This window comes from Microcebus murinus, chromosome 14 (genome assembly GCF_040939455.1).
Source record: "Microcebus murinus isolate Inina chromosome 14, M.murinus_Inina_mat1.0, whole genome shotgun sequence".
Taxonomy (NCBI): Eukaryota; Metazoa; Chordata; class Mammalia; order Primates; family Cheirogaleidae; genus Microcebus; species Microcebus murinus.
Window position 1 is genome coordinate 4,109,570 of NC_134117.1, and position 952,201 is coordinate 5,061,770.

The 952,201-nt window shown below is 45.2% G+C and overlaps 4 protein-coding genes across 6 annotated transcripts; 2 read left to right on the forward strand and 2 right to left on the reverse strand.

Moving 5' to 3' along the window:
• The first annotated feature begins 8,406 nt into the window (after positions 1-8,406).
• CLRN3 (clarin 3) lies at positions 8,407-20,826 on the forward strand. The gene is made up of 3 exons (XM_012781391.2): positions 8,407-8,782; positions 16,476-16,655; positions 20,273-20,826. Exons 1-3 carry the CDS (start codon positions 8,554-8,556, stop codon positions 20,542-20,544), a joined length of 681 nt encoding a protein of 226 aa, XP_012636845.1. The 5' UTR covers positions 8,407-8,553; the 3' UTR covers positions 20,545-20,826.
• Positions 20,827-94,515: 73,689 nt separating this feature from the next.
• On the reverse strand, positions 94,516-96,115 carry FOXI2 (forkhead box I2). Its single transcript, XM_012781241.2, has 2 exons — positions 95,620-96,115; positions 94,516-94,961 (listed from the first exon to the last, which is right to left on the reverse strand). Exons 1-2 carry the CDS (start codon positions 96,113-96,115, stop codon positions 94,516-94,518), a joined length of 942 nt encoding a protein of 313 aa, XP_012636695.2.
• A 209,559-nt stretch (positions 96,116-305,674) lies between these two features.
• Positions 305,675-796,845, reverse strand: DOCK1 (dedicator of cytokinesis 1). Of its 2 annotated transcripts, none has more exons than XM_012781384.2 (52): positions 796,668-796,845; positions 748,394-748,477; positions 742,728-742,768; positions 739,617-739,672; positions 737,079-737,175; positions 734,076-734,224; positions 729,814-729,949; positions 728,865-729,022; positions 727,692-727,773; positions 727,140-727,275; positions 720,988-721,060; positions 717,762-717,904; positions 712,587-712,712; positions 709,283-709,407; positions 708,536-708,634; positions 707,516-707,588; positions 702,601-702,704; positions 702,044-702,227; positions 697,676-697,773; positions 693,182-693,271; positions 692,747-692,847; positions 681,249-681,383; positions 671,819-671,927; positions 634,444-634,514; positions 631,102-631,208; positions 616,129-616,256; positions 614,358-614,453; positions 493,276-493,377; positions 487,298-487,392; positions 409,328-409,406; positions 404,954-405,054; positions 394,633-394,691; positions 387,064-387,212; positions 375,879-375,964; positions 375,536-375,692; positions 369,610-369,650; positions 367,965-368,055; positions 364,226-364,345; positions 350,506-350,595; positions 349,536-349,640; positions 344,964-345,105; positions 344,751-344,829; positions 342,971-343,055; positions 339,904-339,990; positions 337,168-337,344; positions 335,996-336,079; positions 330,766-330,903; positions 324,132-324,277; positions 319,567-319,765; positions 315,823-315,967; positions 312,904-313,055; positions 305,675-309,372 (listed from the first exon to the last, which is right to left on the reverse strand). In XM_012781384.2, exons 1-52 carry the CDS (start codon positions 796,711-796,713, stop codon positions 309,277-309,279), a joined length of 5,652 nt encoding a protein of 1,883 aa, XP_012636838.1. In that variant the 5' UTR covers positions 796,714-796,845; the 3' UTR covers positions 305,675-309,276. The 2 variants fall into 2 exon arrangements, with proteins under 2 accessions (XP_012636838.1, XP_012636839.1); XM_012781385.2 differs by having other exon boundaries at positions 717,762-717,841; positions 796,668-796,844.
• On the forward strand, positions 548,882-609,810 carry INSYN2A (inhibitory synaptic factor 2A). Of its 2 annotated transcripts, XM_012781388.3 has the most exons (4): positions 548,882-549,396; positions 567,560-568,718; positions 589,536-589,607; positions 605,221-609,810. In XM_012781388.3, the coding sequence occupies exons 2-4, from the start codon at positions 567,565-567,567 to the stop codon at positions 605,402-605,404; spliced, it is 1,410 nt and encodes a 469-aa protein (XP_012636842.2). In that variant the 5' UTR covers positions 548,882-549,396; positions 567,560-567,564; the 3' UTR covers positions 605,405-609,810. The 2 variants fall into 2 exon arrangements, with proteins under 2 accessions (XP_012636842.2, XP_012636843.2); XM_012781389.3 differs by lacking the exon at positions 548,882-549,396 and having other exon boundaries at positions 566,310-568,718.
• Positions 796,846-952,201: the final 155,356 nt, after the last annotated feature.

Here is a 952,201-nt window from a genome sequence, read left to right on the forward strand (position 1 = left end):
AAGAGGCACCTGAGTCTCAGTCATTTTTGCATCATCAGCATCTAGCAAGCGCCTTAAATGGTGCTGAGTAAGTGATTTTTGAATAAATGAATTAATGGTATACATTATACATATAAGTAGCGATTCAGATTTTGTGTTAGGCAGTGTTCACAATTGCAATTAGTGTGTATAGTAGAGTTATATAGTCATGTTATTTGAGTGGCAGTTAATGTTATGCTTTTTTTTTTTTAAGAAAAAAGGTAGAGAACGCATATGCATGCCTTTCAAAATGCAAAAGGTTCAAAAAGGAAACAGTGAAAAACTTAGGTCTTGCTTACCTTTTGTTTCCCAATCGCCTCTCCTCTCCTGAGACAAAGTTAGTTCCTGGTTTGTCCTCAGTCCTTCTGGAGGACTCCTAGGCATTTACAAACGTATAGACATAGGAATTTTCTGATACCTGAATTTTTGTATGGATATTTTCCCCATGCTACTTACAGAGCTACTTCGTTTGTTTAGGCCACTGAAGTCAATATGTGGACTCACCAAAACGTACTAACTCTGCTGTTGTCATAGGCCACTAAGATTATTCCCAGTTGTTTCCTAATACAAAATGCTGTGGGGAATATAGCCTTGTTCATATGTCAGTTCACACATATGAGAGTATGACTGAATATCAAATTCTTGACCACTGGGTACAGGTGCACGACATACCAGGTGTGCAGGTGCATGTGAGTGTTTTGGAGACAAGTTATCACATTACCACATACGTAAGCCTGAGGGCAGGTGGCCATCCCACTCACAGTGGGAAATACATTCACTATTCCTCTTCTTATATGATTAAGAAAAAGTGATTGATTCAAACTATTAAACTGATATCTAGAAAGTAAAGTTGATGCCATTGGAGGTGGAAATAATAAAATAATTCAGCACCTTCCACGATCTGTTTCAGATGATTTCATGCTGCATAGAATACTCTTCTATTCTTCATTCAAAAATCACAGGGCTCTCAGAAATATTTATCTACACTTTGGTAAAAGTCTGTTTTTTCCTAAACTACTTTGAGAAACTATAAGACCTTCAGTAGGTTTCCGGCAGAATGAAATTAATTTCTTTATTTCTCACCACGAAATTAGTGTCCATAATCCACAGAACATTATCACTTGTGGGATGACTTATTATTCACCTAGTTTTTACCCTGTATGTACATATTTTTAGTTTTTCTAGGATATGAGAAAAAATTTGATAATGAGATATATAATGCAGCACTAAGATTTTAAGGAAACTCTTTCAGGAAATAAGGTATATATGTCTATTTCTTACCAGCTATTAAAGCATTATAGACATTTAGTTTTTAAACGTTTAATTTCCTAAAGCATTGTAGTGTTAAGAATGGTTTTTATGTACACAAAAACATTGTCACTTTCATGGAAAAGTATGATCATCTCAAGGTAATCTCTCTGTTAAAATTTAGATCCTAAAGTACATGCAAACTATATACATTTTATAATCAAAGCATAAATGTACATGGATTAATCATTTGAAGTATTAAAATAAATTCTGTTATATAATCTAGAGCTCCATGTGCTATAAGGTGCATATTTGTAATTTTTTTTTTAAAGAATCCCCAATGTTGACTAACCCTCATGATAAGCAGAAGAAGAAATAAGCAGCCTCAAATTGTAGTAAAGAAGAAAAAAGATAACAGTTTCCTCCAATGCATCCTGGCAAGACAGAGGGTCCTTTTCCATCTTCATGTGAGCTAGACTAGCGTTTTCCAACACAAGGCTCCATCGGTGGTAATGTGGGCAGATGTTAGAGATGATTTCAGGTAGTACAAGGATGGCCATTTCTTATTTCATATATGCATTGCATATTTATTTTCATGTATATTAGAAAAACATTATTGATACGTCATTTGAGACTTTATTACAACTAAACTAATAGAGATAGAGTCATGGTCAACTAATTCATAAAAAGTTAATTTAGAGAAAATTAGTAAGGAAATAATATTAGAGAAGGTAGTCACATATGGCAAAATTTGCAGCAGTGGTCCTGAAATGACCAAGTCGTGGGGAGTTCTGAACCAAAGCCACCTCCCTGCCACTGGTAGTGAGCTTTGCCCCAGGTTTTGGACTTGCCGTCTCCCTGTCTGTGAGGGCTTCCTGCTCCAGACTGCCCTCTCCTGCAGTGGTCTCTTCACCATATTCCTTCTGTCCCCCACACCCAGCCCTGGTCTGCCCTCGCTCACCCTTCATGCAGTTCCTGTGCTGGACAGAGTCCCAGGCCTCCTCCTGTGCCTAACGGAGGGGAGAGACCGTCCCCATTGTCATGCCCTGTGACGTGGCATTGCCACGCATAGTAGGTAAAGACTCTTCCCTGCAGGGTTGTCCTAACCAGCCAAGAGCTGCCTGCAGCACCATCGCCAGCTCCACGTGCCCCACTCGGAATGAACATAAAGTACAAGACTTCTCCCTGCCCTTTGCCCTGCTCTCGGTCTGTGGGGGTGTGGCAGCATTAGAGTGACTCAAACACCAAGGTAGTTCCAACCGCAGAGGATACGAGTCCTGCACAAGGATAGAAGTCTACGAACTAGGGAATAGAGCCAAGAGAAACACAACCAAAAGAGGAAGAGAAAGCAAAATTAGTTCCTGGTGGCCTTCTTTGAGGCCGTGCGTCAAGTTGCGGATGAGGTTTCCCTTACTCCAAACTGCTGTGAACTTCAGATAGTTTGACTTGGGTGTTTTGCCAAAGCTTTTGCCAAAGCTCTGTATACCTTTTCCCCCTTCTCGCTGCATTTAGGGGGAAAAACGGATAGAAAACCACCAAGCCAAAGACTGGTGTTTGGAGAAGCGAAGCTAAGGTGGGCCCGGTGCGGTGAGAAGGGTGTCGGGGACTGGCTGATGATGTGTCAGTGGAAACCACAGGCGGGACGGCACTGCCCGCGTCCTCACGCACATGGAGAGAAAGCGAGGCTGGCCTCGGGCTCTTCCACTGCAACGCTCAGCGCAACAAGACAGTGCAGCAGCGGGTACGAGATTCTGAGGGAAAGAAAGTGTGGCCACCACGGGGTCATTCCAGAGTCAAGGCCGACTTCCTCCTCTACTGTGGTGGAGGAGCAGGGGCCACGTTGGCCCCACAGTCTCCGGGGCTGTAATTCCCGAGAGAACAGAAACAAATGAGGTGAGACGGACGGTTGCCCCGGGGAGTTTCCAAGAGGGGTAGTTTCCAGAAAGGAAACCAGGAAGGACCCAGTGGTCCTCTGGAGTTGGAGAGACAGAGACCAGGCTTTGGTTTGCCTAGAACCCATGGTGAGTGCTGGAGAGGAAAGAGCTGCAGAGGCAGGCTCTATGTGTGCACAGAGGGGTCCCCCGAATCTCTGGTTGAGACTGATGCATGCGCCTGAGAGGAGCTGCTGAGGCCAGGAAGAGAGCCCCCTAAAAGCAGTGCCACTAACCATTCCTGGAGCTTACACAGAGCTGGGAAGAAAGACCTTGTAATAAAGAATCCAGAAAGGGACACACACAGATATCATCATCTGTTTCTCAACAAAGATGCCAAGGCAGTTCATTAGGGAAAGGATAATCTTTTCAAGAAATCAAGCCTGAACCATGGTCTAGCCACATGTAGACAAATGAACCTCAGCCCTTACCTCATAGCAGGCACAGAAATTAAACTTGAAATAGAACATAGTCTTAAATATATGAGCAAAAATTATAAAACTTCTAAAAGAAAACATAGGAGAAAAAAATATTTTTGATCTCGGGGTAGGCAAAGATTTCTTAAATGACATTTAAAGCATAATCCACAAAACGAAAAGATTAGTAAATTAGACTTTACCAAAATTTAAAAATTTTGCTGTTCAAAAGATACTGCTAAGAAAATGAAAATGCAAGCCAGAGACTGGGAGAACATAGTTGCAAAACATATATATCTAATAAATATTGTATCTAGAATATACAATATAAAGAATTTCTTACAAGGCTACAGAAAGAAGATGAATCAATTCAAGAAAATGGACAAAAGATTTAAACAGTTCATCAAAGAAAGTATATAAATGGCAAACAAACACATAAAAAGACATCCAACATCATTAATATTAGCAAAATGCACATCAAAACCACAGTAAGATACCACTAAGCACTCATTACTGTGCCAAATTGTGAAGGACAGATAATATTAAGTAGTGGCAAGGACACAGAGCAGCTGAAACCATCTTATGTTGCTTGTGGGAATGCACCTTGGTACAGCTACTTTGGAAAACAACGTGTCAGTTTCTTATAAAGTTAAACATATATTTACCCCATGTCCCATAAATATATATTTACCATGTCTTTCCTTTTTATTTACCCAAGAGAAAGGAAAGCATATATCCACACAAAGACTTGTACTCAAATGTTGGTAACAGCTTTATTCATAATTAATATAATATGATATATTGATATATCTTGAATCTACCAAAATGTCCATTAACAGCTGAATGGATAAACAAATTTGGTATCTAGATGAATCTCAAAAAAAAAAAGCCAGATATAGAAGACTATTTATTGTAATATACCATTGCTATGAAATTCTAGAAAAGTCAAAACTATAGTAACAGAAAAGCAGGTTATAGTATTGTAACTTAAAGCAATATTTCCTATAAAAATCACATCAGTTAAAAAACCTAACAGACAACATTTTCTAGAACTATAGAAAAAAGAGCTTTCTCATACATGGATGGTGGGATTATAATTTGGAGGCCAGTTTGGAGGCCAATTTGCATTTGGCAACAGAAATCTACAAATATTGGTCTGAACCAGCAATTCTTCTCATGGGATTTACCCTAAAGCTATAATTAATAATCTATACTCAAGCAAGTTTATACAAGCAAAAAGTGTAATATTACCCAAAATAGCCAAAATGAAACATCGTTAAATAAATGATGGTATTAATAAATCCCTTAAATGGAATAGCATAGAGTGACATAAAACATCGTAAACATTGATAAACATTGATTATAAGTTGATAATAAAGACAATATCGACCTATTCCTCTTCATCCCCTTCCCTCCTCCTCCAACTTACCTATTCCCTTCCCTTCCCCTCTCCCTCTCCCTCCCTCTTCCCCCTCCCTTTCTCCCTCCCTTCCTTCCTCCCAAATAAAAAAATAAAAAAATAAAGACAATATCAATAAAATCCAAAGATTATATATTTTAAGACTACATTCTTTGATCAAAATTGCAGAAAACTAGAAATAAATAACAAAAGTATAAATAACACTATCATATAATTAGTTTATAAACTTTTGCCTCAACAAAGACAAAACAAAAATTGCAATTTTAAGCTGCTAAATACCATTTTAAAGACTGTGTATAAAAACCTATAGGGCCTGGCTGATGCTATATTGAGAGGAAAATACATGATTTTAAATAATTTTATCACTAATGCAAAAACAAAATAATTAAGGAAATAAAATATTTATTTCATAAAATTGGAAAATGGAAAAGAATAAAGACCAGCAATAGAATAGCAATAAAAACAAAACTTAATATTAGAAAAAAACCAGGAAAATGAATCAGATATAAAGAAAGCAGAGGAGAAGAAAGTAGAAATCTCCAGCTCTAGTAACTTCCTGAATTCTCACTGTCACCTCACCTTGGGTACTGTGAGATAACCCTATATTCTTATAAGATGTCTCACTTTTCTGTTTTACACAAATCTGAGGTGGTTTTTCTATGTAAATAGCCTTAATAACTTAGGAGTTGGGATACCAGATGCAGAAAGTATAAAGTATATGAATGGAATATTTGATTACATAGATATTTTTTACTTGAGTCAGCAAAAAAATCTGTACATATATAAAAAAGTATAAATATGATGGAAATACAAGCAATAAAATGAATGTATATAAACAAATACATATATATATACACACACACACACACACACACGACATGCAGAACTAATAAAGGCTTAATATCCTTACTGTACAAAAAAATCCTAAGTAGAAAAAAACCTCTATATATTAAATAAATCAACATTATAAGCAGAAAACTTGTGCCAATAAAAAACACACATTGGTAATGAGCACATTAAAATAAGTTAACCCTCAATGACTATAAAAAATGTGATGCCAACCAGCTAATTTTTGTCTCTCAGCTTGTAAATGATTGAAATGCTATGTGGGGGCTGCTGTGGAAATTGAGGACTCTAATGCAAAGGGCTGTTGGTCGGAATCTAAATTGGGGCAAACTTTCTGCTGGTGTGCACATATTTGTTGACTCAACAATTCCCCTTCTAAGAATTTAGCATGAGGAAACACCTAGAAAGGTTAACAACATTGAACATATAAAGAGTAGCACCACATTATGGGTACAGCACTGAAAAGCTGGAAACAACCCCAATGTCTGCCAAAAAGGATTTCTATAAATAGTGTTTATTTTGTATAATGATAAACATAATTTATTGACATGAAAAGAGTGCCGTGGCAAATTGTTCAGATTGTAAAAGGCAGGAGAATAAAATGGGACAGAGAATGGACTCAATTTTGATATAAATGTGTATATGATACTATGACTTGAGTAGTTGTCCCCTCTAAAACTCATGTTCATGAGTTTCAATGTGGCAGTATGGAAAGGTGGGGCCCATGAATGGATTAATCTATTCATGGACTAATGGATGAATGGATCAATGGACTACCTTGGGAGTGGGACTAGTGGTTTTATAAGAAGAGGGAGAGAGACCTGAGTTAGCATGGTCAGCCCACTCACCATCCAATGTCCTGCATTGCCTTGGGACTCTCTGCAAGAAGGCCCTCACTAGATGTGGCCCCTTGGCCTTGGACTTCTCAGCCTCCAAAACTGTAAGAAATAAATTCCTTTACCTTTTAAATTACCCAGTCTCAGGTATTCAGTTGTAGCAACAGAAAATGGACTAAGACATATGGGCATAAAGATATGGGTATGAAAGGCTTTCTCCAGCTATGAACAAAATTACTTCTTCCAGGGTGAATTATTTATGATATTTACTTTCTTCTTTATTCTTTTTCAGTTCCATTTGGAAACTTTTTTATAATGAGCATATACAATATTTGTATCATGATACAAAATTATTTTCACACTGGGAAAAGGGCCAGAAGGAAAAACTACTCAAATTCTGTCCCACCCCTTAAAAATGTGGTCAAAATAAATAGACTAAAATGGAAAAAATATCAGTTTTTCCAATACTGTACGTTTGTGTGAGGATGTATAAAGTGTGCATGCTCATTGTGTTAAGGGCATGGTGGGTATATTTGTACTTTTTCTAATGAGCACCTGAGCAATGAATGGCAACAGCTTTGGCAAAAGGCATTCACATACCTTGACTCACTTCCAGAAACCTAAGCAAGAAAATAATCAGAGATATGGACAAAAATTTATGCATAAGGAAATCTATGCATTGTTCTTTTTCAATCATAATTTAAAAATTGAAACAGCACGAATGTCCACAGTGATGGAGTACATGTGTACATATCTCCAATAACTCATCCAGCATGTGTTTACTGATTGTCTACTTTATGCCAGGCTCTTGGGCTGCCCCTAGGATCTAGCTGTCCACCTCTGGGAGCACAGCATCGAGTTCCTCTAACAGGAAATACAACTGGCTAACTCCACAAATAAGTTAGGTGCTAGCCAAGAGAAGTGCAGGATGCCAATATGCATATGCAATATTACTTTATAACCAAAGAATTATAAGAAAGAAAGGGAATGCAAAACATGTTGTGGATGTCTGTTTATTGGCTCGAGAAATGATCTGTTAGCCAAGTGGGGGAGTTTTTCTGAGGAAATGGACCGGAAATGACCATTTATTAACAACGAACCACTCGACAGAGACGATGGAGGCATAAAGACCAAAAGCAAGATGGTCAAAACCACTTTCATCGGAGTACTTAAAATTGAAAAAGATGAAACTTCTCAAGTTATAATTTAAATATTATCCAAATATGATCGATTTAAAAGAGAACATGTTTAGTAATGAGGAGGTGTTAAAAGTAAGGAGGTGTACACTTTTCCCTTCCCCTCCATGGTATCTTTGACAAAGGCTCCCCCTCCTTAGGGGCCCCTTGGGACCAATCGTGAGGGTCAAATCACTAACCAGTAAAGCTATTCTTGAAGGAGTTGGGGCTTTGTGTTGTGGACTGCTAGAATCAGCAACATTGTGGGGTACAAATCCTCCACCCCCTTCTTATTTCGGAATGCTGGTCCTGTCCTGACATGGTAGGCTAAGCTTGCTTCCATGGCACGTGACAGAGGATTATAAATTAATCGTGCGATTGAGGAAGTCCTTGGGAAAACCATGCCTACCCCTTGTTCTTGCCGGTTGGCTGTAACCATAGCAACCCCTCACTCTGGACCAAAGTTCAGCCGCTGTAAAACTTTATGACCGTGTTCATAGTTCAGTGTTCATGAGCATAACGTTTCCTTAGGAAGAGTGAGGTGTCATATTTGACAACGAAGCGTTAGGCTCCATGTCTAAATACTAGACTCCAAATGATAAGGCCCCCAAATATTATAAGATCTTTGTGCTTTTGCCCTGGGGAACTTATTTTCCTGAGAAAATGCCAACCACAAAGAAAACATTGATGTTCCTGTCAAGCTTTTTCACAAGCTTGGGGTCTTTCGTGGTGATTTGCTCTGTTCTTGGCACACAAGCATGGGTCACCAGCACAATTGCCTTCAGAGACTCTGCCTCGAACGGCACCATCTCCCTCACCTACGGACTCTTCCAGGGCAAGAGCACTCAGGAATCCAGTCACGGACTTCAAGAAGCTGACAAATATTTTGCAGGTAAGTGATCAACTATTTTAATTGGTGTAGTGAGATTTAATTAAGATTCGCATCATTCTGTATTTGGGCCAAATAACCATTCAAAAATAATTTACTTGTGAGCTTTGAGTTAGGCTGAGGGCAGGAACCTAACTCATGACTCTGCAAACTCTCTGTGTCATTATTTCAGCTTTCTCGGCCCTGGCTGGCTGTTAGTACAGCAGTCTAAATCATTCTAGCTCTGCTGTGTTTAAAGGGTACCTTCCAAGTTTATTGACAAGTAAATAATAGAGTAAAGACATGTAGCAGCAATATGGTATTGAACAGACAGTAAGGCATTTTTAACTGTATAGACTGTGGCTTTTTAGTTGCAGCAACAACCTCTGTCCAGAATTTCATAAGTGGTGTCTATTCGGGGAAAACAATAAAATGGAAAACATGGTCCGATTTGAATTTGCATTCTTGCCTCGAAAATATCCAAAATTGTAGTTGAAAATTATATTAAATTTCCAGCAATTCTATTAATTGTATATTTTATTATTTTATTACTTATTCCTAAACTTTTTTCCTGATTCCTTGTATAGTAATCCCCTCCTCTCAATTGGATGGGAAATGAAAACTTCATTGAGAATGATAAGTTGATTTAGCTACTTCTTTGAATTTTGAGGCTTGGTATCTACCATTATGTTTTCTAAATTTAAAACAACATTGTAAATTATGCAACACATTAAATGGACTTTGTTTTGAACAGTGTTGTATACAGGTATTATACAGGCATCATTAGATATATTGTAGTCTTTACCTTTTGACTTACAAATATACATCATTTTCTACCTGTACAAATGTAATATCCAGTCCTTGTGTGATGCATAAGGTGGGAGTTTGGGCCTTAGACACAAGCTCTAGGTTCTAGCTCTAGTTTGCTTACGGCTTTGTTAAAGAAATTATTTCCTCACATCCAGAGCAGCCTGGTTACGTTCCCGAGTTATAAATTTGTCTCTTGAGTGTTAGTGAAAGCAACGTCTCCCCTGACATTCCAGCAGCCTTTCGGTGACACTCCTCTGCCATCAGCCTCAGCTTCCCGAGAAGATGAGGGACATTTGTTTTACAGCAACTAGAAACTGTGACTTTCAAAGACTGGGTCATACTTTCAGTTAGCATTTTCAAAACCAAAAAGTGCACTAGTTTCTGAAACCCCAGACACATCTAAAAAAACGAAAAGAACAGACAAAACCTACACGTTTTTTGGTTTTCATGTAGTGTCTGGTTGGAACCAATTGATTCCAATTTGACATAAGTGGCTTCAAAGGCAGCCCTGGCTGTCTGCATCCCGCGGAGGCCCCGAGGAGGCCGGCGCGGGTCAGGGCCCGGCTTTGAAGCCCTGCGCGCCATGGAGTATGGCGGTGTCAGGGGAGCAGAGGCGGAGTAGTCAGGGAGACCCCGCAGGGGGCCAGGGCCGAGGGGGCACGGCCGCCACGGGGCACAGGGAGGGGCAACACTTGCCTTGCCTCGGCCCGGCTCTCGGTTTGTGCTCTTTGTTGCTGGGAGCCACGTTCTAACCTCCTGCAAGCCCCTGCCCGACCTCCTGGCGCTGAAAAAGGTGAACCACCGCCCAGTTAGCAAAGGTGCTATGTTATTGCTCCGCTTGGCGTCCGGGGGCTTCTCAGAGCCTAGGGGGTCTTTATTGCCCTTGACTTTAGTAATCGTTGAACTTGAAAGGCTTGCAAACCGTTCTCTTAGACAGGGAGAGTCACGAACGTCTATCTGGTGGTGCTCAGCTGCTAACCCCACAGACGCTTCCCCTGAGCGCAGAGCTGCGGTGTTTACAGCCAGACACGGATGCTCTCCCACTGGCTTCTCACCACCGCACGGGGCTTATTTCAAATTAGAAACCAATCTTTGGCAGTACAATACAATCTGTGTAAGTGCCGCTTTCTTGCCCAGTGGCGGTGGATTGACTGCTCCCATGGAGAAGTTAACCATGCCAGCTTCTTGGCTAAGACGAGGTCACACTGAAAATCCTCCAAGCGTAATAAATACTGCAAAGCCCTGCGATATCTCTGCATAGGATCTATCGCATTGTGCCAAATTCGACTGTGGATTTTGAAATGAAAGATCAGAATGAAGTGGTGATGGCGGATTTCAAAGTGCCGGATTGATCCAGCCATCCGCAGGTCAGCGGTGGGGAAGATGATCGGCCAGACCCAGGCAGGAGGCTCTCCAGCGTGTAACTAGCTTGCTCCGCGGCTCAGGCTGATGGTGTATGCCCTAGCTTGCCCAATGTGCAGATGAAAAGTGACAGGTCCTGCATGTCCAGCCATGAGCAGATCGTCTTTGCTGCCCCCAGAGTTCCGGATATCTGAATTCCGTTCAAAAAAAACTTTCTGGAATGGCTGCTGTGTGAGTGAGGGGCTTGGAGACTGAAAGGAATCGCACCTGTTCCCAGCCGTGACAGGCTCACCGCCCCGTGTGAGAGAAAGACCTTCATCAGTTAAATCCGGGGCAACGGCGTGCGCAAGCCCCCACGAGCGCCAGGGTGGGGTGGGGACGCACGCTCGCAAAGCCTCCGTGGAGGACGGGACCCTGAGGAGCGAGTTGGTGGGAGGACGCAAGATCACCCTCGTGACAGTCCACCTCCTCCCCGGTGTCGGGTCTTGGGCGCCGCATAAGCAGGACCCTCGCACGGAAGTCATTGCTGTGACTTGGTGTTTTGAGAATGCAGCCAAGGTCCAAGGGCACAGTGTGCAAGGTTTCCTACACCGGCAATCATGGCAGATGAATCACTTGTGAGGACGTGGAGTTCCTGCGAACGTCATTTCAAGAATTACTCAGCTTACGCGCTGACCAGAACATGTATTTTTGTAGAATCATGTTGGCAGAAAAGGTTTTTATGAGAGATATTTCTGTTCCCGTGGCAATTGCATTGCATGCAGCTGACGGTACAATCGTCTGGGATGCTGGTGGAGTATCCCGGCGCTTGACCCCCTGGACCAGTCGCACAAACGTCTCAGGGGGTGAGGCCCTGACTTGTTTGTTTTTAAAAATCTTCCCGGGGGATTCTAATTCAGGGTTGACAACCGCCAGCTTCTGCGAAGGCCGGGCGCTACACTGGCCAATATGCATCGCTGCATTGGGTATTGTTTTTAAGCCCCCTGGATGTGGCCTGCTTGAAGTTAAACTAGCTTAGCGAAGAAAGCTCTGGACACAAATATTTGCTCTGGCAAATATGCACCTCGGCAGGCTGAGAGCAAGCCTAGGACCCGGCTGGCCTCGGAGGGCTGCTTCTGCGCCACGACCCGCTGCAACAAGCGGGAGTTTCTCCTCCATCTGGCTTCCCCTGCCCGCCGGTCTCTTTTCTCCGACTCCCATGTGTTCTCAGGGAACTCAACATGGCACCATCAGCCCAAGCTAAAAATAATTAGGAAAATAAATCTGCTGCAGAAACGAATTAATTGCAAAGAGAAGAACAAGCGGAGTTTATTTCTCCAGAATCCATAAAGAGCTCCCACCCCATCCACAGAAGGATTGTTTTGTGGGGAGGATGATGCATCATTCGCCCCCAGAGATGTGACCACACTGGAGGTGGAAAGTAGAGAGAGCAAAAGAGGTGCCCCGCTAGGCCCAGGCCACTCTTCTCCCCAAGAGCACCCTGGCAGCTTTCCAAGAGGCCGGGGACACCAGGCCGGAGGACGGAGTGACGCGATGAGCTCCTCCGGTGGCGCTCTGCGGGCCACGAATTCAGGAGCTGCACCTGCTCAGGCGCCCTGGTGACGAGGTGCTTGAGGAGGGAGTGGAGGCTGTCTCCTCCCACCCACAAAGCCACCAGCTCTCCCTCAATGTCCGAGGACACAGAAACCCAGAACTCAAAGGGCAGATGGCCAGTGGGGAGCCCGGGCGTCCGGATGACTCTCATTTTTGTACATTATCCACCACCCGGCAGCTCATTTCTGCCTCCCAGCTGCGGACGCTGTTGGCCAGGCGCTGGTCTCTGTGGCCACACGTTGTTCTTGGCTCTTTCCTGAGGCTGCCGGAATCCGGGCAATTAGTTCCAATTGCGAGGCGGCTTTCCTGATTCAGATGCCTGCCCCCTAAAGGAAGAGAAAGAACGGAATGTATTTGCTAATTTTGTAGGCAGAGAGCAGCTGTCAGATGCTATGGGGTTTATTGTTATTTCATTCTCGCTAACTTTCACCGAATTTTCAGCTTTCATTGTCTGAGTTCCGAGCCAGGAGCTGGAGGGGAGATACAGCTGTCATACCCATGTGGCAGGGAATTCAGAAAGCTGAAAAATAATTTTAAAATGCAGAGCAGTTAAAATTAAGATAAATTGTCACCTTAACACACAGAAAAGTATGAGTCAACAGACTCCAAACTGACTCCCTTCGGGAAAACGACATCTATGAGATCTCACCGAAAGTCAAAAACAAGCTAAACTCAATCGCCGCTTTCTAATTTACTCTGAAAAAGTGGAACGTTAGCCATTTGCAAATGAGTATCCATTTATAGCTTTTAATAAGTGTGCAATGCAGAGAAATCCTCCAAGCCACTTTGGGTGCCTTGGACACAGGACTTTTTTTTCTCACACTGAAGTTTCCATTTCCTAGTTACGTAACCAAAGTATTTCTTACTGGTTACCAAACTTCGCTAAGGAGAGAGTCCATCTAGTCCCCAGCAAACTCCTGTTGAGATCCAGGAGTTTCCCCTTTCGTGCTCCATGGAGTGCAAAGTGGCCCCTCCTCGAGGTGACTGAGCGGGGAAACGCCTGCAGCCTCCTCTGACCTGTGCCTCTGGACAGGTGTGCCCTCCTTGCCCTCCTCGTTTCTTCCCACTCCCCACTGGTGTCACATTCCACGAGTCTCCAGACAGGTGTGCGCTAAATTATAGCAACGCGAGCCTCCCGACCCCTGCCTCCCCACAGCGAGCAGGGAGAGAGGCAGGGACAGTCCCAGCCCAGGTGGCCCCCACCCCACTCACCCAGAGGGCCCCTACTTCTGCCCCTCCCCGCCCGGGCAGCAGGCGGCGGCTGGTACGACCCACGCCTATTAGGGCTCTTACCGGGACTCATAACAACAGGGCTGTGCTGGGAGTTTACCCACGTTCTATGGGTCATTAACAGAAATCGCAAAACTGTCCCGTCACCACTGAGTACAAGCAGCCGCTGTACCTGTGCGAGCTGAACTTTGCTCCCAGCCCGCAGTCCTGCTTGAGGAGCAGGTGTCCCCCAGCCAGGCTGGCGAGGTCATTGCCGAAGAACTGATCGTTTCTCCCTCGGTCTGCTCGGTGTTTAAGGGACCTGTGGCCACGGTGAAGGACGCGAGGCGATGTCCACATTTCCCTCTCCTGCCCTCTTCTCTCCCTTAGCCCTGTCTTTCCTGCAGTTTCCCGCTGCCCCTCTCTGCCCCGGCCCCTGCATTGCTTGTCACGGCTGCTGCTCTGGGCTCTGCAGGAGGCCTGTGCCACCCAGCACGCTGCTCTCTCCGGACTTGGGTCCCCACCGTCAGGCCTCTGTGCCACCAGCGCCTGCAGACGTGTCTCAGGTGCCCGGCTGCGGACCTGCCGGCCACGTCTCCTTCCTGCGGACTCTCCGTCCAGTGGGAGGAAACTCTCCCCCTCCATGCAGCGCTGCTGATTAGAATAAACCAAGATGAACAAATAGAGTTAAGATGTGCAAAAATGGAGTGAGGACATACCCCTTTCCAAGGGGACTGTCACATCTCACTGGGAGTCCTGTGTCCACCCGGCCTGCGTGCTTTGAGACATAAAGTCTAGATAAAGTGCGAGCAGGGGTGCGGGGCCGGCAGGGGCTTTGGAATCCCTCCCGGCGAGGAACACTCCGGAGACGTGGGCCGCTGGTCACGCCATATCCCCCCTCACGCACTCGGAAAGGCTGCCAGGCAGGAGAGGAACAAGTGGATTTTGCGTGGTCCCAAAGCGGGAATGAAAGCCCTGGGTACAGTCTGTAGAGATGCAGACTGGGGCTCGGTACAATGGGAACTGTTTAAACAATGACAGGGACTCGGGGAAGGAAAGGCCACTTGAAAGAGCTGGCTGTGCGGAGGAAGGGACTTGGCGGCCCCTCCCGTGGGTGCTCACAGCACCCTGGGGTGTCCTGGCCCCCACGCCCTGTGCTTGGAGACACTGTGTTTCCAGAGGGAAGCCTGGAGTGGGGGAGGGACGCCAGAGGAATGCAGAGGCAGCTCCGCCCCAACCCGGGGACAAGACCCCCCAGCTTCTCTGCCTTCTGTTCTTTTTTTTTTTAAGACAGAGTCTTGCTTTGTTGCCCAGGCTAGAGCCAGTGCTGTGGCATCAGCCTAGCTCACAGCAACCTCAAACTCCTGGGCTCAAGCAATCCTCTTGCCTCAGCCTCCCGAATAGCTGGGACTACAGGCATGTGCCACCATGCCCGGCTAATTTTTTCTATATATATTAGTTGGCCAACTAATTTCTTTCTATTTATAGTAGAGACGGGGTCTCGCTCTTGCTCAGGCTGGTTTCGAACTCATGACCTCGAGCAATCCACCCGCCTCTAGCACTCTCAGAGTGCTGGGATTACAGGCGTGAGCCACCGCCCGGCCTGCCTTCTGTTCTTAAAGCCGCTCCGGGCAGGCACCTGAGCGTCTCCCTGGCCCCTTCCCTGGGGACCTGAGAAACAGGATCGTAAAGAAAGAGCCTTTCTCTCGTTCTTCCCCAGCCCACTATGGTTTTATGCCTCGCCATTCCCACGATTTGCTGTTGTGTTACGACGAACTCTGAAATCTTTCTCCCACTCACTGTCCCCTCACATCCTGTGACCTCGTGGAACATCTCTGTACACAGGGTTTAACGTGCTGGCCGCCTCCTGGGGCCTGACCCGCCCTGCGGCCCTCGGCTCCCGGCTAAGTGCAGCCCCGCGGGGGCTGGCCCCTGTGCTGTCAACCAGGGAGCGGGCGTGGGGGCCTGGCGGTGGGCAGAAGCCCGAGAACGGCAAAAACAGGAACTGAGGCCTGACAGCCAGGGCACCTCTGTTTCATTTCACATACGTGTGGTTTCATGTCTGGGGCTCCTCTGCCCTTAAGAAATATGCAAACTTTATAAGATGCACTTAGAATTGGGAAGAACTTACCAGCGCCTCCAGCCTCCAGCCCCCTGCGTTGGGTCCAGGGACGCGGCCCCTGGAAGCAGAGCTGACACCGCGGTTTGCTCCCGGAGGTCAGGCTCCTGTCTCCACGCCAGCCTTCGCCCTCACCCGCCTGCACGTTGTGGGCCCTTTCTCTCCCGGCTCTCTCTACCGAGGGCCACCCCCAGCTCACGGTTACCCCGGAAGCCACGGGGCTTATGGCTTATGGCTCCTCACTGTGCCCAGGTTTTCAGGGCGACCCACCTTGCAAGGATCTCCACGTGGAGGCCGAGTCAGCGCTCACTCAGGGCAAAAGGGACACCAGCTGTGACGGAACGGTGTCCAGTCCAGCCCCGCCGCGGGCATCAGGAAGGGCGCACTCTCCCCTGGGAGACTTTACAACTGGGATGAATATGGAGTTATGTGAAGCACTGTGGTCATACTCATCCGACCACAGATTGAGTGACGGGCCCGCAGCGGGGATGCCGGCCTTGCTCCTGCCTGACTCAGAGGTGGTGACATCTCTAACTGACACGTGACAACCACTAACTCTAGGACCTGAGAGGGGAGGTGGGCCAGGCTAGAGCTGGCACTCGCACTCACCAGACTTTGTTTTAGTTTTAGGGCTACTGAATAATTCTTCCCCCAAAACTCTGCACTTGGTGGCTGTCCTGTTCCTGGTCCTCAGCCTGTTCGCCGCGCTGCTGAGTTCCGGGCTCACCTTCTACAACAGCGTCAGCAACCCCTACCAGACGTGCCTGGGCCCCGTGGGGGTATACACCTGGAACGGGCTCTGCGGTGAGTAGCCCGGAAGCCTCAGGCTCCACGGAGAAGCGCACCTGCCAGTCTCCCTCTCTCTGCCCCTCCTCCCACCTGCGAGCGCCTACAGCCACCTTCACACGTGGAAACTGTGAGAACCTGGCTCTGACGCTGGGGTCTGGGGCTTTTTTTTTGGTCAATTTATAGCATTTATTAAGCATCTCTGGAAACAGAATTCTGTTTTAAACTCAATGGCTTATCACATAAGCCAGCCTTTGCTTTTGAGAATCTAATGTAAGGAACCCAACAAAACGCACAAAAAGTCAACAGAAAATCCACTAGGCTCCTGCTTTGTGCTTAATTCCAAACTAGGCTCCATGTTGTATGTGGAAGCACACAGGTGCACACACCTGCACACACCTGTACACACATACACCCGTGCACACACTTTGCTTTTTGCTTCCATGTTACAAGAACCATCTTGGGCTCCGAACAGGACACGTCTGCATGGTAGTGCCACAGAACCACAAATAATGTCATTGAAGAGAATCTGGGGCCGACACCGTTCTTGGGAGCTGCCTGTGAGCCTAGGGCGCTGCTTGGTTACTTCGCACGTCTCGTGGGCAGGGTGCTGGGCTGCGGGTGGAGCCCAGATGGGAAGTGGATCCAGCTTTGACTCGCTGTGTTCTAGGCTCTCGCTGGGCTTGGCCAGGGCCCTGCAGCCACCACATCTGCCCAGAGGCAGGGCCAGTGGGGCTCCTCTGCCCTCCCAGGCCGCCTTCAAGGGCTTGGCCCTGCGGGCAGCCAGGTTTCTCCTGCTGTGTCCCTCTCTCTGCCAAGGACTCTGCCCACCTTGGAGCTGGGGCTGGGGCTGGCTCAGCCCCGGGGGTGAGTGGGGCAGGACTGCATGCCTAGGAGAAAGGCCAGCCCCGGTACCAGAGCAGAGGGCCAGATGTGGGGCTGGTGGAACCCAGAGGCCTGACATAGCCGTGTCCACAGCCTGCAGGCCAGAGCCGGCCACCGTGTTCCACGGGCCGTGGCCTCCCACCTCTTCCGAGCAGCTGGGTGTGGGCTGGCTCTGCACATGGCAGGTGCCCAATGCCTGTGTATGTAGGAAACATGAAACACAGGGGCCAGACAGCCTCCCCCCAGCCCTGCCTACTTCTAGCAACAAAGAATTATTTGACAAGGAGAGAATTCCTGCCACATTCCTCCCCTGGCTCAGGGACAAGTTCTAACACACAGGAAGAGGCTAGGAGGTGGGCAGAAAAACAATCGGAGAGGTTGTCCTGTTCTGACACGGGCCTGGGGGAGGCTTTTTTGCAGCTTTGGCCTCTCAAAATGCCCCTCAGGGCCTCTTGGTCCCCATGCTGTGACAAGCCAGCCTTTGCCCTGAGTCGCCCTTTGGGGACCCTGATCTTTGCAGGAGCTCTGAGCACGGCGGGAACTTAGTGAAAACTGCTAACAGGAGTCCCAGCCCGTACAAGGGCTTGTGTACAGAGATGCCGTAGACCGCGGTGCACCCTTGCCTTGGGCCATTGGAGCGGCAGGGCAGGTGGGGGCAGGGCAGGCGACTCCTGGGAGTCCTGGGGCCAGAGGGGAGAGCTGCAAACCCCACGGGGCCCCCCATGAACAAACGCTCTGGGCTGGCAAGCGCTGGGTGGGGAAGGAAGTGGGTTTCCCAGCCTGTTTCTGATATTGTGCTTTGAGGAAAAAAACAGCAGCGTCACCTCCCAGGGTCTTGTGCCGGCCGAGCGCAGCCCACCACCTGCGCCACACTGGTGTGACGGACCCTGGCAGCAGCGGGTAAACCATGGACTGAGAGGAGGCTGGAACCAGAGGGCGCGTTGCAGATGGTGTGTGTGTTCTAAATACGTTTGTGCCTCAGCCCAGGAGCCAGAGAGCAGACAGTGAGGCAGCAGGTCACACAGCCTGATGGTCGCAGGCGGGGACAGAGCCCAGTGCCCCCCAAGCCTTCTGGGAGCTCCTCATCTATCCCAGGGCTTCCTCCTGTCCCCGGTAACCCCCCATCCCTGAAATCTGGAAAAACCGTGCAGTTAGGGGCTCTGGGCATCTCGTCCCTGAAAGGGACTCGAGTTAGCATTTCCTGGCTGTGTGTCGGCCCCTCCCGCCTGGAATCAAAGCTCTGGGCAGCCCACTTTGGAAAAAGCATTTAGTCCTGTATTCATCCTGCCCCTTTATGATTAAGCTTTTATAAGAAACTTCACAAGAGGAAAATGAAGGATAATTAAGGCCGTGAGGCACCCAGAGAGCGTCGGAGGGCCGGGGCTTTTGTATGTGCAAATTATTAAGAAATAAAACCATGACGGTGAGGACGAAGGTCTGTCATCAAGGACTGTTAACATTCTCCTCACACGAAACCCCTCTAATTAGGGCCTTTTGAAGGACCGTTTGGACGGCTTCCCTGGGTGTGGGGTACGGCAGGACACACGTGATGCCAAAACGCCCATCGGGTCGTGGGTACGAGTCAGGGGATGAGGAGTCCTGAAGGACCTCCGACTGGGGGCTCCCCTGACGGCCACCCACGCACGGTCAGACCCGCTGGGCGAGACGGCTCAGCTGCCCCCTCTCGAGTCTGGTGGAGCTTTGCATGATTCACATGCCATCTATGACCCATGAAAGCCTACAAGTCAGCGGTTATTAGTATGTCCCCAGACGTGTGAATTTCAGAATCCTTTTTCATCATCTCAGAGAGAAACCCCATGCCCTTGGCCATCACCCCTCCCAGCCCACTCCCAGCCCCAAGCACCCGGGAATCTGCTTTCGGCCCCAGCCCAGCCCCTTTGGGGGGTGAGGACAGAGGCCCCGAGAAGCCACGCGGCACACCCTGCTCTCTCTGTGACTCCAGAGCTACATTCTTCTAACTGGACCAAGTGGCTCTCCAAAGTCTGCAAACATTTAGAGAACTAGAGAATGTTCTCTACTGGAGGGCACGGTGAAGAATGAAAAACAGAGGATTAAAAAAAAAATAAATTCTCTTCTGAAATAAGTTTAGTAGGGAGATTTTTCCCGGTTAAACGCTGTGCCCCATGGCATCGTATGGAATGAACCTCAAGCTCCAGAGCTGGCATCTGTGGCTCTCCAGGGCTGACCCAGCTCCACCTCCAGTGCGGGGGACACCGGGGACCTTGCCCAGGCAGCCGAGCTACCTCTTACAGTCCCGGACGCTGCCCGCTCACTGCCCGCCTGGGTCTCTGTGGAAGCTGCTCCTTCCACCTGCGATGCTGAGTCCTCCCTCAGCCTCCCTCAGTCTTGCCCATCCACCCAGACCTCCCCGGACATGCCTGCGGACTCTCCTATCTCTCACTCCGTCACCCAGCACACCTGCTGCACACCCTTCCCCAGAGGCCGGGCTGTTTAGTAGGCCAATCACGCAGCAGGTACTTCTGCAGGGATTTGAGCTGGAGGGTTTGCTCTCGTTCACACACAGCCCTGCACAATCTTCAGCATTTCGTGCCTAGAAATCTGGTCTGCGCCTTAACATTTCTTTCACGCTCTTGCTAATGCTTAAAATAGCGTAGACGCCGGTGTGGATATTCCACGAATGCCCGTAAGAGAGTGTGTTCCATAAAGAAACTGCGTGACGTTGAAAGGTGTGTCACCGCGTCACTCACGAAACTTGATTGTCTTTCCAGCACTGTTGGTTTTCGTGGCCATGATGCTGTTCGTGGGGAACACGCAGTCCAGCCAGCTCTCGGAGGTGCTGCTCCACGCCCTGTACCCCACGGTCACCAGTCAAGGGATGACCCACCGTTACGGACACTCCTTCTGGCTCATACTGCTCGTCCTTCTCCTAAACATCGTCACCGTGGTCATCGTCATTTTCTACCAGAGGGCCAGGTACCAGCGGAAGCAGGAGCACAGGAAGCCCATGGAGGTGGCCCCGAGGGACGGAATTCTGTTCTGAGTTCCGCCTCTCGCCGCTCGGCGACATGCCTGTTCGGTCACCGGTCAGCTTACCCGGACAGTCGGCGTGGTGAAGTGACCCTCACTTGTGACAGCTTTTGTGTTTCATGACTTTATGCTCTTCATAGATTCTGTGCCCCTGAAGAGAGTGTTTCCCACGAGCTTGGGGAAAGCAAGTGGGGAAAGAGGTCAGTCTCTGTAGCAGTAGAAGGATTCTGAGTGAGTTGGACCCTCCTGGCCTGGTCTTGCCTCTGACATAATAAAGGTTTGTGTTTGCATCTTTCCTTCATGTCGTGGGAGCACTGTAGCACCTGTGATCTCCTTCTCGTCAGGAGGGACGTGCATCTTTATTCCACTCTGTGAGTGGAGACTCCCAGGTACGGACAGATCGGAGCTTGTCCTTCCAGCAGGACCGGGTGCTGCAGGCAGGACAAGGGACTTTGGAGTAAACGGCTTGGCCCTGGGGACCCCCAGTGGCCGACATGACTCACGCCCAGTGGCAGGTGAACGTGCTGATGTGTGACCCTCAAATACATTTCTGAGGTTCCGAGATGAGGTTTATGAAAGAGAGAGATTAGAAATGAGAAGATCAGAGAAAGATAAAAATTATAGCCCTGTGGTCTGTATGCCAAAGAGGCTAAATCTTATGTTTTTTGGTTTAGCAGGATTTTGGTGAATTCAGTCAAAATGGAAATGGAACATTGCAGCAGGTCTTAGCAACCACCCCCTCTGCTTCGTTGCTGCGGTGTAGACGTTGGTGGAGCTGGTCAGAGGGAGGGGGCCACCCACCAGCAGACTCCTGCCCGGCCGGAGACTGAGGCAGGCTGGGGGCAGAGCGCCACAGCAGGCCGGCGCTCCCTCCCATGTCAGGGCGGGACAGACGCGGGACACAGGGCGGGGCAGCCCTGCGGGAGCACCCTGGGTGGACGCACGCACCTCCTGGCTTCATGAGAAGACAGTGGGCAACCAGGAAACTTTTTAAAAGGCACCAAAATGGATTCAGTCCACTCTGCCAGTAGGATATCTTCCCAGGAAATCACTTTGACAACGTTTCCAGCCTGGCTATTCCACAGGTCAGCCAGGTTGAACATTGGTAGGGTTCCGAACGATTACCTTTCACGTCTTGATGGAACCATAGCCAAAAGGAGCAGAATTTCTTGGGTGTAAATTTGTAGAGCAGCAGCTCTTTGGACAAAGAATATATCACTTATGAAGCTCTCAGGGCATAATGACCTTCTTACTTGTGATTTTTTTTTTAAGCATACTTTCTTAGAGATAATATTTTCCATTCAAGAACTATGCATTGGGTCTACCTGATGTGGCTAGCACAGTGCAGCTAACTGGGGTATCTGCTCCTCCGGAGCTTACTGTCGGGCAGTCAGGACAGACGTGCAAAAAAGCAGTTACTAAGTTTCACTTAAAACAGCTACTTAGCCACAAAATTGTGCTGGTTCTTTGGAAGGTCAGTTCTCTGTTACCTCCCACCCTCAAGCCCTACCAATTCAGAGTTACTTTGAATAGTAACTTATCATGAAACTCTGAACATATTTTAAAATATCTTCTGAGCATATTTTAGAATATCTCATCAACAGTGAAGGTTTTCTAAGTTCTTTGAGTCTATACTAGAAACAGCTATGTTCTTTACAGGTTTAAATTTTATATTCGATTTTGATAATGTGGTAATAAGTAATAAAGAGGAAAAGATACAGGTGACAAACCCAAACGGCATCGTACAATGAAAAGAGCACTTCATTTATTCATCCCAGAGTTCAGGCAGAGCTTGGTTTCCTCCCGGGAGAAGTTGTCTTAATCCTTATATCACAAATGACCTTTAAGGATACATTCAAAACACAGGAGTCGAGAACAGCTCTCTTAATCTGGCTGGAGGTAGAAAGTGGTGAAACTAAGGAGCATAGTCAGTAGGAATCCTGTTAAGGAAGAATGAGACTTTGTGCTGTTCACAAGCACAGGTGGCATTGAAGGGCACGGTACGACCTCCTTGTCCCAGCCTACAGGATGGGTCTTTCAGTGACCATCCATGGCACAGTGAGGCAGACTAACATGGTTTCCAAAGAAAAAATTATTGTTTGGATAGTAATTTGCTATTTTAAAACTATTTAATAAATGCGCCTTATCTTATATTTGGTGTGACGGGGTCACTTGGAGTCACCTGGAACACAGTTTTGCAGGAGCCTGAACTTTCTATAGAATTAGAATGTCTCAGGGGCCAATGACGTGACCCCTACCTAACCTCATCTTGTTACGATGAGCTGGGTTCATCCCTATGTGCAAAATAAATAAGTTATGTAGATTCTTGTGCTCTTCATATAGTCTCTGGTGATAACTTTGGAGAAAGCAATCCTTTACACAAAGGTCAAAGTGCCTGGGCAGCGAGCTGAAGTTTGGGAAGCACGTCGGAGGCAGGAGGTGACCCCCAGGGAAGTTTTGCTACCGTCATCGGAACTGTGCTTGATCACGGCAACAAACCCTATGGCTTAGGCAGGGCAGGGAGCACCGTGTCCCCGGAGATGACACCTCACGGGGATGTAAAGAGCGGTCCTTCAGCCGCCCCGCCTGGCCGTGCCCGGCCGGCCCCTCGGAGGCTGCGCTGGAGTTGCAGGTCCACACATCAGTGGCCTCGCGCCTTCTGAGGCTGCTCAGCCTCTCAGAGGCCTGGACGCTGCAGACTCTGCAAGTGGTGGGTGGGTGCCCAGCAACGCTCCAGACTGGGCTCCCCCTGCCCGCCCCACACCTGCCAGCGCGCCTCTTTCTCTTACGCCGGAACCAGATTGTCAGTGTAGACGTGAAGCCGGGTTCCCAGATGCCTAAGCTGTTGTCTGTCTACACCCTGGTCAGGGACACAGGCTCGGCGTTTGGGCGTCAGGGATGGCTCAGAGTCAGGGGCCTTCTGACACTGACACTCCAGCCTGGAGAGAAGCTGGGGCGCGTTGGCCGCACCCTTCTGGACTCTTCTGCCCCAGGGGCTCGGGCAGATGAGGTCCTTCGGCCAGTGGTGTGGAAGGCCCACCCCCAGGACGACCGAGAGTGTGTCTGCTCTCTAACCCTCGGCCCCCCCCTCCCCAGAGGTCCCAGCTTCCCAGGCCCCGGGCACAGCGGAGGCGCCCTGGCAGCGGCTCTGGCACCTCGCAGTCGTGAGAAGCCAGCAGTCGCCGCCACTCTCTGGGCTTGCCTTTCTTCATGAATAAAAAATAAACCATAAATAATAGAAGCGACAATCAGTGTAGGATTAAGCAGGGGAAGTTCTGGAGTCAGGCCGCCTGGGATCTGCTACTCATGACTCAGAGAAATAACTTAATCTCAACGAGCCCCATCTGCGGGGTTTTAAGCATCTGTGAAATGGGGCAACGGTGGCCGGTTAGTGCGCGGGGCTGCCGTGAGAGTGAACGAGGTGACCGTGCCCTTGAGAACTGGGGGCCACCCTCCTCCTTCACAGAACTGCAAGGCTGAGACCAATGCCACCACCCTCAGCCACTGCAGGCCACATCGGTGCTTTCGTCCTGCAAACACACGAGCAGTAAACAGAAAGCATACGCCCAGTGCGGCTAGCGGACTTGCTGAGGAGTGGGAAGCTGGCGAGCGGCAAGGCAGAACTAAAACCAGGTCTCAGGGCCTTTGCTCCTGGGGTTTGACCCGTTCCACAAACATTCGTCGTGCATCCAGGGCGGGGAAATGCGGGGGGCAGACAGGGATGCAAGGACCTCTGTCCCAGACGGGGAGTGCGGCATTCCTGGTGTGCCCCACAGCGGCTAAAAGTCTCACCCCTTTGTGGATGTCACTGTGGGTCTTGCTCATTCAGAACGGAGAGAAGCAGCTCGCTCAGGCAAAGCTTCTGATCTGTTTCCGATAATTCCGCAGGCGGCCCGGGTGCTACCCGAGCTGGGGACGGAGGAGGACTTTGTGGTCCTTCAGTGAGAAAGCTGAGGCTGGGGCGCTCCTGGCGACTGGGGTGCTGGGTTATATTAAAGCTGTGCCTGAGAGGGACCAGAGACACGTGGGATGCCCGGGCAACGTCAGGTGGCACTAAAGGTGCCATAGACACACGGGCACCCTTTGTCCTGCTGGCAGAGCCGCCGGCTCTGTGTCACTGTGCTCCTGCTGTGGGTTCTCCTGCCGCCCGAAGACAGAAAAATAACTACAGCACTGGCTAGGATTTCAGACGATGTCCTGGTTTAAAAGAAAAAAAAAAAAAAAGATTTGTATTCGTGACAGACTTTAGATGGCAAAAGTTTTATATTTAAAATATTTAAATGGTTAGTAAAAAGAAAAAAAAGTTTAGGTAGATATGCATTGTGTTTTATGTGTCTATTTATACATTTATGTATTGTGTAATTATTTATATAGTTTTAAACAAGCTGCTTTGAAGAAGAGCACGCCTCCTACGTCTTGGCTCCCCTCCTGCCAAGAGGAGGGCAGACTTTTTATTTGTAACCTTGACCTTTAGTAGAATGACCTGCTTGCCTGTCTACCTTGAAACACGTCACTTCTACAAAGGGTTCAGTTCATACAGATCAAATCCCAGTTCCTGTAGGGGAGCTTCTCCCCTTCTCCTTCGCTGTGGAGACACAGCGGGTCGCACCGAGGATCTTCCGAAACAGAGAGCGGATCCTGGCCCTCACGGCTCTGCCAGCGGCAGTGACCATGGCCACTGATGTTTGCTGTTTTCCGAGAGCCGGGCCTCAGGTGTGCCCGCCGCAGGTGCTGTACAGTGAGACTGCACTGAATCCTCACAAGAGTGTGTGTGCTTTACAATTAGCCCCGTTTTATAGATGAGCCACTGAGGCTGAGATGGGGTAAGTGGAGTGTCATCATCCCACAACAGAGAGGCCTGGCAGAGGTTCAATGTTCCAACGCAGACCCACCTGCCGGTGTCTCCTGAGAGGGCCCTGGCTGGAGCCCATAACCTGACAGTGGCGCCATATGTATGCATAAAAGGGCTGTGAAAAGTCTGCAGGGCACATCCAAGTGCCAGACCTTGGCCTCCATCACCTGCCCCCAGGCCTGTGTCCTATTGAGTAACCGAGTGTGCTGGATTCTTGCAGTACATGATTCACTTTCTATATTTTTTGGTGGGCTCCATTATGTTTTCACAAAACTCTAAAACCATAGAATAGTTTGCAATACATATTTATGTTTACTAATTAGAGATAGGGCCTAGCTCTGTCTCCCAGGCTATAGTTTAGTGGCACAATCATAGCTCACTGTAACCTCAAACTCCTGGGCTCAAGCAGTCCTCCCACCTCAGCCTCCTGAGCAGCTGGGACTACAGGTGCATGCCAGCATGCCCAGCTAATTTTTAACAATTTTTCTTTAGAAATGGGGGTCTTGCTAAATTGCTTAGGTTGGTCTCAAACTCCCATCTTCAAGAAATCCTCCAACCTCAGCCTCCCAATATGCTGGGATTATAGGTGTGAGCCACTGCACTGTTCCCTACATATATATATGGTGTGTGTGTGTGTGTCTGTGTGTGTGTGTGTATATATATATATGAGTGTGTGTGCATATATGTGTGTGTGTATATATACAAGTGTGTGTGTGTATATATATGAGTGTGTGTGTATATATATATGAGTGTGTGTGTGTGTATATATGGGTGTGTGTATATATATGTGAGTGTATATATATATATGAGTGTGTGTGTGTGTATATACGAGTGTGTGTATATATATATGAATGTGTGTGTATATATATGAGTGTGTGTGTATGTGTCTATGTGTGTATATATATATGATTGTGTGTATATATATGAGTGTGTGTGTATATATATGAGTGTATTATATATGAGTGTGTATGTATATATATGAGTGTGTATATATATATGAGTGTGTATATATGATTGTGTGTATATATATGAATGTGTATGTATATATAAGTGTGTGTATATAAATGAGTGTGTGTGTATGTGTCTGTGTGTATATATGAGTGTGTTTATATATATGAGTGTGTGTGTATATGTGTGTGTGTGTATATATGAGTGTGTATATATATGAGTGTGTGTATATGTGTCTATGTGTGTGTATATATATATATAAGTGTGTGTGTATATATATGAGTGTGTGTATATGTGTCTATGTGTGTATATATATGAGTGTGTGTGTATATATATGAGTGTGTGCGTGTATATGAATGTGTGTGTATATATATACACACATACATACTCATGTATGTGTGTGTGTATATATGTGTATGTACACATATATATATTGGTATTCAAGAGCTTTCCCTGAGTCAACGGGAAGCGTGTTCAGCTGTGTGGAAGCCAGCTGTGTGGCAAGTGCAGAGCCTCCTGCTTCCGGGTGTTGAGCACACAAGCCGGGTGCTGCTGTGGCAGAAGGTCCAGCGGGAGGGCGACCCGAAGACCCTGCAGGATGCAACACCGCACTTTGCCTCGAAGGAAATCTGCTCGTCACATGCTCTCCAGATCCAAAGGACTGAATCTTGTTGGTTTATTTTTAGGCTGAAACATGCCATAATTTTCCTTGTTTCTATCTTTTGATGCAAGAAAAACAGATAAGAAAGAAGGAGGAATAATGACTTTTCAAGCTTCAGAAGACTTAAAAATAAAAAAGCTACTTTGGGTTTCAATTGCATCTCCATCTTGAGCCAAGGTGATTATGTCACCAGCAATGTTCAGGTCTACCCGCTGTTGAGGACAGTGGCTTCCAGAATGACTACTATGTCAGTTAGACTATTTCCCCCCGCACAAAATTGTCTCACATCCCTGTGTTTGTTTAGTTTCTGGGTTTTCCTAAGTGCCAGAAGGATCTCTAGGCAAATGCTGTCTTCCCCTGCTGGGTTCCCCCCCCCCATTCTTTATCTCTCTGCTGTTTGGACACTCATGCCCTGCTTCTAAGTTGCCAATGCATGTTTACATGAACCTAAAACCACCCAGACAAACATCGTGGCTTCATGCCTTCTTTCAGCAAAGCACGAGATCCTGTCTTGCACTGGGTGCTACGCTACGTGCTTGAAAGACAGAGACGAAAAGGTGAGAAAGACAGTCACAGGGTGAGAATGAAGCATTACAGAGGAGGGAGCAACTGTCTGAATGAGTCAGTGAAGCCCTCGTAGGGGATGAGATGTGCCTACACATCCCGCCCTAGTTCTGACGATGACCAGGAGATCATCTGTAAAGAGGGGGTAGGGAGGACATTCTGGCCCCGGCCCTGGGAACCCCTCTTTGAGGACTGCTGTTTGACCCAGTTTACAAGGCATGCAGGAAAACAGCCCCCTTGACTCGAGAGCCCTGTCCCAGAACAGCAGTCCACAATCTGGTCACCAGCCATGGTTCTCAACTGGCTGATTCTAGAGGCTGAGTAAATCCACCTGCAGAGTGAGAAGGTGTCCTCTCTTGAGGATGCCACCTTCAGCCTCCAAGGCAATTCCTAAAGCTGTTTGGAGTAACACTCACGTGTTGAAATGGATAAACAGTCTTCCGTAGTCAAATAGGAGCAGTCTCCGAGTTTCAGATAGGTTTCCAAACTAGTTTTTGTGATGCAACGACACAGAACTTTATGGGAACAGTATCCTAAAAGGAAGCTTAGGATCCCAAGACAGTGTCTGTTTGCAACTGAGAATCTGCGTCTTAATAAAACCTCCGAAACTGACGACTGTGTCTCACTCTGCGTGTGGAGAGTGACACTGCGGAGCCTGGACATAGGAGCAGGTGGTGGCACCCACGCAACAGGACGTGACGGAGCAACTGAAACCATGCCCGAGAAGGAGAGACGTACAACACGGCGTTGCGTGAGGAAGCGGGAGAGGGATCGTGAACACAGGCGTCTCTGGGGGCCGAGGGTACCAGATTTTATTTTTTCCTTACTCCGTCCTGTATGTCTAAATGAAAAAAACAAAACAAAACCCTCTATTCTGACGCCGCCTGTGTAGACTCTGCACTGAACAGGTCCCCAGTTCCGCGTGGACGCCAACTGGGTCCTGCAATTCAGTGAGCTGCTGACACTCTCTGCCTGGAGTCGGGGCAGACTCCCCAGGTTAAAGGACTCAGTCCCACGAGAGTCCCCTGCTGCAGATGCCAATCATAGGGTGGCGGGCCCCCCAGGTCGCTCACACTCTGCCCATCTGGGCTACACATCAGAGGTTCCCACTGCCCCCCTCGGGTTTGATATTAATAATTTGCTGTAACAGCTCACAGAACTCAGGGACACGCTTTGCTCACCCTCCCCAGTGTGTTACCAGGATATCTTTCCAGAACAGCCCCACGGAGGAGGTGAGGGCAAGGCACTGCGGGGTGGGGACACAGGCTTCCCTGCCACCTCCAGGCACACCATCCTCCCAGCCCTCAGTGAGCTCACCTTCCCAGAAGCTCTTTGAACTCCACATTTAGGGGTTCTATGGAGGCCACATTATGGAAGTATGATCAGTGACACCTTTGGCCGTTGTTGACTAAGTCAATCCCCAGTGTCTCTCCCTCCCTGCAGGTCGGGGATGGGGTGGGGCTGGACGTCCCAACCCCAGTCATGTCTTGGGCCTTCTGGTGACCAGCCCCCACCCTGAAGCTCTCTGGGGACTCCCAGCCAGCAGCCAGCTCAGCATACAAAAGACTCCCTTGCCACTCTGGAGATTCCAAGGGTCTTAGGAGCTCTCGTGTCAGGAACTGGGGACTACGACCAAATATTATAACAAAAGATGCACCTGTCACCCCTATCATGCAGGGCAGGAACCAGGGACAGAGACCAGATATATATTTCTTGTTATGTCCCAATTTCCTACAATCTGCACGTATCACTTTTATATTTAGAGACAACAGCCAACATTTTTCTTTGTAAGAAGGAAGAGAAAAGAAAATGGGGAAAATCAGCCTACTTAACATGGGGTCTGCAGGTCTCTGAAGCATAGCCAGAATCGCAGAGAGAAGGTAAAATTGGAGCCATAATGCACGCTGGGTTTGATTCCAATTGCAAAACCGGGTAACAGTGGGACAAACCACCCCTTACCGCAGAGGTGTCATCAGGACAAAACGAGATCACGGAAACCATTAATTGAGAGGCAAATGCTGGCTGCACCTGCGGCAGACATAGCATGGGCTCCCCCTCGCTAATTTACTGTAATCTCCGGTGTCAAGTGGTGTCTTCCAAGATGACCTTGGAAGTTTTCCAGTTTTGGGAGAGAGTCAGGCTCTTTGGACCCACTCACCCAAAGAGGGCGAGGGGAGCTTGGGCAGAAAGAAACCCCCAAGGCTACTATGTGCGCTATGCAGGGAGGTTTGCAGAGAAGCTGCGAATTGACCAGCGGTCCCTGGGTGGGGTGGGAGGATTAGGGTCAAGGTTAAAGTTGGGTTAGAGTTAGGGCCAGTGGTCCTTAGGTGGGGTGAGAGGAAGAGACGGGGACTTCCAACTAACCAGCTATGTGACCTTCAGCTGTCACTTTTCCTCTTCGGGCCTCAGTTTCCCTTTTCACGTAACAGAGGAGCTTCCTGATCCATGAGTTTACTGTAGATCTAAACATCTAAGATTCGGTCACATTGCATCTTTCACGAGGGCCTGGAAAAGGCGATCCCGGTGGGTTTCTTGTTCCTAGTCATCATGTTGCACTGCAGCTCGTCTTTGGGACTAAAAAGAATGGGCTTACTCTAGCCGGGCACGCGGAAGACGGATGGGCCGCATTTGGGGTCATTTATCCTCTAGATGAGGACAGACTCTGGCAATGAAGGAAGAAGAAGAGCCCTGCAGACAGACAGCCAGCGGCACGTGCCCCTGCTCTGCGGGCTCCCCGGCCATTTAGGACGCACCACGGCACTGTTTGTCACTCCCCGACAATTTAATGCAGGTCTGGGAGGGGCGACTTCTGCCCAGGCCAGGAGGAAGATAGATCAAGCTTTTCAAAGGCCACTTGTTTGAGCTGTTGGCACTGTGAGCGTGCAAAGCGTGGGCCTTGTCCCTTCCAGGGACCCAATCTGAGCAGCAAGGGTATCTAATAGCCACCTCCAAAGGAGATGCAACGAAAATGGAAAAAGACAGCTACGGGTATTTGTGACTACGGTGCAGTGGTGGTGACGCAGGGAGGGAGTTTCTGCAGGGAAGGGCTCGCTGGCCACGCAGGTGTGGACCGGAGAATTCCCGGCAGCCCCTGCAATTCCTCTGAGCAGCGTGCAGACCAGAGACTCGGGAGAAGCCGACCAATAAATGGGCTTCTCATGGCCGGGACACCTGATCCCAGGGACAATCCCGCTGTCATGCCCAAGACCCTCAGTTGGGTGGAATGCTGCCGACTACACTACAGAGCGCTCACGCTTAGCCCCATTTCGTCTGCACCAAAATATTCTGATGCCCTTCAACCAAAGTGAATGCAGAGCCGGCATTCGGGGGCGGGATCTAGCGTTGGCGTCCACGGCTGCCGCAGCCTGGCGTCCGGCCTGCCCGCAAAGGAGGTGGGTGTGGCCAGCAGCTGCCGCACGCTCCCCCTGTGCGGTGACTCGGGAGAAGACGGAAAGGGTGAGCGCCTTCTCCCCGCCGGAGCTGAGGAACGGGCCATCTACCACCAAATTAAAGCGTCCACTCGTATCCGATTAGAAAAGCGCTGGGCAAAGCCTCCCACTCTGCCTCCCAGAAATCCACGCTGGGCCCGGATGCCTTCCCCACGAGGCCGGCAGGGAAGCCCTGCGGGAGGTGAAGCAGCAGGCACTGGGGGGCCCTGGCGCACCTGCGCCTCCTGCTTCTGTCCCCACTCAGCCACCTGCACTGGGGACACGGCGGGAGTGACGTCAGCGCTCCCGGGCTGGAATTGGGCAGCGGGCTGAAGCGCTTTCCTTATATTCTTTGAAATAAAGAGGAACAAGAAACATTTTATTTATTTATGTACTTTTGTCAAAAGATATCATTGTTTTCTCCCAGCACATCTGTTTAAACAGCCCGTCAGCTAAGCGCCCCTGCGAAAGACGTCTTCACAGACATAGATCAAACCCTAAGCTAAACGATGCAGATAATAGAAGTTAATAAAAGAAACATTTTAAAAAGTGCATGTTCACGCATTGACGCTGCCGTACAGAAAGCAGCCGAGTGGGGTCTCACCTCCTGGGGTTCGGGGTCACACAGTCCCAGGGACGCCCCGGCTCTGCCCCGGCAGTGGTGGGCTCTGTTCTGTGACTCCTCCCTCACATCCGGGGACACCCAGGGACAGGGATGTTGCCCTTGGGTCTCCCTCAGGCCACTCAAGTTCCTCCCGTAACAGGGGGTGGTGCTGGCAGTGTCCCCGGGGATGTTGTTAGGAGGTGGCAGGAGAAGGTCCCAGGGCAGGGCCCGGCCCAGGGCACACAGGTGACATGGAAGCTGTCTTAGTCCCTTTGGGCTGTGATAACAGAATGCCACAGACTGCGCGTCTGAAACAGTGGAAATTCATTTCTCACAGCTCTGGAGGCTGGGAAGAAAGATTGAGAGGCTCCAGCCAACTTCAGGGCGTCACCACGGGGCCGTGTGTGAACGACTCTGCCTTGGGAGGGGCTGTCGGGGCTGGAGGCCGAGCTGGGAATTGCCCACAGCCCCGCGCGGGGCCGGGAGGCCGGGCTGTGCCCAGGCTGAGGGACGGACACCTCCCCCGTCCCAAACGCATCACTGTCATTCTAATCAGGAGGAAGAGTAAACAAAACATTTTTAAACAAAGTATAAGCATACAGAAAATAAAGAGAATAATTATGCCAAACACCCGTATTCCCGCCACTCAGAGTTCACCATGTGAAATGTCTGTGCTCAATGTCATGATCTCAAGGTCGTCATCTACCGGGGAACTTCGAATGGAAACCACAGCGAGATGCTGATTCGCACGGCTCGTCTGGCTGCCATCCAGAGGCCGGGCAACCGCGAGTCGGTGCAGGCCGTGGAGAATGAGAACCGTGCTCATGGCTGACGGGAACGCGAGATGGGCGACCCCTTGGGGAGCCGGCCACAGTCCCTCCAGCCGTTACACGGTCGCCGCGTGACCCAGCAGTGCTGTCCCTAGGCACGTGCCCGAGAGGACTGAGACCATGTCTGCAGAAACTTGGTGCACGGGTGTTTCTGGAAGCGCCATTCGTGCCAGCCAAAAGGCGGAGCCGGCCCAGACGCCCCGCAGCCGCTGGCCGGGTGGGCGCGGCGTGGCCCGTTCTCGCAGCGGACGCCATTTGGCTGTGGAAGGAGCGCGGTGCTGGCAACTGCGGCCGCGCGGACGCTCGCAAACGGTCTGGGTGGAAGGGGCCTGTTGTGGAAGGTCGTGGAAGGTCGTGGAAGGTCACGGAAGGTCGCATGCCATATGATTCCATCCACGGGAACTGTGCAGAACTGGGGAACCGGGAGAAATAGAAAGTAGATTAGAAGTTGCTTGAGGGCCTCGGGGGGAGACGGGAGTGACAGCTAAAGGGCCCGGGTTTCCTCCTGAGGTGACAAATGTCCCAAAGTGCGGGTAACGGCTGCACATGTCTGTGAAAATACTGAAAATCATCGACTTGCACACTCGATATATAGGTGAACAGTAGGTGAGTGAATTATACCTCAGTAAAGCTATTTTTAAAGTGTTCAAACAGAGAATATAGTCTTCCTGCATTATTTAGTTGACAATTAGAGTGGTTTATATTTATGGCGCGCAACACGATGTTTCTGTATATGCAGGTAGTGCAACGGCTGAATGGAGCTAATGAACACACACGCTCCCTCACATCCTTACCATTTTGGGGGGTGAGAACTTTTAAGGTCTACTCTGGGCAATATTCACGTGTGTGATATAATGTTAGTAACGACAGTCACCATGCAGTACGATAGATCTCTTGAACTTCTTCCTCCTGTCGAACTGGAATTTGCATCTTTTGACCATCTTTTACTTTTATTTGTTTGTTTTTCACATTAAAGGAACTAGATATCACTGAAAACATGGAAGCCGAGTCTCATGGCTTCCTCCCTCGCCAAGGCAGCGGGGTCTGGCCTTGGTCCGTGGTGGGGCTGCTGTCCCACAGGGCCCTGAGCACCTTCCCGAGTTTCTCCCTAAACCGCGCACGGGCTGTCAGGCTGCACTGCTACCATGTCCATTTCACAGACGAGCAAACCGAGGTCCGGAAAGATCACACCTGAGCCACCGAAGGTGGTAAAGCCAGGCCGGCTCCGGCCAGCTTTGCGGGATGCTCCTGGCTCATCTTGGTGTTCCAAGCTCACTTTTCCCCTGCCTGCCTGGTCTCCCAGTGAGCTCCTCTGGCTAAACCTCAAACATTCTCCTTGATCTGTTTCCATGAAAAGGACGTCGTGAATAACATTAACAGTGAATACATCACACGGGGAAACCTAAAAGCATCTCTAGTGTTTTCCAGGAAACAGTGTTATAGTCCTGGGGTAATTTTATACACCCTCGTCTAAAAGGAACAGAATCACTATTCCGAACAGCTGCAGCGGATGATCAGGATTTGTCAAGTGGAATCCAACTAACTCTCACCTCCCAGACCCACAAATGCCACAGATCTTCTAAGACGCCTCGAAACTTTCACCCCTCTTGTCAGCAAAGGATGAGAAGCAGAGAGGAGTGAAGAGGCTTTGCGTTTCAGACACTCCATCATGACAGGAAAAGGACTTTCGCTGAGGCATAAAACGTTTGCCACAAAACAGGAATGAGTAAGACAGATAGATTACTCTAGAAGCCCACCCAGGGGGAGCCTCAGACCACGCCCACCCCAGGTGCCACTCTGGGGCTCACCCTGAGGACAGCTGCTGAGTCTCCGGGCCGAGCCACTGTGCCACTGGCTTTGTCACACCCCGGTGTCTGTAGCCACGTGGGAGACACACGGGGCCATGGAGTGGTCCTTGCCTTCTGCACCACGGCGCTTACCAGCCGGTGCCGACTCGCCTCCCGCCTGCCCATGATGATGAGAACTGGCAATTCTCTGGGAAACCTTTATATCTTTGTCCAGGGCCTTATTTCCTAGCCCTGGCAACTTCCCTTCCCCCACCTGGGCCTCAGTTTCCTTCTCTGTCAGCTGAAGGGACTGCTCTAGACCAGGAGTCAGCAAACTACATCATCTGGGCCCCAGCCAGCCAGGAGCTTCTTTTTGTCAAAGTTTTGCTGGAACACAGCTGTGCTCACATGTTAACATACTGTCCATAGCTGCTCTCACGCCACGGTGGTAGGGCGGAGTAGTGGGCAGAGATCTTACTGTCCAAAGCTGCACACGGGGACGGTCGGGCCTTTCTCAATGGGAGCAGCACTCCTAGTGGGCACTTTGGAAATTGTGCTCCCGGTGAGTCTTGGCTCGTTGACAAACTGTCTCATATTAACTACTCTCCTTTAGTTCTTGTATTAACAGCGCACTAGAGTGACGACATTATACTTAGCTTTTGAAATTTGGAGCATAGGTAGCTGGTCGTCTCTGTGGGTTTCATTGTGAGGGTGTTAGAGCGTGTTTGTTATAGCAACAGAGTGTTGGTTCTGACACAGGTGAGGACAGCCTCTTAGAGGACCCACAAGGTCCCTGATTCTCCACACCTGCACAAAGGGACCAAGCGTCACAGCTGCGGCGCTATTTCATGAGAGCACCACCAGAGGGCAGCATAGGACCACACGTGAATCACTGGTGCCCGTGCTCTGGGCATTGCTGATGGAAGGCGGCCGCGGGTCTGGACAGGCAGCGCCAACTGGTCCTGAGCCTCTGGGCCTGGGTCCAAACTGGGGGAGGGGCCATTTCCGTATGTGAGAGGGGTGGGGAGCTGCACCCGACCTGCTGTAGGCAGACGCACCCCCGTGTTTTTGGAGACGCACTTGTCAGGCAGGGCCCTGCCTGCCCCCTCCGCTGTGCAGAGCCTGGTGCACACGTGCAGCTAGAGCTCCAGAAATCTGCCTGTCAGGCTGAGCCGGCCCTCTCCCCAACATACTGACATCCGGGTCTGTCGTGTGAGCCCTGCACCTGAGCCCGGCCCTGCGTAGCAAAGCACCGTCGCCTGCTGGGCGCAGCTGAGAGGAGACCAGTGGGCCCCGCTGTAGCTACAGCCACTGCACAGGCAGAGGGACGCCACCCCCTGTGAGGGGAAGGTCACCTGCTCAGCCTCCACTGACCCCACGCTGATGAGGGTCCCAACACCGTTCACGGTGTCGCCAGGTCATTGATTTTAGCTGAAATCCTTTTGAAAGACCAGAGCCTACCATGCCCTTGTGGATCCTAAGGGTTGGGAATCCTCCCTCCTGCCCCCAGCCTCACTCACCTACCCTTTCCACCCGAGCTCCCTAATTCTTCCACATGCATCCTTCAAGGCCCTGGGAACATGCAGCCTCTTCCAGGAAGCCCCCGGGGCCCCGTCAGTGCACACCCTCAGCGTCTTACCTGCAGGGCCTGGACACCCTCAGCCCCACCCCCTCCACTGGGGGCTCCTGGCGCTGGGTCCTTTCTGCACACAGTAAGTTAAATTCAGCATGCTTCCATGAAGTAATTCGCTTTCCATGAAACCACGCTGCCTCCCAACAGGGCTATGCTCCTCTCGAAAGGCTCACAGACCCACTTTCAACGACTTGTTGTAAAGTCCTCGCAGGAGTTAGGGTCACTACACCGGGTTCTCCTTCCCAGCCTCTCCCCATGGCCCCTCATGCTCAGCCCCCTCAGATGTCCCTTGCTGGAGTCCTTGGCCCTGGGCCACCTGCAGAGCACGGCCCCTGTGGGTGCTTCTCTCTGTACACTTCCTGCCCTCCCTTTCCTGTCCAGGGAGTGGGAGAGGCAGGGCCCAGCCTCCCTCCGCACGGTGACCCCAGGGCCCTCCTCTGTGAATCCCTTGTGCTTCACCTCCAGCTTCGGCCGGTTCACGGCACCCCCACCGAAGCAGAGGCCCATGGCCTCTCATCCCCCCCGGGAAAGCTCCAGCTCCAAGTGGGAATTATGAAAGGCCCATAATTCCCATGGTCTGGTCAGCAACGCTCTGGAGAGACAGACCACCCGGCACTGCAGGCAGAGGCCCCACTTCCTCCTCTTTCCTAAACCACAACCTGCCCCTTACCCCCCCACCCCGCCACCACCGGCTCCCCCCGTCCCCGGACCGTCCTCAAGGCAGCGTCTCCAGGAGTTGCCAGGTGCCTGCCTTCCCCACCTCTCACCCTCCTGGTGGCATGGGTTGCAGTCCTGTCCTCAGGACTCAGTCTGACTCTGCTCCTGCCTGAGGCCCCAGGGACCTCCTGGTCATTGTCCCTTTTTGGGGTGATGCCAGCCCCACCTCACCTGGTGCCTCAACTCCAGAAAAGTCCCTGGTGCCCTGGCTTCCACTGGCCCGAGCACCCAGCACCGTGCCCGGGCCCCCCTCCCTGGCGTTCTGCCCCTGCTGCCGTCCTCTCTGGGGGCCGGCTTCCTCTCAGGCAGGGCCGGCCCCTCCCCACCACCACTGCTGGAGGCTCCCGGGGGTGACGGCCCCCACCCCCACCCGCCCGCCCAGGGGAGGCTGCCCCCAGCCTGGCCAGGTCCCACTGGTGTCTCGTGGCCACAAAAAGACAGGAAGAGGCCCCCAAATCCGCAGTGGGGGTGCTGTAGGCCACATTCCTAATTAACTTAAAGGCAACGCATGCTCTGAACGTTCGGCCTTATGCTGTCACTCGGTTTGAAAAATCCGCTTCATCTAGTTCAGAGAGTGACATTTGTGAAAACTTCTTTCTTCTGTGCCCTTAGGGACACAGCCGGCTCAGATCTGCTGCCTCATCTGAAGCGCATTCTCCGGCCAACAAAGACACCTGCGAGCAGCCCCTGGAGAACCTCCGAGGTGGCAGCCGCCCTGCCTCTGGCGCCCCGCCCCTGGGAGAATGTCTTTGTTCCTCTGAGGTCTAGTGAGTCCCACCCAGTGCAGCTCCCTGGCGGTGGCTTTCAGATTGAGATGTAGAGACGTAAAAGTTAATTGTTTTATTGGACTTTAAAGAAAAGAACAACCACCGCCAGTCAACAGTAAGTGCTCGGGAGTTGCTGTTTGCTAATTTATTTTATAACGGAGTTTTAATTTGATATTGATTGTCAGTGGTGCCTCTTAAGGGCTGATGGAGCAGAAGGCAACATGCTCCCCTGGTTTTATAATTAATTCGTTTTCTTAAAGAAAGCAATCAGGAAGCATCGCTTGCGGTTGGAATTTCCCTGAAAGGAATATTCCCAAAGGCATCGCCAGTCTTTCTGTTTGGGAGCGGGCATCGGGTTAACAGTCTTGCTTAATCCTTCCTGGAGTGGAGACGTGTTTGCATTGCCAGCAAACAGCTTCCCTCCCGGCCAGCTGGGGGGTCACCGGGGCTCCTTCCTGCCCCCGCCCCTTTGATGGGCTTGTGGGGCTTGGGAGGATTCATGGCACCTGACAGGCAGAGCTGGCCTTCCCCAGGGCGGGTCCCAAACATGCCACTGCCCGAGGGGGAAGCTCCCTTGTCTTCTAAACAATGATTTCTCACGGGCTCCGTTTCAGTCCTTTTTCCGTTGCGATTTTCCATAAACTTCCAGCCCCCAGGGACTGTCATTCTCCCCATGAGACCATCATTCTCTGCAACAGAGCTCTAAGAGAGAAGGCAGACCCATGTTTATTTTTTGGTGTCCTTTCTTTAAGGAGTTTAACGTGCATTTTGATCTCTCTGGATGAACACGAGTTGATACCCACGGCCAGAAAGCAGCCGGAATTGCCGTGACACGGCGGAGCCCGTGGCGAGCCGGCCGTGGAAACTCGGGTGCTTTGTGAGCTTGCCACCGCCGTCTGCGTACCGTGTGCCGGTCCCGCTGGCCCCTCTGAGCCTAGAGGTCACCAAGCTGGCCCTGGGAAGGGACACAGGGACATGAGGACTGGCTCCCCACCAGGGGCCTTGCTCCTGGGCTCCCTGCGCCCACCCGGCCCCCGCTCACAGCTCCCACCCCCTCGACACCCCCCACCCCCACCCCCTCCTCAGTTGCCGTCTGTGTCACCTCCCCCTTCCCGTTGCACCCCCACATCCCCAGCACCGTGTTGTCTGTCCTGTCTGCACCCCCACCTGCTTCTCTAACTCTAAGGTCCCCGAGGGCAGGCCCAGGGCCGAACGTGCCCCGCACAGCCAGCTGGGCCCTGGACTGAGTGGGTGGGTGGGGGTGAGGGAGGCGTGGAGTCTGGCCCCCCAGGCCTCGCTCTCGTGACCCTTGGGCACGCTCCTCGCCATCCCTAGGGGTGTCCGAGCCTGTGGGCTGGGGGTGGCAGTTGGGCAGCTCCAGAGCCGCCCTCCCCTGCCCTGGTGACTGAGGGGAGCACGGCGGCACCCCTCTCCTGCAGGTGGCAGTGGCGGGCGGCAAGGCCAAGGTGGACAGCCCGGAACCCACGCCAGGGAAGGTGGCCGGTGGGTATCGGAGACGTGTGGCCACACAGGGACCCCGATGCAGCAGCCGCTCGCAGGGGAGGGCACGGCAGAGCGGGCCGGCAGCAGAGGATGTCTCTCAGACACACTGAGGTCTCTAGGGGCCTCCACCACGTGATGCGGCCACTGAAGGTGCAGCTCAGGTGTCCTCACCAGGGAGGGCTCCTCTGTGCATCCGGGCCCCCGCGAGGCTCTGGGCCCCCGTCCCACGGCACTGTCCCTCAGTCGCCTGCAGTCCTGCAGCCCCACCCAGCCTGCACGCGGGGGGCACAGGTGCCTGGCGGCTTCCCCCCCACCCCGTGCCCCTGAGTCCAGCGCACGGGGGTGCCCAGGGGACCTGGTCGGTCCTTGTGGATCCAGCACAGGACTGAGTGTGTGCTCAATAGCACACCGTATCTTCGGGTTTGCTAAGAGACAGTGTTATCCTGTAGGTCGCAGTCCTGTAGGTCACCTGTTATCCTGTAGGTCACATTAACCCTGGTGGGCTCTATTTCTACAGAGACAGGTGACAGACCGCTCTCCCTCCAATCTCAGCACCAGCAGGCCTGCCCCCCCATGCTGTGAAGGGTCTGAGCGAGGAGGGGTGGCACGACGTGGGGCTCAGGTGGGCCCACTGCCACTGCGCAGAGGTGGCTCCTGCCACGGCGGCAGGCCCAGGGAGAAGACGAGGTCTGAGCTACAGGAGTCCCCAAGGGGCCACAGAAGACAGAACTGACTGGCTGTGGGGACGGGCTGGTGGGGGCAGGCGGGACAAGGGTGCCCTCCAGGTTTCTGGGCGGGGGAACTTGGGGGGCTTCATTTCTAGGGGCCCCTGAGGGAGGTCCAGGTCTGGGCCAGTGTAAGGAGTCCTCTTTGGGACATGTGCATCTAGGTGCCTTGGGACATGTAGGGGGCTGTCCAGAGGGCAGTCGGCCAAGCCAGCCGGACTCCATGCATGGCCTGGCTGGAGCTGGGGGCTGACGGCCGAGGGAGACGGCGGCAGGGCCGGGTGTGCCAGGAACAGCGCCGGGGCCGGGAAGGGGCCAGATGAGGGCTGAGCCCAGAGACCATGAGACCTTCCCTCCCCGAACACGCTTTCCCCTGCAAGAGCCCCACTCGCCGTTCCGGGGTGAAGCTACCAGCGGCCAGCTCCCGGTTCCCGGCGACGCTGCAGCCCTGAGTGGGGCACCGGAGCCCGGGCCCACCCAACAGCCCCCAGGGAGCCTCCCGAGCCGGCTCCTTCCCCCACCCCCGATGAACTGCCGCGAGAAGGTAAAGCCTGAGCGTCTCCCAGATCAGTTTCAGTACTCGGTGAACCGATGAACCGGGAGCAGAATGGACGTGATAGAGATCTCGGCGTGTTTGTCCTGTAAACAGAAACCCCCTGGGACCCAAATACCCCACTAATCCCTTCCTCTGCTGCCCCTCAGGTTAAGCAGGTGGAGGATTCAAGGGCCCCGAGAGAGCCGAGGTGTGCTGGGGCTTTGGCCTTTTCTGAGATAGATAGGTTTGGTGCCTCTATCTCGGGAAACCCACGCACAGGGACTAGAAGGCTCCTCTCCATCCTCACATCCTCGTCTCAGCCGTGCGGAGCTCGGAGCCCTCACCGTGAACTAAGGAAACAAGCCTGTGAGTCCGCACTATTTGCCACAGGATGTCACCAGTTCTCCTTGGAGCCTCCCTAAGTTCAGAAAGTCCAGGACAGAGTTGGAAGGCCCCCAGACAGGATGGGCTTCGAGCTCGGGCTTGGGTCTGCCACTTACTAGAGCCCTGTGACCTTGGGCAGGTCACTTCTGGTGGCCCCTGTGCCTGTTTCTCCATATATATAATTAAGGATCAGTTCCAACAATGACATTTTCTTGTTGGATTAATGCCAGTATAAAAATAATGATGATCAACACTAAGTATGTATTAATAGCATTTACTAGGTACCAGCATTGTTCTAAACATTTTGTAGAGAATATCAATCAATCAGTCCTTACAATAAAGGTGTGAAGTAGGTACTATAATCGTCCCTGTTCCCCAGCTGGGTAAACTGAGGCACGGGGATGTCCTGTAACTTGCACAAGGCCACACAGTGAGCTAGCAGTGGAGTGGAAAAGCACCCAGTTTGGAGAGATCTGTAAGAGCCAGACAGGGAGGTGAAAGGGAGGAACGCAGGTGGGGTGAAGGTCACTTTTGAATTCCCATCTGACTCCGCTCTCTCCAGCCCTCCACCGTGCCTGACGGCTCACCCAGGTGCTGCATTCACTGTGCACCTGCAGGCTCTGCTCCCCTCCCCAGTCGCCTGGTACTGAAGGCCATCAATGATTTAAATTGGCTTCATCACGGCAGAATTGGTTCTAACTGTGCCTTTGGCAAAACACACACAAGCAAATTCGGTCCTTTTTTTCCCCTGACCTCTGAGGACGGTGGACGGAACCCAGCCGAACCGCAGGGGGCCGTTGCCCCGCAAACCCTAGTGGGCAGGATTCGGGCTGGCTGTCACCAACAGTGTGCACGGCACACACAGACCTTTCAAAGCGTGGGCCGGATCGTTTGCACTTGCAGTGAACGCTCCAGCCGGCTTGAGCCAAGTGCTTTCCCAAAATGCCATTCCCGAGTGGACCGGAGCCTCTGCACTCACCCCCAGCTGCACTCGTGGGCTCCGCGTGCATCAACCTCGCTCTCTAGGAGAGAGGCAGAGAGGAGCCCAGGAACGCAGAGCTCTCGAAGGCTGGCCCCGATCTCGGGCATGTGATTTGAAGACATTGTATCTTCCGTGGCTCTCAGACGCTCCTGTGAAGCTTTTCCCTGCCTGCTTCCTAGAACTCCACGTTGTACTGCACTATATGTGGCGACAAATACTGATGGGCTGGGACCGTCAAAGCCGCCGGGCTCTTTCTTGGCCTTATGTCTCGGAGCCTCCCCTCCGCCCGCCCCCTTGTCATTTTGCGGAGCTGAGTATACCTGGTGCCGGAGACCCGCGTGCGGCTGTGCCCGAGCCGGGCAGCCTGAGCGTTTGCAGCCTGTCACTTGGCCAGGTCTGCACCAGCGGCCAGAGCACACCGTCCATAGCCAATCTGCACGGCAACGCCGCTCAGCGACTAAGACGCTTGTGGAAATTCCTTCTCCAGCTGTGTCCTCCAGGGAATAAAATTGCATTTATGTAATAAAGTCTAGACGATAAGCCTGGCTTGAGGCTGTGCCACCCGGTGGCTCCCGCCCGGCCCCCCGGCCCTGACGGACAGCTGTGGGTACGAGACAAATGGCTTCAGGATGGAAGCACAGGCGGACCCTCCGACAGCCTATCGACCTGTGCTTTGTGATTTACCTGGCCGCCTGCAGAACAGCCGCGTTGTCGGACCTTAAATCAACCTGACAGGGAGACTGCCCGCCCTGCCTCATCCATCTTCATTTGTCTCTTGCAGACACCGGGGCCACTCAGCCAGGAGACTCCGCCGTCTGCTGCTGCTGCAGAAACCCCGAGCGCCACTGCGCAACGGCCGGCCGGCCAACTCGGGCTCGCCTTGCTCTCGAGAAACGCGGCTTATCCGCGCCATCCGGGCTGCTGACTCAGCCAGATAAAGCAATCCTTGCTCCCGCAATTTCCTGTCATTCCTTGTTTCTAACCTTTTGAACAGGGACTGCTGCTCCCTTTGCAAATTGAGAGACTGGGGACATTTGAACAACATTTTAATTTATATTTAAGGATATCACGGCTAATAAAGCACGAGGGAAAATGTACACAAAGCAAACGTTCAAACTCGCGTGCCCTCCGGAGCGAAGAACGTCATCTCACGAAGACGTTATGTCAATACAAACTACTTGGTAGGTGAGAAGTGGGTCACAGTGACACCTGTCTTTCAACAGGACAAGGTACAGTTTTATCGTTATGAAATTAATACCAGTACCTCGGAGAGAAGAACTCAAGGACTGAGGGGTACTTTCAAATGCAAGCGAAGGGCCCTGCCCTGCCTACGAATGCGGTTTCCAAAGAAGGGCAGCGTGACTGGGGGGTGGGGTGGGGGGGCAGGGATGCCCTCGGTGTGGAGGAGGGGCTGGCGGGCGCGCACCTGCTTCCGGTGGCTCTGGGTCGCCTGCTCCTTCTGCGCCTATGCAACACCGACCGACCGTGGGCAAGCCCAGCGGATTCCTTGAGCCCTGCGTCTTCCTGAATGGAGACCTCGGTGACCCACGCTCAGGAGGCTGCCACCTCTGGGGACTCAGGCCCCGCTTTTCAAGTCACTTCCCTCTCCACCGGGATCCCAGCCCTCCTGCCTGCTGGTGGCTACTTCACCTCCTGCTGTCACAGATGGCACAAGGTCCCCCTCCTACGCCCACTGTGCCTCGGCCGTTCGCCAAGGAAAGTACCCAGCGAAGGGGCCGGTCTCTTTCCTTCAAAGAGCGGCGGTTCCTGGCAAGTGTCCAAGCATCTATCTGCTGCGTAATTTCAGCATGCCGACTCAATCAGCGTTTCTTGACGGCTGTTTTATTTTTTTTTCTTTGAGAATTTGGAAAGCTTGTTAGCAAAGAGAGAGAGGGAAGAAAAGTGGGAATGTTTGGAGGCTCCTTTCTGTCGCATCTCTTTGAACAGGAAACCGACTGTCACCAGCCCAAGTTGGCTCACCCGTGCTGTCCCCGCCGGCCGGCCTGCAGAAATGGCGAAGAACTGAATTTCTCCTCCAAACGTTTCCCAATTCAGTGATGAGTTTTCGTGATTTTTAAAACATGCCTGTCACTTCAATGAAGAAAATTAACTCCTTTGCACAGGCATTACTAGGTGTCTTTCACTTGTACTAAAAGTTAGGAGACTCCAGTGAGAGACCCCCCGTGACAGGTCAAAGGGCAGGTGAGCGAGGGCTTCGGGGACCAGCTGCGTGGTGGGGAGTGAGTGGCCAAAGAACGGAATGAGCGAGGGATCCGCCGAGCCACTACCCCGGCGAGGTCAGGCCCTGGCTCTGTCAGGACCAGCTGGGCAGAGCTCCCGGCCTGCAGAGAAACCGCGGTGGCTCTGTGCTCGCCGAGGAGAAGGCACTGCGGATCCAGGTGGCGTGGAGAACCACACGGTGCTCGGCCAGAGGGGAGGGCATGAGGCCAAACGTGACAAATCTTAAGCACTTTTAGGACGACATTGCCCTTATCCCTGCTCCCTGGGGTCTGAGGCCTCGTTCAGGGGACAGAGCACAGTGGGAACTTGAGCCCCACGCAGCCCCAGCGGGGCCCTTGCGCGGAGCCTGAGTAGCCGCGTCTGCAGGTTCTGGTCCGGGGCCCAGGCCCCAGGCACCAGGCACCAGGCACCAGGCACCAGGCACCAGGCACCAGGCACCAGGCACCAGGCTGCCGGTGGAGCAAATAAAAATTCAAAGGGCTCAGTTAAACGTGAATGTTAAATAAACTACAAATGGGACATATCAACACTAAAAATCATTTGTTTATTTTAAATTAAAGTGTCACTGGGTGTCCTGCGTTTACCTGGCCCTCCCCAGGCACCCTGGCCCAGCCGAGTCTCCCAGTCTCCCCTGCAGACAGCCCAGGGCCCCACTCAGCGACAGGGCGGGTGGGTGCCGGTCTCAGCCCCACTGGCCCACCTGAGCGCGTCGTTTCACTGCTCAGCTGCTGCTCTGGGACAAGGAGAGAGTCCCCAGGCCCTTCCCCAAACGACTGACCTATAATTTGATTTCCCTTTGCTTCCATTAAAATAAAGCCTGTACAACATGATCAAAACCCAAGCCTTCAATTAAGCTTCCAAGTTGTGGGATCTAACACTGTTATCCCCCAAATTTTTTAGAGCAACGCCTGGTTAAACAAAATGAAATGTGTTTCTATCCCCATAAAACTACTGGGGGGACGATCTATGTCGTGAATTGCCAAGAGGAAAGTGAAAACATTCCACAACACTTTTTTCAAAGAAAAACTGCCTGTCAACATTCCGCAATGCATGAAAATGCTAACTAAGCCGGATACCCAACCCAAAGTAAACACTCAATAAGTGTTAGCCATAATTGTTGCTGTTGTTGTTATTTTGTAGGATATTAATGGTCTCTGGGATATGGTTTAGTAAACTCCAGCCTGTGCTGTTGCCTCTACACAATTATACTGATTTTTATTTTTTAACCTGATTTAGCCTAAGATGGCCCAGCGAGCTCAGGCCACAAGCTTGGGCAGGAACGTTTTCAAACAGTGACAGTGTCGGTCGGATACAAGGTGGAGGCCTCGGCCATGCTCACCTACGTCACATCTGATCTTCCCACAGCCCAGTAAGTGAGGACTGCAAAGGGACAAAGGCAGAAACCCTCCCACCCCAAACCTAAAACTTCTCAGCACTCAGGCCCACTTGGTGAGCTCAGTGAAGGCCATTCTTAAAACACCAGGCATTTGAGTACATTTCTTAGGTCATCTCAATCATGCTAATATGACCATTAAAATTAATTTATAGCTTAAGTGCATCATTTCAGAACTAAAAAAGAACACCTTCCCCCAGTCTGATGGAGTAAAATGATCACGTCAATCACAAGGGATTCATGATAAGTGAATGGTGCCTGGAATTGGAGGAAGCGCTATCTGTGCACACGGCTGGAAACCAGCCGACCGCTTGTCTCTACCTGGGACCCTCTGTCCATCTGTCCGCCCTTCCCCTCACCAGCCTCCTGGCTGCCTTCTGCCCTGGCCTGAGCCCCTCCTCTTCACGCAGCAGCTGCGGGGATGTCTGTGAAATGCAGGCTGGTCAGCCAGCCTCCCTCCCTCCCCAAACAGAGCACTCCTGCCTGTCTTGGGTGGAGAGTCTTTATTAAGGCCCCGGAGCCTGAGAGTCTGGCCGGGCTGCTCTCTGCCCTCCTAGTGCAGCCCTCTCTGCCCGATTGCAGTGCCCTGTGAGTCCCCGCACCTTTGGCTCTCCTTTCCCCCTCAGGACCTTTGCACACGCCGCTTCTTTGCCCAGGCTGCTTGCCCCTCCTTGCATCACCCGTGTGTTAACCTGGCAGGGCTGGCACAACAGAGCACCACAGATCCGGGGCTTAAACAACGACATTGATTCCCTCCCATTTCTAGCGGCTGTGTGTCTGGAATCAAGGTGCCTGCAAGGATTGGTCTCCTCCGAGGCCTCTACCCGTGGCTTGTAGACGGCTGTCTTCCCCACGGGTCTTCACGCGGTCTCTACTCTGTGCGTGTTTGTGCCCTGGTCTCCTCTTCTCACGAGGACTCCAGTCACGCTGGATTGGGCCCGCCCTAATGACTTCATTTAGCTTAATTTGCCTCGTTAAAGGCCCTATCTCCAAATGCAGCCAGATTCTGGGGGTTAGGACTTGAGCATAGGAATTATGGGGAGGACACAACTCAACCCCAAACACTGTGTTAGCCACTCGGACTCTAACCCTGAGGAGGGCAGGTGGCCACTTGCAGGCACTCCGAGAGCCAAGTTTCTCTCCTTCCAGGCACCTGGCAGGTGCGATTTGTGTGGAGTGAGGGGGACTAGGTGTCCCCTTAGAGCTGGTTTTCATGGGGACGGGCCCTGGGTTGGTCCTCCTGTCTGCGCTGTTTGGTTGCAATTGCCAGCACACAGCAGGCGCTAATTAAGAATCTGATGAGGGAACGATTTTCCGAAGTTCTCTCCCCGAGCAAAGGGCAGACCAGAGTCTCACTCCAGCCTCCTTCCAGAACATGCGGCCCACTCCACGGTGTTGTAGCCCAGATGGAGTGACCCGGCCCTCCTGCCTGTCGGGAGCGAGGCCCAGAGCAGGCCGCCCGCCCACGCGTCCGCCCGGGAGTGCAGTGTGGGCCACCGTTGCTCATTTGCTCGTTCATTCAACAAGTATTTCCTGGGGGCCACTTTTCTTCCAGGGACTTTTCCGTTAGATCAGCAGTTTTGCAAACTTGAACCAAGCAGAATCATTTAAGCCTAGCATGACTTCTCACTACAGAACATGGAAAAAAAGTGTTTGCCATGGGTTGAATTGTGCCATCCCTGCCTCCTCCCCCCAAAAGACATGCTAAATGGGGGATGGACACGCTGGAAGCTCTGACTCGGGCGGGGCAAGGGCAATATACGTAACCTAAACATTTGTACCCCCGTAATATGCTGAAATAAAAAAAAAAAGATATGCTAAAGTCCTAACTCCCAAAACCTCGGAATGTGAACTTAGTTGGAAGTAGAGTCATTGCAGATGTCGTTACTTAAGACGAGCCCTGATCCGATTTGGCTGGTGTCCCTCTAAGACGGCCTCGTGCAGACACACACAGGGAGGATGCCACGTGACAACAGAGGCAGAAATTGTGGAGTTGTGCAGCTGCAAGCCGGGAGCCCCACGTTTTGCAAGGAGGGATTCTGTCCTGCAAGTTTCGGAGGGAGCACGTGTCCGCTGTCACAGCTTGATCTCTAACTTCTCCTTGCCGGGAATGTGAGACGACGAATTTCTGTGGTTTCCAGCCATCCATTTTGCCATACTTCATTACTGCAGCCCCAGGAAATGTATAATTAGCGTGCATGTTGTAACCCCAGATTTACGATATTTACTCATTATAATACAAAGTCAAATAATTAGAAAAACACTAGTGTTTTGGTGAATACTAATGTGTTAATAACATTTGATGTTTATAAAGGAGTATGTACTTTGTAATAATTGTGGTATTTAATGAAATTAAAATACATTTTAAAATGAATGTTGAGTGCAGTAGAGTCATCCCTAGCAAGCATTCAATTTATGTAAATTCAACTCCATGGGCTCAGTCGAAAAAAATTATTTAAGAGAAAAGATAGTGTAATTCCTCTTGCCAAGTGCAGTGTGTGTGGCAGCAGACAGCCCAGGAACCCGCAGTCCTCTCGTGGAGAGAGGAGGGTTCTGGTCCCTACAGGTGTGGACGAGCTGCTGTTCTATGCGGCACCGGGACCAGGAAGTGCAAGCCAATGGCTCGGGCCAGCACTGGGACATCAGTCCACGCTGCAGCCGACCTGTAGAGGGCACACGGTCACGCTGAGTCTCTGTAGGAAGAGAGGGCGTGGTAGTCGCCAATGCTTGCTTCAATGTGGCACCTTGCCAAGGAATGTTCAAAGGAATGTTCTAGGCTAATGTTGACCATTTAAAAAAAAAAAATTAGCACTGTATTAAAATTTTACTGACCTAAAATTTAGCTGAGGAAACAACCCAAGTGCCCATCAATACATGAGTGGATTAATAAAATGTGGTATGTGCATACCATGGAGTACTATTCAGCTCTAAGAAACAACGGTGATATAGCACCTCTTGTATTTTCCTGGCTAGAGCTGGAACCCGTTCTACTAAGTGAAATATCCCAAGAATGAAAAAATAAGCACCACGTGAACTCGCCAGCAAATTGCTTTCACTGATCAACACCTAAGAGGACATATAGGAATAACATTTATCAGGTGTTGGGAAGATGGGAGAGGGGAGGAGGGGATGGGCATATACGTATATAATGAGTGTGATGTGCACCGTCTGGGGGATGGACACGCTTGAAGCTCTGACTCGAGGGGGGAGGGGGAAAGGGCAACACACGTAACCTAAACATTTGTACCCCCATAGTATGCTGAAATAAAAAAAAAACAATAAGCATTCATCTCACACTGTTTCTGTGGGTCAAGAACTTGGCTTTTGCTTGCCGGATGGCTCTATCTTAGGGTCTCTCCTGAGGTTGCCTGTTAAGGTTTCAGTCGGGGTGTGGTCACCTTCCTGGAGCTGGACCCTCTCCTGCAAGATGGCGGACTCACGCGGCTGCAGACAGCGGTCCCAGTTCCTCCCCACTCGGGCCTCTCCACAAGGCTGCTTGAGCTTCCTCGAGACATGGCAGCTGTCTCCCCTGAGAGCAAGTGACCCAGAATTGAGAACAAAGAAGATCCCTCAATGCCTCTCGTAGCCTGGTCTCATCCGCCACATTCCCCTCGATAGAGGCGAGTCACTGAGTCCGGCCCACATATAGGGGCAGAGAAATTAGGCTCCACCTCTTGCAGAGAGGAATAACAAATTTGTGAACATGGTTTAAAATCACCACAGAGTAACACATTTGTAACCTAAAGCGATAACGTGTAAACTGATGGAATTCCGGTGTTCAGCCAGAAGGAGGGAGGGACACGCGTGCAGTCAGGAGTTTGGAAATTCGAGGCTCTGCCAGGGCCTCTCTGGACATCCTGGGCTGGCAGGAGTCTCCTTTATTTGCAGCTTGGGGGCCTGGAATGCGAACGGACCAACACCCGGGCAGGCCGGTACAGGGCCCTGACCAGCAGGTGCGCTTGACTGAGGAAAGCAGGCCCTGGTCCTCCCTCTAGCTGATGTGAGGGTGTCACAGCTGCCACCGAGGAAGGGGTGCCACCCGCCCAGCTTGGGCCCTGTGTCCCGGAGCCTGCGTGTTCATCTTCGCTTTGGATGGGCTGAGCCCGGCCGAGCAGCTCTTCTAGAAGGAGAACCACCAGACAGGGCTCGACGTGGGACTCGCAGAGCCCCGGCCTCTGTGCCTGCCTCCCGGGATGTCTGTTGCTCTCACGGACACTGGGAAGGTCCACTCAGAGCACGGGGCAGATTTCTCCCTGGTCAGCGACAATCGTCACTGAAGTCCTATCACATTCAAACACCCATCACTCAGGACAGGCCGTCAGGTCTCAGACCACTCCTCCCGTCTCTCCCGAATCTGCCCCTCTTCCTCCATAAGGCTGGTGAGCAGCAGCCTCTTTGGGCCTCAGTTTCCCCATCTCGAGCCACCATTCTCTGGCCCAGTGGAACATCCTCTTCCAGGTCACTTGAGGGCTTTTGTTCCTGGGAAGTGCCCTACAGGGTCCCCGAGAACACACGGCACAGTAACAAGGCTAATACTTCCCGACGCTTACTCCGAACCACGAGCACGGAAGGGTACACGCGACACCCTCCACAGCCCGTGAGGAGCCCTCCCCCGCGTGGAGCGCCAGACCTAGGAGGGCCTCAGACACCTCCAGGTCAGCGCCGCCCCCAGGGCTGCCGGCGATGGAGGAATGTGCGTAGTCTACACGGTCAGATACAGCGGCCCGGTTATTCAACTGCAACTAACTTCAATACGATTTGAACAGCCACTGCAGCTAGTGGCTGTCATATCGGATGGTGCAGGACTTGGCTGTCCTATTTTTTGATATTATAGCTGTAGAAACAAAGACAGCAGGGGGGAGTGAATTGCTTAAGCTCTCTCAGGAGTCAGCAAGAATCGGGTTTCCCTGTCTGGCTGCTGTGGGCTGCTCACCCCGCACAGCAACTTGCTGACAGGGACAGGTCCCCGTGCAGCAGAGCTGCAGGGACAGGCTCCAGTTGAGCGGCATTCCCTGGCTGGTTTGGGCGGGCCTCAGCTGCGGCTGCAGAACACACCGAGACCTTGGGCCTTCAAAAGGTCCAGGCCTCCTCGTGAGACCGCAGCTCTGAGACAAGCATTTCCTTCCAGCTGGGGTTACTCAGATAACAAGGTGACTATGCAGCCTCGGACCCCACCACCCTACCCTGTCTCCGATGCTCCATGGGCTCCTGTCCTTTCCCGTGAGCACACGAGCGTGCTCTTCCATCCACACTGGCTCCTGCAACGCACAGCCAGGACGAGGTGTGGACGGCAGAGTAGAACCTATTCCCCCAGGCAGCTTGGAAAACCCAGAGCTGCATTGTCAAGTATTATCTGTAAATGAAATAGGCATCAGAGTGAGGAAAAGACTAATTTGGGCTGAACTGGCAAAATGTGTATAATTTACAAAATTACGCAAAAATAAAAGACTTCAATTTCCCTTCCATTGAGGCACATTCTGTGAGAAAAACCAAATCCCGTCACACCTCTTTGCATTTGTGGCATCACGTGCTGGGGAAACTGCCTGGGAACTTTTGCAGAACTCTGAGCAGTTTTTCCGGGGACATCCACGGCAACCCCAGGGGCATCCAGGGAATGAACTTCTGTTGTCCCCGTGTCCCCATCCTTCCTAGCCCCCCTTCCTGGGCTCCTTACCTGACAGCCCTCAGTACCTGCCCCTCCCAGGTGTCCTAGAATGTAAGGCACTTTCTTCCAAGCCGGAGACTTTGCTTTACTTACCTTCGAATAGAAATTCATGCTCACGCTCTCCTAAGCCGGGAACACACAGACTGTGTCACCCTTATGTGGAGGCCAGAGGGCCTGTGCTCCCACATGAGCACAGTGTGGTCATTGCTGTCTTTGTGACCCACCCCCAGCAGCCACTCCAGCCCCCGCCCCTGCTCTGCGCCCCAGGAGCCCTCCTCCCCCACTGCTCCTTCCCTCTGCTCTCTGGGAATTCCTCCCTCCGGGCACCTGTCACTTCTGCACCAAACACAGACCTGGGCAGGTGCGGCCTCTGCTCTGGTACCCCCTGCGCCAGATGGCCCCACATGTCACAAACATGTGCACACAAATGTATTGAGGAACACACGGTGCCTCTGTCACTTGTGCAGGGTACCAGAACATGTCATCCCAAAGTAAGCTTCTTTGGCATAGGATTATTTTGAGCTAAAGGCAATTAGAACCAGAAGACACAGGAAAAATTCCTTCCCTCCCCCTAATTTCCTAAAATAGAGTGTAAATTTCCCCTTATAAAGAAAATCTACATTTATAAAGGAAATTTCCATTTGTAAAGAGCTGCTCTGGGAGACAACTTAGAGACTCTTGGCTGCATAACAAGAGGACCCTGACTCACCTTACAGAACTGGCCTCCTCCTCCCAGAAGCCCCCAGCCCCTTCCCTTTGTCTGGCCTCAGGGGGGGTTACTGTAAGCCTTGTCCTGCCACCTCCTGCAGCCACATGTGCCTGTGTGCGCCCGCCCGTGCGTACCACGTGTGGGATTAAAACTGTTTCTTCTCTTGTTAGTCGTCTTCTACCCACTTGATTCTTGAGCCCCATGGAATATATCTGCTCGCCTCTGCCTGTTCTCACAGTGAAAGGCAACTTCGTCCAAAGGCCACCTGGATTGGGGCCTGTGCCCCCTTGGAGGCAGAGATGGACATTGCTTTGCAGAGCAGGGAGGACTGCAGTGGCTGAATCTCTCAGGGAAGAGCAAAGGCAGAGTAGTCCCCTTGTCAGCTCCTTGCCCTCAGGCACAGGGATGCACAGGTTCTTGCCAGTCACCTGCGGGCCCAGGGCCCCTTACTTGCCTCTCTCCTTGTCTTTCAGGTCCTGGTTGCAGTGAGTCTTGCACAGCAAGCACAGACGCATTTGTTACCAGGGACATAGTCTCTGCTCTGCCAAAGCCGTACCTGCAAACCAATCTGGGATCCGCTTGGCCAGCTCAGCAAAACCAGACACTGGCTCTGGGAGTTGCAGCGGGAGAAAGAGGCAATTGTCTTGCACGGCACCTGCACGGAGCAACGCTTAAGACCCAAGCTCCCTCTTAATGGTTGCAAGCCGGGGTTTGCAAAGGCAGGGGTACATTTCAGGCAGGCAAAATCGTATATCAATACTTGGAGGTCATACATTGGCCTGGCCCCGAAAGGCAGGATATCCTGAAGTGCAGGCTTCATTCTGAAAAACAACTGAAGAGCCTGTGTTGAGCAGCCACCTTTTAGTTTCCACAGGGAACCAGAACACTTGTCCGCCTGTCCACATGAGGCTGCCATTCACTTTGCAAGGCTTCCAGGTGCCTGGGACTTCCCCTGAAGGGACTCAAGATTTCCCTTTATTTTCATACTTGGAAGAAGGGGCTGGAAGACCCCTAAGAGGGGTCCCTGCTCTGTCTCAAAGCCCTGCCATGCTTTGGTATTATACTAAGGTCATAAATGGTATTTTCTGCATTTACCCACCATGGAGCATTGTGATGGGGCTCATATCAAACTTGATTTTGTACAGCTTTGCACACACCGTGGAAAGCCAAATAAATGCCATTAAAGTACTTAGCTTTAATTTAGACAAGATAAGAGATGTGCTGAAAGGTTAGGCAATAACAATAAGAGGTCTTTGAATAAAGAATAAGTTCTGGTCTTTCATGAAAAATCAAATTAATTTTGAATATGTGATATCCACAGTTATTTGCTACGAACTGTTGCTTTCTGTTAATGCTGTTGGCAAAAGCAAATTAAAAAATGTCAAGTAGATTATAGTTTGTTTTTACTTTTTAAAGGGTTAAAAATACATTTAATATTTCTTGAGAAAAAGATTCTCCATCCAAAGGAACTGCCTATAAAATATGAAGTTAAAGTTGTGTTCTGAAAAGCATATCACAAAATTAGAACCAAAAAAGATAAAAATTTTTCATGACTATAAAGGAGAAAATACCATAAAATAATCCTGACACTAGGTTCATAGTAAATAAAATTATTGTCTGAATCAAAGAGAGAACTGAACAAACTGAACAAACATACCACTATTTTTGGTTTCTTTAAAAAGTCCAGCTTTGAAAAATTTGAAAGAGAAAATAAAAACTAATACTATATATATATATATACACACACACACATAGACATATATATACAGATAGATAGATATTCCTTTAAGAGACAGTGACATTACTTAATAAGTGAGAGTGATTTATATGGTAAACTTAAAATATTCTGAGTTTTTAAAAGATAACATTATAACTTATATGAGAACTCATTTCAATTTTTGAACATGATTTGTCAAATTTATGATTCATTTCTGAATTCAAGCATTGCTTAAGAGTGTTACTACCAATTCCAATTGCTGCTGCCACGGCAGGGCAGACTGAATTTAATAAATGAACTTAAGAACTACATCTTAAAAACTAAAGACCTACAGTTACTTGAGAAATGTTTAATTTGGCATTATCACAATAGAATATAAATCAAGGTAGGCTTGATCTGAAAAAGTAATTTGTAATTTTGCTAAAATTAAGGCATGTAAAATACATTTTACGGATTAAATATTAAATATATAGAAATGTATGGATTATGTAGATGTTTTATTACTCACCCCAATATTGCTGGTCCGTTAATAGAGTACCAGAGATGTGTAACGATCATTAAACCAGTTGTCTTTGCTATTTTGTTGTGTAGGGACAAGGAAACCTTCTCTCTCCCCCATGAAGTTTTGCTCTGAGAGATACACTTAATGACAGATTCGCAGGAGAAAAGGCACACAGATATCGCATGCACGTGCACAAGAGTCCCACAGAGTATGAGGCTCCAAGAAGGGCCAGATGGTGGAAGCTTAAGGAGCATTTGAGTTACAGGAAGAAATAGGTGGAGGGTGGTGGTGACAGCTGTTGGGGGGTAAGGGGGGGACAAGTGCCTCCAGCCACAGCCCTCAGAACAGTAGGTGAAAAGCCTGCCTGGGTGTGCGTCCTGGGCGTGAAGTCGTTTTGTCATCTCTGGTTGAGTAGATTCCAGGGAGTGGGTAGTGACAGACAGACAGTAGCTTCCTACTGGAGGAACCTCCCTTCCTCACAGAAGGGGACTTCAGAGGCCTTGGCTCTGAGCTGCCGCTTTAGTTCAAAGTACTCAACATGTCCAAGCATCACACTTTGGGGCATTGTTTTCTGAGTCCCAAGAGTAGGTGGCTTTCAGACACACACGATGCTAACTTTACAGAGATTCTTCTGTCTTGTCATTTTGAAGATGCACCCATCAACGTGGGAGGGCAGAACGAATTCCATATAACGACTTGTTAGCTCACATATCACTTGGAAATATCTGGGCTGTGGCAGGTGAGCCTCCGTCTGCTCTCTGGCCTGGGCCTCGGCATCAGCCTCAGCATCCCGTCCTCCAGCCACCTGGCTCCCGTCTGGCCCCGTTAATTCCTTCCTCTCCGAGGCCCTTTTAGGTCCAGGGAAGCAACAGCTTCCCACTGGGGCTAGTCACTGGACGCCTCAGCATCCCTGGCGGTCCCTTCCCCCAACCCACACCCCCACAGAGGTCCCTGTGTTAAATGGTTTTCAGTTAAATCTTTTTGGGTGTTCTGCTGGCTCTTTCTGGAACCCTGGCTGAGTCTCTTGGAGTAGACAGTGTTCCAGAACACACCCCCTCTTCACGCATCCCTCCCTCCCTCCCTGCAATGTGCTTCCTTCTCCTCACAGCACTGACCCCCTCCCGGCATAAAAGGATCCGCCTGGTCGTGTCTTGCTGTCTGTCTGGTGCCCTGGACCGTGAGCTCACTGAAGGCAGACCCTGATCTCTGCTGCAGCCTGGCGCTGAAAACAGGGCCTGTCCAATGGTGGGAACTCCATAAATGTTTGTTAAACGAATGAATAAACTCCCAAGGAAGAAGAGAACACGTAAGTAAGGTCTGCAGGAACATCTTGACTCTAAAACTCTCTAAGCACTGGCCCGGGGTATATTTTATTATATAGTACTTGTCGAAATGTGAGTGAAAGTGGGGGATATTATTTCCAAAGGACCCAGATGTCACTTATGGTGTCATGCAGTGGCGACAGCTGAGATAGGAGGCCCGTAGAGCCAGCCCAAGGTCACGACAGGTGTGTGATAGCCACAAGCTCTTTGACATCTCTAATCCAGCTAAGAAATGGGCGGGACTTCCCAAGACCATTTTCCCTCCTCGATTACTCTTTCTTAGATCAGCTACTATGCACGGGAGGCAGGAAGTTAAAATCGGCGAGGTTGCAAATCAGCGGAGTAGAGAATTGTTATCGGAAATAGAGTCGTGCATCGGGAGTTCCCAACGTCTCACTTAAAATAAAACTGCGTTGCCTAATGTTAGAGTCACTCAGGTCCTAAGGGTGTTCCCCTCCCACACTGAGCTTCCAGGACTGTGACATACAATCACACAGCAATTATCTGGAACCCACAGCCGGATGAACACAGCGTTCGGTAGTCGAAGGATCACTGCAAGAAACGCACTGGGCTGTGCAAGGCTCGGGCTGCCGGGGGTGGGGAGCGGCCTGGCCCTGTCACTCAAAGGGGAGCTGGTCGGTGGCCCCCACCCGAGGAAGCTGCTACTCAGCAAGTCGGGGTGACAGGTACACACTTCACGGCTGTCAGGGCCTGCGTGGGAAATGAATGTGAGCCGTGGCAGGGTGTCAGGCGGTAATTAGCAGCCTGTCAGCTGTCTGTAAACAAACATTTCTGATGCATGCCATGAAGAGATGGAGCTATTTTGGTGATCAATTTTGCACTCCCGGGAAGCAGAATTTAATTATTTGCCTGATCTACGGAGCCCTGCGTCATGTCACGCCAGCACGAACTGTGGGCACAACGCGAGCCCCACCTGCAGAGGTGGCAGGCAACTCTCTGATGTGAGGGTCTTTATTTTGTCATTCAGTCTTCTACAACAAGCCATCCACTTCCATGCATTTGCATTTGAGGGCTATTTTAATTTTGTTTCTGAAGTGAGTCAAAAGGCCTAAAGCAGCATTGTAAAGTAGCTACGGATAAACATAACGGAGTTCTGGAAACCCTTATTGGGCACCTACTGTCTACCGTACCCCTGGCTGTACGTGAGGAGCTGTGAAAACAATGCTGAATCAGGACACAGCATCTGCCCGCAGGAAGGGAAGGTGGACATAAGAAACGCATACTCTTGAGACATAGGCATGCACAGCACCCAACCCAGCCCGGGGATGAAGGTGAAATTAGGGAAGGTTTCAGGGGGTGACTTCTGAGCTGAATCTTAAAGGGTGAGTAGGAATTAGCCGAGAACCCCTGCTCGAGTACCTTCACATATGACTGTCATTAGCCACCTCGGATAACTGGAAGGGATTTTGGGGAGCATTTAATCTTCCAGTTGCTGTTGCTTTCTGCCCTCCATCTTAGCAATTAAACCTCTGCTAATCATGTATATTTCCCAATGTGGAGGGACTTGTTCACTTGTAAACATGCTTATGATAAAGTAGCTCCCACAATTAGATGCCAGTCTCTAAATTGCGATCTTTTAAGGGCCCATGGTGACAATTTTTCTGTCTTTGCCCATTTTCTCTGTCAAAATAAGGCCATAAAACAAGACAAAAATTGATAGAAAAATTCAGTATTAGAATAATTTCCACCAAAACCTTATTTGAAGAAAGACTGTAAAATGGTAAGTAGTGGACAGTTTAGATTGGATTAGAAAAGCTCTGCTTTCTGAGGGTGATTGATGCCTGGTTTCACCCTCTCGAAGCACACCAGGGGCAGAGAAAAGGAAAAACAGATGCAATGAAGCTAAGAGGCTGGTCAGACGGAGACTTGCAGCCTGGCATTTCGCAGAGTGAGAGGGCTGGGTGGGCGTCAAGGGTTCCCCTCCCCCTCTTCCTTCCTTCCTTCCTTCCTTCCTTCCTTCCTTCCTTCCTTCCTTCCTTCCTTCCTTCCTTCCTTCCTTCCTTCCTTCCTTCCTTCCTTCCTTCCTTCCTTCCCTTTTGGTAATGGTCAGTCCCACAAATCTTCCAGCAGAGGTCATACTTTTCCTTTGAAATGCAAGCATGTTTTATTTGAGAGAATAACACAGCTGATTGTCCTGGGCTGTAAATTTCCACACTATGTGGAGACTCCGCGGTGACACGAGGCCACTGGAGAGGTGTGGGAGATTGTCCCCAAGACACACGCCAGCCAGCTGAGCTTCACACCTGGATAAAGACGAGAACGCCATACCACCTGTGTCCAGGTGCTTGGCGCTGCCTCCACGCTGCCGCTTGTGTTTGTCCCCTCTCAGGTGTTCTGGCTTAAGCAGTGACAATGGCGGCAGGGAACATCACTAGCCTCTCCCTCGGGGTCTGAGCATCACTGGCCTTCCTTACCAAAACCTCGCTTGTCAACACACACTGCGGGGGTTTCATGGATACCCTGGGGCTATTGCTGCGGGGACTCTGCAGGATTCTGAGGATGACCTGACGTTATCACAGCTGCCCAGGGGCTTCCAGTTTGCTGGGTGGTGAGTCTGCCCCTCGGGAGGTTAGAGAGGGCTTCGGGGAGCAGTGCTGAGACCTGGGCAGGGCTTCCAGTTTGCTGGGTGGTGAGTCTGCCCCTCGGGAGGTTACAGAGGGCTTCGGGGAGGAGTGCTGAGACCTGAGCAGGGCTTCCAGAGAAGTGTAGAAACTAGATTGGCAGAAGGGAAGAGGAAACGTGTTATAACCCCAGGAGAGACCAAGAAGTTTGCCTGGGGAGTCACATGGAACATTTCTCTGGGTGACAGTCCATTTGGTTTCTAGCACAAAATATGTCATAAAGAGCTAAAATTTATTGAGAACTTTCTAAATCTACTTCTCTGAGCTAAGTACTTTCCATGCATCATCTAATTTCTCAGTTGGGGAAACCAAGGCTACATCATCTGCCCAAGACTTTGCAGCTTCTGAGCTGTGGCGCCTATAGCACCACCCCGGTTGCGCAGTTAGGGCCCAAGCTTCTCACTGCTACTCTAAGCTGCCTCTCCCGGTATAACTCAACTCATGGCACAATCACTCAACTCTACTTCAGCTAGTAAGTGTGGCTGGGGATCTTGTGATGACTGTGTCTAAAATATAACGATCTTGGGACATGATCGACGCCCCATTACTACCTCGTTCCTTCCAACTCCTTACACTCAGTTGACATTCACACACGAGCTAAACCAGTTACCAGTGGCCACAATTTAAAGTGAGCTGAAGACAAGCTTCCTGCAGTTCAATCCTTGGTACTTGCCTAATAGAGCTTTGATATCACACACCTAAACACAGAAGGTCCCAGGGCCCCAGAGAGAGATAAATGGCTATGCTCCTCGGTGCCTTTTCCTTGATGCTTCATTTCTTGCAAGCTAGAAAGAAAATGGGGAGGGGGGGCAGAAATGTTCATTAGCTGCTGATTTGGGTGGGTGGCTTCTGATGATATCACACAGCAAGTGCCATGTGTTGCACAACACACACACTGCAGAATCCAGTTTTCACTGGCACCCTGTATGGAATTCCAAGGAGAATTCAAAATACCTCTCTTCTCGCCACAGCCCATGGGACCCTGGTCAAGGCAGAAGGCCCGACGGAAGGTTCACACTAGAGAGCTTGTGGAACAGAAGCAAAGTTTACCACAAGAAGTGACAGTAAAGTCACGGTGCCTCAAGACTGGCCTGAGCAACATGGAAGCAAAGGCTAGACACAGTGGAGAAGCACATGGAAGAACACTCAGCCAGAACTGTCTCCTCAGCCTCTGAGCAGGGTTATCACCAGCCTCTCAGTGAGCAGGAACTGAAAATCCTTGCTCAGGACTTTGTGCACTTCACACCACCCTGCACATCAGTACACTGCGTGACGCACACACGGCTCTCACTAAGAACTGCCCAGAGTCCAGTCAGTGGCTACAAATCCTGTCACCATGATGGAATCCTTAAATAAGAACTCCTTGAAGTATTTTTATATTTTTACATAAGGGATCCCCATATGACTATTAAAGTAAAGATTCTCAAAAAACATTGAGGATGCATGACCCAGCATATGTTCTGACAATAAGATAGAATGTATAATATCAGTCTTGTCAATACAATTTATGGTGCATTATCAAGAAAGAAAGAAAGAAAGAAAGAAAGAAAGAAAGAAAGAAAGAAAGAAAGAAAGAAAGAAAGAAAGAAAGAAAGAAAGAAAGAAAGAATTAAGAAAGAAAGAAAGAATTAAGAAAGAAAGGAAGGAAGGAAGGAAGGAAGGAAGGAAGGAAGGAAGGAAGGAAAGAAGGAAATAAATTCTGATACTCAGAATGGGCAAACCAAGTAAAACCCCTCCTAACATGAGTTTGTCCTGATGGGACATGTGTCTAGGACACCACATATGCTTTATGAACACAATTGAATGACGTCTTAGTGTCTTAGTCCCTTTTGTGTTGCTATAACAGAATACCACAGACTGGGTAATTTACAATGAGCAGAAATTTATTTGGCTCACGGTTCTGGAGGTTGGAAAGTCCAAGAGCATGGCACCAGCATCTGGTGGGCGCCCTCGTGCTGTGTCACCCCATGGCGGAAGGTGGGAGCACAGGATAGTGTGTAAGAGAGCAAACAGCAGGGAGCAGGGCTCATCATCAGGACCTGTCCCTATAATAACTAATCCACTCTTGTGATGACAGCAATCGTCATTTCATGAGTGCAAAGCCCTCATGACCTAATCACCTCTTGAAGGTCCCACCTCTCAACACGGCTGCATTGGGGATTAAGTTTCCAGCACAGGAACTTTGGGGGACACATTCAAACCGTAGCAAATGTATATTTCTAACCTAGGTTTTTAGGGTGGTGCACACCTAATGGCCCAATTCACCGTCTGATTTAGGGAAAGAAGCGCAGACGGTCACCCAGCTGTGGGAAAGACTGTGTGAGTAGGAGTCTCTGAAAAATTAGCGTCTTGGGCAATCGAGGTCAGAGGGAGATTACATTGATGCAAGGACACTAACTAACCATGCACAAAACTTGGATCCACGCTGGATACTCAACTAATGTTTGTTGAGTGAATGAATGAATAAAAATTACACTTTAATCCCACCCCTGAGAATCCTATAGTTTTAGAGTTCATACAGAAACCCAGGGCAAAATCTGAAACGCCATGTGGAAGGAGAGCCCAGAACATCAAACGGCCTGAATATCAAGTCTCCCACGTGCCTCCTTTGTGTGGAAGGCGTCTGGAAATCAGGTTCAAGCTGCTCAGACTCTTGGGAATCATCCATTTATTAATACATCCCTGGGAAGTTGACAGTCATTTTTCTGGAGCAATTGAGTAACCCTGGCTTTCTTTGAGCTGCTTAAGAAAGCCAAGCCCTTTCTATTGTTTGTCTACTTGGGATGCCAGGTCACTTTTCAGAGAAAACCTGTTTGCTCTGGAGTCCCTGAGCAAAGGTGCGAATTTTCACTAAAAACTCACAGCAGCCTGAAACCCGGCTACTCTTTTCAAACGATGTGGCCTCTATTTTGAGGGGACGCTTTGTCATCTCTTCTAGCATTTCCCACTTCATTGTGATAAACGCATGCGACATTTTCTGTTAAAAATAATTTGTTGATTTCCTGTCCTCCCATTCTCAACTTTCTATATAGTGAGATCTAAGGAACGTTGAGACTCAGTGATTTCAGGCAGCAACCCTGCTCCTGTTAAATCAGCGTTGCCTTTAGGGCTCAGATCCCCTGCTCTAGGGCCCTGCTATGACATTCGAGAGCCAAGTGGGGGCAGAAGAAGCCCGAGGTTTAAACTTACATTTGATGTCAAGCTGCTAGCAGGGGGTCAGGGCTGCATCTTTCAGAGAACTTTGGACCCCTGGCAGGGTGCCCATCACGTTAGAAAATGCGAAAGCAATTATGCTGTGCACCTACAGAGCCACTGCATGCGGCTCCAGGGAACCAAGAACTTAACTTTTACCCACTTTCTTATCCTCCTCTCCTCTGTGCAAGCCTGAGGTTCGGGGACGGGCAGGCTGAGTGAAGAATGGAGACTGCAGGAAACAGGGACCGGTGTGCCGCTAAGGGTTCGAATCAGCTTTGTACATCGCCTCTTTCAGAAATGGACCAAAGCAGAAAATGACTCATTTTTTCAATTATAGGTAATAGTCCAATCACACACTTACTCCACTCCTTTTTTCCCCTTCTCTTTTGTGTGGACTTTTCCAGGTTTTTCAAGACAATTTAGGAAATAGTTGCCATACAACATCCTTCACTCCATAATTGAACCCCTGAAGCTTTGTTCTCGGGAACAGATACTATTTGGAGTATAAAAAATATGTTTTTACTCATCATTTGCTCCTGAAATAATACAGAAGCTTTTCAAAGCAGAGGGGCATTCATGAATTCAACCAATATGTATTAATGACATTTTATGTGCTGGGAACCAGTCTAGGTGCAGAGAAAGAATCCTTGCGGCCGTCAGCCCTGTGCTGCAGTGTAAGCAAGTCACGTACGTGAGAAGAAAACGTGCGGTGTTGGACGTGCTGTGTCAGGAGAGCAGGGACGCTCCTTGAGAACATCACACGGGAGTTTGAGTGGCAGATGTCCCCATCATATGCCAGGGCTCCTCTTGGTAGGGCCTGGGGACGGCATTCTGGGTTGGGCCAGATGTGGGTCTGGGGTGCAGAGTCCATTAAAGGGCAGGGCTGGTAGTGTGGCCTTGCAAAGCCACCGTCCAGCCCTGCTCACTATACCTGTGGAAAGACTGAGCCCTGGGATGTCAACCAGCCTGCTGGTCTCGGCTCGGCCGTGGGCCAGAGACACTGCCCCTCTCACACGGACGCTGCGTCTAATGACCCGTCCCTGAGAACTCGCTAAGTCAACCTGTCCCCCTGCATGGTGATGTGGGTTGCTGATGGAGCAACCTCTAGTCACTATCAGCCAGAAGTCAAACGAGCCGGCAAACTGTGTCCCTTGTCCCAGCTCAGAGTGGCGGGAACCCAGCATTAGAGGACCAACTTGACTTCTCTGTGGAAGTGAACTTGGGGCTGCTCGGCAGCCCGATCACCTTTCAGAGAAGGTGCGGTGCACTTTCCGTCATGCACCTGTAGTAGAAGCTCCTACCAGCACTGCCCTTTGAGCGGGAGGGTGTAGGAGCAGAGCGCTCTGCACACTTCTGCTGTCTCTAGGCACCAGCAGAGTGTCAGTGACCAACACGAGCTATGACGCTGCATGGATTGGCTCTTCTCTCTGTCATTTCATAATGTACGTCAAGTATTCGTGTCTTCTCTCCATCTGCTTTGAAAAGAACAGATGCCAAATTTGACGTGTATAAGTAGCAGGGATTATTCTGCTGCAAACATTATGTTCTGCAGCGTGGCGAGTCATCGATGGTATGCCAGCCACGCCCACGGAGCCTGGGTGGCTGCCAGTCATCTCTGAGCAAAGTAAGAGCAATTGTGTTTTCTGTCCAACCGACCAGAGAGCTCAGGCGTCAAAAAGAGGTACCCCTTCCTTATATAGTGAGCTCAGAAGATGATAGCAGGAACCGAAATATTAAATGTAACACATCTTATTCATCTAATCCATTAATTGGACACACATGTAGGTACCATCACAGACAGTGCAAACAGGACTGAGACAGAACATGAGCCTTACCCTCTGTGGGGCTTGCAGGCCAGTGGAGGGAACCCCAGGCCTGTGAATAAATAGCCGTAGTCCTGTTTGGTGAGTGTTATGACTATGAGAAGACACAAACTCCTGAGTGGGTGCAGAGGACATGAGCCTGGCTCAGGCTTGGGGTCAGGGAAGACGGTTTGGAGGAGGAGATGTTTTAGCTGGGTCCTGAGCGATGGGCGGGGGCTGATCAGTGCAGAAGAAGAGAAAGCATTCCAGGTGGTGCGCTCACCAAGCGTGAGGCCCGGAGCTCTGCAGGAGCAGCTGTGGGTGCAGGAGCCACAGGTCGCTCCGTGCGGCTGGATAGTGAAGGGCACGTGGGAAAGGGCGGCGGGCCAGGCACGAGCCCACGGGATCCAGTGGGAAGGCCTTGCTGCCCTGCTGGTCTTTGGGGAGGTGGGCAGGTCTCCACCCACCAAGGCGAGGGCTGCCTCACCCAGCACTGCAGCTCGAAGCGTGAACCCGGAACTCGGCACCGGGCTCATAAAGGCAGCTGGACTCCCGTCCGACAGGCGCTGGCAGACGGAGCTAATTGGGAGCTGGCATCTGTCTCGGCTCTGCTGGCCTGAGACAGTGCTGGGGCACTGCAGCAATGTCACAGGAGTGCAGAAGGGCAGCTTGGGGTGGTTTCCATTTTTCTTAGTAAAACAGTGGAGCTGTTTGAATTTGTCTGCGGGCAGGAGCAGCGGGTGGGCGCTGCTCCAGTTAAAGTGACAGAGAGGATTGGACAGGAGATCCTTTGTGTGGTCCAGGCTGGGGACAGCAGAGGTGGAAATGAATTTTCTTCTTCCCTCTCCTCCTGCTTCTTCCTGTAGGACTGACTGCACTTTCCACAGGAGGAGGACGTCGATTAGGCCACAGTGGAAAAGTTCTTAGGTCCAGTCCCTTCTTAAGGGAACAAAAAAGCACATTCAGAATCCCTGAGAGCGGTGGTCCCCGACCTTTTTGGTGCCAGGGACCGGTTTCATGGAAGACAGTTCTTCCACGGACCGGGGGTGGGGGTGGGGAGGTGGGTGGCAGAGTACACTAGGGACTGGGACTCGTGGCCCAGTCCCTAATGTAACTGCTCTGTGGCCCCGGGGAGCGGGGACCGCAGCCCTAGAAAACACCAAACTGCAAGTATCAAGCCTTATGTGTTTAAAAATGCTTGCTTACGCTGTTCCTAGAGCATAGGTTTTGTGGCTGTAATTAAAAAACAAATACCTCATTAAAAACCTAGGGTCCTATTAAACAGCACACACAGGACGAATGAAGCCACAAGCGCGGCTCAGGGGGAGCAGAGCTGCTTAGCAGGAGGAGGGCGGTGGTGTGGCAGAGATGCAGACAGAGAAGACCAAACAGGAGCAGTGGTAGAAATGTCCCACCAGTCAATCAACTCCGGAAAGTTGACCAAGGGCAGAAGATGGCATTATTGCTTAGGACTAAAATAAAAGAGAAGACAGTGTCCCTGCCCAGCGGGAGAATAAGCTTTTGACAGAGCAACATTTCAACAAGTGCAAACAATAAATACCATCCAAGTGATGTGCAGTGTGGGCGGCAGAGTGGGCAGGTTCTGGAAGGGGACTCTGGCCATACACCTGCCCCTCCACCCAGACAGTGGGGAGACTCGGCTTTCCGTGGCTGCCAGGAGACAAGTAGAGCTGGGACGTAGAAAACGCCAGATCTCTGCTTGGGAGTCTGTGGAGGGCAAGGCTGAGTCTCGCCAAGGGGAGGCATTTGGCCCATGGTGGAGCATAAGTCGTCACAGAGGGAGGTGGCAGGAAGTCTGCCCAGAGCCTCTGGACAGAGCCTTTGCAGACCCCACACTGGACCAGGGCTCTGACGGGTCTGCTGCTTTTGCAAATGTTTCTGATCTGCTGGAATCTAGAATAAATGGGTTCCCAGGTCCCCTGTCCTCTCTGAAAGGCCCATGAGCATCCAAACCACAGGGCAGCAACCACTGTGACAGCATCTCACTGGCCGCGTTCCCCACCGCTCCCACCGCCCGGCCCACCTTGGGTTTGGTTCCCAAATCTCCAAGGAGCAGTGCCGTGGGAATTTCTAGAATGCAAAAGCATCTTTTAGACTTTTTAACTTACTCAGGGGCCTGGGTGCTGCGTCTGGAAGCTGAGGTCCTAGTGACACCCACCAAGGTGACCTTGGGAAGCACCCCTTTGTTTTCGTTCACCCTATTGACAGTCAACAGTGACGACAGTTGTCCCAGCTGTTGAAAATGTCAGAGCAGGCAGGTGTCTCGGTGTTATCCTTACCTGTGTAAAAACAATATTTACTGTAAATCATTCTGGGTCACTTCGTATCTTTCAAACACACTTAAAAAGGAAGTGGGGTCCTCTGATCAATTGTAAAAAGCATGTTCCAAGTAAGCGACTGCGTGGGTCAAGCGCATCTTCAGCCCAGGAGCTCTTGGCATGGGTGAAGGAGAGGAGGTTTTTGGAAGCTCCAATTTCAAAGTCATTAAACCTCGGTTGTTGTGCAGCTCATCGGGGAAACACCCTGAGGGAGAAACGAAGCCACGCTGATCTGCCTCTGTCACATCAGAGTCCCCCACATGGTGCAGGGGTGGGAACTCTGTTCTCGTTTTTCACTGGAGATGAGACAACACACTGGTGTTTACCAAGGCTGCAGGCTATGTCAGAAGCTCAACTGCCGTTACCATGGCAACAAGGTGCTCTTGTCCCTCTTTGCAATGCCACTTTTGCTTTGATGGAACCATTTCCCCCAAGTGTCTGGAGAGTTATGTCCCAGGGGACGTTTTGACCCGACGTAGCTCTTACAGAATACCAGCCGAGCACTCATGCAGAGCATGCATCTTAGATTCAGAAATGCTCCAATTTGGACATTTTGCCAAAAAAAAAAGAGAGCAGTGGTCAGTCCAAAGCCTGTGAGAAGGCTGGCTTAGCAGCCAGGCTGGGTCACAAGGTCAGAGCATTCTCCACTGGAGAGGCATGAACTGAGTCCAAGCAAACAAGATGCCATTTGTCATACATCCTAGATGAAGTCAGCCTTAAGGGAAAGCCAGGACCTGACACCAGGCCCCAGAGCCTTTGCCAGCAGGTGCAGAAACCCCAGAGGAAAAGCAGGGCAAGAGCCAGCTAGAAATAAGAACAGAGAAAGTTTTCAGGTAGAATAGATGAGCAGTAGTAGTCATCTTGAAAGAGCACTGAATTGCCCCATAAGAGCCCGTGGTCTTTAGCACAGCACAACCGGGGCCGGAATATAGGTTCTGCCAAGTATTAATTCCGTGACTTTGAGAAGCCTATTCGACTTCTCTGAGCCTTAGTCTCTTCATGGGAAAAGTGTGTTCATAATTTTGACTCCTGCAGGCTTCTGTGAGTATGCTGCGTGTGAGCACCACACCATCACACATGACACATGGTGAGCACTCAGCTGTGCTGTCTCGTTCCTTGTCTGTTAGGCACTTGCCAGATGACATGGGCCCTCAGAGGAACAGGTTTTAATTCCCACCTTCTAGGAGCTGCAAGCCTAATGGAAGACAAGTAGGTGATGACGCAGGGTGAGCAACCTGAGAGCAGAAATGTGGACCGAGTGGCTTACCTTACAGAAGGAATTGGGCAAGGCTACAGAGAAGGGGGCCCCAACTATGCCTTACAAGAAGAAATGGAGTTTTCTAGATGGAGAAGTAGCTGAACGGCTGTTCATGGCCAGAAGGGCATTGGTGAAGAGAAGGGACATCTTGGTGCATGGAGGAGCCTCAGCAATTAGAGTGAGCTGGACAAAGTGTCAGTCACTGCAAACCCTTCAGCACCTACGGCTCGTGGACAGCTCCCTGACCAGTGAGTAGGCAGTGGTGGCTCAGTGGTGCTCAGGTGCCAGAGACCACCCGAAAACTACGAGTGCAGCTTGTCAAATAAAAAATAAATACACTAACTACTTGTGTATTTTTTAAATAATATTTCCATTGAAATGTAATTCACATAACATTGCTCATTTGTAAGATGCAGTCCTGCAGTTTGTAGTATGTTCACACAGTTCTGTGATTATTACGACAGTCAGTTTTAGAACATTTTTATCAACTGAAAAGGAATGCTTTGTACCCGTTAGCAGTCATACCCCCTCTACTCCTATTCCCCTCAGCCCCAGGCTGAAATGGATCTACTGTTTTTCTCTATAGATTTGCCTATTTTGGATTTGCCTATTTCATATAAATGGAATCATACAATATGTGGTCTTTTGTGACTGGCTTCTTTCATTTAGCATAATATTTTTAAGATTCACCCCTATTGCAGCATCTGTCGATACTTTATCCCTGTTTATGGCCAAATAATATTCCATTGTTTGGATATACCACTTTTGACATATCTATTTGTCAATTGATAAACATTTGGGTTGTTTCCACCTTTGAGTTATTATGATTAATTTTTCTATAAGCATTCATATGCCCTTTTATGTGTGAACATATGTTTTCATTTCTCCTGAGTTTGTAATTAAGCGTTGGCTTGTGGGAAGATGTGGTAACTCTGTTTTTAATAATTTGAGGAGCTGCCAGACTGTTTTCCAAAGCAGCTACACTATTTTACGCTCCCACCAGCCTTTGTATAAGGGTGCTAATTTCTCTGCATCCTTGCCAACACTTTCTATTACCTTTCTTTTTGATTATAGCTATCTTATTGAGTGTTAAGTGATAGTTCTTGTAATTTCCATTTGTATTTTCCTGATAGGCAACAATGTTGAGTATCTTTTCATGTGTTAATTAACCATTTGCATATCTTTTTTAGAGAAATGTCTATTCAGATCTTGTGCTTCTTTGTAATCAGGTTATTTATCTTTTTATTCTTGAGTTGTAAGTGTTCTTTATATATTCTAGATTCAAATTGTTTATCAGATATATGGCTTGCAAAAATTTCCTCCCATTATGTGGGTTGTATTTTGATGGTGTCCTTTGAAGCACAAAAGTCTTTAATTTTGATGATGCCCAATTTACCTATTTGTTCTTTGTTGCTTGCTTATGTTTTTGAAAGCTAATTATAAATAATTTTGAAATTTTAGGTAGTTCAGCCCTCTGCATACTTCTAGTGTGTGTAGATAAGAATTTACCATAATGCCTGGAAGAGAAAAAAGTGTTCAAAGAACTTAAGCTATAACAATAATAATAATAACAATAATTATTATTATTACACAATATTAGACAAAATACTTAACATTCAGGACTGTTGTTTTCTTATCCAGAATCAAAGAAGGGAGAAGGGAATTTCCAGTTTGAGTGTGCATTTTGTGTCAGGCACTGTGTTTGGTACTTAAATAGGTGGGTGAGATTCCTTGGGCTTAAGGAGGTTAAGTGAGCTGCCCAAGGTCACACAGGAAGTTGTGCAACTGGGTTGGATTTGCACCCAGAAGGGACTGACCCCAGTATCTGCGCTTTTCCTCCATCAATGTAATCTATCATCACAATGGGCAGAAAAAAAGTCTTGAGAGCGATTTTATTTAAAATCTCACAGTAAGAACAACACTGAGTGTCAAGTATTTTTGTAGAAACTCAGAATAAAACCACCAGATGTCCCCTGAAAATGGGAGGTCATTGGGTTTTCTTTTTGCCATTTGTAAGCTGCAGCTTGATGGGATGCCATTTGGTTAATAATAGAAAATTTAGCTGTAAATTTAAATTTTTGACCTGAGCAGTCTTGAGCAAGTTGGGAGATGAGCCCAGGTGGTGTGTGATGGAGGGCAGGGAGGTCCAGATGAGAAGTGGACAATATCAGAGGGGAAAATTCCACCCAAGTACAATTCTCTCCTGCTACTCATTTCACAGAAGACCTGGTGGGGGAGGGGTGGCCTTGGAAGAAGTCCCCGTACAGAAACCTTTGTCTCTGGCATCAGCCTTGGTAATGTCTCTGTACACAACCTATTCTGAGAAGCCATTTCAGTAGGTTTGAGCATCAGAAATAAATGATTTTGAAATGCAGGCTTAAATTGTAGACTGGCAGGAATTGAATGCTGGAGGACCATGACTTTAATTGATTACAAGAGATTGCCACTTTTTGAGATGATACAATCACCAGGAGAATTAATTTTGCTCCTTGAGGTAGCTGGCAGGTCGGATTTGCAAGCATGAAGTATTTGCATCGTGTGAGCAGAAAGAGCATTCTTATACAGTAATTGATTCCTTGGCTAGTCTTAGGGCAGTTTCTGTCCCAAGTAATAAGGAAATATTTAAATGCCTAACACCCCTAAAAGGAGCCACTGTGCCTGGACAAAATAGTCCCTCCAGAATGTCTTGAGTTCCAGCCACACTTTGTAACTGAAGAAGTTCAGTATGTCTGTGTCCTGCAGAAGCACACATCAGAGTGTGGCTCAGGGAATGTCAGGACAGGCGTATCACACTGCGCCCCCCCTACCCCACCATGGTCCTGTATCCAGGGCGCCAAAGTGCTCTGTACTGGGCTGAGATGCCCCAACTCGGTGGACACAGCTGGTTGCAAAAAGCATTTTGTCCGAATATCCCTTTCTTTCCTGCGCCATTGCCCGGGCTCACTAAGGCAGGAGGAACAGCAGAGTTCTGCTTCTCAGGTTTGGTTTCCAGTTGCGTTCATAAACACCCCTGTGTTTCTGGGGAAGCTGCCAACTCCTCTAGTAGAAACAGTCCCTCTCAGCAATTTTTAGACTTTGGGCAAAACCCCCAAGATGAAAAATTTCCCAAGGCTGCCTTTTTTCTTCTAAAAAAAAAAAAAAAAAAGACCAGTTTCTCTGCAAAAATCAACTTTGGGCAAAACAAATAGCACAAAATGACAACAACAAAACCCCCAGAACTGTTGTTTTGGAACTACAAATGCCTGTCCCAAGCCTCCAGCTTTCCAAAGGCCAGCAATCTAGAGTATTCCAGAAGGACACTGAGCTGTCTCTGACCTGCTCCATCAGCCTGGGGACTGAGGGTGCAGGAAGCATGGAGGGAGAGGTCTCTTGCCAGCTGGCAGGCAAGGAGGCTCCTTCACCCAGGCCCTTGTTCCACTGGGCAGAAGGAACAGGAGGCATGTGTCATCCCTGGGCACAAGTCCTGGTGGGAAGGCTCTGCTCCATTCCTGGAAGGTATGGTCTCCTGACCTCAGGGAGCTATTACCCCCTACGCCTTCCATTTCTCCCCAGCTTGGATTTTAAAGCAGTCTCATCTGGTATCATAATTCAGGGACACGCCTTAATCATTGACGATTTATCACCCAGGTGGCATACTTCATAGATAAAAGAAATTTGCAGATGCCATTGCCTAGTTCTCTCAGTTTTACAAATAAAGATCCAGAGATGTCACCTTTGGTTCCAGTCACAAAGGTAGTGGAAGGTAGAGCCAGAACTGGACCCCTGTGTCATCCTCCCTGTCCAGGCATTGCTGAGACAAGCCAGAGCCGTGCCATTTCCACGGAATATTTTAAATACTGTGGGGTGGAGGGAGGTCGGGGAGTGGAGAGACACATGGTTTCGGCCAAGGGGAGTAACTGTCAAAATTGGGGAACTTGAGCACCAGTGGGGAGAAGACACTTTTGGGTCAACTGGCCTGTTGGTCATTTCTTCTCTCCAAGATGCAGACGTTGAGCATCTAAAGCCTCAGCTATGGTTAAAGGGAGATGTACACTGGCTAGTGAATGGCCTTCAGGCTGGCCAAAGTGTGCAGGGTTTCCTCCAATTATCACCAGTGCAAGGAAGGATTCAGCTCACGTTACGGAGACGGCGTAGCTGAGCCTATTCACGTGTGTGTGTCCCTTTTCCCAGCGTGTCAATTCGTCAGATCACTGAAATGATCAAAGCCCCTTCCTGGTGGAATCTATGAATCGTACATCACAGAATGAGCATGTGGCTTGAAGGTCATAGAGGAAATCTGTGGAATGTCATTTCTTTAGCCATTTTTATTCTAGCAGGACGTCTGAGTTGTCTGTGTCTAATTTTCCTGATGTTCTGACATTTTCTACAGCAAGAACATATATTATGAGTGTCTTTTTAACCTTCTATGATCTTTTCACTCTAATGATTTAACAAGAAATTTTAAATTTTAAGTAAAAGCAAATGTCCACTACTAAGTATTGAAATGCTCTCAGAAATAAGGAGGTTTGTTTGATGTGTTGGACTTACAGAGACACTGACGGATTTTCTCCATGATAGCAAAGTACTTCTCTTTCTTGTCCCCAGACCCCCTAAAAAGTCTGGGCAAGAAGGGAGAGTCAGTAAATGGCTTTGAGAAAATGAAAACTAGACTCCTTCAAAGACAAGAGTAGCCCCACTCTTGGCATAAGTGCCTATAGGCATCAAGTTTCAGTTGAAAAAGTATCAGTAAATAATATTTGCTTTGTAGGTAAATACAGGCTAGGAGCCTGAGGAGTAACAACTAGTTTGCTCTGGTTGTATGCAAATTGCTAGTCCAAGTGCAAGCCGATGTCTTTGAGTGGTTAAAGGCTGCCAGTGTCACAGAGCTGAGCTACCCCAGAGATGGGGCAGTGTATGTGCATGTGTGTGTATGTGTATGTGCATGCAGTAGTGTGTGTGTGCATGTGTGTATGTGTATATGCACGTGCATGTGTGTGTGTGCATGCAGTGGTGTGTATGTGCATGTGTGTGTGGATGTGTGTATGTGTATATGCATGTGCGTGTGTGTGTGTGTATGTGCGTGCACGTGAGTAGTCGGGGGGGTGGGTAATTCAGGAGTTACTGTTTACTTGGCAGTGGAGGAAGATGTTCCCCAGTCTCTCCTTTCTTCCCTCCCATATTCCTTCATCCAACACCGAAGCAGTCTCTCTCTAGGCCAGGCATAAAATAATGACTTCATCCTCTTCTCTTTGCTGACACGAGCTGGGACTCAAGCCTGAGTGACATTCCAGGAGGACCTGCATGTCACTCCTGGCCACTGAGTCTCCAGACACCAATAAACATCTGCTGAAGAAATCAGTGAATTGTCTTGACGATAAAAAGGAGATCCAAACCGAAACTTTTTCTTTGACCTAGCGAGGCCGAGTAAGTGAGGCAGAGCATGGGTTCTGGCTGGCGTGAGCCTTCATCATCACTCCCCCATGTCCCTGACTTTCCAGGCTATGAGAGCATTATTTTTATCTCCACATTTATTTTGAACATTGGCTAAGTTTTTTTCAATAGTCATGTTGAAGATGAGCTGAGTGTGTGTACACTCTAGCAAACTAAATCAAGGTTTTATTTTTCTCTCATGTAAAAATCACCTGGACGAGGCCAACCAGGCCTGGCATGAAAATCCCACAAAATCATCAGGATCCCAGGCTACTTCCACCTTTATGTTCTGCCTTTCGGGGGGGGGGGGTCCTCCTCATCCTCATGCTTTCAAAAAGGCTGCTAGAGCTCCAGCCATCATGTCTGCTTTTTAGGCAGCAGGAAGACAAAGAACAAAGGGCAAAAAGGCAGCACACGACCTGAATATGCCCCTTCTTAGCCCAATTTTAAGATGTGTCACATCTTGACCAAACAATTTCTCATCATACTTCATTGGCCAGAACTTAGCCAGGGCCACCTTATTTGCACAGGATGATGGGAAATATAAGTTTCTTTTTCTAAGAACCAGGTACCTTGCCACCTCCCACAATAATATTAGGATCTTGTAGAAGGATAAAAAGGAGATTAGATATTATCAAGGCAATTAACTGTCTCCATTTTCAGTTGAAGCATCTAATTGATGAACATGGAGAATGAAGGTCTATCACCAATATTTGCAAAACACGTAACCCACTAAACTTTAAAATATATGAAAATAAGCCTTTGAGGACTTCTTCCATGATCAATTATGCACACAGAGAGCTATCTACTCTAGGTGCAGTTCTGTCTCCCCCATGGTCTTGGGTCTTGAACTTGAAAGGAGAAGCACTGAACAGGTTATGCCTCCTCTGTGGCTGATTCCACAGGGTCCTGACAGGGAAGCCAAGTCTGTCACGGTGGTCCAGACCCTGTTCTTCTCTGACTTGGGCCTGCAAAAAGGAGAGCTTTGATTTGGCACCTTTATGCCTCCCGCTTTATGGGAAAGGCCAAAAAGCTTTCCCTGGTAGAACAACGGCTGCCTTCAATGTCCTCTTCTTCGCCCACGTCCACCGTGGGAATCGGAGAAGGGAAATCCTGGAATCTCAGCCTGTTTTCAGCTAGGAGCAAGCATGAGACCTGATTCTGGTTGGTGCGACACAAGCAGACATTTACGTCTGGGCTCTGTAGAAGACCATGGTGTTGAGATTAGCTAATGCTTCACAACAGGTTCCCGATAACCAGAAAGCCGCGTGCTCCGTCTCTTCCATGGCCGAGAGCTTCTGAGATGGACGAGTAACATCCGCTGAGTGTTTACCAGGGATGGGAGCTACAGCTACTTCATCTCCCTTGAGTCTTGTGCAGAATGCTCTGAGGTAGACGTCCCTATGTTATGGGTCAAGAATCTCTAATCTGGTGAGAATAACTCTGCTGCCCCGGCCAGAACTTTTCTTTCCTCTCTGGGCCTGCGGCAGAAGGTTGAACTTGCACCTTTGGGGCTGCAAGCCTGAATACCCTGTCACCCAAGGACCTTTTTCCCCTTTCTCTTTTCTCCTCCAGGCAGTGGCAGGAGCGCGGGACTGAGGGGCAGAAGGAAAGCTGAGAGAAGGGGTTCACCACCGTGCAGGTGGGCCTGGTTCCTCCTGGGGAGTTCTCAAGAAAAATGGAGAATTGTGCAGCCCAGTGATGGTGCACAACTGAAGATTTGAGTTCAGGGCTTTCGTAATGAGACAAATTCCTGCCCCCTTAACCTCAGCATGGAAGGCTCTTGACAGCAATCACTAAGGCTGCCTCGCATGTGCCCAAGCAAATCTTTATGCCGCAGATGCTACCTACAACAGGTACTGCATATTCATGCCCCAGATGCATTTGTATCCTAGCTCGTTAAGATGAACGGTCACAGTGTCAGAATAAAATGAGAAGAAATCCATTGGAAGAAGGATGACTTGTTTTAAGCCAATTGGGTGACAGTGCTGGATATATATAAAAGAAATATTGACTTAAAAAGTTGGAATTTGATAAGTTCTTAAAATCCATGATGCCTGTCCCTTGCGTCTAAAATGTAATGCATTGCATGTGATCTTTTGTTAAAAGAATTATTAGAGAAAAGCAATTCGTAATAGAGGCAACTGGTTATAAATAAAATAGTCAATAAAACTTTATCAATTCAGAACAATATGGAGTGACATGGAGGTGAGAGAGTATATTTAACTCTTTGAAGAGGAAAGATCTTTATGTCTAAGTGTGCCAACAGCATCATTTTTATCTTAAAAAATTGTGCTAATTGACATTTACCTGTACGTATCATTTAAAAAGCTCTGAGATGCATTTTACATTTAGTTATGAGTTATTGCTCAGCTTTAGAATTTACAAAATAGCATGAAAGACTGTAATATCATGTTTTAAAGAATTCACGCTTGCTTCTCTTTCAGCTAATCTGAGCAATGTTTCCTTGTTGAGAGAATGCATTCTGATGACACACTGTCATTAAGCATGACGCAGGCATGCCCCCAGTGTCTACTCTGGGGCCACACACTGTGCTGGGCCCTGGGGATGCACCAGTGGCCAAAGGAGGCACCTGCTCTGGAGGAGCTGGTCACAGGGAAGGCAGCTCATCCTTAGACTGACCGGCTCTGAAATGGCGGGAACGCTCTGTGTGGCAATGCAGAAGCCTCCAGATGATGCCAGGAGCTCTGCTTTCTTCCAAGGGAAACAGCGCCAAGTGATTCTTTGCCGCCCACATTCAATGTCTCGTTCACATGCATGAGTGTTTTCCTGGGCTTCAGCCACAGCTGGTAGAACCAGAGTCGGTGCTGGAGCAGGAAGCAACCCCACGTGGCAGGTTCCTGCCGGCGCTCTGCTGCGATCCAAGACTATCCTTAGGGCTGTGGGGGTAGAGGGTGGATAGGTAGGTAGAGGAGTAAGACCATTTGAAGTTGAAAGTGTTGCCCAACTTCTGGCTCTGACTCTTACTGGCTACGACGCACGGCCTAAGTGGCATATACCATTTGTAAATGTCCTCCAGAGAACCTGTGCTTTTGGGCAAATTAATTTCTGAGTCCTCATTTTCTCTTCTGTACAAATAGTGATGATTCTACTTTCCTCGCAAAGCTGCTGAGGATTTCAATGTTGTGTAATTACAGTGAGTTTCACGGTGCCTGGCTCATAGAGAGGGCTGGGCACAGGATGTCTTGCTAATGTACTGCTAATATATGACTGCTCACGGGGGTGAGAGCAGGCAGGTGCCCGAGCCCAGGTGACTCCCGGCAACGCTGCGCTGCTCGAGCCCGGGATCTGCGCTGAGCCGAAGGTGCGTCTCGGGCTCGGAAGTGAGAACATTGAGAATGACCGAGCAGCTCATGAGGACATGAGAATATTTTCCATCTTAACACAGGCTTCTGTGAAACCTTGCAGCAAGACTCTAGTACTTAATGATGTTTTTATACCAGAAAAGGAGCACACAGATTAGTTTTAAACAACTAAAATCATGTCAAATGGTCAGAAAATATAATAAAAAATTCATCATTGAGAAGCATGACTGAGAAGTCTTAGAACAATGAAGGTGCATTGTAAAATGAAGCTATAACTGTCATGAGTTTTTATGTAGCAAATACTATAAAATATTATTAACACCAGTATGCATAAAATATAAAACAATAGCATCAATATGCATAAAATGTAAACCCTAAGAAATACAAGAAAAGAGTGGGCAGAAATACAATAGCTACAGACTTTAAACAGCTTCTAAGAGCCTGTCACAGACCTACAAGGAAAAAAAATAACATGTGATATTGATACTCTTAAAAACACAACGGATAGAATTGCCTAATAGATATATCAGACTTTGTCCCATTCTACCTGAAAGTGAATCCATCTGTGTTTTCAGTGCCTGTGGCAGACCACTAACAAGCATTGACTATATCTTAGGCTACAAATAAAAGCCCAATAAATTCCCTCTAAAAGGTAGAACAGATGCAGGCCCTCTGACATAATGCAATAAATTTGTAAGGTTTAACAAATGCAAAACTAAAAAAAAAAAAAAAACTCTAGGAAATAATAATAAATAATTAAAAGTAATAAAAATTTCAGAAAAAATCTCTCAACTTTCAGTGCTGACTGTGTCTTAGTCAGTTTGAGCTGCTGTAAAAGAATACCGCAGACTGGGTGGCTCAAACAACAGACGTGTAATTCACACGGTTCTGGAGGCTGGAATTCTGAGGACAGGGTGCCATGGTGGTTAGGTTCTGGTGAGGACGTTCTTCCTGGTTCCCAGATGGTCGTCTTCTTGCTGTGTCCTCACGGGGGGCAGAGTAGGTAGCGGGGAAGCAAGCTCTCTCCTGTCTTCCTGTAAGGGCACCAATCTCATTCATACGGGTTCTACCCACTTGACCTAATCATGTTCCTAAGGTCCTACCTCCTAACCATCATATTGGGGGTTAGAATTTCAACATATGCATTTTAGGGGGACACAGACCTTCAATTCATAGCATGCAGAGAAGTAAAATGGTCATCTGAACCCTTGTTTAAAATAACAATTTAAAAAAAATGGATAAAATAAAATAACCAAAACTTTAAAGATCCCCGAAAGCACCCCAAACCAGATAGAAGCTAGAGGACTTTAATTTCAAAACGCTGCAAACAAAAGAGGTAAAAACTGTGAGTTTGTGGTTCATCGACACGAGAACACTGATCGATCTCAAGAATGTGGCTATTGGGGGGCTGGATGAAACATGGCCTTCTTCAGAGCTGGGAAAACAGCTGAAAATTGAAAGTGGAAATCATGACTGTGCAAGAACCTCAAAAAGAGTAAGACCCAAATTCAGGGAATAAGCTGGGAAACTCTGCTGACAGCTAAACACACAGATGTAGGGAACACCCCAGGGGGTCTCATGAAAAAACAACAAGAGGACAGAAATGAGCCCATGAAAGGTGATCTATATGTAAACATATCAGTGCCTTTGATGCTCTTCATAAGTGCATGTGTTCCCTCCAACCATGAGCCGATTGAGTGACAGAAAGCTGCAGCTGAGAGGGCTTGAAATGTCAGAGCGCAGAGCCCAAATCCACATGGCAACTGAGAATTGGAGGAGACTCTCTCAAAGCAAAGATAACACAGAGAGGTTGAACCTCATCTCTTCCCAAATTCTTGGCTGACCACCAAATTTCACAAGCCCAGGGGAGACCTTAGGAGCAACCTACAAAAGGAGCAGAGGAAATGGTAAGAATAGACATCAGCAGCTGCTTGCTATGGGGAGAATTTGCAGTGTGAATCCAGACCAATGCCTAATAATTCTCAGAGAAATATGACAGAATCCAGAGTTGTTGTACCATAGTAGTTTACATTGTTTACTTTTTAACCAAAAATCTCTAGACATGCAAATAAATAGGAAAGTGTGATCCCTACTTAAAAAGAAAAGCAGTCAATAGATGTTGACTTCAAGTAGAACCATTTGTTGGATTTAGCAGACACATACTTCATAGCAGGTATGATATATATGTTCAGAGAATTAAAAATACATTTAAATAATTGAAAAAATATGCTAGTCACGAATAGATAGATAAACTCAATAGAGAAATGCAAATAATAAAAAAATCTTAAAGTAAACAGTTCGATACGAAAATAAAAACCTCCTAGTTGGCTGCAATAGGGTTGTGTAAATAGCAAAAGAATCAGTGAACTTGACAATGTATCAGTAAAAATTGATAAAAATGCTGAAGAATAATGAACAGAACTTCAGAGACCTGTGGACAATATGAATCGGGACAAACATATGTGTATCGGACTCTCACTAAAGGAAAGAGAGAAAAGAGCAAAAAAAAAATTATCTATTTGAAGAAATAATGGTCTAAATTTGGTAGAAAACATTATTTTGCAGATTCAAGAGTCTCAATAAACCCCATGCAGTAGAAACACACAAAAAATTGCTCTTAAATATAGCGTTGTAGAACTGATGAAAGCCAAAGAGATGGGAACAGTTTTGAAGGCATCAAGAAACAAAGAAACGCATGACATGCAGAGGGACAATGACAAGATTAATGTCTCACTTCTCTCTCAAAACCATGGCAACTAGAAGGCATCAAAACACATATTCAAATTGCTGAATAAAACAAAGCCAACAAAGACACCACAAAAGGCCCTATGAATTAAGAATTTGATATCCAGTGGAGTTATCCTTCAAAAATGATGGCAAGATAACAATATGTTCAGATAAACAAAAACAGAGAGAAGCCATGCCCAGAGATACGCAGGACCAAAACGCTAAAGCAAGATGGTCAGGCTGGAGGGAGGCAGCACAGAAGACTCAGAGTTGCTGGAGGAGTGAAGAGTACTGGAAATGTCAAATATGTGGGTGCATATGAAATATTATTTGTGTGTATGATTTCTCTTAATTTTCTTAAAAGAAATATAACTTTGTAAAGCAAGTGTGGCAGCACTGTTTGAATGGATTTATACCATCTATAGATGAAATCTATAAGATGACAGTATCACAAAGAATGTGTGCAGGAAGAAGTATACTGTTTCAAGTTTCTATATCTTACCTGCAATGATTCAATATTAATTCTGAGTAGTTTGATCCAAGTTTAAGATGCATGTTGCAATCCTTAGAGCAACCACTAAGAAATAATGCAAAGAGCTAGCTACAAAACCACTGGAAAAGTTACAATGGAATATTAAATGTTACATACACATATGGCAGAGAACAAAGAAGAGACAAAATATACATAGATATCCAGACAAGATGAAAGAAGACAAAAAAAGAAAAAATAAACAGATGAGACAAATTTTAAAATTATTAAAATTATAATCTTAAACAAAACAATGCCAATAATTAAAGGCAAATGAACTGAACACTCTTGTCAAAAGACATTAGAAAAAGTCAAGAGTCAATTGTATACTATTATAAGATGTTTACTTTGAGCATACAAACAGACCGAAAGTTACATATTTTGAAAAGCTGTGGCTACATTAATATCATACAAAATAGACTTAAAGTCCAGAAATATTACTATAGAAAGGAACATTTTGTACATCAAGACAATATAACTTTACTTTTGTTTTGCCACGCAAAATATTTTTCTGTGCGTGAGATCAAATTCATCAATTTTTTTTTCCTTATTTTTCTGGGTTTTGAATTTTCTACATTATCATATTAAAGACAAATTCATACATGTTTTCTTCTAGTACATGGAAGGTTTCATTTTTTTTTACATGTACATCTCTGATCTATTTTCACTAGCATTTAAAAAAATAGCACAGTCATTAGAAATTTTTGCCTCAAAATATATAAGAGGTCTTGACTCAATGTAATGGAGTCAAACTGACATTTGATAGTTAAGAATGACTGTATGTTCACTTGCATTTCCTTGTGCGTTTAAATGGTAACTAATAGGCCTGGCGCGGTGGCTCACGCCTGTAATCCTAGCTCTCTGGGAGGCCGAGGCGGGCGGATTGCTCGAGGTTGGGAGTTCGAAACCAGCCTGAGCAAGAGCAAGACCCCGTCTCTACTATATAAATAGAAAGAAACTAATTGGCCAACTAATATATATAGAAAAAATTAGCCGGGCATGGTGGCGCATGCCTGTAGTCCCAGCTACTTGGGAGGCTGAGACAGAAAGATCGCTTGAGCCCAGGAGTTTGAGGTTGCTGTGAGCTAGGCTGACGCCATGGCACTCACTCTAGCCTAGGCAACAAAGCGAGACTCTGTCTCAAAAAAAAAAAATAAATAAATAAATAAATAAATAAATGGTAACTAATGCGCATTAAGTTTTTGGATGGGAAAGCAATATTCCCAAATATGTTCTCTTTCCACGATCCAAGGAGTGGAGAATTTCACAACTATGAAATAGCTCAGGCTCCTCACAGCTTTTCAGTAGGTTCCTTTAAAGTCAGCAGGAAGCTGCTAGGACAATGCTTAAGAGTGGCTCATTTCTGGGAAAGACAGCTGTGATTTCGGTTTCCCAGCATGACGAAGGTCATCATGTGCCTCCCTGCTATTAGTGACTTTCGGAGAGTCTCTCATAACTGTCCAGCCAGGATGATGTGTGGCTCCCGGCTGCAGAGCTCAGCCCCAGGGTGTGGAGGAGGGCCAGCGTGCACGGTCATGGGGCGACAGGAGACACCAGCAGGGGTAAAGAGCCGTCGCCACACACTTAACACCAAGGGTTTCCGTGTCTGGCGTCTCATAACTATAATTTATTAGTGGCATTAGTGATATCCTGGTTATGTTTCTCATTTTATAGAAACTAGAGCAGTTATTATTTTTGTCTTTTCAGAGAACACACTTTTCAGGATTAGAATACAAACATGCATGCAATGCACACACGTATGTTATCTGTCTTCTATCTTTTCTGGCTCTTAAACCAAGGCTTACTACTATGTTGTTTCTTTTGAAAACGAAATTGATTTGGACATCCATAGTTATTATCAAATAATATGTGTCAAGATTAGGGATAAATATATATGTATAAATAATATGTATAAATCACAGCTCCTATGAGGTGCCAGTACGGATCACAGGTTGGGAAGCGGAGTGGTGGGTGGGGCAGAGAACCCACCTAATTTCAGCTTGTATTTTGCTCGTCTTGATGAACTCGCCTGCCTGTCTATCCTGCAGCTGCGGCCGCCGTGGGACGAACCCCCCTCTCTCACGCCGATCCCTGCCAGCGCAGCGCCCAGGAACGCTGGAGCGAGTCATTAACCAGGCGGGGGCTGCAGAGCCCTGCGCCACTGGGTGGTAATGACTCACATTCATTACTGAGTGATAGGAATGACTCGAGTGAAACTAATGACGGTATTTTTCTGTCAAACAAGAAACTTTGTGCCAAACTGGTTGTTGATGATGCTTGAAAGATAGCAAGAGGTCATTAAAAAACCTTCTCCTGATTTTGCGTTCCTGTTATATAAAACTTCTAAAGAATCAGTTCAGAGTGAATAAAAAACTGTAGACTGCCAGGTCTTACTTAAGTCAGTCATACTTGCATGGATGAAATGTGCAGAAATGTGTATATGACTTAGCGGAACCTTGCTTGATGCCTTTTCACAAATGCATTCCCTCCAAAATTAGGGGATGGCCAGTATGGGCACTGGTGGGGGACAAGCTCAATGCCACTCCCTACTCTGCATTCACACTCAGGGTAGGGGAAGACAAGGATCATATTTTGTGACCTTCCTGGGAAAACAAAGACCCTAAATCGAGAAGTAAATTCTTTGGCCGATTGGAACAACCAGATGAAGTAGGGCCTGTTGTAATTTTAGCCCGTGGCCCCAGTGGGTGGCAGGCCTGGGCCCTTACAGGGAAATTCTGTTTTCAGTTCCACTAAAGGATGAAATGCTCCTATCTGAAAACCACAGGGGGTTTAACAGTGAGGCCATGGTGCACAGAACCCTCAGCTGGGGAGAGAAATGAAAGAGACACTCGAAAGCAAGCTTTTCGGAGGCTTGTTTGAGAGAAGGAAGTTGGGTTGGAGGAGAAAGAGAAGCCAACTGCACTCTGCACTCCCACCCCAAGTCTGCCCACCACCTGCACAGGTATCACAATCACTGGGCATTGGGATATGTGTGACCACTGTTTGGATGTACAAAACGGTTAGGAATGTTGGTTTTCAGCCCATATGGCTGAGTAGAGCTATCCTAAGTGTTTCATATAAATTGAGGTTTTTGTGGTTGTAGACTTATTATTTCTACTGTTTATCAACCTATCTTTAAGTAAAAGCTAAAGATGTTCTTCTGAGACATGACATCAGAAGAAATTGTTTTGAAACTATTTTCATTTTTATTACATTCTTATCCCTTCCAATTTCAAGAGAACAATAAAACTTGATCGCATATGTAATCCGATCAGATTTTTCACTGTAAACTTGCAGAAGGTCTAAGTTCAGTGTTATGATTATTGTAGTAAACTATCCCAAGCCAGTAGGGTGCATTTAGAAAAGGGATTTTGCCTATCAAATGTCACCCACTGAAGCCGTGTGGTGCCATCAGCTCTGAATTACTGTGCTGCAGCTGATATTCCATGCTCGGGTTTGACTCAAGTCGGGTTGTGGCAATACCACCGATGGCCCAAGCTGCAAGATGTAAGACCTTCAAAAAGAGGCAGAGGAGGATTTCCCTAGTGTCTGACCGCTGGCTCATGGCTCACATGAATTTTGAGTGTGAGAGCCTATGGGCAGAATAAACTCGCCTGTGAAAATCATGCAGACCCAGTGGAACTGGAGAAAAATCACAATGTTAACGACAGTGATCGGAGACTCTCTTCTCCGGGGAGGCCGCCAAGTTGCTGGTAACAGGCTTCTTCGGTGGCACCCACTAGGGTGGGTTTGGCAGGGACAGAGACAGAGCGATGAGTCAGACATACCTTGGTTAAAAGAAAATGGAGGTGGTAGATAAGATAAGCACAAAATAAACCCTCATAGAATGTCTTTTGGATGCCAGGGATGATGCAACATGCCACATGCTGGGGTGGCGGAGAAGTGGAAGTTCTGGGCTCTTGTCACAAGAAGCTGTGGACTATCAAGGAAACAGACACATAAACAGTTAAGTCTCCATACGGTGGGACAGGCACACGGGAGGCATGCACCTAAGGGAGTCACAGGGAAGTGGGTAATTGTGTCCCATGGGTGGGGAAAAGGTTTATGCCGGGCAGGCGGTGGGGGGGGGGGTCCAGAGGAAGCGATGGCCATCATAGGTGATATTTTAGGGACAAGAACAAAATGTAAGGACATTGCCTCCATGTGATCTTGGGAGTATCCACTGTCTTTCCTGCACTTCACAGGTGACAGGTGTGCTCTTCACCTGCGCTCACCTGTCCCCAACTTGAGATTCTCTTGGCAGGGACCAAGAGGAGCAGTAAGCCCAGAAAAATTCGAGTTTCAGACAAACAACATCTTTTTGAGTGGAAGTATGTCCCAAGTATCAATTCAAACTTAACTGGAGTCCCATATCTGAACCAGTTACCCTGACCCCAATCCAAGGTCAAGTTAAAAGGCTGTTCTTAATTTTAGGTTTATAAGTTTACCTATCCTAATTTTTTGTGCGTATTTAAACATAAATTTACTTTAAATTTTTTGAATTTTCATTCTATCCTAACCTTCAAAAATTTGAATTTCCAGAAATTTTTTCTTTAAAAAACAAAATTGGTGAACAGTAATATCTTTGATTATCACAATGAAAAGTTGAAAACCTTAAAAAAAAATTAATGATCACAGTAGGCATTTCCCTGGGAAGATTTCCTGAGTGGTTAATATGGATTCTTCTGCCAGCATGAATGGGGATTTTGACCTGATTTCCAGCTCTTTCTGATATCAAGACTTGTGATTGAATCCCCTCATAGTTCAGTGCCACACTGCTCTACCGAACTTATGGAACCTCTGCAATGGTCACCCCACTACGGCTAAGTATTTGCTGTTACAAATACTAAGGCTCACCCCATTCCTGCTACCACTCAGCCACGTGGTGAGCCTCTGCTTAACTTTCCAGGATGCAGGAGTGGGAATTACCTCATAATGAAGTCCTACCTGGGCCACACACTACCGTGGAGGTGGATACAGCCCCCTTTCTCCAGTTTTATTGCCCTCATTGATTGACCTACTGACATTTCTCAACTCACCTGCACACTGATTTTGTACATACTGGGCACTCAGTCAACGTTTGCTGGAAGAATAGATACATGGGCCCGTTCATAATTGTGGCAAACTTTATTCAAGCTCCTCAAATATAAGATCAATTCAGTCAAAAAGTAATTAATCTTCCTGTGTTTTTCCACTCTCAAGTCTTTCAAAACTAATGTGACTCCCACTTAATTAACCAGAAGCAGCTGTCTATTGTTTCATGAGGCATGTCTGATTTAATTTCAAAACACATTAATGGAGAGTTTGTTTACCCTTCCATTCTCTTCCTCTGTGAATACTCAAGTTTCCTACATGTTGGGTCTTTTATATTTAAATCGCGTAATTTACTAAAAAAACGAAGACATGCAAAAGAAGACAAATGTTTAAGGCTACATGGGGTTCTGTTTATTTTTCCTAAGTTTTATTATTGGTTAATAAAATACTTGGCCGTTTACTTATTGCATTTCTAATGAGGATGTGGTAAGAGTGTTGGGTGGGCAAAATGACACTAGAAACCAGCCAGGTAACCTCGAGGCCAGGATAAAAACACAAGTCAGAGAAAAGTCCAGATCCTTCCATCTTACAACAGCAAACATTGTTTCCTTGCAATAAAATCCTGTTTTCAATCAAACACTTTGATTTTCATATGGGGTCTTGGTGTGTACCTCCAGCTTGTCAGCAGGAAGTGACTAAGGTGGGGTACATTGTCCTAAAAAATGCCATGTATTTTTAATAGAAAAGAAAAATATATGAATAATCACACCAAAGAGTGTTAAATGTCACTGAAAATGTATGTATATGCATGTGTGTGTGTGTGTGTGTGTGTGTAAACACAAAGCAGGAATTAATTCATTTTGCCTAGGAATTAAGAAAAAATGGGCAAGCTGCTCCGTATGGATTATGATGGAATTGGGGGGGGACATGGGAGAGAGAGGAGACACTATGGGCAAAGCCACTGGCCCTGGCATGATTGGTGAGGGCTGGGAAGGGTTACAGACATGAGAATGAAAGCAAGCGCAGACAGTTTGGGGCCAGATGGTAAAGGATCTTGATAAGGAATGATAAGGATGATAAGGTATCATCCTTGATGATGATGATTCCTTATCATTCCATGATAAGGAATTTGGACTTTACCTTATACTCATAGTATTTTAAGAATTCTAAGGGAATGTTTTAAAATATTAAGAATGGTAGTAATGTAGGCAAAGGATTGAAGGCCATTAAAGTCAGGAGACCATTGGAACATCCCAGCCAGGGGTGATAAGGTCCTACACTGGGGATGTGACCTTGGGGATGGAGAGGAAAGAGTCTTAGTTAAGTGTTAAGAAGAAGCAAGTGACAAAATAGAGGGATTTAGCAGAGGAATTGGTCAGTGTCCAGGAGGACCATGATGAATATAAGACTAACAATCAGCTTGGTGGGGAAGACACTGAGTTCTAGGTGGAAATGTTGGGTGTGAGGGCCTGAGAGGACACCCTCTATCAGCTGGGAATATGTGTCTGTGATTTAGGAGAAAAGGCAAGGCTGGAAAGGAAGAGTTGTGAGTCATTTGTGTGGGATTTTGTGTCTTGTGTTCACCATGACACGACCTGACATATAGTAGACATCCCATAAATACTAGAAAAGAAATGGATGGGACTTCTGGTTTCAGCCCTGACACACAGAGTGCTTAAAGGTTGTCACTCCCATCCTTAAAACAAGAAAAAGCTGATGCGAGGCAGCAGCATTCCTGTTTTGGAAGTTTCCTTAATGCTTCTTTGCCTTTTGCAAAGATATCTGTTTAATTTGCACAAAATGCTAGAACCATAACACTCAGGATCTGGATCTGTTATTAGTTATACCGCTGTTACTGGAATAAAGAGATGCCTGCTACCTTTCCCACAATACTTTAGAACGACAGCAGGGCAGACTGAGTTGAGAGACCTGGAAACTTCACAGGGCTGTACCCCTAGCTGGGTGTCCTATTGAACAAATTACTTGACCTTGAGTTTTCATTTACGTTATAATGGCCAGAAACAGGTTTAATTCCACTTATGTCCTCTGACAGACAGCTAATGGCTTCCCGAAGGACAATGATGAGAAGGATCTTGAAGATGAGTCAGGACAGAGCTGGTAACAGTCCAGTGATTGATTATTAATGTCTGCCACAGGTGAAACACCTGCCGCGTGTTTGCCATCCTCCCAATAATGAACTCCAAGGGCCCGTTGGCTCTAAAACACTAGAAGTTTTCAATTTCTTTAAACCAATACAACTTCAATCATAGTTTTTAGTTAAAAATAATTATTTGAAGACAATCAGCATAGATTTTAGTTTTTAGGTGGGGCCTTGTTGCTTCCACCCCACTGTTGGACACCAGGATTTAGACCCGAATAAGGAGCTTGTCCCTGCCCTCACCTGGCTCCTTGCCGTGGTCCTCAAAACTTTTAGGAACAGTTGTCACTTCTTGGGTTACTCCCCACTGTATTCTCCCACACCTCCCCTTCCTCACGCTCTCTCCCGGCTCACTTAGCTTCTGCCTCTGACGGGGCCGCCTCCCCCCTCCCTGGGGCGGCCGCCTCCCCTCCAGCACAGAAGGAGGAGGTGGCCTTCTCCTCTTCCAGCCTCCTGCTCTCTCAGGGACCTTCTCCATCCACTACTCCCTGGCTGGTCTCTTTTCCCCCTGCATTTAAACATGCTCTAAACTAAACACCAAGCAAAATTAAAACCCACTTTGGCCTCCTCCTCCTTCCTCTGTGGGTTCAGTATTTGAAACTCTTGTCCACATCCTCCTGTCCCGCACCACTGCCTCTCCCCCAGGTCCCTCAAAACTGTCTGATTCCCGCCTCCGTGGGAAACTCTTATCTCAGAGATGACAAGTTCTGCTTCAGACACGTGGAGTCGGAGGTGCTTGGAGGACACCCACACGGACGCGTCCACCAGGCAGCTGGATGTGCACGTCTGGAGGTCAGGAGCAAGGGCGAGTTTGGAAACAGGAGGCGAGTTGCAGCCACAGTGGGCGCCAGCGTGGCCTTGGGGAGAGACCCTGGAGCAACACGTGACACGGGTGTGACGGCATCTGTGCCCAACCGGCCTTCGGGGACAGGGCGGGGCAGGGACTGAGGGGTTCGTCTTTGCTGATAGAGTTTATCGCTTCCTCTTCTTTCTTCTGCATCTGTCTTGCTCGCGTCTTGCCCGCTCTCTTCATTTCCCAAAGAACCCACACTTGGCTTTGTTGATTATTGTTTTCTGTTTCGTTAGTCTACTCTCCCTGTTATGATTTCCTTCCTTCTCATTTCTTTAAAATCATTCTTTTCTATTTTCTTTTATTGAAAACATGACGATTATTTTCATATTATTTTTTTCTAAATAAATTTATTGAATAAATGTAATGTTCAATACTTCTAGCAACATCTCAGAAGCACTTTCATAATTGTTCATTTCTATTCTGTCTTCAATCCATGACATTTTTAAGAATTTAATTTATGCATTTTAAGAATTTAAGTTAGTATCCAGATATTTTTTAACATTGTTTTATTGTTGGTTTCTAATTTAATTGCATTGTGATCAGAACATTATGTGTGTGGCAAGGTTTTTTGATCATTGTTAAGGTTTCCCTTTGTGACGTAGTCTGGTTAATTTGTAAAATAAAATACATTATTTTACTTATAAAGAATGTGTATTATTATTGTATTTGGTATAAGATTCTATATCAATGATATCAATTTTGGTAACTTTGATTTTCCAATCTATAACCTTACTAACCTTCATTTTTTTTGGTCTGCTTGATCTACTAGATAAAAGTGGGTTCAAATTGCCTACTCTGTGGATTTGTTAAATTTGTTCATTTCTGTCAGTTTTCCTTTATTTCTTATGAGTCTATATTGTTGTCTGCATATACTCTTATATCTTCTTTATAGTCAATTATTTTTATTATTATGTTGATTTCTTCTTTATCTAAATTAGTATTTTTGACTTAAAATCTGTTTTTTTCAGTTAACCTTGCTATAGCTTTCTTTTGATTTGTTCTTCTGTCTCTGCTTTCCGTTTTCTTTGGGGTCTTATTCTTGGTCTATTTCTTGCCATCAACTTACAGCGAGGTTAAAAATATGTAAATACAATCCTCTCCGTTTATTAGTGGAGTTTAACCATTTACACTTGTTATGACTAAGAATGCGTTTGGACTTCTTTCTCCCACCTTATTCTGAACTTGCCGTGAAACATTCCTTCCTATTCCCCGTTTCTGTTGCCTGGTTAGGTCAGGGGTCAGCAATTTTTTTCCTGAAATGGCAGGCAGTGAACATGTTAGGTTCTGTGGACCCAGGGGCAAAAGCAAGTATTTGTGATACTTATATGGCAACACAGAATACAAACTTCCACGAAAATTTACTGATGACATTCAAGTCATAGTATATAATTACAACAGAAAAAAAGTGGAGAGCAAAAAGCTAATAGTCCTATATAAGTTTGTTTTTTCTGTGCACTTTCTGGGCACATTTCTTTGCCACAACCAAACATGATTTAATTAACTCATGACGGGCAAATGGCTTTCCCTGCTTGGCTAAGAAAGGAGCCACTGGGAAGCTTACTCTGGTTGCAGCCTCATTTTCATTTTCTTACTTTTGTCAAGAAATTCCACTGTGGTGAGACAGCCTGTTTTAAATTTTCTAATTTTCCTCACCATGGCTTTCATGAGGAAGCAACGTCGTGATAGGTACTTAGTCCGGTAATGCTGATGTATAATATATATCGCGTGCTCTTTTAGCACCTGCGGGACATTATTGTATGATAAACACAATGTTTCGCCATATGATTTGGTAACAAAACGATCCACATCTACTGTGCCTTAAAATTGCAACATTTGAGGTCCACTTTTTTCTTCTTGTTTCGATATAATTGGTACCAGGAAATCAAAGTCATGGTCCGTCGACACATGTCGCCCTGGAGACGCTGTGCCGTAGCCATGTCATTGTGTCATAGTGACACAGTCCTATTCCATTCAGGATTTAACTGTGTGTGGCCAGGAGAGAACCACGTTGGTCTCTAATGCGACTACCCACCTCTGTCCCTGTAGCTCTGAAGCCACCAAGGATGGCATATAAACAAACCCACGTGCTGTGTTCCTGTAAAACTATATTTATGGGTGCTGAAATTTCAATTTGATAAAAGTTTCGCGTCATAAAATATTCTTCGTTTGAGTTTTTCTCAGCTATTAAGCAGTGTAAAAACCACTCGCTCATGGGCCACACAAAGACAGGTGGTGAGCCGGGGACGATAAATCATTCTGACTCTCCTGCTGCACGGCTTGTGTTCTCTCCCGTCTGGAAGCTGGACGTTGTATTCATTTAATGATCTCCTTTAATTTCTAAAATCATATCTCCTAAGTTATATTTTTAATAATGGAGAACAAAGTTAAGTCATATTTCTATTTTTCACGCTATACCTACTAAATTATATTTGTTTGTAATAACGTCCAAAGTGAGCGGCGTTTCCGTCCTGTATCTGACCTTTCCTGGGCGTTGGGCACAGCATTACGTTCTCCGGAGCAGAGCGGTGGGACCAAGAATGCAGCCTCCTTGGACGTCTCTGTCTATTATGTAGGAAGGAGATATAGGCACTTTGAAGTCACACAAGCCTGGCTTTAAAGTTTGGCCTCTCTCCCTGCCCCTTTGAGCAAGTCACCTAACCCCTCTGAGCCACGGTTTTCTCATTTGTAAAGCTCAGCTAAAAACACCTACATGAACCATGAGCTTTAGGTAGAAATCACCTGTATAAAATTCTGCTCTTAGTAGGCACTCAACAAAAGGTCCTCATCACCCTAACTTTACGCAGGCCAGTCTGGTGCATCTTCGAAGGGCTCCTTTCAATTGCAGGGGTCTGCGTTCCCAGATACGAAACTCCACTCTAAACTTCTGCTTTCTCTTGGAGATTCCTACTCAGTCTGTCGTGTAAGAGCACTTACGTACAAAGCACCTGGGCGCGGTCGCCTCCCACCTGAGCATCTCTGTTTCTCAAAGGCCACGGCACCGTGTCTGGTTCTGCCAAAGGCTGGTCTGGGGGACGGTGAGACGCACCTGACGTCTCGGCAACCCATCATTCCACACTAAGTTTTGCAGAAAGTCTTCTTTACCGCGGACGCCTCATTAGGCCGGCAAGGGGACTTTGATGGGCTACAGGAAAGAGCCCGTGTGAAATCTGAGCTCCGGAGTGGGGTCCCTACTGACAGGTCAGAATGTGGAAACATCCATCTGGCTGGTGACTTGAAAATGTACGGCTTTTTCCTGTTATAAATCTCATTTTAATTTTGTTCCTGCAGTGAATGCACAGATATGGTTATGAGTACAAATAGGCTCACATATTCAAAGCATGAAAATAAAGTATTCCTGGCAATGATGACAAAAATAATCTTGTTAGTAAAAAAGGATTCTTGTTGTAGATTTTTCTATCTCTTATGTTTCTTATATTTCTTTCATGTATTATATATTCTAACTGGGGCATTGTAGAAAAAATTAAAGCAATAGTAACTGACCAAAAAAAAAAAAAAAAAAAGACTAGAAGCACTATTTCTCTTAAGAATTGTATAACAAATGATTCCTTAAAAGTTTTCCCCCTTCCCTCCTTGTAATTTTTTTCTTATGTCGCATTATTTAAACATGCCACAGTGTCTTTCATTTCCCACATTTAAAATATATGATGTGGTCTATTCTTTTTAGCATAAAGTAAAGAATGAAGAAATGGAAATAAGCAACGTAAATAAAGCAAGGAAGCAACCCTATTTCATTCAGGGTTACAAGAAGAGCATGAAGAATTAAGCTCCACACTTTTCAGGAATGCTGAAACAGAAACCTTTCATTAAAGTATTAATTCTGCCCACTCCAGAAGTCCACCTCCTCCTCCACCCGACCTGCCCCCAGGCTTCTCAGAGTTAAGTGGTCTCAGCCCAGCAAAGCGGGGTTCGGTCAAAGGGAGCAGAGTTACTCGGTTCAGGTGCGAAGCTAATGTGCGCCTTAGGCAGAGGCAAACCACCGGTGCGTGCAGGTCTGAGGCAGAAGGACAGGTGATGGATTACTGGGCCGGATTAGGGGCTGGGAGACGGGCAGACACTTCTCCACGGCAGCAGAAATTGTTTCTGGCATGCGCGTTGTCCCCCCTCCCATCGTTAGCCTGGCTAAGCTCCTTCTTCAGATTCTTCCGGCCTGCTTGGAGCTGAGCCCTGTCCTAGGTGAGCGGCTTCAGTCCAGGGAGAGCAGGGGCTGGGGAAAGGTGATCTGGAAAATGCTGGGGCATCACTGGCCAATGGCAAATCATCTTTCAGGTAAAAAGAGACATATCTGACCACTCATCAAGGTGTGACCACTTAAGTGTCAGCCTCGATTCCTGAGGACATAGTTTACACTATTATGATAGCTTTCATGTTCCAAGTGAAACTTATATGGAGTAGGCAAACCTTACGGCCTCTCTGTCAACTACATCTCAGAATTTCCCCATCCCCCAGCTCCCGCCTGCTGGAATCTTCCAGCGAGGAGTGCTTAGCAACGTTACCTCCTGAGCTGTGTCTCATTCACTGTTGCATCTTCCCGGGTCCAGCAGCAGGCCTGGCCCTGCGGAGGGAGGAACAGACCCATCATAGGAAGCTGGGGGGGCTGGGTGGGGATGGAAAGGTATACGGAAAGTTTAGGATGCAACTGTACTCAGGCATGACTGTGCTCATTCATTCATTTATTCGTTCTGCCACCACCTGTCTGCACGCTGCCTGGCACTGAGCATGCACTGTGGGACAAGGCAGGCAGGCCCCTTCCACACAGACCACAGGGGAAGATGCAAAAAGGTACTTGGCTGTTTTGGGGTGGTGTGTGATACATCCAGGGGCCTCGGGGACACACAAAGGGGATGTAACCTGGACCTGGATTGTCAGAGAACAATTGCAGGAAAAGTGAGGTCTCTTTTGGGTCTGAGGGATGAAGTGAGAGGGGAGAAGTCAGGGTAGTGGGCTGGTAGGTTCCTACTGACATAGCTCAGTGTTATCTGCGGCCTCTGGGTCTGAGCCTCAGTTTCCCCATCAGTAAAGTGGGGATAATAATATATGCTTCACTAGGTTGTCGTGAAGGCTTAAATAATGTGCACTAAGCATCTAACAGAGTCCTTGACGCCTTGATGTTCAATCTGTCTGATGGATAAATGGGTGAGTCGTGGGTAGAGAAAGGCAAAGATTCATAGGTTTAATTTGCTCTGGATTAAGGCAGGGACACCATTCTGATTTTTTTATGAAGGTCTGATTTAATATACTATTCATTTGCCCTCCAGGAACCAAGTGAAACTTAATTCCAATTCTTTGTGTTCAGCCACTGATGAAAGCTGACCTAAGAAAGTGGTTTGTTGCAGGTGCCAGGCAGTTAGCCTTGAGTACTGTTGATCGGCAAATTTAAATTATGTTAAGAGAGGAAGAGTTCCCCAAACTTTAACCCACAGAGGCAGGGAGGCACCAAGGAACCCACACCCAGGGGTCCCAGGAAGGGCCAGCTCGGGTCATTCTAGTTGCCGTCTCCTGTCACCCCTCAGATGATAGATCTTCTAATATGAGGACAGGTTTTAGGTCAAAGTTCCTAAATGGTGTTGTGGAGAAGTGAGCAGATTGGATCTGCTCCAGCCCGGGGCAGTGCGTAGCTGCCCGCCTGAATCACAGCGAAGTTATGAAACTGAGGAATCAAGCAGACACCTCTGACATTAGCAGAATGTGGAAAACACAGTGAGGTGTATTCAAAAGACACAGGGTGGTATTTGTGCTTACAAGTGAGATGGTTTATATTGACCTGATCTTGAAGCCATCATTTTGGGGCCAAACAGCCACATCAAGCCTGTAGTGGCTCGTGTGTCCTTGTCTTGCCATGCACGGAGGACCATGCACGGAGGCTCCGTGAGGGCGGCAAGAGGCCCCGGACTGAATGCAAAGCCAGACACAGAGGTGGCACTCAAAAAAAGATTCATTTTATGAATCGCACTTTATTAGGATCTATGTCACTCAACCTCCACTGCATTCCATGATGTTTCCCCATCTTCCTCTCCCACCTGAAGTCAAATCCTGAATGCAAATGTGATGTTTCCGCAGTATGATTTGAAAACACTTTGCCTTTGGGTGTCAAGAAGATGTGCTCTATTCTATGGCTTTTCCTTACAGGCTCCCAGTCGACACAGGGCTCGTGGTGTGTGTGTGTGTGTGTGGTGTGTATGGTGGGCAATGAGCACGCGCAGGTGCACGTCTGAATATGGGCCATGCAAAGGTCTCATATGCATCTCTGCTCTCATCAGATGAGGTTCTGGAGATTATTTAGCCCTTTAACTCAGTTTTTCTTTCTGCAAATGGGGATGAACTTTAGTTTCCTGTTTCACTGAAAAGTTATAGTAATTATTGTAATGTTATTTCCCTGAATGAAAAATGCCACTTGATTTGTCAGCCCATTTTTCTGAAAGCTCCATTGATAGTCAAATCGTACGTTGCATTTTCCCACTTTTGTCAAATTTACGTAGAGAAAACTCTTTCCAAGTTTCCTGCAAATGCAGTCTAAAGTGAAGATGTTGGTGATAATGGTGGAATTCTTACATGAACCAGCATTGTACATGCAAGCTACATGTATTGGTGTTTATTTTAAATATTTTATTCTATTAAAATAGTCACAAGAGATTTTTTTTAATTTATAAACTATGGAATTTCTTTTCCTTTTCTGGCCTTTTTAAATCGTATTACATTTGGGGAGTGTTTCCGCAAGAGAGAGTATGGGTTTGATGTAAGTTTGGTAACATCATCGCCTCCTAGACACCCTAGCACATGGCTCACCTGCTGGTGAAGGTAGCAGTGGAGACTCCACACTGAAGTTAGGAACCACTGCCACCAGGGCACCATGAAACAGGGCTTAGGGACCAGACTGACCCCAACTCTTGGCTTGTTCTAGCCTTCTTCCCCAGGCCTCCCTCCTCCCTCAACCTCTCTCTCTCTTTCTCCCTGGCCCCATTCTTCCTGGCACCTCTGAGGGAGAGACAGGAGCTCTGTGCTCACTTCCAGCACCAGAGGCAGCCAGGGGCCCACCTGGCAGGTTAGGAGTTAACCAAGGAAAACTGCAGGGCGGCGGGGAGGAAGCCGGGTCTTAGGCTCTGTAAAGGACTTCCCTACTCTAAATTAACAGTGTCCTCTCTGCTCTCTGCCGCCTGCCCACATCTGCAGGGAGTGCCAGATGCCACAAAGACTGGGGTCCTTAGGACCTTAGGGACATACTGAGCCCCAAATCCCTCTTCCCAGTGACTGTGGGCTCCTTGTCCCCCACAAAGATACCTTCTCAGTAAATAGGAATGGGGGGGCCGGGTTAAATCCACACCAGCTGCTGCAGCTAGAGCTCCAGAGCTAGCATGCAGGGCAGCTCCCGCCCAAACTGCCGGCAGGAGGAAGGGCCAGAGGGGAGAGAGACCAAAACAGTGCGGCAGCCTGGCCTGCCTGCTGGTAGCATTGTGCATGTGCGGGGTAGATGGGTTGAAGAGCAAACCTGCACCCACCCATAACTCCCGGGATGGCACTACTCCCACGCTGGCAGGTCCTGGGGAGGCGCCTCGCCTAGGCCTGGAGCTGAGTGACAGGGAAGGGAGCTGACATTCCCAGGGACCGCTCCTGCCCCGCACCCCTTCTCCCTCCCACCATTGGAAAGTTCCAGCCATTAGAAAGTCCCTTCTTACAGGGGGCCCAATCCCAACAGTCCCACGTCCCCCTCACTGCTCGCTCCTGGACCACCTGGCCCGCACAGCTGCTGCCGAGCTCCCAGCCGCAGCCTCCCTGGAGCACCAAAGGAAGGCCCTGAGCCAGGCGGGCCAGGCTGGGCGGAGGTGGAAAGGGGGGGGGTGCCCTGGGCCGCCCTGGCAGCCCACCTGCCTTCCGCCAGCACAAGAAGGCTCTTCCGCCAGGCTCCTCTCAGAAACGCTGGAGCTGAGCGCCAGCCGGGCGCCTCTCCAAGGCGGATCCCTGGACGCGCAGGTTCCAGCGGCCCAGGCGGGCTGCACCTAGACGCAGAGCAGGGGGCACGCCCTCGCGGGGTCTGAACCCTCGCCCGGGTGAGCGGTGCGCGGCAGACGGCCCCCGAGGCCGACGGCCGCTCAGCTCAGCCGGCTCCTTGCGGCCCGGGGCACTGAGGTTTGCTGCGCCGACACGCCAGGCTGGCACCAGGGGCAACGCGAGGCCTGAACCCAGCACCTCTGCACAGGGCACCCGGGCCAATCTCCTCCAGCCTCCTCTCAAACTTCGGTCCCTTCCCTGCTGTAGAGGAGGCGACTGACGCGGAAGCCAGTGGCCGCGGTCTGGCGGGCAGGGGCAAAGCCAGGCGCAGAGCCAGGGACCTGGGGACGGTGGGTGGCGACCGTCGTCGTCGGCCTCCCGAAAGCAAAGTCGCCCGCCAGGCCCCCGGGGAAGGTGCCAAGGCCGCCTGCCAGGGCGCCCATGGCCGAGGCGAAGCTGGAGAAGCAGGCGGCGGCCTCGGGCGCGGGCGGGGATGGCGAGGCCTGCAGGTCTGGGGACGCCACGCCCGGGGGCTCCAGCGCGGGCGCCTTGGCTCCTCCCGGGCTCCGGGCTCCCGAGGGCGCCGCCCCGCTCGCTTCTGCTCTCCTCTTCCTCTTCCTTCGGAAGTTCCCGTTGTCAAACATCTTCTCGCAGTTTGGGTCCAGGGTCCAGTAATTGCCTTTACCTGTAGAAGAGACAACCCGGTTCAGAAAGTTTGAACTTTGACCGACCGTGGCAGTCAATGTCAGAAGGATCCCCCCACTGGCCCTCCCAGAGGGTCATGAGCCCTCATCCCCACCCCAAACCCTGAGGTGGCACTCCATACCAGACGGGCTTCCACAGCCAGACTGGGAAGGATTTGGGTAATCCAGGAAGACGGAGGAAGGAACCCCTAGGAAATTCCAAGCCCCAGTTAAGTTGAAGGCTGGGATGGTCCGCGGGATGCAGCCCCCTCCCAACCCCGAACTCCACCAGGCGTTCTGCCCGTGGGGTGGAGCGGACCCCGCCTGGGCTCTATGCAGCCTCCAGCACTTTCCAAATGGGCGTCCATCCAATTTGTTTTGCCCATCCTTGGGGTAGGCATTGTCGCCCCATTTTACAGGGAATGGCCAGAGAAGTTCACTCCCAAGGTTGCCGTTTGCTACTCTCCAGCTTCTTCCTCCGAGGGAGCGAACCGAGGCTTAGAAATCCTGCGCGCAACTGCCATCTAGGAGCCTGTCCCTGGCCAGGCACATCTCTTCTCCCCTTTTCTCCCACCTCAGTCTCCCCAACTCTGCGAAGGACTGGGCAGCCCGAGTGCCTGTGGCCCGGCCCAGCGGCGCGAGCGGGCGCGTCGCGGGTACCTGGGTCGTTCTCGTCGCGGGGCACCTTCTTGAAGCAGTCGTTGAGCGACAGGTTGTGGCGGATGGAGTTCTGCCAGCCCGCCCTGCTGCGCCGGTAGAAGGGGAAGTTGCCGGCCACGTACTGGTAGATCTGGCTGAGCGTCAGCTTCCGCAGCGGCGCACTCTGGATGGCCATGGCGATGAGCGCCGAGTACGAGTAGGGCGGCCGCACCAGCCTCAGCAGCTCCTGCTGGCCCGAGAGGCCCAGCCACGCGAGGTCGGCGCCCGCCAGGCCGCCCGCGGCGCCGAGGAGCTGGCCCGGGGCCGCGTAGGGCAGTGCGGACCCCGGGCCCGACGCGTAGGGCGCGGGGCTGAGCGCGGGCGGGCTCACCCACAGGCGCGGGCCACCGCCCGCAGCGCCCGCATCTCCTCGCCCGTAGTCCGGCGGGTGCGCGGCGGCCTGGGCCTGGGCGTGCGGGGTCGAGCAGGAGCCCAGGCCGTCGCAGTACGTGGCCATGTCCAGCCGCTCCCGGGCCTGGGCCGGCGGCTCCGCTCCGAAACTCATGGGTGACAAGTTCAGCTTGGCGGCCGGCAGCGCCCAGGTGTGGCCAACCCGGCCCCGCCCTCCGCACTTTAAATGCCGTCGGGCCGGAGCCCTGGGAGAGCGTCTGGAGCGAGCCCCTCCTCGGCCAGTTGGAAGAGCGAAATCCCCCTCCCCGCCTCGCCTCGGGGTCAGTTTCTGCCCCGCCCAGGTCCTGCCTCATCCTAGACCTGCCGCCTCCTCCCCGGCGGCCGCTGCGCGATTCCTGAATCATTCGCTGCCTCCGGTAGGGTCCCCAGGGATCCTACAGACCCAGCCTCCTCTGGCCTCTTGGACCCCGCTGCTCCGACTACCTTGGTCACTTCCATGTCCCATGATCGTGGCTGGGGAGCCCCGTTCAATGGGCTTCCCCTTTACTCGCCAAAATCCGCTTCCCTGGGGCCACTGTGTTACTGGGGCCACCGGGCTGGGCGTGGAGAGCGACTGCACTGCGCAAGAGACCGCAACGAGGCGTGGGAGCCGCGGCGCTGGGGCGGCGGGGGCGGAGAGCCGGAGGCCTGGTGTGGACAGACGTTGCAAGGTGGCAGGATGGCATCGGCACTTAAGCCCGGGGAGTCTAAGACCCAGCCGGGCTCGTCCACGCTGTGGCCTCGGGCACGGAGTGTGGAGGGCTGCAAAACGCTTTGCTGGGTGTCCAGGGACCCGCCCCAAACAGGGACGTGTCTGCGGGGTGCCAGACATCAGCTCTCAGGTCCTTCTGGGGCGGCGGGGTTGCGGCTGCCCGGGTTCTCCTGGCTCCTCACGGTGCCCAGCTCTTGGCTTCCGCTGTTTCCAGGCCCCGCCAACCAGCTCCCCGGCGCCCAGGTGCCCGGCGCCCCGTCCACGGGCTGCGCGGGGCTCCGCAGCGAGCTCCGCCCGAGGCTGACGCGCCACGCTGGGCCTGGGTATCTGGGAAGAGCTCCGGCTTCCCCGCCTTGGACTGCAAGCCACCTACGCGGAGAGGCGAAGGTTTTGGCTTGATGATCAAGGCTCAAAGATAAGGAGATTGCCCCCTGCCATCCCCGCTACCCTCCACCCCGGCACCGTGACATTCACCACCTGCAGTGTTAGAGCCAAGCCCGCAGAAACTAGTCTGCCCAGGCACTCCCTAACGTTACCTGGGGCTGTGGATTGCCAAAGCGAGTTAATTTCAATTCATTTAAAAAACAAAAGGTCCAATCCTCCCTGACTTCCGGCGGGGGTGGGGGTGTGCAGGCCTGGCCAGTGGAGAGAGGAAAGAGTTTGGGGTTTGGAATCCAGGACCTGGTTTGAGTCAGCCAGTTATTTACAGATGGTGTAGCCCTAGGCCTCCCAGACAGTAATCCCAAATTTATGTAAAACAACTAATTTATGGGGCAGTTTAACAAATGCCCAGAAGAAGTGAGAGTCCCTCTGATCCAAGCTTGGCCTCTCCACTAGGATGTAGCAGCCACTTGGGGGGGGGTGAGCTGAAGGCAACGTGGACCCCCTAAATTTCCCTTTTCCCAAATATTTTTAATTGTTGTCCAAGGAAGGCTGGATATGGGGATCCCTAGCACCTTTTAAGAAGCTGCCCTACCTTTTAACACTTCCTCTGTCACTGCAGGGACAGTTGGGGGGTGCAGGGAAGTACTCAGGATACTGGTTTCCCAGGTGGGAACAGTCTATTGCTGCTCTCAAGAACAGCAGCCAGTGCCACCTGCCTCTCTCCTAGCGATTTCCAATGCATCCTCGCGGTTGTAGACACATGCTGTTCTCTGTAGACACGGCATGCTTTTTAGTAACTCCCTCTTGAAGAAAGTGTCTTTGCATCAGCAAATGAGAGCTTGCAGGCATGGTTGGTGCGGAACAGGGAATCAGCACAGGGAAACGCCTCCCTCCTTCCCCCCATAATAACAGTCCTTCCTGAGTTTCTGAGGATCTGAGAGGTTTCCACACCTCAGGAATTTTGAAATGGCTGCCAATTAGGGGACAGTTTTTGAGACCATGCTTGCTGAGGATGCATCACAGAAGCCACGTAGCTCTGCCCTGACTCAAATAATCCCAGGAAGAGTGTGACCAGGAGCTGCTGCCAGATGAGCGGGGCCGTCTCCAGCATGGCACGATCCACGAGCACCCGGGCCTGCCCTTCTTCTTGGTGGCCGGTGTGAAGCACTGAGCAGGAAAACTGCTGCTCCCTGACCGGGATTTTGATTGTCCAAGGCTTGAATGTTTCAGAAGACACTTGTCTTGGTGGAATAACAATGATTCGAGAGGAAGAGTTAATTTCATCTGCAATTAACTGCACTACTGTGAGAATAAAATCAAAGATGGTGAATTTTAAAGAACAGCTGGGGTCATCTCTTGTAATATAAAGGAATTTAAAAAAAAGATCTTTTAAAGATCTCTTTAGTTTTAATAGCCCTTCTTTCTGTTAATGCTGCAACTCTTTAACACTTGTGAGTTTCAGGACCTCCAAGAAAAAAAATCAAATGAACTTTCATGTAATTGCCCTCAGTTTTACTTTATAAAACATTACAATTTGTGCCATGCTTGTGTCCATGTATTTTCTGCCCTTCTTTGCTTTCTAAGCCCAATTTCCCTCTTCCATCTCCACCGTAATAGTCTCCTTATCTTTCAACACTGGACTCATAAAATGAATTTCAGTCGATGCAGTGCAGTCATTTGGGGAAAAAATGTTTTAACGCTCAAGTCGGCCTTGGATAGAACTCTGATGAGAATTTTTCCAAGAGGCAAAAACAAAAATCTCAGGGAGGAGAAATAACAAGGAAAAAGAATGCCCTGCCTGGGCTTCCTGGCTGTGTTTCTAAACTAGACCAGCCCCCCACACCCTCCTCAAGCCTCTATTCTCAAAAGCTAACCCTGCCTAAGGTGAGGCAGCTGCACCCACACCTGGCACCATGGGGGCCCTTCTCCTCCTTCATCAGGCCAGTTCTGTTCTCTCACTCCCCCCTCTCCCCAGCATTTGCAGATCTCAGTTTTCTCCATCTTAACAAATCTCTTCAGCCCAGTCCTTCTTCCATTGTCTCTAGGCCTCTGCTTCCCCCAGCAGCCCAGCTTCTAGCAGCCCACCACTGGCCTCTGGTGGCTGCTGCCCTGTCCTCCCTCTCAAAAACACACTCCTCACTCAGCGCAGACAGCCGCCCACCCCACCACTCCACTGAAACTGCCCAGGCACAGTCTCCGGTGGCCTCCGACGCCCTGAATCCAATGATCACTGTTCCTCCTCTTTCTGCTTGGCTCTCAGCAGCTCTTGACAGAATCAGCACCCCTTTCTCTGCCTTCCTTTCGACTCTGTTCTGGCTTCCCTCCCCTTCTCTGGAACTTTCTCAGGCTCCATATGGGCTGCCCTCCCCTAGGGCTGAAGTTCTGCTGGGCTCTGTTCTGGGCCCTCTTCACTCCTGTGGCTTTAAGTCCTAGTGACCAGTTCGGGGTTTTAACTTCAGCACTATTGACATTTTGGACTAAATAACTCTTTGCTGTCCTGTAGTATTGTAGGATTTTTAGCAGCATCCCTGGTCTCTACACGCTAGATGTGGGTAACGCCCCCTCTTGTGACAACCAAAAATGTCTTCAGACATTGCCAGCCGTCCTCTGTGGGGCCGAATCACCCCCCGTGGAGAACCCCTGCATCAGTGAATGATTCTCCAAAATTATCATCCATTTGGATGTCTTCCTCTCAGACTCAACATGAATTCATTATCTTCCACTCCTAAACCTGTTTATTCATAATATTTCCATGGATGACAACGTCATTCACTCAGTTATTCTACGAAAAACCTGAGGGTCCTCCCAGCCCCCCTCACCTCCGTCACACAACTCGCTTGTCAGTAGGACATCGTGATGCTGCATCTCAGCCTCAACTACTGACGTCCGAGGCAGCCTGTTTCCAGCCCGTGCCACTGTCTTTCTTCAGGACGACTGCAAATCGGAAGCTAGAAACGATTGAGCTTTGTGGGGACGGCATGTCGAAAGCCCAGACAGGCTGCAAACTAGGCCCTCTTACGCCCAGCACTTAGCCAAGTGTTGAACGCACAGGAGAAGTTCTTGAAGGAAATTTAAAGTGCTACTCCAGTAAACACGTGAATGATGAGGAAGCAAAACAATCTCATGGAGAAAGTTTGAGTGGTCTGGATAGAAGGTCAAACCAGCCACAGCATTCCTATAAGCCTCAGCCTCAGCAAGGCTCCAACTCTCTTCCATTCTCTGACATCTGAGAGAGGTGAGGAAGCTGCAGAAGGAAAGACTGGAGCTAGCAGAGGTTGACTCATGAGGTTTAAGGGAAGAAGCCATCTCCATAACAGAAAAGTGCAAAGTGAAGCAACAAGTGCTGATGTAGAAGCTGCAGCAAGTTATGTAGAAGATCTAGCTAGGACAACTGACACTAAACAACAGATTTTCAGGGTAGACAAAACCACCTTCTATTGGAAGAAGATGTCCTCTAGGACTCATAGCTACAGGGAAGTCAGTACCTGGCTTTGAAGCTTCCCAAGAATAGGCTGACTCTCTTGTTAGGGGTTGATGCAGCTGGGGAAGCCAATGCTCATTGACCATTCTGAATAATCCTAGGGCCCTGAAGAATTATGCTAAATCTTCTTGGCCTGAGCTCTGTATATGGAACAACAAAACCTGAATGCTCATTTCTTTACAGCATGGTTTACTGAATATTTTAATCCCACTGTTGAGAACTACTGCTCAGTAAAAAAGATTCCTTTCAAAATATTATTCCTCATTGCTAATGTATTATACCTACCTACCAAGAGCTCTGATGGAGATGTACAAGGATATTGGTGTTGTTTTCATGCTGCTAACACAATATCCATTCTGTAGCCCATGGATCAAGGACTAATTTCAACATTCGAGTCTTATTATTTAAGAAATACATTTTGTAAAGCTACAGCTGCCACGGATAGCAATTCCTCTGATGGATCTAGATAAAGTCAATTGAAAACCCTCTGGAAAGGATTCCCCATTCTGTTGTTTTTTTTTTTTTAATTTTTTATTTTTTTTAGCATATCATGGGGGTACAAGTGTTAAAGTTACACATATTGCCCATGCCCCCCCTTGCCCATCGAGTAAGAGCTTTAAGCATGACCATCCCCCACACGTTCCAATTGTTTTAAATGACATTAAAAACATTCATGATGCATAAGAAGTCAAAATATCGACATCAACAGGAGTTTGGAAGAAGCAAACTTGATGGATCTTGAAGGCTTCAAGACTTCAGAGGAGGAAGTAACTGCAGACGTGGTGGGAATAGCAAAAGAGCCAGGGTTAGAAGTGGAGCCTGAAGACGTGACTGAATTGCTGCGATCTCTCATGAAACTTGAACGGATAAAGAGTTGATTCTTATGGATTAGCAGAGGAAGGGGTTTCTTGAGATGGCATCTACTCCTGGTGAAAATGCGGTGAGAAATGGTTGACATGACAACAAAGGATTTAGAATATTCCGTAACTCAGCTGATAACGCAGCATGAGGGTTTGAGAGGTTGTCTGCAGTGTGTAAGATGTGCTACTGTGGGTAAAGTGCTATCATCACATGCTGTAGAGAAATCGTTCATGAAAGAGTCGATGGATACCGCAAACTTTACTGTTGTCTTATTGTAAGAAAGTGCCGCGCCCCTCCCCCAGCCCTCAGCACCCGCCACCCTGGTCAGCCCGCAGCCACCAGCATCCAGGCAAACCCTCCACTAGCAAAAGCATTATGACTCGCGGAAGCCTCAGACGATAGCATTTTTTTCTCAAGAAACTATTTTTAAATTAAGATATGCACACTGTTTTTAGACATAATGCTACTGAACACTTGATAGACTACAGTATTGTATAAATATCGCTTTTTTGGGAAAACCAAAAACTTGGTGTGAATTTGCTTTATTGCAGTGGTCTGGAACCGGACGCACAGCACCTCTGGGGTACGCTGTACGTGTCCTGTTTCCTCAGCACGCCGTGGCAGGCGTAACTGGAAGTTGCTTCGGACTCTCATCACGGAGAGAAACTAAATTAAAGCAACGTCAGGGCTACATAGACCACCGAGAACTTCTTTCAGCAGGCGGAGTTCTCAGTTTTAATCATAGACAGACCTGTACTCAAGTCTAGGCTTTAGTCTCGAGCAGCTGAGTGGGGAAGCGGCTAACCCCGCCGAGCCTCAGTTTCTTCACCTGTAAAGTGGAACTAGCAGTGCTCACAGGTTATCGTGAAGACTGGATGAGATAGTGCATGTAAAACACTTGAGCGTAAGTGTTAAGTACTTAATGCACGGTGTTTATTGGCATCCTCTCTCTGGATCAATCAGTCACCTGTTAGCCTAGGCAAGGAAGCTTGAGTATGAAGCGTGGCTCTCCCTAACTACTAAACACACTCACTCACTCAAATACGTTGTCTACATGCTTGATGTGAAACTGAAGGGAGACTTTACTTATAATACTTTGCTCCAAATACAACTCTAGTGCCCTTTTACTAGGAAAAACCTGACTGTACTAAAATATGATGTTTATCTCCTGCAACTAATTTAGAAAGTTTAAAAAATTACATATGTTTTAACTTTTATTTTTGAAAAGTCCAAACATAAAATTCAAATTTGTAAACAATTGCTGAATTTGCTTCATCTCTGTGTGTTTTGTTGTTGAAGGCTTTAGACATATATTATAAGCCTTATCCTTAAAACACTTCAGCATCCATCTAAAAAGCAGACGTTTTCCTACATTACCACAACATTATAATCACAACCAACAAATTAGCAGCAATTTCTTAATATTATCTAATACACATTTCATATTTAAATTTCTTCAATTTTTCTCTAAATAACCTATAGCCTTTTAAAAAAAATCAAAACCCAGTGTACCCATGAGAACTTTCATATATTTGCCTTGGTGCTTAAGGTGTTTAATTCTACAACAGCCCCTTTCCCCCTCCCCAAACTTTTTATTCAAATGCATGAATTCTTTGAAAAGAGCCCTCCACTCGATTTACAGAGGGCCCCACAATCTGAATTTTCCAACTGTTTCTCTCTGGTGGTGTATATAACTTGTTACCCTCTCCCCTTCTTTTCCTGTGCACCAGAAGTTCGTTCCGTCGAAAATAAAATCCGATCAAGTAGGAAAAGGTCTAAATGTTCTTGTCACATAAAAAAGTAGAGACACAATCCAGGAGGCTCCAAACCAAGCGGAAGGAGCTTGCTGTGCAGCAGGGACAGCAGAGTTTGTGAAGCACAAAGAAGAAAGTACTCTGACCTTTTTTGTGATTGGCTGTTATATATTATCACTTTTTAAAGGCAAACAGGGTTGTTTAAGTTGCTGTGTCTGTAGCTGATTGGTTTAATTTGGCTGCATCATGCTGGGAAGGATATAAAGCCTACATTTTGTATTGCATTAATGACCAGAACCAGCGTTTCAGAGAAATATGGATGACTTGAGTTTTCATTACACGGTTGTGGACAGCTGGCCTTGGTGTGGTTCTAAACTGTGGGTCTCCATTTTTATTTTCTTTAACAGGTCTGAAGCTCTGTGTAGCTTTGGGGTACATGGTTTACATCCCATAAGGAGGCAGGTAATGCCAGGTGTGTCCACTGCTCCTGACAAGGAGCTCGGTCCTTGGGTTGAGGGGCGACAGCAAGATCTCTCCATCATAAAGGCAATCGGCCACCAATGGATGGAAGGGTGCTTGGATGCGATGCAAAAATCCAGTTCCCCAGGTACAGCGATCTCCGGATAAGAATTGCTATGGATTTTATTTTCCATTGATGGTTTCTGCCTGAATCGATTGTTCCCCTGGCAGTTGCAAAATGGAAATTTTCTGTTATTCCTGTAACATTCATTAACTGGCATTTTTATGTAAAATGGGGGCTTTATGTCATCGACTGGAGTTACTCGGTTTCCCTGAACTATAATTTCTATTAAAGAGGTGAAGTCATCGCACAATTCTTTCTCTTTATTGACCAATTTTAAGGGTACTCTGTTGGAGGAACAGTCATCTTAATTGGCCACAACTTTTCATTTTGCTTTGCTGGATTTCTCTTTTTATGAGTATCATCCTGGACTCAATAATTTTTATATATTTAACAGCTCAGTAAAATTGTAATTATTTCCATGATGCTTATATTGTCCAGAATTAGGTTCCTGGGAGTCCCTCAGAGCTGGCTCTCACACCCATGTGACACAGCCCTGCCAGGCTCTGGATGTTTCCTTGTTTTCTGACACAAGCTGTCCTGGTCCCCAACCCAGACCTTGAATCAGCTACTTCTCCAGTGGGCCCTGGTTCCTTTTCAGAGGAGATAGTAATAAGAACCCAAAATATAGGGGTGGAGGGGCCTAGTTAACCTAGGGAAGGGGTGACATTGCTTTTGGATCTTTCAGTGGACAGAGCTAGGGAATACATTGTTAAAAACCATAACTTAATATGCTTCTTATTCAAATACTTACATGGTTTTAAAAAAGAACAACTTTTTACATCACACCTGAATCTCATTTTCTCTTACACTGGAAATCTTGGTTTCCAATAACATCAACATAATTATTTCTTGCTTTAACTTATAGTGTACTTACATGGTTTCAAATGACCATTTGAGTGTCAACATTAACAAACTACCAGATAAGGTTTAGGATTCCTTTGCAGTTCTTTTTTTTTGTCCTTAAAATATATACCAGTAAGATGTACAAAGGACTATGTTACAGAGTCGCTTGGAATACTTCTTTTCTCTGTGTTGGTCTGTTGTTGTTTTGGCATATAGTTACGCTCATTTCTTTTCATGTAAGTTTAAAGCCTTGAATGTGCTGACAGATAAGAAGTTGGAGAACATATTTGGTAATTTACCTACCCATACAATGTTTTATTTTCTTTCCAGTATTTAACAATTAGGTGTGATGGAATTGATATAGGGTTACTGGAAAGTTAAAAGTTACGGCAGCCATTGGGATCACCTGGGGGCTTTTGAGTTTCGTGGTACCTTTGCTGTCCTGGGTCTGAGCAGACAGGAGGCCTCTTGTAGAGACCGAGTGGGAAGATGCTGAGGGTGGCTGGCTGGCTGAGGCGATGATGATCAGCGTTTGAGCACTCAGCCTGCAGGGTCGGGTCGACTCAGGTTTGAATCGTGTTCCTGCCGGTTGCTACGTGTTCCTGCCAGTGTGACCCAGGATGAGTTAACGTGGCCCCTCATTTTTCTGACCTGTAACACAGTGACAGAAACCATCCGTCTCCCAGCTCCTCCTCTTCCCGCTGAAGTTGGATGAAGCAATGCATGTCAAGTACTTTGCACGTTCCTGGTACCACGCATGGAGCTAACGTCTTCAGAGTGGCAAAGAAGTGTGCATTTTTTCTCTTCACTAGTCTTTAAAAAAAGAAAAAACAAACAAAAAACAAAACCAGACACCTTTTTAAAAAAATAGTGAGCATGCTTTGTCTTTGTAATAGCAAATAAACAAACAGTAAATTCCAATAAGCTGGGGGTGAGGGTGAGGATGATCCAATGAATTTACTATTCCTGGAATCACGTGGTAGTTTTGTGTATTGATCATTCCTCCTGTGAGTTTTTCTGTCCTTAATTATGTGACGTTAATGCCATCTAGTGGAAGGTGACAGAGTCTATTTCCTGAAGTAGCCTCATTTGATAGGGGAAAAATCCCATATTTAATAGCTGTGTAATAGACAGCTTAAGTTCCATTCCTTCCTTATTAAAGAAATATTCAGAATCCGTAGCCATCTACAAAGACATTTTTGATCAAATTTATTTAAAAACATAACCTTTACTCCTTGGAACTTGGTTATTTACAGGTGAAAATTTTCCTCTAGAAAGGGCAGGTTTATTTTGTTCTAAAGTTTTCTTTTGTATGCTTTTATTCCTATTAAAATTTTAATGCCGATTTTCACAGTAAATCTACTGAATCTTTTTTAACATAATGCGAGTAAATACACAGGAGCTCATAATAGGAATATTCTATTTAAGACAAAGACCTGTTGTAGTTAAACATTTTTGCTTGATTTTTTTAAAAAAAGAATAATATATTTGCAATATATTTTCACTGAATATAAGAGCTCACGGACCATGGGGCTAAGCTCATGCAGTGTAGTGGTGGTGGCAGGGAGGCCAGGGAACGCCTGGCAACAGTGAACCAGAGTTCTGGGTCCCTCCTTTCCATACTGCGTGACCGTGGTGGGCACAGTCCCCGCCTGAGCTTCATGTGCTCATCATCAGGCTGGGTGAGAAGGTCCTTCATGTTTCATCTTGTCGTATTTTTTAATCGTTAGCTTCTGATTTGTGAACGTGAGGTCTGCTCTTTAAAATCATGGCACGCCAATTGCAGGACCGTCCAAATCCTTTTTTATTTCGAGACGTGTGCAGTGATAGATCGGTCCTGTTAGGGTGCTCCCTACCGCTGGCATTTCCCCCTCTTCCTTGCTGCCGCCCAGGTGTAACTCTGGCTACGTCTTGTATTGACCAGACTTCAGAAAATTGTTTTATCTTCTATTTCTTTGATCATTTTATTGCTTCAGCTTAATCAACGTCTCCTGGTTCTTGCCAGCTCGCTTAGAGTTGGGTGTTGAATCGGCGGCGATCGCAGGAGGGCCCGAGGGGTTGGGTTCCTGACCTCGCCTTGCAGAGATGCGGATGGAGGCTGTGTGCAACTCCGAGAGGGGGGCACCGCCTCCCCAGCCTCGGCACTGGTTCTGTGTGGGTGCCACTAACAGAAAGGGCAGCTCTCATTTTGGAAGGTTACTGACCCTCCAGACCCAAGGGGTCTTCCAGATCTTGCCACTGTTCAGGTTGTCCCTAACTGTTCCCTTGTCCTGGTGCAGAGATGAGCCAATGGGATCAGGATGCTTGGGACAGGAATCTAAAGGCCCCAAGAGCCTAAACATGGTCCTCAGCAGCAGTAAAATTAGCGTTGAAGAGCGTGGGCTGCGGGCAGGTGGGCCGTCCTGACTCTGACGCTATTTCCTCGTTCTGTGTCCTTGCGTAAGTTACAGGTTCTAAGCCTCAGTACCCACATGCATAACGTGTGTGTAGTAACAGCACTGCTTCATCGGGTCATGGGAGGATTAAATGAGGCTATGCATGCAAGCGGTTAGCATATCACTTGGTATCTGGCTAGTGTTTAACACATTGTTATTAAAAGGTAACTGTTAATATATTTAATTAACATATTAATAATTATATTTTCATATTATTTATGTTATATAATACATTATTATATACTATTTATCACACACTATTTTTAATAATATATTCCATTAGATTAGAATATCAAATTAAATATATATTACATAGTATGATACTAGTATATTAATATTGCTTACTTCATTAATGTACTTGGTTTTCTGGGATTCCTGGCTGAAGGAAATGATGTTCCATCATGATTGCCTATAATTTGGTATTTAGCTTTTGCCTCTGTGCTCACATCAGCTCAAGCTGATCATCATCGTCGGTGGTGCAGAATTGAAATAAAATGCGCCGTGTCCAAAGGAATTCCACGGACGCTCTTTTCTGTGCCAAGCACTGCTTTCTTTCCTGCCAGTGGCTTAGCATTTGCTGGGTGTTTCCATCAGATTCCTGCAGGAGCTGGTGGGACCAAAGTCATTTTTTTTGCAGTACTTTAGAAATATCCCCTTTGTCTTTAATTACTAACAAAATGGCAGCTCCGGGGACATAAAGCCAAATGCCCAGTATCTAGCTACTTTGGTTACACATCTGTAGAGAATTGCTTTAATAAAGTGAACCAGTCCGAGTACAACACAATAATTGTGGAGTGAGTGGGGATTGGGGACAAGGTGGACCAGTTCACCCTGAGGCACCACTGGGGTGGCGGGTCCCACTCTCCCTTCTCAGTCTGTGGGGAGCAGGTCTAGCAGCCACAGCCTCCGTTCCCCACACGGCACGGCTTCTCCTGTGCCCTGAGACCAGCGCCACCTCGCAGGCACTGCAGAAGGAGCAGGAAGAGCAGGTGGGAGGCAGGTGGGCTGCTTCTAGATCCTTACTCTGCTGACGGCCATCTTGAGCCCTTGGGCACGTCCTTCAAGCTCTCCCGAGCCTCAGTTTTCTCTCTCTGTAGAACATATCATACCTCAGAAAGGTTTTATGGAGAATCAAAGAGGTGTGGATGCGTTTTGTAATGTTCTGCCCAAGGTTATAGGGTTTTTTTTCCCTCCACAGAAGACACTTTGTTGAGAAATATGTACACCTTTTAAAAAGAAGTGCTGTTCAATTAAGCTTTTATAAAAACTGAACAATTTTAAAGGTTTGTTCTTCTGACACTTATTTTAAAAAGGAAAGTTTCATTAAAACTAACTCTAGCCTGGGTGGTCTCACTCTCTCCTTAGGTGTCAGCGTGGTTACAATGATCAGGGCTGGATACATTTTAAAAATAACAACTGTTAGATACTGTGCCAGATACTGTATGTGGCCCTCATTTCTACATCTGCCCTTCTAGGCGGTTCTATCTGCTCTTTGGTACTGCGGGGATAGAAACTTCCGTAAGCAGCTGGGGTCCCATTGGCTTCTGCCGATTTGAGACTCTTGCATGGGGCAGGGGAAGGTGGGAGCAGTTCTGTTTCCGTTGGTGCCGTAGGTTCCTTGTCAGGATCAGCAGCAGGGGACGGGAGGGAGGAAGCCGTGGGCTCTGGCAGGAACACCTGCTACAGCGGCAGGCCAGTGAGGTCTTCCTGCAAAGCCGCAGCCAGCAGAACACGGCTCCTGGAGTCCTGCACAGGATGGCAGAAGGGTGGGCTGTGGGCCCAGGTGAGCTCTGGCTCCAGCAGAGAGGTGGCAGCCCTCTGTGACTTCCCACGGCACTGTAGTTCTACCTCTATGCGCATCCAGCTCTGCGATCGTTAGTATGTACTGCTTTGTTTCTAGATCTTTCACTCAACATTTTTTGCTTAGCTATTCCATATCGTGGCAAGTACCTAAGTTCTTTTCTTTTCTTTTTTTTTTTTTTTGCTGTCCTATATTCCATTGTGTGACAGCACCACAATTCATTTATTCATCTCCCCATTGGTGGAGAGTTGTATTGTTTCCAGTGTTTTGGCTATCAGATACAGTGCTACTATAGTTCATAGTGCTACTATGAACATCTTCTACAAATCTTTTGGTGAAAATATATATGGCTTTCTGGGAGTAGAATTACCGCATCATAGCATGTGGTTATGCTCAGATTTATTAGATACTGACAGTTTTTCAAAATGGTTGTACTAATTTACACACAAACCATGTATAAGATTCCCAGTTGCTCTGAACCTCACCTACTCTTGGTATTGTCCGACTTTCATCTTACTGACTCAGTACACTTTGGGGGGGTGGGTCATAAATGTAGGGTTTTATCGTCCGGATTTGTGGCGGTTAGGGTCCATAAATCATATCTTGCCTGGAACACTAATAGGTTGGCGACCGGTTTTGTTGTGCTGGATCATGCCACCGAGTTTAAAATCTCTGACATTCTCTTCACTAACAGCTCCTGTTCTTGATACTAGTGCTTTATATAGCCGAGCACAGCTACGTGCCCTACTCTGACACAGGCTGAAAATCCACGTTCTGGGGGAAAAATTCTTCAACATAAATGAAAGATGTGAGCAAGAATTTGAGCAAAAGCGAAATGTAAGACTTGAAAATTTAGCTGCAAATGTCTTCAGAACATTGCTCACAGCTGCTTCCATTTTGATGCAAAGAGCAGAAAGTCTCTGAGCACATTTTTGCAGAGCAGGTAACCGGTAAAGCGGCTAAAAGAGTAGGGTTTGGATTTGGGATTACCTAGTCTTGAGTCCTGCTCCGCTAGGACTCGTAACTAATCAAGTCACTCAACCTTGCTAAGCTTTAACTTCCTTATGGGTAAAATTGGGGGTAAGTTGGCAGAAACTACCACACAGCACTGTAAACAGCAAATGCGGTAACTCACGTCAAAGCATTTAGCTCCATGACTGGCCCTCATGAGGCTCTCCATATCTGTTAGCCATCACATTTTTCCTTCGGTGGTTATTAGATATTTTGACATCTATTTTCAAATTGCTAAAATGAACTTAAATATGTTAATTTTTAATTCCATAATTATTTTATTTTTATTTGTTATTAAAGCAACGTGTCCATGATGCTAAATGGTTTCAGGTGAAACATTAAAATCTCTGTCCTAGAACCAGTCCTGCTCTCCAGAGATGATTCTCACGTTGACCTTGAATGGTGGAGCCAGCGATTAGAGGTGGCTCTTGGCTGATCAGTCGTATTTAGGAGTCAGACAGTGAAGAACTTGGATGGAAGCTCTGTGTGTGTGTGTGTGTGTGTGTGTGTGTGTGTGTGTGTACACATATGGAAAGCAGGGCATTATTTGAGTTGACCCCTGAATGCCTATTCAGAAAAAAATACGAAGGCACATTCCACAGAGGGATGTCCCACTTTTCGGCCTGAGTGGAGAGCTGCTTATGAGGCTGTGGACCTGGGAAGGAGGAAAGACTGTGCCTCAGTGTTCATTTTGAAGACTTTTACTCAGTTTCCCTGATTTGAGTGAGTCATTTGTCCTGCCTTCCTCTGTGCCCAAGCCCCTCTGGGTTAGTTGCTCCAGAAATTCACTGTACTTCCTGAGACGGGTGCGGACTGCTGATGTGAAAGTGTCACTTGGGGATGGAAATATGGGGTCTGACTGCCCTGTTATGTGGATTTTCACACCATCCCTCCGTCTTCAGACCCTACCTTATCCCCGCCTGTCTCTGCAGTTGGTACCTTCAGTTCCTAAGATGTATTGCTAGCAAAAGTGCTCCCAACAACAGGCTGGCCATAAAGTTTTCTAAATATCAGCAACGTTTACTAAAGATCATAAAATTAAAAGTCCTTTAAGCATTTTGGGGACCTTATTCTAGGCATTTCCTGCACCTTAATTATCACCACCTCCATCCTTGAGCACATAAGCATCAAACGCCGTGAAAAGTGATAGTATTTACAAAGCAATCACTGAAACCAAGTCTTCCAACCTATTCTTATAAAATGGATAATCTAAGCATTAGATTACCACCTCTCTTGAGTTGAGACTCAACAAGTATTTTACCATATGACGGGAAAGTAATTTTGTGTGCAAGCCAAAATACGTATTGAGTTGAGTGAGTGTCCGTAACCTTCTATGAAAGTTCAGTATAATTCTCAGACACTTGCGTGTCACAGAGGAGGAAATGAGTAGAAAAATAATTCCACCGGTGCTTTGGGGAAAGAGTCTTTGCCTGGTTCTACTGCAGGGCACGGCAGGGCTGTAGGTGAGTGGACCTGCTGCCTCAAGGAAGCAGCTGACAGCTCCTCCCAAGCACTCACTAGCCCAGCTGGACACTTTTGGGGAATCATCACACCATCTGGTTTTATTTGTTTGTTTTTTTTTTTTTTGAGACAGAGTCTCTCTTTGTTGCCCAGGCTAGAGTGAGTGCCGTGGCGTCAGCCTAGCTCACAGCAACCTCCAACTCCTGGGCTCAAGAGATCTTTCTGCCTCAGCCTCCCGAGTAGCTGGGACTACAGGCATGCGTCACCATGCCCGGCTAATTTTTTCTATATATATTAGTTGGCCAATTAATTTCTTTGTATTTATACTAGAGACGGGGTCTTGCTCTTGCTCACACCATCTGTTTTTAAGGGAGCCCTCTCAGCAGAACCCAGCCCGCCACAGGTAGCTTAATCATCAAGACAAGTAACCGATACACAAATCCTGCAAACAGGAGGCGTTAAGCACAGACAGACACAGCCAATTGCTCACACCCAGAGAATCTCTCTTTGCCGGTGAGATAACGTTCCAGGTGGCAGGACTTTTAAACAATTAATCACTCAAGGGGGGCAAAAATCAGGACTCACGTCAAGTCAAAGCAAGATGAATGCAAAAATCTTTCAAAAAGTTACCTGGGGTCACGAATCTGCCTCGAAGGAGTCGTGGTTTCATTTTCCAAGTACATTCTTTTAAGACCAGAGGTTATCAAATTACTAATTACCGAGGACATCTGAGCAGCTTGGAATTAACAACTCAGACCACTTGGAACCGTGGCAGCATTAACTTCCGATCACGTGTGTACGGCTGTAACGTGGGCGGCAGCCACAGCAGTCTGGACCTCCCCACTCTCTGCGGCTCCCGCAGCCTGAACCTCAGCCTCTGAAGAGCTATCGGTGGTGCGTGAGGCGGCAACCCTGTGATTTCTAAAAGGGAAGGTCACGAGCTTGACCTTTGCTCAAGCAAGGTGGACGTGCCTTATTTGACACTTCACAAAACCACTGCTTTCTGGAAAAAGTGAACAGCCGTATCATCTTTCCTGCACAGTAACTGATTAAATAGCTGTCAGAAACCAGACCGGATCCTTCTGGTTCTGATTTTATCTGTGGTGTAATTGAAAAGCACCTGCATTGCCCGGTCAGTGTGTCAGCCCGGAAGGGTGCCGGGCGGGCAGCGTCCAGTCTCCCGGACAGCCAGACTCGTTCTTCCTGCCCCCAGCCTTGCTGAAGTCTGGCAAAACAGAATGATTTTTAAAAACACTTTTTAGTTATTGATGCAGAGTTATTTCTGCACACGGCATTTCAAAGAGGGGTCCATAAATATTGTATCATTCCTTTAAATACCGAATTACTTTTTTTTCAAACAGAAAAAAAAATTTTTAAAGCATGTTTTATGGTAATTTTTCTGGTGGATAAATGTACGTGAAATTACTCTAAAGAATGATGTAATAAGAATACATTTTATAGATTTAAAGACACAGTTTAAAATATATATTTTCATAGATTAGTTGTACTGAATAAAATGATTTGAAAAATCTATAATATGTCTTAGTGTAAGAGATTATTGATTTTTTTCTTTTGGACTGAAGTCCTGGGAGGGCAATTTAAATTGAGTTGGTAGAAATTTTCTCTTCTTTAAAATTGTGTTTTTGAAAATGTCCTATTCACTTTTCTAAAGTGGAATGGCTTTCGTTGCTGATTGATTCAGATGCTGTTAATGTTTCCTTTTGAAATTTTCTTTTAAGAAATAAAACGTCCCAAACCGTTGATGCATTTCAGTCTCCTTCCCTGAAGGTTCAAAGAAAAATAGGAAGTAGAGACAGCTATATTAATGTGTACATTCAAAATGAACAGTCAGCTCTAATTTTAGGCCTATCAACCTTGGCAGCTCCTTTTTAATCATTTGGATTTGAACAGATATGCAAATACAGGAATGAGAAGTAAAGAACTCACAATTTAGAAGTCACATCAGTGCTAAAATTGCTTGAGAGGTGCATGGATTTATAATTTGTTCATTACGCTCTGATTCCAGAAATCTATGGTTTTATTAAAAAAGGGAAACCAGAAACCATGTAGAATGTGCAAATCCGTATGAATGGCGTGCTCATTTGCAAATGTCAAATCTGAGAAGCCACAGATGTGTCCTACGCAGAGATTCCTGGGCTCGTCTGTGAATGGAGCTTTCGCCCACGCTTTGGCATTGGGAAAATGAAGGCTGACAAATAAATGAAGCCTGTTAGCATCCTCCTCCACAATTCTTTGGTGGGTGAGAGGGGCCTCTTAGAAACTCTAAAACAGAGTTTTAAAAAATGTGAACTTCTACCATTCCTTCCACTCCCAGATCAAAGCTGGTCATGTACTTTGCACCAATTGAGTAATAATACAGTTCGACCTTGACACAAATGGAAGATGTCGGAGTCCAAAATGTATGCCTTCCAGGAAGCGCAGGAACTCAGTACTCTGCAGCCAGGTATAACAGCCACGTAAAAATGACAGAGCATGTAGTCAGGAGCGCCCTGTATTCGATTTCCGAGAGGAAGCAGGGCATTGAGTGGCTGGGCGCAGTCCAGCAGCATTCCTTAAACGCCTCTCTTTGAGCTGTTGACGCCGCGGCCATGGCGCCCCTGCAAGCCATCCGTCTTCCTGGCTGGTAAACCGCCGCGTGATCGATTCCTCTGCAAGGGACGGTCATAAAACGTTTCAGCGGTAACTGCAGATTTCTCACGCGGTGAAACATCATGACTAATGCATCACGGACAAAGTTTAATCAAAGACAAGAATTAAAACGCACAGCAAAGGCATTGTCATGGAGAGAGGGGCACTGCTGAGAGGCCGGTGCTAAGCAGACACGAAGCACGTCCAGCACGGTTGCTAATGGCCCTGGCCGTTTTCATCAAGTGGCTTCTGTGAAATGACTTCAGGCTTCATTGGACACATCCTCCTCCTCACTCCCAGCCCACTCCATCCAGCTGGCCCCGGTCCTATGACAACTTCCCATCGGCACTGACTTCTCCCTCTGCTGGAATTCTCTGACCACGGGGCTTGAGCTCACCAGGCAGGGAGAGCGAAGCCACCCACGCACGCACGAGCCAGCGCAGCCCAGATGCGAGGCGTCCCGGAGACAGCTGCCTGTGGAGGATTCTCTATGTCGGCCCCAGGTCCCAGGGCACAGTGGTGGCTTTGTTTCCTCTGCAACCCCCAAAATCTGGAGAGGTTTAGGAGTGGGGTGTCCGGTACTCGCTCTGAAGCCCCTTTTAGTTCCAGGGTAGTTGATGCCTGGTGAGCACTCAGCTTAGTCTCAGAAGAACCCCAGAGAGAATGAGACTGCACCCTTATTTATATGGCCCACAGAAGTGATACCCGTGTCACTCGTTTGGCACCAGTTCTTCATGTTTTATGAATAATCCTGTAATAGGGGAAAAGACAAAAACAACTGTGTACTGTGAAGCTCTCTGACTTACGAGGGAATTCAGGAGGAAGCATGTCTTGTTTTAAAGGCCAGAACCTGAAAACATCCAGGGCACTGACGAATGTTGCCCATTTTGAATCTCTCCCCATCTCCCCGGTGTGATTGTTTTACTAAGCCCCGGGTTGGGGCTCCTGCCGCCCGTTCCGAGTGGCCGTGACAGGTGTGCTTCGGGGACATGGATTGGCTCTCTCCACCCCTGTTTTCCAGCACCAGCCAGTGGGAGTGACAATTTCTTGATGGGGTCATTGTGGCAACCAGGAGGCTGGCAAGCCACTTCTTTCGCTGTCATCTACACTCATTTTCTCTTCTTTTCTTCTCTCCTTTTCCTCCCCCAGGAATCCCGCTTACACCCAGCTGCACTCGGGATGGGGCCCCCTGGCGTGACATCTTCTTTCAGCATCAAACCCAATGGCGTCATCTGTTTCTTACTCAACAGGCAACTCTCAGCACCGTTGGCATTGTATCACATGTGAGTGAACAGGCTGCTGTTGTTACCTGACACCTTTCGGAGACCTTGGATTCTTTTCGTGAAGAACAAACAGATAAAACGCTTGTACAGAGGGTTGCCTAAATTGGTATTTACAGAAAACTATAGACATCATTATACAGAATGGCTAAAAGTATTCTCATCATATATTAATATTTCAAATTTGATGAGCCAATAATTGGAATTCTATTCTTGAGGCAAATTAAAAAAAAAGAAACAAGACAGAGAGAAAGAAATGTATATTTAAGCATTATCTACCACTATCAAATATTCTCTGTGCCTTTAAATTGTATTTTGGGGGCATTAACATGTTGACAAAATTATGGTAAATAGTATTTTAAAATGCCAGGTAATGCACCTTTTACTGAAAAAATATATATATAAGGTACCATTTAAAAATGCTGGATTTGGTAAAACTTAAAATGTATAGCATCTGTTGATAAACACATATACAAATATAAACATCCACATAGGCATGCATTTGCATATACACAAATGTATGCGTACACATATGGTTTTTTAGAAATTATGTCTTTTGCTTGGCATTTCGGTTTTTTAATTTCCCAGGCTCTCAGTCATCTATCACTGTGCAGGAGTGGATTGGTTTCTTAATGTGCTCCTACGGGCTTATTACATTCCATTTGCTGGTGTTGAAACCCTGACTTATTTTCTCTTGAGGCTGGGCTTGAATGTAAATTAATATTAAATATCAACTGGAAAAATGGCTCTCACCCTCTGCAGATTTCCATATGTACTTTTATTTATTTTGTTGGATCTCTAATTCCATTAACTTTCATGTTTTAACGCATCCTGGCAAGAATTAGATTTCATCTAAAAATAAAATCTCCACGAACGTTTATAACTAATTGAGCTGTGTCTTTCCCAGCCTCCGAGTTGTACTCTCTGGTGTGAATGCTTCTGCATCTGAATAAATGTCAGCAAACAAACAAACACCTTGTGTTGGGATGAAATAAAGCCTCCTGGGAGCATATACAACTCAGTATTGTTTTTAAGTCTGTAATCTCTTGAAAATGTTTTTTCCTCTATGATTTTTAATTTATAGCACATTTTATTAAATAGCTTGATTTATAGACATGTAGAATTTTGTCATATTCACTTATTTAGTGAATGAATTTATTACTGGAACATTTAATTTTTTTCAATTGAATTTTGGTAATGATCACTTATTAGAACCAAAATATATTCCATAGATCTTTTTATTTTATAATATTGGAGTTATTCTTGTTATACATAAAATATGGGTTTGGGAAATGTAATTGATATTATATACAGGGGAGGACAATTGCCTGGATCTCCAAAACAGTGCTCTTCTATCTGAAAATGTCATCACCTCTTATGGGGCAGTTAGCCCCTCTCAGACATCCTCTGAGGTCTGTCTTTAGCCAATGACATGGGAGGAGACAGGGACAGGTTGGGCTGGTAGATGAACAGGGCCAGCAGTGAGCTGGCACGTGCTGCAGCCAGATCACCTTCATGTTCATAATTAAAAGTAAGAAATGGAGAAAAATATTCACAAAATTCTGCTGTTAAAGTATAATGCATTTAAAGCAATTATTCTTTGAGGGTAGTCCTAATTGATTTTATCATGTCAGATGAAGCCCCAGAAATGAAAATAGTTTGGTGCCGAAAAAGAGATGAACAGCACAAAAGAACAGAACAGCAAGTTAATAAAACAATTAAACTCAAAAGGTAATCTATACTATATTAATAATACAGACACTAAATCCTTAAATAAATAGGAAATAAATAAATAAATAGGAAATAGGAAGGATTATTTATTAAAATATATAACAAAATTATAGACTGGCCTTTAGAAGAGAGAGAGCTCGAGTGAGATCTATTTACTTCTTATATCATAATCAATTCTAGGCAGATTGAGGAGTAAGAGAAGTTAAGCAAAAATAAATAAAAATAAAATGAAATAAAAATAAAGCCCTAAGAAACCAGAAGGGGAAAAAAAAAAAACCTTACACATGAATTTATTTAAAACCTTGCAATGTGGAAAGCCTTTTAAGCATGGCACTGAACTAAAAAGCTATAAAAGAAAATTGAAAAGTTTTATTACTTATAAAATTTACATTTTAGCATGGGAAAAAATATCTTAAGTAAAGTCAAAGGACAAATGACAAGCCAGGAAGAAATATTCAAGACCCATATGGCAAATAAAGAGCTAATTTTCTTAATCTGTGAAAAGCTCATAAAATAAATTAAAAAAAAAAAAAGACAAACAGCCTAGTAGGAGATCAAGCGAAGTGAAAAAACATGAATTTTGTGGCAAAGACAGTCTACTGGCTAATTAACCTAAGAAAGTCTTACGCATAATTAAACAATAGATAATGCCATGCCACATTTTCCGTCTATCTAGTTGTTAAGAACTTGGCAGCACCTAGTCCTACTCTAAGTGTGAAACCTGGAACCAAAAGTGCTGTTGGTCAGAATATAACTTAGGACAACAATTTTTAGGGGGCTGCATTCTAATATTTTAAAATTTAAAAAGTAGGAACCAAGAGTTCTGCGTCCAATAATGATAAGGTAGCTTGTTTCAGACTACAAAACAGTTACAGTTAGATGTAATTATATAACAGTTACAATGTACACATGTACTGATTACAAAATATTTCTTAAACAACTATTTAAATATACTAGGCCGGGCGCTGTGGCTCACGCCTGTAATCCTAGCTCTTGGGAGGCCGAGGCGGGCGGATTGCTCAAGGTCAGGAGTTCAAAACCAGCCTGAGCAAGAGCGAGACCCCGTCTCTACTATAAAATAGAAAGAAATTAATTGGCCAACTGATATATATATAAAAAAATTAGCCGGGCATGGTGGCGCATGCCTGTAGTCCCAGCTACTCGGGAGGCTGAGGCAGAAGGATCACTCAAGCCCAGGAGTTTGAGGTTGCTGTGAGCTAGGCTGACGCCACGGCACTCACTCTAGCCTGGACAACAAAGCGAGACTCTGTCTCAAAAAAAATAAATAAATAAATAAATAAACAAACAAACAAACAAACATACTAGAAAATGACCAAAAGAAGGCAGAAAGTGGAGAGGGCTGATCCTTGAAGTGAAGAAATGTACTGCGTGAGCTTTACCTTTATGCGGCCTTTCGCTTGAAGACACCAGTCTTTGTGGTATGGGGTAACTGGGAATGAGGCAGAGATGCACAGACTTACCAGCTTGTATGCTCAAAGGCTAGAATCCAGGCCTGCTGGGGTGGCCGGCAAGTAAGGGGAAGAAGATATCCTGAAAAAGATAGGGCTGCAGAGGGAGGAGCCCCAAAACGTGAATATGTACTGCACTCAAATTCTTGGCTAACACCTGAAATACACATGGATGAGAGCGAGACTTGACCAAAAGCAACAGATGGAAGACTGAAAAAAATGAGTCGAGATTTTAGCTTCTGCCCCACTCCAGGGAAGTCAGCATGCGGAGTTTAATTCAGCCGAGTCTATTGCATGCAACAATCTTCAAAGAAAGAGTCTCTACAATTATCCAGAGTCTCTACAATTATCATCCACACAGTTCAGCATACAATGAAAATTTGCTAGCCATGGGAAGGAACAGAAAAATATGACCCATGGGCGAAAGAAAATATTGATTCTCCCAAATGATCCAGATGTTGGAATTAGGATATAAAAAATTTAAAGCAGTCAATATAAATATGACCAAGGACTTAAAGAAAAATGTAGCACTATGAGTAAACTGATAGGTACCTTGGGAAAGAGATAAAAACTAAAAAAAGGACAAAGTGATAATTCTAGAACTGAAAGCAATAGCTGAAATATATAATTCACAGGATAAGCTTAACAGCAGATTGGAGACAGCAGGGGGAAAAAAGGAGTCACAAAACTTGAAGACAAATGAAGAGAAATTATCCAAGCTGAAGAATAAAGAGAAAAAGAAGGTGATTTAAAAAATGAGCAGACCATCAGTGATCTTTGGGATGATATAAGATAATCTAATAGATATGTAATTGGAATTTCAAAGAGGAGAGAGATTCGAGGAAAAATATGTGAAGAAGTAAGGGCTGACATTTTCTAAAATTGCTAAAGTCTTAAATCTACAGATCGAAGAAGATCAGCAAATGTCCAGCAGGATACATACAAAGAAAAAAAATCATCTAAGTATATCCTAGTTGGATTGCAGAAAACCAAAGATAAAGAGAAAACCCTGAAAGCAGCTTAGGGGTGGGGGAGGGGTGGGGAGGAAGGTGCATGTTGGATGCAGGAGAACCGTAATAAGAGTGACAGCTGACTTTTCATCAGTATCAATACGGGTAAAAGATAACAGGATGATATCCTTAAAGCATTCAAAGAGAAATTGTCAGCCCAGAATTCTATATCCAGTGAAGATAATCTCCAAAAGGGAAAACGAAATAAAAACGTTTCAAATGCATGAACACTGAGATAATTTTTCACCATCAGAACTGCAATACAAGAAATGTTAAAAGAAGTTCTTCAGATCAAGGGGAAATAACATCATATGGAAAATTAGATCTATAGAAGGGAATAGAAATCACTGGAAATGAATAGTGCTGCTATCAACATCCATGCACAAGTTTTTGTGTATTCGTATGTTTTCATTTCTCTTGGATATATACTTAGGATAGAACTGCTGGGTCATGTGGAAACTCTATGTTTAACCATTTGAAGAACTTCCAGACTGTTTTCCAACATGGCTACACCATTTTACGTTCCTATTACCAGTGCACGAGAGTTCAATCTTTTCTGCATCCTCATCAACGCTTGTTATTGGCTGTCTTTTTGATCCTAATCATCAAAGTGGATACTGAAGTGATATCTCCATCAGGTCCTCCACCTTTGAAATCCACCTGCCTAGAATCTTCTCCCCCCCCCCACCCGTCCCTGGCATTCACATGCCCACACCTGCTCATCCTTCAGGTCTCAGTTTAAGTCACTTCTGAAGGCAGGACTCCATGACTCCCCTCTTCAGAAGGCAGTGCCTGTGCTGTAACCTCGTAACACCTAGTTCTTTTCCTTCATAACCTATATGGTAACTTGTAATTATGTATTTATTTGTGTGGTTACTGTTTGTGTAACATTATGTCTCCTTGACGAGACTACAAGCTCCCCACTGGGACAGGGACCAGGTATGTTCTATTTGTCACTGAATTCCCAGCACTCACTATGGGCCCTAGTGTTTATTTAGGAGCTTGGTAAGTATTGAATGAATGAATGAATGAATGAATACATGAAGCAGATGTAGACCCCTTAGAAAAATCTAAAAGAGGCCCAGGACTTCCAGGCTTTAAGAAATGACCAAGACTCGATGTCACAGCAGGGTATTTCGAGCATGGACAGTAGGTGTCCAGGCCTTGCTGTCCCCATGGACTGCAACCTCAGCTCCATCCTCCAGGCTCTTGTCCATTCAGTGGTTTCCAGCATTGATTCTCCAGAGCAAGACGACACTGCAGTTCATGCCATGGCCTTGATGTGTCCTTCCTGAGATCGTTAGCAATCAGCTTGTTTCCTGATTACACCTTTATCCACCATGAATAATTATTAATGTTATTATTAGACCTAAAATGTGGCGAATAAACAGCCCTCTTAAAAGGGCTCTTACATTATATATGAAGATCCTCAAGGTGCTGTTGACATTAGCTGACAAGGCTGGGAGCTCCCCACGGACTCTCTTTCAGCATCAGAGAGGGAAGTCCGCTCTTCACAGGCACTTTCTAAGACCTCGCTCCTGCGGGAGGGTGGCGATGAGTTCTGCTCTCTAAAGTATGTGAGTGCTTGTCATGTGCTGATCAAGGGACCAGTCGTTTTCCATGAGAGACCTCATTTAATCCTTACAACAGCCCAAGGGCATGCCCGTGATGCTGTTATCACCATTTGACAGGTGAGGAGACAAGCTGAGTGCAGTGAGATCACTTGCTCCAGGGCACTCAGAAAACAAGGGGCAGAGCTGGCCAGAGCAAGCCAGCTTCAGAACCCACCCTCCCCAGAGCAATTTTACTTGTGGGACTTGAGATAAGATTTCCTATTCTGTGACACTATGGAAATCCATTTACAAAAACCAACCCAGGCATGATCTTGGGAAGGTCTCAGCAAGGCCATGTGCACCACCTCTGTGAGCCGCGGTTCGTGATGTGGGCCATTGAAGAGTCCAGACCACACCTGCACCTCCCTGCTGACCCATGGGATTCTGCAAACAAGACCCTCGCTTTTGGCCCCATGGGGAAAACAATCATTGTCACCTATTTTCCTCCTCAAAAGTGGTTAGGTCCCATAATATTAATAATACATTCTTCACTTAGATTTTGTATTTTACAATCTATTCCCAGAGGAGACCAGAAAACCTCAATTAAAATAGGTCGTTTGCTTAAAAGGGAGGAAATGTGAAAAGCAAATACATTATAAATTCCTCCTAAAAGGTAAAATTCCTTTATTTAGAGAAACACAAATATTGGTGAGGGTATAATTAGTGAAATGCTCAAGAAACTAATTTCGGTATCAGGGAAGGCAGATTAATTATTTTTAAATTGTGAGGATATTAGGAAAATAGCCAGACAGTGAAGGAATCTCAGGGCTCTAAGTGACATTAAAGAAAATCTAGCCCAATATGCTCATTTTCATCTCCCACATACACACCTACTGACTCTGCCTCAGAGCTCTTCTGCCAAAAGATGATTCTAATTTTTATCAAGTAACAATGGATTTAGTGGCAGGAGGAGAGACTGCCTAGCATTCGGTTTCTTTAGCTCATGGCCTGTGTTCAATCTGACTTTTCCTTAGAAGGGAAAGATCCTGGGATAGTTGCTCTTTTATGATGTGACTGAAGTGTCAGGATAGATTTTTCTACTGTTTTTGGAAGCATTTTTTCAGAAACCACCATGCACCTGTTATCCTGAAGATCCAGCAACTTGTTTAAGGCAGATAAATAACAGAGACGTCAAAGCAAACAGATCTGAAGAGGCAAAAGAGAAATAAATCATTCTCAGCCCAAATGTTACCGATAACCTCAGTAGATAAAATTTATGCTATGAGCATTTTTATTTGCAAGGAAGCCTCAAAGTAGCTTATACATTTTGTTGGTTTTTCTTTTTTCAAGGAAAAAAAGTCTTCGGAAAAAAAGGTTGAGCTAATACATTACGTGAGTTGAAGTCAGTATTTTAAAACATTCTATTTTCTGTACTTAAAAACAATTGCCTCGCCTGCCATTACTCGGAGTGCGTCTTGGGTACAGATGGATAAATTAAGAGGTTTTTTTGTTGATTTGTCTGTTTTTACTGTGTATTACAGTGATCAGCACTCTGAGATCAAAACCAAATTTATTAAAAATTCCAAAACAGATATCCACTCTTCTCATTAGATTTTTTTAGTGCTGAACATAAATATGTTCTCATTTGATATCACATTTAATGTGATGCATTTTTTTCACTTCATTTTCAATTCTTTGTCAGAACTATGTATTACAGAGTCATTTAAAAACAGGCTTGAGCCGGGCAATGACCGAATAAATTCATTCCAAAGAAAGAAGATCTCTTCTGCGGCACATTTTGGAATTACACCTTTTAGCTCATATTTTTTTACCCCATGCCGCATAACTAGAAACAAGCCGCGAGATGTATTGTACTCTTGGGCACTCGCCAAAGGGAAAAAAGTCAAGGGCATCACTTGCCAGAAAAATATTTTTACATGATGCAGAATACGTTTGTGTTGTCCCGTGGAAACTTCCTTCTCACTAGAGACTCCTCCAAAATCATTTTCGTGAGAGCATCACCTTCTACCCTACCCAGTGCCTTGAATGGCAGGAGGGCCAGGGTGGCGTTTCCTTGCTGCGGGTGGACCAGCCACCGTGGGGAAGGATGGGGGGGGGGGGCTGGCCCGGCATGCACACGCGAGACTTTCAGGCCTATTGCTCCTGCATCAGGCTGCCTCAAACCTGAGCGCAGCAGATGAATTCCGGGGAGAGAAGGGAGCTCAATTTTCAGGTCCGCTGAGTCTCCTGCGCCTTTGAAAGACCCGCCACTCTGCAGAAGAGCTTCTTGACAGACTAGAGGAACTTTCTGCGGGGATGGCGGCTTCTTGTCTAGCGGAGGGTGGTGAGGATCGGAGAGGGCTCCTGGGCGCCAGTGTTCTGTCACTGACAAGGTGGGCCGGCTCTCAAGGAATTAAAAAATATCAACAAATGCCAAAACATAGGAGAAAGGGGGAAAATGAATCTGATTTGAAGGCATGTGAATTTTAGCAGGGCTGCTGTGCGGGGGTGGGGGGGAGTAGTGAGGTGGATTAATCCTTAGCACGTTGGGAGCAGAAGGGCTTCAGAGAGCATCTATAGCTTCTGCCCCGTGTCACAGGAGAGGAGATCGAGTTCCAGGGTGGGGAAGTAACTTGATGGTTACGTGACACGCCAGTCTTTTCGGCCATATATTAACTCTTTTTTTTAGCACTGAATATAAAGGCTTGAACCTATTACGAGTTGAAGGGACTGGTTGCGGCAGGGAATTCTGGAGGCGCGGGGATAGGGATTGCAAACTCAACGGCCGAATGGGACCTGGCACACAAGGAGGAGTGAATCTGGTCGGGTGGAAGGCAACCTGTGACCGCAGTGCTGGGCAGGCAATGGGGAGTGGTGAGAGTTCGGCAAGCTGGAGCGCTCCTGGGTGTTGGAAGGAGACGGGAGCTATCCGGCTCCCGCCAAGCATGGCATCATAGGAGGGCTGGCCCAGGGTGTCAGCTCTTGCTACTTTTCCAAAGAAGCCAGAAAAATAATGTTTGGTGTGAAATTCCCTGCTTTTAAGATGTTAGTAATTACAGTTGGCCCTTGAACAACACGGGCTCGAACTGCGTGGGTCCACTTCCACGTGGATTTCCATCCACCTCTGCCGTCCCTGAGACAGCAAGAACCACCCTCCTCTTCCTCCTCCTCCTCAGCTTGCTCCACGTGAAGATGAGGAGGATGAAGACCTTTGTGAGGATCCACTTCCACTTAACGCACAGTAAATACGTTTTCCCTTTCTTGTGATTTTCATAATAACATTTTTCTTCTGTAGCTTACTTTGTTGTAAGAACACAGTATATAACACATATAGCTTACACAACGTGTTAATCGACTGTTGGTGTTGTCTGTGAGGCTTCCAGGCAAGAGTAGGCTACTCATAGGCAAGTTTTGGGGGAAGTCAAAGGTTATATGCAAATCTTGACTGCGCGGAGGTCAGAATCACTAGCCCCCATGGTGTTCAATGGGCAACTGTGTTTTGAACTTAAAATTTGGGCCTCGTCGTAAGGATCCAACAAAACACGTCTGCAGGCTAAGTTAGCTTGTGACCTCTGGCTGGAGACTTCCGGTTTAGACAATGAACTGGACTTGCATTCCGGAAACCCTGTCTGCCCCAGGCCTGCCAACCTGTGGATGGACGGACTCTTTAGGCACAGAGATCTTCATCTTCTTAGCCTGCTGGCTAGCGTGGCTCAAGTCTCTAGATACGAGTCATACTCTTGGCGCTGAGAAGAAGCTTTGCTCTGCTGTTCTTTAAGCCAAGCCAGTCGGAGCTATCCCACAGTCCTCTAAAAAAAAAAAAGTCCCTGTTGCTTTGGCATTGCTTAGCCAGGGAGGTTTCCACTCAGCTGTGCCGGTGGACGGGGCTGAATTAGATCCCCAGTGCTGGACATGGAGCTGGGGTGAGAAGCTGCAGCTAGGTTGGCCAGATGTATCCCTAAGATCCTTACACTTTTATGGTTCTTTATTATGTTGAGAAAAAAATGTAGTATGCTAGCCTGCTTCCAAGGAGAGAAGAAACATCCTGTCCTTTTTAAATGACTCTCAAATAACAAAATGCCATAGGGTTTTTTTAAATTATAAAATGTTAGCACACTGTACAGGTTTGCAATTATTTTTCTACCCTCCAGACAAAAATAAATAAAACAAACAAAACAATAAATGCTAAATTAGTCACATCCAGTTTTCATCAATGCGTGAAACTAAATTTTTCTTTTTTTATTCTTGACTCTTCTCCCGTGTTTTCCTCTTCTTTTCCTCCTGTGTTCTTTGTCCTCTTCAGCTACTTCACATTCTAGCATTTCCACTCTTCTTAACTCGAAATGGCGTTCAGTAGCCCTGGCCCTTGGCAAGTTTCCCCGATCTCTAACCTAGGAGCCCCCCTGCATGGGGCGAGCATTTGCTTACTTTTCCAGAGGGGCTGAGATACATGGAGAGCCCTGGGCTTCAGTTCCACATGGGCCACCAATCAACCTTGTGGCTGGAAGTCCCTTAACCTTTCTGGGCTCCACCCTCTCTGTGCAAAGTGGGTGGGGAGACGCAGGCTGCCACTGGAGCTGGTGCGAGAATGAGGCAGGTGTGGACAGCTGGGAGGGCAAAGGAGTTGCTTTGTTCAGTCCATAGCCTCAGCAGAATAGTGTCTGGAACAGATAATTGCTGATTATGTGAATAAGTTGGAAAAGCAATTCAGTGGGTGGGTGCCCACTGACAGTCGAGAGGCACGATTTTATATGTGAAAGGCAGAGTATTCTGTTAAATGTTTTATTGCTATAACTTCTAAACCAAGTCACAGCCTGATTCCTTCGGTTTATTTTCCATCCATTTTATCCTCTTCGTGACTTTCTTACAGAGTCTGCTGCAAGTTCTCTGTATTTTTCCAATTATATTTTATCAAAACAATTTTGCTTCATCTTTAAATAAAACTCTAAATGGAAATGAACGTTACTTATATTCCCACAAGTCAAAAACAATTATTTTATTTTTCTCTGTTTACAACTACTTACCCATGTATACAACTACTTACGTAGAGGAGTAATCATGACAAGCATTTTGTGATTTTGTTTATTGGATTAATATTTAGCAAATAAGTATACCTTTTATGCTTTCTCTTCAGTTTCATAAATTTTAATGTCAGTAAAATATCTCCTAAGTTATCTCCTTAGGGTTAATATACTGTAATTCCTAATATACTCCCTTGTTAATGGATATTTTAGTATTTCTCATATTTACCTCTTAGACATGACCACAAGGTCTGAGAAGTCAAAATAGAGTTTTATTTACCATTTGTAACTGTTAACTTTCAGTGCAAACCAAAAGCACTTTAGATATTTCACGCAGAAAGGACTTTAATACAGGAATTTGATGCTTGTTGTAAAGGTTAATGGTTACATTAATTCTTCAGAGGAATCCCAAGAGTGTCACGGACTACTATTTTCAAGACGAGAACACCCTGGGAAGCCGGGGCTGGAAAGCTGTGGTGGCCACTGCCATCCCCAGCTCTTAAGATCTGTGTTTTACAGCCTGACACCGGGAATGGCCACAGACTAGAACTAAGGGTGGTCTCCACCCACCCTCTACTTTCCAAGTTTCACGTAAGTGCATCTAACTGTTGAGACCCAATTTGTACCAAGATTCCCAGCTGCCAGGGACTCTTTACAATGCCAGCTCCTACCTTTCCAGCCTCTGCAGTACAGGATGCACATTGGAAGGAGGTAGGCGTGGATGCTAAAAGCCCACTCAATGCATTCATCAACTGTCATATTCCCAAAACCAAGAAGGGCGCTGGGCACAGGTAGAATGAATATTCTTTTTTTTATGATTTCAGCATATTACTGGGGTACAAATATTTAGGTTATATATATTGCCTTTGCCCCACCTGAGTCAGAGCTTCAGGCATGTCCATCCCCAGACAGTGCGCACCTGTAGAATGAACGTCCTTGGCAGCTAGATATCTGCTTTGAAGGTGCTTAGGGTCTATCTTGGAGACAGGTATGAAAAAATCTAAATGTAACAAGGCCAACAAAATAATTTCTCAAGCAATACAGCACAAGTGACAATTCTGTGATTAGGAAGACAAAAGAGGATTTACTGAGGGCTACTATTAATCATTTATAACACTGAAAGATAATTAGAGCTGAATGCAGACAAATTTTTGTTTTTTCTGCCTGGCCCTCTTTCCCTCCTTATATAGCATTAAGGCAGAAAGCTAGCAGAAGGCCAAGCATTTGTCGATAAATTTTTGTTCTCCCCATTGCCTCAACTAATGTTTTTGGAAGACCACTGTATGTACCAATTCCCTCTGATTGCATTCAGTCCTAATTATTTGTACCATTTAGATAACGTGGGATCGCCACAGCCTTCTGTAGAATTTAGAGCTGCTGTTACATGCACTGGACTCTCAAACACTGAAATAAGAACACTAGATAATTGCCTGTCAGGACACTTTCCCTCCTTTGTTATGTGGGGACTGCCAAGGTGAAGGAGGAGAGAGAATACAGAATTTGGAGGAAGCTAGAGGAGACATTGTAACGTCCTAGCTTACGGAATTTTTGTGAGCACTTTTCTAACATTGCCCTTGGGTGAGACTTTGGTGGGTCCTCATTTGTGCAGAGGAGACACCATAAAATCAATAAATCCTAATATTCTTCCAGCGAAATGGTCCTGTGTGTCACCCGGGCTAGTCATCAACAGAAGAAGGGCTATTTCCATAGAGATATGACATGCTGAGTGGGATTTTAGCAGCTGGAATAAGATGATGAAATGTCTTAAGACCAGAAAGTTCACAGTCTCTTCATGGATGGTGCTAAGTTCAATGGGATTTTAGAAGAGAGAATGTTTAAGAAGGTGTTATAGGTAGAACTCTGTTTCCCCCCAGAAGTCCTAAGCCCTCGTATCTCAGAATGTGACTGTATTTGGAAATAGGGTGGTTGCAGATACAATTAGTTAAGATGATGTCATACCAGAACAGGGAGGGTCCCTACTCCACTATGACTGGTGTCCTCATGAAAGGGGGAAATGGGGACACAGACATGCAGGAAGAATGTCACGTGGACATGAAGATGGCCATCTCCAGGCCAAGGAGAGAGGCCTGGGACAGATCCTTCCCTCAGAAGGGACCAATCTTATTGACATCCTGATCTCGGACTTCCAGCCTCCAGAACTGAGAGGCAACAAATGACTGTCATTTATGCCACCCAGTTGGTGGCAGCCCTGGTATAGGAACATAGGAGCCCTGTAATAGGAAAGGTGGTTGAGAAGGGTGATTTGAGACCATATCAAATAATGTGGATATTTTATATAGAAATGAGAAGAAGCAAGGAGAGGAGAGAAGATTGTAGTTTCGGGGTAGAAGAGGGCAGTGGTCACCTTATGTTTCAGGAAATCGGCACGTGGGGACCCAGTTAGCATGGGTGGGATGGGAGGCCGGGAGCCCCGGGAGCTCTCCTGTGGTCCGGGCAGGAGGGGCAGGGCCTGGGCAGAGGAAGACAGTGGGATGAAGAGGTCCTATTGCTGAGGGACTTGAGGATGCTGGAGGAGAGGCTGTGAACCAGGCTCAGAGGTCCCAGTGTGGCCAATGCAAGGAGTGGTTGCTGGAGCTTCATTTTGGAAATCTCAATTTTTTGAAAAAAGATCTATCCATATGGGAAGTTCTCAGTCAGGTTTAAGTTTGGAACAGGCCCTCAAGGCAGTACTGGAGGCGACTATTCCAGAGTTGGCAGCTTTGGCGTGGCACTGCAGCTACCGCTGTGGATGAAAGCACCAAGCAGAGGAACGAGCGAGGGAAGAGAGTACAGTGTCTGCCTCCAGATGTGTCCCTTAGGAGAGATTCTCAGAAGTGAGATGAGTGGACCGGCCCATGCAAACTTTATGCCTCCTAATATGTATTGCCAAATTAATTTCCAAAAGGACTGTACCAGTTTATCATGCCAAAACCTAGCTTTGTGCAAGTATGTCTTTTCCTGTTGGGTTTTAAAATCTGTGTTCTGTATTTTGAACTGAGAAGTGAAAATAAAATCGTACCCCTCCAATTGACTGCATGGACTTCTTCTTGGCTAAGGGAACCCCAGAGAAACCTTAAAAACTCAGTTCCCAGCCATGACAGGATGGGAGGTTGGACATGCCCTGTTATGCCCCCGCCCTCACTGCCTGCCGTCAGACTCTCTTCCCTAAGGTTTAAACAGAAACCCACACTTTTGAAAGACTTGCTGCTCTGCCGATTTCAACTGACCCCCGAATGCTGCCCCTCCCTGTTGCAGCTTTGACACAACAACCAACCAGAATTCTTTCTTGATAACAGACTATAGACCATAGAGTGGTTCGGCCAGTCTACTGAAGCTGGTACGGAGGGTCTTCATGTCCCCTGCTTCACCTCTTGATACAGAGGGCCTAACTGTGATGCATTTAAGTGTGAAGTCTCCACCCCGACGTGAACATGGGACACATGTTGCATACATGTCAGCCTCCTACACGTGTGCACACCAACCCTTCATGAACATTCATAGCTCCTCCTGTAACCTACTGAACATGCAGACTTAGCTATGCTTCTCAGCATAAGTTCCTGTTCCCTTTCCCCTCCCTCGAAGTGCTTGTTCTCAGCGTCTGCCCGAGACTACGCTTCCCAGCCTGCAAGCCGGCCAGCCTTCAGGCAGCTTCTCTTCATGGGGAATACAGCTCTCTTTTCCAGATTTATGAGCCTCATGATTCTTCAGTTGACAGAGCCATCCTCGGTTTCCTGGGATACATTTTGCTTTATCAAGATGAATTAGTCCTTGGAAGCATGACTTAATTTCCCTCATCAGGACGATGCCGTGGCTCACTTCCTTTGTTGTTCCATCCTCACCGTCAGCGTCACCTGAGTCAGCGTCAACACCACCGCCATGTTCGCTGGGTGTCTGGGGCTCTCCAGTGTCCGCTGGCAGGTTGCCGGGGGCGCCCTGAACCTCGAGCGTGGGGGGACTTCCTGTCTCTGTCCCTACCCCTCCCGGTCTCTGGTTTATTCAGGGACTGCACGTGACAAGGAGCCAGGAGCAGGGCTGGCCGTGCAAGAACTGGAGTGAGGGCAGGTGGGAGCCTTGAGGAAATGGAGCAGAAGCCGAGGCAGCAAAGGAGAAGGAGGCCAAGCAGGAAGGACCCAGAGGCACCGGTGATCCCCAGAGCCTGGCTTCGGGGACACCGTGGCTCTGTTTTAGGAGAGTGGCCCTGCAGACACGCCGCAGCACGACGGGGCAACGCCGTGGCTTTACGCTCATTCAGCACGCCCTCTGCCATTACTGGCCTAACGTACCACCCGTGAGGCCGGCGTCGTGGACCGTTTCCGGGCACCCAGCACACAGCCCAGGTGCGGCGCAGGGGCCTGGGCCAGGCGCACTTGGAGGGAGAGGCCGGGCTTGGGTGGAGAGAGGCGGTGTCCCGCAGCCGCACCCACGGGAGCATTCCTGGAGCCACCGGCCTGGCATGCTGCTTGTCCTCTGGTGCTGCCTCCTCCGCAGCAGGTATGGGCCTGACCCGCTGCCAAACACAGGCGAATGCCCCTATCACCAGAAGTGTGCTAATGAGCCCGCCTCCGCCACGGGGCAGTGACGGCCACAGAGAACCATGTGTAGGGAGGACTTTTTCACTCCCTGTGCGGTTTCTATTATTCTTTACCAAGTGCAATTATTATGATGTAAATGCTAGGTTTCAATTAGTTTTTATCTCTCTGCTCATTTAATTAGCAGCACATTTTACACGAGCATGATGAGTGGAGCTCAGCCGGTGACGTGTACGTGCGAACGCAGAGTGAGGAGGATGAAGGATCGCCCCAGACACGTGGCAAATAAAACACTTGACAAGTAATGTTCTGTTTTTAATAAGATGAAACATTCTGAGGGAAGAGAAATAGGGAGGAAAATAAATTTATTTTTGTAGAGTAGGAGAGGCAACGAAACTCCGTATGAGAAGGCCAAGTATGTGTTCAATAAAATTATCCTTATAGGTGATTTCGCTTATTCCAAACTAATTGAAAATCTCTGCGGTATTCTGCACCACAACGTCTCGAAGAAAGAGGCATGCGGAGGAGGGCTCGGCTGTCTTCCGATTCAGAGACTCGCCGCCAACCAAGATGGTGCCTGCAAATTAGAATTAGCCAAGACACCAAGGTCAAGTAGGGCTGCGGATTTATTACAAAGATGACAGGAGATGTAATTTAAAACCGGTATTCCTCCCTGCTGCTAAGAAAGTGGCTTCCGTTGCGTGGTGCTCGTTGGCTGACTTTAGATTCAGTGGAAGCCTTCCAACCGCCTCCAAGGGTGCCCAGGCGCTTCCTGGAGCCTCGCCTCTGCACGGAGGGCCGGCCATCTTTTGAGCAATACATCATCGGTGCATCTTGTGCAGATTATTACGCTAATACATCATTACAGCAGCAACTTACTTTGGTGATGGATGGCGTAATAGAGCCTGGGAGGTGCCATTCACTCGATGATGGACTGCCCCCTTATCCTGATATATACTCACCGTAATGCCCCACGGGTCCTTTCTGAAGGGCCAGGGCAGACTGCGGAGTGGGTTTTGTTTACAGGAGCACGAATGAAGCTCTTTACAGAGGAGGCTCCTTGTAGATCATCCCAGAATAGGATCCATATTCTGATCATCACAGGATAAGAGAAAATCATATAAACCCTGCATTCAGCAAGGTTCTAAAATGCTAGGATCTTGGCTAAGCAATATTGAATGTTCCACAAAGAGTGACCTCTTTAGGAGATACGTGCCTCAACCATGGGGGCAACAGGGGGTTCTCTTTGATTTTCAATGAATGTGCTTCTCTTGGTATCTTGTAAATCTATTTTCAAAGGACAGCTACAGCAGCCCTATTTTCTAACGGATTAGCACCACTCCTAGGTAAGCAGGATATTCTTTATTTTTTTTTATTTCAGCGTATTATGGGGGTACAAATGTTAAGGTTACGTATATTGCCCATGCTCCCCCTCCCCCCTTGAGTCAGAGCTTGAAGTGTGACCATGCCCCAAATGTTGCACACCTCACTCATTATGTATGTATATACCCATCCCCTCTTCCCCCCTCCCCACCTGCCTGACACCCGATAAACGTTATTCCTATATGTCCACTTAGGTGTTGATCTGTCAATACCAATTTGCTGGTGAGTACATGTGGTGCTTGTTTTTCCATTCTTGGGATACTTCACTTAGTAGAATGGGTTCCAGCTCTATCCAGGAAAATGCAAGAGGTGCTATATCACCATTGTTTCTTAAAGCTGAGTAGTACTCCATGGTATACATATACCACATTTTATTAATCCACTCATGTATTGATGGGCACTTGGGTTGTTTCCACAACTTTGCCATTGTGAATTGAGGCAGGATATTCTTAAAAGTCCTATTCTATCAGTCATAAGCAGAGTTTGAATTTCTGCCTTGCTTAGCTGTGAATTATGGGTAGATCCACTTGAGTTCAGAAAGAGGGGTGCTGTATTCATGTGTGGGTACCATTCATACCCCATCAAGCCTCTTGCTGTCAATAATCCTCTGTCTTGTCCTTTAACAAATTAACCTATGTTCTCCAAAATCTCTGCAGGATTCTTTTAAAAGTGGCTGGGCAGTGCGAGGCCAAAGTTGGGATGCTTTTAACCAGCTTTGGATATTGCTCTACAGCTTTAGTTTAAGATCCATTCAGTGGGTATATTGATATATGGGCTTTCATGTTTTGAATCACCACTAAAATGATTAAGAGCAACAGTAACCTCATATCATTAGGGTATCTTAAATTCTAACAAGCATAGTTACATCGTTATCCAATTTTGATGGCTCTCCTTGCCTCAACACATGACACAGATTGGGCAAATATTATTAATATCCCTCCCCCCATTTATAGTAAAGGAAACTGACACCAAGCCCCTCTGGGTCAGAGCCAACGCTGGACACATGCCCGCGTGCCGCCAAGTCCTGCCTCCTCCCCTACACCGCGTGCCTGCCACCTTCGCCGATGAATCATTTCAGTATCCCTGAAGCCCTGAACGATACTTCAAAGTGAATTCCCCTGGAAAATCAGCAGCGGCACTGTGAAATAAAACCACGTGTAGAGGCACGTTCCTGGGGTTATTGGAGTTATTTCAGCTGAAACTAACATTTCTAAAGTGAAGTAGCCAGAGCCCTCAGAACATCCGAAGGACTTCAAAGCTGGCAGGCGAAACCACAATTGGAGGGAAATGCACACTGATTTAAAATCTCTGTTGTGTCCAGCTGGTAATATATTCTTTTCTCACTTAGAAATATTCTTGAAACTCGAGAGGCTGCCACTGTCCTGCTCGCTGCCCCTTAAGGGTAAATGGTGTCCCCGTCTCAAAGCAGGCTCCGGTTCTGTTTCATGAATGGTGTCTTAAGGGTTGCCTGGTCCCTCCTCTGGCTGGCTTCCCCAGCCCTGGTCCTGCCTGGGGCTTTTCTCCCACGGGGCACCCCCACCCGGTGCACAGCTCACGCGCTCCGGGCTCACTGCGGAAGCATCCCAGGCGGCCTGCGGATTCTACGCACGGGAGGTGACGTGACTGTTCAATGTCACTGCGGCTACCACCTGGTCTCCCCGTGATGGAAGAGACCAGACTCCTGGGCCCAGCGTCTGCTTGTTTCTCCTTCCTCTCCCGCCCTCAGGCACGGGGTTGCTCACGTAAGGAGGGCAAAAGTAATTGTCCTGCTACCCTTCACAGGGTACGCTTCTTAGCTGGGACTCCTGTAGCAAAAGCCAGATCAGCTAGAGAAAACAGAAGTTTATTAACTTGTATGCCTTATGTATGCACGGGAGGCACCCAAGAAGGAAACAGTAAATCCCATCTTCCCCTGAAACAGGAAAGAAGGGTGTAGGGGAGACAGGTTATGAAGACTAGTTAGTAGAGTGTATTAAGTAGAGTCCTCCAAAGTCTAAAGTCTCTGGAGAGTGACCAGCCTTTGTCCTGCAGAAGAGGGGAGGAAGGACAGCTTTGCAATTCAAGTCCGTCCTGCCTTCAGGCAAGCGGGAAGAGGGCAGAGAGCTTTTCTTGTATCTGCCTCTCAGTTGCCGCAGCTCAAAGTCACCCCGATGCCAAAGTGGCGCAGTTTGGGCGGCACATTCTGCTCCTTCATTGGAACAGGAGGGCTCAGTGACAACGCCTGCCATGGCAGGTCCAGTCCTGGAACACGCTACGTTCCCAGGAACGACCGTGGAGCCCACATTTTGGTTCGGGTGGTCATTTGACCAACAGTTCGACTCCAGTCAGTCCTTTGAACAAAATTAATTTTACACGTTTATCAGAGTATTACACATCTGTAGTTCAAAGTTACAGAGTAATAATGACCTTTAAAAAAGTGCGGCTGTGCTGGGTGCAGTGGCTTGAGCCTGTAGTCCCAGCTGTGTGTGGGGGTCCCTTGAACTCAGGAGTTTAAATCCAGCCGGGGCAACGCAGTGAGAACTGGTCTATATAAGAAATTCTTTAAAAGAAAAGAAAAAAAAAATGCAGCAGTCTCCCTGTCTCTTCCACCCTGGTCTCACTTCCCAGAGGTGAGCTCTCTCTTACTTTTTAGTTCTTTCCAGAGTTACCTTCATAACCTTCATTTCTTGACATATTGGCTTTAAGTATTTTCTCCGCCATAAGATGTTGAAGTTCTTTTGTTATCAATAATGCCGCACTAGAGACCACCATCTGCACCACGCACCCACTGCGATCCACCTCCATTCAGGACTTTTAACACTTCTGGACAACACCAGCGTCGCACAGTGCCCTACCTGCCTCTCCTCCGGTCCTGCCCTTTGCGTGTGCTGTCAACTATTTTTCTTCTGCACATGCTCTCTGACATCCTTTTTGAAAGTCGCGATACATGGGCAATCATAATGCACATTTACCTGCATGTCTGCCCGTAGTGAAGCTCTCCCCGTCTTGCAATTCTTTGCTTCCATCCAATGTTATTTCCTTCACCCCGGAGAAATCCCTTTAGTGTGTTTTATAGTGTGGTTCTGTTGGTGATAAAATCTCTCCGTTTTTATTTGTCTGAAAATGTCTTTATTTTTCTCTCATTTTTCCTTTAATCCATAAAGCTTCTTTATTTGTTTTTTTTTTTAATTGAGTATTACTGAGGTACTGTTATGTGTATAAATCTTAAGTGTGTAGCTTGATACATTTTTATAGGTAACCAGGATCCGGAATAAAACATAGAACATTTACAGTCTCCGAAATTGTTCCCTCAAGCCCCCTTTTCGCTGCTACTCCCCCTAGGAAAGTACCGTTCTATCACCACCCAGACTGCTTTTGTCTGGCTTGAGCGTTTTAGGAAAGGAATCCTATGATATGCCCTCTGTTCTGCCTGCCTCTTTCCCTTCGTGTTGTATCAGTGAGATCCCCCGGGCTGTCGCCGGAAGCCATGGCCATTCTTTCCCGCTGCAGTGTGGCGTCCCATTCACAAGTCTGCTCTACTCTTGGTGAGCAGTGGGCTCTTTCCACTCTTACCTATCATGAATCGTGCTTCTGTAAACACCTTTATACACGTCATTGTTGGGCGTTTGCACTTGTTTCTCTAGCAGTATAATTGCCAAGTTAACAGTGTTTGTGCCTTTAACTTTAGTAGATCCTGCCGAAGAATTTTGGAACATGATTGCCTCACATCAGAAATGTGAGAGTCCCAGTCGACCCACAACCCTGTCTTCCCATTTGTATAGTGTACATTCAGGATAAAAAATCTGTATCAAACATATCAATGGAAGATACGTAAAAATATATTTATAAAGATGTATATTATTTACAGTGTATCACATAGTTACAAAATATATCTAAAATATAGAAATAAATATCTAAGTATATAAACAAAGGCTGTGCTTCCTTTTCACCATTTTAAAATTATAATAGTAATGTTTTATGGGTTTTATAACATATATCGAAGTAAAATATAAAAATATCACGGAGTGTGAAAAAAAGGGGTAATTATAGTTAAATGATTGTAAGCCTTTTCATTTTAGGGGAAGTAGTAAAAGTAAAGATGACTTAAATAAGTGAAAGATGCTTCTTGTATCTTCTACAGTAACCACTAGAGGAACAGCCAAAGAGTGTGCAACTGAGAAACTCTTACAGCAGCCGTCCCCAACCTTTCTGGCTCCAGGGACCAGTTTCAGGGAAGAAAGTTTTTCCATGGAACTGGGGTGGTGGTAGCGGGGTGGGAGGATGAGGATGGGTTCAGGGTGATTCAGGCACATTCCATTTACTGTGCAGTCAAACCTCTCTGCAAATGATAATCTGTATTTGCAGCTGCTCCCCAGCGCTACCATCACCGCCTCAGCTCCACCTCAGATCAGGCATGGGATTCTCATAAGGATCACGTGCAACCCAGATCCCTCCCATGCTCAGTATACAGTAGGGTTCGTGCTCCTGTGAGAATCTAATGCTGCTGCTGATCTGCTTGGCTCACTTGCCGGCTGCTAACCTCCTGCTGAGCAGCCCAGTTCCTAACAGGCCATGGACTGGTACTGGTCTGGGGTCTGGGGGTTGGGGACCACAGTCTCAGAGGAAGCAATGGAATAGTAAAAAATATTTAATTAATCTAAAGGAATCGTAGAAAAAAGGAACAAAGTACTAACAAACAGCTAAAACAAGGAGTAAGCAAATGCCATCATGGTCTATTTAAGCCCAACTATATCAATGATTACATTACATATAAATAGACTATATTACATATAAATAGACTGTGCATTATGACTGCTTCATCCTATCATACACATCTGGATGTTGTTTCTCCACCTTTGTTTCAGTCTTATGTCTATAGTTGAATGATCACAATCAATTCTCTTGCCGCTGTTTTTCCAATCTTTCCCTGGTAGGATAAAATTTATTTCCTAGTAAATTCCTCTAGAAAGACTAATGGGTACAACCTTCCCTGAGTTAGTCACGGAGAAACTGTTTTTCTGTAGCTATGACACTTGAAGGACAGCATGCCTGAAAATCAAATTTTTGACTCAATTTCTTTCCTTGGGTTTCTTGACATTGCTGTTCAATGTTGCTTTGCTTTGCATATTACTCTTCAGAAGTTTGGTGCTAGTTAAATTCTCTGGCCCTCATAAGTAATTTGACCTTTTTGTTCAGAGAGCTTTTAAACATTTTTCTTTATCTTTAAAATATAATCGTTTTACTTAAATGTGTCTCAGAATTCATCATTCTGGGTCAATTCTCCCAAGTGTCCAGGAAGCACTTTCCCTATATAGAGTTGGGTCTTTTATTTCCAGAATGTTTAACTGGATTATAGTTTTAAATATTGGTTCTCTTTCATTATTTGTTTTCTAACTTCAGGTGCTCCAATTATATATATGTTGGATTTTCTTTGCCTATCTTCCCTTTAATCACTTTCCCTCTAAACATTTCTCTTCCTCTTCCTCTTATTGAATCTCATTTTTTTTTTACTTTGGGTTTTCTAATTTTCTTTTCCTATATGCCCCCTTGTTAAATTTTCATTCAAATATATTCTCTTTGGTGCACCTTGAAACTTAGTTGCTAGTTCTCATATGATGTTTGTCTTTTTTTTTTTTTTTTAATTTCTTTTCTAATTTTAGTCAACTCTTGTTTTAGTTCTTCTATTTTTAAATTTTAGAAAATTTCTGGGTTTTGGTGTTTTTCATATCCCCAGATGCTAATTTAATGACACATAATTTAGTTTAGGATTTTTCTTTATCTTTCTGCTTTATAGTTATTTGGGGAAGAGAGGAGGAGAATTTCTATCAACTGACATACTTTGATTTTTGTTGTTGTTTTCTTCATAGAGCAGCTTTACAGATGAAGATTACTTATGTTTCCATCATTCATGTGCATGGTGGGTGGTTTAGGATGATTTGCAAGGTTGTTCTCATATACAGTACACTTTTTTCAATGGATAGCTTCTTTGGAGGAGAGGGTGTGTACCCTTTATTTTTATTTTATTTTGCTTTGCAGAGCCCTAAATTTTCCTTCTATTTCTTTTTCCTTTATCACCCTGTCTCCAAGGTCTTCTTATCCTTGTCCCCTCAGAAACATTACTTTTCAAACTGCCTGTGCAAGTTCATGCCTACTTTTGAGTGTGTGGTCAGCATTCTTGTCTCTAAGGATTTTCGGTATTTTCACACTTACAAATCAACTTTCTACTTCTGAGGCTAATTTATTTCAGTCCTTTTTGTTCCTTCCTGTGCAGCTTTTCCAGAACCACTACCAGTTCTCCCAGCATGGGTTTGTGGTAGAAACTCAATAAATAATTCTACTGGATCTTGATGTTTATTTTCCATGTTAATTTGAAGTATTAATATGCTCTGTTTTTAAAATTTTGGAGAAAGCATGAGATTTATGTGATTTTATTTGTTCTTTTTTGTAATTTGATAAAGTTTCTAGAGGATGCACAGATAGATTCATATTTGAGTAGTCTCCATTGCCTTGGCTGCCAGGAAATCTCCTCAGGGTAGTTGTGACTCACATTTATTCCTTTTTGGCTTTTGTCTGTCTGCACATGACCACTGCAGAAGGGACAGAACTTATATGTATAGAATAAATGGAAATATATTTCTTCAAAACTTATTTGTGTAAGACAGTGAGAATACTTGATAGCAAGACACAAAATTTGTGTAATAAAATTTCATTAACATATGACATAAATTCAATTTTTAATAAAATTGGAATAGCTGTCAATATTGTATGTCTTTCTATTGAAAAAATACATACTTACATGCTTAGTTAAAATTCTGTGTTTTATGACATTTGAAATTCTGGACTTCATGTGAATCCTCCCTGAAGTAGGTGAACTAGGTTTCGATACCAGATTTGTTAATATATTTATCATGCTTTCTAGAGATAGACAACAGCAATGGAAACAAAAAAAGATTAAACAGGATTAGCCTATACAATCTGCAGGATTTAAACTTGTTGAGATTTTTTTTTCAGTGTTCCATGCTCATAAATAATTTCTTAACAGTGACTAGAAGTTTGTTTATATAATATAATTATATTTCATAAAGAGCCATCCCATTATGCAGATAATAAAGACAACTGGGAATGTACTTTGGAGAAAATGCTGAAATTTATTAAAGATATAAATTATGGATTCAACAAATGAAAACTATTAAGTTTGAACCATATTGTTTATGTACTCAAGTAATTATTCTCCTATTTTCTTCTAATATTCTATTGTTACCAGAAATTTTATGCTCTATTAATCTTCCCTGACTTCTTCCCACAGCATAACATTACTAATAAACACACACACATTTACATATTCACATAGACAGTCACACACAAATGGGCACCTGAGGAGAGTAATTGCTAGCATTGCTAGTGCGTAGTAGTAAAATCGAAATACAATAGAGAAAACAGAAATATTTCCAACAATATAGTGGACTATTTTCTAGCTTTATCCTAAAAACCATGAATTAAGGAAACGAAACTTGGAGGAAGTTATTATATCTGTAAAATATGTCAGTAGAAGTTGGAGTGACATTTTTCGCATGATCTTTGAGCTTGGCAGGAATTCAGAGTCAGATGGCTTTGAACAACATCTGGCAGCCTGAAGGTTACTGAGGTGTTTCTTTCCAGCCACAGAGATGTCTTGATTAAAGGCAGCTTCCTTAAGGACCTTCATAATTCCTCGTGAGAGGCATGATTCGTTTAATGTCACCTGAGAAGAAGGTTAACTTATTAACTGAAAGGCACTCTCTATATGTGACATTTGTTCTTTAACCATGAATAATCAAATGTTGACTGCAGGATCAATTCACCTGGTATTAAATCATATCATTTTCTGAAATATTCAGAAAATGTATAAACAAGGGGAGATAGCAAGGAAATATTTAACTGCAAATCCTTTCTGCGATGCTTTGGATTTCTAGAAGTGCATTTATGTACACTTTCAAATGAGCCACCTGTGACTTATGTAGAATAGGTGTTATCATGCCCCCTTTGATAGATGGGGAAACCAAAGCTAAATGACTTGCTAAGATCACTTAGCAGCCTAAGATAGCTGGGGTCGGGGAACTAGTCTTCTATCTTCTCAACCACAACCCCAGCTTCATTGCTTGTAAAGTGAGGCAGCATTCTGCTTAGAAGGTATTTAAGAAGCTGGGAATAAACAACTCACAACCCAAGCACCTTTATTGACTTAGATTCTAAATTGTTTATATTTAATAGAGAGATTTTGGAAATGGATGAGGAGAGGAAAACAGCAAGTGAAGGAATGGAAATAATTATTGATCATCTATCTATGGTTAAGACATTTAATTCTCACACAAACCCAGATAGCAGGCTGGAGTTACCCTCATTTTTGGGTGAAGCTGAAATTTCGATGCTCCATCAAGGAAGCAAAAGTCCTTGAAATTCCGGGCTTCTAAAACCATGCCTGAGCATTTTCTCAGTCAATAGAGGAACAGCAATTTCCAGTAAAGCCTTCAACATCTGAAATCATTGAGTCCATTTCCTTTCAAACTGTTTTCTGGACCAAATTTCACCTCTGCTCATAAGTCTTGATCAGATCAATATGAACCCAGTGCTCATACTTTCTGACACATTCATCTAAATCATTTTTATTTTTTTCTGCTATGGAAAATCTATCTTTAAAACAGGGGTAAAGATATTTTCCCAAGTCAAAGTAGTGCACACAGAAAGTCATATTTTTTTTTGTCATGTGTAATAGACACTTATTATTTTCACCCAAGGAAGAGTCAGATTGGATTTCTGCAAAAGAAGGGTCAGTAATAAGAATTTTATGAGTTTCAAATTCGTAGACAGACTTCTTTAAGCAAGGTCAGTAGTCAAAGTTCTGATCTTATGGTCTGAAACCCAGTACACATGAGCACACACACGCACATACGTGTGCATTTGCACACACACAGTAAATGAGGATTAAAAGACTGTCTTGGCAAAAGATAGATTCGGTATTACTCAGAGCATTTTTATACTGACTTACACCATAATTTGTACTCTAATATCAGCATTCCAGAGAAAATATCCAGAAAGTTAGAGATCTTTGTTGTTATTCCTTTTATACCATGCTAAGGGATTTGCACTGGAAGTTAAGACCAGATTTCTAGATTTATAGCTGTCTCATGGGAATATATTTCAGACAGATATTTGACATATGGCATAACCCTTGATTTATTAAAATCCATATTATACATTTCTTGGAGATAGCAATTCGGTACTTGAAAATTCAGGGCCGAAGACATCAGGCAAGTCACATTATTGCTGGCTGTGTTTTGGAGCAATATTTTGATCCAAGTTTATAAGTATAAAAATCCTGTTTTCTCTGCTGTTCTAAACGTGAGGATAATTCAGGAGCAGACACAAGTTTCCTTTACGCAGTGTGCTCATCTCACAGAAGATGCATGTGCTTCTTGATATGCGTCAAGTTTACTTTTCTGGAAGAGAAGAGCTTTCCATTTTTACGTAGGTCCTAAAATGGCTTCGCCAGCGTTCTAAGCAATTTCTCAGGTTCAAACAGGTGGTGGGTGGGTTGGGGCAAGCTGCTTAGCTGTGCTATCTTCCCTTTGCCGCATTGCCCTGGCTTAGTCAATGTCCTCCCCGTCACCAGTGTGGGACAGAGAAGCAGCAGTAGCAGCCCAGCATTGTGGAGACAAGGGTGAGACACTAATACTGGGATAGCAAGAGCCTTCCTGTAGCAGGTGGGGACATTCTGCATGGCCTTTCACCCTTGGGAGGTGGGTGATTAAAAGAAGAGGGGATGCCTTTCTAAAGAGAGTGGCCATGGGCCGGAGGAAAGGGGGTGCCAGTGTTAGGGTCCCTTCTAAAGGACCAGCAGGTGGAGCATAAGGTCCAGGTTGTGTCTCCGTGGGCTCTTTTGCTGGGCTATCCCTCTTTTCTTAGACTCACCAGGAGTAGGACAAGCTATGACCTTGGCCCCATACGCCAGGATAAAAACCATGTTTTCAAGGAGCTGATATTCCCAAGGGGAAAATGATTCCAAAGGCAAAGTTAACCAGATGCCCGAGGAGACCATCAAATTGAAAAGGGAAAGAAAAGGAAAACTGAACAACATGTACTGGACGAGCCAGAACAAATGGGGCAGAATGATCGAGACTTTAAAATAAATGCAGCAAGATTTACAGGGGATCTTGGTAACACGAAGCAGGAACAAGCAGAACCAAGTGGGCATATTCCATGTAAAACATTTAATAGCTGAAATAAATAATAAGACAGAAGAATAGATGGAAGAGCAGCAACAGTTAAATAATATATTAGTGACCCAAAAATTCAGGTTAAGAAAATCCCCCAAAGGCATCAGAAAGGAATGAAAAGACGAAAAAATATAAAAGTTGAGATGTGAAGGCTGTGTATGTATATACGTGTGAAGGAGAGCATATATGTTAAATATATATATATATATACACGCACATACAGACACACACATATACATAGATGTATGATGTCCCAGAAAAAAAAGAGAAACTACATTTTTAAAATAATGAGTAAATATTTCCCAGAAGCAAAAACTTAGTTCTCAGACTGCAAAGGCGCATAGACTCCAAACTGTGTAAATAAGGAAAAATCGCACAAAGACAAAAAAGCAGATTCAAAGGGCCTCTCTGTAGAAGGAGCTGATCACCCACCAGGGGTGACACCAGCATTGCGGGGGTCAGGGAGACACCACATTTCCCAGCTGGGGTCCTGGAAGCGAGAGCACGCTTCATATTCAGCTAAGTTTTTAAATTACAAAGAGAGTGAGGGCGCAGTAAATATATTCTCAGACCTATAAAGTTCAGAAAAGTATATTTCCCAAAGATCTTCTTTCGAAAACACTCTTAGAGGATGGACTCCAGTAGGAAGATAAATAAATTCAGGTGCATGTCATGTGCCCTGTGGGAAATTAGGGTGAAAAACTAACAAGGTAAAATAAATAACTAGATAAAAATTTGGGGGCGGGGGGCCTAAAAATCAAGAAACAAGAAAAAAAGAAGGAAAGGAAGGAAGAAAGAGAAGGAGGGAGGAAGAGAGGGTGATAAAGAGAAAAAGGAAGAAATCATATTCAAATCCTTCAGAAACAGAAATCTAGAAGGTCTACATTTCAAAAATGCTTTCGCTGAGCTGATTTTGGACTTCAGAAATGGTGAACTTAATTAAATGTTCCAACGTCTTCCAAGGCGTCTATAGCACATGGTTTCTTAGTGCTCTTGATCAAAGTTTAATTTTTTAACCAGAACATTCAGGAACAGCCGCTGGGAGGTTGGTGGGGGTGCTGATTCTTGCGGTGGCCGTTCAGTACACGGATTCTCTTCATGCGTCGGCCCCTGCCGAGGCGTCAGGGAGAGGCGAAGGACACATCCACGGCAACATGAGGGCACGGGGCCCGCAGCGACTGGCCTGATGGTGCACGGGGCATCTACCGGGAAGTCGTGCGTGGGATCAGACCAGCACCTCCGTGCAGAAGGTGCTCCTGTGGGGGCTCCACAGGGGCTGGCCTATGGAACCGACTAACGGGCTCTCTGTCAGAGCTGGTGAGGGCCCTCCAGTCACAGAAAACGTGGCTGGCAGGTCAGTCTGACACAAGGTGAGGTCTTTGACATCACCGGTATGCAGGGCGTGGTGCACAGGGCTGCAAACCAGCTGTCTGGGTCTTCCTCTTGCGTGGCCAGGTGCGGATTTCAGGCAAGCTGTGTAGCCAGCCCGGGTCTTGGTGTTCACATCTGCTGAATGAACGCAGGAGAAGAACTGGGCTCCAAGAGTCCTTCTAACCCTAGCATCCTGGGGCGCCAGGTTGTTGAGGATACTTTGGTTTAGACTGTATGAAATACTAACACGATGACTGCACTGGCTCTGGGCTGAGATGAGATAAACACGGTTTCCCATCTTTGATGTGCTCCACGCACTCAAACAGCGGCAGCTGCCACTTAGTGAGCACCTACTATGTGCTCTGAACTTAGCATTCGCCATCCCATTTAGGGTTAACGTCCACCTTATAAAGTAGATGGCGATCTGCTCATTTTCACCAGGGAATTGTGGGTTTGAAGTAGGAATGGAGGTGGTAAGCGTCAGGAAAAGGACTTGAACTCAGGTCTGGTCAAGGACGAAGGCGCTGCTTTGCCTCCTGCAGGTGGCTGCCCTCTCTCTCGCCCGATGGGTGTCATCTGCTGCTGCATAAAAAGCCTCCTCAAAACTCCGGGCTCGTTACCTATCTGGGGAAGAGGAATCCAGGAGTGGATGGTTGGTTGTTCTGGCTGGGGGGCTCTCTGTGGCGCAGCCGGAGGGGGCCAGGACTGCCGTCACCTGAAGGCTTGGCTGGGGCTGCCTGGGGCTCTGCTCCCAAGACGGCGCCCTCGGGCGGCCAGCGAGCTGTGGGGCTGTGGGCGGGAGGGCTCACGCTCCCCGCGCGGGCCTCGCCACGGGGCTGCCACCTGCCTTCGCAGCCTGGCCTCTGTCCTCCCTCAGCACACGGGATCCAAGAGCAGGGGGGCCAGGCGAAGGTGCTTTCTCGGTGACCTGTCCTCGAAGTGGTGCGGCATCACTCCCACCCCACCCTGCTCACTGAGCCAGGCACCCAGTCTCCCCCCGTTCAAGGGGACGGGGTCAGAGGCCCGTGTTTAAAGGGGGGAATGTCAAAGAATATGTACATTTTGTTTTCTTTTTTAAAAAATTTCATCATATTATGGGGGTACAAATGTTGTTAAGGTTACATACATTGCCCTTGCCACCCTACCCCCCAGTCAGAGCTTCAAGCATGTCCATCCTCCAGGTGGTGCAGGTGCACTGGTTAGGTACGTATACACCCCTCCCCCCTCCCCCTCCCACCTGCCCAACACCTGATAAATGTGTTTTTCTTTTTTGACATTTTGGTTACATTTTATATCTTTGCCTCTCCCTAGCAAGGGTTAGAGGTATGCCCTTCCTCTCCACAATGCTCACCACATCCCTCAGATGTGGTGGGGGGACTACCCCCCGCCCACCCCGGAATCCCAGGTGAGCACTACCACCATTTGAGCACCATAGTTTTAGTCAGTCAGTACCAATTTGATGGCAAGTACACGTGGAGCCCATTTTCCTGATCTTGTGTCGCCTCACTTTGGATAATGGGCTTAAGCTTAATCCAGGATAGTATAAGTGGTGCTAGCTCGCTGTCGTTTCTTAGAGTTCAGTAATATTCCATTGTGAACATATACCAAATTTTAATTATCCACTCATGAATTGACCGGCACATACTGTTTTCTTTAAATTCAATATTTTTCCAGTGTTTTTGAAATTGTGGTTTAAAAAACCTGCATAATACCAAATTCGCCATCTTTACTATGTTTAAGAGTATAACCCAGTAGTGTTAAGAATATTCACATCATTGTGCAATGGATCTCCAGAATTTTTTCATCTTGCAAAAACTGAAGCTACACTGCACATAGTTTTAAAACCACCGCAGGTAGACTCAACCAATAAAAGCTAAAAAGCAGGGGCAGCATCATTGCTTTACTCGCTTTTATGACTCCAGTTGCAACAACTGTGTATGATCCACGGCAGAGGCATTAAACATTCGCTATGTGAATAATCAGAATAGGACAAAAAGGAGACGAGAAGCACTGAAGCCCAGAGAGCCGGAACTGTTTTGTGTCTTGCTCACACTGCAGCCCTTCCTCACCTCCAGGGCAGGCCAAAGTGCCTGCGTGGTGCCTTGTAAATACTTGCAGCATTAAACTAGATGACTTTAGCCATGGCCAATTGAATCCCTTGGTCTTAACATTTTTTTTCAAAAACTGTATGTAAACAATAACCCAAAAAGGTATGAAAAAAGGCAGAGTTAGCTTCAAACATAAGATGTTAGAGTTTATGACTTGATGTACAAGTATGCAACATAATGTTATTTTGCCACGTTCTATATGTTTTCGCCTAAACGGAATTTAGATCCAAAGCTGCAGTTTTAAACAGTATCTAGACTTTCAGGTGATCAAAACAAGAATCAGAGATAAGTATACGCAAGGGGCATAAAACGGATATTCCCTCATATGTGAACGTTTCATGTAAATGTTTTGTAAGTATTCTGCTTTTGTGATTCAGGAGATTTATTTCCAGGGTTTGCATTTGATGGTAACCTTTCTAGATACTGTAAGGTAGATTAGATTTATATTGAGAAAAGCACATTTTTTAGATGGTTCACTTATTATGGTATAATATATAAATAAAACATAGAGAAAGAGAGAAAGGGAGACTGGTTTTTGGTAAAAGCTTAAAAACAACTAAAATAGCCCTTCAAATTACTCTCTCTCTTTCTCAAATATTTTTGAGTTTATAATTATAGTTTTATAATCTAGGTTTCCTTAAAAATTCAGATGAATAGTAGACACTCTATCAAACATTAAATCTGGCAATTGACCATAAAACAAATTTATTCACTAAATCTCGAACCCATTTGAAATTTATTTCAAAGTTTATTTCAATTATTTGTATATTAATAAATGATACATAGTGTCAGTGAAAACAATTATTTGTAACCAAATGAGCAGACCAAACATTCTGTATGAGCGCATTTGATTAAATCATTAGAATCAACTCCGTGGTGGTCACATGCAGTCACGTGGTGGATATTCATATCGTGAAAAATGGAGCATGTCCTCCAGGTCCCAGACCTCTCATGGAATGAGCATTTCAGAGCATCCCATACCCATACCGGTAGTGCCCAGAGTGTTAAAAATCCCGAGGAAGAAAACTGCAGGTTCTGAACTTCGGAGTAACAGCAGCCTGCTAAGAGCACTTTCGCTTCTGGAATAAGAGCTTCTAAGTGCTATTATAATTATTCTTTATGCACAAATTCCCCAACCTCATATTTCAAACACATTTTTAAAGGCGTTCAACAAAGCAAAGGAAATAAGAAAGGGGATTATTTAAAACCCTTTAAGTGGTACTAAAATATAGTCCTTTAGGCACTTAACACAGCAAGCAATTTAGCGTGTGATGAATAGAGGCGCCTGAACAAGAAGTAGGACGTTTTTTGACAGGGTGAGCATTCCCATGCCCCGAAGAAAGGTAATATAAAACAAAAGCTTCTACAAGTGTGAGGTGCAGGCAATTCACCTGAGCCACGCTTCTTTTATTTGACATTGTGTCCTGTAAATCTGTAAAATATCAGAGACAATGGTTTGGGTTTGCTATAGGTCAGTTTTTTGCCTTCTTCTCTCTCTCTCTCTCTGTTTCTCTCTCTCTCCTTTCCTATATATACATATGTGTGTATATGTGTGTGTGTGTGTGTGTGTACTTTTAAAATAAAAGTATGATTAAGCACATTGAATTTAAAATTGAAAATAGAGAAAAAAAACCCATCCAAAGTCCTAATACAGAATAACCTAATCCCACTGTGGAATATTTTTCTCACTTCCTTTCTTTGTTGCCTAGATTACAGCACACATACACACACAATTAACTGTAAGCTTTTTAGGATTGCATAAGAGTTTATTCAACTTTTCCCACACTGCTCAATGTTTTAATTAATTTTAGTTTTTCTAAATTATAAATAATGTATAATGTATTACATATGCTCATGAATACAGGGTCTCCTCCTCCCTCCCCCTACCCCATAATTAGAGTTCTTACCTTGGGCTAAATTTCAAGTGGAATTGCAGGGTCAAAGAGTAGGAACATTTTAGTCTTAATACATATGACCAATTGCTCCCAAAGGACTTGTAACACTTTGCACTGTCACCAAAACGCGTGGGGCTGCCACGGCGCCTCGCCCTCACCAGCAGAGTAAAATTAAAAGGTCTCCTTACTTTAAGGGAGTGAAATGGAGCCCGTTCATTTAGCATGCTTTTATCGACTATCTGCTGGCGTTAGTGACAAAAGACCCACATTCCCTTACCTTGAGGGACTGACCATCTAGTGGTGGAGACAGGAAGGTTCTGGAAGGGTACGAGGTGGCCGCCTGGTAACTCAGGTGCCAGCCTCCCTCCTCCCCTCCATGAGCGGCCTCCCCGGCCCACAGGGCTGAGCAGGGAGCTCTGGCTTGTTTTCCGTCTCAGGGCTGCCCCTGCTGAAAGATCTGTTGGTTTGTGGGTTTTCCCATGCTTCCAAATCTGTTGAGGAGGGGGAAAGAGACCCACCAGCCCCTGAGGTGGGAAGAGGACCGGACTCTCCAGCCCGGGTCCCGGGCAGTGTCCCCAGCAGCACAGCTGCCCAGGCGTGCTGCGTCCTCAGCCAACCCCACCGTGAGCACACGCAGCCCTCCCCACCCCCGCCGCTCATGTTTCGGAATGACCCAAGGCAGATGCAGGCTGAGAAGGAGCTCGCTGCTTGTCCTTGCTCCTGTCACACTGCGCAGTGGAGCCCGCCTCTTTCCTGGTTCCCCCACAGGCGACCTGAGCAACGAAGCGATCCTCCTGCCTCAGCCTCCTAAAGTGGTAGGATTACAGGCGTGAGTCACTGTGCCCAGCAGCAATGATTCCTTAATATTGAGTATACAGGGTTTGATTTTCTGCAATTCATAATTGCTTTAAATTCTTTTGTTTGAATCAAGATTCATATAAGGTCAATATGAAGTGATTCATGGATAAATCTCTTAATTTATGTCTCTCTTTTTTGAAATTTACTTGTTGATGAAACAGAATCATTTGTCCTACAGAGCTTCCCCAAATTCCCTCTGGATTTTAATGATTGCATCTCCATTTTGCAGTTTAGCATTTCCTCTGTCCATTGCATTTGCTGAAAATTGGTAGCAGGTCTTGAGGTTCAGTCAGATTACAGATCATTTAAAAATAGATGTATAGTCAATGTTTTACCACCAACTCAATCATTTTTTGTGCTCATAGTATCCTAAATTTGGCCCGTAGGAGCCCCTTGAAGCTGAAGCCTGTGTCTTCATTTTCTAACAGTTCTACTGAGGCATAACACACGTACAATAAACTGCACCCGCTTTAAGTGTACATGTGATGAAAATTAACAGATGTATATACCCATAAAACTCTGGCCATAATCAAGACATAGAATATTTCCATCAGGAGCAAACTTCTCCTAGTGTTCTTTTGAAATTCATTTCTAAACTCTTCTCTGCCCCCAGGCAACTACTGATCTGCTTTCAGTAGCAATGGATTTGTTTGATTTATCTTGAATTTTATGTAAACTGAGCAATATAGTAATGCTGCAGTTTGAGGAGGCAGAGAAGGCTCTTTTGTGTTTGGCTTCTTTCACTCAGTGTGATACTTTTGAGATTTGCCGTATCGTTCCGTATATCAGTAGCTCATTCCGTTTTATTGCTCTGTAGTATCACGTCGTTTGGATCTGTCACATTGGATTTGTCCATTTACCTGCTGATGAGCATTTGGGTTGTTTCCACTTTGGGGCTTATTCATTTATTATGAATAAATATGCTAAGGACATTTGTGTACAAGATTTTCTGTGGGCATGTGTTTTCATTTCTCTTGGGTAAATATTTAATACCTACTTCTGAGATGGCTGTGCTATATAGTAAGTATATGTTTACTTTTTAAAGAAACTGCCAACAATTTTCCAAAGTGGCTGGACTATTTTATAGTCCCACCGTATTCCTGCGAGCGGTATCTGACATTCCGGTTGCTACACACCCTTGTTCACACTTGCTTGTCAGTCTTCACTTTAGCTGTCCCGTGGGTGTGCACTGGCCTCTCGTTGCCCTGGTGACTTTAGATGTTGAACAACTTTCAGTGCTTGTCTTCTTTGGTGGAACATCTACTCAGAGCTTTTGTTCATTTTATTGTGGGTTGTTTGTCTTTTTATTATTAAATTTTAAGAATTCTTCATGTATTTTGAATACAAGTCCTCTAACATATATATATATAATGTATATCTATAATATATAATATGTACAAATGTATATAATAATGAATATAATGTGTATATATCCATCAAAGGACTTGTATTCTCTTTCTCTCTGTCTCTGCCTCTGTCTCTCTGTATATACACATAGGTAGTATCCAATATGTAATATTTTCTTTCATTGTATGATTTGCCTCTAGTTTTCCTCAATGTAGCTTTCAAATATTAACAACTTTTCATTTTGATAATGGCCAATTTATAATATTTTTCTTTTCTTTTTTTTTTTGAGACAGAGTCTCACTCTGTTGCCAGGGCTGGAGTGCTATGGTGCCAGCGGAGCTCACGGCAACCTCAAACTCCTGGGCTCAAGCGATCCTTCTGCCTCAGCCTCCCAAGTAGGTGGGACTACAGGCATGTGCCACCAAGTCTTTCGATATATTTTTAGTTGGCCAATTAATTTCTTTCTATTTTTAGTAGAGATGGGGTCTCACTCTTGCTCAGGCTGGTCTCGAACTCCTGGCCTTGAGCCATCCTCCCACCTTAGCCTCCCAGAGTGCTAGGATTATAGGTGTGAGCCAGCACACCTGGCCTATAATCTTTTTTCTTTATAGTCCAAATTTGTGTGTTCTAAGACATATTTTCCTAAACCAAGACAGAAAATTTTCTCTTATATTTTCTTCTAGAAGTTTCATAGTTTTAGATTCTACAATTTAGCAATTTAGTCTATGATCCATTTAGAGTTCAGTTTTGTAAATAAGATGAGGAAAGGGTCAATGCTTTTTTTTTCCTATGTGAATATCCCATTGTTCCAGCACCATTTGTTAAAAAGAGTTTTCTTTCCTCCTAGAACTGCCTTGGTAACTTTGTCAAAAATCCACTGATCGTGTATGTGAGGGTTTGCTTCTGGACTCTGTTGTGTTCCATTGATCTGTATGTCTAGCTTTTTGTCAATATCATACTGTCCTTATTACCCTAGCTTTATAGTATGTAGTCAATCATGTAATTTAAGTTCCCAACTTTGTTATTCTTTTTAAAATTGCTTTGACAATTGCATTAATAATTCATTTGTATTTCCATATAAATTTTATAAACAGCTTTTCGATTTCTCCAAAAATAAAAAGGGGCCTGCTAGAATGTCAATAGGTATCATGCTGAATCTATAGACCATGTCCTAGAGAAGTGACATCTTAATAATATTAAATCTACCAATCTGCACTAAGTATATTTCTCCATTTATTACATTTAGGTCTTCTTTCATTTCCCTTAGCAATGTCTTATAGTTTTCAATGTAAAGGACTTGCATATCTTTTGTTAAATTTATTCCTAAGTATATTATGCTTCTGATTTTATCATAAATGGGATGACGTCTTAAATTTTCTTTTTAGTTCTTTTGGCATGCACCCTCACCATTAGTGGTTGAGTGCTGCTTTGCTTTCTCAGTGTACTGAGTTTAAAAGTCACTTGAAATAATATCTTTCTTTGTGTAGTCATTTTGATCATTTAATATACTCTTGGGTTTATTTGATTCTGTTTATTTCCAGTTTTCGGGTTTGCTTTCTTCCTATTGATTTAATTTTTATTTTTTGAGTATGTATAATATTAACTTGGCTTAAAAGCTCAAACTACATGGTCTCAAAAAGGTCTTACTTCCCCATGTGCTCAGTTATTTCCCATGGAATGGTCATTTTCTTAGTCTGTGCTTTAACCTCCTAAAGGTTTTTTCTTTTTGCAATTATGGATTCTTGTGTACCCTGCTTTCTTTTACAAATCCAGCACGATTCGCACGCTGCTGTCCATCTCACTTTTATCACTAAAAAACATATCCTGGGGATTACTCCATGTGAGTGCACTCAGTCGTCCCTCAGTATCCATGGAGAGTGGGTTCCAGGACCCCCACTGAACCCCAAATCTGTGCATGCTCAAGTCTCTGATAAAAAATGGTGACATGTTTGCATGTAATTTCTGTACATCCTCCCCTATACTTTAAATTGCCTTAGAATACTTATAATACCTAATACTATGTAAATGCTATATAAAGAGTAGTTATACTTCATTGTTTAGGGAAAATGACAAGAAAAAAAGGCTGTACATGTTCAGTACAGACACAACTTTTAAGAATATTTTCAATCCATGGTTCATTGAATCTATGGATGCTAAACTCATGGATCAGGAAGGCTGCCTGCATAGATGAGTTTCTCATTCGTTTCCACGGCTCTACGATGCTCCTTTGCATGGGTGGACCAGGATGTTTTCGACCATCCTCTTGCTGAGGGACGTCTGAGTTGTTTTACATCTGTGGCTAATTACAAATAATGCCATGATTAATAACTTTAGGTATAGGCTGTTTTGTATTTGTGGATGTATCTCTTCAAGGTGGAGTCGTAGCAGAGGGGTTGTTGGGGCAAGGGTAGGTGAAGATGTACTTTTGTTAGGTATTGCCTGATGTCCTTTATAGGCTTTCTACAATTTTGTACTTTATTGGCAATATGTAAAAATGCCTGCTTCCCTATAGCTTCACCAAAAAAAAAAAAAAAAAAAAATCCCAAACAAAAAAAAAAAACCACAATGATTCTTTGATATGCATGTAGAATATTTTCTGGGACTACCATTTTTTTCAAGGTACACAGGGTAAAGTCCACAGATAAAATTTGTGATGTTAAGTAGTTGGTGTGTATTTTCAATAAGGTAGTGAATAAGTCTGTTTGTGCTGCTATAACAAAATGCTTGAGATTGGGTTATTTACAAATAATAGACATTTATCTCTCGTAGGTCTGGGGCCCGCCAGGGAAGTCCAAGATCAAGGTGCCAGCAGCATTGGTGTCTGACAAGGGTGTCCTGTGCTTCTAAGACGGCACCTGTTGCTGCATCCCCAGAGGGGAGGAACTCTGTGTCCTCGCGTGGCGGAAGGACCGGAAGGGCAGGAGGGTGCTCCCTTCAACCTTGAGGTCTTTTTTTTTTGAGACAGAGTCTCTCACTCTCTTGCCCAGGCTAGAGTGCCGTGGCATCAGCCTGGCTCACAGCAACCTCAAACTCCTGGGCTCAAGCGATCCTCCTGCCTCAACCTCCCGAGTAGCTGGGACTACAGGCACGTGCCACCATGCCCAGCTAAGTTTTTCTATTTTTAGTTCTTTGGCTCATTTCTTTCTATTTGTAGTAGAGACCGGGTCTTGCTCCTGCTCAGGTGGAACTCCTGAGCCCAAGCAATCCTCCTGCCTGGCCTCCCAGAGTGCTAGGATTATAGGCGTGAGCCACCGTGCCCAGCCAACCTTGAGCTTTTTAATAAGGGTGTTAATTCCATTTGTGGAACCCTCATGACTTAATCACCTCCCAAGGCCACACTTCTTAAATACTACTGCTTTGGGAATTAGGTTTCAGTTTGAATTTTGGAGGGAATACCATCATTCAAGCCATAGCAGATAATTAAGATCTATCTTATTTAAGTCATATAATTATTTGTTGTTTTCACATAAATTGTGAAACTCAACTCACTGCAACTCAAAAAATGTTTCATATTTTCAACTTCTTGGTAACAAAAAAATAAAATAAGCCAGATACTGGGCAGATTAGGTTTGGCCAATATATGATTTTCACTTTAATTAAATATATAGGAAAAGTTTAATCATGAAATATATTGAAAGTGGTGGCATTATTGCTGATTTTATATCTGGTTTTTATTTAATTATGCCCAAAAGCCAAATACCAGAGTTTGACACATGCACATATAAACACATTTACCAGGCCTTTTACTCTTCACATTGTAATTGACTTGTAATTTTAGTTACACATTAATGATTATGTATAATTATTTATATTTTTAGCTCTATGTCACTGTATTAATGCAAATTGATGTTGGTATGTTGACTTTTCTTGAATACATAGGTTAATTCCTTTAGATCTGCATCCTTTTAAGCTTAAAGGATTATACCTACTTTGTAAAATATATCTGTAAATTCTGTAATTTATTTCTTGGTGATTTAAAGAAATATTCTTAATGAGTTATTATGAGTTGAGTTGTGTCCCCCTGCCCAGAAAGATTTATTGAAGTCCTAACTCTTACTACTTCAGAATGTAACATTATTTGGAAATAGGGTCATTGCAGATGGAATTAGTTAAAGTAAAGCTGTACTGGAGTCGGGCGGACCCCGAATCCAATATGACTAGTGTCTTTATTGGACAGTGGCTCCGTGAAGGCGGAGATGCCCGGGAAAAACACTATGTGATGACAGAGGCAGGAGTTATTCAGCTGCAAGCCGTCAGAACCTAGGAAGATGTAAGAATTATCTGGAGTCCAGAGGGACCCTGGCCATGATGATACTTTGATCTTCGATTTCCAGCCGCCAGAACTGTGAGACAATAAATTTCTGTCCCATTAAGTCACTTAGTTTGTGGTACTTTGTTTCAGCAGCCCAAGGAAGCTCATACATATATGAAATAATACCATAACTAATTAAAAACTAAAAAAAAAAATAAGTTAGATATTTGTGATGGAAAGTAAATCTCATTTGGTGGATTTATTGGATAGAAAGGATTGACTTTGCTATTTAGGGAGTATAGAGGGCTACCGCTATAAAATTTAATGAGCTCCATCAGCAGCTCAGGTTTTTGATTAAGGATATTTAAATCATGTGGTAAAAAATATTTTTATTGGAAACGTTATCTTGACAAAAGCATACTGATGTATTTTAACTTCCCCATCTCTTCTCAGTGTACTTTGTTAAACAAATTGCCTTTAAGTGGCAGAGGAAGAGCTACACTTAATAGTTTAATACAATTTTTGTTATAGATTTTTGCTGTATTCCCCAAAATTTAACAAAGTAGCAAATCATTTTGCAAATCAGATAGTCACCAATGATTTTCGCTTGCAACAAAACTGACAGAAAATCTAAAGTAGCTGATAGCCAAGTAATCATTAAAATTGTATTTTATGATAACTATGATTTGTGGCATATAACTAATTAGTATTATTCACTTATTAGTATCTACTCATTACTAGTTTCTACTCATTTATGTGAACATTTCTCAGTACCCACAACCATGAAAATAAAACTCAGGAATACACTTGATGTGATTTCCATCTCATTCTAGCAATAAGTCATGTTCATGCACAGCCATAGGAAGTAATTTGATAAAGCTTCATTTACCTCCTTAAGATATGCATTTCCAATAAATTTATGTATTTAACTTGAGTAATTACTTGTATTAAATTCAAAATTAATTTGTAACATGTTTATGTTTTTGATAAAATATACATTAATGCTATTTTTAATTATACCTCAAGCTAGAAGAAAATTTTAGAGCCCCATGGTTTCAGAAAAATTTTAAAAATATAAACATTTCTATTTAAATATATTCTTTTATTGTAAGGACTAGAGATGAGATGAACAATGAAGTCTTTTATTCATAAAAGTATGCTTGGATAAATGTGGAAAGTAAAGAGTAATTCAGGAAGAAAAGGCAAAGTTATAAAATTTGTAATTTTAGAGTAGAGCGTATTCATGTATTTTCTAAGTGAGTGATGGTAAGTATTTAGTTGTCATCATAGTATTGCAATTTCTTTGAGTACATTTAAATACAGACAATTTTAATGTTAATATTTGCAATATGCTGGAAGTTGTTTTCTTTTCAAGTATCTAAATAGAATTAAAAGTTTTAGGTAGCAACTTAAAATGTGCAAAGAGGTTACATGGTCTTTCAAAATCATTTGAGGAGGCACACCATATCACTTTAAGCCACTTTTACTGAGCTGACTGGCACTGCAATCCTATGATCATCTCTTTATGATTAACTAATTGATTTTTGTCCTTAGCACAAAGTGAGTGATTTGGGAAATATATTGATTTCCCCTGAATCTCTCTTGTTTGCCAATTAGAGATTTTTTCATTTTTTGTTTAACATTCTCTGAAACATCTTAGTTTCCTCTGGAATGGATTTTCTGTTTATTATCAGATTCCTCCTTCATGATGCTAATTTTCCTCCTAATCATGGAGCTCTCCCCTCCTTGTCACCCAGGATGACAGGCTGGAAAATGACATGGGGCTCGCAGTAGGTTTATTCTGCAGTTTTGGCAGAGGGCCGAGGTTGGAGAACTTGGACACTTTTGTAGCAGTTCTGTAAGCTGGTTGTTTCAGCTAAAATGCTTGAAATAGTTCCTCAGCTAAAAAATAAAAATAGGAAGTCTGATTATATGCACATTTTAAATGCCCACCATGTCTCAGACAAAATTACCGGAAAAACAATTGCAGTTTTCAATAAAATAATTAAAGAAAAAAATCCTAAAAGCATCTAGAAGATAAGGTTTGCCAGGGAAAAGTATTATATTTACTTAATAGATTAAGAGACTGTGAATCAGAGATGTTACAAAATTTGCCCAAGGTCCGTAAGAGTAAGAACTCAATCCTGGGCTGTCCTGAGATTTTGCTCTTATCATGACAGCTCATCCCTCCATCCTTTCAACATGTATTTCTTGGGCACCCACAGTTGCCAGCTACAGTGCCAGGTGCTGGGGGCCTGCAACAAACAAAGCTCACGTGGCCCCTTAATGGCTCTTATCACAAGATGGGGGGGGGACAAAAAAATAATTTAAATTTGCTATGACATAAAAGCAAGAATAACTTGAGGAAGGCATTTTTAGATCTGGTGAACAAGAAAGAGCTCCCTGGGGTGGTGATTGCAAAAGGGAAAGTTGAAGGATGAGAAGAAGCCAGCCATGCACACGGCGGGGGGAAGAGCATTTGTACAAGGGGACGATGTGTAGAAGGCTCTGGCGTGAGAAGCTTTCTTTAGGAGCTGAAAGATCAGGACAGCAGGAGGGAGGGAGATGGCTGCTGAGCTTGAGTGTGGATAGGATCTCAGTCCTGAGGGATCCTAAAACTATGCTAGGTTGTTTGAATTTTATTCCAAGCAATTAGAAAGGCTTGGGAGAATCTTGACATCATCCAGTTCATGTCTCTGACTGCTGCCTGGAGAACCGATTGGAGAGGAAGCAGGGAGAATGGTTAGAAATCTATTAAGGTATCCCGCTGAATGATGGCTAACTGGATGGGGTGTTGGGAGTAGAAATGAAGGAAAATCAATGCATTCAGGATTGTGTTGGAAAGGAAATCCACAGAAACAGGTGATGGATCAAACATGAGTAAGGGCGGCTCTCAGTTTTCTGGCCTGGGCAATTAGATGGATGGAGCTGATGCTTTCTGAGATAAGAAGATATTCTTTGTAGTTTTCCAGAGACATGCACATTTATCTGCTCCAGTCCCCGGGAACTAGTAAATACTTGGGCTTTTAAAAACACCACAGAGAAATAAAAAGAAATGGACTAACAAGCCACAAAAAGACATGGATAAATTTCTAACTGCATTTTGCTTAGTGAAAGCAGTCAGTCTGAAAAGTCTGTGTACTATACGATGCCAATTATATGGCATTCTGGAAAAGGCAAAATTACAGCGATAATGTCAAGATCAGGGGTTTAGTGGTGAGAGAGAGAGGCTGGAATGGGTGAAGCACATGGGATTTTTTAGGGCAGCGAAACTATTCTGTGTGATATTCTAAGACATTTGCCATGACATTATCCATTTGTCAAAATCCATAGAACTTTACAGCACAGAGTTAACATTAATGTATGAAAACTTTGTAAAAACTCAGGGGGTCAGGAGCTCCCAGGATATAATGCAGAGTGCAGCAAAGGAATCTAACTCCATTACAGATATATGAAACAATCTCGACAAAGAAACTGGAGGGAAAAGTGCTGACTGAAGTAACTTTGGAAATTGTGGATTTTGTGAGATTAAAGGCATAAGAAACTGCACATAAACATTGAACTCTAGTTGATAAAGTTGCTCCCCATGGAGGAGACACAGGTAAACCAGTGGTATGGTGAAGCCACTACATGTATGTACTGGAACGGAACTATTAAACAGCTGAACTGAGGATGTGGGAGCCGGGTTTCTCAATTTATCTTCAAGTTTACTCAGTCATGTTTTCTTCTTTAGCGCCTGATCTGCCGCGAATCTCTTTCAGTGTATGTTTTTATTTCCAATATTCGTTTATCTCTGAAGTTTGATTTGGGTTTCTTTTTAATGTTTTCTATTTTTCTCACTATGTTCATTATTTCCTCTACCTTCTTGAATGCACGGAGAATGTTTATAATATACATTATAACATCTGTGTTTGCTAATTCTTTTTTTTTTTGTGTGTGTGTGTTTGCTAATTCTATCATTACTCTCATTTCTGTGTCTGTTACTATTCATTGATATTTTTTCCTGGTTATGGATTTAATTTTCTTGTTTATTTGCAGGCATGATAATTTTTTCATGGATGCCAATCATTGTGAATTTTACCTTTTTTGGGTGCTGAGTTTTGTTATACTAATTTTAAATATTTTTGGATTTTATTTTGAGATGCAGTTAAGTCACATGAAATTGATTTGACCTTTTTGAGGCTTTTAAATATGGGCATTTCATTATGTTGAAGGGGTTAATTTATCAAAAGGGCATACTTATTCTAAATGTATATAAACCTAATAACAAACATTGAAAATACCAGACATAAAAACTAGTAGAAACAAAAGAAGAAATAGAAAAATATACATTTATAGTTGAAGAACTCAACAGCTTTCACTCAATAATTGATAGAACAGGTAGATAAAAAAAATTAGTAGAAAACGGGAAATTAAAAAAAAAACTATCAGTTTGATCTAAGCGACAATTATAGAACATGCCACCCAAAATATTAGAAAAGACTAAAAACTTCAAAGTAGTTACCTAATCTTCCAACTTAAAAACCAGATAAAAAGAAAATTAAGTAAACAAGAGGAAGGAAGCAATAAAAATAAGAGCAGAAATCAATGACATAGAGAAAATACAAAATAAGGTGGTTATTTGAAAAGATCAATAAAATTGATAAACCTCTACCCAGGCTGAGCATGGGAAAATAACCCAGGAGGCATAAATTACCAGGATCAGGACTGGAAGAGAGGATATCACTACAAATCTTACAGACATTAAAAACATAATATGGGAATATTATAAACAACTTTGCATCAATAAACTTAACAACTTAGATGGAGTGGAAAAATTATTTGAAAGACATAAACTATGAAAGCTCTGTCAAGAAAAATTAGGTTATCTGAATAGCCCTGTGTTTATTAAAGAAATCAAATTGGTAGTTAAAAAAGACACACATACATGCGTGCATGCTCACACACTCATCTCCAGGCCAAGACTGCATCATAGGTAAATTCTACAACGCATTTAAGAAAGAAGTAATAACAAGTTTTTTTACAAAATGTTACAGAAAATAAAGTAAATAAAAATACTTTCTAACATATTTTAAGATGCCAGCGTCATTCTTATATTTAGATGAGACTAGCATTGCAAGAAAAAAAAGCCCCTGCAAACTACTGTTCTTCATAAAAATAGACACACACACACACACACATACCCTTAACAAAATATTGTCAAACTGAACCCCCCAACATATTTAAAGAATAATACGTCATGACCAAGATGAGTTTATCTTAAGATTGCAAAATTGGTGTAACATTAAAATATTAATGAAATTCACCACATTAACAGACTAAAAAGACAAAGCATATGATAATTTCAAAAATACAGGAAAAACATTTGACAAAATTTAACATCAATTTATTATTTAAACAAAACCTTATCAAACTATAAATATAAGGGTACATTCTCAACCCGATAAAAGACATCTATGAAACCCTATAGCTAGCACCAAACTTAAAACTGAATTTCTTGCCCTAAGATCAGCAATAAGAAAGGATGTTCACTCTCATCAGATATACTTACTGTTGTGTTTGCCAGTTCAATAAGGTAAAATAAACAAACATGCAGGCAAACAAATGTCTTACAGATTGGAAAGGGGGAAATAAAACTACCTACTCATAGAAAATATGATTTTATTTGTAGAACTAAAGAAATTTTTCTTTGTAGAACTAAAGAATCTACAAAACTCTACCAGAATTAATGAGATTATCAAGTTGCAGGTCAATAGCAACATCAAATGTATTTCTTTATGTTGGATTGAACAATAAGAAATTTAAAATAAAACATGATTCATAATCATATAAGTATATGAAATGCTCAAGAATAAATACAACAAAATATATAAAAAATACATACACTGAAAACTATAAAACACTGCTGAGAACAGTTAAAGAAGACCTTAATAAATGGAGAGATATCTCATGCTCATGGACCAAAAGATCCAGTACTATTAAGGTGTCAATTGTCCTCAAATTGATCTACAGCTAAAATTCAAGCATGACTTTTTTTTAAAGAAATAGACTGTAGATTTCAACAATGTCCAAGGCAATTTTTATAAAGAAGAACAAAGTTAAAGGGCTTACTATATACCTGATATGAAGACTTGTTACAAAGCTACAGTAATTAAAACAGTGTGGTATTGGTAGAAGACAGACATGTTGATCAGTGGTACAGAATAGGAAGTTCAAAAGCAGACACATATAACATTTGGCAGGGGCACTCAACAGTGGAAAAGATACTCTTTTCAAAATATGGCGCTAGAACAACTGTATAGCAATATATAAAAAAAAAGGTTCTTATGCCATAGCATATAAAAGAAATGAAAAAAATAGAAATAGATATAAATGTAAGTTAGAGTATAAAACATTTTAAAGAATTCTTAATGACCTCTGATTAGGCAAAAATTTTTAAATAGCACACAGAAAGTACTATTTAAAAATGTCTAATTTGAATTTTATCGAAATTTAAAATGTTTGCTCTTCAAAGGACACTTTTCAGAATGAAAAAGCAAGCTACAGAATATGAAAAAATTTCCAAAATATATCAGAATATATAAAGTATTCTTACACTATAATGATAAGAAGATTAAACAATCCAGATAAAAAATGGACTAAAGATTTGGACACTTCATTAAAAAAGATATTTGGATGACAAATGAGTACATAAAAAGATGCCCGAGATCACTAGTTATTAAGGATTGCAAATTAAAATGATTAATACAATGAACTATGACTACATATCCACAGAAATAACTAAAGAGTCTGAAATTACAAAGTGTTTGTGAGGATGTGGAGCAACTGGAACTCCTGTGCATTGCCAGGAAGGAATGCAAAATTGTACAAACAAATCAAACTCACTGGAAAAGTGTTTGATAGATTTTTAAATCAGTTAAACCTACACTTTTCATGTGACCCAGTCATTCCATTCTTATGGAGTATTTCTTTACTCAAGAGAAATGAAAAAATATGCTTACAAAAATGATTTTTTGAATATTCAGACTCTGTTCATAATAGCCCAAGACTGTGACTAATCCAAATGTCTAGCAATCAACTTGTCAATAAATCTGAACTAAAAACAAAAAAGCACCCTGATGCAAATGGTTCAAAAATAATAATAAATACATTGAAGAGGAACTATTAGAGTGATTTGAACATTGAGCCTAAGAACTGAAAGATCAGAAAAACCTCACCAATTTACACAAGAGTCACTGACTATCTTAAGAAAAATAAAATGTACTTGTTTTCAAGTAAGCTTATTTTATTAGGTGAATGTGCAACAGGTAACTTTAATAACCAGAAGATATTTTAATTAGCCTATCAATTTTGTATGTAAATGAATGCATGGAACACTTTGTTCTCTGGAGTAGCTTAGACATTCCCTCTCTAATCTTATTTACATTCTTAATTTGCTTTGCAAATTTTTCATTACCCAGATAAAATTCAAGTGGTCACAAATTGAGAATAGAAATATCTGAATTAATGAGGTTTTCCCATATCTCACTTTTAGATTATGTTCTTCATGGCTTCTTGAAGAGAGGGATTTGGTTCCAAAGTTCCCCCAGCGCCTGGCAGATGTCGTGGGCCTCAGCTCTGTCTGTATCTCCCTTTGCCAGGTTCCTGCCAACGGCTTCATCCACAGAAAACATCGATTTGACTGTTTTCCCCTTAGAGCTAAAATTATATGTTATGAAGAATAAAGAAAGGCATAAAACAATATTTTGGCAAGCTCCTCAACCATCGAGATTTTCCAAATAAAGATCTTTCAGACTACGTTGTGTTTAAATATTTATTAATTTCAGTAAAATGTTGACTTCTCTTCAAAAGCACCCTTTTCCATCTTTCCAGTAATCTTGGATTCCTTTCTGACATCTCTGCGGCCCCCTCCACTGTGCGCATAGTAGGAGCGCAGGTGTCTCGCCCACTGAAGTCATGGGAGCAGCCGGGGCCTGAAGCGCTACCCTCGCCCTCCAAGCTGAGTCCCCTGGAACCGCCCTGCTCCACTCCTGAGAGTTCCCTCCTCTCATCTTCCCTAATTCCGTCCTCTTTCACGTTGCAATCTGCTCCCCTCCTGGAGGCCGCTTGAGAGCAGAGTCTGGGCCGAGCGCAGTGTCCTGGCTCCTCAGTGAGTGGAGGTTTTACCTTGTGACTGACATATTCATTCCGCAGCTTTTTACTGAGTTAATGGAATAAGCCTTGAAAAGCAGCCCTGGCTTTCACGGGGGAGTTCACACTCTAGCTTGGGGAGCAAATGAAAAATAAATGAATGTTAAACACGCTGTTAGGTGGTGACGAGAGCAAAGCCGACACGGTTGGAGTGGGGCAAAGGGGCGGGCGTGCTGTTAGGAGCCGCGGCGGCGGCAGGGAAGGCCTTGCTGCCGAGAGGGAGGGAACGCCTGGCCTGCAGCGGGCGAGCGGCGGCTCCACCCCGGGGAAGAGATGGCAATGCCGCACAGAAGAGTCACGTCACAGGCCCTGAGAGAGACAGGTGTTCGCTGTGTCCAAGGAACAGTAGGGAGGACACAGGGGCTGAAGGTGGAGGACCGAGCACAAGATGAGGATGGGGAGGAACCGGGGATGAGTAGGGGGGTGGGCAGGAGCTCGTCTGGGATTCCACAGAGCAAAGCGGGAACGTCTGATGTCACTCCAGGTGGGAACGAGAAGCCTTCGGAGACCGTGAGACGGAGATCTGGGGACTGGCCGCTGGGAGGCAGAGGGATTGCATTGGGGATCCCCCCACCCCCGGCGACCAGGCTGAGGCTGCTGGGGTGGTCCTGGGGAGGTGATGGGCTCGGGGGATGGTGGTGGAAGGGGAAGTGGTGAGAAGCGGCAGAGTCGGAAGGTCCTTAGAAGACAGAGCCAAGTGGATTCGCCAGGCTATTGCTGCATGGAGCCACTTCTAAACTTTTATTTTCATTGAAATTTTCACAAATGGATATCCAGGCCCTCATCTGGCTTGTGAGTGGATTGAGAGAAGGCACTACGCCGTCTTCCTTGGGCTCCGTGCAGGATTTGGCCTTTGGCTGGTGTTCATCAGCACTTGAACTTCTAGAACGTTCTGGGAGCGTGATCTAGATCTCCACTCTCCCACTCAGGAATGGCTTTAGGGAACATTTGCTGAGTTCTAGGCATTTGCCAATCATTGTTCTGGGCGCAGTACTTGCATCACCTCATTGAATTGACTCACTCCCCCAGTGAGGGAAATATTACCACCACCCCTGTTTCAGAGCTGATGAAGAAGCCTGATTTGCCCAAGTCTGCACCACTAGTAAGTGGAGCTGTAGGCCTAACCCAGTGCCATCCACCTGCCTCCCTGTGGGCCCTGTCCCCGCAGTGCCTTTGTCCTACACCCGTCCCCGCCCGCGTCTCACGGGCCTGCTGAGAGCAAGAAAGAGGAGCCCACAGACGCCCCTTCCTGGTTGTCAGGGCACAAGGCATCCAGAGATGCAGGTGACAAACGCTGCCGGGATTACTGGAATTGCTTCCCGCTCTCCGTCCGCCTCCTCGGGTAAGTTTCTGTGACTCAGAGGAGGGACGAGGAGGCAGGCGTCACCGTGCAAATGGCTGCTGTTGCTGCCGTGTGTCTGCTACGGCTGTCCACCTTTAGGGCAGGGAGGCAGCCCGGGCCTCTTCGTGTAGCCGCCTCTGCCCACCCCCGCCAGCCAGCCTCCCCCCGCCCCTCCGCCCCTGCTGCTGTCCTCCCCTGCCCTCCGGTCCCTCCTGCCCAGGCACTCACTCCCAGAGCTCTGGCACTCATCCGGGTGGGAGGCGGCTCTGCCACAGTCATCCTTACACGAGGCATCAGGCAGATGGGTGCAGCCGCACAGAGAAGACAACAACGTGGAGACCGAGGCAGAGACGAGTGGTGCAGCCATAAGCCAAGCAGCATCGCTGCACCAGGACCCGGAAGAGGCAGGGACCAGATTCGCCCGAGTCTCCCGACAGAGCACGGCCCTGCCGACACCCGCAGCCTGGGCTTCTGGCTCCCAGCACAGTGAGGGAATAGGATGCTGCTGTTTTAAATCATCCAGTGTGTGCTGATTTGTTATGCAGCCCTAGGAAACTGAGTCAGGGTCTGAGGAGTTTTGTGGGACCACCAGCCACCATGCCCCCTCCTCCTGGACTCTGTGTCTGTGCTTGGACCAGTCCTTTTCAGATGTCCAGAACTGCCAAACTCAAGGGACACAAGACCTCCTGGCTGCTCCAGGGATAACAGGACTTATGAGTCCTGGTCCTGCCCGCGGAGCCGGCCTGGCCACGCCTGCGGGGATGGGCTGCCCAGCTCCCTGCTGTGTACACGACAGTGTGGGGAGGTTCAGCCTTTGCAACAGCCTGCACTCACACCTTAGGTCCAAAAATCCTAATGCAAGTCTTACACATTCATTGTGGTTGGTTGTTCCCCCCAACCCCCTAAATCAGCGGGTTCCTGCGCCGTGTGTAAGAGATTGCTGAGAGCTGAGAAAAACAACGAGTACGGCACCGTCCCTGATTTTCATGGCGCTTGTCTCCCAGTAGGGGCAAAAAACATGAGTAAATAGTTAAACAAGAGGATTTCAGGGCACAGAAGCCCACCTCAATCTGGAGCTAAAAGAGAACGTATTGGGTCATGCGGTTGGAAAGTTCAGGGGCTACGTCAGCTTTAGCTTTGGGGTGAAGAATGTCACTGGGGCCCTCAGCTCTCCTCCCTGACTCGGCCTGCCCTGCCCAGCTCATCTCCAAGTCTCCCTCCTCTGGTCAAGCCAGCATGGCCCCTTAAGCTTCTCTCTCAGAGCAAGAGAAGGACCCTTTCCGTGAAGTCTCAGCAGACATCTCCCGGAGGTCTGGCCATGGACCCATCTCCCAGCCCATCATGGTGGCTCAGAGGACTTTGCAGCCTGGGTCATGGGCCCTCTCCCAGGTCTAAGGGGTGAGTCCAGCTTCACCCCGAGCAAAAGGATTGAACAGGAATGAAATGGGGGCTGGACTCCCCAGGGTGGGGATGCTGATTAGAAGAAGTTGGCTGCCAAGTGTGGTTCTCACCCCATACACTCTGTATCTTAACATCCATGGTCTACTCTCTTATGCCCTCCCATATCCCACCAAAAGAGGAAAGCAAGAAAGAGAGAAGAGGACAATTAAAAAGGAGGAATCTAAATGCTCATGGAGCTTTCAATCCTTGCTTTGGGGCGTGTCGTGTCTGTGTCCTGGAAATTCACCCATCGTGTAAGTCCTGTCAGTGTCTGGCTCAGAGGAGGGTGGGGCTCCAGCTTCCTCCCCCAGGGTGTTTTTTTGCCCAAAATCAAAAGATGGATGCCAAAGACCTGTTGCAACCCGAAGGTGATAGTTCCTTCAGGTTCATGTGTCATGACCGAAAAGTCCTTCCTTGGTAAGCCCTATTAAAGAAGGAACAGATTGCTCATATCTTTAAAAAACAAAGCCATGGCTTCTCAGCTGTACGGAACGGGGTCATCTCAGGGGGTTTCACCAGGGAAAGCCAGCGGGCTGGCTGGCGCAGCCTGACATTAACTTCCCCCGCAGCGAGCCGCCGAAAAGGCTGTGTTCCCATGCACGCTGACCCGGAACCCGCACGGTGCAGCTGCTCATCAAACAGCTGGCACATCCCCATGCTGGGGAAACGTCCTTGATGCATTTACTCACAGCCTGTGCCAGGGCTTACAAGAGCAGATTAGACACTGCAAAGGGGGCCGAATCCAAAGCTATAATTTGAGCCAAGATCTTGTTACACTTACATGCAGCTGTTGCATTCAGAAATACAATATATTTCTTCCCCTTCTAAATAGACGCTGTTCATCTCAACTGCTTCATTTACTGCCTTTTTCTACAACTTTGGCAGTTGGGTATAATAACATAACTGTTGAACTATCTGCTGTTAACAACCTTCCTTTTGAGGCATTCTTTTCATGTTACAGGCACTTTTGAAGAAAGAAATGTTTCCCCTTCCCCGTAGTTTTGTCAATCACGGTTTCCTTTTTAACAGCATTTCGTTTTTCTTTGCATGGTTTAAACTCCCCAGTATAAACAGAATGGAATTATCTGCTGACACTGAAAGACATCCCCCCTGACTTTACAGCCTGGCCTGTTCTTTTCCTTACGATGGTATTTAAGAGAAATGAGAGTACTTTGTAAGTGCTGCTGTCCGATGTACCGATACCATTCCCGGTGCTGTGGGGTATTTCGTGTTTGTAACTGTGAACTAATTCAAATGATTTTTTTCTCGTAATAAAAAAGGAATCTGTCTAGAGTCTGAACTCTGGAGTGATTGCAATGTGCCATTTATCTTCATCAGGTAGATCCATCCAATCCAATGAGTGTTTATTAAGCACCTACTATATGCAGACTGGTATGTCACATGCTAGGGAGGGTTCCAAGATGACCCTCTGCCCTTAAGGAGCATGCAGTCGGGAAACAGCTACCCCTAAAGCAAAGCAGAACATTCTGAGGGTTATTGACTAGAGGACGAAGCTGCCCCCACAGACCTGGACATTGGAGGAGGCTCCATAGAGGGGCAGCGTCAACCAGGCCTTCCGGGATGGGCTGGATTCGCGCAGTTGCAGCAGGGAATGGAGCAGAGCCCCACAGCACGAACTGCCTGCAGTTCCAGGGAATGGTTAGGCGGGTGGGGGCAGCAAAGCGTGGTAGGGGAAGGGAAGTGACGCCATTCTTGGGGCCAGATCTTGGGAGAGCCTGAAGCGCCATCTCGGGAGGTTGAAACTTTCCCAAAAGCAGTGGGATTCCTCATGCTCCTCTTAGATTCAGTTTCCCCTTCATGAAAATTTGGACTTCCATTGGATGAGGTGCATGCTGAGGGTTTAGAAGTGAAGTCTCATGGTGTGTGTGCCTTATTCCAAAATAGTATGGCCAAAAACAAAAGTCACACACACACAAAGGAGTAAAACATAAACAAATGATAAATCTAGGAGAAGGATTTGTATGGGTGTTCATCACACTTTTCTTTTAACTTTTTAAAAGTTTGCAAGTTCTCACAGTAAAGATTGTGAATAAAGAAGAATACCCCCACCCCCCCTTCCACCGAAGAGTGTGGACAGGTTGGTGTATCTGCCAGCCTGTTAAGGATTCTGGGTGTAGGGATTTAGCTGTACGAGCAAACGCTGTTCTGAGAATCCCAGAACTACCACCTCTGCACGATGGGGCCTTGGACAAGATGCTCAAGCCACCCAAATGCTGGTTTCCGTATCCGTGCAACGGGTGGACTCATCGGCCAGCCTCCCCGGGATTTTGGGAAGATGACATGAGAGAACCCACACCTAAAGCCCTTAGTGCAGGGATTGGCACACATTAGGGCTCAGGGAATAGTGCTCTCTGTGTTGCTACTACTACTATCACTGAGCATTATGTGTAAACATCTCTGAGTGCTGTTCCCCCGCTTTCTGCCCAGCCTGGCAAGCACGATCAGTATCGCCGATTCAGTGCAGCCTCCTGACGGCTCTGCTGATGCCCCACCCTTCGCAGGGCTGAGTTAGGATGCTCAGCAGCATCCTGGTCGGCAAATAAACTCTTGTCTGTCCAACCTGATGTATCGTAAGGACTGCTCAGATTGCACGGGCGAGCAGATTGTGAATATTTAGATCAGATGTTAATGTCTTCAGAGGTGCAATCATTTGGCTTAAAAAATATGCAAATGAGGTGTGAAAGTGGTACTGTTCTTTCCAACACATTGCAGCACCACTGTCCTTTTCATGATTTATTGTTTCTAAACAAATGAAACTTATTTCAATGTGACAATAAATCGTCATAAATGTGACATGATTGATTCGAAGATGACCAGAAAAGCCCCCAAATCATCTTTTCCCTGGCGCATTCTGGTCTTCTCCTCGACCCACGTGTCTCTATAGAATTGTGCCACATTGCAGCAGGAGGCATTCTGCATGGAAACTGGAACAGGTGAGGGTGCCCGCTCACTAATCAGGAATGGGTGTGAGCCTTCTGCCTTGAAGCCACACGTGTCTTCGTTTCATGTTTGTGAGTGCGAACGCACACACGTGGGTCCATATACCTGAAGTGCTAAGTAGGATAAAATAAGAGTGATTTAGTAAATACTTTTTTTTTTTGCTTACAAAATTATCAATTTAACATTAAATTCAAAAGCAAGGCTATGAAGAAAAAAGCATTCCAATAATCTTTTGGTTGGGGAATCAATAAGAACAAGTTTGAAGGGCAATTAAAGAACATGAACCAAGAAACGCAAAACCTTTTGAGCTAACAACATTGCTTGTGCTTCATGGATAGAACCATGAATGAACACAAACCTACAAAGACATTCATCAAACTGTTCTTCATAATAATGAAAAATCTGAAATTATGTGAATGTCCAACATTGATTTAGAATACATCATAAGATGGAATATTACTTAACCATGAAAATGATATTGTAGAGAATTCATATATAAATACATTCTAAATACAAATGTACTGAAATTACACTCAGCCAAACCATGAGTGTCTGTATGTACAGTGCAAATATATGTATACATACACATGCAACAGAATAACCAAGTACACTTATATGCATAAACATTGCTTTCTATAATGGATACATTCCACAAGTGCACATATCAAGATGTTAACAGTACATATGTTAACACTTGTATGACTTCAACATTCTAAGAAAACATAATTTAAGCTATGAAGGTAACTAAATAATAAAACTAGCCCCCTAAAACCACTTTGGTGCAGCGACACAAGATTTCCAGGCCTTCATTAGTTTTTTATTTTAATCTCTTTTTAAAAATAGACTTTTAAAAAATAACAGTTTTAGAGTTACAGAAAAATTGGGAGGATAGGACAAAGTTCCCACGTACCTTACACCCAACTTCCCCTATGAACATCTCACATTGTTATCTTACATTTGTTACAGTTAATAAATCAATACCAGTATAACTAAAGCCCATATATTTTTCAGGTTTTGTTAGTTTTTACTGAAGGTCCTTTCTCTGTTCCAGGGTCCCACCCAGAACCCACATCTCACCTGGTCCTCATGTCTCCCCAGGCTCCTCTTGGCTGTGGCAGTTTCTGAGACCTCCCTTGACAGTTTCAAGGCCTCCACATCTTGCCATCGGCCTCACTTGCCAGCCTTCTTATCTCTAAGGACTTTTCCTTATAAAACTGGAAGCCTCCAACATTGCTGAAATGCTTTGGATAGCTTTTGCAAGACACTTGTATGATAATGTCAGAGCAATTGTGATTGACTAGTAGTTACACTTTAAAAATGCACTTGTGTTGAATAATAGAATACGGTATTTGTATACAAAATTGCTTTCTGCTAATTAGAAATTTTGAGATGTGTCACATAACTCCGATTTCCATTTTATTTAAAATTACAGTTTTCTACAATTATAACATGATCCATGTACATTGGATCAGTCTGGTGGCTCTTGCACATGATAGGCATAATGACAACTACCCTGTATTCAGGCCCTGCTTGCTCTGTAAAAATATAACAATTGTCAGAAAATTAAAGTTGGAGGGAAGAACTGATGGGCTGGCATCTCATCCTTCTATCTCCTTGCTTCCAGGTCACAAAATCCCAAACGCCAAAAGCCTATGTCAAGGACATTTCCCCCTGAACCCCACTCTTAGTGCTTGGACAGTCCACGGGCCCACTCCTTCCATTACTTAAAAAATATGTCCTGAGCAGCTTCTCTGTACCAAGTACTTGGCATGGACAGGACAGTCATTTGTTCCTGCCTTCAAATACCAATTGGGACAGGGACATAGGCCTAGACTGGATAAACCACTAAAAACTTAGTCAGCACAATATAGGTGGCCCATAAGTTGAGAGAATCCCTGGTCCTACTGTGATCTCACTTTTTGTCCCCTGTCCAGTCTCTCTGACCCTAAGTTGACTGTCCCCCACATGCCAGGCTGTGTGCTTCCTGCTTCTCTTCGCACCCTGCCTGTGACTTACTTCAGCCTACCTGACCATGGCCCAGTCTTCTCCATCCCCTCTCGCTGCACAGCTCTGACTTGGTTGAGATTCCTCAGCTCTGACAGCAGCCCACTCTGTGGACTGGGCCCACCTGTCTGGCCCATGATGAACTAGGGATGGCATTAAGGACAGATTAGACATCGCAGGAGAAAAGAGTGGTTGTGGACATAGCTACCAAAACTATCCAAAATGAAACATAGAGAGAAAAAGACTTTAAAAAGTTAATGGGAAATCAGTGAGTTGCAGGAAAATTTCAAGTGGCCTAATATAAGTATGTTGTCCTTGAAGTCCTTGATTCCTTAAAGAAGCACAAAATGTGGAGGAGACAGAAACAATATTTGAAGAAATAATGGCCCAAATTTTCCATATCTTCAGACAAGTAGATTCCAAAGCAAAGAATATTATCAGAGATAAAGAAAGTCATTTCATAATGACAAAGGGGCCAATGCATCAAAAATATACAACAATGGTAAACATTTGAAGAGACCTTCAAAATAGATGAAGCAAAAATTGATAGAACTACAAAGAGAAATAGATAAGTTCCCAGCTATTGTCAGAAGTTTCAGCTCCTTTTCAATAATTGCCAGAACAAGTAGAGAGGAAATCCTAAATTTATTTTGACATTAATGTAGACAATTCAGCTGTCTTTTGATCAGTGTAAATATATCTTTTACTATCTTATTACTTGTAACCTATGTGTGTATTTAAAGTGATTTCTTGTAGGCAGCATATAATTGAATCTATTATCAACCAAATTGGCATAATTTACAATTTTAGAACACTCCATTCAACATTAGCAAAATACACATTCTTTTCAAGTACACAGAGAATATTTATCAAGATTAACCCAATTCTGAGCCATAAAGTATCTTAATACATTTAAAGTGATTCAATTCATACAAAGACTGTTATCTGATCATAATGGAATTCAATAAGAAATCTACAAAGGAAAGATTAGATAAATCTTCAAATATTTGGAAACTAACATACTTTGAAATAACTCATGGATTAAAGAAGACATTAAAAAAGAAATTAGAAAGTTATTTTTTAACAGAATGAAACCATGTTAATATGTCTGAAAATACAACATAGTAAAATTTGTGGGATGCAACAAATGCAATACGTAAAGGGGAATTTATAGCACTAAATACCTATATTAGAAAAGAAGAAAGACCACAAATCTATAATCTAAGTTCCACCTAAAGGAAAATTTAAAATGAAGCAATTCAAATCCAAAGTAAGCAGAAGAAAATAAACAAAATCAGAGGGGAAACCAATGAAATATAAAACAGACAATCTGAATAGAAAATCAATGAACCCAAAAGCTGGGGTTTTTTTGAGAAAATCAATAAAATTGATAAACCTCTAGCCAAGCTGATCAAGAAAAAAAGAGAACAACCACAAATAGCCAATATCAAGATTAAAGTAAATGATATCATGAATGATTTATATATATTTGAAAAGATAAGGGAATATTATAAATAACTTTATGCCAGTAACTTCAACAACTTAGATAAAATCGACAAATTTCTTAAAATACACAGAAACTACTAAAGCTTACTCAAAAAGAAATCAAATTTGTAGTATTGATTGTGTTGATGGTTTCATGGGTGTATTCATATGACAAGACATATCAAAGTGTACACTATAAATATGTGTAATTTATTATATCTAAATTATGCCTTAATAGGGTCATTAAAAATATAGCACCTTCCTACAGTTTTATACTCAGTAGTCCCCCTCCTGGTAAGCTATGCTTTAAAACGTATATCAGCTGTAGATAAGGATCATGTAAAGGGATATTTTTGCAATGTTTATCCTTGTGCTAACTGATAAATGAATGATTAGACATATCTGATGCATACCTATCTTGGAATATTATGCAGCTCTTTAGAAAGACTGAGCTGTGTGTCCAGCAGCTGACATGAAGGGATCTGCTAGGTATGTTGTTAAGACACAGAGTAGTGCGTGAGTGTGTGTGTGTGTGTGTGTGTGTGTGTGTGTAACTGGCCAGTGGCCGTGGTGAGTGAGAGAGGGCTGGATGCTCCACTGTTCCCAGAGAGGCAGCTCTACAGGAGCATCCTGTTTGCTCCTCTGAGCTAAGACAGTTCCGATGACCAGAACTGAGACTCCTTGGCCAGAGAACTCCTCTCACTAGCCACCTAATGGGACATAGAACCGGGACTTCCGGTTTGGGGCTTGGAAACTACCCAATCAGGACACAGCTATGTTCAACCAATGGAGACTGGATTTTTCATTTGCATGCAGGGACCTGATTGAGGACTGGGGTGAGAAATTTCTCTATTGCAGCCAGAGCTGCTCTTTGTTCTCCAGAGCAGCTTTTAGTTTATGTCAGAAGCTGCCTCTTCCTGATCTGCAGATTGTTTTTTGGTTGTTTGTTTCTTTTTAAGAAAATTAAGCCCTCCTTTATTTTCCTTCTGTAGACTTCATGGTCTTTTGTTAACATGTGCAATCTATTTCCATTTTTGTAAAATGATGACCAAATTTCTGTCACATGAATATACTGTCTATGTATATACTTATATACATACATATGTGTATTTATGGTATACATTATATAGCATGTATAGCATATGTTGTATAGTATATGTGTGTATGTACATATGGAACATGGGCCTTCTCTCATATTACGTGTGTTCAAATTTTTTCTCAATAAAATGATTGAAAACTGTGGTTTCTGGTCTGACATGTAAGGAGATTGGAAGCTGTCACTCCTGGGTTCTGAACAGGGAAAAAGACGAACAAACTCTTCTTAGATGCATCAGAGAACTGACACCACAGGGCAAACCACTCTTCCAAAACTAGAGGGACCCACAGCAGATACAGAGAATCACGGCTTACTGGAGCAGAGGTGGCCCTGGGAACCAGGTCTGGGGGAAGCAAACCTGAATTGTAACGGAAGAATTGCCGGCCAAGCTTGTAAACTCCAGGAGCACGCAGTTGTTGGGGGACCCCCCCCCTCACCTGCGTGAAATTTACCTTTAGGAGCCCTACCAGGTTCTCCTAGTGTTGATCAGAGAAAAATCATGCCCTGGCAGGGGTAAGGGAAAAGTAACCACTGTGAAAATGATTCGAAACAGTCTTCTGTTCTCCTTAACAAAAGACTGCCCTCGAGCAAAACTGTTTTCCTGGAGTCTAAGCACTAAACGTTTTTACCGCAGCCTAACATACCTAGGGAAGAGAAAACCCCAGCTCGGAACTTCTAGCCTTCCTGTCCCATCTAGGAGGGAAAAACAAGACACAATGAGACGTGCTGTGGAAGTGGCCTCCCAGGGACTCAGGGCACGACTGGGCAGAGCCCTCCCCAGGGGACCAGAGAACACGTCCCCTGCCCCACACCTGGCCGTCACCTCAGCAGAGCACCTCTGTAATGACAGGGACCGCCACTGAAAGAAAGAACAAACAGCACACTCAGACCTTCGTTAAGAATAAATCTCTGGGGAATCCCACAGCAACATGGAAGACAAAAGCAGGGAGGACAAAAGCAGGGACGCCAGTGAGAGCAGCTTGTGACACCTGGCAGTCAAGCGAGCTGCCGACACCCACACCTCCTAACCTCACACCGAAGGCCTATTTACCTTTGTCCCTTTCACCTAGTACAGAGTGTGTGGCTTTCAACAAAAATATTGAAAACTAAACTAAGCAGCAAACAGAAGCAGAAAGGAGTACATGAAAAAGACAAACACGTAGGATCAGAGCCTGCCGGCGTCTCCCTGTTCCCACCGCTGCCGCACTGGTCTCGGCACCCCACCCTCCCAGCTCGGCCATTCCCTGTCCGGACCCCAGCCTCCTCTGCAGACTCCCCTTCTCCTTCTCCCCCCCCAGGCCCTGTCGATCAGGAAATCCGAGCACGGCTGTATCTCCCGCACACTCTCCCCGAAAGCTTGCACTCGCCTGCTCCAGAGGTGTTGCTCACGTGACTCCAGCTTCTTGGGGTGTTCTCTTTACCCCCCCGACCAAATCCAACCCACCCTTGCACTCAGCTTCAGCTCAGACCAGCACATCCCCTCCTGACTTCTCCGTTCCGAGCCAGCGCTGGGGAAGCGGGGACAGATCCCATCCCTCTGTAAGTGCTATTGGGCACGAGAGCGAGGCTGCCCTGGGGGGGTGTGTCCAGGCTCCTGGTTCTGCCACTCAGTCACCTGCGGGGACTTGGAAGCCACTTCTTCCCTTTGAGTCTCACTTACTTCAAAATGAAAGGAACATGTCCCCTGCACCAATGACCCAGGTTACTAGACAAGATCCTTTGTGAAGAATTGATAAGCTCACAGACAGCTTTATTCACATAGATTATGGTTATTAAGAAATCATGTGTGACTTCATTTTCCATATGTTTGTCTTTTCTACCAACTAATTTGCAAGCTCTTTTCGGGCAGGGTCTCTACAGCAGCCTTCTTGGTCCCTGCTGAGCGGTTTGTGCAGTAATGTGGGTGCAACACGCTTTTCTCAGCCGATCGCTGCAGTTCTCATTGTTTTATACTTCTGCAGGCTGAGGCCACTGCATAGTATCCCTCCCCATCTGCAGCAGTGACATTTGTCATTGCACATTAGCAATGAAAATCCCTGCAAACAAAGTACAAATCCATAATAGCGTTAGCATTTTATTATTTTACGTTGTTTGTTTCATTTTATATGCAAAGCACCCCGAAGTGGCTTATTTACATTTTTTAAAGCAAAATATGAAGTGAATAGTCTTTTCTGGTCAGTAAGTGCATCACATTCTCCTTACTTATCATGTCACGTCAGGCACATTGCTGCTAAAACGGTATTGATCACATAATGAATTCTGACAGCAGGAACTCGGAGATGTCAGAGACCCAGCGCGACCAGCTAATCCGAATTTCAAAAGGTTCAGATATCGATAGGAGATGGGAGCCTAACAGGATTTTCCCAAAATGACTGCGTTTGAGGAAGGTACACTGCACACCTTATATTTCAAAGTATAAGAAACAGCCATGGTTTTTCTTTTCAGTCTTTGCCTTTGCAGCCTGCGTGTCCTTGGCCTCACCCACCCAGATCTCATCTTCCACTCCACAGCTTGTGGGTGTCCAATCGCCCTTTAAGATTCAAATCTTGAAAACGAAAAATTAATCGTGGTATGTTTGCATAACGAAATGCTACCTGGCAGTATAAAGGGATGAACTTTTGATACATGGAACAACATGCATGAATCTCAAAAATGCTATGTTACAGAAAAGGAGCGAGACACGGCCTGGTACTTACTGTGTGATTCTGTGCATACGGATTTTAAACATAGGCAGAACTAATCTATCGTAGGGGAAGTCAGAATTGTGGTTACCTGAAAGGTGGGGAGGAAGTGGTTACCGATTAGACAGAGCCCAAGGGAGCCTTCTGGGCGATGGTTGGAGACGGTCAACACTTGGGCTGGTGACAGTCCTGGTGTCTGCATACAGGCGGAAAACGGTAACCAGCTACACGCTTGAAATGTGGGAACTTTTCTGTATGTAAATTTTACCTCATTAAAGTCCTATTAAAAAAGCATTAAGTGAGGACTTCTGCTTCTAAAAAGATGAAGTAGGTATAGTTTCTCCTATCCCTCCCATGAAGTACAACTAAATACCCTGGACGTTTTATATATATATATATATATATATATATATATATATATATATATATATATAATATAAGAAAATATGAAGAGCAGAGGCAGACTAGCTAGGAACGTTGCATGCAAGGAACAAAACAGCAAGGGTTCTTTGGGATTTCTTTCTGCTCATCTATGCCAGACTTGGAGCTGAAGAAGCCCGCAACTGTGTCACTCATGCATTGCTGGTAAGAATACAAAATGGCGTCGTCACTCTAGAAAACAGTTGGTGGTTTTTTTAGAGAACAAACATGCAAATACTATATGACCCAGCAATGCACTCCTGTGCATTATCTCAGAGGTATGAAGATTTGTGTTCACACAAGTACGTGTACATGGATGTTTATAGCCCTCCGTTTGCAATAACCACAACAGGAAACAACTTAGACGTCCTTCAGTGGTTGAGTGGTTAAACGCACTGTGGTACATTCACACCCTGGAACACTACTCGGCAATAACAAGGAACTAACTGTCTGTGCAGCAACCGGATTATCTCCAGAGAATTATGTTGAGTGGGGAAAAAAAAGCCAGTGAAAAAAGTTTACATATGGTATGATTGCATTTATATAATGTTATTAAAATGAAACAGTATAGCAGTGAAGAGCAGGTTAGTGGTTTGCCAAGGGTTAGGGATGTGACTATAAAAAGGCAACACGAGGGATCCTTGTGGAGATGGAATGTTCTGTATCTTGATGGCATTAATGTCAGTATCCTGGATGTGATGAGTCTATGGTAGTTTTAGAAGATGCTACCATTGGAGGGATCCTGTGTAAAAGGTACCCTATATATTATTTCCTACAGCTGAATATGAATCTACAATTATCTCAAAACAAGAAGTTTAGTTAAAATATTTTAACAATCACAACAGAGCAGGACTTGTCTGGGAAGGGGCCTGAGGGGACTTTCTGGGGGTCACGGTAATATTTTATACCTTGATATATATGGATTTGGGTTATACAGGTGTATGCAGCTGTCAAAATTCAGCAAATTGTCTCATAAGATTTGTGCATGCCATCTGTAAATTCTACATTAAAAAATTAAGGAAACGTGTCTCATAGAGTGTAAAAGCTGCATTCCATCCTGATCCTCTAGGGAAGCTTATGGGGGGCAAGAGCTGAGCGTCCTCAGTACCCCCAGTTCTAAAATTGAAGCTTCACTGAAGTCCTGGACTTGCCTTCCCGCCCACACTCCGCATGGTTCCTTTCCCGCACTGCCTAGCTAGCAGCTCTCTGTCCTTACACTTGGCTCTGTGTGCGACTGACTTAGAAAAAGTCAACTTAAAATTGCATATTAAGCATCCCTGTCCCTAAAAGTGCCTCAGTTGCTTCTGACCCCTGGGAACCTCCATTAGTGGCTTCTACTTGGGCTCCGGCCTCTTGTCAATTTCTGGGCCATTTTTATTTCCCCTTTCTCCTCCCTTTTTATTTTAATCTCCTTCCCGGCTCCCTGACCCTCCACCCCAGATCGATTCTTACGAAAATCTTTCTCCGTGTCTCTTCCCCAGCCCAGCCTGACCCGCTAGCAGAGCTGAGATGGGCGATGGAAGCTTGCCAAGAGGTCTCCTTCCTGGAATGCCCAGATTCCAAGTCACCCCTTTTGCTCCCAGGAGTCACCAAGGAGGCACGGGAATGGTCTCTCCTCCTCTCTGTCCTCACCAGGGGCATCAGGCCGGCCTTGGATCAGGATGGCCAAATGCCGTCTAAGTGTTGCTCCAAGGACCACTGTGACATTCTCTTTGCAGATTCTCAGGCTTCTTGCTGCTTTGGTAGGAGAAGCCTCAGCAGGTAAGGCTGCAAGTTATCTTTTAAACCACAAAAGCCGCCGTCTGCAAAATCGTGTGTCATGGTAGGTAGAGTAAAAGTTCTCGAAAGACGTTCACGCCCTAATCCCCAGAAGCTTCCAATGTGTTATGTTACATGGCAAGAGGGACTTAAGACTGCAGAGGGAATTACGGTTACTAATTAGCTGACCCCAAGATGGAGAGATTACCCTGAATTGTCCGAGTGGACTCGGTGTAATCAGAAGGGTCCTTAAAAGTGGAAGAGGGAGCCAGAAAAGGAGAGTGAGGGGGAGATGTGACATGAGCCAGAGAGGGGCAGAGAGAGACAAAGGTGCTGGCTTTGCAGGTGGAGGAAGGGGCCACCAGCCAAGGCATGCGGGCAGCCTCTGCCAACAGGAAGGGCAGGGACATGGATTCCCCCCGGAGCCTCCAGGAAGGAATGCAACCCTGCCAACACCTTGATTTTAGCCCAGGGAGATCAATGTTGAACTTTTTTCCAGCTCTACAGAAATATAATTGACAAATAAATTGCATGTATAAAGTGTACAACATGCTGATGTGATGCACACGCACACTGCGCACCTGACAATCAACTTGATTAACCTCCATCCCCTCACACTGTCACCTTTCTTTTTTAGATAGAACCTTTAAGGTCCACTCTTCTACTCTCTTAGCAGACCTCGAGCAGACAGCACAACATCGTTAACCGTAGTCCCCGAGCTGCACGTTAGATTTCCAGAGCTCACTCATCTTACGCCTGAATGTTCGTACGCTCTGGCCAACAACTCACCCTGCGAGGCTCTGTTTCTATGAGTTCAACTCTTTTTTCTTTTTAATTCCACATATAAGTGATCACATATAGTATTTGCGTTTCTCTGTCCTGTTAATTCACTTAACATAACGCCCTCTGTCTTCATTCGAGTTCTCACTCGCATGAAGATTTCTCAGCGTTGAACTTCTATCCCACAGAACTGTGAGATAATAAATGTGTTTGCTTAAGGGGCTGAGCTGCGGGAATGTGTCGCAGCAGCCAGGGGAGAGGATCGCAGGTATGTGTGGAGGTACAGTGACAGGTGAGTGGGGCAGGGAGAGCAGACAATGCCAGGGCGGTGCACAGAGCGGCTCACCCCAATGCCGGGGTGATAGCATTTCATAGTCGGAGCTATCTCTGTGAGGCAGATCAACCTTTTGCAAGCTTGTAATGACTTTTATTTGGTAGAAAATTCACTCCCTTCCAGTAGAGTCAATTTTTCCCAGACCAAGGCATTTCTATTTGAAAGAAAAAGAAAAAAATATGGGGAGAGGGAAAAAGAAAATCATTATTGGGGTGGTTGTTTTGTAGGTGTTTTGGGTTTGGATTATTGACTTCTGGGCTCTGGAGCTGACAGGAGTAGAAGCTTGAAGACACTTTTTGCAACTAAAATTCTACGATTTTATGGGTTTTCCCTAACGTTTTACAATGTTCTCCCTCATACTTCTTTTTTGACAGCAGGTTTTAAAACAAGTTGCCTTTCCCAAGGCACTCAGCTTGGTTTCCATAAAAACCACCACCATTTCTGCATTTATATTTCAACGATTTGCAAAATGATAATAAAAGTTCCAAGGACATAAATAGATTTGAGAGCAGACACAACTGATACCTGGTGACCAGGCAGCTCAGCTGGTGGAGCAGGAACCTCTGGGAGCCTCTCATTGGGGGGGGGGCAAGGTGTTCAGGAGCAGGCCATCCTCAGATGACCACAAATTTATCTTGCCCACAAGGGACCCCCCTGAAGTCGTGGGAGGAGTCTACAAATATGTTCACAGTGTTGTAAAACTTGCCAAAGCAAAATACATATACTCCAATCAGCTTAGACTACTGTTTCTACAACAGTTTCTCCTTACTTGGCGTGATTGGAGTGGCTGCAAGCAACTTGGGGGGTGGCTCAAGGAAGCTGAATTGGGGACACATTTAGTCTGGGTGTGGTGGGGTGTGTGATTTGCAGTGGCTTTCATGCGGAGTCCAGTTATTACAGCCACAGTTTTAAGCCAGCAAAACACAGAGTTAGATCCATACCCAGGTTTGCAGGTCTCATGTCTTAATGACCTTAATACTACACTAAAAGGCCAGTCATATGCTGCTTGTGCATCAAGAATTGTGAGTAATTTGAGATTTTGCCCTACTTGCAAGCTAACAAGTGAGCCTGACAATTTCATAGATGTTGGCAGAAGACATGAGACTCCTGGGTCAGAGACAAAGGACTTCAGTGCTTATGTCAGAGCAGGCAACATGAGCTTCTGTTTCCGTCAGTTCCTGTCATTTCCCATGGCCATGGGAGTGGCACTGATTGCTGTTGTGCACACTGTGGATCTGTGTCACAGTTGAGGAACACCAAGTTTAGGAAATTCACACCTTCTAAGGGACGACCAGCAAACATACCCAACCTTTACCTAGGAGGAGACATTACTCTTACTATCCTGGTCAGGAAACACATCTGCCCTTTGTCCTGGAGGGAGATATTACCTCTGTCTTCCAAGGGCATTTGTTATGCTGACATTCTCAAAAAGACAGTCCAGGAATAAGCCATCAGTCACACTGCTGAGAAGGAGTGCAGAAATATTAGAGCTCCACAGAGACTTGCTTTCAGCACAGGGCTCCATGCATGGGCATCGATTCCTTAGCCTAAAGGCAGAGAGCCTCTCCTGGCCTCTCACTGGCAGTAGAAAGCCTTGCTCACCTCCCCACCTGCAGCCAACACACTTTCCTAATCCTATCCTGTCTCCCTCTACTTCCCTACTCACCACCCATGTTCGTGCTCAAGCACACCTACACAGGTTCTTTTTCAATGTCTTCCTGACTTGTCATGGAATACTGACACCAAAGATAAGATAAAACAGTGGCCATTACAATGTGAATATTGGCAACGCCCTGGTTAACGAGAGCCCTCAATTCAGAAAAGAATTTAAGATTAATCCCTGCAGAAGACAACTTGAAATGCCCTGAAACTTTGCAGTTCGTATATGAAAGACTGGATAGAAATTTTTACGAACATGATGATAATCCTAAATATTTCGGAACTTTGCTAATAATGAGTTGAAAACCTAAAAGAAGCCTTCCTAAATCATCAATAATAAAAAATAAATTTTGGCTCACCATGAAGGAAGAAAGGCTGGATTATCTTTTGAGTTTTGACAGAGCAGCGCAGTCCAACACGGTGGTGCCACATGTGGCTACTGAGCACTTGGAATGTGGCCCGTGTCCCTTGAGCAGTGACGTGAGTAGAAAATACATACCAGATTTCAAAGACTTGCTAAGGGAAAAAGGAATGTAAAGTACCTTATTAGTGTTTTTACTAATTATATGTCAATACTAACATATTTGGGCTATATTGGGTTAATAAAATATATCACCGAAATTACTTTCATGCATTTCTGTTTTACTCTGTAAAATGTGGTCACTGGAAAATTTAAAATGATAGACGTGGCTCACAGCGGGGTTTGCATATTTCTTTTGGACAGCTTTGCTTCACAGAGAACGATACTGCGAAATTGTTTCTGTATAAAAATGATCTGTGCATGTAGCTGAAATAGATGGAAAAATATGTTTTTTGGGATTTCATGATGTTTCTGGATTTCTTAAGTTTTTAAAATTGGTAATTTGTTGTGATTTTTATCATTTTCAGTAAACATTTACTTTCATACCTATTTATGTGTTTATAATCTGCATTCTTCTTAAAGAAGACCCCCGTGTTGTGGAAGCTTCGTGCCCCCGTGAAGCCGGGGTCTACTCTGGGTGCCGGGACTCAGCTGTACAGAGGGGCTGGAGAACATTTGTTAGTCCAGGAGGTCTGTTCCTGGAAGTCGATTGAGGCATCACTTTGTGTTTCGTGCCCAGTTCACTTGTCATGAGGTTCCAAATGGCTGTAGAGTGAGAGGAGAGCTGAGCAGAGAGAGGTGCAGGGCTAGGTAGAGGGGGTGGGGGACGTGAGGGAGGAGGAGGAAGGGAACAGAGGGGGTCAGACGACTGCCAGGAGAAATACCTGCTCTTTGTTCTCCGCTCCATCCCACGCCACACAAAGTCCCTCCTCTTCGTCAGCACTGATGTGAAAGAGTAGGAGAGAATGAGTTGACAGGTTCAGTCTGTGCAAAGGAAGGAAGAACAGAGGGCCCCTCAAAAGAAAGAAAAGTGTTATCATAACAGAGGCAGAGCAAATTTGTGGGCAGGAGCAGCAATGAGGAAAGTCAGACACAGCTCACTTATGAGTCTAAGTTTATACCGAAGAAGGAAAAAACTGGAAATTTTCCAGTAACTGAATTTAAGGACAGCCCAGAAAACGGCAATGAAAAGAGAGCCAGGTGAACTGCATCAGAGACTTCTCCATGAGAGGCTGAGCTCCCGGCTTTGGAGCTGTGCATTGGTCCACCACAGCAGTAAAAAGTCAGGAAAAGGGCAAAAATGGATGCAAAGAGGAAGGTCAAACATCCCTGGCACATTAATTCCCCTGGGAAGTAGTTTATAGCACAGCACGGTGCATAGTGTGTGTGTGTATGTGTGTGTGTGTGTGTGTTTGTGTGTGTGTAGCACAGTGTATGCAGCAGTCCCCAACTTTTTTGGCACCAGGGGCCGATTTCATGGAAGGCAAATTTCCCCCGACCGGGGGTGGGGGTGGGGGTGTCATGGGAGGGCAGGGGGTACACAGCTCAGGCCGATTTCCTAACAGGCCACAGACTGGTACCGAGCTACAGCTTGGGGGTTGGGGACCACAGGTGCATAGTATTGTTTTCAAAGACTGCAGAAGAGGAAGGAAGAATAATAGATAACTTTAGGACAGATAAATAATCTCTCCAATCTGTGAGGGAGAGGGCTCAGATGACCAAAGCTGATCATCAGCTTTGTCACACTGCTCAGCCAGATAGAACAGCTTGGCCTCACATCACTGAGTTACCCCATTTGCGGTAATCACACCTGACCCTGGTAATGACTGCTGAGGCACTGAATGTTATTCTGGCTCCAAACGTGGGCTCTCCCCTGACTCCTTCCCCTCCCTCGTCTCCCATCAACTTCCGACCGACCTTTCTTGGCAGCCCTCTGCAATCCGCTTCCTCCTTCCCGCTGCCTCGGCCAGCACCCTGGACAGGGCCTCGTCGCCGGTTCATCCCCGGGTTGCAGGGAGGATAAATAACCCGACCCGACAGGGACAGCGTGCTGTAAGGTAGGTCCCCTGCGAGCCACCTGGCTGCTCTGCAGTTCAGCAGTCCCCAGGTGACGCCCAGGTCCTTGCTCAGGCTGCCAAGGCCGGCCTGGGAGAGCTCTGCTCTTTCCTCTGTGCTTCCTTCATTTAGAGGGGTGCCCTGGCGAGGATGTGTTCGGCTTGATATGGTACCGAGTTTAGGGATCAGCGTCTCCCAGGTTTTACCCACAGTCCTATTTCTTCCTATATCCGGACCTACATCAGGGTAGCAGGACAGAGTGGGGAACAGCCACCACCTGCTGAGGATGCCACCCGCTCCTGTGACTGGTTTTGAAGCAGAGACCTGTTAGTCATATCTGCATCCTTCTTTACCCAAAACAGGGTCTCTCAGAGAAGGCTGTTCCGTCTCTCTGCAGAGTCTCGCAGGTGTTCTCATTTTCCCACCTGTACCGAGGCAGCCCTGTGTCCCAGCGGACAGTGACGTGGGCACAGCATTGGGATGAGCAATGGGCATCATTGCTGCTTTACCTCCTGGCTCAGAAACAACCGGGCACCCTGGCTGTGCACTGTCTGTTTATAGCATAATGTCCAAATCCCTGCCCTCCCCTTGCCCTGCGTTCTCTGCTGCCTCAACTCCAACTCTTCCCAGCACAAAAGTCCGCTTGAGCCAGCGCTCCTTCCTGGGCCAAGGGCCGGCTCATACTTGAGTCCGGTTCTTTGCCTCCTGCCCCTCTTGCCACCTCCACCGGGATTCTCCTTCCTGTCCATTGGTCCCATAGTCCCTTGAGGCAAAGGCTCAGCAATTTGGGCACCAGCTTCTGTCTCTCCCTCCAGTCAGCCACCACCAAGCTCTGCGCCCAGGCTGGCCTCTGCCTTTGCACGTTCCTTTGGCTCTTGCTTTTGGGACTACTTGTGTCAGAGCCACATGGAGTTCCTCACTACTTCCAGTTAATGTGATATGTTCCCACCTCGATGGTAATGACCTTGACTTACTCTTGTTTTGCTTTTCTGGCTGGGTGAGATACGCACTTGGCTTCCTTTAAAAGCACTAATGGATGGGTCCTGGTGTGCTTCCTAAGTCATAAAAGAGGAATTCCATCCACTATATTAAATTGCTTAATATTTTTTAATGTTTGTGTTTTTAGAAGCAGAAATCCCTGTGAGATAATTCATGCCATAAATATAGTCCGTTTTAGTGCTTAAAGTCAGTCCTAGAGGGGCGTCCCTCTGCTGTTATTCCAGTGGATGCTGTTATAGGAAAACGGAGGTCTTGGCTAACAGGGGAGTAGGAACAGGACTTAGAAGTGAATAATTGAAAGATGCAGAAATAGGTGTACCTTTACGAATATAACTATTCAAGTTACAATTTATGATAAGAAGGAGCCCCAACTCAAATTAGCTTAAGCAAAAAGCAGGATTTATTGGCCCACATAATTGGGAAGGGCAGGTTAGAGAAGGGCGCGAGCACCAGGGGTCCAGAGGCTCAAACCGAGCCACCAGGATTCGCTCTCTCTGCCTGTCTTTCCTCGCGGACTGTGTCCCTCATCCATCAGGCTCATTCAGGTGGTGGGGACAGGCTTGGGCAGCTTTGGTCACATTCTCGCAGCCAGCCAACTTCTCCCCGCCAGCTCCCGTGTGGAATTTCCCCCAGCAGACCTCCGCGTGGCCTGCCTTGGCCATGTGCTGCTCACCCCCGGGCCGACCCCTTTGCTGACATTTGGAAACCGGGATCGGCCAGGCCTGGGTGCCGCACCCACCCCGTGGAGAGGCAGAGAGGAATCAGGCTGAGAAGTCAGGGCGAGCGGCAGGTAGCACGGTTACCAGAAAAAGGGGCGTGCGCGAAGCCCAGCGCGCAAACGAAAGCAACAGATGCGCCTGCTCCACTTAAACACGTAACTGGCTCCATATGTTTGCTGCTCATGAGCAAAGAAATGCCATGTGGGGCAACATGAAAACCACACGATGGGGATGCGTGTGTCACGTGCTCCTGGGTCTTCTCCAGGTGCCAGCGATTGTCATTTACTGTGGCTTTGGTTTCTTCCACTATGAACTGCAGAAACACCCTCCGTTTCTTCCCTGTACATATCATGGAGCAAGGAGCCTGTCCGTGATGTCGGCCACCACGGCCGGGGGAATTGCATCTCCCCTTCCTAGATGGCCTTCCCGTCCTCATGTCACTTGAGCATGGAGCACCCTTCCTGGGACTGTCTCCAGAACCCAGGTCCTGCCACTTCCCTTCTTTTCCGCTCTAACACAGAAACTGATGAAGAGGCAGAGCCAGGGAGCCCCAGAGAAGGCCATGGCAGGACCTCGGGCCACGCCTTCCAAACGGGACAGTTACCTGGTCAACTCATCCCTGGCGAGGATCCCACCAGAACTTCCTCCTTATCCAGAATGACGGCGCCTTCCTTGCTCAGACCCACTCCGGATTTACTGGCTAAGCTTCTGAAAGGAACCATGTTGGTGTTTTTATCTCTACTCCCTTCCCACCCCCTCACGCATTGTTTGAAACCCAGTTTGAGCCGAGTAGAGGTGCTCACACAATGGATTTCTTCAACCACACAACTTAAAGATTAACAAGAGCCCATTGCCTGACTCATTCGTGCTGTAGCCAGACTCCCTCTCCCTTCTCGTTCATGTTTTTTTTTTCTTTATGTAACAATGTATCTGAGCCACAGAACTTTATCCCTTTCTAAAGAGGAAATTTCTCCCCTGCAAGTTGTGGAAATACATGGGCTGCATGGATCACTTCATGCACATCTAAGTTCATCCAAAGAGTATCCATGGAAAACACACATCAGCTTCCTGATCTCACAGCCCATTTCTGGTCTTGGGATGGAAGCGTAGCTCAGGAATCCTTTTTACAACTTTGCTTCCCATCGCATGGACAGCCTTTGATTGCTTGAACAATTTTATCAATAGAATTAACTATCACTTGTGAAATACTTGCTACAGGACTGGCCCTGTGCTAAGCAATTTCACTGAACCATCTCGATGCCCCGAAGCGAGGTATTAGCGTCCTCACGTGATGCACGAGGACAGTTTGGGTTGCAGATGAGGAGCCCAGGTGAGCTAGCCAGAGACGGAGCCCTGGGACCAGGACCCACGTGCCCCTGAGTGCTGCTCCATCCAGGGAAGGATGGTTTGGGTCCAGAAAGAGCTTTGCTCAGTGGATTTTGTTTTTAATTCTCTTCCATTCATTGAACAGTCATCTTGCGTCTTCAAAACATCACTCAGTCTTCATTTTACTTTACTGTGAATGCAGACTCTTCGTGGAGAGGCAAAGCAAAGTGCCGAAAAAGAAATCCATATATGCACCAGACTCCAAAATAAAAACTGAGATGAAAGCTTCACTCTCTCATTCCCTTGCTCAGCTCGGTCTCCAGGAATGCTAGTCAGCTTGCCCGCTGTTCTCGCAGGTAACGCACAGGCAGACATGGCACCGGGGTGCCGGGAAGAAAGTCCTGTGGTATGAAACCTTGAACCAAATGATCACAGTGTTTCCCAGTCGTGTGGCTAAAAAATCACACACGTACACACACACTGACAATAGACCCTTTTTTAACTGTCTGTACTTATAACCAACTGTTTGATAAATTTGCATTGAGGAAATTCGCTTTCAGGATGTCAGTGAAAGAAAGGAAAACCTTTGCTATTTTAAGAATTGTTAATGATGTGCAGCAAACAGACACACAACTGAAGTGGTTTCACAAGTTCTGTGTAAACACCGCTTTATTGACTTGGAGAAGACGAGAAAGAAAGAAGAGATATTGGAATCATCGGTCGTAATTTAAGGAGGTCTTACCTTTTAAGCAATTTATTGATTTTAGAGTAATTCCCCTCACACAATTTGCAGTGTCTCACAATAGTGGTGGGCGCTTTTAGGGAACAGCTGTCCTGAAACAGTAGCTGCCATTTTTGTCTGGTATAATAAAGAGAAAATTGAGTTTATAAAAGGGCTAATGACAAGGTGTATAAAGTGGGTTCACTCTTTGAGTAACTAAAGCAATTGATAAACGATATGCATTTTTTGGCCTATGTTGAATGACAAAAATTTCATTTTTCCAAAAGTTATGTTTTTAAAGGGCATCTACATTACAAATTTCCTTGGCTGCAATGTACACAATATCTTTAATTAATAAATGGTACATCTGTTTTTTGGTATGCTGGCCCGAGGCCCTGTCTTCTAAAGATCCCAGTGGACGAGGCAGGCCAGGTGGGAAGAGGGGTGCAGAGCAGGGAGTAAGGGGTGCTGTAGAACTGAGGCTGGGCCCCGACTGCACAAACGAAAACCCTCTTCTTGCTGATGTCCTGTGGGGTAAAATAGCACCATACTCTTCACTCATTGATTTCATCCTCAAAAATATATCGTCATATGAAACCCCTTAAGGGTTGTAATCATTTAACACCTTTTATAAGTATATTAACTTAACAATATGTTAAATTGTGGAACATTTTGGCTTTGATCAGTATATTATTAATTTATAGTCAAACTATCAAATTAATTTTAATAGAATCTTGAGGGTTATGAATAACATGTCTGGCTTCTTTCCATTTAATAGGCCATGCATACAATTTAGTTTACTTTCATTTATTTTTATTAAAAAAAGCACGACTTGTCAAAAATAAATTTTAAAGTTATATATGGTGTCACGTTTGGGTTGGTGATGAAGAAACATGCGTTGAAGTACAGGTTGATTGTGAATTACATGCCATGGCTGCATTCTTGGAGGTGAAAGCTGGTCTGACCTTCCCACCTGGAATGGGGAGATTGGGAGCACCCCCCTGGCCCCAGCTGAGGTTCTGCCTTCTAGCCCTGGCTTTCGACCCCACTGAAAACCTTTGTACCAGGAGTTCTCAACCTCACGCTCTTGACACGTTGGGCTGGAGAATTCTTTGTTGCCTAGGGCTATCTTGTGAGTTACAGGATGCTTAGGGGCATCTCTACCTCTACCCAGTAGATGCCAGTACCACTGTCAGCTCCAGGTTGGGACAACCAAAAATGTCATCTGATATTGCCAAATGCCTGATGGGGGACAAAAGGGCCCCCTATTGAGAACCACGATTTTATACCATCGGCCTCGCCTGCTCTCCAGTTGGCCTACAAGTTTTGAGCCACTGACATCTCTAATCTGGGGAGACAAAATTTAATTTCCATAACTTCTATAAGCACAGAGAAGCTAAAGTTTAGCTTTAAAAATTATTTGTCTAAAAAAGTTTCCAAAAGATGTTTTCAAATCTAGTAAACAAACGCTTACATAACACCCACCTTTTGCAAAAACACTGAGCCGGTCCATTTTCTCTCTCAATGTTCTTTTGCCAAACAAACAATTTCCAAGGCCAGAGACAGCCTATGAGAGGAATATCTTATTTGGGCTCTAATACTTTGAGTTTTCCTTTGCAAAGCCATTTATTTTGTAAGAGGAGGGAAGGAACCGAAGCTGCCTTTTTATTTTCATTGCAGTTTCTTTTTATTTACACTAACATTATAAAAAAAACATTTGATTTTGCAAAGTTTGGCTGGACTTTGCCCCACAGATTTCCACTGAAGGTTCAGCGCCGTAAATCACAGAGAAGCACAACATAGCCAGGGATGGCTCCCACACCCTCCGCTCGCCCCTGCAAGCGTCTCCACGGGCAGCGGGAAAGGGCGCGTGTCTAATGATGCAGGAAGCATTTTTAATCAGCCCTTAGACTGCATGTGCCACACACAGACAGGACACTAGATGCATCAGCTAACTAATAAGGCCAAGAAAGAAAAAGCCATTTGCTCCAAGATAAGCTCCAAATTCAGCTTGCCTTCCTTTGCAAACATCGTAAGAATTGGAATAGCCTTTGCCAGCGTTTTTCTAAAAACAATGTAGGAGTCTAAGAAATAAAGACAGAATCTTTTTGCTTTATCCAGTTATTTAAAAACAAGAAATCCCTTCGTAATCACATCTGCAGGATCAGGAAAGCACAGGTTCATGGACACATCGTCGATGCAAAAACACTCCTAGGCTTGGGCTTTTTCAATTATCAAATGGATCTGGAAAAGTCTACTTTTCATTAGCTACTTATCAAGGCCTTTTTTATTTTTTCTTTCTGAGCACAGCTCCTCCAAGACTTCTTTGGAGACAGATTTTTTCCTTGGGCTATTTAAAACCTACTTTGCTGTGCAGTGAAAAATCTGTTTTGTTTCTTTTGGTATCATCTGTCCGTCCATTCATGCACCCACCCACTCGTCTATTTATTTATTAGAAATTAGCTGAGTGGCTTCTTTATGTGACTTCTATGCCAGGCACTATGACAAAGTCTGGAGATTCAGAGGTGAACCACAGAACTTGGAGCCTCAGTAAATGATGGTCTATGCACCCTGGGCTCTGTAAGAACATGTCCCCACTAGGTCCATTAGACATGTATCTAGCGAAGGTGGTTTGTGTAGAACTGAATAATTTAGAGTCTTTCCTGATGTTTCACGGGGAAGGGCTGTTAATACTTAGAAATAATACTTAGACACCCACCCTCTTCTCAGCAGGTCAGCCGAAGAACAATCGCAGCAACAGGAAGAAATTACTTCTAGATTTAACCCCTAATGCTCACTTGCTTCTGTGCCCACTTGCCAACCTCTCTTGACCAGTGTGGGAGGTTCCAGAATCTATCATTTCAGGATTATAATGGACGATGTGACCATCACCCCAGCCACCGAATTTCTCTGATATCCCAACGGTTTACTCAATGGAATTGAATTTGACAAAGGAAAGAAAGAATTACTATTTTATTTTCAGAATTCAATTTAACTTTTTATCTAGAAGTAACTTCTATCTGCCTAACAAAGCAACTAATAGAAAGAAAATCTTGCATCTTGAAAAGTTAGCTCACCGGAGTTTAGTAAAACCTGAAACCTAAGTCACTGTGAAGACATTTCATCTCACGCAATTTAGTGACATTAACTAGCTTCCAAAGCACATCCTGGACCTCAACCAGATAATATTTCCTTACAAAGCCTATGAAATTGCCCCGTTAATGCATCCTCACCAGCACTTGATATTATCATTTTTTAAAATCTTGGCCAATCAGATGGGAAAAGAAATGCATGCCCATTAGTGCTGTATATACAATTTCCTGATTACGAAGATACATTTTTTTTATTTGTTTATCGCCCATTCACATTTCTTTATCAATGAATTGCCTGTTACAAACTTTTACCTATTTTTATATTTGGCTGTTTGGCTTTGTTTTTTTTTTTTTAATTTGGAGAACTTTTTTGTTATACATTTTCTAAATTTTTAAAAATCTAATTTAGTGAATAATTGACTGCATCTTTCTCTTGCCAGCATTCTTTCTCTCTCTTTTTTTTCACTGTCTTGTAGACTTCATTTCTTAAAGGAGTTTTAGGTTCACAGCAAAATTGAACAGGAGGTATAGAGAGTTCCCAGATACGCCCTTCCTCCACCTCACCTGCACAGCCCCCCACCCACTGTCAGCATCCCACCGGGCTGGCACGATTGTTTCAGATGACGAACCTGTGCTGACATGATTATCACCTGGACCCCACAGTTTGCATCAGGATTCCCTCTGGGTGTTGCGGTCTATTGGCTTTGACAGCTGTATAATGACACGTGTCCACCAGCACCGTGTCGTAGAGACTCGTTTCACTGCCCTGAAAATTCTCCCTGTTCTGCCTGTTCTTCCCTCTCCCGCCCCCAGGAAACCCCTCATCCTTTTACTGTCTCCATAGTTTCACTTTTTCTAGAATGTCGGATAGTTAGAATCATGTACTATGTGCTTTACGGATTGGCTTCCCGCTAAATTTTCCTACGAGCCAAATGCCTGGTCTCCTCTCCCCCTAAGCTTGCTGCACCCCCAGGATCCCCCGCCCTGGGGAGGGCAACTCTGTCCTTCCAACTGCGTAGTGGAAAACACCCATTTTTCAGTCACCGATAACATTCCTAGTAACTTTTGTAAATTTACTCTGGAGAAAACATTTATTTATTATCAATAAAACCCAAAAAGGAAACATCAAGCCGTGCTCACGCCGCAAGGCCACTGCCACCTCTACGTCATCTCTGCACCGTGGCAGGAAACACTGGGCGGAAGGTGGAATCCCAACACAACACTGTGCGTGGAGATCAGGAAGAAACGCCGCGTCCACCAAGACCGAATAACGCGTAACTTTCGCGCTGTTGTCTAATCACAGTTGCACACGCCCTGTCTGGAGGCCATTCCCGTGGCCTTCCTGCTTGTCACCAGCCGCCCTCGCACACGGCAGGCCACCCCTCGCCCACTCAGGAGGGTGCTCCACATCATCCTTTCTCCCGATCGCCACATCTACCTCCCCACTGGATTGGTCCATAAACACGGATCGCACTCTGCTTCCGCTCATTAAGGAAACAAACAAAACACTCCCAGCAAACAAACAAAAAGACCATCTGATGCATTCCTTGGGTTGCTGGAGCCCACTAGCCTTTGGGACACTAAGTACCATGGAGGACAGCAGGAATGACAAGCCGTGGGACATCTTGAGAGCAACCCCCGTACATGAGGTCGAGGCCTGGGACATTTCCTTGGGAACTGGGATGTGCACGACAAAGTTTCTGTACTGGTCCTAGTTTGAGCAATAGAAATTTTAAGTCTCTTTCACATGCAGAGAAGCTGCTAAGAAGAGCGAGCTCTTTTTTCACTACAGGGTTGCCCCGAGACACTCAGACTTCTCTCGGAGGCCCCGTGAGAATGGGCGGATTGGGAGTGGGTTCTCAGGGTGTGCGTGTGGGGGTGGGAAGCACGCGGAACACTCCACGCTAAGCTTGAAATGACCGAGAGCTCACTGGAGATTATGCAACAGGCCCGTGTGCTGCAGAGTGATGAATTCCAAGCCCAAGAAAATCAAAGTAGGTCCTAATGGTGTAATTAGTTATAATTAGTTATAAGTTCCTGGATAATCATTATTCATGTCATGGGATGTTTTAAGTTCCCCCAAAACAGATGGGCAGAGCACAGACTTCTTTTATGAGAGCCCTTCAGTTTTCTAAAGCGAGTCAAGTTTTCTGAGCTCTTTGCTGATTGGCGTGGCCTACTAACCCTTTGACGCATGTAAAATTGGAGAGAGAGCTTCTTGGCCGGTTGACAGTGCTTAAGAAAGGTACCCAACAGATGGCTCAGTTGGATCATTAGAAATAGACAGTGTTTGGAGAAGTTCTTGCAGTGTATTTGTGGCTTACCATTCTGAAATCCAGGGAGGTGGGAGGTGGCTCCTAGCTGCTAAATTCGCTCCTCCTGCTCAGAGCTCTGAAGGGTTCCCCAAGAGCTGCCTAGGATGAAGCCTGGCCATCACAACCAGCTTTTCCTATCCCTTGGGATTCCCACATGCCCGACACATAGTAGGTGCCCAATTAGAGTTTAAAACCAAGCTGCTCCCCTGCTGCTGATTCACTTTTGTTGGGGCAGGGAGACTTCATCTCGTGCTTTGGGGGGATGTTGTAGGGCTCATCCCCGTGCACAGGTGACCCTTAACTAAGCCCCTAGGGTTCAAACCTCTTCCCTTGCCTCCTGCTCCTTCTGCATTGGCCTCGGTGATAGCTGCTCTGAGGAGCACACTGCTCCTTGCCTCTGGCCCTGTGCGTGCGTTCCCGCTTCCGTCACCTGGAGATTCATCCGAGTCTTTGGCCCATGGAATTGCTCCCGTGAGCGTGTGGCCTTCGCTGCAGATTCAGCGTGTTTCCCACTGGGGAAGGCAAAGGCGTGGATCAGGGCCCCATGCAGAACTGCGAGGGGAGCTTTGAGGAGCCCTAAGATTGTCACCTGATGGGCTGATACTGGATTAAGGCAATGCCACTGGCCCCTGCAAGTCAGGCCCCTGTCCAGAAGGAGCCGTGCCCCATAAATACTTTGTTTACAAAAGGAATGACTTAGCTAAGGGTCAGTGACAAGGAGTTCCCTGACACCATCAGAAAACTGAAAAAGTGATGGGTTTTATGAGTTCCTCGTTCTTCACTGGTCATTTTACATTTGACTTTAGCCAAAAGCCTGAGAAGTGATATCATTTGCCACTTTAAGGTGTAAATTTTTAAGAATTTATTCTTTGTTGTGCTTTTTTCTTTTTTTTCCTGTCATTGGAGATTCATTTAGAGGAAGTAAAAATATGTCCTCGGTGTAAAATCTTGAACTAGAAGCCATTTTTAAAGTGAATGTGTCACTTCCTGAGCCAGTGTTTGATTATAGAAAATAAAACTGGCCCACACAAGTCAGTTTAGCTTCCTGCCACTGTGTGTTGGCTCAAAGATTCTGTTTATCAAAATGCAACTTTGGCTGGTTCCAGCTGCAATGAATTCTCATGTGACAGAAAGGACTTCAAATTTGGTTCTTGCTGAGTTAGAGCCATTCTTCATCTTGCCCAGTTAAAGGATTACAATTTAAAAATTATATTTTCACCTGGAAACTTGAAACACGTTGCTTTTAAAAGGGAAGTTAGAAGCCTAAGCTTGAAATGAGTAAAAATATACCAGGTAATGAAGACATTTGGAGAGTCCTGGAGTTGCTGAGGATTGAGACAGACGTGCTTTTGTCTGTGAAGCTTCTAACATTGAACTTGACATTGCAGAAGGCACTTCAAGCACAGCCCAAAGCAGCAGCAGCAGGTGATCTTGAATGCATAGGTGCTCTTAGAAAGTTATTTCAGAGATGAGTTTTATCACCGTGGCAATGCAAATAAGCTTAAATCTTATTGTCATCTGTTCAAGAAAACTGATCAATAAATTATGCAGAACCAAGATCATGATGGAATATATGAAAACAAACCTGCAGGCCTTAGGGAAGACCTGAGAATGCTTTGTAATCTAGAAAATTGGCTTTTGACTAGAAACACTGAGTGTAAAGTATAAGTAAATAAAACCTAAAATAAGAATTTGCTTGACTCTCCCATCAAGCTCAGTTTTAGAAATGCTATCAGTGGTGAAATTCACATTATGGGAGGGACGTTGGTGATATCCTACCCTATAATACAAATAGCCTTGCTGGAACACATATCCTCCTCAAATGGCATGCTAAGAATGCATTTTGTCTGATTAAAAGTTGTCTTTTGCTTAAATGAATGGTTAGGAGACTGAATCTTGTTCAGTTCTTTACCTTGCAGTTGGTTGATTGCAAATGCATTAATGATATGACCATCATATTGATCCCCGTTTACTATGTCTATGGTGATGATATCTATAAACACTAATTACACTGCAAAGCACCTGAGGGTTAGATAATGACACAAATTTTCAACAATGAGTGAGTATTTTTTAGTAATTTCAGTACTGGTTAGAGAAGACACAGATATTTGGATGCACTGAAGGGGCTAACATTATGACAGTTGACATTTTAGTTTGGGTTCCTGAGATGCATCCCTTGAGATGAAGATGTTTGTGAAAGTCATTTATTAGGAAGTGATCCCAGGAAAAACTAGCAGAGGGATGGGGAAGTGGGACCAGGAAGGTAAGGAGACCAAGCCAAGGTGGATGCCAGGCAGAGGCTCACTCAGTGTAACTTTGGCTTAACCTTGTGGGAAGCTGTGGAAATATGCAGCTCACACCCATTTCCTCAGAGTTATTTCTGTTAGTGTAAGGAGAATGGAAGCATTTATACTGCAGGTTGAGGGCTGATCTTGAGGGCATGTAAATTCCCAGACACTTTCCATCTTTCCCTGTATATAAACTAGCACAGTGCTTCAGCAGCTTGAGGCAGTTCTTCAACAAAGAGATGTAGGTACTTTCTTTTAGGTGTGTGTGTGCGCGTGAAAATGGTAAAGAATCAGGGGCTATGAGGGATGCTGCTGCAGCTGCTACAGTCCACTGCACATTCCAATTGTATCAAGTACGTCTTGCCTCCAAGTCCCTTGATTTCTGTGTGTTTACGGCAGAGTCTGCTAGTTGCATAGCCAATATCTCTTTTGCCCACTTCCCTCCCCAGTGGAATCCTGATTGTGTTTCAGGCACAACGAACCTAGCTAAAACCACCACATTGCCAGACTCCCTTGCAGCTAGAAGTGGTTGATGTGATGCTCCATCACCTCTCCTCTCTCCTTTTTTCTTTCCTGCTTGATGGTAGCTTCTTGCTTGGTGTGGAGGTCATGTTGTGATAGCAGGTGGCAAGCATTACAGTGAGGTCTGCAGAGTAGAAAGCAAAGATGGGACAGAGGAGATAGTCTGGTTCCTGGGGACTCCTGCATCAGCCCCCAGATGACCAATTCCTAAATCCTTGTGCTGTGGGTGAAATGCATCTTAAGCTGAGCTATTATTAATTGGAGTTTCCTTTATTTGCAGTTGAAAGTATTCTTAACCAATGGTGCATTAAACAGGGGATGGTAAAAATGATACATTTTAAAATTAGGCAGGTTTTTGGTTTATTTTTGGTTAAATTTTAATAAAACGAGGAGTGCCCTTGAATGTTTTGTTGTGCGTGCCCAATGGCTATTAGCTGACTCAGATGGAAGAAGGCGCTGGTTAGGGTTTTCCAATTCATGGTTGGATTGTTGTTTTTCATCAAGAGGAAAAAAATAACAGACATCACTTGGATAAGGAGAATGAATTCATTGTTCATCCAAATGATAAAGAATGGCTCACAGATTTGGTTTATTTTAACAGATGTTTAACACTCTTAATCAACAATTGCAAGGCAAAATGGAATGTGTTTATTGCAGATGACAAGATTGTTGAAATGAAGATGTTGAAATGAAGATGAGCTTGGGATTTGGATGAAGACAATTCATCATGGGGGCGATTAATCACTGGAGAGTCTTGGCTCATTTGCATGTGATGAGATTTACCGCAGTTGCAGGAAAATAAAGTAGATCATCAATCGTCTTTTCCTCACTGAGAAACTGTCTTGAGGACAGTGTGACGGACTGACCAGGGGTGATCTCCCATGGGCTTTAGAGACCCTAGAGCCCCCACATTATGTGACTGGTAGCAGATGTGGTCACCAGCCTTCCCTACCTGGCCCTGAGCTCAGGAGGGTAGGGTGTGTCTCTCTTATTTCCTGTTTTATCCCCTTCCTTAGCCATATCATGGGCTTGTAAATATTATGAATATTATAAAGTCTGTTGTATGCACAAACACTTGTCCTCCCCCTCGGACGGTGCAGCCACTGGGACGGACGTGCAGACACTGGGCGCGACCTCGGGCAGCTCTGCGGTGATCTCGTCGGCAATCACTCCCACCTTGGTGGCAGGAAAGTACAAAGCAGTGATGCCGCTGGTGTTTGTGCATCTGTGCCAGCCTGAATTCCTGACACACTGAGCTAACAAGTCAAAGAAGAGAAAGGGTCTGGATATAGAATCTGACAGATGGTGTCTAACCAATTCAGCCCAGTTTTTGTAAATTGGCAGACTGACGGCTACACCATTTCACCTGCTAAACAATGAAGCAGGAAGGGAACCTTCCATTCCCATTTTTCCTTCATGGTATATTTAAACTATTATCTTTCATGTAAAACAAGCCTAAGCACTGAATTGCAACAAAAAATTCACTTCTATTGAGTGGCTATAAGAAGCTGGTGGGAGAACATAAAACAAAAAAAATGGGGGGAAAAATCAAAAGGAGTTCAATTTTTTTTAATCCAATTACCCCTCACAATAGAGGGGATGAGGGAATAAACTGGTATCTCCAAGGGTATGTGGTAACGGGCAAAGAGGTCCTGTGGTTGCAGAATTGTCCTTAAAGTCTCAGAGTTCTTCTGAAAAATGAGCACTTCCTATATGTTAAATTTCTTTTAATCTATAAAAACCAGAAGAGTAGCACAAATATTTTTGAAGGAACAAGAAATATATAAAGGCTTATTAATTTTTGTCATATGCCATTACATTCTAGGCACTAAAGTACTGGCAATTAAATGCCCTTTTAATCCAAACTCTCATCAAGCAAATGGACAGCTAAAAATAATGGATCATCTAGCTTTTAGTCACACCTCTGTAGCCTCCATCAATTAGAATTGTAAGTCTTCAATGGTTTCACATGTAGGCACCATGAAATCTAGCAGTCCTGAATCTATATCACTCTTCACATAATCTTTGTTTTTATATTCTTTTGTTTATAAGGCAGTGTAAACCAAAGAGGAAAGAATGCTCTTTTCAAAAGACAGTGCCAGAATAACTGGATGTGTATATACATAACAATAAACATTGGCTCATACCTCACACCATATACAAAAACCAAAGCGAACTATATATGGGTTAATACTAACATATAAGCACTAAATTTTTTGGGCATGGTAAATGTGGCATGGACGTGTAAGAGAACATCCTTTCTTTGGAGATGCAGGCTGAGCATTTAGGAGTGAGTGCAAAATGGAGCCTGCAAGATATTTTCCAAAGGTACAAGACCTGCAGGGAAAAAACCGTGTGTGTGCATGCATGCACATGTGTGTTGGGGGAGGGAGAGAGACAGAATGAGAGAAAAATGTTCGCAATTGGTGAATCTAAGTGAAATGCTCGTTATTTTATTCTTTCTCTTTCTCTGTAGGTTTGAAAATTTCCATATAAAAAGTTGGCAGAGAAATGTGTTCATTCTTTTTCACCCAACAGAAAGCTTTGAAGAAGTTTATCCTAATAAAATAAGTGAAGGTGTGCACAAAATGTAGGGAAAATGTACTGAAAACTATGAAGTACATACAGCTAAAAAACTAAGAAGAACCGAAATGCCCAACAACACATGGCAACTGACCAAAGTGGCACTCAATACATTTTTATTAAACAAATGAGCACTTGCATTAAAGGGTAATGGGGAACTAAATCATATAACGGAACATTATGCAGACATTATATATGTTTTGATAGATGTTTAATAACACGGGAGTGCTTCTGATATGCTCAATGAAGAAATCATGATGCAAAACCTATACATACGAATTCATTCTAAAAACACATTTTTTAATACATGAAGAAAACACCTAGATGAAAATGAGCTAAAAAGTTAAAAGAGGCTGCCTCTAGTGATGGTTTTTATTTTTTGCTTATACTTTGCCCTATTCCCAACTTGCTATACTGAGTATATTCTTTTTATTTCATTTTTGCGACATCAACATCCGAAACGCATTTGAGTTTGGCAATGCAGCGCATGAGAAAGGAAGCAAAACGTATCTAGAAGCAGCTCTTAAAATAAATCTCTGCAATTCAGGCGACAATAGGGCTGAGACCACAGAAACGCCTTGACAATTCAACAAATGCTGCCCAATGGATTAACTGATTCACAATGATGTGCATTATTATGGCAAAACCTCTGGATTTAAATTGAGTGGTTCTCTTTCTTTTCATGAAGAAAAAAAATTTTTCAAATATGCTTTAGTAAAATGATAGCATTTTCTAATTGTGCATTATTCCGAATGTAAGAGCAGAATGAAATTAAATCTTAAAACCAGATGAAGCAGAAAACAAAATCCAGCTGTGCTGTTTTCCAGAGTTTTCCTGGCAGCCCCCACCCCCTTCCCAGCCAGGCTCTGCTGTAAGGTGGGGTGCAGGGAGGGTTGCTGCAGCCGGTGGGTGACTTTCAGAACTTCTGTCCTGAAACCACGCGGCCGGTGAGGGTGAGCGCAATAGGAGAGAAACCAGAGCTGGGAAAGCCACGTGGGAAACGAGTGTAAAAAATGTGGGGCCATTGGTCAACATCGTGCCGCCCACGGCAGCCCTGGGACCGAGGCTGGTCTTAGGGCAGCTGTTTGCACAGCTGGGCCAGGGCATCGCCGGGGACGGGGGTTCAGGCCGGGCACTGAGCCACGGAGCTGAGGCCACGATGATGAAGCGGAGGCCGGGAGCGTCCAATTTGGGGAAATTGCTATTCGGGGAAGTGCTTGGGGCGTGTTTGCTCGGGGAGATTCCTCTTAATGAAGGGTGTGATGACCGGAGGAGAGCAGAAGCCGCAGCAGTGCGGGCTCGTGCTGCGTGGAGGGGGAGGTCAAGACTGTCCCCCCCCCCCCCCGGGTTCACCCACGGGGAGAGGCGGGTGCCGGAGGACCGCTGGGGCCTTTTAATAATCGAGGCCCATCTCTTACTAAAATCAATACCAGGAATTCTTTTAGGTCTGGATATTACTATATTAAAGTGCCAGGCTGACTTGGTGTTAAGAGAAAAGGTTGGCTGGAAAAAAAAATCAAAACTCACTAGCTTAGCAAGAATTTTTCAAACAAATTGCCCTTTTAGAAAAATTACAAAGCCTTATTTTATTTTTTAATAGAAATTTTAAAATATTTTTCTTTGGTTTATTTCTGGGGAGCATTGCAAAAGCCTGCGGGAAGCTTACCGGTCAAAATGTTTGTTGTGCACCTTTTTAAAAAGCATTTACTCCACTGTGGAATGTAAGTGTTGTTGGGCATTTATAATAGTCTATAATGGACACTTGCCCTTAAATAATGCGATTGTGCTGCATAAATACTTTTATGCCAGTGAACTCAATTGAGTTAAGTATTAACTGTAAAGAGTTCTACAAAACCGGGTAGTTAATAAACGATGTTACGACTTAATGTCGGTGCTTAGGAGCCTTCCAGAGCTTTTATCTTGGTATGTTAAATTCTTAATGGCCCCTCCCCCTTTCTTATTAATGCCATTTTGAGAACTGAATCTTTTTATTCGGGAGCCTTAATGTTTTGCTCGTTAGTTGGAAGGAAAGCGACTGCAGCGACGCCATCCCCGCCCCCACCACTTCTCTCTGACTGCATTCGGTTGAAGACACTAGAATTACATTTTAGTGGGAAATTCAGTTGACATGACAATGTTGTGAGGGTGGGTACCTACACGCTTTCCCACGCTAAGCTCTTACTGTCATGGGCACTGTGTGTGTGGGGATGAGTGCATGCACACATGCACGCACACACATGCACACACATGCACGCACACACACATGCAAGCATGTGCGCACACATGCACAAACACACATTCACACATGCACACATGCACACACATGCAGGCATGTGCACACACACATCCACGCACCCACACACACATGCACCACGCACACACGCACATGCTCACACACAACCACGGATGTGGCAAACCTTACGGCATGAGAGCAGCGGAGGCCCCCGAGAGAGCATTCTAGCCCAGCTCCTTCCTTTGCCATGTGAGAAAACCCAGGTCCAAAGAAGGCTACTGGGATGGCCAAGGTGGCCAGCAGGCCCTGGGGGCCACGCCCAGACTCCTGGTCCTCCGTGGTGCCCTGTGGTGTGGGAGGAGCAGGAACCCATGGGTTTGGCTGTCAGCCCGTTTCCAACCCCACAGGGTGGCGGAGGCACCCACCCCAGGCTGGGAGGCGGGGAGGCCATGGTCCTTATAAGGTTTTTCATGTGTGTCGTTGGAAGCAGGCTCCTAGAGACGTTTGCAGGGTGCCCGGTGCTCGTCTTTCAGGCCCCGTCACACTGACGCTGGGCTGAGGTGGAGGTGCCCCTGGGTGGGGCAGTAGGAGCTGCTAGTCCCCCGATGTCTAGTCCTCAGCCCTCCCCTGCCCCACGCCCTGTAGAAAGGGACTTCATCGTGGAATGAGTTTGGGGACCACGGCACATTGTTCGGTTTTCTGTAATTCGGAAGACCTTGGCATGACGGGCCCCCGCCCACCGGCATCATGCTGAACAAATGCAGTCAGCACACCTCAGGCCTGGCCATGCCGGCCAAAGGTAGCTAACAAGCAAGCCAAACCTCAAGGAAACAGAGCAGAAACTACTCTGCAGCTGACATTCCTGAATACAGGCCGCCTTAGGTCGCCCCTTTCATTCTACCGTCCTTCTGGCTGAGCTGGGGCTGCTGCCTTGGTGCACGGGTCCCCCAGCCCCCACCCTGGGGGTGATCCCCACCCCGGCAGCTCTGCTCTTGGTTCTCCTTTGAACCTGGCCTCCCTGCGGGTGGGCGGCCACATTCGGAGGGGTTCCCGGTGAACATTTCCCAGCCCCCCGCCACCCGCCAGCTTACATCTGCCTACCTCTAAGGTCCAACTCAGAACTCCCCGAGCAAACCTGGAACGGTGCCTGCCCCAGGAGCAAGGGTCTCCCTCCTGGCTCCCAGCCCCTTGGTGAGGGACTCTTCCCAGCAAAGTGGCAACTGCAGCATTTCTGCTCCTGGTGCCACATTTGACCTGGAGGAATGCATGTAGGTGTCGAGACGACAGTTCAGACTTCATGAAATGCGATCAGGTGGAAGCCTCGGGTTCTGTTTCATGTTCGCCAGATAGGGCTGTTTTGAGTTTCCCGCCTTTTTTTTTCTTTTACTCTGTGCCTTAACACTTCAAGACTTCTTAGGTCAATTAAAGATGTTTTAAAGCCTAAATGAGTCCTTTGGCGTGTATCATGTATAAATGCAGAGATAAAGCTGGGCTCCTTTTCAGTGGGGACCAAAGGACCGCCCCACCCAGAGTCGGGGTGTCCTGAGGCTATGGGATATCTGCTGTTCTCATGAGGTCTTTAAGCCAGCCTCTGCTACCCTTATGACAGGGAGGACAGCTGTCCCATTAGCTTAATGAACCCGCTGTGTGATTCACTAGACTGAAATCGTGAAGTCTCACTTGGGGAATGGCAGGCAAGTGCCTTTTGCGGGTCATTTTTACTCTGCAAACCATTGAAGAATGACAGGCATTATGAGGTGCTATTAATTTTTCTGAAAAAAAAATTTTCTTTAGTAGAAATTGTGATCCCTTTTTAAATGAAGGAAAAATGACTTGCTTATTTCAGTCAATAAAAAGTAGTCAGAACCATTTATTAACCAGTTGGTGGCAGTGTTTTCATTAAGAAAAAATAAAGCGATATTATTATGCGCACTTTACTTCTGATCCGTCCTATCCAGCGTTTAAGAGGATGGATTATAGGTCCTTCTCAGTAACATGCTCTAAATTCCAACGGTATTTGGTATTTCCAACAGAATTTGGAAGCAGTTGTTGAGAATTCCCAAGTAAGTTTCTACATCCAGGAAACATCAATCGTGTGATGAAAATGTTAAATGTCTGCTGCTTTTTCTTTCACCTGCCCCTTTGTTAAGATTTGTTTCATACGAATGGGAAACAGTGCTGCTTGGCTGGGGCTGTGCCTCTGTGGACTGGTTGACAAGTTGACTTGAGCTGTCTGGAGAAGACGCATTTTCGGCAGGTTACCAGCTCCTCTTACCTGTGTTCTGTGGAGAGGAGAAAGGAAGTTGTGTGCAGCTTTCTTCTCTAAAATTATCCAGTGAATCCTTTTCCCACTGCCTGCAGACTAGGAAGTCTGCCTGCAAGGAAGGGAGTCCTACGTCACAGACAAGAAGAGCACCCCGAGTTTTATTTCTGTACTGCAGTCACATGACAGCATCCTTGCCAACATTTAAATTCCATGACGCCAAAAAGGATCGCCAATCAGGTGTGGGAATAGCACTGTCCTCCTACTGAAAGGCGCCAGAAATATCCGCAGCCTTGACCTCTCCATCTGGGAATATGATTCTACTCCTTCTCCAAGGGACTGGACCCTCCCACCCGTATGTGCTGCTGGCACCGTGCGCACCATCTCCATCTGGGAATTGGATCCTAAGCCCACACAGATGTACTCGAAGCCAGTGCCTGTGCCCAGCAGACGCTCTGACCCCTGGGCCCAGGAGGAAACCCCGGGCAGCACAAAGCAATTTGTCAGTCTGTATGTGTTCTCCCCTCCTCGTCCGGGGCCCGTTGCCTTCCTGCTCTCCCTGGGGTAAGAATTGGGCTATTCTGTGTTCAGAGCTCCATTGCCACAGGTGCGCTGTTCTAACTGGCATTGCATTAGGACGATCTTTGCTAATTAGCATTCTAAAGCTCCCGTGCCCTCCCCTGCTCCCCCAAGATGCAAAGCCCTCCATGCCCCCAGAGATGAAGGATCGGGGTCACCTGCTGAGGGCTGCACAGCAAATTGCGGGAAGATGATACTGGCAGCCTTGGATTTGCAATTTTCAGCCCGTGAAAACCACTGTGTGCGAGTCAAATGCACTGTGTGGATTCAGTCGGGCAGGAACGCAGAACCTGCCCCGGGAACAAGGACACAGCCAGAGCAATGGCCTTGAACACTTTTCTATCAGATCACTACTCCAGCCTCCATGCCGGCCAACCCAATATAAGCTTGTAAAGACGACTAAGACTAATGCTTGTCAGAAAAGCTGTCACAAAGGGCTTTGGAGCAAGGCCATTTGAGGGATCTGTGAATCCAGTGTCCTGCAGGAATAGGTCTCCAGAGGGGAGAGCGCTTCCAGTGACCTTGAACAGGACCTTTGCCGATGACCCTGGATGCTCCTGTCCCTACAGGTCCTGGTGCCTGGAAGACACTCAGCATTTGACATGCAAACGGGTAATCAAGTCTTAGCTGCAAACCTAGGGTGGCAGGCCAGGGGGCTTTGGTGGGGGTCCAGCAGAGTATCCGTTTCCAAATGCCTCAAGGGCTGTCACATGAAAGAAAGGAGTTGACTCCGTGAGTGGCCGAGTGGCCGGTTCCAGCTCTGTGTAAGGAGCAACGCAGAGCCTTCGTCCTCTCACTCTTCTCCCTGATCCCACACAGCTGGAGCAAAAAAGCAAAAAAGCTATTTATACCTTACAAAGACTTTGTAGAAAAAAAAATACCATCCCCTCATGAGTTTAAAAGCAAACTTTCAAAAATAAATTTACTTTTTTTAAAAAAAAAAGGAACAATTCAAACAGCTCCTGATATGACACAAGTAAGAACAATCCTAAATGTGGCATTAGAATAATTTGGATTCAAATCTTTGCTTCTGTTCTTACCAGCTGGGTGACCCTAAGAAGGTTAACTTCTCTGATCCTCTACTTTCCAGGCTTATTACACATAAGAATAAATATGATAGGTCCCACTTTGAACCATAAGTGTTACCCCTGAAATGGCCATCATTTTTAAGAAGAGGCAGAGCCAGTGGCCACCAAGGTCAGAGACAAGGCCATCCAAGGTCAGAGACAAGGCCATCCAAGGGTAATAACAGTTTAATTCAGGGAACATCGAATATACTAGGCACTGTGTTGGCTGTTTACGTGATCTCAGATAATCCCCTTAAGAACCACTGAAAGAACGTTGGAATTCTCATCTTGCAGGTAAAGAAACTGAGACTTAGGTATGTGAAGTACATTTCCCAAATGAATGGCATCACAGAAACTTGAACCCACACCCCAGCGGCTTTTAGCTCCCCGCCCGCTCAGCGGCTCTGGGGCTGCCACACGCCCCTCTTCGTCAGAGCAGAAGCTTGGTGCCCAATGATTCCACAGGGTCACGTGCAAGGCAAACAGAAGGAGGGCGGTGGGAAGTGTTCACGTCTCGCCACGAGTCTCCACCCACTGGCGTGCAGGACCACAGGTCGGCAGCAGTTCAGAGGCTGTTTTGCCGCTTGCTAGAGCAGCCCTGCTCCCCTCCGTACACAGCGGCCAAACCTACAAGTGTCAGGCTTGGGAAGATCAAAGGATTGTCTTCTGAAACGCTCTTAATAGCTGTACAATTCTCCTTTAATCTGAAGTGCAAATTCTACAGACATAGCTGCGATCTCCCAAGTGCACCACGCATGTCTGAACAGCTGGGCAAAAGCAGCGTTGGTGTGAATCGCCTCACCGGAGACGTGTCTGTCTCAGCCCAGCCCGAACTGGAAGAATTTTGCTGTGATATTCCTTCGGTTTGTTAATGAATGATCACAGGCAGTTAGTTGACAGTGACCTAGACCCCAGGATTAGAGTCACGAAGACAGGAGGGGGAAATATGCCTATGCACGCATCGCATACCAAAGTCTGCACTCGGAAAATTCTCCTGCCTGAAGTCCAGAGCCCGGTATGGGACCAAGACCAGGTATTAACCAGCCAAGTGTTGTCTGCCCGGGAAAAGGATTATGCAGCCTCCTCTTCCTTCTCTTATCTTTTGTTCTTTCCCTCTCTCCCTTCTTCCTGCCCTCCCCTTTTCCTTCCCTTCTATGATTGTTGTTAGTTCTTAGTTTTATCGAACTTATATGTGTGCATAAGTTAAAGAGTGAATCGATCATACCCGTTTCCTTATGAAAACAGCAACCCCAACCTCACTCCCCTGTCTTCCTTCCCAAAGGCAACCACTTACAACTGCTTCAGCGGGTCGTTTTGGTGCTCACCTCCTTATCTCCGAAAATACGCTTGCATTCCTTCTTGATTTCAGCCTAGGCCTTGCGTAGTTAAATCCAAATTTTGGCGAGATCGACAGTCATTTGCATGCTTTGACTTTGTAACACTGTTCGCTGGGAAGCCACAGAGTGGGCTGAGATTGCTTGTCTTTCCCGCACGTTTGTTTTCTCTGGAGTTAATACATTTCCCTCTTTAATTTGCATGATCTTAGATGTACTTATCATAATTCCAACTGCAAAACTTTAATGAGTGGCATGGTCTCCTCTCAAGACATTCAAACTCATCAGGGTTTCTGTCAGTCGAAACTTCTGCAGGAGCTCTGGTCTGGATCGGTCGCCCTTCATGCTCCCGGTACAGCTGCCCACGGAATCCGTCTTCGCCATCCTTGCCAGGGTTCCCTCTGCTTAACTCCTGTCTTTATCACCTGCTGTTTTGTCCCTGTGTCGCTGTCTTCCTGCATACTCTGTTCCTGTGAAGAATATCCGTCTGCACAGGACTGCACAAGAAGTAGATCTCTGGGACTGTGCCCGTCTGAAAATATCTTTCTTTCACTCCCACAATTTATTGACAGATAGGCTAGGTCAGGACGTCCCTGTAGGAAACCATTTCCTTCCCAGTTATAAACACCATCTGCATTGGCTTTCAGCGGCTCTTCAGTGTTATGAGAAGACGAAAGCCTCTCGATTCTGGATCCTTTGCATGCAACCTTTTTTATTTTTTCCCTAAAAGCTTGTAGGATCTTCTTTTTTGTCTTGAATGTTCTAAAATTTCATGGCATGTAAATAGACTTAGTGAGGTCTATTTTCAACTATCATGCTGTATGTTTCGCCAGCCCTTTTAAACTGTGTCTTTTCGTTATTGGACATTTTCTTGCATTATTTCATTGATTATTTCTTTCTGTCTGTTCTCTCTTTTTAGAGCTACTATTATTTAGATATGGAACCTCCTGGGCTGGTTCTTTATTTTCTCCTATTTTACATCTTTTCATCTTTTTGTTCTGCTTTCTGGGAGGCTTTCATGACTTATGTTTCAAAATCTCTGCTCTACTGTGCTGTTTTTTATGCTTAATAATGTTTTTGTTGTTGTTGTTTTTCCTCAAACGTTCCTTTCTACAGTGTCCAGTCTTACTTTTGTGGTTTCATTATATTCTCTTATCTCTGTCAGGATATTGCCGATAGTGCTGTTGTCATTCTTGTTTGGTTTGATTTTTGGTGTTGTGCTCCTCTTCCTGCGTCTTTCAATTTCCACCAAGTTTATTTTCATTGGTACGTGTTGGTGTCTATCTTCCATGCTGGTTGTCTGCTCCTTCTAGGCGGAAGGCACTGAGTGGCCGACACACATGAGCCCTAAACGCGTGAGTGCAGGTGTCTTCTGTGCAGCTCACTTCTGGGTGGGCTGGTTGACCCCTAAGTTGGGGAATCTCCAATGCTATCATATTTGGGTATTTTCTTTTGGGGGGACAAATAACCAAGGGAAGAGTCTCCCAGTCTCCTGCTGGAGGGTGAAATTCCAGCTTTGCAGGCCCCGGGTGAGAGGAGAGATCTGAGCAGGTTCTCAGCACCGCGATGCCCACAGTCACCTGGCCCCCAAGTTCTCTGCAGAGCACCTCTGCCTGGTTCCCCAGTCCAGGAACTGTCTTTTTTCAACATTGACAAAGAATAAACTTCCAGTTGTCTGTCACGGAAGGGGGCCAGGGGAGAGGTGGTCACTTAGAACGAGAGAGGAAATCTGGGGTCTGATTGTTTCTTAAAACAACTTCTAAAAATCCTCCTCTTTTCGTCACCCCACTTCAACCCTACTTCCAGAGCTATCCAGTGCCACTAAATAGTATCAGGCCTTCGGAGTACGTCATGGTATAAACCTTCTTAATTCTACATTTTCCCACCGCCGGTTTAGGATTAAGCTGGGGTCAGACGTAGAGTTTGACAGGTCTTTTAGCCCGTCTCCATCTTCTTTGTCACCTCCAAAATTTTGTTGCTGTTGCTTCCTCACTCATTCTCCTTGTCCTTGTGGGTTTATGTCTGTCTTAAACATCCTTTTGCTATGATTTTAGTGGAGATTCCGGAGGCTATCAACATAGGCATATACGTCCCATCTTCCACACTTACTGAAAGGTCAAACCACATTTCCCTGGTAAAGGTCTCCCAGTCAAGGTCATCAGAAATCACTGTCTTATGTCTGCCTCAAATATCACATATTAATGTTTAAACGCGTTTTCTCTTGTCCCATTTTCCCTGAAGAAGATGCAAGGCAGCTAATCAATGCTTTCCTTATGCACATTCGTAAGTACTCGATTAAACCACCATTAAACATGAATGGGAAGACTCCACTTTTTCATTAAGGATCATCTTAACTTTTAATTTGTGCTTAAGTGCAATTTATGATTCATTGTGATTCCTTAGATATAGTTTAGCTCTACTTATTTCTAGTTAGTCATTTCTTAAAAATAAAGCAATGTATAAATAAGTAAATAATTTATTCATTTAATCAGTAAGTATTTATTATCTTCCAGTCACCATGTTAAATGCAGAGAAAGCAACAGGGGATGAGAAAAATATGCTTTCTTCACAGAGCCTATGTCCTGTTCTGCTGCAGCTTAAATTCCAATGGTCATTTTCTAAGCTGATTGTTAAAATTTGGCATGACCTGTGTTCTTCTGACTGGCTACTTATTAAATGGATGTGGACTCACTTTTACTTCTCTTCTGAAGTTTGCTGCTGCAGTGTAATGATCCCATGGCTATTTCAAAAAATTCTCACACAAAGAATAATAATTGTTTTGAATGCCATTATCTTGGGAGGAGGAAATTAGATCCCAATTTCCATCAACTTGCTATGAGAACATTGCTGATATCCTTGGCATATTAGTTATGTTTTATATGTAATATGAAAATGCCACTTCACAAATCTTATCTTCTTTGTCAAGTTCTAATGAAAACATGCTTTTTCTAGCGAAATTGGCCCAAGAAAGGGCTATGAGAGGAAGTGGACACAGGGAGCATTGCAACAGTGACACTACCATCTCCTGTCACCCAGGTTACCCGTCCTATTCCCAAAAGCTGGGGGAAGGGGGTTAGACATCAACAATGAGCAATCCTGACGACTAAGTCCAGTCTACAGGATACCAAAGCAACTGGTTGACTTAACTTTTTTCCCTACTAATTTGCCCTGATGTTTAGACGTTTTGTAGATGTTCTGGAAGACTCAGAGAAAGACTGTCTTTGAGAGAAAGACCCGTGGAGATTCCACCTTCTAGTGGACTCCCATGGGATTGTCTTCCCTGAGTGGCTCCCTCCTCAGAGGGACCTGCCACATCACGATGCTGTCATTGCCATTTACAAATAAGGTTCATACATACATGCATGTGGTTCATATAGGAGGTTCAACATGCCATGCTCCATGCTCACACAGAGGGTCTCAGCTGATTGATCCAGGGAAAAGTACCTGCCTGGAGCCAGCCACCCAGAATCCTTTTATCAGGGTCTCCGAGACTGAAAGGACTCAGGGAGTGAGTTTCCTTCTCCCTGAACAGCTGAAACTTTTAGGTGAGCTCAAGACATCCCTATGTCCAACTACGCAAGGGCAGTTCTTCTGCAGCGTGGGAGGAGAGAAGCCAACACAGAGAGATTGGAGGGCGGCTGTCCAGCCAGACAACCCAGCTGGAACTAAGCCCGGCCAGATTCCACTGGCTCCTGAGACCCAGCCACACTGCTTACTCCACATCCTATACACACTGTTTATTCCTGAAGCTCGTTTGGGCATGGCTCTTGTCGCCTGCCACCAAAGGAGTGTTAACCTTATAGTCCAGCCCTACCCCAATGAATGCCCTTTGGTTTTCCTCAGAACCAGATGTTGCTGACTCACAGCGGCACTTGGTTCAGCACAGTAAGCCAAAAGCATCTCAAAAATTGTTCTTTTTCCAGAGCTCAAGTCGGGCATTGTGTCAACTTAAAGAAGGGAAGACAAAAGAGCAGGAGAGAGTCTTCCGGAATCAAAGCTGCTTCAAAGTACACAGGAAATGTCTCTCTGAGCACGCAACGATGGGAGTCCAACTGGCAAGAGTGGTCAAGCTGCTTCTTCTGCATACCGGAAGGTTCCTTTTTGGAGCACGGAGCCAATTGAGGGTGATTCGTCATGTTTCTTTCTGCGCTGGTTCACTTGCTTACTCAGCTCATGCACTATTTCCATATGCCTCCTACTCAGCGGCAGCTGCTTAGGGACAAGGGGTGCATCTTCTTCTCCTCTTCCTCCATCTCGTCCTCCTTCTTCCTTGAATCCTGTGACACACAGTAGAAGAGGTGCATGATGCGCGACACATCCCGGTGCACTAATAGATCGTCAAGTGTCTTCTTTCACCAAGGCTCTAGTTACCATGCAATAAGCCAGATGTTTCTCCCGTTGCCCACTAATGTGAAAAATGTGCTATATGTTCATGCCTATATCCCGGGGAACCAGAATTATTATGTCTTGATGGTTTGTATTAGCGGCTTCTCCTGCATCCAACCCCAAATCCTATTATATTGCAGCTGAAACAGAACCAGCACACAGCTTCAGAGGGATGGGGATGCAATTTCACAGGGAATGGAAATGTGGATTTGTGCTCACAAACAAGTGCTGTGAGTGTCAACGGGGTTTGGGGTTAATAATAGTGCAATATATGCTTAGTTTTCTATGTGTCAATATTTTCTGCAAACTCAAGTGCCATCCTAAAATTAAACGTGGAAAGAGAAACTTGTGCACATAACTTAAGCAAAGAAAATTTAGCTGAAAGTAAATAGACATCCCACACAGCCACTCTACTGTAAGAATTCTAGAACCTTTACGATTTTAAAAAAATATGTAGTCTAAATCTTATGCTTGCTTTTCTTCTTCCCAGCAACCGAATACCTTATTATCAAGAAGATGGAAAGGGAAATGGAATTGATTTTTTAAAGTCCATTTAAAAAAATTTTTAGCATATTTTGTGCCAATATCTATCTCAGACCATTTCACAGGGTAGAAAGACTTTCTTTTCTTTCATTAAGCCAAATTCTATTTAGCAGCACTTATTAGTAGTATTTTCTCAGTGAAAAATACACAGATGGAGGGGGCTCTCACTGGCAAGTAATTTTCCAAGCCAGAGCTGTTTAAAATACACACACACACACACACACACACACACACACACACACACACACATATAAAATCATTCCAAGGGGGTATTGTCAGCAAGACCTGAACAAACAAAGCCGTCAGATTTAAACCCAAAAGTAGCTTCAGGTAAAATGTCCCCCTTTAACGTTGAGGATCCCAGTGAGGACTCCCAGATTTCCTCTTGGGTTACGTGGCACTGGAGTGCAGAATGAGAGAAAAACAGGGCAGTGTCCACGGCCAGAGGGCAAGGCCAATTTCAAGCCACTTAGGATTACAGCTGTAAAATGGAAAACATCCACATGACCCTCTGATCCTCTAGTTCGTTAGTGGAGGGTTTGTAGAGCTACTGAGTTGCATAAGGCACGATGCTAGCATAGACACAATTATGTCTGTTGTCATATTTTCTTCTTACCCCACGCGTGATGCTAGAGGCGTGAAGTGCCAAGCACATCTCCACGCCGTGGGCAGACAGGCCAGGCCAAGGACCGCTGGAGCCCGGACACGCCATGGTGGCAGACCGCAGGACCATAGACAACCAGAGCTCCCACAGGAGAGACCCGACTTAGTTCTGATGACTGTGATGATGATGATAATGAGGATGGTGATGATATTGATGATGGGGGGGGGTGCTATGCTAAGAATGATGCTAAAAGGAGCAACTTTTGTTGAGTGCTTGCTGAGTATCAGGCCCCTGTGCTGAGTATTTTGTGTGTTTTTGCCTCGTTTAATCTTTATAAAACCCCGTAAAATACTTATTGTTATTAAGGACATTTTACAGAGTAAGGAACTAAATCCTAGAGAAGGAAATAACTTGCCCAAGGCAGCTAGCCAGTAAATGGTGAGCTGGGATTATCCCCAGGGTCTACAATGCCGGAGCCCGTGGTCCTGACAAGACTTGCATGGGATCCATGGCGCTCCTGTCTCTCCTGATTTTGCTCATTGATGTGAGGCCAGGAGCCCACGGAGAACCACCTACCCACGCTCGATTTGCAGCCATGTAGCTGTGCCTGTTTCATAATTAAAGTACAGTTGTGCTTTACCTGGGCTCTTGCAAATGTCTGTTCCTCCTACCTGATACAATTTGCTGCTTCTGGAATGATAACCTTAAAGAAACACTTAAAATTGGGTGATGATTTAAACCTTCCAAAATTTCTTATAAAAAATTGAATGTAGCCTTTAAAATTAACTAGTTTTAAGAGTTACTAGGGAGAGCAGGATATCAACTGTAATGCTGGCTCTTCGCAAAGTGCTTATGTAATTTGAAACTTCTGGGACCTGCACAAGAGAGTTTATACTCTCAGGGCAAGTTCATGCATAATCCTTTTGAAATATAACATGATAATTTCATCTGTAAATCAGAAAACAGAGACAGGGCTTATCCTGGGAGCCCACAGAGCATAGATTAATAACTAGGTGTCTATCCCTGGCTTATTTCTATGGAGCTCAGTTTCATCAACTGTAAAATTGAAATTACAGTATCTCTTCTACTTATGTCACAGAATTGTAAGGATCGATTCAGATAGGGTTGTGAGAGCTCTTTGAGATATAAAAAGAAAAAAGCCTTATCCAAATGGAAGCGATTATATTTTATGGTTATAGCCACAAATAAAACAAAAGAATTTTTCAAACCTCATCCAACTCCTTCTTCCCCTGTCCCCATTATATCACCTTTTTTCATGCTTATTGGCAGGAGTTTATGACGGAAGACGCCACTGCCTTTATTACCCTCGCTGCTCCCAATTTCTATGAGGCGGCTGGTCGGAGCCCACACGAGACGGAAGGATTTGGACCTTCTCACACCCGCCTCGCCTTGGGAGCGTATTAGCATTCACTGGGACGCCGAGGGAAGGATGAGTCCCGCCTACGGAGAGGGCAACTTTATATTAATTTTGCTTGCTGAAAGTTTTATGTAAAACTTCCAGTGGCACAACACGCTAAAGCAGGTTCCTTGGGCAAATGAAATGCTACGGTCCAGTTATTAGAGAACATCAAAGTTGTTTAATAGAAACCAAGACACTGGAGGAAGGGCTGAGATCTGACTTCCATGGAGATAAAGAACAATACGGCTCTTGCTCAGGTATCCAAGCTGCTAAGGTGCACAGTGCACTGTGGAAGCTCTTATTTGCAAGCTGCAGAAAACTCAGCTCAAAGCTGTTTAAATGAAAAGAGAATTTGCTGGATCACATGACATGGAGGGCTAGGGTGGGTATAGTTTCAGGCATGAGAGACTACTGTTCTCATAGCTCTGAGACCGTGGAAGCAAAGAGTCTTCCCCCCAGGAAGGCTCAGCAAATTCACATGCTCGTGCCTGCACCATCCCTATAGAGAGGAGCTGAGGAGCTTGACTAGCTGCACCTTGGCCACATGGTCACTCCCAGAACTGGGGCCAAGCCTCACAGGAACCCCAGGACAAGAGTAGGGGGTGGGTCCCCAAAGTGCAATCTTCTGTTGCTGTTACCAGAAAGGGGGACAGATGCTGGGTGATGACAAACAGCCAATGTCCACTAGGCAAACCTGGAGGAGGCGTGAGGACTTCATAACCAAGTCACCTGATGACACCCCACCTAGATTCCTGGAAATGAAGCCCAAATACTGAACTTTGTGGTTAAATATCAGGCATCTTCTTGTCCTTCACAGAGAACCCATCTCATCGGCTCTCTCCCCATCCATATCCCCAGCAACCTCCAATCTCATCTCTTCAAAGCCAGAGGAAATAACCAATTAAAATAATTTTTAAAATTTTTAAAAATCTTCAGAGGTATGCCCTCCCCCACAGGACAGCATTTTATGTTCTTACAAGAGGATTCGTTTTCCTGGCCTGAAGTGCTTGCATTTGGAGTTGCTACACTCAAAGTCTGCAGCAATGCTGGGGACACAGTGTCACTACCTGGCCAGGGTCAAGAGGACTTCCTCCAGCGCAACCTTCTGAGAACAAAGAAAAAGCCTACACCAAAGGTTTCTTTCTCTCTTGAACTCTGAGAGGCAAAATTCTTGTGGTTTTTCCCCTGCATCTATTAATCAGCGGTTCATTCAACCTGTTCTCCAATTGAGAAAGTGTTGAGGGTGGGGGAAACGCTGGCTTTTTGTCTGATTTTCAAACCTATGTTTTAGCAGATGAGGAGCTAAGATTGCAGCCTCATTGTTTCAATCCTGCATAAGTAGCAACCTAAATCGAAAGTCCAGGTTAGATCTCCAAAAGTAAGGCAGGGCAGGGGAGGGAGAAAGCAGAGCCAAGAAGCTCAGAGCTAGCGGGAAATGCATCTAAACTCTGTGTGTCGCAGATGAGGAAATTGAGCATAAGTAATGCAATGACTTGGTCAAGTTTTTGCTGCTATTTAGATGAATAAACAAGGTTAAAAATGCAATATGTGGTCTATTCTGGAAGGCATAGTAAGCACGTATATATAGAAAGCAGTTCAATAAGTGAAAACAGGATTTGGAGTCAAGTGCAGCTGGGTTTAAGTCTCCTCTATGTTCTAGCTGTGTGACCTTGGGTGATTTAATGGACCTCTCTGTGCTTCATTGAGATAATAGCACACCTATGTCATACTTTCATCATAGGAGTAAAAAATATGTGTTAAATGCTTAACAACATACTTGCCATAGTGAACACTCAAAAATGCATGATTATTCTGAAATTTTAATTTTAGAAAGAAGGAAGGAAGGATGGATGGAAGGATGGAAGAAAGGGGAGAGAGAGGAAGGGAGGGAGGAAGGAAGGAAGATAAGTAGTCCGTTTTGGAGATCAAGTAAATCAGAAAATTTCTTCACATATTTAGAGAGGAAAAAAGAAGAAAAGATTAAAAACCCGAAGAAGTTAAAAGAATGAGACTGAAATAGAGCTGGCAGGCCTAATTAAAGATATTATACTGAAGAGAAAAACAGCGCCATTGCAGAAATTAAAAGTGTTTTAGAAGCTGCCACAGTCAGAATTGACACTGTGGAAACCAATTCAATGATACTCAGGACAGGACTGAAAAGTCACAGATAACGTAGAGGCAAAAGACAAAGAAACCAAAGACTGGCAGAGAAAAGAAGGGACTGCGCTGGGCCCGGCAGTCGAGCCTGCAGGATCCTCCGGGCTGCGCACACCTGGGCCGGCTTGCGCCCTGCCCCCACGCAGACGCCTGGCCCGGGGCTGTGGCCACACACGCGGTGCAGCCCCCTCGCACCTGGTCCCAGGCCACAGCCTCAGCCCTTTCCTCCAACACGGCAGGCTCAGGTCTGCCTCTGCATCCACCCGGCGTGACTCCTCCCGCCACTGCCAGGGGAAGCCCCGTGTGTGGCAGCTGCTTGGAGGGCCCCGGGGACACAGCCCAGGATGGGGGAGTGAGTGCCCGGCTCACGGGGTGAACTTGGAGGGAAAGACGCAAGCAGACACACGTGACACGGATTTGGCAGACAAATGATTCGTTCCTCCACCTCCTCCCCAACTCGCTGTTCCAAAGCGCCGTGGTTTGCATGGCCACAGGACACCAGCCGTGTTTTCTGGCCTCTGCGTGACCACCCGAGTAACACACAACCTGGTATTTGCCATTCCTCTGTCGTTGCTGCGCTGCCGTTTTTCCTTCGCCCTTGTTGTCCTGGGATTGCGTTTCAAATAAAGGATTGATAGGAAGTTTTGCTCATATTCTATTTTCTGGGGAATTCAGCCTCACTGATCAAAATGTGATAGACGACGGAGATGATGCTGGCTTCCATGAATCAGAGAATAGAACAACGGAATTAAACATAATGAAAATGTGAGAGGAGAGAGCTTGTAAGAAATGTTCCATGACCTGAAATATTATTAGAGAATGATAAATACTGAGATTTATCCTGCTAAGATTACTGAACTTTAAAGAAGCAAAATGGAGCTTATAAATATTCAATAAGAAGAAACAGGGGACTTGTAAGCTAAAAAAAAAAAAAAAGACTAGTTAGAACTTCCCCTCTACCACATAGGACTTCAGGATGAAACGCAGCAATCCGATATCTACAAAATTTTGACAGAAAAAAAAATGCAAACCTCAAAACTCAGCAAGCTGTTACTTCCATGAGAAGTCAGCAGAAGGACATTCTAAATATGCACAAAGGATTAATGTATGAAATGCTCTTGACAACATAATCAAATCAAGTAAGAGATACTGTCTTGGATCAAAGATTCAAATAAAACCTTAAAATCTTTTCTTGTCCTGTAGTGGGAATATATTTTCTTTCCCATGGACCCGATAGCCAGAAATTGTAAAGGAGAAACACGAATGATATTTGCAAGGCAAACACAAATAACACAAAAAATATAATTACAAACATAACAAAAATGCCTAATATCTTATTATGTAAGGGAGTTTTGACATCCATAAGAAAAGATATCCAACTGGCAAATGGGCCAAGTACATGAAAAGGCAATTCATAGTTGAATCCCAAATGTGTGAGTGTTGGTGTATAAATGTCCTTACTAGTAACGAAAAAGTGCAATTTTAAGTAAGAATGTGATGTTGCTCTTTATCTACCATATCGGTAAAAGTGAAAAAGGTAGACACGTCTAGGGTTCCCATGAGATGTGACTGTCTGGAAGGCAACGGAGCAGAACATGGGGGGATTTTAGACGGGTGCACCTGTTGACCAGCTGCCCCACTTCCAGCATTTTATCATGACTGAACAATCAGACAAATGTATGGTAGTGTCCATTGTAGCAATCTTCCCTCTCACTGTATCGTGGATGACCCAAATGCCCAGCGATGGAGGAGGGTTCCACCAAACATGATGTATCCAATCTACTGAATCTATACAGACGTTCAACACAGAGGTAGAGTTCCCCATTCTCTGACGTGGAAAGACAGCTCTAGCTACTCTGGAAGTAAAAAGGCAGATGTCAGAGCAAGAATTACGTGATCACATTTATATAAAAGTGTGTGTGTGTGTGTGTGAGTGTGTGTACTCCCACTGCGTCACACAGACACCTGGACACGCCGAGAGTGGTTACTTACAGAGAGTGACATGAGGGCTACCTTGTTGCTTCTCTGTCCTTGCTTCATGTACATGTTCTCAATGTCTGTTTTTTTAAATTTATGGTAAGATAAATGAATACACGTGTCTTTATCTAAGGAAAAAAACTACTTTAAAAAGTGCATGCCCACAGGTGTTGATTTTCAACCAACGTGGTAGCGTTCCTGTGAAGTTTGCCTTGCTGTGCCACCTTTGCTTTGGTGTGCCACCTTTGCCTTGGTGTGCGCCAGCTTCTCCACGTCAGCGTTGTGGAGAGGAACAAAGACCGCACGATGAGGACAGTCGGGGCCATTCGTTTGGAGCTTGCTGCGGCAAAGGGAGTTAGATGCCATCGCGTGCCTGTGCCAGAGACGCGAAGGCCAGCAGGGGAGAGGAAAGCTTCACGGTGAAGGAAAGGGACGGGTTCAGGCGAGCTCTGCCGGAGGGTGTCGCTGTGGGGAAGCTGCAGGCGGGTTAACTTGAAGAGAGACAGACATCCCTGCGATTGGGTGGCGAGCAAGTCGGGCTTTCGCTGCTGGTTCTGAGTTGGAGCTGTGGGCAAACTATTAGGGATTCTGGTGTCGTTGACCTTGTCCTCGCTGTGTTGAGCCCCTTGTGACAGCAATTGGTCTCCTGGACTGGCTGCTGCAGAGGTGGGCCTGCACTGTCAGGTACGGTCTGCCCGTGGGTATGTTCAGTCTCTCGATGCCCTGCAATTAGTTTATGTGTTGGCCGCACCATTCTAAAGAATATGGAATTCTTCCCTTGGGACTCAGCCATACCAGTATCTCCAATAGCTTAGCAATATACTTGGAATAATGTCCAATCTATATTTCCATCATCAGCAAACATTATCTGCCTCCATTCTTACCGATCTAAGATCTAATTTATTACACATGCGAGTTACATACCCAGTTTTCTATTTGGCATTATACTGGGACATTCATAACATCCGTGCTTGTGGCTGGCTGTCATCTCTGGAGAACTCACCTGAGATCAAGCAGGTGAGTTGGGTTGAGTGTATAGCACATATTATTTTACTTATCTCTCACTATGGCCCTATTGTGGTGTCACTACAGGTCCCATTTTGCAGATGAAGAAACTGAGACTTGGAGAGGCCCAGGAACATGTCCACGGTCACAGAACGTGTTAACTGGAATGCCTTTTAAGCTTGGGTATGTCCAACTGCAAATCTGGTTCTTATAAACCCCAGGAAATGTGACACCCTTCTGAAATGATTTGGCCACACACATGGGCTGGGTCACCAAGGCCCAGAGAAGCCTGGGAGAGAACGCAATGCACCAATTCTGAGCTGCAGATCTTGCTTCTTAAAGACTATAAAAGAATCTTACCCCATAATTCTTTATGTACCTGGAGAGTTTCCATCATGGTGGCAGGAAGCTGGATTCTAACTAATGTCATCCTTTGGCAGCAGCCATAATTCACTTTGATAATTACTAACCTGCTTGCCCAGGGATGCGTGAAGTCCCGTTGTGGACAAGAGAACAAGAGTTACTAGCCCCCTGCAGGCTGTCTTCTCCAGCGAAACCTAGCACTTTTACTGTTGTAGTCAGAAATACACCATCTCTACGGTATTTACGGAACAGCACTTGGCAATATTATGTCAGTGCTCACCAAGTGCATAGGCAGCTCCTTTATTATTTCAGCATTTTCAATTTGAACTGGGTCCAGGCATTTTCTAATTGTTCCTTTGTTCTCTCTTGTGGGAATACACTTCACCATGGGAAATTCCTAATACATCTTCGTTTCCCCTCACCGTGTCCTTTTTGCTTTTTCTGTTTACTTACTCTCTCCCTGTCCCTGGTGTACCCCAACTGAAACCAGCTCTTAACCAGCCTGTGCCACCCAAGATGCCTGCACACTGCGGTGAGAGGAGGACCCCGAGGTGGGGCCACGCTCAGCCTTTGGAGCCAGACCACCGACTCCCCACCTGGCTCTACTGCTCACAGGCAACGTGGCTTTGGGCAGGTAACTTAACCTCTCTGCGCCTGATGGCTTATCTGGGAAATGGGGCTAATGGGCGTACCTGCCTTACAGGGATTTTGTTGTCTTCTTAAGGGTGTCATGGGATTGAATGAGCTCACACGTAAACTCTTCACCCAGTGCCTGGCACATAGTAGGGCTCTAACAAATCAATAATTCCTATGTGGTTTTGCCTTAAAATCAATCTAAGTCTCAGCCTCAAGATTGCTCCCCAGGACACAGGGGTGCAGGACACAGGGAGGAGCTCGCTTGCCGTGCATAAACTTGTGACGCCGCCCCTCACAGCTCTTCGCTGTGGGTGTTGCTCACAGCCGGGTCACATTTGCTATGATCCCACTCCTTCTTAGGGCTCCAGTCCAGAGTGGGGCGGCAGTCTCCCACAGCTGAAGTGTCACCTACAACTTCAGTGGCGGACAGCCTGTACCCTCATGGTCCCCACCTCCCAGTGTCCATGTTTTGGTGTGAGCCACTTCCCTTGAGTATGGGCAGGGCCTGTGACTTGTTTTCAGCCATCAGAATATGCCAACAGTGATGGGATGTCACTTTCATGATGACGTTACCTAAGACTGCGACACCCATCTTGCTGGTTTTGATGAAGCTGGTGGCCATGGTGGGGGCCCACATGTCACAGAACTGATGGTGCCTCCAGGAACTCAGGATGGCCTCCTGCTGACAGCCAGCAAGAAACTGAGGTGCTCAGGCCTCCAGCCACAGAGAGCTGAGTTCTGCCAACAATCGCGTGCACTTGCAAGCAGATGTCCCCCCAATGGAGCCTTGAGGTTGTACCGTGGGCAGTTGGATGTCACAAATCACAGAGCACCTGCTTTGGAGCCAGGCAGATCTGCCACTTGCCAGGCATGTGAGCTCGAGAAAATCACTGCATCTAAGCTTCAGTTTCTTCATCTGCACATGGTACAACAACCTCCCCGTGGCCTTCAACAGGGCTGTGGGGTGGGAAATGAGACAATATATGGAAAGCCGTTGATACAAAACCACAAACCTGTTAAGTGAGAGGTAGGTTATCCTTGAGGAAGAGCCTGTTTGATACATATATTGACACATACTGAGTCTCACTTAGCAAAGATCTCTTTAGGTTAAATTTTTGGCAAGTTTTCTCCACGTAGGGCATGAGCTGAATTTAGCACCTGATAGGCAAGAGTTCAGCAGGTAGGTGCCAACCAAAGGCTCAGCCACACTCTCAACACCACGTGGTGCAAGGCAGAGCTCACAGGTGGAAGGTTCCACAGCCAGATCAGCCAGGAGCTGTGAGATTGCCTGCACTGCACGGCTGGACCTGTGGATCCATCGTGGCTCGTGCTCCGGGAGGGGCATCCTGCCTGCCATCTCCCTTTGTGTAGGGCGAGCATGAAGATGGCCTTGCAAGCTGGGGCCAAGCAGGCTGGGCTGGGCTGTCTGCTGCTCAGGGAAGCTGTGTACCTGGCTTGGGGGAGGATGGCATTCCTACCTTTACCATGTGAGTGTATCAGATATCAACGGAGGGATATGAGTCCAAAGGGGAGGGATGGAGGAGAGGTTCCTGGGTGCTTCCTTTCTGCCATTCTTTTCCGTTGGGCCAAAAGTAGGATGAGAATATTGAGTGTAGGAATGGGACTTTGATATCAAACTGCTATAGCCTCAGTCTTACTCTATGAGGGAAATGAAATCCAATTGGTTTTAGATTTCCCTTTCTGTGACTACTCAAAGACGAATAAGATTGAGTGTTTGGAGTAGAAATTTTATAGTAGATGTCCCTGTTTGTTTTTTAAAATTTCAGCATTAGAAGTAAATAGCCAACAGAAAGAAAAAAAAGATGAGCACCCCTGAAATTCAAGTGTGAGAGTTGAAATCTCAATTCTTGCAGTTCTTTGCTTGGGATGCTTCTATGAAAATCTCAAAAGATATTTGTGAGAACCAAATGTCCCTCATTTGTACATGAGAAAGAATCTGGTGGGATAGCATTCCACCTTTGAGGCAAGTTGTAGATGGGAGTTCAGGAATCTACTCTGTCATCACAAGTTCCTTCAGCACCTTGGAGAGCAACACCTCTCCCCACCCGGGGTCCTTGCCCAAACTACGCTGTAGGGGACAGCTTAGTTACCTCTCAGGGCAGAACCGTGAAGCAGGCAAGAGGGAGTCCCCGATGCCAGGTGCCATTGTTAGAATGAATTATTACTACTTTCATTGAAACCTACTGTATGTGTATTTTATTTCTTATTCTTATGAATTCATGAAGGCTAAAACTACATTTGATAATGTCATTTCTCTGCTCAAAACCCTCCAGTGGTTTCTCGTGCACCCAGGAAAAGCAAAGTCCTGTAAGACTCTACAGAAGCCCCCTTTCCTGTCTGTCCCTCCCTGTCCCCACCCTCTCCCTGCTCACTCCACTCTACAACTCGGAATTCTTACTAATCCTTCACGACAATGCCTTCCCTGACCGCTGCATTGGAAGTTGCAGCCCTGTCTCCACCCCACAGCACTCCATCTGCCCCTTCCTTGCCACCTCTCCTCATCACCTTCTAAAGTATTATGCATATTTATAGAATTACATATGCATTTTTTTCTTGTTTTCTCCAACTCCACCACCCCATCCCACTCCAAAAGTTTTGGTCTGTCATCTTCACTGTTGCAGTCCCAGTGGCTAGAACACTGTCTCTGGAACACAGTAGCTGCTCAACAAATATGTGTCAAGCACATACATTAATTAATAAATAAACAAACGAGCAATCCTGAAAGGGAAGTAATATTAGCCTCGCTTCATGGGTGATGAAACTCGGGCTCAGAAAGATTCTAGGAGCTTGAGCAAGGTGGCACGCCCAAGCGGACAAGGGTCCTAAGGTTCAAGCACAGTGGGTGTGGCCTGGGGGATCTTTGGTACCTGCCTCCCGGGGCCCCCGTGTGCTCGCCACACCGGCGTTCTCTCCCCGGGTACCCATGGCGCTCTTGAGTTCTTTTCCTTCCCTCCAGTAAAATGCCTGGAGACAGCACAGGAAACTCTATCACATTCAGGTAGAGTTGACCGAAATTAACCAGTTAATCTGTCCCTCAGGATGCCTGCTCTAATGGTGAAATTCAGGCGATGACAGGGGGTGAAAGGTCACCAAGGCCTTCTTATCACTGTCCCTGTCACTCCACGCCACTCCCCCATGCAGGCTTGGGAGGGGCAGGCTTGCCCGGCAGCCTGCAGAAAGCGAAGCCCATGACTGCACGGGGTCTGCTCTGTTGGGGTTCAGTGTCCCCCAAGGTCAGGTGGCCACCCTTGGTCACTCTCTAAACACAGCATAGAAGTATTTTTTGTCTTAAACACTTTGTTCCTAAAATCTTAACAAGAGCTATAATTTTTTTTCTCAGGAAGCAAATTTTCCTACCTGCCAGGTTTTCATTTGTGACAATTTCCAGGGTGCAAATACTTTTTCATAGGCCTTTTTCCCCCCGAGGTTAAAATGATATTTTGGATCCAGAAGTGGGAAATGAATTTTTCCAAATTCTTTTGCTCTTCCAACCAGTCCATACAAATGAAAATAATAGAAAATTAGGGAGATTTCCCTGAAATAACAGTCTTTTCCCTTCTGTACACAAGATTTTCCATGGACATCTCACTTATCATGAGCTTATTAATACTGTAAGTCATTTTCTACTCTCAAGGAGTAAATAACGCCTATCAGCCTATCCAATTAGCTCCCACACCAATGATGCTAGGTAGGTAAGAAACACCAATTTCCTTGACGAGGCTCTGTCAGATTTCCCACATTTTATGGGAAGCAGTTTGCCTGTAATCCCCAAGCCTCCCGGTGCTGCAGAGCCTGGGAGCAGCTGCTGAGTCACGGGTCTGCTTGCTGCACGTTCAAATGCTCCCAGACAAGTCCAGTCCTGGGGGCAAGGGTTAGGACAGAAGAGCTGCCACTGGCCAGTTGCTTAGATTTTTAAAGTTGCCCTCCAAGGGACAAAGGCAGAGACCACAGTGACAGAAAACAAAAGCGCATAAGGCTCGTTAGTCCTCAAACTGCCCGAGGACTTCGTCACTTCTTCTGTGTCCACACACTTAGAGCGAAGTGGGAAACATCATTTTTTGGTTAAAAATGATACAACCACCTTGGAGGCTTTTGTCTGTTTATTATTTCAGATATTTCTTAAACATCCCAATGGTCTCAGCCAACTCTGTGGCCCCCAAGCAGGAGGGCAACCTGCTGCCATCGGCAGGTGAGGGCAACGGTTCCAAGATCCCACACCAGGGCCCGGAACACCTCTGGGCTGATGTCCCATTTCGACTCCTGAACAAAAGTGTCCCACCTGCCCAGCCCCACATGCCCTGGGGACAGAGGTGGTGGCCGCAGTGCTGAAGTGCTGGCCATGGCAGGTGTGACCTCTCACGCAGCCGCCAGGGGCAGGAGGCAGGAGGAGGTGCCGTGGGCGTTGTGGGTGTGACTGCGACCAAGGAAGGACCACACCTGCATAAAGTCACAAACAAACCCCAGAAGACCTTCAGGGGCCTCAGGTTTTTGCGGCGGCTACTCAGCAGCTGCAGCAACGGACCACACTTGCAGACTGCTTTTTGCAGACATAGATTTGATTGTGCAGACCCAGCTGGTGACTGTGTGACCTGCTCACTATGAGTCCTGTTTCCTGCAGACTCTGTGACTCTATCTGAAGCCAGCAACTATGGACAGGTCGTCCTGCGGCTTCCACGGCTTCCAGCCTAGGAGCTGTGCCCGGCTCCCAACGGACACCCTTAGCATGTTGCAGAATCCAACATGCATGAACACATTTATTAATGTTATGATTTTGAAGCAACCTATCAACCAATGTTGCATTATTCTTTTTAAAAAAGCAATATCAGGGGTTTTGATGCAAGAGGTGATGGGTGATGAGTCTTTTGCCGGGGGTGGGGTGGGGGAGGAGGGAGGGCATTGGTCAGTACAGTTTTGGGGAACAGGCTCCCAAACAGCTCCCCACACTACGCAGGGCAACAGGCAGTCTCTCTGCTGTCAACGTTGTTACTGGCGGCGTTTCTGTGTTTAAAGATTTTAAAAGGCAACAAATTTCCAAGACAAAACAACATTCCATATATAAGTATATTTGGAACTGGAAAAGGGACACAAGAATTACATCTCAAGGGCTCTGGCGACGTTTGCTGCTGGTACCAGTTAATCAATTGATTCATACAGCTGTCCCACTAATCTTAACTTTGGTTAATTTCACAAGACTCTCGTAGAAATGGAAATAGCACATCCCCCCAAAAATAGGTCCTGCTAAGTCATTTGAGAAAACCATACTCAACGGGAAAAATTCTGCAATATTCAGTGCTACGATATTACAAGAAAGGAAAAAAAAATCACAGTACAGTCATGACTATAAACATGCTCACACATTCTGGCCAATTTAAGATGAAAGCAAATGTGTCCATTCCGTTTTGGGAAAGTTACTCACTGACCACATAAATAGTTTTTTTCTCTCACAAGTGGAAGTTTGATACAGGTTTACATTTTTTAAAAAACTCAATTTACTCTGTGCCAGGGAGGAGAGGAAAGATATTTGAGAACTGAAGCACACCGACACCCAGTGAGAAAGGTACGACTGACTGTGAGCACATCAGTCTCACTCTACATCGTTTGAGACTAATTCCCAGAGTCCTTTGCACACTTGTTCATGATTTTGCTCTTCGAAAGGAAGTTTTTTTCATCCCTGTGCCAACTCCATTGCGAAAGGACCTTTTCGGAAACGTCTTCTCCAAAATTGGCTTTAGGAAAGCTAGTCCCTCTCTCCTGTCCAGCCTGGTTGGGCAGCTGTTCAGCAGGATGAGGAGGAAATCAGATTTTCCAGGCACCTGGCAATTCAGACGGGGGAGGAGAAAGAGAATTCAGCATTAGTGTTAAAGGTTTATTTCAATAGTAACAATTTTCAAACTCTTATGACAATAAACCCAACATATCCAATCTTCTTAATGGTGTAAATTTTGCTAAAACATGATACATATTCTACCTAGATACAAAATAATATTTGGAGTGATCTGCCCACTTGTCCAGTTTTTACACTGCTTATGTAATTGCTGCTACTCAGTATTTATGCCATGCGGCATACATGGTTATCTTGTTGCTATTATTTTGTAAAGACGATTTCAAGTGGCACTGATTAGTCCTGGGAATAGTTTTTTAAATTCACTTAGAAAACAACCCATGATGATCAGACTCCAGCTTTGGTTGGAACCGCTTTCCTTCTGGGGCCTGTCCTGGTCCATCTGCCAAGGTTCTCTTTAGGGGTATCTTGTTCCTTGAACACCGCTGCTTTCATCTTTTGACTTTGTTCAGTTTCCTCATCCAGGACTCAAGGTCTGGTCGATGACCCTTGTGCTACCTGCTTTAGGTGCATCCCCTTATTTTATTCCTGAAAAAGGCTCTAGGAAGTAGGTACTATTATTTCCTCAGTATTAAATGGGGAAATTAAATGGCTTTTAGATAAAGCCATTCAAGTCCCAACATCTGACTCCAAGCCCAGGCTTCTCGATTGTTCAGAATTATACAAGAAGAAGAGGGAGGTGGACACTTTTGTTATAAATAGACGTACTACGGAGTAAAAATTTACATTTTTCTATCTTGGTACAGGAGAACAAGTTTGGCCTTGGTTACTTGGAAGTTGCAATGGGACCAGAGTGCATAAAATGCTCCTTCTCCCCCACGACCAGGGGGTTTCCTGGAGAGGCTACAGTCCGAGCTCCCCAGGAAAATTCCCACTGCACTCCGGGAAAAATAGGTGGGCTTTTCCCCCTTCCCCCTTTTGGTCTGGGAATAGTCAAAGAGAGTTTCAGAAATATTGGTCATGAGAAAACCAACCAAACACTTTTAGTTGAACATCTCCCTGTGTTATCTGAAGGCTGCACGGAGAATGTCTTCTATTTTAAACCCCCAGAGGGAGGGGCCCATGAGTCACTGCAGGAAGGGAAGCAATCCAGTTCTTTCCAGAAATACTCATGATGCCACCTTTATACTGCAAAAGAAATGTATCAGTTCTGGTTACCAGATTCCTAAAACACCCTTAAAACATCCCTGAAAAGATATCGATGCCCTTTGCAGATCACTGGAGGCAGCCCTTGCCGGGGCAGACTCGGCATCAGAATAACACCGTGTGTCTGTGTGGCTGATGGGCTTTATGAGGTTCACGACGAACATTACAAGCGCCTATGCGTCGTTTGTCTGCATAATCATTCACCCTGAGCAATCGAGTTGGCACGAATACTGTTCACACCGGTAACAACACCACGGGGTAATCACAGGAACAAAATTGCCACGTGCGAAAATAGAAATATGGAAAACATGGTGAAAGGAGAAACATTTCATTTATGGGCAAGGTGGTTTCATAAGTATGTTAGAATAAAGTGCATTCTCAATTTAAAAAGAAAAAGCTGCAGACAGTGCCTGTTATTCGATAGCAGTGTCATGAGGAAAGCTTTGGGGAAAGAACAGAAAGTAATTAGGAAGGCTCTTGAGAAAATACACCAATTTGTGGACTGTGACTCATCAACTTGGCCAATGTGGTGTCTTATGGAATCAATGACTCAGGTGGAGTCGAATGCTCATAGGAGTGAAACAGGAAGGAAAGGAAGCTATATTAAGTAAACAAGAGATAGGAAAATGACAGATGAGAAGGTTAGTGAGAAGCCCAATAATATAAATAACTAGATCATTATGTCTGGACATAGACTCATCATTTAGGATTTATGTGACATCTCTTTATCCTAAAAGGAGTTTCTTAAACTACATTGATTTTAGTAATTACAGTGTGACAGGTTAAATTTTAGTGAAAAAAAAGTTAAAGTTCAAAACATCATCAGTGACAAATGATACTTTAAAACTTTAAAATAGTGACATAAATAGCGACTGAAATATCATATAGAAATAGTATTAAATATTCCAAAGAAAGACATTTATTTTCTGAATGTCTGGAACAGTTCAAGGAACATGGAAGCTCCATCAATACTGTTGAATAAATATATGAATTAATATTTCATGTGATATTTTATTGAGACCTAACATTGTGTCTATATTCTGCATCTGAAAAAAAGTCCCTATTATTATAAAATTAGGAAATTCAGTGGTTTTGAAAAATAATCATTGTATTTTTAATATAGTTTCAATGGTTAAATGTTCATTTTGATTACGAGTGAACGCATATAGAACAAATAATTTGTCGTGAGCAAAATACTTAACATTTTATATTGAAATGGACATTTCCCTATGCAGGAGCCAACCCCTAAATTATTCAAAACAAAGTCCGGTATAGTCTACTATTACTTATTTTTACATAAACAGTTCCTTTTACTAATTTCTTCAATCTGATTATACTTTTGTATTGAAAACTCTAATAATAAAGTAAATTATTTCTATGTCACATATTCCTTGAGATTATTTTGAATCGACATACCCTACAATTCCAGTCATCTTTTCAAGCATCAACAGTAGAGGCCAAACACTCACCTTAGAAGACGGGACAGGATAACACCAAAGCACGGCCATGGTGGACAGCGACAGAACTAAGATCAGGTTGATTTTTAATGAGCTGCAGAATGGAAAAAATAACACAAAGATTTAGTCTCATCTAGGCAAGTATAAGTGAAAAAGCATATAAAAATTCAACATTTTTCTTTGCGAAAAATTCAGCCTTTTACCTAATCATTTTGTTCGTCCCCAAATCTGCACAGATAGGCGGTTTTATTGCCAAATTCCTCACACTTACTGTCAGAATCCTCCTTGGGTGGCCCTTTTATACCAGAAAAGTTCTGGAGTAAAAATGTCATCATGTCCCATCTTATGTGACTAATCGGTCTGGCTGTGGCCTTTTGTTCTTGTTAAGTATGAAAAGGACAATAGCATATAGGCATTGTCATGGAGATACCTGCTATTGACTTCATATAAAGTTTGCCATTAAGAATGTCCTTCAAAAGCATTGTCTTCAGGGCTGCATCATTGTGACACAGAGGGCCAGAGGTCTCAAAAGGAAACAAAAGTTTTCTTTTAGCTTAGCGTTTAAACCCTGAAGAAAAATGACATTATTTCTTTGAATGTCCCAGACATCTTGTTTCAGAGACTAACACAAAAGAAATCCCTACCAGAATAAAAAGCATCTATTTGACAATGTATGCAGAGTATTTAAATTTGTTGCATAAGATGTCCTTCCTTTAGGACTTTGGTAGTTAAAGCAGGGAAATAAATGTCACTCCCTTTCCACTAGTCATCCCAATGAAGGGTGGACACTGTGTCTACCCCCTTTCCATTTGCACTGCCAATGCCCTAGGTCCAGAGTTGTGGGAGAGCCTGACTTGGCCTCCTTTTCCCCCCAAGGGGGTGGGATTTCTCTGAGAAGCCTTTGCTGTCCTTGCACTTCAGTGGGCATCTGCATTAATAAATTGATCCGGGAGCACTAAGTGTGAACAGATGTTGCTGAGGCTTATGGTGGAGGAAAATACCAAGGGAGGTGCTTCATGCTTGGATAACTAGTGCTTCTGAGATGGTGCCAACATTTTTTAATACAAAGCAACCGAGGATAATCCTTGCCTGCTCAAGGTCAGCACCTTTTGGAAGACAAAGCTGCCCCGTGTCTGGGGCATTTGCTGCCTACCGTCAGAGCTGCCTTCCTTTCTTTTGGGAACTGCCACTCACACGATTTCCACGCAGTAGTCAATAGTCGCGGTTTTTCTATGACAAAGGAAAGCAGGTGACCCAGACCCTCAAGAGGACCCAGATCATAGGGTAAGTGCCAGGCTAGGGGCTGGGGCAAGTGATCCAAATGCCTTTGGTCAGAGTTCTTTGGGGACATCATGTGACCATTAGGAGACAAAGGGCTTAAGAACACTAACTAGGGACTGAACACATGTGTACCTTTGATTTTCCCCTAAACCCAGCTAAAATAAGCATACACAATAAAACCAAAAAAGACGAAAAAGGAGATGACAGCAAGAATAGTTTGTTAAGTGATGAACACTTGCCTAAGGAGATCTGAGAAAGGTACTTATTAAAAGACCCTCAACAGACTACTCAAGTTTTCATGAAAACCAGTTGATTTTTTTACTGCGTGTGGTGAAGGTGACACCAAAGAGAAGGATTAAGTGAAGGTTTGTTTAAGAATCGGCTCAGCCAACACCACATCCCTTCTCCAATTCCAGATGCCATCTGCTCCCTGGACTTGGCAGACGACGACAGGTTTATCCAAAGGAGAGGGTGAAACCCAGGCCTCCCGCAGAGAGACTCCAGCAGGGAGGAGTGAGAGGTGCCCTTCTAAAAGCAAAGGCTGAGCACGTGTTCACCTCTGTGCCAAGACCCATGGATCTCCTCCTGGACACCACCCTCTGCACAGCGCTGAATGTCTTTGCCCTCAAGGCAAAGGACTGGAAGATCCTTCTCCGAGGAACCCAAGAGGAAAAATGTAGAGCTACAGACACCAGGTTTTCCTAATAAGCACATTTCAGCCAACTCCAATCCACTAAAGTCCACAGTTGACAATTCCCAGTAACACACAAACTCCTTCCACGGACTTTCTGGTGCCCTGCTCTTAAAGTAAACACACAACCCACAGACACAGCTGAAATGAATGAAGGATACTTATAAAGTCATAACCCAGGAAGAACAAAGAAGGTACGAGAAAAACCTACAGCAGCCATAATGTATCAGGAAAAATAGAGACCAAAACAAACAGAATAAAAAATAACTTAAAGGAAACAAGAGAAAATGTAGGAGAAGAAAACTTAAAAAAATATCTAATATTCTCAGAGATAAAAGATAAGATATTGTATCTATAAAACAAGAACAGAAAGATATAAAAAGGGAAACATTTGAGGATTAAAGCAAAGCTCATGAAAATTGAAACTAAAAAAAAAACTCATTAGAAGGATTAAAAGCTAAAGTTAAACAAGTCTCCCAGACATTAGAGAAAAAAAGACAGAAGAGAAAGATTAACATAATAAAAGAATAAGAAGAGTCTTCCAGATTCAACATAGAAACAATAGGAATTCTAGAAAAGAGAATAGAAAAACAAAGGGGAAAAGAATCATCAATAAAGATTTAAGAACATTTTGCACAACAGAATGTTATGACTTTCCAGATGGAAAGGACTCGCCATACGTCCAGCTCAGGATAAAATTCAACCCAAACCAAGATCACCATCATGAAGTTCAGCAAATTGGATCCTACCAGCATCCAGATGTCCTGCAAAGTCTCAGAAGTCAGAAATGCTTTGGACTTCTCAAAAATAACATTGGGAGGTTAGAAGACAATGGAACAATGCCTTCAAAATCCTGGAGAAAAAAATTGCTTTCAATCTAGAATGTATTGCCAACAATTCAGAAATAACCAGAATTCATTCCTCTCCATTAAGTAAGACTTAATGGACATTTTCAAATATGTGAAATCGCAAAATTGTACTTTCCACCAACCCTTTCTCGGGAAGCTACTGCAGGATGTGCTCCACCAAAACAAGTATGTAAACCTATGGAGTGGAAAATGTGAGACACATGTAACAGGTGATGAATATAGGAGATGAATGAAGAAAAATTTCAGGATGACAATAAAGAGAGATCTAAAATGACATCTGTACCAGCCCTAGAGGCCCACAAATCAGACTGATGTGGGCTGAAGATTCTGACAGAGACCTCTGCTAGAACATAAAAGTCACAGAATGTCCAAATGTCGTGAGAAGAGAATTAGGCAATTGGGGAACTGGGGATTGAATGACATTTCCATAGAGAAAAGAAAAAGAGGAACACATTTTCACCCTGATGGAAACAATGTTATATAGGAAAGAAACATAATCACAGTAACTCCTTGACTCAGCTGGGAGTAACATTTACACAGTTATAATAACGTAATTATTGATTAACGATCTAGCCCTAAGAGTCATTGAACTACAGTGGGGGCTGGGTGCAGGAAAGGGGTTATTTCTGAGTTGCCTGACTTCTATAAAGGGAATTCACGATATACTGATGAAACATGAAAGATAAAAATGCACCATGTTATTTGCAGATAAATAGAAACATTATCAGCTGAAAAGGCTGAAAGTGATGATTTGGGGGGAGGAAATTGAAAAGGGAGCAGAGAATGCTGTTTTTTAAAAAGTGTCTCTTAGAACAATTCGATTCCTTAAGCGGGGTGCACTATTAACTATGATAAAAGCAAAGCTTTAAAAAAAACATATCATTGTGGACTAGCTGTGTCTAGAGATGCTGGGGGGTGCGCGGGCATCTTTACTGCTGTAGAGAAAGTGGCCCACACCAGAAATCAGAGCCTTGAGATGGACAGTGAGAAAGGGGGAAGGAGGGAGGGAGAGAAGCGAGGAGGGAGACAGGGAAGGAGAGAGGGAAGGAGGAAAGGAGGATAAGAAGGAAGAGGAAAGGAGGGACAGAGGGAAGGAGAGAGAGAGAGGAAAGGGGGAAGAGAAGGAAGGGGGAACTAGGGAGAGAGAGAAGGAAGAAAGGAGGGAAAGAGGGAAGAGGAAGGGAGGGAGAGAGAGAAGGAGGAAAAGAGGGTAAGAGGGAGGAGGATAGGAGGGAGAGAGGGAAGGAGAGAGACAGGGAAGGAGGAAGAGGAGGAAAGGGGAGCTAGGGAGAGAAAGAAGGAAGAAAGGAGGGAGAGAGGGAAGAGGAAGGAGGGAGAGAGGGAAGGAGGGAGGGAGAGAGGATGCACTAGATGCTTAAAATTGTAGGTGGCCGCTGGCCGTATGCCGCCCACCATAAAGGGCAGAAACAGGACTAGAGGGGCAGAAGCTTCCAGAAAATTCTGCCCCACGCTGGCCCCCCAGGGTTTTGCTGGAATTGGACTGGCTCTTGGTGTTGTTTCTACAGCGTGATGTCTGACGGATATTGTGGTACAATTAAAACATGCAAAGGCCCGTTGTCGACAACACCTAAAGTGAAGGTCGGCACCCGTCTCGGTCTTGGAATTTGTCAGACTCCTCCTTGAAAGCCGAGCCTTTTATTTGTCATGATGGAACTGTCTCCGAGTCACCCGAGCCCTTTTCACAGATTTCCTGCCAACCTCGCAGTGAAAGCAAGACGAGGGAAGGAGCAAGTTCTCTGTGGCTTTTGCTTCCCATCGGTCAGCCCTAAAGTGTTCTGAGACGTTCTGAGTCACCCCTCAGAAGTTCAATTACGTCAAGTCAGACATATTTGGACTGAAAAGATCAAAAAAAGGCCTTTTCTAATTCCCAGAGCTTCCTGTTATAACACCAAGAAACTTCCTATGAGGGCCAACTTTATCGCTACTGGGTTTAGCAACTTGCCAGAACTAGGACTTAAAAAGATGTTAAAATGATTTTAGGGGAACAAACAACAAGTTGGAAAAGGCCAGCAGGTCACTGAAATTTAGAGTTTCAGTATCTTAAAAAAAATTCTGCAATCGATTTCCTTGTCCCTAATTATAATACACATTAAGCCCCGCATCTTTCTGCATGTATGGAAAAATCGATTTAATTTTACTGCTTCTTAATCCACACAACCGTTATATCCTCCGAAAGTATAATTAAAATGCAGAATGTGTCTAAGTGCATTTTCTGGTTTTATTCTAGAGTAGAAGAAATAAAGGCTTGTGCAGAGCTTAGGTTAATTTATTGAAATAAATCATTGCTCCAACTCATGGTTACTCCTAAGATACTTTGTCACAGTTTCCATATATGCATTCTGAATGGGCTCAGTGCTTAAGATCAACGTTCTATGGAAATAAAAGGCAAAAAAAAAAAAAAAAATTCCAGAAGGCGATGGCACTCATTGTCGCAGAATATAAAAAGTGCAAGTAAGTCTCCTAGTTTGTCCCAGAGCTCACGTCTCAGCAGCAGCACTGTTGACATTTTGGGCTGATGATCGCTGGTTGCTGGGAGCCGCCCCGTGTACGGTAGGGTGTTTGGTAGCCACCCTGGGTTCTGCTCAGTAGATAGCAGTACTACCACCAGCCCGGTTGTGACGACCAAAACTGTCTCCAGACGTTGCCAAATGACCCCTGGGGGAAAGAGATGCAAAACACCCCTAGCTGAGAACCGCTATTCCAGCGATGAGCTCTACGCTTTCTCCTGGTGGGGGTGGACAGGGGGCAGGCATGCAGTCATAGCGTCACAGCGAATTGGCAGCATATTTTTCTTTATTGATGGTGCGTAAAATAACGGTGCGTCTTATAATTTGAGAGGGTCTCAGATTCAGCGAAATACGGTTCTTGTTTTGAGGACCATGAAAGTCAGCAGTGTTTGGGACAAAGGTTTATATGCTACATATTGGTTTAAACAATTAGTAATAAAATGTGCTATTAGTTTTTCTTTTCACTGACATATGTTCTTAGTTACAAACTTCTACATATGGTCTTATTTTTCTTGCACTTTGGTTTTATTTTAACGATACTCTGAATTTGTTTTTAAGAAGGCAGCTGTTATGTTAGGCATAGTTTCATTGTGTCATAGATGGCATTCCGTTTAGTCAATTCCATTAATCAGTGATATGGTATTCACAGTTTGCTGTTGAGGTGCCTGGTGTATAGCTGATGGCTCTTTCTGAACAATAGAGTGGCCTTTCTAAGGGAATCACTGTGGAAAGGGGAAATCCTGTTATAAAGCACCTTGTCCTGCCCGAGACAGGGCGGCCTCCCCATGGGAGCGTTTGCAGGAATGCTCTTTGCAGCAGCCGACGGTGCTGTGCGGTGCGGTGATGCAGCAACAGGTGACAGGGGAGGGAACAACCTGGCCCCATCACCAGCTCACATCCCGAGAGCTTAGCCTGGCTCCCCGCGGACAGGCTCATGGCAGGAACAGGGCTGCAGGATCTGCTGAGTGATTCTCCTCCCTGGACGCAGCCCCCAGCACCCAGAGGTACCTGTAAAGCCTACCTCTGAGGATGCACCCGCCGAACGTGTTCTCGCTTTCCACTTCTCTCCTAATCTCTTTCCCCAAGGTTTCAGACCTCTCATCCTTATATTCTACTATCTAGTTTTTATGAGCACCAGAGTTATTTTCCAACTATGTACCCATTTAAACTTTACAATCTTTTATTAGGGTTGTATTCATGGACAAATAAATACCAGGCACTTGAAACTTTATCTACTGGAAGCTTCTGCTTTGGCCTACAAAATGATCCTGATCTCCCGGCTAAAATAATTTCATGTCATTACCTCTGAAAGATAGAGCTTTCTGAATCTCAGACTCCTAAACAGGGTGAGATTAATTTGTATTTCACTCAAACTCTTGTTATTTTGAGCACTTTTTTGAATCCATTTTTTCATTTCTTTAGAATTCTGAAGTTGTCAGTAAACCTTAAGTATATTTAATTTCCCTGTAAAAATGGATATTAAAGCCCAATTATAAGTATGAAATCTAGACTACGTGTAGTCTAGGTTTGGAGTGAACCGCTGTTGTGTGGCCGCCTTGCATATCTGACTGATTATAAATACAGTTGCCTGTAAAAATTTCAAGGGCATCCAACTAATATTTTAACCATACAATTAGTAACAGATACTACAATTCACTCCTGAACAAATGGAAGGTTGCTGAGCCCAATAAAAGCATCCCATTTGCTCTAAATATATGTGTCATTGCTTCTTATCTTGTCAGATGTTTAATAGAGAAAAATTTGAAATATGGGTCAGATGCTGGCCAGAGGGAAAATTAAATACCTGAAAAGTGGGGGCAGAGAAGGGAGAGGAAGGCTTGGCTACACCGTTGCTTCATCAGAAAGTCCTACCCAGCTGGGAGAAGAGCACTTGGTCAGTCCACCCAGGGAAGCGGAGGTCCAGGGCTGGGAGGGGGGCTACTGTCTTTACTCCCTGCCCCTGCCTCTGCCAGCTGGATTTGTCCCCGGGATCCACAGATCCTACACCGTGGTGGGAGCAGTGCTGTCACCTGCTTTCTTCTTTGTGCTGCAAGAAAAGCATGAAGGTACACAGAGGATCTGCCTGTGGGGCTCCAGTCGGAAAAGCAGCGACAGGCGCGTGTGTTTGATCTTGCATTTGGATAGCACATTCGCTTTTGATAAAAGCCCTTTCAGACATCTGGTCCTTAAAACGCCTTTGTATAATTGGGGGTGTTTCCTTTTATTTTACAAATGGAGCAGCGGAGACTCAGAGGTAGATGAGCAGGTGACTGTTGGTGCGGTGTGTTCCCCACCTTCTTCCTTTTCAGGATCATGCCCCAGGGCTCTCTGGGGAGAGGGGCATCTGGAACGTCTTAAACCTGCCATGTACAGGTCATTGGTTCCCACTACGGGTCTCCTTCTGTTTGAACAGCTGCCTTCGGGTCACCAGCGAGTTGGGTAAGGGCCCCGTCCGTCTCTGGGGTTCTCCTGCCGCCTCCCCCAGAGGCACCTGGGTAAGGAGTTGCCGCCCTGGGCTGCTGGGGGGGGTTCCTGTGTGGGAGCCCGCCCTGCCTGGAACGGGGGTGTCCTGTAGCTGTCCCAGACTGGTGTGTCCTCCTCTCCCCCCGCACCCCCGTCCTGACTACTCCATCCGCCCCAGCTTGCTCAGTCTGCGGCCTTGGGAAGGGCCCGTCCTTCCCTGCTCCTCGCCCCACGCTGGGATGCCGGCTTTCAGCTCCCAGGCGCCTTCCGCGTCTTCCCCTGGGAGCAACGGGAACTGCTGGGTCCCTCCCTCTCCGCATGATGGCTGGTGGAGACCCGGGGGGCTGCCTTAGGCCCCCTTTCTGGCTCAGGCAGCACTAAGCCGCAGTTTCTATTCTCCGTGGCCACACGCCCTGGTCTGGCGGAAGGGATGGAGTCCGCCGGGACACTAAGCAGAGAGGTCGAGCCCTCTGCTTTCGGCCCTTTCTGTGTCTCTGAGAATTCCTACCGCCCGTCTGCCGGGATTCACTGTGGGCACAGTGAGGGGACGGGAGGGAGGACGATGACCTCCTCAGCTCTCCTTCCTGCCCTCGGAGCTGGAACGGTTCTGCGGCCTTCGCTCGCTGAATTGCGTGGCACCCCCTGAAAGGTTGCTCTGCCGTCTTGAGGCGGCTGCACGCGCTCCCCGCAGCAGCGCGGTGGCCAGAGGAGCGCGACTCACCGCGACAGAGGCTGCCTCATGTGGCAGTCTCAGGAAACAGGCCAGCTGTGCTCAGCTAGGTGCCTGGGACACGTCTTCTAACTGGGGGACTTTCAGAGTCTCCCGTGTCCGTGAAAGAAGCCGTGGCCACTGCAAAGCGTGCTGAGATTAAGTCGGATTGGCAAAGTCCCTTAAACCTCGCTTCCGCTGCTGCGAGGCGTCGTTTCGGTGGAAAAGACATTAGAGCTCTTTGCGATTGACAGTGATAAGTGCCGATTACAGCCCTGATCAAACTGGCTTGAGAGGCCGGACGGCTGTGAGACTCTCCAGGAGGCAGAGAAGGTGGGATTTAGGTTCCCGACAGAAGACCTGAGAGTCCCCCCGACCCCATGCCCCACCCCACGTGCTCCACCCACCCTGTCCCCAGCGCCGGCCGCGCCCTGTTCATCTCGCAGTGGGACTCAGGGCAGGTCCCTCTTCTGGCCTCCGTTTACTCTGAAGATTCCTGGGGAGGGGAGAAAGCCCCCTCTCCCCTCCAGAGCAGACGCCCAGGCCTAGTGTCACGCTCTGCCTTAATAGGACATTTCCTCTCCCAGTAGCTGCCACTGCAGCCTCCTGGACTCAGGGAGAGCACAGGGCGGGGCCCCCACCTGGCAGCCCTGCCACCCGCCACCCGTCCCCAACAGCGAGAGCTCTGGCTGCCTGCCTCAGAGGGCTGCCGGCTCACGAACTCGGCAACAGGAACAGCCACGGTGGGTCTGCGAGTGAGAGAGACGAGAGTCTGGCCTGGGGAGGGGTCACACCGGGATCCCAGGCACCTGCTGCAGCTTTGGCCAAGGGGCCCCGGAGGAGCCTGGGTCTGCCCCGGAAAACCCTGACCGTCCCTTCCAGAACTGGCCTCGTGTTTTATGAAGTTTTGACCGGTTACTTAGCACTGCTTCCTCCTTCCCTGACAGTGCATGACTCCTAGGGGATTTATCAGCCCTGAAATCCGCTTAGCAGTTGCATATTTGTTCTTCTTGTAAATACAGATTTCTGGGCGAAGCCTCAAGAATGGACAAGGTGGGAAAGGGATATACTATAATATGCTTCTGGGATTCTTACTACGAGATGGAGGCAGCTCTAGAGGAAAGGGAGCAAAGAGGCAGCGGGCCTCGGGCTGGCTTCAGTGAAGTGGAACCACCCACGTCTGCCCCTCTCTGTCCCCACCGGGCAGCCGCGAACTGGGAGGACCCCCAGCCACCCACTTCAACCTCGTATCTGAATAGCACCGATAACCTGGTTTTGAAAGATGTGTAAAGATTTTTGAATTTTACTCCTTTTGGAATTGTTTTACTTATTTTCCATGGAAGACTTTTCAAGACTTGGCCGATGCAGTCTAGAGAATCAACACGTCTATAGGTTGGATTGTTCATCTCCTTTACATTCATGTATGATGCTCCGGGAGGAAGGCGGGGGCTTACAGGCAGAAAATAGGACATGCCCGCAGTTCCGCGTGTGGTGCAGGAGGCCTGGAATGCGCCTCCCAGACTTGGCAGCACTTAGAGAACCCACGGGCGGGCCGGGGCTGCCAGCGTGGCTGCCGGCTGCCGGGCTGCTCGGCGAGATTCTGCAGGAAGTTGCTACTTAAGAAAGATGTCAGCATTACAGAAAAGACACCTGTCAAAGATGAAGCCTCATCTCACTTTAGAATAAAGAGCTCCTTTGGCTCCTCGGCTGAGCATATGATAAACATGCAATTTCACTGAGCGGCTGCAAGAATAATTTGCCAGTGGAGTGGCAGGAGCTGAAGAACAGTCTTTGACTTTGAACTCGAATGGCAATAGTACCTACCGTGTGTCGGGTCCCTGCCAGGCATGTGGCTGGCAATCCAGGGTGGCAGGCATTGTCACCATGCTCTATGGACAAGCACCCCAGGCCCCCACGTAGGTTAAGGCTCTTGGTGGTAAGACCCAGAGATGGGCTGATTCAGAGAAAGAGAAGGTGAACAGCTGCATTTGGGACAGGCAGATCCAGGTGGATCCGGGTAGCAGGAATTCACGGATGCAGCAAGGTGACAGACCACTCAGCAACACTGCCCTTGGGATTGGCCTGGCTGGGTCACAAGAGCTTGCTGGGGTGGGAGAAGGGCACGTGTGAGCTGTTTCCCCAGAACCGTGCGGGGAGGCGGCGGAGCCCTTCTGTTCCAGCAGCGCCCCTACCCTGGGACACCCGGGAGTGCCCGGCGGGCCAAGGCCCAGAGACGGCCCAGGGAGAGTGAGTTTCTCGTTAAGAAGCAACGGAGTGTGGGGTCGTGAGCATAGACTCTGGAGCCTTGAACTCCCAACTCCCAGCTTTGTGGCCTTAGACAAGTGGCTTAATCTCTCTGTGCCTCAGTTTCCCCTGTGAAGTCGAGCAAATAATAAATACCAACAGCTACATGGTAGGATTGCAGTGAGGTACGTTCATTAACCCCAGGTGCTTAGAACAGTGCCTAGCACAGCTCGACGGGGTCGCAGGTATTGTCACTGTCTTGCCTGAGGTCTAGGACCGGCTACGTGATTTGCAGTGAACAATGAAAATATGGGATTCCTTGTTCAAAAATTATTAAGAATTTCCGGAGAGGGACAGCAGAGCATCACACCAGGCAAGGGGCCCTACCGAGCACAGGGGGACCCAGGGGGACCACGGAGCTGCTTAGGCAAGGCTGGAATCTAAACGCTGAGCATTTTCTGCTCCCCACATTGCCTCTCTCTGGCGCTGAGCTTCTCGTTCTGAAGAACGGCCTGCATGAACTGTCGGGGGTCTCTGTGGAGCCCGGGGATGAGGCGCCCCGGAGCCAGAACGCGAAGAGGCTGGCCTTTTCCAGACGGCGGCCAGCGAGCTCAGCGAGGCCACCTCTGATGCCCTCGGGCGTGAGGTTCTGGGGAGAAAACTGTCATGGACACAGAGTTGGGCACCAGGTGACAGAAGGAAGGGAAGGAAAGAAAAAGGCCAGCGTGAGCCAGCACCTCTCCATCTCAAGGTGACACGCTTTGTTAGGAAGTGACTGGCAGGAGGAAGCGCCACGAGACAGTGAATGCCAGCCCAGGAGCCGACGCCTCCCGTCCTCTGCCAAAGGTCCCCTTAGAGAAAGCCGCCGGCTCAGAGCTGCACAGTCTGGCCCGAGAGATAGCCCTGCCTGGCCCCGAGCTCCTGGCCTCACTCCTCTCGGGAGCAGACACCTGTCTAGGAATGTCACACCCTCTCCATCCGTCTCAGTCCCCGTGGCGTCCTTCTCCTGGCCCTGGATGGCCGGGCCATGTGTTGTCTGTGTTAGTGATATAACACTCTGACTGCCGCACTAGAAAAAAAATTTTTTTTCCTTGGGGCCATGGTGTTTTATTACCAAAACAGAATAAAAATTTTGAACACAAAACGATCCTTTCTAAGTTAATAAAAAATTGATTTTTTATTGTTTTCTCTGCATGAGTTATAAGCAACTTGAAAAATAGTTCTCGCGGCTCCCTAGGTGTGAGTTCCATATGCTTTACGAGGCTCCCGGGCTCAAAACTGGCGTGAGTTAAATACAACTCACATGGTAGTTAATGTGTTAAGAGACAACCTGTTGGAAGTAAGTGGGGAACCAGTGCATTTCTTTCCCTCTAGTGCGGTCTCCTGCATCCCCAAGTTCACCATTCTTCAAGAGAACAAGGAAGTTTCCTTCTGAGCCTCGGTGCTGCTTCTCCCTGCTTCTCCCTGCTTCTCCCCGGCTCAGGTCCCTGGTGAGTATAGCAGCCCCAGCTCCTCGCCCTCCTCTCTGCTTCTCCAAGTGACTTCTCGGTGCTTCTTCTTGCCTTTGCAAAGCAGGGGTCAGCTTTCTGTATGCAGCCCTGGCGTCCCTGTTTGACGGTTCTGCACCCAGCTCCTCCGACGGGCTTCTGTGGCCAACCTGGCACCTGCCGCTCCCTATCAGAGGCCCACCTGGGATGGGGGTGGTCCTGGGACAGAGAGCCAAGGGCAGGGAGTTACATTGCCTGGTCAATTGTCAATTGTCCCTGGTCAATTGTTAGTCAGGGACTGTCCCAGCATGCGGGTAAAAGCCCAAGTCTCTTGTCTTCATCTGGGACAACTCCAAGGTGTCGCTAAGATGGCCGGCAGGAAGCAAGGCCACAGTATGGCTTTCATGGGTCAAAAGCAGCTTTAGCCCATGGGCTCCTGCCTTCAAAAAAATTATAAAAAATCCTTTTTTAGAAGGAATATAAAAATGTGCATTTTATGACTATGTTGGTATAAAGACAAATATAATCCAGGCTGGATTGTATTTCTTATGATTTAAAAACAATTTAAACTATTTTCATAGATCCTAAAAACATTGTGGACCCCTCCTGTGCCTCCTGGGTGGGCTGGTCCTGGGAAGAAGCTGACTCCGGGAACTTCACTGGAGCCCACACACTCGCTGGACTTTTCCTCCTTACCCCACTTCCCTAAGAGCTGCTGGTCCCTCCTGGGATCTCTTCCAGCCCCTGCTGTGCTGGCCTAGACGCCCCCATTGCGTTTGCAGAGGCAACACATCTCCCCACCTTGCTTGTCCGTGGGTGGGTCTGTCCCCAGCCCTCTAAGAACGACATGAGACCAAGGACCACACCCTGCCCAAGTACCTGTCCCAAGTACCTAGCACTGTGTCCAACCTGTAATAAAGGACCCATAATAAACACTGAACAGGTGCTTCTTAAATTCATTTATTCATTCATCCATTCATGAATAATCCTTCATGATTAATTAAAGCCAACACTTTTTTTTTTTTTAACCAAAGAACTACGCCTTAATTCCAAGTTTGGGAAAATAAGGACGACTCTTCCTTTGAATTTCCTCATGGCTCTCAACCATTTAGCCACGGAAGGTGTCAGCTCTCAGAAAGAGGAAAAAAATCATTCAGAACCGGGCTGGGAATTCAGTGGGGGATCAAACCAAGCAATACAGGACTGTTAGTGCAAAAATGAGGCATGGCTGGGAAGCCACGAGAATGATTTTCAAATAATTTAGCTCTGAACACCAGATCAAACAATTGCTTGAGTGATCAGAGAAGCACTGGAAAGCATGAGTAGACTCAAAAAATCATGATTTTGAAAGAGAGGATGGCCCCTTCAAAAATGCATCAGCTTAGGGTTATATTAAAGATCACATTCTCATCCACTGTAATCAGATCTTGTTAGGTCTCTAAACTGAGGCACATACTGATGATCTGACAGTTCTTTAAAAATGTATTTAATAATGTACTTTAAATAGTTCACTAAATCAATAAAATTGCAGTTTATCCATACACATCTGCAATCTCTAACAAGGCCCTAGGACCTCCCCAACTCCTTATTTCCGTAGTAAGGGGAAATCTGATCACATCTGTGCACACACTCACTTCGTGATGCCTTACTGTCGCAGCATCCATAACTCGGAGGGGGACATTCTTCTGTCGACGTGGGGTATAGGCCGTTTCTGGTCCTGCAGGGTTAAATCTTTATTCCCGTTCGGCAAATCCGTACAACCAAGAATTTCCAGTCTTTCCTCTGTTGTCGCTATTTGACATTCTCAAGTCTTCTTTTCACACTGGAGTGCTAATTTGTGATCTCAGAAAACGGCTGCCTTATTTTCTGCTTTTAGTAACACTTCACAGCCACCAGTCAGGGCCACACTTTCAAAGTCTCTTCACGAGGTTTCGGTGCAGCGGGGGCTTCCTGAGGCGTCGCCAGCATGGTGGCTCGGCCCCCACCGGGTCCCTCTCTAACCCCCGCTCTGCTCCCCGCCAGAGCCCCACGGCAGCTTCCTCTCAGCAAACACAGCTTGAAACAGGAAGCGGCTTTCCAAAATATGCCAAAAAGATTAAAAGACATGGTCTTGTGCATTTGAGTTGGCTTTCCACTGCTGATGTGAGCAAGGAGGAAACATTAGGGCCGGTTTGTCAGCTCGGCGGGACCCTGTGCCAGGTAAGGACACCGGCCGCCCCCCGAGAGTTTCCTTCTGTTCTGCACAAGGAAAAGGTGCTCTGCCCTGCCCAGATTAAACCCTGGCCTTGCACGTTCCGTTGCTCATTTGGTGGGACGGCGCGTCCCACTCCTAGAAGATCTTGGCTTTGTGAATTCAGTTTCCTTTCCCTGAGGAATGGCCGGCCAGTCCGTGCAGGTCCTTGCATTGTGCTGCAGAACCGGAAAGGGGTGGGTCAGGCACGCAGAGAAGTTGTGGGACAGGCACGTAGGGAGGAGGGTGCCGGGGACCCGGAGAGAGTGAGAAGAGCAGACAGCCGAGGAGGGAGGCTTGGAAGCAATGTCACCCTGCACGACATGTGCTATTCACAGGAGTGAGAAATACAAGGAAGGAAATCAGGTTAGTTGGAAATTACTTTCTGGTGGCTGAGCTGCGATGTGACCTGCCGAGATTGCACCGTGTGGGCTTCAGCTTCCATAATGCTCCATTGCAACCTCGGTCACCCTCGCCTCCGTCACTCTTACCCCCCAAGCTGCCTCTGTCCCCAAGGCCTGCTGAATCATCGTACCTGTTTCTTGGCCTCTTTGTCTTCTCTGACACTGCCCCACCTCCAGTGCCTTTCCTCTTCCACCCGGACACGAGCAGCCTCCTCCTTGTGGCTGCTGCGGCCACGGCCCGCCAGCCCCCATCCCCTGCTTTACATCTGCCAACGGGACCTTTCAAAATACCTGGCCTGGTCTGAGCACTGCGATGTTTCCAGGCTGCGCTGGCTCCTCATTGCCTTGGGTCACGTGAGACACCTTCACTGGGGCCGAGTCCCAGGGCGCCCGCTGCCCGTCACCCCTTCCCCAGCCGTGACGGTGCCAATCCTTTCCATTCTATGTGAGGAACAAGCTATTCCCTACTGGAAACTAGAGGTTCCCTTGTTGTCCAAATTTCCCTCTTTCTATTTCTCAGTCCCCTTTGCTGGCTTCTCATGCCTGCATGTCCTCAAAGTGTAGGTTCCTCGGGGCTGGGTGGTGGCCTCTCCTTACCCCACCCGCACTTTCTCCCCAGGACACTGTGCCCCTGCCCACAGCTTGACCTGAGGCCTCTATACTGATAAGCTCAAAAGTGCATCTAGGCTGGGCGCGGGGTGCCTCACGCCTGTAATCCTAGCACTCTGGAAAACTGAAGTGGGAGGATGGCTTGAGGCCAGGGGTTCAAGACCAGGCTGAGCAAGAGTGAGACCCATCCCTACAAAGAAATAGAAAAATTATCTGGGTGTGGTAGCATGTGCCTGTAGTCCCAGCCTTTTGGGAGGCTGAATCTGGAGGATTGCTTGAACCCAGGAGTTTGAGGTTACAGGATGACGTTATTGCAATCTAGCTGCGGCAACAGAGCGAGACTCTGTCTCAAAAAAAAAAAAAAGAAAATGTATCTAAAGCCTAAGCTTCCCTCAGAGTTCCAGACTCCTATTTCAAACTATTTGGAATGTGCACAAGAACACCTCCGAGAGGTCCTAATTTAACAGGTTGGAAACTGAACTTTGGCTTCTCCCTGCTCCCCGGCCTCTCCCTCTCTGTAAATAAAGCACTCAGCTGTTCGTGCTGAAGACTCACGAACAGTGGACCCCCTCAACCCAACGCTTCAGCTAGTCCTGGTCATTTAACTCCAAGGCACAGCTCACACCGGGGGCCAGGCCTTCCCGCCGCTCACCTGGGTCACTCACTCGCTCCTGAACAAAATACCCGCTTGTCCTCGGCTCCTCTCAACCCGTCGCCCCCACACAGCTGCCCGAGTCCTCCTTTGAATCAGATCTGGTCCTTCCCTCTCACCGACCTTGGCTAAAGTCCCAGCCCATCGCCAGGGGTGCAGCCCCCGCCTCCTCTGCACCCTCCTCCCCTGCCGGCCGAGCCCGTGCACAGGCTGCGCCCTCCGCCAAGAGCAATCCTCTCCCTCCGTAGACCTGGCTCCTTTGCGCCCTCCAGAAAGCATAGATGCCACTTCCTCGGAAATGCCTTCCCTGAAGACCCCTTCTAAAGTACTTTTCAGAGCTTTTTCATTTCTTCATAGCCCTCACAGCAGTTTGTAATTAGTATTTGATACACCGTTTCAGTGACCTGATTTTCATTGGACTGCTGCGCCTACATAACCCTAACAGCCGTGATGGCAGAAATCCTGTTCTCCTGTGCCCTGCCACCCCAGAGCCCACCAGAGTAACACTCAGAAAATGCATCTAGACCCCATGTGCACTGACAAAAGTTACGTGTGTAGGGACCGGGGGCGGCCAGGCTGGAGAGACAAAGAGACCCAGATACGCCCCACGCATCCCGCTCGGCAGATCCCAATCGAGCATCGTCCACAGGGTGCCCTGGTCAGCGGTGACTGTGGTCAGTGGGTGGACGTCACATACGGTGATGGAGGGGCGAAAGCTGCGTCCATCTCCGGACTGCAGAGTTACCTAGGGCTTTGCCATCGTCTTATTCAGCTGGCAGGAAGGGAAAAGAGCACAGAAGAAATCATTCATTTCTTGAAAGTCTTGGTCCCAAAGTGGCACCCATCGAGCCATCCTCCTGGGCAAGAAGGGGAAAGGGGTTTGATGAAGAACGGGTATCTCTGCGAGCCCCCCGGGGCCCGGCCACTGCCCACCTGCAAGACCCAGAGCGCCTTACCTGAGGGCCGTCGTCTGCGGTCACAGGAGAAGGTCCACTGGGGCCGTGTCTGTGCCCTAAGAAACCACGGCTGATGTTCACGGCACTGCAGAGCCAGCCAGACGGGGTTGGGGCTGTTTCTTTAAAACAGCCCTTTCAAATCTGCTGTCATGAAAGCCATCTCTCTGGATGTCCCATTTAAAAGCATCTGTGATTGAAATTGTTAACAAGGAGCATTCATTGTGAAGTTCTTCTTTGCTCCTAAATATTTAACCTCTCACTTGATATTACCTCCCCCTATTTCATACCCATATAACCATTCCCAGTAGGAATTTTAAATAAAGGTAATTGAAACCGTCTCTCGTAGCTGAGCAGCAAGTGGAGAACTTGTCCGTCTGTTGGCAAAGAAGGCAGGGATTGTCTACCTCTCCATTGTATCTGCCTCCTGTAATCTGGGTTGCAGACAGCACCATCTGTTTCCAAAACCCACTTATCTGCAGTTGAGCAAGAGGGTAATAACCTTCCTGGCCCAAACTCAAGCCGCCCCTCATTCTGACCAGCCGCAGTGCTCGCCAGCCAGGGAGCTTGAGGACGGAAGGCTCAGCTCCGCCAGGACAGCCCTGGCCTCCTCCCAGCAAAGGGGATATGTCCTGCGCCCAGCAAAACCCACAAGTCCAGGGAGGAAAGAGGCTGAGCGAGGACCCTGAACCTGATGCATATGAAGACATTTCCGTTGCCTGGGAAACGACTCCCTTTGTATCCCGGGATCAGCACGGACATATTCTACAAATTTTCCTCTCGGTGGTACGCTCATCTTGCTGATGTGCAGCGCACTGAAAAAAATCCTGACATTTGATAAAACTTGGATAGCGATCCAATAAATCCGATTAACCCTTTTTAGCATGAACGGTCACTTCCTGACATCCAAAGCAATGCTAAAAGCTCTAAGCATGGGGACAACTCACTTCAACAGCTAATACAATTTCTTGGTTCCAGGCCTTCTTCCTTCACTGTCCAATTTGAATGGGGGTGCTGGCAGGGACTGGGGTTCAAACCATCTGGTGCACACTTAGCAAACCAGAAAGAGCTCGGGGAGCTGGTTAGCAGTCACACCCGAGAGAGGTTTGGGAAAAATTAAACTGCATCTATTCATTTAGCTGCCGTCTGTGAATGACAGTGAGATAGGAGAGGGTCATTTGGGAGAATTCCTCCACTGACATTTGAAAGATAGTTGATTCATTCTTAACCACGGTGTGGTTAAGCCTTCGGGATTCTTATTCCTGCTAACCCAGAGTCACAACTGCCATCTTATCAGCACCCTATTGCACGTGCGCAATTCAAAAATACCCCATAAAATTCTATTAGTGTGTACATACATTTTCGGTGGTTGTTTCCCCAAACTGCTAACTACCAACGTCTCTACCCGATTTAGAGACATCGTGCTGGAAAATTAACCTATGCGCAACTGCTTGAAAGACAGAATCTGATCTCTACTCTTTGTGCCTGTCTTAAACCCTAACAGAGAGGCTTGCAACTTGCCGGGCGCAGAGTAAGAGGAACATGAGCGGAGCTGGGGAAAATCGGCGGGAAATCGTCTCCAGTGACCAAAGCGGGCTCGCTCGTGGCCCGGCTTCTCCACTGAAGGAAGGAGAGGAACCAGACAAGGCTGCTCTCCAAAGGGTTTAATAACATACAGTAAGAAACCCTGGTTCTAGCCAAGTCTGTATTTTAATACTTTGAGAGCGATGAAACAACGCAAGTCTATAAAAACCCTACTGTGTGCCAGGTGCCGGGGACTCAAAGAAGTCTATGTCCCGGTTTCTGTATTCAGAAGATTTATAACATAGCTGCCAAGACACGCGAAAGAAAATGGCTGATTCACAGCAGAATAATGACCGGCAGGGTGGCGTAGGAATGGAAAATTCATTCTTCTGCCGCCACTTGTGCCCACGGCAGGCACCACTAGTTGATTGTGGCACTCCTTCTGTCTGAACTAACGTGTAGCCTCAGAATGTTCCCCAGGATGGCCCTCCAGGCAGACGTAGGGATCATTACAGTTGTCACGTACAAGGACAGGTGTGTGCCATCCCGGTGTGGACTGTCTGTGCTGGGAAGGAGAAAGAGACGCCCTCCACAGACCAACATCTGCTGCGGGTCCCTCGGCCAGTCAGCCCACCTCCTCCGAGCTAAGCCACAGGCAGCAGGGGAGGGTGAAAACCCTTGTAGCTAAATTCCTGAGCATGGAAGGGTGGTCGCGGGCAAGCTCGGATCCCCTGATGTCACACTGGTAAAGGCTGGGGTGTGGCTCCATCCCAGTGAGAGGTGAAGCCACGTGGACCAGGCCACTTAAGAGGAGGTGGGATGGGGTGTGTCCTCCCTGGGTCCCCATTAATAATTCCAAAGATGGGCAGAGAGTGTAATCTTGCCAGTAAGGAGCACTTCCGTTGCCATGGCAAGCATCCCAGGCCTACTGTTTGGCTGGGATAAGGCATGCTCCTTGGGACAGAAACTAGGCCTGCAGGGGAGGGATAAGCTGGGGGTGTTTTGACCTTGGAAAACAGATAACATAGCAGGAAGTAGGATGCTCACATCTTGCAGAGACTAGAGGCAGAAAGCACAGAGTGCAAAGGTAATAATAGCTCCTTGAGCCTGGCAGATGGTTATGTCAAAGCAGAAGTTGTCTTTGAGGAAGGGAACAATTCATTCATGCGTTCAATAAATGCCTCCTGTGTGCCCACCCCAGCAGATAGGGACAGCAAAACACACCTGGGTCCCACCCCTCTGGCGGTTACGGGAAAGGGAGCATTCTGCACCCCACCCCACCAAGAGTGGCGTGTCACAGCGAAGAGTTTGGCATGCCACTGTATCAGCTTCCTATTGCTGCTTTAGTTCTTAAGCTGGTGGTGATTGCTCAGTATGTGTCATCTTATTCTCTATATTTTTTGTTCATTTAAAATAATTCATAATCCATAATAAAATAATTCATATTGCTGCCACAACAAATTGCCACAAACTTAATGGCTTTAAAAAAAAAACAACCTCAAATTTATTATCCTAAAGTTCTGGGGGGCAGAAGCCCAAAATGAGTCTTACAGGGCTAAAATCAAGGTGTTGGCAAGGCTGCTTCCTTCTGGAGGCTCCAGTAGAGAATCTGTGTCCCTCCCTTGTGTGGCTCGAGGGGCTGCCTGACTTCCTTGGCTCTGGCCCCCTCCTCTGTCTCCAAAGCCATACCTCACCATTGTTTCCATTCTCATTTCTCCTGTTCCTGACTCTGCCCCGTCTCCCTCTTATAAGGCCCCACTGATTGCATCGGGCCACCCAAGTAATCCAGGATGATCTCCCCATCCCAACGTCCTTGACTTAATCACAGCTGCAAAGTCCCTTTTGCCTTGTAGGGTAAATTCACTGGTTCCAGGGATTAGGATGTGGTCATCTTTGGGACAGGGAGGAGCATTATGTAGCCTGCAATAATTACCATCTGTTTTTCCTTTGAATTCCTTTTACTCCCTCCTTCCCCTGCGCCACTCAGGCGGCATGAATCAGGGCTTTCTCCGTGAATCCTGCCCTCCCCGCCGCCCCTCCAGAGGTGGCCAAAACAGGATGAGAGGAGGCTGGGGCAGAGGGTGTTCTAGAAAGCCGCAGCACTCAGTGGCAGAGCCAGGCTCTTGAGAAAGAAAAGGCTGATTTGAATTCCAAAAACCTTCGCTGGGGAAATCAAAAGCCGAAGTCTGAAGAACGAGGGCATAAAGTTAATCCACAGAGAATAGATTAGAGAGAGAATTGGTTTGTTTCTGTCCAAACGGGGATAAAGCTTCACCCAGCTGGTTACGGGAGACGGACCAGAGGGGACTGGCAGGAATTGAGAGCCTGTGGGTCCCTGAGAAGTCTGCAGCCCCAACCCACTGCCCAGGTTAGAACTCCAGAAGGGCGGCGATGGGACCACAGGCCACCCTTGGGCTCCTCCCACCCCACGGGCAGCCAGATATGGCGCCTCTCCAGGCTCCTGTCCTCATGGCTCGCCCCCTCCCCACCCCCCACGGTGGGGCAGAAAAGCACCTGGGATATTCTTGTTTCCCTCGAGGTGGGAGTGGAAGGGCCTCAAAAGGAAGCAGAGGCCCAGAGTTTAGGGAAAAGAGAGAAGTCGGCCTCAGGAGCTGCCGTTGACACACAAGGACGGGGATCAGGGGAGGGCCGCGTGCAGGGGAGGCCGGCAAGGGCGAAGGCGGCAGCGCCACGGCCCAGCCCCAGTGCCAGGTGACTCTGAGCTCCTCACCACCCCGCCCCTCGCAGCCAGGAGCCCGGACTGCAACCCCAAAGGGCGGGAGATGAAGGAGGAGGAAGAGGACCCTGAGTTGCTTACGCTTAAGGTGTCCTCGTTTGGACACCTGAAGCCGGAAGCACCTGGGTTACCTTTCCTGGGACTAAGGGAAAAATGGGGCAGGTGATTTCGGTTCTAGAGAACACCTAAATTGTAGACAGGAAGACAGAATTATTTTCAAAGGATGTTCAGGGAAGGTCCTGGTCTAGGCAGATTTAGCAAGGGTCACCCATGGGGAGTGAGACTTTGCATCTCATGAACGGCAGCAGTGACCTCCTCGCTGTAATCTCATAGCCCTCTTGCAAGCATCACACGTTTTTCAAGCAATACAGGGCAAGGAAAGATCAGGTTTGATATTTTAAACCTTGTTACGCAGTCTCATTTACTAAAATGTTTTCTCTAAAATAAAGTTTTCCTCTCGCTGTCCCTTGCAATCTTGGCTCCTTAGAAGATGACTTGAGCGCATGAACATAAACCAGCCCCTCGTGCAGCTGGAGCGTTTGTGAAAGGAGCGCTGATGAGAAACATTTCTTCCATAATTTTCAGGAGACCAGAGGTAGAGGGCACTCACGGAGTCATCGTGAACTTCTGCCCCCAGATTGGATGACAGGAAGTTGGGGGCTTCGGAAGTCACCATGGCTTAAAGCAGTGACCCCACATTGCTCAGGATTAGAGATGCATGTATGCATCAGATTGTGTGCATCTTCAAGACATTTTAAAATGTGTTTATGTGTTTAGTTTCTCCTGATAATCCTAAAAAGAAAAAAAAGAAAATACAAGAATACTCCCAATGTTCTTTGATCACAAATTCCCCAGCAGGCTCGCATGAGGAAAAGGTCTCGACTTATTTGCTGATGTTTTCCAGCAAAGACCTGCAAGGTGCCTGCCCTGTTTGGGCTCAGGTGCTCAGGTGCTCAACAGAGCTGTGTGGAATATGAAGCGTCTTTAGAGAAAATGAGATATAAAGGAGAAATCTAGACCCATGCTCATTTTTTATCTTGATAAACAAGCCCTCCATGAATTGCTAAACAAGCTCTGTTGGCATTCAGATAATCATTTAAAGCTGTGGTGCTTATGAAAAAAATGACTCACATTTCTGGACTTTGCTCCTGGAGATCTTGATTCATCAAATCTAGAATTTTGCAGAAATCTCCATATTTAAATACCTTTTGGGATGATGCTGAGGAGAGCCACGTTTGGGAGCTACAAATTTGTAATTATTCAAAGCCAGCAGCAGGGCGGGCATGCTTTTAAAGAGGGCAAAATCACTGCAAGGAAAAATGCCCGATCACCTCAGCTCTGAGCCAAGTGGTCAAAGCATCTCAATCTCGGCACACATTACAGTCACTTGCAGGAAGTTTTTAAAAACACAATACTTTGCCTTCTTTCCAAACTACTTAAGTCAGAATCCCTGTGGTGTGAGGCCAAGGCACTGTCAATTTTTTAGAGTTTTCTCAGAAGATTCTAGAGCAGCCAAGGTTGAAAATGATTGAGTTAAATAAAACCCTGTCCAAATGCACATCGATTTGGATGCCTTTCTCTGACTTTTGAGGTCATCCCAGGAATAAAAAAGTCTCACTTTCTTGTCAATTATTTTAGCAAAGCTCTATACCTTACAAATTACACAGGGTGTAACACTCTGAGTCAGGTAGGGCTGATCTTCCCAACTCCATTTTACAGATAAAGAACGTGGCGTTCAGAAAAATACAAGTATGACACCAGGTAGCACTGCTGCCACCAGCGGCCCCCCACTGGCAGGTTTAAGGGCAGCCCCAAGCCCAGCAGTCTTGCTGTGGGACCACACAGCCTGCAGACTCTTACAGGCTTACCGCTGAGTTTGATCTCACTCAAGTTCGAGGTTATTTGATAACTGCTTTTTAAGTGAGTCTGTACGCTTGACTTTGAGTGGCGGGGAGGCGTCCGGGGCGTGGGTGAGGATCCACACCATCACAGACTCTCACAAAAGACAGACAGCCAAGGATGGACTGGGTTTCTGTGATGTTCGTCATTTGCATCTTATTAAAAGATGATATGAAAAGGAAAAAAAAAAAACCTTCAAAGACAAGCAGTTAAGTGAATCAAAAATTTGCAAGGAAAGGGATAAATGGCTCAGGGAAAGAGAGAGCGAAAACAAGATAACATAATATATATATTTAGGATCAGGCTTTCTAATTTACTGCAATCTGTGATTCTCTGAATCTGACTACATTGGGTATAATTATTTCTGTCTAAATAATTTTGCAGACTTGCAGCATAATAACTCAGGATTACAAATAAGAATCAACTCCGCTGTGCTCACAACACAGCAATAATTATGTTCTTGAGTTGGTACAGCTCCTTACAGCTTGGTGCAAAGTAATTATGTTTTTTTCTTAGTGCAAAGCATATTAACCTGTGGAAATTACAAACCATGAAGTATAGAAAAGTCTGTGTTTCTAATGGGAAAATGCCAAATCTGGCCTACTGAAAATTCCAATCTGAGTGAATTAGCTGGCACTGTGAGGCCTCCCTGGTGGAAATTTCTGGTCACTGGTAAGGTCATCAGCTTCCCACGCAGACAGAGAGAACTTTCAGGGAATGAGATATGAAAATAGCTACCTACTGCCCAAAAAAGATAGAAATGTGCATTTCATTGTGGAAAGAGCACTGGAGTTCCTGAAATCTAACCACATTGATACCTGTGGTTTCAGTTTCATTTCCATGGCTCTATATTCCATGCCTTGAACACATCACAATTTGTTTATCAATTAGTGGTTGCCTCCGGGGAGCGGTGGCGAGAGCTGATGTGGAGTAGAGTGGAACATGGCTAAAAGGGAGGGCCCAGCAGGTTTCTACCGTATTTGCGATGCTTTATGTCTTAAGCTGGGTGGTGATTGCTCAGTGTTTGTCATCTTATTCTCTGTATTTTTTGTTCATTTAAAATAATTCACAATTTCTCTCTCTTTTTTCAAAAGGAAGAATGCAATTCAGAGAAGATGGCAAGGGGGCATAGTGTTTGAATTTTCCAGAATCTCCACATAAAAGCAGAGCAACCCGACAGCATGTCAAAATCTGTGGACACAATTTACACCAAAACTTGACAACAAGGTGTTCCTGTGGTCCCCAGATGCAAGCAGGTGGAGACAAGTCTCCAACAGCCACTAGACTTTTGGTGTCAGTGTAGAAGAAAGCAGAAGAAAGGGCAGAGAGCAGGACAACCCCAGCATGGTCAGCAGGCATTCACCGGGAAGCACAGCATGCGGTAGCTGAGACGTGGGAGGTTTGGCCTGTCTCAGTAACGAGTGATAACGAGAGACAGGGCAAGAGGTTTGAGGAGGCTGAGGCTGTCTCGCCCTGACGAACAGTTCCAGCTGGTCCTTAGGGCCCTCGGGGACAGAGTATATTCTTAACAGGAGAATGTACTGTGACAAGTGCCATCAAATCTGGGCCCAGGGATAATAGAAATAGAAAGTGAGATAAAGTCCTGGGGGTGGAGGAAGCAGAGCCAGAAAATACCAGAAAGCAAACAGCTGTATTTGAATACCCTGTGAAAACAACAGAAGTTCTATGAAGTTAGAAAAGCCACATTTGGACAAGCCTCCTTCCGAAAGCCCAGAAAAATGACTTTTATATAAAAAATGACAGCAGGATATTATCAAGATAAAATCTCATACAAAGTTACAGTAAGGAAAAATAGATTATGGAGCAGAATAACATCCCTACAGACAAAGAAAGCACTATAAAAATCCATGCTATGAAAAAAGAAAACTATTTCAAAATGTGCTAAAAGATATCAAGAAAACAACATAAGACATGAAAGAACAATATAAGTTAGCAGTAGAAAAACTCAGAGTGCAATAACAGAACTCGAGAAACAGTTAGAAATAAAAATGTTTAAATGTAATTGGAAATGAAGATTAAACTAGAAGGAATGCAAGAGTAAATAATAGGTGAAAAATTATAGTCTTAAAAATTGAAAAGAAATGAAGAAAAATACTTTTTTAAAGATTCAAGATAATGCAACAAGTATTAAAGATAGACAAAGAAGATCCAACATAGATATAATTGTATTGCCTAGAAAGGAAAACTAAAGGAAAGACATAGAATAAATAATACAAATTCTAATGCAAGGAAACTTTCTTGAAATAAACAAAAATACCTGAAACTCCTTATACCATTCACCTGAGACTACTGATACAGAACAACCAATAAGAAGATATATTCTAGTGAAATTACTAGACTTATGGAAAAATCCTTTGGATATTTGAGCAAAAAGGAAAAAATATGAATTAAAAGGAAAATAAAATCAGACTGTTATCAGATGATTTTTCCAGTACCATTTTATGTCAGAAGAAGATGAAGTAACATATTTAAGATAATTAAGAAATGAAAATGTGAGCCAGTATTTTATATCCAGCGAAGTTGATCTTCAAGTATAAAAAACACAAATGGTTACTGAGGTGAAAAGAACACAGGAAATCTTGTTCACGTGAGAGCTTCTTGAGGAATCTAGTGGAAAACAAGCTTCAGGCAATCAAAATGACCAGAGGGTCATTAGCACAGGACTAGCAGTGAGCATTGGATGTATATTTCTTTGAAAAATGAAGACTAAATAAGAGCTGAAAGGGAAATATCATAGTATATAATGCTGTAGCTAGAATATAAGCATAATGAAAAATTAAAATGTTTTAAATAATTATAATTGGTGGTGGCAGTATTAGAATTATTATCATCCAACTCTAGCATGTGTAAATAGGATAAAACAAATGACTCATTATGGGGTATTCTAATTTTAATATCCTCTGTGTCCTTTACAACAAATTCTCTTAGTGTAAAAGAACGGAGATTCAGATGGTATATGGTAGAGTTCAAGTTAAAACCCCGTAACCTTGAATAAAATCTTGGAATATCAGTATGAGCTCACAAATTATTTTAATTTTATTTAGGGGAGAGAAATATATATATATATTTATATATAAATTTATTTTTATATTTATTATATTTATATTTATAATATAAATATAATATATAATATAATATATATTATATTTATTTTTATTTATACATAAAATATATATATATTTCTCTCCCCTAAACAAATATATATATATTTGTCATACATATATTTGACATATATATTTGCCAATATATATGTCAATATATATATTGACACTGTCTCTACAAGAAACCAGACTGTGGTCTTAAAATATCACTTCCCTATAAAAGAAACCAGGCCTTAGAAAAGTAACTGAGTCAGTTCTGGAGCAGGAGATGTATAAGATGAATCTGGAACATCATGGAATACCAGATAGCAAGGAAGCTAATTAGACTACTTCCACTGCCCAAATATGGAACAATTAAAGTGAGCTTCAAGAAGAATTGCAATGGACTGAACTCCAACAAATATGTTTAAATCTAAGAATTTGTAATGACCTTTTAAACAACTAATATGCCACCTTTGGAGAATGGTAGAAACCAATTCATTATCTTGAAAGCCGGGAAAAACAGGGGGAAGGATCAAGCACTTGCTCCCCCTTTTCCGTGCGAACTGTGCCACTGGATAACCACATAGGAGGTGAAGGAAGCGCCCCCTTATACAATTATTATTCCAGTGAACACATGCACATGAACGATGGAATCAGAGTGCCGCCATCTTGCGACCCCCAGCCAGTTAACGGATCCAGGCATCAAGTGTCATGACTGCTGACATTTTAAAAGAGCGTGAATCAGACCCTCTTTTCTTCCAGTGAAGAAACACGACCTGTAGACTTGCCAAAGTGGTTCGCCCTGGATCTGATCCAGTTTGGGGATCTAGCTGCCAAATTCCAGGAAATACCAAAGGCCAGGAAGGCGTCGAACCACAGCACAGTCATGCAATTAGCAAAGACCCATGCATGGGACAGCACAGGTCGAATGGCCTGGCTCCTTCTCCATGCAAATTGCAAATCGTAGGGAAAGGAAACAAATATGTAGGTGACTCAAAACTTGGACATATCCAATTTCAAAACATGGGCAAGATCGAATTATAATGTCTAAAGATAACTTGGGGGACAAAAACATAAAGACTCCCCAGGGTGGGAGTTCCATACGCATCAGAACGGTGACGCTGCGAGCAGGGAGGGTCTGTGGCTGGGGTGGGCCGACTGGCGAAGTCCGGTTTCTCGACTGCGGTGACGGCTGCAGGATTACTCGCCTTACAGTCATTCACCACGCTCGCCGGTAAATGGATGAATGAACAGTAAAAAAGCAAGCATGCTAGACTGGAACACGAGGATCATAGTCACACCTCCCCTTCAGGAGTTATGTCACGTGGGGAAGTCACTTGGCTTTGCTGGGACTCCGTTTTTCTCCTTGTCAACATAGAGTCCAACGTGCAGCATAGTGACAAAAAAGAAAAAAATGCCTCCTGTCTCCATTTTTTCGTCAAGATGGGATAAAATGTGATAACGTAAGTACATTTCACTGAGCCTCGCTGAGCGGCGCTAAGTAAGGCCCTGGGAAGAGATCTCGGGATATGAATATGGATCCTCAACACGCAGAGTCCGCTTTGCTTCGGGAACGGAACTGGGTGGGCCTGGCAGACCCCTGCTGATAAGGAGAATTACCTTCAAAATGGAAATGAAAATGAAGCCCTGGGTGACAGTGACAGCCGCGGGGAAGACGGGCAGGGACTCCTGGGGACGGTTAGCTCCTGCAGAGAAAGAGGGCAGTCCGCAGTCCGCACCCTGCAGTGTGGGTCTGCCCAACAGCAGGCGGGAAGGTTAACTGCGTCAGGTTAACTGCCCAGGTCCAGGTTTCTAAAGGCAGGTTCCTTGCTACTAAGAAGTCCCCGCTCCTAGGCCCTCTCAATAGGCGAAGCTAGGATTTAAAAACAAATCATGAGTTAATATAGATATGCAAGTCCAATTGAACATTATAGGGTTTAAAAAAAATTTTTTTAGGCCAGGCGAGGTGGCTCACGCCTGTAATCCCAGCACTCTGGGAGGCCAAGGAGGGCGGATCGCTCAAGGTCAGGAGTTTGAAACCAGCCTGAGCAAGAGTGAGACCCCGTCTCTACTAAAAATAGAAAGAAATTAATTGAACAACTAAAAATATATGGAAAAAAAGTAGCCGGGCATGGTTGCACCTGCCTATAGTCCCAGCTACTTGGGAGGCTAAGACAGGAGGATCGCTTGAGCCCAGGAGTTTGAGGTTGCCGTGAGCTAGGCTGACGCCACGGCACTCACCCTAGCCTGGGCAACAAAGTGAGACTCTGACTCAAAAAAAAAAAAAAAAAAAAGAATTTTAGACTTTATAGTTCTATTGCTTTTCTTATACAATGAGTATCTTAGTTCCTAATAACATTAATATATCTATTAATACCATTGGCTTTATTCTATAATGTACAATAAACTGTTTCAAAATTCCAATTCCAATACTATTTCTATCCATGAAATCGCTAAGTGAAGTTTAAATTTCTTTGCTGTTCTCTCGTTGAGGTGCTAGATCTCACTGTGTGCAGACAGTCTGAGTACCGTGTTCAAACCGAGTACTGGGCTCAAATGCCGCTAGGGACAACGCCCTTCTGTGTTTTGTTTGGGTTTTTAACCAACTTGATATGTTGTTAGTTTCATTGATTCCATTTGATTTTGATTTTTGGATTTATTTTTTATATATATTTTTTGCCCTGTTGGATTTGATTTTACTTTTTGAATATATAAAATGTTTTCAGTATTCAAAAGCCAAAACTATATAAAAAGGTATTCTTCAAAAAGGATCACTTAAGTTCAGGATAAGTCATATAAAATTAAAGCTCAATCAAATAATATTTTCTCATATCGAACATAGCAAATCATTGATTCAAAGGTTTCAATTTACTTTTATTAAATTGACTTGCCTATTAAATCAAAGGTCAGTCTAATTTGTGTACATAGACACAGTTTTTATTTTATTTTTAAATATTTCAACTTTTTCAATTAAATGTAAATTAGAATTGCTAAAAAAAAATAGTCGCATTGCCAGCTCTGTCAGCCCCCCTGTGTGCCACCTCACTCTTCCTCTGGGGGCAACTCCTTCCACTATCTCCAGCTCTTCTTGCAGGGTTTCTTTGTAATTTTTTAAAAATAGGCAAACACACATTTTTTTTTAATTTCCCCTTCCTTCTTACCCCCAAAGCAGCATTTTATATATATTGTTCTGCACCTGCTTATTTCACGTAGCAGTTCGTGCTTGAGACCCCCCACACACACATCCGCGCAGAGAGATCGCCCTCCTGGCTCCTCACGGCCGCGTAGTCCCGGGCTGCCCGGCGTGGGGGTCGCCACAATGTATTCAGCTGGTCTCTTGCTAATGGCATCTGGATGGATTGCAATTATCTGCTCTTGCAAAAGACGGCACAGTTAATAAACTTGACCATATGTGCTTTTCTATGTGCGGAGGTTTATCTTCAAGGTAGCGTCTTAGAAAGGAGATAGCTTGGTCAAGGGCAAAGACGGTAATTTTGCTAGCTAATGCCACACTCCCCTGCATAGAGTTCACATAATCCTGTGCTCCTACCAGGAAGATGTGAAAGCACCTATTTGTCCACGGGCTTTCCAACAGAGTACGTTGTTCAATGTCTGTGTTTTTTCTCAGAAATAATTGGTAATAAATAATATTTTGGTGTGGTTTTCATTTGCCTTTCTCTTAGGATGACTGAGGTGGAGCCTATTTTCATATATCAGGTAGCCATTTACTGTTCTTTTACTCCTAACCTTGTGTTTTTTTGTCTGTTTCTGAAATCAGATTTACAGCCCTTTCATTCTCATTATTTTAAATAACTTTTTATATGTTAGGATGTTAACCATTTGTCTTGGATTTAAGAGGTGAACATTTTCTCCCAGAAAATACAAAAATAGAATGTAAAAGTCATATTAATGTTGATCTTAAAATGTGAAACTTAAAGAGCTTTCTTTCTTAGCGTCAGTGCTAAGGGACACAGCTTTGGAAAGTGTTGGAAAGGTAGGACAGATCTTGCCTTCACCATTTGGATCTCATTGTAGTAAATAATAATAATAATAATAATGATAGCAGCTACCTTTCATTGAGCACATATTACGAGCGCTGTGCTGTGATAAGCACTTGACATTTAATCCTCCTACCAACACTACGAAGTAGGCACTATTATTCCATTTTTATCAAGGGTTGGGTAACTGAGGCATACAGAGAATTTAGGGAACGTGCCCCAAGCTATCTTATGAGCAGAAGGATAGAGAGAGGATTTGAGCTCCGGTTCATTTAACCCCCAAATCTCAGCCCTTAACCGTTAGGCTATTTGCCTCCTATTGTAAAGGGAAGAAGCAGATGGGAAGGACGATTCTCCAGAGGCCGTCTGTGTTGCCGTTGCAGCAGCCTGTCTGGGCGTCCCGACGGAGGGACCCCACCTCTGCGGAGCCAGAAACAGCTCTGCGGACAGTCAGAGAAGAGCAAACCCTCCCGAGAAGTGAGACGAGGCCGTGGTCCCCCAAGGCCATCCCGTGCTCAGGAGCTGTGGGGCCCGTGGGGTCCTGCTGTGGCTGCGGGTCCCCTAAGCAAGGTGCCCCAGCAGAGCTGAGCTGGGAGCTGGGGCCGGGAGGGGCACGGGGCGGGGGAGTGGTGATGAGAATGTCGGTGCTTTTCATTTTCACCTGCACACCCTTCGCTGGGCCTCTTAGGGCTGCAGAGCCGGCCCTGCACAGCCAGCCCGGGCTGAAGCCTGCGCCCGCCCCTCTGTAGCTCTAGGCTCGACCTTGTGACTTAATCCTCCACATCTCAGTCTCTCTATTCACAACCAGGGGCAATAAATACTATTGCTTATGCTTTAACACATGCAAATTTTCATGCACTACCACCTGAATCCTAACAATTGCTCAATAAAGGTTTCCTGTTGTGAGACAGAAAATAATGAGAAAAATGGATGTTGAGCATGGGACATCACTTTAAGCCAGAAAGCATGGAAATACTCAAAGACTAAAGAAACCTTGTTAAAAATGACTAGAGCCTTACTGGGTAAGTGAAGGGCAAACTGAACTAAAAAAAAAAAAAAAGGATTAATTCATAAAATAAATAAAAATTCATGGTGGGGGTGGTCGGGGGAAAGAATAATATTCCAGGGTTGGATGTAACTTTATACCAACTCTTTACTCTGAAAATTGGTAATTGGAGGGGCAAAAGCTTAAATTGTGCCTTTTTTTTTTTTTTTAATACTGGCAAGCTCTTCTTTCGGAACAATGCTGGCTAATAAATGTAGAAATAATGATAAAATTCCTGAATCCCCATTCTGCATTCCTCAAGGAAGTGACTGGTACAGGCAAGGAGAACCGAATGATGCTAAAATCACCTGAAGTGTTGGGGAACAACATACTCACATGGTGCCAAAGTGTCCCCTCAATCACTGACCAGTCACACAGGGTTGGGGGGGAGCAGCCTTTACCTGGAGAGATCCCACTGTCACCCCTTAACCAAGTGATCATACTTTTAGCATCACTATTGGGGACACAGACCAACATCTCGGGTCTCCTGGTGTGACGCAGGATCACCTACACAACATCACCTATGGCGCATTCTTGCCAAAAATGTTTAGCCAGAATCTCAGCAAGTCTATCTGCCTGTTTAGAGTAAATTTAGGGGGTAAGGGAACGTATCAGAGAATGTCATGGGAAATAATGGTACAAATCCAGAACACAGCAGGATTTAGCAGAAGGCTGTATTTACTATTTGATATTTCTGTGTTTGAGTCTGTCCTGAGACAGAGGTGCTGTGCCCTGTTCTGGGAGTCTAGGCAGGGTGAGACGTGCCCTCAAAGAGCCTGTGTTCTGTGCGCGGCACTGGCACCAGGTTTATAGTGTGCTGGGCTTTGGAGACATAAAAGGGTTAAAATCCTGGTCCAGCCATTTACTCTGTAGTGTGGAGAAAGCGACTGCACACTTCAAAGACCAGTGTCCTCATTTGCAAAACGGAAATAGTAAAAGTGCCCGATGTCTTCCTCGTAAGTTGCTGCGAGGGTCCACGAGACACATGTGACGCATTTAGCACACTCTCGGGCTCAAGACAAATGTTCGGCAAATTTATCTTCCTTATTTTGCTTCCCATTCCTCTTATTATAAAAGTGTAAAGGCCACGGAGTACATGGAGAATGCTCAGTACCCCCAGGTGATGGTAGCTGAGGTGACAAATGAGTGTCATCACACCTGCCAACTCCAGCTGATTGACAGGAGATTCCAGGAGTGCTACTTAAGGAAAAAATGATTTTTTAAATATTGTGTTGAGATAGGCACTTGATCTCTAGAAAGGGAATTGCTTAAAGCCTGAATCTAATGAACCAAAAATGTTGTTTCCTGTACTTTCTTGAGACTGTCTGATTTTCAAAGTAGATTTGAGACGGAAATACATGGCTCGAGATTCTCTAGAAACTTTGAGCATCTAGAAAGGGTGCTACTTCTTTTTCCTTCCGATTGTGATTCTCCCATTGTAAGTGCTTCATTTGACAGAGGTAACGACAGGGGAATGGAATCAATTTCAAGTTTCTCATGTCGAGATGTCCTGTGTCTGGGTAAGCAATGACGCCTCATGTTGAGTTAGTGTAGGAACCTCAAGGTAGCAGCAAATCCTGTCCCAACAACCATCTTCCATGGGAGTGTTCCTGGGTACACATGTGGGTGGGCAGGTGATGGGAACAGGTAGGGAGGGGACGTTAAGCCTTCCGAGATTTGCCTGTGGTTCTCTCTCTGAAGTTACCTTTAAATGGAACCCATGAGGAAGGGCTCTGAGAATGTACCTCTGAGTATCAGATGCCTCCTCCCAAGTACCCCCATGCCACACTTAAGTAAACACAGGCTGACATGTGACCAAAGTTTAATTATTTATCTCTTAACTCAGCAGTTCCCAACCTTTTTGGCACCATGGACTGGTTTCGTGGAAGACGATTTTCCCACAGATTGCTGGAGGGGGGTGAGGCAGAGCCCAGACAGTGATGCAAGCAATAGGGAATGGCTGTAAATACAGATGAAGCCTGGCTCTCTCATCTGCCGTTACCTCCTGTTGTGTGGCCCAGTTCCTAAGTTTCATGGAAGACAATTTTTCCATGGAAGGAGGGGGTAGTGTAGGGGGAGATCTGCAGCCTGGTTCCTCACAGGCCACCAGTCTATGGCCTGGGGGGTTGGGGACCGCAGTCTTAACTGATCAGTTATGTCAGTATGGAAGAGCATTACAAAGTCAGAGGATCCAAAGTTATGCATTTTAAACACATGTTTAAAAATGCAAACAATATAAAAAGTGCTCAATAAAACATGTCTTCTAGCACAGACTCCCAGTCCTAGAGGAAGCCACTGTTAGTTGTTTCTTTTGTAGACGTCTAGATATTGTCTATGTGTATGCAAGAATATATATATATGTATATATATATACTTATCTCTTTTTCACACAAATGGTAGCATACCACACATCTTAGAATTCTTGACCTGTTTTTGAAACAGACAACACCCCAAGCTTGAGTCAGGAAGAAATAGAAATCCTTAACAGATCAATATTGGGCGGCAAGATTGAATCAGTAGTAAAACATCTCCCCCCAAAAAATCCCAAGATCAGAGGCATTCCCAGCTGATTTCTACCAGACCTACAAAGAACTGATAGTTCTTTGCCAAATTCCCTATTGAAACTGTTCCCAAAGATCAAGAAGGAGGGAATCCTCCCTAACTCATTCTATGAAGCCAATATCACCTTGATACCAAAACCAGGAAAAGACACAACAAAAAAAGAAAACTACAGACCAATATCCCTCATGAATATTGATGCAAAAATCCTCAACAAAATTTTAGCAAATCGAATCCAACAGCATATCAAAAGAATAATTTGCCACGACCAGGTGGGATTTATACCAGAGATGCAAGGCTGGTTCAACACACACAAATCTATGAATGAAATTCACTTCATAAATAAAAGCAAGAACAAAGACCATATGATTATCTCGAATGATGCAGAAAAAGCATTTGACAAAGTCCAGCACACCTTTATGATAAACACTCTTAGCAAAATAGGCATAGATGGGACATACCTTAAAATTCTCAAAGCCATATATAATAAATCCATAGCCAATATAATTCTGAATGAGGAAAAATTGAAACCAGTCCCACATAGATCTGGAACCAGACAAGGATGCTCGCTATCATCCCCACTTCTATTCAACATAGTGCTGGAATTCCTTGCTAGAGTAATCAGACAAGAGAGGGGAATTAAGGGCATCCACATGGGGGCAGAAGAGATCAAACTCTCACTCTTTGCTGATGATATGATATTATATCTAGAAAACTCTAAGGATTCAACCAAGAGACTCCTGGAATTGATAAATAAATTCAGCAAAGTCTCAGGATACAAAATTAATACATACAAGTCAGAGGCATTCTTATACAGCAGTAACAGTCAAGCTGAAATTCCAATAAAAAACACTGTACCTTTTACAATAGCCTATTCACATTTCTTATCTATTATCTGTTGGGTTGTCCATCTTTTCATTATTGATTTATAGAATTTTAAAAATATATTTGAAATATTACCTCTTTGTCACTTTAATGGGGTTACAAATATTTTTTTCTTACTTTTTTCAATGAATAATGTATTTTATTGTGACTGTATCAGGACACATAGATCTATTATTTAAAGGACTCATATTTTAAAGCATTTATGTTTTTTCCAAGCATTCACTATTTTTTTAAAAAAACAGCTTTATTGAGATGTAAATTATGTGCCATACAATTCATCCGTTTGAAGCATACAATTCAATGTCTTTTAGTATATTCACAAGATGGTACAAACATAGCCACAATATAATTTTAGAACATTTTTGTCCCCCTAAAATTACCCTCATTGACTACTCATTAGTAGTCAATCCCCACTCTCTCTCTCCTACTCCCTTCCTAGCCGCAAGCAATCATTAATCTCTTTTCTATATTTATTTATTTGCCTCTTCTGGAAACTTTATATAAATGGAATCAGATAATATGTGGTCTTTTGTGGCTGGTTTCTATCCCTTAGCATAATGTTTTTAAGGGTCATCTGTATTTTTAGCATGTGCCAGTATTTCATTCCTCCTTGTGGTTGATTACTATTAATATTTCACTGTGTGGACAAACCACATTTGTCTGTCCATTCTTCAAATGATGGGCATTTGGTCCAACCAATTACTGTTCAAACAAACCTGCAAGGAACATGGCAGCCTGTGCCCATGTGCCATTTTATCTTCGAAATAATAATCCAATATTGGAATGGTAAATTCCAAAGCTACATGCATTCTGAATTTTGATAAATATTGCCAAGTTAACCATCTACTACGTTCTAGCAGACTGTAACACAGTGGTGATAATAATGGGTGCAACAAGTTGAATTGTCTTCCCCCAAATTCACACACTGAAGTCCTAACTCATGACTGTATTTACAGACATGATCTTTAAAGAGGTAATTAAGGTGAAATGAGGTGATATGGGCAGGCCCTAATCCAATATGATATGATGTCCTTATAAGAAAAGGCCTTTAAGAGCCAAACAACACAGACCAAGGTGTGACCATATGGGGACATGGCAAGAAGGCAGCCATCTGCAAGCCAAGGGGAGAGGCCTCAAAAGAAACCACACCTGCCAACACCTTGATCTTGGACTTCTAGCCTCCAGAACTGTGAGGAAACAAATTTCTGTTGTTTAAGCCACCCAGTCGTGGTGCTTTGTTATGGCAGCCCTAGCACACTGGTATGGTGGGGGGCATCGTTATATCTGTTGAAACCTTACTGGAAATGTTTCCAGTGTTTCCTCCACTAGCTGGATGATAACTTTTAATTTCATGCTGTAGAAAGACTTTCATCGTTTCCTAGTTTATTAAGAAGTTTTTATATTGTAAAGATTAGATGTTAACTTTTTTGACATGATATTTTGCCACCCATGGAGAAGGCCATTTGGTCATTCTTCTCTGATCAATTAATATCTTGAATTATATTGGTGGCTTTCCTATGTCATATTCTCCATGTGTTCTTGAGGGAAAAACCATATCTGATAGTTGATTTTGGTTTTTGCAATAAGTTGCTGGAATCTATTGCTAATATTTAATTTCAAATGACTGTATCAATATTTGTTAGTGAGATTGCCCTAGTCTTTTGTTTTATTTTGTTTTGCTGTGTTTGTCAAGTTTTGTTTTCCACACTATTCTGGTTTTAATAAAGAAGTTAGATTATGTGTATTTTGAAGTTTTGACAAAATTCACCTCTGAAACTTATTGACAATTCTATTTCTTTTGTGCAAATGTATCTAGTTCAATGCCCTATATCTTCCTTTTCTATTGCTGCCACAACAATTTAGCAGCTTAAAACAGCACCGGTTTATTGTTTCACAGTCCTGTAGCTCAAACTCAGCTGAATCTTCTACTTAGGGTTACCTGAAGCTGACGTGAAGGTGTCAGCTGGCTGGGCTCTCCTGAGGGGCTCTGGGAAGATTCTACTTGCAGGCTCATTTTGGTAGGGGCAGAATTCTATTCCCTGTGGCTGTAGGACTGATGAGTGCTTTCCCTTGCTACCTGGCAGTGGGCGTCTCCTAGAGGCCACCTGCATTTTTTCTCCTGTGGCCCTTTCCATCTCCAAACCAGCAATGGTGCACTGAGTCCTTCTTGTGCTTCGAATCTTTCTTTCCTCTACTGCCAGCTGGAGAAAGGTCTCTGCTTTTAAGGACTCCTGTGATTAGACCACCCAGTAATCTCCCTATTTTAAAGCCAACTGCGCCATATTAGAGAACAGAACTACAGGTGATATTTCATTATATTCACAGGTTCCAGAGAATATCCTTGGAGGGCCATTTTAGATATGCTACCACAATCTCCCAAGTCCAACGTTGGTAATTTATGTTTTCCTTTTGGAAACCCATTCCTTCCGGGCTTTTACACACATGTTGATGAAGTATAGTTTTATAACAATTACTTTAATCACTTTGTAATTGTCTTAATTTTTCACTCATATTTCTGATTTTTTATATTTATGCTATCTGTCTTTTTTTCTTAACTGTGTTAATTAGGGTTTTTCTCACCCACTGCAAAGAATCATTTCTTAAAGTTAATTAGTTAGTTCTACTGATTTTATATTTCCAATACATTAATTGCTGATTTTAGCTGTATTATTTCATCCTGGTTTCATTTGTCTTATTGTTTGTTTTTACACTGTGTTATTTAAATAAGTTAATTTATTTTCAGACTTTATTACTTCATAATAGATATTTAAAGCAACGAACTTTTTCTCTATCCTTTATCTACTTATGAGTTTGATACATAATTCTTTGCTTATTAGAATTCTCTAGATAATTTACTTATCTCCTCTTCAATTTGTGTTTAAGAGAGAGTTTTTAAATTCCCAGGTGATAAGAAATGTTACTAATGTATAGCTTTATTTCATTTTGATCAGAGCATGCACTCTGTATAATTTTTACTCTTTTGGAATTTTAATTAATCATATTGCTTTTCAATTCTTTTAGGAGTTAACTATAATCTTAACATATTCAAACTTTTACTTCATTTATCATCTGTACTTGAGTTATCATCTTCGAAAGCATCATTGAAAGATGGAGAATTTTTGCATTTATATCTCTCCACCTCCTCTATGCTCTCGACCTCCTGATAGTTATACTTAGATTATTCTACATTTCAAGGTTTGCAATATTTATTCTGTTCTATATTCCTAGTTATCATATTTAAATAGATTTGATGCTCACTGCCAATCCTTTCAGTCTGATTTTTTTTCATTTTGCTGGATTTTGTTATTATGCAATATTTTAAATAAGGCTCAAGTGTTCCTGTGCTCTTGTTTTACCAAATAAGTGATTTGATTTGTATTCCTTTTGTCTGATATTCTTAGTCTTCAAGTTTCAGACTGCCTCCCTCTCAAGTTTTCATTCTGTACCAGTTCTTCTTGTTGCTTTTCCCAAGTTCATATTCAGTCATTCTCTTATCACAGGAAAGTTTTCTTCTGCTATATCCTTGAACATGTTTTCAGTTACATGTGGTCTTCTCTTCTCCAAGGACATCAATTTGATGCTATTTGTACTTCCTTTGTCATCATTGTATATAGATGAATATACAATATTCATCTATAATCCTTTATACTCTGTTCTTTTCCATTTTATTTCCATTTTGTTTCATGTCCCTGACTATAATTTTAGCAATGTCAATCTTCCTTTTACTGGCTCTAATTTGGCATTTATTTTTGTAATGACTTGATTTTTCTCTTCCATTTCTTTTCTAAACTCTTCACCAACTTCTGTTGTTTTATCATCTGCTTTTGAGGTTTTATAGCTCACTTATGCATGTGTTTTAGCATGACCATACTGTATTTTATTTGTTTTCTATCATAGAGAAGTGCTTGTCCACAAATACCTGCTGTTTGGGGCATAATTCTTCAGTTGTGTATTTTGGTCCTACATTTTATTTAGTGTGTTCTTTTATCATTTTAGTTTGCAGTTTTACTTCTGAGATCCATGCAGATTCCTTTTGGATTGCTTCCCCTCTTTGAATGAGTCTTTTCAAGACAGACATTTGCTCAAGCACAGCATGGAGGGTGTGCCAGGAGAGTGAGTTGAGGCAGGGACTGAAGAATATCATCCTACTGCCAGATAATCCACCCTAGAGATACATCTCTGCTTTGGGTGAGCCAGAGGTTTGCCTGGCTCACAAAGAAGCCCAGTTTGTAAAAGTCCTTCTGGCATTAACTTCATGTTCATGTCTTTTCTTCTCACTGAGAGCAACAGTTGCAGAGCTGATCGTCACCAGCCACCTTTCTTTCACTCTGACAGTCACACAATGAGATTCTTGCAAAAAGACACTGTGTCTGCATGGGTTCTCATCCAGCACTGCCTCAGCTGAAACTCTGCAATGTCACAGCACGCTCCAGGATGTTCCACCAGAACCCATCACTCCAAGCAAGGCATTTCTCGTTTGGCCACTTGGTATTGCAGAACTCGGCTTACTGCCCAACATCTGCAGAGGCCACGCCCTTTCTTGGCGTCCACACTGCGTTCTCCTGCTGCTAAACTAGCAAACACACAGGTGTGTGTCTTCCCTAAGCAATGCTAGCATCCTGGCAAAAGGAGAGCCCTCCCTCTGGAAAGCCACTCACTTTACAATAAACCAAGAAAACGTGTCCGAAAATGTTGCTTTGAAGCCCAGAATTAACAGGTGAGGCTCTAAGTGCAGAAACATAAAATGGCATCTGGATGTTTGCTGATGTTTGTCGTTGATGAGATTTTGAGTAAGAGAATTAGCACTTTTATGTTCTTCATGAGCTACTACTTCTTTTGCTTTCTGTGAGCCAGGGAAATTGGGCCATACCATCTAATAAAAATTCTGCCACCTGCATGCCGTCCCATGCAGTTGCATCGGAATGGGAGAGCCCTGATGGGAAAGCTCAGCTGCGATGACAATATGTCTGATTTTAATCTTCCCAATGTTAATTGGGGAACTTTCCTGACACAGAGCATAATGAAGGTGGAAGTGACAATATGGTAAATGATTACATGTCAGAGGCGTTATCAGGAATGCTTAATGTCTAGATTTGTTTCCAACTAATGATGAAGACAGTAGTATTAGGAAGCTAGCGAGAGCTAGACGTTGGGGTCAGGCTACCGCGCTGCGATGAAATTGATGTAGTGTGGAAATCAAAAAACAGCTATTGGCAAGAATTAAAAAGTGTGACTCCAGCAGATAGGAAGGACGCCGGCGGAGCGCACGCGGGTCAGGGAGTTCAGATCCCGTGGACCACGTTCACAGATAGAAATAGAACAAGCCGAGAGGGGATGGCTTCTCCACGGGCCGTGATGTGTTTACCCAAGTAGCACAGCAAACACAGTCGTGCAAAAAGTAAGGGCTGATTATAGAGAAGATGATGCAAGAAAGCAAATCAAATATGGAGCGGCATTAAAACATGGCCACCTTCACTACGAAATAGCACGGGGCTTCCGAGGTAAGAGGAAAACCACTGCAGTTCCGGAATGTGATTGAAACAGGCTGGATCACTGGTCCTGCCCGCCACTGTCTGTTACAGGATTCTTCCTGTACACGCCCCGCCGCTGCCGTGGCACCTTGCAGCGCCCTGCCCTGCTGGCAGGATATTCCTCCTCTCCCCATGTTTGACCTTGACCACGTGACTTGCTGTGGCCAAAGGAATATTTGCAGATGGGACATGAGTGGAGGCCCTAACTGTGCCGGTGCAGTCGGCTCTGGTCCCTTCACTCCTGCCATCTGCTGTGAGCCAGCCATGCCCGAGCGGCCGCGGTGCGGGGAGCAGCCGTGGGGAAGACCAGGCCCGGCCCTCGGCCACGCGCTGCCGAGGCGCGGTCCGCCCAAGCCCCGGCCGGATTCGCCACCTCACCCCGGTGTTTATTTCCAAGCATTTTTTTTAAATGAAACTAAATAAAATTCAAGTCTCTGACAACCTAGTCTAAGGTGCTTATATTTTTTTCAGTGGTTTTACTTTCTGTAAAAATTCAAAATCCACTAAGTGCACACATAGGAATAACATCTACGGGGTGCCGGGCAGGTGGGGGGATGGGCATATACATACATAATGAGTGTGATGAGCACCAACTGGGGATGGACACACTGAAGCTCTGACTCGAGGGGGGAAGGCAACAGCAATATACATAACCTTAACATTTGTACTCCCATAATATGCTGAAAAAAAAAAATTCGCAATCTCAATTTTGCGAAAGTTTAAAAATGGTAATGAGTTCTATCTGTATTCACAGCACTTTTTGAAATTGTGATAAAACACATGGAACATAACATTTATCATCTTAATCCGTAAATGTCCGGTTTGACGGCATTAAGAACATTCACACTGTTGTTGTGTGGCCGTCACCATCGGCCGCCACCAGAACCTTTTCATCCTGCCACGCAGAGACGCTGCCTCCACCAAACAACTCCCCTTCCCCCTACCCCAGCCCCTGGTGGCCACTGTTCTTCTTTCTGTCTCGATGCATTTAACTATTTTAGGTACTTCCCATCGGTGGAATCATGCAGTATTTGTTTTCGTGACCCACGTATTTCACTTAGCATAATGTCTTCACGGCTCATCGTGTCATAGCACGCGCCAGGATCTCCTCCGCCGAGGCTTTGTGATATCCCAGTGTGTGGATACGCCGCATCTCGGCCACCCAGTCACCCACGGGTGCACACCTGGTGGCTTCCACCTTTTGGCAATAGTTGCTTTTCGGCTACAATGGCTAATGTTGCCATGAACATGGACATGTTAAAACAAATATCTGCCCCTACCCCTGCTTTCAGTTCTTTTGTGTATACACCCAAATGGAATAGCTGGATCCTATGGTAATTCTATTTTTAATTTTTTGAGGAAACTTCACACTTGTTTTGCATATTTTAGAAATTTTTTAAACTATTGACTTTGAAGGAAAAAAATGCCCATACAGAACACGGGGTAGGCCCTGCATATGTTAAATAAGAAAACTCAAGTCTTCGGAGAGAAAGTGGAACTCACATGAGCTCGCACAGCAAAGATCTGGTACTGGTGGATAGTTGTGTTTATTCCGTTCTGCTAGGAAGCTTTGAAGTTCAGCACACAAGACACTCCCTCTGCAAGGCCCCTCCTCATTCTCCAAGAGGGAACGGCCTGCCCCAGCCCCACAGTGGGCACATGTCTGTCTCTGTTCAGATGTCTGTCCCCCCACTAGCTGTGAGTATATATTTATCTTCTCCTTCGTGTCTCCAGCGACTTGCATAATCCCTAAGTGCCTCATTGACACTTACTAGGGGACTCGTGCAACATGTCGCCTCTAAATCCCCGAGTCTCGGCAGCCCTCAGGCCATTAGCATTTGAGCACTTGCCCGTCACACCCTGAAACGGCTCTCTGCAGCCCCTCCTGAGTGGCTTCCTGCCCTCCCCGAAGCACAGGACACAGCCGGCCACTCCCTCCGTGGGAACTTCCCCAGGCTCTCGTCCTGCCTCTCTGGTCATCGTTTTTCAGAGTGGGCCACCCTTCCCTTCTCAGGGACCTCCCAAAAGCGCTCCTACCCACCAACTTTTCTTGTAAGTCTGGAGTGCCCGCCCACGGTTTTTTTTTTTTTTTTTTTAGCAATGTTTTGTAGTGTTTAGTGCACAGGTCTTTTATCTCCCTGGTTAAATTCATCCCTATTCTTTTGATGGGATTGTTTCTTAAATTTTTCACTTTTAGTACATGGAACGCAATTGATTTTTTATTTTTATTTTTTTTTTTATTTTGGCATATTATGGGGGTACAGATTTAAGGTTTCAATAAATGCCCATTTCCCCCCCTCCCCCCAAAAGTCTGAGTCTCCATCATGACCATCCCCCAGTTTTGACCACGAGCCTTTCTGCTCCCTCTTGCATCTAGACATCCTGCCCTGCCCTGGCTCCAGGCTCCAGGGTCACCTTTCCTGGTGGCCTCACAGGGCCCCCACACGGCAGGCCTGCCTGTGCTTCACTCTCTCCCGTCTGTGCCCTCACCCCTGCCACTCATTCTGAGCTGCTGAGTTTTGGTGACAGCCTTGCCAGCTTCCTCACCGCACCCGGAGGTCACCAACACCATTCTCCGTGATATCTGATGGTCTGCTAGAAACTTCGGCCCGTCCCTTGGTGATGCTGCCGCTGCGTTAGTCCAGCATGTGCCACCTGTCTTGCCACCTCCAGCTCACCCTGCACTTTGCTGCACGCAGTGGAAGATGCAAAACGCTGCCCAAACTCGCCTGGCGACTTTCGCTCTCACACGCACGCACGGTGCGGGCTCCTGAGCTGACGGCAGCCTGGCTCCCTCACTCGCTCCCTGCTTTGCCTTGCCAGGCCCGGCCAGGTGACTGGAGGAAAGCGAGGAATATAAACCCGTTTCAGCCCCCACTTGACACGCCACTGGGGAGAGGTCCATACATGCCGATCTTAACAAGTTGGTAGTTTCCAGTTTAAAAAAAGAGCGAGATCTCAGGATGTCTTCCATCTCTGCCGCGTGTGTCCTCCTTCCCCCACCTGCAGAGTCCGGTGCCTCCCACATCTCCCTGGCAAGCCCCTCATGTCCCGGTTTGGGGACAAAATTTCATCTCAGGATGGCAAATTTCATCCCACCCTCTGAATTCTCCTTTTCATCGCTGCACGCGTTTCCGTTGCACACGTCGGCCAGGTCGGGGCCCCACCGAGGCCGCCTGAGCCCCGACCGCCGTGCCAGCTGCCAGACGTGGCGCAGCCACTGGGGAATCCCCGGGCGTTACAGGGATTGTGAGAAGAGGCTGCTGCCGAGGCCACGCAGATTAGCGAACAGACAGATGTCCCCTCTGCTCAGGCTCAGCAAGCGCGGAGAGTGACGCCCGGCTTTGGCCAGAGCTGCCTCTCCACCTGGAGCCCGCTGCACAGGGCGCCGCCGGCTCATGCCCGAGGGAGGGACAGGTGTGTGTGACGTCACTGTGACCACCACGTCTGCATGGGGAAAATGAGCAGCACCTGGACCTCACCAGTCTGAGGCTGCTGCTGGGGTCTGGAGCTAACGAGCCTCTTCGATCGAGTAAGATTAATTTTCAAGAGGCAAAGACCACCCGGGAAAAGAAGGACAAATTCCGGGGACTGTGGGTCTCAGAGGAGCTGGTTCACTGTGGAGAACACATCCTAACGAGTGGCCAGGGCCACTCCCAGGGTGTCGGGTCTGTGCTCGGGACCCCCAGGTCCAGCGCAGAGGCAGATGGGTTTAAACCCCGGCAGCTGGGCCTGGCCGGCCGGGGGCGGAAACGCACCTGAGACCCGGCCAGCATGTCCGCTTCGGGAATAAATTCGGGCCCTGCCACTTACTTCCCAGCATCATGGAAAAACCATTAAGCCCCTCCGCTGGAAAGCGCAGGTGAGTTAGCACCCAGCAGGGCACGGTCTGCCGGGAAGCGGAACTAACGTCCTCGAACCCAAGTGGGCTCCAAGCGCGGGCGGGTGACGGCGCATACAGAGCCGGTTATTTCGACTCTTGCGATGAGACGATGGGACGCTGGTAGACTGCTCCTCGCGGCAGGTTCCTGCGCAGAAAATGAGCCCAGGGGATGCAACCAGGAAGGTGAGAACCAGGAAAGTGCTGGATCATCACATAGAGCAGGTGTTACTTATCCGTGGAGGGGCCAAACCGACCCTTCACCAGGGCCACCGCGGGAAGGACCCGCAAGGTGAACCTGAGTCGATCCAAAGCCAACAAGCTGTCAGCACAGCAACCTCTGGAGCGCAAGTCACCCCAACAGGACTGATGGGCACCGCGTGACATGCAAGAACGCAGAGGGGGACTGGGCAAGAGCAAAGACACGAGGACCTCGAGGGAACCACGACCCGGAGATGGCAGGTGCCGGAAGACTAAGACGAAGGGAACGCAGGCAGGGCCACTGTGCTCCGACAAGGGCAGCCCACACTGGGGCTTAGGGAAGGGAAACTGCTCTGTCTGAGGCTGCAACGGTGCATACGGGACAGTGTGCATTTGTCAAAACCCAGGGAACCGCACCACACAAGAGTGACCTCACGTGAACCAAGGACTTTAGTTAGTAAGCACCTATCAGTGGCGGTTCATCATTTGTAACGATGGTCCTGCGCCAGTGCGAGACGTTAATAATAAGGGAAACTAGGGAGAGGGCAGGTGGCAGCTCTGTACTTCCTGCTCAAGTTTTCTGTAAACTGAAAGCTGCTCTGAAAAGTAAACTTAATTAAAAACAAAAAACAAAAACCATAGCCTTATGGGAAACAAAATGGCCCAACTGATGTCCTCTGTCCAGCTCTTAGCCTGACAAGTCTGTGGAGATAGAAGTGGCATCCTCCTTACCTAGTGACCCCGAGTCCCCCCAGAGTTCAGGATACACTTTGTTTTGCCCAATTTTATTAGGAAAACTGTCTCATATCTGAATGCATGTACTTGATTCCGTTTTCTCTCTTCCAGGTTCCAGAATACTTGCATCAAGAGTTAGCATTTGTATTTCCCTTCTTGGTGAAGGATTTCATTTATGGAATGTTGTCTTCTTGTTGTTGGGCAGACACTACATAAACAAGAGGGAGGTTCCACAACACGGTGGCATCATTTTTTCATCTCCTGGAAGAATATGGACTCTTCCCCAAATGCAGATGGAATTCTCCCTACCAAATATCTTGTTGAAACTATGCCTCGTCATTGAACTTTTCATCTGGAATCATAAATGAGACCAAATTGAAATTTAGTGAAATTTCTCAAATGTTGCAATGCCAGTTCTGTAGCCAACTCCCAAATGCACACATAGAAGACCTAGCATGGCCCTAATTTTCTGAAAACAAGGAAATGAAAATCCTATCTCATGTCACTGACAATTTTCTTCCAGCAAATATCTCAAAATGATCTTACTGTTGCTAAACCACGATTATGTTGATTATGTTTAAATTCCCAGTTTTATTTTTCTGTTCGTGAGCTTAGATCACACCAAGCAATTTGCCTGTCTCATTCATTTCGGGGCCCTGGGAGAGCAGGTGCCCGCGAGGCAGCTCCAGGTCAGAGGGAGCATGACAGGAGTTTGACAGTAAGGTCCCCTCGGTCCCCACGGCTGGTGAAGAGGTGCAACCCTCCAGAGAGAAGCAACGTGGCATCTCTGGCAGCCTATGGAAGCAACTCCACGCACCGTGACGCCAGCAGGAGCTCCTCTGCCGTCCAATGGACAAAGCCACAGCAAGAGCCCATCTGCACCAACTCGCCTGCCACCAACAGACGGTGACAGTGGTCATGCTCTGTCCTCAGAATCTCCACTGAGGGTCTGGCTGGATGAGCTCAGGTTCAAGTTTGAGGGAGGTTACAATAATTTCAACTTCACAGTGTCTGACACGCACAAAACCAATCAGGATATAAACAAAAGCTGAGACTGCAAATGAGAAGGTGCGATGGTCTGAATGTTTGCGTCCCCTCCCCACAAATGCACAGGTTGAAATCCCACCCCTCAATGTGATGGGATTAGGAGGTGGGGCCTTGGGAGGGGGAATCAGGTCATGAGGATGGAGATGTCCTGAATGAGATTAGTGCCCTTACAAAAGGGATCTCATGGCCGGGCGCGGTGGCTCACGCCTGTAATCCTAGCACTCTGGGAGGCCGAGGTGAGGAAGATTGCTTGAGCTTAGGAGTTTAAGGCCAGCCTGTGCAAGAGTGAGACCCCATTTCTACCAAAAAGAAAAACAAATAAATAAATAAAATGGATCTCAGAGACTCTCTCCCTTCTCTCAGCCATGTGAGGATACAAAAAGAAGGCAGTCTGCAGGCCATAGGAGTCCCTCACCAGTACCCAAGCATGCTGGCACCTGGGTCTTGGACTTCCAGCCTCCAGAACTGTGAGACATCAATGTCTGTTGTTTATAAACCACCCAGTCTAGGGTATTTTACTACATGTGATAGTAGCCCAAACAGACCGACAGAAGGCAAGTGTGGCTGTGGAAATAATAGTATAGATGATCTTTTCAATTGAAAAAGGGTGACAACAGGGTGTGCTTGTGTGCGTGCGCAGCCGTTGTGTATGTGGATATGCATGTGTGGCCCTGGGGACAGCCTTTAGAACCCACCCTGCCAGCGAGGAGACAGCCACCGTGTACATGAATTCCCTTCTGTTGATGTCTTAGTCTGCTTTCTGTTGCTCATAACAGAATGCCCGAAACTGGGGAATTTATGAAGAAAGGGAATTTATTTCTTATGGTTTTGGGGGCTGAGAAGCTCAAGGTCAAGGGGTCACAGTTGGGCCTCCACTGTTGTCCGGGGTCAAGCTCACACCCGTGCAGGCAGCCGAGCTGGACGCACCCTTCCAGAAAGCTTCGCCTCGGCCCTCGCAGGGCCTCACGGCGCGGGAGCTGTGTTCTGTTCTCCTAATGAAGGGACAGCAGTGATGAAACTGCCAAAAAATTGTCTTAAAGAGAGGCTTGAATCTGAATTGCTTTTGGCCACAACTGTTTTCCTGTGAGATTTTGAAAACAGTGAAATCATAAGAGAAAAATAAAAACCTGGGAATAAAAAACCCCATTAGAATCTACCTAGAGGCTCCTTTGTGAATTTTGAACTGCTCTGGAGAAATACTTATTCCCTAAAACCAGTAGGAGAAAAGCAAATTCATCTCCGGGTGAGAAAGAGGCGCCATTTCGAGGATAAATGATGCACTCTCCCCTTGGCATTTTGTATGCTCCGCCACCCCTGGGTAAGGCACAAGAGGAGACACAGCTCCGCGTGGGCAGAGCAGGAGGGGCCGCGCGGGGAAGGGCCTGCGCAGGGGAGGGGCGAGGAAGGAAGAAAGGCGTCCACACAGGTGGGTGCCCACGAGACATCTAGGAATAAGCTGTGCTGAAAACTAGAAGATGTGATGTCACCCCCAGTGTTCCGTCCGATTTAACTGAGAGAACGTGGCCTTGAATTTAAATGAAAATCGGTAGAGCACATTTCGACAGGCATTAATTGCGAGCCTGCCGGGTGCCGGCCCCTGCACGGCCCGCCGACCCGGAGCTGGCCGCAGCCTCAAGGAGCTCGCGCCAAGCGGAGAGGTGAGATCGACTACACCGCAGGCGGATCCAAACCTCAGAGTAGCAAGAGGTTAAACCAGAAAACCACATGCTCCTCTGCCCCGATGCCAAAAAGGCAATTAGTCAGATCGCACGGCGGCTCTGATACACGTTCTAAGTATCCAGAGAGTAGAAATACATTTTCTAAGATTAAGAGAATCTATTAGAAACATCCAGAAAGCATCAGACTTAATAATAAATCGTCAGCCTGTTCTCGGTCACTAAGTTGTGGGGTGATATTTGTTGTACGTAAGTTTTCTGGGGCTGCAGTGGCTCGGTGCCACGCACTGGTGGCGTAACCCGCAGGACTACGGATGGCCGCAGGTCAGGGGCCGGAGTCCGGGGTCAAGGTGCGGTCGGCAGGGCTGGTTCCTCCCGAGGGCTGTGAGGGGAGGGCGGATCCAAGCACCTCTCCTTGTCTGTGGGTGTTTGTCTTCACGTCCACACGGGTTCTCCCTGTGTCTGTGTCTATGTCCGAATTTCCCCCTTTTAAAGGTACCAGTCATATTCAATTACAGCCCACCTTGGTGACCTCATTTTAATTCGATTATGTCTGTAAAGACCCTGTAGCCAAATAAGATCGCAGTCTGAGGGACTGGAATTGGGGAGTCCACACACGAATTTTAAGAGACACAAATGAACCGTAACATTATGTTACACAACAATAGATGACTCATACGGTTGGAAACAAGGATAATTGCTATTATTCAACTTTGTTCTGTAAGTTCTAACTAATCTAATAAAGCAAGAACAAGAAGTAAAAGGTTTAAATATTGAAAAGGAAAAGATGAGATGATCATTACTGGAAGATTACCTTGTGATCTACCTGGAAAATCTAAGAGCATTAACTGAAACACTATTAATGTTCTTTAAGAAGCATTCTATAAGATTCCTGCATATAACATTAAAATAGTTTTCAGAGATTTCCTTTATGTCAGTAATAACCAATTTGAATATATAATTATAAAGACTATATTCACAAAAGACTTGTATATGAATGTTCATATCAGCTTTATTTATTTATGTATAATATTTATTAAACAGTTTATTTTTAGAAAAATTATAAGGAAGTAGAAAGCGACTTTCATTCATCCTACAGGATTTCGAAAGTTCTAGAAATCTGTCTATATATAAAAGACTATATTCAATAATATCAGAAGGCTACAAAAAATGTCAGAGCACAAGAGTAGGCAATGGGTAGGAGCTTAAAACCCTGAGAATAACAGTTTATCAGCTTTATTAATAAAAAAATATTATTTCTATCCCCAAATAGAAACAACTCAAATATCCATCAACAGGTGAATATCTAAATAGTGGTATACAATGATGGTTACATTTGACAAGGTATACATGTGTGGTATTTAGATTTTTATATAAAAATATATTCAATGGCAACATAAAACTCATCAAACCTACACTTAACATGGGTGCATTCATTTTATTGCATGTCAATAACACTTCAAAAAATAGCTTTTTAAAATGCTAATTTTATTCAAGGGATAAATCTAAAATAATAGAAGACATTAAAATGCTCAAAGAAAATTTAGAAGAATATTTCTCTAACCTTCTGGCAAAAAATAATTTAATCAACACGACTGACAGAAGAAAGCAAAAGCCATAAATTAGACGAAAAACTTGCATTATATAAAACATTGCAAATGATTTTGTATGTCAAAAGACACCATCCAGAAGTTTAAAAACAAGCAACGAACTGGGAAAAAACTCTAATATAGTTGGCAAACAATGAGACTCCAGGAAAAACACTGGTCTAGTTGTGAAGTGAGAAGAGGAAAAGCTATTGGAACTACAGGGACTTAGGAGACCCGAGAACCGCGGTAACAGGATGCTAGACTCGAGCCGTGGGGAAGCCGGGGGGAGGGAGGCGGAGGAGGCAGGCAGCAACAGCGTGTTCACTCTCCAGCCACTCCGGCAGGACGCGGTAGGGACCGCGTTACGCTTATGCGTTTAGCTTACTGCAAGGTGACCCGAGGCTTAGCAGCAAATACGACGCAGTCATTGCGCTGTCAGATTAATCTCCCCTCCTCCATACACGCACACGGGGAGTGAGGGCGTGGAGGCTGCGCCAGTAGACCTCAAGCCTGTGGGAAGCCCTTTACACTCTTACAGAGAAGACTGAGGACCCCACAGCGCTTTTGCTTCTTCTGTGTGTTATTATCTATTAATATTTATTGTCTTAGAAATTAAAAGTGAGAATGCTTCCAGATGCTTGCTGATGCACATCAAAATGACAGCAATAAAGCCAGGCTGTGTGAACATAAACTATTTTACTAAAAAGCAACTATATTTTCCAAAACAGACCAAAAAAAGTAATGCCAAGAGTGGCATTTCCACACATCTCTTTAATGTCTGGCTTAATAGAAGACAGCTGGGTCCTCCGATCTAATCTGTTGCGATATGCTGTTTTGGTTGAAGTATATGCAGAAAATCAGGCCTCATTCAGATATCTAGTTGGAAAAGAGAGGAGTATTTTAATAGCCTTTCACGATAATTATGGATATCCTTCTTGCAGACTACGTCGAAACTCAATGCGTTATAGGTTCTCAAAGGCTATTGCAACGTGGAAACTGACATCCTGCCAGTGAACTTTCTCTACTCGGTTGCATTAAACTCCTTGGTCCACCTTGTACTTTGTGGCTCTCTGACCCACAGAACATCACGCACTGGTCATTGGAAACGGCAGGTCACTGAGTTACGCAGACCTTTCAAATGTTGACACATTTCATTACAGAAGATTAAAAAACCATCTCTGTTCAAATCACCACCAATCTCATCAGTAAAGTATTTAAGTGGTAGGAAGTTGTCAAGCTCACGGTGGCTGGTGTGAGTGTTCCAAAATTCCAATTTTCACTTGAAAGCTTGAATTTTATCACTGGCAAAAAAAATTCTGTCAGTTGCTTTCCTTGAAGTGACAGGCTCGCTTCGTTCATTTAAAAAAAAATGTCTAGCAAATACCCAAGTCTGAATAGCCATGGTATGCCTGTCAGTCACTCTTTGAAGTGAAAATGACATTCTAAGGAAGAAGCTGATTTTCCAGCTCAAAACAGAAACAATCCGCACAAGTGCTTTTTCCTCGAGACAATCCACATGCCGGATGTGCCGCAGAAATGCTGTGTGCACACTCTCCGCTTCACCACGGAGAATATTAGAAAGACACGTATACAAGGGCTTAATACAATTAATAGTTTATGCTGCTCCATCGAGGGCATTCTTAAGTGAAACTGGCTTTTAAAAAAAATTGTGGGTGCATAAAATGACAGGGAGAACAGTTTGTTGCCACTGCTTTGATTTCCACTATGTCATCGTTGTTTTACCCACCACTGCTTTTGTTCTTCAAGTACAGATGTGAACACGGTGACAGAGGAGAGAAATCCTATTGTTATCATGGAAAGAGTGTTGACCCCCCACAGACCTCCTCAAAGAGCCGGGGACCTTCGAGGCCCCCACTTTCCAATGCTCTGTTCTGTGCTTCCCCACGGAACTAATCAGAAGTCTGTTCAAAGACGTATGGTCAAGGATGTTAATTTCAGCATTGTTCAAAACAGTCAAAAATTGACAATCGCCTGAATGTGCCTAAGGAGGACAACGTCCAAGTACATTTTGGTGCATCCATGCAGTGAAATATCGTAAAGCCATCGGGATGTCAGGGAAGTCAGATGCGAGGCAGAGATCTGCACGCTGGAGGCGTGCTGGGCGGGTGCTCCGGAGCAGCACCTGCAAATTCACCAACGAAGAGGGATGGAGCGGACGCTGCTGCAAAAAAGACCTGGGCTCATCGCGCCGAGACTGGCGGCCTTTTGGAAGTGCCCAGAAAGCAAGGGGTCATGCCTTTGTCCCCTCGCACTGGCCAGTCCCTGGAGGGGAGCGCCTGCGTGGGCGGCTCCCCAGCACCAAGCAGCACCTGGGCTGGGCTCGCCTGTGACCGCGAGCCGGCCACTGTCCCCGCAAAGCTCATGGGTGACGGCCCCAGCGCTGACGGGGTCTCCGAGCAGCGCCCGACAGTGTCCACTACAGGCTGTTCAAGGAGACGGGGCAATCCCATCCTGTTTAATCTGAAAAGGTGTTTTAAAGGAAGTAACGGTTTCTAGCATAAGGCCATTTTCTGTACCAAAAAATACACAATGACGGTTTTCACAGAAAGGGCTCAAAAGACAAACAACAAACTGTTCCTGTAATTATCTCTGGTGGGAGCATTTCAGGGGAATTTCTTCTTTAAACATTTCTGGATCCTCAACGCCTAAGTGGACATACGGGAGTAACATTTATCGGGTGTTGGGCAGGTGGGAGGGGGAAGAGGGGACGGGTGTATACAAACACGAGTGAGATGGGCACGTTCGGGGGATGGTCACGCTTCAAGCTCTGACTTGAGGGGGGAGGAGAGCATGGGCAATATACATAACCTTAACATTTATATCCCTATAATATGCTGAAATTAAAAAAAATTTTTGGATCCTTCTAAATTTTTTAACCTAAACATATGTTACTTTGATAACCATAAAAATATTTCCAGCTTAAAAAAAAACAAACTTAATGAAAGACATGCTGCATCGGCCACAGCGTCATGAACACGGACACATGTTAGCTGTCCAAACTCATCTCTTGTAATAAGGAACCCTCACCCAGAGGGGTGAAGGGACTCAGTCAGGTGCCACGGGAAGTGTTGTGTCCCCTAGGGCTGGAATCCTGCCTTCCCGATCCCCAGAGTGACGTCGACAGAGAGCTGAGGTGTGCTCAGGAAGGAGGTGAAGAAACCGGGCGTGCGGAATAGGGTTGGTGGTGTCAGGACCGACGGGACAGCAGGGAGGGCTTGGCAGGGGAGAACGCAGGAGAGGCCTGGGGGCAACAGAGGGAGGTGCAGGGAGCAGGGGGAGGCACCTGGCTGCACAGGTGAGGGAAGGGAGCGTGAGACAGGACTGGGGATGTAAGAGAAGCAGAGACTTTGGTACAGAAAGCAAATGGAAAGGTGGTTCATGCCTGTAATCCTAGCACTCTGGGAGGCCGAGGCAGGAGGATCGCTTGAGGTCAGGAGTTTGAGACCAGCCTGAGCAAGAGCGGGACCCTGTCTCTACAAAAAAAAAATGCCTGGGCGTGCTGGCGCATATCACAGTCCCAGCTACTCGGGAGGCTGAGGCAGGAGGATCGCTTGAGCCCAGGGCTTTGAGGTTGCTGTGAGCTATGTTGATGCCACAGCACTCCAGCAGGGGCAACAAAGCGAGACCTTATCTCAAAGGAAAGAAAAAATAAAAAAAAAGAAAAGAAAAGAATGGGGAAAATAGCTAATGAGTTTTGAGGAAAAGAATAGAGCCCTTACAAAGGAAGAATCTGGAAACTGTTTAAGTGACACTGATGTGCCCCACTTCGTGCCTCAACTCTGTGTCCGGTCATGGCTATCGCAAGAAGGTCACCATCAGAAAGCACTCACTCGATCATCAACCGACGCGTTCATTCGCTCGGCCTGTGTTACTGCGGCCCTACCAGTGACAGGCGGTGTCGTGTGTGCGCAGTTTGTCAGAGCACCGTGTTCCAGGGCCATCCAAACTGCCCATGGAGGCTATCTGGGAAAATTCAAGCAGCTAAAAGACTGAAAGTGCCGTCCCTGAGAACACTGAGAAGCGTCCGTAATGGCGTTACTGAATCCCGGGAACACAGAGGAGTCACCTTTGCAAAATTATTTCACCAAGAGATTCATGCCAGGAAGTTTAGGGCCCACGTCTTATGATTCAGCGTGAGCAAGAGCGGCGGGGCTGACGGAGCCCTGGGGAGGCCACTGACTCGAGTGACGTGCACAGTAGGGCTCAGCACCAAGGTCAGCTGGTGTGATGGCAGCGGGGGTCCCGGGGGGGGGCAGCTATCTGGGGGGCCCAGATGCAGAGTTGCTGGGACAGAGGCCACACCGAGCTGCTCCGAGGAGAACACAGAGCAAAGTCCAGGCTGCCGCCCGTGCCGACTGCAAGCTGTCTCCCAGTGAGGCACCGGGCGCTTGCTGGGGGGCCCGTTCACGTCCACAGCCACACTCGGGGCTCCTACCCTGGACAGGGACGAAGTAAGAACAAGTCCCATCTTGAGGAACTCAGACCGACCAATAGGTCCGAAAGCCACACATCTAACGAGCTCCAGCCCCAGCCACGTGCTGGCAGATGTGTGGCAGAGGCTACAAAGGTTTCAGGGGGGACAGGGAGTGACAGTGGAGTCTCGCGGTCACGGGAAGCTTCCCGGGAGCCTGGGCGTTCCAGCTGAGCCCTTGACTGATGAGGGGGTTTGGAGTGGAGCCTCTCTCGTGTTGCAGGGAGAGTGTCTGAAATATGAGATGGTTTTCCCTATTTTCAAGTATGAAACCGTTTTAACGCCACTCCCGGAGAAAGTGTGATCTTGCATTTAGATGTCCTCTCTGCCTCCTTTTTCTCCCCGAAACCATCCATCCTAAAACCCAGGGGTGAATGAATTTTCCTAAAACAGCGTTTCCGTCATGTCACCCCCAGATCAGAATCTGGCCGTGACTGTGCATGCAGAGCTTCCTTCAGATCGACGGAGCCGAGAATCCATCTTAGTGCAATGCGGGAGCCCTGGCCAGAGCAGCAGCTCTGCTGAGAAAGGCCAGGAACTGCCACGACACTGGTCCTCTTAGAGCCTGGAGGTGGCCCCGTCAGAGCCCGGGCAGTGACCTCTGCGAGTGGCTGGAGCACGCAAAGGATGGTGTTTAGACCACGGCAGCCCAGGAGTCCGAGAGCTGCTTCCCTGTGGGGCTTTGCATTTAAATGGGAGGCGGGCAAAGCAGGAGACCTGCAGGGGGCCGAGGGATGAGGAGAGCCTGGCCACCATGGGGATGGGACCCACAGGAGAGACCTAACCTGAGCAGCAAAGGATTTACATGCAGGAGGGTTTGTCACCCGGGTGGGGGGCCCAGATGCAGAGTTGCTGGGACAGAGGCCACATGGAGCTGCTCCAAGGAGAACACAGAGCAAACTCCAGGCTGCCGCCTGGGCTCCGAGTCAGAAAACGGGCTGCGCGTGGCGTGCAGGTGCCTGGTGCCTCTCAGGCATTCTGCGACGACAAAGGGCAATTCACGTGCTTAGCACGACTCTTGTCTGATAGGTCATCGCTGTCGGTGAGGAGGAGGAGGAGGGGAGGGTGCCGTGGCAGCGTGAGAACAGCGGCTGGGGCGTGCGGGAAGGAGTGATGTCTGCGACGACCGTCTCAAGGGGCAGCGGCGTAGCCCGGGGAATCCCAGCGCCACGGGACTACAGTAACGTGGAAATAGCGTGAGAAACAGGCACAGGAGAGGAAAAGCAGGGCGCATTTGGAACAATTTCTGCTCGGCTGTGCGGGTACTCGAGAGGTGGTGCTTGGGGGTGGCGGTCAGAGCTGGGGGCGCCAGGACACGCGTGGGCTGACCCTGAGGCCAGCGGGAATTCACACTGGCACGCCCGGGCTTGGGTTTTGGAAGGCGTGCTCTGCCCACAAGGTGGAGGGAGCGTTAGGGGCCCGCAGGGAGGGGGGACGAGGCCCGGCAGCGGGCTCCTCGGTGTCTGGCAGGAGCCGATGGTGTCTAGAGGAGGGCAGAGCAGTGAGGGTGGAGAGCCGGGGGACAGACGGATACGGGCGGTGAGGGGCAGGGGACAACAGGATGAGTGCCAGTCCCCGGCTGCAGTGGCTGGGTGGTGATGAGCCGTTCACTGAGATCAGGAAAGCCCAGGGGTCAGCGGGCCGCCCTTATGCTCAGCAGGGAGCAGGTGGCGCACTCACCGGGGGACCTGAGGACAGGGCTGCGATGGGACCGATGGGAAAGAGGTGTAGGCAGGGCTTAAGGAGAAACAAGGGATGGGGACCCCACCAGAAAATGGTGGGAGAGGCAGCACCCCTCAATCCGGACGTGAGCGGCCTCAGTGTCCTGAGTCAGAGAGAGCAGCTGTGCGGAGGGACACAAAGTCAACCCCACCCCACAGGGAGCCCCCACCGGAGCCTCCTGCTACCTGGCAGTCTCCTGCAGAAGCCAGAAGGCGAGGGAGCCACCTGCCACGGTCCACTCTGCTCAGCCCCCGGGAAGCCGCACAACCGTGGGGACGCCGAGGTCCTAGGGGCCGTCCTCGGGGAGCTGCACCTGGCGGTTGAAAATCTGCACCTGAAGCTCGGGAGAAAGGTCTGAGCCAGAGCCACGGCGTGAGAGGCAGCGAGAGCCCAGATTTGGGACGGGCTCGGGGAAAGCCACGGAGGTGCCCAAGAGGAGCCATCGGCGCGGTGCGAGGACGGTCAGGAGACTGTCAGGAGACTGGCTCCCCGAGGGATGAAGCGGGGAAGACGCTGCTCGGAGGGGAAGCTGCGCTGCGTGGGGTACCAGGGGAGGTGAAGCCGAGAAGGACTGAGTGTTGCCCACAGATATGACAAAGGACACACGGATGGCGACCTCAGCAGTGGGAATTCTACCGGCCTGGGGAGGGAAATCCCGTCCGCGCTCAGTGGGCGGGAGGAGAGGCGGCGGGATGTCGGTGCGGTGTGGCTGTGGGGAGGCAAAGGCGGAACTGAAGGAGGGTGGCAGGGTCCCTGCCCGTGCTGGAGGGCGCGCCCCAGTGTGGGTGCGAGCCAAGGATGCAACTCCGGCCTCCCCCGGGAAGCCGAGCTGAGCAGAGGCGCAGCCCGGCCGGCGCCCCTACTTCCTGGGCCAGTGAGTGCTGCGGTTCTGTGGGTTTGGATCCAGAGAAACCGCGGGAACCTTAAGTGAGGGACAGTTGAACATCTCATCTGTCCACTCCCTTGTTTCCATGCTGGGGAACCAGGGAGGTCCCCTCACGGGGGACCAAGAGAGTGGAAGTGAAGGAGGACGCAGTGGGCACAGCCCAGGGGCGAGTGGGAGAACACCGACTACAGAAACACACAAGCTTTTCCAAGCTCGGCAGAAAACCAGGCGATGCTATAGCCACTCGCAAGTGTCACGACCTTGACAAAATTCTTTACCCCTCTGGGTCTCGTCCTTAACTTCATCCATTAACTGAAGGTCATACTACCCCTTCCACAGTGTTAGGGTGACGATTAGGTGGGATGATGATTGTCAAGTGCCAGGAAGGGACTGGCATATAGTAGGTGCACAGTACGTGCTGGCTGATTCTCCAGGCTCCATCTACACTCCTGGAAATGCTTGCCTTGCTTCTTCCATCAGCAAAGAAGACTTAAAAGCTATAACTCCCACCAAAATAATTTGGGTACTGAGATAGGGTAACCAAAGTAGAGACAGTTCACCTTCCTCTAAGATAACAACATAATCGAGCGAGGGACATTTTAATCTGCAGTCCCTCTGACAACAGAAATCTTTAATGACACAGAACAACAACAGAGAAAAATGCTTTAACAACACAGCATTTCAGCCGGTATTTAAAACACATATGGAATAAACCTTTTTGTGAGGCTATTCAATCCTTGTTTCGATGTTTGCTTTAATTAGTTCAAGCTCTCGATACCTAAATTATCAAAGGAAAAAATTGAAGCAAGCCTGCTTAAGGAAAAAGAAAAAAAGGTTTAGCTATGAGCAAACAATTGAGAGGGCATTCTATTTTTTCCAGAATCTCTTAACTGTTCTAGTCTGACAGGAATTACTTTATTGTCAACAGATTTGTTACAAATTTACGAACCATTTTAACCTCTTTCTGTTGTGCCGGGAATGTTTTCTGGTGAAAGAGTCCGGAGTAATTGTTCACAGCAGACTGTTGGGGGGCAGGTCCCCATCCTCCCTGGAGAGTTCTTGGGAGGCTGACGCACTCCAGCGAACTCCACGAGGACAATCGCTTATGTCTGTGGATGGGAGCGCAATACTTAGGACGTTTAGAAGTCATCTTCATAATATAATAAACAGAATGAAGCACCGTGAGATTATTCGTGCCTACTGACCTATGAAAGTGAAGGAAATGATATAACCACATTAAAAAAAGAGAGGAAATAAAGTTCCTTTTATGGAAACATTTTTTAAACACTTTATGTTCCATGATTGGTCAAAACACTCCAAAATTATTATTTAGTTGATCTACTTTTCCTAATCAAAATTCACCTCTGACATTCTGTAGAGGGCATAGCTACATCCATTATAAGCTGCTAGAAGAAAAAATATGAGTGTCCAACAAGCTGATTACATTGTACTCGTTGGGCAGTGATCTTTGTCAGAGAGCTCTAAAACAAGAGAAAGGGATTATATACCCTGCTATCACTTTTATTGCACAATGAGGTAAATTGCAACATTTTCTTTCCTGTTTAAATGCCATCATCCCTCATGTGAGCATTGGGGATGGAAGTGAGAATGTGATCATTTAGCCAAAGAGTTAGCCCTTTCCCTCAAGCCCAGTTTTCAAGCAATTATTGGACACGTTCTGTGTACAGTGCCTCTGGTTGTGCCTTTTGATGCATGACAGTTGACCCAATGAGCATTCGGGGAGTTGGTAAGATGGCAATGGCCTTGCAACATCTTGATCCATGGACCCTCTGTAAATTAAAACAAACACACCAAAAATTCTGCATTTTAAAAAATCCTTGAAAATGACTGAGTAGCATCAAGAAGAAAAAGTTACAACCTAAGCCTAGAATGCTAATATAAAAAGGACAGCCCTCACATTGTAGCCATAGCATTCCAGAAAATGTTCATATTCTTTCTTTAAAGGTATCTTGCATATGAGCGCAGGGGATATACAGAATCCTATGTACCTGCTGCTCAATATTCCTATGAACCTAAAACTTAAAAAAATAAACTCAAAAAACCTAAACTCAAAAAAATAACCTAAAACTCAAAAAAATAAAATCTATTAGAAAAAAAGAGAAAATACCTCGCATATACTATATGGAAAAGCATTTAATACCATTAGGTAAGCATTGGGTAAACAGTTGAACACTGAACATCCTGAGGATTTTAATGACACTACATACTTGGGATCTTTGAAATCAGTAGCCATTCACCCGGCCTGCTACCTGTTTATACCAGGTAATTAGGGAAAGTCAGTGGATGTCTTTTTAACCTCTGAATATCAGAGTGGATTGTCAGGCTGGAATAATGAAGCTTGACAAGGCTAAAGTTGAAAAAGCGTTCATGACACTGAATCTGCTACGAGGTCTGAATTTTAACACAAAGGTAATATCGTGCTTTGCAGAGTTAGCTAATCTGTATGTTTTTCTATAAAACATAACAATTCTCAAAGACAATGTGTGCCCAACAAACACTAGAGTCATTGACCTTGGAAATGTGTTATTGAACAAATATTCACCAAGTTACGACTTGATGCCAAGCGCAGTGCTGCCCCAGAACGCAGGGAGAAGGGCGTGCTGCCTGCCCTCAGGGAGCAAGACAGCGGCTGGCTCAGATCGGATGGGGTGACGCCAATCACAGTAAGGTCACTGAGTACTGTGAGGACCCAGAGATGATTAAGGAAAATTATCTCCGGTGCTTGAGGGTTGGGGAAAGCTTTGCAGAGGAGGTGACGCTGGTTTTGTCTCTGAAGGAAGACTAGGAGTACAACAGGCAGAGGGCAGAGAGATGTCTGAGGGCAGAAGGGGTAGGGTAGTTGTGTACACAGTGTTTATAGTTTTGCATATTCATATTTACTCAGACACTTATGTATATCTAAACATAAAAAATAATACATATACATATAAATACATAAAACATTGTTCTCCCTAGCTCTGCAGGCCCCACCCCCTGGGGGCCAGTCCGTGCCTGCTAGGGACTGGGCTGCACAGCAGGAGGGGAGTGGCCAGCAAGCAGTGAAGCTTCATCTGTACTTACGGCCGCTCCCCGTCACTCGCAGCATTGCTTAAGCTCCGCCTCCTGTCAGGTCAGCGGCACCATTAGATTCTCATAGGAGCAGGAACCCTACTGTAAATTGTGCACGTGAGGGATCTAAGCTGGGGCTCCTTATGAGAATATGGTGCCTGATGATCTTGGGTGGAGCTGAGGCGGTGAGGTGAGTGCTGAGGAGCGGTTGCAAATACAGATTGTCATTAGCAGAGGGGTCTGACTGCACAATAAATATCATGCACTTGAATCATCCTGAAACCATCCCCCAACCCCAGTCCACGCAAAAATTGTCTTCCATGAAACCGGTCCCTGGTATTGAAAAGGTTGGGGACTGCTGCTGTAGATGATATACATTATTTTGAAATACCCATGGGCCATGTACAAAAATTTAAAATATTTTTAAAAGTATAGAATATTTAGGTCACCTTCTCAGACTACAGTGTAATACTGATGTATAATAATGAAAATTCAACCACTGGGAAGTAAAACATTTCAATCCTATAGATAACATTTGGGACAAGAAGAAATCAAAATTTCAATTTTAAGAACACACAATGGGAAAAGGACAGCCTTTTTAATAAATGGTGTTGGGACAACTGGATATCCATATGTAGAAGAATGAAATCAGACCCTAGTCTCACACCATAAATAAAAATCAACTCAAAATGGATCAAAAAATTAAAAATAAGACCTGATAATATAAAACTACTAGAGGAAAACTTGGGGGATAAGCTCCACGACATTAATCTGGGCAGTGGGTTTTTGGATACAACCCCCAAAGCAAAGGCAACAAGAGCAAAAACACAGTAGTCCCTCCTTACCTGTGATTTTGGTTTCCACAGTTTGGGTTATAGTTAGCACAGTACAATAAGATATTTTGAGAGAGGGAGACACAGAGAGACCATAGTCATATCACTTTCATCACAATATACTGCTATAATTATTCTATTCTATCATTAGTTATTGTGGTTAATCTCTTACTGTGCCTAATTTATAAATTAGATGTTAGCATAGTTATAGATGTATAGGAGAAAACATCGTATATAGAGGGATGGGTGCTATCTTCACTTCCAGGCATCTGCCGAGCATCTTGAAACACATCCTCTAGAGATAAAGGGGGATTCTTGTAGACAAATAGGATTACATTAAGCTAAAAAGTTTCCACACAGCCAAGAAAACAATCAAAAGAGTGAAGGAACAACCCATGAAATAGGAGAAAATATTTGCAAACCACACATTTGATAAGGGGTTAATATCCAAAATATATAAAGAACTCAAACAAGTCAATGACAAGAAAACATGCAACCTGATTTTAAAAATGAGCAAAGGTATCTTCAAAACAATGTTGCAAAAAAAAGGGGGAAAGAATCTGAATAGACATTTCTCAAAAGAATATATACAAATGGCCAAGTATATGAAAAAATTCTCAACATCACTAATCATCAGAGAAATGCAAATTAATGCCACAATGAGATATCACCTTACACCTGTTAGAATGTCTATCATAAAAAAGTTGAAAGGTAACAAGTGCTGGCAGAGGGCCTGAAGGAAAAGGAGCCCCTGTACACTGTTGGGGGAATGTAAATTAGTTCAACTGTTATGTAAGACAGTGTGGAGGGTCTTCAAAAAGTTAAAAATAGAACCAAGATGTGATCCAGCAACCCCACTACTGGGTTTATATCCAAAAGAAAGTGAAATCAGTATGTCAAAGAGGTATCTGCACTCCCATGTTCATTCCAGCATTATTATTCACAACAGCCAAGATCTAGAATCAACCTAAGTGTCCATCAACAAATGAAGGGATAAAGAAGTGGTGTGTGTGTGTGTGTATGTGTGTGTGTATACACACACAGTGGATAACATTCTGCCTTAAAAAAAAGAAGGAAATCCTGTCATTTGTGACAACATGGATGAACCTGGGGGACATTAGGTTAGGAGAAGCCGGGCACAGAAAGACAAATACTGCATTGCCTCACTTACATGTGGCATCTACAAAAGGCAAGCTCATAGGAGTGGAGAATGGAATGGTAGTCACTAGGAGTTGGGGTCAAGGGGTGGGGATTGGGTGATGTTGGTCAAAAGGTACAGAATTCCAGTTAGGAGGACTATGTTCAAGAGATCTATCATACAACATGGTGACTACAGTCAATAACAATGTATCGTATTCTTGAAATTTCTAAGATAGTAGATGTTGTATTCTTACCACCAGAAACATGAGGAGGTAATGCGGCGTATGCTAATTACCTCAATTTAGCCATTCCACAATGTATACATATTTTAAAACATCATGTTGTGTGTGATAAATATATATAATTTTTATTTGTCAATTTAAAATAAATAAATAAATTGCAATTATAGAATGTGTAATGATGATAATGGGAATTCTAAATGTAGAAACCTTATTTAGATGAAGCCATACTCTCAAATGTTTTTGAATTATTAAATGAAAAACATTCAAAATATACTTCTCATTCAACTAAAAGACATAAGAAAGAGAAACCTGAGGAACCATGAAGACAAAATTAACTAAGATAAAAACAGAAAATAATGAAACTGGAGTATATGGAAGAGCTCAAAACATCAATGGGTCCAAATAATGTTTCTATAAAAAACAATAAAACAGATAACCTTCTGGGAAATCTAATCAAGAAAAATTATTTACAACAAAAACACATCATTATGAATGACAGACGGACATGAGCACAAATATAATAATTTCAAAGGTATGGTATAAACAGTGACATGAAAGGCATTTTCAAGTTTGAAGGAAGTGGATGATTTTTGAGAAAAGGATAAGTAAACCAAGATCAGTTCTTAATGAAGTTGAAAACTCAAATAAGCCAAAATGATTTTGAAGTCTATCAAGGAGCTATTAAGTTGAAAACCTAAATAAGCCAAAGAGAAAATTGTAAATCTATCAAGGATCGACTTGCAGGCCCAGCTGCTACCCTGTGCCAGTGAGGAGGGTCAGCAGATGAGTGACAGCACACACGACCTACAGCAGTGTCTGCCCTGAGTGTGTATTTGGAATAAATCATACAAAAATGTCTTATGTCCCACCCTCGCTCATAACCACAGGGTAGAAGATTTTGAGAAACTTAGTTTAGCCTTGCAAAACTGACATGTTAAAAAGCCACACAAAAGGCCTCACACCAAAACGTGAAACCAACAGCACACAGGTCACCCGAAACAAAGCTACACACAAATCTCATTTATAAAGACGAAATAAAAAAATTCTCACTATAACATGAGCCGGTGGAATCTGCAAGATCATTAAATGAATATGAGCCTACTCCTCGACAGAGGGAGCGTCATTTGCAGAAATGGGATGACAGTTCAATATTAGGAAATTAACAAACACCTTTTTCTTTCCAACACATTGACCGAATTATCCCAAACAGTTACTTGGAAAAATAAAGGAGTGAAAATACATTTGGAAGGCCAAGTAAGTGATAATAGCCAAGAAAAAATTGTTAAGAAAATAGTGATGACACGGATTTGGCCTATCTCTAGAAGATGCCTTGTAAATGTCTCTAGAAAGACAAAGTCAGATTTTCTCACGTCAGACATGCAGCAGCCAGCAGGCATGCCTTGAGCAAGACTGAAGCTGCACTCTGAACCATGAGTCTAAAATCAATATGGAGAAAGCAGCAGGTTTGATGCTTTCTAGAGCCTAAAGAAGAGTCTTTGAAGCCCTCAACTGCAGCGTTGTGGAGCAGCCTCTCCCCCGTGTTTCTGCCACCACCATCTTCCAGGTGTGATGGGCCCCACCTGCACAGCTACCCTGCCCCCGCCCCCACCCCGTCCTGCATCGTCCCTCATCCTTGGCTATGACCTCTCTCTCCTATAGTATCCTCCCCACCCTCCGGCCCCACACCACATACCTGTATAAATGACTGACATTGTACATGCACACCTTCTTTTCCTATTTTATAGAGATTAGTTTACAGTGTTTTCTAGATTCTAATTCTTGGTTTATTTTGCAATGCATGATTCATTGTATTGAAACGAGCTAGGAAGACATGTGCAGTCGTGTCTGTGAGTGTGAGCAATGTCCCCATGACGCTTCATTTCCCATTATTTCTCATGACAAGATTTGGTTTGATTCACCCACATTTGCTTAACATGTGGAATTCCAGGAACACATTTGCACCTAAAACGTGCTTTCCTTTAAAGCCAATTGTTCATAAGGACTCACCACCCCAAAGTCAAGATCAAACTTTCTGTGCTCTGATGAGCTCGGGTTTGCCAGGGGCGAGGCGGGAAGAGAGTTCATTTGCCAGCACCCAGGAGCGGAGTCCCTGAAGCGAGTGGCCCCCTGCGTCATTTGCCTGTGGAGGACAGGTCTGAGTCCTGGTTGGATTCACTCCCAGGACAGAGAGAGCAGCAGGAAGCCCTTTCACAGTGGCCTGCCACGTAATCCTTTGAATTAAGCCAGCATTTCTACACTGCTCATTATTTCTGTCCACCAGGGAAGGATTTTTTCCCTTTCCAACATTTTCTGCTTTGAACGATACTGCTCAAAGCCATCCGTCCATCCATCCACCCATCCATCATTCCTGCCAGGCACCCAGTTTGGGCACAGGTCCCAGTGCTCAGGGGCTATGGGACAGACGGGACCCTGCCCTGCCCGGCCCTGATAGGTAGACCCTGCCCCCGAGGCTACCGTCAAGCACCGCGCACACTCCAGCCTCTCAGTACTAGAGCGACTCACATTCTGGAGCAGCCAAACCGTTTCCCCGCTGACAAATACTACCCAGGCCGTAGCACCTCGTATAGCTTCCATGGAAATCAGGTCTATTAATAAATGCTGTCTGAGGACACAGCTTGCCGTCTTCCTAAGAGCACTGCTTCCCTGCCGGGCGGCGACTGCGCGTAATGAGCAGGCAGGTCCCAGGAGGCCATGAGGGAAGGAGCTGTGCCTGCGATCAGACCGGGGCGTGTCAGGGGAGCCGTCTGCAAGTGGTGTGGCCCAGCTGGCAGACCACTGCAGCACCTCTGGGCATGGGCCGACTTCTTTCTCTGTTCTGTGCCCACGTGGGGACAGCTGTCACTGCGGGACTCCGTACCGCCCCTGGAGAGCCTTGTGACTCAGAGACCAGGCCTCCCCAAGGCCCGCCAGGTGACCAGAGAGAGACAGGCTGCACGGGGCCCCGCAGGAGACCCTCATGGGGAAAGCAGGAGTCAGGACAGGAGCTCGGGCCACGGTGACATGCATGGGCCCCGGCAGGCACCGAACCGGGACCACAGCCTTCACGACAGCCAGGGACGGACCCGTCCACAGCTCTGCCCAGCCTGCTCTTGGGTACGAGCTGTCATCGCCCAGGCCTTGGGGCTAGGCCACCTCAGCCACGCAAGTTCCGGGATGGGCAGAGGGATGGCCCAGGCGGCTGCGCTGTGACTTAGTTTATGAGAGGCTCTGAACCACGCAGTCCGGAGCGTTTCCCCGGAGCGACCGTGCACCCGTGCAAGGTCTGAAACAGAAGAGAAGACTTTGTCTGATGTCTGTCCCTTGGCGAGACTCACTTTATCTGTCAAGACAGGGCTGGGCTCAATACAGATTTATGTCAGATTCTGGAATTCACTATGGAGGAGCTCACGCTTGTATGACCAAAAGATGTTCGGTAAGACAGGCATCTGGACCTTTCCGAGGTCAGGATGCTCAAAAGCCATATATTAAAGATTATATATGCTGGAGGATTGTTTTCCTTATTCTTATTGCTGATGACATTGGTTTCTGTTGACTTTTTTTTTCCGATAATTTAGTGCGGCAATTTCCTCTTGCAGCAATTGCGTGTTGAGTGTCCAATGTGTAAGAAGCCAGGAATGAGGGGCTAAGGGGGAACCCCGCAAAGTGGACCTAATTGACAGCCAAGCCTGAGGAGCGTTGAGCACATTCTGTGTAGTTTCCCGAGGCAGGATGGTCCCCACCTACGTGGACAAGCTCTGAAGTGTTCTCTGCTGGTTGCCAAGTGACACGATGCTCTGTCCTGGTCACCGGTCCCACGTGTGTCCGCACTGGCCTGGCTGGCCTTGGCTCACCAAACTCCACCCACTCCAGTGCAGCTGGTCCTTTTGGGGGGCCCCTCGCCCACAGCCGCTGTTTTAGCCCAGGTCCCCCCAGTAAAGGAGAGGCCGAGACAGGTGGTTTGTGTCTGGAAGGGTCTATGCGCACATGGAAGGAGATGATGGAACCAGCCCTCACCTGCCCAGCCTCACAGGCAGGCACCTGCAGGCCAGTCGGGTCACACATGGCGCTGAGTCTGATAACCGCCAACCCCCTTCCCCGGCACTGTCACAAACCATGAGAGCGCCTCTGCTCTGTCTTCTCTACACTTCTCTACCCTACTAATGGCAAACGAGCTCCTTCCATGCCCCCGTGTGGGGTCCGGGCCCTGGGGGAGGGGGAGGCTGACATCATCGTTGGGTCCCAGCTGGGTTCGCATGGCTGCATCACTTCCTGGAAACGAGTGGCGGGTGGGTGGCGCGGAGGGAGGGCTGGACTTAGTGCCAGTTCAGTCTGGGCTGAAGGGCCGGTCTGTGCTCAGCCTCTCCTGTCAAGTGGATATAACCTAATAAAGCAGAGAAAATATCTAGTGCCCTGAGAAACATACAGCAGGCACTCAAAAGAAGGCCCGTTTGAACAGTCATGTGTTAACAGCGATTTCTGAAGCATCCTGCACACGCGCAGACACTTACACACTCAACCCCACATCGCATCCCAGGAGCAAAGCAAGGAGAGCGGTGGATCTGCTGAGTCTTCAGCTGTCACTCAAAGTGCCTGCATCTCCTCTGTCACCTTCATCTACAAAGGGAGAAGAGGGGGTGGCTGCTCCTTCCCGAACCCCTCTCTGGACTCCACGTCCCCACCGGCTGCTCCCCAGGTGGTGGCCACAGAGGCACGTTAGGAAGGGGAACATAGCAGGTCACTCTGGAGTGCGGGAGCATGAATTCTGGCCAAACCATGGTTTTCTGAGGCATCACAGAGAGAGCGTGCCCTGAGAAAAACACCACGCAGTATGCCGTGTGTCCATGGGGACCTTGCCTCTGTGGGGTGCCGCCATGTCCTTAGTGAAAAATATGATTAAGTGAGAGCTAGTGGCTCCCCAGTATTGCACCAGTGTGCAGATGCCAATGAGGTAGAGGTGGAGCTATCAGAATATTAATAATTTGGGAACTTCACTGACATGCACAGAGCCTTCAGGATGAGTGGGCTGGGCGCCACCAGATCCCAGAAGATGCCTTTGTCCACCAGCCTGGGTCACACACAGGGTGGCAGTGGCCCTATAAGGGTCTTGTTCCATCTCAGACAACAGAGGACCCACAGCCAACCCCCCAACATCCTGCAAAAGCAGGAGCATTGCTTGAATCCAAGTGTTCTCCCTGAGAAAGAACCCCCACCCATGAGCAACTGTTCATGGTGCTGGTGACGCGTCACTTTCAGTTGTGCCGCCCCTTCCCTCATGCCCTTTGTCGGGCAGAAACGAGAGCAGTGGCAGCAAGGCCGTTCTAAGGGGGAAATTGTTTCTTTAGTGCTACTGCGGCCCGCAGAGCAAGCAGCCGTTCCCGGAAAGACACACGGTGACGGGTTAGCGGGCGCTGGCGGCAACTCCGAGGCCCTCCCACCAGCCCCCGTCGTCTCCCGTCTGCAGGGGACACTGTCATCCCACTCAGGGACACTCCTCCCCTGGCAAAGGGAGGCGGGGGACACGGCCACCGTGCCAAGCTGTGGGCCTAGGTGGTCCCGCTTAGGGATTCAACCAGGTGTGAATCCCAGATTTCCCCAGGGAGCTCTGGGACCTTGGCGAAGAGCCTTCTGAGACGCAGCTGTGTCACTGCAGCGCGGGGGCAGCACAGTCCTGCCTCCTGGGTGGTGGAGAGGATGGTAAGTTGGATGGGCGTCCTGACAGCTGCCTTTCGTGGTGTCCAGCACAGAGCTGGGCGTTCTGCGCACACTGTGTCACTTGGGCCTCTCAGCTGTCACGGAGAGGGAGGTGCCCCGTTAGGGTGCTCGCAGCTGTGAGTAACAAACAGCTCAGAGAAAAGCAAACTAAATCCAAAGCAAGCAGCAAAGTATGAAGATGAGAGCAGACATAAATGGAAGAGAAAGTAGAAAATCAATAGAGAAAGTCAACAAAGCCAAAAGTTGGATCTTTGAAGAGAGCAACAAAATTGACAAGCCTTTAGCTAGACAGCCCTGGGTGAAGACAGAGAGGACGGCACTCGCCGAACCGGGTGGGGAGAGGGGCCTTGCCACCCTGACCCTGTGGAAACGAGCGCCAGCTCAAATGAGCGAGACCACCATGTTGCAGGGAGTGATTGAAAGTCCAGAAGAGGACGGCTCGGCAATGCCGTTGGGGACAGGGTTCTCTGTCTCACACCCTCTGCCGTCCCTGCACATGAGAGGATCGCACCCCCCCCCCAGGTGCACTGGCCAGTGACATGTCAGCAGGATCCAGGGGTCGCTTCCGGGAGGCTGAGTTAAGAGCCAGGGTGCGTTCGGGGCATGTCCTTTCTCCCTTGCGGCGATGAGTGTGGAAACCCTTTGTGGGAATGAACCCTCCACGCGCCTGGCCACCGAGTGGCCACAATGAGCAGGCCCCTCCCTTCCGTTTTAGGCGGTTGCTATGGAGTGAGTCCAGTGTGTCAAGTAGCAAGAGTGAGATGATGTGTGGGTGTTTTTGGCCACTTGGATTTTAGGGTTGCTGATGACTGCATGTGAGTGACAGGCGAGCCACAGTGCTGGCTCCATGCTGATGCGGCTTCCCTGGGATTGCAGGAGAGCTACACCACAGGGTCTGTGCATGGTCTTAATCGGGAACAGAAAGCCTTCTTTCTCACATCCCTCGAGAGTGCCAGACACCTTCTCCGAGGATTGAAAGTAAACTCCTCCCTTCAGTCTGATTGTGTCAGTGCAGGTTCATGCCCATCTCTGGACCAATGAAAGTGGCCAGGGGATGCCCACGCTGATTGGCCGGGACAATTCTCTGCTGGAGCATCAACCCTTTCTCTGGTACGTAGATTCATACTGTCATCCACATGACTGACTTTATGCCATTTTTGGTGATGATTATGTTGATGAAACTTAGGTTGATTAACTCGCTCAGGATGAATAATTTGCATAGTAAGTGGCAGAGCTGGGATTCAAACTGGGTAGTCAGGTTCCAGAGATGGTGTTCTTGCCACTCCATAAGACTGAGCTGAAGGCTTCGTCTGTTTGCCCGTTGCTCTCTCCTCACCTCCTAGAAAAACAGACACATATGGAGTAAATGAATGAGCCAGGCTCAGCCCACCTGCTGGGGGTGTTGGGAGGATTAGATGAGATGTTGCATGTTGTAAGTTTCATGGCATGGCTGGCCGGGCTCCCCGCGGACAGTCCCAGGGCTTGGTTCTGCCCTGGCCGTGAGGGACTCAAGACTCTTCAGATCTTAGATCCTCCCCCATCAAATGGGAAGGGAAGTATGTTACTTCTTCCATTCACTTACAGAACATGAAAATCTGATGAGATAACATAGGTGAAGGTATTTTAGAAAGCAGAGAGATTACTATAATAAATATTATTGTATTTTGTGTACAATAATAATTCACCAATGTTGTAATTTTCTTGGCCTGAGACTAAGTGGCTATAGGAAGCTAATGGCAGTGATTTAAGTTCTAAGATTTTTCTACTTTTATTTCTCTGAATTAAAGATGGCATTTTCCATCCCACTGAAGAAATCTATTAGGGAAGGAACAAGTGACGGGAAAGGGTGAGAATTAGCGCTGTGGGAAGGAGGCAAGCCTGGGCACTCAGTGGCACTGGCTGGGATTTTCTTTCTGTTTCTGTCTGTGGCCTCTCGTTCTGAGTCCACGAAGTCGATGACAGGTTCCCGGTGTGTGCAAATTAGGTAGAGCTGCAGTTGTGCCCCTGGGCAAGATGTTCTTTTTCTCGTTTGTTCTTTCTCTTCTCTCCTCTTCTGTTGTCTCTCCCTCCCCCTACCTCTCTTCTTCTCCCTACTTCCTTTCCTCCCTCTTCACCTTCCTTTTTCCTTCTTTTTCTCTCTTCCCAGATTTCTATCAATCCCACTTTCTCCCTCTGTGGACTGGTTTGTGATGACAAGAGTTCTCAAAGATGCACATCACCCCAGCAGTACTGGTGGCTTCGGACACCCAGTGCTCCCTTTGGCACCCGCTAGCTGCCTTCCTGACACCCTCACACCGGCCTGGACCCGAACCTGGGTTGCATCGCCAGCTGTCTCCTACACACCCTGGTCCCTGCAACCTTCCTCACACCGCCTACACCTCAGGGCCGGGGTGGCAGTGGCGGTGGACAAGCACTTGTCCCTTTGCTCCTTGTTGCCAATTCCTGATGATTCCTCCCCCTTCTCCTTCTGCTCCCAAGGAGGAATGACCAGGAGCAAAGAGGACAGTGCCTGTCCTCGTCCTCCACCTGGCCCTGAGTCACACGTGGGAGAAGATACCTCGCCCAGCAGGCTCTGCCATCTGTGGTCCCTGCCACTGCTGTCATCTCCAGATCTTCTCACTCAGCTACCAGCAGCCCTGGTGTGTGGTCTCTCCTGTCACCTCAATTCTTGTCCTTATTCCCAGGGGCTTCACTGTCCCCGCTGAGCCCTTCTCCCCCCGGTGTGCGCGTGGCGGGTGATGCTGCCTCCTGCTTCATTGAAGAGCACAGTGGGTGCTCCCAGGCGCCCATGCCGTGTTCTCTGGCTGAGCTCTGACGTCAGTGTGGCCGAGGAACTGATGGGACCCATGCCAACTGCCCCTTCAAGCTCAGCTTCATGCCTCGGGGGCCTCTCTGAAGCTGCCCAGGCTTTTTCTAAGCCTGGAGCTTTGGGGCAGTGAACAGCCCCAGAGGCAACCCCTAACCAATGAGAACTGGAGTCCAAATGCCCCAGAAGCTCACTCTCTGCAGGGAGGGTGCAGCTAGGGGTGGAGCATGAGGAGAAGGCAGACCATTGGCCACGGAAGAGGCAAGAAGACCGGTATCTGCTGGTCTTACGCAGGGTCGGGCCAGAAGAACAAGAATGGTTTCCTGCTGGCCCATTTGGTGAAAACTTCTACATCTGACCCAAGCTCCAGTGCACGTGGATGGACTCTCCCTGCATCCACCTGCGCCTCCTCCTGGGGAGGGACAGAGGGATTCTGAGGATGCGGTGCGGGCGGCAGGGGTACACATGGGATTGGGGTGGGTGGCCACTCGGTACCTGCGGCAGGAGCCTGAGGATTTGCTGAGGGGGCCCGTGGGTGCTTCCACACATGGAGGAGGGAGATGCCCGGGAGAAGGGCGTGCAGGGAGGGGAAGGGGAGAGCAGGGACCCTAGAAGCAGGAGGGAAGCCAGAGACGCCGAGCCCTTCCTCCAACAGCATCGTTGCTTCTCTCTGCCCCCACATGTGGCACGGCCATGTGGCAGGCACCGCAGTGCTGGCTGCACAGCCCACCTGGACTCTCCATGCTCAAGCGGGAAGGGGCTCCAGTTGCTAGATGCCGCTGTGGGCTTCAGGGAGGCCGGTGGGACCCTGGGAGCAAAGAGCTGAGACCCAAAAGGAGAAGGAGAGGTACCTTTGAAAACAGGGAGACAAGTAAAAACTCAAATATTCTGGAGCAGGAGGGGGAAGCTGTCCCCAAGGGTTATGGAGGGGACCTGGGGTGGGGGAGGGTGTCTGTGGGCTGCTCACCGGAGCTCTGATGAACTGTGCCCCCTGCTCCTCCCCACTCTTAAATTCCAAGGGTTTCTATAAGACCATTGGTTTCAATTCTATTTTACTACCCAAATGTTTTTTCCTTTGAATCCACTTTTCCCAAAGAACGGCTCCCCTGGAGACCTGGGTTACATTTTGACTATTGGAAGCAGGCTGTTTAGGTTAAAAACTCTATGTGTCTCTCCCAGCAAAGGTCCAGGGCCGTTTCTGGCCGGGCATGAACTTGCCCCGCACACAGGCAATAGTCCCTGCTCTCAGTCTCACTGTGGTTATCTGCAAAGCGTGATGTGAAAGGATTGCTACTTCAGTCACTGGCAGGATGACAACTTTGAGCAATTAATACATAAGTAATCTGGTAAGGTTCTGTAGCACAAACAAGCATCTTTGGTAACTGCTACTCATAATGACACTGTTTTTTATTTCCATCTTGATTTCATCATTGACCCAAAGATCGTTCAGAAGCAGGTTGTTTAATTTCCACATATTTGTATCATTTTGAGAGTTCCTCTTGGAATTGATTTCTAGTTTTATTCCACTGTAGTCTGAGAAGATACATGGTATGATTTCAATTTTTAAAAATTTTCTGAGACTTGTTTTGTGGCCTAATATATGGTCTATCTTGGAAAATGCTCCATGTGCTGATGAGAAGAATGTATGTTCTTCAATTTTAGGGTAGAATGTTCTGTAAATGTCTGTTAAGTCCATTTGTTCTAGAGTTCTGTTTTAAGTCAAGTGTTTCCTTGTTGATTTTCTGCCTTGATGATATGTCTAGCTGTCAGTAGAGTGTTAAAGTCCCCAGTATTATTATGTTGCTGTTTATTTCATTTCTTAGGCCTAGTAGTATTTGTTTTATGAATCTGGGAGCTCTGGTGTTAGGTACATATATATTTAGGAATGTTATATTTTCTTGTTGAATTGATTCCTTTATCATAACATAATGATCATCTTTAACTTTTTTTTTTTTACTGTTATTGATTAAAAGTCTGTTTTATCTGATATTAGAATAGCTACTCCTGCTCATTTTTGGTTTCCATTTCCCTAGAATATTTTTTTCCACCCCTTTACCTTGAGTCTATGTGACTCTTTATGAATTAAATAGGTTTCTTGAAACAGCAGGTATTTGTGTTGTGTTTTTTAAATCTATTCCATCAATCTGTATCTTTTAAGTGGGGCACTTACATCATTTACATTCAATGTTAAGAGTGACAAGTGAGATACTAGTCCAGTCATCATAGTGACTGTTACCTAGATGCTTTATATTCCTTGAGTTACTGTTTTATAAGAGCTGTGGGTTTTTACTTTCAAGTGTTTTTACACTGGTGATCACCAACTGTTCCTTTATGTGTTTGGAGCACTTCTGAGCGTTTCGTGTAGGGCAGGTCTTATGGTAACAAAGTCCCTTAGTGTTTGCTTCTCTAGGAATCATTTTATTTCTCCTTCACTTGTGCAACTTAGTTTTGTAGGTTATAAAAATTTTGACTGATAATTATTCTGTTAAGAATAAAGATGGGGCCCTAATCCCTTCTGGCTTGTAAGGTTTCTGATAAGAAGTCTGATGTTAGTCTGATGGGTTTTCCTTTGGAAGTTACTTGATGTTTTTGCCTTGTAGCTTGTAGAGTTTTCCCCATCACTTCGACGTTGGCCAGACTGATTACTATGTGCCTTGGTGATATCCTATTTGTAATGAATCTTCTAGAAGTTCATTAACCTTTTTGTATCTGAATGTCTAAATCTCTAGCAAGACCAGGGAAGTTTTCCTCCATTATTCCCTCAAACAGGTTTTCCATGCTTTTGGCTTTCTCTCCTCCCTCAAGGATACCAATGATTCTTATATTTAGGTGTTTTACATAATCTCATATTTCTCAGAGACTCTGTCCATTTCTCTTGACTCTTTTTTACTTTATTGTTGACTGACTGGGTTAATTCTGAAGCCTTGTCTCCAAGCTCTGAAATTCTTTCTTCTACTTGGTTTACTCTGTTGTTAAAACTTTCCACTGTATTCTGACATTCCCTAAATGACTTATTTCCAGAAATTCTATTATGTTTTTTTGTTAAACCATATCCTTAGTGAATTTTTCCTTCATGTCCTGAGTTTTTTTTTTTTGTTTTTTCTGTGTTGCTTTTCAACTTTCTCATCAATTCCATTGAGCTTACTTATGACTCATATTTTGAATTCCATATCTGACATTTCAAAATTTTCCTTTTGGTTGAGGTCCATTGCTGGAGAGCAACACCTTTGGGGGGTGTCAAAGGAGCCTGTTTTTTCATATTGCCACATTCTTATTCTGGTTTCTCTCATCTGGAACCTCTTTCTTCAGCTCAAAACAAATGGCTTTGTAGTTCACTGGCTCTCCTCTGCTGGGAACCATGCTAGTCAGTGTAGTGAGGGAGAGGGGCACTGCCTTTGGGCTTGTGCAAGTAGGTACTCCTGTGGTGTTGCTGGGATTTGGGTCAGTTGGACCTCAGACCCCTGGGGGTATCAGTGGTGGTGGATTAGGTCGACTAATCGCCAGTCCCCAGGTCCCCGGATGGTGTGTGTGAGTCCTAGGGGTACCCAACCGAGGTGTGGCTGGCAAACTTGCCCTCAAGCCTCCCTGGGTTCTGGTGCTGGCTGTGATAGTGAGGGGTGGGTGATCACCTGCTCGGGAAGAATGCTCAGGCAGGAGAAAGGCAGATGCATTGTGAGCCTGTGACAGGTGGGACGGGTCTCTCTTGACAAGATCAGCAGAGGCAGGTAGCTGTGGGACCCACAAGCCTCTCACACCTCCCTCTCTCAGCAGGGACAGCAGTTTGTGTCCTTCAGGAACACAAAAACACCCAGATGCCTGCTCCCAGCCTGGCCCAGCTGCAGCAGAAGTGGCAAGGCAGCTCTGCCCACTGTGTGCAGACTAGCAGACTGGGTGTGGACTGTGGCTGAAATGCTATGGTGGGGGAGTTGTGCCAGGGACTTGGCTCCAGGGAGACTGGGCTCCTCCCAGAGAGACAGACAGCTCAGGGAGGGGATCGCTAGCCCTGTCGTGCTTCAGGGGAGCCAGTAGCTTTTGTCCTTGAGGCATACAAAAGTCCTAGCTAGGGAGCTAGGATTTTGAAATACATGGTAGGACTGTGGACCCCAGGGGGTCTCACCTACCTTTTTCCCAACTGCAGGCGCCTCTCTGGGCTCCAGACAATCTGGTCAGGTGGCTGCCTCACTTCCCTCTGCTTTGTTCTGCTGCCTCCCGTCACTTCTCTGTTGAATCCTGGCTCTCTCGTAGATGCTCTAGCCAGAGGTGAACACCTACTCACAATTTCAAATCCTCTCCGTGAGGGAGAGGCATGTGCCCGCTGTGTCTAGTCAGTCCCCTTAGATCTACACCTCCCTTGCAGTTGATTTTTAATACTGAATCGCGCTTCACACCGGTTTGGGAAGGCTTGGGGCTTTACGACAAATAAGAGGGCAACTATTAAACTGTCCATTTCTAATCCAAAATGAGTTAGAAAATGTCAACAAAGAGAAAACCGCTGTGTGATCTTGGTGAATTGCATGACTACTCTGTGACTCCTGCCCACCAGGCTCACATCAAGTGTTATGAGGATTGAAGGACCCAAAAGTCGATGACACTGAGCCATTGAGTTCTAAGGGTCCTTCATGAGACAAATTCTCTAATTTGTTTTCTACTTTTCTAAAACATGAGACTTTTCCGGTTTCGGACCCTTCCTTCCTGTTATTGCTGGGGCAAAGTTAGCGGAAAGACTGAGGTGCTGACTGCTTTCCGGTCTCCACCGCATGGCGTGTTTTGAAAGGTCCAGGCTGCTTCGCAGACGAGGCAGGGTCCTGAGGGTCCCGTTTGGGCTCTGTGGGCATGTCCTGTCTGGAAGGTCGAACACCTGCCACAGCTCCATGCAGCTCTCTCGTCTCTCAGCTGGGAGGAGCAGCAGTTCCGCACGGTTGCAGCCAACATGCTTTGCATTTCATTCCGACATAGCTTCCATGGTGAGGGGGATTATCCAAGAGACATTCACAGAAAAAGCTGTGACCCACAGGACCCTTCTGCCCACTTGGCCTCCAGGCTGCCAACTGAGCCTCTTCTGGAGGCACCAAACCAAAAGACCCAGCACCTCTTTACTCCGAGGTTAAGGTAACACGGCCTCCTCGCGCCAGGGCCCTCATTCCACTAACGCTTCTGAGCAACTGAGGGACGATGAGGTGTTGCTTTTCCATTATGATTGCTTTGCCTTCCAAAGTTTGCTTTCCATGTGAAATGCTTCAGTGAGGCAGTGAAAGCCCACAGATGTCATCTGACTTCCCTGCAGAGAGACCAAAAATATGTAGGAGTTTAAAAATAACCCCACATTTTGCAGGTAGCTCCTTATCTGATATTAAGTGCCCTCCTCTCCAACGCAAGGGTTCCTAATGCTAAATTAACTGTTAACAAGCATTTTTAAATAGTCTAATTTATGCTAATTCAAAAATATTCCCATTCTCAAACTGATTATTGTTACCCCTCAACTTGCTGTGCCTTTCCATTAGCGGCCGAGGAGTCAGGCCGCTGTGATTAAGCGTCGGAGAGTGGCTCCCGGGTTCCTGGTCATTTCCACAGGTGGCTTCCATGGGTGGCTTGGCACAGTTTTCCTCAGACTCTGTGGGGACGACAGATTTAGCTGCTCGGTCATACACCATGGAGATGATCTGCCGTGATTGTCAGGAGGATGGAGGGCCCCCGCCAGCACTGTGGGGGCTTCCGGCCCGGGGACAGGTGAGCGAGCCGGTCTCTCCAGGGGCAGGGCAGCCAGGGGAGATGCTGTTGGCCCCTCCCAAGGGCGCTCCTCTCTCCCCACTCACTCCCAGCAAGAACATCATGGACTCCTATGGTGAGGACAAAAACTCAAAGCCAACAGCTATTTCTAGGGGCTTTTGGCTTCCACTGAGACGTGGACATCTGCTTTACCTGCTGGGGTTTCAGCAGGCCTGTGGCCATACCTTCCATTTCCCTCCACCTGCCACTCACCTGGGGGAACCGTCATTCTCCCTCCTCCTGGCTTTGGCATGAGACCATGCTCACTAATGGATGTCATGGGGCCTTCGGGCTGTGGTCCAGCCAGGCCAAGCTCCCTCCCAGGGCTCCAATCCCTCCTTCTCCCCCATCTGCCCTCCCTCACTTCCTACTTCTGCTTCTCACATGTCGCCAGGTCATTCTCAGCCCAGGGCCTTTGTACTGGCTGTTTCTTGGGCAGTGCTGTGCCCTGGGTCCCCACTCAGCTGCCAGGTCTCCGCTCAGATATCACAGCCTCAGGGAGGCCCTCCCGACAGGGGACATGCCACCCGCCCTCCAGACGACTGCCCCGTCCTATTCCTTCCGGATGTCGTCGCCACAGGGAGCAGCCTTACCTGGGTGCTAGAGTACTGTCTGCCTTCTCCTGGAGGAACTTACGAGATTGTTTGTCCTGCTCATCATGGACCTGAGTCTGAACAGGGCTTGGCAGGAACTGTTTGACATAGACAAAAAAAAAAAGACCACGCTACCGTTGCTTCCTGAAGTCCCCAAGGTAGAGATCTCTTTTGCTGCTTTTGGGCTCCTGGAGGAGACCTCACTGTTCCAGAAGCACCGGAGGTGGCTGCAGACTGGGTTTGCACCTCCTGTGAAGGTGACACTGAGCCTCTAAACTGTTCTCACAAATCCCAGCATGCAGGCATGGCCAGAAGATGTCGCAGAGAAGTCGTGGAAAATGGCATGGTTATTCCCTGGAGAAAAAGGTATTTCCAGGCTGGAAGATGCATGGCGTTCCGCACAAGCACAACACAGGCAATTTCCCCTCTGAGTATTTGGAAGTAAGTTGCCTGTCTGATTCCCATCATCCCGATGGTGTAGTGCGCTTTCTCTTTAAATGAGGACATGCCCTACAGAGCCACAGCACACCCTCAAGGTAAAGAAAGTAACACTGATGATACATCACTACCAGGCAATCCTGACACTCCATTCAAGTTTGCCAATTGTCCCAATAAATCCACCGTAGGAAAGGATCTGGGCTGCATCATGTGTTGTGTTTATTTGTTGTGTCACTTTAGTCTCCTTTAGCAAGGACTAGGTAGGTCATTCGTGGCCTGGGCTCTTCTCAAGATTATAGGCCAGTTTGTTTGTTTTTTTCCCATAATAGCTTTATTAAGTTATAATTCAACAACCACGAAATTTAGTACAATTCAATAGCGTTCGGTATTGTCAGGTAGTCAGGCAGCTATCATCACTAATTGTACAACATTTCATCACCTTAAAAGGAAGCCTGTCTGCATTAGCTGTCATCCCTCCCAGCCCCCGGCCACCACTTACCTGTTTCCTGTCTCTGGCTTTGCCACATCTGGACATTTAATGTAAATGGAAGCATGTATGAATGACCAGTTGTTTCCTAAAACGTCCCTGAATCGAAGTTCGGCTGACGTTTCCTTGTGCTCAGATTCTGATCACGCATGACGGGTAGGAACATCGCGGACCTGATGCTGTGTTTGCAGAGCGCTGTATCTGGGGTGCACAATGTAATTTGCCCCGTGATGCATGGGCTCTTTTTTTTCTTGATTAAGGTGGTGACTGCCAGCCTCTTCTGCTATGAAGTTGTTGCTTTCCCTTTGTTATTAATAAGTATTTCGTGAGAAGATACTTTGAAATTATGTGAATATCCTGTTCCTCATCAAACTTTGAATGTATTCACTTACTGACTTTTATCAGTATGGACACATAGAAAAGTCCTACTTTATACAAAGGGTTAAAAATCTGTTGCTATCATTATTTATTTTGATGGTCATATTGTCCCAGATGTGGCCAGTCCTGTAAAAGCTGATCTGTGCTGGCTTCAATGTCTTTTTGACATGTCCCCATTATTTCTTGAGCACTTCCTTATATTCTGGCACAAAATGTTGTACATTATCTTGTATTCCTGGCCCTGGAATCAGCCGTTTCTTTAAGAAGCCCTGGTTCATTTTATTGGAGACTATTTAGAAGCCAAAGTATAGATGGCATTTAGCACTTCCCAAAATTGAAAATAAATGTTAATTAGTAGCAACAGTTTAAACCCAGGTGCCAACAATTGAACAAAATTACCGGAGATGAGGAAATAGTGCTCTGAAGTTAAACGAGGCACAGCCCCCATCCTGGTGGTGGGGAGGGCAGCTCTCTTGCTGCAGACATTTGCATGACAAATCCTGAAGTCCTAGGTGTTGTACACCAAGGGAGTCAACAGAAGAAAAGACCAGAAGAGCCATACGAGGCGGCTGGGTAAGGCTGGCCCAGGACCAGCAGCTCCCAAGCCACTAAGGCGAAGGACAGGAGCAAGGAAGAGAGATGGCAAACCCGGAGCTCGGCACCAGGGCTGCCACACGGGGAAACTGCCGAGTGGGACTGGGGCGGACCTAGAGGAAGGGGCACCACACTGCTCTAGTCACAGCCTCAGCCTCACAAGCATTTAGCAGAAAAAAGAAATTCTGTTCAGACTTTCAACAGGGGGAAACCTGAGCATGCAAAGTAGCTTCCTGCAGATGAAACGGCCTTGGAGGATGGAAGACAACCAAAGGCGGGTAGAGGGATGGGGGGAGGAAGTGGGGGAGAGTTTGGAAGAGAAAGAGAGAGGGAGAGGAAGGAGGAAGAGAGGGAGGAAGGCAGAGAATGACCGGGCAGCTGCAGTGAAGGAATAGGCCAGATCCATGAAGGAAGCCATCTTGGATGTTGTAGTCCCAAAAACACTGGCGATGCAAGCAGTTGGTATTATCATCTGAGTCATGAAGAAATTCATGACTGCAGAGGCTAAGTGGCTTGTTTGGGGTATTTAGATTTTGAGATTCTAGTGAAGATAACCATAAAGTTACCTCTTTCTGCCAAATGCCACCTTAGTAGAGGAGGTTTGCTGTGGTCCACCCCTCTGTGTGTGTGTGTGTGTGTGTGTGTGTGTGTGTGTGTGTACAGAGGGAGAGATTTTAAGGAATCGAACCGTGCCAATATAGGGGGCCAGCAAGTCCAAAATTTGTAGGGCTGACTAGCAGGCTAGAAAGGCAGGCAGGAATTAATGCTGTAATCTTGAGGCAGAATTCCTTCTTCTCCAGGAAACTTTCAATTTTTGCTCTTAAGGCCTTCATCTGTTTGGATGAGGCCAACCCACAGTATTGAGGATAGTCTCATTTGCTTAAGTCAACTGACTATGGATGTTAATCACATCTACGAAACGCCCTCAGAGCCACACCCACATCAGTGCTGATTAACTGGCTACTACAGACCAGCCAGGCTGGCATGTAAGACTACAACATGACTGTTTTGCCCAGGGCTGAAACTATCTCACTGGAATTATCAAAATGAGCTTTGCCATGCAGCAAACGTCTAGGGAGTCCCCACTCCCCATTAGAGCTTGGGACACTGCATGGAGGCCATGACACAACTTGGGAGGAGCCGTGGCTTCTCCTTGTGGTGGGAGATAAACAGCCAGTCTTAGCTTATTGAGGTGCAAAGTTGCGAGCCCTACAGGTTGCCTGTTTTTCTGAGCCATTGTCAATAAAACAGTAGATGTTTAATTCTGAAAAGGCAGATTGCCAAAAAAAGTAGTAAACGTCCTCAGACTTTTAGAAGTAAGTAAAATATTAAAAAGTAATCAGAGAGAGAAGTAAAAAGCAAAAGCTAAAATCCATTAAACCAACAAAGACTTCCGTGAACATGAAACAAAGTCCCATAAAAGAATCCAGAGCAGAAGATAATGAACTCTGTAAGGAATTTAAAAGATCAAATCTTTACATGAAAGAATTATCTAAAAATTGATTAAAAAATAATTTCTTTAAATACTAGGAAGCAATCTTCAAGCACCAAGGGTGGTTTTCAAATAAGAAAAAGACAATTCCATTTATAAAATATAGCTTATTTTAACTACTTTGAATAAAGATTTGAGGAAAGCACTTATTAAACTAGACAGTTAAAGATGGATTTTGAATAGGACAGAAAGCATTTTGGAAGGCAGAATAGTAACACCAAAATTTAACTGAATATGTAAGAGCTAAATTTGGCTTTGAGCTTCCTGGCAACCAAAGCAAAAATAGAACATCAGAACCTCACCATTCCTATTTTAGAGCATGCATTCTCAAAAATGGAATATCTCCCCAAAGGGAGTGAAAATTGGTCTTGGGAGACAAAAAGTCTTTATATTTTAACATAGAAAGCATAGATATACATAAGGTACATGAATAGATATGTAGTATAAACTACTGCTGCATAGTAGTACATATAAGCAGATACATAGAATATCTCCACCATTGAAATTTCATCATGAGAATGATTAGTGGGAAAAAATATCTGAGGATCCCTGAGAGGAAGCTGTGGGAAGCAACAGTTGAAAATACTGCTTTGGAGTAAAAGAAATATTTCATTGCATCTGGAGTGGCAAACCTTCCCCCAGAACCTCGTTCCAGCAGGAACCTATCCAGAAGACGCCTGCTGAGGCCAGTTCCCCTGTGATTACTGCAGTCCATCCCCTGACTTAAAAGATGTGGAAATTTTGTGTCCGCATAGTGAGTCTGAGAAATGTACTCATATGTAACTATATTAGCAAATTTGTAATTTATATTAGGAAATTTCTGTGACATTTCATTGTCTTCATTTTCCTCCCTCTGCTGTTCTGTGTTCTCCGCATGCTTCCCAGCCCTGGAGCCCCTGTGGGATGCATGGCCACCGGGGTCGTGGGGGGACGCTCCAGCCAGGGTCGTGCAGTTTGAGGATTAGCCTGGGGGGTGGGGGAGGAACAAGAACCCAGACACCATTTCATAGTACAGGCTGGGCTCTCCTGTACTTTCCCAGGTTGGGTGCCGATTCAAATATTTTAGAGTTGTGGATAATATCCAGTTTCTAACACACTGGATAATATCCAGTTTCTAATACATGACAGAGGATGAATATTTATCTTATTGCAAGAGTAAGGAGTTGCACACACACACACATATTCCATATTCACACAGGTCTATAGTTTCTCGGGGCAGGACTGGATATTTACTAGTGTGCATAAACTGGGGGACAGCTATCGAGCAAGAGAAAGACCCTCTGAGCTTCTCGGGCTCACAGCAGCCTCCTCCTGGGCCTGGCTGGACGGGGTGGAGGGCACATTCTATGGTTTAAGCGTGTCTGGCAAGAACAGAGGCGAGAACCCTGTACATTGAGAAGAGGACCCCGTGGCCTTCTTTGCTTCTTGCCACCTAAGATTCAGCCTGGTGGGTCCTGGAGAAACCTCTGAGATCTTCCTGTCTCTCACGCTGAATCAATCAGCCCACTAAACAAAGCCCTCTCTCGAATCAGCAGCTGAACAGAGGCGTTAGTGATGTGCAGCCAGAGAGCCCAGGCCAGCGAGGGAAGACAGTGTCATCCAGCGCTTTGCTCTGCTCTGCTCCATAAGGACAGTCAGCCATGCACGGGGACATGGATACTTCCTGCCTGGGCTCCAAATCAGAGACAATTTGTGTGTCACCAAACTCTTTAAGAAAGCAGAAGAGAAACAGCAGCATTTGTATGTTATAATAAAGGACAAAAACATAACATGTCAAACACAGTGTTTTTTTAAATAACATTTTATTTTTCATTGTCAACGATTAACTTTTGAGCCTACTAGAAGAGTATAATGATTATAACGAATAAAAAAATATAGATGATAGAATTAAAATATTAGGTTATACAAAGTTAGTTTTAAAAAAATCATTGTCCACCAACATTTTCAGGACTTTGTAGCTCTGAAAAAAAAATTAATTTGTGTGTGTGTGTGTTTTACATTTCCAGCAGTTAAAAATTAAGAACACATGTTGAGAATCATTTGCAGATGCCTATTGTAATAAACAGAAAGACCATGAAAATTAAAACAAGTTCTAAGAGCCGTCATATATACAAACTTCTGTACAGAACGAGGACAAAAAGAATTCACCCAATTAAAACCATCTCTTGTGGTATACATATCCTTTTTCAAAAAAGAATGAAAATTTGTCTTCCTATACTCATTTATTTTTCCATTTGATTCAGTATTCTTAATGGTGTTTCCACTCCATAAATTAGTAACTGTTCAGTAGCTGAGAAATGTCCTACTTTAAATTATACCTGGGGAAATCAGGAGCTTCCCTGAAAGGGCTGAACTTAATTGTTTGGTGTAGGTTGAAGACACGTTCAACCAACACAAAGTCACCACTGGTTGCAGGAGGGGATGACATAATGTCCCACGAGTGTGAGCTGGGGTTCTGGCCTATAGAGAGACCGAGTTTTCTTACGTATTGTCACTCCAGAGCTTCTCAAGGGTGATGTTCCAACCTCTCCTACTTGGCTATGCTCAGATCAATTGAGCTCTTTGCTAACACAAGTCATTTGGCACAAAAAGAAAGGGTGTTTGGGCAAGACTTAGGCTCTCTCCAAGACTGACACACCCAGAGGCCCCCAGCTTTGATAAATGCAAGGGCACATCCCGGACCCATAACCCACCTTGCTCCATGATGCTAAAGGCCGCTCACTCCATGGCTAGAAGTGGCCTCCTTTGATGGGAGAGCAATTGCACTAAAAGTTAGACGTCACAGGCCCAGTGAGGTAAGCGCCAGACACAGAGGAGACGGAGGGGCAGGAGCGACAACAGCTCGCTCTTCCCAGACAGTCCTGTTGCTTTCACTGCACGATCCCGGAGTCCACTGACGTCTGCTTACGAGTGGTCTTTGGAGGGGGAGGAGGTGGTGTTTTGCTGGGCAGTGGAGGTGGCAAATGCTAGAAGACAAGAGTATGAGGAAGACATCACATTTTTGATGTTTTGACAGGAAAGAAACCGTCTCTAGGTGGGATGTGACCTGGCACCCAGCTGGGCCGGAATTGCCTCTCCACGGGACTCAGCTCCACCCTATCTGACTCAGGGCTGGCAGGGCTGCTCTGCCTGTGCCTGGGCAGCCACGGGCCTTTCTGACGTCTCTGAGTACTTTTCACAAAGACTGCACAGTCCAAGAAGTACCACTTCCCTTTGCGTGGCTGTTTCAAATCCAGGTGCTACTGATCTAGCTACTGATCAAACAAGTCCCTCGAGATGCTCTCCATAGGTGAGATGAGAAACTGTCCCTTGCTTTCAGAACTGAGAGCAAAGGTCAGCAAACTTTTCCTGGAAAGGGCTAGACAGTAAACGTTTTCAGCCTTGAGGGCCACACGGCCTCTGTTGCAGGGACTCAGCTCTGCTATAGCAGCTGGAAGGCTCCCATAGACGGTATGAAAAGCAGTCGGTGTGATTGTGTTCCAAGAAAACTTTATTTGCAAACACATGTGAGTGGCTGGCTGGATTTGGCTCAGAGGCCAGAGATCACCTTAGATTCACATCTTTCCAATGTAAAGACGATGGAAAACCCCTGCTTAGGGGGCCTGCTCGAGTGCGCATGACTCAGGGAATTGCTGCCCTGTTGCTCTGGGTAGCCTAACGCCCGTCGCAGATACCCGAAGTGCAGGAGGCGTTCTGTGAATAGGGTTGACCAAAAGGGCAATGAATGGGTGAGTGAGCGAATAAATGAATGAATGAAGAAATGAATGAGCAAGGGACTGAACAAATGAATGAACAAACGAACAGGTCAGGGTACGTGGGAGCATGCCATAGGTAGAAGGAACCAGAATGAAATCACAGAACATTATCATCTAACTTAAGAGTAAGTGTGGATTTTTAGCAGCCTCTCAGGGAAGGTTCGAATTTAGCTGAATGTGAGAAAAGAAGTTTTCAAGGACAGAGCAGTGACGCAGTCGTCTCTCACTCACTGCCCGAATTTCCTCCTGGATCACAGACAGGTAAATACAAAAGTGACCTAGTGCTTAATGTGAAGAGGAGAATGAATGTGGAAAAACAAAACTGACAGAATGATATTATTATATGAGTACATGACATAAAAAGGGAAGCAAATTAATAGACTTGTAAGTCCTTACGGTTGGTGAGAACAGTTAGAAGAGGCACCTATTTTGAGGTCGGTCAAATTGCTTGTGTATTTACAGGCGAGAGCCAGACACACACCATCTGACAGGACCTGCTGCTGCACGTGCCCTCGTGTCAGCTGCGAGAGCGCCAACGCCAGTTTTATCACCATCGAGCTCAGTGATAGCTCAGATGACTGATGGGAAGAGCCATTTTGAAAGAAATGACAGCTTAACGCGGCAACACGAGGAGACAGAATCGCCTACAAGCCTGAGGCCGATCGATGAGAGTGACAGGAGGATATCGATCACCCCGTGGCATGATCAGTATCCTAACGCAGCTCTCAGGGACTGCACAAAGAGAGCACCCCAGGAAACGTGACCGCTTCTGCCTAATTAAAACATAATAACCACAAGCGTGTCACCTGAACACGCTCTCTTACTGCAAGTAAATTTAACAAGAAACAAATACCAAAGAGACTTGGGTAATTAATCTGATTGAATTCACACCCCCTTTACAAATTGAGCTGAAGCTAGTGCACATTGGTACCTTCCTTAATCAACTGCATGTGGCATTGGTAACTTAGAATGATGTAGCTAAGAAATGGGGACAATAAAATGTTACCCCAGAGTTGATTTGTCACAGAGATGGAATTGGTTGTAATTCCAAGTTCAGAATTTTCAGTTGACTAATGTAGGGAGACCACGGGTACATTCTTGCTTTTCCAATAAAATAAAGAGATGAAAATAAAGATGTGATTGATTAAGCCATTAGGAAAACAGTACTTCAACCAACCTGATGTTCTTGCTGGGCCCTGTGAATCTCCTTTTGTTCTAACATGTAGTAAAAAGTGCCTGGGAAAGGTCAGGCTGACATTTCTTTCATGCTATGAACCTTTCCAGCCTCCCAGGAAACCCCCTTCATAGGGTAACCCAGTCTCTTTGTGGCATCTCTAGGAAGGGCTGGCCTATTTAGATGGCACTTGGGGCTCAGAAGTGCAATCTGTCCCCTCAATATCAAATATGAAGTCCCACTGCTTTGGTTTTCTTATACGAAAGGAATGATCAAATACATATACTATAAATAAAACCCTCTCTCTTGCACTTCTCTCATAAGAAGATAATTTCCTTGTAGAGCACTCAATGAAAAAGTCTCCATGTAAAAAAGAAAAAAGAAGAAAAGGCATGTAGAATTTATATTGTTTATTAAGGGGAAAAAATACACCTTGCTGTTACAAAAAAAAAAAAACGCAGCCACCTGACAGCTCTCTGTCTACCACACTCTGCAGGAGTTCTGTGGCCACGGAGTTACTGTATTGAGGCTGGATGGCAAAAATACGACCAGCCGCACAGATACACACAGGGATATTTTATTCTCCAGACTGCACTCATTTAATTTTCTAAGGTTGTGAATAATCTGGCCTGGGGAGGGTTGAACCTGGAAGCAGATGTTCCTGCCACTGCTGGGTAAGTCACCCGTGTGCTTCCTGCTCCCAACCTGCACATGCCCTGGCCCTAAACGACAGACACCCACAGGGGTGAGCAGTGCCGACAGCAGCCTTGAGGATCAAGAAAGGAATGTGGGGGACCTAGACAGAATGTTTCTAGAACGTCACTGATAATAGAGGCACCAGTTTAAGTGGCTTTTTAGCATTTTTAGCTCATATTTGCATTAGTAGGCAAGGAGCACACTGGCAGGGTTAATGACTAAAGCAGTTTCCACCGGGGACCAGTGTCGGGGACCAGAGCTGAAGAGGGTTGGAGCTGTGCTCAATGCTCATGGAGGCCAGGACTGCTGGAGGAAGCCAGACCTGCACCCCCGAACCACAGTGGGGCCCGAACCGAAATGGGGAGAGCTTTTGGGGCTGGGGGCTCAATGCAGGTGACGAGCCTGGCTCCCCTCTGCAGAGTCTGAGAGAACCTGCTTGGAGACGAGCTCCCAAGGGCCAAGCTGGGGTGCACCAGGCACTTGCCTGCCAGACAGGGCGACATTGGCCACCTGCTGGAAAGAGTCAGACAAACCTCCTGATGGAAAAGCTACTTCTCCAAATTGAACTTTCACCAGAACTGCACCTCCAGTGTCAGGGTCTCCATGGTGATGATGACCGTTTGGGACCTGTCACTTGTTGCCTTGTTCCGAAGCAAGATATTGAGCTGTGCTTTTCGATACAGTTATTGATAATGACATAGAACCACAGACTTGCACACCAGAGATCTTACTGCTTTGACATCTTTTCTCAAAATCAAATCCTGGGCCCACTGAACAACTTTTCTCACGTGCTCACGAGCCAATATCTGGGATGAGGATTCCCACGCTGTGGAGTGCAGTCACTGAAACCCGTGCTGCAGATTCCGACTTACCCTCTGGTGTGGAGGAGGGGGCGGGGGTGTTGGGGAGCCCATCAGGTCCTGGTTTTCCATCAGGTTTCCATAGTCTGCCGTGCTGCCCTTGAGGGGCAGAGGGGGTGGGACATCGGCCACGTCCACTCCGGTCATGCCATTCAGCTCCAAACCTGCAAAATTGGGTCTGTTTAAAATCAGAGTGACACCCGCTGAGCCAGACTGCTCACAGGCCACTCCATGTCCCCTCTGGGAGAGGCAGGGAAGGAGGAAACGGGTTTGTCAATAGTGCAGACAAGAGGAGGCAGTGGCAGAGAACACAGAGAATGGGACCCCCTTTCAATGGCAACGTTCTGGAGAGAGAACAGAAGGCATCGATGACAAGTGAAACCAGAAGGAGAGCAAGGCATCAATGACATTACTGTAAAAACAGTAATGTCAACCGCAGCCCTGCTGATCCCTGCTTGCTTGCCTCAGTGGCGTCTGAACAGCTGGGTGCCACAAGGACTGTCTAAGGCTGCTGCTTTCAAAGCCCAGCCAGGGCTCAGTAGTCAGCCCCCGTGGTTGTCACCTGGAGAGCGTCACTGAGCGAAGTCTCACGTGGTGGCATCCGACCAGCCACCAGGCTTCAAATCTCTCTCCACAGGAAAAGCCACAGCCATACGAAATGAAGTTACTAGCAGTCTATTTCACTGTAGCTGTTGCTTTAAATACCCCAAGGGGAAGTGCGACTGATTTTTAAAGTAAACTGCAAAAGTAGCCGCTTTGAAACAGAGGACTAATCATTAAGGCGGGATATTTTCTCAACTCTTGCTGAGAATCTTAGAAATAATTTGTTTTCTTTAATATTAAAGAAAGAAAAATTGACATTTTTACTGATGAGCCTCTTTGAAGTTTTCCCCAAGGATCCATCTGATGAAAAATCCTTCGTTAGGAAAATGCTTCCTAGGAGGAGAGCTGTGTCAGTTATTCAGGACGCTCTGCCAGGGAACGGAGGGGACAGGCAGGCAGCTGATGGTGTGACTGTCCTCATGGCTGGTGCCCATTTTATTGTGGTAAAATACGCATGACATAAACCTGCCACGTTAACTGTCTTTCAGTGTACAGTTCAGTGGCATTAATTACATGAGCCACACTATGCACGCACGTCACTATCTAGTTTCAAAGCGTTTTCATCATCCCACAGCAGAAGTCTGCACCCACTAAGTGATAACTCCCCACCCCTCTCTCCCTCCAGCTCCTGGTGACCTCTATTCTACTTTCTGTCTCTAGGAATTTGCCCATTCTAGATATTTCATATACCTGGAATCATGTAACATTTGTCCTTCTTTGATTAGTCTATTTCACTCAGCATAATGTTTCTGAGGTTCATCCATGTCGGATCATGTGTCAGAACTTCCTTCTTTTTCACAGCTAAATAATATTCTGTTGAATGGGTATTTCTGAGGATGCACATTCTGTCTATCTGTCCATCAGCTGATAAACGTTTGAGTTGCTTCCACCTTTTGGCTCCTGTGAATAATACTGCTATGAACACTAAGCATCTGTTTGAGTCCCTATGTTCAATTCTAGGAACAGGATTACTGGGTCATGTGGTAATTTTATTCCACTTCTGAGGAACCACCAAACTGTTAACGGCAGCAGTAGTGATAGTGCTTGTTTTAAATATTAAAAAAAAGATTTAAATATTAAAAATTTTTAAAATACTTTTAGAAAAAGATCATGCAGCCATAGTGTAAGGATGTGAAAATGTGCCACCCAGAGACCACATCCCCTCCTGGGCCCTGAAAAACTCTTTGCTCACATGATGAGGCTCATCCACTCTTGCAGCCATGATGCACCACTTTCTGACGTCCTCCAGAGTCACTACCACTTTCCTTTCAGCAGGCAGAGAATTGGGTGCACAGGACAATCGTTCACTGCCTTCCACAGCCCACTCACGGGGCCAGTGCCCTCCTGCCTTGGACTCTTCCCTCTGGCCACAGCTAGGGCGATGGGCTCTCTTGTTCTATTGCAGTCCTCATCCCCACGCCCTCCTCCTCCCTTCTGACATGTCTGAATTTAGTGGTGAAAAGCTGGTTACCACTCATAGTGGGTTGAATGGCATCCCTCCAAAACTTGGACCTCTAAGGTCTAACCAGAACCTCATAATGTGACCTTATTTGGAAATAGAGTCTTTGCAGGTATAATTAGTAATAGTTAAGCATCTCAAGATGAGATCATCTTGGATTTATAGTGGGCCCTACATCCAGTGACTGGTGTCCTTATAAGAAGGGGAGAAGACACAGGGGAGGAGGCCATGTGAATCTGGAGGCAGAGATTGGAGTGATGTGGCCACACTCACAAGGATGTCAGGGAGTGCTAGCAGCCACCAGCAGCTGGGAGAGAGGTGCCCTGCAGATTCTCCCTCAAGCTTCCAGAAGGTACCAACTTGCTAACAGCTTGATTTCAGACTTCTGGCCTACAGAACCGTGAGAAAATAAATTTCTGTTGTTTTGGCCCACCAGGTTTATGTTAACTTGTTATAGCAGCCAGAGAAACTGGGCAAACCAGAAAAATCAGTTATGTCCCTTAGCACTTCCAACCTGCCCGGAAGTGCTGTTTGACCGCACGTTTCTGGTAGACCTAAGGCCTCGCACGGTTCAGTGCCCAGTGCTACCAAGCAGGCGCTGCCCCAAGTGCCTCTCAAGTCCCTTCCCAACGGAGGGGGTGAGACTGGATGGACCCCAAACTTTCTGCCCATTAGGTACCAGAGAACTGATTTGCTGAGGTCCAAATGCTACAGCCTGTCCCGTGGGACACTCCCAGTAAGTCAGGTGCTCACCCAAGCTCCCTCCATCTGCTGCAAGTAGAGGAAGAGCTTCTAACTTTACAGCCTTCCATTAAGGAGAAATCATGACACAATAGCAGGAGTTCAGATGTGGAGGGTGTCCCACTTACTGGACTGCAGGCTGAAGTTGAGCTTGGCCCGTGGTGTGACTGGAGGGGGTGTTTGCTGAGAGGATGGTGACACCGAGAAGCGCCTCTCACTTCCGATGACATTGATCACCTGGCTCTTCGGTCTCTGGGGCCGCAGGGGACTGATCTATGGGGAGGGGCATAAAGAGCACAGTTAGGGATGTTATGGGCTAAGTTGTATCTCCCCCAAAATTCATATGATTTAGTCCTAGCCCCCAGAACCTCCCAATGTGACCTTGTCTAGAAATAGGGTCTTTGCCAATGAGGTCATTAGGGTTGGCCCTCATCCAATATGACTTGTGTCCTTATAAATAATGGATATTAGGACTTGCATGCATAGGAGAACATCACATGAAGATGAAGGCAGAGGTCAGGGTGATGCCTCCACAATCCAGGAGATGCCAAATATGCTAGCAGCCACCAGAAGCCAGGAGAGAGGCCTGGGACAGATTCTCCCTCACAGTCTTGGAAGGAATCAACCCCGCCGACACTTCGACCTTGGACTCTTGGCCTCCTGCACTTCGAGCTACGCTGCCCAGCATGTGGTACTTAGTTACTTAGTTACACAGCCCTGCCACATGGACATAGGGTCTCACAGTACTCTGGCTATGCAGCCTGGGGTGGACAGCACATCACAGGGTTCCTGATATCAGTGCAAAGTGGCAGAGTGCTGCTGGAGGCTGCCCAGTCGCCCAGTGAGTTCTTAACCCTGCAGGGTCAAGAACGAATTGAATGGTCTGCTCGGCTCCCACAACTCCCCTGCCATGCCCTTGACATTGTAGTCTGCCTTGGCAGGTACGTGAGAGCCCAGGAATGTGCCCGGGGCTTTCTTCATTCCTCTGCTGCTTCTCACACCTGCAGTCCTTACTGGGTGGGAATTCCTTTTCTCTCTCTTTCACCGCATTTTTCCTACTTGTCTCTGGCTTTTAGAGGCACTTGACTTCTCCCCACCTAAACGCTTTTCTCATTTGTTACAACAGTAAATTTTACTTATATATTTCTTACAACTTGGTCTCAGATCATTAGGCCTTGGGGACTATAAGCAATTACAAAATACTCTAAGACAGGAGTCATTAGAAAGGTATTAACCCAGCCAAAAAGGTGGAGTTGAGATTTTCCCCTCAGGAAGGGCAGGCAGGCCGGTGGGTGATCTGTGGGCCTGGTGGGTGGGCCATGGCAGTGTTCAAAGTCAGGCCTGCCGGTGGATGAGTATCACAGGCCACTGGCGACAGGCCAGCTTCCAGAATTGCCCTGCGCTGCTCAGGGAGAGCCCAGTGCCCAGGTGCTGCCCGGTATCTGCAGAAATGGCCTCATTGCAGGCAGCCGAACTGCCATGGGAGGCTTGCAAGTGCCAGGTTGAAGGTTGGCCTCTGGGGGCAAACATGCGTGGGGACCAGCAGCAGGGATTCAGGGACAGTTCAGGTGCTTCTCTCCTAGCTTCTCTCCTGCTGTCCCCTGATAGGCATATTCTGATCCAGAGAGTGAGTCAGAATGTCCCAGGAGGCCACCCCAGTGAAATGCAAATTGCAGCCTGAAGGCTTTGGCTCAGAGAAGCTCAGTGAAATTGTTGATGATGCAAATCACGGGCCCAGCCCTAAGGGGTGAAGAGAAGAAGGCGTTGCAGAAGCTCTGGCCTGAGGGGAGGCCAGTGTGGGGAGGGCAATGGGGGGATGCCAAGGGACCCAAGGGACCACCCTGATCTGTTGTGCATGACTGCTCATGGGCACAAGGAGGCCTGAACAAGAAACTTCAGGCGTCTGACAGTCAGGTGCCTGACTGTCCTCACAGACCTTGCTGGCATCTGGCCCTTGGAGGACTCTGTCCCTTTGTGGACAGACAGGTGGCTGGGCTGGACCAAGAATATTAAGTCTGTCCCAGCGGGAGGTCAGGATTCCTGGCTTTCTGACATTGCAGCCATGGTCATTCTGAGACTAGGTCAGATGCTGACAGTGAGGGCAAGTTCTGTGCTCTATCACTGGTGAGTTCTTGTGGGCTTATTGAGGGTGCCAGGGTTAGCTGTGGGGATGCCATGTGACACTGCCCCAGGCCCTGTCCTTTGCAGGTGTCCTAGTAGGGAAGCTAGGGACAAGGCAGGGACAGAAATTGCACTGTGCTGGCTCGGTGCCTGGCCTGGTATGTCCTTGGATTTCTTTGCACACAACTTAATCGTGATCAACTCTGCCACTTGGCTCGATTTCTCTGAGGCCCTCCATTTTAATATCTTAACACGGAGTTTGAATATAAATGTACAAAAGACTTGCATAGTGCCCGGCACTTAGTAAATATTCAGAAATGCTTCTTTTAATTCTCCCACCTCGTTACAATGTTTTGGGACTTGAGAAATCTACCTGGAGCTTGAGAGAAGATCTCAGCTCACCTGAAGGAGTTGCTGGCATCTCAACTTTGCAGAATAGTGAGCAGAGAATGCCGGGCAGTACATCAGAAACCCCTTAATCTCATTAAGGCAGAGTGCCTGGGTGCTTCACACCAGCTTCTGGCCAGTGCCTTCCCTGGGCCCTGACACCCCTAGTCCACCTTGTGCGACACTGAGCCCCTCAGCTTAGCTGCAAGCCACAACACGTGTCCACAGGCCTCAGAGCAGTGCTCGCCTGCCTGAAGGCTGTGTCATGGCTGTGGCATCTAACTTCTGCCTCTAGACAGCCAAGCAACATACAATCCCTGTCTGAGTGGCGTGCAGTCTGGATGAACATGCCCTCTGGTACTTAGCTATAAACAAGCAGTGAAGTACATCTTATTAAAAGGTAGTCCCATCTGAGCTCTCTGATCAGGCAATGCTTTTATCACCACCCAGACAGAGTCAGCCAGGCCACCGGCTACTGCAAATGCCCACCCATTTCTAGGGGACAGCTGCTCCAAGCCTGATTTCACCTTTGAAGCTGAAAACCTAAGAGAACTGCTTTGTTATTTTTGTTTCCACTCTACAGAGAGCACTTTCTCAATCCAGTGCACCCCAGAGGCAGTATGGGCCTCATTTCTATACTCAGACTCCAAATGCCACTGAGCCCTTCTGGGAGGACCCGCCTCCAGGCCCTTCCCTGGGACAAGAGCATGCCCCAAGGTTTTCTCTGCCTTCACACGCCCAGGACTGTGGGATGAACAGACTCACTGCGATTTTTAATGTCAACTCACCAGCACATGTCATGTTAAGTCCCCGTAAGTGCTTCTGAAACATGGTCAGGTGATTTAAATGCAGAGCAGATCAGGAAGGGACAACAACATGAAACTGAGCCCAGCTGGTGGAGCCCAGTAGGAAGGGACATTGGGGTCCTATCTGAGCAGATCATAGCACTTGGGCAGCAACTGTGGCTTAGAGATTTCTAGCTAGGAAGGGGCGAGGGAAAGACATTAGCTAACAAAGAGTGCTGTTTTCTGACAACAAAAGCATTCCGACATTGTCAACAAGTACAACAGAGCTGCAGAAAGCCTTGAAACCTGTGTGTGGGCCCTGCTGGCGACCTCCCTGACCTGAGCCCCTTCGAGATGGAGGATGGACGCTAAGACCAGCCTCCCCCAGACTCTCTGTGTCTCTCATGGCCCCACTGGGTCAGGTTACTCAAGGCTAGGGATGAGGAGGATCCCAGGTTTTAGGGTTACTACTTTGCAGCAAATTCAATAAAACACAGCGGACAGCCTTGTTGAATACAGCAGGAGCATAGGCAGGTCCCAGGAGGTCCCGCAGTAAGAGGGGACAGCCTGTGGAATTACCGTCTCGGAAAGGATCACAGCTTCAGACTGCTGTAGGGAGATGTCAGTGGGTTTAAACTCCTTATCAAATATCTCTTGATGTTTGCTGTTCCTTTTCTCCTTCTTCTTATCCTTCTTCTCCTTATCCAGGTCATCCTTGTCCAGCTTGTCCTGGGACCTGGAGTGCATTTTCTTTGGCAGGAGTGGTTCCAGGGCAAACCTAAGGGAAACGTTTTTTTAAATCAGTGTCATCTGGATGGGGAGCAATTGCTTTCCACCCTGCAGACACCTGTAAAGTCCCTCGCAACTCCTCTAAATGCTGACTGGGACTCGCAGACTTTTATAAGGACGGAAATGATTTAAAAGGGAGGCCGAGGGCGACTTCAGATACATAGTAACCAGCTGTCAGGGCCGTGTTTCCATCCCAATGAAAACAAACTGGGAAAAGATAGAACACTTATAGGACAAGAGGGCAAATGTGAAGTCTGATGGGGTACTAGATGATGACATTAAGGAATTATCGTTGATTTACGACAGTAGAATGGTATTTGGGTATATTTCAAAAGGCAAAACCCTGGCCTTTTAGAGATTTATACTGAAATTTTCACAGACGCAATGGGGAAAAATAGGCAGGTGCCAATGCAAAAACATTTCTGGTACCTTAATTCTGACCAAGTTTCTATGATTATAGATTTATGGGTTGCTTCTGTGTGAAAGCCCTTTGGATGGCCCAGCCAGAGGCAAGCCAACTCAGCTCACTGGGACTTGGGGACACCTTCAGGGTTTTAGTTGACAAATGAGCTAGAGACAGAGGACCTCAGTCCCAGTTCTGCCTCTTGCTGGCTACACTTGACGTCCTCTTAACCTCTGGCAATTTGATGTTCTCATTTACAAAAGGGAACGAGAACACCATCCTCCTTCTGCCTATGGACACCAAATAGTTGCTCTAAAAACATGATGATAATCAGACCACTGAGCAAATGGATCTGGGGCTAGCTCAAAGGTATGTGTCAAAAGGTTAGTGTGCACACACATTTACACACATTGCATTTTGCCATTGTAACACAAGATTGGCATGTTCATCCTGTTTCTAGTAACAGGGGGGAGAAGTATGGATCTTATTCTAAGATTGGACTTTTATCCCCTACAGCTCCTGCTATAATAAGGAGTCAGCAGAGAGGCCAGCACGGATAAAGTATGGACACACTTGAAAAACCTTATAGCTAAACTCATGTGTTAGAATCTTATATTTTCAACAGAGCCTACCCTTTGTAGCTCCCAGCCCTTAAAGCAACTTCCAAGCCAGGCTTCCTTGACCACCTGGAGAATAACTTGGTTTCTTTGAGGGGAGAATGATTTCAGAGAAGATAATTTGGAAAGCAAGTCCCATTTTAATCCTAGCTTTGGTTTCTCTTAAACTTATTTCCGAATGGGAAATTTGGAACATAACCACCGCGCTGATGAAGAAGGCCATGCAGCAACCTTGCTCCCCAACATGGGACATGTAACACGGTCCATGCTGAGAGGGACCAGGAAAGGAAGGAACATTGACAAAACTACACTTAAAATCCTCTGCAGATGCAGACTGCCAAGAGCAAGAATCACATCTCCTACTTTTTTGCTTCTCTCTGTCTAATATGGCTGTGGAGAAGGATCTGTCATTAAGGTATGTGTGCTATTTAAACACATCCAATCGCATTGGATCTAAGCATTGATTATCAACAGCTGTTAATGTCACCAAAACTGAGAGAACCAGATATGATGGACCTCTGAATGGAAGAACATGCAACTACCCACGAAATCGTCTTGTCTCCATATCAAATCTGAATCTGATCAAACCTCTGCATTCAACTATGAACACTGCGGAGGACAGAGACACACATCAGACAACTCTAGGACACAGCAGGGAGCATGAAACATCAAGCAACCTAGATTTTTCAACAAATAAATTACAAGGAAAAGAAAAAAAAGTGGATTAAAAGAGACTTAAAGAGATAATATCAACCAAGTACAAGCTGAGAACTTGTAAAAAAAAAGCATTCATGACAATGGTATTAACACTAATATATTTTGATAAAACAAAATTCCTGTTACGTGTGACATAAACTAGATTACTACAAAGTTTACATAAAGTAATATAGTTATGTGTTTTAAAAACGAGGTCAGGCCCTACATTTTAGAAGTTCATACTGAAATATCCATAGATAAAATGACACGATAATTGAGATTTGCTGGAAAATATAATATGTGGGGAGGAGAGGTTGGGATGCAGACTGAAAGAAGATTTGCTAAAAGTTGGCAATTGCTGAGGCTGGCTGATGGGACACAGTGGCTCTTTATACTTTCCACTATGTATATGTCTGAAATTTTTCTATAATAAGAAGTTTAAAAAATTAAAAATGATTGATGTAACATACCAGCACTGACTTAGATCATTAAGGCCTTTAGAAACACCTGAATTGTTCCACCTGGATATACATTAACCAATAAATCAACTTTCATTAGGCATTAAATATTGTATCTATTATATTATAAGCAATAGCCAAAAATTGTCATGATTTTATCATAGGTTTTGCAGAACTTGAGATAATTAATGTGGGCCAAAAAAGGATTAGGAGACATCTTCCAGCTCAGGGAGACCTACGCTGTAAAATCCTGATGAGTATACAAAGAAGCAAGAGAAAGACAGGGAGAGTTTTAAATTTTTCATATTATGAGAAGCAACTGCCTGCAGGATGAACTTTATTTTGCACGTAACCTGTGCCATTTGAGACCAAAGCTCATTTTCTCCACATTAGTTAGATAGCGAAGGGTGCTAACCCCAAGAATGAACAAAAATCAGGACTCTAATAAAGATGCCTTCTAGTTAAAGGTTAAACAAATGCCTTCTGGGGAGAAGCTGCCTGCCCAAGCTCACATATTCATGTGTGCAATACACCACTCTTCTATCCAAAACCTCTCCATCAATTTCTACCCTAACCCCTACGTTCTTGGAAATATAAAAACCTTTCATAAGTAGCCTGGGGATTTTCTTGGGGAGAAGTTGAATTAAATTTCTTTAGCAATTTTTCTCTAAAGTGACAAGCACACATGATTTAAATACCTCTAAATTGAGAATTTCCATATGGACTTGGCCTTATAAGTACCAGACACTGATAAAAATTGCTGTTGAGAAAAAAAAAATTGTGGGTATAGTTTGCAGTTCCCCATTGGGCACATCAGTTGTTGGCAACAAAGGGCACTTAGAGCTGAGCTGTCCCTTGGGGCTCATTGGAAGTTTGTGTCTGCATGTTGACAGGGCCAGGAGCCTGTGGGCATGGTAGGGTGATGGATTGTAAACCAAATGGGATTGGACAAACCACAACTGTGCAAATGCGGCAGTAAAACAATTAGAAGTTCTTCTCTGATGTTTAAATTGCATGCAACATTTTTTCTTTTTGTATAATAAGAACAAACTTTCTATGCTTGCCACTCAGAAACACACACAAAAAATCAATAGTGTGGTTCTCTTTGTAATAATCTGAGCTAATGCAAGAGCCACAGTGAGTGCTCAATGAATGTTAATTAACTAGTCTAACTAGTAGGTTCTTGTTTCCCTCTTAGCTGCTTCGTACTATCAAGTACTCAAGAGGAAAAATGGTCCTCCGAAGTGGTCTTGTAGAAATAGGGTGGCCTGTGGATACTTAGAATAGTCAAAATCATAGAGACAGAAAGTACAATGGTGGCTGCACGGGGAGGGGGAATGGGGAGTCAGTGTCTAATGGGTACAGAGTTACAGTTTTATAATATAAAGAGCTTTGGAGATGGATGGTGGTGATGGTTGTACAGTAGTGTGAACATACTTAATGCCACTGAATTGCACACTTAAAAGTGGTTAAGATGGTAAATTTTATGTGTACTTCACCAAAATAAAAAAATTGAGATAATAAAGGATAATATGCCCCATATTTTCCATGGAAAATCGAAAGTATGGGACAGATGGTCATTCTCAGAAGTATTCAACTTAAACGGCATTTCCCTTTAAAAGGTAATAAAACTTACCAGAAACAAAACTAAACAAATAAAAAGTTTTGCTCTCAAGAAAAAACAAAAAAGAAGAAGGAAGAAAAAGAGGAAGGTGGCCAGGCCAGCTGTCACGGAAGCCTGTGTGAGGGTCGGCTGGGCGGGTAGTGCTGCGTGTGGAGAGTGGAGGCTGTGTCACACCCAGACCACGCTGGCCCTGCCCTAGCATGACACCTACAGGTGACCATGAGATGAAAAGTCCGAAGTGCGCAGCCAGGAGGGAATGAGCCTGCTGCTCCTAAGCCATGCTGGAGGGTTGTACACTCATCGAAAGTCTTAAAATTTGAAGGAAACCTTGTTCAAAGTGGCACCCAAAGTGAGGATTTTCTTCTCAACAACTCACAAGGCTCTGAAAGTTAATACTGGGCACTGCAGTCATAGAGTCTTGGAGGGTCTCAGTTTCAAAGATAATCTTGATTTTTAAAAATCCTCAGTTGTGATAAAACAAACCCAGGGCTCCTCACAAGACCACCGCCTCCCCAGCCCTCTCTGCTCCGGAGCTGCTGTCACTGAGTCCGACTTACCCATCTGAGCCCGGCCTGGAGGGGGTGCTGTCGGAGGAGAGGGAAGACACAGACGCCACGGACAGAGGCCGGGAAGAGGAAGGCATCGTGAAGGACCGTACCATGGACCGGGGACGGCTGCCTCTTCTGTCGTCCAGACTTGAGGGCTGAGAGAGAAACGGAGAGAGACTCGTCTGATGCCTGTGCCTGGCATGGTCAGACTCCTGCGAGAAGGTGGACTTTGTAGCATGGAATCTAGACCACAATCGTCCACACTTTTATAAGCAGTACACATTCTTGTTCTGAGCAGAAGACAAAACCGATGATTTTAGGGTCTTTTGAATCCTGACTTGGCATAGTGAAAATTTTCAGAAGGAATATTTTCAGCTTTTTAATTTTCAGTGCATTTTTCTTTACCAAGACCACAATGCGTCAACCCATTCCAAAGTCATAGTAGAATATACTGACTAGAAAATGTAATATATAGAGTAACATCTAGAAAGTGGTTAAAGAGTTTTGCAAGATCTTTAGATGGACTTTGTAAATTTCTGCATGTTGACAAACTATACAAATGACCAAAATGCATGGGTGGGCAACGATGGAACTTCTCTAGGCTGAAATGAGATGCTCCTGCTACCTTGGGAACAGTAGACTCCCCCTTGCGAGTGACACCTGCAGGGACTGGACAAAGCCACATCAGAGTTGCCAAAGTGCCTCCCGACGGCTAGGCAAGGACTAGTGATGCATCCTGGAGAACAATGATCTCTGGATGAACTTTTTCATCCCCTCCTTGACATATTACCAGAACAAGTGTCACTGAAATATAGCATGTGTCAACATTTAATTAGCTAGAAAATTCTCATGTACCTAAACCCCCAGCCAGATGCTGGCACATATGGCCCACAGCTGCTGCACACGCACTTTCCTTTACCCTGAGGATGTGGTAACCAAATTCCTGTAGGACATGTCCTCTCTGAGTGGCTTCAACTCCCCACCCCTAGCCCACCCCACCCAAGCAGGCAACTCATTCAGCGAATCAACTATATACAGCCTGCGGTAGACCACAGTTCCAGACCTCAGCAGCAAGAAGCGGTCGATTACTGATTACATAATGCCATTTCTACATCTGAAAAGTGGGCCTATTTCCTAAATATCTGATCCCAAATAAAATACTATTTGATTTGTACACTATCTCTTTAATAGTAAAAAGTTCAATATTGTAAAAAGAGCAAGGAGTTGGTACACTTTTTCTGTAAAAAACCAGATAAGTATTTTAGGCTTGCAGGCCATATGGTCTCTGTTGAAACTACTCCGCTCTGCTATGAGAGCACAAAAGCAGCCACGGACAGTACAGAAACGAAGGAGCATGGCTGCATGCCAGTGACACTTGATTCACAAAAATAGGAGGCGGACCACAGTTTGCTGCCCACTGGTTCAAAGCATCATGTGGCTGGAAGCTGCCAGCACAGAGGGTCTGGTCAGTGTTGGACTTGCACCAGTGATGGCACCATTGGCTAGCTCCATGGAGTTGTCCACTGCCATCAATCGGCCTTTCCGAGGAAACGGAAAGGAAAACGGGTACTTGTAGATATCCTCAATTGTGAAAACATTTCCTGTACACAATCTAGACACTCAGAGTCTATGTAATATCCTGTCCTCAGTTTTCCTGAAACACAATCAGAGGGCACCCAAGGCCCCACTCTCTGAAACGTTTCTCCCACACAGCATCTCTGCAGGATCCTGGGACCCCGTTTGTGTGCTTGCTACTCCTGAGGAAGAACTCACTCCTCTAGGTCCACCATCCCCAGCACCACCCACCCCTCAGCATCACACCTTCAACCCAGCACCTGAGGCCTCTTTACATTTGAATGAGCCCTGCAGGCAGCCTGTCTTCCCAAACCCACACCATCCCTGGCCACTTCTTCCAGGGCAGCTTCTGAAGACAGGCTCAGGGGTCAGGGATGAGCTTGGTGGAGGCACCTGATCACCCTTCTGAACACCCGTCTACACAAGCCATCCCAGTGCTCCCTTCCTGCTTGTCTCCTGGAACTGCCTTGGGCTTGACTTCAACACAATCCTTTCTAGCTACAGGTGGAAAGAAGAAGGGAAGAGAGCCAGCAACCTGACACTCAGGTGATTTCTGTGGCTTGGGGGATGCAGTCTTTATATCCCACCACCTGCTCGGCAGGTGGAGAGCAGCATCCATGGAAAAGAAGCCGAGCACATGGCTAAGAAGAGACTTGACCTATGACATCTGGGTGGGCACCTGAGCCCCATTCCTAAGAGCATCCAGCTTGTCAGTTTCTGTGTCTCTGTGATGAAATGAACTTCACAGCAGCCATGAGGACCTGAGTGCTGAGTGAGTGGGCACACAGCAGGGAGGCAGTCAGGGACCCGGAGGAAGAGACACCAGCGAGGACAACCTCTCTCGAGCTCTTGGGAAGGCCCAGAAAGCAGCCCCTGCACCTCCGAGCACCCACCCCAGGGTGGTGATGTCCCTTGGAAGGTGACCTGGAGTCTTGGTCGCCATGTGAGTATGGACTGCCACGAACACAGGAAGGATGATGGTAGGAGGAGGGCTTTGCCAAGAAGGGACAGAAGCCACTATTGGATCCCACATTTGCAGGGCACCTACTGGGCTGTAGCCATGGGCTCTACTGGCTTGTTCCTCTCACAATTCTTTCTTGGTTGTGCAGAGCCTCAAAAATCCAGAACTCAGGGCTTTTATTTTTTCATCTGATGCAACTGGAGTCTCACCCAGTACTGACAGGTGCAGCTCCAGTGCCAGACACCGTGAATGAACTAAAGTCTCCTTGTTCCAGCAGCAGGGCTGGTGATTAGGAGTTGAGGGTGTTAGAACCAGGCTAGAGTTTTGGCTGTGGCGCTGATGGTGTGACCTAGCATAAATCTGGAGCCAGCTCCACCTCCCCATCAACACCCCTCCTAGCAGCCTCCGAGGATCCCAATGAGAAAAACACTGGGATGGGTCCCATTAGCAGCTGTAGAGGGTGGTTGAGGGAGGAGGGATCCTGGGAGCCAGGTCAGGGGCCAGCTGTGAAGGAAATGGGGGTGGGTGCACCCTGGCGCTGCCAAGTAAGACCATGGCTAGAACCCTGAGAGGGACAAAGGCTGACTCCTGGGTTTCCCATTTGGGTGACCAATGGGTGTTGTGACAGGAGCTGGGAAAGGGAGAGGAGGGTGATGGCCTGTTGGACTGAGGAGCTGGGAGCCACCTGGGGGGAGCTTGCAGGAGGCAGGTTAAAATATGTGGCTGCAGCTCAGCACCTGGCCGCCTCTGGTGGTTAAAGCGATGCCACGGATGGGATAAAGAGTGGGCAGCACCAGGCCTGGCTCTCACTCTTCACCAGATGTGAAGGAAGAGGTAGATGAAGATTGCTTAAGAAATGTAAACATCTCCTGCACGAACTCAAAGACAAACACGAGCACCTCCTGTGCCCTATGGGCCAGCAAAGGCATGGGGTGCTGAGTGCAGCAGGTGCTTGTGGGCTCTTTCCCAGGGGCCCACACACCTCACTCCTAAGGGTCAGGAGACACTGGGGTGCCATGCAGGGAATGTGGTGTCTTAGCATCCCAGGACTGGTGAGGTCAGGCCAGCCCGGAGCAAGCCACAGGGGCCTGTGTGTTAACAAGTCAGCGGGTGTCCACATCTTCTCTTTCTAGGGCTTAGGCTGGCTCAGAAAAATTGACAAAATGGTTTATGTCCTTTCTATGGGCTTTTTTATTTTTAAATCCATCTTTTTTTGGACAGGATGATACTATATTGCCTTTCAAAGTATTCTGAGATGCTTGCAAGTTTCCAAAGTAGTTAAGGCAGGGAAAGCTCATCCCAGACTGCCTTTTATTGGCCACATTTCTCAGAGGATGACGGTATCTGCCTGCCCCTCGTCTGCTCAAACAAAGGAAGCTGACTGCAGAACCTGGCTTTGGGGTCCCAGGATGCAGGAGGACTCAGGAAGGTGGCCCTGGGGAACAAAGCATCCAAGGGTGGGAAATGCATCCTTAATTCTGTTCCTGCATTGCCCCCCTAATAAGCCTCCCCACCCCTAGCTGGGGTGCAGTGACTGGCCCCACAGAGCAGGGCTGGAAGCCTGGTGGAGACGGTGCTGCCTCACGTTGCAGTGGAGAGCTCTCATCTCCAGCCGAGGATGATCCCGGAGCTGCAGCCAGGGGAAGCTTGTCTTTGAGTAGGGAGACACCCCAGCCACCCACACACACCCCGACCTCCCTGCCCCCGTTTTCTCCAACAGCAGGCACACACAGGAATCAGGAATCACAGCAGAGAAAGGAATATGAAAGATGTTTGGTGAGTCAAGCAGCTTGCTGTGACTTTGAGATATGCATTAAATGATTGATAAAAGAGGAAGCTTTTCACTTAGTAGGAAAACTTCAAGATTTCACAAGTGTTTATTTCTTAGAAACAATGAAAACTGGCGTCGAACTTTGGAAGAGGTGCACAGTGACACCCCGAAACACTTCTTGCCACTCAACTGACTATAAGGAGTTGCAAGCTCTGACGCCATCAAGTACATACTGCTCAGGGACTGTGACTTGCACAAAGGACGGCGCCCGGATTCCCAGGCCTGCTCACCTGGGGCAGCTCCTGCTGGGCTGTCAGTCCCAGATTCTCACCCACTGAGCTTCCAGTCTCAGGCCCAGCAGCTGTGCTTTGTTGGACCCTGGGCTTGGAGGCCCAGAGGCTCAGCCTCACCTGGCAGTGGTGGAGAGACTGGGAGAGCAGGCAGTGGAATCACGGCCCACTGAACCCTTCTCAGGGAGAGTCTCAGTCTCCTACCACACGGGCGAGAGGAGGACAAGCTTGAGATGTGAAATACAGGTGGGGGCTGGATGAGCCCCCAGGGTTGGGGTGGGGAGCACAGATGAGACTGACGGGGCTTGGACCCCGGGCCGGCCACTTGCTAGTGTGTGACCTTGGGCTCCTTAGCCTTCCTGTGTCCCTGTGTCCTTACCTGTAAAATAGGAATGAGCACGGGGCCCGCTTCCCAGAGTGTTAGGTGGATTAAGCTAATGAACATTTGTAAAACTGAGGGAAAGGTCCCTGGCACCCAGTAAGCACTAAATTAGTGTTTGCTAAACAAGATGAATGTGTGATGGAAAAGTGAGTTCAACAGCAAGGGCAGCTGAGAAGTTGGCCAAAAAAGAAACCAAAATGGCACACACACCGCATTCAACACCCGGCCTTTAGGGAGTAAGGCCGTATGCTGTAAGAAGCAAAATGACTCCCCCAGCACATCTTCCTTAGGCAGGACTGCTGAAAATGGGCACACACTCCTCAACTCCAGCAGGCGTGGCATTCTATCATGGTAGATGAGGGCTCACTGCCTCTCTTTGTCACATAGCCAGTCATCCCTGAACCATGGGGAAAGGGGCCACTTGCTGTACCCAACACCTCCAGGGTCCACTGGCAGTGAGGGTAGGCTGCAGTGAAACTCCCAGGATGGAGGCATCATCCTGGATGTCTTGCCAGGGCAGCTCTGACTTGGGGTGTCTGGCCTTGTCCACCAGAGCTGTTAAGATGTGGCTCCTGAGGACAGTCTCAAGCCTGCTGTCATACTTCGACTGCACAGCTTTTTGCACAGTTAAAACTCACAAGCTGCTCTTTATCATGCTCCTGATCCAAGCTCCTGCTCAGAAACCTTTGCAAAAGCTCAGTTCTGCCCTTCATCATGAGGTGTCCTGCCCCAACCTGGCATCCCTAGTCCTTGGAGGCTGGTGCCTTTCCAACTCCTCCTTGTGGTTTCCCTTCTGCCCAAGGCATGCTTGTGTCTGCACCGGCCTCTGGCCAACCAGATTCCTGCCTCCCAGCCTCTGCTGAGGGAGACCTTTCTCCGGGCAGTGTCCCTCTGGGCTCCCCTGGCCATATCCAACTTATCCTCCTCAGTCTAGATCAGAGTCCTCAAACTGCAGCCCGCAGGCCACATGTGGCCCGTTAAGGACATTTATCCAGCCTGCCAGGTGTTTTTGCTGCCGCTGCCTGTCCTGCTTAGCAGCTGACTCATCCCGGGCCCACAGTGTGCATGTGTGGAATGTGCGCCGCACTCTCCAACGGCCTTCCAACGGTCTGAGGGACAGTGAACTGGCCCCCTGTTTAAAAAGTTTGAGGACTCCTGGTCTAGATCAACTGCCACTTTCTCCCATAGTTGAGTCTTTGCTAACAAATTCAAATTCCATTAATCCATCACTCTCCCCTCAAGGCCATGCTTCTTGGACTTCAACTTTGCTGAGCCACCTCTGCCACGGACATCACATGACCTGAACCCTTTGTGTGTGTTGTATGACTGCAGGTGTGGGCTCCACCAACCAGCCAAGTTGCATGGGCCTCTCCAGATTTCTCTGTTGTTCCACAACAGTGAGGACAGACTATGCTCACACCAGACAAGGCGGCATTTGGTGATCATGCAAATGCATGAATGTTTATTCACCCTGACCTGTCCAGTTATTAAAAGGAGGCTGCTGGATTGCTGGCAGATGGACTGACCAAGGGACTGGGCTCCTCTAAATCCTGCTTCCTAAGCATGCATCATATGCACATGTGAGTTCCTGTGCTCTGTGAGCGCGGCACAGCTGGGCAGTGGAATGCACAGATGCCCCCTCTTCTGTGACACCACTCACTTACCACGGTTCGGATGCCATATTGCTTTTCCACCTTTTCCTTCAGCTGTTTGAAGCAGGCTTCCATCCTCTCGTGGAACGGCCTCAGGGCTTCTGTGACTTTTTCTCCATGAATCCTGATCCCTTCCGCCAAAAATGGAATCTGAAAAACACAGAGGTTGCGTCCCTTACTTTTTGGATCATGGTCTAGGGAAAGCAACACACACCGTGGAAGGTGCAGCTATGCAAAATGCCTCTGCTTTGGTTCCACGTCAAACAGGCTGATTAAACTCATCGGCAGGCACATTGCCCCCAAGGACCGAAATGCTTAAACGAAAATCACTTGTGTTTTGGATTGTACGTGTCCAGTGTGTGGTCCCCACACCATGGCCACTCAATTACTTTCCCAGAATAGACTCACCTGTGCTGTGCACTTGAATTTGGGGAAAGCTGCACTTTGCATTTGTTTAGATGGAACTTGTTCTATTAGTAAAGGGTCATGTCAGAATGCAAACACTGTTTTTAGCTAATATTGCCTTTACAGGCAATTGAGAACCCTATTCCAAAACGTAATTACATGTGATCTACAGTACCGAGGAATATTCTTATTTGGAAAGGAAAACCAAATTTATTCTCCCTTAAAACTAAAAATAATCACTTCTCTGCCGACACTGCTGTCACAAAATATCCATGCCAACACTTCACTTCCGAGCGTGGAGATGTAGCTGACCTTTAAAAGCGTCGTAAGAGAGACATTTTCATTCTCCAGCTGCAGAGACCCACCAGAGTCACTGCCGTTCGGGGAGGGGGTAGCAAAGGCTCCCTTTCTGCCCCAGCCTCCTTCCCCTCAAGGCTTGGACTGCAACTTAGACATTCTTCAACGCAATCGAGCTAAGAGGCTTCTTCTTAATAGTTTATAATTAAATCAAAATACTGATTAAAAACAGATTTTCCTAATAGGACAGAACACCAATCTAAATGAGCAGATTTATTAGTAAGAAGGATAATAAGTACACAATTGAATTTCTGTGAACAAATTCAAGAAATCTTATCAAGATGAATCAACGCATAAAATATATTTGGTTGCCATTTATAGCATGCAGCTGCTGCCTCTCTTGGTACTCCAGGAAAGCAGGGAATGAGCGAGCGCGCTCCTGTGTTTACAGCCCCCCAGCCTGCTCTCAGGCTGCACTGACACCAAACTTTGTTTTGCTGACATTTGGGCCCAAACCCAAGGCACATGCCAGTGATCCCCTTCTGCACAGTTAGTGCCAATGGACAGTGTGCAGGTGAGATTTCACAATGGATGGGACGTTTTAATATTCCATAGGAATTACTCATGCACACGGCACCTTCCCCAGGGCTGGGCGCAGTGTCTTCAGGGCCAACAGTAGGAAAAGCTCACTGTGATCCTTGTGCTTCCTGAGTTCTGCCCTCGGGGATGATAAAGGCAGGCTGGGACAACACCTGGTGGGATGATAAAAATGTTGTGTCCATCTCTGGGTGCCAAGGCAGGTAAGTGTGGGGTGCTGTCTCAAGGTGAAAGCACAGCCACCCTAGATGCTAAAAGCATTTTTGATTTAGCATGGGTGGTTCTTAAATGTGCCAAATGCAATCTAATCATTTCTGCTTTTTGTTGTTGTTGGTGGTGGTAGTGGTGTGATAAAAGCCTTAACTGGTCAGACTCTTTACATCAAAGAAGCTGCTTGCTGGACGAGGGTTAAATCCATTTGGTTTAGGTCACTGGTCCTGCCTGAGTTGCAATTTGGTAGGTGAAACTTACAAGGGTTGAGAATCCATCACTCTCAACAGTTCCTGACACTGGCTGGATATAACCTTATAGGATAGGATCCAGGCTCTTCTATGTCTATTTGGGGCTGAACTGCAGCCGTGATTCTAAAGGAAAGAAACTAAAAAGACGTCCTGTGTCAACAAATTCCAACCTATAAGGTACTTGATATACAAATAGAAGCCACAGACCTAGGGCCTAAAATGGTCTTTGGAGACCCTTTAGTTTAGTGGGGTTCCAACCTGGCTGAACATCAAAATTTCTCAGGCAAATTTGTGGACCTGATTTGCTGCAGGTGGATCCCAGGAATCTGCATTCCTACAGTTTCTCAGTGCCCAGAGAGGGCAGAGGACTTTCCCAAAGTCACACCTCTGGTTGTTCAAGATGAGCCTGCAGCCTGCTCTAAAAAGAGGCCCTCCTGATGGGTGGCATTTGAAGTTTACTCCTGTCTGTCCCCTGCCCAGATTCATTTCCTGCAAGCAGCACAGAACATTTGGAAGTCCCACTCAGTGCTCCAGGACTGAGCACCAACCCTGGCCACGATGGTCATGCTTGTCACCAGCTGGGGATGATGAGTGAGTTCGGTCTTTCATCTTTGTACATTTCAAAAGAGAAATATGTACACATCACAGCAGTTTAATATGAGCCTGCATGGATTCATCTTTGGACACTCGGCAGGGATGCTCAACAATGACAGCTGTGTTTGGGAAAGATGGAGCTGCGCCTTTGATGAAGTGACTCATGACCTGGTGTCAACTGCAAACCTCGAAGAGGCTCCACACAGCCTGCACCCGAGCCACAGCCTCCAACCCAGTGAGAACAGCAGGTCAGCCCATCCTCAATTTCAGAGGCAGCAAGCAGAGCTGAGGAGCTGCCTGGGACTTATTAACCGGGCTTCACAAATGATTTTAGGCATTGAAGAGGCGCTTACTGTACATGGGTGATGAAAACTTTGCAAAGGTGTCCTGGGACTCCCAGGAGGGAAAACCTCACTCCGCCCTGATAGAGTTTCAGATAAAAAAATACCCCTAATGAACTAATAAACAAAAAGATAACAAAGCATTCTGAAAACCCCAGACTTCTTATTTTTAATGAACATAGAACTCAATTACCAACACTGATAGGAGTTTTCAAAACATTTGCAAATGAAAGCAAAATCCTACATAATGTTTTGCATATGTATTTTTCATTACTTCTTGAGTTAATGAAGTTACTAGAAAACTGATTATTTCTTTCAACTTTCCTATGACCTGCTTTAAAATTCATCCTTTAATATAGTTATTAGGAGTGATGACATAGTGCTGACATAAAGTTGCTCTCTGGGGAACAAATTATTTTCCTCTGTAGGGCTTGGAACTCTTAAAATCCAATTTACTATAAAAGCTTACAGAAAAAAAAAATCAATAGAACTTTTGCAGACCAAACTAGTTTTTGTATACGCAATGGTTTTACAGCCTTCAGAAGAATTTTGAATTTTGTAAGCTTTGGTTTCTACAACATCTGAAATGGAATCATTAAACATTCTAAACTCTCTCCCACTTTTGTAGTAACAGAAGACGGACTACAAGAGGCTTACGTTCCACGGAGAGAAACCATCGTTGGCCAACAATGTCCTTTCCAGCCAGCACTGAGGGTTTTTAAATCACAATTTCAAGGCAAACATTTCAAATGCAGACAGATTTGTGACAAAGCCTAATTTCTCCTTTTTAAATATATTTTCTGTTAAATATATATAAGTATCCATTAGATTTGCTATTATTAAAAAAAAAAGAACAACAGAAAGCAAGTCTTGGTGAGGATGTAAAGAAATCAGAATCATGCATTATAGATGGTGGGAAGGTAAACTGGTGCAGCCATTGCAGAAAAGTTTGGCAATTCCTCAAAAAATTAAACAGAGAATACCACATGATCCAGCAATTCCGGTTTTGGGGATATACCCCAGAGTATTGAAAGCGGGGACTTAAAAAAGATGTTTGTATACTCTTCATAGCAGCGTTATTCACACCAACCAAAAGGTGGAAATAACACAATGTTCATCAGCAGATAACTGGACAAACAAAATGTGGTCTCTCCCTGCAATGAAATATGTTTCTGCAGAAGAAGGAATAAAAATCTGGCATGTGCTATGACCCCGAAGACAGGCTCAGTGAAATAGGCCAGGCAGAAAGGACAGATACCATATGAGTCCACTTGTATGAGGTACTGGAGTGTCAGATTCATGGGACAAACAGTAGAATAGGGGAGTTCTTATTTAATGAGTACAAAGTTTCAGTTTTGCAAGATGAAAAAGTCCTGGAGGTGGATGGTGGTGATGATTGTACAACCATGGGAATGTACTTAATGCCTCTGAACCGTACATTTAAAAATGGTTAAAATGGTAAATTTTGTTATATTATCACAGTTATAATATACATAATTTTCATTATGTACATATATAAATATAAATAGAATTATAAAAAGGTAGTCGCTCTTATACATCTAAACACAAATTCGGAGGACTTGTAATTTGGCTTACAACCAAAGGTCAGCTTTGCTCCACCCTAAGAGGTCTCACTGGCCAATGTGCTGATGACAGAGAAGCCACTAAAATGGGGCCAGAATCAAAAGGCCCAGAGATGTCTCTGCAGAGGAACAGCCTTGGCTTGTGCCGGACAGAGACCAGAGAAACCATACAGAATCTCTGAGGCCAACTGAGTGACTGGGACTGCGATGCCCCCACCACTCTCAACTCTCTCTCTCTCTACTCAGCCTGGTGAGAGCTCAGGGACAGCACCCTCCTTGCCTCCCGCATGAGCAAAGGAGGCCTAAAGAAATGAGTTGCCCAGTGTAGCAGCACAAGTGCAGACCGAGCTCCTAGATGTTCCTGACATGCTCAGGAGGGCTCCGAGAAGCACAGACACATCCATAGGTAACTGACAACTCTCTGGAGCCACCTACCCTTTTAAGGTGGTGGCCCTCTAAGACTCGAAAGGCCCCAGGGGCATGAGTTGAAAAACAAAATAATATGCAGATGTTCAGCTGGGAAAACACAAATGAGGACACACGCCACCCGTTAGAGCCCGCGGAAAGCACAAGGAGGGTGTACCGCCGCAGCTCCCGGCCTGCATATTCGCCAAGGACGCCCAGCCCACAGCATCATAGCTCTGAGCTTGCCTTAAGTTCTGTCCTATCCATACCACACTGCTGGATTTTCCAGCAGTGGGAGGAAAGAGGCCTTTTTTGCTTGCAAGACAGAATTTTCCGTATGTTCTAATTCATGACTGCAGGCAGCCCAGAAGCTGAGTGGATCACACAGCATGGGTGTGTTTATTCAGGGATAATGGCAGTCACGTCCCCTCTGACTGCTGTCCGGACGTCCCCATGCTGGCTGGGCACGAGTGCTGAGAAGACACAGGCAGACCTGCACCAGCCTAGACTGGGCTTTTCTTTCCCTTCAGCTACTCAAGGTTGGCTTCTGACACTCTACCTGCCAGGCAATCAGGTCCTTGAGCTTCTCGATCTTTTCATGGGCCTCGGGGTGCTCCTGCAGGTAGCGGTCAGTGAAGAAGGCCTGGTGGAGACAGGGAGAGCCACTCAGTACACCTGCTCATCCCACACCGATTCTCATACTTACTGGGCTCCAGGCCCTGGGGATGGAGTTGTACGTAAAACAGACCCACACAAAGCTCACTCCAGACCCTGGTTACTCCCTCCCTAGCACCCAGGGCAAAATGCCCTGTAAGGCCAAATACAATAAATGGAGCCAACAGGTAGCCGGGGCCAGGGAGAGGGGCCCAGCAGCACGCCAAGTCCTTGGAGCCCAGGTGACCTGGATAGCTCGGTCCTGCTGGGTGGCAGTGGACATAGCCCTTCCAGCTGCTAACGTGCTGGGCCTGCCACCCTGCACCTGCCTGGCCTGATCTACACCTGAAGGCAACTGAGCGTTAAGAAAGTGCCGCCTGTTTGCCCAAGGGCGGCCACCCACCCGGTGCAGCACAGCCCACTCTCCTGCCAGGCCCTTTCTGTCTCTGTTTTTCCCTTGTTTAGATCTGAGGTCAACATGCTTTTTCTGAGAAGGGCCAGATGGTAAACATTTTAGGTTTTGTGGAGCGTGAGGGTCTCTGTCACAACTACTCAACACTGCAACTACTCAACTGTGCTGTGCTAGTATCAGGAAAACAGTCACAGGCAATAAGTAAATGAATGGGCGTGGCAGTGTTCCAAGAGAACTTCATTTACAAAAACGCAGAGCCCTGGTCTAGACCTCACCCATGTCCTTTGATTTCTGCCAGTTCCCACCCAGCTAGGATCCAGGGAGACCAGCTGGCTAGGCCCCCTCCAATGTCCAAGTGCTGCTCTCTGGACTAAATACTCCAATGATTTTGTTCTTAATAGTTCCAGGCCTCTTGAAAGCCACAGAGTCCCACTGGGCGAAGATAAGCCCAACCCGAGTGGGGCAGTGGGGGCTTCCTAGCTATCAGAGGATGCCCGGGGAGCTGTGCCCAGGGCCAGGCCTCGACCCTCCTGCACCTACAGGGCCTGCCTGGCCTGGGCTGGGTCACTGCTGAGACTGCACAAGTATCAGCAGGGGATTGTTTCTGGGCTTTGGGGACAGTGTTAGGAATTTTCTGTCTGTCCCAGGGCAGGGCTGTCACGAGCCTTTTCGTAGTTTGCAAAGCCCCCCATAACGGCAGGGTCCACGATTCCGTTGAGCAGCATGGAGAGGGGGTTGACAGGGAGGCTGGGGTCGTCCAGGTGCTGCTGCACCATGCTGTCGATCTTGTCGTTTGTCAGCTGCATGGTCTCGATGGCGTTCTCCAGGGGGCTGATCTCCACCTGCACGGGCGGGACAACAGCACCGGTCAGCCTACCTGCCCAGCACCCAGGACCCCACCAGAGGAGCCAGGTTGTGAGAAGCAGGCTTCCTACTCCCCCAAGCACCTTTCTTGCCAACAGAATTTTCGGGCATGATCACTTATGGCCCAGCTGAGAGCAGCTGGCCATTTTGTCATCGTTTCTATAGACGGAAGGAAGATTTTAGGGAATTTGGAGGAATCTAGAGGGAGGCCCGGGCACTTGGGAAGCCCGCTATCCCCTTCTGGCCACACTCTGCCATGGCAGCCTCCATGTGTCCCTGTGGGACGAAAGAGCTTTCATCGTCCCAGGGAGCGTGGGCACTTCCAACCTGCCCTCAGCGGCCTCATTTACAAACCTGCCACTGGTCAATGTGACCTTCAGCACAGTGGCAGGGGACCAAATGCTAGTCTTTCTCAGCTTCCCTTGCATCCTCTCAGGCACCTCCGTCCTCCTTCTCGGGAGGCCCTCGGGTCCCGGCCAGGCCCAGCCTAGTGCCTACTCTGGCTCAGCCCAAGGCACCAGGGCAACGTGGCCGGGTCTAAGGCAGGCACCACAGTCCCGCCCCCACCCCCTGGCCTCGGCCTTACTCCAACAGACTCAGCTTCCTCCCCTCAGCGGGGCCACAGGGGCCCCGGCCAGGGTGACCTCATGATAACTCTGATCCTCCCAAAGCAGGTGCGACAGGAAGTGTCTTCAGCACCTGGCGAACAGAGCCTCCTGTCTTCTTGCTGCAGCCTGCAGGGAACTGTCTGTGAGAAGGGGGTCGGGGTGACAGAGATGAACAGCGATGATGACTCTGTAAATTGCCAAACCCTAGAGTGACACTCCCCGGTGGCTGCCGAGGTAACGGTGGCTCCACTCATCGATGCACCCGTCCCATCTTGCACTGCTGGAGGGATGGCTGTGGAGAGGTCACAGTGCACAGAATGTGGCCAACCACGTGCACCCTGAACAACATGCATCCTAACAATGCTGTCCTAACCCCACACTTTGCTCTCTCAGGCTCTAGAATGTTCATCCCAGGCACACAGCTTCACTAAATGGACCCTGCAGGGCAGTACTGCAACTGGACCGGCTGCTAACTTCTCATTCCTGATCCCACTTGCCTCAGGAAAGATTCATTTCCTGTTTTTATCAAACAAACAGGGTTAGCACCTGGCCCTACAAAGATCTCATGGGGGCTGGTCCCCCGAGGCATAAGCAGTGGCCACCACGGGGGTTTGACAGCAGGATTTGGTCCCGCCATTCTGGGATTATTCGGCTTCCAGCCCTCTTAGTTTGTTAAAAATGGCCAGCACAGCTGGAGGAACTGCATCTGCACGAAAGGTCAGGCACCTCCACCTCCACTAGCTAGCAGATCCCCAATTATGCGGGGCTGTGGGCAGAGGCCCGCTGGGAGGATTAGCGCCCACGTGTGTGAAGGGCCTGCACTTCTGACGTCTCTCCCGTGTGTAGCGAGCACATCACCAGCTCCAGAGGGCCCTAGTGAAGGGGCTGCATCTTCACTTGACACCTGAATCCTGACCTGACACCTGACTCCCGACAGCCTTCCCTTGATCGGGGCTTCCAGGTGCTAGGGGCTGAGAACAGGAGCTGCCAGGGAGGGGCAGGGAAGAGCCCAGGTGCTCCCACCCTGTGGCCCTGAAGGGTGAGGAGGCTGGTGGCTCCTGGGCCCCCTGGAACGGTCCGGACTCAGGCCGGCATGGGCAAAGGATAAGGGTGGATGGACACACAGCAGGGAAGGGAGGTTCTAGCCAAGTCCTGTAGCCAAATAATCAGGTGTCTCAGGGGGACTCTTTGTGCACTATATGGCAAGCACCACCCAGGTGAGATCCTGTTGGTGAAGACTAAAGACATTGAGACACATGAACAAAAACTTCCATAGTTCAATCAGACCTTTTTATGCTGCCAATTGCCATGGCCCTGGCATTTCAATGCAGTCAATAAATCTGCTGACCGACTCTGGTTCATGTAAATGAACGTGTCCGATATAGCTCGCCGCAAATGTGAGTTTCATGTAAATTAAACTGTCCCGTAGCAAGGCAAGGTTTAGCTTTGCTGAGAGATGGAAATCATTATTCCTTTACACAGTGCCAGAGAAGGGTATAGTCTCAGGCTATTTTTACTTGGAATGAGCAAGTACTATTAATTAAGTTGTTTGTCATGTAAATGGCAATAAAACCATCAGGAAAAGAGATCTTTAAAAAAGTATGTAAATTGAAACTTGTCTTAAACTTTTCATTTAGTTAACAGAAAGAACTGTCAAAACAGCACAGCTATGACTGAATTTAAATATTTTGTAAGAAGAAATGAAATCTTAGTTCTGGTTTTCTCATAAGCTGGAGCTGGTTGTGATGACACGGCATTCCCACTAAAATATCGGTGGGAGAGGAGCCATCGATGTTCCGAGGAACAGCAGGGAGATGACATGAACTGTGGGGCCTGCGCTGTGCATGCTGGCCAGCATCACTCGAAGGCAAAGAGTCAGACTGTGTCAGGGAGGGGAGAGGACAGTTCCTTCAGGGGGGGCATCCTTACCATGAAAACTGATTTGACCTCGAACCACCTTAAAATTCCAGGTAATTTATAAGCGGTTGTGTATACGGTCCTCTCGATCCACATGTTCTGCAAAGGGAAATCACAGCACTTGTTAGGAGAAGGATGTCGCAGGTGGACACATCTCCCCAGGGGGGATTTATAATTGTATAAGAATTAGGTCCACCTTCAGGGAAGGGTTCTGCGGTGTTCAGCGCAGGGCAGGCATGTGCTGATGTCATAGCTCACAGCCATGCTCTGCTTAACAATCACACAGGATGCACCAAAGGTCCCTGGTTTCCTAGCTGGCGTTGCCCATCTATCTGGTATTTGGCAACAAAAGCATTATATAGCAGGTGGGCAGGGAAGATATATATATATATATATATACCTCAAAATGAAGGGGTTCCCTCTTCTGCAAATAGATATTTGGAAAGCCTCAAAATTTTATGAGTTTTATGATAATCTTTCTCAGCAAAGGGGCAAATTCATTTCGGAAGACTGGGTTTAAAAAAGTGATCTCTCACATTCTAATAAAATCAGCCAGTATTTTAAGCTTTAAAGTTTAACCTAACTAATATATGTTTACATGAGAACATAAAGACATGGAAACAGAAAGGAGAAAAATCACCCACTGCCCAAAGATGATAACCTGAACATTTTAGTATCTCTTGTTCAAGGCTCCTTACTCAGTATGAAAAAGAGTATCTATGTATATTTAAAATAAAAACACCATTTTCTAATCTGTGTTCATTAGATTAAAATAGTACATTACATATTGTAGAAAATTGTTTCAAGCTAGTAAATACAAGTCTGCACCTCTGTAAAGGTCACGCAGAGAATTCCATTGTAGGGGTAAACCGTGAACCATTGTCCAACCTCCTCCTTCGGAATGTCTAGCTGCCTGCTACACCTCCTGTATTATAGGATCCCTGAGCAGCCAACAGTCATCTAGACACAAATCATGGGAAAATGAAATGTCCACAATTCCAGAACACTGGCCTGGATCTTGGAAAGCACTTATCCCAAGCCTCTTAGGTTCCAGAAGAGGAAAGGGAAGGGCCTTGCTGAGGCCTTGGGGACACAGGCAAGGCCTCCAGTATCTCAGCCTGATGCCTCTTTGCCCCACGGGGATGGCTGCCTCAGGCACTCGTCATAAAAACAGAAGCATGCTCACCCTTTAGGGCCACCTCTAGTCCAGACCTTCTCCACTTTCTCTCATATCAACACCCTGGGGGGGGGGACCTCTGGGCTCCATCCTGGTGCCAAGAACTAAGCCCTGTCTCATCTCCCTCCCTACTGGCTGGCCCTAGCTCTCCAGAGCTGCACACTTTGCAGGCTTGGAGGCAGCAGCCCTCCCAGCCCCCAGCCCCAAGCCAGCTCCTGTGGAAGGGCCGGAGCCTGGCTTCCCAAGACTGCAAAACCCAGTGCTTATGGGGAAGCCTGAGGCTTTGTCAAGCATGGATCAAATCCTGTGGCTTCTGAACGCTTCATCCAAGTGCGCAGACCTAAATGGGGCCATTAGGGGATTTCAGGGCCATTTAGAAGAAGCACAGCCTCCGAGGCTTAGCGCAGCTCAAATGTCAGGAGTCCCGGTTATTCTTAGCTCTGCGTCCGCCTGGCTGCACACCCTTTGGCAGGGTGCTTGCCCTCCTTGCGTATGTTTCTCTAGAATCTAAGAATATACCTACTTTCCAGATGGGAGAGGTGAGAGGGAAATTTATGACCTGCCTATAAATCCTGCAGTGCAAAGATACTACATAAATAATAGAATTATTGCTTGTAGTGACCGTGGACAGATACAGACTGCTCAGAAAGCCACTGCCCTTAGAGTGCTGGGTGTGACCTCCTGCACTGTTCTAGACAACACCACAGTAACCAAATCCACACCACAGTCACCAAATAGGCCCAGGATGCTGGCGTTAAACAAGAAATAGGCTTTTTATCTTGAAATCACCGGCCTGTTAGAACTGCAGAACACTTCAGAATTCACAGACTCCAGGTTCCTCCCAGCTCCTCAACTGACACACAAGGAACCTGGCCTCAGGGCTGGAAAGCACTCTGCCTCTCCAAGGTTCTCTGATACTCAGTTACAGCCCTGAGATCAGACCAGGAAACCTGAGGCACTCCCAGGAGAGTGGGTGGAAGCCGCTCTTGACTTGAGGCAACCCTGCTGAAAATGTTCCAAGCTTCCTCTTGCAGGGGCAGGGTGTTAATTCACCTGTGACTCCTGCACCCCCAGATTCCTCCAGACTGCAGGCAATGGGAAGAAGCTATTCTCAGTAGCACTAGTGTCTACCAGTGTAGCAGTAGTGTCTACCAGTGTCCCAGGGCTAGTGTCTCCTTGCAATATGGGCCTATAGACGAGGTTTCCAGGCAAGATGAATGGGAATATTTTTAAAGATTGGTTTTTGATGCCTTTTAAAAGTGGAATTCATTAGGCCACTTTTATAAAATTATGTATAATTTTTAAAAGGCTTTGAGGATCTGTGATAATATCTGCATGACTCTAATGCATAGTTTGCAACATGGGATAGCTATTTAACGATGTCTGGAAACCTTTTTGATTGGTTGTCACAGCTGGGGAGGTGGTCCTGGCACCTAGTGGGCAGAGGTCAGGGATGCTGCCAAATGTCCTGTGGTGCACAGGACAGGCCCAACACAGAGAATGGCCCCATCCATGGTGTCGGCACTAGGTACCTCGGCACTTCCCGGAGGCCATTTGTAGCTAGAGATACTGGCACCTACATTCACACCTGGGGCTCATGGAAAGACCAGCTCAGATACACGCAGAAGGGAAGTGTGCTCCCAGCATAGGAGCACCAGAACTTGAGTAGCGAGGTCACCTTATTACATATCTTAACGACCTTAGTCATATCGTTAGTGAAATGTCAATAGTTTCTCTAAATTTGGTAGGGCAATAGCTTAGCATTTCTGCACATCCTATAAAAAGACATTTACTATCGCCCTGTGGTAGCCTTTGCGGACACACTTCTGCACAGGCAGTTTTGTTGTGGGTGAAAGGAGCTATTTTTTGGTTTCTGTTTTGGTGGGTTTTGTTTGTTTTTACCGCAAATTCATTGTCTGGGTTTTTCTCTCCCTTCCGGATAGGCCGAGAATATTCAAATCGCTGGACCTCGTTCACCCTGTAAAAACTGCACAGAGACAGACAAACTGTTAGACACGTAACCCAACAAAACAGCCGATTTGCTTTTAGACATGGGGTCTGGCTTCACAACGTGTCACTGTGTCTTATGAAACGCCCCTAACCTTGACCTGAAGCCACAGCCTGGCTTCCTCTCCCAGCCAGCCTCGGGAGGGTGGTGTTGGCAGGAGCAGAAATTAACTTGAGTTTTTGCCTCCTTTGTGTCCCTGCCTCTGGGGAACAGAGATGCTGAGTGAGAGCAGAACCAGCAAACGCAGAGGAAGGTGAGGCAGAGGAGAGAGAACGAGGCCTTTGTATTCCATTTATATGAAATGCAGATTTTGCAACTACCCCAAGAGCACCCTGGACCCTAAACAGCCTGCCCCCTTGCTGGCGTAAGGGGTGAACTTTGCACATATACCAGGGTCAGGCGTGGATTGTTTCTCCCCTGCGCTGAAATGCAGACAGGCCCCACCTCAAAGGGAAACACTGTGCCTGGGTATGCTCTACAGGTCACTATTTGCAAATACTTCTCTCTGAGAAAATATGTTGCAAGCCTTAAAAGGTATGCCTTCCTATAGCAACCATTTGTAAGTAAATAGGGTCTTAGTTTATCTTCCATTATTGCTGATGAAAGGTCATAGAAATGATGAAAAGTTAAAGAAACGACCAAACTTCAGGATATAAAACCAGATCCTGAAGAATATTAGACCATGAAAGAGGTTAATTTGCTTCACTAGAACATGGATCAAATAGAAAAGAAAATTCTCAACATCAAAGAAACATCTGCCTTAGCAGATGTTTCTATACCACTGCTAAGTCAGGTGCAATTCAAATGAGAGGCATAAAATCTCACTTGAATTTGGACAGTTGACTCCTGAGGTTTAAAAGCCACCCCATAATCCTGTATTATGTGACTGTTGTGCTGTGGGGGCGAAGGGCTCTTCTCTTGTGCATTACCAGCAGCAAATGTCTGAATCTTTTTTGCCACATTATAAAATGCAAACACTCAAGCCGCACCCATGTGTATGGACTCAATTTGCTGGGTGTGGGGCTGGGCTTGTGCACTGCTGCAGAGCTCAACAGGGCAGGCACAGTGGCTCATGCCTGTAATCCCAGCATTTTGGGAGGCTGAGGCAGAAGGATCACTTGAGACCAGTTCAGACCAGCCCGAGCAACACAATGAGACCTCGTCTCCAAACAAACAAACACAAACAAACAAACAAACAAACAAACAAACAAACTAAAGCCAGGCATGCCAACCATTTGGAGGCTAAGGTGGGAAGATCAATTGAGTCCAGGAGTGTGAGGCTGCAGTGAGGTATGACGATGCCATTGCACTCCTGCCTGGGAGACGAAGCAAAACACTGTCTCTAAATTTTTTTTTTTTTACAAAAAACAGTTCAATAGGGGACTCAACCGGACAGGGTGGGTCTACAGGAAGACCAGAGTGCCTCCTCATCCCACTTAAGCTTTTGCTGTCAGTGACCTTGTGGAAGGAGTAGCCTCTGTACCCTTTCAGCCCGTGGATCACCTTTTTCCTCCACTTTCTCGGATGCTCTTCAAAGAGGACAGAAAGAGCATTCTAGAAAGCTAATCCGAAGATAAAATATCCATCCTTTCAAAGGTGGAATTATTAGCAAGAGATCTGTACCCAGCCTCTTACACCCACTCTCACGCTGGGTGAGAAAAAGGGGATGCTTACCTTACAATTTGCTCTGACACCGGCCTGTGGAACTTAGGGGGCAAATCGAGTTTGGGCTTCACTGTGAAGCACTGGATATCTGAATGGAAGGGAGTTAAGGACCAATAAGGCAGCATGGACATCAACCACGAGAAGCCCCCCAGGCACACCCAACCATCAGAAAGAAAGGCATTGCAGCGGTTTCACAGTCCGTGTGGTTGCCTTAAAGGATACACTGGCCAGGAGAGTTTTTAATATCGTCGCCTGGTGGAGACGTTGTCTTCATTTTCTCAGCGTTTGGGAACTGAGTTAATAGCCGAGCTTCAAAATCTTCCCGGCGTTCATACTCTTTCCCTCGGTAAATGAAAACTTTTCCCTGGAAACAATGACATTCATTAAAACACAGCACAGAGACAGGGCCAGGAAAAGTTCACACGCAAATGCACTGGGCTTCAAACTATGCTTGATGGGTTTTTAAAAAGAGTCATTGAATTTAACTTGTAATTTTTTTTTTACTTGTAATTGTGTTGGTCTTATTAATCAAGTGCACATGGATGTAAGACATGAGTTAACATTGTTTAAGCAGCACTGGACACAACATTACTAAAATCTAGTGATACATTTTAGTCTTGACAGTAACAACCAATCTAATTTAAAAGACTTATGAAAAAAACAAGTCTGCAATCGGAGCCTGGTGCTTCTGTGGGCATGAGATGCTCAAAAAAGGTTCGGCGGTAGCCAGGCAAGTGGACATGATATGCACATTTTTTTTTTTAAGGTAGGCCCTAATTAAGTTGTTTTCATTCTGCCATAAGGAATTTAAGGCATAGTGAGCCTAAGGTGGGGCCTCCATGCCTGAGCATGGCCACCCTGAGTTGACTCCTGTAAGACACAGTCAAGACACCCACAGACACAGAGGGAAAGGAATCCAGACAGAATCAGAAGGCCAGCGGGCTCTTGGCCTCCCCAAGTGAGTGACAGGGCGGATGGATAGCAGTTCGGCCCTCATTGCATTCAGAGCAGTTGTGCGGATCATTATTCATCAACACATGACAAGATAAAATATAGAGAGCTCTTCTTTGAAGGGCTGGATGTGGTCCATCTCAAATGACACTTTTGTCATCTCCATAAATTCCAAGTTGGAGAGTCCACTGGGGGTTGTTACAGATGCCAGGCTAGGTGACTTGGGGCATGGAGGAGAGGTTAAGTAGGTAAGCATTCTTCCTTACAGAAGGCTGTCTTGTTGAGACCATTTCTGTCTGGGTGTGATACAGTCACTCTGTAAATATATCTGTAAGCAAAGTTCTTGCAAGAGGTAACAGGTCTCTGCTCCTTCACAGGTTCAACAAGTATGTTCTGAATGTCAACTGAGTCACATAAAGGGGCCACTGGGTAGACAGCGTAATGCTGTTGCTGGTTTAGGAAGCCTTTTGCCACCCCTGACCTGTCCTGCTTATCTTAGAGCTGTCTCAACCTAAGCAAGAACTGCAACAAGGACAAGACAGCGAGCAGAAGCCACAGGGCACAAGAGACAGGAGCCTGGGGGCAAAGCTTTCCATGAGGGACTTGGTTACATGAGTGCACCTGTCATTCCAATCAGTGACATTGGGTTAGAGTCTCCTGATTGGCAGGTTCTGAGTCAGCTGTGGCCCTTTTACATCTGTAGTGATTCCTAGACAGATGCCAGAGGTGGGGAGGAAAGGGAGAGGCAGCCAGAGAGAGAGAACACCATTTTGCCGCATGTTTTTACACTGATCTCCTAGAGACTTAGATTGAAGTCAAATTAAAATTTGCCTAATTAATGCATTTCCAAGTGAACAGAGATCGTATGGCACTCAATCAATTTATCCCTGCTATGGTCTGAATGTTTGTATCCCCGCCCTCCAAATTCAAATGTTGAAACCTAATCTCCATGGTAACGGTATTAGAAGGTAGGGACTTTGGGAGATGATGAGGTCATGGAGGCTCTGTCTTTGTGAATGGAATTAACACCCTCATAAAAAATGCCCAAGATAATAGCCTTCCCCTTCTGTCCTGTGAGAACACATAGAAGGCATCAACCATAAGGAACAGGCCCTCATCAGACACTGAATCTACTGGTGCTTTGATCTTAGACTTCTCAACCTCCAGAACTGTGAGTGATAAATTTCTGTTGTTTATAAATTAGTCAGTCTGAGGTATTTGGTTATAGCAGCCCAAATTGACTAAGACAACCCCCTTCCCTAGACCCATCTTACTCTGAGTTCTTATAAATCACTAAAGAAGAAACAGTTTAAGAGAGCTGAATAATTTTTTTCACTTTATGCTTAGATATGTCTTAAAGTACCATTATGGAAGAAAAAATGTTCTACTTTTCTAAAAAAATAATGTCAAGCAGAAACCAAAGTAATATGTAGTCTTAATTAGAAATATAAATATACAGTTTGGGTGTCTTATAAAGCTATATAAAGCCACACACTTCAGAAATTCAGTAAGATTTAATGTATAACAGGCTACTATAAAACTACCCTGCATTTATTATGCTTTACATTAGAAAAAAGACATAATAATAAAATGTATATAAAGGCTTTAATAGAAAAACACTAGTGAGTTATAGATGAAAACACTAATAACGTTTTCTAGAAATGTCAATTACTTTGCATTCTGAAGTCATCTTTTCAAACATGAAAACAAGAGAAAAATGTACATATAGCCAAAGATGTTTATTCCTCATAAGAACTATAAATATTAATATGAATGCAAAAGACCAGATCCATTTTTAGAGACAAACAAAGCAAAAGGGATTGCTCTCTGAGCACGGCATTAAGCACATAAATATTCTGCCCACTTTTTGGTCACTGCTAATGTCACTGTGAGATTGACCCCTGCCAGGTGATCTGTGAAGCGTAATAAATATACTGCTACGGTCCCACAAAATTATTCACGTGTGGTGGGAAAGTCAGTTCAATATTAATCGAGCCTGGTAAACTCTACTCGTACTTTGCATTTTGTCCTTTTGATGGTGCTGATGACCTGGTACTGTCCCTGGAGGCCATAGTGTGCGTGAGCTTCCAGCATGACCTGGAGGCTACCGGCTCAGGGATTGCTACTGGGATATCACCCTGCAGAGATCATAGTTGGTGGCCATATATCGCAGACAGATCTCTGTCCAGAGGGGCCACACGTACTATTTAACACCCAGCACAGCACGGGGCTGCCATTGTTGAGGGTTCGTCCCTCTCTCTTTCTTAGAGACACACATTCAGGGGGACATGAACAGGTGCAAACACTACTTCAGGCTGTTAGCAATATTAAGTGACCATCTCCAAGCTCATTCCATCCTTCAGTGTTGTTTTTCATTTAAAATACAGTTATTTCAAATTTCTCCCTAATTTAGAGCTTGTAACCAAACATCCTTTATTGATTTGCTGGAAGGGAAGACTTTGTTCAGAATCTGGTCGACCTCTATCTTAGCTGCATGGTGAAGGGAAGAGGGGAGGCTGGCCAGCAGCCACAGGACAGGGCCAGATGCCTCAGCCACCCAGGCAGGAAGCTGAGTGAGTGGTCAACTACCCTCACCATCTGGGCCAGGCCAGAACAGTGGGTCATGTCTATACAGAGTGACGTATCCTCCATAGGGGAATATTTACATGCTGTGGGTGCCAGTATGATGAGGTATCTCATGCCATCAGTGACTCCTGTGGGGTTGGAAACATGGGGCCAAAGGAGCACACCTCTGGGACCAGGGAAACCTACCACCTGGTTTTAAGTGCCCCAGACAGCTATGCTCAAGGCACAGAGCTTCTGCTTCCCCAAAGCCGGAGCAATCACACTCGGGCTCCCAGGATAAGAGAAAACCATGTGTCAAAGAAATGTCATGAGAAACGTCAGAAAATTATGACCCACTGGTCAATGGAATCAAGGAATGTATTTTTGAGAAACTGTAAACACTTCAATAGTAGGCCAGACACACTGATTTACATTCTTGTCATGTGACTATCAGGAATGGGCATCTGGCCAGTGACCGTGGTCACTGCTTTGATCCTGAGTCGGACAGCACACGCCTGTCTCAGAGATGGAGCCTGGTCTGGAGCTTCTGGCACTGTGGCTGTGAAGATCCATTTCCAGTTTCCTGCATAATTAAAAATACCCATGCTCATAGTAGCACACTGGGTAAGAACATTCCAAATGATCGATAGATAAATGGGTAAACACAATGTGATCTACAATGACATATCCATTAGCTTTAAAATTAAGGAATGAAGTTCTGACACCTGCTACAACACGGATGGATGTTGAGGATGTTATGCCATGTGAAAGGAACCAGACACAAAAGGACAGATGCTGTATGATTTCACTTATATGAGGTACCTGGCATGGTCAGATTCACAGAGACAGGAAGGAGAACGAAGGTTACCAGGGTTAGAACCAGAGAGTTAGTGTTTAATGGGTCCAGAGTGCAGTGTGGCAAGATGAAAAAGATCTGGAGAGGATGGAGGTGATGGTTGCACAACAGTGTGAATGTGCCTAATGCCACTGAGCTGTGCACCTAAACACAAACAAGATGGTAAAGTTTATGTTGTGTGTATCTCACCACAATCAAAACAACACACGTAAATGTCTGAAGGGGAGTCCTTTTCAGGAAAATCATATAGAAAGGTTTATGCAACCAAAGCAAACATTATCCACCCCTCTCTGTCACTGCAGGCTGACAGCAGAGCTGTGAGAGTATGGAGAAAGAGACTTTCCAGATCGTACGAAGTCTCTGTCCTTCCTCAACTGGGAAGGGACCTCCCTTGGTTTGGATTGGGCAGAACCAACACTTACCCGCAGGAATGTTGGGAGTCCTTGTCCATAGTAGCCAACAGCAAAATAGTCAGGCTTGGGTCTTACCACTTTGACGATGTTTTCATAAAACTGAGCCTGTTTTTTCTGGAAGGGAAGAAAGAAAATGTGCTTCAGGTTCGAGCAGGGTACTTGAGCATTCATTCTTCTGGACTCTTCCTGGGGGGGTCTATAAGCCTTGGTAACCCCTGCAGGATGGGAGCGTGAGAAGATGAGAGCAGGGTCCTGAGGCATGCACCTGAATTCAATCCCACCACGTAGCTTTGAAGTTCCTGTCCACTCACCCTCCCTCATTCAGCAAGGGAATCTGAACACACGAACCACATTCAGCAACCAGGTGTGATCTACGGGTGTTTTCAATTATCAAAGAGGTGTCACAGAAATGGTTTTTCTTCTTGGCTGGCCCATAGGATTTGTAAAATGGGATGGATCAGATACTGGGATAGGTTAAGGAAGAATATAAAAGGACAGAATTGTTCTGCTCTAATTTAATGGCAAACATTACAACAATATGAGGGCCTTATGCTGAATATGAATATGAGAGGGCAGTGATTAGGGACTTGCAGAGCTTCCGTGGCAGCGGAAAGGTCTAGCTCCTCTCTGCCCATCCCCATCTCGCAGAAGGGGTCAGTTTTCAACTAGGAGAGACTCTCAGAGACTCCTGGGCTGTCAAGACCACTGTGTACATGGTCAGCTCTTGTTTATGGACAATTCATTCCTAGAAGCATTGGAGTTTGATTGTAAGAGCTAACTTGGGAATAAAAAGTGAATATTCATGGGCCAGAACCAACCAGAAAATCAACTAAAATCATCTCCCTGGATGAAATGGAGGAACACACCAAGGCCACAGAATGCCTGAGGTGAATCCCAACATTAAAACGGAAGGAGAAATTCCAGAAAAACAAGCTGAGATTGCCTATATGCATATAAATGAAAAGAAATAAAGACCTACCAGCAATTCGCTGAGTTGCTCGTAATCAAACATTTCGTTTTCATACTGTTCGGCTAGTTCCTTGCCCAAGGCAATAGCCTCCTCCCACATCTGCAGTGAAAGTAAAGAAAAGACAGAAACAGAAACCCAAATCTGAATTGCGCAGAGTAAAGCAGTGACATAAACCATCATAACAGAACAATTTAGAAATGCATTTGATTAATGTAAACACTATGGAAATAATGCTGGAAAAACACAAAAATTTACTAGAGGCTCCTGTCCATTGGCTCATGAGCTGGCATCAGCTGGCTAAACCACTGGCCTATCAGTCTTGCTGGGCCCCGGCCATGGTCAGAGCAGTCTGTCTGGCGTCTGACTTGCTCCTCACTGTCCTGCTGCCAGAGGTGGCCCGAAGCCCACTGTCGGCACAGTGGGCTGGGGTGAAGGAAGTGCAGCGCATGGAGGGGATGTGAGGAGCAGTTATGTAGAAACTGGGGGGCCCCGACTTGGCTACTTTTCCAAATCGCCCCCTTAGTAAACACTATGTTGAAAATCATCAACTTCCAGAAAGACCAGGATATATTTCAACTCTAAATTAAAGCTTGCAAGGAGTTTGTTTTATGCGTGCAAATACACTGCAGATGTCAAGCCTGTCAGCATTTTGAAAAGGGGAACTCTGTCTGGTAAATAATTTGAAATGCCTTTCTAAGTAACTGATTTTTTAAAACACTGATAAACTTTTGACACAAATGGAATAATTTGTTGATGTTTAATAGGCCTAAATTTCCCTTATTTTCCTTGGGAAAAAATCAAAGTGGATTACTTGAGAAAAACAGCACATTTGGAGGAACTACCTCCTCCAGGAAGCCTTCCTGGCTGTCCTCCATTTTCCTCCTTTGTGTTCCCACAACGATCCAGGATCCCCACACTTCAGGGCCTTTGGCAATGACTGAAACCGGAAAGCTCTGCTCTCGAGGGCACTGGCTGGGCACCACCAGTCTGCAAAACCGCTGGACTTTAGCCCAGGGCCTGGTAATCAGGCCCAGTGAAGGTAGCTGATTTGAACAGAGCTTCCTCCCATCACAGATTGTGTTACCAGCCATGAAGCACCCACTTCTCTGCCACCAGCCTCACAGGTTGGCAGCGCCATCCTTGGTGTGAGCTATGCTTTCTCACTAGAACTTGGACTGCACTCCCTCCTGGGACGCATCATCATCCCCAGGAGGGCAGCAACAACTGCCACAGCAGCAAGGGACACTTACAGCTTTTAGCTTTTTCCAGCTTTCTCTGTGTCCAGCCACCTGTGTTCTCCTCAAGCCCTTCAATCACTTTGTCAGGAGCATATCTTCATTATACCCACTTTGCAGATAAGGAGGTTGAAGATCAGACAGGTTAAGTAACTTGCCCAAGGGCACACAGCGGTAAGTGGTAGACATGGCCCAGCTTGGCCTTTTCCCAAAGTTATTGCTTTTGATGATATGACCATGGATTCTGAAAGATTCAAGACTGGTCCTCAACTCCAGGTTTCCATGGGAAATATTGGCAGCCAGGCCCCAAGCCTGGGCCATCCTTGGCAGCGCACCCCTGCTGGCCCACTAGTCTTTGCCTTTCCCTGTAGGATGGCCCCCCTAGAGCAGACTTACTATTGAATCACCCAGGAAACTTAAGAACACTGTTTTACTTAAGTGGTTCCCAAATGCTCTTGTCACAGTTACTACTTAAAGAAACCATCTGCTATTTTTGATGAGAAAGAACTTATTCTTGAATAAGAGTTGTATTTTAATACTTTGAATAACAAAATAAAAATAAGCTGCAAAGTAGAAAAAGATTTCTGAGACAGGACCAGTGTTCAGGCAGGGGAGAAGGTGGCCGAGATGTCCTGCCCACAGCTATACTCCCAGAACCCCAGAACTGTCCCCCCCATCCTGCCAAAGGGTTAAAGTTGCCCCTGCATTCTTTGAACATCTCAATCTGCTGCTCTAAATCTTACTTACATCCTTTGCCAGAGCCCAAGCTCGCATTTCTAGGAAGGGAGAACTTCTCTCACTTTTAATGTATTTTTTAAGCTCCGGTGACCAGTCCCTCCCTCAGCATATTTCCATTTCAAAGAAAACATTACTTTTACTTGTAGGTTTTACTTGTAGGTCTCTTTCACCAAATTTTTCTTTAGTTTTCTGCAAGCTAATGCACACTCTCTAGGACGTTAGGGCTTCCAATTCCTTCCTGAGCAAAAGCTTAATCTGTCTTTATTCTAAATGACAGATTAGATACTTCTGATACATATCACAAGTAATTGTTTTTAAAAGAAATACAAGCCTTGAGTAAATACCTTATCAGACTCACCCTAAGGTTACACGGTTGTGTTTTCCATCAGATTTTCTATAGATGTATATCCCTCAATCCCCCCAGCATGTTTGAAAGGCTCCCGCATGGAGGAGATTGTCATCTACTTTTAATTGGATGGGGCTCTAAGGAGAACGTGGGCAATTCATATTTCCAACGTGAACACCCTGAAAATTATTTCAGCATCAGAGAAAAACCAGCTTCAATATGATCTGGGAAAAGATTATCTCAGTGAAAGAATCACTTTAACCTCTGCGATGGAATGCCCGGGCTGGGCTCCGTTCTCAGAAGCGCTGCAGGCTGATGAGGTTGACCACACACCCAAATGAAAAGCCCTGGATCAGCAGACGAGTTCATTTTCTGATTCAAAACACTTAATCCAATTTAAGGCATTCTTGCAATCCGTAGTTTACTTGCCGTGTGGAGCACATTCTTCCCACCCTGCTTTCCACCAGAGGGTTTTAGCCACTTCTCCTCGAGAGGATAATCTCTTCCCATCTTTCTGGCCCTGGACTCAGAAAGTCCCATTTCTTTAAGTTCCATAAATAGAAAACTTTCTTTTCTGATGAGACTCTTTCCTTAGTTCCAAGACAGAAGTGGTGGTGGAGAAGGTAGCGGGTATTGAGTTCTCATGGAGACCTGTGAGGTGATGATGGACGACTCCCGTAGGACGGAAACATTGATCTCACAGGACAAGAGCACAGGCGCTCCACTAATGAAAAGACAGGCGCCAGCCGGGACAGCTGTTCCCTACTTGTAATTCAGGCTGAGATGACTCACCAGGATATCTCTCGTTTAATTTGCTGACTCGCTGTAAATAACTCACCAGTGAAGGTGTTTTATGGAGTACTTGAATTTCAGCCATTCTTCTAAACTTCATCTGTTTTTCCCAGCAATAACATGGAAAAGAATCAAACTTAATTACCCTCCAAATTTCCAAAGTTCCATACAGCTCTCTGACAGACATGGATAAAATCCACGGTGTGGAAGAATCCAGAACTCTGGCTGAGGTCCCTTGGCACCACAGGGGCCCAGGAGACTGAGGACCAGGATGAGGCCTTGTTCAATCTCTCCTTCGCTTGACAAGCATTGACAGTGAGAGCACCTGTCCAGTCCTTTATACCCCAGGCGAGGGACTGGTGTCTCTGGGTAAGATGTGTGTCATGAGGAAGGCTGTGGCGGCTCCAAGGGCTGTGACCCAGCTGACAGGGGGCCCAGTGAGTCTCGGGGTTGCCTGCAACCATTCCTTACAGAATGCACCTCCATTGTTCCCAGGCCCCTTGCTTTTTCCCTGAGTAAAGCCCCATCCTTGGCCCTTCTGGGGTTCTCGAGTGGCTTTGACTGATCTGAGCAAAGGATTGACTTTTTGCAAAGACCTTTCTGAAGACAGAGTCAGGCCTGACTCCCCAAGCTCCAGCAATGAAATATTCTCTCTGTGGTCTGCAGTTCACAGCTGATGGACCTTGCAGTAGCAACACTACCCTCTCCCCCAGGCGTGTGCAAGACGGAGCCAGCCACCAGAGGAATAGGGTCAGGAATCACCGCCCATGTTATTATACAGGAATCTCTGCCTGTGTTATTGAAGAATCACTGCCCATTAACTCTTGTTCATCAACGTGGCTTCTTTTCCCCAAATCAATTATTTATTAGTCAAAAGAGAAAAGTATTTGCTCAGCTTTTAATGCCCTGGAAGAAAAAGTGAGGAAGGAAATTTTTTGAAAAAATATAAGAGACTTTTCATTCTTTCTTCAGGCCAGGACCTCTGTTGTTCTGCAAAGGAAGATCTTGAACAGACTAAAGCAGGCAGCAAAAAGATATGGTTGCCTCTTGCTAGGTACTTTAATTGGAAGGCAAGGGGACACTGTCTCCTCTCTTTACTTGCATAGGTAAACAGAGAGAGACAGGAAGAGCAAGGATAGACAGCTCTTTGGGGAGTGCTGGAGAATAGAGAGGAGAAACAGGCAGTTGCTGGACAGGGGAGCTGACACAAGAGAGAACTTTCCTTAAAGATGGGAGAGACAATGGCGTGGCCATAGGTGAGCAGGGATGAGGCAATGGAGAATAAAGCGTGGACGCTGCAAGGGAAGAGGGCAGCAGTGCTGGTGAGATGCCGTGGAACTAGGGGCTGGGGCACAAGTGGAGGAGCCGCACAGGTGGGCCCATGGGGAGCCCAACCCTTGGGCCAGTCCACAAAGCCTGGGTCATGCCTAGTTGGAAAGTTTGCTCCTTTAAAAAGAATGAACAAAGGATATCCAACTGAAGAGCTATCTTTTATTCCCCTGTTGCAGTGGGACTTCATCTCTTCCTCAATACTCAGGCCATTTGCAGTCTTGGAGTCCCCTTGCTGACCCTTCTCATTCCACCTCGAGGATGTGCTGCCCTCTGCCTTGGATCTCTCCTGCTCAACGCCCTGCTGAGCTCAGCACTGACCACCTTTGCCTGGCCTCTGTGTGCTTCCCCTCTTTTCCCTCTGCTGCCAACTCTTGGCATGTTAGTTTTCTAGGATTGCATTACAATGACGAGAAACTGGGAGGCTAAAAGCAACAGCAATCTATGTGCTCGCAGTTCTGAAATCAAGGTGTCAGCAGAGCCACACTCCCTCTGGAGTGGAATCTGTTTTTGTCTCTTCCAGCTCCTGGGGGCTGCTGGTGTCCCTCAGCTTGTGGTTGCATAGTTCCAATCTCTGCCTCCATCGTCACATGGCCCTCTCCTCTGTACCTGTCTTCTCTTCTGTCTCCTATGAGGGCACTTGTCATTGGATTTGGCCACCCCAAATTGCCACTGGCTCCGAGTAAGCCAAATCTTCAATGGAGTAAGTTAGATCTTCAGACAGCCTGTAAGGCCGCTGATGGATGAGCTGCAGGTGCTTGTTGTGGTCTGAATGCTGTGTCTCCCCTAATTCATATGTTGAAATCCTTATCCCCAAAGTGATATTAGGAGATGCAGCCTCTGTGGGGTCATGAGGGTGGAGCTCTCATGAATGGGATTATAAGAGGCCCGAGAGAGACGCCTGGCCCCAGCTACCACGGGCGGACACAGTGAGGAGACGCCATCTATGAACCAGGAAGTGGGCCCTTGCGAGGCACCAAATCTGCCAGCTTCTTGATCTAGGACTTCCCAGTCTCCAGAACTGTGAGAAATGAATTTGCTGTTTATAAGCCTCCCAGTGCATGATATTTTGTTATAGCAGCCCAAATGGACTAAGATAGTCCTCTACATCTCTGCTTCTGCATCTAGGGAAGCCTAGAAAAGCCGGAGGTCTTCAGGGGCCCTCACCTTACCTATGCTGTTCCCACTCTATGGAATTCCAGCCGCTCCCCTCCTGGATGTCATCTGGCAAACGTAATTTCATTCTTCAAGAACTAGTTTACATGTGACCACCTCTGTGAAATCCTCCCCAACTTGGTAGAAGCTACTCCTGGACCTGTGAGATAGGTAGACCCAGGGCCCACCTGCGTGACAGTCCAGAGGTGAGTTTTGTAATTAATCTTGTGTACAAAAGTCCTGATGCCAGACCTAAATGCCTCGATGCAGGCCCGTCTTCACCTCTGCACTTCGTGGGTGCAAGAGGGGGTGTTACTGGGAAGACTTGTCAGTGATCCTGCGGGGGTGGGGCAGGCAGTGTTGTTACTGATTCTAAAAATTGCTTTCATCATGCTTTGGTGATAAATGACTCTTCTGTATAACAGCAAGTCATAATGAACATATGATGATCTCCTTGACTTTTCAGGCCAACTTTTGCCAAATCGAACACATTCTGGCTAATATCAGATTTCCAAAAAATTTTAGAAATGTCAAGAATAAACCCAAAAGAGGGCTCCATTTTGCTGACCTGAAATTCCTCTTAATAACAACTGTATTTTTGAAGAGAAACTCAAAAGGATGAGAAAATTTCACCCCAAATACTTAGAAAAGAAATCCAACCATTGACCAAAAATGGAAACTTGCTCCCAAACCCCTATTTTTAGTCCAAGATGAAGCAAGATGCATCATTTTTTTTTTTTTTTTTTTTTACTTTGGTGCAAGGCAAAGTGTGAACTTTGTCAAGGGGAGGTTATTTTGGGGGGAAGGAAAACAGAGCTACAGTTGAAAATAGTCATGGCTTCATCCATCACTTGGGCTATAAATTATGTATTGCGTTTGTCAGTGCTGCCAGGGCTGTTTCTTGATTTCCGAGGTGGTTTAATGTTGGCTAATACTGACTGTCTCACTCTGACTAAATTTTCCTTACAGGAGAATTTCTATTTTCAACTTTCATCCTCCATAGAGAAGCCTGGTAATTTTCAGTGAAGTACTTGGATTAAGGGCTTTATTGAAAATTACTAGGCCTCAACCAAACACAATAAGACAATTCAGAGCATCTTCAGAAAAGAGCACTTGTCTGCTGTGATAAAACTGAACAGAAGGCTTCTGGGCAAAGCTCAAATGGGGGTAAGAATGGGGTGGAAAAAGAGCAAGGAGTCATGATTAGCTCAGGAAGGAAGACATGCAAAAGAACGAAAATGGAAACAGATGGAAATGACGTTTTTATGGAGAGAAAGAAAAAGATTAAGAGACCCAAAGCCAGGCTGAAAGACATTCGAAACTTTTTAAAACAGTGAAAAAGCAAAAACAGAAGAACGAGTTCAGGCGGAAGAAATACAGAAAGATAACAGAACATAATTCAAAACCCAGTGTCCAATATAAAGAAGCAGAAAATCCATTCAGGTTTGCTGGTTTCAAAGCACAAAGATAAAGAAACTTTAATATAAAATAACCTGTCCCCCGTCTCTCACCAGGCGCCTCTGCCCTCCCTGTACCACATGGAGGGGCCATCGCAGGGTTTGGGGCCTGGGACCTCTGCTCCTCTAACTGCTCCATCAGCCGTGTCAAGAACAAACCTGCCCCAGGTCCTGTAAGCCTCTATTTCCTCTAGGAAGCTATATGAATTTAAAACAGTGAATTAGCTTGAGGATGTGTATCGTTTCCATGTGGCAAGTGTACAATTACACAGGGAAGCAGGCCACGCGGTGAGGCACTGTGTCAGGGGAGCTGCGGCTGAGTCATGGTTTGCCAGAGTGAGGGGCCACATAGCTTCTATTTTATAATCCCGTGCACCCCAGTAATTGACGGTCTTCAAGCTTTACTGAGGTCTTAAGTCCCCTCACCCTAATACATTTTTTAAAATCAGAGTTGCAATTTTTGTTTTCTAAAATGAAGTACATGTAAAATAAAACAGGAAATTCTTGTCATTTAAACACTCCAAGAGCTGCAGGCGGATGCTCAGGACGTGAACCTGGGGGATCTTGCATGTCAGTCAAATCAGGAAACTTCGTTGATGCCAGAGGCCTCCCTGCATGGCAGCCTGCCTGTGCACTCACTCAGCAAACCGCTGTCGTCGTTCCGACTGAAGATGGTTATTTTTAACAGACACACAGGAGTCTAGACAGGAAGAGCCGGCCCTGTTCTTGCAAGGACTTGTCTTTGTAAGATCTACTACCTCCACAGGGAACGTGGCCCTGAAGCCAAGTTCGTGTCAGACTCGGGGAAAGGAGGATGCTTAGCAATCCCAGTCCTATGATCAGCGCCTAGCAGAGGGAGGCGATGTCTGCACCAGGGCAAGCGCAGGGGTGGGTGAGGGGAGGGAGCTCCATGGCCTATTCAGGGGCTCAGAATCTGAGCCAGGAGTCAAGATCCAGACAAACGCAGCAAGCATGCCCAATGTAAGGAACTCTGTGGGACGTCTGAGTGACGGTGGCCTCTCAGTTGTGTGTTGTCTGCTCAGGCACAGCCAGAATGTGCTCAACTCAGTGACAAATGACAGAGGGACAGCAAGGAAGCTATGCGTGTGTGTGTGTGTACAGGGGGTAGAATGGGAACTCTCTGTACTTTCTGCTTAAATTTTCTCCAAACCTAAAACTCTTCTAAAAAATTAAACGATTAAAAAAAATGGAGTGAGGTCCCAGGCCTCATGCAGCCCAGGCGTCCTCAGATGGAGACACAGAAGCAGCAGACAAAGCGGGAGCCTGGTGACTCGGGGTGGTCTTCGGATCCACCTTAGCCATCAGTTGGGAACTACTTAGGAATGGGGAGCCCTGGGCCCCACCCCAGACCAGCTGAATTGGAATCTGCATTTTAACAAGATTCCCTGGGGGACTCAGGGGCCCAGGAAAGTTTGAGATACACAGAGCAGGGGACACAGGATATACATAAATAGTCACACGGCAAGGGCAAGGTGGAAACAGGGCACAAAGAGTGCCTGGAGAGGGCAGACAGTAGGACATGGTGCTGGGGAGATCCAGGCAGGAGAGAGCACAGGGACACGCCCAGACGTGGGAGGCGTCCGCACTGGGATAGCAAGCAGGGAATAGCCAGTCCACGCCAGGCAAGACCATGAGAAAGTCTAGAGGGCTGGGAGTCAGAGGCCACTTTCAGAAGAAGGCCAGGTGCTATGGGCGAGGAGAGGGTGGCTCTGTGGGTGTGATCCCTGCAGTAAGAGACTCACCTGCCTGGCTCCTGGAACAGATGGAGGACCCTGAGGTTGGGTGTCTCTAAAGCAATTTGAGCTGTGATGCCAAGGCCACCTTGCTAGGAAGCGGACTGGCAGCCCAGGAGCAGAACGACAGAAAGAGGCTTGGAGGCCCTGGGCAGGGCGGGGTAAGGACCTCAGCCTGGGGATCTGGGTGCAGGTGACCAAGAGAACTGCGTTCAGCAGCTAGTTCTGCCCAGAGCCGGATTGTTCAGCTGTGCCCAGGGCAGAACTGCGGCCAAGGCAGTGCAGAGCTCAGAGCGAGTCTGTCAGAAAAGGAAAACCTATGTTCCCTAAAGCACATGGATGTGGGAGTCACAGGAAAAAATGTGACTCAGTCGTATGAGCACAGGAAATGAAATTTGAGATTATGATGGGCTTGGGCAAAGCGCAAATGAAAACAACATCACCAAGGGGCATAATTCTAAATTTTAATAATAAAATAGGTATCAGAAAATTTCATCTTGCTCCTATGAAACAACTGGGCTTTTCCTTGATTTCTTATCGTTTACCTTACAGCTGCCTGTTCCTACCTCTCTCCTTCCCTTTTGACCATCTGCTGCGTCCGCTTCCTTCAGGGCCACGCGGGAGCCCAGACTCCACCCTTCTCTCCAAATCCCCATGGGTAATGACCCTACTCTTGACTGTTATTTCAAAATTACAGAAATGGCCCTGGGTCACACACACAAATGTCTTACTTTGGTGCTTGTTATCCTGCTTTTTCCCTGTCATTCTGACATAAATTTTCTTCCTTCCTGGCTTTGGTCCCCATTTTCTAATTCTTTTAGATATGTTTTAGCTTTTCAAATATTCGTTTAGTGTAAGGAATGTACAGCAATAGGCATGTAAGCAATTCTGGCCGCCTAGATGGCCCCAGAGGCTACGCAGTCAGATTCCATGTCCCCAGTATGCAGATGGATGTGCTGGTGAGAGAATGTTCTTGGTGACGGCAAGAACCATGTGTTTGGCTCAGAGCAGTGCTGTCCAGTAGACATGTACTGTGAGCCACATGTGATATGTTAAGTTTTCTAGTTGCTACATTAAAAAAAGTGAAACTAATTTTAGTAATATTTAACATATCTAAAGTATTATCATGTCAACAGGTAATCAATACAAAAAAGTTAATGAGATACTTGCTAGGGCTGCTGCACCAAAGTACTTAAGTACTGACTACGTACTGGGGGCTCAAGCCACAGACATTTATTTGTCCTCCCCACCTGGTGAGGTTTCCATATCCTAGCTGCTCCTGCACCATCCTCTCCAATGGAAGAAAGAGACCCAACTGCAGGGAAGCCAGGGTCGAGTACCAACACCAGGGTTTAGTAGACAACTCTGTCCTCACAGCTCCAGTTCCAGGAAGCCATACTATTTGGGGCATTAGTGTGAATGCTATCTTTCTTAGAATAATGCACCCTTAGATAATTTCTACATTAACTTTTCCATATGCCTTAAACACTCCTGATAAGAATCCCACCCACTTGTCTCATGAAATGCTGTAGTACACAGAGCTGCTGCTCACATTCTCCTGCCCTCTGGGCACTTCCCAACTCATGACTTCTGGTCATGTGATCCATATCAGCCAATGACATAGAAGAAATACAGGTGTGGCCATGTGATCTGGGCCAGCCAATGACAGCAGAAATGCAGGTGTGGCCATGTGATCTGGGCCAGCCAATGACACAGCAGAAATGCAGGTGTGGCCATGTGATCTGGGCCAGCCAATAACACAGCAGAAATGCAGGTGTTATTTCAGGGCAGAAGCATGAAGGGCTAGCAGCTCCTCACTGCCCTTGCCCTGGCTGATGTCCCTCATAGAGGAAGCTCCACTCACTTGGGTTATGAGAGAGGAGGATGGACATGTAGCATGAGTGAGAAATAGACCTATGTTGTGTGCAGCCACAGAGATTTTGAGAGGCTGAAACTCTAGCATATTCTAGCCCATCCAGACTGATACAGATGAAGCATTACTTCCTATTGCTAGTTTTCTCAGAAAATTTAATGCTTGCTGATATTAAAATGAATTTTTCTGCCACGTAGCTAATTACCTAGGTGCTTCAAATTTCATTTTATCAGACTCTTTCCAGCACTTGTACTCAGTCTCACTTTAGTTTTAGACAGATAAGCAGACTTTGCTCCTTTTTAATATTCTTTGGAAATGTTACTGATTCTCAGAAATGGCTTTTTAACCTGTTTTATCAATAAAGCTTCTCGGAGGACAATTGTCCTAAACTCACTCTGACTCAAGGGCAGCCAACCGACCACTTTACAGCCATCTTTCTGTCTCCACCAAAACATGGGGACATCTGAGGACACTCCTTCAGCCAGTTTTCCTTTTGCTGCCTATAATATCTTGTCACTTGAATTAGCTTTTGCTAAGCCAGGCTTTCTCAACCTCGACTCTATCAGCATTTGGGCTGTATAATTGTTTGTGGTGGGGGGGCATCCTGTGCACTACAGGGTATTTAGCAGAGTCCCTGGCCTGAGCCCCTGGCTTCCAGTAGCACCTGCTCCTTTTCCAGCTGTGACAACCCAAATGTCTCCTGTAGATTCTGGCTGAAAACCACTGTTCTAATCTGAACATCTTCTTTTTGCCCTCCATAGGAACTATTTTTGATGAACTGTTATCACATAGACAAAGATATCAGGCTACCATTGTTAAAAGGAAAAAAGACTTTGTTTTTCAATATATTATTTTTTGAAGGCCAACTGTCCTGCCACACATGAGCATTTGTCATCTGTCAATGCTGAGTGTTCATTCATTTGTTTGTTCTTCCCACGAGTGCCACAGAGTGCGTGCTGTGTGTGGGCATGGTTCCCAGCACTAGACACACGGTGGGGAAGGGACACGTGAGGCCTCTGTCTTCACAGAGCGCATGGCTGCCTGGGGGACTCACTAAAGGAATAACACGCAGATCTATCATTACAGACAGTAGTCAGAGACTTAAAGGAAAATAAGAGGATGTTTTCAGGGCTAGAGAAGAGGTGACATTTAAGCTGAGATGAGAAGCAGTGGGCCTGGGAAGGGTGGTAGAGGCCTGCTGGGCAGAGGCAGGAAGGGCTGGTGCATGTCAGGACCCAAAGGAGCAGTGTGGCTGGAAGGAGCAAGGAGCCAGGAGGGAGCAAGGAGATGAGATGAGGTTGGAGAGGTCGTGGGGCCAACGTGGGCAGAGGATGTGCTGCTATAAGGAGAGCCTGGCAGTGGCCATCAGCAAGGCACATGTTCCTATAGCCCTACTGACCTCGCCCTGGGGCTCCCTGGGGTCTGCACCTCCCCGTCCTGTGCAGTCCATGGCAGCTGGTCATCCTTCTCTAGAATACCACAAGCCATGAGGCCACTAGGGGGAAGGATGAAATGAATTCACTCCATTTCATTAGCAGTTTGCCAAGCAATAGGGTTCCCCTGGCCAAGCAATAAAATTTTAGTGATTGGCCTTAATCATGGAAGTGTCTCATTTTGATGCAAAAATAATATTCTGTTTCAATACCGGACTGGGTACAATCCACTCAGCACTCCTGATCCTTATTTCCAAGTGGCCTTCGGCCAGGCCACACACTATGCTGAAGATTTCGGATTCTTTTCCTGTGTCAAGGACAGTAGGGAACAAATAAAAGATATACTAACCATCACTCCAGGTATAAGGAGAGTCTGAAGCTTGTGATCACACTGGGAACCTGTTAAGCGTCACTGTTTTCAAAAGGGATTACTTTATGTTAACAGCCATCATCCCTTCCTGGCTAGGTTTACTGTGGGGTAGTACTGTGTCCCCCAAAAGATAAGTGAAGTCCTAACCTCTGGTACCTGAGAATGTGACCTTGTTTGGAAACAGAGTTTGTGGATATAATCAGGTACAATGAAGTTGTCCTGGAGTAGGGTGGCCCCTAAGCCAGTGCCTAGTGTCCTTACAAGAAGAGGGAAATTTAGATACAAAGACACACCCTGGGAACATGCTAGGTGATGATGGAGGCAGATATTGGAGCGATATGTCTATAAGCCAACAGATGCCACGGATGGCCGGCAACGCCAGACCACTGAGAACAAGGCACAGAGCATATTTTCCCCCAGAGCAGTCAGAGGAAGCCTGACTTGATTCTAGGCATATAGCATCCAGAACTAAGCTATGGAAGAACAAATTTCTGTTGTTTAAAGCTGCCCAGTATGTGTGGTTTCTTGCAACAGCCCTGGGACACTGACATAAGTATCTGCCTGGAGTCCACTGGTCACTTTTCTCAAAGTGAAAAAAAAAGCAGGTTCTAAAATGAGTTGAGAATCCGATGAAGCCACAGAAGGAGCTCCGATGTCATTCTGGTGGCAGATTTTAAAAACTTCTAAAGCTGAAGCAGCTCTTTTTTTAAAATAGTTACTACATATCTGAATCACAAGAACTACAGAGATAAAATATAATACTGGCTGATTAAAATGATGGCAGGTTTCCTTTCAGCAAAAGTCAACTGAATCTATAATTTTGTTTAAGCCAATTCGTCTAGAAGCCACCAAGGTAGAGCAGTATCTCTCCTACCGTAGGATTAATTTCTCAGTGACAACAGAAAAATGCAAGATGTCAAATGAGTACATTAGCTTTAAGGGCACAAAAACACCTCCAAATCAGCATCCCGGACATGGTTCTCTCTGATAAGGACTGTAAAAATACTTGTGCTTTTTCAGTACTTATAACGGAGCAGCCATAAAAGGGCTACTGATTTTTTTTTTAAAAAGATACCTACTTTTAAGTGCAAGCTGAAGAAACATGCATAAAACATTTCAATATACAATATGTAACAAATATTTGGTTCCGCAAACATCGTGCTTTTTAAAAATGCATTTACAGCTTTGTAGGTAAGTGCATATAAAGAGGAAAACAGAAGAAATATTGTGCTTTTTTTCTTTTTTACCTTGCCTTTGTCGAAGTAGTGGATGATTTCCTGGTAGAGCTGCTCTTTCAGCTGTCCCTGTGTGGTTGCCTGGTACCCGTCCCGCTGCGTGAGATGGGCTGCGCACACGTCCTCTGACCACTGAAGCAAGAGCAGAGTGTCAGTGGCACTGGGGGGTGGAGAAGGCACGCCAACAGTGTAACTGCCCACCGAGAGGGTCAGGATGCAGCATAAGGCTGTACTCAGTACACACTCAATCCCAGGGACACATGCGTGGGCCCGATCCTGAGACACACGCGGCTGCTGTCACCAGGCTGCCAGGCCTGGGAATGCAAAGGCACCACCTCTGTCTAGAGGCCCCGAGAGGAACGAAAGCCCAGAGTGCAACAGAGCTGTGGTTGGATTTTTATAGAAGAAAAACTCAGCAGGTTTTGCAATGTGTAGAATCCTCAGCTTGCTAATAATGCCTCATAAAGTTCTGGGGCAAATTTGAAGCAGGTGATTTGTGGCTGCCTCAAGTTGGGCATACCCCAGGGCTCTGGTCTCAGTCCTGTGTTGCTCAACATTTTAATCAGCAGCAAAGAAGGTACACGGATCATTCTTACAAGTCATCAAGAAAGGAACATGGTAGGCTATTAAGCTCCTTAAGGATAGGGAGGTATCTTTTGTACCTTCTGCTCTAGGCTGGTGCTTGGCACAGAGTCAGGGTTGGCGAAGTGTTGGTGCGGTGACTGTGTGAGTTGCAGATTGACAGGGGTCTCAGAAAGCTGGGGAAACACTGGCCAGAGTGAAGGCAAGGCTGCTTGATAGATAAAACATGTAAACTCCTAAACTTTGGTCTAATAAGTAAATGGCATTGCATATGGGGTTTGATAACACTCAGCCAGTATTTGGTGAGGCGCTACTATGTGCAAAGTACTAGGAGAGAGAGGAGGCAGAAAGTGCCTTACCTCCAGGAACTCTCAGCCCCCATGATAGTGTGATTATACATGAAAGGATCATGATATATAAGAACACTGCAGAAAAGATTTCCTGGGCACCTAAGGGTGGGAGGCAGGAAGGTCACACTGGGTGTGCTGGGGAGGCTCACTGGGAGACATCATTAGAACGGGCCTGCTGAGCTGCTGGACCTAGGAGAGTGAGCTTGACTCTGTTTTAAGACAGGCTAGGGAGGGTGCTGCAAAGAAAGCACAAATTTAGGAAGCAGGCAGTCCGGGCAAAGGGCAAGGTGCCATCAGCAGGTTCCTTTCCTAGCACACACCCCTGGCCACTTGGGGCCTGGAGCACCTCATGCAGGATCCAAGGCGCAGAGCATGAGGCCTGAGTGGCTCCACATCAGGCTCTGTGCCTAGGGCTGAAGGTACAAAGGCCAGGTAGGAGTGAGAAACCTTTACTTGGTCTGCAAGATTTTCCACCTTAAAATGGGATTTGCATGCTCCTACCACAATCAGAAATGATAAACTCTATAACTTTGGGGTTTGTACAACATAGCTGTTGTTACGGTCTACTTTTATTGGAGGGTGAGGGAAATAAAAGTAAAACTTAAGATGATTCTGAAATGTAACTAGAATAAAATAAATTAAGAATAAGAACATTCAGAATTCAAATGACTTCCTTGGATTTTGAATCATTTTTGTAACAACAACAACAAAACACTGAACAGGGAAGCAAAAATCCTCTATACCTTCCACTTAAACGTGGAGATGAAATAGTTAGGTTGCTAGGCTAAAAACTCATGTTTTTATTGCTCTTGGCTTTGACCAAAAATATGTTTAACCAAAAAAGAAGACTTCTATTTGAGGATTTTAAATTAACAAACAAGAATATATTTGTCATATTAAAGAATTTTCATAACAATACAAATTATGCTCTTTAGTGATTTGATTAACCAGCATGAATTCGCATTTATAGCAATAACAAAACATATTTAGGAAAAAATTGCAAAATGTAACGGAGTAAAAGACATGGAGAGAGATTATGTAACATTCACCATCTGACTGGAAAATTCAGAACCCTGGTGGAAAAGATAATGCAATTGGGCCTATCGATTTGGGTTGTGAAACAAACCATCATGCAGCTTGTGATAAACCCATCTGTACTCAATAAATCCAGTGATAAAGCAGATGATATGTTTATGCACATATATATGTTTTACATTCACATGTGCATATAAAAGTTTATGTCCTATGAGAGAGACAGTATGGTTGAGTAAGCAATTTGTGAATCCCATTTTAATTCTTGTGGGATAAAAGAAATATCTTCACATTTGCAAAAACAAGTTGTTACTGAAATTTGGGTTTCTGATAAATGAAGGCCATCAGAATTCAGAGGAGATGGCTGGTGTCAGTTGTGTCAACTGAAATCTCTATCTTTCTAAATTACGCTCCCTGGGAGGGTGTCACATGGCAGCTAGCCTTGGGACAATTGATGGACATCCAGCCCGAGGAGTTCTTCATGTGTTATTTGTAACGGAGTCTCTTGTTTTCAGCCAGAGGTAAATTTCTGCACTCATATGTCTCCAGAGCAGCCTGTATATTTCTGCATTACAGAAACTATCAGGAATTTCAGGATTGGGACAAAGGCTGAAAGAACCTCACCAGAATTTTACCCCATACCACAGTGTCCTCCTTAACTCCCATTACCCACTTGGCATTGCTTAATGCCCATTTTAATGTCATTTTCTCCACCTAGTTTTCTCTCATTTCACTTTTGGTGTTTGGGAGGCTGGCCTAGATTTGGAAACATGATTCCTTGAATGCGCTGTACTTGTGTAGGGTCAACTAACTAAATTATAATCCCTGTAACTGTTCTTGTTTATCCAGTTCATAATTTTTTATTTGTTTATAAGGATAGCATGAAAAAGATAATCTAATGAGTTGCTAAAGTTCTCAAATATAAAACTAGAGGTTATACAGCAATTCCCTTATCCATCCATCTACTCATTCATATACCCACCCACCCACACATCAATCCACCCACCCACCCATCCACATACCCATCCATTCATCCAACAACCCACCCTCCCACATATCCATCCATCCACTCACCAATCCATCCATTTACACATCCACCTGTCCATCCATCCATCCACTCTAGTTTTTTGCTGAGGATCCACTCTTGATCCTCAGTATGACAACTGTGCTAGAACTGGACACAGGGAAAGCATGACCATATCACTACACACAAAAATAGTCAATGTCTAAAGGTATTTGCTAAATTAAAGAACCACTGAAGGCTGAAAGTTGTTATGCCAGACCTATGCTCGAGAGCAACACTCTTTAGAAGAATCAGGCAGAGAACACTAACAGGAGGTCTCAAAGTGAGCTGATAGATAGAAAGTCATGATCTGTTCCCTGACTCTTTACTAAGACAAGTAGGGGTATGTCTCATCCTATCTTTCAGCTGTTCTACCAGGGAAATTCCTTTTTATCAAAGTTGTTCTCCACCATTACTGAGTCCTGTTGGCATAAATAAGGAATTGTAAGATCTCTAATTTGTTGCTAGCTCACAGCGCAGTGATGGGAGTTTCTAATGCTTAGTTATAACCTGCTGTGACATCTTGTTAAATCTGCATTCAGTAGGGCCAAATCTATAATCAAGGAACTTCCTAAATGTTTTTGTTCATATCCTTGAATTTAGTCAATATTCATAAAACCTTAAGTTACAGGTTTACTAAAATTTGCCATGGAAAAATAAAATGCTGAATAATGTTAGAATTTGTAACAACAGAATCATCAAAGTGCATGGTAATCTACATTACCTTAAGAAGCTTTGCATGGAGAAGCAAGGTGTAAGCTGCTTCAGTGTAGTTATCACACTCTTTGTGCAGGTCACAGAGTTTGTACAGATACCTGAGATGATAAAATAGAGGTATGTTCTTAAAATGTCACTGAATAATTTGTGTTGGGGATTGCAAGAGCTAAATTCTACATTCAACAGTAAATCAATTGTATCTATACTTTCTTTTTACAATGTTGATAATTCATAATACCTTGAAAACTTTTGGTATGAAAAGTACTAAGAAAAACCAACAAGAGCAATATACGATAACACATATTTTAAAAAGATTTTTCAGTCCTCTCTTTGTAGGACACAAATGAAGATGATAATTGTACTTCAAAGTTTCTCATTCCTTTTCACCTTTTCCAGATTTTTCCTCAAACATTTGAAATGAGATCACACAATATATTATGATTTTCTACATTTCTACTGAATCTAAATGCACAAAAACTCCATGAAAATACAAATCCATAAGAATACAGAGCTCCAATGATCACAGTGAATGTGATCAAAAGAATTTCTTTGCCATGAAGGAACAAAAGTAACTGATAGTTTTCTCAAATTTATTAAATTCATAAGATTTTTTTTTAAAGGAGAAGTAAAAAAAATCTTAGAAATAAAAAAAATCAGCCAACGCCATTCAGTGTAATAAACACATCATTAAACACTCTTGCCATGTGGGTTATCTTTTTATTCCTTAAAGTGGCAATCTTCCCAAGTATTTGACATTGGACCCTAAAAGTGACCAAAAAAGAGAGGGGCTTCATCAGTTTACTGCTCTAGGAATAAAGGCAAGAGAAGGAACAAAATCCAACAGGCAAAGCAAAACATTTTTCTTCTTTCATGGGAAAAAAATATTGAAAGCATGGGAATATGGTGTCAAGTAAGAGTAGAATGAAAAATTATAATATTGCCTATTTCTGGTAAAGTTATAACTATTTTTTTATTTGCTCATATGACTTACAGTGAAAAGTAACATTTTTGGTGTTATCTTTTTTACAAAGGGCCATATGAGTTGGTCTAGACAAGCCTTATAAAATAATCATTTATACTTTTGCTTCTGATTTGGCTAAAGGTGACCACCAAAAACTCTGCATCAGTATGGACAAAATACAAAGGCTAGAATACATCTGGGAGCTCCACCAAACTCAATCTTACAGGCTTCACGATTTTCTGCAAAATAAACCTTAGTGGCTAAAAAACATTTTTTTTTTTTTTTTTTTTTTTTTGAGACAGAGTCTCACTTTGTTGCCCAGGCTAGAGTGAGTGCCGTGGCGTCAGCCTGGCTCACAGCAACCTCAATCTCCGGGGCTAAGCGATCCTACTGCCTCAGCCTCCCGAGTAGCTGGGACTACAGGCATGCGCCACCATGCCCGGCTAATTTTTTGTATATATATTTTTAGTTGGTCAATTAATTTATTTCTATTTTTGGTAGAGACGAGGTCTCGCTCAGGCTGGTTTTGAACTCCTGACCTTGAGCAATCTGCCCGCCTCGGCCTCCCAAAGTGCTAGGATTACAGGCGTGAGCCACCGTGCCCGGCCTAAAAAACATTTCTTAGCATCGATTTGACAAACAGCAATTATAATAAACATACAGAGTGCAGACAGGCATGATGCATACACACCTTATATACATTTCTTCTCTTTCAATTTCTTTGTAGAAATTCTGAAAAATCAAACCATAACACTGTTTTAAGAAACCTGTTCCACAAAAGGTGTCACATGCACATTAAAAATTCAAGATTTTTCAACTTGTTTCAAACATTCGAATGAACCCAGCTCTTTAGATGAGAACCGTAAACTCACATAAATTGTACAACCGTCTTACACTGTTCTTCACAGTTTTTTGTTACTGTGATGATCACCTTACCTACACTGAACACTGTGATAGCTAAAATCTGCTTCTGTCTTTTGAAAGTCACTTGTCTTCAGTAAAACAAAGTACTGCCCAGAGATGTGATATCTTAACCACTGTAATCTCATTAGGATAAATGAATGAATGAATAAATATCCCAAATTTGAGACTAAGCAAATACACATCACCAATATGACTTAAAGCATGCTGGGCCCAGCTGCAGCAAGAGCCATAAGAAGGCCCTATGATAATCCAGACCTGAGGTGTTCAACACACTAGCCACTGGCCAGGTATATTTAAAGGTAAGATAAATTTAATTAACATTAAATAAAGTTAAGAATTCCCTTCCCCAGCTGTTCTTGCCATACTTTGAGTGCTCAATAGCAAAGTAAGGCTAGTGGTACTATACTGAACAGTATAGATATAGGACATTTACATCATTCCAGAAATTCCTGGCAGATAAAGCTGTTCCAGACAGACCTTCCAAACCACAGTAAGAAAACAAGTTGCCATGGAAAAGGGCCCTGTATATAAATACTGATGGAGAAAGGTTAGTTAACAGGTTATAACCAATGGGCTAATTCTACATATTACTGTAAAATATCTTCTGGCTGAGCATAAACATTTCCATCAAAATTATATATATATTTTTTGAGACAGGGTTTTGCTCTGTTGTCCAGGCTGGAGTGTAGTGGTGTCATCATAGCTCACTGCAACCTTGAACTCCTGAGCTCAAACCATCCTCCTCCTGCTTCAGCCTCTCAAGTAGCTGGGACTACAGGCGCCACCACCACCACGCCCAGATCATTTTTCTATTTTTTGTGGAGATGGGGTCTTGTTCTTGCTCAGGCTGGTCTTAAATTCCTGACCTCAAGTGATCCTCTCCCTTCAGCCTCCAAAAGTGCTAGGATTACAGATGTGAGTCACCGCACCTGGACAAAATTATATTTCTTAATGTGAGTTTCTCTATAATCACTTTAAAATCTTTATCACACATGAGGCATCAGAAAGGTACAGAAGTCACCTCACAAGGCCTAAGGTATGGAAACACCACAGCCACTTTCAATGTGCAATTTAGCACCTAAAAATGATGCTGGAGCTCTGGAGTCAGTGCCAGAACAACTGGCAAATGTCAGCGTTATAAAGACATACAATTATCCAGTAAGATGACATACGCTCTTTAATTTCATTAGCAAAAGAAGGTATCGCTTCAAGATTGATCTCTCTGAAAAGAAATGATAAATAAGTACAGAAAATAAGCAGGGGTATATTTAGAAAAATGCACCAAGATTTTCAAATTTTGTTGCATCTGACATTTTAATGTCCTCCAGTTCATATGACACAGCTCGGTAATGAGGATATTTCTGGCTGACAACTCAGAGCGACGCAACAAAGAGAATCGGCATCAAAGGAAGAGCTCTTCGTTTCGACTCAAACTCGCCAGTATTTACAAGCCGTGGTTTCACACCATTGCCTTTGTACTCGTATTTTTAATCCTTTCTATAGTTTTGATCATTCTTACAATTGCACAATGGGGATATCATGCGACCTTCATTCTTCCCTCAGATACAGAAATGTCTTCTATTTTCTGCTTGTGCTGAGTTCTGTTCCCTTCCTAGGACTTCAAAACCCCTCTTGAACCGAAGTACACTCATCTCAAATCCCAATTTCTATATAAAACCTGTGTTTCTTATGTAAAAGTTCACACTGTGCTTGCACTCCTTCTGGGCTCTGTGGGCAGCGTTCTCACCACCCCCCTCCACTGCCTTCTTTCTCAACCCCCCATACCAGCACTGACTGACATCTATGCCCAGCTCCCAGGGGGACCCCAGCAGGACTGCCCCCCAATTCTCATCTGCGAGGCATTAATCCTTCGGAATTTAGAAATTTGCATTTTATTACAATGTTGTCCTCCTTTGTGACAAAAACAGATACCAAGATATTTAGAATTATTTTCCTAACCCTGCATGAACTAGCCTCATAGAGGGGCCATGAAGAGAATGACTGGCTTCATTGAAATAACGACAATGACACCAGTCTTACAGATGGGACATGTTGATGATTGCATAGAACTAGGTGATATGCAGCAAATTTGTTGACCAGTAACTAAAGACTGCTTGATTATGAGGTGACAATGAAATTGTAGTTAAAGCATCACAAATATGCATTTTGTCTGGTGGGAACCGAGATCTGATATACATGCCGACATGGTCGCAGAGGACGTTCTGGGGACATGAGTGCCTGGGCAGAGTCTCTCAATTTTCATTTTCATTTTTGTTTTTTAAAAAGCAGGGAAGTAGGACGTTAATGAGCAATGATAAATTATTATATAATGTTCCCCTAACTTCTGTTTTTGAAAAAAATCACAGCACTGGTTCTAAAGGAAATTTGGCAATGGACATAAAGGGCATTGATACATTCTATGCTCTTTATTTTATTTGTTAACTTTAGATTCCATGGGGATTTCTGCTTAGCGAGTAGTTGAGTATATTTTATACATGTCTAATATGCATTTACATATCTATACTTTTTTAGAGATGGATATATACATCCAACTCTATGAAACTCTGATTCTGTAATAAAAGTACCAGCAGAAAAGGTAAAAATGGACCAGAAATAGCAATACACATATATATGGGAGCTTCACAGTGAATATTTAGAATTAGGACACCTATGTCTAAACAAATAAAACTCTGGTTTCTTAGTTCTGTTTATTCCATAGATTTGTCTTATTTTTAAATGGAAAAATTGCTACAGATTGGGATTTGTTTTATCATCTTCAGGAAATGGTTAAGAATAGAAGACTTGACTCTTCACAAAATGAGCCAGGATGTTCCAATTTGAAGAACATAACTAATGTCAGATACCACGGGACCCCTGGGTGTGTTTCTCAGCCAAGAACAAGCTAGTGCTGATGGCAGCAGCAGTAAGCTGGCCCCCAGTCCCGAATGACAGAGGAACATGTGCCGACCTCAGAAACTGTGGTTGTAGGTGTCATTGCAAAAGTTTGCTTCCCGACCCTGGATCTGGGTCATAAGAGGCCACATTCAGAGCACAGCACTATTCCTCTATGAGGTTTCATGTCCCGGTAAGCCCAGGAGATCTTGCTTAAGACAAATAGAAGTCTTAATTATCAAATTTGGATATCTAATAAACTTATTAATAATTCTTCCTTCTGGACACTAATCTGCCTCTTAGATGCCCTTAAGGATCGGAGGGAACATTCTTCCCCATAGAAAATACTAGTTTCTATTTCATGTCAACGACATTGGCAACGTGAAAGTAAATCACTCTGAATAGAGGCCAGAATGCAAGAGACAAAGCAGTGAGGGCTGGGTGCTTACCTATGTGTGAGATCAGGCCACCTGGTCTGGGGCAGAGCTCGCTGCTATCCTACTCACAGACAGGCGACAGGTGCATGTGCAGACAAACCCAGCCAGCAGGCCGGACCTCAGGGACAGACACCAGAAGCCGTAATTTCTACAGCTGCCCCAGACCCTTGTGGTGTACATTCAAACATATTTAGATATTTCAGGCTCACTGACTCTTTCCTTGGCTGTGTCCAGCTGACTGATGAGACTATAGAGCCAGTCTCCATTCTGTTACAGTGTTTTGGATTTCGAGAATTTGTTTTTGATTATTTCTTAGAGTTTCTGCTTATATAACCCATCCATTCTTGTATATTATCCACTTTTTCCATTGGAAGAACCCTTAACATATGAATCATATTTTAAAATTTCTGGTCTGATAATTTCAAAATCTCTGCCATGTCTGAATCTGGTCTGGATGCCTGTTCTGTCTCTCTGAACTGTGTTTCTGTCTTTAGTATGCCTTGTAATTACATATCCAATGTGAACAGAATGCACTAGGGAAAAGGAATCTAATACCAGCTCCATTGGTGGCTCCTGTTCCTGGCTTCTGCTCTGGAAGGCTGTGGTTCTCTGGATCCCCCTGTCTCTCCAGTTTTTGGGGTAATAGACTGTCTGGTGGATCTAAGCAGATGATTCTAAAAAGAGTTGTTGATTTTTCAGTCTGTTCCGTGTTTTTCCTACTGTGATTGTGGGAGTGACAATGTCCAAGCTCTTCACATGCTGACTCAGAACCTGGAAGTCCCCCATATTGAAATTTTTAAGGAAAAGAAAACTTGCTATGGAAAATGTTTATCATTAGCTTAAAAAGGTTGCCCAGCCATGGAACCCAGGGGCTGAGACTGCCTATGAGCTTTTAGCTGCTAAGTTCCTCATGGCCAAGTGCAGATCCAGTGTCGACACCAAAGGGAACAGGAAGTAAAGACATTCCCTTTGGTTTATCCTTTTCATACAAACATCTCTGGGGATTCTTTAAAGAATGAATGACATGCCATATTCCACTGGAACAGAAGTCTGTTTCTGTGACCTCGAAGTGCCTGCAGGTCCACACAAAGGACAGACATGGAAGTGAGAGCTCTGCAGCCACACATAGTCCGTGAGCAGGTGGTGACACAGAAATCCAGCAAAACAAAGCACATCAACGCAAGAGTAGAGTTTGGATTCCTACCTAGGGACAAGCAAGGGAAGTTGAGGAAAGCCCTACCACACCCAGGAGTCAGCTTTTCTGGCTCCTTAGGAGCCACAGCAGAGAAGAGGATGACAGCCTGAAGCCAGGAGTGAGTCACATGGCTGCTGAAAGCCAAAAGGTTTGCCTGCCACTCCCTGGAGCTGAGCTTGTGACAAAGCTTCCTCAAAGCTCACCGGCCTAATGCAGTTCCTGGATGTGCCTCATTGGGATCACCGCTATGTCAGGAAGAGGGCATCCACGGGACAGAACCCAGCCACATCACATGGGATCACCGCTACGTCAGGAAGAGGGCATCCATGGAACAGAATCCAGCCACATCACAGCAGCAGCAGGAATGCAAAGGGCCTGACAGACGGCAGCAGCCAAGGTCACCCAGGCCATCTGCTCTCTGCATTGCCCAGAGCTGCTTTCCTGCGGCTGCCATAGCCAATTACCAAAAACTTAAAGCAAGAGGTAGGTCTTCTCTCACAGTTCTGGAGGCCAGAATCCAAAATCAAGGTGTCAGCAGGGCCACGTGCCCTCTGAAGGCTATAGGCGGAGGAGCTCCTGGGGCTGCAGGTGTTTGGCAGCTCATGGCTGCATCACCCCAATCTCTGCTTCCACCTGTACACAGCCTTCATCTGTTCCTGTGTCTTCTCCTCTCCTGTCTCCTACAAGGATGCTGGTCACTGGATTTAGGCACCCCTGCCCCAGGTAATCCTGCATGATCTCATGGCAAGATACTTAACTTAATTACCTCTGCAAGGACTCTCTTTTGCAAACAAGGTCACATACCCAGGTTCTGAGGATTAGGATGTAGACCTACCTTTTGGGGGCCACCATTGAACCCATGATCTATAGGACGTGATTACAGTCTCCTAAAAACAAAACCTTAGGACTTGTAATCAATGAGGCCTTATTCGGACTACCAAACAAGGTGGCTCATCATTCTTGACCACAGGGAGAATGATATGGAAACACCCAGAGTGGGTCTATAAACACATCATCATTCTTTCCCTACAATGGAAGAGGAAACCAGCAAAGGAAGCTCCATTCTGCTGTAGAAGTCTCGGTGGCCAGCTGTCACACGGGCTTTGGAACTTCTTGATTCAGTTCCGGTGTGCCGTGAACACTGAAAATTTAATTAATGTTTCACTCACCAGCACGTTGACAGTACAGCTCATGCGGTTTTCTTTGTTCTCGTCATGCATGATGGTTCTATAATCCAAAAGTCTTTCCATGAGCCGCACAACAAGTTTCACAAAAGTCTCCCCCGTTTTGGCGAGGTATTTATGCTTCCTGCAGTGCTCCAAGAGGCTGAAAAATAATTATACACACCTTGTTAATCACACTCAGAAAAAGAAGCTCAACTGAGGTGCAATTTTAAATATTTTCCATTATTAACACGTTTTAATTATTTCTGGGCTACAAAGTTCATTGTAGTCTAATTACAGTCTCTCTGTCTCTGTTCCGACATAAATCCCACTGCTAATCAACACTTACATTTTATCAAATAACACTTTGTACTGTTCGTCTCCTCTGCCTCCTTCCACTTCATGATCCAGCTTGGTGATGATTTCATTTTCAAACTATAATTAAACAGAGGAAGCATAAATAATCAGCATGGCGGATATTTCATTTTATGACTTGAGCGTCGATGGTACATAAATTGGCGAGAGATCATCAGACAGTTACCCTCTGCCTTTGAAGCCTGATTTCATTTAGGAGTTGCCATTCTGGAACCCCCAGAGGTTGTCCTCCTGCCCCAGGGGGATCCTTCACAGCCTTCCCTAGTTGATGGAGTGTGACTGTGCATATTCAGATGGCAGGAGCAAGAACCAGAGAAAGAAAGACAAGAAAACCGTAGGGGGCAGAAAATCAAGGAGCAACATGAAAATGTCTCAAACTTCATTTCTATGAACAAGTAACATCTAAAATAGCTCGTTGGTTCCTGGAACAGAACAGATGGTGTTTCATTTGCCAGTGAAGAGTTCTCGGCAATCTGAAAACATTGAAGGGGCCACTTCACTGCCGTTCCTTGACAGATCCTAGTAAAGTACCTCACTATGGTTGAAAACATATTATAAAAAGTGAGGGGGCAAAGTCCCTAAACACAGACCAGCAGATACCTCAGAAGGCCCATCTCCAGGCCTTTCCTCCTTTCCCCGGAGCTTCTGGTTGGATTTCCTAAGCACAGAGTTGGGACAGGGTCCTCAGAACACACTCTCTCTCAAAACCGCCTTTAGAAAAACTCTAAATTCTGAGGAGGTGCAAATCTCCAAAATGTCTTCAAGTGGCTGATTAGGCCAAAAATAATGACCTGGATAATGATGGACATATTTCCCCATTCTGCTGCCCAGTTCCCAGTCTCTGGCAGAGTTCAGGGCCACCTCCAATTTCACAGTCACCAACCAGGTGACACCCATGTTGCAGGAGGCCCTGAGGGCACCCACCAACTTGTTCCAGTAGGAAGGGGGGACTGTAAGAGTGATAGTTCCCATAAAGCTGGAGACACCCAAACTATGAACTGAAAGAAGGTGCACAAAGGAAGAATTTAAGGAACCAAGAGCTGAATTCAGGGTTAGGAGAACAAGCATATCATGACATGTATGCAAGGATCTCGGCGATCTCTTTAAAAGATATGTTCAATCACCTGCTTTCTCAGGCAACAACCCCCAAGCACCCCCACCATTATTAGGATCCCATTAGAATTTAAGCTGCATGAGAGCAAGGATTTTCTTTTTCCTTGGTCATTGCTGTAGCCCCAATACCTAGAGCAGCGCCTGATGTTGGTGCACTAATGGAATGAATGCACTGTGTGCATATAAGTTATTAACTAGAGTTGGCTTAAATTGGATAGAACTGGGAAGGGTTTAATACACCAATAAAGGAGTGGGCCAGCGGGTTGCTAAATCACAACCTGCTCTCTTGGCCAAGCCAAGTCAAATGGTGAATACAGCTCATCTGGAATGTCTGCAACAGATGCTGCTGGCACCATCTATTGTGCTGGTGACTCAGGGGTGCTGCCACCATAGTGGCAGCTGACTGTGGGTCCCCCTGAGAAACAGAAAGCAATGGCTTTGGTGAGACCCAAGGCACAGACTCCCCCCACTTGTCCTCAGTTAGGACCCATTGCCTGAAGCCACAATTTTATCATGCTACACATGAAACAAAGCCTCAAAGCAGGGCTGGGGAGAAGGATGGGTTGCTGCCTGACATCAAGGACTCAGCAACAGCACCGCAAGCTGGACCTCAGCAAATCTCTCTAATTCTCCTTGACCTTCCCCATGGACTCCTCCCCCAAATAAACACCTCCGCTTGAGTCTGTCTGGGCTAGGAAGTTCAGGGATTTTAGGAACATAGAAAGTGAGATGGTTGTATTGAAGAAGAATGACTTGCTTTTTTTTTTTAAAAAAAAAACCTGGAATCTCACGAAATGACTTTTACTGTCAAATAACAACCTTTTGAAACTAACTACTATTACTCTGCTCTTCACAAAGCAGTTATTTCTAGAATCCTATATAAGGGAGATAGATCACTTGCTAGTAGCCCCAGAGTTGGCATTTCAAGGCAGTCCCATCTCCCAGATGTTGTCACAATGGGGACTCCTAAGACTAAATGTGTGATGAGTGCGGATGATTCCGAACAAATAATCGAGATGCAAAATAAAACTAAATTTAATTAAAACATATGATCCAATTTCACATATGTTTAATGAGTACTGACAATGAGGAAGACACAGAGAGTGCAGAAAAAACATGCCTTCTGACATGGGCAGACACGCAGGCATTTGAAGTTGTTCATTACTCCTCAATCAGAAGGTATTTGAACTTGGAGTCTACTTTATGAAAATTGCCTGTTTTCTCTCCTTCCATGTAAATCTAGCTGCCACAAACACAGGCACTGAGGAAGCCACAGCTACTTAAGTATGCCGCTTATCAAATTTTGACTGATGAATTTAATGTTTTCTAAAAAGAGTGGATGAATGATAAGTAGATCAGGCAGCTGATTCTAATTTTACTAACCTCGAATCTAAACTAAGTAATTTGCACAAACACCTGGCAACTCTGTTCTGTTTATCACCAAGGATTCAATACCAGAGATCTATGTCTAGCCTCTAATTCTAGGGTCTTCCTTAATTTTTACAGAATATACTAGAATGGGTTTCCTAGTGTGCTGTGAACCATTAGTATAATCAGAATTAAATGATCCTGTCCAAATAAATTGGAGGCAGTTCATTCTCTGATAAAGCAGGGCTGGTTTTCTGAAAATCATGTTTATTACCTTACTTGTAAATGCATGCTGTCTGGTGATTGGCAACAGGGTTCTCTATGGGTAGGATAAAATTAGCAAGGGTTTGCTGTGTTGATCAAAAGGTGGCCGAGGCACTCTCATGTGATAAGCAAAATCATTGTATTTTCTTCTCTTTTCTGAATCACCAATTTTGCTACAAAAATATCCATATGGTGTCCAACTTAAAATAACAGAGCATCTCTAAGCATCTGATCCCCACTGCCCTCCGAGAACATGAAACATAAGAGGGCACTTATGAATTAAGGCTTTTTGGAAAGGTGCTGTTAAATTGAACATGACTGGGGTTGGGGGCTTGTGCTCAAAGTGGTATCAACGTCGCTGTTAATTCAATTAACTTAGAAAGGAACCACTGATTTCACCACCCACTGCCACAGTTAACTGTGGGTTATGGGCACATATTTGAGAGATCATGGAGAGAAGGATCCCAGTAATGGATAATCCAAAAGCCAATTATATTTGATTTGGAACATATAATTTTTTATTTGGGTTAGATTTACCATTCTTGCTAAAATGCATTTGTAAATGTATACAATCAGGCCTGCACCTTCCAGACATCTGGGCATATGCTTTCATAAAAGAGATCTGGAATGTGGTAGGAAGCTAGGCAGAAAAGGTTTGTACAAACACTTCCCCACCTTGATGGAGGGCTTACAGGTAAAATCTGAAATCTATGGATGTGGTCTGCTAAATACATTAGCAAAAAGGTTTCTGTGACCCTTTAAAATAAGCTTTGGTACACTGTTGCTCTTTGCCTGAAGTGCTCTTTCTCCTGCTTTTCAAGAAAAAATGCTCAGAAGACACTGCAGGTGGGAGCATGGTGCTCAGCTGCCTCCTGCTCTCGGAGGGCACCAAGGGCTCAGACTCTTCTTGCCCTCTCCTGATGGAACTGGGCCAATCCGATGGAACTGCCTAACCACACCTTTTCTCCTTAGCATTTACAGAAGGGGGTGGAGAAAGTCACTGGACCGTATCTGGGTGGAAAATATGGCCAAAAAGAAGGAACTTGCAAGGATGGCAGAGAGAAGCTTGGCACCTGAAAATGCTTGTGGACATCCTAGAAATTACTGATTCCCCCCCGATCTGTCACTCAGCCTTGAATCCCTGGGCTCAGACACACTCATATTTTCATGTCTCCAGCAATCCTCTTGCCTAACCACTCTGCAAACTTAATTACACACTTAATTAATTGTTGGCACTCCATCCCACATTTGAAAACCTACACATCCCCCTACGTCCATCAAGCAGGCGGCTTGTTGACCTTGAAGCTTTTGTGAAACACACATGAGTTGGACAACCCAGAGACTCACACTTGGAGCAGCCCGGCTGGGGCGCAACCTGTTGCCAGGCCGCTACATCTTGCCAACACCTGGGAAAGGTGCAGCTGCTCCTCCTTCTACATGACAGAGATCGAGAAGTGACTTTTGGGCTGATGCAATTACAGAGGACTCCAGAAACATGACGTCATGTTGAGTCCTGGTTAATTTTGTTAAAGGAGATTTTGGAAGTCTGGGTATCTCTTTGCTGAATGGCTTTTAAGAATAGAATTTGATGTAGTTAGAACTCCTAGGGTCAAGAATATTGGTTTCCACGATCTCTCAGACCATACCACTTCTGGGCTCAATTTAGTGAAATAAAAGCCTATTTCTTATGCCATATTTCCTCTTTAAGTATCCAAAGCAATAAAACCAAGCGTTATTTTGAAATTGAAAGCAAAAATAAACAAACCAACAAAAAAAATTCCAATGAATTAAAGAATAAACAAGACAATTGCCACCAAATATATTCACATGCATATTACAGTGCAAAATATATTGGCTTTTCCACCAAGTGGCACAAGCTGCCAATATCCACTTGGGTTATTCAATTACTGGCTTAAGGTTACCAGCGCGGGCAGTATGAAGAGATTATTCAAACAGAAACTCGAAAACATTGATGACACAAAGATTACTCATGTTCTAATACTGTTACAACTGAATGGGAATTTCTGGAAGTTGTGGAGCATTTTACTGAGCCTCGAAAAGATGACAGAAAATAGCTCCATGATAGAAAATATTATTTTTGCTGTGCAGCCTTTTCCAGTCCATTTTTATTAATGGTATATAATCCCTCTGGTCATTTGCTGCAATTCTTAGCTGCTAGTTCTGTATTTTCCAAAGGGAATTCTTTAAAAAAGATGCCAGGAGAGAATTTTCAAGTATGAAGAAAAATCCAGAGTAAGGCTGAGACTCAGTGGTGTTCACTGGAGGAGAGGATCACAGAGTGGTGGGTTTGACGCCCAGGGAGGTCTCAACTCCTGTGATCAATGCCAGGCTTGGCTCCGTGGACCCTGGGGAAGGGCGCAAAGATGCAGATGCCTCCCAACCTCTCCAAAGCTAGCTTAGCAGATCCCAGAATCTCCTGACATTCTCAGTTTAATGTGAACCTGCGACTCTGGACTGTGGTGGGACAAAGAACATGACTGTGAGGGTGGCTTGAGGAGTTGGCGCGCTATAAGGAAGAGGAGCCAAGGATGTGTGCTCAGAAACTAGGTCCAGTATGAGCAACAGGAGGGGATGATTTAGGAGAAGGGGTGGGCCATCCAGATCCTAAGATTCTTAGAAAGGGCTAGAAGGACCAGGATAACCAGTAGATGAGAATGAGCTTCTGTTGAGTGGGGACTCACATGGATAGGGCAGGGAAATCACTTGGGGGCACTAAGCAATGCAGCAGGTGGATGGGGTCCCTTTGGGTCAATGACAGCTGCCTCCCCAAGGCACACAGGTGCTGTGGGCATCGAGTGGAGGCTCTTGAGTGTGTTCTTGCCTCCTTGCTGCTCCTAGTGTCCACAACATAGGCACCAGTGAGGAGAAGAAAACTCTCCAGAGGTGGCACCATCCTGGTCATCACACAGAGAGGGATGGGAATGAATTAGTGAGAGCTGCTTAGGTCCCAGAAATGTCACACAGCATCCAATTCTCATGTCTTCCTTTCAATGGACCACAGGTCTGCCATGCCAGTGGACATCAGCCCACAATGAAGCACATTATTTTGCAGGAGGAAAGAATTTCTAAAAGGGCTCAAGGACACTGTATACACATGGTGGCTTCCCATCTCATATGCTTCTGTCTGGTCCAAGCTCCTTCCCACTGTTTCAGGTCAACTCCACCTCTTGCTGCCAGGTCCCCGCACAGCATGGCCCCTCTCAGGCGATTCCATGAGCAATAGAGACCCTCGGTCCACAGCTCTTTGCAGAGCTTTCCACCAACTGTGAGGACCTGCCCCGAGAAAATGCAGTCAGGCTGACCTCATGCGCCCACTGCATCCCTGGAAAGAGTGCCCCAGGCCACAGGGAGGACATGGCAGGCTACCACCAAGAGAGTCCATTCAACGCACAGACCCTGGAGAGGCAGGACATGGGCAAGGACATGCCCATTCTGATGGAAGATCTGTGCTCTTTTTTGCAAAAGTAGAAACAAGAGGACAGCAATAGACTCTTCAGGAAATGCATATGAAAGAACATTCTAATGAAATGCCCTCCACTACGACTGATGAGCACAAGAGCTACAACTCTGGGCAACTTAGAAAAGCCAATTTGTGACACCTGCTTTTGGAATTCTAACAGATTGAGGCAGTTTAATCTTGAGTGAAAGGATGGGTTTTTCTCCTGAATCCAGCAGGTCCCCTCTCCACTCCAGTTGTAAGAGTATAAAACAACTCAGACATGATGTTTTAGTAGCATGTTAACAGCTCCACTCTGAAAGACACAGCAACTTTAAAAAAAATAAGCTATATCATATGTTCATAATGTTAAAGTTTTGTAAAAACAGAAGACCCACATGTCTTCTTCTCATTCCATTAGGTCCGCACATCTGCTATAAAAGTGGAGGCAATTTAAGCCCTTGTTGATGTGACTAATAAGGTGAGATAACTAGATTTGTGGAGGATTACACAGTAGCCAACCATCCCCCCCATTGCCCAGAAGCTCTGGGATGGAAGGGCAGGCAGGGTGGCTGTGCCCTGGTGTGCTGTCCACATGCCCCTCACTACACAGTCACCCACATCACCTGCAAGGTAGGGGCCATCCCTTGTGCTTCAGGAAGACCAGCCAGCAGAGGATGAGCTATACTTAGAGCAGAAAGAAGTTAGAAAACATGGAAAGAGCAAATCAAGAGACAAATGCTGTGGTCCAAGAGAGCCCTGGACTAGTGCAACAGTGACCCAGTGGAATGGACAAGTGCCACAGGTGAGACAGACAAGGGACTCAGCAGTCGTCACAACCAACTGTCATGGAGGCCAAGGGAGCAAGCAAAGGCCAGGCCAGTGCGACCTGCACCCACAAAACCAAGTGACAAGAAGACTAGCAGAAAGGGGGACCATGTTGTGGATTTGGGGCATTTCACCTAGCAGGGTAGGCCAACTCCACAGAAGGAAATATTGATCTTTTCCGAATTCACAGGAAAAGATGGACATAGAAGAGAGATTCTTGTACAAGTTTTAGTTTTTTTGCTTTCATTTAAAAACCTTCAGTGTATGCAATCTCTTGTCAAGAAAGGTCCAAGCAGCCGGACGCGGTGGCGCGCGCCTGTAGTCCCAGCTACTCGGGAGGCTGAGATGGGAGGATCGCTTGAGCCCAGGAGTTCTGGGCTGTAGTGCGCTATGCCGATCGGGTGTCCGCACTAAGTTCGGCATCAATATGGTGACCTCCCGGGAGCGGGGGACCACCAGGTTGCCTAAGGAGGGGTGAACCGGCCCAGGTCGGAAACGGAGCAGGTCAAAACTCCCGTGCTGATCAGTAGTGGGATCGCGCCTGTGAATAGCCACTGCACTCCAGCCTGGGCAACATAGCGAGACCCCGTCTCTTTAAAAAAAAAAAATAAAAAAAAAAAAAAAAAAAAAAAAGAAAGGTCCAAGCAGATAACAGCACAAATGAGCAAACACCCAATGACCATTATGCAAGCAGCTGACCAAAAATGCAAGCAGCTGACCACACGCAGCCTGGGAGTGGGTTCTCTGTCCTCACGTTTGTGCTTGAATTTATTTACACATCCAGGCAAGGCATGTTTTGTGCTAGTGAAATTGCTGGTAGCTTATGAAATGGAATTAAAGAAACATAACTACTTAATGGTATTATTTTTTAAATGTTTGGCTTTCTGTCTCCTAATATTGGACAGATTTTGAGGCTTCAATGGACAAGACAGTGTTTAGAAAGGAGTTAAAACTTCTGTGGCCTCATTAACTTCAGAGCATTTCCCAGCAGCCCTGGGGCCCCTGTAAATTGGGGGAAATGAAGCACTTCCTCAGAAGACTGTTGTAGGATATTTTAAAGCTACAGTTAGACAGCAATGAGACAAAAAGAATGTGAGGAAGAAAGGGAACAATTCAGAAACCAAACTCTTACTCATCTTTCTCTAACTGCCCTTGACCTTATTTTAACCAAATGATGAATATGATGTTTTAAAGACTTTTGATCTTAGTTTTCTGTACTGGTGACATTTATCTATATGAAAATACTCCCCCTCCTCCCTTTGCCTGATTCTTAAATTTAACAGCATTTTTTTCACAAAGTCCCCCTTTGGGCTTGATTTATATATAATTCAAAAAGTCAGATGACTTTTCTGCCTAGGAAAAAGCATTTTAAATTATAATTCATGGTTCCAGTGAGTTGGCAGTGAAATTGGGACCAGGATTTAGTGCCAACAGCAACACAGATGGGTCAAATCTTATGGCAATAATATGAAACAATTTGGCAATAATGTCAAAAGTCACAAAAATATTTTGAATCAGTAATTGCATTTTTGAGAATGTATATTGGGAAAACTTTCAAACTAAATTCAAGCTGTATGCACGAATGTGTTTACTGCACATTCACAGTAATGAAAATCTGCGAACAACCTAAATGCCCAGCTATAGGGGATGGATATATAAATGATAGTTGCTTCATTTTATAACATATCATGCCATCATTAAAATCATGGTTACTATGTTGTAATTAAGGCAAATATCTTTGATATATTGCCAAAAGAAAAAGAACATAACCAAAAATCCAGACATAATATTTACATTATATTATCTATGTACAAAGACTGACCATGGACCAGAGAAACAAAAACAGCTGTTCTTTATTAAATGAATTCTCTTTAACATTACAAAAAATGTAAGGAGAACTTCTGTTCTCATGAAAAGGAAGAAAGGAAGGAAGGAAAGAAGGGAGGAAGGTAGTGAGTGAGGAGTACTAATACCACTCTACCCTGCCCAACTGACATTGCAGTGTAATAAAATAACATACAGCCCTCTCTACTGCCCACTGTTGGAATGATATCAAAACAATAATCACCAGTCACTTTATAAACTGCCTAGCGGATCAAAGTCCAAAAAACAATGATGATATCCCAGCCAGGTGTTAGGATCCTTTGCAGTGGGTTTTGCAGCACAGTCGTGAGTGTGTAAGGAAAATAACCCCTCCTACAGGCAGACCCTGCTCATCTCATAGGCACTCCTCCCAGGCTTCGGGGACCAAAACCAGAGAAATTGCCATGCCCAGGTATGCAGCACTGACCCTGGCGGTCCTCAGATGCTGAGGACTCACCCTGCAGGCTATCCTTGTGCTCCACAAAGACCCAGATAGAGGCTGAGCTTCCAGCCTTGCAATAAGAGCAATATCAATGGACATCTTTTATGGTGTCAGGCACTATGCTAAGGGCTTTGTAGTTCTGATTTTATTTTATTTTATTTTATTTGTAACACCCTTTTCTGACAGATTCTATTTTATACCAATGTTACTTCAGTATGTGTGTCTTAAGTGGTAGAAACTTAAAGATGTTGGGTGATTTGTTCAAGAACCAGGTAGTACCATGTTTCCACGAAAATAAGACCTACCCATAAAATAAGCCCTAGCAGGATTTCTAAGCATTTGCACAATATAAAGCCTACCCCGAAAATAAGACCTAGTGATGTGCGTGGCTACGCAGCATATCTGCACAAACCATGTATTTTGTCTCAAAGCGGTAAAGAAGACGAGCAGCCCTTCTCATCTGCCCCATGAGAGCTCTATTGCTAGACATGAGAGATTGGGGCCAATGGTTCTAAAGGAAATAGAGTTGCAAGAAATTCAGGATGGAATTCGGGGTTTGGAGAGTTATGATGATGTTCCAGAAGGTGACAACTTAACTATATTTGAATAAATGTAGATTGTTGTACCGTACTTAAAAAATAACACATCCCCTGAAAACAAGCCCTAGAGTGTCTTCTTGAGGAAAAATAAATATAAGACCCTGTTTTATTTTCAGGGAAACATGGTATGTGGCTAAGCCTAGGAATCATGGTTTACCAGACTTCAGCAACTAAACTCCATTCTTATCTTTTCTGTTCTAGGAAATAGCAAAATTGTTTTTCATGAATACTGCCTTTGTGCAATATGATAAAGACCAATCAATGAAAATCTACGAATTATTCAAAACTCTTTTCAATAATAAAGTAAAATGTAAGGAAAATCTGCCCTTTAAATATTAGATCCCACTAAAATCATACTACCTTGATTGATGAAGTTTTGATTTCTCTCCAGTATAAAAATTTTCTCAAAATTCCATAAAAATCTATGTAAAATGCTCAGTATATGCATTTCCTTGAATTGCTATAACATTTTTTAAAAGGTAGCTTTTAATTCAGAGGATTCCCTACTATTTGGGATTGGCTTGTTCCCCTCCTATGAAGCGTCATGGCCAAACCATTAGTACACTGAGAAGAAATCACTGTGTGTACGTGTGTGTGCATGCATATGTATAGGTGTATGTGTGGGTGTGTGTTCCAACCTGTGAATACACAAACACTATACTTATTTTCATGGATCTGGGAAGGAGATTTTTGTTACTCCTCAAGCATAAGTTAGTCAGTTTGTCCTTCATGCTGCTACAGTATGTTTCGAGCACTTTACATACACTTTCTTTGAGGAATTTTCATCAATTCCATTGCACAGGTAAAAAACCGAGACACACATGTGGAAGAATAAAAACAAAAACTTCAGATTTCAAAATAATATAACTGCAATAAGCAGCCATTCTGAGAGACTACAATAAATAACATTTAATAAAATATTCTACAAATGCACATACCAAGGAGGGGGAGAAAGACTTTTACCCAGGGTTTAATGTGTAAGTAAATCCAGATTAAAATAAGTAAAAGCTAAAGATTGAGAATAATTCTCCCTAAAATTGAGTGCAAAAAATGATAAGCTTCTTCAATAAGGAAAATCACAGGCTTTTTCTCTCTTAAGCTGTAGAGAATTATGTTTTCCATGTTCAGCACCTTTAATTGTAGAATTATCTAAAGTTTCTTTCAAGGTTTTCAGGCTTGTCCCCTTCATCTCCCCAGGCCATTTACCGCACATCTCTGTCCTTACCATTTGGAAGCTTCGGGTCGAATGAAATTCACACTGCATCATATCAAAGAAGATGGGAATGGTGGCTTTGCGCAGTTCTGTCTCAGGAATTAGTGTCATTTCTAATATTGGGCCCACCATTTCTGGAATGAACTTTATCTTGTGTTGACCTTGGAATAAAGAAATACATTATTCAAAAATTTTAAAAAAGGAGTCAAAAATAGGCTTACTTAAATGGACAAAACAAAACACAGATCATTGTGACTTTGAACAGGAAGCTCTTGGGAATGTGCATCTGTTTCTCAGCAGCAATTGAACATTTCCAGCATTCAATGTGTTCAAGGTGTTACAACATTTCACTTGTAACATTTGTATCCCGAATGTTATAAGTGAAGCTAATTAAAGATCCGCACAATGTAAAGCCTGCAGTCATGACTTGTCTGTCCTAGAAGATAACCCCCCTTTCGCAAGTAGATAATTGTATAACATAGATTAAGGACATGAGCAGCTGACACCCAGTTTTGGATGGAGCAGGGGCTGCGAGTTGGGTGTCTCAGCATCTAACTTTGTGGACAATGAGAAGAACAAGATTGAACAAATGAGGGAGAGCAGATGGTCTCTTGGGGCCTTTCTAGCTCCAAGATCTTATGAAGATGAGTTTACAATTTGCTACCTCTGTAAATAATGCACAGTGATTTCTGTAACTTTCCAAATCACTATAATCAAAGCAAATCAAAGCATAGGCATCAGTATGAAACTGTAAAAATAGGAATGATTCTACTTTTTTCAAGTACTGTTTGATAAGAAAATGCTTATTTAAATGACTACTTTGTTAATCTCATCTCACCTATCTTGTTCCAGATATGATTTTTATTCAGGGAAATATTTTATAAAAGTTTTTTTTAAAAAAAAACAAAACAAATAATATGGTCATTGTGAATGATAATGAATATTATAATACTAGCTAACGTTTACTAAGCACTTACTCCTTGACAAGCCTAGTAGAATGCATAATCTCGCTGAATTGTCATGGTAACCTTCTGAGATGAGTACCTTCTTAACCTATTTCACAGATGAGGAAATTGGGCTGTTTTCAAGGCTGCTAAAAGAGCTGTTCAGAGGACTGGAGGAGCAGAATTTGAACTTGGGCCTGAGATTCGACAGCCTCAGCTGTGACCCTCATTTTACTGGTTCTTTCCCTGTTTGCTTGTTATAGGGTCTTTGCATGGCACATAGACCCTCCCCTCCCTCTGAAACAGCAATGTGTGAGTGATCCATACCACTCCCTGATTTGTCTCCCATAATTGTAAACAACACGGAGGTTGGTGATCTTTCATTTTATCCAACATTGCTACGATATTACGATTCTCAAATAAATCCCCCAGGAAGTAGAGACTGGCTTCTTGCAAGCGCCCAAACTTTTTTCCTGTTCTAATTCAATTTCTTTTGTTGGAAATCGTGGTTATCTTGCCTTTCTGGGCTTCTGTCTTTGACTTAGACGATAACTTAAAATCATAATTGGAAAATCCAACAACTGCGCAGAGAAGTCTGTGGATAGGCCTGACTCAGTGATCAGCGCCTCCCTCCTGCTAGTTGTGGGGTTTGCTGCCCCAGGGCACAGTGGCTCCCATGCCCTTTGGATGGACTGCTTCTAAGTTCCCAAGGACTGGGGGTGATGTGAGTGAGCTTATAAAGAGCTTGAAGATCTGTGAGACTGCAGAGCAAGGAAGCTGCAGCAACTTCCAAGCTCATTTCACTGCCTCGATGCTGTGCCTCTAGAAGGAAGCCACTGGAAAACTCACCTCTGAAGAGGGCTTATCCTTGTTTAAGGTGATGTGATTACATTTAGCGGCAGGGCCTGTCAAGTGGTCTTTTAAGACTACTTTTAAAATCCTACCCTCTTGTCTTCAATTTCAGAAATCTTGACTTATTTTCATTTCACCCCACTATAAGTAGTATCATTTCATTTCTGACATATAGCAGAAGAATGCACAATAAATTAAATTATTGAATGAAATATTTGCAAATTTTAAAAATTAACACCAGTGATTTATCCACAGTTAATATATCTTACTAATATTTTTATACAATCAGAAAACACAATGCATATTGTAAAGAATTTAGTTTTCTTTACAACTCAGCTAACACAGATTTCCGAGAACCATTAAACAAATGTGGCTAGTATAAATAACTACACTTAAGAAAATATAGAATCCTCATAATTAGCCTAAATGAATTTTTATTGGGAGGACCAAAACATAAAATATAACCTCCAATTAGGAACCTGAATATAATGAAAATCTTATTTTTAACTTTTACTAAATAATTAATATTTTGACTAAGGCTATCACAGTGTGATTCTCATCACTTCTCCAAATGCTTAATGCTTCTGAAAGGTGTGTAACTGCTGCAAAGCATTCTCTTAAAAATGCTATTATATCCAGTCTCTCAGGTGACACTTTTCTCGTATTATGCCTAAAACATGTCAGAGCTAATGTTTCAGAAATTAGATGATGGTGACACGGTGTTGTTCATCAACTACAATCTCAGTGTCATAAAGTTTTGTCTGTCACTACCAGGTTTTATTGTTCCAAGGTAGGAGAAACATATCAAGCAGTAACAAGTGGTTGTAGAAACAAGAATTGGAAAAATAAGGTACACAAATGACAGTTTCTTCATCTTTGATCATTACCCTTTCTGTTAGTACACAAAACCAATTGGTCTGAGCTGGCACTGAGATCTATGAATAGTGACATCGCTGGGAGTTTAACCTCTGCAAACCAATAGTCCCCAAGGTAAGCAAGGTGTGGTGGGTGATGTTCTCTGGCATTCACCTGTTTCTTTCTCTCTCTCTGACATTTGCATCATGGATTTCCCCTGGAGCAAATCTTGCTCAATTTTAATGATAAACTAAGATTTGTAGTCAATAAGTATCAAGGTGAGTCCAGCAGTGTAGACTTCCAAAAAGAGGGGCTATACTTTTCTTGCTCCTTTTGAGACAAAGGAAGAGTCATCAGAGGATGAAGTGAGTATTTCACCTTGGGCCACCTTAATAGTCTTGGGGTTGCCATTCGAAAATCCTCTAACCCCACCTGAAGCCTTTATTCCAGCTGCAGAGCATGGAGGGGCTTCCCTTGGGAACAGTCCCTTGTTTTCTAACGGAGCCGGGCCCCCCCAGTCAGCAGCTTCCCCATGGGTGTTTAAATTATCTCCTTACAATCACCAGTGTTAGAAATCTGGGACATAAATGTAGTCTTATCCCAGGAAAATCTCTACGTACACAAGGGCAGGCAGAGCGAAAAACTCCACCATCACACAAACTGATTAGGCCACGTTGTATATGGGTTTTTAATAAAAAGCACACAATTTTCCCAGCCCCCTGCCAAAATACCCATGAAGGGAATCCTTGCATGAAAAATATCCCAAACCGAACGCAGTGGATAAAGATCATGCTCTGAGCACATTTGCTCTGGCTGGACCATGCACAGGGTGTGGGTTTAATAAACAAAATGTAAATCGAGTCAGCAAGGGATCAGATGCTGCAGCAGGCTGCCTCCCAGACACGCTTTGATAAATAACTCAAGAGCTGGGTAAATAAGCACATTTCCCCCTTTTCTCTTTTGAGAAACAGCCTGCTTTTGATTTCCCCTTTCAGACTCTACACATGACAGGTTGGTGAGGGAAAGAATCATGCTGCTCTGTCCCATGGGGCAGGGCCATATTTGCACTGGTATTAAATTGAGCAAAACAGACCCCGGATCCTTTTGTGGCGGGGCATGGAGGAGGCGCGATCTGAGACACTCCTCTCTGCAAGCCACACTTGTTATTGGAAAGGCTCAAGGAAGAAGCTGTTTTGTGGGGCATTTGGCTCAAGGCCTGATTGAGTGAAAGGTGACGAATTGTAAGATGATATATATATATATATATATGATTTCTATTTTTATTTTCTTGGCAGAGCCAGCTCTATCACCCTGCCAGTCTGTTTCTAAACCCAAACCCATTTAAAAAAATAAAAATAAAAAAAACCTATATAGCAAATAGGCTGTGTACCTCCCGGGAAATTGAGATGTGCTGTCATAAATTTCAAGGGTGGTGGCTTTGAGAATGATAGTCCCAAAACCTGAGAGGAAAAGGAGCCAGGTGCCTCAGGTGACCCCATGGAGCCATCCGGAGGCAGCCTGAGGGGCTGCTCGGGAATACCATATGGGCTGCTGATGCTTTTATTGTTTTCTCTTTAACTTTTAAAAAGAACTTAATTATTTTACAAATAAGGAACCCAATTCTGGTGCTTGATTTTTATTTCCTGCCATTTCCAAGTCCCCAACCTTAATTGGCTTTGGTCATGGTTTACTTTCAACCTCTTGGACACACCCAAGGCCAGAGTGGATGTTCCCAGCTAAAAAGCTGCAAAACACATTTTACGCATTAGTCACCACATGCAAATCAGCAACTGACAGTAAGGAATGGGGAAATGTGCTCTCTTGACTGCATCCTTTACGGTACAAATCATGTCTCTTTGTCGCTTGGCTTGGCCTATCTGGAGCATAATGACAGATAATGTCAGGAGAACCGATTGTTCTGAAAAGGCTTTAAAAGTCTGAGGCAGACCGAAGTGTGTGTCCTGAGAAGGCTGGACCTTCCCGAGGGCTGGGAGGGCACCACAGAGAAACGTGTCCTCCCCTGGGCCCGTCTTTCCTTCCTTCATTGCTGTCATGGCAGACGGCACAAAGTGACATGCAGCCAATTGCAGTAGTGGTCAGTCTCAGGACTCCACAGGTGACACTAAAAATACTTAAAGAAAACAAAACCCCAAACAGGAGCACCCACCAGCAGTGACCTCTGGGCTCTTGTGGCTCCTGCTGAGTTTGGAGGTTCCCTCTGCACTAGGCAGGAACCCCGTGGTTGAGTGACAGCTGAAAGCAGTGGAGGGCCCTGGGGGCTCTAAGGGACCAAGGTGAGCTGTATCGTAGCAGTGGCTATTTACGGGGAGAAGGGAGGACTTCCACATGTAGTGACCCATCAGAACCTCTGCTAGGGTGGGCGTCTCTAGTTATTGTAAACAATGGGAAAATATCAGTGAGCCATTGAGCATGAAGTACCTTCATTTGGGAGCCCATGTGAAACTGTCCTCTTGGGAGAAATACACAACCCACAGTTTGTACTTTAGAGTTGAAATGCAATGACTCAGAAAAAGGTGGCACCACTCTTTCACAAAGGGCCAGGGTAAAAGATGACCCCAGAGAGAGTCTGTGTCTAGAAGAGAGGTCTTGGGTCCACCCTGGGAGCCCAACCAACTCTCAGAAGGTCCCTTCCACCTGCTCCTGCCTCTCTCTCTCTCTCAGGGCTAAGCACAGTTCCTGCTTGGCATGGGTCATGCCATCTGGCCTGCCAGAGCAAATGACAAATGTGTCTGCCAGAGAATGATTTTAAGAAAGAACACAGAGAGATCAATTAGAATGAATCATGAATGGTTCTCCTCCCTGTTCTAAAAGCCTTAGCATTTTATTACTGATATCATAATATATATATGTCATAGAATTATTGAGATTTAAGATGGGAAGGTTCTTGAAAAATTTAGTCCCAACCTCTTTGTCTTACAGCCCAGAAAGACCAAGCCACGTGCCTGAGGCCACACAGGCAGGCAGGGGCAGGGCTGGATGGAAACTCCAAGGTGGCACTGATCACTGTCATCTCTGCTGACTTGAGAGCACAGGCTCCTATTCTCCCCCCAGGGTTGGCAGGGAGGCCGAGGATGGGACAGTGCCTGGCAGGTTCCGTGTTACAGAGATCACCAGGCCCTCTGACAGACCAGAGCCAGTATTTGGCTTCTGGACATGAGCTGATGCTGCAGCAAAGTCACTTGCAAAACCTGGCACAGCATTTTCTTACAGGGTCCTCAGCTGCCTCCATCACCAATACGTAGACAGGATGTGATGGTTCCCTCTTCAGGGCAAGGGCATAGGCAGCAGGGCCATTCTGACCTGCTCTTCAGCCCCACCTGGGGGCTCCTGCGGGGGGTTTCCTGAGAGCCTAACTGGGCCTCATGTTCAATGAAAGTTCTCAATTTCTATCCTGTCCTCATGTTCAATGAAAGTTCTCAATTTCTATCCTGTCAGTGGTATCCATAGAGCATCTTAACATTTTTTTCTTTCAAGGTCTTCTGCACTTACTTTTCTGGGTAAAGACCCATCTGAAAAAGACTCCATCCTTCACACAAGCAAAGAGACAAACCTCTGGGAATTCTCGGAACGTTCCCTTGTGATGAGACAGGCCCTTCCTTCACATGCCTGCTTACGTCAGGGGAACTTAGGAAGGGTGAGGAACCAAAGGTCCCTCTGGGGAAATCTAGTTCTGGCTAACAAGAGGTTGCTATGACCTTGCTGATCACAGTGGCAGGAGTGGCTCTCAACACCCTGCTCCTGCCTCTCCCAGGGAGTCAAGGAGGGCGGGGGAGACCAGTTGCCTTCATTAAAACCCACAGTTTTCATCACATTCTTCCCTTCCGCATCTTTCCAGCCATGCTTCCTAGGTGCTGTGCGGAGCTGGTAGCTCCCCAAGAAGCATCTCCAGAGGTAGCTGCTACGTGGCAGCCCTGGTGGAGCAGGCGAAACCCAGATGCAATGGGATAAACAGAGTGAGGTGGACAAACTCCTCCCTTCTAGCAGAGAAAAGATTGTCTGGGCCAGCGGGGAGAGTGGAAGCCCTAGAACAAATCACTCTCGGCTTCTGGTACAATTTGAGGGAAGGAAGCAAAAGCCCGGAAATCCTGAGGCAGGAAACGCAGCTGAAGCCCTCCTCGCTCAGGACCTGGGCAAGACTGCCAGACCCTCCACGGCCTGCGGGCTGAGGCTGGGGGCCTGAGAGAGCCAGGTCTCAACAAAGACAGGGGCTAGATTCATAGCGGGCACATGAATGATGGTGAGAAGATACCACATTAGTATTAAACACTTATTCTCTACAGGATGTATCTAAAAGAATTACATGTCATATTGGTTAAAACTTTAATAGAGAATTCCTTGTTATTGTTAACAATGAAAGTAGGTGGAAACATTTTATTGATCTATTTATGAATAAAGCTGTGTAAGTTTCACATCATAAACACATATCCTTTATTGCTTTCATTGCTGGAGCACGTTAGCCTGCCACCACCTGGTGGCAGTGTACCTAAGTATAGGATCCCGTTTTGAGTAGACAAATTAACCCTTTAGAAGGTAGATTCTGTGAAACTGAGTACAAAAGTGATGGCAAATGTAACAGTAGGCTGAGTACATGGTTTGACGCATGGGAAACTGAGGGAGCTGAGGGCCTGTTGGCAGTGCCAGGAGGCAGTGGACTTCTAAGCAACGTGCTCACCAACACAAGAGGGAGCTCTACTGATCCCTCTTTTTGTTCCACCAATAGATTTTCTTTCCTCTCCTTTGGTCACCCATCTCTTAATTACTGAAAACAGCACAAAGAGCAGCAATTGCTGTCCACCCAAAAAAAGCCATTCAGATTTTTAAGATACCCCAACACTGACAAACAGGGCCAATGTCATGACCCACCTGGGATTCAAGACATTCACGACACCCAGAAATCCCAGCTACTCACCAAGGTTGTACCACATGTCTCTGATTTCAAAGCCAATCTGTCTCCTCATGTCTCCATACCTGAAACCAGGGAAAGGAAAAATGCTGAATCACTCCATACAGCATTTGAAAATCAGATGAATTATTTTAAGTGCAATTAAAGTCTCTCATCGCTGAGACAAATAAAGAGAGTGTCAAGGCTTCAACTTCTTTTGCCACCAGAAGGAATCAAAGGAGAAGGAAATCTAGCTGGGGGAATCTCACTTTCTCATCACCTAGGGTTATATAACATCTTCCCCCTTGTGGGAACACAGGGGAAGCTGTGGAGAGTAATGAAAGCATTTTCCTTTCTTCACTCTCTTGGCTCCTGGGCCTAAGGGGGAGTTTGTTTCCCATGCATGTCATTAGCACCTAGGTACCCAGACAACAAATAACATCCTACTGCATACAGTTAGCTGCTTTCCCCTGTTAAAATTAAACCCAGAGTCAGGGAAGGCCTCTTTTAAATTTCTCGCATTCTTCTATATCATTATAAATGTAAGGAAGGGTTGAGCACCAAAAGATGTCAACAAATATTCCACCGTTTTTGTTTGTCAGGGAAAATAAATGCTAATTTTCCTCCCGGTGGGTGCACAGAGGAGGTGTATGTTTCACAAGTAAACAGAATTTGATGCTTCGGAAGATAAACCTTTATTAGTTTGTGAGCAATTTAACTTTTTCTTTTATTGCCTAAGGAAAAGGCTGATTATATTAAAAATAATAATTTGCAAAATTATCCTCCAGTGTTATAGTTTAGCGGCTGTGTCACTGAGCCCGCTCTGTTCATCCTCATGTCAGGAGATGAGAAAAGCTCTGATTACAGATGGCCACGTTGTGGCTGTTTCGGTGAAGATCCTGCCCAGTAAATAAACAACTGCAGCCTGCTGCCACTTTATTAGAAAGTCTCTGGTGCCCTAAGCACCTGTCTGTCACTCACAGATGGTAGGATAATCTCAGCCACAGAGGATCAGCCGCACCTGGCAGCTCTGCCATGTGCACAAGAGGCCATGGGCCTTGCCCACAGTGTAGATGAAGAACCTGGGTCAGCAGCTTAAGCCACTTCCTATGAGGACAAGCTAGACCTTTGAGGTCCACATGTCACCTACAAGCCCAGCCTGGTGAGGGCTATGAGTGCTAACGTAAGTAGATTCAGTCAAAGAGGGCGGTCTCAGCTGGGGAATGGGCCCCTCACCAAGGCCACAGTGAAGGCAGGTCCCCATCCACGGTTGGTGAAAACACACCAGCAGCAAAGCTACAGAACCAAGCTGGTGGGTGGCAGAAAAGCACCTTCAATGCACAACTCACACCCTAAACTTCCCAAGGAATGTTGACTCGAGTGCCATTAAGTGGTGCAGTGCCAGTTCCCCTATTGCCATTTTGCTCTTGTACCAAGACAAAGGGACCTGGGCAGCCACTGTGGCTGGGCTGGGAGAGGACACCTGTGGCTGCCTGGTACCCTGGCAGGTTGGCATCCTCCCAGCATTTCCCCACGGGTAAGAAATACAGAAAGTAAGACTCTGCCCAGACCCAGTGCTGTTTTCCTCCGAGGCTAGTGAGGGTCTCACTGTCCAGTTGGATAAGTTGCCTTCCAGCCACGCAGGCATCGGGCAAGCCCGAGATGTGGCATTGGAAGAAGGTGGCCCTGAGAACACAGACACCTACATCCTTTCCCCCAGCCACCACGTGTGCAGATCCTTGACAGCCCAAGGAGGCCAGAGGCCCCTGAGGAGATGAAAGTGCTCACAGGAGGTTGGCCTGCCATGTATTGACAGCCCAAGCTTCACACACTCTTCTCACATCCGAGCTACATAGAAGTCTTCTCATCCTGGGGTAACATCTCCCCAAAACAAGAAGTCCTAATACCATGGCTGATCTGCATCAATGCTGTGCCCTCTGGCCCTTGACTCAACTCCCCCTCTCAGGTCCCATTAGAATTAGAATGACACATAGCAAATCCTAAAGCTCAGAAACTTAAGTACAGGGACCCTCAGCAGCAGCAGGTTTAACATTTGTGGCTTGAGTCATTCAGGAGTGACCCAGTATAGAGACTGGCCATTTTTCCAGAGCTAGCATCGCAGTCTGGGTCCTGGGAGGCTCGGGGAAGGGCATCCAGTGACAGGGCCGGCTGCTCCCAGGGATCCCTGGCTCCTCTGCCCCTCCATGTCTCTCCTTCAGGTGCTCAGGAGGGGTAACGGGTAGGGATTTCCATTCTTAGTTACACTTCACTGTCTCGTAGGTGGCACATGATGGGCCTTGGCAGTATTTGAGAACTAGGGGATTAGAAGAGATCTGAGAGCACATCCCTCCGGAGAGTCAGGCCTACGGCATAAAGGTGCTAAAAATGCTGTTTCAATAGTCAAATAAGACAAGAGCGCTTAGGCCTGGAGCAAAGGCACCAAGGAAGGGTGAGGAGCGTGGAGGTGAAGGGCAGATTGGATTTCCCTGGCAGCAAGATTGATCTTTTCTCCAGTTTTAATAAGAAGGCAGCTTTGATGAATCTATACATGCCTCAGCGTAATCCCCAAATAGAGTTACAGCTGTCACCAGACCTCTAGAGGCTTCCCGAACCATTTCCCTGTTCTTCCCACGGAGGAGGAAAAATGATGGTAATTGAGAGTGTCTGGGCTAATACTCATTACCTGGAAACAGAACTCCAGAGCTGGGGAGGCCATGGAGATCATAATTAAGTTCCTCTCTCACAATGTACAGTTGAGGGAACTGGACTAGTCCTAGGGGAGAGAAGCAATGGCTAGGCCATCGCCACGTGGGGCTAGGGGGGGAGGACTCTGAGGGGAGACTAGACCTCCGCAGGAGACTCTAAGACTTCAGTGCACAGCCAAGCTCCTCCCACAGAGTGACACCTCCAGGACCAGCAAGGACCTCATGAGACCAGGCGGAGAGCAGGCAGACATTGCTGTGACCAGTTTCCCCACGAGGAAGCTGGCCAGGACTCTCGGTGGTGAACTGACTTGCTGACTCCACAAAGCCAGGATGGCACAAGCTGGAGCCACCTTGCTCTGCCTAGCACTTCTCACCTATGCCCACCCACTGAGTGAGCAGAACATACGCTCAGGAGGCAGCTTTTTAGCACCCCAGGAAGAGCCAGGATCCCGCAACCAGGCTATAACCCTGACATAAAATCTCATAAATTTGGTCTCCATGGCCTAACCTCAGCAGCTGGTTTCCCACGTCTTCACTTCAAGAAACAGAAAACGTATGTCCCCAAGAGACAGCCCCAGCTTGGGGTAAGGCCATCTTGAGCCTCAGTCTAAGCACAGTTGGCCATTTACTTGACTACTCTGACCTTAAGACTCCTCATCTGTAGTGCTGGGATAACGATGCATGATGCTCACCTCCCAGGCATTTGTGAAGGATGAGAGAGAGATGATGCCCCTGTTTGTCCTGGTAAGCACTGGAGCCAGGCGAGTTTCTTCCTTTAAAATCTCAGTCTGGGCCTCATCACGGTTCCAATGCTTGCTCAGATCAATTCACTTAGTGAACATTTACTGAGCACTTAGGCCAGACACAGGGCTAATATGATAATATGAATATAAGGGTACGAATATTAATATACGAATAATAATATTAATATGATATGGAGAATAGACAAGACTCACAGACCACAGGGTGCTGTTAGCATGGTAGGGGAGATGGACAATAACCAAATAATCACACAAAATATAGATATATTGATAGAGACAGACAGCTAGATAGGGAATTGTCTCTTTGAAGGCCATGACTATGGCTTTTTAGGAAAAACATGGGAGAAATGAGATAATTTAACATTTCTTTAGGAGAGTAGTATTCCCTAAGATTTGAAGCAGGAGAGGTGTAATCTACGCAAACGGGCTACAAAAGAGCACTGTGGGCAGAGGGATGAGCAGGTGCCAAGGCCCTGAGGCAGTGAGGGCCGGTGTGCAGGCAATTGGCTGAATGCCCTGTGAGAAGAGGCTGCAGAGGCAGATTATTTAAAAGGCTTTTTTTGTTCAAGTTTCAAAACTTTTCTTGATATAAGAAACAACATTTACTTTATTAACTGGCACACATATTAACATATGTACATAAAAGTTTTATGAAATAACGTTTAACCTTACTGCCTGCAATGAACTCTGATATTTTCTCTTATATTTTATTTCACTGCAAAAAGAAAAAAACCCAGCTGGTCACAACTGCTGTGGGTTGAACTGCATCCTCTACAAAGATAGTCTGAAGCCCTGTGGCCTTATTTGGAAATAATAGGGTCTTTGCAGGTGTAATCAAGTTCAGATGAGGTCACATGGAGTGGGGTGGGTCTGAACCCAATGACTGGTGTCCTTGTCAGGAGAAGGAGACTGAGAGACTCAGACATCCAGAAAGACACAGGAGGTGCGGCAGAGTTGGAAGTGATGTAGCCACAGGGCAGCAGAGATGGGGGTGTTGGGGGCAGCCACCAGGAGAGAGGTGTAGAGCAGGTCCTCCCCCTGGACCTCCAAATGGAACCAGCCCTGCCAACACCTATTTCAGACTTCCAGCCTCCATAACCCAGAGAAAATAAAGTTCTGTGGCTTCAAGTCACCATTTGTGTTCATTGTAACGCCAGATGGACCTAGAAAACTAAGACAATGACCCTTTAAGTGACATTCTGGACCAATATAGGGTGAGACCCACAGCTCAAGAAATGCTTTCTAGGGGGGGAAATGGGCATTTATTGAAACCTTAAAATCTGTACCCCCATAATATGCCAAAATAAAAAAAATAATTAAAAAAAAAAAAAAAGAAAGAAATGCTTTCTTCAGGAGAAAGAACAGAATTGGAAGGCCTAGGAGAGAGACTTGGGACACTCCACCACTCCGTGTTGGGTGCAAGAGGATGAACCTACTGAGAGAACAGAGACAGAAAACCCAGCATGGAGTCCTGACAGTTTGCTTGGAGATTGCTTGGAGACGGGGAGAGGAATACAGCATCAAGGGATGTGGGGAGAGCAGTCCAGAGGAACGAGCATCTCCATCCCAGTTAGGGCCTTGGGGGTAGTGCCAGCCTGGCTGGAGGTGTTGGGGAATGCAGGGCCTGTCTTGGGGTTCGGAGTGGGGGGAAGGTGAGGAAATGAGGGGAGAAAGCTGGAGAGAGTGTCTGCGTGGGCTGAGGCATTTCTCTTTCTCTGGGTGGTGGAGGGATGATGGGTGATGGGACCAACGGGAATAAGCCTTGTTAGATACAGGTCTGATGTGACAGGGTCCTGCCTGCACAGTGAGTCGCCATGCTCAGCAGGTACAACGTCACCAGTGCACGTGGGACACAATTAGCTTTTCGAACATGAAGCTGGCAGAGGGTTACCAGTAGTTAAGTCTAACTCCCTGGGTGTTCTTCTAATTCGTGAATTTATGTTGACTAACTTGGGTCTTTTGGGGAAAAAAAACATTAGCACAGACACAAATCAAATTGATCATATTTTCTGTTACAGTCTGGAATGCATAATTGCAGCTTCCGATGAGGTCACATTGCAAAACAGGACTCGAGTAGCATATTTATTGCCTTTTAGTTTCCTTAATAATAGTGTCTATATTTTACTGAACACCTGGAGTTTCAGAGCCCCGTGTTTGGTAAGATGGTGATATTTTTGTTAACACAGTATTTGGGTCCGGTTGTGAGACCTGTCCTCTTAGAAGGTCGCAGATTTCTCTAGTTACAAAACAATAAAACAAAACAGGAAAATAGCTCGGCGGGGACAGAAGAGGGAGAGGGGCTTTGTGAAGGGTGGTCTCCATGGTAACCTGGGCTTTGCCATCACACTTTACCCTCTTGTGCTGAAACTTCTGCATTAGCCCAACTCAAACCCTCTGCTCTTCCAGAACAAGGTTGGGTCCCAAACGCGGAAGCTCCTCCTCGGTCCTGTGTCACATCATCCCACGTCAGGACACATGGTGTCTTGCATACTAAAACTGTCACGCTGGCTGCCTAGCATAAGTCACCTCTTTGACATTTTAGTCACATGTCCTGAGCCCCAATAATGGCAAAGGCTGGGGGTGGTAGGGAGGTTCAGCATTCTGTTAACATCTCTGTCCTTCCTTGAGTCATGAGCACAAAGGACGTCTGAAGGGTGAGCCAGTGACATTTTCACATCATGGACGTTGATTCCTAGGGGTTATTTACTTTGTGGTTCACTGGCAACTCCTGTACTCAGTTCATGTTTGACATATTCAGTTCTCTGCTTGGCAAGGCCCATTCTTTTGTGCTACTCCCATGAACTTTGGGGAATGAATATCCTCATTATTTCCCCGACCTTCGTCCTCAGGAAGACGGGAGCTAAACAAGAGGGAAAGAATAGGCAGGTCTTCTGATGCTGGAATTCTACTGGTTTGAGCCACAATCCTGTGGACCAGGCAGAGGTGAGGAGCTGCAGGGCTTAGCAGGGAAGAAAGGAAGGGTGGGCTGGGGGTGGGAAACTTCCCATTCAGATGCCTGCAATTGCATTCATGAGCCCTAGAGTAGCAGGCAGGCCCTGTACGGAGACAGTGCTGAGGGTGCTGAATGAGTGTGATGCAGCTCCACCTGTGGGCTCCCTCCACCCAATCAAGTCACATTGCAAAACCCCAATGCACCAAGCTCCAGTGAGCTTCAAGTCGGCACCCAGCTGTTTGCTCAGAGATGTACGGCCGATTCCCATATCGCTGGCCCCTCATGGCTGCCCCAAACTCCAAGCTCCCCCAGGCCCTGCTATTCCCTTAGTTCCAACAATCCAGAGCATCTCTTTGCTTGTACATCAGGCCATGCCCTTGGGGACTCTCAGCCACCTTCACCGCCCAGCCAGGAAGTACATGCTGGCAGGAGGCCTCTGGCTCCCCAGACTGAGCCCAATGGGCCCATCTCTCTGCTCCCCACTCCACTTACACCCACCCTACTCATAAGTTTTGCTTCTCTACCTACCCCACTAGACTATGACTTTCCTCACCACGAGATCTATATCTCAACCCTCCATCTGGAGCACTCCATCTGTGGCCTGGCTATGCCCAGAGTGGGTACTCAATCCCTTTCTACTAGACAATTTTAAACAAATGAAAACATTTCCAGGCACTGTATGTGTCTAGACCATTTAAGCATTTGATATCTTTTTTTTTCCAAGACAGAGTCTCACTTTGTTGCCTGGGCTAGAGTGCCATGTTAGCTCACAGTAACCTCACACTCCTGGGCTCAAACAATCCTTCTGCCTCAGCCTCCCAAGTAGCTGGGACTATAGGCATGCGCCACCATGCCCAGCTAATTTTTTCTATATATTTTTAGTTGGCCAATTAATTTTTTCTATTTTTAGTAGAGACGGGGTCTTGTTCTTGCTCAGGCTGGTTTTGAACTCCTGACCTTGAGTGATCTTCCCGCCTCGGCCTCCCAGAGTGCCAGGATTACAGGCATGAGCCAGTGTGCCGGGCCCAGCATTTGAGTAGGATGTCTTAAAATATTTCTTATGCAGGTTTTGGTATCTGGAAATAAAATTTGCAAATGGATCATAAGTGGTATAAGGTGTATCAAGTGGCATGAAGATTGGGACAAACATGGGTGACCTCTCCATGCAGTTTATGCTGTGTGGCCTCACGGGTCAAGACAGGCTTATCTCAGGCATGGAGAACACTTTGATCTAGACATTGTGACACATAAAGCCCATGCCCTGGAAACTAAGACTGCATGAGGGACTGAGGTCCTCCTGCCAGAGTTGCTTAAGGATAGCTTCTGAGATGCTGGGGTTTTTGTCCCTGGGGGAATCCATAAGAACATTTCACAGCAGGAATACAAAGTCTCTTGTTGCCACAGTTGTGAGCGAGAGCAGGCTAAAGCCCCAGTTAGAGGTCCTGCACAGCTCTTGAAGGAGAGGCACTAGCTGGCTGTGTTTAAGTCTCCTTGGCTTTGAAGACTCTGAATCCACAGGACTATGTGAGAAGCAAACGTTTCCGGCAGCCAGCCCTGCGTAGTTAACGCACTTACTTATGTCACTTAGCTTAGGCTGTTAACACTCACACCAGCAACAGGGAGGGCCCAGGGTAGAGCTACCCTGCTTTGGGTTGGAGAGTGCTCAGCATCGAATTGTTTTATTCTAAACACTGCCAATGAGATGCCAGTTCTTTAGAGGCAGATTTCTAGCTTAAATTCACCCCTCTTCTCCCACAGACATCTGTGAGACCAGGAAGTGCGGGGTGCTTGGCAAAGAATGGGTTCCAAGCCAGGTTTAGATGCCCCCCTCACCCCACAGTGAGCCCTACCCATGTGCACAGGTGGTCCCACCTGCTGTGGCCCAGCTTTCCTTTTGCAGGACGGGACAACAAGGGACCTGTGCTTCAGGGAGGTGAGCCACACCTCGTGAGTCATGCTTCATTGTGTTGAATGTGTGCTGTCGTTATCATTTCTGCTACAATTCCCACCATAAGGGCATTTCAACTGCAAGGACAGCAGCAACTACAAGCAGCCCTTCTTCACTTCCTGCGGGCCCTGAGGGGATGCAAGTTTTCCAAAGGGGTACCCTGTGTGGAGCCGTCTCCAGAAGGTGCGGCCTGGAAAAGACTGTCTCTTGATGCTGTGAGCCAAGGCGAGTGATAAACATGCAGGTAAGCTCCAAGGGGGTGGGCTGCGGTAAACACGCAGGTAAGCACCAAGGGGGCAGACTGCAGCTGCTGCTGTCACAGGTAGGGACCCTTTCCTGCACTGTTCTGGGTGCCTGGCTCCTAAGTGCACTTCTCTTTTCTGAGCAATGATCACTGTTTACATCAATGGCGAGTAGACAGGAGTTACTGAGGCAGCTTGAAGGAAACACGGCCAGGTGGAAGTTGATTTTTAGTTAGAGGAGCACAGACCAAAGGCTTGAAGGTCCTAAAAGCAGCACAGGTTAAAATCTTGGGCTCTAGACACCTAGATTAGAACACTGCTTTGTCACCTTCTAGGCTTGGGATTGGCCAAGTGGTTTGATACTTCTGCCTTACCTTCCTCATGGAAAATGAGGGTGAGAAGAGCAACTAATGCATAGCTTTGCTTTTTAATGATTATATGTGGAAAATGCGCACCCACTACTTAGAAAGTCACCAGTACATAGTACACGCTTAGCAAATTACTTGCTGAAATACAGTTGTGCTTTACTTAACGACAGGATACATTCTGAGAAATGTGTTCTTAGGTGATTTTGTCACTGTGCACACATCACAGAGTGTACTGCACAAACCTATATGGTACAGCCTACAGCACACCTATGCTGTGTGGTGTAGTCACTGTCGGCAACTGTAACACAATGGCAAGTACATGTGTATCTAAACATAGAAAAGGGACAGCATTATAATCTTATGGGACTGCTGTCATATATAGTCTGTCATTATGCTGGGCATGACTATAATTCTCACTCTCCAGGGATATGTGCTTTCGAGTTGTCCTGCGAGTGAGAGTCGGGCTCACAGAAGAGCTGAGTAGCTGCCACCTCCTGAGGCGCCTCTGGAATCTCTAACTCAGTGAGCGGTATAGAGGTGGCCAGGCCTGGGGACAGTCAGGATGTTGCAGAGGTATTATAAAGGACAGAGAGGAACTCATGACTCGGCAGCATGGGGGCAATTTCAGAACTCTCCTCAAAGGTACTTATGAAAGGGACACCCAGAGCAGTGAGAAATTAGTGAAACTGAGGGAGAAAGAGAGGCAGCAAGGCCTATATGTTGGAAGAAAACCCATGCAACACATTTTTTTCAGTCTCAATATTGGACCAGGAGCGGTGAGGATGCAGAGGGGGTTACAGAGCTGACGGAGCCAGGCGAGAACCTTGGCCTATGGGGAGCCTCTGAGGGGTTTGCTTATAAGGACACAAGGGGCTGGTTCAGTCCACAGACATCTTCTGCATAGAAGACACAGGTTCTCTGCTGCCAAGGAGGAAACCACCGACAGCTCCAAACTCACAGTGAGTTGTTCAGCAATCCCAACAGTGCCAAAAGATTTCATCAGAAGCTTATTTTTTAGAAGCTGAATTGGCAAAATTCAATTCAATTCAAAAAAAGCAGTAAAGTAAACCACATGTGGAATGACATCAGAATAGTGCACAGCAACCGGAATTATCCCTGGAAACTCAAATTCCGTGTTGTGCTAATAGTCTCGAATTACATGACTTGGAACTCACTGGGAAGAATCCTGCAGTTTCAGATCTTGATTCACGGGTGAGAAAAGGCAACATTCCATGCATGATTGAAAACCAGCCTTTCACTGCACTGTGATTACATCTCAATATGTACCAAGTTGGCTTAGAGACCATACAGAAATTATGCTAATCGAGGTGGAGGCCCTGACCGCAGCGCTGGAGCTGGATGGGAACTCACTTGTTAAGAATCTTGGCCCTCTTGGCGCTTGAGAAATTCTCCAGTTGCAAGGAATCTTGAGTGAGGAAAGCAACCGCCAGGTGAAAGTAGTTGTTCCACAGCTGAAAACCAAAAATAGGAGACGCTAAGTTGTTGAACAGCTTAATATGGTACCTCAAAAGTGCTGAGACATTGGTCGTTTGCTGAGCACACACTTCTGAAATGTTTCAAAAAACCACACCCACTAAATATTTAATATAAATTGCTAACCAGCCGACCACGGTGTGGTTCAGGGCTGAGCACGTGGGCTCTGAGGTCACAGTGCATATTCTCAAGTCCCTACTCTGTCACTTACATAGACAACAACTGGAACCTCTGTGCCTTGGATTCCTCACTGATAAAATGGGAATTTCAACAGTATCTCCCTTTTAGGGCGGGAGGATCAAAGCAATACATCTATGCAGAGCCCTTATGGCAGTGCAGAGTGGGAGGTTAGCTCTTATAGTATTATGAAGACTGAAGAATAGAACAGATTTCAATAATTTATGACTTTTTATTATACAAAAAGATCATACAAATACTAGACAAGGAAAACAAATGTAAAATGAGCAAACACTTCCTATCGGAAGGGTTTATGGACTGTATATATGTGCTTTAAAAAGAATGGTCTTTAGAAGAAATTTGCAAATGTCACTTTTCTCGTTTACAAACTATTATATCAAATGAGACAGTTGCAAAGAGTTACATAAAAGTAAAGTGTGAACATTATTGACTATTTTTAATTACCTATGAAGTAAGTGAAAATTTAAGAGGTTTTACAGGATTTAAGAAAGAGACCGTTGGACTTGCATTTACACAACACTTTTCACAAACTGAGCAATTTCTGTAGTCACCCACCAGCTCGTTTGGTAGCTGCAGAGCTAACCAAGTAGGTGTTATTACTCCCATTTCACAGCTGAGACTCGGGGACTTGTCCAAAGGTACAGGTAACACATGAGGCAGAATGAAGGTCTGAGCCCAGTGTCCCCAAGGTCATGCCTACACTCCTTCACTGCCCACAGAGCAGCTTTCTTTTTGGCCTCTTTTATAATGAAAGGGGTAGGTCCAGTCAATAAAATACAAGTTGTTCCTTTTGTTTTGTTTTTGGAACTAACATCTCCCACCTCTTTCCTCCTTGCCACAGCGCTGGCAATACCCATTGGCCATAGTTAGCTGCAGTCTGAGACTCAGCCAGGAGCCCAGCTAGAATAGGACCCATGTCTGCATGGATCCAGAACATACCTTAATTTCTACCTGCTTTAAAAACAACACTAAGGGCCGGGCGCGGTGGCTCACGCCTGTAATCCTAGCTCTCTGGGAGGCCGAGGCAGGCGGATTGCTCAAGGTCAGGAGTTCAAAACCAGCCTGAGCAAGAGTGAGACCCCGTCTCTACTATAAATAGAAAGAAATTAATTGGCCAACTGATATGTATATAAAAAAAATTAGCCGGGCATGGTGGCGCATGCCTGTAGTCCCAGCTACTTGGGAGACTGAGGCAGAAGGATCCCTCGAGCCCAGGAGTGTGAGGTTGCTGTGAGCTAGGCTGACACCACGGCACTCACTCTAGCCTGGACAACAAAGCGAGACTCTGTCTCAAAAAAAAAAAAAAAAAAAAAAAAAAACAACACTAGGGTTGAGGGATGAAAAATTACCTGTGGGGTGCAATGCGCACTACTCGGGTTACAGGCACACTAAAAGCCCCAACTTTACCACCATACAATGTACACATGTAAAGGAATTCAGCTGGTACCCCTGAAATCTATTAAATTTTTTAAAAATGTAAGAAGGAAAAGAATGTAAAAAAAATAAACCAAAATAACAAAATATCAATGCTTCTTTTTAAGTGACTACTTCACTAACTCCTAATTCTTTCTTTTCATTTATATGACCAGGACCACAGTTAAGCCAGAAGCATGAAAGACAGTAGTGCTGTTCTTAAAGGCAAACAGGTAGAAATTAAAATATGTTCAGTGTTCATGCAGATGTGGGTCCTATTCTGGTCAGTTCTCTGTGAGTCTCAGAATGCAGAGGACGGTGGCCAATGAGTCCTGCTAAACCCTCTTCAAATAATAACACATATGCATATCACACTTGCCGGGGGCAAAGCTCTGTGTTGGACCAAAAGAGCTCATTATTTTTATGGTGTTTGGGCTCACAGTGAGGGTCCAGAGAACTCTACTCATGAAACAGCAAGGAAGGGCATCAATAACCGACATGCTGAGAAAAAGGATTCCCCCACCCGGCCTGACATAGCAGCCACAATTAAAAACACAGGAATCCATGCAGCAAGTTATATGCAAGACTGATATGGAAAAAAAGTAGAAAATCTAACAAGGCATACAAAAAGACCTAAATACCTAAATATTGCAGTATAGGATGGAAAAAAAAAATAAATACTGCAAAGTCATCCCTAAAATACTATAAAATTTCCCCTAGATTTATTTATAAATTCAATGGAATTCCAATTAAAATCTGAGGGGCATATTTTTTAAAAAGAAACTCAACTAGTTGATTTTAAACATCATATGGAAGAGAAAATGCACAAAAATTGCCAAGATAATTTTTCAGTAACAAACTAATGGGATGTCTTGATCTGGGTAAAAAGGTATAGCAACTAAGCCACTAGGGTAATAACACAGAAAATATAAGTAATACACAAATACATCTGCAATTATGTTAACTGCAGCATTTCAAATCACTGGGGGAAGATGTAACCTATTGATGAAGTGATGTGGGGAAAAGTGAAGTTAGATCCTTACCCCTAATACAAACTATGGAAATCTCAGATAGATTAAACACCCCAAAGTAAAACAAAAACAAAAACAAAAACCCCAGTGATGTTGAATAAATGTTGGTACCTTCATAATGTGGACTATGACAGAACTGAAAAACACATAGAGTATGATCCACTTCATGTTAAAGGCCAAAAGAAAACATGTACAGCCCCACATAAATGCTTAAAGCATCAGGAAGCGTACAAAACCATTACTTAAAAGTTACCCCTGTAGAGGGGGAATGAGAGTGAGCAAAAGGGTAGGATGGGTTATTTCACATTTTGTCTGATATACTGAGTTACTGTGCATGAATATTTTACAATGAAAAATTTCTGTTATTATGACTTATGAAAACAAGCATTAAGTAGAGAAAATGATAAAAATTAAAATTATAAAAAGTAACATTTCTAGATATATTGTACCTGATATATTATTATACAATTATTTTCTATAATGCTGATAAAATAGAAATTTAAAATTAAAAAATTATAAAAGAAATAAGGGCAGTACTAGGCATGGTGGCACACACCTATAATCTCAGCTACTCAGAAGGCTGAGGCCGTAAGATTGCTTTAGCCTAGGAGTCCAAGATCAGACTGGACAACATAGCAAGATCTCATCTCAAATTAACAAAAAAAAAAGGAAAAAGAAAGAAAGGCAGCATGGGCATCTTAGAACTTAAATTAATATACTAAGTATCACATTAGCTCTAAATTTTCTGGAGGCAAAGGCAACATGAAAGTTGATGGCTATCTAATTTTTGTTATCTGGTAACACGTTTTTGGGCTGGATCACCAACTGGGTCTACATAAATTCTGCAGGTTCCTTCTTAGTGAATCATCTTGCACAGGAAATAAACATGCCATTTGCATCTGGGTGCTTTTTCCCCCTAATTTGCAAACTTTAGTAAAATAAACTAAGTCATAACAATGACAAATAAAATCGTTATTAGCAGAAACATATCCAGAATATAATGGAACTGAGAGCCCTAAATCCCTGTGCACAGTAAGAAATCCTGGAAAACCAACCTTTATGGAGAGCATGCATATGCGCGCACACCCACATGCACACTGCATGCACTGGTGAGCACCTGAAACTGATGGACCAGCTGGTGGCAACCCTGCAGTCAAGGGTTAGGGTTATTGGCCCAGTAAAAGCTTCTACAGGTAGCACAAAGCCCAGAGAGAATACTAGGGGAAGACAGTTGTCAAAGCCTCAGTGAAGCAAACTGACTCTTCCTGTTTGGCTGGTTCTTTGCTCTCCACAGTAGGAGGGACTGAGGCAATCTTGGCAGGCACAGTCACAGAGACTCCACAGCCTCCCTGCTCAGAGAGTCCCTCCTTGTCACTCAGATTCAATAGCTTCTTTCTCAAACAACTCTATCTCCTTCCTTGCTAAATTGAGCAAATACCCTGAAGGGATAATTTTCACTCCTCAGGTTCCAATAGTAAATTCCATTTCTGCACCTCGGATAGGAGACCAATTAAGTTCAAGGATTAAAAATTCTATAAGATATCGGCACAGACCAGCAATTTGTTTTAATGTGATTTCTACAAAAGATTGTGTCTACTTCTTCTCTTACCTGTAGCTCAAAGTTGGCTTGATCCAGAAATTTTTTGTTCAGCATATCTGCATACTGATTAATTGCTCGCAGGAAGACTCTGAAAGATCAAGAGAAAATTACATAATTACACACTTATGCTCTGGCGCTTTGGTAGGTTTGGCATTTCAATTAGATACAATCCCAGACTGCCTAGAATGTGAACTCTCCAAGTCCTGTGCAAAACTGTGAGGTTTTGCCAATGAAAAGCCTACAGAATTATATGTAGAAGTTCTCCAGATTAATCAAAGAAATTAGCACATATGGAATAAAAGAAAAAGACCAAAATAACAGCTTCTGGAATTACCATTTGAAAAGTATCACTAAAAAAAAAAATCTAATTTAAAAAAAAGGAAGAAAGAAAAGGTGCAAATTAAATCCTTTTCTCAAGTTGCAATGTCTTAATGTTATATTATTAAATTGATCTTTGCTTAGCAGCTTTTTAAAGTTACACATGTGAAAGCATTCTCACACAGGAGCTATTAAGCTTCGAATGGTGTGGTGTGATATCACCAGTACACTGACTACTTTAGTGTCATTTGTCCTATACTCTGCATGCTAATTTTGATCACTACTTACTTGTTTAAAGAAGAATTAAAAAGCTTTAGCAAATATAAAAGTGATGACAATAATTTTAGCAGGAATTTTAATTCCTAGATTCATTGGTAATATACAATTTTAACATTCTTCAATAACCAAGACTTTTACTTTTTTATGATGAAATATGCAAGTCTGGCTGTCACAGATGACTTCAGAGTACTGTCTTTCACAGGCTTGTTCATTCAGTAGATTTGTTTTATAACCCTGGAAAATGTCCACAGTGCTAAAGCTTAGTCCAGCTGCTTTTTCAAAGACCCCTTTCCCTTTGCACAAAGGCAGGATGAAGGGGAACTACCATTAGGTCACAGATAATAAACTTAATTACACTTTCTCTATTTAGACAGCAGGAAGCAGCCAGAGTGTAAGGGAAATCTAGGTTACTTACTAGTAACTGCTGCTCTCTGACAACATTATCTCTTTAGCTAAGCGCCCTGGAGAAGCTCCCCATGCCCTGGCCATCTCAGAGCTGCTAAAAGGCAGTGAGCCAGGGAAGGGGTAGAAGGGATGCACCACCTGGGGTTTTAAGGAGGTCTCTGCCCCCACCTGCTCCCATCACCTCCTGCACAACACCCACCATCATTGCAGACCCTCTCACAGGCATATAGCATGCAGGGGATGTGCAGACATCACTTCATCAAGAAACCTATCAGCTGGATCTAGGACCAAAACAGCTGGTGACCAAAGGCCCCTGACTGAGTTTGCTATCTCTGCTGAGCTCTGCCACTAAAAAAAAAACAAAAAAACTGCAGATGGAGTGATTTGGTTCTTCCCTGGGGACATTAAGATATAACCAGAAAGGAGGAATTAATGTTTTTAAGTGAGTATTAATGGAAGGTCCTGGGAGCATTGCCTCGTCCATTAACCAGGAGCACAGACTGGGCAGCAGTGGTCATCAGCCACAGGCTGCAAATCAGCCACAGAGGTTACAAACACAGGATGCCCAGTTAAATCTGAAAAATAGCTCTTATTGCTGAATTCTGCAATTAAAATAAAATACAGGACATTGAATACAGGACATTTACGGCATCCTGACAAATTAATACAAGACCCAGGACAAAAACGACAATGTTCAGGGCATGCCTTGTATATATAGGATACCTGGATCTCCAATCAGCCTTCCGGTCTCGGGCTGGGGTCTGTCCTATCACGTTAAGCCCTCAGAAGTACAGGATATGAGCTGCGAAGAAGATGGTCTACCCTCCCCAGCTGAACTTGGCAGCTGTGTTCAAACAGCCTCTGGGGATGTGCACTGCGTTAACCCCAGGAACCACGGAAGATCCCCGAAGCATCAGTGTGATACAACAGCTTCCAATCTTGATAAGGGTGGGCTCTTGTGATGCACGAGAATACTGGGCTATGACCACTTACACTTTTTTGTTTTCCTTTAATTTTGCCTTCAGCTTTAGAACTCTGCTATTGACTAAAGCAGCAGTCCCCAACCTTTTTGGCACCAGGGACTGGTTTCATGAAAGACAATTCTTCCATGGGATGGGGTCAGGATGGGGGGAAGGCAGAGCTCAGTGGTGATGTGAGTGACAGGGAGTGGCTGTAAATACAGATGAAGCTTCAATTGTTCGCCTGCCCACCACCCACCTCCTGCTGTGCAGCCCGGTTCTAGTTCCTAAGTTCCATGGAATACAATTTTTCCACTGATAGGGTTGAGGGGGTGGGTTGGAGCTCAGGCTGTGATGCACCACCTGGTTCCTAACAAGCCTTGCCCGGGGAATGGGGACTGCTACATGACAGTGTCCCGGCCCGCAGGACCTTCTGTTACTCGTGGGGTCAAGGGGGACCGTGCCTGAAAGAGATGGGCGAGAGAAAGGAACGAGACCAAGCAAAGGGTTGTCAAGGTCTACTTTACTTGGATTCTTAGTAGGTTTTATAAGCATACAGAAACAAGGAAGTAGAAACAGAAAAATAGAGTGGGGTGAAGATGAGGCTTGGGTCTGGGTTAATCAGCCCCAATCAGCGTCTTATCGGTATCCTGTTTGTGACTGATTACTCAACCCCAACCTGGCAGGTGGTCGGGAACAATTGCAGTCAGCACTCCCTGGAGCATTCCGTGGTCAGCACGTCATGGAATGCATTCTTCTCGGAGCTATAGCTGGAATTTTCCAGGGCGAAGCCCATGCGTAGGACGAGTCATAGGGGAGTTGAGGGTCTTTGAGGGTCCTTGCCTCTAACATGACAGTACACTAGGTCCTTATAAGCTTAAAGAAGACACTGTCCAGCCCTCTATGACAATAATGACGAGTTTACTAGAACATGCATTATTATTACAGGGTAATTAATTATTTTGTCTCAAGATAGTACCCAAACAGTTGCAGTATGCTACTTCTAATTAAGCTCTGGAACAATTTCAGCCAGTTAAATATATTTCTTAAGATTATTTTTTTTAAAAAAAATATGCCATGCTAAAATAATATGAAGGTTGAACAAAAACTTCCTAATGAACTGACAGCTGAGAAAGTGCAGTGCTGAGAACAGATTCTATAATTTAGATTCCCTATAAATGTTTTAAAAAGCTAGGGCAAAAAACAAATAATGTGGAATGCACATAGCGTGAGGGAAACTAGAGGAAAGATCAAATAAAAAACGTAATCAATGCGGTAAACAAAGACCAGAAGCAGCTCAGGATCAATTCATCAAGGGCTGTGTCACTTCCAGAGAACCATCCGAGACATGCAGAAATTATATCCTACAGTTCACACTTGGGATTAGAAACAGAACTAGGCCCCTGAGTCCACTTGAGGATAAATCAATTATCTAACCAGACAAAAAGAAACATACAAAAAGACTTTTAGGTAAGAATATCTATTATCTACTATAATTCATAAGTTATTTCCAATAAATGTCAAACTAGGGAAAATAAATAAGAAAAGCATATTAGAAGCTTTTACATAGCAATCTCCTTTGAGCTGCAGAGGAGTCACGAGCTATGCCAAGAGTCTGGATGGCAGGATGCCTCACTAGACCGAACGGAGGGTCCAACACAGCTCAAGATCACAGTCCTCTGTCCAGGAGGCAATCGTAGGGAGGCTGGGGTGTGAGTGGGGTTGCCTGCCTCTGCATTCTCGATGTTTCTATCTGTCCTGGACACCACTGGGGCTGGGTTAGTGTTAGGGAAGCCATCTGGACTATGTGATTAGCAGGTATCACAAAGACAGTGACCACATCTGCTTGTTCATCCAAGTGCTCTCAATGTCAAGTCAGCTTCTGGCACATGATCTCTGCTCACTAAGTAACTGATGCAGGAATGAATGAATGAGAAGATGGATGGATAGATGAATGAATGAGCTGGCCCAGAAGATCAGGCTCCAAATTGGAGGGCTCAAGGTAGCTAGAATATCTGATGGCCTCTGGCTCTCCAGGGAGTCTATGCATTCTGTGAAGGTTTTCTATAGTGGGATCCAGCTCTTTTTAGGTTCTCGTTATCCAAATTTCTCATAAGGCATTTGGCATCTGTGGCTGGGCACTGTTCTGTCATCCTCTCTACCTCCAGAGCTTCTTCCCTCTTCTCCTCTTCCCTCCTGGAGAGCTTGTGCCTTGATGGCAAGAACCTTGTCTTTTATGTATCAGGACCACCCAATGCAGCTAAAACGAGTCCTTGCCGCTGTGCATATCCTGAAATGCTGTCATCTTAGGAACTGTGAGTTTATTACTAACAGAGCTCTCTGAGTTGAGATATGTCTAGAACCTCCCACAGTCAAAACAAAACAAAAACAAACAAAAGCACTCTGAGCCTGCCCCATGGAAGAGGTGGAACGCTGCTCTGGCAGTTGGGTTTCTCTTGCTTCTGCCCATTTGACACTGTGGTGTGTAGGCACCAGGACACAGGAACAGAGGCCACGCGTCACGTAGGGAACACAAGACAATGTTCCCGGGACTGGGGACAGGGGTAAGGAGGACACAGTGCAGACAGGCGCAGCTTCTGCTCCCCCAGCAAACACTCGGGAGAAGAGACCAACCGCCCTGTGGACCAAGCATGGTATGTCTGATTCAGAGCCAGGATAATTCAGTAATTTCTAAAAAATCAAAACTAATGGTGTGAGAATTAAATGCTTTCATGGATGCTGTCGCAAATGGTCAAAATAACTGAGAAAAAGGGTAAGCCTGTATTTAATGGAGTCTTTTTCAATCATTTTAAATCTATGTTTGGATTTATTTACAATCTAAAATTTCAGGAGATGAAACCAAACACACAAATAAATACTGCAGAAAGTGTCACAGGCAAATTACGTCATCTGAGAAAGATTTTAAAAAGCCATGAGGTCTGGAAGCCTGTAAAAATTTTTTTTATGGCCCGATGGAAAGAAACATCATATCCCTTTTTCTTGGTAACTGATTCCTGTCTCTGGGAAGTGAGAAGCATCATCTTTATAAAACTTGTTATAACATTGTACATTTTTCAAAACGTGAGGCCAATGGGAAATACCCAAGCCCAGGCAATTAAAACAACAATAACAACAACAAATCTGGAAAGTTCTCTTGATTTCCTCCTCTGCACTTAACCCTGCAGCTCCCACGAGACATGAAATACTGTTCATTTTTGACAGCGTCAAACATGGGTGTAACCGTAGCCTCCACATATACATATTTGTACAATTAAAGTCTTAATTTAATTTTATCTATTAGTCTACTATGGCTTCATGACCCTGTAAACATTTAGCTACCTGACCTTCAGAAAGTTGCTCAACACCACAAAAAAATGATGAGCATGTGAGGTCTGGATATGTTAATTAGCTTGATTTAATCATTCCACAATGTATACATATATCACATCACATGACACACCATAAACACATACAATTATTCTTTGTCAATTAAAAGTAACATTTTAAAAAAGCAATGTTAAAACAAACAAAAAGTTGCTTAAATTTTCGAGATTCTCTTATTTTCCACCCACAAATGAAAATACTAAATTACAGCCTCTGAGCTCCCTGGAAGTTTGAATCTATAGGTTTTGTTTATAACTTTGAGATTAAAGGTAAGAAACAGTCGTCACCACAGGATACGAAGCTATTTGAACACTATGATCTCCACTGACACTTTACAAAATGTTAAGTCACATTTGGTGAAAGAGGAAGACATGCCCTGTCACTTGTACACTTTTGGGAGATAGGCTGGATGCAGCCATCAGGGCAGGGCTCTGGCTGCAGAAGGCACCCGCCCAGCTGCAAGCCTCTCAACGGCATGAAGTTCCTGGGGCAGGTCCCACCAGCCTAGCCTCTCTGCTCACATCCCCACCCTGTCCTTGGACAAAAAGGGCTGGCGGATGCCTTGTGGATCCCACAGGAGACCTCTCGAAAAGTTGCCTATTGGAAAGTCATGTATACACAATAAAAGTAGCATAATCCTAAGTAATTATATGTTAATTGAGTAGATGGGAACTTAGCAAGTAGAAAGTAATCAGGAACCAATTTCACTATTACACGCTCCTGGCACAATTACAGGCCCTAAAATGACTTTATTATGACAGAGCCTCAGGTCTTTCTAGCATCTGTGTTACCCAGTGTTTGCTGCCAATGAAACTCGGAGACGAGGTGCCTCATCACTACATAGGGAAGATGTGGAGAAAGGCGTTGAACTTCCAGTGGATTACAAAGCCCCGCTGCCCAAATTGTGAGGCTGCAGGGGGTGTTATTCCTTCCCTTCCTTACTTTAAGTTACATAATTAGCGTGTACAGTTCAATACGAGGGCATTTAAATACCTCTGGCATTAAAAAAAGTTGCTTATGGGTGGGGGATGCATCTTTTAACAAAATGTTTTGCTCAAAATAGGTGGAAAAAAGGAAAAAAATTAAAAGTGACAGATTCCATCCCTGCAGAACGAGTCAAATAACAGTAGCTGGAAATCTGCCATAAAACGATTTCTGCATAATTCAGGAATGCTGGGAAGAAGAGGCAACTTAAGGTGAAGTGATAAAAGAGATGCAGAAACATCACCTCAATTAAAAGGGAAGGAGCGAGAAGGAGCTCTTCATCATTTCCGCTGCTCAGTCCCCAGCACATCCCTGCACTCTGCAGGGTGGCTATTCTGTTGAGGCGGTGAGGAAATAGGGTCAGCGGCTTCCAAACATGGGAACTCGAGTGGGAACCAAAATCCACATATGCAGAAAGAAGTGACCTCCAGGAAAGACCCCTGGTATAGGAGGGAGAATGATGCACAAATATGGGGGCCTGGGTGAGACCTGCCTCACGTCTTTGGGATTTGGGAAATTGTGGGAAGACCAATATCACTAGAACGTTCTAGGAATGAGCAGGGTGGGAGCACAGCCGGAGGATCAGGAGCAGGAACACTAACAAATTCAACTGCTATTATGTCCAGTCTGTACTATAGGGAGTTTCTTTTTTCCAAGATTTCCCTATTTCTTTTTCAAATCAATAAAGACTTAGACATCCATCAAAGTCTTAACTAAAACCCAAACTGCCCTGAACCTCCCTGGTGCTCAGCCGTAGCTGCAGGCTTGGGCTGTGGTGCTACTGAGAATACAGAAGATTCCCAGGGAGTGCCTGTCTGCTCTGGACCTAGGTCGCACCACCTCTGTGGAGGGGTTTCCATGAGCACAGGCCGCTCGGCCCCGTCTACTAGTCTGCCCCTGCTAGGGGAGAGGCACACTGGCTCGCTCACATCCCAGGGGGGAGGGGAGAGCAGGACAGGACCAAGACTAAGCTCCTAGGCCACCTCAGCTGCCTTCCTCAGGGACCTCGATCAGCTCAATCAGCACAATGCAAATGAATCCCCGTAGCTGTTTGGCTTTTATGTCACATTAAGGATAATTTCCAACATACACAGAAGTGGACAAGAGACCCATGTACCCTTCACCCGGCTTCAATGATGAGCACTTCTGCCGGCAATTGTTTCATCTGTACTTCTGTCCTCTCACATTATTATTATTATTTGAATAGACTTCATTTTTCAGAGCAGTTTTAGGTTCCCAGCAAAACTGAATGGAAAGTATAGGTTTCCCATATACTTCTCCCCCCTCCCCCCTCAGTCAATATCTTGCCCTGCCTCAGTGGTGAACCGGTTACAAATGATGAACCTACATGACACACGGGTGTCAGTTATCCCCCAAGGCCATGGTTTACATCAGGGTTCACTCTTGTTATTGTATATTCTATGGGTTTGGACAAATGTGTAAGAACAGGGATCCACTATCCTAGAAAGCGTTTTCAGTGCCCTAAAAATCCTGTGTGCACCACCCATTCATCCCTCCCTCCCAGCCCCGCAAACACTGATCTTTGTATGGTCTCCATAGTTTTGTCTTTTCCAGGGTGTCATATAGCCGAAGTCACACAGTATGCAGCCTTTCAGATCAGTCAGTGTTACTTTTATAATGTTTTCTGAGTTGATTTGTGCCAGGTTAAGTTTCTTAAAGTTTAATCCACTTTGTAGCAAGGACTAAAGGCTCCTTTCTAACTCGTCTTGCTGCAGAAAGTGCTTCCACCACACAGAGTCCGTGCGTCATTCAGGCGCCCACGTGGGCAGGCGTCAGGGCATACACTGCCCTGTACTTCAGGCCAAGGCTCACAAACTAATGCGTTACTTTGGAGGAAGCAGGGAAGGGAGGGTTAAGCCTGACTCTAAGAGTCAATCATGGCAAATAAAGCAGGTCCTGGCTCACCGCAGAGACCCCTGCACCACCACCCCAGCGCCCGCTGTCAGGCCTCCTCCCTCCTCACCAGGCTTTCCTGTGGTTCTCACAATCGCTAACTGTTAAAGTCAAGGGCAGCCATGGGTGGATCTGCCATGGGCAGAGAAAACAGGGGAGGTCGGGGGATCAGGCCCACCCCTTAGGCACAGGCTCAGATTGCCCTGGAAGGTCTGCTTGCTGGGTGCAAGACTGTGAGTCATGATCCATCACTGGAGTATTTTCTGAGTTCACATATATGGGAGTGGGGGCAGGCAGTGGCGGCTGGAATAGGGAGTTGAGAAGTTTCTGTTTGGAGTGATGAGACATTTTGGAAATAAATGTCACCACTGATTACTGAACAACACTGTGAATGTCATTAATGCCACTGAATTAATTGCATGCTGATAAATGGTTAAAATAGCAAATGTTGTGGTATATAGATTTTATAATTGAAAAACATGTATGAGAAGGAAACAGGACATTTTACCGAAACTACAGCAGTGGCAGTCATGATTTTTCTATCTGTATCTCTAACCATCAGTGTGACTCAGCTCCGTGAATAAAAAAAAATTTCCAAGAATAAGAATATCTAACTTTTATTCCCCAAAGAACCAGGCTGTTCAGATCTGTCTGGGAGTGGGCAGGGCATTAATAAATAAACATTCACAGAGACACAAACAGAAACCTAATGATGTGAGTCCTTGCTAGCTCCAGCGCACAAGGACTGAACTGCACACAGGACAGCGGTCACCTACATGGCAGGGCCCCTGGTCTACTGCCATCCCCTGTGGGCCTGTCTGTGCTGAGTCTTTACTCCCCCTGGCATCCAGCAATGCAGCTTTACAAAGTATAGTGTAGTATAAATTAATCCTCCTAGGGAGCCCAGGAATAAAACTAAGTGGTCAGAGGCTTGCAGTGAACTGTATGGTTCAAGGCAGACACTCTTAAAAGAAACTAGGATAGTTAAAAGGAGAAGGCTTCTTTCAAGTTATTTCACACTCAGAATATACCAGCTATGCTTAGAATTTATCCCAGTTCCTTTCCTAGACTTGTTTGGGCACCGTAATCATTTAGTGCACCAGCATAGCTGGTGAGAGACACATGTGCCACTTTGCCCATACAGGAGCCTAGAGAGAGTTTTGGGAGCAGCTACCTAGCAGGCAGTGACACTGTCCACATGTCCCCATCCTCACTTCTACTCTCTCATAATTTAGTTTCACTCTCACCAGGTGTTGGGTGGGGGGTGGGGAGGGAGGTCTCTCTTTTTGGTGCATCACCTTGGGAGGAGCTGGGGAAAACACACAAAGAGGTGGAAACACGGAAGAGGCAGGTGCCTGAGGTCACACTGATCTGTGCCTGATTCACGTACTGTCACTTACAGGCTGTGCAACCTTGATCAAGTTAATTAACAGCTGTGGACTCCAGTTTTTCTTATCAAGGTCTGGGGGCAGGAGATTAGAGGAGTGAGTGTCCATAAAGAGCCTGGGTCACACAAGCTGTTCAATAATCGGTAGCTATTGTGAGGGGTAGGAAAGAGACAGGAGAGGGAAGGCTTCGTCATCTTCTTTCACAAGGGGTCTACAAAGGATCTTCTCAGCGTGTAGTGGGCAAAGGAGAATTGAGGAGATTAACGTTCATGAATGTTCAGCTGTTGTCAAAGCTCTTGGGAAAACAGAAAGTCCTGCAGCTGAAAGCTTTCAGCACTTTGATTTTATGGTGGCTCAGAACTATTACCACTCAACTGTTGAGTGCATAGGAATTTTTCCAACTGTTTTTGTCCATGGAGAGTACATAAGAAAGTGCCAAAGACTTTCACAGGAGGAGTTGATTTCTGCAGGTAGAATTGGGAGCATGCTGAGGTTTCCTTCCAGGTTCTGAGACCACATTTTGTGACAGTACTTCAGAGACAGACCAGCCAGGGCTCCAGTTTGCCCATGGCTACATGCTGGCCCTGGTAAGGCCTGCCATCCTGGTAGGTTTTCTGTTACTGCTTAACAAATTACCACAGTCTTAGTGGCTTAAAAAAAAAACCCTATTTGGGCCGGGCGTAGTGGCTCACGCCTGTAATCCTAGCACCCTGGGAGGCTGAGGCGGGTGGATTGGTTGAGGTCAGGAGTTCAAAACCAGCCTGAGTAAGAGTGAGACCCTGTCTCTACTAAAAATAGAATGGAATTAATTGGCCAACTAATATATATATATATAGAAAAAAAAATGAGCTGGTAATAGTGGCGCATGCCTGTAGTCCCAGCCACTTGGGAGGCTGAAACAGTAGGATTGCTTTAGCCCAGGAATTTGAGGTTGCTGTGAGCTAGGCTGACGCCACGGCACTCACTCTAGCCCGGGCAACAAAGCGAGACTCTGTCTCAAAAAAAAAAAACCAAAAAAACCTTATTTGCTAATCTCACAGTTCTATGGGTCAGAAATGCAGATAGGCTCAGCTAGGTCTTCCCCTTAGGGTCTCAGAAGACCGAGGTCAAGGTGTCGGCTTGGCTGGATTCATCTTCCAAGCTCTTTCAGGTTGTTGGCAGCGTCCACATCAGCTGGGGTCTGCCCTCTGTTCTTAGGGGCTGCCTGCTTTCCTTTTCACATGGACCCTCCATCTTCAAACCAGCAAGTGCAGTCCTCCTGCTTCAAATCTCCTTCTTTCTTCTTTTGCTATCAGCTAGAGAAAACGCTCCACAAAGCTCAATGCCAACCTGGTTTCTCTGGGCTCTTTTCACCTTTTCCTACAGCCTGTGACTAACCCCAGCCAGAGGCTGTCATCATGGAGTTCCTTCCTGTATTGGCCCCAGTGCTGTTCTGAGCTGCTGTGACAAGATGAAAGACTCAGTTTAGTGCAGAGGAGGCTGGAAGATTAAGCAAGAGATGCTAACCTCCCCTAGTGGAGAGAATGCAATGGCTCTTTCAGGAGGCTGCTGCCTGGCAATCCACCTGTGTCACCTGAGTGACATTTTCTATTAACAGGCATTGCCTTACTCTAAGCCTATAATGTCCTCTGATTCCAAGCTCATTTGTTTGCTGGATTCAGTGTAGCAACCTAGACCACAAGAGCTCAAGAGCTGAATAATGAATTTCTTTCCCATATAGTCCAAAATAAATGCACCTAAATAGCCATTCCCATTTACATAATTCCTTTGGTCCACGCTGACAACATGAGGCTGTCCTTTTACAGAGAGTAACCTAGTCCCGCACATTCAGTGATGACCTGGTATTTCCTATGCCCACAGTATAACCCTAAGCAGAGAAATATACAATTGAGCAATAAACATCACACCCAAGGTTGGACAGCACTAAATCTCAGAGGTCAGCAGACTACAACTCATGGGTCAAACCTGTGTCACACTTTGGTAATTCTCGCAAAATTTTAAACTCTTTCATTATTATTGTACCTTTTATGGTGATCTGTGACTAGTGATCTTTGATGTTAATATTATAATTGTTTTGGGGGTACTACGATGGTGCCCATTTTAGATAACTTAATGAATAAATGTTGTGTGTGTTGCGACTGCTCTGTGGAGTGGCCATCCCCCTGCGACCGGCTACTCCCCGTCTCCCTCTCCTGGGCCTGGGCTTCCCTATTCCCTTAGACACAACAATATTAAAGTTAGGCCACTGATAACCATACAATGACCTCTAAGTGTTCAAGTGCAAGGAAGAGTCTTACCTCTCTCTCAGCTTAAATCAAAAGCTAGAAATCATTAAGCTGAACAAGGAAATGAATGTTAAAAGCCAAAACAGGCTTGAAAGCTAGGCCTCCTGCATCTCACAGTTGGCTAAGTTATAAACACAAAAGAAAAGTTCTTAAAACAATTAAAAGTGCTCCTCCAGTCAATGCGTGAAGAAGAAAGCAAAACAGTCTTACTGCTGATATGAGGAAAGTTTTAGTGGTCTGGACAGAAGATCAAACCAGCCACAACATTCCCTTAAGCCAAAGCCTAATCCAGAGCAAGACCCAACCTCTACAATTCTATGAGAGCTGAGAGAGGTGAGGCAGTTGCCTAAGAAAAGTTTAAAGCTTGCAGAGGTGGTTCATGAGTTTTAAGGAAAGAAGCTGTTCCCCCTGATAGATCTGGATAAAGCAAGTTCAAAACTTCCTGGAAAGGAGTCACCATTCTAGAAGCCATTCAGAACATTCACAATTCATGGGAGAAGTTCAAAATATCATCATAAACAGGATGTGAGAAGAAGTTGCTTCCAACCCTTATAGATGACTTTGAAGGGTTAAGACTTCAGTGGAGGAAGTAACTGCAGATGTGGTGGAAACAGCCAGAGAACTAGAGTTAAAAGTAGAACCTGAAGATGTGACTGAATTCCTGCAATTTCGATAAAACTTGAAATGGATAAGGAGTTGCTTCTTATGGATGAGCAAAGCAAGTAGTTTCTCGAGATAAAATCTACTCCTGATGAAGATGCTGTGAACATGGTTAAAATGTCTAAAAGGATTTAGAATATTCCATAAACTTAGTTGATGAAGCAGCAGCAGGTTTTGAGAGGATTGACTCCAATGTTGAAGGAAGTTCTATTGTGGGTAAAATGCTATGAAACACTATCTCATGCTACAGAGAAATCTTTCATGAAGGAGTCAATTGATGCAGCAAACTTCACTGTTGTCTTATGTTAAGAAATTACCACAGCCACCCCAACCTTCAGCAGCCATCAACCTGACAGTCATGAGCCATGGACACAGAAGTAATAACTTCCACCTGCAAAAAGATTATGATTCACCGAAAAGCTCAGATGATCATTAGCATCTTTAGCAATAAGTTATTTTTAATTAAGGTAGGTACACTGTTTTTTTCAGACATGATGCTATTGCACACTTAATAAGCTACAGTACAGTGTAAACATAACTTTCATATGCACTGGGAAACCAAAAAAATTATGTGACTCATTTTATTGCAAAACTCACTTTATTGTGGTAGTTTGGAAGGGAACCCATAAGATCTCTGAGGTTTCCTGTGTACTCAAGGAGATAAGATACAACCACCTACCCGTAAAGCTAAGAATAGCTTTCACTACTTTCTCCTTGCAAGCTAATTTATCCTTTCCTAATGAACACCTGCTTCCTCTTACTATTGAGGCCATTTGATCTTGTGTATTCTTTCCTGGACATAGCCAGCATCTCCCTATAAACAATACTGAGCTTTCTTCTCAACAGAGGCCTGGGGCTGAGATTTGGGATTCAAGCCTTGGTTGGTGCCGAGAAGCAGGTCACCAAGGTGGTTAGCACAGGGACTCTAGGCATAACCAGCCAGAGATGAAATCCAGGCTCTATGGTGACCGGCTACCTTGCAGACCCTGAGGAGGCTCCTTCAGCTTCTGCATCTATGAGACGGGCATCAAGGGCACATTGGCCTCCCAGGTGGTGAGGATTCAATGAACTGAAAGTGCTCACCGTGCCCAGAACAGTTCCTGACACACAGCAAGCAGAATGTAAGGGTTAGGAATTCTGTGCCTGACTCTCAAGTACTTCCACCGAGAGTCATGCTGTGTGTGGTCCTTTGGTGGTCAGCCTTTGATCAGAAAACCACGTTCCACAAGAGTGACTTGGGAAAGTGCCTCGCTATCCTTACCTTGATCAAAAGCAGAGACATTAGAACAATAATTGTTAGAAATTATTTTCTTTTGTGAACTTTGTGCTTTTGAGTATAATGACTAAGAAAAATGGGCCCTTTTTGTTGAAATTAATGCTATGCAAGGTACGTGGATGAGGTAAAGTATTTTAGGGATGCTCCCTGGTCATGTGTGAATTGTATATAAGGATCTAAAGGTCCCAGTGTCAAGGGACAATGCTCAAAGCTTGATCCTGTGTTCTAGTGTCAGGCCACGGTTGGAGGATGCTGGTTGCCTAACAACAACTATAAGCATAAATGACTCTCCCCTCCAGAATCTTCTCATCTGCCCCAAATGAGTCATTCAAAGCACAGGCAGAGCAACTCAGATGACAGGGAAAGAGCTGTGGGAAGCCTAAGGACAGATGTGTGCACTGATTGTGAAAAACTGTTTTTCATAAATGTCTATGTGTGTGGCAGACTTTGATCTGAGACTTTCTTTTATTATAACCTGGTATCAAAGTGGTAAGAGAATAGTTGCCTTACTTACACCCATTTCTAATGATATATGATAATATAATATAATGATAATAACAACTCACAGTATCTCCAGAAAAAAACAATAACAACAAAAAATAAAAAAACATAAAGATTGCCGTCAGTCAGATCCCAGTGGTGGGGATCTCCCCCTTACAGAGGCATGACTTAGCACCAGAAGGGACTTTGGCTGTCACATCTGCAGACTGGGTTTAGACGTAGTGCTGCCGTGAGATGCCATATGCATGGTCCCCAGTCCTGCCCTGGAGCCTCAGTGGTGGCCAAACAGAGGCTATCTTCTCAATCTTCCCTATAGAAAATCCACTTTCCCAGAGTGGATTCTGAATTCTAATATTGACAGAATACTTTAACGAATGCTTGGTTAATGGCAAGAGTCAGATGATAGGCAGATGGCTGTTAAGGCCACTTCATGTTTCCCAGGAGATGTGGCTGGTGGTAGGTTGTCAGCTGGATCTGAGATGGGTGATTTCTGTTCAGCCCACCTCTTTTTGTTTGTCATTTGAGGTCCAAGGGTTGAAGGCATCAGAAGCAGAATTCTCTTCCCACAAGGGGCTCCTGTGAGTCAGCATCTACATCACACTTCTTCTCCATAGCCTTGATAATATTTTTGTTTTCTTGCTATTTCTTGATCCTGCAACAACTCATGACTAAGCTGGAGCCGGCCACTGCTCCAACCTCTTCAAGAATCAAGAACCAGCTCTGTGGGGTCCATCTCCTGCTAGCTCTTTCTTCCTCTGTTACAGCACTTCACCCTGGAGTGATCGAGCAAGATTCAGAGGCGTAGTGCTTATGCCACAGCTGGCTCTGGCACCACCCTACACTGAAGGAAGCGCTGAGCACGTGTGGACGCTGGAATACACCATGGGGAAGAGCAGGCTCTTGTTCTCCTCATGAAGAAGGAAACTAGCATTGATCAAACAGCTCTAACATGCTATCTGTTGGGCTAGGAGCTCACAAAAACTCCTTCATTTAATGTTCCCAATTTGTGGGTGGGAAATACCGAATCTGCTGGTGCTTTGCTCTTGGACTTATCACAGCCTCCAGAACTGTGAGCAGCACATTTCTGTTGTTTATAAGCCGTATGTTAAAAGTCCATGGGATTTTGTTACAGTAAGTTGAAGGGACTGAGGCACCAGCTTTCCCAGCACTGTTATTTCACTCACTGGGCAAATCAGCCAGCCACACAGCCCTGCCCTGGCTGCAGTGGCTCCCATCTGGGGTGCGCCAGGCTTGGGCAGGCTTTGGGTGCGCGCAGCCACGGAACTCCCAGGAGTTATCAGGAAAGCATGGGCAGATGCTCTCCTTCCCACACTGCATCCAAATGTAGAAAAGCAGGGAAGACGCTGGGCATGGAGAGAGGCAATGAACATAAGTGTTTGATGAGGGTGGTCTTTAGGATGTGGAGCTCTAATGTGGTCGAACAGACAACAGCTGAAGCACCAGCATCTGTGAAACAGACTGGAACGGGCCCAAGGAGCAGCAGTTATCAGAGACCAGACTAGAGGTTCAGCTGCTGACGTGCTGTCTGTTCTCCAAGCCCCAGCTCCAGCGCACCAGGAGGCCGCTGGAAAAGGGGACAGAGGGTCAAAGGGACCCAGGGAGCTCCACGGAGAGGCAGGTGGGGCCTTTCAAAGAGCTGAGGGCAGACGGGAGAATAAACACCTGGTCCTGGTCCTCCAGGCTGAGTCTTGCCACTTGCCCTATGTGTTAAGCATCATCGAAAATTTACAACCACAAAGAATCTAATGACACTTTTAGATTGAGATAAAGAAAATCCTGATGAAAGTGCCATTGAGAGCAAAATCCGCAATGTCAAGTTAAATCAAGGAGGGTACAGAGGTCCTGCTTTGTGCCACAGTCAGACAGCACGGGGACCCTGGACCCCTGCCTGGCCATGCTGGAAAGGGGAAATGCCAAGGACAGGGCAGTTGAGCTGATGCAGAATCAGCACAGGGGAAAGAAACAGGAGGCTTGGCGTTTATTTTCTGAGCAGGAAATTCAAAAGAGGGAACTTGGTGATCTTGTTAAGTGTACTAGATTCCTGTGCTGCTATAACAAACTGCCACAAATTTATTATCTTACAGTTCTGGAGGCCACAGAACTCCCTGGGTCTCCCTGGGCTAAAACCAAGCACCAGAAGAGGCTCTAAGTCAGAATCTATTTTCTCATCTTTTCCAGCTGCTGGAAGTTCTCACATTCCATCTACAACTTCCGTCTCCCTGACTGGGGTGTGCGAGGTGGGGGCAAGGGTGGGGCCCAGGGAGCATCTGAAGGATGAGCTCGTACCATGCGCAGAAGCTGGAGGTGAAGGGAGAATCTACGGGGAAGGCTCCCATGGAGAAGGAGGAGGAGGAGGAGGAAGAGGAGAAGGAGGAGGAGAAGGAGGAGGACTACTCAGAGCCCTGGGGGGCCCGGACTTCTTTCCATACCTGCCACACCTAATGCTTAGTAAGTGTATCTAGAGCAAGGGAGTGCCCACATAAAGGATGTCACGGCCAGATTTTAAACTTAGGATTTGCCACCTGACCACTATATCTGCTCTTGCCCCTGTCACTTCTCCCCCCACGTCCAGTTTCCAGCTTATCACTGCTCCCTGGGACGCCTTCTGCGCACCCCGCCTGCCGAGCCCCTTCCTCAACGCTGCCCTCCGTGCACCGCCCCCGCCTCCCTCCCCTGGCTCTGACCTCTTTCTGGGCTCTCCATCCCGGTGCACAGTGTCTGATTTGATGCTATCAGACCTGACATGTTCCTAACCACGTGGGCGCGCGCAAGGAAGCCCTGGGCATCTCGTTCTACTTACGCAACCACTTACGCAACTGCTCTTCGGCTGTACCGGCCCCTGTGTGTTGGCGGCCTGTGGCTTCCCAGCCAGCCTCTGGAAAGGCTCGAAATAGATTTTTAAACCAGCTCCACATCTGTCTCTGCTCTTCCTGCCAGATTCCTTTCCCTGTCTCTCTTTATAATGACCCTTTTATTTCTTTCATGCTCTTATCTTAATCATAAAGAGAGAAGGGGTGAGTCAAAGGCCAGTGTCTACAAAACCAGGCCCCAGAATCTTCTGCTCTGTAGACGGCTCTGGGAGGAAGAAAGGGAAAAAAAAATTAATGAGGAGTTAAGAGCACTGACTAATGTGCAAGGGCACTGGGTTCTGTCTTGTTTACTCCTCTGCTGTAACAAGCCCAAGAGGCAAATCACATTGCCTGTAAAATATGAAGATTATGGCTCCACCTCATGGGTTGATTTAAAATTAAATGAGACCCAAGACAAGTGGACAACTGGACAGGGGCTAGCATCTTGCCCTTGCCCCCTGCCAAGCAGCAGTGAGCAAATCCAAGGTCATGCCAAAAGCAGGTATTCAGCAAAGACCAAAGTCTATCTGCTGCACAGCCCGTGCTTAATGCAATTAATGGAGAAAAGCCGCTTGGACACACAGCCACACTATTCTTTGCTTCTGGAAAGCATTGCAGGGATGGTCCAAAAGCCACCTTCTCACTTGACCATGCATGTGGGGAACTGGGCATTAAGTGGCCTGTCGGGGATGGGACGCAGGATTTCCTTGCTCTGTCTAGTAAGTTGTGTCCATCCATATGACAGCTCCACTTTGCTATCTCTTCACTTTTTACCACCTGAACACGGCCACAGCCATGGTGCACATTGACTTTGCTATTAACAGGAGGCAACTGGGTGATCATGGGCTAATGATCATCTACCTTCTTAATGCTAAGTGACTTATTACCCATAAACACACGCGGGAAGTGCTCTGGGAAGCTCCTGCCAGCCAAACACATGCAAGTTAAGCTTCTTAATTGAAAATATAATCTGTATTGCAGAGATTAAAATATATTGGATTCATTTTGGCTCAATTCTTCCCCATTGTCCCACATACATTTTCTTTATGCTACACAATCAAATTAGTTCCCCTGCTATGGAAATTATTTCAACACAATAAATCAATTTTATAGTGAAGCTATGACTGAATGTCCTATTTAAAGGAAAAGCAAATCAAGGATGGCAACAATTTTCTTACTGATGTGATCAGTATTTGCACCATACGCCTTCGGCGATCTCTATTAGGTTTATCTTTTTTGATTTCTTGGTTTTCTTTTCTTCCCCTTTGTTGTCCTTCGGGAAGCCTTTACTTTCATGTGGCGGGGAGGACGCAGGTAGGCAGATTCCCACCTGTCAAAGTGCCAGAGCAGGGCTCAGGGGGACCTCGGCATGGTAACTTCACCATCCCAGTCTCTGGTCTCAGGGCTGCCCCTGCCCCACCCTGCGAAGCACCTGTCCCAGACCTCCCCGCCCAGAGTAGCACAGCAGTCCAGGCTCCCTCTGGTCCCCTCACTGCGCTTCATTTATCTCCGTAACACTCATTAGTCACTGACTGCATATGACCTAGTTATAGGTTTGATGGATCATTGGCTGAGCCCCTGCCCCAATAGAAGGCAAACTCCATGGAAGCAGGTCTGTCTTACTGAGTATTATATTCTGAGCATTTAAAACAGGGCCCAGCATGAATGTCCACAAATAGCCAAAGGCCTTGTCAGAGTAGATAACGCCACCACACTAAGGCCAACACACCTCGAGCTTCACTGTAGATGCAGGGATGGGGCAGAGAAGGTGTTCATGAGGTGGCCCTGGGGCCCTGACCCACGAGCTTGTAGGATGAACCCAGTGCAATCCCACACATCACCTGCTCCCATTCTTCCCAGGCCCTGGGCTTTGGCACGCACGGCCTCCTGCACATGTGGCTGATTCCTTTCTAATCTCTCAGCTCCCAGCTACTTTGGATCCACAAGTCCCTCCTCACATACTCTTAGAGAACCATGCACCTCTTCTTCAGGGTGCCTGACTCACAGCTGTCATTACATGTTTGCTTGAGCCACATCCTGCGTGCTACACCGCCCACTTCGTAGACTCTCAGCTCCCTACAAACAAACAGTCTCTACATCTACTGTGGCTCACACAGCATCTAGCACTCTGCCTGGCCTTAGTAGGCACTCAATGTACACCTGAATAGAGAAAGAATGATCAGATGTTGCAATGAACATGATCCTGAAGCTCACTGGTCATTTTCAGTTTGAGCCATTGAGCTCAGCAAATCAGTAATCAAATTGTGCTTTGTATTTCTACTGTAAGGTGGGAAAAGAGACAGGAAATAACTACTGAGCAGGGACTGTGCCCAGACAGGCTGCTAGATGCATTAAAGACACCACCTTCCTTCAATATCATGGCTTGATGACTACCCTAAGGCCACCACCTTCTTCGTTCTTCAACAGAGTGAGGTGAGAGCCTTTCCGTCCAAATTCCACTGGTGTCAACTACTGTGTACCTTGCAGCATGGTGGCTGCTTTGGTTTAAACACCTTGGGGAGTCAAAGTAAGAACTCAGGTGTCCAATAACACAAAGAATAGGTGAGACACAAGTAGCATATACAGAACGTACAGGCTTATTTATAAAAATAAGTTTGAAAGATTTAATGTTATGGGATTGCCATAGCTAGCCAAGTTCATTATTCCAACCAGCCAAATTCTATGAGATGGCTACAATACATGTGTTAAATTCCATGTGTTAAATCCAAGAAGCTGCAGCACAAAGTAGTTCTTAGTGAATTACCTACTCAATAGTATCAATGAGTGAACGGGAACTAGAGCCCAGAGCTCCAAGCTCCAGACACTATATGTTCTCAGCACCTCACTGTGAGTTCTGGAATTACAAATTGCTTCTGCCAAGCAGAGGAGCGGTGCCCTGCATGAGGAACAGGATATCTGGTCTCCGGGTGAGACCTTTGAGAATTTCCTATCTGAACACACCAAGCAAATGAAGACAGAAAAATCTGTATGATGTTAACAAATCAAAGGATTCTGTGTTATACTATATTTTAAGAAAAAAATTTTGTCAATGCTTTTGTGTAAAAAGGTTGTAGTGGACTAAGCTTTTCTCTCCTGGTCCAAACTCAGATGTGTGGACATGACTCTGAAAGAGCAGGGTTGTTTTTAACTTGGGATTTCTGAACTAGAACAGCATCCATGTCCTTGCACCCACACCCACAGGCTTATACAGAAATACGCATTTAATGAGGTCACAGAGTTAATATTGAAATGTCTGAAATACATGGTGTGGGCCCAGAAAAACTGTCAGCAAAGTCTCAAAATAGCTTTACTAAGGTCTGTCAAGTGTTGGGAAATAATCCAGGAAAATGATACAAGAGTATACACAGAAGAGTCAGCTCATTTTAGTTAATGACAGCATAGTGAACAAGGTTTTGGGGGAAATATTTGATTATTGAGGGGAGTTTCTACATTCCATGCTGACATTCTTTGTTCTTGGTGGGGAAGCGGCTATTTCCAAGTCCACGCACATGTGTGATGACACTGCACAGGGGTTTGGCGGGGCAGAGGGGATGTGAGTGGTGAGAGGGGCTGACCCATTGCTGTTTCAGGCCCCCTCTGTGGTGCCCCTGTCTGTGCGGTTCAGTTTTCCTACAGGATGACTCTGTCTCCTAAACCCACACCCAGGTCCTTTATCAACCCCATCCTTGTGAGTTGAGGGTCATACATCTTTACCAAATCATCTAAAGTCCCCCAAAATAAAAGCAAGGTGTCACAAAAATGATAACCCAAACATGATGCTTCCAAATATGAAAAAGAAAGAAGAAATGAAGCAAAGTCTTTTGTTTTTAGTATTCTATTAAAAATGAATCCAAATACAAAGCCAAACAGAACACAGATGGCTATTTCTAACTTTTTCTCAATATGATTATTGATGTCTAGAAATAAAAAAAGCAGTATTACTTCCACCTTTTAACAAATATTATGTTGTTTTATCATTGGATAAATACGATGAGTGGATCAGTCTCTACCTTCCCCAAATTCTGAATGAAGGCCGGGGCTGGGGGAAATGTGAGACACAGGTCAAAGGGTATAAAGTTGCAGTTATGAGTAAGTATAGAAATCCAATCTGCAACACAAGGACCACAGTTAATAACATTGTATTATACATTGAAAATTTGCTAAGAGAGTCAATTTTAGGTACTCTTAACATAAAATAATAAAAATGGAAAGATAACTATATGGGATGGTAGGTATGTTAATCTACTTGACTGCAGTAATCACTTCATTATGTATATGTATATCAAAACATCATGTTGTATACCTTAAATATATACATTTATAAAAGAGTAAGCTCTCAAAAGCCTGTACCCTAGCCATTTGAAAAGGATATTTGGAACCCTGAAATTTAAAGGATGTGACTTCAGGGGCATCCTTCATATGAAGAATAATAATACTACTAGGGTTCTATATTAGTTTGGTAGGGATGCTATAACAAAATACCACAGACTGGGTGGCTTACACAACATAAATTTATTTTCTCACAGTTCTGGAGGCTGGAAGTCCAAGATCAGGGTGTTGGCGGGGTTGGTTTAATTCTAAGTCCTTTCTCCTTGGCTTACAGACAGATGGCTGTCTTCTCCCTGTGTGTGTCTGGGTCTTAGTCTTTTCTTCTTATAAGGACACCAGTCAGACTGAATTAGGATGCATCCTAATGTCCTCATTTAACCTTAATCACCTCTATAAAGACCCTCTCTCCAAATACAATCACATTCTAAGTCACTAAGAGTTAGGACTTCACCTTACGAATTTTCTTTTTGGGGGGGATACAATTCAACCTGTAACAGGTACAATCCCAGGACATCTTTGTCTTCTATGTTTAGTATCCATGGAGCAGGTTCTCATAGATGTTTCCCTATGTACATTTGATGTTAATTTTTCTCCTTGCCCACACACAATGCCACATCCTCCAGTTCTCTTTCATGGAGGAGGGACCAGCTCTCCACTGTGCCAGCTGGATAACCCTATTGACATAAGGAAGAAAGACCTGGCTCAGCCTACCCCTAAGATCAGGGAGCCCATGGCCCAGGACCAGCTGGCCAGGAGGAGGGGACTTGCTTCTCCCAGGGGCTACTCTTTCCTCATGGACACTGCCCCTGCTCTGTAGTAATCAATCATTGTTGTTATTATCATTATTGTTCATATATGCCTACTGGCCCATCTGAAGAGTAAGCACCTCGATCTCTGAGTCCCCAAAGGCACAGAGTGAAGACTCAACACATTCTTTACGAACATACACACCTCCTACAGGTGTTTAGTCACAATGCTGGTGACCTCTGAGAATCTCAAATCACAAGTGCTGAGCCCTCTGCCAGTCCTAGGAGGGGTGCCAGGTCAGGGCCACCCACAAATGAGCTTCCAGATGCTGACAGACAAGGTTCCCCCCACCAGCCACTTTCTGGAAGAATCTGAGGAGACTTTCAAAATTGGTATCTCTGGAATGTACCTCCTGGTCAACATGGCTCTTCTTGATTTGAGGACATGGGAATTTTGTCACATTGTAACTCCTAGTTTTCAACAAAAACCCAATGCTAGAGGTGAGATATATGTGGTTTTGCCTACATACACATGCATATCACCATACACAATGACATAAAGAGGCCAGCAGGACACTCAGCAGAACTTATGCCTGAGTGAAGTCCAGTTATGAAGGAAGTTGCTGGAGTTGTTTCAGACTCTCCCCAGCACGATGAGACGCCCACCATGGAGGTCACAGGTGTAGCGGACCCAGTTCCCCTGGAACCCATCCAGTGACCACCATTCCCTGCCTGTGCCTGCTGCCTTCCACCCTTTGTGATTTCTTCTCTACTTTAGTTTGTAGTTGAGAAAAATGACCTATTGAATCATACTTAAACACCCCCCTTCCCACCAGACACTAAATATTTCACTCCAAAGGAAAGCATTTCTATCCTGTCTCCACCCTGTTTTCAGGATGCACTAAAAATAGACACAGTTCCCATAACTCAGGTCTTTGAGGGAAGGTCACGTCCCGAGCAAGCTCATCAGCCAATGTGAGAACAGGTGCGTGCGGACACTTCTGAGTTAGGAGCAATGTTTCCAGTTCTAACACTCGTGGGCACAAGAGGTCATTTTCTCTGAAGTGTGCAAATCTCTACAAACTACCACATAAAGTCTGTTCCAAACAAAATGTCTGAACAAAACAAATCAATGTATACATCAGAGGGAGCTCTTATAAAGAAATAATGCACCCACAGACCTGGATCAAACATAAACATAAGCAAACTCAGAGCCACGCCAGATGGAGCCTGTGAGAGCACAGAGTCCTTGAGTCACCCCAAGGGGGCTGTATTTCCAGATCAGTCCCTTGCCAGTAGGTAAGGCTGCCTCACAGGAACCAGCCTGTCCTGGCATCCTCCGAGTGCATCTCCAAAGTGAAACCTGAGTGGAAGGAGCCTGGAGGTGTCTGCAGGGGACAGGGGGCTGGGGTGACAGGAGGGGACGGCATGGAAGATGCTACAGGCATGGAAGATGCTACAGATCGAGAATGAGTAACCTCCTCCCAGGACTCCATCCCCTCTGAAGGTGTCAACCTGTGGCAAGCCCCTAGAAAGATGCAGTTAGATCTCACACAAGCCCACGATGATAAGAAATCAGCTCATTGATGCAACAAGCAAATTTTTCATTTGACAAAGCCTCTGATAACATATGTGGATTTGGGAAATATCATTAGTCATTACACCATTGCTTAAATACTGTTCTCTTAAGTCCAGCGCTTGAAGTAGTTGAAAGTACCAAGTGGTAACATGTCATCGTTCATTCATGTGCTCTTCTATTCTGCCATGGAGTACCTACTCACAGGCTTGTCCTTGGGATATAAAGATACCATCCCTGTCCCGGCTTGTGTAGGTCAAGGGTACAGAAAGTCATAGCACTACCTATGGGCTACACTCAGAGGGGAGGGGAGGTATGCATGTTATCTTATGGAAATGAAGGGAAAAGAGGGTACAGAGGGGTGCACACAGTTGGAAAGATTTCACAGCAAGCTGGCATTAGGAGTGGGCCACACAGTGAGGTCTGGCTGAAACATGATGTGTAGCAGAGAGGATGGCAGGAACAGAGGCAGAGAGTCAAGGTGGCCCAGAGCTTCAGTCTGTTTGCAGCCCAGGATTGGGGGGAGGGGAGGGGACAGGGCTCAGGCTTGGACTGCTGGGCTGAGGGAGTGGATGTAAGTCTCTGCTGAACAGTAATCCTCGCAAGGTTTCCAACAGGAGAGAGAAGTGCCATGTGGGAATAAGGTCCAGAGCAGAAGAGCTGGTCAATGGGAGAGAGTGAGGGCTCAAAGGCAAGACCAGTCCAGCTGCCAGGATGGCGGGGGAGGCGCAGGGACAAAGGAGGATCCCAGCTGGCAGGGAGAGACGACAAACATCATTTCTGATAAATGAATCAGGGAAAGGCATTCCAGACTCAAGCCCACCAAGTTGAGGGCTTAAGAAATTTGTTGGGGGCCAGTCCTCAGACTCCAGAGGTTTGGGGTAGGAACAGAGACATTGTGCCCAATGCATGCCAGTCACTGACCTAAAATGCCACATGAGCAAAGCACGTTTGCAGCCCTCACTGGGGACGATCCTGCTGGGCTTTCCAATCTGTGGGGACCTAAGTAGCCTGTGCCCTGTTGAACGGCACAGGGTCTGGGAGCTCGGACCTCTGGGGTTAGCAGCTCCCAGAGGGGAAGCGACAGCCCCCACTGCCAGCCATCCTCCAGGGAAGGAGCCGCCCTGTGCTCTCTGTGTGGAATACGTGCCAGACAGCTTGGCAGTTGCCACCGGTGTTTCTATGGACACTGCATCCCAGGAGTGCTGGTTGGGATACTTGTAAACCAGGGAAACCTGCAGGTTTCACAGCCTTAATTTTCTTCTTCCCAGGCAGCCACAGACCATCATGAGCCCTGAGTAAGACAGAATGCCACAAAAACAAAGCACCAGCAGAGCCACAGAAACACATGTTGAGTATCTATAGCAGCCAAATTATTATTATTTCTTATTATTATATTATTATATTCTTATTATTAATAAGAAATCCAGGACAGAATCTGCTCTTTATTCTGAAATAAACGTGGAGTGATGGGACACAGTACCAGGCCTGCCTTGGGGGTCTGGATTCTGATCTCAGCCCTGTCCCGTACTTGCTGTAGGTCCCTAAAGGCCACTTCACTTCTCCCGGCTCAGTTTCCCTACAGGTAAAGCAATGAGATGAAAGGGACAACCATGAACTTGACCACTGGGAAAGCCATGAGCTACCACACCCTCCCACAGTGTGGGCTGCCCAGTTACCTGCTCTCATTCTGCTGTGAGGTCTTAATGTCTGCGCCTGGGCTAGTGTGGTCACTGCTGTGTCCCTGCCCAGTGTCAAGCATGCCGCAGACCATCGAGATGTGTTCAGTGGAAGAAAACATGAATGGGGGAACAAGCAGCCCTCACACTTTCTTCCGACTCGTGAAACTGCCCACATACCTGTGACTTAAATTCACTTTTCTAGAATGGATCAATGGAGACAGCAGAAGAAGAAGAGAGGGCATGAGGGTTTATCAATATTGCTACAGAGAACCATAAATAAAGTGCTATTTCCAATAGTCATTTCTCCATGTAAACAGCACTTTTTCCCCTAGCTTGGGCCTCTGTTCAGCTCCTTCTTCATCAGCTGTTTCTCTTTATTCGGACTAATGACACAATGCAGTGATTTTTAAGCCAAGATGAAGAACCTCTTAGTGCTACAAGAGAATTCTTAGAAAAATCCAATTCCTAGGTGGTGTGTGATATAGCAGGTACTGCTGGGTCCAAGGAAGAGGCCAGTGGGTAGCAGACCTCACCCAATCTGATGATCACACTGGGAGCACAGGTCAAACTGGGCTTCTGTGGTCCCATTGCCACTGGGCAGCTTATGGCTTGTCCTCACCTCCCACCCAGGGGGGATCGGCAGGCACAGGGAAGCTGGCGAGGGGCAGGTGCTCAGGGCAGCTCTCCCTTCTGCTGTGGGCAGAGAGAGGACTTTGGCAGTAGCAGAAATGGCCTTTGTCTTCTGCATGGAATGGCTTCAAATTCAAACTTGAGGCAGGAGAATCACTTGAGCTTGAGGTTGCAACAAACTATGATGATGCCACCACACTGTAGCCAGGGCAAGAGAGCGAGACCTTATCTCTCTCTGTCTGTCTCTCTCTGTCTGTCTCTCTCTCTCTGTCTCTCTCTCTCTCTCTCACACACACACACACACACACACACACACACACACACACACACAAAGTTCAAACTTGGGCAGTCAACAGACTATTGTCTTTGTAGCCTGCCTTAAGGTCACTTTGGGGATGGCTGGAGGCTAGCACTGCCTGCATGACGCGATAAGAACAGAAAGACAAAGACACATGTGGTCAGGCTCCAAATGCCGCTACTGCTTCCGCGTGCTTGCACAGCTCCTCAACTTCTCCAAGACTCTGTGTCTGTGACATGAGTGTAGACTGAAGAGTTGTGTGAGGATTATAAGGGGAAGACCGTGTATTTTAATAAAAAACAAACAAAATACATGCCTCATGGCTTCCATCAAAAAAACGGAAAATAACAAGTGTTGGTGAGGATGTGGAGACATTGGAACCCATGTGCAGTGCTGGTGGAAAGGTAAAATGGTGCAGCCACTACAGCATGGCAGTTCCTCAAAAAATTGACAACAGAATTACTGTAGATCCAGCAATCTCACTTCTGAGTATGTATCCAAGAGAACTGCAAGAAGGCACTTGATGGGATATTTGTACGGCATTATTCACAGTAGCCGAAAGGCAGAAGCAACCCATGTCCATGGACAGATGAATCAATGAGCAAAATGTGGTCTATCCATAATGGAATATTATTCAACCTTAACAAGGAAGGAAGTCCTGACATGCGCTACCACATGGATTAACCTTGAGGATTTCATGCTAAGTGAAATAAGCCATTTACATAAAAGCAAATATTATAGGATTTCGCTTATATATAGGAGATTCCTAAAGTAGTCCAACCCATAAAGGAAGAAAGTAGAATCATGGAAAGGGACTAGGGAATGAATGTTTACTGACTACAGAGTTTTAGTGTGGTAACTGAAAAAGTTCTGGCACAACAATGTGTACTGAACACTACTGAACTCTATACTTAAAAATAGTTAAGATGATAAATTTTATGTTATGTGTGTGTATTTTACCACAATTAGAAATTAAGAAATTTTTTTAAAAGTAAAAAGAATAATAATCAACATGCCCACGACATAAGAAGGGTTCAGTAAATGCTACCTCCTGTTTCATAATCAGCAGCGCTACATTTTGGTGCTATATCTGCTGATCTGGCCAACTAAACTCTTTTTGGGTTGTAAAACTGAGAAAGCCTCACTGACGGTGGGTGCTAGGACCACTGGGAAAAGACTGAATGAGACTGTCCGACGCCATCCCAGGCTGCAGAACTGGAGCCCACAATACCTAGAGAGGACTTGGGGGTGAGTCCCCAACTCACCCACTTAGAGTATGATCAAAGTGATGCCCTGATGCCCCGAGGGAAGCAACGAGGATGACTCAGGCCTGAGGAAAGTCTGAGGGAAACAAGAGTGTAAGCAGTTTAAGGAAATAGGGGACCCACTCTGTGAAAGGTGACGGAGCCTCTTTCTCTCACAGAGGATGTGGCAAGAGGGGGAAGGGCTTGAAGAGAAACAGGAAATCCCTCCCCAAGGCAGGAATGGGTTAGACAGAGGGTGTGGGGGGTTAATAAGACCTGATCGCTCAGAAACTGCTGTGGACCCAGACGGAGGACTGGTTCATAAATGAGGACTAGTATATAACTGACTACGGGCTGAATGTCCCTTATCCAAAATGCTTGGGACCAGAAGTGTTTTGGATTTCAGCGTTTTTTTTCGGTTCTTGTTTGTTTTGGATTTTGGAATATGTACCAGTTGAGCAGCCCCAATCGGAAAATGTGAAACCCAAAATACTTACTTTGAGCTTCACATTGGCACTCAAAAGGTTTGGATGTCGGAGCATTTCAGATTTCCGGATTTGGGATGCTCACCCATACCACGTAAAGGATGACAACTAGCTAGTTTGCGGTCCGGCTGCCATCAGCAGGAACATCGTAGAACTTTGATCCTCAAAGAGTTGCCTTGGAAGCATGGGGAGCTTGGCAGAAATGTCAGGGCCAGGCTCCTTCCCAGATTTTCTGAGCTGGAATCTGCATTTTAACAAGATCCCCAGGGGACCCCTGTGCACAGCAAAGCTTTGTATTAACTGAAACTGCACCAGGAGGAAGAAGGCCTCCTGGCCTCTTTTTATGCCCCTTCCATCACACTAATGTACTAACAGAAAGAAAAGGCACTGAGGGAGCACCGGGTCCAAGCTTAACTTGAACTTGAGAAGGATCCAGGCCTGCCTGCATCGTGCTCATTTCATAGTAATTCTCTGCCATTGGCTTTGGTTGTTTCTGTTTCTTTTCTTCTTCTGAATATCGTCTAATAAGACATAACGGGAGATAAGTCTCCTAGTCTGGGGCATTAAGAGATTGCAGTAATGTGTTCTAGCAGCCCACTAGAGTTTATTCCTTCTATTTCACGACAACCGGGGCATTAAATAGTCTTAAATCATTGGGCTGCCCGTTGCCTGCTCTGTGGCCACTCCTGTGGCTTTGAAAATCCAATATGAGAAATCACTCTTTATGGCAACCTCCATAGCTGCAAGCAAAGCAATTTAGAGAACAGTTTTACGAGAACAGTTTCTACGTACTCTGCTTCTGTTATAAATTATCCCCTCGCTTTGACAATGCTTACAAAATGTGCAGTTTAAGTAATACAAATGGGTTATCAAATTTCCATGATGTAAACAGTCAAAAAAGTCGTTTCCTATCAACAAATTCATAATAAGGCATCGACAAAGCTGATTATGTTCTTGGCATCCAGTCATTCCAGCTAATTTGGTGCTCAGCTACTCAAGGAGAGTTTTAAACCTACTTCCTTCATTTCCAGGGGCAATTTGCTAAATGCTGGACGGGCTGCTTTATCTCTTCCTTAGATAGAGACCCTTCTGAGAGGAGAGGCTGCCATGGAGAAGACTGGAGGTAGCAAGAGACAAAAGAACCATAGAGAGGCCCTGCAGCAGGACACATCCTGGAAACAGTGGTATTTACATCTGAGGTATGTGCAGACACCCAGAGCAAGGGCGGAGCAGGCCTTCAAAGAAAAATGAGCCTGTGAGACCCTGGAGGTGGGCTAGGTACCCAGGCCCAGAGCAGGGCCCCACATGGTGGAGCCAGGCCCGCCCAGGGCAGAAGCAGGGTCATCTCCAGGCCACATGCCCCTGGGTTGGGGCAGATGCAGCAGCCTACAGACAGCATAGAAGGTTTGTTTCTCCATCCGGCTGGTGCTGTTACGGCTGGTGCTGTTACGGTGATGGTGCGTTAACATGAGAATTTCCCTTGAGGATTCAGTATCCAGTTTTAGAAACAGGATTAAGATCTAAAACACCTAAAAGAGAAAAGGTGGGCAAGGAAGTGGGGCTGGCCCTGCAGAGGACGTGCAGAACCTGCAAAGGTAAAATGCCAAACTATGACAGCGTATCACTTTGCTTTATGATACCAGCCCATGTTGGGGACAAAGGTGCCCACATGTCTACAAAAGCAGGAAGGATTTTCATCTATCATCTTTCATCAAATGGCAAGCTATTCACACATAAGACTTAAATATTCAAAGTGTTGAAAGGCCAGGAAAATAAGAGGTCCCATAAATCTGAGCAGCAGAGTTCCAGTGGGCCCTGGAAAACTCTTTTCACCTGCTCTCAAAGTAACATCTTGAAAAGTAATACAGTGAAGCAATCAAATTAACATTACTAAAATGAAAACATTTTCTTACAAATGGATCTCACTTTTAATCCTAAAACAATTCCCAAACTATTGACAATGTATTGCCTCTTTTCAATTATGGCTAATGTAACGGTTATACTTTGCACATAATACATGTAAATATTTTCCTTAATTCTTATCCAGAGAGAGATTATGGTAAAAGTCCTTTTAAGAAATCAAGACTTTCACATTCTCAAGCTTCCATTTTAATGCCCCCCATTGCTTTACTTTTGGTTTAGTTTTATAACAGCTGAAAGTCTATCACACAGAGAAAAATGTAAAAGCCCCCAGTTATCCAACTTGCCATAATGCAGTCAGTATCGACAAAACATATTTCCCTGATCTGTTCCTAAGACCATGCCAAAGGCAGAGAAAGCTGGTCTAATGCTGAACCGAGGACAGACTTCTACATGAAAGAAAGAAGTTCTCACCCACGTCCAACTCTTGGGTCCCCCAAAAGCCCCAGTGACGCCGAAAGTTGTGCTTCTATGTGAAATTATGAACCAGGTTCTGAGATGCACACCCACACTCCCTGCTCCTGATGTGTGAGCTGGGGCACCGCAACAGCACAGGACATTGCTCAGACGAAATCGGTGAACATGGAAACGTATCTCTAAGCAGCACGTTTCTGACAACGCACTTTTGAGGTTTTCAAGTTCATACACCAACTCAGAATCAAATATATGTATAAAACATACTTAAGTAAACCATATAAAATATTTAACCTCCAATCACCATATTTTTTTTTTTTTTCTTTTTTTTTTAACCACTAGACCACCAGGGATAATCACCATATTGAGATACATAGATGGCTCGGTTCTGGGCTCCAGCCATCTGGTCAACCCAGTGAAGGGCAGGGAGGGTCCTGGTCAAAGACATGAACAGAAACTGAAAAAATAAAAAAGCAACTTCTCTGAAATCAGAGGAAACAAATCAATAAGCTTCTACCTCAGTACAGAGATGCCACAGCAAGTTGATAACTACATCACATGTGCATTTGCTCTGGATTCTTTTCTGATAGCAAACAGACTACCAGGGCATCATAAAATTTTGTTTTGAGGATCAGTTTTGGAGGGTTGATCCTGGTGACCGCTACTCCCTGTGCTGTGAGTGAACATCATCCTGTCTCCTACGCTCTGTGCCTTAGGGCAGGACCAGGTCACGCACACCCTGTTGCTCCCCTTAAGGCCTGGCTGCCTGTGTCGGGCACTCAGGTACAGTAGAAACCTTCTTAGATGACTTCTAGGAAAACGAGTCCTTGGGTTACCTGGTGCCTTGCCAGTAAGACACACTGACCACTCACAGCCATGGCTCCCCTTGGAACACCCGGCTCTTCTGACCCTCTCAGCAGAGGCCACGACCCAAGGTCCATGGGTTTCACCTGAGGCTTATTTATGCCAATTCTGCTGCTACTGCAGTTGTGTAATCTAATTAAATGTGATATGAAACAATAAATTATAAGTGCAAAAAAGGAAGAATCATTTTTGGGAAACTACATGGAATGCTTTAGAAAGCTATAAAGGTAAGGAGCTAAAAAATTATGCAAAATTAGGCATGGGTGGGACAACCGGAAAATCTGAAATATGTGAATATCTACTAACTCCACTTTAAAGAAATTTTAGATGAACTGTTGATGATGCATTACAAAAGTCAACCAGCAGAACCACATTCAAAAACAAGCATTGGGCCTACATAAAAGGTGAGAAAAAAATAACTAAAAGGAAAAAAAAGCCAAAGGTGCACTTATGTATTTTAAATAAAAATGAAATGGTTAAGGTATGTGATAATCATAAAAATAGCACCCACTTTTTCAGTTTATCAGTTACTTTCTGGTCTTAACCACACTGTGGAAGATTCCTTCTACTCTGGAAGGTTTTACAATTTAATTGAAAGTCATACATGGATATGAGAAACTTTAGGAAAAGGGCTGACATTTTTCTCTTTGGTAAGGTTAATGAAAATGCAAATATACACCAGAATTTTGCTCACCATACAAAAGGAATTTATTTTCTGAAAGGCCCCTTGTATCGTCCCAAGTCCCAGAGAGCTGCATACCAAGGGGCTGGGGTAATGCAGCCTAGAACCTAGAACCACACTGTGGTTGGATTCCTTTTGTTAGAGCTGTGGAGGTTCCCTCCTCCTTGTTGGTCTATGCGCCCCTCCAAGTGCCCCTGGGCCTAGAGGCAGTTCTGCCTCTGGCTCCTTGGGGGTCTCTGCTCCTGCCCTGGGCGCCCTGTAGGCCATGAGGCAGCTCCTGAGCAGCAAGGAGTGGAGCGGGATGTGCCCTCCCCTCAGCTTGGAGCCCTTTGTACTCCCAAATCCTCCCATCCTAGCAAAGTGTTAAAAATCTCTTAGGAACAACCGCCAAGGTAGTTTCTTTGCTGAACTTTCCTGGTGGCCCAGAGTGAACTCTTCCAGGCGACAAGCCTACACTTGTCGACAGGTGTTTTGTACATAATCCCATTATCTGAGCTCTCCTCTCGACTAGGCCGCTGGCCCTGTCAGTTTAGAGTGAATCCCCTGCCCTCGATATTGGACCAAATTCCTCACCCTCCACCTTTGGGCTCTTAGCCCCTGGTCTGTCTTCAGCAAGAATCCTATTAGGTTGGTTTAGCAAGAAGCCCCTACCTTGAGGTCTCCTCTTGGTGATTTTCCATCTACTGATAGCCTCTTGCCCCCCAAGCTGCTTGGTGGCTATAAATCTCCACTGTTTGTGTTTTTTTTTTTTGAGTGGAAACTGACATCTCTCCCCTAAGGTGAAAGACTTGATCCCTATCACAATAGTCCCCAATAAGGTCTTCCTTACCCCTCTAACAAATGTCAGAATAATTTTTTTCTTTAACAGTACATGATTTTTTTGTTTTTGATTACAAACTTAAACACAAGATTTAATCTAGCTGCATTTTGATAAAAAAATTAATTTCACACTGGTGTTTCAAGAAGCTGGAAGTTCAAAGAATGATGCAGCTTTTCTAGTGACCTCAAAGGTGCACTTTCATTGCACACACCGCTGTCTGTGTTTCACACTGTTCCCACAAGACCCATTTTTAAAAGTTTCTTTTCCATTGGTTCTTGACCACACCTCTCCATCCTTCAGGCCAAGAGCTAGGACACACTGCACCTATCCACAGGATCGTATGCCTACAGACTGTCCACGTTAACCTGAGACTGCCACTTTAGTCATACATTTAGGGGAAAAAAGTTCGAATTGTTCCTTTCTGCACTCCATTTCCTAGGCCATGATTTCTAGGCTATGGCTCGATGACCAACATAGCACCAGACACATCACCAGATAATGACGGATTCTGTGGGAGACAGTATCTTTGCTAGCCTCAGGTTGCTTTTCCTGGGGGGGCAGGCAGGTGTCACAGATTCACAGAGTAGCCTCAGAAGCCCTCAAGGAGAAGCTCCAGGCTAGGCCATTGCCTCTTGGGGATCTCCCTGCAGTCATGCCAGTGTCCCATGGTCCCCATAGTGAGATCTGTGCATACCACTGTCCTCGGCATCTCGGTCCCAGGTCGTCCTACTGCCCCACAGGTGGCTGAGGGTGACGTGTTGGGGGGACCTTCATGTGCATGGCATGCTGAAGTTGGCCAAGGCAGGCCAGGCCTGACCCAAATTCCACCAGAGCAGCGCTGAGCAGGAAATGCAGGCTGTGGAAAGGCCTGAGATCCTGGATCAGAATTCAGCGCTCACGCTGCATGCAGAGAGGACCCTGCATCCTGAGGCCCTCCGAGGAGGGCCCGGTCATGCAAACCTGGAAGAACTCAGCTCTATGAGACCATCCCCAAAGGAAGACACAGAGGCTTATGACAGCAGGCCCTCAGGCTTGGCCAAAAGCTTGCATTTTATGCCTAAGGATTTTTAAGTGGCTGACTCATTATAAATCCTTCTCCACAACACATTGATGTTTAAATAAATACTCAAACCTGGATGCATATATGCACATGGGACCACACAGCCTCTGGAAATTCCTATTGCTCATAGTGACAACAGCAAAGCGAAGCTGTTTTGCAAATACCCTTTATTCCTTCCCCACCAAAAAAAGTTGTTAGTACAATACTCATTAAAGTGTGTTTCACACAGTCATTTATTACATTAACCAAATATTTAGGGTCATTTTGCTAGGGTCAGTACACACAGCTAGCAGCTCAAACTAAGGATGCAATGTTCACTTTTTTTTTTTTTTTTAATAATTTTTATATCCTGGTGAAAGGGCAGCAAAGTTTACTTTTAAAAGTGCCTATTGGATTGAGCTGGTGTGTAATGCAGCCTTGGTGGAACCTCGTCATTAGCACTTCGATCTAGAGGAAACATGCACTCTGGCCCCTGCATCCAAGCGGCTCTAAAACGGAGGCCTGACACTCGCTCAGAAATAGACTCCAGCTTCTCACTGTAGCCGGAAAAAGCTTCAGAAATCCTCCCCTTTGTGGATCGTGGCTTCGTTTATGAAGATCCAATTGCACAGATGTGCACTGTCTCCGCTAAGCCAGAAACATCGACTCCTCTTCTCCGGAGAGTTGTGAACTCTCTCAAACAGCTCAAGTGTTTGAACAGGCTGGAAGGGCATGGAGCCCTGGTGCCTGGCCTGGCCAGGACATGTGCCTGGCCTCCCAGCTGCCCCGGCCTTGTGCTGGGGTCAAAAGTGCGGATAAGATTTTCCCGTCCTGTCATTGCCTTCAAAACGCCAAGCAGGAGCGAAGGAACAAGATCCAGCACAGAGCAAAGAGAGCCGGTGCCCTAGGGAGGACAGGCAGGCCAACCTCGAGAACCAAGAAGAGAAAGACTGGAGCTGTCATCCCCTGGTGGGCACCGAGCAGACCAGAGGCCCAGGAAAAACAAACTACCAGAAAGAATTCAAAGATGGGTATATAAGGAATTGAAAAAGAAAATAAATTGGAAGATAACTCCTGGTTCTAGCATGACTTAAAGCTGGGGATACAGTGGGAGTGGGGGGATCCCTCTTTTCTATTGTTTGTGGCCTGAGACCATTTCCCTGGAGGGTGATGCCCCGGGGACCATAGTCTGTGCCTTGTAATATGTCCTGGGAAGGGGAGGCGATCTCCTCTGGGCCCTGAATGCTGGAACATACTGACTCGTCCTACTCTGGCTGTCTTTGTCCAAGACCAGCCTCTTGGTGGCTCATCTCCTTGTTGGCTCTTCCCAGGAAGCTTCAGAAGAGAATCAAAAGCATCTAGAAAGCCCAGGAAGGGTGGGGACGGGTGATGGAGGGAAGCCACAGAGAGGAGCCCGTGGTGTAAGAGATGCCTTTGGTCCATCTTTTCACACTGTGTGGCCTCTAAGCAGCAACTACCAAAGCTCAGGTGAAGATGAGCTCCTTACTGCAGCCCTGCTACAAATGCCATCAGGGGAGAATGCAGCTCAAACCTGAGATTGCAGAATGTTCCAGAAAGGAAAGGTCAGTATTTGCTGAGCTCATTGAGCCCACTGGTCATCCTCCCTCCTGTGGGTCTGCCTCCCCTCCCCTCAAATGTGGGTGAGCTTTAGGAAAAGGCGGGATGTGCGAAGACACGACATGGAGTCTGAGGTAAGCAAATGTGCAGGGATTCTTCTCTTTTGTTAGAGCCCCCATCCAGGAAAGGCCAAGGAAAACGGACAAGACACGAAGTTTGATCTTCCTGGGTTGAGGCGGGTCTGGGGCACAACTTGGTTGCACCGACTGAGTCCCATCTGTGCCTGTCGGACCACACCATGGTGATCTTTCCAAGTAGCCATGATGGGTCAGGGAAGTCATATCGGGACAAAGCAGTCACACGGAGAGATGAAGGATTAGTTTCCTAGGGCTAGTATAACAGGTGACCACAAACTAGGGGTCTTCAAGCAACAGAAATGTATTGTCTCGTAGTTCTGAGGCCAGAAGTCCAACATCTCCGTGCTGGCCATGTTCCTGCTGAAGCTGTCTGTGAGAGTCCCATGCCTTTCTCTTGGTCTCTGGTACTGCCGGCACTCTTTGGTGTCCCCTTGGCTTGTAGACACGTCACTCTGATCTCTGCCTGCATTGCCACAGCAATAGCATTCTCCCCGGGTGTCTGTGTCTGTGTTTTGCCTTCTTGTAAGGTCACTAGTCACTGGACTAAGGACCCATCCTTCTCTAGTGAGACCTCATCTTAACTTGATGGCATCTGCAAAGACCCTATTTCCAGCTAAGGTCACCGATGGCAGGAACCAGGAGTGAGGACGTCAGCATTTCTACTGGGAGCTACAATCTACCCCACAATAGACGCCTGAGCTGGCTGTATTGTGCCTCCCATGACCACCCTGAGATAAAGATTGTCGAGTTACTTTATGAAGGAAGCTATTGCCAGGCCCCTTGGTCACCTCTGTAGGTTTTCTGTTCTCTCTCAGGGACTGGCCCTTCACATGTCTCACAAAGTCAAAACACAGGAAAGTTGTGACAGAGGTACCCAAACGATTTTCAAAAATGATGATCTGCTTACTGCAGGCCCCAAGCCTTGAACCCAGAGAAGTTTGATAGGTGTTTCTCTTGAAATCAACCCCGTAACAGTTTTTATGTGTCCCATAAGTTTTAACAGGGCCCGGCTCTGAGCAGGTCCCCAGCCCTCGGCTCCCCAGGAGCAGACGGTAATCTCGGTTATGAGACAATTTATGGCCCGGCTGGGACAGAGAGAAGAGCTGAGGGAGACGCTTTCTGGTTGACAATGGTCAGAGCGATTGCTTCTCACTCAAAGAGAACTGAAGGATAACCCAGTAAATTTAAAAAGAAAGGAAAACTCCCTATGAACTGAACCATGAGAGGCAATTTAATGAAAATATTTCATTGCAGTTAATGATTGATTTATTGAAAATGCAAACAAATTCAGCCCTCTACTAGTTATCACCAGAATTTCAAAATAGGGAACTCACTATTTAATTAATCACAGATTCAAACTAACCCCCGAAAAAGGAATTCATCCGTAAAACATCTGACCAACTGACCCATGGTTTTTGACGCTAATTACACAGGGCTATTATTTGTTTGGCTATTAAGGCTTTAAGGTTACAGAGGACGGTATAGCAAAGTATGCATGAGCAGATACTAAAATTATGGTGCTCATAACTTGGAACCAATCCGATCTTCATAATAGTGTTAAAATTCATATTGTTTCACACTTAATGGATTCCTTTCCCTACAGATGGCTTATTACACGTGGTGGGAATAATTGCTTTTCCAATATTATGTTTGGTGGGATTAATTAAGTAGTGTTTGTTTCCCCTCAAGATAATATAAACAAAACCTTGAAATGAATAATATTCAGATTAGGGAGCAGAGGAGAAGGCCTCCCCATAGGTAACAGTAGTGGTGTCGGGCGCTCTGGCTCCAATGTGCCTGAATAATGCATTGCTTTAGGATGCTCCTGGCCGTCATCACTTTCTTCCAAAAACTCGTCCCTTATTGCTTCTCTTGCTGAACTAATTTTCATCGCAAGGGCTTCCCAAGCTAATGCCAGAGGGTTTGGTTTATGTTTTCAATATTCCAAAATGCTAAAACATAACTACGGGGAGTTACAAAAATTTATTACCATGAAATCAGGAGGGGTGTGATTGAGAGGTGCTTTGTGTTCCTGAGGAATATGTTGGTTAATTGTAAGAACTTGATGAGAACATGTCACATCTCACGCTCCCTTCCTCAACGTGACTTGCATAACTCCGGGTCCTCCTCTTCATCCTCCACACTCACTGCCCATCTCTTCTTTTCTCCTCTACCCATGACACCCCTGATGACAACGGTGTATCCCCACTTCTCTTGTCACTCATATCAGCCTCTGGAATTTAGGCTTACTATTCTATGACCCATCGACGCCCCATTATCCAACCAGTACAATCAATTCCTCCAGATACCACCTGCTGCGGAGCAGCAGACTTGAACCTCCACTTCCTCACTGGTCAGCTGACCCCACCGTCCTGGAGAACAGGCCTGCACAGTGGGACGTGGAAAGCAGCTTGGAGGACTTCCAGGGGATGGGCAGCTGCAGCCCCACTACCTGGGCGACTCGCCAGCTTCAGGCACCACATCCCCTGGTCTCCTGCCTTCGCTTGTGAGTAACTGCGCTGTCTCACTGGTTTCTAAGGGTCCATGTGAAAAGTAATCAAACTCTCATCACTTTCCTCCCTCCCAGCTCTCCCTTGTTCTCTGGTGAACTTGTCCCACTTTGTTTCCTCTTGGTCGCCTGCCTGCCTTTCACAACCAGCCTGTGGGCAAAACAGTCTGAGTCCAATCACCCCTCGCTGCCGTCTCTCCATGCTGGTCCAGTGGCTGACGTCATCGAATTGGGCATTGCCGTCCCACCCTCTGTGCTGGCTCCAGCCTCCACAGCCAGCCCCACATGAGGCCACGGCAAGCGGTTCAGAACACCTGACCCCACCTCTCTGCCTGTGGAGAACTCGAGTGACCCAACTTACAGCCACTGACAGGCCATGGCTCACACTTGACGTGGCTGACAGAGCCCGTTAGGCTGCATTTCCGAACTGCTCCCTCGTTCAGCTGTGCAGGAGACACAGCCTTGCTGAGCCCTCCCTGCTGCCAGAATGCTCCCTCCCTTTGGCCTATGGCTGCCATGTAGAAGGCCTTGCCAGCCTCCCTCTCTTCTTGCCCTTTTCCCCCGTCCTGGAGTTGGCTGTGCAACCCACTAGGCCAGGGCGTGTGGAAGCCCAGCCCCGAGGGAGGCAGAGGAGACGCACACTCTGCAGCAACTACTTTCCCAGATGTGCTGGGATCAGAGCTGAGTTAGTGAACATCAGGAAGACTCTTCATGTTTTGTGGATGGAGCCTCAGTGGCATCTTGCGAGGCTTCCTGACCTTGCTCCCAACAGCAGGTTTATGGTTGGCTGGCTTCAGGAGATGTGAAGAAGAGAAAAGCAAACTTAACTGCTGTATAAGCTTCTGTTTTGCACATCAGACCACAGCCGGTGTGGACCCATCCAGTGGGCACAACCTCACACAGGACAGGCCTGCACACTGGGACGCGGAAAGCAGCTTGGAGGACTTCCTGGCAATGGGCAGCTGCAGCCCCACTACCTGGGCAACACGCCGGCTTCAGGCACCATATCCCCTGGTCTCCTGCCTTCACTTGTAAGTAACTGTGCTGTCTCACTGGTTTCTAAAGGTCCATATGAAAAGTAATTAGCTGGCCTGCTTCTGTGACAACATCTAGTGCCCCAGGCATATATGCTCAGAGACAGTGAGGTAATGCTGCCACCTTTTAGGCACAGAATCAGAGTGTTTTCAGTGAGAAGGGGCTTCAGAAATCAGACAGCAAGTACAACATCTGCTCATTTCATAGGTGAGGAAAGGAAATCCCAGAGAGGTTAAGAAACTTCCCCAAACAGAAAAATTTTTGCATCCTATGCATCCGAGAAGGGGCTGATAACTAGAATATACTTAGAACTCACGAAAATCAGCAAGAAAACAATCAAATAACCCTATTAAAAAGTGGGCAAAGGACTTGAACAGAAACTTTTCTAAAGAAGACAGAAGAATGGCCAACAAACATATTGAAAAAGTGCTCAACATCTCTGATCATCAGGGAAATGCAAATCAAAACCACAATGAGATATCACTTAACTCCAGTGAGAATGGCCTTTATCAAAAAGTCTCCAAATAATAAATGCTAGCGTGGATGCGGAGAGAGAGGAACACTCTTACACTGTTGGTGGGACTGCAAACTAGTTCAACCTCTGTGGAAAGCAATATGGAGATACCTTAAAGCGATACAAGTGAATCTACCATTTGATCCAGCAATCCCATTGCTGGGCATCTACCCAAAAGATCCAATGACACTCTACAAAAAAGACACCTGCACTCGAATGTTTATAGCAACACAATTCATAATTGCAAGGCTGTGGAAACAGCCCAAGTGCCCATCAATCCAAGAATGGATTAATAAAATGTGGTATATGTATACCATGGAGTACTATTCAGCTCTAAGAAACAACGGTGATATAGCACATCTTATATTTTCCTGGTTAGAGCTGGAACCCATATTATTAAGTGAAGTTTCCCAAGAATGGAAAAACAAGCACTGCATATACTCACCAGCAAATTGGTATTAATTGAGCAGCACCTAAGTGGACGCATAGGTACTACAGTAATAGGGTATTGGGCAGGTGGGAGGGGGGGCGGGTATATACATATATAATGAGTGAGAAGTACACCATCTGGGGGATGGTCATGCTGGAGACTCAGACTTGTGGGGGAGGGGGAAATGGGCATTTATTGAAACCTTAAAATCTGTACCCCCATAATATGCCAGAAAAAAAAAAAGAAACTTCCCCAAACCACACAGCATGCTATAAGAAAGCCAAAGCCTGTTTTCCCCCAACCGGCTTCTGCTATATTTAATTTTATTTAAAAGTACAATTATCCAAGAGAGGAGATTTAAATATTTACCACAAACCTGAATTTAGGTTTTTCATCTTGTCAACACCTCAGTTACACCTATGACATTTTCTTTAGAACACAAAGGAACTTAATATACAATATCATCGCTATCCTATTGGGTGTTCTGTGGAGGCAGGAATCCCAGAGCTCAGTCCCTACAGAGCTGTGGGCTATGCTTATCCAAAGTGCTTCTTCACTTGGCCCCAAACCTTTCCAATCACGGTTCTACATGCAGCGTTCCTATTTAAGAATAGGACAATTCACATAAAATACAACATTTGGTATAAATAGTTGTCTCTTAGGAAAAAGAGTGTTCAACTTGTAAATAAAAATTGTTCTACCCTATTATAGGTATATCTAAGATAGGCCTTACAATGAGTAGGCAAAGACCACCCAAAGGACCATGAGGATGGAAGGGAGGTGGTCAATGACATAAATGGAGTTGAGAGGCCAGACAGGCTGAGGGAGGTGGCCCCACTGCTGTCCCAGAGGGTAACACGGTGAGCGCACATGGCACTTGTCAATCTGCACATACCTGAGGCGATCCTGGATGCCTTCATCTGAGAGGTGAGGGGTTCAGTAAGCCCAAGTGCTGGAACATTGAGCAGCACTGAGCCACATGACCAGGGGTTCTAATGATGTACTAGAGGCAGAGTTGTGGAAAGTGGGCTCTGGCAGATTGCAGATCCTACCAGTCCTCACCTGGCTTTTAACAATGAAGAGCCTTTTGTGCTGGTTTCCTTTCTGCTTCCTCAATCATTCTGCAAACATGCACTGAGTGCCACCAACATGCTGAGCCCTGTGTCACATCTAAGGGTGATCTGGTCACAGAATCTGCTGCCTGAGTCCACAGGGCTAAACTTCTGGCTCACTGGGCAGGCCAGTACCCCTCTACTCTCCCCTCATCCCAGAGCCCCAAACTCATCCCTCCCAAAGCAGGTTGAGGAGGATGACTTGCCCATACAGGGGTGAGGTGGGGAGAGAAGAAGCATGCTTCAGTTAAGGGCACACATCCACCTCAGTGGCAAAGCCATCACTGTGCTCACTGAGGAAGGACCATAATTCAGTCTGCACTGGGTGCACTGAGGGAGGATGCAAGTGACACACAAAAGCCTGGTCCTAGCCCTTCGGTGTCCAGACAACGATAGCAGTGTCCCCTCATGGGTCCTAGCCACACAGCTGTGCTCAGGCCACCAGAGTTCTCTGCGTGGAGGCAGGAGTTTTTCTTTTCTCACCTGTACTGATGTCTCCTGTGAGATAATGGATGAGACATCAGCTGCAGTGTTGCACGCCCCTGTGAAAAGGCCACACTCACTGATTCTGTGCTTCCTTGGAAGACATAAAGCAGCAAAGCAAACTCTGGTGTCTCTGAGGCTCTGTGATCCCAGGATACCATCAGCCCTCATCTCAGGACTATGTACAGGAGGCCTCCCGGGCACTTCACAAGAGATCTCTCCAACATTCTTGCCACCAAAGACCCTCTTTCCCTCTGTCTTGCTGTGTCTGGGGCCAGCAGATTTGGCCGGAAGTTGCCCGGGTCTTTGCTTTTTGTGCCAGAGCCTTTCACATTACAAACTAAACCTGTCAAGTTGCTACTTCCCATCCCTGTTTTTAATATCCCTAACAACTCTGAGGCAGCACACTGCTGACCAGGAGACAGGACATGAAATTTGTCTGCCAATATCAACTCTCAGTGGGTCGAATGTCACTTCACATCATCAGCAGGTTTTCCTCGGGAAGCACAAAACATAAAGCCCATCACTGCAGGCGAGCCGTGTGAACGACTTTATTTCTTCTTAAATAAACGTGATCGATAGCACAGCCGACAAGCGGGCATGTTGTACCTTTAATCAATCAACAGCAATGCAAACGCGCACCCAGACGTATGCAATGAGGCATCTGAGAACAAGCGGGGCTCGCAGAGTCACATCACACCTGCGATTTGTCAGTTACCAATTTCCTCCCAGTCTGCGTCCCACTGCCCCAAGGACCCTGTTCACTGCTCTCCTGGGCAAGCTAGGCTGAAGCTCCCGCGGCAAACACTGCGGCCCATCTCTCTTGTAAAGATCCAGAAAGGCCTGGCAGTGCTATTTCACACACTGTGTCCTGTGAAGCAAGACAAAGAGAGCTTAGCAGCAGAGGTGGCCAGTGGACAGGTTCCTTCCCTGGGGCTGGCGTAACGGGTGACACAGAACTCACAGTGCCTGGGAGGGTATTTGCACCAGCAAACATTTTACAGAGGCTTTAAAAAGAAAAGAAGGCAGAGCTCTGCAGTGGTCATATTGGAAATGCACACAATGAAAGCTGCCCAGAATCAGAGTGATCTATTAGAAATGCTGTCAGAGGCCAGCTGTGACTCAGCTCAGGCAGGTCGATGAAATATATCCAGAGGCGCTTTGGACACGCAGACTTTCCAAGGACCCGCTGCTTCTTGTGTCCTTGCCGAGCCACAGAGATTTGTTCAGGAGCGGGCCTGCCGCGGAGCCCTGTGTCAGCCAGCGCTCTGTGGGCAGGGGAGGTTGCTGGGGAGAGCCTGCTTCCTCACACAGGACTTTCATCTGCAAACAAACCCTGGTTTAATAGACTAGTTATGGCTGCATCTCACTCCATGTGGCTTGTCACCAGAAATGCTGTCTGTCCCTGTGTTCTCTCTATGAAGCTTACAGTGAACAGTACAGGCCCACCACAGTGGTAGAGCAGGGAGGTCCACTCTGTCTCCGCATTGAGGAACAGAATTCAGCAAAACCACGGCGTGGGAGATAAACATGGGGATTCAGGCTCAGTGGCTGACCTTGAGCAAGGACAGAGGATTGACCCAACATGGGTGCTGCGGGCTTGTGACAATTCCCCCATCTCTGGCACTTGCTGATGCACAGGGTCATGTTGTAAAATCCTAACACTATCTGTGACCGATGGAACTAGGCATATGACTCCAGAGGCATTCAGGTTTCTGCCCTGGGATTTCAGGAACTCAAACAAAGGGACTAGCTTGAATCTCTGCCTCAGGGTGGGAGAGGTAGGGTCTGAGGCTGAGAGGCCCGAGTGGCCATATTCTCTGCCTGCCTCAGAATCTAGGGGACATCGGTGGGCAGGAAAGACACTGGCACAGGCTATGAGGCAAAGGGAAGAGTCAACATGCAGGTCCCTAATTCTAAAGGTCCCTGAGGCCCAGCTATACTGCTGCCCTACCTGTGCCTAAATGGCACTGCCAGGAAATCCACACTGAGCTTCTGTACTTGGAGCCGGTGTGCTGCCCTCCGTGAGCAAAAACCTCGACTGGACCAGAAGGTCCAGATGAGAAGACAAGTGATGTGTCCCCAATCTCAGCCTGGGCCACAGTACCCAGGCTTGGACGTGTTCACAGCTGAAGTAGTCGAAAATGCAAAGTCAGGTACAATAAGCGTCTCTGAGGTCCCACAACCTTAAAACCTGGCCTCCTGGTTTCTTACAAAACTAAACAAGCAATTACCATAGGATCCAGCAATTGCACTCCTGGGCATTGATCCAGAGAGATAAAAACTTATGTTCACACACAAAAAACTATGCACAAATGTTCATAGCGACTTTATTCACAACAGCCACAAAACTAAAAGCAACCCAAATGCCCTTCGATGGTTAAAAAAAAAAATGACATTACATCCATACTATGGAGCAAACCATTGCTACATACAACAACTTGAATGGATCCCAAAGGAATTATGTTGAGTGGAAAAAAAGCCAGTCTCAAAAGGTTACCTAATGCATGATCCATCTACATAATTCTTGCAACGAAAATATTACCGAGCAGGAGAGGACATTAGTGGCTGCCAGGAACCAGGCAGGGCAGGAGGCGGAGTGGTTGTGGCTATAAAGAGTGACACATTTTTGTGGTTGTGATTATTACAGTTATGGCAGCTGTTACCACTGAAAGAAACTAAGCGAAGGGTCTACAGGATCCCTCTGTATTGTTAATATTTCTTACAGCTGCATGGAAATCTATAATTATCTAAAAATAAAAAGTTCTAAAAATGGGAATAAAAAATCAGCTTTCCACTTAAAATTACTATCACCTTCATATTGACTATCACAGAAAAGGGGGTTTTATTATATTATATAAATATGTACAATATAAAAACACAGGAAATGAAGAGAAAAAGTAAATACAATCTGGAGTAAGATATCATCATACCTGTAATTAACTGTAATTTTTTTTTTTACATATGATTGATGGTATTCATTTCAGAAAAAGCTAGGCATACAAGCGACTAATACATAACCACGAAACAAGACTCCCCCCCCCCCCAAAAGTCAACAGAAACAGAACTGTCAAGAATGTTTAACGGACAAAATGTCTGGATAGGGAATTTTAGTTGCTGATTAATAAAAATAACCAAATGGAAATTCCATGACAGAAATTGAGAACACTATGAATGGGTTTGCCAGCAAACTACATGATAGAACAAACAAATACAAAATTAGAAAATATATCAGAAAAAGAAAACTAGATTAAAATACAGAGAGAAAAATTAATGAGAAAACAGTAAAAGAAGAGCATAAGAGATGTATGTGATATAACGAAAAGGTCTAATACATATGTAATTATATATATTATATTAAATATATGGACAAAACGACCCATAATCATGCTAGTGTCATTATGAAATAAAATTTTCTGTATAAGAAACAAATTACAAATATAAAATCGAAGAAGATAAGTACAATCTCCATAATCCTAAATTGGAAATGGAAATTTCAGTATGAATTCATGTTGATTTTTCCTACTGAAAATGTATTTCCTAGCTTTGCCCAACTAAAGCAATGGAAACAATGCCTAACTCAGCTGCAATGAGCACTCACACTGTCTTGGCTTATTCCAGGTGTGGAACAGGAAATGTATAAGATCAGTCTGGGATATGTTGTCATATCAAAAAACCCAAAGCTATTATCAAAGACTCCTGGAGCTACACGGTAAAGACCTAGGAGTCCACCTGAAAAGATCATCACTGGCCCAAGATGGAACAATTTGAGCAGTAAAAGGAATAATGACTGCAACAAACTGAGACACATGATAATTCATGGAAATGTTAAAGGAAAAAAACAACTCACTTATCCTTGGAGGATGTTATCCTTGGAGGATGCTAAGGGACCAATCCACTATTTGAAAAATAGATAATTAAAAGAGGCAAACATTTATTTTTCCTTTACTTTAAGAACAGCTCTTCAGGATACCACATATTTTGTGGAAGAATCTTCTACCTTATGAAAGAATTCCAGCTAATGAAGGAAGACAGAATAGCGTCATTAGAATGATACATTTTTGAAACCCCAGAGGCAATAATGGGTCTAGTTAATGATCATTATTGGCTGTTATAACAATTAAATAGAAAAACTACTATATATTGAATGAAATCTGAATGAATGCTGATAACACCGAAAGCCACTAGTCAATCTTCACATTATAAGAGAAACAGGCAAACGAGATATGCCTACTAGTGTGGTGCAATGGGAAGAACACCATACCACCTGCCAGGCATTCTGCCAAACAACAACAGACAAACAAACAAAAGACTGGAATCTCATTGAGTGTGTAAACCTATGAGTTTCCAATAAATGCAGCAGAGAGAGGAATATGTTAAGTAACACCATGGGGATCCAATCTGCAAAATGAAAAATGTGGAAATTCCTATAGAACAAACATTGTGATGTAAATTGTAAGGAAAGAAAAAAAAACTGGGAAGGCAAACCTAAAGATTATAAGAAACTTACTAGATATAACAACAACATACAATGTTTGTACCTTATTTAGATACTGAATTAGGCAAACCATAGAAAATATATACAATATGGCGTTTTCTAAAGGGCAATAATGTATGATAGTAGTGTTAAAAAATTCTCATTTTTAAGAGATACAACTGAAATTTTTATGAATGACATGATATAATATCTGAGATTTGCTTCAAACTAATGGTAGGAAAGATAATATTAGGATAATAAATCTAAGAAGCTTAGCCATAATAGTTAAAGTTGAATGATGGTTGTAGCAAGGAGTCGTTATACTTTCATACATGTATAAAGCTTCCATAATAAAAAGTTAAAAAACAAAAAGCCACTAGGATTAAAACCCCACTGGATAAAATGACACATTACCTTCTACGGAAACAATGAAAGCCAAAAGATAGTGGAATAATTAAGTTGCTGAAAGAAATTAACTGCTAGCCTCAAATGCCAAATCTGAAATATCCTTCAAAAATGCAGTCAAACTAAAGGCATTTTCAGACAAACAAAGACAGAATCCAAAACCAGCAGACACAGGTGTCCCTCAAGCAGCAAGCACGTAACCAAGCGTCATTTAATTCCCGTGGAAAGAGAAGGACTTGGAGTCCTCCATTGGGACTGTTCTGTGGGGAGCTCAAGAAAGGCGAAGTACAGTAGGCATGCAGGAGGCCGGGTCCAGCAGGAAACCTGCTGGAGCAAAGGGCTTGCGAGGATGCAAGCACCAGCCAGAGGAAAACAACTGCCCTGGCTCCTAAGGATGACTTGAAAGCAGGAGCCAGAGCTAGGCTCATGGGAGCCTGACTGTACCAGATCGAGGAGTTGAACAACCTGCTTACATATTTTCCTTGAGCCCAGTTGGAAAAGGCACTAACAGATAACTCTCCTCAAGCCCTGTGGCAGGGCTTGGAGGCACATTCGGAAGAGCATCCTCAAATCCCCCAAGTCTCCCCACCTTTCAGCAGCACCCAGAGGACAGTGTGACCTGGGTGGTCTGACTGCAACCTCCAAGTGCTCACTCCTTGGACATGCCCCCTGCTCAGCACGGGGTCCTTTTCCCTGCACACCCACGGTGGAGGGTGGAGCAGGGCCGGGGAACAAGCCTTGAAGCAACAGCCCCACCACTAAGGCCTGGAAGGGGAAAATACAGAGATGGACTGCAAAGTTCCATAGGAGACTGCCAGCAACACTCATTTGCAGACAGTGACCCATTTTCTTCCCATCTTTCACTATTTTCCATAATAAACATGATTTCCTTCGCAGAACAAAGAAACAGAATACATTGAGCATGACATTTAGCACCAAAAGATGTGCTTGTTTTACCCTGAGCTTTAATGCAAATCTAATCAGAATTGGAAAATAACTTTTTTGATAGATTTTCAACAAAGTTATTTTGGTAGAATAGGTTAGACTATTGAAGAAAAATCAGAAAAAGAATAATAAGGCAGAGCTGGGCTGCTAGATATTTGAAACAAACCCTAAAGCTGTAATGCTTAAAACAATGTGGTGTGATCCAAGAATAAAAGGTTATATCTTCAAAGGAAAAGATAGCCTAGAAATTACATTATGTAAAAAAATTTCATTGAAAGGATGACTTTTAAACTATGAAGAACAATTATTTGATAGATAGTGTTGTCATAGTTGCAATTTTTAAAAATCAATTTACATACATTTAGCACAAAGATAAACTAAAAGTTTAATATAAGATAAAATAATAAAATCTAAAATTGAATATCAAACTTGTAAAGGGAAATTATGTGGAAATCATAAAGAAGACGGAAAGAGATAAGTTAAACATTTGTATATAAAACAACAAAATAAATTAAAAAAAAACATTTACCAAATGAGATGGCAAGCAATAATACAGAAAAAATATCTGTGGGCTGGGTGTGGTGGCTCATGCCTATAACACTAGCACTTTGGAAGGCCAAGGAGGAAGGATCGTTTGAGTCCAGGAAATATAGGCTAATATAAGCATAGTATAAAAATGTTAATAAAATTCTTAAGAAAAACATTAAAAATCAACAGATAAATGGGCAAAGGATGTGAACAGCTTACAAAGCCTTGCAAATAACTGAAGAAATGCAAATTTAAACAAAATAAGGCAATTTTTGCTATTACATTAACAAAATCTTTTTTTTTTAATTTATTTATTTTTTTAATTTTCATTTTATGTTGGCGTATTATGGGTGTACAAGTGTTAAGGTTACTTATATTGCCAATGCCCCCCCACCCACCCTGGAGTAAGAGCTTCAAGCATGTCCATCCCCCAAACGGTGCACTTCTTACTCCCTGTGGTTGTACATACCCGTACCTTCCTCCCCCCTCCCACCCTCCTGACACTCAATAAATGTTACTCCTATGTGTCCACTTAGGTGTTGATCTGTTAATACCAATTTGCTGGTGAGTACATGTGGTGCTGGTTTTTCCATTCTTGAGATACTTCACTTAGTAGAATGGGTTCCAGCTGTATCCAGGAATATATAAGAGGCGCTATATCACCGTTGTTTCTTAAAGCTGAGTAGTACTCCATGGTATACATATACCACATTTTATTAATCCACTCATGAATAGATGGGCACTTGAGTTGTTTCCATAGCTTTGCGATTGTGAATTGTGCTGCTATAAACACTGGAGTGCAGGTGTCTTTTTCATAAAGTGACTGTTGATCTTTTGGGTAGATGCCCAGTAGTGGAATCGCTGGATCAAATGGTAGATCTACTTGTATCGCTTTTAGGTATCTCCATATTGATTTCCACAGAGGTTGAACTAGTTTGTAGTCCTACCAGTAGTGTAGGAGTGTTCCTCTCTCTCTGCATCCATGCCAGCATTTGTTGTTTGGGGACTTTTTGATAAAGGCCATTCTCACTGGAGTTAAGTGATATCTCATTGTGGTTTTGATTTGCATTTCCCTGATGATTAGAGATGTTGAACATTTTTTCATATGTTTGTTGGCCATTCTTCTGTCTTCTTTTGAGAAATTTCTGTTCATGTTCTTTGCCCATTTTTTGATAGGGTTGTTTGATTTTTTCTTGCTGATTTTCCTGAGTTCTAAATAGATTCTAGTTATCAGCCCTTTATCAGATGTGTAGCTTGCAAAAATTTTCTCCCATTCTGTGGGTTGTCTGTATGCTCTCTTGACAATTTCTTTGGCTGTGCAGAAGCTTTTTAATTTCATTAGGTCCCAGCTGTTTATTTTTGTTGGTGTTGTGATTGCCTTTGAGGTCTTCTTCATAAATTCTTTGCCTAGGCCAATGTCCTTGCAGGTTAGATGTGTTTCCTGAAGGCAGCAGATACTTGGCTTGTGTTTTGTTATCCATTCGCCAGCCTATGTCTCTTGAGTGGGGAGTTCAAGCCATTCACATTTATTGAGATAACTGATAGGTGGGGAAGATTTCTGTTCATTATGTTGGGTTGAACTTTGTTGCTTTGTTTTCTCTCTTGAGCCACTGTGGTGCCTGGGCTTTGATCTTTAGCTTTGAGTAGATTTACATTTGTGAGTGTTTATTGTGCTGATCCGTGGGTAACACTGTTTTGAGTACTTCTTGAAGGGCTGGTCTTGGTGAATTCTCTCAGTCTTTGCTTATTTGAGAATGTCTTGATTTCTCCTTCATATACAAAACTTAGTTTTGCAGGGAATAAGATTCTAGGCTGGGCATTGTTCTGTTTCAGAAGAGTGAGAATGGGGGCCCAGTCTCTCCTTGCTTGTAAAGTTTCAGTAGAGAAGTCTGGTGTTATACGAATTGGCTTTCCCTTGTATATTGCTTGCTTCTTTTGTCTTACAGCTCTTAGAAGGCCCTCTTTAGTTAATATTTTGGTCAGTCTGATGACTGCATGTTGTGATGTCTTCCTGTTTGCACTGAATCTCCCAGGGGTCCTCTGAGCTTCTTGAACTTGTATATCAGGATTTTTAGCAAGGTATGGGAAATTTTCCTCTATTATAACTTCAAATAGCTTGTCCAACCCTTGAGTGTTGTCTTCTTCCCCTTCTGGCAACCCTATGACCCTCACATTAGGTTTTCTCACATAATCCCACATCTCTTGTAGGCTTTGCTCTTTTCTCTTGTTTCTCTGCTCTATCTCTATGACTGATTTATTTAATTGGAAAATGTTATCTTCAATCTCTGAGATTCTTTCTTCTGTTTGATCTACCCTGTTCTTGAGGCTTTCCACTGAATTTTATAGTTCCCTAAATTGATTCTTCATTTCCAGGAATTCGTTTAAACTTTTCTTCATTGTATTGATTTCTTTAGTGAACTTTTGTTCCAGGTCCTGGAGGCTTTTTGTGGTTTCTTTGTGTTGGTTATTGAGTTGTTCTTGCAGGTCGTTGAATTTTCTTATGATCCACATTCGGAATTCCTCTTCTGTCATTTTGGTTGCCTGATTTTGGTTGGTGTCCGTTTCTAAGGGGCTGGTGCTTCTCTTTGGGGGTGTGGTTTCCGTTTGGTTCTTCATGTTTCCAGAGTTCCTTTGCTGATTTCTTCTCATGTCCATCAGTTGTTGTTTCTTTCCTTTAGGTTTTTGTTTGGGTATTCACACGTCTTGTTTAGTTTCTGAGCTGGTAGGTGGTGTCTGTAGGTGAGGTTCGACCACTCCCTGTATAATGAGTCAGTAGGTGCTGTGAAAAGGGTGTGCAGGGTGTCCTCCCTGTCAGTGGGTGGTGCTTGCTTGGAGGAACAGGCTACGCTGTTGTTTTTGTGTCCTGTTATCAGCTCTTGTTCCTGTAGAGAGGCACTCTAGTGCCTCAGGTGGTCGGTGGGGCCCTGGGACTTCCAGGCGTGTCCTTTTCTCCCTCTCAGTGAGGGCTGGTCTGGGAGTAAGTCTGGGCAGAGCTGGGTTGGGTAAGCCTGCTGGGAAAAGCTGCCAAGGAGGGGCTGGAATGGCCCTACTCAGTCAGGGAGTCTGTGGGGGTGGGGCTGTCTGAGACCTGCAGTCTGGAGCGGGCCTCACTTCTTTCCACCATCCCCAACTCCACAGCTACTCCCGGGTGTCTGCCAGCAGGCCAGACCTCAAGCCACCGGGCCTCTCCTGGCTGTGATGCCGGCCGGGAGGTTCCCTACGCAGGAACACCACCTGGGCTGGGTGCACAGCCTCCCTTTGGGAGGAGGGTTGCCCTCTAGGACGCTGATCTGCCCCTGAAGACACACACACCTCAGTAGGCTGTTCACGTATATCCCTCTGTGTCCCAGGCAATGCGAGACCTGGGTGCACGGGATCTGGTCTGCCGGTTTGACCTCTGGGTCCCAGAGTTCAAACTATAGCCCCACCAGGGAGAGGAGTGCCAGTCCCAATTCACCCACGGGGAACCCAAGCTGGGTCGATGTCTCTCAGCCTCAGGATCTGCCCCGTTCTCCTGGGATCACCGGGCCAGCAGCTCCTGGGAGGGTGGGCGGGTAGGGAGCTCACCATCTGAGTTCCCCTCAGTCAGCTGTAGGGCCCCAAAAGGGAAGGTCCCGTTCCCTGGAGGTGCCTCCGGCTGGTGGCTGTATTGTCTCTCTCTGCAGCTGAGGATAGGGTTGGGGGAGGGGAGAAGGAGGCAATATGGTGCCTGCTGCACGGCTTGGGTCTCTGCACAGCAAAGTGCTCTGCGGGAGTTGGGAGCCTGGTGCCATGTCCACTACAGGCTCACCGCTCACTGGTGGTGGCCTTCTCTGGGCTGGTGTCCGCAGGTCTCTCCACCCGCTGGGGTGCCCACCAGCAGTCTGAGATGCAAGGGAGGGGAGAGTTAATCGCTCTACCTCCCCTTGCCGCTGGTCTCCAGGCTGCTCCAGAGGTCTCTGCTTCCAGTTCTCCTCTGCAACCTCCTCCCGTGGAGTCTCCCGTGGTCTCAGGTACCCCTCCTTCCGACCCTCATCTGATGTAGGCTTGTCTTCTTGCTTCTTTCTTCTAATTTCTGCTAGAATCTGTCTTTTCTGCAGAGACACTCTGTCTGGCGGTGTTTCTCGTCCGCCATCTTGATTTGGATCCCTTTTTTTTAATGATAATACTAAATTCTTTCAAGAGTGCAATAAAATTGGTAAAATTCTTTTGGAAACAACTTGACAATGTGTATCAAGCCCCAGTAATCCCAATTCTGGGAATGTATCCTAGGAAATCATCCAAAATATAGAAGCCATATGCATGAAGGCACTTACTACAACGTTATCTGTAACAGTCTGTAATAGATACAACTTGAGAGCAACCTGAACTTACAAAAACGAGAGAATGTGCTGTTGCAGTATGGTACATCCATACTGGATAGATGCCTATGCAGCCAATAAGAAAGTTGGCAACATGGCAAAATGCTTGTGATACATTGGTAAGTAAAAAAATATAGTACACAGATATTATGTGATAACAATGAAAGAGTAAAATATGCATGTAAACAGATCTGCCGAAAATCAAACTGGGAAGAGCTGCAATACTGGTAAGATTATATGTGCTTTTATCATCCCTTTATTTCTCAGATTAGGTATTAGGTATAAGATGGTTTTATCTTATATCCTTCTATAATTGATGGATATAATACATTGAAAGGAAGAAGTATTTAGGGCTCCGTTGCCCTGCGAGGTTGGAGCAGGCAGCCTGCCTTCTGGAGGCTTCTGTAATCTCCATGGTCAGAAATCAGGTCAAGATTGCATTCAGGCTTGGCTCGGGTCAGAGGCTTTGTTGGGAGCTCACAGGTCTGCTTGGCTATACAGTACACTCCTCTTCTCCCTCCTCTGACCCACTGTTCCCAAGGACCACCACCTGCTGCAGACTAGGAACCCAACAGTTCCCTCTAAGAGCAGGGGCATAGAAACACAGCTGGGAGAGGAAAATTGATGTTTCAATATTCAAGGCAGTCGAGCGAAATCCCAGTGCTGTGCCCCACAGGCAGAATTTCAGCTGGCATCCAGGGCTCCCTTCCAGAGCAAAGCAAGGGGTGCTAGAACCTGGCAGAGACCACCCAACACTCCCTGTCTTTGCCCAATGGGCCCCTAGGAATGTCCTGTTCATCCACCACATTGTTAGCTCACAGGACACACAGCCCTGTGTGGAGAACTTTCTCTGTGAGCTCCTCATTTATTTGTTCTTATGTGGCAGGAGGAAAGATGGTGTAAAACTAGCTGGTAAAAACCCATGAGCTCCCTTGTTGCTCCCTCTGAAGCATCCCCACTGTCAGCCTATAGAGATCGCTTTTTCTTGTTTCTTAAAAAAAAAAAAAAAAAAAAATCTGCCACTAGGAATGGGTTTTCACCATAACAGAGCTTTGCTCTGAGGTTTCAGGGAGACGTCCGAACAAGCTGAGGGAAAGATAGTATGTAGCCAATTAATTCAATTCTGTTGCCTACTGAAGAAGCAAAAAAGGAGCATGAAAAGGTGTGTGTGTGATGAAAAGGTGGAGGTGTGTGGTGGCTTTTCCCAGGTGACCCTCTCCTGGGATTACCTTGATCTTTTACAACTAACCTTTGAACAGAATCCTGACCCCTATTGCTTCCTGGACAGGTCCCCATCTGGTGGGCTAAAGTTTCAATGCATCTGAGAACAAGTCAGCTGAAGGGAGGTTGAGGCTGGATGACTTGCATAGTGCAGCAGGTGAGCAGGAGACTACCTGGCCACGTCGCAGGACCACGGAGCTACATGCAAGCCAAATGGCCTCTTTTCCATAGAGAAGAAAAAACATAGCAAAGGGCAAAGGCCCTGGGAGGTCATCCTTGTTATGCACAGAGCCTCTTTATGCCTAGAAACTCTGAGGATTCTTTGAACAAGGAAAGATGCAATAATAGCTCTATATGGAGGCATGATTTCACCAATCGCAAGAACAGGAGCAAGCTTATTAAAGATGCTCCTCAGAATCATAACCATAAATTCCAAATGCCTCCATGAAGCCAAGCAAAAGGGCAGAAGCAGATCATACTCATTCTTCTAATATAATCTCAAAATCAAGTAGGGTTAGAAAATAACCTTGCAACTTAAAGTAGGTGAAGTTTAATGAATGTAAATTACACCTCAATCAATGCAATTAAAGGAAAAAGGAACTAATTCAAACTTTTTTGGAACAATGATGTTGTTGTAAGCAATAGTTGGTTTCTTAATTCTCTTGGAAGAGCATTAACTGTTTTCCCTTAGGTTTCTTAAAGAAAGTTGTAAACTTAAAAAAAAAAAAGAAGTTTTAAAACCACTGAAATATTAATTACACCTAAAGATCACTCTGGTCTTTGCTGTATTAAAGCCTGTGACTGCCAAAGTAATTGTGTCTTTCTTGACATTTTTGGTCAATGTCACAGTTTGCTAAGATTTAATAGGTGTGGAAACATCTAGAAGTGATTAAGAGTTTGGCTAATCAGAGACTCTGACTCAACTGTACCAAGAAAGACACCTCAACTTTTCCAGAACAAGAGACTCAAAGAAAGTGGGACCATCCCCACTGAAGATTGGAATGGCGTTTATTTATAAGAAAGGAAAAATTTTGGCCAGTGCCCTCATAAACCTTATATCAGAACTTCCCAGAGTAAAATATATCTCACTGAGACTAAGCACTTCCAGTGGCAGGAAGGAAAAAGGAAAGGGAAAAGCCAACATGCATGCTATATCTCTTATGTGTCCCAGGATCATTTTCTTAGCACCTCCTAAGTGTTGGGCTCTGTTCTAGACTTTCATATATTGGGATAAATAAGAAAAAACATTCCTGTTTTTGTGGCAGAAATATGGACCCCAAAGATGCCCATGCTTCATTCCCAGCAGCTGTGGGCGTTCTGTTCCATGGCAAGGGAGATTAAGGTTGCAGATGGACATGAGGTTACACAACAGATGACCTCCATATGACGAGAGTATCTCGGACCATTCAGGTGATCCCAATATAATCGCAATGGTTCTTATAAGTGAAAGAGGGAGGCAGAAGAGTCAGTGTCTGAGTGACACAGTTTAAGAAAGATTTGACTGGTCGTCTCCGGCTCTGAAGGTGGAAGGGCTGTGGGCCAAGGAAGGCAGCAGCCTCTGGAAGCTGGAAAAGGCAAGAACATGGATTCTCCCCGGGAGCCTCCAAAAAAGAATTCGGCCTCCCCTGACACATTGATTTTGTCCATTTCAGGTTTCTGACCTCCAGACCTCCAGAGTTGTAAAACAACACAAAATTACAAAACAGTAATTTTGTGTTGTTTTAAGCTACTAGGTGTGTGGTAGATTGTTACAGCAGCAACAGGAAATTAGTATACCCACCATTACCAAGTAGGAGGTTGTTCAACGGCTCTTTTTGGAAACAACACATCCTGAGTTCCTCCTGTGATCTAGAGGATCATTCAACTCCTGTGATCTGGCCTGAGAGCTCCTCTCCAAGGTCTCATCCTGCAAAATCCCATGTCCCCATCTGTACAGCCACACTAGGCTACCAACCACTTCCCTAACAAAGGCCTTGCTGTGCCTCTGGGTATGGCACAAGGACCGTACCCCTGCTTCTGCTGAGAAAATGCCATTCTCCACGTAAAGCCCAGATCCCAGATACACTCTGCTTGAAGCTTTTTCTGAGCCTCTGTGGCAGGGGACCCCACCCTGGTGGCCACAACACATGACATGGTCTTCTATTCGGCACACGTTTCTCCTTCAACAAAATGGTTTAGCCTTGGGACTCCCCAGACAGAACTTCTTTCAGAGTGAGAAATAAGAGAGAAAGAAGGTGAGAGACAGAAACTGAGAGCATGCTGACACTCAAGCAACCAACCGAACAGGAAGCTGCAACGTCGTCCATGATCTGACCCAGCAGTGACACACCACCACTGACCTGCAGGGTGGCCAGTACTCTCCTCATCCCTGTCTCCCCAGTGACAGAGGGGGCCCAGTGCACCCATGGCGCTATGGCAGCATCTGCTCATCTGAATCAACAGTTGCCCTGTTGCACTTGTTTCTCAAAGTGTCCAGGTCAAAGAGGCATCCCAGCTCTTAAGATGAGATGAGAGGAGAACATGTGAGCACATGTTCTCAGGAATTTTCTGCTGGCCTTTGACCACCACAGGCTCTCTGGCCACCTCTTCAGCAATGCCGGTGAAGCACTGAGTCATGAGGCAGAGAGGAACATGTATGTCCCTAATGTGTGGCAAGGGCTTCTGCAGGGACATCACGTGCTGTGCAGTGCCAGTGACTCACTCCCATGCACAACACTGGTTCCTGGTAAATAATGAAAACCTTTCCTCCTAAACTCTTCTGGAATGTTATGTCCTTTTTATAATGTTCCTCCAGGAAGGTCAAGAACTGTTCCATTGCAAATTTGTAAATTCTCCCAGCAAAGATGCTCTTGGTGTGGGGGCTCTCTGGTGTTGATGCTATGTGCTTCTGCAGACGAAACTATCATTTTCTCAACAAGCCACAAAACTCGAGACCATTACAATTTTCTGTGCCATGGCTCAACGAGCTAATCCTTCTTGCTTGCTAACTTTCTACCAATTATGACTTTGGTAATTAATGCATTTTTGGAAAGCCACAGCTTTATAAATTTGCTTCTTGAAGGATGTTAAACAAATCCACTTTTCAATTTCAAAATAAAACTGTATCAGTGGAGTCTCCACTTTGAGCCACACTGGAAACACAGAGGGAGAATCTCTCCCACAAACCAAATAATGAAGCCAAGTTGGTTGATTATTTAAAACAAATACTTGCTAAATGAAAATATATTAAATATGGCTTTACTGTAAATTCCAAAGGAGCAACTTGCAAAACCAAACAGCTTGGTGATTTGTTAACTCAAGGAATAAAACATGGACCATGAGCTGAACTGATCTTCATTTGCTTCGCACTATTTTACAAGTGGAAAAGTTGAAAATATTCTTGATTTCCCCCAGCTTGGAGTAAAAATGAAAAGGAGGAAAAAAAAAAGACACAGAAAGACATCTCCAATTCTAAGCCAACACCGGTGTTAAGGGCAGTATTAACCCTTGCAGAAGCTGCTGCAGAACACGGCGTTTTGCATTTCTACGCTCAGCCCTTAACTCACCTGCACATAATTCGCCTCTGCAGCCATTGATTTCTGATCTATGCCCAGAACTGTCTGATTCAAAGTGCTCGGCGAACAACTAAGTGCTTGCAAGAACAATGAACAAATTGCCAACTTTGTCCCCAGCAGTTGTCAAGGATGAGTGAGTTTCCTTCATTTTGGCCTTCAATTTTCCAAGTGCCTGAGAGCTGTCTGAATGCAAGGTGATGACAACGGGTGAGCATGATGCTGTGTGAAATGTGTGGTATTTTTGACTAAGTTTAAAAAGAAAAAAAAAAAGATATTCACTACCAGGGCATTTTACTTACAGATCAAAGGTTTCTCCCTTCTTAAAAAAATGAAAATATATGAAATACATTTTTAAAACCACACACAAAAAAAATCTTTGCAAAATGTTCTCAAAGTAGGACACTTGACTCAATCGTAAGGTCACTTTCTCTCAACCCTATTGCATGGAGATACTATGTAAATGCCACTTCTGTAGATGGATGAATGAGAAATCATGAAATAAAACAAATATTGCCTTTGCATGTGATAATCCTTTACAAATTGCCAAGCTCTCTCATTCTTCCTGCACCAGCAGAGGGAAGTGAATTGCAGTGTTCTCCCAACAGCTGCAGTCCCTGAAAACCACTGGGCCTGAATACACCAGGCGGAGGAGGCCTTCTTGCTCTGCCGTTTTTCCAAAATGCATTGTAAAAAGGCAAGGACAAGCACTACAGAGGACACTAACATGTTTCTTTGTTTGAATTCCAACTTTATATTTATCCCCAAATATTTACCTAGCTGGCAGAGGGTTAAGATTGGTACAGAAGTTCTACATCAAAACAATAGCGGAAAAAATGTTGTGCAAGCAACTACCTTATTAAATAGGTCACATGCCTTTGCCTTTTCCCCAATCTCCACCAACCTCCCCCCACCCCCCAAAAAAAAGGATAAAGAAAGTACAATGTTGGTAAAAACTAACTGGAGATTTATAAAATAGAACATAGACTTTGGAGTCAGGCAAAGCTGGCTCCTCTCTGAGTTATCCACCAAGTGACCATGTGTGGGTCACTAAATCAGTATAAACTTCAGCTCCGTTATCTGCAAAGTAAGGATCATACAGCAACCTGCCCTCGGTGGTTACTGAGAAGATTTAATGATGCAAACAGTGTGAGTGGCCTGGACTAAAGGCTCAGCAAACATCAAACTCTTGCTTTATGAACTTCATTATCTTCGATGATAATTTATGAGAAACTCACCTATGAGTCTAACATAATTGGGGTACCTGAAGCTGTTGTAAAGCATCGCAGATGCTAGATGCTATTTTATTGTGAAAAAGCCACATGTGTGGATTTATAGTCCATTATAGGAAACAGTACATTGGAAAAATTCTAATTAAATATAAAGCAGGAACAGAATTGGTCAATTCACCAAAATATTTCTTGGGAGCCCAGAACGTCTCAAAGATGGAAGGTTGATGAGTATCTGTCACTAAGCATCTATCATGGGACACAGTAGTGGCCTTAGGTGGTGGGGCGACAAGCTAGGGTTTCCCTGGGTCAGCGCGTCAAGAGTCAGTGTAAGGACTTAGGTTTGCCCCCTCACCTCATTAGCGACAGATCTAAACACGGTTGCCCAGCTCCCACCACACAGAAGGAAGCTTTCTATTTGATGAACAATGCCAAGAGGGCTCTTCAGTTTGCTGATATTAGTGGTTGCATTTGACAAGAAAGAACACATCTTTTTGAAGAGAAACAAAAGTTTCTCTCCTCTCCTCTCTGGTCCTCCCACTGTGGGGTGCGGGGGCAGTGTCATCCCCGACCAGTGTTATGGCCTGGGTGGTGTTTGCCAGGTGCTCAGACACCCTGGCTCTGTACCCTGGGGTTAGGGGAAAATATAAATCATTAAAGTTAAATCAACTTTCTTTAATGACTTTCTGAATTTAGTTATGGAATTCCTTCACCATTGTTTAATTCTCACTTAGACTTGGGGAAAGATATTAGGTGGAAGAGGGAAAACAAAACCTTCCAGTCTGTTGAATTCTAGTTTTGCTTTCTTTACTATTTTTCATCCAGATCTTAATACAACTTGGTCTCATTTCCTGAGGATCTGGGAGCTCATCAACCTTCTGTCTTTGAGAGGTCAGAGAAGAGCTGGTGAGTAAACACTAGCAGGTGTATATTGCTGGTTCTGTAACTCCCTGGTAATTTAAACATGTCCATGGTCTCTGCTTGGGAAGGGCCACCCCAGTGGGGTTTAGGTCTCTTCCTACTAAAAGGTAACTATACCAATTTAAGGGATAGCCATGTGCAAAATTGCATACCCCCAGCACTGACCAATGAGAATCAATTATTTTACATTAACAGCATTTTTAAAAGTCTGTATAATAAGGACATTGTGAGGGTCCATCAGAGTGCTTCCCTAGTGATGTTGTCATGTGGTCTCTACAGCTAAAAATGAAGCACAGTACACATGCACTATATGTATGTACAGTTGTATGTGTTCCCCTACTGGCTTATACCAATTAAATCTGTTATGATCGTATTACTTAATGAAATATTATATAAAGTAATATATTACTATGAAAAGAAAGCTGACTTTTACATGAGAATGAAGTCAAATGCCTTGAAAAGACTAAAGAATGACTCCCTGTTTATAGTGCTGTCAGATCAGATGGGTGTGAGGCAACTGGGAGAATCACAGAAACCTGAAGGAGCTCAGCCCGCCACAGCTGTCTCCAGTTCTCCTTTGACGCTGAAGGTATGAAAAAGCTGGTCCATGGGAAGTATTTTATACCAAGAACACGATGAAAAACACTCATCAAGTGCACCTGTCTTCAATCAAAGAGACAAACAAGGAAAAGCAACTGGACAAGAACATAGACTTTGTGAAGCGTATGTGCATTACATAAGTCAAAATAAAATGTGCAAGGAATATGTTATGTTTTTTAATGATCTACCACCTTCTCAAATTTTTTGGTTAGAAACCAATAAAGTTTATGATTGTGTTAGATAAAATGCTTTTGCATTGTTAAATGGAGCATTTCTTAAAGTCAAAAGGCCATTAAAATATGCTTGAAAGATATTTCTGGACTAACATTCTTCTCTGAAAGGGGAACTGAGCCTGCATCAGTTGAGCACAGCTCTCCACGCAGAGGCAATGGCTGGTAGGAGTCCCTGAGCGGTGGCTGCCCAGCCGGCTGTGCCATTTCCAGCTGGACCGGAGAGATGAGGCATGTTTATATGAACATGATCAGTAAGATGCATCTCGTCCATTAGCTTTTCCGGCTCTGTGCACGCTGACCGGCTGGTTACTGGCACTGAGGACATTCATCTTATGTTTCTGAGGAGCCAGGAAGGTGAAGCCAGCCACAGCAAATGGCCCATGACGCACACCATGTGATTTCTCGGCTCCCTCCATGCATTCTGCAGAACAACTGGAAAAGCAATGGCCTCATGGAGATCAAAGTGCCATTAAGACGGCGTATAAAAAATTTGATTCTCAAAATTTTTGCTGCATCTGAGATTTCCTGGGCCTGATAAAGGAGCTCTGACGGAGGTGTGCTTTCTATACTGCTAGGCAAAATGGAAAAGGATTGACAGCCACCTGCTTGAAGTATACCACAGCTGGGACCCAAAATGTCCAGGACATCACAGTGTGTCCCAAGTCCCTGCTTTGGTGTCCTTAGGAACTGGAGGGTGGGGAAGACAAGAGGAACAGAATGCAAGAGAAGAGCAGGAGCCATGGCCTTTCAGGAATTTCTAAACTGAAATAGCACCTGCAACAGGGTAGGTGCTTATGGAGATAGCCAAGCATCACAGAACCCTCACAAGGAACTGCAATGCCACCCCAATCCCCTAAAAGAACATCCCTAAGCTGCATCCAACAGAGAAGGATACCCGCAGTCACCAAGCCCATGCAGCGGGGAGCTTCAGCATGGTCGTGGGGCTTGGACAAGTCACCTCTCTAGTGAGCTCTGGGCCCCACCTACACAGCCAACATCCCACCTCAGCTTCTCCTGTGGCCAGCCAGCCGTGACGCAAGTGTGTGGGAGGGAGTTTGACAAGGGCTATTTTGAGAGACGAAGGTTTTGATGGCTAATAGGGTTTGTTGAAGCTTAAAAGACAAGATCCATTGAGAAATGTTCACAGGAGGATGATTTAGCATGAGTTATTTAAAGCAATATTATCGTTTTAGACTTTTCTACTTGCGAGGCCTCTCTCGAGCATTATGTAATAAGGCAGCATAAGCCACAGGGATCTCAAACTCAGCCTGTGCACCGTGTGTAGGCATTAGCAGGGAAAACAGTTTAGGGGAAATATTAATGTGGACATCATATAGACACAGACAGATCATCACCTGCCACTGATCCCTGCACCCTTCTTACTAATAACCTGGTTTCATACCTTAGTGAGAAAACAGAAACCACCCAGAGTTTTCCCTGATCTGCTAACCACCACAGTTACACACCTGTTGATACCTGTGCCTACTCTCTGTCTTTTCTCCTGTTACAACAGGTTGTCCTGGTTGCTGCCCAGGCTAGGCCCTTCCCTGCCACCCCTTCCCTCTGGACCTCACTACCTACATGAACCTCCACCGCCACCATCACACTCTCACCCAGCCTCTGTTTCTCTCTCCACTGCATTACTCCTAACATGCCCTGAATAAACAGCCAATACCTAAAACCCTCCTGGAATCCCAGCTTCCCACAGACACTACTTGTCTGACCCCTTGCGCCCACGACGACCTGATGGCGTGCCCAGAGTCAGGGTATCCATGTCCTCACATCCTGCTCCTTTCATGCTCCACAGCAAGTTGGCTGCCATCTTGGCCACTGAGAGTGAGACTGCTCCGATCTGGTCATGTCAGTGACCTTATGTGGCCAAATCCCCTGGTCACTTCTCTGTTAACATCCATGCCCTCTCTCAGGAATTCAGGCGAGTTTTCTCTTTCCTGATTTTTTTCCTGTTGTTGGCGACTGCTCCTGGTCTCTGGTTGTTTTGCCTTCAGCTGCTCAACCCCTAGATATCGATGTGCCCTGGGACAGCAGCCTGGGTCTGCTTCTCCTCTCCAGCCACATTCCCTCCGCAGGTGGCCTCAGTGTCATCATCTAAATACTAATGCCACCCAGAATTGTATCCCCAATCGCACCTTCCTTCTGAACACCAGTGCTGAATTTCCAGTTGCTAAACTCCTCTACCTGCTGTCTCCTGGGCATCTTGCCATTAACCAGGCCACCTGCGTGCAAGATGGGGCACTGTCTCCCCTAAGGGGAGAAAATTGGTTCCTGGGGGGCAGGCAAAGGTCATTTTAGATATTTATACTGCTTGTGGCCCTCCAAAGCACACCCGACCCCACAAAATCTTATTTCTTAGCATTTAATTTATCTTCTTAATTAAATTTAAATTTAATTTAATCCTTGTCCTTAGGAGGGTGATAACGGGAGAGAAGAAAAGGTTGAGAAACACTAGGCTGGGCCAAAACAGAGCTGGGGAATCCTCCCCCCACAGCCTGCTTCTCCATCTCATTAGTTGTCCCACCAATCACTTTTGGCTCAAACCAAAAATATTAAGACTTTTCCTTGATTGTTCATTTTTCTTCACTCCTTGCATCCAGGTTATAACAGTTCCATGTGACCCTGCCTCCAAAACATGCCCCAAATCTCTCACTTTTTCCCTCTCCCCAATGACCGCCTTGGCCTAAGATACAGCCGTTATTGGTCCAGGTTTCCCCCAGGGTTTGTCTCCTGCACTCAGTGCTCGAATGGTGGCCACACAGTGTCTTGAAGACATTGGTCGGTGATGACACTGCTCTGTGTTAAAGTTTCGAGCAGCACCCATCTCAATATCGACCCTGACAGGACAGTAAGACTAACCTTCTTTTTGTTCCATGGGTTCCCTCCAGTCTCTTTTTCACCCCAAAGTCTCCACTTGCTACAGGTACCTATGGTTTCTTTAAGCTGAAACATCACCCCAAACCACGTTCTAGCCAGAATATCAATGCTAAACTCAACATGGCCTTCCTCTACCACCTCTGTCAGTATTAGAGTCCCATGTCATTGCGCACTGTATCTTAGGGAGCTAACGGTCTGTGTGAGAACACCTAACTGTGGGAACACTGCTCAGAAATGCCCCCATAAATGACATGCGAATCACATTTGCCTCCAAGCATACCGCAAACAAGAGAAACGCTTTGTTCTCCCTAAATCGGGTTTAATTCTTAGGTGTAATATAAAAAATAAATCCATCCATCCACTATTCAGCTTCTTATGTTCCATTTCCAGATCGTCTACAGGCTAACAGCTAATTAAAAACTTTCCAGGCCGGGCGTGGTGGCTCACGCCTGTAATCCTAGCTCTGGGAGGCCGAGGCGGGTGGATTGCTCAAGGTCAGGAGTTCATAACCAGCCTGAGCAAGAGCAAGACCCCGTCTCTACTATAAATAGAAAGAAATTAATTGGCCAACTGATATATATATAAAAAATTAGCCGGGGATGGTGGCGCATGCCTGTAGTCCCAGCTACTCGGGAGGCTGAGGCAGAAGGATCGCTCTGCCTCAGAGCCTCAGACTCTGTCTCAAAAAAAAAAAAAAAAAAAACTTTCCACAGAGTATGCTACAGCATCAGAAGGCAGGGAGATAGCCACTTACTTTAGTCAAGCAATAACATCCAGGCTGCAGAATCCAGGGAAATGCAAATCAAAACTGCAATGAGATATCATTTATCTCTAGTAAAAATGGCCTTTATCAAAAAGACCCCAAACAATAAATGTTGGTGTGGATGTGGAGAGATAGGAATACTCCTATACTGCTGGTGAGACTGCAAACTAGTTCAACCTCTGTGGAAAGCAATATGGAGATACCTCAAAGCGATACAAGTAGATCTACCATTTGATCCAGCAATCCCACTATAAGGCATCTACCCAAAAGATAAAATGACACTCTACAAAAAGGACACCTGCACTCAAACGTTTATAGCAGCACAATTCACAATGGCAAAGTTGTGGAAACAACCAAGTGCCCATCAATACCTGAGTGGATTAATAAAATGTGGTATATGTATACCATGGAGTACTATTCAGCTTTAAGAAACAATGGTGATTTAGCACCTCTTGTATTTTCCTGGATAGAGCTGGAGCCCATTCTACTAAGTGAAGTATCCCAAGAATGAAAAAACAAGCACCACATGTACTCACCAGCAAATTGGTATTAACTGATCAACACCAAAGTGGACATATAGGAATAACATTTGTCGGATGTCAGGCAGGTGGGAGCGGGGAGGAGAGGATGGGTATATACATAATAATGAGTGAGATGTGCACCGTGTGGGGGATGGTCATGCTTGAAGCTCTGACTCGAGGAGGGGGGGAATGGGCAATATGTGTAACCTTAACATTTGTACCCCCATAATATGCTGAAATTAAACAAAACAAAACAAAAAACCACTTTCCACACAGTATGCTGCAGTATTAGAAGGCCGGGAGATAGCCACTTACTTTAGTCAAGCAATAACATCCAGGCTGCAGAATCCAATCCGGTTCCTGACTCTTTAGTCCCAGGGACATTGGAGACAGCAGTGAGGAGTCAGCTTGGGGCTGGCAGGGCCTGGAGAGGGTGGGGACGGGGGGCTTCCAGGGGAGAAGCCAAAGCTGCCACCTAGCAGAGCTAGCAGGGCTGCCTGACCGTCCTCAGCCAAGGCAAAGGAGGAGTGACAACAAAGGTGTGAAGGATAGATGCTGGAAAGCTCCTGGAAGCAACCCCAAGTTGGGAGGTATTTATGTTTCAGTCTGTATCAACAAAGCCCAGCCCTTCAAAACACTCACCCACCTTTTCAAATAAATATGCCACCCCCCAGTGTATCTCAGTTGTGGGACTCAGTTTGATAACTTAGGATCTTCCAGCTCTTGCAGGAATCTTCACTTGGTGTTTCTTCCCTAAACACCAAGAACAAGGAGAAAAGGTGAGGCCCCTGAGCTTCACGCAGACGGGAAGAGGCTGTGCCACGCCACTGCTCCTCTAGCAGCAAACAGACAAACTAGGAGAAGGGATCTTTTCTCTGCATGAAAAATAGATTGCATACTGAGAAAAGTGGCAGGTGCTAAAAGCTACCCATCTGGTCAGATGGTGAAACCCCCCTTCCCTTCCTGGGGATGGTTAATATTAATATTTACAAATATTAGCATTCAGCACAACTCTCTCTTCCTAGGATACTGTGTATCCACGACATGGAGCAGAGTCTTGAGCGTGAAGAACAGTTCACAGCGGCGTCTCTGATAAAAAAACAAGCAAAGAGCCTTTTTTTGTGTGGAGCTTTTGTTTTGAACCATTAGAATCCACTGAACTGAAAAGATCAAGTTGTCAGAGTTCATTTTCTTCCTAAATCAACCAAACTGCAGAATAACACAAAATATTTCACTTTACAACATAATTTGTATCTTCAATTTACTTGCAGCTCTGGGAATTTGACAGGTACAGTATTAAGTAAAAACCTTTCTCTGAAGTCTTGTTGGAAAGGTTAACCATGAAACAGCAAGTTCCAGCACACAGCAGCCTCCCTGTGCTGATAGGGCTGTGGTTAGGATGCCAGCCTGGAAACACACGCAGAGATCCCCCTTCTATGCTTTGGTGGAAAATTGAGAACAAGTTTCAATTAAGAAATTAGCCCTGGCTAATAGATCCTCAAGACAGTAAGAGGTATTCCTTGTTCATTGTATATTGACATCTGGAATTATCTCTTTGTGGATCCAAATATAGAAAGAGTAACTGTATTTTATTTCTGAAAAGGAACTGCTACAAAAGTCTTTCATGTATTCTATCAGTTGACTTTGTGATGAAGAACATTTCCTACTGACATTTCTTCTTTCAGTTGGGCAGTTACACAACCACTGCTTGTTGGGCACCTAGATTCTATGGAGAAATTATAATCAAACATCATCATTCCTCTATAGATCTGAAGGCATATTACACATGTGGATATTTTAAAATCTACATATATCACTGTCAGGCTATGCTGGAGATGGACACGATATATTATTCAGCTTTATTTCCAATCTTATGTCTGGAAAATAAGCAGGAGCTTGATAAAGTAATGGCAGGATTCCATGTTTAGTTTTCAAGATAACTGCATTTTAAAAACTGCATTGCATGAAGCATCCAAGTAGAAAGAACATTAAGCCTTGTTAGCTGGACAATCACTGGCAGGCGAGTGCATTCAGTTTCATTCTGTAAGAGTCTTCAAAAGAAATTCTAAATGTCAACTAGCAAAAACTACTATTAAGAGAGAAAAACTGCAGTTACTGAGTAGGGAAAATAACTGTAGCACATACCTGACCCAAGGCTCTTTCCTGAGTGTGTGTGTATTTATATATATATATCTTTTATATATAATATTTATATTATAATAGTATATATATATAAAAATGTATATTTTACATATGTATATAAAACTCCTGCAAGCACAGAAGAAAAATAGGAGGCTTAAACAGAAGAGAAAATATAATGATGATAATTTCTCATAAATAAATAAGAAAGGGCTCAACCTAATCAAATATCAAGGAAAACTGAGTTTAATACAATCCCACTAGATACCACCAGACTAGTTAAAATAAAGGAAAACGAGTGTGATGAGAATATGCAATAACAAGAACAATGGACGGGGGGAGTATAAAAAGTTCAAGAAACCACTTTGCACGACAGCCACCCCTTCCCTGAAGTCCCACTGGAAAGGAAGACGGCAGCAGCATTGGCAAAGGCTGAAGACGCATAGACCCCAGGACTCCACAGCAGGACACATCTGTGAGAATGGCTACAATGAAAAATAATAAAAGTGTCACACACACCCAAGGATGTAGGGAAACTGGGAGGAAGGGAGTGGGGAGGGAATCCAACCGGGAAGGGACTTTGATTCTGGGCAACACAGGGTGGCATCACTTTTGGTTTCTACAGTGAAGCATGAATACCATCGATATAATGGGGATTTTTTTCTTCTCCTTTAAGTGAAAAGGGATAGAATGGAACAGAATTGAATAGAATGGAACAAAATAGAATAAAAATGTCACACGGCTGCACAGAGTAAGGGATTCTTACTTAGTTCCATCTCCTTGGAAATGAGATGTGCACTAGGTTGTGATCAAACATGTTTTTCTTACTTGGGATTTTGTTCAGAAGAATTTGGAAGCCACAGCATAGCTTTCCTCTCATGGAGTCTGTGGGGGCAAGAGGTGGGAGCTGAACTGACCATATCTATGTGACAGGAAGAAGCTCGGCCACACCAGAGAAAGGATAACAGCTCAGAGGAAGCTCCCAGGGTGCTGGCTTTAGCTGCTTCAGTCACAGGCACAGGATTCCATGTGTGCTGGGCTCGGAGGGTGGGTCAAGGAGAGGAGGCAGGTGGAGCCCATGGTTCCAGGCTGGGGAAGCTCTGTAGATAGTGCCTCTTCCTGTCACCAAAACTGAGCTTGGTCAGCATCATGACCTCAGGGGCCGGCACCCGTCTAAGGCCTCCAAGTGCTAAACTCTTTGCTCTCATTACATCGAGGGGCCTTCACAGGAGCTGTGTGGGCACTGAGCATCCCTGTCCACATCTTACATGCCCAGCCTCAGGCTAGGACCCAGAGCAACAGGTCTGCCCTGCTGTTCACACAGCAGGGAGCTCATGTCATTTAACCCACCCGAATCTCAGAACCTCGTCTGCGAATGAGGGGTGCTAGATCCCCGAAGCCTTTGGCTCTGACCTTCTAAACGCCACAGAAGACAGGATCACAATTTTGGTGACTGATGTTTCTGAACAGAGACAGTTACACAGATCCTGTGTTTCACTAAGTTTCAGCCATGTCACATAAAGCAATTCACGAATGCTACTTCTGTGAAAACAGTAAGCAAAATTAGTTGCCTCAATTACCTATAAATCAAGGAAAATCATAATTTGAATATTTACAAATATGTCCATAAAAAGGAATTAATGAATTAATAAAAGCATAGAATCGTATTTCTTTATAACTTCTCAATATGTCTACAAAGTGTTTGGAATCTCCAAGCCAAAGTCTATGCTTCTAATCACCACCTGTGGCAGGAATTCTCACACAAGGAAGAACAATGACATACGTCCATACTTATAAAAGTGGAAATAGCTGCAGACACATCTTGTCGAATGACCACTGCTGGTTAGGCTCCAGATGAACCACCCAGAAGTACTTCCTCATGTATTCCCCACAACACTGCAGGATTCCACCTCAGTCTCCAACTCATGGTGAAGAAACAGCAGCATGGGGCAAATCTGCCAAACTGGACAAAGCTAACAGGTGGTGGAGCGTGGATTGGACTAGACCAGCTGATTCCAGGGCCCCAGCTGCCAGTCTCTGTGCTGAAGGTGCCTCTGGAGAGGTGAGAAGGTGCCCAGGCTGGCAACCCAGGCACCCTGAGAAGAGATGCTTGCTGATATTTTCCACACGTCCTATATGCCAGGGGCTACAGGGCAGCCTTGACATCTAGCTTCATGTCAGTGTGACTCCAGTGCCATCTTGGTCCCAGCCACCACCCATCACTCAATGACCTTGGACCAGGCCTGCAAGGATCTGTTGGGAGGATCCCGGAGCACCTGGCAGGGGAGGTGTTGAGGAAACCACCTCGAATTCCCAGATACCACCCTGCTAAGTGAAGGTCCTGTGTCTTTAGCAGATGGCTATTATTATTTATTCCAAAGGGCACTGGTTTTGCTGGGGTCACCCAATATAGAAGGGTGGTTGAGAAATGGGGAAATAAAAAGAAGGTCATTGTAATGAATCACATATATTTCTATTAATTACTTAGCATCACTGAATCTGTTTTTTTCAAGGGTAATATGGAGATGCCAGTGACATTTTGGATCTGATGCTTCCTTGTGCAGGGGCTGTCTTGTGCACTGAAGGATGTTTAGCAATGTCCCTGCTTTCTATCTCCTACATGCCAGTAGCCCTCCCCCCCCCCCCCCCCCCCCCGTTGTGACAACAAAAATGTGTCTGGTCGTTGCCAATTTTCCCCTAGAGGGCAAAATCGTTCCTAGTTGGTAGCCACTGAAAAGATACCTAAGACATTGCCTGGCAACCCAGTTAGTACTCAGCAAAGTTGGCTTCCTGCTCCTCCCATGCTAGAGTTAACACAAAAGCATCACTCCAGAGGGTCGCACACTGCACACGCTTCTCCAAGTCCCAGTGGTGCAGAGGGTAAACATTTAGGACGAGAGGACCTGGAGGACAACCGTAATAACATGTATTCCCTTCATGTTGTTTTGTGCCAGAGGGATGTTTCATGCATCACACAGAGAGGGCACTTGGCGTCAGTCCTCGCAATGTGAAGTGCGTCCTCCAGCGCTAAGTGCCAGCAGGATGGCGGTGCAGCACCAGCCACAACAAGGTGCGCGCTGGCTCGAAGAATTCTTAAACAGTTCTTGCCCTTTTCAAACTTTCCTCTGATGTGAGCTTCCCTAAATAACAGTCTTGCGGAGAGCTCTTCATCACTGCCATTCCTTTGAGAGTAGTTTGATTTTTCATCTCTGAATTGAAGAGGCAATTTGAATCAAACCACACTGTATAAAATATGTAGGCTATGTGTAATAAGCTGGTTATAAACAACCAGGTAAAAGCTGGAAATTATTTGTTTAGTTATTAAGCAAAGAGCAAAAGCACACATTCCATGGGATGACTGTCACAGAAAGTGCTTTAAATAATTTATGAAAACATCCTGAAGGATAACAGAACTCTAACAGGTAGTGTTTGGTTATATGGTAGTTTCCATTGCAAGGTGAAGCAGGCTCTGATACACCATCTGCAACCACATCTAGGCCCAAAAGCTGCTGAAAGAGAGCCACCACTGTCCTTGCTGCCTCTAAAAGCATCCTCTGGGGACAAAAATGAAATGACAACAACAGCAAAGTCCCGTGCATATGGGGTCCTATTCCTGCTGTGAGGTCCAATGCCCCATGACTGGAACCAAATCAGTATCTGTCTTGAAATCCTGGTGCATTAAGATGGCCAACAGAGCCTCAAAGGAAAGTCTCATATGTATCTCTTGGAGACTTGCCAGAAAATCTATGGGTATAGCCCCAAGTTGGCACAACCTAGGAAGCAGACCTGAGGCCTCAGTGCCCACAAACTGGGGTCTCTGAGCTGAGAAACATCTTAGGTTAGGCCAGTTTCTTGGAGAGAATTAAGGTGCAAAGAGCAATATTATTAAATGTATGAGCTGGGGTAAAATGCAGCATGCTGAGCTCTAGGGAAATTTTCATTCCAGAATGTTTTCATTATACTGACTTTGAATTTCTATTTCTTCACTAAAAAAATATATATATATATTTCCTTTTGGTCCTTAGCTAGCTGTGTTGTGACAGAGTGTGTAACAGCTACTGTATACTGTTTCAAAGGAAAAAATAATTCTTAGGTGTGCTTAAAATTGTCAAGTCATTGGATTTTGCAAAACTTTAGTAGTAAATGAATACATTTAAAGAACAAATTAATTAAATGAAAAGTAACAACATCAAATAAAACCCCAGGCTTCAGGAAAAGGAAAAAAGACATTGAGAAGTCATAATCCAGGAGTCTCTTGAGCCCCAAATGCTTAACAACCACACCCTTAACTGGCACAGAGATATTTCTGCTGCGCCCCATGCAGGGGGAGAGGAGGTGATGCTTTGGAGGCAGGTGGAACAGGAAAGAAAACACACAGTCCCCCCCAACTCAGCCATCCCTAGGCTGTTGCTGGTGTCACAGTCCCCAGTACATGGGTACCCCCACCTCCCTCTCTCCCATCCTAGGGCAAACGATGCATTTTCTCTGATCTAAGCCCTCAGCAAAGTGCTTCCAAGGACTAAAATTATTTCATGGCAACAAAACCAAATGGTAAGAAAGGTACCAGCAAATAACCCTGCAAATTTGCTTTCTGAGCTCCGACATGATTTATCCCTAGGAAACCTGGTATTGCCAAGGTGGATTCCCTTTCTAAGGCTTAAGGCCCTTTTCTGTCCTAATGATATGCCAAATTAATCTTGGCAGAAATATAAATGAGCTTGCCATCCTGGGCTCTGATACATAGGATAGATACTACTTATGGTGGGGAAATGCATTATATCTAAAAGGAGAGAAATTGTCAGCTACAAAAATAAGCATGAAAAATGATCCTCATGGCAGGCGCTGCATGTGATCGAGTGTGTCAATATGTGTCATGTATGTTAGGCTGGTGAAAACGGAATGCACTACATTAATGGATGGAGGAAAACACTTCCTGGCCAAAAGATGGATGAATCACAGAGGAGACAGGGAGAAGAGGCCACAGAAATGAGCCAAGGTGGTAATGGAAGGTGCTCAAGAGAGTGGGATGCTCTCTTCCTAATAGACTGTAAACATGATCCTGGGCTGTTCTGGGAAGATCTCCATATGGCTATGATTAATTTAATAAAGAAAATAAAAAGAATAACATGTAGACACATGAAATAAATAGCAACATGATCTCACAAGGGTCCAAATGGGGATAAAATTTTAGAGTTTGAAAGGACAAATATAAGGTTAATGGACTGCAGATATAGCAAAACCAGACATCAGTTTTTAACTGTGGTCTCTAATGTCCAAATAGATGATGACTATACAAGATGACATTGAGCAGCTCAGCAAATCCACTACATCTGATACATGAGTCTCCCAGACAGGCCCAACTACAGCCGACCATTGTTACAGCCAACATGCAGACTGTTAATTTCTTACGCATTTCAAAACTGAAATGATAACCTCTTCCATTTTCTGCAGGCAGAATTTTGGTTCTCAACTGATTTCCTCCCTGTGATATTCTCTTTTTTCAACGTCTCCCATATAAAGATCAACACCATAAACAGCCAGTCTCCCCAGATAAATGGCAAATCCTTTTCCCCATCCAGTGAGAATCTGGCTCTCTGTCTTATTTTCCTTTTTACATCTTATCTTCTAGTCAGCTCTGAGTCTTTTGGCTTCTAGATTTTGGCTTCCAGAAAGCTTCACATTTTTTCTACGATTGTACACGTTTTATTTTATATTCATGGTCTGTGAATCCTTACTTGCAAAACATACCACCAAGTCCTCTGTGAAAGTGTGTAGGATATAAACCACAGATCACAGATATAATCACCTATAGGCTCCCCACCCAAGCTGGGAGAAGACAGGAAATCTAAGACACAAAATCTACGTCGACAGAGAGAAACACTGGAAAACAATTGATCATCACAGCTGCAAACCATGCTACCTCTGAGGAAGTGAAAATGCCGGTTTCATTTATTTTTTATCCTGAGAGAGGAGGGCACAGCATGCTGGGAGGCTTAGGGAGAATTTGAATTGGGGTGGTTGAATTGTTAAAAATTCTGTTGCAAGTCTGAACAGTTGACAAACGTGGATAAGGTTTCGTTACATGCCGTCAATACGAAAAAGAAAGTCTAATCCTAAAAGTCTGAAAAATTATACTCAGGACTTCCTGTGTTCTCACCCACTACACATTGTAGAAATGCCTTTCTAAAGTGAAATTAAAGCAGTTAATAACACATGCATTCTTCATGGTGAAAAAGGGATTCAGTCAACCTGACAGACCCATTTCCTACCTGGTCAGTCCTATTGCTTAAAATTCTAGTAGGGTATTAGGGCACAAACACAAGCACCCTACTGGGGTGGATTCAAAGCTTAAGAGGACACATGGAAATTCAACCAAGTGGTCATGTTCCCATTAACACCCAAAGAGAACTCTATGGTAGCCACCGCACAACACTGTCATTAGACCATGCTACACACACGAAGAATTAATCTGAAGAAGGTAGCTAATATGCATCCCAGAATGGGCACCAACACGCAGGTGTTGACAGAGGAAGGTCTATGCTTCCAACACAACCTGAGAGCTTCAATGGAAACTTAGCAGTTGCTCCCCTCTGGAGGATTATAGAGCACTTCTGGATGCCAACACAACCACACGTCTACTATTTCTGAGCCATGCTTGTCTTAAATGTCATCTTGCCATCTGGCACGATCAGATCTCAGAGCAGAGCTATAGTGTCAGGCCATTGCCAGTCAGTTCCTATCTTGAACATAACAACCAAGTGACTGATGTCCTTTGGGATATTCATGAAATCCGATAACTTTGATTCTTGATTTACAAGTTGCTGCAGCAAAATTAATGGACGCTGTCTTTAATTATATTTAACAACCCCCATGTATTGAGGAGCAGTATGTTCACAGAGACAAAGATGCAAAAGCACACAAATATTTAAGAGACCACAGAAGCTGATTTTGTCAATTTCTAAGCCATGGGTGGTAAAACTGCATGTCCAGCTGTGACATTAAAACTTAAATACAAAAGCTTCTGGGAATCACGGCATACCCTGTGGAGGCAAGGAAGTCTCTGATGCATGGCAGCAGGTGGGGAAGCAGGGAAGTTCAGCCACATATGAAATACTAACCTACTAAGAAAGAGGCAGATAGATAATGACATAGAAACAATGTTGTATGGTATGTATGCAATCTCCATAGGGAAAGTATTTTATTACGATATCAGTGAGATGTTCTTCTGTAAGGGCTCAGCAGGACTCATATGAAGCACATTAATGAATGGTCTCTTCTTTAGTAGCACATATACTTATAACTGGGAAGAAAGATAAGTAGTAATGTTTTTACTTCCATGCTCAAAATTCACTCACATAAGTAATAAACCTTTTGGAAAAGTTATGTTTTAAGGGCTCTAGAATAAAAAAATAAAAATAAAAAAGCCAAACCAAACACTGTCTTCAGGAAAGAGGAGGCATACTTAAGATGAAGAGAATGGGTAGCAACATGGTTTAGGGGTGGGCTCTGTGGTGGACAGTCTAGATTTAAATACTGGCCCTAGCTGCCACTGCATGGCAGTGTATCTTTTGACAAGTTACCATATTTCTATGCCTCGATTTCCCAATGTGTAAAATGGGCACAAAAACAACAGCTATACCCAGGAGTTTCTGAGGGTGTCAGGACCTGACTGCATATGACATTCACAGAGCAGTGCCTGGCAGGTGGAAAGCCCAATATCAGCTCACTCTTAGCTCCAGAGTGCAGGCATGCAACACATCACAAAGAATGGGTGCATTAAATGAAACATGAAATAAACTCTCCATTTTGAAGCTGGCATTTAAGCAAAGATGTCGGAGAATACGGAAGAGTCACCTAACCAGCTGTCTCCAGATCGTATTAGGTATTTGGCCATATGGAGGCAATGACCTTCTTTAAACACCTGCCCAATTCAGCTTTGAAAAATCAGTGCTGTTTATTAAACAGAAAGAGGAGTATTTGGGGGCAGTAGGACATGGGAATAAAAATTATAATCATCAGTGCCCATACTTTGATCAGCGTCTAAAATGCCTCCTCCAGAGCTTACTCCTGTGCTGTTCACACTGGCTTGGGAACTTGCTTATAAGGAATGTGTCAATTGTGATAGGAATGTGCATTTGTTTGAGCTTCCAAGAGTCAGAATCCCTGCAAATGAAAGTGCTTTCACTTGGAACCAACACACTCACACACATGCACACACACAGGTGTGCACACATGTAACACATGCATGTGTGTACGCACACATCACTATCTGTAGGAAGCTCCAATGGAGAAAGCACTGTCTGCTTGTCCTCAAAGGACAACTTGTCCTCAGAGTACTAGAATTCTTGATCAGACAGTTCTGTATAACACTTCATATAAAACATAAATAAACTGCTGGGATTACACACTCAGACTGCTTCCTTTATCAAGATGTCTTTTAGGGCTGCAGTCTCTGTGCACAATGAATGAGAGAATGGGATGGACTTCATTGCTCTTTCATCACCTGCACAGAAGGTCTCACTTCAGAAGTCTCACTGTTTCAACTGCTTAGAGCATACTGAGCACACTGGGCTTCCTTCCTTCCTCTACTCTCATAGTGTTTCCTTTTCCCTGGAACAAAAGACTCTTCTCCCTGTCCCTAAGATGCAAAGTCTTTGGTCCAAGACATCACTGCACCAACCTGCTCTGCAGTGCCTGTGTCTCTGCCAGGTGGCTGTGCCCTGTAGAGGTACTCTCGTTGGTAGGGATGCAGGGATGTGGTGGGAGAAGGTTGCCTCTGGTCTGTACACTCCAAGGAACATGGTTCAAGCTACCTCCTCACCCCAGAAACAATACAATGTCCCTTGAGAAGCTGGAGAGGGTCTCTCAAAGAGAAAAATCACATAGCTCCCGGACCACAGAGCTCCAGGGTTTGGCCATAGACCACACGCTGAATGATCACATAGCTTTGCATCCAGACAGCTCTAGGGAAGCCCTCGGATAGTACAGGATTCATGGTAGGAGGCAAGTGATAGAGTAGTAAGAAGAAGGAATGGTGCAAACATAATGTTGAAACTGACAACTGGCTCTCAGTCATCACAAAAATATCACTGAAATCAATAATTAGAGTTTGTGCCCTCCTTGACAGGGTGATAGTTTACTTTGGTGGGGACCCTAGGAGTAGAAGCACCACAAAATACAACTTCAGAGAGCTGATTACACCTTACCTTTGTTGGGGCAGCACCCACCCAGAGGTATGGAATGCACAGCCTGAGCGCCAGGTATGGCTGCTCTGCTGGGAGACCCAGAGAGGGTCAGGTCCACACATGGGGTCAAGAGGCAGTGAACTAAGTCCACACCAGCTGCCTCCCTACTTTGCACCCAAGAGCCTGCTGCAGCTGCACTTGTCAGTCCTGGTCAATGATTAATAATGAGACCTATGGTTCCAAGACTGTGGGGATTTTGTTATTATTGTTGATTTGTTTGCTTACTTTTGTTATGTGCAAAATAGGCCAAAACACAACACTACAGCTCTTCAGAGTAATTCTAAATTATCAATTAGAAAAGTTAATCCTAACAGAAGAGAATACTAGTGTTATTTATAAGTCCCCCATTTTCTAGGTGAGAACTCAGATGCTAAGAGAGAGCTATATGAATTATCTAGAGCCACACCACATCTAGAAAGGCAGGAAGCAGAGGCCTGGATGTGGCTATGCACCTGGGCCAGGGCTGTGTCTACGGCAATGCCGGCTCTTCTGGGCTTCTCCACTTTGTGTTCTCAAATGTTGTCTTTGATGTGTGGAAGGAGACTCCAGCCACCGCAACACCTGGCTCAAAATGGGCAACACTCCCTCGTGCTTGTCCCTAAGGGAGGCTATGGGAATCCTGCAGCCTGTGGCACACAAGGCCAATTTGTCCCTGCTGTCACAGACAGTAGCAATACCCAGCAAAGGCCCAGGGAAAGGTTGCTGCTGCTGTGGATTTGTCCATGGAGTGGAAAAAAGGCATTAAAAAGAAGCAAGGCCACAATGAAAAATTCCAATTAACATCACAAGGAGATTCACTGCGTACCTACCATAATCCATCATAATGGTTAAAAAAAAAATTAGTTGACACCACCAAAGGCTGGATGTGGACAAACTGAATCACTCTCACACTGCTGATGGGAATGTAAAATGGTACAGCCATAGTTTAACAGTTTCTTATAAAATTAAATGTGCAATTACCATACAACCCAGTACTTCTCCAGGAAGGCATTTATGCCACAGAAATGATGACTTATGTTTACCAAAAAATTGATATTTAAATGTTTGTGGTAGCTTTACCCATAATAGCCCCAAACTGGGACTAGCCTGGACATCCTTCGACAGGAAAATGGCTAACCACACCGTGGTATGTCCACAACATGGGATGGTCGCCATCAATAAAAAAAAACAAACCATTCACACACCAGCCACCTAAATGGACCTTCAGGGGATTAAGCAGAGTGAAAAAACCAATCCCCAAAGGTTATATACTGTGTGATTGCATCCATCTAACATTTTTGAAAGTAAAAACTTTTAGGAAAGAAGGACAAATGAGCAGTTTCAAAGAATTAGGGATGGGGGAGGGGACAGATAAACATGGTTATAAATGGGCAACAAGAAGAACATCTGTGGTGATAGGAACGGTCAGTAGATTGACTGCTGGTGGAGGCCAGAACTTATGCATGTGACGGAACTGCACACAACTAATGTGCACAAGCAAAACTGGGACAATTGGGATAAGATCAGTGAACTGTCCCCTCCTCAATTCCCTGGCTGTAATATAGTATAAAACATTATTATCAAGGGGAACTGGATATACTGTACACACAAGATCTCTCTGTATTACTTCTTACAATTGCATATGAATTTATAATTATTTCCATAAAATTGCAGTAAGAAAGAGATTAAGAGAAAGTTCTTTTTAAAAAAAATCTCATGTGATTGAGAACCCCATGGTCATTGTTGGTGCTTACAGAAACGATGAAACCAATGTGCTAAAAAATGAACCAACAGCTCTCACAAGGAGATGATAAACAAGGCACAAGCTTAATATTAATCAAGTAGGAAGAAATGCACATTATTTTTTTTTAAAAATCTGAAATATGTGAAATGCAAACACCTATCCAAAGCCTAACACAGAGCTGAGAATGGCATTGGCTGGTTAAGGTGAGATGGCAAATTGATGCACCCAGTACTTTTCTGCCCATGATGCTGGCCAGAGATGCAGGCTCAGGCTGTTTTTCTGCAGGGAACAGAGCCCATGTTCTCAGTGCCAGAGCTCCATGTTGGCATAAAGAAGTCACTACAAACTTGGGGTCCATTTCCCAAAATAACTATTTAAATCACAAAAGGGGGCATGGTATTTTGTAGGAAAGCCACCTTGGTATCCAGGTAACACTGCTGTTCCCCCCAAGACATGAATTAGGCACCTCCTAAGAAGGGGGAGCTGCCCCTGGACTTACTTATTTTGCATCATGTTCATTATCACCCAGTCGAAAGGGTAGACGTTCTTCCCAATGAGGTTCTTAAACATGATGAATGTTTCCATTAGGAAATCCTGAAAGAAAACACAAAATACTGAAGCAACCCATCAAGGAAAAGGTGAAAACCACACCTCCCCCCATAAATGACTTGATTATAAAAGGCCCCATTTTTTAAAGCTGAATGAAAACATTCTGAAAAGTAATGGAAATGTATTTCACGGGAGCTGTGTGTTAGTTCTGTCTTTCTGTTTATTTGAGCACATCCCATCTGAGAAAACTTTGTCAAGAATATATTCTGAACTATTCCCTGGGCCTATGTCTTTAAAAGTTAAAAAGGAAAAATCCCCAAAGGTTATAAATATGCATTCAAACCCTTTCTGCTTATAGGAAAACATGATTTTTACAAACATAGCATGTAGTTATAGCTTTTTCTTATGTTTATCCTAAATCTATTTTTCATTGTGAACAGGCCACCTCAGGTTGAATATGGAATACTATTATCTTTTGCTTTTTTCTTATGGAATTTACAAATAAAAGGCTCAAACAAGAACTCTTGGCCACCTGCACATATTCAGCATGCCATAAGCCATTTGAGTGTGTGGCTGTGTCCCCAAACTCTTTTGATGTCTCAGTTACGTCTCCGGTGTCCCAGATGGTTCTCTGTACTTCAAAGGTCAACTTACAAGGAGCAGGGTGCAGGGATGCCCAGCTGCCCAATCCTACTTCCACACTCAGAATGTTCCTGACATTGGAAAGGGGTGCCGGTTCCTAGATCCCTCCCGAATGTGTGTTGGAATTAGGAGAGTTTCCTATTTTTGAGAGTTTGACACTTGCCCTGAGCTAACCTGAACAAAACAAGTGGTTATCCCGAAAAGCACACATCCCTGGCAGCTGTAGGCTCACTCAAGACTTGGGGCGGGAAGAGGAAGGGCAACAGAGAATTGATTTAGAAAAATGAAGCCATGGTCAAAGATTGCCAAATGAGGGATATTTTCCATTTATTTAATCTACTGAATCATAATTAGATGCAATAGCTGTGAAGGCCAAGGTGGTGAGTAGAATTTAAGTAGCCAAGAAAGCAATTCCCAGGACAAATTTCTAAACAGGCACCTCCCGCAATGAGGCACAAGTTAACTCTGAAGACAACAATGAGCTTATATTCAAAGTTAAGATACTTTCTCTGCCACCTTAATAACAATGTCAGGTTCTAGCAAGTCATGTGTGCAGTGCGAGAGGTTTGGCGTGTCCCCACTGCCAATAAAAACACAGTCAGTGACTGTGATTAAACAATGGACGCCTCCAGTCCAGGAGAGGTTGGGGACCTGGGCAAAGCCAAGAGGGAAAAGTTGGTCCACATCTCCCCTAAATTCTGCGCACAGGTGCTGCATCCTTCAGCCCTGCAAACAGGGAGCATTCTGGTGCCCTTGACATAGCCAATGGCTGCTTCTCCCGGTTTAATTATTGAAATTCATATCTCACTATATAGCTTCCCCAGTTTGACAAGAGTTTCCCCCTCTAATGGCCAAGTTGCATGTTCGCAGCCTGAGTACTGTAATTTAGTCACATCTCTACTTGCATGAAATCGCCGACTTTCTTACTGATTGTGTCTCAAAGGCTAATAATTGAGATTCAGAGTCTAGTTTTTATAATTTGGAAGAGAAGCATATTTTCCCAAGGCCTGTTCTTTTCAAGGAGACACAGACCCTTACTTCATTAGTATGGCTCAGCTGTTAAATTTCGGTACTTTGCTGATCACACAAAATGCTGCCTGTAGTGGGAGATACGGTTTTGCAAGGCTTGTCAGTCTGTGTGATTCGCTAGCCATGGCCGTGGCCCCTCACCACTGCGTTTGCTTAGCATGGCCGATAAAGCCTCACAGACTGTTAGTTACACCGGGGTCTCCAAGCCACATTGGATATTTTGTGAAAATTTTATCATTCAATGCCGATCTATTCCTGTTGTATTTTTCAGTTTGACTATTCACGCAGTGCCCTAGATAATAAATTGGCAGCTCTAACAATAGCCACCCTTGTCTTTCAGAGGCAAAATCTTCTTGTCAAACCCTATCTGCTTCCTCCTATCCCTAGCCCTGCCCACTTGAATAAACACACATGGTTTCACAGCTGGGCTGCCACAGGGACTCCCAGACTGTCCACCTACATCCATCCTGTCCCTCTTTGTCCGTGCACTTCACACAGAGTGATTTTTTCAAACTACAAATCTGATCAAGGCAACAGTACTTCCCCAATCTTGCATTGAACCCTCATCCACAATAGCTTCCCACTGCTCTTAGACCAAAGACAAAGCATCTGACTTTCATAATTAGGAAACTACCATTCTGCTATGCCAAAGAAGTAACAGTTACAGAGCAGGACCAGCAAAACATTTCCAACCCATCCACTGAAGGATTGTCAGGAAATAGGATATTTGCCAATTTTCTCTTGATGCCAAAGTTTCACCCAAAGATTACTTGATAACTGCAAAGGTATGGGGGGGAAGGGGAGTGCATATCTCTACAATGGAGACATCTGGGAGTTAACCACCTTTTAATCAAGCAGCCGCACGTAGTATCATCAGTAGTGGGTCAGAATGACATTCCCCATCTCCAGAGGTGATACAATAGGAGGCTTTCAGCACCAACACTGAAACACTCTTGCCAAAGAGTTGAGCTTGACATTTAGACCAAGCTTCTGGTCTGCAGGATATTCAGGGGAAGGGAAGAACTGCTCAAAAGGTTAAAAGGCAGCACTCGGAAAGTCCAGAATGGGAGATAGTCTAAAAGCGATTGGCTTGGTCTCTTCAAAGAAATAAAAAATACAATGCCATGAAAAGAATAAGAAGACATCAATGTGATGGTGATGGACTCATTCTAGAAAAAGAAAGAGATTAAAGAAACATAACAACCAAATGTAATAGGTGGATCTTTTGATGATGCCCCTAATAAAAGGCATAAAAGTTGGGGGGAAATGGAGGAAACCTGAATATAACTAATATGAAGGATGGTTGTTATGACCCTGGGGAGCAATAAGACCATTGGGGGATGTCTTCATTCCTGAGAGATGTTTGCTGGACCACGTTGGGCAGGACGATCGCCATGTCTACACAGACTTAGCTGCACAGACAGAGACATTTAGGGTACACAAAGGAAGCAAATATGCCCACGTGCTCACGACTGACCAATTTAGTGCTAGGAATAATGGTTTTCAATGGACTGTTCTTTTAGCTTTTCTGTGTGTTACATAAAGAAAAGAATACATGTCATACCAGTGAAATCTGAGTAAGGCCAGATGAGCCCTTTACCTTGTGAGATACGAGCATCACTCCAGGTGCAGAGTGTTAGAACAGAACTGAATTGGAGGACACTCCCCCATGTCAGAAAATTGGTCCCTTTGGGAGAAACCCCACACATCTGGTCGCAGAGTGCTCTGTGTGAGAGTATAGAGAAACACCGGTGTGTGTGTCCAGAGCCACTTAGTGACAAGTGGCAAGACAACACACTCCCCTAAAAGGGCCAGAGTACTCCTGTTCTATGTTACTACAGAGGCTCTGAGCAAGTTCTCTCTTCTGTTCGTGATCCTGGACTTGGACCCATGGGAGCCAGCATCAGCATCTCCATTGTGGAAGACTCTAAAGATTCTTTGTGGCTCGAATCCAGAAGGGAGGGGATTGTCTCTATCACGAGAGAGTTTGAGTTGAATATGTCTATTGCTTTTCTTTTCCAGACCAGTCTTTCCACTCATGCTCTATACTCAAGTGTTCCTAATAACTGCCATTTTGTATGGAAATGACTCACCCAACAAAAATGGGTTAAATTTGAGAACTTGAAGTGGCACTCACTAGAAGGAAGTAGTCACAAGAAAATAGTTTAGGATATTGTCATCTTGAAGTACTAATTAACTTCTAATTATCTCACACAAAAACGAACTTTTATTTGTGATAGTTGTCAGAGTAGAGTAATAGTCAAATGCTGTCTATGTGGTCCGGGAGCTATGTGATTTTTCTCTTTGAGAGACCCTCTCCAGCTTCTCAAGGGACATTGTGTTGTTTCTGGGGTGAGGAGGTAGCTTGAACCATGTTCCTTGGAGTGTACAGACCAGAGGCAACCTTCTCCCACCACATCCCTGCATCCCTACCCACGAGAGTACCTCCACAGGGCACATGGACAGGAACACATTTAACAAAGGTTTGCACAGATTAACAACTGTAAAAAGGTTTACAATCCTCCCAGTACAAATGTGTGACATTCAAATCACAAATGCCATTTATAACGGAAATCAAATTGCATGCAAATAATTGATTTTCAGAACTGCTATGTCTATGGGGAAAAGATCCCCTGGGAAATTAGGACTACAACATGCAGTAAATATCTTGTCTACTGCTCTGAGCAAAAAGAGAGGACACACACATGGATTTTAGCAAATGGCAATAATTTTTAAACATCATTTTATACAATCACTTTTCACAATAGATACACTGAAGCTTCCCTTTCAATCTCACACTTAAAAGTTCAGATTAAATGTTTTTAACAGTTGTCTTGTGTGGATTTTGATCACGTGACTGTTATGATATAGGGCAAAGTATTAATTGGAGTCCTAACTTTTCAGGATAGGTAATTATTTTCATTCTGAAAACCTTATTACTCAGCCTGGAATATTATATGTGATTCTGTTCATATAGTTTTAAGCTACAACTATTATTTCTACTACCCAAAACAGGGCTTTAAATGTTATATATATAAAATCTCATTTCACTATGCCATGATTTAAAAAAAAAACATAGCATATAAATATGGTATGTTACATAGTTCAGTATATTCCTACAATAAACTACTTATTAATATTCAGAGAAAACCAAAACACACAGACATATAAACATATACACATTCTTGCTCCCTGACTTTTAATTAAGGGAAATTGCTATGATTTTAAAGTTCAGATACACTTTTGTTTTCTTTAGAAATTTTAAAATACAACCACGCACTGCATAATGATGTTTTGGTTAACAACAGAACACATATACTTTTGTGGTCCCATAAGATTATAAGGGAGCTGAAAAATTTTTGTTGCCGAGTGATTTCGTAGCCATTGAGTTACAATTGCCTACCTTATTCAGTACAGTAACACACTACGTGGGTTAAATATGACTATATATACACATATATATATACATATATGCATATGTGTGTGTGTCGATAGTGGCAACAATAAGAAAATTTTGCATTAGGAATAATCTCTTGGAAAAAAATCATTTTCTTCTTCCCATCTCTTAATAAAATAGACATCGTGTTCAGCAAACCTTGTGTTAAAACATTAATGGAGTTTCCTGTATTCTATAGGAATCTGTGGGTATTCTACAGAACTTATGAGTCCTTAGACATGGAATCTAACAGTTCAAGTCAACATGTAATCAGGAGCTTTGCCAACAAGTTTGGTCGCAGCTTTGCAGAGGAGATTTGCCATATGGTAATGTAATTTTAGGTCATCAGGGAGGTGGTTCCTAAGCAATAAACTTCCCTCTTTGATACTTTTCCTGATTAAGGTGTATCATAGCTGTTACTGAGCATGACTAGAGAATTATTTGGAAAAATGCTGAAAAGCTGCAAGGTCTCTGACTCTTGCTATTGAAAAGTCAACCACGGAATGCATAGTTAACAGTGGACTCTCCATAGATAACATCTCCAAATTTCCAATTATCCAAAATCACAGGAGAGGAAACTGAGACCAGAAAAGACAGGAGATTACTTTGGGCTCAGAACCTGAGTCATTCTCCAGTTTAGCACAAGAAACAAGTCTGCCAGTCAAGACCCTTGTCTTATTAGAAACAAGGCTTCGGTTAAACTTTCCCTGGTAAGTTATCAGAGGTAAATTCACATGCAAAATCCTATTTGAAACAGAAATATTGACACCAGCATTTTGCCTAAAACATGGTTATGTGGACAGACTGAATGGGACACTCACCACCACATCAGTCCTCATTTTCCCAAAAGTCTTGATCAAGTGGGCATAATGATAATCTTCCATTTGTCGTAAAATAGCTGTCATGCAAGCCACAAAGTTTCCCTGTAAATGAATCAAAAGATAGAATTAGACGGGGAAAGAACAATGCTCATGGAAAAAGTTGATGTCAACCCAGAGTTTGGGGTTTAAAACTGCCAGGGGTTAGTGATGGGGCATGGCAGGAAGCCTTGAGCTCTGCAGCCCTCTCCTCAGGCTGACCAGCCTAAGTTTAATAGCATTTCCAACCTCAGGATGTTTTTTGGTGGGAGACTTTCTATTTTCTTCTCTCTAACTGCATTAAATGCTTCCTGGAACAGGGTTGTCCAGATTGGATAAACAAGCTTTAAATATTTTTGTATTAAATATGCAAAAATTAAAAACAGGATGGAAATCATAGGCACTTATGCTCTCTGCTCTCTTGGAAACTTTGTTGCCCTTATTATCAGGCAAAACGTGTGTACAGCAACTCCTCTTGGGCCATGGCAAAGAGAAGCCTTTTATTTTTCAAAATCGGCCTGTATCCCCCCTTGGCCGATTTGGAGGCAATCACTAGCAACTCCACAATGAGTTATGGTCCAATTCTTCTCCTTGAGAAGAAGTGGGGGAGGAATGCCGGCTCATCAGAATGTCAAGTGGGAGAGATGGGAATTTCTCACACCAGACAGCACTGGGTGGAAAGGAAAATTAGGAGGAAAAAGAAAGCAACAAACAAAACCAAGAATGGAGAAGGTGAGGGAGCCAAAGCAGTTAGCAAATTAAGGTAGCCTGTATGTGTGTACATGTCCTTTGTGCCTTGAAGGGCATTAGCTTCAGTGGGTGGGTCGGGGGCTAAGCAACCTTGCTGCCATTAACTGCAATTTCTCACTTCTAGGGTTTGTGGCTAATAACATTGCAAAGCCTTCCTTGCTTTTGAACATTTTCCTCTGAGTTAACGACATTTTAAGAAACACAGGACATACATTTTCTCCCATTAAATCGGGACAAGTCTGGTAAGATTATAGGATGAGACATACTTTGAGATATGTCCCTATTTTTTCCCTATTAAATGAGCTCCCAAATCACATTCTTTTATTAACTCTACTTTTACCAGCAATATATTTGAATGCCTAAGTGTCTTTAATATTAATTTGGACTATGAGCTTTAAAGTGAAATGTTAAAGTCCAATATTTTTTCCAATCCATTTTATATCTATAGTATACGTATATGCCTCCAAATGAGTCCTCAAAGGATGCATTACGCAATTGAACAAATACAATAATGATGATATGGTATCTTCCATTTTCCCAGAAATGTAAATAATTTGTGAATCATGATAATTGCTGAGATTTAGATACCAAGTTGACATTCAGGGAAAGAGCTAAATAATGCCTGTTTTCCATTGGAGGAATGATTACTTAAATGGCAAAATGTCTACTTATGAATATGAACTTTTGAAATACATAAATATTTGGCATCCCATTGAACTCAAGAGAAACCGCCTTTGCATCTTGTCTATTCCTTATGACAATGACGTACCATCCTTTGAATAATCATCTTAATAATATCACGTGTGGCCCAAGTACTACACTGGGGCCATTGGAAACACGGCCTCATTCCATCACACAATAGATTCTCTTCTTGTCCCACTTGATAAGCATCAAAACTGAGGCTCCGAAGGAGTAAATGCAAAGCTGGGTGTGGAACCAGCACTCTCAGGCTACAAGGCAGGTACTTAGTTGTTGACCTAATTTCTTTCCCCCTTATCCAGGTGCATATTTTAATTCTTTCACTAAGAAACCCTGAAGTCACTGCTGATGAACAATACAAGGTAGAGAGTCATTTCTCTCACTCCTGAAGTCATCAGGGAAGGTCGGAAGAGGATGAGGAAGAAGAAGGACCTCTGCAGCACTATGCTCCACAATCAGCCCTGATGCCGCAGCTGTGACCCAAACCCTTCCCCGCAAAATGCAGAGCTTTCCCAGTGCACGAAGAAGCCTGAACTGGCCTAAGTGCACCTAGTAGGTGCTCACATTAATTTTCTGCAGATCCAAACAGTTAAGCACATTTAAATGACTGATACCACAAAGGCAGCTGTTTATCATCGGCAGCAACAGACTGATGTGCCTGACTTAAAATACCAAGTTGAGAGTAGAAAGAAAAGCAAGACCCGTGAGGGGCCTCGAAATGCAGGGGGCAGAGTAACATTAATGAGAAAAACCAGTGCACTCAGACTCAGGCCAGACACCCGAACACGGACATATTTGAGATTCAGGCGCAGATTGCCATACATGGAAGTGAAGAATGAGACAGCCGACGTGACACAGGCAATGAAAACCTGAAGAGAACACAGCAGTTTTCCTAAACAAGTCCTGGGAACACGCAAATGCCCAGTGGGTAAGTCTCCTCTCTAGATGAGAATGTCACAGAGGAGGCAACCAAAAGGCCCCTGTTTTACAATGGGGACTAATTACAGCAGGTCCTGGAGGCCAGAAGGACAGGCCCTCACCAGGAGTTCGAGGAAATGCTGCCAGGCATTGCATGTGCTCTTTCTACTAGACCTAAGGCAGCAGCATTCCAGAAGCAATCTGTACTGTTCAGTCTTTCCCTGCTTACAGAGACCAAGTCTTGCTACTCTAGCTCATTTCTAAGTTGAAGCATGGACTCCATGAGAAAAGGGGTAATATCCAAGTTAAAATTCACAGAATGTCCCCCCTTGCTTCCCTGTCCTTTGGGAATGGATTCCCGTCCTTTGGGAATGAGTATTTTTATGGGGTAAGTACTGCAGACATCACGAAGCTTTAGTGTTCACACAAACATAGTGGAACGCTACATAGCGTACTTGTGGGTTTATAAGGTTGGATAACGCAGGTTATTTTTGAAACCAGTCATATATTAGGAACAAAAATAGAAGAGAACTGTGAGAAACAAAACTTTTATTCTGTAAGCTCAGAAGAAAATTACTATTCTTTGCTTTAATTGATTTGTTTTAAATGCATTTAGGAGTCATATAAAGCTTTTATCTTTAAACAATGGCAGGTAGGCTGCTGGCCATTGTGCAGAATTTGTCCTGGAATGTGGGCCCCCACACTGGGCTCTAGTGCCAGCAGCTGAGTAAAAATAAGTAAATATGTAAAAATAAAATGTATTCCTTATAACTTCAAAGCAATGCAAAATAGGGGCCCAGAAGTCAGGAAATACTTGCAGCAAATTTAAAAACCAGGACATTGAATGCCTAATAAACAAACAATGTGAACCTCATTAGTAATCAAGGATGAAAATGATATATCATTCTTTGCTGCCAAAATAGCAAAGTATTTAAGTGTGATAATGCTAGCAAGGGTGCGGGGAATGAGGACTCTTACACGCTGTGGGTGGGAGAAGAAATTGCTATAACCTTTTCAAACAGTGATTTGGTGATAGGTTTGAAAAGTCTTGGGAAAGAAATACTCATCTCCACAGTAATTCTACTTCTAACAATCCACCTAAGGAAGTAAATCAAGGTAGGACATTTCATATCCAAAGATGTTCATTGCTCACTGAAAATATCTAAATATTCAACAACAAGAAACTGTAAATAATATGATATTTTGTGGGGTTGTAAGATAAAATACAGGATGATAGGTTCCATCTGAATCTCAGATAAACAAGGAAAAATAAATATGTCATAAATACTGCAATAGAAATATTGCCTGAGACATACATATACTAGGAAAAAATATTTGTTATTTGCCATGTTGTACTAGGTGTCCTATATTTTTATTAGCTAAGTCAAGCACCCATACTGTCGTGTGCAGCCATTAATCATTAAACATTAACCATGAAAACATGAAACATTTTAATAACACGAGAAAACATTTGAAGAACAAAAAGGGAGATAATTTTATACATATATACATATACATATGTATACACACACACACACACACACACATTTTAGTAATATAAAGAACATATAGCACAGAAAAAAGAAACAAACAAAAAATGACTAGAGGTAAAAAAAACACCAAATAGTCATCACGGGAAGGAAAATGAGCCCACATTACTCTTATAAAAAAATATGTTAATATTTTAAAAGGTGATCCTGAAGGAAAAAGATCTCACCTAGAGGGACCAACTCTCCTTGCTCTGTTCCTGCATTTTCCAGTTTCTCATCCTCAGAAATCTCTCTCACAGGGCTCCCCCTGTTGGCGTGGATGCAGCTACTGCCTTGCACTGTTCCTTAAACCCAGACTGAGCTCATCCCTCCTCCCATCAGCCCTCCTGGAAGTACCTCAGTGCCCCGTTTTAACCCTGTTTGGGCCCCCAGTGCATAAGAAGGTTGACAGGCAGAATAAGGACAGGCAGCATGGAGGACAGGCAGCATGGAGGACAGGCAGATTGGAGGGCAGGCAGATTGGATGGCAGGCAGGGTGGAGGACAGGCAGGATGGAGAACAGGTAGGAGGAGGGAGGACAGGCAGGATGGAGGACAGGAAGGGTAGAGGACAGGCAGGATGGAAGACAGGCAGGAGGGAGGACAGGGAGATTGGAGGACAGGCAGGATGGAGGACAGGTAGGAGGAAGGACAGGTAGGAGGAAGGACAGGTAGGAGGAAGGACAGGTAGGAGGAAGGACAGGTAAGGATGGAGGACAGGCAGGATGGAAGACAAGTAGGAGGAAGACAGGCAGGATGGAGGACGGGTAGGAGGGAGAACAGGTAGGAGGGAGAACAGGCAGGATGGAGGACAGACAGGAGGGAGGACAGGCAGATTGGAGGACAGGCAAGATGGAGGACAGGTAGGAGGGAGGAAAGGTAGGATGGAGGACAGGTAGGAGGAGGGAGGACAGGCAGGATGGAGGACAGGTAAGAGGAAGCACAGGTAGCAGGATGGAGGACAGGCAGGATGGAGGACAGGCAAATTAGAGGACAGGCAGGATGGAGGATAAGCAGGATGGAGGATTGGTAGAGCTGAGCATAGGTAGAATAGAAGATAAGTAGAACTGAGGATAGGTAGAAGGAAAGGCGGACAGGTAGAACTGAGCATGGGTAGAATAGAATGAGGTAGAACTGAGGAGGTACCAGGTGCTCAGAAAGCCAGGTTACATGTGAGGTAAAAAACAAGAGCACCGATGGCTTTGAAATGTGACCTTATCCCCTATAAGCCCACGACCAGTCTGTCCAGCCAAGAGGTCTCCCCCTCACTCCAGGGCAGAAGACCACATGCTAATTCTCTAACAAGGGAGTTGCCTGCAAGGCAGAGGAGAGTTTGGCGTGAGCCACCTGCTGAAAACACTTAAGGAAAACAAACTAAATTGTAAACTCTCCATTCACTTCTCTGTTCAATTTCCAGCAAATCAGCAAGGAGGTTTAAACTGACCCCACCCTGCCAGCCTCCATCCCAAACCAAACCTGGGCAGCAGACTAGAAGAACACTCTTTGGGAAAACCGACCAGCCAGAGAACACATCTACTAAAACTAATGACTCAGGTTCTGACAGGGTCAGGCTCAACTGACCCAGGCTCCCCAAGTAGGACGGCCCACCAGCCTCCATGCTCTGTGCATACTCAGAGACAGGGCATCTCATCAGAACACAGGGCCTCAAGCAAAAAGCTCAGCCAGTATTGATATAGGAGAAACAAACAAAAACAGAAGCCAGAGAAAAGAAAGAAAATTCAGGGAACACGTGATAATTAATGAAGTATAATTATTACCCTCAGGTAGACATGAGATTATATTCATGAAACAATAACATCATGTTATAAAAAGAAAAAGGAACAAAGACCAAGAAAGAATTCTGGAATATTTAAAATATGTTAGTATAAATAAACAGAAGCATTGACAGATAAAGTTAGTGAAATCCTCCAGAAAGTAGAACCAAATCACACACAACTGCACACATACAAACACACACACACACACACACACAGAGGGGCAGGGAGGGAGGTGAAGAAGTCAGAGAATAGGAAAATTGGAAAATCCATACAAGGTAGTCAATATCTAATGAATAGGAATTTCAGAAAGAAAGAACACAGAAAAGGGAGACAAAAAGCTATTTTTATAAAATGGTAGAAGATCCATGAAAAAATCTACTAGATCTAATAAATAAGTTCACCAGATTGCAGTATATAGATTCAAAATACAAAATTCAACTGCCTTTCTACAACCTAAAAATGAGCAATGCAAAAACAAAATTCAGAAAATAATCCCATTTACTAAATTATCAAAAAGAAAAAAATAGGAATATTTAAGAAAAGAAGTATAGGACTTACACAGTGAATATTATTGATATTGAAAATATTGTTAAAGAAATTAAAGAGAACTTAAGTAAATGGAAAGACACCCATGATCATCTATTAGTAATCTTAGTATTGTTAAGATGGCAACATTCCCCAAAATAGACCTACAAATTCAATGCAATCCCCACCACAATTCTAGCTGATTTCCTTTGAATAAACCAACAAGCCAGTCACAAAAGACCACACACTGCATGATTGCATTTTGGCTGTGGTAACAGTTAAGCAACTTTGTGAATGTACTAAAAACCATTACATTGTACACCTTAAATAGATGAATTCAATGTTATATGGATTCTACCTCAAGAAAAGTGTTTAAAAATAAAAAAATAGAGAATTAATTGATATAAGACAATTTCTATAAAAGGGCCCACGGACAGCCAGCACAACTAAGACTCACCGTTGTGAGATTATTTAGAGTATCAGGGATAGAATGATGATTTTAAAGCATTTGAAAAGAAAATAACTGAAGATAAAATAGCTGCCATTGTGGACTATGAATTGAGAATGGAGAAGTTGGTATAAGGGACAGGTGATTTTTAAGAGAAGTCAAACTATTTGCCCTTATAAACCAGGTAATATAATATTCAAATTTAAAATAATAATAATATACTTGGCAAAATCCTTGTAAATCCTGTAATCCTTGTAAAGTTTTTCCTTCACTTTATGTTTGCTGAAATAAAAATAAGACTGCTTTTCCTCTTTGCTTTGATTTCCTCACTTATGTGTTTTCATATCATATGGCATTTCTTTAAAGCTATCTCAAAATCCTTTTAGGATTGGATAGAGGGAGAGGGGAATAAAAGGAAGACATGATAATGAAAAATAAAGAAAGAAGAATGTTGGAAAATGAAGACAGAGAAGATAGTGTGCTATGCTACATACATTTAAAGTCATGAGTCATCACTGTGCCTTCCAAAGTTATATGTGTTTTGATAATTAAATATATGATTAAACATAAGATATAATAAAAATGTTGAATAGGGTACTGTTGTTAAAACTAAGGTTCACAGAAAAATGGGCATTTCCTCACATCATTTGTATTTGCAACACCTTTCTCACATATGCAGCCCATAGTAAAATTAAAAACTGCATTTTTCCAAAAATAACAGATGCTGGCAAGGATGTGGAGAGAAAGGAACACTTGTACACTGTTTGTGGGACTGAAAACTAGTACGTCTATTGAAAGTATTATGGACATACCTCAAAGAATTAAAAGTAGACCTATCATTTGATCCTGTAATCCTACTACTAGGTATTTACCCAAAGGAAAAAAAGACATTTTATAAAAAGACACTTGAACTCAAATGTTTATAGCAGCACAATTCACAATCACAAAGATGTGAAATCAACCCAAATGCCTATCAATACATGAGTGGATTAATAAAATGTGGTGTATGTACACCATGGAGCACTACTTAGCCATAAAAAAAATGGACATCTTCTGTAACAACCTGGATGGAACTGTAGGCCATTCTTCTTAGTAGAGTATTTCAAGAATGAAAAAACAAATGCCACATGTACTCAATACTAAATTGAAACTAACCGATCAACACTTATGTGCACACATTAAAGTAAAATTCAAGGGAAATCAAGTAGGTGGAAGGGGCAAAGAGGGGATGGGTAAATTCACACCTAACAGGTACAATGCACACTAACGTGGTGAAGGGAACACTCACAACTTTGACTCAAACTAGGAGGCATCAGTCTTCCTGACTTCAAGCTGTACTATAAAGCAATAATAGTTAAATCAGCCTGGTATTGGCACAAGAACAGAAGCATGGATATCTGGAATAGATCTGAGATACCAGAGATCAAACCATCAGTATACAGTTATCTAATCTTTGATTAAGCTGACAAAAATATACAATAAGGAAAAGAATCTCTCTTCAATAAATGGTGCTGGGAAAACTGTTAGCTACATGCAGACGAGCGAATCAGGATCCCTACCTCTCACCTCTCACAAAAATTCACTCAAGACGGATAACAGACTTAAACTTAAGGCATGAAACCTTAAGAATCTTAGAAGAATATGTTGGGAAAACCCTATCAGACATTGGTCTAGGCAAAGAATTTTTGAGGAAGACCCCAAGGCAATCACTGCAGCATCAAAAATAAACAAATGGGATCTGATCAAATTAAAATATTCTGCACAGCCAAGGAAACCATCAGTAGAGCAAATAGACAACCCACAGAGTAGGTGAAAATATTTGCTCTCTACACCTTTGATAAAGGTCTAATAACAAGAATATATCTATAACTTAAAAGAATTAACAAGAAAAAATCAAACAATCTCATCAAGAAATGGGTGACAGAAATGAAAAGAAACTTCTCCAAAGAAGACAGAATAATGGCCTGCAAACATAAAAAAATTCTCAACATCTCTAATCATCAGAGAAATGCAAATCAAAACCACAATGAGATACCACCTAACCCCAGTAAGAATGGCCTAAGTCAAGAAATCCCAAAACAACAAATGCTGGTGAGGATGCGGAGAGATAGGAACACTCTTACACTGCTGGTGGGACTGCAAATTAGTGCAACCTTTGTGGAAAAGAATTTGGAGATACCTCAAACAGCTAGAAATAGAAATACCATTTGATCCAGCAATAGCATTGTTGGGCATCTCCCCAAAAGAGCATAAGACATTCTATTATAAAGACATCTGCACCCGAATGTTTATGGCAGCACAATTCACTATTGCATGGTCATGGAAACAACCCAAGTGCCCGTCAATTCATGAATGGATAATTAAAATGTGGTATATGCTCACAATGGAATATTACTAAATCCAAAGAAATGACAGTGAGCTAGCACCGTTTATGCTATCCTGGATTAAGTTTAAGCCCGTTATCCAAAGTAAGGCAACACAAGACATGGAAAATGGGCACCACATCTACTCGCCATCAAATTGGTACTGACTGATTAAAACTATGGTTTTCAAATGGTGGCAATGTTCACCTGGGATTCGGGGGGTGGGAGGAAAACCCAATCTTAGGGATGTGGCGAGTATCTTGGAGGGGAAGGGCATAACTCTAACTCTTCTTAGGGAGAGGCAAAGATATACAATGTAACCAAAATGTCAAACAAACCAACAAACAAAAAAGAAAAAAACCTTTTTATCAGGTGGTGGATAAGAGGGAGGGGGGCAGAGGAGAGGGGTGTATTCTTATATAACGTGTGTGGTGCGTACCACCTGGGAATTGGACACACTTGAATCTCCGACACATCGGAGGGAGGGGGGCAGGGGCAATATTTGTAACCCTAACAATATTTGTACCCCCATAACATGATGAAATAAAAAGAAGAAAAAAAAAAAGCAAATTATGAAACCAAAACATACATACCCTCATAAAATTCTGACCTTAAAAATAAAAAACCCTGCATTTCATTCCTTTTTTCACCTAAAGATAAATTCAGTCCCATGATTCCTTTATTTAATATATGGTTAACTTTTACTCATTTAGTTTCTAAAATAGTGTGATTTCCTTATTTTATAAGGAATCACAGAGTGAGGAATGTTTATTTTTTAAAAAATACACAAAATAGAAAATTGTACGGTTGATAACCTACGTTAATGTCATCTATTAGCTATTTTAAACTACTACCAACAAAATTAAACCTGTATCTTACACTTAAATTGGATACTTAGTTGAATTCATAGAGGACCAGTAACTCATATCATTCCAGACACTATAAGGAAAGAAATATAATTTAAAAAACAAAATCAATTTCAATTCTACAGCAATAGCAATTGTAGGAAGATGTTTATTGGACAAATATTACAAAAGAAATCTTAAGTTGCCCATAACAATTATTTGCTACTTATTCAATGTAATAATTTAAACATATTCACATTTGTTATGAAGAATAAAAATAAATTACAATCAAATTTTACATATAAAATTATACTTTATGATATGAGGAATATATACTTTGTATGCAACTCCTTCATATAATTCACTTGATACTAAAACAAGACAGACAACAAAGCAGAAATATTTATATTTTATTTTTATAAATTCAATAAATCAGATTATATTAGAGCCCCAGAGAATTTAAATTTTCCAAGTGTTGTGGCATGATACAAAGCATCTGTAAACACACTATAATCAAAACAAGAGTCTCAATAAACTTTTACTATTAAAGAGAAGATCAATATGTCCATACATTTTTTTAATTGACCTCTGTCCATTAAGAAAATGACTACTATCATAGTTATAAAATTAAAGTTGAAACTCTTCCCTAGGTAAAATGGAATTCCTCCATATGAACCATAAAAAGATAATGTCCTGAATTTTATCCATACTGGTTGGATAATGTAATAAGGAAGAATTTATGTCATATACCAAGTGTTAAAAACTTATATTAATAAATCATAAGGAGGATAAAATATATTTTAAAACATGAGATTATTATATGATAGAAACAGATATATGTCATATTTATTTATTATAAAATACTTTTTTGTGTATAAAATATATGTATATTGTGTTTGGTTATATGCTCGAACACTGCACATCATAAGAGATCACCTAATAATTTGTCTGCTTACAACTACATAAGCTACCAAAGTGAGTATTGCAATAAATGCCTTAATGTTTATTTTCCAAACTGCCTACTATGGTGGAGTGTGACTCAATGGGTACTCTTGTGGGTGCCCAAGAGAAATTCTGCAAGAGCTGTGTCCCTACCTACCAGGGACGTAAAGGAAAGCACAGAGCAGGAAGCACATCCCAGGAGGCTCCATGTCCATCCCTTGTCACCTGTCCATTCCATAGCCCTGAGAAATATGAGGTTTCCCAAATTGGAATGTGCCATAAGAAACGGAGGGAATACTGATAAAATGATAAGATTCCAAACAGTGCAGACTATTAACAACGGCAACATTCCGCAAACATTCCAAGAGTGTGCAGTGTGTTGAAAGCATTGAGTTCCTGGGGCTTGGTCAGCAGGTGGTAAAAATAGCCCCTGCCCAGGATGACCACAAGGGGCGTGGGGCCTGACTTTCTTCCAGAATAGCAGGGCCATGACAAAGGGACACAGGAGGAGGCTTGAGGAGGCTCCCCCTGGCCACCTGTGGGACACTTGGGTCAATCTGAGTATCAAAAGGAACAAGGAGAGCAAAGGATAGGACATTGAAAGAGAAAAACATCCACTTGTCTACACAGAAATACACAAGGGTGGGTGTGGGTGGGGTTTAGGGGAAAAGTGAGGCTGTTCCCTACAAAGGACCGCAAACTAACAAATGCAGAAGGAAAGAGATAACTCAGCTTCTAAAGGAATGGATGATCCAGGCAAAGATCCTCAGTGGGCAATGAAACCATTAGGTGAAGGGTCATTGGGGACAAGACATTCAATCAGACTGAAAGCATCGACCGCCAGATACTGCCTAATTCCAGCCTGGAACCCCTGGTGAGCAAGAGTGCTAAGCACACATTATGACTTGAGTAATATTTTTTGCTAAAAATGTTCACTCATGAGGAAATAAATTCATGGATCCAGAATATGGAACACTTGATAAGACAACTGGCTGGGACTCTTAAAAAAAGTCAATGAGAACATTTCATAGGGAGTAGATATTACATTATATTAGGTGATCATTGTTAATTTTTTAACAGGTATTTTTTGCAGGTATCATAATAGTATTGTGACTATGTAGCAGAATTATTCTTAGGAGATATATGAAACAATTAGGGATGATGTGGCATGGTGTCTGTGACCAACTTTTGACCTGGCAAGAAAAAAGAAAAGAAAGTTTACAAAAAAATTCAAACACATGTGAAGGGAGAGCAGGGATAATGCAGCTATGGTGAAATGTTAACATGTAGTGAATCTTGTTTGTGGGCATGCATGTTTTACTATAACATTGATTCAACATTTCTGCACATATGAAAAATTTCAAAATACAAAGCAGAATGAAAACAACTTCTACCCACAGTCTAGTGAGAAGACATGTATGAGAATAATTAATTAAGACTCAATGTTGCAAATATTATAAAAGGGAGTTATTACAGACTGCAAGGGAATTTTAAATAGGAAGATTTTTTTTCCTAATCAAAGGGACTATTACTGAATGTAATAACAGAACTACAAGCAATGATTTAGATATTTTAACCCACACTTGGGCCAGGGGGAGTAGTAACGAAATTTAAGCAACAGGAATATTCACTTGGGAAAATGTCTGAGGAGCTACAATATAACTAGATGGCTTAGTTAGTTCAGTTAGTTTAGTTTTGCATATAAAGCTCTTCTGTATGTATTCTCAAATGCAGGAATGTTCATTCATTTGGACCATTCATTGTAGAGATATATTCCTGCCTTATGAAAATACTCTATACTGAAAGTGGTAAGGAAAAGCACAAATGTCCAGTTTCTCTACCAAATATGGATTACAGTGTCACTCTTGCTCCTTTCATTATTTTATAATATTTTTTGCTTTATGGTAAAAGTTACATAGATACATGATAGATACTTAATTTAGGAGTCAAGAGAAAAGGCATCAGAGGCAGAAAATCTGGAAAATCTGGAAAAATCACTTGACCATGATTGAAGATGCTGTATAAAATAGAATAGGTTATTTAACCTCTCTGAACCTCAGTTTCCTCATCTGTAAAATTGGGATAGTGATTCTAAAATCTAGGATCCCTGACAAGTTAATTGGGTATTTATTTAATGATATCAGCACAGTGGCTGCTACATAGATGCATGGCAGCTGTAATGATGATGGTGATGATGGAGAAGAACATACAAAATCATAAACAGAAGAATATCTTAAAGTCACAAAACTATACACTGAAACCCACAAAATACTGATGATAGAATCAAATAAGACCTTAAAAAGTGAAGGAATAGCCCACTTTCACAGACTGGAAGACCCCACAGACTGGAAGACCCAGTATCGTTAAGATGCCAGTAGATCTACAGTTTTTAAATGCCAACAGGCATTTATATAGAAATTATTAACAACAATCTGATTGTAAATTTTATAAGGACAAGCAAAAAATGTAAAATAGCCATGGCAACTTTGAACAAAGTTGAAGCACACACCAAACCTGATTTTAAGACTTATTATAAAACTATAAGTACCAAGACAGTATGGTCCTGAAAAGGACAGACATATAGATAAACATACTGATCAAACATATATGGCTAACTGATTTTCAACAAAGGTGCCAAGAAAAATCGATGTGAAAATACAGTCTTTTCAACACATGGTGCTGAAACAGTTGGACATAGAAATGAAAAACAAGGAAGAGAGGAAGGGAGAAAGGATCAGTCCAAACCTTACACCATACACAAACATTAACTCAAAATGAATTATGGATCTCAGCGCAAAACTTAAAACAACAAAACATTTTAAGGAAAATATAGAAAACCTTTATGACCTTGGCTTGAGCATGTATTTCTTAAGATACAAAAAGCATGAAACATAAAACAAAAAAAAAATTACAAATTAAATCTTTTCAAATTTAAAAATTCTTGGTCTTTGAAGACACTAAATAAAGTAAAAGGGCAGGCTGCAGAACTGGAGAAAATATTTACAAAACACTTACCTGGCAAAGGGTTTGTATCCAGAATGTATAAAGAACTCTCAAATCAATAGTATGAAAGCAACCCATCACAAATTGGAGAAAAATTTTGAGTAGATATTTCACCAAAAAGGTACATAAGTGGCCAAGACACACATGAGAACATGTCTATATCACTAGTCAATAGGGACATGCAAATTAAAACTACAAACTAGTTCAACCTCTGTGGAAAGCAATATGGAGATACCTTAAAGCGATACAAGTGAATCTACCATTTGATCCAGCAATCCCATTGCTGGGCATCTACCCAAATGATCCAGTGACACTCTACAAAAAAGACACCTGCACTCGAATGTTTATAGCAGCACAATTCATAATTGCAAGGCTGTGGAAACAGCCCAAGTGCCCATCAATCCAAGAATGGATTAATAAAATGTGGTATATGTATACCATGGAGTACTATTCAGCTCTAAGAAACAATGGTGATATAGCACATCTTATATTTTCCTGGTTAGAGCTGGAACCCATACTACTAAGTGAAGTATCCCAAGAATGGAAAAACAAGCACCAGATATATTCTCCAGCAAACTGGTATTAACTGAGTAGCACCTAAGTGGACACATAGGTGCTACAGTAATAGGGTATTGGGGAGGTGGGAGGGGGGAGGGGGGCGGGTATATACATACATAATGAGTGAGATGTGCACCATCTGGGGGATAGTCATGATGGAGACTCAGACTTTTGGGGGGAGGGGGGGAAATGGGCATTTATTGAAACCTTAAAATCTGTACCCCCATAATATGCCAAAATAAAAAAAAAATAAAAAAAATAAAAAACTACACTGGGATACCACTATACAACTATTAGAATGGCTAAAAATTAAAAAGAAAGGAAGATGTAGAGAAACTAAAATTCTTCTATGTCATGCTGGTCTGAAGGCAAAATGGTATAGCCATTTTGGAAAACAGTTGGCAGTTTCACATGCAGTTAATAATATACTTAGTACTTGATCCAATTATTGTGCTTCCAGGTATTAATATTTACCCATGAGAAATGAAAATCTATGTTCACACAAAGACCTCTATACAAATATTTATAATAGTTTTATTCATAATTGCCAAACATGGGAGACAATCCTAATATCTACCTAGTAAATGGACAAACAGATCGTGGCATATTCATGATGAAATACTACTTAGCAATGAATAGGAACAAGCTACTGATAAACATGACAGAATCTATAACACCTTATAATCTATAAAGAAGAAAATTTGAAAATCACAATCTCTTATATGCCATATACAATTAACAATATTTCCATGGATTCCATTCTGCTCTTATATAGAAACAGACTAGTTCAATTTAATTAATACTTTAAATATTGCAGCTTTCAAATAGTTTTGCTATTCAGTGTTGCAAGTCCTACCTCATTACTTTTGTTTTTCACATTTTTCTTGAGTATCCCTGCCAATTTATTCTTTTGCATGAACTTTAGAACCACATTATTGAGTTTGATCAAGTCCCACTGGGATTCAAATTGGAATTCCATTGAATTTTTAAATTAATTGAGGAGGCTTATAATATTGGCCTTCCCATTTAGACACATAAACTGTCTCTCCATTTGTTCAAGTCTATTTTTACACCATTCAGGAATGTTTTGTGGTTTTCATCATATGAATCTTAAATGAGTCTTATTATTTTGAGTTTCTGTTGGGGGAAGTGCATTTTTCAATAAGCTTTGGAACATTTTCTGTATTTTTATTTCTATATTAAGGAAAACTATCAATTTTATATGTATGCTTTGTAATTAAACCTACAGAATTTTTTTATTACTTCTGACATTGGGTTTTTGTTGTTTTTTGTCTGTTTGTTTGTTTGTTTTGCTTAGGAGAGAGTTTCTAAATAAACCAAACCCAAACCAACATCTGTCAATATTTTTGTGTTGTTTCTTTTCTAATTGCTCTAAGTCTTAATTCTGTTTCTAGACTTACTACACAGACTTGCACTATCAGGAAAATGTAAAGTTATAATAATGACAGTATTATTTGTTTTCTTAGTAGTTTCAATGGGCATGGCTTTAGGGTCTAATTTTTAACTATTATTTTGAATGTTGGCTTACAATACCTTATGTATCATGTTAAGAAAGTATTCCTAACCTAGGGATCAACTATAACAAAATGCTTTAAGCTCAATATATATGGTTATTGGTATTACTGCAAAATAAAGAGTTCTATTATTGAAGAGCAAGTGGATCAACAATAAAATTGAGCATTTACAAGCACATCATATAGATGCTTTAAAATTCTTTTTTTTTTTTGCACTGGGTAAAACATTTTATTTTTATTTTTTATTTTTTTCAGCATATTATGGGGGTACAAATGTTAAGGTTACGCATATTGCCCTTGTCCTCCCTCCCCCCTTGAGTCAGAGCTTCAAACCTGTCTATCCCCCAGTTGGTGGGCAACATACTCATTATGTATGTATATACCCACCCACTCCCACCTGCCCAACACCCAATAGATGTTATTCTTATATGTCCACTTAGGTGTTGATCAGTTAATACCAATTTGCTGGTGAGTACATGTGGTGCTTATTTTTCCATTCTTGGGATACTTCACTTAATAGAATGGGTTCCAGCCTAGCCCGGAAAATACAAGAGGTGCTATATTACCATTGTTTCTTAAAGCTGAACAGTACTCCATGGTATACATATACCACATTTTATTAATCCACTCAGGTATTGGTGGACACTTTGGTTGTTTCTACATTTTTGCAATTGTGAATTGTGCTGCTAACTGATATGCCCCCAAAACATAATTATGTAAGGTCAAACTATAATAAATCAAAACTGAGAAGATCAACATTTTTTATAATTCTTATTTTCTAGAAGCAGAATGTAGCATGATCATTTATTCTTTCACTTAAACATTTACAAAGGTATACTGTGTGTCAGAGGTTGTTCTTGAAGCCCTCATGAAGCTCATGTCTATTGGGAGTGCATTGCCAGAGAGCTAGCTTATTGGCAGCTGAATTTAAATATTAGCTTCACTTGTCAGAGTTGACATTAATTAGTATCTTAATAAGACCATCTGGTACCTGGAGTAAGTTAATAGTCAGCATTTGGCAAGTATACATTGTAGATGTTTTCACACCACATTTTGTGGGGAAAAAAACCTCTTGGATGGCTGCTCATTGAGAAAAATATTCAAGTGGATATCAATCTAAATATGTATCAATGTATGCATTGTTATATAGATACTATTTATATTTCTAATTTCCAAGTTATTATTTTTATACAGACATAATGAAAATATTAGAAGAGGCCATTCCACTAATCTTACCAAAATTTAGAGCTACACTTTGTAATTACCAAATGGATAATTAGCATTGATCATAATGGTGACTACCATAATTTTAATTAGAGAATATAAAACACTGGCTTATTAATATTAATCTCCTTGAACAAAATTCATATATTTTAACGATTAATTTTTTTACTTATGACAATCAGACATTTCAGTTATTTGCCTGACACATAAAAATAAAAAGGAACCATGACAAATCAAATCAATTTCCCTTCACCTAAACCCAAAACTCTCATCACCAGTCACATGGAGAAGAAGCAAATTGGAAGTCACTTTGCAACAGATGTTCAGTCAAGATTTTTTATTTTTTTATTAATCTTGCTTAGATGAGATCTTAACAACATGCAATAGAAGGTGAATCCACCAAGTAGTACTATAATGACTAATTTTAATTACTTTCCAGAAACACTACTTGTTTGCAAAATTCAGCATGTTTTTCACAAGCTAATTATTTGTCTACACAGTTAAAAGTTGCAAAATGTAATGTTCCTAGCTCCTGTCTAAACAAGAAGCACACAAGGCAATGAAATGAATTCCACTCATTTTGAATTTAAACCAGCTGCATTGGTGTTATGAAGAGGCAAAATGCAGAAACCCAGGTTAATCAGTTGAGTTGAAACATAGTCAACAGGAGACATTGAGAAACCTCACACACCATGACATGGGAATTCTAGTAGGAAAAGCACCATTAAGTCGGATAAAGCCATTATCAGAAATAAGAACAACTGCAGTACTGGTGTGGACACAAGCACAGACCTACAGGGCCACAGTGAACGCTCCTGACCCACCACCTCCCTGGCTGCACCTCTGTCCCTCTCATTGCTCCAGACACACTGTAAGATGTGGGATCCCCAAACTCCCTATCCTTACTCATTAGAGCTCAATTCTATCTGTGCTGGCTGGAGAAGGCTTCTCCCCCACAGGACCACTGGACTCACCTCATTCCCTTAAAGCTTGGCCCTCAGGGCGCCTTTTCCAAGTGCTCTGCCTGCTGCTACCATTGAAAGTGCGAACGCATGGCCCAGCCCCAGTACACCTGATCTCCTCATCTGCCTTCTCCATGCACCAGTCACCGTCATACAAATTACAGAATCTGTCTGCTTATTACATGGTTTATCGTCTCTCTTCACTAGAATATAAACTCCACAAGGGCAGAGGTCTTAGTTTTGCTTGCTGAGGGATGCCCAGAGCTTAGAAGAGCGCTTTCTTTTCACCTAGGTGGCACTCGATAAACCCATAACACGCCTGCCTGAGTGAATGCACTCAGTCCTCCACTTGTTCTAAAGAACATTTAAAGGCAAGGAAAAGAAGAAGGAAGGCCTGATAGCAAAAGCAAAAAGGAAAATGATTCAGTATAATAAAGGCCATGACTCTAAATCAGGAGAAAATGACTATGAAAGAGTGAACATACTTCTGACAAAGTGAGAGATTTTTATTTCTAGTCTTTTTAAATACCCTCTAACCTATAGCTAAAAGGTACCATCCTAAAGAAATCCATGAACTGAAGTATTTTTATAATAAACTTAAAATGTATATTTGGAGACAATAACCATACCGAAATTCTGTTGTATCTAATAGTACTGAATTCATATTTTCAGAATATCTTTGTGGTGGGGATTGTAGAGAAGGCATTTAAATGTTAGAAAAGAGCTTGGCTTCAATCTACCCACTCTCCAAGTTATCACTTCCAAGGCAAACTTCAGCCCTGACCTGCCAAAAAATAGTTGCCTGGTGAGTCTTAAAACCTCCTGATTATTTAATGAAAACCACATTTAAAAAATAAAATCCAATATGCTAGAAATTATGCTACAAAAAAAAATTCTTAGGAATAATTTAATCAAAGAGGGGAAAGATCTGCTGAAAACTATAAAACATTGATGCAAGAAATAAATGAAGCTATCTCGTGTTCGTGGATTGGAAGAATTCATATTGTTAAAATGTCCGTAATACCCAAAGTGATATACAGACTCAATACAAACCCTATCAAAATTCCAATGACATTTTTCACAAATATAGAAAAAGTAATCCTAAAATTTGTATGGAAACAAAAAAGCCCCAGAATAGCTAATGTAATCTTGGACAAAAATAGCAAAGCCAAAGGCATCACACTACCAGATTTCAAGATCTACTATAAAGCTATAGTAATCAGAACAATATAGTACTGGCCATAAAAACAGACTTATTGACCAATGAAACTGGATACAAAGCCCAGAAATAAATCTACACATTTATAGTCAGTCTCTGATTTTCAACAGAGATGCTAAGAACACACAATGAGGAAAGGATAGTCTCTGCAATAAATGAGGCTAGAAAAACTGGAAATTCACATGCAGAAAAATGAAATTAGACTCTCATCTCATGCCATATACAAAAATCAGCTCAAAATGTATTAAAGACCTAAGACTCAAAACTGTAAAACTACTCGAAGAAAACATGGGGAAAAACATCTTGAAATTGGTCTGGGGCTCGGCAATGAGTTTTTGATTTGACTTCAAAAGCACAAAGAACGCAAAAGTAGACAACTGGAATTAAATCAAACTATGATAAAAAGCTTTTGCACAGCAAAGGAAACAATCAACAGAGTAAAGAGATACATACAAAATGGGAGAAAAACTTGCAGACTATATATCTGATAAGCAGCTAATATCCAAAATATATAAGGAACACAGACAACAACAGCAAGAAATTAACCTGATAAAAATGTACAAAGGAACTATTTATTAATAGACATTTTTCAAAAAAATACATACACGTCTGGGCACGGTGGCTCACACCTGTAATCCTAGCACTCTGGGAGGCTGAGGCGGGCAGATCGTTCAAGGTCAGGAGTTTGACACCAGCCTGAGCAAGAGCGAGACCCCCATCTCTACTAAAAATAGAAAGAAATTAATTGGACAGCTAAAAATATATGGAAAAAATTAGCTGGACATGGTGGCGCGTGCCTGTAGTCCCAGCTACTCGGGATCCTAAGGCAGCAGGATCACTTGAGCCCAGGAATTTGAGGTTGGTGTGAGCTAGGCTGACGCCATGACACTCTAGCCCTGGCAAGAGAGTGAGACTCTGACTCAGAAAAAAAAAAAAAAATACATACAAATGGCCAACAGGTATATGAAAAAATACTCAACATCACTAATCACCAGAGAAATGCAAACTAAAACTACAATAAAATATCCATAATATTTTATTGTATACAATAAATGCAAACAATACAATATATAATACTGTATACAATAAAATGCAAACTACAATAAAATATCACCTCCACCTCTTAGAATGTCTACTATCAAAATGACTAAAGATAATAAATGTTGGAAAGAATGTGGAGAACAGTGACCCCCTGTGCACTGTGGGTGGGAAGGTAAATCAGCACAGCCTTTATAGAGAACACTATGGAGGTTCCTCAAAGAATTAAAAACAGAACCAAGATGTGATCCAGCAATGCTCTAGTGGGTATATACCCAGAGGAAATGAAATTAGCATGTCAAAGTGATTCCTGCACTCCTACGTGTATAGCAGCACTCCTCACAGTAGCCAAGATATGGAATCAACATATATATATCAGTGGATAAATGGATAAAAAAATGCATCATATACACAATAGAATACTATTCAGTCTTAAAAAACAAAGAAATACTATCATTCAGGATAACATGGATGAACCTGCAGGGTAGCATATAAACTGAAATGAGGTAGGCACACACGAAAAGACAAACACTGCCCAATCTCACTCGTATGTGGAATCTAAAAATGTCAACCTCAGAAGCAAAGAGTAGAACAGTGGGTATGAAGGCCTGGGGATAGGGGAGGGGGTGACATTGGTAAAATTTCATTTAGATGGGTCAAACAAGTCCAAGAGGTCTATTGCACATCCTGGTGACTACAGTTAATAACAATACATTCCACACTTGAAAGTTGCTAAGAGAATAGATTTTCAGTGTTCTCACCACAAAGAAAATAGTATGTGAGGTTATGCACATGTTAATTAGCTTGATTTAGCTATTCCACAATGTATATATTTATCAAAACCATGTTGTACATCATAAATATATGTAGTTTTAGAGGTGGAGCAAGATGGCAGATGAGAAATACCGCCAGACAGAGTGTCTCTGCAAAATAAGACAGTTTCTAGAAAAAATTAGAAGCAAGAAGCAAGCAGATGAGCATACATCACACAAGAGTCAGAAGGAGGGGTACCGGAGACTAGGGAAGACTCCACGGGAAGAGGTTGTGGAGGAGAACTGGAAGAAAAGACCTCCCAAGAAGCTTGGAGACCAGCGGCAAGGGTAGGTGGAGCGGTTAACTTTCCCCTCCCTTGCATCTCGGACTGCTGGTGAGCCCCTCGGCAGTTGGAGAGACCTGTGGACACCAGCCTAGAGGTAGCCACTGGTGAGTGAGCGGTAAGCCTGTAGCAGATGCAGCACCAGGCTCCCAACTCCCTCGGGGCACTCCTATGTACACAGACCCGAGCCAAACGGCAGGCGCTATATTGCTTCATTCTCCCCTCCCCTTTCCCTATCTGTGGCTGCCAAGAGAGACAATATAGCCAACAGCCGGAGGCATCTCCAGGAAACGGGACCTTCCCTTTTGGGGGCCTTCAGCTGACTGAGAGGTACTCAGAATATGAGCTCCCTACCCGCCAGCCCTCCTGGATGCTGCTGGCCTGGTGATTCCAAGAGAACAGGGCAGACCCTGAGGCTGAGAGACATCGACCCGGCTTGGGCTTCCCGTGGGTGAATTAGGACTGGCACTCCTCTCCCTGGGGGGGTCAGGGATTGAATTCCGGGACCCAGAGGTCAGACCTGCAAACAAGATCCCGTGCACCCAGGTCTTGCATTGCCCGGGGCACAGAAGGGATATTCTTGAATGAGCCTACTAAAGTGTGTGTGCCTTCAGGATCAGATCAGCATGCTTGAGGGCAATCCTTCTCCCAAGAGGGGGGGGTGGCTGGGGGGGGGGCGTGTGCCCAGCCCAGGCTGCAACCCTGTGCAGGGAACCTCCCGGCATGCATCACAGCCAGGGGAGACCTGGTGGCGTGAGGTATGGCCTGATGGCAGAGGCCCAGGAGAAGCTACGGAGTTGGGGAGGGTGGAAAGAAACGAGGCCTGCTCCAGACTGCAGATCTCAGACAGCCACACCCCAGACACAGACTTTCTGACTGAATGGGGCCATTCCAGCCCCTCCCTGACAGCTTTTCCTGGAAGCAGAGAACAGAACTTTGACCCCTGCTAACAGTATTTGTGGTGCTTGAGGGCAGGCTTACCCAACCCACCTCCTCCCAGATTCACTTCCAGACCAGCCCTTACTGAGGTGGAGAATAAGGACACACCTGGAAGTCTCAGGGCCCCACCCACCACCTGAGGCACCAGAGTGCGTCTCCACAGGGACAGGGACTGGATACAAGATCAAAAAACAGTGTAGCCACCTACTGCGCCACCTACTGACAGGGAGGACATTCTACACGCCCTTTTCACAGCACCTACTGATTCATCATACAGGGTGTGGTTGAATCTTACCCACAAACACCACCTACGGGCTCAGAGACTAAACAGGGTGTGTCATTATCCCATCGAAAACCTAAAGGTAAGAAGCAACAATTGATAAAAATAGGAATAAATCAGCGAAGGAACTCAGGAAATATGAAAACTCAAATGGAAAGCACACCCCTAAAGAGGAACACCAGCCCCTTAGAAAAGGACATCAACCAAAATCAAACCACTAAAATGACAGAAGAAGAATTTCGAGCATGGATCATAAGAAAATTCAATGACTTGTAAGAAAATTTGAATAATCAACACAAAGAAAATGGAAAATGATTCCAGGACCTGGAACAAAAATTCACTAAAGAAATTGAAATAATGAAGAAAAATCAAACCAAACTCCTGGAAATGAAGAATCAATTCACGGAACTACAAAACACAGTGGAAGGCCTCAAGAACAGGGTAGATCAAACAGAAGAAAGACTCCCAGAGATTGAAGACAACACCTTCCAATTAAATAAATCAGTCACAGAGATAGAGCAGAGAAACATGAGAAAAGAGCAAAGCCTACAAGAGATATGGGATTATGTGATGAAACCTAATGTGAGGGTTATAGGGTTACCCGAAGAGGAAGAAGAAAACACTCAAGGGTTGGACAAGCTATTTGAAGATATAATAGAGGAAAATTTCCCAGGCCTTGCTAAAAATCTTGATATACAAGTTTAAGAAGCTCAAAGGACCCCTGGGAGATTCAATGCAAACAGGAAGATGTCACAACATGCAGTCATTAGACTGACCAAAATATCAACTACAGAGGCCCTTCTAAGAGCTGTAAGACAAAAGAAGCAAGTAACATACAAAGGGAAGCCAACCCGAATAATGCCAGACTTCTCTACTGAGACTTTACAAGCAAGGAGAGACTGGGCCCCCATTCTCACTCTTCTGAAACAAAACAATGCCCAGCCTCTTATTCCCTGCAAAACTAAGTTTTGTATATGAAGGAGAAATCAAGACATTCTCAGATAAGCAAAGACTGAAGGAATTTACCAAGACAAGACCAGCCCTTCAATAAGTATTCAAAACAGTGTTACCATGGATCAGCACAATAATCATTCATGAATGTAAATCTACTCAAAGGTAAAGATCAAAGCCCAGATACCACAATGGCTCAAGAGAGAAAACAAAGCAACAAAGTTCAACCCAACATAATGAACAGAAATCTTCCCCACCTATCAGTTATCTCAATAAATGTGAATGGCTTGAACTCCCTACTCAAGAGACATAGGCTGGCCAAATGGATAAAAAATACAAGCTAAGTATCTGCTGCCTTCAGGAAACACATCTAACCAGCAATAACGCAGTTAGACTAAAAGTAAAGGGGTGGAGAACAATTTTTCAAACAAAAGGAAGCCAAAAGAAAGCTGGTGTGGTGGTGCTGATTACAGATAACTTAGTTTTTAAATCAACAAAAGTAATAAAAGACAAAGAAGGTCACTATATAAGGTGACGAGTACAGTTCAACAAGAAGACATAACAATTCTAAATATATATGCACCCAACCTTGGTACACCCAGATTCATAAAGTAAACTATATTTGATCTAAATAAATGGATAAACAACAATACCATAATAGTCGGAGACTTTAACACCCCACTGACAGCACAGGACAGATCCTCCAAACAGAAATTCAACAAAGAAATAATGGACTTAACAGAACTCTAGAACAAATGGGCCTGACTGACATTTACAGGACATTCTACCCCCAAACGATTGAATATACGTTCTTCTCATCAGCTCATGGGTCATCCTCTAAGATTGACCGTATCCTAGGACACAAAGCACGTCTCAAACAATTTAAAAAAATAGAAATTATACCATGTATCTTTTCAGACCACAATGGAATAAATGTAGAAATTAATCTTAACAGGAGTTCTCATTCCTACACAAAGTCATAGAAACTAAACAAACTTCTGCTCAATGATCACTTCATAATGAGGAAATCAAGATGGAAATCAAAAGATTCTTTGAACTAAATGACAAAGAAGACACAAGTGACCAAAACCTGTGGGACACAGGTTAAGCAGTTCTGAGAGGAAAGTTTATTTCCATAAACGCCTATATCCAAAAGTCAAAAAGATCACAAACAGACAACCTCATGAATTGTCTCAAAGAGCTGGAAAAAGAAGAACAGACCAACCCCAAACCCAGCAGAAGAAGTGAAGTCATTAAGATCAAATCAGAACTAAACAAAATTGACAACAGGGAAACTATACGGAAGATTAATAAAACAAAAAGTTGGTTCTTTGAAAAAATAAACAAAATTGACACACCATTAGCTAGACTAACGAAAAGCAGAAAAGAAAAATCTCTAATAAGCTCCATCAGGAACAATAAAGGAGAAATTACGACTGATGCCACGGAGATACAAGACATAAGTTATGAATACTACAAAAACCTCTATGCACAAAAACTGGAAAATGAGGAGGAAATGGACAATTTCTTAGAAACACACAGCCTCCGTAGGCTCAACCAGGAAGAAATAGAATTCCTGAACAGACCAATATCAAGTACTGAAATTGAAACAGCAATAAAAAAACCTTCCTAAAAAGAAAAGTCCTGGACCAGATGGTTTCACACCCGAATTTTACCACACCTACAAAGAAGAACTGGTGCCTATCCTGCAGATATTGTTCCACAACATCGAGAAGGATGGAATCCTCCCCAACACATTTTATGAAGCGAACATAACCCTGATACAAAAACCAGGAAAGGATGCAACAAAAAAAGAAAACTACAGACCAATATCCCTTATGAATATATATGCAAAAATTCTCAACAAAATCCTAGCTAATCGAATCCAGGTGCTTGCCAAGAAAAGAATACATCACAACCAAGTGGGCTTCATCCCAGGGATGCAGGGATGGTTTAATATACGCAATCTATAAATGTAATTCACCATATACAAAGAAGCAAAAACAAAGACCATATGCTACTCTCAATAGATGCAGAAAAAGCATTTGACAAAATTTATCACCCTTTTATAATAAGAATGCTCAACAAAATAGGCATAGATGGGGCTTACCTAATAATGGTATAAGCCATATATAACAAACTCACAGACAATATCATACTGAATGGGAAAAAATTGAAAGCATTCCCACTTAGAACTGGAACAAGACAAGGTTGTCCACTATCTCCACTTCTATTCAACATAGTGCTGGAAGTCCTGGCTATAGCAATCAGACAAGAGAGCAGAATTAAGGGCGTCCAAAAGGGACCAGAAGAGATCAAACTCTCACTCTTTGCTGATGACATGATATTATACCTAGAAAACCCCAAGGATTCAACCAAGAGACTCCTTTAATTGATAAATGAATTTGGTAAAGTCTCAGGATACAAAATCAATACACATAAATCAGAGGCATTCATATATGCCAACAACAGCAAAAGTGAGAACCAAATTAAAGACTCAATTCCCTTCAAAATAGCAACAAAGAAAATAAAGTACCTAGGAATATATTTAACTAAGGAGGTAAAAGACCCCTACAGAGAAAACTATGAAACACTGAAGAAACAAATAGCAGAGGTTGTAAACAGGTGGAAGAATATACCATGCTCATGAGTCAGCAGAATCAACATTGTTAAATGTCTATACTACCTAAAGTGACCTACAGAGTAGAGTCAATGCAATCCCTATCAAAATACCATCATCATTTTTCAGATATAGAAAAAATAATTTTATGCTTTGTATGAAACCAGAGAAGACCCCGTATAGCAAAATCAATCCTAGGCAATAAAAACAAAATAGGAGGTATCAATTTACCAGATTTCAAACTATACTACATCGCTATAGTAATTAAAACAGCTTCACAATGTCACAAGAACAGGGACATTGACCAGAAAGTAATGCCTATTCCACCCGCCATTTAGCATATCATAAGGCACAGACATAAACACAAATGCGTGGTAACACTCAAGATCTTCTCCACTCCCAGAGATAGACCCATGTCCCCTAAGGAAACAAACTTTCACTTGCCACTCCTGTGCAAAACTAGCTTGCAACAGATGCTGCTTGTGTGGAAGTGTCTGTCATCATTCCGTCACATCTGCCCGGCTTGTGATTCCTCCAAGCCAGGAGCCAAAGAACAGGGGCAACACCTTTACAAAGTCCACCCTGACAGATATCAGATTTTTCTTGGTTTTCTGTTTTTACAGTCTTGTACACAGTTTCCATGCCTGGCAGTTAAAGAGTGAAAAGGTAAAAAGGCCACTTGTAATATTCTAAGCTATGTATCTGACAGTGGGAAAGGAAAAAAGATAACTTCTTCCAATTATTGTAATGCTTCCCCAAACTCTTTGGATGGAAATCTTTCACTCTGATGTGCAGTTAATTAGCTATAACTAATGAACCTCTTCATTCCTCCCAGCAATGTGAGATGGCAAAGAGTAAACAAAGAAAAGGAGACGTTCTGTAATAACCTTTGTTATGTCATTTCTCTGGGATCGCAAAGAAAAAATGAAACTCAGAAAATGTCAAGGTCATGCCTTGTGTTACCTGCTCTGAGTCAGGGAAGTCATTTACATACTCCCCCGTGCCCCTGGCCTTGGTGGGGGTAAGTGGGGGACTCTTTACCAGATCAACTAATATGTATTGATTTTTTGTATTTACCAATAAAACAAACAATTGTTTTTTAAAAAGTAAACATCTGTTTAATACCTTAAAAGTTCAATTACATGGACCCTAGTAAATACTATAATTCTTGTTCTCCTTCCCATAAATTATTGTCTATATTTCTGGCACATTATAACATATGACTTCCAAATCTCTCCAGTGCAGATTTACTGATGGGAAGAGAATAGTTAATGGTGGAAAATGTGAATTTCAGGATATACTTTAAAAAATAAATTTTATACATACACACACACACACACACACACACACAATAACTTACCCAAAACTAGATTACAAAAGAATAAATGTTAATTTTTCTCATATCTGTTCCTGGTTCAATGATTAAATATAACTGTTTCTTTCTATTTTAATAGCCCAAATAACATATTCAGATCCATTAAAACATACTTGACCATTCTACCATTTTGAGTCTAAACTAATTTTTATTGCATGAGTTGAACTCCTTCTTGCCCTTCCTGCAAAACTCCTACTTCAAATTTCCACTTAAATAATTTATGCTATAATTAAAATGAATAGATAAAATAGAGATATATATATATATGAACATTAATATTTCTAAATAGCCATTCTCCTTCTTAAATAACATGGTCGAAAGTTGTCTCTGGATATAAATAAACACAATTATTTCTTATTAAATAACTGATGACTCATGAAAAAAACTGATTTCCCATGGACAAAAAGTGAATAAATGAATTTTAAGGAGGATATCTACGTAAGCCCAAAACATGATTATAAACACAAACCCAAGAAAATATCAATAGCTTTTTTTTTGTTGTGAGTCTCTAACTACCTTTGATAGGCTAAATAGCAAAAATCAAACACCAGCGTTAACATAGCAGAAAGGGTTACATTAACTCATTTCTCACCCAACAGCACAGGTCAGCACCACTTAACTTCATCATTTCCTTGCTTGGTGAAACAAGTAATGAGGCTCCACCTAGATCCTCACTGTTAGCTAAGACTTCCTTGGTCCCTCTCTATATACATGGAGATGGCAATAAACTTAAAAAGGGTGCTAAGCAGAGTGGACCAATGCCATCAAAAATGTCACTTCATAAAAAGAAATGCCACTTCTTTATATAGACAAATGTCACTCCCAAAGGAGCAAAGTGCTCTTTATCTAATGCTCTATGCTCTCTGTTGGTGTCTTGGTGAAGAAGATTGCAGGTTAAATACCTCTTATCCGAAATGCTTGGGACCAGAACTGTTTCAGATTTTGAACTTTTTGGGTTTTAGAATATTTGCATTATACTTACCTGTTAAGCATCCCTCATCGGAAATTCAAAATGCTCCAGTGAGCATTTCCTCTGAGCAAGTCAGGTGCTCAAAAGTTTTGAATTTTAGAGCATTTCAGATTTCAGATGTTCAAAGTAGGGATGCTCAACCCGTAATATTAATATTCTACTAAATAAGTAGAAATTGAAGATACATTAGCAAAATGGAATTATTAAGCTCAATAAAATCCTAAATTAAATAATATCACATTAAGTTAAAAACCACTAACAGATAATTTTGATAGGACTAATAGATTTTTAACTTTCTAAATGATAAACACAAAACTTAATAGTTAATTTCCTTTTGTGTACATTCCTATACTTTTCTTCCAAAAGTACCATTGAAAGTTGCTAATTTGTGTTGTTCTAAATTTTTCACAGATCACTAAAACTAAATAAATGTTTTTATAAACTCAAAAAGGTTTTCAGTGTTGATTTCTTAGTTGTGACCAATGTACCACAGTAATGTAAGATGTTAACAATGGGAGAAACTGAATGATGGGTATATGGGAACAGGCTATAACACTTCTGCAACTTTTATGAATGTAAACAATAAAGTTAATATTTTAAAATATAGGGGAAATGAAATACCAAGAAAAAAAGCAATTTCTATGGAAGGATGCTAAGATAACAATTTGACACACTCTGAGTTAAGTATTTTTTTTTTAAACTTCCATACAATAAAGAAACTAATGTCTGAAAAGAGATATTTAAATTTTATAAGCCTAGTATTTCTGGGCATACTAAATACTTCTGCAGTTCCTGTAAGGATATTGTGAAGGGAGCTGGTGAAAGGCAGTGATGTGGGGGGTGTTTTTCAGAGATGCACAGAGACCGATAAAGAAAGGTGATTTAGTAAGCTAATCACACAATTATTTTTTAACAGGCCATTGGAAAGTGCAAATCCTGATTTAAAAATAAATGCTAGAAATTTCAGCACTTATAAAATTTCAACATCTGTAACTCCCCTACAGCCCCCGTACTGCTCCTGGAAGCTCAGACGCAGCCACTTTTCCTCCCTGCACCCAAGTCTAAAGACTACGAAGACAAAAAGCAATGAACGGTGCCATTAAAACTACATCTCACCAATAGAATTCCATTAAGTTAAAGAGTCTCTGTCAAACACTCTCACCATAATATTACGTTGTTACTCAGCAAGTAAGTCTACACATTGGACATCATTTCACTCTGCTATGAGTGATGCTAATGGCTCTACGGCTGTTCAGAGCAGAGAGTCCGAGCATCAAAGGATGCAGAATGTCCACCCAAATGTTTAACCTCCATGTTTTTTAACTGAAATAGCCCTACATCAATTAAGGAAATAACTGAATAAAACCTAGCAAAGCAAAGATAAGCCATAATTTGCAGGTTCCACACAAGAGATCATTTCAAGCCACATTCTGACTCAGTCCTCACCAGGACACCACTTCCCCTACGATGTCTTGGTGAGAGCTCTGCCCACAGCAACACTTCAAAGCAAAGGACATCTGATCTTGAGTGTTGACACTCTTTGTAGAAAGCCACATTTTCAACTATTTACATAGCTTTCTATGGGCCCTGGAGCAGCAAATCAAAGCATGAAAGTAGCCAATGCTGCAGGGAAACTGAAAGGAACGGGTGGTCACACAAACTGCTCTGAGCTGGCATGGTCAGACCTTGAGTCAAAACACAGCTGTGCGCACTAACCTGGAGAGGCACAAAACATGATGCATACATGCCTTTTATTTTACCTTTATATATGAACACCAATACCTTGATACAGGATCCTGATATCCATTTGCTAGGCTGTCAAAACAAAACACTGCACACTGTATGGCTGTACACAAAGACTAATTTGTCAGTTCTGAGGCTGGAAGTCCAACACCAAGGTGCCAGCAGTTTTGGTGTCTTCTGAGGCCTGCCAGCTGCTGCCCTGAGGATGCTGCAGACCTGCATGCTGCAGCCACATATTCAAATGTTTTCCACAAAAGGCAGACACAATGAAGTCATTAAAAGGTTAGGTAAATTTAAAATTAACAAATAGTTTTCATTTTTTGAAACTATTAAGTACACAGTAGTTAGGGTTTTATAAAGGAATGCACAGTTTTAAGTGTATCTAATTGAAGTTTCTTGAATGTGGCCTTACTTAATTACAATTAAATTAGTGCAGCCTTGCAACATGAAAGGTTCCCCACCCCTGTCTGGGCGATCCCCAAGGTCACTTTCTTAGCTTTTCCACACTCTTTCCCGGCAAAGAGTCTTTGCCCATGAGGACACAATGTCACTGGAGGACACATGAGTGGAAGGAACGAATGTTTAACCACATGAAATTTTCGAATTTGTTTCTGCAGTTTTCCCCTCATGCTCTCAGCATTTATTTTGCACACAGACTCTGTGCCAAAGACTCTGTGAAGGGATACAGATACAGAAATGTGAAGACGCAGCCTCGAAACTTGAGAATCTCAATCTGTAATGAAGACGACCCTGTGAACAACAGACGGCGCTGCCTGAATGAATGTAAACGAAGAGCCCCCCCTGCACCTGCTGCAGGTGGAGGCTGTGGACCGTGGTGGGTGTCTAGGAGAAGGACGGGTGGGCAGAGTGTAAGCGACGGCTCCAGGGATGAGGTTAGAGTTGGCACTGGAAACAGGCACATTGGGAAGGAGATTCCATTTCAAGACATGCTGTCAAAATCAGTCCAATAACCTAGAGTAGTGAAATTCTCAGAGACAGAAAGTAAATAGAATGGCGCTTCCGCAGAGGCCAAGGGGAAGGGTAATAGGAAAGTTGTGTAATGGGTGTAGAGTTTCAGTCTTGCAAGCTGAAAAGAGTTTTGGAGATTAGCTCCACAAAAATGTGAATAAACTTAACAGTAGTTAATATGCATTTTAAAATGCCTTATTAAATTTTGTGTGATGTACATTTTACCATAACTAACATTTTTAAGTCAAGAAAAAAAAAAAGCCCTGGCATGACCTAGCAGGTCCATGTGGACAAAATTGCCAAGAGTTAAGCAAGTAGGCCAAGAAGAGATACGAGTAAGTGGTAGAAAGCTACGTGAGTCACCCTGAAATAGCAGTATGCTTAACCAAAGCCTTTCCTTCCATACTGCTGCTCTGAACAGATGCTGAAACTGCATGTTCACATTTGTTGGGGCTTGTGGAATATTTTCAGAAAGTCTTGTTCAACTAAGACGAACTAACGGCTTCTTCTTTACCCTTCTGTTCTACTTTCACTTAAAAGGATAACCTCAGAACGAATTGGCAGACTCAATTAGTTTATTTGAAGAATTAAATAAAAACTATTCTAGAAATTAGATATTGCAATGATCAGAATGCATCCCCTCCAAAGTCCAGGTGTTGCCAATGCCATAGTGGTAAGAGGTGGGGCCTTGAACAGGTGTGTAGGCCCTGAGGGCTCCGCCTTGTGAATGGGGTTAAGGCCCTTGTAAAACAGGCTTCCCACAGCCTTTCACCTGCTTGCCTTTGCCGTTTGCCCTGTGAAGACACAGCTTTCCCCTCTCCCCCTCCCAAGAGGATGCAGCAATAAGACGTCACTTGGAAACAGACAGCAGCCCTCACCAAATAACCAACCTGCTAGCAGCTTGATTTTGGGCATCCCAGCCACCAAAACTGTGAGAAATTCTGTTCTTTACATATTATCAGTCTCAGGTATTTTGTTATAGCAGCATAAAGTGAAGTAAGATGGACCTTCACACTGGTTGTACTTAAATGGGAAATAACAGCAGAAAGTAAGAAAAAAAGGTAAAAGACACTGAATTTCGATATGGCACCAACCATGCAGAGTGCATACAGTGGAGCGAACTTTGAAAGAACACTGCTTTGTCTTAGCACAAATTACAGGAGGTCACTGGCAAAGGAATAGTCTTGGCTAACTGAGAAGAGTTGGATAATCATTGGTGTGGCAGGGAGAATACTGGACAGGATGGAAGGCAGAAGACTTCTGTCCAAGTCTTAACTTTGGCCAGAAAGTTCTGCAAGTCATCCATTTTTGTCATTTAAAAAAGAAACCCCCATCACCACCTCCAACCAAAAAATAAAAAGATTCCTTATAGTTCAAAATGTTATGATTTGATGATTCTATTTTGAACCAAAGTTCCCTGGCTCCAATATTACTAATGTAAAAAGAAAATTAGCATATTCCATTTAGACACAACAATATTTTCAATTGAGAAGTCTCATGTCTACTACTGCACGTTAAGTCAAATTATGGTTATATTTTTATAAAGGAAATCACTATTTAGATATTTTAATAAGGATTCTCTTAAAGAGACTAATTATGTTCCACGATTCTTATATTTCATAAAGATATTTTCCATATGGCATTTTGTCCTCAGATAAATGTTACTGGCATACAAGAAAACTTTATTCTTCAAGATGCAAAGGCATTTTTGAGCATTCTCAGATCACCAGCATGTTAGCATTATATATCTGAAACAGGACGTCACTATTATTTCCATGTGATTCTCTAAGCAGATAAGAAACTGTTAAGTGAACTTCAAATTTAATAACTAGAAATATTTTAAAGACATTTTTGCTATGTTTTTAGAGGATGAAAAATTCTTCAAAGCTCAGAGTCTTTTGGCAAAGCAACAGCACTCTCACCAGACTGCCAATACACACAATAGGTTTCTTGTCACTTTGCTTTCCAGCAAATTAGCATATTATCAGTTTATGAGAATTATAATCCATACACAGTCCCACTAATGAAATAAAAGCCAGTGTGAAACTACTTAAACCGCTTAACGTTATGCAGTTTCACAGAAGTAATGTGCAAAATCCAATTAAAAAAACAGTTTTCATTTGTTAAAGCAGGAAATCAAGGACAAACTCAGGCTAAAGTGAAAGACGAGGGTGTTAGCAGGTGTTCCTTCAGCACAGGCACTGGTCTAGCTTCTGCTAGCCACTGAGTGCATGACCACTGAGGGCTCACGTTTTTCTCCTGCCCACACCTTTCTGTCCCCCTCCCCACTTCCCCTCTGCTGTATTATTGCCTCCATGAGGACAGGGAACAGAGCTACTGGGTGCAGCACCGAATGCTTGGCACTTGGAATATTGGCACATGATGTACACTTAAAAAACACGGCAGGCGAATGGGTGAATGCAAATCTCTTCGAACTACTCCCTTTGTATCCTCCAGCACAGCCAACAGCTGGAGGGAAGGGCAAAAAGGCTGGTGTGCAAGTGTCTTTGGAGTTGAGCAGATCAGAGCTGCAGGATGAACTCCACACCTAAACTCCCAATCCTGCCCTCTTACAGACACAAACATGGAAATGTGACAGATGCCGCTAACTGGGAGGCCATTGTTATGTCGGGGTAAGGTTTTCCCTCCTAGAGAGCACAAGGCATTCCTACTTTTAAAACCTGCTCAAATTCCCACCTGACTCTAGTCATTCCTAGGAGAGCTCTTCGGTCTGACAACAGAAGACTTCTATAAATGCCTCCGTCTGACTACAGCTATGCACATACTGTTCTGAAGGCCAAAAGCCTTCTAGCAGCAGGGAAGAACATTTAAGAAATTAACGAACCAGAATCCCATTACCAGTAAAACCTTGCTGTAGTATAAACCTTTCTGGGTGTGTGCTGTGGCACTAGGCACCTAACCAGTTGACAGGATGGAACGTGGAATATTACCAGGAGGAAAACTGATGGAAATCAAACCTACTTGTAGAAATTCAACTCAAGACCAATACTGAGACCCATAAATGGCTTAAAATCAAGACAACATGCTAACAAACATGACAAACTTTATACATAAATTGCCATTTATTTTATTTTCTGGTTTCTAGATAGCATTTCATTTTTAGCTTTTAAACTTGCACTTTAAATCTGTTTTTCTGCTTTTACTCAGCCAGTCTCCCAAGCTGGCATGTTTAAGCAACCTTTTAAAATGCCTTTGACTTAGCAACATTGAACACTGCTTGTGGGAGTCAATCCAAGGAAGAAAGAAACCTAAATAGAGAAATGTTTTAGGCAGAAAGATGTTCCATTCAGCATTACTTATCACTGGAAAATGCCTAAATATCACCTCGCTATAAAAAAGTGAAAAAAAATAAGGAGCACCCTTTTGGCTGATAAAATTTATAATCAAATGAAAGTGTCAAGAAAATAAAGCAATAACATGGGGAAAAACCTGTCATGGGATATTACATATGAACCCCAATATGAACCCGAATAAATCCCCTAAAAATGCTGATGAAGATGTCTAGCAGATGATGGGAAATGCAGACCTTTGCACAGAAGGTCAAGATTCACTCAAGGAGAGAAGGAAAGGAAACAGGTAGAATTGAAAGAAAAGTATTAAGGCAGTGACAACGCCATGGAGGCATGTAGACAAAGAAATGCCACTAAAAGACCATGAGAACAAGTGCTCAGAGGGATGGATAATGGAATATGTAATGGATAGAGATTATGGCGCATTTTAAAAAACATGTGGCTTGGTAGCAGGATTCCTGTTCTTTCCTTCATAATCTAACATTAGGCAGATTACTTACTCTGTGTACCAATTTCCTCATCTATAAATTGAGGGTGATGGCTTGCATCCTCCAGTGTTGTTTTGAAAATGTCCGATGTGGAGTTAGACTTGAGCGTGTCATTTCTTCCTGCCCATTGGAAAGAAGGAAGAGGTGCCCCATGGTAATGGGATGGAGAAAAATGAGGGTTGCCCTAAGGGCATCGAACAAGGTTACCAGGACAGAGTAGCTTCTGGAGGTGAGAGGTGACAGTGAAGAAGGCAGAAGGGTGATTAGAAGTGGAGGCAACTGTGGACATTTTCTAGGAGGAGCCAACTGGTGACCAGAGCAAGAAAGGGCAGAGTGGAGAGCCAGGAAATGAAGGTCAAATGTGGCCAACGGTGTTTCTGGGGCGAGGAGAGTTCTACGTATGGGACAAGATCACAGAGGAGCTGCAGAGGTGGGAGACACAAGAGGACAAGGGCATGACGAGTGTGGCAACTCTGAAAAGGGTGAAGCCATGCATCCAAGGCATAGGCAGGGCTGGCTTTGAAAAGGAGAGGACACATTTCCAGCTCCAATTCACAGAATGTTTAAAGGGTGTACAAAAACAGGCTTTCCGAAGGACAGTGAAGGAAAAGGAAACTGAGGCCCCTCAGATTTGATGGCTTAGAGGAAACGTGTTCATAACGCATGGCCTATGGGCAAGGAGCTCAAAGTGGACACTTGCATCGTCTGCAAGGCAGCATGGAGGGGAAACAGTTGGATACTAAAAACAATAGGGAAAAAAAAGAATACCTATTCTGCAAACACCTGCATCCTGCAGTGCCACTTACAAAAGCAGACCAATGGCAGGGACTTGTCACATGCTAACAGATACGTACAAAGTTCTAAAAAGCAAGGGTCCTGCCCAGATTTGAAGGCAGGATGCAGAGGCCGAGGTCTCAACCAAATGGAAATGATGCCAGTTCTGACACGCCCTCCACACTGCACAGGACACGTGCCCACACAGGAGAGGAAATACGAAGTCACACCTGTTGTGCAACTACATTCTACTCGGTCTGACTCTTTTATTAAATTAGCAAGTTGGCTTTCTTGATCCTTCAAAATTTCACCCACTTTGAAAAGTCATGAACAAAAGGCAATGCTTTTGCCTATGTTTCCTGAACAGCCAAATGCTGGGGCAGTTGAAATGGGTGTGTTATCATCATAGCATTGGAGGAATTGTGACTTTGTCAACAGGAGGCTTTTGACCATGTAGGTTTATCATCTTCATTTTCCAGTAGACAGGAAAGTGAGGTTGCCCATCCCAGAGGTTACAACACAAAATCATCAAGAATATGTCTAGGGTGGTACATTCCAGGGCATGCTCCCTCTGAAAGAACTTAACCCCCCAACTAAGCAGGAGAGGTCCTCCTCGTGAACAGCTGACAATGTTTCTGTAGACATGCAGTGTACATTCAGATTGCTTTCAAGGGCTCCTTTGCTCTTTTTCTACCAAACTAAGACTTCTGTGTGAAGATCAGTAGAAAAGCTCACAGATAGCTACTTCCAAACTTGCGTACTTAAAAGTCCATATAAGGAATAATACCTTCACAAATTGGTCACCAGTAGCTCACAAGTGACTCCAAAGGGAAGTTTTGGTTTTTGTTTTCCCTAATGTAGCCCCAGGATATGGCAGACTACGTACCTTCTAGAAAATGATTTCAGTCCCTTCCCTAACTCCCAGAGATCAGGGATTCTATTACTCTCAATGAATAAACCCTCCTGTCAGAGCAGAGATAATTTATTGGAGAGTAACAGCTCCATGAGTTTACATTTCAGATGGAAAGGAGCAGTTGGATAATTCAGTAACATAAACACAAATGAATATTCAGAGCCACACTTGAATAGAAGTGGTATAGTTCCTTCTGGCTGAAAGTACCAGGTAATAAACAGGAAATCTGACTCTGACTACATGGATTATTTTGGTGTTTTTTGCTATACTGTTTTCTAGGGTTTTTTTTTTTTCTATAGTAAAGTTAGGTTGCGACTATTTTGAAAGTGTCCATACATCATCCCAAATTTAGGTAGGGTTTTTCTTCCTCTTCTTTTCTTTAGATCAATTTAATTTATCTTGAAATCAACCTTGGGGAAGCATATTTTAAGTTTTTGAATGGGATTTGGTTACAAAAAATGCCCATCAGTCAAAAAGCATTATCAAAGCCATCCTGTCTATTTCACGGTCTAAATAAACAAGGCAGAGCTTTTTGTTAGTAATCCATCACTATTCGTACCTGCTAGCAGGAACCCAAGATAAACAGGGCACAGAATTCAGCTGCAGCCTCTGCTCTAAATTATCTTGGTTAGACAAACTGGCTTTTCCCAGGAGCTGGAAACTTGAGCACTCAGGGCCATGCGAAGCAGTTCCTCCTTCCTGCCACAGCATTGGAGTGGATGATACCACCTGCAGCATCCCGTGGGTTCTTCCCCAGACCTCCACACACGCTGCAGGAATCTCAAGATCACTGGACCACCGTGCAGGGAAAGGAAGACAAGGATAGGAAGGAAGACAGGGCTAGCTCCCAGGGCTCACAGGGAAATGGTAAAGCAGTGTTTTGTTTTTGTATTTAATTTTTTTTTTTATTTTAGCGTATTATGGGGGTACAAGTGTTAAGGTTACATATCTTGCCCGAGCCCTCCTCCCCCGTTGGGTAAGAGCTTCAAGCATGTCCATCCCCTAAATGTTGCACATCTTATTTGTTGTGGTTGTATATACCCATCCCCTCCTACTCCCTCCCACCCTCCCGACACCCAATAAATGTTACTCCTATGTGTCCATTTAGGTGTTGATCCGTTAATACCAATTTGCTGGTGAGTAGATGTGGTGCTGGTTTTTCCATTCTTGAGATACTTCATTTAGTAGAATGGGTTCCAGCTGTATCCAGGAATATACAAGAGGTGCTATATCACCCTTGTTTCTTAAAGCTGAGTAGTATTCCATGGTATACATATACCACATTTTATCAATCCACTCATGAATTGATGGGCACTTGGGTTGTTTCCACAACTTTGCAATTGTGAATTGTACTTCTATAAACATTCGAGTACGGGTGTCTTTTTCATAAAATGACTTTTGATCTTTTGGGTAGATGCCCAGTAGTGGAATTGCTGGATCAAATCTATTTAGAACTCAGGAAAATCAGCAAGAAAAAATCAAACAACCCTATCAAAAAATGGCCAAAGGACATGAACAGAAATTTCTCAAAAGAAGACAGAATAATAACCAATAAACATATGAAAAAATGTTCAACATCTCTAATCATCAGGGAAATGCAAATCAAAACCACAATGAGATATCACTTAACTCCAGTGAGAATGGCCTTTATCAAAAAGTCCGCAAACAACAAATGCTGGCATGGATGTGGAGAGAGAGGAACACTCCTACACTGCTGGTGGGACTGCAAACTAGTTCAACCTCTATGGGATGCAATATGGAGATACCTCAAAACATTGTTATTAATGCAGCAGAAATCTTCATACATGGAGGGTGGCTGACAGCAAGGGGAACGGTGGGAGGAGTCTGCTTGAGGCAACCAGTAGAATGAGAAGTAGAGAGGCCCAGGGTCCAACTGATGCAGGGTCCAGGTACCCAAAGAGAAAGCATGCACAATTACAAAACAAAGACACCCTGACCCTGTATGTGTGCTCTGATCCTGGAGTACAGAGGACAGGGCTACTAGGCTGGATACTGACATTTTCACCAATATGTTCCCAATACATAGAAACTGCAGGCATACATTTAAAAATATGATTCCATAAATATGATTCTGAATGAGAAAAATAGAAGAAGGAATCATCTGAGAAGGAATCATGGTGGCCGAGTCTAAGTTTCACTTTTACTGTACAGAGCAGAGCTTTGAAGCCTAAGAAACACCAGGGGACTTTCCTGGTCTAAGGTCAGCATTTGCCTGGAAGAGACACTGGCAGCTGCACATGGTTAGATGGATGATGTGACACCACCACCCAGATCCCCACCCGTGAAGAGGGAATAAGTCTGCTGCGATTTATCCCGACAACTGGAATATTATACCGTAGAGAATATGAATGAACCATAGCTGCACCCATAAACATGGATAGATGTCAAACTACAATGTTGAAAGTTAAAAGTGTGTAACAGAAAAAAAAAATATATATATAGATAGATATAGATAGATAGTTTGATTCTGTTTACATAAAGGGCAAAAGCAGAAAAAAACTTAAAACCTTGTTCTGGGGTACGTAAGTATGTGATAAAAGTGAAAAGAATAAAGGGTTAATTATCCTCCAAATCTGGAGAGAGACCACATCAGAAGGAAGAAGGCTGTCCCTCGGCTGTGGGGGCCTCTAGGGACAGGAGCTGGAGACAGCACACTGGCCCATTATACTATCTATCAAACTGTACATACCTGTATCATACCCATTCTCTTGCATGCATGATCTATTTTGGTTTAAAAATGAAAGACAAGAAAGAAATGATGTGGATGAACACTACTCAGCAATTGGAAGGAGGCAGAAACTTCCAGAGCGAGAGCTCGTGGGTTCTCATGCAGTACACAGCCAAAGGAGCGTCACTTCCCAAGTGTATTCCTAGAACACAGCTGCAGCATGCTTAACAAAAAATTTATCAATAATTAAACGGGTCCCAGAAAAGGAAAGTTAGCAAAGCACTGCAACACTAAGCCCTAACTCCTGTTCTACAAATTCATAGTGTACATTAATGTATTAAAGTTTCTGAAAACACTGCTGTAAGCACACAGTTTTCATTTTGTTCAGCTTACTATTAATCAATCTTATGTGACCCATCCCCTTAAGTAGAACTTATCACTATTCCATGAAAAAGGTTAAAAGCACCCAAAATATTCCAAATCATATAAATTCTATCCTAGCTCAGAAGTATACAAAAATATTCTATGAAGAATAAGTCAGATTTTTCTTAGGAACATTCTAGGTATACAATCTTTCCAAAGCATTAGAACATATCATTGATTGCACCAAATAAGAAAAAAAACAATCTGTCTTGTTCTCTCTGTATCTAGGATGCTACTGGTTGCTTGCAATGCTGCCCAAAACACTTAACTTCCAAGAAGTGTCTTAAAATCAAAGAAAACAACTCTCTCCTCTCCCAACAATATTCTGAGCTTCTTGAATACATGTAAAAGAAATATGTATGCACGTAACAGCTTGCAGGAGTATACATGATCAAGAAGAAAGGTATGTAAAGATGTACCTCAAGCTGTCGCCATTGCTTAGTGACCTGATGGGCATAATAGAAAGGGGAGGGGGAGGGCAGAGGGGGAGAGTGATTAGCTTTGACTCCATGCATTCTTTTATTGTATTGCTCCATTCATTGCAAAAGGCATGTATTGTTGTTAAAATGTTTTAAATAGGGAATTTTTTTAAAAAATGAAAATACTTCTCCAAAGGTGAATTTAAAGAAGCAAGAAACCATCATAGAAGTGAGACACAGGAAATCAACATGGAAGCAGAAATGATATTCTCCATCCTTTTGGGGGGGGGGTGGCGTGGAGGTTGGCAATGAAAAAATGTTGACAAAACAAATCCACTAACTAAGAAGGTACTTTCCAAGACCTTGAGAGAGAAGCCTCTATCACGAAAGAACATAATTATGGATTTGGCAAATTCATCCTTCGTTGAGAGAAATAACATCTGAACAAATATCCAAAACACTCCTAAATGAAATGAGAGCTTCTGAATTACGGGGCATTGAGGAATCCTGACAGGGAGAGGCTTAACTCATGCAGGTGACTGGAACGCATAAAAGGGGGGAGGGAAAGTGAAGCGAGGTGTCTGGAAGCAAGAAGTGCAGTCCTTCACAGTTAGCACCTGCACACTGCAGTGAAGACTTATGATATTAGAGGCTCTTTAGCGTTTAATGGAAACATATTTTCAAATTCTGTGTGAACTATATCACATGCTCGCTTATTCCTTCAAGCATACATAAGTACAAAATAACATGTAAAAATAAAGTCTCACTTTTCTTGAAATGCAGCCAGTGTTGTCACATGGTGGCCTAAGTAATTTGTTTGCTTCGAAACACATTTTTTTTACATGAGAGCAAAGATCAAAATGATTCTTGAAATAATTTTATACCTTCCCCAAGCAGGCATGTAATTGAAGCTCACTTCATAGACAACTCTGAGAAATCAGCAAGCTAGGGGTAAATACCTCTACTTCCTTTAGGATGTCAACTTTAGAGTCATGGAAAGAAGGCACATAACCAAGATTAGACACCCACTTTTGATGGATGATTGAATAATTTTGTGGCACATGCTTATTCTCTAAAGCATCAAATCCTTCAAAGAGGAAAACAAATTGTATTCTCAAAAATAAATTTACTTTTATTTGCAGGTTTAAATCTTTTTAAATGACATTATTTTGAAACTCTGGAATATTGGCCTACTCTGCAGTGCTTTAGTGCATGCTTGTTTACACTGACAGCAGGTGATCTGCAAGATTCTCTTAGACATAAAGAAGTCCAAGGGCAGCAGCCAGGAAAGGGCAGGTATATTCAGACACCTGCTTACATCTCAGGACACATCCAGGAGGATTCCAGGCTCCCATCTGGGGGTGGCCTAGACAGCAGAGCTGGACTTCCTGCTATGACATCTTTACTTTTCACCAAATACATCCATTACTTTAAGTATGTTTAGAAAAATTACAGTGTCTGAATTTTTCTTATTTGACCAATTATCTAACAGATAATTCTTACTATACAAAAATCAATGTTTTCAAAATTCAATAATAAAAGCTATGAAATGACAGCAGCAAATACAACAATAATAAAAAACACACAGACATATAGATTTCTTCTAAGAAGCACCAGGCTCTTCTCAGATCATATCTGAAAACCCCAAATTCACAAATAGAGGGTGGCAATATTTGTAAACACAAAAAGCAGGAGACACAGGTGGTGGCTTTGCTAAGGTCGGTACGTAAGTATCAGGAACATCCTGAGAAGAGCATTAGGACCATGGTTAAAGAGGTGTCTCTCCTCGTAAGATGTCTGACAGCATCAGCCGGAACCGGAAACTGTTTGCCCAATGAGTATGCTGGGAGAAACGTCCACCTTACAGATGAGACACAGAAACCCTGTTTGTCTACCAAGTTGCACTTGGCTTTCCTTAGATGCCTTTTCTACAGCAGTTAGTGTGCCCGGCTCAGCAGCCCCGCTAGAGCTGTAGAAAGAACCCTCTGCTCAGGTATAAAGTTTCAGTTGGTGTGTACATTCTAGTGATCTGCTGTACAACATCGTTCCTAGAGTTAACAATACTATAACGTACGTACATTTAAAACTCTGTTAAAAGGCTGGTTTGCATGTGAAGTATTCCAAGTAAAATAAAATAATAAACTAAAATAAAATGCAATAAAATAGATCCTACCACAAGAACAGCTAACTGTAATACATTTAAATCATTAAGCCACATGTCACATTCAGAAGTCAGCCACAGGAATATTCTGAGCTTCTGCTTTGCTCTTTTAAAGAAATTTAGTAACACCTATAACAACACAGCAGAGGGAGAGAATTTGCATTAGGCCTTAAACTTCATGAGACTGAGCAATCATTGGGGAAGGAAACCAAATGGCAAGACAGAGAGAGAGAGAGCAGAGGCCATTGTGCTCTGAACTGGCCAGTCAGCAGGGGAAGAGCAAAGACCTCTGCAGACCCCTACAGAGTTGCTGGCCTTCGCCACCCAGGGAGCAGGACTAAGGGACAGGCAGGAGAACTAAGGTGGGATAAAGAAACAGCCCTGACTTGCTCCTGGTAAATATGCATACCCTGGTTTCCTGGGCTCAGCCTGACAGTTATTTCCCTGAAATCATAGAAAGCCCCTTCTGCCTGTACTGTTGTTCAAATGCGCACAGTCCTATATCCTTCATGAGAATTCTCAGGCGCTGGTCCCTTTACAGCCCTTCTAATGTCACATGCCACCTCTTTGGCTCTCCACAGCTTCAGTGGGAGTCATTGGCAGAAACAAGCAGGGGCCGTTCTCCCCAGGATGAGCACCAAGGACGCCCGTGGCTAGAGTTGACGGCGGCACAATGAGGTCTTTACTGAGGTTTCCATAGGTAATGGGCAATAACCACCAAATTTAAGACTTCATAAAAATATTTCATTCTCACTGTGAGAGAACCAAGAAACTGAGAGAAATCTTTTCTTTTTTCCTGATTGTGGGGGGGGGGTGGAAACACAAAAAGTCTGGCGCAGCATCCTAATGTATCCGAGTGATACAGAGAGGGCTGATGGTTTACACAGCAGCACAAAAGCCAATCTTTGCATTTCCTTAACTCAAGACTCCATGTCCTTGGGAAGCTGGACAGAAGAGAGCTGCAAACCTTTTGCAGCCCTACTAAGATGAACTAAAATTAAAATGAGATTTATTGAGTAGGCTCTCGGTGGAATTTCACTGCTCAGAGGTTCCACATACTTGGGAGTGGGTGCCAACAGGTGGAGGTGAGCACATACACTGACAATTGTCTTTGCAATCCCTGTGACATTCTAAAGTTCTTCCCATAAATCCTTCGTGTAACACCTAATTGTGAGACATGTTTCTTTTTACATCACATTTGATGGAGCACCTACTGGTATGAATCATTCTCTTACACTTTTACTACTTGTCTGTTTTTTAAATCCATCATTTTAGAATGAAAGGCTGCTCCGTCCAAGGAAAGCAGAAAGAATGAGTTAGTGGCTACCCATGGGCATCCATGTCCAGGGACATAATGCACTGTAGTTTTAGTTCTGACAGTGGGATGAGATCTACCATCACCCTCATGTCAGTGCACATCCTACAAGCCACCCCAGCTTCCCAAGAGGACATGCAGGCACCCCTGGCTCTGCTCTCCATGCATCTTCATCTTGTCCTGGCTCCTGTTTTCAATCTCCAATCTTGAATATTTTACCATACAGGATAACCTCAAAATATGCTTTCTCCTAGGAGAATCCAATGTAGGCCGTAAAACATGTACACACACACTTGCATTTTCCCTCATAAACCCCAAAGGCAAGCTCAATCTTCTCCTAACTTCTTTGAGTTAAATATTCAGACTCATCAAGGGAAATCTCAGTATAAAGAATATGAAACTGGTTCTCAAAGCTGCCACTCGTGGGTTGAAGTAAAGTAAAAAGTCAAAGAATTGCCTCTAGATATTCAAAGGAATTTCAGAGTGCTTCCCAGAGTTTATGCAGTGAGAAGAGAAATTCAAATATGCTTCCTTCAGTTAAACACATTTGAGAAAAATGCAATGTAGGTTAAGCTTCTCATTGCTATGAAAACAAAAAGCCACCACCTAAGAGAGACTGTGTTAACTACCAATGGGTAAGTTATAGCACTATGCACAGTGAACTAATTTTAAGCAATAAAGGAGCTCCATAGTCTTAATGATAGGCAGCACAAAGATATTGCTACATAAAATTAAATTAAAAGTTTATCTTGTGTCTTTAGGGACTATCATGAAATACTCACAGGTGATATAATACTGACAAATTTTAAAGTAGGGTGAAAACACACAATGAGATTTGATGAATTCAATGATCACTATGTCACTTTTTTGGCATGTTTTTAAAAAATGACACCGGCTTGTCACTGGCTCCTTGATAATATTCAAATCTGAGGCATTAAAAATAACATTAAGAAGGATATCTGATTATTGATTCTTATTTCAGTGAAAAAATTCATATTCAGCTAATACTTAATCATTTTTCATATAGTTTACAAAGAACAATTATAAAAACTTAATTATTTATCTTGTTTGGAAACCATCAAAAAAATCTTATCAGTCATCATAACAGCTCCAGTATTAAAAGCCTACAGCAAAGATATTTCATTTGGTTGCATAAATCAGTTGGAGATAAAAATTCAACATTGACTGTCCAGTACTGTCTTGTCCAGGGTTCTCTCAGGGGGATCATGGAAGGCAAAGGAACATGACTGTCCCTTTGAAGCAATTACTGCAATTTGGTTCCAATACGTAGAATATTCCCGAAACTGGGAAAGCAAAATTCTTCTGGTTCACAACCACAAAGATATTGCTATTTCCAGTTGTTTGTGACTGTTATTGTCTTCCAAGAATGTGAATCTTTAGACATAGAATTACAGTTTGTTACTCAAATATTAACAGATGAATTGCTCCTTCACCATACTCCTTATAAGAAGTAATCATTGATAGAATATACGCTCTGATTCTGCCCAAATCCCAGATGAAGCAGAGTTAGCTTAGAATCCAGTGTCCATGAGAAGTGGAAGGGAAAAACACTGTATTCACTTGTGATGAACTTAATGCTTTAATTCATTCTTAAAATTTGGGTCTGCATATGGTATTAAAAGTCTGCCAGACTTATGCTATAAAATAGGAGTCAGGAAACGATAGCCTATGGACCAAATCTGGCCCACCTCCTGGTTTAGAAAGTTCTATTGGAACTCAGCAATTGCTCATTTGTCTGTATATTGTCTATAGCTGCTTCCTGCTTTAACAGCAGAGGTTGGTATTCACACCCTAGAATGTTACAATGTTATGCTCTGCAGAGTCTAAAACATTTATAATGTAATTCTTTAAGAAAAAGTTTGCAACACCTGCTATAAACTGTTTTTTCAATCAATACATAGGGAACAAAGTCAGTTGCCTATAAAGGCAATCCCCAAATGGGGGACTCATCCATGTTCTCAACATGCACAAGAACGAATGCTGTTTTGTTTTCCTAGGAAAAAAGGAGCAATACTCCAAGGCTTCCAGAAGTGTTAATGCCACATTCAGGTACAAGTTAAGGCCAAAATCCATCTATGTTTTGCCTCAGTAAAAGTTGAACTGTTTATCTTATTTCTGGAAACAATTCCTAATCACCTACAACTTCTTGGTAGAGTTTTCTGAGTAAGATTCCTGACTGACTCAGTCACCCGTATTGACATCTGTGTGCTGCTTTCCTCACCTGACAAATGGTGCTGACAACAGTACCTAGTTTCACAGAGATGCAGGAGGATTAAGGTGCTAATTCTCATAGAGGTCTAGACCAGCAAGAACTGGTTAGCATGACCTGAGTCAGTTCAATTAAGACTAGAGAAAGAGGGAAGGTTGTGTTTTCCTTTTTTCTCTACCAAGATCCAGCCTGTAACGGACCTGTAGTGGAGAAGAGAATGCACTCCAAATCTGCCCACACTTCATTGACAATAGGACTTGAAATGCCAAGACTTCTCATTTATCCAGAAGAGACTGAAATGCATTAAAAGTGAAACATTTAATAAGCCAATAAGTCTATTCATATTAGTGAAGCAGATTGTTGTATGATAAAAACAGGAATAAACTCATTCACGTTGGACAAGACCTATAGCACTTAGGTGTACTAAGAAACAGCACCTTAACAAGTTCTGATGTAGCAATGTTTTGAAAAGTGGTGCGGCAAAGACATACAATACTAATCGCTATACAATCAGCCCTCCAGTTTTCATATGTCATAGTTCATATTGTTACCAAAAGGATGAAAACAAGAGAATGTGTAAAGCACCTAGCATTGTGCCTGCCTTTTGGGGAAATACATCAGCTTCTTTACTTACTTATCTCCAGTTTCTTCTGAATAAATGCCATCAACCAGGTTGAGGGGGACTTTAGTGAACTTAGAGCACCTATGTTCTGCTCTGATAGCCTAACCATGTCAAGACTATCTTATTCATGGAACATGTGCAGAAATCCATGAAAAATAATCTTATAAATTGATAGTATATATTTAAATTCACACACGAGTATGTACAAGAATATACGGTAGTGAACACTTAGTATAATAGATGCTGTTCTATAAAGTCACGTTTTAAGTAATTTTTGACAAACTGAATCCCTCTAAGCTCATGAGGAACAGTGGTTATTTGAAGGTAGCATTAATCAAAATGAACATTTGGTGAAGTGAAACCTGTCAGTTGTCTTGTTGGTAAATCACAGGTAAGGAGTTTGTTTCAAATGGGTTATATATCTGGATGATAACTCTTCTGAAATATCTGATCCTGTTCTGCATTCAAGCATGGAGATTATACACGCTTGTCAAGAAAGAAAGAATAGGGAATTATATGGTAGACTTTGCATTTTACATGGTATATAGACATTTCTGCTTTAATAGAACTTATTTAAATTTCATGCCAAACATCACCCACTTTTCAACACTTGTCATGTGCATCGCAACTTAAACTGATTCCACTTCAGCAATATTTTAAAATGTCCTATAAGTACTAGCAAAATAAATATTTCCATCGAAAAAGCAAAAATTCAACAATGAACTGTAGGCATGCCTAATGCAGAAAAGGGAAACGTTTCTTTGGAAAGCCACTTGCTTTATGCTATAGGCATCTGCCTCCGTCAGCTTTCACCACCAGGAGCGGGAAGTTACCAAACACATGGCTCTGTGAGTAAAGTTTAGCTTTAAGCTGTTTACCCTAATATTTTATTAGAGGTTGTCTAAAGTATCAAATTGAATGCTTATGATTCACCCACAGCAACAGAGATGGAATTCCCAGGGCTGAGACCCAGAGCATGAACTAGGCAGACAGAAATCACATTCCTTTGCCCATACTAGAGTCAGAAGCAGAGAAAGCTCTAGAAGTGAAAAAGTTCATTAACACCCAGGGACCAAAAAGGAAAGAGCCAAAAACTTACGAACCCGCGGGTGAAGATGTTGTCTCTTTACTATTTTCATGGTGTGAATGAATCACAAGTTTTATTTTAAGGGACTTGAAAGTATCATCTGCAATTTCATGTGACAATATTTACTACACTGGGGGGGGGGGAGACCGCAAACAAAATACATACTTAATAAATTTTGCCTTCTACTAAAACATCAGGGCATAATGTTCAGATAGCCCAAGACATCGTAATACAAGGGTCATGCTGATTGGATGGAACGAGGTGATCACATCAAATGGGCAGAGAAATCTGAACTTGAGATGGGACACAGAATGACAGATCCTGCAATGGTGACAGGTTGAACTGTGGTCAAGAGCAGCCATTTAGGGCACCATCTATCCCAATCTTTCGAAGCCTCATTTATTTCTTAACTGATCAACCCTAGGTGACCATTTTCAATATTACACAAATTCTGAAATGAATGTTTGGGGTACAGACTGAAAAAACATAAAATGAATAAAAGTTCACATTAAATGTTATACAGACATCTCTGACAATGCTATTTCATCTTTTTGGTGACTCAATTTCTAAATTTCCTCCAGGAATATATTTATTTAAAAAAAAACACTGATTTTCAAGTTTCTTCCTTTAATCCACTAAAATCATCAACCAAGGAACACAAATGAGAAACGGTGCTATATAATTTGCCTCCCCAACTTGAATGATATCAATGTTCTGGATTCTCAAGCCCCCCTGCAAAAAAAAAAAACAAAACAAAACAAAAAAAAAACAACTTTCCTTCTCAAGCTACAAAGGCCTGGGACCACTCAGAGGCCTCCTCCCAGGGAAAGGAGAGAACCTGCCAGGGAACTGTAATTGCTGAGACACAGGGATTCACATTAAACCATGACCATTCAGACAACATTCTAAGCATTTTGACTTTCAACTATGGACATTGGATTTTCTTAAAAAAGAAGAAAAAATACTAACCAGTACTTAAAAGCAAAATCTTTGCTTTTCTTTAAATCCTGAAATAAATTGAAATTGTATAAGAAATGTTTTACAAATGTTTTTGAGTTTTACATTAACAATACTTAATGCTAAACAATGAGTAATAGATGAAAACCCAGAAGTGAGTTTCTAAGGCTGAACACACATTTAGAGTACAACATAGCTCCAGAATGTGCCAAAACACAAATTAGACAAATTGGAAATGGACAGATCTATAGCCCAACAGTGCAGTGGAATTAAAGTAATGACCTATTTAATTCTCCAAGGATTCAATAATATGAAAAAGATAAATGTTTATGAAAAATATGGAACTGACAGTCTGCCTGTGACCTTAGAGGTTATCAAACATAACTAGAGATTTTTTTTTAAATTCTATATTTGGCCTATTTGGAATGTGGTATTTAAGAACTTGCTTTCCAATGTTCAATAGCTTGCTACCACATCATCCATGATCCACATGACTAAGTAAATACATCTAAAGTCAGTTAATCAATGCTTAGACTTAAATTAGCAAAATAAATTATTGCACTGAAAGCATAAAAATGTCAAGGGTGATAATTAGAATTATATGCAGTGTGTTAGTCATCTTTAAAAAATAAATAAATAAAAGTACATATCCTGCCCACTGTGACTGAATCTGAGTGAGGAGAATCCCAAAAGGTTGTTTAGCATAATTGAAGGCCAAGGTATAATAATATGGTGCCATTATACCTGGTACCAGAGCTGTCCAAAGTGATCTTTGGTGGTATAGATAGAATATATATATTGCAATGAGTCATTTTAATAGCTATTATTCAATGAAGAAAACATGTAATATTATCATTGAAATTATCCTGGAAAGCTTAGAGTGCTATCCAGATACAAAATGATTACGGCATATTACTGTTTCAGTGTGTGTTTTTACTTCTAAGTAAAACGTGAGAAGATGAGCTAGTAATGATGGAAGGAAACCTCATCACAGACACTCTTTAGTCCACTTGGACCTATCACCTGCTTTCTGAGAGCTTGAAAAGAGCACTTAATAATTCTGGTCAGAATCTGTCCCAGCGCAGCACCGAGCAGAATTTGATTTGAATCTAGGCTCCATCACTTTCTAGCTGTGTGACCTTGGAGCGATTACTTAACTCCTCTGTCTACTTCTGTGAGAAGGGTTTAACAGTATCCACCTCATGGTTTTCTTGTGAGGACCAAAGCAGAAAATACACAATGGACCACGTGCACAGCAGAAGTGGTACATCATCATTATTACCAAAGTCTCATATTCAACGGCGTCTGGGGAAGGAAAAAAGTAGAAGGCGGCTTCCAGTTCCTTCTTTCCTCCAGGGATCCTCGCCTGACATGGGAAGAAGGAAATTCTTCCCCCAGCTCCTTCAGGGCAAGTGCAGGCCTCCCACCCAGCTGTGGGGAGACCTCAGGCTTCCCTGCAGTGAGCGCCAAGCTGAGGAAAGGCCCATGCGCGCCGGGCAGATCGCCTGGGGAAGAGCCATCAACAAGTCTTAGTACCAGCCAAGTGGATTAGCAGGCCAGACGCTGAAATTTAAAATCAATTCTTATCCTTTCTTGACCTAGTTCTGGTCAAAGGTATCACTCTTTGGCCTGGGATGTGAGCTGCTCTATGAGAAGTTGGCTTCAGCAGACTCAAACAGGCTAGTCGTGTTACCAGCAGGGATTAAGAAAAGCCCATTAGCCAGTGATGAGAGTTGGATAATAAGAAAACCCTACAGACACCATCGCCCAAGACTGACCAAATAAGGGTCAGTAAAATCAAGTATATGTGCGTCATTCCTCAGTTAGTCCACCTGAAGGATAGGAGGGGCAACTGAATTCTGGAGGGAAAGCTTTGGGGTTTGATCAGAGCGCTAAAAATGAGCGTTTCTGAGGGTTAGGGAGATCAGAAAGCTGTATCCATGCTGCCTCACTTCCCATGTAGCACTGCCTCTGTTGTATGATGTGTGAAAGAAAATCTAGAGCTACTTTTTTTCTCTTTAAAAATGAAAACACTCCATTTCCTAGATTCATAGTGATGCATTATATAGAAACCAGGGATTTCCAGCAGTCTTCATAATGTTCAGTTTTTCCAAAATAAATTTTATTCCAAGCCAATAAACCATCTCTAGTCTCTTATCATATAAGTAAAAGGCGACTAGGGGTGTGGAATATCTGGGAGCATGGACCAGCACTTCTAAACAGGTGCCAGGGCAATGGAAGAGCCACAGGCAGGGGGCTTTACACAAAGGGAGAGCCTTAAATCACAAATAAGCGTGAGCACTGTGGTTCACGCCTATAAACCTAGCACCCTGGGAGGCCAAGGCAGGAGGATTGCTTGAGGCCAGGAGTTCGAGACCAGCCTGAGCAAGAGCAAGACCTGTTCTCTACAAAAAATAAGAAAATTAGCCAGGCGTGGTGGTGAGTGCCTGTAGTCCTAGCTACTCGGGAGGCTGAGGCAGGAGGATAGCTTGAGTCCAGGAGTTTGAGGCTTCAGTGAGCTATGATGATGCCACTGTGCTCCAGCCTGGGTGACACAGTTAGGTCCTGTAGAAAAAAGAAAGAAAAGAAAGAAAGAAGGCAGGAAAGAAGGAAAGGAAGGAAGGAAGAAAGGGAGGGAAGGAGGGAGGAATGTAGGGAGGGAGAAAAGAGTAAAGGAAGAGAGAGAGAGAAAGAAAGAGAAACAAAGAAAGGGGAGAGTAAATGCTTGAACTGGGTATAATGAAGGGAATGATTCACAAGGGTTTCTGACAAGTTGTCTGGGCAAAAGATGAGGCCTCACCAGAGTGCCCTTGGAGCAGTCTGTCCATCATGTCCTTGAAAGAGAAGGCTAATGTTTCCAGTCTCCACCCGCCAGGTTTAAGTCACGTGCGTGTTACCTTTCCTTTGTAGGAGCTGAGCATGGACAGATCTGTTACTACAGCTTCTGAACAGGTGGATGGAATCTGCTAATCACAGATGAAGGCTCAACTCAGAGACACTTGGAACATTAAAATAGGAGGTAAGGGCCGGGCGCTGTGGCTCACGCCTGTAATCCTAGCTCTTGGGAGGCCGAGGCGGGCGGATTGCTCAAGGTCAGGAGTTCAAAAACCAGCCTGAGCAAGAGCGAGACCCCGTCTCTACTATAAAAATAGAAAGAAATTAATTGGCCAACTGATATATATATATAAAATTAGCCGGGCATGGTGGCGCATGCCTGTAGTCCCAGCTACCTGGGAGGCTGAGGCAGAAGGATCACTGGAGCCCAGGAGTTTGAGGTTGCTGTGAGCTAGGCTGACGCCACGGCACTCACTCTAGCCTGGGCAACAAAGCGAGACTCTGTCTCAAAAAAAAAAAAAAAAAAAAAAAAAAAAAAAAAAAAAAAAAAAAAAAAAAAAAAAAAAAAAAAAAAAAAGGAGGTAAGAAAATCACTTCAAAGTGAATTCTATCACGGTCGAATCTGAGCATCAAGAGCACAGTTGTTGATCAGAAGCCTCCCAAAAAAGGAAGTTCTGATGTGTAGCTGAACCAGAAGTCTCATCTACAGCAGCAGCTTGTTTGCAGGCACCTCTCCTCTCCTTTTTCTTACCTGGGTTTTGGAGAGGAAATGGCTTCAGCAGATACCAGTTAAGCTCACTGGTTCATTTAAAAGGATGAATTATTGAGGAACATGTGTGTAGATGCTACCATGACATGATGTTCAGACAGAATGGAGTCACCCTAAGACAGAGCAAAATCTTAATGAATTTTTATATGTTCACAGAACTGGGTAACTACCTACTGTAAGAGACAGAACAATCCAGTGCCAATGACCGTACTATGCCTCTGTGCAATTAGTATGCCCCAGAAGTAAGCCCCATTCTGACATTTACCACCAATGATAAGGCTGTCAAATTCTTGGACTCCATTTAAATGGAATCACGTGATATATACTCTTGTGCCTGGCTTCTTGTGCTCTGTATATTTGTAAAAATCACCCATGCTTCTGCATGCATCAACAGTTAGTGCTTTTTTGCTACTGTATAGTAATCCACTATGTGAAAAAAACAAGGAATTCTTATCCATTCTACTGCTGATAGGTATTTGGGTTATTTCCAGTTTGGAACTGATATAGACTATCCCTTTATGAATATTGTTGAACATCTTTGACATATATATTCTTGGATTTTTTAATGTTGACATCAAGACTTCAAACTTACTATATTAGACAGCTGGAATTATAGCAATTCTCCATATAACACCTGCACACTTCCAAAAACAGGGCAAAAGAAGAGAGACTTGGATATTTTTCTTAGACAGCTGTCTCGTACTTTCTAATATTTTTGTTCCTTAGGTGCCTCTGCTTTTAGGAAATCCCATTTGAAAAGTAACTGTTTTCCCCTTTGCAAGTCCATCTTTTTCAGCAAATCTAAAGCAAAATGTATGTTTTAAAAAATTTATACCTCATTGATTCCTAAAATGAATCTACTCTCTATCAAATTTCACTTTTTTTCTGAGGAAGCTGAACACAATGACTCATTCTAGATCTTAAAAATATGCATATGCCCCAACTATAAAAAAAAAGAAAAGAAAGAAATGCAACAAGGATCTATGGGGAAGAAGATGGCTGAGTCTCCCTTCATCCCCAGTCCCTAGCACAATGCTTGCTTTAATGATTGTGGTATCATAACATACCAACTTCACCCATGTAGAATATCTATGTGTAGACAAAGGTATGGTGAAACAAGTTTTCATCAATATTTTGATTTATGATACTGAAGACTTGAACTTAAGTAGTATCATAGGTAAGTGGTTCCTTATTTCAAAAAAAGGAAGAGAACTAATGATTTTAATAGACTTAACAAAACACCGTATATCTACTAGACAAATGAACAACTCAAAGCAGTCCTGATGATGCTACGAAGTTCAATTAAACTCTCCTCTTCATATAAGTGGATTTTCGAACCTGCCAACTACAGCTTTTCATTTTCTTCTTACAGTTACACATCATGCGGATCTCAAATAACAATGTCCTTAGAGCTATTTTCTTGCCAGCTCACAGTGCCACCTGTGGCTGAGCTCTGCCTTGCTGTGCACGCATTTAAGCTTATATGTTTTCACTCATGGCCCCTAAAACTTTGGCTTTCTGTTATCACCAGCACAATTTCCATGTTTCCTGGCAGCTTTGTTTACAGTGACATGTTTAAAAGATGGAAGGTAGATTCCAATTTTATGGATGTGCAATAAAGGGAGATTTACAGAAAGTTCTGCAGAACACTAGGAGAATTACTAGAGCCCACAGTCACAATAGTACATTCAGGGTGGGAACAAGGAAATGGACTGAAAAGCAGTCTTGGGGGATCTGAGCTCCAAAGGACAATAAGAAGGGTGGGGTGGGCAAAATTTGGACCCACAGGCTCAGAACTCCCTTACTGGGCATATCTGTATCCCCAGTGATGGTGAAGTTATATCTCAAAGGACACTGGGAGGTAAGAGTGAAATAAAGGACATTTTATAATGTTTTTCTTCTGGAATGTCTGGACACTTTGCCCCAAGCATCTACATATAAATAAAGCATTTCTTATAAAGCCATTTACAAAGAACAAACACTATGTAAAGTGTAGTGCTAGGCTCAGTTCAGCTCAATGAACAAGTACAGAGCCATATCTTGGCCCCAGGCTCAGGGCTAGTACTAGGTGCAGGGACTCAGGGATGCACAGGCAGAGGTGTGAGCCCACTGACGTGTCTGCTGAGGTGGGTGGGTGGGTGAAAGGACTTCCACTTGTCCTCCTAATTCATTCTCCAAAGCCTGCAACCATCCTCAGGTCCACCATTTCTTTGTCCTTTCCTGAGAAATAAACGAATAAATGTGGCTACTCACGAGTACGTTCTAGGAGAAGATTCAAGGGGCCAGGACACATGTGGCCATCTGGCTGCTTAGTCCCAGGCCCAGGCCCCAGGGTCTGCCAGGCATCAGGAAGGCCCCTGGGCCTGCTGCTCTCAGCTCAGAAGATGTAAAACACTTTGCTGGATGGGGTTGTTGGCGGCGGGGGCGGTGGGGGGGGGGATAGTTCGTTGAGCATCCTAGATCTTTTCCTCCCTAAGTGAACTTAGTTTGGCCCCAAACAAACTCAGCATATATCCTGTGGCATCTGCAGGTGCCTGGTGTGTGTGTGTGTGTGTGTGTGTGTGTGTGTGTGCATGGGGGGGGGGAGGGATCCTAACTAGGAGTGACAGTGGCGCCTGCTCTGGAGTGTCCCTAAATGTTAGCATGCAACAGAACAGGTAGGTTCTCCCACTTCTATCCTCAGGCCACTCACAGCTGCTCTGCTTTCCTGGCCCCATTTGGAGGGGCCAACTCCAGGTTGGCCCCAGCACTGAAAGGAGCCCCTGACCCCTGGCCTCTACAAACCAGCAACCCAAAGGTGAGGGGCAGGCGCCTAGGATACCTCCACCCTCGCGTCTGTTTTTCAAAGCCCCGCAGGGCTGAGCTGGCTGGCATAGCAGGCAGCCATCGAGTGGGGTCCCAGGCGACCCCCATCCCAGGAGAAAACACGGGATCCCCCTCCTGCCAGCTGCTCCAGAGGGGCCTCCAGAGTAGACTCAACAAGTTCCTGGGCTGCGCAGCGCCGCCTGCAGCCCAGAAAACCCGAGGACGCGCCGCGGTGGAGCCCGGCGCGCAGGCGGCAACCGGCGGCAGTTCCTTCCACCTCCTCCTCCTCAGGCTCCGGCTCCGGCTCCGGCTCCGGCGTCGGCGGGAGGAGGCTCCTCCACTCCCTCCAGATCCCCCACCCCACGCACGCGGCCCGGCCAGGCCCGGCCCCGCACCGCCCACGCGGCCCCCCCCCCCGTGGGGCCCGGGGCTCCGCCCGCCTCAGTGCCGGCCGGGCGCACAGGCGGCAGGCGCGCGGCTCGGGGCACCCTCTCCTCTGGCCGCCCGGCTTGGCGGAGTATCTGGGACCCGGGAGCGGCTGCAAGGACTTCCCTCCTGCTCCCTCCCTCGCCCCGCCCCCGCCTCTCGGCCCCGGCGCGGAGATCTCGCCTAAGACAATTGCAGTAAATGAGGACATCGGAGGAGCACGAAGCCGGGTGGCTGTGGCTGGCTCCGCCGCGCCGCGAGCGAGCGATCGCGCGGGCGTCCCCGGAGCCGGCCGAGCCGCTGCTTCCCCGCACGCGTTGCTGAGCCGGGCCGGAGGAACGCGATCTGCGGCGCGGGGGCCGGCCGGGCTGGGCCGGCGGCGGTGGAGGGTGGGGGGGCGGTGGGCGCGCAGCCGGCCAAGTCACCGGAGCTGAGCCTTCCTCTGCGCGAGCCCGGCAAGTCTTGCCGCGGATGCTCCTCCCGGAGTGCTCCGTGCCGCGCCAGGCTCGCCAGGGTCCGCGACGAGACATGCCCGAGCCAGGTGCTGCTGCACCGACCTCGACTTATCTATAAGCAGCGGAAGGTAAGCGGAGCCCTCGTGCCCTCCTCCAGCACCCCGGCGCCCGCTGCACTTGGCCGCAGGCAGAGCACCGCCCAGACGGGCACCGACCCCGGCTCGGGGGCACGCACTCAACCCCAAAGCAGCTTCCCTAGCTTCAATGGGACTCGGCGGCGCCCGGGGCCAGGACACACCGGTGCAGCCGAGAGCAGACGCCGCGGCTGGCGGCGGGGACGGGGGCGGGGGCGGGGGTCGAGGTTATGCAACCACATCTGGCGCGGCCAGGTCACTAAGGGGCGTCTGGCAACTTTGGCGACGGCCGGGAGGAGCGGGGCTGCGGGTCTGTGATGTCGGTTCTAGACAAACGCCACAGCTTCGCAAGCGCCCGACAGCCTTAGCCAGGCAGAACTGGGGGATCTGGGGGCGGTCGTCTCCCCGGAACGTTTCGAGGCTTTTAAGTATTTTCCAAACTAAAGCGAACTGGAAAGTAGGGCTCATTAACTTCAGGTGGGGGTAAGTTGGAGCAGAGGGGCCCTGATGCCAGCTACTAAGGAGAGGCGCGAGCAAATGCCCACGTGAAATGCCCGTCGCCTCTGCTCACTCGGGCTGGCACCTTCCTGGGGCTGCGGGCTGGGGTCTGGGGCTGCGGGCTGGGGTCGGCGCCTGCGGGGCTCTTGGATGCCTCGCATCCCACGTCAGCCTGGGGCAGGCGTGGGAAACCAAGTGATGCTGCAGACCTAGTGAGTGGGTGAGCTAGCAGAGGGCAGGAACTAAGAGGGAGCCCCCGCGGGTTAGCCAGGGGCTGGGGCAGTGCCTTGAGTCCAAAGTAAAGAGAGAGAGTCTGTGTCTTGCTGGTTCATGCTCAGGGTTCCAGGCTGGCCTCTCCACTGCTTGGATAAAGAGCCTCTCCCTTTGACCTCAGCAACTACTACCCAAAAATATGCCACGGGGAGATGGAGCCAGCGATAAAGGGATGCCAGGAGTGGGGGAGGAGAGCAGCCTCTGGAGTAAACAGGGGAGAAAATGGGTACGTTTTGCTCATCTACAAAGCAGAGCTCCTGCCCTGACCCCTCTCCTGCTGCCAGCCTGTGGCTGGGGGGCGCTGGACGCCCTCCTGGGCCCTCAAGGGAGAAGCAGCAGTGAAGCAGTTTAATTTGACCTTGTCTGCTTTGCCGCTTAAATTCTGCGGAAGCATCCCGAGGTGAAACTGCAAGAGTAGAAAGGAACTTTGGACAAGCCCTGCCTTGGCTAGGAATCCAAATGATCATTTCAAAAGACTACAGCTCAGGCTAGCACAGAGTCCAGATTCAGGGGCCCAGGTTCAGGCACTTGAAGGTTTTCCCCTGAACAAGGACTTGCTGGGGGAGTTACCTTTCCATATCCCAGTGGGGGGAAGTGTCAAGGTTACAGCGCTGGGCACTTGATTTAAAAATACCACCCAAATCACAAGACCCAGGCCATTCCCCATGAGTAGAAGAACATATATGAAAATGATACAACCCTTAGTAAGCTTATGCTACAGATTGTGGAGAAAGTAATAATCATTTCACTATGCAGAAGTGGGAAGTGCTGGATTTTACTACATATTATGCTATTTATTACATTCATATCCTGTTGAATGTTACTTTTCAAAGTTTATATTTATCTTTGCAATTTTTTGCAAGAATGATTGGCAAACACGCTCACAGGAAAAATGTTAGTCCTGCCATCTGCATGCCTCACCAGATATTGATAATTTACTATACATGTTTACTACTTACATTAGATGGCACTGCTCCTCACCATGTTTTTATTAGAGGCGCATGTGGGGGGGAAAAATGTCTAGCACAGCTATCACTAATTGCATGATTTTGCATAAATTACGTTAGCTACAGAGTTTGGTTTTCTTCTCTTCACTAAATTCATCATGTCCAAAAAGACAGAATGATTTGGATAGATTTCTTTAGCCAAATAAAAGACCTTTACTTAAAGACAAGATGCCCTTGAAAAGGAAAATATGCCTTTAAACTTATTACAGTTGCCAGGACTTTATATTTTATCACTGTGATTAAGACTTTGAGCTTTCATGTAAATCAGGCCCATTATCCTATTGAGAAACATAAATACTGGTTAAGAAATAGGGTAATAAGGCAAAGGCTAGAAAGCTCCATGTTTGCACAAAGAGCTTTCTAAAAGCTCTATGGAAAGTTGGATACTCTTATTACTTGATTGACTTTTGGGGCTTTTCTGTTTTGCTACAATTGTTTTCCCTCATGGCAGGATAAGGAATTTTTGTCTTTTGTTTCTCCCTTTATAGGGAAACAATTTTAAATAAATAAATAAAAGACTTGTACATGAAAGACATATATGTACAAGGAAGACTCCTACACATTGAAATAAGCAGTCCCAAAATAAAAATGATAAATGATTCTTTGAAATAACAGTTGATCACAACAGAGCGACTGGACAGACTCATTCGTGTAGTTAGACATTTGTATTCTCTTATTTTCTCCAACTCATGACTGTCTCATTTACAGAAACAACTACTGAACTCTCTTGTATAAGCAGGTTACTTATGTTGGGGATGGGATGCTTCTCAGAGAAATGACCACAGCTCCATCACAAAGTAGCAGTGCTATGGATAGGCATTCGTAGAAAAAAGCAGTGACAGGTTCACCAGGAATTTTTATTCTAAGGCTCTGGACCAACCCACCAGATACCTGGGCAGATGCGTATCAAGGGTGCTGCTGAATCGATCAGTGGCACCCAAGAAGCTTGGGTAAGCAGGCAGATTCTACATACCCTAAGCAGACCACTGTCGTTCTGGGAATGTAAGGTTCCAAAGACCCCCAGATAAAACTAGTGTCGTCATTTTAAAGAATTCCTTCATAAGTGTCAAGAACAACATCTCTTTACCTACCGTAATTCTACTGAGACCTACATTCCCAACCTGAAATTAGGTGACATGATTTATAAAGCAGATCCTTTTTAGTATCCTCACATATTTGATTTTAATATTTCATAACATGGAGTGACTTCAATATTTTAAACCAAAATTTAATATGATTAGTACTCCATGACAACACTTTCATTACTGTGAAATTCCCATATAAACATTTAGAGAAGTCTTTATCTTGTACTAACCTGTGATGTGCATGTAGTAAAACTTCATGACTTTGAATCGATTTATTTTTTAAATATTTTTTTCTTATATATTAAAGATAGACTACAGAACTGCAGGGACCACGCTGCAAGGACCCTGACAGAATTCCCATAAACAAGTTGTTTGGACAACATCTTATATTAAGCAGTAAGCCATACAAAGTCCACATTTGAACCTCTGGACTATGACAGTGTCTATTTCAGATTCTGGGTATCCCCAGACAACCAAAAACCTTACCTCACAGATTAAGAAAAAAATGTAACTGCAGAAACATTTCCTGGTTCCAAATTCAAGTCCTTACAAAGACCCCTCTACTGTAAGTCATAGGTTGTTCAGTGTGAATTTGAGTCACCTATACCTCAGACATTAATCAAATCATAATGAATGAGTTGAGGGATCTTGAGGTGTACAAAGATACTATCATGTGACCAGCCATTATCTAAATAAAAACAAAACATTCTAACCTGACAGTTCTGTGTCTTTCTGCTAAGTACATATTCCCAGCTAAAACTGGGACTGAGAGAAAATTAACTTGAATATAGAAAAGCAGGTATTAGGGACAAGAAGGAACTATGTTTCTAAATTACTCTGTACGCCTTTTGGCTAGCACCGTATTTCAAAGGGAATTGGGAAGAACTTTCTCCAAAGGCACTGTTTGTGAATATTGCTTTTATAGAAGATTGAACTACTTATTCAAAGAATGACATCCAAAAACATGTTTTCTTTACCACTTCATCCTCTTGTTAGGAAGTTTGAGCAACAAGAGACAAGAAAGATTCATCTTTGCACAGTGCACATTCACATGGGTTACGTTATTCTAGCCAAAGCAGTGGTGAAGAAACTTTAAAAAAAATCATAACAGCATGTCAAAATGTTTGGTGAAGTTTATATTGTAGTTACTGTAGAAAAATTCCAATTCAAACCTTAATAATCTAGCTTTGGGCATAAAATGAAATGCAGTAAACTACGGCATATGAGAAACATGAGAAGGGGACTATGGGATGCTGAAAATATTACAAACAGCCTTGCAAATAAAAGTTGCTCTCTCTTCACCTCAGTGCTTCAGAAAGAAAGAGGAAAAAGTGCAGGCTGATGGTATGGGGGCCTCTTTCCAGCTGCTCAGTTGAGGAACCACCATGGGGGTGCTCCATACACACTGCCAACCTTAATGAAATTGAGCAATCTTTGTGCTTCTAGGTCATTCCATTGGTGATATGGGTCCCTCTACCTTCATTGTACTCTGAGAGGTATTTGTCAATTGCCCCCTGTGATTTTTTTATCTTTTCTATATGTATACTTAGCAGTTAGATTCTAGACACCTCACGTTGTCTGCATTTTGCATGGTAAAGTCTGCTTATTTTTGTAGTAAGTGATTTTAGCATCCTTGAAAACGTAGTGAAACTATAAAATCTAAGCTCTTAAAATGGGGCAAGCATAGGGAAGGTAGATTCATATGCAGATGGCTTTGTTCAGAAAGGACATTTGATTCATGGAAATGTACTAAGCAGTAGCAGCAGTGGCCAAAGCGATATGTAAGGTGTTATAGGACCAGGTGAGAGGTCCCCAGGAAGCTCTGGTCCAGGAGGAGGTGCAAGGAACTAGCAAGCCCCTCAAGACTCATAAGAGGTAGAATCAGGATAGGAGGGTACAAGGAGAGAGTGATGCCCTGGCCCACTCTGAGGGTGAAGGTTGAGACAAGACCCCTGGGCCCAGTACACGGAAGTCCTGGGGCTAAAGCCAGGCGGTAAGGCGCTCAGAGCCAGAGACTTGTATGGCAAGAGTGAGAAGGGACATTTGGCAAAGTTTTCAGTGCTGGGATCAGAGAGGGACACACAGCTTGAAGCCAGTTTCAAGAGAACCAGCAGGGCAGGAGGGGCTTCAGTTCATTCAGGGTTTTGAACAAGAAAATACATTTTCAGAAGATTAAGTCTTGATCTCTAGAGAAAATAAACCAGAGAAGAAGAATTGGAGAAGAGTTAGGAGGTGAGAATTAACTAGCACCAAACCTGACTGGTGACACTGGGAATTTACATATGGGAGGAGCTATGAGAGAAGCACTCCAGCTGGCAACTGGTGAAGAAGGGGTTAAGGCTGCAGCCCAAGGCCAATAAGGTGCTGGGTGATTTTAATGGAAACAGAAGTCTGGGATTCTGGGCAGAAGCAGGGGAAAGATATGATTACTTTTAGAAATTTGAGTGTAAGTTTTCAACTGGAAATATTATTTTAAAAAATAAGTTTTTTGTCATCTCTTACTTCTTAGAACTGCCATGAGAAATACTTTCAAATAGGATGAAAAGGGCCAAGAGATTGATAACATAAAGAAATCCTTAAAGGATTAAGCATAGTTCTATCTTGTAACAGGTGCTTAATAAATAATAAATATTTAATGAGGCAATTAACAATAAACCTAATCAGTCATCTTACTAGAAATCCAGGGAACCCTGATTGGGAATAAATGTTCTTTGCCATTTCAAGTTATAATTTTTTTCTTTTTTACAGTAGGAATTAAAGGAAACATCATAAGAAGTTGGGAAAGAGGAGGCATACTTCCAGAGATGCCCACACAGTGTTTAGGAAAGAAAAAAGGACAAAAGGGTTGTGTTCTTCTACCACTAAACTCAACCTCAGTTATTTCCTTAGGAGAAAATTCACTTGGGTAGAAGTAGAGTTTTTATAGAAAGAATATCTTTGAATTTAGGGACCTAGTATTAGAGTAAAAAAAGTGAGGAATAAGAAAACGTATCTTGCTACAATCACTAAGATTACTGTTTTTATGCCCAGTGCTGACATTTGGGGTTAAAAGGAATTTTCACTAGACCTTCACCAGAAAACTAGGGAGTTCACTGGGCTGGCTGGAGACAACCAGACGTCTCTCAGCCTTGATCCCACCTCACAATTGGACATCATGAGCTTGGATAATGTGGCCAGGACTTAGTCTCAGGAGAGTTCCTGGTATGCTCCACTTGAAGAGAGTGTGAAATTAAAGAAATGCTGAAAATGATAAGTTTCTCATTTTCAAACCACATTTTTCATTTGACTTCTCTGGCCATTTAAGAGCCCAATGATAACTGCTTTTCTCAATTATTCTTTGTTTTTGTTTTAATGGCAGCCTTTAGTCCAATGGCTTCACTAAACTTCACTAAAGTTTATGTCCTCAGTTTGTTTTGTTCTATTTATATATGTCTCTCTATATAACATTAACTGTCTTTTATGTATTTCTCTTCTTTATTTACTGTGTCCAGTGTGAGTGGCAAACATACCCAGGGTTAGGCAGAATGATTCATGTAGCATATGGTTGGAACACTGAATCCACAAAAACAGCGCCCAGTCGCACTTGGCAGCATTGGCAGCCTTACTCCATAGGGCAAGATCAACTGTTGAGTGAGTGGCAGTTCCTAGTCATCACTTAAATTCTACCTGGAAACATCAATTCTAACTCTGTTATAGAAAGACTCAATGAGAGCAACCCCTAGCACATGCAACTTTAAAGTAAAAATCTAGCACAATTGTTCAATTTTAATTAGCCATTCAAGGTTGAGCCTTGTGGTGGTGGTCCTCAAGCTTGCATCTCTCCAGTAACATAGCCAGAATCACCCACATGCACAACACATTCCTAAGAGTGTTGTCCTTGTCCACATCCACTTCATTATCAGGGCCATATACCAAGAGCTTCCTGGGAACTGGCCACCTAATACATGATCCTGGCCCAAAGAGGAGCCCAGCATGACAGCAAGAGCGCAGGCTCCACGCCAGACTGTCCTCACGTGCACTCCCAGCTCTGCCCGTAACTGTCTGTGTGCCCATGGGCACTGGACTCCACTACCCGTGCCTCAGTTTCCTCATATTTATTAAAAATGGTCATCTCTCCTTCAGAGGCTGTTTGGAAAATGAAATGTTCAAACATATATAAGATGTTGAATGGTACCTAACCCATGGTGTGCACTAAATAAGTGTGACCTCTTATTGTTATCTTCACTCTCCCAGGTTATATATCACCTGCTTGGGTTTCTGGGTTAATGAGAAGAAGGGCCAGAACTCAAAACCAAGCAGCTGGTCTCTGAACCCCAGTTCTTAAGGACTGTAGCCAGGAGTTCCTGTCAAGAAAACACTGCAGATGTGAGAGTGCTCAGTGGGTGACCTTGGGCACCCTACCCTGCTGGTTTATGAAATTCAGCACCGAGCCACGCACCGAAAAGATTGACAGTGTACTAGTGACCAGTCTCATAACCAGAGCCATAGTTGAAAAGAGCTGCCCCTAGCTGTGGAATTCCTGGAAAGGGATGGCATTCTATTTGTTTTCCATCTCCAACCAGAAACATCAGAATCAAAAAAACAAACAAAAAAAAAAACCCACAAAAAACACAAAGCTTTATGCCCTACTCCTGCTGTGGACAATTTACTTCAACTTTGTCATCCTGTAATCAACTGATGTTGTCAAAATCCTATATTTTAAATAGTGACAATGACTGGTCACTAATTTTCCCCCATTTATGGAATATAAATCCACCTTGACTGCTGACACACAAGGAAGACCAAGCCAGGCCAGAGTGCACACTGGGCTCTGCTGGTGACTGTCCCAACACCTGGCTGAGTTCCAGCTTCATTCCACAAAAAAATGGAAGGGGCCAGTGCTCCTTGCTCCCCTGAGCCATTCATTCATCCATCCCTTCATTTAATAATTATTTTGGGGTACTTCTCATGTTCCACATCTGCTCTAATCTTTGTGGATACAGCAGGAAATATAGAAGAGAACAAGGGAGTGAAGAAGATAAATGAAACAAAATATGTAGGCCAATGTTTCTGTATCCTGAATGCATTATTAAAATTATCTAAGGAGTTTAAAAAACAAAAAACCTGTCACACAGTCTCCACCCCACCACCCCCCCAAATTCTGATTTACCTTCTTCTTTTTTAATGGATTAACTTCCTGGCCTGCAAGTGTGATGTTCTACAGAGGCAGGCAGAGGGACAGAGCCCTTAAGGAAAACACATGTTTTCTTCCTGCCTGTGGGAGGACAGCCACCCCCTGGATCACAGTCTCCTACATGGCAGGAAATACTTTCTTTAAACATACACACACAAAATCAGTAACAACAAAAAACTTGTAAAAGTTTCCACTCCATCAACATCTGTGCTGTCCTCCAAAGTTTCAAGAAAGCCAAAGCATAGAGGGGTCATTTGAGGTTTTGGAAAGATTTATGTTTTCCTTTTTAAACATCTTTTTAGGATAGTGAAGTCTGCAGAGAGTCATTTCATAGATCATCAGTATTGCTTACTCACTATGATGTTAACTTCTACTCATGAACTACACCATCTTATTCTACTGTTGTCTCTTTCCCTTTTCCACAGTCCTTGTGAAGTAATGGGAAATCAGTGCCAAGAAGGTGCTGGGGAGATTAAAAATAGAGGCGACCATAGGAATATAACCTTTCAGTCGGACACTTGAGCTTGTCATGTGTTGGGAGCTTCACAGAGCATGGAGCTGTGTGGTGTCCTGTCCTTGCCTTGATGGCACTTTTGTACCTGGATGAAATGTCATGTTCCATTCTGGATGGGAGAAGGGGTTGCTGCAGATGGCCCTTAAAGAGCAGTGAGAAAGTTGACAGCAGTGACTCAAGGCCATCAAAACTGCATGTGCCTCGAGACTTAAGTGAACAGCCAGTAGGATGTCACACAGGCAGCCTGGACTGACACTCCTGAGCATACTCTGAGATCTGACCCTGGACTGACACTCCCTCTCCTCTGTGTGTCACGTGTGTGTGTGTGCATGTGTGTTCGCATGTGTATCTAGCTGTCTTTCCATTCTCTCTATATATATATCATCTCCTTTCCCTTTATCTTCCTGTCCATGTTCAACTTAATGGACAACATTAGTGTTTCTATTTCTTAGTACTGATTTTACTTATTGAGTATAATTTTACATTCAGTGTTCTCCATTCAAAAATAAAGTCCTTTCATTCAAACCTCTGTGCCGCTCTGAAGTAACCAGACCCACTGGTGTGTCCTAGGCCCTCCATGGCTTTTTTCTCTTCTACAGCAAATTAGAAGGCTGAGGCTAGGAAAGAGGCCACGCTCTAAAATTTTTATGTTATTTCAGCTATTGAGATTTTTGAATTAAGTTTTTAATTTATTTTCCCACTATCACATCCTTCTCATCAGAAGAAAGTTGGATAACAACAACCATCCTACTGATAATTCCTAGCAAGTCACATTTTCTATAGCAGATACATAGTAAAAGCCTTGATGTATTTCATGATTAAATATAAAACATGCACCATTTTCTGTACCATCTACTCATTTTTGTGAATGTGTGTGCCATCTCCTCTTCCATCAGCACAGAAAAAAAATGTGTACAATAACCTAACTCAAGACAGTTATGCCAATGTTCAGAAGATAAAAATCTCTGGATATGCTTAAACTCTACCCGTTCTTCTTCCCATTCCTCTAATTCCTACCCATGTTTCAGAATATAGCCATGTTCTGCCTAATCTGAGGCTCCAGATGAGGTAGGAGGAATGCTTGAAAGCCACTAATACTATACACTCATCCTAAGCCTTCTTGACATGTCACAGGTGAGGCCTTATCATGGGTAAGCTGCAAGGATAGTGATGTGTATAATAATATTCTTAAACCAATAATTAAGTACTGACACCTACCAGACCACAGGAGAGAGGAGGTTCTTCGAGGAGCCTAGTCCACAGAACACTTATTTTTGGAGAGAGAACTGGCACACAGCAAAATGATACACCCTTTAGGGCCACTCTTGTGTGTCTCCCAGGTGACTCCCAGGGAGCACCCTACCTCCACCATGGCCCTGCACACAGTGGGCAGGTGTCATCCATCAATGCATCTCTTCCCTGCTGGACCAGACATTGCCGAGGGCTGTGCCTCATGTTCCTCTGTTTGCTAGCACCTGGTGTGGTTCCTGGGTCACCCTAGACATGTGGGTGCTGATCACTGAGTCAATGAAGGTAGCAGATGAGGACAGGAGAGGCCAGAGAAGGCAAGACTAGCTTTGGAGCACCAAAAAGAGACTCTCTGTGGGAGAAGAGGTTAAGGGTACAGTCCTGGAAAGTGAACCAATGGGACTGCCCATAGTGTGTTCTACAGACAGCCTGGGGATGGCTTACCTTCACCAGATGGAGGATGTCTGAGTACCCATGAGTAATCTAGAGAGATAAGCAGGGTGGGAAATATTACAGAAGACCTTAAAAAAAAAAAAAAAAAGACTTGTTCTTGGGAAGTGCTACCAAACTGGGATGCACTGATGCAGGCATCTGCAGAGAGAAGAGATGTGAGCGCACAGAGTCTGGACTAGCAGGGCCTGCAGGGTGGAGGAAGGGAGGTTAAGAAGGCCAAGAGCAGGGCAGGAACAGGTGAACAAAAGGGAAACAATCAACAAGAGAAGGAACAGGAAGGACGGACAAAAATCCCAGAGCCTGGTGATGACTGAATATGGGGGATTAAACTAGCTAATGAAGCAAACTACTGACAGCACCTGCTGGGGCACACTCAGAACAGAAGCACTGGAAGATTCCACGGTGCTAAGTTAGGGATGGGTCTCTTGACCCCACTGGAAACCAAGTCCAGTTCTGCCTCTCACACTAGGTGCCCTTTGCTCTAAGCTCAGCTGAGGCAAGCACCACAGCTATGACTCTGAGTTGAGTCTAGACAACCCTTGGGCCTCAGGCCAGTACACTGTGTCAGGCCACCTCCCAGGAAAGACCACCAAGCCCTCCTCCAGGCTGCCAGAGACACTGCTAAGCTTTTCATGCCCAAGGAGATAAACATTTAAAGACATCAGAATAGAGCTTTGTAAGGGAAGGATGTGGCTTCATGTTTTAGACAGAAGTTCATTTAAACAGAAGTTGGTCAAGGAAAGAATTAAAGGACCAACTAACCTGGCAGAATAGAAAATAACACCAGGATTGATGAGAGATAGAATTTATTTTATAAAGAAATAAGATGTGACAGCTATTTGGGTGTCACAACATAAAGTATACAAGGTACACATATTGTTTGTTTTCTCTTCTCCCCCCAGCGATGACATTTTGAGTTCTGAATGCTGAAACCTCGCCCTGGGCACACCTGCAGTGAATGTCAGTCACTCTGCTCAAAACACTTCCTCAGTTTCCCCATCCCAAGCAGTTAACTGTACACATTCCTTCTGACAATGGTGACTTTAGTCTGGCAATACCTCTCTTTGGGGTGATGAACTACTCCTGAGGTTCCCCTCCTTGCCCATCAGCTGACATGGAAGGAGAGAAAAGGCACCTCCACTTCATGCTGTGGGTCTGGATTCTTGTCCTATTGTTTCATTCCAGATTAAACTATCCCTGTATCATTTTTAGCCTAAGAATCAGAAGAAAGGTTCACAAATTCAAAAACAGACTTTTGACACTAGACCATGGATGGCAAAATGTAGGAGGGTTGGGAAGGTCACACTCACTCTCTCTGTGGGCTTTTGTCAGGATTGTGTACGTGGGTTCCTCGGGCAGGATATTTTCTCTACATTTTGCTGTCATCTTATAAATAGAAGCTAATTATAAGAAAGGCTTATTTCTCCCTTTTTTCTTGGCTTTGCTACCTCTAGAGTGAACCTAAGACCATGCAAAGTTTAGGGTTTGGCCAAACCAAGGAAACACCAGATGATTTTGGTGTTGAGTTATTGGAACCAATTTTACTGAACTTTCTGGCCATTATTAGTTAGGAAAGCTAACTGGTACAAATAAAGTTAATTTTTTACATTGACATAATGTCTCACTGGGAGGAGGCGCTTTTTCCAGTTTGTTTTCGCCAGCATCATAAAATTTTGGTAATTCATTTCTACTAATTAAGATTCCATTTGGACAGAGGATGAGCAAAGGTTAATGTCAGTAGAAGCTGAAAATCAAAGAGCTGAGTAAATAGTGAAGCAGAAATGAACAGGAAAGTCTGGTTCATTTAGGAGGGGCATTTTCTGTTTCTTCTAAACCTCAACACCAAATCAAAGCATGAACTGGAGGTTTCCCCACTGCCCCCACTCCTCAGAAGCAAACTGGTGTGAGCCTCTGTGGCAACAGTAGTTTACAACAGATGGCTGAAGTAACTGACGGTAGGATTTTGTTGGTTGAATTTGTTTCCTAAAATCACAGCTATGAACGAGATAGGGCTGCACCTAAGATGGTTTTTCTTCTGCCTCAAAGTCTGCATTGAAACTGCATGAGTGCCACCTTCCCTGACACGAGACTGGATGGTCATCAGTTCTTAATGGCAGAGGTTTTGCTGCAGTATTCCCCAAATTGAAGGAACAGGACATGACTGCGTGTGCCGCCTGCAAGGTGCCAACGGCTCTGCAACGGGAGCCGTTCCGCCCTCGATGCTCCATCGCAGCAAGGCGTCTGAATTCATCTCAGTACCCCTTTTGGTCCTTTTAATCAATGACCTCTGAAGAAGAGAACAAATGTCTAGAAAAATAACATTTCAGTGTATAAAGGAAATTAAACTGGATAACGAATCTAACTAAGACACAGTCCAAAATCTATAGCAGTTAGCTTTGCCCCAAGGAAAGAGGGACTTCCATTTTTGAAGAATTAATTGGTGCCTATAAAAGAGGTCTCTAACTATTCCACAACATAAATGAATTCATCAGTGAGTGAGGTTCTGTTTACTCTCCTTCCCCTTGACCGGGAAGCTGCACATTGAGGGACAGCATGTTCGTGTGCACCACCACCCATTCTGAGTGCCCTCCCACTCAGGCATTCCCTCAGCATATGGAATAAAATGCTGACCCAATTAATCTTGAATTCCAGCCAGCATCTTTGACTCCAAGGTGTCTCAACAGTGGGAAAGCCGCTATTAAAACCAGTAATTTCATGCACTGCTTTGCCATTCTCATCGGACTGCTTGCCCAGCTTTTTCTGCTATGTGCAGGGGCTACTGGATCCTGGGAGGCATCTTGGCCAGGCTGTCTGATCCACCAGCCCCACCACCAGCCCAGCGCATGGTACCGTACCAGTCACAGCACAGGGCCAACCAGAAACCTGCAAATCAGTATAGACATTTAACAATGGACAGAATCCAGTGGAGAGTCCCTCTTGTCAGTGGATAACACCTCACAAAGTTTCCTTCAGACTATAAATGCAGACTGTCGGTCAAATCCATTTTCTAATTAAAACAGATGGCCACTTCCTAATAGTAAGTCTTCTCGAATATTGGCATATCTTCTGCTAGGCACTCTCTCTCTCTCTCTCTCTCTCTCTCTCTCTCTCTCTCTCTCTCTCTCTCTCTCTATATATATATATATATATATATATATATATATATATTAATGTATACAAATCTACATACACATGTATGCATGTAGATGTAAATACCTATTCATTATTTTGAAATTCATTTTCCTTCTTTATTCAGGACTTCCTCAATACAATAAAAGACGACCTTTGGCACACTGCTTATACCCAAATCCAATCATTTCTGGATTTTTCTTATTCCAATACAAGTATTTATACATTCCAGAGGCCTGCTTAAGGTGTGGACTGGCTTTACCCTGTGTTTTTTTATTTGGCAAAATGTAACACTGCATCTCCCTTCACTTCCCCAAAATTGGAAAACATAAGGAAAAATAAATCTCCAAAAACGTGCTACCTTAATACCACAACAATGACCATTTTTGCTCATTTTTTCCAGTATAATTTATAGGCTGCTTTGTTTCATTTAACATTTTTTCATAAGTGTTTTTCTATGATACTAAATAATCTTTATAATCATCACTTTAATGGCCACACTGAGCGAATGTGCACCATCATTTACGTAACTGTTTACCTATCATTGGGCATTTAGTTGGTTCCATTTTTACTCCTTTAGTTGAAATGAACATTTTTATATAAACTATTAATTTAAAACAGCATGCAGACATGATTCTACATCACTAATCTAAAAATACTGGGTTTATATATTTACAACTCACATTTGATTGTGAAATTTAATTTGAAGGTAATTAAGACATTTATATTCCAAACAGCTCCTTGACATCTAGCTCTCCATGCACCAGACAAGCACAACTATGACTAGCCGTTTTCACCTCAAGACAGCATAGTCTAGTGCATTCTAAAACACAGTTTTCTTAAGAAAAATAAACTTCATGAATTCTTGCTGCTTCAGAGCCAAGAGATTAAGCCCAAGAACTGGAGTCCACGGTTCTCTGGGGTGACCCAGTCAAGACAAGCTGTTAAAAATGCCATTTTGGTTTCATGCTTCATCCCGAATTTAAAGCAACCCTCACCTGGTCTGTGCTCCCGGGCCAGGTATGCTCCTGGGACCTACCTCGGGGTCTGTGCATAACCTGCACCCAGACACGTTGTGGAAACAGCCCAAGGAAATTGCTCAGATAAGCTTCAATTGTCTGATGGATTTTGAAGTTGACCATGGGGCACTTCAAGTTACAGATTTTCCTGGGTAGGGGTAGTGGTTTAGTACATGGGCTTCAAACAGATCTAGCCATTTCAACAGGTATAGCCTACTATCTGTGTGACTGAGGAAGTTACTCCCCCCAAAAAATCATATGCCTCAGTTTCTCAGTCTGCAGTATGAGGCTATCAATAACACCTCCCCTGTAAGACTATTCTGAGGGTTAAATGAGAAAATGCAAGTGGAGTGCATAAGGGAATGCTGACATTTGGTTAGGACAGATAAGTACAAAACTATGTGCTGAATGTTAATGTAACACTGTAACATGTGCATTCACTTGCTGAAGAAATGCAAGCAAGAGTGATGAATGAAGCAGTGCACAGGAAGCTTCCACTTGTCTCATGGACAGACTTCTGTAGAATGCCCCATTTACTTTCATAATAAAATCATAAAATCATTGTAAGCTTGACCCCTTCCCCCAATAAATAGTAAATGAATACCCTGGAAAGATGTGTCCACCTTAGTAATTCTTAATGTCCAGGAAAATTCCACTTGAAAGCTTTAGAAAATGTCATCCAGCCATCAGAAGCAACCCATAACCTCATCTGAGGCCAAAATAAATCAACTGCAAAATTTCTTTGGTGCTTTCCCTATCAAAGAATCAGGACAACTCAGTTACTACTACTTAAAAAAAACAAAAAGTCAGCAACAATAATTTAAACTGATTAAACATCTTAAGTATCATTTTTACTAATAAGGAAATGACTTTTATATACCTAGCAACTTTCTATAAAACAGAAAAGCTTAGAATTTTTTATTATTTTGCCACTGGCAATTAATTCTTCTGATTTGTTTTATTAATTTGATGGTGGGGTCCCAGACTCAGAATATCTCTTACACCAGCAGACTGATGTAAGGAAATTATTTCAGTGCAGTTCCTGGCAAATCGTGATGATGAATAGCATGGTAGGACAAACTTATTCAGACACACATTTTTCAGTAGTGGCAGGGAAAAGGCTGAGAAATTACTAGTAAATTGCTTTTTGTAAAAATGCTCTCTCTTTCAAATTTTCCCTGGTATGAAGGTCTTCTGCAAAATGACGGCACAATATATTCTGACATACCTGGACAACAAAAGGAGTTAAAGAATGAATACAAGATAAGAGTGAGGGCTAAGATTTAATTTTCTTATTATACGCCCACTGTCACCCATACTGACCCCTCACACCAGGTTCTCTGTATGCATCTGTTTAACTTGCCGGAACAAGTATCTCTAAAAGTTATCAGTGGTCTCTCTTGAGCAGATTTGCCCTGCCCACCTCCCACCCACAGTCCAGCCCTCCCTAAAGCAGAGCCAGGATAGTGATGCGTCTCCAGCCTGTTTCTGTCCTTTTCCCTCCTCTCTAAAACTGCCCAGTTTTTCGTTTCAAATTACAGTGGTTTCTCAGGTGGTTTGTGGTCAAAAAAAAAAAATTACAGTGGTGTCCAGAGAGCTCCAGCACCTAGTAAACCACCAAAGACTTCCTCTGCTTTCCACTTTCAGGACACACTCTTGGATAATCGAACTGGAGCCTCAGGCATCTGGGGTTCAAAGGGTACTGGAGCAGTTCTCAGCCAGGGGCCACTCTGCCCAGCAAGCTGTTTGGCATTTCTAGTTGTCACTCTGGGAGGGGAGAGTACTACTTCTGTCTATTGGGCTGAAGCCAGGGATGCTGCAGACCACTCTGTGCCACACAGGAGAGCCTCTCTGACAACGAAAGATCCATCCTAAAATATCGGTAGTGCTGTGGTTGAGAAACCCTGGTCTAATCTAAATCAAATGCTGCAGGGATTACTGTTTGTTGTCCTCAAATATGATTACCAATTAGTTGTTCATGGCATAATGTATGAAGAACTTGATCTTTCAGCCTCTCGTTCAGTAACCAATGGAGGAGGTCTGCAAAGTGGCAGACCCATGCAGGCATGAGACACAGAGGTCAGTTTAACAAAGACCCCAGACAGCAGCTAGGGCGAGTCCTGTAACTCTCTCTCAGGTGGGAGCTGTGAAGTTTTTCACCTTTACTGAGCCACAGTTGGACACCAGGATCTACTAGAAACAGGGTGGATTCACAGGTCCTGCTCCTGCTTGTGCTTCATGCTGCATACCTTTGAACAAGTGGTGTAACCTTTCTGAACCCCAGTTTGTCCTTGAAATGGGAAGTGTAGCACTGACCTTCAGAGCCCTCTGTAAGCAAGGTGATACACACACACACACACACACACTAGCAGAGCATCTGGCCCTGTAAGTGGGGGCTATGCCATGAGTGTCATAGTTCTTGTGACTTTTCCCAAGAAATGCATTTGCAGATTCCTGGGCTGGGTTTTCAGGCTCCCCCAGGACAGAGCACAAGGTCGGCCTGAGGTTGGGCTAGGCCATGTGGCCTGAGCCCATCCGTGTGCAGCTCTTGCTGGCTCGTGTCCTTCACTTTGCCTCTCTTGGCATTTGGCTGCAGCCATTGAGGCCCTGCACACCCTTGGTTCCTCCCATCTGCCTGTTTCCTTCTCAAAGGCAAGGGAAAATAGTGAAGGATAGCTCACAAACAACATACTTAACTGCATTTTCTTGCTTTAAGTGCAACCATCACGTAAGTTCTTCCATGTGCGGTAAACAGCTGTGAATCTGCCTAATAAAGTGAAGGCATTTTACCCTACTGGTATTCCCCAAGAGGAATCATTGGCCACCTGCATCTTTTTAGCTGCATTTAATAATTCAGCCTAGGATGAATTTGCATGATTAACATAAAGCCTCATGATTTTATTTTCTTTCAGGATTTAAGTACTGCAACAACCACCATTGTTTTCATTTTCAGAGGTTGTGATCAAAACACAAAACTTGATTCCAGATGAATAATTTCTTTTATTTTTTTTTTCAAAATTATTTTCTAGTACCGCTCTCCATGGAATCAAAGAAAAGAGTTGCTAAGACTGCCTCTGTAGATGCAGGGAAACCCAGGTTCTTCCTGTGGCTGTGTTAACCCCTTAGAAGCAAAGCACCCTCCAGGCTTTATCCTGCGGTGCTCCCACAGGGGAGCGTGGTGGGCTCTCCAGCAGAATCCATGATGACTAACGTAAATATATTTATTTCAGTTCCTCATTGTAGTGCTCACCACACTTATCTGCTCAGGACCTAGAATTGTCAGTAAATCTTTAAAACAGCCATTTTCCTAGGTTCCAATAATAGATTAATCACGTCATTCTCAAAAAATAGTAAAAACCCAAACCAAATAAGTTGCATTTGGTAAACCATCTGCCTATGAAGTGGAGACAGTGTGAAAAGATAATTTGCAAAGCAGAAGAGGCAGCATCATTGGGTTTCCTGATGAATGTAGTAAAACAGGTTTGTCTAACCGGGAAACATGCATTACTATCAAAAGAAAAAAAAAATGAGTGTATCCCTCCTGGAAAAGCAAGCAGACTTTAATATCTGAGAAGCATTTCAAGCTGTGCCTGCCAGCAATGCTCTGCCTGCATGATTTTACTTAAGGTAAAAGCCAACCTCACCTGTTTACAAATAATTAGGAGGCAGGCAGGCAGGACGTGGGCTGGAAGTTTGCGCTCCAGCATCTGCGGTGTGTTTCAGTCCCGCTGACCCCTCTGTTGCTGTTTTTGATGCAGGAACCATGGTCACTAAGGACAGTGGCAAATGCATACTTGCAGCATCGGAGAGCGAAGTGGAACCTGCCGCCTGCCTGGCCCTGGAGATGAAATACGCCCTGGATCCCAACAGGCAGATTAAAAAACGCAACAAAGCCCTGCAAGTGCGGTTTAAGGATATCTGCGAGGCGCAGAACGAGCAGAGGGACTCGCAGCTCTCCTCTGGACAGCAGGGGGACAAGCGGGAGAGCAAGCCCGCGTCCTGCAGAGCAGCCTACCGCAAATACATGACGGTGCCCGCACGCAGGTCCATTCCCAACGTCACCAAGAGCACAGGCGTGCAGACCTCGCCCGACCTTAAGAAGTGTTACCAGACGTTCCCTCTGGACCGCAAAAAGGGGACCCTCAAAACCCTCCCAGCAGCGGATCCCTTTAAAAGCCAAAACAATGGGTTTCTAGCGGACTCTAAAGAGAAAAGCCCTGGCAGACACCTGGATGAGGCCCGGCTGTGTGGAGCCGGGCGGGTGCACAAGACCACGGCCTTGGTCTTCCACTCCAACGAACACATGAACGCAGTGGAGCAGCCATCGGGCGTCAACTGTGCAGAGCCGTGTCACAGCCCCGACCTGCTAGGCTTCAGAGAAGCTTCTCTCCGGAATGCCACCCGGCCTCCCCAGACTGCGAAGCAGGACCCAGGGACGCCAGACTCTGACGAGCCCACTCCGCCCGCCCTCAGGGGGGTGTTTAAAACAGAGGTCGCCGTCTATGCACCCGCCCCCAGTGCCAGGGCCACGGAGCCTGGCTTGTCAGACTCTGCCACCCTGAGTCAGTGGTCGCTGTGCCCAGTAGACGAGGAGCCACGAAGAGCCGCACACGTCAATGGGCTCCAGGCCCCCACGGGCCCCGCTCTGGCCTGCTCACCCCGAAGGCAGTGCGTGCCCCCCGAATGCAGCGAGCAGCCAGTGCAGACTGAAGCCCCGCCGGGGCAGAGGGGCCAGCCCAGTCCAACGGCTGGGGCTGCAGGGGAAGAATGCCAACAAATCGTGCCTCATACGGAAGTGGTGGACCTCAAAGCACAGCTTCAGATGATGGAGAACTTGATCAGTTCGAGCCAAGAAACCATCAAAGTGCTCTTGGGAGTCATTCAGGAGTTGGAAAAAGGAGAGGCCCATCGGGAAGGGTATGTATGTTTACCCTTATCTTAGCAAGCTCTGCAGGCCCATCACACTGAGGGTCCTAGCCCCCTAAAGCCCGAATCCATAAGGAGACTTAAAAGCCAGCATGTCTGTAAACAGGCTATGGTCTAAGGACATTGCAAGCCCTGAGTGGTCACAGATAACTTTGATCCTAGACTACACGGTATCCCCACCTTCACCATATACTTGCTGGTCAGCATTCACCTTTCCGGCCTTGAATTCACACCATACCTATATTTTGAATGAATTGATGAATCTTTTAATCTAGGACTAAAGGTTTATAATGGTAATGTATAATATATATGCCAGTCCAAAATATCTAAATAAGCTGTTTGCTTCTTAGGAATCATACTACAGAAGAGAAAAGAAATTTCAGATGGCATTTGGAAAAGTAAATGCTGACTTCCTTATAATATATATTGGAATAATGTAGGTATTCAGGAGTATAAGATTTCATATGATAGGCAGTATGTTTTTCATTCTTTACTGGAACTCAAGCAATGACTACCCTTAGAGAAGCTCCAGCTGTGTATGATTAGGAGACATACCTTTTCCTGTGGTCTGTCCTAAATGTTCACTAGGACTGCAGAGAGAATGATGCCAAGTTCACAGCCAATACTATCTAGCTTTGATAAGAGCTTGTTGGACTTCAGAATCTTCTGAAGTTGAAATTGTACAGCAGCAACTTTAAAAATATGTGACCTAAAGATAAGACCTTAGTTCTTGAGCTCCCTGGCTCAGAAGACTCCTATAGGCCAGGCAGTGTGCTAAGTTGATATGAAGCAGCCAGCAATGCTCTGGTTCTATGCTTCTAGAAACAGTGCCCATGGCTTACCAGCCTCTGTCTAGACTGCCAAGACTTCTCTTTCCCATTTCCCCTTGAAATGGTCTAGATTTCTGCTAGTCTATGTTCTAGAGGTTGGATCTGAAGCAGTGCCCTGTTTGCTCATGTAACTTGCACCCTTCACTCTGTGGGCTCTGAGCCCAGGGTTAAGTAACCTGTTAGCCACCTTGCAAGAATCCAAGAAAAGCATGGAGGAGGCCAGGTCAGCAGACCACCGGGAGGCACAAAGAATCTCCTCCAGAGGCTTGCTGTGGTTGAGGCAGACAGGTTTGCTCATTGCACACAATGGGGAAGAAACAACTTCAGCGTTCTAAGGCAGGAGGCACGGTAGGCAAAGTGCCTGGTGCAGGTCCTGACCTTTGCCCTGGCTGCTCTGGCTTTGTGCACGTGGTCTATCTACAGAGGAGTTAATTCTCAATACCTACCACTCCCCACCTCCAATTTGCTTGGTAGTGTTTGCACTTGATGCTAATAAGCGAAAAGAATTGTTAGCCAAACATAAACTAATCTAACAGGAGATTAATAGGCAATTTAACACCATGGAATATTTTCAAATGACCTGTTCGATCTTGGGTTTACATCTTCATTTTCATCCCATTTCAATCAGTACATACCCAAAAGCAACACACAGAGTAGGAGGGGATTTATGTCAGGGATTTGTTGATCAGTAGACCACATTACCATGGAAAAATTAAAAGCGCAAAGAGTGATTCAATCACTTACTTTGATATAGCTGGTAGCGACTTAAACCAGACAGCAAAACAGGAAGATACTGACATCACCGGTTGGGAAATAAAATTCACCAAATGGTGTAAAACGAAATGTGTATGCTAATGTGCATATTCACAGGGGTATTTGCCCAAATAAGAACCTCAGATGGCTGAACACCCACGAACACCCATGAAGAGAAAACCATGTAGGCTCCTTCTATGCTATTAGAACAAGTATGGAAAATTGCTTTAAATAGGGTCCTTTGGGTTCTCTGAGAATCTATCCATCTAGCAAAGTGGTTTTGAGTTTAGTAAGATGTGTCTGGGTGGGAATTCTGGCTCTGAGGACTTGGGCAAGGGCTATACCTCTCTGTTTCTTGTTTCTTCACCTGTAAGTTGGAGATAATTGCCCACCCTGCAGGTGGGGGGTGAGGATTACACAGGGTGACCTTCTAATGTACTCAGTCTAGTGGCAGGTGGGTCGGAATGGGTGGATGTCGGCTAATGGCATGAGTGTTGGTCTTCTGCTGGTAAGTGATGTTGGAGGCAGGGGATCTGGGGAATATTTAGTGGCCCTGTGGGAGTCCAGCATGATGAATGCAAGCCCCACATGTGTAGCACAAAGGCTGTCACCCAACTTTGTCACTGAAGCCTGGGCACTGCTCTGTCCAATACAGTAGCCACTAGCCACACATAGCTATTAAAATTCAAACTCAATTACGATTAATTAGAATTGAAAATTCAGTTCCTCAGTCACACTGGCCACATTTTAAGTACTCAATGGCCACATTTATAGGGCACATACATAGACCAGCACAAATAGAGAACATTTCCATCATCACAAAATTTCCTTCATTCCATTATCCCCAAAACATTGCACAGTGTCTGGTCCCTAACCATTTGAGGACTTGGGCACCTTAAATCAAGACAAAGGATAGTTTTACTTTAAAATCAATCCCTCGTTCAGTTGCTGCCTGCACAGAACAAGCTCACAGTAGAAAGCAGAAGGGCAGGTTCAAGTTGTATTGCTGAAAACTGTCACTTTGACCTCCCTCTCTGGGCCCTCTGGATTCATGTAACAATGAATCAAGTGGCTCCAAACTCCAAGGCCACCTTGAAGGTATCCCCTCTTGCTCAATGCCCAGGGTCATTGATTAGGCTGAAATTCAAACTTCCCATCACTCTTCTCCATGCAGGAACATAGGAGAGGGCAGCAGCCTCAGAGGCAGGCAGATAGTGACCAAGTTTGCTCTCCCTCTGCTTCCTAGGCCTCTGGGCCCAGCAGAGAGTCCCCAGGAAGGGGAGCCAGAAGCAGCAGCAGCCAGTGCTGTCCTGGAGCATCCAGAACAACTGGCTCTGGGGGGAGGGTGTAGCATCTGTTGATTTCCATGCTGTAAACACGGCTACAGTGGCCAATTTCAATCAACTCACAAAATCCCGAAAATTTAACACTGCTCCCCTTTGCACCCAACCTCTCCCTTGAATGTTAGGCTGCAGGGCTGTAGAAGGAGGCGTTCACAAGGCTTATTTTATGTACGGAATCTGAGCTGGGAAATAGATGTTTCTGTTGCATCTCGTGGCAAAAAAAAAAAAAAAAAAAAGGAAAATGGGCTCTATTTACACTATTATATATAGTCATTATGTGACATGACAAAAATTTCAATGGCCAAGTTAAAATATCAGTGGAATTTTCCTTGGAAAATATTCTGAAGTCTACAAGTTATTAACTGTGGAAGAACACTCAGGAGCTGGGTAAAGCCAGTTCCTCTCCTCACTTGCCAACCCCAGGAACACGTGGAGGATCATGTACAAAATTTTACCTGCATTAAGAAGAGTCCTAATGAAGATAGGTACCTTGGAGCCAGTGGCTTCGAATGAAAGTGGCAAATTTTGCCGCCAGGTTTCCACCTTGTACTTTAGGCTTGACCTGAACCTGAGATGGCCATGGGCCTGTGCAGGTGCATGATGTTAGGACAGAGCTAGGGAAGTCAGTACTCTCTCAATCTGGCCAATGGCCCTGGGCAACTTATGTTTCTTAGAACATACTTAACATATTTCATGTATAATCTCTACAGTGGGACTTTTTCACTATTGAGTTTGCCAGGCAAGCTCTTCCCATAGTTCACACTGTGTGGAATTTGTGTCTCCAGCTATGACTTTTGGTAGCTTCCAAATTATTTTTCATAAGAGATGTTTTCATTAATCTCATTTGCTTATGTAGATTTCCAAAAGGCTTCAGTAGAGAAAGTTTTGAGCTGAAACAAGCTACTTAACCTCAACTTCAGTTTTGTCTTAAAGAGGGCTGGGAGAAGCTTAAATATGATATCTACAAAGCTCCTACTTATAACCAGCACGCAGTTGGCACTGAATAAAGGACATGTCCTGTTACAAGCATTTTAGTAGGATGAATTCTGTAAGTAGGTAGATGTGCAAAAAGTATTCAAACTCATGCCTTCTAGTCCCTTGTAAAACATCAGGGCAATTCACTAAAATCATTCTGCTTATGCAGTGCAGGCAGCATTTGATCACTGGGCTTGCATGAATGCCAAGAATTATCCTGCTTATTTCAGATTCCTCAAGTATTAACGCTTGTCTCTTCCTGAGAAGTTCAGGGTCACATAGGCTACCTAAATAAGCCACTGATGTAGTCATTGAGAACCAGGCAAATGGGGCACTGAATTTAAAAAGCCAACCAACTGTTAGAACAGTGGTAATTTCCCATAGCAGCTATGGGATTCGTGGGCAGGAGAGCCTCAGACCAAGTGGATGCAGGTCTTAACTGCTCATTGTGCAAACTCACAAGCAACTCTGGTGTGGCAACCACAATGGCACCTCGGGGTGGAGACAGCTATTTGCTTCTAAGATTACCCCAAACATTGAGCATCTTGATGTGTTTTTTGGTTAGTGACAACTTAATGATGCTTTGCTATTCAGAGAAGACCTGAAACCAATGTGAGACGCTTTATTCAAGATCCCAAGCAGGTGGTCAGGACTGTGTCACTGCCCAGAGTGAAGTGGGTTCTTCTACTGGCAGGTGTCTCCCAGCATCTGTGGGATGTTAGCTGCAGGCTCGGGGCAGGGGGCAGCAGTGGAGCCCAGGTCTTAAACATGCCCAGCAGGCAGTGATGAAATCATGAGGCTGTGGGGCTATACTGAGTCAGAGTACATCCAAAGCATGACTTTCAAGAACATCCTAAACCATCACCAAGCTAAGGAGTCTAGTAGCTTTCAGGAGAGGGTGTAAATGTAGTAATTCACGGCCTCCCAGTATCTCTGTAACCCCAAATTGGGGCAGCTACCCATCAGCTGCATCCTGCTCCTCCTCACAGAGAAAACATGGTTTCTTGGTGGCATGGGGCCCAGGTCTCCCAGGTCAAGGGCAAACAGTGGTAAAAATGAAAAAAGAGGAATTCCCCTGAGTTCAGTGGTTCTATGAAGGTGGCATTCAACATGGTGCTCAAGACAAGGGGAAGAAGAATGAAGATCAGAGGGACTGCAACGAGTGAGCACAGAAGCAGTGTGGTGTTCTGTGTCAGTGTTTGCTCAACTTCATTGTTCCTTGTGATCACTTAAAAAAGGGGGAAGCCAGCAGATGATGAAAGGTCATGTGCAGATACACATTTAAGAGGCAAGGACATAGGTTCACAGGGATCTGCATTTATTGGAGGTTCTCAGGGTCAGTTCCTGTACAGCAGAAATCAGCACACTTTGCAAAGAGCCAGATAATTAGTAGGTTTTGAGGGTCAGTCTCCACCACAGTGATTTGACTCTGCCATTGCAGCCTGAAAGCACACATAGACCATATGTATATGAATAGGCATCGTTGTGTTCCAATAAAATTTTATTTATAAACACAGGCAGTAGCCAGATTTAGGCAATGGGCTATAGTTTGTGGGCTCCTATTATGTGATTTGTAAATGTAGTGACCATATTCATTCTGCTGAAAATATCCAGGCCAGAATATGTGAAATTCAAAAGGCCACTATAAAGCATCCCCTAAGTGTTGGACACTGTACCAGGCAATGAGGAGATTCAAGACTCAAATGAATTCAGGCCAGACTTTGAGGGGTTTGCAATTCACTGACATCCACTTTGTTCAAGTATAGGTTTAATTGTTCATCAGCCCATAAGACCTTCAGGGTCCTGCTGTGGAACTCTGTGTATATGATATACATACACATAATTTATAATTTACATCACAGCATCTCTTAAAAACTTGAAAAAGGCTTCACTCCTATACCTGCAGGGATAAAGGGCCATCATAGGACATGTTTGTGCCATGTGTTTGCCTTAGCCTAGATAATTGAGGCTACACAGGTAGAAAGGATATACTCGCACTGTCTTATGTCCTTATATTGACAGATTGCTCAAAATCAGGCATTCTTCAGAAGGAACTGCCAGGGGGTGAGAAATGTCTCTGAATTTGCTCTAATTACCCATGCCCAAACAGAATAAATACTGTATCACAATTATGGAGGGAGCATAAGGGGACGATTTAATTTGTTTAAGTCACAGAGCAAAAAGAACCAGCATGGAAAATTGTGCACTGCTGCAGCAGCCGCGAAATAAACACTGAGGAATCAAAAACGTCTAGGCATTAGATTCTGACTTTTTAATTGCCCAGATATCCCCTGCAAGAGCCAAGGGGCAAAGCTGGGGACAGTTAGGTGGTCCCATCCCAATTTGGCTGTGCACACCCTAGAAGAATGATTGGGTCGCTCTTGCCAAAACCTATCCACTTAATTGAGATCAAAGTCTTCCACCTGGTTAGCTGAGAATGGCTAAATTTTGAGGAGAGGAGGTAGGTGGCATTAGATAGTATTTCATCAGCCTCTGCAGTCCCGAAAATGATCCTTCTGGACCTTCTCTGGACTGTGGAGTGCTGCCTCCCTGGCTCTGGCACAACGCACTGAGAAAAGCAGGGCATTGTGCGCAGCAGAGAGAAAGCAGCACTCGGCTGAGATCAGAAGCAAAAAGGTTGTTTCTGCCAAATACTCTCCTGTCCCTGAGCACTCCCTATTTGAATGACATGGAAATGTCAGCACTTCATTTTCTAATGTTCTTGATAAATCAGTTTCGGTGTTTCTCTCCACATTTATTGTAACCCAAAATGTTTTAAACCATTCCAGCCAGCTGGCTGAGGTCAGCCTCCTGTGCACTTTGTTTTTCCATTTTCTGGGACTAAGAGTCAGGAGGGGGCAGAGTGGAATGACCAGGGCTCTGCACTCTGCCAGTCCTGAGCTGGGGACTCTGTGCCGACCCTCCCCCACCCCCAACTTGCTTGGGCAGGGTCATTAACCTCTCTGGACCTCAGATGCTGCTTCTGTAACAGAGAGCTGAGAATATCTGCCTGCTGGGCTTCTCTTGGATATCACATGAAAGTATGGAAGGCTGTGTTTGCACTCAGTAAAAGTTACTCCCTTCAAAGATAGGTTGTTACAGAGATGCAGCCTGTAAGTGCTAAACCTTTAAACTCAGGTGAAAGAAGGGTGAGAGCTTGAACACATTAAGAGAGATTTTCTTGCTTTATTAAACAAGTTGGTTTATTTCAGAGGGTGAGGAGGAGGTGAGGATTACAGAATGGAGACATCAAGCTTTGCTTTCAGAGAAAAGTACAGGACCAGCTTATTTGTTGTCATGGGTAAGGGAGTTGACGTGGAGTCAGGAGACCTGGATTTAGTTCTGGCCCAGCCTAGCCGAGTCTCTCCAAGTTACATTTTCCAATGTGAAAGGAAGGGGTTTCAAATGAGAGGAGAGACCCCAAAGGCTCCTTTGTTCTCTAGGAACGTATTCTGCAGAGATGTCCAAGAACATCATAATTTCAGCCATTGCCTTATAATACTCATAAAAATTTAGAGGGAAAAAAACCCTCTTTGCAGATCTCCATCAATAAAAGCCTACTATGATCCCACTTTTCTGTCTTTTTTCCTCTTGACAATTCATCAATTCCTTATCTCTCACACTGCTACAAATGCTGGAGTTGGCCTTTTTCCTTCAAGGTTGCAATCCTTTGAATCGTTTTCAGGCAAACCATTTTCTTTTTTGTTGCAGCTAATGGCTTTCATACATTTGCAACAGAATATTCAAGTCTTAGATTCCAAGTGTAACTTATCATTGGGGGGGGTATTCTGAAATGGAAGCACATATTCTTTGGAGCCTTTTTTCCTTTCATTTAACTCACAGGGTCATGGTGAGCCTTTTCTATAGCTTATATTTATATAACTTTGTAAACACTATTTTTAAGTTCTTAAAAAATAATAAGCCTTTCCATCTCTAATATGAAAAATAAAGCAAAATATATTTGTAAGAATATAAAACACATTTTAAATTCTTGCTTTGGGCTTCATGTAGGTATCACACACACTTGAAAATGTAATTTAAATAATCTCCCTGTGCAGAATGCCAAAATAGATTTCAAATACCTCCCCAACCTTTTAAGTTGGTAGGTGAATAAAAGCATCACCACCAAGCCACTAGGCAATTCAGACAGCCCATTTGCAGATAAAATGAGCAATTCAAGGCATGGCATGAACGTTTATGGAATTTATAGATTTGTGTCCCAGAATTCAGATTAAAAAAAAAAGATGAAATGCAAGTTCTGGTTTGCAAATACTTTTTGAAATCCCATGCAATTTCTGCTAAGCTATGCAAAAAATGGTTTGAGCTCTATTCACCATTGGATCTGAGAGAGAAAGTGCCAATGAAATAAGTATCCCCAAGCAGACAGAGTTCACCTACTTTGAGCACTTAGAATATGCCAGCCATTTGATATTTTCTTATTTAATCCTTAAAATAACAATTTAAGGTAGGAATGACCTCCAAGAGGAAACTATAGCTTGGGTATACTCAGTTCTTTCCCAGTCGAAAGGCTGGTGAGACATGTTAATGCCAGAATCCACATCTATACCTTCCTGGCTACTCATCCCCTATCTCTTCTGAAAGTGGGGAGCCTAGTATGCCCCACATAATGAAAAGGCAGCTATTGTTCTTGCTACTGCAAGTCTGGGTTCTTCCTTTTACTTGGGGGACTACAGAAGCCCCTGCCCCTAGACCTGGTGGGTTTCATGCTAATTCATCTTCTGGAGAAAGCAATCTTCTGCTGCTAGAGACAGCAAAGACCACTATTGGAAGGAATCCCAAGAATAAAGTATATTTTTAAAGATTTATAATAATTAAGAGGAATCCCCTCTATGAGGTGATTTCAGAAAAAGCAAGGCCATTGATCTTTAAGTCCAGGAACCTGGGTGCCAGGTTACAACACATATCCATGAGGAACCTGCTGGGAAACCAGTTCATCAAGGTCTTTATAACATGAGTGGCCCGTTGCAGGACCACACGTGCCCATCTGGCTCTTACTTCCTCAAATGTATGTCCAAATTCATGTGAACAATAAATTAAAGTTTTCAATGCAATATAAAAATTAACCTTAAGGGCCGGGCGCTGTGGCTCACGCCTGTAATCCTAGCTCTTGGGAGGCCGAGGCGGGCGGATTGCTCAAGGTCAGGAGTTCAAAACCAGCCTGAGCAAGAGCGAGACCCCGTCTCTACTATAAATAGAAAGAAATTAATTGGCCAACTGATATATATATAAAAAAAAAAAATTAGCCGGGCATGGTGGCGCATGCCTGTAGTCCCAGCTACTCGGGAGGCTGAGGCAGAAGGATCACTCAAGCCCAGGAGTTTGAGGTTGCTGTGAGCTAGGCTGACGCCACGGCACTCACTCTAGCCTGGACAACAAAGTGAGACTCTGTCTCAAAAAAAAAAAAAAAAAAAATTAACCTTAAGGACAGATTTGAAAGAAAATTCTTGAGAACTGAGATCCCGGGGAAAACTGATCTAAAAATGGGCATATTTTGACCAAAAATGGAGTAAAACTTTATCAATACTTCACTGGTTACAGCACTAGGGTATTTCCTTAGATAAGTCTCATAATTATACATAAAGAATTTTATAAATGATCATACAAAAATTTAAAGATTTTAATCTTCAGCAACATGAAGCTCTAAGGCATTTGTTTAAAACACAAATGCAAGGTTAGGCTTTTGAAACAAAGCACAAAAGCTTCAAGAAGAATAACTTCTCATTTAAAATTGTTAACTAAGCTGATCTAAAAAAAAACATCAAAAGAAATTATAAATAAAAGATAAAAGCCTCTGTGGATATTTACCATCAGAACCACTGACAAATGCACATTAATGCTTTCAAATTTAAACCTCTGTAAGTTAGGTTTAACTTACTATCCCATAGAATATGTGATAAAACAAGACCGAGAGAAATAATGGCATCCCAGAAGGAAGATTTGTGTTAATGCAGTATACTCACATTATTTTCATTCTGGTTTAGTAGCCAGTGCCACAAAAATTCATTTTCATTAATTTTCAATAAATTGTAGTTAAGCTTTATCTATCATGCAGGAAAACAAGTTAATCAACTCAGCCTCAGCTATAAAAAGTTGTTTTTCTTATTATCAGCTATTCCTGGTACCTTCTGGGGCCACTTGTTTGTATCACTACTGTCATCATTTTGCAACTTGGTATCTCCCTGACTGTGTGAACATAAGGGAGATGCAAACTTTGCCCTGTTTGTACTATAATCAGGCAGTCCACATAGAAAATAATTACTATCCTTCCCGATTTTTACATATTATGATTTTATATTATGAAAACATAAGACACTAAAGAAGAGCAAAGTCCTCCCTTAATAGCATTCACCTCTGTATTTTTCTCTATCCAAATCTGCATGTATTTCAAACAGTAATAATAATGTCTATATCATATTCCATTTTCTTCATCATGCATGGCTCTGTGTAAAAGGAAGGAAGCAAGGGGATGAGACAGGGCCATAGGGAGGGACAAAGAAAATAGGAAGCAAAACAGGAGGGGAGAAAGAGGACCTAGGAAGAAAGTGACGGAGACCAGCTAACTCCTGCTTCCTCTCTCGGGGGAGGACATACTACCTCCCAGGATCTCTGTACTGCCTGCGATGCTCTTTGACTACCGGCCATTATTGTTTCACTTTAATTCGTTGTAATGAAAACAAGCATTAAAAGCTTCCCTAATAGCCAGAGCCTCCCTAGAATGATAGTGTCACCACATTTGGGGAGCTGGGAGGCAAATAAAAGTTAATTTGTCAACAGTGTCTAAAGAAAGCAACCCAGTTCATTAAGGGTGTTTCTCCTTGGAGCCGTTCACCAGGATTGCTCCTGGGCAAGAGAAATGACCTTTATGCAGGCACGGAAGTGGGGCTGCTTTGGTGCAAGACGAAGCCATTTATTTTCATAACTGGGTGTGAGAAGCAGAAGATGACTGACCTTTTTTCCACTTATTTGGGGAAATTTAAAATGGGATAATGTGAATACTATTTAGACAGATGTTCCTTATCCAGCTGGGAACATCACAAAACTATCAGTCCTATTTTCCTTTTCAGAAGCAAAAGGGTATGTTGTCAAGTTAACCCATAAGGATGGTCCTGCAGATTCTTCATTTGTTCTTTCATTCATTCACTCAATTATTATTCAAAACCTATTTCTTGGACATCTTCTACATTCCAGACCCCCATGTGGACACTAAAGTACACAAGGGAACAGATAGACAAAACCTCTGCCCTCACTGTGTTTACATTCTAGTGGAGGAGACAGGGAAAAAAGCAAATTGGTACAGTTTATATTGTGTGTTCCATGGTGGCAAATGGTGTGGAAAAGTTTAAAACAGAAAAGGAGGTAGGGGGTGGGGAGAGCCCTAAGCTTCCACCAGGCATGGAAGATCCAGGCGCTAAAGCAGCATAGCTTACCCCAAGTCTCTGGAAGGCACTAAACCACATGCTAGGATTGACGGGACATGACCAAAGACATGTTCTCAGCTAGCATAAAATGCTCAGTCTTCCTGGAGAAAGGAATCTTGCCAGATCACAAAATCCACTGTGGAACAGTCTGTAAGAGCCACAGACAAAGTGCTGGGATTTGCTGGAGGACATGCTGGGCTGCCTAGGAGGGAGCAGAGAAGCCAGGGCAGGACCAAGGACGTTGGTTTGCAGGAGCACTAGAAGTGGTCCCACAGAAAGGGTGCTGCTTTCCAAAGTTATGCAACACTAGTCCCTTAACACATATGCAATCCCTTCCTCTCCCAATTGGGGCTTCTGGATATTCAGTGTCTTGAGAGCAAGGCCTGTGTTTCTTCATCCAAGCAACTGGTCTCCTGCACAGACAGTACACATAGCTGAAGCAGGCAAGAATGCGAGAAGCTGTGCATTATTTTGGCTAATTTGTAGCAAACTGCTTTAAGGTCTATGATTAGAACACTCAGTTGAAATAACTGGAATTACCCTGAAAATTACCCTGATAAATAAGACTACCTAGGGGTTGCATGTAGGGTTGGTTCTTCAAGGGTTAACATCTCAATTCCTGGCTCTGGGGGAATGGGATGTGTGTGATTTTGAGAACTTCCCCCTATAGTAGAAAAAAATTAGGGGACAAATGGGACAAAGAAAGACTTGCCTCAACTTATGAATGGATTGTGCTCCAAAACACCATTTCTAAGTAATTGGTTGGTGTTGGGGTTCCTGAGCTGGCCCTCAAAACCCTTTATTGTAAATGGAGATTCAGACACAGAGTGCTATAAAACCTAATGCTTTCATGTTCTTGGAGGGATATTACTTCTGAGTTCTAACATGGGACGCCAAAAATAGATCTCTTAGTGTAATAGAAACATCTGGAACACACACATTCATATGCAGGGAGATTACATGACTGTCTGTAAAAAAGGAGTATTTGATCTCAATGAGAGCCTTTCCCCAAAAAGATGTCCAAGATGAGGGGTTCTGCCTTCCTGCCTGACCTTACATCTATAGGCAAAAGAGCATGACAATAGAGAAACCAGAATCATGTAATATGGAGTAATTGCATTAATATTTTCAAAATAAACGTGATTCGGCGATTACATTAAAGTGACACAGATACTATTATCACAAGATACTGAGCAGAAAACATGGGAGTGAGTTTTTTAGAGTTTTATTTAACTAACAGTCAGCTAAGACCTGCTAAATTTCATTGGAACAGAGATCAAACCAACACTCACAGATCTGCTAAGACAAAGTTACCGTCTCCATTAATTTTATTTTTCATTTGCCCGTCCATTCATCATTCCATTCATCCATAAACCTTTACTGCCAACTCTTCAGTGACTGGCATGAGGTATTTTGGGGGGCACACACAGAAAGATATGAAGCATGCCATGCAATGCTGAATGATGGGTGTTCCAGCAGAGGAAATGGGGTAGAGGAAGGTAGTTGAGAGCTGGCCAGGGGGTGCTTGGAGAGCAGCTGAGTGAGCTGTTCCTGCAGACAACTCTGAAGGCACCAGCCAGGTGGTTGTGTCGGCAGCAACATTCAACCCACTTAGATTGTGTCGGCAGCAACATTCAACCCACTCCCCTCCCCAGGGCAGGGGAGAACGGGGGTGCCTCAAACAGCTTTGCCGAAACTAAGGGTTACCGTAACTTTATGTTCTTCAAAACACAACCTTGGTTTTGACCACTAACAGTTTTGTCTGCTTGGAGATCTTAGGCCAACAAGGATCACAGAACTGCTTAGCCTAACATAGCAAGTCAGGCGCTGCCAAGAGACAGCTCCCACCTATTACCGAGAAACAGGGAACTGGTCAAACCACCGCCAGTGAAAGCCAGTACTACCTTTAAGTGACCAAGAGGTGATTTTAGAGTTGGTTAGGAAAATCAACTTAATATTCTTTCAACAGCCCTAAATTGGATGTTCCCCAAATGCTGGCATTTAATAGCTCAAATGCCTAAAACAGATGCATTTGAGTTTCTGGGGATATATGGGGAAAGTCTAAATTCACTTTAGCTACTGAACAGCTGATATCTGAAATAAGGACACTTCCAGGGCATAATCTGGCAAATTCCTAGTGAAGACTTAGACTCAGGAACAAGCCAAAACTGCTGCTGGGCCTGGCTCTAAAACATAGGAGGGAATCACAGAAAACAGCCGACTTTGACTACTTTTTGAAATTTACTTTCTTCCAACAATAGTAGTGGTATCATTTTATGCCTCTAATTAATGTCACTTTGAGACTATTAAAAGATCCTTTAAGATGCTGATATAAATGATGGCTTAGTTATCAAGAAGGGACAGCTGGAGCTCAAAACTGGGAAAGAATGCAGAAGAAAAGAATATTTTGGGTACCCAGGGAGAAAACCAAAAGAACAAGAGATTAAAATTAAGAGGATAAATTAATGGCAAAAAAAAAAAAATTACCATTGAGAGCAGAAACTATGCCTTTTTCATTCCTGCAGCAACCACCATCTCTCACTGAGGTCCATACATGTAGGCCTAGGACACAGCCTTTCAGTTAATTTAATGTGACAATTCCAATACCCCGAGTAACGAGTGTTTGAAGACCATGCTCAGAGGGTCATGCTCTGATTTTAGAAGCATCCAAAATGGTGTTTGCTTACATGCTAGAAACTTGGAACTTGCTGACAATTAACAAGCCATTTAAAAGAGCAAATTAGCAACTGGGTCACTTGCTCTCCCCTGCATGGTGCTATGAAGCAGAGCTTCTAGGGAGGGGCCCACAGCACGTGGCAGGTCAACACGCTTATGATGCCGAGAGGAAAATGCTTTCCTGAACTCTGAAGCCAGACTGGAAGTATCCAAATGCCCCATCCACAGTCACCCAGAAATGTAACAAGAGAATTTTCCATTGAGAATTTAAGACTGTATAGGGGAAATAGTGTCATGGAACTGTGACAATAGAAACAACAAATTAAAGTCAATCTAATAATCTAATACTAGGGCTGTGATTACCATTAGAAATGATAAAATTAATTCCCACTTGCTATCTATTCTTCTCTGAGATGCTTATAACTTTGTCAGGCTTTGAGTCTGATAAAAGCACAGGGAAAGTCATTTGTGTTTTCCTCCCATTTCCTGACCTTTTAACAAAACAATGTTTTGTTTTGTTTTGTTTGAATCAGAGTTCTTAGTCCTGACTCTCAGGCCGCAATTCCAAGGTCTCAGGAACAGCTTGAATATGTGGCCTGGAAGAAAGCTCTCAGTGACCTTTCTCTGATATTTCTCAACACCCTTTCCTAACACCCAGAGCTCTGCTGACTTAGATCTCCCTGTGATGCCTTCTGGAAAGAGCAGAGTCCCTCCTTGAGATCCCTGCCTCCCAGGAAGTGGCTGTGGTGCAGCTCTCAGGCTAAGGTTGGCAGCCACCCTCTTCCTTTTATCATTCCTATGGCTGTGTCATAAAAACTGCCATACCAGCTTTGCCGTGCACCTGCCCTTCTTTATTTTTCTTTAATTTCCACTCCTGATTCCCTCTTTTGCTAATGGTCTATAAAAGGAATAACTGAAGGCTTGCATACCCCAAATTATCATCCATTTTTAAAATAAATATACAGGCTGGGCACGGTGGCTCCCACCTGTAATCCTAGCACTCTGGGAGGCCGAGGTGGGCGGATTGCTCGAGGTCAGGAGTTCGAAACCAGCCTGAGCAAGAGCAAGACCCCATCTCTACTATAAATAGAAAAGAAATTAATTAGCCAACTAATAGATATAGAAAAAATTAGCCGGGCATGGTGGCGCATGCCTGTAGTCCCAGCTACTTGGGAGGCTAAGGCAGTAGGATTGCTTGAGCCCAGGAGTTTGAGGTTGCTATGAGCTAGGCTGATGCCACGGCACTTACTCTAGCCTGGGCAACAAAGCGAGACTCTGTCTCAAAAAAAAAAAAAAATAAAAATAATAAAAATTAAAAATTAAATATACAAAAGTATATATATACACATACAGACATATATTTTTTATATATATTTATACAGAACATTATGATATTTACATTACAAGTATGTAATACAAGTATATATATATGTATATTTAGGAATAGTTCATAATGATGACTAAAGAATTACTGTAGCAGATCACTGCAAAAGCATAAAGTAGCTGGGGAAGCTGAGCACTGTGTGCTGAGTTAAATTTGAAAAGTCTAGGCCACCACTACAGAGAGGCAGCCCTGAGGTTTTCTTTGAATGAGGATGCCCTGACTGAAGTTCCATGCTGTGTTCTGTAAACCAAACTAATTTTACTTTCTTCAAAGTAGAGCAAAGACTTGTGAACAAATCTGGTACAGTCTGAAGTAGAAGTGGAAATGACTCAAAAACTGGACTCTATCAAAACTACCTCATAAAATTAACTTGTCCAAATCTCTTCTGATTTTAACAGAGCATCAACTCCTCCTCCATGCGTTTTCAGAGTCCACATTCTTAGAGTCCCAATTAATTTAATAACTCATGTCAAGTCTTCTTTAGCTTTCAAGAATGGCCACCGTGACCAAGGAGTGTTCAAAGGGCATCAAGCAGGGGAAGTTCAGGGTCCCCAAATCCACCTCTGGGTTGGAAGTGTGTTTTGGAGGGATGGGAAGTTAGAGGGTCAATGGAACAGAAAATAAAAAGCACCAAAAAGACAGTGCTTTGGACTTCTGGCACTGTCCTTGGTGCTGAATGTTATATTTTTCAAGTAATATGCATTGTTAAGGAGAGAATACTGACGACTGCTATGAGACAATAAATAGTGCTGCAAAATCCATATTAACAATGAATGTGCTAATCACCAGGATCCAAAATGAGGACCAGAACTTTCCACAATTGATACTTTAAATTCTTTTTTTTTCTTTTTTCGCACTCAGTTGGAAATCTTTGATTAAATTAATGTCTTATTCTGGATTTCAGTATGAGAACACAAAGAGGGGACGTATGATTTGGCTAAATTAATATTCACTGAACACCCAGAAGGTACTAGGTATTATATTAGTCATGGAATTAACAAACCTATATAAGATAGACTTCTCAAAACAAAAGAGAGCTTTACAAAGGTAGCAATTAATTTGGAAGACAGAAAATTTATAAATTTTGATCAAAATATTCTTCCTCTGCAGCCTATACAATAATAACCTAAGCTCTCTCCTCTCTAAATCTCTAATCCACAAAAGACCACCTCTTCTCCAATGAGACTATTCATTTGGAGAAGTACCCGCTCTAGCAGTTTGAAGTTTTCAGATTGCTACTCTCCATAGCAATGGCGACTATAGGAAGACAATCATTCCAAGTATTGGTTTTATGACGTGTTTCCAAGTTGAGAAGGAAAAAAAAATAGGGAAATTCCATAACAGTACTTTGTGTTCCCTGTCCCATAGAAAGAACTAATCTGTTTCATCTCTATTTGGAGAATGTATTCATTCAGATGCTGCAACCCAATTATTAATGTGACCATAAAATTATCAGTGAAGCCAAACCCTACAGCTTGGAAGCTTCAAGGACAATTAGATGGATTATCAAAGCAATAAGCACAATGGATTACATAGTTTTAAGCCCTCTACTGAGAACACCCTCATGCTTAAATAAAATTTTAGCAGGCATACCCTGACTAACATTAGCCGCTGGCAGCTGCCTGTGAATTAACCACATGACACAGGTCAACTCTTTAAATTTCCTTCACAAATTAATCTCTTGCTGACTCCCGTGGACTCCAAACATTTTATTCCTTTAAATAAAAGAGATATCCTAACCAAAACCTTTGAAACATACTAAAGGGTCTCTCTGAGAAAGGTTCATGGTAACGAAATCCTGAAAATACTTCTCAGACATGACAGGAATACAACTGACCACCAATTTTTCCTTCCAATTATTTGAAGGCAGTGGGAAGAGTAACTATAGGTATGTCTCCATACAAAGATGAAAGAATGACTCCTTTGCTTCTTACCACCAGACAGCAGCCAAGCCATACCATTTCCTCAGCAATAGGTGAATTGGATTGGGTTGTAAATTAAAAGAAGCAAGAGACAGGAAATTGAATGAAGTGATATTACTGAAGGAGAGAATTGAGAGTAAAATTTTAAAGAAAGTGTTTCCATGTCATTCTTTCAATCACCTATACAAAAAACTCTATAGTGGATTCCTGTTCAATTAAAAATAATATCCAGGCCAGGTGCGGTGGCTTATGCCTGCCATCCTAGCACTCTGGGATAGAGGCAGGAGGATTGCTTGATGTCAGGAGTTCAAGATCAGCCTGAGCAAGAGCAAGATGCTATCTCTACTAAAAATGGAAAAATTAGCCAGGCATCGTGGCCCATCCCTATATTCCCAGCTACTCAGGAGGCTGAGGCAGGAAGATCACTTGAGCTCCGGAGTTCTACCTGCAGCAACGGAGCAAGACTCTGTCTCAAAATAAATAATAAATAAATAAACAAACAAACATGTCCAAAGGGCTTTCCACTGTACATGATCTGCCCTCGTCTCCCTGACTCTGACTTTCTGCATCTATTCCTGGAACACTAGCCTTTTTTTCCATCCTACAAATATGTGAACATCATTCCTACTGCAGGATGTTAACACATGATAGTCCTTCTGTTTGCAACACTCAACCCTGGATCATCAGATGACTGACAGGTCTCATTTCAATTGTCACCTCCTTAGAGTTCAAGCCAAAGCCACCTCTTCTCAATACTTCCTTAACACTCAGCAGTATCAAAAATTATCTAACCATTCATGCATTCATTCATTCATGCATGCATTTATGTGTTGCCCATCAGCCTCTCACATCCTACTGTAAATTCTCTATCTTATTCAGAAATGTTTCCTCTGTAGCGAGAAAAATGCCAAGCACTTAGTAGGCACTTAATAGCTATCTGCCTCTGACTGTAACGAGGAAGATACGTGCCTTATACAGAGTGATTAGAATAGTGATTTCAGGAAGCGCTTTAACAAAGCAATTTCCTGGAAAAAAGTACTCTTGTGCATTTCAGGTACCTGAAGTGTTTGTCATGTCATTGCCAGGTTCCTTGAGTATCCCAAGCTGCCAATTACACGTGGTGCAGAACACCAGTCCCAAGATACAAGCAAGGTGACAGGGAGCACCAGAAGCCTGGGGTCAAAGAATAATGAGATCCTGGACCTGAAATGTGACTTGTGTTCTCCTCTGTAAAGTGAGGCTGGTGAAATTCATTGAAGACTAAAGCCCTAATGCAAGGGAGGCACTGAGGAACTTAAGATACTGGGCAAGGAAGGGGTGTTGATATTGATGAAGCTTCATAGAGATTTGTCCTGAAGTCTAGGGCAGGAAGGCTTCCATGAGTTCAGGAGTCATACTTCTCTCTGAGACCAGAAAGTGTCCCCCAATTAAGAAATACCACTGGTTTTGCCTGCTTTAAGAACCAAATTTGGATATGAGCAGCACACCTAGACAATTAGTATGCACTCTCTCTGCTGAAGCTGGCTTGTACCCACTAGTACAACACAACAGCAGAGCAGCATGTCATCCACAAACCAAGCCAACAGTTCAACACCACATCCGGCACAGATCATGCATGCCACTGCTAGGACGTGGGCTCAAGGACTACACTTAGTTCACTCTACAAAACAACCTTGGTCAGAAATGAGCTTAGGGCCAAAGTCCAGTAGAATAAGCTGGTGGAGAAAGGCAGGATGTACGTGTGAGGCATGGGAGATGAAAAAGGCTGATGCCACGACAGGAATGGGGTGGACAAGGCTGGAGCCAGGTGGGAAGGTGCAGGAGGAATGCATTCTTGGGGACTATCATCAGGAGGAATGGGCTAAGAATGGAAGCTCACCATGTCTGGTGAAGAAGGGGAGGGAGGAGTAAGGCAGAGGCTACCCATCCTCCTTCCTTCTGCAAAGCCAAAAGGGAGAATGGGAAGGCCTAACTTGGGTACCCAAAGGCACCCGATATGGCTGTGACAATGAAAAAATGACAACACAAACACAGCCATGCTGTAATTCCTATTCTGGTTCAAATGTAACAAAAGCTCATGAAATGCTTGGCAGTGCTCTGGGGCAGAATATGGTCACTTGATCAACAAATAAACTGCACAGAACTCAAAGGTCATGTCCGAGTTTACCAAGCCCACTGAGACAATCTCGGCATTGAGCAGACAATCCTCTTGTCAAATGTTTATGTAATGCAAAATATAATGAGGAAAACAAAAGTTTAAAATCCATTGTGCATACAAGAGCAGTTTACATAGCGAAAGTGATAAAAATATTGACTAGCCATGTTGACAGAAAACCTTCTGTGCACGCTATTACTATGTGGAGTGACTCCACACATGTAAATTTGCCCCCAAAGTGTTTATAAACCAATACAGATGGAAACTTTTCTCCAGATTCTGGTTATCATATTTGTGCCTGGGTACGAAATAATATATTCAGAAGAAACACACCTGTGTGTTAAAAATATCAGAGAGGGAAGGCCAGCCGCAGTAGTTAGGAGAAACCATGAAAGCACAAAGCATCCGCGTGCTGGTTTCTTTTGGGCCAAGAGATAGTCAAGGCAAATCTGGCCTGGTCAGAAAATCCTCATCATCACACCTTTCCATTTGTATAACCCTGAACTTTTTTTTTTCATTATTACTTGGAGAGAATGAGCAACTTCCCACGCAAAAGCCAAAATCTGCCTGGCCTCAGAGGGCTGACGGAACTCACAGAGAAGTTAAAATCAGTCACAAGTCATCATGATGGCAGGAAGCTACTCTACCACAGGGGTCAGAACCAGAAAGACAATATTCCGGGACTTGCAGATCAAAAGGGAACAACAAGGACATAGTAGTTCCATAAAATTCGTCACAATTTTTATCAACAAAATTAAAAACTTTATGGACACTGATATCAGTACATTTCAGATAATTTCCAAGCATCACAAGTATTATTCTCTCCACTTTTTTCCAAGCATTGCAAAATGTAAAATCCATTTGGTTGCTGGACAAAACCAGGCATCGGCAGGATTCAGCCCACTGGCAGTAGTTTGCCAACCCTAATTCTAGCAGGACAGGAACTGGCAGAGTAAAAACAGGCCATCGAGTCAGCATATCTGCCCATGGTTGGTTTGTCCTCAAAGTTTCCTTAAAACACCATAAATATCTAAGGCTGCCCTGAAACATCCCAAGTTCTCTATGCTTATAACAAAATCAGATTATTTACTTCATCCAGTAGCTTATGTTCACATTCTAAATTTAATTTAAATATCATCTCAGCTGTAGGTGTTGCATCAGTTTTGTACAATAAAGGCAGAGACAGGAGCAACATGGGAAGCACATTAATCAATTTCCATGACCATGATGAGCTTGGCATCAGGGAATCATCTGATTTGAGGCGTGTCTGCTCTATAAAGCCAGTGACCCCCAGCCACCACTTGTAATGCTCTCCTGTTCTTATCTTGTAGGCTTTCATATCGGACGGGGCAAGACACAGCTAATTGTGACACATGCAGGAACAGTGCATGTATTATCTATAGGTATGTTAATATTCTCCTCTTCCCACCTTTTTGTTTTTTATTATTATGAGTAACAAATGATGTTTACCCACAAATGCAAGAACCATCTGGGGCCATGCTGGGGTGATTCTATCAGACAAAAACTAAAAGACCTTACTTGACCATAATTTTAAGCTACCTCTAGAGATTCCACCCCAGGTATATCATCATGGGATGAGGGAGAGCTTGCACCCATTTATCTTGCAAATGCATCTTAGTGGTTTTAAGAATCGGTATAAGTTTGATGGCTTGCTCCCTTGGAATCGATAGCCATGAGCACTGCACTGTGTTGTGGAAAGGCTGTAAAATATAAGCCCTTCAGAGGGCATAGATCAAAGGCTTGAAACTACACCATATGTGCTAGGAATGCCACAGAAGGACCAGGCTGCTCACAGTAAACGTGCAATTTTATTTCCTGGGAACTCAGGAGGATTGTGGCACTTGCAGCGCCTCTCAGCAGAATCCCCTCTCTGGAGCCCCTACAAATCTTCCTTGTGTTTTTTAATTTGAAGTTTGTTTGTGTTACTGACATCAATAAGAATATGGCAGAAACTTCTAAAACACAAAAGCTGTGTTTGGCTTTTACCAGTAATTTAGGATTAAAGATATGGTCAAAATCTTCAGAGTAGTTATGGGGGGGGGTGGAATGTAATTTTCACAAACTACAAGGGCATGAAGAATGTAATGATTTAATTCATTTTTTAAAATTAAAACTGAACAATAATTTTAATCTGTCAAATTATCAGAAAACAATTACAACTGAATAGTTCTATATCTAAAAATGTGTAAAGGAACCCCACTGCCACCCCCCAAACCACCCTCTAAAAAGTTCTTTGAAGTTACGATCCTTTGCGTCAAGCAGACAGACAGGCGAGCAGCAAAGCACAGGGCCACACAATCTTGGATGCATTGGGTTTCTTTCTCAGGGGAAAACATGGACTTGGCCATGGGGGCACACATCCCCATTCCAGGCAGAGTATCCCAGACAGGGCCCAGGTTCTTTAAGAGCAGAGTTGGGCCACCTGGGGACCTTGTCTGGGCACAGACAACAGCAACCCCAAGGTAGCTAGAGCTGAGCCACCAGTGCCACCTGAACACATTCCATCCTGCAGAGGCTCTCAACCAAGGGGACGTTTGGTAAAGTCGGGGGGGTGGGGGTGTCGCATTTTCAGTTGTCACAACTGGGAGATGCTGCTGGCACCTAGTAAGTAGAGGCCAGGAATGCTCCCAACATCCTGTGCTGCACAGGACCATCTCCCACAACCAAGACTTATCCAGTCCAAAATGTCAACAGCGCTAGGTTGAAAAAGCCTACTTTCCTGGAACCATCACTGCCTTAAGGTCTTGCAAAGGGCACAAACTGGGAAGGCCTTTTGGCAGGTGGCAGGGAGCCAGGACCCTCTCAGCAGCCCTGGCACAGCATGTGCTAAGCCACTGATTGTTCTTGGCGGTTGCTAATGAGGAGGTTAAGATCAAGCACCTGTGCAAATCTATCTTCAGTAACTCCTCCAAATTACGACCTCAGAAATAGCAGAGTTTGTATCAAATAAGTTAACTTCATGGGAAACTTCTCACTAAATTCCTATCATGGAAGAGAATTTTGAATCAACAGTGAGGGGATAGAACTCTGACATAGAATAACCTTTCACTAACATCAGCAAATTAAGGAAAAGAAGTGAAGGGTGTAGATGACCCAGTGCATCCTCAGAATTCAGCTGCTGTTACATTGGGAGCCGAGGCTTATGCAGTCTTTTGTGCAACAAGGCAGAAGTATGCAAGGACTTCCAGAGACGGTTCAGAGAATGAACTTGTTCAGCCTAAACCTATTTAGCATTTTGTGGGTGACTGAAAAATGAATTTATTAGAACACTGTCCAACATAATGGAAATAATTTAAATTTAGCTCTAAATCCAGAACTAACTTAAATAAAAAGTGATATTAAAAGTGATTTAACAAGTCTGTGAAGGACAGGAATCTATCTCATCAGGAATTAGTCTTAAGTTGTTAATATTTTGAATTGTCATAAGCAACATTCTGCATGAATCCCAACATGTCAGCCACGGGCCAAGTTCCAAGAGGACCGTGAGTGTCCAAGGACCACAGGAATTGGCCAAAATTTAGTGAGACTCAGAAAGAGAGATTGAACCATTCAGACCACTTTGGTTGTCTCATACAAGCTGGGAAAATGGCACGTCCCCTCACAGAGACCTTCTCACTGAAGAAGGGAAGGTTCTGGCCATTGATTTGGTGGCAGGAATCTTCAGAAACTGAAAATAGACAGGCCCACTGCAGACTCACAGGCCCTGCCCTTAGTCCTACACAGACATGAGAAGCATCCCGGGAGACGTGGTACTAGAGAAAAAGTGGAGGTTTAGATCTCTCTTGCAGGAAAGTATTTTAAAAGTATTCCCTTCAGAGTCATAACAACAACAACAACAACAAATCCTACAACCCCGTAACAACTTCTGCAGACAGAAGCTACTCTGAAAGGCTGAGTGAGCAGGTCCCAGAACATCCGTAGAGCAGCATTTCAGCTGGGCTTCCACTGCCCCCTAAGTCTTCCAGCTAATATCCAAAAAAAGATCTCATTCTTACTACCAAATTGAATACAAGCAACTCCTCAAGCTCTGTTTCCCAACATTCCTATCACTTTATAAAGGAAATAATTAAAAGTTTAAAAGTGACTCTTACAGTGGTTACTAAAGCTAGACCAGTTTTCTGAGGTCAGCAGAAACAGGTAACACAGGGAGTGAAAGCTCATCTGTTAATTTAAAAAAAATCAGTCAACAAGAAAATCTGTATGTACCTAACTTAAACATATTATTTTAATTTGAATCTCATAAATTGAAATCTTGCATTTATATAACTTAAAGTTATGCCAGCCTTTTGAGGTGAGGCCCAGATGTTTTCTTTGAATGTGGGTACCCCTGCTGTGGTTCTGAGTTAGATTCTATGAACCATGCCAGTTTTCCTTTCTTTAAAGTGGAGCAAAATCTTGTGATGGAATCGAATTTCAGAATTCTTCTGGTGCATACTTCATTGGCCTCAGCCTTTTTTTTTTTTTAATTTCGGCATATTATGGGGGTACAGATTTTAAGGTTTCAATAAATGCCCTATCCCCTCTCCCCTCACAAGTCTGAGTTTCCAGCATGACCATCCGCCAGATAGTGCACATCTCACTCATTATGTATGTATATACCCACCCCCCTCCCCCCTGCCCAATACCCTATTACTGTAGTACCTATGTGTCCACTTAGGTGCTGCTCAGTTAATACCAGTTTGCTGGTGAATATATGTGGTGCTTGTTTTTCCATTCTTGGGATACTTCACTTAGTAGTATGGGTTCCAGCTCTAACTAGGAAAATATAAGATGTGCTATATCACTGTTGTTTCTTAGAGCTGAATAGTACTCCATGGTATACATATACCACATTTTATTAATCCATTCTTGGATTGATGGGCACTTGGGCTGTTTCCACAGCCTTGCAATTATGAATTGTGCTGCTATAAACATTTGAGTGCAGGTGTCTTTTTTGTAGAGTGTCTGCCTCAGCCTTTTTAACATTCATAATTTTGTAGTACTCCTTCCAAAGCATCTAACTTACAAAAATAATAATTCTCTCTTGCCTCATTGGTTACACAACATTCAATATTTAAATTATCTCAGTAGTGAGTACAAATAGCATAAACAGGTTCAGGACCAAATGCCAGCATCCTTGTGGTAAGCACTCAGCTCGAGAAGCATAGAGCGTCACAGGTCAACAGAGAGAAGACTGTTAGGAGGCCCCAGCCTTGGGGGGGGGAGGTGTCATTCATGTCCTGAAGCGGTGGTCAATCTAGCATGTCAATTAGGAGGGCTTCTATAATCCTAGCTGAATACCAATGACTGACGTACTAGAAGGAATAGAAAACGTCACTGGCTCTTGGAAGACTCTATCTATGTGATTCTGCCTGGTGGCTGAGAGTTGTTGATACACAAGGACAGGTAACTTCCCTCAGGGTCCCAGTTCACCAAAAAGCAGTGTGAGTGTGAAGCTAGGGGGCATTGAGCCAGATAATTTCTCAGCTTGCAGTAAGCTCCGTGATTTAATCCCCAAATGTCAAATGTTTCTTTACGAATATTTTTTTTGCTAGAAAAGCATTAAAAACTCAGTATGTCCTGGGCAGGAAGAATCACCTGCTTAGGTATCCCTGTAGCAGTACACGTGGGTAGCCACAGCATCTCAGCAGCATAAACCAAAAGTGAGCCAGAGAGAGTTTCCACACTTCAAAAACTTTATTGAGTCCATTTCTTGTCCTGACCATGAAAACTTGCAAACAAGTCCTCCTTTAATTCCTGCATACAACTCTATAGATAATCCCAGCAGAAAGAGATAGTTGTAGCTCAAGGTCAGAGTCCCTGTGGTCAGTTCAAAGCCAGGCTGTGGCAGCTAGGCTCTTGGGAATAAGCTCCAAGAGCCCAGGAACTCTCCTGTCAGTCCCTGCACCAACTTCTCTTCCCTCTTCTCCATCCTCCCTGTAGGATGCCTGGAGCACACGGGATTGAGTAGGTTAAAGGAGGTTCAAAATCTTAAAATGCCACAGGGCTGTGGTTGTCCCAGAGGCTTGAGAACATAAGGGGCCATCACAGCTGCCAGTGTCCACATGTTGCAATTTGTCATACCCTGCTTGCTGGAAGGCAGAGAGCCCTGGAGGTCAATGAATTTGACCCTGCCTGTCTTACATTTAAACACTACTTTTCACTCGAAACCCAATTACTCTCTCTGAGCAGCATGGCTATGCATCGTGTTTCCAGTAACATTTGGCCTAGGGAGATGAAAAGAGTGCCGTGTTCAAGACCTGTCTGCCTGTGGTTTTGTCAACACAGTCCTGTAATAAATGTGTACCTTTGCCATGGGTGGCGGTACATATTTCTCTGCAAAAAATAATTCTGTCATGGAAAACACAGGACTTGAATAAACATCAAAAGGACAAAAGGTCTTGAAGCAATTTCAAGAAAAAGGCTGCCAGTTCCATAAGCAAAAGGTTGGAAACACCAGCCTACCAGAGCCTGCTACTCAAGTAGTTGGCATCGGGGAGGTTAGGGCTGAGCTTCCACCCTCTCTTGGGCAGAGTGTCCACTTCATCTCTAAATCCTGTGAGATTGCATTAAGAGATCAAGAAGGTTCCTCCCAGCTCTGAAATCCCAAGGGCCAGTTTTTACAATTATGAAAGAAATGGATCTGAGACCTTCAACTGAGAGTGTGCACGGTGGTAAAAGTGTGGGTGGCCACAGACATTTCTCCACAGAAAAACACCCACACCCTCATTGGCAAATCAATTTAAGGGACTTGAACAACACTTTGGGCAGAGAATTGATTGTCCTGCTCCTAGTCTGCTGAAACCCCAAGTAACAAAGTGATATTTTTGATAACTGGAAATTTTAAGACAGTTGACATAATTACATTTTTTCCCTAAGATGACAGCCCTTTGATTTTGATCTAGACCAATTGTGATATTCTAATTAAAGACCATCTCACCATGAAAGAAGATTAAAAGAGATTCAAGTTTCAGTTTTCTTTGGTAAAACTTTTCTAGCTTATCTTCCATATTTCTTGTCAAAATATGCTGTAATTATTTCAGAAAATGTTTTAAGGATAAATTACTAATATAATCTTTGCTCATAAGCAGTTGAAATCTTTTGTATCCATCCTATTTTAGTAATTCTTTTGTCAGACTAGTCTGATGAGTCACACTACTGATGATTCACCTTTTGTTCAGATTTGGTTTCAGAAAGGAACAATGAAACATACCATTGGCAAATCCATTCTTTCCCTCTTTTACTGAAATGGTTAATTTGCAAAATAATACTGCAACAGAATGGTCTAAATTCTAATTTGTACAGTTAGTATGAACATAATATGTGCCAACCTCAATTCAAAGGCTTTTGAGGATGGAAGCAAGATTTAAAAAATAACAGCAATGCTGACTCAGATTCATTAAATAGTATCTTCACCACAATTGGAAATCTTGCACAGTGTTGGAACTCCTACCATTAGGTATCAGACCTGAACAACTGCATACTCCAGGACACTATCCATGCTATTTCATTTCTGTATCACTAAGGCCACCAAACAAGTAATACTAATAATTCTGTAAATCAATGGTGGACTCGGAACCTGACTGGATGGGAATGCCACGGGTCTGCCTGTCACATTGTTTCTGACACCATGATGGGAAGGAGCTTGTGGGATGCCTTGTTGTCTATGTCACACTCTCACAACTATATGATATGGTTAAACGTATGCAGAATTCCAAACCACCATTTTGAAAAACTGCCTGAGCCTTTTTCATTTGAGGAGCTTATATTCATTTATTGAACAAGCATTTTTTCAAGGGACTTCTAGGAGACAGGCTCTGCACAGGGCAGCTGGGAGGTGGGCAGGAGTTTGACTCTGACTGAAGACAACTGCCTGCACACCCCTTGCCCTAACACCCTACAGTATGGGTAGCAACAGAGCTGTGACAAAAGGGAGCCTTGTGCACGGAAGGTGCATGCCACAGATGCAAGGGGATGAAAGGCCAGGAGGTGAAGGCAGTGGGATGTTTTACCTGGCAGAGCAAACTCCAAGGAAATAGGATTGCCATGGAGGGAGTTAAGGAAGATGTACATGTGTTCTCTAGAGCCCTCTAGGCTAGACAGGGACAACTAGCAGGAACGGGGGAGAAACAGCCAGAGGATCCCCAAGGATGCTCCGCTGCCCGTGAGCACTTGTATTTATAGCAGCTGGGGAACGTTCCAGTACAAGTTTGTTCCCCAAATGACTATAGAATTTCAGGAGAGATGAGGAAAATACCCTAATATTGTAAAATTGGATGAGGAATTCATAAAAGGGATAGGTTGCATTTGCTCCAATCATCCTTAGTAATTGCATCACCAACGAGAGCACAAAAGTGAAGGCTACAAAGACTTCCAGATAAAATCATGCACCCTGACTCCCCCGATTCCGCACATACTACAAAATGGGAGTTGGCTAGGGTGGTGCAGTGTTCAAGGCCAGCCTGCAGAACTGAAAGCCTTCTGACTGACTAATAAAGTCCTATTGTTAAGCGAGGTAATTGCATTTGTATGCAGAAATGGTGCCAATTCTAGCCTGTCCAGAGCCCACTTGGAGTGAGTCTTTGCAGCCTTTGTCGTGCAGTGATTATCTCTTCTTGGAAGTGCCCTTTTGAGTCCTGCTTCAATTACCACCACTTGTGCATGTTAAGTTCTTTAACAACATGAACTGAGGTGGGGGAAATTAGCCTTTTGTCTAATGTTTAGTGCTTTGTTCCTAGTATTTACAGTGAGTGACAGTGTGGGAAGAAGATTACAGAAAGAAATCCCTGGATAATACCTTACACAACATTACCCTGGTACAAGGAAATATATTTTTAAACAGTAAATTAAAAGTCAGAAAAAAAGAATGATTTTGACAGACCTCAAAATTCCCAAAGCTAATAATCCAAGTTTTTTTTTCCTATGCTATTAGAATTCTACAAATATTATTTCTTTCCCCCAATATGTAAGGATTTAGATTTTAGTCATTTTTAGTAACTTTCAGAAACACCTAATTCTCTTGTGTAGATGCTGTAAAACTGATTACAACCATAAAATTGAAAACCGATTATTCATCTCAACATTTATTTGTAAAGCAGTTAGATAAAACTTCTCCAGCAGAGAAAGGCTAATTATACCAATGGCCCTCACTTTTGGTCATGCCCAAAGGTAAAAGGCAAGGAGGCAGGTACTGATGCTCAAAACAGCACGAGGGAGTCACGCTGTTAGATTGGTTGGAAAATAAATGTAATTCATTTTTAGATGAATGTGGAGATTCTCTCAGGGGCTAAATACAGGGTTCAGCCCCTGCCACAGGTCCAGAGTGAGGCCATATGACATTCCATGGGGAATGCCGTGCCTGCAGATGACAGTAGCCGCCGAGCCCGTTCAGCAGGCTCTTCTGCACAGTCTTCATGAAAGAACCCTGTCATCTCTGAAGATGACATCGTGGAGGTCCACGGGGAAGCTGGGGTTTAGACCAGTCTCTGGTGACGCCAGAGGACACACAATAAGCTAATGGTCTTCTGTGCATGAGGAGAACTGTCATTGCTCCGTATCAGTGGGGGTGACTCTCTCAGCAGACGTCGAAAAGGAGGGGGGAGCTCCTTACCGCATTGCATCTAGAAACCAGAGTTCTGGGCTCCTGGCCCAGAAAGGTAGAATGGCTTTGCATCCTTGGCTCCAGCACTGAGAGCCCAGGAAGTCACTGACCTCTCTGGACAGAAGCATGCCCACCTTCAAAATGACACAGGCAGGCGAGGTACGGACCCTGATCATGACCAGCCTCTGACCTGTGGTCCACCCAGCACCCGAGGGGCTCCCTACAACCAGTTTTGGACAAGAAGACAGTCCCATATTTCCTGCTCTTCACTGCAGTTACAACATGGTTTCTGCCCAAAGATAGAAAACTGCGAGCTTTTCGCTGAGGTCAGGGACAACAGTGTATTGATTGATACATTTAATACATGATTGATTCTTTCTAATTATAATGTATGATTTCGAGGATTCATTCATAGGAGGATGACATAAGATATGTTTAATACACATGACAGTCCTGTTAATCATCTGGCCTCTTTCCTACTGGAGAAATTATGGTGGGCAGTGCTTATAAAAATGACTTGAGTTCAGCCTCCACTTCCTCATGGTACAACTTTGTGGGATGCCATAATGTGGTTCTCTGATCCCTGTGCATCTGCCTGCACTCCGACCCGAGCACCTAGGTGAGGCCTATGGGCACCAGAGCAGTGTCTGTACTCTAGAGAGAGCTATAAGCAGGAGGACACCCAGGATGGAACTTTAGTCCAGCAAGGTCTCCGGTGCAGTCAGGGAGAATATTCAGGATGCACTCAGAAAGGCACTGTCCGTAACTTTGGACACTTCACAGTATAATTTACAGCTAGGATATCTGACTAATGCTTTTTTTTTAAAAGCTATTATTTCTTTGTCATAGTATGCCAGGAAAAGGAGATAGATCTTATAATTTGAGTATTAATATTACTGATTAGCTGTTTCTGGTACTTTAAACCTTATAGTGATTCTGTAGATACTGATTATACACCTACTATGTGAAATAGTGGTGAGTGGTGGATCCAAAGCTATAGTGAATCAATTCTGTGTTTAAAGGGTTAAAAAGCTAGTAATTACAAATTGCTAATATTTTAAACTATTGGGATGATATCCATATAAATAAAATAGGTATATAATTTGTGCAAATTATAATATATAACGCATTACATAGATAAGTAGAATTACATAAATTTTGAATGAAAAGATAAAACAGTGCCGCAGCATTTTGCTGAGATTAGAAGTGAGAGGATTTGGTTCCATTCATCAGTTTATTCCAATTCAGCAAACAAAGAGAGCATGTTCAGAGCTGGGGCTATGCTAAATGCATTGCAGACAAAAGATGAATTAAACATGGACTGTCCCTCAAAGAGGTCACAGATCTGAGAAAAAATAGCTACAATCCAAAATGAGACGTGCTCTAGTAAGCGTCTGGAGAGAGCCCTGACAGGGGAGCAGTTCGTCCCAGACATGTTGGGTATGACTGCAGGGGTGGGTGGACTTGGTTGTTCTGGCAAATCCACAGAAAGAAGAAATGACATGTGACCTAGGTTTTGAAGGATAAGCAGAAGTTGGACGAGGAGTTTGCTGGTTTTCCTAACATGACTCTGGAGACTGAGGAGTGGAAGACAAAGAAGAAAGAATGAAAGAAACTCAGAAGTTTCAATGCCCAGAGAGGGCAATGCTGGGGTTCTGGGCAAGGGCGGTGGAAGGTGGAAGGGCAGTGGAGGAAGCACACAGGGAACTGTGTTGAAGGCAAATCCACTAAACCCAGCACTGTAGAGGCAGCAGGGGACACAGTGAGCCTGACCCCAGTGACTGTAGCCCGCCCAGCTGGATGAATGTGGCTGCCGGCTGTGGCTGCAAGAACAGGAGCAATCTGGGGGCAAGTCTTGGTCTTGGGCATGCTGGATTTATCATGCCCCTTAGACATCCACTGGAAATGTATTCAGAAGAGAATGATGGCTACTTGGGGTCCTGGTTCTTTCACTGCCTGGAGAGTTGGCCCATGTCACCAAGGCTCAGAAAGAAGGGACTTGCCTAAATTTACCTGGCATGCAAGGGACAGAGCCAGGCCTGGATCTGGACCCTAACTTTCAGCTTCCTCTAGGTGATGCTGGTGTTGCTCACAGTACTAAGGCAAAGCCAGCCAGGTGTAGCCAACTTCACGTGATGTTGTTGGCTTTGGGAAAACCTCAAAGTTCAGTGCTTTGGGGAAATGATTTATCCTATCCAAAGCCCCAAGCGAGAGCCATCCCACACCCTAATGGGCTGGCCCTCCTGGGCTTGTACTATGCTTCTTGGCATGATGGGGGATTTTCATAGGGACCCCCTCCCCATGGGTGAGAGCTCATTCCAGTTGCCATGTCACCGCCATGGAAGCTCATGTCCCCAAGATTTGTCCACAGTGGCAGAGCATGTGTCGGTGAGAGCCACAGTTAGCACTGGGGGGCCCTGAGATCTAATGCACAGAGAATTAAGAGAAGAGGCCTCTGATCTGCTGTCCAGTGAGCCAGGCAGCACTGTCGAGGCTGGAGGCATCAAAGGCTCCAAGCTTTCTTCCACTCCAGAATACAAGCACTTGGGAGCCAAACTCACCTGCTTTTAACTCTTTACTGCTACTCTCAGGGGACTGAAGAAAGAATAAAGGGACATTGCAAAATGTATTCCTTTTTAACTTGAGGAGTCAGCGACAGCTTGCTAAAAAAACTGTGGCAGGGCCTGAGTATTTATAGGAGCATGTGACAAACAGCATAAACTGGAGAAGCAAGGAGGACGCGGCTGTGTAAAACCACATGCAGCGGTGGGGAGGAGTGTTACTACAGAGCCTGGCACTGTCTCCAGAAAGAAAATGAAGCTTGGGTGCAGGCTGACAGAACAGCCGGAGACTTATTTAGGGCAGATACTTATTTCTTTGGAAATGTGCAAAATAATATTGTAAGAAAGTCCACATACTTAAAAACTCATTTTTAAGAGAAAAAGACTAACCTAAGAATTAAATCTACCTTCAGTTGCTTTAATCACACACCACAATGAGTCACAGGGAGTGTGCAGTAGCAATACAGGTTCAGAGCACGTGGAGCTCGTAGCACAAGTGTTTTGTTGGATAGTTCCTTGGGCAGGAGGCAGAATGGAGACCTGGGTAGGGAAAGGAGAGCTGCACAGGGAAATGATAACAGTTCTCCAGGCTTTGTAAATTGCAAACTTCCAGCAGCGCAGGCATTTTCCGTCTTACCCAGCACAGTCTGCAGCCTGTGTGTGACTCAGGCATTTAAGAGGAGAGCACACCTCACACAGGTAAGGCTGGCCTGGCTCCAGCCCCTTTAGACTCATGCTTTCAATCTCAAGAGTCAGGAATTTTCCCAGGCTGCTTAAGCATTCACCGTGATGTGCATGTCCCCTTGCCAGTGCATTACAACTGCCAGATCCTGCAGGCAGGGAGTGGGCAGTGAGACCCAGGGGATTGCAGGGAGCTGTGCAAAGCCCCAGCTGACTCCTACGGTCTGGAGCCCAGACTTCCTGTCTGCCTCTGTGCCTGTAGCTTCTGTGCTGGTGCCACCCTGGGAAGGCAGGTCCAACAACATGGTTGGAGGTATGTGGCTTTGATGGCACTTAGAAGCAACATCACCTGGAAAACAATGGCCAGGCCCTCCTCTGGTTGACAGGAAAAATGAAAAGGGAATGAAATAACACTCCAGGTTCCCCCTGACACAGCAACAGGAGCAGCTGGCCACTCACAAGCACACCCTGCTTATCCAAGGATGGGACCCCCCACCATCCTAACCAAGATCTTACTGCAGAATCCTACAAAAGGTGGGGAGGGACTCGGGGCAAGGAGCTGAACTCCAAAAAGATCCAGGGGTGTTTTGGCAAAATAATTTTCAAAATCCTCTTAGATTAAGTTCTGATGGAATAGAACCAGGCCACAGACTCCACCTGGAGTAGTTCCAACATCACTGCCACCGGGAGCAGCATTTTATCTGTGGCAAGGAGGGGACCTTGGTGTGGGAGGAGGACAGGGTAGCAATGACAGTGTCATGGGCCAAAGCCAAGCAGTGCTGGGCAGCCGGGACTAAGCCGAGGTAGAATTTGTCTTCCCAGGCTCTGTTCTCATTCATTAATTCTGGCAATATTATTTAGGCAACCACCGTGACTCAGGCCCTAATGTAGTTATTGGGGACAGAGACAGGATGATGTCATGGCAACCTGCATTTGGGAAGGTGGAGGCAAAGTAACATGAAAACAAACAAAATAGTTGTCGATGGTGAGCGCAGAGAAGGAAATAAGAATGGATGGATGACAGGTGGTCTTTTGGAAGGAGGTCCACCAATGAGCATGGTGTTTGTATCTAAGGAACAGTGAGACAAAGAGTGCCCAGCCATGCCACAAGCCAGGAAGGGTGTTTCAGGTTGGGGGAAAGTAATCACCATGAAGAAGGTAGCGAGGGACAAAGACATGGCACAGGTGGGGTGACCACCACCCACACCACATGTCTGCTGGGCAGCCATGAAGCTCAAAGCCAGAGCCACCACCGTTCAGTAGGCAGGGCCAGGCCCTATCTGGACAAGTCTCCGTCTTAAACATGGAGTGGGGTCTGTGTGCAAGGGAGTAGCAACGTCCCAAAATGTCACCAGCAGCCTTTGTCTGAGTCCTCCACTGCACCGGGATAGCAGGTGGTTGCTTTCTTCTGGCCACTTGACTATAGACCAAAGGGACTTTTGTCCTTTAGCACTGGAGTTGGCCAGACTAGTAACCTTCTGATACCACCGTTTCCAGCCAACTGTCTGCTTCAGACTCAACCCAGGGATGTGGTGTGCTCCTTCCCCAACAAGAAATGTCACCCAGTAGAAAGGAGTGTACAAGCGTCGTACGTTATTCCTACCAACTAGCTAGTGCAAGTGCCTCCACACAAGACCTGGCTGGGGCACGTCCGTCACCCACAGCAGATGCACTGTATGTAACTCCTGTGCTATAGACTGGGGGCTGTGGGGTGGCCCCACTGCCAGCATTTCACAGGCTCACACATGTCCCCACCAAAGAACCCACTCCTGGCTGTGCTTCCCAGTACAGCGTAATGGGGACATACAAACAGGAATCAACAGATAATGTTGAGTCGTTCTGTTAACAAGAACTCAGATTAGATTACCTTGTGATTACATGGTTCTTTGGTGTGATAAATTGGTTAATAACAGGATTCCCAGTGTAGTTGCTTAATGGGAATTCAATAATTACAGGTACCCAGAACTGTACTGTTAGCCTAGGCAATCCTAGCATTTGTGCCCTCCATTCTAATAACTCAAAACCTATCTGGGAATGCTGAGGTGGTTGTGATCTGGACAGTACACTTTCAATATTAGCCAAGCATCTTTGCACCTGCCATGCCAGATATTCACAGACTCCATTGAAAAGCTTGTCCTTTCCTTATTAAATGTCTAAGTTGAAGGATTCTCTAATAGATAGGTTAACTAGTTAGCTCTTATTTCCATTATAAAATTAGTAATCAACAGATAATAAGGATATTATCAGATACTAATAATAATATTTCAATTGCATCATATAGTTTAGGAAATACTTTCATGGACTTTGTTTGGAGGGAGGGCAGATAAAAGGACAGACCATTACTTTAAGTCAGTGAGACGGCCAGGATAGGAATTACTCTTTCTCCTTGAAGTGGATGACACTAAAGCTTAATGAAACCCCACTCCCCACCCAGCATCAACTGGAAGGGAAGGGGTTGGAAATGCCATGTTCTGTCTCCTGCACCACAGCACAGAACTCGGGCTTGAATTTCATACAGGGAGCACATGCTCAGACTGCACTTTTGGCAACTGTCCTTAAGGGGGATTGTGCCTCCATTATCATATATTCTGGATTAGCAAAATATAATTAAATTCCTAAAATTTTATTCTACTTCCTATAAATTTCAGCATAACTCAAAGATGCCCTTTGAAATGGGGGGGGGGGAATAACTCTAATTTTAGGAGCAGGGCATAACTGGCCATAAACTTCTCTGACAATTTTTTTTTAATTTTTGAGTAATATTATAGTCTTTGACAAATAAGAAAAATGGAAGAGTAGATTTAAAACATCAAATGGTCCATTAGATGGGTCTTGAACTTGTTTTAGAACTCCAGATAATACGGCTTTGCTGTTTTGTCTTTCTAAAATGTCAAAATTTGGCTCGGATTAATGGTTCTCTAAATCAATAGGATTTCATGTTTATAAATGGTTTACGGTTCCAGTGGATATGAAATGTTATGAACTCATGCATTATCATCATTGCTGAGCCTTTCCTGAAATCTACTGACATTTAGTCTGGCATCCAGGCCAGACACAGGAGGAGGACAGAGCAGAATTCTCCCCAGGCCTGGCAGGATGTAGCACCCTGGCCTAGACCACAGGATACCCGGCAGGGCGGCAGTGAGCAGGAGGTGGGACAAGAGTCTGCATGGAGGGATTTTCATGAAAAACAACATGTGGCTGGGGACTGCTACCCCAAATGCCATGGGAACCTGTTAGGAGTAAGAACAAGGGAAAATGGTCCTTTTCAAAGGCATGGAGAGGAAGGAGGACTCAAGGCAAGTTGGCGTTAAAAGAAATGTTATTAATGTATGAAAGAAGATGTATTTTTAAAAATCATCTTTAATCCCATCTTTCTAATACAACACCATCACTACTGGCAAATGTCCTTCCATGAGGCTACGTGTTTACACACTATGGCTTCAGCTCTAATTGTAATGGAAGTAATTACAATTTAGTGTTGTTTTTACTGAATACAATCCATGTTTCTCCCTGGGAAACTGTTTGATGACAACTCAGTAGCATTAAATGGTGTTGACTCGGTGAACACATTGTTTTCCCCAGCATCAAGCACTACAGCTCTGACCAGTTTTTCAGAGGGATGAGATTTTGCAAGGAGAATATAAACCAAGGCCATTTCCTACTGCCATTGTTTCATGTGAGATAAACAGATGTCTCTGATCGTGTGACACAGTGCACAAAGGAGAGCTTGCATGTACCTGGTATATGTGCATTAAGATGATCTCAGCCCACACATGCTCTGGGTGATCTATTTAATCCCATGAAGCACATGTGAGAAGTCTATGGACAAACAATGAGGTCATTCATATTTTACACTTTTCATTTCAACAAATACATTATATACTTTGATACCAACTATGTACATAACAAAACTTTAAAGGGTCACCCATGGAAGCAAATAAGTCATTTTCCAAAGAAAATGAGCCAATTTGAAATATTTATAGAGACTTAGAGATAAAACGTAGAAAAGCCAATTGCTTATTATTATACCATAAAATTACATTATAAGCATGAATCACCCATGAATGATCATGACCCTGGTAGGAGATCACTGAATTTTGCTGTCATTAAGGTGGGGTCTTTATATGGGAAAGATCAAACACTAAATTCTTTCGTATCCTTTCTTTCTAGTGTGGAGCTGGATTTTAAGCAGCAAGAAGACAAACTCCAGCCAGTTCTGAGAAAACTCCATCCCATTGAGGAAACTCAGGTTGCACCTTCGCCTTACTCTCAGGAGACTTGTTCCTCCACTCCCAAGCAAAAATCCAAACCCGAATCTAAAAAGCATGGAAGATGGAAACTCTGGTTCCTTTAAAACTCATGGTGTTTGGAGTCTCAAGGCCGTCTTTAAAACCCACTGGAGTTCAGTCAATCCTTTTCCAAAATGAATAGGATGGAGGGAACTAGAGTGCCCATGTGGGCACCACCCACTTCCCGCTCTGAGTACCAAAAAGGCCTTTGTACCAACAGATAACTAACAGAAGCAAGGTATTTAATGTCACTCCTTGCCAGCTGTTCTTTGCAGTTCCCTGATGTGGGATGTAAAATCTGAAGTGACACTTACGTAGTCAGAGATGATAAGTAAAAATTCTATTCCCTTCCTGATCTGCAAATAATACGTTTATCACCTGCAAAACAGCAGGTATCACTGTACACAGCTAAAACTCATAGTTATTTTCAAGCCTTTATTTTTTTTAAATAATGAGAAGAAAAAGCAAGCCTTATGTTTGCAAAGGACTTCATTTTTATGTTTCATTTTGCAAATAAGCAGGGGGCGAGTGCAATTTTCAGCACATCAAATTCCGGAGAAAGCACAATTTTTTCAAGTGGTCGGAGACCATGAATAATCTCTAACATGTGACTATATGTATATTTGCCTTCATGTGCTGTAGCGCTAAGCCAAGTGACCACATCTCAGTGTCACATTGACACTTCAAATTTAGCATCCTCTTTATCTCCAGACTTAGGACATGTTTACTGCTCATCTTCCAAATGGCCAGCAGCCAGGAGTCCCCCAAAGTCAGGATATGCCTTTAATTAATGCAAGTTGACAGGGTCAGAGCTATTGGACATTAAGCTTTCTTAGATCTGGTTTTTAATCTTTTGGTACCCAAAGGCCAAATGATGAATTCTGGCAAGAATTTGAAAATACACACAGATACACCATGGATAACACAGTCACCAGTAAATCCCAGGCATCCTATGCCATGGCAGAAAGTGTGTTTGTGGATCAATCCTGAGACAGTGTTCGCCACTGTCAGATGTTTCCACAATTGCTTATGCTTCGCAACAACGGCAGAAGACCTGACCAACTCAAAGAGAAACAGCGTGTTTCGTTTAGCTGCTACCATCGGACAAACTTAATGTCGCTTACGTTTAACCTATTAGTAAGTTGTACTAAATGACATACTTAGGGGAAAGCTGTGAATCAAATGTTTTTAGGTATTTTTTAAATCAATGGTAACATTTAGAGTTCTCTCTTGATTACATATTGCAAGGTAAATCTTAGTTCCTTTATTTTTTCACTCATTCCTTTGCACCTTTGCAAGTATCTTTTTATAGAAACCAAAATCCCCTAGTCTATTACTGACTTTGTCTATCAACTTTTTGGTTTTCACAATAGGAAGTAGGGATCTTAGTTTGCTTTTTTTTGTACAACTTAAATTTTGAATAGTTTATGAACATATAAGAAAACCTAGTCTTCAAGTTTCTGTCCAGCAATTTCCTACCAAATCAAGTGCTGACATGCACCCCTCACTCAATAAATACCAAACACAAAGTGGCTAACCTTGGTAAAAGGATCTCAACCTGCTTTTTCCAGATTGGAGCTATTTCTTGCCATGCATTTTCCTCCTCAACAGCAAATCTATTTTAGTTCTAACTGTTTTGATTCTACAAGGACCTAGTGATCAGTAAGCAGATCTGGACTTGCAAAAAATGAAGAGTATATTATATAAATACTCTTTGGGGGTAACTCAAACAATACTGCAGATGTATGCTTTAATTTCAAACACACACACACTCTCTCTACTTTGGCGGAAACACTATATGAGGATTCAAATCCCTGAATATCAATTAACAGAATTGAGAAATATTTTTTTGTGCAAGAACAATGAATAAGTTGATCCTGCATCATGAAGGAAGTGCAATTGTTTCATGTAGACTCAAAATTTAAAAATGTGTTTCATGTTTTTATACTGTTTTTAACTGAAGTTATAAAAATGTTTGCAATATGTTATCTCTCCTTATGTTTTAAGAACCCCAACTATCTCAGTGAATAGAAATAAGGGTGTTAGCACTGTTCCAATTAGTTCTATAAATCTGTCTACACAAAAGGACATCTTAATATACAAAACAGTGTCACTGTTTCAAACCAGTCTAGACAAAAAAAAAATTTTTTAATTTGCAGAGTCAAAAATGAACCTCCGAAGATAAACTAATTCTTCCTTAGAAATAAAAGTGTCTTCAAAATAGAGAAAAGATATTTTCAAAATCATTTCATAGTTTAATTGCAATGTGTCGCTAACATGATGATTCTTGGAAAGATTCAAGTACAAACTTTGATACAAATCCAAGGTAAAACGTACAGTGTTCCCTCATGTAGATGTACACGTGGCATTACGTATAGAGATTAAATTATTATACGTGTCATTAAGTTCTTTATTAATTTTTAAATAAAAAATCAAAGATGTTTTATGCAGCTATTAAACTTATTTCATGGCCTCAATGAATTGGGAAAATAAAAGGAATCTAAGAAAGGAAGAATGTTTGGGCTGAAAGGCATGTCCTCAGGTGTGCAGAAGATGAGACCATCGTGTGGCCTAGGCACTGCCACCCAGGCTGGCCTGGCCTGGTGAGGGGACCGAAATGCTTGCCCAGTCATGCACCCTGCCACACGCTTTGGCCGCCAGGAATACAGGGTGACTTTTTAGGGTGCACAGGGCACCATACAGGCTCACAGCAGAATGTGTCTCACTGAGGTCTAACTTTGAAAGAAGGTCAGAGGAGATGATGAACCCGATCCAGTGTTGCCACAGCAAATCTTCCAATGGCCTGATGGAGGCAGCTTCTCCATAGACCTTCCATCGACCAGGTGCCACCCAGGGCACTGGCCACCTTCTTCCTCTCTTCTCCTCCATCCCGGTGGAAGACAGGCACCCCAGCTGGGCTGTGTACCTGCCTCTCCTGACCCATCTCCATAGGCGGCTGGCAGCTGCATCACCTATAGGAGGAGAGGCCACCACACCCTTTCCCAGTATGTGCAACAACAGAGTACATGTGCCAGGGTGGGGACCCTGTAGGCTTAGAAGTGAGGCTCCTGCTACCCTCACAAGTTCCTCAGGGAAAAGAAAGGGCTGAACACAAGGCATCCATGCAGAAAGGGATGGAAAGCCTGACGCAGCCTCCTCCTGAGGGAGCTGGAGGGAGGATTCCAAGTCCCATTCTATAATCATTTCCGAGCTACCTACAATGCTGCCTCAAAGGTCCTGTCCTATAGACACCAAGATACCATGAAGGGCCTCTTGCTACAGAGACACTCACTGGTCACTCTACAAAAGTATGTGACTCACCTTAAGCAGCAGAGGTCCCAGGGCCTATGCACCTGCTCCTTCAAACTCAGACCCTCCCCCAACTGCAGAAGAGTATGATAGGGGAGGTATTCAAGGTGTGGAAAAACGCTGCTACCTTGGAAAGGGCTTGGACAGATGTTCCCGTGCATCCTACAGGGCAGAAGAGTTACCTATTGCCATGGAGCTCTGAGATGAGGCTGAACTCTCAGGTGTAAATAGTGTCATAGTCCATGGCCCAGCAGGAAGCTGAAAGACTCCAATCTTCAAACAGTACCAAGAGGGCTGCCTTGCCACTGCATTTTCCTTGGTGAACCCCAGCAGGCATATCATAACCAGGATATACAATCATTAATTAAAACTAAAAAAACACACCATCTAATAAATGTGTTTTGTTTTTTGCCTTTCATAGAAGAGAGGAAGAACAGGAAACAAGAATGAGGCCATGTACTTTTTTCCATGTCATGCTATTTGTAACAGTGTGGCACGTTCACCAAGCCCACCACTGGTGGATCAATTCTTTGGGAACATTTTTATCAGCAAGTAAAATCTGACTTGATTACTAACCAAGGCAGTTTCGTTGGTGCAGTGTCACCTAAAGATCAGAGCAGTTGCTTTCCACATGGTCACATCTTCTTTGAGCTATGAAACTTCTATCACTAGCACACGTGCTGTATGCTAAGCATGCTGCCAATTTATTTAACAGAAGTGAACAGCTATCTGATGCAAAGATCAGAAATAATGCCGTTTCATAAATGAGCGTCAACTGATCATGCTATAAGGTGTAGCATACGTTCTGGCCAGTGGCAAGGTCATGTGAAAGCAGCATATTACCTTTAAGTAGCTCAATAATTAACTCTAGGCACCTCTGCAGTTTGGTATGAGTATGCAAGAAATGCAGTACATATTTTGCCCATTCGATGATGCAGTTTTTATTTCCTCTGCAGTAAACCCACAGTTAGTGACCAACCTTGAAAAAATATAAGAATATAAAACGGAAGGATAAATTGCTGCAGCAACACCACATAAAAAGTGAACTTATACAGTTATCACTGTTCACACATACACACGTGTTAGGATGATTTTCAGAAAGCAAGTAGATTTATTAGCAAACACTGCAATTAGAGACATTTTTTATGATGCTGTATACAAAAGCCACACGTCTATTTGAAACATTTATAACATTTTTTCTTTTGCAAATGAAGATGAAAAATAGTGGTTTTTAAAAGCACATTCATCTTTAAACTCCATTGGAATAAACATCTCAAAATGAATGCTCATGTATGGGGTTATAACATTTTTGTGAAAATATTTGGTTATGAGTCTTGGTAAAAAAAAATAAATAAAAATAAAGGCACTATTCCCTGGGAAACCAATTCTATTACACTATTTTCCAAATGAAGAAGCATGTCAGGTCCTTATAAATCACCCAGGCTCAAAGAAAGCACTGGGTTTTCACTAATAGCAAATTCCCCACCGATGATGCTGTTGTCACCATGAAACATACTCCCCTTCCCATCAATGTCCGCCACTGCTGGTATTCAGAGTGGAAGCCAAATAACTCCCATCACTTGAGTCTCATGAGTTAAAACGCACCAGTGATCACAAGAATACATGGAGAATCCAGGCAGAATTTCCCCTTCCCTAAGCCCACCTCTTTGAATTTTCCAAGGGAACCTTTGCTTGGATGAAGCTTACAATTTCATTTTAGTGAATGAATACTTTCCAGGCTTCTGATGTGTATCCAGGTCATAGAAAAATCTTTAAAATTCCTTCTCACTTGATTACATTTTTAAAGGACCCATTAACAGAATGTAAATCTGATTATGTGAAAGAAGCAACAGCAGCTAATATCATAGGAGAAGGAACATCACTATGGGCTACTCATTTCATCAACTCTCATCCAGCTTTGCACACAAGTGCTTGTTCCAGGAAAGACACACACATATGTAGGGGTACCAGGTCACCAAATGGCCTGGCCAGGCCACCTGCACACAAGACCACCTAATCCAGTGGTGGCCACTTGCTCAGAACCACCCATGATAAAAAGAGTACTGCTTAGTGCTGAGGACCTGGAAAGCTTTTTAAAAAGGAAAATAAAAATAAAATCTGAAAGCTGACTTCATATAAAACTAAATATTTCACTCCATTATTCTATAGCATCAGACTACACTGGAGTAAAGAGAAAATACCCTTGTAATTCTGCGGCAAGATTACTACAAAGCTGCTGTTTCAGGGCCTGTGGTAGGTACCCACACGATCTAAATTCTAGAATGCCAAATGGAGTTTGTTTTGTTTTGCTTAGAAAGTATAATATGTAGGGTCATGGCACATTACCATCCGATGCATCAGTTGCATTCCAACTGCCCATTTCAAATATAATCAACTAAAATAAATGATACACACTGCAAAGTAGAGTTTTTATAAAATATCACAGATGCAAATAAAAGAAAAGCCTTACACTGTATATCCCAACTTATCCAATTGTGTGAAGTTCCCCAGTTCTCTGTTCCACACATAAACAGACAGGAGGAAATTGTCAGGCCATAACAGCCTACCCAATTAAATCTTATTCTGATGGAAAGAGAGGTCACATTTCTAGTATCACTGTTGATAGATAATACCGCGGCATAAATCATTAAGCGAAGGGTATCAATTCAAGAGTTCCTTTTAATCACTTCAATTTTTAAAAATCCATTTCCAGTGATTACTTAGAATTTTTACGCTGATTCATAGTTATATAATTTCCACTATATTTATGCAAAACTGAGTAACACATAAAGATTGAAATCTCTATGGTCTAATGGAATGGTACAGCTTACCCAAAACAGATCTATAAACTATTTCCTGTTCTTTTTCTACTCCAGAAGGTCCACTGATTAAGTTTTTTGTCCACCTTCTCAGGGATGGTTTTTGCCCCAATCTGTCTCTAATCTAAATTCATACATCAACAACAGTGTCATTAAAAAGTTAATGCATAAATCTACATCTGATGCAAACTGGCAGAGCAAGCTTGGGCATCCCAAGCAGGGCAGCATTTCCCTCTTGCTACTCTGTTGATGCCAGAGATGGGACTCATGTTTGGTCAGGGATAGAAAAAGCCTTCTACACAACTCAAATTTTCATGGTGAATGCCGTTCTTGAAAACATCTTGATGTTGTCACCACTCATTAGGTAATTGTAGTTTATTTAAAACATTTTCTTCTAGATTTCTTCCATGACAGCTTAGTTTTACAAAAGAAATACAAAAGAATTTTTGCATGTATTTAACAGACAGAAACTCCTAAGGGTTCTTTAGAGCACATGGTTTCTTCCTTCCAAGCTAGGGCATTGCAATCTCTTCAGAAAGTGGGCACCCAACCCTTGCCTGGCCCTTTCAATTCTAGTAAATCCTGGAGTTTGGCCCCAGGGAAATGACTCAAAGATAGAAAAAAAAAAGGTGCTTATTTTCCTGCAAAAATACCACCCAAACTAAGATGGAGATCTAAGAGCAACTTGAAGTTCCCTTCAACGCCTCCTGTAACAGGCCACAGCCATCAGCATCATGTGACTCAGTCTTATAGAACAGACGGTGAACAAGCTCAGGCACCAAAGCAGGGCTCTGAGCAAGTGCTATCTTGCTAGCCATGGGGTCTTGAACAATTTCTCATCGTCTTTGAAGCATTACCTGCAGCTGCATATCCAGGGTGAAGGTGAGGATTGAGAATCTTCCCATTAGTTATGCAGCACCTACTATATAAATACGTGCTCGATGGAGAGCTGCTACTGTTATCACCACTATTATCATTATGCCTGAGACAGGAGAAACTTCCCAAAGACATCCTGGACCACAGGGTCTGAAAGGAGATGCCCCACAGGGTCCCTTCTACCTTTTGATCAAGCTGTGAGCATGTCCTACCACTTCTCCAAATTTCAAGGTACCCACCCAGACTTTTACGGGCTTCCTCTCTGCCCTCCTTTCCCCAGTCAACTGCCGCCCAATGGGCTCTAAATCAGGAGAACAAACACACGCCTAGTATAAAGACCTAATCAGAGACAGGACTTTGCCCCACTAACCAGAAACAGGACCATGCCCCCTTAACCAGACAGAGCACTGTGCCCTCCTAATCTGAGACCAGACCATGCCCTCTTAACCAAAGACAAGACCACGTACCCTACCTAGACAGGACCATGCTCCCTACCCAGAGACAGGACTGTCTCTACATCTGCTGTCTCCCTCCTCTGCCCACCAGGCAGACCATTTCCACAATGCCCATCAGTCTCTCACTGTAACAGCTTCAGTGCCATCATGTCACACCCAGCCTCTCTAATCCAGCCCATTCTAAGATGAGTCTTAGCAGAAGGATACAATACTTGGCTCAACTTCAAGCCACACACACCATTCATTCTACCTTAAGACCCTTTCCTGGTTCCAAGTATGAGAGTATGTAAGTGCACCCATAGCGTAAGCCCAGGGAGACAGGAACTCCAGGCCTCAGGAATGCTTCTAGAGTCACCCCAAGTCCCACACCATGGGGCTCAGTGTGCACTCCACATTAAGCATATAAAGGTGTTTCTAGATTATGAAAAAGAATAGTTAGGATGAAAAATATGAAGAAGTTGCATTCACATAATAATGGGAAAGTCCACTGCAAATAAATCCAACTTACCTGAAAACATTTTACTTTCTAATTCACACACGTTAGAGGCCCAACTTAAACGAGCTACACTTGAAAAAGGAACATGTGAACACAGCATGTGCTGCGACTCGAAGACATAAACTAGACTACCAGACAGAAACATACTAAGGCAGTGCTAGTCCTTCTATGCTTCTTATCTGCGATTCACCCCAAACCGCATCCTCTATTGTGATGCCAGCCAGAGAAATGGAAAGTTCTTGCTACACTGTCAAAGGAGGCACACTTTACCTTCCTGTTCCTCCACAGAGATGCAAAAAGAACGAAGGTCACATGTCAGGAAAGACCAACGTGCCTCCTCTGACTGCCAGGGAAAATGCTCAACAGACTTTTTATTCTTTGATTAGAGAAGTTACTTTTTTTGGAAGGCCATTTGCCAAGTTTAGTTAACAGTAACATGTACTAAAAATTTAGAAAACTAAATGGAAACTATGTGTGGATCTTTTGCCTAAGAAAACAAATTTAATAATGGGTGCGGCGTAGGGAGCAGAAAACACTGGGAAAGGGTATCAGGATATGAAACTTGAAAGGCTAAATTATCGTTAAAGCATTCTTGAAAAAAACTAATAGTTGTCTATGCCTAACTACTCCCTATAATGAAAATGCCTAAACTATATATTAGACAATAAGAAACAGCTAAGTTGGAGTGCCTCAATTATTTTCCAAGGTCCTACATAAAATTTTATTAATGGCACCTTAAATGTAAATACATGTAGACCAAAAAAACTGCTTAAAGAATGAGGACTTAGAAGAAAATGCATATCTTTTGCTAGAAGTAAGTAATGAGAAAACTAGAATCAAATGTTTCTGTCTCTGTAATACTGGTTTGCTTACCCTACAACTTTGACACTTACTTGATGAAGATGTTTTATATACCAGACTGTGTCTCGACTACTCACTCTATTATAATAAAATAAGCTTATTTTCAAACAGCATTTGGAGAAAGACCAGATAGAGTTTAGGGACATTCCTGGGAAAGATGCTTTCTAGTTCAGCATCCAGGCACATGCCACCGAGCACTTACAATGAGTTCGGAATCCCGCCCCATGGAAATGACGGTTCGGTTCACTGTCCGGAGAAGTTTCTCCATGATTATCTGGACGTGCCTCTGAGTCGGCCCCTGGAAAAGGACACATCGGTGAGAACCAACACCAAAGACAAACATTAACATGCAAGCCCCAGCGGCTGTCACTGAATCCATTTACCCTGTAAAGAGTAAATCAATTACGACCTTTAACGAGATGAAAAATGGCCCTTGTCAAAGGCAAAAGCCTTTCGCAAAGAAAACTCAAGGCATTTTATTAATTATAGTCCATTAATGATAATTTGTTATATATATAAAATCACAGTAATTTAATTTAAGCAAACTCTTAATAATAAAAGCAAATCTGTTTAAACAATATAATGTTTATGATCCTTGATTAGCCCACCAATTAGCTTCCTAAAGACACTTGGCCATCTGTGGATGCAAGACAGGCAGAGAGCAAACCCAGCCGGCTCCGCACGTCAAGTCCTAGTAACTTAAACAGTTACACAGAATGGAATGTTTAAGTAGCACTTAGCAAATTACCTAAAATTCACACTGCCCTGGCATTTTCTATCAATAGTGTGTTGATTCTCCTTCATCAATAGTGTGTTGATTCTCCTTTGAACCTGATTAAACATGCCCTCTTGGCCATTCCCTAGGGTCACCACCTCCTCCCTGAGGCTTAGCCATACAACCTCTCTATCTCCAAGCCCTTGTCTAAAGAGGGAAGAGCCAGGAATGTGACCACAGGAGACTGGCCTCCAGGTGAAGGCTTCCAAATGCGATGCCCCTGGAAGAGCTGATGGAAGAGCCACCATCACCATGACCAGATTTCATCTGATCTCCTTTTTCAAAAGCACTAAGCAGGCCCTGGGAGAAAAAGCCAGTGCTAGTGGGGAGGGGCCACCAGGTGTGTGTGCACACTGACTAGGAAGGTGTCCGGGGTGATGCGGGAGAGAGCTAAGGACAAATCCTGTCTACTTGAAAATCCCGGCCATTCTGTCCAAGTGAGGAGCAAAGGTGTGTACAAGGCCACTTTTTCACCTATCCAGGCTGATCTGAAACATCAATGAGGACACAGGTGTGTGCAAACAGGATGCACAAATGTACACAGTACATCACGGGTGGGAGGCACAGGGTTCATTTTCCACATGTGCTTGCACCCACTTCTGATGTTTAAAATAGTCAAGTGATCAAGCATACAATTTAGATCTGCAAAAGGAGACACCTGGTTGGCTGAGGGGGTAGGGGCAGGAGAAGAAGGAAGAAAGCATGAAAGTATTTACCTGTAAGGAGAGGGGCAGAGAGTTGCTCTGCTCATTACATTAATAACACTCAGGAGTACCACTAGCTTTTAAAAAAACAACTTTGTGCATGTATTATTTTAATAAAAATAAGAATATTTATATAAAAAAAAAGAATGCAGGTAATTAGCCAACTTTTAGCAGCAAAGCCTTTTTGTCTGATCTTAAGGATTGAAATCTAGGTCTTAGGAGGCATTCTGCTAAGATTACCCAGGAAATAAAAAACTATTTTCAATGCAGAAGGATAAACACTGTAATAATCACCCTACACACACAAATAAAATTAATTTAAGGGTACAATTCTATAGAGAGAGAGGGACGCAAAACCCTAAAATTAAGGCCTTTCCTTTTTAACCAAGTAAAGTATAACACTGTACTGAGAGCCTGTGGTTTAGGCACACGGCAGGACAACGCTTCCTGCACAGCCCTGAGAGGAAGGCAGCCAGGTGCAAAGTGTCACTTACCACGTCCTTCCTGTACAGCACCTCCAGGACGTTGCTGAGCAGCTGGCAGCAGGCCTCTAGGTCCTCCTGCCTCTCCAGGTGGTACTTGAGCTGGTCTGTCATCATGGGAAGCAAGATCTCTCTGCAATCTAAACGGGACACAGGGAGGCAGTCAGTGGGAGACCTACCACAATGTGGCGTTAAGGCTTGTCTGCCCTTTTAGGCATTTTGCATTTACTTTCTGCAGCATGTGACACTGGCATCTGGAGAGGGTCAATTACTTGACTATAAGAACATCATTTCTATTACTATGTAAATATTAATAATTCACACACAAACACATGTGCATGCATCTATGTGTGTATCCCCACATAAACATACAGTGATTTTTCATGAATGTATTAATACATAGCCTATATAAACACACATATACATATATCCCATACTGGGCACATAAATGCAGACACAAACACAAGTCATGTTTTTAACTAATTTTCTCTAACTATAAATTCACTGATTTACAACATTAAAAGAAATATTTTACAGCAAAAATTATTCCAATTGCAGCTTTCTGCATCTAGAAGAACCTAGGTGTGGTTTCCTTCTCCTGGGTAAATCAGGCCAGTCCTGGGATGTGGCAAGGAGAGGCACACACAGTCCTTCCCCAGGAGACCTCCTGACCTGGGCTGGAGAGGACAGAGAAACAGGACCCAGACACAGTTCTGGGAAGTGTGAAGGAGATGACAGGACGCTGGAGTGAAAGGCTCAGGGGCAAAGAAGGTTTGGGCTAACATTTTGTCCTTGAGATAGGAGTACAGAAAGGATGCTCAAGAAATATGATTGAAATGCAATTCCTAATTGTCTCTTCCAGGTGGGAAATCCAACTTATCTTGAGCACGATCCACTTATCTCAAGCACCATCCACTCTCCAGCATGGATTGTTTACAATGCCAGGTCTGTGTTTGACACTGGCTTGGCCATCACTGTTTCCTTTAAAGGCAGCGCACAAGGAGAGACAGCAGGGCTCTAAAACATTAAATAGACTCAGCTGGTTTTCAGTTGTAGGACTTACAACATTAATGATCTACAAAAGCATGTTTTGCATTAATTTTTTTTATATAAGAACAATATAAGCATGGAACATTGGAATGCTTCCTCTAAGTACCCACAAACACACATAAAGTTTCCCAAGGACTACACTGCAATGAAGGACGGGTGCAGGCAAGTGAAACAAGGACTCAGAAATAACGTAAACCCTTTTGTTCTGCTGGCTTCCAGTAAACCACACGTGGACAGCTCATATCAAGGCTTTCTCCAATTCCATTTTGGTATATTCCCTGGGGAAAGGTCTGATAGCGCCTCCATTTTTCCAGAAAGACTTTTGTCCAATGAATATGGGAATATATGAATTTACTTGCTGACTTCACAATCACTTCATCAATATTTAGGCAGAAATAATGCATGAGATGCTAAGAGCTGCACAGCTTGTGGGAAGAGGCCAGGCCAGACCAGACCAGACCACTGGCTATAATGTCTGGGACCCTGCAGGAGATCAGAGAGGGAGAGCACATCCAGATGGGGCTGACCCAGGATGGTCACTTCAGGTCTGTGCTCCTGGGTGTCAAGGAGCACAATGATGCCCTTATCTTCTTGTTCAACCCCTTATGTGATGCTGATGGAAGAACTGAGGACTTCACAGCTGCCATGGCCCCTTGAATTTGAGTAAAGTGCTCCAAAAAGGCAAGACACGCATGCTGTCCATGAACAAAACTGTACCCATGTTAGGGCAGCCCAAGAAAAAAGCCAGCCCAAGGGAAATGGCACAAGAAAATGATTTTATGGGAGTGAAGCCAGCCTGAAACACTAACACACTGAATATACCATTTCCACAAATATCTCATAACATCAACATCTTCCCCCACAGAATCCCAATGTACACAAACTACATCTACCTTCAGTAACTCTGGATCTGCTGGCCTTAACCACAACACAACATCCAACGTAGGGCCTCCACTGCAAAAACCCCAGCCCAACTGGCAAGGTTCCTGGGCAAACCTCATCCCTGCCCAGCCCTGCCCACACCCTCTCACGGTGCCTTGCCATGACATCCCCAACACAAGTCCTTTTTCCCTTTAGCTAGAAACACCTTGCCCGGCATGCCCTCCTTCAACATGCAGCAAGCCCTAGGCCACCCCTGCCACCACTCTGGAGAACACGTTGAATTTCCAAGGCATCTCAGAGGGAAAAGTTAGAGCCACCAAGACCTGAGCACATGGTGGAAGTTGCTGAAAATGTAACTAAGGGAAAAAAAAAAGACAACATAAGCTTAGCAAGGCTAGGTTCTGAAGCAAGCTTAACAGGGACCCAAAAGAGGCAGCAGGCTGAGTGGACTGGCCAGTCTGGGTGGAAGGAGGGCTGTGTTCATGAGTAGCTCTAGAAAATCAGAGGGACACAGTTCTGGACACAGAGACAGCAGAGCTGACCCCACAGGCTCCAGTACCCAGATGTCCTGGGCTAAATCCATCCCTCACTGCACCATTTATCCTTCACGCTGGGCAGGCAGTTGTGGACCGCGCTGTTCTCAGTGCTAATTGAGTGTGTTAGTCTCATCTGTCAGAATTACTCCGGGGAGAATGAAGTGATGTCTGCCTGTTCATCTCTGGCAGGGAAATGCTATCAACCCTCTTTGGCTCCCTTTGGATGGTGGGAGGAATGCCCACCATCAGCCCGGCCCGGAGGTCTGTGTTAGCTTCAGTTGTTTGTTATCCAGCCTGCCTTGATGAGAAACAACATAACTTTTGGAAATTTCATTGTCATTTTGTGATGTTTAAAGACATTTATTCACTAAGCCCCTCAAGAAGATACAGAACCATCTGTTACAATCTTTCTAATAGACCACGGCATGTTATCTTCCATTGCTCCCCCATCCCACCCCCTGCCACCCATGGCTGTTGGAGATGAAATGGGGGTAAGTGTCCTCTAACTGCAAGGATGAAATGAGATGGTGCTTGAGGAAGGGCTTAGCAAGAAGCATCCAACAGACCACTATGAATTTCACCACCAATGGCATCAGAAAACTCCAACCAAATAGAATTCCAAGCCCGACCACAGGATGGGGCCGGATCACTGAGGATGATCAGCCAGACACCCAGGTTCTCCTTAAAGGCCATAGGTCACTCTACCCATGCCACAGATCTCAAAGACAGAGGGTCACAGGGGCAGCAGCACCATACAGCATCACCCACCACCTGATCCACAGAAATCTGTCCCAGACCCCCAAAAGGAAGACAGGCAACTCCGCAGAGTTCTTCAGAGAGATCAGGAGGACAAATGCTGGAGGTAGCACAAGCCGAGAGGTCCATCTGTTGGTGACCCATAATCTGCAGGCTTCAAATGCCCAGTTCTTGGAACATCTTATTCACTGATGGCTTTAATTATTTGTTTCTCCTTATAGGAATGCAATCTGTGAGAGTGGAAGCCTTCTTGCTCTCCTTAACTGGAATACCCCCAGCACATAAACCAAGACCTGATTGTATGTGTATGTGTTGGCTTAATGTACAATGGCATGCACGTGGTATCAAATTAAAGCACCTGCTGCCCAGTGCACCTCCCAACCCTCAATAAACAGTAGCTATTCGTGACAATAATACAAATAATATTATACAAATTCAGTCTTTTCAGCTAAAAGTACACAAATAAAACTAATGCCTTAGGGTTGCACAATCCAGCACAGTAGTCACTCAAAACCTGGCCACTCCCTAAAAACTAACGCTAATGCCAATTTCTCAAAACCTCATCTTTAAGAAGCTACCCTTATTCTGCATTTCCATCTATAGACTGTAATGTTTTTCAAAAAAGGGTAAGGCACAAGTTTTTAATAACAGTGTAACTCTCAAATTTTATCTTCAGTGAAGAAAGCAAACCAAGAGCACTGAGGAAGGTATACCACACAGACAAGACAGATAGACAGACACACACATACACCTGAGATGAGGGATTTTAAAACATGAGAAGCTGTCTCCAGCAGCCAAGGATGAGGAATCTCCTGTCACACTACGGATGTCCCAACTCAGCATCCTGAATACACTTCCCTGTGGACAGGGGTCATTTCTACATGATTTGCACTGACAGTCCCATTAGGCTAAAAACAGATGGCCTAAGAAGCCAACAATCCTCCCTTTTGCCCCATAAAAAGCCTTATATTTTCAAAGGAAAACACATTTTAAATAAACTACCCATACATGACCTTTTGAAAACTCTGGAGCAACTGCTTGACCAGAAGCCCAAGAACCAGGGTCACTCTAAGAATTTTTGAAAAAGCCTCTTAATCAGTTTACCACACATGCAAAGAAACAATAAAATCCACCTTGCTTCCTTCTTGCTCTGGATTTTGGACAAGTCACTTAAACTCTTTAAGTCTTAATTTTTCTTATCTGCAAAATGGTTGCGATTGCTAATCTCTCAGATTTATTGTGAGAACCGAATGATATGTATGCATTTAGCAAGTAGTGAGCATACAACAAACATCAGTTGTTAACAATAATAGAGGTAATACCGTGTTTCCCCAAAAATAAGACCTACCCATAAAATAAGCCCTAGCAGGATTTCTAAGCATTTGTGCAATATAAGCCCTACGCTGAAAATAAGACCTAGTGATGGGCATGGCTACACAACATATCTGCACAACCCATGCATTTCGTCAAGGAGCAGTAAAGAAGACGAGCACCCCTTCTCATTTGCCCCATTGTGACAGCTACTATCTTAGAGGTGACCAGAAAGGTGTGGGCAGCCCCACCAACAAGGTTGGCTCTCCCTGTCAGGTCCCGGCCATCCTGTGCATGCTACAAGCTGAAGCTTTGAGAGGAAAATAACACATCCCCTGAAAATAAGCCCTAGGGTGTCTTCTTGAGGAAAAACAAATATAAGACCCTGTCTTATTTTTGGGGAAACACGGTAGTACTATACAAAGTCAGTCTTTTCAACTAAAAGTACACAAAAGAAAACTAATGTTTCAGAACCGTGCTATCCAATATTTCACTAGTGCCACTAAGGAGTGGAATTTTTAATGTTAGCTAATTTTAATTAACAAAGTCAACTGTAATAAGTAATACTTGATTTACTTATTAGAAACAAGTGTTTAAAAAATGTGGGTATGTGAATCTAGTTTTTCAATGGTTAATCATATTAAATGATAAAAATAAAGATCAAGCACCTGATGAAAATTTAGCATCCAAATTGAGATGTGCTGTTGGTGTAAAATACACAGTGATTTTCAGAGGCTTCATGTAAAAAAAAGAATGTAAAGTATTAGTAATTTTTAGAGTGAATTCACATTGCAGTGATATTTTAGATAAAATATATTATAAAAATTAATTTCACCAATTGCTTTGTACTTTTTTATATGTGGCAACTAGGAAGTGTTAAATGATATACACAGCTCACATTCTATTTCTGCTGGACAGCACAGTCTAAGAGGATGCTAGAAAGCAGATGTTAAAGAACTAGTGTGCGATTTCTCACTTTCATGAACTGGTGTCCATCATTGCATGCAGCTCTCTCCTAATGAATACCTCACCACATGTATGTGACGCCAGGCCTTCCCAGTGTCTGACAGTACTGACTCTAGGCATGGCAGTGACCTACAAGGTCACTACAGTGCTAGAATTAGCTGGCACAGTTATCCTGTTTTCCCTGCCACATTCAGAGCAATAAAGGCAGCCCAGCCCAGGCAGCCAGGTGTGCTGGGCTACATGTGATTCGGCTATGAGGATAACAACAGCCACCCTTTAACCACCCCCTACCCAGTGTGATCCACAATGATCACAGAAAGCAATAATTCGACATCTGTTCATGCTTAGCTGCGAGGGCCGAAGCCAGGATGATTAATGCTCTGGTAATGGGCAGAGAGCAAAAAATATTCATCTTTATAAAAGGTATTCAACAGGCATCATCAGCTTATAAATGTCCAAGCAGAATATCCGTCTATAACCCCATTACAGTTCTACATTAAAGAAAGATGCAAATACAAGAATGAATTTGTCCATTTAAAACATTCATTTTTATGAACACTGAGTAATTTGCTTCTTAATTTTTAGTTTGGTCACATTAAACAAATGATCCATAAAGTGCATTTAATAATCATATGCATGTTACGTAGAACTGATATCCAAAATAACCCTTTTAGTAAGAATAAAAAAGAGCCATATAAATAAGGGGTGCTTGCTATTCACCTTTTATAGATAATCATCTTATTTTTTGATAAGCTAAGAATCCTGTACCAACTTGTTTCAAAACGTTCAAGTAGTTTCTCCCTCCACTCAGATCTTCAAGCAACAGAAATACAGAAGACAGTGCCAACACGGAAGGGGTCGAAGGAGCCATACACTTGTCTCCAGGTTTTGCACATTTGGGAACCAGGAGCCTGAGAGAAGGGATATTCAGGATTGCACCGCTAAGCCCCAGCAGAGCCAGAATTAAATGTCTGATTCCTAAGCCAGAGCTGCTGAGGGCAAATGATCCATGCATGTGCACATGTGTGTAAACATGTATATGATTCAGACATACTTACATATCAAATGCAAAGCAATTTTTCCAAGAATCATTTTAACCTAACAAGTCATGAAAGTTAGCAGTACCAGGAGAAAAATTAACATTGCTAGGTCACTTTTCCTTCCTGAATGCTAATTTCCCAGTCTGTAAAATGCAGTAAACACAAATGCCCTGCAGTGTTTCTACTCTTCCCAGCCCGGCAGCACCTTTTTTTTTTCTTTTCAGAGACAGAGTCTTGCTCTGTCACCCAGGCTGAAGTGCAGTATCATAATCATAGGTAACTGTAGTGTCCACCTCCTGGCACAAGTGATCCTCCAGCCTCAGCCTACTGAGTAGCTGGGACAACAGATGTGTACCACCAAACCCAGCTATTAGTCTTATTTTTTTGTAGAGATGGTGTCTCACTATGCTGCCCAGGCTGGTCTTGAACTCCTGGCCTCAAGTCCTCAAATGATCCTTCTGCCTTGGCCTCCCAAAGTGCTGGGATTACAGGCATGAGCCACCACGATGAGCTCCTTTTTGAGTGTTCTGCTCAGAATAGCACTGCTCAACTGAGCACAGAAATAATCAGAAACACAGGAATCTGCAAGTCAACCTTGAGGTATCCAATGTCAAGAAATTTTAATCGAGAGGGTAACAGAGCAAGTAAAAGGATCTCAGAAGTCAGAAGGAGAAGCATGGTAGCACATGGACAACCAAACAATGGGAAAAAGACATTTGTCAAAGAAGTGTTCTCTGCATGCCACTATGACGCCTTGGAAGAGCGGAGCTATCCTGGAAGAAGGGAGCGGGGCGTCACATATTTTGTATCCTTTAGTTTGGAGAACTAGAGGTTAAATTTTCATTACTACTATAATAAAAAATAGTTTGTCAGAAGAAAGAAAGGAAAAAAATGCCAAGGGAGAAAAATCACAAATAAGCCTCATTTATTCAAGTAAAATGAGAGGAAAGATCGTGTGGGAAGATTCAGGTGAAGATTCTGCTCTCTAGGCAGATACAAGCACATCAAGGAGGTATCTTGGTGAGTCCAGAAGGAATTCTACAGTTGGCAGGCAGAATGTCACCATGTAGAACATGAGAAAACAAAGAAAGAGAACACACAGGGCTGTGGAGAGATGCACATTCTTTAAACCAGGAGAATGAAGGTAACCAAGAACACAGGTCTTAGTCGGTGTGATCCTGCACACACTCGCCACCAGGTTGCCCTGACAATGAAATACATGTGGTTAAAACCATGTGGTCTGGACCAGCGGATCTTGAGGAAAAAACTGTGCACTCAGGAAGGGGTTTATGCAGCAGAAAAAGAATGACGTCATGACTCAGAATGTAGGAGACTACAGGCTGGCCTGGGGCTCTTCCCACTGTCCCAAACAAGTTACTATATGCAACATATCACACAGATACAGAGCTGCCCTCTCAGGGACTAGAAGGAATCATGGATTGGGGAGACCCAGGGACTTGCTCTCCTGGTGCCCATTGTGCACATAACCAGATCTGAGACAAATGAGGCAGCCTCTTCTCGGGCTGTTCTTCCTGCATTCGACATCAAAGAACAGAAGGCTAACCAGAAATGGATGCAGAACAGAGAGGCAACAGACGATGATAAGCTTTAGACCAACTACACCAGAAAGAACTGTTGGCACCGCCAATTTGACCACAGATAAGAAGTCCTCACATAGAAAGAGAAGAGAAATATTATTAAAACTATGAATATATGAGCATAAGACTATATGGTTTATCTATATTTAAAACATTCATGTATTTATTTATTCACTTATATGTATCTCATTTGTTTCGGATGGCATTTGAAATGAATCAGTTTTCAGAATGCACTGCCCGTGCAATAGGTGTGACACAGTTCAACAAAAGAGTAGATGATGGATTTGTAACACGCCAACTCCTTAATCAGCACCATGGTGGTGGACAGCTCCCTGCCTGGGACTGCTTGCAGACAAGGGTTTCTTAACCCTGGTGTCCTTATCTGCAAATTGTGATAAGCACTCTTTTCCAATTTACATGTTTTAAGTCGATGACTCTGAAGATTCAGGAAGCAAACTCACAACCAACGGTCCTGAGCACATGGTAGATGTTCACTAAATTATGACGGAATGGAAATGAATGTAATTAAAAAACTGAAATTGAGTTCACCCTCTTATATTCAAAAAGCCATTTTTAAAAGCCTACACTATTTTAACAAATGGCCTTTTCAAAAACACATATAATGAAAGATAGAGAATGATACACAGAATGAGGGATGAAAAAGGTACAGCATTGCAGATAAAGATTAGAAGTTTTCCCGGGGCACAAAAAAACAAAAGAGAAAATGATGTTTATGGTCCACCATTATTTAAAAGAATCAGTCTTCAGGGTTCACAGCTGGTAATGTTCATTAGAAGTCATCAGTGCAACCATCTAATTAAAGTATTCCAGAATGCTGTATGAGTAGTATACTAAGTGACTGTGGAAAAATTGGCCTCAACCCCAATTTTTCTTTCTGTACAACATTAATCTAGTTAACAGAACTATTACAGAGTAGCTCTGGGTTTAAGATCACTTTCAATAAAGATAAATATCTGTTTGCCACTGTGACGAAGCACAAGAGATTTTATCTTGATTTGTTTATTGATCAAAGCATTGAGAAAGTATGATATGGGCCTGTATTAAACATGCAGCTTTTCTTTTCTAATATTTAAAACATAAATTGATTAAAAGAGTAATTTTTAGAAATACAAATTTTCTATCTTGGATGTAATCACAATGATAATTGTCTAGGAATCTGACTTTAGTAGTTCCTAATAAGCTAGTCCCAATAGGTATCTGGGACTTTGCCCTCATATTTCAAAGGGCTGCTTTAACTAATGTTTCTACCATTAAAAAGGAGAGTTTTACTCTGCTTGGTAACTAGAAGAATCACTGACCTTGAAAATAAGAATGAGAAAAATAATTTAAGCTCTCTAGGCCTACATTTTTAAGCAGCTCTGTATAGTTCAAGAAATGGAACACAAAGGAAGTTTTAAAAGGCTGATGAACTCTGTCTAAAGGCAGCCTTTTTGCTACAGTGAAGGCAGGAGCCCCTGGAGGGCCAGGGCATGAGGGAATGGCCTGTTTCCTGTTACTACTCACTGCCAGATTCCAACCACAGGAAAATAACAACAAACCCAAAACAAAAGAACCACAAAGGGGTGCCCAAGAATAGAAGGCTTACAAAAAAGTAATCCATAGAGAACATTAAACTACTGGCAAGACCAAAAAGGGACAGTCTTGAGTAAACTTTATTCTCCAGATCTTACACCCTCCTCCAAGGCAAACAAACACACGGCACAATGCTAAGTACATGGTAAGCTCTAAAGAAAATCCGTCAATTACTTTGGCCACTATCCAAAGGGGAACATGGAAAGATTATATCTTGAAAGGATATAATCCTTTGCAAAGGAGGCAAAGAAACAATTCAGTGTTTATCAGAACAACCTTCCCGAAGGTCTCAGATTCAGAACATGAAAGGAACCACGTGGGTAAGAACGCATGCTCCCCAAGGACACCCACCTGCACTCAAAGGATTCTTGCAAGTGTGGCCAATGCCCTTCACTAATTTAAAAGTTAATGCTACACCAGGTTGATTCATCTTCTTCCAATTTATTCCAATTTCTGTAACATTAATGTTAAACAATTTTATAGACATAAATCCTAAACCTTGGTGTTCTAGTGTTTTAATATCATTACAACTGAAACTTCTCATTTCTATAATACGATTTAAGCTTTAATTTCCACAGCTTTTGTCAGATATGTAGGCAACAATATAATCACATGGGAACAAAGCTACAAATGCACAAATTATGAAGCTTTGACCTTTCCTTCTCTTTGCATCTTGCTTTGAAAATCTGCTCACTCCACACCACAGATTATATGCAAGAGTCATCTTTTTGTGAAGCACATAATCTATTTAACCAGTGTTCAAGTAGTCAAGTCACATCATGAGACGATGCTGAGAAGCCATCACAGCCCATTCATCGCCTCTCGTGCTCTGCATGCTAAGGAGTCAGAGGCCCTGCACCTCGGCACAGGAGCGGGGTGGAGGCAACACCGGCGTAGGATCAGCCCCTATGCACAACACCTGTTCAGTAACAATGTCATTCACTCTGTATTACCACCGTGCATTTAAAAAGACACCCCAATAGGATGCCATGATGGCTAGGATTTGCTTCAAAACATCTGGGGGAGGGGCACATAGATAAAAAGCTTGGCTGTGAGTTGATAATCTGTGAAGCTAAGTAATAGGTACATGGGTGTACGTTACACTCTTCTCTCCACTCCTCTGTATGCTTGAAATTTTCCATAATTTTAACAAAAAGTTAACTCGAAAACAGAGGTAGAGTGGAACTGTGCCCCCCCCATCATATTTGTAGAAAATTGAAGAATTATTAAATCAGACAAAAACAGAAGACAATCTTGATTTTATAAAATTGCCCACAGATGAGTCTCCACATCTCAGGTCTCTCATGGGTCCTCCTCGCCCTTGTCTGCTGATGTTATTCCTCCTTCAAGACATCTTCACCCCCTGAGGAATCCATTCAGGGCCAAGATCAGGATAGACTGCCAGTTTCCCATGTGAACCTAAAACTTCACCTCCCTTTGATCCAGTGAACTATGTGTGCGTGTAGCTGGTCATGCTTCCTTCCCTGCACTGTCTCCTGGGACACAAAGTGCTAGTTTGGAACATCCATGTACGTTTCGCTCATTCAGCTGCCAGCAAGAGAGCAGGAACAAGACCAGCAATGCCCTGCTCAGGGAGCTTTTATTCTAAGGAAGCAGCACAAACCATAAGCAAGTACACAGGTAAAGACATACCATGATTTCACCGGGGGGGGGGGGGGGGGGGGTCACAAGGTGTCAGGAGGTGAAGTGTATGGATGTGTTAATATTTCAGGAAGGGTGATCAAAGTGTCTCTCTCAGGAAGCTGTCTGTGATGGTTAATTTTATGTCTAATGACTGCCTCACAGGATGCCCGGTGCTGGTTAAACATCATTTCTGAGCGTGTCTGTGAGGGTGTTTCCAGAAGAGCTTAGCATTTCAATTCGTAGGCTGAGGCAGGCACATCCACCCTGTGGGATCATACCCTGGATGTGGGAGGGTGTGAAAGGATAAAAGGAAGGGTTGAAGCCCAAGAAACGCAGCTAAATGCATCTTCAATTTTCATGACCTCAAAGAGAGAAAAGTGGGAAAACAAGGCTGGAAATAACCAGGAGGCACCGCTGGGACCCAGACCTGGCGATGGAAGGCTTTGCTGCAGAGGAGCGATTTCTGTTTCAGAATTCACTACCTGCCTCTTGCAAACAGACCAACTTGTCCTTTTCATTGAAGTGAGACTCTTAAAGCCACAGAGATGAGAAAGAAATGTTTTAGAGAAAAGCAACAAGCATGTCTCTTTTAGTGAGTAAGGCAACACACACGCTGAGAGGCAAGGACCTGGGAACCTCACTTCTCTCTGGGAGCCCCATGGAGGCGGCCAGAGGACCTGCACAGTGATACCTCCTAACCGCATCCTTAAGAGGATGTCTACGAAGGGCTGGCACATTTGGTAGCACATGCAGCTGAACCTAGTTATATCAAATTCTAACAATCTGGACACATGGAGAGTTAATCTGACTGATTCCACTGGGTTCAGGAAACAGGACAAAGACAACTACATTTTTACAAATTAATAAGAAATGGAACAAAGCACTAAAATCATGGCAATCATATCTCATCCAAAAATGGTTTGGCTTTAAATATTTATACCAAAGGTGGCACAAAGTATTTTGCAAAAGTAATGACATCTTTTGTAAGAACAGACCAACTGGAAGATTTCTGCTGATAAATCTTCCCTGAGCAGGAGGTGAGACTGCTGTGGGCTGCTCTGAAAAAGCAGAGCTTACAGATGAGAAAAAAATTGAGGCTGTTTGTTACCCTTATGCAGAAAGACTCTTACAACTCAAAGCCTATAAGTGGGACCATTTTCACACTGGCCAAAGTGTTCTGAAACACTTCTGGGCAGCCACTAAGCACTTAGAAGCACACCTGGATGTCCAGTTACAGCTCAGGGAACATCGCCTGATGGGCAGTTCTGGAGCTGATTATAAGACGTGAGCTTCAGGCTAATCCTGGCTCATTTAGCCCACGATAATTTTGGATTCATATATGTCATAAACTCTCGCTTACTATGTCAGGTACAACTTACTATTAAGATCAAAATCCTAACTTTGTACTTGAAAAGATGGTAGGCTAATTATTTCAACATGTTACATTATCTGATAACTCCTTATTAAACAAATTCAAGTATTTGTTTACATGCTACATACTTCCAAAACAGGACCTGAGGCAGTCTAAGATAAAACGTGTGTAGAACAAGAGTAAAAACAGAAACAAGACAAAGTAAAGAAACAGAGAAACACAATCACAAACACCTAGGCTAAAACACTCACCAAAAATAAACAGTAAGTTTCCTTCAAATGTTCTACTAGCTAAAGAAATGAGTAAGTTTCAATAGAAAAATATTTTTCCTTGAAACACATTCTTTAAAAAAAATTGTTTTTAGCCAGGTGTGGTGACATGCGCCTGTAACCTCAGCTACTCAGGAGGCTGAGGCAGGAGGATCGCTTCAGCCCAGGATTTGGGGGTTGCAGTGAGTTATGATGATGCCACTGCACCACTGCACTCTAGCCTGGGTGACAGAACAAGACCTGTCTCTAAAAAAAATGTTTTTTCTTTTAAATATTTTTAATAGAATCTTTTATGGTTTAAGTCCTTATTCAAAGGGAACTAAATAAGCATACAAAGTTTTGCAATAGAAATTTTGAAATATATGTACATATGTCCTCAAGAAGGTCTTCATTATATCAACACTAGAGCATAATCCATTGACAATTGTTATTCATTGACAACTGACACTCACGGACATCTGCTAACTCAGTGAAGATGCTGATGATGGTGGTGGCGGTGATAGGGTATGTCGAGGTATGTATGTGTCTGTGTGTGTGTCTTGGCACAGGATAGGTGGGAGAAAGGGACATCAGCAACCTCCCTAAGGAGACTCAGATATTGATATAAAACTTTCAGGGGATTTTCCTTGCTCTGCTATAAAGTCTTATTAATATGGGAAGAGACACTGAAGCAGGGTCCCCACCCAACACCTCTACCATCTGCCTTTCCTGAAGCCCTTTCCTGTCCCCAAGCTTTGGAAGAACCTGGAGAGTGGGCAATTCAAGATCCCGCTTTCCAGTGAGAGCCGGAAATGCAGATGGTTGGGATTAATGACTCAGGGAGATTCAAGTGCTTTGAGTCTCAGACAACGCTGAGAACTGACTTTCGTTTATAAACATGGGAAATGGGTTTCTAACTCAGACATAGGTCTGCACAAAGCTACCCATTTCTTGGCTTGATATTTTTTTCTCCAGAAGAACACTCCTACCCAAATGAAGTTTTTGCATTTCCTCTGAACATAAGCCTTAGTAACAAATGTACACTCCAGTGCATTTTATAAAGTCAAATCAAGAAATAGCATTAAACGCAGCAGACGAACACAGAGTTCAGCAGCCCAGAAGGCACAGAGGACTAAGCCAGACACATGGCGAGCTCCCCATCTAACCGATAACTCAACAGGGACATCCCAAGCCTGGGCGGCTCCATCCTAGAAACAGCTCAGTGGAATTACAAACACCACCACGCACAAGAACAAAAGAAAATGAATGGAACAGCCACATGTCTGAACACAAATGGAATGGAATAAATCTGTGCCTTCTAGTCAGAATGTCACTCAGCAGACTTCACATATGCCTGAAATAAATGAGGAGGTTGCGGAATAATGCAGAGGTTTTAAGCTTTCAATAAAACTGCCTGACAGGTGTAAAATATTAATTCAATCTGTCCAAATATAAAGAAAATGATTAATAAAAAGGGCAGGTAGATAACTTGTGGGAATATAAGGTGTTTCTCAGGATGGATGAGTTGAGAAATCGTGAAAATTCTTATTACTTTCGGCCAGGTTTAAAGAAACCCTGTCAAAGAATGCAAAGTTCAGAATAACACAGAACTATTACTTCCAGATTTAAAGAAAGCTTGAATTTTTTTTTTCTTTGCAATCATCTCAATGGAAGCAAGTGATTGCCTCCCTAGGATAGACAATCACACATTTTAAAGGCTACAATGTATGCTGATTATCCCAGGGCCTTGGTGTACACCTAAATTACAAGGCACGCACTTTCTGTCTTCATTTCTCAATGATCTATTACTTGAGCTGTGTGTCAATTACCCTTCTCGTGTAAGGGCTAAATCTTCCTGTTTTGTAATGGAGCCGCTTTAATTGGTTGCAACCTCCACTCCTTTTGGCAACAAGGAGAGAATTCCGAAGGGTCAAAGTCTTTCAACAATAAATAAAGGGACAATTTAATAATTCTTGGGGTTCCACTCACCATGCTGTGTAAAGAGATCACTGTGAACAATTTCAATCAGGCAGTAGAGCTTCTGAATGGTCAGCAAACCCACGGGAACATTGAGAATGAAATCAGTGAACATTTTGCTATGAGGAAAAACACAAGTGAAATAATTTAGAGATACATAGCAGAATGATCCAATATGTCACCAAGACATAAAGTCATTAAATGCCACCAGCATGTTGGACAAAGCCCCTTCCAATGGATCAATAACTCATTTTTAAAAATAATGTTTTAAAGTGTTATTTTGCACTTCATAACCACTAAAATAGGTATCATCCAAAAGACAAACATTAACCAGCGCTGGCGAGGATATAAGGAAGTTGGAACATTTATACCATGCTGGTGGGAATCTAACATGGTCCAGCCACTGTGAAAAACACTGTGGCATTTCCTCAAAATGTTAAACACAGTCACCATATAACCCAGAAAGTCCACTCCTGGGGAAAATACCCAGGAAAAATGAAAATATATATCTGTACGAACACAAGTACATGAATCAGAACAGCATTATTCATAATATTCAAAAAGTCAATATAATCCAAATATCCATTAAGTAATGAAAAGATAAACTATAGTATATCCATACAATGCATCCAAAAAAAGGAAGCAAGGATACTTGCTACAACATGGATAAACCTTAGAAATAAGATGCTAAGTAAAAGAAGCCAGTCACAAAAGGCCACATATTTTACAATCCCATTTATAAGAAATGCCCTGAAAAGATAAATCTATGGATACCAAAAACAGATCAGTGACTGTCTAGAGCTGGGGGTAGGAATGGACAATTCCTGGAAACGGGTATAAGGAATCTCACTGGGATAACAAAATGTTCTAAAATTGGACTCTGGTGATGGTTGCACAACTCTGTAAATATACTAAAAACCATCAAGTTGAACACTATACAACAGGTGACTTTGTGGCATATAATATCTCAATAAAGCTGTTTAGAAAATTTATTTTTACAAATGGCCAACAGACCTATACAAGAATATTAGAAGAGAGATCTTGTTAGCAACCAAGGAAATGCAAATTAAAATGGTGAGATACTGTCCTCCTGTCCTATCAGCAAGGTTCTATAAAATAATAATTCCTAGCACTGGTGAAGTTTAGGAAAACAGATAATGATATACACTGGTAGAATCATTGCTTGGTTAGACTTTCTGGAAGGCAACTGGATAATATCCGTTGAAAATCTTTTAAGAAAATGCAAGACCAAATAATTCTACTTCTCTGCTTATCCTAATGATATAAAATAAGGGCAGATACTACCATTAAGTTATAGAACATTGTAACGTAGCATATTTTATAATCACAAAAAACTGGACACAACCCAACACCCATCAGGTAGCAGAGTGGTTAGAGGCCTGTTCTTTGTAATCTAAAAGCCGGGGTTGGCCTTGAACCACTGCCACTCACCAGATGAGTTATCATGAATAAGATATTTAGGGAAAAATTAGGCCAATAACAGAACCTGTGTCATGCCATCGTTGTAAAGATTAATGGACCAATACAAATGCTTTGTGCAAAGCCTATTTTGCATGGAGAAAACACAAAATAGATGTCGTGTCTATTGTTGCTGCTTAAAGATGGGCCAGCACAGAATGGAACCTGCATGAAAGTCATTAAAAAACTACTAAGCAGAAGATAACTTCATGACATAAGAAAACACAACCACCAAGAAAATAAAGTTGACTTTTTAGGTGTGTATGGATATGTATGTATGTATGTGTAAATGACCCAGAACTATCTAGGTATGTTAGGGCAGTAGCCTTAAGTTTGAGTTATTCTCTTCTGTCATCTCTCCTATTTTACTAAAACATGAATCAATATCCAAAATAGGAAAAATACACAAATGATATGCAATAGCATTTTTAAATCAGTATATAAGGCACTGAAGAGAGACAGATGCACACCCACAGAACATAGAGCCTGAGGACTGGACTGGCCCTGGAGAAAAGCAGGTCTTTGAGTCTTCAAGCCCAACTGTGACATTGACAACACCACTCCCACAGGTGAGGGCTGGCACCTGCACACAATGAGGTGGACAGGCCCAGAGTATGGCCTCGGCCCACACCAGCCACAGGTCCCTCTCTCTCAGTTACTCCAGACCTGAGCTGCTTGGATATTAGCGAGCATTGAAAATACATGGAGGGTTCGTTAAAACCAAATGGCTGGGTCCCACTCCACAGTTCCAGATTCAGAAGGTCTGGGGACTGCTCTTTGAGAACCATGCTCCAAGGAGAGGACTCACAGAGAGTTGGACAGTTGTACTGCCCATGAACCCACTGTCTCTCCTCTTCTCATTTAGGGCCAGCTAAGCTATAACCAGCATTTGTCAGTGCCTCAGGAGCAGAAAATAAATGCATCCCTTCAAGACACTAAATCCTGGGGCACATTGGAGACACAAGAATTCATAGGGGACAGCGCCTCCCCAAGAGTCCCTCGCCCTTCAACTACAGGGCATGCATGATCCATGGTGGACATAAAGTTCAAGAAGGATGGTCACTTGTTATTCAGTTTAACTGCCCAGGGACAGATGGCCTTTTAGTAATATTCAGGAGGGCTGCATTGGCTGGTAAACATGGTGCCATCACCCACAGGTATTGTGTCAAATTAGAACTAAAACAAAATGCAGATGAGGATTGTGCCATTAGACGTCTGGGGTTGAAAGCTGTGCATCCCGTCGTACACAATGGCACTTGTCAGGGCAGGGACTCTGCAGAAAATGTAGGCTTGGACAACAACAAAACGCAGGCTTGGACACTGAGGGCTGGTCCCCAACCCCAACCCTTGCCCCAAAAGCCCAGAAGGTCTGGCAGTTTCCTCCCAGTTTGCTTTTTAATGGTGGTGTTGTTTTTTTAAATTATTTTCTTAAGTGACAACTTCTGATTCTTCTGCCTGAGGCTCACAGTCCCTCATTTAAGAGCACACAAATAGAAACTGTCCCTGTCACAGAAGGGGAAGGTGACACAAATATTATAGCTCCTATCTTAAGTTTCTAGGTGCTAAAAACAAAAACCCAACAACCATCTATTGAAATTCAACCACTAAAGTATGCCAAATGCCAAATACGTATTATATGCCCATAAGGCTATAAATGATCTAAAAAATATATAGTGATTATGGACTGGTGATGCCTTTTCCACATGAAGTCATAATTAGCAAAGAGTCACAGAAACTACCACATATTCCAGAATGATCCAGTGTACTGACACATGTAGACACAAGACAGAAACCCAAGCAACCCATGAACTAAATGCTCTCAGAAGTAGGTCACGCGTGGCACGTGGCAAGCATTTGCCTCGGGTACTCCATTACCTGAGCTCTTTGGGATCAAACACCAATTTCACATCGTTGACGATGGTTGGCAAGTATTTCAGCGCTGCCCCCTGCAAACCAAGAACAAAGAAGGCTGAGCCAAACCCACTGGCAAACATTAATTCAAACTTATAATTCCTATGAAGAACTACAAAAACACCAAGACAAGAAAAATCACTCCCAGATGAGGGCTAACGGCTAAACATAGCAAAAACAGAAGAAATAAAATCTGTGATTCACCACAAACTGTAATTTCTTACGTGATTATCTTGGCACACAATAGTAAAGGAATATTAACATAAGCCAGTATTTGTCACCTGCTGACCAAGTGTCCATACTGTGTGCTAAGCTCCATGAAGCTTTATGAGGGTAAAAGCAAAGGAACACCTACCTGTCCCCTCAGAAGAATACTCTTCCACCAAATCCACGTCAATTCTTCCACATTCATTAATGAAAGTGAGTTGTCTTTGTTCCATGCCAAAAATGCTTCCCTGTATATCTGCGTATCCTTTAAGTATGAATCATTTTGTTCTTTAGGAATGTTATCTCCTATATTCCTGTTCTATATCTTCTAAAAAACCAACACCCTCAAAAATAATCATAATAATGACAGGTCCTATTATATCCACATATAGAGTTGAGACCTCTGTATATTTCATCTTTAATTTTAGCAGATGTCCTACGGAAAGTTAGCTGTGTTGGAAGGAGAGGAAACTGACAATGGAAACATTAATTACTTTGTCCCTGGTCACAGAGCTAGTACAGAACTAAGCTACAATTAAATTCAGTTGGAGGAAGCCAGAGATTCCTTCTGTTTGGCTACATCCTGCTTCTGGATTTTAAGTGTTCTGACCTTGGATCTGCCACTTTTGTGTCTGTAAGTAAATTCCTTGTACCAGGCTGGGTTCTACCTCCCTGAATGAAATGGAGAAAAGAACATTCATGCCAGACACTTTAAAGGATTGCATTAAGGCTCAAAATCAAATTGAAAAGAAAATAGGACAACATTTTGAGCACTGGAAATATCACACCTCTTGCATAAATAATTGTTAGCGCTATTCTCCAAAAGCAAGAAGCCCACTTTTAAAAAATTACCCTGCACATATAGGGTCAATGAATTTGTAACAAAAGTACAGAGTACACCACCGCCACCAAACAAATAAATTCCATTCCATATGTTGCACACACTAGGCAAAACTTAACTTTAAATGGATCATAGATCTTAAATATAAAACTTTAAAAACTATAAAGCTTTTGGAGGAAAGATTTCTTAGATATGATACCAAAAGCAAAATCTATTTTAAAAAATCGACAAACTGTATTTCACAAAATAAAGAACTTCTGCTATTTGAAAGATGCCGTTAGAATAACAAAAACACAAGACTGCAGAGAACTATCTGATAAAGACTTGTACCCAGAATACGCAAAGAATTCCTAAAACTCAGTAAGGAAACAATCTTCCCCTCCTCAGGCACACAAGATTCAAAGACAAAGATAATATCATCTCTAAAGATATAAGGGTGGAAAATAAAGGCCTGGGAAAGCACTAGGCACAATTACTCATCAGCAAAATGTAAATGAAAACAACAATGACATGCCACTAACATATATCAGAATTGCTTAAAAAATAAAAAACTAACTAAAAACCCTAACGACGTGCAGTTTGCACATGCTGCTGGTCTGAATGCAAAAAAGTGGAGCAACTTTGGAAAAGAGCTTGGCAATTTCTTATAATCAGACATGCACGATCCACAGGGCCCAGCAAGTGTACTCTTGGGTATTTCTCCAAATTTAACATTCACAAAAACCCTGTAGATGAACTTTTTATTACAAATAAAACTGTGTAGCAGCTTTATTTGCAATCTCCAGATACTAGAAACAACCCAAATGTCCCTCAGGAGGTGAATCCACACAATGGAACACTACTCAGTAAGAGAAGAACAAACCACTGTTATGCTCAATACATAAGCATTTCAAATGCACTGTGATAAATAAAACAAGACAGACTTTCAAAGGGCTGCATATGGTATGATTCAATTTTTACAACATTCTGGAAAAGGCAAAATCATAGGGACGGGGAACATATCTGTGGTTGCCGGGGGTGGAGGTCAGGGAGGGGTTATCCACAGTGGGGGTGAAGGACTAGTGGTGGCTGGGGGACTCTTCCACTATATTGCGCCTTTTTCCTAAGCTGGCAGAACCGTCCAATAAGAAAGAGCAAATTTTACTGTGTATAAATTATACCTTAATTTTTTAACTAATGAAGCATACACTCACTGGATATATTTCTGTAGCTATTTCATGATGGAAAAATGCCTGAAAGAATGCCAGGCCAGTATGTCCACTTCGGTGCAACAGGCCAGAGTCAAGTCGTTGCAAATGAGTTCGAGTTTCCTAATCTATAAAATGTGAATATTCTGCACATGCCAATCACACTGGTAGGTGCTCAACTCTACTGACACATTAAATCCTCATGACAACCTAACAACAGAGGTCTACCATTATCCCCTTTCACAGATGACAAAACCGAGGCAGAAAAAAATGTAGCCATTTGCCCAGACTGACACTGCTCAGATTTGGACTTGGTCTGTCCACCCCCAAAGCTAGTTTTGTGAAACCACCAACTCAAGGTCACAAATCTTAGTACTTCACAGTCAAAATGATAAAGAAACTTTCACCCTGATCTCCACTCCAGAATTACTCACACTATCGACATTCTTACCAGGGGTTACCCTCTCCTCTACTGCCAATCAGATTCTAATTATCTGCTTTCAGATGCAACTTTAGGAAGGATCATTTAAAAAAAAAAAATTTCATTCTGATTTCAAATGCTCTGCTTCAACTACCTTGCAGGTGCTTTGAAAAAACAAACAAACAAAAAAATTTATTGTGACATTTAATAACAAGTGTTTGCAAGGCTGATTGCTCAGTCTCTCAAAGTGTCTCATCTAGTTTGTGAACGTCCAGAGGGTGATGTACAAATTGGCTTCATGCATATTATACTGTACCCAGCAAAGCATCACCTGCCTATAGCAACTTATAAACGCCATTTCACAAGGATGAAGCATACAGCCACCAGGTGCTGTGTTAACAAAGACAGATACAGTGCCAGGTTCTTCTCACCCTGTCACAGGTTCTAACTTTCCTTGACAGGAAGGTGCCACCAACCACTATCAGTAGGAGCCATACCTAGCTTGGCCCATTTCTAATACGGTTATTTGTCAAGAATTTCAAGTGTTTTGGATTCTGCATGTGCTCACAACAAAAGACTTCCATGTCCTCTGTGGAGTAAGGCTGCTTTGCTAAATTCAAGTAGAAGCTCTGCTTTAAAAGCTTGCCAACAAGCAGGTAGCGTGGCTGAGTGGTCTAAAAGCTTGCCAACAGCCAGGTGTGGTGGCTCATGCCTGTAATCCTAACACTCTGGGAGGCCGAGGCAGGTGGATTGCTCAAGGTCAGGAGTTCAAAACCAAGCTGAACAAGACCTCATCTCTACTAAAAATAGAAAGAAATTAATTGACCAACTAAAATATATATATACAAAAAAAAAAAAAATTAGCCGGGCATGGTAGCACATGCCTGTAGTCCCAGCTAATCAGGAGGCTGAGGCAGAAGGATTGCTTAAGCCCAGGAGATTGAGGTTGCTGTGAGCTAGGCTGATGCCACAGCACTCACTCAAGCCTGGGCAACAAAGTGAGACTCTATCTCAAAAAAAAAAAAAAAAAAAAAGCTTGCCAAGACACAGAGGACCTGTCAGGTAGAGCAGGGGGCACTTGCCCTATGGATAGACAATGCTGGATGGAATCTTACCTACATAGAAGGACTCCTCCGGAGATAAAATCCCAGGATGCATGCAAGAGAACCTACCCAGCATGACCAACAGTATGCAATGCCTTATGTTGGACAAGGGCAGGGCTCTGGGGCCAGAATGTCTGAGTTCCAAGCTTGCCTCCACCACTTGGTATGTGAATTTGGGATGGTGGCATTTCCTGTGAGTGTTTCTTATGGGTTAATGGTGGTGATCAGTAGGACCTGCCTTAAAGGGCTATTGGGAGAATGAAATGACACGTGTGCACATGATATGCTAGGCTCACAATCCCAACACACCACTAGTGCTCAACAGACCTTGGCCACTGTGGACCAACAGTAGTGGCAGCAGGACAGCATGTGGATGTATGTACATATTAACATGGAAAACTTCTCTAACATGCACATCTCTCAAGTCTGAATTTTCAGTCCAGTGCAAACTTTCATTGATAAAATGCTATATACACTGTGGCAAATATTGATTAGAACTGGTTGCCAAATCACAGAAAAGGCCTGGATGATAGAAATTTAGGGCATTGATGGTTTTTTTTCTTCTGGTTTTGTTTGATTTTTGTTATTTTTGTAAATCAGTGAATTTATTTATTTATTTAAACAAAATACTGCTCACAATGTGTGAGGCTCTTCTGAATTGTGGGCTAGGGACTAGGATACCAGCCTCTTAGCAGCCCCCACCCCACGGTACCTCTCAGGCCTTGGCTGGTTCCCTGCAGCACAATGGGATGATCACTAATCAATTCATTGGGGTGTGGGGTGGGAGACAAGAGTGGGAGAAGGGACAAGGCCTGTGGGATGTTCCCAAGAGACAGAGATGAGTTTGGAGTGGGCCCTCTTACTCCACCCCCACCCCAGGGCTATGAACCCTGGACCATATACTCTGCATAAACACACCTTTATGACCTGGCCTCCCCAACAACAGAGAAGGAATCACCCAGGAATTTAGATGCATTCACTGCTTCTAGCTTTGTTTATTCATCTCCTATTCATTGAGTTAAAAGTGAACTTATCAAATAAATTTTTTTTTATTACTTCATATTATGAGGGTACAGATATTGTTAGGGTTACATATCTTGCCCCTGCCCCTCCTCCCCTACCCCGCTATGCCAGAGCTCAGCCTCCAGGTGGTTCGCACCCACCGTGTAAGTGTCCGTACCCTTCCCCTCTTCCCCCCTTCCACCTGCCCACTTTCCAATTACAGATTTTTTTTTTCAGACATTTTGGTTACCATGTATATCTTTGCCTCTCCCTAAAAAGCAGTAGAGGTAATCCCTTTCCCCTATAATGCTCGCAGCTTTTCAGATTTGATTTTAAACCTAGTCAAATTAACATAATAGGCAGTTTAAGTCCTGGATTGCTTTTTACTTTGAACTTGGTAAAGCTTTCATCTGTTTACCTGAGGGTAGACAGGTACAATTCTACATGCATTTGTGCCTTGGGTCAGTCAGCACATGTGCATTGACCCACTGACAGCAAGAACACACACCTCAGTCCCAGGCATGCAAAGGCCATAGAAAAACACTGAAATTTCCACCAAATACGACAGGGCTTCCCACCATTGAGCACTGACTGAAAGCCCGCAAGCCACGGAACAATACCAGAAACAAAATTAGAGAGAATCATGGCCAGGAGTGAAGCTATTTCTATGCATATGAAGACAGGGAGGTTGCTCAGTGTCCCTCTTAAATTTGGTTCATCTCTTAATATCCAGGGAATCAAGGGCTCACAGCATTCTCCAATCACAACTCCTAGGAGAGATAGATCAGAACAGAATCAGATAGACAAGAAACACACTGAACAAAGCTTCGGAGGGAAAAAAGGAAACTCAAAAAGGTCCAAGAAAGGGCAGAGAATGCTGAAAGTTTTCTAATCGCTGGCATAGTTCAGGTTAAATTACATAAATTTTATACTTGTCTCTAAGCAAATGTAATTGTCATGTATCTCATGAGAATGCCAAATTAATCCAAACTGTAACACAAAACAAAAAATGCACTTTCCATCTAGTACTGGTTTAATGTTGTAAGTGTCTTCCTGGCTAAAAATACGACTACTGATGATGATTAATAGATACTATTTTAGGGTAAAGTTCAGTCTACATTTTTCAGTCTAATTATTTTAATTAAATCCATTAGCATATCTTTATATAAGATTAGAAGTGCTATCGGTGGTGATACAAAATAAGTGTTTCTTGAATAATGTATGAAGCAATTATTAATTTACATATTTCTCAAGAAAACGCATATTAAAATTATTCCATTTGGAGGTTTTGAGCTACAATATATATGGTCCACAATTCTCCTTTCAGACTTAAGTGTTCTGTCTTTGAAGATTTGGAGCAGAGCCCAAAAGCCTTAGGAGGAACAGATGAACTTGAGAGAAGAAAATGCACTAAGACCAGTTCTGCCAATAGGTGCCCTGGACCACCCAACCTGGTGCCTTTCACAGGGACTTGATGAAATGGGGCAGACGGCTGGACATGACAGCTTGATGACAAAACATGCAGCACTTTGGAGAGACTCAAGGATGTGCTACAGTAGTGTACATGTTGTAGGAACCCAGAACAAAAAGAAAGATGATGAAAATTGCTTCTATTCCTTCCAACTCATTAAATAAAAACTACCTACATTGTATGTACTTTAAATCTAAAAATTCCTCTTATCTTTATAAGCAAGCTTCCTTGAAGATAATTCTGGTCATTAAAATAGCATTCCCCATCATTACACCAATGCTTTGGTTCATTCAATCCCAAATGTCAATTTAGCTGCTGGGGGATATTGTCCCAACAAGTGTCTGCGTGTTTATCACAAAGCCCAAACCAAAAAAATTAATGAAAAAAGTACAAACTTACTGAGATTCTTCCAGTTCAAGCTCCTATCCTTAAAAATCAATTTGTTACACCTTCCTTGCAGAATATCAACAATGAGCAGAGGGTCTCCCAAGCATCTCAGGGGGACGGATGTTGTCTTCGCTATGCTGGATTACTCTTAGCATCTCTGGGTCCTGTCCACTAAATGCTGCCCCCCCCACACACACACACACACACGCACGCACGCACACGCGTGCCTCTTGGCCCATGTGGCTCTGTCACAAATGGGTGCTCAGTACACAGATGTCGTCAGCCCTTGGATCAGCCTGGCAAGACCTGGGCCACCAGACCTGAGGGGCTAGTCTGCTCTGGCCATGAGTAACCACATTGTGCAACACTGACCATCTTCTCTGGTCAGGCCTGGCTAAGTAAACCCTGTCTCCTCTCTCATAGCCCTTCTCTAACAATGGTCAGAGTCACAGTTCCAAGGAGCAGCTGAGGCCTGTACCTGACTCACCCCACTTCCCCAAGTCTGGGCACAAAGGAGACCAGAGGGGAGTTTGGTCAAGGATGGAATAAATTCTACGAATAATGAAGGCTCAAGGTAAAGCTGCCATGACTCAGGGCATGAGGATGGAACTACAATGACAGCAGAGCACAGGTGCCCCACAGATGACAAGATTAAGAGCAGAAAGCATGGAACAAAGAGTATGATGCAAGAGAAAAAGAGAGCAAGTGAGCCAGCCACCTCGCAGATAGGAGTAAGGCCCCTCCTCCAAGCTGCTGTGTTCTCCTAGCCTGCTGCAACCCAGCTGCTAGGAATTAAATCATGCTACCCAGGGCATTACTATCTTCTAGGCAAGAACAAATCTGAATTAAATTACTGAACTTTTCTTTTCTCTTTTTTTACTTTATATCAGCACAGTCATGTAGCTAAAGAGGCTTGGCTAGCAGGGCAGGATCCTTGGAAGAGGCCTCCACAGCCTCCAAATGGGTGAAAATTGGTTACCTGCCTAGACAGCTTCTAGGAGGCAAAGAATGACTTCCAAATGATGGAGATTTTCTCAAAAAACACTTGAAATTCAGAAGTCAGAAGACAGAAAAATGGTCCAGTTCCACAGCATCTTAAGGGTTTGAACTGCAGCAAAGTGGTTGTGAAAACAGCGAGTAGAGGAAGTCATGCATCGCACCGTGTTATACTCATGGTCTCAAAAATCTGACAAAACGGAGCCTTTTAGGAACAGAAGTGGGTGGAGGAAGGGCCTGGGCAGGACACCAGAGCAGGAAAGATTCAGGAAGGAGGTGGGAACCTCTGGCTGGTCTACCTGTCCAGTGCCCGCCCGGCCACCCTTCTCCATTGCTTCACTGCCCCCATGCTCCAGCCCACGCTACCAACCCTCAAACAAGCCATTAAAGAGAAAGGCCATGGGAGCCCAGACCCGCAACAGCAGGGGTAGCTGCACCAGGCAAAGGAAGGTTTCGGGTAAGGGAACAGTGACCCTCAAGGCGCCCCACGCACAACCTCCCACTGTCTCCCCAACCCATGACCATCTATAGCCTGGAGCCCATCAATACCCTACAGCCCATGCGCAGACCCACCTCGAGTGGGTACAATTGTGTGCCTTCCAAAAAGTATGTTCAAGTCTCAACCCCTGTGTAATGGTTTGTCCCCTCCAAAACTCACATTAAAATTTAATTGCCATTGTAATAGTATTAAAACATGCAACCTCTAAGAGGTGATTAGGCCATGAGGGCTCTACCCTCACAGGTAGAATTGAGGTCATTGTAAAAGGGCGAGTTTGCAATCTCCCCCATCCTCTCTCACTCTCTCGTCTTCCACCGTAGGATTACGTAGCAGGAAGGCCCTTGGTGCTGCACTTTGATCTATCTAGGACCTGCTGGCCTCCAGAACTATGAGACAGTAAGTTTCTAGTCTTTATAAACTGCCAGTCCCAGGTATTCTGTTACAGCAGCACAAAATGGACTAGGTCATTCTGGTACCTGTGCATATCAGGTTATTTAGAAATGGAGTCTCTGCAGATAAAATCAAATTAGTATTAGAGTGGACCAAAAATCCAATGGCAAGTATGTTTACAAGAGCAAGAGAGAGATTTGGGCACAAGACACAGAGATGCACACAGGAAGAATGCCACGTGAAGGCCAGGGCCAATACTGGCAGAATGCAGCTGCATGCCAAGAACGCCAACAGTGGACAACAGCTCATCTTCCAGCAGAAGCTGGAAAAGAAAAGGAAGGATGGCCCCGTATAGTTTTCTAGAAACTTCAGAGAGAACACAGCCCTGCTGATGTCTTGCTCTTGAAGATCTGGCCTCCAGAACTGTGAGAGAATTTATTTCTGTCATTTTAAGCCACCCACTTTGTGCTCATGTGTCACAGAAGCCCTGGGAAACTAACACATAACCCCATTCCAAGGCCAAGAGACACAGAAAGCCAGGATTCTAACACTAGCTGTAGTGAAAAACGAGGGTTTACTTTTATTTTCATTTTGTTTCTAACCAATACCTTTCTAAAACACAACAAAAACGAATTTCTAGATAAACAAAATGCCATGTTGAAGGCAGAGAAGAGTCAAATTATTGTCAATTGTCTCCACATGTATTCCCCACGCCCATCCTCATCTCACCATAGAGAGGCAATCAGCATCCACACACAGACACAGCCCATACCCACCTGCCCTGGGCAGCGTAGAGGGCAGCAGGTGCCAGTCCTGGGAGGCTGGGCCCTTAGGTGGGAAGGATGCCTTGCTCCAGGATAGCAGCGCCAGGACCATGGCTCCACCTTTCCAGGACCAAATCCTGACATCTCCTTCCCCATCCAGCATCTCCTCCTCCCTGCACTCAGCACCCCCAGCTCCCAGCATGACCACGGCAACCACTCCTGTATCTGTGGTCCAGCCAGCCATGCCTAGGAGAACTCCATACATGAAGGTACCACCCTACAGCAGCTGTGTCCACTGCAGCAGCCACTGGGCACAAGCGTCTACTGATTCTTCCACATCACAGGTTCTATAATTCTGTTGGTCCTAAATGAATACTGGTTTTGCTTTCTCTGATTAGGATGCTGCATTTTGACACATACCCCTGAAAAAGGCAAAGACCCATTGTGATTTCTAAAACTTCAAGACTGACTTTCTGTCCTGTGACTCTGACTCAAGGATTCTCCTTCTCTCTCCCCCTAGACAACCTTCTCTCTGACTCAGGGACAAATGCAGCTTGAGCTCTAATTTCTTGGGCCTTGACTCCCAAAGAAGATTTTAAAAATTTAAAAACATAAGAGATAGCCCCTATGTAAAATCTACAGAGAAATGTACAATTAAAAAAAACAACAAACAAACAAAAAGGAAACCTCTCCAGATCAACCTTCATAACTCAGAGGCATGACTCAGGAGTTGCCCATATAGATAAAACAATAAAACATCCTTTCCTCAATAAGGTAATCAGAATTACTGTATAGCCCAGTAGGTCTGCTCCTAGGTATATACCCAAAAGAATTAAAAATAGGTGTTCAAACAAAACTCCGTACAAGAATGCTCACAGCAGCTGGATCCATGCCAGCCCAAAAGCAGAAGTGACCCACATGTCCATGGAGGGGTAAATGGATAAACAATGTGTGGTCTATCCACACAGCAGAACACCATTCACCCATAAACATATATGAAGTACCAATACATGGATGCACCCTGAAAACATGCTAAGTAAAAGAAGCCAAACAAAAGAGGCCCACACATTTCATAAGTCCATTTACATGGAAGATACAGAAGATGCTCATCCATAGAGACTGGTGGTTCCCAGGGCCCAGAGGACAGAGAATGTAATGGTGTGGGTTTCTTTGCGTTGATAGAAATGTTTTGGAACTACACAGCAGTGATGTCTGCACAACACTGGGAATGTACTCAGCGCCAATGAATTGTTCCTGGTAAGATGGGTTAAAATGGTGAACTTTAAATGTATTTTACCACGATGAAAAAAAAATAAATTAGGAACCTCTGTTCCTGACTGCAAAACGACACTTCTGTCCACATGCTATAGAATCCCATGCAACTGACCACACAATGGTCTCCAGCAGTGACAGACAGACATGTTGGAGACATTCTGATGCCTGAGACTATCTTCAAATGGCCCCAAAATTAGTCATCCTAATCATGAGTTCTAATGTCACTGCCTGGTACACTGGAATAACTATGTACCACTATCAATGCCACTGTTTTAATTAAGCAAAATTTAACAAGACCTACCCAGGCAGAAATCCCAGGAAACCAGAGAGCCATCCGGACGCACCTAACACCAGTCATTGTCCAAAAATGCCACCATCACCTGCCCACACTCTAAACAAGCTCATACTTTTCCATAGTTGTGTTCAACAATCCTCCAATTTGAGTCTCAACAAACATTATATCAGGAAATATAACACATGAACATGCAAATTAATTTTTTTAAATGTACTCAGAGATACAGGACAAAGAATTTTTATAAATATTGCCAAAAAAGAGAAAGAAAAGCTTAGGGTTAAGGAACTAAAAGTACTTCCACAGGTCAGACAATCTCTTCCCCTCCAAAGGAAAAGCTGGCCCAGGAAGACTACTGCCATCCACAGATGTCAGCAGCGCTGGGCAACGCCCCTCCCTCGGAGACCAGAGCATCAACCCTGAGCTCTCCAGGGCTCCACTGCACCTCCACGCCCCCCACTCACAGGTCACCTGTGGCCTGGAAAGGCAGAGGCCAGGGCTGGACTTAGGGACACTGAGCAGTCAGTCTGCTGTCTGGGATATCAGGGAGTTCCTTCCTGTTATCTTAGATGCACAGGGAGGAGCCCTCAGTCTTCTGAGGTCTCCAGGAGAAGGAGGCAGTAAGTACCTGAGGAGGTTTTGACTGAGCCCGGACAAAACAGGGAAATGGAAGAAGACAGAGTGGGTACACAGGAGAGTAAAAGAAGTCAAGGGAAAGGGGCCAGGCAGGCTGGGCCACGCTGAGCCGGCCTGGTGGAGGATGGCAGGAGAGGCCCTGGAAAGAGGGGCTGCTCCAGGGACGCAGGAACAACCAGCAAGAGAGCCGCAGGAAAGAGCACCAGAAACACACAGAGAACAGGCACAGGGAGCAATGCCGACAAGACAGACTGAAATAGGCTGGCCAGAGATGACCAGGAAAATAAAAGCAGAGCTGTACCACATCAAGGGAGGAGCCCAAGGACAACAGACTCCATCAAGGGCAGCTTGGGCCCCCACAGCCAGATCCATTAGGCATGGATGATGAAATGCAGGGAGATGAGGAGGAGGGAAAGGTGAGAAGTCACCTACACCCAGGTGTGGGCAGCTCATTGAGTTTTGTTTCTATAGTTTGTCTGAGTCTGCCTGAGCTGCCCTGTCAAAGGACCACAGCCTGAGTGGCTTAAATAACAGAAATTTATCATCTCACACTTCTGCGGACAGAAGTCTGAGATCAAGGTATCCAAGGGCTAGTTTCATTCCCAGGCCTCTCTCCTTGGCTTGCAGACGGCCACCTTCTCCTGAGGTCGTCACATGGTCATCCCCCAACACATGTCTGTGTCCTAATCTCCTGCACTTACAAGGACACCAGGCACACTGGATTAAGGCCACCCCAAGGACCTGATTTTATCTCATAAAGACCCCATCTCCAGAATAGTCACATGATGACATACTGGGGGTTAGGACTTCAGTAAATGAATTTTGGAAGGACATGAACAGTCCTTCCATGTTCCCTCTTTTATACAAATGCATCTTATTACTAAAAAAAAGATTTTTTCTTCTCTTCATAACAATCTCTTTGTTATGAGTTGTTGCAACATAGAGTACTGAAAAGAGGCCCATTGAAGGAAAGGGTAATCCAAAGTGAGAGAAATTCAAACTCTACCAACAGGCAGTTTCTTTCCAAAGTACCTTCTGCAAAGCCACATAGCACACATGTTCCCATCAGGATGGCAAAGACCCCTGCTGACATGACCACTCCCCTAAATGAGCTCTGGGGACCACACCCACGTGCTCTGAAACCTGAGGCCGGTGCTATCCTCCTCATCCATGAGGAACATACCCACCAACGACATGTTGAATGAACTGTAAGAGACTATAATGCCGGCGGCTGTTGACAGTTCTATGTGTGCTGGACAAGGAAGCAATGAAGCCCAGAGCAAGCTGCTAGCAAGCTAAATACCAAGAGCCCAGCCTTATCCCTACCCATAAGCCCACTGGCCCAGGTGTGTAGACTATAAGGAAAAGCTATGGCTTCGTGTTCCTGTTCTATGGCAGCACACAGGGCAGCAGACCCTGAGTGGGGCCACTCTGCAGCCCAGCCCAGGGCCTCAGTGCATACACAGGGCCTACCCTGGTCCCCTCTCAGCCATGCACCCTCCCTGCCATCTCATGGCTGGGAGTCCCATGGCTGGGAATGGCTTTGTTCAGAGCCTACCTACTCCTGGGCCAGGTCACCTCCACAGGTGTGCACATGACTCCCAGTCAGAAGGTTCTTCCTCCTCCTGAACTGCTGACCCTAACCTAACCCTAACCCACCACTGCAGAGAAACACCCCAACTTCCCTGTTAACTGCCTTAAGGAGTCTGGGACCCCAAGAGGGAAGCCCAAGCCCTAGTTCCTCTCCCAACACTCAAGACCAGGGGTCCTCAAACTTTTTAAATAGGGGGCCAGTTCACTATCCCTCAGACCGTTGGAGTGCCGGACTATAGTTTAAAAAAAACTATGAACAAATTCCTATGCACACTGCGCGTATCTTATTTTGAAGTAAAAAAAACAAATGGGCAAAAACACCCGCATGTGGCCCACGGGCTGTAGTTTGAGGACGCCTGCTCAAGACCATCTGCAGCCTGGTCATCCTTCACCGACTTCCCCATGCCCAGCCATGCTCTGGCTGCCACAATTTATTTCAATGCCCAGGGAAGCCAGGTAGTTCCCCTCCTTGCTGCTGCCTCTGCCATCCCATTCCCTCACTGGACACATGGAGCCCTGGATGGGGCAGCCTAGGTGCCCCTGTGCTGGGATGATCCATCTCTTCCTCAGAAACACACCAAACTCATGTGTGTCCATAGCCCCCTGCATGGTTGTTTGGTGACAACTTGACATGGCTATTCAATTTAGCATGAATCTAGATGTTGCCATGGGGGTAATTTGCAAGAGTGATTAACACCTGATTCTCTCGGTAGGCCTGAGGCCAATAGGTGAAAGGTGTTAACAACAGAACTGGCCAGAGCTTCCAGGCTGCTCCCTCCATAGATTTCACTTGCTGACCCTGCCCCCACCATTGCATCAATCAATTTTTTGCAATGAATATTTAAATAAATAAATAAATATCCCTCTAGCTCTGTCTTCCTAGTGGATGCCAGATAGACACACCTCCCATGCATGTCTCCACCGCAGCTCTGAGTCGGCTGACCTGGCCCTCCCCACAGGACCATGTGACCTGGAGGGGGAAGGGCCCACCCAGGTCTGCAAGGTCCTGCCTGCAGTTTGTGCCCCTGGCAGGACACTCAGGATGGGGCTGAAGGACAGAACACTGGGTATTCCACAATTACATACCCAATTAGTAAAAGTTACGCAAAGCCAATAAACTCTCAGCCAACTTACTAAGACAAGCCCTCAGTCCTCCTGTTTTCACTCACTGAGTAAGCTAAGATGTAACAGTTAACTGAAAAAATGGGTTAACATTTGAAAAAGGATTGCTCGGCAAAGTTGTTGAAGCCCTCTGGACATAACCTTCTATATACAGGGTTTTTTCTTTTTCTTTTTAATAGGAGTTTTGACCCGAGGGAGGTGTAGTCATAGACCATTTGGCAACCATGGGATTCTAAGTATCTTTCAGGCCAGGTGCCTCTGAAGTGTGATACCATTTGAGAATCACGGGAAATTCAACATAAATTAATTTAAACGGACTTCTCGCAAAACCTGGCCTGGCTTCAAGTTCTTTTATTGGGGGCTAACATTAAAAGAAATAAAACATACGTTTCACGTTCCCTTTCCTTCATACAGTTCAAACAAACTGTGAGTTATTTAAAAAGCATCATAATCATTATTATTTTCAGATGCAATAATAGAAACAATAATTTCAACCAAGAGTTCAGAAACATAAAGCCAAGACAAACTAAAAAAATACTGTTGAGGTGTCTACTATGCACATAATCACTAGTCAGTTTAATAGTTTTAATAATTTCTACTGGGTATTTTTTAATAAACACCTGGAGATGAAATCCCTATTTGCAATCAGGCAAAAAATGGTGTTTTGCTCCAGAAGAAAAATGTGCCTCCTTCCAAAATTGACTGAAGCAAAGAGAAAATGTCACAGAAAACGACAGTAAACAGTATAATAATAAGTGAAAAGGACAAAGGCACTAGCATTCAATTTATAAAAGGTTGGTATTTGATGATTTCACAATGTGCCTGAACATATGATAAAAGAAAATATGAGGCACTTGATGGCAGCTAACTGGTTATCAAGTTAAATAAAATATGGAATGAATTTTACAATTACATTTATAATTGCCACCATCAGAAGAAAAAACCTGCTGACTTTCACTTTGCATTTGTAAAAGATGACTTAGACCAAATTGGAGAAAACTTTGAAATTAAATACAAAAGCAAATGGCAAGAAAATAATTACATTTATTGAAAAATGAATTGACATGATCATCAGAGAAAATTAAATGACTCAGCTCCAGAGCTTGGAAAGTCTAGAATTTGATAAACACAATGTGTATAAAGATAAATCTACGAAGAATAAAGCTCAGAATGAGATTCCCCATTTATTCCCAAGATTTGTATTTGTAACCAAAGCATTATTTACCTATTTAACGACAGACTAATACCAAAATTATTCTGGTTCTACTTTATAGATAGCCCTAAATGATGTCAATTGCTACCCGGATAATGCTGCTTACATCTCATCAGAGTAACCTGGCAAAGGCTTAGCTACCATCCGAGAGCTCACAAGACAATGCTCACATGAACAATGGGAATGTCGGATATTTCTTGTGAATGGAGTCTATGAACTAACTTCCAGAAGTTTCACTCCCTATCCCAGGTTAACACTTGATTGGCTTCTGGAAGACTGAGCTCTCAAGATTTCTCATGGACTACCTGGGCCAGAATCAATTCTAGAAGCTCCAGGGACCAACTCTTTGCTCAATATTGTCCCCAAGTAGCGTCCACAGGGCAGCCCTTCTCCACTCCACTCACTCCCCAGTATACACCATAAGCACCACAGCCCAAGCCCAGCATGAACTTCCTGGACTCTTCAAGGCCAGCTTCAATGTTACAGAGCAATGGCCCACCTAACTTGATGCTCTCAACATTCCAGAAGGTCTCAGCATTCACTCAAGAAGTTGATGTTTCCTGTGCTGTTTCAAAAATTACAAGCCCATCTCCTCAAAACTCTCATGACTTTGTCAAGGGTGGTTTGAATCTAGTACCTACATCACATGAACAGACATCCTTGTTTGAGAACACATCCAGTGTGACATGTAATAGACACGGTGCTCTGAGTATAAGCTGCACAGTGATTTTTCTTCCACCAAACTGACCAAGTTCCTTTGCTTTCTAGAAGCTTCGGTAGCCCAACATGAATGTCTCTCACCATATTCATTGCCACCCACCCACTATGTGGAAATGCTGTTTGTCCCTGTAAGTGAAGTAACCCTGGCTGTAATAAGAATTTCCATTGCAATGAGAAAGTTGCATGTTTTGGCCACTTCAAATATGTATATTTTATGGATATAAATACAAGCCAAGTGTCTCATTATTGATTTAACTAGGCATTCCTATCTAGCTATCATTCATAGCATATGAATATTAATTTACAAATATTTTTGTCCACTCTTCCATCTCATGCAACTATTTTATATTAACTTTTTACACACATCATTGACATCAGCATCTTCATCATTATTCGACAATCATTTTTGGTCATCATTTTACAAATTTGAAGTGCTTAAGATATGGCACTTTTTATGAACCACAGAAAAATTTTTCCCAAACCACAAGTACCCATTTATATAGTATTAGCAGTCATTTTTAATTCCTATTAAGTACATATTCATGATCTTTCATGATCTCTGCAATATAGCCAATTATTCTATTTTTAAAATGACCTTTAAAAGGTTTATTTACAATGACAACCAACAACTGCATTCATACCAGCAGGAAAATGCCAAATATACATTCAATTTCTCTGCTGGTTTGGGTTTTTTTTTTGTTTTTTTTTTAATCATTCTTCCAGGTAACCTCTAAAATCATACCTAACCAGCATGGAAGTTTCAGGGAAAGAGGTTTCAATATTTCATTTTTTTGGCAAATAATGTTATAAGAAAAATGTTATAAGGACTCAAAGAGAAGACTACGCAACTTCTAGGGACTAATGTGGGGGAAAATGTGGGGAATCGACTTAATGGGTCCAGAGACCAAGTTACATTCCCTTCCCTTCCAGACCTTTCTCCAGGTATGGTTCAGAGGAGCTGCAATTTCCTCCAACTGCAGCATCCCCAGGGCTGAGAGAGGTGAGACCAGTCACTGGGTCCCTTGGGCATGGCCTCAGCAAATCATGACCTCCCTGAGCTGCAACTACACCCCCACCCCTGCCCACAGAACCCCATGTCTAGAATACCACTTGGCACATACAGTGGATTCAAGAGTATCTGGTATAATTGGTTTGATTGGTGGTTGTTTTTTAATATTTACTGGCCCACAAAAGCCTGCTGACTGTTGTGCCAAAAGATCCAGGAAGCCACATATAAAAAGAAAGCACAAGGACAAGGACCCTCAGTTCCCCTTCTTCCCCAGGACCTCCCCAAATTCCAGGCCCAAGGCTTCTCCATTTTTGCAGGAGTAAGGGGTGAAGAGGAAGGACTAAGAATACTATTTCGGGTAGACAATGGGCTAAAATGCAAAGAGTAGGTTAGAGGACAACAGACAAGCCAGGAATGCACAGGCAGATTTCCAGTCTCCAATCCCAACCGGTGTCCACGCCCTCAGCAGCTGGGTGGGCTCCAGGAACAGCCCCCTCCCACAACCCAAGTCTTCAGGAGGTAAAACGCTCAGCCTACCATCCCAGGAAGGCAGTCCTGCCTTGCTGGACAGAACACTGCACCCAAAGTGGCATTACCACATTGCTTTTTTTCCATGAAGGCTACCAAAGAGAAGTGTTCAGACCCCTGAGGACAACCCCAGCCCAGTACTGCTCAGGGACCCAGCCAGGGAAAGGGGCTACACAACTAACTGGATATAACTTCCAGGCTTGCTGGTGAGAGAGAGTCTTAGAACCAGATGTCTTTACGTTAAAAAATAAGGTTAGAGATAATTAAAACACGGTAACTAGAGGCCTGTTGAATACAAGCCTTGTGAAGAATATTCACATATTTAACTAAAAAGGGCTTTATGTATTATCCTTCTATTTGCAATGTTTAACCATCACTCACCAACAAAGAATTAACTAATTATAAGTCATTAGATACCCACATTTATAAACAGGAGATTATGGGTGAAGGATTTGGGGATAAAGGAGACAAAAAATAACATTATTTAATCATCAAATTACAGAACAATATTAAATAATGGGATTTAGAAGGATTTAGACCCATTAAGAATACTAATTTTTTTGAGTAATATAACAAAAGATGAAAAATTATAAATATCTTTCAACATAAAAGCCATTATATTTATGACAAGTGTCAGCCACACAACACTGTGATCAGAACAATATCTGGTAATTCTGACCCTGGGTTAACAAAGCACAACAGAGCTGTTGTCTGTGATTCGTTTACTCTCCTGTGCTATACTATCCTGAAAGGACAGAGAGATTACTCAGTGGTAAAGTTTTAAACAGCTTCTTAAAGATTTTAAACAAATTTTAATGAGTTTTTTTTTTTCTTCTTTGTATCATAGGAATTTGTTTGAAAGATTGAGAAATCACCTTAGGAAAAACAGAAAACAGAACTCACTAATCATCTTCCATTTAGCCTTTTATATGAGTAAACAGGGAAATCATTTATAATCACATCCATTATAAAGAATTCAAATTATTCCACTCTGTTTTATTATCTACCAACAGGAAGCACACTAAGAAGTTCAGTTAATACGTTTCTTATATGATTAGCTCATACTTTTAATAGCCAAAAGGTTTCTCAAATCCAAGTGGCCCTGCCAGGAGCAAGACACAAAGAAGTCAAGGAGCTGTGGGCATGGCACCAGGGCACACAGGAAGGCATGAGGGAAGGGACCTGGGAAGGTGCGAGGGACGAGACACCACCAAGGAGCCAGCGCTGCTCGGCAAGAGGTATCCTGGAAAGCCACAGCACCAGATGTTTTACATCTCCTCGGATGCCGTGGCAGGTGCATTTTCAGAAAAGTTTTCTGACTTCCAGTTCATTAATTCATTTTTCTAGAAAGAACTGGTGCCTGTAGCCTGCCAGGCAAATGCTCCATGGCCAAGAGCTTTGCCCTGCTGAAGAACGTGTAAATGGCCATTGCCAACACACCTGCTCTAGGTGGGTAAAGCACAGGACTCTGGGAGCTCAATGGAACGAAAGACAGGAGGCCAGGACAAACCCACAGAAACGAGTGGCTTCTGCACTACTGCCGGCAGGGCCCCTGGAAGAAACAAGAGTACCTGGCATTCCAGGCAGACTGCATGCCAGAGAAGTGAGCAGTCCTGGCCAGGCCGTATAGAGATGGGAAAGGAGCAAAGAGGGCAAAGGGGGTGTGAAGGGGGACTGAGGCTGCGAGGGCTCAGAGCTGGTCACAAGGGAACTTGCAAGAGTGGAGGGGATGGAGGCCCAGGGGCAGGTTCTGGCTCCTTCTCCTCTAGCCAGAAAGTCACTGTCACTTTTTATTCTTCCACAAAAGCCTCTACTTGCCTTCTTCACTGCAACCCACACCCAGACAGCGCCCCACTCCCAGAACCTAGAAAGACTGAGGACTTAATATTCCCATTTACAGAAGAAGGAGAAAATGGCCATGAGAAAGGAAGGCACTTTTTTGTTTCCTGGGTGAGGAAATGGCTCCTGCTGGGAACATCTCCTCTGTGTCACTACAGTTAACCTTCACTAACATCAGATGTCAGCAGGTATTCAAGGTGACAGAGAGAAAAGAGGGACTGAAAATGAGCAAACCCAGTAGTTTCGGGATAGATCACAAAGGGATCCAAAGTGGAAGAAGACTAGGACTCCTGTTTGGTCTCTTTTGGGTCACCTGCTTTTTTGTGAAGAGCCATGACACGTGTTAATGTCACCAGGGGCTGGCAAAAGGAACTCAACAACAGTAACAAAATGTTCCAACTCTTGATTATGTGGCGATGAGGTGTGCACATTTTCAAAATGCTCCAAATCAGACAAACTGTTGTATTTTTTAAATGTAAATTATATCTCAATAAAGGTAGGGTTTTTTAAATAAAGAAACTCATAAGGGACCATGATTCTGGTTGTCTATGGCAGGGTAGCAGGAATGAAGAGATGGCCTAAGTCTGTGAATCAGGACACAGGCACTTTCCTCCAGTCTTAGAATAAGACTGAGAAACCCAAGGCGATTGCAGCCCCTACCACTGGGGAGGTGACAACCAAAACTATTTCCTTGTGACAATTCAGAGACTCATTGGAAAAGAGATGAAAGTAGACAAGAGAGGAGTGATGACAGAGAGACGTGAGAAACATGCTGACCCTTTGGGTTGGATTTCATGTAAGGAGGGGACCCAAGGGACACACCATTTTCTCAGACCTGTGAACAAAAGCAGCATTAAACAGTGTGAAAGGTCACTGTCTATTCATGACAGTGGGAAATCTCAAACAGGCAAAAAAGCCCTGAGCACAGGATCCACAAATCAATGAGCAACAACTATAGATAGCAAAACTGCCAGCAGCCACTTCTTCCAAGAAGGTCAATGTCAGCTAATAGCCACTCACCCAATAAAATCATTGTATCTCCTAATGTAAGGAAATAGAAATGGATGGGTTTTAAAGTCTCTGAAAATAATATTTATTTTGCCAAAATACAGCGCCATGGGTTCAGGAACATTTACAATAGACATGACATATTTAATTCATAGAGAAAGCAAAATCTCATTTAACTACCTTGGAAGGTCACCAGGGTTGAGAACAAGATCACACCAGGTTCTGAGAAGGTTATGAAAACAATGATGAGATAATGACTATATGCCAAGGGGGCAGAGGACAGAGAGGCAAGTTGCAGGCTGGCTAACTCTACCCTCACTTATGACAAATAAAAGACCAAAGGTGTCATTTAGAAAACATTAAATTATTGAGTAGGAAAGTCCAAATTCAAACACAGAATAAATAAAGCCGATTTGTAATAGTCTGGCATTCAAGACAGGCTGGTAGAGACAACCTCAGTGTAAACTGCGACACATAAGTTGAAGTGCACATTTTAGGGTTTCCTTCCTCCTCATGGAGCCACTTCAGCTCTGTGAGATGTCATGAACCAGGTGCACCAGAAAAAACCCAAAGGACCATAACTGTGCTACCCCAATAGCTCCAGACAATGTGACATTTTCCATGTGCAGTATGATGTAGCTGCAGTGAAGAAAACCTCAGGAAACTTGGATATTAAGTAGTAATTATAATACAAAAGTAAATATCAATCAAACCCTGGAGTGCATGAGGGGTGGGGGTAGGAGGTTAGTGAAAAGTTTGAAGATGATAAATTTCCAAAAGATGAAATGCTTTTACTTTCAAGTTTTCAAAGGAAATTAACATCCCAGCTTAGAATGATATTGGCAAATATTCAGAATGTCTAAGCCAGAGCCAGATGCACAATTCATCAGTTCTAAACTCCTTGGTAGCGATCTGGTACCAAGAAGAGTTAAGAAAGACTTGTATATACTGTGGTACCTGAAAAGATCGGATTCTTCCAGGAAGTGTAAGAGTGCCATCAGTGACTTAATCCTGCTTACGATACGTACTTGTATGGCAAAGCATCATGTTCCTACCTGGAAGAGGTGAATGGCAGCCGAACCACTACACTAATTATCCCAAATTATGAATAAGTGGCGTGTGAATGAGACCTTGCTCCACTGAACTCAACATAGTGTCAAAAAAAAAAAAAAAAGAGCTGGGGAAAGATTTTTAAATGTCACACAAATAGCATGCTAATTCTGGGAGCTATGATTAAAATACAAAGGTATTGTAGTTCTAAAGACTATCGCATTATCCTCTCAACAGATTTTTTTAAACCTGTCTCTATGCACATTTAAAAGAAATTACTTCCCGATGCAAGCAAATGATGGCATTTTATCCTTTGCAGCCTATGCAAGGTTTTCTTTGATGTTCATTGTCTATTTTGAAGAGATGACCATTTGTTCTGAGTGAGAGAGGAGTAAGATCACAGGGAGTAAGTAACTACAGAAAAAAATGCAGAACATAGTTTAAACTCTTTCCTTTATGCTGCTGACTGAAACAAGAAAATTCAGTGGAGTAAAAAGTTTCAGTCCAAAGGGACCAGAGCTGTTGAGACAAATAGGATTGAGAGGCTCAGATTCCCAGAGGGCAGAGTGGAAGAAATGCACCTAATACTAGCAGTAAACGCATCAAATGTCCGGGGACTGGTGATGGAAATGTTCTTTATTCTGATGGAGGTGCAGGTTACACAAGTACAAGCATTTGTCAAAACTGATTAAGCTGTACACTTCAGATCCGTGTCCTTCAACATGTACAAATTATACCTCAATTTAAAATTCAGCTTTTTGCTAAAGGGATTATTAAACAAAAAAAAGCAAGAGACCAAATACTCCAAATAAAAAACAGAAGTGGTCAGATTAGGGAATACAGAAACAGCAACGACATGCTGCTCCCAATTAGCTGCCCTTCAGTACATGAACAAAGAGACTGGATTTAAAGGATGATAACAATATTGCACTCACATGCCAACTGGTGCAGCTGTAGTAATACTAGAAGACGACTTTAAGGAAGGAATCATTACTAGAGATAGGGTCTGTCTCCAATAAGAGATTACAATTCTAAACCTTCACTCTTTGTGCCATGACAGCACAGCTCACACACAGTCTGGATAACATCCCAGGGAGGAAGGAACGTGCCCAATGTCCACGTCCCCCAATCCAGTGCTCTTTGCAGCCTGCCAAGGGGGAGACTTAACAATGTGGCAGGATTTGGCAGCTACAGAGAGTGACAAGCACACAGGCCAGGCTCAGGTGTGCCTGTACCTTGGAAGGGAGGAGAGTACAGGGGCAGAGTGGCCCTTGTGTCAGGCAGATGGCCCCTATCAAGGGTGATCACACACTTGCTAAAAGACTGGTGTTTTCTACACATACATTGCACATGCGAAGCATGTCATGTTATTTCATTTCCTGTCCAGCTGAGGGAGGCAGCCAGGGAGTGGAAGGCAGATGCCAGTGCCGTGATCTCACCAAGAAACTTCCTGGGATGGACTGTCAGCCATCCTGGGGGTACCCGTGGCCCCACACCCCAGAAGGGGATCCCAACAATGGCCACAGAACTCTGAAAGCACAAGCGCAAGTTTCCAGGAAAGCATTTTAAGTTACATCAAGAAAAAAAAAGAACTCATAAATAATTCCATAAAATAAAATTTTTAAGAACTCATGTAATTTTCATACCAAGAGACCCCTGGAGTATACGGCCATATCACCCTGAATACGCCCGCTCTTTGTCTGATGTTGGAAGCTAAGCAGGGTCGGGCCTGGTTAGTACTTGGATGGGAGATGGCTGGAAAAAATGCCCATTTCCTCCCCTATGTCTTCCCTGGAAGATCTTGTCTAAAGTCTAAATAAAAATAAAGGTATACGTCAACTCCTGGAGTTGAGATCCCAAATACTGCCATCGGATCATCAGAATATGTCCATATTCCTCTTCTTGAGACTGAGGCTCAGGGGAAGGACAAGGGCTGCCTCCTTCCACGCCCCTGCTCTTGATCCAACACTCCACTCCAGCTCCCAAGCACCTGCTTTCCCCAAAAGACAAGCTGCTCTTGCCGCCTCCTTTGGTTCTCCTGCCCCTCTCTGGGATGCTCCCCTACAACACCTGCCCACTCTTGAACCTGAGAGCCAGCCCCATCTGCTCTAGCCTGGCCTCATCTGGTTGTTTCAGTCTACCTGCCACTTTCTTTGGGTTCTTGTCTTGCCTGAAATCTCTCAATAGGACACCCAATGATGCAATGATGCACCACTCCATCTATTATCTATTCGGGAGGTTTTGACTGAATACCTGGTTTCCTCTCCTGCAGACAGAATGTGACATCTTTCTCATACTCTTCATGGCCTCTGGCCAGTGTGAGTCCATAGCTGGCACCAAATGAGCACTTAATATGCTTTATAAAGACAAGTAATCCAATTTGTATTACCTTTAAATAAAAGCTGATTTTGTAGGTAGAGAAATTACTTAAAAAGTAAAAATATGTGCATATAATTTTGTATCCTATAGTAAAATATTTCTTTGCTGTTTTCTAAGAAAAAAGTACATGTATATTAAAATACTAAACCTTGCACTAACATCCATGATCTGGAAAGCACTTAACATTGCTTTCTCAGTAAGAACTCAATAAAAATCAAGCAAACTGATTTAGGAGATATTAAAGTTACCCCAACTTCTTCTTTCCAGAATCATCCTCCTGGCCATTCCCACAGGGCATCAGACCCTGACTCACACAGGCTCTCGCACCTGCCTCTGTCCATCAAGGCCTACAGACTGCAGTGAACATCAGGCAAGGACGCGGGGAGGAAAGTGCCGAGGTACCACTGAAGTCCAGTGTTCAAAGAGAAGGAAGCAGGGCAGACCCCAGCACAGAAATGCCACCAGGAAGGACAAAGGCAGGCACAGGCTCTGGGTCAGAGGAGGAAGCCACCTGGTCAGCAGAGGCAAAGCCAAGCCTGGAGACTAGCCCAGCCTTAGACAGAGCAGCTGTCTAACAACGGGGAATGGCAAGAATCCTGGAAGCATTGAGTGTAGGGAGGAGAAAGGGGGGTGCTGCGGGGACCCCTCCGGGACCCCTCACCACATGGTTGCCTTTGAACTTGAACTCCAAGGCTCTCGTGGAGGTTTTCACTGTGACTCCTGCTTTATGGTTCTTTGTGTTTTCTTACTGGACCTTTGTGGATCGTCTTGGATGAGCTCAGTGGTGTTTCTGGCTATCAGGTAGTTCCCAATTTCTCAGCAGTTCAAGAGATGATGATGTGACCCAGTCTTCACGTCTCCATGTCAGTAAGAGGTGCTTCCTATTCTCATGGCAAGACATTCATACCCATTGTGTGGACAAACAAGGCAGAGAACAACCTTGGCCAGGAATTTATCACTGGCTCATTTAAACACATGCATATGATCCACATATGAACAGAACATTTCACAAATGATCATCACCAAAGGGTAGAGACAGTGAGTGGTAGATTTGTATCTGATATTTTATGGCACTTTATTATTTACCTGCATTTGAGAAGCAATCAAAAGTTTTTAAAAATGTATATTTTACTTAAAAATAGTCCTCCTACAGTTTTCAAGATTCTATGATGTGCAAAGTTTTAATAACAAAGCCCAAAAAGTACCCAACCCCCACCACCTCACTGCCCCCACCGCCCCTGTGACACCGCTGGCTATAGCAGGGAGCTGGGAAACTAGACAGAGTAGGGGCTGGACACACACATTGGACACGTCCAAAGGAGAAATTTCAGCAAGTGAATCTGACAACCTGCAGCTAACCCACCTACTGCTGAACCAGTAGCTTATCTGTAGGTCCCTCCTGTGGACCTGAAAAAAGACAGAGGCAGAGAGGAGGGGCCACTTGGTAGACCTGCAAATGGGCAGTGTGACAGCCAGGGGACGGCTCTACAAAGCTCCTCTCCCAAATGACTCATCGATGACAATGCAGCAAGAGGATCAAGACCCGCCCAGCAGTTATCATGAGATGATTAGGCAGCACTGATAGTATCATTTTGCATCTTAATATAAAATGAATCATTTAAAAGAAAAACAAGGAAAGGACTTGGTGGTCACCTAATTTCTTACACGTAGCAGCACCTCTTCTCTTTAATCTTCAATGGTGACCACACAAAATATTTAATGTAAGAATGTGTATTTCTTAGAATTAACTGAAAATATCCTCTTCAAATATTAATTATACCCTTGTTATGTTTAACCTAATCAGACTATGAGGACTGTTGTTCTTACTTAATCATTTAACTAGACAGAAGACAATAATTTATGCTAAAAAAAAAATTAGTGTCTCTGACTATGAATCACTATCTAAAGGTTACACAGGCAAGAAGAAAACCTGCTTTGTTTTAATAAGATATACTTTTTATAGCCCTTCTTTTTTCTTTACCTCTTCCCTAATTCCATTGAATGTACCGCATTGAATGTATAGGATTTTCCAAGGGAAAAATAATTCTACTTGAATTATAAAAGTGTCACATTCACAGTTCATAGAGAATAATACTGCTCAGTTTCTAATCAAAACTATACTGCCTGGCACAGGATTCTAAATAAAGTCAGTGTAATGTGCAAATTTAAAAACTGACTTGAGTGATGTCATGGAAAAAGCAGTAAGATGAAGAACAGGAAATTGGGTCTAATCCTCCCACCCAGAGCCCCTCTATTCCCAAGTAAATTCCTGAAAAACCTCAGGGCGTGACTCTCCCACTCCCTAATTTCCTGATTCCCTCATGTTAACTACTTGGGTGCTTTAGAAATCCAACTTGACATAACCTCCATGGCTTCATCAATACATACACAAAAATAATTTATTCCATCATAAAGTTCTGCAAAATGGTTTTAATTAAATTTTCTAAGGATTCAATATAACTATAACAGAGATGATGATTTTTTAAGCTCACATATGAACTATTCCTTTTTCACACTTGCTAATGCTGTAGCATAGTTGACAGGTTTCCCAATATAATTCTTCCTGGGCATATTTAACGTCTGGTCTCTTCCCGGGCCTCCGGTTCGAACTACTTGGCATGCTGGCTGCACACCAATCCTAAATGAAGGTTTTAACTACCCTTTCCATCAGCTCAGCAGACAGGTCAAAAGAATAGCTGCAGAGCCCATTTCACAAAGTCACCAATTTGCACTGGCTTCCACTGCATTTACAAATGTCCCTTCAGCCATCCTGTGAGTCCTCTCATCCCTTTCTCCACTTTCTGTATCCACAATGCCTCTACTTCTGTTTCAACTTCATAGAGTCTTTTTCCTTTCAGGGACAGACCTTCGCTTAAATGAAGAAGGTTAATGAGGGTTTTGCCGGAAGATTGACATGGCCTTGAAAAGAGAGATAGTTGCTCTGTTTCCTCTAGAATTATGAGACAAAAAAGAAATACAAGCCTCTGGCTACTGGTGGCCACTTTTCTCTCAAATGGAAAGAAGCAAATACAGAGCCCAGCAGGAGGGTATCTTCTCAACACACTCAGACCTAATGCCTTGGACTCCCCAGCTACATGAATCAATTCATTTCCTTCTTTCTGAAGCAAACTTGAGTTGGGTTTATGCAATTAGATCACTGCAGCTTTAGAGCAAGACTTGGGTAGGTCAGCCTCTACCTTGGTTCTTCTCCATCAATATGGCCTTGACTATTCTGGGCCTTCTGCCTTTATGGATAAACTTCAGAATCAGTTTGTAATATCCATTAAGTAACTTGCTGGGATTCTGACTGAGATTGCAGTGAATATGTGGATCAAGCTGGGAAGAACTGACATCTTAACAATACTGAGTATTTATAAACATAGAATATCTTTCGTTTTATTTAGCTCATATTTGAGGTTTATACAATTTGCAATCAAAATAGGCTTCAATGCCACAGAAACATAAAATATAAAAAGAATCTATTAACATAAGTACCTACAGAAAATGCATTTATAAATTCCACTCCATAAATAAGGAGCACATAAGCCTTTGCAGACCTGGTATCTTCTGTTCACTTGAGAAGACACTGCTTAGACTGGTCTGTACTAACACTGGCCTCTCTCTGAAGGACTCCAAGGGACAGCTGCATTTGAAGATCCCAGACAACAGCCAGTAGATGTGGGGTACAAATGTTTCCACTGATGACTCAGATATAAGACACACAGATTTTGCGTGATTATATTCTCTCCCTTCCTTTAAGAAAGGTCTTCATTGTTATTTTTAACGGCCACCATGGCAGTGCTGGGAGGATCCTAAGAGGTAACATGCATCAAAAGGCTTTCGTGACTGACAGTGCTGCACAAATAGAAGGGATACAGACTGTTTCATGCTCCACAATCCATCTGGACAAAAGTAGCAGATAAGTTCCCTCCAAACCATACGGCAGTCTGGGTTTGGTATTCCCCCTGCTACATTATATAGCCAAGCACCCAATGGTGACGAGCTCTGTATCTACACAAACACCAAAGCCAACCAAACAAGAGCCATACTCTTGTAGAGTAGGACACATACTAAGTAGACACCAGACAAGGGGTGGAAGCAGGACACTATCCAAAAAATAAAAGAAAATGAGAAACTAGTCCTCAAAGACAGTCATGTAGTTTGAAATGGCAGGTAGATACACAGGAAGAGGACAGCCAAAGTGTGCAGCAGGAGGCAAATAAGACCTATCAGTACACTCCGTCCATGCAGACACAAGCTTCCCAGGACAGAGAGGCAGGTACTAACACAATAGTTCCCAGAAGGAGATCATATTCAAGCAGGGTCTCAGGAGCAGAAGCCCTCAGTGTCTGCACATTCTATGGTCTTCACCACTTCTTTAGCGATGTCCACACAGTTGATTGAGCCAAAGGTTTGGGAGATGGGCACAACACCTCCTTCCCTCTTCCTCACCTTCCAAGCCAGATGCGCCACTGCGGCCTGTAGATCAGACCTGCGAACATGTCCAACCCTTCCCTAAAGTCTGCAGTCTAGTGGTTCTCAACAAGGAGCAACCCCCCACCTCCCGCCAACCTACCACGTCCCCACCCAGGGCACATTTGACAATGTCTGAAGACATTTTTCATTATCATAACTGGGGAGAGCTGCTGGGCAGGGGCCAGGAATGCTGCTAAATATCCTCCAAAGGACAAGACAAGAACAACCTGGTTCCAAACATCAAGGGGGCTGAGGTGGAGAACCTGCTCTCCCCCCAGCCCCTAGTCTGGGTGACATGACATCTCTGTACTCTCTGCTTCCTCTCCTGCGTCTCCAATCCATTCTGCAAACAGCAGCCAAATTGACCCTTGGAAAAGCCAGCTCTGACCTAACCAGCCCTCTCCAGTGGCCTCCTCCAATCAAGAAAGCCCCACACATACCCAGCCCTGCCTCTCTGTTCTCTCAAGGTCCTTGCTTTCTCATTGCCCACTCTATCCTCCCACAGACACTGATCTTCTCACCATTTCTTGAAAGTAGCAAATATCTTCCCATCTTGGTGTCTCCTCCTGAAACTTCCCCTATGACACACTTTCTTAACCTCGCTCCTCCCAAACCCTTCCCTGAACCCCACAGTTCCCAATGCCCTCAATATACCCTGTCATCCCAACCTTTATTTTTTCTTAAAATGACTTACCACGATCCACAATGAGAATTTTTTGTCTGCAATTTTCTTTAGATCACTGATTACAATTGTGCAGCTGCACAGGTCTGGGTGTGGTTACTGGGTTCACACCTGTCTCGCTCACTCCAACGTAGAACACATGGAGTTCTAGCCCCCATGAGAACACAGAGCCCATCTGTATCACCACATAGTGCCTGGCATACGGTAGAATGAGCACGATGGAATGAATTTTTTAAATAAATGAATAAACAAATGATGAAGCTCTGCGCATAAACCTGTCCATGAGACCTGCTTACTTGCAGAGGAACACTGAATAAATCCTGACCACAGTGGAGGAAGGAGAAAAGGATGGCTGGCACCTTGTATGTGGGCAGGAGGTGGGGTCCAAAACAGAGGGCACAGATGGGGAGGGGCAGCAGGGGAGAGAGCCATGAAGACTAAGATTGGGCAGGAGAAGGAAATAACTCCAGATTTCCTGAGCACTGAAGCCCCATGGTCAAAGAAGAGTTGTTCCTCCAGGGAGCCTCATTACAGAGGCAAGGTGGAAGGGACAGCAAGGAAGGGCCCAGAACTCAGCAATCCCAAATTAAAGGCTTGTTCTCTGACACAGGTAGAAATGTGGGGGTAATCAATAGGAGGCAACTCGTCACAAAATGAAAGTAAATGCTAAACACCACTCTCTACTCATCAATGAAATCATTCACTACAGGCTGAAAATGCTTTTAAAAAGCAAGATCCTCACATTCAACAATAGAAAAATTGATTTGATGAAAAATCATTTGATTAAGCAAATGAATGTACATCAATTCAAGCATACGTTCTGAGTCAACATACAGCCATTGCAAGTGTAATTATGACTCACATTAATATGGAAAGGTACGGTGATATAATGATAAAAAAATCAGTAAACCAAAAATTATCTAGGTTGTAACTATAAAAATCTTCATGCACATGCACCATAACTGGTAGAAACTCAATACAAATAGTTGGACCCTAGAGTAGAGTTGTAGAAAACAAATGATTCTCATTGCTGTTACTGCTGCATTTCTGCTACTGTTGCATTTCTGCAACATGGTGCTACTATTGTAATGTACTGTGGACACTATAAATGGAGGTGGAAAGTCAAAGAAACAAGTACATCCATCCAGACTACTCCAGATTCAGTCTTGCCCATGTGGGTGGTATCATTCTTCCTAGAGAGGGCAAGAAGAATGCCAGGAAGCAGTCCAGAAGACTGTGTGATTCTACAGTACCTGGTGAGCTATTGTCTCTCAGCCAGGTTGTGGAACTCCCTGCAAAGCCACAGACCAGAAAGCAGTGTAATGAAATTGGGAGCATTTTGACCCACAGGTTTAAGCAAACCATAAAAATATTTTTTTCACCTTTCTCTTTTCTTCCACTGCTGCTTCTTTTTAGACATGAATGATGACTTCACTTGCAAGTGTCTCATCATCTGTGTATAGGGCAAACTTGTCAAATCACAACAGTCCACAGTATCAGGCAGCTAAGGGCAGGCAGTCCAGGTGAAGCCAGCCCCGAGGCTGCACCAGCTCGGACCCCATGTCCTCCTGCCCTGCCCCAGCCAGCAAGGACTACCAGCAACCATCAGAAACTAGGAGAAAGGATGGAACAGCTTCTCTCTTAGAACATCCAGAATGAACCTACCCTACTGATACCTTGATTTTAGACTTCTAATCTCCAGAACTGTGAGGAAATAAATCTTTGCTGTTTTAAGCTACCAAATTTATGGTATTTTGTTGCAGCAATCCTAGGAGAGGAATATAACTTCCAACCTTGGTTAGTTACTCTCTCCCGCTTTACCCTGGGACCTCCCTGTTTTCTCTGTATCAGTAGGAGGCTCTCCAGAAGGCCTGGCCTGGTGATTCCTGTCAAGGCTAGCTCTGCCTGAGCTGCCAGCCCTCAGCTGCCCGACAGTCAGGTTTGACACGTCTGTCCCACCCAGGGGTAACATGACCTTGAAGGGCCCCAGCCAAACCATTGCATCCTAGTCTGCATGAATGATGAGAGACTGACAAGTGAAGTCCTGACTCCTGTTCATGGCATTCTTAGACCAATTAACACAATCGAACCCCCTACTCCTCCTCCACCTCAAAATAAACAAGGTAAAATATTTTATCACTTGCTCTTAGTAAATCTTTCTGTCTCAATATGCTCCCCAATTTCTTTAGGCTGCACACTAGTCTGTGAGGGCTCTGATACTGTCTTATCTGGTTCACTCCAGGACCAGATTCATCTGGGCAAAGATTCTCCTTACCTAACTTGGCTAACAATCCCGTGCCAACATAAGCAAAGATTACAAAAGCACGTAGTTTCTGAGAGAGATGAAATGTCTCCCTAGCCACACAACATTGCAGGGGAGCAGTTCAACCCCAGGAAATGTAGAATGTCATGGAATCACAGATAGACCAGAGCGCCAGCAGAAAACCAAGTCCAGATGGTCACTTTTAACAGAAACGACCCAGATGAATGACGTGCAGATTCATCATCTAGGAGGCACGTCCCACTAGCCTTGATCATGACTTTCATAGGACTTCAGAGCATTCGGAAATCTGGGCACCTCAGAGCAAACCAGATGGAACAAGGTCCTTGCTGTAAATAGAGAGGGTCAGCCAGGCACCGTTTATGAAAATGAAGACTAGAAACCACCTAAGTGCCCTCAAATAGAAAACTGATTAAACAAGTTATAATACAACCATGAGGTAATATGTAACCTTGAAAAACATGTTCTTGAAAAACATGGAAGGACGTATGGAAATAAACATAGCCAATGAGCACTGTAAAAGTGTGGGTGTGTATATACACAGGAATATACACTACACAGACTTCTATATATGTAGAGATACATGAGTGTATTTTAGACAACAGTAAATGAGGAGAAAAAGCTTACAATTACAAAGACAAACATGCTAACAGTGTAATCTCTGGGAGGAAAGGTGATAAATGATTCTCATTTTCCTTAATTAACTTTTTGGTATTTTCTACTTTTCTAACCCAATCACATATTAATTTTAAAACTGAGGGCAAGGACACAATAATAAATGCCTACTTTGATTAACACAAATAATAGGACTTAGTATCTTTATAGAAATCCTGGACACTATACAGAGGAAGGGGCTAAGTGAGGAGCTGCTGTTACTACAAGGGAGGTGATGGGTAGGCCAAAAGTTACAGAGTGGAACCCGATTTCCTCATCTGCAATCAAATTGTATCATATCTGATCCTTACTAGTCATCCTTCCTAATATATTCAGACTATTTGTTGTGAGGACAGTAAAATTCTAAATGTACAAATTTGTGAGTACCAGTGTGGACCCCAGATGCTAGCTTGGAGATAAATAGATAAAAAGCAGTGAAAACTTCTCGTAAGAAAGAATTTGGAGTAAAATAAAAAGCCAGCAAGTATGGTTCGTTTCAAGTCAGGAAATTATTTTTAAAGAAATTAAAAATGTGCGTCTTAGAGGGCAAAATTCACCCATCAACTGTATTTCTTGGGATTACAGAATAGCTTGTTCCCAACAGAATTCCTTTCTAAGAGGCCAGATGGAAATGGCACTACGAGATGGTTAGAGCGGGAAGAGGCAGGGAAGCCTGCTCCCCAGGGACAGTTCCCTGGAAGGAAGACAAACCCTCATATATCTGTGTGCCAACTTCCGCATGGGAGGGTCCAGATTCAATTAATCTTCACCCTCATCCAATCCACATGGCTGTGGGGAAACTCACCTGAGCGCCAGGGGACTAAGGCTTGTCTTGACAATGCAAGAAGCATAGAAAACAAATGATAATATTTTCATAATAAACTTAACAGGAGACACAGGGGAAGAGCACTGATGACTGGGAAGGAGAAGCGTTTTTCAGGTGTGGGTTGAGATCCATTAGCCGCTCATGAAATAAATTTAGTGCCTGTCAACCAGCAGTTTTTTCAGTGAAATACATTAGTCTAGCATAGACTTGAAGGAGACTAGAATAGAACAGAAAATGCCAGAATGCATCACATGGAATAAGTGAAAGCTTTTTCATGAACCATTTTTCAGCTTCATATACACAACGATACACATATACACATATGTGTGCGTACAAAGGCATACACATACAACACACACACACACTCACCGAGTAAGCATCTATTTCTTACTGTGTATCATGGTCAACACTTTCTACAGAAAATTCTGGAATTCTCAGGCCTTATCATCCTACCTAACACAGCACAGGGAACAGCAGACTGCATGGGGCAGTCTTTTCCAGGGTCATCCCACTGGGAAGGGATTAAATATTTACGGAATTGAGTGAACATGTCAATGCCTGTGACAACTGATGTCAAAACCCCAAACGCCCCAATCCAGCTTTGCGATGCACAAGTGGTCAAGAAACAGAACCATCTACCACCGACACGGGGCCGCCACCCAGCTCTCCCTCTCCCTGAAGCCCCGTGACCACCGCTTCTAACGCTCTGTTCTTCTCCCAACTTTTGTGGCAATATCGTCAAAGTGTTTTAACTGCTCTATGCCTGTACACAGACTATTTCCACTTAGGTGGAAAGCTCCACAAGGAATAATTCGACAGGGACAGGCAGGCCACAGTCACATGGAGCAGAGCAGGGAGGAGAACCGGAGGGCAGAGGCGACTGGGACAAGGACCTTCTTTCCAAACGGCGGGAGACAGAGCGAGAAGCCGGTGGCAAGGAGGACGCCCAAAGCGCCATCTAAGGGCTGTCGAACGCCCCGCCCGGCTGTGGGCCGAGGGAAGCGGCGACAAGTGAGCAAGGCGGCACTGAGGTGCCCACAAGTGAGCAAGACGGGGAGGAAATGGTGATGATGGGGCAGGACGGCGGGGGACGGGGACCTCAGCACTGGCAGAAGGTCACAGTTGTGGGGTGGCCTGCTCCTCTCAGAGGGACGGAGGGAGAGCTCCGCGGTGAGGTGTGGTGGGGAACCAGCCTGGGGCTGGAGCCGCTGCCGGAAACAGCTACTGAGGTAAAAGTCAACAGGAATTTTAAAAGAATTTAAGTAAAATAGTGGAGCTTGTTAAAAAACGGCAGGTTAATTCCTCAAAAAATTAAACGTACGGTTACCACAGGACCCAGCGACTCCACATCTGGTCAGACACCGAGAGCAGAGAGGCCGGCGCGCCCGCATCCACGCAGCGGAGTTGCCCACGATGGCGGGAGGCGGAAGCTAGCCCGCACCCACCGGAAACGGGCGAGCAAAGTGCTGAGGCCGCGCACACGGGATGTTGTTACCTTAAACAAGCAGGACATTCTGACACGTGCTACTACTGGGTTGAAATTTGAACACCTGATGTGTAGTAAAATACGCCGAACACCAAAGGTCAAAGGCCGCCTGACTGCGCCCACACAGCATTCAAGGTAAACACAGCCTGGAGCGGTGATGGCGGGAGCGGCAGGGGTCAGGGGTTGTCGCGTTTGATGGACACGGAGATTCCGTTTGAGGAGATTTAAAGTTCTGAAGATGGATGGTGGTGACTGTCACACAAAAAAGCCACTGTACTTAATGCTACTGAATGGTACACTTAGAAATGGTTAAAATGGGAAATTTCATGTTATTTTGCCACAATAAAAAAATTGTTTAGGTATTTGGCTGTACCCCAGAGGCTGGGGCATTAACTGAGGGACATAAGGCGGCACAGGTGAGTGTGTCTCCAGAAACACCTGGACTCCGCAGAGTGGGAGCCTGGGAGGCGCAGGTGGCCTGCAGGGCCAGGGGGCAGACAGCAGGAGGGAGGCTGTGTCCTCGCCCTCACTGGAGTTTCCTCTCCCGTCTGACATGAAAACTTGCCCTTCTGTCCCCCATTTGTGTGTTTTCTCACTTCAATCACCCGGGTAACCATTTTGTCATGAAGTCAAATAGAAAACAGTGCTGCTGGAAAACTCTAGTCTGAGGCCGTGTGTATCCTGCAATAAATTATCACCTGAAACAACGCCTGCTCTCCTTTCGCTGAGGCACCAACTCCCAGGTCTGACTCTAATCTGCAAAGCGAATGTAAGGGCTGGGTTCGGTTCTGCGAAGGTGACAACAGCGTGGGGGCTCTCTCAGACAGAGAACACCAGTCAGGGTCACCCAGAATAAAGGCAAGAAGGCGAGGGCACACAGATGATCCCAGAAGTCAAACAGCCAACAAGGGCCACCCTTTGGGAAAGAACATTTAAACCCTAAGAAATGTCACACTCTGAAAAATACTTTCTTTACAGAAGACAACTCACTATATGTTCACTCCAACGCAGAAAAACTGAAGGAGTTAAAACAACACAAAAACCATAGTCCCATGGGCATCCTTAAATCTCTGAAGTTGAGAGAGCACCCATTGTGAAATAATATACCAAATTAGCAATAAGGGAAGCAACACGTCAAGTAAAACACTGTGCATCTGTCTCGCAGATGTAAGGTTTGCATCAATGCACGAACGTCACTGAATTCACTCATGTCTTATAATAAAACATCCACTGAAGAAAGGTCTTCCCGTCTCCAGTCACTAAATAATTTGACTTCAAGAGAGGTAGGCTGACACAAGTCAAGCCCAATCAAATTTAATAATGTAAGAATATATTTAGCAATCTAAAATTACTTCTGGGCTCAAAACTTCCTGTAATTTTTATCTATTCTTACACTACAGGCGTCTGTTTTTCTAAAATGCCACTGAATTCAGTAGTAAAAGTACCAAATATATAGCTAATTTTAACCTTGGAACAATAAGGCAGCTTTGGGCAATATCAAGTTGCCAAAATAATTTATCTAAACTTTAACATATGCACCACATACTACTTCTTTCTCTACAGGTCACCAATTGTTAAAACAAATTCATGTAAAGATCAAGAAATTATACTGAAGAATCCAATGGTTCTACCAGAGAGCTGCACCACCTTGGAGATGAAAGGTAAGTTCTGACATGATTCATGCCTAGTGACACTGGTTTCCTTGGTCACAGCAACCATGAGACACATCTCAGCTCACATGTATCTTTGTTCTGGGCCATATGGCAAAGCTTTAAGGCCGGGAAATGACTTGCCCAAAACACTTTAAAGACAATAGCCATAAGGATGCTTAGTGAAATTATATATTAAAAGAACATTTAAAAAGGAAAGTAGGAATAGAAGCATCTACCATGAGCAGCTGAGAGAAAGGTACAAGTTAATCATTCGGAAGATTCTTGTTCTTTGAAGGCATTAGCACAGACAGCACACTGCAAACTGCACAGCTCCTGCTGCAACACGTCAGCCCGAGGGACATAGCCATAACTGGGGTGCACAGGAGTGTGAGGCCCTGGGGCTGCTCCTTGTGCCCTCCCCACACTCTGCCTCCTAGGCACCTCCACACCAGGGCATGTCCTGGAGAACACTCAGGCCTCACATGGAAGTCATCTTCCTTCCAGGAAACAACAAGGCAAGATAAGGTCATCCAAAGGGGGGAGAAGAGAAGGAGGACAAGAATGCTAGATCCTCACTCTACTACACAGTCAAAGATCCACTGAAGGACAAAAATATAATACCGCCTGCAGGGTGTAGCCTGAGGTCTGACTGATGCCAGGGCACCATAAGCCTCAGCCTCCGCATTGTCTTGGATAAGGAGATGCCCTCACAAATGAGTATAAAACATGATTCTCATCAATTCTCCCAAACCTCTTTTTGCCAATGAGCAGAGATAAGCAATGAAAATATGTAAGAGTACCTAAGGAGAAAGGAAAAAAGAATTTCACTGCACAGGGAACATGAGTCTGTTCACTAGAAGAGACTCCTGGGCTTCCCACTCAAGGTCTTTGCAGGATGTAGTCCTCTCAGCTGGCAGGGGAAGCCCTTCATCTACTTGATGCAAAGTTGCAGCCAGGTGGGGGAATAAAATCTAGTGTTCTATAACACTGTAAGGTGAATGTGGTTAACAATAATTTACTGTATATTTTCAAAAGCTAGAAGAAAAGGTTTTGAATGTTCACAACACAAAGCAACAATAAATGTTCAAGGTGACAGACATGCTAAGTATCTTAATTTAATCACTACACATTGTATACATGTGTTCAAAATCACTTTGTATCCCCTAAATATATACAGTTATTACACGCCAAGTGAAAATTAAAAAAAAATATTAAAAAGAAAGTACAGCTCTTGAAATCAAATGAGATGCCTGATGTTAACAACTATAGCATCTTGGGCACATTAATGAACTTTAATGACAATCCTACCATACATACATACATACATGTCCACCCTGCATGTGTGCTTACCTTCACCCGGACGGTCTGGTCCGACAAGCTGCTCATCATGTCATTGATGGATCTGAACAGCTGCAGCAGAGAGTCCACAAAGTCAGCCTCTCCTTTGTTTTCATATAGTCTGCAAAGAAACACACAAAACTGTGGCACCTGGCAGAGAATGCTCCACACTTTTTGATCTTGTGTCTGTAGACATTAGTGGAGCTGCCTGAGTGACAAGCTAGAAGGGGAGCCCGTTTCCTCAGGATCTATGAGACATAGAAGGCAATTTGGCAATCAGGTTAGTCCAGACCATTCAACTGTGGAGCCTCTACATTAAAGAAGCTGATTCTTAATGATACCATCTATTTTTTTCCATTGTAAAATACTACATTAATATCAATCTGAAGAACACAGAAAATACATAGAAAGGGAGGGATAAATGCAGGAGAGGACAGAAGGAAGAAGAGAAGGAAGGAAGATGGATGAGAAATTCAGCTTTAATCCTATCCCACAAAAATTACACTATTAATATTTGGTATATTTTCTGCCAGTGTTTTTAAACCCATAGAGTCACAGATTGACAATCACAAAGACACTTCACTGCATAAATTTACCATGACCTTATTATCATTTAAAAATGATATTCTATTAATATAGTAAATTCAAAATTACCTTATTTCAGAGTAATGATACTATACATATTCGTTCATTTTAGAATCAGTGGTAGAAAAATTTTCACGAGGTGGAGCATATTCAATAAATGGATAATAAGAAATTTGTACGTTGGTTATGTGTATGCTAATATGTTTACTAATTGTAAGTAGCTTTCATCTATAAATTATTTATTAGCAGCCACTTCAAGTTGCTGTGTTACTAAAAAGCAATGTATTTGCATTTTAGAAGATTGAGACTCAGATGTTTTATTAATACAGACTATTTTCTGCCTAATTAAAAGTATACCATACCTGAAAACTTGTGTACAATGAAAAATTTTGTAAACTAAGTGATAATTAATTACCCTAGAGGTAATCTTATATGTAAATGAGTACCATTGTACAGGAATGAATTCTGTGTAAAATGGGAAATTGCAACCTAGTGTACCTGTTTTGTAAATAAGAGTTTTCAAATAGGGGTTTGCTTAAATGATGTGCCAAACAATTAAAATTACAGAGGACTGAACTTCTGATTGTAGGTGGCATAGAGAACATTTGGCAGGCTGGTGCAATGCTTGGTTGGGTGGCTTCAATCATGCAATCATTTTTCCCCTCAGGGCACTTGCTAATTCCTGGAGCTGCATGGGGTTGAGCACTAAAATCCAAAATCAAAACCTCTGTAAAGCAGAGTAAAGAATTTTTATCAATTGTCAAAGAAAATGACTAAAGTTTGTAAAATGCCAGAGACAAGGCTCCAGGTAACACAGCAAACTCTCAAGTTGAAAATCATGAAACGGCAAGAACAAATTAAATGTAGACTGAGGTTTACCAGGGCTGAAACACAGCCTTGACTTAGTAGTGTCTGGTTAGAGTAAGGTGGTCAGCCCTACTTTCTCTGCCTAGAAGAAGGCAGGAAAATTATCTGTTAAAGAAAATCATCAGGGAGGGGGGTGGGTATATACATATATAATGAGTGAGATGTGCAGCATCTGGGGGATAGTCATGCTGGAGACTCAGACTTGTGGGGGGAGGAGGAGAATGGGCATTTATTGAAACCTTAAAATCTGTACCCCCATAATATGCCGAAATAAAAAAGAAAAGAAAATCATCACATTATCTGAAGCTTCTACAATTTTACATGCAAATACTCCTGCCTCCAAACAAAAATTATTAAACTCAGCAAAAAGTCAAACTACAGTAACAAGTCAAAGAGGAAAAATAAGACTACAGAAACAGACCCATGAGTGATCAAGATACAAAATAACTGAAATTATTATATCCTAAAATAGATAGAAATATGAAAAATAGAAAAATGGGAAAAATAAAAGGTGAAATGAAATTTTTTAGTAGAGAAATGAATCTATAAAAAAGAATCAAGTGGAAATTCTAAAACTATAAAATATACTATCTAGCATTAGAAATCCATTATATGGGTTAACTAGAGTAGACACAGCGAGAGACAGAATTAGTGAAATGGAAGACAATTCACAGAAAAATAACATAAGTGCAGAGGAAGAAAATATGGACAAGAGTATTAGAGAGATGTGGGCACAATGAAGAAATCAAATATACATGTAATTGATGTGCCAGAAGAAAAGGAGGTAGATGATGGGGAGAGGTAACATTAGAATGGATAATGGCCACGATTTTCCAAAATTGGTAAAAGACTTCAGTCCAAAAATTCAAAAATCCAAAGTAGAATAAATGAAAACCAAAGCACTCCTATGCAACCCATCGTAACTGTTAGTAATCACAGAAAAAGAGACAAACTGTAAAAGCAGCTAGAGGAGCAGATACCATTTACCTCAAAGATGTGACAGTAAGTGTGAAAGCTGACTTCTCACCAAAAGAGCAAGAATAACTTCTGGAGGGACAAAAGTAACTGCCAATCTAGAATGCTATAGTAAACAAAACTATCCCTCAAACACATAGATGAAATAGATCATTTTCATACAAACAAAGCCCGTAGCTGGCCTAGACCAAAAGAAACTCTACAGAGAGTTCTTCGGACATGGGGAAATGATCCCAGAGGGAAATGTGGAATTAGAGGATAAAAAAACAACCAAAAATATAAAACACATCAAATAAATACTAACTGTACAAAATAATAGTAACGTTTTATGGAGTTTAAAATACATGTGTGAATCGAAATGTATGACAACAGCAACACATAAGAGAGGAAAGAGAAAATGGAACTAAAGTGTGCTATTTTCCTAGCCATGTCTGGCATTCTCAGGGGAGTGGCAACAGTGACAATTTTAATTACTCTATAACAAGTTCAACGTGCTGCATGTTACCATCTCTATGATACTAGTCAGAAGAGTAGTAAAAGAATGTTTACCTAATATGTCAAAAGAGTAGAAAATGGGATGATAAGGAACAAAGTTTAATAGGTGCTAAAGAAGGCAAAAAAAAAAAAGAAGAAGAAAAGAGGAACACAATGCAGATAAGTAAAAGAGAAAACTAAGAGATTGATAACAGAAATAAATCCAACATATTGCTTAATTACATTTAGGTAAATGAATGAAATACTGACTTTAAAAGATTGCCAGACTGTATAAAATAAAAATACAGCTATATGCTGCTAATAATAGATATACATTTAATATAAAGACACAGAAAGGTTGAAAATAAAAGAATGAAAAAAGGAATTCCATGTAAACACTAATCAAAAGATAAAGAGAAACTTTTCAAGTTGATTGAGGAGTAAATCCACAAGAAAGACATCACAATTATAAATCTGTGTGCCCCCAACACAGCTTCAAAATCTATAAAGTATAGTTAATAAATCTTTATGTATTATTTTCAAAATTCTATCATGAACCTGTCAAGGATGAAAATTTAATAATCAGTTTCTCTGCTGTCAACCAACATGTTTATAAAATATACATGGTAATTAGCCTTTTACAGTGATCCGTTTAAAGCATCTTTCTATTACAAATGATCATGGGGAAAGTCTCACCTCTTGGATTTATCAAATAAACCAGGAAGAGTCACTTGTTTGACCCACCTTGAGGTGGAGGAAGGGCTGGGAAGAAAGAACTCAAGAGACTATTGATAAATAGATGAGAAAGAGCTACTCATTCCTTGCTCTATTTAAATAAGTATTCATTAACAAGGAATGATGCGATATTTGTCTATTAACTGCATTCTATTTTGTGACCCAGGGAATGATAGCAAAAAGATCTGCACAATTTATTCATGATCAATAACTAATTATTCACAGAGCTAACACCAGATGACAGGCAGAAATTCTACAAAGCAGAGGGAAGACGGAAGAGGAGCTGAGCAGTAAGTATATTTAGTAATTGGATTCGGAAGGTCTGATGCAGAATGTCTTGTTTTCTGGCTTTCTAGTTAATGTGATCCGCCCACACACGAAATACAGACAAACAAAAAGCAGCAGAGAAGCGCTCCTGGCTGTTGAGAATCTCTCAGTGGGTTCCCCGGGAACCAAATGTCTGTGGGCCAGAGCTTTTAAACTGCTGTTCTCATTTCAAAACACAATAAGCTTTCTAAACAGAACAGAAAGTATGGAATTGCATAGCAAAAGAGATAGTAAGATAACTATCATAAGCTTCCATATCTTCATCTTGAAATTTCACCTCTTTGTTCTTTGGAAGAATAATTACTGTCAAGTATCCTGGAATTTAACAAAGCTACTGCATTATAGGAAAACACAGCAGACCATTTGGAAAGAAGCAGAAAAATAAAAGATCTCAAAACTTTAGACCAACTGCAAAAAGAAAAACACACTTGTCAATTCCAGCTGTGAGCACAATTGTTTTTCTCCCAAGGTAATAAATGTGTTGCAGGTAAGAAAATGAGAGCCCTAGTTTGTTTTCTTCCCCACCTCTCAGAACACCACACATGAGACCTGCTTAGAGCTCATGAGGGATCAAACATTCTAGACATCTGCGTGGGATACAGGACTTCTTTTTTGTTAAGTTTTCTATAGAAGATAGAAATATGATTTCATCTAAAATTTAAGGCCTTTGATATCACAGATGAAGAAGTAGCAAGTGACATGTTATGGCAGGACAATGGAGAGTTAGAGTGAGGACAAAGGAGAGATTACGACAAAACTTCAGCCATTCTGTCTGTGATTCTAAGGGCATGAATTTGTTTTGGACCAAAATAAATCTATAAGACACTAAAACATCCTCTCAACAGTTTTAGACTACAGATTTAAATTCAATAAGTTACTGTTATATCCATACAGTGCAGCTACAACTGTGTTCTATGCTTTGGAAAGGAATACTATGTCCTTCTCTCCCCTCAATAATTGTATGAAGCAGCCAAGAGCACACTTACGAAACATTTAGACAAAAAATAAAGTCAAACTATAGTCAGGATATAGTCAGGGATATAGTCAGGGCTCAAAAGCTCATTAAGTATTTATGGAAGAAGGAAGAAGCAATGGAGGGAGTGAAGGGAGGAAGGAGGGATCTAGGACAGGAGGAAGGGAGGGAGAGAAGAAAGAGGCTGGGGAGAAGGAAGAAGAGAGAAAGAGAGGGAGGGAAAGATTAGGATCTTCAACATCACCGTGATCGCTGGACTACATGGTCAGACAAGGTCAGAAATGCACACACAGCAGTCTTAGAGGCTTAGGAAGCCTCACTGCATTTTAGCAACTGCTGTGACTCAGCTCGTGACCACTTGTGTCCTTGACAGTCTCAGTTCTTTTGACAAACAAGTTATCCCAGCAAAGCTCACATAATGCCTGGCTTCTGCTGGGTCCACACCAGGACAAAGGCAGGCCAAGGGGTCATGGGCTGTGCCATGTTGCCAGATACCAGGACAAAGGCATTCCTGGGGACTTTAACACAGAACACTTCCTGGGTCCAGCATAACGGTCAGCTAAGCACTTCAGCCCATTTCTGTGTAAACCGACAGGACTGAATCACATCTGTGGGTCACTTAAGGCTCCATTAACTTAAAGCCAAAGAGAAACTGATAGTATTCTCAGAGATCCACCGTCAAACTAACGGGGAAGAAAGTCTCCGCAGAGCCTATAGTTAAGTAGGAGTTTGTAACCTGGAATGAGTTAGGGAAGTTCTAAGCTCTCAGGCAACAGACATTCTGGGTTAAAAGTATGAGGAAGAGACCGAGTGTGGTGGTTCATGCCTGTAACCTCAGCACTTTGAGAGGCCACGGTGGAAGGATCGCTTGAGGTCAAGAGCTCAAGACCAGCCTAGGCAACATAGTGAGACCCCCATCTCAACAAAAAAAAAAAAATTTTTTTTAAATTAGCCAGGTGCAATGGTTTCTGCCTGTAATCCTAGCTATTCAGGAGGCTGTTGCTGGAGAATTGCTTCAGCCCAAGAGTTCAAAGTTGCAATGAACTGTGATAGTGCCACTACACTCCAGCTCAGCGACAAAATGAGATACTGTCTTTAAAAAAAGCAAATTTATTTAAGCAAAATAAAAGATTAAAAAAAGTATGAGGGCCGGGCGCGGTGGCTCAAGCCTGTAATCCTAGCACTCTGGGAGGCCGAGGCGGGCGGATTGCTCAAGGTCAGGAGTTCGAAACCAGCCTGAGCAAGAGCAAGACCCCGTCTCTACTATAAAATAGAAAGAAATTAATTGGCCAACTAATATATATATATATATAAAATTAGCCGGGCGTGGTGGCGCATGCCTGTAGTCCCAGCTACTCGGGAGGCTGAGGCAGCAGGATTGCTTGAGCCCAGGAGTTTGAGGTTGCTGTGAGCTAGGCTGACGCCACGGCACTCACTCTAGCCTGTGCAACAAAGCGAGACTCTGTCTCAAAAAAAAAAAAAAAAAAAAAGTATGAGGAAGAGAATGTAAATTGCCCGTTCATTATATATTTCTCCCTAACTCCTTCACTGAAAGAACTCTGACTTTGTTTAAAACATCAATAAACCCATCTAAAAATTGTATTCTAGCCTCCTTTGCAGCTAGGTGGCCATGTGATATAGTTCTGGCCAATGAGACAAAAGCATATGACACTTTGTAGGGATGGGGAAAAGCTCTTTCAAAGGGGAGTGGCTGACATGTCTATTTCTCCTGTGTCTTCCCTTCCCTTCTGCCTGGAAAGCAGATGTGATGCCAGGAAGAGTAGGAGCCACCTTGGGACTATGAGATTAAAGGACAGACACTAAGGATGGTGGGACAAAGAGATAAAAGGAGCCAAGGACATGAGGACACCAATTCCTCATGTAACCATGTGAGCTAGGAATTCTTCCTCTGGACTCCACATGATGTGGGGAGGAAAAAGTGAACCTCATCTGGTTAAGTCACATAAATTGAGGCTTTTTGTTACAGACAGCCAATCATATTCCTAATCACTATAATATTGATCAAACTAAATAAATTTTATGGACCGTGGCTCTAAGATCTTAAGCCATTTGTATTTAGAAATTGAAAGAGATTAAAGAGAGAGGCAGAGAAATAAATTGCTACTAGTCCACCTGGGTGACCTCAATCTTTTCTAAAGCAGCATTATCATGTAAAAGATTATGGCATTTACTACTACAGCAGAAATACACTGATTATCAATGCACACTTCTTTTTTTTTATTATTTTGGCATATTATGGGGGTACAGATTTTAAGGTTTCAATAAATGCCCATTTCCCCCCTCCCCCCAAAAGTCTGAGTCTCCATCATGACCATCCCCCAGATGGTGCACATCTCACTATGTATGTATATACCCGCCCCCCTCCCCCTCCCACCTGCCCAATACCCTATTACTGTAGCACTATGTGTCCACTTAGGTGCTACTCAGTTAATACCAGTTTGCTGGAGAATATATCTGGTGCTTGTTTTTCCATTCTTGGGATACTTCACTTAGTAGTATGGGTTCCAGCTCTAACCAGGAAAATATAAGATGTGCTATATCACCGTTGTTTCTTAGAGCTGAATAGTACTCCATGGTATACATATACCACATTTTATTAATCCATTCTTGGATTGATGGGCACTTGGGCTGTTTCCACAGCCTTGCAATTATGAATTGAATGCACACTTCTTTTAATTACAAATTTCTGAATGAAAGTCAGCACTGTATTTGGAAAGAAAGTGTGCATCATCAAACCCCTGACTCAATGCCGTATTAATCACCAAATTGCACTGGATTAAAAATTTTCAAATAAAACATGACAGAACCTGTATCAAGTCACAATTGCTTTCTTTCATGCTCACCCTTCCACTTTAGTGTAGATATCAGAATAGGGTAATCAGAGATTTAAAATTGCTGTGGAAAATACAAAAGCAATATAGAGCATGCCAGGAAATTCATTTTCATAGAATTAACTTGATTGAAATAAAATCAAACAAAATACAAGAAAACATAACCTGGCTTACCATGTTGTCTTTTACTCCTAACAATGAGAAAATCACTGATGACTCAGACCCTTAAGAAAAGAGAAAACTTCAGTCCACACCAAGAGTCATGCCTACCCATCATAAGCAAAAAAAAAAAAAAAAGTGCCTTTGACATCTTAATTAAGGATAAAACCAGGATGTCCTTATGCATTGGGTCCTTGTACGTAAAAATGGCAGTGCAGAGACTGTGGTTTTAATCGTGGGAACCCGGAGCAAACATAAGCACACTAAACTCTCTGACCAGCAACACAGGGGCTGCAATCACTGACCACTGGTCAACTCACTTGTGACTTTTATGGGTCTACACACAGTCAATAAGTAGTCACTTTGGCTTTACTTCTATCATGGTAGACATAAGATAAGATTCTGAGTTCTTCCCCTTTCTCCTGGGCCCATCTGGACACATCTGCTTCAGACAAAGGAAAATAAAGTGAAGAGGAAATAGGACAGTACTGATTTGGGCATACACAGTTTCAATTCCCAGTTTTCACTGCCACGCTGCAAGAGCGCTATGCTTTTCAAAGGCAGCACGTACTCTCTAATTCGGAGGGACACTGGTTCATGAACTCCATCTCCGTGAATTCTACCTCCCTACAGGAACAATGTCAACCTAGCATAACCAAGATCCGTCACCATCACTCTCAGTGGGTCACCAGCAAGTGGCCATCCCGAAAAAGAAACAAGCAGAGTGAGCCAAAGTCTACACCCAACACTCAGTGCACTTGTTATTCACACCCTTTATAACCTACAGTGAGATGTCACAGGCCAACGGAAAGCCCCTATGTTAGCACAGCACTTTATATATACATATTAGTATTCTCTATAAAATAGTGAAGTCACAAATACCCTAATTTACTTTAAAGTTCAGAAACAATCCATACGTTCATCCACATGACATGTAAGAAATGTCACTGAGCTAAAAGCACCTGAGTGTCCTTGCACTTGGAAATGTCATGTGGGACCATCTCTCTGGAAAAAAAACATCATCCTGGCTGAAGGAGAGGGAGGAAAACCAAGAGTCTTTCCAAGTGAGGCAATTTAATTTTGATTTTGGTTTTTCATTGCTGTTTCTTTGTTTTATTTTTGTCTGTTCTCTGGGGGCTTTCTGCTATAAAAAGGTATGCTGAAAAGGGCTTCAGTGCCCATGGTGGGCACCCAGACCCCAATGTTAGGTACTTTAAATGCTTTCAGTAGACTAAGCTTGACTCACATGCACACACTGCTGATGCAGAACAGGGCTCCCAGAGCAGCTCCTGTGCATCTAACTGCACAGGGGGTGGTTAAGGAGAGAGGAGGCAACCCCCCCACAAGGGCTGCTCCCTCTTAATGCTCTCTCCAGCTAGAAGACACGGAGAGGAAAGCGGAAGCAAAGGAGGAACAGGGAGAAGGGACAAGGAAAAAAGAGGAAGTAAAGGATTTGCTGACAGTCCTCTTAAGAGCCAGCACAGGTGATACCTACTGATTGAACAGTATCCGTGAGCGCACGATGAACTTGAAGATGTACTCCAAAGCCTTCATGGCTTTATACAGCTGGTCATTTATTCCCGGCTTCTCAGCATTGTCCACATAGTTCCTTAATACTTTTGTCAGCTTCCTGTCCATGATGGAAACACACATAAAGAAAGCTATTATAACACCTTAATTCTTTACTGATAAAGAAATACACAAATGGGTTATTTTTATTTTGGTTTCCACCTATCAGTATAGGCATATTCGTAAAATGCTTTTTAATGAGATAAAGTGATAAAATATCACCCATAAGAATAAGGTGAGAGTGTTTAATAAGGACTTCTTAAGTGAGACGTTGTTCTAAGCATGCTAAATGCATTGCCTAATTCAATCTTGACAGCAACAATGTAAGAAAGTATTATGCTTACTTTACAGACAAGGAAACCAAGGCTGAGACAGGTGAACTAGCCTCCCCCCAAGTTAAACAACAAAACCGAAAGGATTTTTATTAGAGCCTCACAGAGCCACAAAAAATGTTTTGAAAAAGGCATTACAGAGGAAATGTTCTCTGACTAGATTACCATGATTGTTTGTCAACACTGTAAATGTACTAAATGCCATTGAATTGTACACTTTAAAATAGCTAGGAAAATTTTGTTATGTATATTTTTCTACAATTCTTAAAAGGCACGAGACAGTATTTGTTGCAGAAAATCATCTCAGCCACATCTATTGATTTTAATTGATTTTCTAAAACTAGAGCTCTTACAATGAAAATAAAACTTTCAGAAATAATTTTTCAAATAGAAAACATTCTTAAATTTTTAATACATTTTCCAAAAATCCTTATATAAAAGAATAAAAACAATATATAAGAATAATTTCAGTGGATACACAAAAAGATTTTTAAATATTTTGTACATTTCCTAATAATAGGATTCCCCCAAAACATTTAGTGTTAAAAGCATCATGGACTACACTTCTTTCATCTATATATTTATAAACTGGGATCTAAAACCAACTAACTCCCTAACATGAAAGCATTTAAAACTTTTTCCATGATAAAGAAGTTCACAAAATTTATAATATACAGGAAATGAATTATTTTTCATTTTTCCTTCCCACTACAGAAGTAATTATAGACAGTACAAATAAACTCTATATTAGAAACTTGATTTTAATTCATAGCTTCACAAATTATTTTAAGTGCCTAGGTCATAGTTTTGTTGTTGTTGTTGTTTGGTAAATTTCTTGCTTAAAAATGAAGAGAAAAACATTAAATTTTTAAAACTTTTTCTACTATGATTTCATTTAAATAACCAGTAAGTTCAAACAGTAATAGATTTACTCAAAGCTTCAGGGTATATGAGAAGGTTAATTTAAAGAAATAAACACCAAATATAGAAACATAAATGAAAATAATCAACTCCATTAATAAATAAATACATGGAAATTAAAATAACAAGAAATAAAATTTTTGCCTAGTACCAAGAAGATGTGGGGAATCAAGAATCATAACACTGCTGTTTGGCCAACCAGGCCGGATATTCTTTAGAGGGTAAACTGACAACATGCATTACAATATCTATTGGCAATATCTATTACAATTAAAAATATTCAAATCCTATAACACCAGTAATTCCACTTCTAGTAATTTGTCCTATAGAAACAATTGAAAATAAATTGAAAGATGTTCACTGAAGCATGGTCTGCACTGAAAAATACATAAATAATGCAGATACTCATCATTTAAGGACTGGTTAAATTATGATACATCCCTACAGTGGAATACGGCACAGCTGTTCAATACTAAAGGTGGAGGCTGAACGGGAGACTTCATCATTAGAAACACGGAAAAAAGGCCAGTTATGCTGTTGTGCTATTAAAACAAAACAGCGGTTACAAAATAGCAGGTCTATTGTAGATCTGTTTTTTTTTTTTTACTTTTTTTTTTTTTTCCCAAGTGATGTTTTTTTATTTATTATATTCCTTTGATCTTTTGGTTTATCTTTATGCCAATACCATATTATCTTGGTTACTGCAATTTAATAGGAAGTCTTAAAATCTGGTTCTTCTGAAAATTTATTTGGGTACTTTGCATTTCCATATAAATTTTCAAATCAGCTCATCATTTTTTTCCACAGAAGCATGCTAGGATTTTGGTTGGGATTATGTTGAAAGTATAGATTAATTTGGGACAAATAAACATTCAAGCAACATTTTTTCAATCCATGAACATGGTATATATCTCTGATATTGAATTCTTTTTAAATTTCTTTCAGTAGTAATTTGTAATTTTCAGTGAGTAAGTCTTACCCATCTATCATTAAATTTATTCCTCAGTATTTGATGATTTTGGATAATATACTAAATTGCACTGTACTTTAAATTTCATCTCTCAATTATCTGTATATACATATGGCTGGATAGTCTTTGTTTTGTTTTGGAATATACAGGTTTCCAACAAACCACAACTATATATTTTCAGGGTTTAATGGAATGTTTTAATACATGCTTACATTGTGAAGTGATTAAATCAGGCTTTGTATATTTACTTTTGTAAGGTTACCTACCTACTGGTTCTAGTACTTGTTTTTTCTTTGGTTGGTTTGAGCTTATTTAAAATGGATTCTTTAGGGTTTTCTATGTACATAATCACATTGTGTGAAAATAGAGTTTCACTTCTTTCTTCCTAATTTTTATATCCTTAATTACTTTTTTGTGTGTGTTACTACATTATTTCCAATGCAATAATAAACAGATATGGTGAGCAGAGACATCCTTGCCTTATTCCTGAACTTAGGGGAAAAGCTTTCCATGTCACAGCATTAAGTATGAAGCTGGCTGTATCTTTTCTTAGAGGTTCTCCATCAGATTGAGGTATCTATTCTTAGTTTTCCAAGAGGTTTTATCAGAAATGAATGTTGAATTTTGTCAAGTGCATTCTGCATTAGTGATATTTAGAGCTGAAAGCATAAAGCAACTGAAATAGTGGTGCCCAAGGGAGCTTTCTGTAATGATGGTAACCTTCTAGATATGGTCTGCCCATCGTGGCAGCCACTCACCCTATGTGGCAACTGGGTACTTGAAATGTACCCAGTGCATTAAATTTTTAATTTAGTTTATTTTTAAATAGCCACATGAGACTAGCGCTGTGACATTAGACAACGCAGGCATTGTTGTGACCTATGGTTAGATAAAGATTTTTTAAGTACAAAGGAAAATCCATGACTACTTTTTTTTTTTTTTTTTTTGAGGCAGAGTCTCACTTTGTTGCCCAGGCTAGAGTGAGTACCGTGGCGTCAGCCTGGCTCACAGCAACCTCAATCTCCTGGGCTCAGCTACCCTACTGCCTCAGCCTCCCGAGTAGCTGGGACTACAGGCATGCGCCACCATGCTCGGCTAATTTTTTTTTTTGTATATATATATTTTTAGTTGGTCAATTAATTTCTTTCTATTTTTGGTAGAGACGGGGTCTCGCTCAGGCTGGTTTTGAACTCCTGACCTTGAGCAATCCGCCCGCCTTGGCCTCCCAAAGTGCTAGGATTACAGGCGTGAGCCACCGCGCCCGGCTATGACTACTTTTAACAATGATAAGTTAGACTTCAACAAAATTAAAGTTTCTGCTCATGAAAAGATACCATTAGGAAAAGGCATAAGCACAAGCAGAGAGAAAATGCTCAAAATTTATGTTTGATAAATATATATACACACACACACATACATACATACATATATACACAAATCAATAACAAAAAGACAATGAAATTGAATAGACATTTCACAAATGGTAAATAAGGAAATAAACAGGTGCTCAATATCATTAGTCATCAGATAACTGCAAGTTAAAAATCACAAAGAGATATAATTTTGCCTCCATTGTAATAGCCAAAATTTAAAAAGACAATACTCAATGTTGACGAGAATATAAAGCAAATGAACATTCCCAGATCGCTGGTGGGGAAGCAAAATGGTGCAAATCATTCTGGAAAAGTGTTTGGCAATTTCTTATAAAGGAAGCCACACACATGCCCTCTAGCCTGATAATTTTACTCTTAAGTGCTCACTGTAGGGAAATGAAAACTCTGCCCACAAAAGACTAAGACAATAATATTCATAGCAGTCTTATTCAGAATAGCCAAAAACTAAAAGCACTTCACAAATCCATCAGCAGGAGAATGGCCAAACAAATCATGGTGCATTCACACACTAGGATACTACTCAGCAATAAAAAAATAAAAAAATAAAAAAGGAGAAAATCAAATAGTGACGCTCAAAGCAACACGGATGCATCTGAAAAGCATGATGTTGAAGGGAAGAAGCCAGACACAACAGAGCACGTGCACCACCGATAGAAAGTGCAAGAACAGGCAAAATAAACTGAGGACAACATACATCAGAAAGTGGCTGCTTCTTTGGGGGTGGGACCAGCTCAGAAGGAACAGAGGAAGCATTCCGGGGAGTAGCAGTGTTATATTAACACATCCCGGGCGGTGGTCACAAGGATGTATACAAATGTCCAAGCTCATGCTTCAACATGAGCATTTTACTGGATGTAAATGATAACAATGAAAAAACATTTTTAAATTTTAAGCAAAAGAATAAAAAAATAACATGATGCTATTTTGCAAAATAAGCAGACATAATAATCATAATGTTACTATAAGCATAGAAAATAAAGCCAGAGATAGTAGTGATCTCTGATATGTATCATTACATAGAGGGAGCTTGGATTTTCTGCAACATCACTTTTTGGTAATGTGAGATGGTTTTAATTTTTTTTTTTTTTTTTTACATTGAGCCTGTATTTTTTTTTCCTTTTACACTTCATTGAGATATAGTTCATATACCATAAAATTCACTCATTTAAACTATATACTTCAGTGGGTTTTAGTATATTCATAGAGTTGTGAAACTGTCACCACAATCACTTTTAGAACATTTTCATCACCCCAAAAAGAAACCCTGTGTCCATTAACAGTCATTTACCATTCCCCCTATCCTCAGCCCCTGGCAAAAACTAATCTACATTTTTCTCCATGAATTTTTCTGATTCTGGACCTTTCACACAAATAGAATCATCATACAACACATGGTCTTTTGTGACTAGCCACTTTCACTTAGCATGCTGTTTTTATAGGGTTCTTCTATGTTATAGCATGCATCAGTATTTACTCTTTATTGCCAAATAATATTTCATCATATAGACATATAATGTTTTATTTATCATTTCAGTTGATGGATATTTTTATTGCCTTTACTTTTTGGCAATTATGAATACTACTACTATGAACATTTGTGTACAAGTTGCTGTAGACATGTTTTCATGTTTATTTTTAATATGAACATATTTATATTTATTTTGTATTTTCAAAATATTAAGGTGGTACAAATGTTTTTGTTACATGGATACCTTGTATAATGCTCAAGTCAGGGCTTTTAGTGTGCCAGTCACAAGAATAGTGTTCACTGTATCGAATAAGTAAGTTTTTATCCCTCACCCCCTCCCATTTTCCCTCCTTCTTGGTTTCCAATGTCGTTTACATCTATTTGTTCCCATATGTGTCCATCATTTAACACTCAATTATTAGTAAGTGCATGTGGTGTTTGTTTTTCCATTCCTGAGATACTTTACTAAGGATAATGGTCTCCAGTTCCATCCAAGTTCCTACAAAAGACATTATTTCATTACTTTTAAGGCTGAGTAATATTCCATGGTATATAAATACCACATTTTTGTTATCCACTCATAAATTGATAGGCACATGGGTTGATTCCACAACCTTGAAATTGTGAATTGTGCTGCAATAAACATTCAAGTGCAGGTGTCTTTTTGATAAAATGACTTTTTTTCCTTTGGGGAGATACCCAGTAGTGGGATTGCTGTATCAAATGGTAGGTCTTTGAGGAATCTCTGTATTGTTCTCCACAGAGGTTGTAAACTAATTTACAGTCCTACTAACAGTGTACAATGTTTCTCTCTCTTTGCATCCATACCAGCATCTACTGTTTTTTGACTTTTTAATAATGGCCATTCTGACAGGGGTAAAGTAGTACCTTATTGTGGTTTTAATTGGCATTTCCCTGATGACAAGTGATGCTGAGCATTTTTCCATGTTTGTTAGTCATTTCTCTATCTTCTTTTGAAAATCTTCAGTTCCTGTCTTTTGCCCACTTTATAATGTGGTTGTGGTTTTTTCTTATTGATTTGTTTGAGTCCTTTGTAGACTTTGGGTATTAGCCCTTTATCAGATGTATAGTTTGTGAATATTTTCTCCCATCATATAGGTTGTCTATTTACTCTGATTTATTTCCTTTGCCATGCATAAGCTTTTTAATTTAATTAAGTTCCACTTATTTATTTTTGTTATTGATGTATTTGCCTTTGGGGTCTTAGTCATAAAAAAATCCTCTATGCACACAAACTAGAAAATGTAGAGGAAATGAAATGGGAAAATTCCTAGAAACACACAAACTCCCAACCCTAAATCTGAAAGAAATTGAAACCTTGAACACACCAATACTGAGCAGCAAGATCGAAGCAGTAACAAATAAATCTCCCAACAAAATAAAGCTCCAGCCCAGACGGCTTCACAGATAAATTCTACCAGATGTACAAAGACAAACTAGTATCTGTCCTACAAAACTATTTCATAATATCAGGAAAGAAGGAATCCTCCCTTACTCATTCTATGAAGCCAGTATCACCTTGAGACCAAAGCCAGAAAAGGACACAACAAAAAAACAAAACTATAGACCAATATCCCTGATGAACATAGATGCAAAAATCCTCAGTAAAATACTAGCAAACCAAATTCAACAGCACATCAAAAAGATAATCCACCGTGATCAAGTGGGCTTCATCCCAGGGATGCAAAGATGGTTCAACAAATGCAAATCAATAAACATGATTCACCACATAAACAAAAGCAAAAACAAAGACCATATGATTATCTCAACAGATGTAAAAAAAGCATTCAATAAAATCCGGCACTATTTCAGGATTAAAAAAAAACAACCCTCAACAAGCTAGGCATATAAGGAACCTACCTCAAAATAATAAAGACCATATATGATAAACCCACAGCCAACACATACTGAATGGGGCAAAGTTGAACACATTCCCCCTAAGAACTGAAACAAGACAAGGGTGCCCACTGTCACCACTTCTATTCAACATAGTACCAGAAGTCTCAGCCAGAGCAATCAGGCAAGAGAAAGAAAACAAAGAGTATCCAAATTAGGAAAGAGGAGGTCAAACTATCCCTGTTTGTTGATGATATGATCTTTCTTGTATCTAGAAAACCTTAAAAACTTCACCAAAAGAATCTCAGAATTGATAAACAAATTCAGCCAAGTCTCAGGTTACAAAATCAATGCACACAAATCAGAAGCATTCCTATTTACTAATAACAGTCAAGCTGAGAGTCAAATCAAGGACTCAACACCATTCACAATAGCTACAAACAAAATGAATTACCTAGGAATATACTTAACCAAAGAGGTGAAAGATCTCTACAAGGAGAACTATGAAACACTGATGAAAGAAATCGTAGATGACACAAATGGAAAATCATCCCTTGTTCATGGATTGGTAGAATCAACATTGTTAAAATGTCCACACTGCCCAAAGTGATTTACAGATTCAGTGTAATCCCTATCAAAATACCAATATCATATTTCACAGATCTAGCAAAAATAATTCTAAGCATCATTTGGAACCCAAAAATATTCTGAATAGCCAAAGTAAGCTTAAGCAAAAAGAACAAAGCTGGAGGCATCACATTACCTGACTTCAAACTATACTACAAGGCTATAGTAACCAACACACCATGGTATTGGTACAAAAGTAGAGACCTAGACCAATGGAACCAAACAGAGAACCCAGATATAAAACCATTTACCTACAACCAACGGATCTTTGACAAAGTAGACAACAACATACACTGGGGAAAGGAAGCCCTATTTGATAAATGGTGCTGGGAAAACAGGATAGCCACATGCAGAAGAATAAAACAGGATCCCTGTCTCTTGCCATATATAAAAATTAACTCAAAATAGATAAAAGACTTAAATGTAAGGATGAAACCATAAAAATCCTAGAAGAAAACATAGGAGCATGTGTTATTTTTAAATGATGGAAACAGTAGTGGGAATAAACACCTTTTCATTCTGCCCAACTTCTACACTTTCTACCACTGCTGTCCCATAAAAGAATCATCCTTGTTCATACAGATGACCTTCCTCAAGCAACAACACATAAATAATAAAAAGAACTAAATTCACTTCAATCTTATTCCATTTTTCAGTGTACCAGGCTGCACAACTTTCTGAAAACCAGCAGCACATGTGCAACCAGAGCGACAACCACCATGAGAACATCCGCCAACCGAACTTCTCCAGTTACCAACTTTGTATGTTCTCAAAAATAATGCAATGTGGCTATTAAAAAGCCACAGAGAATACATTTATATTCATAAAAGTAGTCTGGTAGGAGACTGACAGCATGTCCAGTTAAATGGTGAGCCAGTATGGGCCAGACTGTTTGTCAAGAATATATAAAAAGACACTCAGAAGAGCAACATTAACTGCAATTATGGATGACCTAAGAGTAACCATTTTACTGATAAATCACAAAAAAAAAAGGCTTTTTTAAAGCGACTGAGTAGACGTGAAGTCATTTCTAACACCGACCAGGTGCCAGGGGTCTAATACGGAAACCTGATGCTCTCAGAGCGGCCGTCCTGCTAGCTGCTCTGCGGAGGCCAGGTCTGCAGGCTGCCCCGTTAGAGTCCATGCCCATCGCATGGAAGGCAAAGCTTCCACATGCTCCGCGTGGTGGTTCTCAACACACTGGAGAGCATCTGAAGTCCTGGCAGAAAGCCTGCTTCCCTGGGTTTCAGTTATTTCCCTAACTTACGGGACCACACATCTTTTCTTAATCCCAGGAAATACAGATTTCATAGAACACATTTTGGGATGTCTTCCAACCAATTCATGGAAGAAAAGAATAAGAGTAATAAAGATTTGCAAAGAGAATGATCCAGACCAGAACATAAATCTGCCAGACCATCTTAAAACTGCACCAAGTTCAAACTGCCGGCACCAGCTAGAGAGGGGCAGACAAAAATAGAGCCTCAACGTTGTCAGTAAGGAGCCCGTAGCAGCTCCATGAGAGGGAGCTCAGGGGACAGAGAGGAGCCTGTTCACCCTGGTTTTATGGAAGAACAGTCCCCAAAGTTACTGCCCCCCTCCCCTCTCGCTTTGAACCATGCTGGTCAGTCTCATGGGGCCCCAGGATCCAGGAACTACCAACGCAGGGCAGCTGCAGACAGGAGTCAGGATGGTGAAAGGTAACGCTTATTGCCGAGATCTTTCATTCTTCTCTTGGAGTTCTTTGAGAAGAAAGGCTAACTATCTCAACCTTTATCAAAGGGAAAAAACTACATGAACAAGAGTCTAATGTAAACTCATGCCTGCCAAGGCCATCTACAGGGGAGGAGGAGGGGGACCCTCTGGGATAACACTTTGTACCAGAATTTCGCCTGGCCCAGAGAATACCATAAGCTCATCATCAGTGCAGAGGCTGCCTTCCATGATGTGGTTACAACCGTGGAAATCACAGTTGACCTCTTCAGTATTTCAAGGTGTAAAGACTCAGATTCAAATTGCTAAAGAACCACCTGAGGTTGCTAGTGGATCAAAACCTGGTAAGAATCCTTATTTTCCAAGATGAAAATTTCAGCCAATTCCAGAGACTATATGAGAGGACACTGCTTCTTATTTTAGTTTCATCACACCATAAAGATTAAATGGCACTTGTTGTTTCTCTCATTGAGTAATTTGCCCAAAATGCCTCCGTTTTTGTTTTTCCACAGATGAGCATGAGTGCACCACTCTTTCCCAGGCAGCCAGTGAAGGGATGTGGAATGCAGCATGGTCAGCTGATCCACTGTTCTCATCTTCTGAAATTAAAGTGTGAAGTCCCATCTGAGTAGAGCTGTTCGGCCATGTTTTAATCAAGCAGAATTTTGAAAATGAGCACACAGGGAGATCACGCCATGTTCGTTGCAGTTTGCAGGCCACATCCACAATCCCCACACAGTTATGTTTTGGCTGCTGGATGGAGAAGGTGCTACTTGATCACCCTCCCATGGTCTGTAAGGAACTGTACAACATGCCAACACACTGGGCAACTTCACTAGGTGAACAAAATGTTTTCAACAAATGTTTATTAGCAAGCTAGCTTTACAAAGGGCTCATGATGACTTGTTCCGCATGCTTGAAAACATTGTAGCTCTTGACCTACCTAGGGGCTCTGCCCACCGCCTTACAGTAAACACGCAGTGAAGGCAGACACGAAAACATCCAGACACAGGACCAGGTTATACTAACAGCGGCTTCAGGCGGCCAGAATCCTCTGACCCTGTACCCACGGCTGCATGCAGGCGAAGAGGACAGGTTTTTACCAAGGTATGTTTAAGCCATAGATAAGAGTTTTGACTCAATTTACTGACACTATGGAGAATTCTTTCTAATGATTCTAAGTGGGAGGCTGTTAAAGAAATTAACATGTAAATCTTAATTTTTCACTGCAACTTACACAATAAAAAGTTTGCATAAATGCCAATAAATCCCACCAGGAGAGACCAAGTAACTCATCATAATAAATCTAATAATAATGAAACTCAACAATTATTTTGTGCTTTCTAAGTGTCAGGGATAATTCTAAGCAGGCTACATGTTAATAACTCATTAAAATTCTAATTCAAATTTACAATCATTCTCTTTTTATGGAAGAGAAGGCTGAAGCTTAGAAAGGTTAAGCAACTTGCCCAAGACCACAGATCTTATAAGGGACATAGCTGTCTATTAAGCCCAGGCAGCCTGCGTTCCAGGGCTATGCCCTTAAACACTAGGCCAGCTGCCCATCTGGCTCAGGCATCACGCATGCCCCCTGGTGCCTTACTAGACTCCTGGGATACAGGAGTAGGGAAGGTGAGCACAGAGGAGTAGTACAATAAGAATCCAAGATAGCTACAGCTAAAGCCGTGGAACTAAAGGGAAGGCACTCTTTAAAGAACAAGGAGATGCAATGAAAAGTACAAAACTGAATTTCATTCATACTAAACAACCAATCGCTGCAAAATGAGAACACATTCATTTATGCATCCATCAAAGGCTCATTGGGAAGTTGCAGTGTGGCAGGCACTCTGCATCCATATATCAGTATCATCGAACAGAAACTGAAAATCCCAAAGATAAATGGAAGTTGTGGAGAGCAAGAATTTATTCCAGAATATTATAATAATTTATCACATATCTCTTTCAATAAGACTTTCAGGTCTGCTAACAGGGGAAACAATAATAAAAATTATCCCAGTAAATTCAGAGTTTTGAGGAAAGAAATATATAGTCAAAGACAAAAGTATATGAAAAAGACTCTAAATAACAAATATACACACACAAAAAAAGAAGTACTGGTTTTAAAACAAAAAAGGAACTTACGTGTAGGCTAAGGTTGCACTAAAGTGCTTCTTAATGTAGGTTTCCAAAACAGGATTAAAATGCTGAAATTTTCTATCAGCAATTAGTCCAATGATAAATACCTGTCAAATTAACCAATGATATTTTCATTAGCAACATATGTAAAGTACTTTGGAATCTTTTTTGTACCACTCTATGAGGAAATGAACCATAACATTTTCAGACAGAACTTGGTGGTCAGTTTACCTCTCTTTACCCTAGAAAGGACATTTGCCTAACTGTAGTTTTACATTTTAAAAAAAGTAACTTTCTACCTGTCCAATTCATCTGCTTTGATTGGATTTACAACTGAAGAGCTTTTACGGCACTATGATGGATCCCCTCCCACGACTTCAAAGGCTACAGCAGGAAAGAACACCTTCACATCTGAGCAGAAGAAAAGGAAAGGTCTCTTACCAGAGCATCAAACACAAGCGTATCAAAAGTCTCGCTCTCCGAGTTCTCCATCATGATGTTGAAAAGGGCATCCAAGGTGTCTTGGAGGAACTGCACAGACACAGAAGGGCGACTGATGATGGAAACTCACACAGCTTCTCCCCGCACCGAAATAACCACCATCTCTACAGTGTTCCAAATAGCCACCTTTCCCCAATGCCACCTATAAAGCTATTAATTTCTGAGATTTTTTTCAGCCATTAGATGCACAAGACAAAATTTTTGGATGAGTGATTTCAGACCAAAGAAATGCCACCCTGAGTTAGGCAGGGAAGGATCAGAGCAGGGAGACACGCTCCTGCCTCCACCCAGAGGACCTCCCAGCCTCTTCCTGGCTTCACAAGGCTGGTGACAGACAAAAAAAACTGAAGGCAACTCCCAGAAGACCGGCTCTGCTCACTCTGCACACGAGTGTGGGCCTCAGCTTGCCACGCAGGGACAGGATCCAGCTGAACATAATAAAGGACCTTCTTCCACCCAAGACAGCCAACAATGGAAGAAGAGTGTGATTCTGAAACTAGGGTACATGGCAGTACCCCACTTTCAAGACCAGAAAGTGCTTATTTCATTCAACAGAAATCTACACATTACTTCTATCATCTACTAGAATTTACCAAATATTACCACATGGAATGATAAAGAATCATAAATTTAATTAAGAAAACATTAAGAGACTTCAAAGGTATGCCACACTCAAAGTCACTGTGAAACCTCACTTGCACCTCCCCTGAAGGAACTGTGCGATGGGTTGAAAAAGACTGCATTGGAAGTGATGATCCTTTAGCAGAGCAGTTCAAGAATAGGCAGAATGCCACACAACAGGAGACTGGCCACAAAAACAATAAAGCACAGATATATCATTGCTCATCAGGGGTATGAAATTGAAACCACAAGGAGATAGCACGTCATACCCACTATGATGGCTAAAATTAAAAAGATGAACAATCATTAAGTGTTGGTGAGATTGTAGAGAGACTGGAGCCCTTGCACACTGCTGGTAGAAATGTAAAATGGTCCTGGAACAAGCCAAGCAGGGGGAAAAATGGTGCAGTGGCTCTGAAAAACAGTTTGACAATTCCACAAAAAGTAAAACATAGATTCACCATGTGACTCAACAATTTCACTCCTAGCTATATAACCAAAAGAAAGGAAAACATATGTTCACACAAAAAATTGTACACAAAGATTCATAGCAGCACTGATTATAATTGCCAAAAAAGTAGAAACACAAATGTCCGTCAACTGATGACTGGAAAAACAAATGATGGTATATCCATACAATGGAATACTACTCAGCCACAAAAAGGAACGAAGCATGGACACACACTACAACACAGATGACCCTAGAAAACATTATACAAAGTGAAAGAATCCGACACAAAAGGACATACATCATATGACTCAATTTATATAAAACATCTAAGATAGGTAAATCTATAGAGACAGAGAGTAGACTAGGGGTTCCAGGGAGAGTGGAGAGTTACTGCTAATAGATACGGGGTTTCTTTTTGGGAGAGAGATGCAATGTTCTGAAATTAGATGAAATGTCCTGAAATGTTCTGAAATTAGATACGGGGTTTCTTTTTGGGAGAGAGATGAAATGTTCTGAAATTGCACAACTCTGTAAATATACTAGAAACTACTGAATTATAGAGTGAAAGGGTAAATTTTATGGTTATGTGAATCATATCTCAATGAAACTACTATTTAAAGGAAATAAAAAGGAACAGGTAAGGTGGTCACATAGCAAGGACATCAGAAGGAAGGCTGAATCAGATATTTGGTTCAGATTCTTCCTGGACCGTTCAGCCTATGGTCAACACTCAAAGGGCCTTCCAGACCCCACAGAGCATCTCAAACTGCTCCATCTCCGAGACTGAGAAACCAAACCACAGGAACCTGCTCCCAAACGAGTACGGTGGATCCCTGCAACAGCAGCAAATGCCTCACGGATCTCTGTTAAAAGAGAGGACGTCCTCCCAATCCTAGCAAGAGATCTCAGACCCATTATGGCATAAAATCCTCACTGCACTATGCTGTGCCACATACTGCCTAATTTATACCAGAAAATGTCACATACAAGTGGCAGGGAATAAGCTAGGTGCAGTGGTGCACACCTGCAGTTCCAGTTACTTAGGAGGCTGAATCAGGAGGATCACTTGAGTCCAGGAGTTCAAATCCAGCCTGGACAACATAGCGAGACGCCATATCTAAACACAAACAAACAAAGGGCAGGGAATAAAATCACCCTGACTCCAAGAGCCAAGCCTGTTTGGACATCAGGGGTTTAATCAATTCCATAATTACTTAGGTCTGCACCACCTCAATTACTTCTGCATCGTTTTTCATCATTTTCAGATTAGAAATTCTTTGCAAAGGTCAAAACCTGATGCCATCTGCTAACAGCCGGATATTTCTGCCAACCTGACTCGTCATGGTTCATGCAGAGTCCCTGAAATAGGCCTACCATTCCCACCCAGAGGAATGGCATGGTCAGGAGCACAGGAACAGAACAGCAGAGAGCTGCAGCCTCACATGCCGGGCTGCAGAGTGCAGGGGTGCTGGGAAGGGCAGCCTGGAGGTCCTTCACATGTAGCCAAAAAAGGGCTTTGCTTGGCACCCCACCCTCTCTTTAAGACTATCCACTGGAGGACCAAAAGCACCATGTTCGTTCTCCACCTTCACAGGAAACCGTATCTTTCACTAAATACGCAGATGCTTTCCTCAATCTATCAAGCAATGCCATCTCCCCATTACCAATTACAAATATGCAGAAGGCAGCTTTGAGTAAATATAATAAAGCCCATTAGCAGTGTCCCCAAACAGAGCAAAAGGAACTCCAGGCAGCTGGGAATTCCGTAAATCCGTGTGGCCTTGGACAAGTCGATTCTGCTCTCCAGGCACACGTCGTGTGTGGGACACGCTGGGGAAGGGAAAGCACAGAGTCACGCAAACTGGACAGGCCACCCACGCCCGGGTGGCACCAGAGTGCACAGGAGGGAGGGCGTAAGAAAACATTTCCAGGAATGAGAAATACAATGCGATACTATATGAGAGACGGGGCATGGAAGGGAACAACAGGACAAGATGATTCCAGATTTTTCCTGGCAATTGTGCCACCAGGTCAACAGAAGTACAACTAATTCCTGATGTGATACAGGAACTTAAAAATGAAAGACGACAAAATTTCATTAACTGCGTGTCTCCTAAAGTATGTTCACTTATTCCTAGTTTCCATCTGAATTAGGCAATTGATAGAACCCAGGGAAGTTTAAAATGCAATTAACATCATCTGAGCCACTGGGAGAAAACCAGGACTGAAAAGATGATTAAAATTTCAAGATTAGCGAGGACATGTCTGAGTGGTTATGCAACGAACTCGGGAAAGCAGCACAACCACATTAATTTATACCGAAGTTAAGCACATGGCTAGTTAATTAAGGCCATTTTAAGTAATTAATTTCTACAGAGATAAAGGAGTCCCCTCCTGCCACCACCTCTGCTGGAGGGTGAGGAACTGACCTGGCGGTCGAGGCCACACCTATAAGATGCTATGTGCTGGTGACCAGTCTATCGTGCCCTGGCCAAGACGAGACAGAACACACTGAAATGAAAATGCATCTCCTCCCGTACCAGGGAAACTCCTTCGAGCACACGATGTGGTGTGTGAGAGCAAGGAAGAGCCTGAACGCTGGGGAAAACATCAGAACCACACACAATTACAAATCAAGAATCTCAAAATGTGAGCACTCAGAGGGATGTCAGGTCACCCTGATCTGACTGCCCCACCCCATAGATAAGGCACCAAAGCCAGGGGGGGCTTGAATCATAACAGCACCCAACAGCGCTCCACAGTCTGCCACGTGTGAGGCTGAGCACCGAGTCCAAGGTCACAAGGGAAGGAAATGGCCAAGAAGCATCTCTCGGTGCTGTGATCTTTCAACCACATCACACACCTTCCTAGGTCACTTAACAGGGGACGTCAGTGAGTCGTGAGCCAGGGCCAATAACACAGCTGCCAGTCATCACAATGATGATAACACTATACAGACCTGACGCCCACTGGTCACCTCCCACGTGCCAGCACAGGCTACCCTAGCTCACCAACTCAAACGACAAGCCCATGAAGAAGGCATCGCTGTTATTAGTAGGGGAAGCGAGGCTTAAAGAGGTGATTTAACTGTTGTCAGCCCTGCAGCAAGGACCTGTCGTAAGCAAAATCGGAACCCAACGCTAGGTTGACTCCAAAGCCCATCCAGGTCACAATAAACCCAGACAGTCCTTTGCCAGAATGCAAGAAGTCCTCTGCCCGCTCAGAGGCTTAGGTCACCATCTGTTAAAGGGATTATAACTGGACCCTGTACAACCTCTGGAGTCAGCATCTACATGTGTTAATAGACACAAGAAAAAGAAAAAGAAAACAAAAAAGAAAACCACCCCAGGGACAGAGGTTACCTTCACCACTTCCCCACCGTCCACTTTCATCAGCTGTCTCAAGTTCTGCTGCAGCAGGTTGGTGTTCGAGCGCCACTTCAACAGCCCCAGAAGGTCCACTGGAAACAGAAAACGGATGTCAGCTCTTCACAGCAAAAACTTTACGTCTCATTTGTACGTCACGTGGGGTTCTCCATAAAACTCTTTGAACAGAGAAATCAACCCTGTTTTAAAAGGTTCACTCACTAAATATTCCATTACTTTGCAGCAACATACTTAACACCTAGTGCGGTTGAATGCATTATTTCCAACTACATTTGCCATGAAATGATTTCCTTGTAGAAGCTTTAAAAATGCATTCAGGAACCTAAAAACCAACCAATCTACAGGAAGGCAGTTTCAGAGCATCACAAGGCTTGGAAGAAGGCTACCCACCCAGAAAGCACTGCTGTGGCATTTTCTACCAAGTGCTTTTTTTTTTTTTGTCCTGATCAAGAACAAGTCTCTATTCATAGATAAGATAATATTAATATAAAATAACTGACAAAAATGCAAGTACTGAACCTGCCAAGATAACAGTCCGTGACACAGAACAACTAAGACATGTCTTTGCTTAGCCCGTCTTTACCCAGGCCTGGGCTCCAATAGCTCTTTGTATTCTTATAGTCTTGTTTGTTGCATTTTTAACAGAAAAATCAAAGACTGGAATATACTGAGTTTTAAAGAATCTACCTATAAGACAATGTCCAGACATAATTTTGTTTAAGGTATCAAGATGTTATTTAAGGTAAGAAGACAGAATCCAAAACCTCTCCAGGAAAGTACATGTACCTAAATAATTTTCACTTGAAGTTATGTTAATATCCCATTACTTCAAAAAATACAATTACAAAGTACATCTAATTTACTATTTATGCTCATCTGGAACCAACTTCAGCTACAGAAATTGTCTCCATAAAGAAAGAAAAAAAAAAAACCCTACTTAATACTGAAAGAAAAATGTAATTTTGGCCATAGGGAGAATTTCACCAAAAACAGACACCCATTATAATTTCAGGATCAAATCTCACAAAAGGCATAAGTATAATAAGCACTAAAACGTAAATTTTCATTTATTTTACCTTACCCCTGAGTGCAGCTGACAAAGAGAAGAGTTAAAAATAAGAAAATGAAAAGAGAGCAGCCCCCAGAGGGATTGATAAGTATGTAAAGTGCAGGCTTAACTACTAGCTGGGGCGCTCTGCAAATACACGACCTTGGCCGAGTGACTTCGCAACAGTTTTTTTAATCTGAACAATGGGTACAATGATGCCTAATGTGCAGTGGGTACCACAGCTGACGTCACACGTAGAAAGCACTTAGTGTGATGCCTGGTACAAAGTACTGAAGGCAGCGGTTGTTCCAAGAATTGACCAGACGTTGAGACATTTATCCATTCATGGTGGAAGTTAACATGTTTTAATTTCTTGGTGACAGTGAAGTAAGAGGAAAGGCCACAGCCTGCCAGACACACACTCAGTCCCAGAGTTAAGGGACATTTCCATCTCACAAGAGTTTCAGTGTTTCCCTAATGAAGACTAATTAATAATCTGGGTCCCATTCATTCAGAGTGGTGGCACACTGTATTGTCAGTTTGAGGGAAAGGACACTGGGCTCATTAGCAGTTAGAAGAACATGTTGGAGGAGGGGGAGCGTATCTGGGAAAAACAGCTTGCCTGGCCCCCCAATGCTGCCCACGTCAGATGACGCTCTTCCCCCTAGGCCCCTGTTCCAGGACTCCTCACAGTCTGGCCCGTAATGACTTTGTTTCGTGACTCCTTTCTCCCTAATTATATATTAATCCAGGAGAGGAATCCCAGCATTTACTCCGTCCATGTCCCCCACAGCATCCCACATAATGCTGAGGACGGAGATGTTTAATATAAACTCCAATGAATAATTCAGCCAGCGCTCTAAGTAATGGAACTTCGCAGTAACAAATCATGGTTTTCAGAAAAATGACTCCCTCAAATGAGAATCTGGGGGTCGTCGGACACGCAGATGCCATTTGGAGCAGCTCCATCTCGCCCACAGCTGACATGCCACCATCCCAAAAAGGGGAGTCGCTGCTGGTAGGAAGCAGAAGCCAAAAGATGTCCCCCTTCCCTCCTGGTGCGCAGCATCTCATCGGAATCTCCTGTTGCCCGGCAACGGCTGCTGCGGATGCCAGGGTGCCGACTCCCTCGGTTCCAGGAGGGAGCTGCTCTGCAGCTGCTGAGACTTGAGGCGCCCGAGGTGAAGGCACGGAGGGACGCCAACCCCGGGACAAATCGGGGTTCTCATCCTCTTCTCCAGGGATGTGTGGGCTGAGACGTATTCTGTGGATGGGCCTCACAGCCCACCTGCTATTCAGAACATTGTTTTGAAGGGGAAAATATGTGCGAGTTGCAAATAACAATTTCCAAACATGCTTTTGGAACGTGACCCCTGGATGAGACAGTGGCTTCCTACACAGTGAAAATGGCAGCTCTCGTTCTTCCGGAACCTACTGAAGTGCTAGAATGCCTCATATGTGGGGCAGTGACCCACGCAGAGATGTCCCCTGTGCCCTGGGTTAAAGGAGGGCCTGGATGCTGTCATCTGTCAGGCAAGTGAAACTGTATCGAGGCTACATGCAGAGAGTACCATTTGTCTTGTAGGGGCATCCTCTCCATAACCCAGTCCCCAGCCAGGCGCTGCACTGCCGGCCACATGGTCCCTGGACACTACACTTGCAAGTTTTACGTGCTTCACATCCTTCATCCCGTACCCTGCAGGCCTGCACAGATCCAGCACCCAGGTAAGGCTTTCATCTGCTCCTGGAGATCACTGCATAATCACAAGCTAGGATGCTTCATGCAAAACATGATGATGAAGGTCACATTACACAAACATATCCCAATGACCTTAACCCTTTGCACTCGCTTGCTTTCTTCTCGATTCCTTTATTCTACTCGGGATTTAATTTTTTAAATACCCCAGATTTTACAAAGCGCAGCAGAATAAAAAACCGGAGTCTCTTTTCATACAAACTTATTTGGATTTTTTTATATTTCAAATTATTGATACATTCAAAGAGTAATTGCAGTGCAAAAGGTTAAAGCATTTGAGTGGCTCATTGCCCCCATACTAGCAGTTTACTCACGAGACCAGCAGTGGCAAAATGTAGTTGCTAGCCCAGAACAGAGTGGAAAGCTTAGACACAGAAGTTTTAAAACCATCCGAAAGTTCTAAAAAACATCTGACACGTGCCCAAATACTCAGGACACCTAGCGTATCTTTCTCTGCAATATCCTGGCTTCCACATGATGGGTTCCCTTTTGTTCTGTGTTTAACCTGTTAAATCCCAGACAATAACTGTCCCTCAGGCAAATCTAAGACTATTGCCATGATTTGCAAACAACCCCCAAAGACACAATGCATGATAGCAAGAGGCATTAATAATCAAAATCCATATCAGACAGCTCAGAGGAAAAAATTGGATTTTCAAGCTCAGTTTCCAGATAGCATGAAGTCACTCTGCACAGCTGTGATACAGCCACGTTCAGGGGATGCAATTTTTAAATGTAAGATTTGTGCAAAGGAACCGCTGCCTCTTCCAGACGGAAGGACAACAACAACGTCGTGTGCTTTGAATAACAAGTGCCCTGGCCGGACGGCCGTGCCTCGGGGAAGGCTGCAAGCAGTGGTGCCGGAGCTCGCAGCAGCTCAGCCGCCCCAGCACAGGGACACTGGGCTGACGGGGATCTGCAGCATAGGGGCTGAGCTTTGGCGTGTGTGAACCAGCACAGGGCAGCTTACCTAACATCACGAGAGGGACCAGAAAATCTACCAGTACCAACTTTTTAAAATAAAATAATCACCTCAGCAAGTTGCTGTGAATAGGAAAGACACAGAGGGAGGTTTGCTTTGAGGCATGATCCTTATGTCTACAGACAAGGAGAGTAAGACTCAGAAAGGTGCACAGGCCCCGTGTCCAAGGGCATCCCAGGGTTAGCAGGGGTCAGGGGTCAATCCCAGGTCCTTGGTCTGACTCCAAACTTCCTGCATTTTCCCTTATGCCATGCCACCTTCCTGTGGCCAAAAAGCATTTTAAGGAGTAAATCCATTGCTTTATCTCCCTTTAAGGCTAATCCTGAGACCAAAACAGAGTGTGGATTTTATTAGCAGCAGATGCCATCTCCTCTTTCCTAATCCACTGACACCCTCGCAGGCCATTACCAAGGGTTGCGGCGAATGACCCACAGGCAGCATTCACGCCCGTAGAAGACACCACCGTTCAACGAGGAGCCGCTCAACGAGGAGCTCAGGAAAGACACGGCTGAGGACGGGGAACTCCGGGGGCGAATGCGCTTCCGTGCGCGCACTCACCGTTCTGGGTCAGCTTGGTGGAGCACACCAGGGTGGAGATCTGGAAGGAGTCTTTGCTGATGGTGCAGCTCCCGAGGCTCTGCATGCCCTTGCCGGTGGCCGAGTGGCCCTTCTCCTCCAGCTCCGCCTTCGTGGAGGGCAGGCTCAAGTACGTTGCGGCGTCTTCCAGCTTCCTCGCTTCGGCCTGTGGGTGTAGTTGCGCAACACGTCAAACACAATTCACAAACGGCGACACACAGTGTTTTCCGTCCCTCTTTATCCTCCATCCTCGTAACCATCAGGATGGTTGCTTTCTGCACTGTGCTAAACCATGTATTTTAATAATTTCCACTATTCCTGTGGATGCATTCATGTTCACAGCGTTTGTTTTACTATACATGATCTTCATTCATCAGGAACAGGAAAAGCATTGGTCATCAGAAATGTTCATTTATGTAATTCAATACAGCTGGAGAGCAGTTTCCCCACAATGTTGGGAAATGCACCTTTAGGTGGGGAAGCCCAGCAAGGACTGGGACAGGCAACCCCAGCAACGTGGCACCAGTGAGACCGTGTACCTTATAGACGATGAGGTCGTGCTCTCCGTCTCTCAGGGTGGTCCCATCGTATCTCATCAGCTTAACAAACGCCAGTGCAAATATTTTCTCAGATTTGTCCTTAGCTGGAAAACAACAACAACAAAAATCAATAATTGCCTTCAACAATGGTCATGACAAAATAACATGAAGTTAAAGTCTACCTAAATATATGAAAACATGGACCATGTTCACCAATAGGAAGGCTCCCATCACAAACAGATCAGCTGTTCTCAAATGAATTGGCAAATTCAAAGCAATTCTGATCAAAATTTCACGGAAGAGATTTGTTGTGGAACCTGAAAACCGATTCCAGGATGAAGGGCCAAGAAGGCAGGTGGTTTTGAAGAGGGGTATACAGGGAAGCCCGCAGCGCTAGAAACCAAGAGTAACTGTCAAGCAGCAACAATGAGGACACTGGTTTTAACACAGGGACACAGACCTCCGGGAACAAGCAGGGCTGGAACCACAAGGCCAGGGCACATGGCAGAGGCCGGGAAGGGGAGGACCACTCCACCAAGAAAACTGCTTATCAACATGGAAAAATAAAACAGATTCCTGCCTGGCAATACCTACTCACTTAATTACAAATGGACTAACACCCTGAATGTGCAATTTTGTTCCCTATGGCAGGAAAGCTCCTTCCCCAGATACCTGCACGTGGGGCTCACCTTCTCACCCCATTTGAATTTCTACTGAAACCTCACCTCCTCCAAACGCACCACATCTTGTCTAAAACAGCAAATCAGCAGCCCAGTCACACTCTTTCCCTCCCAATTTATTTTTCTCCATACTTCTTATCGCCACCAGACCACGTAGGTGGTGAGAGAGGGAGACAGAGAGAGAGGGGAGAGTTTTTTGTTGCTCGTTGCTGGTGTTGTCCACTGGGCCCTGGAATGTGAGGGACCTTTTGTATTTTTTTTACTTCTATTTCCCTGTATGTGAAATAGTGGCCGGCTTACAATAGGTACTTGATAAATATCTGCGCTACTTAGGGAGATGGCAACAGACTAGTAAGTTCTTTCAGACAATAAAAAATAAACAAAACTTGGTGTTCTGTTACAGGGTGACGGTGAGAACAGGGACAATCCGATCAACTGGTCAGTACGGTCCCTCTGCAGAGGTGGACGGCACACGAGCAGGAAGGAAACACTTCAGGCCGAGATGCCAGATGCAGAGGCCCTCAGCTGGAGCTGACCCCACAGCTCACATGAGGACAGAAGCCGATAGACTGGTGAGTGGTGGGTGGGGAGTGAAAGGTAGGCAGGTCAGGTGGAGACAGGTGGAGTCTGGACTCAAGAAAAGGTCCAACAAGGATTCCTCAAGCTGCCATCTGAGTCTGGCACAGAAATATTGAGTACCAGAGGTAAAAAATAATCTTTATAAATTCAAACCTCTCTTTTTAGAGACAAAAGGATGAAGGTTAGAGAGGATAGAGTCACACACCTGCCCTCAGGGGTCAAAATATTAGAGTCAGGGGCTCAAAATATCTACCTCGAGCACCCACGGTACAAGATAACATGCCTTATAATCTTTGCCTTCCTTGTGCCCATCAGTATCTCGCACACAGTAGGCACTCAATAAATGCTGGCTAATCATATCGTTCAATGAATGATAGACTAACCAAAAATAAAGGAAGGAACAGAATAAAATATCTGCACCCTAGGAATCTAACAAATAACTTTGTAGAAGGGCACAAAAACGTACAAAATATTTTAATGTTCAAATGGCAAAGAACAGGTCCTCCTGAGTTGGGGCTGACTTGAGTAAACAAAAGCATGCCTTCGTGAAAGCAGCCGGGGCCCGGAAGGACATGTGACAGCAACCATCAGCAGATAGCTTCTGCTGATCCTACCTGCCACTAAGTACACAAAATAAGTGCCCCTTTGTTAACATTCTGCATCTTCATACCCAAAGATCGACTGCGTCTCATCACATGCTCATCTGCAGCTGCTACAGGGTAGACAGTTTATATTAGATTAAATTAGCAGAACCTGAGGGCCCAAAGAAGGAGCCACGTGTTCTGGGATGTGGGCAGGGCTGCCCACTCCCTGAGGTCCCACCCAACCAAGCCTGCTATGTTCAAGGGAAACTCAGCTCCTGGCCAGCTGAACCCAGCTCCCCAAGTCTGCAGAATTCACAGGAGACACAACCTGATGCATGTGGAACTGCTAACAAGTTGCCAGAAGGTGTTATATGATCACATCAGCACCAGACTTTCCAATCCCAAGGACAGACCCTGGCGTTGAGAAATCTCATCCTTGTTCCCTTTGCTCACCTCCTCTGTAGGGTGCAAAGCAGCTCATATTTGGCTCAGGAGGCCAACATGGCCTCAGTTCTTTCTACTGTTTCTGCTCCAGGTATCTGCACACAGGGCTGGCTGGAGAGGCCCCGATGGCCACCATCGGCACCTGACATCCCAGGATTGCGTCAGCATCACCCTTATGATGCTCAACATGCTTCTAAAGCTTCCACAAGCAGTGGCCCTGGAGACTTCATTAATTATGCAAATGTGCCCTGGTATGTCGGGTGATAGCATCTTGTCTATAATGAGTACTTAAAACTGACAAGAAAAACAAGGATTTCGAAAATTAAAATGCTACAGGAGATATCCCTCTGCCCTGGTGTAATTTATTAATTAAAGAGAATGAGCTTGTTAAAAGGGAGGAGTATGATTTTAACATGAATCCTCTGTGGATTCTAGAACTTTCTCTTTGCCCTGCTTCCTCCTTGGGCCCTCAGGGTGATGTGTGGAGAGCCCTAAATCACTATCCCCCCAACGCCGGGCTTCTCACCTGCTAGAGGGGGTCTGGGACTGCTGCAGCCCACTCGGCCATGCCAGCCCCACTGCTTCACTCCTGCATGTGCTGAGCCTGCCACGACCTCTGCACCTTGGCGGAGGACATACCTGGGCCTGGAGCTTCCCCCTTCACCCAACCCTACTCTGCTCACAGTGCACCTGCACCTAACTCACAGGATGCTCCTAGCCGCCATTTCCTAGTTGGTTCTTGCAAACTAACCTCACACCTCAACTCAAACTTAAGTTCTGCAAGAGGAGAAACTCCAGCAGCTTATTGTGTATACAACAAGAGCCCAATAAAGACCAAGTGACAAAAACGGCCATGCCACTCCCTCCAGGCACTGGCGTGTAATGCTCAGGCACACAGACCTGGGTTGGAACCAAAGCTCTTCCACTGGCTATTTGTATGACTTTGGGCCAATGACTTTGGTTCTCTCAGCTCCAGTTTTCTCTTCCGTAACGTGGGAAAGTAATGACAAAAATATTGATCCCACACGGGGACTTATTTACTAATCCAAAGAGCACAGTAAAATTCTTATGTGTATAATCTGAGCACAGTGGATGTTAGCTAATATTTATTGACAGTTACTATTATCCTATAGCTTTGGCCACCAGGGATGCCATGCACAGTTAGCAGGCCCAACCTGGTCTGGGCCTGGTGGCCTGGCTCTGTCCCTAAGGCAGGGGTAGCCAGCCTCCACACCCCTGCTCCTCCCACTCGACACAAACCCAGGTCCGTAAGCATTGCTGGAACAGGACAGGGGGTGCTCGATGCTCTAGGTGCTGCCGTCCCTCCCTCATTCCCCACACCATGCACCATAGGGACCCCGCACTATGTTAGACCCCCTGGTTTAGCCACGTCCCTGCCCTCACCCCACTGTATGCACATCTGCTCCCTGACTGCCACAGATCCCCAATCCAACTCTGCAGACTCACGCACCATGCTCCCCAACTCCTCTGAACAGCAGTGGGCCCAGGCTTCCCAGGAGCCCCCAACACCACGCCTTTGCTCACGAGTTCACTTTCCCAGACTGCTCTCCTGCACCCCTGCCTAGGCACGCCCCACACCATATGGAGCACCCAGGCCAGGCCTGGTCCCCAGAAATAGTAAGGTAGACTGACACGCTGTCACAGCAGCAGTGGCCACGATGGAGCCCCTGCTCCAGGCCAGGCACTATGCAGAGAGGTTGCCAGCCACTATCTTGCCTGACCTTCGAGACACCCAAGGAGGAAGGCGTTCTTGTCTTCCAGTGACGACGCGGAGGAGGCTTGTTTACAAGCATCTTCCAGAGCACGCAGAGCCAGGCCTGCCCACCCCGCCCATGTGGCCCCCACAGTGTCACCAGTGACAAGTACAGCCACCATGTGATCATGTGATCAATTGCAGCACACAAGACTATGCATTCATTGTCATTGGATGTCCTAAATGTTAGCCCACTGCCGAACAGACACAGACCCAGAGGGGCTGGGGAAGTGCCTGTCTTCTGTGATGTCTTAGTGTCTAGCACCGGCCTACGTCCTTAGTTGGCAATTAATTCAACAAAATGTGTTGGGACAAACTTCAGCAATCAATAATAAGTTCTTTTTGGAGACGAGTGATCTGAACACCAGTTCTTTCCTCCTAACGTCTTGGCACCACAGTCAATACTGCACCACCGTCTATGACAAAAGCCCTGCCCGAGCTCCAGACACCCAGAGCCACCAAGGAAGACAAAACGGTTTCAAGGTTTTCAATTCCAAGACAAGGAGCATGAGGGGCCGATTTCTGAGATTTGTTATAGTTCAGTAAAACTTTTCTGACAGACAGAACAGGGGTTACAAGTCAAAACAGAAGACAGGAAACCAACAGAAAGAACAGAGAGTCACAGTACATCACGGGAGGACGCAGAGAAAGAAATTAAGACCTCCTGAGATCCGCTCAGCAAAAGAGAGATGAGAACGTTTCCCAGGAATGGAAGGAGGGAAATGAGCTAAAGTTTCCAGGCCTCACTACGTTAAGATAAACAAGTCCCAGAACCATCCAGCGTAAGCGCGGCCTGCTGAGCTTTCCCCAGCTGTCCCTCAAAAACACCGCAGGGCAACAGAGTGTTTACTCACAGTCCTGCGACGACCTGTGGCGGAACGTAAACCGAAGGTGGCTGCGGCTGACGTCCTCGATGGGAATGGCCACCTGGAAGAATCGAAACAGAAGTTGAAGCCCCATTGCCAATCAATAATCCTCTGACATGAGCAGCTGCATTCAGCTGCAGACGTCAGGCACCACCACAAACACCTCTGTACTGCAGTGGTGCAAATACTGTATATCTAGTCCCCTGGATGATTCTTCCAAAGGCAAAAGCCTCTGCAAAATTTAAATAAAATAATGGCAAAGAATGCAAAGGATGCCTCTGACTCTCTGAAACAACTAGACTTTTTTCTAAATGTTCTGGTCCTTACTGTTAAGATTCGATTTTTGAAAGTTGCCATTTTTGTTTTCGGCTCCAACACGGAGGTGTTTATGTTCCCTCCGCAGCTGTGGTGACCTGCCCGCAGCTGCAGCGAGAAAGCTTTCTTGTTACATTACAGTAAAAGAAAAAAGAACTCATATGCGCCTTTGCCCATAAGCAAAGACTGTCCCGGATTCTCACATCTAACATCTGTATTCCAGAGCCGACCCCTGGCCTGGTTTTCAAATATTCAAGCTCTTGGCAGTGGAGAGGTGTTACCACGGAGGGGCTATCGTGGAGATGCGAGCACGCGGGATTACGAGAATGCACAGTGTCATTGCCACGGCAATGACCTCCACACACTGCCATCGCTGTTTCTTTCCATTTGCTGCACAGACAGCATGCCACACATAAAACAGACCTGGGACGAGAAAGACAATAGCTATCTGAAAAAGACTCTGTCATTTGTCTCCATGAAAGTCCTATTTTTATGTCCAAAAGGAGATGAGAGTAAATGTATTCCAAGAAATGCCAGCGTGGTTCCTTAGCAACCTTGAATGACTTTGTCGGGAGAGCCACTCTGCCGCTCCAGAGCAGCCCCAGGGCTGGGTGGGAGGTGGGGATTTCCTTGGGATACAAATGAGCGTTGCATAATCAACCCCATGTGATAAAATGACCATGTAAGTAATACCTTAACGGTCTCAAACCAGCGCGGCTGTTTGACTTGGTAGTAAATCACAGATTTGTATTCTGAAATCGCTTCATCACCAGCACCCGGGAAAATCACATGCTTTAAAAGAAGGCATAAAGAGTTCGCGTAAGACCTCACAGAGCCTGACCCCGCATACGCCTCCCCCTACATACGTCTCCCCCTACATAAGTCTCCCCTACATACACTAGGACAGATACACTCCAGGAGCACCAACAAACCCCAATGCAAATGGCATGTGTTCCAGCAACAAAAAGGCAGATCCATCTGAAGCCGGCGGCCAGCCTCAAACCCTGTTCTCACACATTTAAGATGCTGATGGTTACGAGCCTCGCCCCAAACAACTTTAACATTAGGACCTGCAGGCAGCTGCCTGATTCATCCTGTTAGGTCTAGACTGAAGGGCTGTAGACCAAAAGGAGGTGGCGATCCTCCCCTCCCAGTAACTGTCTGTGCTGCTAGTATGATTGCGAGACCTCCCAGCCTTGGCTTTATGACCCCATGAAACGGCTGGGCATAGTCAAGACCACGGGCATCCCCTGATACAAGCCGGCTGCCGGCACTCAGTGAACACCAAGCTGGAGACAGGGAAGGACAAACCAACTCTCATCCTGAGAAACAGGATCGCAGAACCTCTCTGTGACAGTTTGTATCCGGCAGCAGAGTCAGGGGGAACACTTGGAAAGTGAAATTTAAATGCTACAGATAACACTTTGCAGCAAAAAATACCTCCAGTCGTTTCCCATCTTCATCGTAAACAGACACGGTGACCTCCACATTCTTTGCCGTCGTCTTGCTTCCCTTATCAAAATCTCCTTGAACTAACGTCACATAGATATCATTTCGAACATCACCTGGGGAGGAGGGGAATCATACCTTTAAAACCAGTTCACTATTCATAGAGTGGTCATGAGTTTTGCAAGACTGCCTAATATGCTACCTCGCCTCACCGAATGCTACAAATACTGCATGAGGTAATTAAGAAATATTTTCTACAAAACCATCTCAGCACGACAAAAGCAATATTCATCAACAAAAGACCTGCTGGAAAGAAGAGAAATCTCAAAGCCTCAAATTATCTGCTTGGTTCTATATCTGGGCAGAGAACCTCTATGAGCTGCCAACGCCCAGAGGGACACGAACGCCGTTGGTGGGTCCCCTTCACCCCCACCCCTCCCCAGGGCCATGGGTATCCATGGCCCATCTCGACCAACACCCTCATCCCCTGTCACTCTGCTGGTTGTGGCTGGTAGCCACGGAATATGGCAGCACCAACTGGCACGCCCAGATGGTAACTGGCAACATTGGCCTCCTCTGCATTCTTCTAAAGGGCATGGGGATTCCAAGAGTTGAATAAAAAACTTGTTGAGAATTAGAACCAGGAGCCTCGGATCAGAGAAAAAGGATGGGTCTGGGGAGAAACTTTCTGCACGGCTCTTCTCCGGCAGCAGCTGTCAGGATCCCAAATGGGGCCCCAGAGAGAAGAATAAAACAGATCTGTGCGCTTTAAAATGAGAAGGGCCCTTAATTGGGGGAGGGTGGGGGTGGAGAGCCACTAGAAATGAGCTCAAGACTCTTCTTCCTACTGAGAACATAGGAAGCCCCTGGTAATGGTCTTACTGGGAAAACTTCACAGCTTTATTAACAACATGATTTAGAGGACTCCTCGCCGCCAGTGACCGCTCCTCTGCTGCCAGCGTGGCACCTCCCATGCCCCGACCTCCTGCTCTCCCGAGGGGGGCCGGGAAGCGGTTCCAGCAAGAGCAGCAAATGGCCCTAAAGAACAAAGACCCCTTAAGGAAAATAACGCCCACCCTGTGCTTTCTTGGTTTTTGTTTTGCTTTTATTAATGCTCTCTTTTGATTTTTAACATATCCCAGTATTACATTCATCTTTCATTTAAAAATGATTGCTATAATAATCCCAGTGGGTCACTACACAGCCCCACAGCTGCACTCGCTGATCCTGACCTCAGAGATGACCAGCAGAGCATAGAGCTAGAGGCAGGAGGGAGGAGGCAGGAGGCAAGGCTGCCGTCCAAGACCTGTCACTCATTCACTGTGTAACCCTGGATAAGACCCTCAACCTCCTGGGGCCACCCACCACTAAACAACCTCATCAGTAAGACAGGCACAGATTGCATGATCTCTTACTCTGCAAACTCTATCGTGGCACAAACCCATCATCAAAAAGGGCCACAACAGCTCCCTAAAGGCCTCACCAGCCAGAGAACTGACAAGTGCTGGGGGTGGGGAGGTGATCAAACCCACAGCCCTGCTCCCAAATTCACCTAGAGGTCACTACTCCAGGACCATCTCAGAAGGAAGACCTCATTTATGGTAGGTGAGCCCACAGATGGCTGCTCACAAAAGGCCCTCCGCAAATGCCTCCCTAGGTCGCAGGGCTCACTCCGGGGAGGAAGGAACTGGAAGCCAAATGCAGTGGACCTCGGCCACTTTCCAGCTCCAAGGAAAACTCTGCTTCCCTGCCTGTACCCTTCAGGAGGATTCCGAGGTTCCAGGCCCACAAGAGGAAAGAAGATCCGCCACAGGACGACAGGACAGGCTATCCTACTGTCCAAAGAAGATACACGTCTCCTAAGACAGCCCATGAGATGAGGCCATTCACAGGTTCTGCTGGGCAGAAGGTGAGGTCTGCCTGGAAACCGCCCACACTGTCTCTCCAAGGCCCACAGCCTGGTCAGGGAATACACGGCCAACCCGGAATGCGGGTAACTCACTCAAGCTAGAAGATCCTCCTATGAGACCCCAACCCCAGGACGTAGCACATGGAACCTGCCAGAACAATGATCAGCTGCGTGATCTCCCCATGAATCAATCATGAGACGATCTAAGAGGTCAGACTCACTTTTGAAGTCCTCCAGTGATAAGGGAAACACTATGGGCATGAACTGGAAGTTTCCTGGGCTTCCCTTTGAACATGAGACATCCTAAGGATGCCGAGATAAATGCATATTGTCAATGACTGCATCCTAATCTACACATTTGCATCTCAAATACAGATGCAAACAGTAACTACGTGAATTAGTCCACTTTCATTTATAAGTCTAAATTAACTTGCTGCATATAGACTTGACAGGCGAAATGTGACCATTTTTCCCTATGTAGGTAAGGCTACTGCTCGGTCTAACCAATTTTATGTGTCTTTCATATGGACTTATCAGACATTCAATAACCCACAGTAGCCTTGAAGGACAAAAGTAGTAAAAGAACACATCCCAAAGTTGCCCTAAAATAAGCAAAGCAATAACTCTTAAGTATCCGCATTGAGTAGCCACCTCTCCCAGCAAGTATACAGCAGAGGCCTATAAAACAAGGGCACACGCATTTGCGGAACATGGGTGGTTTGTCCCCATTTCCACCGCTCATTAGCAGTGTGTCATTAGGCTACGGTGCAATCTTGAAGGGAATTAGTTCAATGCCAATATGTTGGCTTCCAAGACCCAGAGGTGGATCAAGTTAGATTATCAACGTGAGCACTACTTGCAAACCAAAAAGTATCACACAGATACAGAGGCTAAACGTTAACATGCTTCCCAAGATCTCCTGAGGATCAAATCAGGTTATTAATATGAATGTCATCTGGAATCTGTAAATGTAAGAGGTTAACGAGAACACGGAGACCTGTTACTGGTTCAGTGAGCTTAAAGCCCACGCCAGGGCCAGAGCATCACCAGCGTGGTAACTCACACTAGCTGAGCAGGTACCAGGTGCACACGTTCTGACCCTCCTTCCTTCTTTTGATCTGATGTCCACCCACACGTGTGCTGGGTGTCTGTGCCGCCCCCACACCACCCCTGCAGCTGGGGGGAGCTGGCCCACACGTCCACGTGGCCACGGTGCGTGTCTACAGCCCGTGTCCACTGGGGTGGTCCACAACCACACTGCGGCTACACATCAGCCACCACAGCTCAGCCGTCTCCGTCTCTCGCCAGAGCACGTGCTGCCGCCACCACCCACACAGCGTGGTCCGCGGCCAGCTGCCCCCGCGCCCTGAGCGGGCCTGTCCTTACCAGGCATGATTATCTCCGGAAAGCCTGTTTTGCGAGCCACGGCCGTGGTCCTGTCCACCAAGTGCGGAAACTCTTTTCTAATCTGATGGATATCTCCAGGAAGTAATTTCAGTGTTACCCACAAACCTAGAAAAACAGTGGATGTTTATAGTCACATTTTATCCTCATTCATTTTTTGAAGACATTTTCACAAAACCGATTTGATGAATATGCAACTTTGAATTCCCAATTCAACATCTTGGGAGCAAAGGTGGGTGTGTGAGGCAGCGTTCAGGCGAGAGGTGCCTGGCAAAGGGTTGCTTGCACCTGAGGCGCTGGGACTCTAGCCCTGCCTGGAGTGACCAACGGGGAGGTGACGGCGCATCAGCAGCCAGCCGCTGCACTCGTCTGTCTGCCAAGTGGCTCTCCTGAGTTGGGACACACTGAGGACTAATCAGCAGGCAGCATTTCTCTGAGAGGGGGCTGAGAAGACTGTCACTTTCTAGTCTCCCATGAAGGATGAAGGCAGAGGAGGACGCGGGAGGTGATTCACAGCTTCAGAACCCACCAAGGTCTCCAGTGGCAAAGCAGCATGGCGCTCCCCAGGTGAGCAGCAGAGCGCTGGGCTGCCAGGCGCCAGCGAGCCCTACCCAGCTTGAGACAGGTGCAGCTCACAGAGGACAGTCCCTTCATGTCACAGAAAAGGAGGAATGAATGCACCGGCCGGCCTAGGCTCCCGTGGGGAAAATGAAGACTTTCAAACCCTCTAAGCCAAGGGCACCCCAGAGAGAGCAAGGTGACCCCACCCAGGCCTGCATGCTAGAGCACGTGCCCAGGCCTCTCCTTCCTCGCAAGGCTGATGGGGAACTGTATTTTCTGTAAATAATCCTGGGCAGCACTCAAATGAGAAGCAACAATGAGAGGGAATAAGTAGACACGTGCAGCAAATCAAAGGCTCCAGGTGCTTCCAGAGAGCAGGGGCCAATCACTCGTAACTTTAGTTTAGCTCAGGACGCTGTCCTCAGTAGAAGACAAATGAGATGCTTACAGAACTCGTCCTCAAGCCCTTGCCTTCTGGGCACACTGGAGACGACTGCGGGGCTCCAGGCCTCCCTGATGCGCTGCTTCCACCAGGAGCGGCTCTGCCTGCTGCAGCCCACACCTCACGCCCTGTCCTCCGGCTGCCCACCCTCCTCACAGCTGTCCTGGAAGTGCCGTTCTCCTTTGCACAGATGTATGCTCGCTGAAATTGGGAAAGTCAAAGCCTCTAGCGACGTTGTGTTCTTTGCCAGGAGCTGTTGGAGCCCCCTTTCCTCTTGCCATCAAGTGAGTCCCTCTGATCACCCAAAAGTATCTAACGAGACCTCATGTGTGCCAGGCACACACTAGGCACCGCAGACTCCAGGTGGACACTGGCCCCCGCCGGGGCTTACCGCCCATTGCAAGGGTCAAACACCCATTCTCTCAGAGAAACATGCAAGTACAAAGAGCTCTCGCGGGAAGACACCCAGGTGTAAGAGGGGGCATCCCTGAGACTGCAGTCTCCAGGGGCACAGAGGCATCTCTGTGGAAGGGACATCGGGCTAGGAGCCGCAGAACAAGGGAATGGCAGGTCTGTGCCTGCCCCAGGTGGCTGGAGCCGCAAGACCCGGTGAGGGGAGAGTGAGAGGAGGCTGGCGAGGCGGTGGGGACCCCACTCTGCGAGGACCCTGACACCCACCTAGACTGAGGTGCCCAAAGGAGCGTCAGGAGCAAGTGTCAGGGCCCGACTTGATGGCTGTGTGGGACCCATAGGTGGGAGCACAGAGCAAAGTGAGGACCCTGCAGGGAGACCACTGCAGGAGCCAGGTGACAGGACTTGCACTCAACCATCGGGGACAAGGAGGCAGAATGGAGGAAGCAGGGGTGGCAGCAGGGGTAGCAGCAGGAGTGGCTGGCAGAGACGGTGCCTGCCACAGGTGCGCCCACGAGCAGGTGCTGGGATGACATTTCCTGGCCTGGGAACCCTGCTCTAGGTGGAGCTGCCCTGAAGGGCAAGTGCACAGGGCAGTCAGGGAAAGAAGGGAATCCCAGAGCACGTGCAGAATTCCCCACGCTCGGGGGTCACACAGGGAAGAAGCCGGAGAGAACAAGGGAACCTGGGACGGGTGGCATCCATGTGGCCACCTGCACCAAAGAAAGGGGAAAGGTCTGCACAAGCCAGCAGGACATCCCCAGCACCTCCAGGCTGGGGGTGGGGGCAGGTGCTGGCAGGGCGAGGGACAAAGCAAGGGAAGATGCAGAAATCGGAAGAGGAGGAGAAAACGAGCAGATGTATGGAGACAAATGTATTGTTCTGGGTAGAATTGTTTTTTGGTGTTCCCTTTTTCTTCTTTCCTTTCCTTTTATACATTTTTTTTTTACATTTTATACACTGTTTTGAAATATTAAATTCCAGATTATGGGAGAGAGAGTCTGAAGAAGGAAAGAAGAATAACCAGTAGGAGGAGGTCCCTAAAGAGCCATCAGGGGCACATGGACCATTGCTCAGGATGTGCACTTGGCAAGGCAACTGACAAGACGAGGCAAGTGGGAGCTAAACCCTGCCTGTATTTTGCCCACGAAGCCCCGTGCCCGGGCACTGACTGCATCTCCCTGCTCACCCAGTTGAGGAGGCCCCCTTTTCTCATTCACACAAAAGTACCCAAGTCGGCAGCAGCTCTGGACTGTAGAACGGGTGAGCAGACAGACCCACAGAGGGCCGGGCACGGCCTCGCCCTAACCCCCGGCTCTGTCCTCCAGTAGAGCAAAGCAAGCCAAGGGACGCTCACGGCAGTGCTCGGGGAACCATCGTCGTGGCTGACACGGCACCGGGCTCCACCAGAACACCTTGTGGCTAAGGGCTTCACAAATCTTGGGGCCCAAGTCCTAAAGCCCCCCGGGAGAATGCACGTCCACGGAATAAGCTCGGCAGGAAGACACTCTCTGAGGACCGCGGGACGTGCTGAGGCAACTATATACGGAGGTCAAAGGTAGAGAGATGAGGAGGGAACACTTAATAACACAATCAGAAACACTGTGTTTCCAACACCTTTCCTTTCTCACAAGTAGCAGCTTGCTCAAATATCTTAGTTCATAAACCGGTGCATTAGTGACACCATTAGATTTACTACAGCCCAATTTAAACGTGCAGATTAAATGCTCCTGATTATGTTATGTTTAAAATGCTGTCCTCACAGGAGAAAATGAGGCCAATTTTCACCAAAGAAAAAGTCCATTTGGGGTTGACATTTGCTTAACCAGAGTAACTAAAAACAAAAAGAATTAGCATGCATTATAGCTCAAACAATGCAGATGCTCCCGGAGGTGCTGTGGATTGGCTGTCCACATAAAACACCCAACACCTCTGGGTTCCAGAATCAGAATAATTTGGTTTGAATATTAAGGATTTTGTCTACTGGGACAGGAAAACACGTTGGTGCAAACCTAAAACAGGCTGAGGCCCAGGGATGAGCTCAGAAGAGACAGGAGATTATGTGCGAACAGACGAGGGACAGAAAACCCTCTGGTTCTTTGTAAAGATGAGTATTTGTGAAGAGGGGTCCCTTCTGCTCCGGGCACCACCCCTCCCTGTAACTTGAGGGCCACTCGCAGGCCTCAGGTTGGGCCCGGGCTGCCAGCGGAGAGAAGAGGAGCACCACTGGGCAGCGCCCTGCAAACCCAGCAGCCAACTCCGAATGTACCGAACTCACTGGCCACATCTCTCGCCCCTCCCTTGAATGACCTCAATTCCACCCAGGCGTGAGCCCTGGAGAAACGTTCAGGTTTCAGGTGAAACTGCGCTAGTCGTGTTGCCCAAGCGCATTTTGATTCAGGAAGGAATCTGTGATTCCCCTTGAAAAAAAAAAACAACAAAAAAAACCACCCTTGCTCCTGTCTCACTCTCACTGTGACCTGGAAACGCCTGCTCCTCCCCTGCCAGCTTCACACATTTGGCCACACACCAGCGAGACTGGCAGAGGCAGGCCACAGGTCCTCTTTCCGAGCGATTTCCTGCTGGCCTGACACCAAACTCCACTTTGTGTGACCCTGTAATAAAACTCGATCAGAACTCTGATGACTCTGCAAGAGCAAGTGGAGACCCAAGGGGAGCCCTGCGCAAAGGGCTGCAGGACCTTGGCACTGGGAGAGCCAGGCCAATCTAAACAGCCCTAATTGGACCTCCCTGTGGTTTCCAATTAAAGTGCAAATCAATCGGGAGGGCTGTTAATTGATGAGAAGCTGGATTCCGGGTCAGCTCAAAGCGCTCTGTCTGCAGAGGCCACCTTTCATCAACATTCTGGGTTGGGGTTTTTGTTCTGCTCCTGTTTGCCAGGGAGAGGGGTCATTCACACTGGAAGAGAACTGCCTGTCCCTGCAGAGTCCTAGGAGGGATCCCTCCAGAACATTCTTCGGACTCAATTCAAACTCTCCTTTGGAACAACAGGAAATGAATCAAGATAATTGTTTCTTAAAGGCCTAGTGACATAAGGTAACCGGACAAGGAAGCATGTCTCTTCGCCTAAGCTCTACTGAGTTTACGGCTGGTCGGTATGGATCAAGGATAGGGACAGACCCATGAGGTTCTGAAGGTGACTTCCCCTTGAGCTGGAGGCGGGGCTGCAGTCCCAGTGGTTTCCTGGCAGCCCTGCTGGCCAGCCCAGCGCCAACTGTCACCAGCCCGAGGTGACTGATTCATTACTTCTGCCAGCAGAAGGTCAGCTGCTCGGAAACGTGTCAGCATAGGATTAAAAACGATGCGCGTGAGGCGGGGAGTGGGGAGGAGAAGTCGCTTGGAGAACAGAAGCCAAGGGGAACGGGTCTGCACAAATGAAGCCATTTTCCCCGGGTACCAGAGGGAGGGACCCAAAATAGAAGGTGGCAGCCATCAGCACACAGCACGGGGCGGGGTGGGCTCTGCCTAAGGTCTCTCCGTTTCTCTGAACGTCTGATGACATCCCCCTCCGCCCTCCGCTCCCACCTGGGAGGCTGGCTCTCAGCCCCGCTTACAAGGTGAGAAGCCAGAACACCACGTGCTGTATGTACACGGGCACAACCATCGCACACGTCATCGTCACCACTGTCACGATCCACATCACACTGAGATGTAAACCAGACAGCACGGTCCCAAGTTCACGTTCACGGACGTCGATAGAAACAAAACGGTAAAATACGTACCCTGCCCCTTGTGGTTGACTTCTTTGGCAGCGATGACTTTGTTTATAACAGTCTGAAGGAAGTCACTCTCCCCCGCCACCCTGGGTGAAAAACGGGATGACATGTTCAGCGGCTTGTGTCGAACGGCGTCGTCCAACGCGAGCCTGCAGGGCACGGGACGGCCAAGACCACGGCAGACAGAGGGGCACAGAGACCCGTAGGTCACAGTAACAAGGGGACACGAGAGACCATCGTCACCAAGTGCGGGAGAGAGGCACCATGAGTCAACGCAAGACAGAGGACAGGAGAGGTGACAAGAGAAACAGGGAAAAGCATTGATCAGGAAAATGCTGAACCATGAGAGAGAAGTAGAGCAAACGAGGGCAACCCGCTCCCCGGGAAATAAACATGCACTAGGCCTCTCTCCACTTCCACTCGACATTTTTTTTTTAAGAAAAAAAAAGGAACTTGTCTAAAAGTAACATGGTTAAAAAGCATTTAATCCTAAAGTATGTTTATGGCCATTTCTCCAACTTTAATAATTCTGAACACAGCATAGGTTAAGGGGCAGGTGGTCTGAAGAGAAAAGCCCAATTTAAAAAAAAAAAAATCCCTTGAACCCAATTGTTTGGAGAAGCTTGCTATTCTACTGCATCAGACCGTGTACTCCGTGGAGCTTTAAATGATGAAATGTGAGAAGAATGGTACAGCCTTTGGAGAACACAACTGCCAGCTACCATGTGGGAGAAGTAAAATTATGACGCAATTAGGAATGTAAACCATCAATGTCTTCAGAGCCCACAAACCAGGAGCCCTTCATGGCTGCTGCACTGTACAAGAGAATAAATACAAACGGGCAACATGTGCAAACAGACAAACCATGTAGCAAAACAAAGCACAACAAGAAATGAACAAGAAAATATACAGCATGTGCATAATGTTTCAAATCGATCCTGGAAACAAGGACAGTGTATCTGTCACTTGAGCCACATCACGCAAAGGAGCTGAGGACTGTTCAGATTTACTTCACCAAGTTACAAAAGACAAAAAGAGAGGGAGCGAGAGAGATGTGCGCTGTGCTTCCTTCCCTAAAACCAACCCTGTGAGATAATAAATCAGTTTTAATGGAGCAAAAAACGGTTTCATTAGCATGACATTTCCCAAAGAACTGGTTTCATTGCTTATTTTGCTATTAAAATCAGGCTGTTCTTTTGATTCTAACACTGCAAATATGAATCTGTGTATTAGTCTTCCTTTAATGGAGCGAGCAGTCACAAATTACATAAGAGGTAACAGTATTTTTTGAAGTGGATGTTTCACTAAAAGAAAAAGATGGTGGCAATGTGCAGGCCACCTCCAATAGCTCGTAACGTGTCCTGTAAAAAAACAGTGAATCTGAGACTGACAACCTCCCTAACTTTTCAAATAATATCTGAAGTTTTCTTTTCCTTGACTTTTCACAGAGAACACTAACAGGCAGCAAGTGTTTTCAACTTAGTAGTACACTTAGGCATCAAGGAACTGCGAGGTCCAACATATGATACAGCATTCAAATCATCAGAAGGCTGCACTATTTCTCATAGGGGAAAGAAAAAACTTAATATAATTTTAAAAGGTGTATTTCATTTGCTACCTGAATATCTACCCATGTTTCATGATGATATTCCCCTTGTTGGCTAAGGAAAGTTCCAGATCCCGTAGAACTGTGTTCTCTTTATAAACTGTCACCACCAGGTGAGATTCCAGAGCAAAGTTATTGGACAGAGCCTTCTACAGGGATGGAAACATGCCCTATATGTACCGCCCTGGATAGCAGCCACTAGCCCCATGTGGTTGAACACTTGAAGTGGAACTAATGTCACTGAGGAAGGAAATTCTTAATTCTATTTAATTTTATTTACTTTAAACTGCCACAATGGGGCTAGTGTTGCCATATAGGACAGAAGAGTAAACCTAAAGGACGTAAGCCACAAGGACCTTGTTGCCTGCAGTTGTGCATGGTGCGATACACACAACTTGACCCTGACACCAAGCTAGCTGGCGTAGTGTTTTCTGTTATTCTCATGCCAAGAGGATTACAAAATCTTCTACCGAACTATACAAAAAACCTTGGGGAAGCCATCTGACCAGACCACCTGCTTGCAAAAAAAAGCCAATTCTGCCCGTCCTCACCAGGCTCCAGTCTCAAGAGGGGCGGGGCGGTCTGGCAAGAAGGAATCTCAGGGCTCTAGCTGTGGAAGCCGACCTCCCATCTCCTGCCTCTCAAGGACGGCTCCTTGGGCCACCCAGTCACCATCAGTCTCCCAGACCCCTCCGCAACACCTAAGAGCAACGTAAACTTTCTAAAAAAAATGTTTCAAGTCTGAAATCACTTAAGAAAAAACAAAAATAAGGAAAAAGAGAGAACGCAGAGCACCGTGACAGTTCCCGTCAACCCACCCTACCAGTTGCTCTTCTAAGATTTCACGCCCCAGGGGGAAGATGTCTCTTGCAATGACCTAAACCATTCTAATTCCTCTTTCTTCCTTCCCACCTCTGTGCGAGCAAGCAGCAGCAGTGCCCGTGAAGTGGTCAAAGACGATTATCTAAGGACCCTCTTGATTCCATCACCAGGGAAATAAACACCAGTTCTTTCAACCTCTTCCATGGTTCTACTTTCAAATCCAATAATTTAGTGAATCTCCTCCAAGGGCTTTCCTAGCTTCCACGTCTCTCTGAAAACCTCAGGTCAGACTAGACAAAGCCTAAATAATGACGAGCTCAGATACAGTCCACTCTGAGCAAAAACCAAGACAGAAAAATCAGTAGCATGATTATATGCTTTATTTCTCACTTTACGAAAGAATTCATCATTATTTTGTTTGGTTTTCCATTTTAAAAACAGCAACCTCCTGTGATAAATCTTAAAAGTATTGTGTTTTGAAAATGTGAATAGCTACTAGAATAAATCAATTATGTAAAGAGACATTCACGCTCAGAGCAGAATTGTAATTCTGTGCCTTCTACATGACAAGGCAATTCAGTGATGACACATAAAATCTTCTACTTCCAGGACCATAAACAAACTTTAACCCAGGACTCCTATGGCTACAAAAAAATTCACCAGCGACTAAACGGATTTCTCATTATCATAAATAATATATCCCTCCTTGTGTATAACTTATAAACCTAATTACAAAGATAATTATTACAAACCTACATTTCCCACATTCTATCTGCTTAAGTACTTGAATTGTTCCATACTTACGGCTGAAAGGGAATAAAATGCTGTTTGTCTTCATCGTCTACTTTTCCGTTTATTATATCTGTTACATCCATCACTGGGGACAAAAAGAGAACAGAGAGTGTTTTGCTTAAATGCTATAATCACAGAAAACAAACAAACAAACAAAGGAACATCAGAATATCTTCTGGCAAACAACAGCAGAAGCTATATGGTGGAATTTTTTAGATTCAAGTCTAAATTACTTCAACGCCTAAAAGACAAATTAAGTTGTCAGAAAATGCTGGCCCAGCCAGAGTCGGGGCTCCGATGGCAGAGTTCCACTTAGCAATTTCCTTTGCCTATCTTCCAAGTGTCATTCTAGGTTGCCCTGCCCAACAGAACTTTCTGTAGTATGGGAATGTTCTACAACAACGAGCACCTGAAATACAGCAAGCATGTAACAGAGGAACTGAATTTTCACTGGGATTTCATTCATTTAAATTTACACTGAAATAGTCAGGTGTGACGAGCATTGGCCAGCTCTCCTCTGGAACCTCACGTGTTACTGCATTGCCCCCAGAAACAAAACAATAAACAAGCACCTACAATTTGCCAAGAGCCCACCACACACTGCTGTCTGCGGATGCTGTTCCAAGGGGACCCTTGGAGGCTGATCTTCACAGTCACCTACTCTAGTGCTGGAGAAACTGAGGCTGCAAGACAGGATGACAGCCATGTCTGACGTCACAGAGCGAGATGGTCCCCAACACCCAAGCTCTGGCCATCCTATTAAACTGCCTTCCTGGACCCATCCCCGGTGGTGCAGGCTTGCTGGCATCAAGGTGAGGCTGGCAGCCTGTGCACTGCTCCTGGGTGAGAGGGAAAGACATTCCCTGCTTGCACTCGGGGGTTAACCCAGCGGCACCGCCTGCCTTCCACACACAACTCCCATGCCCTTGGTTATGACAAACAGAACAAGAAAATCCGAGAGTAGCCCCAGATGGCACTGGATGCTCTCCCCGCCTCTATCGCTGCTCGACCACCACACTGGACTACAGAAAGGAGAAGAACGCGCCCTGTTTACTTTCTTTGCACAAGCTCTTCCCTAGTGAGTATCACCATATGTTGAAAATGCAGACAACTTTCATTTCTACCACCACGACCCCACCCCCTTAATAAGGGTGAGGAATTTGTAGAACCAGAAAAGCAGCATTCTCATGCCCTGCTTGGCTGGGCAAAGCCCACGCGGCCTACACCCGCACACACCCCTCTGAACCAATGGGCCAGCAAACCGCCTGTGCATGTGTTGAGAGATACGGGTCAAAGAATCCCAGGTGAACTTGAACATCCAGTGATGGCTGCTCAGGGTACAAAAGGCCCGGCTCAGGGTACGATAGGCCCCGCCCAGGCCTTGCCTGGCAGAAGCCTTTCCAGGCTTCAGGCACTCCTAGGGGTGACGTATTAACACTGGACTACACACCCACCCATTGTGAAGAGGCCCGTGTGCCTGGGACCACATTTTTACCACCAGCTCAGCATCATTACATAAAGGTCATGTGGGCAGCAGCCCACTATGGTCCAGAACTAGTTAGTCTGAACCCAGCAGATCAGCCCTTGCCTGCCAGTCCGTACTGGGTGTCCCCACTGGAGGCCTGCAGCCTGCTCTCTCCTGCCATGGGACCCATCTTATCAGTGGGTTGGGAGACGCCCTTGGCAGATCCCCAGCGCCCAGGCCTGGAGCACCTGGGAGCAAGAATCGCAAGCTTAGTCTGAACACCCACGTGTGGAACCACGACACTCTCAGGCCCACCCAACCTGGACCTTGGGGGAGAAGGCTTTGATGTCACCGGTCATCATCTTTCCAAAGACTGTCCTTTCTGCTCTGTAGCACATAAGTCCATGCTGAGGAAGTCCCCACTGTGGTTTGGATAAGATGACTATGTCACCGAAGGAGGAAATGAAAAACCTGAAGGGAAACACCCCCAAACTGACAGCCCAGGGTCTCCGCGTTCAGGTACACGGACAGTCTGAAGAAGCAAAGGAGTCCAGCCACAGTCACCACGGCTGTGTTTGGGCGTGGAAGGCCCAGTAAGCAGATGGCATCACACGATGCTGGAACACGGGGGGCTGGAGAAGGAAGGTGACGGTGGCATCAGGGCAACAGTGATGGAGGGCCAGGGACAGCAGAGGTGGGAAAGCAGACGGTGGGAGGTGAGAAACGCCGTCACATGGAGAAGTCCAGGGCAGCTCAGTCCCATGGGCGTGTTGGGACAATTTGCTTAGGCATCTGGGCCCAAAGCCCAGAGATGGTAAAACCCACAAACTCGCAACTTCTGCAACTCCACTGTGGAGACCTCCCTCCAAAAACAGTCAGAGGGGTGACACTTCAAGTTCAAGGATGCTCACTGCGTCCCTACTCTACCGCAAAGCCAAAACACCCTCAGAGACCAAAAGCAAGGGACTGCTGAAATAATGACATAGCTATAGATTGAAGCCATTGAGAAGCCTAATTTTTTAATAGTATTTAATAAAATAAAATATGCAAAACATAACGTTAGATTTTTTAAAAAATATAAAAAGTAAATATGAGCAATGTGAATATATTTATTACTAAACTATACACCTAAAAATGGTTAAGATGCTAAAAAAAGACTTTAAAAAGACAAAAAAATAAACAAAAAATACACAGTATGATTTGATACTGTTTTCTAAAAATTATATGCAACATATACAAAAATAATTAAAAAGACATATACCAGCTAACCATGAGATATTTATTGCCCAGGCTGTGCAGAATTATGGATGATGTATTAAATCTCACTTATCTTTCTTTTCCATAAAATTTCCATGACTTTTACAATTTTCTTACTTTTACTTTATGAAAAGGTTAAAAATAGAAACGTGACATATTATTTTCAACAGAAGACCAGAACTATAGACTGAAAGATCCACGAACACTTTTCTCATTTTAAGGAACTGAGCTCTGTTGACACAGACAAGCAGAAGTCCTTCTGCAGAAAGCCTCAAAATTAAATTTGCATGTGGAAATTGAAGCTGCATATGAATGGGCAGAATATGATTACCAAAGAGGAGATCAACCTTCTCAGGTGTGTCCCTTCTCATAAGTGTCCCTTCCTAGCAAGAAAGAGAACATCCGGTTGGAGGGTGTACTGAGCAAGGTAGAAGCATGTACTATCAAAGGCAGACGTGCTGAATGCTAACTGCGTAACAGTCTGATGGCAGTCAGCTGCCGGTCCCGGCGTGGCCCAGGGTGACTCACAGGGGGTTCGGGTTCAAGCAGACCTTCTGGTTTAACTGGGCAGGAGTGGGGGATGAGTACCTATAAATGGCTCCCCAGATTTTTCTCCTATCCAGATAGGAATGAGAACCACCACTTAAAATATTTACCTTTTATGCCAAAAATTTACACAGCAGATCACATGATGAAATGTCCTCCCTCCTGTCTCAGAGTAGAGTTACTAGTAGGAAACTACAGAAACAGAATTCTCAGGTCCTCAGTCATTATTTACAGAAACATGATGGCAGCCGGGTGCAGTGGCTCACGCCTGTAATCCTAGCACTCTGGAAGGCCAAGGCAGGAAAATCGCTTGAGCTCAGGAGCATGAGGTTGCAGTGAGCTAGGATGATGCCACTGCACTCTAGCCGTGGTGAAAGAACGAGACGAGAACGAGATGAGAGCGAGAGACACAGAGACAGAGACAATGGCCAAGCGGGTCTAGGAAAGTGGGTCCCGCTGGAGTGAGCGTGGAGGCCCCAGCTATTTGGCTTTCAGTGCTGGGGACCTGAGGCCAGGCAGGACACCCCTACTCGGGGAGTGTGCACCAGAAGAGAGCAGAAGGACACTGCTCAGAGGATCTGAGAACTGAAATTGTCCAACAAAGGAAAACAAACACCTCCTGAGTATCTCTGAAGCACTTTTCATTGGCTCTTCTGCAACCCCAAAGCAGGGGGAACACCCCACGTTACAGAGAATTCGTGGGCAGAAGGCAGGAGGGCAAGGCTAGAACTTGGCCCTGGGTGAGTTACCAAAGCCCTGAGACCGGGCAGTCCCAGGAACATGAGACAGGAAAGGCAGGAGCCAGACACCAGTCCAGTCCCGAGAGGAGGAGCCAAGGACCACAGGAGCATCCCCGGGTGGTCAGCAGGTATCAGGGGATAAGACAGTGGTGGCCTCATTGCCAGGGATCCAAGCTCTAGGGACCAGACAGTCAAGAGTCTCAGTCAACACTACACAAGTGGGGCCTCCAAAAGCAGGGAACTGGGTGTCAGCCGCCTGCCCTGCCCACCCCAGGGAACACCCTGGATTCCAGGAGTTCATGGAGAACTCCAGGAGATGGGGGGCCCCAACTTAACTCCAGACCCCCACCAAGCATAATTAACCACAGCAGTGTCAGCTAGGCCTGTGATCAACACTTCCTGGAGTGTCAAACCAGTGAAAGCTGAAAAATTCCCATTTTAATCAAAAGAGGATAAAAACGATCAGTCTTTGGAGTAGACTGCATTTTTAAGAAGTATGACCATGCCTTCATAAGAACTTATCACTGTAATCCATCTGATAATTTAATAAGCAGAGAATCTACAGCATGGGTGCTGGAAAGAGGAGAAACTTACACACTGCAAAGATTTCTCTGATCTCTTAGGTGAAGCCTAATACACCTGAAACAAAAATGTTTTCTTGCAACTATCACAGAGGTGGGAGAGAGAAAAGAAAATTCCTGAAAAACTACAGGTATTTCAACTACAACATTGGATGACACATAAAAGATGCTGCAGGTTCCGATAAACAGAGGAGCAATTTTAAACTACATATTCAAATAAGAAGGGAAAAAATGTAAAAGGATTTCTCCAGCCCAAGGCTGAGGGACCTCAGAAAGGCGACCTCGTGCTCAACATCTCACTCACACGTGGTGAAGTTGCCAGACACCCCAGGACTTAGCCCTACTGGGAAACAGAAACAAACCAAATTAATGAGCTTCTTTCTCATTTATGCCTACATCACTGTTATTATTTATTCCTTATGAAGTAGAAAATCATTTTACTTATTAAATGATTTGAAATATTTTTCCAAAACATCCAGGTGGAGCATAGAGAATTTCTAGGACAGTGACACTACCCTGGAGGAGATCGTAACGGCAGACACAGGCATTTGTAAAACCCACAGGATACACAGCACCTAGAACGGACACCACTGCGAACCATGGACTTCGGGGGGATGAAGATGTGTCACCACAGTCTGTCGGCTGCAATAAATGCGCCAGTCTCAGGCAGGGACATTGATGATGGGGAGACTGGGGTGTATAGGAGCCAACTGTATTTTCCGCTCAATTTCCCTTGAACCTAAAACTTCTCTAAAACTAAAGTTTGTTTAAAAGAGGAAGAAAAAGACTAAGTTCTGAGTTCCTTGGTAGCCAAGGTAAAGGCGACTTCCACAGCTGTTCACACCAGAAATGCAGCCCTGTATCAGGAACCAAGAACTTCTCCCACATGCACATTTATATGAATCCCAAGAATCACAAACAAAAAACCCACAGGAACAAATATTGGAGGGCTGGGGAATGAACCTCCACTGCAACCATAAAATAGTGAGAGAAACCGTTTCCCAAAGCTATGAAAAATGAGAGTGACATTGAAAGAGGTCAAGTACTTAGAATTTCCTAGGAACACTTTTATCTTCCCTCAACAGAGATAACTGGCCTCTCACTTTTCTCATATTGCCACCAAAAACAAGAGAGCACAAATACGGAGGATTAAAATGCACCGACTGTAAACCTCCTGTTCCCCCTCCCGGCAGGCTCTCCGACCTTCCCATCGCTGTGACCGTCCTGCGCAAACCCACTCCTAAATCAATCACCAAGCCCGAAAACCTGAAAACCTCCCCTGACTGGCTTCCCCACGGGCTGAGAACTGGGTCAGGGTCTCTCCCAGGAAAAGCTGGGATCCACTTTAAAATCAAATGTCTGATTTACATCTGAGACTTGTGGACCGGAGCACCCTGGGCCTCACAGGTCGACTGGAAACCACACAGAGAAGAACTAATAAATTATTTTTTTCTCTGCAACAGAAAGGCTTATAAATCAAAGCTGTGCCCTGTCCCATCGACATTCAGCAGCGGTTCTTATGCAAAGTGAATGTGATGATCTGAAACTCTCAAGGAAAAAGGGAGAAACTATTACCAGCCACTCCAAAAGGTCGCCGCAAGCCGGACGTCAGTTTCCTGGTGTTGTTGTCCCTCAGCTCCATGCGACCCACCCGAACGATCTGACACACAAAACTGATTTTCTCCCTTTTCAGGTCTTTGCTTCCGAGGTCCTAGAAATATCAATTTCCATAAATTATTTTGGAGAACCATTATTCAACGTAAGTCCAATTGAAAAGGACAATAAAAAGATTGATTGAGACTCTTTAGACCAGTTTTTATCATTTTAATAAGTCATTCATATGACAAAAGGAATTGAATAACAATGGTCAATTAACATTAAGCAAACTTAAGATACAGGTTTAACAGACATGTTCAATGGTAACTAGGAAATCTTTGTCACAGTGATTCTCAGGGTGGCTACAGACCTGGGAGATTGGGGGGAAGGCAATTTACTTGTTAATATGAAAGTAACCTGAATCACAGGCATCCCAAGGACCCATGTGCTCATGCAGTAGAGAATCAGAGGTGAGTCACTAAGAGTGGTCATTAGTGAGCAATTCAACTCAACATCTCTGGGTGCACTTACGGTAAAAACAGCTCGCAAATTATGTAATCTGTCTATATCTTTAGGTAATCCTGAACTTGACCAGCGAACCAGGTAGTTTTCACTTGAAAAAGGAAGAAATAAAAGCAAATCAATTTTCCAAATACAACAGGATACCAAATGTACATCCACACTGCTTTATAATTAATGCCATGGAGGTCCACTATACACACAACTGCGAACTTATAAATAACAACAGTATCAAATAGAGCTACTCATCCATTCACATACACTGCACAAAACCTCGGGAGCTTTTAATTCAGGATGCCTTGGGTTGTAACTGCAATGGAACTATTTGCAAACAGCATTTTCAAGTTTTATTTTAAAAACCTACTTATTCATTTAGAATGAAGACAGTATAAAAATTCAACAGAATGCATGCTTATTTCACAGCCTATGACAAACCCAATACACCATAAAATACAAACTGGATCCCAAGTCAAGAAGAAATGAAGTCCTTATCAGAAGTGAGAATGAAATTCACCCACTTGTTTTGTTTCAGTTGTATGCTCAGTTTTTAAATGTTAATGATAGAGGGAACATATTGGAGTTGTAACACACACACACACAGACACACACCCTTCACAGAATCAAACTGTAATTTTCCCATCTGGACAAAGAGAAAGTTATACTGAGGGCCAAGCAAAAACAATGGATTTACAATGCTATCGCTCAACAAATATTAATCGAGAGTATGCATGTGGCAGGCGCCGGTCTAGACTCTGTAAGTCCAGCCAATCACCTTGGAGAAAAAAACAATAGGACAAAAATAACATTCACAGAGATCAAATGTTGGAAAAAGGGAAACATAATATTTGGGGGGGGTCCAGATATATATTAATAAAACCCTATGAAAATAACATAGGAAACAAAGTGTTACTTTGGTCTTCAGGTGGGTCCTCAAAATATTACAAGAGTATACTGTGATCACTGTCACTCCACAAGCAGGTAACAGTATACACATAAGAAGGCTCACCCTAGCCCAAAGCCCAGGCTGGTGGCCAAACACTGTCCACAAAGAGCTCTTGGCTCAGCTGCCTGGTGACACTGGGCAGCCAAGGGCTCTCAGCACACGCGGAACATGTTGGCCCTGACACCAAGTTCCCAACATGAACCAAAGAGGAAAGGTAGCAGTAGCCAAGAAATGTCACCTACCTGATGAATTTGGACTCCACAGGGTCATAAAGAGACATGAGGACTTCAGCATCTTCTCCTATTTTACAAACCACATTTTTGAGGTTGACAAACAAGGCCAGAGAAGGGGTCGCAGCAAATTTAGCTTGTCTGTTAATATCTATGTTCTGCTTTTGAGACTGTGAATGCAAAGAAAGCAGAGAGTCACATTAGCCACGCTCATCACTAACCCCTTGCTCTTTCCGTTCCCTGCAAGTAGAGAAAGGTACACACCTGGTTGGCCTAACACAGCAAAGCCATGCGTGCAGTCACTTTCTTATCCCACAATTCCGTAACAGTTTGGACTATTTTCGGCAAAAACTTTCAGGTGATCAATGAATCAGAATAATACTTAGGTGTGTAGTATCTTGTTTAGTTTTCAGTTCCCTCATTAGATTGAACCCTCCATGGATATCTCCAATTCATGTCCCCCTAGTTCCTAGCACATAGTTGATACTCAATAAATACTTGCTAAATCAATAGATGGCTCAGGCAATCAATTTCTAAATATCTGCGATATTATAATACCATTAAAGGTCATAGAAAATGAAAATAGATCTATAGGACATGTGTTCCCTGCCCTAGCCGAGCTTGGAAGATGTCACCCTCCTACCACTATCAGAGAGGAAATGCAGAACCAAGTCCTGTTTCCCATCTGACAGATGCGAACAGTTGACGTCATAAAGATCCTATCTCATAAGATGACGTGCAATATGCTGTCATCATAAGTCCTTTCATGTCAGCAGTAACATGTTTGCCACTGGGCTCCCTTCCATCAGTGAAGGTATGAAACACACTGCGTAACTGCACCTTTCCAGGTACTTTTTTTGGGCAAATTCTGGGCTTCACCGACATTTTACTAATGTTGAAAACCATTACTGAGAAAATGTGTCCCAACTGTGGATGGCATATGACAGAGAGCTGAACTTACCTTTTCTTCTTGCAGTCTTTCCTCCACTTGTTTAGAAGCTACTTCGTGAGCTCTGAAGAGACTAATCGTGCTAGTGAGCTCTGGATCCAAGATGTTCCCATCTTCATCTCTCACCACCAGGTCCAAATCGAGAATTCTGGAACAACAGGGATTCATAATTTCATGGACGCAAAGCAAGGAGTTTGAATTCTTTAGTACAACCTCAGCCCCAGGCAACTGAGCAGATGAAAACACCCTAGAAAGTTGGGTTCACTCACAATATTAAGGAACATAATTCTGTCACTTTAATTCAAAACGTATCACCTTAAGGGAATTAAAAAAAAAAAAATTCCTCAATTGTTATTGCTAATGCAATAATGGCTTTGTCTTCCAAAAAGAAATTTTGTAGATCGACAAAGCCCAAGTGAAATGTATGTTATTAATGATCATGCAAAATATGGAAAGTTTTAAGCACACACTATATATGTGTATACACACACACATATATTCATATATATATATTAATATATGCATTCACATACGCATCCATAGGCCCAAACACATGACAGTGGCAGTTGTGACAACAACAGTGAGTTGGGGAGGGAGGCGGGGAGGGAAAAAAAACTGAAGCAGAGACACAGCTACCACCCTATTTATTTACATCTGTCTCAGGTAGGGTCCCTTGTCCCTCGATTCATTCCTAATCCCTACATTGGGCCCCCAGAAAACTTTCAATAAATATGTTCTACTGTGTAGGAACACCAAACATATGGACATCATCCACAGTAATGTTAAGCAACTTCCCAACCAGATGGCTAAATGTAGTGGCCAACTTAAAACACGATCGACATCTGGATAATAAATCTGTCCCGTCTATATGTGGAAATAGTTTTTTGGAACATTCTCTCCAATTCCTAAAATCCAATAAAGTTGTCAGGTGATTTTTGCCACAGATTTTATTTAAGGAGTAAACAAAGGCAATTGTGTAACAAACAAAATCAAGAGTCGTGCTAGTGCAATATGTTCTGGTTTTCTTTTTTATAAGACACACAGGTCTTAGGGCGGGAAATCAGCCACAGACATCTCATACCCGCCACTGGTATTGTATTTCTGTTATTGACAAGTTTACGCAAACAGGCTACTTTTATTTCACCATATGACGAAAGAAAGAGGGTCTTCTGAAGGAATGCTAAGTTTCAGTTAGAGAATATCTTCAACAGTTACAAATGTAAGAGGAAAGGGAAATGCTCATAAACACTCCATGTAGACAGACTAACTTCAGAGTTCTTTTCTTTTGTGGTCACACACCTTAAAGCAAGGTATGAGTCTGATCACAGGTCAAACATGTTTGACTTCTGGCATTCTGCTAAACCACTGCACCATTGAGAAGGCAACTACAAAAAAACTCATTTTTCCCTTTTAATATCTATTAAGTGAATTCCACTGAAGGTGAAGCAGGACCAACTGGGCTGTCAGCAGCATGAAGGTAAACAGACATTAACAAATAGAGGCTTTTTGCACTGCATGAAAACAGTCTCTGTAGTTGCAGAGTTTGTGGGGTGCCTCAAGAGGAACAGACATTTGAAGAAAAAAGTCTGTTAAGGTCTCATTAGTGATCTTTGTAACAACATGTTTCACTAATAAGACAAAGAACCCCCCCCACACCTCCCAAATATTACTACTTATCCCAGCCCTTAACCTGCTCCTCAGAGGAATCAGTGCTGCTTGGGAATGGTCAGTGCCAAAGTTGGTATGGGGGGGCCAATTCAGGCAGGGGTGTGGTCAGTTCCTGGTATGGGGGGGCCAATTCAGGCAGGGGTGTGGTCAGTTCCTGGTATGGGGGGGCCAATTCAGGCAGGGGTGTGGTCAGTTCCTGGTATGGGTGGGGCCAGTGCTGGCAGGGGTGTGGTCAGTTCTGGTGTGGGTGGGGCCAGTGCTGGGGCAGGTAAAATACAAAGCACCTGGCTTTAGAAGGTCCAGCCAGTAGGCTCCACAGGCTGCACAGAACAAAGCTCCCACAGGAAAAACACAAGGCTGCCATGTGTGTACATCCGGCTATGTAATCACCTCAGACCTGCCAGGACAGACAGTCAGACCTATTTCACAAAGGATTGGAAACTTAAGCTCAGAGAAATTATTTATTCCAACACCAAACATCTACAAGAGCCCAGAGCCTGGATTCTGCATCTGGAACCCCTCACAGCAGAACCACACACTTTCCAGAACACTGCGTGCAAACTACCACAGAAAGTGGCCTCTCTAGACAACCATTCTAAGTGCTTTGCTCAGCAATCAGTGCCCAACTGATTCTGAATCCAGAGTGAGTTTCTATTATGAAGTTGCAACTTACCATAGCAACATAATCTAGAGATCAATTCCATGGAGCCTAAAGCACCTATGAGGATGGAGAAGCAACCCACCTCCCCCAAAATTATGTGTGTATGTCTCTGCGTGTGGGGGTCTGTGTGTGTGTGTCTGTGCTGTGTTCGTGCATTTTTCTAGAGAGATGGTCCATGGCCTTCATCACATTCTCCAATGGACCCCAGAACCCCTCCCCCCAGGTTAAAAAAAATAGATTAAAAAGGTAAGAACACCTAAGTGATGAATGACAGTCTTTCTCCTTATTAAATCCATCTATCTTAAAATCAAACATTCAACACTGTGATATTATTTTGTTTTCTGAAGAAGGACAAGGAAGGTATGCCCAGAGCATTGGGCTTTAGAGAAATTATGGAGTAGCCTAGAGATCCTTGGGCAAAAAACTGTCTTGTTAAAGATTATATTTCCTATCAAAATAGTAAATTACATTTGGAAACCCTTCCTTCCTTAACTAGATTGTTGCATGATATAATGTACTTTCCCAGCTTCCTGCAGCCAAATTAAGCAGGTGGTCTCTGAACATAAGTTCAAAATAAGATACTCCAGTAGAAAATAACATCAAGGCTCCAGAAGATTGGTTTTTGTTAAGCAGGTGGTCTTGAAATAGGTTTCACTGCAACAATATCTGATCTTATATCCAGAAGTCTGTGGCCTTCTAGAAAACCCAAACAAAAACCTTCTCCTATGGCATTTCTAATCCAAACCCTACATCTTGCTCATAATGTTGCTTTCAGAAAATTTTCACACTTGAAAAATATAAATTACCAGAAAATTATGTGATGCTTCTGATTTCACAGAAAGGTCCTTTAGTTTACCCAGGGCTCCTTTCAGCTGAACAGCTGGAGGCAAAGCCCTTCCCCTCTCTGACTTCCATGGCCCAGTGTGTGAGATGAAAAGGTTGCACTAAACCAGAAGTTTTCCAAATCTGCTGTCCGGCATGGTCCAACTCTATTTTTGAAAACTGAGATTTCCAGCCAGCATCCCAGACACCACAAATCAGAAGCTTAAGGAGGAGTCTGGGGATTCAGTACTTTGAAAGCTCTCCAAGTGATTAAGAGACAGAATAGCACTAGGGAAACGGGGGGCCAGGTAATTGTTAAAGCTTCTTGCAGCTCTGATATTAGAGGAAGAACCAAATAGCTACCAGGTGGGAAAGAGCATGTCCTCCTTCTAGTTAAAAAAAAAAAAAACCGGCAGAATAAGGATCAGAACAGTTCATTTCCTTTCAGCATGAGAAAACGCTTGTTAATGCTAGAATCTGCAGCTCTACGGGGGAGTGAGCACACCATCACTAATGGCATTCAAGCAGAGGTGGGTGGGTGCTGGCTGTAGAAGGGAACTTCTGCAAGACGCATAATTGCACAAACTTTGTTGTTTACCTAAATTCAAGTTTAACTGGGCTGTATTTCTGCTGGTGAACCCTGGCAAGCCTACGTGGGTGACAAGTTTTCTGGTGATCTAATGTCCATTCCAACGCTCAGAACTTAGGATTCCAGGGAAGGACACTCAGCGCTTGTCACTGCACCACCACCATCCCCCCCCTTTGCCTTGAAATCTGGACTCAAGGTCAAATATTGTGAACAGAAAGTAAAAGTTTCTTGTTGGGGGTGGGGGGTCATTGCGGGGTCCCCTATGGAATGGTGAAAGTGACAGGCTCCTAGCTTCTGGGCTCCACCACTTGAAAAGTGAAGAGAACGGGTTTCGAGAATGACCCAGGAAACTGTCCTGATTGTCAGAATCCAATAGAAAATAACTCATCTTCTCAAAATGAAAACCGTGCCATGATTTCGATGTTAGAAATTTTTGTTTTATGATAAAATGTGATTTTTGGTCTCCTCAAGGCTTATGGTGATGTTATTATATTGGATAAATTAAGCATGAAATCATCTTTCAAACAAACAAACCTGTTTCCATAATCAATTTTGGCTGTGACCTTCTTCTTCAGTTCTTTGAGCTCATCCTGCGGCAGAGTTCCAGAAAGGATTTGCGACCGCCACTCGATAAGGTCGTAGATCATGTGCCGCACGCTTCGGAACATCTCCCTGTTATCTTGCTGTCAAGGAGGGGGAGAAAAAGCCAGTCGTAAAGCTTTTGATATAAAATAGCATTGCGGAGATGGCACAGAATGGATCTTTCTTCAAATACACATGAAGTATATGTACGCTACAGTTGGGAATTAGTTAATGCTGAATGAAAAAGTGTTTTTAGCACAAACTGGAGTGCACTGCATGGAATTTGGTTTCTGTGAGACACTGAAAGAATAAAAAGTAATGTGCAACCCCCAACATTCCAGAGTGTGCCCAACTGCATCGAAAGTTGACCCCAGCAGGAGCTGGACTTTGAGCTTCAACATCTGTCAAAACGCTCCTAACATCTGGCCCACGGATGGGCAGCTCTTAAAGCGCCCTCTGAATTAGTCTAAGCGTAAAGATCTGAATCCTGCAACTCACATGCAGTCTTCAGAATACCCTACACCCAGGATCCTTCTGAGCGCACTTAAGAAACCGAACCCCATGCCTTGCTGTCGAAAAACGTGCCGCTGGGCTGCCTCATCCAGCCCACACAGAGACGCTGCTGCTGCAAGAAGCCAAATCCCCATCTACAAGCTCTTGGTGCTTTTATGCCACAGGAAAATGTAAATTAGATGCAAAATTCACACTTCTTACCACTTTCTAAGTATTCTGATGGGACTGATGCTACAAAGAAAAGCAAGCGTTTGCAATTGCAGGAGTGCAATCCTCAAGGGGATGAGGGAGCCTCCGAAGGGAAAATAACCCAGTGGTTCTTTCAGCAAAAAGGAATCTAGGTGGAACCTAATATGATACAGTCCTGAACATCATGGTCCCTTTAAAAAGTTAAAATGTGCCCTGTAATCCCAGCACTTTGGGAGGTCGAGGTGGGAAGAAAGCTTGAGCCCAGGAGCTTGAGACAAGCCTGGGTAACCCTGCGAGACCCTGTCTCTATAAAAAATAAGAAATAAATTTTTTAGACCTTTTAAAAATCAAAATGTGCTCACTGTTTCTTGTAATTAAAAAAGTCCCCCTCCACATACCTGAACCAAGCACCCCACTATTTCTACTATTTCACATTATTTCTATGAGTTTCTAATATCCCCACCACCCACCCGTCAGGCACCCTAACAGGCTATTTTTCATTCCATGAGCTTGTCTTTACAATGTTGTCCTAATTTTACTTTCTTAAATGAAAACTAGTCAAACTTAATGATTTGTTACAAAATTATGTTCATTTCCCTCTTACTAATTCTCCTTGTCCATTTCTCTAAGGTCGTATCAAGTATCTAAAATCTCTAAGGTTTTGCTAACATCTACAACCACAGAGCACAGCAAAAATTCTATATAAAAACATTAAAACCATCTTTGGCTTGGCTTTGCACAAATCCAACAAAGTAAGTCCATCAGAGGCAAATTTAAGTTTTGTCAGAGGAAACCACAGTGATCATTAAGAACGCCTATTCCAGGGTGTTCTGGCTAAAACTGTCCACTGATATATTAGTCAGCATCAATTCCTGTTTGCTTTGTTGCCATGTTTTTGTTTAGAAATTGCTAAGTTGAACATGAAACACCGACTACAAAATTGCTCAGATTTACACAAAACATTCATGGCTAACTTTACGCTTTTAGGTTTTTGAGTACGTTTGATGAACAATTACTGCAACTGCTTATTACTGTGCATTTATAGGAAACCACTGTATAATCAGAAACCACAAGCCTGCCCAACAAGCAGCTGTGGGGCTTTAGGAAGTTTTCTATGCTCCCAAGAAATTAACGCACTGACTTCCTTCCAGAGCCCTTGCTTGGTGATAATAACATTAGCATATGAGAAATCAACACTCTGAATAGAAATACAGGCTTAACAAAAGGTAATCTTCTGCAAATATGAATTTATGTGCAAAGAAATGCCCTGAGGGAATATGAAATAGGAGATGTCAGAGCTTCAACCTCTCCGCATTAATAAGACTTCTTCCGTGATCAGAAGGACCGGACAATTGCACGTGAAACTAGAATGCAAAATATTTCCCTATCCCTGTCACAAACTCGGGTAAATCTAGATGATTGTAGTAAATCTAGACGATTCCTTAAATGATAAGAGGCATTACCTACTGTCAGACAACGGCAAAGAAATAAACAGTAATCCCCCTCTGCTCCATCCATGAATAAGCACCTGTTACTGTTAAAAAGCAAAGTTTAGTTTTCATGATGAAAATATAAACTCTGAGGCGACATCAGTGCAGATCGCCTGATCCTGTGTTCCAAGGGCCTTTAAGCAGTAATGTTTCCCTTTCCAAGGCAAGGACAGGCAAGTCCCCAGGCCCTTCTCTCCATACCCCACTATATCACAGCAAGCACAGCTGCACCGGACACAAAGCAGGTAACAGGGCACACAGCCCCCCAAAGTGGCCGGACTATCGGACCATGTCGCTTTCTTTGCCCTTTCGGAGTAAGATCCTATCCCAGAAGTTCTGCTTTTAAGGTTCCCAGGGAAAGGAAAACATCCCATTGGTATTGCAAGGTCTGAGAAGACCATCCAATCTCTATTTCCCCCCCACCCCCACCCCCGAGACAAGATTTTGCTCTGTTGTTCAGGCTGGAGTGCAGGGGTACAATCATAGCTCCCTGCAATCTCAAATTCCTGAGCTCAAGCAGTCCTCCTGCCTCAGCCTCCCAAGTAGCTAGGAGTACAAGTACATGCCACCACACCTGGCTAAATCTTTTTTTTTTTTTTTTTGAAACAAGGGTCTTGCTATGTTGCCCAGGCTGGTCTCAAACTCCTGGCCTCATGCAATCCTCCCACCTTGGCCTCCCAAAGTGCTGGGATTACAGGCATGAGCCACCACACCCAGCCCGTTCTCTATTTTTAAGCGTTGATCAAACATCCCGCTTGCTTACCACGTAGAGCTGCCTCCAGATGGTGGACCACTCTCGGAGTGTTGTGGTGACCTCCTGTATGAGGGGGAGGTCGCCTGGGATGACAGTTTCATGTTGCCTGGGATGAAAGAAGGATAAAGCGGCTGAGTCCATGATTTCATTAACTGCTGTGTGCCACGCCTGGTAAATTCCAACTCCAGGCCACAGAGTTCAACATTTAAGCAAATGGAAAGAAAATATACAAATAACACTGTGTTCAGGCAGATAAGTACATACATACATCTCTAAGAATGACAGGTACAGAGCTCGAGAGTGTTCATACATTATCCTGCATGTAAGCCATCCACCTCGTATGTCAAGGTAAGATGAAGGAGGCAAATAACATCCCATTAAAGTCTACAGAATGTCAAGGTCTGGCAAGTGGAAAGCGTATTCATAATACGTGTACCCATCTATCTTAAAGATGCCATAAATTACAAGCAGTCTGTGTGGCATTAAAATGCAGGTTTGGGTTAAGATTATTTTTACATTTCCATCATGCATAAAACTCATTATATGATAATACATGAAGCAGTTATCCTTGGCGAAATAGAAGAGGTTACAGCTTTCAAATGTCCGTGGTTATTCTCTCCGATCCCGACTCTGATTATCCTCTTGCCCTTTTCCCTCCAACCGAAAAGGTTAACCCTTGAATAGTTCTTAACTCATCTGTATTTATATATTGGTTTTCATCAAGGCAACCGCTGTTTTCTGGGCCAATACCCCAGATGAGGACTACGCAGAGTCTGGCTCAGACTGCCTGGGACGGGTGGGAGATGGAATGAGTGCCCTGTACAGCTCGGCTGGCCGGCCCCAAAGGCCCTGTGTCCCGGACAGACAAGAATCTGGCCAGCATGCAATGTCCAGGGACACCCACACCCTTTGATTTTCACAACACCTAGCCCTGTGGGAGGCACCCAACTTGGGCTCACAATTGGGGTTCAGACCTGCAATGACTTACTGATGGTGGGGGAGGCATGTCTGAGAGTGAAAGACGGCCAGTGTCCAGGCAGAAGAGAGACCAAGCAAGAGACTCTGCAAGAGGGATGGGACGATAACTGGGAGAGCAGGAAGGCAGGCAGGGCTGGGACGACAGAGCAGCCTGCGTGGGTGCTGGACAGGAGGGAGGACCAGGTAAAGGCGGGAAGGTGGCCGTGCATAGCAATCTGGAAGAAGGGAGAGGGGTGAGGTCGCCTCTCAAGCCTGAAGGCAGGGGTGCTTCAGCAGGGAGCAGTGGGGGTTGCGTGGAAGCAGCAAGGCAGACAGGCAGGGCCAGGGTCGGAGCATGGGGAGTGATCCCAGGGACCCCAAAACATCAGCAGGGAATTGGTTCTGAACTGCTCATTTCACCATCTCTCAGTTCACTTGCCTACAGTGAGGACCCTAAGTCTGCAAAATCCAGTAAAACAAACCAAACGTGTCTCTGCCTGTCGGGTGGGTGTAACTCTTATTTGTTGAGAATTGGAATAATCTCTCGTTCACTTTATTATTATGCTTCACAATTACAATTTACATTTATTCTTTTATATGCATTAAGCTGCTTTTTTGAAAAAAAAAAGTCAATCATATATAGTCTGACTGGTATAAGGATTCTGATACAAAGTGCGTCAAAGATACACTTTATTCAATTATTTCCACAATAGGGCAAAAGTTTCCAAACTTTCTTTTTCTTCCCCTCAAAGCTTTGCATACAAAACATTGTACCTGTCTAAAAAAAAAAATGCCATATTGCGGGTCATCACCATTCATGCCTCTAAATTATTTTCTTCGTTTTAATTATGCACCATGGAACTACAGAACCCGAACAGTCCCTTTCATATGTTAAAAGTACGGTGCTTGGAAAGGCAATTTTGCAATCAGCCAAAGAGATGTCATTATGCAGTAATCATATGATTAGTAATTTTATAATTTACATATTTAACTGAGTGTGAAGACGTAGCAGAGACAAAAAAAGAAAACATTTTAATGTTCCTTCTTCCAAGTTCACACCTGGTTATTCATTTGCCATTCCTGCCTAATGGGTTCCTGTTCTACAAATGTTCTTTTAATGATCTTATACATCAGTTTTATGACCTCTAGGAAACATACATCACAATTAGACAAAACCCAAATTCATACATGTCCCAATTTAACAACTGTTGCCTGAATTCCATTTGTGTCATACCCTGAAAAGTCTTCCCCAAAAAAGGACTCAGAGCAGGAGGCTGCGGAATCTCCGCCGAAGGGGGTAGCTCACAGAGGCAGCACGGAGCACCGGGGCCGGCGCTTTCCAAAACTGACCTCAGGTTCAAGGACAACGAGTACAGTTATGGTGCTGACTTCAGACTCTTTAAAGGATCAAAGCCATGTTGCCCACAACTCTGAATCACACGTCCCCTTTTTCTCCCCCAAATTCCTGTCCCATCATAACCAATCACACCCATTGTCTTAACCCCCTAATAGTACTCTACCATACATAGAAGCAATAAAGCCAAATATAATAATTGCAATTCTCCATTTAAACTTGAAGACTAGACTCACCCTTTTCCTTCAACTATTGCTTCTTTAAGATGAATATATGAAGCAGGAAATATACCCTTTGGGGGAAAAAAAGAAGCAGATTTTATCATCAATATGAATACTGATCACAAATCAAACAACGGCCCCCCAAAGGGTGGGGGCAGCGGTGGCTGGATCGCCATTAATTTCACAAGTCTTCTGTTAAGCCTCACATACGACAACATATCAAAGAAATCACAAAGAAGTGGAAAAGACGACACTCAACCGGCTTGTGTTCCAGAGAGTCTGCAGACATCTTAGAAGAAAACAAACAATGTCTTCAAAATTTCCCAAAGACACGGGTAACTTTTCTCTGCGGTTCACATGTTGTTTCCACTGTTGATCTTGCACAGGCAGATCAAAGTCCAACTGATGCCTAAAAAACAGTTTTGGACGATGGTCTCTGACAATTTTCCTCTTCAAAATGATAAAATTGTCATCGGACGTTGGTTTAAACCACTGAATGTCACCTGCACACTGGGCATTTACCTAGACCCACCGGGACTTTCTCCCAGCGGAGGCAACTGGGAAACAGGGAGGCGGGCCAATTCCGCCCATCTGCACGACTGCGGCGCAGACACCAGCTTCCACTCGCGTGTGCCTGGGTCTCCTAAGTGCGGCACACCCGTGAGCCCATGGAAGGCAGATTCTCAACGGGACTCCCAGCGTCAGGCACGGTCTGGGAAGTGCCGGGAGGAGCTTTACCAAGGCTCTGGGTCCTGCTTCCTGAGCAAGCGAAATAACCCCCCTCCCTGGAGTGAGGCAGAGGCGAGTAGTCCAGGAAAGGCAGGCTGGGGGCTCGGACGGTGCCACGAAAGCCACTTCCCGTGGGAGGTTTAGTGCCTGCGGCCGATACCCTGAAGTGGCACCCCTGTGGCTTCGAGGTACCTGTTTTGGAAACAGGAACTTCTGATTGGGTCTTCCTGGCACCTACACGAGATATCCAGAAACCAAACTACGAATCATGCCTGGGACGGGAAGGGGCAGGGCAGAGGGCTGAACCAGCCTGGCAGGCACCACTGATTCATGCTCCTCCAGCCTGCCAGGAACGTGGCCGAATTCCATACAGAGAAGAATGGTCACAAACAGGGAAGGCGGCAGGCGGAGAGTCATAGACTGAGCCACAAAGAGGACTGGAAAACCCAGCGCTGGGTTGCTCCGTTCAGGTCCTGGTTGTCTGGGATACCTCCAATTCCCAGGGTGGTCTCAGGTGCACAGTGGGCATCTCTCCACGATGCCAGTAGGTGTGCACCCAGGTGGGGGAACAAAACAAACAGGCCAATCCCAACCCATGTCCCCAGGCAGAGACACCCCTCAACCTCAGCAAATCCACTGGAGAATCATAAAGCCACAGGAGGGATAGAAGATGGGTGAGGCTGGACACACCTAGAGGTTCGGAATGAGCAACTGAAGCTGGGGCCATGCAGGACCAGCCCTGATCCATTGCACATTTATAAATATCTAGACTAAGGTTGCTTACAGATCACTTAGAGTCAGGATTCCCAAGGGCCACATCCCTTATGGAAAAATAACTATTTCCCTACCCAGCTCTATGCTGTCAATGAGTTGTAGTATCTGGGCCCCCCACCCCACCCCGTGCAGCACAGGGAGTACCTACTGCGGGAAGAGGGAGATCCCACAACGGGACAAGTGACAATGAATACCAAGTAAACATCAAAGGGATGTGAACAGCTTGCCTGGGGCATGCCCAGCTCAGAAAGCAGCAGCTCTGTCCTGAGTACGGTAGGGGAGGGGAGAGGTGGGGAGTGTTGGTGTCCATGATTCTAATCTCTGTATTACTAAAGTCTTCGTCTGAGGCTCTCCCAGATGAAACTTGGGGTTTCAACTGCAGGAATACACTCTCGACTGTAGAAAGAGGAATCAATGTGAAAACAGAACTTTCCTTGGACAAATCTATTCCCCAACCCCCTGGTTGCGAGCTGTCGTGTCCCCACCTCAAGGCTGCAGGTCACTGGATGTGTGGAGACCTGTAGCCCAGGCCCAGCATGGCAGGGTTGAGGGGAGAAGTCCTCACTCCAATTTGCAGGCCTCGGTCACCCCTTTCCTAACAGAGTCTCTCACGTTAGAACATCAACGTGACCATGCCAGAGGAAGGCTGTCAGGGGACCAACCTGGAGCCCACCCATGTGACGGTGCCACGTGAGCGTGCACCACTTCACAGCCCTGGCAGAGTCCGACCTGCTGGGCACAGGCTGGGCAGCCTCTGGGCAGGCAGAGCAGGGAGGCCCTGGCGCTTGGGCCGCTGGACCTCAGAAGCCTGATTACAGGCTCGGGACCACAATCCAGAGTCCAGCCCAATAGAGGGAGGCAAATTGAAGACACAGAAGTAAGATGAACCATCCATCTGTCAAGTATAATTAGATATTAAAAGTTAACGTGGACAGCCTGACCACGGCTTAGCACGGATGGTACTTCAAAATCGTGACATGGTAGAACGAAACAGAAGAGCAATAATTAGGTTTTGCGAAGCTAAGAATATTAGAGCCACAACAGAACTGCATATGGGAGTGTCCACCACAACAGTCCAAGATGTAATTATGTGGCCCAGTCTCAGAAACTCAGACAGCCATGCACGCAAACCACCCCAGCAGAGTGAGCTCCTTTGTTCACCACCAACTCAAGCAGGGCGAAAATACTCACAAGCAAGAGAGCAATGAGCATGCATGAGCTTTGCCAATTTGCTAATTTATCACCAAGGATAGCACAAGATTGAAAACTGTAAGCGGTATTTTCTTTTCCTGAAGTCATTATACCCAGCTCATTCTCCAACACACGCAGTGCCCGAACAGGATGGAAATTCTATCAGGAGAAGAAGAGAGCGGCAGGCCAGCATGTTCGTTATCACAGCCCGGCAACACGCTCAAGGAAGGGAAGCTGCAATTCCTCCACACACATATTGCTCAGAAGAAAACAATTCAAGATAGTTCACATTCCAATCCCTATATCATTTTAAATTCAGAGAAAGAGATATAAAAGCAAAATTCTTAGACACAAATGAGGCAGAACTGATATTCTCTCTCAGTTTGATTTATGACGGGACATGCATTTTGTTTAATAAAAAGGAGGACTTACCTTCTTAGACTTTTTCCGTAAGGTGTAACCTCTGTACCACCCTAAACAAACACAAAGTTGAAACAGTTAGTGCAAACAGACATAATAGGGTCTCAGCAATGACTTCATGGTGTACAGAACTCATTGTTTCACACGACCAGGGAAGTCAGTTTGTCACCGGAATCTGGTAATCCTAATGCTTTGGAGACAGACTACGGAGTTTCCTGGGGAGCATCTCAGCAGTGCACTTGGAGCGCTGGCACCCTTCACGCCTTCATCTCCACGCGCCTCACACGGCCCTGAGGCAGCAAGAAGTTAGGATGCACAGTTCCAAGAGGAGGGCTTGTCCTTTCAACCACTTGCCCCTGAGTAGGCTCCTTGTGCATGCATTTTCCTATCTCTCCCTCTGCCTGAGTTGGACCAGGGTCTCCCCGAGTGCACATACCAGTGTCACCAGATCACCGAGAGCTGCCCGGAAACAGAAAACCCATTGACAGCGAACTTCCTCCTCCCTCTTCCAGATGGAGGGGCTTTGCCCTGGAGCAGCCACAATCTGACAAAGTACCTTCTGTGGCAAAGACGCAGCCCAACAGGAAGCGCCAGGGACAGGGACACAGGCCCACCTACCGCCTTCGGGCTCGGCCCAGCTCCAGCTTCCTGTCCCCTCCAAGGGGTCAGAGAAAGAAAGCAGCAAGAGCAGAGAGAAAGATGCGCTGGCACTGTTTGCACGCAGCAAATGCTGAATGGAATCTTCCCTTCAACAACAGAGCAGCCCTGACCACACCCTTGGCACCCCACATTGGCTGAGGGCGGACACTTGTCCCCACAGACAGCCAGAGGTCCATGGACACCCCACCACTGCATGGCACCAGATGGACGTTTTCTTATCCCACACTCTGAAGTCCCTCCAGGTTGCCTTTGCTTCTGGCCATCAAATCAAAAGCTCAGAGACAAATCCCAACTCTGCCACACAGGAGCAAAAGGACCCCTTTTACAGAGAGTGCTGGGAAAATGTAAATTCCCAGATAATAAGCACATATGAGGTTTTCCTACACTATCAGAAAGTCAAAGCCCAGAAGCCAGGGATGTGTGAATTGGAGAGCAAGTTCAGACAGACTGAAAATGGGCCCATGTTGCACCAACTGGCCGTCACCCCACTCAGGAAATGACAGTTTCAACAACCAGGGGGGAAGAGCATGATCATGAACCAGAAGATGACGGTGTTAAAATGAGCAAAATCCTCAAGGGATTATTAAACAGATGTTTTCGAAACATCCAGAAAAGGAGACAGAAACTGCCATGACCCTTGCAAAGGACGTGCAAAGACCCAGGGCATGACCAATTCAAGCCACTTCACTTTCCTGACACGGAAACTAAAGAGATTGATTAGGGGACCCACGGATACAAGACGTCTACATTTCAGCCACACGTTTGAAGGCCTTTATCTCCTGACAGCCACACTGTCGAGGTCGGCGGATTCAATAAGCCAGCCCAGAATCAGAGCCCATCGGTGACACGGCCGTCACAGACACCACAGCGGAGAGCGGGAAGGCAATGCAATGAGTCATTCGAAAGCCACGTTTACTCAACTTAAAGTACTGTTTTCTATCCTATTATATCTCTCCTGCATTTTCAGCATTAACATGCCCTTTCTTTTCTGAAACTGACAAAGGATTAACATCCTAGAATATATAAGGAAATACTGAAAAGAGACAAGAAAAAGACAGCAACCAAGTAAGGAAACAAAGTTTATAAACAACGTACAGATGAAACCCAAAAGACATACATGTGAAGACATGCTTAAGCCGAATCATAACCATCACCAGAGAAATGAAAACTCACGATGCAGCATCACTACACAGTGAAGAGCGGCAGCAATCAGAACGCTGCACGTGGCAGCCCCCAGGCTCTGTGGAGGGAACGAGATTGCAGCAGGCCCTGCCCACCCAGAGCCCGCACCCCCACGCCCGAGACTCCTGGGAAAGCAGCCCAAGACACCAGCACACCTGTGCACAGCGGGACAGACACAGGATGCTCATGGCAGGGGGATCTCAGGTGGTGGGAAGTGGGGACAGACTGAGCGCCCATGACTGGGAGGGCAGTTAGCGAAACAGAGATATACACATGAAGCAGTAAGGGCCGCGGATGGTCTAAACAGGCACAGACAACGGGGTGCATCTTGGAACACTAAGGCAAAAAGTAGGAAACAGAATGAGAGCTGTAACCAGACTTACATACATTAAAAATAGATGCACACCAAACAGTACAAGAACACAGGCAAACAAAAGAGCCTACTTCAAACACAGCCTGGAGTTTTACCTAAACGTTACTAGGTGGTTGTTTCTTTCCTTTCCTTTTTTCCTTCCTAAGCAAAACGGAAACCTCCGGTTTTCCTTCCTAGGATTTTTTTTGTGTTAATCCTTCAACTAACTGAGCCCACAGGCTATGTGCCAACGACTGCACGAGGCAGCACAAATAGAGAAACCCTCTGTGAGCTCATAGACTGGAAGGCCCCTAAGGCAAGCAGGGGTCAAACCACAAACTGTGTTGCATGACAGCTTAGCATGAAGAGAGAGGAAGTCCTGCCAAGGGCTTTGTGCAGAGGAGTGAGAGACTATATTAATAATAGAACGATACCTGGCTGCTCTGTGGGGAATGGCAGAGAAGGCATGAGCTTGGTGGCGGCAAGACTCACAGCTAGTGGAGTTAAATTCTCCCTGGCAGGGCTTGCTAGTGGCCTCCCTGCGGTCAACAAACCTGCTCCAAACAAGAGACACCCACCCGAGAGACAGGCAAATGTGGGCAAGACGCAGTCCCCAACTCAGGGAGGGCAAACCCTAGCCCAAGACAATGGCAGGCCACGTCATTTTGGAAGAAAATATATCATTATCACTTTCAAAAATTTGAATAAATTAAGTTCAAATTATCAAAAGACAATTTCCGAATCTTTGTGCAACGTCCCAGGTACAGCATTCCCGTCCCTGGAGGTCCTGTGGAAATGAGCAGACCCCTGGCCACACAAGAGTCGTCACGGCCAGGCCGTGGCCTCAGCCCTCCTGCCTGGCCGACCCTGGACACTGCTAAAGGCAGGGACTCACACGAATGACCCCCCAAAGCTCTTCCTACCTCCACGATGACCTGGAAAGTTCCTTTTCTTTGTTCTGTGCTCTAGGCCTTCGTGAGCCCAAGAAAGAGACATTAACCATAACTTGAAGGTAAATTTGTCCTTTGAACCTTAAAATAGAGAGTGATCATCTAGAAATTACATCCTCCGGCGCAAGCTTGGTAACATCCTGAAAAGGATCACACAGAAAAAGAAAACTTGACATACAGAAAAATCTCGTTAGAGGAAAAAGAGGGGAGGGGAAGAGGGAAGAATAAAGAAAATGCCAGACTCTGATACAAATCGTGAAATTCAAACGAGAGGAAGAAGCAGGAAAACAAAGGAGAGCACATCATTCCATCTTCATTTAATGATAATGAAGTCGTCAAGTTTCACAAAGTCAAAAACTACTTCCCCCAAATCCATTTCTCTGATCAGATTCTGATTAAAACCAAAAAGGGAGTTGCCAAGGAAAGAAAATTCATTTTCTGTTAGAAAAGAGTCTTTGCAAAGACTGAAACATTTTAATCAGAATCTAAAAAGACTGACTAGCCCAAGAAAACGAATGCTCACTGTAGACCCCTTATCATGACATCAGCCAGAAAGTCAAATGCCTGCCATCGAATTTTTTTGAAGTTAAAAGTATTACCAGAGGCCGGGCGTGGTGGCTCACGCCTGTAATCCTAGCACTTTGGGAGGCCGAGGCGGGCGGATTGCTCAAGGTCAGGAGTTCGAAACCAGCCTGAGCGAGACCCCGTCTCTACCAAAAATAGAAATAAATTAATTGACCAACTAAAAATATATATACAAAAAATTAGCCGGGCATGGTGGCGCATGCCTGTAGTCCCAGCTACTCGGGAGGCTGAGGTAGTAGGATCGCTTGAGCCCAGGAGTTTGAGGTTGCTGTGAGCCAGGCTGACGCCATGGCACTCACTCTAGCCTGGGCAACAAAGTGAGACTCTGTCTCAAAAAAAAAAAAAAAAAAAAAAGTATCACGAGGACCAGTGACGCGCTTCAGGATTCCAATGTTTAAACAGCACGTTCTCCTTCCGAACGAGAAACTGCAGTCCACCACACACCCACGCCCCACAGGAAACCGTTAACTAGTCAGGAATGACATCATCACCCAGTGTTTCTTAAGCAGGATTCCAACTTCAACTGACCCGCGGCAAGAAATGAAAAAGATGTAAGACCATTTCCCTTCAGATCAGAAGTGTCTGAGAGGAAAGGTTTGATCCTTAACCTCTACTGAATTTCTCTCTGTTTCCTCCCAGCCACTGGCAACACATACTGAGAGGAGATAAGAAAATCCAACTGTCGGACACTGCAAAAACTGAAAACAAGCAGAATGCGCCCATCACACCCACCTGTTCACGGAGGGACGGGTCTGGTTTTGCAGTTACATGGGCTTCCTGGCGCAGGCCACGAAAGGCGATTTTCTTTTATCAGACGGGACTTATTTAGGGTAACAGGTGTGAATAGAATGGGATTCTAAGTCAGCATGCATCCAGTGGGCAGTGAGGGTGTCACACATGGGCATTTTAATAGGTCTGTGCTTCTCTTCAAGGGACACCTGAGCCGGCCACAGCTTGCCTAGGGCACGGACGCTCACACCTCTTCACTCCTTGCAAAGTGGATTCAAGGACCAAGTTGAAAGTTCAATTTGTAGATGACTATGTCTACAATTTCCTCCCCTACTTCGACCTCCCACTTGGATGGGTGGGTTTAGTTAAACCTAATCTAAAAGCAAATTTGCTCCTGAAATTATCCATTCTATTCCGATCTCTTTATTCATATGCTATATGGGAAGTAACCCCTTCAAGCAGGAATGAAGCCAACAAGTCAAAAACACAATCTTACACAAATCTGAGCAATCTTTAAAAATATCAAGCCCATCACTGCTTCACTTCTATGCAACAAGAACCATAGCATAAAACAAAAGGTACCCTGCTCAAAGCAGTTGCAAAACACGAAATATGAAAAACAATTGTCTGAAAAACCAAGCACATTGGAAAACCACTGTTACCAACAGTTTATTTATTGGATGATTATAATGATTGCTTCACTGGACTGCATCCCACATAACTGTGGCAAATCTCTGTTCCTCCCGAAGAAAATGGAGATTACAGGTTAAAAAAAAAAAAAGATGAAAATTATGGTTCTTCTGAGACATGCTGCCAACAGATCTGAGGGCATTTAAAAAACAAAAACCTCACAATTCAATATCAAATACATCAAAACAATGAACTAAACTAAAATATCTTAAACATCACTATTATCAAGTAGTCAGTTAGTAACAGTCAAGATTTACGTACACTTGCAAAGTAAGGAGCTAATGAGGTTTTCTGAAGATGTTAAAAATGGGAATTTTTATTTTTAAGTTGATCTCAATAAAACATTATTGAAAGAATGCACAGATTCACTACACCCTTACCTGAAAAGCCATCTATCTGCAAGAAAATAGATCATGAGAACAGAAACTGATTGCATATGTTTTTGTAACAGGAAAATGCTGTGCCCAGTAGGCACTGAAAACACGTGCCCACTGCCCCACAAGAGAAACGGTACCAAAATGCATACGCACCTTCATATGTCTCTAAGATGTGCACAGTGTCTCCTATCTGCAAAGAAAGTTCATCTGCTCCCCTGGCGTCATAGTTATAAAAGGCTGTGATGGAAAAGAGGGAAAACACATTAGTAGATGTCGAAGTTACTGTGCTGGGTTGTTTTTGCTTGATTTAATGTTGTTGGGTTTTAATATTGAAATATAGTCAGTCTTTGCCTGGATCATTCTCTCTGATACCCACGAAAGTAGCCTTTGCTTTCAGAGAAAAATGAAAAGGGCCAATAGTTTAAGTAGAAGAAATTCATGACTGCCCATGACATTAGATAACCATAGTGATTTTTTTTATTGTGCTAAAATATATATAATGTAAAATTTGCCATTTTAACCATTGTTAAAAGCACAATTCAGTGGCATTAATTATATTCATAATGTTGTGCAACCATCACCCCTATATCCAAAACGTTTTCATCACTCCGAACATTCCTTAAGCAGTAACTCCCAGCCATTGGTAACCTCTAATCTACTTTCTGACGCTAGCAGTACCTAGGTACCTCATGTAAGTGCAATCATATAAGCAGTATTTGCCCTTTTATGTCTGACTTCTGTCACTTAGCATAATGCTCCCAAGGCTGATCCATGTTATAGCAGGTGTCAGAACTTCATGCCTTTTATGCCTGAATAATACTCCATACGAGTGAACGTTTATAATAGGAAGAAAACTAAGGACACTGTTAATAGCCATTTGAGTGTCACTTCACATACTATTGTTTATTTCCACCAATGTATTCTTTTTATTTTCCTAACTGTGAATCAATTGCACATGAACTGAATGTTCTCTGGAAACCAAATTAATAAAAAAAATTATCATATAACAATGTTGATATTAAGCCAACAGGTAACATAACAATCATAGTAAATAAAAATATGTCCACTGCTAAAAATAAATCCTTAAAACTGACAATAATATCCATGAAATGTCTGAAATCCTGAATGTTTACCCTGACATAAAGCTATTCCTATTTTGCAAAAGGATCATATTGCTCCTAGATAAGCAACTAAAAATTCCTACCATTAAATTCAAAACACACTTTTGCTCAAGCAGTATGGAATAAAGGCAACTCCCACAGGTATAAAAAGGATGTTACAAAGTATTTAAGTCCCCAAAATAATTCAACTAGCCCACTCTCAATTTAAAACAAATATATATGTATATATGTGTGTGTATATGTACATACAGTGGTGTTCCCCCTACACAATGGACTCTACCTAAAAGGATGTAACATTCAATGTAAAACTTATCTTCAAAATTGCCGATCAAATTTCTCCTCCATCCTAAACAGTCCAGCCAGACTGGACCATGCTTAACTGGCACCTTTATGGTGTCACATTTCTAAACTTCACCTTAACCACATCCTGTGCAAATTCCTCCGGCGAGCACGCTGGGCCCTCCACCACCTGGACCATCTCACCACGCTGCACCACACCTCCCAAGCACATACGCCCTTCCCTGGGCCCTTCCTCCCACTGAAAGAAAGAAGCAGGCCCATCCTATGAGTGCCAACCTGTCCTGCCTGGCTACCTGGCTCTTGCCACTGGATGCACCTTGTCAAGAAAGCCAGGCCCAACTGTGTTTGCTCTTTCAACGCCACTCCCCAGACACCACGGGCACCAGGCCGCACCTGACCTCCTCTGTATCCTCTTCTATCTGAGCCAGTCTTATGTCAGACATGTGTCTGAAGATGTCCCCTACCTAAGGAAAGTGCACCAGAGAGCAGAGGTCACACGCCTTCAATGTTTCATGCCCACACCCCCAAGGACAGCATAGTGCTTAGCTGTACAAAGGATTTAAAAACCCAAGCTGCCGGCATGTCAGGCTGCAAAGTCTAGAACTTCAGGCCCACGCAGACCCTGTGGTGTTCACAGTCATGGTCTCCGGAGACAACCAAAATGGACAGGACGACACCTCTACCACTGAGGACCCCCCTGCCCTCCAGCAAGTGACCCACCCTCTCCACCTTCAGTTTTTCAGTCTGTAAAACAGGGATACTGGTGCCCCCCGTAGAGCTGAGCATGCAGATCACACCTTAAAGGAAGCCATGTCCCTGCCGGCTCTGCACAACAGGCCCCACGGTGAGTGCTCAGTTGCTGTTGAAGGCTTTTATTGTGGCTGTATCTTTTTTACTGCTAGGAAGACTTCTATCGCTACCAGAATTCTTTTTAAAAACCCAAAGTGAGCATACTACCACATGTTCACAAAAATCCTGCAATGACAAAAGCCCAACTTGTGTAGAAAATCCTATTTTCTCAAGTATTTTCCCCAAAATTCATAAAATTTAAGTGGCCTCAACTGACAAAGATGATTATTAGTGGTTATAAAGTTTATCTGGCATTTTATAGCGAATCTTTAACAAGAAATAACTGCATCAGGTAAAAAAAAAAAAAAAAAAAAAAGCCCAGAGCACAGGCTGAACTTCCCTAGTCCGGCACGACCGTATTCTTATGCCCTTAGGAACCATAAATCCACGCATCTCAGATCGCAAGAGCACCCCGCCAGCACGCCCATTCTGCTGCAGATGTGGAAAAAATAAACACGTCAAAAATCATAAAAATGAAATAAAACGAGCACGTCAAGTGTGAACACATTCAGGCACGTGTGAATTTGTAAAGCACATACACATAATTCTGTCCTTAGTGTTTCACCTTTAAATGCCACACTCCCCAATCCCTAAAGTAGACAGAGAAAAGCAGTGATGAAAATCTTGCCCATGGAGAGAGAAACTTCAAATTTAACAATGGTGTGAGCCGACAGACCCATGATTTTATAAAGGAAAAAAGAGCCCTAGAGGGTTATGTGGATGGCCACAAATCAAGCAGAGTGAAGACCAGAATCCATGCTGCCCTGCCCTTTTTTTCATTCTAGGATTAATGACTGAATAATCCCATATATGAAGGCAAATTAAAAGACTCAACTATGCAAGAGTACTTGACAAGGGAGTAGGAGAGAGGGGGTTAAGTACAGCACTTAGCATAACGGCCCTCCAAAGACACCCAAATCTGAAAGCCCAGAGCCTGTGAGCAGGCACCGCATGTGGCTGCAAGTGTGATTAAGTTCAAGATCCTGAGATGTGGGGGTTAATCCCGGATTATCCGGGTAGGCCCAATGTCATCCCAAGGGTCCCTGTTAGAGGGAGACAGGAGAGTCAGAGTCAAGAAAGAACGAGATGAGGTCAAAGTGACACACAAAAAGGGAGCAGGCAGGGTGCAGTGGGTCACGTCTATAATCCCAGCACTCTGGGGGGTTGAGACAAGAGGATGGCTTGAGGCCAGGAGCTCGAGACCAGCCTGAGAAACATAGAAGGACCCTGTCTCTACTAAAACTTTAAAAGATTAGCTGGATGTGGTGGCACATGCCTATAGTCCCCGCTACTTGAGAGACTGAGGGAGGATCGCTTGAGCCCAGGAGTTTGAGGCCGCAGTGAGCTGCGATCACGCCACTGCGCTCCAGCCTGGGCCGCTGCAGCCGGGGCCGCTCCAGCCTGGCCCACAGAGTGAGACCATCTCTAGGAAAAAGAGCAGGGAAGCAAAACAAGCCAAGGGATGCAGCCTCCTCTAGACACTGATGCTTATATGAGAAGTGAATTGGGAAAGGAATCAGCAAGAAACCACGCTCAAAGTTCTTTCCCTGCATGATGGCTTTTATTGTTTTTCTGGAACAACAAAAGGAAGCAGACTCTCCTTGCAGCCCCCAGTGGGAGCGCAGCCCTGCTGAGACCTTGAGTTTAGGACTTTGGATCTCCAGAATTGGAAGGTAATAAGTTTGTGTCATTTTTAAGCCCATAAGTCTATGGTCATTTGTTACAACGACAGTAGGAAACTGGTACAAGCAGGTATGTCAAAAACAATTTCAAAGGGGTATTCTGTGGTTAATTTATTCACTCCATAAGGCAGCCGGAGCAGAGATCTCCACCGCAGGCACCTGAACCCAGACAGGTCCGGGGCTGCAGTGCCCAATTCTTGCACGGTATGAGAAAAACAAGGACAATGCAGGGAACTTTTAAAAATAAACCTGAAAGTATTTAACGTAAGTGACTATTCCTTATTCTGATTATGTGACCTTTCAAAGTTGCCCTTTCTAGAGGGTGAGCAGGATGAGAAGTATCTTCTCCTTTATGAAGGACAAATGGCATGTGGATTAAAGATGTCTTCGCCTGACTCAGTACAAAGATGCAACCTTTCCGCTAGTCACTAGGTTTTTCTTCTTCATTTTTCTGATCTGCTGGGGTCTGGCATCAACTCCACTAGGAAATATGGCCATAGTATCTCATTCACATCTTGGGGAGTGTAGCATTAGCCTCCCTGTGGGAGGTGGGCTGTGTGCGGAATATATTCCTCCCCTCAAAGCCATCTTCCCTCTATGCTAACAGCCGGGCTACAGATGGCCGTCACTAGGTATAGAGGCTCATCCATGCGAATTTCCCAGTCCTGGACTGCAGAGCCCAGTGTAGAAGCCAGACATGCTTGTATGAGAAGTGAATTGGGAAAGGAATCAGTGAGAAATCATGCTCAAAGTTATTTCCCTGCATGATGGTTTTTGTTCTTTTTCTGGAAGGGTTAGCAGTAGCTCGAACTAAGCACACACGTGGATGTGGATCTTTTCTCCAAAATAAAAAATTAACACACTAGTCTGTGCCTCATATAGCTTATGTGCATCAGAGACTTGAAAAGGCAAAGCCATCACCTCTGTCCAGTCTCCTGATCACCTTTGAAATAGCTGCCCAATAATGTAAAGAAGTACCTGTGGCTCACAGAAAGAGAGGAAGGCTTCCATCTGCACCAATATTATTAATGATATGCACCATGAGGCTACTACAGTTGCTGCTGCTGCTGCTGCTGCTATACTATTGGGATACCATAGATGCTGCTGCTGATGGTGACTATGAAGGTGATGACGATGATGATGGTGATGGTGGTGATGATAGTGATGGTGAGGATGGTGGTGGTGGTGATCATGGTGGTAGTCGTGATCGTGGTGGTAGTGGTGATCGTGGTGGTGGTGGTGGTGATAGTGATGGTGAGGATGGTGGTGGTGGTGGTGGTGGTGATGGTGGTGATGGTGATGATGATGGTGATGATGGTGGTGGTGGTGATGGTAGTGATGATGGTGATGATGGTGATAGTGATGGTGATGGTGATGATGGTGATGGTGGTGGTGGTGATGGTGATGATGGTGATGGTGGTGGTGGTGGAGGTGATGGTAGTGATAATGGTGATGATGGTGATGGTGATAATGGTGATGGTGGAGCTGATGATGCTACTAACAGTGCTGGCTGACATTTACTTAGTATATTCCATGGGCCAGGCAGTGGGCTAAGAGCTTCACATGTTCAGACTAATCACAGCAGCCCTAAGAACTGGATATAAAATTATTCCTGTTTCCCTCGATCAGGGTTCACAGCAGCTCAGCGTGTGCCCATATAGGAGCAGCCAGTGGAGGAGCCGCACAGAGCCAGAGGCCAGCCTGGACGAAGGGCTGCCAAAGCCCTCTCCATACCAGCCTCCTCAACCCTTGGCCAGAGACAGGCACAGCCTCTCGGGGCCTCAGACTGTCCTGAGACCACCCTCCTGACGGCTCCTCTAAAAATCACAGTGTCCAGCTTGGAGTTCCTTGACAAGTAAATATGCTGGCGTGCACATTCCATTTCTAAGGGCCACTCACGTCTAAAACTTCACGCTAATTAATTTCCCATTCCTTACGCAGAACCCAAATTGGGGTGATTCCACAAACAGAAACATTCGAAAACCTATCGATGTACAATAACTCACTGCATTAACAGAGTAAAGGATAAAAAATCCTACGATCCTCTCAACTGATGTAGAAGCAGCTTTGGATGAAATGTAACTCTCACTCGAGGGAAACAGAAAAAAAAACTGACTTAACTACTGTCACATGAAAAAGAAAAAAAAAAAAACACTACAGCCCTTCAGCCCACTTAACAGACGAAAACATAGAGGCCTCCAGGGGGGTTATGACTTGCTCAAGGTGACACAGTGAGCTGATGGCAGCCTGGGGGCCCTGGGCCTTCCCTTCCAGACAGTCTCACCACCCACACTGCCTGGCCCACCTTCACCACCTCCCAGGGAGATGTACACACTCTCTCCTCTCCACCACCAGAGGTGCCTTCTTGGCCTCTCACTCCAAACACTGCACCATTTCCTTGGCTTTCTGAATGACGGTAAACCTCCAGCTCAGCATTCGCGGCCCTGTGGGATCCGACTTCAACCCACCTTTCCCTCGCAGCCCACTCACCCTCCTCGGGCTCCTCCTACCCCCTAGGCCTGCCACAGGCTGCTCCTGCTCCCAGGAACGTCCTTCCTCCCTCCACTTCTGACCGCACGCTTGTCTACAAGGCCTGCCTTGAATTCGACATCCTTCTCCAGGTCCTAGCTGAATTCCTCCTCTCGGCACCAAAAAACAAGGTACACATACTCCTGAATTAATTGCTTGCTCCCGAACTCTCCTGTACGCTCTGTGCCACCCCCACAACCTTGTAGAGTTGCTCATCTAGATGTCTGCCTCTCCCACCAGACCACAGACTCCTTGAGGGAAGTAAACATTTATTAATCATTGGATTTCCCACAGTAGCTAACACCGTGCCTTGCAGGCACTCAATAAAAATTCACTGAATCTAACCAGATCCCAAAGCGCTCCTCCTTGTGCAGACTGCAACAGAGTGAAAGCAAAAACTGTATCACATGTTCCTCTTCAAAACGCTCTTGCCCCTTGCACCAAGATCCCGGAGCCTGAGACTTACTCGATCAATAAGAAAAGGAGACACCATATTAGCTTTCCCGGCTCCGCTTTGGGTCTTTTCGATCTAAGCAGAGAGCCTGCCGTCAGCACCGGTACAGAGCCTCCTTCTGGCATCGAAGTCATGGGCTCGGCCACGCGTCACTGCTTGAAATCGATGCAGCCTGGTTTCTCTCTATCCACATACCCCTGAAACACGACTCCAGGATTTCAAGTAGCAACTTAAAAGTTAATCAATTCTTTTTAAAAAGTCAATTTGTGAAAATGAATTGCTCTAATTGTGATTTCATTCCCTCTGTCTTGCCATCAGTGGGATAAGATGTTCCATGGCATGCATCTTCTCAGGCCCGGGAAAACGCAGGCTGTGCCCTCGGATGTACTGGGCCGGGGCCCTGTCTGCACCCCCTGCAGGGCTCATCCGAAAGGGCCACCTGCCTGTCCGTGGGTTGCACGCACCCTACGCGTGTCTGTCTAGTCTGTGCAGGCACTGTAGATTTCACTCAGCATTTCCCACCCGGTCTCTAAGGAACAACCCTTGCACACACTGCACCACTCAGGAAATACCACATACAGAGCATCGGAACACCACATACACATACATCCTTCCAACTTGACCCTGGGGCAGGCATCAGCCCTCCACATTCAGCACTTCCTGATGCCGGAGACCAAAGCCAACTATGTTGTTGTAAACAGCTCCACACCTAACGCTACTAATAGTCTCACTAGGGGGAATTTGGTGCCTGTAACCACAAATAAAATGGTAGATGCAAGAGGCAGCATTAGAGCACCTATTTGGAGCTGGGGCTGGGTTTCCTAAACTCTATCTTCAGAACGAAACTGGCAGCCACGCCACTACCAGCTTCTATGACCTCAGCCCATCCTTCCACATCTTTTCGGGGGAAGCAAATGCCTTAGGCAGGGTTAGGCAGGTCTACCTTAGGCAGACCTCCCCCCCCAAAGAACCTTTCTGAATCAGAGCACTCACTACATCATACTGCAATCATTTCTTCACCTGTGTCTCTTCCACTTCACGGTGAGCTCCTCAAGGACAAAAACCTGTGTCTTATTTTTGGCAAGCATCTAACGACACCTGGTATACAGCAGGCATTCCAATAATGGATGGATAGATGGAAGGCAGGTGGAAGGAAGGAAGGGAGGAAAGAAAGGAAGGAACAAAAAAGGGAAGGAAGACTCTTACAGCCTGGTTCTAATGATGCTACTGAAAGTGTTGTCTTTAATATTTTTTAAAGCTGAATAAAAATAGTAAGATACTTAGGAAGAAACTTAAGGAGGCAAAAGACTTGTACACAGAAAACTAACATAATATTGCTGAGACAAATTAAAAGATGCAAATGTTAAGACTTTTGTGTTCATTAAGGGGAAGACAGTATTGTTAAGATGTCAACACTATCCAAAGGGAAGCTACAGATGCAATGCAATTCCTATAGAAGTCCCAATGACATCTTTTGCAGAAATACAAAAATCCATCTCAAGGGTGCCAGAATAGCCAAAACAACCTTGAAAATCAAGAACGAGGTTAGAGGTCTGATTTCCATACTTCCTACAAAGAGTGTGGTGCTGGCATAAAGAGAAGCGTGTAGAACAACGGACGGAACCGGGAGCCCAGAGTTGAATCTCACATGACAAGTCAAACGATTTCAACAAGGGTGCTAAGACTGGTCAGTGGGGGAGAGGACAGTCTTCTCAACAAATGATGCTAGGACAACTGGATACCCATTTACAAAAACAATGAAGCTAGACTCTCAAACACTTCACAAAAATTAACTCAAAATGGATGAAAGACCCAAACAAAAGAGTTAAAAACTATAAAACTCAGAAGAAAACATACAGGAAATACTTCATGACACTGGATTTGGCAAAGATTTCTTGACTATCATACCAAAAGTATAGACAACAAAAGGAAACAAATTTAAAACGTTTGTGCATCAAAAGATGTTAACAGAGTGAAAAGGCAACCCACAAAATGTAAGAGAGTAGACACTGGATACCAGTCTCCTATATCTGATAAGGGATTGGTATCCAATATATATAGAATTCCTACAACTAAACAACAAAACAGACATAAAAGTAGTCAATGGACTTGAACAGACATGACTCCAAAGAAGACACATAAATGGCCAATGAGCACAAGAGATGATGCACATCATCACCAGTCAAATCAAAAACTACAATGAGCTATCTCTTGACACCTGTTAGGATGGCTATTATCTGTCTCTCCCTCCCACCCCACCCCCTAAAAAAACCCAGAAAATAACAAGTCTTGGCGAGAATGTGAAGATATTGGAAGCCTGTATGTTGCTGGCAGGAACGTAAAACAGTGGAATTGCAAACTACCTGTGATCCAGCAATGCCACTTCTGGGCATACACCTGGAACTGAGGGCAGGACCTCCGACACTTGTACACCTGTGTTCACGGCAGCAGCATTCACAGCAGCAGAAAGGTGGAAACAACCCAGTGTCTATCAACGGACAAACAAAATACATACGTACGAAATGTGACGTGTACATGCAATGTCCCTCAGCCTTCAAAGGAAGCAAATGTTGCCACATGTCACAATGTGGATGAACCCTGATGACATTTTATGCCAAGTGAAAAATAAGCCAATGGATCGATACTGCACGATTCCACTTATCCGAGGGTCCCCGAGTGGCAGGGGGGCTGCCAGGGACTGAGCGGAAGGGTGACAGGGGTTCTCGTCTAGTGGGTACGGGGTTTCACCAGGGAAGATGAAAAGAGTTCTGGCATTGGGTGGTGGTGAATGTGCTTCATGCCAGTGAGATGCACACTGTAAAATAGTTTAAATGATAAATTTTATATCATGTATATTTTACCGCAATGAAAAAAAGATGCAAGGAATAAAAGGAAAGGCTTCTGAGGCACAGGAGGAAAGCTCCTGATGGACGGAGCCTCTCCCTCACTGAGAACTGCGAGCATTCGGGGGCTGCACGAGTAAAACCCCCAGTGGGCTGGGCAGCCTCCCCCACCCAGGTCAACACATCAGGTTGAGACAGCAAAGAGACAGGAGAAGAAACTAGGGGAGATGAGCTCAGGGCCCAAGATCACCTCCAGCTGCATTTCCAGTGTACCTGGTACAACACCCCACATTTCTAAAAAGGACGCCGATTTCAAAGTCATCAAGCTGCTCCTTTGGGGTTTCTATCTTTCTTTCTTAGGAACAGAGAGATTGTTTCTCTGCCCATAAAATCCCCTGCGGCAGTATTTCATGCAGCGTTTGGATATCAGAATCGAGGAACTCATCTACATAATTACAGAAACAGAGCCGGGCCTGGTAGGACAGAGGACCTGTCATTCATTATTCAACATTTCTTTTTGCCTTTTGGTTGGAAACAGGTGGAAGGGATGGCGAAGATAAGAGTGTGAAAAGCAATATACAAAAGAGCCTTTTCTCACATTCTAATTGAACTGATAGACACAATTCAAAAGACATTTTAATATCTTTCTTCAGAATAAAACATCACTGTATGCCTTACCCAAAACTAGCCAGCAACTACCTTACTTCTATTCAATCCAAAAGGTCACGATGCCAAGACAACATGCAGGTTTCTTGGGAAGCACTGCAGGCTGTGGCTCCATTGAGTGTTGCCTTTATTGCTCTTCCACGACAGGAAAAGTAAGATTCCACTTTTCTACATTTGCATCTTTCATAAAGTCAGTTCTAGGATACGAAACCACCGGCCTCCTTATTCACGGTCTTTACAAATCTACCCACAAATAAGCAAAGACGTAGCTGACCTGAACATTAACTATTTTTGCATTGAATTTTGCTCAGCAGCAAGGAGATGTAAAGACAAGATGGGATGGGGAGGGCGGAGATTTTAATCTCTTTAATCATCCTTCTTTAAGACGGAAAGTTTATTGCATCTTGGGAAACACACACACTAGCACAATAGCATGCACTGACCCCGCGGGTGCCGGGAGCTTTCCAGGGACCTCACCCGGCAAACCCTGTCACTGGCAGGCCTGAAACAGGTCACCGCAGAGCGGCGCTGCTGGCCACACGGAATGTGAGCCTCAGTGGACTCCACAACCAGGTCTCGGTGAGATGCCGACAGGGACCTGCAGGCAGCCAGAACACCCGGCCAACGCTTGAGTTGAGGCTCAGCGCTTTCTCTGCCATGAACCCTACGGGGACTTGCACTTCCCCGACCCCCGCCAATCAGGTTCTACCTAAAGAGCTCAGTGGCAGCGCACACCAGCCTGGTGGCCTCATGCACAAAGGAGCACGGGTCTCCACTCAGCAAGACACACCGAAACAAGGGAGAGGACAGAAAAGTTGGGCTTAGAACCATTTATTTGTGCTACTGGTGATAAGGTTGCTCTGTTACAGCCTCCAACTCCTCTTCCTCGGCCTCAGAGAAAAGTCTCAAATGATTTGTTCTGCAGAGTATGTGGCCATGCCTTCTCCTTTTTGACCTGTTAGATCATGGAATCTACTATCAATGGTAACCAGCAAGGAAAGGTAAGGGCAAAGGAAGCATTCCGGAGACTTCATGGCACACCCTGCATACAGTACCTACGTGGACACATACGTACAAAACTCACAAACGGGGAAGCCTTTGTCATCATGCAAACGGGAACAGGAGCCCCAGGTGGCTCCACCTCGGGCCTTGGTCCACAGGTGACCTCTGCCTGGCTTGGCCCTCCAGGTCACCATCTCCTCAGGATAAAACTTGTCCCTGTCACCCTCCTTCCCATGACAGTCAGCACCCTCGTGTGTGTTCTCAATAGCACCTGTGCTCACCTGACAGAATGCCACCCGGCGCTGCCTGTTTGCTGCTCGCTGCACCCATCACGGAACAGGCGCCCGGTAAAAATGTCTTAAGAGCAGCGTCGAATAAGGACCCCCCTCTAGCTCCTCATTCCAACAACAGCTCCGCTAAACAGCGTAGGGCTGGTGACCCTTGACCTCTCTGCGCCCCACTCCCGTCATACATGTGCTGCATCTTCTCTAGCACCTGGCACCCACGGGACACAAATGCTCACTGCATGAGTAAGTTAATAAATAAATGTAGCGATCCAAGGTGGCCAAACTATTTCCTGAATCCTAAATCCATTGGAAAACACTGCGGTTTTGTTCGCATTTCACATTAGAAACGAAAGACCGGCCCTAGTCTTAGCTAGCAGAGACAACTTCCAACAGCCCAACCGGACAGGCATGTCCTGGGGATCCAACCCTACAGCCATAAATAAAGCACACTTCATTGCGCTGAAACAAACGGTGCCAGTGATCCTCCCCGGGGCCCCTGTACCTGCAGGCTCACTAGCAGGCCGCACACCCTCAAGGAGCTCCACGAGGCAGCAAAGACGGAGCAGGTCACACCCGGCTCTGACCGAGGGTCCACCCAGTGAAGATGTCGCCCAGCAGCCCTGGAGGGTCTCCCTTTGCATGAACACCCAGTGGTGACCCTCCCCAAGAAGAGATCTGAGGGAAGTGAAACAGCCAGAGCTGAGTGGAGCCAACCCGAGAATGAAGAAGATTCTTCATAGGTCCCCAAACCACTAAAATCAGAAGAAGTCACTAGAGCGTTCAAATCGCTCAGCCTTCTAAAGAAAACCTACCTGCCTTACCTAACAGGGCCACTCCCCATCCTCCTGTCCTGCAAGTCGAGACATCTTCATCATCCCACTATCAGCTTCTGTACAGAAGTGGGAATGGCAGAATACAGAGCCTTGCTGTATAGCTCCATAAACTGCCACTTCCCTTTCAACCTGCCCTCCATGAGGCCAGCTTCTAATGTCCCAACAAACCCCATGAGTCTAAAACCACCAAGCAAAAGAAGCAATATTCCCAGGTGTTAATGAACACGGCGGCATGTAACAGCTCTAAGTACAGAAAAAAGTTCAATGATGCGAACAATATAACAAATGAGTGTGTGTGTGTGTGTGTGTGTGTATAAATACACTCACACACATCTGCATATACACACTCACACGTATATGTCAATGGATGTAACGCAAAGCATAGTGTTAGGTAACCAGTTCAATGAGTTGGGGATAATCCTATAGATTGTGTCAATATAAGAAGAGTTCCAGAAAGTACTCTGTGTCCCTCTCTAGGAAATTTTTCTCCTGAAACACCACTTTCTAATTTTATTACTATAGATAAGTACTGTCAATGCTTGGGTTTCAAATATTCTGAGATACATGCATGGTGCTGTATCAGTAGCTTACTCTTTTTACTATTAAATAGTATTCCACATACCAACATATCACAATGTGCTCCACCATTCCCCTATTGATGGAGATTTAGGTTATTTATTTCCAGTCTGGCACTGTTATAAACAAGGCTGCAATGAACACTCCATGATGAACCTTTCTGTGAACATGTTTTCAACCCATGGGAACTTCAGCCTTGATTAGAGATGTTCGCACTCTTTGCAAAGTCACCCGTGGCCAAGGCATCTGCAAGCCAGCCGGCAGGCAGCGGCACCCCCAAGCCTGGAGGACAGACCCCTGTGGGGGCTGAGACTGGGAGGAAAGGAGACAGGGAGATGCAGCCACCTCGAGGGACCCACTTATCACCAAGGCAACATTTGGTTTCTTTGCAGTGTGTTGGAATTCCTCCTCTGTAGTCGTTACATTACTTAGCTTTGATAAAAAATAAAATTGAAGATTAAAAACCAATCAAGCCCTCTTTGAGAAAAACAATAAAGCCGGGAGCATGTGGGGTGTTAATGGAGGAACCTCAGCACAGATCTGCCGGAGGGGAGCCCCAACCCCAGCCCTCCCCTGGCGAGCAGCGGGGCTTCCAGACAGGCTGGCAGGCCCCCGCTGTGCAGGGCACACTCTGAGCGGAGTGCTCAGCCTCCGGAGTCAAAACACGGGCTCCACCCCTAAGCCCTGCTCCGTGCCCCTGGGCAGGCGGCGCAAGCCCTAGAGGCTCAGCTTCTCCCTCTGTGAAACGGGGCGAGGACGGCGAAGGCAGCACCTTCGCTGTGCAGTGTGCAGGCGTGCCCGGCCCGGGCTACCCCGAGCTCATGCACAGTAAACATTAGCTTACATTTTTAAAGGTTCCAGTGCGAGCCCAGGACCTGTTTCCTCTAGCAGGAATGCACGTGGAGAATTCCCGCTATCCCGCCACCTTCTCAAGGAGCATCTCGACCAGGCCCAACTCCTGCCACCTGCCCTCCCCTCCTGAGCCTCCCTCCTCCCACTCCCTGGGCTGGACCGGGACAAAGCAGGGCCGTTTCTGCACGAGCAGAGGGGAGATGCCCGTGGGCCGCGGGGCCTCGGCATGGGAAGGTTTGCCGCACCCTCAGCGCCTGGAGGTCAGGACCAGCACACGGCCCCAGCGACCCCAGGCTTCCAGAAGTCCCTGCGGGGCTGTGCTCTGGAGGTGGAGGCTGCTCGGATGCGTCTGCACCCCAAGTGCTGATCGCCGCTGAGCTCTCCCCAGGCACAGGCAGCCCCAACAGAACCTCTGTTTCCTGGCGGGAGAATCAACACTGGGTGGTGGCAGCTTGGGCCGGGCCCAGACGCACTGAACAGATGACAAGGGGGCGTTTCCACAGCTGCAGAGGGAAGCCGGGCGACGCAGGGAGAGCCCACCCTGCACTGCCTTGAACCAGGGAGCCAAGGGCCCGACCCAGGCTGCCTTTCTCACCTGTTTTCTCAGGCAGGTGGGCAAGCGTGGCCCGCAGGCTGCACTCTGGCACTGCCGTGGGGGGCAGTGCAAGTTCCCGGAGAACACAAGGTAGATCTCCCCTTAGTCAATCGCTTGATGCGTTCACCTTCCCTGGACGGCGCGGAAGCCATGGAGACGGCTGCGTGTAGTCAGGGAGAGGTGCCTGGGCCGCGCTTCACAGAGAGGGCCACCCCTCTGTCCCAAGCTCCACGCAGCACGGCCACTCTGTGCGAAGGCAGGTTCCAGGGAGAGTCGCACCCTGTCTGCCAGCTCGCCGCTCAGACAGCTGCTCTGCCCTGGACCTGGGCCTGCCAGGAGCCGCCTTGAGGCCCAGACAGCACCGGCTTCTGTCTCCCCCGCAGCTCGGTAAGCCCACACCCGGCAAGCCCACACCCGGCAAGCCCACACCCGGCCAGACCTCCCTGCCCTTGGCCGTGGGGGGCTCCACCCACACAGCGCCCAGCAAGCCAGGGCAGCACCTGTTCCCGGCAGAACCCGAGACACAATGTTCAGGGCCTGATGCAGAACAAGAGTGCAAAGGCCCTTCCTGGAAAGTTATCATACATTTCAAGACAACAAGTACGGCCATTGTTTAAATAAATAAATAGCAAGCGGCGGGAAGGATTTGAAGAGATGGAAACACTCGCGCACTGGCAGTGAGATGTGAAATGACATAGCTGCTGTGGGAACCAGTCTGATGGCTCCCCAAAAGTCACACACACCATGACCGTACGATCAGGCAATCGCGCTTGCGGGGACATGCCCCGAAAGCACTGGAAGCGGGGACTTGAATAGTACTAGAGCACCAATGTTCTAGGCAGCCGAACATCATGTATAACAGCCACAAGGCAGAGACAACCCAAGTGTCTGTGAACGGCTGGATAAAATGTGGTACACACACATAATGAATATTACTCGGCCTTATAAAAGGACATTCTGACACCTGCTACCATGGGGACAATACGCTGAGTGACATAAGGCCAGACACAAAAAGACAAATACTGTGAAATTCCACTTACACAAGGTCCCTACAGGAGTCAAATTCATAGAGACGGAAAGGAGAATGGTGGCTGCCAGGGACCAGGGCGCGGGGGCAGGGGGAACTGATGGTCAGTGGGCGACAGAATCTCTGTTGGGGAAGACGAAGAGAGTTCTAGAGGCAGATGGTGGCGACAGTTGCCCATGAACGTGAATGTGCTTAATACCACTGAACTGCACAGCTACAAACGGTTAAAATGGGAAATACTACGTTATTAACATACATATTTTACCACCATGAAGAAAACAGTTCAAGACATGAGAGCAGGGCATTACATTAACCCCAGGGCCCTTCTAACTGGGGGTCCCACGCGGTGCACGGGCCCCGGCCCCTGGAGCCGGCTGGGCTCCAGAGAAGCCCCTCTCTGCAGGACGCTGTGGCCCCATGCCGCCAGGGCAGGGCCTCTCCAGCAGGGCCGCTACGAGCCCGGCGAGTCGTGCTATATTCTAATACTCATTTCCACTGACTATAAAAATACAGCATCACATAACGGAATTGCTTTTGCGCCGTGGTAGGAACACTTAGCAAGAGAAGAGAAACACTTAGCGAGAGGCTATAAACCCTGTTTGCTTGCCCGTGGAGCTGCGGCTGAAAAGGACGAAAGCAGATAAAGACAGAGGGAGGACGGAGAGGATCGGCGTGTCCACCGTGATGCTCAACAGCGGCACCACTCGGGATGGCTTGTAAATGCACCGGGCAAAAAAATGAACATCCCTCGGCACTTCTCGTTTCATTTTTAACTTTTAAGCCTCCATCAGATTTGACATCAAAAAACACTCATTTCCCTGCAGTCCCTGTTGCTGCACCAGACTCCCCTGTAACGTGTTCTGGGGAACGGCGAGCTGCCACGGAGCAGCCACGGCACCCTCCAACCCTAACACACACGGAGCAATGTTTCCTCTGCCAACAGCTTTCCAGGAAAATCCCAGCCACAAAGAGGGATATACGACCCACACCAACTCCCATAAGGCCTGTGCTCCAAAGGCATTCGGCTTGAAAGATGGGGCTCCGTCGACAGTGTATCACCTCTGGGACCATCACCAACACCCCCACCACTCCTTCCATGAGCGTCACCAACAACACTGCCACCACCATCATCACAAACATCGCCACCACCACCACTACTACCATCCCCACCACCGCCACTGCTACCAACATTACCACCATCACCACCAATATTATCACTACCTCCACCCCCATCACCAACAATGCTACCACCACCATCATCACAAACATCGCCACCACCACCACCACTACCATCCCCACCACTGCCACTGCCACCAACATTACCACCATCACCACCAATATTATCACTACCTCCACCACCATCACCAACAATGCTACCACCACCATCATCACAAACATTGCCACCAACAACAACATAACTACCACCACTGCTATCATCCCCACCACCACCACCACTACCATCCCCACCACTGCCAATGCCACCAACATTACCACCACCACCATCACCACCAATATTATTACTACCTCCACCCCCATCACCAACACTGCTACCACCACTATCACAAACATCACCACCACCACCACCACTACCATCCCCACCACTGCCACTGCCACCAACATTACCACCACCACCATCATCACCAATATTATCACTACCTCCACCCCCATCACCAACAATGCTACCACCACCATTATCACAAACATTGTGACCACCACCACCACAACCACCACCAATAACAAAACTACCACCACTGCTATCATCCCCACCACCACCACTACTACCAACATTACCACCACCACCATCACCACCAATATTATCACTACCTCCATCACCATCACCACCATTACCACCACCACCAATAACAAAACTACCATCACTGCTATCATCCCCACCACCACCACTGCCACCAACATTACTACCACCACCATCACTGACAATGCTACCACCACCATCATCACAAACATTACCATCACTACCACCACCACTATCATCCCCGCCAGTACCACTATCACCATTACCACCACAACCATTACCAACAATACTACCATCACCACCACTATCACAAACATAACCACCATTACCACTGCTGCCACCTCTACCACCATCACCAACAATCCCACTACACCAACGTCACCAATAATACCACTAAAAACAACACTACTATCTCCACCAACAATACCACCACCTTCACCACCTCCAACAATAACAATATTACCACTATGATTACCATTATGATCACCAACATCACTACCACCAACAATAACATCACCACTACCACCACCACTACCAACACCCTCACCATCCTCATGTTAATAATCATAGTTAACACTTCATTCTGCCCTTAGTAAAACCAGAAACACCACTGAACACTTCATGCATTTCCTTAATCCCTTCCCAGTCAGCCCTAGGAATGGGGCCAACAGCCTCGCCACTTCTGCGCACACAGACTCTGAGGCCAAGCGCGGGGGCATCACGTGACCTCGCCCCGAGAACAGCCCCAGCCACCCACACACGGGGTTACCGTGCTGCCGCTCCACAACGAAGGCTCGGGGCTCTCCACCACCCGCTCCCCTTAGCTTCAGAGGGGCTCTGACATCGTGGGCAGTGTCAACGGCCCCAGAGCCCTTACTCCAGAAAGCCCTTGAGACCTGATGAAATAACAATTCCATTAATCCCATGAACAGACAGAACCCCAGTCTAGAGGACAGAGTGGCTTTCCACGTCATCTCTGGGCTAAGATCTCCCCACGGGCAAGCACAGCCCAGGTCTCCAATCATCCCGTCAGGTTATGTGTCCCCAACCTCCACAGCGCTCGGCCGTGTAGCACCCGGGCCGTGTTCTGAAAAAGAACAGCCCCCGCCCCCAGCTGGGCACGGCTCCTCCGCCCGGGCTGTTCTCCCTCTGCGGCTCCCTGAGTCGTGCCCATAAAACCAGCCAGAGGAGATGTCAAACAAAAGTCACACAAAATATCATCCAATATCACACAAGGACTGCCACAAGCAAACCTTGTCACAAAGTCCTTTTTAGGTGAAATATCCCCTAGTAATACTCTTCCCCTCCAGGTCCTTCCTGCATCAGTCAAACGCCTGCATTTTCCTGTCTAACATGAATTTATAGTCACAGCACAGAAAGGACACCCAATACCCCATGCTCTCGTCACAAAGAGATCCAGCCATGTCCCCGCTCTGCCCTTGCTGCTCTGAAATTAAGCAGAGGAGCTACCGATGCCCTGGGGAGAGGGGGCTCATGTGAGGGGGCTCACATCGACGGGCCGCCCCTCGCCCACTCAGGTGCCGTTGGCAGGTTGTTCACCGCTCTGGGCCGGAGGGGCAAGCGGGAGCTGAAATCCCGCCCCTGTTCTGCCTGCCAGGCAGCCTGTCCGCCCCAGGGAGCACCTTCCTGTAAGTCACAAAGACACCGCATGGCTTGGGGGCTGCCCTGCAGTCAGTCCTCTCCCCACCCAGGCAGGCCGCAGGAAAGCAGGAGCCGGGTGTGTTAACCCCTAGTCCCGGGGCCCACCCAGCACGCGGTGCTCACGTGATAAACACCTTCAAGGACTCAACTCAGGTGGGTCAGCAAACAAGAAGACTCAGAGTGCCAGGCGGGGAGCAAAGGAGCAGGGACCCCTTCCCCCGGCAGGACCCACACCCCCACCCAGGCAGGGAGGGACAGCCAAGACTCAGCAGGTGGCCAGAGAATCCTGGGGCAAAGGTGAAAACTCAGTCATAAAGGGAGCAGGAGGGGAGGCTGGGCCACAGGAAAGGGGTTCTGAACACCAGCTCCCGGCCTGCCCTCCCACTCAGCCAGCGCAGAGGCTGGGTGCGGTGACCCCGCCAAGGCCAGCGACATCCCCTACCTGCGGAAGGGTGCAGGAGGCCAGGTTACGTTTGAGGGAGAGGACGGAAAACCCAGCCCAAATGGCCAAAGCTGCTCAGAATCACTTCCAACGATGGGCAGCTCTCGGGGTTGATCGCAGGTGAGTAGCTGGGCTCCCAGCTCAGCTTGCACTTTGCCCCTGCCCCACTCGCCCACACAGCGCTGCAGAGTCCTGTGCGCTCTGCAACTCAGCCTCGGCTGCACTGACGCCACTCCCACCCATTCTTCATCTCGTGAACTCACACCTATTCTTCAAAGCACCCACCCAAGTCGCTTCTTCCAGGAAGCCTTCCTTGGTAGTCCTTTCTCCCTCCCACCGTTCAGCACTGTCTTGTGGCTGCCTACTCCTTATCATTCACTTATAACCACCTCGCTCCCAGAGCTTGGCTCACTACTGGCATTCTGCAGGGACTCGGTAAATATTAACTGAATACATGAATTTAGCCAAATTCCACTGAATGATTACAAACTTAAATATCTCTTAGTAGGTGGTTCATGCAACCATCACCTTGACCCTACGCCACCGACCACTATTATTATCCTCGTTTTACAGAGAAAGAAACTGAGTCAAGCAGAGAGGTTACCTTGCCTCGGGTCAACCAGTGCTGGAGCTGGGAGTTGACCCCAGCTAGTCTGGCTCTAGAATTTGTACTCTCAACTGCAAAAAAACTAGCCCTCCAAAGAAAGGAAGACAGTCAGGTTCAAAGAAGGTCTTAAACCTTTTATTTGTTTTTTCTAATGATCACTTCTAGGCAGACAAGAAAAGGAAATCAATATATTTTAGGATAGTAATTAAAAGCACAAAGGCTCAGGAAAACTAAAAGAATTTATATTGAGGTTGTGAAACACATAATCTATTTAAGTATTTTCTGGAAGGAAACACCTTGCAAGATGCCCAGCCACAGCAATCGTCAGCTACCACCAGCAAGCTTCCCAAAAGGACAGATCATGGTTATCTTCTAATGAATTTTTATAATGTTGAGTGTATTTACAGTAAAAGTAAACAGGATGAAGTTTCTCTGCTTCACTGTACATCGCAGCTCATTCCATTAGGGCCACTTCCTGCAAATCAGAGTAAGGAACAGCTCCATCCCTTATTCTTCTATGCTAATGCTTGTAGACCTTTCCAGACTTGCTTCTGCTGTGCCAGCAGACAGCCTGTTCCTGAATGCATCCAGTGCACAGCTTCAACCTGGCGCTAAAAGTGAGCCTCACCCCACTGAAAACAAGCTAAGGAGAAAGGCTGAGCCCACCTCCGCCTTGGGCTCATTCCTCAGGACTCTCAATGTGCTTGGAAAATGAGCAAGTATCAGAGTGTCCACATACAGCTAGCCACCCCCCACACCCTGGCCCCGCTCTCCTCATCTTGTGAGCTTAGATCCTCTAAATAAAGCAGCTTAAAAGAGAATAAGGGGCAACTTTACCTTCCCATGGGACTTTTAGCATTGCACCTGCAAAGGCAGGATAGGAAAGGGAACGTTTTCCAGGAAAGGTAATGATGATTCGTTACTCAGACTGGAAAATCCACAGATGCTGCTTAACTGTGGCTTTGCAGGATCTTTTTGTTGGATTGGCTAGCTGCCTTTCTTTTCCTTTTGTGTTTCAAAAGAATAGAGTCAAAACTAGCACCATGAAAAGCAGTATCTCACCAAGATTTGAGTCTATGCAATCTATCCACAGAAGAAATCTCCTGGGCGTGTTTTTGGGGCTTCTCTCTGCACAGCATCTCTCATAACCCCAGAATACACCATCAAACTTTCTCTTGTTCCCTCTGTCCACGAGATACAAATAAAAACAGAGACTCTCCAAACAGAGCTTAAACAGCTGAAATGCCCTCTGGTAAGATTATAGGGCAGATAAACCAACCAAGTAAATTTTATGAAGAATGTCATCCTCCCCGGCAACGACCAAACACATTACTCTGGACCAGCGGGTCCCTGCAACACTGTGATGGAAAAATGTAAATGTACAGCCCATAATTACTTTGGTTGTTTATCCATCTGTTTGCTTTCTCATATATATGGACTCATGATTACACTTAATCACCCTCCAAAGGACTATCTTGGTGAGGTGACAGAGCAACATAATAGAGTCACAATAACTCAACAGACACTTTTGATTTCCCAGATAAGACAGAGTCAGAAATTACTGTTGCTATCACAATGCCAGCTCTTGTCAATACAGTCAAATTTTACTTGATAAACAAATTTCACAAACCCTGTCCAACTACAGAAGTAAGCACTCTGACTTATTTGAACTGAAGAGTTTGTTTACTAAAATATTTATCTGAAAATGAATATTGAAAGGCCCCAGATTGCTTCTGTTATCTAATTGTGAAAACCACCCTGGTTTGGAAGCATAAGCAGAATGGCTACGTAGATCTCCACTTTCTAGGACTATTTTATTCCAAATTATTCTCCATCAAATTAAACGAAAATTATGAAGCAAGGCAAACCACTGAATCCCCAAATGCCCCAAGTCTGCCGTCATTCCTGTAAACGTCTTGTTCCTGATTGAGACGACAAAGAAATGACCAAGTTAGAGGCAAAACCATCATTTGTGAAATATAACCTTCTCAGGTTAGAAAGGCTTGTGGGAGGAAGTGTGAGTTTTGCCCACGTTCTTCTCTCTCACCTCTCCTCCAGCTCTTCTTAACCCAGGCTCACGTCCCCACTCAAGGCGGAGTCCAGCCACCAGCTCGCCAAGGCTGCTCCTCAGGCCAGACGATGGGCACGGCCTCCAAGGGACAAAGGGTGCAAAGGAGACAGGCTCCTTCTCTCAGGACATGCCCCACACTTACAGCCGCCAGGAGAGCGACCCAAACACAGAAAGGCCTGATGCCCTGACTTCTGGGATTAACAGATACCAAACCAAAGCACCCAGGAAGAATGGAAGCAACTACACCGAATCCACTGCCCTGAACTACGGTCCATCAGAGAACGCTAGTCTGGTAGGTTACTAGCATTATAATAATTACTATGTTATAGTAATTATTATTATAACTAATTACTATTAGTTACTAGCGTTACTAATAATTCACTGGTAGGTACAGTGAATTATTACTGAATCAAGCTATTACCAATGAGGAGAAAATTAAAATATAAATTTAAAGTAAAAACAGTGATGTTCCTTAAACTAGATGCCTAGGAAATGTGGCAAAAGTTAAATGGGCACATGCAGAAATAGAAAAATTCATTCTAAAATTCATATGAAATCCCAAGGGACTCCAAATAGCCAAAACAATCTTGAAAAAGGAGAACAAAGCTGAAGAACTCACACTTCCTGATTTCAAATTTTAGTGCAAAGCCACTGCTATGGTCTGAATGTCCCCCAAATTGACGTATATTGAAACTTTAATAGCCAAGGTGATAGCATTAAGAGGTGGGGCCTTTAAGGAGTAATTAAGTCAGGAGGGGGACGCCCTCATGGGTGGGATCAGGCCCCTTATAAAAATGATTGAGCAACAGGTTCATTCTCTTCCTCCCTTCTACCACGTGAGGACACAGCCTTAGTCCCCTCTGGAGGATGCAGCAAACAGGCACCACCTTGGAAGCAGAGAGCAGCCCTGACCAGGGACCAAATCTGCAATGGCCTTGACCTTGGACTTCCCAGCCTCTAGAGCTATGAGAAATCTCTTCTATTATTTATAAAATACCCAGACTCAGGTATTTTGTTACAGCAGCATAAACAGACTAACACAGAAATATAATAGCAATCAAAACAGTGTGGTATTGACACAAGGACAGACACATGGACCAGTGGAATTGACCCAGAAATAAACCCTCACTTATCAGGTCAAATGATTTCAACAAGGCAGCCAAGACCATTCAATGGGAAAATGACAACGAAGGGTTTCAACAAATGATTGAAAACTGGATACTCACATGTAAACAAATGAAGCCAGACTCTTATATCATTCACAAATATTAACTCAAAATGGATAAAAGACCTAAGCATAAGACAAAAACTATAAAATTCTGAGAAGAAAACATAGGAAAAAAACTTCATGACTTTGGATCTGGCAATGATTTCTTGGATATGACACCAAATGCACAGGCAACAAAAGAAAAAAAAGATAAACTGGACTTCCATATTAAAAATTTTCATGCATCAAAAGACATTATCAATAGAGTAAAAAGACAATGCCACAGATGGAAGAAAATATTTGCAAACCCTGTATCTGATAAGGGATTCATATCCAGAATAAAGAATTCCTACAACTTAACAAAAACAAATATGATTTAAAAAACAGACAAAGGGCTTTAATAGACATTTATTCAAAGAAGATATACAAATGGCCAATGGACACATGAAAAGACGTTCAACAACAATAATCTTTAGGAAAATGAAAATCAGAATTACAATGAGATACCACCTCACATCCATTAGGATAGCTAATATTAAAAGCAAAAACACAATCAGAAGAAACAGAAAATAACAAGTGCTAGAGAAAAACGAGTACGGAGAAACCGGAACCCCTGTGCACTGTCAGTGAAAATATTAAGTGGCACAGCCACTGTGGAAAACAGCATGGCAGTTCCACAAAAACTTTAAAATAGAATTACCATCTGATCCAGCAATTTGGCTTCTGGGTATATGCCCAAAATAAGTGAAATCGGGCTCTGGAAGAGATATTTGTGCACCCATCTTCATGACGGTGTTAATCATGATAGCTAAAAGGTGGAGGAAGCGACCCAAGTGTCCATTGCTAATGAATAGATAGGCAAAACGTAGAATATTATTCAGCTTTAAAAAGGAAGGAAATTACAACACATGCTACAACATGGATAAACCTTGAGGACATCATTCTAAGTGAAATAAGCCACTAAGCCAAAGACAAATGCTGCGTGATCACATTTATATGAGCATCCTAGAGCAGTCAAATTCAGAGAGAGAAGTAGAATGTGGCTGCCAGGGGCTGGGGGAAGAGGGAATTTTGTCTTCTGGGTGCAGAGTTTCAGATTTGTGGGATGAAGATTTCTGGAGATGGCTGGTTGTGATGGTTGCACAACAATGTAAAGGTACTGAATGCCACTGAATTTTAGAGTTAAAAATGGTTAGGATGCTGAATTTTATGTTATGTCGGTTTTGTCACAATGAAAAATAAAAGTAAACATGCTCACAGGGGAAATTTGGGGACTCTCCTTGTCCTAAGAGGTCTAGTCATTTTTCTCTGATTTTACACTAATGATTTTTACTCTTTTCAAGTGGGAGCCTCTGTCAGGACAGACTGCACAGAATTCTAATCTACAATAACCACATGTACCAAAGGTAGGCAAACTACAGGTTGGGAACCAAAGCTGGTCTGTCACCGGTTTTTGTACTGCTGTGAGCTAAGGATGGTTCTTACATTTTTAAATAGTTGGGGGAAAAAATCAAATAATATTTAATGACATGCAAAAATTACACAGAATTCAAATTTCAGTGTCCACAAATAAAGTTTTATTGGAACTCAGCCACGCTCATGAGTTTATGCATTGTCTGTGGCTGCTTTTGCACTACAACAGGAGTGTTGAGTAGCTGCAGCAGAGACCCTGTAGCCCACAAGCCTAAAATATTTACTTTCTGGCCTTTAGTGGAAAAAGTTCACCAACCGTTTTCTAGAACAGCCCCAATTTCAAATGTTTTGCAATACTACTCCCAAATGTCTTTAAAAGGTTTCTAGGATTTTCACATTTCAGCCTTGTTCATTCAACAGACGTTCACTAAGCACTAGCCCTGTGCCAAGGATGGCAGTAGAGGCCACGGATGCCAACACAGGCACTGACAGATGCTGTCTTTGTCCTCATGGAGCTTCTAGCCAGATGGTGGAGATGGTCCAGTAACCAGGTGTTCTCAATGCCCTCCTCAACTTCCCACTCTACTCCAAAGGATGCTGGGGCAGCACACAGTAGGGGCAGACCAAAGACAAGTCCAAAGGATGGCGAGAAGTCAGCAAAGAGAAGGAAAAGACAGAGCAGGAGGGAGCTGGTGGGGAGGGAAGGTGCACTCCAAATTGCGAGAGAGGATGCCTTCGCTCTGGCTGGACTTCTGAAGGCAATGATGAGGCCAGGCCAGGCCAGGCCAGGCCAGGCCATGCAAGAGTCCTGTGGCCCTTTAGAGAACTTTAAATAACAGGCCTCCAATCGGCACCTCCCAGACCTTTGCACTGGATGCAAGCCGGAACTCCCCTGGGCCACCAGCCTGGGATTTGGGGTGGAAAACTACGATCTCCAACTTCCTGCCCTAATGCAAGGTCTGCACAAGCCCAGCACACCTGAGCACTGTCTAGATTGAAACCACACAATCACCAACCAGAAACCAGCGATGCACATTAATATTCACTGCTGCTCTTCAAACTTCATGAAAGGCTTCACAGAAAATCTCCCCATGAAAATCAGCAACCTCCCGATTGAGCCTTTGCATGTGTCTATGATGTAACAGTGCACATCTCAAAGAAAACTTCCATACTTTTCACAATCCTTGTCATCACCTATGTGCACAGGGCTCCACGGAGAAGACAAGGCAAAGGCAAAAAACAAGAACAATAAATCCCAAATAAGCCGTGATTAGCAATGCTACTGAGCCACCCACAAAGCTCGACTCACAGCAGGTGGTAAAGCAGATAAAGTTGACACACCCATCTTTTAAACAGGGGGGTGGGGGGAGCCAAAAAACTGCAAGGTGGATTTAAAGTGGCTGCCCAGTCTTGCCTCGATTTACGGCTCCACGTCAGGTACCAGTGATTTTTTTTAAGACAGAGTTGAAACTCATCTTCGGTACTTGCAGAATTTATCAGGTTTGGATCCTGAACAGCCAAGTGTTACGATCATGAGAAAGAGAATCCAGTGGTGCATGCCTTCTCCAGGAAGGCGGGAGTCTCAACAGAGGCTCAGCGGCGTGTCGGGACGAGTGCCACAGCGTGAGTCACTCTCCCGGCTACCCAGGATCTCCCTTCCTCACGTACACGCGTCACTTGGACTTTTAACTTCCACGGTGCCCCTTTCTCGGCGCGCGGGTGAGAAGGCAGGTACCACGCCGGTTTGGGAAATAGAAACCCAGATTCTGTTTAGACTAAAGGACAAAGGAAATACTAAATGTACAATCTGAGAGCTTATAGATAAGGAACACCAGGGGTTCAAGAGTAAATAAAACAGCTTCAAATGCACCTATTCGAAGATTGCTGGAGAATTCACAATGCAGAGGTTCAAGCTGCCCCCCTGCAAATGTCTCCCGCCTCCCACAGAACCCTGATGTCTCAAAGGGAAGCCTGGTGGATAAGCACACCATCAGCTACAGCTGGACAACACCCCCGCTCCCCATGCACCCCAAGAGCAAGGCTGTGCTCCCTCCCTGTCTGTGACCCCACCCCAGGACAGCACCCAGGACAGGGAGCCCTCGGCAAACACCATGTGCGACACCCAGGAAGCACAAGGGACTCACAGACTCCTTGGATGTTCCTAGATTGTTTAACTCTTAATAAGCAGGAAGCAACGGGACACGGAAGAGCCCAGGCTGGTTTGGATAAGGGCTCCTCCCCCTTCCTCACCCCTCTGACAATGGCAAAAGTTAAATCCTTAAGGGCGGGCAGGATTGTTCCTGCCACTTGGCACTTCTTATAGGAACAGCTTCGCCCACCAGGGAGTTATCGGCCACCGAGAGGCTGCAGGTGCTAGAGTCTGTCGCTCTGCGGCACAGACATTAACCATTTTGATCAGCAACATCTGTTTCTCCTAAAATAAAGTCGCACTTTCACCTCAACACACCTGCACGAGCTGCAAATCTCAACACCCCACAGAGCCCGTCCCTGCCACACTGGGCAGCCTCTCGGGGGAGTGCTCCCGTCAAGCCCAGCTGTCCAAAGCCAAGGTCCTCCCTGTCCTCCTCCACCAGAGCAAAAATGCCTCAGACTCCCTCAACATATGTCCAAGTCAACCTATGGAAAATGGACTACAGGACACGTATGAAACACGCCAGAGGGGAGCAGGAGTGTCCGTGAGCCAGCGGTGACAGTGTGCAGGGTGGATCTCAGCACGGCCTCGATTCTGGCACCTGCAGTTAAGCAAAGCTCCCCCAAGACTGTCAGTAACTGGACCGAACGTCAGGAGGAAAGAGAGACTTAGAATTCGATCCACCTTGCACTCTGAAGTCGCATCCACGCCATGCATCCGTGGCCTGCGTGCGTCCGCTTCTACTGGTGAGGCTCGTGGTCCTCCCGGGGACGCCACCCCCACCCCCGTGCGCAGCTCAGCCCTGGCCCCTGAGCCTGCATCGCTGCGCCCCTGTTCCCGTGGAGCCTCCAGACCAGGCCCCGCCTGCTGCTCCGAGAGAGATCCAAATGCGGAGTGACGGGCCAGGCACCCTGGGTCGTGTTTCCTCCAAACCTCACAGCTGCACATTGTTCGAATGCTCCGCTAGGACAGCCTGGGACGGTGTTAATTTTGCTTTCCTAGAAATCTCGTCACCCTGTAGATGGGGCTTAGTCAACAGCAACCTCTAGGTCTCCCAGGGAAGAGTCAGTTTTCGACTGCTCCACTCTGCTATCTTGCAGACGTCAGCTGAACTGAGTCCCTAATTGTAAGACCTCACAGTTAGCCTGGCAGAGCTTGCGCAGACGCCTTTAGGCCTGTGGTCTCAGGTAATCACGGCTCTGTGAATACCGATTCTGGCATTCAGCTTTGACTAGCCTCGACCTCCCAGAACCCACAGATCCAACAGGCAGGATCTCCAGAGCCACCGTGTCTCCATCAATACTCACTCCATCAACTGTCTCAGAGCCCACTTTTATTCCATCTTGTTAACACAAGGCTTAATGCCTTTTTACTACCTGACAATCCTGTTACCTTTCTAGTAACCTCTGGGAGGGGAGACTGCGTTTGAGCTGGCCTGGCTGATACTGATGCCGGGAACTCTGCGCCAGGCGCAGGAGTAAGCGCTCTGCGCCCACTCTGCCTCCTCCCTTAGCCCAGGGGGCGGCCTGCAGGTGCCTGAATGTATACACTTCGGGCTGTGCCGCCTCCCCCTTCAGACTGGCTTCCATAGGAAAGATGGCAAAACAGAGCTGGGAAAATCCCGGAGAGCCAACCACCACCCCATTCAACACAGGAGGACTCAGAAGGCAAGAGTGACCCGCCCCAGGCGGGGGCTTCTCCCTCCACCTCTGTCCACGCCTCTCCGAGTCTGAGCCCATGAGAGGCAGCCAGAGAAAACACCCTGCTGTCTTCCCCCAGCTGCCCCCTCTGGGATCATACTGCCTGGATCTTGTTTCTGAAAAGCTCCCATCCCTCCTGAGTCGGCGGACCTTTCGGGGTCTTTATTCGTCAGCCGATGCCGGCCTTGTCTTTGAAGCTGCTGGAATCTCTTTCCTGGAGTCCCTGATTGGCGTCCTTCACAAGCACGACCTCTGAGACGCGGCATGACCTTCTCCCAGGTCCCAGCCACTCCCACTGAGACTTTATTAAGATCCAAACAGCCGTTCCCTGTCACTCGTCCCCTAACGTCTAAGAGATGGAACTATCCGCTGGAACGTCAGGAGTCAGAGCTCCAAGAGAGCATAGGACGCTCCCGGCAGACGCCCAGACAGAAGGACTCGCTGTTCTCGCTCTGCGCTGCAAGACCCAGTGCAGACCCTCTGGGCCTCCGGGTGTGAGTGCTGACCTGGGTCTGTAGTTTTCATACACGCTCCAGCCCTCGGTCAAATCTGTTTATTTCACAATATTCATAAGCAATAGCTGTTATAGGATGAACTGTGTCTCCCAAAAAGTTATGTTCAGGTCCTAACCCCCAGCACCCACGTCTGTGACCCTATTTGGGAAAAGACTCTTTGCAAATGTAATTAAGTTAGGATGAGGTCACACTGGACTAGGGCAGCCGCTAATCCAGTGGCTGGTGTCCTTATAATAAGAGGGATTTTTGCACACAGGAATAGAATCCCACGAAAGAGAGAGAACAAGGTCAGGGGGATACTGCCACCAGCCAAGGACACCGGCAACTCCAGGAGCCAGGCAGGAGGCAAGGAGCAGACTCCCGCTCCGAGTCCCCAGAAGGAACCAACCCTGCCACCACCTTGATTTCAAACTCTGGCCTCCAGAACTGAGAGAATAAATTTCTGTTGTTTTAAGCCACAGCATTTTGTTGCGCCAGCCCTGGGAAACTGATGTATCACCACTTATCGATCACACTTCCATGTGGCAGCCACGGTCCCCAGACTTTACCCACGTCCACTCACGCCAGCTCGCGTGGGTTCCTAAACCCAGACTTGGTTAGAATGTGGTAAGCGCAGGGTGTGGACCCGAGTGCGCCCTGCCCTCCTGGGCACCCTCCCCTGCGGCTCTGCAGTCGCTGCTGCTCGCCCCAGGCCCTGCTCTGCTGGGAGACACCCGCCCGCCGCCTACGCAAAGGCCGGACTCACATCAGCTGACACGTCCAGTCTCAGCACGGGCACCGGAGATGCCACCCAAGACTGCCCTCCTCCTTCTCCCAGGCAGTTTCCCCTGTGAAAAGCAGGGAGCCACCCCACCCCAGCCCCCACCCCCAGACATCAGAGCAGTGGCTCCTGTAACCCCTGCAGTGACACACAGAGACCTGGCTAGGTAGGGGCTGTGCGGTAACTGGCCCAAGAGAACTCCTAACTCCAAAATAAACTGGCTTCCTCTGTCCATGACGCAGGGACTCTGACACAAAGTTGCCCCCAGGCAGGGGAGAGGGAGCCTCGGGCCATGTGACGAGGAGATAGGACAGTCAGTCCCTCAGCTCCTCTTGCGTGTGCTCAGGTCAAGCATGTCAAAGGCTAACAGAAACCACATTGACGTCCAAACAGCCAAGAACAGAGGACTCAGCTGGAGGAAAGCAGGGTGCAGCCCTGGTCCTTGGGCTCACGCCCAGCACTCCTCGGCCTGGAGGCCCCTCAAGGCAGCAGGCGGGTTTGTGTCTTTATGTCTGAGATGCAAACCTTGGCAGAACCCGGCCTCGGCCTGGCCCCCAGCGCACTAGGCCAGTGACCCCAGGCCAAGCCCTGCCCCTGCAGGACCTCCGCCTGAAGAATCCAGATCACCTGAATCTTCACCTGAAGAATCTCTCTCTCCCAATTCTCCCTCTCCCCAATCTGAGGAGGGCCAGCCCAAGAAATTCGGGGGCAGGTGCACACCCACCCGAGGGAGGCAAACAGGACCCTGGACGCCTGTGCCAAGCCCCCAGCGAGGGGCACCCGTGCTCCACCTCGGAGGCTCCCGGGGAAGACGGGGTGAGGCTGGGGTGAAGTATTCGGTGTGGGCCTAGCCCACAGCAAGCCCAGCAAGCCGCCCCTACTGTGTCCCAGAATCCTGCAACTAAGTGGAACGCGGAATTGCCACACAACCCGCAATTCCACCCCAGGTCTACGCCCCAAAAAAAATGAGAACGTGTTCAAACAAATGCTTGTCCTCGAGTGCTCACAGCAGCACTACTCACGGTGGCCCAAGTGCCCGTCACCACACGAATGGCGCGCTGCTATTCGGCCATCGGAAGAATGAAGGGCTGATACACACTACAGCGGGAGTGAACCTCCAATCACGCTAAGTGGAGGAAGACAGACAGACAACAGGGCCACTTGTATGACTGGCATGTATATACGACACCCAGAAGAGAGGAATCCACAGAGGCAGAACCCAGTGTGGTGGCTGCCAGGAGCCGGGCGAGGAATAAATAGGAAGAAACTGTTTAATGGGTACAGTGTTTTATTTTGGAGTGATAAAAAACGTTTTGAAACTACACAGCAGTGGTGATTGCACAACGCTGTGAATGCACTAAATGCCACCGAACTGCTCACTTGATAAAGGTTAATTGTATGTTATGTGGCTCTGACCTCAATAACTTATGTTTTTTTTCTTAAATCATGCAACTGATATCATAAACTTACAACTATGCCATAAGTGCCCTCCCGCCTGCTTCTCCCACCCCACCCTGCAAAGCTTCCTCAATCTCCAGGCTTTCAGGACAAAGGTCCCACCCACTGACCTGCCTGTCCTCTCTCTGATGCATGTGAGGCTGGAGCCCCGGCTGCATGGCCCTGGGGCTCCCCACCATCTGGTACTCCCTCTCTGCTCCCCTCCAAGTCCTCAGTGCCCTCCGTCCCTGCAACTGTCACCCTGCATGGTTCATTTCTCCGCTAGACTCTACTAGAGCAAGTCCAGCAATCCCTAACCTGCCCTGGGCGTGACATTTAATCCCCATGACCACACTGAGGGATAACAATTACTACTATCCCCAGCTTAGAGGTGAGTAGACCAACACATACAGGATGAAGTGAATGCCAAAAACGACACAGCTAGCAAGGGGTGCAGCCCGGATGCATGCCCAGGTCAGTCCAACTGCAAACAGTCTCTCAGCCCTCTGAGAGTCCAGGCCAACGACTGTCCAGGCCAACGACTGTCCAGGCCACAGCAGGACCTGCCGAGGGGCTGCAGAACCAATTCCAACGCAAATACACTCCCCAGATTGTCATCTTTACCCGATAAAGCTACACATGGCTGGAAACCCCGGCTCCTTGCTGCAGTCTGGACAGAGAAGCCCTCCTCAAACAAGACATGAAAACGCCTTAAGAGACTGAAGGCCCAAAGCCAAGCCTCTGAAAGTGACCCGATTAAATACTTAACTGTAATGCCAGTCCGGACTCAATGGCTCAACCCTCAGGCTCAGGGCGACACCGGCTGTGGCAACTGTGCAAAATAATGCTCAGAAATGGAAGGAAGGAAGCCCGTTTCTCCCTAGTTCCTGTGAATTGGGAGCTGGAGACCGAAGAATGCTGGGCAACTTTACAAGCCAGGCTGTGGGCTCCGCCGAGGCCCCTGCAGGCGGGGCGCGGCCACCAGCCTGGGACACAGCTCTGTGTCAGCAACCCATCGGTCAGCCAGCCGTCCCGGAAACCCCAGCCCACAGCGACCCGCCAGGGAGACGGGTGGATGCCCCACACTCTTTCTCCAGGCCCTCACTCAACCTGGTGTATGTCTTCATTCTGTTCAAATAAGACGTCCATCTTCCCCAGAGGGCCACTCGAGGCTCGGACATGCAATTCCCACTGCTGAGAACGCCTGTCCTCTCCTCCCCTGAGCGTCCCCTGTAGCCTCCGTAAAGAATACTCGCTCCCAGGAGTGTCCCCAGACCATGGGCACCTCACCTGCACAGCAGGTGCTGTCCCTAAGACAGCACCCGCCACCTGGCACGCTCAGTGCCTTGTCCCGAGCCCGTCTTTCCCAACAGTCCGTCCACGACCCGGGGGCAGACACCAGGTTTGCCTGCTCTGCCCTGAACCCCCAACTCCTAAGAAGGGTGTCGCCCCACAACAGCTCTGCCTCGGCGTCTGCTGAGTGTAGCCGCCAAGCAATGCATGCCTAGCTCCCGGAGCTCTCTTTGGAGAGCAAGGAAGAGATCGCCTGCTCATACTCAAACTAAGTTAACTGCACCAGAAGAATCTCGAATGTCCATACCCACGCCTGGCCCTTCAGGAGGGATGGCAGTTAATTAAGTATCTCCTATTCACCTCGAGACCTGGTCAAGAAAATTCACATCAAATCTAAGCTGGAAGAAAAAAAGCAGATCCGAGACAGAAGTCTGCTATCATTGTCACATTCCTGGCACAGTAGTTAGCCCTGTACTCTCCGGACAGTTTTCCTCCAAAAAGATGACCCAAAATATTTAATATACTGGAGCACAGTCCCTCTGAGCCTCAGTTTCCCCATCGACGGGAGACTGAGGACAAGATGCAGGGGCTGGGGGTCTAGAGGACGTGAAGTTCCTGGGTCTCTCCTTCCACGTGGCCTTCTCCGGGGAACCGCTTTTACCTGTTTCTCAGCTGCGTTTCTACCCCTATCCTCTGTGCCACCGTAAGGACTCGGTCACTGATGAAGACAGATGTCTGGAATCAAGGTGTCCGCAGGGCATGCTGGCTCCCAAGTCCCTCGGGGAGAATTCCTCCCGCATCTTCCGGCTCCAGTAGCCACAGGCCAGGGTGCTCCCTGGCCTCTCTTGGCTTGTGGCAACGTAATGACAGTTTCTGCTTCAGAAAAAAACCGTGGCCATCCTCTCCTGTGTGTCTCCTCTTCTTACGAGAACTCCAGCCACGCCGGATTAAAGGCCCACCTTCCGCAGCGTGGCCTCACCCTCACCAAGCAACCACGCCCGCTTGCCCGGGCACTGGGGCTGAGGACTCAGCCTGTCTTTTTGGGGGGACAGAATTCAGCCTGTAACCTCCTCTGTCTTTTGTCACAGAATGTTCATCAAATGATACCGTCATAAAGGTGCAAGCGTAAGTATTTGTGTTTTCCCGTAAATTGATACGTAAATACTTACGGGAAAATGTTTTTCAAAGTTTGATTGTTTTTCTTTTGTCTACTTGTCCTAGAAATCTCAATTCAGACTGAAGCTGTACATCAACTGAGCACAAACATTACGTAATTTATGTGGAAATCTGATGACTCTACTTAGCTCTCTAGTATTCTTGAAAAACACACACACACACACACACAGAAGACAAAAAATTTAGGTGGCTCCGTCACTGGCTCCACGTCCAGGCTTAGGCTGTGGTGACGACGGCATCCCCACAACGGCATCCCCACGTACCGAGGGAGGGAGCACCAGGTCGGAGGCATGAGCGTCCAATGCTCAGCGTTTTACCAGCATCACAGCTCTCCTCTCCCCAGTGGTGGGGGTGGGTACCACCTACCCCCACCTGACACACGTGCAAACTGAGGCTCGGCAAGGTCACCTAACCGGGCCGATGTCAAACAGGGATTACAGTGTTTGAAAGCAACTCAGTGCCTTCTCCACGGACCTCAGGGCTAAAGACTGCCACTTGTTACCAGGTAACCCCACCCGCCACCCCACCCGCCACGTGCAGCAGGCAGCCCCACATCACACCCCGCCACAAGGTGAGCCCGTCTCAGAGATGTTCCCTGTTCCACTCCCGTCAACCACGGGCTGCTCGCCCGCCCACGAGGGCTCCCCGAGATGTTCGGTGCCCACGAGGGCTCCCCGAGATGTTCCTCAGCAGCCGCCCGTCACACTCCCACGCCTGCCCCTGGGCACCGATGGCTTCGCAACCTGGGATTCAAAATCGCCACCGTGTTTTATTCCCAGTCACGGGGATGCTCCAGAGCCGTGAGACGGCCGCCCTCTGACGCACTCGACACTGTGCAGAGAAGCCGGACATTTGTCCCACGGTCGGCCAGCGTTCCTCAGGTTCTCATCGCCTTTCTGCGATAAAGATGATATTCATTTCACTCGCCAAGAGGGGCTGTTGAGAAAATCCCATCTCATAGTTAAGAACCATGCACACCTGGCATTCTAGGTACATTCTAGGTACTCCCTCCACCTCTGTCCTCTCAAAAACAACAAAATCAGACGCTCCCAAGCTTTCGAAGTGTCACAAGACAGGGTTGTAACGATGTGACCACACTTGGGTACCCTGAGGTTTTAGCCTGCTGTGTGCAGATGATAGATGCACAGATGTACTCTGCACCCGTGTGCATGCTAAGAACCGTCCCCGTGAGCACCCTGCTCACCTGGTAAGAAGAGGCATCCAGACATCTGATGGGGGAAGGAAGTGGGACGGAACGCTGCCGGGACTCCACCCCCTCTAACTACATATTTGAGTGTGTGTACATAAACAAAAGTATTTTAGAACATACGCCTGTGGAAAATTAGGTCCACTGCCCCACAAAGGTGGGATATATGAAACAAGACATGCTAATAAAAATTGAAAATGAGACTCAACACCACCATTCCATTTTGGGGGGCCAGTGATGTGTTCCCAACCATAAGATGAATCATTATTAGGTCAGTGATAAAGGCGGGAAGGCCAGTGAAAATTTTATAAGCTGGTTAAAAAAAAAAAGTAGGCTGATGACACATTGAAAGAGAATCTGCAATCTGCAGCACATATTTGCAGGTAAACAGCAGGCTTTGGCAGGTAAATAAAATACAGATTTTTTAAAAATGGAAGTTATAATATTATGATGCCATGATTATTAAACTCCGTCCTTAAGGAACACTTTTACCCAATCCTTCAATTCCAGGGACTTAGATTCTTCACTCTGAAGGCTCATTCCACGCTAATCCCACCTTTAAGCGCCTGCCTATAAATCACAGAGATCAAAGAGGGAAATTGTGTAGACAAATGTTTAGAGCCCTTGACCACATCTGGTCCTAACTGGTAAGTGCCGGTCAGATGAAAACTGCAAAATGGAGATTTTATTTCCTGCTCATCTAGAGGCAACATGGTTGAAGAGGCACGAATCCTAAAGAATTGGATTTCTGCTAAATTGCTTTTTAAACTTGCATCAATTTTTACTCCCCCAGCATTGCAAGGGCCTTTTGCCTTCTTTGAAACTCCGGACAGGGTCTCCCAGAGACGGCCCCAGCTTCCTCAGCTAGAAAAACAAGGAGGCTAAGCTCTCCTTTTGACCTTAAGAGTCCATGATTCTCCTGTTTATCTACTTTCTACGCATGGTATCTTAGTCTGTTTGGGCTGCTATATGAAAATGTCATAAACCGGGTAGCTTATAAACAACAGAATTGGTTTCTCACAGGCCTGGTGGTTGGGAGGTCCAAGACCAAAGAGCTAGCAGACTGGGTGTCTGGTGAGAACCCGTTTCCTGGTTCACAGACGGCGCCTTCTCGCCGTGTCCTCACATGGTACAAGGAGCAAGGGAGCTCTCTGGGGTCCTTTTTATAAAAAGACCCAAAGACCCCATCTCTAACATCATCGTCCTGGTGATTAGGTTTCTACACATGAATTCATCAGACCATTGCACACAGAGAGACATGGTGGGAATGGGAGTTATTTCTGAGTGGCAGATTATTTAGAAAATACCTGTAAGACCTTTTACATCTTTCCACCTTTCATATTGCTTGCAGTCTTTTAATAACTAGCATAGCGTAATATTATAAAAACAATATTCTAACATTGAAAGATTCTAAGACCTTAAACCAGGGGTCAGCAAGCTGTGGCCTGCAGGCAGAATCTGGCCCACACCATGGGTTTATACCGCCCATAAGCTAAGGATGGTTTCCATCTTTTTTTTTTTTAATTGAGATAAAACATAACGTAAAACTAACCATTTTAAAGTATTCAATGCATTTAGTATTTGTGCTAAACATTAAAAAGCACTTAATATTTAGCACATTCACAATGTTGTGTAACCACCACTTCTATCCAGTTCTAAAATGTTTCATCACCCCCAAAGGAAACTCCATGCCCATTAAGAAGCCACACCCCAGTATCCTGTCCCCTAGTTCTGGCAACCACTAATCTGCTTTCTGTGTCTATGGCTTTTCCTGATCTGGACATTTCATACAAATAGAGTCGTGTAATATATATCCTCCTGTGACTGGCTCCTTTCCCTAAGCATAATGTTTTCAAGCTTCCTGCATGTTGTGGCATGAATCGGTACTTCATTCCTTTTCATGCCTGAATAATATTCCACTATGTAGATATACCACACTTTGTTTATCCATTCATCTGCTGATGGACATTTGGGCTGTTTCTACATTTTAAGAACAGTGCTGCTATGAACATTTGTGTATAACTATTTGTTTGAACTGTTTTTAATTCTTCTGGGTATATACCTGGGAGAGGAATCATTGTATCATATAGTAATTCTATATTTAATTTTTTAACATAGTACCCTCAATTTTGCCTCTTAGCCTGCAAAACCTAAGTGTTTATTATCTGGACCTCGACAGAAAAAGTTTATCAATCTCTGCTCTTAAAGGAAATGTCTTACTGTTCCCTTTAGCTGCTTAATGCTTTACAATGACAAAGTACTTTAGTATATATTATCTGCCTTGATTTCACTGGCTGTTCACCACTATATATGGGGGCAGGGAAGGCTAGTGTCAGAAGCCTCACTTTACAGATCACGACAGACCCCAAAAGCTTTTCAGAGCCTCACGGGGTCCCACAACTGCAAACCCACTTGTCCTTCTATTTTCCCTCCAGCCAAACCAGTCACCGCCATCTAATATCCCAATGACTGGACTGACAAGGTGTTTTACTGAAGCAGTATATTAAGGAGGAACTTACAAGTGGCCTTGTATCGATGCTGAGTGAGAAGAAATTTAGGGGGAAGTTCTAGGATCTATAAAGTCACAAAAATGCTAGTGACATCCCCAGATTATCTTCAGCCAATCTGTGTAGCTGAAATGCCTGACCCACCAATATCATCAAATACTTATCCAGCATCCATCCTAATTCAGGAAGGCCGCCTGGACAGAGCCCCCGTGCAGGGAGCTCTCCATGGCCAGGGTGGAGGGAGCTTCCAGGCTGTCAAACAGTCCCCTACGGGACTCCTGAGCTGCCTCTGCTGAAGTCCTGGAAGTGGCACCCACCAAGGGAGATAGGTCCCTAGCAACAGGAAGCTCACAGGTCTCTAGGTAGCTGGTGACATTTTACTGAGATGAAACCTGTCCCTTTGTCTTCATTCAACAAGGTGTGCCAGGGGCCAACCAGGTGCTGGGAATAGAGGAAGCAACACAACTCAGCCCTCACCCTCTGTCCGGCAGGGGACATGAGTGTGGAGCCACCAACTACTGGAGCAGAAGTATGTTGTAGAACTGCAGGGAGCAGGCCAGGCGCGGTGGCTCACGCCTGTGACCCTAGCACTGTGGGAGTCCGGAGCAGGAGGACTGCTGGAGGCCAGGAGCTGGAGAGCTACAGGGAACAACATGGGGAGGGAGGGTGGTTCATTCAGCCTGAGCGGAGCAAGGAGAGCTGAGCCTGGAAAAGCTAGACTGGTAGAGGGTAAACAAAGGGCTTTTCCAGGCAAATGGAAGAGAATGTGCAAAGGCACTGTGGCCTGCCAGAACACACAAGGTTAAGCCCCTCAGAGAAACCTGGGTTGGTAGCCAGGGGATGAAATGCCACAGACCAAGATCAGGGCCACCCAACTAATCTCACCCCCCTGCACACAGGGGTCTCCACTACGGTTCCCAGCCCCACTCTCCCTCCTCATGGCCTCCCCAGGCTGATCCTCAAAGCAACATCCCCTAAGAACCATCTGAAGAAACTTGGCCTCCCACTCACGGTGGCTGGAGGAACAAGACCATGCCTGCTTTTGAAAAATGAGCCAAAGAACCTACATGACATTAGGAGGATGTGAAAACACATACCATGAAGTTGACAGAGGCACAGCAATTTGGAAGAAAAATAATCACATTTCCCGCTCACTAAACCATTATTTGCCCCTGGTAAAGTCAATTATGCTAAAGAAAATAAGTCACTTCAAAAAAAAAAAAAAAAAAGAAGCAGCTTGATAGGTGTCTTTTTTCTAGCAACTAAAACTCCAAGAAGCGAACGCTCGAGTCCCTGCACTGATGAAGGTCTTGGGGCAGCCCAATCGGTACTTCCTAAAGAAAATCTTGGGATGGTCCCCAATTCCCCATCAACCCGCATGTCATTCCTAAGCCCTGCCCTCAAGCAAAGCTCATGTGTGACTCTCGGAAAGAGAAAGAAACACAGCAAGTTTCTAAAACTCTCTGGGCAGCCAAATGGCTCGGCCAAAGCACCCCCACCTCCCTCAGTGACTTTCTCTCCTCTTCCAAGCCCTCCCTGACCCCATGCGCACCCTTCAAGGACCACCTCAGTCAGATTTCCACCTTTTCTTCCCAAACAGCCAGAAGAGACTTCGCTGCTAACAGCACAGTAACATTAATAACAGCTTAAACGACTATTAAGTGTCCACTATGAGTCAGGCCACCTTGCTCCCTGGGACACTGGGAAACGTCTGAGACCTTTGGCTGGTCACAACTGGAGGGAAAGTGCTACTCCCAGGATCTACGGAGTAGATGCTGCTAAGCACCCTGCAAGCTGCAGGACAGGCCCCCCACAGCAACAAGTTACGTGGCCCAGAATGTCAGCGGTGCAGAGGTTGAAAATGGGGCTTGACATGAATTAGCTCATGTGAATTGCGAGCAGCTCTGGGAGGTGGAAAGTGCTGTTACCTGCGTGGGATGGGGAGCAAGCTGGGCCGGGGTTATAGCCACACATGATAGGATGCAGCAGGGGGGGGAGGAGGGGGACTCGAGCCCCCACGGCAGGCTGGCAGTCATGGGCAGCATCCCCTATGAGCCCCTCCTTTGTGTCAATGTCATTTAGTATCTGCAGGGATGAGACACCCAGACTCAGGCATGTTTGTTTTTGAAGTTTTTATTCTATTTTCATAAGAGAACACTGGTGGCCCCAAGGAAAAAAAAATGTTTTCTAATGTGGCAACATGTTAAAATAATCATCAGAACTTGTGTATTTTCTCTATAATAAGTTAATATTGATCACATAATAATTTGATATGAATAACTTGACATTGAGCAATACTTTCTCCTCTGAAAGCCCTGCCACGTCTACTGGCTCGCTCTCTCCCCTGGCACTGCTCAGGGACACACAGAAGTGCTGCTATCTGCCCAGGAACACTGGACCCCAAGAACTGAGCTCCCAATCCAGTGCTCTCTACACCACACTATGACGTCCCCGCACCTAACTCTAAGCCACTGCAGTTCTCACTGATTTGACTTCATAGCTTTTCAGTGCATGCCTCGTCATAAAGACCAGTGTTATCTCAGAATATAAAGATTCCATTCTACAAGGAGATGAATGGCAACACTTAGAAACAAAGGCACAGTTCTCATTAGAGGCTTTAGCACTTGGCCTTCTGATGCCAAAAGGATTCAACAGACTCAGAACAGGATCTAGGGGAGCGTCCAGTCTCGGATGGTGACAATAAGAACTGCCAGACAAACGTGAAAAAGATGCACTGAGAAAGGAAGACTGTTCCTGGGCTCAGTACACCCTGAGGAACATGTTGAAATCCACAGGACATAGGTAGCAAAATACACACCAAGGAAAAAAGCAGCATCTGTCCTCCTTTGCATCACTTCCTGTCTTTGTAGAGACACAAACATCTGTTCTCCCAAGTGACTTTCAGGTGTGAGGATGCACGATCTCTGTGCTCAGTGCCAACGATGCTAAAAGGTCCATCCTAACATTCCCCCTGATTAACAGAAAATAAGCTTCAATAGGAAGAGACCACCACCATCCACTTTCTCCTCTTCCTGCAGAGCACACAACCAGACTACACTTCCAACCCCACCTGCTGCAGGTCGGGCCAGGGACAGAGGTCAGGGTGAAGGAACGTGAGCAGAAGGCACAGGCACCACCTCCAGCCCCGACCAAGAAGAAATCTCCAGTATGCTGTCCTCCATCTCTCTCTTTCCCCATCCACAAGTTGAATGTCAGGAGCCTAACAGCCTTGTGGAGGGCAGATTGGCAGAACCCAAGGAGCCAGGGTCCCTCAGTGGCTGGGTGGAAAAGTCACCCACTTGGACTATGACACAAATGAAAAACTAACTCTCATTGTAGGAGGCCGGCAAAACGTTGGAGCTGTTTGTTACAGCTGCTAGGCAACCCTAATTCAGAAAGGAAATCACAATGGGCACATTTATATATAAAAGTATACCTAATGTAACTAAGTTCAACAAATCACTCAAGATAGCATGTACATTTTGCATCACACTCCGGAGGAAATGCAGCAGCAAGTCACAACCCTAAATAACTCTAAACAGCAACTGTATCGAGATAAAGAATCAAATGAAAGACCCTAATGAGAGATTTATCCAGAGAGGCTTTGGAGATCCACCTTCATCTTGGCCCTGCGGGACCCCTGTAATCAGTGAGAACTATCGCCTCCCATCGGACTTTGGAGCGGAGGTTAAACTCTTCTGACCCTCACCTTGGAACGGGAAGGGGCTGCAGAAGCAACAGGGTCCACACTGGACAACCAGGAAAGCCTGAATTAGAGATTCAGTCTTAGGCAACAAAAGGCTCCCACTTACAAAACAGTCAATAAAGAACAAAAGAAACTAACATTATCAAGCACAGACCAGGGGCCAGGTTCCTGCTAGGTTATCTCTTTATCCTCAGAACTACCAAAGAGGTTGGTGTCATCACCAAATTTACAAAGAAGAAACCCAAACTTAAGATGAACAACTCACTCAGGGTCACTGGTCTAATAAGACACAAAGCTGATGCTCAAAAACAGATCTCTACAACGCCAAACCTGAGAACTTTTGATGGCACACGCCACCTCCTGAGAGAAAGCACCCTTTTCTCCTCAAGGCACCCAAATGAAAATTTACCAAGCTGACAGACATCTGTCTGGGGTGAAACCATCTGCCTTTTGAAGACAGGGAGCACCCACGTGTATAATCAGTTTCCCACCTGCATGCAAGTGAGTGGATGACTGCTGAGCGCAGGGACAGCGCGGTGCTTGTGAGCGTTCACCAAGAAGCCCAGCATCGTTTATTTGTCACAAGCCAAGCCCCCTCCCCTGCCTCGTTAGCTCCTGAAATTAAAGTGCTCTTATGACTTCAAGGCCACTGAGGCTAGGTATGATGTGACTAGAAGAGCAGCCAGCTTCGTGGACTACAGTGTGAGTAGCGCCCCCTAGAGTTGTGCGGCGGCATAGCCGTAGGACAGTGAACGTGCAATACCAGCACCAAAGGCCACTCGGAAACGGGATTCCAGAACCAGAGTGAGGCTGGCCCCCTACTCGTGCTAGTATGCAAAACACAAATGGTAAGAAGCTGGAAATGAGTCAAAGCAGGATGTGTCACCATCCAACACCAAATGCAGAGGAAGCCCAGGCGGGTCCAGCTGGATGAGACTGTCCCCAAGGAAGAGCTGTCCTCATGGGGAGAACCACCACACTCAGAGAGCTACTCGATTCTTGTGTGGGTCTCAAACTACCCGATTGTTTCGTTCTGTCACTAATTTGATTACAAGGAATTTCTAGGTCTGAACACAGAATTAAACGAGAGTTGCCATCCTAGGGAGAGAAGAAAAGGCAAAAAAAAAAGAAAAAGAAAAAAAGAAAAATCAAAGGCCACTAAAGACAGAAGGAAACCTTAGAAGAAGAGTCTTACATTATCAAAATCACACAGTCATGGGCTGAATTGTGTTCCCCCAAATCTTATGTCAGAGTTCTAGCCTCAGAAGTTCAGCACCTCAGACTGCGACACATTTGGAGACTGGGTCTTTAAAGAGGTGATTCAGTAGTGGGATCGCGCCTGTGAATAGCCACTGCACTCCAGCCTGGGCAACATAGCGAGACCCCGTCTCTTAAAAAAAAAAAAAAAAAAGAGGTGATTCAGTTAAATTTCGGTTTTTCAGGTGGGTCCTAATGGAGGATGACTGGTGTCCATACGAGAAGAGGAAATCAGGACACAGACACACAGCAGGAAGACCGCGTGAAGACACAGTCTGCAAGCCAAGGAGAGAGTCTCAAAGCAAACCAACCCTGCGATACCCCCTTCTAGCCCCCGGCACTGTGAGAAAATGTGGGTTAAGCCACCCCGTCTGTGGCTCGTTGTCACGGCAGCCGCAGCATGCTAAGACACACACTTTACACACTGATTTCCAAGCCAGCCAAAAGCACTTCCCGCCGTCAGGTTCATAAAAGCAAAGGTAGGAAGAGCACTAATGCTGTTTGCACAGCCAGGTTTCCAAGCTGCCCCGGGGCACACTAGTTCCTGCGCCCTCAAGGCCAGGCGTCATCCCTTTTAGAGAATGGGGAAAGCAGGCTAGGAGGGGCTCAAAGGCTTGCCTAGGTCACAAGCAGGAGAAGTGGCCCCATCTGGACCCCTCACTAGGTCACCTCCTCACTGCTTTCCTCCCTGAAGACGTCCTCCATACACTGAAGTTTGAAAACCGAACATCTGGACCAGCGCCAGCAGTGGGATGCGCTGTTATTTCCACATTGCTGGACCCGCCCACTCGGCCTCCCACCCCACGAAGTCTTTTCTAGCTGGACTCGGGGCCCTGCCCTGAACACGCTCAGCAATTCCACAGCTCGGCAGCCCGCTCCTGCCGGCCCGCCAGCACCCCCTCGGTCAGCTGCCGAGACAAGGACCCCTGCACACTGGCTCCAAATTAGACCAAGATGTCACTCAAGGAGGGGCAGCAACTGGGCAAATGCGAACGCCAATCGTAATGGAAGACCACTACACACCTATGAGACTGGCTAAAATAGGGACAGGGACGATGACAAATGACGGCGAGGGTTTGGAGAAACTAGATCACTCAGACACTGCTGGTGGGAATGTAAACTGGTAGGGCCACTGTGAAGAAGTTTGGCAGTTTTCTTAAAAAGCTAAACATCCAAGGAGCGTACATCCCCGCGTCTGCACCCCTGGGCATCTATCCCAGAAAATGACTTGTGCTCACGGCAGCTTCATTCGCAACAGCCCAAACCCAGATGTCCTTCCACAGGCGAACAGGTACACGGTATGTGGCAGATCCACACCAGGGAACACAACTCAGCAACGGAAAGGGACAAGTTTGAGAGAAACAAGCACCTGAGGAATTTCCAGAGAGTGACACTGAGTAAGGAAAGCCAATTCCAAAAGGTACATCCTATGCAATTCCACCTGCGTAACATTCTTGAAATGACACAATTATAGACATGGAGAACAAATTGATGGTTGTCAGGATTTGGGGGAGGGGTTATGGAGGGAGGGGTGCGGCTAGGAAAGGACAGCATGGGGGTCCCAGTGCTGAGGGAAACGTTCTGAGTCTTGCTGTGTGAATGTCAATAGTCAATATCCCCCTGGCTCTGACTGTACAATGTTTTGCAGGATGTACCCTTGGGGGAAACTGGTAATTCAGGATCTCTCTGAATTATTTCTTACAACTGTATGTGGCTGTGATTTACTGAAATACAAAGTAAACAAAAGAGAAGAAGGAAGGAACTGAGGGAGAGAGAGGGAGAGGGGCTGGGTGTGGGGAGAGCACACCAGAGGGCACTTGCCTTAGCACCGCCCTGCTGTGTCTGCCACACCTAGCAAAGGACTCAGCAGGGTCTATTTCTTTCTCCATATTTTCACCACCTACATCCACAGAGGTGATAAAAGAGTAAGAAAAAAAACTGCTGCGCACACTAAGACAATCCTTATCAGATGTCTGATATTCTAGGCAAACACTGGCACAGCAATAAATTTAAAATTTTTATAATGTTTCCAAAGTAAAATCAGGTTTGTAGAAATATAATATGCCCTAATTTGGTTTTGCTGCAACTTCAGTGAATGAAAATGTCGGCGTTTCTATTTACTTATGATCAAATTTAATTTTTCTTCCCCAAAGTAGCAGCTTGCTTGCTACTCTAGGTAACAAAAGAGATCTCTCTTCAACTCCCACACTCCCAAATTTATTTGGATATTACACTATTCCCAGCAATTGTCATCATTCAGAGCTAACGTGAGCTCAGACAAGTCCTGCTCCCCACACCACGCAAATGTGACTTCCCCTCAGTCAAAGACAAAACACACCATTAAGAAATGAACTTTTGGAGAAAAAAAGCATTTTTCCAGGAGCCGTGACTGTTAAATCCAAACAAAAAGTCACTTGTCACTAGATTTCTAAACTTTGTGTTTTATTAAATAAAAAAAAATTAATAAAAGTGATGCTCCATTCAATGCTTGGCACATCTCAAACATTGTGTTAAGCGCTCTGCCAACATCATCTCACAAGTGTTTGTAGCGGGCAGGCTTAGCTTAGCTCCACTTTACAGATGAGAAAACTGAGGCCAAGAACATGAGTAATTTGCTCAAGGGTCCCATAACCAGTAACAGCCCGGACTTCAACGCGTCTGTAATGCCAACGCCCCACCCCATCCATGTGAGTGCCCTACTAGGAAGAGGCCAGAGTGAAGAGCGTACTTGAGGTCTCTGTCTTCAATCAACTTAGTAACCGGGCTCAAGGGTAGAAAGGGAGCCCTACCCTCCGAGCTGCTCCCCCATCATCCACGCTAGCTGTCTATTGCTGTCGCAACAAAGGACCACAACCTTAGCAGCTCAAAACCACGCGGATTCATTATTTCACGGTTCTACAGGTCAATGCCCAGTGGTTCAGGGTGCTGGCTGGCCAGGCTCTTATCAGGAGGCTCTGGGATTAATCTACTTTCAAGCTCTTCAGGGTGTTGACAGAGTCTAGTTCTTTGTGACTGAAGGGCTGAGGTTTCCTTGCTGGCTGTCAGCTGGGGGCCGCCCTTCCATGGGCTCTCTCTCTGGTCCTCGCGAGTGAGCCCCTATATCTAAGAACCAGCAACTGTGTACTGAATCCTTCCCAGGCTTGGAATCTCTCTTCTGACTCCCTCTTCCACTACCAGCCAAAGTTCCCTGGGCCCACACGATCCCAAACAATCTCCCCATCTCAGGGTTCATAACCTTCATCACATGTGCCAAGTCCCTTTGTCATGTAACCTGTCATATTCCCAGGGCCTGAGGATTGGGCGTGGACACCTTTGGGGACCATTATTCTGCCGTCCACACTGTCACTGAGATGTGAGCACACCGTCCTCATGTGTGACTCCGGGACACGCCGCATCGTTTTACCTAATCGTAGGCACAGGATCCAAAGGAACATAATTTGATCAATGCTGGGACATAAGGCTCTGCCTGGCTGGGGGGTCAGGGTGGAGTGATGGGAAAGAACACCCGGCCGTTGCGACAGCTAAGTCAGGGTTTGTGCCTGTGTTAATACGCCAGGTCCTAAACAGGACACGCCAAACTCAAGGGGGGATGGAGGGGACCAGGCGGATAAATTCACAGGCAGCCCTCCCCCCGTGGAATGAGTCACAGGGAACCAGCATTTCCTGCCTTTGCAGAGGGAGCCACAGATCAGCTGTTTACTCCTTTCCCATTTTGCAAAATAAATAAATAACTGAAGTGTCTCACTTATAAACAATGCTTCTAACAGTTTCCAAGTTCTTGCAAACAATGAGCTCGTGATTCATTCATGGGCCAAGTGGCCAAAGTGGAAGCATGGCCCACCCACAGACCCACCAGAGCCCCTACAGAGAAACACAGCCCTGTTGTTAGGCTCCCAAAAATAATGCTGAGGTAGGTAATGGGGATCTCCAGTAATTTTCCCTTAGGTGGAAACAATTATCTAGTGGGAATTATCTACTGGGAATAAATCGCTAACTCCCAGCACCCACATCCTCCCCCAGCCAGCTCCCTTCTTGAGAACTACTAAAATCCTCCCTGTGCAAACTCCCATCCGAGTAGAGAGGCTAGGATGACCCGGATTCGCTCAGCCTCAGCTGCCCTTCTGCCCCACTTGGGGAGGTCCGGCCTCCCTGCCCTCCCAAAGGGGCTCTAGTTGTTTGGAGTGTGCAATCTTGTCACTTCCACCCAGCTCAGCTGTCTGGGTAGAGCAGAGCACGCCCCACCCTCTGCTCTACCTGACAGTCACTTACTTACATCCTTCCTAGAGTTTCCTGGCAAGACCATCCCATATACTCTTCTCCTTTGAAAACTTTCTAACACAAAGTTTTCTTTTTCTCATGCAATTAAAAAAAAAATTTTCTTTTAAATCCAACATGTTTTCTTAAAACCAAAGTATCAGCAAGAGATATGATGTTAGAAGCTACCACTGTGAGTGCTGGTGAAGTTTCTGGAAGGCATGTGCAGAGGGTGCTGGTCACACGGTCTCAGAGTCAGAAAGCAGAGCTCTGCCCTGGACCTTCGTGAACCTGTGTGAGCCTCAGTTTCCTCCTCTGCAAAATGAGAGGAAACTCAGCCATGTGATCCTGAATCAAGGAGACCCTGCAGCCCTGGATGCGGAACAAGCCCAGTGTGGGCCCACAGGGGACCCAGGGCTGTCCCAGGACTGTTCCCACGGCAACTGTCCAGCCAGCTCCAGGGTCAGGGCCCACAGCATGTCACTGACACTTAACAGAGATAAGTAAGGAGTTCACAGAAAGAAGAGAGCCCTTGAGGACAAGCGCTGCCAGGAACCCTCCCAAAACTCAAACTCGAGGGCCAGTGTTTGAACCAGGTGAGCAGAGGGGGTGGGCAAGTCACTTCTGGTGCAAGCACAGCACCTGCAAGGCACAGAGGAGTGAGGAGCGGAGACAGGCTGCAGGGTGGAAGCAGAGATGACGAGATGTCCCAGAAGGGCGAAACCTGGGGCAGAGGAGAGGCGAGATCACAAAAGGCCTTCTGAGCCGGCAGTTCGGCCCAGAGGAGGAAGGTGACCAGGGTCTCTCCTCTGCGCTGTGGGGCAAGAGGAAAGTGAGAATGAAAGGAACTGGGAAGATTGGGGACCCGGGAGAGCAGCCACAGCCAGGCGGCTGCACCCCCCGTGAGGAGCGCAGCAGCGCGGCAAGGCTCAGGGGGCTGTTTGTTTTGCCATTAAGGGAAGCCTCCCCTCTGGAATGTGTACTCGGTCCGAAAAGTAAACTTGCAACCTGACTCCCCCCACCACTCACCCTCGGGAAACGACAAAGAGCAGGGGAGCAGAAACAGGCCCCGCCCTCCCGAACGGGTCCCTGGGCCTCGGGGACACCGGAGGGTCCCACACCGAGCACCGCAGGACCGCCAAGGTCGCGCACGCCTCTCCTCGCGGGGGAGAGCGCGATTCTCAGTTTTGACCACGGCACCATGAAACTGTCCATGCGGCGCTCCAGACGCCAACAACACAAGTTCGTCCAAGCAGCGAAGGGCTGGGCAGAACAATGCCCCCCGGCTTCCCTGCCCAGGCCCAGCGACACTGAAGGCTGCGCTGCGGGCAGAGCTGGGGCACCCGGGAGGCGGAGGTGCCGGAGAACTGTCTGTCGGAGGGGACACCCTCGGGGGTGACACGCCCGCCCCCACCCCCGCGTGTCCTCCGCGCGGCGCCCCCGGGCTGGAGCTGGGCACTCCCCGCCGGGGAGCGCGGGGCCAGCGGGCGGCCGGCCCGGGGCGCGCTCGGCTCTGCCCGCGGGGCGGAAGCGCCTCTCCGCAGCCCGGGCCACCGCTCCGCGTCCCGCCCGCTGGCCCCGCGGTCGGCGGCAACAGGCGCCCGGGCACCCCCGCCCCGCGCGCGCACGGCCGGCCCGGGAAGTTCGGCCAGCGGCGGGCGCGGGGCCCCGCGCTGCCGGGCCGCTGCTCACCCACGCCGTATTTCTCCTCCCTCTTGGTGGGCACCCAGCGCGTCATGGCGCCGCGCGGGCCGGGGCGCCGCCGCCAGAGCCGCCGCGGGTCGGGCAGGAAGGTCCGCGCCTAGGCCGCCATCTTCCATTCCTCGCGAGCCGCGGCAGGATGGGGAGGAAAAAGTTTGCGGCGGAGGCGGCGTCATGTGGGACGGGGCGGGCGGAGCGTCGCGGCCGGATGGGAAAGGCCGGGAGCGCCGGCGAGAGGCGGGACGGCCGGGCCGAGCCGCGCGCCGTCGCCCGCTCGCTTTCCGCGCGCTCTCCTGCCGTCGGGAGCCCTCGGGGACTGGTCTCACACGGCGAGAGGGGCGCGCCCTGCGGCGCTGGGCCGGGGCGGTGAGGACCGGGTCCTGGGCCAGGTGATCCGAGCAGCCGGCTCAGCGCGGGCTTCGACCGGCGCCTGCGAGTGCGGCGTCCCCAATTCAGGTTCCTCCCCGGTGGGCAGCCCCTGGGAGGGGCCTTCCGAAGCGCGGGGTTCATTCTCCCACTAAGTTTAAGTGAGCACCTACCTGCCTGAGTGTGCCAGGAGCGCCCCGCCTGCCGGCTGTCGGGGGGCAGGTGGTGCTTAAAGTGGCAGCGCACAGGTGAGTCTAGACGTCCGCGCATGGGCGCAGGCTGGCCCTTCGTGCCTGGGCAAGGACACCCAAATGGGGTGGCAAGAGAGGGCACAGCGCCACTGAGGGACTGCCTGCCAGACGAGGTGGCCTCTGGCTTGAGTGCTGAAAGAGTGCAGTTATCCCGAGGCCGGAGGAAGAAGCAGGCAGAGCCCTGCTAAGGCCCTGCAACCTCTGCCCGGGCTTGCGCACACTTCTGCTAGGTCAGTAGCACTCAAGGGGCAGAGGGATCCCGCAAAGGAAAGCCCACGCCAGGCCTGGAGCAGAGACTGAGCTCTCGGGCATTTGGCCTTCGCCCTGTGTGGGAGTCGTTCTCAGACTCATTCCCCACACCAGTAAAAGTTGGGGGCTTCAGATTGTTCCAAGGGAAAAGTTAAAAACAACAAACGTCTACGTATTTTTACTATAATTTCAGGAAAGAGTAGACAGTAAAAACCAAGAAAAGGAAAAGGGACATAGCCCCCAAGGGTTGAAGGCAGCCCTTTAAATAGAGTAAATTTGGGTTCATGGCATATTAACTGGGTGTCCTGCTCTCTTTCAGGCCCCAAGGGGCCCTGACAACTGCAGTAGACCTGGAGCTGCCAAGGATTGGAGGGGCAGAGGTGGAAAGGAGTAGCCACCTGGGAAAGGCCAGGTAGGCCACTGTCCTGCTGGAGAATGGACATCACCTGTCCCCAGGGCCGTGAGGAGCTGGGGCCATGCGATTAAGTAAACAATTTGGAGTGACCGGGGAGCTTTTCACTCTTTGTGGGTGAGAACATGCTATGTTCAAGAGGGTATGTGTGATGTAAGAGTCCCGGTACATCAACCACAGATTCAGAGAGAGCTGCAGGCCCTGTTTCACTGACCAGTAACTTAAATCCCACAGAGGGAAATGGCCTGCACTGAAAACCTCTGGGGAAACCAGAAACCTCAGGCGCTCAGACCCTGGAGTCGTGGCCCGGCGACTCGGACCCCTTGAAGAGGAAGCGGCTAGGAAGGGCCTGTCCAGGGGAGGTAGAGTGCTCCCAGATGACGGATGCGGTGGCCTGACGGGCTTTGCGTCCAGAAGGGCTTCCCTGAGAAAACAGCGTAAGCCTGGGCTTTGAGAATACGCAGAAACCAGCCAGGTGAGCTGGAGGAGGAACAGCTTGTGCATGGGAAGGAACACAAACACTTCAAAGAACTGAAAGGCCAGTATGGCTGAAGCACAGGGAACAGCAGGAAAGTGACACAAAGTGAGGCTGCAGAGGTAGAAGGGCCTTATTGGTCTCGCTAGGAACTTGGAATTCTGCAAAGAAAACCTGGGAAACAGATTTTGGTTTCACTTACCTCATCTTTAATGCCCAGTCTCCATTCTATTTGTCTAGTTCCGTGTTGGTGGAGAAGGCATGTTGCACTAAAGACCAGGGGCTCGAGGGTCCCACAGACCTGAGAGGCCTGGCCTTGGCCGGCCTCGTGACATTCTTCCTGTGTTTCTAAACCTCAGGGTTCTGATATCCCTACGTATAACTTAGGGCACCAGCCTCACAGTTACTCTGAGGATCGTAGGAGCAGGTGTGGCTGCACATGGAAGGTGGTGTAACTGTGGTCAGTTGTGCTTCCCCGTCTGACCCTGCCTCCAGGCTCTTTGATAAACTTATGGTTCACATTTTCTGGAGCAGTTGCCACTTCCACTCTGTCTGATAAAGATGAGCTACTGAATGCATAAATGTGGCACTGGATTTGTATACTTTTGTAAGACTGTCGTGTAAATTTTTAGAAATCAGTATTTTAAAACTCCAGCTATGGCTGGTGGTTCACACTTGCAAATCTTTGGGAGGCCAAGGCAGGAGGATCACTTGAGACCAGGAGATCAGGATCAGCCTGGGCAACATAGCAAGACCCTGTCGCTACAAAAAAAAAAAAAAAATTACTGGGGCATGGTGGCCCATGCCTATAGTCTTAGCTACCCAGGAGGTTGAGGTGCGAGGATCTGTTAAGCCCAGGAGTTTGAGGCTGTAGTGAGCTGTGATGACACCACTGCACTCCAGCCTGGACAGCAGAGCAAGACCCTGTCTCTAAAGTTAATAAATAAATAAAATTAAAACTCCAGATAGACTGTGGACCCTGTGTTTGAGACAATGTGGTTTTGGTCGTGTTGTGATGTGTGCCCAAGTTTGACTGGGAATTTGTACATGTGACTACAGTCCCTGGAGCTCTGAGAAGGTTCTTCGGTGTCCCCAGCTAGCTTGGGCTCTGGTCTCGTCTTGTGGCTCTAAATTGAGTCCATGGCCCTGGCTTATTGCCCCATGATTGCATGAGTTTGGGACTGGCTCCATCTCCAATTCCAGGAGCCCTGAGTATGGTGCTCAGTTGGCGTGGCTGGGCCACAGGTGTCAGTTGCCCTTCCAGGCATCTTACAGGACTTGGATCTGTGCCATGCTTGAGGGCTTGACCAGCCCAAGAATGCTGGGCTCTAGTGGCCAACTCCAGTATACGAGTAGGAGATCGGGCCAGTGACCCCCACCCAAGATATGGCAGAATCTTGGGGTAGTGTCATGAAAAGCATAATCAGTATTATAATATTGCAGTTTTAAATCTTGAATATTAAATTTTTATTTTATTTTTTTTTTAATTCCAAAAAACGTTCCACATTTGCAGAGCAAATTGAAGAGGTAAATTCAGCAAATCTTGCCTGGTGGAGATAGCAGAAGGCGTAGTGAGTCAGTGGGGGCATGTTTCCTGGAGGAGGAGGATGGGACTGGGGTAAGGATGTGGAGATTTTGTGCAGGAAAAGGGGCTTGGTCACAGATGGGTTGCCCATTGAAGGGGGAGGGACGCAGCTTACAGGGAGGCAGCTGCCTGCCGCCCCTTGGATCCAGTGGCAGATCTGGGCATCGAATTAGGGGCCCAGGTCACAGTGCACAATGTCACACAGCACAAAAATGTATAATCAAGACTTTAGGCCTAACTTCCAGTTTACAGGACATAGGTTGACGATCAAGTTAAAAGACACTACAGGAAATACAGTGAGACAAAGCTAGAAGGGATGTTCTGCTAGAAACTGGTCTGGCCTCTTCAAAAGTCAGTATTATTGAACAAGAAGGGGGCAGTGGAAAAAAACTTACAAATTTTAAAAGATGTAAGAAATATAATATTCAAATGTACTGTGTGATCCTTGGCTGGAAACTGCTTTTAGTGACCCAACCCTAAAAAAATGTTAAGAACAAGAGGGGATTTGAAATATAGTCCAGTATTAGATGGCATTAAAAAATTATTATTCATTTTGTTAGATGTAATAATAGTATTACTGTGGTTAGACGGAAAAATGTCCTTATATTTTAGAGACACCTGCCAGAGTGTTTAAAAGTAAACCATCATTGTGTTTGTCATTTACTTTAAAATACTACAGGAAAAAACAAAAAAGATGAAGCAAAATTTTTCAATCTGGGTATGAGTCTACGAGTGTTTGTCTTTACTTTTTGCTATATGTTTGAAATTTTTTTATAAAATAAAGTCCAAGTGGGGTTAGAAGGGGCTCGAGATTGCAAAACCAATCTGAGAAACCTCCTGGACTGGCCCCACGCTAATAGCCTGGTCTCTGCCTCCACACTCCCCGGTGCTCTGCTCAGCATTCTCCATGGAGATTATTAAGGCAGACCCAAGCTGTTAAACTTCAGCCAGCTTCGTGGAGCAAATATGCTATTAAGTAGAGGATGCTTCGTGCTGCGCCAATGTGCCTTATGGGCAAATGTGATGGTGAATATAAATGCAGACCAAGCAGTCCTCCCCACACTGTGTGCACAAGGAAATGAGCTCAGGCGCTGGGGGCCGGGGGACGTCAGCAGGCAGAGCACCGTGGAGTGGACGGAGCTCCGGATCTAGGTTGCACGGTTTTGCCCCTGCAGGCTGAATGCTCAGACCCCTACCTCTGGGCCTCCGGGTTCTTGACAGTGCCATGCAGTGTTCATGGAATCAGGCAGACATGTGACCAGGACCTTGGCAGCTGTCAGACCAACCCTGGGACAGTTACCTGGCCGCTCTAAGTTTCTTCATTTTTAAAGTAGTCTGACTTCTAGGATGTTGTGAAGATGTAACGAAATCATGGTAGCAGAGCTTAACATAGGTAAGGACTACAGGTGAAACAGTGGCTTTCTGATACTGGACATCAGCTGGTGCAGCACTGTGATCCCTGAAAGGAGGGAAACTCGAGCTGCATCCTGCAGTTGCCCAACTTGCTTCCTGGAAGCAGTTTCTTAATTGCAGCACAGGAAGGAAAACAACAGAGCCTGGAGTCTGGCTGAGTGAAGGCAGGTGTCGGAGTTCAGAGATGCCACGGCGCCAGGATTTGCAGGTCGGAGTGCCCAGGAGGGAGCTGCCACCCAGAGAAAGCCAGCGCTCTTGCAGCAGGGCCACCCCGAGTCTCTGGCTGGGGACTGGTCTCTGCATGTGTGGGGTGAAGCTCCGTGAGGCTGGCAGCAGAACGAACTCCAGAGAGTAACAGACTCAGAATAATCTGCAAGCACACACACAGCGGTTAATGTTCCCTCGTGGGGAAATGCCTCACAACATACAAAATATGTTGAGTAGTTGCTCTGAGATCAACAGCCCAAAGGCACATGGCAAACCTGAACTACTCAGGCAAAGTCCTCCAAAAAATTCCATCACAGTAGGGCTAAATAAGTCATAAACCAAAGGCTGCTCTGGTAAGCAATAAAAGCAAGCCCAAGCGAATGAAACTGACCTCAAGTAGCTTAACTGCGTGCAAGAGCAAAGTACAACAGTATATAAAAGAATACAAAGAAACCCAGCACCCAACAGTGCAAAATTCATGATGTCTAGCATCCAGTCAGAAATGACCAGCCATGCAAGTTGCAGGAAAACATGGCCCACACCTGGGGAGGGAAAAGTCAATCAGTAGACACAGAGGCAGAAATGACAGGGATGATAGAATTAGCAGGCAAAGACTTTAAAACAGTGTTGTGAGTATGTCGCATGTGCCCAGAAAGATAGAGGAAACCAGGAACATAACAAGGAAAAAACCCCAGAAGCCATAAAAGTCAGAGTCAGGGCCAAAAATGGGAGCTGTTGTCCTGGTGGGATGACTGGTGGCTGATTCCAGCTGGCAAATTCCGGTGTTCTCGTGGCTTCTTCCTTTTGGACTTAGAAGCGCTCCTTCCTGTTTTGGAGAGTGCTGGCTGTTGCGTTCTCACAGTGTGAATTACAGGTGGTATCTGCTGCATTTGTCTGCCCCAGGCACTCATCCTCCAGGCGACACCATCCTGATTGTCCTGGGGATCCACTGTCGGGGCGGAAATGTGTTCCCCCAAAACTCACATGTTGACGTCCTAACCCTTAGTGCCTCAGAATGTGACTGCATTTTGGAGAAAGGGCCTTTAAAGAGCTAATTAAGGCCGGGCGCAGTGGCTCACGCCTTTAATCCTAGCACTCTGGGAGGCCGAGGTGGGTGGATCACTCAAGGTCAGGAGTTCGAAACCAGCCTGAGCAAGAGCGAGATCCCCGTCTCCACTATAAATAGAAAGAAATTGATTGGCCAACTAAAAAATATATAGAAAAAAAATTAACCGGGCATGGTGGCGCATGCCTGTAGTCCCAGCTACTCAGGAGACTGAGGCAGGAGGATCACTTGAGCCCAGGAGTTTGAGGTTGCTGTGAACTAGGCTGACACCACGGCATTCTAGCCCAGGAAACAGAGTGAGACTCTGTCTCAAAAAAAAAAAGCTAATTAAGGGGGACATGACAGAAACTGTTCTTATGCCCCCTTGGCAGATGAGGTTAACGGGAGCTGGGCTACAGCCCAGGCATCCAGACTTCTAATCCTCCCTGGGTCCAGCTGCTCTGAGATCAGCAGCCGAAGGCACGCAGCAAACCCGAACTCCTCACTAAGACCACGTCACAGCCCACCTCGCCACTACACTGAGTGGATGCCCTGCCCTCTTGGAGGGGAGGTGGGCCACAGGTGCATGTGTCTTCAGAGTGAAATTCAAATGTCCACGTGTCATGACTGGACGGAGGTGCAGGCCGAGCAGGGCAGCCAGGTGGTCCCTCTCACCAGGTGTGGACTGGACCCAGGCCAACTCCGCTGGAAGCTGCCTCCAGGTGGGAGGGAGCCTGCTGCATCTTATCTGCAGAGGTTGGCACTTGGGGCTAATAATCATGAGATGAGGGCACAATAATACAAACAGCTCTTACTGAGTTCGTGCATTATCTCATTTAGTGACACCCTCTCACTTGTGGATGACTGAGTGGAAAGCTGCACCGCCTGGACCATTGTAAGTGTGCAGTAAATGTGAGCTCCTGTTAACATCAGCAGGGGAGGAGCTCAATAGATGCTTGTTGCACGACTGCATGAGGGAGCGAATGAAGGAAGGAATAACTGGGGTGATCTGGAGTGACTCAGCCTCCCTTCTGGGTGCCACAGGAGCTGTGTGCAGCATGAACTGTCAGAGTGATACAAGCTCCGTGTCCCCTGTCTTGGAGACCAGCTGCTCTGGCCCATGCAATGGTGCAGCTGAGTGGCAATGGAAAATAGGTAATAATCCCAATTAACCTTTTTCTGAACCTGAACAAGCCACCTGAAGCAAGGCATCATGGAAGGCTCACTCTTGGACCCTTCCCAGAAGGGGACAAGCCAGAGACCTTTAAACACCTTCACAAAGCTGCCCTCTTGGTGCCTGTTGCTGAGCTCTGTCTTCCTGGTTCCAGGACTGGGCCCTGAGACAGGCTCTGCAGAGCCTCCCAGGAGAGCCAAGGGCAGCTGCTGGCGTCAAGAGAACTTGCAAGGCAGGGCCGCAGCCAGACACAGGCAGGTAGACACACTCTGTCTCTGCTTGACCGTCGTCAAGGAGCAAGACCACAGGCAACTGGGAAGTCGCTTCTAGGCCAGGCCAGGTGCACACTCAGGTTCAGGCAAAGGGCCCTGGAGCACACGGGGCCTAGATCAGGGCAGTAGCGACATAGGGTGCACGGCGTGCTGGGCACTGCGCAGATGAGAAGCTCTGTGTGTGCATGCATGTGCCTGCGTGTGTGTTCACTACAAGTACCTGCAGTCCTGTGTCCCTAGAGGAGAACGGTTCCCGGAGCTGTGGAGTGTGGTTGGAAGCTCCTAGGAGGACCTGGGGCCCAGGCTAAGACTCTGAATTCTGTCTTATAAAGCAGGCAGGGCCAGGGGAGAGTTTTAAGCAGGAAGTGGCATGTTTAACAAGCCAAGAGTTAGAAAGCCCATCCTGCTGAACTGAGGGGGGGGGGAGCAAAACCAGAAAGAATGTCCTGGCCTACACGCAGATAAGGAGGTCATGGCCCGGGCTGCTGGGGCCACCTGCATCTAACCATTCAGCTGTCTCAGAGACCAGGAGAGTGCCAGGGCCACGCTGGGCCCCAGCACGGTTTTGGAACTCCAGATACAGGAAGATAGAACCTAAAGAAACAGTCCCTGGGTCCCCCTCTGACCTGGCTGCAGGTGACAGACCAGGCCCTCCCTGTAGGGTGAGACTCCTTCCCTGGGGTGGGCTTTGGAAAGAATTCTTTGGGCCTCCACCACCCTCTATTTAAACACTCTGAGTTACAAGGACCCCACCCCAGGTGGACATGTGACTGTCTTCCAGGGTTGACCTATGACACACACCTGGTTTGATAATGTTATAAAAATTAAAATGTCAAAAATTTTTAATTGTATAACAATCGCAGTATGTATAGAACTCCTATTCTGGATGAATCCAGTTTTAAAAGAGATCTTCATTTCCTGAACTTCATTCTTTTTTTTTTTAATTACCAGAATAAAACAGTTTTAAGAAACAGGTGTTCTTGGTGTATTTTAGGCATCCTTGATTTTCTTATTTTTTTTTCCATAAGTAAAAATAGCAATGGAGAAATTCTACAGGAACAGCACCACTTGAATGGAATTTCCTGAGGCTATAAACTCTACAGCTCCAGGCTCTCCTGCTGCTTGTAAAGGAGCCGGGAGGGAGGGAAGGAGCCCTCTCAGAGCAGAGGCTGCAGGGGAGGGGATCGCCTCCCTCCTGCTGAGCCGAATGCCCTTGGGAAGGTGAGGGGACGAGGCTGTGGAGCCCAAAGGGTGGCTTTGGTGGCCGTGGGGCCTTTGGGGAGGGCAGGGGGTAGCCCAGGCCTCTTTGTTCCCCTGCTGCGTCTGGCAATCCCATGGCTAAGAAACAACGTGTTGAAAATTCACCTCCATGGCATTGGATTTGCGATAACAATTTGGGCTGCTCCCCGTGTATTTCTCATTCTCTTATTCTCCACTCAGGGCAGGGCACAGGCCATCCACGAAGTGTTTCCTCCCCCACGGGCTTCCTGGGCAGGAAGCAGAGGACCCCGATGTTGGCAGCCCTCAGGGCATTTGCACTGACCTAAACTAGTGAGGGCGGATCGCGTGCGCTCTGCACGGGTAACTCCGCCTGCACGGGTAACTCCGTCCCAGCTGCGGGCCGTGCTGGCCGCCCCCTTGGCAGACCTCGCCCTGGCTGGATGGGAGCTCGGGACGCCACACCCTAGCCCAGGAGAGGCCAAGCTCTGGCTGGCACGGGACGCCAACTTCTTGCCAGCAGGTGGGACAGCTCGGACTGCAGTTCCTCTCCCAGGGCTCCCTGGGGGCAGAGGCTTGACTCCAGCAAGGCCGCTTCTCACCCAAGATTCCTCACCTCTGGCTTCCTCTCTTCCCTTTTCCTGAGCACACGCCCCATCGAACAAGGTTCCCCATCTCACGCTTCCCTTCTAGAGAAACTGACCTAAGACATTTGGAAAGACAGAGGCCCATGTCTGCTAGGTGGAAAGGGAGGGCCTCCGGACTGAGAAGAGGACCTGGACAGGGGGACCCAGAGCCGGGAGCCTCCCTGCTCAGCACGCGCCCAGGCCCGGGATTTGTAAGGACGCAGCTCATCCGAGGTGAGCACACTGGTGGGGATGGTGACGGGCGAAGCTCTGGCCTTCCCTCAACGTCCGGTTCCCCGAAAGCCTCTTGGAGTCTGGTGGTGGTCTGGAGGTTCAGGGTGTGCCAGTGGCTGGGATTCCTGCTCTGAAGGGGCTGATCCTCCAGCTGGGGGGGGACAGAAAATCAACCAGCAAACAAATACGTCAGCCAGACCTCGGCAGGCAGGCAGTGTTGGGAGGAAAATGTAACTGCACAATGGGGAAAATTTCATGTGTGTACACGTGTGTGGTGTGGGGTGTGCATGCATGGGTGTGTATTGTGCTGCGTGCTTGTGTGTGTTGTGTTGTGTGTTGTGTGGTGCATGGTGTATGTGTATGTGTTGTGTTGTGTGCATGTGTTGTGTGAGTCTGTGTGTATGTGTGTGGTATGGTATATGCGTGTGTTGTGTGAGTCTGTGTTGTGTGTATGTGTGTGTGTGTACATACTTTAGCTGGGCACTTTCAGGAAAGCCTCCGGGAGAAGATGACATGTAAGCAGAGACCTGAGTGATGACAGGGAAGAGGCTTGCACAAATCTGGGGACAGAGCGTTCCTAATTGAGGGAGCAGCAAGGACACAGGCAGGAGTGAGCCCGGCAGATTCCAGGGCCAGAAGGAAAGTCGGCGAGTATTGAGAGTGGCTGGAGATGGCAGGCAGGGTGCAGGTGATGGAGATCAGCTTCCAGGTGCTTCTGAGTTATTTCACGTGTGGGAGGTTTGTCAGCCCAACTAGACGCCCCTGCATCCCTGGACAGAGGCCACACGTGAAAATTATGCCTTATCATTCATTTATATGTGTACACAGGTATCATGTGTGATGCATGTCATCTGGTGTATATTTACGTAGGATGATGTACCATTGTCACCCAGGGCCCCTGCTGTGCGGCTTGTGCTGCAGGCAGGGGCGCTGGGACGAGAGGGGGCCTTCGTTCTGCCCTCTCTTAGGGAGCTTCCGGAGCCCTGCACCCCGGCCATTTGAGATGCATCTCAAAGTCCTAGTTTCACTTTCTAGAAACAATAAAGATTCTTGTTTTTTTTTGGGGGGGTGGCGGCGCACTGCAGGGAAGGTAATATGGGCAGGCACCACCAGTACTTCCTATATTCATAAGGGCAGGTTAACACAAATGCAGAAAGCTCTGCTGCCTTCAAAAATGCAAACTGTCTTGTTTTTATGCTGGTTTCCTTTTCCTTGAGAAATGCAAGGGGGTGTTTTTGACCTTGGTCTTTGAAGGGCCCTGGCGTCCGTTTGCTAAAAGACTGGAGCGCCTAAACAAGGTGTGTCACCCAAGGGCGTCCAAGGAGCGCTCGCCCAGTGCAGCCTGCTGCCCACACCTGCGCAGACTCATTCATCAATCTGAGCCAGGGAGCCCTTGGCTAGCTCAGTGCGGATCGGCATGGATGACCTTCAGCAACTGACCAGAGTTGAACTTTGCTAAGGAAATTGAAGAATCTCAGACTGCCGCTCCGTTAGTCCCCAGCAGAGAATAGAGAAGTGTGTCTCTGTTCTATCGAAGAAACATGATTTAATCCCGCGCGGAGGTACGAGGTTGGACGTCTCCACCCCGCAGACTGGAAGAGCCGCACGGAGACCTGCGAAACTAGGCAGGAAGATGATTTTGTGTTCATTGTGATCCTAGATGCAAGTTCCTAGAGAGGTTTTGTTTACTTCTTTGTTTTACAGAAATAGTTATTTTACCAGCTATGGAAAAGAACGTGAGACAAATCAGGTTTTTTTAGCTTTCACGGGGTAGACCTTCGCTTTTGTTTGGTTTTAAATCTTTTTATTGTAAAACAAATCACCAAATACAGAAAACTTGACAAGTCCGATGCGTGGCCCAGTGAATTATTACGAGGCAAACGCTGTCAAGTTAAGAAATAGAGCTCTGCGGCCACCCCACTAGTCCCTTCTGCAAGCCTGTCCCAATCACAGCCAGCCCCAGCCCCTTAAGCAACCACTGTCCTGTCTCTCACATCAATAACTTGCTTGTGCTTTTCAAAACGTATTTTCATCATCCAAATGTGCATCCCTGTACACAGTATCATCTTACATTTAAAATTCTTTTTGTCTTTTAAGTCTTGTTTAATCTTTGGGTTCCTCCTCTATCCTGTTCGTCTCTTTACAGTTTATCTATAGAAGGACCTTTGACCTTTAAAATTTCTTCTTCTTCTTTTTTTTAAACAGAGTCTCACTCTGTCTAGCCCAGGCTAGTGTGCTGTGGCGTCAGCCAAGCTCACAGCAACCTCCAACTCCTGGGCTCAAGCGAGCCTCCTGCCTCAGCCTCCCGAGTAGCTGGGACTACAGTCATGTGCCACCATGCCCGGCTAATTTCTTCTATATATTTTTAGTTGTCCAATTAATTTCTTTCTATTTTTTTCAGTAAAGACGGGGTCTGGCTCTTGCTCAGGCTGGTTTCGAACTCCTGACCTTGAGCGATCCGCTTTCCTCGACCTCCCAGAGTGCTAGGATTACAGGCGTGAGCCACTGCACAGGGCCATGACCTGTAACATTTCTTGCAATCTGGAGTTAGCTAACTGTCTGCTAATGATCTGGCCTAACATGTTCCCCTGCCTCTCATTTCCTGACAATCGCAGCTGATCCAGGACCAGGTTCGGTCCTTCCGGTCAGACTATGGGAGGCAGTAATACCTAGTAGTCTGTATTTTGGGGAGGTTAGCAGGGCTCTAATGCTTAATGCCTTCATCTGTTAGATTACTGGGGGTTGCTAAGTGGCGATATTATAATTCTACCATTTCTTTTTCATTGCTTCATTGGAATACGTTTTAAAAGAGACACTTCCCTTCATCCAGTATTGGGTGCCCCAGGGGCGTGATTCACACAGGAAAGGCGGGATGATGCTTGCTCATCCTTCCTCTTTACTTACTCGTTTGCAAGGAGATGAACGTGCTCCCTGTCATCCTTCAAATGTGATCCCTTTTCTTTGTAACAACACCATGAGGTTATGAATTTAAACATGCAGGACAGGGTGCGATCCATTGCGGTTATTGTCACTATTGAAGCTCGCTGTCCCATCTTTGGCCGGGGGAGGCATCTCACTGTGGCTCCTGGGTTCTTTGGACGTGATCCCAGTAGTCTTTGACGGGGTCCTTGCTATCTCACCTTAGACGATATTTCGAGTTATCGATGTTTTCTGCCCCAGACCTGGAATCAGTTATTTATCCAAGAAGTGCTAGTTTCTTTCCATGAGAAACTGTATTTGAGGTGACAATATGAGCCGCAGGGACGCTCACTGCTATTGGATTAGTTCTGATCTCTAGGCCTTTTTGGGATCAGAGAGGACAAACGTTTTCCTGCGTTCATACCGAACTACCAACTCAAATTCAAGACTGCAGAGCTTTGGCATAACCTCTTCTCTAGTTCTTCTCTGCTGCATCTATGAATACTGAGAATCCCAGTTCTCAAGGACACAGGTGATAGAATTAAATAGCCTGTAATTACACGTTTGTTTTATCCCAGATTAAACACAAAAGTAGACTCAGAATAATAGCACGAATAATAGCACAAATACTACTTACTTAGATTTTTGTGTATCATATGTTCTCCCCATTCTCCATGTAAAAACTAGCCCCATCTGTCCCCATGGCAGACGCACCCCCATCACTCACCCTGGCCTCTCCCTCTGCACCCTCACAGCACCTTGTTCTGCAGGTGACATGGGCCACATGGCAATGCTCACCACCAGTCCTGGTGCCGAGGGGTCTCGGATCGTTCTCTGTTAGATTCCTCAGGAAGAGCTTGTGGCAGCACTGTTTACTGAGTTCTTACATATTCTTCATAATTTGTGTTCATATTTGAAAGCCAGTTTTGCTGGATATAAAATCTGTGGCTCCCCTGAGTGTCTTAACATGTACTCCACTGTGCTCCACTTTCTTCCAGCATGAAGCTTTGTGGTTAGAAAGCCTGAAGATTCTCTAATTTTCTTTCCCTTATAAGTCCCATGTTCTTTTTTTAATAGATACCCAAAATCTTTTTGTTTTTATTTTTTTAATATATATATATATACACACAGAGAGAGAGAGAGAGAGAGAGAGAGAGAGAGAGAGATGGAGTCTCACTGTGCTGTCCAGGCTGGTCTGGAACCCCTGGCTTCAGGGATACCTCTGGTCTCAGCCTCCGAAAGTGCTGGGATTACAGGCATGAGCAACTACACCCAGCTTTGTTTTTATTTTTAAACTCAGTAATTCTCCTAGACTTTGTGTTGGTGTGGGTCATTCTGAGTCAGTAGTCTCAGATGTGCAGTATGCTCTTTCAATATGTAGTTTCACATCTTTTCTTTATTCCAGAGAATTTTTCTTGAAATATGTTTTTAATATTTGTTTTCTTCCTTTGCTTTCATTATCTTCTTAAGGGACTCCTATTATCTGCGTGTTTAATCTTCTTTGCCTATCTTTAGTACTTGTTTCTTTTTCTCAAATAATTTTTATATTTTTTCATTTCTTTTAAATTTAAAATTATTTTCTTTTTAAGAAACCTGCTATTTCTTTTCAGGCCTTATCTTTTGTTGATTCACCCTTGTGTTCCTCCTAACTTAGTCTTTGATTTCGATATAAACTTTCCTTCGGTTTCTAATTCCTTCATGACTTCTGTTATCTCATTTTCGAGTTTTCCCGAATGTCACTTAACTCACGTGTTGTGTCACTTCAGCTTATTTTGGAATCGTGGGCTCCTTTTGATCTGTCTTGTGGTCACACCTTCCTGGCATGCCTCCACTGGCTGTAGGAATGTTTATTCCGGAACTTACTCTCCTTTTCTCACGTCCTTTGTATGGGACTTGACCTTGAATCTTGTCTGGGGTTCACGCTGAAGTGAGGTGAGTTCTCCCGACCTCTCCAGTTGGGCGGTGACCAGGAACACTCTTCTCACTCCAGAGAGGCCCCTTGCCTGGTGTTTTTGTGTGTTGTTAAAAAGCAATACGGCCACTTGCCTGCGAGCTTTCCTGGACCCGGTCCCCCTTCCCACCGGGGTCTGGAGCTTCTCTTATCTTTGTCTCTGTCTTCCCTGTTTGTTATCAGTTTTGCTTCCATTCCCTGAAGTCTCTCTTCTGTGTGGGCTCTGTGCTACGGAGAGTTCCAGAAGGGTGGTTTTGAGAGTTCACGGGGCGTGGGCTGCACCAACGCCCTCCGCCCCTCCTTCCCTGGGCCCCTTGCAGTCACCAGCTGTTGGAGGGGACACGTCCCTCCTGATTTCGGCCGCTGCTCTCAGAATGCCCCTTGACCTTTGCTCTTCGGTGGCTTTGAGCGCAGCCCTTTCATAACTGCACTCTGGTGAGAGGAAGCAGGGGTCAGAAATGTTGTCACTGTCATTGGCTATCACAGTGGGTGGAGGGACAAAGAATGTGTTTCAGATGCTCAAGCATAAGCCCAGAGTGTTTGGCAACTGAGCTTTCCCTAAAAATTGATGATTTATAACATGGTTGAATGAATATCGAGATAAATAGCAGGTTGACTGTCTCTGCAATTATATCATGAGCTGAAAGGGGTGGTAAGTGTTTGTTTTAGTATCACATCTTAATTTGGAAAAATTTGACTTGACTGTAATTGAGGTGCCATTAATAATTTTTTTTTTAGTTTTCATTAATTTTAATAATAATATTTAATGCTATGATATTGAGTAAAAAGATATCTTAAATCTTAAGTCTGTTAATCTCTGTATTAAAATAGAAATAAATTGAAAGATCATTTTGACTGTCATTCTACTTTTTCAGGGACTGATTTAAGATTAAATATTAATCTCCTAAAATGAACTAAAAATTCATATTTTGTGACAAGTGGGGAAAATCAAGCTATGAATCATTTACATTCCATAGTGAATGCAAAAGCTACGGAAAGCAGAACCATCTTTTAGTAGAATATCGGTTTTATTTTGGGGGTTGATCTGGGGTGGAACGCGGGAAGGTCACAAGCCTAGGACCTGAACAGAGGTCACTGGCAGATTACTCCTCACAGGTGTTAAAAAGAACCAAGCATCAGACCATGGGCCTTTGCTAGAGTGAGTTAGCTTGATTGCAAACGTGTGGCCCGAGTGACTTGAGAATTCTCAGCCACAGCGTGCTCTGTAGGCCCACACCTACTCACTTGCCCCCACAGATGGCTCCCGGCGCCCTGGCAGCCCAAACTTGGGTTCTGGTTCCTCACTCCTCCCCTCTGCTTGAAAGCTTTCCTTGGCACCTTGAAGCTTGCCTAGGTGCATGCGGCACAGTTTGGAAGTGGAGTAGAGAGTAAATGCCTTGAGGGAGGGATGACCTTCAGCCATTGGGGAAGGGCATCTGAGGCTAAGTGCTGTACTGGGCATGCTCCACGAGCCGTCTCAGGTGGCCCCGCATGGGGACCACAGGTGTATCCTGGTCACTGACGAGTCTGCACAGACTTCTCTCCCTGCCTTGGCTGGTCCTCCCTTGGCCAGAGGGGAAAAAGGTGTCTCTGCAGGGAGGAGAGTCCGCTGGGGAAGGTCGCTGGGAAGGAGAGATGTACATGCAGGGACCACTGAATTGGCGACATGCAGCTCAAGTATGACCTTCACACGAGGGGTCCTAGTGGGGTGGTGAGGCTGGGGCTCGTTTGGAGGAGACGGCACAGAAGCATGTCCCCAGTGCAGTGTGCGGGCTGGTGGAGAGGAATGAGGAAGCAGGAGAGAGAGGGGCGAGTCCAGGGGCCCAGAGCACCAGGGGCCCTCAGTGAATTGGGGGGAAGCCCCTAAGCCTGGGGGTTCCTAGAAGCCAGGAGCAGGGGCACTTCCCAATGGGAACAGGAGGAGGCACTTGTGTGGGCTCAGCAGAGCCTCTGTCCCTGGCGCTGGCGTTCCCATGTGGCCACCAGCAATGGGCATCTGCCCGTGCTGACCCCTTTGCAATCAGGCTGGATTCTGCTTGAAGGTCTCGCCAGACAGAGGTTAACCTGGGATTGTGGCTGGGTCCTCAGGATCTCCCTGCGCACCTGTGACCACAATGCTCTACTTCCAGCCATGGCTCCAGGGGAGGAGTATCTTTAAGGAGCCAGGGTCAGAGAAATCCCTGTGTCAGCGGGGCTCTGAGTTCCTCAGGAATGCTGTGGGGCTGCTCTTTCTAAATCTCCCAGATTTCTTCCTGTATCCATTTGCCTTCAAAGGGCTTCAGCTTCTAAAGAGCTCTGCTTTCTCCCGGCCCACTTCCCTGTCTGAGTCTTGCTGCATGACTCATGCCGCCCCCTGGCTGGGTCTGGTTTCGTCTTGGTTACATGTGCAAATCCTTTAAGCCATGAGGCTGGATGACTCAGCAGTGTCCCCAGGGAATGAAAGAGTTAAGATGGGTTTATTCTGGAACACTGTGCTGTCTCAAAGCACTTACCTCCCCCAGGCTGTGGTGGCAAGGGAGCCCAGGACAAGGAGCTGGGCTTTGGAGCAGGCAGGTGAGGGTTCCGCTCTGCTGCTGAGTAGTGGGATGTTTGGCAAGTGGTATTACCTTTTCTTACACAGGGCGCCTGCATGTGGTTGTGCAGGCTGTGCACTGCACCACCCTAGGAGGTGCTCTTGATATAGAGGTCCACGTGAATAGAACCCCGTACGGATATGCTATGCACAACAGGAGCAACCCACAGGCAGCAGCCCTGAGTCACTGAGTCGGTTTCTGTCTCTGTAAGGCAGAGCCGATGGTCTCATACCACAGAGCCGTTGGGGAAATTACGCATGTAAACCTGATCTTATGCTTGGCACAGGGTATTTGTCACGTGTGTGGCAATACTGTGTGACTACACACCTACAGGTGTAGGAGTGGCCATTGTCCTTGGTCAGGTTTATGTTCTAGTCTGAGAGGCAAGACAGCCCCTTACAAACAACTGCCGGGAAACGTGTGACCCTTGGGCAGACGCTACAAGTGCGCTGTCGTGCCCGCCCACTCCTGCCGCTCAGGCGCACGCTGGCAGCCTCCTGGTGCCTGCATGGGCTGGATTTCCCCACTGAGGGACTCTGCTGCCAGCGGAGCCTGCCTTGCCACCTGTGTGGCAGGTCAGAAGTGCCTTTGGGCGTAAGCTCAGCCCGGGACTGGCGAGAGCTGGCACATAAGCACCGCAACTCTCTGGTCCTCTAGTGGGATGACCCGGAGATCCCAGCAGGACAGGGCTCCACCCTGTGCGGTAGGTGGCTGCTAACATGCCCTTCGCTGGCTGCTGCTCCTTCCTGTCTCACTCCTCCACTCTCCTACAGCACACCTGAGCCCCCCAAGTAGCCTCTTGCATTCCAGTTCCAGCCTCGAGGCTGACCCCTGGGCACATCCCGCTAGGCAGGACCGCTCTCAGCTCTGCTGAGCTCCCGCAGGGCCGCACGCGGGCGAGCACTGGCTTCCTGCAGTCTTGTTGCACACTGACCACCTTGAGGGCTGAGCCCAACCCTCATTTGACATTACAGCCCTGGTGCCTAGCACAGTGCCTGGCCCGCAGTGGGATCTCCTGAAGTATGTGCTGGGTGTTAAATGCAGGGTTGGCTTCACCCACGTAGCACTTCTTCAGGGCTAAAATGATCTGAGTGAGTATATTTTCACCAATATCTACCTTACGATGCATTTTGTGTTTTTCATTGCTAGTGCTACTGAATGATTATTAAAAATTAAGCCTATACGTTCAGGGAGATTTCATTACAGATCCTGAGAAGGGGCAGGTTGAGGACTCTTGCCAAGGGGCTGTCTTCTCCCTGCTCAAAGGCCGTGGACGTCTGAATGGCCAGGTCGGGACACCCTCTCTGTGTCTCTCTGGAGTGTGGGAGTGGACTGGGGCGGGGGTCTGCCTTGCCAGTAGCAGCAGCTGCGCAGTGTCACGGGGCATCCTGGGTGCAGCTGGCTCGGCCTGGAACTGCTGGAACTGTAGTCTGGGGCGGAGAGAGAGCAGCTGGCTGTCCTGCTGCAGCTGCCCCTCCCGCACCCTTTGTCCAGGTATGGTGAGTGCTCGGTGCCTAGATGGTGTTTGCGTTCTGGCTTCTGCCCGTCTGCCTGTCAGTGATGACCACGTCGCTGCCCGGCCCTGGCGATGACTCGCATATGTTTCCACAGCGACCCAGCACTGGGGTTGTAGCTCTTTATCTTGATTTATGATGGTTATCGTCTAACCTCCCCACATTGGTCCTTATCCTGACATCACGCAGGTCCTTGAGCAGGTCACCTGACCTCTCCATGCGTTAGTTTCTTTAATAGGAAAGTGGAGATAATGGAATATACCGTATAGGGTCATAGGAGGATCACATGAGACAGTCCATTTAAAAGTGCTTGTGCCTGTAATCCCAGTGCATTGGGAGACTGAGGCAGGAGGATCTCTTGAGGCCAGGAGCTCCAGACTGGCCCGGGCAACATAGTGAGACCCCATCTCTACAGAAAATTTTTTTTAGAAAGTTATTCAAGTGTGGTGGCATGAGACTGTAGTCCCAGCTACTAGGGAGGCTAAGGCAGGAGGATCGCTTGAGCCCACGAGTTCCAGTCCAAACAGGATAATGTGGGTGAGACCCTGTCTCCAAAAAATAAAAAAGGACGAGGGCTGTGGCTCATGCCTATAATCCTAGCACTCTGGGAAGCTGAGGGAGGAGCATCGCTTGAGGTTAGGAGTTTGAGACCAGCCTGAACAAGAATGAGACCCCGTCTCTACCAAAAATAGAAAAAAAATAGCTGGGCATGGTAGCATGCACCTTTAGTCCCAGCTACCCAGGAGGCTGAGGCAGGAGGATTGCTTGAGCCTGGGAGTTTGAGGTTGCTGTGGAACGAGGCTGACACCATAGCACTCTAGCCGGGGCGACAGAGCAAGACTCTGTCTCAAGAATAAATAAATTGTAAAAAGAAAAAGTGCTTAGCACGGTTCCTGCTGTTGAATAAGTGCTCAGTCAATGTAAGTTGTTAATTTTTATTATTATCAGTGAGGACAGTTTGTTATGTGCCCGTGTTGCTGTTTTGCTTGCAGACTGCTCTCGAAGTCTCATCTCCTTCTGGAGGTTTCCTATAAATCCTGCTAGACCTTTTGGGTAACCTTAGCTCTGAGATTCACTCTCATTTACACTCAACTCCAGACGCTTCCCCCAGTTCCTCGCACATCTCTGGGTTACTCCCTCCCCTCTTTGGGGCACTGGCCCCCTCAAGCCAGTTCCTCTTCACAAGCCAAGCCAAGGCCCGGTGGGTGACCATGGGGCTAGGACCTAGGTGGTGTGGGCTGGGACCTATGATCGTGTGCTAGGACTTGGGCTGAGAGTCACTGCCATTCTCAACGCCAGGCCCAGAGCACAAGCACCGAGAACAGAGAACAGCTGCCAGGGCCTTGGGAGGAAGAGGAGAGGACAGGGACAGGCCTCGGTCGCTCTCTGCCTCCTCGGTCCTCCTGCCCTTCCAGGCTGCACCTGCTCCTGCGCCCCAAACACCAGCCCCGTAATCAACACTCGCCGTCCTGCCTTCAGTCCATCCGTCACCCTGATGTTCCCCCAGGCTTCTTAGATGGGCACGGCTGCTGACATCCCTGTTGCCCCTGGTCATGTGGTAGCGGGATAGTTACAGGCTTGTGGACGGCGGATCCCGATAAGGGGAGGAGGCCCGGGGAGGTGGGTGAGGTGCCGGCGGCCTGAAGTCGAGCTGGGCAGGGTCGGCGCTCGTTAATGTCTCTGTAAATCATGAGACTGCTTCAGGATGCCCAATATTTTTGTATTTATGTCCATTTCTCAAGGGGAAAGTGTTCCATCTGCCAAGCCAGTTCTTTAAAAATGACTTGTCAATTGTCGAGGTGTCAGGTGGAGTCTCCACGGTGATCATACCAGAGAGACGGGCAAGGCTGGACGCCTCGTGGTGACGCCCTCCACACTCCCTCGGGAGGCCTGGCGTTAGCTGCAGCAGGAAGCCTGAGCATGCCGCTACCTGGTGACAACCGTCAGCGTGCACAGAGGGCTGCAGGTGGACACCAGAGGCGGGTGTGGCTCACTCCCCATGGGCCCCAAGAGCCTTTGCAGAGGATAGGGCTTTTTTTTTTAATAGTTAAAAAAATTGTGGTAAAAGACACATAACTATTTTAACCATTTTTAAGTGCACAGTGTGGTAGGGTTAAGTGCACACCAGCGTGTAGTCAGTCTCTAGAACTTTTCATCTTGCAATACATCGTACAACTCTGTGCCCACTAAGCAGCCTCCCCCCCTCCCCTAGCCCTTGGAAACCACCAGTCTACTTTTGTCTTTGTGAATCTGGCGACTCTATGTGTGTCGCGTGACATTTGCCCTTTTGAGACTGGCTTGTTTCACGTTGCATCGTGTCTCTGAGCTTCATCCGTGTTGCAGCAGGTGTCAGAATCCCCTCCCTCCCTTCCCAAGGCTGGAGAGCGTGGCTGTACCATGTTTCACTCACTCAGCTGTGGACGGACACTGGGCGGTTCCTTCCTCTTGGCTGCCGTGCCTACTGTGGATCACCGCTGCGAACGTGGGTGCTAAAGACGGGTTTCTAAAAGACGAGTCTTAAAGAAGTGGGATTTCCACTGGCAAAGCAGAGGAAAGCGGGGACTAGGGAACTCACAGCCTGTGCAAAGGCCCTGGGTCGTGATGGCGTGCGGGCCTGGGCACGGCGTGGGGCGCTGCGCTGCTGAGGCTGAGGCAGGCTGAGCTGGGATCAGGACAGGCGTGTGCCGTGGAGAGGGCCCCAAGCCACAAGACATCGCCACGTGAAGGTTGTATCATTACATGCTGTATCTCTCAGGAATGGGCTGTATTAAAATTTTGCTGGGGCTCAGTGCAGCGTACAAAAGTAAACAGTCTGTACAGCTCCTGCTCGTCGTCGCAGGGACCCTGCCATGCAGGCTGACTGCGGGGCCACTTATAAGCCTGGTCTGAACCCGAAGCATGATTCAACACCAAATTCTGCCATGTCGCCGGCAGAACTTTGCCATAGCTGCTCAGGATAACGTGCCTTTCACAGCCCTGAGAATTCCAAGGACTGAGACTGAGTCCAGCTCTAAGTGCTTGGTGATCTCGGCTCCGTTACGTACCCCTTCTGAATCTCAGTGTTCGTATTTGTTAAATGAATGATGTGAGTCACTTTTAAGAACCCTGAAAGCTCCCCCAAAGTCTGTGCACTTATAGATTCTATCAACGTTGGTGTTAAATATGCCGCTGCTCTCCCCATTACCCTGCAGGAATATCATTCTGCAGATCGCTGGCCTTAGACGAATTGCTTAACCTCTGTCGGTGCCTTGGTCTGAATCGTCAGCTGTAAAAAGGGTAGTTATTAATAGAAATAATACCGCCCCATTTTTTCCCCGCAGGTCACTGTACGTATCCATATAGAACTTAGACAAGGAAACGCTATGAGTAAGATGTTACTATTCCTTGTTTTCTTTTCCTTTTTTTTTGAGAAAAAGTCTCACTCTGTGGCCCGAGCTAGAGTGGCGTGGCATCAGCCTAGCTCACAGCAACCTCCAACTCCTGGGCTCAAGCGATCCTCCTGCCTCAGCCTCCCGAGTAGCTGGGACTACTACCATGTAGCCACCACTAGCCACCATGCCCGGCTAATTTTTTCTATATATTTTTAGTTGTCCAATTAATTTCTTTCTATTTTTAGTAGAGATGTCCAATTAATTTCTTTCTATTTTTAGTAGAGTCTCACTCTTGCTCAGGCTGGTTTTGAACTCCTGACCTTCAGTGATCCTCCCTCCTCAGCCTCCCAGAGTCCCAGGATTACAGGCATGAGCCACCGCACCGGGCCAAGATGTTACTATTCCTTTAGCTCCTCATTGCGTAAGGTAAACTCTTCTGCTGCTCGGGTATCTACGCTCAATCCTTATGATCTTCTGGAGCTCTTTTCTCCAAAGTTCCTCATCTTCCTCAGGCCCCAACATCTTTGCTCACCCCTTTCTCTTCTGGGGGATTCCCTCCCACTTGTGGCCACCAGAAGTGCTTCCCGTTCTGCGAGTTTCCTCTCCGAAGCTCCACCTGTACCCGGCAGACCCCGATCACATCTGTTCACTAGACAAAAAATGTTCTCCCTCCTTTTAGTGAGAGCCACTCATGATTTGGCATCCTCCCCCCCCACCAAAAATATCAGTGGGCAAATGTTCACATGGATGTGTCTGTGTGCTTTAGCTGAGACACCTACTGCTTTCATCAGATTCACAGAGTGTCTGCGGCCAGAAATAAACGCTAAGGGCTAGCGGATTATACAATCAAATGTAAAAACTGAAGTCAGGAAAAACTAAGAAAATACAGGAAGTATTTATCTAGTCTCCATGGAGAGGAACCCTAAGTATAATAGAAAAGGATAAAAACATAACAGAAAGTATGAGAGAGTTGGCTTTGTAAAAAAAAAAATTTTTATATATTCAAAAATAGCCAATACCAAAAATTGATAGAATAAGGTAAAATTTTTTTGATATGACATGAGTTTTCTATTGCTGCTGTAACAAATTGCCACAATGTAGTGGCTTCAAACAACACAAATTTATTATCTTATAGTTCCAGAAGACAGAAGTCCAACATGGGCCTCACCAGGCTGAGATGGAAGTATAGGAAGGTTTCGTTCCTTCTGGAGGTTCCAGGGAGCATCTGCGTTCTTGCCGTTCCCGGTTTCCCAGTTGCAGAAGTCACCTGCGCTTCTTGGCTCTTGGCACGGCCCCCCAGATTCTCAAAGCCAGAGCCAGCCGTGGCCTGCTGAGTCTTTCTCACGTCCCACCACGCTGACCCTGCCTCTCCTGCCTCCTCCTCCCACACCCAAGGCCTGTGTTAGTTTCCTGGGGCAGACAGAGCAAAGCACCACAAACGGAGTGGCTTAGAATGAATTTATTCTCTCCTAGCTCTGGAGGCCGGAATTCTGAAACTAGGTGTCAGCAGGGCTGGCTCCTGCTGGGGGCTCTGAGGGAGGATCCTTGATCGCCCTTGGCTGGTGGCAGCCTAAATCCACCCAGCTCTGTTGTCCCCGGGCATGCTGCCTGCACGTGTCCGTGTCTCCTCTGCTTTTCTTCTTATAAGGACAGCAGTCATTGGATCAGGGCCACCCTAATGCATCTAACTACTTACCTGTGCAAAGACCCTGTTTCTCTGTAAGGCCCCATTCTGAGGTTTCAGTGGACATGCATTTTTGGGGGACAGTATTCACCCCAGAAGACTTGTGATTGCATTGGGCCCCTGGATAATCTCCCTATTTTTTTTTTTTTTTTTTTGAGACAGAGTCTCGCTTTGTTGTCCAGGCTAGAGTGAGTGCCGTAGCGTCAGCCTAGCTCACAGCAACCTCAAACTCCTGGGCTCGAGCGATCCTTCTGCCTCAGCCTCCCGAGTAGCTGGGACTACAGGCATGAGCCACCATGCCCGGCTAATTTTTTACATATATATCAGTTGGCCAATTAATTTCTTTTCTATTTATAGTAGAGACGGGGTCTCGCTCTTGCTCAGGCTGGTTTTGAACTCCTGACCTTGAGCAATCCGCCTGCCTCGGCCTCCCAAGAGCTAGGATTACAGGCGTGAGCCACTGCGCCTGGCCTTAATCTCCCTATTTTTAAAGTCAGCTAATTGGCAACCTTGATTCAATCTGCAACTTTAATTCCCCCATGCCACAGAACATGACACGTTCATCATATCTGGGGATTAGGATGTGGACATCTTCGGGTGGGGAGGGGGCATTATTCCACCTAACACAGACATAAAAGAGGCCTCAGCGTGATCTGATTTAGATCACCGGCTCCTGGGCCACAGCACGGCCCACGGAAGAATTTGAGGGAGACCCTAAGAGGCCCAGGTGCCCCTAGTAAGGCCACACTCCAGCGACCATCGCAGCCTGCCCCCCTTATCTCTACAAAAATGCCTGGGACAGCAGCCCAGAGAAGGATGTGTAATTAGAGCTGCATTTCTCTGCCCTGCAGCTCCTTGGCAACTTCAGAGTCCACGTAAGTGACCTTCTGACACCTTGGCCTGTCTGCTGCTTCACCCTCTCGCTTCTCCCTCCAGTGGTCTTTCCTCCTCCTCACCTCATCCTCACACTCCCATATTTTCAGTTCTCAAAACAGAATCATTTGGCAAGGGTGTTTTGTTTTTCTTAGAGACAGGGTCTCACTACGTTGCCCAGCTGCGGTATGTGGCTATTTACAGGTGGGATCACAGCACAGTGCAACCTCGAACTCCTGGGCTCAGGCACCGCCACCCCTGGCTTGGAAAGCTTTCAAATGTAATGGTGCCCAGAAAGAGATTCAGATTTACATAATCCAGAGAGGGCCCAGGCATCAGTATTGTCCAAACTCTTGGGCTGCTTCTAACACACAGCCAGGGCACGAGCCCCTGCCTGGCCCAGTCGCTGAAACGCTCCTAAATCTTGATTCCCATCTCTGACTGTCGCTGCCTGTGCTCCAGCTGACTTCCGGCCACACTCCAGTAAGTACCCCACCAGGACTAACTAACGCTCTGAATCTTCTATGTGTTCGTTGTTTGCCCACAAAGTCCTTTATTCTCTGACATGCCTGGGGTCCAGGGACCACTTTCCTGGTCTTGCACTCTCATGGGAGGGTTTTGAGCGCAGGAATGACATGATCTGATTTAAAATGTTCAAGATCGTTCTGGCTTCTGCATGGGAACCAGACAGTAGGACAGGACTAGAAACAGGGCGGCCAGTAATGCGGCCAGGTGTCTCAGGTGTACCTGCAGTAACCCAGGAAAGAGGGGATGCTGGGAGGTGTGCCACAGTGGCAGAAGGGGTCAGTCTAGAGATCTGTCTAGAGACCTGAAGGCAGCACCTTCAGGACTTGCTGATGGAGCGGACATTGGGTTTTGAGAACAGAGTGGAGATGGATCCATGCCTTCTGCCTGAATATGCATCCGGTGAGCTATGTCTTTTACTGAGATGGGAACAACATGCTGAGCAGGTAGAGGTGGAGGGACCTTGACTTCAGTGTGGATATGCCAAGGACAGGTGTCAAGTGGGCAATTGTACCCCCAAGCCTGGGAGCTGAGAAGAGGGTGGGCCTGGAAACATGGATTTGGGTGCACTCAGTAGATATCTCATGCCATAGAACCAGATGAGGCCAGCCGAGGTATCGTGCAGAAGGAGAAGTCTGTCCCGAAGGACATGTTTAGTGGCCAGGAGGAAGGGGTGGGTTTAGTAAGAGAGACTGAGAAGAAACAGCCAACGAGTAAAGGGAGGCCAATGAGTAAAGGTATCCTGGCACTCCGAAAGCTAAAGAAAGACTTTCCTGAAAGGGGCGATGGCCAGCCGATCCCCGGAGCAGACATTGGCTCAGACTGAGCAGACTGAGCCCTGCCTGCTGGGTGTGGCACCATGGAGATCACTGGTGACCCCAGCAAGCTCAGGACACTGTGGGGACAAAGATCCAACCCTGGAGTAGGTGCAGAGAAAAAAGAGGGGGGGATGTGGTTCGCAGGATAACAGCTCCCCAAATTTTCACACCCAAATCCCCAGGGCCCGAGAATGCTACCTCACACGGCAAACGGGGCCACTGCAGACGGGATTAGGGTCAGGATCCTGGGATGGGCGTGCTGCCCTGCACGTCCTAGTTGAGCCCGATGCAATTACGAGAGTCTTTGCGCGAGAGGCAGGGAGGTCAGAGGCAGAGAGAGGTTGGCAGATGATCCACTGGTGGCTTTGAAGATGGAGCCATGAGCCAATAGAAGCTCAGGAATTCAATAGAAGCCACAGGAATCTGGGCGTCCTGTAGACTCTAAAATGGCCAGAAAGTGGATTCTTCCCGAGAGCCCCCAGAACGATGCAACCCCCCCACACCCTGGCTTCACCCCAGCACAGTTGCTTTGGGTTTCTGACCTCCAGAACTGCACGGTAATAAATGGTGTTTGTTTTATTGTTGTTTTAAGCCACTAAGTTTATAGTAGTTGGTTATAGCAGCTATGGAAACTAACCTAGGAGATAAATCTGCATGTTTGCATGGTGCTGGGGGCGGTCCAGGTCCAACGGGGAAGAAAACAGGAGAAAAGGGGGAACTCCAGGAACCTCCTCCTGGAAGAGGCGAGACCCATAGGGACCTGGTACCCGGGGGCGGCGCTGGACTCTGCTTGGAGGGGGCGGGGGAGAGGGGGCAGACAACTTGTGGGTCCAGAGGAGGGTGGGCGGTGCGAGTGAGTTGGTCAAAGGAAATAAGGAAGTTCTCTGCTGGCAGCTTCTGTGCTGTCTGTGGCATAAAGAAGGAAGGTTGTCAGCCGAGTGAAGAGGAAGAAGGAAGGAGAGAAAGTGAAGTTATAAAACGGTCATTTAGAAAGTAGATTTAAGAAACTCCCACTTCCTGCAACTTTTCCAAAAGGAATAATCAGAGAGATGCACAATGTTTTATCTGTGAGAACGTTTCTCACAATATTGTCTAAAATAGTAAAAAAATTGGGAACAGGCAAAACGGCAAACAAGAGGGCTCTGATTGAAGAAATGATGTTATATCTGTGATAGATTACACTGCAGCCGATACACATCGTACTTTAGAAGACCATTTAATTAAGTATGAAAGGGTACTATCTTGTTAAGTGAATGTGGTTACAAAACAAATATGTACAGAAGGAAACCAATTTTGCAGAAATAGTGTGTGTAAATATATGCATTTAAAAAGACTAAGGAAATACACCAAAATTTAAATAATGATTATCTCTGGGTGAGAGAATTACAGATATTTTAACTCACTCTTCTTACTTGTCTGCATTTTTATATTAAATAGAAGTCATTTTGTATTATAAATGAAAGGAAAATCATCAAATAGAGAAGAATTTAGGAAGTAACATGTATCAATTAGCTACTAAGTGCTCCATATGTATATTATTTAATGGTCAAAACAGCTCTGTGAAGGAGGCATTGCATTGACAAAAACGTTAAGTAACTCCATCAGTGCTACCTGTAATAATAAGCAAATTCAGTTTCTCTTATTCTATTGCAATGCATTTGTCCATGTGCTGGTGTGCTGCCAACATGCTCACAGCCACAGACATGAGAGACACCACATGCCTGTCTCTGCAGCCTGCCCTGCAATTCTCGAAGGGAAGTTTCTCCCGAATGTTAATGGCTTAGTGAAGGGGGACATAGGCCAGGCCCCAACTCCTTTGCCACAAACAGGACACGCACATTGCGGTAAAAACATTACATTGGAAAACACACACACATACAGGCACACACATGCACAAATGCAGTGAAAGATTGTCAGAAGCCACACCTTGCCTGGTATGCTCCATCCTGGGGAAAGGGATTCTGTCCCAATGATCTCCCAAGTCTCTTATGGATGAACTGTGTCCCCCCTCAAAAGATATGTTCAAGTTCCAACTCCAATACCTGCGAATACAAAATAGGGTCTTGACAGATGTAATTAGGCTAAGATGAGGACCTACTGGGTTACGGTGGGCCCCAATCCAATGACTCTTATAAGAAGAGAGAAAGTTGGACACAGAGACACAGATGCAGAGAGAGGCCATGTGAGGATGGAGGCAGTGTTGCACTCATCAGTGAGGCAGGAATGCACTTGATTAAAGTGTTGGTTTGGGGAACAATGTCTGCCAATGACTCTGATAGTCAGAGAAGTCCAGTTACATACTGCTGATGCACATATGTGTAGAATTTTTAAGTGGTGGTCTTGATCTGCTCATCAATACAAAAGCCACTAGCCACATGTAGGCAATTAAATCTTTTCAAACTTACTTTTTGGCTGGGCATGGTGGCACGTGCCTGTAGTCCCAGCTACTTGGGAAGCTAAGGCAGGAGGATCACTTGAGCCCAGGAGTTCAAGACCAGGCTGGGTAACATAGCAAGACCCCATCTCAAAAATTTTCTTTTTAGTTTTAAATTTGCAGATTAGAAAATTCACTTTTTTTGGTGTACATTCCATGAACTTTGACAAAAGCATAGTCAAGTAACCACCACCACAATCTAGGTGCAGAGAAATTCCATCAATCCAAAGTATTCCCTTGGGCTACTCTTTGTAGTCAAGTTTCTTTTACCTCCTAACCCCTGGCAACCACTCATCTGTTCTTTATGCCTATAGTTTTGCCTTTTTAAATTTAAACTTTAATGGAGTAAAATGAAATAAAATAGAAAATTTAGTCCATCAGTTGCACTAGTTGCATTCCATGTGCTCAATAACCGCATGTGGCTAATGGCTGCCATCTTGGACAATGCAGATAGGAAAGATTTTCATCATTATGGAAAATCCTACTGGACAGTGTTAACGTACATTTATTCAGTGATTCTTAACTATTTGGAGATCATAGACCATCTGTGGGCCCTCTTTCTTGAAAAAGACACGTAATATAAGCATACAAAAAAAGTCTGCTGCAAAATTTCAGATTTTGTTGATACATATAAGCCCCTTTCTGAGGATTAAGACTCCCAAATTTCATGTAAACTTGAAAGTCTAAAAGCATTTTCCTCAAGTCCAGTTTTCTGCTTTCTGTCTTCAAGTTAAACAGCAAACCAAAGCATCATCTGGTAAACTTGCTGTTTCTCTTTAAGGAGCCACGCAGACAGGCAATTATTCCTGGAGATTGCTCCATGCACAGCCTTCCGCCTGCTGTGCCGCCTGCTCTTGATTGCAGGAATGAGCTTTTGGAAATCATCATTATTAGTAAATATGAATCGGGAGTGTTCGGAAGACTTAATGGAAGTTTAGCTTCTCTCACATTAAATCTTCTTTGTTGAAATGTAACGGTGAAGGAGTTTTGTAATAAGCTTAGCATGTTAAAAAGGTGGCTTCTCCCCTAAAACAGAGCACTTGGTAATTCTAGTCTAGATCAATTTCATTCTGGAAGCTACTTCCTTCCATCCCACGATGTAGCTGCCATAATTGTGTTTGTCTTACTGACACTGTCCTGTTTACCGCCCGTGTTTGATGCTGGCTCCTGCTCAGCTCCCACCAGACTCGGGGAAAAGCCTTTCCCTGCAGCTGCATGTCTTCAGGTCATAAACACCCCACGCAGAATGGGAAAGGCCTGGCTTGGCTACCGTTGCTGGGTGCTCCGGTCTAGATCCTGGGTCACTGTGCAATAGTATTTCACCAAAGGAAAACATTTTGTTTACTTGCCTACACAGACCTTAGAGTAGAATAAATTGTAACACCCAAAGAGGTTATCTGGTCCACATTTTAATGTCTTGTCTCATAATTAGATAAGACCTATTCCTCTGTAATCCAGATATCTTGTGAGGTCTCCGGGTCCCCTGACATCCACCTAACAGTAACTCAGATACCCATTCCAGGCCCATGGAAATCAGAACCTCTCCCTTAGAATTCTGCAAACGGCTCGTGAGGGAGTGAGACCGCGTCGCTGGGTATCCTGCCTGGAAGTCTTGTATGCTCACCGCCTCTTGTGGTTGTTCCTTGTCCCTACCTGTGGGGAGCCCAACTCCAACGCTACGTGGGCCCCTTCTTGATGCATCATCAGTCTTCCAGCTGCTGTGAATATGAGCCAGATCCACGTAGCAGAACTTTTCTGGAGGTGCAGGGGCCGTGGGGCACAGTCACTTTGCGCCGTGTGCAGCGAGCACCCCCACAGTCACGCATTTTGTGTTGCTGGTTCTGAGACCCTCTGCTGGCTCACAAAGGGCAGTGCCCAGCCTTCTGCCAACTCCCCAGCTCCTCTTTCCCCCTCCTCTTCTTGTCCCTTGTCTCTTCCCTTGCTCTGAGGCATGCACAGCTACTGCTGTCATTCTGCACTGCAGGACCGCCCAGCCCTGTATTGTGTGCTGGGCTCTTTCCAGCACGTGCCTCCTTGTGACCTCATTCCCATTCCATGCTAATCAGGACCCTTTCATTGCAAATGATAGAAACTCAACTCCTATTAGCTTAAAAATAAACAAGGAATACAATATTCTACTTACAAAAGCAAAGAGTGTGCAACAGCAGAAGGGCTGGCGGGAGGGCTGACTGGAAGGCCAGAGAGTTCTTTCAATGCATTTATCCTCCCAGCCTCTCGCAGGTTCTTGGGGTCACATGCACACAACTTTCTCCAGGTAGTGGGAGCATGGCTGCAGGCGGCTATGGACTCAACATCACAGCTGACTTGCCTCTGGAAAGGAAGCAAAGATCTTTCCCCAACACCTTCAGGTAGAACACTTTGGGGAAAGAGCTCCTACTGGCCGGCCTTGGTTTATACACCTGCTTCTGGACCCATCGTGGCAGACAGAGGGACAGAGTGTTATGACTTGTCCGACCTGGGCCATGCGCCCTTCCTGGAATTAGGGAAGCAGATCCCATCCCCAGGTGAAGGGGAAGGGGGGCTGGAGGAATGAAGCCCACAGGTGGTGCATATATTCGTAGCAAGCGGCTGACCAGCGTGTTTACCTGCACCGAGACGGTTGGCTCCAGACAGGAACCTGGGGCTTAGAGATCCCGGGACATGTTACAGGTGCCAGGATTCACCCTCGGCAGAGGCAAGGCCGGAACCAGATCTTTGCCTGGACCTTTTCAATTCCCCCTTTCTGCCTCTAGGAAGTGTATATAGAAGGTAGACCATGAGAATGTTTGGAAGTCTAGAGATGTGTACTTACTACGGCAAATAGAACTGGGAGGCATTTCAAAGAGACAATCTCACTCATCCCACTTCCTGCTTAGTTCCTGAAACAGCCTGGATGGACTAGTCGTTGTGGTCCTTGAATTATTTCTAAAACGTGCTATAACCTCTCCTAGCAGTCAGCATGGAATAGCCTTAAGCATCTGGAAACTCTTCCTTATTTTCCAAGCTAAATCCTTCCTGATGCAATTGGAAATAATTTCTTCTCCGTGCTCAAGAAAGGGAGACCAGCGGGTCAGTCTCCTGTGTAACATAGCTTTTAATAAACTTGTTGGAATTAGTGAACCATCATTTTCTTCTCTGGGTAAGATAGTCCTAATTCCATCATTTTTTTTTCCTCTTAGCTCATGTTTTCTAACTTCTAAATTACCTGAGCTGCTTTTCTCTGCAAGAGACTCAAGCTCTTGCAATTATTCAATGGGTGTTGTGACTTAAATACTAGTTTGGCAGGAAAGAGTCAGCAGAGACATATCCAGTGCTAACTTAACCCAGCTCCAGAGAGTGGGGGGCTCTCAAGGCTTTGTACTAGGAAGGCTGGTAGCCCCAGAGTCTGTGCCTACCCAATGGGCATTTTTAAAAGCAATAATAAATGTCGATGCATTTCTTATTTGTTTCTGTTTTATTTGCAAGATTGTTTTTGCCGGTTCTAAATCATTTGTTGTAATTGAATTGCTTTTGTTGGGCCTAAAATAGGAGCATATTTTATGGAGCCGTTCTAGGTTATTAGCATGGGCAGCTCTGGAGAAACCATTTAACGTTCTGCCGGTTAGAGTTAGGAATCCATCACTTACGACAGGGGAGGATGTGGTAGAGCCTTTTCTCAAATGTTAATCCAACACTGGCAAAAAATACAAATAAAATAACCCTCCTTGTTGTGAGAGGCAGCAGGGGTTCCCACCCACACACCCTGGAGTCAAAGAAAGCTGCGCCCAGGAGCAGGAACGGGGGACAAGAAACACCTGCTGGCTTGCAGGTGCGATCCAAGACGCCCGCCCATAATAGCAGACCGAGAGGGCCTGTTCTCTCACTGCATGCAGGAATCTCCGTGCAGCACCCGTGAGAGTTCTGTAGGGGAATTCAAAGCGTTAAGAGTTGAATAAGTGAAAGAATGAATGAATGAATTGAAGGTGGTTTTGATTGTTTGTTTTCATTCTTGGCTGTGTTCTTTTGTGACATACAGGCAGACTACTTCTCCCTCAAGGTAAAGGCTCATGAAGAACTCCTTACAGCTGTGCACTGTGCAACTCCAACAGGTGCCTTCCACATCATTCTTTACAAGAAAGGCATCCCCTGCAGTTGTTCAGTGCACAACCTGCATGGCTGTACATGGTGGCCCCATCAGTCTCAAACCCCATAGACCTTCCCATCAACTAACTTTACACATCTCCAGGTGGTCTCAGTATCACCAACTACATGAGCAGCAGATACACGTACTTCTTCCTGAGTATAATATACATAGTAAAAAAATTTGACACAGTTCTTTTAAATTTCTGTTGATATTTGTAGATATCTATTGCCTCATAAACTTTGTTTTCAATTATATGTGCTTACAAGCTGTTTCATTTTTAATACATTTAGGAAAAGTTCCCTCATGTTTTTAGAATTGTAATGATTTCCCATCAAACATCTGATTCTGAAATTTTGTTTCTATGTAGTACAAATAACATAATGGCAGGCAAATTATGCTACATATTACCTTCCTTTACACTGTAAAGTTATTACAGCTTTCCAAACAGTTTGCTTTTCAGTATCAAAAAGATCTTTGAGTACAGGCTATTTGTAAAAATATGCATAACTTGGAGACCTAGTAGCTACTTATCTTTCTAATACACATTGTATATCATCTCAGCCCAGTTTCTTCAAAACATATTTGTATGGAGGTGGAATTTTAAAAACGCTTTCTCACCCAAGGGGTTTGGTTCACCTAGAATAAGTACAGGGAGTAGAAAAACACGACCCCAGTATTGGACTGGGATAGAGTCATGTTTGAAGGCTTAGCTGGAAAAGATTCAGCACGGTGTACCCCAGGGGACCCTGGTTTGATCCGCTTAAGCAACGAGTGATTTTTCCAAAGTAGTGGCTCTCAGATGTGCAATCCAGGGAGGTTTGACATGAGTGAGGTGCCACCCTTTGGCTCTGATGCTCTTCACATAAGTTAGTGGGAGAGAAGGGTCTCTACCCTTAGGGAAGGATGGAGAGGGTCTCGAGGGGACAGTTAGAACACCTGTTGCCTGGCTGGGCAAGACAGGCTCACTTGGCGCCCAGGGACAAGAGGGCACATTCTATTTTAGAAGGGAACGCTCAGTCACGGTGGTCCAGAAATGCCCATCTCACTGGGCCTACGATGCTCTCTGGCCAGCTCTGGCCCCTATGGGCTGCAGGAGAAGCAGAGGCGTGATGCATGCTGGCACTCCCTCGAGCATCTATTTGTTCCTTCATTTGTTCATTTATCCATGCACTTATCTATGGCTTCCCCACCACCAACGTGCCCTGCATCTTTTTTGAAATATGGCAGAGAGACAGGCGACGTTGGTAGAGCTGATTGCTGCCCCAGGTACAATGGGGGGAGGTTCGTCAGGCACAAACCCTGCCCGCAGGGAGCTGGTAGACCAGCGCAAGGGCGAGAAGCAATGCTGCAAGGGAGTAAGGAGTCTCTGTAAACAGAAAGAGTGGAAGAAATGAGGAAGGGGTCTAACATGGGACGACTTGACTTCCACCTAAAGGGGTGGGGTTCTAATTCTAGTTCTAATTTGTATTACAGGATCTTCCAAGACTGAAGCTCTGAGCACCTCACTGCTCTTCTTGGAAACCATCAATGGCTCCCTATTACCTACAGATTGGAGTACAAATGCCTTGGCATTGCATTCAAGGACCCTCCCCAAAAAGTGACCCCACGCTGCCTTTCTGGGAAGACCTCACACCCTCTCCTGCCTTTGTTTTATGCTCCAACCTGATAGTCTCAGTGTCTTTTTTCTGAAAATTGATTCTTCCCTTCCTCCCCTCTTTCCAGAAACTGGCTGTGGGATGGCCAGTGGGAGTGGCACTCCTTACCCCACCCAGCCACGCTAGTAGAAGGGACCACAATGTGGTGGGTCCACACGGCCTGCCTCAGGAGAATCAGGGGGTTGGGGCTGAAGATGGAGAACAAACATGTTCAGAGAACATGACACCTGCTTCCGGCCGGAGCGTGGGGGGAGGTGACCTGGAGCCAAGTTGGTGGCTGGGTAGGATTGAGGCAGAGACACGCTGGGACCCAGGTTGAGAGCACCATCTGCCTGGCCACTTCTCAGAGCAAGGTAGCTGCTAGATTTCAGAGATACCAACAAACCCAAGGAAATGTACGCTGGGAGTTTTGGGGTGGATACGTTCCAGTGCTTTCCTAACTAAATGGCATTTTGATAAAATTTTTATCATATCTTCATGAACTCCAGTGACTGATGTTTCAATAAGCTGTTTAAAGAGGGCTTCTGTGCCCATGGCAGCAATGTTTTATGTGCTCTTAAATAAAACCTATTAAAACTTTAAAGATTTTTCTTTAAAAATGAAACATTGCAGGGAGCGTACGACTATACGCTGGCATCCCCCTGCTTGCAGTGCGGCGGCCCGATGCACATTAGCAGTGGCGGTCATATATTGTGGGGTGTTTCCGGCTGTCAAAGGACCTCCAATAGGATCTTGAAAAATCCTTCTCATGTACACGCTCACACATACAATTATCACTGTTTACTACAATTCCTGAAGTAAACTCACACTATGGTACACTGAAAAATTTCCAAGCAAGAGCCACCAGGCTGGGTGCAGAAGGGTCCCTTGGGACAGCCGAGGCATGTGGGGCTTTCTGACCGACTGCCTTGGTCTTCCCTCCACAGGAGTGGGGCCCGGAGACCCTCTCTGCCCTCTCCCATTGGACACTCCATCCCAGGTCCCCAACCAGAGCTGGATCCCAGTGGCAGGCATGGCTTAACCCTTTGCATTTGGATGTCAAGTGTGACTCGACACGGTTAGCAAAATTTATAGAGATTAAAATTACTCTTTGAATGTATCAATAATTTGAAATATAAAAATATCCAAATAAATAAGTTTGTATGAAAAGAAACTCCAGTTTTTTATTCTACTGCCATGCTTTGTAAAATGGGGGTATTTAAAAAATTAAATCCCGAGTAGAATAAAGGAATCGAGAGAAAAGCAAGCGAGTGCAAAGGGTTAAACTCAAGTTGCATTTTAATGAGATGTTAAATAGCACCTAACTTTATGAGAGGGCCATAGTATATAAATTAGTTACTGATTTCCAGACACCTTGGAAGCGAAACATGGGTGGCAGCCGGGCGTACGGGCCTGAATAATGAACAGGAAAGACGGAGACGCGAGCTCTCCCCAGTTCCTCGCTGACCCAGGTTACCTGTGAACTCGGTCCCCACACTCAGTCATGCATGTGGGTTGGACAGGGGGTGGCTGCAGGGGGTGTGGGGCTCCAGCCAGTCTGTCGTGCAGACCCACAGCCCCACAGGAACAGGAAAGCCCCCAGGACACAGATGTCACCAGGAGCCCCTCCCTCCAGGACAATCGGAATATTGCAACTTTAAGCTGGCTGTGGAAGTAGAGGTGACTATAGAGCCTCTTCTCTTAAGAAAAAAAAAAAAAAGCATTGCGATTTCTCTATATTACAAGAGTAATAAATGCTTACAGTGGAAAATCTGGTACATACAAGGAACAGAAGGAAGAGACAAGCCTCCTAAACTCATCACCCAGAAACAACGAGCTTTCTTGCTATTTTCTTCTTGTGTTATATTAGAATGCTCTGAGTTTAAAAAAAGAATGCATTTGCTGTTGTAGCTTTCATATAATGCTGTACGGCATAGACTATTTTGCTTCTTGTTGATATTATATGATAAGCAATTTCTCATGTTACTATAAGCTCTGTATAAACATCATTTTAAATAGCAACCTAGTGCATTGTAATTCTATTATTTCCCCAACCATTTCTCTATTGTGGACATTTAAGCTGTTTGTTTTGGGCAATAATAAGAAGTGAGTGAATGAATGAAACCTCCAGAATGATGTGCTTAGAAATTAAGGCATACTCCTACAGCAGGAGAGACCCCTCTCAGCCTGCAAGGGGAGCATTCTCGGGGTCTGTGGGGTACCGTGTGGCCAGTTAGGGCTCAGCTGCTGAGATCAGGTACTGGCCCTGTGACGCCTCAGGGGAGAGCTCACAAGGTTTGCTAATCTGCCATTCATTTGTTGGTTTGTTCCTTCATTCCTGCCTTGATGGAGCCAACGACCTGGCTGTCTTTGACTGTGTCACTAGGAGAAAGGGGAGGCTGTGGGCGTGAGCGTTGAGGGTGGGGAGTCAGGAGTCCGAGGGATTAGCTGACACCTAACTGGGTAGCCCGAGTGCGCACTGCCCGGGCAGAGGAGGGGCAGGGGTGGGGCCTGGCTCAGAAACAAGGCTTGGAGCCCCCCAGAAAGCCAAAGAGGGAAGCTGGCCACTCATGGGCATGCGGGCTGCAAGGCGTGATGGGGCAGGTTTGGCTGGGGGTTCCTCAGAGCCCCGATGTCCCTCCAGCAACAGGGGGTGTGGGGGAGCAGGTGGTCAGGACACCCCCTCCATCCCTGTCTGGGATCAGGCGCCGGGAACCGCGGCCAACAGGCCTGTGCGCGTGGCTGATGCATGGTGCTGTCACTGCAAGGTGTAATTAAAGAGATGTATGCTAATTTTTAACTTGGTTAAGGGATATTAACTTAGACAAATGAACCTCTCCTTTCCCAATAATTAGATATCCAAACAAACACACGCTTTTCTCCCCAATTAAATGAATGGAAAATTTAAACCAAGGAGCCCGATTTCAATATGCCCTATTTGTTACTGGTTTCCACTCCACTGCTTTCTTTAACTTCACAAAAGCAAACTACCCTATAAAGAAGCATAATAAAATCATAACAGTAAAAATATCATTTGATTTTTTTTTTGGAGGGCATAAAATGCTCATTTACGGTGGGAAAAAAAAGACACTTGTGTTCAGCTAAAATGTCACGTTGTTTCCAGGAGAATATAGCTTAAAGGGCTTAAGGGACAGGGACATCCAGGTGGCACGTTTCAAAATTATGTTTAATTTAAAGCAGTAATGACTATCCCTTAGGTGTATAAAGGATGGATCATATCAAGGAAAGTTGATTTTTTAAAAATTAAGTCACAAAATTAGTGGGAGAAGGAAGTCCAATTGCTGAATTACACACTCATTAGTGTAGGCCAGCAATTCCCCAAGTGTGGCATGTGCTCTGTGAGCAATGATTTGAGGCAGTATGACGACGAACGCCTTTTGTTTTAACATTAATGGCTGCAGCACAGGTGTGCAGGTAGCTGGCTGGCCCGGACGTGGCAGACAGACTGTGAGCAGGGGAGAAATGCCCAGGTACCCCATACATTCCTGCAGCGGTTCCTCGTGGCCCCCTGGACTCACAGTTTGGGGGCCCAATGGGAATCCCAACACTGGAGTCACTGGGCTTGGCACAGGCCACCCCTCTGCCGTCCAGCACATGATACGGCATGGATGGGGTCACAGTATGTCATAAAATACAGAGCCAGTGAATGTGCTTAAGTAAAAATAAAGTGAGATATTTTTTAAAACCAGGTATTTTGCCATCAGTGCATATGAAACTGTGGTGGTGACAGCCATGACAAAGCATCTGTGTGTGGAGGGTCTGCCTGGAGTTGTACGGGGGTCACTCGCTCCAAGTTGAAACCACAGGCAGAACCCAAGCAAAGAACAGTCCTGCGCTTCTCATTCTTTGGACTCCAATTCCAGCATTAGCTATTGGCTAATTATTCGGATCTTGATTCAAGCAATAGCTAATGCTGGAATTGGAGGCCCAGTGGGAATCCCAACACTGGAGTCACTATGCTTGACACAGGCCACCCTCTGCTGTCAGCCAGGTGCTTGGTCAGCCAGGTGCTGCTGAGGTTTCTCCACTTCTAGTACGTTTTGCTGGTGGCCGGACACAGCGTCTCTCTTCCCTAGACAGGGCTGGATGGAACAACACCACAACACGGCAATCGCTCCTCCTCTACAAATCACACTTTGCAGGCGGCTGAGTAGCAGAGTGGACATTGGCCCCAGACAGACCTGGGCAGGTTCCTGCGCCTGCTCTGCACCGGGCTCGCCATCCAAAGGTCCTGCCACTCGCTCTCTTCGTGGGTATACGACAGTGACACCCTCACTCGTAGCGCCTGAGGGTCTGAGGTTCCGCCGTGCGAATGCCCGGCACATAGCAGCTGCTCAGTAAATTGCCTCGTTATGAGTAAATCTGCTTATTTGATCTTACAAGGTCAGCAGTTAGTGTCGCCTGAACAGACTCCTTGAGGACTGGGCCAGACTCTGCACTCCTGTGTACCTGGCCAGAGGTGGAGCCACCCTGTCCTTTGAGATTAAATGGACCCAGGCCCCCTGTTCCACATGTAGGCTGTTCTCCCCATGCCCGAGGAGTGGCCCGAGAGTTTTGTGTCCTGCCCTTGCTGGGAACCCCTGTCACGGGCCTCCCTGCTGCGGGTGTTGCACTTGGCCCCCTTTTGGGTCTCTTCCCAGACCACTGGCACAAGGCCGGTCTACTCATTCTGGCTGGGGAGGAGGGAGTTGATGTCACTCTGGAAACAGGAGCCAGCTTTGTCCTTCCGAGCCTGCTGGCCACAGAGCCCCGGACATGCCCATTAGCCACCAGCTCTGTCTCTCCTCCTGGCTCAGACTGCTGCTCTCTCTTCTGCCCTTCTCCTGCAATGTGGCTTAGTGAGCTCTTTGTTCTGCTGTCTCTTTTTAAGCAGAGGCCGCAAACTGGGGGCCAGCAGGGAAGGTACGGGCGGTGCACAGGTGCGCTTGCTTTGGCCCAGAGCATTTGCACGTTGTTGAAGTCGAGGCCAATACGTAACGTTTGGTCTACCGCACATGAACATCGTCTGGAATTCCAGCTTCTTTTGAAAACTCAGACAATCTGGCCACACAGGCCCCCTTCCTGCATAAATCACGCTGCCCTTTTGAGGGGGCTCGCTCTGCCTGGCGAGCCAGGCCTGCCACCTCACAGCAGCCGCTGGAGGGTCCCCTCTGTGCTCGGTGCGAATCCGGGTATTCCCCTAAGCAAAGGTGGTTGCTGATGACAGCCGTTAGTGTCTATTGTATGGACACAAATGTCATTTCTTTTGTTTCCCTTTTTAGGTTCTTAGTTGAGACTCTCTCCTGAAAATAAAAGTGAGATTAGCAGAAAAAGAAAAACAAGCAGAAGTTTATTAACGTGGCTGAGGCCTCAGCGCAAAACTATTTCTCTCTCAAGGCAGCGGCTTAGGGGCCTTGAATAGTATTTTCACGAAGAGCCGCAGATTCTACACAGCGACAGGACAGCGGAGAGCGCAGGCTTGCAAATGGTGGGAAACGCGGGCAGACAGGTTTCTGGGGAGAGTGGAGTCTGCTCCCGGTGCCCTGGCACGCGTCCAGCTAGCTCGCTCACCTGTCTTCCTAAAACTCCGCTCCACTGCGTTTACAGCACTTAACGCGGCGCGTGGCGCACAGTAGGGACGCAGTGGATATTTGTTGGACCAGTTGACAAACACGTTAGAGATGAGGAGCCCGAGGCTCACGTCTCAGCGCGCCCTGACACTCCTCGGCGCAGCCCCAGACCCCAGTCACCTCCTCGGTGGCCCTTTCTCGCCCCGGGGCAGGGTCGGCTCGCTCTGGCCACCACATGCCGCTCTCCTTACTTCTCCACAGGCTGGGGCAGGTCACAGGGCTGCTGTCCCCATTTCACTGTTGGGCGCTTTCGTGGCAGCTCCGTGGCGCCCACGGTGTAGGCCCCGCCCTGCCCACAAAGCCCCTCCGCGTAGGGCCCTGGGAGGGACGCTGACGGGGATGTTTCCTGACCGGAGCCTCGTGGGTCTTTGACCTTTGTTTCCACTTGTGCATTCTAGAGCTTCGCCGCCACTGCCGCCACCTTTGACTGGACACCTACTGCCGTCTTCCCCGTTTGGCCCTGACAGCAGCCCTCTGAGGCAGGTGCCAGGGAGAGGCCAAGCCGAGTGTCTGATGCCACGGCTAGTCGGACAGAGCCGGGACGTGACCGTCACCTTGCATTTAGTCTCCAGAGGAGGACAAGCCACAGCCCGCAGGCTAGGTCTGGCCTGTTCTGTTGTACGGCCCGCACGTAAGAATGGCTTCTACAGTTTCGAGTGGTTGGAGAAAATAAAAATGAGAATATGTTACAATACATGAAAGTTATATGAAATTCAAATTTTCAGTATCCATGCAGTTCCATGGGAACCCAGCCCGGCCTGTGTATTTACGTATCGTCTTAGACGGTTTCAGGCAGCATGGCCGAGGGGCGTGCAGCTGCCCCGCCCAGACTGTGGGGCCTCCGGGGCTGCAATACCAACCACGCAGCCCTTCATAGGGCAAGTTTGCCCGCCCTGCTCTGGACAGACTGTGGCTCAACTTGCTGGTCCCGGGGCTAATAGCACCAGAGGCATTTATGGAGAGGAGCGGTCATCCCGAGAGCTGGGGCGGCTGAGCCTGGGGTGGTGGACACAGGGAGGTGAGGGGACCTGGCTGTGCACGGCTGGAGAGTGTGGGGCACACTAATAGCACAAACAGGTGCTGCGTCCTCTACCACAGCCCCTCAATCAACCCATAAGCATTTATCGAGCACCTACTGTGTACGAGTCCTTGACCTCGATCATGCTGTGGCCGATTCAAGATGTCGAGACGGTGGCCACCTTGCTCTCGGGCACAGGGTCTGGGTGCATCTCAAAGATGGGCAGGTCTCTGTGGTGGTGCAGCCAGCTCGGCACCAATTTGCACACTTTGCACTTGCACCAGATGCAAAACCTTTTAGAGAGCGTGAGAAAAAGTAACTAAATCAGAGGTTAAAAGCAAACCACGCCCTCTGCCCCCACCTGAAAACACCCGTGCCTGCACACCCATGTGCCCGCGCGCGCACACACACACACACACACACACACACACACACACACACACATCAGGAGCCAACTGGAAATGGAACTACAGCTGTGTGCTGCTTAAAGACAAGGGTATGTTTTGGGAAATGCATCATTAGGCGATTTCGTCTGCGTGTGAGCATCGCCACATGAGCTTGCGCAAACCCACGTGGGAGGCGTGGCCTGTTGCTCCTCCCTGCAGACCTGGCGTTGCTGTACTGAACACTTCCGGCAGCTGTGACACGATGGTGAGGATGTGTGTGATAGGGATTTTTCAGTCCTTCAGTCCCCATAAAATTATAATTCTTATGGGACCATCACACAGGCAGTCTGTCATTGACTGAAATGTTGGTACGTGGCTCAGATTGTAGTTGAATCCCCGGGGCCCAAAGTACCTTAAATCCTGTAGCGTGGTGCTTCTCAAACTTTAATGTGTGCACGAGCCCGCTGCAGAACTTGTTAAACTGTGACTGCGGAGTGGCAGGCTCGGGGTGGGCCTGAGACTGTGCATTTCCAACAGGGCCCCATGGTCCAAGGCCTGCACTTGCAGTAAGGAAGCTCTGGTGCTGTGGTTCTCCCAGCGTGGTTTCTAGGCCAGCAGCAGCAGCAGCCTCGGCCTCTGCCTCCAGGGACTTATTAGCAATGCAAACGCTCAGGCCCCCAGCAGAGCCCTGGAGCAGACACTGGGGCGCAGCCCTGCAATCTGGGTTCCGCAGGCCCTGCGCACTCTGGTTGGAGAACTGCTGCTCTGGTCTCCTCTGTGTCCTCTTCCCCTGCCCCGTCTCTTCCTGTCTGTTCAGAAGCCAGCTGGGCTTCCTGCCATGACTTGAGAGAATCATTAACCATTCTTTGCTACCTAAATCCCCCAGGCCTCTCACCTGCAGCAGGTGAGGCGGGGCGGCCCCTCGGGAGAACCTGCTGAGTTACAAGCCAACGCCTGCAATCTGGAGCCTCTGCCAGGGTGATTTTCCATGCGGGGGCTCAGTTTTCAAAGTACTGTTTGCTTCCTCTGTCCACGGCGTTTTAGTATGCGGGCCCCGTCCCTGCCTTGGGAGAGGCATGTGGGCTGTGCTGGTGCACCCGTCTCAGCTGCTGGGGAAGCCAGCCTGGCCTTGGAGGTGCCCCTGCCGGGCCCCCACAGGCATTTCATGAGCCGGAACATGATATTTTAAGTCCTGCCATCCCAAACCTACCTTTCCAATTTTGTGATAATCTATTCAAATATTTTTCTGTGACGCAACAATAGGAGAGAGAAACAATTTTAGCTTTAATGAAAGCACAAATTATATGTTTTAGATAGCAGAAAGTTATTGCAGAGATAAAGTGTTAGTTTCCTAGGAACCTAGCTAGGGCCACTTACTACAGAGTGAGAAAGTTAACCTGAAACCTACTGAATGGTTTATATTTGCACTGCTGATTCCTATGATGAGAATATTAAATTTTTATTTTCATGATAGGTTTTAATTTGTAAAATTGACCTTGCATTAGCCAGTGGAGGAGCTTTGGGATTCTGAAGCCCTTGTTTTGACTTTTGGCTCTTAAATAAATGAAGATTTTTAAATGTCGAGAGTAATACTAAAATAGAACGTAGTTGGATTTCACAGTGACTATAATTGTGATTACGATTAGATGACTGTAACGATACAAAAGACACATTATCTTTATAATTTATGATCCTCCTGGACCAAACTCAACATCTTAAAAATGCAACATTTCAGTACCATCTGGGAGATTTGCCCAACAAAATTATGTATAAACAAAGTTCTTTATTGACTCACTGAGTTCCAAGTGGAATCAATTATACATTATTGTTGTCTTTGTCGGTGCTGCAAAGTGTAATACAGCTAAAGACCCACATTCCATAAATCATCTAAGTGTAATTTCCCAAGGGGCTGAGTTTTGTGTGGAAACAAAGCATTGTTGGTATTTTCTGCTTAGACTTTTGTGATCATAGTCAGAGTGGGAGTCAATCCGCTTTTCCCTCGACTCCCCCGTGGGCTTTGCCAGGCTCCCGAACTTGGTGCAAAGTGTTGCCCTGGAGCTTTGGAACCTCTGGCGTGCGCAGTGGGTGTGCGGAGAAGGGCAGGTGGATCAGCTCGTTGCTGATGAAGCAACGGCCTTTCAGTCCCGTTGTTCTCACTTACAGTGTGCCCTCAACGCTAAAATGCTGAGAGTCGGTATTTTGCAACCTCAGTTGCAAACTGTTCCGGAATTGTGATTCAAATCCAAGTGAGCGATTATACTGAGCTATATGTTGCTGAAGGAAAAATGAGCCTATTTCAGAAATATGGGAAAAATACCTGCAACGAAACCCAAACCATGGGAGCCTGGAATGTGTATTGTATTACACTATTGTGTGCACGGCTATCAGCGCCCCCGAAGGAAGGAGCTCTGTGTCTCTAGGGCACCTACGTGTGAAGCATGATACAGCACGTATCTATCTCAAAGACAGGGGCAGTACCAAGGAGGAAGCAATGCTCCTGCTGACGGCCGTCAGAGAGGGGCATGGCTGTAAATGGGCACAAGTTCCTCCCACCTTGCACCTTCTCAGAAGCGGTGCCTGTGGTTGGCGTGGTCCAGCAGAGGGGAGGAGCTGGCTGATGTTGGACGGCCACTTGCCCAGTGTGCCCTTCAGCCTGCTCTGGAGTTGGTCTGGATTTGGTCAGAAGGTGGCTTCTTGGGTGGTCTTTTGACATAATGTGTTCCTGAGCATCCACCGCTGCGCTTACTGTGTTGGGCTCCCCAGGGGACCAGCAGCAGCAGCAGCCGGGCAGGTGTCGGGACAAGTAGGTGGGTTCATGGTGAGTGACCACATGGGGACAGGGAGATTCTCCACTGATGTGACTCAGAGGCTTGAAGGATGAGAGGACAGGAGCTGGGCAAAGAGAGAGATGGGGTGGCCAAGGCAAGGTGTGTGCCAGGCCTGGAAGTGAAAGTCCAGAAGGAAACTGTGGAAGACTGAGGGTCTGAGGGTGACAAGAAGGACTTGGAACCAAAGCCTGGGAGGTTGGTGGGAACAGATGGGGCAGGGCCTTGGGAGTCCTTGTGGAGGTGCCCACCTTTATCCTAAGGTACGGGAGACCCTCTGCAGGTTTATTTCAAGTGGGGCAGTGGCAAAGTCAGGTTTGCAATCTAGAATTCTCCCTCAGGCTGCATGCAGAGAATGGTGGTGTGGGGGGTGCGTGGGGGCAGTCGAGAAGCACCGATCACTAACACTGTCCGAGAGAGAAAGGATGACGGATCCGACAGGGTGGGGACAGTTTAGATAGACAAGAAGATTTCAGGTGCACGTTTGAGATATTTAACTTAAATACTCAACTGCAGGCTTGCTCTTTGCAGGGAAGTGGGGCCAGTGCTGGAATCTACATCTTCTCGATGCAGGTCGTCCTTGGTCTTTCATTCTGGAATGTGTCCTCCCCCCTGCAGTGATTCTGGATGGTGTGGACTGGCTGTGCCACCCTCTGGGCTACAACACATACTCCCGCCTCCTCAATGTCCTCTTCCCAGCCTTCAGCCCTCTCCTGTTCCCTGCCCAAGGGCAGACACCAGGTCCCCTGCCCTCTGAGACCTGGCAGGGGGAAGGGGAAGCCTCTGCTTGCCCAGGGCAGAGGCCGGGACAGCCCTGGACCTGTGGGAGCGTCCGGGCAAGCAGAGTCCTCCCCACAGGCACCCCTGAGCCTGCTGGTGGCCCAGTTCCGCACAGCACCTTGTCCCTCGGGAGGCTGCCTCCCAGTCTGGCTCCTCAGGTCTGAAGTCACTGTGCTTGGACAAGGGAGGAAGCTTCCCTTTCTAGAAAGAACACTAAGTCCCCTTGGTGCTGCATCACCACATGTCAGGGAAGATGGTGAGGAGGAAGGACCATGTGTGTGTGTGTGTGTGTGTGTGTGTGTGTGTGTGTGTGATGTGGTGTCCTTTTAATACCAAGAATATCCAGAATTCTCCCTTGGCTCACGGAAAGCTCTCAGTAAGTGTTTGCTATTATTTTTATTATATGCTTTTTAGCAATAATAATATTGGTAGGCCTGTAATAAATGTCCAGTACACATTTGCAGGATATTTGATCATTAGGCAAATGAGAGTTGTGCTCATTGATATGAATTGTGGCTTAATCATTTACCTTGGAGCAAGGAAGAATTTTAGTTAGCAGTTTCTCTCTTGGTGAAGTACTATATTCTGGTAAAGATTGTAATCTCTTTCTAGCTTGTCAAATAAGACATTACAGGAAATCCACCTGGATCCCTGATTCTCTCCCTATGAGCTTCAGGTGAGGCTGACACCTGCAGAAAAAATGTTCTCTCCCCCCAGCCCTGTTGCCTGCCATGTGGAGCATCCATAGATAACAAAGCCCTTCTCTGACACTGAGAAACTATCAAGCCTGAGAAGAGGCTTTGCAAGGACCACGAAGGCTGGCTGCCTGGGAACCCCTTTACTGAACGCCAATCCAGTGTTATGCCCTCAACTTTTACCAGGGAGAAACACTCCCAGGAAGAAGGTCTTTTGTTCCTTCCAAAATGGCCCCAAATGCATCATTCACGGGGAAATTCCTGTCAGCATAGAGAGTTAAAGTTTATTTCCCAAAGAACTGTTAAGCTTCCTCTTAGTACACATTGAACACTGTAAAACTGTGGTTTTTCCCCTTGTGACGAGGTTCCCAGGAAGCTCAGAGCTATGTCTGGTGACAATTGCAATAGTGCAGTGCCAATAATTATTATTAGCATTGTACTTCTTATGTGTTAGCCAGTGATTCTGTATTCAGTTTCTAATTAAATTCATACAACATTGCTGTAAGGGCAATGCTAGTATTATCTCCATTTTACAGATGGGAAAATAAAAGCTTAGATGAATTTGTTGACGTGTCTAAGATTCCACAGCTGGTGAGTGTTAACATTGAGCAAGGATCTGGGAATCGCGTTCTCTTCCTCTCTCTACTTGGCTTCTCCATGCTGGTAGCTCCAGAGATACCAGGGCAGGGTGATGTGCCCTTAATAACTAATAATAAATAAGAACAGAACATGAAAAATTAAACTCCGTCTATTCTGAGTGGTAATAAGAGCTGTGTCTGGAAATGGTGTTTAAAATATACACTGAAATCCTTAAACTCAATAAATATTTATGTAAACACAGCTTCCCACTAAGGATTTAGAAGTTCTTTGCAAAGACTGTTTCTGAAAGTCACTAACTCTGAATAATTTTTCTTGCATTAAAAATGTATATTACGGGGTCCAGTGGAATAAGTGAGGGGATCTAAGTGCTTGCTTCCTGGTCTGGGGGAGATGCACATTTAGTTCAACTTGGCGGATAGCCATGGGAGCCCTACTACACATAGAGCTAGCAGGAAACACGCGATGACCTGAGTGCCAGAGGCATTGTGCTGAGGGCTTTGTGTTCTCTGTAGAAAGTGCAGCCAAGTTCAGAGAGCTGGGAATAGTCGGCCGCAGGTTCAAATCCCTGTTCCCTCCTCCACTAACCCTTATCTATAGAGAGAAACTAACATGACAGCTACCTTTTACAGAGTGATCTAGTGTACCAGCCATAGGCTAAATACTCCCAAACATTTTTTATTCCTCGAACATCTCTGTCAAGCATATGCAAGTAGCATTTTATAGAAGGAAACAGAGACTTGCAGCAGGTAAAGAGCTTGTCCGGGTCACACAGCTGAGCACATGGGTAGCATTTGTCTTCCACATTTTGAATCAGGGTCTCATAAACAGAGCACAGACATTTGAATTAATGAATGAATAAAGTTCGTCTCAGAAAAAACATACGTTTCTGATTCTTAAAAGCAAAGCCATATAGACACATTTAAAAGTTATTAGATATGCTGGATTTCAGAAAGCTCCCAAACCTCTTTCTACTCTTTGTACCTATCACAAAAACAGATATTTAGGAAAGAGTGTTATAATTCTCGTGAAAAAAATCCTCAGTAGATTGGTCTTTAATGGGGAAGATGTGTACGTGGGAGGAAATGACAATCCTAACAGGTCCCAGTGGGGCAGCAGACACATCCATTATGTAACACGGTTTGTCATTTCTTCATGTTATGGCTTGAATGTTTGTCCCCTCCAAACCTCATGTTGAAGTTTAATTGCCATTATAATAGTGTTAAGAGGTGGCACTTATTAGAGGTGATCAGGCCATGAGGGGCTCCACTCCCACAGGGAGCATCGAGGTCTTTATGAAAGGCCAAGTTCAGCCCCCTCTTGCTCTCTTGCCCTCTGACCTTCTGCCACGTGAGGAAAGGGCAGGATGCTGACACCTTCACGTGGCACTCACCAGCCTGCGAGCCAATATATGGACTGTGTTCATTATCAGTTACCCAGGCCCAGGTACTCTGTTGTAGCAGCACAAAACGAACCAAGACAGAAAGTGGGGCCGTTACTATAACAGATATCTGGAAATACAGAAGTGGCTTTGGAACTGGGTAAGGGCTAGAGACTGGAACAATTTGGAGGAGCCAGGCCAGAAAAAGCCTAGATTGCCATCAACAGAGCCTTCAGGGGTTCCTGTGAGGACTCAGAAGAAGAGGAGAGCTATAGGGAAAACGTCATGCTTCTTAGAGATTACGTAAGGGGTTGTGATCAAAATATTGGTAGAAATATGGATGGTAGAGGTCACTCTAATGAGGTCTCAGACAGAAATGAGGAACAAGGTCTTGGAAACGAGAGGAAAGGCCATCCTTGTTGCAAAGTAGCAAAGACCTTGGCTCAATTGCGTCAGTGCCCAAGGGCTCCACGGAAGGCGGGACTTAAGAGGGCTGGGCATCTCGCTGCAGAAACCTCGAAGCACTGAGGGAGTGCTGTGGCTTCTCTTAACTGCAGAAAGTAAAATTGGAGAAGAGAGAAATGATTTAAAGATGAAATTTACAATTAAAAGAGAAGCAGAATGTAAAAAACTTGAAATACCCCCAGGCTGGCCATGTAAAGGATACAAAGGCATGTTGGGGGGAGAATACCAAGGCTCTGTCTGAGTAACCATTTGGTAAGGACAGTGTCCCCAGGAGGGAGTCAGGAGCTGTTCATCAGCACAGTGGGAGTGAGAACCCCAAGGCATTTGGAGATCTTCGGGGCTGCCCCTCTCACAGCAGGCTCAGAGCCCCAGGGTCTTGAGGACAGAATGGTTTTGGGAGATGGGCCTGGGGTGTCCATGGGACCTCTGGGCTTGCTGCCCAGGGCCACCTGGGGTATTGTCCCTTCAGCATTTGGGTGCAGCACTCCTCAGCCACCCACCTGGGCTCAGCTGGGCCCAGGTGTGACTCCACCTGTTGCCCTAGAGATAGAAGTTATCAACCTTGGCAGCGGCCACAGGATACTAATTCTGCAGGTGTGCAGAGTGCAAGAGCAGCGGGGCTATGGCTTCCTCACCTAGATCTTGGAGGATGTGTCAGACAGCCTGGGGGCCCAGGCAGAAACCTGCCATAGAGTCCCCACTAGGGCAATGCCTAGCAGAGCCATGAGGTTGGGGTTGCCCCTGAGACCCCAGAACCGTAGAGCTCCCAGCATGCAATGCCAGTCTGGGGAAGCAGTGGGCACCTGACTCTAGCCTGTGAGAGCAGACACATGGGCTGCGACCAGCAGAGTATTAGTAGTTGGCATGGAGACCCCAGGGCTTTGGGGGGCAAAGCTTAGTGTGTCCATGGGGTGGGGAAGCTGCAGCCTCAAGGCCACATGTGGCCCTCCAGATCCCCAAGTGCAGCCCCTCAACCGAATCCAAACTTCATAGAACAAATCCCTTTAAGTTGGATTCAGTCTCCGGACTTTGGGCTTCTGAGTTGGTGCTGGAATGAGTTAAGACTTTTGGGGTGATTGGGATGAAATGAATGTATTTTGTATGTGACAAGGACATGAGTTTTGAGGGGCCAGAGGTAGAATGCTATAGTTTGAGCGTTTGTCTCCTCCAAAATTCATGTTAAAATTGAGTTGTCATTGTAACAGTTTTAAGTGGTGATTAGGCCATGAGGGCTCTACCCTTGTGGGTAGGATTGACTAAGCCTCAAGAGAAGTCCCTACCTCAGGGAGAAGAAGGTCCTGGATGGGTCTGGAGACTCCACAGGCCCACCTGGACCCTGCTGTGACACAGGCCCAGGTGGCTGGGGCCTCACAGGGACCTAGGCTGGATGTCCATATCTGGCCTGGCCTCCTTCTTGGTTTTCGACAGCTGCAGCTGGAACCTTGAGCCCCTCGTGGTCCAGCTTCCCCAGGCCACCTAGCTTTCTCAGGGCTGTTCCCGTCACCTCTCTCCGGCCTCCTCCCTCCTCCCTTTCCCATCTCCCAGGCCAGAAAGGCGTTGGGGAGGGGAGGCTCAGTTAAGTCTCAGGGTCTTGGTCTGAGCCACTCACCCATTTCTTGGTAGAATCCAAATTTCTAGCCCCTTCTCCCAGGCCCATAGAAACTTACAGAACCAGGAATTTTATTTTAACAGCCTATTGAAATATAATGCACGTACCACACAATTCACTCATTTAACCTGTGCAATTCAATAGCTTTGAGTCTATTCACGAGTTGTGCAACCTTGCCACAATTAATTTTAGGATATCTTTATTACTAATATTCTGAAATTAGTAACGAATTCATTGTTAATTTTAAAATATTAGTAAAAGAAAGCCAGTGCCCCCTAGCCATGACCATCCCACCTCCAGTCGCCAGGCAACCATTCATCTGCTTTCTGTTTCTATGGGGACATTTGGTGTAAATAGAGTCATAGCATGTTGCCCTTTGTGTCTGCTTCTTGCGCTTAGCACGTTTTCAAGGCTCATCCACACCGTGCCATGTGCCAGTATTTCTTCTCCTTTTTATTGCCAGATACTCTGGATATTTGAGTTATTTTTGCTTTCCGGCTGTTATGTGTAATGCTGCTCTGGACATTCACGTGCAAGTTTTTGTGTGGTCATATGTTTTCACTGCTCTTTGCTCTGTGCCCTGGCGGGACTGCTGGATCCTGGGGCCGCTCCACGCTTAACTGCCCAACTGTTTCCATTCTACATTCCCACCCACATTTGGAAAAAAAAAAATCCCCTCTGGGCACTGCATACACATAATGAATGTTGACCTGAAGAGCAGTGTGCTGGCAGGTTAAACCGACATTTACAGGTTGAGATGTGGTGTGGTGGAGCAAGAAGGTGTGGGTCCCCTACCCAGCTCGGCTCTAACTGCCTGGGGGACTTGGAACCGGTTATGCAAGTCCTTGTGAGTTCCAATTGCTTTATCCTTTTATGTGAAATCAGTGGGTTTGCACTAGAATTTTTCTGTAAGGTCTTCCAGCTAAACTCTTCACAACAAAAATCATTCAATTTAAAAAAATTGCTAAAATAAAACATAAATTGAGTAAAAATTTAAGGAGTCAAAAGGAGGTGGCAATGAGAAGTCTTCATTATATGCCTGATCCCAGCCCCATGCCTCTGAAATAACCATTGTGTAATATACATGCATGGTTTTCTACACATCCTTCTGACCTATATTATATATGTGTGTACATATAGAGTTATTAATATATACATACACATTCCAGAATATATTAAAAACAATAGATTTTAAAAATCCCAAATGTATATCTTAATTTTCTACATGCACATCTTTTGATTTTTATTCAAGGATGACTATATCCTAAAATTGACCTCCACTTTGCTTTCCTTTAATTAATAATATATTTGGGGGCTCTTTTTGATGAATTCCCTATGTCATCATTTATTATGTGCATCTTTTCCTATATACCAGTGGTACTCATCCAGGGGCAATTTCTTTCCCTAAGGAAGATTAGTAATGAATGTCTGCAGACAGCTTTGTTTGCCATAACTAAGGGAATGCTATTTTGTGGATAGAAACCAAGGATGCTGGTAAACATTTTACAAGGCGCAGGACAGCCCCTTTCACAATAAAAAATTTTCCAGCCAAATGTCGGTGGTGCCAAGGTTGAGACATCCTTTTATAGATTCTTTAACATATTTATCACAGCTATTTTGAGGTCCTTTTCTGATAATCTCAGCACCTGTGTTTTTGTGGGTCTGTTTCTATGCACTGATGTTTTTGTTGTTGTTGACTGTGAGTCACATTTCTCATTTCTTCACGTGAGTACTAAATTTTCATTAACATTGGACATTGTGATTTATGTTTTAGTCTTGATTCTGCTATCTTTCTCTGAAGAGTGTTGGCTTTTATGGTAGCAAGCAGTTGGATTACTGACAGATCATTTTTAACTTGCTCGGACTTGATTTTATGCTTTGTTAGAGCGATTCGTTTAGTTTTGCCCTTAGTCTTAGTGCAAATCTCTGAGTTCTGGGATATGGAATTTATTCTCAGGGTGTGGTCTTTCTGGGGTTTTAGTAGAAACTCTGAGATAATTGCCAAGTCTTTCTAATTTGGTGAGGCTCAGCTTCCAAACTCCATTTTCCTTTTGGAGAGGCACCTGCTGGTATCTCGTATCTCTGCTCAGCTCCTTTAACCTTCTTCTTGTCCCTCCTCTGCTCCTGGGAGTCTCACTTCTTCCTACGGCAGTGCAGGGGGGAGATATTCATAGAAACTGGGGGTTCCTTTTCAGTGCCTCCCCCTTTTGTTGGATTTCCTCCTTAATTTTTAGTGACCCTGGCAACTCCACATTTCTCTTCTGACTCTTCTTATCAATAGTCTTGTGACTTTCTGCTTGAGATCAACCTGCCTCTCCCCAGGGGGAATTGGGAGTGTTCTCGAAGGAAAAGTGATATGTATTTGGGTGACACTGGTGGGACTCCTTGCTTTCAAGAGTTGAATTGCCTTCAGTTGCTAGCTGATTTTGTTCTCCAGTGCCTTCAAACATAAAAAAAAAAGATTTTGTCTGGAGTTTATAATTGCTATAATAAACATAAAGGTCAGTCTGACAGAAACTACTCTGTATTCCTAGAAGGCAGCACTCTAATCAGTTTATAGCTTTGTTTTTTTGCTTTTTTTTTTTTTTTTTTTGCCTGTGCTGTGTTCCTGAATACTAATTTTGCTTGTTTCCAATACGATTTTGAATTCTTAATTTTTTTTTAACCTTTTTCTTCCATATTATTCTTAGATCTTCCAACTTGCTTATCTTCTTCTAATGCCTCCTACTATCATTTAGAAAATTTGTTTCCCTTCTTTGATCTCTTTCATCAGAAAATCAGGTTGCCTGTGATGTCTTTAGGGTGAAGTCTTCTCTGTTTTCAGCAACCAAAGAGTCAGTGGAGCTTTTCATGAAGTCCTTAGTCATAGCCTCTCTGTTTTATGATCTTACAATGACTGTCTCCTTTCCTCTCTTGCGCGGGCAATCTCCCTCAGTTCAGACTTACATCCTCAGTGACGAAGGTGGCAGTTCACTGTCGTTTCTCCTTTACATTAACCTCCTCTGACCACTACCAGCTTGCTGCTCCCACGAGCTGCCCTATTCAAAGGTCCAACCAAAGGCTGAAGAATACAGCAGTCTCTTAGGGCAGCAGCACTAACTTCCTGAACATTTGTTAGTAGCTTAAAGTCTGAAGATGTGCATATCTCGTGTCGGTCTCTTCCTTTTAGGCCATATTTTATGGTATTTTTCAGGCATGCATCATTTTGCACTTTGAAGTTGTAGCTCTCCCTCCCCCCTCCCCTTTTTTTAAAAGATGATATTTTCCCTCTATTTTTATTCTTAATGTGGTTAGGGGTGGCTTTGGAAAGGATGAGGGAAGTGGTTTTGTACAGCTGTTTTTAATCCAGTCGTCCCTCCACTCCAGATTTTAAGCAGTCATAAACTGCTCACCAAAGGCGCAGGCAGTCCTTGCTTTTGCAGGGGCTGATGGGCACACGTTTCGGCCGCACAGTGCCCTGCTGCCTTGTCCCTTCGTGCTGCTGTAACAGAACGCCACAGACTGGTAATTTATAAAGGACAAACATTCATTTCTCAATGTTCTGGAGCCTGGGGACTCCAAGATCAAGGCACCAGCGTCAGGTGTCTGGTGGGGGCCTTCGCGCTGCATTCTCACGTAGTGGAAGGCGGACGGGCAAGCCGAGATCAGCGCTGTGTCCTCACATGGCAGAAGAGTGAAAACCAGTGAAAAACACTCCTGCAGTCTCTTTCTAAAGCGGCATTAATCCATTCTGCAGATAAGAGCCCTCATGACCTAAATACTTCCAATTATGCCCTACCTCCCCGCACTGCTGCATTGGGGATTAAGTTTCTTTCTTCCTTTTTTTTAAAATTTGAGACAGAGTCTCATTCTGTTGCCCCGGCGAGTGCAGGGGCATCAGCCTAGCTCACAGCAACATCAAACTCTGGGACTCAAGCGATCCTCCTGCCTCAGCCTCCCGAGTAGCTGGGACTGCAGGTGCACCCCACGACACCCAGCCAATTTTTCTATTTTTAGTAAAGATGGGGTCTCGCTCTTACTCAGGCTGGTCTCCAACTCCTGACCTCAAGCAGTCCTCCCATTTCAGCCTCCCACAGTGCCAGGATTACAGGTGGGAGCCACCATTGTCCTGCGGGAGTAAGTCTCTAACACATGCATTTTTGGGGAGACATTCAGGCCATAGCACATGTAAAGCGAGGACCGCTTATATGTTCCAGCAAGTTTTAAAAGATGAAAATGGTGAAGTGGTTCATATTTTCCTTTAAACTTTTATTATATTTTATTTTTTTAGGCTTGAAGGGAGAACAAGGAAAGTATTTCTTTCTCTTGGTGCTTTTAATGTTGTTTCCAAAAGCTAAGTGTGGGCTGAGGACAATCTATGAGCCAAGGGGGCTCTCCAAGTATGTTTAGAAAGGTCTGATGCATGCATCTATTTTATTTTCTATTCATCTTTTTTCTTTTTTACACCGAGCCTAGCATACAGCCGAAGCGTCTGTTTTAGAAGTCCTGAGAGTGATTAATATTTTATGGTCCAATGTGGAACACTTCATATTATCAGAAAACAACTGGAGACTTAAAACTATTTTAGCCGAAGCTTATCTATTACAGAAAAAGAAACAATAGAAACTCTGAGGTGGAAAAGTAAGAAGCAGAATTCAGAGATTCGCTTTGATCAACTCTTTCCACCTAGCTTCTATTTCCTGCTCTTCTTTCACCCACGGCCAGTGCCCCAAGGGCGGACACAGACCCGCTCCTCCGCCCCCTGGAAGTGGGATGTGAGTTCCTCCCGCAGGCAGGGCCAGCCCGGGGAGAGGCAGCAGAGTCCTGCGCCTTGCAACCTCCTGTATCATGGCCTCCTTCCCATGCAGGTGGCAGGGAGCTATCCTTGCCTAAGGGAAGAGTTCACCAATGTGTTTGCCAAGAACAAAATGGCATTTTTCTACCCAGGATGTAGAGATTCTGACAATTATTTTTTATTTTTAAGAATGTTAATTGATATATAATAATTGCACATATTTATGGGGCACAGAGAGATATTTCAATATATACGATGTATACTGATCCAATTAGGGTGAGTGGCTTATCCATCACCTCAAACATTTATCATTTTTTGTGTGTGTGTGTTGGAAACATTCAGAATCCTCTCCCCTAGCTATTTGAAAATATGCAATAAATGATTGTTAAATGTAGTCACACTGCAGTGCTGTACGATACTAGAACTTATTCCCTTTATCTAGCTGTAATATTTTACTTTTTAACCAACCTCACCCTATCCTCCCTACCTTCTCCCCTTCCCAGCCTCTAATAACCCCTATTCTACTTTCTAATCCTGCGAGATCAACGTTTTTAGCTTCTGCTTATGAATGATAACAAGGCGGTGTTTCTCTCTGTGCCTGGCTTATCCAACTTAACATAATATCCTCCAGCCTCATCCAGGTTGCTGGGAATGACGGGATTTCATTCTTTTTTTTATGGCTAAGTATTAATAGTATTCTATTGTGTACATATTTCACATTTTCTTTATCCATTCATCTGCTGATAAGACACTTAAGTTGATTTCATACCTTGGTCATTACAAATAGTGCTATAATAAACATGGGGGTACAGATTGTCTCTTCGATATACTGATTTCCTTTCCTTTTGATTTATACCAGCAGTGGGATTGCTGGATTATACGGTAGTACTATTTTTAGTTTTTTGAGGAGTTTCCATATTATTCGCCATAGTGGCTGCACTAGTTCACATTCTCTTTCTCCACATGCTTGCCAGCATTTGCTATTTTTTTTTTCTTTTTGATAATAGCCATTCTAACTGAGGTGAGATGATATCTCATTGTGGTTTTGATTTTCATTTTCCTGATGATTAGTGACATTCCACATTTTTTCATATACTTATTAGTCATTCATATACTTTCTTTTGAGAAATATCTATTTGGATCATTTGCCCATTTTAAAATTGGATTATTTTCACTGTTGATTAATACTATGGATATTAATCCCTTGTTGGGTGAATAGTTTGCAAATGCTTTCTTCCATTGTACAGGTTGCCTCTTATATATTCTAGATATAAGTCCTTTGTTGGATATATGATTTGTAAATATTTTCTTCCAGCCTATAGCTTGTCTATATCCTCTTGACAATACCTTTGGATGAGCACATGTCTTAAATTTTAATAAAGTCTAATTTATCAGTTATTTTTTAATAGATCATGATTTTGTTATCATTTCTAGAAACTTTTCACCTAACCCCAGCTCTTGATGGTTTCCTTTGTATGTTTTCCTCTAAAGGTTTTATGTTTTACATTTAGATTTCTGATCCATTTTGAGTTATTATTTTTTTCTTTCATTTTATCTTTCTTTCTTTTTTTTTAGAGGCAGGGTCTTGTTCTGTTACTCTGGCTGGAGTGTAGCAGCATGATCATAGCTCACTGCAGCCTCGAACTCCTGAGCTCAAGAGATCCTCTTGCCTCAGCCTCCCAAATATACGGGACTACAGGCACAGCCACCATGCCTGGCTAATTTTTTTTTTTTTTTTTTTTTTTTTTTGAGACAGAGTCTCACTTTGTTGTCCAGGCTAGAGTGAGTGCCGTGGCGTCAGCCTAGCTCACAGCAACCTCAAACTCCTGGGCTCGAGTGATCCTTCTGCCTCAGCCTCCCGAGTAGCTGGGACTACAGGCATGCGCCACTATGCCCAGCTAATTTTTTTTTTTATATATATATCAGTTGGCCAATTAATTTCTTTCTGTTTATAGTAGAGACGGGGTCTCGCTCTTGCTCAGGCTGGTTTTGAACTCCTGACCTTGAGCAATCCGCCCGCCTCGGCCTCCCAAGAGCTAGGATTACAGGCGTGAGCCACAGCGCCCGGCCTGTGCCTGGCTAATTTTTTAAAAAGTTTTTTGTAGAGATAAAGTCTTGCTATGTTGTCCAGGATGGTCTCAAACTCCTGGCCTCAAGTGATCACCCTGCCTCAGCCTCCCAAAGTGCTGGAATTACAGGCATGAACCAACATGCCCAGTTAAGTTAATTTTTATATAGGTCAAGCTTTATTTATTTGCTTTTGTTCATAGATGACAATTGTTCTATCATTCTTTGTAGAATCACCCCTCATTTAAAAAAATGTAAATAAATCTTTCTCACTCTCTCCTTCTTTTTCTAAATAGAATACTATAGCTCAGTAAAAATATACAGAATATATAGTTAAAAAGTCTTTCTTTTACTGAATTATACTCGATTCTTTGTTACCTCTCCAGAGATAACTATTGTTATCAATTTCTAATGGATTCTTCCAGTGAAATTCTATACATATATAATAATATATATAATAATATTATATATAATATTATATAATATAATTATATTATTATATATTATATATTATATTATATTATATATTATATATAATATATATTATATATATTATATATTATTATATATATTATATATAATATAATAATATATAATATATATAATAATATATATAATAATATATATATCTTCTTTTAAACACTCCCACAGCCCCCCTACACACACACAAATTATGGCATACTATATCTATCACTTACTGTCTGGTTTTTAGCACTTAATATTTTGTTTTCACAAACATTCCATATCAGTTTAAGAACTGCATCATTCTTTTAAATAGCTTTATATTATTCCATTGTATGACTGCCATGATTTATTTAACCAGTTGAGGATGATGCATCCTTAGGATATTTCAATTCATTTGCTATTCAATTGTCTCCTTTTAATAATTATATTTTTTATTTTTATTTCAGAGACAGGGTCTTGCTCTTGCTCAGGCTGGTCTGGAACTCCTGAGCCCAAGTGATCCTCCTGCCTTGGCCTTCCAGAGTGCTGGGATCACAGGCGTGAGCCACTGTGTCTGGCCACTAATAATTATCTTATCCAGAGGAAGTCCAGGTCTCTATGAAACTCCAAAGCAATAGGTGACATCCTTCCTATTTAGAAAGAATGACATAATACAGCAGGCTTGCTTTTCCTTCAAGGAAGAAAAAAAGAAACTTTCTACAAGTGCAGAAGCATTATCTTCAAATAAAACTCAGACACCAAACTGCATGAAGAATATCTCTCTTGCAATAAAATTTTCCTTCCTAAGAATAAGAAGGCTGTGACCCTTATAGTACAGCTTAACAGTGGAATTAAATGGTCTCTTTCTTTTCATAAAATATCCTGCTAAAGGAGCTATTTCTGACAAGGACTTCTCTTTCTGTCTTCCAACTGTGAGTGCTGCTCACGTGTGAAGCCGACTTGTAAACCTGGACACAAAGACCTTAAAGTCACAAATTTAGCTGCTCCGTCAAAGCTAATGTAAGGGGGAGGAAACAGGGGCTATTGGCAGTCTGTTAGGTCTCACCTACCCCTGTTGCTATTGACAAGGCTGGATATTTAGACTATTTGCTGACATGTGGGAAATATATTAATAATAACGATGGGAAAATGTGATATAATTTGAGTATCTGGTCATTTTACCACAGGCCACAAGAGCCTGAGAGTAATGTTTGAAATTTGAGGGAAGACAACTGATAATGAGGGCAGAAAGCAAAATCTTTCTTCATCATCTGTGAAATGTGGTCATAGGGCAGGAAAGGTTCATAATGCCTCATATTGTCACCCCATGATGTACCTGAGGAAACTCTTACTTTCCTGAATTCAAAGTACATGGCCCAGTGTATTTTAAATCTTCAGAGCTAAGAGCTTCGTGAAGGTGAATGAATATTGCTTTGTGTTTGGCCTGTGCCATAATTTTAAGTTTAGATTATACAATTTACAGGACAGAAGCTTCTGGAAAGAAAATTCCTTGCTTTGATTAAGCTGGCTGGATCATTAGGTCTCTATTATGCTCATAGCAGTTGGCCATGGTAGAATGAAAAACCATTGTGTTTATGACCTGGGAACTCTTTCAGCTAAATGGAAATGATGATATTAGCACAGTGACACAATTACACTATTTGATTCTGGAAGCAAATATAGAATTGGTCCCCAATGTGTTTTAATTGCTCGTGTAACTTTATGGAATTTCCAAGAGCCTGCAGTAGTTATACACGTTTCTTCCCGCACAGACGAGCCTTTCTACCACTTCCCTGATTATTTGACTACTGTCTGAGGTGGAGTTTCATTAGTCTACTCCGAGTTCTTTGTCCTCCTGATGATTTGAAACTTTCTGTTCTGAAGTGTCGTGACAAAGGCTCTAGATGCCAAAGGAACCAATAGCATTACTGTGCATTGTGCGGTGCACAATGACATCACCCATTTAACCCTCACAAAAGCCCTAGAAGGTAGGAGCTGTTATTATCCCCATTTTACAGACAAGGATGGCATTGAAATGAAGGAAATACGTACGTGACTCAGCTAGTTAGTGGTGAAGAAAAGATGTGAACACAGGCAGTCTTCCCTAGAGTCTATGATCTTAGCCACCGGTGGCCACCAATACGTGAAAGTTAGCACACAAAGGCTTCCCTGGGCCCCATCCCTGTGCAGGTGCCGGAGCTGGCATGTCATGGGGTATGAAGCCAGGTGTGCGCTATAGTGCCAGACAGCAGGCAGCTCAGAGTTATTCCCTCAACAAACAATAGCTTAGCCCTACATCCATCTGGGGAAGTTAATCACATACTCAGCTGCTGAAAATGCTAATTATTGAAGAGCACTACAAACTGTGTGTTGGGGGAGTCAGAAGGAGATTAAATGGCTTCTAATGGTTTTGGGGGTACAAGAAAGACCATATAGGGTGAACAGGAGTTGAGAAGAGCCTTGTAGGATATATTAGACCAAGACGTTCTGAGGAGAGGAGGGAGGTGAGGTCTACATAAACGGAGCAATAATCATACGCCAGCTACTTTGATACTATAGGTCTTGGTTTTCTTTTTATGAAAATCACAGGTAAAATGAGAAAGTTAAATTTGATGACATTTAAGGTCAGTTACATCTTTGAAATTCTGTGATTCTCTTGACCTAAGCTTTATGGGCATTGATTTAAAAATCTGATAGTACACTCAAGAATTCAATCAGAAGTTTATTTAATTGCATCTTAGCTATATTCACCCTAGAAAGTCCTCTGCTAGCTCTTAATTGCTAAAAGGAGCAGGCTCTCAGACTTTTCTTTCTTTCTTTCTTTCTTTCTTTCTTTCTTTCTTTCTTTCTTTCTTTCTTTCTTTCTTTCTTTCTTTCTTTCTTTCTTTTTTTTGAGACAGAGTCTTGCTCTGTCACCCCAGCTGGAGTGCAGTGGCATCATCATAGCTCACAGCAACCTCAAACTCCTGGGCTCAAGCCATCCTCCTGCTTCAGCCTCTTAGTAGCTGGGACTACAGGTGAATACCACCATGGCCAGCTAATATTTCTATTTTTATTAGAGATGGGGTCTCGCTCTTGCTCAGGCTGGTCTCCAACTCCTGACCTCAAGCCATCCTCCCACCGTGGCCTCCCAGAGTGCCAGGATTACAGGTGTGAGCCACCGTGCCCGGCCGCCACCACGCCTGGCCCTCTCAGACTTTTCCTTTCCATAGATTGCTTCTCTGGGTCTCCAACTCATTTACTTTCCTTCACAGCCACAAAACATTCTCCAAGTTATAGCATCCTTTTGCCTTGACAAATGAATGTCTTCAAATGTCCATTAAATGTCCCACATGCTAGACCATCAGTGTAATTAAATAATGGACATTTAAAAATATTTAATCATTTTAATTAACAAAAAACCTTTGCTGCGTATCTCTTAGCAGTCAGGAACTACGTTAATAACAGGGCCTAGGCAGTGACCAGTCTCACTTCCTAGTGCCCTGGAGTTTATATTCCAGGGTATTACCGTTACTGTGGAATCAGAGGTCTTGGCTTTACACTTTAGGGGTTTGTGACCTTGGGCAGGTTACTTAGTTTCTCTGTGTGTCAGTTTCCTCGAATGTAAATGGGGACATTTACAGTATTAACCTCATAGGGTTGTTAATAAGTTATTTGGAAGGTTATTTGTAGAAAGCTTGGGACAATACCTAACACACAGTGGGGTTCTAATTAGGCTTCATTAAGTAAGCAATTTTAAGTCCATTGATAGATAGTCATGTGTTTTCTCTGCATATTGATATACCATAGGTTAACTGTCCTTTCAAATATCACGAAAATTTGATCTTTAACTCATTATATGTATAATTTTTGCAGTTGTAGGACCACTTGCTGAATCAATTCATGAATCCCTTTTGCAGAAAGAGTAAAGTCACAAAGGCATCGGTAGGAAGCTGCCACATCTGACATTTCACTCTTTAATCTACCCCAAACGTCCACCTTTGGCCAAGAGCCATCGTTTCATAGACGCTTTGCTTCCACCACCAGCACTGCTTTTCTTTCTGGTACTATTTTCCCAAAGGGTGTTTTTTAAAAAAAATTCCCTTCATGAGAGCTGCCGCGTGGGAGATGTGCTGGAGGGAAGAGGGGAGCTCTGCGGGTGTGCGGATCCCAGGCTTGGGACGCGGACCCTCAGCGCCACAGCGTGAGTCGGGATCAGCCAGGTTTCCAGGCAGAGGAGGTGGACGGCACGAGGGCTCAGGGACAGGAACACACAACAGACGGTGACGGGAGGAGGGGAGCGTGTGGGGGCTGGGGGGAGGCACACAGCGACCTAAGAGATAAGCAGTGGCTGGATCATAGAGAGGTCTGCAAAAATTCGACTTTGCATGAAGACGATGGAGGACCAGTGAGGAATTTTGCAGGGGTGTGTAGTGCAGAAGTTAGCCTTGCCCCAGTGTAGGTCTGGCCTCTGCCCTCAGCGTCTGGGAGGTCATGTCTAAGCCCTCAGGGTGCCGAGCCTGCCGGGAGACAGCCTATCACGCCTGCAGGACGGGGGGCCCCCATAAAAGCTCTTCACACCAAGCCTCGGGTGAGCGTCCCTGGCTGGCCACAGCTTGTGCATACTGTCACCCACTGGTGCAGGGAAAGCCATTCTAATGTCTATCCTTTATCTGTCATACACGACAGTCGTGACTATGACAATTTTCAGTGAGTTCTGTGAGTCCTTCCAGAGAATCATCAAACCTGAGAGTAGTTTTTGGGAGCCTCCTGAACTCGCAGTTGGTGTCAGAAGTGAGGGCGATCTTGCGGCCAGTGTTCCCGCCACTTCCGGTTGGCCGCCTTTTGCAGGGGTGGTCAAAACCTGCAGTGGACGGCACTCTTGAAGATCAACTTCACTGTAAATGTAACTATATCCATTGTTAAAATTAAAACATTTTAAAATATTAAAATGGCAGTGAGAATCGCCCGTGACCACAGTGGGCGCGGTCCTGCTGGGCCCAGACACACAGCTTATTTCCCGGGCTGCGCTGGGAAGTGCGACCCCAGGGCAGCCATGGGAAGGGGAGAGGGAGGGAGGCGGAAACGGACAGAATCCAGATGTGAGGTGCTGCCTTATTGAGCTACCAGGAACTTTGCAAGAAAACACAGCAGGCTGTCCTGCAGGCTGCACAGACCACCGTGTCTCAGAGCAGTCAGGAAGGGGTTGGTTGGGAGAGAGATTCTGCTCTGAGGCTCTTTCTGGTCTCTTGCTTCTTCTTGGTCAAACTTCGCCCCCGTGGGACATCACCTTCCTGGCATTTCTGGGCTTTGTTACCAGCCTTTGCAGGCAGCCATGGGGGAAGCCAGCTCCCTCCCCATGTCCCTGAGCTTCACCTGGGCCTGGCAGTGGTGGGACGTGCAGTTGGTTTGTCCCTGTGGACCTGGCCGCTGGAGCAATGGGGCTCAAGCACAAGCCCAGCCCGGGCCTGGGAAGGCGGGGGCAGCAGCTGGGCTCTCGCTGAGTGAGTGGCCAAGGCCCCCAGGGTGGGGGAATCAGGGACCAGGCAAACTGGATCCACCCCCATTTGCATCTATGCCATTAATACATTATTAAACATATATCTGATCATAGCATAATATATCACTTCTTATGGCTATATATTTAACAGTTTCCCACTGGCTATACATTATGTGCTAATGCCACATTGCTAGACACTTAAGTTGTTTCCAATTTTTAGTGTTTAATCAATCTGATGAACACCATTATACATACATTTTATGTGGAATACCACATTACTAGTCATTTAATTGTTTCCAATTTTTTGGTATTCAATTCAATCTGACGAACATCATTACGTATATATTTTTGGGACCATGTTTCCTTAGGCTATGTTTCTAGGAGTCCAAAAGCTATGTTGTAAGATACTGGGTTATTAGGACAACGGACACCTTCCAGCTTCTGTTTACTGCTTGCTTGCTATCTGCAAGGCATTATGGGTACATTATGGGATGCAGAGGAGAAAGACAACGCGGAAACCGGAGTCTCTCAGCTAGGACCCGGAACAGGTTGGAGCCTATCAGGGGCAGGATGAAGTAAGAATCACTGTAGAGGCGGATGCATGATCAGCATGTAAACAGCTTAGCTATAAAAGGCTCACTAGCACACAAGGGGGAGGTCCCTGCCCGAAGAAGGGGCCACTGCGCTGGCACTCTGGGGGCTCGGACCCTAGCTCGAGCTAGACGATAAAACTCCTTTTGATAATTACAGCCTCGGTGACTCTGTCTCTCTGTCCCGCGGCCCTGTGAATCTCGACTATAACAATGTCAGAGAGGAAAATAGTGCTTTTAAAGTTAAATGCATGACATTTTTGTGTCTTGGACATTGGAACGGATCTCTTGCACACCCGACAGTCTCTTGGCCCGCAGACTCGGGGAGGGCTCCCGTGGGAAGCGGCTGAAGGTGTGCCCAGCCAGGGATGCCGCGTCTCACAGCAAAGGCGCCAGTCAGTCGAGGAGGCGGGACGCCTGACCTCAAGTCACAGGATAAAATGTCCACAGGATCCCAGCAGGACTGCCAACCGCGGGGCTCCGGCAGGGCTGAGTCGGTGGGTGTTGGGGGGCCGGGGCCACAGGAGAATGCCCCTCAGAATGGTCAGTCCTCCAGCATTGACATTATTCAAATCACATTTATAAGAAAACAAGGAAACACAAGACCTGTGTGCCGGTCAAGGGAAGCTTACCTTAGAGGCATACCTGTGCCTCTGGGTGTTGGAACGTGAGCTGGGCGGGACTTCCCACCCCCCCTGGGCTGCAGCATTGGTCACCTTTGTCCACCTTGGGGCATCTTTCGGAACCTTTCCTCCCGGAGAGCTCATGCTGGGAAAGACTCATATAGGCAGTGCGTTTATGAGTGAACAGTTAGTAGTACAGCCTACTAACTGTAGGCAGTTAGTAGTACAGTAGTAGTACAGTAGTAGTACAGTTAGTAGTACAGTAGTACTAACTAGTACAGTTAGTAGTACAGTGAGTTGTTGTGTTGCCAACCAAAAGCCATTTTAAAAATGGATATTTTAATGAGCTTATGCGGCTTAACTCAGGTAACTGCATAAGAAAGAGAGACAAAAGACCATCGTTATGTGTTCAGAGTCTGGCCACGGGGAATCGCTGGCTGGGAGGCCCTAAGGCATGTGCTGGCTTTGTGTTTAGTGCTATTTACTCCTCCCGAGGGGAAGGGACTTGCTTGAGGTTGTGTGGCCTTTACAAAAAGGCGCTAATTTGGACCCTGGTTGGTAGATTCCCTAGCGGGTATTAACCATCCACTTTCCACTGGGCTGAATTGGGGCAAGGGTGGAGGGTCAGGGAAGGTTCCAGGCAGCAGATGAGCTAAGTCATGAAACATATGTTGGGTTTTTCCAGGTAACCAAGGAGAAAGGGGATGGCTGAGTGGGGCTGGGGAATAGAGGAGCTGGCAGTGCCAGATAAAGAATGAATCTGGACCCAGGTGAGGAGAGACCTTACCTAGGATTATTGCAGTAAGGGGAAGGGGACTGCTATGGTCTGAATATTTGTATCGCCCCAAATTTGTATGTTGAAATCCTCACCTGCAAGGAGGTAGTATTAGTCGGGGTGGGGTCTTTGGGACGCGATGAGGTCACGGGGGCAAAGTCCTCATAAATGGGATTAGTGTCCTTACAAATCAGGCCCCAGAGAGCTTCCGTATTCCTTCTGCCAGGAGAGGACACAGCGGGAAGGCACTGGCTGGGAACCAGGAAATGGCCTCACGGAAACCGAATCTCCTGGCACCACAATCTAGCATTTCCCAGCCTCCAAAACTGTAAGAAATAAATTACTGTTGTTAAAAGCCATCTGGTCTATGGTCTTTTATTATAGCAGCCCAAACAGACTAAGACAAAGACTATTTATTGCAATGGGGCTGGGCGCAGTGGCTCACTCCTGTAATCCCTACCCTCTGGGTAGGCCTAGGCTAGAGGATCGCTTGAGCTTAGGAGTTCGAGGCCAGCCTGAGCAAGAGCAAGACCCTGCCTCTACTAACAATAGAAAAATTAACTGGGCATGGTGGTGCGTCTGTAGTCTCAGCTACTTGGGAGGCTGAGGCAGGAGGATGGCTTGAGCCTAGGAATTTGAGGTTGCTGTGAGCTATGATGATGCCCCTGCACTCCAGCTCAGGTGACAGAGCAAGACTCTGTCACACACACACACAAAAAGACTATTGCAATGGGTGAGGGGACTATTGCTATGGGGGAGGAGCTATTGCTGTGGGGAAGGGGTTATTGCTATGGAGAGGGCTATTGGTATGGACAGGGCTATTGGTATGGAGGTGGGGCTATTAGTATGTGGAGGGGCTATCACCATGGGGGAAGGGCTATTGGTATGGGGAGGGGCATTGGTATGGAGGAGGGGCTATTAGTATGGACAGGGCTATTGGTATGGGGGTGGGGCTATTGGTAGGGGGAGGGGCTATTAGTATGGACAGGGCTATTGGTATGGGGGTGGGGCTATTGGTATGGGGAGGGGCTATCACCATGGGGGAAGGGCTATTGGTATGGGGAGGGGCATTGGTATGGAGGAGGGGCTATTGGCATGGGGGAGGGCCTTTGGTATGGAGGAGGGGTTATTGGTATGGAGGAGGGCTATTATAATGAAGAGAATGCTCCAGCTATGAGGTCTGCAAGATAAGGTAGGGTGGAAAAATGATTTTCCTTTATAGGGAGGAGTAAACACAGCTGTGAAGAACTGGGTGTGGGACAGTGGGACGAATGGATGACGATGGATGCAGGAATGGTTTTCTCTAAGGTCGGCTGGCTCTTAAGAGGTGCCGTTAAGAAGGGCTTGTTTATTTTTCCAGTGCTCAAGGACAAACCAGTGCTTGGAGGCCTTGCAAGAGATGCCTGAGGAGAGTCTGTTCAAATCGAGGCAGTGGACATTCCGTCCAGGTCGGTCAGCTGGGGACAGAGTTCAGCTGATCATGTCGGAGACAGAGAAAGGGACTGAGGGGTCTGTGTCAGACAACAAGAGCAAGCGAGGGGGCACCTGCGTGTCTTACCTCCTTCCCCCGGGAACGCAAAGCGTGGGTAGGGGCGGGACTCAGGTGAAGTCCACCAGCGTCACCAGGTGTGAACATTTAGGAAGAGGAGTGGAGGGCGATGAGTCGGGAAGGTTGGGCTGTGAGTCAGGGCTGGGCTGGAGTATTCAGCAGGCGAGGGGCAGAGCATGGGCGCTGTGGTCTTGTGCTTGTCACACTCTCCCGCACACGCGGCTGTTGTTGGCTGGGCCGGCTCTGGCAGGAGACCTGCTCTCGGAACTCTCAGCCCCGGCCTGGCTTTCTTGGGAGAACAAAGCCGGAAGGCGTGGCTGAGGAATCCTGTGACCGCCAGCAGGAGCTCACCTTCACAAACTAACTCCTTGCTGGGCCTCGGGTTGGCGATTTGCCCAGAAAAGAAGCTTAAGACTTTGAAGTCATGTTGCTCTGAGGCACCCAATGCTTGAAATGAGGACACAGAAGAAAGTCCCGGAGGCATTGTTAGAAGAGATCACCTTCTGGGCTTGCTCAAGGTCCTTCGGCTATTTAGTTCTCGCGTTTGGTGGTGGAAACCGACCTGGCGGATGTTGGCATTGGCACAAGGTGCTTGGTCTGTTTGGTAAGTTGCATATTTCAATTAGAAGCTTGCGCTTAACTATAATTTCTATCACACCAGTTGGTCTTTGCCTTGAAAGAGCCATTTAATTATCTTTGTTTAAAACCTACAGGGTGTAAATGGAAGCATCTATAAAGGAAGGCTAGTGAAAAAAATTCAAGTTATGGTTAGAACACCATCTTTTTCTTTTTGGCTGACGAAACTGTTTTGGGGGCTCTTTTTTGATGTAAGCTGGCTGAGCAAATGGTGGTTGGGTTTCTGGCATGCTTGGGGATACCTTTGGAGAAGAACTCTGGGAGCCAAGGGCTGCAGCTGGTGGTGGTAGGAACGCACCTTGTGCGGTCGTAGGTTTAAGATGCTCCAGCAACCAAGCAAAGCCCAAGAGGGTGCAACCGCCAGCCCCCATCTGTAGGGTCCCAGCCACAAGGATTATGCGCCAGCCTTGGAGATTTCTTTCTTTCCCCATTGAACAATCATTGCATCAAGTACATGGCTTATTTTAACTTTATGAGAATTCTGTAAAGGAAGCACTAGTAGAATCTGCAATTTATAGATGCTACTAAAAATAAGCTCTGGGAGGACAGGGATTTTTGCCTGTTTTATTCCCTGTTATGTCCCCTGAACTCCCCGAAATATCTGAAACTGGGTAGGCGACCTGTTTGTGAGCAGAGCTAGAGTTGAGAGTGGCCTTTCCTTCCCTGTTTGTCACATTGCATGACCCTGGCACGGATATGTCCACCTTCTGCAAGAATAGGCGAATGATCAGATGACTTTTAAGCCACCTCTAAATGGGCTCTATGATTCTGTGAAAAGTCACTTATAAAGTGGGGATCACACTTGGAATTATTTTGTTCTGATCTTTGGATAGGATCTTTTGCAAAATTGGGCTTTGCAGAAATGGGGAAGGAATGTCTTCACTCTCCTTGAAGTGAACTGAAACCTCAGGCCCATCCTGGCTTCCCATGCACTGCTGAGAGGATGCTCAGGGGGGCAGAGCCCACCTGGGCACCTGGTGAGGGTCTTGAGTCTGGCCAGGGTGGATACGAGCGCAGATTTAGGTCCTAGCCTCTCCCAGCTCTCCTGAACTTCCTCTGGCCTGGGCAATGCTCTCCTGTAATTGCTCAAGCCTGGGCTGACCTTTTGTCTTCTTCCTCCCCCTTCCTCATGCCCAAAGGCAGTGCTAATGCAGGGCCTGGGCCTCTTCTGATTCCTCCTCCCCCACTTTTACGTAAATCCCAGGTGTTGCCTGTGCAGCCCAAGGGAAGCCTCCTCGGTCACCCTCCAGCTCACATGAACTCTTATTTCTGCTTTTCTTTCATTTTTTTCATATTGTCTTGATCCAATTAAGTTTTACCTTGTGCCATTGCGTCCTGTTTTATATTGTTCTCCACCAGGCTTTAGCTGTGTATTTTACCTCTATGTGGGCATGGATGGAAGATGCTCTTGGCTTGGTAGAGTGATCCCGACTCTCTGTGCAGAGCTGGAGGCCTTCTGCTCTAGGAAACACCTCTCTCGTACAACGTGTTGACACCCCCACCAGACAGTTTTCTTAAAGTAGCTGCAGTATAATATCATTTTCTTGATAGCACCAGTGTCAGACTAGTGCCAAGCATGTAACAGAGGCTTACTCAATGTTTCTGTAATGCCATAGAAACTTCCCACCTAAAGAGAACGCTCTAGCAAGAGGGCTGTTCCCAGGACCCCTTTGAGCAAGGACGGGTTCCCAAGAAAGATGAGTTGAACTGGCCTCTGGTTGGCACCACATGTTGGCAGGGCCTTGCCATGCACCGGGAATGTCCCTGACTGGTGGAGCCCCGAGGCCTTGGCACCACCCTTCTCTCTGAGCAGAGCTATCGGGGAGGGGGTGCTCTGGTGTCACCTGTGGGGAGAGACAACGGGGTGATGTAAAATGTCAGGGTGGAGGGGGCTAATAAGTGCCAACCCATCATCTGAGTTCAAGACAGAGACTTGGGGAGTCGGGCACATGGAAATCAGTGCGTCACATTTCGTGATTATAAAGGGTCAGCAAGAGGGCAGGCTCAGGTGTGCAGCCACGTGGGCTCACATCCCCGGGGCATGGCCACCCTCTGGCCTCCCCATGTACAGGGCCGGAGCTGCCCTGCAAAATCCACTTCACGAGAGAGCAGAGCACAGGAGCACTGTCTGCAAAGCCAGTGCAGTGGGATCAAAGAGAGGAGGAGTACCCTCCCCTTCCTCTGCCCTAAGGACTTTCAGCTCCTGGGACGTACCCTCTGCAGCAAGCTCACAACTCAGGCTTTTAAGCCAGTGCACGTGGGACTCCGTGATGTAGCTGGGCCCACGTTAGAATGCTTACCCGACAAGGGGCCGGCTCTTTGGGCGGTCTGGGAGCACAGGCTTGGGAGCTGTGCAGCTCAGGTGACGGTCCTGGCTTTGCCTTCCACTGCCTGGCGTCCTCAAGGAAGTGCTTTCACTTCCTTTACCTTCCTCATCTGTAATATGGGGTAACAACAGTTCCTCCCTCAGGGGATGTTGTGAGCATTATACGAGACAAGGCGTATGAGACGCTCGGCCCAGCGCCTGTCGAATGGTACGTGCTCAACAAACGCTAGCATTAGTTACTTATATTTGTTGGAAATAATGATGCTAGCATTGTCACCTTCCAATGACCTCAGATGTCCCTGTTAGTACGAGTCATAAGATTTTTGGACATTGGATTTCAGAGGTGTTCTCCAACTCTCACATTCTATGGATGGCTTTGACCCTGTTCTCTGAGGACTCCGTAAAGGAAACAAAGAACAACCTTCTCATTTGGCGAGCAAGGGAATCTAGCTCCTTGTTCCCTGGGACAAGGCGGCACCACACGCATCCTCCCAACTTCCTGGAGGACCCGAGATTGGCTTCCCGGGGAAGAGACCTACTGGCTCCATTGCAGCCCTCCTGTGCAGAACCTGCCTGGTTCCCCTTCCCCACCACTCTGCATTGCACGCTCCCATTGAATCTGCTCTCTCCGCGTGACTTCTTTGGGTGTTTTAAGCATCTCCTTCCTCTGACTTTATCAGTGTTTGGGATTATTTTTCCCAGACCCTTTACCTGGCATTTATCCAGCTGGAATCTCATTATTTTCTGGCTATGTTTATAATCTCCTTAGATCCATATTTATTATTTATCTTTCTTCCCAGGTGTTCTTCAAACTGCCTGATTTAGTTCTGAGAATGCCGCAATTAGCAGCAAAGGCTTTGAGACACTGTTTGCCCATCTCTGCGTGGATTTGGCCAACATGTGTGTCTGGGTTTTCATGTTTTGGTGGAGCATTTTAAAAAACAAGCTACTCATTCTATTAAGATTTTATCCCCACTCTGCCCGGTTCCTGATCATGTTGGGATGCATCTGTATCTTGCTTGTAATTCGATATGATCAAATCATTCTAGTTTAGAACCAAGTTAAGCATAATCATTACAATGGGCATGATGTTAAAATTCTTTGTCATTCTCAATTGACACTTTTGATTTTATTTATTTTTTTGCAAATGTGTTGGCTGGATTTCAGAGTTCTGAGAGTTCTTTCAACTTGGACCTCTGATTTTCCTGTCCCTTTGATTTTTTTTTAAGAAATACTTTTTAAAGAGCAGTTTAGATTTACAGAATTATTGCAAAGATGGTACAGAGAGTCCCTGTACCTCATATTCAGTCCCTCCTGTTATTAAAGTTGTTAAGACTCTCATCACATCAAGTGTACTATCAGCATGACTGGTCACTATTGACGCTGACCTTGATTGCCGGCTGGGTAGCCTTTGTCAGGTTTCTCCACCGTGAAGTTAACACTTTGTCTCTTTCTTTCTCTGTGTACTCTTTGGAAGAGAATTGCCAAAAGTTAGGCTCTTCTCCTTAAGCAGAGCACCTACACAAATTATTTGGAATTCTTCTAGATGGAAAGTTTGTCTATTCTTTCCCATTTATTTGTTTAGTCAACCATTTTTTTTTTTTTTTTTGAGACAGAGTCTCGCTTTGTTGTCCAGGCTAGAGTGAGTGCCGTGGCGTCAGCTTAGCTCACAGCAACCTCAAACTCCTGGGCTTGAGTGATCCTTCTGCCTCAGCCTCCCGAGTAGCTGGGACTACAGGCATGCGCCACCATGCCCGGCTAATTTTTTATATATATATATCAGTTGGCCAATTAATTTCTTTCTATTTATAGTAGAGACAGGGTCTCGCTCTTGCTCAGGCTGGTTTTGAACTCCTGACCTTGAGCAATCCGCCCGCCTCGGCCTTCCAAGAGCTAGGATTACAGGCGTGATCCACAGCGCCCGGCCTTAGTCAACCATTTTTTGTATTGCTTTGGACTCTACATATTTATGCTTTGGATTATAATCTGATACTGCTTTACTTACATTATTTTATTGCTCAAATTTTTGTAATGTTGGCCACTAGGCACTCTCTTAATTGGCTCCTGTCCCTTTTATATAACCCCATATTTTTTTTTTTTTTTTAAGCTCTTCCTTGCATTCTTGCACTACAGGATGCTACAGGCTCATTGTATATATTTCTGACCCAGTCCATAAAGCCATTTCTTAAGGAGCCCTGTTTGCTTTCACTGGAGAGTGGCATTAGAAACCAAAATGTGGGCACCATTTGTGCTTGTTGCTACTGGGGTGTCATTTCTTTTAGGCTCTCTCAACTGACAGAGCAGCAGATATATGTGTGTGCCTATTAACCCATGTATGTGCTCACATTTATAAATATTTCTACATGCAACAATCTATATCTATACTAAACTATTCCTGGTTTTAGGGAGAAAATGTTCAGTTTCTCATCATCAAGTATGATATTAGCTTCAGGTTTTTTGCAGATATACTTTATTAAATCAAGGAAGGTCTATTCCTAGTTTGCTGAGAGTTTATTTTTTTTTTTAATCACGAATGACTGTTGGATTTTATCAAATGCTTTTTCTGTGTCAATTGATGTGATCATATGATGTTTCTTCCATAGTCTGTTGATGTGGTAGATTATATTGATTGATTTTCAAATGTTGAACCTGCCTTGAATACCTATAATAAATTACATTTGGTTGAGGGATAGATTCTGTTATGTGTTGTTGGATGCGAGTTGCTAATATTTTTTGAGGGTTTTTAAGTCCGTGTTCATGAGAGATGTTGGTCTGTAATTTTCCTTTCTTGTGATGTATTTATATGATTTTGTAGGTAGGATAATTTTGGCCTCATAGAATGATTAGGAAGTAATCTTGCTGCTTTTATTTTTTGGAAGATATTGTTGAGAATTGTGATTATTTCTTCCTTAAATGTTTGATGAAGTTCACCTGTGAAACTATCTTGGGAAGATGTTGAGAATTGTGATTATTTCTTCCTTAAATGTTTGATGAAGTTCACCTGTGAAACTATCTTGGGTAATTTTGTTTCAGTTTCTTTGAAAGATGTGCAGCTATTCAGGTTATCTGTACCTCTTTGTGTGAGTTTTGGCAGTTTGCATCTTTCAAGGAATTGGTGTATTCCATCTTCTATTATAAAGTTTGTGGGTATAGAGTTTTTCATAGTCTTCCTTTGTCATCTTTTTAATATCTATGAAATCAGCAGTGACGAAGCATTTAAAATTCATGTTATTAGTCATTTGTTTCTTCTGTCTTTTCTTCTTGGTTAGCTTGGCTAGAGCTTTATCAACTTTATTGATCTTGGCAAAGAGCCAGCTTTTGGGCTTATAGATTTTTCTCTATTATTTTCCTATTTTTGATTTTATTGATTTCTGCTGTAATTTTTTATTATTTATTTTTCTCTTCTTGATTTAGACTTGAAGTACTTTTTTCTCTGGTCTCCTAAGATGCAAGTTTAGATTATTGATATCATAGCTTTCTTTTCTTCTAACACATGCATTTAGTGCCATATGTTTTCCCTAAGCATTGCTTTCACTGCGTTCCACAAATTTTAATAAATGGTATTCTCATTTTCATTTAGTTTGAAATATTTTTAAATTTCTCTTGATACTTCCTCTTGGACCCATGAATTGTTTAGAAGTGTGTGGCTTCATTTCCAAATGTTTGAGGATTTCCAGTTACCTCTCTGTTACTAATTTCTAGTTTTAATACCTTTGTGGTCTGAGAACACAGTTTGCATGATTTCTATTCTTTGAAATTTGCAAAGGTGTGTTTTGTGGCCCATAATGTGGTTTATCTTGCTAAATATTCCAGGTGAGCTCGAGAAGAATGTTTTTGTGTGGTGCTGCTGTTGGATGGAGTAGTCTATAAATGGCAATTGAAGTTGATTGATAGTATTGTTCAGGTCTACTATATCCTTATTGATTTTCTGTCTGATTTATCAATTACTGACAGGTGTTGAACTTTCCCCCTATAGTAGTTGGTTTAAATCTCTCCGTTCATATCAATTTTTCGCCTTATGCATTTGGATGCATGGTTGTTAAGTGCATACATGTTTGGGATTATTATATCTTCTTAGAGAATTAACCCTTTGTCATTATGTAGTATCCCAAATAATTTCCCTTGTTTTAAAATCATCTTTGTCAGAAGTTAATATAGCTGCTCCAGCTTTCTTTAGAATAGTATTAGCTAATAATAAAGACAGTCTTCATTTCTATTACACTGTGGGGTTCTTTTTATTTCTTGCATTTCCTTTTCATTTTTTTTCCTTTAATTTCTATCTCTCTGCTTACATTCACCATCCATTCTTGCATATTGTCCACTTTTTCTATTAGAGTCCTTAACAAATTAGTTATTTTACATATCACCTGTCTGATAATTCAAACATCTGTGCTATGCTGGAGTCTGGTTCCCATTCTTACTTTTTGGCTTCAGATTTTTGTTTTGACTTGCCTTATAATTTTCCCCCCATTTAAAAAATGTTTAAGTGTATGAGTCAATGGCCTTATATACATTCACAATGTTGGGCAGCTGTCACTGGACATGAGCAGGGTGGGCTTTCGTGGCATCTCCAGGGCTAGCACAGAGTGGTTGCCAAGGAAATCTTAAATGATAGATATAAAGAAAGAACCTATGTTTTGCTTACTTTTTTTTTTATTTTTGGAGGAAGCAGATTATATTTAGGCTTAACATTTTTATGGGGTAGAAGCCATGAAGCTTGTTACTTAGCCCAGTGCTTCTCAAACTTTAATAAGCATCAGAGTCACTTGGAGGGTTGTTGAAACAGAGTCTGCAGGTCTGACTTGGAACCTGAGATTCTGTGTCTCCAACAGCCTCCCAGGTGATCCAGATGCTGCAGGTCTCTGGATCACACCTGAGCAGCTCTGACTTAGCTCTTTCTCTGACTTTGTATTTGTTGCCCTTAACAGCTGGGTGCTTACCTGGGAGAAGCGGCAGCTCCACGTCCTGGTCACTGGGCTTCCTCAGGTGCATTGTATTGGCACCAGGAGCAGCAGGCCAAGGCGTTTATTCCTCCTTAGGCTGTAGTAGTTTCCGCAGAGCCTCTGGGAAGTTGCTACAACCACAAATTAAATCAGGGACTGTGCGTTAGTGTACAACTAGGCCCACCCAGAGCTCCAGAAGCTTCCCCTAGACTAGGACGGTGTACAGCCAGGTGCAGACATCTGTGAGGCTGCGTTATCTCCATGCCCTGGAAGGAACAGCAAAGGGAAGGTCACGCCGTGAGCACTGGAGGCCACGTTGCCACACGAAGGGGCCTGGAGTCAGTATGCCATGTCTGTCTACTTCCTCTTCCAAAAATCTCCCTCAACAGAAATCTTCCAAAAGAAAGCTGCATATTCCAAATTATTAGGCTCAGTGACTTGGTATCAGCCTCTTTTCCTGGGGTAGGGGTGGCATCTTATCCCGAAGAGTCTTTTAGATGAGAAGCTTCTATTTTCCATGTTATTTAAATACAATGCAGCTTTGAGACCCTAAATACTCAGAACACCGTTGGTAGCTCAGTGGTGTCCTTTTCTTGGTAAGAAACACTGAAAATGAGGCCAAAATGTCACATGCGTTGGCAAGAGGGACTCGGGACAGGAGCACAAGTCACTGGCATCTAAAACGCATCTGGAGAATTAGACCAACCTCTCTTCTGTAACGCACGGCTATTCCACCAAATATGTGCCCTCACAGCTTTGTTCCTGTTGCCATTGCAGAAATGTTCTAGCAGCTACACAATTCTAAGTCTGCTCACGGTGAGTTTTAGAGCGGTGGAAAGCTTCACGCGCTACGATCTTGGGCTCCAAAGAAATAATTACAACTCCGGGGATATATTTTATTAACCTCAGAAATGGAATGTGTGAACTCAGGGACATTTGCTGGATATGCCAGTGAGTTTTATGCACAGGCCTCACCCGTGGGCACAGACGAAATGCGCGCTTAGACCAGGCACCTGCTTCCTTCAGGTGGAAGAGGCAGGCTGTGGGAAGTGTTCCAGGTGTGAGACTGACTGGCAGCTGCTTTTCTGTGATAAAAAAGTTTCCACTGAGTTCCAGAATGCCTTACGTGTCATCCACCCCCCTTCCAAGCCGCCGCCTCGAGTTTCCCAGGTGTCCGATAGTGTGTGACAGTCTCATTCCAGGGACAACCGCCCAGGCTCATAAGCCAGCCAGGGCACATAAGCCGTTTTCTCCCCCTACGTCCCCCACAGGACTCTTATTGTCCGGGAAGGTCAAGGTTCACCTGAGCCCCTCTTCCCTGGGCTCACGGTCCCTGGAACCCCGAACTCCGGTTTGCTCCAGAAGCTTTGAATTGCCATAATGCGTCACCTTCACAGGACTGAGATTCATTTTTGCTGGAGGCAGGTTAGCTAGCAACTTGTCCTTTTTTAGGAAGCTGACTTTTCTCATACCGAGCCTTGGGCTGTTAAATTTATTGCCTCTCTCTTCCTGGAGGTGTAAAGGAATAAATTAACATAAGTTTTCTCCTAATTGCTTGATTCCACTTAATTGCCTTTGTGCATCTAGGCGTCATCTTTTATGTTTGAAGGGATGACAATGGAAGCAAATGGGTGACTGTTTTTGGATTTAAAAATACTCCCTAACGGTCGGGAGGCTTCCGAGATACCCCAGCAGCGTCCACTAGCACCAGACAGTCTCTGACGGTCTCTGACTTGTCCGGGCTTCTGTGTTTAGGAAACCCGTGTTGGCTGGGGGTTTGGCACACTCCAGCGCTGCCCTGGCCACTATGCAGCCCACAGTTGAGCACTGGAAATGGGATGTAAGTGGGAAATACACCCTTGATTTCGAAGACTTAGTAGGAAAAGAAAAATATAGTTATATTTCAGTAATATTGCTTATATTGATTACATGTTATAAGATTGAGTAAAATGAAATATATCACTAAAATTAATTTCACCTGTTTCTTTTTGCTTTTTTAAAAACATGGCTACTGTAAAACTTATGTATGTGGCTGACATTATTTCTGTTGGACTGGGTCGGTCTAGGCAGTTCAGGTTATTGTACAATTCAAGCAAGAACTTATTTAAAAGGATGTCAGATCATCTCTGGGCTTGTCCATATTTCTGTTGCCCGTTACATAGGGAAGCTTCCTTGCTTGTCAATACATCGGAACTATTCTCAATACTGAGGCTATCATGTTATTTGAGTAGTCATAGCATTTTGTAAGAGACCTCTGGGACTTTAATGACGTGTGAGGAATATAACTGGTTTTTTAGCGTTAGCTTGATCTTCTTGGTGACCAAGAGGAATTCTGTTACAACAGCAAGTGGTTCTATCACAAACTCGTATGAGCCACACATTTGTTTATTAATGGTAACACGTGGTGTCTTTACTTTGTTTTACAAAACTAAACAAGTTGGATATGCTGGTTAGAATCACATTTTTGAAATATATACTTAGTATCTATTAGTGGTCCAGGTAAAACTGGACCAATTTCAAAAATGCAGAGAAGCCTATATTGGAGAAGACAATAACATTAAAAGCAGAAAAATATTAATGTAGAAATAAGAAAGCATTAAGGAAACCATGAGTGTAGTTCATACAACTGATGCATCCTGTATGTAATGAAAATTGAAATAGCTAAACCCTATCATGGCTTCATCATAGGGTGTTAACTCCCTACAAGTATCTCCTTCCTCAGATGCTTCCAGACTATTTCTGCAAGTTCCTCATGGGTTTCCAGCCTTAGCAGGTAAACATACAGAATGCCTGATAGAATTTGAATATCAGATAAACAATAATTTTTAGTGTAAGTGTGCCCCAGGCAATATTTGGGTCATCTTATATAATTATTAATTTGAAATAGTTCTTTTTTACGGCAACACGGACTCTGCAGATGTGGTTAAGAATCTTGCCTTGGGGACATTCTCCTGGATTATCCAGGTGGGCCCAATGTATTGATAAGGATCTTTATCAAAGGAAGGAAAGAAAGTCAGAGAGAGGGGAAGATATGTGACCACGGAAGCGGAGGTCAGCGAGAGGCTGCCGTGGACCAGGGAACGCAGGAGCCCGCTGGCAGGTGGAACATACGAAGAAGCACATTCTCCCCAACACCTCCAGAGAAACACAGGTTTCGATTTTATCCCTCTAAGACCCAATTTTGACTTCTGGCCTATAGATCTGTAGCCATAAATTTATATTGTTTGGAGCCACGAAGTTTGTGGTCGTTTGTTACAGCAGCCACAGGAAACTCGTGCAAGGGTGGAGCTGGGCTTTCTCCGGGGCTCCTCTGAATCCTACACCGCAGCGATGACCAGGCTTCGGCTTCCAGGAATGTATTAATGAACGATCCGCAATCACGGGCGATGGACAGGATCACATCCAACCCCCGCAGAGGGGCCTCTATCATCCCCACCCAGCCTGGGTTCACGGTGCACTTCCGCCTCCCAGGCCAAACTGATCCCAGATCCCAAGACTATGAGGACGTCCCTGTGCGCTTTACGCTAGCAAGAAGTCCTTCCAGGTTTGATGTCTTTAGGACCGTTGGTTCGTCCCACCGTCAGCCACAGGATGCGAATACTTTGCTCCAAGCTGGGCTACCTGGTCTTAAATCTACCTGTGTCCTAACTGGGCCATGCCAAGGGGCACCCAGTGTCCTCGTGCTTCTCCCTCTGGGAGGGCGGCGATGAATGAGGCTGTGCGTGTCGCCTGCAGACCCCACATCCCATGCTCATTGCCCCACAGCTGCTGGAGCGCAGCCCCAGCCCCGTGAGACCACAGGAGAATACACGGGCAAAGGGCAAGCTCAGTCCTCCCTTAGGAGAGAAAAATATTTCTGCCGACAACACTCTGCGGAGTTGGCAGCTCTGCCCACAGGAATGACAGCATCCGGGATGACCATGCGGAGATACGTGCCGCCCCGAAGCCACGTCTGCTCAAACCCGTCCTTTCCAGCGGAGTCGCTTTGCTCTGCAGGTGGACATTAGTGTTCTCCCCAGAACAAGGAACGGGTGACGACAAAATGCAAATTCAAGCACCTCCCTCCCGCTCAGGAAGAAAACTGCTCACACATGTAAACGAGTTTTCCCAATTTCTCTTCATGTGGATGACCCATCTCACCTAACGCTGCCCCTGTGTGGACATGGGCTTGGTCATCGTCACCCAGGCCCTAGAGGAAGGGATCATCCAGAAACCCAGGTGGTTTTAGAGCTTGCAAGTGGGTGGAAAGTCCTGGGTGTGCGGGCGGGGACGCAGCCTCAGACTGTGTGAGTTGCGCCGTGCGTGACTGCGGCTGGTTATTCAGTCTCTCCAGTGGGTGGGCTTTCCGAGCGCTTTCCTCTTCTTCCGGCCATTTCTTCTTCTCTTCCTAAAAAGAAAATGCATTGCTGCTAAGCAAGACTGCCTGTAGATTTGTAACGTAGACAGGGTTGGTGCTCAGAAGACACGTTTTGTGTAGGCGGCGGTTGAGAGGGAGGCTGAGGAAGAGGAGCCACTTAGCGAGTGTGATTTCCGGTGGGTGTCTGGGGAGACAGAGGGAAGGAGAGCCAAGACGGAGCTGTAAGGACTTTGACCTCAAGTGGAGGAGACGCTAGCAGTTGCTATTGCCCCGCTTCTTGCAGAGTCTTCCACAGCGCTTGGGAGCAGAAATCTGACCAGCTCACGTCCACACTGAGAGGGTGGGGGTGGGGGTGGGGCGGGGAGAAAGCACCCACTGGAGAAGCAGGGGGACATTTCCTCTTTAACCCTTTCCATGCCTTGTTCAAGATGAAATCTTCCCTTAGGGGGTGCGATGGGGGCAGATGTGGAGTGGAAAGCTCTGTTGGTCTCTGATATCATTAGAGAAAGAAAAAACAAACCAAAAATGAATGGGGAAAATTTTCCAGGTGGAAATATTTTCTTTTTGAAAATTAGTGGTAATGTTGACAGGGCAACTATAAAATGCAGGGCAACCCCAAGCTCCAGCCTTGCTCCCCCGAGGTTTCAGCCTATCCCGGTCTCTTTCCGTAGGACCCCCAGTCTCTCTGGTAAAGGCTGTCCTGAGTGGGCAACTCTGCCCTTTCCCTTGTTTCTGGGGCGGTGGGCTTGAAGGGAAGCGGGGGCAGATGGAATTGGTGTGCAACTCAAAATTAACTATTAGCTGTGCTGTGCTTCAACCCCTCTCTCCTCTCTTCAACTCCTGAATACAGAGGAGCTCAACCACATCCCCTGTTAACTTGCTCTAAGGCATCCTGAGTGGGAGAATCTCTCCTTAACCCCCACGAGCAGCTTAATAAGGGCTTTTCCTAAATAACGGGAGCAAACCTCCCCCTGCAAAGGAGAATGCCGGTACTTCCATTAAGCTAACTTAAAATCCCACTACACAAATAGATGCAGTGTATCTGCACTCTAAAATTCTACGTCATGAAGTACCATTTTTTTTTTGGTACCCTATATGAAAATGCAGCCTTGAATTAGTTTAATAACAACTTCACATTTTTTTTCTATCATTAGTATAATGGATTTAAAAGATTCAATGAGAAAGTGCAGTAGTGCACAGGATTATCTTATTATCTTCATTAAATATTGCCTAAGAAAGTAATAATTATTGTAGTCAAACTGTCAAAGCCAGAATGAGTCACAAGACAAATATTGTAGCTAAACCCTCTGGCTCCTCCAGTGTAGGCATTTGCCTACAAAATATAGGTTTCTGAGTTCTTCTAATTAACGGCGGAGTGCTTTCTCAGGTGCGATAGAAATATGATCCCTTAGCGAGATATTCCACTTAAGGAAACTTGCAGATTATGGATATAAACTATTTATGATCACGTAATGTCATTTTCTAAAAGAGAATTTTGAGAAATACTCCAAAAGACTAGCAGCTGCATAATTTGCAGTCAAGACGTGCCACCCTGGAGTATTTGTAAACACATTTATGAGCATACATGGCAGAGACATTTGCATGCTATAATTTTTAATGGGTCTGGAGATTCCACATGGAAGCCTTTAGTTGAGGAGAAATTCTACACTCCTCTCCCATCTAGACAAGAAAAAGCCTCCCCAGATGCCTTCAGAGGCTTGTGTCATCTTCCCCAGCAAACACAGGACTTTTTCCAACAGAGCCAGCATCGCCCTCCTTGCCAATCAAAGTGATGTCGGGCACGTGGCGTCTCGCTGCTCAGCATTTCTTCATCCTCTTCTCCTCTCACATCACAGGTGCGACCGGGACGGGCTGTGCAATCTGTGGGGCCCAGCACAAAATGAAAACGTGGGGCTGTTTGTTCACCGAATTAGGAATTTCTAGATGGTGACACCAGAGCGTTAGACCAGTGCCCTGCCCTGGGTGCCGGGCCCTGCCGTGTGCGCAGGCTGCAGCCTCTTGACGCCACTCTGCACGCAGGGCCTGTTCCCCTCTCTCCGCCCTACCGACCTGTTCAGACCTGCCCGGGTCCGAAAGGAAATAGGTTCACTTTCAGAAATGTATTCCTACGTTGCAAACCAAATTGTCTCATCTCCAGGCCGCAGAAACAGGACAACCCAAGCTTCCAGGCAACTGAAACATCACAACGAGCATCCCTTCTTGTAGTTTCTTCAGCTTCTTTAAAACATTGCTAATTAAATATTCAAGCAGCATTTCTTCTTTGGGCATTTTGTAGTTCACAAACACACCCTTATTCAACATTGTTCTATTATCCCATGTGAATTGGATGATTATTATTCTTTCATATAGTTTCAAGATTGGGTATATGGTTGCCAGATAAGCAAATCTGCCTAGATGATTCAAAATAGAAATCTTAAGTCTAAGAAAAGATTTCTGGCTTGTAGTCCCAGCACTTTGGGAGGCCGAGGGTAGGAGGATGGCTTGAGCCCAGGAGTTTGAGACCAGCCTGGGCAACGTAGTGAGACCCTGTCTCTACGAAAATAGAAGTAAAAAAAAAAAAAGTATTCAGGTGTGGTGGTCCATGTGCCTGTAGTCCCAGCTACTCAAGAGGCTGTGGTGGGAGGATTGCTCGGGACTAGTTAGTTTGAGGCTGCAGTGAGCTATGATTGAGTCACTGCACTCCAGCCTGGGCAACAAAGTGAGATTCTGTCTCTACAAAACAAAAATATTTCCAAAAACTTCAAGAGGATGAAAACATCAGAAGGAAGGCATCAAGGTTAATTTTGGAGGAGGTTTTGAATCTACTCCAGGGGAATTTATTTCAGCAAAGGGATTTATCACAGCAAATAATTATTGCATGTGCACTATGAGATGGGTGTTGTGTGGCATTCATTATAGTCCGCTCTCCAAAGAAATTTATAACTTAGAGAGGAGAATGGACACATATATCCATCGTTCTCATAAAGGCGGCAAAAACAAAGCAGGGATCTGGGAAGGCTTGCTGGCAGGTGGGTTGGAGCTGGGCCTCGAATGGTTTTGGCAAGTAGAGGTGGAGGATGAGGAAGGGTGCTCCAGGAAGGCACATGTGGGGAGCGGCAAGCTCTCTGCTTAGGAGGGAACTTGTGACCAGTGAGGAGGAGGAGGGGGAGAAGGAGGAGGAGGAAGAGGAGGAGATAAAGCCGCAGACTTGGCTGGCTGGAGCCAGACGGAAAAGGGGCTCGCACCCCAAGCCCAGGAGACTGCACTGTACAGAAAGCAACGTGGGCAGTGGGCGTGGGGCTGAAGGGCTTTGAATTTTGGGATTGCACGTTGTCATTTAGGAAGACGAGCTCGGTGGTTGTGTTGGAAAGAAGAGACTCATGGGGCAGGAGGCCAGGTGATGGCAAGGTCAGCATCCCGGGGAAAGGACTGCACAGCAGCTGGGCAGGAAGGAGTCCCAGCAGAAAGGACAGAAGGGTCCCAGGGCGAGAGGGGACGGAAGGGGATTCTGACAACTCCAGGTTTCCAGCTCGGGCACTGGAAGAGTGAGTGGGGCCCATCGGGTGGGAATGCCGAGCTCCAGGCAGATGGCGGTGTGAGGAAGGGGGTGGGCATTTCGGGGGCTACCTGCTGCGACACTCGGGTCAGGACACGCTGTCCACAGCTGGCAGTGTGGGCCGGGACCCAGGGCAGCTCAGACGCCGGCGTCTGCTATGCAGAGTGCCAGCTGGACGCCCAGTGGGCTGAGGAGGGCAAAGGGGGAGGATGTGGAAGGAGCGGGAAAGATTCGGGCCAAAGGAGGGATGTCACTTAGGAGGAAGGGGGGACGAGTGTGCGAGGGGGAGGGGCAGTGCCTGGGGGCAGTGCCACCTGCCTAGTGAACGGGGAGCCCCAGGCAGAGCTGGGCGCTCGGCAGGGCTGAGGACAGCGAGGGGAGAGACCCTCTGATTAGGAGGTCAGCAGGTCAGCGGGGGCCTTCGAGGAAAGTTCTGGTGAGGACGTCAAGGGACTGAGCAGTCGGGAATGTTTAGGTCTTGGAGCTTTGGCCTGAGGGATGGGGCCAGGAAGGAGGGTCCCTCCGCTTGCTCGGGCGGCAGGCAGAGGGCTCGTCGTCTGCGTGGGAGGTGTCCGCGTGAGTCTGCGGCTTGAAGAGAGGGACAGCCGTGCGGGAGCAGAATGGAAAGGTGAGAAAGGACATCAGGGTTACTTCCTCCCGGGAGGGGAGAGAAACAGAGCTGTCGCAGACTGCGCCCACAGACGCTCTTCCCGTCGCAGTGCCGGGTGGCGCCCGTGTGCAGGTGCTGCCTCGGAGACGTGTGTTGAATGCGTGTGCAGGTGCAGCCTCAGGGAGACGTGTGTTGAATGCGTGTGCAGGTGCTGCCTCGGAGACGTGTGTTGGATGCGTGTGAGCTGACACGCGGCTGCGCGCTGCGCGGCTTTGCCAGCGCCCAGGCACCTGCCCGGCGCCGCTCTGAACCGCGGGCACGGGAGGGCCGGCGGCGTCTCGGGGGGCCGGCTGTGCCAATCCATGTGGGGTTGGACCAGATTTCCTTAACCCGTTCTCCCTTTCCTGTGACATCTCGTGTCTAACTACTGCCTTAGAGTCTGAATATTGACAGTCACGTCTTGGGTATTGGAAGCTGCTTTACTTTCAATGCTTGTGCAAATACACTGGGTCCTCGCCGTGCCTGTGTGAGCGAGTTGTGGCTGTTAGCACTGTGCCTACTCGCCCAACAGCGGCCGACACCTTGGGGTGCTGGGCGATCAACCAAATCGTACGGGTACCTGCGTGGGGCCGGAAATGGGCTCTTTTGAGCTCCTAATGTAATTCCCTTTCCACAACATGAGGCATGGGGGCAGCAGTGGCCCCTGGGCACCTGGGCAGTGCCTTTTTGAGGGAGTGATCGGAGTGGAGGCCTTCCACGTGGAGTCAGGATTTGAGGTCAGCCTTGGAGCGGCCAGGCCGAGTATGGTCTCTTACTAGTGACACACAGAGTGGGCCTGTTTGTTCTCCTCAGTGTCCTCCCATAATGGCATTGATGAGTCTTGTGCCCATACACATGACCTCACTCATATCTAGGGTCAAGCAAATTGACCACTGGATGCAAGAGGTGCCAACCAACGAGGGGAAACAAAGCGGAGGGGGGTCAGGAAGAAGGAGATAAGTTGCTCAGGACGTGTACTTAGTTAGCATCACAATAGGAGCAGTGCCACGAGCCAAGTAAATCCAATTTATTTTTCTGATAAATAACTGCTGCACTTGTCATTGTGCAATGATATCAGGTTCCCTTCATGCATCCATTCCTTTCACAAAGAATCCATTAGTCTTGCATGAATCTTCAATTATCCCGTTACCCAGTGGGGAAGCAAAGTTATTTCAGTTGATGGAAAATTTCCTTTTTTTACTCTCATGACTATTTGAACAGAGGGATTAGACCTTAGAACACCAATAATCTTTCCTTATATCACATAAAATGGAGAGGAAAACGATCTATGGGTTTTCATATGCAACCAGTGCACCGATGCCTGTTTGTAGAGTCTGTCCTGTCCATTCACTCATTCAGAAAACATCTGTAGAGCCCCTGAGACATGCCAGGAGCTGAGACAGGTCCTGGGAACTTGTGTCCATTGGACGCGGTACCCACTGACCTCGCCCATGAGATTGAACACACTGCGGGCTATTTCAAATCAACCACAACAGGAAGAGTATTATTAATAACATAGTTGTGAAGTTCCCTCTACTGATGAAAAGCCTGTCAAAGAGCTTAAACTTTTTTAATCCTTAAGTAAAAAAATAAAAAAAATTTAGATGTTTCTAGATTTATAGGAAAGGTACAAGTGGAAGAGAAAGAACATCACTTTCTCAGACCACTTGAGAGCAAGTTCCTGAGTGGAGCCTCATCTTCCCTGGGCACTTTAGGGAATTCTTTATAAAGAAGGCATCGCTTGACCTAAATTCTGACAAATGAATAGAATTTGGATATGCAAGGATGGGCAAAGGGCCGTGTCAGATAGAGGGATTAACCTGAACAAAGGCAGGACGGTGGAAAGTTATGGAGCACACACTGGAAGGTAGTATTGGGGAGAAAACAAAATTTCTTTCCCTATTTAGGTTCTTAGTTGAGAAGCTGTCCTGAAAACAAAAGTCAGATTAACAAAGGGAAAATGGAACTTTGCTAACACATGCTGTGCCCATCACGTGGGAGAGGCCTAGTTTACAAGTATTTCTCTCTAAAGTCAGCGGCTTAGAGGGGCCTTGCTTAAATAATATTTTTAAAAGAGCCAGAAATCCTATATAGTGACAAGACAAAGAGGAGAATATCTTTAGGCTTCCTAAAGGCGGGAAAATGCGGGCAGGTAAACGTACGGGAATGGCAAAGTCTGCCCCTAGGTCCTCTGTTGCCGCCGTTGCTGAGCTGATAAAGGCAGGGAGAGGGGTGGCGTGCACCTCTGTGCTTTAACCTTTTGGCTTGAACTGAAATCCCCAGTATTTTAGGGAGGAATATTTTGGTTTCTTTGAATAGTAAAATCGCAAAAAGCAAGAGCAAATCATGTTCCACTTAAGACTCTTTGGTTGCAAATAACAAAAACACAACACCTATCAGCTGAAGATAAAAGGAATCTATTGTTTCACATAAGTGAAGAGTCAGGGTTAGCTTTATGGCTGGCTCAAAACATGTCCAGACCCCATTTTCCCTCATTTTGTCACTTGAGTTCAGTTGTGGTCTTCATCCCAGTCTTTTCCCTCATGTCACAGAGGAGCTGCAGCAGCTCCAGACCTTGCGTACTCTCAGCAGGAAATAGTGAGTGTGTCTTTCCCAGGATACCTAGAAGTCTCATTGCAGCTTGTTGCTTCTGACTGGCCTTGGGGAACCAGCTATTCCTGGAGTATATTATGCTCCTATTGTTTCACATGCTTAGAGCTCTGTAACAGCCCTTGTTCCAGTGCCTCTTGGTACACTTCAGGATGGTAGGGGCTTTTGATGAATTCCCCAGGGGCTGGACTGTTCAATGAAGTAGTAGCTCCCTGAACTATAGAAATGAGAATTATTAATTCTGTTGACCTCACGGAGGTGGGTTTGCTACAAAGCCTCAGCACCAGGGACCCCAGGGACCGGCACTTGTCCCAGGGGCCACCCCGGGAGGGGCCCTTGCAATGTGTTCGCATGGTCATGTTTTATATAATTTGCATGAAAACTTTCCTGAAATTAAAAATCACTTGGAACTAAAAATTGAAAAGGCAAAATAATGTGCCTACATTGACACAGAATGGCCATAAGCTGGAAAACATGTTGGACTTTTAAGAAACATACTATAAAATAACAGGAAAAAGGAAATAATCTTTGGACAGTCGGATGAAGAGGTCAAGTCATTTTAAGGGACAGAAACTCAGATTGTAATCAAACTTTTCAACAGTAGCAATCCATACCAGAAGGCAAAAGAATTACATATTTAAGATACTCAGGGAAGGAAAATGTGAGCCAAGAATTATATTTCCAGCCAAACTCTCTTTCAAGGACAAAGGCCACAGACAAGCTATCATGAATATGCAAGAACTCAGGGCTGCTGTTACCTTGAGCCTTGCTCTAATGGAGAAGGTTGCAGGTCACTAGAAAAACTGCTGATATGCTTAAATATATAACCGATGGCTATAAGGCTATAAGCAGTGCATAACGGCTCTCACCATGTACAGCTAGCAAAAGTGGGAAGAGTTTATGAAGAAAAGGGTAAGCTCCTTGATTGTTTTGTTGGTATTGACCGGGAATAAAATGATATTCTTTCATATTAGAGGCTAGAGAGAAGAATGAGAATGCAAAGAAGAGACTACTAGCTAATATTTAGAGATCTCATAGGAAGAGATCCATAAACAAAATCCATAAGAGGAGAGACTTGAGTATAATATTAATAAAATATTAGTATACAAGTAGCTACTTATGCAAAGATACAAACATTCCTGAATTCTAAAAGATAACAGAAAAATGTCAAAAAAGACCACATACTGAAATACTATTATATATTTCAATATACATATATGTGAGTGTACGTGCATGTATGTACAGATGGTCCCTGATGTATGAGTGTTGACTTACGATTTTTGACTTTATGATGGTTTATTGGGATAGAACCCTATTGTAAGTTGAGAAGCATCTGCACTTACAATGGTTTGACAAGTTTTTCACTTTACTATGGGTTTATTAGGGTATTAAAGGTATTTTCAATTTATGATATCTTTAACTTACCATGGTTCATCAGGATACAGCTCCATCATAAGTGAAGGAGAATCTGCATATATATGTACAAATATAAAATATGACAGAACTGAGACAAAATACACTGATTATAATAAATGTAAATGGGCTTATCCTATCAAAAGGAAAAGATTTACAGTTTTGGCTGCCAAAGGAAAATTCAACATAGTACTCTATATGTGAGATGCTCATGAAATAAAGAGAACCAGGGACATTAACAATTAAAGAAAAGACAAACTTACACTATGTAAAATAATACATAAAATAAAAATAAGAATAAAAATTTTAAAAAAAGAATGAAAGGAAGAAAGACAGGTATCTGGTAAGGTAGAATTGGGATCAGAAGGCATTATAAGAGACCAAATAGTTGATGATCTTTGCAATAAATATACCACACTTAATAATATTTAGGTCTCTAGTAACACAGAAACAATTTTTATAAAGCAGAGATTCAAGGATTTAAGTAGAAGTAGTCAAATACCTTAATATTAGACTTAATCCTCCTGTCGGTTGAAGGAATACCACATGGACAAAAAAGCAAGAACATAGAAGGCCTAATTAGCAATCAGTAAGGCAAATCTTATATATAGAAATCTAAATAACAATATGAAGAGATACTTTCTGTTAAAATACATTTAACATGTAGGCATTTAAAAATTTGACCAAATCATCTTACAAAAAAAAAATTTCAGTGATTTAAAGAAACAGAAATAATACAAGCAGAATCCTGACTGCAGTGAGCCAGAAACAATACCAATAATTATCATCCTAACGGGAGCTACACGGGTAGCTTATAACATTTATGTGGAAGAACAAGTGAAGGAGATTCACTAGGAGAAACTGTAAGATGAGTAACGGTTGGGAGCAGAGGAGGTTAAACGTACTAGGAAACCTCCAAAAGTAAAATGGTAAAATATGATAAAGCCTCTATAACTAAAATAGTGTGGAACTGGTGCATGTGTAGACAGACTGACCATGGGACAGAGGAGGAAAATCTGGAAACAGACCCATTGCATATGGAGATTTAGCGCTTGTTAACGATTGGACCTCAGACCAGTGTGGAGACAGCAAGCGCCTGTTTCGGCCCCCTTTCAGACGCGGTTGCAGTTACGGGTGTGCTGGATTTGGTAGTGGCACGGTCTGTTTTGTGTTGCTATAACTAAATAACCACAGACTGGGGAATCCATAAATAAATCCATTTATTTTTTTACAGTTCCAGAGGTTGTGAGGTCCAAGATCAAGGGGCTGGCATCTGGGGAGGGCCTTTGTGCTGCGTCACGCCCTACAGTGGAAGGCGGGAGGGCAAGAGGGTTCGTGAGAACAAGAGGGGCAGAACTCCCTTTTGTAACCAGCCCATTCTTGCGCTAACTGACCCCCACCTGCAGCAAGCGCCTTGGTCCACTCGTGAGGGCAGAGCCCTCAGGGCCTCATCGCCTCTCATTAGGCCCCAGCTCCCAACGCTGTTGCCTTGGGAATTAAGTTTCCAACGTGGACTTTGGGGGACACGTTGAAACCACAGCCGATAATGTCTCTCCAAAATTCATGCTCTTTTCAGAACTTCAGGAAGCAGCCTTATTTGGAAGTAAGGCTGTTGCATTTGTAATTAGTTCAGATGAGGTCGTAATGGAGTAGAGTGGGCCCTAATCCAACATGACAGATGTCCTTATAAGAAGAGGAGAAGGGACACAGAGACAGGCAGAGATTGGAGCGATGCGTCTACAAGCCAAGGAATGCCAAGAACTGCCGGCAACACCAGAAGCTGAGAGAGAGGCCGGGAGCAGATTCTCCCCTGAAACTTTAGAGGGAGGAGGGCGCTGCCAGCAACTTGCGTTCAGACTTCCAGCATGCAGAGCCAAGAGAGTAAATCTCTGTTGCGTTAACGCTATCCAGTTTGGGGGACTTCGTTATGGCAGCCCCAGGAAACTAACAGACGGGGTGCAGAGACCGAGAAGCTGCTGCTGGACAAGAGCTGAGACCTGCCAGCCTGTGACAAGCCTGCGTGGGTTGGGGGGGAGTCAGGGCCACAAATACTCTGCTCTTCCTCTCGCCCTTGCTCTGACCTTCAGACCCGAGCTGTCCAGCAGGGCGGCCACTTGTCACAGGCGGCTGTCTGTTGTGCCTTTGCAGCGTGGCTAGTCGAAATCGAGATGTGCACCTGCCAGTCACCCTGTCTAGAAACTGGCTCCTCCCTTTTCCCCAGCCCAGTCCCTGAGTCCTGTCAGTTCTGCCCCCTACATGTTTCTTAGGCTCACCCTTTTCTCCCCGTCAACTGCTACCACCCCAAAGCACTGGGGGAGAGAAAGGAGCCAGGTTTGTTGATGGGGTGACTTCTGAATGTCATTTCCTGAGATGGAAATAGCTACAAGGAGTAGTTCGATGTGGGAAGAGGAGGGAAGATGGTTTTTATTTTGGAAATGGTAAGTTTATTTGTAGGACATGGCAGAAAATATGGGACCAGAGTTTAGGAACATTCACAGGCTAGAGATTTTGATTGGAAAATTATCAGCCTATGTTACAAATCATTGCATCTTAAACGTTTTTGATGCGAGTTATTTGAGACACAAATGCCATGGCTCCACACTGTTCCGTTCCAACTTCTCGGTTGAAGAAACACTTCTAATAACCACAAAATTTCACTATCCAAAGACGTTCTGAGGGGATTATTTATATAACAACAAAGTAACATGAATGATGTACTTATCATTATATAATTATCTATAATAACATCTCACAAATCTTAGCAATAGGAGTCTGAAGGGTTCATATTTGTACCATTACACATTGTCCTAAATCTGAGCACTGAAAAATTATGGGCCCAAAATGCTCTGGATGCTAATAGGCATCTCATTATATAACAAACCAAATAGCCATAAGAAATCAAAGTGATAATGATGAAGTCAAACTAATAAAGATTTCTAATTAAAATGGAATAATAGCAGCGAGCCCAAACCACAACAACTCAAGGCAACACTGATAATGCATTAATGACAAAGCATCATCCCTGCAAATTCCAAGTGCTAATTTGCACAGGAAGCAGCAGAGAAGCAATACTGTCAAGCTGAATACCAAAGCACAGCACTTAGTAAATTCTGAGACTGGGCCGATTTTCATTTAAGAACTCCAAATTTAGAAACATACTTCACGGGTAATTCTTAGTTGTATAAAAATGAAAGACGTTGGAACTGCATGCCATTAGTCAGTTAGTAAAGAAAGTGATTTGTCCATAAATATTTGCATCTAAGTATTTTCAGCCTGTCCTAACCTCCTTCCAAGGGGGAACTCCGATCATTCTGTTGTGTTGATCTGTGTAACGAGTAAAGAAGAGAAGCGAGGAAAGCTAGACTGAGTTAAGTAAGAAAACAGAAGAGGTACTTGTGGAGAAAAGATGGATTGCTAAAATGAACAGGGGCTGGAGGTTTTTCCAGGAGGGAGGAAGACAGAGGCTCAGGAAAGGCCTGAGACAGGCGGGAGGCTTCAAGAGGGCGTGGGTGCCTCCGAGAAGCAGGACTCTGTGCGAATTGGATCACCTTCCGGAGTGTCAGGCAGTGTCCTTCTCTCCTTGGCACTTACTTGGGAGACTTCACTGGCAACCTAAGTGGATTTTCACGTTTTGGATGCTGTCCTTGTTGCTCTATTGCATTTTCACTGGAGTCACAGGAATAGATTTGACAGCCCGACAGTACGATGTTGAGGAAATCCTGCTGTAATTAAATAACCACAGACTGGGCAATGCATAAATAAAGCAATTTATTTGTGCTTATTTATCTGTGCTGCTGCTGAAGATGGCAGTTGGACGCCTGTGGGGTGCTGAGGACGGGGCTCAGAAACCCCCATCCTTTGCCCCTCTTGAACCGCCGTCCGTGGCTTTTCAGAAGCTGCATCTTCGGGAAGACCTCAGTTCTTTCCACGGCTCAAAGTCCTTTGGGGCGGAACTTCCAGTGTTCTGCATGGAGTCAGATGTGAAAAGCCCATCTGCAATGAAGTCCACAAGGCTGAGGATTTGTCTTCAGGGCCTCCAGTTCTGTAAGTGCTTAGCTTCCTTCTGCTCTTCCTCCTTTTGTTGGGGGCTGAGAACTAGACCCTTCCCCTCGCAGCCCTTGTGAAGGTCAGAGTGTGTGTATACAGGAGATGATGGTGTCGCTTAAGCAGGATATGTCATGGGCAGCAGTTCTCAACCACTCTTAAAAGTTACTGAGAGCCCCATAGAACTGTTGTTAATGTGAGTTACATCTATTGAGATGTTTCGCATTAGAACTTATAACTGAGACATTAAAACTACTCATCAATTAAAAACAATAACAAAGCCATTTACATATTAACCTAAATGACATAGTCATTAAAAACAACTGTATTTTCCAAGAAAAAATAGTGAGAAGAGGGGCATTGGTTTTTTTTTTTTTTATCTTTGAAAATCTCTTTAATGTCTAGCTTAATAAAAGACAGCTACATTCTTATATCTGCTTCTTCATGCAATGCATTTTAATGTTTGGATGAAGTACATGAGGAAAATTTGGCCTCACACACATATATAGTTGGAAAAAGGATGACTATTCTAATAATTCTGGATTTTTTTCATACCATATTAAAACTTGACAGCAGTAGTTTCCCAAAAGTTAGCTGCAATGTGGAATAACATCAACAAATTTTCATACCTTGTTATGTTAAAATCCATTTTCTGTCTTGTACTTTGAATGGATGTTTTGCCCATGTACAATTTTATAACAACATGCACTAGCCCCTTGGAAAATATTAGTTCCCTAAGTTAGGTAGCTCTTCCTAATGTTGAAGCATTTCATTAGATGCTATCAACAATTACATTTATTAATATGCACACAGCTCACATCAGAAAGTATTTAAATATTAGAAGACTATCCAGCTCATGGTGTCATATACAAATTTTCCAAAATATAATTTTCACTTGAAGGCTTGAATTTTATTTTTGGCAACAAATAATATCAGTTGTTTTCCTTGAAGTGACAGGCTTACCTCATTCACTCTGGAGAAAATGTTTGCCAATTACCCAAGTCTGAATAACCATAGTTTGTCAGAGATTCTTTCAAGTAGAAACAGTGTTCCATGAAAAAATGACTGGTTCAGTGTGCAACTCAAATAATTGCACAAGATCTTTTATTCAAGGCAACTATTATACCATGGCATGCAGCAGAAGCATTTTATGTGTGGTTCCCAATTTTATCACAAGGGATATTAAAAGATGTGTTCTCATAGGTAGGGACAAAATTAATATTTTTTACTGCTTCATCAGAAACATTCATGAGTGAAACTGGCTTTTCTCCCTTTCTATGAGTGTGTGGTGGTGGTGAACACAATGACAACTAGCACAGTTGGATGCCACGGCCTTCCTTGGTCACTAAGGCACCAGCAGTTTTACCCACTACTATGTGCATCATCAGTGCAAATGTCACTACAAAGGAAAAGTCAAATAGTATCGTGGTAGTATCATGAACATGGTTTTGTCATTACAGACTTTCAGAATGAGTTGTAGTATACCCATGGCTCCACAGACCCACTTGGTGAACTTCTGGTACAGTCAAACCTCATTACTCACAGATTCAATATTTGTAAATTTTCCTACTTACTCATATTTATCCCCAAAAGCAATACTCAAGTACTTTTGTGGTCATTTGCAGACAAACACATGCAGAGCGGCTAAAATCTGAGACACTCAATGTGCATGTTGTCAGCTGAGGTCAAACAGGTGATGCTCTACCTTCTTGTTTTGCCTCTCAGACTGTGATCAAGTGGCCTTTACACAGTTTGCTTAGTGCGATGTTTTCACATTTTTGTGCCTTTGCTTGGTGTTTAAAATGGCCCCAAGCACAGTGCTGAAGTGCTGGCTAGTGTTTCTAAGCACAAGGAGACTGATGCGTCCTACAGAGATAATATGTTTATTTGTTCAGGCCTGAGTTGTAGTGCTGTTGGCTGAGTTTAGTGTTAATGAATCATCAATATATATTAAATACAATGAACCTAACAGTCATTGACAAAACATTCTACTCAACAACTGCAGAATATTCATTCTTCTCATCCGCGTGTGGAACATTCCCTAAGACCATAAGGCCACAAAACAAATCTCAATAAATTTAAAAAAATTGAAATCATATCAGTATCTTTTCAGACTACAATAGAATAATTCCAAGAGGAACTCTTGAAACTATACAAATACATGAAAATAAAACAATATGATCTTGAACTATCTTTGGGTCAAGGATGAAATTAAGAGAGAAATAAAAATTTTTTTCTTGAAATTAATGCAAATGGAGACACAACATACCAAAAGACCTCTGGGATACAGTAAAAGCAGTGCTAAGGGGGAAGTTCATAGCATTAAATGCCTATATAAAAAAATAGCAAGATTACAAATTAACAACCTAATGTTGCACCTCAAGGAACTAGAAAAAATAAGAACAAGCCAAACTCAAAACTAGCAGACAAAAAGAAATAACAAAGATCAGAGCAGAACTGAACGAAATTGAGACCAAAAACAAACCAAAGGATCAATGAAAAAGAAAATTGGTTCTTTGAAAAAAATACATAAAATCAATAGACCACTAGCTAGACTAACCAAGAAAAGGAAAGAGAGGTTCCAAACAAATATAATCAGAAATGAAAAAGAGACATTACCACTGATATCACAGAAGTACAAAAGATTGTCAGAGACTACTATGACCAACTCTACACTCACAAATTAGAAATCCTAGAAGAAATAGATAAATTTCTGGAAACAAGCAACCTCCCAAGATTGAACCAGGAACCAGGAATCCTAAACAGACCAGTAATAAGTAATGAGATTTAACCAGTAATAAAAAAAATCTACCAACGAAGAAAGCTTAGGACCAGATGGATTCACAGCCAAATTCTATCAGATGTATGAAGAAGAACTGGTATCAATCTTACTGAAACTATTCCAAAAGATTGAGAAGGAGGGAATCCTCTGTAACTCATTCTATGAAGCAAATATTACCCTGATATCAAAGTTAGGAAAGGACACAACAAAAGAAGAAAACTACAGACCAATATTCCTGATGAGCATAGATGCAAAAATCCTCAGCAAAATACTAGCAAATGATATCTAACAGTATATCAAAAAGATAATACACCATGATCAAGTGAGTTTTATTCCAGGGATGTATGATTCAACATATACAAATCAATAAATGTAATTCACCATATAAACAGAATTAAAAGCAAAACCATATGGTCATCTTAATAGATGCAAAAAAGCAATCAATAAAAGTCAGCATCCCTTCATGATAAAAACTCTTAACAGACTAGACCTAGAAGAAACACACCTGAAAATAATAAAACCCATATACAACAAACCCATAGCCACGTTGTACTGAATGGGGAAAAATTGAAAGCATTTCCCCAAAGAACTAGAAAAAGACAAGGATGCCTACTTTCACCACTTCTATTCAATATAGTACTGTAGGTCCAAACCAGAGCAGTTGGGCAAGACAAAGAAATAAAAGGCATCAAATTGGAAAAGAGTAAGTCAAATTATTTCTGTTTGCTAATGATATCATCTTATACCTAGAAAATCCCAAAGACGCCTTCAAAAGGCTCCTAGATTTGATAAATGAATTCAGTAAAGTTTCAGGATAAAAAATTAATGTACAAAAATAAATAAAATTTCTGTACACCAATAATGATCAAGCTGAGAATCAAATCAAGAAATCAATCTCACTTACAATAGTTACGAAAAAAAAGAAAAAAACCCTAGGAATACATTTAACCAAGGAAATGAAAGATCACTATAAGGAAAATTATAAAGATGAAAGAAATTATAGATAACACAAACAAACTGAAGTTCCTATCAAAGTACCAATATAATTATTCACAGAATTAGAAAAAACAATCCTAAAATTCATATGGAACCAAAAAAGAACCTGTAGCCAAAGCCATCCTAAATAAAAAGAACAGAGCTGGAGGCATCACATTACATGACTTCACATTACACTATAAGGCCATAGTAACCAAAACAGCATTGTTTTGGCATACAAATAGACACATAGATCCACAGAACAGAAGAGAGAACCCAGAAATAAAGCCACAGGCCTACAGCAAGTGATCTTTTATAAAATTGACAAAAATATACACTGGGGAAAGGACACCCTATTCAATAAATGGTGCTGGGAAAATTGGATAGTCATGTGCAGAAGAAAGAAACTGGACCCCTACCTCTTGCCATATAAGAAAATCAAATCAAGATGGATCAAAGACTTAAATGTAAAACCTGACACTATAAAAATGTTAGAAGAAAACCTAGGAAAAACTGTTTTGGACATTGGCCTAGGCAAAGAATTCATGACTAAGACCTTAAAAGCAAATGCAACAAAAACAAAAATAGACAAATGGGATTTAATTAAACAGAAAAGCTTCTGTACAGAAAAAGAAATCAACAGAGTGAAAGACAGCCTACAGAATGGGAGAAAATATTTGCAAACTATGCCTCTGACAAAGGACTAACATCCGGAATCTACAAGGAACTCAAACAATGCAACAACAACGACAACAAAAAAGAAATACCCCATTAAAATGTGGACAAAGGACATGAACAGACATTTTTCAAAAGAAGACATACAAATGGACAAAGAGTATAGAAAAAAATGTTCAGCATCTCTAATCATTAGGGAAATGCAAATTAAAACCATGACAAGATATCATACAAGTCAGGATGGCTACTACTAAAAAGTCAAAGAATGACAGATGTTGGCAAGGATGTGGAGAAAAGGGTACATTCATACACTGTGGTGGGAATGTAAATTAGTAAAATATCCATGGAAAACAGTATGGAGACTTTTCAAAGAACTAAAAGTAGAACTACCATTTTATCCAGTAATCCCACTACTGGGTATCTACCCAAATGAAAATAAATTATATCCAAAAGATACCTGTACTCATATATTCACGGTAGTAAAGATATGAAATCAACCTAGGTATCCATCAGTGGATGATTAGGTAAAGAAAGTATGTTATATATATGGCATAGAATACTCCTTAGCCATAAAAAATAATGAAATCATGTCTTTGCAGAAAGATGGATGGAACCGGAGGCCATTATCTTAAGTTAAACAACTCAGAAATAGAAAGTTAAATAATGCATGTTCTCACACAAGTGGGAGCTAAATAATGTGTACACATGGGGATAGAGAGTGGAATAGTAGACATTAGTGACTTGGAAGGGTAGGAGGGTAGAAGGAGGTGGTGAGGGATGAGGAATTACTGGATGGGTACAAGGTACACTATTCAGGTGATGGCTTCACTAATAGCCCAGACTTCACTGCTATGTGGTATATCCATGTAATGAGACTGTGCTTGTAACCCCTAAATCTATTTTAAAAAAAGAAAAAAACATAAGGTGTCTTTAAAGAGAAACACATGTGAAACAAGATGTTTAGTTGATGAAAATGTTGTGACCAATGGCTTGCAAGAATGTAACTTGCAAGGTATTACCCCTGTATTTTCCCCAGGGGTAATGATTCAGTATTTGCTAACTCAGTGTTCATTGTGACTTTATAGACCATAACTACCAAGAATAATGATAATCAACTGTGTAAGGCAACATGGCCCACATCAACCATCACTTCATTAGTTAGGATAGGCTAAGTTATGCTGCAGTAACATCATCGCCTACATTTTAGTGGCTTAGGGTAATAAAGATTTAGTTTCTTGCTCGTACTTTCATGTTCATCACTGTTACCTTGTCTCTTCTGCATGCTTCCTTCTCTTTTTGACGTGGACTGACTAAACCCCCTGGCAACTGTAACATTGCTGGCTGTGATGGCAACTGAAGGACATGTGGCTCACAGGCATTGGAAGGTGTTCTTCTGGAAGAAATAACATTTCCGCTCACACTTTGTTGCCCAAAGTCAATCTGACAGACGCACTGCATTTCCAGAGGGTAGCCAGGGGCGCTCTTCCCATGTGTCCAGGGTGAGAGCAAGCAATATTGGATAAACAGCACTAATGACTGTCACATTCATTATATGTCACTGACTCTAGGATGCTGTCAGTTGAAGATGCATCATTGTTTTATATACTTTCAAAGACAAAATTAAAGTGATAAAGGCAGGTTTTCATCAGTAATACTATTGCAATAGGGAAAAGAGTCCAGCGTGAACCGAAATCTACTTCAGTTTGTACGGAGGTGACTCGGCATTTCAAAGGCAGAAGGAGGGAGTAGGGAGGGGGCAAGCGGGGGCTCAGCTGAGTCAGGGAAGTGAAACATTACAAAGGATCCATCAGTGTAAATGCAGTGAGACCAGCTGTGTCTGCTGGCTGGAGCCTATTGAAGTTAGGATTCTGTCCTCCCACAGAGACCAGGAGACAGAGGTCCTAGCAGGTGAGGGCTGGAACAGACAGGACATATTTTTTGGCAACTTTGAGTTTTCTCAAGCAGATATTTTAAGGGGGGGCATGAGGATAGAGTCATTTTAGATATGTGGCCTTGAGCTGTTAGAAACTCTGTCATTGTTTTTTTCCAGTCTTTATATGTTAAAGTTGAGGCCTAGTTGAGAAGAGGGCTCAGAGGAGCCTGGCTAGAGTTTGGTTGAGGAGAGAATCTTTGTACCAATAAGAAAGAAAAATGCTGCTCGTTGACCTGTGACAGGCCACCCATTGTAAGACCCACCCTGATCTTCAGGGAGTTGAACTATAAAAATACTAAAACTTAAAACTGAGGGAATATGGAAGATGCTAAACGAAAATATTGCATTTAAATGTAAAAAGCAACATAAATTATCCTTAGCTATGTTCACAGCTTATCATTAATGTCTTATTACCTCAGAATGTAATAGTTATTATGCCTACCAGTAACTGTGGGCTAGAGCAAACTCGTTGGTATGTTATTATTTTAACTTTTTATTTGGAAATAATTATATGTTCACGGTTAATTGCAAAAAAATATGTATAGGAGAGTCCCATGTACCCTTCACTCAGTTTCCCCTAATGCTAGCATCTTGTATAACTCCAATACAATGTCACAACCAGAGAGTTGACATTGGTACAATCCACAGAGCTTATTCAAATTTCACCAGTTTTACATGCACTCATTTGTGTGTGTGTGCTTATTTCTATGCAATTTATCAATGTATATATTGGTGTAACTACCACTATGCAATTTATCAATGTATATATTGGTGTAACTACCACCCCAATCAAGATACAGACTCTTGGTATGTTTTATGTGACACTAACAATAAATTCTATACACATGAGCTCAGCATTTGAAGAGATGACTCACATAGAACACTTGCCTATTTGCAACTTAAAATAAAATTGTTGGGCACATAGTTGATGATCTCGATTCCTTGAAATACTCTGGATCAAATTGAGCAAGTAGGATTGTCTGAAATAGAAATTCTCTGCTTGGAAAGTAATTTGTGAGAGATTTAAAAAAAAATAGTTATGGAGGTCTGTTAATTTTAGAAGGAGATATAGGAAGCAGTAGGGAAGTTGGGAAAGGGAAATAAAGAACATGCGTGTTTGTTCTTGTCAGAGCATTCATGGCGTTAGACCTTGCTGTAGAGCAGGCGTCCTCAAACTATGGCCCTTGGGCCACATGCCGCCCGCCTAGGACATTTATTCAGCCTGCTGGGTGTTTTTGCCACCGCTACCTGTCCTGCTTAGCAGCCAACTTGACCTGGTCCCACAGCGCGCACGCTCCAACGGTCTGAGGGACAGTGAACTTGACCCCCTGTTTAAAAAGTTTGAGGACCCCTGCTGTATAGGTATGACTTTATCACACACACCTGTGATTTAAAATGCCCATTACCTCTTTTAGTTTCATCCAGTTACATAACAGACCCAAAACAGCCGGCTTCAGCCTCAGCTGCCACGGAGGGATGGCCTGCTCTCTGCCAAACCCTGCCACAAGCTGTCATGCAGATTGTCTTGTTTGTTTGGATAATGATCTCATAAGGTAGGATTTCTCCCCCATCCCCATTTCACAGATGAACAAACTGATTAGCCAACTGTAGAATCTAAATGACTGCTCCTCAACTAGCCAAGTTGGATCCCACACCCAGCTTCTTTGACTCCCAGGTCTGCGTTCTTCCACAGGGCAGTGCTCTTTTTCTCGTTGGCTGGGCATTTCCCCCTCTTGTTTCAGCAGATCTCGAGAGGAGACCATCAGAACTCTGCTGGGTACCAATTCTCAGCATGCCCATGGCAGGCAGACCTGCACCTGTTAGTCCACCCACCATACTTTTAAATGTTGATTGCTCTACCTCCAATTTCAGACTGTCTCCCTCAGCACACATCCAGTCTCACGGGCTCCCCATTCTCTCCCAGGGCGCCCAGCTGTGGGGTGCACTACCCCCAGCTGCCTCAGTCTTCCACGGGGCAGATGGGAGCAGCATGTGATTGCGCAGCACAGGAAAAAGCAGCCACCACCAGAGGGCGCTGTGACCCTTACGTGGTTGGTAGCTAAAGGACAAATGGCCCCGTCTACTTTCCCAGCAGAGAAAGGTGATTTCTCTGAGATTTACATTCTCTTTTGGCTCAGACACTGCCATAGGAGGATAAATGGCAGTGGTGGCTGCATGTTACAGAATGCTTATGTGCGCTATTGCAGTTGGAAGCAAACGAGCCACTTTAAGGCATTTCCCTTCCATCCAACAGTAATAGATGAGGATCCTGCAGGCTGCCTTTTCCCAAAGCACAAATGCATTCAGCCGCTCTCTTTAGAGCCCACCATTCAATTGATTCTGACACTAGCATATAATGAGTAGTGTCAGAGAAAGGTCAGTAGATTGCTTGGAATTGTAAGCAAAATCCTGTGCCTCCTGGCCCTTGCTGATTGTGTTAATAGCTGGAGGGGGCGTTCAGGTGCCAGGCAGCCGCTCAGCCTGCTAAAAGCAGAGAGCTACAGCTCCAGTAGAGGAAGGCCAAGGATTTCATGATGTAATGGAAACTGCTTTTATGTGTAGAGTCAAGCTGCCCCAAAACAGCTGGCTTTAAATTCCTCTGACCTAGCAGAGACTCTGACGTTGGAAAATGGAAAGTGATTTGGACGTTATGGAAGGGAAAACACGAGGTGAGTATTCGGTGCCTTCTTGTGCAGTTTGGTCCGTTGGTTTCATACTCTGCACGGGCAGCGTCCTTGAGGAGGTAAGGCCTGTGGCAGAGGCAGGACACAGGATGACGGAAGCAGCCAATGATGTATCTTTGTCCACCCAAGACAGGAGGCCACAGAGCAGCACTCCACGGACCCTGCCGTTTGACACGTGCTGGGCTCTGGTCTGTAGCTGGGGATTGCTCTGGCCAGAGCGTCCTCACTGCGGGGGTCTTGCCGTTCCCTTTCCTGTGAAAATCCTTCTTCTTTCTGGACCTTGGTTTCCTTGTTTATAGAAAGCTGGACCTAAGCTAGGTAGACTCCAGCTCCTCCCAGCTCTGGCCCTTCCCTTATAGGCTGCTCCCAGTCCTGGGGGGGGGGGTGGATACCTGGTTCTCAGCATGTCCTAAGGTAGATACTCCCTTCCCCACAGCTCACCTGGGTTCCAGCCAAGCTACTGGATGGCAATTGGAATGACCCTTCCCATAGGGACCTACATTTTCATAGGGGTTTGGGGATTTTTAAAAATTATAAAATTAGTCCATTCTAATAAAAAAATGAAAGCCTCATTCTTTATCTCACCATCTCACCATCGATTATATTCTCTGGGGTTAATCTCTGTGTATCCTTCCAGAACATTTTCTATGCATAGAAATTTACATACATGTTTTATATGCTGGTACATACCCTTCATTTTTTTTTTCAAACAAAGTCGTCTATATAATGGTCTCTGTAATGGTTTCCCCCCCAGTGGTGCTGTCCTGGGTGTCCTTCCACGTGAGAACAGACAGTTGCCCAGTTCATTTTGACTTCTGCAGAGAGTCTGATGGCCTGGAAGTACTGTAATTAACTCGCCAATGTGTGTTGGTCGGCTTTTAGCTAGTCTACGATTTTTTGCCATTATGTACGGCCTTGGCGACAGCCGTCTCACAAATATCCTGGCTGCATGAGGCTGCTGGGTGGGAGGGCTGCACATGTAACCATTACTAGGCATTACCAGATGGTTCCAGTTTATTTTCAATAAGGACAAATTTTGAAGGGGAAAACATTCTAATGTTGAGAAAAATGACTGCGAGACAATGAGATTGGGGTCACAGAGCACCCCAGCCAGGGCAGGCTGGGCCTGGGCCCCAAGCGAGGCAGGAGCTGCCTTCCAGCCCGTGTGCCCTGGGGCGAGGGTGTCCGGGGCCATTGTGAGAAGGGACTTTGAAGCATGTTCCTTTTATTTACGGAGGAAAGCAGTATCCATCCAGAGACTCATTATCCAACTCCTTGAAAAAGACTTAGTAGAAGCAGGAGAAGCAGCATCACAAATCCTCCTTCCCGTTTGTGGGTCTCGGATTCCAGACAAGGAAGTGACAGCAGAGGTGGCGAGACTGCCCCCACCCACAGGAGCCAGTTCATCCGGGAAGATCACCCCTGTCTTCTTTCTTGATGGAGTCTCTCCGGCAAAGGCATATATGCGCACGTGCACACACACCACACACACGCTCACTCCCACATACTTGTTCTGTCATTTAAGTCAACCACGACGCTTTCCAAACCACACATTGCTCTTGTGAATTTTTGCAGCACGTACACTCTGCTTCTTTAAAACAACAACCTATAGCTTTTTTTTTTAAAATTCCAGGATCAATCAGCATCAATCCTGGTATCACCGATGTCTAACAAACAGCCTAAGTAATCTCACTTTTTACATTTCGTGATCATAAGACCTACGGATGCCACGTTTCCAGTGATCCGAGGTGGCGCTCTCTGATGGCGTTAATAGCAGTGGGAGCGGCTGAACAGACAGTAGTCGCAGGTATACCTGGCAAAGGTGAATTAGTTAACATCTCAGGGAAAAGCATGTAGAGAGCGCCTCCTAAGGTCCGCACGGTGTCAGGTGCCGGACGTGCAGAAGGGCTGAAGACGACGTCCTCGGAGCAGACACATGCGTGCTGGGGAGGAAAGACAGCTGTCCTCGGGAAGGCGGCTGGTGCAGCGGGAAGCCTCGCGGACACGCGCACGGACGGCGAGACGCCCCTAGGTAGACGGAGACTGGACGGCAGAGAAGCTAAGGGAGCGGCCCCTGTCTAGAATCAGGCGGGCTGGTTTGAGCTCTTCCCTTCCTGCGGCGCTGGGTCCTGTCGGAAGGCCTGGCGGACCCTGTGGCAGGCTTCCCTGAGGTGCGGCCTTGCTTGGGAACTACTTTTAAAGGTCTGGCCCTGGGGCTGGCCTGTCCAGACAGGTGTGCCAGGTGCCGGTCAAGCCACAGAGCCAGGGCAGCAGCCAGAGGGCCCCACGCGAGTTTTCCCTTTGGCGGGAAAGTTCTCCTTTTTGTTCTTGTAACCTTCCCTGTCTATGTCCCCGGTCTCTGTAGAGGTCCCAAGGTGGCTTTGAGCGCATTCTGTTGCTCGACAACATCTGCTCTACATCGTAGAGCATATCTTCCATCTCCCACCCTGGCCCTCTTCTCTGGGAAACGATGACTCCGCGTCACGCTCCCCAGGGCGTTCTCTGACAACCGGCGCGACCCTCGCTCTGGCTGTGGCTGTGCGTGTGGTGGTCAGCCTGCCGCCCTGCCAGCACCAGCGGCTTGATGCGCTCACCTGTGTGAAGATGGGGCTTATCCTTGTTCCCACTGAAGAGTTCTCCCCGTGCGGGGCCAAGCAGGACCTTGACTAGGCCTCCTGCCGTCTGCCTCGGTGGAATCAGCGGATCCCTGGGCTGTGCCTTACAGCTCACCAAGCATGAGAGCTGCCCGGCAAGGCCAATGTCAAGTGCGTCCCAGCGAGGACTTGGTGCGTGACTGACAGGGACTCACCAGGAGGCTGAGCTGTGCCTACGCTGGCCTGGGGGGGGGGAGGCCCCTAGGGTCAGCTCCAGGGGGGCTTTCCTCTGAGCAGGACGGCTTGCTAAACATGCAGATCCCCGGGCCCCACTCACAGGGCTTCTGGTGTCTGTGAGCTAGGGTGGAGTCCAGAGATCTGCATCCTTAATGACATCTCAGATCACTCTTATGTGTGGGCTGGGGTGGGATTGCCCCAGGCTTCCAGAATCACTGCCTTGCCCTAGGTTAACAACTGGCCTAGGGGCTGATTCTGACTCCCTGACATGTTTTTTGCTCCCCTATCTACGCCAAAGAATATAATAGAATTTGAATTAGTTGGCAACCTTTAAAAATCAGGATTCTCTTTTTTTTTCCCCCCCGGACACAGAAGGTGGATGGAAGGAGTAGAAACTGACTCAACAGAGCAAAAGAAGCTGCTGCCTGACGTGCCTGCAGACTGCCGTGCTTGGGAGAAAGAAGGGCCAGAGTGCCCTGCAGGACCCCGAGAGGCTCAGGACCCAGAGGCCCCAGGCTGTGAGGGTCAAGGGCGGGTTAGTGGGATTGGCGGGAAGTGGATACCAGAGCAGTTTGGCCCCTGCAGGGTGAGGAAATTCGCCGTCTAAAGGTATTGAAATGGACAATACTGGACTTCCGAAGACCAGAAGAGGTGTGGGAAGTTTGCATCAGAAGCTTGGGACCCCCCAACTCTGTTCCAGAATGGTGCAGGCAGCTGTGTCCCCAGGCAGGACAGCTGAGGCTTCTGCCCTAGGGAAATGGGAAGGGCTTTAGAGAGAAGGAGCCCACCGGTCAACAGACACAAGCCACGGGCACGGGGTTCCATGCAAACTGCAGCTTTTGGGGACCTCCCTCCTGGGTATGAACACACAGCCAGGGGCATTCAGAACTTTGCAAAAGAAATTCTCTGCTGTAGAACTGGCAAGAATAAAACAAATAAATAGAAGAAAGGAACCCTGAGGAGACTCGATTGCAGAAATCAGAAAACAATTTCAATAACAGTTGACTTATTATTCTCAGAGAGATAAGAGAACATACTGCATCCAGAAACCAAAAGCAACATGCTGATGGAAAAGAAACCATCAGGGAAACAGAATGAGCTCTTGGAAATTGAAAGTGTAATTGCCATCAACGAAATCAGTGGAATTGGAAAATAAAGGTCCAGGAAATATCTCAGAAAGTAGAAAAATAATAAAAAGGAGAAATGAAAAATATAAAAGCATGGGAGTAGGAAAGGAAGAATGCAGGAGTCTAATATCTGCCTAATAGGAACTGCAAAAAGAAAGAAGAGAGGAAACAGAGGAAGTTGTCCCAGATGTAGTTCAGTAAGGGCACAAACCACTCCAAGGAAAGGCCAGCTGGAACAAAGAACGATGATGGCAGATTCAATGTTATAAAGCCCAGTGTTTACCAACTGCTCACTATCTGCCAACCACTGTTCTAAGGGCTTTGATGTGATATCTCACTAATCTGCACACTCGCTTTATGCAAAGAGCACTCATCCTCATTTATTGAGGCACAGAGAGGTTGCGTTATATGTCCACGATCACACAGCCATTAGTGACATGGCCAGGTTTCAGACCCAGTAGTCTGACTGACATCTCTCCATGTCACTGTAAACTGTCAGAATAGCATATATAAAGAGACGATCCTAAGGTTTGTAGAGAGAAAAACGAGACATACACAAAGGAACGTGCATCAGATTTATCTGTGGCAACCCTAGAAATGGGAAGGCCATGGAGAGAGGCCTTTAAAACTCTACAGGAAAGCAGCTTTCAATGTGGAAATATACCAGCTCAATTCCCAATCCAGTGTGGGGGTAGAATAAAGACATTGCATGCATGCGAGACCTCAAAACATTTACCTTCCTAATAGCCCTTTTAGGAAGTTACTGGAGATATGTTCCCAAAAAATGATGTCTGAGAAAAACATGGAAGTCAGAAAACAGGGATTTGGCTGGGGAGAGTGGCGCAGGGGGACCCCAGGTGACAAGGTGACAGCCCGTGGCAGCAGAGCTGGGGAGCCTGTGTCGGGCAGGTTGGTGCCATGAGGCTTGAAATAAACCCACCTCTGTGAATGCAAGGGGTAAGCAGGTAATGTTCAGAATAACTAAGCAAAATGCAGCATAAGAGGAATTTCTAGTAACATTGAAGAAAATACGAGAAGGAATAAAAAGAGGAGTTGAAAATGGTGTTAATAGTTTCCAAGAATGGGAATGGTGTTTGGAGAGGGATGGGGCAAGGACTACTGTTATCATAAGCCTTTGATTTTTTTTAAACTAGATGCATGTGTTAAGTTGATTAAGAAAAATACAGTGGCTTTCACCTAAAATACAGATTTCTGGCATTTTTGGAAACACTAGGAAGTCTGCAGGTCAGGGCTGCCATCTTGCGCGGTAGTAGTGAAGGGAGCTCCATGGCTGCTGACCCTTCCGGGTGGGACCTGCCCACCAAGTTTGCCACTGTCCCAAGCAGGCCGACTTCCGTCGTTTCCTTTACTTTTGCTCCTCACAGCCATTTGAGCGTGTGACCTGCAATCAAGTGACTCACTTCTGCACCTCCCTTGTTAATGGCCTACGAGAGGGTGCGTAGAAAATCCGTTAGCCGTAGGAACAGGCTCTCGGGTGCCAAAGCTGATGTTGGCATCAGTAGTTCTCTTTTTACTGGGGTTCCATTCAGTACCCCACAGCAGCTTCTTGCTAAGTCACACGGTCTTTAGAAAGCCCCAAGTAGTGGATTATGTAAATAGGATTAACACTGATTTAGTGAAATCCCACTTTGAGAGGCTCAACTTGCGGGCAAATGCATGTAAGCCCCATACTCTTAACGGGGGTTGTCTCTGCTGAGCAGGTGGCATATGGCCCCTCCGTTCTGTTTCCAGGAGCTTCCCCCATAGCCAACTCACCGGGGCGGAGAGGACAAAGTCATCCCGGCAGAGTGCTGTCAGCAGGAATTATGAAAAGTGCATTTCATGGCCCCAGGAGTTGACACTCTGATTTTACTAAAGTGCCACACGGATCTTTGATCTCTTGGTGTGTTGTTGAAAGGACGATTGTCATGCTCATAAGAGGAGCAGGAGCTCATGGAGCCTCAGATCAAGGTGGTCCTGGCACTCGGAAAGAGCAGTGGGGATTCCTGCTTACTGCCAGAGCGAGAAAGAGTGTGTGCGTGCGCATGAAAGCGCGGCTTTGGGGAAGCCAGTAGGGTGTCTGGAGTCTCCGTCTTGAGAAGTTAGCAAGTTAGGGGCCGGTATGTTAATTTCTCCTCCTCTCAGATCTTTTGTCAAGAACACCAGGAAAATTTCAGACAAGAGGCAACTCTGGGCTTTTCTTTGTTACCTTGCCGCCAACCATCTCTCGTGTATGTACTTCTCATCTCAGTAGCAGTCCAGTGCGGGAACTGCTGTGGAAAGAAATGGAAGGGCTGGTGATCAGAATCCACAGCCCCGGACATGTCAACACTGAGACAGTGACAGGCAAAGTCCTGTGAGTGCACGTCCCTCCTGGTGCCCAGGGGAATGCAGCCATCAGTATCACGCACTTGTGCACATGCCCCGGCACAGCTGGAGCTCACGAAATACTGACAGCTGGTAAACAGAGCACAGCCAAAGACTTTGCTCAGTTCAGTATATTTCAAATGAACTTTTCTGCAATTATAAATTGTGTCACTGCATTGATGTTTAAGTTAATGACTGATCATATCAACTTGGGAAATTTTCTAGCCCCTAAGCAAGAGGGTTTCCCACTTTTGAGCTATGACCCTCCAGAGTTGTAATTCTTCTTCTTCTTTTTTAAGAGACAGAGTCTCTCTCTGTTGCCCAGGCTGGAGTGCAGGGGTGCAACCATAGCTCACTGCAGCCTCAAACTCCCAGGCTCAAGCGATCCTCCTGCCTCAGCCTCTTCATTAGCTGGGACTGCAGGCACACACCACCATGCCTGGCTAATTTTCAACTTTTTTGTAAAGCCCGAGGACTTGCTATGTTTCCCAGGCTGGTCTCAGACTCCTGGCCTTAAATGATCCTCCCACCTCAGCCTTGCAAAGTGCTGGGATTACAGGTGTGAGCCAACGGTGCCCAGTCATGGTCCTTTCCAAAGTTCCCTTTCTCCAGTGATGAGCTGTGGTGCTGCTGACTGTGGCCCCTCCTCAGACCTCCTCCAACACCCGAGTCTTCTAGAAGAGGCCAGACTGGGAGGCAAGACAGTAAAGTCACTTTGATTTACTAAAATTAGTTCAGTTCTCTGTTCCGAAGCACTGACGGGGAATTTATGGGTGGAAGAAATAAACACACGAGTGTGACATCAATCTAATCTGTCAAGTCCTGTGTAATGAAGTATGGGGCAGGGAAGATGATAGTGATGCCTAAAACCTGGGAAGGGCTGGTGCCACAGAGCTCCCTTTCTTGTTGGGTTTGTTTTCTCCATAAATTGATCCTAAGTGTGGAATATCTCTAAGACACCGATCACATCAAAGGCTGCAGGGTGGGCGGAGAGCATCCTTCGCTGGAAACCGCCGCCCTGCCATTCAGTATTTAATATTTCCCTGTGTTGTCCTGGGCGACCTGCATCAGCGTCACATGGTCACATGCGGGACTCGCTCAATGTTTGGGTTCTGGTAGCCCTGCCTGCTCCCAGGAGGGTGGCTTTCTGGAGGAGCAGCCTGGGAATTTGTAGTTAAACTCCCCAGATAATTCTCAGTCACTTTAACGTTGGGAATCGGTGGCTATTCCCTGGGGTGCCCCATCCTGTGATTCTGTGTGTTGCGAGAACGATACAGGGGGTAACAGCCAGTCCGAGGCGTTTGGGAGCCACAAAGTCAACGTGTCACTGGTTGCTAAATTATTTGGACCCTCAGCACATTTAAATGGCTAAACACATGCATTTGCTTCTATCGAGTGCCTCATGTTCTGGCTTCACTTAGAGTGACACCAAACGAATTATTTAATCTCCTTCAGCCCCGTTTTGGTTTTCTCATTAAAGAGAGCACTGAATTTTAATCCTCGCCGTCACTGAGTGTGAAGGCCAAGGACAAGAGGGTCACTTTTGAAGATGAACATTTTGCTGAAGTGTAGATCATTTAAACACCATAATACACAAGCGCACGGCAACCTTTTCAGAAGAGAAACTCAAGTATTAAACACAAATGGGGACGTAAGTGGGAAAATAGATAAAATCTGAAGCTAACTGAAATAATAATTTAAAAAAATGTCAGAATGACAGGAGCAACTTAAAATTGTACAAAATATGTTCCCTGCATGTCTCCCTTCTACCAACCTCTAGTTCTTCTCAGAACCACTGAGATTTTGCAGGAGAAAAATTTTGGAGGCAGAAAACAGGGAGATGGAAGGAGAGAAAGCGAGAGAGCTTTAGTTGGGGGAAGAGGAGGCAGGTGCATGTGGGGCGTAGTTCTTATCCCTACTGAAAAGTGAGTGGGGGTCATGTCTCCACAAGGGCCAAAGACCCATCACTCTCGTGCCACTGTCCCATGTCTCCCAAGCACTGATAACATGAATCCTCCCAAGGTATCTTCACTTTTTTGCCTGTTTTGTCAACACGGGCTGCTCTGCTTTAGAGCACAGTTGTGTGAGTGGAAGTCCTTTGCTCAGGGTGAGAGAGGACCTTGTTTCGTGGAATGCAAGCTCTTAACCCGGCTTTTTCACATTTGATTACCCACCAGGTAACCTGTGGGGGCTTTGGGTTCATAAGTAGACTCCAGTGCTTTTGCCCGATAGGTTCTTACCTTTCAGTTTTATTTGTGTGTTCTTTGCCCCCAACAATATCAAATACCTGAAAATTGGCTGTGAATGTGATAAATGCCCCCATCACATTATGGGTGTCCCACAATGATGGGGGCATCACCAAATGCTGGGAGCAGAGGAGATATAGTAGACATGGCTACTTAGGCATAGGACACTTTACCCTAGTACACTACAGTAAAATAAGTGTGATTTGTGCATTGGCTTTTTTTTTTTTTTAATCAGATTGTCTAGCAAGAGTTGCAGAAAAATGTTCACAATTAGTAGTTCCAACAAGCTTAAGACACAATTATTTTTAATAACACATCTATACAACCAAAACTCTTTTATTTAACAAATGCATACAAGTCATAATTGCTGTTGCTGAAATTTGTCATAACGATTTTGTAAAGTACATTATTAACCTTTGTGACAGTCTCGAGGTGATTATTCTAACCATTTTTTACAGATGAAGAAATGAATAGTCGAGAGGGCATATGACTTGCTCCAAGTCACGCAGCTAATTAGTTGTAGAATCTAGCTTGTTATACCAACCTTGAGACTTTTTCTGTCACGTCCATCACATTTCTAGAAAGAAAATCATTAAAAGCAATAGAAAGGAAGTTCTTTATTTTTATCAAGTTATTATGGCTGTAAACAATTGACTTGGGAAATTTTAAAATGTACTTTTTTTTTAACCATATATCATTGATTTTTATCTTGTTATCTACTGCCTAATATTGAGAAAACCCAGTGAAAATCCAGGTCAGAAGAAATATCTCTATCTTTTTTTTTTTTTTTATTAATTCACTGAGGTCTCTACCTAATTGAGAGAAAACACATAATGAAGTGTGCCTGATGTTTTTTTTTTCCTCCCCATAATGAGTTATCATGATTTCTTAAAATAGAAGATGAATGTCTCCTAAATTGAATGTGTAGATAACGGTGTGTGTAATAGGGTACCGTGAGGGACTCAGGACAAGAATAAACAGTTTGATTTCCCGAGAAGAAAAGCACTATTGTCTATGTCTAATTCTGTTCATTTCTCATACTGTAATCTTACTCAGCTGGTAATAGAGGCGTTGCCAAGCTGATGGTCTTGAATCCTAAATTGGGACTTGATAGGGTGGTCACTTTGTCGGTGCTAGGCAGAGAGTCCTGGTGAGAGGAGTCCGGTGGGGAGGACACCAGAGGCTCAACACACAGGCTCCTGGTCTGAGCGCGGCCACCCCCCAGGTGTGTGGCTCAGTCTCTGCTCTGCAAGTGCAACTCTGCTCAAAGGAGGCTCGTCGTCGCTCTTCCGCCCGACCCACTTCTGCACTTCAGTTTTGTGCTTCTGCCTGTAGCACTGCAACCTGCCTTCTTCATCCCCTTGTCCTGAGGCACCACATGGTGCCTGGCATGAAGGTGGCACTCAGGCGCTGTCCACTGTCTGCTAATAAGTGATCACACCCCTGCCACCTCCTTTCCTTTGTCCTTCAAGCCCCACCTGTACCTCACTGGCTGGCGGGGCTGCGGGTTCCCCCTTTAATTTGCACCCCACGCCTTTCTGCTCCTCCCTTCTCTCTGGGTTCGGGCTTACGTGGAATTCACTGACACGGACAGTAGAACGGTGGCTGCCGAGGGACAGGGGAGCAGGGAAGGGGAAATTGTTGTTTGATGGGTATAGAGTTTCAGTTCTGCAAGATGAGAGAGTTCTGGAGATTGATTGCATAACAATGTGAATGTACTTAACACTACTGTACTGTGCTCTTAAAAATGGTTTGGATGGCAAATTTTATGTTGTGTGTTTTTTGCAATTAAAAAAAAGGAGGCAGCCTGGGGCCAGGTCCCATAGGGTCCTGTGGGCCAGTGTAAGAGCTTTGGTTTTTCCTCTGCATCAGATGGATGGACTTTGAAAGGTTTTAGGGGAAGAATGTCTAATGTGCATTTTGAAGTGTTGACAAGAGACTGCAGCGGTCAAGGACAGGAGCCAGAGGCCAGCAGGAGGCTTTGGCAATAACCCAGGCGCAGGTGTGGGAGGCTCGGCCAGGTGTTAGCAGTGGAGATGCTGGATCAGGGTGGATTTGGGAGGAAGAGCTCACGGGATCTGCTGATGGGTAGGACGTGGGGTGGGAGAGAAAGGGAGGAGACGTCTCCCAGACTTCTGGCCCCAGCAAAGGGAAGGATGGTATTGCCATGTAATGGGGTTCTGAACATTGCAGGAGGAAGAGATTTAGGGGAGGGAATCAGGAGTTCAATTTCAGATGTTCTGAGTTCAGCTCATTTTACAAATATGCATTCTTGCACACTTACATAGATCACGGAGTGTTCGCTCCAACTCAAATATTCCATAGTACAGGAAGCTACTTAGACGTTATTTCTTTGCCTCTTGAATAGAGCATCTTCATTTTGGAAGAATCAGTAGCCTGAAAATGAATTTTAAAAAAGACTTCTTTAGCAGTCAGTGTTATTTGGAGAAGCAGGGGCGCTCCTGTATCTTACCTGGAGAGGAATAAATACAATCTACAGCTCTCTCGGAGCTTCATCCTTCCAGACTACGAGTTATCAAACACTGAAATATTTAAAGCCTCAAATTAACTTCAAGATAACACTAAAATGCACCAACATCCCTACCCTGATAAGAGGTACAATGAATGATTTTAAATTAATGCCAAATGTGCATGCTCTGAATAGAGTAAGGAAGCCCTGCAATTTGTATGCCTAGCTGAGCCCGCGCTCGTTCCCTCTGCAATCCAGGAGGATCGGTGCTCCTTAAGGCCAGAGGCGGCGCAGCGGTGGGATTGCCGAACGCCGGCGCAGTGAGCAGGCGGCGGCTCGACCTGCCCAGCCCAGCCCATCTGTGAAGCTGCCGGCTGCCTTTGAAGTCTCTTGTTGAGTAATTCCTAACACTTGTACTCCATGCTGTACACTTCACGGCGCAGACACATATGTGGTCTGATTCCATTCTCACAGCCACCCTGGGACGTAGGCAGGGGATGGATTACTAATCACCTTTTTACACGTTAGGAAACTGAGGCACAGAAAGGCTAAGTGGCTTGCCAGAGCTGTGTGCTGTTTTGCCAAGCTGTTACTCCAGTGCTTTGGGAGGCTTTGGAGGTCGATTTGGCATTATCTTCTATTAATAAAATTAAAATGTATACAACCTTTGACCACGTAATTGCAATTCTTAGTACTTCCCCTATATATATATTGGCCTGGGATGCTCTTACAGGCGTATTGTCATGAGGAAAAATAAATAAAAATTAAAAGGCAAGTTGCAGACAAATACAATATTTATGTAATAAAGAACCCCATATATTTCTATGTGTGGAGACATATGTCTGTAAAGCTTAGTAAGAAGGTACCCAGCAGTCGCCATGACTACATCTGGGGAGGACAGGAGGAGGAGGAGGGCGTTTTGGGGGAACTTCCCTCTCTGCTGTGATTGTTTCTACTACCAGTAGCCATGGCAGCAGCAGTGGGAGTGGCTTTTGCTCTAGTAGCAGCATAGTGGGGATTCTTGGTTCTTTGGTAAGTATTGCAACATAAGACACAAAGAATTTAGAAGAGTTACACTTTTTGCTACTCTTAACATTCACTTATGATTAAGAAATGACCTCAAACAAAGCGCAGACCTGGGTTTGGACACTGCCCCCCAAGCATTTTGTAAAGCATTTGAAAATGTGTGTGGTGGAATATTTTGCGGTATTGAGGGAATCCTGGCTTCTGTCTCAGGCAGCTTCAGAGAGGAATAGCGCATTTGGCCCCCATCACTCTCTCGGCAGTGGCCGCTTATGCGTGACACGTTTCTGCTGCTGAGATTCGTGGATTAAAGGGTGGCTGGGTGACGTCATCCGTCATTGCCGCGCTGGCCTGCCAGGAGCATGGGGAAGAATTTTCATAAAGAGTATGTTATTGTGCCAAGAAACCGGCTCTCTTCATCCCTTTCTGTAACCCTAGAGAAGGCTCTGACTGCATCATCCGACAAAAAGACATCCCAGACTTCGTAAGTGAGAAATAAGTGTGTAAATGTTTCCCAGATGTGAGTTGGCCCACCAGGTGCAGGAGCTGCTAAGCGTTTTAAAGCTCAGTGTGAGTTCATTGCGCCCTATTCTCTTCCCTGTTGCACTTATCTAGAATACAGCTTACTCCTTAATATTTCCTTGGAAAAATAGCTGGACTCCAGCGGAGTGGGCTTGACAAGCGGAAATCAGGATCGCTTGCCAAAGGCTCAAAGGAATGGCTGGTGCAGGACTCTTCCCTTCACTCAGCGAGCCCGGCACGAGCCGGTGCTGGCCTTAGGGGATCGGCAGGTCATAGCTCCAGCATTCTAAGAGCCACACTCTTTTTCCAGGGTTTTAAACCTGGAACTCATAGGCCTGGCGACCTGGACTTCAAAGGTCTGTGAAACTTCTAAAGCTTCTGCCAGAAGTTCCCGTGTACCTATGAAGGTACGTGGAATACCTTCAACCCCGTCACTCACACAGTCCCTGGGAATTGCCGAGCACCTGTCTCATGCTAGAATTCCAGTCTGGATGTCACTGATGACAATTTGATATCTTTCCATTTTCATGCTCCCTTTAGCATCTTTGGAACGTAGCTGAATGTACCAAAATATTTACATAAAAATTCAACTTTTAGGCTTTTATCTCATTACTCAAATTGTTGCTGATGATTGCTGAGTTTAATGAGCATCTATTCAAGACCCTCATGAGGCACCGTTTCCCTGGCAGTAATTCTGCCTCCCCTTTAGGGTATGTTGAGACCCTCAGCATCTTCAGAGCAAAGTCGCAATAATGTCTCTGGTTATTCGGTAGAGTCTCCTGGGAAAGCCTTTAAACTGCAGCAGGGATGTCTAGGTTCTATCCCCCAGAGACTCGGATTGAAATCATCCCAGAAATGCCCCAGGCATCAGTGTGTTCTAAAAAGATCTCCATGCGATTCTAAAGTGGAGCTGGGAGGGAGAACTCTGAGCTGGGAAAGACCTTGCCAGCCGGCTCAGGCACACCTGGGCTGCTGAGCCCTTCTGAGGCTCACCTGCCCCGGGGACTGTGAGCAAGGACGATCTCCAGGGACTTGGGGCTGGGGGTTGGCGGCAGGAGAAAGCAGCTTGGCTTTGCATTTGGAGGCAAAGTAGTCTGTCCTGGTAGTGAAGAGCAGAAGCAGATGCCACAGGTAACAATGGATAATGCCATCCAGGTGTGGCCAAAGAGCCTGCCTTCCTGCTACCTGGAGGCCCAAGTGAGACAGACTCACTGGATGGGGAATGGGGTTGGCCAAGATGCTGGGGAGTGAGGTGGGGTGGGTCAGCCAGGGCAGCGCTGGGAGTTGCAGGTGATGGCGAGAGATTGGAGACTGCCAGCCCAGGAACCTATAGATTAGTCCCCAGCTTGGTCATAATAAAAACAAATAATAAGTATACCAAAAAATAGTCATGACACATGAAGCGTTTACATGCAGCCACCGTGCTGAGTGATTTTCATGTATGATTTTACATCAGTATCATAAGCAGTGTGGCTCTTCTTGAACTTTCCTTTTACCTCGAAATCCTCACCGAGTCTGTCGGCACATCCCGCCAGCTCTCCCTTCGTGATACGTTCACCTGGCAGGGCGCGGTGGCTCACGCCTGTAACCCTAGCACTCTGGGAGGCCGAGGCGGGCGGATTGCTCGAGGTCAGGAGTTCGAAACCAGCCTGAGCAAGAGCGAGACCCCGTCTCTACTATAAATAGAAAGAAATTAATTGGCCAACTAATATATATAGAAAAAATTAGCCGGGCATGGTGGCGCATGCCTGTAGTCCCAGCTACTCGGGAGGCTGAGGCAGGAGGATTGCCTGAGCCCAGGAGTTTGAGGTTGCTGTGAGCTAGGCTGACACCACGGCACTCACTCTAGCCTGGGCAACAAAGCGAGACTCTGTCTCAAAAATAAATAAATAAAATAAAATGATACATTCACCTTTGCACAACTTTGCATTCCCGTTACCATCGGTACTTTGGTCCTTTGCTGAGACACCTGCAATGGCTGCTAGCTGCTTTTAGTACTTTACTCTCTTCCCCTTTCTCATGTTCCCATCCATTCATCGTGCAGCAGCCAGAGCTCTTTCTCAAAATACATAAACCCGTAGGTGTCATTCCTTGTTCAATTCCCTGCATCCCCACCCCAGTAGCTTCACAATGCACACAGGGTGATGTGCAGACTCTTTTCTTTGCGTTAGGAGAACCCACAGCGTTGGGCCCTGGCCTTCCTCTGAGAACTCATCTCCCGTACGTCGCTTACATGCCCCGATCACATTTGTCTTCCTTCTGTTCCTGCCGCAGGGCCTTTGCATTTGCCGTTTCTTTTGTACCTCCATTCTTCCCGTTACCCACACTGTCACTTCGCTGTGGTGCCTGTCCAGTGTAAGTGTGACAATGTGTTTCCCAGACACCTTCCTGGATATGCAGCCAATGGCCTTCTTCATCCCACAATTCACTATATCTTTATTTGCTTTTCATTCATCACTAACTGGCATTAAGATGTGTATTTGTTCACTGTCTGCCCGCCCCCTGGAATGTAAGCTCCGCGGAGGCAAGAACTTTGTCTTAACCCACACACACAGTGTGCCCAGTCCCTAGTAAGCACGCAATGTAAAACACGGAAGAATCCATACAATAGCCCTGTGTAGGACATATTAATGTCCCATCTTATGGCTGCTGAGAATACAAGCTGCCTTGTGATTTGCAGTTGGCCAGATGCCATCATGTGATTTGTCCACTTTTCTTCCTTGCAGTTTCTCGTGATGGACGCAGGGCAGCTGTTACGAATACTTTCTCCATTTTACTGATAAAAATACTAAGTCCAGGGTTACTTCCAAGGCTACACATATTCATTGTACATGATGAAACTAGGACTCGAAGTGCTGTTTTTTTTTTTTCACACCATGTTGCTTTCCCAGTTATTGGCTTGTGTTGGTTTGCTCGAGTTTCTCAGTAAAAGAGGTCTTTGGAAAATTCATGCTTATGAGAGTTTGCAAAGGGGATTTTGCTGCCTTTGGTGGGAAGCAGTTGGAATGGCCCCTGAGGCTGTCACTGCTGCTGATGTCAAACAAGGTCATCTCATCAGAGAAGCAGCTGGGAGAGAGAGTGGGAGACTGGGGTGAAGGCCTGGGGGCATATGGGTGTTGGGGTGCACCGAGGGGCTCCTGGATTCATCATCACAGCCACGCCTACTATTGATGTCAGAGGCTGCCATTGTGCCTGGACAGTTCAGTCGGTGATATCAGTGCTCTGTCACCAGTTAACTCATGGATGAATGGGAGACTGTCAAGTCCATGAATAATGAATAAAAGGGACTAAGCAGTCATCCAAATTAGCTCTTTGAAGGCAGAAATAATTCCGATATCCCATTGTCTGCCTACATCCTCAGCTTCTAGAATAAAGCCCAATATTCTCTATCCAGGCCAGGAATACTCGGCACGCTCTGGCCTCCTCTGGCACTTGCTGTGTCTCCAGCCTCTTGGGAGACCAGCTGCCCGCGTCTGCCAGAAACCGAGAGGTTTCCTGGGACAGGCCCTTCAGTGCTGAAACTGGGACAGGCCTGAGCAAACTGGGGTTGGCTGGTCACTCTCGTGGTCACCTTCCTGCCCTGCCTATTCATGTGGACCTTTCCTGATGCCTTGAATAGAAGGATATCTCTTCCACTGCAGGGCATCGGTACGTGACATTTACCCCGGATGGAACGTTCCATTCTCCTCTTCACCCAGCAAACTCGTGTTCGACCTCTAGGCTTCAGTGTCCCTCTCACTTCCTCCCTGTCCTCTTTCCACTGTTCTGTGTTCTCAAATGCTCCCTCCCGGAACTGTGAACACCTGTGTGCCAGGATGCTAAATAAATGACTGTGTGAACGAATGGGTAAGTAAATAAGTAGAATGACAAACAGTTTTGGGGGGTTAATTGTTCTTACTGAAGTATAACATACAGAAAAGTACATAAAGTGTACAGATCTGTGTATTTTCAGAAGATGATGAACACGCCCAGATTAAGCAGTGGAAGATTACCGGAACCCTGCGAACTCCGTTAGGCCCTGTTTTAGTTATCCATCGCTTCGTAACAAACCGCTTTAAAACTCTGTGGCTTTAAACACACACAGTTTATTTACTCTCGTGATTCTGTGGGTCAGGAATGTGGGCGGGACTCCGTGGAGCCGTCCTTCTGCTCTGTCTGGCATTGTCTGGGTACATGAACCAACCGCATGCAGTTGGCAGCTGATCCCAGCCGGCAGGAATGTCCAGGAAGGCTTTGCTCGGGTACCTGGCACCTCAGGTTTCCTCCCCTCTTCACCTCATGCGGCCGCACAGTTCAGTGCTCTGGCCTGAGCTGCATGACAGCACGGGGGCTCTCTTCCCCATACAGTGACAAAGTGAAAGCTTCCAGGCCACTAGGACGCTGGGCTCAGAACTGGCACAGTGTCCCTCTCTGCATCCTATGGGCAGAGCAAGTTACAAAGCCAGCCCAGGGAAAGGAGCGGCACGTGCCTACAGGAAAGGCGAGCAGGATAGTGGCCGTCTTCGGAGCCTGTCCTCCCTACAACCCCCTCCCGTCACTACACAGTCACAAGTGTAGCTGCCCTGACTTCAAATACCATAGATTAAATTTGCCCATTTGGGAAATTTATATAGATACGATCATGCGGTATTTGCTGTATTAGTTATTTGTTGTATATCAAATTATCCCCCCAAACTTGCTGGCTTAGTACAACATGTATCATCTCACGGGTTTTGAGGGTCAGGGATTCAGGAGCAGCCTAGCTGGGTGGTTCCTGCTTAGGGTCTCTTATGAGGTTGCAGTCAAGATGTCAGCCAGACTGGAGCCATCCAAAGGCTGGCCGGCCGGCCCGGGGCAGCTGCTCCAGGAAGCTTCACTCGCACGGCTGTTGCTGGAGGCCTCAGCTCCTGGCTACATGGACATCTCCATGAGGCTGTTCCTAACATGGTAGCTGGCTCAGCCCAGCATGCACAGTCCAAGAGAACAAGGAGAGGGATTTGCAGGGCCTTTAAAAGCATTTGCTTTTGGGGTTTTAATCATGAATTCTTTGCCTAGGCCAACATCCAGAAGAGTGTTTCCTAGGTTTTCTTTTAGAATTTTTATGGTTTCAGGTCTCAAATTTAAGTCTTCAATCCATATTGAGTTTATTTTTGTATATGGTGAAAGATAAGGGGTCCAGTTTCATTCTTCCACATATGGCTATCCAATTTTCTCAGCACTGTTTATTGAATAAGGAGTCCTTTTCTCAATGTGGTTTTCGTCTGCTTTGTCAAAAATTGGTTGGTTGTAGGTATGTAGCTTTATTTCTGGGTTCTCCATTCTGTTCCATTGGTCTATGTGCCTACTTTTATAACAGTATGATGCTATTTTGGTTACTGTAGCCTTATAGTGTAATTTGAAGTCAGGTAATGTGTTACCTCCAGCTTTGTTCTTTTTGCTTACGATTGCTTTGGCTATTCAGGTTCTATTTTAGTTACAAATTAATTTTAGGACCGATCCTCCCTCCCTCCCTCCCTCCCTCCCTCCCTCCCTTCCTTCCTTCTTTCCTTCCTTCCTTCCCACACAGTCTTGCTCTGTTACCCTGGGTAGAGTGTGATGGCATCATTGTAGCTCACTGCAACCTCAAACTCCTGGGATCAAGAGATCCTCTTGCCTCAGCCTCCCAAGTAGCTGGGACTACAGGTGTGAACCATGACACCCAGCTAATTAGGATTCATTTTCTAATTCTCTGAAGAATGGTGTTGCTATTTTGATACGAATTGGATTGAATCTATAGATTGCTTTCGACAGTATGGTCATTTTAATAATATTGGTTCTTCCATCCATGAGCATGGGATGTTTTTTCATTTGTTTATGTCACTTAGGATTTCTTTCATCAGTTTATTGTACTTTTCCTTGTAGAGAATGTTCACCTCCTTGGTTAAATATAGTCCTAGGTATTTTTTTTTTTTTTTTAGCTATTGTAGCCATACAAATACATGAAAATTTAAAAAACCTGCTTCTGAATGATCTTTGGGTCAATAATAAAGTTAAGATGGAAATAAAAGAAATTTAAAGATGAATGATAATAGTTACACAACTTATCAAAACCTCTGGGGTACAGAACAAAAACAGTGCTAAGAGAGAAGTTTATAGTGCTACATGCCTAAATAAATAAGACAGATCATAAATTAACAACCTAACATCACACCTGAAGGAATTAGAAAAACAAGAACAAACCAAACCCAAAGCTATCATAAGAAAATAAATAACAGAGATTAGAGCTGAACTAAACAAAATCAAAACCAAAAATAACCCCCCCAAAAACCCAAGGATCAGTGAAATAAAAAGTTGGTTCTTTGAAAAGATAAACAAAATTGATACACTATCAGCTATATTATCAAAAAAAATTGAAGAGAAAGGATTTAAATGAGCTCAATGAAAAAATGAGAAATTTAAGAGTACAACTGATACTACAGAGATACTAAAGATCATCTGAGACTACTATGAGCATCTCTACATCCACCAACTAGAAAATATAAAGGAAATTGAATAATTTCTGGAAACATACAACCACCCAAACTCAAATCAGGAAGAAATAGAAATCCTGAACAGACCAATAGTAAGTAGTGACATTGAATCAGTAATAAAAAAGAAAATCTCTCAACAACAACAACAACAAAAAACTTAGGACTGGATGGATTCACAGCCAAATTCTACCAGATATGCAAAGAACTTGTACTAATCCTACTGAAACCGTTCCAAAAGATCTAGAAGGAGGGACTCCTCCCTCACTCATTCTACAAAGCCAGCATCACCCTGATACCAAAGCCGGGAAAAGACATATCAAAAGAATAAGACTGTAGATCACTATCCCTGATGAACATGCATGCAAAAATCTTCAACAAAATACTAGCAAACTGAATCCAAGAGCACATCAAAAAGATAATACACCATGATCAAGTGAGTTTTATTCCAGGAATGCAAGGATGGTTCAAGATAAGCTAGTCAATAAATGTGATTCACCACATAAACAGAATTAAAAACAAAACCATATGATCATCTCAATAGATACAGAAAAATCATTTGATAAAATCTAGCATTCCTTTGTGATAAAAACCCTCAATAAACTAGGCCTAGAAGGAGCATACCTGAAAATAATAAAAGCCTTATGTGCCAAGCCTACACCCAATATCATACTGAATGGGGAAAAATTGAAAGCATTCTTAAAAACTAGAACAAGATAAGGATTCCCCACTTTAACTGCTTCTATTCAACCTAGTACAGAAAGTCCTAGCCAGAGCAATTAGGCAAGAAAAAGAAATTGTTTTCTTCCTCTAGAGAGGACTTGACTCTTTTCTTCCATGGGAACATACAGAAGTAGCTGATTGTGCCAATACAATCAAGATCTATATTGAGTTAATGATGAGTTGCAGTTTAGTAAGGCTCAGTCTGCTTTGATTAATCTCTGACCCTCCAGGTGTTTTTTTTTTTTTTTTTTTTGGTAAATTCTTCAATATCCCTCTTCTTGGAATGCAAATGTCTCACGATACTGTGCTTTTTGAAATTTTCCACTTATATTTTTTAGCTTACATTCTGTATAGCAACTAATGTTGACAAGAAACAGGGCCATGTTCTGGAGGACTCACAAATGCCCACCAGAACTCTGCTGGTTTTTCTGTCTCCTTGTGGTGACACTTCATCTGGTTTTTCACTGAATTTACACAAGATTTTCAGCCCCCTTTCCATACCCAGAATTGGAAAATCTCCCAGGGTAACAGTCTGTGGCATCCAACTTTTCTCTCTAAAATTCTTCCTTTTCTGGAATCTTAGCCCCTCCGATCTTCATTGCCACAGAAGCTCATTGTTACCTCCAAGCAGTTGATGTGGTGGGTGTGATAATGAACCATAATATCCATCTACTGGGAGCATAACTGAACAGGCTCCTCAGCTGTTGAGCTCTGGAATCTATCCCTGCCTTTGTGCTGAGGCTACACCTTCAATAGATTTCTCCCAGCTAGTGACTGAGGGCCCCAAGGATAGAACGCCAACCCATTCCTGGGAGACACAGGACTGCTGCACCAGCTGACTTAGGCTTTTGGTCTCTCTGATGGCTTTGACTGAACTTCCTTGACTGCATCACAGCCTGGGACGTCTCCTTCCCTATTCTCCTTCACTGGCCATGGGACTTGCATCCTGGTCTGATGACTCTCCCCTCTCCATATGAGGCATTTTCCCAATAACATCATTGAAGGTCAGTCTGAGGGTCTGCTTCTTGGAGGACTTGTATTAATATAGGTTATTTCTGTATTTTATCACCTAGGAGCACTAGTCAGTTACCTAGCCCCTTTGGAAGTGAAGTTGTCTCAGTGACATGTTGAATTCATCATCTATTCTTTCTCTTAAACTTGATGTATTCAGGGGAGGGCTGGTAAAATAAGTTCAGCCAGAATGCAACAGGTAACTAAATAGTTGATTTTCATATTTTATTTTAAAAGTTGAGGTGTAGATATAAGATAAATAAGATTTAAAAGAGAGCCAAAAGAGCCAATTTTCTTGTTCCAGAGAAGAAAAACCTTTTTCTGGGCACTGGCTGGGGAGAGTTGGAGGGAGAACCACAGAGTCAGTGGCTGGTTTGGGACCGTGAAAAGAGGCTTCTCCTAAGTCCCCCCACCTCCAAGCAAGTGGGTAACTACTGCTGAGACGGAGGGGTGATACAAGCACCAGGCAAGCCTGGGGATCTGGGAGCAGAGGCCCGAGTGTCACTGCCCTGCTGGGCCCAGAGAGCAGCGAAGCCCTCGTCCCCCACCCATGTGTGGTGCAGCAGCAGGAGGGCACGTGGAGTGCAGTGGGGGGTCTACACAGGGCAGATCTATGAGTGTCCCACCGGGGTTTGCGAAGCCCCAGAGCACGGAAAACAATATCCCTAAACCTCCCGAGGCTCTGAAAGATAAAGTGGCCAGATGGAACCTGGGGTATCCTATATTTTTATTTGCTAACTCTGGCAGTCCTCCTGAAAGAGTGATGTGGGAGGTAGAGACGGCCGCTGAGCTGCAGGGCTCTGGAAGCTGGGGTGAGCAGGCTTCAGCTGGACCTTGTCAAACCCTGCTAATAGGCCAGGTGACTCTGAGCAACTCTCATGGATGCTAGCAGAAATTGATGCCGATGATTGGTGACTGGGGAGGATGAGGGCACCATGGCAGCTGTCAGTTAGACAGATGGCACCAAGGACCCCCTCCCTCCCTCCCTCCTCTGTTTAACACAATATAAACTTCCCTTCCGAGTAGAGATGCTACCCTGGGGAGAAACGGCAGGGAGGGGACGCTGAACCGAATGGGCTTAACCTGAGCCATCGAAAGTCACACTCCCGCCACTGGTGACTGGAGCTTATGATAGAAATTATGTTGAAGTCAGAAAAAAAGTTTTAAAAATAAAGAAAAAATAAAAGTTACCTTTTCCTATGTCTGCACTTGTGGCTTGAGAAGTTGGCATCTGGAGTCCTGGGGATTGTTTGATTTTTCACAATAAAGTCTCATGGATTCCTCACTAGATGTTGATCTCTGCTGGAGTGAGACACGGCGACTACCTCTCCATCCTCGGTCCTTAGCTTGGCAGCTGCACACAGCAGGTGCTGTCTCTCCTCTAAAAACCCTCCTGTGTTTATCTTACTGTGAGTTTTGTGGCAGCAGAAAGAATGCATTGAGAGGCCAAATCGTCACAAGTGTGGCATTTATTAAAAGCACTCCCGGGTGAGGTTCAAGGGTCCCAGAGAAAAGGGGGCCCCAGAAGTCGCACACCCAGGACTGTGGGCTAGCCTTCTATAGGGGAGCCGCAGATGTTTTTCTGGGGCGATGCACGGTCTAAGCAGGAAGTTCTGCATCTGGCGCCGCAACTGCTTTTGGGGAGGGGGTGCAGGGTCTGAGCAGGAAGTTCTGCACCTGGACGTCCTCCTGCCTTGCCTTGGCAGTTTGTCTGAGTGAAGATGTGCCGCCGACAACAGGATGCAGTTGCAGCACGGCGCAGCCTGTTATCAACGGAACACCCTGGCCCAGGGCTTGGCAGGTTCAAGGTAGGGAGGCAAGGGGAAAAAGGGGACGGGGGCCATCGGCCTTGCACTTACTCCCTGTTCCCTGCCAAGTATGAGCTTCTAGGGGACAGGAACCTGCCTGCCTTGCCCCTGCTTAGCTGGACCGTGTGACTTTGTCAGTCTTCCTGCAGCCACCACGCCTGGCCGTTCTGCACGAGGTGTTAGAGGCCCAGCTTGGGACTGGAGCCGCACACGCAGGCTCTGTGTTTGGCGCTGTAGCTGCCTCCCTGGGGTCTGGGAAAGCCTGTGCTCTCTTCGGAAGCCCTGGCTTCCTTGTCTCGGCAGTCGTGGCTGGGGCATTCCCAGTGTGCCAGGCTCTGCGGGCGTGGGAAAACGAACGTGAGTCCATTTTTCCTCTCAAAGTGAGGAGCGGGGCTCTCACAAGGATCCCGAGAGGCCAGTGCCCAGGGACAGCGCAGCAGACCCGAGACAGGGTGTGTGCACAGCCGTTCTGAGGGAGCTCAGGGCAGGAGCCCCCAGCCCAGCTGAAAGCAGCCGAGGGGGCTTCCCCGGAGCCACGTGAGCCGGGCCTGAGAGCTGAGCAGAGAATGTTCCCGGCTGGGCTGGGACGCAAGAACGAGGCGGGGCGGGCATGAAGGACACACAGGCATGACTTTGTTTCAGGAGCAGAGATCGATTCAGGGCGCCTGGAGCCTCTGGCCCGAGGATGGGATGGATCTAAGTTACCTACTATTCAGGATGAGTTTCTCGCAGTGATTTGAAGTGTTAGATAAAGGTTCTTATCTTTCATTTTTTCCCCTAATTAAATAATTGCAGCATTATTGGTGCTTTCAATATTTTAACTCAGTTCAAGCCTCTGCGGAGTCACAGTAATCTCGCATTTTATGAAGATAACGTGTCTGTCCTTTGCAGAGCCTCTCTGTGGGAGGCGTGGGCGGTGGGGACCTGCTCCGGGCAGGAGAGGTGGGAGGTGCCTCGTGACCCTGGGAAGCTCTGCGAGCACTTTGAAGCCACCTGGGAGCACCTGAGACCAGCAAATGCTTCCGAAGCTGAGCAGTGTGGCCGCGTTAATGAGCCAAGCGGTGGCCGGGGCGGCAGGAAGTCCCGGGGACCTGGGGAGTCCCTGCCTGATCTCAGAAGCAAGGCCAGACCCTTCCTGGGCTCCCCAGGGTCCCGGCGGAGCATGCACTGCCCTGAGGAGGGCACGGGGAGGAGGCAGACCCGGGCACGCGGGGCTGGGGAGGGCAGAGAGCTGGAGAAGGGAAGCCCTCAGGGAAGTGACAGGCTCCAGGGCTGGCCCCTTCAGGGCAGCTGGGTGCTGCCGGGTCTCCAGGTGTTGGAGGGGAAGGCAGAGCATTACGCACACCTGGGTCTCCTTCCGCAGCCGTGGGGTCACGGGGGAGCATCTCCTCCACCCTCTTTCCTTGTGTCCCCTCCCCAGCTGGCCCTGTGTATAGAGCACCCAAGACGGAGCTCAGACTGTCTGGGGCCGAGTCCTTGCCCTGCCACTCACGGCCCACGTGACTCTCAGCGAGCCTTTTAGCAGCCTGAGCCTCAGTTTCCCTATCTGTAGAGTGGAGGCAATACCTGAGGGAGAGTCAGCAGCGCTCAGCCAAAGTTCGAGTCCCTGTACCACTTGCTCCTTTGAGAGGTGTCCCTTCCTGCTGCTTCCACTCTGTCCTCACATACGAGGGCTTGGGCGAGGGTGACTGGGACGATTAGAACATCCTCCCTGTGACCGCACGCCCTTCTCAGAAGGTTTCGCCTGAGGCTGTGGCTGCAGGTGCCTTGTTCTCTTCTCCCCTGAGGCCAGCTGGACTGGCAGCCCCCAGGAATGGGCAGACCTCCCTCCCTCCTTCCCTCCCGAGGGTGTCTGCAGCCAGGGCTGTGCTCTGCGTGGTCCCTGCACGCTTCCCACCTGGTCCCCCGAATCCCTGGGGAGATGACGAGGCTCTCAGGCCCCTGGGCTTCTATACCTGCCTGTGCCACCTCACCTTCTCCTCCCACAGCCTCTCCACACCTCCTCCCTGCTTACTCCGGTATTTCCTTTCCAGTTTAGATACCACTGCCTCCAGGAAGTCTTCCTTGCTGACACCCTCCCCGATCCGAGTTACCCATGGCCTGTGGTATCTGGCCCCCCACCCCCCACTGATTCCTTTATCATACAGAGCCCCACTGTTAGCTTCTCTCTTGTTTCTTTTTTTAAATTATAAGTTCTGGCTGGTAGGGCGCATTTCTTTTTAATTGTGGTAAAAGACACATAATGTAAAATTGACCACTTTAGCTATTTTACAGTGTACCATTCAGTGGCACTTAGGACATGTGGAATGTGCAACCAACGCCCGTGTGTAGTGTCAGAACATTGTCATCCCCCCTAAACAAACAAAGCCCTGTGCTCAGCAGTGACCCCCACCCCCACTGCCTTCTCCCCAGCCCTTGGCAACCACCGGTTGTCTTCTTGTCTCCGTGGATTTGCCTGTTCTGGGTGCGTCATACGAATGGAATCAGACAGTGCGTGGCCTTTGCATCTGGCTCCTTTCACTTAGCATGTCGTCAGGGTTCATCTGTGTTGTGGCATGTAGCAGTGCTGCTTTCTGTGGCCAAATCCTCCATCATGGGGATGGACCTACCGCACTTCATTCATTCATCTGTGGACGGGCATCCGGGCAGTTTCTACCTTTTGACTATTGTGAACCATGCTGCTATGAATGTCCATGTTCAAGCTTTAATTAGAACACTTGTTTTCAAGTCTTTTGGGTAGATACCTAGAGGCAGCATTGCTGGGTCTCGTGGCAATTCTGTGTTTAACTTGCTGAGGAACCACCAAGAAGTTTCCGCAGTAGCCACACCATTTTACATCCCTGCCCCCAATGAGCACGGTTCTAGTTTCTCCACATCCTTCCAACGCTTGTTATTTTCCCTTTTCTGTCCATCCATCTATCCATCCGTCTGTCCATCCGTCCATCCATCCCTCCCTCCCTCCATCTTAGTCTGCTGGTCGGACTTGTTTTTGTCTTCTTGGGTGTGTTCCCGGGTCCCAGTACAGCGTCTGCTGGGAGGTAGGGGCTCGGAAGGACCTGCTGGTGGCTGGCTTCCCCTCCCTTGGTCTGAGGGGCCCCTCCAGCTCCGCCAGGCTCTCTGAGTGTCTCTGGGTGACCCAGAGGAGAGTGAGTGCCCTACCTTTCTCCCGCAGAGTTCTCGAAGCCCACCCTGGTCCCCTTGGGCAGGGGCTTCTTCCTGGGGTCTGCGTCCTGGCATCTCCATCACCGACCTGCCCCATGTGGCATCTAGGCCCGGAAGAGGTTCCGGGTTTCCAGTGCGCCTGCAGCCTCAGGAAGGTCTAGTCCAAGGCACCACAGAGTATTATGATCTGCTTTTTATTTTTTCCACATTTCTCTTCTTGCCGCTCGTCATCGCCCCGGCTCTCTGGGTGCTTTTCATCCTCTTTAAATGCTGCTCACAAGAGGCGGGTCGTTGCCCCCGAGGGCTGCTCTTTCATGTTAAATCATCGGAAAGCAGCTTGAATGCTGATAGCTATTATTATAGAAACCTAGCACATGACAGTTGTTTTTGGGTTTTTACATGCCTGTTTTGGAGGCAGCTGTTTCTGGGAAACCCTCTTGGCAAACACCTGTCACGTTCCTGCCCGTGGTGCCTCTGCCCTGGACCACGTCCCAGACCCTGCATTGCATTGGTTCAGGTGTGTGTGTGTAAGATATAGACACTGGCATCAGTGGCACGAAACAAAGGAATTTGCAGGGATGGTGAGAGACAGCTCCTGGAGGGTGGAAAACTAAGACCTGGGCCTCAGTGGGGCTGCTGTGCCGGGCCAGGGGCAGGAGTGGATGAGTGGCCTCTGCAGGGTGCCACCCTGGGATGGAGCAGTGCCAGCTGGCCGGGCAGGAGGGCTTGGGACCTTGGCCTGCAATCTCACCGTCACTGCGTCCCATGTTGGAGGGCTAAGTACCAAAGGCCAGGTGCGGCTGCCATTGCAGGAAGGTCGTGGATGCAGGCAGGCAGGTGTGCACGCTGTCCCCTATGGGCTCCAGGAGGCGTAGGGACTTCCTCAGCATTTAGGCTTCCTGGAATCAGTCCTATCGAGACATCCAGCAAGAGGGGATTCAAGGAGCAAAACCCGGTGTTTCTCCAAGTGTGCTCCATGAACACACATTGCAGCAGAATCTCACAGGGGAGCATGTTGAAAGTGCAGATTCCTGGGCCTCACCCCTCCTTGGAATCCGAATCCCTAGGTTTTTGGGGGTGGGGCTCAGAATCTGATTTAGCACGTTTCCTCTGTGATTTGCCTGTAAACCTAGTCTTGGCTCCAGCTTGCCCTTCAAGCATCTTAACTTCAGAGCAATGTGCTGGCTGCTCTCTGCCCCTGTGAATATCATATTCTGGGACTCTCTGCATCCAGACTAGGAGCACTGAAGGCTGGGAGGTGTGATGGGAGAGAAGAGGATCCCAAAAGGGTAGAGGCGCTTTTGCATGCAAGCAGCAGGGCAGGCCTTGATGGCTGCAAAAGCATTTTTCTCCAAAGGTAGCAAAACTGAAATGTATCATTTTTGGACTTTGATAAAAATGGAGACTTCTTTTAATAGCCAATAAATAATAATCCCTAGCGTTTACTGAGTGCTTACTCCTGGCTCCAGTGCTTAATATTGGTATTATTTCCCGGCACCATTTATTGAAGAGGCTATCCTTTCCCTTCTGTATGTTCTTGGCAATTTTAATAATATTGATTCTTCCAATCCATGAGCATGGAATATCTTTCCATTATTTTGAGTTCTCTTTTATTTCTTTCATTAATGTTTTACAGTTTTCATTATAGAGATCTTTTACTTCTTTGTTTAAGTTTATTCTTAGGTATTTTATTTTATTTATAGCTATTGTAAATGAGATTACTTTCTTGGTTTCTTTTTCAGATTGTTTACTGTTGGCATATACAAATGGTACTGAGTTTTGTATGGTGATTTTGTATCCTGAAACTTTACTGAATTTATCAGTTTTGATAGTGTTTTTTTGGTGGACTCTTTAAGTTTCTCTAGATATAATATCATATTGTCTGCAAACAAGGATAATTTGAATTCTTCCTTTCTTATTTGGATGCCCTTTATTTTTCTCTTGTCTCATTGCTCTAGCTAAAACTTATAGTACTATGTTGAATAACAGTGGAGAAAATGAGCATCCTCATCTTACTCTATATCTCAGAGGAAAGGTTTTTGTTTTTTTCCCATTCAGTATGATACTAGCTGTGGTTTTGTCATATATGGCTTTTATCATGTTGAAGTAAGTTTCTTCTATACCCAGTTTTTTGAGAGTTTTTATCATGTAGGGATGTTGAATATTATCATGCTTTTCCAGCATCAATTGAAATGATCATATGGTTTTTATCCTTTGTTCTGTTGATTTGATGTATCACATTGATTGATTTGGCTATGTTGAACCATCCTTGCATTCCTGGGATGAATCCCACTTGATCATGATGAATAATCTGTTTAATATGCTTTTGCATTAGGTTAGCTAGTATTTTGTTGAGGATTTTTGCATCTATATTCATCAGAGATGATGGGTTTAGAAAGAAAAAAGTTTCCTTTTGTGTATGTGTGTCTTTGTCTGGTTTTGGTATCAGGGTGATATAGGCTTATTGAATGTGTTTGGGAGTATGCTTGATAGAATTCAGCAGTGAAGCCAGTGGGTCCTGGGCTTTTCTTACGCAGGAGAATTTTTTATATTATTATTACTGCTGCTATCTCATTACTTGTTATTGGTTTATTCAGGTTTTGGATTTCTTCTTGGTTCAACCTTGGTAGGTTGTATATGTCTAGGAATTTAATTATTGCTTCTAGGTTTTTCAATTTATTGGCATATAGTTGCTCATAGTAGTCTCTAATGATCCTTTGTATTGCTGCAGTATCAGAATTAATGTCTCCTTTCTCATCTCTTATTTTATTTGTTTGGGTCTTCTCTCTTTTTTCCTTAGTTTGGCTGAAGGTGTATCAATTTTGCTTATCTTTTAAACAACTTTTCATTTGTTGATCCTTTGCATTTTCTTGTTTTAATTTCATTATTTCTGTTCTGATCTTTATTATTCTAATAATTGTGGATTTGGTTTGCTCTTGTTTTTCTAGTTCTTTTAGTTGCATTTTTAGTTTGTTTATTTGAAGCTTTTCTACTTTTTTTTTTTTTTTGAGACAGAGTCTCGCTTTGTTGTCCAGGCTAGAGTGAGTGCCGTGGCGTCAGCCTAGCTCACAGCAACCTCACACTCCTGGGCTCAAGCGATCCTTCTGCCTCAGCCTCCCGAGTAGCTGGGACTACAGGCATGCGCCACCATGCCCGGCTAATTTTTTATATACATATCAGTTGGCCAATTAATTTCTTTCTATTTATAGTAGAGATGGGGTCTCGCTCTTGCTCAGGCTGGTTTTGAACTCCTGACCTTGAGCAATCCGCCCACCTCGGCCTCCCAGAGAGCTAGGATTACAGGCGTGAGCCACCTCGCCCGGCCTTTTTCTACTTTTTTGATGTAGGCATTTATTGCTATAAACTTTCCTCTTATTGCTTTTATGGTATACCATAGGTTTTGATATATTGTGTTTTCATTTTCATTTGTTTTAAGAAATTTTTAAATTTACTTCTTAATCTCTTTATTGACCCACTGGTTATTCAGGATCATATTGTTTAATTTCTATGTGTTTGTATATTTTTCAGTGTTTCTCTTGTTATTGATTTCTAGATTTATTCCACTGTGGTCAGAGAAAATACTTGGTATGATTTTAATTTGGGGTTAAGTCTTGTACTTGTACTTGAATATCGATATCTTTCTCTAGATTTGGAAAGTTTTCTGGTGTTATTTCTTTGAATAAACTTGTCCCCTAATTGCTCTCTCTACATCTTCTTTAAGGCCAGTAACTCTTAGATTTGCCCTTTTGAGGATATTTTCTAAATCTGTAGGTGTGCTTTATTCTTTTTTATTGTTTTTCCTTTGTTCTCTTCTGTGTAATTTCAAATAGCCTATCTTTCAGCTCACTAATGCTTTCTTATGCTTGCTTAATTCTGTTGTTGAGAGTCTCAGATGCATTTCTCAGTTTGTCAATTGAATTCTTCAGCTTCAGAATTTCTGCTTGATTTATTTGTTATTATTTCAATCTTGTTGTTAAATTTCTCTGATAGGTTTCTGAATTCCTTCTCTGTGTTGTCTTGAAGTTCCTTGAGCTTCTTCAGGACAGCTGTTTTGAATTCACCTTTCTCCATCTCTCCAGGATTTGTCACTGGTACCTTATTTAGTTCATTTGGTGAAGTCATGTTTTCCTTGATGTTCTTGATGCTTGCAGATGTTAGTCAATGTCTGGGCATTGAAGAGTTAGGTATTTTGTTTAATCTTCATTGTCTGGGCTTGTTTGAACCTGTCCTTCTTGAGAAAGCTTTCCAGATATTCAAAGGGAATTGACTATTGTGATCTAAGTCTTTGGTTGCTGCAGCTGTATCAGCACTGGGGGTGCCCTAAGCCCAATAATGCTGTGACTCTTGCAGACTCCTGGTGTTGCCACCTTGGTAGACCTGGGTAAGATACAGGAGAATCCCTGGATTACCAGACACAGTCTCTCACTTTCTTCCCTCACTCTGTGTTTTGGGCTTCTGGAGTTGGGTGAGGAGTGATGTGGGCACCAGCATCCAGGTCACACCTGAAACCAGCCCAGTCTCACCCAATGCCTATGGTGACTGATGCCTGGCTACCTCTGGTGTTTATTCAAACCCATGAGCTTTTTAGTGAGCAGGTGGTGAATCCTGCCAGGGCTGGGTCCTTCCCTTCAGGGTAGCATATTTCCTTTTGGCCTAGCGCAGGTCCAGAAATACTGTCTAGGAACCAAGGCCTGGACTTAGGTGCTTCAGAATCTGCTTGGTACTTTATGTTACTGTGGCTGAGCTGGTACCCAGGCTGCAAAATAAAGTCCTCCAAAGTCTTCTCTTTCCTTTCCCCATGTGAAAGAAGACTCTCCTTGAGCTGTGGTGCCTCCAGCTGGGAGAGGGGTGCACAGGCACTGGCTTGGCTGCCACAGCTGGTGTCTCACTGGATCATGTGCACCCAAGTCCACTGGCTCTAAGCCAGCTCACCTGCAGGAATTGTCCAAGGATTGTAGCCTTTGTGGTGTGACTGCCTTAAGAGTTTAATATTCTGAAATTTAAAAAAAGAATGAATGAATGAATAAAATAAAATAAAAGAGTTTAGCCCAGGCCCCAGGCTGCTTTTTATCAGCTAGTTGTGGGGCTACCCACAACTGGGGTTTTGGGGCAGAGAATTCCCCTCTGGCTGGGTTCATCTAAAGGCTCCCTTGGTGGGTACCAGCAGAATTCTGCCCTGTGCTGTGTTCCCCTGTGTCAGGGTGGCCTTGAGTTTCACTGCAAAGCCCCACAGTCACTTCACTCTCTCCCCTGTAGCCACACAGATTGTCCACTCAGCCTGCTGGCTGGCAGTGTCAGGGGATGGGAGAGGGGCGGCCTTGGCAACTCAAGATTGTCTTTTGTGTCCCTCAAAAGGCACTGATGTTATAGCCAGGTAGCATGATCACTCACCTGAGTTTTGGTTCTTCTCAAGATGCTTCTTGCCTGGATAGAATTTGGTGTTATAGAATTTGGTGTTCGTGGGGAGGGATCATCACTGGAGGTTTCTAATTCAGCCACCTAGCTACGCCTAGAATTGGGAGTGGTGCTTTGGTTATCTGTTGCTGCATTAAAACTTAGTGACTTAACTACCCCAATGTATGATCTCTCCCAAGTCTGTGGGCTGATTGGGCTCAGCTGGTCAGTGGTGACATCACATTATCTCTGGACTGTACTGGATCTGGAGCATCCAGCACGGCTCCCTCCCGCTGCTGCTGGGGTTGACCTGCTGTAATTTTCGTCACCCGGCAACTGGGTTCCAAGAGGACTGACTATCCTGAGAGTGAAGAAGGTGTAGTCACCTTAAGGCACAGACTTGGAAATTACGCAATGCCACTTCCACTGCATTCTGTTGGTCCAAACAGATTCCAGAGCTAGCCCAGATGCAAGAGAATGGGAAATTAACTCCACCTTTTCACAGGAGAAACAGCCAAGAGCAGGTGGCCAGCTTGAATCTGCAGCCAGGTGTGTGTAGCTCCCTGATAAGCTGGCTTGGCCCAGGGGTGAGATTTGGAAGAGTTGACGAATGCGAGGGCAGCTGCGGCATCCCTTCCCAGCAGTCCCCGTGAACAGCAGCAACTGAACGTGGCATTCCTGACGTAAAGAGCAGTGAGTAGAGGGGTCAAGGGTGTCTTCTGTCAGGATATGGCCTATGTTCTTTCATGCTGCAGGTTAGGGAGCAGCTGTATGTTTCAAGAGCCAAGCAGGAGAGTTCTCTCTTATTATGTGTCTTTCTGCCCTTAAGTGACTGATTTCAGTTGAGCAGGCCACAAGGACTTTCCCAAGCTAATGAAATGGGGTCTGGTTCATCATGAACATGCCAAGTGCCATCTGCGATGGTTCCTTGTGGGGTCAACTTGGCTAAAGTGAAGTTGTGTTTCCCAGACTCTCCCTTCCTATATGGTCCTGAGTTAAAGTTGGTCAAGAGACATTTATGTGAGATTTGGAGGTTGTGAAGTTTGGCTGCTGACAGCTTCGACACCTCATCCCTGCCCCCCTCGTCCCTCCCAGCTGGGCAAGCTGATAGAAAAGCCTCTTCTCCCTCCCGTTGGTGCTGATGGGAGATTCGAACCACACAAGCCCTTGCCCGTGCTGGGAGCCCGCATGGCGGCCCCACCCCAGATCACATAACCCCCCAAGGCAGCCCCTCCCTGCTCTCCCCAGCACTTCACACCCACTTGGGAGGCTGCCTGCTGCCCCAGACCTCAAGTATGTGAGCAGTAGGCCTTCTCATACCTTCTGGGGTCATGTGGCACCACCAGTCTCCACATTTGAACCAAGTTTTGGGTGAGGATCCCTCTGCCTTGGCCTGCAGCTGTGACTGAGGTGGGAGTGAAGTGGCCACCTTCACTCTCCCAGAACCATCCTGGTTAGCGGCTGTGGGGTGCTGGCAGGTCCTGCTGACTTCTGCCCTCCTCTGCTCTGTGTTGAGCACTTTTCCCCTGATCGGTGGCCCTGCTGATGGAGGGAGCCAGCCTTGGAGGGCCTCTTCTGCTTGCTCCCCAGGTCTTCCCAGTCCCATCCTGGCAGCTGGACACACCTGGCTTCAAGGGGGCCAGTGAGTGACTCTGATCTATCAACGTCCCCTGCGTCTCCTGCCGTCGTGCAAATCCCCATCCTGTAATAAATCTCTTAGCCTGCAAGACTCAGCGTGTTCCTGCTCCTTTTGTAACCTGCAGCCCAGACTGCGGAGCTGCTCCTGAGCCCAGGCAGCTGCCAGGGCTGCGCCCTAAGCACACCGGCCTCCCGTGGGCTGCTCTTCATTTGAATAATGGTTTTTCCCATTGTTCATGGCAGATTTTTCTTCATCTCTCTAATCTGTATTATAAAAGAGTAGGAATGTAATTTCCCAGTTAGCTTATATTTTACATGAAAAATGGCTGGTTTATCTTTCACAGTGTAATGACCCCTGTTTAGTGAAATGGCAGCTTTCCCTATGAGAGGAGGGAACAATTCACTTCTCCTAAATTGTTTTTCCTCCAGCTATCTTTTCCCCTGCAAAGGAACACGCCCGAGGAAACAGCCTGGTGAGTAACACAGAGGCAGTCGATGGGTCCGGAGACCCTGTGGGTTTCAGACCACTTTGCCCATGGTATGATTGAGATCTGTTTGCACAGATTTCCCTTAGATCTGGAATTCTAAGAAGAAATTCTAGCAAGGTGGAGACTTCCAGCAAGGTGCCAACCCCAGGGAAGTGCAGCACCACTTTGCATTTGAAACGTTTTAAGGACCGAACTACTGGTTGGTCCTGGGCAGCTTTCCCAGGCTCAGCGCTGTTGACCTCTGGGGCTGGATATTCTTTGCGGTGGGGGCTGTCCTTCGATATTCGCTGCATCCCTGGCCTCTGGCCACCAGATGCCACATTGTCAGTTGTCCCTGGGGGGCAGGAAGGAGGAGTGGCCTCGCAGGTTGGGTCACTGGGCGTCTAGGTTGGCTGTGACTCCCTCCTCCTGCTCAGAGTGGTCCTGGTGCCACCTCCTGCCCTTGTGACCCCTGCAGGTCCTGGTGTGGCACTGGTGTCTTCAAGATCAGGGGGGCAGGTGTGAGAGTGAGCGTGTGTGGAGCTCGCCTTCTGGACAGATTCTGCCATAACTAAACCACTGCCCCAGCAGGTGTAGCAGCCCTGCTGGTCAGCTTTGTGGTTCTAGTTTCTGTTAGGTCCGAAGCCGAGAGAGAGACACACACGAAGCCTCACGTAAAATGCTGTTTGTTTTGAGCATCTGGGTGCAGGTGGGTGGAGGCCAAAGGGTGTGTGCCCTCAGGCAGGGGAAAGCCTTGGGTTTTATAAAGAGTTTCTTTGGGGGGAGTGAGTACCTGGACCAGGACAGTCGCTGCAATAAAATTTTTTAAATAACCAAGTTCTGGGACCCCTGGGTCAGTCTCATCCTGCAGAGATAAGGGAGAGAGGTAGTTTCATCCTTAAGGGGGTCCTTAGGAATGCCAGCACCCACAGCTATCTGTTAGATTTTACAACCTCTGGAAACTCTTCAGACTCTTGGGGCTATTGTTGTACAAGCCTAAGTTTTCCATTAACCGTGTTGTGTCCTATACATACTTTCCAGGTTCCCATTGGGAACAAACGTAACAGTTTCCAAGCCCGACCCTGCTTATGCTTTGTGTCCCTGCCTGTTTGACTCTGTGTCTGGTCTCAGCAGCTCCCCATTTCTGGTGTCAGGGCTGGCAGTGCTGCTCTCTGCCTCACTAAACCCCTGGAACCAGGTCGCCTCTGACTAGGAAGGACAGCCAGACGGTCTCAGGAGACTACATGGACTTGGGTTCTCAGGCGCCCGACACCACCTCTCGGGACAGTACTCAGGCCTTGCCAGTCGAAACTTGGGGGATGCTGCTGACCCAGGAGTGGGGCCTGGGGAGGCCCCCTCTGATCCCTGGATTCATTCTTGCTCTTGTGGCACTAAAGCCATCGCAGCTGGCTGGTTGTGCTGCAGGGATCTTTCTGTCTCCTTATCACACTTTTGTTTGTTGCCTCATTCCTTGGGGATGTATTTTTCCCCCTTCACGTAAGTACTTGCATTGAATCCTTTGGAAGAAGATTTCCTTTTATCAGACTCAGCAGGTTAATGGAATCAAATCTGCAGTGCTCAAAACTGTTCCAGAAAACACAGGCTCTCCTTTGCCCCTGTCCTTACCCTCCAGGCTGCTCTGATTCTGCTAGACCAGGAAATCAACAGTCAGGGCATCCGCCTTGCAACGGGTCATGTCAGTATTTCGCTGATACCTTTTAGGGGAAGATCACAGTTTCTCTTTTGGATGTTTCACATTCAGAAAAAGAAAGGCATTTCCCAGTGGGCATTCCTGCCCATTTTTTGGCCTGGGGCTTCCCCAAGTCCTTCATCCTCACTGGAGTGAGGTGGGCAGAGCCTCAGGCAGTGCAAGGCTTTGCTGGAAACCTCTGGCTCCACCCTGGTGGATGAACAAGAGCCTCATCGTCCACGTCCGGAGCTGTGGTGGGGCCATAACCCCATGGGAACAGATGTCTCCCAAATGGGGTCTGCTGGGCGTCTCCCCAGAGTTGGCCAGGCTGACTTGCTGGAGCCGCCGGCTGTGGCCGCAGCCCACACCCTCTGGAGAGAGCAGCGCCTGGGTGGCCCCTCAAGACCTGTCCACATTCTCCCTTCTCAGGAAGACTGGGGCACTGGGATTGGAGTATTGCCATTTGCTTTTGGGGAGAGAATCTGGCTCCTTATTTTATGTGAATGCAGGTGAGAACCCAAGGCAGAGAGGCAGGCGAGTTAACTGTGTCCTTCGGCACCGAGGGGAAGGGCCAAGGTCAGGAGGAGGCTTCCCCTCCTCTGTCTGGACTCAGAGCCGCAGCAGGTAGAATTGTTTCCAGCGCCAGGCCTGGCCCACTGGCCCTGTCTGCCCAGGAAAGCCATCGAGGACTGTGGGGCTGCGACCAGGGCCGGTCGAGCCTGTGTCTTGGTGAAACTGCGCCATCTCAGCGGGGCCTCGAAAAGAAGCAGAGAGAGCATACAGCAGGTGAGACAGAAATAGGGACAACCCCAGGACAAAACAAACGAAACGTGCTCAGAGGAGGGAAGGCAGAACGAGACACCAGAGGCTTGAGGAGGGAGAATGTGCAATGAGTTTGGGGAATCAGGAAAGGCTTCTTTTAGGATAAAACCTCACTCTTAACCTCCTGGTTTTGTAAGGGTGGTGTTTGGATGATTTAGTGCATCCGAAGTCTCCGATAATTTTGAATTCCCCAATGGTGAACAGCAGACAGTTCTGTTTCTACCAGGTGTCCGTGTTCAAGAGTCTAAAGATAGAAGCCACTGAGTGAAGAAAGCACACGGCTCACTGGGCAGGTCTGTAGCCGACATGCCGTCTGGAGGAAGGGCCAAGGGCTCGGCTGGATCACACTGTGTGTGCTGTGCTGTGTTGTGTTGGACGGATGGCCCCGTTGGCAGGGATAGAACCTCGTTCCTAGCCCAAGGCCTGCACTAGGTCAGATTGAATTAGCTTCTCAGGGTCCTGCATTTGGACCTTCTAAGTTCCTCTGCTGCTACAGTTCTGGGCACACACTAAAGCTTCCTGGATAGAAAGTGCATTTTTTGTTTTCTTTTTCTTTCTTTTTTTTTTGAGATGAGATGTCATTCTGTTGTCCTGGCTAGAGTACAATGGCATAATCATAGCTCACTGCAGCCTTGAACTCCTGGGCTCAAGTGACCCTCCTTCCTCAGCCTCCCAAGCAGCTAGGATTACAGGCACATGCCACCACAGCCAGCTAATTTTTTATTTTCTTGCAGAGACAGGGTCTTTCTATGTTGCCCAGGCTGGTCTCACACCCCTGGCCTCAAACAGTCCTCCCCGCTTGGCCACCCAAAGTACTGGGGTTACGGGTATGAGCCACTGTGCTTGGCCCTAAAAGTGCATTTAACTGTAGCACTGCAGTGGACACTTCCCATCTGGCCAGGTGATTTGTTTTCTTAGTGATGTTCTCAAATCTGTGACATGATTTTCAATCACCTCCTAAAATCCCGCATCTGTTAAACAGCAGTCGTCAGCATGATTTGGAAGACGTGATACGCGGTGAGAAATTTCCTCTGAGCTATTTCTACTTTTGCTTCCCTCGGGCTGCGGGCATGGATTTGCACAGCCTTCCCGTGCGCCGGGCTCCGTGTCACCTCCCTGGCTGTGAGTGGGGGCCATTCCAACAGTCTTGCAGGTGACTGCTGGGCCATCGCTCAGACATCTGGACAGGACCGGCCCCCTGGTCCTCTGACTACTTGGCCATTAGCTTTGGTGATGGCGAAAAGCAGTTAACCAGATGGTCACGACGTTATTGGCTTGAGAAACCCTTTGTCCCTTGGAGTTTCTAGGGCCTGAATATTGTGTGTTTGGTTTGATTGAACTTGAAATACCAACTGTACTTTTATCAGCTACTGAGCACCGATTATTTCTAAATAATTCTCATAGCAAATTACTGTAAGAGATAGATATGTAATAAACTCACGTGAGTCATTCTTTGCAGTCTCCTAGCATGCATGTTAGAGCAAGTATCCTCTTTGGTTCTGGTGGCTCTGCTGAACCCTCTGTTTGGTCAGGCCTTGGGCTTAGCCCCGTCCTGTCTTTGGTCTGCCCAGCCCAATCTTGGCAAGACTCTCACCCTTGCTATCTGATCAAGGTCCTATCCCCACTGTTGAGGTACAAGTCCTTGGCCTGCCTTTGGTAAGAATTCCCTGACCTTGATATTCTTCCTAATTTTCTACCCACTGACCCCCTTGTCTTGCTCCTTGGCTATAAATCCCCCTGTCCCTGCTAGATCCAAAGTTGGGCTCTCTCTCCCCCACTGTAACACAGTTGACTCCTACTGCAGTAGCCGTGAATAAGGTCTTCCTGATGTTTTTATCAAGTGTCAAAATAAGTTTTTCTTTAACAGGCTGCTCTCTAAGGTGAATAAGGCAAACAGTGCCCCCGTTTTACTGAAAAGGAAACTGAGGCTGTCATTGTTCATTTCCATAGAGCAGATGACGACGCTGGGGTGAGAGCCCCGGGGCCCTGACGTCTGATTGGCAGGGTCCCTTCTGGCTCTGCAGACCATACAACCTGCCCTGCCCAATTCCTCCAGCCAGAAATCTGCGCTTCCTCACTGGGATCTGCTCCAGCGGCCAGGACGCTTGAGGAGACATGTGCAGGAGAGAGGGTCCCTCGTCCAGTCACGACAAGGGCCAAGGGCAGGAGGGCAGGGAGGCGGGGGCAAGGACACTGCTTTCACCTCTGCAGGTGAGAAGCTTTCCCGAGCTGCAGGAGGTGATGTGTCCTCTTTTAACCTGCTTCTGCTGCTGCTCCGGGAAGTGATCCTCAGGGTGGGAATCTTTACCCCGAACAGCTTCCATTTAGAAGGAATGGAAAGGGCCCCTCTAGCTGGCTGTGTGATCGTAAGCGTGTTGCTTAACTCCTTTATTCTTTACTTTTCTCTCATGTTCAATGTTGGAGGCAGCCAGCCCCAAGGCTAACTCCAGTTACAAAATCGAGTGAGTCTAATATTTGAGACCATTGATTTTTGGAGAAGGAGGTAAAAGACACAGGGAGGGGAGAGAAACCAGTTACTAACAGAATTGGAATCGGGCTCAGCTCCCCTTCTCCTCGCTCTTCCTCTCTGCCCACGTGCATCAGCCCACTGTGAGATAGATCTGACTCGGTGCCACCAAGTGGCGGCTGCAGTTGGCCCTTCTGAGGCTGCGAGGTCAGGACCCAGGAGTCTGAGCACAGCAGGAAGGCTGGCTCGCGTACTTGTGCCTCTGCCTAGCATCACACACGTACAGACATGCAGCCCAAAATGCACTTACTGACGAACGCAGTGCAGATCAGCAGGAGACTGGCTGGATTACAGGGGAGGACCGGATGTGAAGCAAGGGAGGATGCTTCTCTGGATTCCACGTTAAGCTGAATCTCTCCCTGTGCCCTGGTTGCAGACTCACAGGGCACTGGCTTCAGTTCAACAGGAGAGCTAAGATCCGTTTGCAAGCCTGCAACAGCGACGAACATGGCTCGTTCCTTATCACCTGGGCCGCTGGGGCACCCTCCAGGGTCTTCCATGGAAGAGTCATGAATCTCATACCTGCCATCGTCGTCATGGTCTTTGTCACACTGCCGCAGGATTGTGTGTGTGCCCTGTCCCGGTAGAATTTGTGTTCCTTGTAAGAGGGCTATTTTCTCCGTCTTTGTCCCTGATGATTGGTCCCTGGGCAGACTCAACAGACAGCTGTTGAATTTGCTATCGGACAAAACCTGGACTAAACCCTGGCCCAAGGTGGGAAGGGCCGAGTCGGAATCCCAGTTCTGCTGGCGATGAGGGCCGTGACGACAGTGTCAGGCAGAAGAAGAGGGCTGCATCGGTGCCCTGCCCCCACCAGCGGTGCGACCCAGGTCCAGCTGCCTGATTCCATGAGCCTTGGTTTCCTCCCCACACCCCAGGGCCCTTATGAGAACCGAGTGAGTGATTCGGGTGGTAGTTTTAATGGGACGTCGCGTCTGAATGGATGGGCTTTGGTGGCGTGACCCGCTGTCCTGGGGTCTGGAGGACACGCTCCAGAGTCAGACAGACTCGGTCCACTCCTGGCTGTGCCTCTGCCTGCGTGGGTGACCACGAGACGTCACTGCTTTTCCTGTGGCTCTTTCACCTGTGTGTGGCGTGGGGCGGGGGTGTGTGTCACAGTGTCGCCCTCTGGGGTTGTCGTGAGGATTAAACGCGCTGCTGCTCTGCAGTAGGCCCTCTGCACAGAGCCGGGCCGCCGGAACACCCAGGAAGCGTTAGCTGTGCCGCGAGTGCAGCAGCAGCTGGTTCACGCTCAGGGCACTGCCTTCGTGCTTCAGTCTGACCTTCCACATACCTCTCCTAGCAGTAACAGGAGTCATTTACAATTTTTTTTCTAAAATTGGTTTTAATGAAGAGTAATGCATATCCATTACAGGAGTGAAGCGCAGTAAGAACAAGTTGCCTATAGTGCCACCACACATTAATATTAATATTTTAGCATGCTCCCTTCCTATAGCTTTCTGCATGTGCGTGATTCTATATTTTGTAATTTATGATTTGCTTTTTTTACTTAGACATTTCAGTCGTTTTTAAAATGTTCTCATTAGCACCTTTGACATTTTTTTTAAAAAAAACATGTTTTTCATGATCTCACATTGTTTCCTTCATCTCTGTCTACACCAGGGTATTGGTGAAGCCTCAGCTAGGGCTGGTGAGGGCAGTTTTGTTCCAGGTCCTTTTGTATCCTCTCTCGAGTTTTTCTAAATCTAGTCTGCTCATCAGCGTCAATCCAAGCCACTTGATTTCAGAATGCTTGCTTGCTTTTTATATGCTAATTCCATAGACTTCTCCTCGGTGGTCTCTCCCAGTGATTTCAAATGCATCCTCGGATCTACGGAAATCTCCCTCAGATCCATTGGCATTATAAATACCCCTCTGTGTTTCTAGCTCTAGGTGTTCCATTTTAATATTTTACCTGTTGTGCAACTGTTAAAAATTTAGGAGGTATGGTGACCTTTTTGATTACATTTTGTCCAAGATAATTTCCTGCAACCGTGCTGGGAAGGGGAGAGGTTGCATAGACCTCTCTGGGGTCATGAGGAGAGAACATCTCTGTTGGACTGTAAGATGCTGGGAACGTTCTCCCCAGTCCCTCGAAAGTTCCTTATCTCCATCCCCCCCCTTTCCTCAGTCCTCCATTTCACATTTCACCCCACCCAGAACATGTCAGGTAAGAAATGATATCTTCCTGAACATCCTTGCATGTCATTGCTCAGTGCTTCACAAGCACTGTGGGACATCTGCGAGGGGAAATAGGAAAATTTATTGAGCTCCTACCTTGCATCTTTCCTGGTACTTCCCTGAGGTATTTAAAATATAATCCTTACCCCAACCATCCTTCCACTTTATTGATAAATAACTAGACCTCACTGGTGCAGGCAGAGGGACAGTCCAGATGGAGAATTCAGTTGGTCCTGAGTCCCCAGTGAGTCCTCGTCCTTCTGTCGGCTTGATTCTTCAATCCACCCTTGGAATTCCTGAGCTTTGGGTTCCTCCCTTCGTCCAGCTTGGTGCAGGTGGGTTTGTGTCATTTGCAACTCCATGAATCCTGGCTAACATGTATTTGTTTAACCTTCCACTAGTGTAAGCTCCTTGAGATTAGCTGCTGGGTCCACACTTACTCTTTGATCCCTAGCAGAAGGAAGGGGAACATTTTCTTCAGCGAAACTGAGAATAGATCGGTTGCAAATTGAACAGAATATTTGACATCAGGATTATCTTGTAGATTTGGGCCATATGGTATTTTGACACAAAGTTCCTTTGAACTTGAAAATTCCGTCAGTTACTCCGTCAGTAAGTAAAGCATGAGTGTGGTAAGAATTAGAAATTCCTATCATGAGGACTTGGGCCTCTTCTTGGAAGATAGCTGGCAGTGTGTCACTGAAGCTTCTCCAGAGGCCGCTCATGAACAGCTGGAAAATAAGAAAAAATGAAAGAGAGGGAGGGGGAGGGGGAGAGGGGGAGGGGGAGAGGGGGAGGGGGAGAGGGGGAGTCGGGGAGCTGCCTGGGAGAAACCTCTAGGGTTGAGAAAGATGCGTGGATGAGAGGACATTTGTGCTCCATCACCTAAGCGTTGTCTGGGATGTCCAGTGCACCCTAGCCAGCGGCATTGCGGGACTGCAGGGCACAGTCAACTTGTGTACATGCAAGTAATGTAGAATTTACTGTTAGAATAAAAGTCTATTTCTTGGCTCCTAAATACAGTAAGGACAGGTGATCCCGGTTAGGATGCCCTGTCATCTCTCTCCCCTTTCACTGTTGCTGCCAAACTGCTTTTCTCTGCTCTCTCTGCACCTGGACTTCTTGGATTATCCCCACACACGTGGTTCTTCTTGGTTGACCCAAAATGGCATCCCCCAGTCTACATCTCCTTCCTGATTGGCCTCTCAGAGCTACTTGACTCAGTATCTCTGTCTTTGAGAGGCTACTTTGATGACATGGTTACTTTGAGAAAATCTGATTGGTCAAGCTTGCATCAAACCTCCACTCTTTATCCACTCATCTGTGGTAAGCAGGGTCATGTGATTTAAGGGCCATATCTATGGAGGGGCAAGGTATCAGTTAGCCAGAGCCTGCTTAAGAAAACGTGGGAACACCTTAAACGCAGAGCTGCCTTTGCAAGTAATTAATATTTTCATAAGCATTCTTAACTGTAGAAAATAACTTACTACCAGTTTATTTTTTAAAAAATCCAGGTTCTTTTATGCATTTCAAGCATGACTCAGGCTAAAATATTCTTGACTTACAATGAGCTTCCCAGGAAGTCACCTGCTGTGTATGGTGAGACGGCCTTGAACTTCATGTTTGAGCCCCGTCTTGCCTATGATGGCTTACAAGGCTGTCAGGTGGCAGTGTCTTATGCAAATGGTAACCCACTCTTATAAGGTAGTGCATTTTTCTAATTTAACACATGTGAATGTTCATGCAATCCTTGAAAGAAATCAGGTGAAAGAGCAAGAACAAGATAAATGGAACCAGAATATCAGAGTTGGGGAGGAATAAGCGTCCATTGGTTTGGTTACTTTGTACACAGGGACTTGGTTGGTAGAACAAAAGCTGGACAAGGCAAGAGAAAATAAAAATGGGCTGAAGCCTGTTCATCAGATTAAAGAACACAGCAAAAATAAGGCCCAACGATGTGCTGCCTATAAGACACTCATTTCACCTTTAAGGACACACACAGATGAAGAGTTAAGGGATAGAAAATGGTATTCCATGAAAATGGAAACCAAACGAGATTCGGAGTAGCTATACTTCTTTTAGATGAAATAGACTTTAAGTTAATAACTGTAAAAAGAGACAAAGAAAGTCATTATATAATAATAATGGGTCAATCAGTCAAAAGGATATAACAATTATAAATAGATACACACCTAACGTTGGAACATCTAACCACGTGGAGCAAATATTAATGGATCTGGAGGGAGAGACAGACTGCAATACGGTAATAGCAGGGAACTTCAATACCCCAGTTCTAACAATGGGCAGATCATCCAGACAGAAAATCAATAAGGAAACATTAGACTTAAACTGCATTTTAGACCAAATGGACCTAACAGACACATACAGAATATTCTGTCCAACAGCAGCAGAATACACATTCTTTTCAAGAACACAGAAAATTCTCCAGCATACAGTATATGTTAGGCCACAAAACAAGTTTTGACAAATTTAAGAAGATTGACTACATCTCAGTTATCTTTTCTGACCATAATGGTATAAAACTATAAATCAACAATAAGAGAAATTTTAAGAAATTTACAAATATATGAAAATTAACATGCTTCTGAACAGCCAATGGGTCAAAGTAGAAATTGAAAGAAAAATTTAAAAATGTCAGAGACAACAAAAATGGAAACACAGTACATAACTTATGAGCTGCACCAAAAACAGTTCTAACTGGGAAGTTTATAGCAATAAATGCCTATATCAAAAAGAAGAAAGAAAGATCCCAAATAAACAACCTAATGTTACATCTCAAAAAAGTAGAAGAAGAAAAATGAACTAAGCCCAAAGTTAGCAGAAGGAAGGAAATAGTAAATATCAGAACAGAAATAAATAGGGACTAGAAAAACAATAGAAAAGATCAACAGTACTAAGAGTTCATTTTTGGAAAAGATAATCAAAATTGAAAAAACTTTAGCTAGACTAAGAAAAATATGAGACTCAAAAAAATAAAATCAGAAATGAAAGGAGATATTATAACTGATACCACAGAAATATAAAGAGTCATAAGAGATTACTATAAACATACACATACCAAAAAATTGAATAACTTGGCAAAAGTTGACAAATTCCTAGAAACATATGACCGACCTACCAAGACTGAATCATGAAGAAATAGACAATCTGAACAGACCAATAACAAGTAAGGAGATTGAAAAATGACAAGTTTTCCATTAAAGACAATCCCAGGACCTGAAGGCTTTACTGCTGAATTCTACCAAACATTTAAAGAAGACCGAATGCCACTCCTTCTTACACTTCTTCAACAAATTAAAGAAGAAAGAAAACTTCTCAATTCATTTTGTGAGGCCAGCGTTATCCTCATACCAAAGCCAGACAAGGGCACTATGAGAAAAGGAAATTACAGGCCAACATCCTTGATGAACGTATAACAGATACAAAAACCTTCAACAAAATACTGGCAAACTGAATTCAGTAGCAAATTTAAAAAATCATTCACCGTGATCAAGTGGGATTTATTGCTGAGATGTAAGGATGGCCTAACACATGCAAATCAATAAATGCAACACACCATGTTAACAAAATGCAAAAATGTATCTGAATAGAAGCAGAAAAAGCACTAGACAAAATTCAACATCTTTTTTCATGATAAAAACTCTCAACAAATTAGGTAAAGACAGAATGTACCTCAGCACAGTAAAGATCATATATGATAAGAAGCCCAAGCTATACATTATACTAAAGATTGAAAAATTGAAAGTTTTTCCTTAAGATCAGAAACAAGATGAAGATGCCTACCCAGTCTTGCCGCTTCTACCCAGCATAGCACTGGAAGTCCTGGCCAGAGCACGAGACAGAAACAAAAGGCCTCCTAATCAGCAAGGAAGGAGTTAAATTGTCCTTTGCAGATGACATGATCTTATACACAGAAAATCTTAAAGACTCCACCAAAGAACTATGAGATCAAAAAACAAATTCAGTACACTTGCAGGATACGAAATCATCATGCATAAATCAGTAGTGTTTCTCCAACGAATTATCCAAAAAAGAAAAAAAAAATCCCATTTACAATAACTAAAAAAATTAAAAAAAAAAAAGACTTAGGGCAGAATGCATTGGCTTTGGAGGGAGAACGGAGAACAGAAGCCAACATCTCATTCCATGCTTCTTTGAAAATAGTTCCAGGCTGAGAGAAGTCCAAAGAGAGACCCCTGCTCTACTGAAGACAGCAAGAAAAACAAGATGGGACCCAACCAAATAGTGCATCATTAGATGTTTTTGTGCAAGCAATGGATTCAAACTGAGTTTTTAAAGAGCTCGGGGTTCGCTTGCACGTGGCAGTGGAATGCAGTGGACCGGCTTGGGCGCTGCAGGAATCCAGATGCTGACAGCTTTCTGGGTGTGACTCCAGCTCCCCTGCAGCCAGCTCGTCCTCGGGAGAGGATGGCTATGGAAGTTCTAGGCTTCACGCAGCCAAGGAGCAAAGCGTCTCCCAGATCAGGCAAGAGCATTTTCCTGGGAAGCCTCAGCAAGTTCCCCTCCCTCCAGGGTGGGACTGGACCCCACCCAGGACAGAGGCTCGTCAGGGGCTGGCCTAGGACGGTGCTGAGGGCCGGCGGGCAGGAGAGATGCTGTACCGGCAGCCCCGGGCAGCGGCGCACCGCCCCAGACCCCCAGCCCGTCCTGGAGAAGCCCGTCCCGAGCTCCTTGAGAGCAGGGCTGTAAGGAGATCGCCACAGTGGGGCGCCTAATGGCAGACTCTCAGCCCGGTAGGCAGAGGGTCACTTAGAGTACCCAGTATAGAGACACACAGGCGATGTTGGCCACAGGGGCCCAGCTGGGCTCAGCTGCCCACAGTTCTGCAGGATGACAAGCAGTCACAGGAACAGTAGAAAAAGGCCTGGAAAGAGAAGGTGCAAACTCTCCCTGACCCCTCTGGGGAAAGGGAAGGGGACTGGGAGCCGTGCTGGTGTGAGGTCTCCCAGGTACCTGTTTTACAACCTAGGTTTTGAGGCTCTGCAACCCATCCCCACTCTCCCCTGCACTGGGGAGGAGACGATCCCAGTTCTGGGATGTGTCCCCCAGCCCTCCACAGAGACCCCTCCTCCAGGACAGGGGCTCAAACCCCTTGTGGTCATTCAGCCCCACCAGTAAAGACTTTTTTGGGCTCTCCTGATATGGCTCATATATTTGTCTATAAAGTATGACCACAGGCTACTGTGCTAAATATGTTCTGTTTAGATATTTCAAAAGATAAGATGAAAATATAAATAAAAGTTTTAATATTTTCTTCCATCACTCCATGGCAACAGGATCTGTGTAAGTGCCCAGACAAGCTGTGGGGACAACACAACTGTTCAGAGCCACCAGACTTGGAGAACCTTGAGAGTAGGGGCTGTGACTTTTATTTATTTATTTATTTATTTTAAATTATTATTATCCTCCCTCCCTTTCTCCCTCCCTCCCTTACCTCCTTTCTTTGAGGCAGGGTCTTGCCATGTTGCCCAGGCTGGAGTGCAGTGGCTATTCACAGGCATGATCATAGCACACTGCAGCCTTGAGCCCCTGCCCTTAAGCAATCCTCCTGCCTCAGCCTGCTAAGTAGCTGGGATTACAGGTACATGCCACCAAGCCTGGATACTATTTTAAATTATTTTTAATTGTGATAAAATATAAATAACATGGACTTTACAATTTTAATCATTTTTAAGTGTACAGTTAGTGACATTAAGTCCATTCACATTGCTGTGCAACCATCACTTCCATTCATCTCCAGAATTTTCCATCCTCCCAAACTGAAACTCTGTCTCTATCAAACAATAACTCCCTGTTCCCCCAACTCCCCCAGCCACCAGCTCTGGCAACCACCATTCTACTTTTGTCTCTATGAATTTGACTGTTCTGCTCTAGGTGCTTCATCCAGGTGCAATCATAAAGTATTTGTTGTTTTGTGTCTGGGCTATCTCACGAACATCTTCAACGTTTATCCGTGTTGTAGCATGGGTCAGAATTTCCTTCCTTGTGAGGACTAAATAATATTCCATTGTATGGATGTGCCTCATACATATGCATTGTGTTTTTTCATCCATCCATCAATAGACACTTGGGTTGCTTCCACGTTTTGGCTGTTGTGAGCAATGCTGCTGTGAACATTTGTGTGCAAATATCTGTTTGAGTCCCTGCTTTCAATTCTTTCGGGATTACAGGTGCACACCACCAAGCCTGGATTTTAAATTATTTTCAATTGTGATAAAATGTACGTAACATGAACTTTACCGTTTTAAGGGCACAGTTAGTTAGTGGCGTTAAGTGTGTTCACAGGCCCAGAAGTGGAATGGCTGGATCGTGCGATAATTCTCTGTTTACGTTTTAGAGGACCCGCCACGCTGTTTTCCACGGCAGCTGCACGTACCACACTCCCACCAGCCACGCGTAGTCGGGGACCACGTTTGATTTTACTTTGTATCCCGGGTGCCTAGATCCGTGCCCAGCATCAGGGGCACTTGGGAAATGTACGTGGGATGAATACACGAGGGAAGAGGACACACAGCCTCTCTGAAATTCCGGGGGACACGGAGTGAAAGGTGCTGGCTTCTGCAGGGACGAGGCAGGGCGTGAGGGTGAGGGTCGGGACACTGGCCAGTGGGAAGTCGGTGAGGGCCGCGGGGCTGGGTGGAGGGGGCTGGGAAATGGGCAACGAATAATTCCTTTTGCAGCTAAGATGCCAAAAGGCCTATCCCTGTTCTTCATAGGACCCGAGCTATAAGTTTTTTGTTTGTTTGTTTGTTTTTGCTTTTTTTAAAATTTTGAAATATTAAGAGGGTACAAATGTTTTTGGTTACATGGATCACTTTGGTAATGCTTATGTCACGACTATAAGCGTATCCATTACCCAGATAGTGATTGCTGTACCTGTTGGGTAGGTTTTTGCCCTGGCCCTCTTCCCCCTCTCCACTGCATGATTTCCAATAAGTTTTACTTCCTTCTGTGCACGTGTGTGCTCATTGGTTAGTTCCAATTTAATAGTGAGTACATGTGGTGTTGGTTTTTCTATTCTTTAGATACTTCACTTAGGATAATGGGCTCCAGTTCCATCCAAATTGTTGCAAAAGGAATTAATTCATCCTTTTTATGACTGGGGATACTCCAGGGTATACATATATACTACATTTTATTAATCCACTCATGAATTCATGGGCACTAAGGTTGATCCCACATCTTTGCAATTGTGAATTGGGCTGCAATAAACATTCGAGTGCAGGTGTCTTTTTGATAAAAAGACTTCTTTTCGTTTGGGTAGATACCCAGTGGAGGGATTGCTGGATTGACTGGTCGGTCAATTTTTAGTTCTTTAAGGAATCTCCATGCTGTTTTCCATAGAGGTTGTACTAATTTGCAGTCCCACCCACAGTCTATAAGTGTTCCTTTATCTCTGCATCCATGCCAGCATCTTTTGTGTTTGGATTTCTTAATAAAAGCCATTTCAGAGACTCCTAGAATTGATAAATAAATTCAGCAAAGTCTCAGGATACAAAAATCAATGTTCATAAATAAGTAGCATTTCTATATACCAGTAACAGTCAAGCTGAGAGTCAAATCAAAGACTCAATATCATTCACAAAAGCTGCAAAGAAAATAAAATACCTACGAATAGACTTAAAGAAGTGGGTGAAAGATCTCTACAAGGATAACTAGGAAATACTGAGGAAAGAAATCACAGAGGACACAAACAAATGGAAAAACATATCATGCTCAAGGATCAGTAGAATCAATATTGTTAAAATGTCCATATTACCCAAAGTGATCTACAGATTCAATGCAATCACAATCAAAATACCAGTCATATTGACAGATCTAGAAAAAATAATCCTACACTTCATTTGGCACCAGAAAAGAGCCTGAATAGCCAAAGCAATTTTAAGCAAAAAGAACAAATTTGGAGGCATCACATTACCAGACTTCAAACTATACTACAAGGCTATAGTAAACAAAACAGCATGGTATTGGCACAAAAATAGAGACATAGACCAATGGAACAGAATAGACAACTGAGATATAAAACCATCTACCTATAGCTAGCTGATCTTTGACAAAGCAGACAACAAGGTACACTGGGGAAAAGAAACCCTATTCAATAAATGGTGCTGGGAAAATCAGATAGCAGAAGAATGAAATAACACCCCTATCTCTCACCACTCACAAAAATTAATTAAAGATGGATAAAAAACTTAAATGTAAGGCATGAAGCCATAAGAATTCTAGAAGAAAATGTAGGAAAAACTCTTGTAGATATTAACCTGGGCAAAGAATTTATGACTAAGACCCCAAAGGCAATCACAGCAACAACAAAAATAAATAAATGGGATTTGACTAAACTAAAAAGCTTCTGCACAGTTAAGGAAATGATTAGCAGGACAAACAGGCTACAGAATGGGAGGGAATATTTGCAAACTGTACATCTGATAAAGGGCTAAAACCCAGAATCCACAAAGAACCTGCGCTGTAACTTTTAAAACTACTTGAGCCCTTGCAAATGTCTAATTATATGGGTTCTTCCTTTAAAAAACACTCAGACTTTATGTTTTTGTCCTTTTTAAGAGGACATTTGACTGGTGTGGCCCTACATTCCTCGTTTCATTCCAGTTCTCCAATAGAAGACTGTTTTCTTTGCTTAAAAATAGAGCTGTCATCTGATTTGAATTTTAACTGCAGGGTGAGGAACAGAGAAACCCTCAGCCAACCCTTAGTGGACAGGAGGATCGGGGAAACAGAAGCCGGGGGAGAGAAAGCGCGCTGGAAACCTGAGGAGGGAGCGCTTTGTGCTCATCAGGGCAGGGAGGAGAATGGAATTGGGGCCCACTTCCCCCCAGGCCAGGCAGTGTAGCCCGAAATGGAGAGAGACAAGGACACCTGGGATGCATGAGCCGGGAGGGGACAGATTAGCCCAGTGAGGCGGCCTCGCCCAGTGCTGGACACAGATGCTGGGCAGCCTCGCCCAGCTGGCCTCGCCCTGCCACCTGCTCAGCAGTGGCGCCTGGTCCCTCGGCTCACCTCAACAGGTGGAGGCATCTCAGCTGTCACGGGGCCGCGAGGCTGGTCCACCAGCCTGTGAGATGAGGAGGTCACGCGGGCATCTTCCGTGGGTTTCCTAGCAGGGCCTGAGAGCGCCTCAAAGGCTGCACCGACATGGAGTTGCGCTGTGGGAGGTGGGCACTTAGCTGCGTCGTGTCTGAACTGTTGAATAGAAACCTGTCCTTAACGCAGGCAGCGTCCTGCAAGGAGGGGGCGCCCTGCCTGAGGTGGCACAGGCTCGGCCAGGCTCAAAGTGCCCCAGGCCTGCTCTAGAGAAGGAGCAGGAGATCCGAGCTCGCTGTTAAGACATCTGTCCCTTTTGCTCGTGCCACAAATTGACGCCAAGACAGCGATGCCCACTGGGTCAAATGCTGCCCGGCCTGTGGCTCCCCACTTCCTCCGTGTTTCTGAACACATCAGGAGATGGCCCCATACTCTTGTGGCGTGTGTACAAACAGCACCTTGGTGGTATTTCCTCAGGTTTGTACCCTCGCGCCTTTGAAGGTAGTTTGGAATCCGAGGAAAGCCGGCGGCATTGCACTCAGCCTGTCTGTGACCTGCCGCCGTGCCTGAGTGACGGCGGCCCTCCTGGCGAGGGGGCTCAGGCCGGAAGGCAGAGCTCCTGGACCACCAGGTCACACCCGCCAACGTTCCACCACCAGGGCCGATTCATGCACTTGGCAGGAGCTGCTCATTACTCGTGTGTGTGTATGTATCTGTCGCACAGCCGCACTTAACACATGTTCGCTGGGACTCTGGTATGAGCCACTTGGTAGGACTGGTGGAGATTCTGATTCTCATCCTGAGGAAAGCAGCGAGGGCTCCACCAAAGCGCCTGGGGCACTAGAATTCAAGGTCAAGGGTGGGGCGGGGAGTTGGAATTGGGCCCATCCTGGGTTCCCTGAGAGCAGAGCCTGAGAAACCCTCACAGCGGTGGTGACCTGGGAGTGCAGCCCAGGAGTAGCAGTGGGTGAGGAAGCAGGGGCGAGAGTCTGGGAAGGTGGAGAGACCGAAGGAAGTGGCACCGTGGGCGTCTGAGATGGGCCTTGTGAAGTGCATCTCAGGCCTGTCCTCTGGGACCCATCAAACCTGTCCCCTGGTATCCAAGGTGGCCCTGCAAGGAGCTGGTCGAAGCCTGCACAGTGAGAGCCAGAGATGGGGTGGAGGGGATCGGGTGGTGCCATAAGAGATGTCCCGTTCAGCACTGGGGGTCTCCACGCATGGGCTTCGGCGCCGTGTGTGTGACACTAACCATGCGTTTCCAAGTATTGACAAGGATGTCTGATCTCTGTGAGTCCTTCTTTTAGGGCTTTACCCCTCAATACCCATATTCTTAACACCCTGGCACAACCTCATCATTCATGCATGTCTAGGCATGGATAGGAGCAGGGAAAGGGAGATGGAGGATGGAGGGAGTGAGCTGGGGAGCGAGGGAGAAAGGATTAACACGGAAGAGCATCAGTATACGTGAGACCAGGCCCCACTCTGCAAGTTTACATTGGGGCGCATTTGGCCAAGGTAGGTCCTTTGGGAGGATGGCGTCTGAGCTGGGACCTGTGTGTTGGGGGGGAAGGAGAGGGCCAGGCTCAGGGAGGTTCAGGGAAGGAGGACGGGGGGAGGCGTGACTGGAAAGACCCAAATGCAAGTTCAATATTCATGAAATTATCTGAGTAACCCTCCTCTAACTCTTTTAGAATATTCCATGAAGGCAAGGCCATGCTGTCGTCTTCCTGGTCACAGCCCTGTCCTATCCTGGTGCCTGGCACTTGGTAATATTTACCGAATGGGTGAATATGTGAACTTGCTGACCTGTGACCTGTGCCAGGCACAGTTCCTCGAATAGATGCCCTGCTTTCCTGCGGCACTGCTAACTCCAAGCTTATTCGCTCGAAGATTGTGTACTAAACAAGCTGGCTCTGTCTTCGAGGCATCCCTTCCTGTTTTATTTGGGACATGATAGGGTCACAGATCTTACAGATCATGGAAAGTGGTCAAGGGGCTGATGGAAGAGGTTCTGCCCTTCAGTCTGAGCACCGGCCCCACCGCTGACCCACACACATCCTCCTCCTCTGCAGAATGAGCATTATATTTGCATCTTCACACTAAACAAGGAAATGCACAGTCAAGCTCTTGGAAAAGAGTAGAAATTGAAAGAGAGGTGAGGTGTTGTCATCGGAACTGCTGGGACCCGACTGGTGCTTTCCGAAGCCCCCTGTTCCACCCACCCACCCACCTAGAGCTTCTGATTCAGGACCCGGGTGGGGCCTGGGGGTCTAGATTTTTCAGAGGCATCCAGTGGTGCTGCTGCACAGGTGGGCTTGGTAAACCCTGGGCTGGTCCATCCGCCGTGGTCAAAGCCGACAGTTGCTGTCGTGCCAGCTCACTACCTCTCCAGCTGGTCTCACTCCAGGGAGTGGCAAACGTTTTCTGTCAAGGGCTAAATAGTAAATATTTCAGGCTTTGGAGGCCATGCAGTCTGTGTCGTAGCTATTCAACTCTGCCATTTTATGAAGACAGAAGGCAGTATAGACAGTATGTACACAAATGGGCATGGCCTTGTGCCAATAAAACTTTATCTATAAAAGTGGGTAGTGGGCCAAATTTACCCTTCAAGCCATGATTTGCAGACTCTGGTCTCATTCATTGCTAGACAGTTGGGGTTGCTAGAAAATTCTTATATTTATATGATATGTCCCAAAAGGTAAATTATACTGGGCCTATTTCATTTTCAGAAAACACACACAGATGGTTACATGTCTGCATGCGTGTGTTTGTATGTGTGTATATGTATCTACATATGTATACATTTTTAAGTTAAATTTTATTTCCCTTTGTCCTCTCACCTTCTATCCACAGGGATGGTTAAGGACATAATCATTTACGTGGAACTGGTTTTTATAACGATATTTGGGAAATCGGGGTTCTGCTCATACCCATTGCTGGTCTTGATGTCAGTGAATAATCCAACTAGCCACCTGTCTCCCCCCAACAATGTCAAAGAGAATCTCAGGGTTATCACCTTGGTATCAAATCAGCAGATCCTCTGGGGCTCAAGAAAGGCCCCACCCCAACCCGGACAGGACCGCCTGGCACAGCCCCTAGAAGGCCCAACTCATGGGAGGGCGGGATGGGCTATTCTCTTTCAATGAGCACTAGGAGAGGGTCCCCAGAGTGGCTTGGGGCCAAGGGCTCACCCATGCAGGGGCCTGCCACTCTGCACCGTGGGTGCGGGTCCCCACCTACTGTCCCAGTGGGAGGGGGTGGCGGGGTTGGGCGAGTCGAGGACGGGCTGGCAGTGGCTGCGCTGTCCGCTGGTGCTGCGCCTGCTGCTGCTTCCCCTGGGCTTGGGTGTTTTGCTGATAAACACTGTGTTTCAGAAATCTGTTCAGCACCACTCATTGAAAAATTAATTCACCCGAGCAAGAAACCGTGGCGGGAGTGACAGTGAATTCGCTTGTAGGAAGTAAACGTGGAAAAAGCAGTGTGTCCACCTTCAGGCACAGAAATAGGCCCCTGTCCTTCACCTGCTCAGCCTAGCCCGCAGCAAAGGAGCTGCCCTTTGCGCGTGGCAGGGAGGACGCATGGCCGTCTTCATGGGGGGCAGTGGCCCGTGACAGGCACTGTAGGTTTTCCTTTTGGGTAACATCATCCTAGAATGTAAATGGCAGATTAGGTTCGATGTTTTCTTAAACCTTCAACCATAATCTCTGCCCCTACCTCCTGCTTGCCAACATATATGCTTTAAAATCAAACAGTTTCTGACGAAGTCATGATTTTCTTTATTCAAAATCTACCGGAGACATTGGAAGGGAGGAAAATATGAAAATACCATTTGTTGTCTTCAAATAGCTCACTCCTCCCCGAGACTGTGGAGGAGGGTTTCGTGAGCTCCCCCCCCAGCCGTGGTTGCTTTGGTTTTCAGCGCTGTTAGGAATGGCTTTGAATATTTAATCGGCGTAGTTGGCACAGAGCTGAACACCCTGTGGGTGCTAAATAAATGATTATTGATTGCTTGCGAGAAGGGGAGAAAATGAATATTGTGGATAAATGTGGCAATATTGTTTGTGCTTCTGCTCCAGTTTTCTCTTGTGTTTTGCACTTGCCCTTGGAAAATTGGGGGAAATATCAAATTATCTTAGTTTCCAAATGTTGGATAAAGAAGTAGAAAAAAAATTTTTCCATTTACATAAAGCAAAAAGATATACCTGTTAGATAATTGATTCTTTTTATTTTCATTCAACAAATACTTACTGAGCACCTACAACCGATCACTGGGATGATTACTCCTTTCCTGTCATATCAGTGCTGTACCCCAGCACAGCTGAGAAATCTGCTGAAGGAATGGAATTCATCGAGAAAACTTGCATCTTCTTCCTAACCTCATTATAAGGTCCAAGATCCCTTAATTGCACCATTTTATTCTCCGTCCTTTTCTGTTTTGTTCTAGCATCCCCGCGGGTGGGGGCTAACAAGAGGAGAGATATATTGCATCAGTCCTATGTCAGACAGCCCTGTAAATTTCACACATCCATTTTGAAAGGATGATTGTTTAGATGCGCTTGCAGCAAGCATTGTGCCTCGGAGAAAGGAGAAAAACTCCCGCACCCACCTGATGAGTGAAGTGCCCATAAATAAAAATGTCATTTCCCCCATAAGGGAAACTAAATTATGAATTCAGAAATTCATAGTCATCTGTTTTTATTGTTGCCTAATGCTTTTTAGATCTGCACAGGCCCTGCAGAAAATCAACTCTGAAATTCTGCATAATTAGGACATCTCTCATAGTCGTAAATGCTAATCCCATTGGAGAACAGATTAAGAATTCACAGGCATGATTTCTGGCATCAGGTACCTGAAATTCCTTTTCTTTTTGAATAATTCATTATTTAAATACTTTAATGCATATCCTATACAGCCCTGCATATTGTATCAGGGGCAAGGGAGAAGTAAGAGATTAATTTCCCATATATTTCAACACTAACCACATTCAAGGCTCCTTTATGTTGATTTGGTGTCATTGGATTGCAATTGCTAACAATGTTACAGTTTTAGTGAGTCACCCCAGGGACCAATTTACGGAAATTAAATAGGATCTTCTGCAGGACATTAATAAGGTCAGAGATCTAACTTTCATAACAGTCGACTGAGTCTTTTGCTGTAAGAAAAAATGGCAAAGGATTCAGGAAGTTGTTTTGCATGAAGACTGATGATGATATGCAGCAAATGTGGCTTCAATTAATGCTCCCTCATTCTTGGCTGTGAATGCTTCATGACAAAATGTATAAGCAGAGCGTGGAAAGTGATGCCCTACGGATGACTTTTGTCCCCTGCGATGCCAAGCATGGGGACACTGCAAAGCCAGGCATCGATCAAGGCTCAGTGCCACATCCCTTCCTCTAGGAGGGTTTCTTAGGGCCCCTGTTACATTGGTGCAAACTCCCACAGGAAGCGTTCTCTGTGCTTTGAGTAACTGCTTGTCAAGGCATTTGCCCCGCTGCCAAACAGCGACCTCCCTTTCATCTCTGAGTAGCTGGTGCCTTGTGCAGTGCCTGGCACAAAAGCACTTCACATCTGTTTGTTTAATAAATGGATGAATTTTCAAAGATTAACCCAAACTCTGTTGGTGGCAAGTTAACAGAAACTCAAGTCAAATAGCTTCAGTTTGAAGGGGAAAGTATTATAAAGGTACTAGTCTCCCATTGAACCCACTGGCATGGTGTGATCTGGGTAGGAAGGAGCCAGGGTTCCAGAACCATCTGGAAGCTCCTATTTCTGGCCTCTGCCTCTTTCTGTGACACCTGTCACCTGCAGCAGCATTGGTGGAAATGTCCCTCTCACAGCCTCTGCACCCCTTCTTGCTCAGTTCCAGCACCAAGGTTCTCCGGGACAGACCCTGACTGCCTTACGTGGGCCAGATGCTCACCCTGGGGCCAGTCAGCTGACACCCAACATTGAGGTGCTCCACCGTATTGTCTTAATCAACTCAGGCTGCCATGGCACAATACTGTAGACTGGGTGGCTTAAACAGCAGAAATTTCTCACAGTTTTGCAGGATGGAGGTCTGAGATAACGGTGCCAGCAGCGTTAGGTTCCCGTGAGGCCTCTGTTCCTGGGTTGCAATTGGTCACCTTCTCACTGGGTCCTCATGTGGCCTTTCCTCTCTGCTCACGAGGAGGGGGTGGGGAAGAGAATGAGATCTCTGTTCACCTTCTCATAAGGCCACCAATCCTATCATGAGGGCCCTACTCTCATGACCCAGTTTAACCCTAATCACCTCCCAAAGGCCCCATCTCCAAATACCTTCACATTGGGGGTTAGGGCCTCAACATATGACTTTTGGGGACACCCAACTAGTCACCATAACAAGGATAGGCTCTGACTGGCCCTGTTGGAACCAGTCAACGAGGTCAGAGACAAGGTGTTCTTGTAAGACAGGCCAGCTCCCATGGGGACCGTGTAGCTGGGTTTGGGGTCGGGGGGACGAATTCCCAGGAGGACAGAGCTCTGTGCAAACCAAAGAGCGTTCAGGGTCCTCGGGCAATCTGCGTGAATGTGGGGCGTAGCGCTGCCCGTTGCTGCCCTGCTTTTGTGACTGCAGATGTGACTGACTTTCTGGCCGTGGGTGGGAACCAGGGCAGTTTGTGCCTGTGCCTGGCACTTCCTCCTTCTGATATATACGTTTGCATTTGACATTAGTATGGTTTTTAAAAAATACATAGTTTATAAAACAGATTCAT

Bases quoted from the DNA above. Each gene is read 5' to 3' on its own strand.
- CLRN3 (XM_012781391.2), top strand. From the start codon at position 8,554: ATGCCAACCACAAAGAAAACATTGATGTTCCTGTCAAGCTTTTTCACA. The intron at 8,783-16,475 runs GTAAGTGATCAA...ACTTTGTTTTAG, and splicing joins AGCTGACAAATATTTTGCAG to TTTTAGGGCTACTGAATAAT. The intron at 16,656-20,272 runs GTGAGTAGCCCG...TTGTCTTTCCAG, and splicing joins CACCTGGAACGGGCTCTGCG to CACTGTTGGTTTTCGTGGCC.
- FOXI2 (XM_012781241.2), bottom strand. From the start codon at position 96,115: ATGGCCACGTACTGCGACGGCCTGGGCTCCTGCTCGACCCCGCACGCC. The intron at 94,962-95,619 runs GTACCCGCGACG...TCTCTTCTACAG, and splicing joins CCGCGACGAGAACGACCCAG to GTAAAGGCAATTACTGGACC.
- INSYN2A (XM_012781388.3), top strand. From the start codon at position 567,565: ATGGTCACTAAGGACAGTGGCAAATGCATACTTGCAGCATCGGAGAGC. The intron at 568,719-589,535 runs GTATGTATGTTT...CTTATCTTGTAG, and splicing joins GGAGAGGCCCATCGGGAAGG to GCTTTCATATCGGACGGGGC. The intron at 589,608-605,220 runs GTATGTTAATAT...CTTTCTTTCTAG, and splicing joins AGTGCATGTATTATCTATAG to TGTGGAGCTGGATTTTAAGC.
- DOCK1 (XM_012781384.2), bottom strand. From the start codon at position 796,713: ATGACGCGCTGGGTGCCCACCAAGAGGGAGGAGAAATACGGCGTGG. The intron at 708,635-709,282 runs GTATTTTTTGCT...CTTCTTTTAAAG, and splicing joins AAGATGGGAAACGACTGGAG to CATGTGATTTTCCCGGGTGC. The intron at 339,991-342,970 runs GTAAAAACAAAC...TTCCCTTTGCAG, and splicing joins ACCCAGACAATGAATTTGCG to AACATGTGGATCGAGAGGAC.